Here is a 1,033,398-nt window from a genome sequence, read left to right on the forward strand (position 1 = left end):
AGTAGGGCAATCTGGGAATAATAGCAAACATCTAGGAAGGCCAGGAGGTCTTGCCCATTGGTTGGGGCAAGCTACATACTAACAGACCAGCTAGGAATAGAACAGCCATCTGGGATGAGGGAGGCATAGCGGTCATTGGAAAACTTTCACATATCCCTAGTGGTTTGGAAGCTAGTAGGCTTGCTCAAGGCTACACACATGTTCAACAGAAATCAGAGAGTATTCTGTCTACTCATAGTTTGTTTAGTAACATGAGGCCTGTTTAGTCAGAAAGTAAAAGTTGTTTCTATCTTATAGACTGCATAAACTTTGAATGCAGTCCTTAAACTATACATCAAAGCATCAGCAATGAACAAAAGCCTTACTAAGCTCCAACTTCTGACCAGTCATTGGCTAATCATTAAATTATCCTAATCCATATACAATTCCGAGGAAGATGGCTTAGAAGCAAAAGCAAAAATACTATTTTAAAAAACAACAGAGACATAAGCAGCTGCATACTATAGAGAGGTCTTTTTATAGGATTAGTCCAGGCAAGTCACTAACAACCAATATAACAACACCCCTAAGATGGGTGGTGAATCCAGAATCTGGTGATGCTACTATATATTACCTAAAATGCCAAATTTTCAACGATAAAATAATTAAAGACATGTAAAGAAATAGGGAAGTATAACCTATACATAGGAAGAAAAGTGGTCAATAGAAACTGTATGGGGGCACACATTAGACCTTTCAGACAAAAACTTCAAATCAGTTATTATAAAATGCTTAAATAAAAAAGGGAAACTTTAAATAATTAAAGAATGCTGATAGTAATGAAACAGTATATAAGCTTAAAATTTTTTAAACAAATGGAAATTCTAGAGTTGAAACATATAATAACCGAAATTTTAAAAATTTACCAGGAAGTTTAACAGCATATCTGAGTAGGCAAAAGAATGAATCAATGAACTTGGAGATAGATCAATAGACATTAGCCAATCTGAAGAACTTAAAGAAAGAATGAAAATAAAGGAGCCTCAGGGAATGGTGGGACACCATCAAGTTCACAATATATGTATTAGAGGAGCCACTGAAAGAAAGGAGAGAAAGGTACAGTTAAAAAAAAAAAAAAAAAGGTAAGAAATAGTAGCCAAAACATCCTCCCAAAATGGAAAACACTAATCTACATATTTGAGGATCTCAAAAGCAAATTAGATGTAAATCACTTAGTGTTATACATTCTAACTTAAAAAGGATAAAACAGCTTGATCATTTCAACAGACAAAGAAGCACTTGACAAAACCCAACACCCATTTTAATAAAAACTCTCAACAAATTGGGAACAAAAGGGAAACTAATAAAGATCATCTACAAAAAAACCTATAGCTAACATTATACTTAATAGTGAAAGACTAAAAGCTTTCCTCCCAAGATTAGAACCAAGGCAAGGACATCCACTCTTGTCGCTTCTTTTTATCATTATAGTAGAGAGCCTAGCCATTACAATCAGGCAAGAAAAATAAAATATATTTGTATTGGAAAGGAAAAAGTGAAACTGTCTATTTGCAGATGGCATGATTCTGTGTAGAACATTCTAAGGAATCCACAAAAACTAGAAGCAATGGACAATTCAGCAAGATTGCAGAATTCATGATCAAAACACAAAATCAACTGTATCTTCCTGTACTAGCAATAAAAAGAAACCAAAACAGACACACCAAACCCATTTCATTCACCATGATGAGTTAAGACTTATGAATAATATCAAAAGGAAGTATAAGATTTGGACATTGAAAACTGCACAACATTACTGGGAGAAATTAAAGATCTAAATAAATGGAAATGGGAGTTAAGATGGTGGAGTAGTAGGGGGATCTTATGCTTGCCTCACCCCTTGAATACAGCTAGATAAATAGCAAATCATTCTGAACACCCAAGAAATCAATCTGAGGACAAGTGAACAAATTGTACAGCTAGAGGAAGAGAAGAGGCCACATCGTGGAAGGTAGGAGCTATAGAGATATGATTTGGGTGTGTGTGGGGGGATAATTGCTAGAGCTACAGAGAGGAGGGAGCCTGAGGGGAGAGCTGGGAATCGCACAAGAAAAACACTTTCCCCAAATCATTGACTGGGACAATGAGAGGAGCTGATTATAGTGAGTTTTTATAAGCAGTGGAGCTCAAAGACTGAAGTTTTCAAAAACCACACAGTGGGTGTGGAGCCTGGTGGGCGTCATGGTGCTCCTGTGGAGAAAGAGGGCAGAGGCCCAGGAACAGGCAGCATGGTCTGAGGATCCCCTGGTTGCTTGGGAAAAATAGTTCCCCTTCTCAGAGGGGAGAAGTTCCCCTTCTCAGAGCACTGCCTCTGAAGGGACAAAAGAGCCAGCATTTTGCTGCCCAATTCATTAATGTAGGGACAGAAACACCTGGTAAGGGCAGCTAGCCTGGACATCAGCTTTTTTACTATAAACTGCAAGCCCTTGTGCATTCATGCCACTACCCTTCTGGGACAAACCAGCACCAGCCATAGTGTGGTGAGACACTCCTCCAAAGGATCAGTGCAGATCCATGCCACACCAGGTCCCTAAAATGTGGAGTTTTGAAACTCAATGGGCACACTTGAAATAAAACACAGGAGCATTGTGCCACTGGGTGGGCAGACAGCTAGAACACAGGGTGAAGGGAGGGATCTGAGAGCTGCCTGGGACATGTGAGGGGAGATTGTTTGCTCTTTTCCAAGGGCTTCCTGGACAGTGGTGAGTGGCAACTCTCCTCTGTAGGGACAAAAGAGCTGGTTGATGCTATTTTTCCCTTGCCCATCAGCACAGATGGACTTCAGCACACCACCCACATTGGAGGCTTGAGTCGCTTACACCAAGCCCACCCCCCTGCACTCACTAGGGTAAGTGTGCCTAAGATCCAAAGTGGCAGTGGGCCCTCTCCCAGAAGCCCAGCACAAACCCCCTTGTGCACACTACATCTACTAATCATAAAGTGTAAAGTTTCAGCTTTACTCGAAATAGGATCTGACCTCTTTAACAAGCAGGCCAAAGCACACATTGGTAAACTTGCCACACACTAGACAAGGTCCAAACACTCCTCACTGCAGGTAAGGAGAAACTCCGTAGAGAACTGAAAGAAAGAGCAGCCAAAACATAATAGAGTACACACAACATTCTCCAGAAACACATTCTGGAGCACCAGGCCCTGCATAGTGCATGACCTTTTCTTAATAAAGTCATTATTCTCAGGAGCAGGAAATATAACAGGCATTCCTAATGCATAGAAGAAGACAGAGACCTAGACACAATGCCAAGACAGAAGTATTCACCCCAGAAGAAAGAACAAAAATGGGTCATGGCCAGGGATCTAATCAAAACAGATATAATATGCCTGATCCAGAATTTTTTAAAAAATCATAAGGATACCAGCTAGTCTTGAGAAAAGCATAGAAGACACCAGGAGGTCCCTTACTGCAGAGGTTAAAGACGTAAAAACTAGTCAGACCAAAATTAAAAATGTATAGCCGAGATGCAAAACTAACTGGATGTAATGACCACAAGGATGGAAGAAGCAGAGGAACAAATAAGTATTATAAAAGACAAACTTATGGAAAATAATGAAGCTGAAGAGAGGATGTAAAATATTGGATCACAAAGGTAGGCTTAGGAAACTCAGTGACTCCATAAGCATAATAACATTTGTATCATAGGAGTCCCAGAAGAAGAAGAGAGGAGAAAGGGACAGATTTATTTGAGTGAATTATAGCTGAAAACTTCTCTAATCTGGGGAAAGAAACAGATATCCAAATCCAGAAGGCACAGAGAACTCCCATCAAGATCAACAAAAGCAGACCAACACCAAGATATATTGTAGTAAAATTTGCAAAATTCAGATATAAGGAAAAAATCTTGAAAGCAGCAAGGGAAAAGAAATCCCTAATTGGCAAGGGAAGACAAATACGGTTAGCACCAGACCTCTCCACAGAAAACTGGCAGGCCAGAAGAAAGTGGCATGACATGTTCAAAGTGCTGAATGGGAAAAATATGCAGCCAAGAAAATTTTATCTAGCAAGGCTGTCATTCAATATAGAAGGACAGACAGAGTTTCCCAGACAAACAAAAACTAAAGGAGTTTGTGACTATTAAACCAGACCTGCCAGAAATATTTAAGGGGACTCTTTAAGTAAGAAAGAAAGACCAAAAGCAACTAAGATGGGAAAGGAACAGAGAAAATCTGCAGAAATAATGACTTAACAGGTAATACAATGACACTAAATTCATATCTATCAATAATCACTCTGAATGTAAAGGCACTAAATATTCCAATAAAATACAGAAAGTATCAGAATGGATAGAAAAACAAGACCTATCCACATGCTGCCTGAGTAAGAGACTCATTTAGAGCTAAAGACATCTGCAAATTGAAAGGGAATAGAGAACCATCTATAATGCTAATGGACATTAAAAAAAGAAAAAAAAAAGAGTAGCTGAACCTATATCAGACAAACTAGATTTTAAACCAAAGATGGTAACAAGAGATGAAAGGTACCATATCATAATAAAGGGGTCTATCCAACAAGAATATCTAATAATTGCAAATATTCCCAACTTGGGAACACCCAAATATATAAATCAATTAAGGAAAAACATAAAGAAACTCATTGATAATAATACAGTAATAGTAGGGGCCTTATAAAACCCCTCTCACAGCAATGGACAGATTATCTAAGCATAAAACCAACAGGGAAACCATGGCTTTGAATGACACACTGGACCAAATGGACTTGATACACATATTCAGAACATTTCATCCTAAAGCAACAGAATACATATTCTTTTCATGTGCACATGGAATATTCTCTGGAATAGATCACATACTGAGCAACAAATCAGGTCTCAACCAATACAAAAATATTGAGATCATACCATGCATATTTTCAGACCATAATGCTATGAAACTTGAAGTCAACCACAAGAAAAAATTTGGAAAGACCACAAATACGTGGAAGTTAACGAACATCCTACTAAAGAATGGATGGGTTCACCAGGAAATTAAAAAATAAATACAATATACATGGAAGCAAATGAAAATGAAAACATGATAGTCTAAAACATTTGGGATGCAGCAAAGGCAGTTCTGAGAGAGAAGTATATTGCAATACAGGCCTACTTCAAGAAGCAAGAAAAGTCTCAAATACACAACCTAACCTTACATCTAAAGTAACTAGAAAAGGAACAGCAAATAAAGCCTAAAGCCAGCAGAAGAAGGGAAATAATGAAGAGTAGAGCAAAAATAAATGATATGGAAACAAAAAAACCCCAGTAGAACAGATCAAAAATTAAACTAGGAGCTGGTTCTTGAAAGAATAATATTGACAAAACCCTAGCCAGACTTATCTTAAAGAGAAAGGACCCAAATAAAATCACGAGCAATAAGAGATCCCAACTAATACCACAGAAATACAAATAAATATAAGAGAATATTATGAAAAGTTATATGCCAACAAATTGGGCAATCTGGAAAAACTGGACAAATTCCTAGAAACTTATAAACTACCAAAACTGAAACAGGAAGAAATAGAAAATTTGAACAGACCCATAACCAGGAAAGAAATTGAATCTGTAATCAAAAATTTCCCAACAAACAAAAGTCCAGGGCCAGATGGCTTAATAAGAGAATTCTACCAAACATTGAAAGAGGAGTTTATATCTATTCTTCTCAAACTCTTCCAAAAAACAGAAATGGAAGAAAAACTTTAAACTCTCCTATGAGGCCTACAAAGGAGAAATATAGACTAATATCCCTGATGAACATGGATGCAAAAATTTTCAACAAGATACTAGAAAATCAAATTCAACAGTATATTAAAAGAATTGTTCACCATGATCAAGTGGAATTTATTCCTGGGCTACAAGGGTGGTATAATATTCACAAATCAACATGATACACCACATTAATAAAAGAAAGGATTAGAACCATGTGATTCTCTCAATAAATGAGAAAAAGTATTTGACAAAGTACAGCACTCAGTCTTGATAAAAACCCTCAACAAAGTAGGGCTAGGGGGAACATACCTCAATATCATAAAAACAATTTATAAAAAAACCCACAAATGATACCATCCTAGGTGGGGATAAACAGAGTTCTTCCTTGACGGTCAGGAACAAGACAGGGATTTCCACTCTTACCATTGTTATTTAACATGCTATTGGAAGTCCTAGCCTCAGCAATCAGACAACAAAAAGAAATAAAAGCATCCAAATAATCAAGGAAGAAGTCAAACTTTGACTATTTGCAGATGACATTGTATTCTATGTAGAAAAACCCAAAAGACTCTACCAAAATATTCTAGAACTGATACACAAATTCAGCGAAATCACAGGATACAAAATCAAGGTACAGAAATATGTTGCGGGGCGCCTGGGTGGCTCAGTGGGTTAAGCCGCTGCCTTCGGCTCAGGTCATGATCTCGGGGTCCTGGGATCGAGTCCCACATCTGGCTCTCTGCTCAGCGGGAAGCCTGCTTCCCTCTCTCTCTCTCTCTCTCTGCCTGCCTCTCTATCTACTTGTGATCTGTGTCAAATAAATAAATAAAATCTTTAAAAAAAAAAGAAATATGTTGCATTTCTATACACGAATAATGAAGTGGCAGAAAGAGAAATCAAACAGAAATCAAGGAACTGACCCAATTTACAGTTGCACCAGAAACTGTAAGGTACCTAGGAATAAACCTAAACACAGGGGTAAATGGTCTGTACTCTGAAAGCTATAGAACATTATGAAAGAAATTGAAGATGGCACAAAGAAATGGAAAAAATTTCCATGCTCATGGATTGGAAGAAAAGATATTGTTAAAATGTCTAAACTACTCAAAGCAACCTACACACTTAATGCAATCCCTGTCAAAATACTGCCAGCATTTTCCACAGAGCTAGATCAAACAATCTTAAAATTTCTATGGAATCACAAAAGACCCTGATAGCCAAAGCAAACTTGAGAAAGAAATGCAAAGCTGGAGGCATCACAATTTCAAACTTCAACATATTACAAAGTTGTAGTCAAGACAATACGGCACTGGCACAAAAGCAGACACATAGATAAAGAGAACCAAATAGAAAACCCAGAAATGGACCCACAACTCTATGGCCAACTAATCTTTGACAAGGCAGGAAAGAATATCCAATGGAAAAAGACAGTCTCTTCAACAAATGGTGTTGGGAAAAATTGCAGCAATATGCAGAAGAATGAAACTGGATGACTTTCTTATTCCATACACAAAAATAAATTCAAAATGGACCTATATGTGAGACAGGAAACAATTAAAATACTGGAGGAGAACACAGACAGCAACCTCTTTGACATCAGCCATAGCAACTTCTTATTAGATGCATCTCAGGAGGCAAGGGGAACACAAGCAAAAATGAACTGTTGGAACTTCATCAAGATAAAAAGCTTCTGCATGGTGAAGGAAACAATCAACAAAACTGAAAGTCAACCTACAGAATAGGAGGGGATACTTGCAAATGACATATCTGAAAAAGGGCTAGTATCCCAAATCTATAAAGAACTTATCAAACTGAACCCTCAAAAACCAATCCAGTTAATAAACAGGCAGAAGACCTGAATAGACAGTTTTCCAAAGAAGATATACAAATGGCTAACAGATACATGAAAAGATGCTCAACATGACTCATCATCAGGGAAATACAAATGACAACTACAATGAGATACCACCTCACATCTGTCAGAGTGGTTAAAATTAACAATACAGGAAAACAACAGATATTGGCCAGGATGCAGAGAAATGGGAACCCTCTTACCCTGTTGGTAGAAATGCAAACTGGTGCAGCCTGTCTAGAAAACAGTATGGAGTTTACTCAAAAAGTTAAAAATAGAACCACCCTATGGTGTTTTCTATATCTAAAAATAGAACCATCCTATGACTCAGCATTTATTTGCCCAAATCATTCATATATATATATATATATATATATATATACCCAAAATACCCAGTATTTACCCAATATTTACCCAGTATTTACCCAAAGGATACAAAAATACTGATTTGAAGGGGCATATGCACCCTGATGTTTATAGCAGCATATCAACAAAGCCAAATTATGGAAAGAGCCAAAATGTTCAACTGATGAATGGGTAAAGAAGATGTGGGGTGTGTGTGTGTGTGTGTGTGTGTGTACACAATGGAATATTACTCAGCTATCAAAAGATGAAATCTTGCCATTCACAATGATGTGAATAGAGCTTATTATGCTAAGCAAAGTAAGTCAGAGAAAGACAAATATGATATTACTTCCCTCAGTGGAATTTACGAAACAAAACAGATGAACATAGGGGAAGGAAACCAAAAAAAGAGGGAGGCAACCCATAAGAGACTATTAAGTATAGAGAATAGACTTAAGGTTGCTAGAGGGAAGGTGGGTGAGGGATGAACTAAATGGGTGATGGGTATTAAGGAGGACGCTTATTGTAAAGAGAACTGATTATTATATGTGTGATAAATCACTAAATTCTATGCCTGAAATCAATATTACACTATATATTAACTAACTAGAATTTAAATAAAACTTGAAACTAACTAAATAAATGAAGATGCATTACATATTCATGGAATGGAAGACTCAATATTGTCATAACGCTAATTCTCCTGGAATTTATCAACATTCAACATAATCTCTATCAAAATTCTTCAGATGTTTTTATAGAAATTGACAAGCTGATTTTAAAATTTATATGGAAATTTAAAGTATCCATGTCAAAATAAATTTGATAAAACCAAAATTAGAGGACTTACACTTTCCAGTTTCAAAATCTATGACTACAGTAATCAAGTCAGTATGGTATTGAAATCAGAATTGCTGTTACACTGAAAAGAATTAAAAAAAATCTTGTTTAAAAAAAAAGAAATCAGAATTGAAAGTCTAGAAATAAATCCTTATATTTATCATCATTTAATTTTCAATGAAGTTTCCAAGTGAGGAATTATCTCATGTCTTATGCAAAATTTTTCTCAAAATTTTGATGATAGACCTAAATGGAAGCAATAAAACTGAAACTTTCAAAAGAGAACAGGAGAAAAATCTTCATGATCTTGGGTTAGGCAAAGAATTCCTCAGTATTAAATCAACTACATAATGGAACCATAAATGAAAAAAAGAAATAGCACTTCATAAAATTGAAAACTTAGAACTTCAAAGAGATCCCATTAGATAAATGAAAAGACAAATCAAGGACTGAAATAAAATATTTCTGCCAAAGGATTTATGTCTAAATACATAAAGAATATAATTCAATAATGAGAAGACAACCCAGTTTTAAAATCATCGAAATATTGGAATAAACATTTCACCAAGGCAATATGTGAATCACCAATAACCACATGAAAAGGTATCCAACATCATTAGTCATTAGGGAAATGCAAATGAAAACCACAATGAGATACCAACTGACACTCACCAGGGTAGCTATAATCAAAAAGACATTAACCAGTCAGGGCAAGGATATGGAGAAACTCTTATATTGCTGGTAGGAAGGTGGTGGCACTTTGAAGAAATCTGGCAGTTCCTTAAATAGTTGAATACATATTTACTATACTCCTTAGCAATTCGACTCCTAGGAATCTACCCAAGAGAAACAAAAACATTTCCATACAAAATTTTGCATGCTTATGTACATAGCATTATTCATAATAGCCAAAATGTGAACAATTACACAAAAAGCAATCAACTGATGAACAGATAAATGAAATGTTGCCCATGTATACAGTGGAATATTACCCAGCAACAAAAAAGAACGAACAACTGATACATGTTACATACATGAACCTCAAAAACATTATGCTAAGTGAAAGAAGACAGACCAATAGCATTTATTATATGGTTCCATTCATGTAAAATGTCCACAAAAGGCAAATATGTAGAGATAGAAATTAGATTAGTGGTTGCTTGAGGCCTAAGGATGGAAACAAGGATTAACTGTGCATAAATGGGCATAAGGGATCTCTCTGGAGACAAGGAAATGTTCTAAAACTGGACTATGGTGATGGCTGCAATACTCAATTGAATTAAGAAATCGTTGAATCTTAAAATGAGTGAATATTATGGTATGTAAATTATACCTCCATAAAGCAATGTACAAAAAATTACTGCATTACTCAATTGCACACACCAAAGAAGTATATTTATGTGTATCTTTACTTTCCATCTGTATTTAAAGTGTGTTTCTGGGATCATCAAAGGGCTATTAAGATGATTCCCTTTCTTCTAGGAAATGACCATAGGCCTTAGCATGAAGTACATGCTCCTCTATTATCTTACACACCTTATCATGTCTATCATCTCTCCTTTCATACAATAAAACCAGAGAATCTCCACATTTTTGCTCTCAAGTCGCTTTTATACTCCTAAAAATATTAAGGACCCCAAAGATCTTTTGCTTATTTGGTTTATGTCTATTGATAGTTACTGAATTATGAATTAAAATAGAACCTTCAAAAAGATTTATCAAATCTTTTATTTAGATTGATTAAATCATGTCATCATCAAGTATACATTTTTATTTTTAAAAGCTGTACCTTTGAGACAATACAATTTAGGGGGAAGAGTGGCATTGTTTTACATTTTCGCAAATCTCTTCAATGTCTGGCTTAATAAAAGATGGTTGGATCCTTACAACTGCTTGTCTTTCCAATCTGTTGTATTATGTCGTTTTGGTTAAAGTATACAAAGAAAATCCAGCCTGACACAGATATGGAGTTGGAAAAGGGAGGGGTACTTAATAGCCTGATAGTTTTCTCAGATAAATATTGGTATTTTCTATACTACACTAATTGGTATATTCTTTAATATACTGGTATATTCTTTAAATTTAGATGGCATATAAAATCTGAAACCATATCAATACTTTCAGTATTTGGTTACATGAAAATCCATTGGTCTGTGTTGCTCTTTGAATGGATCTTTTATCCATGTATAATTTTGTAAACTCATATACTGGTTCTTGGGAAAAAAAATTAGTTCACTGAGTTATGGAGATGATCCGAATGTTGACATTTTATTGTACAATATCAAAGTTCACTAATCTCATCAGAAAAATCTTTTAAGTATTAGGAAGATGTCAAACTTATAACGATAGACGTTATTTTTGAAAATTCTGATTTTCATTCATAAGCTTGTATTTTATTATCAGAAAAAATATTGCCTCTTGTTTTCCTTAAAGTAAGAGTCTCACTTTGTACTTTTTAAAGAAAACACCTGCCAAATAACTATAATTTGTATGTTAGTCCTTTCAAATGAAAATGGTGTTCCATGAAAAAAGTGGCTAGGTCAGCTGGCAACTCAAACAGCTGTGCAAGTGCTTTTTCAGGAAATAACCTTTATACTTTGGTATGCAGCAGACATGTTTTCTATTTGTTTGTTCCCTATTTTGTCAATTAGGATATGAAAAAGATGTGTACTGGAGGGTCAACATTTAGTGAAGTTAATAATTTTGGACATTCTTTTTTTTTTCTCTCCCCGATATTTATTTATTTATTTATTTTAGAGAGAGAGAGAGCACACACACAGGAGGAGGAGCGGGCATGAGGGAGAGAATCGCAGGCAGGCTCCCTGCTGAGCACAGAGCCTGATGCAGGGCTCCATCTCACCACCCTGAGAGCATGACCCAAACGAAAATCAAGAGTTGGCTGCTTAACCGACTGAGATATCCAGGTGCCCACTTCTAGACATTCTTAAGTGAAACTTATTTTTTATGGACTCTGAAAACCAACCTGAGGGTTTTGAAGGGGCGGGGGTGGGAGGTTGGGGGAACCAGGTGGTGGGTAATAGGGAGGGCACGTATTGCATGGAGCACTGGGTGTTGTGCAAAAACAATGAATACTGTTACGCTGAAAAAATAAATAAATTAGTTTTTTTAAAAAAGTAAAAAATGTCATCATTTTGGTGCTACCTCCTTGATATCTAGAAAGAGGTCAGCAGTTTCACCCACTGTTGCATTAGCATCTTCAGTGTAAATATCAACACAGTAAAAAAGGCACATAACATCTTATTATGAAAATGTATTTGACTTCATGGACCCTCTTAAAGAGGAGTCTACAGACCACACTTTAAAAACCAGTGAACATTACTTACAACTCACAAATAGGTCATGGTAATTTCATACCTGTTCCATCTGCCTGAGAATACCTTCCCTCTTCTACCTGCAGAACCATACTCATTTTAAAATTTTTTAATATAAATTAAATTTAGTTAACGTATAGTGTTATTGTTAGTCTCCAGGGGTATAATTAAGTGATTATTCAGTTGCATATAACACCCAGTGCTCAATATATCACGTGCCCTCCTAAATGTCCATCACCCACTTACCCTATTTCTCCACCTTCCTCCTCTCCAGCAACCCTCAGTTTTTTCCCTGTAGTTAAGTCTTTTATGGTTTGCTTCCCTCTCTGTTTTTATCTTATTTCATTTTTCCTTCCCTTCCCCTATGTTCATCTGTTTTGTTTCTTAAATTCCATATATGGGAGAAATCATATGGTATTTGTCTTCCTCTGGCTGACTTATTCTGCTTAGGGTAAAACCTTCTAGTTACATCCATGTTATGGTGAATAGCAAGATTGCATTCTTTTTCTTCTTTATCCATTCATATATCAATGGACATCTGGACTCTTTCCATATTTTGGCTGTTGTGGATATTGCTGTTATAAACATTGGGGTGAAGGTGCCCATTCGAATCACTATTTTTGTATCCTTTGGATAAATATCTAGTAGTACAGTTGCTGGGCTGTAGACCTACTCATTTTTCAAAGGCCCAATTCAAACCTTCTGTCCTCCTTGAGGCTTTCTCTGACCATGGATACCCCTCATACACAACTCAACTGAGTTGATCTTTTTCTTTTCTCTCTTGTGTGCCTTGTATGTATCTTTCTATCGTACTTTCAATTGTGTTACACTTTTTTTTAAAAGCTTTTTTTTTAAAAGATTTTATTTATTTATTTGACACAGAGAGATCACAATAGGCAGAGAGGCAGGCAGAGAGAGTGAGAGGGAAGCAGGCTCCCCGCCAAGCGGAGAGCCCCATGCGGGACTCGATCCCAGGACCCCGAGATCATGACCTGAGCCGAAGGCAGCGGCTTAAACCACTGAGCCACCCAGGCGCCCCGTGTTACACTTTTTGTTTACATGTCATATGCATATTCTCAGCACTTATTAGGCACTCAATAACTTTGTGAGGCTGAAATTTTATAATTGCCTCCCAGAAAATCATGGTTATGGACTTCTTCTTACTTGTGTGGGCTCTTTTCTGTCTAAATACAATAGCACTACTGTCACGCTACTCTGCACTTGAAATGTGGCTTACCCACTTCTGTATAATTGTGGCTCTCAGGTGTCCTTATGTGTTAACTATTCACATATACATTCTATAAATAAATATAAATCCACCTATTCAATTCCCATCATGAGTACTGATCACGTGTATTTTTAATCAAATCTATTTATCTTTTATGTACTCTTCTTTTTAAGTCAAATTAACATATATGAACTAAACTTTTCCATTCATCATCAAAAGAAAATAATTTAAATTTCTTTCCGAGAAAGAAAATAATAATTATTATGAAAAGACTCTTTATAATATAATGCTAACACTTACTCCATCTAAGAATTTCAAATGGATATTACAAAAAGATCAGTGTGCATTTTTTCATTTTGTGTGTTATTCAGTTTTAAGTCTTGTCAGCAGACAAGAAGAAGGATACACTTAATGGATTGTGGTTCTAATTGAAGAATTTTTTTGTCCATTAAGATTATTATGGGCATGGTCCTCTATGCCATATGTGTTTGAAGTCTTTATCCTGCCAGAAATATATATTTTTTTCAAATCAAGAGAATTATATCTTCTCAGGAAACTATTCTTGCACACAGAAAAGCAATCATCTCATTAACTAGAATGTGAAATGAGACAAATGACAGGACAAAGAAGGAACAAACACATTGTCATCCAGGAAGAATGTGCTGGCGTGCAAAAGCTTACGCTGTTAAGACTAATACTGTGATATATCAACAAAATGTAACATACTGTGTAAAAGTTTTTATAAGTGTGCCTGCGGAGGGGGTGGTGAATGTGTTTGGACGATGGTTGTTCTTGTTCATAAGTATTCATTATATTTTGGCCTGAGGAGAATGACGGTTTTAATTCAGATGTAATTCAGCAAAGACCACTGTGTAATCATTATAGCCATCAACAAACTGATTCATGTGCAGTTGGTCCAAAAGTTACAAAAGCTGTTTCGGAGTTCTTGTTTGTACCCACCATTTTAAGATTACATCAGAATTAAAGCATGCAAGACTTGAACTGACTTCAAAGACTAAACTAAGACTTCTAGCTAGTTTAGCTTTTTTCTTTTATTGGTTCATGTTTTCCATTTGGCTTCCATATCCTGTTCTAGCTTGATGCTCCTTCTAGAATTTCATTTACAAATCTTACAGCCTTGGTTGGTGAAACACACTAATTAATGTTGTGGCGGAGGCTGAGGATTTTAGCAATCTCATGCCTCCTGCTTGGAAAAACCTCTGCTGTTTTTCCACCCATATCTAGCACCATATTGAACATGGCAAAATGCATCTTAACTGGAACTCTAAATGTATTTAATCAAAATACGTTTAAGGAGGACTGTTTATTCTATTTGATGCCAGTACTATTAATCATGAAGCTCAAACCTTTCAATGCAACAGAAATACGAGATCTTTCTCCTAATTAGATTTTTTTCAAGAAAAAAACAATAAACTGAAAACAAGTCATTTTATGATTTTCTTTTAAAAGTCCCTGAGGGTTTTGAAGGGTCAGGGGTGGGAGGTTGGGGGAACAGGTGGTGGGTGATGGGGAGGGCACGTTTTGCATGGAGCACTGGGTGTTGTGCAAAAAGAATGAATACTGTTACGCTGAAAAAAAAATAAATAAATAAAAAGGGAAAAAAAAAATAAAAAAAAAAAAAAAAATAAAAGTCCCTAATAATGCTTAAACCAACAGCATTCTAGCTTTATAAAATGGACAATTCCATGGCTTTGTAAATCCCTTATGAGTGTCTTAAGCAATACTAATTTAAGGGATAAATTCAGTTCCTCGAGTCTTTGGCCTGCCTGCGAATCCTATATAGACATCCAAGCTCAAATATGCAGCTATATGCTTGAAGACACTTGGTCTGTGACCAAATTTAAGGTTTTGGTTAGTGCTATAGTAAATCCATCATATTTTAGTTGAATAAACCTAAAATTAATTGTATTAATTTGCCTACCAAGATTTTAGCCGAGGGGCACCTGGGTAGATTTGTGGGTTAGGCCTCCAGCTCCTCATTTCGGCTCAGGTTATGATCTCAGGGTCCTGAATCAAGCCTAGCATCGGGCTCCAAACTCAGCAGGGATTCTGCTTGAGGATTCTCTGTCTCCCTCTCTTTCCACCCCTCCCCCTGCTCTCACTTTCTCTCTAAAATAAATAAATCTTAAAAAAACAAAAAAAGATTTTAGCAGATCCAGAAGGTACCATCTATTTTTGGTTGGTTTTAAGGTTACTTTATCTGCATGGTGTCTTGTGGTGGTGCCGGAACGTGTCAGTTCATGGTTTTTTGAGCAGCTTGTGAGGTGAGCCTTTTTGTAGGTTTTAAGCCTTTGAAGAGATAGTCTGGGTGGTTTTATAAGCATTGTACTTTGTAGCTCTTGAGGTTATAGTTAAATTTTCGACTCTTGGATTTCTCCAACCCTAGCTCACTGATGAAGAGGAAAAACAAGCTACTCTTGAAACGCCAAGTTCAGTGAGCCTGGAACATAACATCCTTAGTTTGTGGGCTGACTTGGCTATGTAAGTTGGCCACCTGTAAACCAAAGGAATGGAAAGAATACTTTGCGAATCTGTGCTATAGATGGAACAAGCTACACTGCCAAGTTCAAAGCTCTATTTGCCAGGTTACTTTATTCAAATCCTCACATACTTGAAAGCTTTATGTGTCCCTTGAGACCTTCTGATAAATGTGATTCTACCATTTTTCCAAGAACTTTGGTATCCAGGATTAACTAATGAAAAGGTTATTTATAATGCATTTACTTTGAGGTCTGATTGGCTGTAATTGTGTTAATATAACCCCTGTGTTTTGTCTAATGTGTGCAGTGTGCAGACACAAAGGAATCACAAGTTGATTCCAAAACAGCTTTTTAAAAAGTATGAGGGAAAAAACCCATATATGGCTTGCTTAAGGCTGACTTCCTCACAATTTAAAAGTATCTTTCCAAGATGGCATGCTCAGATGCCATATGAGTTTTTTCTAACATCTAACTGAAAGTTTCTTCTGAAATCTAGAGAAACCTGATTTAGAAATGTATTCCTTGATTTCTACTTTTAAGACACTTATCACAATTTTCAGGTGTTTAACATGTATGCTAGTTATAGTGATACTCGTGTTTTACTCAAGGAGGAAAGAAAGATCCAAAATGATGTTGCCTACATTCTTTTTTCCACATTCTTATACAAAGTGGATGACAAAGTTGTCAGTACTAATAACATCTGAATTCCCTTACTAGAGTGATGATGATATTGACCCTGATGATGACTGCAACACTAAGTGGCTTTTATGCACCACCTTATTCTCCATTTCTCACAAGAACCAGAACCATCAGCAAAAATTATAAGTGAGATAACTGGGGCACAAAGAGGCTAACTTATGCACAATTACACTGCTAAAGTCTTATATCACGAAATCATGAGGTCTTCCAGCGTTAACTCCCTTTTCAGCCCATCTAAGACCACCTCAAATTTGTAGCGTTCTAACCACTAGCCTCAGTGTCAAGGGAGAAATCAAGTACAAGCCTGATATTAAGCAAACGAGTCTTCTCATTGGCCTTAATAATAACAGTGCTTATTTCCTAGAAATGGAATAGAGTCAACTAGCAAGTACCAATTTCATACCTCTGTGGCAGGTGAAATAATCTCCTTAGAAGTATTTGATTTTTCTAAAATGTGATGTTTGACTTTGGGTTAGACTCCAGTATTTGGCCTAAAAACACTAACTTTGAAGACATAGGTTTTCCCTCCTCTGTTACAAAATACATGGATAATACAGTGCTTGTGAGTATGACTTGTGTTATTGGTCATGTACGTGATTAGCTGCTTGAACTCTTAAGGTTTGAAGTAAGAAAGCCAATCTTTTAAATACAGAAGTTATTTCTCAAGTGATCTCTAATGATCTTTAATGGCATGGCAACTTAAATATGTGTGTATATGTGCACATGTGTGTGAGTTTTCATCTAAATACTAATATGTAGCCTATACTCATGTTATTGTTCATGGATAACAATATGCATGCTACCTAGCTTCCTTTTTACTTGTTAAAATAATCTTATTACATGCTTTGATTAATGCATTAGTCAAGATAGGTCAGGCTGTGCCATTGTAATAAACCCTGAAATCTCAGTAACTTAAAGTCACATAATGTGTCGTTGTTATTGTTGTTATTTGCTTGTTTACCGATCTCACTCTCAGTGGGACAGTCAGCTTTCCTTCATGGCGCTCCTTCAAGCATTGACTCTGATTTCGAGGCTTCTTCTCTCTTATAATGTGGTCATCTGAAAAGCAGAACCTCCAGGGCTGTTGTGGAAGGAGAAGAGAGATTGAAGCTTATCGAAGCCTTATAGTTACCATAGTCCAACTGCTGGAAGCCAAAGACAATGAGAAAACCTTAAGAACACCCAGAGAAAAAAACATGATACATTTAGAAGTACAATAAAAATGATGTCTGACTTTTTTTCAGACACAATGGAAGCCAGATGGACTGGCATCTTTTAAAGTGATGAATGAGAAAGGAATCTGTCAATCGGAAATTCTATATCCAGTGAAAATATCCTCTGAAATTTAAGGTCATTGTCTCACTTCTGTGGCAGGCTAGAATTCACCTACCACATCAGTGGGGACAGGGTCAAGGATTTGATTAGCATGGTTGGTGGAGACAGAGGTAGGAGATGGCCAATATATTTGAGAGACTGGTTACATACAGGAGGATTGACACATAATATAATGAGGATAATGAGAATCATATTTTCCTATTTCATATTTAATAAAGAAAGTAACAAAATATGGATAATATAAGATACATATTACTTATTAACTTTACAGTGGAGAAACATGACATGTGCCATCTTTTTTTTTTATTCACATGTTTTAACTTTATTTTATTTTTTTTCAGTGTTCCAAGATTCATTGTTTATGCATCATACCTAGTGCTCCATGCAATACGTGCCCTCGTTAATACCCACCACCAGGCTCACCCAAACCCCCACTGCCCTCCCCTCCAAAACCCTCAGTTTGTTTCTCAGAGTCCACAGTCTTTCATGGTTCATCTCCCCCTCTGATTTCCCCCAACTCCCTTCTCCTCTCCTTCTCCCATTGTCCTCCGTGTTATACCTTATGCTCCACAAGTAACTGAAACCATATGATAATTGACTCTCTCTGCCTGACTTACTTCACTCAACATAATCTCTTCCAGTCCCGTCCATGTTGATACAAAAGTTGGGTATTCATGTTTTCTGATGGAGGCATAATACTCCATTGTATATATGGACCACATCTTCCTTATCCATTCATCTTTTGAAGGGCATCTTGGCTCTTTCCACAGTTTGGTGACTGTGGCTATTGCTGCTATGAACACTGGGGTACAGACGGCCCTTCTTTTCTTTTTTTTTAAATTTATTTATTTTTTCAGCATAACAGTATTCATTGTTTTTTGTGCCATCTTTTTAATTGTAAAGTCTACATAATATAAAATTTACATTTTAAGTGTACAGTTCAGTGACATTAAGTACATTCACATTGTTGTGCAACTATCACTACAATCTATCTCTAGAGACTTTTCATCTTCCCAAAGTAAAACTATGCACCAGTCAAAGAATAAAACCCCATTCCCCACTTCCCACAATCCCTGAACCACCATTCTACTTTCTATCTTCATGGATTTGATGATTCTAGGTACTTCATGTGAATGGAATCACACATTATTTGTCTTTTTGTGATGGGGCTTATTTCACTTAGCATAGTATCGTCAAGGTTCATCCCTGTAGTAGCATGTATCAGAATTTCTTTTCTTTTTAAGGTTGAATAATATTCAATTTTATGTATATGTCACATTTTGTTTATCCATTCATCCATCAATGGACACTTGGGTTGCTGCCATATTTTGGTTATTGTAAATAATACTGTTATGGATATGAATGTACAGATATCTCTTCAAGACCCTGCCTTCAAATCTTTTGGGTATGTACCCAGAATTAGAATCACTGTATCATATACTAATTCCATGTGTAATTTTTTGAGGAAATATCATACTCCATAGAGGCTGTACCATTTTATATTCCCACCAGTAGGGTACAAGGAGTCCAGTTTTTTCACATCCTCTCCAAAACATGTTTTCTGGTTTTTGTTTTTGTTTTTTGTTTGTTTGTTTGTTTTTGGTAATAGCCGTCCTGGGTGTAAAATGGTATTTCATTGTGGTTTTAATTTGCATTTCCCAATGATTAGTAATATTGAACATATTTCATGTGCTTGTTGGCCATTTGGACATCTCAGAGAAATATCAATTCATATCCTTTCCCCATTTTGAATTATTTTTTTATTGTTACTGTTGTTGAGTTGTAGGAGTTTTTTATATATTCTGGATATTAACTCTTTATGAAATAGAGGATTTGGAAATATTTTCCTTTATTCTGTAGGTTGCCTCTTTACTCTGTTGATTATGTCCTTTGATGAAAAATTTTTAAATTTTGATGTACTAATTTGTCTAATTTTTTTGGTCACTGCTTGTACTTTTATACTTATAGCCAAGATTTAATATTATGAAGATTCCCTTATATTCTCTTCTGAGAGATATATAGATTTAGCTCTTAAATTTGGGTCTTTGATCCATTTTGAGTTACTTTTTGAATATAATATAAATGAAGGGTCCAGCTTCTTTCTTTTCATGTAAATATCCAATTTCCCAAGGACATTTTTTGAAAAGACTGGCCTTTCCCCATTGAATGTTCTTGGCACCTTTGTGGGAAATCATTTGACTGTATGTGTAAGGGTTTATTTTAAGGCTCTTTATTCCTTTGAAGTGGACTACATCTCTGTCTTTATGCCAATACCACACTGTTTTGATACTGTAACTTTGTAACTGAAAAGAGACCTCGAACTTTTTCTTTTTCAAGATTGTTGTAGCTATTTAGGGACATACACCATCTTAACCAAATAGTTAACTTTAACATTATCAGTAATGAGGACAACTGTCATTGTTGTCACCCTCTGATAGGATGCACCAAGAAGAACACAACATCACTTCTATGTTATTGCTACCAAACAAACAAAAATGACCTCTTTTGAATAATGAAGACATACCAGATAACCCCAAACTGAATGATATTCTGCAAAATAAGTGGCATAGATTCTTCAAAAATATCAAGGTCATGAAAGACAAAAACAGAAATAATCTTCCAGATTAGAGGAAATGAAAGAGACATGATAACTAAATGCAATAAGTGATCCTGGATAGGATTATAGATTTTTAAAGAATATTATCAGGAGGGGCGCCTGGGTGGCTCAGTGGGTTAAAGCCTCTGCCTTCTGCTCAGGTCATGATCTCAGGGTCCTGGAATCCAGCCCCGCATCAGGCTCTCTGCTCAGCAGGGAGCCTGCTTCCTCCTCTCTCTCCCTGCCTGCCTCTCTGCCTACTTGTGATCTCTGTCTAATAAATAAATAAAATCTTTGAAATAATGTGCTTACTCTCAAAAAAAAAGAATATTATCAGGATAATCAGTAGAACGTGAGTGAGATGTGTAGATTAGGTGATACTATTGCTTCTATGTTAATTCCCTAAATCTGAGTTATTACATCCACAACTCACTCTTTTTTCTCAGAATTTACTTTCAAATGATTATACTAGTATGTATATTATACAAAATTATTTTATGTATAAATATCAAAAATTGTAATATATATGGAGCATGTACAGAGACAGAGAGCAGGAAAGAGACAGATAAAATGATTAAGCAAATGTGGCAAAATGTTAACAATTAAATGTCACCAGTTAAAAATAACTCTTGGGAGTTCTTTGTATTATTCTTGCAATTTTCTGTAAGCTTAAAATTAATTCAAAGTAAAAATGTTTTTAAAATGGAAAAATGATGGCCAAATCTAAGCATTTTCAGAAAAACAAAAGCTGAGAGAATTTGTTGGCACTAGACCTGTACTGCAGGAAATACTTAGGAAGTTCCCAGGGCTGAATAGAAATGATCCCAGATGGGAGCCTGCATCTGCAGGAAAGCAAGCCGTGGAAATGGTAAGATTTCTGAACTACACTTTCAGGCTTGTAATTCAATATGGTGGATTAAGTATGTGTGTTTAGCTCCTCTCCCTCCAACCCCTAAAAATGAATGTACTCACAAATGAATGAATGAACTCACAAAAATAAATAGAGGGCATCCGCTGACCAGAGGTTTCAACAAATTTCTGGAGACCAAAGTGGGTAATAGAGTAAGTATTGAATGAAGCAGGGAGGAGGAAACATCACTTAAAAGCATGCATGGTGGGTGTTGTAGCAGAGGAGACTGTACAGATCTCCCTCAGAAGTTTGGAGGGCTTAGAACTCAGGAAGTTCCAGGTCTGCAGAGATAGCAGTAAATGGGGCTGAAAACAGAGGAGTTACTGGAAAGTCTGTAGATAGACTATTCAACACGGACGCATCTCTGCAGAGAATGCCTCACTCTCTCCAAGCAGGGGGAGACACAGATAGAAAGAGTGAGTGGGAGACATTGATTGATTGGTTAAGTCAGTGTCAAAAGAAATGGAAACATACTTTTTTTTTTTTGCATGTATTGTGAGAAAGCGTAAGGTCTAGTGTCTTAGGAAATTTTAAGAATATAATATTAATAGCTACAGTCACCATGCTGTACATTAGATCCCCAGAACTTAGTCATCTTATAACTGGAAGTTTGTATCCTTTAACTGACATCTTCCCATTTCTCCCCACCCTCCACCTTGGCAACCACCATTCTTTTCCCTGCTTCTATGAGTCTGACCCTTTAAAATTCCGCATATAAGTGGGATCATGTAATAGTTATTTCTCTGCATCTGCCTTACTTCACTTAACATAATGCTGTTAAGGTCTACCTATGTTCTTCCAGACAGCAGGATTTCCTTTCTTATTTCTGCATAATATGTCATTGTGTATAATTTAACAAAGCATATGTATATTAAATCATCACATTGTACACCTTAAAAAGACAAAAAAATCACATTGTACAACCTAAATAAATACAATTTTTATTTTTCAATCTTAATAAAGCTGGGGGTGGGGTGGGGAGAATTTAAGCAAATTCCTGAAACAAAACAAACAAAAGCACCAAAAAAGTAAAGAAATGGAAGAATTGTCTCACGAGAAATTGGGCAGTGAGCATGTGGATTAGTGCCTCGGCACACAGCCCTTTCTCCTTCCATTTTATGAGGCCCAAAGCTGAATGGCTGCCCCCATCTGTTCAACTAAAACGATGCTTGCCAGTTGACAAGCCCTGCCACAGACACATAGCTGATGATGAGCTTTTCTATTGCTTCATTCTTAAGTATGGATGGGAAACCAAAGCCTTCAGAGGCAGAACTGTGTAATGTTAACAAAACAGAACAAAAATTAATCCCTAGGAGTTGATTCATGGAAAAAAATTTAAAAAATTATAGTTAGTATCCTCAGATATATTTTTTTGAGGGAGACAGAGGGAAGAGAGACAGAGAGAGGTGAGAGAGAGAGAGAGTTCCCAGATAACAAAAGAATTGAAAACAATGTCTCAAACTAGTATCTACACACCCATGTTCATAGCAGCATTGTTCAAAATAGCCAGAAAGTGGAAGCAGTCTCAATGTTCACTGATAGATGAATGGATTAAAAAGTATGGTAAATACATACAATGGCCTTACAAAGAAAAGAAAGAAAGAGAAAATTCTGACACATGGTACAACATGAATGAACCTGAGGACATTATACTAAGTGAAGTAAGCCAGTCACAGGAAGACAAATATTGTATGGCTCCATTCATATGAGATACCTGGAGTAGTCAAATTCATAGAGGCAGAAAGTAGAATTATGATTGCCAGGGACTTTGACGGGTGGGGAGGAGGTTAGAGCATGGGAACATGGAACAGGGAATTGTTTGATAGAGTTTGGATTTTATTTTTATTTATTTTATATTAAGATAAATTTTTGGAAATTGCAAAATAATGTGAACATACATAACACTGTTGAACTGCGCACTTAAAAATGGCTGAGATGGTAAATTTTATGTTATGTGTATTTTACCATAATTTTTAAAAAAACCAATAATTTAAAAAGACCCTTGAGGGTAGAACCACCGCCCCCCACTAAGTACAGATTATAAAATTGGGGAGTTAGAAAATAAAGTTTCAACCCTTTATTTGAAAAAAGCTTCAACACATAGAATCAGTTTTACCTTCATGAATAAAAGAAGAAGGAACTTGTAAAAGAAATGTCTTAGTTATTTACACTTTTCAGAAAACAGTGATGTCAATTCAAGTATTTATATGAGGGTCCAACTTACTGAATAAGACAACCAATAATTGCGAACTTACGGTGGTCAGTTATATTTCATAAGACATGAATTTTAAAGTCCACAGTTCTTATTTTTTAAAAACAATTCTTTTTTTTTAAAGATTTATTTATTTATTTGTCAGAGAGAGAGAGAGAGAGAAATAGCACACAAGCAGGGGGAGCATCAGGCAGAGGGAAAGGGAGAAGCAGGCTCTCTGCTGAGCAAGGAACCCCGGATCAAGACCTGAGCCAAAGGCAGACGCTTAAGTCACTGAGCTGCCCAGGCACTCTGAGACAGGATTATTCTCTTCCATTCTGCTTTCTTTATCATCATCCTTCTGAGATGGATTTTTTAAAAAGTGCAAGCAATTACAACTCAAAAGAGTTGATAAGAGGGGCACCTGGGTGGCAGTGGGTTAAGCCTTAGCCTTCGGCTCAGGTCATGATCTCAGGGTCCTGGGATCGAGCCCCGCATTGGGTTCTCTGCTCGGCGGGGAGCCTGCTTTCCCCTCTCTCTGCCTACTTGTGATCCCTCTCTGTCAAATAAATAAATAAAATCTTAAAAAAAAAAAAGAGTTGATAAGAGACCAAATGATGTGAGCAAACAGAGGTGTTACAGAAAGTGTTAACTAGATTTCTCAAATGTAAGCCCTATAGCTATGTAGAAAATATAACTCTCTAATTCTACTTTTCTCTAATTAACCCACTTGTAAGTCCTTATGGCGCCAGGTGGTAGAAATTTAACTTATCAGCTGGAACGCTCTCTCTATCTGGGCAGGCTGACAAACCAATCCTGTTTCAAATCTCATCTCTTGAGGGAAGTCTCCTGGGCCACGTTGGACATCTCCCCTGTGCTTACTCAGCTCCAGCCCTGCTGGCCTTTTTGCTGTTCTGGAACCCAGCAACATCTTGTCAACTCACTTGCCCTTCTCTCTCTTTGCAGAAAACACTTCCAGATCTTTATGCGGCATCTTTCCTTGTCACATCAGCAGCAATTCTGCTCGAAGCTCACCTCCTCTGAGGCAGTCTCCCTCTACAAAGGCACCACCCCAGCACTCTGTTCATTCTTTAGAGCACTTGCCACTGTCAGAAGTGATAGCATGTATTTACTTGTTTTCTGGTGTCCTCTCTGCATCCCATGTGACAACATAGACTCCATGAGAGCAAGAACTTTCTTTTTCCCACTGTATCTCTGGTGTATGGAACAGTGCTTGGCACACACTTCACGCCTGGTAAATATCTGTTGAAGGAATGAATGGTCAGTGTCACACCAATCTCTCCTCTTCCAACCTTTCTTCTGCATGAGCTATTTCCATCTCATTTTGGTCTGAACTTCATTCTTTTGTATAGGGTTTTATGAATCTTCTCCTTAATGAAATTACCAGCTACTAGAGTACAGAGGCTGGGTTTTGGTTTTTGGTTTTTTTTTTAGATTTTATTTATTTATTTGACAGAGAGAGAGAGAGATCACAAGTAGGCAGAGAGGCAGGCAGAGGGGGAGGGGGAAGCAGGCTCCCTGCTGAGCAGGGAGCCCAATATGGGGCTCGATCCCAGGACCCTGAGATCATGACCTGAGCCGAAGGCAGAGGCTTAACCCACTGAGCCACCCAGGCTGGGTTTTACAATTTCTTACCACCTTCCATAATGGCGGGCACGGATTAGGGAACAAAGTGCAATGTAAGTTTTTTCTGAATTATGGGAAGATTTGGGTTAACTTATGCTTTAAAATGAAGCTTAAAATGCCACTTACTGATTGGTTTATCCTTCATATGCTCTACTTTGAATATTGGGTACTTTTAAAATTCAGGCTTTTTCTAATCCGGGGAAGTCTACAGGTAAATGTGTGTGTGGGGGGTAAGTGTATAAATGGGCCCAGGTCTACTCATTTTTCAGACAGTAATGGGTGAGATGGCCTTTCAGAAAGATTTTCTTGCCCCCCTGCCAGTTTTAAATTTGGCCCAGAGTCAGGATGACCATGCAATCCCCCCTTGGCTATGTGCCCCTAGCACACAGTGACTGTCTACCCAGAGGAGTGTCTAGATGCTACAGATATCCATGTTTACTGAATTTGATTAGTTCAACATATCCATAAATTAACATCAACACAAGTTCAACGTGGAATCCCAAAGTAATTACTAGGAGACCCCTTTTTTCAAATGAATTGAAAAGTTACCAAGTGTCCTTAGAGTGATAATTTATATCTTCTGGCTTTGTTGGGTCCTCTTAGAAGTTAAAATATGGTATTTCTGCCTTCTCATGCAAGGTTCGTTTTTTCTTTTCTTTTCTTTTTTTTTTTTTAAAGATTTTATTTATTTATTTGACAGAGAGAGAGATCACAAGTAGGCAGAGAGGCAGGCAGAGAGAGAGGAGGAAGCAGGCTCCCTGCAGAGCAGAGAGCTCGATGCGGGGCTCGATCCCAGGACCCCAGGATCATGACCTGAGCCGAAGGCAGCGGCTTAATCCACTGAGCCACCCAGGCGCCCCACGTTTTTTCTTTTCTACCCAGTAAACTTTAAGGTTTTCTTTTTTACCCTCTCTGTATTCTTTTTTCTTTTTTTTTTTTTTAAGATTTACTTATTTAGTTAGAGAGAGAGAGAGAGGGCAGGGAGGAGGGGCAGAGAGAGGGAGGGAGAGAGAGCCAAACAGACTGCCTTGAGCACAGAGCCCACACAGGGTTTAATCTCACAACACTGAGATCAGGACCTGAACTGAAACCAAGAGTTGGAGGCTTAACTTACTGCACCGCCCAGGCACCCCATGCTCTCTCTGTGTTCTTAATGCAGTCAAATGTCACATTATTCTTTCACTTAATAGCTTTGTTTCATAGAGGGCTTTCTTAGGCGAGAGTATCTCTGTGTACAGCTTCTGTGAGTGATGTCAGTTCAATTCTGGAAAAATTGTTTTAATTACTGCTAGCTCTGAAATGGTCAGAAAAGTACCAGTACCTGGTACCTAGTTATTGCACAAACCTCATTGCTATTCGTCTGAACTAATAACTTCTTAGGTTTTTCTAAGTGGGACTAGGAGGATATATCTATTCAATAAAGGAGAAATGGATGATTATAAAATGATCGACTGATTTGGGGACTGTCCTCTGTGGCTTCCTGGGACTATACTTTCAGCCATTTTGGGGACAGCAACACAGAGCCCACAGCAGGTGCTCAACAAACCATCATCGATTAATGAGTGGTGCCCATTGACGTAGATTTGTTTCTCTGGAAGTACTCTTGATGTGGGAGGAATCCCACTCCAGATTCTAGTCCCAGTTCTGCTATTTTTCTACCACTGTATCTCTCAGCATCTTTTCTCTAAAAGAACAAGAATCCCTGTTCATCTCATGGAATTACTAGAGGACAAAATGAAAATACAAACATGAATGTATTTTGTAAACTACTGGATGCTACACGGGGCTTACACATACAGCAAGGCAGCATCTCAGCCTTGGGGTAGCCCGAAAACATGTCCCTGATTGACATACACATTTCAGGGAGGCAAGAGTCCCCTAGAATCTAGTACCTCATCAGCCTAGGAAGACTTGAGGAGCTGATGCCTCAGGAAAAACTCTCCTGAGGGCCCCACATATCTAATGTTCCCTTGGGCTGGCAGCCGGAGGGCTTGAGCAGCAGAAGGCTTCTTTTATAAAACTCAGAGCTTCTCTGAGAACCTCGAAGCTTCTCTAGAGCTCAAGGGTGGGCCTGGGGATGCCTCTAACATGAATGAACCATTTTGTTTCAATTTAGGAGAAGGCGTGGTGATCAACATAGCTTATTTTCAATGCCAGCTTAATGTCCCTGTTTCCTCTTCACACTCTCACGGTCTCTATCACTTACCTGTCTCAGCATCTACGCAAGCACTCCCTTAATAAATACATTTCTTAACCTCTTCTACCAGTCAGGACAAGCTAAGTTTGTGCATAACACCAAATAATCCCTGAATCTCAGTGGAATAACACACGACCGTGCCGTTTATTCCTCACTCACTGAGTCTGGCCAGTGGAATAGAGTAGGCAGGCTCTGCTTATCTTGATTTCTCTCAGATCCAGCAGACGTAGGGGCCACCTCACTCAATACTTCCCTTGTAACAAAGGCAGGGCAAAGAGAACATGGCAAACCAGATGCTGTGGTTTTACCCGGGAGGAGTGACACATGTCACTTCCACTCGTATTGCATTGGCCAAAGCAAGTCATATCCCAACTTTCAAGGCATCAGGAAAGTATAGGCCTACCACATGCCTGAGAGGAGAGTAGAAATATTTGTTAGACTGTACAAATCACAACCAGGCTTTTTGTGGTAGGCAGAATAATGACCCTTCCAAGTTGTTCAGGTCCTAATTCCTGGATTATGTTATGTTATGGGGCAAAGGAGAATGGAGTTGCAGATGAAGTTGAGGTTGTTCATCAGCTGACGTTAAAGTAGGGAGATTAGCCTTAATTATCCAGGTGGGCCCAATGCAATCACAAGGGAAAATATGGAAGAGGCCCACTAATTTTAGTCCAGGGTGGCTTGTGTCAGACTTCTGTACTACAGAACTGTAAGGTAACAAATGTGTGTTGTCTTTTTTTTTTATGATTTTATTTATTTGACAGAGAAAGAGATCATAAGTAGGCAGAGAGGCAGGCAGAGAGAGAGGGGGACTCAGGCTCCCCGCTGAGCAGAGATTCCGATGTGGGGCTCGATCCCAGGACCCTGAGATCATGACGTGAGCTGAAGGCAGAGGCTTAACCCACTGAGCCACTCAGGTGCCCCATGTGTGTTGTCTTAAGGTACGTTTGTAGCACTTTGTTACAGTGATAATAAGAAACACATCTTTCCTTTAGAAAATCACATTTGTTTTTCTAACTATAAAAGGAAATCATAAATGACTCTTAATCTCACAAAACAAACTGGGGGTTGCTGGGGGAGGTGGGATTGGGAGAGGGGGAGGGGGCTATGGACATTGGGGAGGGTATGTGCTATCGTGAGTGCTGTGAAGTGTGTAAACCTGGCGATTCACAGACCTATACCCCTGGGGATAAAAATACATTATATGTTTATTAAAAAAAAAAAGGAAATCAAATGTAGAATACATAAAGGTAGACAAATAAAATATTAAAAAATTCCTAATACAAGTTTCTGTTGTGGACCCTTTCAACATTATTTTCTGCACATCAGTACATATGTATATTTTCATGCATGTGTTACAAAATTAGATCATGCAGCATAGTTTTACAGTCTGCCTTTTTAAAAGATTTTGTTTGAGACACAAAGAGAGAGAGAGTATGGGTGGTGGGAAGGGCAGACAGAGGGAGAGGGAGAAGCAGGCTCCCCACCTAGCAGAGACCCCTACGCAGGTCTCAATCCCAGGATCCTGAGATCATGACCTGAGCCAAAGGTAGACACTTACTGAGCCACCCAGGTGCCCCCGTAAGCCTGCCTTTTTATTTAGCAATTAATCTTGAGCATTTTCCTGTGACTAAGGTGTTTTAACTATGCTGTCCAATACAATATACACCTTTGAGAACCTGAGATGTGACTAGTCTGAATGGAGATGTACTATACTTGAAAAATAGACACCAAGACTTAGTATGGGAAAAGAATGTAAAGATCTTACTAATAAGGTTTATATTGTGTATATGTTGAAATAATAATATTTTCAAATAATAAAATTATATGCTGGGTTACTTATGTCATTAAAGTAAAAAGGATACCATTTTAGAGAGGAGAAGGCAGACTTAGAAAGATTAATAAATTTGCCAGCCAGGAAGTCATGAGCTGAGACTCAAATCTAGGTTCGATAGGCTCTAGAACAGAACCCATATAAGCCATCCTCTCTATTCTCCACTATCATTCAGGTTCTATTCATGTATCACCTTGCATTATTATGACTGGCCCCGTGCTTCTCTTGCTATCCAGTGTTCGTAAACCACCACTCAGCCTTCCATCCTGGCCAGGCTCTGTTCTCTGAGTGTATCTGGCTTTGCCACATTCTTTTTTTTTTTTTTTTTTGGCCAAAAATTTTTTATTCCCCTCTCCATTTTTTTTTTTTCTTTTTGGTGGGTTAAAGAATTGTTTTAGGGGCTGCATTTCCTTTGTAACATCATCTGTATTTTTTTTAATTTGTTTATTTTCAGCGTAACAGTGTTCATTGTTTTTGCACCACACCCAGTGCTCCATGCAGTACGTGCCCTCCCTATTACCCACCACCTGGTTCCTCAACCTCCCACCCCCCCCCTCCCCCGCCCCTTCAAAACCCTCTGGTTGTTTTTCAGAGTCCATAGTCTCTCATGGTTCATCTCCCCTTCCAGTTTCCCTCAACTCCCTCTCCTCTCCATCTCCCCATGTCCTCCGTGTTCTTTGTTATGCCCCACAAATAAGTGAGACCATATGATACTTGACTCTCTCTGCTTGACTTATTTCGCTCAGCATAATCTCTTCCAGTCCCGTCCATGTTGCTACAAAAGTTGGGTATTCATCCTTTCTGATGGAGGCATAATACTCCATTGTGTATATGTACCACATCTTCCTTATCCATTCATCTGTTGACGGGCATCTTAGTTCTTTCCACAATTTGGCGACTGTGCCACATTCTTCTGACCAATTTTGTCTCTTAATTTCTCCACTTCTCCAGGTCTCTCCATTACACTGAGCTTCATTTCCATCTCTTCCATGACTTCCCTAAAGCTTTCCCTAATTATTCAACACACAACAATCCCTATGAATTCTGAAATTTACTGCTTGCTCTTTGGGCCAGTTGTAGGGGTGAGAAATGGGAACACGTTACCACCTGGGCAAATCCCATGTAAAGATTTTTAGCTGGGTAGATGGTTGGTAAGAGGTCTGAAAAGAATGTTACTGAGGTAGAAACCCACTTGGACCCTCAATTAACACCAGCCTTTACTGTGTGGCTGAAAGGTTTCACCCTAACAGTGTCTGCTGAGAACAAAGATTCCCTGATAAGAATGTACCTCCTTGAAGATTTGTCCTACTATACAGCAGAACCTGGTACATAGTAAACGCTTCATCAATATATGTTGAATCTATACCATGTATATTTTGTATCCTAACGTATTTTCCACAGCACTTGCTGAATTGACTTAAACAACGCTATAAATTCAAGTTATTTCAATGAAAATCAAGCTTGACACACCTATGATAGGATTGCTTTACCCTTACACACCACTTTCCATCAACTTCCAGTTGCCTTCTTTTAAAACACTTGTCTTAACAAAAACCCTCACAAATACATCCATTAGAACTTGTTCAGCTCCGCCAGACGGGTAATTGCTTCTGCAGTAGCTCGGTCATGTCTCTATGGAATCGCCACCACTTGGGACTGATATTAATCTGTTTATGTCCGTTTCATTGGCTGGGTTCTGAGCTCCTAGAACTTGGCTGTCTTAGTAACCCTTTACCCAAACCAAACGATTATTCACATAAGGTTAGTTAATAATGAAAATGACAGTTTGTGCACATGGTTTGTGGGATGCATGGGCCCAGGATGATTTGCACTGTATTTGTAAGGTACATTTAAAAATATTACATACCGAATATCCTTGTATCTCTAATAAACTCATATCAACTCTATATGTGAGTAAGATCACATTACTATGTGATCTCCAAATTACTATGAAAACCGACTTAAAAGGTCAAGCCTTTAGTCCAAGGTCTTACAGGGAAGAAACTAACCACTCACTTCAACTTCAGCTGTGACAGTCGGGAGGCGCGCCGGAGGTCGTTTGAACTCTTCCGGCCACCGTCGCTGCGTCCTTTCCGCTGCTTCTTCTTCTGCGCCTGCGCACGGCTGGAACGCCGTCCATTTCTTTCTCAGGAAGGACGTTAGGTTTGAGGTTGGTGTAGAGGTGAGTCGTGTTGCTTTGGTGTTCGTTCTCAGGGTTCACCTAACTGCTGCGTTCCGTTGCCTGCCCTCCCTCAGCCCTGGAGTTGAGTGGTGCCCGTATTTCCGCGGTCGGGGAGCCTCACCTCTCAGGGGTCGACCCCTGCACGCCCCGCCGCGGCCTTAGGAGGGCTGCGGGCAGGCGGCGGGGTCGCCGGGGCCGGGTGGGCTGCAGCGGTCTGGAGGAAGCAACTGGGATTCGAAGGAGGCTGGCCCCTCGGTCTCCGCTGTGTTCTTCCCCCAGTGTGACCTTGGTTAGGTCATTTGACTTGTCTGGCGCCAGGGTTTTCACCCGTGAAAAGGGAGTGGTGGTTTCTTCCTCAGGGGGTCGTGAGGCAAATGGGGCAACGTGAGGAAAACAGCAGCGTCTACTCGCGGTGGGTGCTTCCTTGCTGTGTGGTAAAGTTGGTGGTTCGACTGCATAAGGTGGAAAAGGGTCACTGTGCCTGATGGGGAGGGAGGCGGAGGGGAAGGTGAGCGTCCTGCAGTCTTCCAGCGCTACCACGGTCCTTCATTCCAGCCCTCCAGCCTTCTTGGCCTAAGGCCTGTGGGACAGCGCGGCAGTCGCTAGGTGGGCCCTGGAGGGGTTGGGCTCCTGCCCGAGTTTAAGTCGTTTACCCTGTGACCTTGGAAGAGTTACACGTCACCTCCATGTGCCCTAGTTTTCTGGTCAGTAAAATGGGACAAATGAGCTGATACTTAAGTTCTCAGAAGAGCAGATGGCTGTAAATACGTTTGCACTTGTCAGTTTAGAGCCCTTGCTTATCTTAACTGTGAATGGGAGATTTTTGTTGTTAGTTTTTGCTCCCCACTGTGCCGCAGTGATCTTGCTTATTTAGGGTGGTTGTTCAGCGTGCGGGGCGGGGTTGGGGGGGCGGCGGGAGGCGGCGAGACCCTGAAGCAGGCTTAGCCTTTAAACACCTTAGGCTTAAAAAATTAATCAAAATAAACACCTTAGGTTTTGTGGGAGGAATTATGCCTGTGCTCCTCTAGGTACTAAAATGAATTCTGTGTAAGAGTTGTTTAGATATCTTACTGTGTTCTCAGAGTTGTTTTTATTATTTTACTTATCAAGGAGAATAACTACCATGACTTCTAGTGCTTTGACGAAACCTCAGATGCGAGGCCTTCTGGCCAAGCGCCTGCGATTTCATGTTGTTGGCGCCTTCCTTGTATCCCTGGGGGTTGCAGCTTTCTATAAGGTATGTATGTTTAATTTTTATTTTGCCCCCCAAATGTGTTTTAAATTTGAAAATACTTCCATAAGTATTTCTGAATCTTTTAAAGAAACTCCTTCTCTGATGTGCTCACTTCCTTCCCCCACTTACCTCAGTGTGAGAGGAAAATACCTCATATTCTCTAGATAGCTTGTTCTCCATCTCTAAAGAAAGCTGTATTAGTTTGCCAAAGTACAACACAAGTTTATTTACTGTTCTAGAAGCTAGAAATCCAAGATCAGTTTGGCTGCAAGGTTGATTTCGCTTGAAGCCTCTCTCCTTGGCCTGTAGGTGGGTTTCTCCCTTCGTCTTCACACAGTCTCTGTTACTGTGTTTTTGTTTAAATTTACACTTGAAAGGATGCTAGTCACATTGGATTAGGACTCAGTCTCCAAAGGTCCTTTTAGTTTATCTCTTTAAAGACCTATCTCCAAATACTGTTACATTCTGAAGTACTATGGTCTTAAGACTTCAACACATGAATTTTGGAAGCCAATTCAGCCGGTCACACAAGGATATACACAAAGATATAATTTTATTAAAGCAGAGGGATGGGGAAGGTGGTGTTTGGCAGCTTGAAGAATTTCTTGCAACAGAACTGCATTTTAATTGCTGTGCCTTCTGTGGATTTTGACATTATGCCTTTTGGGGCTTTTAAAAAAAATATATATTTCTTATATTATGGTAAACTAGAGATAAAATGTAGCCATTTTTAAGTGTACAGTTTGGTGGTATTAAATACATTTATAGTGTTGTATGCCCATCCCCACAACCTATCTCCATCACTCATCTTGTAAAACAAACTATATCCATCAAACAGTAAACCCATCCCTTCTCCATCCATTCTGTTAAACATTTCTTTTTATATCTTATTTTGACTCACTCTAGGTACTTTATGTAAATGGAATAATATATTATTTTGTCTTTTTTAACTGGCTTATTTTAGTTAGCATAATGACTCTCAGGTTTATCTATATGGTAGGATATGTCAGAGTTTCCTTCCTTTTAAAGGTGAATAATATTCCATTGTATGGGGTACCTGAATGGCCCAGTTGGTAAGGTGTCTGCCTTTGGCTCAGGTCATGGTACCAGGGTGGTGGGATCGAGCCCCATGTCTGGCTCCCTGCTCAGTGCGGAGCCTGTTTATCCCTCTCCCTGCTGCTCCTGCTTGTGCTTTCTTTCTGTCAAATAAATAAAATCTTAAAATTCCATTATGTATCTGTACCACATTTTACTTATTCATTCACTTTTGATGGGCATTTGAGTTGCTTCCATGTTTTAGCTATGGTGAATAATGCTTCTATGAACATGGGTTACAGGTATCTCTTCAAGACTCTGCTTTTAGTTTTTTTCAGTATATATATATCCAGAAGTAGAATTGGTAGGTCATTGGTAATTCTGTGTGTAATTCTTCAGGCAACCTGTTGGTTTCTGTAGTACTGTCTGACATTTTACATCCTACTGCTTTGTTGAATTTATTTATTGGTTCCAACAGGTTTTTTCTGTGTGGAATTTTTAAGGTTTTCTACATATATCATCTGTAAACAGATGATTTTGTTTCTTCCTTTCCCATTTAGATACCTTTTACTTCTCTTCTTGCCTAATTGCTCTGGCTATAAGTTAGAATACTGTGTTGAATGGAAGTGACAAGAGTAGATAGACATCATATGGTTTATGTTGAAGTACTTTCATTCTGTTCCTATAGTTGGAGTGTTTTTATCATGACAGCATATTGAATTTGTTAAATGCTTTTTTGCATTAATTGAGATTACTGTAGGTTTTTTTTTTTCTTTCTGTTAATATACATTACATTGATTTTGTATGTTGGACCCTTAGTATGTTGAACCATCCATGCATTCTAGGAATAAACCTCACTTGTTAATTGGATACAGTCCTTTTAATATGCTGCTGAATTCAGTTTGCTACGATTTGGTGAAGGGATTTTTTTTTTTCTTTTTATTTCTTTAAATTTTTTTGCATCGGTGTTCATAGGGGATTTTGGTCTGTAGTTTCCTTGTAGTGTTTTGTTTGTTTTTGGTATCAGGGTAAATGCTGGCCTTGTAAAATGAGTTAGTAAGTGTTCCTCCACTTCAGCTTGGAAAGATTTCAGAAGGATTGGTATTCTTTAATTTTTTTGTAGGATTGACCAATGAAGCCATCAGATCCTGGGCTTTTCTTTGTTGGGCGATTTTTGATTACTGATTCAGTATCCTTACTGCTTATATTCAGATTTTCTCTTTGTGATTTATTATTGGTAAGTTTTGTGTTTGCAGGGATTTATCCTTTCATATAGGTTATCCAGTTACTGGTGTACAGTTGTTCATACTGTTTTCTTTCTCTTTTTTTTTTTTTTTTTTTTTTTTTTTGTTTGTAAAGATTTATTTTTTTGACAGATAGAGATTACAAGTAGGCAGAGAGGCAGGCAGAGAGAGAAAGAGGAGGAAGCAGGCTCCCAGCCAAGCAGAGAGCCCGATGCGGGGCTCGATCCCAGGACCCTGGGATCATGACCCGAGCCGAATGCAGAGGCTTTAACCCGCTGAGCCACCCAGGCGCCCCCATACTGTTTTCTTATAATCCTGTTAATTTCTGTAGACTCTGTAGTAATGTCCCCGCCTTCATTTCTGATTTTAGTAATTTGAACTTTTCCACCTTTTTAGTTCATCTTGCTAAAGGATTGTCAGTTTTCTTGATAGTTTTAAAGAACCCGTTTTTTTAGCCTTGTTGATTTCTCTTTTTTTTTTTCCTCGTCTCTGTTTTGTTGATCTCTGCTCTAATATTTATTATTTCCCTCCTTCTAGCTGTTGGTTTATCTTGTTCTTTTTCTGGTTCCTTGAGTTGTTAATGTTAGGTGGTTGATTGAGATCTTTCTTTTTTTTTTTTTTCTTTTTTTAAAGTTATTATTTATTTGACAGAGATCTCAAGTAGGTGAAGAGGCAGGCAGAGAGAGAGAGAGAGAGAGAGGAGGAAGCAGGCTCCCCACTGAGCAGAGAGCCTGATGCGGGGCTCGATCCCAGGACGCTGACATCATGACCTGAGCCGAAGGCAGAGGTTTAACCCACTGAGCCATCCAGGTCCCCCTCTTTCTTGTTTTTTAATAAATGTGTTTCTAGCCAAAAATTGCCCCACCTTTGCACTCCTTTCATTGTGTCCTCTAAGTTTTGGTGTGTTTTGTTCTTTCATTTGTCTCTAAATATTTTCTGATTTCATTTGTTTTGTCTTTTTTCTTCCATTGGTGGTTTAAAAGTTTGTTGCTTAATCTCCACAGTTTTGTGAATTTTCCAGTTTTCCTTCTGTTATGATTTCTGGTCTCATGCCATTGTGATCAGAGAACATACTTTGTATAATATCTGTCTTTTTAAATCTTTTGCGACTTAATTTATGGCCTAAATATATGGTCTGTCCTGGAAAGTATCCTGTGTGTAATTGAGAAGAATGTGTATTCTGGGGGTACATGGGTGCCTCAGTCAGTTAAGTGTCTGCCTTCAGCTGAGGTCATGATCCCAGGGTTCTGGGATCAAGACCTACGTCAGGCTCCCTGGTCAGCAGGGGAGACTGCTTCTCTCTTTTCCTCCTTCTGCTTGTGGAGTGTGTCTCTCTCTCTCCCTCTCTCTCAAATAAATAAAAAATAAATCACTGTTTTTAAAAAAAGAATGTGTATTCTGTTATTGGGTGGAGTGTTCTTTGTGTATGTGTTAGATTTTGTTGGTTTAATGAGTTAAGTCCTCTATTTCCTTATTTAGGTCTGGTGTGCCTGTCATTGAGATTGGGGTATTGAAGTGTTCAGGTGTTATTGTTAATTCTGTCACTTTTTGCTTTATATACTTTGCTGGTGTTATTAGGTGAGTAAATTTTTCTAATTGTATAAATTCTTACTCTGTTGAAGCTTTTATGATTATATAAAATCCTTCTTTGTCTCTTGTGACCTTTTTATTTATTTATTTTTAAAGATTTTATTTTATTTACTTGACATCACAAGTAGGCAGAGAGGCAGAGTGGGGGGGTGAGCAGGCTCCCTACTGAGCAGAGAGCCCAATGTGGGGTTCGATCCCAGGACCCTGAGATCATGACCTGAGCTGAAGGCAGAGGCTTAACCCGCTGAGCCACCCAGGCATCCCTCCCGCTGAGCCACCCAGGCACCCCTCTTGCCACCCAGGCATCCCTCTATTTTGTCTGATATTAGTAAAGCCACTCTTGGTCTCTTTTTTTATTGTTTTCATAGAATATCTTTTTGCACCCTTTCCCTTTCCGTCTGTTTTTGTTTTTGGATCTGAAATAAGTGTGTTGCAGGCAGCATATATAGTTGGGTCATTTTTTAATCCATTCTGCATTCTCCCTGAGGAGTGTATGTGTAGATGCCTTTGAATGTGCAAGTCTTTAATGTCAGGTTCCCAAAAGGAGAAAATGAGAAAAATGAGAGAGGGGAAGAAAGGTGCTCTATCCTTTTAAGTCTGGGCCTCTGAACAAAAGCAGCAGTTAGCTATCAGAGTACAGATCTCTGGTATATGGAGGAGAGGATACTTCTTGCCCATCTTTGTTCCAGAAGGCTTCCTGTAAACTGCTCCAGGAACACCTGCACAGCTGTCTGCCTTGGGAATGGGGAATGGTTAGCTATTAAGTTGCCAAAAGCTGAAAGTGAATGAAATTAACCTGACCACCATTTAGGATTTAAGCCTTCCTTTAGAAATTGTATGTTTTCAAGAGATCCAGAGTTTCAGGAGGGTTTTACATTAAACAGATTGTGCTAGTGCAGTTGTGTTGGTGGCGAGAGAGTCAGATTGGGGGAGGTGAAAAATTAGATATTTGTTGCAAAATAGAATATAAATAAAAGGATATTTCAGTTCTCAGAGCTGTTCCTGGAGCAGATTATAAACAGTTTGCAGGAATGAGGGTGGTCAAGAAGGACCCTGTCCTCCATGTACTAGGACCGTACTCTGATGGTTGATTGCTGCTTTTGTGTTTTTCTTTCAATAGGTGTGGGGTATTGTGGGTCTTACTCTTTGACATGCTCTTTGATAGAGCAGGTTGAATTTATGCCTTTAAAGTTAGGGTGAATTTGAAGTGCCTGAGGGGAGGGAGAACAACTTGAGCAAAAGCACTAAGGGATCTGTGCTTTGGGACCCTATGAGGAGATAGGCATAAAAATGTAAACCCTTTACATACATCCTCTTTGAGATAGTTGCTACCTGGCATGTAGTGGGCATGAAATAAATGTTTATGGGAAAAGGGTGGATGGATGGATGAGGAAATGAAGTGGGAGTGAGGAGAGGAATTTGGGGAAGTCATTTCTTCACTCTCATTGTCACTATCAAACTTCAGGCCTTGGTAACTTGTGTGGATTCTTACCACTTTTAACTATAGCCTGTAGAATAGATCTGTTTATGGTATTGAGTTCCTGCATGTATAGTGTGCAGTGGCTTTCAAAATTTTGACTTACAGTAAGAAATATATCAACTACTGGCTGCAGTCTTCTAAACTGGTTTCATCACTTATTAATGGGTTCTGGGTGATTGCTGAAACTTGGTCTTGATTTTAAGATACTCTATGATTAGCTCTTTCTGCCTTTCCGTCATCTTCCCAGCAGCCTAATATACCCAGCCCTCCAGCCCTTTATAACTAGTTGATATTAGAAAATTTCTGCTTTCTCCCATGGGTTTGTACACAACAGGAATGTCTTTCATCCCATTGTGTGGCAAATTCCAGTGTATCCTCAAGGCCCACTCAAGTGTTATTTTTCTCCAGATCTGTTGGTAGTGTTCTGGTAGGTTCTCAGTCATTTGTACCAGACTGTACAATATTGGAAACATTGTATTTTAAGTAATATTTGCCTCAGGTTGTGTCTGTTCTACTAAATTAAGAACCCATGTCAGACCAATTGTCAGTCTATTCTGAATGAAAAATTTTAAAATTTGGTTGGTAGATTAGTCAGTGTTGTGTATAGTTAATTAGTGTTTGAGTGGAAGGAAAGTTCACAAAGCACTGAGGGATCTAGAGTTATTAAAGAGTAAGGCGGGTGTAAACTTTGTTCCCTTGGTAGATGCTTGCATCCTTCATTTCCCTTATGCACTTAGTGTTGAATGCTTTTAAAGATTTGGCCTTTATTTTGTTCTCAGTTTTAACTGATTTTTCCAATTTTAATCAGCTTCTTTGCCTTTTACATAGTCACCATCCATTAAATCATTTTGATTAAGTTAATCTGCTAAGTCTAAATTCCTTAATATGGGTTAGATTTTGAGGCAAATGAGCAGTGCTTACCCTGAATAGATTTTTTTTTTCCATAGAAAATTACTGTTACATGAGTTATACTTTTCTAAATCTTCAGGTATTTGCTTATCTGTATAAGGCCTCATATGTAGATTTTTTTTTTTTTTAAAGATTTTATTTATTTATTTGACAGAGATCACAAGTAGGCAGAGAGGCAGGCAGAGAGAGAGGAGGAAGCAGGCTCCCTGCGGAGCAGAGAGCCTGATGCGGGGCTCGATCCCAGGACCCTGAGATCATGACCTGAGCTGAAGGCAGCGGCTCAATCCACTGAGCCACCCAGGCACCCCTCATATGTAGATTTTATTGGTTTCAAGTAACTCATGGTGTAGTGGATCTAAATTGATAGTTTGTATTTTTGTTGCTGAAGTCTGGATTTTTCAGACTTAAAAAAGTCTAAAGTGTAACAGAAAACAAAATAATTTAGGTGGGGTTGTAACATCCATTTGCTTTTATTTTGGGGTTCACTGAGCCTTTTACTTTATTTTAGTCTACCATATTTTTATTTATTTTTTTTTTTAAAGATTTTATTTATTTATTTGACAGAGATACAGCAAGAGAGGGAACACAAGCAGCGGGAATGGGAGAGGGAGAAGCAGGCTTCTCGCCAAGCAGGGAGCTCAATGTGGGGCTCAATCCCAGGACCCTGGGATCATGACGTGAGCCTAAGGCAGACAGGCTTAATGATTGAGCCACCCTGGTGCCCCATCCTACCATATTTTTAAAAGGAAAAATACTATTGTTTTAACAAATACTCAGTTGCCTTCTGGATAATGTGCTGGCTTCGGTTCAGAGGGTTGCACTGGGTCTCCCGTCTCATGGTCTTACTGGAAGAAGTTGGGAATTTTCATAGGAGGTGAGGCAGGAAAACTGGTGAAGTAAAGGACTCTGACTGTAAGTACCAAAGGTCATGATTCCATATATTTCTGTAGTACCTAAATGGAAGTAGATTGGCACTTGAAGAATTTTTTTTTTTTTAAAGATTTTATTTATTTATTTGACAGAGAGAGATCACATGTAGGCAGAGAGGCAGGCAGAGAGAGTGAGAGGGAAGCAGGCTCCCTGCCGAGCAGAGAGCCTGATGTAGGACTCGATCCCAGGACCCTGAGATCATGACCTGAGCCAAAGGCAGCGGCTTAAACCACTGAGCCACCCAGGCGCCCCACTTGAAGAATTTTTTGCTGGATTTTATATACAGGATGAGATATGATTTTGGATTATAACCCACACATTGAATTCTACTAGGTAGTATTTTGTGGAAAATAAAAATCTTTGCCACATAACAGATCTGGGTTTGAATCCTGGTTGAACCAACCTACCACCTAGTGCTTCTTCCTAGACCTTAACTGGGTCACTTACATTCTGAGTCCCATTTCCTCCTGTGTAAAACAGGTCAATATATATCCTAAGGCCTTAAATGATATTGAAGTGTAAATCACCTAGAACTGGTTTTGCCAGATAGAAAGCTTCGGGTGTCTTTCAGAGGCTGATGGGGACAGAATTGATCTCACTCCTTTGAAGTTAATATAAGTTAATTAAGTTAAATTGAGCCAGAATATATTAGCATGTGTCAGCTTTGGAGATACTAGGTTTTGCTGGAGGGAATGCTGCTGTCTTCTCCTAAAGTATTTTAGCTTTCTGGGTATCTTCCTTTGCTCTTAACCAGTCTGTATACCCACACCCAGCAAAAGGAATAATCTGTCTGCAGGTGAAGAAGGCCCCTTTGTTGAGTAGTTTCCATGAGGTTGCTTTATCTTTCCTTGCATCTGTGTTAGTGCCTCCAACTTTGTCTTAGGAAATACAGAGTTCAAGTTAAAGGTAAACACAAACATGATTTATGTTGTCTTTGGATATTGTTTCTAATGGCTTAAAAAATAAGCCCTAATGGGATATGTTATTTTTTAGTTTGGTGTGGCCGAACCAAGAAAGAAGGCATATGCAGATTTCTACAGAAATTACGATTCCATGAAAGATTTTGAGGAGATGAGGAGGGCTGGTATCTTTCAGAGTGCAAAGTGATTTTGGAATGTAAAGGTAATGTCGCTGTTGGAATTACTGTTTAACGTTTTTTAAAAATTGTGGTAAAATACGTTAATTGTTAAGTATATGCACATTGTTGTACAACCGATCTCCAGAACTCTTCATCTTGCAAGATGACCTTTTGAATTACTCTATATTCCCCCTATCCCCTGACAACCACCATTCTGTTCAGTGTCTCTGAATTTGACTAAGTACTTCATTTAAGTGGAATCATACAGTATTTGATTGGCTATAATATTTGGCTTATTTTACTTAACATAATGTCCTCAGAATTCATCCGTTACAATATGTGTCAGAATTTCCTTCTTCTTTAAGGCTAAATAACGTTCCATGGTATGTATATACCACATACTGCTTATTCATTCACCTCTAATGGACATTTGGATTGCTTCCCCCTTTTGACTATTATAAATAATGTTGCTATGTTAGGGGTGCCTGGGTGGCTTAGTCGGTTAAGCATCTGACTCTTGATTTCCACTTGGGTCATGATCTGAGGGTTGTGAGATGGAGCAGGGTGTGGAGCCTGCCCTCTCCCCCTACCCCAAGTAATAATGATGTTGCTATGATATGTGCAAATATCTCTTTAAAACCCCTTTTAATACTGGGTATGTACCCAGAAGTGGAGCGGCTGTATCATATAGTAGTTCTGTTTTTAATGTCGAAACACTTCTGTTTAACATAGCAGCTGCACCATTTTATACTCTGTCAGTAGTGCAGAAGGGTTCTAGTTTCACTACATGCTTTCTGTTATTTTTTTTTTCCCTTTTTATTTATTTTTTCAGCGTAACAGTATTCATTCTTTTTGCACAACACCCAGTGCTCCATGCAAAACGTGCCCTCCCCATCACCCACCACCTGTTCCCCCAACCTCCCACCCCTGACCCTTCAAAACCCTCAGGTTGTTTTTCAGAGTCCATAGTCTCTTATGGTTCGCCTCCCCTCCCCAATGTCCATAGCCCGCTCCCCCTCTCCCAATCCCACCTCCCCCCAGGAACCCCCAGTTTGTTTTGTGAGATTAAGAGTCATTTATGGTTTGTCTCCCTCCCAATCCCATCTTGTTTCATTTATTCTGTTATTTTTCATAGTAGCCATCCTAATGGGTGTGAGGTGGTACTGGGTTTTTATTTTGATTTGCATTTCCTCGTGGTTAATGATGTTGACCATCTTTTTTCATGCTTGTTGCCCATTTATATGTCCTCTCTGGAGAAATACCTAATTAAATTCTTCACCCATTTTAATTAGTTGGGGGTTTTTTTGTTGTTGTGTTGTAATTCTCCAAAACTCTTATCAGATATGATTTGCAAATATATTTTCCCATCCTGTAGATTACCTTTTCATTCCCTTGATTGTCGTCTTCGCACAGGCATTTAAAATTTTGATGGGGTCTATATTCCCCATCCCCTATATTTTATTGTTGCCTGTGTTTTTGGTGTCCTATAAGAAATCATTGCCATATCCAATGTCATGAAACTTTTTCATTTTCTTGTAAGTTTTATAGTTTTAGGTCTTTGATCCATTTGAGTTAATTTTTGGATATGAGATAAGAAAAGGGTACAACTTTCTTTTTCATGAATATCCAGTTTCCCACTAGCATTTGTCTTGGCAACTTTGCTGGTAATTTTTTTACGTATATATGAGGGGTTATTTTGGGCTTTGTTCTGTTGCATTTGTTTATATTTCTGTTTTTATATCAGTACCACACTACTTTGACTACTGGTGGCTTTATAGTAAGTTTTGGAACTAGGAAGTGTTCTTCAACTTCGTTGTCTTTTTCAAGATTGTTTAGGCAATTCAAGGTCCTTTGGTAGTTTATATGAATTTTAGGGTGCATTTTTTTACTTTGGCAAAAATGCTGTTGGGATGTTGATAAGGGATTACATTATATTATGTAGCTCACTTTGGGTAATACGGACATCTTAGCAATTTTAAGTATTCCACTCCATGAACATGAGATGCCTTTCCATTTACTTAATGTCTTTAATTTTTTTCAGCAGTGTTTTGTAGTTTCAGTATGTAGGTCTTTTGCATTCTTGATTAGTATTCGTACATATTTTTTTGATGCTATTATAATTGGGATTGTTTTCTTAATTTTTTTTTTTTCTGATTATTCATTGTTAGTGGATAGAAACACAGCTGGTGTTTGTGTGTTGATTTTGTATCCTGCAACTTTGCTCATTTAGTTTATTGGGACAGGTTTTTTTGTTTGTTTGTTAGAGCATGCGCTTGTGGGCAAGCTGGGGGGAGAGGGAGAGGGAAAGAATCTTAAGCAGGCTCCATGCTTAGCGTGGACACTGATCCAGGGCTTGATCTCACAACCCTGAGATCATGATGAGCCCAAATCGAGTCGGATGCTTAACCAACTGAGCCACCCAGGCGCCCCTATTTTAACAGGTTTTTTTTGTGGAATCTTTAGGATTTTCTGCATATAAGACCTGCAAATAGAGATAGTTTTACATCTTCCCTTTCAATTTGGATGTCTTTTATTTCTTTCTCTTGTCTGATCTGGCTAGAACTTCTAGTCATTTGTGGAATAGAAGTGGTAAAAGTGGGCATCCTTATCTTTTTCTTGATATTAGAGAAAAAGCTTTCAGGCTTTGACCAGTGAGTATGATATTGGCTGTGGACTTTTCATATATGGCTTTTATTATGTTGCTGTAGTTTGCATCTGTTCCCAACTTATTTTTTTCTCCCTGTATGGTATTTTTCATCTCCATGACTTGTTTTATAACTGGAAGTTTGTAGCTCTTAAAACCTTTCACCTGTTTTCCTATCCCTCACTCCTCTCCTTCCCTACACCCAGTTCTCTGTATTTAGGAGTCTGTTTCCTGACTTGCTTCACTTAGCATAATACCTTGTAGATTCATCCATGTTGTGGCAAATGGCAACATCTCATTCCTTTTTATGGCTTCATAGTATTTCACCGTGTATGTATGTTTGTATGCGTGCATAGTTGGGTGTACCCAATAGTGGAATTATTGGATCATATGGTAATTTTATTAACTTTCTGAGAAACCTCTGTATTATTTCCTTCCTTCTTTCTTCCTTCCTTTTTTATTAACATACAATGTATTATTTGTTTCAGGGGTACGGGTCTGTAAATCATTAGTCTTAACCCAATTGACAGCACTCACCATAGCACATATCCTCCCCAATGTCCATGACCCAGCCACCATATCCCCCCCACCCCCAGCTACCATCATTTTGTTCCCTGAGATTAAGAGTCTCTTACGGGGGGGGCGCCTGGGTGGCTCAGCGGTTTAAGCCTCTGCCTCTGGCTCAGATCATGATCTCAGGGTCCTGGGATCGAGCCCCGCATCGGGCTCTCTGCTCTGTGGGGAGCCTGTTTCTCCCTCTCTCTGCCTGCCTCTCTGCCTACTTGTGACCTTTCTGTCAAATAAATAAAAATAAAATATTAAAAAAAAAAAAAGAGTCTCTTACGGTTTGTCTCCCTTCCTGGTCCCATCTTGTTTCATTTTTTCCCTTCCCTATCCACCATGATACTCCCCCCCAAATTCCTCTTGTCAGAGAGATCATAAGATAATTGTCTTTCTCTGATTGGCTTATCTCGCTTAGCATAATACCCTCTAGTTTCATCCACATGGTTGCAAATGGCAAGATTTGGGGGGTTTTTGATGGCTGCATAGTATTCCATTGTATGTATATACCACATCTTTTTTAATCCATTCATCTGTTGATGGACATCTCAGTTCTTTCCATAGTTTGGCTGTTGTGGACATTGCTGCTTATAAACATTGGGGGCACGTGCCCCTTCAGATCACTACATTTGTATCTTTAGGGTAAATATCCAGTAGTGCGATTGCTGGGTTGTAGGGTAGCTCTATTTTCAACTTTTTGGGGAACCTCCATACTATTTTCCAGAGTGGCTGCACCGGCTTGCATTCCCACCAACAGTGTAGGAGGGTTCCCCTTTCTCTTCATCCTCGCCAACATCTGTTGTTGCCTCACTTGGTAATTTTAGCCATTCTGACGGGTGTGAGGTGATATCTCACTGTGATTTTGATTTGTATTTCCCTAATGCCTAGTGATATTGAGCACTTTTTCATGTGTCTGTTGGCCATTTGGATGTCTTTGCAGAAATGTCTGTTTATGTCTTCTACCCATTTCTTGATTGGATTATTTGTTTTTTGAGTGTTGAGTTTGATAAGCTCTTTATAGATTTTGGATACTAGCCCTTTATCTGATATGTCATTTGCAAATATCTTCTCCTATTCTGTCAGTTGTCTTTTGGTTTTGTTGACTGTTTCCTTTGCTGTGCAAAAGCTTTTTATCTGGGTGAAGTCCCAATAGTTCATTTTTGCCCTTGCTCCCCTTGCCTTTGGCATTGTTTCTAGGAAGAAGTTGCTGCGGCTGAGGTCAGATAGGTTGCTGCCTGTATTCTCTTCAAGGATTTTGATGGGTTCCTTTCTCACATTGAGGTCTTTCATCCATTTTGCGTCTGTTTTGTGTGTTGTATAAGGAATTTGGTCCAGTTTCATTCTTAGGCATGTGGCTGTCCAATTTTCCCAACACCATTTGTTGAAGAGACTGTCTTTTTTCCATTGGACATTCTTTCCTGCTTTGTCGAAGATCAGTTGATCATAGAGTTGAGGGTCTGTTTCTGGGCCCTTTCTTCTGTTCCATCGATCTATGTGTCTGTTTTTGTGCCAGTACCATACTGTCTTGATAATTATAGCTTTGTAATAGAGCTTGAAGTCTGGACTTGAGATGCCACCAACTTTGGTTTTCTTTTTCAACATTCCTGTAGTTATTTGGGGTCTTTTCTTTTTCCATGTAAATTTTAGGATTATTTGTTCCATTTCTTTGAAAAAAGTATTTTGATAGGGATTGCATTAAATGCATAGATTGCTTTAGGTAGCATAGACATTTTCACAATATTTATTCTTCCAATCCATGAGCATGGAACATTTTTCCATTTCTTTGTGTCTTCCTTAATTTCTTTCATGAGTACTTTATAGTTTCCGAGTATAGATTCTTTGCCTCTTGGATTAGGTTTATTCCTACGTATCTTACGGTTTTGGGTGCAGTTATAAATGCGATCGACTCCTTAATTCTTTTCCTTCTATCTTACTGTTGGTGTATAGAAATACAACTGATAAAAAAGCAACTGATTTCTGTGCATTGATTTTGTATCCTGACACTTGACTGAATTCCTGTATAAGATCCAGCAGATTTGGAGTGGAGTCTTGCAGGTTTTCGACATAAAGTATCATGTCATCTGCAAAGAGTGAGAATTTGAGTTCTTCTTTGCCGATTCGGATCCTTTTATTTCTTTTTGTTGTCTGACTGCTGAGACTAGGACTTTTAGTACTATGTTGAATAGCAGTGGTGATAATGGACAGCCCTGCGGTGTTCCTGACCTTAAGGGAAAAGCTCTGTTTTTTCCCATTGAGAATGATACTCGCTGTGGGTTTTTCATAGATGGCTTTGATGATATTGAGGTATGTACCCTCTGTCCCTACACGGTAAAGAGTTTTGATTAAGAAAGGATGCTGTACTTTGTCAGATGCTTTTTCAGCATCTATTGAGAGTATCATATGGTTCTTGTTTTTTCTTTTATTAACGTATTGTATCACATTGATTGATTTGTGGATGTTGAACCAGCCTTGCAGCCCAGGAATAAATCCCACTTGGATATGGTGAATAATACTTTTAATATACTGTTGGATCCTATTGGCTAATATTTTGGTGAGAATTTTTGCATCCATGTTCATCAAGGATATTGGTTTGCAATTCTTGATGGGGTCTTTGTCTGGTTTTAGGATCAAGGTAATGCTGGCCTCATAAACTGAGTTTGGAAGTTTTCCTTCCATTTCTATTTTTTGGAATAGTTTCGGGAGAATAGGTGTTAATTCTTCTTTAAATATTTGGTAGAATTTCCCTGGAAAGCCATCTGGCCCTGGGCTCTTGTTTGTTGGGAGATTTTTGATGACTACTTCAATCTCTTTACTGGCTATGGGTCTCTTTGGGTTTTTTATATCTTCCTGGTTCAGTTTTTTTTTTTTTTTTTTTAAGATTTTATTTATTTGACAGAGATCACAAGTAGGCAGAGAGGAAGGAAGAGAGAGAGGAGGAAGCAGGCTCCCTGCTGAGCAGCGAGCCGGATGCGGAGCTCGATCCCAGGACCCTGGGATCATGACCTGAGCTGAAAGCAGAGGCTTAATCCACTGAGCCACCCAGGCGCCCCTTCCTAGTTCAGTTTTGGTAGTTTTTATGTCTCTCTCTAGGAATACATCATTTCTTCCAGATTGTCAAATTTGCTGATGTATAGTTGCTCATAATATGTTCTTATACTTGCTTGTATTTCTTTAGTGTTGGTTGTGATCTCTTCTCTTCCATGATTTTATTAATTTGGATCCTTTCTCTTTTCTTTTTGATAAGTCTGGCCAGGGGTTTATCAATCTTATTAATTATTTCAAAGAACCAGCTCCTAGTTTTGTTGATTTGTTGTTTTTTTGGTTTCTGTTTCACTGATTTCTGCTCTGATCTTTATGATTTCTCTTCTGCTGGGTTCAGGCTTTCCCTGCTGTTCTTTCTCCTCCTTTAGGTATAGGTTTAGGTTGTGTACTTGAGATCTTTCTTGTTTCTTGAGAAAGGCTTGTATTGCTGTATACTTTCAGGATCACCTTTGCTGTGTCCCAAAGATTTTGAACAGTTGTGTTTTCATTTCATTTGTTTCCATTAATTTCTTCAATTCTTTTTAATTTCCCGGTTGACACATTCATTCTTTAGTAGGATGCTCTTAAGCCTCCATGTATTTGAGTTCTTTCCAACTTTGCTCTTGTGATTGGGTTCTAGTTTCAGAGCATTGTGGTCTGAAAATATGCAGGGAATGATCCCAGTCTTTGGGTACTGGTTGAGAACTAATTTATGACTCAGGATGTGATCTATTCTGGAGAATGTTCCATGTGCACTAGAGAAGAATGTGCATTCTGTTGCTTTGGGATGGAATGTTCTGAATATATCTGTGATGTCCATCTAGTCCAGTGTGTCATTTAAAGCCTTTATTTCCTTGTCGATCTTTTGTTTAAATGATCTATCCATTTCGATGGGGGTGTGTGTGTTAAAGTCCCCTACTGTTACTGCTTTATTGTTGATGTGTTTCTTTGATTTTGTTATTAACTGGTTTATGTAATTGACTGCTCCCATATTAGGGTCATAGATCTTTAATATTGTTAGATCTTTTATTGGACAGACCCTTTAAGTATTATATAGTGTCCTTCCTCATCTCTTATTATCGTCTTTGGCTTAAAATCTAATTTATTTGATACAAGGATTGCCACACCTTTTGATGTTCAAAAGCTTTCTTTTGATGTCCATTAGCATGGTAAATTGTTTTCCACCCCCTCACTTTAAATCTGGAGGTGTCTTTGGGTCTAAAATGAGTTTCTTGTAGACAGCATATCAGTGGGTCTTGTTGTTTTATCCATTCTGATAACCAGTGTCTTTTGATTGGGGCATTTAGCCCATTTACATTCAGGGTAACTATTGAGAGATAAGAATTTAGTGCCATTGTATTGCCTGTAAGGTGACTGTTACTGTTTATTGTCTCTGCTCCTTTCTGGTCTGTTACTTTTAGGCTCTCTCTTTGCGTAGAGGACCTCTTTCAATATTTACTGTAGCACTGGTTTGGTATTTCCAGATTCATTGAGTTTTTGTTTGTCCTGGAAGCCTTTTATCTTTCCTTCTATTTTCAGTGACAGCCTAGCTGGATATAGTAGTAGTCTTGGCTGCATATTTTTCTCATTTAGTGCTCAAATGTATCATGCCAGTCCTTTCTGGCCTGAGAGGTCTCTGGATAGGCCTGTTGCCAATCTAATTTAATTTCTGCTGTTGTACGTATGCTGTAGACCTTTTGTCCCAAGCTGCTTTCAGGATTTTCCTTGTCACTCTGAGACTTGTGTAAGTTTTACTATTAGATGATAGGGTGTGGACTTATATTTATTGATTTTGAAGGGGGTTCTCTGTGCCTTCTGGATTTTGATGCTTGTTCCCTTGGGCAAATTAGGGGGATTCTCTGCTATGATTTGCTCCAATATAACTCTGTCCCTTCCTCTCTTTCCTTTTCTTTTGGGATGAATCCCAATTATTCTAATATTGTTTTGCCTTATGGTATCACTTATCTCTTGAATTCTCCCCTCGTGGTCTAGTAGTTGTCTCTTTTTCTCAGCTTTATTTTCCATCATTTGGTCTTATATATCACTAACTCTCTCTTCTGCCTCATTTATCATAGCAGTAAGAGCCTCCATTTTTGATTGCACCTCATTAATAGCTTTTTAAATTTCAACTTGGTTAGATTTTGGTTCTTTAATTTCTCCAGAAAGGGATTCTCTAGTATCTTCCATGCTTTTTTTGAGCCTAGCTAGCACCTTGATAATCGTCATTCTGAACTCTAGTTCTAACATATTAAGGTATTAAGATAAAATAATTAACATTAATATAGGAAAGAGGAAAAATTTTAAAAAATAAGGTGAGGAAATTTAAAAAATTTGACTTTGAAAGACTAGGGAAAAAGCCATGAATTCTTTGTGTTGCTTTCCCCTAGCTCTGGAGTTCTGCAATTGTCATTGATATGTGAACTTGTTCTTGGCTGGATGTTCTTGCTGATCTTCTGGGGGAGGGCCTGTTGCAGTGATTCTCAAATGTCTGCCCAAGGCACTGCCCTTGTCAGGCCAGGCTAAGTAATCTTAGGTTTGCTCTCAGTAGCTTTTATTCCCAGAAGGCTTTCCGTATAGCTTTGGAGGACAGGAATGAAAATGGCAGCCTCCCAATCTCCGGCCCTGTAGGAGCGGAGAGCTCAGGGCCCCACTCCTCAGTGCACCCTCAGAGAAAAGCAGTCAAATCACTCCTGTCTTCCTGGTCTCTGGCCACACTCCATGCTCACTTGACCTGTGACCGAGTGTTTCTATCTCTGGCACATGGTCCCATTTGGAGTCTCCAAACCCAGCAGATTCCTGCAGTGTGCTCCCACACCACTCCTCCTAGAGGAGGAAGGACGAGGGTCCCTTTGGATCTGCCACTTGGGTTCCTGCTTGAAGAGCTGTGGTTGACTGTGCCTTGGATCACGGTTTAAGGTAACCCTGAGCTGAGAGCCCACTTCTTGGCTTTGTCTCTGCAGCTGGCTTCACCGTTGATACCTGGGAGCTCTGCCACACCCAGACACCCGTGGTCTTTTTGTGGCCCCTTGGGCCCTGAGACCACACTGTCCCTTCAGGGGCTCCACCCTCCACTTAGCCTCTGGAGCGACGTCCCTCAGTGGAGCAGACTTCTAAAAGTTCTAGTTTTGTGCTCCACTGCTATACCGCTTGCTGGGAGCCGGCCCCTGCCCCCACAGTCTCTCTTCCTGTATTAGCCTTGGATTCACTTCCCTGCACGTCCTACCTTCCAGAAAGTGGTCAGTTTTCTGTTCCTAGAATCGTTGCTCCTCTCTTTGATCTCCTGTTGAGTTTGTAGGTGTTCAGAATGGTTTGATGACTGTCTAGCTGAACTCCTGGGACCTGATGATATTTAGGTCTCCCACTCCTCTGCCATCTTTGCTCCTCCCTTCCTCTGTATTATTTTCCATAGTGGTTGCACTAATTTACATTCCCACCAACAGGGCTCTTCTCCACGTCCTCACCAACATTTGTTATCTTTTTTTTTTTGATACTAGCGCTCTCACTGCTGTGATGTATTAGCTCATTCGGGTTTTGATTTGCATTTCTCTAATGATTAGTAATATTGGACATCCTTCAGTGTGTCTGTTGGTCATGTGTGTTGTCTTTGGAAAAATGTCTGTTCAGATCATTTGCCTATTTTTAGTTGGATTATTTGTTGTTTTGGTGTTAAGTTCTTTATACACTTTTATTAACCCCTTATCAGATACTTGGTTTGCAAATACCTTCTCCCATTCAGTAGGTTGCCTTTTTATTTTGTTGATGCTTTTCCTTTGCAGTGCAAAAGCTTTGTATTTTGGTATAGTTCTAATAGTTTATTTTTCTTTTGTTTCCCTTGCCTGAGGAGACATGTCCATAAATATGTTGCTAAGGCTGACATCCAAGAGATTACTATCTATGTTTTCTTCTAGGAGTTTCATGGTTTCACGTCTCACATTTAGGTTTTTAATCTATTTTAAGTTCATTTTTGTGTGTGGCATAAGAAAGTGGTCCAATTTTCCCAGCGCCATTTATTGAAGAGATTGTCTTTTCCCTGGTATATGCTTGCCTCCTTTGTCATGTAGATTAAATGACCACATGAGTATGGGTTTATTTCTGGGCTATATTCTCTTCCTTTGTTGTGTCTGTTTTTGTACCAGTACTATACTGTTTGATTACTACAGCTTTGTAGTGTATTTTCAGATCTGGGATTGATATCTCTAGCTTGGTTCTTCCTCACAATTGCTTTGGCTGTTCATGATCTTTTGTGGTTCCATACAAATTTTAGGATTTTTTGTTCTGGTTCTGTGAAAAATGCTGTTGGCATTTTGAATAGAGATTACATTGAATCTCTAGATTGCTTTGAGGAATACGGATGTTTTAACAATTAAAAGTCTTGAATCCATGACTTCCCATTCATTTGTATCATCTTCAATTCCTTTTATTAATGTCTTATAGTTTTCAGAGTGTAGGTCTTTTCATCTTCTTGGTTAGATTTATTCCTAGGTATTTTATTGAGTGCTTTAATTGTGAAAACAAGTCAGAATGTTGCAAGCAATTTTAATTTTTTACCTTCCATCCTGTGGGAGGAGCCAGGAATTGGTCAGGTTCCTTCTGATCACATTGTGTTGCACCAAGGAGGGGGTGAGGCAAGAGTGAGAAAGAATTCCATGAAATTTCCTGGCGTTTTAGGTTTTTCTGTTGTATTAATGTTTGGTTGCTGCAGCTTCTTAACTGGTTTCTAGTGTTCTCACAATTCTTTATATTCAGAATCATTTCATGTTATGCTATTGTGGCTTGCCAGATTGGCATTAGGAAAATGTGCTTTAAAGTACTTTTAGAAGTACTTAAAAAAAAAGAATTTTGACTCCTTTTATAGTTTAGCTAGGTGTCCATTCCATAAGTGACTAGGTGGCCCTCCAGAGATTCTGATTTGGTTTGTTATATCCACAAAGTCTTTAGGCCTCATGGATAAGATTCTGTTGACAATGAAGAAGTGACTTGTGTGCTGATGAAAGGTCCACTGGATCTGAAAGCATGTGAAACTTTCCATACTCTGCAATCTTATCATTCATGTATTTAACTTTTTTCAAGCTTAACATAAAAGCATTTAGAACCATTTAAGTAATGATTCCATCCACTACCCCTATGTGAATTTGATGTGACAAGGGAAATGTCATTCAGCTATCTTTTTAGGCAAAATGTTCCTGAATGAGCATTCCAACTGCGGTGTGCATAGTGGTGTGTGGGTGTGTATGCATGTGTATGGATAATGTATGTATGATTCTCCTGGGGTATGAAGACCTGCTGCAGTTGACTTTAGTTTTTTAAAAGACTCAAGGATAATATGAACATAGTAATTTCCACCTAATTTAAAATTAAAGAAACTATCTGAAATGCAGATAGATGCATGCACAAAGTATATACTTTATTACTTACAAAAAATAGGAAGAACTTTATTTCCAGCCATTGGAAAATTGATAAGGAATTAGTTTTTCATACCGTGGACATGATGTTCATTAGAAATGATATTCATAAAGTAACATGAGGTTATATAAATAGAAAATATTTTACATAAAGGTGATCTCTATTTAATAAAAATTGCACAGAAAAAGACTGAAGGTAAAAAGATAAGAAAATATTAACGGTTCTGTATGGACTCTTAACACTGCTGTTTTCTTGAAACTTTGACATTTTCACAATTTCTACAGTGGGTATGCATTTCATCATCAGATGTTAACAGTCTAATTTGTAAATGTTTGTTATATTTTTACTTTTTTTTTTTTTAAATGAGAAGTTGTATTCTCAAGTAATTCCCAGTAAGGGAAAAAAAAAAGTAAGAAAAACAGATTTGGAGACAGGAATAGAAATATTGTTTAGAACAGGTGGGCTGCTGCTTTTAAGAATAGTATGTGGGTATGAGACGGGAATGGAGGAGAGTGGACTTAAGAGGGAGGAAAAAGACAAAATTTGGTCAATGAAAAATAAATTAAAAAAAAAGAAAAATAAGAAATTAGAGTAAGGTGTACTATGCACAGAAATGGTTTTCTCCTGGGCAGAACGTGAGTGAGCAAAGTGTAGGCTCCACTAGTAGGAGTAGACCTCATGTGACTTTAACGGTGGTGAGGTATTAAGAGAATGCTTGTCATTAACTTAAGCCACTGTTTTTTTTCCACAGAATTTCTTTGGGTTGAGTTCAATTGAAGTTTGTCACTGACCTGTGTTCCTGAACTATGAAGCACGAATATTGAGTTATGGAATAGTTTGTCTTGATAAATAAACAACTAACAAATACTTTGGACAGTCGGTTTCTGTTTAATTATTCTGATAATTCAGGGTTGTAGATTTTAACTGTGTTTGTGAACCTTTAGGATGATTAACTTGATTTTAACATTTCTTAAAACTGCCATTGTCTTTGAATATTTTTCATTGCTCTGGTGTTTAATTCACTGAAATACTGGTAGGTGCACTTTCTTGGTCCTGGGTCATGGATTTAAGGGGGTCTACATGAGCCTGTAAGACCACTCACTATCCTCTATCCTCTTAGAAGGTACAGAGAACATCTTTTCAGTAAAATATGTCCTTGGGCTTCATTGTCACTGTTTAGTAGCCCTGATGGATCAACCACCAGATTCAGTAGATAATTAAAATACCAGTTACTTTTGAAGAGTTAACAGTATGTGTATGTAAGTTAGAATATATATCTGGTCTAGGAAGATACCATAATAGTATATTTTATGGATATGGAATATATGCCTAGTCCAGAAAAAGTATTAGAGCAGTCATGGTTAATGATAAGAGTATGGGAACTTTGAGGGGATGTCTTAGGAGGATCTGTACCCCCGTATTAATTATTAATGCTTTTTTTGTGATCAAAGTGATACTACAGAGAGCTTTAAAAATTAAGTCTGTTTTAACCTAAGCTGATTTTATCACTGGTACTTTATTAGGATAACAAAAACTGTTTCTCAGCCTTTTTAACTAATGCAAAATTCTTGGGTCCTAATAATGTGAGCTGTATTAAACCCAGGAATTGGTGAAAGCCTGCATTTGAAAAACACCTGGTGACAATACACATTTATGTGTGGTCAGTAATTCAAGGATTCCTTTTATTTTCAACAATTTATATAACAGTTCTTAGAAGCAGTATGCAAAATGACCATAAAAGATACATGAATTAATACATATTTACATTCTTAAAAATAGTTAACTCTTGGGGCTGACAAAGTTGTCACTTTCCTAAATGAGTGTAACACAACAAACTAATGGAAAAATCAATTTTTTTCATATTTAGCCTGAATTGTTCATAAACAGTCTTGCTTTCCAGAAACAATTACACAGTGACTTCTTATGCCTGATGACACGTGAGACTTGATTAAAAATTAGTAGGCATTTGAAATTGAATTTTCTTAGCATCTCACAATTGTACATAATAGATTGTAGATCCAGATTTGGATGTAATCAGTAAAAATGTGTTTTAATCAGAGTGAGATTTTTACTGAATATTAAAGATGACATCTGGTGACCCAAGATCTTGATAACCCATCCTTAAATGGAAAAATAATATCACACATTGGGAATATTTTGTGGTTAAGGAATTAAAAATAAACTCTTTGGACTGGTTCACTGTTAAGGTTAACACTCCCCTGTAGTACCCCAGGGCAGTATGAATATCCTTCAGCTAAACCCCTTCCATAAGAGGGTGTTTGTTCCTAGTAGCACGTTTCCTTTATGGAACTAGAGAAACTCACCTGAGCCTTTTGGGTCTGTTTTCTCTGGTAGACATATAAGCTTGCTTGCTAAAAGATAAACTGGTGAAATATTTTTTTCTAGTGTACCTGGACAGTCATGAGAAGGTCTTTATAAATTTCAGTAACCTGCAGGCTTTAAAGGAGGAATATACATAGCAGGTTTCACTGAAAGAAGAGCATCACATTTTAAGTAATAAATTTAACAAGTTAAAGATTCCAAACATTTGCAGATGAGAATATAAGGAAAAGACTGTCTTAGCCTAGAAACAGATGCAGTTGGGAATGAAGTTTTAACCAGTCTCTCCATTCTAAGGCCTGACCACATTTTTTGTTTAGAGCAGAGTTAACAGATCTTACTTATAGTAAACATTTTAGCAAATACCATTAGACAGCAAAAGGCAGTATATATATATGTGATGAGATGACAACATTAATCACGGCCTCCAAATTGGAAAGGAACAAGTTTTTTATCATTGCATTTTAAGGTGTTTTCTTAGGGAGAAGAATCTGAATTAATTTTAGAAGAGGCTGGGAAATTACCTATAATTATAGTAAAGTATTGGCTTTGTGTCCATATTAGATGTTATTAGAGCTAGTTAGGTTTCCTTTTTAAGAATAAATTGCACAAGCAGGACCAGCACCACCTCAGAGGGGACTCAAGGGAACCCTTTCCTCAGGGCTTTATTTTTCACCAGGGTAAACTTACTAATGAAGACTTGAGCAAAGTGCGGATCAACCAGATAATGGTATGTTTTCACAGTGGAGGGGAGAGGTTCCACAGCCACCACTGGGCACGGGGTCTGCATGGGCGAGCAGCTGGGGGCCAGGTGACAAGATGTCTTTGTGATGTAGTCCACAAGTCTGTTGTACTGTTGTTCCGACAGTCTCTCCCGGACTCCGTCCACCTGGGATCCAAAGATAGCGAGTCTTCAGCTGCCAAAACCTCATAATGGCATTTCGTGACAAATTATTCCTTCTGTTGTTGCCTTACTACATCTATACATTATGCCTTTAGGTACTCTAATAAGGCCATTTTGTCCCAAACAGTGCTTTTTATTTTTCCTCTGAGCTGTGGTAATAACAGTGCACTTGCAGGAGTACGACAGAAGCACTCTGCAGGAGACTGTTAGGACCGCCTCCTTTGAATAAGCATTTGGTGTGTAAAATTCCCATGTCTGAAGCTGACAAATTTGGTAACATTTTACTCATTAACTGTTAACCATCTCACTGCTCTTTACTGAGCAGCTCAGGAACAAAGGAGAAAAGTTTCTTTCCCCTGCTTAAATCAACATTAAACTCGCACCCTGAAATAAAAGTTCTGTTTGCTTGTCTCCTTGAACCTCTCCTCTTCAGTTTGACAGAAAAAAATCGCGAAGAGAACCTCTTTTCAAACCAGTGGCTTTGGACAGAGCATTTAAAAAAATACCTTTTGAACTGTAACATTTTCTGTTTTTATAAACACTAGGATTTAAAGCCAGAGAAAATAAAAAAAAAAAAAAAACTGGGCAGAGGAAGGGGAAATTTTTATGGAAAAAAAGGGAGGATGCAAAGTACATTTATGGTTCATAAAAGTCTGGCTCATCTTCAGTGGAACTCGAATAGGAGAACTGAGATATACTACCCATGTTCTTAAGTGCGATTTTCTGAGAAAGCACCCATCAAAGGCAGTTGGAGCTATAAATTATTCCCACCCTGAAATTCTGTAGCTGTCTAGTGTGTAGATTATGTGAACTGAGAAGTTTCCAGTGTAAGCCGCTGATCAGTGGGAATCAGGTAGCCACTGACTTTTCAGTGGTCTGTACCTACCAAATGTTGGCAAGATCACTCTGGAAGAATTAAAAACATTTTTAACAAGGGCTTTTGAGTTCTCAAGTAGTAATGTAAAGAATTTCTGTGTTTCTGTGAAGGGCATGGAAACAGTACAGCCAAGGGTGTCTTAAAAGCTGCAAAAGCCAGTGGGATGGTAAGGAGTGGAGGGGCTGCCAGAGAAGTAAGTAGGGCATCTGGTACGGTTTGGATCTCATATTTTTAAGCCTGGGACAGAAAAGAAAAGCCCCCAAAGTTTCGCTGACAGATGAAAGCTGTGTACCACCAGGCAAAAGCCAGAACTCCGATGATATCATTTGATGGGGTCAGAATTCAGCTGGAAAGCTTTGAATACACAGAAAGTCTTAATTGCTCCTCCTGAACAGCAGCACAGGAAAACCCGTGCTGTGAAAGGAACCTGGCCAAGGAATAAATTGACCTTCTGACTCATTTTGAGCCTCTCTCATAAGGGATTTCAATAATGTGCCAGGCATATTAAGCAATTATTACCCTAAAAATGGCTGCATTTAACCAAGAAAAGCAAACGCTGATTTAAAAAATCTGAATCCTGCCACATTTCAGTATACTGAATGATGTCATCTACAAATTAATTCCTTCCAAAATTCAAAGGAACTGTGTTTTCTAGCATCTAAAAAAAACCAGAAAAGCCATTTTCTATAAAGATCTTTAAAATACTGTTCTTAGTTTTCCCTGGAAGACAGCAGGTAGGCTTCTTAAACCCAGCTTTACGTCTACGCATCAGACTGGCATGTGACGGGTACGGACTGACACAAGCATGACAACAGGAAAATTCACTGTCAAGCAGCCCTGCTGAGTGACACCCGCCCACCCCGCATTTTGCAAACACACTGGATTAGAGCACTCCTAACGAAGGGTGTACTGTCTCAGAAAAGAAATGAGCATTTTTTCCCTTACAGTTTGGGTCTCCTTTGGGGTGGGTAGGGGTGGGGTTAGGGTTTGGATGCAGGACTGAGGGGGCAGTTATTTCCTGTTTCTTAGGAGGAGTTGAGGGGAGAGGTAAATTGGGATAGATTAGAGAAAGCAGAATTTGCGGGCTGAAGGCATACCGGATATCCACCTTTTCTGTCCCTTGCCAGATGCTGCCCTGCAGTATTCCTGCTTTCAGTCATCTTTTCCTGCCTCTTCTGTAGCCATCCCTTAGCCCTAGCGTTCCCCCCCCCCCCCCCCGCCCCAACACACACACAGCTGATAGCCCTGAGTACCGGTGGGAAACCGGTGTTGGGCATGATGTCCAGTGTGTCAGTGGTGCTTCTGCCTCTAACTCCGTGACTGCATGGTCTCAGCCTTGGCAATTTCTAGGAGTGGTGACTCCAGCTATCATCTCATTAGCCCCTTGAGAAGCAGAGCTGTTCCCTTCCAGCTATGGTAATTCCCCAAGTATCCTCCTCAAAAAAGCCAAAGAGAGAACGATCACAGTTGAAGACTGTAAAGACAGTTTAACAGTAAAAGCTGAATCTCCAGTCCCAGCTTAAGATATGAAATAATTCCCAAGCAGCTAAGGAATAGCGATGGCCCTAGATACTCCTTAGGGCCTTGGAAGTTTCTCGTTAAGGACCAAGGACTTGAAGATAATGCTACTATGCCCTGCCAAGTCCTGTAGCCAGATCACTGCTGCTTTATTGTCAATTGGATCAGAAGATTTTGGCAGATGTAAAGTCAGCCTGGACATCTGACCTCTGTTTATTCCCAGAAAGTCATCAACTCGAAGCAGCAATGTACGCCTAGTGCCAAGCCCCAGCATAAAGCCTGACTGATTAGGATCCAAGAAGCTAGAGAAATCTCAGAGTTGTTGTGGTTGGCTGCTTTCCATCTTCTCAGATAATTTTACCCAAACAGTGGTGTAAGGGAAGCACAGGCTCCCATACCAGGGAGAAGATAATAATGAATTGGGCAGGATGGGGCCACCGAGGGCCCAGGTTAGGACAAGGAGACTCCAGCTTGCCACTGACTTACACTCGTCTTGCTGTGTGGAAAAAGATGTCTGTTTCTTAGGTCAACTCTTAACAGCCCCTGTGGATCAGGCAGTCAGCAGGGAGGCAGGAGCAGACCGGTGTTTTCCACCGGGTGCACCTGCTCACCCAACACTGGCCTGTAGGAAGCTGATGCCACTCCGGGCAGGGCTCCCCTCTGACCCTGGACATCACTGTGCCCTGCCTGAGTATCCGTTCCACAGTAGCTTACGTGTGGCCGGGAGCCAGCATCCAGCACGGAAGCTGTGTGGCCAGGAAGCTGCCTCAAGACCCGAAGGAGCATCCCCAGGAGGTACCCCACGGTACTTAGGGGGTGGGAATCCCCCCTGTGGGAAAGGAAGCACAGAGCCACACAGAATACAGAGCAGGAAGGAAAGATCAATGTACAGAATTTTGACCCATGAAATCTTGGGGTGGAAAGCGGGGGAGGAGGAGCTGAGAGCTGGTTTGTGAGCTTGTGAAGGTCTGGCCCACTGGCTGCACCTCGTTTCACAACACCCCCACTTTGGTGGCGGTCCTCTCCTGTATCTCCAGTCAGCTACAGCAGACTTGTGCCTGCTCTGTGCGGCAGCCGCAGGGAACTGCCGCCTCGGCCCTGGCCCTCCCGCACAGAGCAGTTTGTGCTGCTGCTCTGTTGTCCTGCCCGGTCTCCTCCAGCACCCCTGCCCCACGACAACCAAGCCTTGTTCGGTTCATACGGTGGCTTAACCCAGGGCCTTGAGTCCACCGGGCCTGCTGCCGCGCTCCCCTAGGAAAGGCTCCCACACACGCCTGGGCTAGGGCTTCCCAACTGCCTTCCGCATTGGCTCCCATGTCCCTCGCGCTGCCTCCTCTGACAGCCCGCCTCGTCTCAGCAGCCAGGCCAGCGGCTGCAGGCTCATAAACGCCCGCGTACCCGCGGCCACCTGCATCTCCGTTGCCGCAGCAGTCAGCCACACAGTCAGCCTGTCCCCTGAAATGTACCTCCACGTCACAGGCCACTCTTGGCTGCCTGAGCTGCACAGTGAGCAGGTTGCTCTGCTTGCTGTCCTGGGCGCAGTCGATCTCTGTGACGGGGAAGGCCTGCTGCTGTGTGTCCTCACTGACGCTCACCACGAAGAGCACCTCTGACGTCAGCAGCAAGCACCCTTCGTGCTCCTGGCCGGAGCCCCTCACCAGAACTACTTCCAGGGCCATGTGCACCTCTGGTCTGCCCAGAGACTGAAGCATTTTCCTGTTTACAAGGAGAAAAGTGAGGCAGGAAGCCAGTCTGGAAAAAATGGTCATACACCAGTGCTCACGGTACCAAGGGCTGGGGCGTTCCCACACACGGTTCCCCAAAGGTGGAGGGCTCTCACCGATCTGATTATTAATTTGAGTTTAAAATGTAATTGTCACTTTAATTCTCAAACTGATTCTGGTCAACAGAACCCAGCTCCTCCTGGGGATAAAGATTTCCCTCAGCTCCTTTTCTTCCCTATAGAAACACAGCCCCGAGAAGAAGACTGGTTCTCTAGGGAATCCCGGGTCCCCTCCCACAGCCTGGGCTCCTCTGTCAGTGCGCCGCCTCCGCGAGGGGTGTGCGAGAGGCCGGGAGTGCGGCCAGCCCCGCATCTGCGGGCGGCAGCTGCTCCTGGGCCCTAAGGTGCCCCGGGGCTGCCTGAGCTGCGGAACGCAGTCTGGGGCTGCCCCGGAAGCAGGGCCCATCAGCTTGAGAGCAAAGCAGGCCCCAACATCCATGTGCTGTAGAACAGGCGTCTAGATAATTTTACCAGACATATTTGACGTGGCTGTTTGGAGCCTGGTGAGCGTGTAGATCACTTGGCTGATAGCGCTGTTTGGGAAGCTGAGAAAGTCCAGCTCCGTGTAAAATACCTGTGGTAAGAGAAGTAAGGGAGTTTTTACTAGTTGTTTTCTGGAAACTGGTTCCATGCTGCAGTGATGTCATCTGCTTACAGCCATCCATAAAGCGCTGCAAGATCCAAAATGATGTCAAATCTTTGGAAGCAAGTGTATAGATAATCATTAAACACCGCAGTGCTCTGACCTCTGGCGCTCTTACATTAGCTACAAACTGAAAAATGAATGAACCACAGTCCAAGCGTCCACTAGACTGGCAATTAATGGAAGCCTAACGCTCCTGGGAGTAATCAGTCCTGAGCAATAGCTCGCACACTGTTACAATTTATGTGATAAAAGAAGTCATGATTGTTAGTCGACTTCCCTGCTTCACGTTACGATACTTCTGTATCTGTGCTGTGGCCGGGCACATAAAAAAACACAACACACAGAGATGCACACAAAGGCACATGGTTTGCCTAGATACCGTATTTAGGTGACTTAATCCAGCTGTTAAACATGAATCCACATACATTTATGAGCACTCTGGGGGCCTCCGGTTTATTACACGCTCTCCCCGGTGCGGGCACCGAACGAGGGCACCCACAGCAGCCATGCAGGCCTCGGAGGAGACTCTCCAGAACCAAAGATGGTACAGCATGTGTGCTTTCCGAGGGCTTGTAAATGTTTATAAACGAGGCACAGTCATTAGACGAAGAGTTAGTGGTTTGTAAAACCTTCAGTGCAGTAATAAAACTTTTACAAGAATGATGGAGAGCAACAAGGCCATGTGAAGCTCTGTGCTGAGATCTCTTCCGTGAGGGGGAGAGCCTCCGCCCTGGGAAACCTCGCAGTGAGGAACCATGGCATTTTCCGCACGAGAGGAATCGGTGAAGTCTGCGTGGGCTTCACCTCCCTGGGGTCCACAGCAAGGGAATCCTGCTTTTATGAATGCGTAAGCGGAGTCTGACTGGGCCGGCTGACGGGGGGCAGCGGTTCTGTCCGTTTCCCTGTGAATGGAAACGTCACTCATAGAAGGAGAGCGAGAGACCCGGGACGGGGGCGGCGAGGGGAAAAGCCAAGAGGAACACATGTTCGCGCCTGTGTGGTCTCTTAAAGGAACCCTCCGGATGGCTGCCTGAGCGTGGGCATTCGTCTCCCACTGTCTCCCTCTCGACGCGGTTTCTGTGCCCTGGTTGGGCCGCCTCTGTCAGCTCTGAGGTGCAGGTGCCCGCGGTGAAACGGGCCCCTCGGACTACGGCCAGACGCAGAGTGTGCGCCTGTGGTTTGGGATGGCAGCGAGGCAGCCTGCTTCCTGACCAAAGCGATGACACCGATTTGGGGGGAAAAGGTGACCGTGCGAGTCCCGGTTTATGAAGTCACTTTAGCGGGCTCTGCCAAGAACGCAGAAAAGCAGCCTGGGAAGACGTGCTTCCGCTCACACGTACCCGCTACTCCCGCGTGCACGCCCAGTGGGGAGAGGCCCCAGCGTGCGCCCGGCCAGGGCCGGTGGCCCTGCTGTCTGCTTGGGGAAGGGGTCTCAGACGTAGGTCACGTGCCTTTGCTGCCAGTGGCCAGGAACTCGGCCCGGGGGCAAGAGCACGGGAGGCTCTGTGGGCGTGGGCGTGCACGCTCCTCTGTCTCCTTCTCTAAAGCGCGCGCACACACACACACACACACACACACACACACACACACACACACCCCCCACCCCCCCCCCCACAGGTATCTTCCTGCTTCATCACCTATTTTTCCTTTCGGTATCTTCCTGCTTCATCACCTATTTTTCCTTTCCAACTGGTCATCAGACAAGTTGTCATTCTAGTCTCTGCTTCAATATTTTCTACGTATTGCTCTAACTGCCCTCCACCTCTAACTGGCTATTCTCATTCAAGTCTGTTTTACTCTCGGCCTTAGAAAAAAGGCCGAGAAGCGATCACTGGAGTCTGTTTTTTCAGATGTACTGTAAAAAGAATTTGTGAGATAGATCTACTGAACCTGCTAATTGATTTCTTGGGTCTACAATTATTAAATTTATCATTAGTAATACGATTCTGTTCTTCCCATAAATAAGCATAAGGAGGTGAGGAAGACAGCTATTTCTCTCCTTATGGATTTATCCATTTTATTTTTTCACTGCTTTGCCATGCGAAGGCCTAGATTATCTCAGAGTCCTTAGTATAATAATGCAAGTAGGTCGGTGATATCTGAACTGACCTGACAGGTGCCCCACGACTTACCGTAGCCGGTCTGTGACACGAGCTCAGCAGCCCCTCCGATGGGCTTTGTGAACACCCCCATGATTCCTTTCCCCACACCTGAGATGACACCCTTGGCCTTGTGTCCTGCTGAAGCATGAGCCTCAGATGTTCTCTGGAAGTTCTGCATAGGCTGATCGACTATGCCAGCAATTGCACCTGAAAAACAGCAAAAGCCCTTGTGAGGACTGAGGCTTAAAATCCTGAAAAAGTGAAAACCTTCAATCCAGAATGGCTTTATTTGGATCGAAAATGAAAACCCACCCTCATTATAATGTTCTTTACTATACATTTATTTACCAATTACATAAGCTCACTGGGCACTGAATTAGGCATTTATGATCTTCATCAAAACACAATGTTCAGGGCGCCTGGGTGGCTCAGTGGGTTAAGGCCTCTGCCTTCGGCTCGGGTCATGATCCCAGGGTCCTGGGATCGAGCCCCATATCAGGCTCTCTGCTCTGGGGGGAGCCTGCTTCCTCCTCTCTCTCTCTCTCTCTCTGCCTTCCTCTCTGCCTACTTGTGATCTCTGTCTGTCAAATAAGTAAATAAAATCTTTAAAAAAAAAAAAAAAAAAAAAAACCACAACACCCCACAATGTTCAGACTGGGTTTGGTCCACTACAGTGAGGATCCGAGAAGTTCAATTCAGAATTTCATAAACACATCAGACTATTCCAAAGTGCCACTCACATGCCTTTGTCCAGAATCCAGGCAACACAGTTTAGAGGAGAGAGCTAATGATTGCTCAGGAGAGGGCAAGCCTGCTCGGCCTAATCAATTTTCACTAATTAGGAGTGTGAAGGAACTGGAAGAGGCCATCTCCCTTTTAATAATGATAAGACCAGTTCTTTGATAATATTAATATATTAATATGCAAGAGTGTTGATATTGCAGTTACTTCTGTAATAGCTAATCTGTTTCAAGCGCTTACTATGTGCTGGGGACTGTATCCAGAGTGTTACTTGTATGAGACCATTAATCCTCATAATCCTGGGAGTCAGACATGGTTTTTATCCTCAGCTCCTAGATAAGGCAGCAGAGCACAGAGAGGTTAAGGAGTTTTGCCCCAAGGTCACACAGCTGTCCAGTGCTTGAGCCAGGATTCGAGTCTAGAGAGGCAGAGTCACAGCCTAGCTCTTCATTACCAAGCTCTTCACCGATCCTGTTTATAAACAGGCACTTCCTTCTGCCAGTCTTGGAAACACTCCCCCACTTCCCACTTCAAATGAGGTTTGGCCACTTACTCTTTACTATGGAACAGCTACAAAACCCTCTCACTACTCTGCTCTAGCGGTTTTCCCAGAGGGCAGCCGGGTCAGGTACCAAGTGGGCGGGGGAGCAGCCTCCTGTGGCTCCCTCCTCCTTGCTCCCCTCGCCCTGAGGGGCCTGTGAGGATATCTACTAAAGGCTCCACCAGTCCTGATTTTCTTTTTTTTCCTTCGGTGATGGAGTGGAAGGCTCTCTAGCTCAGTAAGAGGTAAAAATTTCATTGCAGTTCTTGATGGAATTTTGTTTTCAACTCAAATCTGCTAGGATTAATGGAAAACGCACAGTCCCCCTAGTAGAAATTTTAGTACATGCCAAATCCCATTATGCCAAATGCCACTAATTCAAAGTCTCTTGGGTAAATGGAGATTTCCAGGTCTCCGTTAATGACCTGCTAATTTCAAGTAATATTCCCCTGAACAAAATCCAGTAAAACAAAGGCCGGTTCCTTCAGGTCAGCTGTAAAGGGAATGTTCTTCATAGATTCCATTCCTCTGAATTTGGACAGAGCCGTTTAAATTTATGTATTGACAGATTAAGAATGACCTGAGGCGACAGGTCTGTTTCTCAGCCTAGACCCAGGGCTTCCCAAACCTTCTAAAGAACTGACTGGGGAGGCGGAGGGAGTTGCTCGCGGCTGGCCCCAGCCGCCCTGGCTGTGGAGGGCTGAGGGGATCACTGCATCAGGGCCCTCAACACACTCCATCCTGGCACCTGGGCTGGGGAGCATTAAAAATGGGGGTGGTGGCCGCCATTGGTGCCCAGTGCACGCAGGAACCGTGGGGTCTTCTCTTCGAATTGTCTCACAGCAGACAGTTCCGAGTAAGCAGCATCAAATCAGAGAACACAGCTTTCGTGACATAATTATCTGATTTCTTTGAAAGGTCTCCATGCTTAAGTTTGTAGGTAAACTGAGGTAAATAATTAGAAATTCACCAATGGATTCAATTACTCAAGAAAGGCCTTTTGTCAAGTGCAGATTTCCATTAAGACTATTAAGATCCTGCCGGGGGCCAGGTGGTTACTTCACTGAGAACCTCCCACTTCCCTTTAGCGAGCCAGGCCCACCCGTACCAGGAACAGGGAGGCTTGATAACGGTGAGTCCCCACACCGAGCTCTGAGGCCTGTCTAAGTGCAAACAGGTATCACAGTGAAACTCCCCTTTGATCTTCTACTTTCTCCAGCCACCGGCCACACCGAAGGCTCAGTTACTGGGGCTTTGACAGATGGACTATTTGGGCAGCTCAGAGAGTGGAAAATCTGAGCCTCATGACAAGGTGTTAGATGCTGAGAGGTAGAGAAGGAGCTGTCAGACCGCAAGCCCTTGCGCAGCACCAGACTCTGGAGGGGGAAGGCCTGTCACACACACCAACACCTCGCTGGTCACCAGGTGTGAGCTGGAGACCAGAGTGGCCCTGAGAGACAAGCAGCCGTTCCGCGGTGTCTGCGCCGTGCCTGAAGAGAGGCAGCTTCTCAGAGGGCTTCAGAAGGCTTGCTTATTAAGTCTAATCCAGCTAAATCCCAAGACTGGTAAATTATTTACTGTCATCTACTCGAGCTCTGCTCCAAGGCTCTAAGTGGTGGAAACTGATCCCCAAACTTGTCTGTTGGCGTCCGGCCCACGGGGTGGGCAGCCACATGGAGACGGCTGTGATGTGATGAAGGCAGGAGAGGAAGGAAGCGCGCCTCGGAGGGAGGGGAGTTTCCATGGACTCCGGGTGTGCCGGGCGAGGCAGAAACTGGGGGGTGTCTCCTTCGCATCCCTCTAGCTGGAGGAGGAGGCCTTTCTTTGTTAGGTGAGGGAACTGGAACGGCGCTCCCTTACCTCTTCCAGGACTCGCTCCCCAGCCTCAGGCAGAAAATACTGGCTTACTGACCTAGAAAGTTCCTCTGTGGCTTCTTCGGTGCTGCCCTCACCACACACTGTAATTTTATTTTGGACATTTATTTATTTATTTTTAAAATCACAACAGCAGAGGCACAGGCCTAGGCCGGGGCACAACAGCTCACCACTTCAGAGACAAAGGAGGCCTATACGCAGTGGATAGTAAGTATTCCAGCCTGAGGCTAGTCTTTTTGGGCCAGAACAGATTAATTCACAGAGAAGGAAACACTTCTGTTATTCCTAAAATTCCCCACGAGCTGCAGCCACTCCGCTAATGGCTGATTGTGGCAGCAGAACCACTCCAAAAGGCTGCGTCTCGGTGCCTGGCTCGCTTGCTCGCTCCCTCACTCCAGGGAGAGCGTCCTGATGCACCTGGTAGAGGCCCATTTTGTGGGGGTTCCGCACGGCACACTGAGAGTGGCTGTGGAGACCGAGGGTGGCTACCGGAAGTCTAGCGATGCTTCATACATCAGGCAGCCGCCTAGGAGGGTGATCAGAGAGGCGAGGGCGGACATCTTGCCTTTGGTATTCACGAGAGAGAAGTCATGTCTGGAAGGGAACATGGAGTATGACAGCGACTCAGAGCTCACATCCTCGCTCGGCACAGGCTCCAGGGTGCAGCAGAAAGGGGGGTGTCTGGGGGAACAGTTCTGGCAAATGTGGGAAAGCCTTCATACCAATTCTTCAGGCTAAACAGAATTTTCCCCAAAGCCACTGCTTCCTCAAACTGTGGGGGAGGCTCATCGCAGAGCCTCGGCTGCATCTCTGGGCCAGCCGACACTGCCTCGCTGACTCGGGGCGATGTGGCTGGGCATGGCAGCTGAAGGCTCCCTTTGATTTCTCAAGCACCTCCTAACACTCCACAGTGTCCCCACGAGAGCAAAACAGAGGCAAGAAGGCCCACCAATCCCATAAACATTTGGGGGAAATGTGTTTTTCCTACCCTGGAACCTTCAATTGTTCTGTCTCCCCACATCCTGATTGTTTCCAGGCTCAGAGCCCTCCAGGCTGGGGGACAGGAAGAAAAGCCCAGGCTCTTGTCCTGGTGGAGGACTGGCCTGGGCGAGTCACTCCCCCTCACATCCATGCCTGGGTTTGTAGATCAAATGAGATGACACCCGTGAAAACGCTTTGCATTGACAAATGCTGAAGTGTTCTTGAGACACATTTTTACTAGCTGTGTTGTTAATATTTCTCATAGAGGAGGAAACTGAGGAAGTACTATTTTGATTCCGCTGAGCATGGTTTTCAAACAATATAATAACAGCTCTAATGTCAAGCAGGCACCTAATTGCATTTAGCAGTTTTAAATACCATATCTGGGGATAAATTAAATGGTGATAAATCTAGGCTTTTCCAGGTCAGGGGACTTGATTGGTGCTGCTCCTTCTCTAGTCTTCCGCCCCACATCAGGTAGTTCTAGGATAGGACGTTTTGAGATAAGCCAGGGATTAAGTGGGACACACAGAGTGTTCTGAGAGGGAAGGAAGCGGGTTTGAGCCAGCTCTGAGATGCCCACTGAGAACTAACCCATCTGAGGGGCACAGAAATGGGCACGCGGCTCAGGGCGTGCTGCCGGAGGCAGTGCTGCGCGGGGGCCCAGGGTCAGGCCACGGGGGCTAGGGGCAGTCACTGCACACCGGGGAGGGATTTAGGTCATCCACAGAACCCCTGAGTTTTTGGAAATGACCAGAGAGGTAGAAAGACTGCAAGTGCACTGAGGGTTTTTTTGTTTTTTGTTTCTTGTTTTAAAAGATTTTATTTATTTATTTGATAGAGATCACTAGTAGGCAGAGAGACAGACAGAGAGAGAGGAGGAAGCAGGCTCCCTGCCAAGCAGAGAGCCCGATGCAGGACTCGATCCCAGGACCCTGAGATCATGACCTGAGCCGAAGGCAGAGGCTTAACCCATTGAGCCACCCAGGCACCCAACGCACTGAGGTTTTACAGATGAAATAAGTCCCTTGCACGGATGATGTTATATAAGGAGTGACTACCGCAGAGATCCAAGTTTTAGGACCCTCTAGCCCGGTTAACAGTGGGTGCCATATTAGAAAGTATGACAATACGATGGGAGGATCATGGCTCCTCCTGTAACAGGTTTCTACCGTCAGGCACGATTTACAACAGTGGCAACTGGGTGGCGGGTGAAGGCGTCTCTGTGTGGAAGAGAACACACTGGTTGGAACGGACGTAGCCACAGGCCCGCCAGCTCAGGTCTCCTCTGCTGAGCCTGTCAACTCCAAGAAGAGCTTGCATGGAGGGAAGGAAGCTCTTCTGCCCAGAGAAGAGGGCATGGCGTGAGCAGTGCTGTTTACCAAACACAGACCCTATGCCAGGCCCATGACAGACCAGTATTATTATCTCTAATAATGTCATCACCAGCCCCAATTTACAAAGGAGAAAGCCAGATTCAGAGAAGGTAAGAACATGCCTGAGGGCACAAAGAAAGGACCTGGACACCCTAGCCTGAGGTCTGCTGGCTCTTCCGGAAGGTGGTCCACTCCCACGCCTTTCCCTGGCCTTCCAGACCATTCCTCTACCCCGCAGTTCCATCCCAGGTCATAAGCTCCCAGTTTCCACGCATCACCACAGAATGTTATGACTTAAACAATTTCTAGTAACTTAACCTGAGCTTGCTTATAACATCTTACTACTTCCTTCCAGAGCCTCAGTTGGCTGTGCTGCGAGTTGAGGGCTGTGGCTAGCAGTGCAAGCTGGAGAGAGCGCAAATCCTTTCAAGCTCATCTTCTCTGACCTCCTCTCTCCCTGCTCTGGGGTACTTTGATCTGCGGGAGATGCACACTCCTTCCAATGTGAGCAGGCAGGCTGCCAAGCAATACAGTTTTAAATTCCTTCACAAACAAATAAACAAAAGATACCCTTGAAAATCCTGCTCTGCAAAATCTCAGCTCTGAAGCTTCCTTTTTATAGAGTTTTCCAAAGCAGCTTATTTTTTGAACATTTGTAGTATTTGGAAATACCCGCAGCCATCTTCACTTCGAACTATACCATCTGGCCGCTTGACAACTGTAATTACTCTGAGTCGGGACTAGCCGGCACTCTCAAAAGAAAATAAAAGGCGAAAGTGGGCTCCCTGCTGAAGTTTACAGGACATTTGCACGTTGCTTGAGAGCTTCTCAAACAAAGGTGAGAGCGTCTGGAGGATGTGGTCGGGGCAGGGGACTGGGGCTCAGAAGGCCAGCGGCGCGTTACTCACTTTCACAAGCCATAGGCTCTGGGCTGCTGTCCCCATGCTGACAACCCCCCCACCCCCACCCCCTGCCCTGTGCCACCCAGTGCTCAGGGCGCCTCCTCTGGCATGAGGCTCTCTGGAGACCGGCCCTGAGGACAGGGATGGGTTTCCTACCAGAAGCAAGGGAGGGCAGAGCGTGGGAGTTCGTGCAGGTGGGCCTTCCTCTGAGAGCTGCGCAAGGGCTCTGGGATGGAGGCCCTGTGCCAGCGCGCCTCAAACCACTCCCCCACCCCAGCTACCTCGAGCCTCAGCCTTGTCTGCAGAAAGGATGCAAGCTTCACGACCACCCTCCCCGTCCAGCGTGGGTTCCTGTAGCCCCTTACCAAGCAGGCTGATGCCCAGTCGGGACAGGCCCTGCCGGAGCCCCTCGCCCAGGCTCTCGGGGAGCTGCCGCCGCCACTCCTCCTGCCGGTTGTAGTGCTCCTCGTCTAGTGAGAGGCGGTCCATGTTCCGTGCCAGGCTTGTGGCCAGGTTGGTGATGGAGGTGAGGGTACCTGAGGGCACAAGGGAACATGGGTTGGCCTGGTCACCAATCTGGTGGACCCCCCCGGGAGTGGTTCCCCAAAGGGCTGGTGGGGAGCAGTGGAAGCGCATCTGTGCCTTCTTGATATGCCCAGGCGGTGAGTGATGGCAGCTTCCTCTGGGCAGCTTGAAGCAAGAGCCTTAAGGAAATGAAGTGAAGGGGTGTCTGGCTAGCTCAGAGCATGCAGCTCGTGGTCCTGGGGTTGTGAGTTTGAGTGCAGAGCTTACTTAAAAATAAAATCTTTAAAAAAAATGAGATGAAGATCAACACTTGTTTATAAGGGTGATGGCACACCTGAAAAGGGGTAGGATAAGAATCTCTGTTGCCAGAAAAATGCCCTGAGTTTCAGATGAAACCGCCAGCACTAGGGTGGGATTGTCAATGCTTGGCTAACACAGTTTTGAAGTCCTCCTTGAGGCCCAGTGTGGAAGGTTAAACTTTGCTCTGATTTTAAAGGTTAAGGTTACGTTGCTGAATCTGAGACAGACTGCAAAGAAACATTTCTACTTAGGAACAAAATGTATTCCCTCCTTAGTGCAAAGGATGACATTAAACTTTATCATTTAACGTTCTGAGAATCCAGTGATCAGACCACAGACAAGATGTGCAGTTTTGATTCTCAGGATTTTAGCTGGAAAAAGTGAGGACACTAAAGGAAATAAATCATGTGAAAGCCATGATTTTGTCTGGTTTTCCCAAGAACGGCTATCTCAGCAACTTGCTTAAAACAGTCCCCAACCCCTCTAAACGAGTCTGCAGAGATCTCAGTGAGGCAAGACTGAAAGATATCAATGGACAGATCCTGAAACTGACGAATGAGCGCCTTCATTAGTGGTCACCGAGCTGTAGGAAGACACAGAGGATGTCACTTTTGCAGCTGCATCTTTACCAGCAATCTAAAAACTCCATGCACACACACAGATACCAAAAAAACGAAGTGGATTTTTGCTAAGAGAAGGAGAGAAAAAGTGTAAAAAAAAAAACATTCAGTGAGTCACTATGCTAAAATTACCACGGGGTTCAATTTAGCAGGTGTTGGGTGTCTTATTTGAAAATAAAAACATCGGAACCACAAAGATTCAAGTGTCAGGAGTGAGAAATCCACCAGTGACTCATCTGTGAGTTCCTTCGGCTCTCAGCTCGCAGGCCTCCCGGACGGCTAGGGCCTGGGGGAGTGGGCCTGTCCTTGCCCACACAACTCGGTTGACGCTCATGCATCCCCCTTGCCAGTGCCCCCCTCCAAGGAGGATGGGTACTCATATTTCAAGCTCCTCTTCTTTTGAGCCTTCCAGACACTTCTATAACCTGCCCACTCATCACAGAGTTGCAGCACTGCTGACATTAAAAAGCCTTTTATGGGGAAGAAGCCCTTTGCCCTGTTTTCCCTGCCTCCTGCTGAGAAGAAAAGGGGACTCAGATGGCCCTTGTTAGTTCCCGAGTCACTGCCAGCCTGACCAAAATATCGTCAGGCACACACAGATAAAACAAAAACATGCCCCTTCATGTGGGCAGCACTTTGGCTTCTGTGCCTGACGGACCGCCTGGGCCACAAGATGGCACTGTTGATGTGGCCTGCTGGCCGAGAGCTGGCTGTTCACCTCCGAAGCCGTTTCCATGTCAAAATGTATCCATAGCCTTCCAAAAGTTATGACAACTGTATCTACATGAAAAAAAAATGATGAGGCAACACAGTGTAGGGTTTCTGATGTTTAGCAGAAGTCCTGAACACCTTTAATATTTCTGTATTTATCACATGGAATAACAGTTGAGCCAATCCTTGTTTTCCCAATGGGAGGTTTAAAATTCTGAAGTTTCTGAAACATTTTCACACACTGCAGGCAAATAGCGATCTGTTTAAAACATAAGACATTCTGTGTGAGCTCTGTGAAAAATCCAACAGTTCACAGCACCCTAACAGGCCCAACAAAGGTAGAGGCACCCTTCACACACCAAAACGTCTATGTGTTCTTTAAAACATAAAACATAAGGGAAGGAATGAAAATGAGGCATTATGAAAAGGAACCGAAACAGCTACCTTTGGAAATGTGCTTTACGAAGGATGTCGTCCCTCTGGAAACGCCACTCACAAAGGCTCCTGGGCCTCTGGTCAGCCCCTCGTACGGAAGCCTAAAGAAGTCGGCGATTCCGTTCCCGATGCTTCGCACCAAACTTGCGGGGCTGCCGAGGATTTCCAGAGATCCAACCACCCAGCCTGTGAGGGACCAAAGGGAAGGGGTTACCGAAACTTTAAATACAGCACTTTGAACATTTGGGAAAAGTGACCCATTTTCCCTGCAATTCATTTTTCACACTGGAATTGAGAATGTAATAAGCTCCTCTGGAGCAAAATATGGGAAATAACTCATTCACTGTGAATTCATAAATGGCAAGCTTTCATACTTTATAAATCAAAGTGATCCTTTTGGCAGCCTAGCAAATAGCTTTACTCTGACTTCCTTGCCCGAGCCTCCCGTATTCCTGCTAAAAGGGACCTGTGTGCAAGGGGACACACACGCCCCCCCACCCCCCGCCAGAAGGAAAGGGGGTCTCTTAGGGCGCAGGTGTTTGCAGGTTGGGAAGTTATCTTTAAAACCACCTCAGGGCAGTGGAGGCACCGGGAGGAGGAGGTGGTCTGGTCTGGTCAGGGGAGGAGGCAGATGCTAAATGGGGTGTCAGAAAGGAGATGCAAAGTTCTGTCAAGGATGGAGGAGTTATTTTTAATCTTCCCCAATCCTACCAAGCTGAGTGCTTCCCTTTGGAGCTGAGCCGGAGCCAGACAAACATGTCCCCTTCAACCCCAGCTTCAGTTGTGTAAACACCGGTGACATGGACATACTGATTAGGTTAGCGAGAGGGGAGTGTTCCCTTCCAGCGTCCCCGGAGGGGAGCTTTGGATCTGGTTTCCTATTCGAGCAGGGGGCCTGCCAGGGGCTGGCCTGCTCAGTGGCCTGATTGTGGTGTCTGCTGCCTCATGGGAATGGGGCTGTGGTGTGAACTCCGGCAGCGGCTTCGCTTCACCTTCTCCCTGGAGAGGGGGGCTCAGCGTGTTCACGGAGGGTGGGCCGGGGGGACTGGAGGTGCAGGCAAGGCCAAGGGCTAAGTGCAGGATTCTAGATAGGGGACTTCCTCGGGGAACCACGGGCGCCCCAGCCTGGGGCCGAGAGCGCTCTCATGGGGAGGCCGTGGGGCCGGGACTCGTGTGGGAGCCAAACCTGCATCAGCAGCAGGTTCTTGAAGGACAAGCCTGGGACAGACCCTCAGTCAAGTCACTGGTCCCAGAGGCTCGGGAAGGTATGGCTGCAAGAAACAAGGCAGAGCCCTGACGGTTTCTAGGCCCAGCCCCTAGATAGAGAGGGACGGTCTTAAATTTGGAGCCTACTTCTCTTCCCTGGGACAGCAGGAGGATGATACGAGGGAATCACTTCCAGAGATGTGTACTATAAAGGGACAGCCTGTGGGTATCAGACACTCAGCTTATTTAAGGTGCCCAGCAACTGTGCACGTGAAGTACTATTACCTCCCTTTACATAAATTCAGAGGAGCTAATGACTGAACCTCTCCCTGGGGGTCAGGGATAGCAGGTGGAGGGGACAGAGGCGAGTCTGACATGGTGTTAACCTGTCTCCACTTCCACTTTCTCCAGGTGGGACGAGGAGGCAAGTGTGGCTCAACTGTTCTCAATTTCCCGCTGCTGAGACACGGGGGCTGGGTCTCCAACCCAGGCTTCCCTGATTGCACAGTCCACCCACCCTCCATGAGCCCAGGCTGCAGTGAGGAGGCAGGGTGTCAGGGAGGCTTGTGGAATACAGTTCCTTGGAGGGCTCTCTCTGTAGGTAAAGAAACAGCAAACTCCCTTTGGTCTGGGATAGTTATAAGGTTCCGCCTGCAGGCAGCAAATTGGTCTAGAAACATCCTAAGTCTCCTTCTCTCCATAGATTTCACACTCACAGATAAGGAAAGGAGAGTATATAGGCTGTTGCCAAGCAAAGACCATCTACACAGATAAATGTAGCAGGCCCAGCATGAAGAGACACCACCCAGGCTCACCGCTCACCGCTGCCCTCTGCCAAGCTACTGGAAGGCGGGGTGTGGGGTGTGGTCCTCCTGGGTCAGGAACACGGCCTGACAGGAGGGCTATGTGTGGACCCAAGGTACTTATCAGAGGCATTTGAACTAGCCAGAAAAGGACAGTAAGTATCCGAGGGCACTCCTTCTTTATTTTCCTCCAAAAGCCAATATATCTCTTGCTTATTCGTTTGAAAACTTTCTGACTTCCCATCAGTTTGAGACTTGGGTGTAGAGAAGCCCCAGAAAATTAGAAAGCTACATGCTTTCCACATGCTTTCTTTCGAATAGGGCTACTCATATCTACTTCTAATTTATTTTTAAAACCTTTCGAGGTGAATCCACAAAGCTCCCTAGAAATTAGGTCAGGGTATTTCAACCATCCCAGGCAGGAACCTTCTAGGCAAGTTCAATGGGTGAGTCCTGCCCCACGTGCAATGCAGCTGCAACTTGCGCATCCCCAGGCCAACACTCCCCACTTCCTCTGCAAGAATGCTAGTACATTCTCTTGAATGCCCTTCTACTGGGGCACTGGTAACCTCCTACCATCTTCTCACTTTGCCTGTAGGTTTTTAGTGACGGAATTCCCAACGGGCTCTAAAAACTTGGCCTCTGTATTAGAATTTCTTGTCCCAGTGTATAATGAGATTGGGACAACAGCTTAGAGGATTTTAGGTGGATTACAAAAAATCCAAACAGAATGTTCTTGTGAAAGCTCATTAAGAACAAAAAACAAAACAAAGAGAGAGCATTTTTAGCTCACAGGCTGCAGGGACATGGCTCCTTGGTGCCACAGTTGGGAGTTTCTCTGCCAGTTCGTTACCTCCACGGGTACCCCCCACACCTTAGTGTTACCTGGTGGCCTGGCGGGAGCCTTAGTCCTCTGCAGGCCCCAGATCAGAGCCCAGTAACTTACGTGCCTGCTTCTCATGTTAAAAGCAAAAACTGCCCTAAAGGTTAAGTTTCTGGAATTGTTTATAAATATACCCATCTATTAAATGTGAAATGTTAACTGCTTATTTTTAAATGATTTCTTAGCAAGAGAGAAATATTTTCTTCATTGTTGTGCAAGCTATCAAAACAATAGTCCCAGCAGGACCCTCCCCTGATCTTGTCATTTTCAGTTAAGAACTTCTGGGTAACCTTATTAGCTCTGTGAATTTCATTACAGAGAAAATGTAATCTCCCCAGTCTGGCAACAACACGGGTCATTTACTGCTACAATGTTAGCTTATATGGGAATGCTTTCACCAAGTACAATGTGATAAATGTTCTTTCCTTTGTTATTCTCTGAAAGGAAGGCTGTCATGTTCATTGCTAGGAAGAACCCACAAGACCAACTCTGGTTGGGGTTTGTTGCTTGAATTCCTGGGAACATAAGGGGCTGGATAATCACACTGAAACCGTGTTGGAGTGAATTTAGGCGAGGAACCCATGTTTCGATGACGTCCGTCGCATAGAATGTTCTCAGACCACTACGTCCCCTGCACTCTACCAGCACATAGTACTCGCCAACCGACCTTTTGTATACATATTCAACCCCCCCCCCGCCACACACACCCCGACTGACTTTTCCATCTCAGGTCTGTGGAGAGGCTGAGACACCAACCGCTTTCTTTTTGCGATCTGTCTACACAGGCCAGATGCATAGAAGGCTCTTTGTGCATCTTAGGGACACACAAATCCTCTGAATTTCTCACCTATGGCTATGCATGGGTTCTAATGAGGAGGCTAACAACCTTGCAGTGGGTTTCTTCCAGGCCCAGGAGCTGAGGCCTGGGCTAGTTTTCCTGACCGCACTAGTGCGCTCACCCTGAGCCTTGTACTGCAGGGAGCTGCGAGAAGGTGTCTGCTATGAGGAATTAAAGTTCTAAGTGACATAACAGCTAATATCCACGCTCCTGGTCGCTTGAGTGTTTCTTAAGTGTGGGGCAGAGCGTGGATGTCCATCCAGCGCTGACTAACTGCGAAGCCCGCACTCCTCCCCTCCCACTGTATTGCTCCCCCCGGGTGGGTCCGAGGTCGGAAAGTACCCCGCAAGCGGTTCCTTCCCGCCGGGGCTCTGGCTGGCAGGGGCTCTGGCTCACCGTGGCCTCACCTGCTCGGAAAAGCGCGCCCGCGGCGTAGTGCATGGCCAGGGCGTGGACCAGCTGGCGGGCCGTGGTGAAGACGGGGCCTCGCTCGAACACCGAGAAGGCCAGCGGCGTGTGGTCGGATGCTATGTACAGCTTGAGGGACGCGTGGATGCTGACGAGGAGACTCACGGGCTGGATCAGCAGCCTCCGCAGCTTGACCGGGTGCGCCAGGGCCCGGGCATGCTGGCCCACCTGCGCGGGCAGCCTCTGCCTGCCGACCCCTGGGCCCGTGGGGGGCGCTGCCAGACAGCCCTCCGGAAGGTAGGTCTCGAACAGTGTTTTGATGTAGTAAACGAACGTGTCCTCCACGTACAAGCGGGCGGGTTTCAGTTCGAAACGGAACTCGTTGATGTCCTCAAAGAAGCAGCTCTTGCCCTCCGCGAGGGTGAGGCTGAGTCTGATAAAACAGTTCTTCTTGTACTCCTCCAGGTCTCTGCTGGGCACGAGGAGGCTCTGCATCCGGGAGCATGGCACCGGCTCCGTCTTCTCCCCCTGGCAGAGCAACACGGCAAAGTGGAAATTGGACTTGTTGTACAGCTGGTTGTCCAGCTGCAGGTCCCCGCAGCAGACCTCCACACAGTGAAGCTGGACGGGGGCGGCGGCTGCCTCTTCCCCCGGCAGGGCGCTGGCCAGGGGGGCCACGTGCAGGAAAACACTGTCCAGTGTGAGTCTCAGGAGCTCAGACGACACTCTGTGGTGGGTCAGGTCATCAAACACCACCAGGCTCAGCTGAGTGATGAACATTTTCAGTGTCACAATCTTCTCCAGAGTTCTAGAGGAGCAAGGGAAAAGAACGTCAGTCTTCCCCCTGCTCTTCTTTGTCTTCCTTTCCTTTTCTTCTCTCCTTCCTTCCCTCCCTCCTGCCTTTTTCCTTCCTTCCTCCTGCCCCGCCTTCCAATAGTGCCTTCTTACATACCTCCTGACATCTCATCAGATTCTCCTAAGATGCAAGTAAGAACTCTCAGTTCATGGTGTCTGGACAGAACCTGTCACATTCCCAACAGCTCTGGGAAATGTTCCCTATGGGACTATTACAAGTTCTTGTCATATTCTCTATGTGCTTCCCTTATCAACACCAGATTTTTCCTCCATAAGTCTTCTAGTGTTTGTGCACGAATTCTCTATCACGATCATCTCAAGGCACAAAGGTAAAATCAAATAACCCAAACTCCTCATGCTGAAGTAAAGCAAACAGAAGAAAACTTACCATTCACTCCCAGGATCCCGGCCTATCTAGCCGTGTCTCGGCTGTGGGTTCGCTCCTCCACCATTTCTAGAACTGACCTGCTGTGTTCCTGCCTTGGGCCAAGCCCTCCATGGTGCATGGAACCTTCCTGCTTTCCCCTGCTCTGGGGCATCACTCCAGCCTCCCTTTCCTCCAGCCTCATTTTCTTCTTCATTACTAACAATCTACAACTGGATTTCTTATAGGCCCAGGGGCTGAGGCCTGGGGCTACTAGCTACTGGCTACTGCTCAGTTTTCTGCTTCCCCCTCCCATAAAAACTTCTAGACACACTGCCTGCTGGCTGCCTTCCATTGCCTCTTCACCTTGCTCCAAGCGGGCTTCTACCCCCACAGTCCACCAAAGCACCTCTCACCAAGTGACTTCCTTGTCACTTGGCCTTTCACTGGCAGACTTTTGGGTCTGTGGCTCACTTGACCTACAATGGCATTTCACCTTGTCGATAACTCCTCCTGTCTGGAAACATTCCCTTCATTTGTCTTCTCTTAGCTCTTCTACTCGTGGTCCCCCATCAGTTGCTGTGTAACGTCCTCTTCTCCCTGACCCCTGAAGATGAAGGTGCCCAAGGCTCAGCCCGTGCCTTCCCCTTGAAGATCTCACCCAGTCTCGTGGCCTGATATGTTGTCCTCATGCTGAGGGCTCCCACTCACATGGTCAGCTCAGAACTACCCGACTGCCAGCCTATGATATCTAACTGCCTATTTACATAGGCACTCATCTCATCTCGTCTTGTCGCATCAAACTCCAGCTCTTACCTCCATCCCCAAACGACATATGGTCTTTCCTGTCTCAGTGAGTGGCAACCACATACATCACTTGTTAGAGCACATGTGCCAGAGTCCTCCTTGATACTTCTCGTTTCAACCCTTACCCAGTGCATCAGGGAAATCCCATTGGTTTTTTCTTAGAAAGCACATCCAGAAGCTGACCATTTCTTCCCATTTCCACTGATCCCACCGCAGTCTAAGCCACCGGCATCTCTAGTGTGAACAACTGTACCAATCTCTTAACGAGTCTCTGCTTCCACTCTTGCTTCTCTATGGTCTACATCAATGAGCCAGCCAACAATTTTCTAAAAATTTAGGTCAGATCATGTCACTTCTTCACTCAAGTGATTTCCCCATTTCAAGAATCAAAACTAAGCCCTGCACAAGTCCTGCTCTTCCAGCCCTTCCCTCTCTGACCTCAGACACTATGACTTTCACTTTCACCTGCTTTGGCCCGCAATGGCCTCTTCCCCGCTCCTCCAACGGGCCAGGCACGCTACTTCAGACCTTCGAACTGGCTGCACCCTGTGTCGGGAAAGCTTTCCCACCAGATAGCCACATTACTAACCCCCTGGCACAAGCTTTTCTGTCTCTGCTCAAATGTCAACTCCATGGTGAGGCTTATTTACACTGGTTTTTAAAAATTATTGTCTCGGGGCGCCTGGGTGGCTCAGTGGTTTAAGCCACTGCCTTCGGCTCCGGTCATGATCTCAGGGTCCTGGGATCGAGCCCCGCATCGGGCTCTCTGCTCGGCGGGGAGCCTGCTTCCCTCTCACTCTCTCTGCCTGTCTCTCTGCCTACTTGTGATCTTTCTCTGTCAAATAAATAAAATCTTTAAAAAAAAAAATAAAATAAAAATAAAAATTATTGTCTCTCTGTCCCTAGGCCCTGGCATTCCTGGTCTTTCTACTCAGTTGTTTTTATCCCTGCAGAAAGCCAACCTTCTACAGTACCTTCGATTTTCCTTTTTTATTATGTGTATTCTCTGTCTTCCATTCTACATCTACGAGAACATGATCATTTTCTCAAAAGCAGGGATTTTGTTCTTTTTGGTCACTATTGTGTCCCCATCCCTAGAACAGCACCTACCATCCAGTAAGCACTTGAAAAATATTTGAATAAATGAATTAAGGGAATATTAGTAAATATCTGTTCCTTTCCTATTTCTACCACTATAAGTATAATTTGTTGCTACTATGATTAATAATGCACTATTAATGCTCTAGGCAAATATTGCTATATAGGCTTGAAATTTTGTGTTATGTAATTTTTTAAAAAAGATTTTATTTATTTATTTGACAGACAGAGATCACAATTAGGCAGAGAGGCAGGCAGAGAGAGAGGAGGAAGCAGGCTCCCTGCTAAAAAGAGAGCCTGATGTGGGGCTCGATCCCAGTACCCTGGGATCATGACCTGAGCCGAAGGCAGAAGTTTTAACCCACTGAGCAACCCAGGTGCCTCTGTGTTATGTAATTTTATATTACGTCTCCAATTTTGTTATGCTGTTGATTTTTTACAAACACTCCTGGGCAAAGAAAACATTTTACCCAAACTTGTTTGAAATATTTTAAGCTCAAATTAATAATAATTAGGCAGGTTGTAACTAATAATTTCTTAACCACGTAAGAAAAGCAAGGAACTTTTTTTAGAAAAGGGCTTAAACAAATGTATGGAAGTTGGTATTATTAGTTTACATTTTAAACAAAATTTTAATAGTAATAAACTGATGCTGAACTAAATTCTTCTTGTAGAAAATTAAAGTGCAGAAAATTATTAGATAATCGCTTATTACCCCTTTATCTATTAAAAATTTGGTTCCTCCTTTTGAGTTTTAGTTCCTGGAATGTTTTCTGTGCATGTATGTGTGAGCATGTGTGAGAAGTATTTATGTGTGTGTGCGTGTGTTCATCTGTGTATGATACAGGACTGGCCATATTCGTATATTCAATTTTATGTTGTTTGCTTTATTTTAGATTTATCAGCCACATTAATCTCTTCCTCTGTATGGATATACCATTTATGTATCATCCATTCCCCTACTGCTGGGCATTTGTGCTCTAAATATTTTGCCCCTCTAAGAGGCAATATGATAAATCTCTCTCGTCTGTCTTTGCCCACTTCTTTCACCACTGCTTTATCTCTTACTCTCAGAATTCTTGAAAGTGGAGTTTCCAAGGGGCACCTGGGTGGCTCAGTGGGTTAAAGCCTCTGCCTTCCGCTGGGGTCATGATCTCAGGGTCCTGGGATGGAGTCCTGCATGGGGCTCTCTGCTCAGTGGGGAGTCTGCTTCTCTCTCTGCTCCTCCCTGAGGTTCAAGCAAGCACATGCACACACTCTCTCTAAAATAAATAAAATCTTAAAAAAGAAAAAAAAAGGAGTTTCCAAGCCAAAGGGTTTTTTTTTTTTTTTTTTCTTAAGTAGGGCCCACACCTAGTGTGGAACCGGCCCAGCAGGGAGCCAAGAGCGGGCTTAAATTCACGACCCTGAGATCAAAACCGAGCTGAGATCAAGAGTCAGACACCTGACTGAGCCAGCCAGGTACCCACAAGCCAAAGGGATTCTAAAGCTGTTAACAGAGGTTGCTCAAGTGCTTTCCAGAAAATGGCAGTAGTTTACACTTCCACTTGAATCGTACGTGATGACACATCATTGTTAACTTTGGTAATATCTTACTTAAATTTGTGTGTCTTTGATTCTTTTATTTCCCCTTCTTAGAACTTCCTGGTCATGCATGCACCTTCACTTTAGAAGGAGGAGCTAGTTTCATACTATTCCAACTGGATTATAGGAGTTCCTTTAAGTTAAGCATATTAACTCTTTGGTTCATGAGTGGAAAACCTGATGGCAACCCTCTAAGAGAGGAATTTATTTTGTAGCTCTAATTGCTAAGTCAGATTACTAACCACTAGATTGTCAACTGGATACAGAAGTATTAATTTGCATTTCATGCTAATGCTAATATATAATTCTAATGCATGTTTTAGTTTGTAAACCAGTTTATTCAACTTACCACTGGAAGGGGTACCAAAGATCATATCTTGCTACTTTTTATAGGTCAGATTTAATGCTAATATCCGTATCGTATGGATTAAATAATTCACCAAAAGCTAGAATGTATATATAGAGATGATAAAGAATGGGAAATAGCAGGTTTATGACTTCACAATGGGAAAGCTTACCATACTGCCACTGGGATAATAATTAATCCTACCTGTTGGTAGTAGTTAGACCAGATCCCACTTTTCCTTCTGGGGCCACAGTGATGAAGACCGTGCCACACTGGAGAACAATGTCCACATATACGTAGCCAAAGCCAGTCAGGAACACAACCTACAAGAATAATATTCAAAATCTGACAAAAAAGAAGTAAAACCACTAATGAAATGGTTGCCTTCCAACGTCTTAAGATGTGATTCAATATCACAAACACTTGCTGGTTATATTTCTCTCTATGTATGTGTATCAGCTGACTTGTAAAAAAAAAAAAAAGAAGAAAAAGAAAAAAAAAGAAAGATCAAATCCAGATTTTTCAATATCCAGCTGTAAGGTTCATAGCAAAAAACAATGATGGATGATGACAGAGCACGAGTGTCTTTATTCTCTCCTCCTCTGGAATTCGCAAATAGCTCTGTGTGGGCTGGAGTCCAGCCATGGGCCAGCCTGATGTGTGTTTATGGATCTCTGTGGAAAATAATCTCCAGAAACTTAGGACTTGAAATGCAAAATGAAAAAACTTTCAGACTCTCGAGCGTTGACTCACTACCATGAGGAAGGATGTCCATCTATCCAGAGGACTCAGAAACGTACCAGAAAACCTATCAAGACATGCCATAATCTTCTCAAGGTCCCTCAGTCCCTCACATACTTGTAACAATGTCAGATAACTTCATTTGCTTGGAGTCAAAATTAATTTTTCTTCCATGGGAAGGTGGACTAAAGCCCCAGGAAAGTTCTACCTCAGAAGCCAGGTACCAGGCCAGCAGAACAGATGTCCTCTCAGCATGAAATACCAAGGTTGCTTAAATGGATAAATATTTGAAAAACAGAACAGAACTATTTGAAAAACAACTCCAAGAACATCATGTTCACGGCCAGCCTTACCTGAGAGTGGAGGCAAGAACCTATGTTTGGGAACGCTGATTTTGTGATAATTTGCGGTATCAGTTCAGGCCAAATCTGGGCCCTTTACTATTGTTAGGACACTAAAGAAAAGGAAGACTGAAAATTCCTGGAGGAAGGAACAGAGCTAGGTGCCTGCCTGCCAGGGAATGAAGGTACTCTAACTCTGACCAGCTGAGGAGGCCCGGGAAAGAGTGTACGCAGAACCGCAGAGAGAGCCCCAGACGTCACTTCAATGGCACCAGGCTTCTTTGGTGCATGAGCGCTCCTCCTTCAGAAATTCTGACCAGGGGCAGCACCCCGGGGTGTGTCCAGCAGCTGGCCATCATGTCTGCCTCCTGTCCGTGTCCTGAGGCCCAGCGGTCCACAGACGCTCTTGCTTGGCCGGCTCCTTGGTACAGCCTTCTCTTGCGCTCCATGGCCGCTGCTTCAGCTTAGGCCTTTGTCTGCCACTCGGCACCCCCAGGGCCCAGAAGATGCCTCCCCAACCCCTATGCGAGTCCTTTCCAGAGCCTATGTATCTTTGCACCTGCTCCTTAAGGATACCTCTTTCCACGAAGGTACCTTCTAGTTTTCCTGTTCCTTTCCTCAGCTTGATACTCACTCCTATGTTCCTAAAGTACTTAAACCGCACTTGTTTTGTCACAAATCTGTATCGTTCGCGGCACAGCCACCGGTTTACACACCTGACTCAATGATCAGACTCAATGAAACGGACTCATGAGATGTCAGTTTCTTGATGGCGGGAGTGGGGTCCCTTTGTTCTCCACGGACGTGTTTCCCAAATGGACTGTTTTGCAAAAATATGTTTCAAAAGATCCTGTATCCTGAATTTTCCTTTTCTGTTCTAAGGTAAACATTGAACCTGGGCCACCTGGGTGGCTTAGTCGGGTAAGCGTTTGCCTTCAGCTTAGGTTATGATCCCAGAATCCCCGATTCAGGCTCCCTGCTCAGAGGAGAGGCTGCATCTCTCTCTGCCTCTCACCCCACTCGTGTTCATGCTTTCTCAAAAATATAAATGAAATCTTTAAAAAAAAATGAACTTGACTTGGACAAAATCTAGAATGCAGTCAACTTAATAAATGGCCGACCTCATGAATCTAAAACAAACCAGGTATTATTTCAAAAACACTCATATTTATCATTTTGTATGATATATAAAGTAAGTCAACTGCTTTAAAAAAAAAGATTATTTGAGAGAGAGCGAGAAAACCCATGTATGTGAGACGGGGAAGGACAGAGAGAGAGAGGGACAGAAGCAGACTCCCTGCTGAGCACGGAGCCTGAAATGGGCTCAGCGTGGGGCTCGAATCCACAACCCTGAGATCATGACCTGAGTGGAAATCAAGAGTGGGATACTCAACTGGCTGAGCCGCCCAGGCGCCCTAAGTCAACTGCTTTTCTACTAGGTTTATAGATGTGAGATTATTCATTTGGCACAAACCTTTCTTTCTTTCTTTTTTTTTTTTTAAGATTTTATTTATTTATTTGACAGATAGCGATCACAAATAGGCAGAAAGGCAGGCAGAGAGAGAGGAAGGGAAGCAGGCTCCTGGCTGAGCAGAGAGCCTGATGTGGGGCTTGATCCCAGAACGCTGGGATCATGACCTGGGCCAAAGGCAGAGGTTTTAACCCACTGGGCCACCCAGGCGCCCCAGGACAAACCTTTCTAAGGCCCTGTGCTCCCATCTGTATTTCCCTCTCTCAGTGACTATAACTTAAGTGCATGTCCCAGGGTTTTAGGAGAGAACTATCAACCCTCAAAGGAGGGAAGGAGAGGCTCAAAAAGGGAAATATTTACTGCTCTGCTCAAACTCAAAGTCATCCTTAGACATGATGAAATGAGGAAGGATACTGGTTCCTTCTAAGATAGGAAAGATAAATCAAGCTCATGGTTTTTGTTAACTGCCCAAGGGACTTTGAAGCAAGCAAATGGACTTAAACCTTTAAGGTACTGATCAAAAATCAGATCAAAAATCTGATCAAAAATCTGGACTCTGGAGAAAAATTTTTCTGGGTGTTCCTTCCACTCACCACTAGCAAGGGAGAAACATGGACTTTTTAAGTTCATGTCTCTTTTCCCACGTAGAGAAGCAGCTCACAATGCCAAGCATTTTGTACAGTGGCAGCTCTAGGGATTAGGGGGTTAGGTATCTAACTGCCAGAGAAATTAGGCACCTGTACCTACCTCAGAAGTTTTAAAATAAATCTTTGTTTTGGTCTGATGGTCATTTAGTCATTCAACCAATGATTTGATACTTAAAGTGTTCTTACAAAGAGCAAGGCTCTGTATTAGGGATAGGGAAGTTTTTTTGTTTGTTTCTTTTTGTTGTTGTTGCTGTTGTTTAAGATTTAGTTATTTATTTGAGAGAGAGAGAGCACATGAGGTGGGGGGAGATGAAGAGGGAGGGAGAAGCAGATTTCCCGCCAAGGAGGGAGCCTGATGCGGTGCTCGATCTTACAACCCTGAGATCGTCTCATGACCCTGAGATCATGACCTGGGCAGAAATCAAGAGTTGGATGCTTAACTGGTGGAGCCACCCAGGTGCCCCAGGGACCGAGAAGATCTAATCATACCCTCAAACTGCTCTCAGCTTAGCTGGTGAAAAAGCCAAGTACACAAATGATGGGATAATAACTAATGATTTCAGGGCAGAGATGTATAATATGCTTCTCCCTCTTCGTATATTAATCATCATGATCTCTGTATAAGCTCATGAGGACAATGGTTTTATGTTCATTTTCTTCGGCACCTGATATGCAGTCAAGATCTGAATGGACATCATCTCAACATAGCTGCTGGGGTAGAGACTTCTAGTGTCCACGCGTACCGAGCTCTGTCCAGCACAGAGCAGGACTCTATTCCTCAGCCCCTTGCAGTTAGGCGTGGCCACGTGACTAAGTTCTGGCCAATGAGCTAAAGACAGAATTGACAAGCGTTACTTCTGAGCCAAAGCTTAAAAGAGCTAGTCTTCTTCCCCTGCTGTGGAGGCCAAATACAGGCTCTATGCTCTAGATCGGTGGCAGGACAAATCCAATCCATGGCCTGTTAGTTGTAAATAAAGTTTTGTGGGGACATAGCTACGCTCCTTTATTTACAGATTGTCTCTATGTAACAGCAGAGTGGAGAAATTGTGACAGAGACTGTATTGCCTGCAAAACCGGAAATGCTTACTGAAGAAAAAGAAGAAACTTTTTGAAGAAAAAGCTTGTTGCTTCCTGGTCTAGCTGGTTGTAGCAGACGGTTACACAGTCAAGGAGCTGCACACCCAGCTTCCAGGCCTTTGCTTGGTCCCTTCTGCTGATCCAGAGCTTGGCTGTGACTGCCGTCAGCTGACGGGATATCAGCAAATGAGAGGCAAGATGCCTGATAAAGCTTGATCCCTGGGGTTTGCCCTCCTGCCAACCATGTGAAGAAGCCTGGTTTAGCCTCTCTAGAGAGGAAAGACCACACGGTGAGAGAGATGCCCAGACTTTCCAGCTGAACTCCTCCCTCTGCCAACTTCCAGCTGAACACAGCTGCATGAGTGATCCCAGGCTCATCCTGCAGAAAAATCACCCAAACAAACCTTCAGACTCATGAGATATTCATCATTGTCAAGCCTCTAGGTTTGGGGGTGGCTTTTTACAGTGGGGCACACACAAGGTGACAGAGACTCCCTCAACCTGCATCTCTGAGTGACCATGGAAAGTGACCATGAGCCCTGGGCACACAGCATGAGCAAGCAGTAAATGCTAGGATTCGGAAAGGCCGCAGAGCCTCGCCCCGCTAACTAATATAATATCGATACTAGAAGTAGAGTTCCTGCAAAAACCTAAAATAGGAGTCCTTGGGTTAATGTCAGGCAGTAAGAATTGATACTGGAAGATATTAAAGTGGCAATTCATGTTATAAAGTAGCAAGACATTTAGTAAGGCTGTTGTCTGAGATTACCTGGGAGGTAGATTATATACCTAATCTATTTGTGCCTCCAGAAGATGAGGTTCGGGAACAAAATATTAGTAGTGTGTGTTGGTTGCTACTGGCTGTCTCTGGCAATGTATTCAAGAAGAGATGAGCTCAGATATCAAGAAAGAATTGGCCCATTGTTCAAGTGACTCAGAAGAAAGTTCAGCTTAAAAGTATACATTTGCCACAGAAACTCTCTTAAATCTAGAGAGAGGCAAAGAAGCAAGATAGCATAGAAATATGCCTTGAAAAGGACCATGGGTGTGGTTATCAGTACATGAATACTCGAGAATCAAATAGTTCTTGAGAAATGACTCCCGCCCAATAAACTCACAAGCCTAGACTGGAAGAGACTGTGATTGCTTGAAACTCAATACGAGCTTCAGATGGGATGGAGGAAGAGCTCTTGAGGGTAGATCCAGGGACTAGAAGAAAAATGCTAAGAAAGCAGTTCCAAGAATAGAAACGGGGCTCAGCGACTAGACCTTGCTCCAGGGTAGAAACCCCACAATTACGTGCTCAGAAAACTTTCAAAATTGTCACAGAAAAGGGGCTGCTGTTACATCTCTCTTTCTTCTCCTTCCCATTCTGGAGGGGTTATAATGGTTATCCTGTCTTGTAAAATGAGGGGAGAGGGAGGAGGCCACGAGCTCCCAGCTGTCCAGATGAAGGGAGTCATGCGCAGACTCAGAGCGTTGCTCAGGAGTACTGGATTTCCAGTGGGATGTGGTGATTGGATGGAGCCCCAGGGAGGCGATTTGTTTCACGTGTGGAAAAGAGACGATGGCATAACTGATGACCGAGGGGGGGTTTCTGTTGTTGCTGCCGAGCTGTTGCTGCCGAGCTGTTACTGCCGAATGAGCTAGCCTGTCCTGATCAGTCCCGTCCCTTAGTGTTTGTTCTTTCTTCACTTCACACTGCTGTGTGGGGGGGAGGGGGAGGAGGCTATCGGGCAACATATCATAGATTTGCTGCTCTGACCACTAAACCCTGGGAGGATACTCTGTATTTTGCCATTTGTATCTGTTTGTGTCTGTTTACTCTGATCAAGTAAACTTTCTCTCAGGGTGTGGTTATAAGAACATCATTCCAGGCCTATGTCCTGCCCTCCACTTAACTATGTTGTCTTTTACCACGATTACAAGTAAGAAACACGTTAATAAACTTGTGCTTTTCTATGTATCCAGTTATCTTTATTAAAATGCTTATTAGATTTATGTCCAGCAAACAATATTTTAAAAAATGATATCAATTTAATTTTACTAAGTTAATATGTTACAAGGGGACACAGGAAATAAAAGGATGAATTCCTGAAAATCTCTCTTTCTAGGTCTCCCTCTTTTTCCCTGCAGGCTCTATGTGACAGTCCAGGGAAAATCTGGAGGGAGTCAGAAAGCACCCCAGCACAGAAGCTGAGGTAGACTTCAATAATAGGTACAACTATTACTAAAACTACTTCTGTACTCTCCTCCTCTAATATTTTACTCATTTCCTCTTCATCTGGGCTCCAACAGCCACAGGATACACTTTGCTGGGTCTTCTCCCTTTCCAATTCTCTCTTTTACCTGACTCTTGTGCTCCCACCTCAGATTTTTACTTTCTTTCTGTGATGGGTAATTCTGTGTCAACCTGACTGACCAGAGGGTGCCCAGGTTATGCGTTATTTCGGGATGTGTCTGTGAGGATGTTTCTGGGTGGGATTAGCATTTGAATCAGCAGACTCAGCAGACTGCCTTCCCCAATGTGGGGGGAGGTCTGTAGAGGGCCTGAACAGAACAAAAGGTGCAGGAAGAAATAATCTGCCTCCTTTTCCCCCTGCCTTACTGGTGAGCTAGGATATCTCATTTCATCTTCTCCTTGTGAATTTAGCTGCCTTGAACCATCAGCTGCCTTGGTTGTCAGGCCTTTGGACCTGGACTGAATTACACTATGGCTTTCCTGGGTCTCCAGCTGGCAGATGGCAGACACTCAGCCTCCGTAAATGGATCTGCAGGTAATTAGCCATTCTATTTGTTCTGACCTTTGGCTAATATTTCTTTTTCAGAAAAAATTTTACTCCCTATTTTGGGAAGGAATAAATTGAGAAGGTAGTACTCCTACCTCTAGATGAAGTGACTTGTAAGAAAATATCTGAAGAGGGAAAGCCATGATGTGGACCAAGTCAAGACTTAGGCTTTGAAGGGAAGAAGAGAGTTCCGTGCGTGCTATGGGGCCGGACGGACCCCTTACCTACAGAGGGAGTATGGAAGTAAGATGCAGCCTGCTTGTCTCAGGTGGTGGCCTGTTTTAAGCAGTCTAGTGGCCTGGAGAGTCCTCTCTGGGCTGGACTCTGTGTTTTAGTAATCACTTGGGTGGTAGTTGTGGAGACCGAGTTGAAGGTGATGAGGCTGACAACACAGAGGTCCTTTGAGGGGCTACTGCCAAACTCTGGGAGAGGGAAGACGGATAAAAGGCCTGAGGTAGGCCATGGTCACAGAGAAGGGGCAGATCCAGAGAAACTTCTGAGGACTTTCTGCCAGAACCTGGTGATTTACAGGATGTGTGGGGGTAGGAGGAAGAGGGAAAGGAAGGTATTAGGGTACAGCAGGAAAAATATAGGCTCAGAAGACTGACAGCTGGCGTTTGGATCCCAGGACACTTGCTTTGTGAAAGGTGACCTCTCTGGGCTTCAGGTAGCATCTGCCTTTAAGGAATGTGGCAGGGACTAAAGATATTTGTAGAGTGCTTGACATAGAGCAGGAATTCAATACAAATTTACAGAAATCTTGTTTAAGGTTTTTATAGTGGGAAGTAGTGACTCTAAGAGAAGCTGGCTTGGGGAATGGAAAATGATCACTCTGGTTTCAGACACGCTGGGTTTGAGGTGCTCGTGGGTTTCAGGTGGAGATGTCTGGTGGTTGGCAAAGAACACAGACTTGAAGCTTAGGAGAGATGCAGGGGCCAGAGATGGATCCAAGTAACTGGATGACAGCTGGTAGCTAAAGCAGTGAGAGATGATCTCCGAGACGAAAAGAAGGTAGATGAATTTCTAAAATGATCAATTTCTAAAATGAGAAAAGGTTGGATAAGGGCGAAAACAAAATAGTGATGTTCACAGTATAAGTCTTCCCTCTGTATAGCTGCTGAAAAATATCTAGGGGAATCCCTACTCCCAAGTATCTTTAAGAGCAGGTGTGACTCAGCTGGAACAAACTGTAGACACATAGAAGACTCTAGACCAGAGCACTTGGCAGATGTGCAGAAGTGGGTACCAACTAGCTGATGTCTGTTCTAGCCTTGATATGGGATGTAGGGGAAGGCGAGGGAAGTAAACAAAAAGCCAAAATAGCTTTACTGCAAGTTTTAGAAATCAGATACTCCCTTGGGCTGATAAGCCTTCTTCTATGTAAAGGTTCCCAGACAGAGGCTAAGGGTACGTCGGAAAATGACCACATGCTCTTCAAGCATTAGTTCTCAGGGTTATTCCCTCTGTCTGATCTGCACCAAGTGGACTGATTACATTACTTGAGTCCTGGCTCATCAAGGCATTTAGCAAAGTGTCATGCTAACCTTGTAAGCAAGATAAGAAACACCTTAAACAGTCTGGCTTAAAAAATGTTTTCAGGTGCATTTTCTTATTTAAGAAATGTGGGCCAGATGACCACGCATTTTGAGGTGTTAGTGGCTGACTGAACCCATGCATTCAGGAGGTACCTAGTGATTCACTGCGGCCTGCAGACCTTGGACTTGTCCTGTTCGACATATTTATTAATGACTCGGACAAACACGTAGAATGCATGCTTACCACATCTATAGATGACATAAAGCTACCAACGATACTTAATATGTTGGATGACAGCATCACAAATTTTTTTTTAAGTGATTTCAACAAGCTGGACGAGGCCAATAGCAACAAGATTTAATTTATTGGGGATAAATGCAAAGTCCTGTCACTGGGTTCAAAAAGTCAACTGTACAGCGAGTCATATGATAAAGACCTGGGGGATGTGGTTGACCACAAGTTCAATAATAACAAACAGTCTGAACTTGTTAATAAAAAGCTAACTCGATCTTCCACTTTATTAATGGAAGCACAGGGAGGTAATAGCTGGTTAGACCACATTTGGAATAGTATGTATAATTCTGGCTGCCAGATTTTTAAAAGGGAACATAACACACTAGTGTATTCAGACAAGGGTAACTGTGGTGATGGGTCTGGAAATCACATTTACTGAAGGAATGATTCAAGGAACCAGCAATGTTTGGCCTGGATAAGGGAACACTTAGAGAAGATGTTGAGGCGGCCTTCAAATAATTGTAGTGTTGCTATATTAGAGGGGAAGTAAACAATCTGCGATGCCCCAGAGGGTAAAACAAGGATGAAGGAGTAGATGCCACGGAGGGAGGATTTTCAGCTCGACGTGGGCAGAAAGTTTCCTATAGTCACTGCTGGAATGAAACCGAGCCAGAAGACTGAGGGGAGATGGCATGGGAGGGACTCTTGCCCTGGGTAGAGGGGTAAGTAGAAAACCGCTTCTAACCTGTGCTTTCATGAACCTTCAGGTAGCAATATCTGTAGCCAGGGCTGGACTCCAAAGGACAGACTCTGACCTCCACTTGGTGCAGGAAAAACAAGATTGGGTCATATGTGGACAGATCCTGGTTCCAGTCTGATCCTGCTTAGTTATAAACCACCTAGCTGATTACTCTTTAAGTCTCAATCCTCTCATCAGGAAAAGAAACACACAAATTATTGCCCTAATGGTCCTAGAATTTTTGCCGTGATCAAAGGCTCTGTCTTGGGACTTATACCACTTGACAGGGTTTATTTACTTCTGCTCAGGTCCTTGGAGCAGGAGTAAGGCCTTGTTCAAGACAAAGGGTTTGGCCCTGGATAGTTCCTCCATTAAACTTGCCAAATAAATGAACGGAAGAATAGAGACTGCGGCTGTGCGAGTACTTTGTAAATGGCAGAGAGCTACAGAAACATGAAGGACTGTTACTCTGCCTCTTCCACACACATGGAAAAGAAAAACCTGGCGATGCTGACTCCACTGAACACTTCTGCTAAGCGTCAAAGATCGTGAGAATTTACTGGATCTTTTTAGAAGAAAACTCACCTGCAAACCTTCTGGGGTTTTTACAGCTCATTTATCTTTGCTGCTTCAATGGCTCAGAAATTGCTTTTCATAAACAAGTCAAAGACTTCCCATGGCTCTTAAGATAAAAACCTAAAATCCTTGGTTGCAGATACTGAATCTGGCCGGGTTTGGCCTTGAACTGCCTCACTGGTCCCGGTCCCGGCCCCTTTTCCTTCATCTGGCACTCCGGCCACACTGGCATTTAGATCCCTGAAGGGACCAGGCTCCCTGTCTGAGCAGAGAAGCTTCGAACATGTTGCTTTCTCCGCCCAGAAAAAAATCTCCCACTTTCTTGTCTACTTCATGCCTGTTCAATCTGAAGTGGGAGATCCCTTACTGGAGAGGTTCTTCTTAGCCTCGCAAGCTCATCTGCTGGACATCCCAGCAGGACCACTGACCTTCCCTTCACAGTTGCCCCCAGAGTTCCCAACACAACAGCCTTGGGAGCACTTGCTTATTATTTGTCTCCCCAACGTGTCTTCCTGGTGGGATCAAAACTGTGACTTAAAATGGTCCACATAAGCTCATTTTTTAATGTCTTTACTTATTTATTCAGAATCTAGAGATGTTTCCCCCAGAGTCAGGCTCACACCTGCTAAAAAGTTAAGGCTAAGAGCACCCGCTGTTGCTTCGGGACTTTGGTGAGTAACCAGGGAATGTCTTCTAGCCACGTGTCAGCTAGTAACACAGCCCAGGAAAACCCATACCAAGAATGGTTAGAATTTTACGGCCTATACACCATCAGATTTCCCAGGAACTCCTGATCCAAAGAATACCTCTTTGTGTGATTATAAACTTATTATAAACTTACTTTCTGCCTGTCCCTGTCATATTCCATCTCAAAAGTACAGGACATGACACTGTCTTGTTTCCAGAGCTGAGGCAAGGGGCGATCACTGGCAAAAGCTAAAGGAGTTGTCTTCCTTGAGGCAGATTGGTGATTTTATGGTGTTTTTATCCTGCCCCCCCTTTTAAAAAGATTTTATTTATTTGACAGAGAGATAGAGAGAGTACAGGCAGGCAGAGCAGCAGGCAGAGGCAGAGGGAGAAGCAGGCTCCCTGCAGAGCAAGGAGCCCAGCGTGGGACTCGATCCCAGGATGCTGGGATCATGACCTGAGCCGAAGGCAGCAGCTTAACCAACTGAGCCACCCAGGCACCCCTATCCTGCTTTTTAAGGTAAGCTTTGAAATTTGCATCACGGGCCTCAGACCCAGGGCTGAGGAAAGGCTCCTGGAAAACGAACTCACTTCTACAGAAGGGCTGCTTCCTTTCATCAGAGGACGCAGCTCCCTTCACTCCCCAGTGATTTATACACGCTGGTGTATTCCTGAGATGTCAGTGAGGCTCTGAAACACATCTTCCTGCGGAGTAGGAAGCGAACCGCGGTCTGCTGGACATATGGCACACAGCTCCTCAAAGATTAATGGGAACATGAGCCTTTGCTGGGTCCTCAGACCAGGGATGATAAGGGTGTTGGAAAGAGCACCTCCTCCTAGCTTTGATGTATCTGTGACTACAAAGGTCTGAGGAAATTTAGAGTGAATGGGAATCCCTGAAATAAGGTTTGGCAGGCAGAAGGCTGTTGTCAAGAATTCCCTAGACATAGAGAAGCAAGCAAGGTTTGAAAAATTTTCAAACCAACGCAGAGGTGTTCAGGAACCCTTGGGAAGCTTGCAATCGTTATTTTGTACGTTAATGAGACCAGGAGCGTCTCCGGGGCTGCGCAGATCTAGCAGGTTCTCAGTGTGCAGCCCATGAGTGCCACGGACAGAAACCACACCCCTCTAGGGTGGGGACCACTACAACGCAGGTCTCCAAGGTGAATGTGTGTGTGGGGGGGCTCGGATAGTCCTGCACCAGTCCCTGGTTGCATCCCTGGCCTGGTTCCACTGCTAACTCACTCCTCCAGGCCCCCAGCCCTTTCCCTCTCCCTCTCAGCAGGTGATTTACTCCATACTTCAAACTTCAGTCCTTAGTCCATCAGTTCCCTCAATGTCCTGGTCCCTCCCTCGAAACAGCTCTCCCTAACCTCTGCCCACCTCTTTTCTGCAGGCAGAGAAGAGGACGAGGTCCTCCTGTTTCCAGCACAACCTCACTCCTGGGGCCTTGGACTTGTCTCCCAGGCACTCCACACTGTCCTCTCCACTTCTCCTTGACCGCCTCCACCCCTGCAGTGCAGACACCGGCCTCCTACTCTCTGACCTCCTTTGCTGCATGGCCCCACTCCTGGAAAAAACAATTCTCACATGTTCCTCCACTCCCTCCCTTCCGCTCACTCTGAACTTGTCATTTCCAATTGCTACCTGGCTTCCCTCCTTCTACCACCTTCCAGCCTGTCAACTTTGTCCCTCAGGGGCTCTCTGTCTCCCCTGCCGGTGGTTTTCCTGCCACTCTGCCTCTTCCTTTCCGTCTCTTTTGCTGCTCTGCACTGACACGCTGGCCTTTCCCAAGGCTAGACCCGGGGCTCTCATGCCCTCCTTCACACCATCTCTCTTGCCTAGTCTCATCTTCTCTTTCATCCATTCGTTCATTTGGTCCTTCATTTACTGATTTGATATTTACCCTTACCGTGTCGACAGGCACTTTCGCACAGGCCAAGGATTAATTAGGCAGGTATCTGACCACCAGGAAATCTAACTTGGTAGGAAATCACTTAAAGAAATATCTACAGGGGCGCCTGGGTGGATCAGTCAGTTGCGGTCCTGGGATTGAGCCCCGCATCGGGGGCTCAGCGGGGAGTCTGTTTCTCCCTCTGCTCCTCTCACCCCCTCACCCCTGGCTCAGGCTTGCTCTCGCTCTCTCTCTCAAATATATAAAATCTTCTTTTTTTTTTTTTTTTTAAAGATTTTATTTATTTATTTGACAGAGAGAGATCATAAGTAGGCAGAGAGGCAGACAGAGAGAGTGAGAGGGAAGCAGGCTCCCTGCTGAGCAGAGAGCCCGATGTGGGACTCGATCCCAGGACCCTGAGATCATGACCTGAGCTGAAGGCAGCAGCTTAAACCACTGAGCCACCCAGGTGCCCCTCAAATATATAAAATCTTAAAAAAAAAAAAAGCAATTCAATGTTACAAGTGTTATATGAACAAATGGGGGGCCTGTAGTAGGGAGGAGACTTCACAGTTGGGGGAAGACAGAGAGTCTGTCAGGAGATGAGAAAGAATGTGCCAGCTGGGGAAAAGGGGTGTTCTGGAATCCCAGGTGGGGAAGTAGGACTCATAGCATAGTGGTATGGAGCAGTGCTTTGGAGTCAGACAGGTCTGGACTAAATTCCAGTCCCTGCTCTAGTAATGCCAGGGAATTAGGCTGTGTTACTTCTGGAGGTCTCAGTTTTCACTCATGTAACATGGAGACCATTGGCCTGTTTCTCACGGCTACATAGGGTTAGAGAGGAATGAATGGCAAGAGCTCAGCACGATACCTGGCGTGCAGTAAACGATTATTAAATGATAATCATTACTACAGTAAATATATTTGTCACTTTAATAGGTGTCTTATAACCATTACCATGAATGGGACCTACAAATGAATGAATAGGTGTGGAAGACCTGTAACAAAGTACGGCACAGATCGCTCAGCCCTAAAATGGAAGAAAGCAGCATCACATGCCATGACATGGACCAACACCGAAGACACTAACTACACTGAGTGAAATGAGCCGGCACGACAGGACGCATGTGGTGTGGTTCCACTCACAGGTGGTACCTTGAACCTGACAAGCTCAGAGCGCCAAGGATAGCTGTGGTCCCCGGGGGCTGAGTGGAGGGAGGATGGACTAGAGAGTGGTGATGGCTATATAATAGTGAGTTTTTTGTTATACACCGAAAGATGGCAAATTTTAAGTACAGGAGACATGAAATGCTAGGTTCATACGCCATTTTTAACAAAAATAAACCACCACCAACACGGAGAGCAAGACAGACAAATTGGGACGTTTATCTGTTCCGGGTTTTTAAACTGCACTTATATTTGCAGACTGTTATGTACTTTTAGCAAAAATATGTCTATTTTTAAATTAAGTTTTGAAATTTTCTAAAGAGGGGATGAATCTAGGTTTGCCATTATGATTTTCCGAAAATATGGACAGTAGGACTACCCTCTACGTAGAGAAGTCTAACAATTTTATTTCATTCTTGACCTTGGATTAGACCCAACAGGGGCTTGCCTTTAGGAAGTGCTCCTTGCTGGTTAACAGTTGTAAGTACATTTGGGAAACACAAACTTGTATCTGAGAATTTATAACCTCATGAAGATGGAAAAATGGATAAACCTGCATCCTCACATAGGGACAAGAAGTGCAGCATTTAGAAAAGTCTGTTTAAAAACAGACAAGCAAAGATACAGATGTAGTGAAAAGAAGGGCCATTTGTACCCCAATGTTTATTGCAGCAATGGCTACGGTCGCCAAACTGTGGAAAGAACCAAGATGCCCTTCAACGGATGAATGGATAAGGAAGATGTGGTCCATATACACAATGGAGTATTATGCCTCCATCAGAAAGGACGAATACCCAACTTTTGTAGCAACATGGACGGGACTGGAAGAAATTATGCTGAGCGAAATAAGTCAAGCAGAGAGAGTCAAGTATCATATGGTCTCACTTATTTGTGGAGCATAACAAATAACATGGAGGACATGGGGAGATGGAGAGGAGAGGGAGTTGAGGGAAACTGGAAGGGGAGATGAACCATGAGAGACTATGGACTCTGAAAAACAACCAGAGGGTTATGAAGGGGCGGCGGGGGGGGTGGGGGTGGGGGGTGGGAGGTTGAGGAACCAGGTGGTGGGTAATAGGGAGGGCACGTACTGCATGGAGCACTGGGTGTGATGCCAAAACAATGAACACTGTTATGCTGTAAATAAACAAATAAAAATAAATAAATTAAAAAAAAAAAAAACAAAAAACAGACAAGCATGGGGGCGCCTGAGTGGCTCAGTTGGTTAAGTGGCTGCCTTCGGCTCAGGTCATGATCCCAGGGTCCTGGGATCCAGCCCTGCATTTGGCTCTCTGCTCAGCAGGGAACCTCCTTTTCTCTCTCCCTCTGCCTGGAAGCCTTAGAAAAGGGAATCTGTGTTTGGGCCATGGCAGGAAGATGCGTGGCTCACTGACCTGTGTCCCCTGGTTGTTTATGTCGACGGCATCACTCCACTCGCTGGTTATGTCCTCTAGTGATTCCACTCTCAGGAAGAGGCTGGGAAGTAAGTCTTTGGTCTTACAGTCTGGATAACTGGAAATCTGATGATACAGTTCATGATGAATTGAGCACTCAGGAGGAATTCTTCTGCAATAAACCTCAAACTTTGGAATATCTAAAATTAAAAAAGAAAAGGCATATGAAGACTTAGGCCTTGAAGACAAAGACGAAGAGATATTAAACATAATGAGGCAGGAGAAACATCTGGAAGAGGGATGAATGATACTTTTATTTAAACATTCTTCACAGGATCACGGGTAGATACCGAATTAAAAACCTCTGGAAAAAAAATATATAAAAACCTCCAGAAAGAATACAGGTTTAATATTATTTAAATTCAATGAGACAAAATATACCTTTGATATTTTCCTTTATAAGGATTGTTACTGGACATCTGTTGTGGAAAATTATCCGAGGACTAGGGTCTTCAGAGAGGGTTAAGTAAGTCACTCCACAGTGTTCTTGATATGTCAGTACTACTGCCCTAGAATGAAATCAGATGAAATGACAGAAGTGGTTTAGAAAAAGATGAATGCTTGCCCTCCTGGTGCGTGTTTATTCAGATTTGTAACATTCACCACTCCACAACATCTTCTCTTTTATCCACCAGAGGAAATGTTTCCAGACAAAGGAACCCATCCTCTCGTCCATTAACCATCATATGCTAATCATAGCTTTACCATTTTTTTTTCACGGCAATGTTAGTATATGATTTTAAAAAAATCTTTAAAAGGGAAAAACACAACTTCTGCCACTTAGAATTGGAGCTAACCTTGCACTAATAACTCTGCTTTCTGCTCCGCTTTCCTCTAGGCAAATGTGCCTTAAACTCTTCACACAGGGTCCCTTCCTCCTCAACAGTGCCTGGTAAGTCTTGGCAAGAGAGGAGCTGATGCGCTTTTAGAAGGAGTGCCAGAGAATCTGGGGCCTTGCTCTTTTTATATTCTAAAAGTAGGTAGGCTCATGATGCCGGCTGTCAATTTGCACAACATTGCCGAACTTTACGTGATTTCCACTTTGACTACCAAGAGCAAAACTGTCTTAATTGGCTTTGGAAAAATTGCTGTGTGGGCATAGGCTGCCCTTGGCAATGGAGACACTGAAATTTTCCAGTTTACACCACAGACGACCAAACAACATTTCATATCAAAACAGGAAAAAAAAAATCCTCTCTGCAGTTTAAATTGCATGAACTGATCAAATTAACCCAAGGAATTGGATATTTGGCCCTCAGTTTACACGGATGGAGAGGGGTGGACAGTGCACTGAAGAATTTCTCATTTGCCATTTATCCTGTTCACCGGTGTGAGTCCTTCCGAAAGACCGTATTTGTCTGAAATGCCGAAGTGAACTGTCCATTAGCATTTGGGGAAATCATATTAATAACACCATCAGGGGTACCTGGATGGCTCAGTAGGTTAAAGCCTCTGCCTTCTGCTCAGGTCATGATCCCAGGGTCCTCGGATCGAGCCCCGCATCAGGCTCTCTGTTCAGCAGGGAGCCTGCTTACCTTCCTCTCTCTCTCTGCCTGACTCTCTGCCTACTTGTGATCTCTGTCTATCAAATAAATTAAAATCTTAAAAAAAAAATAACACCATCAAATGTGCAGGGTCGGAGTGAGGGGAGGAAGGAGACAGGAGGAGATGGGGCTGTAGGAAGTGAATTGATTGCAGAGTGCAGGCCTTGGATGCACACCAAAGTTCTTTTCCCAGCCTAATTTTGAAAGAGCTGGGGCAAGCCAACCTCAGAGAATTTCTTCTTGCTAGCCAAGAAAGCTGGGGGCCAGGACTAACATATGGTATTTTCAATCGAATATCTAGTTTGGTATTCATAGATAAGATTAAATTATATTAATAAAATCATGTCTTACAATTCTTAGAATTTTAAACATCAATCCCAAATGCAATTTTATTTAAGATTTTGCCTTTCCGTTTTAAAAATAAATTTTGTTTTCTCGACATAAGTTCACATTGCTTTCAAAAATGCTTCCTTTAACTCACCACACTTAACTTCTCCAGCCAGGATATAAATATAACCACTCCTCTCCAGGATCAGGGGATGAAAAGTGTTTATAAAATCAGGGATATTTCTGAATGCTATGAAAGATTAAGGGATGTGTATAGGGAGCAGGGCCTCACTATTATGGATGACATGAGTTAGGAAGTTATCTTTTAAACTATGACTACTAGAAATCTCTGTAGACATCAAAAAGTTAGGGGAGCTAAAGTCTCAAAGTCTGTAAATTCTCAATCATGGGAAGAAGGCACCTCTGGTAAGATCACAGTATGTGTTCTTTTGTCCTTTTTACATATACCATAAATAAGTTATTTCTGACAGTTACAGAAGGAACGTATTGCATGCAAGACAACCACAGACTAAAAGTCCAGTATGCACAAACCATTACATGTCTCATGTCTCCGGCTAGATTCTGTGGTTGTTATTTGCATAATTGGTAATCGGTAATTGGAGCAACTTGCGTGCAGGAACAACCACAGAACAGAGTCTTCTGTGACTTGTGTTTATCTAAGTTATCTCTCTTAATGGCTTTTAAAGAAAAATTCCATTTTGAAGTCGATGTAAAATATGGCAAAGGAGAAAGGTTTTCCAACTTGCCTCCCTCATATTTTAACCCTTGACAGAGGCTAAGAAGTCCTCATGGAAGGTGATCTTTTCCTTGTGATGTGCTGCCACCAATCTAGGGGACAAACACTATCATTTCCCCCCCGAGGGTAAGCTGCGTCAGCAGTAGGGGAAAAATCTCACCGGTAGGACACCAGGCCAACCCACATGTGATCACAGCATTTGCCCAATTGCGTACAATGTCTAGAAGTCATGACAAATAAAAGTAAAACCTAGTTTTACATCTGGCTCTGCAGCCATTCCTCTGTTCCTCCCAGCACCTGGACGAAGAGCCACATCGACAAGCAAAGAAGGGCATTCATACAGATGTACCTGGTGCAGAAGCCATTGTCCCCATGGTTTCCGAAGGGCACTGCTACGCTCTGTCTGGGAAACTCTTGTCTAACTATGGCCGGCAGGCTCCAGCATGGGGAGCCGGAGGCACCTGCCGCAGGAGAAAAGGCCAGCAAGATCTGTTTCTGAAGCAGGGATGTGTCCAGTGGTGACTGGCTGACATCAGGCATTAAGTCCCAGCAAGGAAGAGAGCTGGATGTCTGAGTAGACTGCTCTCCGCCTGGGCAAATGCTGAAAGTAGCACTGTCTGGAACATGAAAATACTGAAAAAAAGAAAAAGATAATGCTGAGATAGCATAGCGGCTGCAGCAATGGAAAGAAGTTAAGCTTTTGAAGGCACAGCTTCGAAGAAACCATAACCGTGGATTCTCAGGAGGTAGCCAAGTAGGGCACTCGGGCATGTTAGAATCCCAGGCCCATGAGAAAGCCCTAATGAGACCATTACAAGCACTGGGAGCAGGGTCTGCTTTTCTAGACATAATGAAACATGATAAGGCCGGGGCGATTTAGAAGGTGATGCAAAGTTCTCAATGTCCCCCAGGTACTGCAAAAATCCAGATGTCGTAAGGGGAGACATGCCAGCCATGTGCTAGAGAGGGAGTCCTCTTGGATAGGGATGGGCCGAACAGAAAGGGTGAGCCCTGAGAGGCCTTGGGCAGAAGAGAGCTGATGAACTGGGAGCTCAGAAGGTAATTTTTGTGTAAGGCTTATCCTGAGGGGGGAGGAAACTCTGACCCAACCCTCAGTTGAAATTCCACAGGGTATCTGGCACAGTAGAGAGCTTTGGGGTTTCAGACTTAAAAAGGACCTTTAGAGATACTTTATTTAAAACTCCTCTTTCACATCTGAGGAAGCTGCTTTCCAGAGAACTGATGACTTGTCCGACATCACAGAGATGGTGAGTGGCAAAGCCCAGCCAGAGCCCGGATTCCTGCTTCCTGTTTGGTGATTTTCCCACTATACCACATGGTGTTCCTGAGAGGCCAGGGATTACCATGTCTTTAAAGAAGTTCCCACAGGGGCGCCTGGGTGGCTCAGTGGGTTAAGCCGCTGCCTTCGGCTCAGGTCATGATCCCAGGGTCCTGGGATCGAGTCCCACGTCGGGCTCTCTGCTCGGCAGGGAGCCTGCTTCCCTCTCTCTCTCTCTGCCTGCCTCTCTATCTACTTGTGATCTCTCTCTGTCAAATAAATAAATAAATAAATAAAAATCTTTAAAAAAAAAAAAAAAAAGTTCCCACACCTGCCTGAAGCAGGTAGGGTTGACAGAGGGGACACACCCCAGCTGCCCAGAAGAACCTGGGCCTTCCCTTTGTCTTCAGGAAGCCGAGGTAAGTTCATTGTGATGCTCGTGGTGTGGCTGCTGCTGGGTACCACCACTTCCTGAGTGCCTCGCCTGTTTACTCATATTATCTCATTTAATTGCCACCAAAACCCTGCAAGGAATGTGAAATATGCCTATTTACAGATGAAGAAATGTCAGCATGGAAATCCCTGACCCAATGTCTCAGAAAGCTCTAGGGTGGGAAGAAGCAGGAGAATTATCTGCACATATGCCGATTCTCTTGCCAAATCCTCACCTAAAATGCGAACATTGTTGACCTGTACTTCCCAGCTGGGGACTTCTGGTCACCCAGTTATCCTATCAGTACTTCGATGAACCAAGATGAAATTCTACTATTCTGACATTTTTGGCAATACCATAATGCACTGTGGCTTAGAAGAATAAGACTTTCATCCTATTTTATTGTTCTAATGTAATTTTTAGGAGCTGAAAGGGATAAAAATAAACGCAGACAGAGGTAAAGAAAGAAATATGTTCCTATGTGATCGTTTCAATAGCATAAAACAATAGCAGACCACTTAGCTTATTACGTGTTTAAGTCCTTTTAAAAGATCTCCTTACTCTCCCAAAACATAAGTGTTCGTTTTAATTGTATAAAGAAGTGAATCAAAAAAACCCTTCTTGGATTCATTTCCTGCATATTCTGCCAGGGAGATGTCCACATAAATGAGCAGGGACATTTTCACAGTTACTCTCCTCGTGGGCAGAGAACTCTGGGCTCCTAGATCCTGGCTCTGTGGGGCCAAGCCTCTGACCACATGGCTCCTCTCAGCCCCGCAGCCTGGGAGGCAGATGGTCTTTTCCATGATCCCCAGGAGCCGGTCCTCAGGCCCCGTCCCTGCTGGGGGGGGCTCTGGGTTAGCGAGGGGGGGCTCTGGGTTAGCGAGCGTGCTGGAAGTGTGTGCCGCAGCCCCGAGCAGATGGGGTGCAGGCGGCACTGGTCCGGCTGCGTGTCAGGATCTGGTGCTTCGTAGGATTTCTGCTCATTAATTACCTTGGAAGTGCGGACCAGGACATCTGTGCTTTAATTTAATAACAAATAAATTTCTTTTTACCTACATCCGGTCATAGTTTTTTCTTTTTTTCTAGGCTAAAAAATTCATCTTACTTATTGCTGATATATCAAAACTGAAGATGACAAATTGATCATATTCTGAACGGCTTACCTCCTCTCCAGACTGGGGTTTGGAGACAGATAACTGCGGTTTGTAGAATATCTGATATGGCATGTTATTGATTATCATGGTCTTGTCTTCAATCTGAATAATTTGTATGCCCTGCTGTACCATGGAGGAGATGCAGAACTGACATAACTGTAAGACAATTGAGGAAAGAATAATTTTTATAAAATACAATAAGGCAAAAAAATATAAGGCATATAAAACTTTCTTATTTTTAAAAGGTCACTTTATCTATTGGTTCGCCCTGGACAGTACCAATTTTACCTTTTGCTCCAGAGTATTTATTGGTGTCCCCTCTCAGTCTTAAAAATGTCCCCGCCCTTAAAAGGGGCCACTGTTCCAATAGGGGATCCCAGCGAACCAGTTCTTTCTGCTGCTACGGTACAATGACAGAGACTTGTTTTCAAGTTTTTAAACCAATTTCCTCACAAAATATCTATAAAGACTTTTATGTAACAGATGTCACTCATCTTTTCAACATAAAGAATTCAGTTAAGCATTCCTCTCCCCTTCTTCATGCTTATCACAGCAGCTCCCTCGCCAAAGGCCTAGTGGGGACCACTGGGTGTTCTAAGGACTTGAACAGTGATGATGATGAAAAAAATCAATGCTTGGCCCTCCTATGCTGCTTTCTTGTGAGCTGCTTGTTGTAAGTATTGATGTGTGTTAACTCACAGAATCCTTACAAAACCCACAGGGGCAGCTACTATGATCCCCATTTTATAGAAGATGGAAACGAGGCTCAAAGAGCTTAAGTAACTTGCTCACGGTCATAAAGACAGAGACGGTCTAGCTGGGATTAGAAACCATGCAGTCTGACTCTGTGGTATTTCTCTTACCCCCCACGTACCCTGTCATTCCCTTACCGCAGTACTGACAGGTGGTCAGAGAAGATACCCGCTGCCTGACGGCCCCCACTTAGTAAGTGGTAATGTCAGGACAGCAGTTCTCAAAGAGTGGCCTGGGACTCTTATGTGTGTGTGAGTGAGCTGGGGAGCCTTTGAGATCCTTTTAGGGGGTCCAAAGATCAAAACTGTTTTCATAATAATACATAAATGCTCTTGTCTTTTCCACTCTAATTCTCTAATGAGTGTACTGTGGAGTTTTCCAGGGGTTTTATGGCCCATGATGTCATCACTGTCACGGGTAGCAGAATGTATGCTTGCGTATTCTTGCATTCTAGAGTTTTTGTATTCATTTCTAGTTTGATGGATACCAATGGCTAAATCCCACATAAATAAAAGGGTTTTGGAGGTCTGCAATGATTTTCGAGAGAATAAAGGGGTCCCAGCCCTAAAAAATTTGAGAATCACTAGGAAAGAAGAAGGAGACATCAATATATATAATAATGTATTTTCCAGCAGTCCGTTCATTCATTCACATTCATGTAGCACTTGGCTGTGGCCACTCTCTGAGGTGCTGGAGGTACTGGGTGTTGGATGGTGTATTGTGACATTTTTCCTAGGTTTTGATGGTCGATCTCAACTTACAAGTCTTCAGCTTTGGGTGATTCACGCTTACAGCTCTTTGCCATTTACACCCATGTTACAGTCTTCTGGCCGGCAGCGCATAAACATGTGTTACCCAGACAACTCTCAGGAAATGGATACCAGCCTTGAATACTGAAGAGAAACAACTTCTTTGTATCGGAGAAATTTATTTTTAAAAAGTCACCAAATGACACTAACTTTTTTTCAAGAAGCTCTTCAAAGACACCCATCAAAATTGAACTTCTCCCCAGAGGAAGGTCATTCTGAATCGTGCTACTCTGATGAAGGAGCCCTTCGTCTGACTGGGGAGGGCTGAGATAACGAAGATGGTAGGAAGTGCAGCATGAGACCTCACGAGAACTATGATATTGTGCTGCCGAACACACAGGTTAATGTCATTTGTGACCGTATTGCTCAAATTAATTGCTTTTCATAGACTTTTCAAAAGATGGAGGCTGAAAATCACACACCATCAGTATTTAGCTCAATGACCGATGAAGTAGGTTTTCTGTATTCATATAGTCACGGGTACCAGTTCTCTGTTCAGGAACATAACTCCCTCATAACCTTCGGTTCTATGGGAAGATCAGCGTAGCTGTTGCTCAGCGTGCCCTTTTCCCAGGAACATAACCTTTGCTATAGGAGTTTTGTCCTTTCCCTCAGTGCTCAGAATGTTAGCAACTTTACTTCCTGCTCCAAGGAAAGGAGGCCAAGTACAATTTGTGGACATTTTGGAATAAGTTCATTTTTCCCCCACGTACGATCCATCAAGTGACTGCTGAGTGTTCTGAAATAGAGCGGTTATTGGATAAATTATGTGACATGGCTTTTATCACTGGTAAAGGAGGGAAAAAAAAACCCTGTGAAACAGAGAGGTCTAAGAAATCGCGTGTTTCACTGTTATAAATTGTCTACAGCATGTGACGCCGAGAAGGGATTAAAAAGAAAAGGGTCGACTCATATTAAGCCGGTTGAGGGGATGGCATGTTCTTCCCCCTGAGCCACACAGACTTTGATCCTACCTTCTGATGTCCTGGGAAAGCACCAAGTCTTATTTCAGCATCAACAAACCCTTCTTCGTCCAATGACACAACTTCACCATTACCTCCGTCTTTCCACTTTGGAGATGTCAGGTTATGGACCAGTTTAATTGCTACTGACTTGTGCACAGTGTTTGTATTTGCCCAGTATATTCCAATTTGAAAAGCCTCCTGGAAAAATAATGCCTCAATTATAAAGTATTTTTCTTAACTTTGATAGTTTTACCTCAATTCACAGGAATTTTTTATATTATATAATAGGTCTACTTAGGCAACCAAATCCCTTTATGAGTTGTGTTTTTGTAATGGCAACATACATTTTATTTTAGTTCTCAATGTTTTCTTTGATTCACAATGGAATTTATATTCATGGAAGGGGAAAAAAAAACACCTAACCCAAACTGTGGCTCCCCTATAAATAACAAAGACTTAAAAATGAAGGGCTTCATTTCATTTGACTAGAGAATAATATACAACCTTAGGTACATGTAGGTCAGCATTCCAATTCCATAAGGTAACATCATCTGATTATTTAAAACACACACACACACACACACACACACAGAGGAAAAATGCAATTGAATAAAGATGTTCATGAACTAGAACTCAAAAAAGGGCTCTCCAATTGTTTCCCACCAGGAAAACATTTTATTTTATTTAGTTCTTTGCATTCTATTTTCCTACAGATTTATGTGCTTTCTTGAAATGGGTTAGCCTCATCAAGAAAGTTCTCTTGTGCTGGAATACAGTCTTGCTGTGAAATTCTGTTTTATATTAGGGTCCCACCCCCAATGACAGTAATGACTCCATATTGTTATTATCAACAACTGGGTGGACATCCATGATTATGGACATCCAGGTCCTTTAAGGGAAAAGGGGCTCTGACAAAAATAGTTGCTCAGAAAGCCTTGAAGATCTCTGAGAATTTCGCTAAGAACCCCAAGTGTATCTAGGGAGTGGGTTAGTACAGAATATGGTTCTATATCCTTAACATACCCTGAGTAGGCCAATCGTAATGCTTGTCAAATATCCTGTACAGAGTGAAAATGAAAATGAAAATGTAACTAGTACAAGTTATCAAATTTAATGATAACTCAAGCATGAATACTGCTGATGCGGGGAAAAAAAGACATGTGAAATGTCTTTGAATATCAAAGCACATTCCATACCTCTTACATATGCATCTAAGAGGACAGTTTTCTACAACTGATTCTGTTAAGAAATATAAATGTGACCTCAAAATAAAGGCTAGTTGTTGAAAGAAAAGAATTCATATTAACTAAAAAAAAGTTATAGTACCTGAAAATTAGGAGGGATAATAATTTTGCCAGCAGGAACCTGTAGAACAATCTTCTCCCCTTCAAACAGCCAGAGGTCCCACTTGGATTGATTGATGAGCAGGGCCCAGGGTAGAAGCTCTATCAGCAAGGCTCTAACATATGGCTTCCAGACTGACAGCTTCACTCGCATTGGGCTATCCCACTGACTCAGCTGTTCACTCCTGTTCCAAATACCACATCCGAGAGACTCAATGAAATACAATGACGTCAGTATTCATGAAATATGTTTAAGGATTCCAGATACACAATGCTCATGTACGACCCCTCTTCACACTAGAACCATCCAATGCTGAATCTGCATTCTGGAGAAACTTCTCATGCAGTTATGTTCTAGATTATGAGTAAAGCAGTCCATAAAACACATCACCCAGATGACAGAAAGTTGGAATCTGATAGGTGCATGCAAATATTTCCTTTTTAAAAGACTTTTTGGGATGCCTGGATGCCTCAGTGAGTTAAGTGGCTGGCTCTTGATTGTGGCTCAGGTCATGATCTCAGGGTCCTAGGACAGAGCCCCATGTCAGGCTCCATGCTCAGTGGGTAGTATACTTGAAAGTCTCTCTCACCCCTATTCCTCTGCCTCTCCCCTCACTCACCTACTTCCACTCTCTCTCTAAAATCAATCAATCAACGAATGAATCAACCAATCATTAAAAACCTTTTATGGTATCTAACATTTTGGTGAATGGTCATTTATTTATCAATATTGAGAAATGTTTGTAAAAAAAGGTCGCTGGGGACCGTTACCTGTCAGAATCCTTTTTATTATAGGGCCACATGGGTTGAAGGGAACTTTCTGGCCCATAGAATTCATCAAGGATCTGATTAACTGTGCCTCCAGGGTGTATCTTAGTGGCTATTTGCTTGATGAGGGAGGTTGAGATGGGAACGGCACAGTGGGAAGGATCATCTTCTTCTCTAGGAAATGGAAAAGAATAAAACAGGAGTGAATATCAGATTTCTAAAGTGAATTTATTGAAAAAAAAATCGAACTATAGACGATGTATCATAGACCAATAACTTTTGTGACACTGAGTCAATTTTTTTGGTGATTTAGGGATTAGTGACACAGTTTTTGGATGATCTGGGCCCTGACCCCTTTTCCCTGTCCCCCTCCCCCACATGCTTGGGTGAGAGCTCTATGCATTTCTTCTTCCACTAGAGAAATTATGTGTCAATTAAATCTTCCAATCCCTCTTGTTTATATCTAAGTTTAATGAAAGAGGCTGAATTTTATCCAAAACCACTGAAGAAGATAAGGGAACACTAGGCAGGGCAATTTTAAAATAACATTCTCATAAGATAAGGGAATCATACAAAATACTCTATCTGACTTCTTCCCCTCAATACTACAGGTTGCTTTTCTACTGAATCTTTCTGAGGAAAACGTAAGGAATTTTCCAGTACCTTGCTTGAAATGTTAGGTGATGCACAAGGTCAGGTTCTATGTTTTGCAGTGGTTTTTCCTGTCCTTTTCCTGGAATAATTTGTGTTTCACTCAATCCCAGACTCCTTTTCTCCAAATGTATGATAATGGGGTCTGGAAGATGACTCCTCATGATAAAAAGAGGGCTGAACACAATCTATAAAAATAAAAGGACAGAACAACTTTCATATTTGCTTTGTTGCAGTATTCCAGCTGTTTGATGCTGAAACAAACTTGTAATAAATCTCTTCCCTGGGTCACTCTGACCTTAATTTATTTCAGAACAGGAAAGGTCAGAGTCATATACCATATTTTAGGACTGGAAAGCACTCACCAGTCGTTGTTGCACTTGAGAATTGGGTTCTAATGTCAAAACTGTGCACCAGACATAAAAAATGGAACTGTTTGAAGATGGCACCTGCACAGGAGGTAGAAAAGGGTTCTGTTAAATGCCGAACAGTTTACTAATTAATCAAAATGAGGCACAGATCGAATGTCAGTTTGGAGGATTAAAAAGTTTAAAGTTATAGAAAAAAGCCATTAAAAACAGAGAATAAGCAAAACCAGACTTCATTATGGCATAAAGTGAATGTGTAGTGAGTCAACGAGGCCAACACTTTCTTAAAGACAAAGGCATTTGTAAGAGGAGAGGCTGACTGATACAAGACTGGGTGGGAGAATGGCGGGGAGGATTTGTCCTTTGTGGCAAGGAAAGTGCCGATGGTGGAGTGTGACGAGGAGAAAAAAAGGAGCAGACCTTTGGGGGGGCACTCCTCCCCCACTTCTCCCCTGCATCCCCATCCCAAGGCCTGGTGCATCAGGATCTTTCTCAAGATATAACTTGTCTGCACCTGAAAAGGGCAGCGTCTTGGCTCTCAAGGTGACTGGCTGCTGTGGGGTAGGAGGAAGCAATATCTCAAGTCTGTTTATCTGACTTCAGATCTCCCTCTTTTGTACCGGTCATTTTTTTTTTTTTTAAAGATTTTATTTATTTATTTGACAGTGAGAAATCACAAGTAGGCAGAGAGGCAGGCAGAGAGAGTGAGAGGGAAGCAGGCTCCCCGCCGAGCAGAGAGCCTGATGCGGGACTCGATCCCAGGACCCTGAGATCATGACCTGAGCCGAAGGCAGCGGCTTAAACCACCGAGCCACCCAGGCGCCCAATGTACCGGTCATTTTTTTAAATAAAGCGCTGTACTGAATAAAGAGCAAAAGGAGAAACATTTAATTTTAAAAACTGCTCTACTCGGGCACCTGGGTGGCTCAGTTGGTTGAGTGGCTGCTTTCAGCTCAGGTCATGATCCCGGAGTCCTGGGATCAAGGCCTGCATCCCGCTCCCAGCTCCACAGGGAGTCTGCTTCTCCCTCTGACCTTCTCCTCTCTCATGCGCTCTCTCACTGTCTCTCTCTCAAATAAATAAATCTTAAAAAAAACCCACAAAACTGCTCCATTCCAGATTGCCGTACATCTTGTACCTGAATGACAATGCTATACTCAGGGGACTTGGATTCCAAGCACACGTCTCTTGACCAGTCTTCGTCTCCTTCGGCCTTCACACACAACTCCGTCAGTTCACTGTTTTCCAGTATGTATGAAGGCAATTTCTGTTTGGCTGTGAGGCAGTCGAAATGTTCTCGAATGACAGCTTGTCCGTCTTGATCGATGTAATGCTGAACGACTTTCAGTTCTATGCTTTGAGACAAATAACTGCAGATGATCTGTCTTCCACAGATGATAATCTAAAACGTGATAAACACACACATAAAGTTTCACCCGTTCGGATTTCCTGAACTGGTGACACGTTCACTGTTATTACCTGTGTTGGTTTTGAAGGAAAGAACGTGAAGCCATGAGCTTGTTTAGAGCATACAGGAAGAAAGGCTTGGGAGCAGAAAGGGATTTTGCTTTGGTCATACTAGGTTTACCGCACTCAAAGGACAGGCACAGGCGGGGCCTGCAGCAGCCAGCTGGAAATGCTGGGTGTGTGCCTGAGCGAGCGGTGGGGCTGGAGACAGTCAACCCATGGAATGAAAGCCTTGCAAATGCACACAGGCAGAAAAAAGCTGACCTGGAAAAGAGGTACAGGCTTACACCAGCAATTGACCAATAGCCTAGGGTCAGATTCAGGGGCAAAGAGCCAGGGAAGGGGCCCGAGAAGAAGAGGCAAAGGACTGTGGCGGTAAACCAGGGGAAGCTGAAGCCCCGAGAAAAGACCCACCAGGAAGGGGTAGTCAGTGATGCCACATGATGTGGCAGTCACCAAGGATGGGGACCGAGCCCAAGGCTTCAGCTCTGGTGGCTGAGAGGCCAACTGGCGATTTATGTTTCCAAGGCTGGTTTCCAAGGGTTTCTTGCAGTCTTACACAATAAGAGATCACTTTATAAATTGATAATAGAAACAACTCTTAAGTCAGATGCCTAATTATAGTTTATTTTATTTAGGTTTTCCCCCAGAGTAGAAGCATGTGGCTTTGTAAAACACACATAATGATCCAAAGATTCATGGATCACCCTATTTTTCCTCCAGCTGAGAGTACAGTTCACAGTAGGCATTAAGAAATGTTTCTTAAATTGGTTGAAATTAAAAAGATAATGCAAAACTTTATTCCCATGCAGTGAGTCCTACTGTAATACAAATATTCACCATGACTGGAAAATATAGGACTTTCACGTACTGGATATTCTTATTTGTAATTTTTTTTCTAGATTATATGAATAGTAATCATTCATATGCACACCAATATATATGTGGTTTCCCAAGCATGTAATGGTTAATTTTATGTGTCGACTTGGATGGGCCACGAGATACTTGGCCAAGCATTTTTCTGGGTGTGTCTGTGAAGATGCTTTTGGATGAGGTTAACGTCTGAATTGGTAAACTGAGTAAAGAGTGCCCTCCCTACTGTGGGTGGGGCTCACCCTGTCAGCTGAAACCTTACTAGAACAAAGAGCCTGTGTAAGAGGGACTCCTCCTGCCTCACTGAACCGAGACATTGGTCTTTCCTGGCCTTTGGACCTGCGCTAAAAAATATCAGCTCTTCTTGGGTCTTTAGTCTGCTGGCTTTCAGGCGGGAACTACACGTCAGCTCTGCTGGGTTTTGGCTTCCACAGCCATGTGAGCCAATTGAAAAGAAATCTCTTCCTCTCTTTCTCTGCATACACATGTATGTGCATACACATGTATGTACATACACACGAATCTGTATGAATATATGCGCACATCCTATTACAAGGGATTTTTACACATTAACGCTCTCACTCTCACAGTAACCATATAAAATAGGTGTTACTAGGACTTGTCATCTTAACAAAGAGAATGATGTCGGATGACTTGCACGGTGTTACCCAGACTCTCTGGTCCAGAGTCTGATAGTCACTCTGAAGGTCTGTCTTTCATAAAATTAACACCTATGAATTAAGAAAGCCTAGAAACTATAAAAAAGAGAATGAAGGCTGCCCATCATAATGTAAATGTGACAGATGTCACTGGTTCCATTCCAAAGAGGTGGTCCCTCCTTCTCCCTGGTTATTAATAACCCTGATTCGGTTTAGGTCTCAAAAGGAGCAAAGTACTCGGGAAGGTGGACACCTCCATGGCCTCCATGGTCTGTGTCACAGCTGGCACAAACTGATCCTTGTAATTCCATTCTCCTTTTGCCAGTGATTACTTTAGGGGTGAACACGGGGCGCTGTTTGGCTAATAATATGAGAAGGAAAGACTGCTAAAAGGCTCTGGGAAAGATTTTACTCCTTGATAAGGGAGAGAATATGAGAAGAGAAAGCCCGCTTCTTGTCTGCCACAGAAGAAGTTGTGAGAGGATATATGTATGTACATACAGCTTCTGTAGCCATCTTGAGACAAAAAAAGGCAAATCCAAGAGGATAGCAGAGAAGTAGATACAGCCCTGAGTGGCTTAACTAACCAACACCTAACCTGCCTTCCTCATTCTTATTATATGAGAATATAAATATAAAATAGGAACAATAATAGTATCTGCCTCACTAGCTTACTATGAAGATTAACTGAAAATACACTAATGGATACATTTTCATATGTGATTAAGAGTATTTTACATCTAAACTATTATTTATACAAATACATATGATTATTTATGAATGAACTATTATTTAGTTCATTATAAAGAAATCTATGTTGATAGACCAAAAATTAAATGTTATTGTTGTTTCATTAGTTGAACACTAAAGTTTAGCATTTTCTTAAACATTTATTTTCCAACTATCTATTCCTTTGACTTTTCTTTAGAAGGAATACATCTGTTAAAACCAAGCCGTGCTTAACTGTACATTACTTGTAGGCACTCTGGCTGTTATAATCTTTTAAAACAATGTTTTCTCAATAACAAACACAAAAGTCAACTGAACCATGAGTCCTGAGTTAGCAAGCAAGCTTTTCTTCAGCATATGCTAGGGGTTACTAGGTACTCATGGTTACGTCTTATGAGGCCTTACCATCGTCTAACTTTTAAATAAACACGTGAAAGCTCTGAGGCAGTATTTAATTCTGTTCTCCCTCTTGATGTGCCCAGGCCTGGCAATGTATGCACACTGCTCTTGCTTTAGAACCTTTGGGCCCCATGAGATTTAGGAGAGAATTTTGCTGTCTCTCACAGAAACCACAGAATCTCTGCAACCATCTGGGACTCACTTTGTCTAAAGACAAAGATCCTCTTGGTGGGTTTTTATAGTTTCATTTTCAACTATAAAGCCTGTTCAATAGGCTTTCAAATATGATAAAAAAAAAACCCTTAAAAGTGGCCAGGGAGAGAGGGCTACTTAGATGAAGGAAAATCCAAAATGGCTCCTCTTTGGAATGGTGTTCTTCAGAGCTGCTCCCACACAGGGTTCAGTGAGAGCCATGTCTGCTTTTCTTCAAAGTGGCAACACTTACAATGCCTTTATTTTGAAAATTATGGTTAGAATTTCAAGATTAATTTATCAGTTGAAGACAGCTACTTAATTTTTTTTAATGTAGGGTTTCTCTTTAATACACATTTCCAGGTTTCACACTAATTCTCCTCTTTCCCCAAAGCCACAAAGATGTGCATTGAAGATTTCCACATATGATTTTACTTAGCAGGTTTCAGAACTCTTATTAGATCAGTGCCAAGAAGAATAGTGATATTAAAGAATAACTCCAGAGCACCAGATGCACTGGAAAATGATATCTTAGCCCTGATTAAAAGTGTATGTATAAAGATACAATATATATACTTACATACATATGTACATTTACGTTTTTAGAACGGTAAGGCTTTTCTCAACGAAGTCACTGTGCGCACATGGGTAGCTATGTTATGTACAAAGTTCCTGAGAAATTTTGTATGTGGTCAATTATCATTCAATTGGAGAAATGGCAGTGGTATAAGAAAGGCTGGGTACAGACAACCAAACCTCATTGTTCAGGAGTGCATCAGCCAATTCTCCATTATCCGGGGGCGTGTTAATGCAGTTATGGTCCATCAGCGAGCTGCACACACTCACCTCCCAAAATCTTTGAAATTAGGCAGCTGTGGTTTATTGCAAATTTCCCGGCCCAGGTGGGGTAGAAGGAAAGAAGCCAAGATGTTAGAGAGGCAGAAATGCACGAAGCTCTTCTGAAACCTTGATTCCTATCTTCCTTCCCAACCTGGCTAATTGAGGAAATCCTGTGTCTCTGATGTACTTTAACTGGAGCTAACCTGAATTTTAGTTAATCTACACTGACAATAAAAAATTAAACCCAACTGAAAGACTAGAAAGGGTTTTCACAACAATGTAGCAGTTGTTTTTGAAGTTGGTGGCCTGCTGAACCTTTCAGCATTACCTGCGTTCAGTACCAACCATTTTACATTTTGCTTCTTCCTCGGTTAAAATGAATTGCTGTTTCTGTGTTCCACTTCTCACTATTCTGCTGAGTGACTAAAATGGCCCTCATTTAGAGCCCAATCTCATTTGGCTATGACAATAAGTGCTAAAACTCAAAGTGTAAATTGTGTGTATGTTTGTGTGTGTGTATGTCTTCCATGACAGAGGGATGGAAATGGACTTTGCCAGTAAGATGGCACTTCTTTCAGAAAAGTAAGTAAGTAAATGCAATGGGAGGGTGGCTTATGCTTCCATTATGGATTTCCGAAAGGTCCTTTCCTGCCTGGCTACATTCTACATTAAAAAAAAAAAAAAAGATAATTTATTATAAGATAGAAGCAGAGAAAAGTGTGAGAGGGAGTCCCTACAAAAATAATTACTAAACATCCAATGGCATGAATAACATTTGGAAATCCTGAAATGTGATTTGTCACCAGATGCCTTAAAATCTGTCGATTTGACATTGACAGAGAGAATGATTAAAAGGATTCCTTAAACTTCAAATGCATGGGAAATTTTTGTGAGTCTGATTTGAACCCCTCCTTATACTAAGATTTTTAAGAAATGCTAATAGTCTGAAAAACTCAGAGAGTCAGTGTATTGGTTGGGACAAATACATATATTTAGTAATTTCAAGGATTAATGTTGCCCTAACAAGTATCTGGTGACACAAAACAATGAATTTTGGTTAAAGAATAAAGTATATCTTTTTAGTCTGGGAAGATGTATCAACTACCACAAAAACATTCACATCCTTTGCTCAGGTAATTAAATTTTATAGCAAATAATTTTGAGGACAGGTCCAGACATTCTGACATACATATGTATACACACAGATATTTATTTAAGGATTTATTATGGCAACCAATTGGAAATTATCTAAAGGAGCAGCAACAAGGGGATATCTAAATGGGTCTCAACATACCATGTGGCAAATTATGCAACCATTAAAAAGATAGTTCAGCTCTGTAGAATAACACGAGAACATAAGCATCATATAATGTTAAGTGAAAAAACAGGTTGAAAAACTAATTATAACCAGATCTCAAGTTGGTTAAAAAAAATCTGCATAGAAAAAAAGTAGAAAAAGATACACTGAAGTAGTAACAGTATTTATCTTTGGGTGGCAGAAACATGGGTACTTTTCTTTTCTACTTAAGACTTTCCTGTGTTGGGCGCCTGGGTGGCTCAGTGGGTTAAGCCGCTGCCTTCGGCTCAGGTCATGATCTCAGGGTCCTGGGATCGAGTCCCACATCGGGCTCTCTGCTCAGCGGCGAGCCTGCTTCCCTCTCTCTCTCTGCCTGCCTCTCTGTCTACTTGTGATCTCTCTCTGTCAAATAAATAAATAAAATCTTAAAAAAAAAAAAAAAGACTTTCCTGTGTTTTCAAGAAATATTTTAAAATAGTTAACACAAAAATAACAACAATGAACTAATATTTGCTGGGTGCTTTATTTTGCAAAAGGAATATGATGTACAGAAAGATTAAGAAATTTGCCTGAGGGGCGCCTGGGTGGCTCAGTGGGTTAAGCCGCTGCCTTCGGCTCAGGTCATGATCTCAGGGTCCTGGGATCGAGTCCCGCATCGGGCTCTCTGCTCGGCGGCGAGCCTGCTTCCCTCTCTCTCTGCCTGCCTCTCTGTCTACTTGTGATCTCTCTCTGTCAAATAAATAAATAAAATCTAAAAAAAAAAAAAAAATTAAAAAAAAAAAAAAAGAAATTTGCCTGAGATATTGGGTAATAGATATTAGGGCTGGGAAATCTCTTCTAGTCAGGGGGAAGAAAAGGTAAGTAACATTTTGTGAGAATTTTTAAAAAAGGTACTTTCCATGGCCAACTTTTCTGACTTATGATCTACTGTTGCAATGTGTAGTATTGCCTTAGGAACACAGTATATATTAATTTATCCCTAAAATTTAATATTATTCCTTGAGGATATATAATATCTATGCAAGAAGGAGGCTCTATCATTTTTGTCTTTTTTTGAAAGATTTTATTTATTTATTTGACAGACAGGGATCACAAGTAGGCAGATAGACAGGTAGAGAGAGAGGAGGAAGCAGGCTCCCTGCAGAGCAGAGAGCCGATGCGGGGCTTGATCCCAGGACCCTGGGACCATGACCTGAGCTGAAGGCAGAAGCCTTAAGCCATTGAGCCACCCAGGTGCCCTTGGTTTTTTTGTTTGTTTGTTTGTTTTGTTTTTTAAGATTTTATTTATTTAGTTGAGAGAAGGAGAGAGAGAGTTTGAGAACGCGAGTGGGAGGAGGGGCAGAGCAAGAAGGAGAGGGAAGGCAGATTCCTCGCTGAGTGTGGAGCCAGAGGCAGGGCTCCATCCCAGAACCCTAAAATCATGACCTGAGCCAAAGTCAGATGCTTAACTGACTGAGCCCCCCAGGCGCCCCAGAAGAAGGCACTATTGGCGTTAAGATAACAAAGTCTAACCAATGTTATGGATTCCTGGGACTATTTCATTCTTGTAACTATAGTTTGAGTTATGACAGTAGGCCAGGTGCTACTTTTAAGCACTTTATATATACAAACTCATTTAATTCTCACACTAACTTTATGACAAAGGTACTATTACTATCCTCATTTCACAGGTCAGGAAATTGATTCACAAAGAGGTTAACTAACCTGAAGATCACATAGCTAGCGAGGGAATACACAGCCAGAGTGGCTATGATCTTAACCACCAATGATATTCTGTGGAAAATTATTTCTCCATGGAGTGACCCTGCCATTCCATTAATCGGTAACTGTTCTAGCAACCATATGCAAAAGAGCTGAATGAATTGGGAAAGTTCAGACCAGAGCCATGGTGGTCAAAGTGTGTTCCCCTGGACCAGTGGCATCAGTAACACCTGAGAATTTATTAGAAATATAAATTGGCACATCACACCCAAGACCTACTGAATCTGGAGCTCTGAGGGTGGGACCCAGCAATCTATGTTTTAATAAGCCTTCTAGGTGATTCAGACATACATGCAAGTTTGAGAACCACTGGCCTAAAGGAAGCTAAAGGGAAACATCTTGGCTTCCCTTGGGTTTTTGAAGGGCTGTAATTCAGAGGAGAGATAACTTAGTCCTCACCATAAGCTATTGCGTACATCTCCCAAGTTCTGAAGAGTGGTAAAAGCTGGCTGAACGGTGAGAGATTTGGCCTCAAAATCAGGAAAGAGCTTCCTTTAGAGATGGAAGTAATCAGTTATGGGAAGGGCTGCTGTGTGAGGAAATGAGCCTCTTATCATTGGGAATATTCAGACAGATGCTGAATGACCATTTCTCAGGAATGCTGGTGAATGGGAAGGTGGATAAGGCATTCTTCAAAGACCATGAGTGACAGAATCAGAACACCAGAATGTATTAATTGGGCAGATATTTACTGAGAGCATATCCAAGTACGACAGTTCTGAGGGCAGATGAAAGTCAGTGACACATGTTGTTCTTAGGACTCTGTACCTCAAAGCTCATGCTCAGTTAGGCTGGTTCCATCATGGGTCCCCATAAGACCCATATGTCCCATATTCCTATCTTTATATTACGCTGTCCACCTGGAATGTCCTCTCTTAATCCAAATTCTGTTTTCCAAAGCCCAATTCAAGTCATATCTTCCTAGTGAAACCTCTAAATTCCCTTCATACTTACTGTCAGTTGTGCGACACACACACGGTGCCCGACACACAGTTGGGTTTATATAAATTTGCAGCTTAAGAGCAAAGATTGTGTCACATAGTTAGTGTCTTTCATCTCACTCTGTTTTACTATAGGCAATCCATAATTACTTGAGGAATAGTCAATTCATTGCGAAGATTCCTCTGCTCTATTCTTTTCACTTCTGTTGCCCACAATAATGAGAACATGAAGTCCAGCTTCCCGATTAGGTGGAGATCAAGAACGTATATGGCACAGGTCCTACTGTTCCCCTCACCACTTGCTTCCTGTCTGCCCCTGGCACACAGCAATGGACCAGCCCATGTTGCTTGATAAGAAAAGCCCCCCTTTTCCTCTCCCAGGGACTGAGGGCTGTTTCTATCATGTCCTTAGTGCACATAAGCTCTGGGTAGACTTAGAGTCCAGATGCAGATGTTTATGTTAAAACTCTTACGACAAATCCAGTTATGATGTGTGCAGTGAAGCCAGTTTTCAGGTTTTAATACTTCCTTTTTTCCTTTCTACTCTTGTCATATGCACCATGCTTGAAAAACATCTTCTAAAAACCACATTTTCACATCTTAAGAACACAAAAAAAGTGTCAGATACTTTTTCCCTTTTGCAGTCTTAGAACTTCAAAAACAGCCAAAAGGAAGTTTTATAAAATACGTAAAAATATGTGCTGAGAGCTGAGGTTTTATATGCCAAGAGTTAGACCGTAGTGAATTTTTACTGCAGTTAAGATTAACTCCTAGGAAAAGAAAGCTTGCTGGAGACCCAGGCCCACTCTGTCATAGGAGGCATCACATCACTTTCTGGAAGATTATTCTGGTATGTCTGAGAACCAACTCCTGGTTATCCGCTGTTGGATTATCCAGAGTCCCCAACACCCGGTGCTTCTTTTCTTCCTTAATAAAGGCCTTTTGGCTATTTCACAGCTCATTAGCACCTCCACCAGAAGGTAGGTGATGACAGGGAGAAGAGGTGAAACTAAAATCAGTAAATTTTACTGCTCGTTAGCAGCTCTTGTAAAAGATGTGGGACAAAAGGGTTTGAAGCCATCACCATCCTCAGGATCATCAACAAGCACATACGAAGTGGGAGTAAAAATACTTAGGTTTATCACTCTGGGTTTTTAAATTATGAATTATTTTCATTTCTTTAAGTTTCGCTTCCATTAATTGCGTCGAAGAATTAAGAGCTGTCTGGGTCACGAACACAAGGAACTCACCTGTTTTTGCACTCCACTGAGCTGCCGAACCTTGATGACGAGGGAAGCAGTCCGACCCTTGTACTGAATAGTTCTAATAAACGTTCCTGCGTGGTCCACACTGAAGGGCTCTGACCAGCGCCAATTGCCCCAACCTTCAATACAGATGTGTAACAGCTGGAGAGAAAAACAATAATCGTCACGATGCCAAAAGTGCCAACAAAAATCTAGTCCTAAAATGAAAGTCTCATTGCTGGAAAACCTTCCTATTTGTAATATTTAGCATCTGTTTTCTTTCTAACCTGCATTATTCATCCACTTCCAGCTTATTCAAACAGGCTAAGAATAGCAAATATGCCACAGAGAGTCAATGTGGTTTTCCAGATCACATTTTAAACCTTCTTAAAAATAATTGTCCTATCAAATGGTAAAAGGCCTGTTGAACATTTGAGAAAAGCCCATTTCATTCATCTGGAGGACAAGAAGGCCGAAATGTGAGATCAAAGAACATGGGTCTTGGCTGATAGTTTATTCCCTCTTATGGCTAGACAGTAATTAAAGTAAAATTTCATTTGTGGCATTATTTTTGACCCTAAATTGCCATTCCTTACTTATTCTTTTGATAAAGAACAAAACAGCAATTCGAGGATAGAGTTCATTCAATATACTCTCTTTATGAGATCACATATATCATATGAGAACTACCTTCAACATTTTGAATGTATGAAAAAACATCTTTGTTCTACTTTTTGCTAGCCATGTATTTATTGTAGCGCTTACCAATCGAGTCTCCTGATTCACATTCATATTTGTTCACACATTATTGCCAATTGTAATATTTAGATTTCTTCTATGATCATCAAATATCTTCTATTTCTAGTCCTACCTACTAAATGCAGTGAAGAAAATCAGTTTAACTGAACAAGTATTCCAAAACAACATAATAATTTCTGTTTCTTTAGGATACATGTTTAAATGAAAATAAACAGTGTTCTATACAATTACTAAGAATAAGAAATAAAACTGACATTTTAGGAAAAACATTTGTATAATATACAAACTATTTCCTTCACATCGTATGTAATTTTTTAAAAGAACGGAACCAAAGGCTGATCGTATGAAACATTTTCCCAATTAGCAGAATGAATAAAACTATAAAAACATTGTATAAGAGCTATCATAATGGGTCCTTAAAATAAATACATTAAGAATTTACATTGGAATTGTCATAATAATAAAAGTCTTTTGACAGAAAGATTATTTTTCTGCTTTAGCATTAGAAGGAGACTTTAGAAAGTACCTAAATTAAAACATTTCCCAAGGTCACTAGTTATCACAATATGATTTTGGTGGAAGGTTAAGGCAGGGCTTCTTGTTTGTTTTAAAACACCTTAATAAAGTGTTTTTTTCAAAACCTCCTAACTCATCTGCCTGCTTTTCATATGGCCCCACTCCAGTTCTTCCTCCATGCAACTTCCAGTGACCCTGGGAAATCAAAAAGCTACCATTCAGATGACTTCTAGAAAAGAAAGGTAACAAGGGAAAGAAAGAAAGCAAGCAAGAAAGAAAGCAAGCAAGAAAGAAAGAGAATGGGAGGGAGGGAAAGAAAGGGAAAAAAGAAAAAAATCCTAGACAGCAAATACCTTTAGGGAAAATTTGGTCTTATATACACTCTACAACATAAAAGTACCAGAGTTATCTTTGATCTTTAAATATTAGTTACAGAGAAAAAAAAGAAAAACAATAATGGTGTTTGGAACCATTTCAGTTTTTTGTAGCAGCAACTGGGAATAAAGCTCAGGGCACACACAAAACTAAAAGAAACAAGAAAGTTGTTTTCTTTGGAGAGACTAGTAGCTGGAAATGACAGAAAAATAATGAGGCAAGGTACTTAAGGTCAAGCTCAGCTATATTTTTCCTGAAAATTCCACAGCTTCTAAAGGTTTAATGTATTCAACGTAATTGGAATTGAGGAGTGTTCGCATTTGCATATGAGCTCAATTTTAGGTAGCGGCTCCCTCTGTGTACACAGCTTCAACCGACTGAATGTCACCAAGGAGTATGTTGTTGGGTTTCGCTTGGCACCTATGTGTTCTCAAAATGTTGGCGTAGGTATTTTCTTTGAATTATGAAAATCCAGATTTGTCTGGATTTAGTTCACACAGAAAAGTTAGGTGGGAGAAAAACATCACACTTCTCTCCACATCCATCACTGGTACAATATTTGTAATGTTTGGTCGACTGTTCAAAGCATCTAAATAGCTATTAGACATATATCATTTATTAGGGAAGGAACTGCATTCCTAAGAGAGAGAACCTACAGAAAGGACTTGAGAAGGCCCAACCCTACTTGGGTCATCCTTCCCATGGTGTGTCCACTTCAGGCACTAGACAGCAGTGTGGACACTCATGGACCTCCATTGAGTGGGGGAGTTCTGTTCTGTTGAACCAAATGACTACATTTCTTTCTTTCTTTCTTTCTTTTTTTTTTGAAGATTTTATTCATTTATTTGCCAGAGTAGGCATAGAGGCAGGCAGAGAGAGAGAGAGAGAGAAGGGTAAGCAGGCTCCCCGCTGAGCAGAGAGCCCAATGTGGGGCTTGATCCCAGGACCCTGGGATCATGACTGGAGGCGAAGGCAGAGCCTTTAAACTGCTGAGCCACCCGGGCTCCTCAAATGACTACATTTCATGGCTCCAGGTACTGAATGGTCTCCATTTAAAAACAAATACTCATAGATTTACTTTTCTTTCTATACTGAGGGGACTATAAATTCAGGCATAAGAAGGTGAAATTCGTGTTAGACTACTTGATCCTAATGGGATTTCTTTCTATCATTCCTCTGATACATCTTCTTACTCAGATACTATAAGAAAGCTGATATGCTAGCCGAGATGGAGGAAGGAAGGAGGAAGAACCATGTCTTCTGTCCTGCAAAGAGCTTACCATCTTACGGGGGAAAATAAAGCATGCACAATAAAACAAGAGGCATTTGGAGAGATGCAACAGGTACAGGAGTCTAGAGAAAGGACAGCTTGTTCCAGGCTGGTGGGATTAGGAGAGCTTCAGGAAGCAGTTGGGGCTCAGAGTTACCACAGGGTTTCGACTGGCAAAGATGGCGGGTCCTTTCTGGGCCTAAGGGACAATGTGAGATGTGAAAGCCAGAGGTATGCTTGGGGGCAAGGTTAACAGTCTGGAATGGCTGGAGAAAAGGGAACATGAAAAACGGGAGTCAGGGATAAGTTCAAACAGGGAGAACTAGATTGCGGCCAGCACTGATTTACTAAGTGAGGAATTTGTGCTTTATTGAAGAATTAGCAGGTGGCCACGGAAGTCTTCTGTATAGAGGATCGATCTGTTGAAAGGAGATTAAGAGTGGAGTGTAGAAGGAGGAGGGCAACTGTGATAGTCAGGAGGAGAGGCAAGATGGGTCAGAAACTTGCAAACAGGGGAGAGATGAAGCAATGGCCTTAGGCCCCACACAGCTATCCTTTGTTGCCTGGAGCCCATGGTATTTTTACATTCTCTTATCAACTTGGAAACTTTCTTTCCCCTCTTCCCTATTAAGTTTCCCTTACTGACTCACTTCCTCTACCATCTTTTCTATTCAGGCTTTTCATTCTTTTTGGCCTACTTAGCTAGTGCTAATACTTTCCATTGGGGGGAAAAAGCCAAAATAGGAACTACTCTTGTTTGAACTTCTCAGTGGGAACTGAAACTAAGCAATAAGGCAGGTTGTACGGTGGCCACACTTGTTGGAAGGTCCCAGCGGGCTACATTTTCCTTTTTTCCAGCAGCCCCACAACCCCCCGGGGCAGCCAGACTAAATTCACAGTTTTTCCACTGAAGATCTCAAATGGGAGCATATGCAGCTCTCTGCTCATTTTTTAAAATACAAAATAAAAGTTAAAACTGAATTACTGATCAGAGGCCTGGGGTCAGCTCTCAAGACCACCCACCGTCACCTCCAAAGGGAGAATTTCTGATTCAGTTACAGAGGAAAGAAAAATGAGACGACATCTAGGAAAACAGGGTGCACCAAGGAACAGAAAGAAAAGAGGATGGCTATATTTTTAAAATTATATCCTAAACATAAGTGAAGGTACCAGATACTTGTCTGTGAACTATTCATTTTAAAACTGTCAAGATGATTACTACCCAAATAATCACAATCACAAATCACAAATCATAATCACAAATAAAAATCTGTCTTCAGGTTCACTTATTTCTTTGCATTTTATAATTTACTGCACAGTAATATGCAATGTTCCTTTTTTTTTTAAAATTTTTATTTATTTATTTGAGAGAGAGACAGTGAGAGAGAGCATGAGCGAGGAGAAGGTCAGAGGGAGAAGCAGACTCCCGTAGAGCTGGGAGCCCGATGCGGGACTCGATCCCAGGACTCCGGAATCATGACCTGAGCTGAAGGCAGTTGTCCAACCAACTGAGCCACCCAGGCGACCCAATATGTAATGTACTTTTTTTTTTTTTTTAAGATTTTATTTTATTTATTTGACAGAGAGAGATCACAAGTAGATAGAGAGGCAGGCAGAGAGAGAGAGAGAGAGAGAGAGAGGGAAGCAGGCTCCCTGCTGAGCAGAGAGCCCCACGCGGGACTCGATCCCAGGACCCCGAGATCATGACCTGAGCCGAAGGCAGCGGCATAACCCACTGAGCCACCCAGGCGCCCCAATATGTAATGTTCTAAGAAGAAATTGAAAATTGAAATAACTTCAAAAATTTTCCCAATTCATTATACTCTTGGTAGAAATTTTAGGTGTTCTAAAAAAAATTAACATTCAATCTAAGTGAAATAAACTATTAAATATATGTATATATTAATATGTATTGTTAATTTATATTAAAGCTTAGGCATCATGTGTATTTTTTAAACTTCTAAACCTATCACTATATCCAAGAGCCTAGTGCATAGTAGGCATTCAACAGATATTTGTTGAATAAATAAATCAGTGAGGATTATTGAAAAATAACCCAAAATAGACATTAAAAATTTTTAGTGATATCTGTGATATCTGTGCATAAAATTTCATAAAATACAGTATTAAATAAAAATATTTAGAAATAATTCCTATTTTGAAAATAGTTTTCTTTTTGTCTCACTGTATTTTTAAAATTTTAAAATTTTAATTTCAGTATAGTTAATAGTGTCATTCATTTCAGGTATATAATACAGCCATTCAACAGTTACATGTATTATTCAGTGCTTATCAAGGGAGTGTACTCTTAGTACTTATCAAGGTGCTTATCAAGTGCTTATCAACGTAAGTGTACTTTTAAAAACAATCCCAAGTTTGTCGTTTTTTTTTTTTTTTTTTATTTGACAAAGAGAAATCACAACTAGGCAGAGAGGCAGGCAGAGAGAGAGGAGGAAGCAGGCTCCCCGCGGAGCAGAGAGCCCGATGCGGGGCTCGATCCCAGGCTCGATCCCAGGACCCGATCCCAGGACCCCGGGATCATGACCCGAGCCGAAGGCAGAGGCTTTAACCCACTGAGCCACCCAGGCGCCCCACAATCCCAAGTTTTTGAATGACCTTTCAACACAGGAGATTTATTTCACATGGATGATGATACTAGATTAAATTACAAATCAATGTAATCCTTCCAATCCATAATTCAGACTCAGTAATGCTGATATTAAAGCCTAAAGTAGATCCCAAATGATAGAGTAGGTGAGCATTTTGAAGGAAAATTAAGTTAAAATATTTTTAAAATTTCTTGTCTATCTAAAATAATATCTGGAAAGCTGTAGATCAAATTACAGAGATCCAAGTTTACTTGCTTATTTGGAATGTGCAAGTAGAACTGATAGTACATGTCCTCCCAATAAATTAACATAAAAATAAAATGAAGTATGTTGCTCATTACTGTTTTGTCAAGGCAGTTACATTTCAGGATGTTCAGAGTATCTGATGTAATGCTAAAAAACCAAGTGGAAAACTTGCTAGATAATGGCTAATGCCTCATGTCACCCTGATTCAATACTGGAACTCTCAGGACCCTCTATATTCTTTTATATTTATTTATAGAACACAATCTCACAAGTAAGGAACGAGAAGAGTGGAAATAAATCATGTTGATTTATTTTCTAGTGGATAACTTGGACTCTTTGATGCAGGGTATTTTGGAAGGAGAAAGAGAAAGAAAGCTTTCCAAATCAGTGGTCCAGGAGGTGAGAAAACAGAGGCCACTCTGTTATCACACAAGCGCTGGGTTGTTGGCTCTTCACCAAAGGGAAGTTGTTGTAGGTTTTCCCTCGCAACTGAATTCAAGGAAGGCCACAAATACTGTGAAATCAGCCTAGAACAACCTGTTACAAAAAGGAACTGTTGCTGGAGTCTAATCCTTGTCAAAAATCTGAATTTCAGATACCGACTCATCAATTCTACATAGGAATTTCTTGTAGGGTGATAATCATACACATGTGCAAAGATTTACCTGGATGTAAGCTTATTCCAGTACTGTTTTAATAATAAAAATTAGGCATTGCTAGGAAACAATATTTTGTCAAATAAAATATTGTAAAAACAATGAAAGCTATCATTTGTTAAACACGTACTATGTGCTGAGCATTGGCCTCAGTGCATTTTATACATTTTCCCATTTATTCCTTAAAACAATCTTATGAGGTAGGTACTGTTGTTCCATTTTACAGATGAAAAAGCAAACCAGGTCACAGAGAGGCTGTGAAGCTGCTCAGGGCCACAGTGCTGGGAGGGCAGGGATAAGATCGAAACTCAGAGTAGTTACAATCTAAGTGTGGTTAAGCACACCAGAGTAGTGGTGCTGACTCTGGTGTGCTTAACCACCCTTAGATTGTAGAATCCTCTGGAACTACCGAAGAAAACAATGACAGCACGAAAAAACATTGAGAATATTAGTTAGCGATAGAGTAATGGGAAAAAAGCAATTATAAAAAGACATGTGTAGTATACATTCCGTTTTTGTAAAATGAAGAAAAAGTACTTGTGCATGTTTTTCAGGGAGAAAATGGCTAGAAATATTCTGGAATGCTAACAGTGGTTATCTTGGGGTTGTGTGTTTTAAGTATTCCTTTGTGTATGTGTTTTGTGTGCTTTTATGTAATTTCCCAATGTCATACTATAAATATGTATTATTTTGCAATCAGATAAACATTAATGTTATTAAAAAGAAAAACGTCTAATAGAAAGCATACAGAGCCTGCATTTTAAGGGAAAAGAAATGACACGTTTCTATTTTAGTTAACTCAGATTCAGCTTCCTGCCTGAAGTCTCCCGCTCTGTCCCAGCTGGTGTCACCACTTTCTCATTTGCACTGCAGCCGCTTTGCTAAAAAGGGTGACACAACGGTCAGTTCATCTCTGTAGCCTCCCAGCCCCTCCCAGAGGGTCTGGTTTGCTCTAATACTTATTCACATAATCCTTGGAGCAGTTTAATGTAATTACTTGAGCTTTCTTCCCCAGGGTGATAGTTTTTTTTTTTCCCCAATATAGCAAATATTTTTAGGATCTACATCTATTAAATGTTTACCATAAGCCAACGAACTAAGCCACACGTGGTGGATATAGAGATGAACGAGACACATTACTCACACTGGAAATGCTCACAATGGAGGGGGAGAAATAGATACTTAACAAGAAAAATTATGCTGCAAAATTTTATGAGAGGAAGGAAAACTTGTTGTAGGACTCCAGAGGTATTCTGCTTGGGGAGTTAAAAGATTGACCAGAGGACATATTAGTTACGAAAAGAAATAACATGAAAAACCCATGTTGAAATAGAGTAAATAAAAGATAGACAGGGCTGTTGTTTCTGCTAAACAAAAGCAGGCTACAGCCTAACTTGGAGTGGGTCTTTCTGCACAAAATTAATGTCCACAAAGCACACTGACTGCATTATAAACAGGGACAGGTCCTAAAAGTAGCAAGCTATAGCTTCAAACCGTTTTTGCCAACAAACAACTTCTTGTCCTACTTCTCATCAATGTAATTTGGAAAATTAACTTTATAGTATGAACTCATCGGCTTACAATCCTCTGATAGCTTTGATCCTAACCCAAATGGAACCATTGAATTTTGATCCCGGAAAGGAAAGAGTCATACTGGAACAAAAATCATCATTTTAGGAAGCCAGATCTTGCTCTTATACAGGCAGAGACGTGCGTAGGTTCTTGGGGATGAGGACGCGCGAGGGTCAGAAGAGGACCTGCCCATGAGGGAGTGGTACGGAAAGAGAGGCTAAAGAGGCACAGAACTCCCCGTCAGTGGCCGCCGCTTCCCCTCCGGGCATCAGTCATCAGTAAACACCGGGGACCCCACAGAGCATTAGAGACACGGATGGAAAGTAACTGACAGTTTCTTAGGCTGTTTGATGTCCTGCTCTTCACTATCTCCCTCGTGTTTCAACATCCACAGAGAGAGAATATCTCCCAGGGAGAAACAGGTTGTGGCCATGCGCCGCTGTATTTTATGAGCGGTCATCATGAGATAATCGTTACAGAGGAAGGAGGACTCAGGAACAACAAAAACAGATGCGAACAAGGGGAACTGTAGTTTTTCATAAGGTGTGACAGTTTGGGGTATCCGAGAACCATGAAAAGATGTAGGAAAAGGTGTCACCTCTGTATAGCTAAGAAATAGTAGGACATGCCGGCTACAAAGCGGGAAGTGAGACAGGAATTGACTTTGTCCTTCTGCCCTGCAGCTGGGGATGAGAATAACAATCTCATTGTTCCTCAAGTGATAACAGACTCTAACCAAGGACAATCCATACACTATAATCACTGACAAACACTGAAAATAACCCATGTGACCTCTGAAAAAAATATTACAAAGCAAAGAGAAGAGGATAGCATCTTAAAAAGTGAGCAGGAGAGAGTGGTTACCATAAACTCCCTGTTGCAGAATTCAGGCAAAGAATATCAAGAAAGTTTTTGGTCTTCTTTAAACTGTGTAAAAATACATGATTTTTGTAAAACTGTAGAAAATCACTGAGAGGAAGGAACAGTCTGGCAAAAACAGAAAAAAGCCTGAGCTTAAAATAAATAGGTGATATAAAAAGGTAATTAGATAAAACAATAAATGCAGGAAAAACTAAAAAAAGCATTTGCAGAATAAGGATTCCTACTGACGGAAGTAGAGCAAGTAGGAAGAACTGCTACGAAAAAAACTGAAAACTTTTAAAAACAAAAATATAAAGAAATAGGACAGAAAATGTCACAGGTATGAAAGAAAAACAAAATATACACAATTAATATAAACAAGAAATAATTCAATCATATCTTCCGTCTATAAGGCTCTATAGCTTTAAAACAGTGCATTGGGGGCGCCTGGGTGGCTCAGTGGATTAAGCCGCTGCCTTCGGCTCAGGTCATGATCTCAGGGTCCTGGGATCGGGCTCTCTGCTCCACGGGGAGCCTGCTTCCTCCTCTCTCTCTCTGCCTGCCTCTCTGCCTACTTGTGATCTCCCTCTCTGTCAAATGAATAAATAAAATCTTTAAAAAAAAAAAATAAATAAATAAAAAAATAAAACAGTGCATTGTGTCTTTCCATCGTATAGTTTACGGTGAATTATTTGAATTTCCATGGGTAAATAGGATGTCAAATGTCACACATTCCTAGCAAACAGTAAGGCTTATCCATGTTTCAACATATCTATAAGCAAATCATAGAATCTTTCTAAAATTAGAAAGATTTATATTTTATAAGTAACTCTAAACAGAAATCCAAATTAAAAAATTCATTTATGGTTTTTCACTGTTCAGGTATCAGTCTCTGTTCGGTATCTGGCTAAAAATTATGTACTTATCAAAAAGAAGTTAAAAAGGAAGTAAGAGTACGGTGAATAATTGTGGTACTTCTGATTTATATATTGTCTACAAAACAATGAGATGCTTCAAGTATATTCTTTACTAAAAAATTACCTAAATCAAATTATCTAGTGAAAAATTCTGTACTTCAAAAAAATTTTTGCAAAAAGATGTCATGAGCAAATTTTCTCATATATTAAAATATAATTTTATGTATAATTTTGGGGATATTTTAATCATAAAATCAGATACAAAGGCACATAGTAAAGGAAGTATGAAAGGACATATTGGTTTCAAAGAGCTCATTTCAGCATTACACATATATATTGTTTCCGTGTTTCTAGAGGGTGTGGACTTCCCTATATTTAAATGATATGTGACTGAAAAAACATACTAATGACTGCCTTATATCTAGAATTGTGTGAGTCTTTTAAGATGGCTTACCCCCGACAACTACCGCAAAGGGTTGAAAAGCAAAGATTCAGAAAAATGTGATATGTACGTGTATGTGCACATGTGAGTACAGAAAAGGATGATCTGTCCATAAAATATGAGATAATTCTTATTTTCTTTTAAACTAATTAAATCAAATAATAACTTCAATTGCTTAATCTCCAACAGCCAGGTGATTCTGGTGTTGTACAGATATACTCTTTTGACAGAATGATAGCCAATGGTCACCATGCCCTTGGTTGGACCCAACTTTTCAGTGGAAGAGAAAAGAGCATGTTGGACAAAAACAATAAAGAATAATTTAGGTGAACTGAGAAATGGAAACCAGTAAGACAAGAAACTAGAGATACTGTTTAATAGTCATTCAGGTTTGGAAAAATATTTAGAGTTTGTGAGCAAAACTGTTTTGTCTGAAAATCAATTTTGACTAAATATAAATATAAACAGTAGAGAAACCCAACCTAAAAAAACTTTATTTTAAATTGTTCTCAAATGTAACATTCATCATTCAGCAAAGTTTCCTTTAGTGTAAAATAGAAGACATGCCAACACGTGTCCTAAGAAAGGATAAAACAGTTTGACACAATCTTTATTTTTAGTCATCATGGCAATTTAGACAATTATAATTGTAATCCTTAATTTTTAATTAGAAAAAAAAGAATTCAACAGATATAAAAGAAATCCAAATTTTTTATAGTTATTTATTTTCATTTAACTAAACTGCCTTGCCATACTAAGAAAACATTTTTGTAAAGGTTAAATAAAGTATTTCATGGCAACCGCTGCTTCTCAGTGCCTGTATAACAAGAAACATGAGCCAAAGTTGTGCAAGTTGGTTTTCTTTCCCAGTAAGGGAATGTGGTATCTAAGACCTTGTCCTAACTCATTTTATCCCCAAGTGTAAGTCAAGCAAGTCAAATATGAACTAATGCCTGAAGGGAAGTCCCTGACTCCAAAAGTATGGATTATTTCACATTTATCTTAAAATCTGCTCTCAGAGTTCTTAAAATTCACTAACTTGGCAAGTCAGGAATTATCATGAGAAATGAAATAATTTCATAACTATGAAGTCATCCAACATTCCATGCATCTGACACTCATTGGGCTTGGCCATGTCTTGGGCATTATTCTGACCTTTAGATAATAAGCTCTTCAATATCCTGTTCAGTATGGAAATAATTAAAAAGTACCACAGTAAAATAGGTGTGCCATTGTCTTTAACAGAGCTAATGCTTTTGTTACAGACTTGTGCTAATAGGTTATGATTAGAGACAATCACATTATGTATGCTGAAATCTTTATAACATTCTTAATCAGTATTTCCCATTACTTAAAAATGGCAAAATACCATGCTTTAATGGTCCAGCTGCATTCCCTTTCTCCAAGTACTCTGTATGAAAATTCACATTTAAAACAAGTTCAGTAAAGGACCTTTATGTTTAGACATCAAGAATTCACATTTCCAGAGCACAGGCTTGTGAAAAGCCTTTGAGTGTCTTGTAAAAAGCTTAAGGAATCTTCAGTACATTTTTCTCCAAAGCTATATTTCAATATCTAAAATTTATTGCCAGAGGAAGGACAGAGAGACCATTAGCAGCACCAGCAGTCATTCCTCTGGGTGCTTCACAGCTGAAATAATCCCCAGTTGTTCTTTTTCATGCAGGCTTGTAGAAAACTCCAGAAATCAGCCTTAGGACTGAATAAAGTGCCCTATCACAATCCTATCTTTTTCATTTCTGGGGAAAGACTTTAAAAGTCTTAACTAGGTTATACTGCAAATCATTTTTATGAAGAAACTTTGAAAAATACAGGGAAAATAAAACTCGGCCCCAAAGCTCTGCCTCTCATTTAGAGTGAATGTATTTCCCAACAGAAAATGAAGACATTCCAAGTACGCTTTAGCTACCAGATACTTAATGACCAAAACTGCTAGGGCCCCATTTACATCTACTGGTCACTTCATAAGGCCCTCTAAGCTTCCTCAGAGAATGTAAATCTCTTGGAATCTCTCATGAAACTGAAATATTTGAGAGAGAAAGGTGAAAGGACAGAGTCTCCACTCTATTACTTTGCTCTTTCAATTACTGCCTAAAACCGAAATAAAGACGCAGTTGGTGGTGACTGGACAGTAGGTTCCGGGTACTCAAACGGAGTCAGTGTTTACAGAATATTTGGGATTAAAATCCTTGCCAGATGGTCCCAAGAAGTGTTTACCTCACTGTTGATTTTAGCTATCTTAATGTCAGCAACAGTAAAAAGAAGCTTGTTACTGCCACTGGGGAGCAAAGGCACACAATCCTTCCTCCCCACATGGAATTGCTAGTTGCAGGCAGCTGTGCCCTACACAAGAGCCATACTGGAGGTTTCTGGGAATTGACTTCCATGACTAGAAAAGGAGATTATGTGTGGCAAAGTTAACTTGAAATGATTTACTTTAAATCGGGAACATTTGGTAACTATACGACAGTACTTTTAGTTTATGACAAAAATAAGATTTTTTCACAGTTAATTTGGGAAGAGTTGGGGGTGCATGGCTGACTCAGTCGGTAGAGCAGGCAACGCTTGATCTCAGGGTCGTGAGTTCGAGCCCCATGTGTGGTGTAGAGTTTACTTAAAAAAAATGAAAAAAGAACAAATTGGGAAGACTTGGACATGCACATGGACTCAAAAGGTACTCTCCTTTGGAGAATACAGTGAATTCCCCCCCTGTAGTGATGTCCTAGTTTTGTCATTGTTTTCACTGGAAGCCATGGGAGGTCAAAGGGGAGGAGGTGTGGGAGACCAGGGGCTACTCCTAATTAAAAGCCCAACTTCACTGACAGTATACAGAATATACATTTTGAGATCACAAGACCTCTTTTTGTGTATCTGTACAGCACACACACAATATCCAATTGGATGGAAACAAGTTTACAATTTTCATATTGTTAAAATAATTAAGCTTTTAAGTCTATGTTCTTGAAAAATGTCAGAAACGTTATAAGTAAGTAATGAAAACATTTACTCAGTGAACATTTACCAAATGCCTAATATGAGCAGGCTACAGGATTAGATGCTGTGAAAATTCGTTTTTTTAAAGCCTCCTACTCTTTTCTTTCTTTTTACTTTCAGCAAATACCCATTATTACCTCATCTCCATTCACATTCATGCTCATTCTCTCTCTCTTATTTCAAAGTCGGAGGAGGCTTTCCTGCTAAGTTGCAAATGGCCCCCAATTCTCTCAGCAACTCTCAATGAGAGGTAATACCTAGTTCCTTATTCTTTGGATCTGGCCTAACCCTGTGACTTGTCCTGCCCAAGAAGAGATGTTGACAGAAGATGCTGTGTGAGCTCTAAGCTTGGGCTCAATAGACTTAGTTTCTGCTTTAGTTTTCCTGTCTGGGCCAGTCTTCTGGGGGCAGTCACATGGAAGAGAACCAAGAGTACCCTGGCCAACAGCCTGCCAACTGCACATATGTAGGTGAGGCCATCTTGGACCACAAGTGAGCCGTGCAGACACCAGAAGAACCTCCTGAGGGCATCTAGGTTTCTGACCAACATACTCATGAGCTAATGCATTTTTTAAAAGATTTTATTTATTGATTTGATAGACAGATCATAAGTAGGCAGAAAAGCAGGCAGAGAGAGAAGAAAGCAGGCTCCCTGCTGAGCAGAGAGCCCGATGTGAGGGTCGATCCCAGGACCCTGGGATCACGAGTTGAGCCGAAGGCAGAGGCTTTAACCCACTGAGCCACCCAGACGCCCTGAGCTAATGCATTTTTTTTTAAGCTACTAAATTTTGACGTGTTCTGTTAAGCAGCAATGGATATCCAATATAAACCTCCTCCCATAGGGTCAATCCTTCTACCTGTGGTCTGGATTCCTTTCTCCTCTCCCATTCTAAGACCTTATGCCATTAATCATTTTTCCTCTCTTCTGCATATCAACCTCTGCTATTTATTGCTTCCGTATAGACCATGCCCAACTTTCTTCCATTTAAAACCGTTGCTTGATCCTGCAGTCAAGATTAAAAAAAACAATTCATGCCGATTCTCTCCATTTCCTCACCTTCTGTTCATTTTCAATCCACTTCAAGTCGGCTTCTATCCATATTTTGCCATGAAAATGCTTTCTTGGAGCCATCAATGACCTCTCATTTGCCAAATACAATGGCTTCTTCAGTTCTTGTTTTACTCAATCTCTGTATGGCATCTGACAAATCCCCCCCTCTAGATATTCTCCTTTCTTGGCTTTTAGGACACTGTATGTCCTGCTTTTCCTATTATATCTTGGTTTTCTTATACCTCTTACCCCTTCCAGCAGATCTCACTTCTTAGCCTAATTTCCTTATGACACCCCACTTCCAAGATCGCACCAGTGATCCCTGTCTTCTGCTATTTGTACTTTTGCATAGTCCCCTCCCATGCTGAATAGGGCTGATCTGTGTAACCACTAAGATATCACAGAAATGACAACGAATGACTTCTGAGCTTAGGTCATAAAAGACACTATGGCTTCTGTCTTGTTCTAAATTGATCTGGATCACTTGATCTGGGGGAAGCCAGCGGCTATGTCATGAGAGTACTCAGCCAACTCTATGGAGAGATCCTTGTAGCAAAGAACCAAGTCCTCCAGCCAAGAACCACGTGAGTGAGCCATTTTGGAAATGGATTCTCCAGCCCAGTCAAGCCTTTAGATGACTACAGTTCCAGATGATGTCTTGATTGTGACCTTCTCAGGGACTCTGAGCTACAGCTACCCAGTTCAACCACTCCTCAAATTCTTGGCTAATAAAATGGAGATTAAAAACAATGTCTGTTGTATTATCTACTTGGGTTTTTGGGTAATTTATTAAACAGCAATATGTAACTAATATAGATTTTGTTTTCTCCAAGTGGGGTGCTACTATAACAAAAGCCGAAAAATGCAAGGGGCTTTGGAGCAAGTGGGCAGAAACTAAAAGGACTTGAGAAGAGTGTTGGTGACTATCTAAGGTGCTTCAAAGATACTGTTAATAGTTATTTAATGGCCTGAGAGGAGGCTGTCAATGAGGACAATGATGCTGGACAATGGAAGAAGGGACATTGCTATGCAATGGCAGAGAGTTTAGCAACACTATAAGCTAGAGTGACATGGAAAGTATAAATGTGCCTAATCAACTATGTGATGTGGCTAAGGAGATTTCTGGGCAGTGCTGAAGTAACTCCTGGCTTCTATCTGCTGCTTATATTAAAGTCTGAGAGGGGTTGAGAGAAGTTTAAGAAAGAAGTGTTAGATAAAAAGGAGCCAGGACTTGGTAGTTTTCAACATTTCTAGCCTTCAGATGGCAAATGATGCTAAAATTAAGAAGTGGTTTCTGTGCAAAGATCAAATCCAGGACATGACCAGGAAAGCTGGTTTAGAGATGAAGCTAAGAATGTGGCTATAAAATCCTTTGTTAGGATTGCAGAAAGATCTAAATTGGTGTCCCAGCAAACTACTCAAACAAGGACTTCTATGACACTCAGCAGCATGAGCAAATCCCAAAGCAGAAAGGAATTATCTTGAAGAGATACATGATTTTGTCCACTGTAGTAAATCTCAGTAAGGTTAAAAAGAGACCCACAAAGTCATTTAAAGAATTGTATTGGCAGAAACACTGCCAATTTTGACTGAAAGACACAAAGTATAAGATGGTAAAGAGGCCCGTTGAGTCTTCAAAATTATACTCAATTTTGAAAACTACTCAAAAAAATCTGAGCAGACTATGAAGTGAAAACAAAGGACACTTTTCAAGAAAAGGATGGATGACTCAAGGAGGCTTGAGCCAAGAGTCCAAAGCCATGAGCCATGGATAATTACTCTTGAGCAGGAGTATGAATGATTACTAATCAAGAAACTTCTGACATTTATCTGGTTGGATATTAGAATTTTTATGGACCAGTAATTGATGGGTTTCCCTTTTCTCCTTTTATGAATGGGAGTGTCTGCATTAGCCATCTTTTTGCCTGTACACCAATGCTGTACATTGTTCTACTGCAAGAAATAACTAACAAAGTCTTCTTCTCTTAGCCCTGCCTCCTTGGACATTCTGATCTATTCCCAGTGCTACTTAGGCACTGATGAAAAACCCAATTTTTACCTCTTAGGCCAGACTATTCTTATGACATTCTGACTCTCATTCATTTGCCTCCTCTACATGGCCACTTGGATGTCTGGTTAGAAAGGGAAAAGGGAAGGAAAGAACCTTTGGTTATAGAGAGCTGAATTCTTCACAGAAACTTTATAAATGTTATTGCATGGGATAGTCACAAAAATCTCTTGATTTTGCAGAAGAGGAAGCCGAGGCTCCAAGGAATTAAGAAACTTTTCCAATCTTACATAGCTAACAAGCCTTAGGAGTGAAACCCAGGCACGTATGGCTACAAATCTGTGTTTTTTCTAATATATCATCCTTTCTGCCCTGCCAAGTAACCCAAAACTCAACGTGTCCAAATGGATTTTAGAGTCACCCTGTTGTGTTCTCATATCCTATTCCATCCTCTGTCCCTAAACACTGTCTTTTTCTACTCAGTTGCCTGTCTTGGGCCAACAGCAACGCTGCCAAATTGTCCCTTAATTCTGAAACCTCAGAGTTAAACTAGGCCCTTCCCTTCCATGACCAGTAAGCAAATCCTGGTGATTGTAACTCCCAAATGACTTCTGAACAGATCACTTCCAGCACAAACCTTCCCTTCTAGCCTCTCTGATACCTAAAGAAAAGTTCAAAGTTATTCCAATAGTCTACCCTACAATTTCTCTCCAGCTAATCCTCAAGATTTTCTCTTTCTCTTTGGTTTTCAGTAGTTTCATCATGAGGTGAGTTTCTTTGAAATGTCTGTTTGGGGTTTTCTGAGCTTCTGAGGCCTGCAAATTTCCATCTTTCACAAAACTTGGGACATTTCTCGAGTTAATTTAATTTTTTTGGCCCCACTCTCTTTCTCTCTTCTCATTCTTGGGTGGTAATTACTCATATTTAGACCTTTAGAAATTGTTCCACAGGTCCCTGCAGTTCAATTCGTTTTGTTTGAATCTTTTTCTCTCTTTCACACTGGATGATTTCTACGGACCTATCTTCCAGTTTACTGCCTTTTCTTCTCTGTCATGTTGTATTATATTTCTATTACTGAAAGACAAATTGCCACAAATTTAGCAGCTTAAAAGAACACACATTTACCATCACTCTGTCTGTAGGTCAGGAGTCCAAGTAGGGAAGAATCCACTTCCAAGTGCGCTCAGGTTGTTGGCAGAATGTCTTCCCCTGTGGCTACAGGCTGAGGACTCTGACTTACTAATGACTGGGACTGGCAGCCACCTGCAGGTCCTGGAGGCTTCCTGCCCCCTGGCCTTCTCTGTAGGCACTCACCACATGACATTTTACTTCCTCGAGGCCAGCAGGAGCTTATGGGTCTCTCTCTCTCCTCACAAAAGTGCCCAGCCCCTCTTTTGGAGCTTTTATCTGATTCAATTAGGTGCACAAAATGTTCTCCATTTTGATTAAAAATCAACTAATTTGGGATCTTAATAACAACTGTAAAATACCCTCTCCTTTGTTATAGTTGCTTTAAAGTATATGGTCATCTTGGTATTGATATCTGTTAATTATCTTTCTCTTGAAACTGAACTACTTTTGGGGGGTGCTAATTCTTGAGAATTTGTTGTATAATTTTGGTTTGTATTATGGACACTGTCAAGGTTTTGTTGTGGAAACTCTGGATTTTCTTATAACTGCTCCAGAATGTTAATGTTTTTGATTTAACAAGTACTCAATTCATTTAGACTCAAATGGAAAACTCTCACACCTGAGCAAGTGGCTGCTGGGTTTCATTCGGTTCTTGAAGCCTTGGGTACAGGCTGCTTCCAGTTTTCCCCAGGCCCACATGCTTCCACAGTCAGTGGACAGTTGGGTCGAATAATTCTCCCACTTTCTGGCTTTCCCCCATCCAAGGTTTTCTCCTCACTCTTTAGCAGCCTTGGTGGCCTGAGCTCTTTCCCCTGCTACGTGGGGCCAGGAAGACGACAGGCTACCCCTGCGCTGAAATGACTGCAACTGCCATCCAGCACAGCCACCAAACAAGGGGGAATTCACTCTGCAGGCTGCTTACTCCGAGTTTTGATTCCCCTCCAAAATCTGCCTGCCTTTGTTCAGTTTCCAGAAGTAGTTCTTTTTGTGTTTTGCTCAGAATTTATAGCTATTATTCACAGAAGGATGGGTCTGCTAGGCATTTACCCCGAGCGATGACTTCTCCTCAGCCTTGACTCAGTCACTATGACCTCTGTCACTCCGGGGCTCTGCGGCCAGGTCCACACTGCTGCCTGCTGGCATCCTCTGTCTCCTCCAGACTGTCTTTCCAACTACACCACAGGGATCTCTCCAGGATGCAGCTGGGATCCACATACAGGTGGATCTCCTCGGATGGACTGCCGGGTTCTTCAGAACACAGTTCCTCTGAACTGTGGTGTGCTGGTGTTTTTTCACAAATGAGTTCAAGCCACGGCTCGAACTCACTTGTGAAAAAACACTGCTGAACAGTCAGGAATTTTGTGGTCTGGTTATTAAATCATTAGTACCTTGAGATCAGCTATGGTGGGAGCATTCACCCCACCAAAGTTAGCCAGCCCTCCATATCTGGACTTCCCCAACACCAGCCAAGAGCCCCGTTACCAACACACATCTCTTCGGCGGGGCACACAGTTTTTAATGCCTGAGTTACTGTGAACAAAATCCGAATCCCCCTGAACATGACATGCTACCAATATATCTACATCTCCCTGGTTCTGTGTCATGTCCTTCCTCCACTACTGTTCACCGGGCCAACTTCTACTCAACCTTCAAACCCAGCCTCCGTGGAAAGCCAACTTTGACCTCGTCAAGTATTTAGTTTCTCCTGCCTTTGTGTTATCACGGCCTCGAGACAGCATTAAAGCTGCTTAGCACAGAACACAAGGGCTCCTACCTACTTTCCCGTTTTGCGGATTCACACGTGTCCTCTCTACTGCAGTCAAATCCGTCTAGCTGTCCTACTAGGCCCTGCTGTGTCCTCCCTCTGAAGCTGTCACACAAGCTGACTCCTTTATCTGGAACACCAGCACTGCCACCCTCACTTCATCGGCCTAACTCTTCCTTAAGCATTAAACTTCCACACAAATATGCCCTCTCCCAGTAAGCCTTGCCAGATTCTCATTCTCAGGTTAGACTTGGAAACATTGTCTTTGCACTCCCATCCAGACCTTGGCCATATCCAGAAGCAATGGACTGTACTTCCTGATTCTCTCACTTTTCTTCCTTATGGTTAGTATTTTAATTCAGTTACCCGTCATTTCCCCCTGTTTTGAATTACTGCAATAATGTCCTGATAGATACTGATCATGTCCATAAAAATCTGTTTACTTTTCTGACTCCCTCATTAGACAGTAAGTTCCTTACAAAAAAAAAATGAACATATTTAATTACACACAAGAGGTCACAATAAATTAACATTTGTGGATTAAAACTGAATGGGAGGCTGGGAGACCAAATCAGCTGCTAGATGGAATTAATGGCAGACAAGAAGGCTTGTGAGTGACTGAGTCAGGCCTTGGATGCCGGAAAATTTGGATATTTAATAGATGATGGGGAGGTTATGAAGATTTTTGGACAGGAAATTGTAATAATTAAAGCATTATTCAGGGAGGTTTCTTGAGATGTAGTCTGTAAGACAGACTGGAGTGGGGCAAAGCTCTAAGAGAATATTTGAGAGAAACTTGCAGTTGTTCATATGAGAATTAAGATAACCACTACTGATAAGTCACTGCACTTGCCACTCTTCCAGTTAGTGTTTGAAATTCCCTGTAGTCTGTGCATAAATTTTTTTCAGGGTTTTTACTTAATTTCTTTCTGCTTTAATAATCTATATCCCTTATTTTAAAAAGTTGAGACCTACATAAAAATGTAATAAACTGGAAAAATATCATCTTAACCTACTACCCAGATGCAACCACCGGCAACATTTTGATATATATCCTTCCAGCATTTTCTATGCATTTGTTCTTATATTGCTAAGATCATTACTATATGTATCTATATGTATATCTATATACATATTTATTTTATATTCTGTTTTCTGATTGATAGGGTATGGTAGCACTTCCTCTATGTAAAAATCTGAAGGTCTAATAATTGTTTATCATTCAGATATGTTAAATTTTACTCAAATTCAGCTTTAAAAGTGACATTTTGGTTTTTAATTGACACTATAAATAAAGCTGTGATAAACATTTTTGGTATATAAACTTCTGTTTCAACTTAGATTATTTCCTGAGAGTAGATTACTAGTAGGGGATTTACTAAATCAAAGGTTGTGACCATTTTAATAGCTTTTGTGCTTATTAAATTGCTTTCTAGAGAGGAAGAATTAATTCCATTTGCATCTTCTAAACAAACTTTAACATGCACACCACATGCCATGTAACAGAGGCAAATACCTGAAAAATTATCACTTTAAACAGTTTTGCCAACATAGAATATTTCCTTATCTCCCTAACTCAACTTTTAAATTTTTAAAACTGTGACTGTAGGGGCGCCTGGATGGCTCATTGGGTGCCTTCGGCTCAGGTCATGATCTCAGGGTCCTGGGATCAAGCCCCACATCAGGCTCTCTGCTCAGCAGGGAGCCTGCTTCCCCCTCTATCTCTGCCTGCCTCTCTGCCTACTTGTGATCAGTCTGTCAAATAAATAAATAAAATCTTTAAAAAAAAAACAAAAACAAAAACTGTGACTGTAACAATAAGGAATGTGCTCTTTCTTTATGACATATATATACATATGCATTATGTAAATGGATATGGAAAGAGTGAAGTGAATGAGAGGTACAGTCTAGTTAATGAAACTGACAACGGGCTGGACTCACCATAAGAGAGGTAGATACTTAAAACCTATTACTATCCCTTTAGACAAGAGAAAAAGTGATCAGATCTCACTTTAAAATAATTTTATATACAGTGAGCTGGAGGACTTTCTATCTATACAAGCCCAGAAGAAGTAAAATAAACATATCTTACTGTTATGTGGTGAGTACAGGTTGGTCATATGTGTTAGATTTAAACTATTACCTGTCACTTCTTAATTTCTGAAACATTTTTCCAAGTTTTCAAGTGACAGAAATACTACTTAGGTCAGAGTGAAACAACCGACCATCAACTGAGTCTTGTCAACAGAGAGGCCTTCAAGCAAGATTGGCAAGCTATGGCTTGTGGGCCAAATGGGGCACACTGCCTATTTTTGTACAGCCTGTGAGCTAAAACGGTTTTTACATTTTTAAATGGTCAAAAAAAAATTGAAAAATACTATTTCGTGACGTGTGAAAGTTACTGAAATTCAAATTTCATCGTCTATAAATAAAGTTTTATTGGAACACAGCCACATCTTTCATTACGGCTGCTTTTGTGCAGAGGGAAATAGTTGCCAGAGACAGGAAGGCCCCAAAAGACCTAAAATATGGACTACGTGGCCCTACACAGAAAAAGTTTGCCAACCTCTGTCTTGGAGTAATATACGATTTTCTATTTTCTTCACTAAATCTGACTATTTTAATGAGTATGTCCCAGATGCTCTGCTGCTCTTCAAAATTCTTACCTTGTTACATTTTGCATTTTAAAATATCTGCCATTTTTTTCTATTAAGTCCCTTTTGGAGCAAAATTTTATTAACTTCTATAGCTCTGTCTAGAGCCCATTTTCACCTAGGTAGATGGTTTGATTACTGAAATTAAGTCACTAGTAGTCGAAATTCTGCAATTCTAAAAAACACATCACCTATAAATTGTGCATGTTTTGAGGATAAAAACACATGTAATTCCTTACATACAAGGTAGAGGCATTCCTATTTCAAGTTTAATTAGCCAACAGTGCTCTCTATCAACCAGGAAAGAAAGTCAACTTGAACAGTCTATACACACATCCTACTGGCTGATGGAAATGTCCCTATATTGTTTGGCTACATTAAACAAAACCTCCCTTGACCCTAAGCTGCACCTACTACCCATATTCTGGGGAAAGATACCATCAACTCACACCTATAGTCCTTAGAGTCAACTTCCTACAATATGAAGCACTTCTTTGAAGACCAGTCGCTTGCTGGTTATTCTCATCTAACTGGATCTGAAGTCTACTGAAGTGGGAAATCTAAGAGCCTCTGTGATGGCATTTACGATTGTGCAGCCGAGTATGTTCAACGGTTCCCTGGGAATTAGTTTTGTTCTTCCTTTGTTTGTTTAGGCAAGCAATGGTTGCGGGATATCCAACATTTTAAATGATTCTGCCTCAGAGCATGTGTTAGAAACTATAAGGAGAGTTTACAACTTTTCGATTTTAAAATCGGCTTTGGATTTCTGGAATTGGTGTGTCCCTGTTTCTTCCCATCCTGTTGAGACTTACTGTTGTTAGCAACCTCCTGTGTGGTTCTAAGATCTGCTGACCTCTTTGAAACCTTTCCAGCTGTCATTGCCACTTTCTTGATCTCTGCAATATAAGCTACATTGTTTAGTGGAGTTAAGTTCTATGACCTCTGGAAATCCTCCCTGAGACTATGAATTGACTAACACCCAAGGTAGCATAAACATGCAGACACAAATGTTCCTAAAACGCAGCCTGCTGGGCAACGCAGGATATGACGTGGAGTCTGGAAAAAGCAACAGTTTGCTCACTCGCAAGGCTATGACTACCTCCAGGTGCAGTCTGAAGCTAAACGGCTAGGTTTTCTGGGCCTCAGATGTAACCTCTCATTAGAACACAACAGAATTTGCAATTGTGGATGTAAGGAATTCCATGAAGACCCTCTGGGCCCATTAAGACTTCTGGCTTCAGAGGGTCCTAAAACACACTTCCTTCAACCTATAGAGTTTGGTAAAGAGACACCATTTTTTTTTTTCTTAAACAAAGTTGATCTAAGTTTTAGCTTGAAGATTATAATGCTTATAGCTCATTAAAATTTGTATCCAGAGAATGCAGTTGCAAATTGAAAAGGAAAAAGAAAAGTTTAGTAGATATCTGTCTTGTGTCCAGTTTGTCATAAAAAGGTTCTTATTATTTTTGGTACTAAAGTTAAGACTTTGCAAGGGATTTACTTGGACTAAGAATTCCACATTAGTTTGGCTTTAAACGTAGAGTGCAGACTAGCGATTCTCAGCCTATCTTTTGAAACCTTACAGCTTTGCTGTTCTAACAGACAAACCATGTAGCCCAAACCTAGGAGAGCTGGACAATGCCGTAGAAATGACACGCTATTGAGAATCAAAAGATATGGATTTCAGTCCCAACTTTACCACCATTTCAACCTAACATTTCCATTTGTCTCCTTCGTTATAACACGCATAACAACACAAACCGCACATGGATATTGTGAAAACAAAACTAGTAACAAATACAAAAAGACCTTGAAAACGTGCAAAAGAGTAAAATACGCAGGTGTCATGTTGGTAGCGGTCAGCCATGCTTCCTTCCTGTTTCTTTCCTTCCCACCCAGATACTGCATGCCTATAACATGAAGACTCCTGTTTCTCCACATTACTGAGCCAGCTGCTCTTAAGATCACCCTTCTCATCCTGGCTCCAGTATCAGGAAATCTTTTTTTTTTTTTTTTTTTTTTTTTAAGATTTTATTTATTTGAGAGAGAGTGCTCGAGTGAGAGAGTACATGCAGGGGGAGCGGCAGGCAGAGGGAGAAGCAGACTCCCTGCAGAGCAGAGAGCCCGATGTGGAACTCGAACCCAGGACCTTGAGATCCTGACCTGAGCCGAAGGCAGAGGCTTAACCAACTGAGCCATGATGGAGTCCCCAGTATCTGGGAACCTTGAGGGTCACCAAGGGCTTCTTACAGAGACTAGGAGGGGTGGTAAGCTTCCTGCACTTTGCTTTCTATGGGCGGAGGCTGGAGCGTGGGTGGGTGTGGGTGTGGGCGCCGTGGCCATGGGCATAGTAGAGGGCTACATGGAGCTGAGCCTTCCCAGAGGTTTCTCCTGTCCCTGAAAAATGCAATTACTGTGGAAACTTTTCGAACATCTAAAAGGCTATACGACAAGTATTAACATGGGTTGTCTCTGGATGGTTGCCATTATAGGAGTTCTGGGGGGGGGGGGGGGTTTGTTTCTTTTTTTTTTTTGCTTTAATTTTTTTGCCATATATCTGTATGTTCTCACTTCTGCAATTAGTAACACAAAAACCCAAAAAGGTATTTTGAAACAAACAAACAAGCAAACAAACTGGTTTTTAACTATGTTATAAAAGGCAAACAACTCAACCACTTAAGAACATGGAAATTTCTAGAGAGAAACATTAGAAAACAAGGGCATGTCATTCACTCTAAAAAAATGAGTACAACATCATCTCATCTGAGAAATTTTCCTAACAAGTTATATTAAAAAAGGATTTATGTGGTTTTAATGTCCTGTCAGGTTTACTAGAATTAAATAAATATTCTTAAATAAGAATGTACTGTGTCTACCTTTCCAAGTTTTATTCTAGCAGTGTGGCAGTATGAAAAAAAAAGCGAGCAAAAAATCAGAATCTAGCTACTGAGGGCGGGGGAGAAGCAAGAGGGACCCAGAGGGCATAACATATTCTGAAGCTGGTCTATAGACCAGATGGGAAAACTTGCTCTCTAATCTAATGACTTTCTTTTAATCACAAGCAGTAGTTTCCTTATTACCCAGAGTTTTAGAAATACATTATTCTTGAGATGACTTCCTAGGATTTCTTTTACTCATTTAAGACCACATCTTTATATTTAATTCATCCTCATATTATCCCTGCAGGGCACATCCCTCTAATTATTCCCATCTAAAGTGACAGGAAAATGGAATTATACTACTTGGAAAACAGACATCCTTTGGTATGTCTTTTCTCATACCCCCTTGCAAGTCACAGATTGTGAGCTGTCCTTGGAGGGCAAGGACCGTGACTTCCCTGTCTTTGCATGTCCAGTGCCCAGGCCATGCCGGGTGCAGAGTAGGTACGTAGTAAAAATCTGAACAAATGCCTAAATAATAATAGCCAACGTGTAATGCTTACATTATCTTGAGCACTATTCTAGTGCCATTATACACAGTAACTTGCTTAGTCCTCAGAACCCTACAAAAATGCGTGTTACCATTATCCGCATTTTAAAGATGAGAAAACAGATGCCCAGAGAGCAAAGCAAGGTTACAGAGCCGGGATCAAAGCTTACGAACTTGGGCTCTGAAGTCCAACCGCATCACAGCCATACTGAGCTGCCCCTGCAGCACCTGTGATAACCAGGAGACTATTCCCTTCCAAGAGAAGCAAGGTTGTGCTGGGCTCCCACCTCAAACCCTTCCTGGGTTTCTGTCAGAGGCAGCTACGCCATGTGGTTCCTTGGGAGACTTAAAAAGGGAAATAACTGGACACAGGCACACAAACGCGGAATAAACGAATTCCCAATGTTCACAATTGCTGTGTTTGTAAGGCTGTTTCTCAAATACCTGTGGGGATTTGTGGGAGCGCCAGCTGTACTGGTGACTGTGGAGACTCGCCAGCAGAATATTTTCATCAGTATCCACCTGGCCAAACCGCAGTGTCTCCTGTGTGTCATTACAGATCACAAAATGGCTGAAGACCAACTCCTCTACCTCAGGGCATTTGTTCTGAAAGAAAAAGAATACGAAAGCCAACGTGCATCAGATTAATTGCAAGATGTTTGGCAGCTGTCTGCCCAGTGGCGATTGTTACAACACAGAAACACTAAAAGATCTGTTGTCATTAGCTCTGGTATACAAAGTATTCTATACTTCCAGGATAAGCACAAAAAATACCTTAAAGAGATCTTAAATGTTCCAAGAATATGTTTTGATTTATACTCCTGCAAAAGAAATCATAGGCACAGAAGAGTAAAAGAACAATGAGATCCCTCAAACTTTTAACATTTTAAAACGAGTTAACATGCTACAAAGAACGCAGTACAGAGTACTGCACGTTTCTGAGCAGAGTACTGGGGGCTAGAATTACCATGTTCCTGGCCTTCTACACTCGACAATCAAGACCAATTACCAAAGCCACAGTCTGTACCCTACAGAAAGTAAGGTTCATTTAGGTAATACATCCCCAGATCCCTTAAGGGGGAGGGTGGATGTGTGTGTGTGTAAATCTGCTCAGGGAGAGATGTAAATAAAACCATAACTTTCCCTCTATTGTTAAGAGGCTGAACACACAAAACAGACCAGCTCTGGAATCAGTGTAAGCCAAGTTGCAGTTTTTAAGAAAGATAATGTTCATTGAAAAACAGTTGTTGGTGTCTGTGTCAGCTAAGAGTCATCCATCAGCTCATGTCTTCCATTCGCCTGCTGAGGCTCAACAAATTAGTAATATGTTCCTGTGTGGAGACCTTCCTTCTCCACTTAATGGTGTCTCTGTCGGTTGCTGTTACATCCAGACACCGACAAAGTGAGCATTTCTGTGTGTTTTCTTCTATCCCTCTGGTTAGGTTGTGACTTAAAAACTAATAAACATATCTTTTTGGTAAATGAAAAGAATAGTTGAATAGATGCTCAAGCTGAGAATGCAAGAAAAAAAAAATCTTAATTAGCCAATCAATTTGCAGACAAGGGGAGGTCACTGGAACTGATACTTCTCTTGTGGCCTCTATTCCGTGGTTGTGGAGCTAAATGTCATAATGCCACACTAGGTCACTTGCCATTTTCCCAAGGGGAGGGAGAGTAAAAGGGGACACATAACTCACAAGCATAGTGATTTAAGTGATTATGAGGCCTGAGGAAGTCTAAGGACAAAGTACCTAGAATCCAGCTTGGAACAAGACCCGATCTAGAACCTCATCCAGAACAGATGTCTTGGGGGGCAGAATCCACTGCTAGTCATGCACAAGGTCCCCTGAGTAAGGTGGACAGTACTTCTGGGCTGCAGGTGATGAAGGGGCCCTGAAACACTTCATTCTTCCAAATACCCTGGGGACTCACTCTGTCACCCACCAATTTTCACCAATCTCCCTATTCTCATAGTGGAACCTTGCTTGACAACCACACTAATCACAAAAAAAAAGGAGTCTTGGATTAAGAGAGATCAAAGTAATTAGAAGCAATAATTATCTGTTGTTTACCATACTCTACGCTGTGGCTTTTAATCATGAGCTGTGATTTCAATGCTTGACTCCAGTGGGGATGAACGTCCTGCCCGATCCAACCCCTGCCGCATCGTGCCACTCCCCACTTGCTTGCTAAGCCCCAGCTCCACGAACTCTTTCCTGTTCCTCCAACACTGCCTTAGCCCCCTTCCAACTCATTCAACACATCAAGCTCCTTCTTGCCTCAGTGCCTTTCCCTTGCATGGACCTCTTTTCCTTCACACTTAACTAACTTATTTCTACTTAACATTCAGGTTCCTGTTTTCAGGTCACTTCCTCTGGGTAGCCTTCTGGAAGCACCTCCAGACCAGGTCATGTCCCTCCAGTTTAGGCTCACCTCACACTCCTACTGTTTCACTTTCCCTCCTGAGACTAAGAAATCATTTGTTTGATTCTCGGTTCACTCTTGTCTCCATCACTAGAGTCTATATGTGCAGGAGGGCAGGAACCGAGTCTGTGTTATTTTACCAGTTTATGTCCAGTATTCAGCATAATGCCTGACATGTTGGTACTCAGTAAACACTTATGAAGCAAATACATGAGTAAATTTAATTTTTAAAATTATAAGTGAATGCATGTTCATAGTAGAAAAATTAGAAAATATAGGAAGTAGGGATTTTTTTAAGTCTCTAATTTTGCATGCAAATAACTCCTGTTAATATTTTGGTGGATTTTCTTCTAGCAATTTGAATCTCTTCAGAGTATCCAACTTGTTTCTATTCCAGTCTACCCTATCTAATTCTGTCTTACATGTCTTACCTATTTAAAGGTTTATAAACCATTAATCAAACTGGAGTCCAGTGTATAATTATTTTAAAGAGATTTTTCCATTTGCCCTTATATAATCAACATAAACTGCTCTCATAAACTTTTTTCTCTCCTTTACGTCCAAGAGTGTACACATGAAGAAAGGGATATGATTCCAAACTTCCAGTTAGATGTCCTGAGACTGAAATTCAGTTTTCTTAATGAGTTGGGATCAATCTTCTGGTAACACAGAGGTTAAGTTACCAGATGGGGTTTGAGCAGGGAAGAAAAAAAAAGCGCATATTACTTTCCCTCATCTCCAAAAACTGACCTTTAATAAATGATGAGTGTTTTAGAAAAATGTAAATGAAAGAACACAAGGGGGTTGTTTACATTTTTTTAAAGAATACTCAAAGTCCTCAGAGAACTGTTTCTCTACTGTTCCTTCATCTGTGGAGTTCATTATAACTGTAGTAAGTTTAAGCATTTCTTGGAGTGTCTTAAATTCTGGTGTATTTTTAATAAAACAGTTCGTGCACATTTTAAATGACATCATATAGTCTAAGTCTCAGGATGCTCATTCAGATTTGTAATTAAAAGATGGCTTATCTACATTTAAGATTCGTGCTGGAGTGTTGCACAGGCATTTGCAATTAAACAGAGACAGACATCATTCTGGTGTAAGATAAGACACATGATGAGCAAGACCTTCATTTTTAAATAAAAATCCCTTTTACATGTCATTTTGTCCAAATGTGGGGATATGGCATTGAAACATAAAGCGAGTTGCAAGTGGCATTTTGTGTCCTTAATCTGGTTTCACAAAACATTAATCATGTGCCAAAGAGAAAAAAAAAAATCACAGCCAGAGAAATCAGACACTGATGAAGGCTTCTGTTAATCTTGAGCTTGTGACCTAAAGGTGAAAGGCCAAATTGTTTCATTCTTCAACTGTCTGGTCCATCTACACTGGATACAAATGACTTGTCTCAGAATTGAATCCAATAAAAGTATGCAGAGAACTTGAATAACTTATCTTGCTTATTAAATTCATATTTCTCATCGGCAATAATTAGACTGCATATGAGACTACACACAAATAACCTCCAAGCTTGGGAAACTAATCTTCCCCACTAAGGGAATAAACCACATTCAGAACATCTTAGAAACAATGAACTTAATAACCCTCTATAAACCCATTTCAATGTCAAATGTCCTGTAATTTCAAAGTAGTGCATTTTTGTATTTACTTTAGAATGCGTAGGGTTAGATGCCTACCACATTAAAACTTGGTGGCAAGTACCCTTGACATGGGAGGAAACAAGAAAATTACAGCAACAATTACAGAAGTATATCCTCTTGTGGCTCATGTTAACATTGCCAAATCCCTGTATAAATCAGAATCAACTATTCATAGAATGTACCTGTCAGCAATATGCTACGTGACATATGGCTCTACTTAATCAAATATACAATTCCATTTAAAAAAAAAAAAACCCAGAATATTCCTTAAAGGCACTGTGTTAGCCAGTCAGTCATTCGCACTCTGATGTGGTTTAAAACATTTAAATATTTATGCACCGTATTTTATTTATATGTATAGCTGTGTCTAAGAGAATATTTTTACCCTGGGAGGAAACTGATATTTCTGAAGGCCATTTTGCAGTAGTTGCTACACATGAGTCCTCTTAGAATGGCCCTGATACCAAGACAAAAATATTCTGGGTTTAAATGCTCTATCAATGACTCTTTTATATTTCTAGGTTTGTTTTTTATTAAATGCATTGTTCAAAATATGACAAAAAACAGAAATTGGAGCCATGGAGGTTTTTTTCACATCACTATTCGAACCAGCTGCAAAGATTTAGATCACACTAGCTCTTATTTTACGCATGTCCTCTGCAACAAGAAAACCATGGAATGCCCTTAAAAAAGAATTTTAAAATAAAAAACAGATGTGTTATCTTCTTTCCCTTTGCTATTGTAGTGCCATGTTAGGTAATTAATTCCTTAGTCTTATATAGGTCTTCATGCATATAAAGAAAAGAGTTTATTCCCATAAAAATTCTTAAGTTAGAGAACTCCGAGTCCCCCCAGCACACCCCCCACCCCGCCCCCGGCCTGTCTCCACATGAGGTCAGCGCAGGATAGGAGAGCATTTCTCCTGGGGGCCCAGCTCTGCTCAAATGCAGGTAGCACATATGAAAGTTGGGGGTGGGGGGCAAGTGTCCCAGCTTTAAGAGCAACACAAACTTGATGGAAATACAATATTATACCAAAAATCAGTATGGAAGTGGGAATGATTTGTTCTTAAATTACAGTATTATCCAAACATTCTGTGAAATTATTTTCATGCTTGTGGCACGGACAGGTTCCTCATCTTAAACACACCGTGCAGCACAGACTTACACTTCATCCCCTTGTTTGATATGGCTAATTTCTGGCAAGAGATGAAAGGAAGAAAATAATCAATTGAGAGTCTTTAACTGATTAAAAAATGGCAGAATGATAGTAAGGGGAAAGACTCAGACTCGGTGGGCGTGCAGATTTTTTCTCGCTGCTTTCTCCCTTTGAAAAGATGAAATGTTTATTATCAGCAAGGCTCACACAGGTTCTTCATTTCTGCAATGGATGCTTAGACAACTTGATACATAACTAAGTTGAAGCTTTGGCAAAGGAAAGCCATAATACTTGGAAAAAATTTCTGGGAATATGTTCCTTTCCACACAGATGTGGTACATTAGTCACAAAAATGTGGGCATGGTCTCCTATGCATGTGTAGAGAACCCATATTCTCCAAAGCTTTTAAAAATAACATGCATCACTTTGCTAAACAGAGAAAACCCCAAATATTATGGTGCCCATCAAATTCTTCATTCTCTCACATTTTGGTGGGTGCTTCGCTTACTATTAGAATTGATAACATAGAGCGTCTAGTAAAAGTTTACACACAGACAAACTGTAAGCTGTTCTAGGATGTGCGTACCTGTTGCCAAGCTTGTACTGCAGTGTTTAGAGAATGAACCACGTGTTGCCCAAAGCTGACGAAGACAGAGTCCACTACGATGGAGCAGTCAAGCAGCTTCTCCCTGGAGTCGTGGGAAACAGCCATCTGCCCAAAGAAGCCGAAGGGTTTCACCACACTTTGCATCGTGACGTTTCTGCACTCGAGAAGTTTACAGTCCGCCTGAGCTGAGAACCGGATCTCCTGACAGACAGGACTGTTGTTCCATTGCCGGAGATACAGGTGTGGTTCTTTGAAGGAAATAATCATGTATTCGAGTTCAGATGGCACATTTTTATCGGAAATAAATGGGTGTAGGTACCGTGGTGGAGCTGTTGAGAAAATAACCAGGAGAAACAGCAGTTGGGATGAGCCAGTATTTTATGGAAAGAAAGACATGACATTTAAATTATTCACTTTTTAGAGTTTACCGGTTTTGTGATTTGCAGTCTAATAAAATGCAAACACTCTCTTGAAGGCATTTGATCTCTTGAATTACCATTTGATATTTGCCAACAAAACGGTTTTGTTCAATCGGCATGCCTCAAACATATATTATCTAAAGTTCACATTCAGTTTCACAGATACAATGAAGAGGAGGCAACTATCGAAGGAGAGTTTTATGAAATGCTCTGTATCTACCAACCAAATCTCAAAAACAAAAACATGACTCGAAGAGAGTTAGAAAAAGCAGGTTAAATTCCATTTTTTGCTGAAAAGGCAAGATGCTTAACAGCAGCTGTGTTTAGTTTTAATCTGACTTTTAAAATCTGATTTTTTTCCTTTTTCCATTACATGTTGGGTTGAAAACCTAAATCAAAATGTACTAACTAGGCAACATTTGGTATAGACTTTCAGGAGTAATTATTCACGCAAGACCGGCAAGTTTATAAAGACCACTTTCGGTGGTGGCAAAATTTAATAAGACTCCACCTCATCAGCTTGTAAAAATGACAGTCCTTCACATTTCTGGAGAATTTTCCCATCCCTTGTAGAATGTATTCATGCTTTTGAAATCAGGTAATATCGAATACTTTTGGAATCTCTCCATCATTAATGTAGTAGCTCAGGACACAGAACAGAAACAGATGTATTTCTTTTAAAAAGATCCCAATTGGAAAAACAGTAAAACCTGCAATTTTTGTAACTTCCTTGAAAATTCTTATTAGGAAGCATGCAAAATCATGTCAGTTCAATACTACTGGTAATTTATATAATAGGTCCATATGGTGGTTCAAAAGTAAGGGGTACATCTGTTAGATGAAGTCAACTTCAGAATAATTTTGCCAGTGCTCAGTGTTGGAGGAAATGAATGCCTCTTCCAAAAATTTCTACCACCACATGGGTGGTAGTCAGTGGGGAAAGAGCTTTGGGTGGTGGAGTGATTATCAATCACAGCACTTCAAAACATCACTAATACTGTAATACACAGGATGAAAACCCTTCCATGTCTTTTCACTTCATGAAAAGAAAATAAATTATCTGGGTAAAAAGTGATGAACTGTGTCTCAGAGAACACTCAAGAAAAACGTTAAGTATTAAGTGGGTGTTATTCCTATGCTAAAGAAGAGAGTACCTGTGCCTAGTTGATCAAGGTGATGACAAAGATGGAACTCCAGGTGAGCAAACTGGAAGGAAATGCAAAGGGATGGGACAAACCATGGGGTAAAACAGGAGTCGACTCTGGTACAGGCAGCCAGGGCTGTTGGAGTTACGAGTTGGTCACAAGTGCTTTGAGAACCAGATTCACTTGCAGAGCTATGGGAAATAAGTAATAAAAGAAGATCAATGACCTAGATTTCCCAGTACCATATAAGTGAAATGTCTTTCTATAAGTTTTTATTTTTTTTTTAAGATTTTATTTATTTATTTGATAGATATCACAAGTAGTTAGAGAGGTAGGCAGAGAGAGAGGAGGAAGTAGGCTCTCCACTGAGCAGAGAGCCCGATGCGGGGCTCGATCCCAGGACCCCAAGATCATGGCCTGAGCAGAAGGCAGAGGCTTTAACCCACTGAGCCACCCAGGCGCCCCTCTATAAGGGTTGGTTTTTTTTTTTTTTTTCTCCAACAGATTTATTTGAAAGGAATGGATTTTGAGGAGAAAAAACATGGGGCAGAGGTATGGAATAGAAAATAAATACAAATGTAAGCTGTTTTGCTAATTGTTTTATAACCACAACAAATTTGTACAGAGAATACCCTGCACAAAACAACACAATAAAGGTTCAAAGATCGAGGTGTTCCGCTAGGCAAGGCTGAAGATTTCAGTCTCTGGTATTTGGAATTTAGGCTGCAGTCCTTGGTTTTGGATGGATCACTGGGTTGTGTGACACAGTCCATGCGTTTAACCAGATTTGAACAGCAGAATGGCCACTTGGCCCAGGTAGAAGTAGATGAAGTGTTTGGTTTCATGTGTCACGTAACTACCGAAGTTCCTCCCCACGAAGCAGTGCCAGGTGGGGTTGTACTTCTTGTCAAACTCCTTTTTAATATGGGCCGCAATGTCCTTCTCTATGTTATATTTCTCCAACGCCTGAGTTGCACACTCCACCGAGTCCTGTTGCATCTCCTCCGACATGTCGGCGTTTTTGATCACGGCCTTTCGGTCGCACATGGTTACCGAGGAGCAGGGGGCGACCAACTGCAACGGTCTCCTGGGGGAGGGGCTGGCGACTCTATAAGGGTTTTTAAAGCTAACACCCATAATCCTATAGTTAATATATTATCATGAAATTTTCTGTACTTACTCACATAAACTAGTTCTTTTTAAAAATTAAGTTCAAGTTGATTATTGCCTATAAGTTAGCAGCAGAAAAATTTCAAAGGATTCTTCAAACCCCAGGTCATGCTGACCTACCTCCAACCCAATTTTCTTCCATCTGCTTCTCATGCAATTTACAGACAACTTGTTTTTCTATTAGTTCAAGACCAACATAATTTGGAGTATGACTCTGCTGTTCAAAAACTCAATACTTCCAGCATCACTGTAAATGTTTCACTTTGTTTTACTTCTCCAGATTGTCCATATCCAGAGAGCCATGAGTTAATCACTCCTCTTTATTGAACACCCAGTAAATGCTGTAGTAGGTGCCATGAAAGTTAGGACCACCAAGGTCCCATGGACAGTTACACTCAGTTACACTGCATGGGCCCTCTATTCACTTGCCCATCTGCCTACCGCCATTTGAAACAAGTAAAATCTCATTAAAAGGAATAGTGAAGGCATCTGTAGGAGGGAAGAAGTTTGTACATGGCAGCTGCTAATGTGCATGGGAGACATGCTGCCTAGCTGCCAGGCCTCAGTGCTAGCAGACACATGGGACCTGGGGAGTGGGATGGCACCAGGGGCATTATGGTGACGGTAGGTCACTGAATAGCTGCTGCCCCATTCTCTCTCATCATCCTCTGCTCTCTTCTTTCCAAATCCGAAATTTGTTCTAGAGCTATGGGAGCCTGGCTTCCAAGTCTATGAGGAGCCTAGAAAGAAACATCGTGATTTACAGTATCCTGGGAGCACTATGACAGGAAAAATGAAGGAAATAAATCCTTGATTTTATATCACCATCTAACTGGTGATACAAAATATGTAGACCTTTAGAAACCTCATCAAACAGAACCATCACCCAGGTACAGGAAGGCTGGAAGTGCTGCCAGAGTAGAAACCCAAGAGGAATGCAGGACAGCGTGAGGTGCATCACGTGGGATTCTGAGAGCGTGAATCTTCCGCTAAGTTTTGAAAGAGCTTGTGAAAAGCCTGGTGAAAATGAAAGCAGGAGCATTCCAACACATTTACTGAGCCTTTAATTTTAAGAAATTTATAGTTATATGGTGGTATTTACAGCAACGTTAGTAAGTCTCCAGTACCTACAAAGAAAATAAAAACTCTGGGGCAATTTGTTACTGATTCAATGCTATGCGTAAGGAATGCACCTAAGTATATTTTAAAGCTTCTATAAATGGGCATACTAATTTAAATAGCCTTCCAGAAATTTATTTGTGCAGTTACAAATAACAGATTTCATTGACTAGGTAAAATTAAAACTTGTATTTATTCAGAAAGAGCAAAGTGTATTAGGTGTACATGTGTTTCACACATTTGAACTACTTTCAGAAGTTGTTAGAAATAGGGTACAAGGTTAGTCAAAATATTATTAAAAATCCAGGTGAGAGTTCTATGAGATCAGTTTTAAAACAGTTAGTACACAATTTGAGGTGTTTAACTGAAGCATTTTTCTTGCCAACTACAATTTTTGACACTCCTGAGATTTTCCAAGATTTATTTTTCTATCTTGAGAGTAGCAGATAGTATAACATATATTGAAAAAGGCTGCTAAAACAGGAGTCTGTGCTATATTATTTATTCATAACAAATTGATTAATTCTTTAGTTCTTCCTATATTAAGTATATAAATAATTAAAAAAATAGATATTTGGGGGCTTATACCGTAACTCCTAACATACTCAAGTAGCTAGCAATACTCTTTCAATCTTAAAATCCTAACTAAAATGGTTGTTGAGTTAAACTATATATGAAAAATTCAGACCTGCTAAAAAATTAGATTCCTATCGAAATTAAATTTTCTTAATCACAAAATTAATATGGTATATACAACCTGAATATACTTTAAATGTATTTTGAATTCAGTAAAATTAGTTTTTTTATATGCAATTTGATCATTATTATGTATCATAAAGGCAGCATATATATATATATATATATATATATATATATATATATGCTTATCTCTTACACCAGGACTAAAATGATGTAAATGTCATCATAGCTCTCATCACCATAGAGCTAATGTATAGGAGAGAGATGATCCTGTTAGGGATACTTAGAGCAGCTATGCTGACGTAATTTCCTTAATTGAGTACAATGAACGCTGATCCAGATGACAAAAGGAAAAATACAATTTACAAGATGTGTAATCAGCAGAAATAGAGAAGAAAGTAAAAGCAGTGACTCCTTGGGGCAGTACCTCTCAAACTTTAATACACAGAACTCAAGATTCAGTAGTTAGTTGAACTATCTCTAAGATCCTAATGAAAACTCAAATTCTTAGGATAGTGGAAATATTCTAAAACGTGGAAAATATGGCAGGAATTTTACACAGCCATATCTGCATTTTAGCCAAAAGGTTACTTATCAGCTGTCCTATAGAAGGGTGACCTACAGAAGGGTACCAACTCTTTTCTAAACAAGGAGTGTCTTAGTAAGTCTGTGTTTTGACTGATTAATAGGTATTCCTGGGACCCAGGCATGGTCCTTGAAGATTCATTCCTGGTGCCATTCTTGGGCAAAACCCTATGGTGGTGCAGGAACCCAACAATCTGCCTTAACTGATGAAGGCTTGAGCTTTTCTCTGGACCCCTTTGTAGAAAGAAGGGTTTTATAATACAGTAAAATACAGCAGAGAGATTAAACAGAGAATAACTGGGTTATTCTTCTCTTTGGAGAAGGTTATTCTCATAACCTTCACCGAATTGTATCATCACCTGGATAAATCTCATTTTTTCACCCGTAAAATGAGTATAGTAATTGAATGACTCTTTGAGTATTAAGGGAGATGCTGCCTATGAACTGTTCAGCATAATATCTAACACCTATTAACAGGAAAAAAATGCCATTCTGCTTTTTCTGGCTGGTAAGCAGAGTACCATTCTGGTCATATAGTTCACAACACGTTGATTGCCGGTGATGCCTTTAGTTCCCAAGACAGGTCTTGTAACATCACACGGACATTCATGTAATTGTGGCATGGTCTCTCAATACTGGTTCACCAAACTCCCTCCTGCCTACTGCAAAACCACTGCGCTGTCCGTCCTGGGAGAGAGCTGCATGATTAAGAAGATGGGAGGATGTGAGTCTCTTGCACCAAGTTCTCTCTAGTCATAGAATCATCATTTTTTTTTAAAGATTTTATTTATTTGACAGAGAGAGACACACAGAGAGAGGGAACACAAGCAGGGGGAGTGGGAGAGGGTGAAGCAGGCTTCCTGTCGAGCAGGGAGCCTGATGTGGGTCTCAATCCCAGGACCCTGGGATCATGACCTGAGCCGAAGGCAGCCGCTTAATGACTGAGTCACCCAGGTGCCATAGAATCATCATTTTAAAAATGCTTTAAACCGAAGTAAAAAATTCACTTTTACTGTGTTCTAGGACACATATAAAATGGTGGAGGGGGGAGGTAAGTCTATTAAAAACATGATACCTGCTGACATTGTAAAAATTGTCATGAACTATATAGATAATGTAAATTTACTGTTTTGCCCAAGTGCACATTCAGTGGCATTTAGGACATCTGCTCTGGTGGACAAATCAGTGCTCCATCTCCAGAGGTTTTTCATCTTCCTGCACTCAAACTCTATATCCCCTAAACCAGAACTCCCTGTTCCCCTCTCTCCCACCCGCTGATGAACACACCGTTCTACTGTGTCTCTATTTATTTGACAGACAGAGATCACAAGTAGGCAGAGCAGCAGGCAGTGGGGTGGGGGAAGCAGGCTCACTGCTGAGCAGAGAACCCGATGCGGGGCTCGATCCCAGGACCCTGAGATCATGACCTGAGCCGAAGGCAGAGGCTTAACCCACTGAGCCACCCAGGCGCCCCTCTACTGTGTCTCTAAAAATTTGCTACTCCTGGTATCTCACACAAGTAGAATTATACATATTTGTCCTTTTCACACCATTTTTAAAAATTTCATTAAAAAAATTCTGGCTACAACCTGCTAAATTGATTTCATGACCCACTAATTGGGTTGTAATCCATGGCTTAAAAAAATGCAGGTAAAGGATCCTTTGTATCTGCCTTTAAAAAGAAAGAATCTTCCACAGCTCACAGACTAAACACCGTGACACAGAGACTTGTGAGTCATTTTAATATCACCAGCCTAGAACTTTAGGCGAGCCCCAAGGAAAACTGATTACTTTCGGGAATGTGTACAGGGAAAAGGGTTAGCTGGCAGAAGACCAACTCCTGGTGTGACATGGAGTCCAATCATCAACTAAAAGGAAGTAGTAAAAGGCTTCAAAAAGACACTTGGGGAAAAATACAAGCATCCCTTCTACCCAAGGTAGAAAAGGCAAAACTCATGTTTAGCCCGGGGTAGAGAATATTCTGGTTTATATCTGAATGGTTTATGAACGTCAAAAGATTTTTTTAAAACGGTACTCAACAAATTTAGGTACGTTAAAGTAGACATCCAAGCAGCCAAATGGAAGGAAAGAGTATCTGGAGGCCACAGTCATCTTCTGGTAGGAGAAAGTTCACTGGTGGAGAGAAGAGAAACACTCCAGGACTTGATCATCACGATGCCCTTCGTCTAATTCTTCCACTGTCTGTCTATGCAAGAATCAAGGCTTTGAAAAATGAAAAGCATCTCCTCTTTGAAAAAAAAAAGCTGTTGACCACTATCTCGAAGATTGTCTAATATGAGTAGATGGGGGCTGCTTTTACGAGATGTTTAGGGAGTAGGAGGAAATACTTTGTTGTGGCACATCTAAAAATGCAAGTACACCAAAAAACTCACCAGAGTTTCCATTTTCATGGTGCGAAGAAAGAGGGCCCTTAGGCCCTTCTTTTTCTAAGATGCCTTCTTCCATTAACCAGCATGTTGGGGGTGGGCATAAAAAGTCCTTTTAAGTCATTTGCTTTTGTACGTTCTCATGTTGGGAGAAATGACCATGCAACACGCACAACAAACCACCAAAGACTTGGTGAAGGTGAACACAGTTGACCATTACCAACTGGTAATGAAGTTAACTGAACCTATATATCAAGATCAGCAGTTATTATCATGTTACAGATAGTTGCCTGTAATTTGTAGGACTTTACAAAGTCACAGACTTCTAGGATTAGTCATTTGGCATGAGGGTAAGGCAGGCGGGGTTGGGGGGTGGTTGGGGCAGGGATGCAGAGAACAAAACAAATTAGAAGGTTGTTCTGGTCCATCAGAAGACATCAAATTGATTCTAAACCCAGGGAACCTAGCAGAGTGGCCCAAAACCTGAGAGCTGGGCCCACCACTCTGTTTGCCTTTTTCCCTTGTAGGACCAGTTATTGGGTAAGAAACTATATATTCCAAATAGAGTGTGTAGTTGCAGGCTACCTTCTGTTTGCTCACTGGATCCACACTTTCTACCCTTCCCCATCCTCTTCTCTGCCAACCAACTGTCTTAACAAGCTGCTTCGTCCTCTGTCTTGTTCTCTGGTTCAGCCAGTAGGAGGTGCCCAAAGGAGATCAGAAAGCAAGAGGAGATGGGGGAGGGTATGTATTCCCCAGGCTCCTTCAGGACCAAGAGCGGGATGGTTCCCCAGGATTCTTAGCCCCAGGGTACTGTACTGTCCCTTAATCCTGCCCACACTTTTGTAAATAGTCCTTTCATTAAACTCTCCACAATCTTCAAGTTTGAGTGTGCCTTGTTTCTTGTCAGCACCTAACTGATAAAGGGGGTTAATTCAGGCTTACTCAATGCCCGTGGGCAAACACATACATGATTAGATTAAAGATAAATAGCTGAAATGGATTATCTTGATCCGGGCTTAAAGGTCGTATTTTTTGCCTCTGGTCCAGTGTGCTGTAAATCGGACAAGTCTCCTAAAAGGTCTATACTGTGGTGGAAACTAAGCTTGAAGTTACTCTACTTCGAATGCTGCCTTCAAAAAAACCACAATCATTGCCAATCACTCCTCTTTAAATGAGCAAGCAAACCACTGGTTAAAGATGGTGGAATGTACTTATTACAAATACAGAGGCACTGAATGAAAGATAATCTACCTCTAGGGGATAAACAGACTAAGGTTTAAGAGACTGGCTCTTTTGTCTCCAGTCCTTTTTTTTTTTTTTTTAAAGATTTTATTTGTTTATTTGACAAAGAGAGATCACAAGTAGGCAGAAAGGCAGGCAGAGAGAGAGAGAGAGAGAGAGAGAGAGAGGGAAGCAGGCTCCCACCAAGCAGAGAGCCTGATGTGGGACTCGATCCCAGGACCCTGAGATCATGACCCGAGCCGAAGGCAGAGTCCCAACCCACTGAGCCACCCAGGAACCCCTCCAGTCCTTTTTTAATGAAGGTTAACTGCCCACCCTTTGGACTTAGCGCCTATTCATTCCTTAAGGCCTCAGCTTAGAAATTCGTTTCTCAAAGTCAAATACCTAGTTGGTGATGGAGCCGGGGCTTAAATCCAGTTCTTCTAATTTGCAGTTCTCTATTAAATAGTGCTTGCATTTACTTATATATAGTGATGCCATTACTACTGAGTTACCCTACACTGTTGCAGCTTTATGCCAATTGTGGGCAAGATGTTCTTTGCTTTTTCTTCCTCTTTTTTCTTCTTAAGATTAAGCTTCATAAGACTTGCTTTTATGAACTTTCTTCCTGGAACGTACAACAGTCTGATGCATATCCTTTTCAAACCACTGAGAATATTACTTATAAGATAATCTCTAATCATAAAGGGTCAGGTTTTTGTCTAGTTCTAAATTCCTCATGACAGAATATACTGGAGCTAACTGTAGCAGTTTTCTTTCTGCACAAAATGCTGACATATTATTGAAGCTGTGATGTTTACTTTCTAGAAAATGGATGAAATTTATTTACTATCCCTTTTGCAAAGTGTCTTAGCAGGGTCTTACAAAGTTGACTTTTAAACCAGCTCTTTAAATTTAATTTCATTAATATCAAATTCTATCTGAAAAATGGTTAATGTCAAACAAAGCAAGATCAATTGTGAAATATTAGGTAACTTGAAAAATCCCAGGTGAGGACAAAAGATCTGTGATTACAATGTCAAAAGCTTGGTGAAAAATTGCCTGAATTTGATTGTCTGCATAAATTTCCATTCCCTAAAGGTTCCACATTTCTGTAGTGCTAAGCTTACCACAAAAGTAATTTTTATGAATGTTTCAGATTCAGAGGAATTAACCTTGTCGAAAATGCTTCTTCCAGTGCTGAAAATGCATTCCTTCATAATTAGAATTGAGAAATGATTTCTAACTTGATACTATTAATGAAACTCAGATTAAAAACATTTTTGTTACTTACAACTCTATTTTCTGAGATTTCCTGGTTTCTGACTAGGTAACCTGTGCTTGGAATAGGCAGTCTTCCTACGCATTTGCTGACTTCTCGTGGGAAGGGTATTCTTTTCATTGCTGAATTCCACATATAGGTGAAATTAAGATCCCACAACTCTACTACATTTTTACTACTTATAATCAATAGGTAATAAAAAAGGAAAGCAATTATTCTTAAAGAGCCCACATGACCTGGAAATAGAACATATAAAGTATAAAAACACATTATTATTATTAAGCACACAGAATAATAACTGGAAAAGACTATGAAGCTACTGCTAAAATGTTAATAGAAGTTATCAGTGTGATATGATCATGGGTGATGGCATTCCCTTTATTTCCCACTCTTCAATGAATAGATAGTATTATTAACAAAAACAAAGAGAGAAAGCATTCACAACTCTTTATAATATAAAGAAGGAATCAGAACACGAAATGATGTGCTATGATTATAACCTTGTAAAGGCATACAGTCATGGGCAAAAATAAAGGTAACACAGAAAAGAGAAAACAGCTGATTTGCGGGATGTTACAAAGGATGGATGTTTTTTTCTCTTTGTTAGTGCCAGACTGTTGTTTGGGGAGAGAAAAGAATGGATTACATAAGAGGAGTAAGATAATGCTAAAGCCAGTTTATCACAAGAACTGGAACAGGACATCGAGAGTGACAGACGGCAAGATAGGCCTGAGCCCATGGTACACGCATTATCATATGACCCAAGAAAACTATCCCACAGACTCTGATTTAGTATCTTTTTCTTGTCTTTTGTGGGAGCATGAACAGAAAGGCTTGACTAATAGGGACATGTAAATGAGAAGACGGGCTGAAGAACAGGTTAGCAAAGCCAATTTTTTTCCTTCTCTAAGTTAGTAGACATATCAAGCAGACAAACATTGAAAACAAAGACAGTCTGGCCCTCTTTTGCCACTAATCAGATCTCCTGTAGGAGATGTGAGACAGGAAGCTGTGGGGACATGATATAGAACACATGATGAAGTCTACAGTTCTAGGATTCTTTATGGCCAAATACAAAGTAGAGCTACCTAGAAAGCCTGGTAGAAATCATTTTGGTTAGTCAAGTTTTTTGTTTTTGTTTTTTTTTAATGTCTAGAGGTATTTTAAAGTTTTTTTTAAAACCACTTAAATGGATGTCTGGGTGCCCAGTCAGTTAAGTATCTGCCTTTGACTCAGGTTAAGATCCCAGGGTCCTGGGATGGAGTCAGGCAACAGGTTCCCCATTCACTGGGGAGTCTGCCTCTCCTCCCCCACTCCCCTCCCCAGCTGTGCACACACTCTCTCTCTCTCCCCTTCTCAAATGAATAAAATCTTTAAGAAAAAAATTAAGCCATTTAAGAAATATTTCCAAAATTTACCTTTTTAGAAGGAGACAATACGATTTATTTAACCTTTCTCTTAACGTCCCAGGGTTATCATTAACACATATTGTTTACTGCATCATTAAGAGTCTGTTGAAGAATGAATGGTTCTTTTCTTTATACTTTTTTGCTCAGGATGGCTCTTTTTTTTTTTTTCTTCTGGTAGTTTGTTTTTTGCACTTTTTGTTTTTATACTGAAGGAACAGGTTCTTACTGGGAGGGCTCACAGGGCTATATTATGCATATAATACAGGATTTTTAGTATGCAGACTTCGCTATGTCAGCTTCTGTGTTCTGTCCTAGTTCTCATCTGTGGTTTGTACAGATGCAGCTGCTAGCCAGCTGAGATACAGCTAAGTAAGGGGTCACTAGATAGGAGGACTTAATGACTGTTTCCCAGCATAATGTCACTATTTCATTTTTTGCTGACTTACCTCTGGTCATCGGCACCATTTTGACTGCTGTTCAGGACAATTCTCCAAAGATCCGAGGATACCAGTTTCTTCTGGTCACTCACAAGATTGATATCTGGCAACTGTAGCTCACAAACTTTGCTTTCAGACAGACTGAATTCTTGAAATGCAACAAAAACCTTCTGGAGTTCATCCCAGTATTCCAAACTACAAGGAATCTATATTAAAATAAAGATTTTTAGAAGTTGCAAATACAAACTACGACACAGTTCTATATTCGCTGAAATTCAAATTAAACCATCAAAGTCATAATATGAATAAAACTTTTAGAAAGGGATGTCTGTAAAAGACAGTTCAGAATTTCTTTCATAGTTATATTTACCCTGTTTACCTACTTTATTTTAAAAGATCCATTCAAAGAATATGTGAAAAAAGCCAAGAAAGTTTTTAAATAAAAGAGAAAAAATGAGGAACAAATATCTACCAGCTGTTAAGTTTATTATAAGGTTATAGCAGTTAAAAGATAAGGTTTGAGTAGTAGACTACAAATAGAAGAAACAGAACAAAAATAGTATAAGATATAAGTACTGATAAATTTTAGTATGTAAGGAAGATACCATTTCCAACAAGTAGGGAAAGACAGGAAATGAAGCTGCAAGAACTGTCCAGCCACTTGGTAAAACCAAAGTGGGTCGCTACATCACTCCTACATGAAAGTAGGTTCCCAAAGGATAAAAAGTTAAAGGCCAAAACTGAAAGCAGAGGAGAAAAAAAAATTGTTTAATATTTTTATAATAGGGCAGCTTTTTGGAAGTATCGCATGAAACCCATAAACCTCACAAAACCACAGTGGATAAAATCAAATTAAAAAAAAAAAGCAAACTGGGTAAGATAGGTGATATTTTATGATAGTTCCAGGAGTAACTGTTGTGGTAGCAGAGAGAGCTTACAAATCAATGACAAAATGATAAATAAGCATGTAGAAAAAAATTTAAAAAGGAAGGATATTGGAAAAGGCAATTAGTGATGGGCCCTGAACTTCCCTGCAGGTCATTGCTAGGTCTGACTCGGATGCAAGGCCCTGAAAGCTGTTAACTGGGACAAGTTCTTAGGTTGTGTTTCCAGAAAACAACCCTGAGGCATGTGGGAAAGTCTCTCCCCAGGACAAAGAGAAGACTCACTCTAAAGGAGTGGATTTGACAAGCTCCATGTTCCTTGGCTGTCCCACATACCCACTGCATGCCTACCATCCCCGAGGGCCCTTCTGCATTGCCTTTGTGGGACCTGCGGGCAAGTGGAACGAGTACAAACATGATGCTCATGTTACTTGTTGTGCGTGGAGTAATAATGTTCTTTGTTTCTGACCCATGAGTCTTACATCTTCTGCCCGCAGCCACGGAACACTAACAGGCTGATTTATTAGCTGGTATATGGTAAAATCGCAGACTCTGACACTATAATTAGTTCACAGCAAAAGAAAAGTAATCAGCCAGTAAGCATGAAAAGATACTCAACTTCTCTAATACGTAAATTCAAATTCAAATTCACAACGTAGTGTTTTTTATTTGTTACTCTGGCAGTTTTAAAAGACGGACAGTTCCAATGTGTGCACGGGTAAGAGAATAAGCATTTCCATCCAGCATTTTTGGAGGGCAATCTGGCAGTATCACTTAAATGCTTGGAAGTATATGTCTAAGAATTTGTTTACAGAGATTCCAATACAAGTGTCTATTTAGTTCAGCATTGGCTGTATTAGTATGAAATTAGAAATGACTCAGATATCCATTAATAGGGGATTAGTTAAATATCACATGCAGATCTATAAATGGATTACTATACAACCACTAAAATGAATAAGGAATATCTATATATACTAACACAAAAGACATCCAAGGTATATCACTAATTAAAAAAAAAAAAAGCTTTAAAATAGAACATGTGGGTTATTCCCATTTGTCTTAAAAAAAAAAAAAAAAAAGGACTGTCCTCAGGTGTGTCTTTTCTTTCGGAAGCATTCCCTAATTACCATCCTCAGAGCTGATTGCTGCCTCTTTTGTGTCACTGCTATATCTAATACACTCCTCTATCATAAAACTCATCACACTTCGTAATTCCCTATTTACATGTTTGTCTCCTTTAGTCAACTCTGAGATCCTTGTACAAAAATGACACATTATGTAAAAAAAATTTTCTTAGCATCTAACAGTTTTTGGACATACTAGGATCTTTTTTTTTTTAAGATTTTTATTTATTTGATATATATAGAGAGATCACAAGTAGATAGAGAGGCAAGTAGAGAGAGAGGGGGAAGCAGGCTCCCTGCTGAGCAGAGAGACCGATGTGGAGCTCGATTCCAGGACCCTGAGATCATGACCTGACCCGAAGGCAGAGGCTTAACCCACTGAGCCACCCAGGCGCCCCAGGACATACTAGGATCTTAACAGAAGCTTCCCAAATGAATAGACTTCTCCTTTTCTTTTCTTTTTTTTTTTTTTTTTTTTTTTTTTTAAAGGTAGAGCTTTATTTATTTTTTTCAGCGTAACAGTATTCATTCTTTTTGCACAACACCCAGTGCTCCATGCAAAACGTGCCCTCCCCATCACCCACCACCTGTTCCCCCAACCTCCCACCCCTGACCCTTCAAAACCCTCAGGTTGTTTTTCAGAGTCCATAGTCTCTTATGGTTCGCCTCCCCTCCCCAATGTCCATAGCCCCCTCCCCCTCTCCCAATCCCACCTCCTTTTCTTTTCTAAATAATGATTCCTCATCTTTCAATGGGAATAAATGTTACCTCTCCACCCATAACAGCTTCTTTTCTTTAAAGAGGGACTTGAGCATCGGTGTGTGGAGAAATGCTTACTGGGAAAAAGGGGGAACAAAATGGATATGAGTAAGAGACAGGGGGATGCAATAGAAGCGTATGTTCTCATTAGTGATGAGGACAAGTAACACAGTCATAGTAATCCACTTTTACCCACCATTTCTTGAAATTCTCTCTCCCTTCATGCTTTCCATGACTCACATTTTTCTAACTTTCCCTACTCTGGGTCTTTGTTCCTATATTCTCTCTCAGCCTAAAATACCTGCATACCCCTTCATTTCTTATTGTCTCATATTTAAATCCTTCCCATCTATCAAGGTCCAAATGAAATACCACCTTATTTTGAGCCTTTTCACCTCCCCAGATGGAGAAATGCTCTCTTTTTTCCTGAACTCCAATAGTTTTAAAAAAGGGAATCTGTTTCATAGCCCTTATGTCTGTATACCTCATGTTATAGTTATTTCTATACATGACATCTTCCCTGGTAGGCACATTCCTGGAAGGAATGATTTCCATTTGGCTGAACTTTGGATTTTCATAGCACCTGGCAAAGTGTATACAGTGAATGTTCAAAAAAAAAAAAAGTTGCTGAATGAATAATTCATGAATGAATGAATGAAGGAAGGAATATACACAAACTGGATGTTCAGTCCTTCTCTGGCACATTAAAAATTCTCCACAAAGAAGTACAGAAGATGAAAGCAAGAGCTTTGGAGTCAAACCTAATAGGATTCAATTCCTAGCTCCTAGCTATGAGTTCTTGGGCAAATCAATTTCTCCAACATCACTTTCTTTATTTCTAAAAAGGAAAGAGTAACAGAACTATCTCAGGAATTGTGAGAATCAAAAGAGACAAAGCATCTCATATAATACCACATAGTAAAAGCTTAAAAAATGTTAGCCATGAATTACTTATCCTTCTCGTGCTCAAAGAACACTTCTGAAACTTGGGAATTTTTACCAGGAGCTGTGAGTTTGTGATAAACAGTCTTCCTTGCCAGATTTCTTAATGATGGTCTGGGCTTTTTAGAAGAAAATAATAAGCCTTGAACCTGGATAGGCAGGAACACTGTAATCATAGTTCAATACAGTTTTTCTGCTGCATGCCTATTAAAACGTGGCCCTCCATGTTGGCTATGACTTGAGAGATAAAGGACTATCTCATTGCTTATCTCCCTGCTGGGCTGCCAGTGACTGCCAAAGAGTCAGTCCTTTGGTGTAGGTTAGTTATAACCAGAGGTGGGTAAGATGTGGAAGAGGGCAAATGAGTTTAGAAAAGCATATTTAAAAACCTATTGTTTTTCTGTAATGCAAACAATACAATGTAAAGTTCAAAATTATCTTCTTGGTAGGGAGGTTACACAGAAAGTACAGTGAAAAGAAAAGACTTGTTTCTGGTATTGTCTCCAGAAGTTCTCTATTAAAATTAATATATAATAGCTTATGAAAATTGGCTGTCACACTGGAAAGCAGAGTGGGGCTTTAAGGAAAAAAAATCTAGTAATTTTTGATGTGCAAGGCGAGGGTTGGAATAGGTCCATAATATAAGGCAATCCAAGCTGGGAACCATTGTGGGAAGCCATGAGGCAGTTTAAGGGCAATGAAAGTGGACTGTACCAACACTGGCACTTAGGGGAGGAGGAGTTATGAAGAGTTCAAAAAGAAAGAGTTGGAAGAGAGCCAAAGACAAACTTTATTTAGTTCACAACTTTGTGTGAGGCTGGCTCTGTGGTTACATACTTCATTTTGAACATTACAGACAACTCTGAAAATTCAGAAAACAATAGAAAACTACTAGAGAAATAAATCCCCAAATATCTCAGCTATGTGTTTGTTAGGATTTGCCTTTGTACATCCTATTTTTCTTGGTTAACAAAGGGATATTAATAAATTCACTCCAAATAAACTTCTGTTGAAAAAAATCGTACTAAATTGGATGTCTGTAAGTACATTTGCTAAAGCATATTTGATCCCTTCCATCATTACAAGGATGTATTTGTCTTCAAAACTTCTGACGGAAAGCTAAAATGAGCGTAACTAGTATTTTAAAGGTAATTTTAGTCAATTATCCATTCAGATACACATTGAGTCATAAATTTATAAACCATACAGATAGAATCTTTGTGTTTCATTTCTCCATCTTAAAATGTCTTTCTGGTATGGCAGTCCCATAGGATGAAATCCTTAAGTCATGGCTCTACAACTTGAGCAACTTTTTAATGAATCTGAGCCTCAGTTCCCTCATTTGTGAAATGCAGGTAACAAAAACTATTGTTTTTAGGCCATGTTAAGGATTTTTGATTTTACCTTCACATCAGTGGGATATCTTTGAAGGGTTTTAAGCAAAGAAGTAATGGGTCAAATGTATGTTTCTTTTAAAAGCTTCTGGATGTTGTATAGAGAATGGATTAAAAAGGGGCAAGCCTGGATGTGAAAGGACCAGGCAGGAAGTGAGTACTGTGTTCTATACCTAGAGTATGGTTGGTAGCAGCAGAGTGATGTGTGGGAGATTCTTGGGACATAAAACTTTATCGCCTGACTAGATACAAGGAGAGGGAGATGTCAAGGTTGACTCCCAGGTTTCTGGCCCGAGCAACTGAGTGAGTGCTGAGGTCATTTACAAAGTTGGGTAAGACTCATCTGTCCCACGGGGGAGTAGGTTTGTGGGATATGTAGGGTAGAGGAGGGGAGATCATGAGTTCATTTTTAGGCAAGCTGAGTTAGAAGTAGCAATGAGTTATTCAAGTGGAAATCTGCAGTAAGGAGTTGGCTATTCTGAAGAGTAGAAGAGGGAGTTAATGTGTTGATACATGGCTCCAGCCTTAGCCTTTTGTCTGGAGAGTGTAATGGAAAGACAGAGCATCAGAGTTCAGGGTATTTATCTGCAAGAGGGTGTTTTAAATGATGGATTAAGAATATAAACTGGTTAAAAGGGGATGAGAAAACAGAGTGAGCTGATGGACAGGGAGAAAGAAGGGATAGGTTTCTATGTGATATTTACAGGTTTATATATAGTTTAACAAATGACCATAGTGGAGCCTGCTGAGTGAGCAGGCTGGAGAGACAGACCACAAGTGAGATGAGATTCTGGAATGAGTGACTGAGGAGGCAGAACAGTTTGGGATGACTGCAAGGTCCAGGACTTGCCATTGGCTGGGTCATTCGCAAGGATGTTGATGTCAGTTGGGGGTGGGCTAAATGGGTGATGGGTACTGAGGGGGGCACTTGTAATGAGCACTGAGTGTTGTATGTAAGTGATGAATCATTAAGTTCTATTCCTGAAACTAATATTAATAGAAACTAAATTCTATTCCTGAAACTAATATATCAACATATAGTTGACTAACTAGAATTTAAATAAAAAATTGAAAGAAAGAAAAAAGAAGCCATGGGCCAGAGACTTCTGAGAATTTGGAAAAGTGGTGAAAAAGTTAGTAGGTGACAACAACAAAGAGGGGTGGGGAGGACAATTAATTAGATGGAATGAGTCTCAAAGGAGCAGGGAGATTTTATACGAGGGTACAAGAGCAAAGGCAAGTGGCACCGGTGAACGGAGAACATCTTATCTCCTGACCTTGAGGTAGAAAGAGATGGAGGGAATGAAGTCTCCACCTCAGAGGGTTACAATGGTGCACAGAGTCCCAGGGGACAGCAAGACTTTTATCTAAGGGCAGGGGAAATGCTTAAAGAAGAGATCGAGGTTTAGAGGAGTTCACAAATCAAGTGTTCCAGAAGGCTCAGTGGAAGGGTTTGGGAGGTAGAAGAAAGAAGGTCGGTGAGAGGAGGAAAGAGGGATGTGAATCAGTGTCTATCCATACAAGAGGAGATAGTTCTTTGGGGTATCTGCGTGACTCAGTTGGTTAAGTATCTGACTTCAGACTTCAGCTCAGGTCATAACTGTAGAGTTCTGGGATGAAGCCCCATAGAGGGCTTCCCACTCAGGACAGAATCTGCTTCTCCCTTCCTCTCTGCCCCTCCCCCTACTCATGTGCACTCTCTCCTTCTCCCTCTTTGTCAAATAAATAAGGAAATAAATAAAATCTTTTATTTATTTAAAAGAGGGGATAAATCTCCTAGTTCAGGTAGTGACTAGGAGAGAGGGAAGAGAGCCATGTGTTGAAACTGAGTCCCGATTTAGGAGGCTTAGAGACAATGGTTGTGGTTCTAAAAGTTACGCTACTATTCGCTCCTGAGGTCTGGCTTGCATTGTGTGTGTTCTCTGAGAGGGATTCTTAAAGAACTCCAGCTATTTCTCCAGTGAATTCATAGCACAAAATCTGGTATCTGGTATATGCTTAATAACGTTTTTAAGCTAATGAATGTAGTTAGGTGCTGAAAAGTTAACACTTTCACCTTCCTAAACAGTTTTCTATTCTACAATGATCTTGTTTTATATATACAGAGCCCTTCCATTTTATTCTGCAGTCACATCCACTTTTAACAAATTTTCATTAGCTCACTAATCTTCCTTTGCCTTTCAGTTAGGAATTGACATCGCCCAGCTAATCTCTAGGTTAGTAGTAACACAATTAAACTAACAATTGAATGCAGTCATATTGTGCTTCATATGGTAGCAATTAATTATTCTCAAGGAATAACTCTGGGCTCTGGTTTGTGTGACCTCTTTAAATAACTTTATTATGTGCTTTTAGGTCTGAAAGAGATGATGTGAATGATCTTCAGTTACATATCTATAACGGAGGATTTATTATTAATGCCTGCGCTGAATAACTTGAACGAAAGAGGACTATTCCAAGGAAGTTTGGTTGCCAAAAAATAGTTTAGAAAGCTTGAATATCTAATACTGAGTCATGGGAAGTGGGAACAAGTAAATTGGTTTCACTGGAAAACATTCCACATGTAACACATGGTACATTTCAAATGACTGTCAAGATTATATATTTTTTTATAACATTTTGTTTTCCTATCCATTATTTGACAGAATCTAAAAAATTAGCCAGCCATACATAATAAACTATACTCTAAGCATATGTGGTCTTTGCATATGAATATATTTTAGGTTGTATATCTGCCAGTTGGTAATAGCACATGTATTTTTGCATTTAAAATGTTATTCCACAATTTGTTTCCATTTGATGGCTAATTTGGGAGGATTTGCATGTGTGTTGGCTATTTAAAAATATTTCTGGTACAAAGAATATTTTGGCACTTAATTTGTTTTTATTACTTAATAGCACTGCCAAGACTATTAGCAAGGTTGCAAGTACCCATCTGTCCTCATAGATAAATCGCTCTAATTTCTTTGTGCAGGGCCTGCTGAAGCTGGGCCACTGCCCCTTTGCCCACTCAGTCATAATAAGCAACCTAGGAAAAGGATACCGAGAAAGTGTCTTCCCTGTATTTATGTGTATAATAAAGAGTCAGTAGGGAGGAGGGGATCTAGCAAGTGATGGATTCCATCAGTCTTGCTTCAACTGTCTTTTAGTTTGTATTAGACAAAATAGAGGCAGAGTAGCTACATAGGGCTGGTTAATAAGTATAAAGCTGGAACTTTCATTCAGGCCTAGTTATTAGAGCCTGGTTGTAGCAGAGGACACCACTTTTATTACTCCTCCCACCAGATTTCCGGATTTCTCAGGATGGCAAGTCAACAGGTGAGTAGGGAGAAGAACAGCTGCTTTTTTCACCATCACCTTTGTTTTGTAATAATAATACCGATGGCAGCTGTGGCAGAAGAAACTACCTTGTGAATAGCCCCTTATAATTTAGAAAGATTTTTCTTATACACTATCCTAGTGAGGAAAATATTATTGCCATTTTACAGATAAGTTAACCATGGCTCAGAGAAGTCAGGTATCATGTTCAAGAATACACATTTAATAAGAGACCTACTGTCTATAAATCTTATGCTCTTCAACTCATTACCCTTAAAGAAGAAAAACACACCTAACAATGTGTCACTTGCAATTTCCATGTTCCCATTTCTTTAAAGTGGATTCTTGGGAAGAAATCTCAATGTGGGATCCATTTTGATCTTTATCATTTATCCCAGGCTTTTTAGTTACTTAATTGGGCAAATGTTTTCTCTTTTTTTTTTCTCTCAGCACTTTGAATATGTTATTTCTCTCCCTCTGGCCTGCATGGTTGCTGATGAGAAATCAGTTGTTGATCTTATCAATCATCGCACATATATATGATGAGTCAAAAAGTTGTCTTTTGACAGTTTGATTGGGTTTGGTGTGGAAATCTTTGAGTTTATTCCACTTGACGTTCACTGAGCTGTTGGATGTGTACACTAAGTTTTCATCAAATCTGGGAAGTGTTCAGTCATTATTTCTTCAAATATTCTTTCTCTCTCTTTCCTCTCCTTCTAGGATTCCCATAATGCATAGCATGATACACTTGATGGTATTCCACAGGTCTCTGAGGCTCTGTTAATTTGTCTTCTTTTTTTTTCCTGTTTTTCAGACTCAATAATCTCAACAAACCTATCTTTAAGTTTACTAATTCTTTCTTCCCTGCTCAAATCTGCTATTGAGACCCTCTAGTAAATTTTTCATTTCAATTACTATACCTTTTAACTCTGGGATTTCTATTTGATTCTTTTTTCTTTATAATATCTATCTCTTTTTTGATATATTTGGTACAAAGTCATTCTCATATTTCCCTTTAGTCTCTTAAAAATGGCTTTCTTTAGATTCTTGAACATATTTAAAATAGGTGGCTCAAGTTTTGTCTAACAATATCAACATTTGGGCTTCTGAAGGACAGATTCTTTTGATTCCTTTTCCCATCTATGGGCCATACTTTGTTTCTTTGCATATCACATATTTTTTTGTTGAAAACTAATCATTTAAAATGATACAAAATTTTATTGTGTTAATGAGTATTAACTCTATTACTATTGTGCTGTTAATAAACAGTGGCAACTGTGGAAATCAGATTCTCTCCCTTGCCCAAGGCTTCTTGTCATTGCTATTTGTTGTAATTGTTGTTTGTGTCTAGTAACATTTATGGACCAGTTCTTAAAAGTATGTATTCTTTATTGTATGGCCACTTAAATCTCTAGTTGATGAGCTTAGTGGTCAGTTAATGATTACAGATTTCCTTAATAGTCTAGAACCAATAAGTCCCCATGTCTGCTGAGATGCTCTGTGTGCTACTGGGACATGCTTTCAACTCTGCCTTAGCCCTCCCTTCCTGCTTACATGGAGCCTTAAGGTTAGCCAGAGGTGAGAGTGTAGGGCCTTCTCAGGTCAGTGTTGTGCAAGTGCAGAGCCTGGACACAGCCCCAAGCATTCGTTTGCTGTTGTGGTTTCCCAGGTATCTGCTGGAGCTTTTCAAAGCTTCTGTAAACATCTCATTCTGCAGCTTTTCCTTTCAAACTTCCTGGTGAGCTTAAAAGTTTATCTGTTATCCACTGCCTTAAGCAGCCTTAATATTAATCAATTTCCTCAAATGCTTCCTGACATATATCCCTGGGGTGGGGTGGAACATAGACTTTTCACACTGGAATATTCCTAGTGGATAACTTTTGAAAGAGTAATTGTAGTGGAACTCTTATTTTGTAATAGACAGTTATTTTACCTTATTAACCATTAAGAGTATACACTCCATTTATAAAAATATCAAAGTGGTATTAAGACTAAATATATTCCACAGGGGGAATGCATTGGAAAGATTAGAGATAGATAGGTTATGGAGTTTTTAATTGATGACTGTAAGAGAGTAGGTAAGTAAATAATTAAAATAAAGAAAGGTCTGAGCATGAAATAGTTGATTGAGAGGTGACTGGAAGAGACAATGTATATGTAGAAATTGGTATAAATGGACAATATAATCAATAAAACCTGATAAGCTAAAAAAAAAAAAAAACCAGCACTGCCTTAATACAATACAGAGGAGGTTTCTGTTTATAATTATGATCGGACATAACTGTACTAAATATGAAGAACATTTCTTATAATCAGTTATTTATAATAATAACAGGAGAAACATTCATTACTCAGAACAAATGCAACTGAGTTGAGATAATTTCCAATAGTTATTAAATAGTTTTCAATAGTTATTAAAAAATGTATTCTGGGGGCACCTGGGTGGCTCAGACGGTTGGGTACCTGCCTTCAATTCAGGTTACGATCTCCAGGTCCTGGGATGGAGCTCCATGGCAGGCTCCCAGCTCAGCGGGGAGTCTGTTTCTCCCTCTCCATTTGTCTTTCCCTATGTTGTGTTCTCTCTGCCTCTGTATCTCTCTCAAATGAATAAATAAAAATCTTGAATAAAAACGTATTCTGATCATGAATTTGCTGATTTTTTGTTTCTACTTCAAAGTATAAATCTATCATTTAATTATGACACAGAATACAAAAATATTTGCAATCTCAAATGTTTTTAGTTTATAATACTATTTCTTTTTACATGTACCTGCTTTTTTAGTTGATTTTGAAGAAGGAAAAGAAAAGCTTCTATACATCTTCAACTAATAGAAGTCATACCAAAAAAAAAACAAAAACTTAAAATATTGGAACCAGTTGAGAAACCACAAGTATTCAAATGCAGGAAATCATGATTTTATAACATTTGAATGTGATCTACTCTTGGGAAACAAAGTTAACCAAACCCTATTTCTGTACAGGAAATATTCCAGCGTACAGTTGTAATACATTGTGGTGAAGGGGTACAGCTGCAGAGTTTTCACCTGTAATGCCCCACTGGTATTGTGGCTTACTGCATTGCATCAAGACTGCCTTCCTGTCCGGAAAACCCTCTAAGTACAAACAAGACCCTAAGTCCAGATTTTATTTTCCCTTGGTATCAAAATATGGTAATTTAAGAGCCCTGAGAAATACTTTTTAGCCTTTAAAAGGAAATATGTAACATTCTTTTATTAGGATCTATGTTTGGGTTGGTTTTTCAAAAAACTTAACATATGACCCAGTTATCTTATCAATTTATCAAGCTACCAAGTTTCAAGCAAATGCAGGTGTGTAATATGACATCTTTCAAGATAATATTTTTCCTTAAAGAGAAATAACAAAAATATATTAAGAATTTCTGAGTTAAAACTAACTTAAAGCAGAGGCAACTTCACTATTTTATGGTTTCTTTTAATAGGAATACAAGTCCTAAACTCAGTACTGTGTTCTACTCTCATCTCTAACTGTTCAGGTATTTTACTCATTTGCATGAAATGATGAAATGTGCATGGTATACTGTAAAGAATACTAATTGAGAATCAGGGAGAGCTTACTTCTTGTCTAAATTTAATTGCTAGCTGTTTTTGTCACCTTGAGTTGAAGTCACATAACCAATCTGAGCCTCAATTTTCTTACCTCTAAAAAATTAGGATGATGGGATAAGATTATTCTAGCTCTTTCCAGTTCTAAAGCAATATGTAAATATGTAGAGAAATATATATATGTACAGTACTATATAAATATAAATGTATGAATATAGGGTTTGATTCTTAAAGTTTATATTTTAGGAAGAGTGTTCATATTTTAAAGTGTACACTGTGTGCCAAAATTTACATGATTTTATTCCAATCCTAGTGATAATTCTGTAAGTTAGTTAAGGATATATCCATTTTAGATGAGGACAAGAAAGATCCAAATGGTTACACAACTTGCCAAGGATCTCAGTGATAATAAATTACAGGGCTTGGACCATTGGATTCTAGAACCCAGGGAGCTTATTCACTTTACTGTACTGACTCCCATATTTTAGTTACCTGATTGTGCAGGATTTAAAAACTATGCAACCTGACAAATAAGCAATGCTCATAAACCAAATATGTATACTGCAATAATCTGCTATATGATTGTTCTTAAAACTAAGAAAGTTAAAAATATAATAATCATTGATAACCACTCTTAATAACCCTTTACAATAAGAAAGAGAACTATTATACAGACAGTATAACCTTCAATAATTGGAGAAGAAGGGATTACAGAGTAACTTTTAAAAATCTGAAAATATTTTAGAACAAAAAGCAAGCTGAGTGTATTTTATAAAGGCTTGTCATAAATGTTTAAACTAGAATGGGGTCAACAAACTTGAGGTATATATACATACACACCTCAAGTGTTTGATACATATAGATACATATATATCTCAATATGTGTGTATATATATACACAAATATGTGGTACATATACACACACACAAATAATGTGCTATCTGTTTCAACTACATGACTTTGCCTATTATAGGAGGTAGAAAATACCTAAATGAGTATATGTCTGTGTTCTATGAAATTTTGTTTACAAGGATAGATGGTGGGCTGTATTTGGCCTTCAGGCCATGTAGCTTGCTGATCTCTCATTTAGATGAATATTGTTGTCTTTACAGAGATCCTTTAGAGTATGTCTTTTGGGAAATAATTCTCCATGAGTCTATAATGTTTCCACACATCTTAGAGGTAAAGGCATTATCTTTGTTCCAGACTATCTTTTCAAGGATATATGTACAGCAAACAGCCATGGAAGATGGAGATAACGTCTCCCTACAAAGAAAAGTACAGGCATGTTTACTTCCCATTATAAAAGATTCAGGCTCCCCAAGTTCTGGGTTCCTCTCCTATAACGTAACTCACTGTGTATGCAAGTGTCACCTGGCTCTTTTCATGTTGCCCTAAAGAAACTGGGGCTTGATAAACCAGCACATATGCACTCTGTTGTCGGTATTAAGCTGCCATTCATCCAGCACTTCTGTGTTTTCTATCAGTATCCATGGGAGTGCAGCAGGTTAAGCTGTTAGACTGTCAACGAGGTAAAACTTAGACTCTTCACAATTTTTGACAATATTTACATTTATTTAATATATATTTTATATGTTTCATATATATCACACATATACATAAATATATGTATAAGAATGACATTAATTAACCTCTCAATTATTCTTAATTTATTCAATAGTATTGTTTCTATGATAAAGGCAAGCTACTAATAAGCAGGCAAGAGTGACTCATGATTTTGATTCTGATGGAGGTATGATGAAAAGAATTATTTGCTGACACATACAGAAAGGAAAAAGAAAAAATATATAAAAAAATTAAAAGATACAAGCCTGCCTATTCAGCTCCCAATTAAGGGGAAGATTGTACTGTGTAGTTTCCCTCCCTCCCTCCTATCCTCCCTCCCTCCCTCCCTTCCCTTTTCCTTCCTTCCTTCCTTCTCTTAAGATTTTATTTATTTGAGAGGGAGAGCAAGAGCAAGCACACGTATGCGAGTGGGGAAAGGAGCAGAGGGAGAGGGACAAGCAGACTCTGTGCTGAGCAGAGTCCCCGTGCAGAGCTCAATCTCATGACCCTGAGATTGTGGCCTAAGCTGAAATCAAGAGTCAGATGCTTAACCAACTGAGCCACCCAGGTGGCCCTGTGTAATTTTCAAAATAGTAACCTTAGTTGACCTCTGATATTCTGAATAAATGTCCTAGAAGAATAATCTCAGTGTGTTAAAATGATATTATATGCAAATTCCATTAACATTCCTAAGGAATTATGCCCAAATTCTGGCCCTTCCCTATCTTCCCAGACTAATCTCCTACTTTTATATATGCCTCTTACATATATGCCTTTAGCTGCCTTCAATTTGTCTCCATCAATGCTTCTTGAAATCTCATCCACCTTTCAAAACAATTCTCTTCAGCTCCTCCCAAGAAAACAACAAAACAACCTTCTCTAATCATCCAAATTAGAAGTGATTTCTCTTCTGTACTCCCAAAACATACATAGTTTAAAGTCTTCTTATGGCATTAGGTAATACTATTTTGTGTTGTGGTTATCTATGCATATCTGTACACACGGAACTCCAGCTTGGATATCATTGTAACTTTCTGCCTTTCCTCACAGGAACTCTGTGTAGAATAAGTACATAACCCTAGCTGCTACTCTCTTTGTTCAAAACTTTTAACAGAAATATTGCAAGGGTTTCCTTGTCTTCACCCTGCTTATTCAGTAGGCTTCAAAGACCCACAAAGAGATTATGAAAATAGTATGTAAAGCCCAGGGCCTTACTTTGGCAATTACTTTGAGGAGACAGTCTCAATGCATTAAGCTAATCTTACTCTATTTTATCTTAGACTTTTAGTCACAGTCAACACCCACTTAGTACTATGACAGGTACTGGAAATCAAAGGTAGACATGATACAAACTCTGCCCACAAGAAGTCCGATGTAAAGGAAGGAATCAGTAATATAAATAGGCCCAGGGTAATATGGGTATTCTAAAGAGGGGCAATTCCCATTCCCAGCCTGCAGGGAGATAGACAATACCAGGGAAGGCTTCCTCGAAGAAGGATCAAGAAATGAACATATAAAAGTAACAAATTCATACATGTACAATATATGTTTTATCTTTTCAAGATTCAAGTTAAGGCATTCCCTACCTGGAAATATTACATTATAAATGTATACAAAATTCATACCATTAAATTAAATGTGAAGTGTCGTTTTTTTCAGATATACATAAATCTAGCTGATAAGAAGTGACAATGTAATTGGCACAAACCATTGGGGAGTATCTATTTTAAAAAATGGATGAATCTATTTTACTATAAACTTGAAAATCAGGAGGCATTAATTTTTGTGTTATTAGGTATCTAATTTTGTTCACAGCACATAAAACACTTAGAATTTGAAAATATATGTTCAAATCTGATAAAGCAAATGTAAGTAGACTGTATAGATTTCTAAGACAATCATATTCTCAAATGACCACCTCAACACTATAGCCCTAAAGTGGAATGCAAAAGAAGAGGAGTCAGGGATACCTATGATATATACCCTTACCAAGAGGATGTGAATGCCTTTGACATAGATTACGATTCTTTTCCTATTATCTGTCATGTCAAATTTGCCTGAAATAATGACTTAGAGTAGTTTAGTGCCAATCACTCTTAGCCTTATAATTCTCTGATTTACCATTAAGAACAGTCACAGGGTGTTAGAAAATAATGTGTATTTACATACCAACCAAACATATCAGACCACAGCTCTTTTCATTTGGTTTGTTTTCAGGTTTCAGGTGGCTAAGGGAACAAAGAAGGCTCTCATAGATACCTATAATTTTCTAAGTCTTGCAAAATCATCTCTTAGAAAATCTACAGAGAGGCAAACTTCCTGGGCTAGAATGACTGGCTCTTTCTTCATAAATTAGCAGATAGAATTTCTGGCTGTACTGACCACCATTATTTGGTGGTGACCTATGTCCTGTTAAGCGAATCATCATGTAGAAAGAATGTAATGTGGAAAACATGAGTTTTGGGAATGCTTTTTAAGACAATTTAGTTAAATTCATAACACATCATGGACTAGAAGAAAAGCCACAGACACCTAATTTGCTGTTTAGGGGTACATCACAGGCTTTGCATGGCAAATTTTTCTCTAATAAGATTCACAGAAATAAAAAACACATAACATAGAAAACTAACAAATAGTATGGACAAGGGTTAAAAAAAAAAAAAGAGAGAGACCAACAAACAGTTGTGCCCATAGGTCAATTTTTATATTCACAGGGAAGTGATCAGCACCTTCGTGGGTGTTCCCCATTACGATCTTCTTGCTCTGACCCTTCTGCCCAAGGGAAAAAAAGTATTCTTGGATTGTCACTCTTAAAAAAGTAAAAAAAGAAAACCCACAAAGAACAAATTCTTTTATATTCCCTAATATAAGCAGTCCTTAAAATTTTAGTAAACAATTAAAATAGATGGTATTAATTTTATAGTTTTCCATAAAAAAAGAGAATGGCTTATTTTTAGGGTTAAAAGTATAAACATTTTTGCCTTATTTTCCATGATTATATAATATTTAAAGGCTTTGATTTTCATTTATAATTCTTGATATGCAAAAGTTGACAATTCCAAAAGGAACTGGGATGATTTTGCCCATGACTGAAAAATATAGGATTATAGATTCTCTAAAAGGTAAAATCTGGCACAAGTCTGAGTTTCCTTGAATGTAATAAGCTATGATTTTTTTTCAACTATATATCCCAGGACTTTATTATATCTCAACTGGATATTACAGCTTAATAGTTTGATCTAAGTATTTTAAAAAATTCCTTTGGCTAAAAGCCAAATTTAAAGCTCTTTTTTTAATTTTTAATTTTTTTTTTTTACAAAAACATATCTATTTCTAACTTCTGGCCTGCTTCTCCCTTTGGACCTCATCCCTGACAGACATCTGTATTTTGTAACTTTTCCTACATTCTGGCTCTGAAGATACTCTGAGTTTTGGCCCAATAATCCCTTCCTGTTTGAATTCATCAGTGTGAGAATCACAGGACTGTAAAGGACTTTGGGAGGTCATATAGACATCAACTTGGTGCTCTGGACATTAACCCCAAATTGTGAAGACAAATGATGTTTAAGACATGTAGAAAAGATTTCAAGATTTATCTCATCAAAACTGGAGTGCTTAACATGCCTCGGTATTAGAAAATGCTTTACGATATAGTTTTCATTTTATAAAAATGTTATTTGGCAGACATCATGGCCTTCCATAAGATGAACTACCATAGAGCTTATATGTTTAGTCCATTAAAGCTATATTTAAGACTGAGAGGAATTAGTTGCTGGGCTCCAGTGGTACAGAACTGGGGCACGGGAAGTACTTAGCTTACAGGACAGTAACATCACTTTATTGATGGTAATACAAATATGGTAGACATTGCCATTCTGATTAAGTTTGGTCTTTAGCTTGGATATATTTTATCTACTTCTACATATAAATGAGAATTACTATTTTCTCGATTAATTTTTAATAAAAACAACAACACCTAGCATAACTGGGTTCCTTATTAGCTATATGACCTTGAATAAATTCTATTTGTAGTTTCTTTACCTATTAAACTCTAATGACAAAATGGAATACCCAAGATTTTGGAAACAGCAAATGAAAGAATGTAGGTAAACTGTCCAGCAAAATTTCTGGCACACAGAAATTGCCCAATAAATGCAGGCTGCCTTTTCCCTCTTCGTGAAGAATGAATCAATGAATTTTATTTCTGTGGGCTGGAGAAAATATGCTGACAAACTATGGAATAATCAATGTGTAAATCAGACTGATAATGTCTGATCAGTTTTAACATCACCAGAAGTGAAATAAGCAGACATCATGTGAGTCTGCTTGTGATGCAATAGAGGGAATATTGTGTCCCTTGAGGGTGTTCTTAAAAAAAAAAAAAAAGAAAAAACACATACCAACAACAAGACAGAAGAAAGAGAAATTAAGGAGTCAATCCCATTTACAATTGCACCCAAAACTATAAGATACCTAGGAATAAACCTAACCAAAGAGGCTAAGAATCTATATGCAGAAAACTATAAAGTACTCATGAAAGAAATTGAGGAAGACACAAAGAAATGGAAAAATGTTCCATGCTCCTGGATTGGAAGAATAAATATTGTGAAAATGTCTATGCTACCTAAAGCAATCTACACATTTAATGCAATCCCTATCAAAATACCATCCATTTTTTCAAAGAAATGGAAAAAATAATCCTAAAATTTATATGGAACCAGAAAAGACCTCGAACAGCCCAAGGAATATTGAAAAAGAAAGCCAAAGTTGGTGGCATCACAATTCCGGACTTCAAGCTCTATTACAAAGCTGTTATCATCAAGACAGTATGGTACTGGCACAAAAACAGACACATGGATCAATGGAACAGAATAGAGAGCCCAGAAATAGACCCTCAACTCTATGGTCAACTAATCTTTGACAAAGCAGCAAAGAATGTCCAATGGAAAAAAGACAGCCTCTTCAATAAATGGTGCTGGGAAAATTGGACAGCCACATGCAGAAAAATGAAATTGGACCACTTTCTTACACCACACAGGAAAATAGACTCAAAATAGATGAAGGACCTCAATGTGAGAAAGGAATCCATCAAAATCCTTGAGGAGAACACAGGCAGCAACCTCTTCGACCTCAGCCGCAGCATCTTCCTAGGAACATCGGCAAAGGCAAGGGAAGCAAGGGCAAAAATGAACTACTGGGACTTCATCAAGATCAAAAGCTTTTGCACAGCAAAGGAAACAGTTAACAAAACCAAAAGACAACTGACAGAATGGGAGAAGATATTTGCAAACGACATATCAGATAAAGGGCTAGTGTCCAAAATCTATAAGGAACTTAGCAACTCAACACCCAAAGAACAAACAATCCAATCAAGAAATGGGCAGAGGACATGAACAGACATTTCTGCAAAGAAGACATCCAGATGGCCAACAGACACATGAAAAAGTGCTCCACATCACTCGGCATCAGGGAAATACAAATCAAAACCACAATGAGATACCACCTCACACCAGTCAGAATGGCTAAAATTAACAAGTCAGGAAATGACAGATGCTGGCGAGGATGCGGAGAAAGGGGAACCCTCCTCCACTGTTGGTGGGAATGCAAGCTGGTGCAACCACTCTGGAAAACAGCATGGAGGTTCCTCAAAATGTTGAAAATAGAACTACCCTATGACCCAGCAATTGCACTACTGGGTATTTACCCTAAAGATACAAACATAGTGATCCGAAGGGGCACGTGTACCCGAATGTTTATAGCAGCAATGTCTACAATAGCCAGACTATGGAAAGAACCTAGATGTCCATCAACAGATGAATGGATAAAGAAGATGTGGTATATATACACAATGGAATACTATGCAGCCATCAAAAGAAATGAAATCTTGCCATTTGCGACGACGTGGATGGAACTAGAGCGTATCATGCTTAGTGAAATAAGTCAATCGGAGAAAGACAACTATCATATGATCTCCCTGATATGAGGACATGGAGAAGCAACATGGGGGGGGGGGGTAGGGGGATAGGAGAAGAATAAATGAAACAAGATGGGATTGGGAGGGAGACAAACCATAAATGACTCTTAATCTCACAAAACAAACTGGGGGTTGCTGGAGGGAGGTGGGATTGGGAGAGGGGGAGCGGGCTATGGACATTGGGGAGGGGAGGCGAACCATAAGAGACTATGGACTCTGAAAAACAACCTGAGGGTTTTGAAGGGTCAGGGGTGGGAGGTTGGGGGAACAGGTGGTGGGTAATGGGGAGGGCACATTTTGCATGGAGCACTGGGTGTTGTGCAAAAAGAATGAATACTGTTACGCTGAAAAAATAAATAAAATGGAAAAAAAAAAAAAGCCAACAATGAGGAATTTATTTTATCACAGTTCTAGAGGCCAAAAGTCCAGAATCAAGGTGTCAGCAGGGCCAGGGTCCACTGAAGGCTCTAGCGAAGAATCCTTCATTGCCTTTTCCCAGTTTCTGGCCTCCTGGCAATCCTCGGTACTCCTTGGCATGTGGCTATTATCACCTCAACCTCTGCCTCTGTCTTCACATGGCCTTTTTCCTGTATTTGTCTCTGTCCAAATTTCTCTCTACTTACAAGGATACCAGTCATTGGATTATGGCCCACGCTAATCTAGTATGACTTCATTGTAACTTAATTACAGTTGCAAAAACCCCATTTCCAAATAAAGTCACATTCTGACGTTCTGGGTAGAAATGAATTTTGGTGGTGGGGGGATACTATTCAAGCCCCACAATTCCCAACCTACTATTTACTTACTGGACACAGTGAGAGTTCTCATGATTCTATTTTCAGTTCTCTTATCTTTAAGCTCTTCACATAGAGTCTCTCTGCGTGACTTTCTCTTATTTCACTTTTGTGGCTTCAATTTTTACTTCCATGGAGATGACTTGCTAAACCATTTCTTAAATAACCTGGCCCTTTTCTGAATTGGCTTCCTACATTCCCAAACTTGTGGTAGGCATTTCATCATAATTCGTCCTCTAAAATCTTACATTACAAGTGTTCAACACAGAGCTTATTATCTCTTCCACAATCCTAGACTATCCTATTTCTTCTCTGACATTTCCAGTCCCCATTAATAGTATTCCATCTATCCCGTCACTCCGGCTAGAGTCATTTAATTTTTCCCTCCTATTATCGTCTGCATCTGGACTTTGAGACTTATTTATTCTACCTCCAGATGTCTCTCTCTTACACGCATTTCCTCCTTCCCATTGCAACCATCATTCTCATTATTGCTGAGTGATTGTGCTCTGAACAGGCCTCCAGGCAGCCCAACCTCTAGTCTCTAATTCATCTTTCCTGCTGTAATCAGCCATGGTTGTTACTCAGCTCGATACCCTTAATGACTACTCTCACAGAATAAAGTGCTTACGGAATAAAGCCCAAATGTTTCAGCATGTTACTGAAAACGCTTCACTACCTGGCTTTAAGACTATTTTTCAAACTCATCAACTATTATGTTAACTTCTTTCTCTGCACTTCCATTAAAATTTACTGTACAATGCTGGGGAATAGCTGCTGATGTAGATGCTTCATTAAGCTTGGACTGTAAGCTCTTTGAAAGAATGCCTGCAAGAACACCTTCTAAATACTATTAATCATCATCATCACCTTTGGTCCAAGTTTGTAGCACAGAACAGAGGCTAAATAAAGCAGGTGAAGATTCACGAAATGCTAACATTCAAATGTCCTTAACTGATGAGTGGTAAGATGTGGTTTATCCATATAATGGAATATTATTTGACAACAAAAAGGAGTGAAGTACTGATCCACGATACAATACGGTGAAGTGCAAAAACATCATGCTAAATGACAGAAGCCAGTCACAAAAGACCACAAATTAAATGATTCTGTTCATATGAAATGTCCAGAATAGATCAATATGTAGACACAGAAAGTAAATTGGTGGTTGTTTAGGGGTGGGGGGTGGGGAGGCTGGGGAGGGTGATAGCTTTAGGGCACTAGGTTTCTTTCTGAGATGATAAAATGCTTTGAACTTGATTGTCATGATGATTGCACAAGCCTGTGAAGAGACTAGGAACCAGTGACTGATACCCTTTAAGTGGTTCAAATGTATGGTATGTGAATTGTATCTCAGTAAAGCTGCTAAAAAAAAAAAAAGTGTTAGCAGCATAAGAGAACCAAGAATCTTAATTTTGATGTAGTATTTAAAGATGTTCCTACAAAACATATAAGTTTCTCAAATTTCATTTCTTTTTTCCCAACAAGGAGTTGAGTGAAAAAATGGAAGGCACTCATGGTTGAAAATGTATGACAAAAGTGAATTTTCCAGGCTGATGCCTTTATGAAAAGGATGGGTAAAGGGATAAAGAATTTATAGTTTGCAATAAATACTCAGTTTTTCTCTAACATTCTAGGATAAATCTAGGATAGAACAAGAGGCAAATTGGCATCTGGAGATGGTAAGCTCTTAGAGGAAAGTAATAATTGTTAACATTTGTAAAGCACTATGTGTGAGAAACTATCTTAGGTGCTATTTACATCTAGCAACATTTACTCTTCTTAGCAACTCAAAGAGATATGAACTATTATCATGCCTAATTTATACATAAGGAAGCTGAGGCACAGAAAAGTTATGTATTTTCCAAGGTATTTGGATCTGGACCCGGCCACTTTAGTTCCAGAATCTTTGTTCTTAACAAATGGGCTATATTGCCTCTCTGTACTTTTCTCCTTCTGTATTTCTACTTCTCTTCAACAATGTAACTTTCAAGAAATAATTTATACTTTATGAATAATGGGTTTTAATGTGACTTTCACAGAGCAAAAATACTTTTGTTGGGGGAGAATAATTCATAAAAAGATGATCATAGACCATCCATTCATACTTACTATCCTTTATTCTTTCTTTTAGACCCCAAACATTTTTCAGACCGAGCAGTAAACATTAACATCAAAAGCATTGATTGCTAGGCACAGATAGTTCTTTGTTGCCAAAAAGAAATGTTTCCCCCAACTTTTTAATGCAAGAAAAACAGACAAAATTTCTACCACCAAATAAAGTGATAGGACAAAAATGACTTCACTATTCTTCCAGTTTGCAAATATTTTCCATTTATTTTAAAAGCATGTCTTACTGACAGATTCCTTTTTTTGAAGGGCAAGGAATGCTAGCATTTTATTTTTTTTTAAATTTTTATTTATTTTTAAAATTTCTTTTCAGTGTTCCAGAATTCATTGTTTACGTACCACACCCAGCGCTCCCATGCAATACATGCCCTCCATAATACCCACCACCAGGCTCACCCAACCTCCCACCCTCCGCCCCTCCAAAACCCTCAGTTTGTTTCTCAGAGTCCATAGTCTCTCATGATTTGTCTCCCCCTCCAATTTCTCCCAAGTCCCTTCTCCTCTCCATCTCCCCATGTCCTCTGTGTTATTTCTTATGCTCCACAAATAAGCGAAACCATATGACAATTGACTTACTATCTGCTTGACTTATTTCACTCTGCATAATCTCTTCCAGTCCCATCCATGTTGATATCAAAGTTGGGTATTCATCCTTTCTGATGGAGGCATAATACTCCATAGAATACATGGACCACATCTTCCTTATCCATTTGTCGTTGAAGGGCATCTTGGTTCTTTCCACAGTTTGGCGACTGTGGCCATTGCTGCTATGAACACTGGGGTACAGATGGCCCTTCCTTTCACTATATCTGTATCTCTGGGGTAAATACCTAGTAGTGCAATTGCAGGGCCATAGGGAAGCTCTATTTTTAATTTCTTAAGGAATCCCCACACTGTTTTCCAACATGGTTGCACCAACTTGCATTCCCACCAACAGGGTAAGAGGGTTTCCCTTTCTCCACATCCTCTCCAACACACGTTGTTTACTGTTTTGTTAATTTTGGCCACTCTAACTGGTGTCAGGTGGTATCTCAATGTAGTTTTGATTTGAATCTCCCTGATGGCTAGTGATGATGAACATTTTTTTCATGTGTCTGTTAGCCATTTGTATGTCTTCATTGGAGAAGTGTCTGTTCATGTCTTCTGCCCATTTTTTGACATAATTATCTATTTTGTGTGTGTTGAGTTTGAGGAGTTCTTTATAGATCTTGGATATCAGCCCTTTTTGTCTGTATTGTCATTTGAGAATATCTTCTCCCATTCGTGGGTTGCCTCTTTGTTTTGTTGACTATTTCCTTTGCTGTGTGAAGATTTTGATCTTGATGAAGTCCCCAAAATTCATTTTTGCTTTTGTTTCCTTTGCCTTTGGAGCCATATCTTGAAAGAACTTGCTGTGGCCGATGTCAAAGAGGTTACTGCTTATGTTCTCTCCTCTAGGATTCTGATGGATTCCTGCTTCACATTGCAGTCTTTTAACCATTTTGAGTTTATCTTTGTGTATGGTGTAAGAGAATGGTTGAGTTTCATTCTTCTATACATAGCTGTCCAATTTTCCCAGCACAATTTATTTATTTATTTATTTTTAAGATTTTATTTATTTACTTGACAGAGAGAGATCACAAGTAGATAGAGAGGCAGGCAGAGAGAGAGAGAGGGAAGCAGGCTCCCTGCTGAGCAGAGAGCCCGATGCGGGACTTGATCCCAGGACCCTGAGATCATGACCTGAGCCGAAGGCAGCGGCTTAACCCACTGAGCCACCCAGGCGCCCTCCCAGCACAATTTATTGAAGAGACTGTCTTTTTCCCACTGTATATTTTTTCCTGTTTTTTCGAAGATTATTTGACCATAGAGTTGAGGGTCCATATCTGGGCTCTCTACTCTGTTCCACTGGTCTATGTGTCTGTTTTTGTGCTGGTACCAGGCTGTCTTGGTGATCACAGCTTTGTAATAAAAGCTTGAAATCAGGCAACGTGATGACCCCACTTTTGTTTTTCTTTTTCAACATTTCCTTAGCAATTTGGGATCTCTTCTGATTCCATACAAATTTTAGGATTGTTTGCTTTACCAAGAACCATAAGATACCTGGGAATAAACCTAACCAAAGAGGTAAAGGAGCTGTACTTGAGGAACTACAGAACACTCACGAAAGAACACTCATGAAAGACACAAAAAGATGGAAGACCATTCCATGCTCTTGGATCACAAAAATAAACACCATTAAAATGTCTATATTGCCTAGAGCAATCTGTACTTTCAATGCCATTCCGATCAACATTCCACCGGCATTTTTCAAAAAGCTGGAGGAATGCTAGCATTTTAAACTATATATTTATCTATCTATCTACTCTATCATCTGTCTATTCTATCATCTGTCTTATCATCTATCATCTACTCTATTATCTGTTTTATCATCTATCTACTCTATCATCTATCTGTCTAAAATCTCATTTGCTTTTTCAGTTTTCTCTACAAATTCTGCTTCAGCAGACAGCTCACTAGTGAACTAGAAAGCGAGTTCTCCTACTGCCTCCCAGTGGGAACACTGACTCCCCAGCAGGCTAGAAGTGGGTGTGGGCCCCAGGGCTGGGCAGCACAGCAGGGTGGAGTCACAGCAGGGTGGAGTCACAGCAGGGTGGAGTCACAGCGGGGACCCCTGGGAGTCACAGCGGTGTTGCCGGCAGGAATTGCTTACTGTGCCTCACTAGCTCTCCTTCCTTTCTTCCTCAGCAAATGAGTCCCCAATTCATTCTTCTGACACTTGGAGTGGCCAGGTACTCTGGGATGCTGGCAGCACAGTGTTCAGAGTGTGGGTTCTAAGTTTGGTCCCTTCCTCTTCTCATGGTTGGAATGGGGACAACATGCTAAAAGGTGGTGCAGCCATATTGGACCATGAAGGAAAAGCAAGAGCCTGAGTGACAGCAGAGTAGCGGGAGGCAGGAAGATGCCTGGACCCTCATGACTTTGTATAGATACTGACAGTCCTAATCCACCTACCTTCAGACTGTCCTCATGTGGGACAGGGAAAGAAACATCGGTTTTGTTTATGCTACTGTCATTGGGTATTTTCTGTCTCTCATATCTGAACCTAATCCTAGTTGATGCAGATCTCAATAGATCTAATGTTTTTTCCTATGTTGTTGGGATTCCTCCTCAAGGATTCATAAAAAACTTTATAGGGATCTATAATCTATAAAGTGTCTTGAAATTGCACATTAAATCTATGTTCATTCACATACATTTCAGGGAGAAGAGGCCCATGGCAAGTCATTGAATTTTTCAGATTCTCAGCTTTCTTTCCTTAATAAGGGGAGAACATTCACCTCTGCAGAGCTGATTTCAGAAGTAGATTTAATCTGCCTATGGTACTTGGCATGGTGAATAGTGCCAAGCTATTTCTGTAAATACTCTCATCATGCTGCCTATTGATCTTAAATCTAGCAGTCATCTATGACTTTTCTTACTCCCTGTCATTAAACTTCCCAATTAGTTGTCAAGAGCATAGAGCATACAGCATCTCCTCCATTCACTTCTTTTTCCTTGTATCCCCGCCCTCTGACCCCACTCCAGCTTATGACACACTCTGTTGTCTCCTCTCTGAGATCCCCAACAGGTCTTCTCATGTTTGGTCTCTTCTTTCTACCGTCTGCTCTTTATCAGACTTCTAAATCAATTTACCTAAAGGCCTGGACTGCCAAGGGTTCTCCAGTGCCTATCGAATTAAATACAACTCCATCCAAAAGGAGTCAAGGTAGCTCAACACAGAAGAAAAAAATTCACACAAACCTAGCTTTGAGTCCTGATTTTAGCTCCTTATTTGCTTTGCACTCTTGGGAAAATTGTATGACTTCTCAGAACCTGAGTAATCCTAGCTCTAAAGTAAAGATAATAGTATGTAATATGCGGCATCATAGTGCAGATCATTGGGACACAATATACAAAAGGACAAGTTTAGTGCCTGGTACATTCTAGGTTCACAGAAAACGTATTGCCTTCCTCTTTCCCTCCATGGAAAGGACATGGGCTAAAAAACCTATGACTGCCGCCTACCACCCTTCCATTAATCCCTTATTTGTATAACCTATGCTAGCCAGACCAGATTGTTCGCCACCTTCCAGATATAACTAATGTCTTCTCTTACTCAATTCTGTAATTGTGCTCAGACTGATTTTTTCTTTATCTCCCCTTTCCCTTCATTCTATGTTGAGACCCCGCTCAGCCTTCAGGGAGTCCTTCAATTGCCATCTCTTCTATGAAGCATTTTCCTACTGTTTCTAGGCAAATGTAAGCTCTCCTTGTTTAAAAAGGCACATTCTCTGTGTTTCTTCTGTGGCACTTGACGGTTCTACCTCACCTCATTTTGTGTGTACTTATTACCCCTCCTGAAAGACTACAGATGCCTTGAGAGCAGAACCAGAGCCCCGTTGACCTTTTTTACCTCTCATGGCCCTAACCCAGGTCCTTTTATCTGTATTTCCTGCATTAACTTCAAAATTTTCAAGTAGAGCTCTTTTCAATATATTCCTAGATCCTTTTTTCCTACTTTTACACCGCCACAAAGACAGAATGATTGAAAGTATCCTCAGGGAATACTCTATTTTAGGTTCCTCACTCCTTGTCCAAAAAAGGAGGCAATGCTTCTGAATGTGGGACACTTAGTAGTCAATCCAGCCCTGTGACCTGTCGTTCAGAACCATTTATTACTGTGTGCATTGGGTACACAGGACTTTTGCTTTTTCCCTTATTTCTTAAGACTCTGGCTCTGCCTCTTACTTCCCTTAAGCTCCCAGGACTTTTTTTTTAATTTCTGCATTTCAACAACAATGAATCTCGTATCTGGGCTTTGAGCACCCCTCCTGAAGATGATGGATAGGAGCAAAGCCTTCTGGGACACATTAGTACAGCTGCCAGTGGGCAGGAGGTGCTTATGAAATAAAAAGGCTCGGGATTCTGGGAACATATTTGCAGTTCTAAGTGAACCGCCCAACACAGCTGAAAAGAAACACCCAAGAACACTTCCTTTTATTCTTTGTAAGTGGTGCATGGAAGAGGTACATCATACTGGATTGCAAGTAAGTCTCAGAAGGATTCTTTTTATGTCATGTCACCAGGTGCTAATATCATCACCTTTGCCTATCAGGTACATGTGCTTTAGAATTACAGGAAACTTGTAAAGTCAAGTTTAAAGCAGCAAAGTCCAGTTTTTCATTTATTGGATAATACTGAGTATCATTGCCTGACATGAGACATGTTCCCATGTAATTATGAAAAAGAATAGCACCCACATACCTATATGGTTTAATGATGCTTTAATTTCACCTGTGGGTAAGTATGTAAGATAGGATATTATCAGAAAACCAAACACGATTAAATCACCACTAAGTGACAAGCACAAAGCATCCTATCGTAAACTTGATTTCAAAAATAGAAAACGGTTTTATATGAGAAGCTCTCACACTTCATTAGACCTGGGAGAGTAGAGAATCTGTGAAGCTGCTAATTTGCTACATAGTCATTGCATTAAAAAGGAAGGGCCGACCAAGAAAGGCATGGATTTGAAGCATTTGGAAATAAGAAAATACTTCCTATGTGTCAGTAAGACATAGGAGCTTGCTAAATCGATACTCTGGGAGGATGCTAGGAGAGGACAATGAGAAGATTTAAGAAGTGATGTAAGGCTTTTCTCCAGATGCAGACAGCCTTTGATGTACAGAGGGAAACAGCTCTGTCAGATAGCAACAAAAGGAAAAGCTGGCAAAACCATAGCAAAAAGGAATCAAGTTTTTTTTAGTGAGGCAGTCTTTCTAGAGACCCTCTGCCCGCACTGAAGTTTCTCTAAACCACAGACCATATGTAAAAGGTTTCCCTCTTGGAAGAACAGGACATGCTGTGCAGACCTTCAGAGTTAGGCTGGAAAGAAGCAGCTAACAGTGTGAGGCCAGTACAGAGCATGAGTTTGGCCAAACTAGGCAGACTGAAAAATGAGAAGTATAAGAGAGATCCGATATAAAATGGATCCCTTTTGGGGTATCTACCGAGCTCACAATGACCCCTACTTCACAGCCATGTTGGGGAATGTGACCCCACCTGATGACCATAGTTGAATGAACCAAGAGCACCTGACACCCCTCTAGGTGCATGAGGAATGTGGAACTAGACCGGATGTTAGACTTGTACTTGTGACTCTTGGAGTTCGGCTCTGGGAATTGTGGAGAGACTACCCGCTGGCCTGAGAAGGAAAGCCAGTTGTTGAAAGGGAAGAATGAAGCAAACGTAGGGAAAGAAGCAGAGAAAAGTGAGAGTGTATAAATACTCCCCACGGTTCCTATCTTCCATTCCTGGCCTCATCCTTTGAGAGGCCCTGCTGCCCTTGGCCTTTCCAACTCCCCACTGTATTTTGATACTAGATCCCCCCCATTTTTCTTTAAGTCAGCTTCAGAGGGGTTTCTGTCTGCTACCTGCAACCTGGAGGACTGGAGCTGACATACTACCTTGGAGGGCCTGACCATGTAGCTTCAGGAAGGTAGTGCCTCTTATAGCAACCAGTCTCTGTCAGTGAAAGCACACTATTAATCACAGGCACAGCACTCCTAACAACTGTTATGACATTAACAGGCTATAAATACAAAAAAAGTCTTTCTCAGAAAACAGGGCTTTCTTGGTCTACACAGTAGGTTCTTTGATCAATTGCTATGATGACGATGATGATGATACTGACAGCAGCTCCCATTCACTGTGTGTTGTAATAATAACTTACTAAGCCACGAACTATGTATGGCTGGGTGCTTTACATACATCATATCTACTTCTCACAACTCTTCACGGTAGTGAGAGTAGAATTTTGTTTGGGAACGTTTGTGACACAGTGCACAAACAGAGATGTCATCTGGGAAGGACCAGCATGCTGGGAAGGCAGGGCGCCACAAGAGGGTACTCAACATGATGGATCTGCCATCATTCAAGATCTGGCCATTGGTCTGGCAGTCTTAGGAGATTTCCATGGTGCGCCAGCACTGACTAGACTTAGGTATGCTGAGTCATGCAACACAGTTCATGAGAGACTGATATATAAACCAGATGCCAAGTTATTAATTTACCATGAGATGTATAACTGCCAAGCGGCCTGGATACTGATGCTGGCCTGAGCAATGTATGATATTCTCTCCATAGATAGATTACGTTGGGAGCCAAAGTTTTAGAAGGTTGTTTGGGTGGTTAGATGATTTGAATGTTAGGCATGGAGATCTGACAGCTGCTATATTCATGTCCAGAGACAGGATTTAGCTACCAGGTGAACTAGACGTTTGGGCACCATTTCTTTGGATGCTGCCTGGAGGGCTTTTGCCAACAAATGCTTCCGCGACCTTCCTAGGCTTCTAGAGCTAACCAGTTTTCCTTCTGAAGGAAACATTCTTTCTTTCTTTTTTTTTAAAAATATTTTATTTATTTGATAGAGAGAAATCACAACTAGGCAGAGAGGCAGGCAGAGAGAGAGGAGGAAGCAGGCTCCCTGCGGGGCAGAGAGCCCGATGCGGGGCTCGGTCCCAGGACCCTGAGATCATGACCTGAGCTGAAGGCAGAGGCTTTAACCCACTGAGCCACCCAGGCGCCCCAGGAAACATTCTTTCTTTAGCTGTCTTAATATCCAATCCATCTTGTGTGTCTAGGAGCCCTTTTATTTGTTTAAGGTTATTTTGCATATATGGGGTCAGATTCATGATTTCATGCTTTCATAGTCTGAAGCAGAAGGATAATTTTATTCTCTTTCTTTCCACATTTTCGACAGAGTAGCTCACTATCACCTGAATGGATCATCTTCGGTATTATTATCCCAATGTTGTACAAATAGGGTAAAACCTGTAGGTTTTGGAGTCCGAAAGACCTGGGATAAAATTCTGGCTCTCCCATTTTTAAGTTTTATAGTTCAGGACAAGTTAATTCTCTTGGCCTCAGATTCCTCACTTTTTATAAAGTGGGGATAACACGCACCTCACAGGATAAAATGAGATTTACCAAGGTTATTATGCAAAGCATCTAGCACAGTTCTGGGTGCGAAACACAGATCATAACACACTGGAGCAAAAATAACCCAGATATTAACCATTTAGAGTCTCCTTGGTTTCCAAGTATGTAATTTTTTCTTCATTATTCTTCCAATGTGGTTTCGCTTTGATTTTTATAATCGTATTAGTGTGACTTTAAAAACTAATTTCCCTGACTTTTGAGAACTGAATAAACAAAAATGAACCCTACATGAGTGCACTGATTTCTTTGGCTTACTGTTCTCCTTCTCCACCAGAAATAAACAAATGACACAGCTTGCTTTTGTCTTTTTTCTTCCTGTTATCCTTGTGAAGATATCATTTATGGACTCTAGTCATGTTTTTTTCATAAGAATTCTGTACTAAATTCCCAAGCTTGAAAATGCCTTTTTCACTGAGAAAGTGCTATGAAATCCTACAGCTTTTGTCACAAATTAATTCTTTTGTTCCCAACTAATTCAGTTTACTTTCAGATGTCAGAATTTCCCAAATTACATGATTCTTCCTATGTAAATGCCTGGGTCTATCTTTGTATTTAGCTATTTTATCTTATGAGTTTGCAGCATATGTAATTATGTCCTCTTTTTTTTCAAGTAGATTATAAACCTTGTAAGACTAGGGACAGATCAATCTCTTTATTTCCTCATTGTCCATACATTATAGTATCCTACACTAGATTGAGAAGATATCAAATAATTCTTTGTCGGGGAGAAATGCTACGAAGTGGAAATAAAAATGACAGATGTTTACCTCATTTGTTAATTATATGCACATTTTCTGAAGGTATAGATCTGGATCTAAGTAGCTAATGAATTCTTTTGGTGTAAACTTTTGTGAACCTGTTAATTTTTCCTCAGGTTACTTAAACATTTTCTTTCCTTCTCCTGTGACTTTTTTAAAAAAAGATTTTATTTTGTTTCATTTATTCTTAAGATGGGATTGGGAGGGAGACAAACCATCAATGACTCTTAATCTCACAAAACAAACTGGGGGTTGCTGGGGGGAGGTGGGATTGGGAGAGGGGGAGTGGGCTATGGACATTGGGGAGGGGAGGCGAACCATAAGAGACTATGGACTCTGAAAAACAACCTGAGGGTTTTGAAGGGTCAGGGGTGGGAGGTTGGGGGAACAGGTGGTGGGTGATGGGGAGGGCGCGTTTTGCATGGAGCACTGGGTGTTGTGCAAAAAGAATGAATACTGTTATGCTGAAAAAAAAAATAATAAAAATTAAAAAAAAAAAAAAAGATTTTATTTATTTATTTGACAGAGAGAGAGAGAGAAAGAAGAGAAAGACCACAGCTAGGCAAAGCAGCAGGCAGAGGAAGATGGAGAAGTAGGTCCCCACTGAACAGTGAGCCTGATGTGGGCCTCAATCCCAGGAACCTGGGATCATGACCTGAGCGGAAGGCAGATGCTTAACCAAATGAGCCACCCAGGCGTCCCATCCTTCTCTTCTGACTTTAACACTAGGAATTTTACATACACCCTAGATGTTTCTTACATTAGAGGAATTCCTGACTTTAGCTTTTACATCTTTTCCTTTAATCCACATTGTATGTTATCAATGCCAAACTCATCCTCCAATTTACTTCTTTCACTTTGCTTCCCCTCTGCTTAAATTGCTTCAGCGATCTCACCCCCTTTAGTGTTTGTCTTGAATTGTAATGCTCAAACTTCATACTCTTAAGATCCTTGAGGAAAGATGATATTTAGTTTGGCCTATTCTCACATACCAAATGTAGATATCTAAAAATTTAGTGCAACACATAGATGAAAACAAATATGTAACAAGAATAATGCAGTACTGAGAGAATAAAAACAAGTACCATGACAGATCTGTGTGAGAATTAAAATACTCATTATCAATTTTACTACAAAAATGGATTAAAATTTTATAATCTGGGTACATGTGTATTTCCAAAATTGAATCCTGAGTAGGCAGTGTACACGACAAGATGAGGAAAGGAAAATTTAGAACGTGCCAGACACAGGGCCGGAAATTCTCACATTTAAGCTCACTAAAATGATACACTATTCCTTCTAGGTTGATGGCATTATTCTACCCTACAAGTTGTAATCCTATTAATACCTAAGTATACTGCTAATACTTAATATTAACATGATAAAATTATGAACTGACCATAAAATAAGCTCCTTTTGCTTTCTGTGAACATTAATTTCAGGGTCTTTAAACAGAACCTATGGTTAGTTTGATTTAATATTATAAATGTGTTTTCCAAATTTTCATTCAATTGCAAAATAAATTCCATAAACTCATATGGGGAGCCTGTTTATAAATGCCATTATCAGTCATGGAAAGATATATAAACAGACAAATCTGAGGGTACTGTATAAGTGAACTTTATAAGGTCAGCTTTTTATGAACTAAACGGTCCTCAAGGAAGAAGTCAACCAAACTTGATTCTGTTTTCAGGACTAAAACCAAAGAGATTAACTTATCTTTGTATTTAAGAAGTAGCCTCTGTCTAGGGGGCAGTGGGCTTGGCAGTATATTCAATGATCTCACCAAAAGCCTATGTAATGTAATGACATTAGACTGTGTGTTTATGGTAGATAATAGCAGTGAAGCATAACACAATGCATCTTGACATAATTCAGTTTGTAAAACCAAACTCATTCAATAGCCCCATAAAATTATGACAAACAATGTAATACTTTGGAATAATACAACACAGAAACATGGATAGTCATGCATTTGCTACACTGAGCATCTCCAGGGCAATGGCTACTATAAGGGACATAATGACAGACTGGATACAATCACTGCCTTTGGAAACCTACAATCTAGGAGACAAGATATGAACACATAATTAAAATGTGAGGAGTAAGGTAAGAAATAGCATAAAAGTGGTGCTATGCAGTGTCACAGGACTACAGAGGAAGGGGGTACTATGTGTGGAGATGGCATCCAGGTAAGGCTTCATGGAGTTGAGGGCATATGGGCTGTTTGGAAGTGCGGGTAGGATTTCAGCAGAGAAAGGGGAGATTCAAATGAAGAAGGAGTAGGTGTGGAAGTGGGCTGACACTGGCAGCTTTGGTAAATGCTGGACAGGCCGGTTTGACCTGAGGGTAGGTCATGTGTAATGGAGTGAAACGTAAAGCTGGGTGGGGGGTGGGGAGGTTATGCAGGACCCTCAAGGTCAGTTGACCAGGGTGACAGAACCACTGAAAGCTTTTCTCAAGGAATTGATACAATCCACCTGTTCCTTGAAGAACTTAGCAGGACAGCGTGAAGGAAGAAAGACCAAAGGCTGGAATTTTATTTAGAAGGTTCTTTTAGTGGTCCAGACATTTGCTTGCGAAGGAGGAGTGGCAGGAAAGAAACGAATACTTATTGAAGCTCACTGTGTGTAAGGCATTTATTTGTTTTAGCTATAGTATTTCACTCAATTCTTGTAATGTCTCTGAAAGGTAAATGACATTAACTCCAGCATTCGGTTGAGGACCTGAATCCCCAGAAGCAAGCCCAAGGTCTGGCACTGCAAGTGCTCAAGGAAAAAGCTGTCATACCGAATCAGAGCTATGATTCATGCAATATATTTTCTGTTCTCCACAGAAGCTCCAAGGAAACAAAATAGTTTGCACAGTTCTAAGATTGCAACCCAGAGGGTTATTTCTACTAGTGAGGCTTGCCCCAACCCTTGGGTCAAATTCTGTTCCTCATCAGGGGATCATAAGTGTCAGTCCTGCTTTACTCTTCCGTGCCAGTTGTTGATTCTGGGTGTTCTTACTGCTGGGATCAAGCTCTCCCTTTCAACTCACAGGAGGTCAAACCTCTCTTCCTTCCCAGACCAGCATCCCTGTCTTTGAACTCTACCCATAAACTTAGTTCCTATTTCTTCAATAAGATGTGAAACCTCTTTGATACCAACTCTCTGCTTGTTGCCCCCTGCCAGGCTCCCTTCATGCAGTGCTCTGCTTATGTGACAAGTACAGTGTCTGGACTCTGGGACTGCCCCAGCTCTCCTGGACTGCTACTAGAATCATCGGCTCCCACTCTCTCCGGTCTAGCCTGTGCTTCTCTTAGATGAAAAGACTTTTGACAATTGTCACCATGGTAGTAGTTGGTAATACTCATATTTAAATATCACGTAGCACATGCTGTATGCCAGACAGTGTTCACTGTGCCTTTCATATATTCCTTCTTATAATCATCACATTACTGATAGCCTCATTTTATTGATTAAAAAAAAAAAAGCAAAACAAAAAACCCAAGGCTGAGAGCTTCAGTTACTTGCCTAAGGTGACATCTAGCATTCTGGCTAGAGTTTAACCAGAATGCTCTTCTGCCTCTCCAATGCCAGTGAGAAGATACAGAACACGTCACCGGCGAATGTACTATCTCAAATGCCTTATTTAATACACCTGGCACAATACTACAAAAGTTACCAGACTTATGTTAGTTCACATTTAGTTACAAATATGAACCCAGAAAGCAGTTAGACAGAAGCCCTTACATGAGGCTGAAACTTTGATATGTATTTTTATTTTAACTGAACATAGTAAAGACGTTCTGCATTTGAGCAAGTCTAGTAAGGCAGTAGCAGTCAAAGATACTATTTTACTTCACAAAAATAATCCATAAACGCTGGTAGAGAAGGTAATCATGAATATGATCTTAACAGGAGAGGAAACAAATTTAAGGACTTAAAGAATCAAAGCAGAGCTGGTAAGAGAGTAGATTTTAAAAATTCTCATCACAAGAAAAAAAAAATCAAAGACCATTGTCATCTTGGCAAATCAGATAGTTCGGCACACTCAAGTTCACTTGACAAAATGATGACACATTTTATTGTTATCAATGCAGAAGGTAAACATCTGGCTAGATATAAGTAGAAATTTTAACAAGAATATAATATGTTAATGTTAATATGCTAATATGTTAGTATGAATTTTGGATTCAAATTGGATTCAGCACAGAATTGGCTTAAGACTCTCTCTCCCTCTGCCCCTCTCCCCCATGCGTGCGCTCTCTCTCTCTCTCTCTCTCAAAGAAATAAATCTTAAAAAAAATAAGTAGAGAGCACTCATTTAAAAAATTGGGGAGGACATCTGGGTGCCTTGGTTAGTTTACCTTCTGACTCTTGATTTTGGTTCAGATGATAATGTCAGGGTTGTGAGACTGAGACCCATGTTGGGCTCCCTGCTGGGCATGGAGCCTGCTTAAGATTCTCTCTACCCGAGGATGTGGAGAAAGGGGAACCCTCTTATATTACTGGTGGGAATGCAAGTTGGTGCAGTCGTGTTGGAAAACAGTGTGGAGATTCCTCAAGAAATTAAAAATAGAGTTACCCTATGACCCCGCAATTGCACTACTGGATATTTACCCCAAAGATACAGATGTAGTGAAAAAGAAGGGCCATCTGCACCCCAATGTCCATAACAGCAATGGCCACAGTTGCCAAACTGTGGAAAGAACCAAGATGCCCTTCAACGGATGAATGAATAAAGAAGATATGGTCCATATATATATATATATATGTAGTACTATGCCTCTGTCAGAAAGGATGAATACCCAACTTTGGTATCAGTATGGACGGGACTGGAAGAGATTATGCTGAGTGAAATAAATTAAGCAGAGAGTCATTTATCATATGGTTTCACTTACTTGTGGAGCACAAGGAATAACATGGAGGACACTGGGAGATGGAGAGGAGAAGTGAGTTGGCGGAAATCGGAGGAGGAGACAAACCATGAAAGAATGTGTACTCTGAGAAACAAACTGAGGGTTTTGGAGGGGAGGGGGGTGGGGGTTGGGGGAGCCTGGTGGTGGGTATTATGTATTCCATGTATTGCATGGAGCACTGGGTATGTTTCTTAAACAACGAATTTTGGAACACTGAAGAAAAATTAAATAAATTAAATAAAAAAAAATAAAAAATAAAAAAAAAAAGATTCTCTCTCGCCATTCTCCACACTCCCTCTCTTAAAAAAAGAAAGAAATAAAAAATTGGTGAATATACCTCTACATAACAAGGGCTAGATAAAAGTGATCAAGAAATACAAGGAGCTTCTTTTCTTTTTAGATTTATTTATTTATTTATTTGAGAGAGAGAGAGAGAGAGAGAGCGAGCACATGAGTGGGGGGAGGGGCAGAAGGAGAGCATGAGAGAGAATCCAAGCAGACTTCCTGCTGAGCACAGAGCCAATGCAAGGTTTGATCGCAGAACCCTGAGATCGTGACCTGAGCCGTGAGGGTTGACCGACCTGAGGGTTGGATACTTAATCAACTGAGCTACTTAGGTACCCCCAGTGAGCTTATTTTCTAATGGTAGAGAGAGAAAGACCATGAGCAAGTAAATAAATAAATGCATACAATAACTAAATAGTAATCAGAGTTATGACGAAAGTAAAACAAAGTAATGTAATAATTTAGAATAAAGAAGTGGTAGTGTACCCAGCCATGACAGGACATTTGGGCTGGCACTTGACTGACAAAGTTGGGGAACAGAGTAAGAGAAATGACTCTCAAGTGGTATGCTCAACTAGTATGGCTGGAACATAGTAAGGAATAGGGAGACCGGCATGAGACCAAGTCAGCGAGGTGGGCAGGGCACATATCACGGGTCCTTATAGGCCATAGCAAGATGGTTGACTTTGGTTCTAAGAAGTAGAGGAAGGCACCATCACGTTCTAAGTTAGAGGAGTGATGTGACCTGATCTATGTTTTTAAAAGATCACTTTAACTGCTATTTGGAAAATGCATTACAGGGAGTCAAGAATGGAATCATTGAGACCAGTGAGGAAGCTACTGTAACAGGGAACAGAGAGGTGGCAGCCTGGACTCCAGTTGTACCAATAAAAAGAGGGAGGTAGATAGAATAGGGATGTATTCTGAGGCAGAACTGACAGGACTTATTGGTGAGGAGATGTGGGGAGTCAGGGAAAGAGAGCAATTTCACTGTTCTGATCTGTGATCTAGTGATAGGTGGGACACTAAGAGGAAAACACATTTTTTGAGAAATTCAGATCTGTAGAATACTGATCAGCAGAATATTAATGTAGTGATAGCCTCAATGACATTTACATTAAACTCTGGAAAGGACAAGCAACAAACTTTCATCAAGTCACATGGAACATGATCACTGGTTAGACAGTTTTCCTTTCAGCAAACTCAAGCCCAAGACCATTGTTAGCTCTGGAAATGAAGATGAAAACTGGGTCAACCATTCTGGCCTTACGTGGACATACTTTATTTCATAAAGCAATTCTAGAAATGCTGAAGAGTGTGAGCACATGATAGGTATTTGAAAAACGTGTGGTGAACTGAACGACACCTGTCCCATTACAATTAGAGAACATGTAACATAACCTACCTATAAAAAGGGCTAAGAGCAGAATTGAGAACTCTCAAAATTGCCATGAATCATGAATCTGAATTACATTATTCCCTATTTGAAAATTTCTATTTTGTGGGTATGTACATACATATGTATGTATCCATACACACACACACACAAACACACATATATTTGTGCGCATTTCTCTCTGATACTATTGATGGAAAAAATAAGAATGCTCTTTTAAATTATTATTATTTTTAAAGATTTAATTGTCAGAGAGAGAGAGAGAGACAGAGACGACATGAACACAAGTCGGGGGAGTGGTGGGCAGAGGAGAAGCAGGCTCCCCGCTGAGTCCCTAAAGAGCCCAATGCGAGACTTGATCCCAGGACCCTGGGATCATGACCTGAGCTGAAGGCAGATGCTTAACTGACTGAGCCACCGAGGCGTTCCTCTAATCTTTTTTCTTAGTATCTAATCAGCACTACTCCACAATGCTTCTATTTGAAATGAATAGTCATTGCCTACCTGAAGCATATCGCCAAGGTCTGCGGTGCTAATATCTGGATCCTCCGTGGTGTTGAAGGGCACAGGAGTTATCCGAACAAGGGTGAGCACTCTAGGCTCTGGATATCTCCATAACATCATCCCTGAGCTATCTTCAGTTTCATTGTAAAACAAGACTTCATAGACACCAGGCATTTTCAAAGGTTCTGTTAAAGGGAAAAATAATTAACTGCATGCTTTTGAAATGGAACATGGTATAGAAAGGGAACATTATGAGGATAAAAGGTAAGAATGTAAAGAAGCCGGCTGGCCATTTTTAGATGGTTTAGGACAGGAACAAATTAAGAATTTTCCCCTAAGAGAGACTGAATGGTAATGTACTATTTTTGTACTGCAGCTATTAACATACTTTTCGAGCAATCTTGCTGTGTTATTTAGTGAACGTGCAGTTAAAACTCTCTCTCACGCTAAAGCTGTTGCTACTTACCAGCATCTCGTATATACTGGAACAGGCCTGTCCGTAGGTCATCCGAACTTTGTTCACTTTGAAACATCTGGTTCTTTTCCACAGGAGATGGCATGTGTGGAACTGCTTCAGGAACCTCAAAATTTCCCTCCTCGTTGAGGTATCCACTGAGTAATTCATGTAGAAGAACTAAACAGTTCAAATGTTCTTGACCCCAGAAAACCTTTAAGAATCATATGAAAAATTTTAGTGGCTTTTAAATACAAACATTTCATGAGGATAATTAGGCAAAATCATACCGGAGTTAACATGAGACCATAATTACATTCGATTTAATTATTGACAATAACTTAACTATAATTTCTAAGTGACCTATGGGATGAATTTCTATTACTTGAGTAAATACATAAAAACAAGAAAATCAATTACATCATATATTGTGTGAATAACAATTTTCAATGCTGAGTTACCTATGAAATTATATTAGTGCAAGGTAATGTTTATGAGTTAACTTGCCTAAGTGAGAAAACAGTATCTATTAAAGTCCGAGAGAAGGTAATGAAGATCTTCTAGGCCGAAATGTTAATAAAAGAATAATAATAACTTTGTGGAATAGCTTCCTACATTTTGTCATGAGATTAACAAACACCTCTTAATTGTAAGGTTCCATTCTTTGCACTTTTACTCAGAGGAAAAGAGAGAGAAGATGCTCAATGAACTTGAACTTAGAAGGCTCCCAACTTCTGTGTTTAGTGAGAATGTGCCAACATACAGTATTCCACAGCCTCTGATAATCAACCATAGAGGAGATACAGTACAGTTTCAGGACAAAGGCCTTGGTATTTTCTCTAATAAAGAGGATCAAATTCTCTTTTTTCTCCATGTGAAGAGTACTAGTCCATAACAGAATTATGACCAGTGGGTAATAATGATTAATGTCAGAGGACTCAAAATGTAAATAATGTTACATTTGTCTGTATATATTGGATAAAGGCAATACAACCATTACTTCTAAGGGAACTAGATTAACACAGAAAAGAGAAAAAATATAACGAAGTAGGAAAAAAATAACCCTACACCTGTGGGTAAATTTTATTTTATTTAAGATTTATTTTATTTATTTATTTATTTATTTATTTTCAGTATTCATTGTTTTTGCATCACACCCAGTGCTCCATGCAATATGTGTCCTCCCTAATACCCACCACCTTGTTCCCCCAACCTCCCACTGTTTATTTATTTTTGACAAAGATGGACACAGTGAGAGAGGGAACACAAGCAAGGGGGTGCGAGAGGGAGAAGCAGGCTTCCCACGGAGCAGGAAGCCCAATGTGGGGATCGATCCCAAGACCCCAGGATCATGACCTGAGCCAAAGGTAGATGCTTAACGAATGAGCCACACAGGCGTCCCACCTGGGTAAACTTTAAACCTAAGTTTGGGTCCTGCTCTCTGGAATTAAGGCAACAGAAATAAAGGTAAGAGATATGATACTAAGTCTACTGTGTTCTCATCAATCTTGTTTTTATTGGATCTTGAAAAACTCCCCAAGCTGGGGAGTTGAACACTGTGCTTTAGGCTTTAATTGTCAAGAGACAGTTGACTTTATAATGTAGAGATAATATGTTTTTGTCTTATTGTTGATTTAATGAAGAGTTACTTTGCTGTCTTGGGAAAATGGTAATACTGTTAATATTGTTGATAAAACAACACAAAATGACACACTTATTGTTAAATACATGAAGATTTCTGATAGATGCTGAAAATCTCCAAAGCAATACAAAGCAGTAAGTTATTAGAATCCTTCCACATCTAGCTCCCTGTCAGTAACAAAACTGGTGAAAAAGTCAAGGCAACATGACCTGTAGATAAAAACAAGAAATTCATATGTAATATGCCTATGTTACTAATAAATCAGTCATTTACATTTTCATAATTGTGAATTTCTCAATTTCTCCATAAATTTTTGGATTTATGTTCAACTTAGGGGACATCAAATCATATAAAGAATACATTCAAATCTATCCATATAGAAAGTTACCAAGAAATAAACTGAGTATCCTCACACAGTCCATACATAGCTATAAATCAAATGTATAAAAGGCTGCAATTGATTATATGCCAAGTGTGAATCATCAGGTGTTATAATATCTAAAGAACCTACCAATGGCAAGTGGTTCTTATATATTGCTGATGACACTGTGCTTGAGACACATATATTGAGATGACACAAAGTTGGCTACTTCGTAACTAGCAAAGTCTACAGTTAGAAAAAAGTTTAATGACGCAGCAATTCCACTCTTAATCACATATCCAAGAGAAAGGAAAACATATGTCCACACAAGAGCTTATACACAAATGTTCCTAGCAGCATCATTCATAATACCCAAAGGTGGAAAGAACCCAAATGTCCATCAACTGACAGATAAATGTGGTATGGTCCTACAACAGAATATTATTTGGCCCATAAAAAGGAACAGAGTATTGGCACCTGCAACAATATGGATGAATCTTGTAAACACTATGCTGTGTGAAAGAAGCCAGTCACAAAAGACCACAGATTACGTGATTCCACTTACGTGAAATGTCTAGAACAATCAAATATGCAGAATCAGAAAACAATTAGTAGTTGCCTAGATCTAGAGAGAGGATTAGAGGGTAATGGGGAATGAATGCTAATGGGTACAGGGTTTTGAGGGTGTTGTGTGAATGTTCTAAAGTGGATTATAGTGATGAGCACACGTCATGAATATACTAAAAAAAAAAAAGACACTGAATCATACACTTTATTTAGGTGAATTATATGGTATGTGAAATTTATCTCAATAAAACTGTTAAAAAAGCTTAGTAAGAAAAAAAAAAAAGCTTAGTAAGAGATCAGTTAGAGGCACCTTGGTGGCTCAGTCGATTAAGCATCTGCCTTTGGTTCAGGTTATGATCTCACCGTCCGGGGATGGAGCCCCAGGGAGCCTGCTTCTCCCCCTCCTCCTCTCTCATGCTCGTTCTATCTCTGTCTCTCCCTTTCTCTCAAATAAAAAATAAATAAAATTTTTTAAAAAAAGAGAGATATCAATTGGATAATACTCTTTCTCACCATATCAAGATTTAGTGAAACAGTTCAAAAAATGAAAAAAGACTAGTTGAAAATTATGGGAAAAATGTGGCCAATCCCCACAGACCTGTAGCAGACCTCCTCTTAAATCAATGGTTATTTTTGGTATGGACTGTTCTGGGCCTGGATTGCCACTGTGTTTACACCACTTAGCTTCCAGATGGGCAGAAGCACAGCATGGTCCTATCAGAATCCGATTTCTTTCTTTGAGACTTGTTTTAAGCAGAAAATCATTTATGCTGAGTAGAAACGAAGACCCAAGAATTACGCCTGGAAAAGAAAAAAAAGGAGAGGGGTACAGGTTATAATTATTCTTTGTCAAAAAAGTATGTTTGAGTAAGAACTATCCATATTTTTAAAAAGCATTAATTTATCCTCTGTTAGTCTTCTTTTTCAGTTGGCTTTCTCCCACAGTTTTACGCTACTTACATAGAATTCTAGTTATGAAGCAGGTATGCCTCTTTCACATTCCTAACAAAAAAATATTTGCCAAAACATTATGACTTTTTCCATGTGTGAGCATTTTAGGTTTTATGAGTAGAGACATTTTCATTAAATTGTGCAAGTTTTTCAAACAACTACATTAAGAATAAGAACAGCTGCTTCATTTGCCTATTGTTAACATGATGGGAAAGGGCAATTTTCTGTGATTTCTTATAGTAACAGAGTAAGTATATTACTTTGCTAGACACTCAAGTTTTTGACTGGCCTATGTTAAAATTCAAAACAATCAAAATATATAACATGTGTTTTCTAAAAATTTTAGTTTAATCCAAACTTCACACATCATAACCACTTGAAGTTTACAAAGTCTTAAAAACAGATAGTGGCAGGTTAGATTTATGAGAAAAACTATATGCTATAGTTCAAAGTAAATATACCCAGAAAAGGAATACACTTTAAAATGTAGGTTTTTCTTTTGAACTTAAACTAGAAGTGTAGATCAAAACCTTTTCATAAAACCAACAGCACACTTTAAGATATTTGGATGCAAAGTTAGAGTGGTGGGTTAACTTTCCCCCAAGGAGCTCATATTCTGAATTGTCATTGTGAATATTGAATTTCACCAGACCACGTTTGTAATGCCCATGGCTTATTTTTCTAATGATATTTGATCCTTAAAAGAGATGAAAGATTAAAAAACACCTTAGGCCCATAGTATACACGTTTCAAAGTACAGTACCCACACTGACTCTTCAACCCTGTGGAGAGTTGAAAACTTCATGTAGGTTGTACGCTCGTACTGCAGAAATAAGACCATAACTTCTAATCTTCCACGGAAGACATCACACCCACGTAAGTTAGGGCTAAGACTTCTGTTAAAATTTAGGACGGCAGAAATCAGTTTCATAAATGTCAACTCTATTATGGCACTAAGATTTCCATTTCATTTATACAACTTTCTTGATTCACAACTACCCCTCATTTAGATAAAGAAAAGAGATAAAACAGAAAATAATAAAAAAAAAAGAAACAGGTCCCTAAATACCCAAGAATCAAAAATCATCTCCATTAATGGAGTTTAGAACATAAGCCATAACTTCCTGACCTAACTGCAATACATTTCCTGAAATATTTACTTCTCAATAGTAAATATCTGCTAAATGAAACATACCAATTAATTATTCCAAAATTTCTCATAATGGGGATTATGGAAGTATAGGTTTGATTCAGTACAGTCATCCAGCAAATGAGTAGTAAGGGAATGTTAGAATTCTATTTCCCTTTATTCCCCAATACATGCATCTTCATTCTGCCCTAGAGTGAAATACCCAATTATCTGGTAGTAATCTTAAAGTGAATATTCTTTTGGTTCCTCATACACAAAATGTTTAATACCAAAGGCCTTCTAGGTTGCTTACCTCATTTAAGGTTTATTATTACTTGCCAGACACCCACACTAAAAAAGCTCAGGGCCCACTTTGGGGGCTCTTGTTCTCTTATCTCCACGACTTAATTTCTAGATCATTCTATCTATCTCCATTATTTTAAAACACCAGGGAAGAGAGACTTCAGTAAGCTAAATGATTGAAATGTAGACCACATCACTTTCAAGCTTCAGTAGACTGACCATTCCGGAGGCAAGACCATCTAATTCAGTATAGAACTGGGCACAAGAATAGCTCTTCAAGATATACCCCACCAAACTGAATTGCCAGTATAAAATGTGATCCAACATTTATGTCTCAACATATGGTTTAATTGATAAACAAAACAGAAGAGTGCTTAAATCTTTGCCATTCTTCATTTTGCATCACTGTGTCATAGAATAATAAGGTAGGATGGAGAAGACCTTAGAAGCCATCCATGCCAAGCCCCCCTCCTCTAAAAAATATCACACAAAACCCTTTTTATTTTGAAACAATGTTAGAAGCACCTAAAACTTGCAAAAATGTGTGGAGTTTCCATAAATCATATACCTCTTACCTAACTACGTAACCTGAGCAGAAATACAGAAATCAGGAAATCAACACTGATAGCATACCAGCAAGAAATCTATAGCTCTCATGCAAATTTTGCCATTTCCCCCACAAATGTCCTTTGATGGTCTGGGATTCGAACTTGTGATCCCCACTGAATTTAGCTGTTAGGTCTCCATAGTCTCCTTTCTTTGTCTTTAATGACCTTGATGTTCTTGAACAGTCCAGGCCAATTATTTTGCCAAAAGTCTCTCCATTTGAGTGTATCTGATGTTTTCTCCTTAGAATGAAGTTATACATTTTTGGCAAGAATCCCCAAGAAGTGATGCCCTTCTCCATGTTACCATATACCGGGCTATGTGATATTGATGTTTCACTATTGGCAATATTAACTCTGATCGTATGGCTAAAGTGGTGTCTTCCAGGTTTTGCCACTGTAAAACCACTATATATTCTGTTGAAAATAAGAACTATCTTGTGGGGAGATATATGAAGATCATGCAAGTATCTTCTTACATCAGACTTTCACCTGCTAATGTTTTAGCAACCATCAATTGTTGGTGCATGCAATGATTATCACTGTGGTGTGTGATCATGTTGCTTTTCCATTTTTCTTATTCTTTCCATTCTTATTCTTTTATTTTTCTTATTCTTTCCATTCTTATTCTTTCCTTATTCTTATTCTTCTATCCCATTTATCAGTTCAACTATGTATTTGTATTAGTATGGACTCAAGAGTATTTATTTTATTTTATGGGTTATAATCTAATACTATCGTTTACTTTGTTGCTTCTGCCCAGTTCTGGGCACTAAGAACCCCTTCAAGTTGGGTCCTATGCCCTTTTGATATACCCCCAACATTTTTTGAGAACTTCTTCACTTTCTGGCCATCTAAGATGGTTTAGGTTTATCTTGTATTTTTCCCATCTCATCTATGGCATCAGCCATTTCCCCAAAAAGGGTTTCTTTTGCTGAAGAATGGTATCTAGAAAACAAAATCTGGGTGGTAGGTAAGCTCATTGTTACTAGGGCCTCACTGCTTCTAGGCTGTCTCGGCAGAGAGGGCCAAGTTGCCTATATGCACCAGAGAGTGGTTTCTAGCCTTCTCTCTTTCCTTATTTGTACCTCTTCCTATGACAGTAAGAAACTTGCTGAACATCCTTTCTAATGTGCTGATTTCTAATCATCCCTGGAATATCACTTTGAAGTGGTGAAAATTAAAGCAGAAGAACTAAGACAAACATAAAGGACAGCTTCATGGGAGCAAAAGTAATTACCAAAGAAAAGTCTACCAAAAGAGAGGGCTAATATCTATCTCTAGGAGTCTTGTTAAGAATGGGCTTGACATGGGGCGCCTGCGTGGCTCAGTGGTTTAAGACGCTGCCTTCGGCTCAGGTCATGATCTCAGGGTCCTGGGATCGAGTCCTGCATCGGGCTCTCTGCTCGGCAGGGAGCCTGTTTCCCTCTCACTCTCTCTGCCTGCCTCTCTGCCTACTTATGATCTCTCTCTGTCAAATAAATAAATAAAATCTTTAAAAAAAAAAAAAGAATGGGCTTGACAACATTTTGTCTGGAGCATACAGATGAAGGAGATTACCTTTCTCACTCTATAATACCTTTCATTTATACAAAGATATTTGCAAGCATATGATAAAATCTTTTTAGAAGTAACTTAATACATGTAGAATTTAGATCTTACTAGATAGTTCTACTATGCAGGAACTACTCAAATACTGATATTGTACTGTCTAAAGTAGTTCCTGAGGTTTTGCTTAAAAAAAAAAAAAAAGACTAGTACTGGAATGACAAAATTTACATTATTACATCTTATGTATATTATGCAGAAATTATCTATCTCTTCTCAAAGAACTTAAGTAGGGTTCATAGAAGGCTTTTCTTAATTCCCCAAAGTTATACAATTAGAAGTATTTATCGCCTGGGGTGAGGAAGGACAGGAGAAAAAATTCTAAACTTGAATAATTACAAGATTTTTTTTAAATTTTTTTTATTTATTTATTTGACAGAGAGAGATCACAAGTAGGCAGAGAGGCAGGCAGAGAGAGGAGGAAGCAGGCTCCCCGCGGAGCAGAGAGCCCGATGCGGGGCTCGATCCCAGGACCCTGAGATCATGACCTGAGCCGAAGGCAGCGGCTTAATCCACTGAGCCAAATAAATATAGAAACACTGACAGCTTTTGTGTCACTGCATACACTGTTAAATGCATGAACACTTCACTGTAGTCATACAAATCCTATTCTTTTTTGCTTGGGTAGAGAGAATGGGATACCTAGAATTCGTGGGAGCATAAAGATAAAGGTCGGGACTGTAATCTCAGAAAAATGGCCCAGTAGGAAGCCAATGGTCAGGCCAACACCTGGGAGCCTGCAACAAGAAGAAAGCCAGGCAGACTCAGGTGTATGTTGAGGAGAGTAGGAGGCCCAATGTATCCGAGATACAGAGACCTTACAACTGAGGCAGGCACTATTCCAGCTGTAGCTTTATTTCAGCGATAATAGAATTTAAGGACTGCTTTGCCAGAAAGTAGGCTTGTAGGACTGGAAACTGGCCAGACTTAGTGATTTTCGTGTTTGATACTCCTCGGAGTTGGCTTTGATTCAGGCATGTGTGTGAGATTCAATGAAAATCAATAAGGTACAGTAATACCTTTGGAAAAGTGACCTTTCCTCTTGCTCCCTGGCTTTGAAGTTAAGAAAATGAAGGCACTGGAGCTGCTGGCAGCCCCTATGTGGGGTCTGAGGCCAAAGCTATGTAACATGGAGGGGAGATCGAATGGATTCTGCCACGCCCAAGGATAGTACCAAGTCCCAAATCAGCTTAGGTGGGTTTTCTGTCATTTACAAGCCAAAGCATCCCACCTGATATACAGTCTCTAAGTAAAGGGATTGCCAAGGGTAACCCACAGTCTTCTACTCTTACTCCTTACCCCTACTCCCTTATTCCAGTGAATTTCTCTACCCTCACGGCTTTAAGGACAATTTCTTAGGATAGTAATTCATAACCATGCCTAATTTCTTAAGCCAGCGCTACTCCCATGCTTCTAACTGTGAGCCTTCTGGATATCTGAGATCATCTCCCCCGTGGTATTTATGCGTACATGGATTCATTAATCAACCAACATTTACTGGTTATCTACTACATACTGGGTATACAAAGGTAAAGTAAATAATTTGCATTTTTTTTCTCAAACCAGATTTTTCCTTGGCAATTTATCAGCCTCAAGTTTCAAGATCTCAGGAAGTACTAGAGGAGAAAAAACAACCAAGATCGTGTTTAATATTGACACTGTTAAAAAAGTGAACTGTCAAAAAACAGGGACACTTCCCTACTATCAAACAAATCTTTTTTTTTTTTGCTTTGTATTCTCCTTCGTGCTTTAATTCTTTCACTCTAATCAAGTATTTGTGTACCTATATTTAAGTCTCTTGTCATTTATTTTCTTTTCTTTTCCCCAATAATACGTCTACTTCTCACTCTCTTCTTACACCTCTGTCGTCCTTTTACAGTTTGAACTTGCCTGTATCTCAGGTCTACCAGCACGGATTGTGGACTTGCTTAAACACAGGGGCCAAAGGGAATGGCAGATGCTTATGTTGGCAGTGAGGACACAGCACAGGCACAGACATAAGTCTGTATCCAAAGGCATAGACGTAAGTGTGTCCTGCTTGGTCCCTTCTGCCCCCTTCTCTGTTCTTCTGTGCCATACACCTATAAGGAAATGAGGTGTGGTTCTCTTGGGAAGCTTATGCAACTGATTTAACCCATCCCCCACGTGCCCACTGGCCCAGCACACTGACCACACACCAGTGGGCTGCAGCTTTGCTCCTCGGTAAGGGGTTTCGGTTACTGGTGCCATCACAGAAAGGGTTGCCCACAAGTACCAGCTTTTAAGTTTAAAACAGAGTCTCTGTTTCCTTTGAACAATTCCTGCTATTCTTTTTTTTTTTTTAAAAAAGCTACAACAAAATAATAAAAAAAGTGTTAGTTCAAGTGGTTTTAATCTTGGCGTAAATGATCAGTAATAAGAGATGATGATGATCACTTAATAATAAAGAGTGGTGATAAATTTCACAAAGGGTCATTTATAAATGATAACCAAACTTCACACTTTCACCACAAAATATGAAAATAGTCCCTGGGACCCGTGACAGGGTTATTAATTTTCCTTTTCCTTTTCTTTCACTCCTTGAGAAGCTAGCCTATGGGACATCGTCCTCTCCTGTTTGTTTTTTCATCAGGAAACATGCTAAATACCTTCCTTGGGATGAAATGAATCTTGTTTTATGTACAACCACACACATACACCCAGGGCCATGGAGAATACTCAGAGTTCATGTAAACTGGATACTTAGACATTTCAAATCTGGTAGAAATGGCCACAGAAAGTGCATTAATATCCATTAAGGAATGTGTTCGTCTCCTTCCTAGTGGACTACGAATGCACTGTTGGATAAAATGACATGTAAAAACTATAAAGAGCTATCTTCTTAGCGCTAGAAAAGGCCACATGATTTTGTGACATTTTATCTCAGTGTGTATGTGTACGTGTGTGTGTGTGTGTGTGTGTGTATGTGTGCACTGCAAATATGACAATGCGTTTACGTTTCTTTCAGCTGGGAAATATACAGGTGTTTGATGTGTTATCCTTTACATCTTCTGAACTGTTCGTTTTCCCCCTAAATTTCCAAAAATAATATAGAGACAAGAAAAAAAAAATTAAAGAACTATGCTGTGGAAATGTAAGATTTTAAACAGTCACTTAAACTTTTAAAGCAGGAATATCAGTAAAGTTACTCAAACACTTAACAGGTCATTTTAAAAATCTTATAACTTTGGGGGCGCCTGGGTGGCTCAGTGGGTTAAAGCCTCTGCCTTCGGCTCAGGTCATGATCCCAGGGTCCTGGGATCGAGCCCCACATGGGGCTCTCTGCTCAGTGGGGAGCCTGCTTCCTCCTCTCTCTCTGCCTGCCTCTCTGCCTAGTTGTGATTTCTCTCTGTCAAATAAATATTAAAAAAAATAAAAATCTTATAACTTTGAAATAATATTAGGCTTCTACAGCAAAGTTGATACCCTTCACTCAGCTTCCCTTCAAGTTAACAATTACATAAGCTAACTTACGTAAGCTATAATATGATTCTCAAAAGTCGGTAAGTTAACCTCAATACTACTAATTTATAGACCTCATTTGAATTTCACATTATTCCCCTCATGTCCTTTTCCTGTTCCAGGATCCAATCCAGGACCCCACACTGCATTTAGCAATTGTGTGATCAGGTCATTTTGACCGAGTCTATAACCTCTTCTACTTCCTTCCATTCAAAAGAATGCTTTTCTGCCTGATTTTTCTATTGGCCTCTTTTGAAAATCAGTGTTTATATTTTTAATTTCAGCCCTAACAAAATAATGGCAGATACTTAATTAAACTAAATGAGGTGTAACAACATTGAGAAGCAATTTCAGAAACAACTAGTACGATAAACAGAAATAATCTTGCTTGGTTTGCATACTGACATACTTTTCATTGAGTATAAAAATTTAGTTCAAGGAACAAGTAGTTTCATGACCTTTCAAAACCTCCTTCGGAAGACTAATAAATGCAAACCACTTGTTTTGAAGAATGTTTACAAAATGCTGCCAGCTCTGCATCGTCAGTCTCTACTAGACACTTGGTAAGGCTCCTATTCTCTACATGCTGACTGTGCAAAACGCAATCCGAATCAGGGCTTCTGTATGTCATGAGAAAGAGTACTCAGTGATGACATGTGCGAGCAAAACACATCCAGGTATTTTTTTATACAGCTGGAAATAATCTAAGGCTACCAGAAAATCAGCAAGCATGGGGTAGGTACAGCTACAGGTCAATTTGCATAACAGTGAAGCATCAGGGTGCCTGAAAAAGTGCGGAAGAAAAAAATTTTTATAAAGACCTACGAAGAGATGATCCATAAAGAGATGACCAGAAAAAATTCTTCTAAGTATGGTTCATAAAGAGATGATTAAAACTCTTCTCATTTCTAGTTCCTTCAACTAATTATGTTCAGGTACATAAAAAATGGCAGTTGAGTATTTTAACCATGAACGAAATAAATAAACCTTGTCCCCAATCCCATCAGAATATGTAAATTGATCAGACTGTATTTAATTACATTCTATTTTATAATATGACTATATGTTTGTACCTATTAATGTAGTAAACTAAAATGTAGCATAAGAATAATATAAACTAAAATATAGCGTAAGATTAATATATGAAACAGAAAAAAAACAAAGCTGTTAGAGAACTACATTTATGTTGAAAGTGCTGCTGATGCTCTTGAACAAATTTACTACAAGTCTAGCCATCAGAAGGAAAGCCTAACCAGGTGGTCCCCTTGCTAACATGTATCCCATCCCATCTGATGATTTGCCATGGGTGGGGTTTCCAATCCCCATGTACTCTCACCCAGTCCTCATTGCTGAATAACCCCCTCACCCCACCCTCCTGCTCTAAGGCTCTAACACAAACCTCTTCTTTTGGCCATAATAAAATGACAAGTAACAGGAATGGGACTTTTTTTCTTTCACATAAATTAAGGGGGAATTACTCATCAAAGATGAAAATGTCTACAAGTTGGCTATTTTTATTTGGTCTTTGTCTGGGAGAGGTATTTCTTGAGAAATGTTTTAGAACTCTCAGATTCTAGAAAAACTAAACTAAAAATACCAAAAAGGGTAATGGAGGATAAGCTTTGCCTCTTTCTTCCTCTCCAACTGCCACAATGCTCACTGTTTTCACAGTTGTGTCGGTTTATTAGAAAAATAAAACTTGATTGGACCAGGTAGCCATTTCTTTCTTTTTTTCCTTCCTTCTTTCCTTCTCTCTCTCTTTCTTTTAACCAGACCGGCAGATCCAACCGTGCATACTGGAACGTATACAGCAACCTTCTTACAGAGGAAAGAACAACAGTAAATACACACTTCAAAAGTTCCTTAGATGAATACGGTAGCTGGTTAATTTAATTACATGAGGAAACTGCTGTGAATCAATCTTTTTTTTAAAGTAAGTTACATGGATGGAAGAATTGGTATAAACTTCTCAAACAGTGTTGAAAGCAAAATGACTTGCTTAACAACTTACTACAGTCACTTAGAAATTGGTCTTGATCTGCATAATCCAGGTATTTTAAGACTGGTATAAGTGACCAATCAAAAGCCAGGAGAAATGTTCTAGTCCTCACTCCATCTCAGAATATCGCTGGGCAAATCACTTAATCTTTCACCCTTAGCTCAAGGGGAGAGTTAGGATTGGCTCAGTGGGCGCCCCCCCACCCCGGAGTTCTTTGACCTGAGAGAGTTCCACATAGGAAGGGTGGTTCATGAGGTATTTTCCATATTTCAAAGACCCCGAAAGAAATCATGAAACTATCTGAAACAAGCTTGGAGGTGCAGTAAATTTTTCTTTTTGGTTATAGTCATATCGAGTTGGTATAGTTATGTTAGCTATCTCATCCTAAATGCAATGTGTTTGGATCATGAAATCTACGATAGAAAAAGATAAAAAAGGGTTCTTGATAAAGAAAAGGATGATCTTTAAGATAACTTGCAACTCGAAAATTTAATGACCTATGACTTCAGCATTCACATGATGCTGAGAGAGGGAAGGGAAGGAAGATACAAAAAGACCAATATTTATTGAGGAATTTAATACATTTGTGCCAAGGAATGTGTACGGTATTCTGAGTACATTATCTCACCTAATTCTTTCAGCAGGCCTGTGAATTCAGTATTTTTGCCTTCATTTCAGAAATGAGCTATGTTGTAACTTTTACCACCATCAACTGCCAGTAAGTAGCAGGGCTAGGATTCAGGTTCTGTCTGCCTCCTTCCAGCACCCAGGTTGCTCTATAAAAACTACTGCTATTAGTTAGCTCTTAGTAATTTCATTTTCCAATTGGCAACAGGGTTGTGAATAAATGCTTTTTCCCGTCCCCAGCTGTCCTGCATGGCCTCAGTATGTTATGCCAACATAGCCTACAGGTCCAGATGCCCAGCCAGAAAGTAAAAGAACATCTAGGATGTATCCTCAGTCACTCATCACTGACAACGTTGCTATGCCAGAAACTTTCCTAGCAAATAGCCTACTCATGGCTTATGTGGATGGGAGGGCAATTTGCTATGACCACAGGCAAAACTAAATGCTGTCACAAGCTCAGTAGAGTGAGGGTGATTTCCTCCTAATCTTCTCTTTTTCCACTGTCCCAGCATGGAGGGCTACAACAGTTCTTGTTCATTTCACCTACTACTGACCTATAGGGTGCTACCATTAAGATGCAGAGGAGAGACTACTGATATCTCCTAATTACTGGGACTGGAAACTTTCTTCTCTAACAGCACTTTGCAGAGAGATATCTTAATGTCAACTGATAGTATTTGTGTTGTCTCAAAGGCCCTTTTTCTCCCGTCTATAGAACATCGATTTAAAAAGGTATATATGGGAAATTTTTATCAGTTGCCCTTCCCCCTTCCCTAATGTATCTAAAACTAGAAAAATCGTTCTTAACCATACCTTTGTGAAAACTAGGAAAAGAAATAAAGAGCGTTTTTCCCCCTATACTACTTAAAATATACAAAGTCCGATGCAATGGGACACAACTCTAAAGTAGCGAACCTAAGGCCAACAGTTTTCTAGCAGTCTAGATTAAGTTTAGAATCTGGTAACTAAAAACAATAGGAGGAAATAGACCAATGTGGCTAGAGACAAGACTGAAGGTGGATACACTTGGAAGAGTGTAATTGTACTGGATTTCTCATTAGGAGGAAGCAGAGTCCTATGAAGACTTCACATTCCCCAAGAGAACCATATTTACACAATTAACAATTCTTTTGTTGGAAAAAAAGCTTTCATTATTGCATGTGGACACATGTGGGCTGTGTAAAAAATATAAAAGATGTGTAACACACGGTAAACAGAAAGTAATGATCTTAAACAGGCCAAATCCTTGAACTCGTCATTAATAAATGTCTCTCCTGCATTCAGCTACCCGGGCTGCTGGGAGCCTGTTTTCTTCAAGTACTTCAAACACTGAAATCCAGGAACATTTATTATTTTAATCCATTACAGGCAGTGCTTGATTTAACTTTATTGGTTGTGGTGGTGGTAGTGGTTATAAGTGGGGGTACAGCAATGTTCTTTTACACATCATTTCAAAAGGGCTTAATTATATTTTATAGTTTGGGCCAGGAATTCTGCTTGTTTTTTGTCTAACAAGGTTCAAATGGAGTTCAGGTCGATGATGAATCAGAAGAAAAAGTCAGAGATGGTTATCGCTCTGAGATGAGCTCATCTCCCTCTGCGAAAGGCTGGGCAGGTACACGATGTTCACTACACAGAGCACATGACATCTGAAGTGCTTGACATCTGAAGCTGGCTGCTCATTAGAGGATTTTTAACACGTCAGAAATGCAACCGAGCAGTTACCATCTTCATTCTAAAGTAACTATCCTATGTATTTTAAAGGTTTCCCATTGGAATCCAAAGCAGCTCCGGTGACCACCTAGCACTACAACAAAAAAGGTATGTGAAGAATAATAATCATGTAAGACATTTAAAAAAATGCACAAAGCTTTTGAAACACAAATATTTAAGTATCCCAAGTGAAATATGTAGAAGATTGTATTAATGTAATTCGGTTAAGCAAAAGAGGAAGTAACCCTGTAAATGTGTCTGAACAACATTCATCTCCCAGTGGGCTTTTTGATTTTTTGTTTTTATTTAAAAAAAAAAAATCAAATATTCCTGATCTGTTATCTCTCTTTCTAAGGGCGTGAAAAAAAGATCGAAGATAATAGTATTAATATTGCCTATTATTATCCAAAATTTCAGCTAACCACATATTATTGTATGTAATAATTACAATAAGGGGAATAAAATTTGCATGGTGAGATTTCTTCTCCATTGTGTGTGATTTTTCTAAGAAGAGGACAAGAGAATTACTCCCCCAGACAGCATCTTATACATTTATGATTTTTATTTCCCACCATATTAGAGAAACAATATGAAACACTAGTTTGGAAAAAAGTAATGAGAATTTTACTTTTTTCTCCTTATTTCTCATTTAATTTTTAGAACTTCCTATTCTACTTCTTTTGAATGTCCCAACAGTCCTCAGTATACACAGGAAAATATCACCGCTGAAGAGAATCCATAATCTATAGGTAATTTAAGAGTAAAGTAAGAGGGACACACTAGTTCATCAGTAGCAACTTCGAACCTTGTTATAAAGTAATAAGAGGGAATAGAAACACGATTAATAGTGGCACTCCGTTGTGAGGTGAGGGGTGTCATGTTTCACGGAGTCTAGGCCATCTGTTCTGCCTGCCTCCATTTTACTTCTGCAAAACTATAAACGCACCTCTACCTCAGGGACTATAGAAAGGCATTAGAATTCTTCTGCTTTTCATTATCACAAGATTCAGTAACTCATTTCATTGTCAAGATAATCCCCTTTTACTCTTTCTTTTGCGCTTGCGAGGTATGCCAAAATGACAAATAAAATCCCAGATGTTACAGACCTGGTGAGGTCCCCACCTTTCCTTGAGTGTTGGGTTTACACTACTTGGGATATAGTGTCAAAAATGACAGGACCCTGATGCCCACACCCAATATTCATTAAGGTTTGTTAGTGATTTGTATAGCTGTCTACAAGCTGTGCCTCCACTTCAATCCTCAGTGGCAGCTTGAAAGTCAAGTGTGTCCTCCGGCTTTCACTGTCAAAGCATTCATCTCCCATTGTTCAGGCACTGGAAAGAGAAGCTGTTTCTTAAAAGTAAAAAAAGTCTTTGGGGTGTTGTAAATGGCTTGCTATTGCGACATATTATTTTAGGTAGTCATATCTAATTTAATGTTTTATTTCCTCTTAGGCTTACTTGCATTTCTGCAGCATCCAACAGCTATGACAAGGCCTTAAGAGACTTTCCTCAGGAGATCCAGTTAACTATGGAATGAAAGGCTGGAGCTCCACTTTGTATCAATTAATGACCAGGTTTCATTTTTTCAGTACACGAAAAAGAACTTTTTTTCTTTACGTTTTATTGCTCTTGAATTCGGTGAACATGAGAAGAGGCATTTGTCTATGTGAAAAATAACACGGCTATGCTTTCTTTCTCTCTATTTTTGTTTATACACATAGATAAGTGCATCTGGATGACAGAGGCGGGGGTGGTGAAAGTTATTTAAATGACAGCTCTTTGACCAGAAGGAGTTCAGCTCATTGTTTTCTGCCATGGATGACAAGTCCCCTAAGTGTCTATGGACAAGGGATCCTTGCAACTTTTCTCCAATTTCTGAATAAAATGAGAACCAAGATGGCCTCACTTAGGCTCTTCCCCCAATCCTTTGTGCCACTGAACTTGTTCATATCCCATTTCCCTTTTTCTTGTTTCCATGGAGCTTCTAATCTAAGCGTCCCTGAGCAAGAGCGAGGCGGCCTAAAGCATAGCCATTCCACAGCCTGAATCGTGTACCCTCCTTTGCCAAAATCTAAAGGAGTGCCGCCCTAATAGAGCCATAATTTACTCTGACAAGGAGAGCTAAAGTCTGCAGCTCACTCCCCACCCTGCCTGTGGAAAGTGCTACACTGTGTTCACAATTTATAGCTATATACTCACGGTTTCTCCAAAACGACATACTTCAAACGGCAAAAAAGATTGTGTTATGAGTGTAGGTCGGGGGAAGGGGGTCGTTTTTAAAAGAACACACCACAGAATGGGATGGATTTAATAGATAGCAAAAGAAAGACGATCAGCCTTTCCGAAATAAAAATGTTTCCGAAAATAAGATAGAATCTCTAAATGAGATTCATTTTGTTATTTTTTTCAGTATTATATACCAACTGAAAAAATTTAAGCATTACATCTACTAGTATCAGAACTTCAGAGCCTTTTTACCAAAGACATATGGGAGAACGTAAGTATTCTAGCAGAAATAAGAGTTAGGTTATTATAAGTTGCTGTTACACTAGCATCTGCAGAGTAGAATTCAGAAAAAAATTAAGTCCCTTGAAACTATAATAGTTTAGGGTCACAGGATAGTACAGAAGGCTAAGAAGAACTTGTGGATTTTTTTTTCTTTTTAAATTGAAAATACTCAACCATTTCATATTGGTTCAAATGATGAGAACATTTCAGTGAATAATTTGTACATATTTTGTTGCAAAAACCAGTAAATGAATATGAAACCATCCTAGATTTAAGTGTATTGCCAGTGTCTTAGGAAGAAGATTAACCTTCCCTTCTCATGTTTTTATTATTCCCTTTCCCCCATACTCTTCCCATAAGCTTATGACAGTTTCGATGATAAAAAATACAATCATTAAATGAACTCAAATATTTTTTGTACCTTTCAGAAGCGAGGAAACATGCCTACAACACATTCCCCATTGTGTTTCTCTAAATATTACTTAGAACATAAGATTCCTCTGGCATTACAAATCTATTTCAGCTCCTAAATTAAAACTCATCTGGAAAGGACTGTTTTACCCTGTTTATATAACATTGTCACATAAAGAGTGTTAAAAAAAATATTTCACTAAAAATAGCTTGCGTAAGTTAGGGATTAGAGTAGTTTCTGCTGCTATAATTGTTCCTTTGTAGTTTTTTCCATGATGTTTTTGCAGTGTTTTTGACTGTGTTTATTAAAGTCAGCACATCAAAAAGGATCAAAGGGAAAGTGAGTGAGAACCAAAGAAACCCCAAGTGTGTTGTCTCATTGGGGAGTTATGCAGATTCGCATAAACAAGTGCAAATTGTTGAGGTTTTAATGAAAATTTTCTACAATTATTTTATCTTAAGTCATTCTATACAATAACATCTGTACAGCAGATGGCTATACTGTACCAAGGCAAGGCTCCTTTTTCTCTCTCTGTTTAATAGTACATCTGAGATGACTACTTTTGTCACTGTGCTCAATTTGGTTCAGCAAATAATTTGAAAAGTGCAGCTGCTGCAGATGGTCACAATAGTTATATAAACTGTAAAATCAAAGACACAGTTAGGTATTTCTGTATTAGATTCAAACGATAAAAATCTGACATTAACTCGGTTCAGCTCAAAGATATACTATAAAAGAGTTTAGTTCAATGCAGAACGATGTCACTTGCAGAACACAAAAAGAAATATAACTACTGGTAGGAGGGTTTTTTTGGGGTGGGGCTTGAGGGATACTTTTTACCACTCATCAAAAATATATCTTGCATGTATATTTGAGTATATTTCATCCAGGTTGAAAAGCATGACTTTTTAAGATATTCAACTATATAATGAAATTAATGTTCAAAGCTTCAAAATGATATTTGGCTTTTAAAAAGTTTTACTAAGCTATAAATTAATTTTTGAAAAATATGTGATAATCTCGCAATTATAATTTCTCTGAAATCAGCCATTAGCAATAGCTAGAATTTAACACATTCTTATTTTATTTGATTATAATTAATGATTATCTTGCTAACATTGTTATCTTTTTAAACTGGGCATGCTGCTCCATGAAGAAGAAATGTAGAGAAAACAGATTTGGCATTCGTTACGTTCTCATAATAAAATTGTTCCCATTAAATAGCTAACTTCAATTTGGTTTGGTTTGTTGACACAAGTAACTCCTTGAGAACGTTTGTTGGACACTACACATTACACTTGTATACAATATGTCTTTGTAGGAGCTATAGTTTCTATTTCTGTGTTTAACTAGATTGAAGGGCATAATTGTAAAACGGATGGGGTATGTAGTTTTTCCAAGATGAAGGGGGTAAAAAAAACAAGCTACAAAAGCAGAATGAGTCCACAATCTTGTGGAGCTCAGTGAGAGGATTTTAACGACATTATAGAGATGTTTATTGAGGACAGACACCATTAAAAGTGGGTAAAATATGAGTAGCAAACGAATAAAACAAGACAGAAAAGGACCTAGAATTGCGGACAGTCCATTTAAATTCTTCCCCTCTGTTTGCGTCCTAACCTTTCCCTGCTATGATTAAGGTACAACTGGAAAGGCGTGGGAATCGGTCAGTGTTGTCTGGATTGCAATTTATTTGTGGATAAATCAGACACTACAGCCTCCAGTGTTTCATAGTCTTTCATGTCCCACGGACCTTACATTTTTCATTTCTAACTTTTAAGACAATAAAAAAAAAATACAGTGCTTTTAGCTGGCTTGGTCACAAATATTTCTGGTGAGAAAGAAATAAATCATCTACTTTTTGGCCTAAAATTCATACTTCTCAACCATAAAACTTTTCCTTTATCTCTTCAACTACTGTGCCCAAACTGGCTATATGGAACTACGTTCCAGGGGGTCTCCTGCTGCCACTTAACCACTTTTTAGTAAGCAACTAAGTTACAGAGAGTTTTAGGATTTACTTTATCCCCTACACCATCCCTCTAGCCCCAATTCTTTCCTGCAAATTAAAATGGAAAAAAAAAAATGTTTCCTTTATGCTACTTTTGCTTTTCAAAGGAGAATTTCTGGCATTGTGCCCTGGACTCCTACAGTAGCAGGTTCTGTGACTGAAAACTGCTACTTCCCACCTGTACCTTGTCTTTTCTCTTCCCCTCCTCCCATTCCTTCTGCCTACCATTTTTTAGTGTGAAAAGGCACATTAACACTTCAGTCACAGTTTCAGTCACGGTAACAAAAGAGAAAGAGGTAGATGCCTGTTAATTTCTCACCTCTCCACCCATCAATGCCATGCAGTTTGCAGAACCCCATACCACCCTTTGCTAGGCTAGGTACTGATACTTCCTCTTCCAGGTACTGCTGGCATGGTCAATGGCATTGTCCTTGCCAAGATGAACCTTGGTTTTTGCTACACTTTGTGTAGCATAGTTGCCATCTGAACAATTTCTCTCTTTTTAAATAAATTGTTACCAGTGACTTCATAGAGTGCATTAGAATCATCTGTAGAGCTTTTGGAACACAGACTTCTGGGCTCCACGCCCAGAGTTCTGGATTCAGTAGGTCAGGGGTGGGGTCTGAAACCTGGCATTTCTAACGAGTTCCTAGGTGATGCTGATGCTGTTGGTTCTGCGACCATGCTTTGAGAAACACTGCTCTAAGGGTTCACAAAACTTGATAGTCCACTGTTCCACTAAGCTATTTTAGGTAAAAAGGAATTCAGAAGTGGATGGTTTTACAGACATTTGTAGGAACATACCCAAAGAGATGGATACCAACAGATTCATTTAAGGTGATAAAATATTTAGGTTCAAAGGATTTGTTACAAACTTAGCTCTTAAAATAAGGTCACAAAAAAAATGTCTCCCTCTGTAATGGTCCTTAAAACTTTTTTTTTTTTTTTTAAATATTTTATTTATTTGACAGACAGAGATCACAGGTTGGCAGAGAGGCAGCCAGAGAGAGAGGAAGGGAAGCAGGCTCCCCGCTGAGCAGAGAGCCAGATGCGGGGCTCGATCCCAGAACCCTGGGATCATGACCTGAGCCGAAAGCAGAGGCTTTAACCCACTGAACCACCCAGGTGCCCCTGGTCCTTAAAACTTTTAACCTCTAAAAAACAAAACAAAACAAAACCTTTTAACCTCTACATAGTATGAATCTTTAAAATTATGCATTTTCAGATGCCAACAAACCATATTATCATCTCCCTCTCCCCCTTTCTGTGACTTACCAGGTATTTTCTGTGTTGCTTTGACATTAAGGCTTCCACTGAGGGTTGACAAAGATGCTAACAGGCATGGTTTACTAGGATGGGGGACAGTTTCCATGGAGACCACAATCTGAGTAGTATGGACAGAAATTTTCTGAAAGCAAGAAACAGTTCTCCACATGTTTTCTTGAAATGGAATCTTCTGTGCTCCATCACCATGAACTTGAGGTTTTGACAATTTTCCACGGTAACATTTTGAGGTTGGAAACTCATCCTTATTCAGTGAGGTGTCTGATGGTGCTGATGTCTCTTTGCTGTGTGCACTTCTTATCTTTTTTAATAAATTGTTTATCTGATCCAACTTGGTAAAACTCAGATTTGCTTTCAAAGGCTTTGATATGTCCAAGTTGATGTCTGCTATAGAATTGAAAAAGGGAAGAAAATTACTGAAGCTCTGTCATTGAATAGAAACCCTTGCTTCCCTGTCAAGCTCCTGTTTAAGTCTCCCCACACTTGTACAGTGGACTCATTAGGATGCCAGGTGTTGGAATTCTTTCACTCGTCATCTAACTGTTCTTCCCATGTAGTAACTTGAAGGACCACTTTCTCTGGACTACTCGCGTGCCTTCCATCATGTCTCAATCCATGTGACTGTTCCTGATAGAGTGAAGGCCATGCATGGACATCTATTTCCGCCCTCCCCCTGAGCCAAAATTAAGCAGCTATTTTAGTTTGTTACTGGAACTGACATTCTTTCTTCCAAGGTAAAAGGACTTCCCCTAGGATCTAGCACAATGTTTGACACAAATACTAGTGTCAATAAGTATCTGTGTAACTGACTAGCTGAAGTAGCCTTCCCTGCCCCATTCCCTAATCAAGTATATGTAGAAAAGATTTGCTTCCCCTTTGTGCCCTGATGAGAACCAGAAGGGTCCCTTACATCGTTCCCTACATTCTGCATTCTATAACATTTAAACACCCCATCCAATGTAAGTGTACATGGAGATCTCTTCAAGCCTACAGTCCATTTTATATGCACCATATACCAGGTGTTGTCCTTATTTGCTACTCAGCACCTGACACAGAAACTGACAAGCTTTTTTTTTTTTTAACTGACCAGCTTTAATTTTCTGTTTTTGCCTTCTTCTGTTTTCATTATCAGTAAGACCTAAGACTGTAATTGTTGTGAAGGCAGGGCATGTCATATGTCTTTATACCCAGTGCCTGGCACACTATGTCTCGCCTATGTTTGAATGTACTGAACCTCACAGGTGTTCTTTTCACTGGAGACCGAGTATATATAAGACACAATCCCATATGAAGCTAATGGCAAGGTTATTAAGCAGATAAAGTTAGTTTCTATATCCTTCTTCATAAGGAGGACCTCTTTTTACCTTCCTCAGGCGTTAGCGCCTTACAGTTTTCTCCTGGCCACCCATGTTCCCTCAGGCAATTCTTTTTAAGTGTGTCTTCTCATGTGATTCTTTAATCAGGCCCAGCAAAACTCAGAGAGTCCTGCTTCTGGCTAGGTGTCCACCAGAAAGGATCAGACATCTGAGTCACCCTTTGCAGTACCAAATGCTCCCTGCTCCCCATATTTTCTTAAACAGAAAAAATACAGTAACTTAAAGGAATTGTTTTTTTTTTTAAACCTCCTATTGACAGGTTAACTCACCCACCACAGAATTTACCTATTTAAAGTGTACAGTTCAATGGTTTTTAGTAAACTCACAAGATTGTGCAATTTTTGCCTCTATCTACTTCCAGAACATTATCATCACCACAACAAAAATAATCCCAAACCACTTAGCAGTCCCTCCCCACACATTCCCTACCTCTAGCCTCAGGAAATCACTAATCTAATTTCTGTCTCTATAGATTTGCCTATCCTGGACATTTTGTATAAACAGAATTACATAATATCTTGCCTTGTGGGTCTGGTTTCTTTTAGTTAGTGTAGTAAAAGTTTTTAAGGTTCATTCCCATTGAAACACGTATCGTTAGTACTTTCTTCCTTTTCGTGGCTGAATAATACACCCTAATATGGATACACCACATTTTGTTCATCCACTAACAGTTAATGGGCATTTGAGTTGTCTCCACTGTTTGGCTATTATAAATAATACCATTATGAACATTCATGTGCAAATTTTTATGTGGTCATGTTTTTAACTCTCTTGGTATCTACCTAGGAGTGGGATTGCTGGGTCATATTTGATTACAGTCATCTTAGTGGGTATGAAGTAGTAGCCCATTGTGATTTTGATTTCTTTTTTTTTTTAATTTAATTTTATCTATTTGACACAGAGAGAGACATCACAAGTAGGCAGAGAGGCAGGTAGAGAGAAAGGGGAAGCAGGCTCCCTGCTGAGCAGAGAGCCCGACATGGGGCTTGATCCCAGGACCCTGAGACCATGACCTGAGCCAAAGGCTGAGGATTAACCCGCTGAGCCATCCAGGCGCCCCGTGATTTTGATTTCTATTTCCCTAATGATGAATGATGTTGAGTGCTTTTTTATTTGGTTATTGGCCATATGTATATATTCTTGAAAAAATGTTTATTCATATCCTTTCCTCATTTTAAAATGAATTATTGAATTACAGGAGTTATTACTGAATTGTAGGAGTTCTTTATATTCTAGATACAAGTTCCTACCAAATCTAGGATTCACAAATATTTCCTCCCATTCTGTGGATGGTCTTTTCAGGTTTTTGATGGTATTATCTGTAGCACAAAAGACTTTAATTTTTGTGAAGTCCAATTTATTTATTACTTTGCTTGTGCTTTTAGGGTCATATTGAGAAACCTTGCTAGCCCAAGGTCACAAAGACTGATGCTTAGTTTTCTTTTCTAAGTTTTATAGTTTTACCTCTTACATTTAGGTCTATGATTTATTTTTTTAAAGATTTTATTTATTTTTGCAAGAGAGGGAGTGAAAGAGAGAAGGAGAGCGTGTGTGTGCAAGCACAAGTTGGGGGGAGGAACAGATGGAGAAGCAGACTCCCTGCTGAGCAGGCAGCCAGAGGTGGGCAGGACTAGATCCCTTTCTGTGATCATGATCTGAGCTGAAGGCAGATGCTTAACTGACTGGGCCACTCAGGTGCCCCAGGTCTATGATTTTGTTGCATTAACTTCTGAGTACTGTGAGAGTGTGAGTACTGTGTGAGGAAGGGGCCTGACTTTATATTCTTCTTCCAGGAAGTATCTGGTTATACCAGCCCCACATGTTGACAGGCATTATTTTTGATCTGTAGATTTTAGAGTACTGAAAGAAGCTGGTGGGCAAAATACTTTAGGAGGACTGGATGGTTCAAACGACCCATACATTTATTTGCTCTGCCTCCCTACCCTTTCATGTGGGTTTCCAAATTCTGTGGCCTCACAGTAAATAATACCACCTTTACAACAATGCAAAAAAGAAGACAATCTTAAGAGACGAAAAGGAACAACAGGAAACCAAAACAAAAGCTACAGCAGATAGGAGACTCAAATGTGGTGGCCAGAGTGATCTGCTTTGGTCTGGATTTGTAACATGCAGACTTAAATTGAGAGTCTGAAGTGTTCCTTCCATAGCCATAGAACCAATTTAGTGATCCATTCAGGGAGTTGCCCAAACGGCCACCTAAGCCAACTGCTGAACCAAAGGGATCCACTCCCCCTAACTGAAGACTGTCAAAGCACTGTGGAAGGGTATGTATATACACCTGCTCTATCTATGGAGAGTTGCTTGACTACTACCCTGATATGGATCCTATCTCAGGTATCACTGTGGTCCCAGTGACACAGGAAAAAAACATTTAAACCTCTGTTTTTTTGCCTATCTCACTCTTTGAGACTTAGTCCTTGAGTCAGTTCCTTCAGAAGCCTTTCTTGACCCTGTGGCCAAAGAAGATGCTGCCCATCCTCTGCTTCCAGAATACCCTGTGCACGGTGGCTCATCAGCCACCTATTTATATATTTTTAGAGTTAACTTCTTATGTATCTGTCCCAGACCAGTGAACTGTGAGCTCCTGGACAGTATGGGCTCTCCTACATCTTAGTATTCTGAGTGCCTAAGCTACTGTCTACTCCACAGTGAGTACTAAACTAAGTGGGTATTTAATGATGTGATGAAGGAAAAAAATGAATGAATTTTTCCTTTCTATTGAACTCTCCTAGGCTTATCAAATCATTTTATCTAAAATTCCATTTATTCCTATTGGACATGTGCTATTCCCTGTCTCAGTTAATGGCTCTATAATCTACCAGGTGACTCAAATCAGAAATCTGATATTTTTAAACCAATTTCATGTTCTTTTCCTGGTCCAAATCCACTAAAAGATTAAGTTCTATCAATTTTACTTCCAAAATATTGCTTGAATCCAATCTCCTCTCCAGCATTCCAGCCAGTCCCCATTTTTTCCCTCCATGGCTTTGATATTGTTCAGCTATTATAAAACCTCCTGAATGATTTCTCTGTCTAGACCAATTCCTGCTAATACAGTCTCCAGAGTAATTTCCAAATGATTTGCTTCAAATGCAATCCTGATTGGCTCACTCCTATTTAAAACTCTCTATTGGCTCTTCTTTACCTATGGTATAAAAGACCAAGCTCCTTTTAGAATGGAAAAAAAAGGGCCCTGCTTTTCTTTATCTGCCACCATCGCCCGCCTCATACAATAAGGTTCCAGAAATATCAGAGTTTATAGAGCCTGCTTCTCCCAGCTCCCGCTATGCCATACCACCAGGCCTTTGCTCATGTTGCTCCTTTTCTACTGTACCCTTTCTTCACCTAATGCTTAATGTTCAGGGTACTGCTCAGCATTTTCTGCAGAAGTTGGTCCACAAAGCTGGCCTTGCACAAGTATCTTTTTGTGAGATTATATCTGCTGCCAATCAATAAGTTCTGTGAGTGCCTATTTTTCATCATTAATATGCAGCACTGGGCCTCCAATTCAGCACAAATACATGCCTGGTCACTTCATGCAGGAGCACCCCTGAACATTCTAACCTGGTTCTGTCGTAGGCAGAATTCTAAAGATGACTCCCCTGCCCGAGTCCTCTCACTTAGTGATCAAATCACACACTACTTTAGGTAACTGCTGTGCTATGAAGGGATTTTATAGTTGTGATAAAAAGCCTAGGCCTGTTGAATTTCAGACAGAAATGATTTGGTAGGCCTAAATATATAAACACTTTAAAAGGCATATGAAGGAGGCAGAAAGGGAAGTCAGAGACATCTAAAGCCTGAAAAGGGCTCTATTATATACCATTACTACTTTGAGGATGGCGGGGGGGGGGGCATGTGAGAAGGAATGAGTGGCTCTTGAACTGAGAGGTAGGCAACAAGGAGTTAGGGACCTCGATCCTACAACTACAAGGAACTGGATTATGCCAACAACTAGACCGAGTTTCTTCTCTGGAGCCTCCAGATTAGAGCCCAGCCCAACTGACACCCTGATTTTTGCCTGGTGAGATTCGGAGCAGAGAATCCAGCTGCACCAGCCTGGATTTCTGACCTAGAGGACTGCAAGATAATAATTTTGTGTTGCTGCAAGCCACTACATTTGTGCTTAATCTGTTATTCAATAGAAAACAAACACAAATCCCAAAACATATTTATTCACATGACATTCTGAGTTTCTAATGTGAGTATAAATGAAGTTTCAAGGCTTAGGAATGTTTGTCTCAGCTTTTTTTTGAACCTTTTCTTCCAAAGCAAAAACATCTAATATACCTTGCATTTTGCTAGTTGCCAGCTCCCTTTTTAAAAAAAAAAATTATTTAAGGATTCCAGGGGCACATCGGTAGCTCAGTCAGTTAAGCATCTGACTCTTGATTTCTTCTCAGGTCATGATCTCAGGGTAGTGAGATGGAGCCCTATGCTGGCCTCTGGGCTGGGCAGGGAACCTCTTAGGATTCTGCCTCTCCCTCTCTTCCCTTCCCTGGCTCATGCATACTCTCTCTTAAAAATAAAATTATTTAAGGATTCCAGGGAAGACAGGATCCTATCCTTCCCACTCTATGCAGATCCAAAAGTGGAGAGAATGCAATTATAAAACCTAAAAACAAAGTAGCTATTGGAGGACACTGAAAAGTAAAGGTAACAGAAGACTGCAGAAGACGATTAGAGTGCAAAATACTACCAAAATGGAGGTGAGTTTGTCATTCTTCCCTCTGTATCCCATAGCCTGTGCTAAACGCAGTTCAAAATCTAAAAGTTCAAAACCTAAAAGCTGGAGAGAGGTAAGGACAGAATACTAGGAGAAACTCTATTTCTGGCTTCAGGAAATGGGAAGATAATTCCTAGTGCTCACACAGGGACTATGAAAATCCTTCTTTTCTTCATTTTCTTGTGCCACAGAAAATAGAAGAGGAAAGAATATTACTTATCAACCCATTTTATGAAACCATCATTATTGATACTAAGACCAGATAAAGACAGTAAAACTACAGACCTTAAGAACAGAGACATAAAAATCCTCAAAAAAAGCTATAAATCAAACCAGCAACATGTAATACTAATAATATACCATGATCAATGGTGTTTATGCCAGGAGTACACAGTTGGCTCAATATTAGAAAATCAATCAAAGCAATGATGTTAACAGTTTAAAAAACAAAAAGATTATACTAATTGATGCAAAAAAAAGTTTGAAAAATTCAGTATCCATTTATGGTAAGAACTCTTAATAAAGTACCAATAGAGGGGAGCCTCCTTAACCTGATAAAGTTCATAGATGAAAACCTACAGCTAACATCATACTTCATCATGAAGGATCAAATGCTTGTTCCCTAAGATCAGAAACAAGGCAAGGATATGCATTCTTACTACTCATACTCTACGTAATGCGAAATAATATTAAACATCCTATCCCATGCAATAAGGCAAGAAAAAGAAATAAAAGGCATAAAGACTGGGAGGGGAAAAATGTCTATTCACAGATGACATGATTGCTCATGTAGAAAACTCCATGGAATATATAGAAAAACTCCTTGAATTTATAAATAAAATTTGGCAAGATTTTGGAATATAAGATCACCACACAAAAACTAATTCCATTCCTACAAACCACATTGTGCAGTTGGAATAAATTTTTTTAAAAATTACACTTATAATAGCTCTAAATAAAATAAGTACTTTGGTATAATTCTAATAAAATACATACAGGTATATATGCTGAACACTACAAAATGCTAATGAAATATCAAAAAAGACTTAAGCAAATGGAGACACATAATCTACATATATTCATAGACCAGAAGACTCAACATAGTAAAGATGTCAATCTTCTCCTGACTAATCAATAGATTTGGAAAAATTCCAATCAAAATCCCAGCAGTATTTACTCAGATATAGAAAAGCTGATTATAAAATTTTTACAGGACAGCAAACTAGAATACCCAAAACACCTTTGAAAAGAAGAGTAACACTGGAGGATGTAAAAGATTTTAAAACTTAGCATGAAGCTCACCATGATCAAGACAGTATAGTCTTGAAGAAGGGATACACACATATGTCAGTGGAACAAAACAGAGAGTACAAAAATATTGTACAAACATAAACTGTCAAATGACTTTTGGAAAAGGTACAAAGGCAGTTCAACGAAGAAAGGACAGTTTCACTAACAAATGGTGTTGGCCACCCATAGGAAAAAAAAAAAAGAAAAAAAAACAAAGTGCCTGAACCCAACCTTATACCTTATATAAAATTAACTCAGAATGGATCAAAGATCATGGATCTAAATGCAAAATGTAAAATTACAACACTTTATATAAAAACAGAGGAGAAAATCTTTGAGTCCTGGGATTAGGCAGGGTTCTTCTATACAGTACCAAAAAACCAAGATTCAATTTTAAAAATTTATAAATTGGACTTCATAACTAAAAACTTTTGCTCTGTAAAAAGTAGTAGTAAGAGAATGAAAAGAACATGCTATGTACTGGGAGAAAATATTAGCAAACTGCTTATCTTACAAAAGATTTGTATCCAAAATAAATATCTTTCAAAATTCAGTAATAAGGAACAAACAGCCTAATTTTACAATGGGCAAAAGACATGAATAGACACTTCACTGAAGAGGATATATTCATGGCAGATAAGCACATACAAAGATGCCCAACATCATTAGTCATGGGAAAAGTAAAATTAAAATGACAATGGGGTATCTGTTAGAATGACAAAAATAAAAAATACTAACAATATAAAGTGCAGTAGAGAGGCTGGAGCTAGTGGGATTCTCAAGCACTGCTGGTGGTTACGCCAAATAATACATCCACTTCAGAAAACATTTTATCAGTTTCATATATGATCTATATAACCCACCAATCCCACACCTAGGCATTTATCATAAAGGAAAGAAAACTTACGTGCACACAATTTATCCACAAATGTTTGATGTAGCTCTATTCATAAACACTAAAATTGGAAATAATTTCGATGCCCTTCAATGGATGAATTGTGAAACTGTGGTACATCCACATAATGGAATACTACTCAGCAATAAAAAGGAATATACTACCAATACATGTAACACCTTGGGTAAATCTAAGAGGCAATATGTAAGCAAAAGAAGGAAGTCTGAAAAGGTTATATGCTATGGGATTCCATTTGTATGACATTCTTTAAAAGGCAAAATAAGCAAACAAAACCCCTTAAAGTGATGGAGAGCAGTAGTTATCACAGATTAGGGCTTGGGGGGGTATGATTATTAAGAAATATGGTGAGAGGCTTTTTTTTGGATGATAGAACCATTCAATATCTTGATTGTGGTAGCAGTCATGTATATCTACATATGTATTAAAATTCATAGAACTGTACACCAAAAAAGGATTTCATTGTATATTAATTAAAAAAAATAAAAAAAAATGTTATTTCAATGACTTTGTCATATGCATGATAGAATAATTTTTTTTCTATTTCATTTCATTAATTTTTAGTCTCATGTGTTCCTCAAAAGGCCAAACAGCTTGAATATGTCCATGGCTCCTATACGTAGGGGAAGCCCACTTTAGGCCTATGTGTTAACCAAACGTATACTAGGTTAGTTTTTGAGGTTTGCTTTCCACTCTCCATGGCCCTTCCAACAAGGGAGTAGAACAATGTTGGTGGCCCTTCTGTAGAAGGTGAAAAAAATGGAATGCTGTTCCTATGTATTAGGGAAACCACAGGACACTTCTTGATTTTACTAACACCAAATGAGGCATATTAAAATTAGGGGCTTTAAAGCTAGACTAGAATCAGTTAAGCTGGTAAAACTCAAAAGCACAGGTCAGTTTGGTGCTATCTAAAATAGGTTAATTCGCAACTGAGAATATATTCTTTCATAGGACCTAGTTTGTATTATAAAATACATTTTATTGTATTTTTTAAAATATTTTTATTTATTTATTTGATAGACAGAGATCACAAGTAGGCAGAGAGGCAGGCAGAGAGAGAGAGGAAGGAAAGCAGGCTCCCTGCCGAGCAGAGAGCCTGATGCAGGGCTCAATCCCAGGACCCTGGGATCATGACCTGAGCTGAAGGCAAAGACTTTAACCCACTGAGCCACCCAGGCACCCCTAAAATACATTTTAAAAGAAGGCTTCTTTTTGTCAGTAGAGTTTAAATGCTGGTAATTCAGAGAAAGAAATGTGTACTAAAATCTAATTATATTGTTGAATTTCAACTATGAATCTATTTGAGTCACATTAATGACCTTATTTTTATCAAATATAACTACTTTGACTAGTCTGAAATCAGAAAGATCCACTTTCCCAAGCAACAGTAAGGACAGCCCACAATACATACTGCATACAACTCTAATGGCCTCAAATAGAGATGGCGAGTATATAATTAATATAGTTGCCTGTCTTGTCCTATCTTTAAAAGTCATGAATCTCTATTAGGCACTAATTTATACATAACAATTCATCAGGACTCAATACATTTTTAGGAAAAGACATTCTTGGATTTTCCTTTCTCATACAGTTTGTCCCAAGAGTGTCAGTGTGACTTTAAGCCTTAAGAACTTCAGAAGCATAAATGCCATAGATTTTTAAAATATTTCAAAAGCTTAGTTACTTAAATTTCTTTCATATTTCATTTATTTAATGAATTTGAAATGTGAATTTTTAATGTTAATTTTTTGTGGTGCTGGTTTCTAGACAACCCTCTCTCAAGGAGGGGTTCTTCTTTGGACACTTCGTTTGCTTGACTTATACTTCCTGGGGGGTCATGTCAAAACTGTGTATATATCAAAACTTCATTCTTTGGGTGATCTGCAACCTAGGAGTACAATCTCACAGTCACTGAACAGCAGCTGGTGAAAGTTTTCATAAAGTTCAAAACTCTAATAGAATTATATATACGTAGCATAAGACAGCTGTTGTTAACTTTTTATAAGAAATCGAGATTTAGAACATTTAAGTAATTCACCTCAAAAAATTTATTTTCTATGTTTGCATATGGTGCAACATCTCAGCAGGGTGCCCCCCAAGTGGCACATGCAGTCCCTCATCCCTGCCCCTCTAGAGCTGTGTCCAGGTGTAAACAGAGGGACTGGGCAGTCCCATTTGGACAAGTTGGAGAGTGCTATAAAGCCAAGAGCCCTAAAAGCAGAGTGAAAATGAGGCTACTCTGTAATACCAGGTATTCCTTTCAAAAGTACCAGCTGTACCAAGAAACAGGAAGCATGTACCAGAATGAAAAGCACCACAAATGAAATAGTGCCTGTTACGGTTTGGGTAAAGTCCATCAACATGTATGAATCCTTCAACTAAAATCATGAAGTTACTGTCATATCCGAAAGTGTTACAAATTTGTACTGTTACATTTATTACCCACCCAGTGCCTTTAAAACTTTCACATCCTTGAATTAGCAATCACTTTTTTGGGTAGAAAAATCAGTGCCTTTATTATAAATATTTTCAGTTTCATAATGACAGGAAGATGATTTTTACAAATGGGAAAATTATGCAACAAAAGAGTCTGGCATTTTTAAACAAAAAAATGAGCAATGTAGTTTGTATTTTCTAGTATTTATACTTGAAAAGTGATGAAAAAATTAACCTCATTATTAAGATGAAAACAGTAATAAAAATGGAGTAGAAGAATTTTCTTCAACAGAGACACAGTGGGAGCTATATAATGTTTTGCAGGAACTGGAATTATACTTGGATAAAGAACCAGCCATAAATTGTCAATGTGGATTTTATTCCAGTTATTATCAGATTATTTTAAAAGGTTTAGAATTTTTTCAAAATCCTCATCAAATTTTAATAAATGGATTACTTTCAAAGTTCAGGTTTTAAGAATATGCAGTAATAGAGAATCTGCCAGCTGAGTCATCTGTTCCTTTGCCAGATATAATTTCTCATCATCCCCAGAATACAGTCTATATCTTTAAGTTACCAAGCAAACCCATGCCTGTCAATTATCAGATTCTAATCACCCTTCAAAACTTTCTGAACAGCTACCAGGAAACAGAATGATGAGATGACTATTGAGTTAAAAGGAGATTAGACAAATACAAATAAATTACACTTATTTTACGCTCCCATCACCCTAGGAGATGACTTAATAGTGAAAGGAAAAGAATCATATTGTAGTAATGAAATCAGAGAGTGAATTCAAGCCCCAGCGGTGATTCCCCTAAGTTTATGTTAATACACACCTTGTGGGGGACCAAACATCAACTGGAAAAGTTTCCTGAAAACTGTTCCAGCTATTCTCTCATTTAAAATGTTCCAACTTTACTTGACCCATTAGTCATCATATTACTTACATTTATGATGTATTTTGAAATCTATTACCAAAAACCCAATGGATTCAATATGGCTTGTTATACCCAAATCATAACATTTATGAAAGAAAACTTCTTTGTTAAGTGTTTCTTCCTTTGGAATTTTATTTGTAAGAGACACTTTTTTTTTTTTTTTAAAAGACCAGCAAGGCCTGCTCAGTAAACAGGACATACGTGGTGGTGGCTACGTATAGGCACAGGAATGATGGTGCTTCCTACCCCCTACCCCCTACCCCCAACCCCCATTTTAGAGAGGTAAATGCAAAACAGAACAAATCTGTAACCAACCTTAACTTTATGAATTATAGTATCTCTAATAAAAAATATTTTTTGTTATTAGGTCATAGAACATTTTTTTCTTATTCAGCAATTCAAATTCAGATTTTTATGACAGTGTCCAAGTAAACATACTCCTGATGATAATGGACAGTGGAGACTGAGTATTCACAGGTGTGAGAACTAGAAAAACTGGAAAGTTGCCCATGACAATGAGATCAATGTATTTTTATTGAAGGTGTGAAGTGTAAAGACCTCAGCGGTGGCAGATGTGAGTAGTCCAGTTAACAACGGTAGACCAAAGCAACTGGGAATAAGCTGTCCCTCGTGCTGCTGAGGAGGCTCAGAGACATGGCCTGACACATGTTCTTGCCCTGGTCAGCTGCAGCAGTTCACAGTGCTGACACCTGGGATGTGGGCATCATCACCACCAGCATTATTCTCGTACACATATTCTTATGATCAGGATTGACTTTTTTAACTACATTTTATCCCCCCTCTCCAATCACAACATAAATGCTCTGATTATAGGGTAAATGTACTGGTTTTCTAAAATGAGTATATTAAATTAAACTTCTCTAAATGAACTTCTCTCTCTAAACAGTCATCAAAAAGGGCTAAGCATGGGACGCCTGGGTGGCTCAATCGGTTAAGCTGCTGCCTTCGGCTCAGGTCATGATTCCAGGGTCCTGGGATCCAGTCCCACATCGGGCTCCTTGCTCGGCAGGGAACCTGCTTCTCTCTCCGCCTCTGCCTGCTACTCTGCCTGCTTGTGCGCGTGCACCCGTGCTCTCTCTCTCTGACAAATAAATAAATAAATAAATAAATAAATAAAATCTTTAAAAAAAGGGGCTAAGCATACTCTATTGCTCTAATAATTTTGGCAGCTCTTTTGATGTCTATGTCCTTTCTTTTTCTCTTTTGCTTTTCTCAGTGATGGCTTGTACTCATCCTGGGTTGGAGACAGCAGAGCTACTTTTTGGGAACAGCCAAATTTTGTTTTGCGATAAGGGAACAAAGATCCCACAGTGAGGGAAGATTAAAAACATGAAGAATCCAATTTCTAGTGACTCCCACTTCCAATGACGAGATAATTGGAGTAGCATTAAAAATAATGACTTAAGAATAATACCAAGCAACAACTAATTGGCTACCAATGGAATATACTAGAAAAATAATTCATTTCCCCCAGCTTTATTAAGATACAAATGAAAAATGATATTTTAAGTTATTTAAAGTATATATTATGATGATCTGATACATGCATCCATTGTAAAAAAGTTCTTCTCTTCTAGAAAATCAACTCATTCTAAAAAACCTCATTTTTTTTCAAAGATTATTATTTTATTTATTTGACAGAGAGAGAGATCACAAGTAGGCAGAGAGGCAGGCAGAGAGAGAGGAGGAAGCAGGTTCCCTGCGGAGCAGAGAGCCCGACGCGATCCCAGGACCCTGAGATCATGACCTGAGCCAAAGGCAGCAGCTTAATCCACTGAGCCACCCAGGAGCCCCCAAAAAACTCATTTTAAATAAAGCAACAGAACTCAGTATTTATTCTACCTTCCTTAGATGAGCAATAGTCTGAGTAAACAAGTAGATGAAGGAATGTTTCTTTTAAGTATTTTAGTTAGTTAATACATGGACAAGGAGTGTTAGTATGAAAATATTACTGTTTGTAATTTCCAATGAAATCAGGCATTTAGCATTAATGGCCTTTAACATCATGAAAAGAGACCTTTGGATATTATGTGCTTTCTGATGCAACAACCCAAACTCTTTTATAGAACAGTCTTACTAAAAACAACAACAATAAAAAAAACAACAACAACAATAATAAGCAAACTTGAATAGGTTAAACCAACTACCAATTTTTTATGTAGCAAGTACAGAAGACAGGGGAATAGATAAAATCCAAACTGTGATGGGGGGCGTCAGTCAGTTAAGGTTCTGATTCTTGATTTCGTCTCAGGTCATGATCTCAGGACTGTGAGGTAGAGCTCTGTGTGGGGCTCTGCACTGAGTGGGGAATCTACTTGGGATTCTCTCTCCCTCTCCCGCTACCCCTCTCTCAGCTCGATCTCTCTCTCTCTCTCTCAACTAAATAGCTAAATACGATCTGTGCTAAGCTCTATAAGATAAATGATCTGGCTTCTTCAATATATAAATTACAGGAGATGAAAAATGATAGAGGAGAAAACCTAACAAAAGAAACTAGAAAGACATATCAACCAATAGTCATGCGCAGAACATATGTGGCTTCTGCTTAAAAAAAAAAAATCCCAAGAAATATGCATGCACACAAACACCCAGAAATCCACATACATTTTTCCCTTTCCCCTCTCTGCACACATTATCATATGTATGAGATAACTGGAAATTTGAACACTGACTACATATTTGATAACACTGAAGAATGCTTATCTTCATGTTTGATAATAGTATTGTGGTCATGTTTTTAAAAGTTCTTATATTGGGGCACCTGGGTGGCTCAGTGGGTTAAAGCCTCTGCCTTCAGCTCAGGTCATGATCCCAGGGTCCTGGAATCGAGCCCCGCATTGGGATCTCTGCTCAGCGGGGAGCATGCTTCTCTCTCTCTCTCTCTCTCTCTCTCTGCCTGCCTCTCTGCCTACTTGTGATCTCTCTCTCTGTGTCAAATAAAAAAAAAAGTTCTTATATTACAGAGATACATAATACTGAAATATTATAAATGATATGATGCATGGGATTCGCTTCGAAATAATACAGAAGGTGAGGAAGTGGTGTACTAAGAAACAATACTGCCCACAGCTGACAATTACTTATGTAGTATACTTTTGTATATATTTGAAAATTTCCATGATATAAAAGTTAAAAAAGACACAGAGATGAGAATGCACATGGCATATGAAAAAGTCACATTGGAACATGATGTCAAGCTGTTCTGCCTCCAAACCATCATACCCTCTTGTCCTTCTTCAACTTCAATAGGTGATCTTGCTTCTAACTTCAGGGAGAAAGTTAAAGTCATTATATTTCCACCAATTTCTTGCTACCAAACTAAAAAAACTACCTGCATATGCCCCTTTCCTATTCCCTTCCTTAACCTGTTATGCAAATTAGAGAATCTGTTGCTTCTCTAATTTAAAACTGGGTCTTTCAAATATGTATTGGATTCTTCTCCTTCTCTCTTTCTTAGGCACCACATTGATCTTTTCTCTGTTTTAGTTTACCTAATTCTTCTCTCAACTGGATTCCTCTTGTGAATATTTAAATATGAGAAAACCCAAGTTCCTTTCATCATAAAAACAAAATCCCAGACCATGATCCCAGATGTTCCTTCATATATTACCCTTTGTTACTACTCTTCACAAACTTCTTGAAGGAGTTATTTATACTCTCTGCTTCTACTATTTTTTTTTTTTCCTTCCCATTTACCTCAATGCATTCTAGACTATTTTCTATCCAGGTTAACCTGATGGGGGAAAACACTAGTAGTCACAATGGCTGTGAATCTACAAGATATTTTCAATTCCTCATCTTTCTGTGTTTCAAAGCGCTAATGATTTGGCTTCTTGGACATTATGCTTTTCATACTCTCCTCTTAGCACACAGTTTCCTCCTGGCCAGTAAAATCCTGATTGGACTTCCTCAAGATGCAGTCTGAGGTTTTTTTCTCTACTTCCCCTCTACTCTTCCCTTGAGTAATCTCTCATCCAGGCCCATGGCTTGACTTAGAATCTATATCCCAAAGACTCTAAAGCATTCAATCCTTTATCACTGGTCTTGGTCTTGTGAGCCCCAGATCTGTATGAATAACTGCCACAAACTCAACATATCCAGGACAAAACTCACGATCTCTTCATACTCTCACAAATGAAAACCAAACCAAACCAAAAACAATGTGGTTCTCTTCAAGTATTTTCATCTCAGTAATCAGGATTACCACCTGTCTTAGCTCGGGCTGCTGTAACAGAATACCAGAGCCTGGTGGCTTAAACAACAGAAATTTATTTTCCCACATTTCTAGAGGCTGGAATGCTAGGATCAGGGTGCCAGCACTATTGGTTTCTGGGGAAGGCTCTCTTTCCAGCTTGCATATAGTCACCTTCTCAATGTGTCCTCACATGGCAGAGGGAGAGAGACAGCAAGCTCTCTAGCATCTCTTCTTATAAGTGTATTATCCCATCACGAGGGAGCCACCATCCTCATGACTTCATCTAAACCTAATTAACTCCCACAGGCCCCATCTCCAAATACCATCATAGTGGATATTAGAATTTCATCACATGAACTTTGTGAGGACAAACCACCACCCATCCAGTTAGACCAGTCAGAGACTCAGAAGCCATGTTTTTCTTCCTTACCTACTATCTCCCTACTCCATTACCAAGGTCTGTAGATTTGCCTTCCCAATATCTACCAATTCTTTCACTTTTCCCTATTTCTTATCACCATTCCCTGATCTGACGTGTAATACCTCTCACCAGTACTACGCAATATTCTCCTAACTGCTTCCCTTCCATCTACTTTAGCCCCTACTAGTGTTCTCCACCCTGCAAACAGTTATTTTTTCAAAATGCAGATATAACCATATCAACACACACACCTCCTCCCTCCCCCACCACATACATGTCCTGCTGACAGCTCTTTGATGATTCCTCACCACCCTTAAGATAAAAATTCCCAAATCCTTGATTATGGTCAGTAAGGCCTGGTCTCTGCCTCTCTTTATAGTCTTATCTCATAGCACTGGTTCCCTCACTCCTCCCTATTGTCATTTTCTGTAATCTGACATGATGCCTCTCTCCATCCTCTCTTTTGCACTTATCCTCCAAGAAATCCACTCGCCCCTCTGAGGTCCTTGGTCAACTCCCTTGTATCCTGTGCAAACCAGCCGCAGGGTCAGTTACTCCGGGAAGCCTCCCTGAACGTCTGATGAATCCACAGAACTTCACGACACATATATTGGTTTATCATTATATGTTACTTTGCAGGACGATTTCGCCAAAAAAATTCTGTCTTTTCTATCTGATTATGTGCATTCCTTGAGAGAAGGCACTGCTTAGAACAACACCAGGCATATTGCAATTGCTCACAGTATCTGGTGTGAAAATAAATGAAGAGTTCCGTTAGGGATTACAGCCATCATTTTAGAACTTGAAGGAATCTTAAAATAGCTTTCTTACAAAAGAAAATACTGAGGCTCGAAGAAGTAAAATAATCTTACCTAGGATCACCTGCTTTGTGACTGCTAAACCAGATGATACCAGATTAGAGAGAGCCTTTAGGGTTGAGGAGAGCTTTGACCAGATGAACTGAGGGAGCCAGGTGGTCAACATCATAGGAGTTTGGCAGGGGAGGCTCATTTAGCAAGGGCACAGGGGATGACAGGATTCGTGAGTAAAAGGAGAATCTGGAGGGAAAGCTGCCAGTAAACAGACCGAGGATTGACCGATGTCAACAGGGCATAAACCTACACTAGGGAGATAGTAAACTTAATGGAGGACCATTTCAAGGGAAAAATGAAGAGGACCTAAAATTAAAAAGAAACAAGGATGAACCAAAAGCGATAGTAAAATGGTGAGAAAACATGACTGGAATAATGTTGCTATCACTAGCACATGTAAAGAAATTTGAAGACTATACCTAAGGGCAGGGATGAATAAGGAGAGGAGATAAAAATGGTTTAATTTAATGCGAACATATTGAATCTTAAAATAACTAGACACATCTAATGGGCAGATGGGGAACCAGTTCTGGAGTTGAATAAGCCAAAACCAGAGCTAGGCATTTGGGAGTTCTTAGCATAAAAGAGACAGCTGAGCTTACTATCTATAGAGAGATGGACAGAAGGCCCCATATTGTGTCCCCAGGAAAGGCACAGGTTGGAGAGGAAGAAGGGGAAGAAGACCTGCATGCAAGCACAAAGTTGCAAGGGTACAGTCAGGAGAAGCCAAATAATGTTCTCTTTTTCTTCTACCTTCGCCTGCTGCATGATCCCAGAAAGATATCCCCTCAATTACCCTCATTCTCTTCAGTATAAGAAATAATCCTGACAGAATTGGACCACATGAAGAAATAAGGAATCTAAGTAATTGACATACCACTGAGTTCCCTGCAGGAGACCTTGTACTGCCTCTTACCATCTGGCCACACCCACAACCAGCTTCCTTGACTCTTCCAGTTCCATTACTTAGCCAAATATCGTCCCCTGGAGGCACCATGGTCACCCAACTTTCAAAGAAGACTTCAAGTCCCCTCACTGTACAGTGTTGGTAAGAAAATGAGTACAGCTTCCTGGTAGTACAGTGAAAAATCTGGTATTAAAATCATGTTGTTATAGGAGCAAGAGAAAAACATTTAAAAATTAGAAGTCATCCACTTTTCTCATTTCTTCCAAAGGTACAAGTTAGAGTTGAAAAAGTAAGGTTGAAATAATGAAAGGCTATCTTGGGTCTCAAAATTCTTGGTCGATTCCCTATTTGACACCCTGACATCAAGTTTACCATTTCATTTCACTAAGTCAGGGGGAAAATGAACTATGATATTGTAATGCTGATGCTGCAAATTGGAACCCATAAAACTGGGGAAATGTAAAAGTCAAGGTTCCTATTGTTTTATTAACTCGTTTACATTTCTTAAATGTAGAAGATAGCTCGCAAGTATGGTTGTAAAAGTGAATTATTAAGACAGAGACAGAACTCGAGGGCCTGGGCCTTGGCTCCATTTCTGGAAAGAGAAAAGAGGCAAAGGGTTAACTATCAGGGAAGCATGAAGAGAAATTAATTAAAATGAGCTCTTTAAGATGCTTTCTTTCACACTGAAATCTTCTTGTGTTTAAATATTCTGTTACTTCGTCTTTATTTTCCACTCCAGAAAATGTCAAGAGGTTATTTGGGTCATCCTTTTTAGGTACCTTAATTCCTCTGAACAAGTACTTTCAAGATATATCTGATTAATCCCCACTGAGTAATAAATTCAGTAGTAAAAGAATATAAAAGAATTCACAAAGAAAAATAAAAACATTTCAAAAATACACATCTGGAGGTAAATAGCTTAAAGTCTGTCTATTTACATAAACCTATTTGAATGGTGTGATACTGTACCTGAGTTTTTTAAAGTAATATTTTACATTATTTAATAGGTATATATTAAAATATATATATTTTTTCATTCAAATCAAGGAAGTTTATGCAAATAGGATTATACTAAGATGTTCAGAAATTCTGTAAAAATAAAAATTAGAATCACAACCTATAAAACCAGTAAGTTAATCCATAATAAAAGTGTTTAAAATAGGATCACAACCCATTAAAAGTCAAATTTTTAAAACAAAAATCAAATAAAACCAGAGCTGAAACCAATCCAAAGCCAGAATGAAATTAAAATGACATGAAAACTATACAGGCAAATTAATGAGCAGGGTAAACAGGGAGAGGCTAAAGAAATGATTTTATTAAAAGAAAAAGATTTTAGCGGTTATGTATTTCATCCAGAAACACCATATACTAAAATAAATGTGAAATTGCAGTCATAACCGTGTTTGATGCAACCCTATTACTTAAATTATATGAAGACTGCAGTATGCTAATTAATTTATAAGAAAACATAAATGATGTGGTAATGTTCTCCCAGTTTGGCACAAATTTTTCTTTGTTGTCATTTAAATGTCATTTCATTAAATGTCATAACAGTGACAATGTTCAAAAATATGTCTGCAAAGGAACAATGAAAAAAATACCAGGGAGCTCAAATGTTTTTACAAATGGCCCTGAGTTAATTAGAAAAATATGCACCCTTCCCAGTTCTTCTTCTCACGTGTCAGCTCTCATTAAATTAAAAAAATTTTTTTTTCTCATTTCAAAGTTAAGGAATCCTATGGTTAACAAAACTTTTAAACTGGGATCAAGTGGGCACATTCCTACGTTTTTGTATGATGTCATACCAAGCAGTTCGCAGCTGAATTTGAATTTGCAAGAACTATGAATGATTTTTCAATATAAGAAGTATCTGATCTAGTGCTAATTTTTTCTCTATAGGCTAACTGTGCTGGGAACAGGTGGCCCTGCTTTCAATTACAGGGGGCTAGCATGCCAGTGTGAGGCCTGGATTAGTTCACCTTCTCACGGGGAATTCTCCTCGGTTGGGAATGGATTTATTATGGCTTCACACATGGAATAGAGCTCATGTCAGCTGAGGGCAGTGACACATCATATGATTCAAATTAACCTGCTGTGGACTGTTCCGCAGGGCTTAGATTGTGTATTAAAATGACGACATTTTAAAAACAGCTTGAAAGAAACCAGGATTGCTGAACTGCAATGGTTCCAATTTGTTCCAACTAATCTATCACCTGCTGGAGATATTATTCTAGCGGGTTTCTGGTAGCTGCTGCTTTCCAGGTTTCTCCAAGCCACTGACCTTGCTAATGGGTACAACTGTTGCCTCTGAAGGAAGGAGATGGGGGTGAGAGAGCTTTGAAGGGCTTTTTGATGTAGAAGTTGGGACCTACTATTTGCTCTAAGGTACTATTAAGTGAAAGAGGAAATAAGGGAATACTCAAGCACTCTGAATTATTATTCCAAAAACAAGGGCTAAAGAGCAGCATTTGTATCACATTGTTTAGACAAATAATCTCTGCAAAATAAATCTGTATGGCTGAACTCAAAAGCTGTTAAGTTTGCGCCTTAAGAAGAAAACCCAAGGTTACGTAGTTATAATCAGTATTTCCTGTATTCTTCAGGGTCGTAACTTTTATTGCTCCTGAAATGTTAATTCAGGAGCAAGGAAAGAATAAGTGTAAATATACCATTTTAGAGCTGTAGTATAAACTCTGGGAATGTTACTTAAATAGGATGTGCATCTAGATTAAAAAACTAACGGTCACAAAAGATTCTTAATGATAACACCACATACAAATCAAAATACCTTTTTTTTTTAAAGGAAGGGAATGACGGTGGGGAATATTATAAAGTTGAAGCTTGTTCCCATAGTTTCAGCATAAATGATATTTCTCTTAGTATACTACCTTCTAAAATCTGGAAAAAAGAGAATTTTCTTGAGTCGCCAAAAATCTATAAAATAATATAAAAAGCACTTGATGCGTCCTGTATTTCTATTGATCTCTAAATTAATACAGAGTGGCAATCTGGCTGTGTAGTAAGAGAATATGATTAGTCTATGGACTAACATCTACTTATAAACTTTACATGAGAAATTATTTGCATTTCGGACATTTTTGTCGAAGATAGTACATTCTGGAGCAGTTCAAAGATGTTAGGTTAGTATGTAGTGGAATTCCACACCACTGGATATATCATTCAAACTAATCTTCCCTCAAAGCAAACTACTCTTGGTTAAAATATCTTAGAAAACTAAACCATTTGAAAATGGTTTGAAAAACCATTTTTTGGTTTGAAAAACTTAAACCATTAATTAGACACTGTATTTGATTTTTCATAATAAAAGTACCATTTAAAAAACCACTCATCATTCTTTCTACCATTCCCATCTCCTGTGCCCACAAATATCTGCAGTTTGGTCAACAGCTCTGTGTGTGTGTGTGTGTGTGTGTGTGTTCGTATATCCATTCATTCATTCATTCACTCATGAATCATAAAAGCTTGTTACAAAAGTGTTGTACCCAGGTAATCTGATCCCGCTCCATGAATCCTTGTAATTCATCCTCCCTATCCTATCCACATTATGATTTGAATCCAATGATCCAGCTCTAAGGATTGGGATCCAGTGAGCCCTCTCCAATCCAAACCTTTATAACCAGCAAAACCAAAAAAGAGGAGGCAAAATGTTAGATACTGTAATCAAAAAAGGTTTCTGGGGAATGATGAGTTATGTCTGTCATCAGTTTAACAGATGTACATCAATAACTATCAAATTCCCCAAAACAAGTTTCTGAATGGTGTTCAGATAAATTTTAGAAACTTAATCATCATAGAGACTAATTGGAAGAAGCATTTTATATTTACAGTTCAACTGATAATGCCAACACTTGTTACTGTACAGCGTATTACAGGTTTTGTGGTTGCAAAAAGTTATGTAGTTGAAAAGTTTACTGGTATTGCTACCCACCCTAAGTCTAAACTAAACCGAATGCTCCCATCTGCAATTTAATTTGTAAATTAAAGTGTTTTAAACATGAGTCAATTATGAATATTAGTTTAAAAGGGGATGGTGAGACTTTACCTGGGAGCTTGTTAGAAATGTAGAATTTCATTCCTGCCTTCTAGAACTATTAAACCATTTGCATTTTTTATAAAGATTTTATGTGCTTGTTAGAGAGAGAGCGCACAAGCAGGGGGAACAGCAGACAGAGGGAGAAGCAGGCTCCCTGGTGAGGATGAAGCCCAGCATGGCACTTGATCCCAGGGCCTTGGGATCATGACCTGAGCTGAAGGCAGATGCTTAACCAACTGAGCCACCCAGGGGTCCCAAATCGTTTGCATTTGAACATGTTCACCAGAGATGCTTCAGATGCACACTCAAGACTGAGAAGCTCTACTATAAAATAACGCTTTCAACCCATTTGTTTAAAAGTTTGAATCTCCAGAAAGATTATCACTCTTATCGAATAAACATAAAATAAGGAATGGCATATATGTAATGTTAACTTGAAGCATAAGAAACACAAAAGTATATCTATTTTAAAAAATCACATTTCTACTAGTCACATTAAGTGCTAGGATTATAAACATGACTTTCCATTCATTCACTGACATTTCTCCTGAAATTCAATTTCTTTGGTTGCCATGAAAATATATGGTACACAACTATGGATTTGCAGATCCCATTCTTTAACAAATCAATCAAATATAAACTAGAAATGAGCTTTCTAGCCCGTGAATGAAAGACTGTGCCTGAAAGCAAAAAAATCTGAAACTAAAAAAGAGAAGAGGGAAACCCAAGTTTCTTTCTCACTTCTCCATGAACTAACCATATGTTCTCACCCAAGTTCACCCATTCTAACACGTTCAGTCTTTTACATGTGAACAACTCTGAAGTCAGGAAGTGCCCTGAAATTTATATAATAAGAAAGCACTGTATCATAGTTTAAAGAGCAGATATTTTTTTTTCGGTACATAAAATGTTTTTCCTACAATTGATGATAGTTTGGACTCAATGAAATATGGTATTTCACACTCACTAGCAAAGTATTAGGACTCACATTACTCTCAATCTATCCATTACCTCACCCCAAAGCCTTCTTCCAGCTTTAATGACTCTCTTAGCCTTCATCATCAGTTTCTTGCTTTCCTTTGAGTCCTTAAAACCATGTCTAGATACCTATAATGATGAGAAATAGTTCTTCATACTTCTACACCTTTTAAATCCCAGCACTGGGAAGAACAGAACCCCAGTGAAAGGGGCAGTGCACATGGCTTTAGGCTCTCTTTACTCCATGCATACTGACAAGTGGCCTTCTTCAATCTGTGGCTACAGCTCATGAGTGCATTGGTCGGCCATGACACACACTGAGCCAGGTCTATGCAGGGATATGTTCACTCATCAAAATTCATGCCTTGCAGAATACTGCTAGAGATCTCAAGACAGTTTAACACCATTGTTTTAAATTTTAAATTAAAATGAAGAAACTAATATTCCTTTGATGACGAATATGTTTTGAAGCAATGTAGGTATAAGATAAACCAAATCAAAATGTAGTAATTTTTGTTAAATAATTAGTTAAGATCTCACTGAAGTGAGGGAGAAATAATAATAAAGAGGAAGAGGAGCATGACATGAAGGACAGAGCAGGAAAAAGAAAGAAGAGGAAAAAGAGAAGAGAGGAAAAATCTATGGTTATGCTAAAATCAATGTGTTATAGAAGTGATCTAGGTCTTTCGAGTCATAATGACCTAGGTTTGAATGGCTCCACTGCCGTTCCTTCACATTGTTAAGTCTTAACTCCCTAATTCATAAAACAAGGATAATTACATAAATATATAAAACAGGGATAATTCTTGGGTCTAGATGGGTATATAAAGCACTTAGTACCTGGGACTGATAAACACTCAGTACATTTTGATAACCATATCTATCTACCTAAAACTGAGTGTTAATCTCTCAAGTGCATTGCTAAGTATTTGAAATAAGTATACTTATCTAATCAAATATATCTATGTATACTACTTTATGTATATATATATCACGTATCTCATCCATCCATCCAACCACACATCTATTTTATTCTTTTTGTTTACAGTAAGGAAACTGAGGCATAGGAGATTAGATCAACTGCCTAAGGTCACACAATTGGCAGAAAAGGTAGAAATAAAGTCTTTGGTCTTTGGCTTATAGTGCATTATTCTTTGATAACTACTTTTTGTCAGAACCAAGGAAATTTTTTCCTAAAGATTTTATTTATTTATTTAAGAGAGAAAGAGCACAATTTGGGGAAAGGCCAGAGGGAGAGGAAGCAGCAGACTCCCCACTGAGCAGAGAGCCTGACTCCGGGCTTGATCCCAGGACCCCGAGATCATGACCTGAGCCAAAGGCAGATGCTTAACCAACTGAGCCACCCAGGCACTCCAGACCAAAGGTAATTTTTAACGCATATTAATATTTGTCTTTTAATCTCTAAAATGGGCAACCTGAGAAGAATACAATTCTGGAAAACAAATGAACTATTTGTTTTTTTTGCAAGGGATGTCACAATTTCTAACAGACCCTAAGTACATGTTAATATACTCACATGAAAAAAGTGTATATACATTTGAATTATGACCTTCTTACCTGGTCCATTAAGAAAGTCTTTAATTTGTAGTGTTACCAGGGAGGGCGGAATACCACTTTTGCTGTCTATTTCTCCAGGCACTGTCTGCAGCCAAACTGTGCAGTAATCAAGGGCGTCGGGCAGAGTCTTCCCAGGATCTGAAGGGACAAAATTGAAATTAAAAATGTCAGTCACATCACAAACATCTCATTTTGGTGTAAGAACTTAGGCTGGCAAACAGGAAGAAAAAATAGTTAAATTCACTTCTGTAACCTCCATTGATTCATCTGTTTGTACATATCCTTGTCACACAAGTACTTGTATAGACAGAGAGAAGCTTTCTCTCTCTCTCTACATTGGAATGATGAAACCATGTTTTCCAGAACCAGGCCAAAAAGGAAAAGACATTTCAAATCTTAACTCATATTATCTTTGAATGAAGGTAAAGTTTCTGTGCTCTGAGCTGCTGCTAATAGTTGTATAGTTGGATTTCTTTCCTTCTTCTTTTTTTTTATTGTTTTTTAAATTTATTTATTTTTTTCAGCATAACAGTATTCATTGTTTTTGCACAACACCCCGTGCTCCATGCAAAACGTGCCCTCCCTATTACCCACCACCTGTTCCCCCAAACTCCCACCCCTGACCCTTCAAAACCCTCAGGTTGTTTTTCAGAGTCCATAGTCTCTTATGGTTCGCCTCCCCTTCCAATTTTTTTTTTTAATAAACATATAATGTAGTTAATCAGAGAAAGACAACTATCATATGATCTCCCTGATATGAGGACATGGAGAAGCAACATGGGGGGTTAGGGGGATAGGAGAAGAATAAATGAAACAAGATGGGATTGGGAGGGAGACAAACCATAAGTGACTCTTAATCTCACAAAACAAACTGGGGGTTGCTGGGGGCAGGTGGGATTGGGAGAGGGGGAGGGGGTTATGGACATTGGGGAGGGTATGTGCTATCGTGAGTGCTGTGAAGTGTGTAAACCTGGTGATTCACAGACCTGTACCCCTGGGGATAAAACTACATTATATGTTTTTTTCTTTTTAAACAGGACGTTGGAAACAAATTAAAGAAAAAAAGGAAAAGCTTTTCAGCTTAAAAAACAAAAAGCCAAATATATGTTCAAAGATGCAGTGGATTAGTACTACTTAGGGTCTATTTGATCTGTTTCAGAGTTTTACTGACATTACAATCACCTTTTACTGCTAGGCTTTTGAAGTTAACTTCAGTAGCTTTCCCATAACCTTCTTTAATGATAAAGATTGGTCAATATTTTATTAGTCCCAATTATGACTAAATATTGACTTTTTTCTGTTTTGACTTTTTCTGTTACTGTGTATTTTTTTTAACTTTTTTTCTGGTTTATATAGTATATTCTTAAAAAGTATTTTTTAGCTATTGGTGAATGCAAACTGAATTTGCTTTTTACTGCTTGGCAATCCGGTTTTTATTGAAATAGCTCTTTAAATAAAAACGACTGCTGTATCTTGGCATACAGTGTAGTAGGCTTTTTACAAAAAAACTTCTAAATATTCACAGTTTTTTAGTTTCAAGAGTGTTTTATTCTCTGTGTTTTAATAGTCTCTGAATGTCAATTTTACAGGGATGTTCTTGCCATAGAGTCCATCTATTCCATTTTTAGTCGATTTGAAATGTGTTATTAAAGTGTTATTTATTTTAAGTTTTATTGATTGGATTGCTTTCAAGAATAGCATTTACATACAGTGTATTATATTCAACATATGGTTATATAGTATTACTGTCATATGTGAACTGGGCATATAAATTCTGCCTTGGAATTTGTATTTCTTGACCTTATCATGTGATTCTTATGAAATTTGGCACATATGAACCTTTATGTGATTTCAAAGAAAATACTGAAAGCAATTGATCATGACGTTAGATCTATGTGGTAAAGATCAAACACCAAGCTAGGGCATTCTTCTCTTTTTATATGATCAGTGAATTTAAAGCAGTGAGAATATGCATAGTAGATCCATTACATAGTAACACTATACTATTCTCTTTCAAATGTAACGGTCAAGTATTGTGAAATAATAGCAAAAGTCTATTGCTGGTAGGTTCTATAATCAATCTGTAGGAGCTATGTAACTTGACAGGACCTGAGTGTCTTCTTCTAGGGTCCCACCTGTATAGCCATCATCAAGAAGTAGTTATTATTAAGTAAATGGTAATGTGCTAGACCTGTATGAGGAGGTTTAATTCACTTTGAAGCGAATACAATCTAGAGAGAGAACAATGACCTAACAGAGAAAACAGACATCAGTGATGTAACTAAATAAATAATGGACAGAGAAGAATTAAACTGATATAGAAATATCCATATGATGTGTAAAAAAGACTGGCAAATAAAACTTAGGATAAACAAAACAAGTTACAGGAATCACATATTCAAACTCGAGTGACAAAAAAGAGATCATTATACAGAGCTCATACAGTTAATATAGATATTAGTAGAGAAAAATGGGTTGAGGAAAGTAAGTGATTATTAAATGAAGAAATTAATAAAGAAACAATAACAGATGAAGAAAACAAATGTCATATAAACATTTTAAAATATAAACATGAGATACTAAATCTTAGTAATAATCAAAGAAAATTTTTTTTAAATAAGTAGAATTTTTCACGTATCAGATAGGCCAAGACTAAAAACCTGATAATGCCTGTGTAGCTCACACATACATGCATACACATGCACATACATATGCGTGTGCACACACACACTGTAGAACTGCTAATCATAGCAAACAGTAGAAAACAACCTAGACACTCATAAAAGGACTGATGCTTAAATAAACAATAGTAATCCATAAAATTGTTTAGAAGAATCAAGAAGATCTATATGTACTGACATAATAAGAGCCATTTTATATTGTTAATAGTAAAAAATGAAGTGGGTTAAGCATCTTTTCGTAGACTGGCCATTTGATTCTTCTTCTACAAAATATTTACTCACTCTTTTTTTTTTTTTAATTAGTTAATGAGTGTTAACGTTTGTCACATGTAGAAAGTATTTCTTCTTGGTATGGTAGCTGTCCTTAAAATAAATTCTGATGTTTTTTGCAAGCATACTTTTTTATAGATGTGAACAAAAATCTATTAACTTTTATTTAATGGCTTTATCCCTAGGTGATTACATATTTTCCTATAGTTTCTTGAAACATTTTTAACATTTTGCTTTTGTCTTTAGCTGTTTAATACTTCTAGGGAGCACTGTTGTATGAAAAATAGGAAAAAATGCTCAGCCTGACAATCAACCATAAGCATGTTAAAGCAAGAGGTTTTTAAATTCATCAGCTTAGTATAAATTAAAAATATTGATAATATCTTGCATGGGGGAGAAAGAGGAGAAATGGATCTTCCTATGTATGGTCGATACGAGTGTAAATACTGTATTTCTACACAAGTAGGGGAGAGGTTGAAAATGAGTGTCTACCAAAATCCTAAATATCCATGCCCTTGTAATCAGAAAGGCCACACAAAGGATTCTACCTTAAAGAAATACACCTACCTGCATACATATATATGTACATATTGGGGATGATCATCTTTAGGACGATCCTAAGCACATAATGATATATGGACCTATATTCACAGCTGAAGAGAAAAACAGGAAGACGCACCAAGCATCTAAAAAAAAACTGAAGTGAAGGAAGAGGAAAAAAGCATGTCAAAGGATATTTTGATGTTCTATGTTCATCAAGGTATAGAGGGGAAAAGCACAAAATTCTAATACTGTGGATGAGGGTTTTCTAAGTAGGGAAGATAGGTTTTGTGCAGGTTGTTCTCTTTTCATAGAAGTTACAGGGCCTGGCCATCTGGCACCCAGCCTTGGAGTCTGCACTGGGGCAATTACAGGGGGATATGACTTAATGGAGATGGAATAAACAAACTGGCAATAGTAAGAAGCAGAATAGGAATTAGTAATTTTAAAAAATGTGAAAGTCTAGGAAATCTATGTAAAGTGCTAAACTTTCAATGACTGTTTTCCCCCCAAATTACTGGTTTAATGATATTGTTGGTTTAATATGGCTACACAACTGATTTGAAAGTTCAGATGTATTTATAGAGCTGACAGAACAGAATAGCTGAAATGAGGAATATTCAGGAAAATACAGGTTGCATGGTTGGTGAATACTGATGTATGACAGGACAGTGGCTACTCTCCCAGTTTTACCTAAAATCTCTACTTCGGATATGCCTCTAGTTACAGCGGTTGGATGAAGCAGCAGTAGTAGCAGAAAGGTCTGTCAGAATCCCACAGAAATAGCTCAAGTCTGCAAGTCACTATTTAGTCCCTCATGTTCTACTGGCTAGATGATGAGGGGCATGACTTTTAGACTTCCTGTAATGTCTTCAATTTAACTTCTCCTTAATTCCATCATCAAGTCTAGAAAATGAGATTCATGTTACACATTCCTCAGGGTCAATGTAGCTGGGAAAGTACCAGATAAACTCAGATTAGAGGAGCCTGTGAATATAATATAAATAGAATGACAGATAGGGATGATTACTTCACACTGGAAGCTCCTTCAGACTTTGATGGTTTTCTTCTCTGTACTGAGCAAACACCTATTTATTTGAGTACAGGAAGCTCTCGGGCAGAGTAAACTCCTGCTGATGTCAATGAGCACATTTATGCTACTGTCCCTAAGCCTAAGAAACAGGAGATAGTGGTATCTTTTCCTTTTTTTATTTTTTTTTTTTATTTTTTTTTTTTTTTTAAAGATTTTATTTATTTATTTGACAGAGAGAGATCATAAGTAGGCAGAGAGGCAGACAGAGAGAGTGAGAGGGAAGCAGGCTCCCCGCTGAGCAGAGAGCCCGATGTGGGACTCGATCCCAGGACCCTGAGATCATGACCTGAGCCGAAGGCAGCAGCTTAAACCACTGAGCCACCCAGGCGCCCCTCTTTTCCTTTTTTTAAAAAAGATTTTATTTATTTATTTCATAGAGGTCACAAGTAGGCAGAGAGGGAGAGAAAGAGAGGAGGAAGCAGGCTCCCTGCAGAGCAGAGAGCCCCATGTGGGGCCTGATCCCAGGACCCTGAGATCATGACCTGAGCTGAAGGCAGAGGCTGTAACCCACTGAGCCACCCAGTGCCCTAGATAGTGGTATCTTATCAGGAGTTGCAGAGTGGGGGAAATGGGTCAGAACAAATGACAAATTGCTCATAGCTATAAATCCTGTTTAAAATCAGTGAGAATTCACTTCAACAACACAATCGTATTGACAAAATTATACTACTTATTTTTCCTTCTGGGTTGACCTGGCCTTCAAAAGAAAATACTTCATCATATCAAGTCACAAAGAACACCCAAAGAGAAATTCAGAAAGTCTCCAGTCCATTCACAGATGGATCAAGATATTATTAGCTTACACAGAGACTTGTTTCAGATCGTATTCTTTGTGTTTGTAGATGACTTTGCTCTTCTTCGCAAATCTTCGTGTCACTTAACTGCTTGGGAGGTCCTCTTCTGAATCTGATAAAAGTGGTCTTTGTACTGCTGCTCATTATTATTATTATTTTTTAACCCTTAGCAAATATTCACAAAGTATGTTTTTGTCTAATATTTGAATTATATAAAATATAACATGATTCAGTGTGACCAACTCTTATTTTCTTTGCAATCTTCTACTTAACGAAAAGTTTGTTTCCCAAGCTCTCATAGAACAGCTGTATGCTACAGATTTTGTAAGCTTTATTCTACTACTTTATTCTACTTTGCTTTGTTGTACTATGTGGCAGGAGTTTTTTGTTTTCTGTGTTTTTTTTTTTTCCATAACTAAGCTGCATTTTTACTAAGGTCCCAATGAGAAGACATTTCCCCACAGATGTCAGTGATAATTTCCCCATTTTAAAGATTGACTTAACACTGAATGAAGTCCAGCTACTTTTATACCAGATACTTCTAAGTGTTAGCCATTGCAGAGACAATGTTTTCATTTCTTTGGCCATGTGAATAATGAACTTCGAATTTTTAAAAATCCCCATGCCATAAGAATTTATTTGAAAGCTAAGTCTCTCTTTTATTTTCTTCCTCACTCTCTCCCTCTTCCACAACAGTTACTTTTATCAGTCTTAGGTTTACAAAACAGTTGATAATCTGTGCCTCTTTCTGCTCTCCCTTGGCCACTTTTGTGCTCAAGAGCATCTCCATAAGTAGGCTGATTAAGGAGGGCAGAAAGTGGTTAGCCCAGCGGTGATTTCCCTGGCAGTTCCAGGCAAAGATTTTGTTGTGCAAGATGCAATTAACTATAGTTGCAATAATGCTTTTGCCCCGTTGACTCAACTGTCTCATGATACCTTTGTCCTTTACATATTTGCAGAAAATGAATGCTAACGCAAATACAGAGCAAGGTCAAGGATACAAAATTTTCCTTTGGTGGAAACTTCTTATAAACTTGTGTTTCTGGAAAAAATGTTATTACTTGAAATTTGGGGGATGAGTACTAAAAAATAAACATTTGAATAATGGCCTTTTGGTGTCCCTCATTTTAATCACGTTTTCTCCAGTAAGTAAATAGTTTGCCATCTCACTCTCAGTTTTAGCTTCTTGCTGTATTCATCTGATTAATCTGATCCTGTTGCTGCTGGCAATCCTGGGTAACAAAATCCTGCTCAATATTAATAACAACTTTTGAAATTACATCATGCTTTAATTTCTAATCCTATTGATGCTAATGTTACCATCCCTAAATCATTATGATTAAAATTAATGTGTTCCCTAAGCTACTGTTGCAGATTTAAATTTCAGCAACTTTTTGCTCCAATGCCATATTGCACTGAGTTTTCTGACAGTACAATTCCTCAGAAGCATAAAATGCTTGTATGATGTAGCACTGCAAATAGCCTCAAGATTTAGTTCTGTCTTCATTTTATTAGTTCCACAAAGTCCAAAAGGATCTACCGTTTGTTTTTTAAAAGAAAGAAGACTAGATTTTATTCACTTTTTGCAAAGTCTCCAATGACCTGTTATGGTTGCAAGCATGCTGCAGTCCGCCACAGTTAATGAGCCCAGGCCAAAGTCACATCTATGGCTGCTCAGGGAGACTGGTTCTCTCTGGCCTGAGGTACACTGGCTTGTTATGTTTATGAAATAACATTTAAGTGACTTTTGATGAACTCTTGAGGGACAAGCAGCAGGTGAAAGGATACTGTCATATGGAAGAGGTTTATGAAATAGATTGCCCTTGACCTAGGACTTACTGAACATGGATAGCCCTACTTTCATTGAGCTTTTTCACATTTTGTTCCATGGAAGAGTTTACATCAGTTTATAAAACAGTAGAAAATTCAGGGTAATGAAAAGAACATGAACTTTGGATTTGGACGCAGACAGATCTGGGTTTAAGTCCTAACTCCTTAAAGTGGGTAAATTTAATTTTAACTTCACAGAGTCTCAGTTTCTTAGTTTCCAAAAATGGGGATAATGGGCTGTGAGTTGTTGAGAATATTTCGATAATATGTGTAACATGGTTTGTGTGGGACACATCATGGTAAGACCTCAATGAACAGTCACTATTTTGTTTCTAAAACACAACCTTTAAAGAAAAGAGGAGTATGTGTATGCAGTGTCTTTCAATGTCTACTCCTCCCAGTTTTTGTTTTTGCTTTGTAATTTTGAAAAATCTTTTTTATCACTGATCTGAAGAGGAATATAACAGATAAAAAAATAAAACGCTATTAGTAGAAATCATATCCATTTTTGGTCTTAAAAAACAGAACAAGCTTATTTATATTTAATTCCTAAAATAATAACTACTTAGGTTTAAAATACTAGTCGATATATTTCACTTCTCTATTAAATACTCCTGGCTGAGGAGAACTTATTGACCTAAAAATTTCCCTGCACTTGGGTTCTGGTAATTATCAAAATTATAGTCTTACATTCTTTTCCATCCCTTAGAAATATCTGGCCTATGTATGAATCAAGGAAGTAAATCATCTGTAAGCCAAAACAGACTCCTTTCCATTTTTTAAACCAGGAGTTTGAGACCCCTTTTAGTAAGGTATCTGTTTTTTTTTATACAAAGAAAAGATTGGAATGACACTTTAAAATCATTTTCAGTGTTCAATAAACATGGTCAGTGCATCAGAATTTCAATTTCACACACCGTTCTTTTGTTAAGGAGGATCAATCAGAGTTAACGGCTTATCAGAGGGGAAAGGGAAAAAGTACCTAAAAGAGAAGCAGGTTAGTAGGTGAGGTCTTAGAGAGATTCCCTATTCTCCCATCCTCTCTCCAAGAACACTGAGAAGATGCTCCTAGATGGTCTTTTAGCTTAAATCCTTTTGTGCAAAGCCAAGAATACACAAAGGTGTTTCTTAATAGAACTTGAATAAAATTTAAAGAAAAGCATCTACAGATGTATTTACCTCTACCTATGAAATTGATATTGTTAAAGCTCCAAAGGGGCCTCTTCTAGAAGCCACTAGTGTGCTTGATTTGCCTGTACTCAGAGGCTGGAAATGTCTCTCCCTACGGTGAGAGGTCATAATCAGAACAGACACCTTTTGGCCACCATCTATAAAAAAAAAGGCAAAGCTACATACAGGCTTACTGAGTTTCTCATATTTTCTATATTTATTTCATGATCCTTAGTTTAAATGGCTATCTTTTTCCTTTTTTTTTTTTTAAATGTAGCTACAGAAGCAAATGTAGTCCATAAAATCCTGAAAATGCCTGAAAATTAAATTGTGAAGGAACCCAGATCCTTAAAACACAGTCAAGATTCAATGTCAGAGCAACAAAATCAATCAAGAAACCAGTTCTAAATTGCTGCGGATGCGAGGTAAGTGCCACCATCTTCTTGCTGACACTCAGCCATTTGGCCTATGCTCTGTACCATGTGTCTTATAAGATGTGACAGGAAGGGGAAGAGGAAGTTTCCTAGTTTGAAATCCCAAGCCTGGAACCCAGGAGAAGAGGAAGAGGAAGGATTAAAGTGTCTGCTTTAAATATATGTGATCATCAGTGCCCACTGGCTCTTACTTTTAGAACCAAGTCTTCCATATCTTGCTATGAGGAACTACATTATTTATATTTAATGATGCTAACCAGCAGATAATATGTGAAATATCATTTCAATGAATTCATTTCAATTTATTTTCTATGCTGTTCTGTGGTATTCTTGATTTCTTTCCTATTTGGTTGTTTTCGTGTTAAATACTAATGTGGGTTTCAGATGTTTTACAGGACATTTGATTATATATATATATATATATATATATATATTTCAACTTAATCCTAATAGCCTTTTGTCTGTTCTGAGCAAAGTCTGAGTTCTGTAGCATTGAAAGTTAATTCAGTGGCTTTAAATAATTCCTATTTCTCATTCATTTTAAGTAAATGCTGATGATTGAGATGGATGCCAAAAGGGCCAGGATAGTAGTCTTTCTCATGTTCAAAAAGTAAGGTCTAGTAAGCTCTTCCTTCAACTCCTAATAACTACAGAAGTCCCCACTTGCAGTTGAATAATATTTCATAGTTCCAAGGCATTTCATAAATATCTCATTTGGAGCTAAGATTAAACCATGAAACTATAAAGACCAGTTATTATTAAAACCATTTTAGATATAAAGAAACTAAGACACCAAGAAATTTACTTATTTGTATCAAAGAATCTTGGTATTTGAGCCAAAGCTAAAAGTCAAAATTTCTGATTTCCATTCCAATATCCTTTGCCATATGTTAATTCCCCCTGCTCGCTGGGGTCAACTTCTTATGTAACAGTCTCCCCACAACTCTCCTTGAGTGATACACTAGAGTTCCTCTCACTTATGAGACCTACTTACTTGCTGATTTCTGTCAAAGTAATAATTTCATTTCATATTACTGGCCAGCAAGAAATGTTCCCAGCAGCTAAATTTTCAGATAAATGTTCAAGTTGTGATCATTATGACATTAAAGTCACAGGTTAATTCGAAGCCTTTCCAGAGACATTAGCAAAACCTTTAATTCTAAAGAGACATGTAATTCAATCCTTCTCTTAAAGTCACAATAACTAAATGAAATCAAGATATGATTTATGAGGTGTAAGAAGGCAGTTTATGATTTTCCAACTGTTGGTTTACTCAGATGTCTCCGGCACATTTTTTGCAGACCTATTCATGAAAGGATAAAGAAGCCAATTACTGTAACTGAAAATTTCAAAACTACACAATAGCCATAAATTGCACTAAAATGATGTGAATTTTTTTTTTTTTGGCTAATTACAACCACTATTTTAAACTCAACTTAACGATGTTAAGAATGATGATAAAAGCAACAACAGTAATATTAACATTCCTGGAGCCCTGTGCTACACACTTAGCTAAGTGCTCCATCCATACATATCACTTAATTCTCACATCAGTTCTAGAAGGTTGCTACCACTCTTCTCTGCCTATTCTAGATAAGTGTTAACCACCTATTCTAAATAACATGTCTGAGGACACATGGCTGTTAAGAAGCCAGGCTGGGATTAGAACTCAGGACTGACTGACTCCAAATCTTGAGCTCTTATTGAACTCTATTCCGTGTTTGCCTCTTAATTAGATCTGAAGTCATATATGTAATGTTTATAAGACTTTAAAATGTGGAAAAAAAATCTCATATTATAGATAACATGTTGTGGATATTTCTGTCATACCCAGAAATATATGATTACCTGATCTTTCAGTATAAATTCTAATCAAGTTTAATTTCTGTATTTTAGTGTAGCCGATGTTTGAAAAATTACAGGAAGGTAAGGAAGCTGCAGGATGGCTGAAGCAACTGGCTTCAAATTGGTTAGTTCCTGTTACACGATGAGTAATAAGCTACTGGACTAACTGACTTTGTGCTGAGGAAGTGTGGGGGTTAGTTAAATTCCCTCAGAATGGTTCAAATCCTTCACAACTGACCAGATGGCACAGTCATTTCTCCAGAAACAAACAAAAAGCCCCAAACAAACAAGAAGAAAAATGACTTTTTAAGTCTGCCCTGGGCTGCATAGTCCAGATATGAGGCAATTTCAAATCTGGACTGCATTACCTTAAAACAAAATAAATACCAAATTTTAAATATTTATAAACACAACTAATACGATTATGTTAAAAACAACTACACACATCTTTACTTAAATGAGAACTGCCAATATTCCAGCTGCTGCATATACAGGTGCTGGCAGAAGATCTCATTTCTGCTAGAGGTTGCTCCAGGTAAGGACACGGGAACGCCACTGTCACATTATTTTCACATTTTAAAAAGGAACTTGTTGACTCACAGATGTATTATCTACCGGGACTAGATGGAAGATCATGAACAGGATATTAATATTAATAGTCATAAAAGAAATTCAAGTTGATAATTTAGGCTTTAGATAACCTGCCATTTTAAAAATTATATATACACCTACAGATATAAACAAACCACCATATATACACATATAGGTAAAGCTGGCCTAATTTAAGATCACTAAATTATGAGGATTGGGATTATACTTTATTAATCTTTCAAATTGTAAGTAAAGGTCATCACTTCTGTTTCACTTCAGGTTTCTTAAAAAAAAAAAAAGGTGTAGGGATAGGTACAAATATAGATTCCATTTACCATCTGTTCTGGGTAGCCTCTCATAGAATTTAGGTTTTTCAACATATATAATATATATGCATAAATGGCATATTATTATATACACACACACACAAGTACGTATCAGTCACATGTGCAGAGAAGGCAGACTGACACGAGGGACAATGAATTTCACAGTACTTCTAACTTCTAACTTGATTTTATAATATATGAAAGGATATCCCTCAGGACCACAGAGAAAGAACACAATTACCACCCTCTGAGTATCCGAACATGTTCTTTGCTTAATGGTGACATGGGCAGAATCAAGCTAATGCTGACAATTCCCTGGAAACAGTTAATTCATTACAATATATTAATTGATCTGTGCTCACAGATGTAAAGATATCGAAGTATCACTTTTGGAGGAAATCCTGTATTAAGTTTCTCAGAAAACCATGTCTCGGCAAATAGTCTACAAAACAGTTTTATTATTTTACAATTGTAGGACTTCTGGTGCCAGCCAGAATTATAATAAGCTCACTGCAACCTAACTCTCATGCTGCTTACAATCAAAAACTTGAGAAAAATTACAAAAAACAAATGCCTGAGGACTCGAAAAAAAGTAAAAAAAAAAAAAGTAAACAAGAACAATGCAGATTGGGGAGGGCAGTCAAACTTGCAGATGTGACCCCTACAGTGATGGGTTTCCTGTTTTGTTTTGTTTTTCCTCTTTTCTCTACTTTGAGAGGGAGTCTTAGGTTGTGGTGTGCAGTGATGGCAAGAACAGCCAAAAGTTCTTGTGTCTGGGAAACAAGGCTCCTGCAGTTTCAAGGGCATAGGAAAACCTGCTGCCTTTTATATTTCTTTTTTTAAAAAAAGATTTTATTTATTTATTTGACAGGGAGAGAGAGATCACAAGTAGGCAGAGAGGCAGGCAGAGAGAGGGGGAAGAAGGCTGCCTCCTGAACAGAGAGCCCCATGTAGGCCTTGATCCCAGGACCCTGGGATCATGACCTGAGCTGAAGGCAGAGGCTTTAAACCCACTGAGCCATCCAGGCGCCCCTGCCTTTTATATTTCTTTCTCTCTCCTGGTTTTGCCCCAAGGTGGGCATAGTGAGTCGGGGTGGGAGGAGGTTGGGGGCAGCTAATGTAATGGCTGGGCCATAGCGGCAGTGACACAGCATTTAAGATTCTAGCAGGTGTTATAACTATGCTTCAGGAGGTAAGGTAAACATGCTTGAAATGAACTGAAATATATAAGTTCTTGGAAGAGAAAGAGAAACTACAGAAAGGAACCAAATAAAAATTTTAGAACTGGAATAGTCAATAGAAATTATTTAATATGAAGAACAGAGAAGAAGAAAGAAAGTAGGAAAAAAGAAAAAAAAAAGAATGGAGTCTCAGGGACCTGTGGAATAATTATAAAATGTTAAATGCTGGTGTCCTCAAAAGAAGAGGGGAAAGATTGGTGCAGAAAAATGTTTAAAGAAATAATAGCTAAGATGTTTCTGAATTTGGTTGGAAAAAGCACAAAGTTACAGAGTTAAGGAGCTCAGAGAACCTCAAAAAGGATAAATTCAAAGAAATCAAGCCTAGATGCATTATAATTAACCCACAGAAATCCAAATATAAAGAAAAAAAAATCTTGAAAGCAGCTAGAGAAAATCAACACATTACATATATGGAGACAATGACTGTGATTATTATGGATTTCTCATCAGAAGCCACAGTGGAACAGTATCTTATGAAGACTCCACTAAAAAGACTATTTAGAAGTAACCAATGAAATCAGGAAAGTTGCAGGATAAAAAATTAATATATAAAAAAATATGTGTGTGTTGTGTTTCTATACACTAATAATGAAAGTAGCAGAAAGAGGAATCAAGGAAACAAACTCATTTACAATTGCATCAAAAAGAATAAAGTACCTAGGAATAAATTTAACCAAGGATGTAAAAGACCTGCACACTGCAAACGATTAGACATTGATGAAATAAATTAATGATGATGCAAATAAATGGAAAGATATTCCATGTACATAGACTAGAAGAATTAGTATTATCAAAATGCCCATACCACCAAAGCAATCTAGAAATCAGAGCACTCACTATCAAAATTCTAATGACATCTTTCACACAACTAGAACAAATAATCCCAAAATTTATATGGAACCACAAAAGACCATGAATAGCCAAAGCAATCCTGATAAAGAAGAACAAAGCCAGAAGTATTAGGCTCCCCGATTTCAAACTATACTACAAAAATACTGTAATCAAAACAGTAGGGGGAAGTGTGTAAACCTGGCGATTCACAGACCTGTACCCCTGGGGATAAAAATACATTATATGTGTATTAAAAAAAAAAAATTTGGAAGGGGAGGCGAACCATAAGAGACTATGGACTCTGAAAAACAACCTGAGGGTTTTGAAGGGTCAGGGGTGGGAGGTTGGGGGGACAGGTGGTGGGTAATAGGGAGGGCACGTATTGCATGGAGCACTGGGTGTTGTGCAAAAAGAATGAATACTGTTACGCTGAAAAAATAAATAAAATGGAAAAAAAAATATGAGACAAAAAAAAAAAAACAAAAAAAAAAAACAAAAAAACAACAAAAAAAAAAACAGTAGGGGGGGCTCTTGGGTGGCTCAGTGGGTTAAAGCCTCTGCCTTCGGCTCAGGTCATGTCCCAGACAGGGCACCTGGGTGGCTCAGTGGGTTGAGCCTCTGCCTTCGGCTCAGGTCATGGTCTCAGGATCCTGGGATCGAGCCCCATGTCAGGCTCTCTGCTCAGTGGGGAGCCTGCTTCCCCCCACCCAGCCCCCGCCTCTCTTCCTACTTGTCATCTGTCAAATAAATAAATAAAATCTTAAAAAAAAAACAGTAGGGCACTGGCATAAAAACAGATACATAGATCAGGGTTAGAATAGAAAGCCCAGAAATAAACCCATGCATATATGTTCAACTTATATTCAACAAAGGAGGTAAGAATATACAATGGGGAAAGGATGGTCTCTCTGATAAATGGTACTGGAAAAATTAGACAGCTACATGCAAAAAGAATGAAACTAGACCACTATCTTACACCATATATAAAAATCAACTAAAAATGAATTAAAAACTTAAATATAAGACCTCAAACCATAAAATTCCTAGAAGAAAACATAAACAGCAAGCTCCTTCATATCAGCCTTCGTGATGTCTTTTAGATCTGACTCGAGACAAAGGAAGCAAAAGCAAAAATAAACAAAGGACTATATCAAACTAGAAAGCTATATTGCACAGTAAAAGAAATCACTGACAAACTGAAAAGACAACCTACTGAATGAGAGAAGACATTTAAATCATATATCCAATAAGGGCTTAATATCCAAATTACAAAAAAACTTGTATAATTTAACAAAAAGTAAACAATCTGATTAAGATATGAGCAGAGGATCTGAAGAGACATTTTTCCCAAGAAGACATACAGATGGCCAACAGCCATATGAAAAGATGCTCGACCTCACTAATCACCAGGGAAGTGCAAATCAAAACCACAATGAGGTATCACCTCACACCTGTGGGAAACGTTATTCCCCAAACACAAGAAATAACAACTATTGGTGAAGATATGGAGAAAAGGGAACCTTGTATACTGTTAGTGGGAAGGTAAATTAGTGCAGCCACTAGAGAAACTAGAATGAAGTTTCCTCAAAAAGCTAGAACTATCATGTGTATACAACACACACACACACACACACACACACACACACACACTCTCTCTCTCTCTCTCTCTTTTTTCTCTCTCTCTGAAATACTACTCAGCCATTAAAATGAAAGAAATCTTGCTACTTGTGACATATGAATGGACCTTGAGGGTGTTATGCTAATTGAAATAGGTCAAACAGAGAAAAATACCATATAATGTCACTTAATATATGGGGTCAAAACAAAACAAAACAAAACCCAGACTCGTAGATACAGAAAACAGATGGGCAGTCACCAGAGGGTAGGCCTTCATGGGTGCAGGAAATTAAGAAGTATAAACCTCCAGTTATAAAACAAGTTAAGTCTTGGGGATAAAATATACAGCATAGGGAACATATTCAACAACATTGTACTAACTCTATAAGGTGAGAGATGTTAACTGGACTTACTGTGGTGACCATTTCATACTGTATACAAGTGTTGACTCACTAGGTTGCATACCTCAAAGTAATGTAATACTGTACTGTATCTCAATAAATAAAAAAGAGTATAAGTACTGAAGAAAGATATAATACATCACCTCTTTCATTTTTAACTTATAAACCTTTTCCAGACCTTTCTTAGAAAGTTAGCTTCATGAGACCAGACTCAGGAATCCAACAAATCTTGTTTTGAATTTTAGCTCTGTTTATTCCTAGGTCTGTAATCTTGGACATGTTATTTAACTTCTGCAAAGTTTAGTTTTTTTTTTTTTTTTTTTAAAGACTTTATTTATTTGACAGAGAGAGAGATCACAAACAGGCAGAGTGGCAGGCAGAGAGAGGCGGAAGCAGGCTCCCGGCTGAGCAGAGTCCAATGCGGGACTCGATCCCAGGTCCCTGAGATCATGACCTGAGCTGAAGACAGAGGCTTTAACCCACTGAGCCACCCAGGCGCCCCTAGTTTCCTTTTTTCTAAGACGGGATTATATATAACATTTCCCATAGAGCTGTTAAAAGGATTAAATGAGATAATGCATTTGAAGACATTAGTACAATGTCTGGCACAGAACGAGTACTCAGTAAATGCTAGTTGCTTCTTCAGTTTTTTTCACTGTTGTATTTTAATTAGTTACTTTCTGATGAATGTCTCCAAATCATGAAATTCATTTTTTAGAAACGTGATCATTTATACTGATAACTCTTTTTGGATAATGTACATGTCCAAGTAGACACATTTTGTGTAGAGAAAGGCACCCACAAGGATATTATGCAAGGGATGCTCCTGAAAAGGTATGGGAGTTTTTTCCTCCCACATGGAACCCCCTGTAGTGAACTGGCTCATAACCTTTACTCTAAGCTTCATCTACTGCAATTGGGTTCCATGTTAGCCTATACACAAGAATTTTAAAACTTTAAAAAAAAAATATATATATATTTTTAAATATTTAAATATATATATTTAAAATATATATATATATATTTAAGATTTTATTTTAAAGTAATCTCTACACCCAACATGGTGTAGAGATCTCCCAACTCTGAGATCAAGAGTTGCAGGTCCCACCGACTGAGCCAGCCAGGCGCCCCCCCGAGGATTTTTTTTTTAAACAAAAAGTACTATAATATTTCAGCCTAAGAACTAATTATAATTCAACTGCACATCTTTGATATGAGTCCTGATAGTTCTGCTGAACTCAGTTATTAGTATCTCCTAGTAGAGGTCAGTGAAGCCACCCACCTACAAGCAACGACAGCTGAAAGAATTTCAGGAGGGCCCTGGAATTCAGATTTATTTTTCCATTCCTGCACCTAGTTTTGGCCAATGTGGAGCAGACCCCCAAACAGGTATCAGGTACACAGCATGTGTTCCTAAATCATATAACATCAACCTCAGGGGCGCTTGGGTGGCTCAGTGGGTTAAAGCCTCTGCCTTCAGCTCAGGTCACGATCCCAAGGTTCTGGGATCGAGCCCCGCATCGGGCTCTCTGCTCAGCAGGGAGCTTGCTTTCCCCTCTCTCTCTGCCTGGCTCTCTGCCTACTTGTGATCTCTGTCTGTCAAATAAATAAATAAAATCTTTAAAAAAAAAAAAGTCAACCTCAGCGCCATGCCCATCTTCAGTGCTCCTGAAGTCCCCACTGCATTGCAGGCACTCAGTAAATGAGGACTTGTCTGAGCAAAGGAGGCAGTGCCTGCTGGTAAACGTTTAACAACTGGCTCTCAGAGCAGGAGAGCTGACTGATGGCATTTGCCAATATATGTGGCAGAAATATTCTCACCGTGGCCGATTTAAACTACCAGTGGTTTAACAACTGTCTTTCAAAGTTCCTAAAAACTTAACAGTGGGCCCTTGCAAGCCAGTTTGAGCTAGTTCCAGCACACCAATGGAGAGAGGGCGAGCAGGCCGTCTAGGAGGTAACCCTGGGTATGCTCTTCCTTAGCAACTGCCTAGTTTCTCTTTTCTGAAGTAGAGGACCTGTACGATGATTCAGCAAGAGCCAAGGGCCCCTTTGACCTTACTTCCTTGGGCTGAAATGAATCCTGATCCCCACACCTGCCACCTACTCTCCAGGAGCCTGCCGTGTAAAATGGTTCTCTTTAATGCCAAGAGCGAACCAACTTGACTACCAGATTGGACAGATTCTCCAAATGCCTCACTGCTGGCTTCCATCTGCTAGATGGGACCACCTGATAGCAATAAAATGCCTGATTTATACCTGAGCTTGCTAGGACCTTCTTCCAATACTGAATCTTAGATGACTACCTTTTCCAGTTTCCCAGCTGAATCTCTAATTCTACATTAACTCAGGGAAAAGGTCTTTATACCCTGTTTGACCCTGTTTCCATTGGCCCTTGCTGTTTAACAGCCAACACGTTTTAAATCTGAACTCCTGATCACTTTCTTACTCTTAAAAGGCAACAAGCTTCAGAAGGTCAATATAATTATTATAATATAGGATTCTCTCTGGTTATAAGAAAGGTATGGATGGAGAAACAAGAGGCAGTTGGCCAATACCACAAATAAATGTGTTTGCTATACATGTAATAAACATCTTTAAACCATCTTAATAAATGAAACAAGATGGGATTGGGAGGGAGACAAACCATAAATGACTCTTAATCTCACAAAACAAACTGGGGGTTGCTGGGGGGAGGTGGGATTGGGAGAGGGGGAGCGGGCTATGGACATTGGGGAAGGGAGGCGAACCATAAGAGACTATGGACTCTGAAAAACAACCTGAGGGTTTTGAAGGGTCAGGGGTGGGAGGTTGGGGGAACAGGTGGTGGGTAATGGGGAGGGCACGTTTTGCATGGAGCACTGGGTGTTGTGCAAAAAGAATGAATACTGTTACGCTGAAAAAATAAATAAAATGGAAAAAAAAAAAAGAAACGAAAAAAAAAAAAAAAAACCATCTTACCTTACTAATAAACCTTCTCAAATACATTTACTATAACGCTGTTAGAGCAAGCTGGTTAGATTAAAAGAATACCAAAACAATAAACTTTCATTTTCTAAGGTGGTTTTTTTTTTCAACCTGAACAGCTGCATTAATATGAAAAGCATACTTATGGGGTATTAATATGAAAAAAAAAAGCTTGACTTCCCAATCACTGGAAATTCTTAAGCATTTCTATAGGCCAGAAAGAACCCCTGTTTCATTCAGCTCTTGAAATAAAAAATGAATATTCAGAGGCACGGTAAGAACGCTGAGGCTAAACCTCGATACATTTCAAACATTTACTTAAACATGATTCAGCTGTGGGACGTGAACTTTACATATTTACTTATTCTTCGGAGAAAAGAAGTCTTGTCTGGTCTGCCAGCTGTTTTCTGTTTGATCGATCTTGATATGCTGGGAATAAAACTTACTAGGTAGTAGTAGTTATTAGCACTCCAGTAAATTCGAAGGCTCTTACCTGTACATTTGTAATCAGAGGCTACCCCTTTAAGCACAGCATCAAAAATGGATATTTCCACTCGCTGCTTTCTGTGGTGACAACTTAGAAGCAAAGAAGGCTGGGACACAATAAAGTATAAAAAAGGTTCCAGCTGCAAGTCACCAGTTCCTCTCCGCCCAGGCTGCCGAACGATAGTTATACCGAGGGCTTGTCTAGCAGATGACCTTGTGGCGGCATGAAGACTTTCAAGAGAGATGACCCCTAGTTTTTTCCCCGAAGGAAGAGCTACGCTGGGGCTCAAGAGATCTTCCGCTGTTACGGTAGAAACGCATGGCTGGCTGGGCTTAGCAACATCTGAATCAACTTCTGGGAGATTTAATGAACTCTTGCCTGTTTTTTCATTATCCTTATGATCTTGCGATTTTGATTTGGGTATGGCCGTACAGGAATAGGTCATTAGTGAGATTCTACTTGCAGTAATGAATATGTCAAAGGGAATAAAATTGAGATTTTTTACGATTGACGACTGGCGTGAGGGACGGGCGATGCGATGCTGACTGGTACCGCTGTGCTGTTCTATTTGTACTATTCGGATTTTAACACTGTCACTGCCGATTCCACTGTCCTGAGTGCCACTGTACCGGGAGGAGGTTTCAGCCATGCTTCCATCAAATATATCTGTTTTTTTCTGTTCTTGCCTAGAGATCTGAAAGGAGAAAGAAAGTATTTTAAACTGGTTATGCTCCAAGTGTTATTATATATAAAGTGTGTTATAAATATGTTAAAAATGGCTCTAGCATAACTTGTACCAGAGTGATCATAAAAACAAAGGGACTGTTCAAAAAACTATTCATATTAAAATGCCAAGGAAATACTTGGGAAAAAGCATCACATTACGTTTCTATTGTTGAAGGAGACTTTGGGGTCTATTTTGAATCAGACTTCCTTTCTTTGGACTAACAGTAGTATATATTTAAAAATACCTCTTTAAAGAATTGTTAGTATTCTTCATTGTGATTTTTCAAGTAGTGCAATAAACTATTTCCAAATCACTATTACTATTGGTTGAAATGATATTTTAGGCAGAAGTAGTTTATATTGTTTACCCTTGTCATTATAGAATTAACTTGTAAGATTTTGGATAGGAAGAGAGGGAAAAGTTAGCAGTCTTAAATTATGAAGGACAAAGAAAAGTAAACTAAAATAAAATTATTTTATTCAAAATGAAGTTTATTTTCCTCTGTGGTAGGACTTGGAACAAGAGTAAACATAAGTGATGAAGCAAAATGTAAGTAATTAAAGTCCTCGAAGGTGGATTTTTCCTTTGTGCACTAAAGGCTACTCGTTTTCAAAATTTTCCATTAAACACTCCCTCCATGGAGAACAGAGAACAACTTGGTGGCCATACAGCACGGAGATCTCTGCTTCTTTGGCTTCCCCTTCCTAGGTCTCCCCAACCATCAGTTTGTGATACGCTGGATGTTTTCACTTGCTTCTTCCTCCAAGTAAAACAGACTCATTACTAAGAAATCATGGCCAATTTCAGAAAAAAACAAATCCTCTTGACTACAGTCTTATCACCAAACATAGCCAATGGTAATATTTTAGTGCACTTTCGGCATTTCTTCCCCACCTGTGCAAAGGTGCTCCCCCTCTAGCCCGTTTGGTTATGATCATACCATAGAGCCAAACTGTACCCCGATCTGGCATATACTAATTACTCTTCATAGCTGTTTGAAAAAGCTGCATAATAATTAGTGTTGGGAACATTTGTTCAACCATTTTCATATAATTGGATATTCCAGTTTTTACTTTTTGACAAAAAAATCTCTATGAACAACATCTAACATTTCCTTAGAACAGGCTTCTAGAAGTAGAATTATTAGGTAAATGTCATAAGAAAGTTTAAGGTTACCAATATTGTTAACACCCTTCCAAAAAAGGTTACATTAATTTATACTAGCACCATCAATGGAAAAATAGTCCCCTGGGCATTGCTTATCATTTCTTAGGCTTTTCTTTAATTTGATCAATAAATATAGTATCATTTTTCCACATGGTACAAATTTTCATGAGTTGCTTATGAAAATGTTAAAGGGCTGTTAACTAATTCAAGACAATAATGTAACAGTCATTAGAATTTTTAAAATACTTCTTGCCTATTGATTTTTAAGTGGTTGAAGGAGATGCATATTGTTAATAAAAGTCCAATATGAATATATGAAGCAAAAACAACACAGTCCTGTTCTTTGAAGACACTATGTCCTTTTCATCCATTCTTTCTCTAGGGTGCTACTTCCCTGTCTGGAGTGCCCCTCCTGAGCCGGCAAACATAGATTATCCCATCAAGACTCAGAACATACGCAACTTGTCTGAGAATTGTTCTCTCATTCTTTTCCTGCTTGGCGATCCTAACGCTTTACACATATTTCAATTTTTACCTACAATGTTCTATAGTGGCACTATTAGATAGTGTTAAAACATTTATAGGTTTTAGAGGCAGATGGATGTGGGGTCAAGTCCACTGCTTTCTGACTGTATGATTTTAGACAAATTACAAACCTCTCTAAGGTTGTATAACCTCATCTGTAAAAATAGGGATTTAAATTTGATCTCAAGAGTATGAGGATTCAATGAGCTAATATGTCCAAAGAGGTCAGCACAGTGCCTGGTATACAGTAAATACTCAGTAATGGGCAGCTGCCACAAGTCTGTCTCTTTTACCAGGTGAAGGACTGCCAGAAGGACTGGGCCACATCATGTGGCTTCTGTGTACCACTAAGGAGTACAGGAGAGCCTAGCATGCTACAGAGAGGATCCATAAATGTTTGATGATGGTTTCTGATAGAATATTAAATAAAAAAATTGGTCTGCAGATTAGGAACACATGATCGTTAGCATTTACATACATGTGGACACAGACCTCCCCATATGCCGTACTCTTTAAGGTCTTTCCAGATATATTCATGGGCTCTTTGCTGATCTGTACTCTCCACCTTGTGGGCTGATCACACTTCTGCTTGGTTATTCTCACAGACTCTGCTGGGTCCTCAACTTCACACTGGGGACATTAATACTCAACCCACAAAGTTGCTTCAGCATTAAATGAGTTAATGTGTTGAACATAATACATAGTGGCATGCAATAAAGGGTAAGTTAAAAAAAAAAAGAAGTCACCTTCTTTGCAAAGACTTCTTTAACCCTTCCAGATGGTGCTAGTCTTTCCAGCTTTTACAGTTTCATAACAAACTAATATTTATTGTCATAGCACTTTTCAAACTGTGTCCTGTCTCAGAGCAATTCAATTGCAAGCAACTGAAGATAAAAAATACCACCGAGTTATGTTTGTTATTTGCCAAATGCACACATCTACATTTTCTATACTAAGTGTTATAGCCCTTTGAAGGGTGTAGTGTTATTCCCATTTTATAGGTGAGGAAACTGAGGCTTAGAAAGATTAATCAATAGGTTCAAGGTCAGTCAGATATTAGGCTATGGGTAAGACAGAACGCTATTAGTATTCTTAGCATACACCATACACCCTATAACATAGCAGAGCTTAATAATCATGTGCTGACTGAATAAACAAGTGAACGTATTTAACTGAAAAATTCAGTAAAATAAAAAAAAGGCAATCATCAAAAGAATTTAATTTTAAAGCTTTTAGTTATCCCTGTTATAAAAAGTTCAAATATACCTCCAAATCCATTACCAACTAGGAATTCTCAAATAATACATGGAAAAAACTAGTCTAGGATTTACTGGCCACGCTTTGACACATTACAAACTAAGTACCTGTATACAACATAATAAAGAATTCCTTTACATTGAGTTCTGAGGCAAACTCAAATCCAGAACTCAACCATTTTCATCCCATCAGGAAAGGCGACCACACTTAACTCCACTACTTTCTATGCATAGAGAAATGTATTTTCTTTTTCTGATTTAGAGATTTGCATTGAAAATCTGGTCTCTCATTCCTTAAAGTAAGGGTTCCCTAATGGTGTTAATGTGACAAAACAAACTGCCCGTAGGTAGATACGCAGTGTCCATCCCTAGTGTGTGTTGAGATTGCCACATTCGGCTCTAGTGAACGTCAAGTAGCCTGATCTTGAGATATAAATAACCAGCAAGGGCAGGATGGCAGCTATCAGCCTGGGTCACACAGGTTACTGAACAGAAGTCAGATGGTAACTAATTCTAGTCACTACCGAGCAGAATGGAATTTGAACCAATGACCCAGAGATGAAAGGCTCTGACTCTTATTGGGGAGAGAAAAAAAAAAAAGTACAACTTTCTCAGTCTTAGGCAATGAAATTCTCAAACTGGGTTAAAAGCCAAGATTTCCTCCATTTTTCTAAGTTTCCACACTATTTGCAGCACTGAAATAAATAAGCTGATGATTTTTGAGACATATTTAAAAATCCATTGGTTTGTCACCAGTTCATTGCAGATTTATCTATTATACTAAAGAGTATCTGGCCTGCTCTTGAGAAAAGTTTTATAATTAATTATGTGTGCTAAGCCCTAAACTTGGGCATCAATTTACTATTCCTTTGTGGAAAAAGAGAAGTTCACAGTGTAGTAACTGAAAATAACTTCTGCTTTATTATCGTCTGAAGGGACTAATAATTTACGTTGTCAAAAAAGAGCAGTATCTGCTTGCTCTTAGTGAAGGCAGCAGAAACACGGATCTCGGGGCAGTGCTGTTATATCAGCTCGCCCACTCTTTACCTAACTCATTTAAAATGAACAATAAAAGTTTTCTTTAATTAGCTACTGGTGTGCATTAACATGATCATGATTAAACCATAAAAACCAACTGTACATTACGCTGGTCCCCTCTTCCATGTGTTTTGAATTATTCTGTTTGAAAATGTACTTTGCGTCCCTTTTAAAAGTTCGACCTTCTGCTTTCAGAGAATTAAATGCATATTACTGCAGTGAAGAAGATAATGTTTCAGACCTCCAGGCATATATTAAACACACTGGCAGCACTTGAGACAAAATGCTTTACTTATTAGATACTTCCTATTCTAAACAGTGTCATCAAAGGCTAAAAACAAAATCCATATAAAAGCTGCACAATGCTTCCACACAGAACCCGTGCCAAAATCCCTGTACTTTCCAACTAATGAGGAAAGGATGTGTACTCTTAACATATGAATGTAAGATTTTCCAAGCATTCACTTTAGGAAACTGGGCTATTGATTCCATATGGGTTATGTTAAATGAAACTGTATTGGTAAAATAACCTTTAAGATATCTGGCATGATAACTATAATTAAACAATATTTAAAAGGCTAAAACAAAAGGGAATTTGGTTCCACAATGGCTAATTAAAATAAAATGAAAAAACACAGCATGCCATCTATCAAGATAAATTGTTATTGTTTAAGAACTATTTAAATACTGTTAAAATATACTTTTAGATAAAATCTGAAAGAGCTGGAAAAATATTTGTGGCTTACAAATGGATAGTTTGGTGAAGAAAAAAGGATAGGACTCTGAAATTGGATGCGGAGATAACAGCTTTAAAGCCTTGAGCACAACCAGATGGTACTTAGAGGAATTCTACAATTTCACCATCAATGGGTTTCAATATGAGAAGATTTTTCAAGGGCTGGGAAAACATGTCAAGTTGATAGTTTACTTCTTCGATCATTTTAGTGCACTTTCCCATCCTTTCACAGTTCTTCACAGCACAGATACGAGCCACCATGGAGAAGGTGCTGAAAGCTGTACTAGTAGCTGGGGAGCTGTAGCTAATTCCTCCTTTTCATGTATGAAGATAGGTAAGTTTCCAAGCTCACCCTGGAGTCTGGCAAGAGCCACAGTATCTCAGGAGCAGTGGCTAAAACCATACTCAAGTATGTGACAGTACCAAAGAGGGCATTACAATAATTTCAAATGACATTAGTTAGATGTTCTTCCATGGCCTTGTGGAGCAGAGAAAGATAAGGCTGATTGTCTGAAACTTCCGGTTTGGTCATACTGACATTTTTAGGAGCACCTTCAAAGAGTCTGCCTCACTAATAAAAATGCTGCAAATAAATGGATATTTAAATTTTTTTAAAGAAAAATATGTCGAAACCAGCCTCTTGAGAATGAACAGGTGTAAAACAAATATAATTTTTGCTTTGATGGATGACAACAAAGGGTAATTTGGCATCTATTTCAATGTTTTAATTCGCATTACTTCTTTTAATTTCTTGATCATTTTAAGGAAACCTTAACTATACATGAGCACAGATATATCTACATATTTTCCCACCTTCCTACCATAACTATGGTTCTATAACAGCAATACTGAAGTAGTATTTCCACCATGCAACAGTCCTACTTTAATCCTCATCAGAGTATCATTTGCCAATCATGAGATCATTTCTCATATCTTCTAAATTATGAAAAATCAAGTGTGAAACCACAAAATCAAAGTGACAAACACATCTGTATATCACTGTGACATTTATTCTAATTTTACTGTCCTTGCTAAAGTGTAGTAATCTTTTCAAAGAAGTAAAGATCTTACAAAATCAAATACAATAAAAAATATCAGTTAAAAAACTGGTTATAGTATTTTAATGGCTTCACATACTGGAATTACAAAGCAGATTTTACAAACTTGAAAAATTATATGCCTCATTGTCTAAACATTGCAAACATACTCTTCTAGCTGTATCTTTTAGAAGTTTGGTTTGGGGGTTGGGTGGGGTGGTGTTGCTGGGAGAGGGTCTTTATATATACCTTTAACACAGAGATAGCATGTTCTGGAAACTTTACATAAGTAGCAAATTGTTGTAACAATCAGCAAGAGAATTCAACTTGATGAATACATTTAAGCAAGTAAATAACAAAGTATATATCTTTAGGTCTCAAATTTTCAGTGATATCAGCATCGCACTTAATAAACATGTTATTTTATACATGAATTACCAGAGTAGGTCAGTGACATGCTAGGTAAAATTTATCTGAGCACATTAATTTAAAAAATTAGAAGAATAAATTGTCTTCTGCACGAAACATCTCCACAAGTGTCACCAATCCAAGTTATTTTTTACTTAAAAACCAAACTTGCACAAGCACTGTGTGCACTTGGTACTATGGATAGAGTGCTTAGAAAAGCAGGGCTTTTTATATTTTATTTCTCTAAGCCAAATGTTCTACCAGATCCCACATAATATAATTATTCCCAGTTGGATGGCAAAAAAAGTTTTCACAATACTGCAGTAATTATGCAAAAGAGCAGAACTAATGATACCCATCACTGCTTAACAAATAGAATGGTAAAGAGTACTATAGTTTCAAGTTTTCCTTTTCATGAAGTTACTTTTCCGGCTCTTTGAAGTAACAGTATGAGGCCACTACTGCTTGCCTAAGTATCAGTTCAAACGTTCACATTTCAAGACCAGCCCTAAATGCAATAAAAGAAGCATGGAGATAGTTCAGGAAAGGTTGTGTTTTACTGTAGCCCATGTTTGGTCTATTGTTCTAATTAAAGTTGTAAATTACAAAAAGGGACCTGTTCTAGTGCTAAATGGACTATAATACCTTGATCATTATCAGTGTGTTTCAATATGATAAGCCAAATAAATTAAAAAAAAGGATACACACCAACCTACCCACACAAGTTCAAATCCTACTTATTGAGATTTTATCTGCAGAATTGACCTTTAAATTTTTGTGTCTGTCTGTCCTTTTATACATATATGATTTCATAGCACAAGTTCATTTTCAGGAGCTTCTAAATTCATGAAAAAAAAATTAGTTCCAGGTGAAACTTTGCATAGAAGGTCCTAACTCAGAAACAGAAGTTTTAATTCTCTTTCCCTCTCTTTCTCTGTCACATAAAAAATTGGAATAGGTCGGTCATTTTTGTTCAAGGAGACTAGATCTCACTGATTTATACTAACTTCTGATTTTAAGTTTGACTTGTTTGCTTTTTGTAATGAATTCAGTTTTTAAAAAATAAAACTTGACACATTCTGGGAACTTGGATTGTAATCAAAACAAATGCCTTTACCTCAGAAACAACAACCTGCTTTGAAATGGCCACACTGTTAATTCTTAAAAAGTAGCTACTGTGTGTTACAAGGTAACTACTCTTCATACTGATGAAATCCAAGGTTCATTCCACTGATGTCAATGTGGAAACCATTTTGTCTCATGGCTGCTTAAAGATTTTCAATAGGATTAAATCAGCTGCAAGTCCTTATTATATCAGGGTTTACAATTGTGTCTGAGTTGGAGTCTGTTTCTCATAGAATTTTACTCAGAGACTGACTTAGATTGGCTCCTTAGAGCTAGTCTGATTTTACTAGAAACAACTGTATCACATCAGCCACTCTCATAAACTTGCCTTAAGATTGAATCAGCCCTGACCCTGAAGCAGATGAAAGTTTACCGAGCCTATGCATTCTCCGTTAAGAGTCACAGAAAAGTTTGCATTTAGTTTCTGCAGGATGGCAGAAGTAGAGTATGCTTATTAACCATTCTAGTGGGCTTTTGCCTTGCAACTATGAACCTGATTTTCTGATAAGAAAACTACAGTTGAACTTGGAGAACTTTCTATTGATAAAAATACATACATATTCTTATTTGATTAATTTATCCTTCAAATCACATACACTCCTTTACGGAAACTATGTAGGGTTTATGGAAATGAAGCAAGAGCATGCTCTTAAAATGAGTTTTCCCCTAGGTTTAGTACAAGTTAAAAATAATGAAAATGGTTTCAGCATATCCATAATTAACTTTATCCAGTAGCTGGTTTTCACTGCCAAATAGAACATGGTTATTCAATAAAAATACTGAACTGATTTTCATTATTATATATTTTATTTTCTAAATCTAAACAAACTTGCTTCAGTTAACTGTAGATTCTTCTCAAATTAAACCTGAATTTCAGTATTCTCTACTCTGTAGCTGACTTCATTGAAGTCCATCAAGACATAGAATAGAGGGTCACTTACAAACTTTTCTTGGCTACCCTTTAACTCCGTGATAGCAGATCAAATTCACACTGAACTCAAGCTACATATTGATTCTCTGTGTATTGTATTGATTCTCATGTTGTCAATACCTTAATGATGCATGCAACGGGCTTGAAATGCAAAATGGTCAAGATGTTGGAGAAAAACATTTGCTTATGCCCTGCAGCCGATCTTCTTTTCCATTAGAAGAGTTTTGTTCTCTGCTGTTACTCCATAAAAATCATCACTAGACCAAAATACCCTTCTGCACAAACTGCTTTGATCACAGCCTCTCCCCTGAACCCTTACAAATCTGAAATATTCTCCAAATCAGGTAAATATTCCTAACAATTGCTGAGGTCAGCTAGTCCTACACCATCAGTTAATTTTCATATGTTGATACGTCCTAAGTAATTCTTGCTGTTCTGAGAAAACAATTTTTTTGTATATTAATGAAGGTAATCCAACACATATTTTAAGGATATTCTTGATTATGTGGAATTGCTTGAATAAATGTTCAGAAGTTAAGAAGAAAAGTGTACATTGGGCGCCTGGGTGGCTCAGTGGGTTAAGCTGCTGCCTTCAGCTCAGGTCATGATCTCAGGGTCCTGGGATCGAGTCCCGCATCAGGCTCTCTGCTCAGCAGCGAGCCTGCTTCCCTCTCTCTCTCTGCCTGCCTCTCTGTCTACTTGTGATCTCTCTCTGTCAAATAAATAAATAAAATCTAAAAAAAAAAAAAAGAAAAAAAAGAAAAGTGTACATTAAGTCCTCCCAAGTATCAAGCATCATCTCTATAAACATTAAACTTGTAGTAAGTCTGGAAACTCCTGAGAAAACTTTCTCAAAAAGCTTTTTAATAAATTTTTTTAAAAGATTTTATTTATTTATTTGACAGAGATCACAAGTAGGCAGAGAGGCAGGCAGAGAGAGAGGAGGAAGCAGGCTCACTGCTGAGCAGAGAGCCCGATGCGGGGCTCGATCCCAGGACCCTGGGATCATGACCTGAGCCGAAGGCAGAGGCTTTAACCCACTGAGCCACCCAGGTGCCCTGCTTTTTAATAAATTTTTAATAAATTTTAATCATAGCTGTTATATGATTACTAGATGATCTTAACAGAATGTCTCCTGTTAATACTAAATTTCAGAAGATCATATTCACAACAGTGAATTAGCATGAATTAACAATAAATTAGCATCATTAAAGTGGAGTGTTCTTAGTATTTAAAATTTACATGTCTCTAAACTACTTAAAGAATAAAGATTTTTTAAAATGATAGTTGTAAGATAATGTCAGTCAAGTATGCTTAATGTTTGGACTTAAGCTATAATAATTCTATTGGGATTAAAGACTTCTTGAGCTTCTTGAAGGTCGAGCCAATATCAAAATTATTACACAAAATGCGTAAAAAAATATTTCACATTACTGATTCATTCAACAAATTCTTATTGAGTATATATATGTTCCAGGTACTGCTAGGGATACAGCAGAAACAAAGTTCTTGCCTCCATGGAGTTTACACCATAGTGGGGGAAATCAGATCATAAAATTTATGTGAAACACATACACACACCTGTATGTGCTAGTGATTGGACTGTTGGACTATGATGAGAGAAAGACAGGAGACAAAAGTGATTTGAATTTTTTTGCCTGAGCAATTAGAAGAATGGAAAAGAGGATTTTCCAGGTTATGCAAGCAGCTTCCCAAACCATCTATGTGCTATTCCAATGCTTTAATAATCTGACTTCCAAACTTTGCCTATTTTCCCAAGAATCATAAATGACACAGTGATCTTCACATAGGGAGATCATGACACTCACCACCATACTCAAAGTCCCAAAGGACTCTCTAGTTTAATTATGATGTCTTCATAGTTCTTCTAGCAAATCAAACCCCCAATCAGCTAAGAACAATTCAAGGGAGGGCTATAATTAGAGATGGTTTTCTGGGGTTGGGCTTAGACCTCATTCTGCGCAAATACTTGGAGGACAGAATAGTGGGCTAAGACATGGAGTCATGCCACATCCCCAGAAAATCAAAATGAGATGTAGAATATTTCTTGGGAGGATTTCGGCTCTGAGACAGCTGAGACTACTGGAATATTAGCAAAGCTGAGTTATAGAAAGGGAGGAGAGGGGGATGAACTGTTACAAGACCTTACTATTTCTGTCTTTGAGAATTTCTACTTAGATGCCCCATTATGAATATCATGCATCCAAAAGATCACCATAGGTCCAAGTTGAAAATGACAATGGCAGGTGGGTACTGGGTTTCTGGGCTGCTAGGGTGGACCAGGGCACAGCTGGGTGGTCCAAGTCAAAGAGTGATGCCCATGGCAAGGAGGGCTCAGCTGGCGTGTGGAAGGCCCTCATCTACTTCTTAGCACTCTTCAGCGTAGGAGTGAGCATGCTGAACATCTTTCTAACCTGGCATCACAGAAAATACGAGAGACCCAAATTCATCTCCCACCCTCATCTCCACATCAGGTCCAAGCCCTTTCCCTGGAGAGATGGTAATCATACTCTGTACTGTAACTCTCATGTAAATCCATGTGCGAGTGGTCATGAAGATGAATAAAGAGAACCTGGACCACTATTCAATGTGGACCACAGCACTGGTTTGGACCAGGACTCTGTACATGGACCAGAAAAGTAAATGGGACCTTAGGCTCACCTTCCTTACTTATATCAAATGTTGACCAGTATACTGATCTTCCGTCCCTTTGCTCATGGCGGGAGATGGATTGAATAACTAACTTACACTGGTCCAAAAATAAATACATATAAATAAAAAAACTAAAGAAATAAAAGACCACCATAACATTCTAAAATATCTTTTCCAAAATATCACCTTTACAACTTAAGTTCTTATTTGTTCCTTCCCAAAAGGCTCAAATATTAAATATACCTTCCTGGTCCCTATCAAGTATACTGTTGGTCATTCCTTCACTTCACTAGTTATTCTTGCTGTTTCCTTTGTATTTTTTATTCTCACTGGCCCTTCCATTCTCCACTGGCTAATTACAAATTTCCTTAATTAGTTTCTTTCACTGGTCTTTCCCTTTCCTAACCTATCCCATATAACACTGCCAGATGATTCTTCTTAAAACTTTTAAAATATTTACTTACAGTTATCTCAATAGACTGTAAGGTCCATAAAAACAGAGGACTTTTTGCATGTTTATTTTTCTACTTTATCACCAGCACCCAGAATAGTGCTTGGTACACAGAAGGTACCCCATACACATTTAATGAACAAATTAAGAAAAAACTGAAATGAATCCTTTGCAAGGTGCTTATTTAGTTTCCTGCGTGAAAGAGTTGACACAAAGATCAGTTAAACTCGAAGCTTACCTTCTAGGTTAGAGATACTCTACTAAAGATGCTTTTAGAACACATCTGTTCCAAGACTGAAAGAAACCAGGATTTAGACTTGTTGAAATGGCAGTAAAGACACTGAGGCTGAAGGAACCACATAAATGAAGAGACAAAAGATAGGAAAGAGCATGGGTAAATGTATGGCAAAGGAAATGCCCCATTTAGTTCAAATAAAAGAGATATTTTAATGGGAATAGGGGAGGATGAGGCTGCAAAGGCAGGATAAAGCAAGATTCTAGGTGGCAGGTTAAGAAAACGGAATTCTTGGGGCGCCTGGATGGCTCAGTGGGTTAAAGCCTCTGCCTTCGGCTCAGGTCATGATCCCAGGGTCCTGGGACCGAGCCCCACATCGGGCTCTCTGCTCCGCAGGGAGCCTGCTTCCTCCTCTCTCTCTGCCTGCCTCTCTGCCTAGCTGTGATTTCTCTCTGTCAAATAAATAAAATATTAAAAAAAAAAAGAAAAGAAAATGGAATTCTTAGGTTTTTTTTGCCAGTCTTCTTGAAAGCAGAGCCTTTTGACCATCAGAATCAAAATAATCTAGGGCACCTGTTAAAATAGATTGTCAGGCCCCTTGCCAAAAGTATCTTACCTGAAGGTGACACCTGGTGACCTACACTTATAACAAACTCTCAGTAATTTTACGCACACTAATACTTGAGAAACACTGCTATATACAATGGGACATTAAAAGAACTTGCCAAGTAAATAAATGACAAGTGGTGCTTGAGAAAAATCAATGTGATCAAAATGTGCAGTGGGAGTAAGGACTGGGGGGCAGAGAGACTGCAGGTAGCACTGCCAATGACAAAGTAATTGACCAGATGACCAACATGGGGATGTGAAATTAAATAACAGATGGTATAGTGGGTATTTCCTCTATGTAGCCTTCCCTTTATGAGCCCACAATAACTCCTCTCCCCTACAATTCTGTAGGACATACTATATAATTTATCTGGTACTTAGCATATGTTACCTTCCACTGATACTTTCTTTTAAGCCTTTCGCTCTGTCTCTTAACTAGATTGCAGGACTCTTGGGTCCAGAAATGTGCTATGTCCATTTTTGTAGATCCTGCAAACAAACCATGTATATAAGGCGAGATGCATATACTGGATGACAGTGATAATGGTGATTAAGATGGCAATACTGATCACCTAACTAGTTGATTCCCTAATATTCTCTAAGCAATATCAATGCACAGATAACACTTACTGCATGCTTAGAATGTGCCTGGTATTTTTCTATGTGCACTTAGTATGTGTTAGGCATTACTCTGTATCAACTCACTTAATCTTCAGAACTCTGTAAAATAGGTACTATTATTATCCCCATTTTAAGATAAAGAAATTGCAGCCCAGTTAAGTAACTTGTTCAAAATTACACAAAAATCACACAAATGTGTGTTAAATGGTATAACTGGGATTTGAACTTGGGAATATGTCTCCAGCGGTCATTTTAAAATCATAATCTATATACTCTCCATTTCAGAAAATTTTAGACCTTATTGTTTTTGTTACTATGTCTTCCTACCAGATGGCAAGATCCATAATTTCAGGGACTAGTTAATTTTGTTCACTATTACATACCTAGTGTGGGCACATAGTAGATCCTCCACAAACACATATTTTGTCAATGAATTAATGAATGAATGAAAAAAATGAGGAAAAAAAAGTAGGAGAAAAGAGTAGAGGAATGAAGCAACAGATACCATTATGAGTACCCAAAGGACTAGCAAGGCTTTTATTACTGCAAATTTCAGACAGATGGCTTCCCAGAGAATGCCTTCATCAATACATGAATGTATTTTGAAATACTGAAAGGAAAAATCCATTTGCAAGGTGGTGGGACCAGGTGTGTCTATTTTAGCAAATCGCTGTATTCAAGAACAGGAAGCAGAGCTTGGAGATAGAGCACTACACTAGGGAACTGAAGACCTGGCTGAGTTCCACTGTTTCCACTAAGTCACACCTGTGTGCACTATGTAGGGGAACAAACTTCTTTGTTCACAGCTTTCCTTTTGTCGACATGGAGTTAAAATAGGGTAAGCTAGGCCAAATTCAAATTCTCAGTTCAATGTATCTGAATCATGATTCTTAGAGCTGGAAGAGGTTCTGGAGCTCATTGTTTCCAGAGATTTTCACACTACTTTTTAGCCATAGTACTCTTTCTTCAAAGAAAATCCTATGGGGTGACGGGGTAGTGGGTGAGGGACAGGTAGTCATATGCACAATATGGAAAACAGATAAAAGTGACATTGCCCAAGGATGGTTTTATCTTGAATGTGATAAGCATGTGGATTTGAGGGCCACAAAACTCAGATCTGCTATCGGTCAACCACCTCTTGATATAATTTTTAAAAAGTTTTTATTTAAATTTCAGTTAGTTAATATACAGTGTAATATTAGTTTCAGGTGTACAATACCTGTTTCAGGTGTACAATACCTTCAACCTTTCCATACAACACCTAGCACTCATCACACCAAGTGTACTCCTTAATCCCCATCACCTATTTTACCCATCTCCCCACCTCTTCCTCATTCTGGTAACCATCAGTTTGTTCTCCATAGTTTAGAGTCTGTTTCTTGATTTGGCTCTGTATCTCTCTCTTTTTTTCCTTTTGTGCAACTGTTTTGTTTCTTAAATTCTACATTCTAGTGAAATCATATGGTATTGTCTTTCTCTGACTGACTTATTTCGCTTAGCATTATACTCTCTAGCTCCACCCATGCCATTGCAAATGGCAAGATTTCATTCCTTTTTATGGCTAATACTCCATTGTATATATATGCCACATCTCCTTTATCCATTCATCTGTTGATGGACATCTGGGCTGTTTTCATAATTTTGCTATTATAGATAATGCTGCTATAAGCATTGGTGTACATGTATCCCTATGAATTAGTATTTTTGTATTCTCTGGGCAAATACCTAGTAGTATAATTGTTGGATCATAGGGTAGTTCTATTTTCAACTTTTTGAGGAACCTCCATACTATTTTCCAGAGTTTTTGCATGGGTTTGCATTTCCACCAACAGTGCAAGAAGGTTCTTCTTTCCCTATACCCTCACCAACACCTGTTGTTTCTTGTGTTATTGATTCACCTCATAGGTGTGAGGTAGTATCTCACTGTAGTTTTTTGTTTTTTGTTTTTTGTTTTTTTTTTCAGCGTAACAGTATTCATTCTTTTTGCACAACACCCAGTGCTCCATGCAAAACGTGCCCTCCCCATCACCCACCACCTGTTCCCCCAACCTCCCACCCCTGACCCTTCAAAACCCTCAGGTTGTTTTTCAGAGTCCATAGTCTCTTATGGTTCGCCTCCCCTCCCCAATGTCCATAGCCCGCTCCCCCTCTCCCAATCCCACCTCCCCCCAGCAACCCCCAGTTTGTTTTGTGAGATTAAGAGTCATTTATGGTTTGTCTCCCTCCCAATCCCATCTTGTTTCATTTATTCTTCTCCTATCCCCCTACCCCCCCATGTTGCTTCTCCATGTCCTCATATCAGGGAGATCATATGATAGTTGTCTTTCTCCGATTGACTTATTTCACTAAGCATGATATGCTCTAGTTCCATCCACGTCGTCGCAAATGGCAAGATTTCATTTCTTTTGATGGCTGCATAGTATTCCATTGTGTATATATACCACATCTTCTTGATCCATTCATCTGTTGATGGACATCTAGGTTCTTTCCATAGTCTGGCTATTGTAGACATTGCTGCTATAAACATTCGGGTACACGTGCCCCTTCGGATCACTATGTTTGTATCTTTAGGGTAAATACCCAGTAGTGCAATTGCTGGGTCATAGGGTAGTTCTATTTTCAACATTTTGAGGAACCTCCATGCTGTTTTCCAGAGTGGTTGGACCAGCTTGCATTCCCACCAACAGTGGAGGAGGGTTCCCCTTTCTCCACATCCTCTCCAGCATCTGTCATTTCCTGACTTGTTAATTTTAGCCATTCTGACTGGTGTGAGGTGATATCTCATTGTGGTTTTGATTTGCATTTCCCTGATGATGAATGATGCTAAGCATCTTTTCATGTGTCTGTTAGCCATCTGGATGTCTTCTTTGGAAAAATGTCTATTCATGTCTTCTGTTCATTTTTCAATTGGGTTGTTCATTTCTTGGGTGTTGAGTTGTTTAAGTTCTTTATATATTTTGGATACTAGCCTTTCATCAGATATGTCATTTGCAAATATCTCCTCCCATTCAGTAGGCTGCTTTTTAGTTTTGATTATTTCCTTTGCTATGCAGAAGCTTTTTATTTTGATGAAATCCCAATAGTCTATTTTTGCTTTTGTTTCCCTTTCCCTGGATAAGTCAGGAGACTTATCCAGAAAGAAACTGATTGCAGCTGATGTCAAAGAAGTTAGTGCCTGTGTTCTCTCCTAGGATTTTTATGGTTTCCTGTCTCACATTTAGATCTTTCATCCATTTGGAATTTATCTTTGTGTATGGTCTAAGAAAGTGGCCCAGTTTCATTCTGCCTGTTGTTGTTCAGTTTTCCCAACTCTATTTGTTGGAGACTGTCTTTTTCACATTGGATATTCTTTCCTTCTTTGTCAAAGATTAATTGAACGTATAGTCGTGGGTTCATTTCTGGGTTTTCTATTCTGTTCCATTGATCAATGTGTCTATTTTTGTGTCAGTACCACACTGCTCTGAACACTACAGCTTCGTAATATAGCTTAAGTCTGGAATTGTGATGCCTCCAGCTTTGTTTCTCTTTTTCAATGTTGCTTTGGCTATTCAGGGTCTTCTGTGGTTCCACACAAATTTGCAATCAGTAGAATTTATTTCTGGGTTGTAAGGGTGGTTCAATATTTGCAAATCAATCAATGTGATACACATTATTTTAAAAAAAGGATAAGAATCCTATGATTCCCTAAATAGATGCAGAAAAAGCATTTGACAAAGTACAACACCATTCATGATAAGAAACCTCAACAAATGGGTTTGACCTACTCAACATAATAAAGACCATATATGAACAACCCACAGCAAATATCCTAAATGGGGAAAAATTTAGAGCTTTTTCTCTATGGTCAGGAACAAGATAGGGAATGCCACTTTCATCACTGCTATTTAACATAGCACTGGAATTCCTAGCCACAGTTATCAGACAACAAAAAGAAATAAAAGGCATCCAAATTGGAAGAAGTAAAACTTTTTTTTTAAAGGTTTTTTTTTTAATATTTTATTTATTTGACAGAGTGAGAGACCACAACTAGGCAGAGAGACAAGCAGAGAGAGAGGAGGAAGCAGGCTCCCCGCAGAGCAGAGAGCCCAATGCGGGGCTCGATCCCAGGACCCTGGGATCATGACCTGAGCCGAAGGCAGAGGCTTTAACCCACTGAGCCACCCAGGAGCCCTGGAAGAAGTAAAACTTTTACCATTTGCAGATGACATGATAATATATATAGAAAATCTGAAAGATTCAACCAAAAACCTCTAACTTATCAACTAATTCAATAAAATCGCAGGATACAAAATCAATGCACAGAAATCTGTTGCATTTCCACACACCAATAACAAAGCAGCAGAAAGAGAAATGAAGGAATCATCCCCATTTACAACTGGCCAAATTATAAGAGGATCCTAGGAATATACTTAACCAAAGAGGTGAAAGACATGTACTCTGAAAACTGTAAAACACTGATGAAAGAAATCGAAGAGGACAAAAATAAGTGGAAAGACATTCCATACTCATGGATCAGAAGAAAAAATATTGTAAAAAATCCATACTATCCAAAGCAAACTATACATTTAATGCAATCTCTATCAAAATATCAATAGCAGGGGCGCCTGGGTGGCTCAGTGGATTAAGCCGCTGCCTTCAGCTCAGGTCATGATCTCAGGGTCCTGGGATCGAGCCCCGCGTCGGGCTCTCTGCTCCGCAGGGAGCATGCTTCCTCCTCTCTCTGCCTACCTCTCTGCCTAGTTGTGATCTCTCTCTCTGTCAAATAAATTAAAAAATAAATAAAAAAATGTTTTAAAAAATATCAATAGCATTTTTCACATAACTAGAACAAACAATCCTAAAATTTGTATGGAACCACAAAAGATGCTTGACATATTTTAAAATACATGCTTTATTATGATATGCTATATGATCTATTTAAAGTGTACAAATCAATGCTTTTTTTCTTCCAAGTTTTTATTTTATTTATTTATCTATCTATTTATTTATTTATTTATTTATTTATTTATTTTTAAATTCCAGCTTACATATAGTATAATATTAGCTTCCGGCATACAATACAGTAATTCAGTACTTCCATCCAAAACCTGGTACTCACCTCAATGCTCTCCTTAATCCCCATCATCTACTTAACCCACCCCTTCCACCTCTCCTCCGACAATCATCAGTTAATTCTCTAGAGTTAAGAGTCTGTTTCTTGGTTTTCTTCTTTTCCCCCTCTCCATGTTTGATTTTTTTCTTAAATCCCATATATGAGTGAAATCATTTGGTATTTATCTTTCTCTGACTGACCAATTTTGCTTTGCAGAATATTCTCTAGCTCCATCCACGTCACTGCAAATGTCAAGACTCTATTCCTTTTTATGGCTGAATAATATTCCATTTTATGAATATACTACATTTTATTTATTTATTCATTAGCTTGTTGGACACTTGGGTTGCTTCCATTTTTTTGTTATTATGAATAATGCTGTTATAAATATCCAGGGACAAGTTTTTGGGTGGACATATGTTTTCATTTCTATCGATTACGTATGTAGGTTACATATACATAACTCTATTTTAATCTTTCGAGGAACTGCCAGACCATTTTTCAAAACAGCTGCAACATTTTACATTTTCACCAAGTGTATGAAGGTTCTAATTCTTCCACATCTTTACCAACACTTGCTATCATCTGTCTTTATGATAATAGCTATCCTATTGGGTGTAAGGCAGTATCTCATAGTGGTGCTGATTTGCATTTCCCTGATGGTTGATGGTACTAAGAGTTTTTTCATGTATATATCGGCCATCTCTATATTTTCTTTGGAGAAATGTCTATTTTGTAATTGGGTTGTCTTTTATTATTTACATGTAAGGATTCTTTATATATTCTGGATACAAATCTCTTACTAGATAGGTGATATGAAAACATTTTCATCCATTATGTGGGTTGTTTTTATACTCTCTTAATTCTGATGAAGTTCTATTAACTAATTGGGTTGCTTGTGCTTTTTGTGTTATATATATAACACACAAATATATATATTTTATATATATAATATATATTTATATATATATAACACAAAATATATATATATATTTAATATATATATTAAAAAAATCATTGCCTAATCCTTAGGTCACAAAAATAAACGCCTATGTTTTCTTCTAAGTTTCACATTTTTAGCTCTTACATTTAGATCTTGATCCATTTTGTGTTAATTTTGTAAGTGGTGCTTCTTCTTTTTATTTCCATAAAGTTGGTATTAATATCCCCTCTTCTATTTCAGATTTTAGTAATCTGAGTCTTCTTTTTCTTGGTAAGTCTAGTTAAGAGTTTGTCACTTTTGCTGATCTTTTTTAAAGAACTGAGTTTTGCTTCTGCTAATTATCTCTATTGTTTTTTTATCTCCCCTTGACATGAGTTTGGGGCTAAGGCAGTAGGAATTTCCTTTCTATGACCACATTGTAGGGGGTGGTCCAAGCCAGTTCTTTTCCTACCTGTTGTTTTATTTATTAATAGTATGCAGTATTATTTTTCAAATTTTTGTGTTCAGATGATAAATTATATGGTCACATACAAAGAGCCCTGAAATGAAATGGGATTTCCTCCAGGTTCTAGCCAGCTTCCCCCCAGTCCCTTCTCTTTGAGTATTCTTTGTGGTATGGCCTCAGATATAAAGTAAAGAAGTGAAATAAGGATAATATAAAGCTTGAAGAGACACACCTGTGGCGAGATTTATGGGGAAAAAAGCTTTTGAGAATGTTTGCCAACTAACAAAAAATGTGTAAGAATTAGTCTTCATTTGGGTCTCTAACTCTTCTTTTATTCTTTTATAAACAAGTGTAAACGTGGCTGAGGTCACAGACAAATATTCTCAAGAACTTCTGTGGATGAAGCAGTCTGTGGTCATGGGTTACTGATTTCCCCATGGGGCAGGGTCCTATATTCTATGCTCCAACTCTACCTGTGCACATGCTCTTCTCCAGTGAAGACAGCATTCCTTAGTACAATGCCACCCTTTTGAGAGGGAAGGAATATCCTTACTCTTGAATGAGAAGTTACAGGTCTATGGGGTTAAGACAGGTCTAAGAGGTTAAGGTCTAAGGGGTCACATTACTCCCTTTTGCTACTTGCCTCCCAAACTTAATCAGACCCAAATCTATGAGATGCCAGTAATTCACTTTCTATTCTATTTGTCCTTTCCTAGTCCTACATTTTCCTGTACTCTCCAAGGAGCAGGAGATGGTATTTTTGTTTTTTTTTTTTAAGATTTTATTTATTCATTTGACAGACAGAGATCACAAGCAGGCAGAGAAGTAGGCAGCGAGAGAGAGAGGGGAGGCAGGCTCCCCGCTGAGCAGAGAGTCCGATGTGGGGCCTGATTCCAGGACCCTGAGATCATGACCTGAGCCGAAAGCAGAGGACCCAACCCACTGAGCCACCCAGGTGCCCCAGGAGATGGTTTTTTGATTCCATCTATTTCAGTGCCCCGATTTTCCTAACACAGCCAAAGGCATAAATGCAGACAAAAAAATACACTTTTATCAATTACTGCAGTGTAATTTCATTCACAACAGGGGTCAGGAAACTGTACATTCAATATTTCTAGAAAAACTCTCCACTAATCAAGGAACACTGATTTTAATGTACTTTATTTGAATCTTAAAGTCTTTTATTTGTATACCTTATTAGTCTGGAAATCTGATCTGTTGTGTTGGCTTGATTACTGCACGTTATCACAAGACTTCATTTTATTTTAACCAAATGGTTTATTTTTTCCTGCTATATTGGTCTTTAGACTTTATTGAAGAAAGAATATTTTAGGAACTGAAGTTTTAAAATATTTTACAAGAACTTGTTTGTTAACAAGAATTTGCTTGATATGAAAGTTAAATCACAATGAAAAATCTGGTATGTTCAAGGTTTTCACTGGAACTAAAATGCTCATTAAAAGTCATGGAAAAATATTACTGCTATTTTTGGCAGTAAAACACAATGATGAAACAAAGCTTCCTTAACAATGTAAAGACAGTGGGACAGTGACTCAAGGCACTGGCAGATACTTTATTTTGATATTTAATGTAGTTCACAGAATACCAGCTGACTTTATTCTTAGGAACACATTTAAAAAATGGCAGTGATGGATTTTCAGGCCTGGTTACACCTACCAGGAAAATGACGCAACCATTATTCACCTCTCCCAGCTATGGTTTTTACTGGCATCTTCTATGAGTTACACTTTGGCACTCTTCTAAACATCATCAGGCCACAAGCTCAGTCTAAATCAAATATTTTTACAAAGTAAACAATCCAGTGCTAAAAACTACCCAGGTTACAAAGACCTAATGCTGTTTCCGTTCCAAAGAATGGGCTATTTTATAGGGGAAAAAGTGCTTACTACATTAAAAGGGAAATGGTGCTTTAACCCAAAAAAACTAAGCTGTCCAGAGCATTAAAAAAACAGGATCAAACTAGCACTGGCTACAAAGTGACAGACACAACCGGCTAATGACCTTTTCCAATCTCTGTATCTTATGAGACAACATCATAGATTGCTCAGGTTAGTCAGTTCATCTAGTATTGGGTCAGTTAAGTTAGAGTCATACAAAAAAAAATTCTGTTCATAGCCATAGCCTACATCCCTAATTCTGGCTAACATTCTTACAAGTATGAGCCACTATTCACATTATTATTGCAAAAGAACGAGTCCAAGTACATGTCCTACTGATGATAGGTGAGTGCCAATACCTTTGCATGTGGAGAGTATCTGACTGTCAAAAAGCTGAGGGAATGCAAACAAGAAATGCTGGCAACCGAAATTAACAAAACAGTGAAACTTTCATTTTCCTACATTAAATACAGATATACTAAAGCATATTCTTTGCACTTGCTGCAAGTTTTTATTTTTTTTTTATTTTTTATTTTTTTCAGCGTAACAGTATTCATTCTTTTTGCACAACACCCAGTGCTCCATGCAAAACGTGCCCTCCCCATCACCCACCACCTGTTCCCCCAACCTCCCACCCCTGACCCTTCAAAACCCTCAGGTTGTTTTTCAGAGTCCATAGTCTCTTATGGTTCGCCTCCCCTCCCCAATGTCCATAGCCCGCTCCCCCTCTCCCAATCCCACCTCCCCCCAGCAACCCCCAGTTTGTTTTGTGAGATTAAGAGTCATTTATGGTTTGTCTCCCTCCCAATCCCATCTTGTTTCATTTATTCTTCTCCTATCCCCCTACCCCCCCAAGAAATGCTGGCAACCGAAATTAACAAAACAGTGAAACTTTCATTTTCCTACATTAAATACAGATATACTAAAGCATATTCTTTGCACTTGCTGCAAGTTTTAATTTGAAATTAGTTATACAGTGCCTGGTACATAATAGACATGTTGAAAATCCTTGTTGAATGAACGAATGCAAAATATCTGGTTCCCATATAACTCTGGGAAAGCGATATCATAGAAAGTGCTACATAAGTAATATTTCAGAAGCCATAGCAATTACATCATACTTTATTCTTTCCCTTGAAAAACAAAGACCATCAGTCTTTACCTGAGAAATTTTGCAACTGGACTAACTGTTCAGCTCTACTGATCTCTCTTACCTCTTCTTCTTCTTCTTCTTCTTTTTTTTTTTTCTTCCCTCTCTCTCACTTCTATCACATCTATTGATGTTTTTATCACATGGGGCATCATGTTGGTCAACTACTTTCAGAACCAGTGTATGAGCTTCTGCTATGTGCTGAATAATTTTAGGCATGGAGGCTGTGTCAGTGAACAAAAAACCAAATTGAAACAAACCCCCAAAAACTGTTCTTGTGGAGCCTATATTCTAAGAAGTAGAAGTAATAAATATAATAAGTAAGTCATATAGTATGTTGGTGAATTATAGGTGGTATGAGGAAAAGAGCAGTCAGGGAACACCATGATTTCTAAGGAAGGACAGCAATTTTCAAAAGGGTAGTAGCCATGATAGGCCTCATTAAGATGGAGACACTTGAGCAAGCAGCTGCTGCTAAAGGTCCCCACAGAGGCCTGGTGGGCGGGAATCATGCCAGGCATACTCCAGAAACAGCCAGGGGGCCAGTGTGGCAATGGAGAGTAAGAGTAAGCAATGGAGAGGGCATTAGGAGAGGAGGTCAGAGACTAATGGAGGGGCCAGATCACACAGCACCTGGAAAGTCATTGTTGTAAAGACTTTAAGTTTTCTCTGAGAGAAACAGGAGCCAGAGAATAATGCTTTTGAGGGGACAACAGAATCATTTAGCTTAAGTTTTTTTTTTCCCCATTTTATTTTTTTCAGCATAACAGTATTCATTGTTTTTGCACAACACCCAGTGCTCCATGCAAAACGTGCCCTCCCTATTACCCACCACCTGTTCCCCCAACCTCCCACCCCTGACCCTTCAAAACCCTAAAGGACCTCAATTTGAGAAAGGAATCCATCAAAATCCTTGAGGAGAATGCAGGCAGCAACCTCTTTGACCTCAGCCGTAGCAACATCTTCCTAGGAACAACGGCAAAGGCAAGGGAAGCAAGGGCAAAAATGAACTATTGGGTTATTTCACTAAGCATGATACGCTCTAGTTCCATCCACGTCGTCGCAAATGGCAAGATTTCATTTCTTTTGATGGCTGCATAGTATTCCATTGTGTATATATACCACATCTTCTTGATCCATTCATCTGTTGATGGACATCTAGGTTCTTTCCATAGTCTAGCTATTGTAGACATTGCTGCTATAAACATTCGGGTACACGTGCCCCTTCGGATCACTATGTTTGTATCTTTAGGGTAAATACCCAGTAGTGCAATTGCTGGGTCATAGGGTAGTTCTATTTTCAACATTTTGAGGAACCTCCATGCTGTTTTCCAGAGTGGTTGGACCAGCTTGCATTCCCACCAACAGTGGAGGAGGGTTCCCCTTTCTCCACATCCTCTCCAGCATCTGTCATTTCCTGACTTGTTAATTTTAGCCATTCTGACTGGTGTGAGGTGATATCTCATTGTGGTTTTGATTTGTATTTCCCTGATGCCGAATAAGTCAATCGGAGAAAGACAACTATCATATGATCTCCCTGATATGAGGACATGGAGAAGCAACATGGGGGGGTAGGGGGATAGGAGAAGAATAAATGAAACAAGATGGGATTGGGAGGGAGACAAACCATAAATGACTCTTAATCTCACAAAACAAACAGGGGGTTGCTGGGGGGAGGTGGGATTGGGAGAGGGGGAGCGGGCTATGGACATTGGGGAGGGGAGGCGAACCATAAGAGACTATGGACTCTGAAAAACAACCTGAGGGTTTTGAAGGGTCAGGGGTGGGAGGTTGGGGGAACAGGTGGTGGGTGATGGGGAGGGCACGTTTTGCATGGAGCACTGGGTGTTGTGCAAAAAGAATGAATACTGTTACGCTGAAAAAATTAATAAAAAGGGAAAAAAATGAACTATTGGGATTTCATCAAGATCAAAAGCTTTTGCACAGCAAAGGAAACAGTTAACAAAACCAAAAGACAACTGACAGAATGGGAGAAGATATTTGCAAACGACATATCAGATAAAGGGCTAGTATCCAAAATCTATAAGGAACTTAGCAAACTCAACACCCAAAGAACAAACAATCCAATCAAGAAATGGGCAGAGGACATGAACAGACATTTCTGCAAAGAAGTCATTTAGCTTAAGTTTTAAAAGGATCCCTGGCTGTGGTTTTGAGAATATGAGGCAGGGAGAATAGAATGCAAAAAAGGAGATGAGTCAGGAAGCTACCTACTTAGTAATCTAGGTGAGACATGATGGCTTAGACCAGGATAAAACAGCAAAGGCAGTAAGAAGTTGAATTCTGAGTATATGTTGAAGGTAGAGCCCACAGGATTTCCTGACACATTAGATACGATGTATAATAGAAAAAGAGATGAGTATGACTTCATAAATTTTGGCTTTAGCAACTGGAAAAATGGGAGTTGTCAATGACTGATACGAAAAAAGACTATGGGTGGAGTAGGTTTGAAGGAAGAGAAACATCAGGAGTTCCATTTTGAACATGTTAACCTCATACAGTGAAATGCCACAATCCTCACATTATCATCCCAGTTCATTCTCCTCATCATGCACTTATTTGTAGATCAAAAATAAGTCTATGGTCTTTTATATTTTTAGGACTTCTAGCTAGAACTGTACTGGAAACCTTATATATCTTTTATTCATTAGAACCAACATTTCTCTCACTGCAGTAGCTGGAAATTCTAGTCTACCAATTAGAAATGAAGAGAAGTTCCGGCTTGTCTTTCACTTACCAAAACAAATGTATTTATAACTTGTTGTCTCCTAGATTCAAGAACAATTTGGACAAGATAAAATGGCTCTAGAATTAGAATCTGAGGATCTATAGGCTCTATTTGGCTCTTTCACTTAGCTGTGACGAGACCTTAACATCTTTGGATCTCACTGATGACAACATAAAATAAAGAATACACCTACTTTATAGGATGGTGTGAGATTAAACTCTGTAAGTGAAAAAGTTCCATGCATTTTGTAAAGAATTATACCAATGTTAGATTTCACACATGACTTTTCTACTGTTTTTGCTCATTCATTTATTCACTCATGCATCCTACCATCTTACAAAAAGGAATGGAGGTAGGTAGAAGTTCTTGGAATGATCTCTTAACAAACTGGTGAAAGATTTCTGAGCAACTTTCTGGGTGTTTCTTCACCCTTTTCATCCTATGCCCTTCTAAGGGCTGCTTAGATAAGTTACCTTAATGATTTATCTTATGTAAGACTGATTCTTTTACAATGAATTCTGCAACCAAACATCCACATGAAAATGAAAGGACAAAAATGTCCTGGTAAAATAACAGCAGGCAGCCTTATAAAATAGAAACAGAATGAAAAGTGGGCCATGTTACACATTATTGGAAGAGTCAACTGGACTGATTCCAAGTCAGAGCAAAGCAAATTCTTAAGAAGACCTGTGAAAGACAAGAACAATGATACATGGCAGGAGAGGAAGGAGTGGGGTTAATGTCAAGGTCTTGGCCCTGACTATTGTCAATTTATTTTTTAAGAACTTTGGCTTGTCCCTGATGGCCTTTTCTTATTTATGGAGAAAAGACAGTATGCAAGTAATCTTACTCAACCATATGATCATATGGAGAGAGACTGGGAATTTTGCGGACAAAAGAGGGTGGGAGGTGAAGGTTTCTTATGAATCTTAATGAGTTAACAACAGAACAGATTCCTGTGTTATTAAACAAAATTGTGGTAAATACTCTCAAGCTTTAACAACTTTTCCGTAACTGAGGAGTCTGTGATGAGGATCCTTTAGTAATTCTTTCTGCACTATGTTCTCAGACACAATTTTATTAGGGCATTCTTCATTTAGTTACTGATGGGGGTGTATTCTGACATAAGGTGTGAAGTCCTTCAAGGCTGGGAAGATTATAGTCATCCTTGTAACCACAGAGCCACTGGAACATACATTATAGAGAGTTAATAAAAGTCATTTTCCTGATTCTCCTTCTATTCTCCCACCTCTTTATTTCTGAAAGGCTAACTCCAGAGCTCCTGTAGTGAGTGAGATCTTATATATACTTCATTATCCCTTTGTGTCATGGGCTGCTCACACAAAATGGTTAATGAATGCCAAGCAATTTCAAGGCAGGAAACTTAGAATTTCAGGCCAAACATTTCCTTATAAAGAAATGAAATGCTTGAGATATAAGGCGACAGTATCATTCTGGCAATTAACCTGAATTGTCATTTAGATTACACTTTGCTGTCTTGGGAAGAGGAATTTTGGCTTGGTATTTCTGAGTCACCCTTAGTGTTTTTTATTGCAACACTGTGATTCTTGTAAATTCATTATTCTCAATATGTCACCATGAAAATATTCAAACATGCAAAAAGATGAAATAATTTTACAGTAAGCATCTGTATACCTACAACCTAGATTCTCTAAAGAATATTTTTTTGTTGTTCACTTGTTTTAATAACTACCCAGGGATGGAATGGGTCTCAGTAGGGAGAAAAAGGTACTTTTATAAACTGATTATTTATAATTTTGAAAATCAACAAAATTTTAATAATTATACCTTTATTGAGTTCTCATGTGGTAAGTCCTATACCTACATTATTTTTAATCCCTACAAAATTCCTCTAGGGAAGCAGAGGCTTACAGAGTTAAGGAACATGGCTAAGTGCCATAGCAGTTCTCTGAAAGCTAGACTTAAGCCCAAACTCATAGTCTTTAATATTCCATACTGATCCTAAAAGCCAAAAGAGGAAAAAAACAAAACGAAACAAAACAACTAAGGGAGACATTATTGGTTACCTATCCATCATCCTAGTTTAATTTCCCCTAGTCTAAGAGAAATCTAATTTTCACCTCCCAAACCCCAACTCACCTCCAGTTTTCAGGGGTTCAACAAGTCCCTTTCCTGTGATTGGTTCGGAAATACAGGCTGAAGCTATTCAGACAGGGTACTTCCTAAATCACAAGGCTTGGTTCAGGAATGGGCATGTGACCCAATTTGGTCTAATAATTCATGGGAAGAAGTTTCCTCAGGACCTCTGGGGAGAAGCTTCCTCACCCCTACAGAGAGCTTTGGGAAACAACTGGATGCAAGGAAGTACAGATACAACTATTATAGCTATAGTGCGACTATGAGAACAGTCTAAGAATGAAGCCAAGAGTGTAGCAGAGGAAGTCAAGAGAAAGGAAACTGTATTAGAGTGAGATAACACTCAGGTGTACTCTAGGTCTGAAGTCCAAGTTATAAAAGCCAATAAATTTCCTTACTGTATAATATTTTTGGTTTTTCTGTTATTTGTGGTCATAGACATCATAGCTGATCGGGAAAAATCAGTCAGAAGAATGATACTTAAAAACAAAACTAATAACAACAAAAAAAATTAAACAGCTAAAAGAGAACACAGTTAAGGATTATATTCACCGGGCTGTATGAAGGGCCCACTGAGTTGGGGAAGATGTGGTTGGTAAGTACTCTGTGCAACTTCATTCTGGGGTTGGAGTTAGCAACAGCAACAGCAGTTTCCTGAGGCTGTTCATGCACAGAACTCCCAGGCCCTCTTTAAAGAACAGTCCTTACATTTCTATCAAAGATTATAAAGGACTGAATTCTTGCCAGGTTAAAAGACTGGCTGAGTTCTTGCCAGCAGTACCCCACACAGAGACTACCACTTTGTCACCAAATCCCAACACTTTCCCTTCTACTCTTAAGAATTTAATTACTAGAAGTCAGCAGACCAAGTTCTAGTACTACCTCTACTGGATTACTCTTGACGTCTGCCTTTCTAGGGTATAGTTTGTAAACCTGAAAATCCATCGGATTGCTCTATGTAGTAAAGGATTGGATATTCATGAAACACACATGTAAGGAATGATTAAGGAAATACAGTATGCTTGCTACTGCACACTGGTATGAGGTTTTTTTTTTTTAATAAGTTACTATTAAATAAGAAATAATGCTAAAATAATTGCCAAAATGTCACAGACAGAATTTAATATTAATATTAAAGCTAATATTTATTATTTTAGAAAGCAAAGTGTAGCTTACTAAGATGCCTACTTTTTTGGAGAAACAGGGAATCAAAAAATAACACATGCAATAGCTCAGAGATTATGGATCAGTGGCCAGGGCTGGATATAAAATTGGTAGCCAACAAAAGTGGGAGAAGTGAGGGAATGGACAACACATTTCTCCTGCTTAACAATTTTGTCTGAGCTGGGGCTGGCACTATTTATTCACTTGGTCTTCTTAAAACAATAAAGCCTAGAAATGAGGGTAGAAAAGTTGTTTATAAATCTTTCAGTGTGATGGATGTCTAAGTACAGGCTCATGTTGTCCTCTTGTTTCTTTTTTTTTTTTTTTTAAAGATTTTATTTATTTATTTGACAGAGAGAGATCACAAGTAGACAGAGAGGCAGGCAGAGAGAGAGGGAGGGAAGCAGGCTCGCTGCTGAGCAGGGAGCCCGATGCGGGACTCGATCCCAGGACCCTGAGATCATGACCTGAGCCGAAGGCAGCGGCTTAACCCACTGAGTCACCCAGGCGCCCTGTCCTCTTGTTTCTTATAAGAGTTATACCCAACTCTATCCAGAGCAAGCTATGTATGAATAAAAAAATCTAGGTTATACTATTTCAAAGCAATGTTATTTGTAGGTATCTCATACAATCATCCTCCTATTCTAATCTTAAAGTAGATCAAACAAATACGTGAGGAATTATTTTTGAAATACAGAGAGATACAATTCTTAGTTCCAAATTTATTTACCCATTTGAGTTGTTAAATCTTATGATCTTTGATTGCTTTTTGTATCTGTTGAAATTATTTAAAAAATTAAATTATCAGAATAAGTAATATTATACTACTTTGCTTATAGTCTAGAACCTTAGTACACTTTGGCTCCTCCTCTATTAGCTTTTGTACATTGTACAAAAATGTAATAATTATGTAATGTACTGAAGAAAATGTAATGTATTATCCCTTCCATATGTGTTATATTATGTGTAATAATGTGTTATATATGTGTAATAACATATAATAATAATAATGTGTTATATATGTGTTATATATGTGTAATAACACTGTTATTATTTTAGCTTCAGTAAGTTGTCATTGAAAGAGACTTCTAAAGTGAGGGGACAGTAAAGGAAGGAATAGACAGCAATATCTTAATAGTAGGGGACTTTGACACTTACTTACATCAACGGACTAGATCATCCAAATAGAAAATCAATGAGGAACAGCGTCTTCGAGCAACACACTAAATCAAATGAACTTAACAGATATATACAGAACATTCCATCTAAAAACATCAGGATAGGGGTGCTTGGGTGCTCAGCTGGTTAAGTGTCTGACTCCTGATTTTGGCTCAGATCATAATCTCAGGGTTGTGAAACTGAGCTCTGTACTGGATGTGAAGCCTAATTAAGATTCTTTCTCTCCCTCTGCACCCCCTACTCTAAAAGAACAAAAACAAAAATTAAAACCAAACACCAAAACAACAACAAAATCTATCAGAATATACACATTCTTTCTCAGTGCACATAGAGCATTTCCAGGAAGAGATCACATGTTAGGCCACAACACAAGTCTAAATAAATTTAAGAAGACTGAAATTATATCAAGCATCTTTTCTGACCACAATGGTAATGTAACTAGAAATCAAGTACAAGAAAAAAAAAAGTGAAAGAAACAAATAAGTGGATGCTAAACAGTAAGCTACAAAACCACCAAAAGGTCAAACATGAAATCAAAGAGGAAATTTAAAAACAACTTAGAGACAAATGGAAATGGAAATACAATAGTTCAAAATCTTTGGGATGCAGCAAAAGCACTTTCCAAAAGGGAAGTTCACAGTCACCTGAAGAAACAAGAAAAATCTCAAATACACAATATAACCTTATACTTAAAGAAGCTAGAAAAATAAGAACAACATGAGTAGAAGGAAGGAAATAGTAAAGGTCAGAGCAGAAATAAATGACATAGAGACCAAAAAGACAATAGAAAAGATCAGTGAAAGTAACAGCTGATTCTTTGAAAACATAAACAAAAATGATAAAACTTAAGCCAGAATCATCAAGAAGAAAAGAGAGAAGATTCAAATAAAATCAGAAATGAAAAGAAGTTACAGCCAACACCACAGAACTACAAAGGATTATAAGACCACTACAAAAAATTATATGTTAAAAATTGGATAATCTACAAGAACTGGATAAACTCCTAGAAATATACAATTTTTCAAAACTGAATCAGGAAGAAATAGAAAATCTAAACAAACTGATTATTAATAATGTCATAGAATTGATAATTGAAAAACTCCCAACAAACAAAAGTCCAGGACCAGAAGGCTTCACAGGTATATTCTACCAAACATTTAAAGAAGACCTAATACCTATCCTTTTCAATCTTTTCCAAAAAATTGAAGACAAACGAATCCTTCCAAAATCATTATGAGGTCAGCACTACCCTGATACCAAAACCAGACCAAAAACAAAAAACAAAAAACAAAACAAAAACAAAAAAACTACAAAAAAAAAGAGAAAATTACAAGCCAATATCCCTGATAAATACAGATGCAAAAATCCTCAACAAAATATTTGCAAGCCAAGTTCAACAATACATTAAAAGGATCATCCACTAGGATCAAGTGTAATTTTTTCCAGGGATGCAAGGATAGTTTAATATCTGCAAACAAATCAAGTGATAACTTGCATGAAGAAAATGAAAGATAAAAATCATATAATCATCTCATTAGATGTAGAAAAAGCATTTGACAAAATTCAACATCTATTCATGATAAAAACTTAGAACAATGTGGATTTAGAAGGAACATATTGCAACAAAGGCCATTATGAAAAATCCCATAGCTAAGAATATACTTAATGGTGAAAAGCTAAAAGGTCTTCCTTTAAGATCAGGGAGACAAGGAGATCCACTCCTGTCACTTTTATTCAAGATAGTACTAGAAGTCCTAGCCACAGCACCACAGCAATTAGACAAAAAAAAAAAAAAAAAAAAAAAAAGGAGTAACTGCACTGGATGTTATAATGCAACTGATGAATCACTAAATTCTACCCTGACACTAATAATAAACCATATGTTAACTAACTTTATTTTATTTTATTTATTTTTTTAAAAAATATTTTATTTATTTATTTGACAGACAGAGATTACAAGTAGGCAGAGAGGCAGGAGAGAGAAAGGAGGAAGCAGGCTCTCCACAGAGCAGAGAGCCCGATGCGGGGCTCGATCCCAGGACTCTGGGATCATGACCTGAGCCGAAGGCAGAGGCTTTAACCCACTGAGCCACCCAGGCGCCCCACTAACTTTATTTTAAATAAAGATCTAAAATAAAATAAAGTAAAAGGCATCCACATTGTAAAGTATCCCATGTGGAAGCAGTAAAACTGCTCTTATTTACAAATATGTGATACTATAATAAAAAACCCCTAAACACTCCATCAAAAAACTATTAGAATTAATAAATGAATTCAGTAAAGTCCAGGATAATTAATATATGAAAATTGGTTGCATTTCTATACACTAAAAACAAGGTAGCAGAAAGAGAAATTAAGAAAATAATGCCACTTATAATTGAGTTAAAAAGAATGAAATATCCAAGGATAAATTTAACAAGGAGGTGAAAGACCTGTGCTCTGAAAATTATAAGAAATTTAATGAAAGAAATTGAAGACAATGCAAAAAAAATGGAAATACATATCATGTCCATGAACTGGAAAGTTAGTATTATTAAAATGTCCACACTACTTAAAATAATCTATAGAGATTCAATGTAATCTCTCTCAAAATATCAATGGCATTTTTCACAGAACTAGAACAAATAATTCTAAAATTTGTGTGGAACCACAAAAGACCCTAAGTAGTCAAAGCAATCTTGAGAAAGGACAAAACTGAACGTATTACAATCCCAGGTTTCAGGTTATGCTCCAAATCTGTAGTAACCAAGACAATATGGAACAAGCACAAAATTAGACAAATAGATCAATGAAGCAGAATAGAGAGTCCAGAAATAAACCCATACTTACATGGTCAATTAATCTATGACAATGAAGGCAAGAAGAAACAATGGGGGAAAGATAGTTCCTTCATTTAATGGTGCTAGAAAAACAGGAGAGCTAGATGCAAGAGAATGAAACAGGACCACTTTCTTATACCATACACAAAAAGAAACTCAAAATGGATTAAATACAAGACTTGAAACCATTAGATTCCTAAAAGAGAACAGTCATACTTTGGACATTAGCCTTAGCAATATTTTTCTGAATCTGTCTCCTCAGATAAGAGAAACACAGCAAAACTAAGCAATTGGTACTATATCAAACTAAATAGCTTTTGCATTGTGAAGGAAACCATCCATAAACCAAAAAGGCAACTTACTGATTGGGTAAAGATAAGGGATTAATACCCTCCAAATAAAAAAAAAAACTCATTTAACTCAACAGCAAAAATCCTACAAATAATCCAGTTAAGTAATGGATAGAGGAACTTAACAGACATTTTCCCAAGTGCCCTGAAGACACTTGAAAAGGTACTCAAAATCACTAATCATTAGGGAAATGCAAATCATAACCACAATGAGATATCACCTCGCAGTCAGAATGGCTAATATCAATAAAAGAAATAATAAGTGTTGGCAAGGATATTGGTGGAAATATAGATTGGTGCAGCCATTGTGGAAAACAGAATGGGGGTTCCTCAAAAAGTTAAAGGCAGAAATGCCATAAGACCAGTAATTCCACTTCTGGGGTATTTTCTGGGTGAAAACAAAAACACTAATTTGAAAAAAAAAACCCACTAATTTGAATAGATATACATGCACACCTATATTTATTGCAGCATTATTTACAATAGCCAAGATAGGAAAGCAAACTTAAATGTCCATTGATAGATGAATGGATAAAGAAGATGTGCTATATATAACATAATGAAATATTACTCAGCCACAGGAAGAATGAAATCTTGCATTTGTGATAACATGGGTAAATCTAGATATGAAATAAGTCAGAAAGAAAAAGAAATACCATATAATTTCACTTATATGTGGAATCTAAAGAACAAAACAAATAGACTTATAAATGCAGAGAACAAACTGGTCCTTGTCAGAGGGGAGAGGGGTGGGGGATGGGTAAAACAGGTGAAAGGAATTAGGATGTATAAAATTCAAATTATAAAATAAATAAGTCAGAAGGATTAAAAGTACAGCATAAGGAACAATAACACTGTAAAAACTTTCTTTAGTGACAGATGGTAACCACATTTTCATGGTAAGCATTTTGTGATATATGTAACTGTCAAATTACTATGTTGTACACCTGAAACTAACATAATATTGTATATCAAGCATACTTCCATTTTTAAAAAGTGACAGAAAAAAGCCTTTTACAGTTATTCACATAATTATCATATCCAATGATTTCATTCTTTTGTGTAGAGGCAGATATCTACCTATTATCATTTTCCATTTGTCTAAAGAAGTTCCCTTGACATTCTTTGTTATGTGGGCCTCCTGATGATGAATTATTTCAGCTTTAGTATTTCTGAGAGAAATTATGATTTTTTCTCAGGTTTTAAAATATACTTTTTCTGGATACAGAATTTTAGGTTGACATGTTTTGTTTTCCTGTATTTCAAAGATGTTATTCCACTCTCTTTTGGTTTGCATTTCCAACAAGTCTGCTGGCATTATCATTTTTATGTCTTTCCTCCACTCTGGCTACTGCAAAGATTGTTTCTTTTTCATAGAAGTTTTGTTTTTCAAGTTTTTATTTAAATTCTAGTTTGATAACATATAGTGTAATACTGGTTTTGGGTGTTGAATAAAATAAAATAAAATAAAATTCCACAGGCTGCTGGATCTCAGCATCCAAGTGCAGCATATTGACTCTTCCTCTCCCCAAAACAGAGCAGAAATTAGCGTTTAGATCAAATAAGGTAAAATATCACAGCAATTCAAAGTTGGTTGATAAGAATTACCTGGGACACATTAAACTACTGATTCCTGTGACCTTCTCTAAATGTACTGAATCAGAATTTCTAGAGATTCTTTTTTTTTTTTTTTTTTGGCAAACAGATCCGTCTTTATTGCAGGACCCAGGGTGTTAGGAGGACCAAACACGAGAGCCCGACATCACGGCTCGCATCCTGACTGTTCTGGCTGGGACACAGGCATTAATGCGCGGACCCACGGTGCTGCTGTGCACAACAAGTGAGCCGCTGGCAGAGACAGGGCTTCTAAAATGTTTCAACTACAGACTGCACTGAAAAAAAAAAATTATAAAAAAAAACTGGAAAAAAAAAACTGAAAAGAAGCTGGACCTTCAGAATGAATCAGAATAATAATATTCCAAAAATAATAACCGAATTCTAGAACTGAAAGAGGTTTTAATTTCATTTACTCCCACTTGCTTGCCCTAACTCTCCCATTTTACACTGGAGGAAACTAAAGCCCACAATGCACAAATAACTTGACCAAGATTCTACCATTAGTGGCATGCCAAAGCAAATTTTACAGCAATTTCTCCAACGCTTGTTTCAGATTTATTTCCATAATATCACAGTGTGTAAGTTTCAATTCAGTTTAGGTTTTCAGAAAAATCCAAAGGAAATTTAGTAAATTATCAAATATAAATCAATAAATCACATTTAAGTATGCAATTTTCCTTATTAAAGAAATAAACTCCTAAAAAAAACTTGCAGATTACCCTATGGTAGCAAATTCTAGCAGTCACAAACACTACAACATCTGAAGGTTATCTACTAAGAACTGAACCTAATTTTTTAATCACATAATATCATCTAGGCTTCACAATAATATTAAGAATTAAGGAGTATTAGTCCAAATTTACAGATGAGGAAAGAGGCTCAGGGAAATAAAAAGTATGTCTACCTTTCAAAGACATTAAATGGTAGTGCTAGAATTCGAACCCAGCTTTTCTGAGCATTCTATGCTTTTTGCACTATGCTGTATCACTGCATTTAGAAGACGACTAACAATAATAGTTACTAATATATTCAATTATTGCAGTGAGGCAAAGGCAAATTTCAACAGATTTGAAAAATGTCCTGACAATGATTTTTGCAGCAAAATTTTACGATGAAACTTGATAAAAGGCATCTGCCTTCTTTTCTACATTATCACTTTAGTATGATACAAAATAAAATAAATTTATATTTAATCCAAATAATGAAAGCATAAAATAACATTTTAAATAATCAAATAATGTAGAGCTATTTAAAAAATTTTTTTAAAAGATTTTATTTATTTACTTGACACAGAAAGAGAGATCACAAGTAGGCAGAGCAGCAGGCAGAGAGAGAGGGGAAGCAGGCTCCCTACTGAGCAGACAGCCAGATGCAGGGCTCAATCCCAGGACCCTGAGATCATGACCTGAGCCAAAGGCAGAGGCTTAACCCACTGAGCCACCCAGGCGCTCCTGTAGAGCTATTTTTAAATGATCTGGATCAAGTCCAAATCCCCATGTCACACTCAGATTAAAATCATCACAACCCACGAAGCTTCCTTCTCATAGTGAAACTCTTTTAAAAGAGTAACAATTTAAAATAAAAGATTTTTTATGCAGTTATTTTTCTCTAGTGAAATCATATTAGTCTACGCAGGCTACAAGTAATATATATATTTTTTAATTATTTTTTTCAGCGTAACAGTATTCATTGTTTTTGCACAACACCCAGTGCTCCACGCAGTACGTGCCCTCCCTACAGGTAATATCTTAGTGTATATCTATGTATCCTTGAATTTGTCTTTTAGTTTACTGTTTATTTAATTGAGGAGCAGTAGAAATTAAGTAAGTACTAAGAAACTCCCACTCCCATAAAGAAAAACCAATACTTTTGGGGGGTCTTTGTCTCTAGGACACAAAATGGCTTGTTCAGAGTATCTACACTTTGATAGGGTGCCAGCATATTAAAATAAACTGTGTCTATCCAGCTTTACACTTACAGAACCTATCGTGCAGGTTCTGAAGAGCTTGCACATCTATGCTTCTTTACCACCAAACAGTATGAAGGCATGAAAACATCTACACCTTTCACTTATGCTGGAGGCTCCCAATCAGTCCCTTTAATAAGACATATTAAACACTTGGTACATTAAAGGAATTGTGCTGTCTTCTGCTTGAAGGGCAGAGTGAAGTAGAGATGCTGCTGACAGCATTTTCAGTCTTGTTGAATGAAGCAGATGATGAGTGAATGGACAGGTGAATAAGAATGTAAACAAGTTAAACAAATAATAAATATTGCTATATGTGTCTCAAAAATACTTTTAGTCTGTTAAGATGAGAACACTGATTTAAAAGACATGAGTTTATAACCCATTAGTGGCCTGGCACTATCTGAGGCACCAGCAATGCTGAGCTGAATAAGATCATATTTATTACCAAAAAATTGAAGATTGGGTCTTTACCCTTCAGAAATAAATGCAAGGTGTAACTGACAGTGCTATACATTTTGGGACATTCAAAGATTAAATCAGACTTTGAGCCTTCCTTCAAAAAAGGCTTCAGGGTAGTAAATACCTCCTTCACTAAAAATAATTGCAAACAGGTGTAAAAAGAGATTTAAGAAGTAAACGTTAAAAAAATATAAGAGTCGTTCATGTAGAAACTGGAGGGATCTGGGAGTGTAAGTGATATTTAAATTTGGCCTTGAAGTCTAGATAAGATGGCAAAAGCCTTAGATTTAGGAGAAGAGGTAGAAAAAGTCAAATAAATAGGATAAAGGAATGATGATAGGAAAATCAGGAGTATGTTCAGGGATCAGGAGGTAAAACAGGTTGACTACCCACATTTGAACGAGACTTTGTGTTGAGGCTGTTACGCTCATAGAAAGACACTGAGCATCCTTGCCACAAACACTCTAAATGCTGATTGTGGATCCTCAGTAATCCTGACAACCTCAAGTGTTTCCAACATCTGCATCCTCACCCAGATGAAAACTACACAGATTTCTGTGTAGAAAAGAAAACAAGAGAGAGAAGTTAGAGCCTTGAGTTTTAGGCTGAGTTCTTATTTAATTCAAGAGGCAAAGGGAAAGAATTGAAGGTTTTTGAATAAAGGAGTGCTACAACCCTAAATAAACTTTAGGATGATTACTCCTGGCTGCTCTGTATATTGGGCCACCTAAAATGAGACAGAAGGCAGAGTCAAGAAGTTATTTAATACTGTGGCACAGTGGTAAGGGTCATATGGCTGGAGATGAGGTATGCCACAGGAGACTTCATTGAGAAAGCAAAGTGTTCAAGCAAAATTCTTTGTACACAGAAGTGCTCAGTAAATGACCATGTCTATAGCAGCAATAATAATGAAACAGTCTTTTATTGCTATAGGTAATATCATTTAGCACCATGAATACTTCTTTGTGCAACTAATTTTGCTTTCTTATTTATCTGCACAAAGTCCCCAAAGACCCAAAACATTTGTGACCCTCAAAAAGTTATGAAAAGCTAAGAACTATTCTTATTCCCATTTTATAGATGAGGAAATTGAAGAAGTTAAGAAATGCCCTAAAGCCAGCATCAGGAACCTAGACTGTTAGCCTAGTAGCAAAGGTAGCAAGTACTTTAGACATGTAATTTGGGTTGGAATCCTGGTTTCATCACTTACCAATTTTATAGTCTTGGGGGAAAAAAATGAACTAGCTAATAAATAAAGCAGTTTCCCCTTTGAAAAACTGGAATAAAAACAGTAACTATATTTTATGGGGTTATAGAGAGAATGGAGATAATGCTCATATAGTACTTACCATACTTGGCTAATAACTATACAAAGAATGACTGTCAACATCACCACCATCTTTACCATTTTGTCCTCAGATATGAACTCCTAAAATTCTTACACAATAATTTCTCCTACATCTATATTTTTATGAAAAAATAAATCATATCCATTTTATGAGAACATTATTTCTGGAAAGAAAACAAATTATTTTTTAAGTTTATAGAAAGGCTAGGAATCTTTCCAGTTCATTTTACTAGTGTTAAAAATAGAAACTGAAGTTAGATTATGTTAAAGAACTGATTTGAAAAATAAAAGGCAAAATACCTACCACAAAGTAATTCCTGCTCTTAAAAAGAAGACTGTTTATAAGACTACTCAAGAGTGAAAAGGCTGTTTTAAGGTAAATAAATATATGCCAGCGGTTACCAAACTCGAAGTTGTGGGACTTTTGTTTATTTATTCTTAGTACTAGCTGCATCTAGCCAACACAGCTATTGGAGAACTAAATGAGATAAGGCAGTAAGTAACACAGGATAGTATATGGCATATATGGTAAGCCATTAATACATACTGTGCATTGCTTTCATCATCATCATCACTATTGATAACATGGGATTCTTGAGAATTTTAAGACACATACATTTGCACTTTGAAAGTCTTCCCAGTAGTATCATTTCTGCCAAAAACTACATCACAAATAAAGCACTGACAAAAATCAGATTTCAACCAGCTAATTAGTATACTATCTATATACAATTTATTTGATGTTTATATTTTATAAAGAAAGTTAATAGATTTTTAAAAATATATATATGTATTTTAAATTTATTTGACAGACATAGATGACAAGCAGGCAGAGAGGCGGCAGAGAGGCAGGCAGAGAGAGAGGGGGAAGCAGGCTCCCCGCTGAGCAGAGAGCCCGACGTAGGGCTCGATCCCAGGACCCTGATATCATGACCTGAGCCAAAGGCAGAGGCGTAACCCTCTGAGCCACCCAGGTGCCCTGAAAACTTATAGAATTTTATATAACTAATTCATTCAGCTTATTGTAAAAGTCATGTATATTTGCAGCAATTAGAAGCTTTTTAAGTAAAGGTACATCTCATTCATTTCTTTAATAAAAATTTTTTTTTATTGATGTATGGTTGACCTACAATGCCACATTAATTTCAGATATACCACTTAAGGACTCAAGAACTCTCTGTTATGCTATTTCCACAAGTGTAGCTACCATCTGTCACCATACAACACTATCTGAGAGAAGTAAAATTCATTATATGCAGATGACATGATACTATATATAGAAAACCATAAAGACTCCACCAAAAAGAAAAACCTACTAGAACTAATAAATGAATTCAGTAAGGCTACAGGGCACAAAATTCATACAAAGAATACAGAAAGAGAAACTAAGAAAACAATCCCATTAACAACTGCATCAAAAGAGCAAACTACTTAGGAATAAACTTAACCAAGGAGCTGAAAGACCTGTATTCTGATGAAAATAACTGAAGATAACACAAACACATGGAAAGATATACTATGCTCATGGATTGGAAGAATTTATATTGTTATTTTTAAAAAGTCCATACCACCCAAAGCAAACCTAGAGATTCAATGCAACCCCTATCAAAATACCAACAATATTTTGCACAGAACTAGAATGAACGATCCTAAAATTTGTATAGAACCACAAAAGACCCCCAAAGAGCAAAGCTGGGAAATATTACAGATTTAAAGATATGCTACAAAGCTATAGTAATCAAAACAGTATAGTATTGGCACAAAAACAGGCACACAGATCAATGGAACAGAATGCAGAGCCCAGGAATAAACCCACACTTATATTTCATTCTTAAAATATTTCTTTAATCTGTTTAAATCAATTCATTTTCCATAGAACAATGCTTAGAGGAATTTAGCTTGAGAATGTTGGGATGTCAGCATAATTCATATGTAATTTCTAATCTAAAAATATTTTTTATATATTATATTATATATATATAATATATAATATATAAAATATTTAAATATTTTGTTATATAACTGACATATAACAGTATAAGTTTAAGCTGTACAACATGATGATTTGATACACATATACATTGTGAAATGATTATCACAGTAAGGTTAGTTACCAAATCTATCACCTCACATAGATCAACATTATTTTTTTATGTGGTAAGAACATTTAAGATCTACTTTCCTAGCAACTTTCAAGTATACAATATTGACCATAGTTCACCATGCTGTATGTGAGATCTCTAGAACTTATTCATCTGATAACTAGAACCTGGTACCCTTTGAACACCATCACCTATTTTCCCCAACCCGTTTCTAAGAGTATTAATGTGATCACCTTTGAAGCCTGAAAGACGATTACCTGAGGATTATTCGATAAGACAAATGAGGGAATTTAAGCCTAAGCTTCCAACTTTTACTAAGGCATCATATTGTTTCACACAGGTTTTCCAGTAAAGTAGCTTATAAAAGCAAAAGCACTGGAGTTATGAATTAGAATGCTTGAGTTTCAACTTAAAATGTACAGCAAGCTCATTGCCCACCTTAGACAAATAAATAAAAACAGATTTCCAGTGCTGTCTCATTCTAAAATGAGAGTGAAGATTATTTACTTACCGAGTATGGTTCTGATAGGAAAAGAAAACAACAGTATATTCCAAAGTCACAAAAATTTATTTGTTCCTACTTAAAATGACTATGACTTTTCATTAATCTTAACATTTATGAAAAATACTTTTTTTTTTGATAAAGAGAAACAGAGATAAAAAGTTTGGTGTTTGAGCAGCAGTTCTCAAATTGTGGTCCACAAATCCTTCAAGGTCCCTGAGACACTATCAAAGAATCCCTAAAGTCAAAACTAATTTTGTAATAATACCAAGACATATCCATCTTTTCTGCTATGTTGACATTTGCACTGATAAAGCAAAAGCCATGGTGAGTGCCTTACCAAGAATCAAGGCAGTAGTAGCAAAAGTAGCTAATTCTTCACTATAAAATTCTAGTACAGAATGAACTGAATAACAGTTTCACATAAAAATGTCCTTGATGAAGCAGTAAAAATTATTTACTAAATCCCAGCCAATGAACAGATACTTTTTAATCTTTGGTGTGATGAAATGGGAAGCGTGCATCAAGCGCTGCTGCTACATACCAAAGAATGACAGCTGTCTTGAGGGAAAGCCGATGTGCAACCGAGTTGCAAGTGGTAGTAGCTGACTCCTTTAGAGAAAGGTGTTAGAAAACACCTTTCCAACTGAAAGTGACTGACAAAACTATGGTTTTTATCATTGCCAATAAAGATTATCTATTGTTTTCCTTGAAGTGATAATTCATTGTAGAGAAAATGTTTGTGAAATACCCAATTCTGAATATTTAAACTTTCAAGCAAAAATTAGCATTATAGAAAACTTATATTTGCTCTCATGAATCTGACACTTCCTGGTACTTAGACTTTTCTGATGAGGGAACTGGTCAAATATCAACAAGTGTGAATTTTGATGTCATGTAATAAAATGTGTCAACTTTTGGAAGATCTGCATAACTAAGTAAACAAATATTTTCCAAATGAATGATGGTAGAAAATCATGCACGGAAGGCGCTAAAGTCAATTGTGAGATAATAAAACAAGAAAAGCCCATTCTTATGGTTTCACATTCCATATGTAGTAATCTTTTAAGAACTTGCCACGATTAAACATAGAGTTACCATGTGATCCAGCAATTCCACTTATATGTATATTCTCAAGACAAATGAAAATACATACCTACACAAAACATCCTTGTGAATATATTTATAGCAGCACTATTATGAACAGCCAAAAAATGGAAACTCACCAAAGGTTCACCAACTGAATAATGGATTAAAAAATGTGGTAAACATCTATACAATGAAATATTTGGCAATAAAAAGAAATGAAGCATCTAATAAAAAGAAAAAAAAGGATATCAACATTATGTGAAGTAAAAGGAGTTAGCCATAAAAAACACATATAATACAATTCTATGTATATGAAATGTCAAAAATTGATAAATCCATAGAGAAAGAAAGTAGATTAGTGGTTGCCTGGGCTGGGGAGGATGTGAGAATTGGGGGATCATGATTAAGAGATATAGGGTTTCATTTTGGGGTGACGAAAATGATCTAAAATTGTGATGGCTGCACAACTCTGAATATATTAAGAGCCACAGAACTGCACACTTAAAATGGGTTAATTTTATGGTATGTGGATTGTATCTCAAAAAAAACCTTAAAAATATAATGTCAATAAAGTAGATAAAACGGGAGACTACCATATCTCAAGTTTTACTGTAATAACAAAGAAGAATACCTACAATCATCTTAAAGGTTGTTAAAATACTCCCACTTCTGACTCTATTATCTGTAAGAGGCTGGAGTTTTCTTCCTACATTTTAATCAAAATAACATATAATAACAGATTGAATACAGAAACAGATAATGTCTTCCATTAAGGCAAACACTGAAGAGATTTATTTATTTATTTTTAAGATTTTATTTATTTATTTGACAGACAGAGGTCACAAGTAGGCAGAGAAGCAGGCAGAGAGAGAGAGGAGGAAGCAGGCTCCCTGCTGAGCAGAGAGCCTGATGCGGGGCTCGATCCCAGGACCCTGGGATCATGACCTGAGCCGAAGGCAGAGGCTTTAACCCACGGAGCCACCCAGGCACCCCTTGAAGAGATTTATAAGAAATCAAGACAATGCCAGTAGTCATTTTTGTTTTGGACAATATGATTTTCATAAAAATTGTTATTTTAAGTTAGGGACAAATTGTTACAACAGCACTAACACTAACCTCCAAATCCAAACTGGACATACAATAAATAATTTCTCACACTTTTCTCTGTATCATGTCTTCTCTCAACAGACACATTTAGGCTTTTTTTTATGTTGACTCTGGAGAAGATCCCTGGATTTGGATGGGTTTGGTAGCTCACTGTTGGCTTTTTGAGTCAGTGAGACTAAGTCATTGGTCATGATCATCAAGTGAAAAGAAGGTTGCAATCATACCCCTATGTGGTATGTTAGGCAGAAAACCATTCTCCTGAAGATGCCTACATCCTAATCCCCAGAATCTGAATATGTTACCGAATATGGCAAAAGAGATTTTTTTTTTTGTTTACTTCTTTTTTTTTTTTTCCCCTTTTTATTTATTTTTTCAGCGTAACAGTATTCATTCTTTTTGCACAACACCCAGTGCTCCATGCAAAACGTGCCCTCCCCATCACCCACCACCTGTTCCCCCAACCTCCCACCCCTGACCCTTCAAAACCCTCAGGTTGTTTTTCAGAGTCCATAGTCTCTTTTGGTTCGCCTCCCCTCCCCAATGTCCATTTTGCAGAAGTGATTAAGGTTACAGATCCTGAAATGGGGAGGTTATGTTAGATTATCTGGGTGGGCCTGATCTAATCACACAAGTCCTTAAAAGCTGAGAACTGTTCTTTGCTGTGATTAGAGAGAGATGCAACGGTAAAAGGTCATAAAGATGTCATCCATGAAGGACCTGACCTGTGATTGCACTGAAGATGGAAAGGGGAGACCATGAGCCAAGGAATGCAGGAGGCATCTACAAAAGGCAGTAATAGAAAGCTGGTACAGTGGTCATGTCAGTTTCCATCCAAGACTGTGTGAGGGAGACTTACCATAAAGTTAATAAGAAATTTCAGCTTCAAGGCTTCTTGGCTTGCACAGGACATTTTACAAGACCCTGAGTCTGGTTATTTTATATACGTAATTTGTATTCTTTTTAAAAAAGACCAATTTCAGGTTCCAGAAAACACAGATCTACTCCTGGAGAATGCTAAAAACAGTATTAGAGATTCCCCCCCATAGGGATATACCCAACTTCCGCAGATTCACAGATACCTTCTGAGATTATGGGTGGTGGTGGTGGAATATCTTAGAATTTATATCAGCATAGTTCCATGAGGACAGAGAAGCCTCAGGAAAAAAATGAGAAGTCAATGCCAGAAAATATTTTAAGAGTACTAAAATTAGTGACTGTAAAAAAACCTCAACTAAATTACTGGGAGGAAATCACTGAAGCATAAAAGATATTTATGGAATAATTATATCCAGAATTAGCATTATCTATACAATGAAGAGAGTTTAGACTCATCTTTCCCCAAATGGCTCTAACTGCAGAACAGAAAAAGGATATTTTCACTTCTAGAAAGAAATTTCTTTAATCGTATTATAGAGAAACTGAATTTGTCATTAACTATCAATAAATAAATAAATTAGAAACTGACTTGCTGTAAGGGTTACTTTTTCTTAACGATCTGGTTGTGTAAATTCATCTCAAGTCAACAAACAAGTATTTATTTCTTGGAGAGCAGCACAAATTACCACTGGAGGTCAGTCTTGGGCTTTCCCGCAGGTCATCAAAAACAAGTAAAAGACAAGAAAGGGAGGTGAAAGTCAAATATTAATCTTTCATTTTGTAGATGATACTAGAGCTCTGAGGGACTAAGAAAATGCCTGGCATATAAGGGATTAACCACAGTTGTAACTGATACTATTTATATCAATATAATTTTGAACATGAGAGGCATATTTATTCTATTTATAATATATATCCTATATGAAGAATGGAAAACTGTCTTGTATAGAACAATTCAGAATGATTCATGCAGTTATTATGCCCCACCCCAGCATCGGACAAATCCAATTTAAATGAAATTCTATAAAATACCTAACCACTACTCCTCAAAACTGTTAAGGTCCTCAAAAGCAAGGAAAATATGAGAAAGTGTCATAGTCTAGAGGAGATATAACAATAAATGTAACATGATATCATTAATGGGACCTCGGAACAGAAAAGAACATTCAAAAAAGTTTCTTAGGAAAACTGAGGAAATCTGAATCAAGAAAATAGACTTGGGGCGCCTGGGTGGCTCAGTGGATTAAGCCGCTGCCTTCGGCTCAGGTCATGATCTCAGGGTCCTGGGATCGAGCCCCGCATCGGGCTCTCTGCTCTGTAGGGAGCCTGCTTCCTCCTCTCTCTCTGCCTGCCTCTCTGCCTACTTGTGATCTCTCTCTCTGTCAAATAAATAAATAAAAATCTTTAAAAAAAATAGACTTTAAAATAAACTTTAAATTAGACTTTAAAATAGACTTTAGTTAATAATTATATCAATATTAGTTCACCATAAGTACTAGTCTAAGATGTTAATAACAAGGAAAATTGGATGCCGGGTATTTGAGAACTCTCTATAGTATTTTAACAACTTCTCTATAAATCTAAAACTATTCTAAAATAGGAAATGTATTTTAAAAGACCTATACATTCTAAAAATCAGCAAACTTTTATGTAAATTTTTTTAGTATCTGAATTTCCTCTTCTTTGATACTCCAGGAAGTTAAGAGTCAAATCTGAGGTTCAGGCCTTATGGCCTGAAATTGTGTTGTATTTTTTGTTTCTCTGGTCTTAATTTTTTAGCAATCTTTATATTTTACCATTATTTGTATGCCTCTCCGTAGATTCTAATCTATATTTAAGAGGTAAAAAAGTTTAAATAAAATAAACAGTTTCTGCCTTCCATCTCTGAGCCCCATATCATTCTTTAACAGATATCTTACATCTTCTTTCTGGAGTAAAAAAGAATCAAATGGGCACCTCCTCAACTCCCTGGTACTAAACTCTTGAATCTATTTACATCTACTTACAGCATGTGCTCGTGCTCTCTTCCTCCCCTTTTATTCTATTAGAAAACATGTACTTCTTCCTAACATCAACCCTTCTGCATTTGTGGGAAATTATTTTCTCATTATTTTAGGAATGGTACACTATTGATTTTTCTTTCTCATCCCAGGATATCTCAACCTGCCTTCCAACTGAATCCTTTCCACTGACATTTAAACATCATCTTTTCCATATTTAGAAATAAAACCAGTCAACAACTAAATAATAACCATTTCTTGAGTCTTTAAAAAGAACAATGGTCCACTCCAACTTTTTCTTTGGAGGCATAAATGAAATTCAGAGCTGGTCAAGAAATCAATAAGGTACAAAATGCAGGGGAATCCTAATCTGTGGCCTCTGAATTTAGGACTAACTGATGCCTATAAGCAAACACGTAGTTGAAGACTCATTGCCCTGTGTCATTCAATTGAGAAAAGCTAGAGAAAGAATGATCTAGGGTACTATCTTTCCATTAACATATGCACTGAGATGAACCAGCTCACTTATCATATTTTTATTCAGAAAGGATAGTAATTAATTAGTTATAACCTATTTTCCTAGGGCTTTCCTCCTTTTATACAAACCTTTTCAAGCAAATGCAGAGATTGCCCATTACTGGTGTTCTTCCCTTCTTCCCTAAATCAGTGCCTCAATTCAGGCTCTCATCACCTGTGTTACTGCTAGAGCATCCAGTGAGCTCCCTACCTAATCTACCTCTAACCATTCCAAATGTGAACTTATGTCAAGCTCTTATTTTAGATCCTTCAATGGCTTACCATTACAATACAATAAAAGCTAAATTTTAAATAAGAAGAGTTAAGGTTTTCTGTAAACTAGATTTTGCTTAATTCTCCCTATAAACACCCACATACAGACCAGTTAGGTCACTAAGCCACCTCTCACAACTCCTCTAACCAATACATTCTCAAGTAGCTGGGCCTGGATACTTATTTAGCTACATAACCTTGGGCAGATGATGTGACTCTCTTGAGACTCAGTTTCTATAGCTGTACAGTCTGAGACAAAGCCCCCAGTTCAGAGGGTGATTGTTAGGACTAAAGGAGTTAAGCTGTATAAAGCACTTAGACCATCTGGCACACAGTGAATATCTGATGAGTGGTAGCTGGTGTTACAGATTCTGAGCGGCCACCTAAGTACAACACACATTCTGACACTAATGGAAATCACTGCTGCCAGGGAGTAGACTTTGTGTCTTCTGAAGCTGGGTTCCAAAGCTGAGTGGCCACACATTTTTTAAAGCCAGGTTTACCAGAGTATAATTTATAAATAACAAAATTTACTCCTTAAAAATGTACAGTGGGTTGGGCTTTACCTAATGTATACAGTTGTGTAATCACCACCACAATCACAATACAGAATACTTCCATCTCCCCAGTGTCCTTTTGTGTCTTCCAAATGGGCATTACTGAAAAGGCCAACTATAGCACATTTGCAAAAGTCCAGGCATCTTCAAAAGTGTAGAAGGAAGATTACTGGGTTTAGGCTTTGGTGTTTATTTTATATACCTCTATACTCTGTGAGAAGATTTTTAGTCATTTGCTACAGAAAACCTTTGATGAAGAGCCAAAGTTTTAGAAATAAGCAATTTAAAAATGTATGAAATCTTAGATGAGAATTATATACATTCCCATGGCTCTGATGTTAATATTTTTGAAAAGTTGGTTCTTTTATGTAAGAGTGACTGAAATCCCAAAGTTTGCTTGTTAGAACAAACTGTCATATATAAAACTCAGCAAACCACGGACCCTCAGTTATTTTGAACAGTTAGCTCGTTTATCATATTTTTATTCAGAAAAGATAATAATGAATCAGTTATGAACTATTTTCCTAGTGTTTCTCCTTATATACAAACATTTTAGTAGGTCATGAGGAATAAGGTACTAAAAGGTAGCACTGGAAATTCAAAAAAATATGAGAAATGAGCACGTATTAAAGAGACAGGATTCAGAGTCAGAGAAAAGACCTATAACAGTACGGACAGGAAAAAATGTGAAATAGAAGAACAGACGAGAAGAAATAACAATCTTGAGAGGAGAGGAGCCAATTGAGGATGAAGATAAAGCTTAGGGAGTTTTACCCGTTCTGATCAGCTTGACTGTAACATTATTTTTTTGCAATGTAACTTCATCATGCTTCATAGACAGTTGGATATGGTGGTTTATGTAGTTCTTTATTCTTTAGATACTTGTAGGCAAGCCAAATACAATAAATAACAGCAAAAAGTCTGGGGAAGTAGAAACTTACTTCAGTGGAAATATCCATTACTTTAGAAATATTGAAGAAACACGGACTAAATACTGTATATTTTCTGATGCCTAAAGTAAAAAAAAAATTTTTTTTTTTTTTTTTTTTTTTTTTTTTTTTGGGTAAATGAGATCTTTTTAGTTATCAAAGAGACTGTCAGAACAGGTATCAGCCTGCCCAGGATGGGTTACCAAGTTATTCATTAGCAGAGACTGAAAGGAAAGGAGATCTAAGGAAGTGGTTAGGACCAAGTGGTTAAGAGGAGGAGGAAGGAGAGAGGGCAAAGGAAGAAATGCTCAATTTGTGTTATAATTGTCTACATTCTTCTTCAGGATATGGAGTGTGTAGATCAAAGAACCCCACCTTCAGATCCCCAGTGATGCAGTTCTATTCTTTGCCCCCTAAAAATATGGTTTTTATTTTGCTATAAAAATTTTATTTACTCTAAAACACTGATTTGAAAATGAGCATGTGTTACTCCTTATATACACTACTTCTGTAAGTAGGCTTAATAAGATGATTACTTGCTAGCCAGGAATAACACAGTAATTACTGCAGCCAAGTGAACATAACCCAGGGCAATCTCAGCCTTCTCATCCTTCTGTTTAGTCAATTTTTAAGTGTGTGCATTGTTTTCCGTCCCTTTTTAAAGAATAAATGTAGCTCCTGGAAATAGTGGGTGAAATATACAGCCCATATAATACATTCTATATACAGCTTTTTCAAATCCTAACTGAAATAATCTGATACTACATTAGAACACAATATATTTATTATAGTAGAACAGAGAAAAATGTATCTATGATATTTGTTTGAACTACCAATATGTGAGGAAAACTGAGAGGTTCAGTCTAAAATGGATCTGAGCTTAGAAGGACATCTGTTTAAGTTATTGTACAGTTCAACCAACCTCTCTATTGCTTACTTCAAACATTTCAGTCCAGTATTCAAAGCCTTCCACAATATGTACCCAACCTGTCTCCATCAAACGCACAGTTAATCACCAGTACTGTCCAGTTCTTTTGATGTGTATTTTGCATAATCTATCTTTTCTATCTCTATGAACAGAAATAGGAATTCCTATGAATTAAGGAATTCATTGATCAATTCACACTGCAAGCATTTATTCAGCATCAAATTGTACTGTATGCTCAGCACTTCGCTTGGGCTTTATCATCTCCATCTTAAAACACTGAAACATACAGATTTATGTATCCACTTTGCTATCCTCAGTGTGTGGTTTTTGCCCTCATGTTGGTCATCATGTTTTGCCTCATGGTCACAAGTAGCTGGTCACTTCCATTGTCATGATTCCAAGAAGGTGGAAAAGCAAGAAGGTGAAGACTTTGCGAGAAATCTGTTGTAAAGTTCTTATATCTCATTGGCTAGGATTGTGTCAAAGGATGTCAGATGATGTCAAAGACTTTTTCTCTCCATCTTTCAGGTTTCCTTATTTCTATGAGTTCAATTCCTTTCTCTTTTTAAAAAGAAGGTTTTCTTCATGTGATAGTGGTAAAGGAGAAGAAAGCAGCATGGTCAAAGAAATCTCCAGCATGGTAACATCTGGACTTAATGATCCACGGGAAAGAGATTTTATTCTTCTCAGTGTACTCATAGAGAACACTGCCCTGGTCTGAGTAGTGTGTCCATATCTGGGCCAATAACTGATAAGGGGATGGAGTACAGTGATTGACCATGCCTGTGTCTTATGTCTACCCTGTAATGGGAATCCCTATTGAAACTATATAGGAGATTGTTGTTTAGCTAAAGGAAGTCAGATTGAAGAGGGTTAGAAATGCTGGGCAAACACAACACTTGTCCTTATAGTAGCAATGAACAATTGGTAAGCCAACATTATTTCTGCCATATCATATGGTATGTAACATTAGGCTTTAGTTGACAGTATGTTTAAAGTATTGAAGAGAGCCAAAACTGCTTTCTGAAGAATATTCTAGATCTGGCTACCCGGGAATCCTGAAGTCTCTGTGGCCCCGGCTATCAGTTGTATCCCAGTATTCATCATCCTCTTCTTTCATAGTAAAATAATTTTAAGCATGGCACATGGTCATGTATTAGAAGAATTATATTTCTCAGCCTCCCTTGCAGCTATGTGTGACCACATGACTAACTTTGTGCTAATGGAAAGTGAATATATCTGATGTATGCAACTAATTGTGTGTGCATATATAACTGGATATGACTATATATCTTGATCAAGCTCTATTTATTATTGCCTATCTTCCTCATAAAATATATGAGCACTACAACATGGAAACACAAACTTTACCTCTTTAATGCTGTCACTCTAGTATCCATCATAGTGTCTGATACATAGAAAAGGTTCAGTGTTTATTAAGTAAATGAATAGGTCATCCTTCTCTGCCTATTCCATTCCAACATCCCCATGAAGCTAAATCTCTGACTGCCTGGCCTAAAGTCTTCTCCTCCTGTTGCGAATCACTCCTCTAACACTCATTTTCCATACAACATGTTTAGCACTTCTTATTTACTGCTTTGAGTTCCTAGTTATCAATTCATTTATCTATGTTTTATGTCTCAACCAGATTATGAAATCCTACAGGGTGGGAACAATAGTGTACTTATTTTTCATACCTTTTCCAGTCTGTAGCCAGTATATCTGGTATATGGGAAGCCCTCAATGAATACTGTTGAATACAACCAGGAAAGACAGTTTAAGAGAGCCTTAGGAAAACTTAATGCATTCACTGGATTTCTGGTCAAGAAATCTGTATGAGATAAACATAAGCATGGCTGGAAAATTAAGATTTTTATGGTTTTCTTGATGTTTAGCATGTACCCTGAAGCAACTATGATGCACTTCTCTCTAAGCATAAGCTTATTTATCAGGAGACAGGCGATTTTTAATATCTACAAGGCCTAAGTAAAATTGCAACAGGTGTGATAGTTCAATGTACCTAAGAAGTCCTTCTCTTGGAGAGGATAGGCAATAAAATACTTAATAACTTTTCCAGGTCTAGATTGTAAGAAATTTAGGGTATTTCCTCATAGGCCCTCTTGTCCATTTAAGGCTCTGCTTGAATCCATATTTTATTGGTGCCTGTGTTTATTGCTTGGTTACAAGCAGTTGATCCAGGTGACTCTGAAGGGAAACAAATACTCAGCATAGCAACACTGATGGAAAGTCACCACATGCACATCATCCAAAATCCCTACCTCCTTTTTTAATACAGAAATATGTAACCTCTGACATGGGCTTTCCCATTCACACTGACAGAAAGACAGATAGAACACCAACATCCTCTCCCATACTGGTTTTAGTTCCTGCTTCCAAACCTCACCTCTGCTCACCTATGTTCTCAGGGTATACTTTGCCTCTATTTCTCTCATCTTGCCTAATATTCTACTCCAAAAAACTTCCATTATACAACCACTCAAAGTCCCTTCTCCTCTTCTTTACTCTTAAGTTTCTAGTTCTAATTATTCCTAGCAATCCTTAAGTTGGTCAAGTATGTCTTGTAAAAATTTTTACCACTGACTGAAAAATAAGAATTTCCCTTCCTAAATGAGGAATAACTCCAAAGAAGATTATTTCTATGATAAAATAGTAATAATGCCATCAAGAAAACAACTTCCAACACTACTCCATAGGGCACATACTCAATCACAGTACATAGCAAAAAAGATCCAACATATTATATTGTCCCATAACAAACTATAAAAACACCCAAGCAAACTATGTTAGACATATATCATATTAGTTACTGATAAAAATAACTGCATTATAAAAAAATAAACTATTTCAAGTTAACACACTAGTTTTAGTACTTTATCTATATTGCTTATGGTTTCACAGATTTCAGATAGACCACTCAGCTTCCATCTCAGTTTAAAGTAGTTTAATACTTTAAAAATTTGATGCAAATTTTCTTCTAGCTGTATTTTTTTTGTATGACAGCAACTGAAATAAAATGATAGAAAGGTAGGATTTCTTGTTTGCTCTATTTTTGAATGATTCCTTATAATGTCCTGTATACTAACAGCTTTAGGAAAACTTGGGATTTTTTAGTTTCCTTTTATCATATAAAAATGGCCTGCATTATTCTTCTATAAATAGACTTGCGCAAATGAAAATTCTTTAGCTCTTTGTTTATTCATATTCTCTTTCAGAAATTATCTGACGTTTATTGGTACATGTTACTAAACTATCTCTCTTGTTAATTCTTATTGCATAAATGTCATGATTATATTACTAATAACCATTTTTATATAATCGGGCCTTTACGAGAACAAGATTATCTTGCAAGAGGTAAAGAATCCTCTAAACTCTAAACCAATTGTGTAAACACTACAGCCCTACCCAGAAATCAAGGATGAATAGTGGAGCTCTATTTCTGGAGAAAAGTTTGAATCATACATTTGGGTTTGACTGTGAAGTTATCTAGAAGCCTGACTCTGATCTCATATAAATGGCAGAGAACTAAGTTGTAAGAAACCCAAGTAACATTCCTGTTGTTCTAGGGTTAAACAACCAATAGTTGTCATAAAGATGAATTATAGAACAGAGTATGAAAGGACATGCATGTACTTTGTACGTATGGAATGCACTTTGGGTTTCTGAATATTAAATGTTTATTTCTCTTATGTTCTTTCTTGGCCTACCATAATATGTATAGAGAAAACAATAATTTAAAAAAGAGAAATAATTCTGGAAGCCAGCAATCATGAAAGTCAAAACACTCTAAAGGGACAAATGAAAATCAAAGAATACAAATATAGGCTGATTGATCCAGTGGCCTCACTTATCTAGAGTACATTTTTCAGAGTGAAAACATTGGAAAAGTTTTGATCAACATGAGAGGCAATTTGCCTGAACTATCAAGCTGGTCATTTATTGCCTAAAGTTCTTCTCCTTAAATATGTATTTGAAAGTTTGTGTTAGTTGTCCATACAATCAAAATTAATATTAAATCTTGGCTTTAGCAATAATCCTTAGATTGGTCCACTGTTTTTCACTTCTATTTCCAAAGACTTTAAGACTTTTCCATCCTTCTCTCCCTTTGTTTATAGTGTAAATGTTTCCTCTACTAATAAAAATCATCCACCACATTCTTGAATAACTTTTAAAATTAATCTTTCAATAAAACTTTGTCAAAGATTGTCTGGAAATATCATCACCATCCAAAAATAAGCAGAAGAAATGATAAGAATTAGAGCAAAAAATCAGTAAAAGTCTTTAATCAGGCTAACTAAAAAAAGGAGAAAGGAATCAAATGACTAATATAGACCTGAAAGAGGGGACATCACTACAGATCCTATGGAAATTAAAAGGATAATAAAGGGATATTATAAACAATTCCAGGCCCATACATTTGATAGCCATTTCAAGAAAATGGACCAATTTCTTGAAGAACAATCAGATAAAACTCACACAAGAGAAAACAGAGGATCTCACACAAGAAGAAACAGAGGATCTAACTGCCAAAAGTAGGTAAATAAAGAGTTAACCACAAATAGATATAGGCCTATATCTATTAAAGAGACTCAAGGAATAATTAATAACCTTCCAAAAAAGAAAGCATCAGGGGCGCCTGGGTGGCTCAGTGGTTTAAGCCGCTGCCTTCGGCTCAGGTCATGATCTCGGGGTCCTGGGATCGAGTCCCGCATCGGGCTCTCTGCTCGGCAGGGAGCCTGCTTCCCTCTCACTCTCTCTGCCTGCCTCTCTGCCTACTTGTATCTCTCTCTGTCAAATAAATAAATAAAATCTTTAAAAAAAAAAAAAAAAAAAAAAAAAGAAAGCATCAGGCCTAGATGGGTTCACTGATGATTTCTAGCACCATTTAAGAAAGAAATTATACCAATTCTCTACAATCTATTTAAGAGGACAGAAGCAGAAGAAACACTTCCTAACTTAATCTATGGGGCCAGCATTGCCTTAATAACAAAACCAGAAAGACATTTTAAGAAAAGGAAACTACAGACTGATATCGCTCATGAACAAAGAAACAAAAATCGTCAACAAAATACTAGCAAATACAGAAACTGATGGGGCGTCTGGGTGGCTCGGTGGGTTAAAGCCTCTGCCTTCGGCTCAGGTCCTGGTCCCAGGGTCCTGGGATTGAGCCCCGCATTGGGTTCTCTGCTCGGCAGGGAGCCTGCTTCCTTCCCCTTCGCTCTGCCTGCCTCTCTGCCTACTTGTGATCTTTGTCTGTCAAATAAATAAATAAATAAAATCTTTAAAAAAAAATACTAGCAAATATAACCTAACAGTGTATAAAAAGAATTACATATTATACTAAGTGGGATTCACCCCAAGTATTGCAAGTCTGGTTTAACATTTAAAACTCAATTAATGTAATCCATCACAAAAACAAACACTTAAAATGAAAAAAAAAAAAAAAAAACACACCACATGATCATATGAATTAATGCATAAAAAGCATCTGACAAAATCCAAACCCATTCATGATAAAAGCTCTCAGTAAACTAGGAATAGACAGAAATGTCCTCAACTTGATAAACATTATCTACAAAAAACCTGCAGTGAGAAACCCGAAACTTTCCCACTAAGATCAGATAAAAGGCATGGATGTTCTTTCTCACCACTATTTTTCTACATACTAAATCCTTGCTAGTAAAATAAGTCAAGGAAAGAAAATAAAATTATTACAGATTGGGACAGAAGAACTGTTTCTGTTTAAAGATGGCAGGACTGGGGCGCCTGGGTGGCTCAGCGGGTTAAAGATGGCAGGACTGTCCATGCAGAAAATCTGAATGAATCAACATGAAAACTGTGATTATAGCAAGGTTGCAAGATATAAGGTTAAAGTGCAGAAGTCAATTACATTACATTTCTATATACTAACAATGAACAAGTGGAATTTGAAATTAAAGGCACATTAGCATTTATATTAGTATATCCAAAAATGAAATACTTAGGTAAAATCCAACAAAATACATACAAGATTTATATAAGGAAACTCTGACAAATGAAATCAAAGAACTAAATAAGTGGAGAGATATTCCATGTTCATGGATAAGAAGATTCAATACTGTCAAGATGTCATTTCTCAACTTGATCCATAGATTCAATGTATCCCAATTAAAGTTCAAGAAGGTTATTTAATGACTACTGGCAAACTGATTCTAAAGTTTTCAGAGTCAAAAGAACCAGACTAGCTTATATAATAATGGAGAAGAACAAAAATGGAGGACTAACACTGCCATATCTTAAGACCTACTATACAGCTACAGTAATTGAGATCATGTGGACTGGTGAAAGAATGGACAAATAGGTCAATGGAACACAACAGAGAGGCCAGAAATAGATCCTCATGAATACAGTCAAATGATCTTTGACAAAGGAGCAAAAGCAATGCAATGGAACAGAGACAGTCTCTTCAACAAATGGTGCTGGAACAACTAGATGTTTACATGCAAAAAAAAAAAAAAAAAAATTAACATACAGATCTAACCCCTTCAGAAAAATGAACTCAAAATGGATCATAAACTTAAATGTAAAACACACACTATAAAACTCTTAGAAGAGAACATAAGAGAAAACCTAGATGATCTTGGGTATGGTGATGCCTTTTTAGATGCAACACCAAAGACATGATCCATGAAAGAAACAATTGAAATTAAAAACTTCTGCTCTGTGGCAGATAGTATCAAGGGAATTAGAAAACAAACCATAGACTAGAAGAAACTATTTGCAAAAGACACATCTGATAAAGGATGTTAGCCAAAATATACAAGGAAACTCTTAAAACTCAACAGTAAGAAAACAACCCAATTAAAAAATGAGGCAAAGAATTTTATGGACACCTCACCAAAGAAGCTATGTAGATGGAAAATAAGCATATGCATAGGAAAAGATGCTCCACTTCATATATCATCAGGGAGATGCATATTAAAACAATAAAAGATACCATTACACACTTAATAGAATGTCCAAGGTCCAGACCACTGAAAACACCAAACATTGGTAAGGTTGTGGAGCAACAGGAACTCTCTCCTTCAGTGCTGGTGGGAATGCAAAATGGTACAAGCTACTTTGTCTTACTTTGTCTCACTTTGGAAGACAGTTTGGCAGTTTCTTATAAAACTAAACATATTCTGATCATATGATCCAGCAATCACACTCCCTTTTATCTGCCAAAGGAGCTGAAAAGTTATGTCCCCACAAAAGTTTGCAGATGAATGTTTATAGTAGCTTTACTCCTAATTGCCAAAAGTTGGTAGATAAAGAGTTAATAACAAATTTGCTAAGTTGTATAAATTCCTAAAACACATCAGAAATCTATGAATTCGATTTCACTGATGAATTCAATTTCACTGATTCATAAACTTGAATAATATCGGAATAATATTATAAAAATAATAATATAAAATAATATCGGAATGTAAAATATTGTTTCCAACCCAATTTGCTTCAAGAACCTCATTGAAAATGCCATGGGGAAATATTTTGTGCTCTATTTACTTTCAGGTCATATAATTACATCCTTATGGATTATCTAACGTATATTAGAAAAATGCTGATATTTTAGAGAGGACATAGCTCTATAGCCCTTCTAAAAAAGATACTGAGCGGGGTGCCTGGGTGGCTCAGTGGGTTAAGGCCTCTGCCTTCAGCTCAGGTCATGATCCCAGGGTCCTGGGATCGAGCCCCACATCGGGCTTTCTGCTCAGCAGGAAGCCTGCTTCCCTTCCTCTCTCTGCCTGTCTCTCTGCCTACCTGTGATCTCTGTCTGTCAAATAAATAAATAAAATCTTTAAAAAAAAAAAAAAAAAAAAAAAAAAAAAAAAAAAAAGATACTGAGCAAAGGGTGCCTAAATGGCTTGTTGGTTAAGCATCTTTTGACGTCAGCTCCCGTCATGATCTCAGGGTTATGAGACCAAGCCCCACACTGGGTTCCATGCTGGACGTGAAGCCTCCTTAAAATTCTCTCTCTCCCTCTCCCCTGTCACTCCCCACACCCCCCAAAACAAAGCAAAACAAAACAAAAAAGAAAAAAAGAGATAGTGAGCAAACAGAAATCATGGGTGGTAAAAGATGGTCTGTCAGAGAATCTTCAGTTATAAAAGTTAAACCTTTATCATTTTTAAATATTTCTTTTAAATAAAGAAGACAGAGAGACTAATGTAGTAGTTACAATCCGCACACTGTGACAGAACGGAAACAGCACTGACTTGAAGGACTTATATTAAAATTTCACTTCCACCATTTTTTAGCTATGTATGAATGATTTCACTTACCATCTCTGAGCCCCAAGACCCTAATATGTAAAATGATAATGATGCCCATATGAACCTCAAAAAGTGGTTGCGATAACACACTGAAAGATACAATGAGCTAATGTACATGAAAATGCCTGGCACACTGCCTAGCATCTAGGAACTCTCAAAGAACACCTCTTCCTTTCCTTCTTAATAAATAGAACTCAGTCTTCTGTATAACTTTTGACAAAAATAAAACCAATGTCTTTTTCATAGATGAATGGCTTCTTCACTCGAGTTTTTACAGGAGATATATTCTAAGTACAGATAGCATTATAGAAGTATGGAAACAAAAAGCAAAGAAAACGTATCTTGAAAAGCATCTAATAAGCAGTTTTCTTTGTTTCATGCTGACATGTTTTGTGGTTACAATGTAGGCTTCCAATGAGCACCAGATCAACTAGATAAAATTCTAGGCAGGCATTCAACTTTTATGATTGTGTCCATTCTTCACTGAGCATGGGAATCAAATGCTTTGGAAGTTATTTACTGAAGATATTCCCATAGCACTAACACAAAGGTCACTTCCAAAAGGGTCCCTAGACCTGTAATGTATCTGAGTAAGTGAAAGCTATACCAGGTTTCTTGCATTGTACTTTAAAAAAATTGAAGCAGGATACTAAAACCATATTTTTAAGGGCTTTTCTGAGACTAGGCCACAGCAATTTTGCAAAGGTCCATGACAGGAAAAGAGACCAAACAAATTTCAAAAATGAACACCAATCTAAAAGTAATTTATGATCATATTTGAACAAAATTAAATACAGAATAATTAGCAGAAAGTATTTAATTATAGTTTTCCTATTATGAATGTAAAGTTGGGAGAGATGCAGTAAGACTAATCAAAATCAGGTAATAGTTACCTCTGTGGCCTTGCTTGATGGTTCCAGTCCAATCATATTTGCTACTATTAACTGATGTAAGAGTTGAACTTGAGCCACACTTAGGAAGAAGTCCAGGTTTGTGGTTATATTCACTTCCAAGGAATGGCCACACACTAAAATCTCCTGAAGGAAAAAAAAAGTTGAATACAGATAAAGATACATGATAGCCATTAGATGATCATTTATCATTCTTACTTATTTGACCTTTACCATGTTGATGAATTCTCCTGGGACTCAAGTTCATATGTTAATGAGAAAAGCAGAAATGGAGAGCACAGCCACTCCACATAGTTTAATGGATTAATTTAATAAACATTTATGAGGTCCTGCTGTGCGCTGGGCCATGCACTGGTTGCAGGGAAACAAACTAACAATACAATTTTTTTTTTTTACCATTTCATATACATTTGGCTTTTTTATACCTCAAACTACTAACATTATTCCCATATGTAAGTGATGATGTAATTCTTTAGCATAATCCTGTTCATTCATTCAAACTAACAAATATTTACTAAGCATCTCCTAAGTAACATGCAGTATACTCAGCTGCTAAGGATAGCACAAAGAGGAAGGTTAGCTTTGAATGGCAACCTGCTCTTGAGGAGATTATAATCTAGTTGGGCAGACAGATGTAAACAGGCAATTGTAGGCAAGGAATGACAATCACAAGTGGTATGGTTTGAGTATTCTCCAAAGTATACACTTCAAATGATTTATAACGAAATAGTGCTGAAGCCAGAGATAGCTAGACTAATTAATTTCACTTCTTCGAGCTGCTAAAATCTTGGCTGCATCATGTAGACGTCCATGTTTAACTGATGCTGTTCTGCGTAACTTGAGTCACTTCAACATTCATCACTGGAAAACCATTCAGGGAGGGAAAAAAGAAGAAAAACACCAGATCCCAAGTTTCACTTAATAAGCAGAAGTTCTGCCTCCTGTCAGGAAGAGAATGTGGACAATGTTCAAATGCTTGGAAATGTCCAAAGAACCTTCTTCTTACCAGTGTCATTGAAGCGAATGGATTTAGGAGTCTTATGATGGGTCCCAGTGCAAACTACACAGCTTAGGACAAATTTTAATACAGCTATAAAGAACAGTATGTTGGAAATGAATACTCCTTTTGCTTTTTGGGTTAAATAACCTTCTCCCCACAACAAGTTCCCTGTATTTACTTATTATAATTAGAATTCTTATTTTATTCCTCATGCACTCGTGCATGCACACGTGTGCACACGTGCACTCTTTCCCTCTCTAAAATAAATAAGTAAATATTGAAAAAAATAAAAAGAGAGAAGAAGTCAATCGATTGTTATGAGGATTAAATAACTACATGAAAGGCAATAACTGTATTAAAAGTATTCATTAATCTTTGGTTACAATAATAACAGTAATAATAAGTAATTTGACATCCTGTGCATAAAGCTAAAAAAAAAATCCCTAATATACAAAGAGAAGCTATTCCATTATATAGACTAAAATGAAACCTAAATTAAGTTCTCACCTCAGTGTGCATATTTTCTGGAGAAATTATTTTGGTGAAAATGATAGCAGGTGCTCCAGTAATTCGGACAGAAAAATCTGTTAAAATAGGAGTCAGAATTGCTCTTCTTTCTTGATGTCGCCGTATGCTAAGAGATAAAGTAAAAAATTATTAGTGATTTCATTTTTTTCAAGGATTCTTTTCATTAAATTTATATAAGTCCTTCCAAAGGGGCACGTGCACCTGAATGTTTATAGCAGCAATGTCCACAATAGCCAAACTACAGAAAGAACCTAGATGTCCATCAACAGATGAATGGATAAAGAGGATGTGGTATATATATACAATGGAATACTATGCAGCCATCAAAAGAAATGAAATCTTGCCATTTGCGACGACGTGGATGGAACTAGAAGGTATTATGCTTAGCAAAGTAAGTCAATCGGAGAAAGACAACTATCATATGATCTCCCTGATAAGAGGAAGGGGAGATGCAATGTCGGGGGTTTGAGGGTAGGAAAAGAATAAATGAAACAAGATGGGATCAGGAGGGAGACAAACCATAAGAGACTCTTAATCTCACAAAACTGAGGGTTGTGGGTGGAGGAGGGAGAGGGTAGGGTTATGGACATTGGGGAGGGTATGTGCCATGGTGAGTGCTCTGAAGTGTGTAAACCTGGTGATTCACAGATCTGCACCCCTGGGGCTAATAATACATTATATGTTAATAAAAAATTAAAAAATTTAAAAAAATTTGTGTAAGTCTTCATTACAAACAAGTATGACAAAATTACATTATTATTTTGAGACAGTCTATTTGTACATTTTATAGTCATAGTTTCATACTTTAATTCGTAACTTCAGATTAATAAAAAGTAGCATAAAACTACTGAGAAATCCAAATGTACTTAATTTCATATTAGTCATATCCCTTCAACAAATTACGGGGTTTTTAATTCCTTTTGTTCTTACAAATAGTTTAATCTTTTATTACCAATAATAACCTTTCTATTTTAGGATTTTTAATTTCCTATTTTTCTTATTTCTGACCTAGTTGAGAATTGCCATCTTTGAAGCTATTAGGTTCATAAGTATCTCCTTTTAATCTCTGAACGACCTCCTTTTTTAAGCTCTAAGAACCATCTCAGCTCATGGATTATTACTGCATATATGGTTCATGAAATAGCTTTCGTGACTTTGATATCGAACAATTCTTCACAACAACCATGTATGTGAAGTAAAATTCATTACCAGCCCCATATTACCTACAAGAAAATGAGGCTCAGGGGCTATGCTAAGGCCACCTAATGGGAACAAAGTTTCCATTGTTGGGCCTGGCAACAGAATAGCATTTGGCCTCTATTTTAATTTTTCCTTATACATTTTCATCTTTGATCACTTACTTAGCACGATATTTCTACTTTACATTCAAAATTGCTAAATGCTAATGACTTAAAAGGAAGTACTGCATACATGGTAGAAGTTGAAACTGGAAAACACTGTTGAGAAACTAAAGCTTGTGCTAGTACAGTTCTTCAAGTCTACCTATCCATATTCTAAGTTTTCATTTTATGAAATAATATAGTTCTACGTTTTACTAGCAATCTGTACCTCAAAAGTTTCTTGGAACCATCAAGTATTCTTTATGAATATGTCTCTACTATTCACTTATATAGCGATAATTGAGATTAGAGAACTGGCATAAATTATCTTATGAAAAAGCCCAGATGAACTCAGGTCTTTCTACAACCTTTTCTACCAGAGTAGTCTAGAAAGTGCTAGTATCTTTTGTTCAAATTTGCAATGGGCAAAGCTTTACATGGTGTCTGCCAAAAAAGCAAATTGGATCATCTGGTTCTGTGACACATAAGTATTGGATTTCAAGAAAGTCAATTTTAAAGAATTAAGAGATCTGGTGAATGGAGGGTAACAGGAAGAAGTATTAAAATTTGTGAATACAGAGGAAAGGTTGTGATCCTGAGAGACACCATAATTATAGCTTAATAGCTCAAGTTCCATTAAATGGTCAATGTGAGAAACATGTAACATCTGATGTGCTCTCACAAGGGAATGTTAAAATATATGATGTATTAAAAATACCTTAAAATGGAAAAGACAGCAGGAAACCAAATAAGAGCAAATATTAATGAAAACACCCAATGGGGAAAAAAAAAGAGTATTTATATATATCATATTTTCCCCCATTATGTGATGAATTAAATCAGCAATACAACATATGAAAGCCCTATGACCTTAGAAATAAAAAAAAAATTAAAATAAATTTAAGTAATAGTCCTCTAAATTTTAACTTTTCTGGTACATAACATTTTCTTTTGTGTTATTTCTTGTAAGACTTTGAGGTAATCATATATGTTTTTTAAATCATTAAAGGTTTTTTAGATTGAAATACTTCAAGAGAAATAGATACTCAAAAAAATCACCATGTTTTACTAGATAAGAGAATAGGACTTAAAATTTAAAATTTTTCCAGAAATGAAAAATAGACTCACTAAAATAAAATATATAATACATGGGTAAATTGCATTTTACCTAGAGCTCAAGAAGAAAAATCAATAATAAACTAGAATATACATTTAAGAAAATTCCAGGAATGTGCTAAAGTAAATTTTAAAATGGAAAGTTTAAAAGAAAAGTTAAGAGACACGGAGGGGCAGGTCCAACATATTTAATTTGTATTCCAAAAAGAGAGAATAGAAAGTAAGGAAAAGGGACAGTATCAGAGAGTTAATGGCTGAGAATTCTCCAGAACTGATGAAATGTAAGAGCACATGGATTCCAGAAGTGTAATGAGTGCCAGTTCAGATAAATACAATTAAATTCACAATCAGTTATCTCTTGGTCAAAGAACTGATCATCTATGATGAATGAAAGATAGTAAAACCAGCTAGAGAGAACAGATGATCTATAGTATGCTAAGATATAGGACATTAGGAGAGTTGTGGAAGAAATATTTCTCTGGTATACCAGGAAAGTGATTTAATGTATTTCTACACTGACCATAGAAACACGGAAATGGAACAGTTATTTGTACCTGTCAGCTAACATAGAGGATTAAACACACAGAAATTGGGACACCTGGGTGGCTTAGTCAGTTAAACCTTTGCCTTTGGCTCAGGCTCTGGTCCCAGAGTCCTGGGATCCAGTCCCACATTAGGCACCTTGCTCAGTGGAAGCCTGCTTCTCCCTTTCCCGCTCCCTCTGCTTGTGCTCTCTTTCTGACAAAGAAATAAATAAAAATTTAAAAATGGAGAGGAGAGGGAGTTGAGGGAAACTGGAAGGGGAGATGAACCATGAGAGACTATGGACTCTGAAAAACAACCAGAGGGTTTTGAAGGGGCGGGGGGGTGGGAGGTTGAGGAATCAGGTGGGGGGTAATAGGGAGGGCACGTACTGCATGGAGCACTGGGTGTGATGCCAAAACAATGAACACTGTTATGCTGTAAATAAACAAATAAACAAAATAAATAAATAAATAAATAAATAAAAAGAAAAAAAATGAATCTTAAACCCACAGAAATTTATAAAACTCCGTGTGAGGATAAAAAAAATTGACAATCATGAAATGCTAAACAAGTAACAGGAAAGTAATCATATATGTTAACAAAAACTATTCAGCTAATCTCTGAGAACAGTAGATGGTAAATAAGGAAAAGTATTGTTCTCTGAAATTGTTAGTATGCAAGAAGGCATAGGTACGTGCCACCTGTACTCGTGAAAATACATGTTTAGGAAGGCTGTGGTCATTTTTTCCTGGGCTCAGCAAAAAAATGCTAAGGTTCTTCTGCCCATCTTCCATACATTTTGGAATGATACTATGGGAAATATTAAAGCAGTTTAAGAATCCTATTTCAAAAATTGCATATTATGAAAGACCATATATAAGTAGGAAAAACGGTACTAAGTTTTCCAAAATATTCCACTAAGAAGAATAAAAAGTGCTAGATGGTCTGTGTGTGCATCGAACAGTTTTTTTTTTTTTTTTTTAAAGATTTTATTTTATTTATTTGACAGAGAGAGAGAGATCACAAGTAGGCAGAGAGGCAGGCAGAGAGAGAGGAGGAAGCAGGCTCCCTGCGGAGCAGAGAGCCCGACGCGGGACTCGATCCCAGGATCCTGAGATCATGACCTGAGCCGAAGGCAGCAGCTTAATCCACTGAGCCACCCAGGCGCCCCCATCGAACAGTTTTTATTGAACATGAAGGCTTTCTTGGTATGGCTTTACAGGCGAGCTTCAGATAAAAGATACGTGACCAGAAGATACTTAAGTCTTGTTCTGGTAAACCCCTTGCAGTGGTTATTCCTCAATATAAAAAACAGTAATATTCACAGCCATTTATTATAAACAGTCTACTAATTGGAAAGTTGTTATAATTTTATTAACTATACTTATTTATAGAGATTCTTCTTAGTTTTAGATAAAGAATATTTCTTTATAAAGTTTATTTATTTAAGCAATCTCTATACCCAATGTGGGGCTCAAACTCACAAACCCAAGATCAAGAGTCACACACTTAACTAAGCCAGCCAGCTGCCTAGATAGAAGGTTCCTGAAGATAATATGAATTGTTTATAATTTAAAAATCAAATATATAATTAAGAGTTTAAACCTATTTTGGTGTTTTGGTTTTTTTTTTCCCCCCCAAATGAAACACTATCCAGTGATCTAATGCAGTTAAAATAAAATCCAAACTCTCTTTGACCTCTAAGGCCATTCATAATTTTGTCCCTTCCCTACCCTAAACTTTCCTTATTATTCTTTTCCTCCCAGCCAGCCATAGTCTTAAGTGTACAAAACTGGTTTCTACTCGAAGATCTCTGTTCTGCCAGAACACTCTTAACACAAGCACTCCAGGAGTATTTGCATGGGTAGCTCATTCTTGCCATTAAGTATTAGACTAGGCCTAATGTAAAGAAATTTCCCAGGAATCATGGAATGCTACATCAAAAACTAATAATGTACTGTATGGTGACTAAGATAACATTAAAAAAAAACCACCCCACATTAGAGTATATCCATATCATAGACTAGCACTCAGCAATAAAAAAGGAATAAACTATTAAAAAAGAAGACATTTCCTAGGGACCCTTATCCCATTATATTGCCATATTACTCTCATGACATTTATCACTGTGTGAAATTTTTTTTTTTTTGATTTATTTTTTTGACAGATAGAGATTACAAGTAGGCAGAGAGGCAGGCAGAGAGAGAGAGAGGAGGAAGCAGGCTCCCAGCCAAGCAGAGAGCCCGATGCGGGGCTTGATCCCAGGACCCTGGGATCATGACCTGAGCCGAATGCAGAGGCTTTAACCCGCTGAGCCACCCAGGTGCCCCCACTGTGTGAAATTTTGAGAACATGGACTGAGTGTCCACTGTTGAGCCAGGCCCTCTGCTAGGTGTTGCAAAGATGGATGTGTGCAGCTCAGTTTAGCATAAAATAATAACTAAAAAGAATCACAAGGTAGGATAAGAAAAATGATAAGGAAAAAACAGGCAGGTGTGGAAACCTCCAGTAGGGGACCCAATTATCTTATAAAGACACATAAAGTATCTATGAATAATGCTACAAGAACTACAACCTGAAATGAAGATAATTTTAAAGGTACATTCAAATAAAATGCTAGTACAAATTTATTTTGGCAAAATTCAATAATGTTAAAATATTCTCATTCTCTAAACAAAACAAGGAGAAATAAATAAAACCACCCCAAACAAATGAAAACTATGGTTAATATATATGTGATGGAGATCACAAGTATTACATTCATTTCAGTCTCTAAAAGAAGGTCTTAAGGGTATAGCTATATTGAAATATCAACCTAATTCAATTTTACAGAGATATTCAATTGTTAACAGCTCTAGTCATAGTTTCCAGTTGTTTATATCTATAGTCTGGAACGCTTGCATCTAATTCTAGTTGATAGCTCTTTTTTCAAGGAAAAACTTCAAAATAAAACTTCATGGAGGAGGGAAAAGTCAGGGGATTGCTGAATGTTTCTCACAGAAAAGGACATTAGAAACTGAGAATAACAATGGGAATCTACTAAGGGAAAAACAGACAGGGGATTTATGTTATTTTATTTCATTTTTAAAGTTTTAACAACATGTATTAATGTACCAAGTGCAGTGCTCACAGAATAATACTGCATAATATGTAGAAGTTATGTCTTGTACATATACTTTTAAGTAAATGTTGACATAAACTTGTTTGGATCCTTCACTTAAAAACAAAACGTTGAAGGAAGGCAACCTAGCTATTTAAGGCTTTGGATCAATCAGGGCATTGTTATCTTTCTATCGATCTATCTATTCATCCATCTATCTAACAAGTATGATATTAGGGACTGTAAGAACTACAAATTAATTGACATTATAAAGGGTTTTAAAATTTTATGATATACTACTGTGATGATTATATTCTATTTAAGTATTTTCTGATTTTTTGAGTACCTACGATCAGTAACTGTGCTAAGAAACAAGAAGACTGGCCAAGACAGATCTGTTCTTTTATCTATGTGCCACCTCTTCAGTTTGCCAAGGACATCCTTAGCTGATATGTACAGAAGAAAAACCACAGCCTCCTGCCTCTCACATACATCCAAGTGCCAATCACCATGTAAAAGGGCAACAGTGACGAGGTGTGTAACCTGCATATTGTGGACATTGGTACAGTTTATTTTAGTTCTCAGTACTTCATTTCCTCAGGCTATAAAATACGCTTAGACATAGTAAAAATGGCTGCTAAGAGAAAAAGAAACAAAAGCAATTCACGAACAATGAACTTTATCTAAGTGAAAGGCGTCAGAACACCAAGTATAAGAAAAGGAGTTGAATGAGAGGAAGCAAATCAGGGTTCTATACTTAGCTCTACTTTTAAGTGACATTGCACAAGGCATGAAACCTCCTGAAACTTGGTTTCTTATGGTGGTTTTGTTCTGTAACAATTTGCTAAGAAAGGTCCAGAGTTGAGAGAGAAAATTGCATGAGATCTAGAGGTATGAGGGAACTAAATACTGGCCAATATTCTCTCAAAGTCATGCTTTGTAAAAGAGCGAAATTCCGACTCAGTGGTGCCGGCAGATTCCAGCTTGCCTTCCCTCTTCTTGGTTCTGTGACCAACTCTTTTTCCTGACCACTGGCCCTGCTGACTACGCAGGCTCATCCCCTCCACAGACGTGACAGACAGACTTCACTCCCAAACTCTGGTGGTCCCTCCAGTGGCTGGGCGTGCCTGTGACATGTCTCTGATCCACAGTCCCCTTTAGATCCTTACTTCACAGCTTCTTCCACAATTTAGCAAGGCCATATCCCTAAAATAAACCCCTTAGGCTAGAACACTTACAGTGGTTCTGCTGCCCTGACTGAATCCTAATGTATTCTCTCAACTGCAAAACTGAGGTTTTAGAAGGAAAAGATCTACAAATTTTAACGCGGCATCAGGGAAATACAAATCAAAACCACAATGAGATATCACCTCACACCAGTCAGAATGGCTAAAATGAACAAGTCAGGAAATGACAGATGCTGGCGAGGATGTGGAGAAAGGGGAACCCTCCTCCACTGTTGGTGGGAATGCAAGCTGGTGCAACCACTCTGGAAAACAGCATGGAGGTTCCTCAAAATGTTGAAAATAGAACTACCCTATGACCCAGCAATTGCACTACTGGGTATTTACCCTAAAGATACAAAAATGTGATCATTTTTATGCTTAACTTCCATACTCCCTTCTCCCCCAACATACAGAAACTCCCTTCTCCCCAACACAGAAACACGTTTTGATTAAAGACAAAAGCTGAGTAATGTGTGCAGCAGGAATGAATGAAAACCATCATAAAGGCTATTATTTAAAATTGGTCAAGAGAGGGAGCAAATTATTCTTCACGGAGTATCTTTTGGTATCTTTTGAATTTTACCAGTAATCCCTATTGAAAAGCAAAAATAGGATCATGTTAAGGTTCTGCTTATATTTCTAGCAAAATTAATCAGCACTACTAGGCTACATCAGATCTAAAATCTCTTGTCTTCATTTGAATCAGGATCTCTCAGAAACATTCCACTACCTGATCTACTGGTTATCCTTAATCGTGTATCATTCAATATTTCATTAATTCACTCAACTATTTATTAAGTAGCTATTATGTGCCAAGCATAATATTAAGTACTGGCTGTTCAGAAGTGAGTAAAACATGCCACATTTTCATACTCCTACCCTTTGGATCTACTGCTTTCTTAGTTCAAAATGGCCCTCGCTTCTCCTGCCACTCAGACTCCTTGGAAACAAATTCTGAAGTTGTATACTCTGTGAGACATTCCCTGAAAATCCACTCACAGAGTTAATCATTCATTTCTTTCTTTAAATTTTCCATTTTGTACCTATGTCAATTTTAGAATTCTTGTGTAATGTGTCTGTCATATTTATTAGCCTGTGATATCCTATGTACATGGAAGGTGTTCATCCTGATTTTGATGTGGCTCTTCTGTAATCCTAAACATCCTATACTTGTGTCTACCACAGCACTTTACTCACTGCACTCTAATAGATAATTAACTATTAATTCTTTGATTGGACACTGAGCTCTGTAAGGGACAGGAACATATCAGAAATTATTTCATTTTTTTCTTCGTGTAAAAGACATTCTATGGCATATAACTGATGTTCAAGTCTTATTTTTGATATGCATGCCAAGGTAACTCAATGGTGAAATGAACAGTCTTGATGCTGGGACAAATGGTGCTGGGACAATTGTCTATCCATATGCAGAAGAAGGAAGTTGGACTTTAACCTCATATCATACACAAACACTTGAAATGGACCCAAAATCTATAAGAACTAAACCCATAAAACTCTCAGAAGAAAACATAGACACAAGTCACTAAAAAGAAAATACCTAGGAATAAATTTAACCAAAGAGGTTGAAGATCTGTACTCTTTAAACCATCAAACATTGATCAAAGAAACTAAAAATATAAACAAATGAAAAGATAGTCCAGGCTCATGGATTGGAAGAATTAATATTGTTAAAATGTCCACACTACCCAAAGCAATATACAGATTCAATGCAATCCTATTAAAGTTCCAAAGGATTTTTCACAGAACTAGAACAATAATAAAATTTGTATGGCACCACAAAAAACCTCAGTAGTCAAAGCAATCTTGAGAAAAAAGAACAAAGCTGGAGGGTTCACAATTCCAGATTTCAAGATACACTACAAAGCTGTAAGTCCTATCAGCACAAAACAGACATACAGATTAATAGAGCAGAATAGAGAGCCCAGAAATAAACCCATGCTTACATGGTCAATCAATCTATGACAAAGGTGGCAAGAATATACAGTGGGGAAAAGGTAGTCTCTTCAATAAATGGTACAGAGACAACTGAACAACAGAAGAATGACATTGGACTACCTTCTGACATCATATACAAAAATAAACTCAATATGGACTAAAGACCTAAATGTGAGGGGCGTCTGGGTGGCTCAGTGGGTTAAAGCCTCTGCCTTCAGCTCAGGTCATGATCCCAGGGTCCTGGGATGGAGCCCTGCATTGGGCTCTCTGCTCCATGGAGAGCCTGCTTCCTCCTCTCTCTCTGCCTGCCTCTCTGCCTACTTGTGATCGCTGCCTGTCAAATAAATAAATAAAATCTTAAAAAAAAAAAAAAAGACCTAAATGTGAGACCTAAAACCATAAAAATCTGAGAAGAGAGTATAGGCAATAGTATCTCCAATATTGGCCATAGAAGCATTTTTCTAGATGGGTCTCCTAAGGCAAGGGAAACAAAAGCAATTAAAGGCACAGCATAGGTAATGTAGGGATATTGTAACAGTACTGTATGTGATAGACAGTAGTTATATTTTTGGCGAGCACAGCATAGCATACAGAAAAGCTGAATCACTATGTTGTACATCTGAAACTAGTACAACATCGTGTGTCAACTATATGCAAATAAAAAAAAATTAAAACATAGGGATAAGTCTTCATGATCTTGGATCTAGCAATGGATTCTTAGATCAATTATAAAAACCTGTGCAAAGATCATTATCAAGAAAAGATCACTTATAAATTATATATCAGATAAGGATATAGCATTTAGAATAAATAAAGAACTCCTACAAATCATCAACAAAAAACAACTCAATTTAAAAATGGGCAAATGGCTTGAGTAAACATTTTTTCCAAAGAAGATATACAAATGACCAAAAAGCACATGAAGGGCTCAACATCATTAATCATTATGGAAATGCAAATTCAAACCATACCCAATAGGATGGTGAGAATGTGGTGGGATTGAACCCTTGAGCATTGCTGGTGGGAATGTAAAATGGTTCAGTTGCTGTGAAAAAGAGTTTGGCAGCTCCTCAAAAGTTAAATATAGAATTACCATACGACCATAAAATTCCATTCTTAGATATATATTCCTAATACCTGAAAACAGGTACTGAAACAGGTACTGAAACTTGTACATAAATATCCACAGCAATATTATTCATAATGGCTAAGAAGCAGAAACAGCTCAAATGTCCATCAGCAGATGAATGGATAAACAAACTGTGGTATTTACCTACAGTGGAATATTATCTAAAAGTAACTAAGAATGAAGTATTGATGGGACGCCTGGGTGGCTCAGTTGGTTAAGTGCCTGCCTTAGGCTCAGGTCATGATCCCAGGGTCCTGGGATCTAGTTCCACATCAGGCTCCCTGCTCAGTGGGGAGCCTGCTTCTCCCTGTGCCTACTGCTCCCCCTGCTTATGCTCTCTCCCTCTCTCTGACAAATAAATAAATAAATAAAATCTTAAAAAAAAAAAGGCAAGTATCTACACATGCTTCAATGTGGAAAAACCTCCAAAACACTGTGTTAAGTGAATAAGACAGACACAAAAGGACAACTATTGTATGATTTCTTTTTTTTTTTTTAAGATTTTATTTATTTATTTGTCAGAGAGAGAGAGAGAGAGCAAGCGAGCACAGGCAGACAGAGTGGCAGGCAGAGACAGAGAGAGAAGCAGGCTCCCAGCCGAGCACGGAGCCCGATGTGGGACTCGATCCCAGAACGCTGGGATCATGACCTTAGCCGAAGGCAGCCGCTTAACCAACTGAGCCACCTAGGCGTCCTTGTATGATTTCTTTTATATGAAATATAAATATGAATATAAATATATGAAATAAATCCATGGAAATAGAGAGCAGATTGCCAGGCACCATGGAGAGAAGGTACTTAATGGGTAAGGGATTTTACTTTAGGCTCTAAAAAATATTTTAGAATGAGACAGAGATGGTGGTTATAGATAGGGGTGGTAGTTACACAATATTGTGAATGTACAAAATACCAGTGAAGTGTCCACTTTAAATGGTTAATTTTGTGTAATGTGAATTTCAAACTCAGTTATTAAAACACAGAAACACAAACTTTATTTCAATGAATTAAAGGAATAAATAGGACAGATACAACTGAGTTAAGGCTAGATGGTCATCAAGTTTCCTAGGAAAATAAGGCCCAACTTTTTTGCTGACAGAATATGTAGTTTTTAAGATAATGTATATGGATGCATGGGTGGCTCAGTCAGTTAAATATCTGCCTCCAGCTCAGGTCATGATCCTGGGACAGAGCTCTGCACTGGGTTTTCTGCTCTTCTGCCTCTTACTCTTCCTGTGTGTGTGTGCCCTCTCTCTCTCTCAAGTAAATAAATAAAATCTTAAAAGAAAAAAAATGACCTATAAATTATGTAAACTGGAACTTCCTGAACCTGAAAACTGAATGGAGTAGAGGAAAGCTAGAACTTGACCCTCACTCCTACCATGTGATGTTTATAGATCAGGACTGGTGTAGTACATGTAAGGTGTGCACCAGATCCTCCATGCAGGACCAGCTGCTGGAAGTGTTTCCTGCATCCCTCTCCTGAAATGTGGGAAATTTTTCACTCAAATTTGCACCCCTATTCAGGAGCATGTTCAATCACTTATCAATGAAACGCTGTAATAATACATTTATATTTTTTATTTGAGAGAAAGAGAGTGGAAGAGGAGAGGGAGAGAGAGAACCTCCAGCAGACTCCCTGCTGAGCATGGAGCCTGACACAGGACTTGATCCCACCACCTCAAGATCAGGACCTGAGCTGAAACCAATTGTTGGATGCTTAACTGACTGAGCCACCCAGGTGCCCCTGTTGATAATACATTTCACACTATGAAAGTGCTCTGTGCTAGGGATAAATCAATGGACAAGGATGGTGAAGATCTGTCTTCAGGATCAAGACAAAGTATATAGATAATTAGAATTAAATATTCAAATGATATGTTAAGAGCACACAGAAGAGGTATTAACCTGCTCTTGTGGAGGCTCAGGCAAAGACTTCCTGGAAAATATGAGGCTCCCTGAGGTTTGATGAATGACGGTAGTTAGGCAAGTGAAAGAGGGGAGGGGGGAACTCTCCAGGCAGAGATCATGTATCAAGGCCTAATAGCAAGTGACAAACCTTATTTTCAGGAAGCTGAAAGCAGCTCATTATGAACAGAGCCACAGGGAAATCAGAAAAGAATGAGGGTAGCTGTAGAAGCAGCAGCTCATATAGAGCACAGACTACTACTTGGGATTTGGTTTTAGGCACATTATTTATCTTGGTTAGGCCTCAGTTTCCTCATGTAGAATTAGGGAAAATAGTTCTCACCTCATATCATTACTACAAAAATTAATTTAAATAAGTTCGGTAGAGTGATAAGTATTATATAATCCATTATTAAAATTGTTACTATTATTAATGTCACAACAGAGATAAATACAGTTTTGGTGGTAAAAGGGCAGAACCCCAAAGCAATCAGCATTGCAAAAGGATTCAACAAAGTCTACATATAAACAATGTTTTAAAGAAATTCAATCAAATAAATCAGCATGGTATGTTATAAGGAACAGATGTTAGTAAATTTTACAAGCAAAAATAAATTCAAAAAAAATGAGAAAATAGTTAACAATTTTTAAAATCATAAAGACCTCCAGGTTTACAATATACAGAAGGTTTTTTTTTTTAAGATTTTATTTATTTATTTGAGAGAGAGAGAATGAGAAGAGAGAGCGAGCATGAGAGGAGAGTGGTCAGCCCGAGAAGCAGACTCCCTGCCAAGCAGGGAGCCTGATGCTGGACTCAATCCCAGGACTCCAGGATCATGACCTGAGCTGAAGGTAGTTGCTTAAACAACTGAGCCACCCAGGCACCCCTACAAAAGCACTTTTAATGCCTAGTATCTTTGTTCTAGCAAACAGTTCTACCTAACTCTGATGAGAAACCACGAGAAGCCTGGGTGAGAGGGCAAGAGCTCTACATTGCTCTCGTTTGGGACTAATTCCTTTAAAAATGTTCTCTGTAAATATAGGTACTTTACGTTAGAGTGGACTAAAAAATAAAAGCAACCCACAGGTTTTGTTACTTTTCTCCTCTTATCATCATAAACAGAAAGGAGAAACTTAGAAAAAATAATCTGACCTTGAATACAGTGAATTTCAAGGGAAAATGTGAATGTATCATTAGCCTGAAGTGGAAACTTGCATCAAATAGCAAGCTTTAAAAAAAAAAAATGCTGACATAACCTTAAATTTGTAATAGGTACAGTGTAACAGTTGGTAGGACCAGAAGATTTCCAAGCAAAATCATTAATGCAGAAGTGGTACCCCAACACTTAGGTTGGGCATGCTGAAGACTGTATCACCAACCGTTGTTCTGGCAATGAAACAGTAGAAAGTGTAGAATGTTTAATAATTTCCTACCTGCTGGCCATATTCCACTCAAGGGCTGGGTTTTGAGAGTTTCTTTCACTCTCAGTTAGCACCCCTCCTGTGCCACTTTCCTTCTCTGGTTTTAGTTGATCCCACTGTGCAGTACCAATATTGATGGACTGCAGGTCTATTTGGTATTGTCTGTCTTCAAGTTCTGATCCAGGGTCTCGAAGAATTCCCAAGTTCAAAGCTCTCCTGTAAAGGCAATGAAAAAAACGTAAACACATAAAATATTCTGTTTATTTTGTGCACTAACATAATATCATTACCATTTTTTCTTCCTTTGGATTATTGATGGACTCATTGAGTTAATCAAATCTCCGAGGCAGGTTTTAGGAAGTAACCAGTAGGATTACTTGAAAATGTACCCTAAACTTATGTACAGTAATCAACCCTACAATGATTTTTTACATTGTTCCCAGCAATGTACTGTTTTTCTAAGTACTTTTACATCCATGATTTCGGTTCTTGAGCTGCTGTGGAGGCTCTATTTTTATCACCATTTTTACTAAAGAGAAAATAATTCGGAGAGGTTGAAAGACTTAGGCAAAGGTACTGAGGTAGTTTGTGACAAAACCACAACTTAGACCCAGGCTTTCTGACTCAAAACCCAGTCTTCTTTCCAATGCTAATCATCTACCTTCTTCAGGCCTTTCATGTCTCCTGAGGAAAGAGACAGAACTTTGTCAATCTACTGCACTTCCCTAACCCTTGCCCTTGGTTCTTTTTTTTTTTTTTCCATTTTATTTATTTTTTCAGCGTAACAGTATTCATTGTTTTTGCACAACACCCAGTGCTCCATGCAAAACGTGCCCTCCCCATTACCCACCACCTGTTCCCCCAACCTCCCACCCCTGACCCTTCAATACCCTCAGGTTGTTTTTCAGAGTCAATAGTCTCTTATGGTTCGCCTCCCCTTCCAAATTTTTTTTTTTTAAATAAACATGTATTTTTATCCCCAGGGGTACAGGTCTGTGAATCGCCAGGTTTACACACTTCACAGCACTCACGATAGCACATACCCTCCCCAATGTCCATAGCCCCCTCCCCCTCTCCCAATCCCACCTCCCCCCAGCAACCCCCAGTTTGTTTTGTGAGATTAAGAGTCATTTATGGTTTGTCTCCCTCCCAATCCCATCTTGTTTCATTTATTCTTCTCCTATCCCCCTAACCCCCCATGATGCTTCTCCATGTCCTCATATCAGGGAGATCATATGATAGTTGTCTTTCTCCGATTGACTTATTTCACTAAGCATGATACGCTCTAGTTCCATCCACGTCGTCGCAAATGGCAAGATTTCATTTCTTTTGATGGCTGCATAGTATTCCATTGTGTATAAAGCCCTTGGTTCTTTATACAACCCAGTTGCCACACAGACTGAACTGTTGAGAAAACTACACTGTTTCCAGGTGGAGACACACAGTGAGGATTATTGGCCCATACAGAGTTGAAACTTGGACCTTACTGGACCCAATGCTAAACAAAGAAATAAAATCATCAGTGGCATAAAGCTAAATTAGAGGAAGTAAATTATTACATTTTTCGTGAGGGTTTTAGAATGAAAATAGCAAAGAAATATGGCAGGAAGAAAAGAACTGGGTTCAGGGTTTGGAGGCCAGATAAACCTATATTTGCATGAGTTTGGGAACATTTAGTTTTGTTGGTTCACAAATGTTTTAAAGTGAGTCATCAAAAGGAAAATAATATTAGGCCCCTATGAAAGTTTCAATGAACACAATGATATAGAGACTAAAAATAACTTCACTAGTACAAGTACTAAAAAAAAAAAACCTACAACTGCAGCTATTTGAAAAAAATACAATTAAATTAATTACATCAACTGAACACTAAAGAAATTAATTGATGGGGGTGGGGTGGGGAGAAGGAAGCATGGGTCCTGTTCTGAAAACGACAAAAACAGGTAAGGTTCCAATTAAGACTGTGCTGTGGCTAAGTTAAGCAGTGTGGGTCAGACCATGTCCCCGAAGGCTGGTCAAATACTGATGGAAGGTGGGTAACTGCAGCGACTCAAGATGGCAGGTGTCTAGGCCAGCTGCTGGGGAATGGAGACAGCATCTGTTGGGCCAGGCAAGGTTCTACTGTGCCAGACAAGGTACCAGCTGAGGCTAATGAATTCAAGTGAAGAAAGGGGTTGGGAAAGAACTGGAACTGAATGAGCAGGCAGTTCAGGTAGGGTGATATCAGAGAGAATTAGAGAACAGGGAAACAAACAGGCATTTGTCTAGAAACCATAGCAGAAGCCAGAGAAGAATTCCCATTTCTAAAGTTAAGAGCTCAACTTGTTGTTTTCCTTCTCTTTTCTAACTTAGAAGAACTGCAATCTAGGAACGGGGATGCAAAGAAAAATAGCCTAAAATTTTACTTAAAGCAAAGCCTAAAATTTTACTTGAAGCAAATAATTACATTAGAAATACAGCCTGGGTGCCTGGGTGCCTGGGTGGCTGGGTGGCTCAGTCGGTGAAGTGTCTGCCTTCGGCCCAGGTCATGGTCCCAGAGTCCTGGGATCGAGCCCCGAATTGGGCTCCCTGCTCTGCGTGAAGCTGGCTTCTCCCTCTCTCACTCCCCCTGCTTGTGTTCCCTCTCTCGCTGTGTCTCTCTCTGTCAAATAAATAAAATCTTAAAAAAGAAATACAGCCCACAAAATGGGATATGAACCTTTTCAATTTGTCCTAATGATAGTAAAAGAAAAAAGAAAGCATGAGGGTAGAGATGGGAGGGCGTAACATTTAGAATAACCCCATTTTGGTACAATGTTCTTGTTTTACCTTAATATTGGTATAATTCTGCTTAAAGGCCCACCTCAGACTTCACTTTCTATGAAGCCTTTCCTGACCAACCTTTCTCCAAACTCATCTCTCTCAAATCTGTGCTCCTGGGGTTCCTCTATACTAAAAGTACAATAACATCACAATGACATGTCAGTTTTTCCCAATATATCATACATTTCTTGAAGTCAAGAACTAACTCTCCTATCAAGCTATCAGTAAATGCTGTTTCAGTTCACTGATTTGAACAGACACAAATCTTGACAAATCTCAAATGGAGAACCTATTATGTCCATAGCAGTAAGAAAACAGTTTTTAAACAGCAAACTTTTGATTCAGGTGCACATGAATTCAGATATACAGTAAACATCTTGGGCAGTTAATCCCCATGCAAAAGTTACATTTCCTTATTTTAAACTAGCCAATGCTTCCTACACTTTAAATAAATTCCCTAAACATATTTTTAAGGTGAACTAAAATATTTTAAGAATCCTTCTAGAAAAAGTATGTTATGAAATACAGTCAGTGCTATATTAAAAGACAAAGTAACTCAGCCCAGCATCAACATCAGTCTATTTCCCTTGGCACATGGATGTTGTATAATCACAAGATTAAAACCACAAAACACTGAGTTTCATATCAGAGTTTTCCGTGTAGGCTTGAAATATCCCACATTTTTTTCTTAGTTTAAATTGAGCTATATTTCTCCTATCTACCCGTGGAGAACATGACTTCCCACAGGTTCTTCTTTCCTATGCAAATAGTTTTGTATCATGAGCAACAGTCAGATACTTCTAAGTATGCTAATTTTAAAATTCCAAACTTTGGGGGCACCTGGCGGCTTAGTCGGTTAAGCAGCTCCTTCCGCTCAGGTCATGATCCCAGGGTCCGGGGATCGAGTCCCACATGGGGCTCTCTCCTCAGCTGGGAGCCTGCTTCTCCCTCTCTGCTGCTCCCCCTACTTGTGCTCTCCTGCTCTGTCAAATAAATAAATGAAATATTTAAAAAAATAAAATTCCAAACTTTTTAAGAATCAGGGTTGGAGATTTTATTTGATTTTATACAAAAGGGGAGAATATATCTGCCATTTTAACCTGATTTGAAAGTTCAGTAAAATTTATATTTGGGTATATAAGTCCAACTTAAAAGCTAATTGTAAAACCATTTAAATCTGAGTTGTAGAAAAACAGGATAAGTGAAAGATTCACGTGAGCTTTACCCTCAGACTTTTCCCAATGATCATGAGCATGAAGACATTATTTAACTTCTCTGTGCTTAGTTATTTCAATAACTAAATACAGAGATAAATAAAATATATGACTAGAAGTTATTCATAAAGAGGTCTATTATAAATGTAATGATCATTTCTGAATAGCATCTTAAGTGGTTCTGAATGAATAAGATATCTAATCACCAACTAATCATAGATGCACAGGCACCAAGAATAAAACAAAGGTCACTCTTCTAATTATGAAAACCATAATGAAAATGATAAAGGTTTAGTATTTCCAGGGTCACTTGCTTCTAAAATACGGCATATCAGAAACCCTGAATGTACCTTCTGACTGAAACAACTAGAATAATTGACAAAAATTTGAAGTTACCTTTTTTTTAGGTGCAATAATATCATTTTATTTTTTAATAAACATATAATGTATTTTTATCCCCAGGGGTACAGGTCTGTGAATTGCCAGGTTTACACACTTCACAGCACTCACCATAGCACCTTTTTAAACACATCTTAGAGCTGGCACAGGAAAACAGAAACTTCAAAGTACCCCCCCACCACCCCGCCGACCCCGCCAACCCCTCCCAAAGCGAAACCAGGAAAACTAATAAATAAGCACCTGCCAAAGCCAGCTTTTGCTCTTAGGTTTTCTGCTGAATCCTGCAGACATTGATTTTCTGCTCTGATAACTGCATGGGAGATAAAGCTCAAGGCCCACCCAAGATGATGAATCAACTTAATTGCAGATCCTACATATAAAGCTGGGGTCACAGAGGGCTACATACGTGGTGAAAGTGTGAATTAAAAACAGCCCTCCTGGGGAGCCTCTTAGTGATAGAGCAGTTCAGGATCTTGATTGCAGGAGTGGTTACAAGAATCTACATGTGATAAAACTGCACAGAGCTATACACACATAAACAAAAGGAGAACCCAGAGAACCGCTGAATCTGAATACAGCTGTGGACTGTACTGATGTCAACTTCCTGGTTTTGATATTGTACTACAGTTATGCAGGAGGTTAGGCAAGACTTGAAATGACAAAACTCTCAGAAGAAAACATAGGGGGTAAGCTCCTTGGCATCAGTCTTGGCAATGATTTCTTGGTTTTGACCCCAAAAGCAAAAGGCAACAAAAGCAAAAATAAATAAGTGGGAGTACATCAAAATAAAAAGCTTCTACTCATCAAAGAAAAGTATCAACAAGATGAAAAGACAACCTCTGAAATAGAAAATTTTGCAAACCCTATATCTGGTAAGGAGTTATATTCCCAATACACAAGGAACTCCTACAACTTAGTAGCAAAAACACAACCAATTTTTAAAACGGGAAAAGGATCTGAAATAAACATTTTTCCAAAGACATACAAATGGCCAACAGGGAAATGAAAAGGTGCTCAGTGTAGGGCAGTGAAAATACTTTGTATGTTACTGTAATTATGGATATGTGTCATATGTCATTTATCTGTCCAAATCTACACAATGTGTAATGCCAAGAGTGAAACCTCATGGAAACCAGGGACTCGGCATGATTATGATGTGTCACCATAGTCTATCAGTTGTAACTATGTACAACTCTGGTGGGTGGGGGATGTTGGTAAAACTCCAAAGTAATGAGCTACACATTAAAAGGTAGAATAAACTAAAAAAGAAAAAAAAAATAGAGGGAAGGAAAGAAGAAATCAATGAAATAAAAAAGACAGGGAAGGATCAACAAAGCCTAAAATAGAGAAACCTCCAGTAGTCTAGAGAAAAAAAAAAAAAGAGCTAAAGACAGAAGGCCTAAGAAACTAAATTTGCAATTTAAAAAACTACAACTATGATGCTGCAGAGACTAAACAGATAAGAGGATATTAGAAAGATTTCTAGTAACAAAGATTTTACAACTTATTGTGGAAAAAAAACTCTTATCTAATTTATCACTGTCCCTAAAGATATTTCTTATCCTTTTCACCATGGGATGAATATAACAGTTGCCCTCTCATTTCTTCCACCACATATAATGCTACTTTCTCCTTTCATAAGTTCTTTTTCTATGTAAAAATGACTACTTTAAAACTATATCCTGACAGTTAAAACTGCTGGTCATGTAATAACTAGTGAAAAGCAACCACATACTTCACTATTCCGTTCCTTACTCAAGACTGTCAACTCTATCTTCCTATCTCAAAGGCCACTAAGCAAACTTGCATTCCCTCATTCAGAGAGTATTTAGTGAGCATTGCATGCCAGGCCCTGTGACAGGCCCTAGGGATGCTAGATCCCTCTGTGGTCTCTGCCCTAATACAGCTTACAGTCTCCCTGGGGATTTACAGGGAATAGCGAAAAGAGTTAATGCTATAAAAGGTTAGGTATAGAATGCAACTGGAAGCACAAAAATGGGATCCAGATCTAAGGGACCCTGGAAAGAGGAAGCAGTGCTTAAGGGAGTTCAAAACAGCCAAACCTCATTCCATGTAATGAAAAAAATTAAAAAAAAAAATTATTTCAGACAGAGGAAACAAGAGGTTCAAAGGTCCAGAGGTATGAGAGAGCAGTATAGCCAGAAAACTTGAAAATGTTCTGAACCATTGGTGTGGAGAGAAGTATGGAAGAAAGTAAAGTCACAGACTAGTGAGGCTTCAAGTCAGACAGGCCCATCAGAAAGCATCCGAGAACAGCACCAGGCCGAGACTTTGGGGGTGGAGGGGTGTGGCCCACAGGTCATGCTTGCTTAGCAAATTGGTATTTTCTCCTCTGCCAAAAAGGTTACAGAAATTATGTATTAGCACAGTAGTCAAGACTAGAGAAAGATCTGAGTTTCTGTCTTATTTTAAGAACTAAGTATGATAAGGAGCCCAGCACAGAACTTGACACATCATAAAAACCTCAGTGACTATTAGGAAAAAAAACATCATCCTACTTTGATTCTCTCTTCAGCCTCTGTATAAAATATTAAATAACAGTGAAATAATTAGAAAGTGAGAGGAAGAAAGACTCACTGGATAAAGTACACATTCGGATTCTGAAAAAAACAAAAGCCTAAAGCAAACAGCAGCACTGACCTTCCATTGAATTAATCAAACTGAGTGAATTCTACCTAAGGTATTTTTTTTTTCTTCTTTAAGATTTTATTTATTTATTTGACAGAGAGAGACACAGCAAGAGAGGGAACACAAGCAGGGGGAGTGGGAGAGGAAGCAGCAGGCCTCCTGATGAGCTGAGCAGGGAGCCCGATGTGGGGCTCGATCCCAGGACTCTGGGATCATGACCTGAGCCGAAAGGTAAACGCTTAATGACTGAGCCACCCAGGCACCCCCTACCCAAGTGTTCTAATTAGTTCTGTTTCATCAATCTAAAAACATTTTAATAGCGTTCTGGGTTAGTTTGTAATAAACCCCCAACTTTCTAAGACAGGAAACGGTTCTTTAAAACTGTTTAAAAAACAGATTTTCTTCAACAATTTCTTAATCTCTTGAGATATCAAAGCCAGGAAAGAATGTATTATTGTACATTTTCCCAAATATAAAATTTAAATCACTGTTACAAATAATATAGGTAGGCCATTTGGCTTATTAGCTTAGGTTAATATAAAGATGAAATATATTTTAAAGAATTAGCTCTTATGCACAAACTTTGTAAGTTTGGTTTGAGTTTTCTCTGATAGAAATAAATACAGGGTAATTTTTTTCAGACTTAGATAATAAAATCTAATTTTTCTAATTACATGATCCATATGACTTACTTTCAATTCTTTAAAATCAGAAAACACACAGTGGCACACTGATTTACTTCATTTTCCACAAAGTACTTGTTTTTTATTTTTTATTTTTTCTCAACTTGAAACACTCACTGATCTTTTTTTTTTAAAGTATAAGATGCTCATTTTGGACATTCAAAGTACTTTATTTTTCAATACTAAATTTAAAAAAACCATTCAAAATGTTTTCATTCAAATACCATATGTTAACTCCTATTAAGCACTCTGAGAGGAAGATGTCTTATGAAAGATGTATTTAACTAGATCTTTTTTAAAGGTATAAATACATATAGTCACAATTTGAAGATAATTTTAATTTTCATTTTTTCAAATGCTAGAAATCATTTTACAACTTTTAAAATGTGATATTCCCTAAGCAAATGACTTTTAATTTAAAAATAGCCAGTTAGAAGTGAAAAACAATTTTACTTCAAAGCCAAAAACAAAAAGACACTTTAATTAAGAGAGCTTTGATTTAGTGCACTGCATTTTCACAGCATAACAAACAACTGCAAAATCATCAGAGCAAGGGATTTTAATAAAATGGTACTTTATTAGAAAACTCATCAGAGGAAAAGAGCTTTGTGGCTTTAGTGAGGGTCAGGATGCCTAATATTAATAATATCTACCTTACAAAATAAAACTAACATCCCTAGTGTCCACCAGTGGATGGATGGATAAAGATGTGACACACACACACGCAACACAACAGTATTCCGCCATAAACACACACACACAAAGAAATCATTTGTAACAACCTGGATGGACCTTGAAGACATTATGCTAGTGAGTCAGAGAAAAACAAATACTGTGTGATCTTCACTTATACGTGCAATGGAAACAAATGAGAGAGATCAGAGAAAGAAATCAGACTTTGGTTATCAGGAGCTAGGGATAGGAAGGGGAAATTGGAGAAACATGGTCGAAAGGTACAAACTTCCAGTTCTAACACGTATCAGTGCTAGGGATGTAATGTACAATGATAACTATAGCTAACACTGCTATATGATCTACACGAAAGCTGTAAGAGAGTAAATCCTAGGAGTTCTCATTACAAGGAGAAATCTTTTCCCCTTTACTCCTTATCTTTTTATTGTTTCTATATGAAAAGATTGATATTAGCTGAATCTATGGTCTTAATTAGTTCACAATGTAAATCAAACCATCATTCTGTACATCTTACCGTGATGTATGTCAATTATTTCTCAATAAAACTGGAAGAAGCCAATATACATACAGACTTATAAGATGAATAAGTAGTTTTGGGGATCTAGTGTACAGCATAGAGATGATAGTTAATGGTATACAGTAAGAGAAGATCTTAAGTTTCATAAAAAAAGGTAACTGTAAAATGATGGCTGTGTTTAATTAGCTTGATTGTGGTAATAATTTCAAACTATACACATATCAAATGATCACTTTGTACACCTTAAACATATACAATTTTTATTTCTCAATTTATCTCAATAAAGCTGGGAGAAAATACAGGAAAATACCTTTTTAAGAGAAGCTTATATTGTATTACTTCCTAATTAAGTTTTTTCCTAGAAATGTTTGATATCATAAATAGAATAAAATTTTGTCTTAAATTCACATACCTCTAAAAAGCTCTATGAACTATGCTCTTTATCCTTATTACAGTCTTTAAGACCTTTTAGCAATTCAAATCAGGAAAGGGGGTGAGTTAAGATGCCCATAACTTCCTTGCCCTTAACACAAAAAGCTGCTTTATTGGCTAAAATGTAGGAGTTATAATTGTAATTGCTTTGCCCTTCCGAAACTCATCTCCCATACCATTTGAACCATTCAGCAGGTGGTGTAGGAGGATAAACTAAAGTCTGCAATAGTTGGTCAATAATATAATCATAAGGAACCAAAGAAGACTTTAAGTATATAACAGGAAACATAGCTTTAATGTTTTCCTTTTTAAATTGATTTAGTCTGGGTCAGGCCTTTTGTATGTTTACATAAGGAACAGCTCATGTTGAACCATTTATACTGCTCACTGCTGAATAGGCATATCTTTCGAGCTCACTGTGAAGAAATACAATTCATTACTTACAGCTCAGTTGAGATCTACAAAACATTAAACAAGCCAGAAAATAGGAATGTAAAAAGAAGTAAAATTTATATGCATTGATTCAATTAAATTAATCTGCATTTTTATCACCAAGTATCTATAGCGACAGTAATTTTGAGAGTATACAGTGTAGGGGATATAAATAGTTGACCGGGCTGAGGACTACTGCTGATTTCCATGACCAATGGCAGGGGTTCTTGTCCTCACAGGGCAGAAGAATGACCTGAGAGCTTGTTAAAAATGTTAAGTTCCCACCTGCAGAAATTCTGATTCAGCAGGTCTGGACCGGGACTGAGGAATATGCCTTCTCCCTTGTTTGTTTGTTTGAATGCAAACTAGCATTTTTATTGACTTAAAAACCAAATTCTAATACTGAGAGCATCACTTCTTTGACCTGGAACATCGTAAGTCTAGTATCTGAAGTGAAAGGAGCAAGGACAAGAACCAGTAAATCCAAGGCTATTTCTTTTATAAACCAGATAAATTAATACTTGTCCTGCTTCCTTCACAGAGTTGTCTCTGCTAATTCACTTCACCCTTGAAAGCTGGGTCAGTGTCTATTTTCTCACTTCCATGTACTTTGCCACAAGCCTTGACACATAGTAGGCTTTTAATATATCAAGTTGAATAAATACTCTTCTTTATTTCTCTTGAGGACTGTAAGCAATCACTTTTTTCTTTTTCTCTCCTGTATCTTGAACCTTCAGACAAATTATGTTGAAGTTAGTCTCCTTGGAAGAGAGAGAGGCTCTCCCTAAGACCCTGCACCCTCTCTGGCTAGCACCGTTTCTCTCACAGTCCCTTTTAACCAGAAACCTATCTTTCTCTCAGTATTTCTATTTCCTCACAATTTATTTTTTCTAACCAAGAACAATCAGGTATCACCCCTCCTTCTCCTCTGAAATTTTCCTAGAAAAGATCCCCAACTGATTTTCTAATTATCGGATCCAGTGGATGACTTCTAGTCATTAACTCACCTGTATTTTCTGGGTATTTGACAATTCAAAATGGCAGCAGAGCACACTGGTGAAGAGCACAGACTGCACACTTAGCCTGCCGGGATGGATGATTCGAGCTCTGCCACCTACCATTGAGTACCTTTGAGCAAATTAAATTTACTGCGCTTCATTTTAATTATCTGAAAAGTGAAGTCAAATGAGCTCCTTCATGCCAAGTAATACCTGACACAGAGTAAATGATTAATATATATTGGAAGTTATTATTATAACAATCTTTCTCATTATTAAAATTTTCTTCCATGAACTTGTGTACTTCCACACTCCCTCAACTGTCCTCTAATTTCCTTTACTGGATTCTTTTTTTATGTTTGCCCCTTCAATATTAGTGACTTCGAGGGCTCCATCTTCAGATTTTATGTTTTATATATATTCAGTAGCATGACTGATTCAAAAATGCCATTATATGGGGTGGGAGGTTGAGGAACCAGGTGGTGGGTAATAGGGAGGGCACGTACTGCATGGAGCACTGGGTGTGATGCCAAAACAATGAACACTGTTATGCTGTAAATAAGCAAATAAAAATAAATAAATAAATTTTAAAAAAATGCCATTATATGTACTTCTCAACTGTATCTCCAATAAGGAGATAGGTTTCCTAGGATCCCCTTACATTTTCTGACCCATCCATTTTATGATGAATGGCATACATTTGAAAAACAGTTGGCTACCACTAACTAGAGTTCCATGGTCAAAGAAAGCACAGTATAAACTATATTAAGAACATGACTTTTATTTTTTATTTTGTAAGATTTTACTTTTAAGTAATCTCTGCACTCAACAAAGGGCTTGAACTTCGAAGGCCAAGATCAAGAGTCACATGTTCTTCTAGTTGATTGTGGACTCTGAAAAGCAATCTGAGGGTTTTGAAGGGTCGGGGGTGGGAGCTTGGGGGAACAGGTGGTGGGTATTATGGAGGGCACACATTGCATGGAGCACTGTGTGTGGTGCATAAACAATGAATTCTGTTACACTGAGAAGAAATAAATAAAAAATAAAAAATAAAAAACCCCAGAAACTAAAATTCATTTTTAATTAATACAAACTTTTAAATAAATAAATTCTACTTCAACAAATAGTTTTATGATGGGGCAATAATAAAACTCACCTTTTTTCAGTTGTACAAAATTAAATGATCATGTACACAAATCCACAAAATGGAGTGTACAGTAATAATGATATGACAGCAGTATTTACCAGTTCTCTTTTTTTATGGGTAAATTATAGGCAATTTCATTAATATACAGAATACCTCTTTCTGAAGGTTTCTCAAAATATCCTCACTGGTTAAGAAAGTAAGAAGCTAGATTTTCACATTTTATTTTAAGGAAAATATGAGCTTTGAAGTTTTTTTGTTTGTTTGTTTGTTTGTTTTTCCCTTTAGCAGTCAGACCTGAGCTGGTAAGTCCTCTTTTGCTCACAAGTGTTATAAATGGGGTATATATTTACAAGGCAATGTAAGAAGATACAGGGTACAATGTATGGTCAAAGTGGGGAGGGGAGGCGAACCATAAGAGACTATGGACTCTGAAAAACAACCTGAGGGTTTTGAAGGGTCAGGGGTGGGAGGTTGGGGGAACAGGTGGTGGATGATGGGGAGGGCACGTTTTGCATGGAGCACTGGGTGTTGTGCAAAAAGAATGAATACTGTTACGCTGAAAAAAAAAATAAATATTATTAGTATATTAAAAAAAAAAAGTATATCAAACTATCCCAAACAATTCCCATCACATCAGAAATATATTCCAAAGAAATGAATTAACTGAACATGTACTGCATTGAAAAATTTGTTGATGTGATCAAAGAACCCTTATGTGATCTCAGAGAAATTACTGACAGACACACTACAACATGGAGAAATGAATATGCTACTTCAATTTTGTAAACTAATTATGTTACTGATCTATTTTTTTTTTAAAGATTTTATTTATTTATTTGACAGAGAGAGAGATCACAAGTAGGCAGAGAGGCAGGCAGAGAGGGAGGAAGAAGCAGGCTCCCTGCGGAGCAGAGAGCCCGATGCGGGGCTCTATCCCAGGACCCTGAGATCATGACCTGAGCTGAAGGCAGCGGCTTAATCCACTGAGCCACCCAGGCGCCCCTGTTACTGATCTATTTTTTAAAGACGATTTATTTAAGAAGGAAAGAGAGAGAGAAAGAGAGCACGGGAGAAGGGGGAAAGGGAGAGAGAGAATCTCAAGCAGGCTCCCTGTTGAGCATGCAGCCTGATATGGAACTCAATCCCATGACCCTGAGAACATGACCTGAGCTGAAATTGAGAGTTGGATGCTTAACCAAATGAGCCACCCAGCTACCCCTATGTTACTGATCTTTAGTAACATTGATTATTCATTTATCAGAAGGTTTTTGAGCATGCAAGGATATAAAGTGATCTATATTAATAGTTGTTTGAATTAACTAAGAATAAATCAGGTCAAACCTACTCTTTTTTGGTTTAATGATAACACTGAGAAAACAACATCACTATTATAACATCACTATTATAACTTAATGTTATAAAGATGGATGGATGACTAAGTTTAAATACTTTTAAAAATATATTGGAGAAATATGGACTTGATGAAAATACAGTAAAATGGATTTAGAGTTGGCTTATTACCAATCCAAATAATAACTATTTGGAGTCAAGTTCCTAATAACATGACAGAGGATTTGGCTCAATTCAATAGCTTTTAGCATTAATTTTAATGAAGTCATATAAATCAGCCTTATCAAATTTTCAAATGACAAATATATATAATACTATATCTCAAAATACTGGAACAGAGTCAAAACTAATAAGATAAAATTTAAGAGGAACAAATGCAAAATTCCATATATAGGTTCAAACAGCCAACTCTACAAATACAGGATGTGAAAGAGATTGCTTGACAACACTTCACCAAAAAAAACACAAAACAACATAAGAAAGCCTAGAAGAGGTAGGCTGGCTTATGAGAAAGAAAAGAAATATCAAAACCATTGTTAAATGTCATTGCAGCCTTTTAATTTTTAAATAGCATAACACATACCATGCATACACTATAAAGTTTCAGAGGATTAGGCAAACTCTTCCTTATTACACTAACAAAGTAGTGTAATTCTTACCTACTATTCTTACATTAATTTTTAAACACTAAATTTTAGAATAAATTTATTTGAATTTCTGAATTTCAATTGTATTTTAAATAATATGCAATAATTCCTTGACAACATGAGATCAAAGTTCTTTTTTTTAGAATGTTACAATATTATACTACAGGTGTGTTTATATAAAATCCTCACAGATTTTCAAAATATCCAAGTACCTGCCATAAAAGTTAACCTCATTTATGTATTAGAACCTAGAATGGTCTTACTCAGCAGTATATTTTGCTATAATTCCCACATAGGTGACTTTGAAAAATTAATTGTAAATGTAGTAAAATCCTGCATTCTTCAGGTTTATTTAAATTTCATCTCTCTAGGCTTCGAAAGATGATAATAGACTAAATAGATGAAATTTATAATGTGTCTTTATTAAAGAGACAGACCTCCTACTTGCTTCCAATGTTTCTACAACATATCTCTGGCAAGATTCCTGATTTATGATTCTTCTATAATATCTACCATAGCTGCAAATCAACTCCTATTATATAAATCATGAACTGTGTGTTAACATCCTTTATTGCAACTGTTAACATCCTTTTTCATTCAAATATTCTTCAAATCTTTATCCAATTTTTTTCATTTTGTTTACTCAAAATAATTGGTCTTGGTAGTTAATGGGTTCCCTATTTATTTCTAAATCCAATTCGAGTAACCTATTTGAAACTTTCTATAAAATTCTCCTACCATTTTAACATTTCCTCTTTCTTTATTAATCCATCATCTCCTACTCTTAAAATTATGTTTACAAAAACAGACTTCCTTTCAAAAATCATTTAAATCAGGATTCATAATTGGCTTCCATTTATTCAAAATCTTCACTAATGATTTTTTAGCAATAACTGCAGCATTTAATCACACTGGTAAATAATTAAAAACAAAGCTTTGAAAGACTAATGACACAGAGAAATGTTCATAGTACATTATTAGACAGGAAAAGCAAGTTCTTACTACGTTTATAAATATCTTCTGTAATAAGGAAAAAAACCTTTAGCCTTATAAAAATATTTCTAAAAAAGCAACTACAGCTGAATTAGTTGGACTACATGTAGCATAGTCCTCATATTAAGTTGCTTGGGAAATCTTTAATACAATTCCTAACAAAGCCATTTCCATTTACCTCTAATCACCACCCACAGGATGTGATACGTGACTTCATTTTACAGATGCTGATGATTTAGGTAAGGAGGCTGGGTAAAGGCAGAGTCCAAACTGGAAGCCACACTTTCTGATTATAAATTCAGACTTTTCTATACTTAACAACAGAATTGTTTTTCAAAATAAAACACAGAAAAAAAAAAAAAAAACAAAATAAAACACAGGATTATACTTTTTAAAAATAAATGTATAGAGATGGAAGAAAAACTAAGAGACTTCAAATTAATAAAGAATATTTCCAAGACTATAGACTAGAGCAGATTTACAATAAGACATCTGACAGGGGAGGGAGCCTTTAGACCTGGCATATAACAAATCACTGCTTTAAAAAAAAGTTGCCATATTATTTGAGCTGCTTCAGACCAATATTTATTACAAAATTGGAGACCAGGAGTCAAGATTCTCAAATTTATGTAAAATAAATATTAAGTAACACTCTACTTATAAAGGAAAATAGTAGCTTTTTAAAAAATGCATTAATAGGGGCGCCTGGGTGGCTCAGTGGGTTAAAGCCTCTGCCTTCGGCTCAGGTCATGATCCCGGGGTCCTGGGATCGAGCCCCCGCATCGGGTTCTCTGCTCTGCGGGGAGCCTGCTTCCTCCTCTCTCTCTGTCTGCCTCTCTGCCTAGTTGTGATTTCTCTCTGTCAAATAAATAAAATATTTAAAAAATGCATTAATAGTCTGAGAAATCTCTTAATACATGATCTTAAAAATATGAAGAGTTCAAAATGCAAAATAATCAGAATAAAGATGGTTTAAGGAAAGGTACCAAACAACAATCTTCTAGTCAGTAACTGGTACATAGTTTCACGTTTGATTTAACAGTTTGGTATATTTTCCCTATCGTCTGGCAGAGTACTACCCTTTCATCACCATATATTAGAGGGTACATATCTATGCATCTAATCATACCAGGGCATCACAGCTTTGAAGTGCTACCTCTAATTGTAAGGAGCAAATGTTTTTACCTAAGGGCCTTCCACTCACTTCTAGTCCTAAGACATAGTAGAATGTCTTTTACTATGTCAAAGTAATGTCTAGTTTGTAGTTTGTAGTTGTTTGTAGTGTCTAATATAACAGTACTAATAAAAAACAAAACAAAACAAACACAAAACCAGTATTAATGTTAAGTGTTTCTATCAGAATGTAGAGCAATGGTAACTCACATTGAACTACTGGAAAGGTAAGCCTGACATAATCCACTTTGAAGAATGATTTGGTAGTACCTCCTCATAGCACTGAAGCTATGCCTAACCTAGGACTTAGCAATTCCACTCCTAGGTGTACACCCCAGAGCCCAAGCTTTACAATACAATAGCCACTAGCTGCATGTGTCTATTGAAAATTAAGTCAATTAAAATTCAACACAATTTTAAAAATTTAGTTCCTTAGTTGTAGCCATCACAGTTCAAGCACTCAATAGTCACACTCAGCTAGTGGCTACTGTATTAGAGCAGATAGGAATATTTCCACAATCACAGCAAGTTCTTTTGTAAAGCACCACTCAAAAGAAAATATTATATATGTATACAAGGAGGATACTGAAGAATATTCATCACTGTATGTGATAGAGAAAAACTGAAAACTTCAATGTTCATTATTAGAGGAAAGAAAAAACACCTGGCATACTGATGCAATGGACAATTAAGAAGAAGTAAAAATCCATGAATGAAATTAGGAATATCTGAGTGTTAAGTCTTAACATGAATAAACGTAGAGTTAAAAAAAGAAAAAAAGCAAGGTGCAGAACAGCGGTAGGTAGTGGGTATCCAACATATTTTCTTATTTTGTATATTTTTCTGACATAGTTGCTTCAATAAAAAGGCTAAAGAATAGTATTTTGATTATTACAGATTTGTAATAGATCTTGAAATCTGGGATTATGACACTTCCAGCTTTGGTCTTAAGATTGCCTTGGTTATTCAGGTCTTCTGGGGTTACATATAAGTTTTAGGATTATTTGTTCTAGTTCTGTGAAAATGCTTTGGTATTTTGATAGCGATCACATTAAATCTATAGATTGCTTTGGGTAGTGTGGACATTTCAACAATATTGGTTCTCCCATTCCATGAGCATGGAATATCTTTCCGTTTGTATCATCGTTAACTTCTTTCATCAGTGGTTTATATTTTCTGGAGTACAGGTCTTTCACCTCCTTAGTTAAGTTTATTTTCAGGTATTTCATTCTTTTGGTGCAATTATAAGTGGGATTATTTTCTTAATTTTTCTTTCTGCTTGATCATTACTCTATGTACAAATGTAAGAGATTTCTATGTAATAATTTTGTAACCAGCAACTATACTAAATTCATTTATCAGTTCTAGTTGTTTTCTGGTGGACTCTCCAGGGTTTTCTATACACATTATCATGCCATCTATGGATAGTAACAGTTTTGCTTCTTCCTTACCAGTCTGGATGCCTTTTACTTCTTTGCTTTCCTTGTCTGAATGCTGTGGCTAGGATTTCTAATACTAAGTTGGATAAAGTGGTGAGTGGTATTCTTTGTCTTATTGCTGATCTTAGAGGAAAAAGTCTCAGTTTTCCACCATTGAGTACAATGTTAGCTGTGGGTTTTTCATATACGGCCTTTATTATATTGAGGTATGTTTCCTTTAAACTACTTTGTTGAGAGTTTTTATCATGAATGAATGTTATACTTTGTTTTTTTCTGCATCCATCGAGATGATCATGTATTTTTTATCCTTTCTCATGTTAATATGATGTATCATATTGCTTGATTTGTAAATATTAAACCACTCTTGCATCTCTGTAATAAATCTCACCTGATTGTGGTTAATGATTTTTTTTTTAGTGTAGTGGTGGATGTGGTTTGCTAATATTTTGTTGAGGATTTTTGCACCTCTGTTCATCTGAGATATTGGCCTATAGTTTTTGTTTTTTTGTACAGTCTTTATCTGATTTTGGTGTCAGGGTAATTCTCGGCTTGTAGAATGAATTTGGAAGCTTTTCTTTGTTTTCTATTTTTGGAATACTTTGAGAAGAACAGGTGTTAACTCTTCTTTAAATGTTTAAATGTTAAAAGCAAAATTAAATCATTGGGACTACATCAAAATAAACTTTTACATAGTAAAAGAAATCATCAACAAAACAAAAAGGCAATCTACTGAATGGGGGAAGATATTTGCAAATAATATATTTGATAAAGGGTTAATATTCAAACTATATTAAGAACTTAAACAACTCAACACTCAAAAAACAAATACCCCAATTAAGAAAAAATGGACAACTGCACAGACGTATTTCCAAAACAAGACAGAGATGACCAACAAACACATGAAAAGATGCTCACCATCACTATTAGGGAATGCAAATCAAAACCCCAATGACATATCACCTCATACATGTCAGAATGGCTAAAATCAAAAACACAAGAACTAATGAGTGTTGGCAAAGATGTGGAGAAAGGGGGATCTTCTTGCACTATTGGTGGGAATGCAGAACTGGGGCAGCCACTGTGGAAAACAGTATGGAGGTTCCTAAAAATTCAAGAATAGAATTACCATATGATCCAGTAATTCTACTACTGGGTATTTACCAGTACAATACAAATACTAATTTGAAAAGATATATGTACCCCTCTTGCAGCATTATTTACAAAAGCCAAGATAGTGAAGCAACCAAAATGTCCACTGACAGATGGATAAAGAAGATGCGGTTTACATAAGAAGATGTGGTATTCCATATATATGGAATATTACTCAGTCATACAAAAATGAAATCTTGCCATTTGCAGCAACATGGGTGGACCCAAAGGGTATAATGCTAAGTGAAGTCAGTCAGTCAGAAAAAGACAAATACCATATGATTTCACTCCTCTGTGAAAATTAAGAAATAAAATAAAGAAAAAAAGAGACAAGTGAAAAAACAGACACTTTAAATATAGAGAACAATCTGGGGTTAGCCGGAGGGGAACTGGGTAAGGGGATGGGTGAAATAGGTGAACGGGATTAAGGAGTGAACTTATGGTGATGAGCACTGAGTAATGTATAGAACTGTACACACCTGAAACATAACTGTTTAATTAACCTTGAATTTTAAAAAAGGAGGGGGGCAAGCAGAATTACAATGTAGTGGTTAAGAGCTGTATGATTTTGGGGCAACCATGAGCTTCATTTCCTCTTGTGAAATATGAGTAACAATATGAAGGAGTGCCTAGGATTGAAGTGAAAAGCAAAGGAGATAAAATGTGTGAAAGTACTCTGTAAACTATAAAATGCTATGAAATGTTAGTATTAAACAGGGCTTAAACTACAAACTGGAAATTATCTGGGAACTTCAAAGTTATATAAACCATCTGAATAGGTTGGATAAGCTATGGTTTTTTTTTTGTGGTATATAAAAAATTACAATTTCTTAGTTTGTCATTGAGATTTCACTTAACTTTGTATAAAGACTAAAGGTGCAATCCTTTCTCCAATTTAATCAATATGGAACAGCCAGATTAAGTAATTATTTAAAAATATTCATAATAATAATTATAGCAGCTAATACATGTAAGTATTCAGTAAATATTTCTGAACACTATGTGTCAGTCAAATTCAGATGCTTTGCATGTATTAATTTATTTAACCCTCATAAAAATCCTATACGGTAGGTAGTATTATCCCTGCAGTGCAGATTAGAAATTTTAGGCAGCCAGTATCTTATGTAGACCAAGGACATTCTCTTAGTGAGTGAAAGCTGAAACTTGAATCTTGGCAGTCTCATAGCAGAATCTGTACACTTCAAATACTTATTATATGGCTGGCACTGTGTTTAATCCTCTAAAAACAGTGCAAACCTGGTCAGAAATACTCAGTATCTCCCCATTCACCCAGGCAATGAAGCACAAATTCCTTAACCAGGAATTCAATGCTTTTACAATCTGATCAACATCACTTTTCCCCACCCCTCTCTCATTACACCCCTGTAACCAGTCCTCTGATACAACAAGACTGCTCATGTCTCTAAATGTATCTGCCTTCCTTCTTTGACCCCGTTCTTATCCTCTGGCATATTTGCTAACTCCTACTTCTAACTCCTCCATGGAGATTTCTCTGGTTACCATAGCCCCAAAAGACTTCTTGAAAAAAACCTCCCTTACCTAACATCTATAATCAAGACCTGATTAATTACATGGATATAAACTCTGTGATTCTAAATAGTAAAGTTGCAACAAGGATATTCTAAGGATAGTTCTGCCAATAATAAACGTACATAGTGCCAAGACAACATGCTACCTGTTTTCCAAGACTTGGCATTAAAATTTTATTCTTTTGGAAACTTTCCCTATAGAAATTTAATCTCATGAGATGAAGTTCTAGAAAGATCTCAGTTAAAACTAGCACTGAACGCAATTCAGATTTTCTGAAACAACTGAATTCAGATTATTATATATTATTATAGATAGGAATTCCAAATACAGTATTGTATCCATGCATTCAGGAATTAATGAAGCTGAAAATAAATCACTATTTTGCTCAGGAAGTGTAACACACAAGATTCCTATTATGGAAGTACTTTTTCTTTTTCTGGAAAATAAAAACATAAAAATCTTTTCCCCTATTCTATTTTCTAAAGTATAAAGATATTTTTATTTACTTTGGGCATCAATATCTTAGCATGGCAAGATATATAAAAATATAGAGATAATAAATGTGATAGGTTTATTCTTAATAGTACACTGAGTTCAATGTGCTGTAATAATACAGTGTTGATTTCAGTCAGCAAAATATGAACTATTTAACCAAAATATTTAAGTCATACTATTTATTCTGCTAATAAGTTTCATATAAGCTTTAACTGATACCAGGGAACAATAATCTTAATTTATAATCTTAAAATCAGATACATAATATTAATATACAGTTTAGTTTCTTAGTACAATACATCTGGACATTTTCCAAGCTTTAATTAAAACAGAAAAGAAAAACGGAAAATTAAGGCAACATATAAACAATCTAACAATGTAAATTTAGCAGTTTTTATAAACAGAACAATAATGACAAAAAATATTTAACCTTTAGTACTTGTGATTCTATACTGTGACATTGTAAGAATAAAATCTTGAAACAGACAATGCTGAGTGACAGCATAGCTCAAAACAGGGACTCAAAACTACAGTGAGACCAGAGAGCAATTATGTAGTTTTCAGATTTGGGTTATAAAATAATTATCAAAACAAAGAAGTTTTCCTTTCCCAAAGGGAATAAAAAAGAAACTGATTTAGAGGAGATACAATTTTATTTTACCAAAGAATTCTCCGAATTCAAAAATTTATTTCTGAAAAAGACATGGCCCAATCTGATGGAAGAGCTAGAAAATATTTTTCCAATAAAACTGAGATATAAAAGTGGTGGAAAAAAGGTTTTTCTCTCACACCTTAGCATGTGTGTTGAGGCAAAATCATTTAAAATAAAATTTATGAACTGAGAAATAATGAGGTCAAACAGCTGTTAAAGAGTTGCTACAGAATGACTCCCAATTTAACTGGTGATGATTTTCAAATCTCCTCTTTCTGCGAACACCATAAAGAACTCCTTAAAAATTTAACTGTTTATAGAAATGAAGATGTGTTTTCTGCTTTAGGGTGCCAAAAAGAAGAAAGAGAGTATTCCTTCACCAAGAGTGGCTGCTTCCAATAACAGAGGGCAATATTAAAGTAGCTTATAAGCATCCTTCCTGTTACCAATTGCTCTAACAATTATGTACATACACTCATTATATCAGTTTTATTAGATTAAAATCCAGAATTCTCATTTAATGTTTTTAAATTATATGTGTTGTATATCTATATCTTAACATGTTTGGAAAAAAATGAAAAAGAATTGCAGAATACTATTGCACCTTTATTAGGCCAATTGAATAACTGTTCACAATTACTGATAAAAGGTCTTAGTTATTAAAAAAATTTTAAATAAAAAATTTTAAAAAGTAACTTTTTTACTTTGTATGCTATTACACTTAAAACATAAGCATGATTATTTTGATCCTAAATATTAACATCATAACCCATGATCTGAAACTTATTTAAACTATGGTTCCAATAACTTTAATCTACAAAACTAGTGAAATATTTTCTGACAAGATGAAATAAATGCAGATGCTACATTAGTATACCATGTATGTAAAAATTCAGGGAATTCTTTTATATTATTAATGTACCATATATTTCTTTACCTAGAGAAAATGATGTGTCAAAATCAATTAATATACTTTAAGCATAATTATAAAAGTGACTAAACTATGTTTCATGAAGGTGAAGATTGTGAAAGTTTTTATTACATTTTTTAGATGCAGTGTATGTATCCTTACATCTAACAAATAGCTGGTAAATTGAAAGCACTCACAAATATTTTTGAAGAAATTATGTAAGGGAGAAGGACAAGTTATTGTCTCAATAGTATAGAAAGGGCTTGTTTGGAATCTAGTACCTGCCTATTGTCTTAGTAAAATTAATGTATTAATGATATATTCAGCAAGAGAGACAAAAGACAAAAACTGAAAATATCCAGGTACTCCTAGGAGGGGAAGAGAGTAAACTGGTTCCTTAAACAAATAAACAAAGTAATCCTCAACACATACACACACACACACAAATGTACACGCGCACATTGCTGAGTGCTTAATAACTAATAGGTGATCTAATGATATTATACTAAGAGTATAAAAAGATCCAAAAAGCAAATATAAATGTCATAGAAAAGATAAATATGAAAGAATAAAGAACATATTTTCATATATTTTACACTAAAGAGACAGAAAAATTAAACAACCCTAAAAACTTAAAACATTATCTGAAGACTTAAAGATATAATGAATATAAAACTAACATTTTTCCTACTTTTTAAAACTGCAACTAGAGAATTCAAATTAGTCTAAAAAATCTAGAAAATGTCCATAAGTAAAAAGAAGGAAAACAACTTGCCATAGACTAATGATCATAGGTAACCACCTCTGACAATCTGGTGTGTAACAATCTAGGCTATTTTCCATTAACATGTAAACATGTCTGTAGGTGAGATCATGCTATACACGTAGTTTTTTAAAACCTTTGTTCACTTACCATATATCTAAATTATATTTCATTGTGATGATGGTTGCTTAGAATTTTACTGCATGGATATACTGTTAATATATTAACCTGTCCTCTACAGCTGAGTGTTGAGATTGTTACCAAATCTTTACCATAGAGATAATCAGCCACAGCTGCTCATTTATGTTTAAAACAAAACAAAACAAAACAGTCTAAAGCTATAGTGGGTTAGCACTTCACTGCTTTAGAAAATGTGATCTTAGAAGAATAAAGAACATGTGTAATTGTCAATTTTGTTTCATTAAAGATATATAATATTGCTGATGGTGATTCTGTCAATACTTACTCCTACTGCCTCTAAGATTCATACACCCAGGAAAATGACACTATGAGGCCAGTTTCCGTCTTAAAAAGTTTATATGCCCACGGGAGACTGTGAGAAGCAAATGTGGATTTAAAAACCAGGTACAGGGGCGCCTGGGTGGCTCAGTGGGTTAAAGCCTCTGCCTTCAGCTCAGGTCATGATCCCAGGGTTCTGGGATCGAGCCCCGCATCCGGCTCTCTGCTCAAGGGGGGAGCCTGCTTCTTCCTCTCTCTCTCTGCCTGCCTCTCTGCCTACTTGGGATCTCTGTCTGTCAAATAAATAAACAAAATCTTTAAAAAAATTAAAAAAAAAAATCAGGTACACAAGGTAAAGCGAGGAAACGTAAAGAGCTATCCATAGTGATGTTGGTACTGGCAGCTTCTAACACTGAATCATCTCTTCCGTGGGACTCAGTCCCCAGGAGGATTATCCAATTATGAAAAATAAATACTTAAATGAAAATGAGAGGTAGTTATTTAAAAGCAAACAGTATCCTTAATTATAATAATGCTGCTAGGTACAGTTAATGACCCCATACATTAAGGAACGTAGAACTTTAATGACCTGGACCACACCAGGGTCACAATTGGTAGCAGAACATTGATCAACATATGAAAGCCACCGAACACATGAAAGGAATTATAGTACATCACACATCAAACATTTTGGCCTGGTGCTTCCTTCCTCTAATCCTACTGGCAGGAAATGCTCTACATAGCCTTTGAGGTGACCAGACACTTTTAAAAGTAGTCCGTCCTTAAAAAAGCTCTTTGGAGACTGTAGTTTTCTCCAAAGAGGAAAGCACCCTCTGCTCAGCACTCCCGCGTGTCATCTGTCCTTGCGGCGCGGCACGGGAGCCCCACTGATGAGGTACTGTAACTGCATCATGCCATTTCTTCTTTGCAGGGTTAATAAAGAAGAGAAAAATGAACCTATGAAATACATTCTCACATTTTTAATGAAGCAATGTCAGGCAAAGTCACTCATAAATAGTATTGATGTAGCTGGTTTATTTTGAAATATGTCAGTAAAGTGAAACATTATGTAAGTAAATGTGTTTTGACCTACATCATCTTGTAAGTTAGCTTTTCATCAGAATATATTTATGGGACTAAGAATAAACTGTAAAATTCTCTTTTTAATATGCCCATACCTAACCTGGAAATTGAACAAGTGATTCTGGCACACTATGCAAAATGAAGGCTGCTAAATTTCTGAGGATGAATATTTTCCAATAAATGAAGTTGGAAAAAAATAGTGAGAGATCCAGATGGACAGATAACTTTTCTTGGGAAATATCTGTTCTGATAGTAACTAAGATTTAAAAAAACAAAACATACTTGGACTTTATTGTTTTATTCTACAGTATAAATGTTTACAGTATAATTTGACACTGTTTAACAGAATTGACAGGATATTAAGAAATTAATATTTCATTAATACTACTTTGTCACCAAACTGAACCAATGGCATTGCAATTCTATAATTCTATGCATGTAATTTTTTCCCCTAGTTTGTGCATAATTCTTCAAGTTTTGTGGTACTATACCTCAGTTTTATCAGGTGTTCTTTAAAATCACCTGGAAATACTGAGGTTGTGTTTCACTGAACGTGAGCTTCGTGACTTCTGTTCAGAACCTAAATGACTGGGAATGTGTTCAATGCCAAAGACATGCTGTCCACAGTGTGTTTGATAAGCTGACATGGGACAGGGACTCTTTTCACTGTTGTGTCAGTTTATTAAACCCATACCTGGACGACAGTCAATTCAGTTAGAGGACAACAGGAGTTCTGGAATACAAAGTCACACTTCCTTTTGAGAAGCTATATACCCTATGATGTACAAAAGTCACATATGTGTATATGACAACTTGCATTAAATAACTGTAGCCATAAACACAATTCATAGAAATTGGTTCAAAACTCACATTATAACCACAGTTATTAAAGTATATCCTCGGAATCTAATGCGTAGAGATATTTATTAATAAAAATTTTTAATCTTCATATGTGAAGTTTTTGTTTTCCTGGCATTTATTAATGATTCAGATGGAAACTATCACAGTGAATGAATATTCAATTTACTATTAAGGTATGACCAACTGACATTAAAAGCTGTACTTTAATTCTAACCAAAATCATTTATTTTTAAGTTGTATGATTGGACACTGGCTCAGAAACTATGTCAATTTACACATAAGCTATTTTGAGAAAAAAGTGTTCACAATTTAAAGTCCATGTTAACATTGAGTTATGTCAAAAATAATCTATGATTATAGAGATCAGAATAATGATTACCTCTGGAGTGGAGGGCACTGGGTGGGATGGGAATGAGGAAAAGCTCCTGAACTTTTGGGTGGTGGTACCATGGCTGTATATGTATGTAAAAGTTCATCAAGCTTATGCAAAGAATTAACGCACTTTCCTGAATTTAAGTTATAACTCAAGATAAAGATATGAAAAAAAGTCCGAGACAGAAAAAATAAGCTATGGGTTAATTTTTATCTATTTTGGAATCACATTTGTATTTTTATTACTTTTGTCAATCTGAATAATTTTTAGGTATCTAGTATTTGCTCAAAGCTCAATGTTAAAAAATGATGGGCAAGAAAAATATTTCAGATTGAGAAAATACCTGTCTTTGGCAGAGAGGACACACAGTCTCCAGAGGATAAGTTTTCTACTACACAAACTAGGTAAAATTGGACTTTTTATTTTAGGTCAAGGAACTCAGTGAATACAGACTAACATAAGAAATACAAGGAACTGCATTTAATAGCTGTTTTTAAACTGGTACTTCAGGGAAATGAAAATTTACTTGTTCTCATATTAAAAACTCAAGCATTTTGGGGGTAGTAGCATCTAATTTGTGGTTAGCCAGTCTTCTAACAGAATGTGTAGAGGTAATTTATTATTAATTGTATGTATTAAATGAATGCATAGATGCTTTCTAATTAGCTTCTTTCTATGTTTATAGAGAGGATAAAAAGTGTTGGTTGAAAATAGACACAGAAGCCAATACAGAGTAAAAGGGGTCTCCCTCAAATTAAAATTACGAAGCCAACACTGCAGCTCACATGCACAAGTCTCTTCAACTCAAAGCTAGTCAAACGTGATTTTTGTTAAGTAAGCTCTAGACCCAACATGGGGCTCAAACTCATGGCCCTGAGATCAAGAGTCTGCATGTTCTACCAACTGAACCAGCCAGGCAACCCAGATTTTTAAAACTACTTGCTTATCTATCTTCTATCCTCTCTGTCTCCTCTTTTATACTGATGAACAGAGTACATTCTATGGATAACCATAAGAATAAAGGGTTACTTACCTCATTGTTGTAAGAATGAGAGTTACTTTTCAGTTACAATATGCAGTCTTTGTTTTTAATGAAAGAAAAAAATGCAATTTCTTTACATCAGACACTTAGAGCATAGCAATTTTTACTATTCTTTAAAGAACGGTCTTATAAGTCAGTGGTTCTGTTAAATAATCATCATTATCCATAAACTCTAGAAATGTATCTGAAAGGTAAACTATATTTTCTCCTGTTTATCTTTCAGCCCAGAAGGGCTGAGAGAGTAATATCACATGATAATGTTAGTGCCTCAGTGAAAATACATAAATGCATCTATTACATATCCAGCATACTTTATAGAACCAAAATGCACTTGGAAGAAATATAAGATAGATTTTCCAAGTTTATAATAAAAAACCATTATGATATGAAACTAAACATATTCTATTACTCTGCAGTTTCTTTCTAACATGAATTTCTAGGGGACAGGATCAAAAATATCAGTAAGAAGGGTTAAATACATATAACGTTCCAAAATCTATGGCAGTTAAGCTTACAGTCATTTCAACACTGTTATTGAGGTAGCTTTTGGCAACAAACAGAAATACATTCATGGAAAACCTACATCCTGCTACAGGAAGCCACAAAAGACACAATTACTTTGGAGAGGGCCAAATATAAATCCAAAGCCTTCACACTAGATCAGCTGAAGAACATGACAGGGACTAAAGTCTGCCAATAGTATTTTTGAACAAAGCTTTTAGGCAAGTTACTCTAAATACCTACTATCCCAATCTCTCTGATTTGCTAAAAGGGAGTTATTTGAAACCAACACTAAGCATTATAGGATTAGGGACATAACGTCACTAGATATGAAACATACCTTGCATGAAACCAAAAACAATGGCTATTTTGAGAACATTCATATAGAAAGAAAATTAGAAATAAATTAAGGGCTGGGAGTGGAGGGCCACAGTTGTGTGGCGATTTGTAAAATTTAATCTTTACAATGTATCTGCAAAGTATGGCTTAGAGCTAATGTAGAAGGTAAGCTATGTTTTAAGTGAAACTGTAAAAAGATATGGAGAAAAAATACCACACCCTGAGCTGTAGTATTCATATTCATTAGGAATAAAGAAAGGTATTAATATTTCTGGAAAAAGAATAATTTGTTTGTAAATAAAGACAATTTTTCAAAGCATATATGCACAGTTTTCGTGATAATAAGCTCACCTTTGAAAGGATGTTAATCTCATCTATGAATTTCTACTGGTTTTATGTTTCAATCAGCAATTATTTGGATCTATGTATATTGTTGAAATATACATGTAAAACAAGAGTAAAACAGTAAATTAATCTCAACGATGAATTTCACTGGTTACATCAACTTAATGCTATTTCATATTGAGAAGTCAGAATGACCATTAGAAGATTAAAAATTACAAAAAGATTATGTCAAGGCTTTAATGTAGGTGAAATAATCCTGTTGCATGCAAATGTTTATATCTTGGATTTGTATCTTGGATTGCATCATATTTAAAACCTTAAATGAGATACTTGATTCCTGAATTTTAGTAAACTATGATTTAATGATTTAAAAAATATTCATGTGATTTTACGTCAAAGCAAATAAAAAACTAAGACATTTTTACAGTAGTTAAAAAAAAATTCTGCTTTGTTTAACAAGCTTCCAGTAAAGCTTCCATTTAGAAAATGCATTTTTTTGTGTTGAATATCTATGCTACCAAAATTGTCATAAAACAAATTTTTGTAACGAAAGTTAATTTTTCTCATCAACTAAATAAGAACAAAGCATGTTTTTAAACTCTGTGACTGGTGGTAGCAGATCAGGCTCACAGTGAGAAATGGACAGCAACCACTACTGCAAAAGTTGTCCATAAAAAAGGCAATAAAAGGATAACAAATTCTGTATATAATGCTGGAGGAGTACTACTAATGCAAGTCTTCTAAGAGTGAAAATGAATCAGCTCCCCTAACTTTTCTAATTCTTTCAAAGTAAAATTCCATTAAGTGAAACTGCCACATATAGGGTACACCTGTCAGAAACTTCATTTATGAAAGATGTCTTTAAAAAGTTAGACAAAATTACCATGAATTTTTCATATAATGCTTGTAGACAATTTTTAAGAGAATGAAATTCTCTACGGAGAAAAACTGAAACTCAATACTAGATTCAAGTCTATTAAGTACTGAAGGCACTAAAAAGGATTAGCAAATGTCTGCAACGAAAAAATGGCTGAAAAATTCAACAACTGACAAAGTTTTTAAAAAGCTATGGGATAAATTAGTCACAAATAAAATCCCAGAAAGGACATCAGAAGACCCACAAATATTTATGGCATGAACCAAAAGCTGTGTGCAGAAGTTTGCAAATGTCCAATTATAAGAAGAATATAGTTCTCTCAAGTAAAGGATGAACATTAAGAAACTTTGTAATTAAAAATACTACAAAAGAAAAAAATCTGTTTTGAATAATTTAAAATGCTTTTAACAAAATATTCTGGAAAAAAGTATTAAGCTTTACTGTTATAAAAATATACTTACTGAACTTCGATATAATTTTCATATATGAAAAATACATGTGAGCTAGAACATAGTTGTTTTAAAATAAGAAAAGCAATACTTTCTTCCACATAATTTAGAGAAAAGTTATGATAGATGTGATTACTCTGGGAAGAAGAGAGAAATACAACAAAGAAAAAAGAGTTTCAACCTTTTTCCATCCCTTTCATAATTTTGAGACAGAACTAGAGAAATACTTAAATTATACTAACGTAAAGAGAAAGACTTATGTTTTATAATGAGTTAGAATATCTCTTATGAAATAAAAATTACAGAAATATATAGTCTATTAATCAGCAAATCTACATTAATATTTGTGTCTGGTCATGGCTATTTCAGAGCTAGATGGAAGAAAAAGCTTGATGACAAAATCATTAGTAGGGGATGTTAAAGGGGAGCCATTTTCTGTAGATCAAATGTAGTATGAACTAGAACCTAATGAAAACTCTTTTAAAATAGATTATATGTTCAAGTACCCCTAAGGATCAAGCAACTCAAACACAAGGGTTATATGAGTTTTCATCATAAATTACAGTTCTAACATCTATAATCTTTTTTTCTAATATCTATAATTAAGTCCATCCTAGCTTTGAATATTTTAGGGAACCTAAGGAAAATGCACTAAAACTGAGGCCTATTAGTTTATTCAATTTACTCACTGTTAACAAGAATGTTGTCAGAAGGAAAAAAAACCTAACATCTAAACAGTGATAAAATTTAACGAAATATGAATGCAAAACTTAAAAAAATTAAGTTCAAACTTAGAGTCATACATTGGTTAATTCTAAGTTAAATTAAAGCCAATGTCTTACAAGAAACTCAGTTATGGTTAGCAAAACGCAGTAGTACAGAGCATGGGTAAAGGGATGGTTCTGTCACTTAATTTATTTGTGACCCAGGAGAAATTACTTCCTGTCTGCAGACTCAGTATTTGTCTCTAAAGTACAGATGCTCATGATACCTGGCTCTTGAAGGTTATAGTGAAATAAGCATTGCATTGAAACATCAGGTAGAATCCTTGACATGAGAGAATCCATCGATTCTCTCCATCGATGTTAGCTATTACTCTTCCTATTATTCCATCGATGTTAGCTATTACTCTTCCTATTACATTCTAAGTGCAGAAAGGTGGGTCAGGTGCTGGTCAAGAAGGCCAAAGAAGACATTTAAGTGAAATGATTATGAAAGTTTTCAAAAGAGAGAAGGATTTAAGTGAGACATTAAAAGATATATGATTCTTGGGAATTTTTTTACATTAACAACATTAAAGGCCAAAGAAAAAGATTTTTAAAGGATCCATAACCTCTCCAATGTAAACTTTTTATAACAAAAACTCTTTGAAAGGCTAAGCTGGAAGAAAGATGTAATTCAAGAAAATTGAAAATGTATACATAAACAAGGCCCACAGAATAGAACATACTAAGCATTACTGTGTTAAACAAAATATCTAATTTGAACAAGAATCTTATGTAAGAAAACAATTAGTGGTAAGATTTCAAATATAGTTTGAGGTCAGCTCATGGAAGAAGATGCTTGTTGCATTAAAAGACAGAAATTCCGTCACGTTAAAAATCGGGCATTATTAGATGCTGAACAGATTTTCAAAGTGCGATGTTAAAGCCCAAATGCGCCCATTTTAATTCATGCAGTAGTACGGAATTGTGAATTACTTGGTGTTTTCAATTCAAATGGTAACAAAGAATACTTCAGCTGTAATCATTTCAGTTTTCTTTAGCTGCAATAATTCAGTATTCAGGTACTGATATATTTGCTCAAGGACCACCCAGCAAGTATCTCACTGAGGAAAGCAACTAAATTTTCTTTTTATAATTTCCCAGGTTCAATAACATTTTGAACTCTGGGAAATCTTGGTCACAATATGATCTACAAAAGTTACTATAGAGCTTTCTGGTAATGGAGAACATTTTGTTGGGTTAGAAACAAAAAGGTAGTCTTTAAATAGTCTTTGGATCTACACCCCTAAAGCAACCCACTTTGAAAACAGTTCAAAAACAGGCAAGCATCTGCATATGATGACACCGAAGGGGGTCCACAGCATACTACTGAGTTAAAACCAATTTAAGCTGCAGAACACTATGTAGACCCATTATTTAAGACAAATAGAGACAGTCTCTCTCCCTTACACATAGAAATAGTCTAAAAAAAGTGTCAGTCTGTTAATGGCCACAGAGTAAGGAAGTAGTCAGCAATCAGAATAGCACTGGAATTCTACTCTCAAGGCACATAAAAATTCAGTATTATTTAATTCAAAAAATGAACACTATTACACTTTTATTTTAAAAACCTTAATATAGGCTTATTTATAGAGTAAAATAAAGGTAGGTCTACTGTAAAATATATCATTCTAACAATTCTTGTTATTTTAAATCTTACTTTAACTTTTCATATTTTAATTTGATTACAAGATTTCTGAATAATGATAAACTAAATTATAAACAACTTTTTAAAATTTGGAATATAAAAAGGATTTAAAAAAACACCATCAAAATGTCCTGAACAAGTGATACATTTACTTAGACTCACGGATAACTAATGTTAATGTTTCTATTTTTCTATTCTCTCTTATTTTTTTTTTTTAAGATTTTACTTATTTAATTGACAGAGAGACAGAGACAGTGAGAGAGAGAACACAAACCGGGGGAGTGGGAGAGAGAGAAGCAGGCTTCCTGCTGAGCAGGGAGCCCGTTGAGGGACTTGATCCCAACTGGATCCCAGGCCCCTGGAATCATGACGTGAGCCGAAGGCAGATGCTTAACGACTGAGCCACCTAGGCGCCCCTCTCTCCTCTACTTTTAAAAAGAAAAATCATTGAATGAAAATGAAGAACACTTTTCTCTATTTCTTCCTATGAAAACTACAAATCTGGATGGAACTTCTGGAATCATTCTTTCCTCGTATAATAATTTTCAGAAGATGTAAGACATAATGCTGTTAAGGACCCTTACAGTAAAAATGGGACCATACAAGCAGAGAGAGTCAATTATCATATGGTTTCACTTATTTGTGGAGCATAAGAAATAACATGGAGGACATGGGGAGATAGAGAGAAGGGAGTTGAGGGAAATTGGAGGGGGAGAAGAACCATGAGAGACTATGGACTCTGAAAAACAATCTGAGGGTTTTGAAGGGGTGTGGGGTGGAAAGTGGGGTGAGCCTTGTGGTGGGTATTATGGAGGGCACATATTGCATGGAGCACTGGGTGTGGTGCATAAACAATAAATTCCAGTACACTGAGAAGAAATTTAAAAAATTAAAAAATTTTTAACAAATGGGACCATAAAAAAATTTAGGGTACAAATTCATAACTTCTGATTTTGCTTATTTCATTAATCCAGGTATGATGGGAGGTGTTGTAGAAAAAGTATGAATTATTATGCTATCGAATCTATCAGAGCTTCACAACATAATTTCATCTACTCAAAGTGGTTGAGGTCTTGAGATCAATGAAGAGAGGTACCATTAAATTCTAGTCAAAAGTATATATATATCATTGGTGTCAAGTACATCATAGGCATTCAGTAGATATCTGCTGAATAACTGAAATAAATAATCGATGAATATTTGATAAATGAATTAAAGTAATAAATGAATTAATGCATGCATACACACATGCAATGTGACAGCATGGATGTCTCCAAAATCTCTACTATTCTCATGACTAATATAGAGCTATTTGTTCTATTTCTCTCAATTAAAGAAATTACTTAAAAATTATTTAAAGCACTCACGATTCACAGACCTGTACCCCTGGGGATAAAAATACATTATATGTTTATTAAAAAAAAAAAATTTGGAAGGGGAGGCGAACCATAAGAGACTATGGACTCTGAAAAACAACCTGAGGGTTTTGAAGGGTCAGGGCTGGGAGGTTGGGGGAACAGGTGGTGGGTAATGCGGAGGGCACGTTTTGCATGGAGCACTGGGTGTTGTGCAAAAAGAATGAATACTGTTACGCTGAAAAAATAAATAAAATGGAAAAAAAATTATTTAAAGCAATGAAAATCAAGTCAAACTACTTGTGCACTGTATTCAGGATCACGGTCAATGAAATTTTTAGAAAAGTCCTAGGAATAATGTAGAAATAATGTAAAGCCAATGTAATTTTTCTATAGCAATTGTACCATAAAATGGCTTACTGTCCTGATTGATGTACTTGCATTTTTAATAGAAACAATCATAAACATCACAGTTAATATGCTGCAGATGATATACTAGCATTTGAAGATCACAAGTTTCTAAAAACATATATAACCACTTAGATAAGAAAAGTGTAACCAAATTTATCAAATTATGAATGTGTTTAAGTTACAGATACATTTAAAACATTTTACTTCTTTATGATTCTTATTTCAGCCTAGGAAGGAATACTTTTCAGCCTAGGTAATTTCTTTAAAAATCTGTCTTTATAACCTTTTATCCTTAACTGTTTCTCAGCTGCTCTTCTGGCTTGAGACAAGAACCTGAACATCTCTCAGGGAATGAGGTTGTGTAAGACAGAGGAAAATCAATCAGGCCAGACTGTGCTTCAGAACATCGGTATAAATCAGGGGAAAAAAAGCTGAACACATCATAGGAGAATCTCAGAAAGAGGTGAAAGGAAACTGGAAGATGATCTTGTCCAGGAATTAGCAGCTGGAAGCTAGGAAGATCAATTGGCAAGGAGGAAGTAGGTAAAGAGTGTAGAGGGTCAAAACAGGAACTCATGACAATATAGAGCTGGCCGTGAACTCTGAATAAAAAACATGTTCTATATGTTCTGTTGTCCTCTAGTGGATCAGATCTTTTGAGAGTAATAAAGTGAAAATTCATATAAGGTATTAGTAATTTAATACAGGTTTTATTTTACATTTTTTGAATCTCAGTTTCCAAAAGTAACAACCACGGTCAACTCCAAGTCTGTAAAAATTTTGAACTTAAAAAAGACTCCACTGAGGGGGTTCTTGCTAGGGAGCAGGAAAAGTGTGGGGATGGAGGACACTTACTTTGCTGTCATAGAGCTTTCCATAATGTTTGAACTTCTGGCATTAAAAAGTATTAGCATTTATTAAAATTATTTTTAAAAAATCTTCTTTGTTTGGAAGACTTGGAAACCCTTCATCTCATCTGCTACACAAGGTGTGGGTCTTAAAGGGGCACATCAGTATCCCTCAGTATCAGTGTCCTACTCACTTGGGTGCTGGTGGAATGTGGAATGTCAGGCCCCATTCCAGACCTCCCTAAGTCAAAATCTGCCTTTGAACATATCCCCAGGTGATTTGTATTCACATTAAGTTTAAGAAGCACTGGTCTAATTCAACATAAATCATAACCCCCTCTAAGCTTTACATGGTTGATCAGTTTGCTACATCAGCATTGGGGTGGGGCGGGGGTCCGTACCTCTGAAGATAATCAACATTTTAGTTTATTTGTTTTTAAAGGTTTTGTTTATTTGTCAGAGAAAAATAAACTCCTCATCTCCACCCTCCAAACCCAAACTAAACCCTCCCATCGTTTTCCTTCCCTCAATTAATCTCATCCTTCCAGTTGCTCAGGACATACAACGGAATTATCCTTATCTCCTTCATCTCAAATCCCATGTGCAATCCATCTGCATGCAACTTCTCCTGGCTTTACCTCTAAAATATCTCCAGAATCTGACCACTTCTCATCACCTCCTCAGCCACTACCATCAGCCAAACCACCATCATCTCCTGCCAAGATTAGTACAACAGTCACAGACTCTTGCCCTTCCCTGCCTGCTGTGTAGTCTTCACATACTGGCCTGAATTATCTGCTTAAATATAAATCGGATCCTGCCACTCCTCCAGCTCAAACCTTGAGGGTTTCTCATCTGATGGAGAAATCAACCCTTCAAAAATTAGAAGGGTTTCATATCACATATTCAGTCAATTCAAAAAATAGAAATAATCCTTACCATGACTGCATTAGAGAGCAATATCAAACTCCCATTTGTTCTTCTGAACTGTGACTCTCTTTACTTTAAAGGCTTATTTCACCTCTTTTCAAATGTATATCTGTAGTCCCTCCTGGTATTCCCTTTACTTCTTTTTGCAGGTAGATATTCCGTAAACAACAAAACCATTATTTCAAAATACTGCATGTGTGGATTATCTTCCCCCACAACCACATCAAAAAAATAGTCAAATCTTCACAGTGGCCTAGCGGGTTCTTCCATGTCTCTTCCCCTGTGACCTACCACGCTGCCTCAGGCCTGTAATGCTTCAGCTACCACTGGCTTCTTTTGTACACTCCTGTTTTAAGATCCTTATGCCTTCTCAGTGAGCCACTCACTCTTACTAGGCCATGATGTCCCTCTCTAGCTCCCCATTTCCTATCTTCTTCCCTGCCTCCACAACTCAGAATATACTAGAACATTTAACTGTCTGTCTCCCCCATTATATCTAAGTTTCATGATAGCAGGGATTTTTCTTTGTCTTGACATACACCTAATACCTAGAAAAGTGCCTAATAAAAAATAACAAGTGCTCATTAAAAAATTAAATAACGAATAGTGAACAAATAGCCCCATTTATTCTTAAATTTTTATAACTGAAAGATCTTCAACCTGTTGAGCTGCAATTAGTGTCATTGTACTATCCACTTATTTAATGATCTTGGGTCTTAGTTTCAGGTCAAGTATTGAAAGAATAGTCCTATGTCCCCTGGTTTTCTCACCTTCAAATTTAAGATCTTTAGTTATTCCAGTCTTACTTTTGTTCCTTCAAAGGTATTTTTTTCTTTATTGGCTGCATTTAGGAATTTTCTGTTTTTTATTTTCTATATATAAATTTCTATTTCTATATAAAAATACTATTTATATATCATTTATATTTATTACCTATCTCTATCTATCATGCATACTTTTTTTTTAAGAGAGCACAAGTGGCAGGGGGCAAGAGAGGGAGCATCCCAAGCAGGCTCCATGCCCCGCACAAAGCCTGAAACAGGGCTTGATCTTATGACCCTGAAATCATGACCTGAGCCAAAATCAAGAATCAGATGCTTAACTGACTGAGCTACTCATACATATATATTTTAGTAATGAAAATATCCAACCTTATTAAAAATAAAAGCATATCCTCTCTCCCAAGTACTATCTTGGGCCTTGAAACCTGTATTGGGGGAGGTAGGTGTTGCATCCTCTCTCATTCTCCTTCAGTCCATCAGGGAGAAGTCTCTCTGTTTTTCAGTAATTTGACCATATTTTGTCTAGACATAGTTCTCCTTATACTTATTTCGTTTATGTTGGGGATCGGGTAGTGGGTTTGTTGGATCTGTTGGTTAATGACTGTTGTTAGTTTTAGAAAAGTCTCAAGCGTTATCCCTTTAAGTTATCCTTTAGTTCCATTCTTTCTTCTACTTACACATCATTAGACCATTTGACAGTGACCCACATGTTTTTCATGCTCTCTTTCTTCTTCCTTTCTTTTCTATTCCTTTCTCCTCCTCTCTGTGCTTCAGTTTGGGTAATTTTTATTTAGCTATGTCTAAGTTCACTAATCCTATCTTCTGCTTTGTCCATTTGCTGTTACAGCTATCTAACAATCCTTAACTTCAGATATTGGTATTCAGTTTTAGAATTTTAAATAGATCTCATTTCTATGAAATCTCCATCTTTTCAACATTTTTCTCTAAAATACTAATAATGGTTATTTCAAACTCCTGTGTACTAATTCCAACAGCCTCGGTCATCTGCAGGTCTTCTACTACTAACTAAATTTTCTCCTGATAATGGGTCTAAAATTTTGCTTCTTTGGTATCTTATAATTTTTCATTATATATTAGACATCATGTATAAAAAGACAAGTTAACGTTATTTTCTCCCAGAGAAGGCACACTTTTTCCTGCCAGGCAGAATGGGTAAGTGGGGGATAATTTCAATTCAATCATTAACTGAGGTAGGCTGGGGTTGGCTTGCAATGTTAGTTAAATGCAGTTCACCTCAGTTTCAAAGATCCCAAGGATAAGACTTGTCCTGTATTTGTTGAAGGCTTCTTCCAATAGAATTATGTTATTTGACAGAAATATAATGCAAACCACAACTGTGAGCCATGTATATAAATTAAAATTTCCTAGTAGTCACACTGAAAAGGCTTTTAAAAATCAGTGGAAAATAGTTGTAAAATGTATTTAACTTAATATATCAAAAATATTGTCATCATGGTATGTGCTATGGTGAGTGCTGTGAAGTGTGTAAACCTGGCGATTCACAGACCTGTACCCCTGGGGCTAATAATACATTATGTTTATAAAAAAATAAAAACATTTAAAAAATATTATTATATAAAATTGATATAAAGATTAATGAGAATAGGGAGGGCACGTACTGCATGGAGCACTGGGTGTGATGCCAAAACAATGAACACTGTTATGCTTTAAATAAACAAATAAACAAATAAAAAAGAAAAGATTAATGAGATATTTTATTTTCTTAGTTCTTCAAAATCTTGTGTATATTTTATACTTGAAGAACATCTCAGTTTTGACTAACCACATTTCAAAAGCAGAAGAGCCATACATAGTGACTACTGTATTGAATAGTGCACCTATAACATGGCTTTATCTTTTAAGGAATGTGAAACTTTGAGAAACTCAGTTTCTTCTTACCAGCCTTCTCTCCCCACGCAACACTCAAAAAAAGCACTGTGGATGACTGTGTTTGGGATTCCTCCAGATTCCAACACGTCCCTCTAGCCCATATGACCGACAAGTGTTCCTTGGTTTCCTCCCTTCCACAAGAAAATCCCTCTGGTCATAGCCAGATAAGGCAAATAATTCCAGATGTGAGGAGCATCCAGTCTCCATGCACCTACTAGGAGGGACATTTCTCTCCCAGGTATTTAATTCCTAGGGACCACTTTGTGACAACAATCTTTGATTTTTAAAAAAATCAGCTTTATTGTGATATAATTTATATACCATACAATTTATCCTTTTGAGGCGTATGGTTCAGTTTTACATATATTCTCCTGCACTCACTATACCTCACTCATTGTACAAGTACTCATTCTACAAATCATTATACATCACTACTATCTAATTCCAGACAAATATTATCACCCCAAAGAGAAATTCTATACCCATTAGTAGTCACTCTTCTCTCTTTTCTTAGCAACCACTCTTCTATTGTCCGAATGGAGTTGTCTATTCTGGTCATTTCATATAAGTGGAATCACATAATATGTGGCTTTTCTGTGTCTGGTCTCCTTCACTTTACATGTCTCCAAGGTTGATCCATGTTATAACACACATTTTATTTCTCTCTACGGCAAAAACTAATATTCTTGGATGGGTATACCACATTTTGTTTAGGCCTTCATCAGCTGACAAACCTTTGGGTGTTTCCCACTTCTGGCTATTAGGTATCCAATCCATACTGAGTTAAATTTTTGTATGGTGTAAGGTAAATGTCCATGGTCATTTGGATATCAGGTAATCTGAACACCATCTGTTGAAAAGACTATTCTTGGCTTCTTTATCAAAAACCAATGGATAGTAAATGCGATGGTTTATTTGTAGAATCTCAATTCTATTAATTGACATATACCTATCCTTATGCCAGTACTTCATTGTCTTGATTTCTATTTTTTTATCATAAGTTTTGAAATTACAATGTGTGAGCCTTCCAACTTTGTTTTTCCTTTCCAATATAGTTTTGGCTATTCTGGGTCCCTTGAATTTCCATATAAATAATTTCTATATGAATTTTAGGATCAGTCTGTCAATTTCTCAAAGAAGCTAGCTGAAATTTTGATGTGGATGATGTTGAATGCAAATTTTTTGAAGGAGTACTGCCATCTAACACTAGTAAGTCTTCAGATCTATGTACATGAAGTATAATTTCATGTGTTTAGATCTTCTTTAATTTCTTTCAACCATGTTTTATAGTTTGCAAAGTGTAAGTTTCATACTTCTTTTTGTAAATTATCCACAAGTATTAATTTTTTGATAAGATTATAAAAGGAATTATCTTAATTTGACTTTTAGATAGTTCACTGCTTAGTGTTAATGTGAGTTGATTTTTATATATTGATTTTGTATCCTGCAACCTTGCTGAACTTATTTACCCAACAGTTTTCCAGTGGATTCCTTAGGATTTTCTATATACAAGACCATGTCATCTACTCAGAGGACAGAGGAGGAAAGGAAGTATCTCAGGGGTTCACTTTATTGATGGTGATAGGCTCTTTTAATATAAAACATTTCTTTCACCAAAAGTAAAGCAGGACCCTCTTTGAGGACGACTTACTTCTGAAGTGGTAGACAAATGAAGTAGAAAAGACAAATATACCTGAAAAATTTTTCAAGTGTTAGAAAATTAAATTATTTTCACCCAGAAAGAATTCTACTGTGATCCTTTCTCTAGATCCTGAGAGAGTAAAATAGTACGAGTTGTGGTCTTCTATCATTACTTGACTAGAGACGACTATTCTTTCAGATCCTCAGTTGCCTAATGCATAAAATAAGACAGTGGGATTAGAAATTCCTAAGGTCGGGGCGCCTGGGTGGCTCAGTGGGTAAAAGCCTCTGCTTTCGGCTCAGGTCATGATCCCAGGGTCATGGGATCGAGCCCCGTGTCGGACTCTCTGCTCCGCGGAGAGCCTGCTTCCTCCTCTCTCTCCCTGCCTGCCTCTCTTGCCTACTTGTAATCTCTGTCCGTCAAATAAATAAATAAATAAAAAATCTTAAAAAAAAAAAAAAAAAGAAATTCCTAAGGTCTCCTTCAGGTCTCACCTCCCAAGATTCTACATAAGCTAGCAAAACAAACAAAAAACACAAAAAAACCCAAAAAGACAAAAACCTTATGTAAGGGATGAATATTATTAGCTACCAACAAAAATAATACAAGAAAGAGAACCTGCTATATAATTCAAAGGAAAAACCTATGAATGCAAATAAGAGAAAAATTTAAGAAAATAAAATCCCTAGGACCCCCCCTTAAAGTAAAAATTGCTGTCAATCTCTAGGTGGTTACGTGCATTACAAAAATCAGAATCCTTCCTAACAGGAACATTTATTGGAAGACAGTAGGAAACGGCACTACCTCATCTGAGAAGCAGACCAGCAGGATGAATAAGACACTCATGCATCTGTGTTTCTGTGACTTTTCTCACTTGGTATTATTCGCAACTGTACTTTTATGTCTGGCAGCAGTGCCAACTTCAATACGAATGATGTATTATTTTTATCACGTTGATTACATATGTTCACCAGTTTAGCTGTCCATAGATGCTTGGTGTGGTTTGCAAATAGACCCAGTGACAAAATCCAGAGCATGGCATTTTCACAGAAAGTGTTTACTGTGAAATTTCTCCTTAGAAGTTTGCTTTTCTCTACAGCTTTGCTCCATATGACATCCACAGTCCTACATTTCAAATAATGGCTTATAGCTAAATTAAGAAAATGCTTCAATTTGATAAAACATGACTACAGTAGGATGTGGTAGTTCTGGAGAGAACCTCATTTTCTTATGTGATTAGAGATTTGGTCAAATTTAAAGTCTACTAAACTTTTCCAAACTGCACGTCTTTAGCTTCATGGTGACTCGGTGCTTACATTCTGTTATTCATCAACACTTCACAGAAATACTTGATTTGTCTGAATGAATTTAAAAACCCACAACTGAAGGAAATCAGAAAAACCTGGTTTTAAATATCAAAAGATTCCAAATGAAAAGTATTTCTGCAGGCCACACGAAGCAAGTTTTATTGATCAGTGTACTTCTTTGCAGGATGAAATTGTTGCAAGATTGAACGTAAGAAAATAAACTTACTGGTAAATATCTTTCCTGAGGACAGATCTGCCAAGCGGATTGTCAGCTTGGGGAGCCATAGCAACAGAGCCAATCTTCAAAACCATGGTGTCTTCTTTTGCTGCCTGATTAACTGTAACAAAAGAAATTGACTCATGAAGTATACAGTGGATCTGTGTGTAACTTCATGCAAACGGAGAAATCTTTGAATAATGGAGTAGAGACCCATTAAGATAAAAACCAGTAAATGAGGACAAGGAAAAAAATTACATTAAAAATAAAAACATTTGATGCTTTTAAAAACTATTTCCTTTATATCCCATTTTCTTTCTTCTTTTTTTGAAGATTTTATTTATTTATTTGAGAGAGAGAGAGATCACAAGTAGGCAGAGAGGCAGGCAGAGAGAGAGAGAGAGGGAAGCAGGCTCCCCGCTGAGCAGAGAGCCCAATGCGGGGCTCGATCCCACAACTCTGGGATCATGACCTGAACCGAAGGGAGAGGTTTTTAACCCACTGAGCCACCCAGGCGCCCCCCCACCCCATTTTCTCTTGTACATGATTAAAATGGCAACTAAAAAAACCCAACACCAACCCAACATTAAAACATATGTTAAATACATATAAGTAGTGCTCAAGTAGTAGGTTTATCAAATTTCATAATCTTAGACTACTACATCTTTCTCCCAGGTGATTGTTAGCCCTAGGATTTTTAACACCGCACTGCTGTGTACAAATATATTACTGTCTACAAATATATTGAAGATCACCATAAAGTCAGGAATAGATTTGCAAAGCCATTTAAATTTACATGATAAGTAATAATTAAATACAATATATACACATACATGTACACACACAGTAACAGCACTTTAAGCTCTAACATGTCAGAAGACCCAAAGGAAACACAATGGGTGCAATGGTGAAGAAAGAAAAAACCAAGGGATTGTTTACTATACAAGGATATTTCAACTTGCCATTCTAGGCACTTTTTAATTTTTATAATTTCTGCTGTGAAATTGCTTGAGAAATAGTAATTTCACACCTATGTAAAAGTTCTACTTCTAATGGAATCTATCACTAAGGCAATTATTCTCAAAAACAATAAAAAATTAAAAAGATTATATATATATAATCTTTTTAAGATTATATATATATATATCCTGATCCTTTCTACTGAATAAAGCAGTATTTTACAATGTTCTTATGAAGTTCAACAATTTTTCTATAAATCACTGGCTAATCCAACATCTTTTCTAAGGACTATCTGAGATGGACAGAAGTTCTTCATGGCCCCATTAATTTATATTAAATTCTACTCCTTCTTCTCCAACAGATGATCTCACTGTACTAGCTGTTTAAATTGCTAACAATATACAACTTTCTGGGTTTTGAAGAAAACATGTATAAAACTCGTAATTTCTCTCAAGAAACTATCATCTGCCACAAATGGAACCGAAAAGGACTGGCTGCAAGATCTCAGGAATATCCTGAACAGAACATGCCTACAGAGGCATACAATCCAGATTTTGCAAACTGTGGTACCCGAAGAATGCAAAAGCTAAGAGATTATTTCCAGCTGCTTCAGCAGTTCACTCAGTATGGTCTGACTTGGATTAGTCTAAAAAAGAAAGTCAGAATTAAGAAAATCAGAAAAAGTTAGAAGGAAGATATTCAGTGAGGAAAAGAAGGAACCAGAAGAAGATGAAGAAGATGTAAAGGGAGTGGCAAAACAGCCGGGAGGTGGGGGTCAGAAGGACAGATAAAGGGGAAGAGAGAGATGAGCTATCATAATAAATATTAGCATGCAGATGCTATAATAAAGATTGTACTTTTAAATGTCCACAGCAAAAAAGATCAAATAGAAAACTACTTCTCATACAGCTGTACTATTTTCAAATGACTAGAGGTCTGGCTTGATTATAGGTCCTTAAACTATGAACAGTGTTTACATTTCACAGATCTTGCATTTTATGCCAAGCTTATCAAATAGTTCCATGTGGGTAAAACCTCTGATTAAGCAGCAGGCATCAATTAAATCAATAAATAGTAAGCCTGGAGAATAGACCATACCACAAAAGTGCAATTAGTGTACTTGCTAACTGTTCTCCCAGCCTGCAGATACTACCCACCATATGAAGTCTGAAATGTAATAGAAACACTGTAGTAAACGAGGTACATATGGAAGAAAAATGACGTACTTGGTGTTACATACAAAGCCAGATCCAAGATCAGAATTCTGTTTCTGTTGGAGCCAAAAGTGTTCTCACTAGATTATACTGACTATAAAGTTATAATAATAAAAAAGTACTTAATGCAGATCATTCACAAAGTAAATAAAAATAATCTTTTTATAGAGAGTAGCTTATCAAAATCTACCTCTGAGATATAAGAAAAATAACAAAAATAAGTATTTATCAAAAATGTATTTATTCAGTTCTTTAGTTACTTTATAATTGGAAAAAAATAAGCTTCCCCTTTTTTGGTTTATTTCACCTGCATTCAATAGCTGGACCATATGAGGAAATGTTCCCTCTAGATGCATTTTCAACATGAAAATGAATGCCTTCCTTCTTTGCTTGAACTGTATTTTTAAAAATTTAGGCTCATGCGGAACTACTTACTCTGGAAGACTCATACTAGATCCAAAAAACAGTCCTCTATTCTGAAATAAATAGCTTAAACTGGAAGTCAAACACCTGTAGATTCAGGATCCTGATAATGATTGCACATAATACAAGCAATATTCAAGTTGAAAACCAGACTTTCAATATCATTTGTTTATATAAAATGTTAGAACGTTAAATATATTTTTATTAACTGATTTTACACATGAACTATTAAAAACTTTCACATTTAATGTAATGTGAAATATAAGTTTGAAAGATTTTATCTTTTCTTGGGGCAAGAGAGTGTGTATTGAAAATGAAAATGTTATGAACAACCCTGAAGTTATGAGCTTAAGTAACCAAGAGCTTAAATAAAGAGCTGAATTTTCCGGCAACTGTCAGGTAACATAAGACTGTTGCTTATAAATAAGTTTTCTTAAACCCAACAAGAAATAAAAGTGTTTTGGAGACCTCGGCTTCCTTTTAAGATTCTCAGTATAAACTCAGCACAGTAAAACATGTAAAGTCTCAAGAGTGTTTGAACTTGCCACTGTGCAATGTTATAGTTTTATAAAGTCATAACTGTAGTGACAACCCTACACAAAGTTATCAACAAAAGGTTTTAGTAGTTACTGCCATATTTGCAGTTGAAGACAAAAAGAAGGTTCAAAAAAACCTCGTGACTATTATTTTACTAGTGGGAAATATAGTTGTATCTATTTTGCCAATTAACTCTGATCTATAGAACAAATTGCTTGGAGATACTGCTTATAGTATAGTTTCTGCTGAGAAGTACAGATAACAGCATTATTTAGTTATGCTATCACACTCAATAAAACACGATTTATATATATATTTTCATCTGATACAAATGTAACTCAAGCAAACTTTTTAACACCTTTCTGGAGTAAAATGCATACTACCCTCTTGAGTCTTACTAGATCTTGTCATGTAAGTAATTTATTTCTAATGGAATTGCTGTTTCAATCATGTTTTCCTTAGTCACATTATATCTTCTAAAATGTATTGAATGAAAACATTCAATCTCCCAAATAAAATATATATTTAAAAATTTGTCTATACTTTAAAGTGACTTAAAACGATGAATTTTACATTATATGCATTTTACTCATTGAAAAATTTTTCATGGGTGAATTATCACTTGAATTAAGAGTAGCAACAATGAAAGGTAAAGTGTCAAAAAAATCTAATAGAATGTGACAAAATCTTTGCACTTTTGGCATGCATTTTTATAACTGTTTTATAGACAGGAATGCATTCTGGAAATTCATTACTTCTCAGAGATAGTATAGGTAGAGATATAAGTACAGCTGACCCTTGAACAACATGGGTTTGAGCCGTGTGGGCCCAATTCTATGTAGATTTAAAAAAAAATAAATATACTGGAAACAATTTAGAGATACGCAACAATTTGAAACGAAGACAAATTGTGGAGCCTAGAAATACTGAAACAACGAAGGAAAAGTTAGGTATTATTTTAAGAATACTGCATGTAATACAAAATATGTGTTAAATGTTTATGTTATTGGTAAGACTTCCCATCTAAGCAACTAGTAGTTAAGTTTTTGGGGAGTCAAAAGTTATACATGGATTTTCAACTGCAGGAGTGGGAGGGTTAGTGCCCCTAACCTTTGCATTATTCAAGGGTCAACTATAAAGATGTAAGTAAAGATACATACATGTAGATACAGATATAGATATATACATAGACACACACAGAGGCAGAGGGCAAAAAAAAAAAAAAAATGTATGCAACATAGTGTAGGCCAGACAAAAGACTTAATACACAAAGAGTTCTTATTATGTGATAAGGAAAAGATGAGCAACAACTTAGAAAAACAGTGCGCTTTTCATGAATGAGCCTGACAAAACCCCGGAAAACTCTGTTAAGATGAGCGGAAGGAAACAGAAAACTGGTACAGCTATTTAGAAGGGCAATTTGACATTTGACAGCTCCTAAACATTTTAAAGGTACATGCCCTTTGATCTAGTAATCCTTTTGCTAGCAATTTATTTATATACATTCTCACCCAAGTCATGAAAAAATGCCTCTAAAAAGGTGTTTATTGCAAAAAGTTTATATAAGCAAAAGATTAAAATTAACCACAAGTTCACAGAGAAACACAGCAGACTGTATTTTTCAAAATGGCCATAACAATATGCACCCCTTTCTGTATGCTCTTCTTCAAGGTTACCTGCTTAGGAAGTACTTAGGCATCTGAATTTTGAAATCATACCTTAAAATTCCACCACAACCACCACGACCAAAAAAAAAAAAAGAGAGAGAGAGAGAAGTAACTTTAAAAAATAAGATAGCAGGGGTGCCTGGGTGGCTCAGTGGGTTAAAGCCTCTGCCTTTGGCTCAGGTCATGATCCTGGGGTCCTGGGATCGAGCCCCACATCAGGCTCCCTGCTCAGTGGGGAGCCTGCTTCCCTCTCTCTCTCTGCCTGCCTCTCTGCCTACTTGTGATTTCTGACTGTCAAATAAATAAATAAAGTCTTAAAAAAAATAAGATAGCAGAAGTCTGGAAATATTTTTGCAATTACAATCAATTGGGGACTTTTCTAGTTACAGCAGCTGAATGGGAAATTTAAAACTTATAATTTAACACAGTAAGCCAAAAAAAAAAAAACAACAACAAACAAGACAAAAATGCAAAAGAAATCAAGAAATAAAGCAGTTTTCCCTCCATTTTCTCAAAGAGCCAGGTTTTTAATTCCTTCTGACATGTACACAAATTACTGAAGCAGAGAACCTGTCCCAATAAACCACTGCTGCATAGGACAGAAAAATGAAGTTAGAGTTCACTACTGAACTTCTGACCTCTGTCTCATTGTGGAGGTGCTCGGGGGGCTCAGTGTACCCATGCTCCCATCCTTACTAAGAGTGAGCCCTCTTATTGGCTGAACTATGCCTGCACATTAGTGTTGTCAGAAAATGCCACAAATTCTGTCCTCATCAAAAAGGTGTCCTAATATACTGCAGGTTCCTCAAAAACAAAGAATTCTAATACAGAATTACCGTATGATCCAGCAATTCCATTCCTAGGTACATATCCAAAAGAAGTGAAAATGGGCTCCAAAAGACACCTGTATGCCAGTGTTCATAGTCAACTCAAAGCTGGAAACAACACAAGTGTCTGAGAGATGTAAGTTAACAAAATGTGGGAAATCCTTAAAGTGAGATATTATCTAACCATAAAGATAAAGTTGATACCATGCTACAATATGAATGGAGCTTAAAAACATCATGCTAAGTGAAATAAGCCAAATATTTATGATTCCACTTACAAGAAATATCCAGAACAGGCAAATTCATAGAGACAGAAAGTAAATTAGAGGTTATCAAGGCCTGGAAGAGTTATTGCTTAATGGGAACAGAGTTTATTTGTGATGATGAAAACATCTGGAAATAAATAGTGATTATAGTTGTAAAACACTGTCAATGTAATTTATTCCACTAATGTACTCCTGAATAATTACAAATGGAAAAAATTTTGTTACGTGTATTTTACCCCAAAAAAAAATATGAAAAAGGAAAGACTTCTAATTCAATGATCAAGACAATTTATATTTTACAGGTAACATCTGTCTTAAGAAGAAACATTTAACATTATAAATAAGATCCACCTAGTAATGACCACCTAAGGGCTATGACACTGATACGGATGGTGAAAATTAGTTTGTCAGGTAAATTTCTCTCACATGTATTGTTACAAAAATTTTATTCAAAGAGCCCTGGAATGGACATCTAAACTGAAATGAAAGAACAATTTACTGTGAAAATGTCCCCTGTATTAACAAGTACCAGTCAAAGACATCCCAAATCATTCATTACATCAAACAGATAATATTTCACAATGAATAAACAAAAGCTGAATGCAGATCAAATGCACACAGTGAGAAACAGCTATGTCTGATTCTGGAAGATATACCAGTATAAACATTCTTGAACATCTAATTAAAAAGTCTTAGCCAGACTGGCATGTCTTGAAAAAACAACATACTGATACTGCTTTATATTCTAGGCCCAATTTCAAAACTTAAGTGGGAGATGAAGCATATACATTATGTTTTTTTTTCTTGTTACTTGTATTTGTGATCACTACTGATATTTCAGATGTGAAATTAAATGTGTAAAACCTTATATTAGAATAGCATTAGGGACACTAGAGGAAAAAGGATTCAACTTAGGATTAGTTTACATGCAATTACTATTTAGAGACCAGTTCAGTCCCATAATTTGAAGGTCATCTGTAATTCCTAAACACTTCTATATCAGTACTAAAGCATCATGAAGTCAGATAGGTTGCTTTGCTTCCTGATTTGTCTGCACGACCTTTCCCAATTTTTTCATACAGTCCTCTTTCTGTATTTCTCTCCACCTCATCCTAACTTTTCATCTCCTATAAAACTATTTTTCTTAGGGCTCAATGAAGTTTTGGCCTTGCCAACTGTTTACATTCAAATGAGAATAATCAGAAAATTATGAATACATAAAATATACACTACAAAGAATTTTCAGGAAATCACAAAAGCTTACTAACATACCTTATTTTAAGTGAAATTACAGAAACCCACTCTGGTTAGGAAAATAAATGCTTTCATACTAACCAGAGAGATATATCAGTAGAAAACAATATCATTAATTGTTAAAAAAAATTTAGAACTTTTTTATAATATAGATATGACTTCATTCTTATTTTTATCTAGATTCAAATTTTCTGCCATCTTATTTTGATGGAAAAAGTTATAGATACTGTAATACAGTGATATTTTTGAAATGTGATGGACTACTTCAAACTTTTACCAAAATAATCATGTTTCCTCTAATAACAAAGCCAAACTACTTCTGCTTCCAGGGTTTTCCCCCTACTCTCAGCTAAAAAGGTCAAAAGATGGTTTGAAAATCTCCATGACCTTTTATGTCTGTTCTCTTGGGTGGTTATGAGAAAGTGGCTCAGTTGATTAAGCATCTGCCTCTCGGTTTCAGCTCAGGTCATGCATGATCTCAGGGTCCTGGAATGGAGTCCTGAGTCAGGCTCCGAGCTCAGTGGAGAGACTGGCTTGAGATTCTCTCTCTCTCTCCTCCCTCTGCAGGTGCATTCTCTTTCTCTCAAATAAATAAATCTTTTAAAAAAAACAGGTTTTTTAAGCCTATGCAATTTTAATATAAATTTAGATAGCAATGTCGGGTAACAATCTAAACATTCATTAAATACTCACATAATAAAGGATAACAATAAGGAAAAAGCATAAAGGTCAGTGTCTCTGCAGTAAATATGGAGCTTTTCTGGTTTGCTGCTTCCTCTCAAATCACTTGTAATCGCTCAGTGAAGACTAACTTAATTCTTTACCATTCATGTGTTTCTACAAACTATCTGAATAAATGAAAACAACTAGGCAGTTGCTCTCAGAATACAGCAACACAGAGAGTACTAATTCATCTCAAAGTAATCAACTTTATGATAGTTCTTATCAAAAATCAGAAGGAAAAGTATAGGAACTCGTTTGTATTAAAAAAATCCATTAGGTATAATATGCTGAATTTATCTCTAGACATCTTTGTAATTAAGAACTATAAAGTTCTACAAATAATTTTTTATTTATAGATAATGTTTTTTAAAAAGGACCATTATTTTGATCAAAACTTAATTATCAAAAAAAACCCCTTAATTATCAAAAATCATGTTAGGCAGAATAATCTTCCCTATGTTTTTGGGAGACAGAATAAGAGACAGACTAGACTCCCAAGAAGAAAGAGAATGGAACTAGGTGCTTTTCTTTTTTATTTACCATCACTGATCATTCAAGCTCTTCCTCCTCCACATCATAGCTAAAAGGAAAAAAGCTCTACTGTTCTCATGTGGCAGAAACTATTATTTATCCCTCTCAAACCATTCTCTCTTCTTTCTCAAATTCATAGGGCCTTAATCTATGAGCAAGGTGTTATACTGCCGAGGGAAACACCGTTTCTCAGGCTCTCTCACAGTAGGGTACAGCCATATAACTAAGTTTTGGCCAGTGAAGTACAAGCAGTAGTGAAATGAGGGACTTGCAAATATTCTACCTTGAAAGCGAGGGCACACCTCCTCCTGATTCAGTTCTCATTTACTGAGAGCTTACTAAACAAGTGGTACTATTCACAAAGTCTCCATGTAGTCATCATTGGAAAGTAAGCTATCAGGAAGACCTACTATCAAGGTAAATACCACTATTACCATTTTGTACGTAGTAACTCAGATTAACTTGCTCAAGATTTTATACTTCATAATTAGTAAAGCTGAGATTTGAACTCAGGTCTCTGTAACTCCAAAGTTCATACCATGTGAATCACTACACTCTAATTTCACTAAAAATGTCCTTAAAGTTCTTCACTGTTTCATAGCATGGGGGAAACTAAAAATTTAAAAGTTACTCTCATGGGTGGAAGCAGGAGGATTATAAATTCACTTCATCTTAAAACCTAAAATAATCTGTACCTAGAAGCCTGGAAGAAGCCACAGGAGCCTTGGAGAGTTGGCTATTTTTTTTTTTAAACCAATTTCTAGTTACCTTAGGTATACAGAACCTAACATTTGAGTTTAATAAAACGACAATAAGCATAAGCTTTGCTACCAAAAGCCCTGATGAAAAAAAAATCCATTTCTTATTCTAGTAACTAATTGAGTCAGAAACATACCCATTATTCTGAAATAACTCCTAAAGATTTAGCTGTAGAATGATTATAACATAATTATTTTCTAAAACACACTGAAGTGCAAAATACAACCCCCAATCATATTAAAAAATGGAAACCTAACCCCCTACATGGAAGTTTTGTAAAATCAGACCCAAAAAAATCTGAAAGACAATACCTTCAATACTTGGCTGCATTTCTTCTGTTTTTGGAACAAAAATTCTGATTACGCTTGTGTTGATATAAATCAAAGGTAAACTGCGTGAAGTCAACGTATGGCTCCTCATGGGCTGACCAGGAGATTTTCTTTTCTCTTTTTGGGTCCTTGGTAGTTTTGCTTGAAATATACTTGCAATGGCATTAAGCAAAGGAAAGCAAAGGACAATATCAAAAGCTTGTGCTGAAAGAAGAATTTCATGAAGAAAATGGGGGGAACCATCCGTTAAACCTTCAGATAACTTATGAAAACTTCTTCGCTCATTTCTTGATATTAACTTGTGGCGGACATTTTTTGTTACAGCTTTTGTATATGTCAAAGAGAGAAATCCATGCTGCTGATGAGAGCCATCTAGAAGTTTTGCTGTTGTCTGTTCCAGAAAAAGGAAATCATAATACACACTTCATTAAAAAGAAAAAAAACTTTTTGAAAGCAGAAAATGATCTCAGTTGGTATTATAACCTTTTATTATGTCTACATCCGTTGATGAGCATATTACTGATCAATTCCACAGATGGGCAAAACCGTCTAACAATCAGAATGACTCAACTGAAAATTAAGAATCCTGAGTTCTAGTTCTAGATCTTGAGAGGCAATTAAACTTTGTTGTTTCTGTGTCTATGATTCTACATTTTCCATAACTTTCACAATTTGGAACAAGTCATCTCTGGATTTTACCTTTTTGTTCTTGATAATTCTTCACTGACAGTACCAATTTGGTGTTGTAACATGGGTCAGAGAGAGGTTGTTTACGCAGATGAAACTGAAATAACCATGTTACATATTTCCACTTGCAATCAACAACCTGAATAAAAAAGATGACTGACTTCCCTTGACCTAACATTTATGAGAACAGTTTTTCCTTAGATAATCTGGCTAATTTATATGATGACCAAGCCCATAAAAAGAACCTCACTGGGGGTGCCTGGGTGGCTCAGTGGGTTAAAGCCTCTGCATTCGGCTCAGGTCATGATCCCAGGGTCCTGGGATAGAGCCCCGCATCGGGCCCTCTGCTCAGCAGGGGGCCTGCTTCCTTCTCTCTCTCTGCCTGCCTCTCTGCCTACTTGTGATCTCTATCTGTCAAATAAAAAAAATCTTAAAAAAAAAAAAAAGAACCTCACTGAAACCAGGCTTTGATAACTAAAACAACCACTTAATGCATGTTTACTGGAAATAGTAACGTAACACAAAAGTAAAACATCTGTCTTTTAGAACCTGCTTATTTTCACTGGCTATCATGCTATTTATAAAACGTAACTACCAACTCTCTTACAACTCAAACTCATATTCCTTGGGTTTAATGCTATATTAATATGCATACAACATTTGAGTAAAAATTTTATCATCATAACATCAATATTTCTGAACAAACTTGTCCAATTAACTTATATTCAAATTACACACTCTAAACAAATTATAGTAAAAGAGCATATTTTTAAGAGTGAAGTAAAATGCATACTTTGAATTTGTCAAAATATGAAAAGGACAGCTCTTGAAAGTTTTCCTGAACCATGAAATACACATAAAATCCCTTTTTGTAAATTACTCAGCATAAAATTACAGTTAAGCTGTTATACTCCACATTTCCAACCTCTCTTCCCTGGGCCTAAAAACAAAGTTTTTAGGTTATTAGGGTCCAATGTGTGATATCAAGAGAGGAAGTAAACTGAGAAAGAAGAACAAACAGGAAAAGAGTGAGAGCGGCAAAGCAGCAGTGCATCCAGGCCTATGTTATGCCAGTACTCGTGAAGCTCTTTGGCTTCCATTTCCTTCCTCTCATGTGGCTGCCTGTCATCCAGTGACAAAGCAAGAGGGAAAATAGAATACAATGCAGCTGTTACTGTTAATTTTGCTTTTAATCTGGACTTCAGAATGAAGAAAGGTGAGATTCAATTTACCTTCATATATGTTATTTTTTAACCTAATTTTTTGACCATTAAAAATAACTTGGGATGGGGCACCTGGTGGCTCAGGGGGTTAAAGCCTCTGCCTTCGGCTGAGGTCATGATCCCAGGGTCCTGGGATGGAGCCCCCCATTGGGCTCTCTGCTCAGCAGGGAGCCTGCTTCCTCCTCTCTCTCTCTCTGCCTGCCTCTCTGCCTACTTGTGATCTCTCTCTGTGTGTCAAATAAATAAATAAAATCTTTGAAAAAAAAAAAAAAAACTTGGGAAGTAGGCATTGAATGGATGTACAAAATAATAATATTTCATATAACCGTCCTGCCCTCAGAACATTTCTTTAATCGTTCCCAACCTCCTTGTTACCTCTCTGATTTCTCTTTCCTTTTGCTTTCTACATTCAAAAGGAAATACGGCAAAACAGGAAAAAGTGCCACCAGTCTTACCACCATCTTGCTGGACAGCAGGAAACATGGGATGGAGAAGGGTGGCTGGGGTATGGCCACACAGCAACATGGTCTTAGGGTCTCTAAACTGGACTCTGCGGGGCGGAGGCTACACGAAGCTGCCATCAACCACTCATCTACATAACCTAGCTCAAATAATCCTCACAACAGCAACACATGAATGCTGGAAAATGCATAAAAGGTGTTTCACTGTATAAATGCTTTGATTTGGAAAATATATTTTAAACATATTGAATGTAGGTACTCTTGAAAGGTAAACTCCCATGAGAGGAAGTTTGTTGAACTACTGCATTCTTAATTCCCTTAATGTAAGAGGGGGAAAAAAAAAAAGAATCAATGAATACTAGCTGGAGTTGAGATAATGTAAATATTACCTTTTATACAGTAATAATATCTTATACTCTTTAAGATGAAAGGTTAGAAAATAATTAAAGAAATATTAGTAAAATTTTTAAAACCTTAGAAAAATTGATAAAGAAAAATTTTAAAGGGCATTAATAAGTGGGGTTTTTCATAAATATACATTAAAGTTATTCAAAATGTAAAAAAAATTAAGAATGTTTCTCACAGACACTAATAACAATCGAAGAGATAAAAATAAATCTGAACAGAACTTTTGTTGATAGAAAAGCCACATTTAAGACATCTTTCTCCAGACCAAAAATCCATAAAAACATAAAAAAAATCAAATCACAAACTAGCATTTGCTATGCAAATACAATATTAAACATTAAATCCAGGAACATAATTAGTTAAAATATTTGGCTAATTTTTATCATTTTTTAAAAAGATACAGGTCTTAAATTCCTTTTGAGCTACCAAAAAAAAAAAAAAAAAGAGGAAATAGTTCCCATATGCTGAGAAAATATCTAATAATGTTTGCAGGGATTTAATAAATTCTTAAGAGAATTGCTATTACCACTGTGATAATCTGGTCTTAATATTTTAAAATTACACACATTTGTATTGACTTTAAGAATGTCACTTAAAAGAACTAGCTAAATAACATATCCAGATATATTGTACCACTAGAAAAAACAGGGTTTTAAACATCTAAAAGCCACTGGTGTGCAGTCTAGTACTCATCTTCCAGACAGTCAATGATGAGCATACAGCCTTGTCCAGTTTCAAGAGGTCACCAAGTAAGGTACTTTGAATTAGTTGCAAGAAGGAAATGGCATAATTGAAAGGTGGAAAAAAAGCAAGCTAAGTAAGAATCAAAGTTTGGTCAACTCTTGATCATTCAAAACATGCACAATTTAAAAAACATTATACTTAATGTCCTACACTCTGGTTTTCTTATGCTCATGGTAAAATTGGGTTGTAATCACAAAACCAGAGTGAAAAACAGGATATGCAAGTAACCCAGAAACAAATTAGATCGTAGTGGAAAACCAGTGTATGATTCAAAAGTGCAGTAGAGTTCACTGACAAAGTGGATCATACAGAGGAAGATGAAAATCAAGAGTTGACTCTATGGATAGTTCAATTCCTTCTCTGGATTCCTGTTAGTGGGAGTTCTGTAGCATAATTTTAAAATGATTTCTTACAGAAGGAAAGAAGCCAGAGCAATTACTGAAAGGGTCCTGCTTGCTGATGGGTCGAACCAACAAGGTGCGTCTGTTCAGCTTGTCAGTACAGGAAAGGAAGACACCTCCACATTGCCCCAGAGACCAACACTCTTTCCCAAGGCTTGAGGTGATGGACAGGAGCAAAGAAGGTGAAAAGACAAAAAGCAATAAAAGCCATAAGCAAAAAAATCTAGATACTTTAAATTTTGCCCAAGTTTGCATAGGTTTAGGTTTGAGCCACTGCTAGGTATGGCCTCTGTCTGGACCATCTTCTGCAAAAGCATTGTTAATGGAAAATAATTACTTTTAGTGTAAAATTACTACTTTTATATGATAAAGGACAATCCAACAAGAACTCATTTGTGAATAAGAGGAACTTCTAAAAAGTCAACATAACACATTAATGATAAAGTATTTTAATAAAAGCAATCCTACCTTTGCTGTTTGAAAAATTTTCTTAATACCTGTAACAGGAAAATGGTTACAAAACACAAACAGCTTAAAGGAACAATTTTATTTTATAATGTACTTTTGGAAGAACAGGTCAAAAAGAATTTATTTTGAGCTCTAATTCTTATAACCATTAGTCCTATTGCATGAAAGAACAAAGATAAACAGTTTACAATATATTTTTTAAAAATCATAATTACTAAATGAGTCTCACCACAGGTTTTTCTTTGCACTGTAGAAATACTCCTTCAAAATGTCCTGACTGCCAACCTTCCCCTGGCCTGGAAAACATAAGTTCACCTTTTCTGTTCTCTTCAATTTTTCCGAGTTAAAAAATTAAGCATATATAACTATTTCAAATAGTTATTATGTAAACAGCACTACACTGAACTAAAACACAGATCTGACAATGCAATCAAGAACAACTTATATTAGCACCACATGCTGGTCGTTTTGCATGGAAGCATTTGTCTTAATGGTAAAACTGTATACTTACTGATTGATTATTTATTTCTATCTCATCCATGAAACTATCAGGCCCATAAGGGCACGACTGATGTCTATTTTTCTCAAACATTGTATCCTCAGTGCTTATTAGCACAGTGCACATAATACACACCAAATAAATATTTTGACTAAGTGAACGAATAATTATCTAAAACTTAGATAAATTTAACAGTAAAGTCACTGATGATCTAGAAGATACATTATAATATTCACATCATCAGGAAATGATTTCAGCTATAACATAATAATCATGTATCACCTGCAGAAACCACTTTCATATAAAGATATGCTATTCACGAGGACCTAAGGAACTGAACATTCCATTATCAAAGATCAATTCATGATTCATGGCTAAAGAATAAAAACAATTATCATTTGCTTTGTAACATACTACTAATAAAACAGAGTTTAATATATAGCCAGCAAAATATTTTGAACTTCACAAATATGACACAAGGTTTTGGCTGGACAGATGTGATGGTCACTGATATAAGCAATACAAAATATGTGATAAGCAATATGATAAAGAATCAAAATCCAAATGTTTTTAATGTAGAATTAGAAACGTGTTCAATAAAAAACATTATGTTTTTAGGGTCTATGATGTAACAGTAAAGGTATAGAAACATATGTGCTTCTGCAGGCATTCAATAAATAACTGCTGAATGAATATGATAAATTCTGAGAAAAAATAGACTTTAAGACTGTTTCTACACAATATGAAATTGAAAATATGATGCTGTGTAAAAATTTTTTTAAATGTGTGAATTTTATGGTATGTAAATTATATTTCAATTTAAAAAATACAAATTCCAGAGTCGTATTCCAAAGCAAAAAACAAAACAAAACAAAAAAGCAAACAAAGAATACAAAAAGCATTTTTTTATCTTCATTTTGGAAAAATTAATGACAAAATTGCTATGCATCTTTGTGAAGATATCTAAATCTTTACTTTTTTACTACCATTATTTATTATTATAACAAATATGTATAAATTAAATATATATAATTTAAGTATAAATTATAATTGTTTACATCATACTTTTGATAAAAATTTACTAGGGAAAGAAAAATTTGGTTCTAGGAATATCCACCACATGTATTTTAATCATGTGTGAGACAAGAAAAGTCTCCAAAGTACAAAGGGCCGTGAGATGTAACTACTCCATTTCAGTCTGTGATTTTTCTAGTATGGAGAGAAGATGGAGAGTATACAGCAAAAACCAAAGCCATCAATTATGTCTCCAGCAAATTTGCAAATATACAAAATAAAAAATTATGTCAGACGACAGAAAAATCAGCTTATTTCATTTATTATGGCAATATGGGTCTTCATGAACAGATTTGCCATCTTGTGAAACAAAACTTTGTTATATTCCATATATGAATGAATTCTAAGGAAAACTGATCAATTTATCTGTTAAGAATCCTCTTTGGAAATAAGCACAGTTTTTTTTTTTTAAAGACCCAAAATAAAATATAAAAATTCTTATATAGACTGTGTCCAAATAAAGTATAGCTTTTCCCGCATTCATTACACATTATTTACCTGCTTCTATAGTGATCAATATTGAAACTCTCTATTTTACATTTCACTTTGGTATATACATCCTGAACATCTATGGAAGCACTGAGGTCTTCTAGTTCACTGACCATGCAAAGCTCTGCAACAAGAGGCAAACATTAAAATCAGCATAGGCCTAACAATCAATATTAAAACCTTCTATTTTAGATTAAATTCATATATATATTCTTGACATCTACAGAGGAAGTGAGACTTTCTGTTCATTAACCACACAAGATCCTACAACACTAAGGAAAAGTAATAAAAATTCAGGTATTATATTCAATATATTAGTACTGCTAATAGAAATCACCTAAGTTAGATCTAGTGATGTTTAAGTGACAGATATAAATAAAACTAAAGTCTACTATTTCTTCTAAAAATAGTGTTTAATATTTTATCTTTTCAGTAGAGAAGAGAAGTAACACTGTACCTGTGCCTTTATTCTCAGGATCTGGAGCAAAGAGTTTTATAGTAATTTTGGGGAGCACCCACTGCATCCACAGACTAATCCGTCCACTGGCTCCACCAATGTTACTTGTAGTTTGTTCCAAAGTCACAGAATCTGAAAATGGTGAATCATCACCTGCTTGTATAGAATCTCCCTGGGATGAGAAAAAAACAACAGTGTAACAAATAAAAATAACCTTGAAAATTATATAAAATTTGAAATTACCACTGAAAACTTTTCCATAACATATATTTGCTAACAATAAACATTTAAATGCTTATGTTGATACATGTTAATAATATATGTACTAATCACATGTTTTTTATAGTTGAAATGTCCATGCATGTCATTCCAGTCTCCTCAAGAGTACATAAGATGCAGAACAAGTTTGGGTTGTACCAATGGGTATTTCCTTAGAGAGCAGGGTCTGCAAGCTAAGGTATAGCCAGGAGCCAGATCTTGTCTATTTTTGGAAATAAAGTTTTACTAGATCACAGCCATACTCATTCATTTACCTACTGCCTATGGCTGCCATGTAGCAGTTAGGCAGTTTCTATAGAGATATTACGGTCCACAAAACCTAAAATATTTACAATCTAGTCATTTATAGAAACCAGAGGTTTGTCTACCCCCACTATGAAGTACTTATGTGAATCTACAATATCCATAGCAAATTGATTAGCATAATTAGCATGGCTTAAGAAACAGAGGGCACGTTTTGCATGGAGCACTGGGTGTTGTGCAAAAAGAATGAATACTGTTACGCTGAAAAAATAAATAAAATGAGAAAAAAAAAAAAAAGGTTGGATTTGACAGATTTTTAAAAGAATTTAAATAATCTCTATACACAACATGGGGCTCAAACTTACAACCCAAGATTAAGAGTCACATGCCCTACTACTAAGCCAGGCACATGTCCCAACAACAGATTCTTAAAAATGATTTATATGGCTAAATGGTTAGAGGTAAAGAGCATGAGTTTATTCAATTCAACAAATACATAATGAATTATAAATATGTAAGTTCCCGCATTTGGTACTAACAAACTTTTTGTAAAAGGTTCATTTGGTCATCGTTGTTTTTGTTAAATCTTTTCAGCAGCTGTTAATGGGCTGGAGAAAAATAAATCCTGGTATGGAATTGAATAGCTTCAGCCTCAGAAGCAGGAAGACACGGTGCCAGGGACAATGATCAGTCACTCCTGTATTCTATTCTTATAGGATTAACTACCAAATATTTCGGTTTTTAAAATTCCAACTTTGCTGTTCATTTAAAAACCTTCAAAAATACCCATTCTCTGAGAATTGATCAAATACACTATAGCATGCTTACTTTTTTTAAAAGATGTGTATGTACTTTTAAAACTTTAATTATATGTACTTAAACTCAGTCTGGTAGGCAGCATGATGCACTAGGGTTAAGGACTTCTTTAGACCCTAACCATGGGATTTAATCTCTTGGAGTTTGTTTCCTCCTCTGCAAAATTTTGATATTTATCTCTTAGAGTTGGTAAGAAGAAATAAGAACATAAATGTGAAGTGATTTACATATATAAGCAATTTGTAACTAGTAGGTATAATTATCACCATCAAACTGAACCACTACTTAGAAACTGTATACTCACAAGTCTTACAGAATTTGGTATTCAACGCTCTCTTGCCTTTCTCATTTTGTTATCTTTCTAACTTGAGCACATTTTCCTTTGTCATATGTCCTCAACTTATAATAGTTTGTTTTCGCTTTGAATGTCTCAAACAAGATGTTCACTTCCTATGCTAAGGAGTCATGACCAGTAGTCAACAGCCAGAACGAAAAAATTCTTAAAATTTAATAAGATAACATAATGTGGTGAGTATACTGTTTTCTATGGAGAGTTTCTCAGAGCAGAAGCCACTAATCTGGCAACTCAGAGCAGGGGCAATGAGTAAAATCTCATACAAAACCAAACCACAATTTCTGCTCTCACAACCACAAACATCCCATCTACTCAGGTCTATTTAGTGTCTACATGAAGTGTTTACCTGAATCTAAGTTCTGTAATACCTGTCAATCAGAAGGAGATATTAATTTCCTTGAATCCCCAGAAGGAGACCAAACAGGGATGATTTTCACAAAAGAACAGACAAGTACTTATTGTTGGAATACTTAGGCCCAGGCATAGCAAAACAAAAGTGTCTTTTGATTTACTGTGACAGAAAATTATAGACTTAAATCTGAAGATAGCGTAGTCAATTCCTTGTTCCACTTCACCAAGCAAAGCAGACAGCTCACTCTGATGTTCTCATATAAATTCTTTTCCAAAGTAAGTAGTCCTAACTCTGCTATCATTGAAATTCTTACAAATTGAGAAGGTATACAAAAATTCAGGGTTTTGGTTGCTGCCTGAAGTAACACAACACCTAATGAAAAGCACAAACTAATCCCAGAAAAGGATGTATTTTACAAAGTCAAATTCAATAAAAGACACATAATGTAGTCAAGATGCCTTTCTTTATGGGTAGGTTCTCAGAGCAGAAGCATTCATAAATTAAATTATCCTTCAAGAGTTAGAAGAACATCATAACCCCAAGAATGGAAACTGCAAAGAAAACAGCACCTCAAGTCAATGTGACCTAGTTTTTTAAAAAAATATTATTAGGTATATTCAGTAGGAATGTTAAGAAAACTGTGGCTTCAAATTTAATAAGTAAGCACTCCTGAAAAAGACTTTTGCTCTCCTTCCACACACAGCTCCAATTTTCCTTTTGGATTTACAACATTTGGTGTGTTGTTGTTAAATATGTTTGTGCATTAATTTTCTACTCGATTTCCAAATCTATAGCAAAAATTGAGCCAGAATTGGAGATGCTGAACTATTTTCCCACACCTCTTTATGCCAAGTTCTAAAATATACAGTTCAATTCTTTCACCATTTTGTTGCAAATTGACCAAAAGAACTGAGTTTATTTTTCTAGCTGAATTTATCTTTGTTCATCTGGAAGAGCAAACACTGCAGCCCTTCATCCTTGGCCTGCTTCAGAGCTCAGGGATGATCATAGTTTTGGCCACACTGCTACTCTCCCTTATCAAAATAACTCCAGCATTCTTGTTCAATCACAAAACTTCCCAAAGGGCTAAACACTTCCACCACGGTTTGTACTTAAGTCAACAGTAACAAGTGGCCTGCTGTGGTTTCCACTACCTTTGGTCTCACTATTTCAATGCAAGGGTGGGAAAAATGATGAACTGTTTTCAAGCTTCGTACTTACGCGTTTTACTCCTATTTCCCCCTCTACGACCATCCAGATTGATATTCAGGAAGCTAGAGTTAAATTCACTGGAATGTATGGTACTTCCTATCAACATGTCAACATAAAAAGAATTACTCATAGTTTAAAGTATAAATCACCCAAGGTTCATATAAACAAATACTTCTCTTCTTCTTAATACAAACAACTGTAAAAAGTGTGCTTTTTAAAATCAGATTCATGTATAATGAATTCTTTATAGACAAAATAATTAATATATTTGACCTGACTCAGCAAGAAAAACAATACTTTAAATAGTAAATGTTTTAAAATTTTTATTGTTTTTGAATGCAGATATTAATTAGAAATAAAAAATTCAAAACTGTGATTTCAAAAAATTTCCCAGATATATAATTGATATAAATAAGCACAACAAATGTAAGATGGCCTTACAGCAATTTCTTTCTAGATATGTCTCCTGAGACAAAGGAAACAAAAGTGAAAATAAACTACTGAGACTTGATCAAAATAAAGAGCTTCTGCACAGCAAAGGAAATAATCAACAAAACTAAAAGGAAATCTACAGAATGGGAGAAAATATTCGCAAATGACATATCTGATAAAGGGTTCATATCTAAAGCACATAAAGAAATTATAAATTTGGGGTACCTGGTGGCTCGGTTAAGTGTGCAACTCTTGATTTCGGCTTAGGTCACGATCTCAGCATTGTGGTACAGAGCCCTGTATCAGGCTCTGAGCTTAACAGAGAGTCTACTCTAGATTCCCTTTCTCTCCCTTTGTCCCTCCCCTCTGCTCTCTCCCTCAAATAAATAAATCTTTTTTTTTAAAGATAATTTATTTATTTGACAGGGAGAGAGATCACAAGTAGGCAGAGAGGCAGGCGGGGGGGGGGGGGGCAGGCTCCCTGCTGAACAGAGAGCCTGATGCAGAGCTCGATCCCAGGACCCTGAGATCATGACCTGGGCTGAAGGCAGAGGCTTACCCCACTGAGCCACCCAGGCACCCCTCAAATAAATAAATCTTTAAAAAACCCACAAAACTACCATATGATCCCACAATTGCATTATAAGGTACTTACCCAAAGAACACAAAAATGTTAATTCAAAGGGGTACAAGCACCACAATGTTTACTGCAACATTATCAGCCAAATTATGGAAAGAGCCCAAGTGTCCATTGACTGATGAATGGATAGAGATGTGGCATGTAAATATACAATGGAATATTACTCAGCCATAGAAAAGAATGAAATCTTGTCATTTGTAACAACCTGGGTGGAGCTACATAGTATTATGCTAAGAAAAGTAAGTCAGAGAAAAACAAATACTGTATGCCTGAAACGAATATTGCACTGTATGTTAGCTGGAATTTACATAAAACCTTAAAAAAATGTAAGGTGACCTCAGATTGATAGGTTAATTTATATAACTCTTTAGATTTAAAAAGCAAAACCAAGTAAGTCAATAATTGTGATGGTGAATATGTGAATATGATTATTTGGAAATAGGAAAAGCATTACAAAGTATTTTGTTGATGTATGCAAAGGCTAAAAAATAAGCTCCACTTCTCTAATCTATTTTGATATACATATATATTATTTTTGTCTTCCAACAGCTATTCAATTGATCAGATGATAATTTAAATGCTAAAACTACCACACTTTTTAAAAGTAGGCTCCACCCCCACAGTGGAGCTCAATGCAGGGCTTGAACTCTTGATCCTGAGATCAAGAGTTGAGCTGTGATCATGAGTCAGATGCTCAGCCAACTGAGCCACCCAAGTGCCCCATGATTCCCACATTTTGAATAAAAATGTCTTCCTAAATGTTCAAGATAAAAACCATTTAAAGATAAATATTGAATGAAACAAGTCTACTTTAAGGGGGAGAGTTAAAATGATTACAATACATTCTTAATAATTCAGTATTCAAACTAAATTTAGCTTAAAAAAAAAAGATTTAGTTATTTGAGAGAGAGGGAGCATGTGCATGAACAGGGGAGGGGTAGAAGGAAAGGAAGAGAGAGAATCTTCAAGCAGATTCCCTACTGAGCCCAATCCTGAGCTTGATTTCATGACCCTAAGATCTTGACCTAAGCCGAAATCAAGAGATAGCTGCCTAGTTGACTAAGTCACCCAGGCACTCCAAACTAAACTTACTTTCTAAAGGGTTGTTGGAAATAATAATTTGACATAGCTTACTGCTTAATATTACTGTACCATAATAAGTAAAAAACGGACAAAAGTTTTGCTATAGCAGTTAGTGTCAAACAACTTCTCAGCCAATATTCACTTTTGTTTTTTAATAAATGTCTCAACAGATATAACTGACATGTAACATTGTAATAGTTTCAGGTGTACAAGATTATTTGTGTATACTGTGAATGATCACAATAAGTCCTGTTAACATCTGTCACCATGCATAGTTACAGGTTATTTTTCTCTTGTGATGAGAACTTTTAAGACCTACTCTCTTACCGACTTTCAAACACAGAATAGAGTATTATTAACTCTATAGTCCCTGCTGTACATTATATCCCCAGGACTTACTTATTTTATAATTGGTAGTTTTTGGCTTTTGGCCACATGTACCTATTTTTCCCCATAGTCACTTTAAATTTAACTAAAAATAAATATTTTAAATAATTACTGCAGACTAACAAATGAAGCACCTCATGTAAGTTTTTTTTATTTAAATTCTCGTTAGTTACCATAGAGTGTAATGTAAGTTTCAGGTGTACAACAGAGTGGTTCAGCCCTTCCATAAAAAACCCTTTGCTCAAAAAAAAAAAAAAAAAAAAAAAAACCCTTTGCTCATCACAAATGCCCTCCTTAATTCCCACCACCTACTTCACCCATCCCCTCACCCACCTCCAACCTGCTAACCACCACTGTGTTCTCTATAGTGAAGGGTCTGTTCCTTGGTTTGCCTCCCTCTCTTTTCCCCCTCTTTGTTCCTTTGTCTTGTTTCCTAAATTCCACATACGAGTGATATCATCTGTCTATGACTGACTTATTTCACTTAGCATAGTACTGTCCAGCTCTATCCATATTGTTGCAAATGGCAAGATTTTATTCTTTTCTATGGCTGAGTAATACTCGTGTGTGTGTGTGTGTGTGTGTGTGTGTGTGTGTGTGTGTGTGTATCTCACATCCTCTTTATGCTAGGCTGCATAAAGCTATTTTAATCCCTGAATCAATGAAGAATAGAAGTCAAATTCTGCCAGAACCAATGCTTCCAACATGAGAGGTTAATCTGTCAATTTTTACTTTTGGTTGAGTTGTGAATCAATATTCTAAACATGGACTCAGTATTTTATATTTTTTGCTGCATACTAAAATTTTTGTCCCCCCTTCTGTATAATACAGAATTATCTCTAGGAAACAGAATCCATTATGGACTAAATTTCCTGGTCCATCTAACTATTATATGTGCATACATATCCATGCCTCAATTCCAATATTTTAAATTCTTCTAAGGATAAAGGACGTTATCTTAAATGTTTAAAATTTTGTAAAAAGCTGAACATACATTAGGCTAAGTATCCAATTTAAGAGATTAGAAAAAACAGGAGCGCCTGGGTGGCTCAGTTGATTAAGGTTCTAACTCTTAATTTCAGCTCAGGTCATGATCTCAGCATTATGAGATGGAGTCCCACATTGGCCTCTGTGCTAGGTGTGGAGCCTGCTTAAGATTCTCTCTCCCCCTCTGCCCTTCCCCATCTCTCTCTAAATTTAAAAAAGAAAGAAAAAAAAAAGAAAGAAAACCCCTACAGAATAAAACAGGAAAAAATGCATTTTTAAAAAAAATTTTATTATTTCAAGAGAGAGTACGTGGAAGGGCAACCGGAAGAGGGGGAAAGAGAGAGCGAATCTCTAGCAGACTCCCTGCTGAACACAGAGCCCAACATGGGGCTCAATGATTTTATACTGCCAGAATGGTTAAAAGAAACTTCTCATTATGAAATTAACAGTAAAGGGTTTTAAGGCTAGTAATAGCTCCTGGAGTCACTCAAAGAAGCAAACACACAAAATCCCTTTGTGGGAAGAGGGCCTCAACCATAATATAAAAGTCTCATAGATAAAGTTCCACTAAAGAAACACTCCCAATACAAGGTTACAGAACACATAAGAAAACAATCTATTATGAATAAAAGTTAAAAACACAACAAACAAATGACTAGACTCTCAAAATATTCAGACAACACATCTGATAAAAAATATAAAATAATTCTGTTTAAAACAATAATAGACAAAAAACAAAAAGCTCATTATATAGCTTTATGAATTTATATAAAAATATATTTGCAGTGACTTAGTAAATTATATACATGCCCTGTACTATAATAAATCAGATTTCACTTAGTCATAATGAGTTGACATTCCCAATTCATTTAACATCCACATATTCAATAGCAATGTGTTTGAAACCCACTCTGCACCAAGCACTGTACCCATCACTTAAATTAGGGTTATCCTCTGATAGAAAGATAACAAGGAACGGATGGTAGTGCAGAGTTTTTATTTCACATCTAGTATAGCGCTGAAATAATATAATCATTATTTGACATCTTTATCTCTGAACCAATGGAAGCCTTTCAGTCTAAATCATTTTACTTCTACCTTATTAAAAACTTAACACATATTTCAGATAAAAAACATCATAAAAAGCACATATAACATAGAAACAGAAAAGGCAACAAAGCGTCAATTTTTCACTATGTCTTTTGTTATTTGTACAAAATTTATTAGAGCTAAAACATAGTTCCCTTCACACAAAATTACTGGCAAAAAAGAAAATTATGTCCAACTTGAAAATATTGTCTAATATTTAAAACTTTTTAAGTGGAATATTTATTCAATATATTACTGGAAGTCCCAGTCCGAGCAATTAGGGAAGATGAAGAAATGATGGGCACCCAAAGTGGAAAGGAAGAAATAAAATTATCTTTGTTCACAAAAAACATGACCTTCTATGTAGAAAACCCTGAAGAATACACACACACACACACACACACGCACACACAAATTTTAGAATTAATGAATTCAGCAAAATGTGTTTCTATATACTAACAGTGAACAATCAATAAAGAAAATAAATAATACAATCCCATTTAAACTGCATCAAAAAGAATAAAATACTGGGGTGCCTGGGTAGCTCAGTCTGGTGAATGACTCTTGCTTTCCACTCAGGTCATGATCTTAAAGTTGTAAGATCAAGACCTGCATTGAGCTCCATGCTGAGCGTAGAGCCTGCTGAAGAATCTCTCCCTCCCTCTCAATATAAATGAATGAGTAAATAAATAAATAAAAAGAACAAAATACTTAGGAATAAACAACCAAGGAGGTTTAACACTTGTATGCTGAAACTTACAAAATATTGCTAAAGAAATGAAAACAAATATGAACATAAATGGAAAGACATTCCATGTTCATGGATTGGAAAGCTTAATGGTTAAGATGGGGAGTTACTATTTAATGGGTACACAGTTTCAGTTGAGTAAGATTAAAAAAGTGGATGATGGTGATGGTTGCACAACAGTGCCACAAATGGTACATTTAAAATCGTTAAAATGGTAATTTTTACGTGTATTTTACAATAAAAAATTGACATACAAAAGTTAAGTGGGACATAAAATCATAATCAATAATATGTCAATAGTTAACAATAGCTGACAGTAACAATAGTGAAACTGAGGAAATAACCTAGAAAGAAAACAGGCTTATGAATGTGAAAAAAGGGGAAAAACCAAAAGCCAAAACAAAACAAAAAGTGCTTCAAAGACATGGAAAGAGAAAAAATTCTAGAAAGAGAGTCTAAAGATAATGTAGAAGTATTTTCTCAAGTGATATTGTCCGAGAACATTCCAGGACTAAAAAAATATATACCACAAATACCACAAAACCACAAGTGCTGAGCAGGATAAATAATACAACTATACTTAGTGGCAACAATTTACTTAAAAAAGAAAGATTTATCAAATGCACTGTGTCCCATAATTCATATGATAGTATACATTATAGACTCGGGTAGAAATGCAGAAAGTTTTCATTTCAGGTTTGCTATTTATTCTATCTCTGACCTCAAGCAAATTACTTAACCTCTGTTGCCACAAATTTTTCAGTCTAAAAGGGAAATGATAATATTACCCACCTCATAATATTGGATTGAGAATTAAAAGAAATACTGCTTGCAATGTCCAAAATGGCCAAACTATGGAAAGAACCTAGATGTCCATCAACAGATGAAGGGATAAAGAAGATGTGGTATAGGGGCTCCTCGGTGGCTCAGTGGGTTAAGCCTCTGCCTTCGGCTCAGGTCATGATCCCAGGGTCGTGGGATCGAGACCCGCATCGGGCTATCTGCTCAGCAGGGAGTCTGCTTCCTCCCTCTCTCTGTCTGCCTCTCTGCCTACTTGTGATCTCTGTCTGTCAAATAAATAAATAAAATCTTAAAAAAAAAAAGAAGATGTGATATATATATATATATATGTATATATATATATATACACACACAATGGAATACTATGCAGCCATCAAAAGAAATGAAATCTTGCCATTTGCAATGATGTGGATGGAACCAGAGGGTATCATGCTAAGTGAAAAACGTCAATCAGAGAAAGACAATTATCATATGATCTCTATGATAGGAGGAATTTGAGAGGCAGGGCGGAGGATCATGGGGGGTAGGAGGAAAAAAATGAAACAAGATGGGATTGGGAGGGATACAAACCATAAGAGACTCCTAAACTCACAAAACAAACTGAGGGTTTCTGGGGGGAGGAGGGTAAGGATTGGGTGGCTGGGTGATAGACACTGGGGAGAGTATGTGCTTTGGTGAGTACTATGAAATGTGTTAGCCTGATGATTCACACACATGTACTCCTGGGGCAAATAATATATTATATATTAATAATAAAAAAAAGAAATACTGCTGTAAAGTACTTAGTTTAGTGGTGCTCCAAAATATAAAGCTAGTGTAAATCTCCTCCATAAAATTTTTGCATTAGGCCCTGAGTTCAGCCATACAACTTTCTTTTTTTTTAAATTTTTATTTTTTCAGCATAACAGTATTCATTGTTTTTGCACAACATCCAGTGCTCCATGCAATAAGTGCCCTCCCTATTACCCACCACCTGGTGCCCCCAACCTCCCACCCCCTGCCCCTTCAAAACCCTCAGGTTGTTTTTCAGAGTCCATAGTCTCTTATGGTTCACCTCCCCTTCCAATTTCCCTCAACTCCCTTCTCCTCTCCATCTCCCAATGTCCTCCATGTCATTTGTTATGCTCCACAAATAAGTGAAACCATATGATACTTGACTCTCTCTACTTGACTTATCTCACTCAGCATAATCTCTTCCAGTCCCGTCCATGTTGCTACAAAAGTTGGGTATTCATCCTTTCATTTTTTTTTTTTTAATAAACATATAATGTATTTTTATCCCCAGGGGTACAGGTCTCTGAATCGCCAGGTTTACACACTTCACAGCACTCACCATAGCACATACCCTCCCCAATGTTCATAACCCCCTCCCCCTCTCCCAACCCCACCTCCCCCCAGCAACCCCCAGTTTGTTTTGTGAGATTAAGAGTCACTTATGGTTTGTCTCCCTCCCAATCCCATCTTGTTTCATTTATTCTTCTCCTACGCCCCTAACCCCCCATGTTGCATCTCCACATCCTCATATCAGGGAGAGCATATGATAGTTGTCTTTCTCCGACTGACTTATTTCACTAAGCATGATACGCTCTAGTTCCATCCACGTTGTCGCAAATGGCAAGATTTCATTTCTTTTGATGGCTGCGTAGTATTCCATTGTGTATATATACCACATCTTCTTTATTCATCTGTTGATGGACATCTAGGTTCTTTCCATAGTTTAGCTATTGTAGACATTGCTGCTATAAACATTCGGGTGCATGTGCCCCTTCGGATCACTACGTTTGTATCTTGAGGGTAAATACCCAGTAGTGCAATTGCTCGGTCATAGGGTAGTTCTATTTTCAACATTTTGAGGAACCTCAATGCTGTTTTCCAGAGTGGTTGCACCAGCTTGCATTCCCACCAACAGTGGAGGAGGGTTCCCCTTTCTCCACATCCTCGCCAGCATCTGTCATTTCCTGACTTGTTAATTTTAGCCATTCTGACTGGTGTGAGGTGATATCTCATTGTGGTTTTGATTTGTATTTCCCTGATGCCGAGTGATGTGGAGCACTTTTTCATGTGTCTGTTGGCCATCTGGATGTCTTCTTTGCAGAAAGGTCTGTTTGTGTCCTGTGCCCATTTCTTGATTGAATTCTTTGTTCTTTGGGTGTTGAGTTTGCTAAGTTCCTTATAGATTTTGGATACTAGCCCTTTATCTGATATGTCGTTTGCAAATATCTTCTTCCATTCTGTCAGTTGTCTTTTGGTTTTGTTAACTGTTTCCTTTGCTGTGCAAAAGCTTTTGATCTTGATGAAATCCCAATAGTTCATTTTTGCCCTTGCTTCCCTTGCCTTTGCTGATGTTCCTAGGAAGATGTTGCTGCGGCTGAGGTCAAAGAGGTTGCTGCCTGAGTCTTCCTCAAGGATTTCGATGGATTCCTTTCTCACATTGAGGTCCTTCATCCATTTTGAGTCTATTTTCGTGTGTGGTGTAAGGAAGTGGTCCAATTTCATTTTTCTGCATGTGGCTGTCCAATTTTCCCAGCACCATTTATTGAAGAGGCTGTCTTTTTTCCATTGGACATTCTTTCCTGCTTTGTCGAAGATTAGTTGACCATAGAGTTGAGGGTCTATTTCTGGGCTCTCTATTCTGTTCCATTGATCTATGTGTCTGTTTTTGTGCCAGTACCATGCTGTCTTGATGATGACAGCTTTGTCATAGAGCTTGAAGTCCGGAATTGTGATGCCACCCACTTTGGCTTTCTTTTTCAATATTCCTTTAGCTATTCGAGGTCTTTTCTGGTTCCATATAAATTTTAAAATTATTTGTTCCATTACTTTGAAAAAAATGGATGGTATTTTGATAGGGATTGCATTAAATGTGTAGATTGCTTTAGGTAGCATAGACATTTTCACAATATTTATTCTTCCAATCCAGCAGCATGGAACATTTTTCCATTTCTTTGCGTCTTCCTCAATTTCTTTCATGAGTACTTTATAGTTTTCTGCATATAGATTCCTAGCCTCTTTGGTTAGGTTTATTCCTAGGTATCTTATAGTTCTTGATGCAATTGTGAATGGGATTGACTCCTTAATTTCTCTTTCTTCTGTCTTGTTGTTGGTGTACAGAAATGCAACTGATTTCTGTGCATTGATTTTATATCCTGACACTTTACTGAATTCCTGTACAAGTTCTAGCAGTTTTGGAGTGGAGTCATTTGGGTTTTCCACATATAGTATCATGTCATCTGCAGAGAGTGATAGTTTGACTTCTTCTTTGCCGATTTGGATGCCTTTAATTTCTTTTTGTTGTCTGATTGCTGAGGCTAGGACTTCTAGTACTATGTTGAATAGCAGTCGTGATAATGGACATCCCTGCCGTGTTCCTGACCTTAACAGAAAAGCTTTCAGTTTTTCTCCATTGAGAATGATATTTGCGGTGGGTCTTTCATAGATGGCTTTGATAATATTGAGGTTATGTGCCCTCTATCCCTACACTTTGAAGAGTTTTGATCAGGAAGGGATGCTGTACTTTGTCAAATGCTTTTTCAGCATCTACTGAGAGTATCATATGGTTCTTGTTCTTTCTTTTATTAATGTGTTCTATCACATTGATTGATTTGCGGATCTTGAACCAACCTTGCAGCCCTGGAATAAATCCCACTTGGTCGTGGTGAATAATCCTTTTAATGTACTGTTGAATCCTATTGGCTAGTATTTTGGTGAGAATTTTTGCATCTGTGTTCATCAAGGATATTGGTCTGTAGTTCTCTTTTTTGGTGGGATCCTTGTCTGGTTTTGGGATCAAGGTGATGCTGGCCTCATAAAATGAGCTTGGAAGTTTTCCTTCCATTTCTATTTTTTGGAACAGTTTCAGGAGCATAGGAATTAGTTCTTCTTTAAACGTTTGGTAGAATTCCCCTGGGAAGCCGTCTGGCCCTGGGCTTTTGTTTGTTTGGAGATTTTTGATGGACTGTTTCAATCTCCTTACTGGTTATGGGCCTGTGCAGGTTTTCTATTTCTTCCTGGTTCAGTTGTGGTAGTTTATATGTCCCTAGGAATGCATCCATTTCTTCCAGATTGTCAAATTTGTTGGCATAGAGTTGCTCATAGTATGTTCTTATAATTGTCTGTATTTCTTTGGTGTTAGTTTTGATCTCTCCTCTTTCATTCATGATTTTATTTATTTGGGTCCTTTCTCTTTTCTTTTTGATAAGTCTGGCCAGGGGTTTATCAATCTTATTGATTCTTTCAAAGAACCAGCTCCTAGTTTCATTGATTTTTTCTATTGCTTTTTTGGTTTCTATTTCATTGATTTCTGCTCTGATCTTTATGATTTCTCTTCTCCTGCTGGGTTTAGGGTTTCTTTCTTGTTCTTTCTCCAGCTCCTTTAGGTGTAGGGTTAGGTTGTGTACTTGAGACCTTTCTTGTTTCTTGAGAAAGGCTTGTACCGCTATATATTTTCCTCTCAGGACTGCGTTTGCTGTGTCCCACAGATTTTGAACCGCTGTGTTTTCATTATCATTTGTTTCCATGAATGTTTTCAATTCTTCTTTAATTTCCTGGTTGACCCATTCATTCTTTAGAAGGATGCTGTTTAGTATCCATGTATTTGGGTTCTTTCCAGCTTTCCTCTTGTGATTGAGTTCTAGCTTCAGAGCATTGTGGTCTGAAAATATGCAGGGAATGATCCCAATCTTTTGATACCGGTTGAGAACTGATTTGTGACCCAGGATGTGATCTATTCTGGAGAATGTTCCATGTGCACTAGAAAAGAATGTGTATTCTGTTGCTTTGGGATGAAATGTTCTGAATATATCTGTGATGTCCATCTGGTCCAGTGTGTTTTTTTTTTTTTTTTTTTTTGGTCCAGTGTGTCATTTAAGGCCTTTATTTCCTTGTTGATCTTTTGCTTGGATGATCTGTCCATTTCAGTGAGGGGAGTGTTAAAGTCCCCTACTATATTGTATTATTGTTGATGTGTTTCTTTAATTTTGTTATTAATTGGTTTATATAGCTGGCTGCTCCCATGTTAGGGGCGTAGATATTTAAAATTGTTAGGTCTTCTTGTTGGGACAGACTCTTTGAGTAGGATATAGTGTCCTTCCTCATATCTTATTATAGTCTTTGGCTTAAAATCTAATTGATCTGATAAAAGGATTGCCACCCCAGCTTTCTTCTGATGCCCATTAGCACGGAAAAATGTTTTCCAACCCCTCACTTTAAATCTGGAGGTGTCTTCGTATCTAAAATGAATTTCTCGTAGGCAACATATTGATGGGTTTTGGTTTTTTATCCATTCTGATACCCCGTGTCTTTTGATTGGGGCATTTAGCCCATTAACATTCAGGGTAACTATTGACAGATATGAATTTAGTGACATTATTAGCCTGTAAGGTAACTGTTACTGTATATTGTCTCTGTACCTTTCTGATCTACTACTTTTAGGCTTTCTCTCTGCTTAGAGGACCCCTTTCAATATTTCCTGTAGAGCTGGTTTGGTGTTTGCAAATTCTTTCAGTTTTTGTTTGTCCTGGAAGCTTTTGATCTCTCCTTCTATTTTCAATGATAGCCTAACTGGATAGAGTATTCTTGGCTGCATGTTTTTCTCGTTTAGTGCTCTGAATATATCATGCCAGCTCTTTCTGGCCTGCCAGGTCTCTGTGGATAAGTCTGCTGCCAATCTAATATGTTTACCATTGTATGTTACAGACTTCTTTTCCCGGGCTGCTTTCAGGATTTTCTCTTTGTCACTCAGACTTGTAAATTTTACTATTAGGTGACGGGGTGTGGATCTATTCTTGTTGACTTTGAGGGGGGTTCTCTGCACCTCCTGGATTTTGATGCTTGTTCCCTTTGCCATATTAGGGAAATTCTCTCCAATAATTCTCTCCAATAGACCTTCTGCTCCCCTCTCTGTTTCTTCTTCTTCTGGAATCCCAATTATTCTAATGTTGTTTCGTCTTATGGTGTCACTTATCTCTCGAATTCTCCCCTCGTGGTCCAATAGCTGTTTGTCCCTCTTTTGCTTGGCTTCTTTATTCTCTGTCATTTGGTCTTCTATATCACTAATTCTTTCTTCTGCCTCATTTATCCTAGCAGTGAGAGCCTCCATTTTTGATTGCACCTCATTAATAGCTTTTTTTAATTTCAACTTGGTTAGATTTTAGTTCTTTAATTTCTCCAGAAAGGGCTTTTATATCTCCAGAGAGGATTTCTCTAATATCTTCCATGCCTTTTTCGAGCCCGGCTAGAACGTTTAGAATCGTCATTCTGAACTCTTGATCTGACATATTACCAATGTCTGTGTTGATTAGGTCCCTAGCCTTCGGTACTGTCTCTTGTTCTTTTGTTTGTGATGATTTTTTCCGCCTTGTCATTTTGTCCAGATAAGAGAATATGAAGGATCAAATAAAATACTAAAAAGGTGGCAAAGACCCCAGAAAAATGCGCTTTAACCAAATCAGAAGAGACCCCAAATTGTGGGGGGGAGAAAGGTGATAAAAAGAGTTTCAGGCAAAAAAAGAAAAAAATTTAAAAAAATAAAACAAATAAAGAAAAAATATAAAAAAGAAAGAAAAAATACATATTTTAGATAAACTAGTCAAAAAACGTTAAAAAAGAAACGGGTAAAAGTTTTAAAAAATTTAGCAGAAGAAGAAAAAAGAAAGAAAAAAAAATTGAAAAAAAAAGTGAATTAACCGCAAGACTAAAGAATCATGGGGAGAAAGCCATGAGTTCCGTGCTTTGCTTTCTCCTCCTCTGGAATTCCACTGCTATCCTAGGTATTGAACCTGCTTTCCTTGATAGATAAACTTTGTCCTGGCTGTATATTTTGTTGATCTTCTGGGGGAGGGGCCTGTTGTAGTGACTCTCAAGTGTCTTTGCCCGAGGCGGAATTGCACCCCCCTTACCGGCGGCCACACTAAGTAATCCGCTTGGGTTCGCTTTTGGGAGCTTCTGTTCCCTGAATGCTTTCCATAGAGTTCCTGAGGATGGGAATAAAAATGGCGGCCTCCCAGTCTCCGGCCGGGAGGAGCCGAGAGCCCGGGGCCCCACTCCTCAGTGCGCCCCCAGAAGACAGCACCCAATCACTCCTATATCCCAGCCTCCAGCCGTGCTCCGAGCTCACCCAGCCCGCGACCGGTTCAAGGTAACCCTGAGCTGAGTGTTCAGTCCTCGGCTCTGTCTCTGTAGCCGGCTTCTCCATTCTAACACCTGCGAGCTCTGCGATACTCCGACAACCCCGATCCTTCTGTGACCCTGCGGGACCTGGGGTCACGCTGACCCTGCGTGGGCTTCACCCCGGTTTAGCCTCTGGAGCAATGTCCCTCACTGGAACAGACTTTTAAAAGTCCTGATTTTGTGCTCCGTTGCTCCGCCGCTTGCCGGGAGCCGGCCCCTCCCACCGCGGTCTATCTTCCCGTCGTTTTAGATTCACTTCTCCGCCAGTCCTACCTTTCAGAAAGTGGTTGATTTTCTGTTTCTAGAATTGCTGTTCTTCTTCTCTTGGATCTCCCATTGTATTTGTAAGTGTTTGCAATGTTTAGATAAGCTATCGAGCTGATCTCCTGCTACTTGATGTAGTCTCAGCCTGCTACTTCTCTGCCATCTTGACTCCTCCCTCTCAGCTATATTTCTTATATAAGTAATGCAATGGCAATATTTTCAGTTTAATCAAGGGTATGCCTTTTATGCTCCCAGCTTTTGTAACGACAAGGACAATACTGGGACTTACTCAGAACTAAGCAGTCAAGTAATCAGTCAAATAACCCATGAAACTTGACAATAGATTTTTAAAACCTGTTTTGGATTAAACAAATGTCATTATGATTTAACTTTTAATTTTCTCCTTAGCCCTGGCTGTATGAAGAAGAGTGTATCACAACAATTAAAGCATATATCACAATGGTTCTATGCTTTTATAATACTACTATTTTGATATAATGGGAGAGGAGGGTAGAAAATAATTATAAAACAACCTCAATGTAACAATTTAAATTTAAGAACTAGTTATGGGGCAATAACAAAAATATCAAAAGTAAACTCAGAGCTTCCTAAATACTGTGTGGAGACACCATGGGATGTGTCACAAATGTGCTGAGATATAGATCCCTTGGCTTTCAGAATCATTGGACAGGATCTGAGGTAAACGGAACTTCCAGTGACTTAGAAATTTTTTTGATAACTTCATACATAAATATCATTTTCTATATATGCAATGACATGAAAAAGGTAGGGAAGCACTGCTCTAACTAACCACACAATTTATACTTAAATCTGTATACAGAGACTTCTGTTGCTTACATTACAGTACTGTTCATAAGATGTCTTCTTAGAATCAAAAGATTATTAGGATGATACCTACCAAAAGGAGCAAAGGGATGCTAAGAGCTTTCCAGGAATGCCATGTCCAAATAGGAAGAAAGGCTTTTAAAATGGATTAACACAAAATGTATGTGTACACTCTCCTCATTGTCTTCCCTAACCCCATTTATTAAGTAGCTTCTCCAGTGAGAGAACAAAGTTTATTTCCATTTAGTAAGTAATACATAGGCCAATTCATAAAAATTATAAAAAATTTTAAAAATGGAATTCACGGGATCACAGTAACATACCTAACATACTAGAACTTAAAAGTAAAGTAACGAAAATTACAAAGATCATTACACACAATTCTAGCAGCACAATAAACAAAGAAAAATCAGAAAATGAAAACTTGGGAACAAATTTTGAATTCTGGATAAATTAAACCACAGATTGAGTCATAGATGTAGCATTCATACACACAGGAAAAAACAAGGACTGTATTTTCAGATGTCATCATTTATGGGCTAATTCTCTAAGGGGAAATTTAAACTCAAAGGATAGATAGCTAACCTTGATCTCCACCTATCAACTAATATCTTGAGAGCAAGGAGAGAAATTAAGTATTTAATATTTAATACACAGACACCTTTTATTTGTAAAGTTAGATTCAGCCCTAATACTGGTTATCATATCATAACAGTCTTCACAAAAATCTTCCTGCCATGTATGGAAAATAAAGCCGCTAAATTATTTTAAGATATTTCTCAGAGAACAAGTTTCCCAAGTAATTGTAGGTTTCAAAACCATATTGGACTACTCACCTCTTTTCTTTTTTCTTTTTTTTTTTTCACTTTTTTAAAATTTCTTTTCAGCGTAACAGTATTCATTGTTTTTGCACCACACCCAGTGCTCCATGCAATACGTGCCCTCCCTATTACCCACCACCTAGTTCCCCAACCTCCCACCCCCTGCTCCTTCAAAACCCTCAGGTTGTTTTTCAGAGTCCATAGTCTCTCATGGTTCATCTCCCCTTCCAATTTCCCTCAACTCCCTTCTCCTCTCCATCTCCCCATGTCCTCCATGTTCTTTTTTATGTTCCACAAATAAGTGAAATCATATGATAATTGACTCTCTCTGATTGACTTATTTCACTCAGCATAATCTCTTCCAGTCCCATACATGTTGCTACAAAAGTTGGGTATTCATCCTTTCTGATGGAGGCATAATACTCCATCGTGTATATGGACCACATCTTCCTTATCCATTCATCCACTGAAGGGCATCTTGGTTCTTTCCACAGTTTGGCGGTCATGGCCATTACTGCTATAAACATTGGGGTACAGATGGCTCTTCTTTTCACTACATCTGTATCTTTGGGGTAAATACCCAGTAGTGCAATTGCAGGGTCATACGGAAGCTCTATTTTTAATTTCTTGAGGAATCTCCACACTGTTCTCCAAAGTGGCTGCACCAACTTGCATTCCCACCAACAGTGTAAGAGGGTTCCCCTTTCTCCACATCCTCTCCAACACACGTTGTTTCCTGTCTTGCTAATTTTGGCCATTCTAACTGGTGTTAAGGTGATATCTCAATTACTCACCTCTTTTCTTGACCACACTATGTAAACAAGAGAAGATGGTACATTCTGAAAATATTTGCTACTTTTTCCTCCATAAGTCTGTGTTACCATCTGTAAGCTGCTTTACATGGTCTTCCTCCAATAAATAAATCTTCTGCAGTAAGATTCTTTCATTTACAGATCTCCACACAGGTCAGATTAAATCCATAGCTAATCCTTTCCTGATCAAAACTCTTCACAGTGTAAGGACAGAGGGTACATACCCCAATATCATAAAAGCCATCTATGAAAACCCATAGTGAATATCATTCTCAATGGGGAAAAACTAAGAACCTTTCCCCTAAGGTCAGGAACACAGCAGGGCGGTCCACTATCACCACTGCTATTCAACACAGTACTAAAAGTCCTAGCCTCAGCAATCAGACAACAAAAAGAAATAAAAGGCATCTGAATCGGCAAAGAAGAAGTCAAACTCTCACTCTTTGCAGATGATATGGTACTTTATGGGGAAAACCCAAAATACTCTACTCCAAAACTGCTAGAATTCATTCAGGAATTCAGTAAGGTGTCAGGATATAAAATCAACGTACAGAAATCAGTTGCATTTCTATACACCAACAGCAAGACAGAAGAAAGAGAAATTAAGGAGTAATCCCATTTACAATTGCCCCCAAAACCATAAGATACCTAGGAATAAACCTAACCAAAGAGACAAAGAATCTATACTCAGAAAACTATAAAGTACTCATGAAAGAAATTGAGGAAGACACAAGAAGTGGAAAAACGTTCCATGTTCATGGATTAGTACAACAAATATTGTGAAAATGTCTATTCTACCTAAAACAATCTACACATTTAATGCAATCCCTATCAAAATACCATCAATTTTTTTTTTCAAAGAATTGGAACAAATAATCCTAAAATTTATATGAAACCAGAAAAGACCCCAAATAGCCAGAGGAATGTTGAAAGAGAAAACCAAAGTTGGTAGCAACACAATATTGACTTCAAGCTCTATTATGAAGCTATAATATCAAGAGAGCATGGTATTGGCACAAAAACAGACACATAGATCAATGGAACAGAATAGAGAGCCCAGAAATGGACCCTCAACTCTATGGTCAACTAATTTTCGACAAAGCAGGAAAGAATGTCCAATGGAAAAAAGACAGCCTCTTCAACAAATGGTGTTGGGAAAATTGGACAGCCACATGCAGAAAAATGAAACTGGAAACAAAGTGAGGTTGCTAGGGGATGGGGGGGAAGGTAGTGTGGCTGGTTGATGGACACTGGGGACGGTATGTGCTATGGTGAGTGCTGTGAATTGTTTAAGAATGATGATTCACAAACTTGGACTTCTGAAACAAATAACACACTTTATGTTAATAAAAAAAATCCATAGCTAACACAAAACTAATAAATCCACTAGGAACATTTTCATTGTTAATGTTTATAACTCAATCAGAAAGAATTCTCAACATTCTAAATTTAATTTCAGTAATATATGGAATTTATTTTTAAAATCAGAATTAATTTCTTTTTATGTGATTAAAAAAAAATCTCCCCTTTTTAATCTTTCCCTTTGTTAATTTCCCCATTTTGGCTAATGAAGACATCATTCTTCCAGCTTATCATATTGTAATACATTTACTACAACAAAATTGTTACTAATGTCGTATCATTTTTAAGATCCATCTGAAATGTCACCTTCTCTGTAAAATCCCCATAGATCTCATAGAATAAATTTGTTAATCATACTCCTACAATTATAGGCCATGTTCATCTCTATTACGTCTTGTATCAGGGCCATTATGTTCTTTTGGGTAGGTTATCCTGTGCTTTGTGTGAATGGCAGTCCCTAGATGGGACCATTCTATGAGAGTGTTGTCTTTACTGGTCTTTCAGTGTTTTTTAAATGTTTTTTTCTAATAAAAAGCCACTCCCCAAAACAGGTACTCACGTTTATTTGGACACCCCTGGAAATAAAGTACTTAGCAACCAATCATTTAATGGAACACTTTCCTTTCTGCCAGTGAAATGTCTCTATTATTTAACTTCATTTATCAATTTCACTTGTACTATCCTTTGTCTAGCAGTTTATCACTCCAAGCTTTGATTACTCTTCCAAAATTCACCAAGTGTATTCTGTGCATACAGAATGTTAATATGCAGAAAAAAAGTCTTTGGTTAACCAAGTTTGGATACTACTGCATTCAATATAGTGTTGTTGTTGTTGTTGTTGTTGTTTTAAACTGGAGGAGCTTTTGGGGTGCCTGGGTGGCTCAGTGGGTTAAAGCCTCTGCCTTCACCTCAGGCCATGATCTCAGGGTCCTAGGATCGAGTCCTGCATTGGGCTCTCTGCTCAGCGGGGAGCCTGCTTCCTTGCTTCTCTCTCTGCCTGCCTCTGCCTACTTGTGATCTGTCTGTCAAATAAATAAAATCTTTAAAAAAAAAAAAACTGCAGGAGCTTTTGTATTCTAATAACATTAGGAATCTCCAAGAAAGAACTCACTGCTTTTACCCTAGAAAGGATATGCCCCATTAACTTCATATGGCACATTTCTAGATTCTTGACCTGTGCCTCATTTTGGTGGGTGGGGGGTGACCAATGTAATACCTATCACTCAGGTCACTGTGTTTTTCAGAATTTAGAATGAGCAAGGATAGAGAAGTTGCTTGTGCTGTTGTCTAATAAAACTATTCTAATACGTGTTAGAGCCTCAAAGCAAGTAAAAAACAATGCCCATTTAACTGAGTTTGATTGCCTTTACTGATTTGTTTGAAAAAAAAAAAAATTTCCCTTACTTGCTTCTTATTCCAATTCTCTATTTTGCCGTTAACTTTATTTCCATAGGAAATGATATGTTTATGCAGAAACAAAAACATAACTTCTACCTCTATCTTTTCCAGTAGTTCTCAGTGGTGCAATTTAGCCCCCAGCGTGTGTTTTGGAAATGTATTAGGATGTTTTTCCTTGACTCAATGACTGGGTCTCACTACTGGCATTTAAAGGTTTAGAGTAGGGCAATCAAGAGGTTCTATGATGAATCAAGAGGTTCTATGAAAAACAAAACTTATCTTAGAGAAATTTTTTTTAAAGATTTTGTTTACTTATTCAAGAGAGACAAAGAGAATATGTGCAGGGCAGGGCGGGAACAGGGGAAGAAGGAGCAGCGGATTTCCCATGGAGCATGCAGCCCAACTTGGGGCTCAATCCCAGGACCCTGGGATCATGACCTGAGCCAAAGCGGATGCTTAACTGACTGAGTCACACAGGTGCTCCTAGCTCATGGAAATTTATATAAGTGAAAATCTTGTGTATCAACTTTGGAAATAAAACTGAACTCAGTTTTAGATCTAAACACTATTTTTTGGCATTTTCTGCACGATTTTTTTACATACCAACAGTTCCAGAAACATAACTACTGAAATGAAAAGAATATTGTTTTGTTCAAAACTTTACCAGGGTTGCCACTATTTCAGAAAATGACACCACCAACAAATGATGCCACAACGGGACCACTGTGATATTGGATATAGACCTTCACGAGTCTATCTGTACCACTCACATTCATAATAATTATATGTACCTAACTACTTCATCAGATCTCCTTCTAACATAGTCTTGTCTGAACATTTATATGTATATTGAAATACATATTATACTTTGAATTACATTCTTTAATCCTTTATATTTTAAGATATTAGATTTTTTTTTTGTATTTAAAATATTTTTATGTTCTTTATTTTATTTTATTATTTTTTTTTCCTTTTTATTAATTTTTTCAGCGTAACAGTATTCATTCTTTTTGCACAACACCCAGTGCTCCATGCAAAACGTGCCCTCCCCATCACCCACCACCTGTTCCCCCAACCTCCCACCCCTGACCCTTCAAAACCCTCAGGTTGTTTTTCAGAGTCCATAGTCTCTTATGGTTCGCCTCCCCTCCCCAATGTCCATAGCCCGCTCCCCCTCTCCCAATCCCACCTCCCCCCAGCAACCCCCAGTTTGTTTTGTGAGATTAAGAGTCATTTATGGTTTGTCTCCCTCCCAATCCCATCTTGAGGAAGACACAAAAAAATGGAAAAATGTTCCATGCTCCTGGATTGGAAGAATAAATATTGTGAAAATGTCTATGCTACCTAAAGCAATCTACACATTTAATGCAATCCCTATCAAAATACCATCCATTTTTTTCAAAGAAATGGAACAAATAATTTTAAAATTTATATGGAACCAGAAAAGACCTCGAATAGCCAAAGGAATATTGAAGAACAAAGCCAAAGTGGGTGGCATCACAATTCCGGACTTCAAGCTCTATTACAAAGCTGTCATCATCAAGACAGCATGGTACTGGCACAAAAACAGACACATAGATCAGTGGAACAGAATAGAGAGCCCAGAAATCGACCCTCAACTCTATGGCCAACTCATCTTCGACAAAGCAGGAAAGAATGTCCAATGGAAAAAAGACAGCCTCTTCAATAAATGGTGCTGGGAAAATTGGACAGCCACATGCAGAAAAATGAAATTGGACCACTTCCTTACACCACACACGAAAATAGACTCCAAATGGATGAAGGACCTCAATGTGAGAAAGGAATCCATCAAAATCCTTGAGGAGAATGCAGGCAGCAACCTCTTCGACCTCAGCCGCAGCAACATCTTCCTAGGAACAATGGCAAAGGCAAGGGAAGCAAGGGCAAAAATGAACTATTGGGATTTCATCAAGATCAAAAGCTTTTGCACAGCAAAGGAAACAGTTAACAAAACCAAAAGACAGCTGACAGAATGGGAGAAGATATTTGCAAACGACATATCAGATAAAGGGCTAGTATCCAAAATCTATAAGGAACTTAGCAAACTCAACACCCAAAGAACAAACAATCCAATCAAGAAATGGGCAGAGGACATGAACAGACATTTCTGCAAAGAAGACATCCAGATGGCCAACAGACACATGAAAAAGTGCTCCACGTCACTCGGCATCAGGGAAATACAAATCAAAACCACAATGAGATATCACCTCACACCAGTCAGAATGGCTAAAATTAACAAGTCAGGAAATGACAGATGCTGGAGAGGATGTGGAGAAAGGGGAACCCTCCTCCACTGTTGGTGGGAATGCAAGCTGGTCCAACCACTCTGGAAAACAGCATGGAGGTTCCTCAAAATGTTGAAAATAGAACTACCCTATGACCCAGCAATTGCACTACTGGGTATTTACCCTAAAGATACAAACATAGTGATCCGAAGGGGCACGTGTACCCGAATGTTTATAGCAGCAATGTCTACAATAGCCAGACTATGGAAAGAACCTAGATGTCCATCAACAGATGAATGGATCAAGAAGATGTGGTATATATACACAATGGAATACTATGCAGCCATCAAAAGAAATGAAATCTTGCCATTTGCGACGACGTGGATGGAACTAGAGCGTATCATGCTTAGTGAAATAAGTCAATCGGAGAAAGACAACTATCATATGATCTCCCTGATATGAGGACATGGAGAAGCAACATGGGGGGGTAGGGGGATAGGAGAAGAATAGATATTAGATATTTTTGAAAATATGTGGATTATATTATTTCTTATTTTCATTTCAGGATAGTAAAGGGACATTATAAAATATTTGTTTTAAAAGGGCACTGGCATATTGGCTGAGGTTAGGGTGCTAAAAATTAAAAGAAGGTTTTCTATGACTGTAAGGGAGAAGGAGAGGACTTTGGGTCCGACGGGATTAAAAACCACTAATGGAAAGATGGTAAGAACATTGTGGTTTACAAAAAGGGCAGGAATAGATGGGGCAGGAGAAAGGAGCATGAACCTCTTTTTCATTCAGTTGCTAAGTTTCCATACATCTGAGGAAACATACCTTTACCGTGTCTCAGTTTTTTCCATTTTAGAGAACCCCCCACTGTCCTGAACTACCCCACTACCAACTGAAAGTAATTAGAATCCTGGGACCTAAAAGGAACATTAATAAACAACCACTGCTACCACAGCTCTCCATGAGCCTTCGGAACCTGCCAGCTTCCACAGAAGTGAGGTCATCTTCATTCTCAATCCTGGTATAGAATTCTGCGGTATATATCACCCTTCACTGGCAACAGAATTTTTCAGAAACACTTACCTCAGTAGTAGTTCCAACCTCAGCAGATGGGCTGCATGTGCTGGTATCTGGAGGAATTGTGCCTACACTGCTTCTCACCGGAGAACCAGGGACCGGCCCTGCCATGGTTTCCGGATAGGCTGAGGAAGGACTGAGATTGCCTCTCCTCTGAATCTTATTCCAGACCTTATTCACGATCTCAGTTAGCTCATATAAGAGCTGCACCTGAGCAGAAGGAAAAAAAGAAAAAAGGGAAAATAAGCCTTTCAACTTCTAGTGACAATTAACTAAATTACTACATGTGAGAAAATTAAAACAAGTCTAAGGAAACAAGAATATATGGAAATAAAACTCTGTTAATGTACCACTAATCATATTATATTGTGATCTATAAAATAAATATTATATTATATAGTATAATTATACATATGATCATAAATATTTTATGATACTATGATTCTAATTAGATATACAGAGAAAATTCATATAACAAGTTTGTAACTTTAAGCATTTTATCATGATTTGAATTTGAAGTAGATATAATGAATATACTCCTAAAGTTTGCCACATACTCATACTGTGATATTTTATGAGCAACTTAGCATTTTTGTGGGAAAATCATCTTAATATGGTAATAATGCTAACAAAACAGCTTATTATGGGACAGTGGATTGCTTTTAATATATGACTAATAGAACAAACACAAAGAAATGTCTCTGAAGCAGAGGTCAATATCAGAATTTTATATCAAATATATACTAGTAAATATGATTACTTAATTACATATGAAATAATTACCATTCTTATTTCTAAATGATTTCCACATTTAAATTCTCCTTATTTTTCTGAGGGATAAAACTGAAACGGGTTTTCTTGCCCAGCAAAATAAAGTGAAAAAGAATGACATAACATAGAAAAGGAAAATAATAAATAGTAAAAGGAAAATGTTACATATGAAACTTTGCTATAGATAAAGCACATAAACTATCCAACCTACTATTCCCCTTGGATTTGTCATTCCAATATTCAGAGAAAAAACTGTTTAACTTGCACATTGTTTGACTAAGTTCTAAGATATTTACATAAGATTTCATAAATAAGCATTAATCATGGAATTTGTATGACAACATATTGCCATATACTGTATAAAACAAGCCCAAGGAAAAAAATGCAAACAAAATATATAAGCAAATCCACAGCTGGATACCATATTCCGTTTGCTATTAAAAAAAAAAAAGTGAAATTCTCATATTTATAAGAAGTTTCAGCCCCAGGACACATCCAGATGATAAAGCTGGCTTCTTATGTGGGTAGAACAGATGCATAAAAACACTGTTGTCAACCCTTATTTGATATAAAACAGTACCTGGGTTACAGTTTTCTCTTGCTTTGTGTGTGATGAAGTCTCAAATCTCAGGTTATAGTTCTTTTTGTTTAAAAAAATATTCTAATGGCTAGAGATCTTACAAAAAACCTCTTAGAAAAATTTTAGTTCAAATTCTTTTGTCCTTCAAAATCAAGACTAAGTTCTCACTAAAAAGAAAAAATTTTGTTGCTAAATATTTTGAAAAAGATTATTTTACTTTTTCTTAAACAATAAAAACTGACAAATAAGGAAAGCATAAACCAAAGAAAACAATTTCTAAATACTTTTAAGGGCATACAGTTTATTTATTTAAGAGAACTGATGTTTTTATTGTCACTATTTCTTCTTTCCTTTAACAATTAGCCTTAAATAATTTGTATGAATGTCACTAAGTACACTGTGTAGTTAGTTAATGTACCAAGCAATCACGGACATAAACTTTAAACATATTTTTATTTTCAAAGGAGAAAGCTGCTATCACAGAATTCAGACTTGCCAAATTCAAAGGTTTTAAAAAAATAAAAAATTTAAAGATAAATGTTCAATTTATATCCTCCAAGCTGTACCGAAAATTACGCCAATTCAAGCCACAATGAGCTACCACTACCCACCTATTAAAAGGGCTAACTATAAAAAGCCTAACCATACCAGTATTGGCAAAGATGTAGAACAACCGAAACTCTCATTTACTGCTGATGAGAATGCAAAATTCAGAATATAGTTTGAAAAAGACATATACCTACCATATGATACAGCCATTTCACTCCTAAGTGTTTACTCTAGAAAAATGAGTCTATGTCCACACGAAAACATGAACACAAATGTTCACAGCAATTTTTCTATAGTAATCTAAAACTGGAAAAAAATCTCAAATGTTTACCAACAAGTAGATAAACAAAATGCAATATATCCATACAAAAGAATGGTATCCATGAGTAAAAAGAAATCAATATGGATTCATGAAAAACAAGGCTTAGTCTCAAAATAATTATGCTGAATGAAAGAAGTGAGGCAAAAAAAAAAAGGAGGGGGGAGAGCTAGAGACACAGAATACAACAGTATAAATCTATTTATACAGTATCTTAGCAAATGACAATTAATCCGTGACAGAATCAGTAGTTGCCTGGAATGGGGAAAGTAGTAAAACAGAGGATAACACAGTAGCAGAAAGAAACTTTTGAAGATGATGGATGAATGCATTATCTTGATTCTGAAAATGGTTTCATGTGCCAAATCATATAGCATTAGATAATTTAAACATGTGCAGTTTATTGCATGTAAGACTATCCTAATAAAATTTTTAAAATCTCTGAGCACCACGTGAGGCGGTTTTATGTATATTTCTGAAAGTGACTAAATCGTAATCTTATATACCAAAAACGTACTGAATATAAAAAATGTAATATTTTACTTTTTTAAAATTAACTTTACATATACTTTTTCATTTAATATACAACCAATCATAAAGGAGAGTTAATTGGACTAGAGAGGCTGAGATAATTCCTGAAGGGCAGATGCAATTTAAGTGGAGGCAAAGGCATTCCAGGCACAAGACTAGCAAGAGCAACAGTCAAGTGCAGGAAATGATATAGGGGCAATGAAAAGAAAAGGTCTATCCAGTTAGGCAGAAGAACTTGTTTTGCAGGGTATTAGGAGAGAGACTCAGATAAAAGAGTAACCATAGATAGAAGAAGAAAACCATGGATATACAATTTCAATGGAAACCAAGCAGAAATGGAATTTCAACAAAGGATCACTAACCCACAGTGAACACCAGAGCTCTAAGTGAATACAAACTTAAAAAGTCTAGCTCATTTGGCAAGTAGGTTGTCACTAATTATTGGAGATCAGTTTAAAAAAAAAAGTTCTTGGGGCACCTGGGTGGCTCAGTGGGTTAAGCCTCTGCCTTCGGCTCAGGTTATGATCTCAGGGTCCTGGGATCGAGCCCCACATCGGGCTCTCTGCTCAGGGGGAGCCTGCTTCCTCCTCTCTCTCTGCCTGCCTCTCTGCTTACTCATGATCTCTAAAGTCTGTCATCTTAAAAAAAAAAAAAAAAAAGTTCTTGCCTCCAAAAATATTTTTAAAAAGATTCTTCATATAAAGCATAACCCTTACCCAGTCTAATTTTGCTTAAAGATAAAAATGAAAATCAGGGGCTCAGAAAAATGAAGAATGAGTGAGTGGTACAAGAATACAAACCCAGTTTTGTTTAAATTCAGTGCTGTTTTCCTAGACAGTAATGTCAAATTCGAAAACTGAACCTAACTTACAGCAATAAAAACTATGAATAAACAGGATAAAAAGCATAAGCCCATTTTTTTTCTCTAGTTCTACACACTCACAACCCAAAAATGTAAAGATTGTTTTATGTTCCTAGAAATACCTTATAAGAAAATGAAATATATCAATTTATTGGCTAAGGGAAAATTGAAATTTTATTATATTAAAAGCAGGAGGGGCGCCTGGGTGGCTCAGTGGGTTAAAGCCTCTGCCTTCGGCTCAGGTCATGATCCCAGGGTCCTGGGATCGAGCCCCGCATCGGGCTCTCTACTCCGCGGGGAGCCTGCTTCCTCCTCTCTCTCTGCCTGCCTCTCTGCCTAGTTGTGATTTCTCTCTGTCAAATTAATAAAATATTTTAAAAAAAAAGCAGGATTCTACAGGGTCTTTTAATTTTAGAGTAAATATAATTTTTAAGATCAAAGAAACTAGTTTCTAAAGATATTAAAGTGAATTGTGTAATTTCGGTAACTGTTAAACAGTTAAGTTAAAGGGAAGGGTTAATGAAAATCACCCCTAGGGAAAAAAAAAAACTCTGAATATTCAACTGGGTTAAATATTTATACTGTATAAGGCCCTTGAACAGCAATGAGTTCTAAGAACTGACACAGTAGTTCAGTTCACCATAGTTGATACACAGACCTAAAATAACATCTAACAAGGATAAAGAATTTGTTCTGGGCATGCCCTACATACAGAGCTTGCCCTTTATTTTAAAACATATAAAATACTTGAAGGTTTTGTATCTAAGCAATAATGAATCAAACTAATTAATATACTAGTATCAAAACTTTTGGTATCACGCTAATGGGTAAACCAAAAATTGGTATTTACGAAGGAAATATTTTCTTAAAATGGATCAAGAATCTTATGTACTAGCTATAAATCAATTCTCCAGAAAACTTCTGATAACATGCAAAATTTGGTGGGGCTATACATTACTTTAGGAAACAGTCTCACAGCTTTTATCAGATTCTCAAAGAAGTCCATGGCACAAAAAGGACAAGAAGCACTGTCACTCATGAAAACAAAAACAAAAAAAAAAGGATTAGTGAGAAACCACTAAAAAAAAAAAAAAAGGTATTTTGAGTCATTAATCTTAAAAATAAATGAAATTTTAGGATGCATGTGGATGCATTTTAGGGGCCCATGATATTCTTTGTAAGGTAGGATACCCAGAAAATAAAAAACAGACCTATAGATACATTTCAGTAAGAAAGATTAAACATTTTTGGTAAAAGATGCCATGAAGGCAAATAACTGCATTACAAATACAGGGTTTGTATTTATAGAGCCTAAGGGAAGCTCTTCAAACTGCTAAGAAATTTAATAGAAAATTTAGGTAAATTATATAAATTATCAATTCATAAAACAAGTTCATTGGCCAATAAACATTCAAAAACTGTTCAACCTTATTAATAAACAGGAAAATGCAAATTAATGTAAATAATATGAACTGTCAATTCACAAACACAGTGGCCAATGAACATTTAAAAAGATGCTCGAACATCTGGTTTCATTCCCCTCAGCCTGAGAGACTTCCTTTAAGATTTCTTTATTTTTATTTTTTAAGATTTTTTATTTATTTGACAGAGAGCGAGCACAAGTAGGGGGAGCAGGCAGAGGGAAAGGGAGAAGCAGGCTCCCCAATGAACAGGGAGCCCGATGTAGGGCTCGATCCCAGGACCCTGGGATCATGACCTGAACAAAAGGCAGCCACTTAACCAACTGAGCCACCCACGTGCCCTTCCTTTAAGATTTCTTACAGTGCAGTTCTACTGGTGATAGATTCCTTTATGTGAAAATGTCTTTATTTAGTCTTTATTCATAAACATATTTTTTTTAATTTAGAATTTTGGTTTGATAGGCTGTTTTCATTTTTTTATTTTCACAATTTAAAGATGTTGCTCTAGGGGCACCTGGGTGGCTCAGTCGGTTAAGCAGCTGCCTTCGGCTCAGGTCATGATCCCAGGGTCCTGGGATCGAGCCCAGCATCGGGCTCCGTGCTCAGCGGAGAGCCTGCTTCTCCCTCTCCCTCTGTCTGCCACTCTGCCTATTTGTGCTATTTGTCTGTCAAATAAATAAATAAAATCTTAAAAAAATAAAAATAAAAAAAAAGAAAGATGTTGCTCTTTTGACCTTTATACTTAGAAGTGGTCTAACAATCAAATCTTGGTTCTCTTGTAATAATGCGTTATTTTTCTCATGATACTTTCAAGATCTGCTCTTTATCTGTGGCTTTTAACAGCTGCATTAAGACGTGTGCAGGCATGGGGACGCCTGGGTGGCTCAGTTGGTTAAGCGGCTGCCTTCGGCTCAGGTCATGATCCCAGGAGTCCTGGGATCGAGTCCCACATGGGGCTCTTTGCTCGGCGGGGAACCTGCTTTGCCCTCCGACTCTGCCTGCTACTCTGTCTGCCTGTGCTCACTCTCTCTCTCTCTCTCTCTCTCTCTCTGACTAATAAATAAAATCTTAAAAAAAAGATGTGTGCAGGCATGGCCTTCTTCATGTTGCATGGGCCAAGGACAGGCCACCCCACGATGGCTCACTCTGACATGAAGATTACATTGAATTAAAAAGCAATCAAAACCTGGTAGATTCAGGTAAAGCTCTTTACCTCCCCCACAATTGCCTCAAGGCATTTAGGTAGAGGACCTGCTCCAGGAAGAGAACTATGAGACTAAGAACTACAGTATGTTATGAATGAGGTATGGTAGACTGAGAGGAACATAGAGCAAGGCCTGCTTGATCAAATTCCTCTATGTCCCATTGTTTCTGAGTGGCCCAGCAAATATTAATTTACTAAACATTTGCTCTTTTTCATCTTCCTATAAATTGCATTCCTTTCCTCTGAAGTCCAGACCCCTATTCCTTCTCCTTAGTCCAAGATGACATATATACCTAATTTTGCCTATCTTTGGAATTTCTATTTCTTGTGGATTCTCCACACATATGCTATTTTTTATCGTTGTTTCAGGTTTTATTTAAATTCTACTAAGTTAACATATAAAGTAATACTGGTTTGGGATAGATTTTAGTCATTCATCACTTAAATATAACACCCAGTACTCATTACAAGTGCCCATCACCCATTTGGCCTACCCCTCACCCACCTCCCTCCATCAACCCTCTGTTCTCTATAGTTAAGTCTCTTATGGTCTGCTTCCCTCTTTCTCCCTCCCCACCCTTATACTGATCTGTTTTGTTTCTTTAATTCCACATGTGGGTGAAATCATATGGTTTTGTCTTTCTCTGACTGACTTATTTCACTTCGCATAATAGACTCTGGCTCCATAGATGCCCTTGCAAATGGCAATACTTCATTCTTTTTGATGGCTGAGTAATATTCCATCATATATACATATGTGTGTATGACTGTGTTTCCCCCTAAGAGTTTGATGGTTTCCTTTCTCACATTTAAGTCGTTCAACCCAAATATTAAATTTTATTTTCTCCTGTTAATCTCTCTGATGTCAACTTGATTCTTAGTCCACCTAGAAGGACCCTGAAGGGACAGAACAGCCTTGCTCCCCAACAGTGTGTTTATCTTATTCATCTTTGTTCTCCTCACTTCTGGATGAGGTCTATAGTATTATGAGATTCTCTCTTTCCCTCTCCCTCTGCTTCTCTTGCCTCCCCCCACATCACACATGGTCTGATACATTAAAATTTTATTTTTTTAAATTTTTAAAAATGATTTTACTTATTTGACAGAGAAAGACACAGTGAGAGAGGGAAGATGAGCAGGGGGGAGGAGAGGTGGAAGCAGGCTTCCCGCTAAGCGGAGCCCAATGTGGGGCTTGATCCCAGGACTCTGGGATCATAACCTGAGCTGAAGGCAGACACTTAATGACTAAGCCACAGGCACCCCTTAAAACTTTATAAAAACACTTTCTCCTAGTATATGACTTTCTACTATCTTACTGTATCTTTCAAAGAGAAAATATTTTTAAACTTGATTATGCCCAATATCAAAATCAATTTGGGAAGAGCTGCCCTTTGAACAATATTGATTGATATAATCTATGAATAGGTATATCTCTCCAGTTAGGTTCTTTAAATTCTCCCAGCAATGCTTTCTGGTTTTCATAGTAAAACTTGGACATCTTTAGTTAGATTCATTTGTTCATGTTTCTGGGCATCAATACAAGTGGCATGGATTCATTCCAGTTTCTAGTTGTTTGCTGCTACTATGTAAAAATACAACTGATTTTTATTCATTACTCTTGTCTCCTACAACCTTGATAATTTTATTAATAGGTTGTTAATTCCTCTAGGATTTTCTATAAAACATTTTATCATAAACAAATAGAAAGATCTTTACTTCTTTCCTTATCTTTATGCTTTTTAGTTTCCTTTGGTTTATTGGAATGGCTAGGACATCTAGTATGATACAGATTAAGTAATAAAAGCAGGCATTCTGGGCTTTTCTTGTATTTTAGTGGAAAACAATTCAATATGATATTTGATTTCCTATATATATCCTTTATCAGCTTTGAAAAATTCTCTAATATTTGTAATTTGCTTAGAGTTTTTATCATGAATGGGTGGTTAAATTTTGTCAAATGTTTTACTTGCATCTATGGAAATTTTCATAGGATTTTTCTCAGCTCTTCTATTGATATGGTGAATTCTACTAAATGATTTTTTAATATTATACCAAATTTGAATTTCTAAGATGAATCCTATTTTATCACCATTTATTAATTTTTTATGTACTGCTATATTGATTTGCTAATATTTGATTAAGAATTTTTACATTTATTTTCATGAGGGATATTGATTTCTATTTCCTTCTTTTGTAAAGACTTCTTCAGGATTCAGTAATGGGATTATGCTGGCTTCATAAAACAATTTGGGAGGCACCTGGGTGGCTCAGTGGGTTAAAGCCTCTGCCTTCAGCTCAGGTCATGATCTCAGGGTCCTGGGATCAAGCCCTGCATCGGGCTCTCTGCTTGGTGGGGGGCCTGCTTCTCCCTTTCTTTCTGCCTTCTTCTCTGCCTACTTGTGATCTGTCTGTCAAATAAATAAATACAATCTTTAAAAAAAATAAATAAAATAATTTGGGAAGGAATCCTTCATTCTATATTTCTGGAAAAAAATTTGTGAAAATCTCCTGTTTTTTTTCTCCTTGAATATTTGATAAAATTCATCCACTGGGGCCTGAACTTTTCTTTAAAACTGATTTTGATATCCCATTTAATTTCTTTTATAGAATTAAAAGGATATTCAGATTTTCTATTTTGTATATTTTTGTACAGTAATTTTACAGTAAAAATTTCTATTTTATCTAAATTGTTACACTTGCTGGCATAAAGTTGTTCATATTCTATTTTTTTTTTCTATAGGATCTGTGTGATAATGTTCCTCCTTCATTCCCAAAGTGGGTAATTTGTATTTTATCTCTCTCTTTTTATTGTACTAGTCTTCTCTGCTCTTATCTTTATTGTTTTTGGCCTTTTACTTCTTTTAGGTTTATCTTGTTCTTTTTTTAGCTTTCTAGAAAGGACCCTTAATTTTGTAATTTGTAATTCATAGATTATTTAGAAGCATGTTTATTGTCCAGATATATACAGTTTTTCTACAGTTTACTACTGATTTCTAATACATTTTGATTATGATTAGATAATATACTTTATTTTGATCTTGTAAACAAAATGAGACAATGTACATCTGAAAAAAACATGTAGTCCATGTTTGTTAGATACAGTGTTCCATAAATGTCAATTAGATCAAGATGAGTGTATAGTTTTTTTCATTCTTCTAGATCTCCAATTATTTACTTTTATCTGGTTGCTTTATAAATTGCTGAGAAAGGTGTTATAAACTTCCCTACTATGTGTGGTATTTATTTTTCTTCTAGTTGCTTTATAACTGCTGAGACTGTAAAAAAAATTTCCTACTATGCAGTACTGGATAGAATCATCTGTTTTTTCTTTAATTCCACCCATTTTTGCTTCATGTCATTATTTATCTCTGGTAATACCCTTTTTCTTGGGGCACCTGGGTGGCTCAATGGATTAAGCCTCTGCCTTCAGCTCAGGTTCATGATCTCAGGGTCCTGGGATCAAGCCCTGAGTCAGGCTCTCTGCTCAGCAGGGAGCCTGCCCCCCCACCCTCAACCCCCCAGCCCCGTGCTACCTGCCTCTCTGCCTATTTGTGGTCTCTCTGTCAAATAAATACAATCTTTAAAAAAAAAATACCCCTTTTCTTTAGTTTATTTTATATTAAAATAAGCAAGTCCAGCCATCTTATGCTGTCTGTATGGTATACTGTTCCTATGCATTTATTTATATGCTTCTTTCTATTTCAAGTGCTTCTCTTTTAAGCAATATACAGTGGAATCTTACTCTATAAATCTCTGCCTTTTAATAGGAATAGCTGGACCAGAGGTCAGCAAACTTTCCACTAAAGGGTCAGACAGTAAATATTCTAGGCTTTGTGAGCCATACTGTTTTCTAGGGCTGCTACTTAATTCTGCATAACAGCAACCTCAGACAAAATGTAAAAACAGGGTTTTTGGCCTGCAGGCTTTTGTTTGCTAACTCATGGTCTAAACACTCCTAGTTAACATCATTAAGATTTAACATTGTTGGTGAGAATAGCTCAGCTCTATCATTTTATCTATTTATTTATGTTACAAGTTTTTATTTAAATACTAATTTGTTGACATACAGGGTAATACTGGTTTCAGCAGAATTCAGTGATTCATCACTTACATACAACACCCAGGGCTCCTCACAACAAGTACCCTCCTTAAAACCCATCACCCATTTAGCCCATGCCCTGCCTACCTACACTCCATTAATCCTCAGTTTGTTTTTCTATAGTTAAGAGTCTTTTATGTTTTGCCTCCCTCTTTTTTCTCCCCTTTCCCTATGTTCACCTGCTTTGTTTCTTAAATTCCACATATAAGTAAAATCATATGGTATTTATCTTTCTCTGACTTACTTATTTCACTTAGCATAATAGACTATAGCTCCATTTACGTCGTTGCAAATGATAAGATTTCATTTGTTTCTATTCACTGTTTTTAAACTCTGTCACCATTTCTTGACTTTTTTTAGATCATATGAATATTTTTGGTATTCCATTTTAATACATCTCTTAGCCCTATCTCTTTGTATTTTTACATTTTTATTTTTAGTAGTTATTTGAGATTATAATATATGTTGAAAATCTTTCATAGTCTAACTAGAGTTTACACTGTACCAGTTCACATGATATTTAGAAATCTGGCAGCCATTAGGTCCCTTTAATCCTCATTAACCAGGCAGGAAGAAGAGGAGAAAGGAGGATGGTATCAGTAAGGAGGCTGTATAAAATATGAAATAATATTTGAACCCACTTTAAAAAAATGCAGTCTAAAAATGAGCTTAATTAATGGCTTATAACCACTAATGCTGAGATAAACACAGATTTATCAATATTGACCTGTCAGATCAAATACCTATCTAAAAATAATTGTTTTAAAATAATTTCAGTGGTATTCAACACTGACAATCTATGTAGAAAGTATACTGCAGTCTGCTTAAGGTTAAAGAAACAAGTTAACTATACACAATAATTTGTATAAATCTGGGAGACTGAAATTCATATTACATTCTAACACTACAGAATTCAACACCCTTGGCTTATACCACCTGAAATGTTACAAGATTAGTAAAATAAATTTCTTGAATAGTAAACAGTGGTTTTTTAAAATATCATGTATAGAGCAAAAGAAGTTCTGAGTGAGAATCTTGTTGAAATTGTATTTGATCATGTTAAAAGACTCTTTCAGGTTGATAATAAAGCAGTCCTTCTGTTTAAACACTTTACACCTGCAACTGATTTCATTCTTTCAGCCAAAAGATGCATTTATGCTGCCACCATTACACTTTCAGAAGAGTTTAAGTTACAAAACTTGAGAGAGCTTCAAAGCAATTCTTAATCTAACCATTCTGATTTTGATGTGAAAAATCATTTAGGACACTAAACAGAAGAGAAATCTTTATAAAATTCACAACAATTGTTCTTAAATCACATTATTTTAAATTTCCTTTCATAAATCAACAATACTAACCTGAGGGTTCGAGCATTTTATCTGAAGCGACTCTAGGTCAACATGGAGACAGACGACAAATGAATGCCTTGTATCAGGTCCTGTAGCGAGTAGTTTTTGAGAGGTAACAGCTAGAGTAGAGGTACAACCCATTGGTTCCACTAGGCAAAGTGTCACTTGTTTACCGAAAAGGGTATACATACTGAAATGATGCAAGCTGATAGTCCAAGGAAAAGCATTACCTGGTAACAAGGACAAAGCGGGCAGATAAGCACACATATAAAAATACAATTGTCACTTGATAGTAAGAGGTCTATCATCTAATTTTGAAATATAAAACATTTAATACAGCATCAAAAAAGCGACTATACCAGAGACCAATGTGCTAAACAATTTATATGCTGTTTAAAAGTAATTTTGAAAAATGTTTATATTTGTATTTATTATACTACATATCAAGAATTATATACATCATAAAACGTAAAGAAATAATACATACTACTGTATCAGTAATTATATACATTATGAAACATATAGAAATAGAACTTAAGGAAATGAGATGGAGATATAAATAGAAATTCTAACTTCCTTTTTCTTCATTCTAGCAGGTTACATTGTGCAATTGCTGGGGTTGCAGTCATTATACTTTGGAGACCATAGATCTAGCTGAGGAATAAGAGGAAAAGAATAATCTATTATCATCTATTGGATCACCTGCACAAAATCATGTGGGTGCACATATAAACCATAGATTCTTGGTTTCTAATTCAGACCTTCTTAATCAGAATCTCTGGGGGTAAGACCCAAGATGCATTTTGTTATCTTCTGCTGGTGATTCTTAGGTATAATATGTTATTTTAAAATAAAATATACTTGATGAAAAATAAGCACTCATAAATATCAAGAGTAAAAGCAAAATTCCTTTCCTTTTTTTATACTTTTTTCTTTTATTTATCAGTGATTAATTCATGAATATAAATTATGAGATAAAACCACTTTAATGTGGTTATAAAGTACTTTGTGAAATGATTTTTTTCAAGTATACTGAGTATTGGAGTATTTATTAACATTTACTCTTGAAATGCCAACTAATGCAAAATAGGTTTCTATGATTTACAGTTTTGAGTTTGCAATTCTACAAGGACTTGTAAGTATAGACATTGTAGACATTGTTATGAGAGCTAAATTATTTTTAAGCAAATTGAAAATAATTACTTTCTAAATAGAGAAGTAAGAATACCTCACTGCATATAAGTTAGACAATATGTAAAGAAAAATCAAAACCAATCCTAAAAATATTTTTCTAAGCAGAAAATATTAAAATGAGAGGTACTGATACATCACAAAAGATAAATTAGAAAATATATAAAGAAGAAAAATCAAAACTAGTCAAAACCCTACCACTCCCAATAACAACTACTAACACAACTAATATTTCCTTCAAGTCTTTTTTTCCCCTGCATTGTGCTAGATATGCCCACACAGAAGCAGGATCATACTGTAATTTTACATTCAGGTTATCTTCCAGTGACAGTAAAGATACCAAGTGAATTATAAACTGGATCAGACTATATATTTATACATATACACACATAGTATATGGAATATAAGTAACCCTTTGAACTATAAATGGTGATATTGAGTAGATACTACGAGATAGGTTCTTGTAAGTTTGAATACTCAAAATGTCCTGACCAAATATAGTTCATAAGATTAAAATTAGAATCATTGAAATTGAGACCTGGATACTAGAATAAATGTAGCTACATAGTATGGCACAATAACTTGACTGGAAACAATGAAAACTGCATAATAGTATGTGGTCAGCACTGTGGTACTCTGCCTGTCTTAAGATTTAAAATATTTGCCCCCAAGAAAGAATGACAAACATTAAATTATCTGTAACTAATTCTAAAATTATTTTAAGACCTACACAAAGTTCCATGCTATTTTACAAAATAAACTCTTTGCCAAATTTGTCTTAAAATATTCTGGAATGATTTCAGGTTACATATTTTAAAACTGGTATTGAGCTATATATAGTTTTTCAAATTTTATGTTATCCAAGAAATGCTAAATGGTGGGTATGTTGGATGAAGAGCACTGAATTTAAATTTGTTAAATTAAAAATAAAATCTCAAACATTAGTACTATGGTAGATGTGTCTCTGCTTCTCCTTTAGAATGAGACCAATAAACTGAAATTTGTTTTTTCATATTCTAAGTCTTAAACAGAACTTTTAAAGCAATACTTCACACCCATTTATTTAGTCTGCAGATTGTCTTTTTTTTTTTTTTTTTTAATTTTACTTACATATTTGAAAGAGAGAGATACAGCAAGAGAGAAAATACAAGCAGGGAGAGTGGAAGAGAGAGAAGCAGGCTCCCTGCTGAGCAGGACCCCTGGGATCAGGACCCCTGGGATCATGACCTGAGTCAAAGACAGACGCTTAACCAACTGAGCCACCCAGGCCCCCTGCAGGTTGTCTTTTAAAAAGCAAACTCCACCTATAAGTGGGGATCTTAACATGTAATGACAAAAATTCCCACAATTAATCATTGTGAAAAAAATTATCAAAACACAGCAAATCATTAGCTGCACAAGTATTCCTCTTAAATACAGGTACAAACAAAATAAAAAAAAATTATTTTTATTTGGGGCACCTGGGTGGCTCAGTGGGTTAAAGCCTCTGCCTTCAGCTCAGGTCATGATCTCAGGGTCCTGGGATCGAGCCCTGCATCGGGCACTCTGCTCAGTGGAGAGCCTGTTTCCCCCTCTCTCTCTGCCTGCCTCTCTGCCTACTCGTGATCTCTGTCAAATAAACAAATAAAATATTTTTTAAAAAATTATTTTTATTTGTTATTGATTTTTATTTTTTATTCGTATTGCAACTGGGAACATAATGTTCTAGGGACTCCCTAAAATATGTTCACCTGGCACGTTCATGTTCATATGATACATGGCAGGCCAGAACCATGAACTGTTCTGAGACTTTCAAGACATTATTTAAAAATTTAATTGTAAAGTTCTAATGCAGTAACATGTTTTATTTTAGATAAACTATTGCTGGTAGAATTCAGATATTTTCAAAGTATCTAAAGAACTAAGAAAAATGAAAAACAAAACTTATAATTCCATTTCTGTGTGAATTTGTGAAAACTCTATTATTGACAGAGAAAAAGATACCAATAAAATAATTATCATGAAAATGACAAACACAACACTGTTTTAATTCAGATTAAATAATTTGAAAGAGCATGAATAGGACTGAGCTTTGGGGAAAAATACATACATAAAACTCAGTAAGACTGTGTTACGTGTTAAAAATGAGGAAGAGAACACTAGAGTTTATTAGATAATATTCACGTATAACGAGAAAAGCGTTAAAAAAGTACACACAGTGGATTATGTGTATTTTTCATTGAATTTCCTTACATTGTAATGATATGTTGCTGATTTTGCACGATACTAGAAGCAGAAGCTAAAAAACTGGTTTAGATAACAAAGAAAATTATATATGTATTACACACACACTTGAACTGCACCAAGAAGAATAAAATACCTGTGAGTAAACAACTATGGAGGTGCAAGACCTGTACTCTGAAAACTATAAAACACTGATGAAAGACATTTAAGATAACACAAACACAGGGAAAGATAGTTTATGCTCACAGATTGGAAGAATTAATATTGTTAAAATGTCCATATTACCTGAAGCAATCTACAGATTCAAAGCAATTCCTATCAAAATACCAAGAGCATTTTTCACATAACTAGAACAAAGAATAACAATATTTGTACAGATTACAGAAACCCCCCAAAACCCAAAGCAATCCTCAGAAAGAAGAACAAAGTTGCAGGTTTCGCAATACAAGATTTCAGGATATGCTATAAAGCTGTAGTTGTCAAAACAGTATGGTACTCACACAGAAATATTCACAAAGATTAATGGAACCAAATATAAAGCCCAGGAATAAACATACTTACATGGTCAATTAATCTATGATAAAGGAGGCAAGACTATGCAATGAGGAAAAGACAGTATTTTCAATATATGGTACTGGGAAAACTGGACAGTTACATGCAAAAGAATGAAGGATTAATTTCTTTTTTTTTTTTAAGATTTATTTATTTATTTATTTGACAGAGAGAGAGAGAGGGATCACAAGTAGGCAGAGAGGTAGGTAGAGGGGGGGGGGGAAGCAGGCTCTCTGCTGAGCAGAGAGCCCAATATAGGGCTCAATCCCAGGACCCTGAGATCATGACCAGAGCCAAAGGCAGAGGCTTAACCCACTGAACCACCCAGGTGCCCCTGAAGGATTACTTTTTAACACCAAATACAAAAAATAAATTCAAAATAGATTAAAGACCTGAAAATAAAAATAGGAAAAAAGACAGTCTCTTCAATAAATGGTGCTGGGAAAACTGGACAGCTACATGTAGAAGAATGAAACTCGACCATTCTCTTACACCGTACACAAAGATAAACTCGAAATGGATACAAGACCTCAACGTGAAACAGGAATCCATCAGAATCCTAGAGGAGAACATAGGCAATAACCTCTTCAAAATCTGCCACAGCAACTTCTTTCAAGATATGTCTCCAAAGGAAAAGGAAACAAAAGCGAAAATGAACTTTTGGGACTTCATCAAGATCAAAAGCTTCTGCACAGCAAAGGAAACAGTCAACAAAACAAAGAGGCAACCCACGGAATGGGAGAAGATATTTGCAAATGACAGTACAGACAAAAGGTTGATATCCAGGATCTATAAAGAACTTCTCAAACTCAACACACACAAAACAGATAATCATATCAAAAAATGGGCAGAAGACATGGACAGACATTTCTCCAATGAAGACATACAAATGGCTATCAGACACATGAAAAAATGTTCATCATCACTAGCCATCAGGGAGATTCAAATTAAAACCACATTGAGATACCACCTGACACCAGTTAGAAGGGCCAAAATTAGCAAGACAAGAAACAACGCGTGTTGGAGAGGATGTGGAGAAAGGGAACCCTCTTACACTGTTGGTGGGAATGCAAGTTGGTGCAGCCACTTTGGAGAACAGTGTGGAGATTCCTTAAGAAATTAAAAATAGAGCTTCCCTATGGCCCTGCAATTGCACTACTGGGTATTTACCCCAAAGATACAGATGTAGTGAAAAGAAGGGCCATCTGTACCCCAATGTTTATAGCAGCAATGGCCACGGTTGCCAAGCTATGGAAAGAACAAAGATGCCCTTCAATGGACGAATGGATAAGGAAGATGTGGTCCATATACACAATGGAGTATTATGGCTCCATCAGAAAATATGAATACCCAACTTTTGTATCAACATGTACGGGACTGGAAGAGATTATGCTGAGTGAATTAAGTTAAGCAGAGAGAGTCAATTATCATATGGTTTCACTTATTTGTGGAGCATAACAAATAACATGGAGGACATAGGGAGATGGAGAGGAAAATGGAGTTGAGGGAAATTGGAAGGGGAGATGAACCATGAGAGACTATGGACTCTGAAAAACAACCTGAGGGTTTTGAAGGGGCGGGGCATGGGAGGTTGGGGGAGCCAGGTGGTGAGTATTATGGAGGGCACGTATTGCATGGAGCACTGGGTGTGGTGCATAAACAATGAATTGTTATGCTCAAAAGAAATAAATAAAAAAAAAAAGAGGGAAAACAGTGAGTAACTTTTGGAGAGAAAAGCAATTGACAGTAGCCATTTTAACCCAGGAACCCACAATGGAACATCAAGAATTATTCATGTATAGAGACTGGAGCCCTGGGAGGCATGAAAACCTGGCATTTGTAGAAGAGCAGAGGGCTGGTTCACAGATGACCTGGTGTGAGGCTGTCATGGATGAGGCTAAGAGTACATAACCCAGTGGGTGATGGAAGATGTAGAGATCATTTACTTCCTTAAATGTAGTATTGAGTAGAGAAATGACATTTTCCTTCTAGATGGGTGCCCATATCATACCATACTTCAGAAGCAAGTATCAACATGTACATTTGATTTCAGATTTACTGTCCTGTAAGTTGTTTATGTCCTGTGTACAGATTACATAAGCATGTGTGATTAAAATTCTGCCTGGGAGGGGGGGAATAAAAATAAAATAAAAATAAAACCTTAAACCATGAAAATCCTAGAAGAGAGCACTGGCAGTAATTTTTCTGATATTTGCTGTAGCAACATTTTTCAAATTTCTCCTGAAGCAAGGGAAATAAATACAAAAGTAAACTATAGGGACTACATCAAAATAAAAAGCTTATGCACAGCAAAGGAAATAGCACAACTAAAAGCAGACCTAAGGAATGGAAAAAATATATTTGCAAATGACATATCCAATAAAGGATTTGTATCCAAAATATATAAATAACTTATACAAGACACACACATACACAATGAATAATTAAAAGTGGACAAAAGACATGTATAGACATTTCTCCAAAGAAGACGTCCAGATGGCTAACAGATACATAAAAATGCTCAACCTCACTCATCAGGAAACTGCAAATCAAAAGCCACAATGAGATGCCACCTCCTACCTGTCAAAATGTAACAAAAACATAAGAAACGAGTATTGGAAAGGATGTAGACAAAAAAAACACTCATGTGTATTGGTGGGAATGCAAAACCGGTGTAGACACTGTGGTCAATACTATGGAGATTCCTCAAAAAATCAAAAATTGAAATACTATATGATCCAATAATTTCACTATTGGGTATTTACCCAGAGAAAACAAAAACACTAACTCAAAAAGATATATGCACCTGTACGTTTACTGCAGCATTATTTACAAGAGCCAAAACATGAAAGCAACCTAAATGTCAATCAACAGGTTAATTGATAAGAAACACACGTGAATATTAAGTGGCCAGGAAAAAGAATGAAAGCATGTATTTGGGCAATATGGATGGACATAGAGGGTATTATGATAAGTGAAATAAGACAGAGAAGGAAAAGTGCTATATTATTTCACTCATATTTAAGAAACTTATCAGGGCATTTGGGTAAAGCAGTTGGTTAAGTAACTGTTTCAGTTCAGATCATGGTCTCTAAGTCATGAGATCAAGCCCTGCATTGATCTCCACGCTCAGCCTGGAGTCTGCCTGAGATTCTTTCCGTCTTCCTCTCCCTCCCTCTCTGTCCCTCTCCCTGCTCATGCTAACAAATAGAAAGAAAAGAAAAAGAAAAGGAAAAGAAAGAAAAGGGACAGGAAGGGAAGGGAAAAGAAAAGAGAAAGAAGGAAGGATCTTTTTAAAAATGGAGGACATATCAATAGAAATTATCCAATCTGAAAAAATTTTTTGAAAAAATTAACAAAGCCTCAGAGACCTGAAGAACAACATCAAACATACTGATACAAATTTAACACAAGACCCAGAAGGAGAGAACAGAGAAAATAAGAGAAAAATATTTGAGGAAACAATGGCTGAAGAATCCTAAAATTGATAAACAGCATTAACACATAACATTCAAACAGCTCAACCAAGCCCAAACAGGATGAATATTAACACACAAATACCTAGATTTAATATAGAGAAATTGGTGAAAGCTAAAGAACCAGAGAAATTCTTGAAAGCAGTAAAAAAAAAAAAAAAATCATTATATATAGGAGAAAATCAATACATTTTAAAGTTGACTTTCATGTAAAATAATGGAGTTCAGAAGACAGAGTATCAACAATATCCAAATTAAGGAAAGAGCCCAAATGTTCACTGACTGATGAATGGATAAAGAAGACTGATACACACACACACACACACACACACACACACACACAGGAATATTACTCAGCCATCAAAAAAGAATGAAATTTTGCCATTTGCAATGGCATGGATAGAGCTAGAGAGTACTATGCTAAGTGAGATAAGTCAGAGAAAGACAAATCCCATATGATTTCACTCATAAGTGGAATTTAAGAAACAAATGATCATGGGAGGAAAAAGAAGAAAAGCAAGAAACAGACTCTTAACTGTAGAAAACACACTAATGGTTACCAGAGCAGAGGTGGCCGGATTGAGTTAAATAGGTGATGGGATTAAGGAGTCACTACTTGTGATGAGTACCAGCTGTCATACATAAGTGTGGATCACTAAATTTTACATCTGAAACTAATATTACCCTGTATCTTAACTAACTGGAATTTAAATAAAAACTGGGGGAAAAAAGACCCTAAAGGGGAAAAAAAGAAGGCAGTGAGAAATTACATTCAAATACCAGAAGAGAGGAAAAATATATAGGAAAGTAAATAAAGAACTGTCAAGGCAAACACACTATATCCAGAAAAATTATATTCCAAATATTAAAATGAAATGTCAGATAAACAATCTCAGATAAACAAGAGATACTCATTGCTAGCAAAGTGCCTTATAAGAAATACTAAAGTAAGTCCATCAGATATTAATTCAAACCAACAGAAAAAAATGAAGAGACCTGGATATGAACAAGATGTGCGTTAATATGGAAGACTATAAATGTATTATTTCCCATTTTTCTTAAGTTCTTTAAAAGGCAGAGAGTAATAAATAAGACTATTGTTGGGTAATTATTCATGGAGATGTAATCTATATGAACAGAATGAGGTAGAGAATAAAATTTGTTAGAACAAATTTTCTATAATTCATAAAAATTAAGTTAAAATATATCTAAGTTAGAGAGTGATAAATTCAGATGCATAATAATACAATCCCTATATAGTCACCATTGAAAAACTACATTGTGTAAGTATTGGAGAAAATAGAATGGTACACTAGAATACACATTTAAAATATAAGAGGTAGTAAAAGAGGATCAGAGGTACAAAGTACACAAAAGAGACAATAATCAGCAAATGACCAACTTAAATATTTATTTCTTTATTTAGAAAGAGATGGGGGGGCAAGCAGGAGGGATATATATTGTATCTGCTTGGCACAGTCGATTGGGCATCGGACTCTTGATTTGGGCTCAGGTCCTGATCTCAGGGTCTTGGGATCCAGCCCCATGTTGGTCTCCATGCTCAGTAGGGACTCTGCTTAAGATCCTTTCTCTCTCTCCCTCTTTCTTCCTTCTCCCTACTGATGCTCTCTCTCTCTCTCTCAAATAAATAATAAAATCTTTTTTAAAAAGTGAGTATTACAGAGAGAAAAAGAGACATTTAATAGAGATAATGGGGTCAATACTTTAGGAAGCTGTTACCAATTAATTACATATGCATATGCATCTAACAATAGAGCTTCAAAATACAAGAAGCAAAAACAGACAGGATTTAAAGAATAAGCAACTAAACAGTAAAACTTGAATATTTCAATACTCCACTCTCAATAATTGATAAAATAAATAGATAGGAAGTCACTGTGTCTATAGATGAGTATACAACAATATCAACCCACTCAAACTTACTGACACACCACAGAAAAACCACTGAAGCACATATGGAACAGTCTCTCAAATAGACCATATGATAGACCATAACACAAAGGTTAATAAATTTAAAAGGATTAAATTATTAAATCTATGTTCTAGACTATAGTGGGATTAAATCAGAAAACAGCAACAAAAAGAAATCCATGAAATTTTCAAGTACCTGGAAGTTAAACAACCCAGTGTTTCTAAATAACACAAAGGCAAGAGAAGAAAACATAAGGAAAATTGCAAAATACGGTAAAGTAAATAAGAACAACAATATTTGTGAATTTCTGAAATGCAGTTAAAGGAGTGCTTAAAGAAAAATTTATAGGCATTTAATGTCTATATCATAAAACAATAAACTGTCACATCAATAACCAAGTTTAAAAAAAAACAACCTAAGATTTCCCCTTAAGAAATCAGAAAAAAAAAGAAAGTCAAACAGAAAGCAAGCAAAAAAAAAAATTAAGATTATAGCAGAAATGAATGAAACACAACAGAAAAAAAATCAATAAAGCTAAAAGTTGATCCTAAGAATAGATCAGCAACATGACAAGTCTTTAACTTCAAAAAGAAGATAATCCACATATTACAAAAATCAATAACTAAAGAAGGACTATGACTACCAACCCTAATAAAATTAAGAAGGATTCAAAGACAGTATTATGAGCTCTGTATACCCCAACAATTAAGAGGACTTAAATAAATGGATAACTTTCTAGACACAATTTATTAACACTGACTAGAATTTATTAACACTGACTAGAAGAGGAATAGAAAATCTGAATAGACCTAAAAACAAATAAAGTGACTGAATTATTAATTTAAAAACTTTCTATAAAAAAAAGCAGCCCACCCATTCCCTGTGACTTCAAGAGTAAACTCTATCAAACATTAACAAAATAATGCCATTTTTCCACACACTTTCAGAAAGAGAGGAGGTGGAAAGACTTCCCAAGTTATTCTATAAGGCCAGAATTATCCTGTTATGAAAACCAGATAAGGGGAACTTATCTGCCAGAAAACTACAGAGTAAACTAATGCTCAAATTTGCATAAGGATGTAAAGAACCTAAAATAGACAAAATAATTTCTAAGGAAAAAAGACAGTTGGATGACTTATATCACATAATTTTAAGGACAATATAACACACCACCATAATCAACATCATGTGCTACAAGGACAAAGATAGCATAGAGATTAATGGAATAGAATTGAGATTCCAGGGGAAAATAAACAAAAAACCTTAGACTTATGGTTGATTGATTTTTCAGCAAAGGTGCCAAGATAATTCCATAGGGACGGTATTTTGAACAAATAATGCTGGGAAAATTAAATATCCACATACAATAAAATTGGGGATATTCTATTAAAGGTTACAAACTTACAAGTAGAAAATGAAGAAGTTCTGGAGGTCTAATGCACGATTCCCCAATTATGGTCAATAATATTGTATTATATACTTCAAAGCTGTTTTAGGTATTAAAAGTTTTCACCATAAAAGAGAAATGATAATTACGTGACCTACAGAAGTGTTAGCTGATACCCTGATGGTAATCATACTGCAATATATAAAGGTAGCAGCAAATCAACATGTTCTATACTCTAAATTAACCATTGCTACGTGCCACTTATATCCCAATTTTTTAAACATTCCTTTAATGAGAATATGTTACCTTGGTATCATTTAAAAAACACATTTTTATGATCTTAAGACAATATAAATTATGTATTTTATTTTAAAGGAAAAATATGACACATTGGATCTGCCATATTGGTTTTGTTTTTAAAATAAGTTTGTGTGCGCGTGTGTGTGTGTGTGCACGCGCATGGCAGGGAGGAGGATTGTTGGGAAATACAAAACTGATTGACAGGGAATAAATAAAGTAAGGTCATTCTCAAGCCTTTAAGTCACAGAACCCACGGCTTAACATATGAGGTAGCAGGATGGATGTGAGCTATTGAGAACATAATAATGTATATAACAATTATATTAACTACAGTTAGGCATTTCAACAGCTTAACTTCATTTATAATACATATATGATGGCCTCTAAGAGATTTATTTAACAGCAGCAACATCAGGAACAAATCTTAAGCTCTTTTCTGAGCTTCTTCTTTTCCCCAAGGTATCTCATTTACATATGGACTAAAAACTAAAGTCACAGACACTGAGTAAAACTGGAAAAAAAAAGCTATTATAATAGTACAGCATCATCTTTCAGAACAAGTGGAAATTATAGTTATCAAAGTAAGATATTTAAAAATTCAAAAATGGAACAAATAAATATATACCAGTAAGATGAAAAAAAATTACATGGAAAAATAGCCTTTCTGTTTTTCATAGATGCTCAACAATTTTAATATCAGTTTCTATGTAAATTCACTAAATCCAACAAGAGCAAAGTTTTAATTTATAAATGATCTCAATATTCCATTTCTGTCAAAATATTTTATTAAAGTTGCAGGCAACTCTTTCAAAGAAGAAAAAACAAATCTCTGCTAGGCACAGTTTGGAAACCCATCTGCTCAGAGGTGTGAGCTGGATGTAGCAAATTACATCTGCAAGCCTCACTGCAAATGCCTGCTAATGAAACTCAAGATGTTGATTTTGACCCAAATACCTTATATAGATTGGATCTGACTATATTAGAGATCATCTCTCCCTTTCCATGGCAATTGAAATCAGATGACAGCTCAACAAATGGTTCCTCATTTTGAACCTTAAATTCAGAACAGAGTAAGCCTGAAATCTATGAGAGAACCCTTCTTGTTCATCCCCTCGATCATTTTGTAATTGTTTTTCTTTTTACTTTTTTTTCAAATCATAATGACGAAGAATTCTTTTTCAATTATTTATGAACTTGAAGACAAGTCAGAAGTTGCCCTTTTCATTTTTAAAGTTCTTTTTTTTTCTCCTTAGAGTAACCAAAAACTATGTACTGAACAGCATACTCTTCAATTAGTAAGCCCTATTTTGTGCCATTCATTGTGCTAGGTGATAGGAATAACACCATGAATAAGACAGATATGCTTCTTGCCCTTTTCACCCGAGTAGGGAAATCAGGGGCTGAATAAAAATAACTAAAATTGGGATAGGAGTATTAAGAGTGATGAGTCAAAAGCAGTAAGAGAACAGAACAGAGTGATCTGGCAAGTGAAGTACACAGAAGCCTGATAAATGAGAGAAGAAAGGCTAGAGAAGAGATCAAGAAGGTGGCTGTCACCTATGGAGTATCTGCTAAAGCCCTGCAGTAGGACAGAGATGTCCCTTGTTCAAAGAATACAGAAGATGATACTAAAGCTGGGGTTGAGTGGTAGAAGAATGGGAAGAGTGGCCCTACTTTTCTCTAAAGAAGTACCGGATATGAATTTCCTTTCTAAATCATAGGGTGGCACGATCCACAACAACACAACAACAGACACTGCAATATAGTAAAGTATTTCCATCAAAATAAAAGATCTGAAGCACAAAATCTTGGTTACACAGGAAATTCTATTCTTTGTTGTTCATTCCATCATAAATTTAAATAACTGGTGTCAATAAATTACAGTTTTCATAGAAATCTAGAACTCACAATGATAACCAAGCAACACCAAAGACAAAGAGGAAGAAAAAAATAATTTAGCAGGTCTTGTGAGGACAAGAAAATAAAAAGAGAAAAAGTTTTAATTGAAAATATGGTGTTCATAACCACCAGAGTCAAATGGTGGGATTAATCTAAAAATTTTATCTAAAAGTCCAAGTTGCTTTCTATAATAGAATATAAAAAGAATGAGTCATTAAGTTCCATTTTTGTTTAAATTATCCTGACTGGATTTCTGTTCCTTGCAACCTAAGAATATTGAGGCATATATACATCTAGATACCACCTGCTCTCTCCTAACTTTCTCAAATACCTTAAAAAACAAAGCAAAAAACCAAACCAAACCAAAACAACAACGACAACAACAACAACAACAAAAACCTACTGTAGACTTGTCATACCAATTTTTCATGAGAGTTCAAGATGGTGAAATAGGAAGACCCTGAACTCACGTCCTTCTGTAGACACAATAACTTAAAACTACGTATGGCATCGTTTTCCTCTAAAAAGGACCTGAGATCTAGATGAGCAGCACATCCACACAAAAGTCAGAAGAGAGACATGTAGAAGAGTGGAAGAGGCAGACATGGCCTTGCCCGAAAACCACCCCAGATGAGGCACAAGTGGGAGAAGTCCTACAAATAGAACACTCCCTGGAAAAGTTAAGGGACTGTGCCCCACATCAGTAATCCTGACGTTAGGGGCAGGCACAGTAAAGACAAGGTCTAAAATGTATAGTTTTTAATATCAACAATGATTAAGACCAGGTGAATCACAGTATGTTAGGAAATAAAGTTCTGTTCTCAAAGCGCTTGCCCCCAAACCTATTTGCCCTGTGATCCATCACAAAAGCAAGAAATAAAAAGCACTTAGACCATAAGAGAGGAAGACCCATTTACTAATGTTAAAGTGGCTACCAGAGAGACAGTAATCTGCAAGGAAATAAATAAATAAATAGATAAATAAATAAATCTAAGAGATTTAAAAAAGGAATCTGGAAGGATTTTAACAGTGAATAGAAATGTCAACAGCCATTTTTGCAATCTCATCCTACCTTGTTGGTGAACAAGCCAAAAGGTACCATTTTAGGTGGACCCGTTTTAGTCTGCTGGAACCAGATACGGGGCTCAATCTCTCAACCGTGAGATCGTGACCTGAGCTAAAATTAAGTATGAGAAGACTAAGAGACTGAGCCACACAGGCACCCCTACCTTTTACCATTTTATTTAGAATGTGTCTTGGTGTGGGTAGATATGGTCTGCCTACATTTACCATGAACAGGCCAGGTAAGCCTCCTGCCCTGTCCACTCCCATGTGGCACCCAAGGTGTAAAAAAGCTAGATAAATGCCCCAAGCCATGCCCAATCCACCAAGACAGCAAGCCACATCCAGGATAGGCAAGAAGCTGGAAGCCCACTCTCCCCATGCAGTAGCCAAGATACAACAGGCCAGGTGAGTACCCAGAGCCCTACCTTTCACACATAGCAGCTGCGGCCCTATGAAAGCCAGTGGATGAACAGTCCACAGGAGGGATACCCAGAGCATGTCTAGCTCTGGTAGCCACAGGAGATAGTACTTCTGGGCCACACAAAACAGCTCCTACACAAGACTATTGCTTCAAGGCTGAGAGAAGTAGCCATTTCACCTAATACATACAGATAAACAACCAAAATGAGTAGACAGAGGAATATATTCCAAACCAAAAAATAAGGAAAATCTGCAGAAAAAGATCTTAATGAAATGGAGAAACACAATCTACCAGATAGTGTTCAAAATAACGGTCATAAAGATGCTCACCTATCTAAGTAATAGAGGAACACAATAGTAGCGTCAACACAGAGATAGAAAATAAGAAAACACAAAAGAGATATTAAAACTGAACTTAAAGGGGAACCTGGGTGGCTCAGTGGGTTAAAGCCTCTGCCTTCAGCTCAGGTCATGATTTCACGGTTCTGGGATCGAGCCCCACATCGGGCACTCTGCTCAGCAGGGAGCCTGTTTCCCTTCCTCTCCCTCTGCTTGCCTCTCTGCCTACTTGTGATCTCTGTCAAATAAATAGATAAAATTTTAAAAAATTTAAAACTGAACTTATAAGTACACTAGAGGTGTCCAACAGCAGAATGGATGAACCATAAGCATTATCAGTGAGCTGGGAAAAAAAGTAACAGAAAACAAAAGATAAAGCATAAAAACAAAATTAAACATTCGGGTACACGTGCCCCTTCGGATCACTATGTTTGTATCTTTAGGGTAAATACCCAGTAGTGCAATTGCTGGGTCATAGGGTAGTTCTATTTTCAACATTTTGAGGAACCTCCATGCTATTTTCCAGAGTGGTTGGACCAGCTTGCATTCCCACCAACAGTGGAGGAGGGTTCCCCTTTCTCCACATCCTCTCCAGCATCTGTCATTTCCTGACTTGTTAATTTTAGCCATTCTGACTGGTGTGAGGTGATATCTCATTGTGGTTTTGATTTGTATTTCCCTGATGCCGAGTGACGTGGAGCACTTTTTCATGTGTCACAATAGCCAAACTATGGAAAGAACCTAGATGTCCATCAACAGATGAATAGATAAAGAAGATGTGGTATATATACACAATGGAATACTATGCAGCCATCAAAAGAAATGAAATCTTGCCATTTGCGACGACGTGGATGGAACTAGAGCGTATCATGCTTAGTGAAATAAGTCAATCGGAGAAAGACAACTATCATATGATCTCCCTGATATGAGGACATGGAGAAACAACATGGGGGGTTAGGGGGATAGGAGAAGAATCAATGAAACAAGATGGGATTGGGAGGGAGACAAACCATAAATGACTCTTAATCTCACAAAACAAACTGGGGGTTGCTGGGGGGAGGTGGGATTGGGAGAGGGGGAGGGGGCTATGGACATTGGGGAGGGTATGTGCTATCGTGAGTGCTGTGAAGTGTGTAAACCTGGCGATTCACAGACCTGTACCCCTGGGGATAAAAATACATTATATGTTTATTAAAAAAAAAAAAATTTGGAAGGGGAGGCGAACCATAAGAGACTATGGACTCTGAAAAACAACCTGAGGGTTTTGAAGGGTCAGGGGTGGGAGGTTGGGGGAACAGGTGGTGGGTAATAGGGAGGGCACGTTTTGCATGGAGCACTGGGTGTTGTGCAAAAACAATGAATACTGTTACGCTGAAAAAATAAATAAAATGGAAAAAAACCCAAAAAACAAAAAACAAAACAAAACAAAAAACAAAATTAAAAAAAAGAACTAAAAGTGAGGATATCTTAAGGGACCTTGGGGACAACATCAAAAGAAATAACATTCTCAGGTCCCAGGAGGAGGAGAGAGAGAAAAGTCAAGAAAATTATTTGAAGAAATAATGGCTTAAAGCACTATAATCTGGGGGATATCCAGGTCCAGGGATATCAAAGAGGCCCAAATAAGCTCAAAGACAAACACTCCAAGACGTATTCTAATTAAAATGGTAAAAGGTAGGGGCACTTGTGTGGCTCAGTCAGTTGGGCATTGGATGCTTGATTTCAGCTCAGGTCACAATCTATGGGTCACATGATGGAACCCCACATCTGGCTCTGCTCTCGGCAGGGAGGCTACTAGAAATATTCTCTCTTTCTCTTCCTGCTCATACTCTCTCTCTCAAAAAACAAATCTTTTTCAAATAAATAATAAAATAAAATGATAAAAAAGAGAAACAGAAAATCTTAAAAGTAGCAAGAGAAAAGAAACATATTGTAAACAGGTAAAACCCCATAAGGCAATTAGCAGATAGTCTGGCAGAAACTTTATAGGCCATAAAACAGTGGCATGACATATTAAAAGCACTAAAAGGAAAAAATGGCCAACCAAGAATTCTCTATCCAGATGTTATCATTCAGAGAGATTAAGAATTTTCCAGAAAAGCAAAAGCTAAAGGAGTTCATCACTACTTAAACAGCCTTATAAGAAATGTTAAAAAGATTACTCAAAACTAAAAATAAAATGTACTATTTAATAAGAAGAAAACACACAAAAGTAAAAATCTTGCTGCAAGGGGTAAATAAATGATAAAAGTAGTGGACATACCACTTACAAACCAAGTAGGAAGAGCAAAAGACAAAAGTAGCAAAATTAAGTAAAAATATAATAATTAAGTTCAGGGATACACAAAGTAAAAAGATGTAAAATGTATCACTAAAAATATGAAACATAAGGTGAGGGAAAGTAAAAATATGAAGCTTTGGAACATGTTCAAAATTAAGTTACTATCAACTTTAAAAAGACTGTTATATACATAAAAATGTTATGTATGTATGTAAACCTCATGGTTTACAAAGGAAAACTTACAGTAAATGCACAAAAGAAAAAAAAGAAGCAAATCTAAATATAACACTAAAGAAAGGGCGCCTGGGTGGCTCAGTGGGTTAAGCCTCTGCCTTCGGCTCAGGTCATGATCTCAGGGTCCTGGGATCGAGGCTCTCTGCTCAGCAGCCTTCTTCCCCTCTCTCTGCCTACTTGTGACCTCTCTCTGTCAAATAAAGAAATAAAATCTTAAAAAAAAAACCACTACAGAAAACTAATAAAGCATAAGAGAGAAAAAAAGGAAGGAATGGAGAGGAGATACAAAAACAGCCAGGAACCTATGAACAGTTACTTTAATTGTAAATGAACTAAACTCTCCAATCAAAAGACACAGAATGGCTGAATGAATAAAAAAAACAAAACCCATATATAAGTTGCCTACAAGAGACTCACTTCAAATCTAAAGACACACAACAAACTAAAAGTGAGAGGACAGAAAAGGATATTCCATGCAAATGGTAATGAAAAGAAAGCTAGGTTAGCAATACTTATGTCAGACAAAATAGACTTTAAAACAAAGGAAAGCATTATATAATGATGATAGAGTCAATCCAACAAGAGGATGTAATATTTATCAACATTTATGCACCCAATATAGAAACACCTAAATACTCAAAGCAAATACTAACAGAAGTAAAGAAAGAAAGAGATAGCTGTATAATAATAGTAGAAGACTTTAATTACTCTACTTATATCAATGAAGAGATAACCCAGACAGAAAATCATTAAGGCAATATGGACTTTAAGGATCAGATGGACTAAAGAGATATATATAAAACATTCTATCCTAAAGCAGAAGCACCACTCCTTTTCAAGTGCACATGAAACATTCTCCAGGACAGATCACATGTTAGGCTACAAAGCAAGTTTCAATAAATTCAAGAAGACTGAAATCACATCAAGCATCTTTTCCAACCACAAAGGTATGAAACTAGAAATCAATTACAAGAAAAAATATGAATAAAGCATAAACACATGGAGACTATACAACATGCTATTAGACAACCAATGAGTCAATGAAGAAATCAAAGACAACAGCAAAAAATAACTTAAGAAAAAATGAAAACAGTAACACAAATTTCCAAAATCTTTGGAATGCAACAATTCCGCTTCTATATTTATCTGAAGGGAATAAAAATGCTAATTCTAAGAGATCTATGTACCTCTTTGTTATTCACAGCATTATTTATAATAGCCAAGTATATAAGCAACCTAACTGTTCTCTGATAGATGAATGGATAAAGAAAATGTGGTATACATAAACAATGGAATATTACTCAGCCATTAAAAAGAAGGATATTGTGTCACTTGCAACATTATGGTTTGACCTAGAGGGTATATGCTAAGTGAAGTAAGTCACACCAAGAAAGACAAATATAGTATGATTTCATTTATATATGGAATCTGAAAAAGAAAATAATGAACAAACAAAACAGAAGACTCAACACAGAAAACAAACTAGTGATTACCAAAAGGAGAAGAGTTGGAAGAGGGGTGAAATATGTGAAGGGGATTAGAGGTACAAACTTCCAGTGGTAAAATAGTCATGGGGACATAATGTAAAGCATCATCAACAATATTGTAGTAACTTTGTATGGAGACAGATGATAGCTAGACTTACAGTAGTGATCTCTTTTAATGTAAAAAACATCATATCACTATCATACATCTGAAACTAGTATTTTATGTCAAGTACATGTGAATAAGAAGATTCTTCATTTTCTGTTTAGTCCTTAAACCACCATAATCTGAACTGCATTAATAGCACTCTGAAAATACTGTGATAAGAGAAATCAATCACCTAAAATTGTCAAATCCCTTACAAATCTTTTAGTCCTCATTTTACTGTGCACTTCTGCCATATTTAAAATGATCGAATCATTTGTCTTCCATGATAGTACTGCATCCTGGTTTTTCCTCTACCTACCTTACCTTTTAAGATTCTCTCTCTCTCCCTTTGCCCCCACCCCACTGTCTCTAAAAAAAAAAAAAAAAAGACAAACTATTTGAATCTTACAAAAATTATTTCAGAGTTAAAACAAAAGAAGGGGGAAAGCACACCCTCCCTCATTTTATGAGGCTAGCATATCCTTGATAGGATATATAATAGCTGCTGTGATAATAAAGATAATAAAGAACTCCTAATAACCAAAAGTAAGTATCAAAGAATGGATATATCTAATACGCTAGAGAAAGAATTCTTGCATTAAGATAAACATCAACAAGAAGAGCTAGAAAGAAGTTCCTTCTAATGGTTAGAATTCTCTGATTTTATGATAATGGTATTCATATTATTAAGTGCCACCATTCATTTCTGGCAGCAAAATCATTCCCACTTCTGATAAACCTAAGAAAACTAAATTTCAGTGGAAAGTCCAATACAGAGAAAGGGAGAGAGAAATCAACTTCAAGTCAAAGTAAAAATACTTTGGACTGTGGACTAAATCCGCTTTTCTATAATAGTATGTGTAGAATCTGAATGATGTCAGCATTCATATTCTTACATCCTAATAATATGAACAAGGTGCAGAACTGTTTAGCACTGTAAGAAATTTGAACCCTGTTATTAATACATAGATTCACATTATTTACTTTGTGACTCAAAACTTTTCCAGGTTCACATATTGTTTGAGATGGATATGTCAAAGTTCAAAAGGGTATAAATTTGCAACCGAAAACTCTGCAATATCAGAAATCAAGTTTTTCTAAGAAGTCATGTTTCAAATCATCACACAATCATCCACTTTAACAAATGAGAAATCTAGAAATGCATTATGCTTGATGGAAATAGTATATTCATTTTATTATATATTTCTTTTAATAAATCAAGTTGTTTAAATGAAGATCTACTTATCATTCTTAGTTCAGCCTAATGAAAACATCCAAAACCAACTTTCTCAATGTGTCTCTCCTTTGCCATTTTAGTGATGATTCTGTATTGCATATGATCTTTTGTAATCTCCATTTATACATACATGAATATGATTAAAAGGATTAAAAGGTGCGGATGTCAATAAATGGCATCACTTAGTTCATATGGTTGGTACACTTTTCTCTTTAGATCCACTTTGTAGAACACTTCATCTATTTTCATGTGGATCTTTCATTGAGAAGACTGATTTACATAAGGATTGGCATATTTAAAAAACAAAGCTAAAAATATTATTATAAAACATAACAATCATAGGAAGAATTTTATTTTTAAATGTACCTTCTTCAAGGATGGGTCGTGGAATGACAAATGGAATCTCCTGCAGAGGTTCCATATACTTGTGGCCAGCACTAATAATCTTTATTTGAGGCAAACAGAGGACAAGCATTCCTGGCATGCTGGTTTGTCCATGGTACCAACTTCTTACTGTTCCAGGAATGTCACCAGATACAATTGTACTTGGGGAAGGCAGGCTATCATTTGGAACAAACACACAACAAGACTGTATGTCAAGCTAGAGAGGAAGAAAAAAAGCAAAATTAAAATACTGGGAACGGACTAAATAAGAGAGTAACCATACCCTTAAATACCTAATATCTTTAAGAATAAACAGGCAAGCTAAAAAAAGAAATGGGCCATACTTACGGTTTTACAAGTTATGTTTACTAAAGAACACAATAAACACTTAAAAAGATGTTTCTTGCTATAAATTTGATCAAAAAGGCACAGTGACATGAGATGAAAACATATCTGCCTTTCCACAGTTCTTTCCAAGAAACATGACTGAATTAGAAAATCTGTTGGCAAAAAAAGGTGAGAAAATCCTCCTTGTTTTGCAGTTCATTAGATTTTGTTAACACCAGCTAAGACCTTAGAACCAACTAGCATTATATTGTACTCACTTAAAACATCCATCCATCCACCCATACACACACACACACACACACACACAGAGCTATTTCTATGTGAATTTGGCTTTTTTTTTTTTTTTACTTTATAGACTAAAACGTAAGAAAAAAATGTTTAAGTACTCAGATTATATCTCTAGACAAACATTAAAATGTATCACATACTTTTTTTTATATACATGTATATCAACATTCAAGTGTGTATCACATTTTATATATAAAGATACATGGTAATGAAGAAAATTGAGAGGACTTAAAAATCAGAGCATTATTCCTCGCTACTCTCATACCTCAAATTATATTTAAATTTTGATTTCATGTGCAATTTTTATGCTTTCTTATTCCCAGTGTGGTGACTTAGGTTGCCATGCCCTTAGAGAGTTAAAAATAGGACTAAGAAGCCCAATTAAAAAAATTAAATTCATCATGAGTTCTTAGTTCAAAAGCAATGTAAAGTCTATCAGTCTTGGTTGGTTCTTACAAAGTACTATTTTGTAACCTCATTCACAAATTGTCCTACCATACTTATTCTTAAGAAAATGTAAAATATCATCTGTTAATTTTCTATAAAATATTTGGCATACAAAGATATTATCTGAAGGTATAATAAATTCTAAAATTTGTTTGATAAATGCTTGAATATTCTAGCAAATGATGAGACTGTATTTTATAAAAGATAACTAAGAATACAGTAATATACCTTCCCTTGGGGTTAATATAGTCCTTAGTGAGAGCATGATATGTAACAGGTCTGGAATTCCTTGATACAATAAATAATTTGCCAACCTTATAAATAAACTAACTTACTCATCTTCACTTCAACATTTCTGTGCATGGAACGCACTGATGAATTCAGTGAAGAAAAATAAAAGTAAAATTTTGCAAAAATAAACACATTGGTTCATCAAGTATGACCTCATTTCTTAGTTCTAGAATTTTATCTTGCAACTTAATTTAAATGTATATATGTGAAGCAGTTCATTAAGATTACAACATTTTTTATTTTGAAATAGAAGTATACACTGTCTCAGATGCATTACATTTATCTTTTAAAATATTTAACATAATTACTGATGTTCCAATGTACAAGGTAATACGGTAACTGAGAACATATCCTCCCATATTAATTATGGTTATAGTGTCAAACTAGAAAGAGTCAGTATTTAACACTTCATGTAGATACTGAAGCCATGTTAAAAAATGTTTTCAACAATGTGAGGTAATCAGTATAATATGCCACACTATACAGATATATACATGCGTATCTGCTGAAATAAATTTAAGTTGTGCCAAGATTTCCAAAACCACAATATATTCCAAAATTCCACTAATTCAAAAATAAATTATTTCATCAAATTTAGCCTGATATACACAACTCCAAAAAATAAACTTTCTAAAATATGTGTTATGGAGAGTCCTTTAATGATAAGAACCAAAACATACACATAATCCAAATTGCTCAAACTTATTATAATGTTACATCTATTACATATACTATAGCTATCCCATAAATCTTTTTACACTTTTAAAATAACTGTAAAACTGTATGTCTAAAATTGTGGTTTTAATGTAAAATGTTGAGTGATTTATATAAGTGAATATAAATCTGTAGCAGTAAATTTTGCATTAATGTAAGGATCTGACAATCCAAGGGAAAGAAAATGAAGTAATCTGCCAGTAAGAAGTCCTCAAACTGGGGGTCAGATCATGTTCATGGAAACCATCTGGTTGGGACCCTCTGAGCCACACCAAACACAAATGATCTTTTAAAAAAATATCCTATTCATTAATGCATCACAGCTGCACTGAGTGTTACTTCATTTTTCCATGGCAACATCCTTTCTGTTTCAAGGATCTTATTTCAGTTTTGGTAGCAACGTGTTCTTTCGCCAATATTGAACACATTCATGTGTTAAAGTGAAGGGATTATTACAAATTCTTGAAGTAGAACCGCCTCTATTTTGATTCCTATTAGGCCAAGGGCTACATATCTAAGTATGATACACTGAGAATAAACCAATAAAAGTAGAAATTATTTGGTATTCTTATTTTAATAAATGAAATGACTGTCATGCATTTTTTTGGAAGTCCCAAGTTTACATTCCATTTGAAAAGATGCATGTCTTTGTGTACCCCCAACCCATCTCCCATATGTAAGGTTTGGTAAACTTAGATTCTTCTACCTTGTTTGCTATGTAACTGTGATCACAACTTAGTTAAAAAGAGGAGACTAAGGTTTCACTTATACATTAATCTGAACACTTTAATTAGCCTGCTGTCTAACATACAGAACACTTTATAAATGCTTTAAAATGTTATATCATATTTTCTGTACTTTTAAATAACATTCTTATTTCCTATTCCCAAATAACATTTTCCTTCTTTAAAACTGAAACTTTAGTGATGACTGTATTTTGTAAAATTTCTAAAGAATGAAATGTTCTCTGTATGAATTTTATTCTTCAAAAAACAGCTTCAAATAAAAACAAATATGAAAGAACATTTCAGGTTATATTTTCGTTCACTTTTTCTTTTGTCCATGCATTCTTTAATACCTCACATAAACTGAAAGTCAGTTGTACAGATAGAAAAGATATAATCCCAGCACTTAAAAAACTTGAAACAAGAGGGTTTTAAAATACTAATAGCCTTACAGAGTTTTCACTAGAGCATATAAGGTCTGTAATGTCAGATACTTTGCCTTTTGTTTACAGTCTCAGTACATAGTACGGTGTCTAGCACGTACTAGGTACTGACTATTAAATAAGAAAACACAATTATTTTTATTAGCATCAGATATTAATTAAAATAATTGTTTAGTGCATGTTGTTCATCATTCATTCTACAGAGAAAACCTACTAATTAATAAAACTGACACGTCAGCCAGATGGGTTCAACTCCAGCTGTGGAACCTTTGACAAGTTGTTTAATCTCTCTATAACTTTAGTTGCCTTATCTGTAATGGGGGGGTGGGGTGGGGAGGTGTCAGCTCTGATATAAGATGCAATGTGGGTGCCTGGGTGGCTCAGTAGGTTAAGCCTCTGCCTTCGGCTCAGGTCATGATCTCAGGGTCCTGGGATCAAGTCCCGCATCGGGCTCTCTGCTCGGCAGGGAGCCTGCTTCCCCCCCTCTCTCTCTCTACCTGCCTCTCTGCCTACTTGGGATCTGTCTGTCAAATAAATAAATAAATTCTTTAAAAAAAGATAAAGATGCAATGTATTAATTCTCACCTGAAGGTTTGCTAAAAATAAAGTCAGTGAACATACACTGATTATCTTCTTTTTTTTTTATTCTTTTTTTTTTTTTTTAGCGTAACAGTATTCATTGTTTTTGCACAACAACCAGTGCTCCATGCAAAACGTGCCCTCCCCATTACCCACCACCTGTTCCCCCAACCTCCCACCCCTGACCCTCAGGGTTGTTTTCCAGAGTTCATAGTCTCTTAAGGTTCGCCTCCCCTTCCAAATTTTTTTTTTTTTTAATAAACATATAACAGATCCATATATTAGCTCTCATGGACTTGTAAGAGATGTTCACGGTATCTTTAAAAAGACTTGCACTGGGCGCCTGGGTGGCTCAGTGGGTTAAGCCGTTGCCTTCGGCTCAGGTCATGATCTCAGGGTCCTGGGATCGAGTCCCACATCGGGCTCGCTGCTCGGCAGGGAGCCTGCTTCCCTCTCTCTCTCTCTCTGCCTGCCTCTCTGCCTACTTGTGATCTCTCTATCTCTCTCACTGTCAAATAAATAAATAAATATAATCTTTAAAAAGACCTGCACTTACGATATAACTGTTTACATATATAGAGGCCATCAAAACGTGTAGTATTCCATTTGCATGATAACAAATATATTAACTATTGACTAAATCACAGTTTTCCTATTCTATAAATTCTTAATACACTATGAAAATATTTGGGGTATCATCATATATAGTAGGAATCTAAATATACCCACTTTAGGGCATTAAGTTAAAAACCTCAAAAGTGATGGAATCAGAAAAGACCTCCAATAGCCAAAGGAATATTGAAAAAGAAAGCCAAAGTTGGTGGCATCACAATTCCGGACTTCAAGCTCTATTACAAAGCTGTCATCATCAAGACAGCATGGTACTGGCACAAAAACAGACACATAGATCAGTGGAACAGAATAGAGAGCCCAGAAATCGACCCTCAACTCTATGGTCAACTAATCTTCGACAAAGCAGGAAAGAATGTCCAATGGAAAAAAGACAGCCTCTTCAATAAATGGTGCTGGGAAAATTGGACAGCCACATGCAGAAAAATGAAATTGGACCACTTCCTTACACCACACACGAAAATAGACTCCAAATGGATGAAGGACCTCAATGTGAGAAAGGAATCCATCAAAATCCTTGAGGAGAATGAAGGCAGCAACCTCTTCGACCTCAGCCGCAGCAACATCTTCCTAGGAACAACGGCAAAGGCAAGGGAAGCAAGGGCAAAAATGAACTACTGGGATTTCATCAAGATCAAAAGCTTTTGCACAGCAAAGGAAACAGTTAACAAAACCAAAAGACAACTGACAGAATGGGAGAAGATATCTGCAAACGACATATCAGATAAAGGGCTAGTATCCAAAATCTATAAGGAACTTAGCAAACTCAACACCCAAAGAACAAACAATCCAATCAAGAAATGGGCAGAGGACATGAACAGACATTTCTGCAAAGAAGACATCCAGATGGCCAACAGACACATGAAAAAGTGCTCCACGTCACTCGGCATCAGGGAAATACAAATCAAAACCACAATGAGATATCACCTCACACCAGTCAGAATGGCTAAAATTAACAAGTCAGGAAATGACAGATGCTGGCGAGGATGTGGAGAAAGGGGAACCCTCCTCCACTGTTGGTGGGAATGCAAGCTGGTGCAACCACTCTGGAAAACAGCATGGAGGTTCCTCAAAATGTTGAAAATAGAACTACCCTATGACCCAGCAATTGCACTACTGGGTATTTACCCTAACGATACAAACATAGTGATCCGAAGGGGCACGTGTACCCGAATGTTTATAGCAGCAATGTCTACAATAGCCAAACTATGGAAAGAACCTAGATGTCCATCAACAGATGAATGGATAAAGAAGAGGTGGTATATATACACAATGGAATACTATGCAGCCATCAAAAGAAATGAAATCATGCCATTTGCGACGACGTGGATGGAACTAGAGCGTATCATGCTTAGTGAAATAAGTCAATCGGAGAAAGACAACTATCATATGATCTCCCTGATATGAGGACATGGAGAAGCAACATGGGGGGGGGTAGGGGGATAGGAGAAGAATAAATGAAACAAGATGGGATTGGGAGGGAGACAAACCATAAATGACTCTTAATCTCACAAAACAAACTGGGGGTTGCTGGGGGGAGGTGGGATTGGGAGAGGGGGAGGGGGCTATGGACATTGGGGAGGGTAAGTGCTATCGTGAGTGCTGTGAAGTGTGTAAACCTGGCGATTCACAGACCTGTACCCCTGGGGATAAAAATACATTATATGTTTATTAAAAAAAAAAAAATTTGGAAGGGGAGGCGAATCATAAGAGACTATGGACTCTGAAAAACAACCTGAGGGTTTTGAAGGGTCAGGGGTGGGAGGTTGGGGGAACAGGTGGTGGGTAATGGGGAGAGCACGTTTTGCATGGAGCACTGGGTGTTGTGCAAAAAGAATGAATACTGTTACGCTGAAAAAATAAATAAAATGGAAAAAAAAAAACCTCAAAAGTGAACCTTAGTTGTCTTTTCCAGACTGTTAAAAATCCACAATTTCCCATAAATATCTGCCAAGAGAAAACATGAAAAAATGCCTACATAGAAATTCCAGACTTCTTCCTTCTAACAAACTACCCCATGCAATTGTGGTCACCTTCTCAATGCCTATAAATAAAAATTTGAACATTGCAAAATTTTAAGCATTAAATGTAAATAATTACTCTTACAAATAGGTGGTTAGTAGTTGATCTGTCTAGTCTGAAATGCTTACCCTTGTTTAATCATGGAGATAGGCCAGGAAGTTCACTGGATATAAGAACATCAAGTATATCATGCAATATGATTATTGTATCACTGATCATATTCTATATGTAACTTCTTGGGAGAGAGAATTCAAGCGGTCTAGCTTATCTAATTTATGGGACCTGAGACACATCAAAATCAAGGAATGTGGGAAGTAGTTCTCTAAACATTATTAGCAAAAGAAGGAGACCAAGAGGCTTGGTACAGAAAATAAAGACTCCACTCTATTATACAGTCCACTCAGAAAGCTTCAGAAATGCCAGGAAACACCTAGAAAATGCCATGTAACAGAAACATGATCTTTAATATGATAAAAAGGAGTTTTGCAAAAACTAGGGCAATGTTCTCTTTTATTAGTGAATTTTAGGCCAGAATATTTCTATTTTGTTAACTGCATGCCATTGCCAATCATGTGCTTCTGGAATAAAATGCAGCTTTTTGAAGTATAATAGATAAGATCTTTGCAGATCAGCTGATAGAGAAAAATTGCAAAGAACTAAGTTTATATTAATCTTTCCAGAAAAAGGTCCTCCAACCAAGTTCACATTTAAAAAAACTGTGCAAGACTATATAAAGTACTATAACATAATCCATTAAGATGACATGTGGAAGTTACTTTTCCCACTGAAAAACAAGTAAGCTACAGTGAATACTGTTTATGTCTAAATGCAAGATTATCTATCATAAGAAAAAACATGGGCTTAGCAAATACCAAGTTTGGCTGCAAAATAAATTTTCCAGAAATTCTGATTCCAAACACATTCACTTGCTCAAACTTCCACTAAAAGAATAATCCTTTGATGACTTCAAGTATGATGTTCTGTTTTATCTGATGACAACTCCAGCATTTTCTGTTTTATATTCTGGTTCATAAAATATCTTGGAAAACGGACACTACTATTTTAAAATGCTGAATTTTAGGGCCTATATTTTAATCATTTAATCAGAATCAAGTTTTATCTTTCAACCCTTCCAGAACACATTAACATGTGAAAATGTCTAAATAAAGAGCATGTATAATACAGAGCTGGGACTAGGAATGAAGCAAGCAAGTGCCTAGGTCATATACAAAATAACCTATACAAAGATATAATCATTAGTACTCCTGTAATTATATGTTAATTTATACTCAATAAGTTTAGTCAAATGAGGAACATCAGTCTAAATTGCACCCATTAAAATGGTGAACATAGCTAATTTTATGTTAGTGTATCTTACCACAATTAAAAATTTTTAAAAGAAGAAAAAAACGAGGAACATCAGTATCTCTACTTATAACTAATACATAATAACATATAAGATTAAGTTTTTGTTGGTGACAAAGCTATAAAGGCACTGTATCATTATAAAACAAGCAAAAGAACCAAAAGAATCCCACAAGGATGTTAGAATTGGAAATAATCTTAGACATCATGTAACCATTTCATATTGCAGATAAGAAAAATCAAGTCCATAGTTAAGATCCAGAATTTAATAAGTACAGGTTCCTTGGAATTCTATACACCATTCATTGGCTTCCATGAACTGTCTGACTTTTCCATCTACATTTCTGATCTCTCACTCACAGTCAGCTTCAAGGACACTCTCAGACATGCTATTCCCTTGGCCCACTGCTCCTTCAACTTTACATATTTTTTGAGTGACTATTCTCCTAGTTTTAACCATCTATAGATGATTCCCAAAATTACATCTCTACTGTGAATCTCTTCCTTAACCTCCAAATTTTAATATCCTATGATCTAATAGAAGCCTGGCTATGTCACAGGTATTTCAAATGTATGCATAAATTAAACTTCCTATTTGCCCTTAACTCTGAAAAGCTGTTTCTTTTACCATTTCATGGCATCACTATCCACCAAAAGGCTAAAACTGGTCTGTAGAACGCCACTTAGACAGCCTCCTTCCTCTCATTCCCCAAAACCAACAGTAACTAGGCCATCCTGACCTTATCTTAAATATCTCAGGGATGGGGCACCTGAGTAGCTCAGTAGGTTAAGCATCTGCCTTCAGCTCAGGTCATGATCCCAGAGTCCTGGGATGGAGCCCCACATCAGGCTCCCTGCTCAGCGGGGAGCCTGCTTCTCCCTCTCCTTCTCCCTGCCCCTCTCCCTGCTTGTGCTCACTCTCTGTCAAATAAATAAATAAAATATTTTAAAAAACATCCCAGGGACCACTGATCACTGTCCAATTTGGCCTGTTGTCTAGTGTTTTCTGACTTGTATGCTGAATATTTAAAATCCTTTAAATAATGTTTAAAATAAAGAAACAGTAAAATGAATTTTTTTAAGAAACAGCTCAAAATTTGTGTATTTTTATAACTTTCTTAAGAAGAACACATAATATGTATTTCATATGATTCGGTTAACATGTAAAATGTGCCAAGAGTTTTCATCTAAGTTATGGAAATGAGATGGCATACATAACATAACAAGTGTTAAGAGTGAGGTTACTTTTTTACCAATATTAAGTGTTACCAGTGCAATTATTTTTTACCAATATTTAAGGTACTGAAAATTATAAAATATTACAGAAATTAAAACCATGGTTATTTCTAAGTTTTCTTTTACCTGTAGTGTGAGACTCTTTACTGCATTCCACACTACTCCAATAAATTCTTTCATTCTTTCTTCAGGACTTCGACAGCCTTCAGAGAGATTCAGCATGGCTTTCACAGGAATTGACAATGGTCGGGATTCTAAGTAGAAGAATAGTTAACACACATGTACTTTACTGTTTCACAAAAATATATAGAAAATATTTCCATGACTGTTTCTTTCCTTGTTTAATACTTCCAAATGAGATTACAAAATATTATATTAGATCATTTTATATTATAGAATTACTGATTTTTGCAACTATTCAAAAATAAGCAAAACTGATCTGTTAAAAGCCAGGGGCATGTTGGGTTACTCTTGTCGGGAATTGGTGACTGGGAGCTGACACTGGAACAATGTTATAATCTAATATTCTATTTACTGAGTACACGGATATATCCACTTAACAAAAATTCATTAACCTGTAACCTAACAATCTGCCCATTTCTCAGTATTAAGATAATACTGCAATAAAAGCTTTACTTGAAAAAAGGTAAAGGAAATTCAACAACAAAACATTTGATTCATCTAAAATGGGTAAGAAACAAGTCTTCCTACATATGAATTCTCCTGAACAAAAGTTTATCCATAGACTCTCTTGAGTTTAAAAACTAATTTTGAGGGGCGCCTGGGTGGCTCAGTGGGTTAAAGCCTCTGCCTTCGGCTCAGGTCATGATCCCAGGGTCCTGGGATCGAGCCCCACATCGGGCTCTCTGCTCTGCGGGGAGCCTGCTTCCTCCTGCCTCTCTGCCTGCCTCTCTGCCTGCCTCTCTGCCTAGTTGTGATTTCTCTGTCACATAAATAAAATAAAAAAAAAAAACAAAAAAGAAAACAAACTGATTTTGAAAGTAACAAAGAGAAGTACGTGATTACATAAAAGGCCGATTTGTAGATTAAGAAAAATGTGATATTCCACCCCATATAGCATGTTATCAAAAATTTTATCTATCTAAATTACAAGAATTAGAGAATCTCAATAACTTTAATGTAAAATTTCAGAAATTACTCTTAATTTAATAATAATTTATAACACTATGTATTATTTCCAAACAGATCCATATATATTTTATACAATATATGTTATTCCAAACACATAATTTGTATGCACCACTTTAGGTACTTTTTTTTTTTTAACATTTTATTTATTTATTTGACAGAGAGAAAGATCACAAGTAGGCAGAGGCAGGCAAGGGGCCATGGGGGAAGCAGGCTTCCCACTGAGCAAGGAGCCTGATGTGGGATTCGATCCCAGGACCCTGAGATCATAACCCAAGCTGAAGGCAGAGGCTTAACCCACTGAGCCACCCAAGTGCTCCTAGGTACTTTTTAAATAGCATAAAATAAATCAGATCTTGCTCTTTAAGAATCTGATTAAGTCTGATGGTCCTAAAATTCTCTCCAAATTAAATGCTACCATATCACTACTACGTGAACTACTGCTGCTGTATCTCAATTCATTCTCTCTCCAACTCCTCAACTTGGTTTATTTGCATTTGTATTAGATTAATAATACCTTAAGGGCATGGAGCATAAACCATTTTCCTCATACTTAAAACCCAAGTCTACCATATTATGCACGTTAGAAATTCAAAGAATGTTTATTTAAAAAGAGTCTGGGAGAGATCCATGGAGATATCTGGGACCAGAGCATTCTAGGCAGATAAAACAGTAATGCAAAATTCCTCAGTTAGGGGCCCCTCAGTTGGGTGGCTCAGTGGGTTAAAGCCTCTGCCTTCAGCTCAGGTCAAGATCCCAGGGTCCTGGGATCCAGGCCTGCACTGGGTTCTCTGCTCAGCAGGGAGACTGCTTCCTCCTCTCTCTCTGCCTGCCTCTCTGCCTACTTGTGATCTCTGTCAAATGAATAAATAAAATCTTAAAAAAAAAAAAAAGTCCTCAGTTATATGTGTACTTGGGAGGGGCAGAGGGAGAAACAGACTCCCTGCTAAGTGTGGAGCCTGACTTGGAGCTTGATCCTAAGACCCTGAGATACTGAACTGAAGGCAGTCACTTAACCAAACGCGGCACCCAGGTACCCTGCTGTGTACTTAGGATTTTCAAGAAACAGTATAGAGGCAGTGAGGGCCACAGCAAAGTAAAGAGTGACAGAAGTAGGGAATGAAGTCAGAGCTATAAATAAGGACCAATCATACAGCGCTTATATAGGCCATGGGAAGAAGTTTGGTTTTTGCCTTGAAAAAGCTAGGATATGATAATGGATCCTAAATACAGTCATAAAATTACTAGACATATTTTAAAAGAATTTTTCTCTGGGTACTCTGCAGAAAAATAGGCTACAAGTGTTAAAACAGGAAGACAATATATGAGAGATGGTGGCTACAGTAAAGGTAGTTAACAGTGATGGAATTCTGTATCCATGTAAAAGCTATAGCCAACTGGACTTACTGATGCACTACAAATCAGTAAAAGAGAATGGTGAAGAAAGGATGAGTCCAAGGTTTTAAGTTGCAGCAGATCAAAGAATGGAGCTGTAAGAGAAAGAGAATCCAGAGGGGAAAAAATAAACCCTTAGTTTTTTAAACCTGTCAAGTCTTTGTCAAGAGTGAATGCATACAAACAACTTCTAAAGAATGGTCAGTATCCGCGCTATTATTTGAAATAGTTTTTAAAAAAGGGGGAGGCGGGTAAGAAAGGAAGGGAAATGGAGAGGGAAAATGCTAAGCAACTTATCTATCAGAAAAAAATTGTTAAATTAATTTTTGAATACCCATAACGAAGATTATGCTCATTCATTTTTTAAGGGATTTTTATTTATTTATTTGACAGAAATAGAGCACAAGCAGGGGGAGTGACAGGCAGAGGGAGAGGGAGAAGCAGACTTCCTGCTGAGGAGGGATCCCTCTGTGGGGCTCAATCCCAGGACCCTGAGATCATAACCTGAGCCAAAGGCACTTCACCTCTTGAGCCACCCAGGCACCCCTAATTCATTCATTTAAAATGAAAAAGTTACAGGTATGACAGAAAGCGTATTTTTGATAACTTGTGAAATGAGAAAAATACATATGTGTAGTACAATCCAAATATATTTATATATTTGATAACTATATATATAACTGATAACTATATATCCAAATATATTTGGATTGTACTACACATATGTATTATGTGTAGTACAATGTGTACATAATTTATGTACACATTAAAACAATGTGTGGGTTTGGGTATGATCTGTCAACCCCACGTACAAAAAGAGTTATGGAAGTTTTTAAAAAGCAAACCCATAGTAGAGGTTACCTCTGAGGGGAGTAAAACAGAACTGATGAGGGGTAAGAGGAAAGGGGTATTTAACACTATATTCCATATATCTCAGAATTAATTAAATGTTTTACAACAATGAATTACCTACTATAATTTTCTTAATAAAACACACATTAATTTGCTTTCTTCTCCCGTAGACTTCATCACTTTCTTTTGTACATTAGTAGTTGGGGGAACAAAATGGTTATCTAAACCTATGGTAGAATTCTGCCAAATTAAGTAACTGTCTTAAATATAGACCAACCACACAAGCCTGCACATGGAAATTTACAGTATCTTTATTCACTTTACAGGATCTTTATTCACAATTGCCAAACTTTGGAAGCAACTAAGATGTCCTTCAGTAGGTAAATCAATAAACTGTGGTACATACAAAAAACGGAATATTATCTTTCACTTAAAAGAGATGAGTTACCAAAGCCATAAAAACACATGGAGGAAATTTAAATGCATCTTACCACGTGAAGGAAGCCAGTCTGAAAAGGCTACATACTAATTCAAAGTATATGACTTTCTGGAAAAGACGAAACTATGGAAATGGTAAAAAGATCACTGGAAAGTGATCTCCTTACTAGGAGGTAAGGAGGAGAGAGCAAGGAACAGGCAGAGCACAGAAGATTGTAGCACAGTCTGTAAGGTACTATAGTGGCGGATACAGGTTCAATATAAATTTGGCCAAACCCACAGAATGAACACCACCATCAGTGAGTTGTAAACTATGGACTTTGGATGATAATGAGGTAAGTTCATCAACGATAACAATGTAACATTTTGGTAGAGAGTGTTAATAATGGGGGGAGCCTATGCATGTGTAGGGGCAGGGGATACATTGGAAATCTTTGTACCTTCTCCTCAATTTCACTGAGCACTTAAAACTGCTTTAAAAAATAAACTCTAGGGGCACTTGGGATAAGCATCCTACTCTTCATTTCAGCTCAGGTCATGATCTCACAGTTGCGAGATCAAGCCCCATGTTGGGCTCTGTGCTGAGAGCATGGAACCTGCTTGAGATTCGCTCTCTCCTCGCCCTCTGTCCCTCCCAGGTGCTGCTCTCTTAAAAAAAAAAATAAAAACAAATTCTATAAAAATACATTTTTAGATACAGTCAAAATTTTAAAACTCTTTGGACAATGAACACCAAAGGTTTTCAAAGAAATTTCTATGGTCAAATTTTGAAAATCTAATACAGAATATTAATTACTTATTATAAACATCATTATTACAAATTCTGGTTATTAGAGATGTGAAATCACATGATTTTGGATACACTAATTTTTAATCCATATTTTCTAAAAGATATGAGGAAGACAATTTTAAAAAAGGACAATTTTTGTAGTTATGTATATTTTACAGGTAGGATATGAAAATTCTTGTAAATTCTGCCAATCTTATCTATATTTTATTTAATCAAAACCTCTAACAGCTGCTACATGCAAAGTCTTTGCCTTAAAAACTTAACAAATATTACTTGATTTAAGTCTCATAACAACCCCATAAGGAACACACCATTATTTAGACTCTTATTCTCACCACTTTTGGATAAGAAAATTGACCATACAGAGATTAAGTAACTTATTCTAAGTCACCCAGCTGGTAAGTGGCAAAGGAGGGATGTAAATCTAGGAAGTCTGACTCCAAGGTCCATGTTTTTAATAACTGTGCTATAGCAGCTATTCTATTTTTTGAATCTTGTGCTGTAACTTTGAATTCTACCAAATACATAGTAAATGTATCATATTTTCACTCAAGATTATGGTACCAACAATTGTTCAGAAATCATCAGATTTGTTCAGCCCCCCTGGAGCTATAATTATAAAACCTTCATTTAGCATTGTAGTCTGATACCTATTATACTTCCTGTTTGCAACAATAATAAATAACACACTGTTAATAATAATAAATAAAGTACTTTTGAGACTGAATATTTACTGATTAAAATAATAATCTGTTCTTGGGTATGTACTGTCCAACTTGGTGCAATATCAATCCTTCATGTCTGTGCCATGGAAAATGCACTGCACTGAGCTTTTGGGAAGATTGTGGAGTAAGAGGGCTCTAAGTTCACCTCAAACCGTGGATATAGTATATAACATTCACATAAGTGCAAATAAACCAGAAAACAATCCAAAGACTGTCAGTAAAAACTCTACAACTAAAAAGAGATAAGAGGCCGCATCCAAGAAGATTTGAAATGGGCAGATACACAGTCAGGAGCTAAAGGGACCCTCAGGTCTGTCCACAGGAGGGAGGGACTCCATAGGCATAGAAAGAGGAGAGAAACAGACCCTCACATAGGGAGCCCACATAGGGTAGACAAATCCCTATATTATTTGGCTTTGAAAACCAGAGGGCCAAATTTTGTGAGTTCTTAGAACCAGTGGGACTTAAAATCTGCAACTTAAAAAAAAATCAGCCAGGGGGCGCCTGGGTGGCTCAGTGGGTTAAAGCCTTTGCCTTTCGCTCAGGTCATGATCCCAGGGTCCTGGGATCCAGCCCCGCATCGCATCGGGCTCTGTGCTCGGCAGGGAGCCTGCTTCCTCCTCTCTCTCTCTCTGCCTGCCTCTCTCCCTACCTATGATCTCTATCTGTCAAATAAATAAATAAAATCTTTTAAAAAAGAGAGAGAGAAAAAGAAATCAGCCAGGCTGGGCTCTAAGAGATCCCAGCAGGTGAGAGACTCTGTCCCCTCCTTTAAAGAGATAGCCCACAGAGATAAGCATAGAAACAGCAATTTCAAAAGCATCTGGGACATAAAGTGGTTCAGCTACAAAAACAGGATGTAAGCATTGTATATAAGAGACACCCTTGAAGTTTCAGGTTCTATGAGCAGGGTACACTGCATTGCAGGGTACTATAAGAATTATTCATCATAAAGCTATTACCTTCAAGAACAAGAGACATAGCTGACTTTCCTAACATACAGAAATAGACACAGTTATACAAAAATGAGAAGACAAAGGAGTATGTCCCAAATGAAAGAACATGACAAAATCACAGCAAGACATTAAAGCAAAATGGAGATAAGTAATATGCCTGATAGAGAATTTAAAGTAATTATCATATAAAGACACTCATGGGACTTGAGAAAAGAGTGGAGGACATTAGTGAGACCCTTAACACAGAGGTTAAAAAAAAAATCACAGATGAAGAACAAAATAAATGAAATTGAAAATACATTAGATGTAATAAATAGTAAGCTAGAGGAAGCAGAAGAATCAGTGACCTGGTGGATAGAGTAATGGACATTGGTCAAGCTGACCAGGTGAGAGAAAAAAATTATACAAAATGAGAACAGACTTTGGGAATGAAACAACACCATCAAGCAAATAACACCTGCATTACAGAAATCTCAAAAGGAGAAGACAAAGAAAAAGGGGCAGAAAATGTCTTTGAAAAAGTAATAGCTAAAAACTTCCCAAATTTGGGGAAGGAAATAGAAATCCAGATCAAGGATGCATAAAGCACTTCAAACAAAGTAAACGAAAGAAGGTCAACACCAAGGCATGTAGTAATTCACATGGCAAACGCCAGTGGTAAAGAGAGAATTTTAAAAGCAACAAAAGAAACAAAAACAGTTATATACATGGGAAATACCATACAGCTATCAACTGATTTTTCTTCAGAAACTCCAGGTCAGAAAAGAATGGCAGGATATAATCAAAGCACTGAAATGAAAAAAATCTGCAGCCAAGAATACACTATATGGCAAGGCTATCACTCAAAACAGAAGGAGAAACAGAGTTGCTAAGACAAACAAAAGTTAAAAGAATTCTTCACCACTAAATCAGTCCTATCAGAAACATTAAAGGAGACTTTCTGGATGGAAAAGAAAGACATAAGTAAGATTAAGAAAAGAAGGAAGCACGAAAGCACCAAAAATAAATACACCTGTAAAAATTAGTCAAGGGACTCACAAAATAAAAAAATGTAGAGTAGGACACCAAATACCTAAAATGTGTTGTGGAGAGGAAGTAAAGACTGGGCTCAAACTTAAACAACTATTAACTTACTGTGGACTGCATACGCAGAAGATCTTATGTACAAACCTACTGGTAACTGCAAATAAAAAACTAGTAATACATAAGGAAAAAATAAACAGAAAGAAACCCATGTATACTACTAAAGAAATCCAAATAACCATGAGAGAAGAGAGCAAGGGAAGAAAGGAACAGACAAGAGCTACAAAAACAAATACTTAAAAACGTAATGAAATGACAATACATACCTACCAATAATTACTTTGAATATAAAGACTAACCACTGCAATCAAAACACTGTGTGATGTAACAGACTAAAAAAAACCAAAACACATCTACATGCTGTGCACAGAGACTCATTTCCGACCTAAAGATACATACAGTGTGAAAGTGAAGGGAATGAAAAGCATTTATCATGTAAATGAATGTGAAAAGAAAGCCAGAGTAGTAATACTTACATAGGACAAACATACTTTAAACAAAGGCTGTTAACAATAGACAAAGACACTGTATAATCATAAATACAACATATCAACAAGAAGATATAACAATTTTAAATATTTATGCACCCAACATGGAAGCATCCAAATACATAATGCCATTCACAACAAACATAAAGGAAATAATCAATAGTTAATACTGTAGTATTGATACTGCATTAATAGTGAGGGACTTTAACACCCCATTTACATTAATGGCTAGATCATTCAAACAGAAAACCAACAAGAAAAAAGTGGCTCTGAATGACACTGAATCAGATGGATTTTAACAGATATATTCAAAAAATTCCATTCTAAAATAGAAGAATACATCTTCTTTTCATGTGCACGTGGAATATTCTCCAGAAAAGATTGCATATGAGGCCAGAAGACCAGTCTCAACAAATTCAAAATGCCTGAAGAATTACCGTGCACTTTTCCTGTTCACAATGCTATAAAACTAGAAATCCAGCATAAGAAAAAATCTGCAAAAAGCACCAATACATGGAGGTTAAATTACATGCTACTAAACCACGAATGGGTCAAACAAGAAATCAAAGACGAAATTAAAAAAAAAAAAAAAACCATGAAGACAAATGAAAATGAAAATCTATTATCTTTGAGAGGAAGCAAAAGCAGTTCTAAGAGGGAAGTTTATAGCAATACAAGCCTACCTCAACACAAGTAGAAGGAATGAAATAATAAATATTAGAACAGGAAATAAGTGAAATGGAAACTAAAAAAACAACAGATCAATGAAACCAGAACCTGTTTCTTTGAAAAGATCAAACTGATAAGCCTTCAGCCAGACTTAAAAGAGCAAGACAGAGAGAGGAATCAAATAAACAAAATTAGAAATGAAAGAGGAAAAATAAAAACCATCATCACAGAAACACAAAGTACTATAAGAGAATATTGTGGAAAATTATATGCCAACAAATTGGGCAATCTAGAAGAAATGGATCGATTCCTAGAAATACATAACTTCTCGGGGCGCCTGGGTGGCTCAGTGGGTTAAGCCACTGCCTTCGGCTCAGGTCATGATCTCAGGGTGCTGAGATCGAGTCCCGCATCGGGCTCTCTGCTTGGCAGGGAGCCTGCTTCCTCCTCTCTCTCTGCCTGCCTCTCTGCCTACTTGTGATCTCTCTCTGTCGAATAAATAAATAAAATCTTTAAAAAAAAAAAAAGAAATACATAACTTCTCAAAACTGAATCAGGAAGAAACAAAATATGAATAGACAAATAACCAGCAATGAAATTTAATCAGTAATCAAAAAACTCCCCCCAAACAAAAGCCCAAAACCAGATGACTTTAGAGATGAATTCTACCAAACATTTAAAACCTATTCTTCTCTTGAAAAACAACCTGAGGGTTTTGAAGGGACGGGGTGGGAGGTTGGGGGAACCAGGTGGTGGGTAATAGGGAGGGCACGTATTGCATGGAGCACTGGGTGTTGTGCAAAAACAATGAATACTGTTACGCTGAAAAAAATAAAAATTAAAAAAAAATTAAAAAAAACACACACACACACACTGAAAATAACAAGGCTTTTGGGAAAAAAAATATTGTGGTAGATCCTGCAAAGCCTGTAACCAGAGCACTAACTAATGTAATCATAAGCATTTCTGCTAAATAAATGAAACAGTTAAAAAAAACAAAACAAAACAAAACAAAACCTATTCTTCTCAAACTATTTCTCAAACCAGAAAAGAAAAGAAGAAAGAAAACTTCCAAATTCATTTGATGTTACCATTATCCTGATACCAAAACCAGATGAAGATGCTACCAAAAAAAATTAAAAATAAATAGAGAGAGAGCGAGAGAGAACTACAGGTTAAAATCTCTGATGAAGATAGATGCAAAATTTTCAACAAAATACTAGCAAGACTGAACCCAACTATACATTTAAAAAATCAGCCATCATGATCGAGTGGGATTTATTCCTGGGTTGTGAGGGTGGTGCAATATATACATATCAATAAACATGATATATCACATCAATAAGAGAAAAAATAAAACCATATGATTATTTCAATACATGAAGAAAAAGCATTTGACCAAGTACAACATCCATTCATGATAAAAACCCTAAACAAGTAGGCTTAAAAGGAACATACCTCAACACAATGAAGTCCACAGATGAGAAACTACAGCTAAAATCATCCTCAATGGTGGGAAAACTGAGAGCATTTTCTCAAAGGAGAAAAACTAAAGTCAAAAATAAGACAAAGATGTCCACTCTTACCACATTTACTCAACATAGTACTGGAAGTCCTAGTCACAGCAATTAGACAACAAAAAGGAATAAAAGGGATCCAAATTGGAAAGGAAGAAATAAAATTCTCACCAAAATATTACTAGAACTGATAAATGAATCCAGCAAAGTTACAGGATACAATATTAATGTGCAAAAATCTGCTGCATTCCTATATACCAATAATGAAGCAGCAGAAAGAAAAATTTTTAAAAATCCCATTTACAATTGCACCAAAAATAATAGACTACTTAGGAATAAACATAACCAAGGAGGTGAAAGATCTGTACTCTGAAAAGCACAGAACACTGAAAAAAGAAACTGAAGAGGACACAAAGGAATGGAAAGACACTCCATGCTTATGGACTGGGAGAATAAACATTGTTAAAATGTACATACCATCCAAAGCAATCTACAGATTTAATGTAATCCTTATCAAAATATCAATAAATTGGACTAGAACAAATAACCCTAAAATTTGTACAGAACCACAGAAGACCCTGAATAACCAGAGCTATCTTGAAAAAGAAAACTAAAGCTGGCGGTATTACATTTCCAGACTTCAAGTTATATTACAAAGCTGTAGTAATCAAAATAGTATAGTACTGGCACAAAAACAGACATACAGAACAGAGCGAAAAATCGATGAATTAAAAAAAAAAGAAAAAAATACAGGAATAAACCCACAATTAAATGGTCAGTTACCCTTTGACAAAACAGGAAAGAATATCCAAAGGGAAAAAGACAGTCTCTTTAACAAGTGGTATTGGGAAAACTGGACAGCAACATGCAAAAGAAAGAAACTGGACCACTTTCTTACACCATATACAAAAATAAATTCTAAACTGCTTAAAGATCTAAATTTGAAACCTGAAACCACAAAAATCCTACAAGAGGCACAGGCAGTGATTTCCCTGATGTGGGTGATAACATTTTTCTACATATGTGTGCTGAGGCAAGGGAAACAAAAGCAAAAATACACTACTGGGACTACTAAATAAATATAAAAAGTTTCTTCACAGGGGAAGAAGCAATCAACAAAACCAAAAGGCACACTACTGAATGGGAGAAGATATTTGCAAAAGGGTTAGTATCCAAAATATATAAAGAAAGAAATTATACAACTCAACATCCAAAGAAACGAAAAAATCCAATTAAAATGTGCAGAAGAAATGAACAGACATTTCTCCAAAGAAGACGTCCAGATGGCCATCAGACACATGAAAAGATGTTCAATGTCATTCATTATCAGGGAAATGCAAATCAAAATTACAATATCACCTCACACCTGTCAGAATGGCAAAGATAAAAAACAAAGGAAACAAGTGTTAGCAACGATATAGAGAAAAAGGAACTCTTGTGCACCATTGATGGGAATGTAAACTAGTACAGGTACTACAGAACACAGTATGGAGTTTCCTCAAAAAATTAAAAATGGAATTGCTCTATAATCTGGTAATCACACTACTGGGTATTTACCCAAAGAATATAAAAACACTAATTCAAAAGGATATATGCCCTCCTGTGTTTACTGAAGCAGTATTTACAATAGCCAAATTATGTAAGTAGCCCAAGTGTCCATCAATAAATGAATGGATAAAGAAGATACGGTGTGTACACACACACACACTGGAATATTATTCAGCATAAGGATGAAATTTGCTGTTTGCAATGACATGGATGGGGCTAAAGAGTGTAATGCTAAGCAAAGTAATTCAGAGATACACAAATCATATGATTTCACTCACATGTGGAATTTAACAAACAAAACATACAAGCAAAGGAGGAAAAGAAAAGAGAGAGAGAGAGAGAAAGAGACAAACCAAAAAACAGATCCTTAACTTCAGAAAACAAACAGACAGTTACCAGAGGGGAGGTGGGTAACGGCATGTGTGAAATAAGTGAACAGATTAAGAGTACACTTATCTGATAAGCAGTGAATAATACATAGAATTGTTGAGTCACTATATTATACACCTGAAATTAATAAAATATTGTATATTAACCATACTGGAATTACAATAAAAAAATAAGAACTAAAAGAAAATTAAGTTGCGCTTAGACTCAACTTAAGTGCTTCAGTAGTCCCACTTGCCATAATAATGAAGGAAAGAAATTTAATCTAAATGTCAGAAATTAATACTACTACCATCTAATGTCAACAATATACTATTCACTTTAAATGTGGTAATGTGTATAAAAATATTTCATTAAAGAACTCTAAGTATAGGAAAATAATGGTGAAAAAATATTGACTGTAAAGTGTAGAAAAGAACTGAAGAGTTATCAGATCCGTAACCCAAGTACCCTCCTCTTTTATCATAATCAACCTATTGTTTTAGTTCTACCTTAAATACCACTTCCTCAGAAAAAAAGTCAGTGATTTCCCCAAATTAGATTTGGTCCTTCCTCTATCATCTCACAGAATTCTGACATAATTCTGTATAACATATTTAATTCTTGATGGTATTGTATTAAACATCTGAATATTTGTCTCTCCAAAATGAGCAGTAAAGTATAGTAACATGGTATAGTAACAAATGGTAGTAGTTAATGCTTGAACTTTGAAGATATTCTGAGTTCTGCCCCACTAACCACCGTAGTCTTCCAATAAGAAATAATCTTAAGTTCATAGTAATGAAAACCAATTAGATAAAATTGGCTGAAAAATCATAAAGCTTAAAGTCCCAAGCCAAATAATTAAATGGTCATATACTTTTGCTTCAACATATCAATGATTTACATCAGAATATTCTTTTTCCTTCTTACCGTTGTACTAGAACCTGGTAACACTTACTCAAAGTAAGTCTGTCAAAACCCCTGTTCCTATTTTGAGGGTTTGAGTAATAATGCCAATGATTAAATGGCAACTTTAAGTATTCTATAGTACACATAAGCCAGTGGCACCAAATATTGCATTTGGGACCAAATCGCTTATGCTATTGAGTTCAAGACTCTCACAATAAAAAAGTTACTTCATGATTTTAAAGAGTCGAAAAATATTTGCCAGCTACTATAACGAAATTCATTTCTCATAGTAAGTGCTTCTCAGAATTTAGCCTTGTTTGAGGTTTTTATCATCTGCTGTGAAATGCCTTAAAGAGGCGCTATCACAAAAGTGGGTCAGGTTTAGTAGTTAATCGAAAAAGGAGAATGACTTCTAATAAGACAGTCAACAATAAAAAATTCTTATAGCATTGTTTCTTTAACCTTAAGACATCTGACTATCAATATATATATTTATGGACTCTATTCATCATAATGCTGATAACTAAGACAGTATTCATTTCACTGAAAGGGCAATCCATGGTTCTTCTATTTCATGAAGCAGCCTGAAATAGCATAGTGGCTTACTCAGTAAATACTGTGTGATTCACTCAATTGATAAAATTTTAATTGTAGTTGACATACAATATCAGTTTCAGATGTGTAACATAGTGATTCACCAATTATATACATTACAGTATCTTTTTTGAAAGAGAAAAAGTCCTATGTGTACTTTATTAAAATCTTTCCCTAGTGGCATATTATTTGACATTTTTGTAAAAAAAAAAAAAAAAAGATGCAACTTTGGGGGCACCTGGGTGGCTCAGTCCGTTAAGCATCTGACACAGTTTTGACTTGGGTCATGATCTCCTAAGATCATGAGATCATTCCCCACGTTGGGGTCTGTGCTCAGCGTGGAGTCTGCTTGTCCCTCTCCCTCTGCTCCTCCCACTCCCACCCCTTCTATCTGGAATAAATAAATAAAACCTTAAAAGAAACACAATTTTGTGTAAGGCATATAGTTCTGATTTATAGCTTCATGTTTACTTCAAATTTCAAATAACCACCAAGAAGCAAAGTGCGCCAATCTTTATTTCTCCTTTATGTTCTAAAGGAAATCAAGTTGTTCACACATGTACTCATAGCCATGACATTATTATGCCAAGGGTTAACTGCCTTAAACAGAGTTGAATTACCTGAAAGGAAATTTAAGGTAAAAACAAAAAACCTCCCGAGAATAAGCCTTGCAAACTCAGCCTATAGATCATCCTGGACAGGCAGCATACTTTAAAGAATCTTAAACAAAAAGAGAAGATGACTACCAAAAAGAATCCAGAAGGAAAATCAAGGCTTCCTGAAAGATAAAGAGGGGAGAGTTGTAAGCTCAGAAAGGGAGAGAAATACTTCAGTAGGACTTGAAGCAGGACTCAGGATTGGTTCATTACAAGCTCGGAAAACTAAAGACCTAATGGAGACACTAGGCTATCTAGAGTGGCATACTTTTTAGGTTTCTACACAGAATTTGAAAGAGAAAGAAGGGTAAATGCCCCAGAAGAGGAACAATAGTAACCTACAGCATCACATTGCATTATCTTGTTCACAAAGACATCATAAAAGTCAAGGATGAATTCTGTTGGTTTTTCATAGAAAATACATGTGGAAGCCTTTGAGATTTAAAAAACAAAACACAAAACTCCTCTGTGGTGAAATTTCAGATGCTAATGGGATAAATACATTTATGTAGAGCTTCCTCAAAGCATAAACTAGCAACCAGGAAATCTAGGTACCACTTTTTCTACGAATTCAAGATATGGGATCCTAGAATCACTTAAGCTATTTAAGTTTCACGTTTCTCATGCGTCACTCTTGAGAGAGAAGCACTGAAGGCTGCCTTCATCCCAGAGGAAAACCATGGTGTGGGGCAGGCATTGTGCTACCTGTAATGAAAGAAGAAAGGAGGGGTGCCTGGGTGGCTCAGTGGGTTAAGGCCTCTGCCTTCAGCTCAGGTCATGATCCCAGGGTCCTGGGATTGAGCCCCACAGTGGGTCTATGCTCAGCAGGGAGCCTGCTTCCTCCTCTCTCTCTCTGCTTCCTTCTCTTCCCTTGCCTGCTTGTGATCTCTGTCAAATAGATGGATAAAATCTTTAAAAAAAAAAAAAAGAAGAAGAAGAAAGGAGAAATAAAGTAAAGGGAAGGAAAGAAAGGGTAGAGAGAAAAGGAAGAGAAGAAAGAAAAAGAGAAAAGGAATTACTTAGTAACACCAACTTGTCATAAGTAGTAAAGCAATATATGAATGGTTCTAGAATCTGCCCTTCAACTTACATACAGCTTGTTACCCTGATTCACCAGACTACTAACGTTCCTTCGCCCTGGCCTTAATTCCAAAATAAAACAAATTAACAACAAGAAGTTTGCACTTCCATGACTTGTAGTGTGCAGGCACCCAAAACACAGCCAACGCTATCACCACCAGAAGTACAAGCCCACAGAGGAGCATCAAGAATTTTTAAGTTGGAAGAGGCACTCTCTTGCTTATGGCTACAACTTTTCACAAGGCTAGTATTGTTTTTCATGTATCTTACACTCAGAACTAAGTTTGGACAAAGATTAAATTCTTCAAAGTGCAGCCCTAAACTAACGAAGCTGGTTTCTGTCATTCTGTAAACTGGTGTTTCACTTAGTGTTTGTCCATCATAAATACCTCACACTGCTTCTCCTTCTGAAGTGAAGTCTTAACCTGAACTTTCATCTTTACAGTTTTAAGAGCTGAGAGAGAAACTCAACATAAACTAACCAGGGGGTTATAGAAAAGTTAAGTGAGAAAAACTTGGCTTAATCAGATCACTACTAGACCCTGAATGTTCACATTTATGTTTTGGAAAGCAAAAGGAGCAAAGGGGAAAGAAGGAAGATAGGAATCTCACTCATCATAAACTCAAAAATTTTATTCAATGTGCATTTACTATATACCAGGATCCTGCAGTAACAGTTGCAAAATATGGCACAATCCCTATCCTCCAAGAGCTTACAATCTAGAGAGGAGCTAGAAATCAAATTAAGTACAATTGTCAAAGAGCATGATGAATGCTATGCTATGAAATATTCTGCAAATTACAGAGACTGGCTAATTCAATCAAGCACTGGCAAAGTCTTCACAGGGGAGGTAACATAGATTTGGGTTCAGAAGGAATTCTTAAATTCAAGAAAGAAGGAGTTGTGGGCAGAGAGAATCGTGAAGAGAGACGCAGAGGCACAAAGCACACAGTGAGGAGGTCAGTGTGGAGCCCACTGCTGGGCAAATGAAACTGATGTACTGGAGATCAGATTGGAAAGGTAAGGGTAAGGGTAAGGTCTAGTTGCGAAGGGCCTGAAATACCATACTGAGAAACATAATGTTTATCCTGAGGATACTAAGAAGATGGCGAAAATTTCTAAGCAAGGAGATGTATAAAATTTGGGTTTTAAAAGTGCAAATTCTGGGGGTGCCTGGGTGGTACAGTCAGTTAAGTGTCCAACTTGGTTTCAGCTCAGGTCATGGTCTCAGGTTCCTGGGACTGAGCCCCACATCAGGCTCCTCTGCTCAGTGGGCAGCCTGCTTCCCCCCCCTCTCTGCCTGCCTCTCTGCTTACTTGCGATCTCTCTCTCTCTGTCAAATAAATAAATAAAATCTTAAAAAAAAAAAAAGAAGTGCAAATTCTGATATAAACACAGGGCATATATCATAGTAGACTACATACATGTCATTGGGAGAGAGAATGAAAATAGAAGACCAATTAGGAGCTGTTTTGCTTACCCTTAATTCTGCTCATTTTATTTGATTGCTGATATAGAAGTTATGAATTGATCTATTATCACCCCAGAACACTGTCTAGATATTAACTTAAATCAATTCACAAAATTTGTGTATTTGATCTGCAAATGATCCTTTTGCTTTTAAGTGGATAGGAGCAAAAATAAGTTCTGATTTCTAATTTGAGGGTCTTATACTCCAAAGGAGAATTCCAGGCCTACAAATTTCATTATTCTTTTGTCCACTGATTTAAATTGGCATATATAATTGCAATCATTTTAAGTATCCACTAAGTATATAATTTTAAGTATTTGTTGAAAGTATCATTTAAGTTTCATTTCTTCAAACTTTGTTTTAAATATTCAAAGAGAAAAATAGAAAGAAAGATTGATTAACTGAGGTTCTAACTTCTGAAGATCTCTCCAAGCATTCCACCTTCATTGCCTGAGAGAAAGGCTGATGCCACAGAGAACCCAGACGATGAGAGTCAAATTCTTTCCTCAGTATGATCCCCATAAAACTCTGACACAACTCTGGGTAACCCTTGATTGACTTTGGATTACTTACTTCTTCAGCCCAGTATATCCGAGGACCACGGGTAAGTTCTGTATCTCTGCTACAGAAAAGTAAAGTTGTACTTTGCACACCTAATTACAGAACAGAGAACTGTGCTTGATACATACACATGTATTACATAATTGGGATAACCAATAACCAACCAACTTGAGTGATCCTGAAAAGACCACATCCCTCCAGCCCTAAAACTTGCCAACTAATTCCACCCTATAAACCCAGGATTAATTCTTTCATGCCCTTTATCTCCATTTACATCAGCCAATAGGAGAAGCCCAAAACTCTAAGAACATCACTTATGACCCAGACCCTCATGACCAAAGACTCTGTGTAATCCCACCCGATGTTATCTCTCTACCACACTAAAGTCTCTTGTGTTCTGCCCTCTAGAACTCATAATACATCATTAGCAAAATCTCCCAGATCTTCCTAAAACTTTCTCTGAACTTACTCTCCATCTTCTTTCCACACAAATTTGAGGACAATGCTTTCTGTGAAGTCCTCTTAACTCGCTGATACTTTCTCCACTGTACCTTGCAGAGAACTGGGCCCGGGAGTGGGTTCGATGGCTTTCCCTGATCTTCACAGCCACTTCCAGTCTATTTCTGTACCTCCTCCAAAGCCTCGCTTGGGATTTCATGTCATCACCATACACCCATCACTCCTAACTGCAATAATCTATATGACCCTGAGGTCAGCATCCTTGTCCCTTTGTTCTTTGAAGATTTTAGCTCCAGATTCACTAACACTCCTTATGTCAGAGACAAGAATCCCCATTAAAAAGTCTACCTTTTCCCCTATATTATTAGTCTGAAGCTTGGCAAGCCAACGTGAATGATTCTGACCAATAATGTACGACCTAAAGTTAGGTGGTTCCTCTCTCTAAGCTTTATAGGCAATCAAGAGCAAGTGTACTTTTCTCACTTCTTTCTCTTACCTGCTGGCTGAATGCAGAACATCAGAGGCTCAGCAGTGTGACTAAACGGAAGATCCCGGAGTCACTGCTTGGAAAAGAGCTAAGACACTGTGAACACCCCCAATGTACTTTCCTTGAACAAGAAATCCATTCTATTGTATCAAGACACTGAAATTTCTGTGGTTCTTTTCTGGAGCCAGTGGAAAACACTGAGTAATAGATTCTATTAGAGGAAACTGAAACATTTGATCATTGACACCTTCTGACACACTTTCGTAATTCCTTCTGGACACCACTGTTTCTATGTTCTCTTCCACCTCACCTTTCTTGGTTTTCTTGCTAGTTCTTCATTTTCCAGATCTCTAAATGTTGCATTGCCCAAAGATTCAGTCTTTGGACCATCACCCTTCTCTACAAACACTCTCTTCTTAGATGATCTCACTCAATGCCATGACTTTAAGTATCCTCTACATGGCAACAATTCCCAGGAAATAGTCTTGATCTAGCCTCTAAACTCCAGACTATTCATCCAGTTGTCTATTTGACATCTCCATTCAGATATTTAATAGGAATTTCAAACTTAACATGGCCAAAGCAAAACTCCTGAGTCTCCCTCTGTCCCCACAAGTCTCAGAAAACAGCAAATCCACTGTTCCATTTGCTCAGGGGAAAATGACTGACCCCTCCGCCCCCCTCACACACTATACCTCCACATAGTTGGCATTTACTGACTCCATCACAAAATATATCATGAATTTGACTTTACCTCCTCTAGTGATACTATCTTCACCCAAGTCACCATGATAACGGGCATTCACTATGGCAACAAGCCACAGGTCAACAGGTCTACTTGTTTCTATACTTTCCACTCTATAGTTTATTCTCAACACAGTACCTGAAGTGATACCATTAAAATAGCAAAAAGAGTCATACCACTTCTCTAATCAAAACCCTCCTATAGCATCCTGTATTGGGTTTTCACTAGTCCAAATCCTTACAATGACTTGTAAGTCACTACGGACTTTTCTTTCCCATTGTCTATTTAGCTTCCTCTTCCATTCCTCTTCCCAGTGCTCTCTGCTCCAGCCCGGTTGTCCTCCTTGCTTTTCCTTGAATGTAAGAACACTGGCAAAAATACTGGGTCAAAGAATACAGTAGAAGAGGAACCTCACCACCTTTCTCTTAATCCCCCATTTCCTTAAGTCTGTAGGAAATTTCAGAAGCATTTAGGGAACTTTAGAACAGCAAGAATAAAAGGAGACCGATACCAGTCTGTGAGTTTTATTATAGAGTTATTCCTCCATTCTGTTGGTGTGGCTTGGAAAACACTTGAAAATGAGATAAAGGAAAATACTGGCTTCTTCCAAAACTTATGAGCTACGGAAAAGTAAGAGTTTAATTCAGTAAGCACGACTGAGTGTCTTACTTGTACTAGGACTTAAGGGGAACAAAGATGTAGAAGACTGAAATGGTGCATTTGAAGAGCTTAACTTTGAAAAAGGGAAATGAATGGGTGACACACTTACTAAATGGATAAGTAGCATAAAGCTGTTTTAAGAAGATTTTATTACCATGTAGGAAGTGCAATAATTGTAGAATCACTGTCTTATAATTAAGTTTCACTCTGTTCTAAACTACATATATATAGCTATAGAAAAGAAGCTATTACACATTCATAATCCAAATAATGATTTTGGTGTCACTTAGAAAGAAATAAAAATATATCTCTTGCAAAATAAAAAAAAGGTCAATTTTCAGGTTCATAAAGAATCTAAATCTTTTTTTTTTTTTTTTTTTTTTTTGCCATTTCCACGGCTACCAACCTGCTGAAAATCTTCATCTCTGTAAAGAAGGGTACTTCGCATTTCTTTTTTTTTTTTAAAGATTTTATTAATTCATTTGACAGACAGAGATCTCAAGTAGGCAGAGAGGCAGGCAGAGAGAGAGGAAGCAGGCTCCCTGCTGAGCAGAGAGCCCGATGCGGGGCTCGATCCCAGAACCCTGGGATCATGACCCGAGCCGAAGGCAGAGGCTTTAACCCACTGAGCCACCCAGGCGCCCCAGCACTTTGCATTTCTAGAAAGGGTCTTCCTCCATCCATCCCATCCTAGACTACTCTCAACCACAGGATACTATTCAAGAATAAATAGCATCTTATATGGAAAATCCAATTTCTGCATCTAGTTTTCAAAGCCCTATATAAGCTGGTCTTGCCTCTCTGAATCTGTTCAACTTTATTTTCCACTACTTCTGCTGAAGAATCTCTACTCCACTCGATGTCTTCCCCTTGTTCTTCCCATCCAAGTGAACTGTCCCCTCCTAATTATCACAAACCCTATCTATTTAAGACCTACCTCAAGTTGTACCTCTCTAATGAAAACTTTTCCAATTCCTAAAGTCTGTAATAATGGCTCCTTTCCTTAATTTTTCCTCAGTTTTGTAAAATCTACCATATTGCACATGACTTTTTTCTTTCCTGTTAGAACCTAAAGTTCATGAGAATAAGAGCCACGTCATCTACTACTTTCAATTTCCCAAAGTACTTAACACACAGTTAAGAACACTGCAGGAACTCAAAATATATTTACCAATTACCTGACTCAAGATAAAATCTAATGTCAATATCCTGGGTTATATCAGCACTACTCCTGTCAGTATTTAACTTTAAAGAAAAAAAAAGATTTTATTTATTTATTTGACACAGAGAGAGAGATCACAAGTAGGCAGAAAGGCAGGCAGAGGGTGGGGGGAAGCCAACTCCCCGCTGAGCAGAGAGCCTGATGTGGGGCTCGATCCCAGGACCCTGGGATCATGACCTGAGCTGAAGGAAGAGGCTTAACCCACTGAGTCACCCAGGTGTCCCAGTATTTAACATTTTAAAACATATCCAAATTTGTGATACAGTGGGAATATTCGTAAAGATTATATGCACCAATTTAAAATGTACTACATACTGCTATTTTTCCTAAGTAATTGATAAATATTCCTGGGAAATCTGGAGAGAGGCATGAAAAGTTACAGGACATTAATATAAATCAATTAAAGAACTGGGGGCAAAAAAAGTTTAAGGAATGTGATATTTAAGTCCCTTCAATGATGTTGGGAAAACAGGACAGCCATATGCAAAAGAATGAAACTGGACCCTGTCTTGCACCATACATAAAAACTAACTCAAATGGATTAAAGACTTAAAACTAAGACTTGAACCATAAAACAGAGGCAGCAAGATCTGGGACACCGATCTTGGCAATGATTTTTTTGAAGCTGACACCAAAAAGCAAAGGAAAGAGAAGCAAAAATAAACTACTGGAACTACATCAAATTAAAATGCTTCTGCACAGCAAAGGAAACCAGCAATAAAATGAAAAGGTAAATTACTGAATATGAGAAAATATTTGCAAATCATGTACCTGATAAGGGGTTGATATCCAAAATATGTAAAGAACTCATAAAACTCAATACCAAAAACCAATCTGATTAAAGAATGGACAGAAGATCTAAAGACATTTTCCAAAGAATACATACAGATGGCCCACAGGTACATGAAAGATGCCCCAAATCATTAATCATCAGGGAAATGCAAATCAAAGCCAAAATAACATACAACCTTACACCTGTGAGAATGGCTATTATCAAAGAGACAAGAGATAATAACAAGTGCTGGTAAGGATGCGGAGAAAACGGAACCCCTGTGTATTGTTGCTGGGAATGTAAACTGGTACAGCCATTATGAAAAATAGTGTATAGACATTCCATTAAAAGTAAAAAAACAGAACTACCATATGATCTATCAATTCCACTTTGGGGTATTTGTCTAAAGAAAATGAAAATACTAACTGGAAAATACATATGCACCTCTGTATTCACTGCTGTACTATTAATACTAGCCAACATATGCAAACAACCTATGTGTCTGCTTTGGATGAATGAAAAAAGAAATACACATATACACACACACACACACACACACACACACACACACTGATATGTATACATATGCAAGTGTGTATAGATCTGTATATGATCTATACACACACATATATATGATATATGCGTACCTATAATGGGATATTATTCAGCCATAAAAAAGAAGATCTTGCCATTTGTAATAACCAGGATGGACCTCAAGGGCAGTATGCTAAGTGAAATAAGTCAGACAGAGAAAGACAACTACCATATGATCTCACTTCTATATGGAATCTAAAAACAAAACAAAACAAAACAAAAACCAAGCTCATCGTTGTGAAGTGTGTAAACCTGGCGATTCACAGATCTGTACCCCTGGGGATAAAAATACATTATATGTTTATAAAAAAATAAGAAATAAAAAAAGTAAAACATAAAAAAACAACAACAACAACAAAAAAAAAAACCCAAGCTCATAGATACATAGTACAGGCCAGTAGTTGCCAGAGGGAAGGGTTGGGTGAAACGGGTGAAGGGGGTGAAAAGATACAAACTTCTAATATAAAATAAGTAAGTCCTGGGGGTGTAATGCACTGCGTATTGTCATAGTTAACAATCTCGTGTTGCATATTTGATAGTCTCTTGGAAAGTAAATCAGGAAAGTTCTCATCACAAGAAAAAGAGGTTTTGGTAACTCTGTATAGCAATGGATATTAACTAGCCCAATTGTGATCATTCCCCAGTGTACAGGTATATTGAATTATTATGCTGTATACCTTGAAATTAATATAACATATATCGATTACACCTCAATTTTTTTTTCCATTTTATTTATTTTTTTCAGCGTAACAGTATTCATTCTTTTTGCACAACACCCAGTGCTCCATGCAAAACGTGCCCTCCCCATTACCCACCACCTGTTCCCCCAACCTCCCACCCCTGATCCTTCAAAACCCTCAGGTTGTTTTTCAGAGTCCATAGTCTCTTATGGTTCGCCTCCCCTCCCCAATGTCCATAGCCCGCTCCCCCTCTCCCAATCCCACCTCCCCCCAGCAACCCCCAGTTTGTTTTGTGAGATTAAGAGTCATTTATGGTTTGTCTCCCTCCCAATCCCATCTTGTTTCATTTATTCTTCTCCTATCCCCCTACCCCCCCATGTTGCTTCTCCATGTCCTCATATCAGGGAGATCATATGATAGTTGTCTTTCTCCGATTGACTTATTTCACTAAAACCACAATGAGATATCACCTCACACCAGTCAGAATGGCTAAAATTAACAAGTCAGGAAATGACAGATGCTGGAGAGGATGTGGAGAAAGGGGAACCCACCTCAATTTTTTAAAAAAAGTGAGCAAGTCAGCTATGGTCCTTGATATACATTCTAGACAATGAGAAAGAAAAAAAAAGAATGAAAACTTATAATGGGTGTTACAAGGGCAGAAAACGGGTGCTAAGGTAGGAAATCTTGGGGGAGTGCCACAGGGAAGCTTTCTTTACTAAAAGGATAACATTTAACCTAAGACTTGGAGCATGAAAAGTACATAGCTATGAGAAAAGCAATAGTCTTTTGCCTCATTGCATCTAAGAGAGCAAGGTGGGTGGGTCTGTAGCAGCTCCACTGGGGCCATGTGAAGAACTGTGGCCAGGGTTCTCATTCTTGCTGCGTCTGCTCAAACCGACATGGTCTGATGTGGAAGTACGGCTCCACACACGCTGCCAGTGTTTCCATCAGTTTGTGACTGATAGAGTCTTCATTAAGTTCAATTAAGCGAACTTCCTCAAATGGTCCATCCAAGAAACGGATAACTGCAGATATCCAAGATACCGACCTTAATGCTAATTCACTGTACATAAAATACATCAATTATGAGTGTTTTAATGTGAAAAAAAAAGGAAACAGTATATGCAAAAGATGTCAGGCAAGTAAAAGCATGGAGTATTTGAAGAAATGAAAAAGGATCAATGTAAGGAAAAATGACAAACGATGAATGGAAGAACCCAACAGAAGCTAAATCAGGTCAAACTTTTAGGCGATGGGAACAAGTCTGGATTTTACCTTAAATGCAGTATGAAATTACTGAAGCATTTTAAGCAGGGAATTAAATGATCCAATTTAGATTTTTAATGAGATGATTCTTTGCTGTCATCTGAACAATGGGCTAGAGTAACTGATAAAAGATGATGAGATAATTTGGAAATGACATGAGTGGGACTATTTAGCAAGTCTTTATTCTGTAGAAGAAATTATGTGGCTCTGATTGGGGATGCAGCATATAAACAGAATGGACAGGAAAAAAGCCACTATGAATCCAAGGTTTCATCCTTGAGTAACATGGTTGGTGGTGGTGGTGGTGGGGAGGTACATAGTTGTTATAGATTTGATATTAGGCTTGAGTGGCCTTTAAGATACCTAAATTTATTCCTTTAAAGACTTATTTACTTATTTATTTATTTGAGAGGGAAAGAGAGAAAGACAGAGAACAGAGGGAGGGCAGAAAGATAAGGAGAGAGAAAGGAGAATTTCAAGCAGACTCCACGCTGAATGCAGAGCCCAACACAGGGCTCCATCCCAGGACCCTTAGATCATGACCTGAGTTGGAGCCAACAGTTGGACTGTTAACCAACTGAGCTACCCAGGTACCCCTTGAGTGGCCTATATACTTAAATGGAGATGTAGACAACTCATGAAACATCTTAAAAGAGAGAGAGAGAGAAAGAAAGAAAGAAAGAGAGAGAGAGAGGAAGGAAGGAAGAAAACTAGTTTAACAAAGCAACTCATTTAAGACAAATGTAAAATAAAGCATCAGTGTGAAGTAAGCATGAATGGAAATACTGCATTTTAAGGCAAATGTAAGATGATTAAAATCAAACAGAGAAAAGAAAAACTAAAATCACACTACAACATCAGCAGCTAATAGATAAAATAAGCTTCACCTTACTTAGAGCATATACCTTTCCTATTAAAATGCAAACACAAAGAATAGGTAATTTACTTTCTATCTGAATGTGTTTTACCATTTTATAGAACTTTCACATATCTTACTCTATGTCTTACAACAATATTTAAATCTGTGAGCTATTGTTGGTATACTTATTACCATACTATAAATGAAGAAAATGCAGGTGTATGAGGTTAGCTTGACATGGAAGTGGGGATAGGATCAAAAGCTAGATTTTTTGGTCTCTAGTCTACTGGTTTTTCCACTGTAACTTCCTAACTTAATGTGTATCTTACACTGATCATTATTTTTGGCAACTTAATTTGGCAACATAAATTTAAGTAACTTGAAGAGAAAGTGACTTTTATATAGTAACACTATTTTTAAATTTCTAGAGTTTAGATAGTACATAAAGCTTTAAGCAACTTGTCATAGAAACTACAATAATGCCTGAGACTTTTCATCAAAATACAAACTACATTCGATACTATCACTCTTGAAAGCCCCTTGGGAAATAATGGCTTTTTGGATACTGCAAGTCAGCGTGACATGGCATGCAAAATTGCATCTCATGCTGAGCCAACCAGGAAAATATATGTCATCACTATGTGACGTTCAGAATTTCATCTGGAAACTATAATCTTGTTCTGACTGCTAAAAAGGGGGGGAGGAAGACTGCATACAAAACAATTTGGTTGAATTTTTGCTGAATTCTTGCCAGTTCATGTAAAAACTAAAATAACTTACTTACTTCCAAAGAAGAACTCTATATTCAAAAACTTTTCAATGCTTTCTCAAAGAACTTTAAAATTAACTGAAATCTTGTAATTCAAATTAATGAATCACTAGAAAAAATTCTTTATAATGAAACAAAGTTTCAAAATTAATAAACTGTGCAAAGCAGAACGATGAAAACACTTCCTAATTCCTTTCTCCCAAATGAATAAGCTCTAGATTAAGAAACACATAAAAACCCACTATAGGCCACAATCTGTTTTATGCATCCCATATCTTTCTAGTCTAGATTCTTTTCCTCCTGGGCTCCTAATTCTTGTGTGTGATACATTCATAAAACATCTACCTTGTTCCTATTAAAACAGAAACCTGTGAATGTGATTTAGTGTTATATAATCAACATTTTGTGTTTTTAAATCTGTTGTGACTAATTATAAAGTGAAAAATTAGTAGACATAAACTGGAATGGCTGACTCACAAATTACTCCCAGGAGCCATGTTTCTGCTAGCCCTCTATTTTCTGGTATCACATCTCATGCCCCTAACCTCAGAAAGGGCTGCCACTGGGCCAATCATAGTACCTAACCACACTGGTTACAGTGATTGTCTAAGATGTATGCACATGACCTAAGGGAGGCCAAACAAAATCCTTCTTAGGTATGTTTTCAACAGATACTAGAACAGATCTTTCTCTTTGATCACAGAAAATTAAGTATGTGAGTCCAGAGAAATCACAGCTGTGTACACTGCTAAGTCAAGAAATCTATGTCAATAAAATTAAGTTAAGCCAACAGGAAAAGAAAAACAGTCCTAATGGTATGGAGTCTCTGTTTCTACATCATTCCAAGGAAAAGATCTATCTTTGCTTTTCTTACCATTTTGGTTATGCAAATCAGGAAACTATCCTTGTCTTTTCAAATTTAAGATAATTTAAAAAATGTTTCTCTTTTACACTGAGAATCCTCTGTAATTTAGAAATGTGTCAAAAAATAGTAATTCAGAAACGTGTCTTCCCTAGTAAAGGAGTCACTTATCAACTAGAAGGAAAAAGGCAATTTTTAAATTTTTTTTATTTTTTACTTAAATTCAATTTAGTTAACATACAGTGTATTATGAGTTTCAGGGGTAGAGTTCAGTGATTTATCAGTTGCATAAAACACCCAGTGCTCATTACATCAAGTGTCTCTTTAATGCCCATCATCCAATTACCCCTTCCAGCAACACTCAGTTTGTTCCCTAGAGTTAAAAGAGTCTCTTATGGTTTGCCTCCCTCTTTGTTTTTATTTTATTTTTCCTTCCCTTCCCCATAGGTGTACCTGCCCAGCCCTTGCAATATCATAACACAGTCTGCATTAACTCCAAAATGCCCAAGCACATCATGGGGTTTACTTCCCCATTTCCCAGGCTTATTTCCTCAAGAACTATTCAAACTCTGCCTCCCTTGGTTCTCAGTCCTTCCATTATCATATTCACTGGCCATTGTACTTAAGACACTCTGCCTGAACTTACGTATTTAGAGATGCTATTTTTACTCCTCTAATCTTTTCTCCACCTCCAAAAGATTTCTTCATCTACATTAGCCAATACTTTTCTCAGTTTAACTCTTGGCACTCTCCCATCTGTGCCTTATAAAAGGGACTTCCTAAAGACAACCCTAAATTTCCATATAGTAACACCCTAAGACAGCAGTGAACTCCAATAATGTAGGGTACAAAACTATAAGACCATCCACTGAGCTTCTGGGGACAAATATGAGAATATCTATTCATATTCACTTTTATCTAAAAATGAGAAAGACACAGTTTGTTAATATTTAGTAAAGTAGAATTACATTGAGGTCCTTCTCCATGTCATAAGGCTACAGAAAACACAATGCTAAATATACTGAAGGAAGAGCAGACATTTAATAACAAGAACAAAATGGCAGGGTTTCACTCTTTCATTTGTTTTCAATTAATTGTGGCATATTATAATTTATATGCATACAGTTAACTAGATTTACAAATTTTATTCTCTACCTTTAACTAAATTAATCCTCATAATTTGGATATACATTTTTTTTGTTGTTTTTTAAAAGATTTTATTTATTTATTCATTTGACAGGCAGAGATCACAGTAGGCAGAGAGGCAGACAGAGAGGAAGGTAGCAGGTTCCCTGCTGAGCATAAAGCCCGATGTGGGGTTCGATCCCAGGACCCTGGAATCATGACCTGAGCTGAAGGCAGAGGCTTTAAACCCACTGAGCCACCCAGGCACCCCTGGATATACACTTTTTAAAGATTCCATATAAAACACATTTATCCAAACATATGGAATAAAGATATCACTAATTTACTTAAAAGGAAAAGGCAACACCTTTCCATTAATTTAGAATATCTTATTGATATAAGGAAGATAGAAACTTACTAGCCTGATGTCAACAAAGACCCTGATAAAATGAATAGGACTGAAAAATAAGTGTCTCCAGTGCATCAATGATGCCCATTTCCCTCTTAGATAAAATGTACCTCAGTGAGGTGACTTTTCAATGTCAGCTAATAAAATCAACTATTAAAATAAAGTGAATTAAGAACTAAACCTTGGGGTGCCTGGGTGGCTCATTCGGTTAAGTGTCTGCCTTGGGCTCAGGTCATGAACTCAGGTTCCTGCTCAGCGGGGAGCCTATTACTCCTTTTTCCTCTGCAGCTCCCCCTGCTGGTGCTCTCTCTCTCATGTTCTCCCTCTCTCCAATAAATAAATAAAATTTTAAAAATTAAAAAATTTTTAAAAACACGTAAAAAAGGAACCAAACCTTTAAGTTTCTATAACACAGTATTAAAAAATCTTTAAACGAAGCATATTAGTCTCACTGAAATATGACTGCTATAATTAAACTCTATCAGAATAAAAACATTTAAATGTTAATAAAAGTAAAATTATCTTGCATGCTTTATAGTATATTACTATAGTGATACAGACACTTAATGCATAAATCAATAAATGATGTTCAAAAGATGCTTGCTCAAGGATTTTTACAGATAGGAATACACTAAGAAAAAAGGAAGAAGGCTACCAAAGACTGACTATTTTTAAATAGTTTGTGTTCTCTGTACTTTTAAAATTCTTCTCTCACTATTTAGTAATGTTTTTAACAAAATATGAGCCTGCCTCAGATGTGTTCAAGGAATCCAAAAACACTGGTTTTGTGGGGTTTTTTTTTTTCCCCTTTGTTTTGATCTAGGCTTGGATTAGGACATTTAAAAACTCTTTTTTTTTTTTTTAAGATTTATTTATTTATTTGACAGAGAGAAATCACAACTAGGCAGAGAGGCAGGCAGAGAGAGAGGAGGAAGCAGGCTCCCTGTGGAGCAGAGAGCCCGATGCGATGCGGGGCTCAATCCCAGGACTCTGAGATCATGACCTGAGCAGAAGGCAGAGGCTTAATCCACTGAGCCATCCAGGTGCCCCGGATTAGGACATTTAAAAGAAGGAGTGAGGTAGTAGGGACAGTCGTCAAAACAAAAATAATCCCAACAGAATGTAGAATTTAAAACTAACTTCTCAGCATTAAATTTTTACCTTCTAAAGCCATCTCCACTGACAAAATTCATAGAGTCTATAGTCTACTTTCAAGTAAAAACCAGAGTAAAACCTGAACATATTAAAAGAAACCATACCTAAATAAATCTTCTGCTTTACAGTTCTAGAGAAATAACAAATGAGCCAAGGAAACAGGAGAACAAAAAAATCTTTTCCACTTAAATATGAAATAATTACTAGTCTAATTTTCAACAATCAAAGTTCCACGAGGAAAAGACATTATGTGCATGCTATACAAATTGTAGTATATTTAAAAATAAAAATCAATAAGCCTAGTTTGCTTAACAAACTCTACACGAATTAAAAGACATTTTGCCAGACACACTAGGAGACACATTAAAGAAGCATAAATTAAATTTCTTTATAAACTGATCAATTACTTGAGGAGTCCTCATATGAAAACTAGCAATGCAAGAAATCCAGGTATGTAGTAGTGCCAAGTGAGTAGTGTAATTACCAGGTCTGTCTATAAAAGAATATCATCAAATGATGAATGGACAGTTATGAAACATTAAAAAATCAAAATGTTCAGAATACTCTATAGCTACAACCATCTAGACTACTATGGCTGATGCTATAAATCCTCATAGGGCACCTGTTGAAAGTCTTAGAAAGATAAGCTTAGAAATTAACTTAGACGTAATTTGAATTATAAAGATTACGTTAAGTTCTGCAGACTGTTAATATTTTTCCTCATAAATTCTAGGTTTAGAAATAAAAATAATTGTTCTTACAAAGTACTAATGGAAAAAGCAATTTAGTAACTGTATATTTTCCTTTAAGTTCTCTAATTACTTTCTGGATGGTATTTCCAAGTTTCTTTAATTTTTTATGTACTTCATTAGATATATTTCATTTTACTTTAAACCTTTTTCTATTCCAAAAAGGGAAAATATACTTTAAACCACATTTTATCCCTGAGAGAATAAAATCAATTGCATATTATGCAATATTTTCCAATGCTTTAACATTTGCCAAAGAAATTGGATATCTAATTAATCACAAAGGAATGAAATTTTATGCTAAACTACATGATTAAAGTAAGCAACTTCTAATATACATAAGTCCAAAAAATATTTACTTCTTGTACATTAATACTAATTCCACCCTATAACTAGGAACATACCCGTTCAACATTCTAGTTTAACCAAATTAAGGATGATTTAAACATTTTTAGATGAATAACTACATTGGTGTGAACCATTTTACTCATAATGCACAATTCTTAAAACTACTCCAAAATACATCAGTGCCTTCAGAAGCAACTACTACCAACAATAATTGGAAATCTTGCAACATCAAACCATCCTAAAAGTTACACTGTTGTGGATAAAATGATTTTTTTAAAAGCCTTGACAGAATGTCAAACTTGGAGTACCATAGTAAATGGATACAAAACAAAACAAAACAAAAAAAGAAGGTAAAAAGTGTAAGGTCTTGTTTTCTTAGAAGGAACACATTCCTTGTGTATGCAAAACAGGGTCTTACGTTGAAAACTTATACATATCTTCATTTCTTACATTCTCAAACAGGGCAAAGAAAGTAATACTTATCCTACATAACTCTTGTAGGAAAGAAAATTAACTAATTGGCATATAGTTTTCTTACCTCTGTCTCAAAGGAAGAGGCAATTCTCCTATTAAGTCCTACATCTATTAATAAGATCTTATATTTTGCTTCATTTGTGATCTCACTGTATCAATTATACCCAATGTTCCTGTATCTCCAATTCTTCCTTCTCTCTTTACCTCTCTATAGGCATACCCAAGTGTCTGTACAGTGAAATTTCTGAAAAGAGTGGGGTACATAGTGGCTGTTTCAATTACCATTCATTTCCTAACAACTAAAGCTTCTCTGGCCAATTTCTGCCTCATTGCTCTGAATGAATCTACAGCATCCTAGGCAGTTAACCACCCTCATCTTGAAGTGCTTTTCAATTATGCCATATATATATATACGGCATAATTCAATTATGCCATATATATATATATGGCATAATGTGTGTGTGTGTGTGTATAAAATATATACATGTATACATTCATATGTATACACTTATATTGCCTAATTCTCAGAAGGATGCTCCTCAATCTTTTCATTGGCTCATTCTCTTTACTCTTTAAAGAATTTAATTTTGGGCTTTCTTCTCATTTTGCTTCTTATATGGTTTCCCTGGGAGATCACACACTGTGTGGCTTTGACTGTATAAGATCCAAAAGGCAATGAATCCTAAGCCTCTAGCACTCATTGTGAAAAACCTAAGCAACATCTCAGACATGACAAAACTTTTACCAGCTTTGTCTTCTGATATTCTCAGTTAAAGCACAATATTTTCTACTTTTCTCACCAAACTCCAGTTTACGACATTCCATTTTAAGTTACTATGGCAGAGCAAATAACCCGTACTAAGTAACCTGTACTGAGCTAAATTAACCTGTACTATCTACTCTCCTCTTTTTTTCTTAGTTAGAACCCAAACCTTCTGGTCACACATACCCAGGCCTTTAAAAAATACAGACTACATTCCTGAGATCCTATACAGCTCTGGATATGATCACATATGATCAAATAAATATGACTAGTTTTTCCAGCCAAGAGTATATAAGCAGTATATAAGAGTATACAAGAGTATATAAGCAGAAGTGAACAGTACAACTCCTGTACAGTTTTCAAAGAGGTAAAGTGTTCTCTTCTTCTTCTTCCTGTTTTTTGCTTTTGTTTTTGTTTTTTTGTTACTGATTTCTGCTCACTGAAATGCAGACATGATAAGTAGTTGAAGCATCCATTGTGGACCATTCATCAAGCCTGGAAAAGGAGCCACTCATAGTCACCTGACCTTGGAGAGTCATATACCTGGGGGAGCCATATGACCTTGGGTTGTATACCCTCAAGCTTTCACATGAGAGACAAAACTCAATCTTATTTAAACCATTGCTATTGAGAGATTTCTGATATTTTCAGCCAAAATTAACTCAATCATTACAACTACATTACTTAACTACTGTTTCATTTAAAAATACTATATTTTGAAATGAGATCAGAAAAAATACAATTAGATATTTTACCTAATAACCGAAGTTCATTGTCAAAAAAAACAATTCTTCAAAAAAAATCTGAAACCTTTATCGGTAACATAAACAATGTGATTTTAAAATTTCATGATTTTCCATATTTAATTTTCTTCGAGAAAATAAGATAGAATTTTCATATGTCTGATAAGAAATGTAAGCATTTGAAACATCATAAATTTTTTTATTTCTTAAAATATATCACTGATTCTGGGATATATATAAACATACATATTAGGGAAGAAAAAAAAAATATGTCAGCAGTAGTGTTTCATTTCTTAGTGTCATCCAGCAACTTAAATGCAACACTGAAGTGATACCAGTTAAAGAGTGGCAGACCCTTCCATGCTAATCACAGAAGTTTAGGTGTTTCCTACTGGTTATATATTTGGCTGGTTATATATTTGGTATTAGAGGGAAAATAGTAGATGACTAAATTTGCACAGATCTGACTCCTATGGCTAGTTATGCTGTTAAGAAAAGAAAGAAGGCAACTAATAATCACAGAATGACTGTCATAATCTGGAACTTTATTTGTGTGTGTGAGTCTGCTATAGGTTCATTAACACATTGAGAAAATATGTTAACTAACATAATTCGGGTGCTATTTACTTTTCAAGTGTTACTCTCTGTAATTTGCTAAATAGCAAAGCACCTCATATAGCACCAGAAAACACTTTGCCAAGTGGAATCTGAAGAACAGAGTTAAACAATAATCAAATTGAGAAAGATTTTTTTATAAGGATGAAATCAAGGAGCAATATAAATATTCATATCAAGAGATTTATTTTTTTAAGTTTTTATAGTGGTTCAACACTTCCATACACCTAGCGCTGACCACAAGTGCTTTCCTTAATCTCCATTACCTATCCCATTGATTAATGAAGAGGATCTCTCTCACACACACACACACACACACACACACACACACACACACACACACAATGGAATATTACTCAGCCATAAAAAGAATGAAATTTGCCATCTGAAACAACATGGATGGAGGCAAAGAGTATTATGCTAAACAAAATACTTCAGTTAGAGATAAAGGCCATATGATTTCACTCATATGTGAAATTTAAGAAACAAAGCAAATAAGCAAAAAACAAAACAAAACAAACAACAACAACAAAACCCAACAAACTAACTCTTTACTATAGAGTACAAACTGATGGTTATCAGAGGGGAGGAAGGTGGTGGGATGGGTGAAATATACCATCTGGAACTAAATACTTTTTTCACTAAATATTTTTAACCTTTGATTCATAAAGAGGTCTAGCAACTTATCCATCTCCATAATTATAAAGTGAAGGGGTTAGACTGGGTAATTTATTCCAAGACACATAAAATCCAGTATGATTTTTCCAAAGTTTTTTGCAAGGTTCCCTCCTTTACTGGCTTCATATCAGTTCAAACTTTCAGTGAGACCTACTCTGATTACTCAAATTAATTATTATCCTACAGTCTACTAAAATTTGATACACTTTTTTCCCCCTTTTATTCTCTTTGTGCTTCATTTTGCAAGTTTCTATTACTAGGTCTTCAAGGTTGATTTCTTCTTCTGCAATGCCTACTCGAGTGCTAATTCTACCCAGTTAGTTTCTCCCTTCCCATATATTTTTCAACTCTAGAGTTGGGCTTGGTTCTTAATTATATCTTCCATTTCCCTCCAAAATGTACTCATCTTTCCTTAAATACCTGAATACAGTTATAATACCTGTTTGAATGTACAAGTATTTAATACACCTGCTAATTCTATCATCTATGCCATTTCTTAGTTTATTTCTATTGGCTTATTTTTCTTCTGGTCATAGATTCCTACTTCTTTGCATCTCTATGCTTCTCTATGCATCTGAATGCTTGACATTGTGATTTTAAGCTGTTACATGTCTGGATATTCTTACATTCCTCTTAATAGTGTTGGGCTTCATTTCTGCCAGCACTTAAAACTACTGTTTCTGTTGCTTCAGAAGCTTTTTAAAACTTGCTTAAGGTGAATCTAATTTTCAGTAGTTTAGTTCCACTACAGGGGGGGGTATGGCTTTCCTGAGGTCTCTACTGAATATCCTGAATAACTGACAGGATTGTAGACTATGACAATAGGAACCTGAATGCCTTCCAGCCCTGTGTGAGCTCTGGCAATCATTCAGATTATGGTTCCTAGGTCATCCTTTGCCCAACCATGCAGAGTTTCATCCTATGCAGGCATGTCTTAACAATTTAGCAAATACTCAATGAGAACACTATTCCTGATTTCTGGAGTTCTTTCTCTCTGTACAAGTTTATCCCATGATTTGCCATCATCTCCACCTCCTACTACTTCAGTCACTCTACCTCCCTAAACTTCAATTCAGCAAGACAGCTGAGTTCAGCTTAGTGTCACACCCTGTTCTTTGGTCTGGAATGTGACTTTAGCCAGGAAGCCAAGGCAATCCTAGGGCTCAACTGCTTTGTTTCCTTTCTGTGATGAATCACAGCCCTGCCTACTGTCCAATGTCTAGGAGCTTTTTTCCTCCCATATATTTGGACAAGTTTCTTTTATTTATTTATAGCAGGAATATAAATCTAGTTCCCATTACACCACCATGGTCAGAAGCCAAATTTACATACTTTGAAATTTTAGCATTATCTACTAAAATTTACATCATTAATTATCACATCTTAATTTATCATTATTTTTGTAGTACTTGAGAAGCCAAATTAAAAGGCCTTCTATTATTTTAACCATATACTTATAGAACTTTGGACTTGAGAAATAATATCTAAATGTGCAAGAGAAAAATAGCTAATATTTTTTAAAGAGCTATCATTTATAGAGCATTCTGCTTTTTAAAGTTTTCATATCCATTACATTTTCATCAAGAATTCCAAATTAATTTTCATAACATTTCCAAAACATAGGGTAAACAGATGTTATAGTTTTTAGGGGTTTCCCTGTTTTCAAAAATAGATTCTCTAGAAGATCACTTAGAATTCTGTGATAATATATTATCTTCATGTGAGACATGCTTTTATTCTGGGTTGGCCTGCCCTATGTGCCTATATCACTGAAATAGTGTTGTTCTGCTGTCAACACATTTCCAACAATCAAACATATGTTCTCTCTGCAGCCAGCTATTTAACATTGGTTAATTGTGATTGGAAGAGGAAGATGTCCGCTTTTGTTGAATAATCACCAAGCAAAAATCAAGGCCAGTGCAGTATCACTAAGCTTTGGCCTTCATGTGCCAAAAACACTACATAATTGTTGGGAATGAACTTAAGACCAAGACTGGACCTTAGGTTGAAAATGTAAAAACTCATTTTAGTAAGAATTCAGGCATAAATTAACACTGACAGTTCTCCACTATACAATTCAGTTAAAAATTTAAATGTACATTTCATAATAATATGAATATATTTAACACTGAACTATACAATTTAAAGGTTAAGATGGTAATAGTAAAAAAAAACCAAACAAGATATGTAAAAGGCTATGAATGCATTACCAAATTCATTTCAATTTATAATGCAATGTAAATAATGAGTACAACAGTGATAATTTAGAAATAGATACAAAGGACTCATAAAACATTTTTTTTTTAAACATTTATTTGACAGAGACAGATCACAAGTAGATAGAGAGGCAGGCAGAGAGAGAGAGAGAGGGAAGCAGGCTCCCTTCTGAGCAGAGAGCCCTATGTGGGACTTGATCCCAGGACCCCGAGATCATGACCTGAGCCAAAGGCAGCGGCTTAACCCACTGAGCCACCCAGGCGCCCACATAAAACATTTTTTAAATTAAAACTGAAGGAGGAACAGTAATATAATTAAAAATACAACTGAAATTTTTGAAACTTAATCCTAAGTAAAGAAATTAGTTAGCATAGAGCATTCTCAAGAGAGGACTACCAACAACCAAGGTTTCCGGAGAAGTAAAAATAGTGAGCCTTCAAGTAGGAAGATAACATAAATCATAAAGAATAAATACCTATGATCATAATTTCTATGCCTCTGTCATGTAATTTCACCGAGATCTTAAGCATCATCTCACCTATATTCATCCTTAACAATTACTTAAAATCAATTATCAACTGTGATTTAAAGAACACGACTAAATAGTAAGCAGGAGGTCAGAATATGTGGTTAATATGCATACAAGATTAAATTTACTTTTATCAAATGATTCTTTAGTAGACATTTTATTTGTTTTATCAAGGGGTGATGGGTGCCCAGGTGGCTCAGTTGGTTGAGGGACTGCCTTCAGCTCAGGTCATGATCCCACATCCTAGGATCAAGTCCCACATCTGGCTCCCCCTGCTTTGTGGGGAGCCTGCTTCTCCCTTTTCCTTTGCCTGCCACTCTCCATGATTGTGCTCTGTCAAATTAGTAAATAAAATTTTTTGTTTTAAAGAGGTAATAATTATATGGGGTCCCTGGATGGCTCAGTACATATTTTGCGTCTGACTCTTAATTTTAGCTCCGGTCATGATCTCAGGGTCGTAAGAACTAGCCCTGCATCAAGGCTCCTCTGTGCTGGGCATGGACCTGCTTAAGACTGTCACTTTCCCTCTCCCTCTGCCCTCCAAACCCACAAAAAAAAGGTGATATTTATAAATCTTTATCTAAATTAACAGTTCAAGAGATCTAAAGTATAAAACTTAGCACAGTATCTAAAGGAAATAATATCTAATTCTGTATTAAAAATTCAGTACTTAAGTTACAGATCAGCTTCCTATGTTACAAAAACTAAGCATAGGGGGCGCCTGGGTGGCTCAGTGGGTTAAAGCCTCTGTCTTCGGCTCAGGACATGATCCCAGAGTCCTGGGATGAAGCCCCACATCCGGCTCTCTGCTCGGCGGGGAGCCTGCTTCCTCCTCTCTCTCTCTCTTTCTGCCTGCCTCTCTGCCTACTTGTGATCTCTATCTGTCAAATAAATAAATAAAATCTTAAAAAAAAAAAAAAACTAAGCATAGGCATTTTTGGCATTTGATAAAGAAAATCTCAGCAAAGTAAAAGGTTTGTGGATGCTAACAGGAGGAAGTTGAGTAATTTCACAAAATAAACATAACAACAATACTTTAGGAAAAGTAAAACAAGTGTAAAACTCCAGAAAAATCATGTTACCATTTTATTGTTGTTAAATATGGTCAGAAAATAGTACTTTTCCTCTAAACTATAAATGTTAGTTTGATACATGTGTTAGGTTCCTTAAGGGCAAGGATCATGTCTAATTAATGTATCTACGCTCCATATCACAACAGAGTTTTGCCCATTATAGATATTCAATAAGTGGTTTTTAATTTATTGAAAATATGAAATTTTTCCCAATATGCTTCAGAATACAGAAGTCATATGAAATAAAGCTTAGCATCTAAGGAAAAATATAAACTCTCCTGAAGATGTGACCGATCATCACAAACATTCAAGTTAACCCAGAAGATACCACTTAAATGCAATTATAAAGTACTTTTCTTTTCAATTACACAAATGGGGATTTAAAAATTGTCTTACGGAAGAATATTTATGTTCTTTATTTGCAGAGATGATCTAGCTGAGAGAGTGAGAGAAGGGAGAGGGAGAAAATTGGGATACATTTTGCAAGAATTCACTTTAAGAAAGAACATACTTGGTTCTTTATGGGTCTCTAGTGTTTTTGCAAGTCTTAAAAGTAAAGCAGTGAGTGCCTTTGTGCCCAGTTTTCAAGGATATTTGTACAGCATACAGACTCAAAAGACAGAGATACAATCCTCCTTTTGAGCAAAGGCTTAGGTCTTGCAAGTTACAAATACTGCCTCCCTCCAAAGAAAATGGCAGGCATGTTTTCTACCAATTATAGCAAGTTCAGGTTCCCTGATTGAGGGTTCCTCTCCTCTAACATAATCCACTGTGTATAGGTGGCATCTGACCTCCCTGGTGCCACCCTGTGGGAATGAGGCTTAGGACAGGGACACAAGAAAATGCTATAACCTAGGTTACTGCTAATGCTGCAAGATAATAAAGTCCTTTGTCTCCATTGCAAGAGTCTCATGTCTTTGGCTGGCATTCATGACACTGTGGCCTGGATAACTTGATAACTTACTTGAGCTTAGAGTTAGGGTAAAATCACAGACCCTTTAGAATTCTTGACACATACCTGTTACTGTTTTTGTTTTTATAGGGCTGCTGGCATATTCAGAGGCCTGATATGACTGCTGCTTTGCCAGCGGTGCACTTCCAACAGACACCTCATCGTCTTTCCTTCTGCTAATTGGCATAACAAGAGGAACAGCTATGACAGGCTGCTGGAGAGAGGCAAATGAAACACTGAATTATTTACTATTTCTTAAGCAGTGAAGGTTAAACATGGCGACATTGAGGAAAAGCCTTCATAAGTGGTGTTGAAGTTTATTACTTGAAATCAATCAGTCAATCTGTACCTTTCACAGTTTTTCCCTCTCTCTTCATCTGTCTCTTTTATGCACACAGATTCACAACACAGGGACACTTAGTAGTTTCAGCGTGAAATTACAATTCTGTGTGAAACTAAGATAGCTTGGAAATAAATGAAATTTAAAATAAATTTCAGTACGAAGCATAAAGATAATACGATAAGGGCAAATCAAAACTAAAATCAGCTTTGAAAATCGTGATTGTTAGAAAATAAAAAGTTATCCTTATAAAATGATACTTTAGAGACATACTTGTATAAAATGATTACATGTTACAGTTCAACTTAATAAATAATTGCTGAAAATCTCTATATTTTGTCTGACAAAGTGATATACGTAGCATATTTAAAAAGCACAGAAAAGTATCCACAGTTAGAGAAAGCTGGAAAACATTATGATCCTATATTGAATGCATGAGTGCTGAATTGGACAATAAAGCAGCTGTTTCATCTTTATTCACTGAAATAAAGTCTGATGTTACTGCTGATGACGCCCAATACAATCTTGTCAGATTTTTGGCAAAAAAGAAAAAAAAAGGTATTTTTAAAGTTTGCTGCAGGATCAAAGATCAATGTTGAACTGGGTGGAACAATCATGAAATGTTGGGTTTTAGCCACAAATTGAGAAGGCAATTGCAGTGTGGGCAACAACAGCTGCTAACTGTAACACAGCTGCGTCCGATGGTAGCTCTGGAGGGGCTGCTCGAGAGCAGCGCAGTCTAACGCTGCTCTCAACAGCACAACACCACATTCTTCAAGATCCAACTTTAAGCCTCACCCAACATCTATTACTTATTTAATATTAATTCGATTATAAAAACATCCCAATCAGAACATAGGTACATTATCTAACAATGCAGCAAATCAATCAAGCCATGAGATGGGGGGGGGGGGAGGCAAAGTATTTTAAAGTTGCTACTTCAACTGACTAAAAGGACAAGGAAGCTGATAATGAGAAAATGGAAAGGTTAAATATATCTGTGGGAAACATCACAATGTATAGTACTACTTGCATATTAAGAATTTAGTAAAACTGATATTTATAAAATCTGAATAGGAAATTAGTATTTTAAGACCTAGATGAGAAACATTTGACATATTGCTAAGTTTTGATGTATTTAAAATTCCTCAACTATAAAGTACGGGAGTGGAAATGTCTACTTAAAAACCCCTATATGTTCTAGTATTTAGTGATTCCATAATCCCCTGAATTTCTTGGCCATCATTTATAAACCATGTTCAAATTCAAATTAATGTATTGGAGGAAAATTATGTTCTATATAGTGTGATATTTAATTCAAGCAAAATAGCTGGAAGATGTGCGCCTGCGTGGCTCAGTGGGTTAAGCCTCTGCCTTCAGCTCAGGTCATGATCCTGGGGTTCTGAGATTGAGCCCCGCATTGGGCTCTCTGCTCAGCAGGGAGCCCCCCTCCTCTCTGCTTATTTGTGATCTCTCTCTGTCAAATAAATAAATAAAATCTTTTAAAAAAATAGCTGAAAGATGAGATTCATAAGAGTCATAATATTGGTAATACCCAAAAACAAACAAACAAAAAACCCTTCCTTTTGGTGGCTGAAACTGGGTGCGTTTTCACAAAGGCAACGATATATTGAAAGCCCTAACAAAACCCCTCCTAACAAGAGAGCAGGTTCTGATATGTCTCCTACAGAACTGTATTCCAAATACCTACAACAGTGTCCAAAAGACTCTCCATAAATATTTGCTGAATGACTGCTAATACAGAAACCACATGTCAGGCATGAAGAGGCACTGGATATAGAGTAAAATGATTTGATTTCCTCCACTTTTCTGGAAATATGGCTATTCCAGTAAAAAATATAAAAATAAACAATATTTATTTTTAGCCAGCTTCCATGTTTCTACTAATATTCTTCTACCTTCTAGTACTAGATATTTCCTCAAATATCAGTGTGTACTAGCCTCAGATTTCTCCTATCCTTGATGCATCAATATCCCATGATCTCAAAATACCTAAAAGCTTTTGCTGTTCTTCTCATAAAACTCTCCCTCTTATTAATTCAATAAATGTAAAAGTATAGGAAATTATAAAGAAAAACAACATCCACATTCTCATTACATCTAATAGTTACTAGGAGAAGAATAAATGAGGCTCTTTACATTTTTATCATATTTCCTTTTCTTAAAAAAAGAGACCAATGAAGTATTACAGATATGGTTAAAATCCCTCCAACTGCTAACCACCCGCCCATTTCTCCTGGAATCAACCACTATTATGATACTGATATAATCCGTGACATGCATGTTCTAACAACTATCTTTACTTACACACACTCATATCACCACTTATTTCACCATTTATTTATTTCTAAGGGTAGTTTTGGAAAAATGTAAATGCTCTCATATTACATATATCCTTGGAAAACTGGTTTTTGAGACATCCATATTAAAACCTATCATATAATCTCTACTGATAAATTATCATATCATGTGAATACATCATACTTTTTTTATCTACTTCCTTATAGTCATTCAAGTTATCTCCAATTTTACATGACTGCAATAAATACTGCAGTAAGAGGCTTACCCATGACTCTTTAGGCTCCTATGAGTATATGTGTTAAAAGCCTATCTTTATTAAAAAGTGGGATTTAGGGCTTAGAGGCTATGTCTATTTTCAATTTTTTTTTAAAATAAACTATAAGGACTAGAATTGTGTTGGTTTTTTTTTTTTTAGATTTTATTTATTTATTTGACAGAGAGAGAGAGAGAGAGATCACAAGTAGGCAGAGAGGCAGGCGGGGCGGGGGGGGGGGGGGAGCAGGCTCTCCGCTGAGCAGAGATCCCGATGTGGGGTTCAATCTCAGAACCCTGAGATCATGACCTGAGCCAAGGAAGGAGGCTTAACCCACTGAGCCACCCAGGTGCCCCAATGCCTATTTTCAATTTTACTGGATATTGCCAATTCATCGATTTTCACTCATAACAGTAGTATGAGTTTATCCATTTTCTATTTTTTCACCACTACTGAATATTAGCATTTTTCACCCAATAGAGTTTAAGAAGTAAAGATTAGTAGTCATGAGTGATAATTATTAAAGCTGGATGATACAGTCACAGGGATCAATTACGCTATTCTCTCAATTACCCATGTTAAAAAAAATTAAGAATAGTAGGTTAATGGGGCGCCTGGGTGGCTCAGTGGATTAAGCCGCTGCCTTCGGCTCAGGTCATGATCTCAGGGTCCTGGGATCGAGCCCCGCATCGGGCTCTCTGCTCTGCAGGGAGACTGCTTCCTCCTCTCTCTCTGCCTGCCTCTCTGCCTACTTGTGATCTCTCTCTCTGTCAAATAAATGAAGAAAATCTTTAAAAAAAAAAAAAAAGAATAGTAGGTTAAGTATATTTTTAAAAGTATATTTTTGAGATATGATGAACCATAGTAAAATAGTAATACTATGAAGTTCTGGTGAAAATGTAAACTGTAACCAACTGTGGAAGGTAAGGCGCAATATAACAAAGGCTTCAAAATATTTAAAAATATCTGCCTTTAACTAATATTTTTAAAGGTTTTACTTACTTATTTGAGAAAGAGAGAAAAAGGAAGCACAAGCGAGGGAGAGAGGGAGAGCTAGAGGGAGAAGCAGACTCCCTGCTGAGCAGGGAGCCTGACCTGGGGCTCAGTCCCAGCAACCCAAGGTCATGACCGACGCCAAAGGTAGACAATCGAATGAGCCACCCAGGCCCCTCAATACATGCCTTTAAGTATTAATTACACTGTCAAAAATATATTCTAAGTGAGTACTTTTTAAAAAACCCAAAGATTTAGCTATGAAGATATTTATCCCAATATAATTTTAACTCTGGATGAGTAGGGTTATGGGTATTTATTAGTATTACTTTTAAATAAAACTGTTTTGAACTTGGAAATATTTAAAATATATATTTATAATTAATTTTAAATAGTTATAATAAAAATAAAATTAAATATAAAAATCTTTAAAGGTGGTTGTTATCAATCAAATGAATCGATCTACTTAAGATGCTGGGACAAAAAAAAAAGATGCTGGAACATTGTCTGATCTTCAGGGATATCTCTAGTATAACTGGACATAATTATGTCATTTATCAAATAACCAATGAGAATTTACAGTAAACAGGATATTATTCAGCCATAGAAAAGAAGTCTTCTCATTTGTGATAATACGGATGGACCAAATAATAAGGTAGTTAGGCTAAGTGAAATAAGAGAAAGAAAAATGCCATATGATTTCACTTATATATGGTATATTAAAAAAAAAAAGACAAACTCATGGGGACAGTTGAGGTGGATGGGGTCAAAACATACAAACTTCCACTTAAAAGACAAATAAGTCATGAGATGTAATGGACTGCAATATGACTATAGTTAAAAGTACCATATTACATATTTAAAATTTGTCAAGAGAGTAGATCTTAAGCTCTCATCAAAAGGAAAAAAATCTGTAGTTGTCTGTAGTGACAGATGTTAACTACTTATTGTGGTGATAATTTCAAAATATACACAAATATCAAATCACTATGTTGTACACCTGAAAACTAATACATCAATTTTTGCTCAATTAAAAGAACTTACATCTAAAATATTTCTCAAGTGCACCCTGACATTAGTGTCATTGACTGTTAAGGTGGATTTCTATGCAACTGCTGGTAAAGCAGAGATGGTGGAAAGACTAGTTTAGGTGGTCCTGTTTTTTACTGGCCTATTTGCCCTCATAGTGCCCAGATGTTCATTCTGAGTATCTGATGCATAAGAACTGCACAGTTAAATGTTCACTTTCATTTTTATTATGTCTGTATTGCCTTTTCTTCTTTAGTTTTATTCAACATTCTGTTAGAGAAAACCTCCTAAAATTCAAATCTCTTTATATCAGGTTCCTTTAGTTCTTCTTTACCCTTCAGGAAGAAGTCGCAAACACTCTGTATTTAAAAAAAAAAAAAAAATGGCTTCCAATTCCCACCAGTCTCTGTAACAATTGGCTCTAGTCTGGAATCACTGAAGGTTCCTTTCTTACCAAATTAATGCGGTTTTGTTGTCGTTGTTGTTGTTGTTGTGTTTTCCTCTGCTCCCACAGTTCAGTCTAGAGCAACCTTCCCGGTCTGGTTTACTGCTGTAATGCTCAACTCAACTGTCTTAATTCTTCCTTTTAACAACCTCATCTGCCTGTGAGAACTATTCTTCTTTATCTTTTTCCACATACTCTCTATAGATCTAATATAGCAATTTCTAAAAATGGCATTACTATATTCCTTCATATTCCTAAATACAGTAAATAACTCTAGAGGGTGGGTTATACTAAAAATTAACTTTTACTTCTGTAGCCCCAGTATCTAGCACAGTGCCTCATGGTCTCTAACTATTTGATAAAAAAGAACAATGAAACTGGAGAATGGAAGCTGTAGTTTCAAATTAAGACAGAGTGAAGAAAATCCTTTAAAAGACACTCCTTGAGACATGGGTTGAAATATTCAGTCCATTTTTGTCTTATTTAATTATAAAATTGTGTATTTTTGTATCACCTAGCTTTAAGTTACTTCAGAAAAAAGATGCAGCACTCACTTTGGCAGCACAAATACTAAAACTGGAACAATACAGAGAACATTAGCATGGCCCCTGTGCAAGGATGACAGGCAAATTCATGAATGTTTCATATTAAAACAAATACCAAGTCATTCCAATTAGAGTACTATAAAATTACAAATAAGTCAATAGGAAAATGCAATGCAAGGTAGCATAAATTTGGCCCGAAAAACATTTAGTTCTGCCATTTACTACATGTGACAATATGTAGGTAAATGTCAATAAGCATCAGTTTCTTCATTTTTAAAATGGGAAAAATAAAACCCATCTCTAAGAATTCCATTGAAGCATCATGACATAGAAAATTACACTTAAGCATTCCGGGAACTATAATTAGGTACTCTTTACTTTGCAATTTATACCCTTTTACATAAGCATACATCCCAACTCTTTTATACCAACCATCCCAATCCAGGGGTTTGGCACTCATTGAATACTTGTTGAGTAAACCTAAAGATGAAGAGGAAATACAGAGATAATAAAAATAAATGCTAACATTTTCTACGCAATTCTTACACATCAGACACTCAGAACAAACATCTAGGCACTATGAAGGAAAGAAAGTCAGTAAAATAGAACTACCTAAACTAGTCTCTCCAGTGTTTCTGCTTTACCAGCAATTGCATAGAAATTCACTTTAATAGTCAATGAAACAGTAACTTACTGTTTAGAAATGAAAGAATAGAATTGCTTGAAAGGGGTAGAATGGAGGACAAAGGAATCGTGGTACATCAATTTAAAAAATCAATTCCGGAGGTGCCTGGGTGACTCAGTGGGTTAAGCCTCTGCCTTCGGCTCAGGTAATGATCTCAGGGTCCTGGGATCAAGCCCCGCATCGGGCTCTCTGCGGAGAGCCTGCTTCCCCCACTCTCTCTGCCTGCTCCTCTGCCTACTTGTGATTTCTCTCTCTGCGTGTCAAATAAATAAATAAAATCTTTAAAAAAAATCAATTCTGACAATACATAACTGTAACAAATGACTAAGAAAAAGATTTATTCATTAAGAGAGTAAATTATAAAAATTTCTCACCTGCTGCACATGTCTACTGGTTCGTTTCTGTGGCTGATAAATGAGCCAAGTGTATAAGACTGGGTCAATATTAACTGCTACTCCTTGTACACTACAAAGAAGTACAGCACCTAAAAATCAAGATTTTAAAATTGTGTTAATTCCTCTTACAAAATAGTAAGCTTTATATCACTTCACACCAAGTAGGACAGCTGTAATAAAAAAGACAAATTAACAAGGGTGGACAAAAAGATGTGGAGGAATTCCAGCCTTGTATACTGCTCATGGGAACATAAAATGATGCAAATACTTTCAAAAACACTTTGGCATTTCCTCAAGAAGCAAAATATACATCACAATATCACCCAACAATTTTATTCCTAGGTATGTACCAAGAGAACTAAAATCATATGTCCACTCAAAAGCTTGTACCCAACTTTTCAAAGCAGGATTCATAACAGCAAAACGTGGGAATAATACAAATGTCCATGAATGGTTGAATGGATAAGCAAAATGTGGTAGAGCCATATAATTAAAAATTATTTGTCCATCACAATGAATAAAATACTGATTCATGCCTGTACCACACCTTGAACACACGTTAAGTGAAAGAAGTCAGTCATAGAAAACCAAAGACTGGATGATTCCACTTACATGAAATGGCTAGAACAAGCAAAACCACAGAGAAAAAAGGTGGGATTAGCAGATGCCAGTGCTTGGGGCGGGAGGGATGGAAAGTAACTGCTAATAGATACTCGGTTCTTTGGGGAGTGATTAAAATGTTCCAGAATTAGAAAATGGTGATTGTTGCGCAACCTTGCAAATATACTAAAAACCATTAAATTACGCACTTTAAAAGTAATGAATTTTATGGAAAATAAATTATCTCATTAAAAGCGAATATGTCTACTACATGATTTCACTCGTATGTGGAATTTAAGAAACAAAACATGAACATAGGGGAAGGGAAGGAAAAATAAAATAAGACAAAACAGAGATGGAGGAAAACCATAAGACTCCAAATTATAGGAAACAAACTGAGGCTGCTGGAGGGGAGGAGGGTAGTTAATGGGGTAACTGGGTGATGGACATTAAGGAAGGCACTTGATGTAATGAGCACTGGGTGTTATATGCAACCGATGAATCACTGAATTCTATCCCAGAAACTAATTATACAATATAAGTTAACTAAACTGCATTTAAATATAAGAAAAAATTTTTAAGTGAATATGTCTTTAATAATAATAAGTTTTATTTTTTAGGCAAAAAGCAATTTCTATATTGGTCATGAGAATAGAATATTATCTCCCTTTTTTATTTTACAAACTTAATTCACAATGTGAAAGGAAGGAAGGATTATTATAACCACTCAATAAATCACTGCAAATTATAGCTTTTAATGTACAGAAGCAAGAGATCTGCCTAGATGAAACACAGGCTAACATTCTGACATAAAACACAAAGTTGAAGTGTAACAAGTTGCAATTCCATTCTAGCAAAGTATTTTAGTCCCTCACTGATAAAAAGCAGCTCACATCGAACTTAACTAAGGCATAATATCCCATTCATAATTTATGCACAGGTTATGTGCATTACATGAATACATCTTTGCATTTCTACATATATTTTTTGATAAAATATTATTAGCTCTGTTGGGATATATGGAACACCAAGTAAGAGGTATTTGTCAATGTCGCTCTCAACTCTATCTCCAGTATCTAGAAAAGTAATGGCCATATGGTAGGAACAGAGAGTCGTAATGAAAGGTAGATGAGTTCGCGGATTAGGTACGAAAGCCCATTTATTCTATAACATTGCAGACTATTTAAACAATACAATTACTATTAGTACCAACTCCCATGAAAAGTGAACCACACAGAGATAGAGAGAGAAAGATGGAGGAGAGTAAGCAAGAGAAATATCCTCTTTTTAAAAACTTTTGCACAGAATTTTCAAATTAGCAAAAATTGTCATATGCACTCCTATTCCACTTTTTGGGTGCTTCTGAATATTCAGTGTAGATTCTTGGGCAGCATTCGGAGACAACAGAAATCCCACCCACTTGTAACTTCCTAAATGTAACATTTTCCACATGTAACAATGTGTGTGCTCCTGAGCAATGAGTCACTCAAATACATATCAGGAAGGAAGGAATAGGAGAAGATAAATACAAGATTACTGGAAAAGGGGAGTCATAATTGAAGTCAATTAGAAAATACAATTTAGGGGCGCCTGGGTGGCTCAGTGGATTAAGCTGCTGCCTTGGGCTCAGGTCATGATCTCGGGGTCCTGGGATCGAGCCCTGAATCGGGCTCTCTGCTCGGCAGGGAGCCTGCTTCCTCCTCTCTCTCTGCCTGCCTCTCTGCCTACTTGTGATCTCTCTCTCTGTCAAATAAATAAATAAAATCTTTAAAAAAAAAAAAAGAAAATACAATTTAATATATACGCTTTTTCCTATAGTAGAATGCATAAGAAGTATTAAAATCTTTTAAAGAAATTAATTGCATACTTTTAAATGGAGAGTTTAAAATTCTTATTTAAATTCAAGAATATATAATTCAACCTCAAAAGTTAAAAGATTTTTCTAAATTCCATATAAAGAAATGAAATTACAGTTAGTTTAAATTACTGTGAAGTGTTTCCTGCCACAAAAGCCCATTAATATAATTTGTTTTATAATTAATATCACATAAATATTAAAGACACCACAAATAACACATATTTTACAATAAGAAATGTGTTCCACAAAAAGCAACTGTAGTAAGAAAGAAGAATGTGGGGTCCAGGAGACAAAAGATCCAATACAGGAGAAAAGTGACAGGAATCCCCAAACAACAACAGTAATTTAGTGACAGGTACGTGAAAAATGTAGTAACAATATTTAAGATACATTTATTATTTATTTTTGAAAGAGAGAGAGCAGTGGAAGGGGCAGAGGGAGAGGAAGAGCGAGTACTCCAAACAAGCTCCATGCTCAGCACAGAGCCGTGCTGAGCTGGATGCAGATCTCCATCTTGTGACCCTGAGCTGAAATCAAGAGACAAACCCTTAACCAAATGAGCGACCCAGGCCCCCAGAAAAGCAATAAAACACAATTATTAAATACAGGAAAAACACATGCTATAAAGGAAATGATAACTAATCACAGCATACAACATGACTGTACCATGAATAATATTTATAAACAGAAATATGTAAGTTCTGAAAAAAATAGATGCACTGATTAATCAAACATGACATAGCAATTTTGAGAGTAGGTATATATAAGAAGAATGTGAGATGTGAGCAGGACAGAGTGAAAGTTGGCTAAATATCATTTTCCAGAGTAAGACATCAATAAATTTTGCTCTAAAGTGACCAAGAAAGAGCAAGAGAAGTCATATTATTTTAAAATATGGAAGTAAACACCAAAATAATTATTGAAAAGATTTGAGAGGTGTTACCTCTTGAAGAGGCCACATAAAAAAAGAACAGTTGCCATGAGGGAAAATATAATTAGGATTCTCAAACTGGGGTCAAGAGAAAAGAACAGTAGATGAGACTTCCATTTACTTGCTGAGGAGTGTCTCTATAGCCATTAGTAAAAAGCAGAATAAAATTTTCTGTTTGAAAAGTCTCCACTTCACTGTCATGTAACCACCACAAATTATGATCTGTAAAGGGTTCTCTTCACCAAAAATCAGCAAGCACTACAGAAAGCAAGCCATTGTGAGAGAGTAAGAAAAAGCAACAAACAACAAATTTAGACTTTCAAATACTGCAGATAACCAAATACAGAAAATAAACACCTATGTAAAAACTATTTAAAATATAAAAGTATGGTATCATGCAGAGTATCAAAAAAGAGAAAGTATCCGGAAAGAACATGCTTTAAAGAAAAACAAACTATAAAAATGACATAGTTAATTTTTGGTGTAAAAAACACATTGGGCAGGTTAGACAGATTAGTTATAGCTGAAGAGGAAAAAAGTGAAATGGGGAAAGCACATAAGCTCATTTAGAATGCATCTAAAACAGAAAAATGGCTATGAAAATGAGGTTAAGAGATATGAGTACCAAGTAAGAATATCAAACATGTCCAGAGGGAGATACCAAAAAACGGGGAAGAGGCAATATTATTAAAAACTTAACAGCTGAGAATTTTACAAAATTGTTGAAAGACAATAAGCCTCAAACCAAAAAAAAAACAAAAAAAAAAAAACACAAAACAAAAACAAATAAAACCAAAACATATAAAGCATTTCAAAACTACAATGAGATATCACCTAACACCTGTGAGAATAACTAAAATCAACAACACAAGAAATAACAGGGTTGGCAAGGATGCAGAGAAAAGGAAGCCTCCTTGCACTGCTGGTGGGAATGCAAACTGGTCCAGCCACGTGGAAAACAGTATGAGGGATCCTCAAAAAGTTGAAAATAGGAGCGCCTGGGTGGCTCAGTAGGTTAAGCCTCTGCCTTCAGCTCAGGTCATGGTCTCAGGGTCCTGGGATAGAGCCTGTTTCCCTTTTTCTCTGCCTGCCTCTCTGCCTACTTGTGATCTTTCTCTGCCAAATGACTAAATAAAATCTTAAAAAAAAAAAAAAGTTGAAAATAGAACAAACTACCCTATGACCCAGGAATTGCACTACGAGGTATTTACCCAAAGCATACAGAAATACTAATTTGAAGGGATACAGGCACCCCGAAGTTTACAGCAGCATTATATACAATGGCCAAATTGTGGAAACAATCCAAATGTCCACTGACTGATGAATGGAAAATGAAGATACGCACACAATGGGATATTACTCAGCCATAAAAAGGAATGAAATATTGCCATTTGCTAGGGAGCATTATGCTAGGTGAAATAAGTCATAGAAAAACAAATACCATATGACTAAATTCAAATGTGGAATTTAGGAAACAAATAACCATTAGGGAAAAAAGAGAGAGAGAGGCAAACCAAGAAACAGACTCTTAACTATAGAAAACAAACTGAAGGTTACCAGATGGGAAGTGGGTAAGGGGGTGGGTAAAATAGATGATGGGGATTAAGGGGTTACCTGGGATGAGCACGGGGTGTTGTATGGAATTGTTGAAACACTAAATCGTACACCTGAAACTATTATTAAACTGTATGTTAACTAACTGGAAATTAAATAAAACATAAAAAAAAAAACCAAACAGATTTTGTTAAACAAATTAGAAAGAAGCTACAAACACTGAAGGGAAGGAAGATTTTTTTAAAAAGCACCCTGAACAACAAGAATGATCATCTGGGGATTAAAAGCACAGACAATCAACTTCTCAGCAAAAAAATAAATGGAATGGAGTATATGATTTTACTTCAAAATTTAAATGTATATTCTTTTGTATGTACAATGTGTTCTGTTTAAAAGATAATGCAGAAAACACAGAAATTACATGTATTTTTAAAAACAAATATATCAGGATAAGTTTGTTCTAATATTATGCATCTCAAGTACAAGGCACATACATACAAACTTTTTTATTTTTACTTTTTGGGGGGGAAGAAATAATTTTTTATTATTTATTAACATTAACTACAATGTGATGTGCATCACAGAGATTTTATCAAGAGATGCAAAGACAAAGAAATCTCACCCTTTTTCATAGCCATGCAGACAAAACTCACTACATACATATTCTCAGGATAAACACAAACTTTTTTTAATTACGATGAAAAATACACCCACAAATCCTATAAAAACAAAGCAGTTTATAAATTTAATAGTATGACAACTTCAAAGGACAAAAGTAAATTAGAAAATTACAGACATTCTCCATACTGGGCAAGTTATTGTAAAAATCCTTTCAGCTGTGTCAAAAATTAAATGTGTTGGGTAAATTTTTTAAAAAACTTTCTCAGTGAATTAGTAGCATTCCTTTTTAATTGAGATTTTACAGAAAGGAAAAGGAAAACAAACGCATCGAATAAATATTTTCATGTGAAAACTAATCTTAAAAGCCTTATTTTATTATAAAGAAGTTAAAATACTTCAACAAATGTTCATGAAAGTTATATGATTACATTATATCAGAGATGACTGAATGACACATAGCCAGACTGGACCTCTGTGAATGTTAAATAGGTGATAAAAGAGAATAATCTATTAATTTAATATCAAATTAGTGAAATTATAGAGATAAAGTTCTTTTAAATTTAAAGGCATATTTTCATATTATACTCAATTCATGAGACTTCACCTTTAAAAATAACACACACACATGTAAGCGCACAGACAACTAGTCTGATTCTGAGTTTACTCAGAACAGATTCCTCATAAATCACTAAAACTTGGCAATATACTATTCTGTTTAATTTTAGCCTGGGAGACAACTAATAAGAAAAGTGTGCTTTATTTCTCTGTTCACTGCCAAAAATGGCTCCTTTATGCACATTCTACCCAGACTTCACAAATTAGTTAAACCAAGGCACCACTGTCATTTCAGTTACATCCTAAGCTGAAAATAAAATGAAAATGAAAAAAGAGTGAGAGACCAAAGGTGCATAGAATTACAATTAAATATACATGCTTCTTGTCAGCTATAGAAACTCTGTCAAGCCAGTGAGATGGTCTTGTGAAATAAAAGTGGGCAAGTACCCTGCATTTTACGTTAAACCAATGAATGAGACAAAAAACACAGACATATTCATCTTTATCTAAGCTTCAGTGGCTAAAACTCACTATTTTTCTATTACATAGCTATAGTAAATTAAGGGCATTTTAGATTCGTACAGCTCTTAAGAAATTATTTGCTGCTTTAATTTTTAAGAATAATTTCAAGAATTTTAGCCTGTTAAGTAAACAAACAAACAAAAAAGAATCAAAAACATGGGTGGAGAATAAAGGCAAGATAGAGTAACCACAGGCAAGAAATGACAGAGCAGGGATGAGCTGCCAACCACGGGTAACTTTAGCCAAGGTAATTGTCAAGTTTAGTATAAATGAATCATAAGACTTTTAGGTATGTGAATATGGTAGTTCATGTTACTTAATTAAAAATTATCATGCTTTCCCATAGGATATAGAAAATCACAGGAGAACTCTATTCCATCATAACAAAAACAAGCCATATAATGCTTTTCAACTTATCAAAGCTTTTCAACATTCATCAGACAGCAGGGTTTGCAAAGAAACCTAATGAACAAAAATCCTAAAAGTGAAAGGCCCTAGGCAGGAAGGAATGAATAGTGGCTTTCATTCTTGGCAGAAATTGGCAGAAACTCCAACTTCGCAGAAGTTGGAGAAGAAACATGTTGTTAAGAAAACAAGAGAAATGTTAACAAATGTTTAAAGATGAGTTTGGGGACTGGCACGACAATTTAGAATCCTGAGAATACTATACACAAGAGGAGTGTACCCACCTGACATCTCTTTTCAACAAACCTCCACCAAATACTCATGAGAATGGCAGAGCACAGGACTGGAGAAATGAGGAAGACCCCAGTAATATGCAGGCACATGGAGCCTGATGACTTCTGAGAGCAGAGAAGGAAATTAAAGGAAATCCCACAGTCGTGAACTTTCAGTGAGCACCAACCAGGGCTATCTGTGACTAGGAGAAGAAAAGAGGAACTAAGATAGATCCCCCTGTAAGCAAATAATAACAAGCAAACAAGGCATGTTAAGTCTGCGCATAGGTAAGAACTGAGAGCAAAACCACAAACCATACTGAAAGGAAGATTCTGATCCTGCTCTGAAAAAATGTGAAGCCTACAGTGAACTCAACATAAGTAAAGCAAGAACCAGACCCACGTCACCTAGAGAATAAAAACAAAGATCATAAAACAGAGAATATAGTCAATACTATTTTAGTAATGTTATATGGTGACAAACAAACTACACTTAACATGGTAAGCATGGTATAATGTACACAATTGTTGAACCACTATGTCATGAACCTGTAAATAACAATGTATGTCAACTACACTTCAATAATAAAAATTAAAAAATAAAGAGAAAGAAAAAAAAGAAAGGAAAAGTCAGACACAACTCAACTATACTAATTACATTACAGAAGAAGCATGTTCTTTTATGGGCATAAACATTTTTCTGCCATAGGCACTATTATTCCTTTTTATATACAACTTTTGGCATTCATTTTAAAAAAATATGAAGCACAGTAATAGAAAAAGAAGTAACTCATTATCAAAAAAGAAAACAGTCTATAGCCCGAGTTCAAAAGGGAACATAAATACTGGAATTATGAAAGATTTTAAAACAACTCTGATAAACACGCTAAAGAATATAGTGAAAAAGGTAGATAGTATGCATGAACCAAAGAAGAACTGCAGTAGAGAGAGAAATTATGAAAAGGCAATAAAAGGAAATGTTAGGATTTAAAATATAATATTGGGGGCACCTGGGTGGCTCAGTGGGTTAAAACCTCTGCCTTGGGCTCAGGTCATGATCCTGGGGTCCTGGGATGGAGCCCCACATCAGGCTCTCTGCTCAGCAGGAAGCCTGCTTCCTCCTCTCTCTCTGCCTGCCTCTCTGCCTACTTGTGATCTCTGTCAAATAAATAAATAAAATCTTAAAAAAAAATGAAGACAAAACAAAACAATGAAAACAATTTGTCTTCTAAAAACCTGCGCTACTAGAAATCAAGAGAAATGCTTTAGAATGAAAGGAAATATACCAGATAGAAATTCAATTCTAGAAAAGGAATGAAGAACACCCGAAAGATTAAATATGTAAATAAAGAGTACATTAAAAATATGGTATTTTTATTTATATATACAGTTACAGTTATATTTATATACAGACATACATGCAAAATATATATTTATATATAAATATACATATTTAAATATATTTAAATATAAATATATATATTTAAATCTCCACATGGAGGGTTAGGGGGATAGGAGAAGAATAAATGAAACAAGATGGGATTGGGTAGGAGACAAACCATAAACGACTCTTAATCTCACAAAACAAACTGGGGGTTGCTGGGGGGAGGTGGGATTGGGAGAGGGGGAGGGTATGTGCTATCGTGAATGCTGTGAAGTGTGTAAACCTGGTGATTCACAGACCTGTACCCCTGGGGATAAAAATACATTATATGTTTATTAAAAAAAAAAAAAGGATGAATACCCAACTTTTGTAGCAACATGGACAGGACTGGAGGTGATTATGCTGAGTGAAATAAGTCAAGCAGAGAGAGTCAAGTATCATATGGTTTCACTTATTTGTGGAGCATAACAAATGACAAATGTCCTCCCATGGAGGACATTGGGAGATGGAGAGGAGAAGGAAGTTGGGGGAAATTGGAAGGGGAGGCGAACCATGAGACTATGGACTCTGAGAAATAACCTGGGGGTTTTGAAGGGCCGGGGGTGGGAGGTTGGGGGAACCAGGTGGTGGGTAATAGGGAGGGCACGTGTTGCATGAAGCACTGGGTGTTGTGCAAAAACAATGACTACTGTTACGCTGAAAAAAATAAATTAATTAATTTTTAAAAAAAGAATGTGTTATCATGTAATAAATCAATGATTATCCTGATTAAAAAAAAAAACACTCATGACTATTTAGAGTAGGAATAATAACAATGCAATAGGGGGTTCAATTACACAAAGAACTAAAATATATGCCCATACAGCAGAAACAAAAGGATGGTGGTAACTTGGAAATAAAACAATGTAATTAGGCATTTGTCTTATTTTTCAGTTTATCGTAGATATTGTCACTGTCCTCTAAACTTCCCAATTTTACCATTAAGCCTAATTCACATCATATAAAAATATTTATCTTTTAAAGATTTTATTTACTTATTTGAGAGAGAGAGCATGAGCAGGGAGGAGGGGTAGAGGGAGAGGGAGAAGCAGGCCCCGCTGAGCAGGGAGCCCAATATGGCACTCAATCCCAGGACCTTGGGATCATGACCTGAGTTGAAGGCAGCTGTTTAACCAACTGAGCCACCCAGGTGCCCATAAAAATATTTATTAAGCACTTATTTATGTATGTATGTATGTACTTTCTTCTTTCCATTTATCCAAATTTCATATACCCTTTGATTCAAATTAGCTTCCACCATTAAGACTTCCTACTACCACTGATCTTTCCATTCTCTGGCCAAGTACAATAATGAGAATATAGTGCTCATTTCAGCCACTGACTCAATTCAGCTTTCTCAGTAAATAAGAACGTCGTCATTTCAGAACAAGGATGACAGGGGAGGTTATGAATGCTTTAGACAATAGCCTAATGTGTTAAACACTGACACATGCTCACTTTGCAACATGAAGAAGCTATCTGTATTCCTTGGTCATAAATTTAAAGAGAGAGAGCTCATCCTGTTGCATGTTTTTCTTCAGTCCAGTTCAGGTGCAGAGAAGGCAGAAGAATTGGAATCATCAAGACTGTGTGTGTGTTTTTATTTTTCCTATAATAAAATGTGTTTGTTCTTTTCCATTCTCTCCAGATTAAATGTTAGTCAATTTTATCAGACATTAAGTAAATAACTGGTCTCCTATCTGATTCGTGTCTTATTTCTCATTTGGCAAAGAATGCACAAACGATATTTAATAGTAATCTCAAACTGTGTCAGCAATTAATAATTGGTGGTATTTCAAAGTTTTCTCCTCTACCTTCACATTTTAAGACATAAAACTCTAAAACCATATATATATATATATATACATATATATGTGTATATATATGTGTGTGTGTGGTATATATACATACATATATATATATATGAAATAACAAGAGCATTTTTCACAGAACTAGAACAAATAATCCTAAAATTTGCATGGAACTACAAAAGACCCTGTGTGGAACCACAAAAGACCCTAAACTGTCAGAGTGTCACAATTCCAGACTTCAAGTTATATTACAAAGATGCAATAATCAAAACAGTATGATACTGTTTTGGGCACAAAAATAGGCACATAGATTAATGGAACAGAATAGAAAGTCCAAAAGAAAACCCACAATTATATGGTCAATTAATCTTTAACAAAGCAGGAAAGAGTATCCAATGGAAAAAAGAGAGTCTATTCAGAAAATGGTTTTGGAATAACTGGACAGCAACATGCAAAAGAAGGAAACTGGGCCACCTTCCTACACCATACACAAAAATAAATTCAGAGAATTCAAAATGGATTAGAGACCTAAAAGTGAGATCTGAAACCATAAAACTCCTAGGAGAGACCATAAACATTAATTTCTCTGAATAAGCCATAGCAACAATTTTCTAGATATCTATCCTGAGGTAAGGGAAACAAAAGCAAAAATAAGCTATTGGGACTACAAAATAAAAATATTCTGCATAGAAAAGGAAACAATCAACAAAACTAAAAGGCTGCCTACAGAATGAGAGAAGATATTTGCAGATGACATATCTGATAAAGGGTTAGAATCCAAAATATATAAAGAACTTTAAAAACTCAACACTCAAAAAACCAAATAATCCAATTAAAATGGGCAAAGGGTATGAACAGATATTTCTCCAAAGAAGACATCCAGATGGCCAAGAGACACATGAAAAGATGCTCATCATCACTTATCATCAGGGAAATGGAAATCAAAAGTATAATGAGATATTACCTCATACTTGTCAGAATGGCTAAAATCAACAGCTCAAGACATGATAAATATTGACGAGGATGTGGAGAAAAAAGGAACCTCATACACTGTTGGTGGGAATACAAACTGGTATAGCCATTGTGGCAAACAGTATGGAGGTTCCTCAGAAGGTTAAAAATAGAACTATCCTGTGATCTAGTAATCGCACTACTGAGTATGTGCCCAAAGAACACAAAAACATTAATTTTTTAAAAAATCCAAAGTGTACATGTACCCCTCTTTATAGGAGCATTATCTACAATAGCTAAGACATGCAAGCGGCCTAAGTGTTCCCCAGTTGATGAACAGATAAAGAAAATGTGGTACATATACATACAAGAGAATATTATTGAGCCATTAAAAAAAATAAAATCTTGCCATGTGCAACGACATAGATGGAGTTAGAGTATAATGCTAAGCGAAATAAGTCAGAGAAAGACAAATACCATATGATTTCACTCATATGTAGAATTTAAGAAACAAAACAAAGGAGCAAAGGACAAAAGAGAGAGAGAGAGAGACCAAGAAAGGGAGAACAAACTGATGGTTACCAGAGGGGCAGTCCATAGGGGGATGGGTTAAATAGGCGATGAGGATTAAGGAGTGAGGGCACTTGTCAGGATGAGTCCTGGGTGATTAAAATAAAAACTTATAGGCACCTGAGTGGTTCAGTTGGTTAAGTGACAGCCCTCAGCTCAGGTAATGATCCCAGAATTCTGGAATCAAGTCCCTCATTGGGCTCCCAGCTCCATGGGGAGTCTGATTCTCACTCTGACCTTCTCTGCTCTTATGCACTCACTCACTTGCTCTCAAATAAGTAAGTAAAATCTTTGGGACGCCTGGGTGGCTCAGTCAGTTAAGTGTCTACCTTCGGCTCAGGTCATGAGCCCAGGGTCCTGGGATTGAGTCCCACATCAGGCTCTCTGCTCAGCAGGGAGTCAGCTTCCTCTTCTCTCTCTACTGCCTCTCTGCCTACTTAGGATCTCTGTCTGTCAAATAAATAAAATCTTAAAAAAAAAAAAAAAAGTAAGTAAAATCTTTAAAAAAAATAAATAAAAACGTCAAACATAAAATAAAATAAATAAGGTGAAAAAAGCTAAGTGCAGACACAAGTGCAAACATAAGTTAAGTGCACACATAAACATATGTTTATGTTTAAACATAAAATATATAATATACACGTTTAATTAAACAGAAAATAGTGGAATGCCTGAATATATGTGTGGCAATACACAAGTAATGATTTATATTCTAAAACCAAAAAACTACACCAACATTTTTCCTGGTCAGCTTTGAATTTCAACGAAAACTTTGGTTCATAGAAGAAACAGAAGCCAAAATTTGGTTCACCACAAGTAAAATCATTTGGAAAATTATCAGATCTCATAAAAGTCTCTCTTTTATCTGCACTTTGGTACTGTCCTTTATTCAGGATTTTCATCATGTAGAATCCCATCACAGTAATCCTGCACCAATCGGTATGAACAAATCTACAATCCTATAAATAAACAGTAACTTTTAAAACCAATTCTTCAATTTAAACTGAACTTAGTCTTACAGAACAATATAATCAATCAATAGAATTATAAAATTTATCATCATACACCTCAGCAAAATATCTTTTATTGTCTAATATTATGATAGTTTTATTAATTTCAACTATTCCTTCATCTTTTATAAACAGACCCAAAACTCCAATATATATCTTACTTGTAGCATATAATAAATAGCTTGAGGCTATGACCATTATAAAGCCAATATAAACATGATAATTACCTTTTGACTTAATGAAGCATAAAACATGAATTGAGGTTAATAATTTGGAATAAATTATTATGATTTATGCAATGAGATTTTAGATGAAATGAGAGGTAATGATGTTAAGTACCCAGAAAATACATGCTTATCTGGCCTTGTATTTGTATGGTTTAATAATTTAAAACTAATACCGATATCTCTGATCATGTTTAATTCTAAATACTTAATATATATTTTACTGATTTAGCATTTTAATTTGGCTGATTATAGGAAGTTATCGACATCTGGCTTGAATTTTAAGCAAACAGAGTAAAAGAGCATATTGTTGTATTTCCTTTTATAGATTCTAGCAAGAAGCTTAATGAATAAATGCTTGTTATTGGGGCACCTAGGTGGATCAATCAATTAAGTGTCTAACTCTTGGTTTTGGCTCAGGTCATAATCTCAGTCCTGCATTGGGTTCCACGCTCAGCAGGGAGCCTGCTTTTCTCCCTCTGCTCCCACCTGACCCCCACTCACATGCTCTCCTGCTCTTTCCCTATTAAATAAATAAATAAACACTTTAAAAAGAAATAAATACATGCTTGTTACTATAATGATTCTTAAAATGAACTGAAAGAATCTTCAGAGTCATCCACCCTACGTGGTGTCAGTGGCTTTTAAGTTCCATGTACCAGTAGAAGTTGGAAAGGACTCTTGAAATCATGGTTGTACTCAACAGACTAACTCTGAGAGAGCATGTACATTTTGATTTAATTATGAAATCCTTGAATACTAAAAATTTTATTTATAATAATAAATCTTAACTTGGAAACTAAAAGCAATGCTTTGTTGATCAAGGCCAGATAAGCATGTATTTTCTGGGTACTTAACATCATTACCTCTCATTTCATCTAAAATCTTATTGCATAAATCATAAGATAAATTTCTAGCATTTCAAAGACTCATATACAGCCCTCTATTTCATCAGCCATCCTTTTCCAGCCAAGTTATTTCTTTCAATTTCTCAGAAATTCAAGCTGCTTTTTAAATACAAGAACTGTAGGATCACCAAGTCCCTACGACAAAAAAAAAATTTAGTAAAAATTTTTTTTCCTGTATGTATCAAAACCAACCACAAAAAAACTTCCCAATCTTTGTTTTCACTAAGTTACAGATTTAAAATGACTTTTCCCCCTAATTTAAATGATCTTGGGGAGGTTGGGTTGGGAGGGGCTCCTGATGGCTGAGGCAAAAAATAAATGTGTATGTTTTAACTTAGACTACCTACTATTTTCCAAATATACTCAAGAGCACTTGATGGTTATTTAGAATCTTATTCTATTTACACCACATAGAATACCATAAAGAATAGCAGGTCTCTGAAACATGCCAATGCTTTATTCTACCAGACCATGGTTGGTTCCAGTTTTTACATCTGTAATATAGGCATAAAACACTTTAAGATACATGTAAATTTGTCCTAGAGGAGAATACAGGCATCAACCTCTTTGACCTCAGCCACAGCAAATTCTTGCTAGACACATCTCCAAAATCAAGGGAAACAAAAGCAAAAATGAACTGTTGGGACTTCATCAGAATAAAAAGCTTTGGAACAGCAAAGGAAATAGTCAACAGAAGTAAAAGGCAATCTACAGAATGGGAGGAGATATTTGCAAATGACTTATCAGATATGGGGCTAGCATCCAAAATCTATAAAGAACTTAGCAAATTCAACACCCAAAAAATCCAGTCAAGAAATGAGCAGAAGACATGAACAGACAACAGACATTTCTCCAAAGAAATACAAATAGCTAACAGACACATGAAAAAAAAAAATGCTGAACATCACTCATCATCAGGGAATACAAATCAAAACTAAAATGAGATACCACCTCACACCAGTCAGAATGGGTAAAATGAACAACTCAGGAAACAAGAGATCTTGGTGAGGATGTGGAGAAAGGGGAACGCTTTTACACTGTTAGTGGGAATGCAAGCTGGTGCAGTCACTCTGGAAAACAGTATGTAGGTTCCTCAAAAAGTTGAAAAACAAAACTATCCTATGACCCAGCAATAGCACTACAAGGAATTTACCCAAAGAACACAAACAGTGTGATTCAAAGGGGCACCTGCACCCCAGTGTTTATAGCAGCAATGTCCACAATAGCCAAACTATGGAAAGAGCCCAGATATCCAACGAAAGATGAATGGATAAAGATGATGTAGTATATATACACATAATGGAGTATTACTCAGCCATCAAAAAGGATGAGATCTTGCCATTTGCAATGTTGGCGCTGGAACTAGAGAGTATTAGGCTAAGTGAAATAAGTCAGAAAAAGACAAACACCATATGATTTCACTCATGTGTGGAATTTATTAAACAAAACAGATGAACACAGGAAGGGAATGAAAAATAAAACAAGAGAGGGAAATCAGAGAGGGAGACAAACCTCTTAACTTGAAGAAAAAAACTAAGTATTGCTGGAGGGGAGGTGGTTGGGGGGTTGGAGTAAATGGGTGACGGACATTAAGGAGGGAACTTGATGTAATGAGCACTGGGTGTTATATGCAACTGATGACTCACTAAATTCTACCTCTGAAACTAATAATAAGAAAAAAAAAAGATACATGTAAATTTGAAGAGCAGGCAACAGTAAGCCTTATACAGAGGTTGTAAGGTTACAAAACTTACCTGGTTGTGAGGATTAGTAACAAAATTAGAGTTCAGATTTCTGAACAACACTGCAGTATTAAATCAAATCTATCCTTGCAACCATTCAAAGAGTATTTTAGATGTCATTACCATTTAGGTAGTCTAAATTGGATTACAGTCTTCTGGAACATCAAAGATTAATATGGTATAAAAAGGTATTAAACAGGTACAAAAAATATAGAACACAAGGAAAATTAATAAATTATTGCTATAGATATTAAAACCAATCACAATTGTAAAGCATATTAATTCCAAACTACCTTATTACTTTCAAACACAAAAACAGAGCTTTGAGTGATATGATTTAAGAGTATTATAAAGTTTGCAAAATTTACTTAATTCTATAACTCCTAGGAATACAATAAAGGGTTAAATCTAAATACTGGCAAAGATATGGTATAACTGATAGCTCAGGCTTCAATTTACAGATAATGAGATATTTTTATAAAATTTTTAAGTAAAGTATTTTGGAAAACAGCCATGCCTATTTATGTACATATTGTCTATGGCTGCTTTTGCACTAAAACAGGAGAACTAAGTAGTTGCTAGAGACATCATATGGCCTACAAGCTTAAAATATGCACTATCTAGGCCCTTAAGAAAAAGTTTTCCAAACTCCAGTAACATTGTTGGTCGTAGTTTAAATTACAGTTGTGCATATGAATTTAGTAATACAAACTTAGTACTTTTTTTTTAAGATTTTATTTATTTGACAGAGAGAGAGAGAGACAGACAGACAGCGAGAGAGGGAACACAACCAGGGGGAGTGGGAGAGGGAGGAGCAAGCTTCCCACTGAGCAGGGAGCCTGATGTAAGGCTCAATCCCAGGACCTTGGGATCATGACCCGAGCTGAAGGGAGACACTTAATGACTGAGCCACCCAGGCGCCCCAACTTAGTACCTTCTAACTAATTATTTCTATTTCCAGAAATCTATGCTAGGGAAATATAGGAATTGGTTAATACTAAGAATTTCATATATAGTCATTTTTAATATCTGTAACAATCTATATCTCCAAAACTGAGAAATGGTTAAGCTAACTCTGATGTAGTCAAGTGACAAAACAGTATATAGTGTAATGCTTAAAATCATGGATATGAAGACTATGTGATAATGGAAACATTCTTACAACATAAATTTTAAATGCAATATTTAATAACAGGTAAAATAAACTGGGATAAAACTAGAAGAATATATGTAAAAAGCTTTTATAGTTTGTGATTGGGTGATGAGTTAATAGTTTTCTTTTACTTTCTAGATTTGTGTGGGTTTTTTTTTCCATTTTATTTATTTTTTCAGCGTAACAGTATTCATTGTTTTTGCACAACACCCAGTGCTCCATGCAAAACGTGCCCTCTCCATTACCCACCACCTGTTCCCCCAACCTCCCACCCCTGACCCTTCAAAACCCTCAGGTTGTTTTTCAGAGTCCATAGTCTCTTATGGTTTTTAACTTTCCATTCCACTTACTGAAGATTTAATTACTTTTACAGTAACAATTTAAAACAGTGTATCTAACATCTACAGACCTCATGTGTTTAGGTGATAAAGCAGATTTTGTTACTTCTCTGCTTAAATAATGCCTTCCCAGCCCCCTTGCATTAAGTCTAAACAACATAACCCACAAGTCATGCCCAATCTCTCACCTCTCTGCAATCACATCTATGCCTCTCCTGACAGTAAGTATATGCAAGCTATCCTTGAACTCATCAAATTCTTCACTGTTCCTGCAGTCATCTCTCCCTGTTAACTGCAGGGAGGCCTGTCTCTAATAACCTATCAAATTAAGGTTTCCCACAGTATTTTTTCATCACAGTATCATTGTTTCTTTTTAACATTTATGTAAGTTTTTATTAACTCATTATCTACCTCCTCAGGTAGAATGTAGTCTTATGAGATCAGAGACCATGTCTACTGTTTACATATATCCAAAGCTAAGGGCAGTATTTGGGACATAGAAAATACTGAATTTAATGAATGACCATATGATAAATTATTACATTTATCTTTAATCTTTCAAGCACTTATTATAAAATGTAACTTCATTTTATCCAGAAGCAATTACTTGAAAATATGGTCCAAATCAAACTTTACTCCAAATACCACTTAATTTAAGACACCATTTGATTACTGATAATAAATAGAACTGTTTCCTGGCTTGGTTTCCAATATTCCAACGTGACACTATTTTTGTGTTAAGACTTTTATCTGATTATATAAATAAATAGGATAATTAGAGATATCTATAGTCGACAAAAATGTAGAAAGAAAATATTTTTAATCAGTATTAACAGTTTGGTGTAGATAAGAAACCTAGTATTTGAGAATTTAAACCCCAGCTGTTTCAACATGTCTACACTGTCGCCACATGAAGCAGATATCCAAGAACAAATGTATTTTCTAAAATCATAACTGGCATCACATTCTATACACATTTCCTAATGTTTTATGGTAAGTCTTTTCTTGTGTTCATTTTAATAGATAGCTGTTATTTTTTATTCTCCAGCATTCCTTTCCCCTTAAATACCTCTAATTCTTACTTGAACCTAATCCGTCTCTTATTCCAGTAGTTGCAGTGGGGACCAGCCCTACATGGGCTCCTACCAACTCCATACAAGGTAATCTGACAGAGCCCAGACTTGTGCCCATCTAACATGTCCCTTACCTCTGGAATCATGGCCCCTCCCTCCCAGCTGACTCCTAAGATACGGAACAGTGCAGTACCTCACTCAGTGCGCACAAACATAAGTACCAGCTGGAAGAGTAGCAAAGATAGTACCCTGCGGAGTAGAACCTTTATCAGTACAATATGGTAGCCTTTGGAAAAAGTTTTTACAGAAAGAACAGCAATGGGAAGTAGTGTAGACGATTAGATACTTCTTCTATAGCTCACCCTCCTTTCCTGATTTATAACCTTAATCCTGGGACTAGAATCCTTCATAATGGAAACACATGGACCTTTCTCTTGAGCTCTGATTTTTTGCAAGAGACTTTTTCCAAGGCTGCTTCTAGCAAAAGCTCTCTAGTCCTCTTTGGGGAATTATCACACCTTCTCCCCTGAAATCACATATAGTTTAATGGGGTTATCAATCAAGGTGTTTTGTATTGCCCTGCCTGAAGAATACCCACGTGACTGAAAGCAGGTATCTTAAACTGATCTTAACGTGCCTATTTAAAATAAGTATCTATTTCATTTTACTTCATGAATATAATTTAACAAAACTCCTCTTGAAAAATGAAACCAATGAGGGAGACAAACCTTAAGAGGCTCTTGGTCTCAGAAAACAAACTTTTTTTTCCTAGAGGGTTGCTAGAGTGGATGTGGGTGGGAGGGATGGAGTGGAGTGATGGACACTGGGGAGGGTACTTGCTATGGTGAGTGCAGTGAATTGTGTAAGACTGATGCCTCACAGACCTGTACCACTGAAACAAATACATTATATGTTAATTTTTTAGAAGTAGTTTTTAAAAACCAGAAACAAAACCCCCTCTCTCCTTTGCTCCCCTCCCTTTCTCCCACTCTTTAGCTACCATTACAGAGCTAATATGTATAAGAGATTGTGCTAGGTTCTCAAAGTACAAAGATAAATAGGACCAACAGCATTCTTAAGATGTCTAGGAGTCTTGTGGAAATGGGGTGGGAGGGGGGAGAATAAACAGTTATAAAAAGGGGGAAAATTAAGTTTTAGAACTACATAAATAGTAAGAATATAGGCTTCAAAAAAAGAGGGAAAGCTACACAGCACAAGTGATTTCTGAGTAGAGTTCTAAAGAAGTAGGATTCTGCCAACTAGAGAAGCAGCAAAAAAGGACATTCTGGGAATAGAGATGAGCTTGTAGAAACATGGATAACAGAGAGTATGGTAATTATTTAGGAACACCCAAGTAGCTTAAAAAGGCTAGAGTTAAGGAAATGTAGAGCCCACGAGTAGATCATGAATGCCCATTTAAGGAGTTAATATTTTATTCTGAGAGTGTTAAATACCACTGCCAACTTTCAAAGCTGGAGGAAATGAAATCTCAACTGTGCATTTCAGAAACATCAAAACGAATGGAGCATGGACCATGAACTGAGGGGTTAGAGACAAAATGGATAAACAACACTACTGCAAACTACTTTTATAACTAACCAGAAATTCAGGAATATGCCACAAAGGTGTAAACTGAGACAGTAAAAATAAGACAGAAATATCTTATTTGAGAGGTAAAAATATTTTTTAACTAAATAGATGTAAGCTATAAACAAGAATTATCTGAGCCACTCAGAGAAAAAGTGGTATAATTACTGATGAAATGGACTAAAATAAGAAATGGATGAAGGAAAGATGAGGGAAAAGATGAAGATAGCAATATGGGAAATGGGATATCTATAGGACACCAAGGTAAAGATATATAGGCTAATATTTTTTGTGGGATTTCTCAGGCTAGAACTATAACTGAATTATAGAAAAGGAAGAAGTTTTATTAATCAAATTATAATCATAATGTAAAAGAAAAACAGAAATGAATTTACATATGATACACTATAACAAACAATGAAAGTAAATATAGCTGAAACTGTGGCCAGAGAAAAAATAACCCAGAGACTATTCATCAAGGAAATGAGATGGTTAATGAGAAAACACCAAAAGAAAGGAGAAATGTAAAAAGGAAACTAAAGAATGGTCAGAAAGATAGAATCAGGACACAGAAACGTCAAGATCTATTTCTTTTTCTTCAGGACTTGCAAGAGAATGGTCCAAGCACCACATGCTGATCAAATCAAGCTTTTAAAATCATTTGGTTTATGTATATAACAACAGTCATTTTACTAAGGTTTATTATTTATTTATTTCCGTTGGTTCTCTTTCTTCTAAATTGGTTTTACTGTTCTTATGTAAACTCTTACAAACAGTGGCAAATGGCCACAATAAGGTTCAAAAGTATAACCTACTCATCTGAAAACACAACAGTGGTTTCTCTTTCCCAGGAACTTCAATACAAGTCTTATAAATAAATCTCCTTGGACCAGGTTGGTTCACGTAATCACAGCCATATCAATCAGGTCAAATCAGGAACAAAACGGGAGTTCTAGGCATGACCACATGTTCAGTCCTAGCACTACTCTGTGAAATCAATCCCACTTGAGTCTTATAGCTTAGAACTATTATCAGATAAGAGGAAAATGGATCTATACAGGCAAAAACAAAAGAAATTTACTTCACACCTAGGGAGTCAGTAACTGGTCATATTATTATGAGTTTCTAAATATAAAATTTTAGTTTAATATAAGTCCAAAATTCAATGTTGCCAGAACAGCACAAGAAACTCCAAAATATCCTTCAACCAAATCTACCAACTATCTGAATTTGGACCTAATTCCTTTACACATATAGACACATCTATCTGTGCGGGTGTTTGTGCCTGCGCGTATGTGCAGTGCACACACGATGAGAATCTTCTACTGATCCATTTGAAAATACACTGAATATATGTTTCCCATTTACTTCTGACTATGTCAGTGTGTATTACTAAGAGCAAGGACATGTTCTTACATAAATGTTACTAAGAACAAGGACATGTTCTTACATAAATGTGTTTTTGAACAAATGTGAATTTTTAAGTCTTTCCTAATATTTAAAGCTCCTTAATTATAAAAAGTCTGTATCACAAAGTCTCTTAATATTCCTGGAAAGAAAATATATTTCCATTACAAATAAAAAGAAAATGCAACATCACTAAAACGAAGTAAGTATTCTTCGGTCCATTTCTTTTAAAACATGTGATTTTCATTATTGAGAATTTTTCAGTTCTTGCCAGTAGTCATAGAAGAGATTCAAATTTCATTTAAAAAGTTCTTCACTCCCAGGTGAATCATAATCAATGTCCACAACCCCTGACATAGTAAACCAATTGATTATACATCTACCCTCCCAACCCCCAGAGTCTGCCAAGTCTAGCCAGTGGAGTGCCAAAGCACTAATGTTTAACATCCCAGATGGTGACGGTACATGGAAAGATGACATGAGTTCTTCATAGGAATCTCAGCAGAGTTCATCTGAATTTGGCACAGTCCGAGCCTCATTTTCTCCAGTTTAAAGATGAAAGAGCTCCACGTTAGGCCAAGATAGAGTAACAAGTCCAGATTTACCCTCCTGTGTGAAACAACCAAAATACTGGCAAATATATATGAAACAAAAATACGAAAGACACTGGAAATCAGGCACAAAGATTGTGACCCTGAAATATGAAAAACAGAAGAGGTGAGCCCTACAATTGTCCTGGAGACAACTTACAGGACATGGACGCAGAAAGAGGAACCAAAACAAAGCCCAGCACTCTCCCTAGTTAGAGGAGACAGTGTTGAGAGTATAGGAAGATCAGAGTGGTTTGAGTTCTCAAGAAAGAGTACCATAGGGGAGCTAGCTGCATATACAGAGAACTCCACAGGTCTTCAGAGGGTTGCCTTTGGTAGTCATCAGACAAGAGAAAGAGAAATGGACATATAAATGCCCAACAAACACATAAATAGCAGTTCAACTTTATTAACTGTGGGAAATGCCATTCAAAACCAGAAAGAAGTACCACTTCACACCCACTAGGATGGCCAAAATGAAAAAAGAGAAACAGAAAATAATAAATGTTTGCAAGAATACAGGAAAACAGAAACCCCAGTACGTTACTGGTGGAAATACAAAATGGTTCAGCTGCCAGGTCAACAACTTGGAGGTTCCTCAAAAAGTTAAACATAGACCCACTAATTCTATTCCTAGGTTTATTTCCCCCACAAACTGATAACAGGTGCTCTGATATATGTCTATACATTTTATGCATACAGTATATGCATCTATATGTTCATAGCAGCGCTATTCACAATTGCCAGAAGGTAGAAACAATTCAAATGCCCATAATGAATGAATGGATAAGCAAATCATGGAACACTATTTGGTCACAAAAAAGAATGAAGTACTAATATAGGCTACAATGTGAATGAACCTTGAAAACAGCACACCAGGTAAAAGAAGGTAGACCACAAAGACCATACAGCTTGAGGAAGAAATGAAGAGGAATCAGAAATACGACTGAGAAGCACTCAGTGAAACAGAAGAGCAACCAAGAAAGGAAGGAAATGGGAAAAGGTATTTCAAGAAGAGAGTGATCAACTTTTTAAATATTGCTGCCAAGTTAGATAAAACGAGGACTGCGAACTGCCAAGTGAATATAATAATGTTTAGGTCACTAGAAACTTGGGTAAGTGTTTTTAATGGAGTAAGGAGCAAATGACTGAGTGGCTCAGTCAGTTAAGCATCTGCCTTTGGCTCAGGTCATGATCTTGGGGTCCAGGAATCAAGCCCCATGTTGGGCTCCCTGCTCAGTGGGGAGCTTGCTTCTCTCTCTCCCTCTGCCCCTACACCCAGCTCATGCTCTCACTCTCTCTCTCCCAAATGTATAAAATCTTAAAAAGGAAGGAAGAAAGAAATGGAGACAGGTATACACAATTCTTCTGAGAAGTTTTACTGCTAAGAGGACAAAGAAATGCACGGTAGCTGGTGAGAGATGGGATTCAGGGAAAGTTTTGTTTCATTTTTTTGAGATGGGAGAAAAAAAAACCCAGCATGTTTGTACACTGGAGAGAACAATCCAATTAACAGCAAAAACTAAATGATACAACTGAATGAATACAGATTTACTGGAGATCCTTGGGTATGAAGAAGTGGTGGGATAGTGAAAAGCTTTACATGGGAGCACAGATACTTCATTTATAGTAACAAGAAGGCAGAATACTAATTATACATGCTAAAAGGTAAGTAAAGGGGTGGTGTGAATGCATGACAGTCTCTTCTAATACCTACACTCTTTACAGAAAAGTAGGAAGTGAATTTATTATCCACAAAATGGGTTCAAAAGAGGAGAGAGTTAGGGATGCTGGAGGGTTTGTAGAGAGGAAGAAGTGAGAAACAATGATTTAAGGAAAGTGCTTCTCACACCTTAGTGTGCATAAGAATCACCTGAGGAACTTCATTAAAATGCAGATTATGATTCTATAGATCTAGTGTATAGTCTGAAGATGATTCTCTGTGATTATGTCAATGTTCTGCTACAGAGAAATCACATCTAATAGTAAGGTAGAATAGCAAAGAATAAACTGGAGGAGGGGTATTTGCCATGAAGCAGTAAGAACCTACTTTGGAGCGGTCATGAAATTACAGTGAGATTAGAAAGATACATAGTCACGTTGACTAATCTCAAAGAGTTTCCTAGAACTAATAATCTAACTTTAAACAGCTGCTGTTGCTATTTTATCTGACTACAGAAAACAGTAATCAGGGGTGCCTGGGTGGCTCAGTGGGTTAAGCCTCTGCCTTCAGCTCAGGTCATGGTCTCAGGGTCCTGGGATCGAGCCCCACATCAGGCTCTCTGCTCTGCAGGGAGCCTGTTTTCCCCTCTCTCTCTGCCTGCCTCTCTGCCTACTTGTGATCTCTCTCTCTGTCAAATAAATAAAAATTAAAAAAAAAAGTAATCAAACTGTGGTTCATATGATCTTCAGGATTGCAAAGTAAAAATAATAGCACTTTTCATAAGCTAGGCACTACTCTAAACACTTAGGCTTTATCTCATTGATTTCAACAAAAAACGAAGGAAGTAGCTTATACATTAAACTCATTTTATAGATGTTAAAAGTGAGCCCTAAAAAAATGAAGTTACATGACCGAGATCATAAAAGCAGAAAAGCTCAGAAGGTAAGATTCAAAACCAAGTCCGTCTGACTACAAAGCCCTGCACTTACAACTTTTTTTTTTTTTTTTTTTGTAATTCCTCTCAAATAAGTTCTCTTTCTTCCAGTATCCACTAATGGCTTTAAAAAAAATAAGTATTTTTTTAATAAAACTTAGTTTTACAAAATAAGTAATAAATATCCTATCCTTCCCATGTCCTTTAAGTTCTAAGTCTCACTATTTCCTCCAATTAATTAAATTAATGCAATTAAATTTTGCTAGAACCTCTTTCAGTTCCTACGTCTTTTTTAACTTTATCTCTATTCCCATTATTTTCCATGCTCTAATGCTATGTAGTAGGGCATGAGTAGTGTTTATTACTAATAATATAGGTAGGAAAAAACACTGCTAAAACTTTTCCTATTTGGATTCAGAAAAAAAAATGTCAGTGTCTACTTATTTTAACCTAAAAACCTAAAGTTAAACAGTCTTTTCTTTTTCAAGATTTTATTTATTTATTTGTCAGAGAGAGAGAGAGCACATAGGCATGCTGAGTGGCAGGTAGAGGCAGAGGGAGAAGCAAGCTCCCCACCAAGCAAGGAGCCCAATGTGGGACTCGATCCCAGGACGCTGGGATTATGACCTGAGCCGAAATCAGCCACTTAACCGACTGAGCCATCCAAGTATCCCTAAAGATAAACAGTCTTTACACTACAATTCATGTTTCTTTAAATCTGTATTACTTCAATTGTGATTGGTAAGTAGGACAATGATATCAGCCAATATATATAACCAAAAGTTGTGCTGATTCAGATGCAGTTTTTCTCAGCACATTTTGAAGCTTTCAGCTTTCTCACAATTAAAGGGAAAGCTTTTACAATATATGATGATCTTAAGGAAAAGGATGATAATCCCACAGAAGTACAGTACTTTCCTTCCATGACAGTAGTGACTGCTTCAGTGGTTTCATGAATCACTACACCTTCACCTTCCGTATGTTGAGCTATTTGAAGAAGATGGGAGTGTAGATAAAGAATATGCTAAGACATGTACCCTGTGTTTTAAAAAAAATTTTGATTAGGAAGTCTATATACTGATTCATATTTTTTTCATTTTTATGAAACCAATCACTACTAAAAGCAAATTTCCTCAAAGATCTGCATCTCAAACAAACCATGAGCCCAGGATTTAAGGCTATCCTGACAAGGACGCTCATTACAATGGCCAGACATTTAACTGTGCTAGTGTTTTTACTAAAACTGTTACTGTTTTTCCTAGTACTCTGTTTACCACAATTACTGTTTTGAGTGGTAATTGTTGCTGCTGTTTCTTTTTCTTCTTCTTTTTGAGTGATAATTGCCTCTAACCCTATTTTCCCTGTAACCCTTGTTAATTTTATGTGCCAAATGCAAAGATTTTCAGGAATATATGTATGGTGTTGTGGGGTGTTGTGGGGTGTGTGGTGTTGTGGGATGTTGTGCTTTACTACAGAATGCCTCTACAATCACACATACACATTCACCTTTGTGTGTGATATTATACACAGGATCTAATGAAGCTTCAGTGAATTTCTCATTTTAATAATCACAATCTATTAACTTTGACGCTGAAAAAAAAATAAATAAACAATCTATTAACTTTGAATTACTTGTAATCTTAAATATACATACATGTATACATATATATATAAATGTATATGTCTAGACATAAATGCAGAGAGAGAGAGGAAAGAAAATACTCATATGTACCCAGGTATCATCCACCATTCTAGGTCTGATCATGATTTTCCTACCTCAAAATGATACGATTAAAAAATAAACTAAAACAATACTTCAGATATTTAATGATTTGACAACAGAGATAGTCTCCAAAGAGAACTAGATGTATGATGCCATTAGAACCCCTGAGTTATAGGAAAGACCCACTTTACAGTAAGTACCCCTCTTTACTCATACTATACTAAGGGAGATGCCTAATTTACATAAGAGCATTCTTCCCTTATTCACTATGTATCGAATCTGCCCTCAGTTATTCAATCATTGATTAAATCAATATTCATTAGGCACCAACTAGAATAGGATCTAAAGATACAAAAACAAATTAAAACAGAAGACTGCTCTTATCAATATTTTAGTAGAGACACCAAAGTAAATAAATAAGAAATGCTCTAAGCATGCACAAAGTTTAATGGAAACATAGAAGGGCAGAAGGTTTTGGAGTCAAAGGTATAGGCCTGAATCTGTCACTGACGCCAGCTGTATATATTCCTGACCATATCACTTAACTGCAGATTTTCTTAAATGTGAAATAAGACTAGCAACATGTAATTTATAGGCTTGCTATGAAGACTGAAAAGACAATGTTTATAAAATGTCTATTACATAGTAGAAATGTAAAAAGTGATAGCACCTGCAACCGTCATTACCATCACCATCATCACTACCATACTTTAGTGATGAAATCAGATGAAAAATTAAGAATAGTTCTGGTTTTAGATTTCCTAGAACCAGAAATGTCATTTATTAGAAGCAAAAGTGTGTTGAATTATTTGACTAAGGTATCCAATTCATACAAATTGGTCTTCCAAGGGACAAATAAAAGGGGAAAAAGACTCAGCATCCTATGGGTGAGGGCATATAATGTTAAGATAGGCACACTCAAGAAATGAAAATCAGTAGGGTCAAAATGATACATAATAGTGACATACCTTCATTAAGCATGCCTTTGTAGCAGTTTCTTGAGGACAGGGGCATATATATATATATATATATATATCCTTTCCATTTGTGTATGTCTTTATGATAGGTGATGGAGAACTAACTACTCTGTCCCTAACTGCTAGAATCTGTGTAGGATAATTCTGCATATTAGGCACCCAGTGGCGGAAAAAACTAATTTATCTAATAACCTAAGGAAGCAAGACTAACAATCCTGGATATTATTCTCCAAAAACTATCTTAATTAACATCAGAGTGCTTTACAGCTGCACGAGAAGTACAACCCTGATACCCCTCATTTATGGGAGATACTGTCTCTGATGTTCTGCTATGAAGATTGTCTGCTATCCTGCTCTCATGTTTATACTCTAAGAAAGGTATCAGTAAACTACAGCCTGCAGCCCAAAATCAGACTATCTGTGTTTGTGCAGATCACATGCTAATGAAGGTTCTACATTAAAAAAAAAAAAAAGTTGAAAAAGATCAAAAGAATAATACTGCACGATATGAAGATTCTATTAAAATCAAATTCAGAGTCTGTAAGTTTTATTGGAATATAACCATATTCATTCATTTACATATGGTCCATTGTTGCCTTCCTGCTACAAGAGCAGAGATAAATATGTGAAACAGATACAACAACGGTTTGCAAAGTCTAAACTATCTTCTGGTCATTTATCAAAAGTTTGTCAACCCATGATATGAGGCTATACATGAGAGGTAAGGCTCTCCAGCCTTAATACTAGGAGGCACTGAATACCTATCAGTTCCTTAAAACTCTATGGACATTGGGGAGGGGAGGTGAACCATAAGAGACTATGGACTCTGAAAAACAACCTGAGGGTTTTGAAGGGTCAGGGGTGGGAGGTTGGGGGAACAGGTGGTGGGTGATGGGGAGGGCACGTTTTGCATGGAGCACTGGGTGTTGTGCAAAAAGAATGAATACTGTTACGCTGAAAAAAAATAAATAAAAAGGGAAAAAAAAAAAAACTCTAATTAAGAATCTAATGGATTAAGGGCGCCTGGGTGGCTCAGTGGGTTAAAGCCTCTGCCTTCGGCTCAGGTCATGATCCCAGAGTCCTGGGATCGAGCCCCACATCTGGGCTCTCTGCTCCGCAGGGAGCCTGCTTCCTCCTCTCTCTCTGCCTGCCTCTCTGACTACTTGTGATCTCTGTCTGTCAAATAAATGAATAAAATCTTAAAAAAAAAAAAAAAGAATCTAATGGATTATCCAGTAACACTGTCTGGTAAGATCACTCTGAAGTCCTCTTCTGGTGACAATCCCTGGCTAACAGCCACTGTTTGGCTAAGCACTTATTACTATATGCCAGATAAATCATCTTCATTTTACAGATGAAGAAACTGAGGATCAGAGACAAGTGGTACCCTGTTCAAGTTTACCATAGCTAGTAAGCCAATCCCAGTATCCTCTTCTCCAAAGAAAGCCATTAGGCATAAACACTACTATCTGGAATAAGAGTACAGAAAATATAAGAATTGAAAGTAAGGGTCTCCCTCAAAAGAAAGGAATTTTTTGCAGTGATGTGGATAATGATGAAATAATCAACAGTCTATAGAAACCAAAAGCAATGTCCCTGAAAGGCATAATCTATCCAAGAAAACCTTTTGAAAGTGACTAAGAACTAAGTTTACATACCGAAAGTGACTCCCGCTGTTAGTTCCCTTGTTTGTGTCAGTGGTACCACAAATTCTCTTAATTTTCCAAGTTCTATAATAGAACTTTTGCTTTTGCAGTAGATCATAACTGACTAGGCAGAGATTCATGAAAAAAGTATACTAGAAAACAGTAAATATCTTTATTCCAAAATTACGCCCCTCTTATTTTTTAAAATGTTAACATGTCCATTGTTTTATGAAATGAAGGTGATTGATAATAAAGTTTTTAAAAATTTCCTTGATGAAAATGTCCTTGATAAAAAAAAAGGAAAAAAGAAAACTACATTAATTAAGGAGTCAGCATTGTCTTAGATATAATATCTTCAAGTTTATGACATAAAGTTTTAGAAAAAAAACAGCGGTTCTCCTTTGTAACCAAGTAATACTAATGCATGGGTTTGGTTGTACATGGATTCATAACCCACAGGCCATAGATTTTTATTAGAATGACTGCTACGTGATTAACACATGTACTGAATTAAACAAATTCTATTTTAAGTCTCCTTAAATTATTCTTTAATTTTATTACCAATATTCAAGGCTGGGGCACCTGGGTGGCTCAGCTGGTTAAGCATCTGCCTTCAGCTCAGGTCACGATCCCAGAGTTCTGGAATCGAGGCCCACACTGGGCTCCCTGCTTGGCAGGGAATCTGTTTCTCCCTCTCTCTCTCTCTCTGCCTCTCATCCCCCACTTGTGTGTGTGCTCTTATTCTCTCACTCTCTCTCTCTCAAATAAATAAATAAATAAATAAATAAATAAAATCTTTAAAAAATATATTCAAGGTTGAGTAACACAGTAAATTTGGGGAACTTACTTTTTTTTATTAAAGTAAGTGTACATTTTTTAATTACATGGAACACTCACCACACACTTTCCTTTTGTATCTAAAATACAAAAATTATTTTAATGCCCATATTACTATGCTTCCTATCCTTTGTATTTGCCCATCATCAAAACTTATTTATTTTCTATGAATTACACAGAACTCACAATCCTAAATTTAACTGATATAACTAATTTTGCTTTCCAGCCAAATTAGAAAAATGTAAAAATATTCTTATGGAGGATAACATTAAGGAACCAATTGTTCAAAATATAAACATTTAAAATGCACCCTTGGAAGAAAATTAATTTTCTGACTTTCGTGAAAATATTGTCTTTAAATTCCCCAAAGTTATTTTAGGACTATAAAATTCTGCTCAAGAAGTATTAAATACATATTTTAAGTTTCTTTGCAAAGAACTATATGATTTTTTAAGAACTATGTATTTTTCGGGGCGCCTGGGTGGCTCAGTGGGTTAAGCCTCTGCCTTTCGCTCAGGTCATGATCCCAGCGTCCTGGGATCGAGCCCCGCATCGGGCTCTCTGCTTGGCGGGGAGCCTGCTTCCTCCTCTCTCTCTCTCTCTATGCCTGCCACTCTCCCTACTTGTGATCTCTGTCTGTCAAATAAATAAATAAAATCTTTAAAAAAAAAAAGAACTATGTATTTTTCAATCATCTTATACATGTTACAACAGTAATCAAGATAGAATTCACCAAATACATCATACCTAAATATTTATTTCTAAAATAACTTTAAGATATGAAAGGACCTGGGGCGCCTGGGTGGCTCAGTCATTAAGCATCTGCCTTTGGCTCAGGTCATGATCCCAGAGTCACTGGATCGAGTCCCGCATAGGGCTCCCTGCTTGGCAGGAAGCCTGCTTCTCCCTCTCCCACTCCCTCTGCTTGTGTTCCCTGTCTCATTGTGTCTCTCTGTCAAATAAATAAATAAAATCTTTTTAAAAAAAAAGGACTTATTTAACATTAATCTTACATAATTCAGAGAAAAACAAAGTAGTATCTTCCAGAGTATCTCAAATATTATTTCTAACTTTTAAAGCTATTTAAGATTTTGAAGCATTTAAATTTTGCCATACCAGGCAAAATCTCAAACTAAAAATCTTATAGAAATGTTACAAATTCAGTAGTAAAAAGTGTCCAATCATCAGAATGTGAATATGCTTTGGAAAGATAATTGCTAAATAGATGTCTTCCTTACTTTTTGCCTTTCCTGGTTATCAAGATCTGTGTAATGACAGGGCACTTAAAGTAAATGGCAGGGAACAGCAGGCACCACAAGATGGTGCTAATATCCTCTTATAACTGACTGGCTAGACCACTGACACTCTCTTCAGATGTGGCATTAAGGTGAGACTCTCAGACCCACAGGATGGATACCAAGGATAACATCCCCTGATCTAAGAGGAAAAGTAAAACATTAACAAATTGGGGAGGTTTTTATTGTTGGTAGTAGGAAGAGGTTATGAATTTAAATTTGTCTAGAATTAACATTTGGTTTTCACCAAGATTTTTTTCATACAGTCACAATATTTTATATAAAAAGAAGGTAACTGAACAACTGTCTTTATGCTGTCAAATAAAATTACTAATTTATACTCAGTGAATAAACTAGCATCACACACAAATCAAGAGTTCTTCATAAACAGGGTTCTTATGTGGGACACTGGTACAAATGATAACAGTCCATATCATGAAACCCATTTTCATACTTTCAAAATCTGTTTCCCAGATTAACACTTTTACTTATTTCTTTTTTTTTTTTTTTTAAGATTTTTTATTTATTTGACAGAGAGAGATCACAAGTAGGCAGAGAGAGTGAGAGGGAAGCAGGCTCCCCGCTGAGCAGAGAGCCCGACGCGGGACTCGATCCCAGGACCCTGAGATCACGACCCGAGCCGAAGGCAGTGGCTTAAACCACTGAGCCACCCAGGCGCCCCCACTTTTACTTATTTCTGTACAGTTACTCATCTTCTGAATGTAACAGACTCTTAGAAAAATATGTTAGGCTGTCTCAGAGTCAGGTCGTAAAGGCACTAAACCAACTGCTAAAGTCATCCTTCCTTGAGTTGCTTTAAGTCCCTGTTAGACACATGGATAGAAGGAGAGAAGGAAGGAAGGGAGAAAGTAGTGTTCAGCTTCTAGAAATACAACAGCAATTCAGAATAAAAAGTTGCTAAAGAGAGTTATTCTATTAATTTGTATATATACTCAATACTTAAGGTTTATGATAGATACATGTTTATATAGAAAATAACATTTAATCCTCAAAATAAATAATCTCCATTTTACCAATGCTCAAACTGGATTTTAGAGTGATTAAAAAAAAAAGAACCGTTGCCCAAGGTCACACAATCAGCAAGGCCTAACTGACTTCAAAGCTTCTTTCTGCTATGCCATAAAATGACGATGCTAGTATTGATGACAATAATATTACACTGAGTGGTAACTTCATGCCAAGTAATGTATTATGCATTTTACATCTATTTTTCCAGTTAACCCACACAACAACCATGAAATACAGTATTTTCTTCATTAAAGATGAGAAAATTGAGGTAAAGAGGCAGAGTGACTTTGTCAACGTCTTTACAATGAGTAAGTTGGTAAAGCTGGGATCCAAGCAATATGTCTACAATAGCTCTGCCACTTAACCACGTCACAGGACTGCCACTCGTAAAATACACAACTATTTCCTCTGGTTGTAAAATAAATGGCTGTTTAATGAGAAGTAAAACAAAAACCAAAACCTTTCGATAAGCACATAAAATGAATAGAAATGATACGGCAGACACTTCAGAAAGAGACCTCAAAAATCTTGAAATCCAAGTAGAAACATACAGTTCCTCAACTTGAAAAATATTAACAATTGAAAACTACAAGATAAAATAGTAGGAAAAGAAAAATGATTAATCACCAATAACTAAAAAAACAAAATAAGATGTCAGAAAAGGTAAAATACGATGAACTACAAAAGAGTTGACAAAAAATTAAGATCAATTTAGATACAGCAGGTTGGGAAACTCACTAGAGAAAAGGCAGATATTAACTGAATCTTTATGGAGAGAATCATTTGAATAACTGAGAAGAGGGAAGAAAGAACACTTTGGGCAGCTGAATAACATATGAGTGAAAGTATGGATGCAGAAAAGTGTGAAGTGCATTCATGCATTGATCAATATGATTAAACGTTTCTACACAGAAAAAAATAACATACAAATGCTGAACAGACTTTATTCTTCCAAAGTCTTCAAAACCTAGAGATGGATAAATATATCTACATTTCTAGCTAACTATCTATCTACATTTTCCATAATAAATATTTCAGCAAGCAAAAAGAAACTAGATTCGAATTACATGAAGAACTGGTCAAAAAGAAATTGGCTTATTATGACAGGAAAAAAGGAGGAAATACAGAAATTTTTTAAAAAGTCTAATGGAGAAAAGCTGAAGAAATTATTTAAATAAACCAGTTTGCGATTCATAAACTATTCAATAAGCAATGCTTGAGATTCTCTCTATTATTTAACACTTTGTATAAGTACATGTAATAAAATTATATAAAACTGAAGCTCACACTTTAAAATTATAATTAAAAAACATGTAAAGATAGTTGCTCTTTTTGTGGGAAATAAGAGAAAACTTAAAGTAATCTGTATAGTGCTTCATGAAAAGATAAACTATTTAAACCTCAGAACAACCCTATGAGAAGTTACTTTACAGAAGAATGAACATGTCACAGAAGTATGATGACTAAATTTTGTTATACCTGAAAGTGCTACAGTTCAAACCTAGTTTTCTAGATTTCCACCTTAAAATTCTTTTATGCTATTACTATTAGGTCTCATTTTCATTACAATAAAACTTACAGTCCAAGCAAGCAAAGTTTCTGAAAATTATGTATAGTATTCCTTGCACCAGATACACTGATATTACGTAGGTAACACACCAAGCCCCAGAGCAGAGGTCCACACACTCATTCACCCAACACATACTTACTAGGCACCAACTCTATTCTGGGCACCACGGATATAGTTATTAATAGAGAAATAAAAGAGCAAGCACACAAGAAAATATCATATAGTGATAAGAATAATTCAAAGACTTAAAATACTACAATACCAAGAGCATGACTGAGTGATTCCTTAATACTAAGTGGTCATGAAGACCACTAGGAAACAGACATGTAAGCTGACACAGAGCTGGCCAAGAGCAAAGCAGTAAGACTACCATTCCAAACAAAAGGCACAGCTGAAACAAGACCTAAGCAGAAACATAAAAGCAGTGTAGCAAGAACATAGTAGGAAATGGGGAGAATCACAGATTAGATCAGAGAGATAGGGGATTTTCAAATTAGGAAAAGCAGTTGGAATTTTCTGTACTCAAGATGAAAAGAGAGGGTAGCTAATAACATAAGCTTATTTATAGTAAAGAAAAAAAAATCACTCTGAGCGTGATATAAAGAAAACAGCAAATCAAGTTTGGAAGCTTGAAAGCAGAGACATCAACTGGAGCTAAAAGAATCTAGTTCTATTTAACCTTTTCCCCATCCCAAAATCTGAGGGAAATTACTCTCTCCCACAAGTAACAACTACAGAGAGAAAGTTTTGATAAAACTCCTTGCCCCCTTGCAGAGGCTCTCTCTTCTTCCACTGCTCACTTTCCAACTTCCCTTCTCCCAAGCCTAGATAGTGTTTCTTTCTTAGTTCTATATTTTTTCCTTTTCCCCTGCCTCGGCTAAAAATCCACTCTGGATGCTGCTCAATCAGAACTGCATTTCTGTCTCAAAAGACTAGTGACATTGCCTGCATTAAACATTCCTGATACTTTAAAAAGTTTTGATTCTAGACACAGGCAATTCAAAAGATTTCTCCATAAAGAGATTTCTGAAGGTTATGTTTGCCCTATATAAGAAAACTCTAAAGATAATCTAGACTAAAACAGGCAAATTCCATTTAAAAATCCAATTCTGACATGCTTTTTAAATGTAGGCAAACTTTAACACAGTTTGAGGATAAATATTTAAAGATATTCAAATTCCTAGCATGTGAACACACTAAAAACATCTATGGAAAATTAAAACCACTCTCAGGAATCTGATGAAATATCTAATTTTAGTTTAAGCTGTATTTCTTTGTATCCTAGGATATTTCTTCTCTATTGTTTAGAAAGCACAGACTTTGAAATACAAAAGGAAAAAAAGGCCTGAAGTAGCAAGCCCATAAAAATGATTTCCCCCCAAAGTTGTAAGTTTTTAATTATTAAGAGTGAAAATTAAAAATCATTTCTCAACTTAACCAAATGTTTCCCAGTACTACTCAAGTCTCCAAAAGCAATCTGTGATGCTATTTTTATTTCTCTAAAAAAGAATGCTTCACAGTTACTGGGTGCTGCAAATTTCAAAAATAAAACTGAGTAGAAATAACAAGTCAAATCTCATTTTGTCACAGAAACAAGGTTATTTTCTGAATCACTGGTTTGATCATTCTGGAAATCAATATTATCATATTTAGTCAGCTTTAGATAACATACCCAAGTTTTACTATGAAATAAGACTTTTAGAATGGAAAAAAATCACATATCATAGAATATCATATAATAACAATGTACTCTTCAAAGTTCTTATCTTTTTTTCTCATTTTTTTTAACTGCTACAAATAATAAAGGAGCCTTCTTCAAGATATGGAACCCAGGACTTACTTGGAAATACATTCAAACACTTTAAAAAAAAGAGACTTTGGAGGGGATTTAGGTCAAGTACACATAACAACAAGAAACAGATCAAGCACGCCTCTAGTGCTATTTTTCCTCAGTAAGTAATAACATTAGCCAGCAAGTGCTGTGCACTGTTTTTTGGAAGAAGCTTGCTGTATTAAGAATGTATCTACTCAGAGGAGCACTTCAACTTGCACCTGAGGTATGCCTTATACCTGACTTTAAAAGTCAGTGAGGTGACCTTTATTGGTCCTGAAATTAATCACCCTCTAACCCCTCACTACACCACTTTACAATATCAAAGGACTGGAGTACTGAGGTTATTTCTTTTAACTTCACATGATTAAATGTTTTACTATATAAGCTTTTGTTATGTAGTTTTCCTTAGAATAGTCAGTAGAAGTGCTTTTCCTTTTTATCAGTTTTTTTCCCCCCGCAGGACTGATACATGGGTGATGATCAGGAACACAAGTTTTTGCCTGTTTTTCTGCTTTTAAGTAAATTCATTAGAAATTAGAATTCGAAAGAAAAATCATTTAATCAAAACTATGCTTTTATTGCATAAAATTTTTTGAATTTTTCTTTTGGAATTTCTTAAAAGAAAAATCCTTCTTTAATCACATAAAAAGTTATTCTATTTTATTTGTTGGCCAAAGCTCAAGTTTTCTTGGTTGTATACAAGCTTTTCCTTCAACTTTTTGAAATTTAGCTTCTTTTGATTACTCTCTACTTCTAAGAATAAACTCTGTGGAGCTATTTATGAACCAAGAGCTCCATGTGCTGAGTAGGAAGAACAAAGTGAGGCTGGAAATAAGGTGATGGGACTCTTTTGAAAGACACTGGATGAGGTCATTTCATTTGTGTGAAGTCTGTCTACTACCAGTAGCAGGAATACTAATAGCATGGTATAACCTATCAGGGTCTGTAGGTTTGAAATTATTGGAAACAAGATTACTTAGAAAGAAGACTGCCCACAATCTACTGGTATTACTTTCGGAATCAAAAGTTTTAAACTATGGAGGTGAACCCATTTCAGTAGTCCATACTATATTTCCTTTATAAATGTTTGGGAATGCTAAGATTCCACAAGAAAAGGGCAGAAAAAAAAATAATCCATCTGCTATAACACAAGCAAGATGGATTATAATATTATTTTAAAAGAGATTAAGACCAGTTGAGCTCCTCTGTGAAGATGAACTATTCCCCAGTCAGAGCCAACCATTCCCTCTTCCACATACTCCCAAGGACACTATATCATCCCTTGTAACACTACCACGCTGATTTGTAATAAGATATGCGTGTCTCTTTTCTCTCTAGATACTAAGATATTTGATGACTTTTTCTTTGCCTCCACAATACTCAACAAAGGCTTACTGAACAATTATCACATGCCTATTTTCTTGAAAACTCACAATTAATGGGAATCAATATTTAAATAAGTAATTAAGGTACACATGATATTATGTAGTATAAGTATCAATAGGATGCTACGTGCAAATTTAGAGATATTTGACCAAAACAAACAAATAAAACAAAACAAAACTAAAAAAAACATGGTAAGCCTCCCAGGCAGTAGTCATTTTTTTTTTGTTGTTTTTTGTTTTTTGTTTTTTTTTTTAGTAGTCATGTTTTAAGAGAGATAACGTTTGATCTGGGTCTAGAAAGTTCAGTCAGTATTTTCTAGACTAGAAAGAGATTCCAAGAAGGTAGGGAGGCATTCTTCAAGATAACAAAGCAGTAAAACATACACACATACACATACACAGAGTTCAGGAACAAGAAAAGGAATGAATATAAACTGGTTAAGTGGGTGAAAGTAAACAGGTGATGTCATTATGTTAATTAAACTTAAACTCAAATCTTGTGGGCAATAGGAGGAATACATAAATGTTGTATTTTTTTAAGATTTTGTCAGAGAAAGAGAGAACACAAGCAGGGGGAGCGGCAGGCAGAGGGAGAAGCAGGCTCCCTGCTGAACAAGTAGCCTGACCATGGACTCAATCCCAGGATAATGACTTGAGCCAAAGGCAGATGCTTAACCAACTCAGCCACCCAGGCAACTCTGTAAATGGTTTTGAAGCAAAGGAGTTACCTGACCAGAATCTGTGTGGAAGATGGATAGGTAAGTGAAAGTGATTAAAGGAGACAGAGACACCTAACAAAAAGCCACAAGTACTATATAATAAACATTAGAATAAACAAGAGCAAAAATACATTTAGGGATTAGTTGACAAATAGCTTTTAGAACAGTATTTTAAAATAAAGAATGGTATTTTTCAGGTTATGATCTCTGGGGCCCTGGGATGGAGGCTCAGGCTCCCTGCTCAGTAGGGAGTCTGCTTCTCCCTCTTGGTTGGCCCCTCCCCTTACACATGGGCATGAGTGCATGCATGCGCATTCTCTCTCCTCCTCTCAAATAAATAAATCTTTAAAAAAAAATGGCAAAGATAGTAACATTTAAAATAGTCTTCTAGAGAGATTAGCAATTAAAATGAAATCACCTAGAGTTTTCTCAAAGTGAAATTATTTATGGCGATAGGAGGTAAATCAATCAGCAGATTGTAATATGAATCCCTTTTAAGAACTACTTACCTTGAAATTAACTTTGGTTATTTAATAGTTCTGTTCACTTTTAAATTGATACAATCTTAAATTAGTTTTTAAATCATAAAATATTTCCGTATTCTCGGAAAAAAGAACTATGACGGTAAATATAAAATTAAAAGTAGAAGTACCCTTCTCAGTTTTTTTCCTGGAGATTTTTTGCTACTTTTAATTTATTCTATTTAAAAAATAGAGTCTTTTTATTTTTTATTTATTTAATTTTTTTCTTAAAGATTTTATTTATTTGACAGACAGACCACAAGTGGGCAGAGAGGCAGGCAGAGAAGGTGGGGGGAGGGGAAGCAGGCTCCCCTCCTAGCAGAAAGCCTGATGCAGGGCCGGATCCCAGGACCCTGGGATCATGACCTGAGCCAAAGGCAGAGGCTTTAACCCACTGAGCCACCCAGGCACCCCGAGTCTTTTTATTTTTTAGAAATTATTTATTTATTTGAGAAAAAGAGCAAAGGAGAGAGCACGGGTAGGGGGAATAGGTAGGAAGAGAAGCAGACTTCTCCATAGGAAGCCTGATGTGGGCCTGGATCCCAGGACCCCAGGGATCAGGACCTGAGCCAGAAGCAAATGCTTAATCAACTGAGCCACCCAGGTGCACCTTTGCTCTTGGTCTTAATTGCATCCAGTGTGCAGGTCAGAAACCCAAATGTTATCTTTAATATTTCTCTCTTGATGACTGCAACATATATATCATCACTAAATACTGAGAATGCTACCTCCTAAAATGATCCTCAAATTTTCTATACCTCCCCATCTCCAGCCTCCTTACCAAGACCAAACTAGTTATCTTTCATAGGAACTACTACAATATCCTCTCGACTAGTCCACCAGCATTCACTCGCATGCCAACACGTACTAATCACATCATTTCTTCACACTACAACCGAAATGACCTTTTCAAAACTCAAATCTGATCCTGTCAACACCACCATTCAATGTTTGCTTTGCTCTAATGGTTGGGGAAAAAAGAACTCCTTACAGGGAACACAAGTCTTAGCAGAGGGTAGTCCCTACTTTTTTTGAAGATTCCCTTCACCTACATAATATGCTTATATAACTCCTTGATAATTAAACTGATTTCTTAACTTCAGGAAAGAAGGAAAGCTTACCACAATTTTCCAAACCAAGTCATCTTCCTATTGTATAATCTCTCCTAACATGATGATCCTTTCCTCTGTGATACAATTACAATTTCAATTTTATATTTATCTGTGTGGTTACATATCCCTCCCACTTATAAGTTTTACAAGGGCAAGTATCAGATATTTTTGTAATCCACTATATCTTTAACACTTCAATGAAAATTCGTCAAATATATGCAGTACAAAAAATGTATGCATGCTACAATAAATTAAAAAATAAATATAGAGATTATAAGAAAGAATTCAGTCTTTCCCCTTCCCCTCTAGTCAGAAATAACAACTGTTACTATTTTGTTGTGTGTTCTTAGGAGACATTCTGTATTTTATCAAAGCTCTAATTAAAAATGCATATTGTTTTGGATTTGATTTTCTCAATTATGGATTCTAGATTTTGTGTAAGATATATTTGCAAGAGATACTGAGTTATGCCTCCAATAAGGAACTATCAGTCTAAACAGCAAGAGGAAGAAAAGGCATGTTATTTTTAAATATGAAAAGTTTTCCACATTCCTTAAAAATAAACTATTCTCCTTTTCATGAGGCAGAAAATAATCTATTTTCAGTATGAAAAACTGGCAACCATCTGAGAGTTGCAAATTGTCTCAAAATAACATTTAAAGATGGCACTTGGCAGAATGTTTTCATGCTATGAAAAAAGGTCCCTAGTTTAACTTTGTGCATTTCAAGATATTTAAACTATATGCTAACGTGTTATCATTAAAATTATGGAAGAAATACAAAGAATTTATACTCAAGAACAAAATGTTCTAAGAAAAACTGAAAAATGAAGACATTTTAATAGCTTCCTCACTTTAAGTCATTGATCATGATGATTGTACTTTATTATTCCATGAAGATAAATAATATGGCCATTCTTTAAAGCAAATTTTAAAATGTTAATGCCAAGCCTAGTTCTCTGATCAAAATCACCTTATTTGACTTTTAGAATAGAGGGTTGTTTTATATGGTTCCACAGGGAAATAGCATCATCTACTTTATGTCCATGGTGTTTAGCATTGCAGAGGTAAAACAAATAACTTCTGCATTTCATCTGAAAAAGTTTATTTTCATCATCCTTTTATTTAACAATCTTGATTTCATCTATAATCAGAAATGTGGTGTGCTAAACATAGGCTAAAAACAGTTTATTTTGTTAGCAACTTAAAAACATAAGGCTATTTGTTAATTATATTTCAATAAAGCTGAAGGAAAAAAAAACACATAAGGCCATAAAATTAATCCTAGTAACAAAAAAAGGAATCTTATGACATGTACTTCAGCAGTATTAGGGTCCAAGTTTTACCCTAGACAAGCAGATCATAACAATAAAATGGTAAGTTCCTGGTATAGGTAAAAGTACCAGTTCAGTAAACCCAAACTTGCTGAAATGAACAGGGGCAAGTTATATCATGATCTGAACAATATTTCCTAACTTAATTTTTTAAAAAACTTAGATCTAAACCTTAAGTATTATAGAAATTCTTACACATGTGTAAGAAGACATGCAAAAATGTACATGAGAGGATTATTTACAATTTTTTTAAAGATTTCTTTTTTTGGAGAGAGACAGCACACACAAGCAGGGAGAGGAGCAGAGGGAGAGAGAAAGAATCTCAAGCAGACCCCTCACTAAGCACAGACCCTGATGTGGGGCTCAATCCCACAACCCTGAGATCACGGCCTGAGCTGAAACCAAGAGTCAGTTATTTAACAGACTGAGCCACCCAGGCTCCTTCAGATTTGTAATTTTTTAAAATGTTAACAACTGAAATAATTATGAAAAAAATAAAAATATTATGGTACATTCAGATAATGTAATAACATAAAGAAAGAAGATGAATAAACCACAGTTACACAGCTATGAGATATGTGTAAGTTGAATAAGAAAATGAAGTTAGAGAAGGAATACAAATGTCATGATACCTTTAACAGCTAATTTTTTTTTAAAGATTTATTTATTTTAGAAAGAGAAAGAATGTGTGCACAAGTTGGGGTAGGCGCAGAGGGAGAGAACCTTCATGTACAATGAGCGTGGAGCCCAACAAGGGGCTCAATCTCATGACCCCTGAGATCATGACCTGAGCCAAAACCAAGAGCTGGACACTTAACCAAATGAACCACCCAGGTGCTCCCCATTAATAGCTCATTTTTGCTATGTAACACACCACTCCAAAACTCAGAGCCTTAGAATAGCTATCATTTACATAGCTTGTTATTCTGCAGGTCACCCATTTTCAGCAGCCCTACCTGGAAAGTCTTTCTGGTAGCCTTGGTTGATCTTAGCTGAAGCTGACTCTGTAGTCAGTTGCCAGGTAAGCTGGACACTGACTGTTTATGGGTTAGGGCTCCTTAGCTCTCACCACCATGGTTTCTCATATTCTAGCTAAAAATTGTTCACATGATGATCTCAGGATTCCAAATAAAGAAAAGCAAGCTCCAGAAAGCAATTCCTTTCTAAACCTCTGCTTTGTCATGTTTTCTAGTGTCCTTTTGGCTATAGCAAGTCACATGCCAATCCAAATTAGAGGAATGAAGAAATAGACTATATATAATGTGACATTATAAGAGTTACAGAAAGAGATTTATATCAATTTTTATAATCTACCACAATATCACTTAGAATGAAGCAAAAGAATATGATATGTATTGTTGAAGGTAACATAAATACACACAAATATACCAAAGGTATAAAAATATGCATAGTAATAATATGTGCCAGGTTCAAGGCAGTGACCAACTATTGATTTGCAGAAGAAAAAATGAGAAAGGAGAAAAAATAAGGGGAGATTTTAACGAAATTTGCAGTTTTCAACTTCATTAGCTGAGAAAAGGACTTATAGGTACCCTTGTAAAATAAATGGTTTCATCTTTTAGCATGTCTAAGTTTATTTTTAAAATGATAAAAGGAATTAAAAGAAAATTCCTATAAAATAAGGATATTACAGAGGGCCTTCAACATATTACTAAACAGACTATAAAATAAAATCTTACATAGTTTTTTTAAAGCCTAGTGAATTGAAGGATCAACTTTACATTATTTGCATAATTAGAAGAGGATAAAATCAATAAGAAGGAACAGGATTAGTAAAATCTGACACCTGGTAGAAAAGAAAAAAGCAAAAACTGTTAAACATATCCATGTTCAATATAGGCTACAAAATACTCATTTGGATAATGTACTTGTCAAACATGGGCTAATAATTCAAACTTGTAAAAATGTGAAAAAATAAGCCATCATGAGTTATGGTCAAAAGAATACAAGAGCAGGGCGCCTGGGTGGCTCAGTGGGTTCGGCTCAGGTCATGATCTCAGGGTCCTGGGATCGAGTCCCGCATCGGGCTCTCTGCTCAGTAGGGAGCCTGCTTCCTCCTCTCTCTCTCTGCCTGCCTCTCTATCTACTTGTGATCTCTCTCTATCAAATAAATAAATAAAAAATCTTAAAAAAAAAAAGAATACAAGAGCAGAAACAGACCTGCCAAAACATTAAATAACAGTATTAAATGTAGATTATAATAAAATACTGTTTAAATAACTCAAAGATGGACTAGAAAGCTTAAGAACCAAATATAATCAAAAAGAGCACTGGAGGACATTCAAAATGAATTTTTCAAACATATTCAATGAAATTATAAACCCAGTGGATACGCTAAGTAGATTATACAAGAATTAGTAAATCTGAAGAAATCATCCAAAATGTAACATAAAAAAGAGAAAGATTAAAAATATAAAAGAGGGCTACAGATACAAGAATGGTGAAATGATTGTATCCAACATATTTTATCACAGGTTCAGAAGGAGAGAAGAGTAGGGAACAATATTTGAGGAAATAAGCTGAGAATTTTCCAGAATTGATAAAAGATACAAATTCTCAGATTCAGACAGCAAAATTATTCCCAAGTATGATAAACAAAATGAAAACCAAAACTAAATAAATTAGGGTTAAACTACATAAAAGAATGGGAAACAAAAAGATAAAATCAAGTACAGAAAAATAGACATATGGTACTAAAAAGAAATGACAAACAGCAGATATCTCAAATAAAAAAAGGAAACTATAAAGAAGAGTTTTATACCCAGATATACTATTACTTGAGTTTCAAATAAGGCAAACTTTCTAGACAGCATCCTAGAAAAAATAAATTTATCAAAACTCAAGAGGAAATGGAAAATATGAACACCCTACACCTATCAGAGAATTGAAACAGTAGTTAAAAATGTTATAAGGTGAGGAGGAGGTGGTAGAGGTGGAGGAGGAGAGAGGGAACAAGGAAGATGAGGCTGCTGTGGTAGAAAGAAAAAAAACCCAGAAAACACGATTTTTTTAAAAAGCAGGAGGAGGAGGAAGGAAAGAGAAGGAGGGTAGGAGGAAATATGGAGAAAGTAGGACGCAATTGTTATGAGAAAAATTTCATAAAATTTTAAAAGGCATTCCAATCTTTTATAAACTCTTCTAGAGAACTTGTTTAGGAAGTTTTACCAATTCATAAGTGTAGCAAACTTTCATACTAAATCAAGAACAGTATAAGAATGAAAAACTTACACAGCAAGTAAATATAAGCAAAAGAAATGTACATATATGTGTTCTTTATGATGTACATAATTATTTGGGAATAAAAATAAATTTCAAGCACTGCTTTAATTATCTCTCAAAAATGTTAAGGACACCATTCCATTACCATTTAGTAATATAAAAATAAATCATGACTAAGATGAGTTTGTTGTCGGGCTATAAGTAGAGTTTAATAATGAAAATTCCTCAGTATAATTAAGATATCTACCAGGTATCTATCTGGCTCAGTAGGTTAAGCATCTGCCTTCAGCTCAGGTTATGATCCCAGGGTCCTGGGATGGAGTCCCACATCGAACTTCATGCTCAGTGGGAGTCCGCTTCTTGCTCTACCTCTCCTTCCCCCCACTCAGTCTCAAATAAATAAAATCTTAAAAATATATATATATATATATTTCCCAGATATGTACTTTTCATCATATATTTTTAAAAGATTTTATCTATTTACTTGAGAGAAAGTAAGAGCAAGAGAGAGAGAGCACAGAAGGAAAGAGAGAAGCAGACTCCCCACTGAGCAGAGACCAATGTGGTGCTTGTTCCAGGACTCCAAGATGAGGACCTAAGGGAAAGGCAGCCACTTAACAGACAGAGTCACCCAGGCACCCCTTATTACATCATACCTACTGTAATAAAATATCATACTTTCTGGGGAAACATTAGGATTTTTTTAAAAATAAAGAAATAGAAGGAGCTGACAATCACCATTTCCAGTGCTTAAAGTCCTCGTCAATGAATTAAAACACAAGAAATTAAAATACTAAAATTATAGGCATAGGGTATGATAAAAAGAGACACCCAAACATACACTAACATATACATAAGATATAATACAGATAAATTCTATCAAATTTCAACTAAAATACAAATACAGGAGTGCCTGGCTGGCTCAGTTGATAGAGAATCCAACTCTTAATCTTGGGGTGTGAGTTCAAACCTCATGTTGGGTGTAGAGATTACTTAAAAATAAAAAAATAAAGTAATAAATTCAAGTTCAAGATTTTTTGTGGAACTCGAAAACTTCATTTAAAAAAAAAAGTATTTGGGGGCACCTGGGTGGCTCAGTGGGTTAAAGCCTCTGCCTTTGGCTCAGGTCATGATCTCAGGGTTCTGGGATCGAGCCGCACATCGGTCTCTCTGCTCCGCGGGGAGCCTGCTTCCTCCTCTCTCTCTGCCTGCTTCTCTGCCTAGTTGTGATTTCTCTCTGTCAAATAAATAAAATATTTTTTTTAAAAAAAGTATTTGTAAGGTGTAACCTAATCTTTTGTCAGTCCACAAAATAACGCCTAACAGCCTATTAATGACACAGTTGCAGAAACCTCATATACTTATATGCCAAAACATATAGCAGTAGTCCTGTACCAATGGGCCAAGATGAGACACTCTGAGCCCAATGGGTACACCTGCTGGAAAAGAACATTAACATTGTTCACAAATTATTCAATCTGCCTCTGATCCTCTCAAAAACATTGTGTATGACAACCTGGATGATCCCATTCAAGCAGGAGATTGAGCGGGCCAGGATATATCTGTAGCTGCATGCAGCTCAACTACAGAACCATGCAGGACATCACAGTGCAGTTCACCAGCAGTAGGTGCCCCAAATGGCCATGCCATCCACCATCCACTATGACCACTTAATTAAGACCCTCTCAGGGGAAAGAAATATCTATATCAGGACAAAGACATAAACCGGAAATGTATACATTTCTGGCAACTATAGTTTCCAAGAATAGCATGGGCTTCAGGAGGCTTAATTTGGAATCATTCACCAGATCATCTAGGAAAACTATGCACCCTGCAATCCTCTGACTGGCATTTACTCCCACACTCCCAAGAGTGGTGGCCTGTAGAGCATTTATATTGGCACTGGGAAGCTGAAACTGTGGATGGTAAATGTGGGACTTCCTGGAAGTTAGCAGTCCCCAAACAATTGGTGTGAAGCTTATCGGCATGCTCCCCAGCTAGACATCACCCACGGATGTGATCCTAAAAATGGCAGTCATCCTTGTGGTGAAAGGCAGCATGAATGCTATGGTGGAATAGCATAGGTCTGGTGTAGACTCCATCTCCCATACTGACATGATGACAATCTGCAACATGGGCACAAACCGGGGCCCTCAGAGTACTCTCACAAGCACAAAACAAAGAAATACCTAAGTTACACAAGGCAAGGAGACATGGCCAATCTTGCATATAAAATCAAGTACATTTGGTACCTGAACCTGGCTGTTATTATAAGCAGCTAGTTGAAATTAACTTCAATAAGCTGAAGTAGTACATTAATGAGACCTTTACCCTGTTCTGAACCACTTTGTGGCAAAAAAGAACGAATGTCCTCTGCACATCCAGTGGGTCTGATTGGCAGCTGCACCAACTCAAGCTATGAGAGCATGGGGACATTCAGCAGATGTGACCAAGTTGGTGCTAGCTCACAGGCTCAAGAGCAAATCCCAGTCCATCACTGCACTGAGATTCACCTACACCACAACTGAGTGAATGGTTATGCTTAGTTCTATAGGCTACGGGTGGTATTGTCCTAGCCAACATCTGTGGCCACTGCACTGGCCAGTAGAACAAAAAGGACATCCAAGAGAGGAAAACTGCAGTCATAACTCCCTACAAATAGGAACTTCACTGTCCAAAATAACATGAACCCTAAGATTCATACCTTCATTGCATCTCTCAAACTTATCACAACTCTGGCCACTCCTGGTATCCTTGGTTTCAACTCAGAGACTGAATTTCTGAGAGGAAGAACAGCAGGAAGTTCAACCTGGAGGCTCCAGATGCAAATGAGCTTCACCAAGTAGAGCTCAACCCTCAGGCAAGATACATACCAGCCCCTGTCCCTAAGAATAGCCCTGGGCGGGAGGACGGGATGAGGGGGAGTGTGTAAATAAGAGCCCCACCAGCAAGCACCTGCAGCTCCTGAAGCCTTTTGACAAAGGAAATGGGAAAGAACTAAATGACCTACACATCCTTATAAAAGTCAGAGGAGAGGGTTGCCTGGCTGGCTCAGTCAGTAGAATGTGAGACTCTCGATATCAGAGTCATGAATTCAAGCCCCATGTCAGGTGTAGAGATTACTCTAAAAAACTCATTAAAAAAAAAGTCAAAGGAGAATATACCACTGACCATAATCTGACTGCTGGCACCTGGCTCAAGTTCTGGGGACCTCAGGACAGTATCACTAACAATCTGCTTATTGGTGCTATCCAGCAAAAAGAGCACGGTTAACTCTTTGCATAGTTGTCACCCAAGAGTTTTGTCCTATCCTTGACACTGCCCAGTAGTATAAAAAACATGGCATCAGACAGGCTATGATCAGATATGAGAACCATGGTGAGAGAATAAACTGCGGTATGTTCATAAGAAAGATTACTACATAAATGATTGAATAAGAGTTCAAGGAATAAAAACTTAAACTTGAATAAAAAAGCGATTTTCAAAAAGAATACAAATGAAGAAATCAAGACATGCCAAACAATATGAAATTTCAATATTTTAAAATCATACATTTAATAGACTAAAAGTATAAAGGTATACACAGGCACAGGAATAATGACTCCTAACTTCAGAACCATGGCCAATTCTAATATGGTAAAGAGGGAGAAGAATATGACTGGGAAAGAAAAAAGAGACACTCAAAATATATTTGTAATGATTTTCTTTTCAAGCTGAGATATTTATTATATCATTCTCTATTTTTATGTCTATTTCAAAATAAAAAAGGGCCCCTGGCTGGCTCAGTCAGAAGAGCATGTGACTCTTGATCTCTGGGTTATAAGTTCAAGTCCCACATGCTGGTTATAGAGATTACTTAAAAATAAGATCTTAAAAAAAAAAAAAAAAAGAAAAAGAAACAAAAGAGGAATAATCATTAATCTACCATAGACAGAGTAGGATAATATGCCTTCCTATCATGGGTCTCATTATTAATCACAGGTATTAAAATGTCATGGTAACAATCTCCATCAATTGTTAAAAAGTGTTGTAATGTATACATAATATGTTAGCCAAATAGTCTATTCTATAGGGGCACCCTGTTTGTGCTAAGGACCGTCAGTTGCTTGATACCCATTGGTTAAAATCAATCAAGTAGTAGCCGCTGTTCTGGTAATGACAGATTCGATTGTTAACTGGTCATTGTATCAATTAGAGGGTCTTTAAAATTCATACAAAAGGTATTTTTTAAGGACTCTGCTTTTGGAATTTAAGTAAACAACCATCGTTTATCATTTTTCCAAAAAAAAAAAAAAAAAAGCAACAGAATTCTGCAACACACAGTTTTCAAAATCACTACCATGAGACACTGGATTTCAAAATAATGTTTCTATGGGATACTATAAACATAATGTAACAAAATAATTCGGTACATTACTATTTTCATTAACTTGCTCTAAAAGTGACCTCATTCTTATATTCTAAGCAAAAGCAAACACTTAAATATAAAGTGCATGATATAGGTATTCTTTTTTTTTTTTTAATTTTTATTTATTTATTTGACAGAGAGAGATCACAAGTAGGCAGAGAGGTAGGCAGAGAGAGAGGGAAGCAGGCTCCATGCTGGTCAGAGAGCCTGATGCGGAACTTGATCCCAGGACCCTGAGATCATGACCTAAGCCAAAAGCAGCGGCTTAACCCACTGAGCCACCCAGGCGATATAGGTATTCTTAATACACAATCAGGTATCTTCAAAACTACTGATTATAACAAATTTTTTCTAATTACATAAATTTGAAACATAAATATATCTTAGCAGAAAAAATATTCTGTAGGTACTCTAACAGATTACGAGATGAATGATTGGGAGAGGAAAAAAATACAATGCAGTAGGCAAGAAATAAGTAAATAACTTACTGAGAAAAATTAAAGCAGGCCTAAATAAACAGAGACAATTACCATGTACAGGATTTGAAAGACTCAATACTGGCAAAATATCAGTTTCTCCCTAAGTTCAAACACAAATTCAATGAAATCCCACATAAAACTCAAACTGGTCTTTATATAGAAATTGACAAGTTGATGCAAAAAGTTACAAGGCAAACAAAGAACTTAAAATAAACAATCTTTAAAAAAAGATAAAGTTAGAGGACTCACACTACCTAATGTCAAGATTCAGGATACAAGGGTGCCTGGGTGGCTCAGTGGGTTAAGCCTCTGCCTGCAGCTTGGGTCATGATCTCAGGGTCCTGGGATGGAGCCCTGTATTGGTCTCTCTGCTCAGCAGGGAGCCTGCTTCCCCCTCTCTTTCTGCCTGCCTCTCTGCCTACTTGTGATCTCTCTCTCTTACTCTCTCTGCCAAATAAATAAATAAAATCTTAAAAAAAAAATTCAGGATACAGCTACAGCAAAAAAGACCATGGATATTGGTATAACCATAAATAGATTAATGAAACAGACGTTCCAGAAATAGACCTACAAATATACTGTCAATGATTTTTGACAAAGATGTCAATGCAATTCAATGAGGAAAGAAAAGGCTTTTCAACAGACAGTGTTTTAACAACTGAATAAACAAATAAGGAAAGAATAATACCGAAAACCTTAATCCCAACCAAACACTATTCACAAAAAACTGATTTAAGATATATCACAGACCTAAAAATAAATCTGAACTATAAAGCTTTCGGAAAAAAAATTTATAAGATTATCAGAATTCTTAGAAAAAAATCTAAAACACAAGAATTAATCATAGAAAACTTGATAAAATTTGACTACATCAAAATTCTTAAATTTGGCCCTTCCTAGGACTGCCAGACTGGGGAAAAAATCCTCCACACATATGAAAATATATAAGGAACCCTAACAACTCAGTAAAACAAACTACCAACATAAAACAACCAACTTCACAAAAGAAGGTATCAAGTACCAAAAAGCAAACAAAAAGATTAACACTATTCGTCATCAGATAAAAACAAATTAATATCAGCATGGGATACCTTTTCATGCTTTGTAGAAAAGATAAAATCAAAATGGTTATACCAAATTTTGACAAAGACATGAATGGAACAAATACAACACATACTCTTGGTGGGCATGTTAAATCACACAACTCCTTGGGTAGAAGGTTTAGCATTTTGTTATAAACTTACACCTAGGGATGCCTGGGTGGCTCAGTGGGTTAAAGCCTCTGCTTTGGGCTCAGGTCATGATCCCAGGGTCCCGGGATCGAGGCCCGCATAAGGCTCCCTGCTTGGCGGGGAGCCTGCTTCCCTTCCTCTCTCTCTGCCTGCCTCTCTGCCTACTTGTGGTCTCTGTCTGTCAAAAAACAAAACAAAAAAACTTACACCTACCCTATATTAGCAACTCCACTCCTAAATATGCATGCAACACAAATGAAAATGTGTGTCTACAAAAGATCAGTACAAGAATGTCAAAGCAGCTTTAATCACAATAATCCCAAACTGGAAACAACCCAAATGTCCATCAAAAAATATATCATATCTGTAAACTGGAATAATACTTGACAATAAAAAAAAATAATAATGCTTGACAATAAAAAATAATAACTGACACAAATCATGCATAATTTCAAAAACAATATGTTGAGCAAAAATCTGACAATTACATAGATCTATTGATCGATAGACTGATCAATCAACAGATCTCCAGAGAAATATGCTGGATGAAAAAAGCCATTCCTAAAAGGTTACATACTACATACATGACTCCATTTATATAACGATCTTTAACAAGATTATGAAAATAGAGAATGGAGGGACGTCTGGGTGGCTCAGTTGTTAAGCATCTACCTTCAGCTCAGTCATGATCCCAGGGTCCTGGAATCCAGCCCCACTTCGGACACCCTGCTCAACAGGGAGTCTGCTTCTCCCTCTCCCACTCCCTCTGCTTGTGTTCCCTCTCTCTCACTGTGTCTCTCTCTGTCAAATAAATAAAATCTTTTAAAAAGTAAAAATAAATAAAAAATTAAAATGGGGAATGGATTAGTAGTTGTCAGTGGTTAAGATGTGGAGCTGGAGTAGGCTGGAAGGAGAAAGCAGGAGTGAAGTAGGTATGGTTATAAAATGTGAAAGAAGGGATCCTGGTAATGGAACTGCTCTGTACTTTGCAGCAGTAGACACATAAATCTAAGAAACCTAAACATGTGATAAAATTACACAGAATACACACACACAGAAACACAAATAAAATGAGAGAAATCTGAGTAAGATTAGTGAATTGCCGATATCCTTATTGGGATACTGTATTATAGCTTTGAAAGATGTTATCATTGAGAGAAAACAGGTACAGGGTATGTATGATCCCTCTCTAGTATTTCTTAGAACTACATGTGAATCTACAGTTATCTCTAAATAAAAGGCTTAATTTTAAAAATCTTAAAAACATATGTATGCCCTCTCTTTTCCTTGAACATCTTTCCTTGCACATCTTTCTCCAAGAAACAGATTCTCTAGGCATTAATTTTATGTCTCTCTGATGTCCCTAAGAAAGCAGTAATTTAAAGCTATAAGACCATAGGAAAGTTACATATTTAAACACCTCATTCTTTTCTAAAATATATGAACTCTACAACCTTCCAAACTCTCCTTACCAAGTTGCCATGAAAGTGGCACTATTTAAAGAGACAAAGCACTATTATTTAAAGAGATTCTGATACAGATATATCTCAACAATTACGATTCCTTCATATATGCATTAAATGATAAACCACTACTAGAGGGCTAAATCCTTCTCTACGTAGCCCTGGAATTATTTGACTGCTTCTTATTAAGGAAATTACACAATGTTGCTACCTTTGACTACCCTGCTACAGAAAACATGTGACTCCATTTTTTCTTTCCTTTACTACCAAAATGAGGTTAATGCAATACCAGTACAATTTCAAGACAAATAAATGGACACAAAAATGAAAGTTATTGAAGCCTAATATTTAAAAGTTTATAATTCACACAGGAAAATTTTTTCCTTTTTTTCACATTGGAAATTTAAAGAAGAATCTTTATTGTGGGGACTATAGAAAGGAATGGATAAAATCTTTTAATCTACATCTTTTATCTTGAATCCCACACTGTGCATTTAAGAATGTTTTAAAGGATAACCTAACTCAATGTACATAAAGCACTGAAGTTAAGTAAGGATTTGTGTAAGTGTAACTTCACTTTGTACTTGTAAACATCCTTTCCACACTGAGCCCCTTGGGATACTTAAAGAATTTACTGAATGAATTCCTCAGAATATATCAAAGAACATTTAATTTGGCCTAAAACACTTGGATTAAAAAAAAAATAGTTACCTGATCCCTCACTTGCATAAAATGGCCATTTAATGAAAAGACTAATGTGGTAACTGTAAATCTTAGCCTCACTGATTCTTGATTTTTCTATTTCCTTACAAATATTTAAGACCTGTTAAAAATATTTTAATCCAATGATCCTGAGTTTAAAATTCAGACATTTCCACTGTGAACTGAAAGGCAAAGAATGGAAAATGGGTAAGTCACAGGCTATTATTTAAATGATCCAATAAGTCTTTACACGATGTTTAACTGACAGAGTTTCACACACTGGGATACTAGACAGGACAAATCTCTTCCACTTCACTTATCAATATTGTTGAAACTCAATTAAATTAAAAATTTTACATAGATTTAGATAGATAAGAAACAAACCTCTATGCTAATATAGGTTGCTGGGGTTGTGAAAATAATGCTACAATGATTCCCAAACTTTTGAAAAACTGACTTTGTAATTAGACTTCAAATACTTAATTGATACTGTTAATTGATATTGTTTTATTTAGCCCTCCCCAAAGAGGCAAAAATATACTAAGAAATAAATAAATGAAGACATTAGCAAAGATTTGGGGACAAAAGTAAGATACTCTAATTCTGCTTTTTAGTAACCTAATTATAGAGCACAAAAGAAATTTTATCACTGATTATTTCAAACTTACTTGTAAGGTGACTTAACAAAATCTCACCTAGAGGCCTGAGCATGTTAACTTTTTGTCCTAAAAAATTATTTTAAATTAACAAAATATCCTTTGAACAAATGGAATTTAAACTAAATATGCTGTTAATGATTCATTTCCCTTAAATTCTTAAAGTTATCCTTCTGTAGTTACAATGCGGAGCTCAAAATACTGACAATTTCTTCTGTCATGTATCTATAAAATATAAGATCAATGTATTCTTCTGCCTCATGTACACAGGCAATAAAGTTCTGTTTTTCTGTAGCAGCTTTCAGATTTCACTTTCAGCCTTGCTTTTTACAATTTATCTACACCAAACTCCAATAAAGTCAAGACGCATTGAAAAGTTTATTGTGTTAGGGCACTGGGGTGGCTTCGTGGGTCAAGCATCCAACTCCTGACTCTTGAGTTGACTTTTGGCTTAGGTTATAATCTAGGGTTGTGAGATGGAGCCCCGCATCAGGATTCTCTGTGCTGGCGTGGAGCCTGCTTAAGATTCTCTTTCCCCTTTTTTTGCCCCTCCCCAAAAATAAAAAATAAAAATAAAATAAAATAATAAAAAATAAAGGTGCACTGTGTTGATTTGTACAAAAATGCATAAATAGGGGGCGCCTGGGTGGCTCAGTGGGTTAAGCCGCTGCCTTCGGCTCAGGTCATGATCCCAGGGTCCTGGGATCGAGTCCCGCATCGGGCTCTCTGCTAAGCAGGGAGCCTGCTTCTACCCTGCTCCCTCTCTCTCTCTGCCTGCCTCTCTGCCTACTTGTGATCTCTGTCTGTCAAATAAATAAATAAAATCTTTTTTTAAAAATGCATAAATACAACCCAGATGTTTTGTTAACATAATCAGCTGCCTGTCTTCAAATTAAAATTATCCTTAATTTGCTAGTGAAAATAAAATTAGCCATATAGATATGACTAGATCAATTAACTTCTTAATGTAGCCCCTCCTACTGCTATGATTTCCTTCTAACTACTTCACTTTTCAACCCAGCACTCCATTTTCCCTCAACGTGGAAGGTAGGAGACAATCACAAATTAAAATATAGGTGACAACACCTGGATATTTAAAAAATGAAGGGCACAGGAGAGAATATTCAGGAGATACAATTAATTCTGACTGAGGGTTGGGGTAAGGGAATCAAGAAGAACACAGGAGGCATAAGTAGGAACTTGAATCCAGTATCTTTTTTTTTTTTTTTTAAGATTTTATTTACTTATTTGACAGACAAGGAGGCAGAAACAGAGGAGGAAGCAGGCTCCCCGCTGAGTGGAGAGCCCGATGCGGGGCTTGATCTCAGGACCCCGGGATCATGATCTGAGCTGAAGGCAGAGGCTTTAACCCACTGAGCCACCCAGGCGCCCCAAGAACCAAGTATCTTAAATGATGTTTCGAAAGAGCAATCCTATTCTTTCACTGTTTACTCAGTACTTGATTAAATTCCCAAATTCTCCTTTCTCTTCTAAAGTCCCACCCTTCAAATAAGAAAGCTGATTAAACACACACAAACCAACCCCATCACTGGCCCCTGACTAGTACTTCATATTTTCTACTAATGGCAATAACAACAGAACAACGAGGACCATACTATTGTTTAGTACCACATATGTGTTCAAAAGCTCTGATAAGAAATATTTTAACTTTTATAAAACAATTCTACTACAGTGCATTCTGAATTAAAAGCTCAAGATAGCTACTCCAAATATGCCCATATTTTAAGCTCTCTTCTAAAATTCTCGGCAAACGCTTCTGAATAGGCATCTCTGCTGCCTAAAAAATACATTACAGAATACAATACGAATGCTAAAGAAGTGGTTCTCAAAGAAATGCTAAAGAAGTGGTTCTCAAAGAGTGGCAGTTTCCCTGGCACATTTTTGGTTATAACAACTTGGAAGGTACGACTGCTATCTAGAGATTAAAGATGTTGCAAAATCATCCTAAAATGTACTAGACAGTCCCCACAACAAAGAATTATCTGGTCCAAAATGTCAATAGAGCCACTATCAAAATTTTTTTTTTTTTTTTTTGCTTAAAAGAACACTGAAGTAACCTGAAATAACAAGTAAGTTTACTTACTGTTAGAATTTCTGTGCTGTAGTCTATTTCTAGAATCTGTCAAGATGATAAGAAAGGCACTATTTAGTGAAATCCCAGAGAGAATATTGTCATGGCATACAACAGGAAGGTAAAGATTGCTAGGAAGACTTAGTGGTTATGTTTAATGTAATCCACTGCAGCTGATGGCTCAGAAAGAAATCAGTTGCTTCAAAACTGAAATTGGCAGTCATGCTGCAAAAAGGTTAAATTTTACTTCTAATTTAGAGCTAACAGGAGTTTTTTCCCCTTGATGCAGATGGATTTCCTTGAACTGCTAACACCACAGACTAACATCAGGGCAAAAAATGTAGATGAAAAATTTTGATTCAGCATTCCCTATGGTGATTTTGTCAAATAAGATATATAGATCACACTCTCCTACCAAAATACCTTCAAAATGTATCTTCTCAATATTATTCATTTTACTAAAACATATGCTTAAAAATAGTGTAGATGCCAATCACAATAGCTGCTTACCTTAATATTTATTGAAGTGAATGAAGTTTAGAATAAGATGCACAAAACTAAAATACAGGCTTCTAGACCTCTCAAAAAATGCCAACAGAATTAAAATTTCACTCAGTATGTTTCACATAAAAACTGGTAATATAATACTTCACAAGTAGAAAAATCCTTCTACAATCCAAGAATAGCCAAACCAAGAGAACCTTAGAAACCATCCTGAGCAGGACTTCTCAAAGGAGGGTATTTATACTCTTAGGCATACAGAGTGTAAGCCAAGGAGTATTCCAAGTGACAAAATAAGCACAGTAGGTCTTAGCTCAGGAGAAACCTAACCTAGACACTAAATAAAAAAGCAATGTATGAAATTCTTTGCAGTAACCTACCACCTACTAGTGCCATTCCACTAAGGTTGCGTACTTTGGACATTTCCATCCCCTAAAGGCTCCACTACCTAAAAATTACAACTTGACTTCCTGGTGGAATGCTATACCAACCCATCCTCACTGACATTCCCCCCCCCTTGTTTGCAGTTTATATCTGGTTAAAAGCAAAAGACTACTATTAAACTTTCTGAGATTTAATTCTAATAAACTTTCTGAGACTGCTATTAAGCTTTCATCCATTACTGACAGCTGTACCTCAACTCGGGTAAATTAATGAACCTTCATAGTGGTTTCCTCACATGTTTAAAAAAGAGAGAGAAGGGGCGCCTGGGTGGCTCAGTTGTTAAGCATCTGCCTTTGGCTCAGGTCATAATCCTAGTGTCCTGGGATGGAGCCCTGAATCGGGCTCCCTGCTCAGCGGGAAGCCTGCTTCTCTCTCTCCCGCTTCCCCTGCTTGTATTCCCTCTCTCACTCTGTCAAGTAAATAAATAAAATATTTTTAAAAAAGAGAGAGAAGAGTAAATATACCTCATAGGATCATTGTGACATTTAAGTAATCTAATGTATGCACAGAGCATGGGATGGTGTCTGGCACACAGTAAGCACTCAATGATTACTGTGTAGTTACTCATAAAGGAGTTGAATCAATTCAGAAAAAAATTCAAATAGAACATACGGTATATCTAAATATACCAACCTGACTAAAAACTAGAAGTATACTTCTTACAATACTCTTCCATAGATAGCTTGAAATTAGTGCACGCTGCCAAGATGTTTTCAGGGGCACTTGGGTGGCTCAGTCTGTTAAGCGCCTGCCTTTGGCTTAAGTCATGATCCCAGGGTCCTGGAATCCATCCCCTGAGTCAGGTTCCCTGCTCAGTGGGGGTCTGCTTCTCCCTGGGCCTTTCCCCGTCCCCAGTCACACTCATACAAGTGCACATGCTCTCTCTCTTTCTCTCTCAAATAAATGAATAAAATCTTTTCTAAAAAAATCTTCAGCAAGATTTGGAAGGCAGAAATGAAGTAACTGCCATATTTCACACTCAGAATGCCAGCACAGCAAGAGGTGGTATTGCTGCCCACACAGGTTTCTGCTGATCTCTGATCACCTAGTTGGCACAGGTTGCAGGAAGCCCCATGGCAACTCCAGCTTTTGCCAAACCTCCTCCTTCAATTTACCTGACTCAGGACTAGGAGCACTGTCCTTGTTAGCTATGTAATAAAGGATACCATATTCTCTCACAAGATACTTGTATCATCAAAGTTGGAAATATTAAGAGACCTACTGCCACCGATGCTCACAGGTTCCCATTTTATCTTTGCTTCCCCTTAATTCATGTCTGCCTTCCCTTCTTGACTTTCTGCCTTGCTGATTTCAGGTAACAGCACCAAACAGGAAAGAAAAAACTTCCACAGACCATTTAAACAGTTCTCACGGTTGCGTACGGAGAAATCTTTTTAATAAATCCCTTATATGTGTATCTCCTAGTGCTCTACTTCTCTGATTAAACCTTGACTGAAGCACAATTTCTACAAGATGCACATTATGTATTGGTTAAGAATATTCAATTACACTATAAATTATTTAAAAAGATGATAAAATTCCTAAGAAATGTCAGCCATAGACAGTAAATTAATATCTTATGAGATATAGGTAGGTAGAACTCATAAAATGCGTAAGCAAGTAGCTTATTAAACAGGCAGAAATCACAGACATGTTAAATATAGATCATCAACTAATAGTCTGTAAGGGTCAAAGGAGAGAAACCATAAACACTGCATGCCACAGGACAGTGGTAGTGTGGTCTGTCCCACTAGCATCCTATCCTAAATGTGCTGACTGCCTTCTCCCTACTCTCTTGCTTCTCACTTGTGTTCTGATCTTGATCTCTGACACAAATTTTTGCATACATTTGACTGCAACCTGCTTTATGGAGTTAGTGATTTATTGACTATTTTGGAAACAAGTCCATTACAGGCAGTATCTTAAGCTGAAATTGTTGTGTGAGGATTTTGTTAACCTGACACTGTAAAAAAAAAAAAAATTAAACATACACTGTAAGTAATTTAGAGTGTAAAATATATAATATGTGATAAAGTTTTGGTAAGAGGTACTTCAACTTTTATCAAACAATTCTAGTACAGCGCATTCTGAAATAACAGCCCCACAAGAACTGCTCCAAAATGTCCACATGAAACAGTCTAAAATCTGCACAACATTAAATTTGTTATCTTATTGACAGACTGGGATACCCAAGTAAAACAAGATCCTGAAAAGCTGAATGGAATTTTTAAAAAGGCTAATATTTGGTGAGAGGAAATAGGTACTCAATAATTGCTTACTTCAATAGCTTGAGAAAGTGAAAACTATCATGAGAGATTGCACTTGCTTAACTTTAATTACTTTCCCATGTTCATACCATTGTTTGGCTTCTAAGTTTCAGAAAAAGAGTTTGATCAACTGCTGAGTTAAAAAGATCTCCTACTGCTTTTATCTTTTAGAAAAGCTACTGTCTACAAAGACCTCCCCCAAGAAGCATGGAGTACGCACTATAGGACTGCTCACGTCTGGTTGCTTGTATCCCAGCCTGCATTCATTACTTCACCCCATTAACATTCCACGCTGAGAGTCCTTTGCCAGTTTTATGAGGCGAAACCACAAAATGTCAGGTTAACAAAATCCTCACCCCGCAATTTCACCTTAAAATACTGCCTGTCAAGGACCTGCCTCCAAGATATTCAATAAATCACTTAACTCTATAAAGCAGGTTGCAAGTCAAATAAAGGCAAAAATTTGCATCATAGCAAATCAACATTAATCAGAACACAAGCTATTTATTTAGAGCTACAACTTTATGGAGGAGAGTACGGCAGTATGATTTCAAGTGTATCTGGTAGCCTATCTCAGTTTTTAATTATGCATACAGTTATACATTTATACTTTCGTAATTTGTACATTTATAACTCTCTTACAACCAGTTCCAATCATTCAGACATCTGATCTGAGTCAGCACGATATAGAGCACTTGGAGACATCAACATACTAGTTCAATTCCTGGTTCGGCCACTTAACTCTGTGTCTTTGAGATGGTTAATAACTTCCCTAAATAAGAAACCTCATCTCTGCATGTATAGTCACGGAGTTAAGAAAGTCAGGATGAGCATGAAAGGGGAAAAGTAAGTAAAAGGAACAGTTTGTGGCATAAGCGTAAGTGAAAATACGCCTATTAAATGCATCTGCTTGCACTTTTTCCTTTGTTCAACAGGAATGACAGAATATGAAATGGCCAATTGGCCAGGCCTAGGTATTGTATGGTCATCCTCCAAGTTAATGATCACTGGCATTGCTAGTATTTGGCTTTCATGACAATTATTAAACCGTGTTGGATAACTATGCTATAAGCAAGTATCTTTAAATCTTCACACTCCTTGCTGACCATGCTACAGACCTCTGAAGAAGCTTCAGAGCTTCAGTGGACTCTATCCACTACCAAAATGGACAGAAATTTATCCCAAAGAAACTTGAAACCTTCATTATACCCTGGACTGGAGTTCCTTCATGAAATATTTATTGGACAACTATGAAGTACCAGGCATTACAGCTTTCTCAGAACTGTCATCAGGTCCTGGAAAGGCTCATCACTTTTCTAGGCCTTAACTGTCTCTACCAGAAAAATGGGTAGGAAAGGATAGGGCCCCAAACTGAGTAATATATATCGCCTAGGGAACTGACATGAGAGCAGGTCACATTCACTGTCCCATACTAGTTTCCCAAAGGAAAGTAAATCATACTCTGATTCTGTTCAATACTTCTCTGATAAAAATGTATTTATATAGGTCATACTAATGACCTTTGTGATTTAGTATAGGGTGCGGAGAATAGAGTGAACTATAGAGTGAAATATAAAGGACTTAAGAATGTTTAGAACCATTGCTGTAGGTTTTCTATGTATCTTTGTTTCCATATGAATAATTACTATTCCTCTTTTTTTTTTTTTAAAGATTTTATTTATTTATTTGACAGAGAGAGATCACAAGTAGGCAGAGAGGCAGGCAGAGAGAGAGAGAGAGAGGGAAGCAGGATCCCTGCTGAGCAGAGAGCCCGATACGGGACTCGATCCCAGCATCCTGAGATCATGACCTGAGCTGAAGACAGTGGCTTAACCCACTGAGCCACCCAGGTGCCCTATTCCTCTTCTTTTAATCCATTCCAACTTCTCCAAATTCCTTTGTGAATTCAGATAAAATAGAACAGGAAAAGAAACCAACATGCAACTCTTACAACAGCTAAGGCTTTGTATATTTATGTCTTCCACCTCTAACAAAAAATATATACAAATCTTTGATACAAACATGGGGTCTATATTCCTACTAAATTCCTAATTCAACAATTTAGTGACCGTTCAGGCTCACAATCTTTTTTTTTTAATTAATTTTTTTTATAAACATATAATGTATTTTTAGCCCCAGGAGTACAGGTCTGTGAATTGCCAGGTTTACACACTTCACAGCATTCACCACAGCACATCCCCCCCAATGTCTATAACCCCACCACCCTCTCCCGAACTCCCTCCCCCCAGCAACCCTCAGTTTGTTCTGCGGGATTAAGAGACTCTTATGGTTTGTCTCCCTTCCGATCCCATCTTGTTTCATTTATACTTTCCTACCCCCCAAGCCCCCCACGTTGCATCTCCACTTCCTCATATCAGGGAGATCATATGATAGTTGTCTTTCTCTGATTGACTTATTTCCCTAATCATGCTTGCAATCTTATAGGCAAACAAATTTAAAAGAAAACTGATTATATTAAAAACTCAAAACACTGTAATCATGTCACATTAGACTAATAGGACCAAAAACCACGAACACTCCTCAAATTAAAAATTTATTTTTATCTTTCTCTACCGTTCTCCTAAGTAAGGTTTGGAAACTATTTCTATATGCAAAGTTAGGTTTATACATCCAGAGCAACATAAAGTCCAGCAACATAGTATTGGTTCCGCAAAACCTCGGAGAACAGAATCTATACTTGAGAATAAATTGTCAGCTGCAATTAAGTGAAAACACTGGTGATCTAGCAGAACCCTAAATCTTAATTATTTAACCTGGTCTAATTAAATGAATACATTTTAATAGAGCACCTATACATTTTAGTGAGGTAGGAGATCTTCAGTACCTTATGAAAAATATAACTATTTAGTCATATACTATTAGTAAAGAGCAGTCAATAATAAATGACTCTAAGAATGAAATTATATAAATAAAGACAAAAGCAAGCAAACCAACAACTGGGGTTCTCATTAGAATGATACAACTAAGGAGCATATCACTTTGGACACAGGCAAACAGGCCCTGATTTTACTGTTCTCTAACACTTAAAAGCAACCTGTTTGACTTCTTACAATAAATTATGACACAAAAGGCAAAAAGAGACTTGGTAATTTACAATTTGGTCAATAATTCAAAGGACACAAAATCCCACCTTCTTTCCTGCATACACACACAAGAAATCTAAGGAGTCTAGAAACCCCTTATTTTGCAAACATATAGAAATGAGATTGAATACAATCAATTATGTGTTATGGTTAAATCTTAATCCTCAAGATATCTCGTATCACATTTCCTGTACGATAGGAGTTAAATAAATGCTCCATAAGCTTACCAAGCAAAACAATCTCATTTGCAAGTAAAGTGAAATGATAAATGCTACTCAAATGCACATTTAAAATTCAGTCTCAGCACTGCAAACGAATAAAATTTTATCTGATTTAAGTGTAAAAACTAAGAATAAAGATTTATTTATTTGAGAGAAAGTGACAGAGAGGGACACCTGGGTGGCTCAGTTGGTTGGGCGTCAGCCTTCAGCTCTGGTTGTGATCCTGGGGTCCTGTGATGGAGTCCCACAGCCGCTCCCTGCTCAGCAGGGAGCCTGCTTCTCCCTCTGCCTGCTGCTCCCCCCCCCCCCCCGCTTGTGCTCACTCATTCTCTCTCTGACAAATAAATAAATAAAATCTTTAAAAGGAAGGAAGGAAGGAACAGACAGAGAGAGAAGCAGGATCCCTGCTGAGCATGGAGCCCAACAAGGGGCTTGATCTCAGCAGCCTGAGATCATGACCTGAGCCAAAATCGAGTCAGACACTTAACCAAAGGAGCCACCCAGGTGCCCCAAACTGAGAATAAAGTATTTTTAAGTTTTTAGCAGGTAAAAAAACACAGCATTTTCTGAAATACTCATGAACTTATTTAAACTGATTCAGAAAATTGTACATAAAAGAATCTTCAGGTTTTAAAACAACCTAAAACTGTATGAACCAATATAAATTTTAATCAGATAGATTTTCAGTCATTTTATAGAATGCTCCAGAATCAGACTTTGGTAACAGAATCTGCAACTGACAATATAGCTACTTTTCTTATAGAAAAGTGACCAAATGTTTAACAATAATTGGTTAAATCATATGGATGCTAAAGATTTGTTTAGCTTTAAAGACTGCAGTAACCACTGGCTCAAAACCAAACTTAAACTTTTAGTAACCAAAGGTCAAGGGCAAGCAGATTTGCAAAAGCAAAACAATAAAATGCCGGACCCAAAGGTGACCTGGAAGAAAAAAACGGAAGAGAAAAGAAAAAATTTTAGCTTTTTCACACTGCAAATATCAAAGCAAAGCGACTGCTTTAAAAACTGTTGTTCGTGATGATCAAATATTTATGAGCTAAAATTTTAATAAACATTTGAGGAAAACCACAGTATTTGTTAAGTTCCACCATTCTCTAAAATGCAGAGTAGCATTTACAGATTAAATGCTTCCTCTTTTAAATAAATGGGATGGCAATTTTTTTTTTTTTTTTGGGGATGGCAATTTAAAAAGGAAGACTACAAGTTCCTTTCAACATATTCAAAGTAATTAATCTCATTAAAACTGCCAGAAGTACTATTTTGTCTTAGTCTGTTAGTAAGTAGTTTGAATTAAGTAGGATAAAAGTTAAACAAGTCAAATAGCAGGACAAAAATACCAAGTATTTGCACAGGAAGCACAATACATAAATTTCAGTTGGCCAAAATCACAGGAAAAAGAAAAAGAGCTAAAAAGGAGGAAGAAATTATTTGTACGTTATTTTTAAAAATCTATGTAACAAAGATCAGGATTAACAAAGGGGGGAAGGTCCTGAATCTTTTACCACAGCCTCCACCATCACCCTGACATTAGTAAAACAACATAAGCAAGTAAGAAAAACATTAAGATTCTGGGAAACTAATGTACTTAGAGGTAGTCTCTTAACCACAGGTCCCTTTTAAACTGAAAGCAAACCACCGTATTTTGAATTTAATGTTCTCTAGGAAACTGGAGGTCATAATCCCAAAGAGAGTGCATCCTCAACTAAGATTCACAAGTTCCACAATACGAGACACAGATGGTAGGTCTGGAGCCTACTATAAGCAATCACTTCCTCAAGTACTTTCAATACTGGAACATGGTGCAACACACAGGAGTTAAATAATAATAACAGTAAACAAGTATTTATCAAGTGCGTACTAGTACTGAAAAACAGCATGGTGATTAAAAGAGACACAGTCCTATCCACATGAAGCACATGTCAGGTACCTAAAATATAACATTTTCTCCACTTAATTCTGTAAGATATTATCTTCCCAGTTTTCCAGAAAGGAAACCAGGGCCAAGAGGTTGACTACCTTGCCCAATATCACAAAGTCAATGGGAAGTCAGTTAAGTAGAAGAACTTAAATTCAAACCCAATACTATGACTCTTGGCTGCAGCCTGTACCATTTATTCTATAGTCAGTATATTCTATATGAGGATTGTATCACCCTCTAGGGGAATTTTTTGAAATTGGTGTTTCTGGTTGTCATAATCATTAGGAGACACTATAGACATCAGGTATCAATCAAGATTGTTAAAAGCTGTTCAATGCTCAATATAAGAAATAATGGTCCTGCATCCTCCACAGTTTTCAAACATCCTGCCAGGCATGCGTGTGAATGAAAAATTTGTTCATGATTACTTGAACCTAGAATTTAACTCCATTTTACATCAAAACCCAGAGTGGTTTTCACCCACTTTTAAAACCCCCGAAGAGTTCCAGAAATTTCACTATCATTATATAGGAGAAAAAATACCAATCACTGAGAATTTGACCAAGACACATTACCATTTCAGAAAATCACTCATGATTATTTCATTTGAGTGTTTGCACTGCCAATTTATCAAACATGTAGGCAGGCAGCACTTGTAAATGTCCCAATATAACATACATGGCAGACAAAATGTCTTATCATGACATCTAGTTACATTCTAAATATTAAAAAAAAATAAATTACTTTCCTCTTATTTCTCCCTTAATAGGATTACAGTATTATATTGATTTCTCCATAAGTTATCAGCTTAAAAAGTTATATTAACTATAAATTTTACATCAAGATAGTTAAAAAGCCTTAGAAAATACCAGTCATAGAAAGGGGCATTAGATCTGATAGGGTTGACAACCACAACACTCTATCATTGTGCCCCTAATTGTGACACAATTAGGCTATATTCTTGGCCTCACTGTAACACAATCAGAACCATCCCAATTAAAAGAAACAACTCTACTCATGAAGATTTTTTTGCATGTTACCTTCAATGGCAAGATAGTTCCTTATACTGAACTAAAGTCCCTTATTCTAGAATTCAAATATGTTTATTCTGTCTCAAGATGAGATGTGTGCAGGACAGGAATAGCTAAACTAAAGGTACTATATAGAAACTATATTTTATCACTGGAGTAGGTCAATATCTCTCTTTTTTATTATATTTTCTGGTTAAGTGTCCAATGAATGTTCACAGAATGGTAACTGATTCCACAGCATTCTTATTTAACATCAGTATGTTTGTGAACTGAATAATCCAATACAACTCTTTTATAAATGTTTTCTCACAATTTTTTGATTGAGTATGTAGACCCAAATATTACTCCTATCCAATATAAAATTCACAAAAATAAGTCTTAATTTGCAGAGGTAGTAAATTAGAGCAGGCATACAGTGGCAATAGCTTAATATCTGATTTTGAAACCTAAAGTCAAGGTTTAAAATGTTAATTGTAAATTGAATTTTCCAAGGGTCACCTAATTTTCCTAACACAAAATACAATAGTTGTTTAGAAATATATGTATGTCTAAAGGAAACAAGTATCCTCTACTAGCTTATTGATTTTACATAGCTGTGGTACATACACCTAGATTATGATAAAACTTTTTAGATTTTTATTTATTTCTTTTTTTTTAAAGAGAGGGAAGAGGGGACAGAGGGAGAAGGAGTGAGAGAATTTTAAGTAGGCTCCACACCCAGCCCAGAGCCCAATGCACAGCTTAATCTTACAATCCAGAGTTCATGACCTGAGCTGAAATCAGGCAGATGCCCCAAAACGTTTTCAAACAGAAGTAGTTAAAAATTTGCCCCATTGTGAACTAGAGGGTATCATGCTTAGTGAAATAAGTCAATCGGAGAAAGACAACTATCATATGATCTCCCTGATATGAGGATGTGGAGATGCAACATGGGGGGTTAGGGAGATAAGAGAAGAATAAAGGAAACAAGATGGGATTGGGAGGGAGACAAACCATAAGTGACTCTTAATCTCACAAAACAAACTGGGGGTTGCTGCGGGGGAGGTGAGGTTGGGAGAGGGGGAGGGGGGTTATGGACATTGGGGAGGGTATGTGCTATGGTGAGTGCTGTGAAGTGTGTAAACCTGGCGATTCACAGACCTGTACCTCTGGGGATAAAAATACATTATATGTTTATAAAAAAATAAAAATACGTATAAAAGACAAAAAAAAATTTTTGCCCCATTGCAAATCCTTGTTTTACAGAACCCTTCCAATACCTCTCACTTCACAGATAAGACTAAGGTGTCACTGGTTATATAATGATTTAGTGGTTCAGCTTCTCTAGACTTTTTTCCTAAAGTTCAGGTCAAAGGCTTCTCACTCAATGACTGTGCAAGATACTCTATGTTGTATTCCAGATCTGGGATCACAATCAAAAAGGTCTTGCTTATAAATATGGCAAGCAATACAACAGATGGAGCCATTAATACTTTTAGCCACAAAAGATGACCTTCAAAGTTCATTCTATGCCACCAGTGAAGTTGCTCCAAGGCCATGAACCATTTCTTATTGCCTCCATGCAGCTGCTTTTTGGTTACATCACTGCCCCTATATTTTATTATATCTAAGATATTATTAATTATCTGATGAAGTATAATAGAAAAGTCTTGCATAAAGTTGATACATCAAAGCTGCCGGTGTAACAGGAAATAAGAAATAAAGCCACCAAGCAGAAAGATAGTTTGACTTAAGTTGTACATTGGGCAGAGATCCAAAGATCTTTGGGAATTTGAACCATAAACTGATATTCATGTATATTTGCTGTCTGAATCTACACTACAAGTGAAGTCCAAAAAATCCTCAAGCAGACAACTTAACTTACATCGTCTGAAGTTGTAGTGCCACCAGATTAGTAGCAGAAGCAAACTGATATCTTCTCTGGCAGAACTTTACCTCAACTCAGGCTGCTAGCAATAGCTAGAAAAAACAGATTATACAAGGACTCTTCTAAATTTAAGAGATGTTAAAACATAGAAAATTGTAAAACTAATAAGCAGTCATTACAGTACATAAGTGTTTTCAGAATTAACAGGAACAAATGAAATTATAGTTAGGGAACAGACAAAAAGGGACTCAGTATCTCAACATTCAGGGGCTTTCAAAAAAGAAAAAGAAAAAGTTCTAGCTCAGAAATTATACTTTCTTAAAAAAAAAGAAATTATACTTTCTTGTTCATAAACTGGAAGCACGTCTTTCTTAAGAAGTAAACTAAGATGGAAAGTTTCAAAACCTTTCTTTGCCTTTATGTGCATCATTTCCTGTAAAATTATATAACTGCATAAGCTATAAAGCCCAAGAATAGTAATTTTTAACAATTTTTAAAAGTCAAACTGACAAGTTAACATTTTAAAATATAGTTAAAAGGGAAATTAAAGCTTAATCCCATTATTTCTAACTCAAATGAATATGCAAACCTATCCATACAAGAAAAAATATAGAATACATATATGAAACTCTGAATTATTGTTGCTCTCTATCAAAAGATTAAAGATGACAGGTGAATTTTTGTGTGCCCTTTAATGTTAACCAGATTCAGATTCACAATTTTATCAGTATTGAACCCATTATTACCTCTTTAACAGATCCATAAGAGAGTGTTCTTTTACTCATGTACTAATACTTGTTTAATTGAGTTAATTAATCACAGCCTAACCGAAATATCTCAAACAGACCTCACACAGCATTCAAAGTGTAGCCTGAAATCTAACCCTCCCTCCCTTTTCTTTAAACTGGCCCGGGGGATGAAGTCAATAAATTGTCAATTAATAACATACTTGCTTTGATGATTCTTCTGTAATTTACTGTCATCCCACTTCATAAATTTTTAGTAAAAGTTCTGGGATTTCAAGTAAGATACCTCTTCCATGGGAAAACTCAGTTTAAGAGTTTTCTGCTGCCAATAAGCCAGTAAGACAAACTGGCTGATAATCCTCCCACACTATATGTGTAGGTGTAAGCACTCAACCAGTGAAAGTTTAATTTGTTCCGCCAATGGCACAGAAAACTACCCATATTTATTCACTTAATAGATCTGAACATTAGTCTCTTACTTTTAGTTAAGGCCTAGGTTAAACTAGGTTATTCACAGGCAAAAACAGTCTTGAGCCAAGTAGTGTCAGTACAATAAACATAACTGTATCCCATCCACTACCAGAGCTAAGGTGCTCCACTATTTCTAAGCTCTTATCAACTTCTAATAAGAATTCACTGCTACCCAAGGCCAGCCTCCTCTAAACAACATTCTCTTCCCACTGAAGTCAGATACCCCTAAATAATAATGAAGACATACAATTCCTACCACATTAAGCCTTTCTTGCTCTCTAGATACCACTTTTACCTCTTGTCCACAAAGCCCTGACCTCTGTACTCTGATTCTCAGCCTTACCCACTCCCAGGGAAAACTCCCTAACTAACGTATTTATCCTGTCCATCCAACCTCTTATCCTGTAAATGCCAATTGCTGACTTCATGTCTTCTAAGGACTAGACGTCTAACCAATTCGCCAAATGCCCTTAAATCAGCTCAAGGAAACCACCTTCACATTTATTACAACGAAAATGCAACATCTGGAGGGAAACTTTTATTTTTCTAGTCATCTGATAAAACAAAATCAATAATATGTATTAGTAAAATAAAGTCAAGAATTAAACAGAGTGATGCTCTAAAGTAGGCTAAATGAGAGACACTTTAAGCAAGCTCTATGCCCATGATGGGGCTTGAACTCATGACCCTGAGATCGAGCTGCATGTTCTACTGAGCCGGCCAGGCACCCAGAGAGACACTTTTGACCGTGACTAGTACTCATGAGAACAGACAAGAAAAAACTGTTATTGTCAAAGTGGTAAATAAATAATAGGAAGAAATGCACAGAATGACTAATGTCAAATGGGCAAAAGCTGGGCTTTCGGTCTATTTCCTTATCTTTGCCTCTTGAGAATAATTAATAGCAATTAATTCTCATTCTCTCCCATTAAAGACAAACTTACCACGTGACCATTATCAAAGATGTTACTCTAATTCAAAACTATTTTGTAATTGAACAAACTTTTATTGAACATCAACCATATACCTAAACCTAAATATTAAACTTTAAGAAATAAATAAGAGGGGAACCTGACTGGCTCAATCTGCATGTGACTCTTGATCTTGGGGTCTTAAGTTTAAGCTCCAGGTTGAGTGTACAGCCTACTTAAAAGAAAAAAAAAAAAAAAAAAAAAGACAGAGTCCCTGTACTTAGGTTGCTCATAATTTAGTGGAAAAAAATTATGACAAAAGTTAGTCATAATTTTGGTAACTGTTTTAATACAATATTCAGAAGAGGTTATAGAATGCAAAGAAGATGCAAACATGAGGGGCACCTAGCTTGCCTTAGGTGCCTTATTTATTTGCAAAATAAATTTGCAAATCAGTTTTCAATGGAAGTAGTGCTTCAGTTGAAGTGTAGGGAAGAGAAAAGCAGGGAGAGCTTCCCATGCACTGGAATTGTATACACAAATGAAAACGGCATTTTGTGGAAATGAAAATGGGTCCACATAGTGGGAGAACAGTGTGCATATGAAAACACTATACGATATTAGAGTTGTAACTACTACTAAAAAGTCTGTGAACTTTATCCAGAAAGCAGTCAGGGAATCATTGAAGAATATTTTCAAAGGAAGTGGAAGGATCAGATTTGTCTTACAGGAAAAGTTGTATAGAGAAGCCTTAGGATTTGGTGATTGCACAAACAGGAAAGATGAGAAATGAAGGAAGGGAAAATTTAGGGCAATCCCTAGGTTTCTGATTGGACTGGTAATACCATCACTCAACAATATAGAAGAATACAAGTCAAAGTGCAAGCTTGAAGTAAAATGGGAGAAATGAAGTTAGAAGTGCTGAGTCTAACATGCGAATTATCCAAGAGAAATTTTTTCACAGATAACCAAAGATTTATTTGCTGCTCAAGAAAAATGTTGGCACTATGAATGTTAGGAGACAGTACAAATTTAACATTTTATCTTTACAGAACTGATTGGAACAATCCATAGTATCCATTGATCCATAGTATCAACTCCTTTTAGCCACTAGAATCAATGCTTTATTCTGGGAGGGAAATGGTCTTCTTTTAAAGCAATCATATATGCCAACAAAATATGAGCTTCATTAAAATTGCCCTTCTTTCCTTCTACCTGAATATCCTCTCATAGCAAGTGATTTCAGATAAACCAGGAAATAGGGACTACTTTTTTGGGTTTTTTGAGTTCCGGATATACTTCCATCATTACAAATAACTACTGACATTTGTATGTACCAAATCTTATTCTAAATGCTTTACTTACATGAGTTCACTTAATCTTCATGACAAGCCTATCACACAGATACTATTATTATTCCTATCTTAGCAATTAGAAAAAGTTACTGATGAGTCGAGACATTTGCCAGTGATCATAGAGATAGGATAGTGGAACCAGGAATCAGTCTTGATTTCAAAGCTCATGCTTTTAACCACTATACTATGCTATATGTCATAAGTGATATTACTCTAATAAATTAGGATTATGCAAACATCAAATTTTACTCAGAGGCTATGGAGAACTACAAAAAGAAACAAGTAAGTAGGTATGAGCATTAATGGAAAAGCAGATCTTCCTAGTGAGAAATCCCTAACATATCTTCACTTAATGAGAATCTTTCAGGCACTGAGCCACACTCAGCACCAAGTAATCACAGAAAAGAAACAAGCGCTCTCAGCTGCACTGTGTGGGAGGCTACATACAGAATTTCTGTAGCTGCTTCAAAATCTTATCACTACTAGAGTTTCACTTTTGGATTCACTGATCGTAGAATGCAAGAGATTTCAAAATACTTAAAACCTTCTTCATTCTTAATGACACTTCAATTTCTTTAATGGTGGTATCACTACAGAGAAAATTCAGGGAGTGATAAAGTTAAAGAGCAGTATGAATTACAAGGAAATCTGAACCAGATTGGAAATGTGTGCCCATTGTCCCTAGCATCAATCTTGCAAAATAATCAGGCTTTCTCTATCTCTTCTCTTTCTCAGCTACTTTTAAATGACAAATTAAGATCTTTTCATCATGTTATTCAAGTGGCCTAATTTTTACTGGTATTTGGCATCAAAACACTGAAATGCTAATATGAAGCACCAGGAATGACTAAAAGTAACGGGGGATTGTTTTAGTAATCTGACTGGGGACTATGGAGCAATAGCCAGGTAAAGATACTAATGGGCAGAAAATTCACTCTTTTCAAACCCCTGAATGGTATCTTGATAGCAGTCTTGGTTCAGCAGAAAATCTGGATGACCCTACCTTCTTAGACTGAGTTCCCTCAGAGACAGCTGAGGTGAGGAGCCACAGAGAGAGAGAACTATAGCTCTGCTTGATACTACGAGTAGTATTTTAGTAGATGGGGAAATATAATCAGTTAAATCGAGACGTCATAACTATACCTTAAACATTTTATTTAAACATAAAACATAAATGTACTTCTCTCACAAATCTTTAGATGTAGATAAAGCTGAGAACTTCAAATTCAAGTTCTACCTCATCTTACACATATGTTATGGATCACATAATAATTACTACTTTCAACTTTTTTAAAAAACAAAGTTCCTATTCCATAATGGAGTTACTATGCTAAAATGATACACCACCCTTAAAACGGTGCCTGACACTAATGAGCACCCAATAAAGGCATTTAATATTTTAATTATATGCACAGAAATTCATTTATGAAAAATGACTTCTATATTAACATAGCTGATCTTTTCAATAACCCTATGAAGTAGGTTAGTATTTATTAATATTCCCATTTCCCTGTTAAGAATATGTGAGGTACACACACACACACACACACACACACACACACACACACACGGAATACAGCACATAGCGACAAAGAGCCAATAAATGATAAAGGTTTGAGACCAGCACTAGGGCAATTGCCCTTGAACAGGTAGGTGAAGGAAAAGGAGAACTAGTAAGGAAATACAGAAAAAGCCATCATATCTGCAAGTCAACTCCCTTTCATAACACTTAGGCGAAAAGAACAATGCATTTAGGATCTTATTCAAACATCTACCAGAGTTGGTCACAAACTGATTTGTGGGTACAGCAACAACTTTTAAGTTACTACTCACTGTGTTGGGTAAAGTCTAAGCAGATTTCAAAGAATCATTTGTTGGGGATACAGAAGACACCCAACATAACAATGTTACCATGCTGCAATCACACACTATTACAGTATTTATTCTATAGCGAACACTCTGAGATTTTTAACTGACAAATTATTTTTCAAAAGTTGACAGAAAATTAATTAGAATGAGTGACCTGTTTACCAAAGAGCAGATTAATGGCCCATGTGCTAGTCACTGAGGTATAGCCAGAGATAGGGGAGCTTGGATAGTATTTCAGAACTGGAGTTAAGAGAGAGATTATCAAACAAGAGCACATGAACTTATGGAATCCTTCATAACTGTGTTCACCCTTGGCTTTACACACAACACACACACACACACACACACACACACAATTTGCTTAGAGAGCTAAAATAAGACAGCTGCAGGGAAGGATATCAAAGGACAGACTCCAAAGGAGACTTAAAGATTTAACGATTTATAAACATACAAGTCTGATCTTGTAAATAAAACTTTTCTTCGTGGCACACGCTCCTTCTAGATCAGTTTATATGTAGTTACACAATCATGTATCAAAACAGCAAAGCAAACTACTTAGGTAATGTTCATTCCATTTTTTTTTAATGTAAGGATAGACTAAGAATCTACAAATTTAACAGCATAAACAACTAAAAACAAATTCACATTAAATGTGGAATCACTCTGTTAATGAAAATTTAAAACACACTAGTAATAAAAAAAATTGCCAAAACTGCATAAAGTACTTCACATAAGTAAGTTTTTGTAAGGCTTAGTTAAAATTAAGTAGTAGGTGCTAGCTCTTTATATTTACTACTTTTAATCTTCAAAACAAACCCTACAAGTAAGTGGATTTGTTTTATATATTTGACATATGGGAAAATGAACTCAGGGAGATTTAAGTATATTTTCCAAGTACAACAAGAGTAAAAGCAAATACACATTTGACAACAAGTTTGCCCAATTCTAAAGTCCAATCTCCTCTTAAATGATGCTGCAAATGAAACTGAAGAAATGATTTATGAAATAATTCTGAGTAAAGTATTAAAACCTTCTAGAAAAGTAATTTACATGTCAATGACCGAGCTATTTGCATGACCTCTCAGAAGTTTCAAAAAAAAAAAGAGAATCTTACTATTAATAATGTATTAAGACAAAGACAAGAAAAACTCATTTGAAATCTCTGCAAAGTTAACCATCTGCATTTTAAAATTTGTAGTTAGAATTGTTTGGTACTAATTAAGTATTTGAAAAATAAACTTATATCATTCTCAAGTGCAAAATAATATACCAAAATATGCTTGTAATAATTACTTTGTTAGGCAAGTTCACAAAGATGAATGTTAACAAAATTATTCCTATCATCTTTTTTTTTTAGTAGTACAAATTAGAAAAATTCAAATACCCACCAATCATACTATCTACCATGAGGAAATTAATTATATATATTGGCATATAACAGGATGCTACATGTAAAATTAGGATGAAAAGCTGTATTTATCATAGAAAGATGGCTTTAAAACACAGGAGAGTGAAAAAGCAGGTACAGAAGAGAATATATGATATGAAAATTACTCTTGCAGGATTATGAATTTATACATGTAATCATATAAAAAGTATCTAAAAGCATGTGTGTCAAAATATCAACACTAGTTAATATTTAGGTCACAGTATTTCAGATAATTGCTAATAATTCTATACATTTTTCTATTGTGTTTGAATTTTTGCATTAAATATCATAGAGCATTTCATTTTGAGAAAAAGAATGAATTAGCACATGATTTTACATATTATTCAATATGAACATGGTGAGTAATATTTGTTATATAAGCCCTTAGAAACATAATCCATACGACAAATTTTTTCAAAAAACCCATTTGTTAGCTTTATAACAACAAAAATAGCTACACAAGTTTTCAAATTTTACCCCCCCCCAAAAAAAAAGTTAAAACACAATTACAAGTTTATTAAAAATGTATGGGTACTAGAACAACACATGCTCTTCCCATCTTTAACCTGGTCTGGCACAGAAATGCCATCTAAGTACAGATGTAGTACCTGAAAACAAAATTGAAAGAACTACAAAGAAGTCAAGTGACTCAATTCTAAACCCATCTTTAGTGTTAACACTTATTTATATTATACACCTGTATACATATTGTTGCTTTGAATTTGACATGATTTATGACCACTTGGATTCATTCTTCCAAATTCAGAACAGGACTCTTCTGACCAAAAAAACTAATATTTAACCTTTTTAATAACACATTCCAAAATATGCATCTCTCATTACTTCTTTTCCAACTATATTGATCAGAAGCATATCATTAACCTATACATAAAGTTATTACTTAAGTAAGTAGCTATCATATGTGTTAACAATCTATTACTTTCTGATAGATCTCCCTTTTTTCTACTGCTTAGTTATTTTTGCAAACTCTTCCCAGTATAGCGCCAGCATAATGCCTCTAAACATATGAACATCAATTGTCTGTCAATGAGGATATCTCACACTTTTTAATCATGACAAATGATTAAACTTAAATATACAAACTAATCAAACATGGTATCTTCAATATTGTTTTATAGCATCAACTTAGCCAAAGGGTGTTTTAATCATTTTTACATCTATCTGTTGAATACTGTCATAACACAATTTTTTTTACAAAGATTTTACTATCATCTACCTAAAAAACACTGTAATAAACAATAACAAGCAAATTCCCTTGGTTTGTAACATGAATGGTGACCTCTTTAAAGGAGTGTCTTTATACAAGGGACAGTCAACACAAAGATATTTACTGCAATCATTTAATAGACTAAGAAACAGTCAACGTGAGACCAAGTGATTTATATAAAGAATAAGTTCCAGAGTTAGAACTGGAATTCACAATAGCCTCAGTGTTAGAGCTACATTTCTTCATATAACATTAATTTCTCTTAGTAATGCTCTATCACCCCATGATATTTTCTAAAAATCCCCCTTGGACTTGGCATCACAATGGTAGTGAAAAGAAGATAAACAAAAAGCACAAATAATTATTAACAGTTTTGTTTATGAATAATTGTGATTAAAAATAACCCAGACTGTATTTTAGGAAATGTAAAAATTTTGTGCACAAATGGATATAATATATAAAATTTACCCCAAAACAGCAAATATGTTGAGCGTATTTTGTTACTCTTAAATACAAACACATTTTTTACTTCATTTAAAGTAAATAAGCTAACTTCTATTAATATATTTAAATTATTTTTTATTTTTAGGGATCTGAGTACATATGGCAAACATATAAGCAAAGTATAATTATCTAGGCCTATGTGTTTAATTTTTATAAATTTTAAATGTACAATATCTAAATATGATCATTTAAGCTACAAACTTCAGAGGCTTACTTCAGAGGCTACAGTCATTAAAAGTAATGGATAAAGCTGGTCAGTAATTAAATTGATCACATCTCCCTGAAGGCCAAAAACCTAATGGATGACAACAGAGCTCAACATTTTCCAGCTGCCGAGGAGTAAAGGCTTTCAACATTTGGATGTATGTAGGCATCTTATTTTCCCAGGATTTCAAAGTCCACATGCAGGCTGCTGTTCGGCTATAATAAATGAGTAATTCAAGTAGGGCATGACTGCTTCTTGTATTAACTTGATAAAGATGTTTCACTCCAAATGCATCAACAGTTGTGTTAAGTCATCCTTTTCACAGGCTGAGACTTACTTATGCTATGCTTTGTTAACAATGAATCCAATAAAAAAGGGGAGGGGGCTTATTAACTTCTGCATTTGTTTTTCTAAAGCTAAAAATCAAGTTCTACTTAATAATTAACTCCAAACTAAACCACATAAAAAGTAAACGCAATCAAGTTGTCCCGATACTTATTTTAACTTTAAAAATTTGTCTGAGAAAACAAAAACAGTAATAATATCCTAAATACTTTATATTTTATAATTACATTATGAAATAAAAAATGTTAAATACAATTTTTCGATTATAGTTGTCTGAACACACTGAAATACTGAAATAATTTAAAAAGAATACTACCTCACCATAAATATATACTACTTTTTTAACAATTACACATTTTACACTTTCACAAAAATGCAGCCTTGAATAATTACCAAACATCTAAAACTAAACAGTATAGGACAATTAAAGTACTTGTAATGCTTAAACAATAAATTTTCATCTCATATGCATTCTATCATTCCAGCAAACCCTCTTTGAAAAACCTTTGCTAATATCATTAAATCCTCCCTTCTTGATTCAAATTAACCTTTCTTTTCTATTTTCAAATAGTACGCTTCTCCCCACCAATTGCAGCATTTGGCAAGCTTGTTCTTAGAATTTGTTGTATGTGTATACAACTTAATGGGGCTCTGTACTGAATATCTTTTTTACCAGCCGCTAGCAGTGTTATGCATGCAGCTAGCAGCCAATAAATAAAACTAAATAGAACTCAATAAACTGAATAATCAATGACTTAGGGTCTGAATTTCTCCATAGTCTTTGCTATTTGGTGTCATGGTTAAGAATATAACTACTAAAGTCAAACTGCTTGGGCTCTGAGTTAAAATGCTTGGAATAATTCCTTTGACACAGGAAGAACTAAAAAAATATTAGTATTATACCAATTTCCTCTACTACCCTAAATAAAACTTGATTCCTGTTCCTTTGCTTCTCATCTCAGTGAAAGGGGCCCTACTGTGTACCCAGCTCTTCAAACTAGGACCCTGGGTTTACCTACTGTGCCCTTTCCCCTAGCCATCATCTTGGATTAACCATCAACTCCTACTGATTCCAACACATTACAATCCCACAAATGTGTGTAACTCTCTTCACTGACATTACCCTTTTCTTCATTGCACATTGAACACCTGCCCTGCCTCCTATCTTTTACCCTCAACCACCCTGCTCCTTAAATTGGTTTCTGAAGTATAAATACGATAAAAAATCCCAAATGCTCTCTTTAGCACTCAGTCCAAAACTTTTAAAATGGCTTTCAAGGCCTTTCATAGTCCAGAGATTGCTGATCTCATCAGGCATTAACTCTTTTCATACTCTTGTTCCATTCTGCCATTCCAGTGAACTTAGTTGCAGGTTCTCAAAACCTGACCCATTGTTTCTCCTCTAGCTCATGATTAAGCTCTTATCTTAGACACGGACTGATTCCAGGAAATTTTTCCCAAGTCTGAGTAAAAGCTTCCTTTAATGTGAATTCGCACTACCTTGTTTTATAATGATGTTTTAACACCTTTTAGTTATATGCTTTACATATATATCTCCTCAATGAACTACAAGCTCATTGATAAGTAAAAGGGTCTTTTTCATCTTTATATCTTACAGTTCTAGTACAAAGTAAATTGTGCTGAAAGAATGAAGATAACTACCTGGTTACCTGAAAAGTAAGTCCTTTAAATGAATATACATAATAAAAAGAACATCAGACAGGAGTCAGACCTCTTGACCCTGAGGACATTTGACCACCCCAAAAATGTTTGCTTTACTCTTTTCTTCTCTCCCTGAAAATTTATGTATTCTACACAAGATCAATAATCATAACAAAATCTTACTTTAAGGATAACAGGCAATTAATAATTTAACAACATCAAATTGATTTAGTTACTGATTTACCCAGTAACTGCTAGTTTAAAGTTGCATAATTTTCCTTCCCCCTCCATTCAGTGGCTGCCTATCACTTCCTGTCTTCCCCCAAAGATTATTCACTAAATTCTGCCTGCCTTTCATCAACTGTAACTCATTATAACAGAATATTTCATGCTCATATTTGGGGGAACTTTAAATTCTTGACTTTTCTTTTTCCTATTCCTCTCCTACTTCCTATCCAATCACTCCAAGAAAATGTTTTATTTCTCTACTGCAGTCCAGAATTAACCCCAATTATAGCTAGTAATCATACATAATACATGAGTGAAGGGGAAAAAAAAAACAAAACTACAGTTAACCCCTGAACACAGGTTTGAACTATGTGAGTCCACTTACATGCAAATTTTTTCAATAAATATAATACAGTTTATAAATGTATTTTCTCTTCCTTATGATCTTTTTTTTAAATTTTATTTATTTATTTGAGAGAGAGACAGTGAGAGAGAGCATGAGAGGAGAGAAGGTCAGAGGGAGAAGCCAAACTCCCTGTGGAGCTGGGAGCTGCATGTGGGACTCATCCCGGGCTTCCGAGATCATGACCTGAGCCAAAGGCAGTTGCCCAACCAATTGAGCCACTCAGGTGCCCCCTTATGATCTTCTTAATAACATTGATCTTCTTAATAACATTTTCTTTCTCTAGCCTTCTTTATTGTCAGAACACAATATATAATGTAAAGGCTCCTTCTGGGCAACAGGCTTAAACAATGGATTATAGAACAAGGCAAAAGGGCCAACAGTGAGTCCAACCCCCTGGCTGATACAGACAGGCCCAGCAAGGGATCTACTTCAAAATATCCAGAGGCCCTTGTGCTCGCTTCGGCAGCACATATACTAAAATCAAAAAAATACAGAGAAGATTAACATGGCCCCTGTGCAAGAATGACATGCAAATTCATGAAGTATTAAAGAAAGAAAAAAAAAGATATTAAAAAAAAAAATGCCCTAACTAACCAATGGGCTATTTACAATCAGACACAATTAACCCCCCAAAAAAAAAAAAAAAAAAAAAAAGAAAGAGAGAGAGAGAAAAGAAAACTCCATATGTACCCATAGGTCCTTCTCTCTAAATACAGTCCCCATCTACTGCATCCTGGCAGAGAGTCTCTCTGCTGTCCTGCCCACCACTTCCCCTGAGGTGCATTCAATAAACTTCTATCTGCTTTGTTGTGCCTCAGGTGAGTTCTTTCACCACCTGCACTGCTGGCCCCATCTCATCAGGAGAGATACCACATTATGATACATCCAACATACAAAATATGTGCTAACTTTTTATGGTATCAGTAAGGCTCCTGGTGAACCTAGCTAAATTTGGGGGAGCCAAGTTACAAATGGATTTACTATGTGGGGAATCAATGCCCCAAAACCCTGTGTTCAATGATCAGCTACAAAATCAGAGTAAAACTTAAAATCAGACTAAAAACCACACAAAGCACACTGTTATCTCTGATGGCCATGAAGTGCCAATAAATATCTTTAAATGCCTCTCTGTAAGTATCTTTTTACTATTCCATTCTCCTGAGTCTACTTTTATCTTAAATACAATGACTTCAGATATAAGTTTATTTATTTATTCTAAATAAAGTACTACTTCTAATTCCTTCTAGTTTTCATTAAAAATTTAGAGTATCTCAACTTCATTGTTGAGTTTAACAAAAAATTTGAGTTGGCCTTGGATTTCACCTATGACAATTCTTTGTTCCTATGTAAGAAATGCACTCAAATATTTTAAAGAGCTAACTTCCAAGTGAACACATATCAAATTAATTGAAGGTTTTGTTTTGTACTATCCTAGAGAGCTGACTAATGATAAAATAAAATTTCAATTATATTTAAAGAAAAAATATATTTTAATCATAAATGAAAATAAATTATAGAAAAAAAAGTGATTTTAAACATCTTACTCACTGGACTAAAACTACTTAAGAAGAAATCCAAATTATGCTGACTTGAAATCTGGTATTTTATTCAGATATACACTAAGACCCCCAAAGCCCCTGTAAAAACTAAACTGTACACTCTGTGGCTTTCAGGGCACATATGTGCTTTCGAATTGAAATTTTATTTAAATATTAAAGGTTATATAAGAATTAATGTGCAGGAATGCCTACTTGTAAGGAAAACAGTCATAATAACCCATGAACAACTTAATTGTAAATAAGTATTTTGGGAAAAAAAACTATTTAAAAATATTTACGCTTGCAGAAAACATAAATACTACAGGAGAGTATAAATATGAATGAGAAATGACTCATAATCCCATTAAGCACTGATAGTCACAAAATTCAGTAATTTTTCTATGAACATTAATACATGAGTATATGTAAACATGTATTCATATGCTTAAAAATTTTAAAGCTACATATAACTTATCAGATGTAGGTTTATATTTTTATTTTCTACATAAGCTTTTAATATGAATATTTTGGGACACCTGGGTGACTCAGTCAGTTAAGCATCTGCCTCGGGCTCAGGTCATGATCCCATCCAGTCCTGCATCTGTCTCCTTGCTCAGCGGGGAGTCTGCTTCTCCCTCTGCCTGCTCTGACTGTTCTGCCTGAAGCTCTCCCTGCTTCCACACTCTCTCTGACAAATAATAAATAAAATCTTTTAAAAAATGAATATTTTCTATAATATATATTTTCTATTGACTGATATAAAAAATGTCCTTCTATGGATATACTCTATTTTATAATTTGGCTACTAGTAGACCACAAGGATGACTTATGATTATTGTAACTACACTGATGTGAATACCCTTATGCCTTAGATTCAAGTCTTTAAATGGATCTTAGATTACTCTGTTAGAACATAGTCTGAAAATGGGATTATAAAGGATGCCCACTCTTAAGGTCCTTTATAATTTTTTAATTGATTTTTGGGGAGTTTGTACAAATTTATGGTCCTACTGGACATTTATGAAAGTGCTCATCTCAGAAATTTCTCAGCTTTCAGCTTTACAATTTATTACATATCAATTTGACAGGCAAAAGTGTTCCTTATTATTGTTTTAACATCCATTTCTTTCACTAGTTATCAGTTTGAGTTTTTTCATGCGTTTTTAATCATTTGTTTCTTATTTTTGTCTCCTTTGGACATTTTGCTGTGATGCATTTATATTTTTGTTTTTGGTATTTATCTGTAACTGAGTTCTGCAGAACTTCAGTATACTCTTGCACTTACTTTCATATTATTTCAGAATTCTATATTTTCAGCAGAAAAAAATCCGATAACACATAATTTTTACATTTGAAGAAGGCCTCTTCTAGTTTAGCTAACATGACATAAAAGATTTAATTATCATGGCACCTTGGTGGCTCAGTCGGTTAAGCGTCAACCTTCGGCTCAGGTCAATATCCCAGTGTCCCAGGACTGAGCCCCGCATCAGGCTCCCCGCTAAGGGAGGAATCTGCTTCTCCCTCCCTCTGCTCCTTCCTCTGCTTGTGTGCTCTCTCTCAACACTCACTCTCCCTCTCAAATAAATAAAATCTTTACCCAAAAAAAAAAAAAAAAAAAAAAAAAAGATTTAATTCTCATAAGAAAAAATTCAATATAATAAATTACCAACTAAAATAAAAATGTTACAATCAAGAGAATGTTACCTCTGTGACTTTTGGGAACTCCTCTCTCTTGTATACACACACACCCTCCCCTCCTCTTTCTAATACCAATAGCAGTCCCTGACACACAGTACATATTCAAGTATTTGTTGTATGAATCCTTTCCATGGGAAGGCTTTTTAATAAATTAGAACACATTATATACTTAAAAGTCAGGTTAGAATATTTTATTTATTTAATTAACACAAAACAAAAACAAAACACCTTTTTGCCTGGTAAATGGTGGGTACTGACAAAACACCTGGCTGAAGAGAACTTAATATGACAAGATTTCAAAAGTTAACTCAAGTTACAGTCTACAGAATTAGCCCACAATTACTCAACAATCAATACCTCCTTTGAACATGAGGAAACTGTTACTTCATCACTGCCCTCTGCCGGTGGCATTATTTCCCTTTAATTTTCTCTCCATGTACTGAATCTTTGCCTCACAAAATTACTTCTGACCTGCCTCTATATTTAAACCACCCACAGCTAAAAATAGCCTAGCCATCTGGAATTTAGTAAGGCTTGTAGGAAAAAAAAAGTGCTTCAATGAAAAGCTCTGCATTGTTTTGAGTACACTCCAGGTTATTGGAGTCTCAATCTATAGACTCTGCACCTTTCACTGCCTTTGAGCTTTCTTAAAAACTATAACATTGTAGATAACTGAGAGCAATGCAAAGCAATTCTTGACTAGAGATGTAAATAAACTGTCATGTAGAAGTTCAACTGACTGTTTTTCCCCACTATGGAAAAAGCTAGTTTTGTGTCCCTTTCCAATTTATTACAGTATTAGTGATCTCTGTTTCTTATTTTTAGTTCTCCTTGATCTGGTTGTAACATGTGCTTGGTTCTTTCATTGATAATGAGGCTAATAATCTTTAACATCTGTCCATTTTTATATCTACATGAGAGTCATAATGGTATTTTTTTAATTATTCTTAAACACACTGGGGCCAAACCGTATTTCCCCCCACAGACCAATTTAGAAATAAAATGATGTGGGCCTGTAGACAAAAAGGCTATACCCAAATGGCAAAAAATCATTTCCTTTGGACCATCCTGTATGTACCAACTACCTATCATGTACATGTCATGATCCCTTAAGAACTCAGTTTCTCAAGAGGAAGAAATCTTATAGATGGGTCTGTCATGTGGTATGGTCCAAGTACTGTGGTGCTGCTTAGAAGGGAGTTACTGATTGGTAAGGGAGAAAGCAAACGAGGAGGAAGAGTAAGGACTAAAGTCAGAGGAAGGTGAAAATAAAAGAAACAAGAAGACTCCCAAAGAAGTGCTTAAACTCTCCCATATTAATGGAGAGCTGACTCTATCATGTATTCACAAAACAAAGCAATGGCATAAGGATGATTCCTATGTATACTGTATTGACAAAAGAAATGTAAAAGCAACAGAATCAAGTTTTTCCTACAAGGGATGAGACAAACGGGGAAGAGTTAAGTGGCAAAGTCTGGTATGAATTTCACTTCTAAGTGTTTCATAAATCAATTCCTACTGGTTCACTAAGGCCGTTACTTTTCTTTTGGCCTACATGACAATTACTATACAGCCAACTTCAAAACTGGATAAGAAATGCAAAGCCAAAAACTTGCTTTGAAAACATAACATTTCCTTGGGGCGCCTGGGTGGCTCAGTGGGTTGAAGCCTCTGCCTTTCGCTTAGGTCGTGATCCCGGAGTCCTGGGATCGAGCCCCGCCCCACGTCGGGCTCTCTGCTTGGCAGGGAGCCTGCTTCCTCCTCTCTCTCTCTCTGCCTGCCTCTCTCCCTACTTGTGATCTCTGTCTGTCAAATAAATAAATAAAAAATCTTAAAAAAAAAAAAAACAAAACATAACATTTTCTAAAATGTAAATTGAAATAATAATGCTTTTTTATTCATATAAAAATATATAAAACATTACACATTTTCTGGTAGTATTCACTTGAGGTCCATTACAACCTGAAATACTTCTTATAATTTATTATTTACAATAAAGCCACTACTTATTTACTTTGAATGCCAGTTTTTTATTATAGAGGCAGTAAAAAATGCAAAATTTTGACCTTGTGCTATAAATGAAGGAAACAACTGGTCACCCACAAGTCTTAAGGGATATCTCCTCCTGGCTTCCCTCCAGAATCTGGGGCCTTTCAAAGGAGCAAAGTAATTTCCTGTTGCTATTGAGCCTGTTCCTGACTTCTAGCATCATGGCATCCAGGAGATATTTCAATCACGAACATTCTGGGACAAGGTAAAGGATTCAGTCCCAGCTTCAAAACTGCACATACACAGGTTTATAGAACTTGAAGAAAAATTTTAATAGGGATCAGTTGAGTATAGAGAACAAGGTAGGAAATGAGAAGATTCAAGAGAAAAACTTAAAGTTTTAAAGGAAAACATGATTAATATAGAGTAATTTCTAGACAGAGTAACTAATACTATCGAATACATATCAGCTTTAATATAGGTATGTTTTAAATATATCTGTAAATTCCCTTTATTATCTGAGATGGAAATTTACACTTATTCTACTTGAAAACATTGTTTTCAAGATATTAAACATTGTGTTACAAGGTATTACTAAAACTTTTCCAAAAATAATGATTGTCAAAACTCACTTGGCAAATACTCTGCCAAACCCTTCATAGTGTGTGTGCATGAATGTCTAAACGGAAAAAGAAAACTTAAGTAATTAGTAGGATTAAAAAATTCTCTACACTATAAATGCAACATTCTCAAAAGGCTATGTCCTGGTAACTATCATAATCCTTTAGAAATTGTTTATATTATGATTAAAAATCACTTTGCTCCTATATTCCCACAACTAGTTCGTATGGTAAAGAGATCAGCAAACTTACTTTTATGCGTAACATCTTTAACATTTGCTCCCCTTTCTGTGCTTGTGATTAAATGTAACATTTTGAAATCCCAAAGTTCTGAGAAAAACATAAATCCTTGTCTCACAGCTGCTGTTTGACTCTGGAAACACATGCATTTTCTTTTCAAGCATCTACCATCAAAACTCCCAAAGGGCTTGGACTGGAGAACACCTGCATCTCTTCATTTAGTTCCAATAACAGAGCCTAAACTCCAAAATTACAAAAATAGACGTTCTGTTCAGCTGTAGTTACATTTTGCCCCTAATTCCCGTGAACAAAAATGCTAGGAGCATGAAATCATTCAGGCAAGCTCTGTCATCAAGAGGATAAGATTTTTTACACCAGAAGCCCAGTGGGAACATGATAGAAAACTGGCAACAATTACAGATAAAGTACATAGTAAAGTCCTTGGGGAGGAGAGAGGAAATGTAATAAGATAGATGGGTATAATTTTTACACATTTATGCCCAAACCACAAATGTGAATTGTCTTTAATTGCTACAATATATAAGCATTCTTACTCATGTGTCCTGTCAAAAATACTAAAAACATAACTTCAAGGCAATTCACATAATTCTACATTATAAGGAGAATTATTTTTGGAACAAAAAACATTCCCCATAAATTAAAATTTACAATCTGAAGTACTGCCTCCATTTGAGAAACTCCTTAGCAATTCACATTCTAACCAACCAGTGTGAATGGGGAAATAAGATTGTGCACATTTGTTGGTATGTTTTAATCAAGAAAGAGAACTACCCCCAATTTAACTGAATTTCCAGAGATGAGAGTTGTAATTGTGACTTTCCTTACCAATAACAGTGATCACAAGTTGCCTATATTTGATGGATAAAATATAAAATTAACTTTTACTACATGACAAACTAGCAAACTTAAAAATTTTGTATTTATTTCTCAAGCTGATTACACAGGGGACTAGGAAGATTGGCTTAAACTATTTTATTTAAACGACATTTTAAGAGGAACACTTGTTTTTCATTATTTTTTAAAAATCATAACTACATAATTCTAATTTTCTAATCTTAGGAAAAAATACTTATTTTACATTTTATATATAAAAGCAAAAATAGCATATCCAACCTACTTGTACAAGTAACTACAGTCAAATAGATACTTTCAAAGATATCTTCCTTATTAATGGTTGGCCAAAATCAATTAGATGAAATTTCATAGAAGTAAGTGTGAAGTTCTTCAAGTAAATTCATAAATGATATTCATAAATAGTATAGATATATGAAATAAAAGAGTAGTTTATGTGAAAAATAATTCTTGTTTCCAGTGCCACATAAGCTCAAAACAAAAAGTAACTAAGTAGAAGTTCTCTACACAAATCTGGAAAATATACTCTTTTTACTTTGTGCTATGTGGAGGATTGTGTTAAAAAAAATTTTTTTTAAGATTTTATTTATTTATTTGACAGACAGAGATTTCAAGTAGGCAGAGAGGCAGGCAGAGAGAGAGAGGAGGAAGCAGGCTCCCTGCTGAGCAGAGAACCTGATGCAGGGATCAATCCCAGGACCCTGGGATCATGACCTGAGCCGAAGGCAGAGGCTTTAACCCACTGAGCCACCCAGGCGCCCCGGATTGTGTTAAATTTTTAAAAAACACATTTTCAAACAAGTAGTGGAAGTAATCAATATCGCAGTGAATCTGAACACATCATAAGGGAAATGACTAAAATAAATTTATTATGGTTAGCCTGGACTATTAAGTTTAAAAAAAAAAAAAAGCTTTTATGGAACATCTACCATATGCAGGGGAAAAAGAAGAAACAATTGAACTAGTGCTCAAATTTACAGCATTAAGAGGGAAGTACTGCCATTAATTGAAATAGTGAATAATGGAGTATGAAACAGGGTGGGAGGATTACACTGAATTTAGTTTTAAATGCGTTAGGCACCATTAAAATATCCACAGGGAAATGGTCAAGAGGTGGCTGAAATGTCGAGTCTGGATTTCAAAAGAAAATAAATGGAAAGAAATAAACATATGGTTGGTTGCTAAAAACAGTAGTGTCGATTACATCATCCAAGTAGAAAGAAAACCAGGAACAAAATCTCATGAATGACCTATATTTAAGGTACAAAAGAAAAAAACATACAGTTAGTCCTCCCTTATCTGCAGGTACACTTTCCATGGTTTCAGTCACCCATGGTCAACACAGTCCAGAAGCAAATGATCCTCCTCCAACATATCCTCAGAATGTCAACAGTAGCCTGTTATCACAATGCCAACATCATTCCCCTCACTTCCTCTCATCCCATAGGCATTTTATCATCTCTTCATCACAAGAAGGATAAGTACATTACAATAAGCTATTCTGAGAGAGACCATATTCATAAAATTTTTATTATGGTATATTGTATAACTGTTCTATTTTATTACTCGTTATTGGTGTAAGACTCTTACTATACCTAATTTAGAACTCAAACTTTATTATATATGTATGCATAGGTAAACACATAGAATATACAGTATTTAATACTATCTGCAGTTTCAGACCTCCACTGGGGGTGTTGGAGATAAGGAGGGATTATCACAGTTGAGGAGAGACATGTAGATGGTTTGGCAAGGAGAACTGGGAAACTACATTGTTTTGGTGTCAAAAATTGTGAGCCTAAGATTTTACCCTACCACACTTATGAATGACATCAAAGACAGAAGACTCCTGACTCAGAGACAAAGGACTTTATTACTCATGGAAGAGCAAACAGCATGACTATCAACACATTTGCATCAGTTCCCTTTGCCCCCAGTTTTCACAGAAGTGATGACAAAGATGTATCCAGATGGATGTCTGCACACACAGAGCGATGTAGGATGAGAAATGAACCCTGAGTTGAGGAACCAAATCTTTTTTAATGGGCAGTTAACATACCCTCCACTGGCTCCAGAGGGAAACTAAATCTATCTTCCAAGGCTGATGACCATACAAACATCCTTGAATAGATCCAGAACAAAGGGCAATCAGTGCCACCATTCACAAGATATACATAAACTCAAAAGATCTACAGAGACTCCTGTATTAACACTGGTGGCCAAGAAAGACTAAGGTTTCAACAGAAAGGATATGATCGTAAGTAAATTCCAAAGACTAACGATGATGAATAATGAGACAGGGAATTAAGTTAAGAAAAATAAGATAATAAGTCTTGTCAGGTTTATTGAGGGCTGATTTATTATTTCATGTCATTTATAAGACTAAAATCAAACCAAGAAATGGATGTTATAGTTCAACAAACAGAGGATCTAATAGTAATTAGAGCTGTCTAACAAAAAAAGATCCTAGTAGATATTCTCTCCATCAACAGATATGTACATAAAGAGAAGAAAGAGGAGTGAGAAACCTAAGGAGAGAAAGGGGAAGGCCATTAACATCTATTAACGACTTACTACTTATTAAATATGTTCATACCCTTGACCATCTGCCATAAATGTTTATTTCTTCATTCATTCAACAAATGATTTCTCAAAGCATCCCCTATGTGTCAGGCAATGGTTAAGTCCTGGAGATAAAAGGACAAGCAACCAGTAACTAACTCCGCCCTCCCACAAATCACTGTCAAGTAGTAAAGACAGACAGCATTCAAATCACCCAACTATGTAAATATATACTGTCATTAAGTGTTATCAAAGTATAGTTAACTATAAAAAGGAATATAACAGAGCTACTTAATCAAATTGGGTGGTGGGACATAGGGTAAAGAGTGTCAGGGAAGGCTTCCGTGAAGAGGGAGTAGTTGAGCTATGATCTCAAGACTAAGCTAGAATTAAACAGGTATAAGGTGAAAAGTTAAGGGTAATTGAGAGAATCCCACACAGGAAAAACAGCATATACAAAAGCATAATCACCAATGAGAAACTGAAAGAAGACCAAGAGATCTAGAGCATGAAGAAGGAGACACATTTTAAAAAGACCTAACATTGGCTTAGAAATTGAAATGGAAGACCCTTTGATTCTAAATTTATATAGTAGTTTGTAATCATTTTATATTCTTAAATAGCAGACACTCAAAATTTATTTAGACATTAATACATAGATTAACAAGGACTCAGAACTTTTTAACAAGCAGAACCTGCTATAAACCATAGGCAAAAGACAGCATATGAAGAAGAGCTGGTCTACATTTAAAAGGGAAAATATTTAGAACCCATCTTAAAATATTTTACATAGAAGTCACCAAGTGCTTCTACCTCGGTCAAAGAAGTCAAAAAAGCAGCTTATTTCTCTATTTGATTCCTAATATCCACACAAATGTAAAATATAAAAGCATCATAGGGCGCCTGGGTGGCTAAGTTAAGCCACCAACTCTTGATTTCGTTGGGTCCTGGGAATGAGCCCTACTTGGGGCTCCGTGCTCAGCAGTGAGTCTGCTGGAGATTCTCAACTTTTCCTTCTGCCCCTCCCCGACACTGTTCCCATGCTCTAAAATAAATAAATCTTTAAGAAAAAAAAAAAGTGTCAATAAGTGATTCCCATGAATAGTGACAGTGAGTACAGAATGTGGGCTGACACACTGGACTCCCACAAGAGCCTTAAGCTACTTCACTACAATCAGAGACAGTTAAGTAGATAATGCAACAGGGCAGGGCAGGGTAGGGGGGCAGTGGGGGGAGTGTTAAGGGAGTTGCTGAGTCTTCAAAAACAAAGCAGTGCTGTGGTTCTCCCTCTCTCTCATTCTTCTTCTTCTTCTTCTTCTTTTTTTTTTTTAACATTTATTTATTTATTCTGAGAGAGAAAGAGAGCAGGCATGCAGGAGCCAGGGAGGGGCAGAGGGAGAGGGAGAGCATATTTCTTATTAATACTCAATTCCCGTTAATAAAGCTGTCCATCCCTCACATTCTGAAATCAGAATCAAAAAATTCTGTCTCAGGGTGCCGACTGGCTCAGTTGGAAGAGCATCAGTCTTGATCTCCAGGTCCTAGGTTCAACCCCCATGCTGGTTATAGATTACTTTAAAACAACAACAACAACAACAACAAAATTCTGCCTCTTTATCCTAACTAACCTCTCAAAACTTACTTCCTGACTTCTACAATACATCCAAAACATTTTCTGGTCCTAGTTTTAATCCCCCACTTCCAATGTGGGAGCAGGTACATAAAGGTAGTTGTCTTCCACACTTGATATTCAGAAGCCATTTATAATGATCACCAGGCACCACTAAAATACACAATTTGTCTCACATCATTTGATTGATCACTTATTACTCTACATGCAAATACTTCTCATTCAAATTCTAAAATCCATGGGAAAAGTTCATTAACAACCTTACCTGGATATGTTTGTGAAACAGACAGCAAGGATGACTTGTGCTTCCCTTTAATTGTTCAACTAGAAGGATTTAACTACCCAGAATCTTTTTTTTTTTTTAAGATTTTATTTATTTATTTTGACAGAGAGAGATCACAAGCAGGCAGAGAGGCAGTCAGAGAGAAAGAGAGGGAAGCAGGCTCCCCGCCGAGCAGAGAGCCCGATGTGGGACTTGATCCCAGGACCCTGAGACCATGACCTGAGCCGAAGGCAGCGGCTTAAACCACTGAGCCACCCAGGCGCCCCCAGAATCTTTTTTTAAGAAAGATTAGCAATGACTTCTGGCTGTGTCATTTCCTTTACGAGCTCCAATCTCAAAAATCAAATAAAAGTAAATATAATCATCACTTTCTTATTCATTCATTCATTAAATATTTGTTGACAGCCAACTGTATACAGGATATTATTCTAGACACTAGGAACACAGTAACAATCAGAACAGAAAAATTCCTGCTTAAATGAAGCATAATTTCTAAGAGCAGGACAAAATAATCAGTAAGATAAATCAGTAATATACATACTATAGTAAAACTGTGGTAAGTACTAAGAAAAAGTGAAGAGTAGAAAAATAAGAAGTATGTGTCAATGTGTGTGTGCATGTGTGTACATGCACCTGTTTTTAGGAGAGAAAAAAATTTTGTATCCAATGGCCATGTAAGTACTTGCTGAAAGGGTGATATTTCAATAAGGTCTTAAAGGATTGTTAATAAAATTATTTCTTCATTTAAAATTTATTTATGATTTGCCTACTCCTGAGTTATACACAGACACACATATACATCTCCAATTTAAATCTTGTCTTAACATAAGATTAAGCAATATTACTTTAAAACTGGCTTTAAAAAATACTTCTAAGCCTTCTCATAACCATATCATAAACACCATATTATAAATACCTAAGCCATGAATGTGGGTGGCAGTTTCAAAGTAGATGGAAAATTTAAATTTAAAAGTGCCCTAAATTAAGTACGTGAATGTAGCTTAAGTGAAAACACATTACATTTTAGGACTGAAACATACCCAAAGAAATAATTTCAAAGTATCAAATACATAATCACATTAAAATTTTACACACAAATCCAAAAACATATCACTGAACATAATAGTGATTGTGAAGATTAGGTAAATTTTCTTACAGCAAGAAAATATGTAAAACTTTACCCTAAAAATATCATAATTTTTTTTAATAGTAGTTTACTTTTAGGCCTGTATAAAAGATTGGAAATGCAAGTACTTTTTTATGACCCTAGAAATGGATTTCAATCACAAATAATAATACAAAATATTGTTATGAGAAATATCAGATTATAATTTCGGGGTGCCTGGGTGGCTCAGTGGGTTAAATAAAGCCTCTGCCTTCGGCTCAGGTCATGATCCCAAGGTCCTGGGATCGAGCCCCGCATCGGGCTCTCTGCTCAGCAGGGAGCCTGCTTCCCTTCCTCTCTCTCTGGCTGCCTCTCTGCCTATCCGTGATCTCTGTCTGTCAAATAAACAAATTAAAAAAAAAAATTGCAGATTATAATTTCAACTGATTACTTCTGTGTATATGGCAAAACAAAAAATGAGGAGGCCCTGTCCAACTTTAATATGTGGTAGATTCAAATAAGCTTAGTCCCTTCTTAGGTATCAAAATTCTAACTGGATGGCCTGATCATTTTAATATCATTTTAATGATGTGATGATTTGAAAACAAAACCTATCAAAAATTACCAAATGGAGGGTGCCTCAGTGGCTCAGTCTGTTAAGCATCCAAGTCTTGATTTCAGCTCAGGTCATGATCTCCGGGCTGTGAGACTGAGCCCTGCACTGGGCTCCACCCTCAGTGTGGCCTCTACTTGAGATTTTCTCTCTTCCTCTGCCTCTCCCCCTACCACCTCCCACTGCCTCTGTCAAATAAGTAAGTAAATAATAAAATCTTAAAAATAAAAAACTATTTGGGCAACTATATAAAGAAGTTTATCAAACAGCATATTTAAGGAACATGATTAAATAGGCATTTTTAAAATCATGATGTTTATTTAACCTCCAATACCTTCTCCCTACAATATAAGTAAATGACATAGACTAAATCTGGCCCACACTTTGTTTTCTGTGAATAAACTTTAACTGAAATACAATCCTATCCATTCATTTGCATTTCATCTACAGCTATTTTTGTGCCATAATAGCAGAATTTGATAGCTAACAGAGACAAAATATGGCCCACAAGGTCTTAACTATTAGTTATCTGGCTCTTTATTAAAATGTTTATCAGTCCCTGCCTTAAAAGATAGACATTTCATCCATATGCACAGTCTTAGTTTGAGTTTGGCCTCATCTTCACATTTTTCTTTTGGGTTCCATACCAATTCTCACCAAGATGAAACTTCTTTTTGAGGAGTATTGTCTTTAGAAGCATGCTGCGGACCCTCAGGCTCACATTTCAAAATACTAATTTCACGTTTCTAATGTGCATGCTATTCAGCTTCAAATGCTATTGTACAAAATTCATCTTTCAAATATTTTTTATGTCTTTGTACACGGCTTTGAATATTCACCTCCATATTCTCTCTGTCTGGTCAATTAATTATAAATCTTTTCATGGTCTTCCCTTTTGAACTTAATGCAGTGATGCTTAACATTTTCCATAAGTTATAATACTTGATAAATATTAAGAGCTCTACTCTTAGGAAGTTATTTGAAAGCACTTCCTCACTGGCCATTTAATTCTTTAAAAAAATTGGCACCCTTCACCGTTTTAAGAAATCTGTATATAGCAATCTTATTTCTAGACCTTTCGACCACTTTGCCTTTACTAAACTTATAGTGACTAATCAACCTCATGAGTGATAACGGTCTCTACTTACCATATCTTTTTTTAATCCCAGTCTTCACTGATCCTTCTGGTATCTCCTTTCAACACAAGAGGTATGGCTTTGCTATTGTGGTGTTGAATAAAATGAAATAGATTCTAGGCAAAATACTACTAGAAAAATTACTCTAAGAAATAGGATCCTGACCTCTGAGATTTTTTCCTTGGTTCTACTATCAACATTTCTTCCTTTCTGCAAAACTAGAGAAGGCTCAAATACCCAATTTTAGTATGGCAAATGGTGGGTCACAAAGTGCTACTATCCCAAGGAAAAATATTTTCTCTTTCCAATGTTTTAAATTTCTTTTACTCCTTTCTGCCTATTACACGATATGATAGGTTTTAAAACTCAGTTGGATTTAGGAGTTATGAATCTAAGATTGTTATAATGACAACTGAATTATTTATTTCTCATATAAAATAAAATTACTATTTATGAACACATGACTTATCAAAAATTACACAAAAACACTTCACTTGAAGTTTTAAAGAACACAACTGTAGAGAGTATCTCAATGGACACAAATTGGTTTTTCAAAGAAGTCCTTTTTAAAAGCTTTACTGTAAGAGAAAATGCAAAATAAATGAATAATGATAAATTTGTACTCACCGGAATTATGGCAGTAGTCCATATACTGTGGAACTTGGACTGTGAAGGCTATCAAATCTGGAGCTAAGAGAGATTCTGGCTTTCTACTCTCATTGAGCCACTTGCTGCTATGAAGATCTTTAGTGTCAGAAGGACCCTGAAGCAATGGAATCAATTTCTCTTTTCCACTGTCACCTGAAGAGAAACATTAATGAAAAAATTCCTATTAAAAAAATATAGGAGTAGCTTGAGAATACCTGATCTTAAAATATTATCATAATATAACACTTCATTTATATTTGGTCATTTTAGCTGTACATTTATACTCTAAAAAGCATGACTGATAAAGTTAAAATAAAAGCACATTTAACTCGTAACGAATTAAGTCTTAGTATTTAGCTAATGAATGAAGAACATGTTCAGATGATATTGTAAAAGGAAAGAACTTGAACATACTATACTCCAAATATTCTACAAAATCTGTACCTCTTTAAACTTACCTAGACATTTAGGTTGCACTGAAAAAACTTTAAGTTACAAGTGTTTATGGAAAATAGTATGAAATAAAGTACTGGCAGGAAGGTGAAGCCAGTTTTAAAAATTGAAAAACAGCTATCTGTTTATTATACGAACATTTTAATTTTTAAGTGTCATATATATCTATACTTCCTATTTCCTCCCAAAAGTGTAAGAGTACACTTTTAATTGTTCTCCTTCATAACCATTCTCAAAACTATGCAGCTTTTTTCCTGAAATAAAAATTAATTTATTAAAGAAGTATCATCCTGGCACAATTAAAAAATTTTTAAAGTAAAAATAAAAAAATTTAAAACCTCTGATTCATAGGAACAATGAGCAAATTCTTGTTTCAGTAACGCTCCTTGTAAAATGCAAGGCCAATTCTCCTATACAGGCAATAAAGTTTTACACGGTCCAGCTGCACATACCTGGGGCTTTGGCACAAATTTTTATTGATCCCATGGTCCCAGAGGCACATTTGACCAATGATGTGCTGCAGTACTTCAATTCAACATTCTGGATTGAGCCCTCAAGAGTTGGCAGGGGATTCTTAGATTTCACACCTAATAAAAGAAAACTGCAAATGTACTAGCCGATTGAATTTAAATAATTTTTATACTCCTTCACCAAGGCATTTAAACTTAATTATACTTTAATTATCTGCCTCAGATGTTCTTACAGTATTTGTGTTGGGTTTCATGGGTTAGCATTTAGGAGGTGAAAGGATGCAATTTTAAAATAAATAGTCTGAACTCTCATAACTATACTTATGCAGTCAGCTTTTGATTAGTCAAGCTCAAGAAATACAAGTGAATATTTTAAAACAAATATTTGTTTAAAAACAGGAAAACTTTAAAATATCATAGTTTTGAAAGAAAGAGTAAGATATTTATTTTTGAAACCAATTTAACTTATACATTAAGTTTTAATTAGAGACACATTTAATTTAAACGGGAAACTTTCTGGGTAAACAAATGCCCAGAATATCTTAGTCAGGTAAAATAAGGAGAGATAAACAAGACAGTTCCTAAGTTAAAATACAATAACTTACAAGCAAAATTGAAACACCATGTGCAGATAAAGAAATCAATGGTATTCTATATCAATTAACAAAAAAGTAGATATTAACATCTCTACTATATGCTACTTGCTGAGGGACATTGAAGCATAGAATTATTATTATAATAATTATCATGAAATAAATGGTAGGGAAAATTAATTCAAAAGGGAGAAACCCGTTTTGCCCCTTAAGAGTAGGTGAGAATTAAACAGGCAGGGGAACCTTAAGAATGACAATATTGCAAACCACTAAAATGATAATGATGAAGAACTCTAATCAACTAACATTTACTGAGGACTTACTCTATGTTACACATGTTATCTCATTCAATCCTCTCAATGGGGCTGTAATAAAAATGTTTATTATCCTCACTTTCAGATTAAGATACATTCAATTGTAGGAGTTTAGTTAAATTTTGCTCTAAGTCCTATAGTATATATACTATAGTATATATACTATAGCAAAAGAACTAGGATAGTTAATACAATAGTTAGGATAACTATTAACTAGGATAGTTAATACAATTTGATAGGGAAGATTTTACCATTCATTTTGCCTGTATTCACCAACATCTACCATCATAACTTCCCTTTTCCACATTCCAAATTTGGATCAAATATATGTTATTCTCCACATCTGAAGCTCTAAGTAGAACATGTATGAATAATTAAGAAAACCATAAACTTTCTATGACTGATCCGTTGAACACTACTCTGAAATCTTCCATCTCAATTTTAGTATGTTCAAGAAGCCCTATAATTGTTCAAGTGTCTTTCTGAGACATGGCCCAGGAATCTGCGGTTTAACTAGCACACTATGTGATTCACAAATTATTAAAAAACATCATTTTAAGAAACACCCTCTCGCACACTAACACTCACTTCAGAAGGGCCCATTCATTTACTAATTTCTATGTGGTTATTACATAAATGTGTACTGACTGGTTGCTATTTCCCAATATTCACCACCTCTGTTGTTTCCATTTGAAGTGATACCTATTATCCCCAGAGCAACAGTCTAAAATGTTGTGCGTTTGTACAATATTCTACAGTGATATCAGATTTTTATCAGATCCTCAAAATCCATGACTCATACATCTAAAGCAGTATCTCAGAAAATTAAATGATGACAACAGTATTTATATAAACATAGTCACAGTAGTAACGTTTTAACGGTAGTACTAGCTATCATAGCACTTAACATTCAGTGAGCACTTACTGTCAATCCCTAGGTCTAGTTTATTATTTTATTTATTTATCTCCAAAAGAAAACAAAACCCCAAGGTGACCATTACTATTCCATTTTACATATGAGAAAACCAAGAACCAGATAGTAGGGTTTTACCAATCTCAAGTCAGAAAGCGACAAGACCGGATCACACTTCTCCTTAAACAGGAAGCTGAGCAACCCTACATATTTAACATCTCCTGCAGTTGTGGGAAGTTATAATCAATAGATACTTTACCCTGCTCTAATCATTATGTTAGAGATGATGAGAAGAATATAAAATAGAATGATACTTACCCCCTAGCCCTCAAGCCCCACAATTAGACTTTCATTCTCTGAAAATTTTTCAAAACATATATAAAACTTAGATAGAGATCAGCAGACAAGAGCTACTGATAGATTCTTTCAAGGGTTGCTGATGGTGTTCAGTATGAAAAGAACTGAATTAGTTTCTGGTAGATATAAACACAAAAGAATATAAATAGGCCAAAATGGCTTTGTTTTTAAATTATTTTATAACACTGCTTCTACAACATTGAGGACTCTATCTTTAATGACAAATGGTAGATTTTTTTTTAAATGTTTATTTATGTAAGTAATGTCTACACCCTATGTGGAGCTCAAATTCACCATCCTAGATCAAGAGTGGCATTACTCATCTGGCTAAGTGAGCCAAGTGCCCTGAAAAATGATAGATCTTTGTTAATGTTTAATGCATGTTGTATATAATACTCATCAGAAAAAGTTGCCTGGAACCTCTTCTGGTAAGAATCTCATATACATATACACACAAAGCATCTTGGTTTTAATTCTCACAAACTTAGTTTACATTTTTAGATTATATTTCTTAAGTATTTTAAAACTTTTTTTAATGATTAAAACATCAGGGCACCTGGGTTGCTCAGTTGGTTAAGCGGCTGCCTTCCACTCAGGTCATGATCCCAGGGTCCTGGGATTGAGCCTCACATTGGGCTCACTGCTCAGTGGGCAGCCTGCTTCTCCCTCGCCTCCCTGCTTATGCTCGCTTGTGCTCTCTGTCGCTATCTTTGTGTCACTCTCTCTAAAATAAATAGATAAAATCTTGAAAAAAATAACTAAAACATCATTATGCATAAGTTCTCCATAAAGGCTTTTTTATAAAGAAACCTATTTTAAATGCCATAAGCTGAGATTTTAAAAAAATAAATTATAGACATCTCTTGATGGACTTCAACAATGGAGAAAAGCTGCTAGTAAAAAAAAAAAAACTTGTTAATTTAAACTATGGACTCTGGGTGATTATGATATGTGAGTGTATGTTCGTCCATTGTAACAAAAGCCACTCTGGTGGAAGATGCTGATACTGGGGTAGCTGTGCATGTGTGGGTCAGGGCACATATGGGAACTAACTTCCCCTCAATTTTACCGTGAACCTGAACACATTCTTTAAAAAGATAAAGTGCTTTTCAAAAATTTTTTAGGTTTATTTATTTAAGTAATCTCTACACCCAATGTAAGGCTCGAACTCACAACCCTGAGATGAAGTCGCAGGCTCTACTAACTGAGCCAGCAAGGACCCCCTTTAAAAACAAAAAAGCCTTACTGAAAAATAATCTTGGTTTATTTCCATTCTACCTTCAAGTCAAAATTTGTAAAATGCCCAAATGTAAGCTCTAGGAAAGCAGAAAGGAGTAAAGTCTTGCCATTACATAATTCAGAGCACCATTCATATTGTGCCATACAAGAATGCTGCTTCCTGAAAGTGTGAAAGGAAATCTCCTGCAACATGGTGAAACTAAAAGAGCAAAAGCTCTCAAACTAAAAAAAGCATTGCTTTGGATAGAGGCAGCATTAATAACATAGCTGAGTAATTAGGTAGCTTAACACACACTACTATTTATTATTGTTACATGGAGAGGCCGAAGTATTGTAGTTACTGTTCAAGGTACTTAAATGAGAAAATGGCTCTTTACACAGAACTTAATTTAGAGAAGAGGTACAATATTTTGGTAAGATGTACAGTCAGCTGACATGAGTCAAGAGGCCAATCACAAAGATAATAACAGTATCTAACATTTAAATACTCCCTCTACAAAGCACTCTCACACATATATTCACTCAAATGCTGCTTCCACCAGAAGACAAGAAAAAGGAATTTCTAAGACACTGCAACTAAAATATAATTTTACATTGTACACACTATCAATGAAATAATCTAAAAACATTGTTTTTTTTGTAATAGAATTTAATATAAAATAATGCACTGTTAGTTCTTCTTCTTGTGGTTCTTTTCTGGAAAATACCAACTCCTACTACATATTCCTAATCCTGTGGTACATAATTAACTGATTCTTTTTCTACCAACTTTCTTGCCTGCCACAATTCTTCCCATCCTCTCTGAGACCTTAGCCCTCAGTGTCAACTATCCAGTGTTCAATAATCAGCTTATGACCATTCTTGTAAGTATTAGAAGATAAACTAATGAGAATAACCTGCATATCTGCATGTTTATCTAAGTAAAAGATTAAAGAATCAAACCCCATGTAGGTTTGACCTGTGTTCACGCTATTAATCATCACTAACAGACTTAAAAATTTTTAGGGCCTTAAACTCAAAAAGAAATAAAAATGAAAAGACAATAGTTGAATAAGGAACTCTCAAGAAGGCAAGAGCTATCATCAAAATTTTGAAAGAGGAATATCTGATGAACAAGTGGAAATAAGACAACTTTGTTAAATTTCCCACAGGTAACTTTTATCTATTCTATTAAGGAACAAGTCAATTTGCAGTAAGCCTTGAAAAATTAAAAATTACAGAAGCCAGGCAGTTCAGAGGGAAGGAATACAGATGAGGCTAAAAAGATTAGAGAATGAATTATCAGATCGCCATTGATCCCTTCCCTTAATCCACAGAGACAAGCAACTTCCCCATACTCATCCGGGCAAAACACTAAGGGTTCACTATGGAGAGGTTAAACCAAAAGAATTTTGGACTCTGGGATACAACCAAAGAAAAGGGTGCATGCTAAAAACAGCAGATTGTCTAAAAATCTTTGTGGAGTTTATGTACTACAGGATGAGATCTTCTTTCCCTTACTAAGAACTCTGAGTGGCAGGCTTATATCCTTCAGGAAGGGAATGGAAGGATTTCTCTAAGTGGAAACTGGCCAGTCCAAGAAAAAAGAACCAGAGATACTGATAACTGACTATCCCACAACAAAAAATAAGTAAGGTCCAATACCCCTACAATGACACCAGCAATTCAATAAGCTCCAACCTTAAACACAGATTTAGTATTTTATTCTATATATGAAGGACCACCAGATATCATGTGGCAATCACTATAACACAGAGAGATTAAAAAACACAAAAAGAAACAGGGTAACTAAAAATACCAAAAACAAAAATCTTAGTAATAATAATTGTTTAATAATAATAATTGCAAAAATCTTAGTAATAATAGAAAGAGTACAGAAGATACTACAACAAAAACAAGATGTTTAGTTAAAATTTTCAAAGAAGGGGTGTTTTGGTGCCTTCAGCGCAGGTTATGATCTCATGGGTCCTGGAAGGGAGCCCTGTTTCTGGCTCCATATTCAGTAGGGAGTATGCTTCTTCCTCACCCTCTGCCCTTCCCCCTCCCACCACCATTTATGCTTCCTCTCACACACTCTCCTTCAAATACATAAAATCCTTAAAAAAATTTTTTTTCAAAGAAAAAATAGCTCTTAGAAATGAAAAACATGATGTTAATTCTCTTTAAATAGAAAAGTTAGAATCTAGAGTTAGGGAAATTTACCGTATATTAAAACATAAAATCCCAAGAGTTGAAAATGGGGAGAAAAATAACAATAAAATGAAAGGATCAGCATAAATAATCAAATACCTAGAAACCAAAAATTCCAAAAAGACTATTAAATAAAATGGAGAAAATAAACAAAGAAATAATTCGAGAAGATTTCCCTAAACTACAGAACAAGAGTTTCTAATTAAAACGGTGTACCATAAATCCAGCAAAACAAATGAAAAAGCATACGCACAGAAACCCAACACCTGAAAGAGAAGCACCTAAGGGATACTGAGATAAAAAATAAACAAGCATGCAAACATGAAACAAATGACATACAAATATACAACATACAATTAGAATGGCATCAAACTTCTCAACAGCAACACTGGAAAACAAGAAGACAACAATAAAGTAATACTTGAGCCTGCTTCCCCTCCTCTCTCTCTGGCTGCCTCTCTGCCTACCTGTGATCTCTGTCTGTCAAATAAATAAATAAAATCTTTAAAAAAAAAAAATTCTGTAGAAAACTTACTCCCAGCCTAGAGATCTACAAATAGCCAAACTATCAATCACCTATGAAGGCAGAAGAAAAATTCATCAGACATGCCAGATCTGAAAAAAAGTTTACTTCCTCTGCTGGAAAGATAACTACAAAATGATACTCCACCAAAATCAGGGAGTAAATCAGGAAAGAATCACGTATGTGATCCAAGAAACAGGGGATCGGATCTAACATAAGAGAAAAGAGAATTCCCAGGACAATCTGGTAAAAGAAAACTTCAAGGTAGCTCTATTGTAGGATTAGAAACAAAAAGAAATTGAAACAAGAAAAAAGTGCACTAAAAGAATAGTAACTACAAAAATTAAAACTATCTCCTCATGTATTGGAACTACTGAGAGAAGATATGTTTCTAGAAGAGTTTTGGGGGATGAATAATAAGTACATAGAACACTACTCAAATTTTAATATGGCAGTTATTAACTCCTAGAATAAAAGTTGCACAAGAAAAAATTATTTAATGGTAATCTTTTACAATTCATCCATATATGGTCATAACATATTAATATTAAAAATAAATTTAAGCAAAATTGTTATATACCTAGATAATTTAGGAGGAAAAAAAAAAACAACTAAAGATGGAGACAGTGAGTGTTAACCCTAAAAGCTAAAATAAAGCTACCTGCCACCCCTCTCCAAAGATGTCCACATCCTAATCCTAAGACTTGTGTATGTTATCTCACATGGCAAAGGAGAATTAAGGTTGCAGGTGGAATTAAGCTTGCTAATCAGCTGATCTGAAATAGGGAGTGTATCCCGCATTATCCTGGTGGACCCAATATAATCAAGACTGTCCTTAAAAATGAAAGGAAGGGGCAAAAAAGGAGAGTCAGAGAAAGACACAGGATGACAGAAGCACCATCAGTGATGCTGCTGGCTTTGAAGATGAGGGATGAACGTCACTGGCCAATGAATGCACGTGGCCTTAAGAAGGTAGAAAGAGCCAATCTAATCTAAATTCTTTAAAAGCTAGGGTAACTGAGACAGAAGATAGAATTAGTGATCTGGAGGACAAACAGATAGAGAGGAAGGATCAGAAGGAAGCCTGGAACAAACAGCTCAGAAGCCACGAAAACAGAATCAGGGAAATAAATGATGCCATGAAACATTCCAACGTCAGAATTATTGGAATCCCTGAAGGGGAGGAGAAAGAAAGAAGTCTAGAAGACACAGTGGAACAAGCTGTCTATGAAAATTTTCCCAAACAGCATTCAGGTACTAGAGGCAGAACAGTCTCCCCCCAAGATTTTAGATCTCGAAAGTCCTCGCGACACCTGATAGTTAGAATGAAGAATTATAACTGTAGGCAGACCCTCTTGAAAGCAGCTAGGACAAAGAAGCTCCTTACATACAGAGGAAAGCCCATTAGAATAACGTCAGACCTTTCCACAGAGACCTGGCAAGCCAGAAAGGGCTGGCAAAATATATTCAGGGCACTAAATGAGAAGAACATGCAGCCAAGAATACTTTATCCAGCAAGACTGACATTCAAAATCGATGGAGAGACAAAGAGTTTCCAAGACCGGCAAGGCTTAAAAGACAATGCAACTACCAAGCCGACACTGCAGGAAATATTAAGGGGGGTTTTATAAAAAAGAAAAAAATCCTAAGAATATCATTAAACAGATATATAGAGACAATCCACAGAAAGAAAGACTTCAAAGGTAACACGATGTCAATCACAACCTATCTATCAATAATCACTCTCAATGTGAATGGCCTAAATGCACCCATAAAACGACACAGGTTTGCAAATTGGATAAAACGACAGGACCCATCCATATGCTGTCTACAGGAGACTCATTTTGAACCTAAAGATACACCCAGACTGAAAGTGAAGGGATGGAGAAGCATCTTTCATGCCAATGGACACCAAAAGAAGGCTGGGGTAGCAATTCTCATATCAGATAAATTAGATTTTTAAACTAAAGACTGTAGTCAGAGATACAGAAGGACACTACATAATTCTTAAAGGGACTATCCACCAAGACGATCTAACAATTGTAAATATCTACACCCCCAATATGGGAGCACCCAATTACATAAGAAAACTATTAATCAAGATAAAGAGTCATATTGATATGAATACACTAATAGAAGGAGATATTAACACGCCTCTCAGTAATAGACAGATCATCCAAGCAGAAAATCAATAAAGAAACAAGAGCATTGAATGACACATTGAACCAGATGGACCTCATAGATATATACAGAACATTCCACCCTAAAACAACAGAATACTCATTCTTCTCAAGTGCACATGGAACCTTCTCCAGAATAGACCACATACGCAGTAACAAATCAACCGATACAAAAAGACTGACATCATTCCCTGCATATTCTCAGATCACAGTGCTTTGAAACTGGAGCTCAATCACAAGGAAAAGTTTGAAAGGAACTCAAACACCTGGAAGCTAAAGACCACCTTGCTTAAGAATGCTTGGATCAACCAGGAGATCAAAGAAGAACTTAAATAATTCATGGAAACCAATGAGAATGAAGACACTTTGGCCCAAAGCCTATGGGATACAGAAAAGACGGTTCTAAGGGGTAAATACATAGCCATCCAAGCCTCCCTCAAAAAAATTGAAAAATCCAAAATACACCAGCTGTCTCTACGCCTCAAAGAACTAGAGAATCAACAACAAATCAAACCAACTCCACACACAAGAAGGGAAATAATCAAGATTAGAGCAGAGATCAATGAGGTAGAAACTAGAGATACAGTAGAATGTATCAATGAAACTAGAAGCTGGTTTTTTGAAAGAATCAATAAGATCGATAAACCACTGGCCACACTAATCCAAAAGAAAAGAGAGCAAGCCCAAATTAATAAAATTATGAATGAAAAGGGAGAGATCACAACTAACACGAAGGAAGTAGAACCAATCATCAGAAATTATAACCAACAGTTATATGACAATAAGCTAAGCAACCTAGACGAAATGGATGCATTCCTGGAAAACTATAAACTCCCAAAACTGAACCAGGAAGAAATTCACAACCTGAATAGACCGATATCCAGCAATGAGATTGAAGCAGTGATCAAAAACCTCCCAAAAAACAATATTATCAAAGCCATCTATGAAAAACCCACCGCAAATATCATTCTCAATGGAGAAAAACTGAAAGCTTTTCCGCTAAGGTCAGGAACATGGCAGGGATGTCCATTATCATCACTGCTATTCAACATAGTACTAGAAGTCCTAGCCTCAGCAATCAGACAACAAAAAGAAATTAAAGGCATCCAAATTGGTAAAGAAGAAGTCAAACTATCACTCTTCGCAGATGATATGATACTATATGTGGAAAACCCAAAAGACTCCACTCCAAAACTGCTAGACCTTGTACAGGAATTCAGTAAAGTGTCAGGATATAAAATCAATGCACAGAAATCAGTTGCGTTTCTCTACACCAACAACAAGACAGAAGAAAGAGAAATTCAGGACTCAATCCCATTTACAATTGCACCCAAAACTATAAGATACCTAGGAATAAACCTAACCAAAGAGGCTAAGAATCTATACACAGAAAATTATAAAGTACTCATGAAAGAAATTGAGGAAGACACAAAGAAATGGAAAAATGTTCCATGCTCCTGGATTGGAAGAATAAATATTGTGAAAATGTCCATGCTACCTAAAGCAATCTACACATTTAATGCAATCCCTATCAAAAATCCCATCCATTTTTTTCAAAGAAATGGAACAAACAATCCTAAAATTTATATGGAACCAGAAAAGACCTCGAATAGCCAAAGGAATATTGAAAAAGAAAGCCAACGTTGGTGGCATCACAATTCCGGACTTCAAGCTCTATTACAAAGCTGTCATCATCAAGACAGCATCGTACTGGCACAAAAACAGACACATGGATCAGTGGAACAGAATAGAGAGCCCAGAAATCGACTCTCAACTCTATGGTCAACTAATCTTCGACAAAGCAGCAAAGAATGTCCAATGGAAAAAAGACAGCCTCTTCAATAAATGGTGCTGGGAAAATTGGACAGCCACATGCATAAAAATGAAATTGGACCATTTCCTTACACCACACATGAAAATAGACTCAAAATGGATGAAGGACCTCAATGGGAGAAAGGAATCCATCAAAATCCTTGAGGAGAATGCAGGCAGCAACCTCTTCGACCTCAGCCACAGCAACGTCTTCCTAGAAATATCACCAAAGGCCAGAGAAGCAAGGGCAAAAATGAACTATTGGGATTTCATCAAGATCAAAGCTTTTGCACAGCAAAGGAAACAGTTAACAAAACCAAAAGACAACTGACAGAATGGGAGAAGATATTTGCAAACGACATATCAGATAAAGGGCTAGTATCTAAAATCTATAAGGAACTTAGCAAACTCAACACCCAAAGAACAAACAATCCAATCAAGAAATGGGCAGAGGACATGTGAACAGACATTTCTGCAAAGAAGACATCCAGATGGCCAACAGACACATGAAAAAGTGCTCCACTTCACTCGGCATCAGGGAAATACAAATCAAAACCACAATGAGATACCACCTCACACCAGTCAGAATGGCTAAAATCAACAAGTCAGGAAATGACAGATGCTGGCGAGGATGCAGAGAAAGGGGAACCCTCCTCCACTGTTGGTGGGAATGCAAGCTGGTGCAACCACTCTGGAAAACAGCATGGAGGTTCCTCAAAATGTTGAAAATAGAACTACCCTATGACCCAGCAATTGCAGTACTGGGTATTTACCCTAAAGATACAAACATAGTGATCCGAAGGGGCACGTGTACCCGAATGTTTATAGCAGCAATGTCTACAATAGCCAAACTATGGAAAGAACCTAGATGTCCATCAACAGATGAATGGATAAAGAAGATGTGGTATATATACACAATGGAAAGGGAAATTAGAGAATCGATTCCAAGAACCATAAGATACCTGGGAATAAACCTAACCAAAGAGGTAAAGGATCTGTACTCGAGGAACTACAGAACACTCATGAAAGAAAATGAAGAAGACACAAAAAGATGGAAGACCATTCCATGCTCTTAGATCAGAAGAATAAACATTGTTAAAATGTCTATACTGCCTAGAGCAATCTATACTTTTAATGCCATTCCGATCAACATTCCACCGGTATTTTTCAAAGAGCTGGAGCAAATAATCCTAAAATTTGTATGGAATCAGAAGAGAACCCGAATTGCTAAGGAAATGTTGAAAAACAAAAACAAAACTGGTGGCATCACGTTAACCGATTTCAAGCTTTACTACAAAGCTGTGATTACCAAGACAGCGTGGTACTGGCATAAAAACAGACACACAGACCAGTGAAACATAGTGGAGAGCCCAGATATGGACTCTCAACTCTATGGTCAAATAATCTTCGACAAAACAGGAAAAAATATACAATGGAAAAAAAGACAGTCTCTTCAATAAATGGTGCTGGGAAAACTGGACAGCTATATGTAGAAGAATGAAACTCGAACATTCTCTTACACCATAACAAAGATAAATTCGAAATGGATAAAAGACCTCAACGTGAGACAGGAATCCATCAGAATCCTAGAGGAGAACATAGGCAGTAACCTCTTCGATATCAGCCACAGCAACTTCTTTCAAGATATGTCTCCAAAGGCAAAGGAAACAAAAGCGAAAATGAACTTTTGGGACTTCATCAAGATCAAAAGCTTCTGCACAGCAAAGGAAACAGTCAACAAAACAAAAAGGCAATCCACGGAATGGGAGAAGATATTTGCAGATGACAGTACAGACCAAAGGTTGATATCCAGGATCTATAAAGCACTTCTCAAACTCAACCCACACAAAACAGATAATCATATCAAAAAATGGGCAGAAGATATGAACAGACACTTCTCCAATGAAGACATACAAATGGCTATCAGACACATGAAAAAATGCTCATCATCACTAGCCATCAGGGAGATTCAAATTAAAACCACATTGAGATATCACCTGACACCAGTTAGAATGGGCAAAATTAGCAAGACAGGAAACAGTGTGTGTTGGAGAGGTTGTGAAGAAAGGGGAACCCTCTTACACTGTTGGTGGGAATGCAAGTTGGTGCAGCCACTTTAGAGAACAGTGTGGAGATTCCTCAAGAAATTAAAAATAGAGCTTCCCTATGGCCCTGCAATTGCACTACTGGGTATTTACCCCAAAGATACAGATGTAGAGAAAAGAAGAAACCCCAATGTTTATAGCAGCAATGGCCACGGTCACCAAACTGTGGAAAGAACCAAGATGCCCTTCAACGCACGAATGGATAAGGAAGATGTGGTCCATATACACGATGGAGTATTATGCCTCCATCAGAAAGGATGAATACCCAACTTTTGTAGCAACATGGACGGGACTGGAAGAGATTATGCTGAGCGAAATAAGTCAAGCAGAAAGAGTCAAGTATCATATGGTTTCACTTATTTGTAGAGCATAACAAATGACATAGAGGACATTTGGAGATGGAGAGGAGAAGGGAGTTGAGGGAAATTGGAAGGGGAGGTGACCCATGAGAGACTATGGACTCTGAAAAACAACCTGAGGGTTTTGAAGGGGCGGGGGGGGTGGGAGGTTGGGGGAACCAGGTGGTGGGTAATAGGGAGGGCACGTATTGCACGGAGCACTGGGTGTCGTGCAAAAACAACAAATACTGTCTCACTGAAAAATAAATAAATAATTTTTTAAAAAAGGGTAGAAAGAGCAAGGAAACAGATTCTGGGAAGCTTACAAAAGGAATATAGCCATGCTAACACCTTGATTTTAGTATAAGACTCATTTCAGACATCTAAACTATAGAACTGTAAGGAGATAAATTTTTGTTGTTGTAAGACAACTAAGTTTGTGGTAGTAGAATGTAGGTAGATAATATCTAAACATGAAAGATCAGAAAATTGTGACACAAGCATTTTATTTAGAAATTTAGAGGTAAATATCTAAGAATGAGTTGAAAAGACTGCTTCTGAAAATGCAGTGCAGGTGAAAGGGGCCCAGAGGACTGTGCTTTTTGTCACAAGCCTTGTAAAACTCTAATTTAAATAAAATAAAATGCCATTCAGGAAACTCAAGCAGCTGGGACTCATACTAGATACACAAAAATAATAAAATAACAGGATAGTAAACCAGTAATAAAGGTTTCTGAAGGAGGGAAGAGGAAAATTCTTTTAAAATAGGCACTGACAGGATTAAAAAACATTACACAAAATAAAGTAAGAAAGAGCTTCCAAAGAATTGGTATTATCACAATAGGTAAGCATTTACCCTTTCAGGGGAAGAATAAAGGGAGAAAGTGAAACTAGAGAAAGACTGATCACATGAGAAGAAAGCAGAAGTCTGAACTCCAGTGGTTGCAGAAGCAAGAACAAGACAGAACCAATCGGCTTTCTGGGTACACCTAAGACACAACAGCTGACAAAGATAACATGCAAATTGCTCCCTCTGATAAGATAAGCCAACAGAAGACAGCAATCTTTAAAAGATAGTGGTCATTGTATTGTTGATAATGATTTTGTCGTTTTTTAACATGGGAAAGGAAAGGAAGAGATATTCTAGGGCTGAGTTAAGCCAAAATGTCTGGGTAACAATCATTTAGTATTTTCAAAGAATATAAACCATTGAACCATACTCAAATTAAATAGCACAGAACAAAAAAAAGGAATCGCAAAAGTGTAGCGCCCAGTGATAATTAGATGACAGGGTGAATTTTAAATAATCACAAGGAACAAAACACAAAGCCCTCTACAGCAAGAGCTTATTTTTCATTGTTCCATCCTCACTTGCATCTCAGCAATCCCTCCCTGTCCATACTGCTAGAACTACCAGCAGAAAGAATTTACCAACCAACACGTGTCTACAGACCTGCTTCTTTGATTAACTGTTTTTAAACATCAACAATGGCAAACAAAGCAAAGAAGATTCAACTTCATGCTGAAAGAGTGATGAAAAGAGATGCCTTAATTTAACACAACATCCTTCTGTCACCACGTTTAGGACATGATTCTTAATATAAAGATTAACAAAATAGCTTCTAACTCTAAAACCATGACTCAGTCTCTCTCCTACATATCTTTGTCATACTATTTAAATGCATACCTTAGGGGCGCCTGGGTGGCTCAGTGGGTTAAGCCTCTGCCTTCACCTCAGGTCATGATCTCGGGTCATGGGATGGAGCCCCGCATCAGGCTATCTGCTCAGAAGGGAGCCTGCTTCCCCCCTCTCTCTCTGCCTCTCTGCCTACTTGTGGTCTCTGTCTGTCAAATAAATAAATAAAATCTTTAAAAAAAAAATAAATAAATGCATACCTTAGAATACTAATCTGCATTATTTAGAATTAACCTGCTTCTCCTCAAGTTTACATACTTAAAGTCGATTGCTCTACCGTGTTATGATTACAGGTTTGGGAATTTGGACATTTCTGGGTACAAGGAACTAGAAAAAGAAATCTTTTCATTTGGAAGGGGGGCAGAGCCTGGTTAAAGTACTGAGAAACTTACAAATTCTAGATACAGTCTGACAAGAAGATTCAGTAACTTATTTTGGTTAGAAAAGAGATCACTGGACTGTAATGGACCTAACTGAAGAGAACTTCAAATAGTTCAGCACAGTGCCTCAAGTATAATAGGTGTTCAAACACAAGTTATTTGCTTGTTGTTTGCTCCTCGACCTTTTCATTACCAAGTATGGGGAACTAAAAAATTAACATTACTGTTGGGAGATCATGTCATTAATTTCTTCTCTTTTGAGTTGCTTTTAAATGTTTGTCTTTAGCACAGCAGGGTTTCACAACAACAATGTACTCACGTAAAAATTTATTTTTGTTTGGGATTTATGATTCTTAAATCTGAAGATTCACAAAATTTTCAGTGCCATCTTTTGCTTCTTTGATACTTTTAAACAGCCATATTACACTATTTCCAATAATTACATTATCTGAAATTCTAGGAATCTAAATTGGTCATTGGAGGACTCAGCTAACTCTTGATCTTGGTGGATTATTTTCAAGTCCTTGGTCATTCCAGATTCTGAGTTTACATTTCACAAGGCTTTCTTCTTCAAAAACATTGCCACAGTTGAAGGTACATGGCACATCAAATATCTGTGTTTACTACTAGATACCCAGAGATATAGAAAGTCCAACCAGGTCATATTTTAAGTTAAGCTGTTGTATTGATGGTTCCTAGACCACACAAGAAACTAAAATCTGAGTGACGACAGGACTGTGGTTATAAATTCTCAAGCAAAACACCCTACCCTCTTCCCCATCAAAGCCATAACTAAGAAGTTTCTTATTAAATCAAAGTGGGGCATATTTTTGAAAACAGTCCACCTTTCTACTGAGAAGTTATAAGCTTATAGAAATGGAAATCACTTCCCAATTCCTCCCTTCCTGTCTCACCCCTTTTCCATGATTAAAAACCAAGCCCACTGATAAATGAATTTGCCATAGCCCATTTGAACAAAACTTAAGTGCCTACTTTTTTTTTTTTTTAAAGATTTTATTTATTTATTTGACAGAGAGAGATCACAAGTAGGCAGAGAGGCAGGCAGAAAGGGGGGAAAGCAGGCTCCCTGCCGAGCAGGGAGTCCAATGCGGGGCTCGATCCCAGGTCCCTGAGATCATGACCTGAGCTGAAGGCAGAGGCTTAACCCCTGAGCCACCCAGGCGCCCCTAAGTGCCTACTTTTAACTCTGGTTTTCAGTTTCCACCTTTCTTTTTTTGGTGCAGGTTCAGCAATTCACTCAGAATTATAAGTGTTATATATTACCCAGCATATTATATATTAATCCACCTTTGCTGAGGAAAGGTTTTCAGGTTAACTAGTACGTCATGCTGCCAAGCACAGAAGTCATGTCATGATACACTATATGTTTACAAAGTAAGTAAATGCAGCTTATAAATGAATTTTCTCCAGAAGATTTCATCCATGATAGATGAGGAAGCAATAAATATTTTTGGGGTTAAACAAAACAGGGTATGCAGAAATATCAAACACATTATGAACCCTAAAATGAACTGAACTATATTGTTTCAGTTTTCTTATCTATAAAGTGGTATAAATCTGTAAAGGGGGTACAAAGCTATCTCACAGAATAATCCTGAGTACTGAAATGATAAATGGACAGTGGTGTATTTGATATGTAAGCATTCAATAAATGTTAGCTAGCATATTTTCAAAGTTGTTACAAACAGTACAAGCTTGGATTGGGGAAGTTCAGTTTACATATGTTAGGGAATAATGAGGGAGTTTACTGAAAGATATACTAATCACTAGACCTTTATTTTAGTGTTAATTCTGCCATCAAATAGGTGTGTAACTTTGGATTTAAAACTTCTGTGGCTCAGTTTCTTTGCTGGGGAAAAACAAAGTGGCTGATTAGACTTGATTCTATGATGTCTTTCTTTTCTTTTCTTTTCTTTTCTTTTTTTTTTTTTTAAGCTCTAAAAGCCAATGATCAGCTGTAGAAGATGACTACTATGCGGTGGGATATAGAAAAGTAGCCTTTGAAGAAAGCGGTATTCTCATATACTATATGTATTTTTTAAAAGATAGAGAAAACTTTAATTGGAGCAGTTACCATGTTTTTATATATATAATAGAAAAAAAATATGGACTAGTTAAAGTCAGCGACATTAGGGAAACATGAAAAAAATGTAAAGGGATAACTACAGATTTCTTTACAAACTGATACTGCATGGATAACTTTGGCAAATTTCATATTTCCCCTAGCCTCCAGAGCTAAAATATCAAGTGAAGAGTGACAATTATTTCTTTGTAATACAAATAACAAAGTGATGTAATATTAGAGTGGTTTTTCTACATATAAAAGTTCTTGACTAAAATAATAAATAATGCCCAATTACTAGTTTGATTATTTAGTATTATCCATATACATGAACATTAATAAAAAACACTTAAGATAAGATAATAAAATGCTTAGAAAACATAAAGTGCCTGCTTCTAAGATTAGGTAATTTTATGACACATATGGGAAGGAACTATAAGAAATTAAATTCTCAGTAAAAACCACTGGTGAAAATATCCAAAGCAAGACTACTATGCAAAAGCCACATTATATTAAACTCCATATTCTGACCGTCAAAGTGGGAAGGGAGAGAAGAAGCCATCACTCTTAGTCACAATTAAATTAAGAAAAAAACAAAGCAACTATGCAGGCATTAAATAAAAATGAAATGAGATCATTTAAGAATACCACACAGGAAGCCCAGAGTCTATTTTAAAACACTTTATTATAAACACAAGAGAGAAATTGTGACAAGCATTTAAAAAAAACCTTTTTTTTAACACACCTAAGGATGTTAAATGACTAGCTGGCAAAGTAAAAGAGGTCATAGTAAAGAGTAAAACTATCTTTAAATAAAGGAAATATCATGTGTGAGCATGTACACGTGAACGTGTATGTGTGTAAAGGGAATTGGTAAAGGACACACCAGAATAAAATTAAATACAACATTCACTCACTCTATGAAGGACAAGGTCATTCTTCTTTCCTTAGTTAATTCATACTCTGCCATAAGGCACTCTCAATTATACCACAAGGTAAAATTGCCAAGCTAATTATCTCACCACTATGAAACATTGATCCTGACAAGCTACTCCTTTACCATTAGAACTCTGACAGCATGCAACCAAGATTCAGTCTTGCCACTTCAATCACTGACCTCCAATCTATGATAAAATCAAAGATCTACTACCTATAATTCTGGACTGTCTCACTGTGGAAGGTGATCACCCTGGCTTAAGAATATAAGTTTTGTCTACACCTAAGCATGACCATCTACTATGGTCCCTCATGCACCCACTAATTTTGACTCACATGTCTCCTTCATTAAGTTTTTACTGTATACTACTATATACCAAGCACAGACTGGAGTTACAGGGGTAGACAAGACCATTTTAGAATCTTCTCCATTGAAATCCAAAATCTAGTGAGAGAAATACTATTGGTCATCAAACCAATAATTACACAAACATGTACCTACTTAATCTTGTGCAAAATGCCAAAAATGAGAAGCACAGAATGCTACGAAACCATAAGAAAGGAAAGAACTAAACCAATCTGGTGAGTCTTAAGAAAATACCACCTAAGCAATGACAAAGGAGCTCCCCAAAAGAAGAAACCGGGAGTAATGTTTCACACTTTTGGAATACTGTCTCTGCCTAGACACAAGGTCACAATGAGGACAGCAAACAGATGGTCAGTGTGGACACTGCTCATTCAAAGGGCCATATACCATAAGTGCCATTTTCATAAAGGTAATAACAATAATAATAGGTAAGATCACTGACTATGTAACTACAGGTGTATCTTGTTTTATTACATTATGTGCTTCACAGATTTTTTTTTTTACAAATCGAATTGTGTTTTTTACAAATTGAAGGTTTGTGGCAACCCTGCTTCAAGCAAGTCTATTGGTGCCATTTTTCTCCAGGAACACTTTGTGTTCCTGCATCACATTTTGGCAATTCTCAAAATATTTTAAACCTTTTTCATTATTATTATATGTGTTATGGTGATCTGTGATCATTGACCTTTGACGTTACCATTGTAATTGCTGTGGGGCACCAAAAACCATACTCATATAAGATAGTTAACTTAATAAATGTTGAGTGCATTCCAACTGTTGCACTGACCAGCCATTCTCCATCTCTCCCCCTCTCCTTGGGCCTCCCTATTCCCTGAGATACAACAGTATTGAAATTAGGCCAACTAATAACCTACAACAGCCTCTAGGTGTTCAAGTTAAAGAGTCACATGGCTCTCACTTTAAATCAAAAGCTAGAAATAATTAAGCTTAGCAAGGAAGGCGTGTCAAAAGCCAAGCTAGGCCAAAAGGTAGGCCTGTTGTTCCAGTTAGCCAAGTTTCAAAAGTGCTACCCCCCAGTGAATACACAAATGATAACAGCCTTATCTGATATGGATTAAGATTTTTAATGTTCTACACAGAAGCCCAAACCAGCCACAGCATTCTCTAAACCAAAGCCTAATCCAGGGCAAGGCCTTCACTGCCTTTAATTCTTTGAAGGCAAGAGAGGTAAGGAGGCTACATAAGAAAAACCTGAACCTAGCAGAGATTGGTTCATTGCATTTAATGAAAGAAGCCATCTCCATAACGAAGTGCTGATGTAGAAGCTACATCAAGTTATCCAGGAGATCCTGTTGAATAATTAGTGGTTACACTAAACAAGAGATTTTCAACATAAACAAAACATCCTTTATTGGAAGAAGATGCCATGTAAGGATTTCACTAAACAACAGATTTTCAACATAAACAAAACAGTCTTTATTGGAAGAAGATGCCATGTAAGGATTTCACAGCTATAAAGAAGTGACTGCCTGACTTGAAAGCTTCAAAGGACAGGCTGACTCTTTTGTTAGGGCCTAATGCAGTTGGAGACTTTAAATTAAAGCCAATGTTCATTCACCATTCTAAAAATCACAAGGCCACAACACCTAGAGGACAGTGTATCTGTTTATAACATGGTCTGTTGAATATTTTAAATGTACACTGCTTGGGGAAAAATGCCTTTCTAAATATTACTGCTCACTGAAAATGTACCTGGTCACCCAAGAGTTCTGTTGGAGATGTACAAGATTGTTATTTTCAAGCCAGCGAACACAACACCAATTCTGAAACCCATGGATCAATGAATAATTCTGACTTTTCAAGTCTTATTATTTAAGAAATACGTTTCAGGGGTGTCTGGGTGGCTCAGTGGGTTAAAGCCTCTGCCTTCGGCTCAGGTCATGATCCCAGAGTCCTGGGATCGAGCCCCACATCGGGCTCTCTGCTCCACAGGGAGCCTGCTTCCTCCTCTCTCTCTGCCTGCCTCTCTGCCTAGTTGTGATTTCTCTCTGTCACATAAATAAAATATTAAAAAAAATACGTTTCAAAAGGCTATAGTTGCCATAGACAGTAATTCATCTGATGGATCTAGGCAAAAAGAAAACCCATTCTGGAAAGACTGACCATTCTAGATGCCATTAAGAATTCTATCATGACTCATGGGAGGGGTCAAAATATCAACTTTAACATGAGTTTGAAAGGATTTGATTCCAGCCCTCATGGATGACTTCGAGGGATTCAAGACTTCAATGGAGTAAATAATGGCAGATGTGGTTGAAATAGGGAGAAAAACTTGAATTAGAAATGGAGCCCAACGATGTGACTGAATTGCTGCAATCTCAAAGTACAACTAATGTATGAGGAGTTGCTTCTTACAGAGGAGTCAAAAAAGTGGTTTCCTAAAATGGAATATAGTCCTGGGGAAATGGTGTAAAGATTACTGAAAGGACACCACAGAATTCAGAATACTACATAACATACTACATAAACTTTTGTTTGTTGATAAAGCAGCAGCATGGTTAGAAAAGAATGACTCCACTTTTGGAAGAAGTTCCACTATGGGTAAAATGCTATCAAATAGCATGGCATGTTACAGAGAAATCATTTATGAAAGGAAGAGTCACTTGATGTGGCAAACTTCACTGTTTTCTTATTTTAGGAAATTGCCACAGCCACTTCAACCTTCACCACCATCACCCAGATCAGCTAGCAGCCATCAACATCAAGGCAAGATGCTCCAACAGCAAAAAGATTACGAACTCGCCGAAAGCTTAGATAATGTTCACCTTTTCTTTTCTTTTTTTAGCAATAAGGTATTTTAAATTAAGATATGTGTGTGTGTGTGTGTGTGTGTGTGTGTGTGTGTATTTAGATATAAGGCTATTGTACAATTAACAAACTACAATGTATTGTAAGAATAACTTTTACATGAACTGGGAAACCAAAAAATTCATTTGACTAGCTTTGTTGTCAGGGTCTAGACCAAACCTGCAATTTTTCTGAGGTGTGTTATACACAAAATCTGTGGGAAAATTTACTGTTATAAATGAATGTCAAGATGGCCCTCTTTGACATTGTAACATGTTTCTATTTTGACTGTACAAATATTCACAGGGAGAAGCCAAAGAGTTTACATAAACTTTCAAAAGTTCTGACAAATACACTAAAAGCTTAATGAATCACTTAAAAAAGCACTTAGATATTTGAATAAATGAATCCATGAATCAGTAAATGATAAGGAATATAAAAGCAAATTCATCTAAAAGGAAATATGAATAGTGGAAAGACATAAGAAAAAAGATCAATTTTGCCATAACTGAAGTGAATTAAAGGAAAAGTAAAGCATCTTTGCATGTGCAGTCTACAATATTTAATGCTGTGAAGGCTTCATTAAAATAATCATTACCCTTCATTACCAGTTATATTATATATTCATGGAATTACTTGGGAAAACAATACATACTGTATGTTACTTTTTTAAGTTCATAATCCACCACCAAATTACTCAGTCCCTGAAATTTATCACAAAAAAATAACTAAAAAGGGAAAAAATGTTTTTAGCAATATTAATTACACCAGCAAAAACCAGAAAACACTTAGATACAATAGAAGAAGAGAACTGTTAGGTGCATTATGAAATATCAATATCTCATTATTACTAAAAACCTGTGTTATTTGATGTTTAAGTATACAAAGTGTATTTATTAAGAAGTGGTAAACAATAGAACATAAAATGTTACAATTATGTGAAAACCACACATGAAAAAACATTAGAAATTACACAGAAATTACCACTAAGTAGAAAAATCACACTTTTTAAAACTTCGCATATAATCTAAAAATTGATGAAGTTTGGAAACTTAAATAATGTTTTACACTTAAATATTAAAGATAAATAATGCTCTGCAATCACTGTAAGTAAAATAAGGAGGCAACAACAAAAGCATCCTACTAGGAGCACCTGGTGGCTCAGCTGGTTAAGCGTCTGCCTTTGGCTTGGGTCATGATCCCAGGGTCCTGGGATCCACCCCAGCATCGGGCTCCCTGCCACTCCCCCGGCTTGTGTTCCCCCTCTCACTGTCTCTCTCTCTGCCAAATAAATAAATAAAATCTTTTTTAAAAATCTTTTTTAAAAATCCTACTAATTTGGTGTATATATATATCCAAACTTATAAATGGTTTTCAAGAGAATAGAATACGAAGTATAAGTTTACATATATACTAAGATTTTCCAATAAATAACCCAAATATACAAATAAAATGGTGGAAGACATCAGGACTCTAATAAATAGATATTTAAAAGATAAGTGCAAGGAAAGAAAGAACAGAAATAATGCAATCTACAAATAAGCTGAGTTCAAAATTATTTATGAATCAGTGCCAGTCACACCCCCAAAGAAAAAGTGTTTTTACTAGAGCCAAATTCAGAGTAAAATACCACGTTACATAGCTTGGGTATGATTAAGGCAAAAAAAAAAAAAAAAAGAAGAAGAAGAAAGAAAAAACAGAAGGCTTTTCAAGGTCACATTCACTATTATTCTAATAAAAAAAAAAAAGTAACAAGTTGTTTTTTTTTTAATACTTCTTAATTCATTACAGAAATAAACTAGTTCCACTTCCAGGAAAATAGGATAGACTTTTCTCTATTTCTCATGCTAAATACAACTAAGAAAAAACCAATATTTCATACATATACATATGTATATGTATACATGTCTGTACACAAGACGACTCTGAAAAGCAGCAGGAAAATGGCAGACCAGTCAGGGACACCTCAGGACCCAAAGAAAGAAACAATGGTGAAATGCACAGGTTGTTTTTGCCTAATATATTTCCAGACTTGGGGTACCTGGGTGGCTCAGTGTCTGCCTTCAGCTCAGGTCATGATCTCAGGTTCCTGGGATGAAGCCCCACATCAGGCTCATGGATGGGGGGCTGCTTCTCCATCTCCACCCCCAGCCCTGGCCACTCATGCGCTCTCATAAATAAATAAATTACCCAAACTTGAAGATGAAGAACTCAGCAACCCAGAAATGCAAATAGGTAGAGACATAAAATCTCTCCAAAAAAGCCAATTTTCCCTAGCTAAAGGACCCAAAAGGGGGATACCAGCAAGACAGAAAATTTTTAGGCAACAACTGTTCTATTCTAGCCAAACACCACAGCAAAATAACTATAGTCCCACACCCACCAAAACCTACACCAAGGAAGGTCAATGGGAAGTCTAGACTTCCACATTCAACATGCTATAAAACAAGGAACCTCCAATATCCCTCACTGGGGTAGCATACAGGATAACTTAATTGGTAGCCTAGACTTCCAACCCAACCTGGCAATAAGGAGGCACCCTCAACCTTCCAGCTGGGTAAATGTCAAGGAGACCTACTAGAGAATTGGGAGTTTCATCATCCCCCAGCAATAATGAGCCACCACCATCAACACTGTGTCAGCACAAATCTCATGGAGAACAGTAATGAGGCAATCCAACTACTCCAAGACTGAAAGGTATCAATGGAGGTCTAAATAAGAGCCAGAATTTCTACCTTGGGCCAGAAGTCACAAGAACTGGCCCCCGTCCCCTCACCACCCCCATCAACAGCCATAGATTACAATGGAAACCAAGAGGAATACCTGGCCTTCCATGCCCACCCAGTTGTAACAAGGGCATATGTGCCCTTCCATTGCTGGAGCATTATCAAATGAAGCCAGATAAAACAGAAGTTTAAATAAGATCCAGAGTCTCAGAAAACAATATCCAAAATAACCAAGTTTCAACTGAAAATGACTTATCAAAAACCAAGACCCAAAACTGAATGAAAAAAGACAATTAATAGAGGCCTCTGAGATGATAGAGACATTAGAACTATCTGACAAAAGCCTTTAAACATCCATCATAACAATATTTGAGTAAGCAACTATAAGTATACTTGAAACAAATGAAATCAGAAAGATCTAGGGGCATTTGGGTGACTTCTGGCTTGGTTGAGCATCTGGCTCTTGGTTTCGGCTCAGGTGATTATCTCAGGGTCATGAAATCGAGCCCCACATCAGGCTTCACGCTCAGCAAGGAGTCTACTTAAGAGCCCCTCCCTCCTTCTGCCCCTCCCACGCTCACATTCACTCTCAAAATAAATAAACAAATCTTTAAAGAAGTTAGAAATATCTAACAGAGAAACAGAAAGTTACAGTAAGAGGAGAAGAAAGGGAAAGTGACATAAAAAAGGAACAAAATAGATATTTTAAAATTGAAAAGTGCAGTAACAGAAATAAGAAACTCAGTGGTTGGGGCACCTGGGTGTCTCAGTGGGTTAATGCCTCTGCCTTCAGCTCAGGTCACGATCCCAGGGTCCTGGGATCAAGCCCCACATCGGGCTCTCTGCTCAGCAGGGAGCCTGCTTCCCCCCTCTCTCTCTGCCTGCCTCTCTGCCTACTTGTGATCTCTGTCTGTCAAATAAATAAATAAAATCTTAAAAAAAAAAAAAAAAAGAAAGAAAGAAACTCAGTGGTTGGGTTCAATACCAGAATGGAGAAGAAAAAGGAAAGAATTACTAAACTGGAAGACAAAACAATAGAAATTACATCATCTGAATTTAAAAGAAAATAGAAAAAAATACATGAATAGACTCTCAGGGACCTGTCAACCCTAACACAAATCTAACATTCATGTCATCAGAGTCCCAGAGGAGAAAGGTTGAGCTGAAAAAAATACTTGAAGAAATAATGGCTAAAAACTGTCCAAATTTGGCAAAAGACATAAACCCGAAATTAAAAAGCTGAGTTAAACAGAATACTCAAAGAGATAAAAATACATCATGGATAAATTTTTGAAAACTAAAGACAGAGGGAGAAAAACATCTTTGAGCAAAAGAGAAATGATACCTTACCCATACAGAAGAAACAAATCAAATGACAGCAGCTTTTTCATTAGAAACCATAAAGACCTATAGGAAGTGGCACATTTTTCAACTGCTGAAAATATCCTTCAGGACTGACAGGGAAAACCAGACATTTTCAAATGAAGGAAAACTAAGAAACTCTGTGATATTTTGTTAAGTATTAACTTAGTAGAACTTTTAAGTTTAGAGCTTTTACCCTGAAAGCAATGAAATTTCAGTAGCAGATCTACCCTAATAGAACATTAACATAAGTTGTTCAAACGGGAAGAATAAGATAAAAGTTTTTGGAATATTAGGGGGAAAAAAACCATAATAAGCAAAAACAGGGTAAATGTAAGACATTCCCTCATTTCTTTTTTTTTTTTAAGATTTTATTTATTTATTGGACAGAGAGAGAGATCACAAGTAGGCAGAGAGGCAGGCAGAGAGAGAGAGAGGAGGAAGCAGGCTCCCCGCGGAGCAGAGAGCCCGATGCAGGGCTCAATCCCAGGACCCTGAGATCATGACCTGAGCCGAAAGCAGCGGCTTAATCCACTGAGCCACCCAGGCGTCCCTCCCTCATTTCTTGAGTTTAGTTCTAAACTGTGTTTCATGTTGAAGCAAAAGTAAAAATCTTTAATGTGGGTCTCAAAATACACAGAGGAAATATTTAAGACAATTACATTATAAATAGGGGAGAATAAAGAAACATAAAGACGAATATGGTTTCTACTCATCACTTGAACTGAAAAACTAATACCATTAGACTGTAATAAGTTAGATACATGAAATGTACACTACAACAATCACTTTAAAAAGCTTCCCAACAAGATATACTCAAAATAATTACTCATAAATGAAAATGGGATTCTAAATAATGTTCAAGTAGTCAACACAAAGGTGAAAAAGGGAAAAAAAAAAAAAAACCAACAGATCCAAAGAACAAACAAATCCAAAGAACAAACAGCTAAACTGTCAGAGTTAAGGCCTAACCTACCAATAATTAAATATAAATGGGCCTAATCTAGCAATTAAAAGACAAGATAGGTAAACTGGACTAAAAATACAATTAAACCGCACACTATCTAAAAGAAATTTACTTCAAACACAATAATGTGGGCAAGTTGAAGGGGCAAGTGCAGAAGAAGGTAGGTAGCATAAATACTACTCAAAAGAAAGGAGAACACAGTAAGATCCCACTTCACACCAACTAGTATGGCTATTAAAAAAGAGAGAGAGAGAGACAATAACAAGTATTGGCAAGGATGTAGAAAAACTGGAACTCTTATGCATTGCTGGTGGGAATGTAAAATGGTAAAGCAGCTGTGGAAAACAATTTGGCAATTCATCAAAAAAGTTAAACATAGAGAGATATGATATCACCCAGGAATTCCACTCTTAGGTAAGTACACAAGAGAATTGAAAATTATGTCTACACATAAGTTTTCTCATAACAGCACTGTTGTTGATGGTCAAAAAGTAGAATCTCAGATGCCCACCAACCAATGAATTGATACAACATGTAGAAAACCAGTATTATGAGATATTCAGCCATAAAAACAAATGAAGTACTGATACATGCTACAACAGGGATGACCCTTGAAAACATGTTAACTGAAATAAGTCAGAAAAGGTTACGTATTGCATGATCGCACTTTTGGAAATATTGAGAATAGGTAAATTCAGAGACACAACAGATTAGAAGTTGCTAGGGACAGAAGTAGGAATGGGAAGTGACTAACAATGGATGTGGGGTTTCTTTTGGAGTGATAAAATGTAAACTAAAATAAAAACTGGTGATCGCAAATGGCATGATTTCATTTCTTTTGATGGTGCAAACATTACAAATACAATAAAAACTCCTCAATCGTACACTTTAAAGTGACTACATATTACAGGTTATGTGAATTTAACCTCAATTTTTTAAAAAAGCAGGAATGGGGATGCCTGGGTGGCTCAGTGGGTGCAGCCACTGCCTTCGGCTCAGGGCATGATCCCGGGGTCCTGGGATTGAGTCCCGCATTGGGCTCCTTGCTCGGCAGGGAACCTGCCTCTCTCTCAGCCTCTGCCTTCCTCTCTGCCTGCTTGTGTGCTCTCTCCTTCTGACAAATAAATAAATAAATAAAATCTTTAAAAAAATAATTTAAAAAGCAGGAATGGTTTTATTAAGGTCAGATAAACGAGACTTAACGGAACAAAAAAACAAACAAACAAAAATTACCAGAGTACATACTCCAAAAAGACATAGCAATCCTTAATGTGTATGAAACCAACAACATAGCTGCAAAAACTATAGCTCATAGGTGATAAAAAGATAAACTCAGAATTCTAGTTGGAGACTTCAACACCTCTTTCAACCTTTTTCAACTGACAGAAAAATTGGACAGAATACCAACAAAGATACAGAAGATGTCAAAAACACTATCAACCAATAAGCTCTTCTTGATACTACAGAACAGAGTATACATTCTTTTCAACACCCTAAAGAACAAAAAACACAATTGGTCATATTAATCTGAGCCATAAATGAACCTCAATAAATTTACAAGAATTAAAGTCAACAGAGTTTGTTCGCTGACCACAACAGAATCAAATTAGAAATCAATAAGAAAAAACTGACAGGAAAATCTCCAAATATTTATAAGTTAAACCAATCCAGATACTCCACAAGTCAAAGAAGAATACTTAGGGAAATAAAACACATACACTGAACTGAACAGAAATCAACACAACAAAATCTATAGAACACAACTAAACCAGTACAAAGAGGGAATTTTATAGCACCAAGTGGACACATTAGAAAAGTAAAAGTCTCAAGTCAATATCCTAGGCTCTCACGTCAAAAATGTAGACAAAGAAGAATAAAATAAACCCAAAACAATCAGAGGTAGTATAATAAGGATAGCAGAAATCAATGAAATTTATTTAAACTGGCTTCTTAAAAAAATCAGTAAGAGTGACTAACCTTTAGCAAGACGAAAAAAGAAAATAAAACAGAGAAGTCATAAATAGCCAATACCAAGAATGAAATGGGACAGCACTACCAACTCTGCAGACATAAAAAATTAATAAGAAAATATCATAAACTATACTGACAACTCTAATGATGTGAATCAGTAAGTCAAGAAACAAACAAAACCTTATCAAAATGCAAAACTCCAAAAGGAGAATTACACCAAATCTTTTAAGAGGAATTAATATCCTTTCATACAATCTCTTTCAGGACACAAAAGAGGAAGAAACACTTTCCATTTAATTTTATGAATTTATAATTATATTGATGGCAAAACAAAGATATCACAAAAAGGGAAAATTACATACAAATATTCCTCATCAATATACATGTGAGAATACTTAACAAAATATTAGAAAAAGAAATTCAGGAATGAGTTTGTAGGAGTATAAATATAAAAATATACAATGATCAAGTAGCACTTATTCCAGGATAAATATTTAAATAAAAAGAATAAATATTTATTCCAAGATAGATAGTTAGTTCAATATTGGAAAATCAACAGAATCTACAATACTAATAAGCTAAAGGGAAAAAATCATGATACCAATTGATGCAGAAAGCACATCTGACAAAATTCAACATCCATTCCCAGTAAAAACTTTCTGAGAAATAGGAAAAGAGAGCAACTTCCTTAACATGAGAAAGAACTATTACAAAATACCTAAAATTATTTAATAGTGAAAGACTAAATGCTTTTGCACTAAGACTGGAAGAAAGACAAGGATACCAATTCCCACTGCTATTATTCAACAAACTGCTGAAAGTTCTAGCCAGTGCGACAAGAGAAGAAAGAGAAATAAGAGGCATATAAATAGGAAAAGGAAACCAAAAAGAGAAACAAAACCTATCCCTTGTCTAGTTTATATAACTAAGTATAAAAAACGCAAGGAATATTTTTTTAAACTTCCAAAATAAGGTTAAGACTGTAGGATATAAAACAAAAATGGAGGGGGGAGGAGTCAAGATGGCAGAGAAGTAGCAGGCTGAGACTACATCAGGTAGCAGGAGATCAGCTCGATAGCTTATCTAAACATTGCAAACATCTACAAATCCAACGGGAGATCAAAGAGAGGAAGAAGAGCAATTCTACAAACAGAAAATCAACCACTCTCTGAAAGGTAGGACTGGCGGAGAAGTGAATCCAAAGCAACAGGAAGATAGAGGGACGGGCTCCCGGCAAGTGGCGGAGCAACGGAGCACAAAATCAGGACTTTTAAAAGTCTGTTCCACTGAGGGACAATGCTCCAGAGGCTAAACTGGGGTGAAGCCCACGTGGAGTCAGCGTGGTCCCAGGTCCCGCAGGGTCACAGAAGGACCGGGGGTGTCTGAGTGTCACAGAGCTCTCAGGTATTAGAACGGAGAAGCCGGCTACAGAGACAGAGCTGCGGACTGAACTCTAAGCTGGGGGCTACCTTGAACCGGTCACAGGCACGGTGAGCTCAGAGTGCGGCTGGAGGCTGGGGATACGGGAGTGACTGGGTGCTGTTCTCTGGGGGCGCACTGAGGAGTGGGGCCCCGGGCTCTCGGCTCCTCTGGGCCAGAGACTGGGAGGCTGCCATTTTCATTCCTGTCCTTCAGAACTCAATGGAAAGCGTTCAGGGAACAAAAGCTCCCAAAAGCGAACCCAAGCAGATTGCTTAGTCCGGCACTGGTAAGGGCAGTGCAATTCTGCCTTGGGCAAAGACACTTGAGAGTCACTACAACAGGCCCCTCCCCAAGAAGATCAACAAAATATCCAGCCAGGACGAAGTTCATCTATCAAGGAAAGCAGGTTCAATACCTAGGACAGCAGCGGAATTCCAAGGAGGAGAAAGCAAAGCACGGAACTCATGGCTTTCTCCCCACTATTCTTTACCCTTGCAGTTAATTCAATTTTTTTTTTCTTTCTTTTTTTCTTCTACTAAATTTTTAAAAACTTTTACCCTTTTCTTTTTTAACGTTTTTTGACTAGTTTATTTAAAATATATATTTTTTCTTTCTTTTTTATATTTTTTCTTTGTTTTCTATTTTTAATTTTTTTTCTTTTTTTTTAATCTCTTTTTATCCCCTTTCTCCCCCCCACAATTTGGGGTCTCTTATGATTTGGTTACAACGTATTTTTCTGAGGTCTTTGTCACCCTTTTAGTATTTTATTTGATCCTTCATATCCTCTTATCTGGACAAAATGACAAGGCGGAAAAAATCACCACAAGCAAAAGAAGAGGCAATACCGAAGGCTGGGGACCTAATCAACACGGACATTGGTAATATGTCAGATCTAGAGTTCAGAATGACGATTCTGAAGATTCTAGCCGGGCTCAAAAAAGGCATGGAAGATATTAGAGAAACCCTCTCTGGAGATATAAAAGCCCTTCTGGAGAAATTAAAGAACTAAAATCTAACCGAGTTGAAATCAAAAAAGCTATTAATGAGGTGCAATCAAAAATGGAGGCTCTCACTGCTAGGATAAATGAGGCAGAAGAAAGAATTAGTGATATAGAAGACCAAGTGACAGAGAATAAAGAAGCTGAGCAAAAGAGGGACAAACCGCTACTGGACCATGAGGGGAGAATTCGAGAGATAAGACGAAACAACATTAGAATAATTGGGTTTCCAGAAGAAAAAGAAAGAGAGAGGGGAGCAGAAGGTCTATTGGAGAGAATTTCCCTAATATGGCAACGGGAACAAGCATCAAAATCCAGGAGGTGCAGAGAACCCCCCTCAAAATCAACAAGAATAAGCCCACATCCCGTCACCTAATAGTAAAATTTACAAGTCTCAGTGACAAAGAGAAAATCCTGAAAGCAGCCTGGGAAAAGAAGTCTGTAACATACAATGGTAAAAATATTAATTAGATGGGCAGCAGACTTATCTACAGAGACCTGGCAGGCCAGAAAGAGCTGGCATGATAACGAGAAAAACATGCAGCCAAGAATACTCTATCCAGCTAGGCTATCACTGAAAATAGAAGGAGAGTTATCTCTCCTTTTTATAAAGGTTTATAAGGTTTATAAGGTTAAAAGGTTTATAAACCTTTTTATAAAGGTTCCAGAACAAACAAAAACTGAAAGAATTTGCAAACACCAGTTCTACAGGAAATATTGAAAGGGGTTCTCTAAGCAAAGAGAGAGCCTCAAAGTAGTAGATTAGAAAGGTACAGAGATAATATACAGTAACAGTCACCTTACAGGCTAATAATGGCACTAAATTCATATCTCTCAATAGTTACCCTGAATGTTAATGGGCTAAAAGCCCCAATCAAAAGCCACAGGGTATCAGAATGGATAAAAAAACAAAACCCATCTATATGTTGCTTACAAGAAACTCATTTTAGACGCGAAGATACCTCCAGATTTAAAGTGAGGAGGTGGAAAACAATTTACCATGCTAATGGGCATCAGAAGAAAGCTGGGGTGGCAATCCTTATATCAGATCAATTAGATTTTAAGCCAAAGACTATAATAAGAGATGAGGAAGGACACTATATCCTACTCAAAGGATCGGTCCAACAAGAAGATCTAACAATTTTAAATATCTATGCCCCTAACATGGGAGAACCGAACTATATAAACCAATTAATAACAAAATCAAAGAAACACATCAATAATAATATAATAATAGTAGGGGACTTTAACACTCCTCCCACTGATATGGACAGATCATCCAAGCAAAAGATCAACAAGGAAATAAAGGCCTTAAATGACACACTAGACGGGATGGACATCACAGATCTATTCAGAACATTTCATCCCAAAGCAACAGAATACACATTCTTCTCTAGTGCACATGAAACATTCTCCGGAATAGATCACATCCTGGGTCACAAATCAGGTCTCAACCGGTATCAAAAGATTAGGATCATTCCCTGCATATTTTCAGACCACAATGGTCTGAAGCTAGAACTCAATCACAAGAGGAAATTTGGAAAGAACCCAAATACATGGAGACTAAAGAGCATCATTCTAAAGAATGAATGGGTCAACCAGGAAATTAAAGAAGAATTGAAAAAATTCATGGAAACAAATAATAATGAAAACACAATGGTTCAAAATCTGTGGGACACAGCAAACGCAGTCCTGAGAGGAAAATATTTAGCGGTACATACAAGCCTTTCTCAAGAAACAAGAAAGGTCTCAAGTACACAACCTAACCCTACACCTAAAGGAGCTGGAGAAAGAACAAGAAAGAAACCCTGAACCCAGCAGGAAAAGAGAAATCATAAAGATCAGAGCAGAAATCAATGAAATAGAAACCAAAAAAACAATAGAAAAAAATCAATGAAACTAGGAGCTGGTTCTTTGAAAGAATCAATAAGATTGATAAACCACTGGCTAGACTTACCAAAAAGAAAAGAGAAAGGACCCAAATAAATAAAATCATGAATGAAAGAGGAGAGATCACAACTAACACCAAAGAAATACAGACAATTATAAGAACATACTATGAGCAACTCTACGCCAACAAACGTGACAATCTGGAAGAAACGGATGCATTCCTAGAGACACATAAACTACCATAACTGAACCAGGAAGAAACAGAAAACCTGAAAAGGCCCATAACCAGTAAGGAGATTGAAACAGTCATCAAAAATCTCCAAACAAACAAAAGCCCAGGGCCAGACGGCTTCCCAGGGGAATTCTACCAAACATTTAAAGAGGAACTCATTCCTATTCTCCTGAAACTGTTCCAAAAAATAGAAATGGAAGGAAAACTTCCAAACTCATTTTATGAGGCCAGCATCACCTTGATCCCAAAACCAGACAAGGATCCCACCAAAAAAGAGAACTACAGACCAATATCCTTGAAGAACACAGATGCAAAAATTCTCGCCAAAATACTAGCCAATAGGATCCAACAGTACATTAAAAGGATTATTCACCACGACCAAGTGGGATTTATTCCAGGGCTGCAGGGTTGGTTCAACATGCGCAAATCAATCAATGTGATAGAACACATTAATAAAAGAAAGAACAAGAACCATATGATACTCTCAATAGATGCTGAAAAAGCATTTGACAAAGTACAGCATCCGTTCCTAATCAAAACTCTTCGAAGTGTAGGGATAGAGGGCACATACCTCAATATTATCAGAGCCATCGATGAAAGACCCACCGCAAATATCATTCTCAATGGAGAAAAACTGAAAGCTTTTCCGTTAAGGTCAGGAACACGGAAGGATTGTCCATTATCACCACTGCTATTCAACATACTACTAGAAGTCCTAGGCTCAGCAATCAGACAACAAAAAGAAATTAAAGGCATCCAAATCGGCAAAGAAGAAGTCAAACTATCACTCTTCGCAGATGATATAATAGTATAGGTGGAAAACACAAAAGACTCCACTCCAAAACTACTAGAACTTGTACAGGAATTCAGTAAAGTGTCAGGATATAAAATCAATGCACAGAAATCAGTTGCATTTCTGTGCACCAACAAGACAGAAGAAATAGAAATTAAGGAGTCAATCCCATTTACAATTGCATCCAAAACAATTGATACCTAGGGATACCTAGGTATCCTAGGAATACCTAGGTATAAAGATAAGATACCTTGATACCTAGGTATAAAGATACCTAGGAATAAACCTAACCAAAGAGGCTAAGAATCTATACACAGAAAATTATAAAGTACTCATGAAAGAAACTGAGGAAGACACAAAGAAATGGAAAAATGTTCCATGCTCCTGGATTGGAAGAATAAATATTGTGAAAATGTCCATGCTACCTAAAGCAATCTACACATTTAATGCAATCCCTATCAAAAATCCCATCCATTTTTTTCAAAGAAATGGAACAAATAATCCTAAAATTTATATGGAACCAGAAAAGACCTCGAATAGCCAAAGGAATATTGAAAAAGAAAGCCAACGTTGGTGGCATCACAATCCCGGACTTCAAGCTCTATGACAAAGCTGTCATCATCAAGACAGCATGGTACTGGCACAAAAACAGACACATAGATCAGTGGAACAGAATAGAGAGCCCAGAAATAGACCCTCAACTCTATGGTCCACTAATCTTCGACAAAGCAGGAAAGAATGTCCAATGGAAAAAAGACAGCCTCTTCAATAAATGGTGCTGGGAAAATTGGACAGCCACATGCAGAAAAATGAAATTGGACCACTTCCTTATACCACACATGAAAATAGACTCAAAATGGATGAAGGACCTCAATGTGAGAAAGGAATCCATCAAAATCCTTGAGGAGAATGAAGGCAGCAACCTCTTCGACCTCAGCCGTAGCAACATCTTCCTAGGAACATCGGCAAAGGCAAGGGAAGCAAGGGCAAAATGAACTATTGGGATTTCATCAAGATCAAAAGCTTTTGCACAGCAAAGGAAACAGTCAACAAAACCAAAAGACAACTGACAGAATGGGAGAAGGTATTTGCAAACGACATATCAGATAAAGGGCTAGTGTCCAAAATCTGTAAGGAACTTAGTAAACTCAACATCCAAAGAACAAACAATCCAATCAAGAAATGGGCAGAGGACATGTGAACAGACATTTCTGCAAAGAAGACATCCAGATGGCCAACAGACACATGAAAAAGTGCTCCACGTCACTCGGCATCAGGGAAATACAAATCAAAACCACAATGAGATATCACCTCACACCAGTCAGAATGGCTAAAATTAACAAGTCAGGAAATGACAGATGCTGGCGAGGATGCGGAGAAAGGGGAACCCTCCTATACTGTTGGTGGGAATGCAAGCTGGTGCAACCACTCTGGAAAATAGCATGGAGGTTCCTCAAAATGTTGAAAATAGAACTACCCTATGACCCAGCAATTGCACTACTGGGTATTTACCCTAAAGATACAAACGTAGTGATCCGAAAGGGCACGTGCACCCAAATGTTCATAGCAGCAATGTCTACAATAACCAAACTATGGAAAGAACCTAGATGTCCATCAACAGATGAATGGATAAAGAAGAGGTGGTATATATACACAATGGAATACTATGCAGCCATCAAAAGAAATGAAATCTTGCCATTTGCGACGACGTGGATGGAACTAGAGGGTATCATGCTTAGTGAAATAAGTCAATCGGAGAAAGACAACTATCATATGATCTCCCTGATATGAGGACGTGGAGATGCAACATGGGGCCTTAGGGGGATAGGAGAAGAATAAATGAAACAAGATGGGATTGGGAGGGATACAAACCATAAGTGACTCTTAATCGCACAAAACAAACTGGGGGTTGCTGGGGGGAGGTCGGGTTGGGAGAGGGGGAGGGGGTTTATGGATATTGTAGGGGGTATGTGCTATGGTGAGTGCTGTGAAGTGTGTAAACCTGGCGATTCACAGAGCTGTACCCCTGGGGATAAAAATACATTATATGTTTATAAAAAATAAGAAATAAAAAAAAACTGGAATAAAATGGAAAAATTGGTGCATTTATATATACTAGCAACAAATATATATGCATACCAAAATTAAAAATACAGTAACATAATTACTGAATAAAATGAAATACACGAGTAAAATTTGGACACGAGTAAAAGTATTTGGACTTATATGCTGAAAACTATAAAATGCTGATGTAGACATAAATGAAGAGACATACAGTATTCATAGACTCAGAGACTCAACAATATTTTTTGGAAAGCAAATAAACTAGAATAGCTGAAAACAATTCCCAAAAAAAGTGGTAAGAATCAGTCTACTAATTTCTAGATTTTATAGCTATAGCAATCAAGACTTTACAGTATTTGTGTGATAACAGACACATAGATCAGTAAAACTGAGTGGAGAATCTAGAAATACACACACGTGCTGAACTTTTTGACAAAGCTGCAAATGCAATTCAATAAAAGAAAGATAGCCTTTTCAACAAAAAGTGCTGGCATAGGTGGACATCCAAAGGCAAAATAAATGAAACTCAACCTAGATCTAATATCTTATCTAAAAAAATGTCAGAATGAATCATGGACTTAAGCACAAATGTTTAACTACAAAATTCAGGAGGGAAAAAAAAAGGGGTGGGGGAATTATTTGCAATCTAGTGAGAGGCAAAGAGTTCCTTAACAACAGAAGTACTGTCCATAAAGGAAAAATGGGTTTTCATCAAAACTAGAAATTTTGGGACATGTGGGTGGCTCAGTCAGTTAAATGTCTTTGGCTAAGGTCATGATCCCAGGGTCCTGGGATGGAGCCCTGCATTGGGCTACCTACTCAGCAGGGAATTTGCTTCTCCCCTCCCTCTAGCCACACCCCCCCACACTTGCGTGCTCTCTCTCTCTCTCTCATGCTCTCACTCTCAAATAAATAAATAAAATCTTAAAAAAAAAACAAACACTAGAAATTTTGCTATGGGTAACACCCTTTTAAGAAAAGGCAAGCTGCAGACCTAGAGAAGATATCTGTAAACCCCTATCTGACATTAGACTTGTATTTATAATATATAAAGAGCTTTCAAAACTCAACAGTAAAAACACAAACAACTCAGTTAGAAAATGGGCTAAAACATAAACCTCCATTTCACTCAAGGGATATACAGAGAGCAAATAAGCATTTAAAAAGATATTCAACATCATTTGTATTGCTATCAAGGAAACGGAAAATTATAACCACAATAAGGTATCACTAACGCACCTACCCAACCAGCTAAAACAAAATAATGACAAGATCAAATCCTGATGTGGATGTGGAAAAAATGGATCACTCATACATTGCTGGTGGGATTGTAAAATGGTTCAGCCACTCCTGTAAACAGTTTGGCAGCTTCTTTCAAAACCAAACATGCAACTTCCATATACCCTAACAACCACATTCCTGAATATTTATCTCAAAGAAATGAAAACTTATGTTCACACAAAAATGAATACACAAAATGTTTATAGCAGCTTTATGAGTAATAGCTAAAAGCTGGAAACAACCCATATGTCCTTCAACGGCCATACAGCTAAACAAACCATGAGGTATCTATACCATGGAATGGGACACAGCAATAAAAATAAACTATTGGGGGTGCCTGGGTGGCTTAGTGGGTTAAAGCCTCTGCCTTCGGCTCAGGTCATGATCCCAGAGTCCTGGGATCGAGCCCCACATCGGGCTCTCTGCTCAGCGGGGAGCCTGCTTCCCTTCCTCTCTCTCTGCCTGCCTCTCTGCCTGCTTGTGATCTCTGTGTCAAATAAATAAATGACATCTTTTTAAAAATAAATAAATAAACTATTGATACACACAACAACTTAAACCTCCTGAGTATTCTGCTGAGAGAAAAAAGCCAACCCCAAAACATATTATATGATTCCTCTTATATGGTATGTCCAGAATAGGTGAACCACAGAAACAGAAAGTGATTAGAAGCTACCAGGAGATGGGGCAGAGGAAGGCATGAAGGATAATTACGTAAAGGGTACAGTGTTTTTATGGAGAGACAAAAAGGTTTTTAAACCAGATACAGTTGGCAGTTATCCTATACTGCAAATACACTAAATATTATTGAACTATACACTTTAGAACTGTTAATTGTATGTAATATAAATTTCACCTCTGTATTAACAGAGAGAAAAAACAGGAGAAAAGAGAAATCTATCGATCAATCCAGGACAGGTTTAAAAAGAAACTCATTCACATATCTAAAACCTCAAACAAATTTGAACAACACCTATTTATTACCCTTTCAATATCCCTTTTAGGTTATGTTTATGAAGATTCATTTGTAGAAGAATGTTCAGTGTTTAAAATATAAACAGGTACCTGTTATAATAGCTAACAGGAAGAGAAATATAGGCACTTGTATGGCTGAACCCACCAGAAATCTTTATGAACTAATTAGAATACTTTTTAATTCTTCATGATATTCTTTGACTAACTGCAGAACTACTCCCAAAATGAGAGCTTTATATTCCAAAAGTTTATTTAATCATGCCTAAAATCTAAAGTTCTTGAAAAACAAATATTGAAAAGCACAAAGAAATATTGTTTAAATAGTTGTTCAAAAACATTTTAAATACATACATATATCTTAAATTTTAGTAAGTGCATTTCTTTATCATTATCAAAGAAAAATTTGAACATTATTCCCATGTCACTGAAAAATAATTTTTCATAACCAAGTCAGAGACAAATTTCATATACTATATACAATGCTTATATTGATGGGTTAGTACACCAAGAAAATATTAACCTTCAATCCCTGTATCATTCAAGAAATGTTTGCAGGAATACTTTCGGTCTCTATCTGGTCAAAGCACTAGAAGCTAAGTGGTGTCTGTACAAACCAATCATTTCACCAGCAGTTTTATATTTCTTTAAAGCCTCATATAAAAAGCACCTGCCTAAAGTGAGTAATGGAGTTTTATATTCATTGCACTTAGGAACAGCGTATGTAACCTATTCCGTTTTCCTCCCTTGTGGAATATATTTCAGCTTATATTGCACAACACATTACCGACGCATATAAAGACTCTCTGATCAGCCATTTGGACTGCAGTCAGCAACCTGCCTGAGTGCCTTATTTTTTTCCCTGCCCTAAATAACATACTCACTTTATTCAACAACTCAAATGAAAAAATCTTTTAAAGATGGTGATCTTATTTTCTTCATAAATACATAACACACATATGTGTACGAACTATAATTGGGAAACAAACACTAAGACAATGCTTGAAAAAAACTTTATGCAGTAATAGTTGAAAGCTAGTTGAATACATAATTCCAGGGGAATAAAACAGAAGCCTAGCTGGGATACCTTCATGTCTGTTTTCTCTCTCAAGCAACCCACAATTAAAAAATTACTTTAGGGGCGCCTGGGTGGCTCAGTGGGTTAAGCCGCTGCCTTCGGCTCAGGTCATGATCTCGGGGTCCTGGGATCGAGTCCCACATCGGGCTCTCTGCTCAGCGGAGAGCCTGCTTCCCTTCCTCTCTCTCTGCCTGCCTCTCTTGTGATTTCTCTCTGTCAAATAAATAAATCTTAAAAAAAAAAAATTACTTTAACCACACTAGTAACAAAAGCAACGCTAACTTTGACCCATTAAAGGCCTGGAAGTAGGGCCAAACTATTACTAAAGTTGGATCAATTGCCTATCTGCCAGACCCCAAAATATTTCCAAGACATAAATATTCCAGTCACTACCAAAAGTTCCTGAAGGAAGAATGAAGAGAAATTTTTAAAACAGTGATGATGAAAATGTAGCATGCTATTCTATAGCTGATACAGAGCTGAAACTTAAGAGCAAATGATAAAAGGAATAATTTAGACTCAAGGGAATTAAAGAAATGTTTAAAACTTAGGACATTTGCCATAATTATAAAATTATGGCTTGGTAATAAGTGTAAAATACTATAACACTCATTGTAACATATTGTAATATTACAGATGAATGAGTAAATAATAAATAATTGACTGTGCAAGGCAAAAGCTCCATGCTGCCCCTTGCTGGTGCCCTCATGTAATGACCTAAGGTCCACAGCTAGAATCAATTAATGAACATTTACTTAGACAAAACAATGCAAGATTAAGTATATTAAGTATTGAGGTATTCAAAGACCTGTAAAGTATAGAGTTGTCCTCCAGCAGCTCACAATCCACTAGGCAAGAAATAAAAATATAACCAAAATTCTAGCTAATTCACCAATCATTCACATCAAGATTAACATGAAAGTTAGGAAACTGGCAAAGCCATGTTGAGTCAGAACTTCAATCTAAAGCAGAGGTTGGCAAACTTTTCCTGTAGAGGACCAAATGTGTTAGGCTTTGTGAGCCACAAGGTCGCTGCTGCACTTATTCAACTCTATTGTTGTAGCACAAACAGACCACAGGCAGTTACTCAACAAATAACCAAATAACCATGCTGTATACCAATGAGAAACAGGCAAAGATCTAGATTTGAACCCATGGGCCATCCTTTGCCAATCTCTGTTCTAGACAGCTGTTCTCAAGCCTGGACCCACATGATAACAAACAGTTTTTTGGTCTTTGTTTTTAAATGGCCTACCTCCAGGCCCCACCCTCAGGGATTTCAAATTAAAGAGGTCTGGTGGGGACATGCACATCACTGTATCTTAGAAGCTCTAACTACTGCTCTAAAGGCAAAGAGGTTTTGATATGAAAAACCTACAAGACTGAAAGTTAATACTTGTGTGTTTACACCCTCAATTTTTGGTCTAATAATGGATAGGAAAAGGAATGACGGTAGGCCAATCTGGAGACCAAAAGGCTTATACTACAAAATAATCTGGCATTACAAATCAGTGATATTTGAATCAAAGATATATCTGCATTAACATGCTCCTCACATCATTATTTACAACAGACAAGATATGGGAAAAACGAGGTAAGTGTGCATCAATGAATAAATGGATATAGATGACGTGGTGTGTCTGTGCTAAATATAGGAATATTATTGAGCCATGAGAAAGAAAGAAGTGCTATTTATAACAACATGGATAGAACTTGGAAGCATTATGCTAAGAGAAGCCAAACAGAAAAAGAGAAATACTGGAAGATAACATGTAAATGTAGAATCTTTAAATTAAAAAAAAAAAAAACCTCAAAGAAACACTTAAAAAAAAAAAAAAAGGCACTTGCCCAGTGCTAGAAGCAGGGAGAAGATGGTAAATAGACACAAACTCTCAGTTAAAAGATGAATAAAGCCCAAGGATCTAATGAATAGAACATGGTAACTAGAGTTGATAACACTGTATTATATAATTAAAATTTGCTAAGAGTATAATTTAAATGTTCTCATCAGATAGGTAGATAAAAATAAGTGTGATGGATATACTAATTAATCCTTTCATAATGTATATATCAAATCACGATTTTCAAAAATACATCTCAAATCTTACAACTTTATCAATTATATCCCAATAAAGCTGAAAAAAAAATCAATGACACTTGAAAAATAACTACAATTTAGAATAATTTCTTAGTGTTAGGTAAACTGATAAGAAAAAATTAAATACTCTTATTCCTCCATTTTGTCTATACTCAAAAAATATATCAGAATTGTTCTAATTTCTAAAGTCAAGGTATTTAAAGAAAGACTGTTATCACTAAAAAAAAATCAGCAAAGTAGATTCTGAAATTTATAGAACCAATTATAAATTCATTCTGCCTAGTTACATTCCTATGGTGTTCAAGGCATGTTGACAAAGGCTTAGGAAGCAGCCAGGATCAAGACAAATACATCCCCTCACTTCAGGATGTTTAAATTCTAGCAGAAAATAGCTAAAGTATGTTGAACCTTCAAATATGTGCAAGGAATTGTGCACAATGCTTTATATTACTTTTCCTGAAATATCATAAAAACAACACGAGTTACATAAATAGCACTATCATCACTGAAAAACAGAATTGGAGAGCTTGTTCAAGGTCACACAAAATGACCAAATTGGGACTTGAATCTCTTTTACACTGAAGGCTATGTATTTAAACACGGCATTACAAAGATTCATTAACCACTAAAAACAATTACAACAACACTAAAATGATGATGAAACATGAGAGAAAGCACAAGAGACCCAGAGAATAAGAATAAATCAGTCACATTCATTTAGAGTTGCTCTCTGTATCAGAGACATGAGCTCAGGTAGCTAATAATAAAGAAGGTCTTCCATGATGAAGAACTCATAAAGCTAAATGTAATATATAGTTCTTCCTGTTTATTTTAGTAAGCACTTATATGGACAAATACTGATAAGTAATAAATATACTGATGATTTAGGATCTCATAACACAGTTTACCAGTTTTAAGATACATGGACAAAATGAATATTCTTAATGCAACTGTGGAACATTCTTCTAAAATGCAACTATCTTACAAACAGATGAAGATATCTTTCAGAGCCATGTGCCAGTAACCACCAGGAAAATAAAATCCAGGAATACTATTTTAAATTCCTAAGTCCTCAAAATTTTTTTCCCGTAAGAATTTTTGTTCTGTAATCACAATAGATCCTTATATCCAAAAAAAGTTTGATATATGTGGCATATGCTTCTTTTAACATTTACATTAATAAACTTTCAAGGGAAACACCAAATAATATTTGAAAAAAGTAAACTTTAACATTCACAAATTAACAATTAACTCTAGAAACCAATATGCTTATAAAAACTCCACTGGTTCAGGTTTCATCATATTTTTATATCAGTAAATCTCAATGCAACTTGAAACATTTATAATCTTGTAAGTTTCAAAGAATTATTTTATAACTTGGCTTAATTTGTGGGAAAATAGTTTATATGAATGCCAGTTGTACTTCTTTGGAAAGACAAATGTAAACCTATTTAGTGATCTGATTTTCTCTTTCATCTTGTCTCCAGTTTCTGTGTAGATTTATAATGTTCATTGTTTCCAATTTTAACAAATCACCTAATGGCAGAAAGGAAAATATGTTAACCTTGGAATTATTTGCAGTTGGAGAAATCCCTTTTGTCTGGCCCATACAGGGCCTGCAATCTGTTTTAAACACAGATTGTCTGTCTTTCGTCTGACAGCCACCAAGCTGCACAAATTACTTTCTGCCTGTTCACCTGTTTGCAGCTGCGTCTGTAAGTAAAGATTCTGCAGTTTGACTTGAGCAACCACTTCAGGATTGATGACATGTGCTGCTGATAAAGTGAGCAATTTGAAGAAATTACTGGCTATAGTTATTGAAAGACATCTGGGCATGAGCTGAGAACTAGAAGCCTTCAATCATGTGCTTGCAACCTGCAGTGGCGGCAGCAGTGTTTGAAGTGATACCCTACTAAAAGAAGTTGGCCCTGGCACTAAATAACCAAGCAATGTATGGAACATAATCTCTCAAATGAGTAATAAAAGGCTCTGTCTTGTAGCTGTAAAAATTTGAGGTTTGGTCCCTTCCTAAAAATATTTTTATTTTATTTATAATTAATCTTTTATTTATTAACAATCTTCCCTGTTTCTATTCTTCTATGAGTTAACTTTACATTTATCTTTTACTTCCTACATTATTGATTTATTTCAAACTCCTACTACTACTGCCATAAAAAAAAAAAAGTCAACATTTATTCAATACCTTCTATATTCTCCACACCCTAAGCCCAGGAAAAGTTTTATGTCTATCACCTTATTAATACATCAACTTTATTAAAATAGAATTACTATTCCCTTTCCTTGGTGGAAAAACTCAACTATAATTCTAGGAAACTGAACTAATGTCACACAATTTTGAGTAACAAGACTACACTTTGTCTCCTTAACAAGAGCTCATTCAACTGTTCTACACTGTCTCTCTGCTCTGCCTTTTTTCAGAATTTCCTAGTCCCTTGATGTACTTCTGATGTGTGATTAACTGTACATTGTCCCAGACCCTCCTATCACTCAGGTTAGCCATTAGGAGATATGGTTTGGTTTCTAGTCTACTTCTCTGTCTCATTATATGAAATTTATCCCAAATGAAGCAGTCTTCATGAATTGAGAAGCCTGATTCAATCAAAATTCATACTTTTTCAAAAAAGATGTATTCATTTATTTATTTCAGGGGAGACGGAGAAAGGGAGAGGGAGCAAGGAAATCTCCAGCAGACTCCCTGCTGAGTACAAACCGGACACAAAGGGCTCAATACCAGCACCCTGAGATCATGATCTGAGCTGAAATCAAGAGTAGGATGCTTAACCAACTGAGCCACCCAGATGCCCCCAAAATTCATAATTTTAAGACTAAGGGACAACTAGGGCACCTGGGTGGCTCAGTGGGTTAAGCCGCTGCCTTCGGCTCAGGTCATGATCTCAGGATCCTGGGATCGAGTCCCGCATCGGGCTCTCTGCTCAGCGGAGAGCCTGCTTCCCTTCCTCTCTCTCTGCCTGCCTCTCTTGTGATTTCTCTCTGTCAAATAAAAAAATAAAATCTTAAAAAAAAAAAAAAAGACTAAGGGACAACTATAAAAGCTCAGACCCTTTTCACATTTGTTGAAATCAAATGATAAAGTTCAAGTAAACTCATGCTAGAAATAAAAGCAAATGCACATCCTTTTATGACAAAGCAATGCCTACTACTCAAGAAAGAGAAATCATACCTACTAAGGTGCTACTTAATAAAAGTAAAGGGATTAATAATAATTGCAAGTTTAGTGTTATCAGTAACAGTAATTCTCATCATAGAAAAAACATCAGCACAAATATAATTAAATAAGGAACTATGATAAGGCAGTTCTATAAATACAAAGTCAAAACAGACTTATATCAATGCCAGAATAAGAATCAATATATTTAGATGTAATATGTGAAGCATACATTCAGCATGTTTCAAGTGCAAAACTGGATAGAATAAGCAAACATATTTTTATTATTAAATTTTTCTTATTAAAATGAATGATTTTGGATGAGCACTTGAACTCTTTTTCTCTCTTTACAAATATTTATAAACTAGTAGAGATCAAAGAGAGTGATAGGAAAAAAACATTAGAAGTTATAAGTAAAGCAAAACCAAAATATAACCATTCAGATAACCAGTTCTCATTGTGCAATGTCTAAAAAAATTCTTAATTTGTACACATAAATATAGTAAAAGTCAATACTTTTAAAAAATTAACTGAAACATGCCATGCTGATTAATACTAGAAATATGAAAAATTCATTAACTGGTAAGCCATGATATTTCTTCGAGGAAATGACTATATTGAACACTGATAATCAGAAGAATTACAACTCAAATAAATCTGCAGGTAAGCAGCAGACATGAGAATTCTAATTTGCAAGTATTAATCTGAAGATCAATTTCCCCAAGTATCAAATTATCATTCTTGTTTAGAATTGACACATTAAATAATACAGATATATTCATTTAGTTAGAGGTAACATGTTAAAAGAAACCAAAATCCTGACTCTTTCAAAACTTCTGAATAAATGGCATTTCTACTGTTTTTATGTTAATGTTTAAATTTCCCTAGACTTAAAAAATATTATCCTTAGGGCACCTGGGTGGCTCAGTGGGTTAAGCCGCTGCCTTTGGCTCAGGTTATGATCCCAGGGTCCTGGGACCGAGTCCCACACCGGGCTCTCTGCTCAGCAGGGAGCCTGCTTCCCCCTCTATCTCTCTGCCTGCCTCTCTGCCTACTTGTGATCTCGGTCTATCAAATAAATAAATTTTTTTTAAAAAATCCTTATAAATACCAGTGTTTTTCAGAACAAATTTAAACACACTGGTAAAAATGCCACCCAAAACTATCATTTCGGCTTGTTAAAATTAAGTATACTGATAATACAGAAAGGCTAAATAAAACTTTCAAGTTAAGTAACTATATAAACTTGGCTTTCACATTCACATTTGAATCCTGATTCATAAATTGGATTAAACACAGACCTGACTAACTCTAGCCACAAAAAAAGGATATATAACATTAATGATTATAATCAATCAAACCTTTATTTATATAATGCAGCAAAAATAACATTCTTCCACACAGAGATAATAGTTAAGAAATACCATGCATGTATGTCACTATCCTCTTTCCTAGTCATGTCAAGAGTTCATATTTTTAATAGCACCTTTTATTTTAAGAGACCTAAGTCGTGAGAACATTCTTATGCACCACTTCATAACTTTGACACAAAGTACGTATAAAAAGATTAGACTTTATTTGGTATAAAATCAGTTGGCAGTTTTACATCTGTGCGTGCAACATAAATACACCAGCTGGCATCCCAAGCACACACACATATGGACTTCAAAACAGAAACTTCCTTATGTGCAGCACTGCCAGGGTAATTTTGTATCCTCTGCATACTACAGCTATTTGTCAGACCCTGCAGGTGTGCACTGCACATAAACACACAGCTGTAGTCCAGCAAGCCAAGTGTTCCATCAAACACATAAAGGGAGACCTCAGCAGTTGGATTAGTCATCCTTACAACAGGTCCAGGGAGAACAATATGGGTTAGTATTTTTGGAAAAAGCATGGATGGGAAATTTATGATTATGCTAGTCTTACCAAATAACTGGTGGATTGTGTCATTTTTAAAGCAATGCCTACTTATGAAGTTTTTGTTAGAATGGTCAGAGAAAAATGGAATTTTTTTAGCTTTAAATATAAGCAATAATCTATAAATTGGTTTATTAAGTGAAAAATGTGAAAAGGTTTTCAGATCTGTCTTAGTTTTGGAAGCTATTGCCAATGCATACTTTGGCTATAATATTTACAAATCATAATCAGTATACTTTAAAACATTTACCAGTTCTATAATACATTATTTTATCGTACCTATAATTCTACTTTTCAATTCATATACATTTAAGATAAATGTGCAATGTATGTGATTTCTGTCCAGAATTACCGAGAACATTTAACTATAAGAAGTTACATGCTATGTTAACATTAAACTATAAACAAATATTTAGTTCTCAAATATGATATGAGAGTACATTAACCTACAAATGGCTAGGGAAATAAATGAAAATATAAGACATGAACACTTTGCACTCATGTGAAATTTCTCAAACAAATTAAATGTGACCTTATTAATATTCTTTAAAATACCAGGTAAGCACTTCAGGCAGTTGATAATTATGACTACTTTAACCACATTTCCCCTAAAATGCTCAAAGTCCACCTGGCAGTTGACAAAACATGAAAGATAACTTAGAAAATGAGCTTGAATGCATTATGTCTAATATACTAATCTTCAGTGAACTTGAGGTCAAAGAGTTAGTAATCAAGAAACACCAGCAGACTCTGACATCAGGCAATTCAAATTTTCTTCTATCTGGAAGGTATAAAGGAACTTAAAATCATATTAGTCTGATACAAATCCCATTTTTCTACTAGAAGCCTAACTTTATTAAGTATAACTCTAATTTAGTCACAAAAGTATGATCTAAAATAAGAAAAGGTGAAAGTAAATGAAAGGGAAGGAGCAAAAGGCTTATAATTATTGAAATTCTTTTAAGGTAAATTATCTCGTCTTATTTTGTTCTTTTATGTAATGATACATAGGATATATTTGGAATTCAACCTGGATCCCCATATTACTGATGGGTCCCTGAGGTGTGATTCATAGCTCTTTAAAGCTTCCTAGTAGCCTTAAATGCTCCAGGCTGGATCAGGCTGAGCTTTGGTTCTGAACCTCAGAACAGCCCTTTATCTACAATCTGTGTCAAACATTTACATCAGCATCCTTTGGCCTGAAATTCTGTCCTCAAGAAAAGTGTCAAATGGTAAGGATGAGTCAAGTATCATGGCATTCAATGTCCACATTAAAATACATTTACAACAAATTGTATTTAATACTAACTGTTCCAGTTGTTTATTCTATTGGAACTACTCCGAAACTTGGTGGCTTAAAACAACCACCTATTTTTATCTCTTACAATTGTGTAGATTTTTGGACTCATCTGAGTGGTTCTTGCCTGAGTCTCTCTCATGAAGCTCCAGTCAGATGGCTGGGGCTAAAACAATCTGAAGTCTCATTTGAGCTAAAGATTCAAGATGGTTTCATCACTCATGTCATATGCATCAGTCAATATGACTAGAACATTTGGCATCCAGATAGGGCAAGCGTCTCTCTCACTCTCATTCCTTACAGTAGCCTCTCTATGAGGCTAGCTTCAGCTTCTTCACAACATAACAGTCTGAGGGACACTGGACTTCTTAAATGGTGGCCTAACTTCACCCAAAGCAAATATTCCAAGTGACTCAGGCAAAAGCTTCACGGCCTCTCACAACCTACCTTCAGAAATTATACAGTAACACCTTCTCCACAATCTATTGGTTAAAAGTGAGTCATCACAGGACTAGCCCAAACTCAAGGGGACAGGTCTATGGAAGGATATAAATAATGAGAAGCATGACCCAAGGCCATCTTTGGAGACTGGCTATAACATTATAATCATAATATTTTTTTAAAATGCTGTGTGTTGCTTCCAATTATTATGTTAATTATTTAATATTTTATTTTTATAATTATTTTATTTATTAATGATATTAGAATGTATGGACTTGATTATAAATTATAGTAATTAAGGCATAACAAGATATGCTACATATTTCATTTTTTTCAAGTTGGTTTCACTGACTCCTTATAAGTTTTGAAGTTAAATCTACATCTAGGATTAATTCTAAATGAGACATCTTTAGGAGTTTAAAATATTCACTACAAATATTGAAAAGCTGGTTATATACCTAAATGAATCATATCTCACTTGTTTAGAAGTTCTATACTTAGTAAACTAGGACTTTTAAGAGACCTCTTAAAAGGAAATGAATTAGAAGTCTAGGGAGCAGGGTTGATTAGAACAAATAGCCAGCTATCTAAATGCACACACACACACACACACACACATACAGACAACACTCAGGAAAACCATAATGAGCAGAATACTCTTATTTGCGGGAAGTTGGGAGCAATTCTATAATGCTAAGAGCTAAATTAAAGAATGCATTTCTCCAGGACATAATAGAATGATTTAAGAACGTGGGGGGGAGTGAATATTTAAAATTTTTCCAAGAAAAACAAACACTAAAAACCATAAAAAAGCAAAATCCCCATAATTACATGGTTTGAAAGTTTATTGAAAAAGGGGGTATACCATACTCTACTATCTACTTCATCCATATCCTATGTTTTCCCAAAATGTAACAACTGGTACTTGTTTTATATGTACCATAAAACGCCTTCCACACCGAACTATCAATTTACCTACCTGCCTGACCTGTCTATCCATCATTAACATACACACATGTATGAACACACATACATGAGTACAACGATCATTCTCTTACAATAAAGCTGGCATGGGGCTGTACATCTTGGTCTGCAACTCACTTTTTACTTAGAACCTATCAACCTATCCTACCTATTTTAATAAATGATAGATATTAAATAGGATGGCATAATTATACACATAATTATACACATGGATAAATGGTATATATATACAACATCAATGAATCACATAAACATTCTATTGAAAAAAAGAAACCAGATATAAAACAATACATGCTATATGATTACATTTACATGAATTTCAAAGATAGGCAAAACTAACCTACAGTGACAAGAAATCAGAACAAGAACTGATCAGGAGTAACTCACAAGGGTAAATAAAGAAACTCCCTGACACAGTCTGGAAAACTCTTAAATCATTTCTGGTCTAAGACACAGAAGAACAAGTATCAACAGACCATTTGGAAACAGCAGAGGAAGCTGAGGTTCTGAGAGGTTAAGTAACTTAACTGAACTCCCAGGACTAATCAGGGAGAAGCGACATCCACAACTCCAGCTTTCTGAGTCCTGATTCACAGCTATTTCTCCTTTCTCTTTTAATAATGTACTTTCTAGGCTATATTTTAAGTTTTATTGGAAGTTTTCACCTGTTCCAAGCAAAAGTAGTAGGAAAAATAAAGACAAATCTACATTTAAAACCTAAGGGCCTTGAAATTACTCTGCCAAATCTTCCTCCTAAAGTAAATATAAACCTTAGTTGCTTAAACACAAATGATGTAATGAACTGGAAAAAAGGAGAGAGAGAGAAAAAAACAATTGGAAAGTTGTGCTTCAATTTATCACATTGATTTTTTGCCGGTAGATTTACAGATGATTTTTATTCATTCTTTGTGTTTTCTAGTAATTCCCAAATTCTACAATGTATTTTTGTGTTAAAAGAAAAGGTATACAAAATGTTATATATCTAATAAAAGAAATTCACTAAGTGGGAATACACATTCCTTTTGACCTATAGTCCCATAGTTTAGATCCATCTTACAGAAAGAATATGAAAAATATCTGGCTATTAATATGCAGAATTATCTGTTATTACCACTATGACGAGTGGCAAAAAGAAGGAAATGACTGGGAGCACCTGGGTGGCTCAGTGGGTAAAAGCTTCTGCTTTCAGCTCAGGTCATGATCCCAGGGTCCTGGGATCAAGCCCCACATCAGGCTCTCTGCTCATCAGGGAGCCTGCTTCCCCCTCTCTCTCTGTCTGCCTCTCTGCCTACTTGTGATCTCTGCCTGTCAAATAAATAAATAAAAACTTTAAAAAAAAAAAAGGAAATGATTGAATAAATAATAGTACTCAAATACAATAAAATAGTATGCTACTGTTAAGTAGAACAAGTTACATCTCTACTATTATGCTGGAATAATAAGCATAACAATAGCATTAACTGAAAATCCAGGTTCCTAAATATATCTACAAACTCATTTAAATACAACACACAAATTCAGCACAAACCCACAATTGTGTTTGTACGAGCACAGAGAAAGTGAGGTGGAAAACGGAGGAGTTGGGGACACCTGGGTGGCTCAGTGGGTTAAAGCCTCTGCCTTCGGCTCAGGTCATGATCTCAGGGTCCTGGAATCGAGCCCTACATCAGGCTCTCTGCTCAGCAGGGAGCCTGCTTCCTCTCTCTCTCTGCCTGCCTCTCCGCCTACTTGTGATCTCTGTCTGTCAAATAAATAAATAAAATCTTAAAAAAAAAGAAAGAAAGGAAGAGAGAAAGAAAATGGAGGAGTGGAAAGGAATAGTTTTTACTCCTTAGAAACTATTTCCTTATATATATATAAATTGCTTCCCATGTTAAAATAAACATGTATTAAACTTAATAAAAAATTTAAAGATATAAAACAAATGCCCAAGCTTTATATCTTTTATAAGCAATATATAATCAAAGAATAGCCAAGAAAAAAGAAAGTTATTCTCTTATAAAGTCAATTAGGGAAATATACTATTATATTAAAACTTTTTTTAATATTGACTATGCTTCAAAAGCCAAACTGACAGTTTACTGCCAAGGTTATTAAGACATACTCTCACGATACGGCACTGGAGGAATGCCAGAAAATGCCAGAAAAACCAAAATGAACTGTACAGTATAAAAATAAATGTTACTATCATTCAGACTACTGAACATTTCAGACATCTTATAGCAATATTACTCATTTTTATTTTCCACAGACTACAATCAACCAAACCGCTTATAACATAACTTATGTTGCAAAGTTAAGTACCACAGGATGAGTATAAAGTAATCTGACTGATTTTATTAATCCAAATATGAAGCCTCATGCATTCAAATAAGTAACATCTCTTGAATGTACTTAAGAGTATTCTAAGTTCATGACAGTAAGGATATGGCTGTACAAAAGAAGTTCAGATTTATACAAATGTGGAAGTCCTACCACTAAATGGTAAAGAGAGTAAAGGTCAATCATTAGTATCAAAACCAGATGCTTATTAAAAGTCAGACAGGAAGGACTCACACAAAAGAGTGTGGGCCTGGAACCTGGATTTTAGCAGCACCTCCAAAGTGATTCGTAGGCAATGGAAGTCTGAGATATTTTGTGATGTTATTTGACTGAGTCAAGTAAATATCTTCCTCTCCGAGTTGAATCTTTTTGAGTGGGAGAGAGAGATTTAGTAAAATCCTAAAAATAAATTTTACTACAGGACAAATATATCTAAACATACTATTATTCACTAGACTAAATATATTATAAAACAACTAAATGCCACCATAAGGCATACTGTGCTTTGTATATAATGTTAGTTATTCGTCAATACACAGTGAATCTCTTCGTGCTTAAAATTAATTGTTTTATTTTGACTATGAAGTGAAATTAGAAACTGGCCAACAACTGTCAGTATTAATATGAAGCATCTGCACATTTCAGACTTTTTTTAGATTTTTCATATGAAATTGATTTCTCACAAAATTTTTATCTTTTCCAACATAAATTTTATTACAGTCTAACATCCTTCAACTTTTTGTTGTACTAAAATGGTGCCAGAATACACAGGAGAAAAAATTCGTGCCAAAATTTAATCTATACTTACCAGCTACCAGGTCCAGATTCGCTCATCCTTCAAAACTCAGTACAAATACATTTGTTTTAATAACCTTGTCTCATGGACACTTGTTCTCTCCCCTTCGCCATCCCCAAATGCTGGACTAAGAGGTAACATTAAAGTATTTATGTTTCCTACATTTAAAAACTGGTAAATACTAGAACCAGAATCCATTCACTCAAAACAATAGTGCTTAACTAACCACAAGCACCATTTTTTCCCACAAAAACAATCTTAAATTTATTTAAAGAAGTGAATAATTGAATAAGAAATTACAATGAAATATAGTAAGTACTACAATAGGATAAGCACAGGACGCTTTTCAATTATACAGAAAGGGGCACCTGGCTTGATATACAGAAATAATAATAAAAGATAAAGAGAAGCCAGAAAAAGTGGTGAGGGTAGAGTGAATTGGAATATTCCAGACAATTAAAAAAGCATGAGTCACAAACCTAAGGAAAGAGCAAAGACTACGTGCAGGAGCTACTACAGAAACCTCTTGGGTGACAGAGGTGAGCACTCTCATGTGACTTTCATGTCACAGGACATGAAAGCTGGAGAAACGGGGATCATGAAAAGCTTTGTGAGGAATGTGGCCATTCCTAAGTGAAAAAGCCACCAACCAAAAGTACATATTGTAGTCAAATAACTATAGTGTAGCCTACTGTCCAAAAACATCTCTGATACTTTTTCTGGTTTTTTTGAAGATTTTATTATTTATTTGAGAGTGAAAGTGAGAGAGAGAGAGAAACAGAGCACGCATACAAGCAGGGGGAGCGGCAGGCAGAGGGAAAGAGAGAAGGCTGCGTGCCAAAGGGGCCACCCAGGCACCCCGCTTTTTCTGTTTCAATCATGACCTTTTACTAAATATTTATTCACTTCTCATTTCTCACTAACAATGTATTTGCATGACCTCTTTTCCAGTTTTCTAAAATAACCTATTGTCCTGGTCACTTCCCCCACCAATTTCACAAAAAGCCTTAATTGTTACCCTTGCATTGGCAACGTGCTAAAATATAATGGTGACAGAATGTTATAGTTAGGGGTACCTGGGTGGCTCAGGCAGTTATGCATCTGCCTTCGACTTAGGTCATGATCTCAGGGTTCTGGGATCAAACCCCATCTCAGGCTACCTGATCAGCATGGAGCCTGCTTCTCCCTCTCCCTCTGCAACTCCCCCTGCTTGTTCTCTCTCTCTCTCAAATAAATAAAATCTTTAAAAAAAAAAAAAAAAAGAATGTTATAGTTATAATCATCAATTTTCATAGCAATTTTTGAAATTCTTATCAAATAATCCAAAAAGGATCTATAAAAGCAAACACTGCACATTTGTTGGGAGGGGGGAATACCACCAAGTACCTCATTTACTCCAAAAGTTAAAATATGGTTACAGAACTAGAGTTTTTCATAACTGCTCTGATGTCCAGGACAGTTGACACAGCACTATGAAATGGCAATAGTTTCCAGAAATTTCTACACATAGGAAATGCCATCCTTTTTTCCTCCATTCGCCACATGCCTTCTTTTAGCAGTTTTATAGGGTGGATATAGTAGGTCATTACTGACTGTACCTAGAAACAAATCCTTCTAACTTATCTGCTCTCTTCCTCAGTAAACACGGTAAAATCATTATTGTTTCATACTTAAGTCATTAGGAACAGATTTTTAAAATTCCATTGAATTGATATCAACAAACGAATTCTATTTTAGACTTATCATTAAATCAAACTCTATAAGAACTCTTTGCCAGACCTTAGACAATGCCTCTGCGACACATTTGGTCAATGAAAGTGGATGGACAACAGTAGTAATTTGAAGTATCAGCCAGTAAATGCCACTGTGGTTTACCACGAGTGAGATGCACACCATATTAGACCACAGTTAATTAAATTAAACTAGTTCTAGTATTGTTAAAATGTGTCCTGTATTATTTATTTGGATATTACACAACTGCTTTTAAACCTTAAGATCTCCATCTCCCACTCATAATAAACACTATTCTTTGTCATCCAACTGGTAATGGAATCAATAAGAGGTTCCCATAGTGTTCGACTGTAGCAAAAACAAAAGAGCAAAATTTTGTTTTTTTATGGATCACCCTCTATTTCACAATAAGTAGTTTTAATAAGTATCTTACAAAGGAACTGAGTAAATGTTATATGCATTGACCTAAGGGAAAATGAAATAACACACAGAACATATTTTATGGTAGTATTCTTTGTGTATAAATTATACTGGAAGGTACTTTGGTCTTTTTTTTTAAGTGGATTTAATGTAATGTATTACTTAGTTGAGAAGAAAAATATTTGACAATGGTTCTGATTATATGTATTGAAACCTCTAAGAAATCCTTCAAATTTATATATAACATACAATCTACTCATTGTTAATTAAAATAGAAACTAGCCTTAGAAAATTTATATAATAAAATGTAGTATTTTGATGCTCTAAATCCTTTCTTCTAAAATTACCCAACATTCTGTATACTAGGGCAATTGATAAATATGTTAGGCACATAGAAGGAAAAATAAAACACACAGCATACTATTCAGCTGTGGCAAAAGCCAAAAATCATCATAATAAAATACATTTGTGGAACATAAGAGTAACTATAAATTCTAATAAAGTAACTATTGCTACAAATTTTCATAATCATTTTAAGAGCTGACTTAATATGACAGTAGAGTACACAAACATGCTCTCACCTTCTGTCAGCTTTTATATCTGTAGTCCCTACGCATTTGCAATACTCAATATAGGCTCAATTTCAAATGAAGTAGATAGGGGAATAAGGCAATTTTTGCCTGACACTGATGACGCTAATGTTTTCACTAAAAAACATTAGGGGTTTCCTTCCTCTGTAATAATAAATAGTTTAAAACCTCCATAGGAAGGGTTATAAAGTATTCTTGTTAAAAGTCCTTAATTCTGACCAGGAAAATAGGATGTGTACTAGATATCTCATTTTTCTCTAACACTTCCTCCTTTTCACATTCTGTATTTTTTTCATCACTATATTTGAATCAAGCATCTTAGATATTACTGAGTATCATTTTGAGTTATCTCTCCTCAATCCTTTGGATTTCTGCCTTTAATTCAACTTTAAAAGATGTAAAGAATTCTTAAATAGCAATCCATATGTTATCTTTAGAGACTTATTGCTAAAAAATTAAATAACTAGAAAATGAATGAAAATAAATACAACTACCCATCTCTTTACCTTATCACTGAAACTTTCAAATATTACTATTCTGCATATAATTAAGTTTCACAACTATTGATCCTTAATATTTTACTCTTGTAATAAAAAATATTGATATTCAAGTCACTGACAGAACTCCAACACATAAAACCTATGGGGAAATGCTCATTCTTAATTATACAGAGAATGCTCACCTGTAATTGAAAGTGAAAACTGAGACATTAGTAATAAATCTAAGTGACACGCCTCATTTATTTTATTGATTTTGTTAGGCTATTATATATGATGGTGAGTATTTTTACACACAAATTGAAGAATGCCAGAAATGACACTGAAGTAGCCATTCTATTGTTCAGTCTTTTAAAAGCTGAAATCACAGCTAAAGCCAAAAAGCAGATTTTAGATGAATGCCAAATTCATGATAGATGAATCTGTACTTGCATATCACCCAAATAAAGCAATAATCACATTTAAGGTAACAGTAAAAACAGGAACAATTTTCATTTCTAGAACAGCATGATATGCCAGACATTCTGATTATTACACTTACTTCTCACTACAGGTTTATAAAGCAGTACCACTGGTCTTCCTCATTCTACAGAAAAGGAAACTGAGTCTTAAAGAGACCTACCTAAGTCACATGATTAATAAATGGCTATGCTATTACTAAACACTGTTCAAACCATTACTCACAAGACACTTGGCAAAACTGGAACTTAATTTCCAATAAACGATTTAAGTCTTAAATAAGAGTCAAAGATAACTAAAATCATTGTCAACTAGGCAAGTTAATGTAAGGGTAGAGAGGGAGTCCTAAAAATTCCTATGGGAGAAAGGTAAACTTCTGATCCCAAGAAAAATAAGAGCAGCTCTGGAAGCCAGCAATGTGCAGATTTCTGCTATATGCAAGAAACCTGGGATCTTTAAATTCTGTCCTGTACTACACCAGAGAGCTGTCTGGATCCAGTGAGGGACTAGTTAAACTGTAAAAATTAGCAACACATTCTCATGAAGAGTTTCAAATGCCTAAATAAAATTTCTACAAAGAAGCTGACTTGCCTTTTTCAGAGCTAAGGCCAAAAATAAACAAGTTCTATATAGTCAACTAAAAATGAAAATTTGGTTCTTGTAATTGAATAGTTACTTAAAAACAAAAGAAATTAATGAGTTACTATTGAAATATGGAGAATGGGTAAAACAAACTAATAATGGACTTGATGTGGACATGCCTGTGTGTATGTGTATCTTTTCTATAGATGTTATACTACTGCCAACAACATAGAATTAATTTTCCAAGTGACTACATAGTATGTTGCAAGTCAGAACTCAAGACATGTTTCCATCATGACTATTGAGTGCGGGAATCTGGTAAGCAGATATAAGCTTTCAAACTGTAAGTCAAATTGTCTGACTCCTTTGGTTAAAGTCCTCCAGTGACTTCTCATTACAACAGAATAAACTCCCTCCTTATTGTGGTTTGCAAAGCTCTGGTGGCTCCCACCAATTCTCTGGCCTCAACTCTATCCCTCCCTCTACTCCAGTGAAAGTGGCCTTCTTTCTCTCCGTTTTGCCAAGCTGTTGCACATTAACAGAGGCCCTATGCTGGATATCCTTGCTTGGAATATCCTTCCACCAGATCTATGCCCTACATGAGAATAGGGACATACCTACTTTGCTTACATCATCCATGCCCAGCACAACTCCTAGCACACAGTAAGTATCTGATATTTACTGACTGACTAAATTAATGAATGACTATTATCATCCCAAGTGCCCCACAGATCACTTTTCAACAAACAACACATTGCCTAGATGCAAGGAGTGTGATTAACTGACAGCCTCCAGGTGTTAGCTTCATTAACGTTCACCTCAGCTTTCCAATCAAAGACATACCCCACTCAGGAAATCCATAGCCAACACCTGAGAAATGGTGGAAGAGCCTAGTCATTTCCAACCAATGAGGATTCCTCCAACCTTTGTTCCAAAGGTCTCTGTTGGGTTGGTAGCAGCTTGATCAAGTCAGCATCACAACATGATGACAGCTCCTGACCAATCCTCATCCCACTCTTTTCTTTTCACAGGTGTTCCTCCCCAGTAAAACCTTAGCAATCCTAACTCCATCTCAGTGTCTGCTTCCTGAAGAACCCAACAGGCAGTGTTCCCATTTCAAAAATCACTCCATATGCCTATGAATTAAAATGGTATTTTTAACAACGCACAGAGCTTTCATATCAAGCATGTGAGGAAACAGTTACCACAACCCTCATTCTCCACTACATTCACACAAACACACACACACACTCGCTCTCTCCCCCGCCTCCCTCCCTCTCTTCAACTCCTAACAAAACTACAGGACACTTAGCGGATTGTTACTATATTTACATATAATTCTTTTTTTTAATATATTTTATTTATTTGACAGAGAGAAATCACAACTAGGCAGAGAGGCAGGCAGAGAGAGAGGAGGAAGCAGGCTCCCCGTGGAGCAGAGAACCCGATGCGGGGCTCGATCCCAGGACCCTGAGATCATGACCTGAGCCGAAGGCAGAGGCTTTAACCCGCTGAGCCACCCAGGCGCCCCTATATTTACATATAATTCTTAATTCAAATGTTATCTCCTCTAAGAAGTCTTCAAATATAATCAAATGCTCTTTTTTTGTGACTCCTTTTTGAACATTTAACAACACCTACCACAGTATTCTTATGTGCTTCTATGTCTGTTTCCCTATTAGGGATGGAGTTCCTTCAATATACACCTGCCTCATCCTAATAAACCCAGCACCTTATAACCACCCCTGGTTCAAGTGAGATGTTCCATAAATTCCTTAATGACAAAAGAAAATGAACTACTTTTTTTAAATTTAAAAGCATATAATTTTATATAGTTTTATCTGTAAGGTTAAGTAACTACAGTCAGCACATTCAAACCCCAAACTAAAAATAAAATAACTTTATTCTTCTTGTAAATAAACTTCATTTTATTTTTGAGAGGCAGTTACTAATGTTAAAATTTAAAACTGCTATTCAATTTGAGCCTATTCATTTTGAACTTTTTAGAACACTTCCTTACAAATAATATATTAGTTACCAAGGAAAAATGAAGCACTACCTTTTACAACTCATTAAATTTCTTTTCAACTTCATATACCCTGTCAGTTCTCAATTACACCCTCTTGAGACAACATCAAGCCAAACATTCCTAGCATTTGACCATAAAATAAAACTAAACCATGAAAAATGCACATACACGAAAGAATAAAGTGTCTACTAAAAAAGTATTTTATGAATTGGAAATTTTAATTTTGAGATTGTTTAACACCAATGGTTAAGCCATACTAATTTTTTTTTAATTCAGTGAGTTAAAATGAGCAAACAGCATTACTCCTACACATAGTAATCACAGAATAAGTGAACAATTTTTTTTTTTTTTAGGTGAACAATTTTTAAATCCTAGTATTTTAAAGGAAGGCTAAGCCTCCCATAGGAAATAAAAGTGGAAATGAGTCCAAGGGAGAAAATGGCTTGGTTCCACACCCTTAAAATTGCCTACAGCAATGCATCAAAAAATAAAATAAAATAAGCCCCCAGAGTCTGGGTCAGCAGCATAGTGTTACAACTTAAGCATTGGGTCATCAGTGGCAATGGTAGGCTGATTAAGGGTTGAGGTAATATATTTACTTACTGTAGTAAGGAACTGTGTAACAGTACTGCCAACAGTACAAAGAGTTCTTGTGTGGATATCATGTAAAAGAAATACTATAGCCATCTGTTTGTATTTTAATATTGAAATATGAAACATACCAGAATAGTTTAAGTAAAGAAATAAACAAAGATAAACTATATTATAAACACTAATAGTTCAACTTGTTAAAATAAAATTGAACTTCTCCAGCAATCTATTAATTATATTTTCCAAGAAAAAAAAACATTTCATTTTTATTACTCATTAAAATCTGATCCTAATTGAAATAACCTTCCTCTAACATAGGGATAAAAGCAAAAATATAATGGTAATATGGAAAAAGGCAATTTTTCAAGTAATAAGGCCACTCTCAAATATAAACAAAGTTTGTTAAACTTATGGCATTCAAACACTAAATTTAACACTGATTTGTCTGCATATTTAACAGGCAACTCCAATCAGTGTAATAAATGTGTATATATTACATTATGTATATTTCTATTCAAAGCTCTTAGTAAACGTATTTTGCAGTTAACCAAGAAAAGAGTCAGAGAGAAGAGTCTGATATTTGTGTTCCTGGCACAAAGTGCCTGGCACAAAGACTGGCATACCCTGTTTGTGACATATATATGTTTACTAAATGCAAAAATTAATGAATATCCTAAGGACAGTTTTTTTTAACCAATAATTTTGATTTATGAAAGTCACTATAAGTAACCTACAACATATATTTTGAGCAAGATTGACACTAAGGAACATTACACAAAAGATGATGTCCAAGAACATAAAAAGTGTCCCTATCTTGATTCAATATTTCTTAGGATATTTTTGCCAGGAAAATAACTTTTAAAAATACTAACAGGCATGAAGATTCAAAATGCTTTACCTAATAAACAACCAGCAATCACCTAAATTCCAGTTGTTAATGAATCCCTGAAAAACTAACTCATGGGAATACTATTTAGTAGTTCAATTCAAAAACATTTTTGAAGCATAGACTACACATCTGCCATCATGGTAGATGACATACTCTGGGAATAGAAAAGTACACGTAACTCAAACCAGGGTATATGAAGCTTCAGTTAAGTCTTAAAGAAAAATTAGTAGTTAAGCAGACAAGAGGAAGAAATGATTATGAGGGTAGGAAAACTGTTCCAGACAGATGCAACAGCATGCAACAATGAAGAAGGATGAGAGATTATGTGCACTTGGGCAGTCAGTATTTCAAAACAGCTAAAGGAAAGGGCTTGAAGAATATTTCCAGAGATAGGTCTGAGAGATCACGAAAGGACCTTGTACTGACTTGCAACGAAGTTCCAATTTCATCTTGAAGAAAAATGGGAAACCACTGAAGGACATAATTAGAATTCCATTTTATAAAGACCACAGACTGCAATAGAGACAAAGAACTGGAAAAGAACAAGAAAGGACTGGGAGACCACTTAGTAAGATCCCAGCTAAAAATAAGACATGGTAATCTAAAGTAGAGGCCAGAGGTCAGATTTTTTTTTTTTTAGAAAGCATTTTTCTTTTTTCTTTTTTTTTTAATTTAAATTCAACTTAATTAACATATAGTGTATTATTAATGTCAGGGGTAGAATTTAATGATTCACCAGTTGCATATAAGACCCAGTGCTCATGACATCAAGTGCCCTCCTTAATACCCATCACCCATTTACCCCATCCTTCCACTCAACTCCCCTCCAGCAACCCTGTTTGTTCCCTCTGATTAAGAGTCTCTTATGGTTTGCCTCTCTCTGTTTTGTCTTATTGTTTTCCTTCCCTTTCCCTGTTCATCTGTTTGTTTCTTAAATTCCACACGAGTGAAATCATATGGTATTTGTCTTTCTCTGACTTATTTCCCTTAGCACAATACTCTCTAATTTCATCCATGTCATTGCAAATGGCAAGATTTCATTCTTTTGATGGTTGAATAATATTCCATTGTGTGTGTGTGTGTCTGTATATATATATATGTGTGTGTGTGTGTCTGTATATATATATACATATATATATGTATGTATATACATATACATATATATATATATATATGTATATATATATACAGACACACACCATACCTTCCTTATTCATTCATCTGTTGATGGATGGACATCTGGGCTCTTTCCATATTTTGCCTATTGTGGACATTGCCGCTTTAAATACTGGGGTGTAGGTGCCCCTTTGAATCACTTTGTTTGGACCCTTTGGATAAACAGAGGTCAGATTTAAGAGGAAGAACTGAGGGGCACCTGGGTGGCTCAGTTGGTTATATGTCTGCCTTCAGTTCAGGTCATGATCCCAGGCCCTGGGATCATGCCCCACATCAGGCTCCCTGCTCACTGGGAAGCCTGCTTCTCCCATTCCCTCTGCCTCTGCTCCCCTGCTTGTGCTTTCTCTGTCAAATAAACAAAATCTTTAAAAAAATAAAAAAATAAAAAAGAGGAAGAATTGACAGAACATGATGACTTCTAAGTGTTTTGTGTAAGATAACAGGTTAATAATGGTGGTACCCTTAGTTATGATGAGAGAGGAAGAGTTAAATTTCATCTTGAATATAGTGAGTTTTAGATAAGTTGGCACATGCAAATGAATTTCTCAGTTTCGGGAAGAAGATCTGGGCTAAAGAATTCAATGAAGCAGTTGTCAGTGAATGAGTGGTAGATGGAGCCACACAGAAGGAAGAGCTTACTCCAAGTACTTGTCAAAGTATAAAAGACAAAGGAGAAGAGCCCACAAATCAAGAATACAGTTCTAAGTGTGTCAAATACGGAGTCAAAGAAGATAAAAACTACAAAATATACACTGGGTTCAGCACCAAAGTTAAGTAGAAAAGCAACATGTATATCATTCTAAGTTATTTCTCTGTGAGGGAAAAAAGGAAGATAAATGAGAAGTTGAGGGGGACTGAGTAAGTAAATTTTCTGTGTATGCATTTCACAATGGGAGAGACCAAAGTATGTGACCACCAAAAAGAAAAAAAATTTAATGTAATGTTATAAAAGAAAAACATAACATAAAATGGTATGTACATAATATAGAATGATGTAAAACTTTATAAGGACACGGGTTAGAAGAGAACATGGAAAATTAAAAACTCATGTTATACTTGAGGTATTTTTTCCTCTTATGATTTCCTTTAATGTTGTCCTATGCTTTTACAATTTAAAAATGAGTAAAAAGAGAATAACCACTATACAGATCCTCACCAAATTTCATCATAATATTAAAATAATTAAAGATGCACAGCCTTATGATTAATAATCTAATGAAAAATATATTCATGATTCAATCCTAATTTTCTAATCATCTAACCTAATCCTAAAATGTGCATCTTTAAAGTGATCTGGTTGTTTCAAAACATCCCAGTCTATAAGACTTCCATGTCTCACTAAACTTGGAAAATATGAGGCAAATGACATATTAACTTGAACAATCATAAAAATGCTTAGAAAGTAAAAGGCTCATTTAATGAAAAAAACTTAGAAATGTTTCCATATGTTTCTATGAAGTATTCTTTCCCCACTAAATGAACACATTCAAGATTTTGTTTCTGGCTTTGTTTCAGAAAAAAAAAAAAACAAAACCCATCTGCATAGTATGGCACTTACAAGTACATCTCAGTCATGCAATAGTAATGTCACAGCTCATATATCAAATAAAAATCACATTCAAGCCCACACAACCTCACAGACCCAAAATCTTCCTTTCTATTAAGAGTATTCCTAAGAGAGCTTTCACTGCACCTCACTGCTAATGTCACATGACTTCTGTTAGAAGTTAAATCCTAAAACTAAAATATCAAACAGTTTGGAGTACAGTTGTGAATGATGTAAAAAGCCAACTTTCTCTAGGTATAAATTATGAATTTTCCTTTTTTTACAAAAATGGGTGCCAATGTAGTGAAAAGAAAACGTTAACTATATCTCACCCCACTGATTTTTTAAATAAAACACATTTCATTATATTAAAGACATGATAAAATAATAATGCTTCATGTAATACTTAGAAAAAGTGTGACACAGTTTGAATCCATGTCTATTTAATCCCATATATATGTATGTGGAAATATTTCATTACATATTAGAAGTATTCAATTAACTAGAGCAGTTATCACAAATTTCATGTAGTTGTGTAACCAACATTATTGCCACCTTATCCATGAATCATTTGTGCTACGATTTAATAAAGTAAAGATGCAGCAGGACTGCACAGAGGCTAAGACCTTGGACAATGTCAAAACACATGGACTGATATTACAGCTCTGCCACCTACTAGATCTATAATCAAGAACAAAACTGTTCATCTCTCTGTGTCTCAGTTTCTCATCTGTACAATGGGGAGAATAATAGTACCATCCTCTCAAAACTGTTTGAGGATTAAATGACCCAACAGATATAAAGTACTTAGAAGAGTTCATGGCACATGATAAGTCAATAAATAGCTAATACAATTTTTTCTTTACATTTATTCCAATTTTTTACATGTATTTCATGATAAATTTATTTCATGAGCAAACTCTTACTTCATTGTCTTAAACAATAATATCTGAAATCAAAGTAAAATATGTGGGATATATTTTTTCTCAATATGCAGTAAAATAATTTTTACAACTAAAAGTTTACAACATACTACTTAAAATCATCCCCAATATCAAAAGTGGTATTGCAGGAGCACCTGGATGGCTCAGTTGGCTGAGCATCTGCCTTTAGCTCAGGTCATAATCACAACATCCCGGGATAGAGCCCCACATCAGACTCCCTGCTCAGCAGGAGGAGGGAGTCTGCTTCTCCCTCTCCCTCTGTATGCTAGCTCTCTCTCAAATAAATAAATAAACTTTTTAAAAGTGGTATTGGAACAATAATGAACACTTAATCACATAAGAGCCATCTTTTGAAATACACACTTAAAAACTATGTGCCTCAAAAAAAATATTTTAAATCCATTCAAACGAAATGGAGACATTTAAGTAACTAACATCCTATGATAAATATACTGCTGGATATTGCAAGAAAAATAAACAGTGCTTTCTATAGGGAAAGGACATTAGAAAACAAAAAAATGCAATGCCATTCAATGAGTAACTATCACCCTGTTCCGTTCTAGTTTTAAGGATTTAAAAAATCCCACTCGTTCTGGGGTGCCTGGGTAACTCAGTTAATCATGGTACTATTGATTTTAGCTCAGGTTGTGATCTCCAAATGGTGAAACAGAGCCCCATGCTCAGCAGGGAGTCTGCCTGAGATTCTCTCTCTCTGCCCCTCCCCCCTCCCCCCCCCACTTGTGTCCTTGCTCTCTCTCTCCAAATAAATAAGTCTTTTTTTAAAAATCCCACTGGAGACAGCTGAGTAGCTCAGTCAGTTAAGCAGCTGCCTTCAGCTCAGGTCATGATCCCAGGGTCCTGGGATGGATTCGTGCATTAGGCTCCCTGTTTAGCAGGGAGCTTGCTTCTCCCTCTGCCCCTCCCCCTGCTTGTGTGCATGCTCTCTCTAACAAATAAATAAGAGTCTTTAAAAAAAAAAAAAAGACTCACTGGTGCTTCTATCAAACAAAGTTCCTCTTAGTTTTAGTTCCTTTCCTTTATTGAATTAAAAAACCCTGTTACCTTTTATAAAATCATGACATAATCTAGCATATATTTTACTCTTGCTATCAATAAAATTAATTAATTAATTATTAAGTCAAGCACTGTGATGAATGCAATTTATCACTACAAGCCATAAAAAATATATTATTATCCATATTTCACAATTAAGAAGCTGAAAGAATCTAAGCAACATGCTTAGGGATCCCACAATTAGTAAATGGCAACCGGGAGGAGGGAGTAACCTGGGAGAAAAATTTAAAACATAAGGTCTGGACTATACCAGACAGACAAGAAGTGTCATTCAAAGTGGGCATAAGCTAACTGCATCACTGTATCATTGATCAAAACATTTTTGGTACTCCTCACGACTACATTAATGGTCTACAAGTTATTCTTCTAACTTGTCCCAATGAAGACAAATCTTGATGATTTTAGGGATAAAACTGAGTATGTGAAAGAAATACCATTTAGAACAGTAAAGTAAATGACACTGGATCTCAACAGATCTTTATAGTCTAACACACAGCATGACTTTAGACATTTATATGAAATTACATTTTGTTGCTCTCCATGACACTCAATCTTTAAAAGAACTGTGTATTTAAAAGGTACTAAGGTACTAATTTCTCACATACCTGCTAAATTGCCTACAAAAACTTTTTAAAGAAGTTTTTAAAATCTGTTAACATAGCAATGTCTACAGATTGGAAAGTACGGGCCAAAAGAATTACTTAGAAAAGCAAGAGTCACTTGGATATGTTAAGTTTTGATTGCAGTATAAAAGGATAAGCTTCAAAGACATATTCTCTACAGAACAGCCATTAAAGAGTCTCTCTGGTTTTAAGAGCTAATATTTTTCTCATTTTAGAATTTTCTTCATTTTTAATCTTCAAATAGCTTATATGAAAACTGCTCATTATATTTCAAAATATTTTCTGATCTGTGATCAGCAATACTGCTCAAAATTCTGACTAATAAAAAATAAAATTAGGAAGAGTTTCTCAGTTCTTCTGTTCTATCTTTGGATTTGGAATTAATCCAAAATCATGGTAGCTCTTTCAGCAATGTACAGACTCATGTTCAAGCTACAGATTCATATTCCCTAGGTGTCCAATATAACCTGTAACTTTTCTTTTTTGTCTCAATCAAATCTTAATTTTATTACTTTAATCCAAAGCACACTTTAATCTTTATGTTTCTTTTTGGCCTTAAGAAATTCACATCATACAAATAACTTCAATCAATTTAGAAATAACACCTAGATTAATGTGCATATATTTTTCATTCTTTCCATCATGACATCAATATAAATAAATAAAAATGAGTCTGGGTAAAATACCAATTAAGAGATATCTAGTGAAGATTCAAACCATCAGTTATTATACTTAGTGTACTACAATGATATATATTTCCTAGGACTCATATTGGACAGAAACAGAAATCCAACCAGCTTAAACAAAATGCTGGGATTAACTGGCTTATAGAATACAAAGAAGGATCAAAAACCCAATGATAATAAAGAAAAGACCAGACCTCAAAACCATTGGTATTAGAGTCTCAAAGGACTCCAAAACTTTTTCCTTATCACTTTAGATCGCTTTCTCTGCAGACCTGACTTCTCACCATACCAAGACACAATGATAATTCTTAATCTCTACATTCCATGTCTTCTGCCAATAGAAAAAAACTAACCTCATTTTTTCTGATTCCATGTTCAAAAATCCCAGACAAGGATTCTGACCAGCCCAATTTGGGACTTGTGGACTTTAACTTATAGGTAGGCACCATTACTGACTCAGTATGGGTAAGGTACCTATCCCTAGTCAAACAGAATAGCAAACTAAAAGACCATACAAGGCTTGGCCACATTTTGGATTTATGTGAAAAAGGAACAGCTACCCCCAGGAACCTTAACCTCCACTCCACCTCTTGAAGCAAAGCCATAGGCTTAATGGGGCATTTGATACATGGAGGTTCCCCAAAATGCCAGATTTAGTAAGGGTTCAACTGAACTGAAACATAGTGGTGTCCACTGTGCTCCTATAGCTATTCAACCTTGGCTCTCTCAATGTGTGAACCAGCTCAGTAAGCAGCATTCAAAGCCATTCACACAATTCTGCCTAATGGTACCTTGATAAATCCTGTTTTAATTTACTGAACCTTCAGTTGTTGCACTTGGCCTAGCTGTTTGGTCTGCCACTGGAAAACTACAAACTGGCAGATTAAAAGCTAAACATTTGGTGTTGTAAGGTATAGAAGAAAGATAGTATAGGGGCGCCTGGGTGGTTCAGTCGGTTATGCGCCTGCCTTCAACTCAGGTCATGATCTCAGGGTCCTGAGACCAAGCCCCTCATCCAGCTCCCTGCTCAGCGAGGAATCTGCTTCTCCCTCTGCAGCTCCCTCCTGACTCATGCTTCCTCACTCACTCTCTCTCTCTCAAATAAATAAATAAAATCTTTTAAAAAAATAAGAAGATAGTATAGAAAAAGAAACAATGGGGGGGGGGAACTACAGAGAAAAAAAAATCACAGCTGATCAAATCATCTATGAATCTTTTGAAGTCCACAGCAGGAGCCCTTTCCCTGAGACCAACCTGATTCAACCAGTACCACCCAGACTGCCCACCACTGCTGCCCAGACCCATCACTACACCAGATATGCCAAAACTTTCACCACCATAGCATGCAGAGAAAGTAAAGGACTCTGTTTCCAATGCAGAGGTTACCACAGTATGGTCAACTCATGACCACCCAAAGTCAAGAATTTATAATGTGGTGGCAAAGGCCACATTTCACTAAGCACTGCCACCCCATCCACGTGTAATGTATTTCTCCCAAACTCACTACTTCAGACCTTTAACCCCTAACTCCCATTCAGTCTGATCAGCTCTCTGGCCACACCAATTTGGCATTTAAAATTAAGCTGTTACATATTTTTTGGCTTTTAGGGCCATTTACCAGCCAACAGTGGTATGCCTTCTCTTCTAAAAGTCACGAAATAGGTCAAAAGTTAGAATATCTAATGGACACTATGTGCTCCCTACCTAATCCACAAGAATCCAGTATTGTCAAGCACTAGTATGGCCTCCTAATAAATCAACTGAAGAAGATTTCTGACTCTACCTCCCTCACTTTCTTTTGGTCCACATCATAGATATTATAAGGTGAAATATTGTTTTAAGAACAATGTAGAGAAGACTTAATAATAGCAAGCTTAAGACCACAATCCCTAGAAAGGCCCACTTGGAAAGTTGGCCCTTCACTGGGAGCACTTGGGAACTTGCCTTGCCTCCATTCTCTAATTGATAAGAATGGTTTACTGTGCTTAGTCTTTTGTACAAAAAACATGGCTTATACTGAACACCTGATTTTGGAGCATGCTCATGTACCCCTCACAGGAAGTAACACATATATGGATTTCTCCTGTCTTTTTCCCTTGTGATCTGACATGTTCTCTTATTACCTTGCTAAAATAAATCTTAACCATGAGTATAACTACATGCTGAGTCCTCTGAATTCTTCTGGAGAATCTCCAAATGTAGGGGTCTTGGAAACGCCAGACACAAAAATCCACACAGCAATTCTATTTTAATAATTTTTCACAGGTAACTTAAATTATACTCTTTTCTTATAATTATTTCCCATAATTTAATTATATCCTTTATTTTGTTGACTTTGCTCACTCACTAAAAAGGACAGACCTCCTAGCTCCTATCCACTATACTACAGATGGTGTCAGAAGTGTGAGGGAAGAGAGGGAGTAATCTTAGGTCCTGGTGGAATTTGTGAACTACTTCTATTCTGAATACTCATCCAAAAAAAAAAAAAAAAGCAGATATACAAACACTTATCTGTAGATATTCTCCAAAGTAAATACTAGTTGCTGAACATGTAACAGGAGAGTAAATGAGATGTGGTGCCTGCCCTGACGGAACCTATTTTCTACTGAAAAGAAAAATCCTCTGAGGAACTGACATTTGAGCAGGGAGGATAAGTTAAAATATATTAAGTAAGTGAAACAGAGGGAGAGGAGCATTGCAGCAAGTTGGGATATCTTGAGAGAAGCACAGTTCTTCTGAGAAGCTGAAAGGTGAATGGAGTACAGGGCCAGATTTGAGTCTTTATCCTACAATTAACAGAAAGGCAAGAAAGGAGTGCTAGGATCACATCTGAATTTTTCAAAGCTCACTCCAGTACATGTTAGACAATGGATCAGAAGGGGAAAAAGAAATAATGAAGTTGACCTTAAGTGTCACAGATAAAGACAGAGAGAAATGGATGTATTATAAAAGTACTTAGAGGGGTGCCTGGGTGGCTCAGTTGGCTTTGGCTCAGGTCATGATCTTGGGGTCCTGGGATTGAGTCCCCTGCTCAGCATGCTCTCTCTTTCTGTCAAATAAATAAGATCTTTAAAAAAAGTAGTACTTAGAAAATAAATCTGACAATACTTAACGACTGATATACTGTGGGTAAATGATTAAACACAAGTAGTGAGCCATATTTGCTATATGTTCTGATATAGACAAAGGAGAAAAAATGCCCAAATTGAGATAAGTGATCAGAGCAGACACCTGTCCAATAAGAAACAATGAAGTAAGTACCCCAACAAGCAAATGTGATGTAATCAATAATTACCTTAATAAAAGGGGGTGCATAGATGCCTTCAAACAGGTCTGGTAACAGAGGGCAGTAGCACATCCAGAAGATTAAAAGTAAGGAAAAGCATCCAGAATCTATGGCAGTCTTGAGAGGTAAATTTATAACTTTAGTATCTGTTTTTGTTTTTGTTTTAAGATTCTGAGAGAGAGAGAGCGTGCATACATGAGTGGGGGAAGAGAAGAGGGAGAGGGAGCACAGGGCCTGACAAGGGGCTTGATCTCACAACCCTGAGATCATGGCCTGAGCTGAATGAAGAGTTGGAAACTCAACTGACTGACTGATCCCAGGCTTCCATGACCTTAGTCTTTGACGAGACAGGGAATGTAGCTCAGTAGAATAAATAGACATCTAGTAACCCAAACAGCAAGTAAGTATGACAACTTGCCCAACTTCAAGTAGAAGTTCAGTCAATAAGAGTTAAAGCACATAGTCAAAGCAAATTAGCTGCAAAGCTGAGCAGATAATCACCTGACTGTGTATTCCTTAAATCACCTTCAGATTAATAATAGTATCAAACTCAAAGCCAAAAAAAAAAAAAAAATGGAGAGATCAAGCAGTTCTAGCTGTAGTGAAGAGTAAGGTGGGTATGGAATATCAAACAGGCTCTTCAAGTGAAGAATTACTAAAAAGTGACTACTTCTTATGGGAAAAAGATCCACAAAAGCAGGTCAATCAGATAGGGAAGAAATGATGAGTTCCACTTCCCAATTTACAATTAATATTAACCTAATATCAAATGAAACTTTCAAATGCTGTCTCTCATAGTCAAGTAAACTTTAATAAAACAGAATAAAGCTGGGCACCTAGATGGCTCAGTCAGTTAAGCATCTGCCTTTAGCTCAGGTCATGAACTCGGGGTCCTGGAATAGAGCCCTACACTGGGCTCCCTGTTCAGCAGGAAGTCTGCTTCTCTCTCTTCCTCTGTCTTTGCCCCTACCCCTGCAAAGAGAGAGAGAGCATGAGAGCATGAGAGAGCATGCTCTCTCAAATAAATAAAATCTTAAAAAAAAAAAAGCTGTTTCTAATTATAAAATTTTTTTGTCAGAGGATTGTTATTTACTTTTGATATTGAAATCTGGAGTAAATGTTATTATATTTGATAATTAAGACCAGCGACTTATTACATTTATTTTAATTGGATAGCTGCAATAAATTTTTCATCCAATTATTATGACTAACTGGTAATAACTGAAAGACACTTCATGCATCTAAATATAATCTATTACAACACACTAGATTTTGTCATAAAACCGAAGTACAAAAGTTACGACAGTATAAAATGTATATAATCCAAAATTAAATACTGTATTTAATTTAACTTCTGAAAACAGGGTCCAAAACTAGCACTTACTGGCTCTGTTGAACTAAGGTGATGTATCAATCACAATGATACCACAAAGGAGACAATAACTGCTTGGGTGAATGAAAAAAAGTATTTGCAGGGGAAATACTAATGCTAATATTAAATACTAATACTAACATTACATTTCAAATAGAAAAGAAGTAATCAGCATTTCTGTTTTGTTTAGCAAACACAGAAGAAAATGTGAAAAGCAAGGTATGTGAGATTTGACCCAGTCAGAGGTGAGGAATGAGGCTGAGAGGGCCCAGGTCCTAAAGGGCCATGCCAGGAGTGTTTTAAGTTTATCCCGAGGGCAAAGAGAAGCCACTGACAATTCTTCTTCTTCTTTTTTTTTTTGAAGATCACAAGCAGGCAGAGAGGCAGGCAGAAACAGAGAGACAGAGAGAGAGAGAGAGAGAGAGGAGGAAGCAGGCTCCCCACTAAGCAGAGAGCCCAATGCAGGGCTCCATCCCAGGACCCTGGGATCATGACCTGAGCCAAAGGCAGAGGCTTTAACCCACTCAGACACTCAGGCACCCCAGGCAATTCTTGAATAGAAAAGTGATGGAGTCACTCTTGCCTTCTGGGTGCGGCATTTACAAAGGGTGACCCCACGGGTGCTTAAGTAGACACAGGAGGGGAATCATAGATAAATTCAGTCTTGGCAGGAACAGCAACCAAAAGATGAAGGGCTTCAGAGGAAGGCAGGGAAGAGAGCATGAAGCCACCTCCTCAGTAGTCTTCCAACCACAAACCAATAAACTTACCCAGCCCCAATCCCACCATTAGGATTTGTCATGGTCTTGTCAAGAAGGTCCACAGGACAAAATGCCAGTTACTCAATCTGCTCAGTGTCTTATTGAACAAATGCTCTAACACATGACTCATCACAGCCTTCAAGCACAATCATTCCCGTATCCTGAGATTCAGAATCCAGAGGTGCATATGTTTGATTTCACTGCTTCCATGCCATTCCTTCTTGAATATGCCAAATATTAAAATTTAAGTATTTTTTCTTAAACAGATAGACACACATACACTTCTGTCTCAGGCTGTCATGCTAACTGAAATGATTCCCCTTAGCGATCTGTGTCCATGTTTGTGTTTAAGGCTTTGGGCATCCACAGCTACTCCACCCATCCATCATCCATCCATTTATCCATCCTCAACAAGACAGGAAGCTCTGACCAGTTAGGCCCCAGGGTTCACAGCAAGGTTCTCAAACTCATTCAAAAAACTGAAGAGGAGGGAACACTACCAAACTCATTTACAAAGCAAGCATTACAACCTGATACAAACAAAGCCAGATAGGGACACCACAAGAAAAGTAAGAGCCAATATCCCAAATGAAAATAGATGCAAATATTCTCAATTATGTAGCAGCAAATCAAATTCAACAGCACACTAAAAGGATCATTCACAATGATGAAGTGAGTTTTATCCCTGAAATGTTGGGATGATTCAAAACATGCAATTCAATAGATGTGACATATCATATTAATGTAATGAAAGAAAAAAATGTAATAATCTCAATTGACACAGAAAAAGCATTTGACAAAATTCAACATCTGTTCATGAAAAACTCTCAGCAAATTAGGTATAGTATAGAAGAAATGTAGCTCAACACCATAAACGCCTTAAATGACAAGCCCACAGCTAACATCATATGCAATGATGAAAAGCTGAAAGTTTTTCCTCTAAGATTCAGCTTTTCATCAAAGATTAAGACAAAGATGCTCACTGTCATCACTTCCATTCAAAATAGTCCTGGAAGGCTCAGCCTGAGCACTTAGACAAAAGAAGGAAAGAAACAAAGGCATCAGAACTGAACAGGAAGAAGTAAAATGGTCTATTTGCAGATGACATGATGTTATACAGGTTAGGTAGAAGCAAGACATGAGCAGTGGAAGTCCTAAGTCCTTGAGGGGAGAAAGACAAAGTAGGCAGTTAGTAAGATATGAGCTGGAGGCAAGGATGGTGACAAATAGCTTATACATTAGAAGCCCAAGGGCACAACATCCTGACCTTGTGGCTTAAAAGAACCTAGGGCTAAGAGACCAAGAGCCACAGGTGCAGAGAGCATTCCTCTCCTCTTCCACCTGTGCCCCAGAGTAATACCTAGATTCACTGTAATGCATGTACATTGCAGTTATAGCCCCAACCAATGGCGAAAGAAAGGCTGCCATATTGGTTCTGATACAAATCTTGTAGGGTCAAAAACTCCCCCTGCAAACCTGTAGGAGTCGTCCCCCAAAATGACTGGAAGCAGCCTCCATCATAGACCACCTTGTCCATGACACAAGAACCCTGCTCACATAAAAAAAGTATCCCTGTAGCCTCAGGGCAGTTGCCACCTCTTGTTCCACTGGTTCTCCCACCTTAAGAGTATACCATTGCTCTAATAAAGCTGCTCTCTGATTTTACTTTGGGTACCAATCTATAATTCTCTGTGCAGTGCCAAGAGCAGGAGACACAACACTTTGCTCACTGACATATACAGAAAATCCTAAAGACTCCACCAAAAAGACTATTAGATTTAATTAATGAACTTAGTAAAGTTGAAGGAAATTAACGTACAAAAATAAATAGCATGTCTATACACTAATGATAAATTACCTAAAAAATAAACAATCCTGTTTATAATAGCACCAAAAACAATATAAATGAATTTTACCAAGGAAGAAAAGGATCTGTACAATGAAAACTGTAAGACAATGACAAAAGAAACAGAAGAAGAAATATTAATATTATTAAAATGTCCATACTATCTGAAGCCATCTATAGATTCAATGTAATCCCTATGAAAATTCTAATGACTTTTTTTTAACAGAAATGGAACCACAAAGGACTGTGAATAGCGAAAACAAACTAAGAAGAATAGACAGAAGTACCACACTTCCTGACTTCAAGCTCTATTATAAAGCTACAGTAATTAAAACAGTATGGTATTGCCATAAAAATGTATACATAGACCAATGAAACAGAATTGAGCCCAGAAATAAACCCATGCATATACAGTCAACTAGCATTTGACAAAGGAACCACAAATACTCATAAGATAGTCTCTTCAATAAATGATGTTAGGAAAATTGGATATTCACAGGTAAAAGAATGAAACATGACCCCTATCTTACATCACTTTAAAAAATTAATTCAAAATAGATGAAAAACTTAAATTTAAGACTTGAAACCATAAAACTCCTAGAAGAAAACGTACAAGATAAAAAGCTCTTTGACATGGGTCTTGGCAAGAAATTTTTGGATATGACACTTAAAATACAAGCAACAAAATAAAAAAAAATAAATGAGCAGAACTATACCAAACTAAAAAGCTTCTGCCCAGCAAAGGAAATGATCAACAAAATGAAAGGCAATCTATAGAATTGGAGAAAACATTGCAAATCATTTGTCTGATTTATCTCATTATCAGGGGTTAATATCCAAAATATATCAAGTTCTCTTACAACTTAATAGGAGAGAAACAAATAATCCAATTAAAAAATGGGCAAAGACCTGAAAAGACATTTTTTCAAAGAAGACATTCAAATGGCCAACAACTACATTGAAAAGGTGCTGAACATCACTAATCTTTAGGGAAATGCAAATCAAAACAGCAAAAGTATCACCTCATACCTGTTAGAATGGCTTTCATCAAAAAGAATTGATAAATGTTGGCAAGGATGTGGCGAAAAGGGAACCTTTGTGCACTGTCATTGAGATTATAAATTGGTGTAGCCACTATGGAAAGCAGTATGGAAATTCCTCTAAAAAATTAAAAATAGAACTACCATATGATCTGGAGATTCTGAGTATACATCCAAAGGAAAAGAAATCACCATGTTAAAGAGAGATCTACACTCCCATGTTCACTCAGCATTATTTACAATAGCCAAGACATGGGAACAAACTAAGTGGTACTCAACAACAAATAAAAAAGATAAAGGAAATGGTGTGTGTGTGTGTGTGTGTGTGTGTGTGTGTGTGTGTACAATGCAATACTACTGAGTCATTAAAAAAAGGGAAATCCTGCCATTTACAACATGGATGAACCTTGAGAATATTATCCTGTGAAAGAAGTCAGAGAAAGACAAGTATTGTTTCATATCATTTATATATGATACCTGAAAATTTTATAGAAAAAGAGAACAGATTTATGGTTATCAGAGGTGGAGGATGGGGTGCAAGGTAACCAGATGATGGTAGTCAAAAGGTACAAACTTCCAGCTGTAATGTGTAACATAAGGACTATAGTTAATGCTGCATGGTACATTTGAAAGTTGCTGAGAATAGTTTCTAAAAGCACTCATCACAAAGAAAAAGAGTGTGTGTGTGTGTGTGTGTGTGTGTGTGTGTGCACCTATGTGTGTGTGTGTATGTCTATCTGAGGTGATAGATGTTAACTAAACTTAATGAGGTAAATATTTCACAACACAGGTTAAGTCATTATGCTGTACACAATAGACTTATACAGTGCTGTATATCCACTATATTTTAATAAAACTGAAACAAAATAAATAAGGGGAAAAATCACCATACAACTTTAATAACAGAAAAGTACCATAGTTTCATATAATCTGAACTCTTTTTTTTCCCCAAGGTTTTACTAAAATTCACGTTAGTTCGCATATAGTATAACAACAGTTTCAGGGGTAAAATCTAGTGATTCATCAGTTGCATATAACACCCAGTGCTCATTACATCAAGTACCCTCCTTAATGCTCATCACACAATTATACCATCTCCCTACCCGTCTCCCCACCACACCCTTCAGTTTGTTCCCTATAGTTAAGAGTCTCTTACAGCCTGCCTCCCTGTCTTTATTTTTCCTTCCCTTTCATTATGTCCATGTTTTATTTCTTAAATTACACATATCCATGAAATCATATGGTATTTGTCTTTCTCTGACTTATTTCCCTTACCATAATATTCTCTAGTTCCATCCACGTCATTGCAAATGGAAAAGATTTCATTCTGTTTGATGGCTGAGTAATATTCCATTGTGTATATATACCACATCTTCTTTATCTACTCATCAGTTGATGGACATTTGGGTTCTTTCCATATTTTGGTTATTGTGGATAGTGCTGCTATAAACAGTGGGGTGCATATGCCCCTTCAAATCACTATTCTTTGTATCCTTTGGATAAATACCTAGTAGTGAACCCCTGCCCATTATATAAGGATATCTCTAAAATTAACTCCACATGGCAAAGTTAGTCCTTTTTGCAACTGTTAACTAAAGATGATCATCTAATTCCCTCTGTAGCAGTGGCAGCCCTACCTTATTACCAAAACAACAAGGATGAGAGTGGAAAAAAAAAAAAATCAATGGGCTTATGGAAAATAAAGATGCCTGGCTGGTAGCCTCCTACAACCAAGTACCACCTCTTATCCCATAGTCACTGGTCATCTGAGACCGTTCTCACATATACCCTTAATTTTGTAGGCCAAAGAATACCACAGCAATAAGAAAGACAAGCAAACATTTTTTTAAGGCCTTATAACATGTAAGTTTAATGTTCAACTCCCAGGCATTCAACTTTCTAACACATTTTCAGGAATACTGTAACTTAAGGTCACTGAATGTACATATGTAATGTGTGTACACAAACACTGCAAAAACAACCTGAGATCTGATCCAGTGAAATTAGTGGTGGCCAATACTAAGATAATGTAGAGTGCTACAGAAGTATACTCCAAGAGAACATAGCTCAATGGAAGGGGAGTCTCAGAATACTAGGGTCAATAAAAGATTTCTAAGACAGAGATACAGAGAACTTCTAGTGTAAAATGAACTACTCAGTTCTAGAAATTTACTCAAAAGATAGGGAATCCTGATTCCCAGAATATAAATGTATAAATGAGGCTAAATAAACGGGATTCTGGCAGAGCATTCATTTGCCCTCCTTTTTATTCACTTAAACAACAAACCAGCCCGATCTGATTTATTACTCAGGATTGTGCTCATATGCAGAAAACAATTAGTGCATTCTTAATTCTTTAAACTGTACTCACAGAAAAAGAATAACTATGGGGTTCATCAATTCTTAATAAATTATCACATACATACACTGTAACCTTTAATACCTGAACATGAATTCAAGTGAAAAGGAATCTTTAAATTCAACATTCATATCAATGCAAAATTAATACAGGGGCATTTTAAAACTCACAAAATTCACAAATCTGAAGTCTTTTTACCTCAATTTAAGTATCAAGAAATCTTACTGATATCTCTTAATGCAAATCTAACTCAGCACATTTTTATTTTTAAGACACGGATAAATTTACTGTTTTGTTTTTTTTTTTAAGATTTTATTTATTTATTTGACAGAGAGAGAGATCACAAGTAGGCAAAGAGGCAGGCAGAGAGAGAGGAGGAAGCAGGCTCCCTGCAGAGCAGAGAGCCTGATGCGGGGCTGGATCCCAGGACCCTGAGATCATGACCTGAGCCGAAGGCAGCGGCTTAATCCACTGAGCCATCCAGGCGCCCTAAATTTACTGTTGATGCTTTATTGGAAATAAAATTTTATAACAGCTCAAAATATGTATTTCAGAACATACTGGAGGTGTTTTGTAGATGAGGGAAAATAAGCAGTTTGCAAATAGAGGAACAGAAAAAAGCATATCACTATGCCACATCTTTTTCCTAAATAGTTAAAGAACTATTCAACTCCAAAACCCTTTTTATATGCACACCTGGGAAGAATACCATATCCGTAACTTTGCTCGGAGTTACACTGATGTGGTTTCAGGCCAGATGTTTAAATGTTACAGTATGTACATTTTCTTCCCCTCTTCTAAGGCAGAAGTAAAGTAAGAGGAATATTTGACTTCACTCCACAAGAGACCTATTTAATAGTTTGGCGGTTATGTAAGTAAAGGTAGCTTGGCTAAGTCAATGTTGACGACATACAGAACGACATGATCCTAATGAGTTGGAAAATATTGGCTCTCATGAGAATAGACCAGATGCTACTGAGCTGAGAAAGCTACTGTATTATTGAATTTCATTTTTATGAGGTAAAATTTATTATTCAACCATTAAGGTATCCCACATGAAATCTTGCATAAAATACTTTTACAGTTACATTCTGGAAAGTAGATTTTTATTTTAACATTAAGACATCACTTAAATGAGGGATTCAATGTCCATTTGATCACCTTCAGCACAGATTTTAAAGTCTGAAAGCAATTTTCCTATAAATACCAGATTAATGGAACTTCACTGTGAACAAAACAATAAACTATCTGAATAAGGGAAAAGTGATAGCAAGTTCTTGTTTTCCTGAACAAAAAATAGCCATGTGTGACTTTGTATTTTATCTTCTGGAGAATGACAAAGGTTAGAATTTCAATGATTTGAGTACTATCAGAAACATGAATAAAAATATGTAATTCAAAAATGCCAATTAATATATAGTTACTTCAAATTCTAACAGCTCTGCTTTATTCTTTATGATTTATTATCTTAATTAGACTAATACTTGCTAATTTTTTGTTACATAATTGCTAATAGAGTAGCAAGCTAATTATCTGACTGTATTTCAGGTTTCATTTACCAGAGAGAGAGTTTGATATAATAGAAATTATAGTAACAGAAAGGTCCAAAGGACCTTAAGCATAACCAAATTAATCAGTGAGTATCTATGAGATAATCTTTAAGAAAACACTAACTTGTTCTGAGCATAAATTTTCACATGTGTAACACAGGATATATAACCTGCCAACATCAATATTACTGGTTAGAAGACAATGAAATTAATGCATGAGAAACATCAACCTAAAAAAGATAAGCCAATTCGGATGATTCAAGTAAGTTTTACGGTACCAGTCCCTATAGCAGGCAGCTCACTAGAGGAAAAATGCATAAAATTAGATAAAAGGATAAGGTTTCAAATTTCTATTATCCCATCACATTGCAACATCCATTTATAGATTTGTTAATCCACTCCTTTTTTGGAGTCTCTAGCAGAAGAGAGAATACATTGTTCATCATAGGTTTCTGTGAACTAGGTGTGGCCTCATAAACAGCTATTTAAAGGGAGACAATGCACAGTTTCTTAGTAAGTCCAAAGAAGTACACCTAATAAATATCTTGAATTTTATTCTTCAGTCATCATGTTTATTGTTCATTAACCTGTTTACTCTTTTGCCTTATTCTTTGAATTTACCTTTGCCCTATATCTTCCCAGCTCAAGCAACAGATCACCAAGACCCCAATTCTGACAATGGTTATCACATTCTCCAAGAACCTCATATCTTAGAACAACCTCCACAGGTAGTATACCCATATGTATGATTCCAGCAGGATTCAATATCCAAGAAAAGAAAAATCAATTCCACAAACAATATTTTGTACTCACGAGAACTTTATGAGTAGGTAATAAGATATTATCACCATTGTACAGATGAGAAAGTTAAATGAACTCAATGAAACAAATGACTTTCCTTTAGACGTATAATTAGTTACCGACAGGATTTCCATACTACATTTCAGTGCTCTCTCCTAAATTTCAATTATTAAACAAGGATAATATTCTTATCACCTGACATAGACAGTAGGACTTAAACTACACTAATATCTATATAATACACAGATTATTAATATTCAATGTATAAAATTAAGTCTCTAAAAAGCATAAGCATAGATTTTTATTAGTTATCTTAGTATCTTCTCATTTTATTCTAATTTTTAGAAGACCTGAGAAAAAAGTCTTTGTAGCTTTTAGAACAGGTATTATTGTTCAATATTCCCATTTTCTCTTAGACTCTTAGATAAACCAATCACAAAATAGAAATAACTGATTCAACAAACCAAAATCATCTTTTTTTATTGTGACATATTGTGACGGTAATATAGAGTTTGTTAAAAAAAACATCTTTTCTACCTAAAGGCATTTTGTAGATGTGATGCTTGAAATTAAATCTGATATTTCATTTCAGAAGCACCATTACTAATCCAACATTTAGAATGAGAAGACTGAGGCACAAAGTTGTTGTATATTAAGAGCCAATGCAATTCAACATAACATTATTTTATTTTGTACATACTTATTTAACAGCTTCAATTATTAAAAGGAAAAATACAGCATAAAATAGGCATTTTTATAAAATTAATCAAGATAATAAAACTGTAAAATAATTCTATACCTGTAAAACAAGAATAACATTATGTTTCTGTCCTTAGTTTTCCTATGCAAAGATGCATCATAAATAGGACACATATAAAACTTGACTACTGAATTATTTCCTTTGAGGGATAAATTATTTTACTACTTACCATTGACCACTCTTCACTAAAAGTCTTACGTCATAATAATCAGGGAGCCAATAACCATATTTTCTTAGCTATCAAGATTTCAGAATAAACATTTTTCATTTTTAAAATTGTCCAGAAATGTCCTACAATTGATTACATACATATATTTCACTAGTGACATGGTGCCATACCCTAGCACATTTTCCAAAAAGACATAAATTTCCATACTGTATCTTCTAGGTAAGGAATTTTAGAATTTGAAACATGTCACTAATTATTTATTATCAAGTACTTTGAACTCTCTCTCTTCGGAAGAATACTATATTTTCTTTTTGTTATTTAGGCATTCCTCCCATCCTGAGTTTCCCAAACTCAAAATTTCAAGGGGGAATTACACAGACATTTAATTCCTATTCTCACCAATGAAAAAGTAGGGCAATAACTATATTTACTAACAATGTACATCTTTCATGTTTATAAATATAATAACCATAATACTTTTACTACATTATATGCATTCTATTTGATTATATTTTATACTATTCAACTCTTAGTAGTAACCAACAAAGTTATTTCAAACCCAAATAGTAAGTCACAACCTGGATTTAAATGAAGTAGTAAAAGAGGAACTCAATTATAAATCTTTCTAAAAATGACAAAAATCAGTAACAGTTTAGTTCAGATATGACAATGTTGTTTTGATGGTAGTAGAGATAGCACACAGAAATGTCTTACTTGCAAGCAGAATATGTTGGAGAGAGAGGGGGAAGAGAAAACGAGAAGGGAAAATTTTAATCTAGACGGTCAGCATCACAGAAATTGCTGGTCTTGTAATCAAGCTGAGTAATAAGAGCAGGAAGGATTCTGTGATGTTAACAAAGTCTGAAATAATTAAAATAGCAAAAAAGTAAAAGAAAATGGACTAATAACAAAGAAGAAACAAGGCAACCTAAATGACAATAAGATTCAATGTAAAGATATACCTAAAGCTACAATTAAGAAAAAATAGACAAGTCAACATCAGAAAAGTGAAAAGACAACCAACACAACTGCAGAAAACATTTCTAAACCATACTGATAAGGGACTCGTATCTTGAATATTCTTACAGCTTAAAACAAAAAGATTAAAAGACCAATTAAAAAGTGAACAAAGAACTTGAACAGACACATCTCCACAGAAGATACATAAATAGCCAATAAGCACATGAAAAGATGCTCATCATCATTAGCCATAATAAAGATGCAAATAAAAACTACAGTGAGGCAGCCTACTTCATATGCTTTAGGATAGCTAGAACCAGAATGACAAGTAATTACAGTATAGTGATGATGTGGAAAAATTTGAACATTTACATACTACAGGTGGAAATATACAATAGTGTAGCAATTCCTCAAAAGGTTACCTACAGACTTACTATATGATGCTACAATTCTACTTCTAGATATACAACCAAGAGAAATAAAAGCATATGTCCACACAAAAACTCAAACACAAATGTTTATGGCATTATTCAGAATTCTCAAAAATAGAAACAACCCAAATGTCAATCAACTGATGAATGGATAAACAAAATTTGGTATATAGATACAAAGGAATGTTACTCAACAATGAACAGAAATGATGTCCCAATACATACTACAATATAGGCAAACTTCAAAAACAACATGCTAAGTGAAAGACTTCAGTCACAAAGTGCTATATTTCATACGGCCAATTTATATGAAATGTCCAGAACTGGCACATCTACAGAGACCAAGAGCAGACTAGTGATTGCTTAGAGCTGGCTAGACGGGAGGCTTGGGGAATAATGGCTAAGGAAAATGGAACTTCTTTTGGAGTTAATGAAAATGTTCTAAAATTAATATCGGTAATGGAAACAGAACTCTGAATATACTATAAGGTAAATACTATATACCTGAAAAGGGTGAATTGACTGTATAGTATGTGAATTATACCACAATAAAATTCTTTTTAAAAAGAAGATTTGAGCTCTTTAATTAAAGAAAAAAATAAAAAAAGATTTGGAGCAACTGGGTGGCTCAGTTAACATTGGAATTACAATAAAGTTAAAAAAAATAGAAACAAAAGTGGACCAGTGGAATAAAAATAAATCAATTTTTAAAAGAAAAAAAGAAAGAAACCAAGGTACAATGTTCCCAGCATAGGGGCAGGAAGTAAACATGGGCAAAGGCATGAATATGAAAAAGAATGTCGTTTTTTGGAAGAACAAGTAGGATATAATTAGTATAATGGTAAACCCAAAGTAAAAGAATTGTGTTGACTTGCATCGTGTTAAACAACTAGCCATCTAAGAAAAAAGGATAATGTAGGAGAACGTTATCAAACCATGATTATGTTCAATATAAAAAGAGGGAAAAGCCACGAGAGTGAAGGATGAGAGAAATTGGATGCTGTGGATTATTAACTATCAATAACAAGACAGCAGGTAGCCTAGTAGGTACGTAAGCCACAAGCACAAGATTATGATGGAAGGTGAGGCACAAATGTTGAGAAGTGCATGGCTTATAACCAGCTGTAGAATGGAACTTCACACGTTAAGAGAATATTAAGTCTGAGAGGCCAAAGAAAATACATTGCATAATAACTTCACTAATGTAGTAAATGAGAATTAGTTGTGATGTAAAGCAAAAGATCACATGCTTAAAACAAGCATATTAAACAAAATTTACTAGAGCTGAATACTGCCTATTGACACCTCACAGATGCAAGATAATAAAATGCTAAAACTTTACACATTAAATATGTACCTCTTGGATCTTAATATAGAAAATTTGAAAACACAGTACTATAAGCACTCCACTAAGAATATAATAAACAGAATTAGATTTGGGGAGTGCAAAAAGATATAAGAACTTGACACTTGGAAATCTGGCCCTTTACAAACAGTATCGGTGGAGGAGGAGTCAAGATAGCGGAGAATTAGCAGGCTGAGACTACATCAGGTAGCAGGAGATCAGCTAGATAGCTTATCAAAACATTGCAAACACCTACAAATCCAACGGAAGATCGAAGAGAAGAAGAACAGCAATTCTAGAAACAGAAAATCAACCACTTTCTGAAAGGTAGGACTGGCGGAGAAGTGAATCCAAAGCGACGGGAAGATAGACCGCGAGAGGAGGGGCCGGCTCCCGGCAAGCGGCGGAGCAATGGAGCACAAAATCAGGACTTTTAAAAGTCTGTTCCACTGAGGGACGTTGCTCCAGAGGCTAAACCGGGGTGAAGCCCACGCGGGGTCACAGAAGGATCGGGGGTGTCGGAGTGTCGCAGAGCTCGCAGGTATTAAAACAGGAAAGACGGCTACAGAGACAGAGCTGAGGACTGAGCTCTCAGCTCGGGGTTACCTTGAACCGGTCACAAGGGGGTGAGCTTGGAGCGCAGCCGGAGGCCGGGGATACGGGAGTGATTGGGCGCTATTCTCTGGGGGCGCATTGAGGAGTGGGGCCAGGGCTCTCGGCTCCTCCAGGCCAGAGACTGGGAGGCCACCATTTTCATTCCCGTCCTCCGGAACTCTACGGAAAGCGTTCAGGGAACAAAAGCTCCCAAAACCGAAACCAAGCGGATTACTTAGCCCGGCCCCGGTAAGGGCGGTGCAATTCCGCCTCCGGCAAAGACACTTGACAGTCACTACAACAGTCCCCTCCCCCAGAAGATACAAGAAATCCAGCCAGGACCAAGTCCATCTACCAAGGAAAACAGGTGCAATACCAAGGACAGCAGTGGAATTCCAGAGGAGGAGAAAGCAAAGCACGGAACTCATGGCTTTCTCCCCATGATTCTTTAGTCTTGCGGTTAATTTAATTTTTTTTTCAATTTTTTTTCCCATCTTTTGCTACATTTTTTTTAAACATTTACCCTTTTCTTTTTTAACATTTTTTAACTAGTTTATCTAATATATATATTTTTTCTTTATTTTTTATATTTCTTCCTTATTTGTTTTCTTTGTTAAATTTTTTCTTTTCTTTCTGAACCTCTTTTTATCCCCTTTCTCCAACCCACAATTTGGGATCTCTTCTGATTTGGCTAAAGGGCATTTTTCTGGGTCTTTGCCACCCTTATAGTATTTTACTTGCTCCTTCATATACTCTTATCGTGACAAAATGACAAGGCGGAAAAATTCACCACAAGAAAAAAAACAAGAGGCAGTACCAAAGGCTAGGGACCTAATCAATACAGACATTGGTAATATGTCAGATACAGATTCAGAATGACGATTCTCAAGGTTCTAGCCGGGCTTGAAAAAGGCATGGAAGATATTAGAGAAACACTCTCTAGAGATATAAAGACCCTCTCTGGAGAAAAAAAGAACTAAAATCAAACCGAGTTGAAATCAAAAAAGCTATTAATGAGGTGCAATCAAAAATGGAGGCTCTCACTGCTAGGATCAATGAGGCAGAAGAAAGAATTAGTGATATAGAAGACCAAGTGACAGAGAATAAAGAAGCTGAGCAAAAGAGGGACAAACAGCTACTGGACCACGAGGGGAGAATTCGAGAGATAAGTGACACCATAAACGAAACAACATTAGAATAATTGGGATTCCAGAAGAAGAAGAAACAGAGAGGGGAGCAGAAGGTCTATTGGAGACAATTCCCTAATATGACAAAGGGAACAAGATCAAAATTCAGGAGGTGCACAGAACCCGCCTCAAAATCAAAAGAATAAGACCACACCCCGTCACCTAATAGTAAAATTTACAAGTCTTAGTGACAAAGAGAAAATCCTGAAAGCAGCTGGGAAAAGAAGTCTGTAACATACAATGGTAAAAATATTAATTAGATTGGTAGCAGACTTATCCACAGAGACCTGGCAGGCCAGAAAGAGATGACATGATATATTCAAAGCACTAAAGAGAAAAACATGCAGCCATGAAATACTCTATCCAGCTAGGCTATCACTGAAAATAGAAGGAGAGATAAAAAGCTTCCAGGACAAACAAAAACTGAAAGAATTTGCAAACACCAAACCAGCTCTACAGGAAATATTGTAAGGGGTCCTCTAGCAAAGAGAGAGCCTCAAAGTAGTAGATCAGAAAGGAACAAAGACAACATACAATAAAGTAACCTTACAGGCAATACAATGGCACTAAATTCTTATCTCTCCATAGTTACCCTGAATGTTAATGGGCTAAATGCCCCAATCAAAAGACACAGGGTATCAGAATGGATAAAAAAACAAAACCCATCAATATGTTGCTTACAAGAAACTCATTTTAGACGCGAAGACACCTCCAGATTTAAAGTGAGGGGGTGGAAAACAATTTATCATGCTAATGGGTATCAGAAGAAAACTGGGGTGGCAATCCTTATATCAGATCAATTAGATTTTAAGCCAAAGAGTATAATGAGAGATGAGGAAGAACACTATATAATACGCAAAGGGTCTGTCAACAAGAAGATCTAACAATTTTAAATATCTATGCCCCTAACATGGGAGAACCGAACTATATAAACCAATTAATAACAAAATCAAAGAAACACATCAATAATAATATAATAATAGTAGGGGACTTTAACACTCCTCCCACTGATATGGACAGATCATCCAAGCAAAAGATCAACAAGGAAATAAAGGCCTTAAATGACACACTGGACCAGATGGACATCACAGATCTATTCAGAACATTTCATCCCAAAGCAACAGAATACACATTCTTCTCTAGTGCACATGGAACCTTCTCCAGAATAGATCACATCCTGGGTCACAAATCAGGTCTCAACCGGTATCAAAAGATTAGGATCATTCCCTGCATATTTTCAGACCACAATGCTCTGAAGCTAGAACTCAATCACAAGAGGAAAGCTGGAAAGAACCCAAATACATGGAGACTAAACAGCATCCTTCTAAAGAATGAATGGGTCAACCAGGAAATTAAAGAAGAATTGAAAATATTCATGGAAACAAAATTCATGGAAAACGAATAATGAAAACAGAACAGTTCAAAATCTGTGGGACACAGCAAAGGCAGTCCTGAGAGGAAAATATATAGCAATACAAGCCTTTCTCAAGAAACAAGAAAGGTCTCAAGTACACAACCTAACCCTACACCTAAAGGAGCTGGAGAAAGAACAAAAAAGAAAACCTAAACCCAGCAGGAGAAGAGAAAAAATAAAGATCAGAGCAGAAATCAATGAAAGAGAAAACAAAAAAACAACAGAATAATTCAACGAAACTAGGAGCTGGTTCTTTGAAAGAATCAATAAGATTGATAAACCCCTGGCCAGACTTATCAAAAAGAAAAGAGAAAGGACCCAAATAAATAAAATCATGAATGAAAGAGGAGAGATCACAACTAACACCAAAGAAATTATAAGAACATACTATGAGCAACTCTACGCCAACAAATGTGACAATCTGGAAGAAACGGATGCATTCCTAGAGACATATAAACTACAACTGAACCAGGAAGAAATAGAAAACCTGAACAGGCCCATAATCAGTAAGAAGATTGAAACAGTCATCAAAAATCTCCAAACAAACAAAAGCCCAGGGCCAGATGGCTTCCCAGGGGAATTCTACCAAACATTTAAAGAACTAATTCCTATTCTCCTGAAACTGTTCCAAAAAATAGAAATGGAAGGAAAACTTCCAAACTCATTTTATGAGGCCAGCATCACCTTGATCCCAAAACCAGACAAGGATCCCACCAAAAAAGAGAACTACAGACCAATATCCTTGATGAACACAGATGCAAAAATTCTCACCAAAATACTAGCCAATAGGACTCAACAGTACATTAAAAGGATTATTCACCACGACCAACTGGGATTTATTCCAGAGATGCAGGGTTGGTTCAACATCCGCAAATCAACCAATGTGATAGAACACATTAATAAAAGAAAGAACAAGAACCATATGATACTCTCAATAGATGCTGAAAAAGCATTTGACAAAGTACAGCATCCCTTCCTGATCAAAACTCTTCAAAATGTAGAACTAGAGGGCACATACCTCAATATTATCAAAGCCATCTATGAAAACCATACCACAAATATCATTCTCAATGGAGAAAAACTGAAAGCTTTTCCGTTAAGGTCAGGAACACGGCAGGGATGTCCATTATCACCACTACTATTCAACATACTACTAGAAGTCCTAGCCTCAGCAATCAGACAACAAAAGGAAATTAAAGGCATCCAAATAGGCAAAGAAGAAGTCAAACTATCACTCTTCGCAGATGATATGATACTATATGTGGAAAACCCAAAAGACTCCACTCCAAAACTGCTAGACCTTGTACAGGAATTCAGTAAAGTGTCAGGATATAAAATCAATGCACAGAAATGAGTTGCGTTTCTCTACACCAACAACAAGACAGAAGAAAGAGAAATTCAGGACTCAATCCCATTTACAATTGCACCCAAAACTATAAGATACCTAGGAATAAACCTAACCAAAGAGGCTAAGAATCTATACACAGAAAATTATAAAGTACTCATGAAAGAAATTGAGGAAGACACAAAGAAATGGAAAAATGTTCCATGCTCCTGGATTGGAAGAATAAATATTGTGAAAATGCTATGCTACCTAAAGCAATCTACACATTTAATGCAATCCCTATCAAAATACCATCCATTTTTTTCAAAGAAATGGAACAAATAATCCTCAAATTTATATGGAACCAGAAAAGACCTCGAGTAGCCAAAGGAATATTGAAAAAGAAAGCCAAAGTGGGTGGCATCACAATTCTGGACTTCAAGCTCTATTACAAAGCTGTCATCATCAAGACAGCAAGGTACTGGCACAAAAACAGACACATAAATCAATGGAACAGAACAGAGAGCCCAGAAATAGACCCTCAACTCTATGGTTAACTAATCTTTGACAAAGCAGGAAAGAACATCCAATGGAAAAAAGACAGCCTCTTCAGTAAGTGGTGCTGGGAAAATTGGACAGCCACATGCAGAAAAATGAAATTGGACCACTTCCTTATACCACACATGAAAATAGACTCAAAATGGATGAAGGACCTCAATGTGGGAAAGGAATCCATCAAAATCCTTGAGGAGAACACAGGCAGCAACCTCTTCGACCTCAGCCACAGCAACGTCTTCCTAGAAATATCACCAAAGGCCAGAGAAGCAAGGGCAAAAATGAACTATTGGGATTTCATCAAGATCAAAGCTTTTGCACAGCAAAGGAAACAGTTAACAAAACCAAAAGACAACTGACAGAATGGGAGAAGATATTTGAAAACGACATATCAGATAAAGGGCTAGTGTCCAAAATCTGTAAGGAACTTAGCAAACTCAACACCCAAAGAATAAATAATCCAATTAAGAAATGTGCAGAGGACATGAACAGACATTTCTGCAAAGAACACATCCAGATGGCCAACAGACACATGAAAAAGTGCTCCACATCACTCAGCATCAGGGAAATACAAATCAAAACCACAATGAGATATCACCTCACACCAGTCAGAATGGCTAAAATTAACAAGTCAGGAAATGACAGATGCTGGCGAGGATGCGGAGAAAGGGGAACCCTCCTCCACTGTTGGTGGGAATGCAAGCTGGTCCAACCACTCTGGAAAACAGCATGGAGGTTCCTCAAAATGTTGAAAATAGAACTACCCTATGACCCAGCAATTGCACTACTGGGTATTTACCCTAAAGATACAAACGTGGTGATCCGAAGGGGCACGTGCACCCGAATGTTTATAGCAGCAATGTCTACAATAGCCAAACTTTGGAAAGAACCTAGAAATCCAACAACAGATGAATGGATCAAGAAGATGTGGTATATATACACAATGGAATGTGTATATATACTATGGAATACTATGCAGCCATCAAAAGAAATGAAATCTTGCCATTTGCGACGACGTGGATGGAACTAGAGAGTATCATGCTTAGTGAAATAAGTCAATCGGAGAAAGACAACTATCATATGATCTCCCTGATATGAGGACGTGGAGATGCAACATGGGGAGTTAGGGGGATAGGAGAAGAATAAATGAAACAAGATGGGATTGGGAGGGATACAAACCATAAGTGACTCTTAATCTCACAGAACAAACTGAGGGTTGCTGGGGGGAGGGGGGGTTGGGAGAGGGGGAGTGGGGTTATGGACATTGGGGAGGGTATGTGCTATGGTGAGTGTTGTGAAGTGTGTAAACCTAGCGATTCACAGACCTGTACCCCTGGGGATAAAAATACATTATATGTTTATAAAAAAAAAATTAAAAAAAAAAAAAAAAAAGAACATTCTGAAAATATATCCAGAAACTGGTGGCAGAGAATGAAACTGAATGGCTCACCTTGTATCCTGAATTTTACAGAGGAGCTGTAAATATCCACTTGCACAGAAATTTAGTACACGATTTAAGTCTAGCAGGTTATACTTATGAATTTGAATAATAAAATATTAGTCACCACCAATAAGAATTTTCCAAATACTTGCCAAGAAGATTGTGCTCTTACCTATAGTTTGGAAAACTTCATTCATCAAAGCTTCATTCACTGACAAAGAGTTGACATTTCCAATATGAGACCAGCTTTGATATATTGCTTGGAGCAGAAGTGTCTGTGCTCTTGTAGCTTGAATTGTGAGATTTGGAAGTTCAAATATACCTTCAGTTACAGCAATCTGAGATCTTTTGGTCCTGCATAAGAAAAGAGAAAGAATAATAGTATAGTACACAGCATTTACAAATAGCAACATAAAAAATGAACTAGGCTGACTTCGGAGAACAGTGTGAAGATTCCTCAAGAAATTAAAAATACAGCTTCCCTATGACCCTGCAATTGTACTACTGGATATTTATCCTAAAGATACAGATGTAGTGAAAAGAAGGGCCATCTGTACCCAATGTTTATAGCAGCAATGGCCCTGGTCGCCAAACCGTGGAAAGAACCAAGATGGCCTTCAACAGACGAATGGATAAGGAAGATGTGGCCCATATACACTATGAAGTATTATACCTCCATCAGAAAGGATGAATACGCAACTTTTGTAGCAACATGGACAGAACTGGAAAAGATTATGCTGAGTAAAATAAGTCAAGCAGAGAGAGTCAATTATCATATGGTTTCACTTATTTGCGGAGTACAACAAATAACATGGAGGACATGGGGAGATGGAGAGGAGAAGGGAGTTGAGGGAAATTGGAGGGGGAGATGAACCATGAGAGACTATGGACTCTGAAAAACAACCTGAGGGTTTTGAAGGGGTGGGGGGTAGGAGGCGGGGGGAGCCAGGTGGTGGATATTATGGAGGGCACATATTGCATGGAGTACTGGGTGTGATGCAAAAACAATGAATTCTATTACGCTGAAAAGAAATAAAAAAAAAATAGTAAGAGTTAACATAATTAATTAAATAGTAAACTGAAACAAAAATGAACTAGGCTGTAAGGAAAAAAAAGCTAACATTCAAAATAATTTATTTTTTTTTATTTCTTTTTAAAGATTTTATTTATTTATTTGACAGAGAGAGATCACAAGTAGGCAGAGAGGCAGGCAGAGAGAGAGAGAGGAGGAAGCAGGCTCCCTGCTGAGCAGAGAGCCCAATGCGGGGCTCGATCCCAGGACCCTGAGATCATGACCTGAGCCGAAGGCAGCAGCTTAACCCACTGAGCCACCCAGGTGTCCCCAAAATAATTTAAATATAACTAAATCAAATAGATATGCAACTCCACAATTTAAATTTCACTATTTCCAAAACTCTTACAATAAAAAATATAAATATAAAAATAATATCCATACATACACATTCATACACACACATACACACATATACTCTGTTCAATAATAATTTTTGAACCTAGATAATCTTCAAAGATAACAATGAAAATAATACTAGTTAACACTTAAGAAAATTTACTACCAGTTCTGCATTGTTCTAAATATATAGAGTAAAAATACAAAAACTTATATCCGGGGATTCTAATTCAGAGCCCTCTATCCTACTTCTCTCATAAGTATTTATGAAATGTTTACATTATACCCAGGTTCCTATTTGACAGTAAGAGAAAAGTAGAACATGAAATAGGAACTGTAGAGAGAGCATTTTCATAACGTATGTAGACTTAAAAAAAAAAACAGATCTAATTCCAAGCAAAACTTGAGCCGACTTGAAGGAAGTTAAGCGCCAGGTAAGTGAATATCTCTAGAAAGTGATTCAAGCAAACAAAGAATCAATGAAAAGTTCCTGAGGGAGAATTGGGCTGGCAAGTCCACGCAATGGCAAGAAAGCCATGTGGTTGTTGCAGCCTGATAATAACCTAATTCACTAAATCAATTGTTTTTCTACGAGTTCTACCCATAAGAAATACCTAAATAGGCTTTATACAGACATTGATCTTGAGATTTCATCTAAGCCTGACTCCAGAGTGTTCAATATCCTGAATTTATTTTTATTTTTTTAAGATTTTATTTATTTGACAGAGAGAGAGATAACAAGTAGGCAGAGCAGCAGGCAGAGAGAGAGGGGGAAGCAGACTCCCTGCTAAGCAGAGAGCCTGATCCAGGGCTCAATCCCAGGACCCTGAGATCATGTGACCCAAAGGCAGAGGCTTAACCCACTGAGCCACACAGGTGCCCCTATTTGTACTTTAAATCTCTAATCTTTCACCCTACTTTCAAAGTTTTTCATATAAAGTAGTGGATGCAGGACATGAAATTTTAAAAATCTATTGTCCAAACATGGCCAAATCTCTTTTTATGCTTTTAGAAAAAGAATTATATAAATTTTACTGAGCATCGCTTTCCTCTTTAAAAAACAAGTACCAAAAAAAAAAAAAAAATGTATAATAACCCCTACCCAATCTACCACAGTTAACTGTGAAAATCAACAACATTTAAGATTTAAAATTTGATACAAGAGTCTTTGCTAAAATCTAAAGAGACAGGAACTGTCTTTATATTCAAGGAATTCAGAGTCCACCTGTAAGACAATTAAACCAGTAATTAGAATTTAACATAATAAATGCTAAAACAATGTTACATAAACGTTCCTGTGAGATATACCCAGGAGAAGGCTGGAGGAAGAATGCAGGTGTTTGATTTAAGCTGAATCCTGAAGAATATGAATCATTTCATTAAAAAACTTTTTATTTAAAGAAAAAGTTATTCCAATTCAAAAACGGTCCAAAAACATTAACAGAAAACTTACAGACTATGAAAACAGACATGACCAATAAACATGAAAAAACTCAAAAACTCACCAGCAAAAAGAGGAAATTCAAATTAAAACAACATAGAACTCTTTTAATTTGTCAGATTAGCAAAACCTTTCTGCCTCTAACTCATCTTCTAGGACTATCTGAAAGGAATTTTCATGAATCTAAAAGAATACTTACACCATTTGTAATACTTTTAACACTATTTGCCACAATATTTAAAATATTTAAAACACCCTAAGCCTAAAACAATCTCATTGTTGAAAAGCTAACATGAAATATGGGTGAGTAAAAAGATACATAGTTGCATTACAATATGGTCACCTACACATACAAGTATGTCTGCATGTGTCTGTATGTTGACATCAAAAGTTCTGTCTAGAATTTTTTTTTAATTTTTTTTAAGATTTTATTTATTTGACAGAGATCACAAGTAGGCAGAGAGGCAGGCAGAGAGAGGCGGGGGGGGGGGGGGAAGCAGGCTCCCCGCTGAGCAGAGAGGCCAATGTGGAGCTCGATTCCAGGACCCTGGGATCATGACCTGCACTGAAGGCAGAGGCTTAACCCACTAAGCCACCCAGGTGCCCCTGTCTAGAATTTTTAATAGTTAGTTCTGTAAGATAAGAGTGGAAGATGATTCATGTCATCTTATCATTTTCTTATATAAATGTCTATATTGTTTGGCTTGGTCCTTTAAGAAATCTGTATTATGTTTAGAGAAATCTCTTTTTTTTACTCTTTAATTTAAATTACAGTATTTCCAGAATGAATTAAGGAAATCATAAACTATGTCAAATGAATTAATTTTGTAAATCATTTTTAAAATGCCAAGATACCGGGGTATCTGCATGGCTCAGTCAGTTAAGCGTCTGACTTGATTTTGGCTCAGGGTCTTGAGTTGGAGCCCTACAAAGGGCTCTATGCTGGGCATGGAGCCTGCTTGAGATTCACCCTCTCTCTCTGCCCCTTCTCCCCCATGTGTGTATGTGCACAAGTGTGCGTGCTGGCTCTCAAAAATAAAAAAAATTTAAAAAGCCAAGATATGAGCATTAAGTGTATCAATCTACCTCCACTCCCTGACCCAACACTGGATTATCAATTTCTTACCTCCTTACTGAAATAAACTTCACTTAAAACCTCCCTAAGAGGAATGGCATCAGCAAAAACAGCAGAGTGAGGTACACTAGTCTATCTCTCCATGAAAGCTGCAAAAATCTGGCAAACCCTCTCTAGAGTTAACTTTTTCAAAACTCTGGAAACTAACTAAAATCCTGCAACAAACAGGGAACACTAAAAAAAAAAAAAAAATGCAGCTGAATCTCAGAGCAGTGAGTTTTTTGGTATTTTTACTTACCCACGTTGAATCCCCTTCCTCTCAGCCCAGCAGTGGCATTTAACAATCCATATCCCCAGTACAAGTAAGTAGTGGTTAAGGTAGCTGGGTGGAGGATCAACTCAATGAGCTTACTTTATCTCTTTTAATTCAGAACTCTCCCAACACAAAAAAAAAACAAAAACAAACAAACAAAAAAAACCACCCTGGAGCATTTGTGGAAAACATTTATAGCCAGATGTATTACATTAGTCTTTACTTCCTGGGACAAGGGATTAAAAAAAGGGGGCAAAAAGCAGATTAACCAATATCTTGGGAGGAAAGTCTGGGAATTGTTGCTTTAGAGAATAAAAAGGTTAAAAAGTTCCAATGTCTTCCTGGGAATACAGAAGGCCATACACACACTGGCCTCTGCACTAGCAAAGCAAAGACCAGAGAAAGGCCTGAGGCTCTCACCTCCCACTGACTTTCACAATCTGCACAAGAAAAGAAGGCAGAATTGTCAACTGCCTGGTTGAGTTTTGAAGGAATTCCCAATCAGAAACCATGAAGGTCACGTGGCAGTAGATGAAATATTCACAGTGCAAAAAGAAAGACTGTCAATCAGTAATTACAATTCCAGCAAAACTATCCTCCAAAAATGAAGTAGAAGTCTCAAGAAAATTAAGTCCAAGACCAGAAGCCTTCACTGATGAATTCTACCAAACTTCTTTCAAAGAAGAATAGCAGAAGTCCTTTTCAAACTTATGCAAAAAATAGAGGGTACCTAATTCCTTCTGTAAGGCCAATGTTACCCTGAAACCAAAGCTAGACAAAGATAAGAAAATAACACACCAATATCCCTTGTGAACACAAATGTAAAAATCCTCAGTAAATACTAACATATCAGAAGAAATTAAAACATTACACAATGTGACAACTAGTACTCGTCCCATAAATAGAAGAGTGGTTCAACATAAGAAAATCAATCAATGGAATACACCATATTTACAGAAGGGGAAAAATCAGGTACATCTCAACTGACACAGAAAAAACATTTGACAAATATCCAATAGTCTTGCATGATTTAAACACTCAACATACTAAGAATGAAGACAAATTCTTCAATATGATATAGGACATTTATGAAAGATACATAACAAACATCATACTTAGTGATAAAAGACTGAAGGTTTGTTCTCCAAGATCAGGGAAAAGGAAAAGATCTCTGTTTTTGCCATTTATTTGCCATTTTATTCAACATTGTAGTATAGGTTCTAGCCAAGAAAAATAAGTAAAAGGCATTCAAAGGGTAACGGAAGAGTGGCATATGGATGACTCAGTTAGCTAAGCGTCTGCCTTCAGCTAAGGTCATCACTTTGGGGTCCTGGGATTGAGTCCCAAATCAGGCTCCCTGCTCAGCAGGGAGTCTGCTTCTCCCTTTTCTTCCCTTTCCCCCACTCATGTGTGCACCCTCCTTCTCTTACTCATATAAATTAATAAAATCTTTAAAAAAAAGTGTAAAGGAAAAGGTAAAAATATCAGTACTTACAGATGAGATAATTTTATATATTGGAAACCCTAAAACGTGCACGCACGCACACACACACACCTGTTAAAGCTAATAAATTCAACTGAGTTCTAAGATACAAGGGAATTACAAAAAATAAGTTTTGTATTTACTTAAAATGATAACCTGAAAAGGAAATAAAGAAAACAATTCCATTTATAATAGCAACAAAAAGAATAAACTACTTATGAATAACTTAACAAAGAAGTACAAAACTATTGCCCTGAAATCAACAAAACATTGTTGAAAGAAATTAAAGAAGGGATCTAAATAAATGGTAAGAGATGTTTATGAACTGAAAAATTGAATATTATTAAAATGGAAGTAACCCCCAAACTCATTAATGGATTAAATTTGATCCCTATCAATATCTCAGGTGTCTATTTTAAAAATGAATAATCCTAAAATTCATATGGACTTACAAAGAATCCTGATAGTCAAAACAGTCTTGAAAAAGAACAAGTTCAAAAACTTACACTTCTAAATTTCAAAATTTAGTATGAAAATAATGTGCCATAATGCATAAGTGCCATAATGGCATAAGAATAGACATATAAATCAGTGACCTAGAACTGTCAGTCTAGAAACAAAACCCCATATCTATGTCCAATTACTGATAAGGGTGTCAAGACCAAACAATGGGGAATGATACTCTTTTTTTAACTGATGTATCATTAACATAAAATGTTATATTAGTTTCAGGGGTATAACACAGTGATTTGCCAATTCTATTCATCACTCAATACTCACTACAGTAAGTGTAATCACCACGTGTCACAAGGGAATGAATAACCTCCTGGAACAACTGGATATCCAAGTACAAATGAAGTTGGACTCCTACCATACCATATATATGAAAATTAACTCAAAATTGATCAAAAAACTAAAACTATAAACTCTTAGAAAGAAATAGGTATAAATATTCATGATCTTAGATTAAGAAGTTTCATAAATATCATACCAAAAGAAAAAGCAAAAAAGGAAAAAGATATATTTGACTTCATCAAAATTTAAAATTTTGGATACCAAAGGCTACTATTCAGAAAGTGAGAAGATAATAAAATGGAAGGAAATATTTGTAAATCACGTATGTAAAAGAGTCTACTGTCCAGAGTATGTAAAGAACTCCCAACTTGGGGCACCTGGGTGGCTCAGTCGGGTTAAGTGCCTTCAGCTCAGGTCACATTCCTATGGTTCTGGGATACAGCACCACATCAGACTCCCTGCTCAGTGCAGCGTCTGCTTTGTGCTCTTCTCTCTCTCTGCTCCTCCCCCAACTAATGGTCTCAGACTCAAATAAATAAAATCTTAAAAAAAAAAAAAAGAACTCCTACAACTCAAAAGAAGATATACATCCCAATTTAAAAGTGAACTAGAACAGGGGTGCCTGGGTGGCTCAGTCCATTAAGCGTCTGCCTGCAGCTTGGTTCATGATCTCAGGGTGCTGGGATCAAGTTTCGGGTCAGGCTCCCTGTTTAAGGGGGAACTGCTTCTCCCTTTCCCTCTCCCCTTAGCTACTGCTCATGCTCACTCACTCTCTCATACTATCTCTCTCTCAAATAAATAAAATCTTAAAAAAAAAAAATGAACTGGAACATGAATAGACATTCCTCCAAAGAAGATACACAAATGGCCAATACACACATTAAGAGATACTCAACATCATCTGGGAAATGAAAATCAAAACTGTACTGAGCTGCCACTTCACACCCACTAGGATGGCTATAAAGAAGGAAAAGAAACAAACAAACAGAAAATAAAAATAACAGGTGTTGGCAATGATGGCGAAGAATTGTAACCATCATACAATGGAGGTAGGAATGTATAACACTAAAGCCACTGTGCAAAATAATCTGGCAGTTCATCAAAAAGTAAATATAGAGTTACTATACAACCCAGCGATTATACTGCTACATATATACCCAAGAGAACTGAGATCATGTTCATATAAAAACTCATAAATGCATGTTCATAGCAGCATTATTCTCAACAGCCCAAAAGTGGAACAACCCAACCAAACAATCCAACTGAAAAATGGATTAACAAAATGTGCTATGTATCCACACAAAAGAATATCATTCAGCCATTAAAAGGAATGGAGTAGTAATAATTGCTCTAGCACAGAGGAACCTTGAAAGGATGCTAAATGAGAGAAGCCAGGCAAAAAATGCCACATAATGTATGATTTTGTTCATATGAAATGTTCATGGAGACAGGGTTTCTTTTTTAGAGTTTTGAAAATGTTCTGGAATCAGATAATGACAATGACTGCAAAATGGTGTAAAAATAATAAAAACCAAAGAATAGTACATTTTAAAATAATTAAAATGGTGAATGTTGTATAATGTGGACTTTATCTCATTAAAACAAAAAAATCTCCCTCAAGTAGTCAGAACTCTGTTCCTAGGCACAGTGGTCTAAGTAAATATGCTTTCTCTCACTCAAAAATATATATCAAAACAACAAAAAGAAAACGACCCAGCTCTCTTAAATAGCATGCCAGGCAATTTAAATATACAACTGCACATTAATAATACACAGACCACCTTATCCATACACTTTTCAAATATGTAATAGCAATATGTAGCTCTACCTGGATTTACCCTTCAACCACAGTCCTGATCACATTCTGCCAGAAAGCCAATGGACTGAAATGAACAGACCAAGAAACAAACATGCACTGAATAAAAGATTCTATAAACCAAACAGGTAAAATAGCAGGCCTTAAAAGAAATAGAAGGAAAAACAAAAAGGACCCAATACACAAATTTATAATGTCACTATTGTTCCTTTTGCATTCTTAACAATGCAACCATTTTGTAAATTATTTTTATTTTAATGAGTATTTAAAAATAGGTATTTCTCTCTATATTAAGTTCTCAAAATTCCTGGCCAAAAAAAATGTATTTGTGATAGCAAGTAAAGAAAAAAAAATCTGGAACACCTACAATATAAAATGTACAATTAAACTACTCTATCTTTAGTTAAATACACTATAGAAAGTCCTATAGCGTAGCAAGAGCATGTTCTTATAACTACAGCAATAATCTTTTATAAGGCAAAATTAAAGTTGGGATTCTTTTTACAAGTGAGCCTTTACTATTTCATAACAAATTAAGCTACTGTATATGGTATTCTAACTTTCAAGCCATCATATGTTACATAAAATGGTTCCCAAATGGGTAACATGGACTTGAATAAAAGCTTAAACATATGCAAATTCAAAAAGATTAATTTATTCTACATTTAATAATACCCAAGGGTAGGGGGCAATTCTCTCCTTCAGATTCAATTTAACATCAAAGGAAATAATCCACTTTGTACAAAAGCCAGAATTTAATAATAAATAAATTATATCATACACATAGGGCATGTTTTTGTGGTTTTATTTTCCAGCTGTAGCCGACCACAAATAAAAGTACATTTTATTATGCTTCTGCTAAGTACTCCAGTAGCATTTGAACTAAAATAAACTATTTAAAAATAATTTGGCCAAAGATGGTAGGTTATACAATGTATCTGTTAGTATCAATGAAGACAAGTTTCATTCCCTTTTCAAAATATTTTGAAATATTTCTAATAAGTTAACAAATATAAAAAAATAATGAATACCCATGTGTCCATTTCATCAGACCCAATTCATCTAACCATAACATCATACCACATTTGCTTCAGAAATTTCTTAACAGACCAACAGTTTTTACAACTTTATTTATGCTATTTGGGAGGCTCTTTAAAATGTAGTGAATATGCACAATAAAATAAAATTTTCCTTGTGGTTTCTGCCTATATATATATATATATATATATATATATATATGTGTGTGTGTGTGTATATATATATATATAAAATTTTAAGTTCAATCAAGTTCATATAAAAATATCTAACAAGTCTGGAAATACCTTAAAAAAATCACTAAACCAACTTTTTAACATGTAAGTTGGCAAAAATAATTTAACTAATGCCTATTTCACCTATCAGAGAAGTCCTAGTCTGAACATATGTTCACTTTACAGAATAGGTTTAAAAACTATCAATTCAAACATTACTCTCTAGGGAAAAATAAATCCTAATGTAACTAGTGGAATAAACAACTCATTAAAACTCAACTTGGACAAACTCCAGAATAAATTGAGGGAAACAGAAACAAGTAGGTCTTGATTGTGTAGTAGCAAAGATTGAAAATGAATATGCCCTAATTAACGAATACTTTAAAAGACTCTGCTTGTACCATCTGCTGACAAATCATAATACAGAGTTGATGAAATTTCTGGACCAATCTGGCATTTCTTTAAAGAAAATTCTACCTTCAAAATTTTAAATAAAGAATGTGGAAATCGTTTTTACTATTCAATGCAAAAGAATTAAACAATTGCCATACGTACACTTGAGGAACAGCCATCCAGTCTCTTAAAATCAACACACCTCACAGCAATTGAAAGAATATCCTCAGCAACAGCTGGATCTAAAGATTTATATAGAGTCCCCAAATGCAGAGTTTGAACCTACAAATTGGTTCCAAAAATGTATTTTTGTTATTACTCATATCCTGTACAGTAAAATAAGATTAGATCACTTTTTCCAAAACAAAATGAGTACAAAACTTCACCAAATCAACTTCGAAATAAAGCAGTTTAAAAAGCTTAGAAATTTGTATTTAGTTCTGTATACCTTATACAATACATCAATATTTGATGAAAAGGGAAAAAAATGTTTTAAATTAAATAGTAGGTAAAATGAAAGGTTAAAGCTCCTCTTTCCTTCTTCTGATCTGACTCCACCTTGATACATAACTACTTATTATAAGTTTAGCATACACAACTATAGACCTCTTTTGATTTTATGCATTCATATACACTTAAAATTTTAATGGATGTGTGTGCTTATGTGTGTGTGTTTATGTGTGGGGGGCGTCTGTCTATAGTCTGGTTTTTTTTTAACTAAATGACATTCTCAGAGATTAAGCTCTTTCTACAGTAATACACACACTTCCACAGTGATCTTTTGCATACTTCATAATAGTTTGGATCCTGTTTCACATTCATCAGCACTGTGTCAGAATATCCCTTTCACAACATTCTCACCGGTACATTTTTTAGTCACAATGACTGTAGCATTTGCAAATAACTATAAAATGCAAATTATATCTTGTTATATTAGATTCGAAAAGTTCAGCATTTTTCAAATTTCTAAAATACTACTTCAATTTAAATATTAAATAAAAGAAAAAGTTAACACTAAGATAAAAATTAATTTCTGATTATTATAATATACCATGTCCAATATTGTACAATAAACAATGGATGGTAGCAAACAAAATACAAAAGGAGCAAAATGTTGTCCCTTCATTTTCTCATCATCTCCTAGACAAGTTATTCAATATAAACAATTCACCTACTTAAGTAAAAATGTCTACTCAGGAAAAAAGAGAAGGGAAGCGCATTTATAGAATATACTTTATGTATGTAATAACATTCAAACACAACCTTAAGAATTCTGATTAGAAAAATCCCCAAAATTTTAGTCAAGTTCAGTAATTAAAGTCACTGTTTTTTTTTCCTTTGGCCAAGAGCACATTTTACACATATTATGTAAGTAAACAGGAGACAGACTTAGTTGTCAAAAACATAATCTAAAACCTCATCAATCAGACAACCAAAAAAAAAAAAAAAATGAAATCACTATAGAAATTACCAGCTGCATGTCAATAAGTTTTTATTTTTGTCTACAAAAGAGTCAAGGTTTGAAAGATAAATGTCCTCTATAGAAAAAGATGGTCCATATGGAGATTAAGTAAAAAGAAAGGAAAGCTGTTAAATAATCACACGAACCAGTGTAAAATCACTTCCATGAAAAGTGCAGTGAAAAACAGAACCCACATCCAGTGAAGGAATATATTAGGGGGGTGTAACCTAGTCGGAGAAAAGTGTCAGTTTCCAATACCTATAGGGTAAGTAAAAGTCGTTTAGGCTATTGACTAGTGAAACAATATGGTGAAAGACCTGGTGAAAAAAGAAACTGAAGAAGGCAAAAGGTGGAAGGGGCTAAGGAGGACACATAGATCAACGTGGATAGCCAAGCAAGGGCTAGATCACGGAGGGTATTGCAGAATGTCTAAAGATTTTAATCTTCACTGTAAAAGCTGTGAGAAGCAAAGTATTTTAGGCTGGAGAAGGACATAATTAGAATTATCTTTCAAAAACAAGTCAATCAAACAAACCTGGCTGCAAATATAAGAGTTAGCTGGTGATTAAGACCCAGAAAAGATACTCAACATCACTCATCATCAGGGAAATATAAATCAAAAGTATAATGAAATATCACCTCACACTTGCTAGAATAGTTAAAGTTAACAACACAGGAAACAACAGATGTTGACAAAGATGCAGAGAAAGGGGAACCCTCTTGTACCGTTGGTGGGAATACAAACTGGTGCAGGCATTTTGGAAAACAGTATGGAGGGTCCTCAAAAAGTTATAAAGAAAACAACCCCACAACCCAGCAATTGCACTACTAGGTATTTACCCAAAGGATACAAAGGGCACACGCATCCCGATGTTTATAGCAGCAGTATCAACAAGACCCAGACTATGGAAAGTGCCCAAATGTCCATCAACTGAGGAATGGATAAAGAAGATGTGGTATGTATACACAGTGCAATATTACTCAGCCATCAACAAGAATGGAATCTTGCCATTTGCAATGAAGTGAATTTAGCTAAACAATATTATGCTAAGTGAAATAAATCAGTCAGATAAAGACAAATACCATATGATTTCACTCATATGCAGAATTTAAGAAAAAAAAAAAAACAGATGAACATCGGGGAAAGAAAAAATAAGAGAGGGAGACAAACCATAAAAGACTCTCAACCATAGAGAACAAACTGAGGGTAACTAGAGGGGAGGTGGGCGGAGGAATAGGCTACATGGGGGATGGGTGATAAGGGGGGACGCTTGTGATGAGCACTGGGTGTTGTACATAAGTGATGAATCAGTAAATCCTACTACTGAAACCAATATTACCCCATATATTAACTGACTAGAACGTTTTTTAGAACTTGAAACCTTAAAAAAGAAAAGAAAAGAAAAGAACACCTCTCTAAATACTTAGGTAATCAAGAAAGAAAAAGCGAAGACTGCATCTTATTCATAATGGGACTCCAGGGCCTACAACACAAGTTTTCACATGATAAGTGCCAAAATATTATTTTTAAAACAAATAAATGAGTCATTAATCAGATGAAAGAGCTAAGTATTAACAGATTCATCTAGGAAACTGGCAGTATTTTTTAAAGTTATAAATCATAATAAAGAATACAAAGTTATTATTGAAAACTTGCTAATAGTTACCAACATGCTATTGACGGCTCCATCACTAACTAATTAAAAGAAGTCTAGAATCAGTGACTTATCTTTCTAGATCCACCATATCACCTTCCCTTACTTCATTTCCACATCCTTAAAATAAAAAACAAATGACTTGTCCATTGTGAGATTCAAATAAATCCCTGTATGTAGTGGAATTAGTGAAGTACAAATGCTATACAAGAGCATTATGATGCTGTTCTTAGAGATTATCTTCTGCCACTAAGTATGCACTATATAATCTTTTGGGTTTGGGGACCTCCAATAATTATTTGTTCTTAAATTTCAAATTAATGTATTAAAAAGAGATTAAATCAAACACAGTTAAGAAATTTAGAGACAATGATAAAAAAAAAAACCTTACATTAAACTGAGTTATTTCTAACCGAAACATTTCCCTTTTAATATACTAATAACTTAGAATTCTTTTGAATATACTCTTAAGTTTCAGTTCCCAAAAATAATGAAACACAGACGTATTTCAAAGATACTGTCACTAGAATAAAATGCTGTCACAAGATAATATTCTCCTGCTGTTGTACATAGACAAAACCAAATACTGGGGAATAGCTAGCATAATTCTTCTCATAGAAAAAGAAATACATCTTATGATAATATTCTCCAATATCCCAAAAATCAAATTTAAAGTCAATAATCTAAGAATGAATTATAAATGTTCATTTGGGTACCTCTAAGTTTAAAACTTTTAACAAGAGACGAATTGTATTTGCCTATACAACTTCACACCCAACTGATCATAAAATTACATGTGGAAAATATCAAGTTTTCCAACAGGAAAATCAAAGAAAACCTTCTGTTCTCATTGGACCAACACTCTCTGGTTGTTAACATGTGTTGCATGCTCTTCATGCATTCACTTAAAAAAAAATTCAAAGAGAAAACTGATATGAAGACAGATGTTATTTACCTATAGTAGTGTTTCTCATGTCTTTTTAATCTCCCCCCCGACACACACATACACTCAAGAACTATAAAAGCAGGTATTTTTTGACTGGTCATTTATTTAAACACATTACAAAATCAGAACCAAAACATGACAAAAAATAAAAATTGGGAGGAGTTAACATAAAAATTGTTCTTTCAAGGGAATTTTTAAAAAACAATAATGCACTAATATTCTAAATAAGTAAATGTACTTTATTAGCAAAATATAAAATCATTAGTAATGCAATGACGGGATTTATAATTTCATAATTGAAAACTGTAGCTAAAATATTTCCAAGAGTTGAAATTAACCAAACTAAATCCCAAAACAGCACAAGCAGAGACTTTTTAAAAGTTAGTACTAAGAAAGAGACAAACAGAACATCTGATGAAAACATGCTCAGAACCAATCATGTTATTTTGTTAAATTTAAGATTCTGGAGTATTCCTCATATAAAGATTACTTGAGAGGCATTTTTTAAATTTTTAAAATGTCATTAAAAATCACTCAAGACAAATTTACAAATGACATATTGGGGGAAAACATTCCTAATTCACTTCTATTCTCTATTTCTCAACTCCCCAAAAGAGCCATAAATATATTATACATGGATTTATACAATGAAACTACTCTTTCTGATATGAACAAACTGGTAATTCATGCAAATGCAATTTAGGCCAAATTTTCACCTTGATACAAATACAAAGCTGTAAATTAATCAAATTAAAATACACAGGACAATAGTTGGGGCGCCTGGGTAAATAAGTTTTTTAAAAGTTTAAATCTTGTTAAAGAATTAGACTATGCTTGTTGTCACTTAAAATAGAGTCCTATGATATCTCCCATGTTAAAATTACATCTTTTTCTATTTTTTTCTTTAAAATTTTATTTATCAGAGAGAAAGAGAGTATACATGAGCAAGGAGGAGGGGTTGGGGAAGGGTCAAAGGGAGAAACAGACTTGGCTGCTGAGCAGGGAGCCCCACACTAGGGTTGATCCCAGCACCTGGGATCATGACTTGAGCTGAAGGCAAATGCTTAACTGACTGAGCCATCCAGGTGCCCCTCTCTTTTTCTATTTTTATTATTCTCTTTAAACTATGCTTTTTAAAAACCTAAGCAAAAGACACTCAATGAAATGAAAATATGTGAATGTGTAAGAACTTATTTTTAATAAGTCTGAACTACCTGTTCATATCAGGAAGAGTAGTTTCATTGTATAAATCCATACATATTATATTTATGGCTCTTTTGGGGAGTTAAGAAATAGAGAACAGAAGTGAGTCTAGACTTTATTAATTATGAATGTTTTCATTTATGAATGTATGAAATCTATGTACAAAATCTTTTATTATTCAACTAAAAATGCTATGAGCCTCAGTCTTCGGCAGCAGTGTGCTAGAGAAATCCCAGAAGCTCTAGTGAAAAGAATCAGTTGTCTGATGGGTTTGGGTGAAGAATGGAACAACAAAGCAAGGAACAGTGGGGTTTTTCAGCTAACAAGCTAATCAGTCATCCCCTAAATCAAAACAGGCATTACTCCTTATTTTGAGCCAACAGCCCTCCCCAAAAATTTGACTCACTCCAGGGAGAAAGAAAGGGACTGAATGCAAAGAGACAAGAAAGAACTTTGGTGGCTACCTGACTACACATATCTGTACACATAAAACTGCTAAACTTTGCTATATTTAAATTATACTCTGGTTTTAAAGATTTTTTTTTATTTTTATTTATTTGACAGCGAGAGACAGGAGATCACAAGTAGGCAGAGAGGCAGGCAGAGAGAGAGAGAGGGAAGCAGGCTCCCCGCCGAGCAGAGAGCCCGATGTGGGAATCGATCCCAGGACCCTGAGATCATGACCTGAGCCGAAGGCAGCGGCTTAACCCACTGAGCCACCCAGGCGCCCGTATACTCTGGTTTTAAAATAAGAACTAAGTTAATGAAAACAAGGGTATAATTCATATAATAATCCATTATAGAGAACTTTATATATCTTTTTTTTTTCCCTTTTTATTTTTTTTTTCAGCGTAACAGTATTCATTCTTTTTGCACAACACCCAGTGCTCCATGCAAAACGTGCCCTCCCCATCACCCACCACCTGTTCCCCCAACCTCCCACCCCTGACCCTTCAAAACCCTCAGGTTGTTTTTCAGAGTCCATAGTCTCTTATGGTTCGCCTCCCCTCCCCAATGTCCATAGCCCGCTCCCCCTCTCCCAATCCCACCTCCCCCCAGCAACCCCCAGTTTGTTTTGTGAGATTAAGAGTCATTTATGCTTTGTCTCCCTCCCAATCCCATCTTGTTTCATTTATTCTTCTCCTATCCCCCTACCCCCCCATGTTGCTTCTCCATGTCCTCATATCAGGGAGATCATATGATAGTTGTCTTTCTCCGATTGACTTATTTCACTAAGCACGATACGCTCTAGTTCCATCCACGTCGTCGCAAATGGCAAGATTTCATTTCTTTTGATGGCTGCATAGTATTCCATTGTGTATATATACCACATCTTCTTGATCCATTCATCTGTTGATGGACATCTAGGTTCTTTCCATAGTCTGGCTATTGTAGACATTGCTGCTATAAACATTCGGGTACACGTGCCCCTTCGGATCACTATGTTTGTATCTTTAGGGTAAATACCCAGTACTGCAATTGCTGGGTCATAGGGTAGTTCTATTTTCAACATTTTGAGGAACCTCCATGCTGTTTTCCAGAGTGGTTGCACCAGCTTGCATTCCCACCAACAGTGGAGGAGGGTTCCCCTTTCTCCACATCCTCGCCAGCATCTGTCATTTCCTGACTTGTTAATTTTAGCCACTCTGACTGGTGTGAGGTGATATCTCATTGTGGTTTTGATTTGTATTTCCCTGATGCCGAGTGACGTGGAGCACTTTTTCATGTGTCTGTTGGCCATCTGGATGTCTTCTTTGCAGAAATGTCTGTTCATGTCCTCTGCCCATTTCTTGATTGGATTGTTTGTTCTTTGGGTGTTGAGTTTGCTAAGTTCCTTATAGATTTTGGATACTAGCCCTTTATCTGATATGTCGTTTGCAAATATCTTCTCCCATTCTGTCAGCCGTCTTTTGGTTTTGTTAACTGTTTCCTTTGCTGTGCAAAAGCTTTTGATCTTGATGAAATCCCAATAGTTCATTTTCGCCCTTGCTTCCCTTGCCTTTGCCGTTGTTCCTAGGAAGATGTTGCTGCGGCTGAGGTCGAAGAGGTTGCTGCCTGCGTTCTCCTCAAGGATTTTGATGGATTTCTTTCTCACATTGAGGTCCTTCATCCATTTGGAGTCTATTTTCGTGTGTGGTGTAAGGAAGTGGTCCAATTTCATTTTTCTGCATGTGGCTGTCCAATTTTCCCAGCACCATTTATTGAAGAGGCTGTCTTTTTTCCATTGGACATTCTTTCCTGCTTTGTCGAAGATTAGTTGACCATAGAGTTGAGGGTCGATTTCTGGGCTCTCTATTCTGTTCCACTGGTCTATGTGTCTGTTTTTGTGCCAGTACCATGCTGTCTTGATGATGACAGCTTTGTAATAGAGCTTGAAGTCCGGAATTGTGATGCCACCAACTTTGACTTTGTTCTTCAATATTCCTTTGGCTATTCGAGGTCTTTTCTGGTTCCATATAAATTTAAGGATTATTTGTTCCATTTCTTTGAAAAAAATGGATGGTATTTTGATAGGGATTGCATTAAATGTGTAGATTGCTTTAGGTAGCATAGACATTTTCACAATATTTATTCTTCCAATCCAGGAGCATGGAACATTTTTCCATTTTTTTGTGTCTTCCTCAATTTCTTTCATGAGTACTTTATAATTTTCTGTGTATAGATTCTTAGTCTCTTTGGTTAGGTTTATTCCTAGGTATCTTATAGTTTTGGGTACAATTGTGAATGGGATTGACTCCTTAATTTCTCTTTCTTCAGTCTTGTTGTTGGTGTACAGAAATGCAACTGATTTCTGTGCATTGATTTTATATCCTGACACTTTACTGAATTCCTGTACAAGTTCTAGCAGTTTTGGAGTGGAGTCTTTTGGGTTTTCCACATATAGTATCATATCATCTGCGAAGAGTGATAGTTTGACTTCTTCTTTACCAATTTGGATGCCTTTAATTTCTTTTTGTTGTCTGATTGCTGAGGCTAGGACTTCTAATACTATGTTGAATAGCAGTGGTGATAATGGACATCCCTGCCGTGTTCCTGACCTTAATGGAAAAGCTTTCAGTTTTTCTCCATTGAGAATGATATTTGTGGTATGGTTTTCATAGATGGCTTTGATAATATTGAGGTATGTGCCCTCTATCCCTACACTTTGAAGAGTTTTGATCAGGAAGGGATGCTGTACTTTGTCAAATGCTTTTTCAGCATCTATGGAGAGTATCATATGGTTCTTGTTCTTTCTTTTATTAATGTGTTCTATCACATTGATTGATTTGCGGATGTTGAACCAACCCTGCAGCCCTGGAATAAATCCCACTTGATCGTGGTGAATAATCCTTTTAATGTACTGTTGAATCCTATTGGCTAGTATTTTGGCGAGAATTTTTGCGTCTGTGTTCATCAAGGATATTGGTCTGTAGTTCTCTTTTTTGGTGGGATCCTTGTCTGGTTTTGGGATCAAGGTGATGCTGGCCTCATAGAATGAGTTTGGAAGTTTTCCTTCCATTTCTATTTTTTGGAACAGTTTCAGGAGAATAGGAATGAGTTCTTCTTTAAATGTTTGGTAGAATTCCCCTGGGAAGCCGTCTGGCCCTGGGCTTTTGTTTGTTTGGAGATTTTTGATGACTGTTTCAATCTCCTTACTGGTTATGGGCCTGTTCAGGTTTTCTATTTCTTCCTGGTTCAGTTGTGGTAGTTTATATGTCTCTAGGAATGCATCCATTTCTTCCAGATTGTCCAATTTGTTGGCGTAGAGTTGCTCATAGTATGTTCTTATAATTGTCTGTATTTCTTTGGTGTTAGTTGTGATCTCTCCTCTTTCATTCATGATTTTATTGATTTGGGTCCTTTCTCTTTTCTTTTTGATGAGTCTGGCCAGGGGTTTATCAATCCTATTGATTCTTTCAAAGAACCAGCTCCTAGTTTCATTGATTTTTTCTATTGTTTTTTTGGTTTCTATTTCATTGATTTCTGCTCTGATCTTTATGATTTCTCTTCTCCTGCTGGGTTTAGGGTTTCTTTCTTGTTCTTTCTCCAGCTCCTTTACGCGTAGGGTTAGGTTGTGTACTTGAGACCTTTCTTGTTTCTTGAGAAAGGCTTGTACCGCTATATATTTTCCTCTCAGGACTGCCTTTGCTGTGTCCCACAGATTTTGAACTGTTGTGTTTACATTATCATTTGTTTCCATGAATTTTTTCAATTCTTCTTTAATTTCCTGGTTGACCCATTCATTCTTTAGAAGGATGCTGTTTAGTCTCTATGTATTTGGGTTCTTTCCAGCTTTCGTCTTGTGATTGAGTTCTAGCTTCAGAGCATTGTGGTCTGAAAATATGCAGGGAATAATCCTAATCTTTTGATACCGGTTGAGACCTGATTTGTGACCCAGGATGTGATCTATTCTGGAGAAGGTTCCATGTGCACTAGAGAAGAATGTGTATTCTGTTGCTTTGGGATGAAATGTTCTGAATAGATCTGTGATGTCCATCTGGTCCAGTGTGTCATTTAAGGCCTTTATTTCCTTGTTGATCTTTTGCTTGGATGATCTGTCCATTTCAGTGAGGGGAGTGTTCAAGTCCCCTACTATTATTGTAGTATTATTGATGTGTTTCTTTGATTTTGTTATTAATTGGTTGATATAGTTGGCTGCTCCCACGTTAGGGGCATAGATATTTAAAATTGTTAGATCTTCTTGTTGGACAGACCCTTTGAGTAGGATATAGTGTCCTTCCTCATCTCTTATTATAGTCTTTGGCTTAAAATCTAATTGATCTGATATAAGGATTGCCACCCCAGCTTTCTTCTGATGCCCATTAGCATGGTAAATTGTTTTCCACCCCCTCACTTTCAATCTGGAGGTGTCTTCGCGTCTAAAATGAGTTTCTTGTAGGCAACATACTGATGGGTTTTGTTTTTTTATCCATTCTGATACCCTGTGTCTTTTGATTGGGGCATTTAGCCCATTAACATTCAGGGTAACTATTGAGAGATATGAATTTAGTGACATTATTAGCCTGTAAGGTGACTGTTACTGTATATTGTCTCTATACCTTTCTGATCTACTACTTTTAGGCTCTCTCTTTGCTTAGAGGACCCCTTTCAATATTTCCTGGAGAGCTGGTTTGTGTTTGCAAATTCTTTCAGTTTTTGTTTGTCCTGGAAGCTTTTGATCTCTCCTTCTATTTTCAATGATAGCCTAGCTGGATAGAGTATTCTTGGCTGCATGTTTTTCTCGTTGAGTGCTCTGAATATATCATGCCAGCTCTTTCTGGCCTGCCAGGTCTCTGTGGATAAGTCTGCCGCCAATCTAATATTTTTACCATTGAATGTTACTGATTTCTTTTCTCGGGCTGCTTTCAGGATTTTCTCTTTGTCACTCAGACTTGTAAATTTTACTATTAGGTGACGGGGTGTGGACCTATTCTTGTTGACTTTGAGGGGGGTTCTCTGCATCTCCTGGATTTTAATGCTTGTTCCCTTTGCCATATTAGGGAAATTCTCTCCAATGATTCTCTCCAATAGACCCTCTGCTCCCCTCTCTGTTTCTTCTTCTTCTGGAATCCCAATTATTCTAATGTTGTTTCGTCTTATGGTGTCACTTATCTCTCGAATTCTCCCCTCATGGTCCAGTAGCTGTTTGTCCCTCTTTTGCTCGGCTTCCTTATTCTCTGTCATTTGGTCTTCTATATCACTAATTCTTTCTTCTGCCTCATTGATCCTAGCAGTGAGAGCCTCCATTTTTGATTGCACCTCATTAATAGCTTTTTTGATTTCAACTTGGTTAGACTTTAGTTCTTTAATTTCTCCAGAAAGGGCTTTAATATCTCCAGAGAGGGTTTCTCTAATATCTTCCATGCCTTTTTCGAGCCCGGCTAGAATGTTCAGAATCGTCATTCTGAACTCTTGATCTGACATAGTACCAATGTCTGTGTTGATTAGGTCCCTAGCCTTCGGTACTGTCTCTTGTTCTTTTGTTTGTGGTGATTTTTTCCGCCTTGTCATTTTGTCCAGATAAGAGGATATGAAGGAGCAAATAAACTACTAATAGGGTGGCAAAGACCCCGGAAAAATGCGCTGTAACCAAATCAGAAGAGACCCCAAATTGTGGGGGGGGAAGGGGATAAAAAACAGGTTCTGAAAAAAAAGAAAAAAAAGAAAAAAAAAAAAAAGAAAAAAATTTAAAAAATAAAACAAATAAAAAATATAAAAAAGAAAGAAAAAATATATATATTTAGATGAACTAGTCAAAAAACGTTAAAAAAGAAAAGGGTAAAAGTTTTTAAAAAAATTTAGCAGAAGAAGAAAAAAGAAAAAAGAAAAAAAAATTGAAAAAAGAAAAAAAATAAAAAATTGAAAAAAAGAAAAAAAAATTGAAGTAGCCGCAAGACTAAAGAATCATGGGGAGAAAGCCATGAGTTCCGTGCTTTGCTTTCTCCTCCTCTGGAATTGCTCTGCTGTCTTAGGAATTGAATCTGCTTTCTCCTTGATAGATGAACTTCGTCCTGGCTGGATATTTTGTTGATCTTCTGGGGGAGGGGCCTGTTGTAGTGACTCTCAAGTGTCTTTGCCCGAGGCGGGATTGCACCGCCCTTACCGGCGGCCGGACTAAGTAATCGGCTCGGTTCGCTTTTGGGAGCTTCTGTTCCCTGAACGCTTTCCGTAGAGTTCCGGAGGACGGGAATGAAAATGGCGGCCTCCTAGTCTCCGGCCCGGAGGAGCCGAGAGCCTGGGGCCCCACTCCTCAGTGCGCCCCCAGAGGACAGCACCCAATCACTCCCGTATCCCCAGCCTCTAGCCGCGCTCCGAGCTCACCCAGCCCGCAACCAGTTCAAGGTAACCCCGAGCTGAGAGTTCAGTCCTCGGCTCTGTCTTTGCAGCCGGTTTCTCCATTCTAATACCTGCGAGCTCTCCGACACTCTGACACCCCCGATCCTTCTGTGACCTTGCGGGGCCTGGGGCCACGCTGGCCCCGCGTGGGCTTCACCCCGGTTTAGCCCCTGGAGCAATGTCCCTCAGTGGAACAGACTTTTAAAAGTCCTGATTTTGTGCTCCGTTCCTCCGCCGCTTGCCGGGAGCCGGCCCCTCCCCCCGCGGTCTATCTTCCCGTCGTTTTAGATTCACTTCTCCGCCAGTCCTACCTTTCAGAAAGTGGTTGATTTTCTGTTTCTAGAGTTGCTGTTCTTCTTCTCTTCACTCTCCCGTTGGATTTGTAGGTGTTTGCTATGTTTAGATAAGCTATCTAGCTGATCTCCTGCTACCTGATGTAGTCTCAGGCTGCTACTTCTCCGCCATCTTGACTCCTCCCTCCTATAGAGAACTTTATAAAACCAAGTCTACACGACTCTAAAGTACTATGAAAGTTTGCTATAGTCATATAGTATTTTCAGGTGTAGCCAGACCGCTAAATGTTTTCCAATTTTTTTCCTTACTCACAGGGATTGTACAAATATAAGAATATTTTGAGAAATAAGTATGAAAAATTAAGTTTTCACCTTCAAATATTATTCCTCCCCCAAAAAGTTAAGAACATGATGAGACTAAGCAACTAATATCTAGGGGTGCCTGAGTGGCTCAGTCAGTTAAGTATCTGCCTTCAGCTCAGGTCATAATCTGAGGGCCCTGGGATCAAGTCCCACATCTGGCTCCCTGCTCAGTGGGGAGCCTGCTTCCCCTCTCCATTTGCCCTCTCCCTGCTCATCCTCTCTCTCTCTAAGAAATAAATAAAATCTTTAAAACAAAACAAAACGGTTTGAAATGGCTAAGGACACAAAAGGATATTCTCAGAAAATCCCAAGTCACAGTTACATCAGCAACTATAACACAGTTTGAAAACCCCTTAATCAACTCTGGAATTTAAACATCTCTGAGAATATGGATAATTATTTGCAAGACTGAATATATTTTACTCAGTTAAGGAAAGCCACAGACAGATGTAGAAAATAAAAAACAAGTTAGCTGCTCATACATGCTATGTCAAAGATAACCTCAAAAACATTATCTAAGTGAAAGAAGCCAGACACAAGATACCACATATTGCATGATTCCATTCATATGCCATAAAAGACACTTTATGAAGAAAGTGGTTACCTGGGGCCAGAGATGAAAATAACTATAAACAGGTTTGAGGGATCTCACTGGGAGAATGAAAATGTTCTAAAACTGATTTACAGTAATAATTACATAACTCAGTTAAGGTGCTAGAAATCACTGAATTACATATCTGAAATGGGTGAATTTTATGCTACATAAAGTACTCAATAAAGCTGTTTATTAAAAAATTGTAAGTTAGCGGGCGCCTGGGTGGCTCAGTGGGTTAAGCTGCTGCCTTTGGCTCAGGTCATGATCTCAGGGTCCTAGGATGGAGTCCCACATCGGACTCTCTGCTCAGCAGGGAGCCTGCTTCCCCCTCCTCTCTGCCTGCCTCTCTGCCTACTTGTGATCTCTCTCTCTCTGTCAAAAAATAAATAAAATCTTTAAAAAAAAAATTGTAAGTTAGCAAAACTATTCCTATGGAAAGATGCCTGAGGATAAAAACTTAATGCCAACTTGCCACATACTCCTCATCAATGGTAGCAGGGACTGCTAATTTTGGGTCTTAACTCAGATCTAAAAGTGAATGCCAATTTCACTATTTACTGTATGTATAAGGATTAATAAGACAAAGATACATATAAAATGAATAAAATAGTATCTCAGTCATGTTGTTATGAAGATTAAATGAGATAATGCATATAAGACTCTTAGTACTATTCCTGACACATATATGCTATTATTATTAATTTGGTATTAAAACTTCCCCAACAATTTCTCACATACTACTTGCTTACATAGGTTGAGAAACAATTCTGTTCATGAGCTCTTAATATATAAATTATATGCAAGTTAGATATAACTATTTCTCAGTGAATATAAAAATTATCAGAATGAGATTTGATTACAAAGTAATGATATATTTTGAGTGCTGCCCCTAAAATTAATCTCAGTAATTTACAATCGAAGAGAGGCTATCTTTTCATGACTATAAATATTAAAATTTACAATAAAAAACTTTTAATTACAAATAGTTTACATACTTCTGAGTTTTATTCACACTGTACATTATAATGGATAGTAAAAGTATAATGCAAGTATACAAATTTAAAATATATGTATTTACAAATAGATTTCAAAGGCTCTAATATATGTTAACACCCATAAATACTGGAGATTATAATATATGTGAAGATAACTACTGAAAAAAAAAATCAAGTTTTTGGAAAAGCTTAAGTCCAGAATTACCAAGTACACTCTACAAAATCATTAAATAACTGCAGAATGTTGCAAAAAGCTGGAAAATAAAACAATGATAAATTTGACGAATTTTCATTTCTCTGTAAAACTTGTATTTCACCTATTACTGGTTGCTTCATCACTAAGTGGTTTTCAGTTCAAATTGGAATCACTAACAAAATTAAATAAGAAAACAGACTAATTAAAAATATTATGCAATAAAAAACTATGTATATGCCTGAAACTAATATAACACTCTATGTTAATTATACTGGAATTAAGATTTTTTATAAAAAATGCTATGTAAAAATCTCCTTTCAAGGCTGAAGACAACAAAAACGACAATTTTATATAATGAGATTTAAAAGACAATCTACACTGTCTCTTTAATCAATTTTCCCCCATTTTAAAATTCCCTTAACTAACCCCATAAGGGCAGGTATCTTGCTAATTGTTTTCTTCTCCAGTGAGGGCCATGTAGAGTGTCTGGCACATAGTGGGCATTGATCTCCTATCTGTGAAACATGCCTGAATGAATGAGCAAAGGACATTATCAAGCATGCAAAAAGGCAGACAAACAGTGGGGAAACTCACTAGAGTTTAAAAAACAAAAAACTGAAACTGACTCGGGAACACTGTTCACAAAATTGAAGAAAATATGTACCCTATTATGATCACCCTTCCCTGTTTTTTTTTTTTAAATATTTTATTTGATAGAGAGAAATCACAACTAGGCAGAAAGGCAGGCAGAGAGAGAGAGGAATGGAAGCAGGCTCCCCGCTGAGCAGAGAGCCCGATGCGGGGCTCGATCCCAGGACCCTGAGATCATGACCTGAGCCGAAGGCAGAGGCTTTAACCCACTGAGCCACCCAGGTGCCCCCACCCTTCCCTGTTTTAATCATCCAGATAAGGATACAAAAGAAGCATTAATGATGAAAAAATTAGTAGAGAACAAAACAGAAAGTATGAGAAAAACAAAGAAAGGTTCTAAGAAATATGCAAGGAAATGCTTAATAATGCAAAGATAGTTATGTTAACAAGACCATGCAAGCATATCCCAAGTCATTCAACAGAGTATCCCATAAGATAGAAGACTAAGTTGTATCATGCACAGAGCCATCTGGCATGTGGTCCACATTATTGTATGCCTGACCGGAGGTTACAGCTCAAATAAAACTATTACACCTTAGTAGATAGTACTAATAAGACCTAGTCACTTGCTTTCAGAAGTTTGATAGAAACTCAGCTAAACTGCTACAAAGGGAGTTATTCCAATATAAAAGCAGAGGGGTGGGGGCACAGGGAACTATTTCAACAAGCTATCCAAATCAAAAGAGAAAGCTGGTATGAGAACAGTTTGTACTATGTACTTCCCGAATCAAATTTGCTATATGATATAATGGAGAAATTTATTAGGACAGTGTATTTTCATTGTTATTATGCTTACCCATCTCTAAATGTGTAGAAATTCAAGTTTGTGAAATGGAAACAAGAATTGAGCCAAAGACAAATGAAGATTGCTGTATTTCTCATTCTCAACTGCCCTAAGCTTCTTTTAAAGATCTATATATTAAGAACTACAGAACCATTGTATAGAAATACAATTTCAGAAGTCATTCACACATTTTTATGAATTTGAACCTTACTTTGATAAATGAATCAAACCCTGATTCATCTGCATTTAAAGCAGAAACCTACACCAGCAGTGTATCCCTTTCAAGAGAGTCTGACAGAGCTAAAAAGCAAACAATGCTGGATTGATATAAATCTCAGTCTACCCTGAAATGCCTAACTATGTGACCATGCACAGAACAGTTTTTTATCTTCTGGGATTTGTTAAAATATATTCTTTCACCAGACTGTTAAAATTAATGTTAACATCTATCATTAGAGAAATAATCTCATAATCAGAACACTAAGTGCTTTGGCTGAATTAATTTACCACTTAGTAATACCTCAAAGAGCTATATTTCAGTATTCTCTTAGATTTCAAACAGATTAACTGTGAGCACTAGACCTGTGATAGTATCTTTTTAGTGAATAATGCTCACAAAAATTTTGGACTCCCTTAATATAACCACTTTAAAAAAAAAAAACAACTCCTGTTTTCCAATAATTAACAAGCACTACTGCTAATAAAAAAGGTGATAAAGCCAGTATGCATATGAATTTGGAAACAGAACATATGTACATATATATACACATACATGCAACATATATATACACACATATACACATATATGTCAGTCCAGATGTACGGGAACCATGAGGTGTTTACAGATTCATTTTAAAATAGTGATGATAATCCCAATCTTCCTACTGGTTCTGAAACCTACATCCTCCTAAAGCCTATCCTGAATAAAATAACCAGATGAAAACTCATTTGATTTAATTTTATCTCTTCATTCACTTTAATTTTCATTCTATTCAGTATTATTAAACTTGTCTGTAACATATAGACTGTCAAGCACTGTACTTAAGTTCTTAAGAGATTAACAGTAAAATATCTTTAAAACATGTTTAAGAGAAGACAATCAAGAAAAGATCTCTTTACTGTAAAGTTATAAAATCCTTCTGCAGAAAAACAATCTAAGTTAGCCATCCCTATAAATGTTAAGAGCAAAAACTACTGTGAAGATAAACTTGAAAACAACCCAAAGAATTCTAACAAATTTATCTTTCCCCTCCTCCCCAAAGTATAGCTATTCCAATTATGCACTTGATCACTTTTCACTTGCTCAAGTTATGCCAATTTTTAAGAAAAACTGTGTCAAATATAAATAATAACTTTTTAAAACAAAAAGCCAAAGATTTATAAAAGATATAAATTAAGCTTCTGGCTTGGGAGATAAATTAAGATAGAATCTTAACATTAAAAAGCAATGTTTTCACATAGAATTGAAAAAAAAACTTGCAAATCATATATTTAATAAAAATTTAGTACACAGAATTCATAAGGAGCACTTACAACTCAACAAAGACAATCCAATTTAAATACGAGAAAATAACTTTAATATATATTCCCCCAAATAAGATATACAAATGCAATAAGCAACTGAAAAGATGCTAACATCACTAATTGTTAGAGAAATGTAAATCAAAACTATCAAGAAATATCATTTCATATTCTTTAGGATGACTTTATCAAAAAACCTAAAATAGAAAGTGTTGATAAAGATAGAGAGAAATTGGAACTGTGGTGCATTGTTAGTAGGAATGTATAATGGTACAGCTAAGGTGGAAAACAGAGTGGCAGTTTCCCATAAAATTAAACACAGAATTACCATATGATCCAGCAATTCCACCTCTAGGTATACACCCAAAAGAACTGAAAACAGGTACTCAAACAAACATTTGTATACTCATGTTCAAAGCACCATTTTCAATAGCTAAAAGGTGGATACAAGCCAAATGTCCACTGATGGTTGAATGAATAAACAAAGCATATACATACGATGGAATCTTTCAATCTTAAAATGGAATCAATTTAGAAAGAAAGAAAAGAAAGGAGAAAGGGAGGGAAAGAGGGGAGGGAAGCAAGGAGCAAGTGAGGGAGGGAAGAAAAAATTCTATCATATGCTACAGCATGGATGAATACTGAAAACTTATGCTAAGTGAAGTAAGTCAGACATAAAAGGACAAATATTGAATGATTTAACATACATAAGGTACCCAGAATCGTCAAATTTATACAAAGTAGAACAGTAGTTATCAGGGGCTCAAAGGAAGGAGTACTGGGAAGTTACTGTTTATTGGGTACAGAATATAAAATTTATGGAGATCAACAGGGGTGATAGTAGCACAACAATCTGAAGATACTTAATGAATTATACACTTAATAGTTAAAATGGTAAATCTCATGTTTTGCATCTTTTATCATGAAAAAATTAAACAGTAGTAATAATTTTTAAGCAGTGTGGTAGAGTTGAAGGAGCCTGAACCAATAAAATGAGGATTTAAAAAAAAGATGATCAGGGGCGCCTGGGTGGCTCAGTGGTTTAAGCCGCTGCCTTCAGCTCAGGTCATGCTCTCAGGGTCCTGGGATCGAGTCTCGCATCCGGCTCTCTGCTCGGCAGGGAGCCTGCTTCCCTCTCACTCTCTCTGCCTGCCTCTCTGCCTACTTGTGATCTCTGTCTGTCAAATAAATAAATAAATAATCTTTAAAAAAAAAAAAGATGATCAAATTGAGGCATTGATAATAACTGTATGCTCTTAGGTTAGGTAATTTGAACTCTCTGGGACTCAGTTTTTTCATCTTTGAAATGAAAAGATTGTAAGAGATGATTAAAGTGTTTCTTTCAGTTCAAAACATTCCATGAAAGCACATTCCAGATGCAAGAACTAAAGCTAACTATCAGGCTGCTGCCACTCAAGTGAAGATAAGAGAATTAGCATCCCAGTTAAGTCTTACCAGTTTTAAGACAGTCAGTTAAAGAAAATGTTTATCACAAAAGCAGACAGATGAAAATAATCTATGCTCTGGTAAAAAAGGAAATTAAAAAGCTCTATGGGCATTAAAAACACTCAACTCTATGTTCTCAAACTGTGGTATTATAAAGGACAAGGCAGTTGAGCAAACCTCCTTTTGAGCCTGTGGGTTGGGTTACTTATTCTCTACATTTGCTGATAAATAAATATTGGCATTTTTTTAGACTTGAAGGGTCTAGCTTCCATTATAGTTATTCTAGTGTTATTCAGAGCTAGCACAGGAAAATGGCTGTTTCAGTTTCCATTTCAGGGAGACAAAAGGATCAGTATCTGCTCACTTCTCCTTTAGATACCATGTCAATTACAATGAGCCCACTACCACCACCAAATCCTGTATTTCCTAATTAACACTGAACTCAAACACAGATTCCACAGAAACATCTTCCTCAAACAAATGAACACTCAATAACTTCATTAATCAAAACCGACCCATCTGTTACTGTGCTAAATAAGGAATGGGTACTTATAGGGATCCCTCAATCTTGTAAATAAATGTATTTTCCGGGATTCCTATGGCTATAAAAATGACTCATGACATATAAATGCAATAACTAGGAAAGAGAAGAAACATGAAAGCAGATTTTAACTCAGTAAAAGAAAGAACTATAGAGCTGCCCAATAAGGAATCTGGTTACCTCACAAAGAAGCTGAGACCCTCTGAATAAAATGTTCAACCTGTGATAGACAGCTATAAATCAGAGCTATGTCATAGACTCAGAAACTTAGGATAATGCCTAAGATTCCACATGACCCTATTAACTACAATTCTGTGAGATTGTCGAAATAGTATCTATATATTGTTACCTATATACTAGGAGGTACTAGAAGAGTTCAGCTTTCTTAGCTGCACTATCTCAAATACCCTCACAATACATGGAAATCCACTTTTACTACAAGGCAAAAAGCATGCAGAGCCTTTGAAGATGATTAACAAAAGATAATGTACCTTTTCAGTCCTTCAGGTAAAAAAGGGATCAAAGACTTTAGAATCAGATAAGCTTCCATGAGAATCCTTGCCCAGCCACTATGTGACTTTGGACAATTTATGTAACCTCCCTGAATTTTAGTTTTATAAGAGAATATCAGCTCACAGGATTTTATGAAAACTTTGTTAAACTAAACACCTAATGCTTCATTAAAAAGTATTTTCTTTCAAATCCTACATATTCTTTAATAACCTGCTTATAAGTTACTGTCTTCATGTTCTCCAGGACTTTCTAAGCCAAAGTAATTATTCTCTGAACTTCCCAAGTATATTGTAAGTATTGTCTCTCTATAAACAAGATCACATTTTTGAACCCTCAATTACAGGAGTCAGTGAATTTAAGACTATAGTATAATTGTAGAATTACAAGCCTGATGAAGAAGAAATTTGGTTAATGAGTTTTTGATTACCTGGTTTAATTTTTAAGTGTTCATATTAAACTAAGACATCCTTAAGCATATAAAAGTCTAGGCTCAAAAATAGCCTTTCAAATTCCTCTCCCATGATATCCATCGCAGATCCAATAGAGCAACCCTGACTTTGGTGAGACAGTATTATCCCCACAGGAAGCCTCCACACCCCAAAACCAACCTCCTCGTGTCTAGATACATACCCAATTCAACCAATAAAACCCAATTCTACTGCTACTTCTATGAAGCCAACCATAACATCCCAGGGCAATTTTCTACTTTCTTTAAACTAACAGGGCATTTTTCTTAAGCCTCAATTTTGCCATTTAAAGACAACCGTTTTCTTATGTGTCTAGTGTCCTCTCCCACTAGAATGTAAGTTGTCATGCTCAGGGGTATCTCTTATCCTCACTGCATTCTACTGTATTCTTTTCCCAATCCCAACATGTAGCACAATGTCTATCAAAATATAGAGAATCAAAAAATATTTATGAATGACATCTAATGTCCTCTAATATAATTGAAGCTGCTTAAGGAAAAGGAAAAATGGCACAGGAATAAAAAAACAAACACATACTTTATGTACTTATTTTTCAATTAAAATTGCAGATCAAGGGGCCCCTGGTTGGCTGAGTCAGTTCTAAGTGTCTACCTTCAGCCTTAGTCATGATTCCTGGGTCCTGGGATGGAGCCCCACATCAGGCTCCCTGCTTAGTAGGGAGCCTGCTTCTCCCTCTCCCTCTTCTACCCCCTGCTTGTGAATGCACTCTGTAAATAAATAAAATCTTTAAAAATAAATAAATAAAAACAAAATAAAATTGCAAATCAAGAATGTGCAAATGATCGATGCTCCTGTAATACAATACTGTATAGTGACAAAAGCAAACAATCTAAAAACTACATTCTACCATATGAATGAATCTCACAAACACATTGAGCGACAGAAGCCAGTCAAAAAGGAGACTATGGACGATTCTATTTAAGTCCAAGAACAGACAAAACTAATCTATATTAGAAGAAATCAGGAAATGGTTAAACTTGCAGGAGGGTAAGTAAGAGAGGCTTATGAGATGATGTTATTTTGTTTCTTAATCTTTCTGGTAGTTACCAAAGGTCCAATTCACTTATGAAATACCATAATATATGCATTTTTCTACAAAATAATATGTCAATTAAAATTTTAGAAATAGAATAGGCATATTTATTATAGTTTCTCTGCTCTGGAAAAAAAAAAGTTAACTCCAAGAATGTATCTAGAAACCTAAAAGCATTCCAACTGTAGAAATTTTTAAAAAACTGTCTACAGGACACCAAGGTTTATTCCTACTAGTAGTAACAAAGTTATACTTTATTACCATTTAACCAACACTTTATTGCCCACTTTTAAACATCCCCTTACTAAAAAAGGAAGAAAATTAAAATTTGAATTAATTGCTCAAGAGCTCTGTCATTAAATATTATTGTCACTGTGTCTTTCCCATTATACCTTACATATTTTAATCCTGTTCTAGGGGCCAAAAGATTAAGCTAACCTGATGTAAAGCAATGAAGACAAAAATGTTTTGAAATGCTTAATTTTTATGTTTGGAAAGTGTGTAATACAGAATGAAAGATAAAATATGACCAAAATATTTTGAAAAAAATAAATCCCCAGAAACTGGAGTTTAGTATTAGCTTGTTCATTAAGGCTAAAATATATTAACATGAACATGCAAATGGGAGAAAATAATTTATTTTCAATGTTACTTAACCCACATTTTTAAAAAATTTATTAACAAACTGATTAAAACAAAAGCTAGTTTGAAGTTTTATACAAAATTAGTATCGATTTTGACATTATTAAACAAGAAGTATGAACTATTTGTTTTACATAAAATCTAGATTTCCATCACTAACTAAAACATACCAACTAAAATTTTTTTCAATGTGGTATATGTGTTTCAAAAGCTATGACCTACAGTAAAGAATTGAAAGAATATACAGATATAGATATAAATAGCATCATACATGTCCTACAAGAAACTGGAATGTGATTTTTAAAAATCCAGATGAAACAGCTTCATAATTTGAGAAAGGGAAATACCATATTGGGAAAAGAGTTGACATCTAATGGCACAACCAGGGTGGCTTACTAAAATAATCTTCACTCACTACATGAGTTAAATAAAATTCTCAGTTCTCATATGATTCTGATTTAACTCAGGCACTACATGATGTATTTTATCTGGTATCTTACTCATTTCATTTAACTAAGATACTTCTCAATTTAATGAGTTTTATATGTACTACTTTCAATTTAGAGTTGCTAAGAACAAATTATAGTCTACAGTCATTAAGGAAAATAATGTAAAGAAACTATTTCAAAGCAATATATTCATATAAAGCATAGAAAAGTATCATTCAAATAATATAGAAGTGGTCTTAAATACAAAAAAGCAAGTCACATCCAAATACAAGCATTGTGTGATGTCACGCTTTTAGTATTTAAATGGAATATTTTCTTTTATATGTCAGCAGACTTATTTTATATCCCATTTGACAATATTTAAAGTAAGCCCTACACATCTTTAAATTAACCCTTGCCTATTTGAATATTCAGATTTTTTCATATAAAGGCTATTAATTCATTTTGAAAATTCTGGCTTCTTATTTTCTAAAAAAGCCAAGTATTTTCTATAGTAAATTGCACTGTTTTTCTAAAAATCTCAGTGTTATGAAAGATAAATAAATCAGCACATAACTGAGGTAACAGTGCTCACATTTATTAAAGTTGATATTGACATACCACTGGGACATAACTGCTGGTATTTCCTAGTAGATCAGAATATAAAATTTGGCTCAAATGCAATATGCTATGTATATACAAATAAAATGTTAAAAAGTGAATGTCTATAAAACATAATAAATAACATGTGTGGAATACGGATGACTAAGGATAAAATTAAACTTATCAAGAGAAATAACAATGATCATTTAATAATGGTTTCATTTTATAAAAGAACTGATTTCAAGACTTAATTAATTACAACTTCTATATTTCTTAATTTCTGGACTAATAGGCAAAATTTTTTAAAGATGTGAGCATTTAATTTACAAATTTCATTTTAAAAGTTATCTATTATTAAAAAAATATATTTTTAACAAATGAAGTACTTTAAAGAATATTTTCTAGAATTCTGTTGCTTTTCATAAATAATAGAAAATACATCCTATTTTAAAAAAAAAAGCTAACTAATCAGGTGGGGAAAGCAAAGACATATTCTAAATAGTAAAAGTAACCTAATTTAAAAATATAGAACTATTTCACTAGAATTTAATTTCAGTGTTTAAACCTTATTTCATATCTTCAACAGTTTTGTTTTTAATATATTAAAAATTTGTTCTCAACTAAAAAAAAAACCAAACAAACAAAGGGATGGTGAATGTTTGCTTTCTTTCTATAACCCTCTTTCAATTTAAGGAAATAGGACCTCCAAATAAAGTAATCCAAAACCAAATGAAAGTAAGGCCTAAAATCAGTTTCTTTCAAAATGCAGCAACTACAGACATATCAAACACTCTAAATCTATGTTATGGGTATGCTTTTCTTAGTGGCTAGGAATATACATGAAATTGTTATTTAGGTGATAAATACTTGGGCCTTGGTATTAATTTGCAACTTTTTAATATCTTTGTAGCCTCTCTCAAAAGGGAAAATATAAGGTATTTGCCTTTGCAGTTCCTAGCACAGTGTGAAGCAGCAAGAGTTTACTATAGTTCCAACATGGATTAACAGTTAGTATCCCATCAACACTTAACACTACCACAAAAGATACTATGATCTAGTACACTTCAGGCAATAAAGAGAGATTTTTAGTGTCTCAGTAAAAGACAACATAACTTCAGATATTTTTCTAAAGTTTTGTATAAAACTCACACACTTGCATAAGACAGACACAACTGGGTTTTCCCCCTTTCATAATAAATGAAAATTACCATAAACCACATTTTAATGTAATACTTACCAGCACATGGGTAGTTTCAGAAGTTTACCATAAAGAGCAGTGCTGAAGGAGGGAATAATTGGTACAGGTAAGCAGTAAGATCCCCTACAATCCAAAGACGTCAGTCCTGCCTGGAAACCAAATATCTGAAACAAAAAGAAAAGATCCAAATGTTCACAGAGACAAAGTTTTAATAAGCACAGGATGAAATACGTCAGTTTCAATTTGCTCTACAACAGCTGCACACTAAATATGTTCCAATGTCTTTTTCCACTTCCCAAACATCAACATTATCTTTTATTCAATTTAACACTGACTAAATCCAAATTAAGAGATTAAAATATATAGTATTTCTTTCACATCCCTAAAAGATCACTGCTTCTTACTAACTCTGTTTCACATTTTATTTCTAAACATAATTCTCATTTAGTGTTTGTCTGCTACAATGCACATACTTGCTATTAATATAAACTGCCTGCACTGTTCACATTATAAAAATTAACTTTAATAAATTACTGTTAATATCACTTAATGTCTAAAAGAACAGTAATTACAAATAAAAACAATCATAAAAATGTATTTTGCCTTCAACTTACAATATGCACACACAAAACGGATATCTAAATATACCCTAAAATGTTACATCTTTTCCCTTTCTTTTGTGAAAATTGTAGGGCTGAGGTTTTTCACCCCCCAGAAATTTGGTACATGGTATAAATTATTCTTCATATGTTTATACTTAAAACGAGCAGATCACACTCAAAACTTTTATAAGCATTCCTGGAAATTCCTGAACAGTATACTTGGTTTAATCGGAAGAACCAACATAACATCACATTATATATGAAACACTACAGAGAACTTATTATATTTCTGCTCCAATTATTTCCAATAAGGTAAAAATAAACATCTCAAGCAAAAAACACTAACTCACAGGGATACAAAATAGAGTTACTGTTTCCCAACAACATATAAAAGTAGCTTAAGCCTAACACTTATCTTTTTTTTTTTTTATTCCTTAGGTTCATAAAGCACTGACCTTCCTATTTCTAGGATTTATATTAACTGATTAGTTCTACAGTGAAACATGTTTAAGATTTTTCAATCACTAATTTTCAAAACAAAATACTTTCATTTAATGAACTTATAAACTAATGACTAATTTCCTAAAAAGTATTACACTACTTCCAAATGGTTTCAAAAAGCTGTTATGTCCCTATCATTCATCAAACTGACAGTGTCAAATCACTCGCTCTAAAGTCAGTTCTAAGCGAACAAAATAATTTTGGGGGGAATGAGACATTAGTTAGAATTACATAGTTTTAGAGAAAACTGCATTTCAAAGAACCTACTTACCTAATTACTATCAAAGAAAATGAAAGTGATACACCTACTATCCTGTAAGTACTACAATCAGCCAAGTGGCAAGAAATCCAAAATTGAGAAGGAAAAAAAAATGATTCTAATACTTAAACGATCAACCTTAAAAATTAAGTTATTCACACACATTATCTTCAAAGACTTGTTCCGAGCAACACTGTATACCAAGAATTTCCAGGCACTGTGCAATTTCAGGAATTTCTTATTTCTTCTAAAAGGCCCATTTAAAGAATTCTGAAGTTTACAATTATTAACACCACTTAAGATAAAACATTTTTAAACCAATGCCCAATCTCTAAATATTCCTAAAGCATGAATAAGGGTAAGATTTTATATTAGATTATCTGTGTTCAACTAAGAACTCTCTCAAGCCACTTTCTAATATTCTATGAAATGTCCCAACAGTATAATCACAGACACTATCATTAAGTGTACTCAGATGGAAACTGGGTGTAGAGGAGATCCCTGCTGGATATTTGCAGAACTGCAAAAGACTCTGGGGAAACTGTATCTTATTCTGTAATATTTTTTAAACTTTTACTAAATTTACATGCTGTCCAGAGATGCTTCTAAGGGAACATTTTGGCAAACATAAATTATAATGAAAGAGTAACTACCTACCACATCAAAAATAATTTCAAAATAACCAATTTCTAACTCTCCTTTAAATTACAGTAAGGATACATACAGATTTATAAAACCTACATAACCCACTAACTTGTCAACAGCTCTTAATCAAGATTATAAATACTTGGGGCGCCTGGGTGGCTCAGTGGGTTAAAAGCCTCTGCCTTCAGCTCAGGTCATGATCCCAGGGTCCTGAGATCAAGCCCCGCATCAGACTCTCTGCTCAGCAAGGAACCTGCTTTCCCTTCTCTCTCTCTGCCTGCCTCTCTGCCTACTTGTGATCTCTGTCAAATAAATAAATAAAATCTTAAAAAAAAAAAATTACAAATACTTTACCTAGAAAAAGGGAAACCAATGCAACAGGAGTTGAAGTTGCTTTCACCAAGGATAGTTCATATATTCATAAACAGAATAAAAGCACTGAACATTGCAAACTAATAGTATGAACACTAAGAGTATAAAGCAGTAAGTGTAACTACCAATAAAAATTTTAGCTGAAAGAAATGTCAACTTGAGTAAGAGGACTTCCACATCACACTAAATGAACAATTCAACATGCAGGGCCACCTTTTAAAAAAATCCAATTACAAAATAAAAATATCATCTACATCTTAACACTTTGCAATATTCTTGAATTAACATAAATAGAAGAAACTGTCAATTTAGAAATATAAAAAATTCCTAGTAAGTTTTTAATAAAAATTAGTTTGCTAAATTAGGATTTGCAATGATGAAAGGCAAAAACTGTAAAAATCACATACCAACTGTAAATGAGAAGGGAAACATAGTAATTGTGATCTAAAATAAATCATTTTTATTCTGTTCTCATCATAAGACACTCAGTATAAGAGTACAACCAGCGTAACAAAGATATGTTCCTTTCTTAAAGGGACCAACAAAAAAATACAAGTTAAGCATTACCTTCATGACAAAGTTAATCCATAAATATGTGGCTTTTCTTTCACCAATAATGAAGAAGCAGAAAGAGAAATTAAGGATCAATCCCATTTACAACTCCACCAAAAACCATAAGACACCTAGGAATAAACCTAACCAAAAGGGTCAAAGACCCATACTCTGAAAACTATAAAACACTAATGAAAGGAATTGAATAGGACCAAAAGAAAAGGAAAAACTTCCATTTTCATGGTTTGGAAAAACAAATATTGTTAAAATGTCTATACTATGGTGAGTGCTGTGAAGTGTGTAAACCTGGCGATTCACAGACCTGTACCCCTGGGGATAAAAATACATTATATGTTTATAAAAAAATAAGAAATAAATAAAAAATTTAAAATAAAAAATAATTTGCAATAAAATGTCTATACTACCCAAAGTAATCTACACACTTAATGCAATCCCCATCAAAATAATTTTTCACAAATCTGGAATACGTAATACTAAAATTTGTATGGAACCAGAAAAGATCCTGAATAGCCAAAGCAATCTTGAAAAGGAAAAGCTGGAGGCATCACAATTCCAGACTTCAAGCTATATTACAAAGCTGTAGGGATAAAAACACTAGGGTGCTGGCATAAAAACAAACACACAGATCACTGGAACAGAACAGAAAACCCAGAAATGAACCCACAACTATATGGTCAATTAATACTTGACAAAGCAGGAAGAAATATCCAATGGAAAAAAGACAGTCTATTCAACAAATGGTGTTAGAAAAACTGGAGAGCAACACGCAAAAAATGAAACTTGCCCAGGTTCTCAAACTATACACAAAAATAAATTCAAAATTGATGCAAGACCTAAATGTAAGATCTGAAAACATAAAAATCCAAGAGAAGAACACAGACAATAATCGCCCTGACACTGGCCATAGCAACTTCTATCTAGATATGTCTCCTGAGGCAAGGGAAACAAAAGCAAAAGTAAACTTTTGGGACTCCATCAAAATAAAAAGCCTCTACAGAGCAAAGGAAACAATCAACAAAACTAAAAGACAACCTACAGAATGGGAGAACATATTTTCCAATGACATATCCAATTAAGGGTTAGTATCCAAAATATATAAAAAAAAAACTTATACAACTCAACACCCAAAAAATGAATAATCCAATTTAAAAATGGACAGAAGACGTATATACATTTTTCACTAGAAGATACACAGATGGCCAATAGACACCTGAAAAGACAGTCAACATCACTCATCATCAGGGAAATACAAATCAAAACTACAATGAGATACCACCCCATACCTGTCAGAATGGCTAAAATCAACAACACAAAAAAACAACAGGTGCTGGTAAGGATATGGAGGAAGGGGAACTCTTGTGCACTATTGGTGGGAATGGAACCTGGTGCAGCCACTGTGGAAGACAGTATGAAGGTTCCTCAAAAAGTTGAAAATAGAACTATGCTACAATTCAGCAATTGCAAGACTATGTATTCACCCAAAGAATACAATAATACGAATTCAAAGGTACACATGCACCTTGATGTTAAATAGCAGCATTACCAGCAATAGCCAAATTATGGAAATAGCCCAACGTCCATCCACTGATGAATGGCTAAAGATGTGGTATACACACACATACAATGGAATATTACTCACCCATTAAAAAATGAACTCTTGCCATCTGCAACAACATGGATGGACCTAGAGGGTACTATGCTAAGTAAAATCAGTCAGTCAGAGAAAGAAACACTATATGATTTCATTCATATGTGGAATTTAAGAAACAAGACAAATGACCAAAGGAAAAAAAAAAGGCAAACCAAGAAACAGACTCTTAACCATAGAGAGCAAACTGATGTTATCAGAGGGAAGATGGATGAGGGAATGGGTGAAACAAAATAGGTGATACGGATTAAGAAGTGCACTTGCTGTAATGAGCACTGGGTATTGTATGAAGTGCTGAATCACTCTATTGTACACCTGAAACTAATATTACATGGTATGGTAACTAGATGGAATTTAAATCAAAAGTTTTTTAAAAATTTAAGTGATGAAAAAACATATATATAAACTAGTATAGCTACTATGCAAATAATTATATACTGTGTTTTAAAAAATAAAGTTACAATTATTATTCAGCATTTCATTTCAAGCTATATACAGAAAATGTCAGTGAAATTAACATGTATTTTGCATACAATGTTTATACTACCATTATATGTATTACCCAAAATGTGGGTACAACCCAAGTGTTCATCAATAAAAGAGTGGATTAACAAAAAATGTGGTATATACACAGAATGTAGTATTATTCAGACTCGAATTATAAGCAAGTTTTACAGTACACTATGACATGGATGAATCTTACAGACAGTATCCTAATAAAATACAACAGTGAAATGGATATATACTGTGTGATTCCACTAATCTGAGATACTTAAAGTAACCAAATTCATAGAGACAGAGTGAAGAACAGTGGTTACCCAGGGACAGTGGAGAGAAGGGAATTATTCTTTAACAGAGATTCAGTTTGGGTTGATGAGAAGATTCTGGAGATGGATGGTAAGGACAGTTACACAATTATGAATGTAGTTACTCTCTTTGAACTATATACCGAAAAATTGTTGCAATGGTAATTTTTATATCAAACATATTTTATAAAAATAAAAAAAGTAAAAGTATTAAAAAGAGTAGTTAATTCACATACAGTAATACACTGGAACATCCAAAAACTAAGTAAAGAATGATTATAATGAGAGTTCTGCATTCAGAATAATGAACATTTTGGGAAGGAAAAGCCTTCAAGAAGAAAAACGTGGAATAAAATTTAGCAGATTAAAAATTAGAACTTCAGAGCTAAAATTGCTTAGAGATTAAGTAAATCACTTCATTTCACATAGGAAATGAAAAATGGGAAAAATGAAGTCCAAAAAGGATAAAGGATTTCTTCAAAATTCCATATTGCTGGAACAGTAATATGATGCTTCATTTGATTTAGCTCATCTATTAGCTCATAATTTCACTCTGCCTTGCTTCCTCCATTTTCTCCTTCCCCTCTCCAAAAAAGTATGTGTGATTCTCCACTTATTCTTAAAGAAAAAACAAATTTTCTCAACACCACCACTCCTCTAACCAACAGCAAGATTCCATTTCTCAGTTTCAATAAGCAAGTATCTTGAAAGAAGCCTGGAGGATGCTACATTTTTTTTTTCATTGTCTACTCATTCTTTAAACCCTCTAAATCTAGTTTCTGTTCATGTATCCACTAAAACAAAAAGAAACTCTGGAGTGAAATTGATAAGTATGTACTTCTCTTATGAAGAGAAATTAAACATTTTCTCTTCTTCCACTAACAATTTAACTGAGAAACTAGATTGGGTTTTTTTGTTGCCACTTTATAACCACTGAGATGACTAAAATCAAAAAGACAGGCAGTAATAAATGTAATGAAGATGTGAAGAAATAAAAAATTCTATGGTATTAGGACAGGAAAACAATTTAACAATCCCTTTGGGAAAAACTTCGGTAGTTCCCAAAATGTTAAAAATAGAGTTACCATTTGACCACACAACTCCACCCCCAGGTATATTCCCAAAAGAAATGAAAACTTGCTATCACTCAAAAAACATACATGAATGTTTGTAACTACATTATTAATAGCCAAAAATGCCCATTTTTAAAAATTTATTTCTTTGAGAAACAAAGTGCACACGAGCATGCGTGCATGCTAGCAGCAGGGAGAAGAAGGAGAGAGAGAATCCCAAGCAAACTCCTGGCTGAGCAAGGAGCTGAGGCATGGCTTGATCCTGTGACCCTGAGATCATTATTTGAGCCGAAATCAACAGTCAGATACTCAACCAACTGAACTACCCAGATGCCCCAAAATGGCCATTTTGAAACACAAATCTCCATCAACAGATAAATGGATAAACAAAATACAGTATATTCATGTAATGGAATATTATTCAGCCATAAAAAAGGAATAAAATCCTGATACACGCTATGATATGAATGAACCTTGAAAACATTATGCTAAGTGAAAGAAATCAGTCACGAAGGATCATATGTTATATGATTTCATTTACATGAAATGTCCAGAATAGGCAAATACATAGAAACAGAAAGTAGGTTGGTGGTTATAAGGGGTAGGAGGAGAGGAGTTTAAATTGTGAGTGAATGCTAATAGGCAGAGGGTTTCTTTGGGGATTGATGAAAATGTTCTGAAATTAGATAGAAGTGACAGTTGCATTAATTGTGAAAACACTAAATATTACTAATTTCTATTCTTTTAAAAAGGTGAATTTATGGTATGTAAATTGTATCAACAGTCATTATTTAAAAAAAGAAAACCTCAAAACATATCTAAAGTCTACTTTCACCATGACACTCATACTAGTTCCCCTGGTCCCCATACCACCCCTAAACCACCTAAACCTACTTTCAAGAATTTGGGTTGTATCTACCTTCATAGACCCTTTTATATCTGTGAACAATCTTTAGCATTTTGTTTTATTCACATAAATAACATTATATATGTATATATATATATATATATAATGAGATATATACAGATATAGATATATGTATATATATAAAGCATAATGAGATATATGTTATATATCTCATTATGCTTTCCGGTATTCCCACCAAAAATTACATTGTAGAAAGCTAACAATGTGAGCACATACAGATCTCTAGTTGTATTTATCTCCATAGGTAAAATTTTCTCTGGAGCAGAGGCCAGCAAACCACAAGTCAAATTTCACCCAATGCCTATTTTTGTATTGCCTACAAGCTAAGAATAATTTTTACATATGAACATTTATAATCTGTTTGGTGATAGGAAACACTAAGCAGGAACCGCAATGAGGTGAAAGGTTATCTCAAGAAAAAGAATCCCATTCTTCTTATTAGTAAAACTGAATTACAAGAAAAGACTATTACATTTTTTATTTTATCAACTCAAAATTTGTGGAAATTTATTCTCTTATTATCTAAGTACCTATACTACAACCTAAATTTTGCCTCCTGGTCCACAATGCTTAAAATATTTACTCTCTGACCCTTTAAAGAAAAGTTTATTGACCCCTGTTATAGGATATACACTGAAAACTGGAAGAGATGGGTATAAGGTAAATTTGTTTTCAACTATGTTAGGTCCTGCAAAAGTACTGTCCAAAATGATACCAATTTATACACCCACCGGCCACATATGAAAGCACCATTTCTCCAAATCCCGGAGAGAACTATTTTCTTGAGGTTGAAAATTACCAAATCTAAGAAATCCAAAGGATTTTGATACTACTATAATCTTCATGATCACTCTGAAGCATATGCCGTAGCTGATCCTTGTGAGTAAAAAGGCCTTAAATTCATGAATTATTCTACAGCTTATAGGGTGCTTCCATGAGCTTATTCATGTTTCAAACATCAGATGTTTTGCAATGACTTAGCTACATGATGCCATATATATTCAAAGGATGGCTTTACCAGTTAAAGAAGATTTGGTAAGACATATGAAAGTTCCACCTGTGGGTTTTCTTCACACATCCATGCCAACTCTCCCAATTAATAAATTTCATTACACAAAATAGGTGCTACATACCATTTTATTATATGGTCAATACAGTCGAATTTAGGTATATAAAATTAAAACTTGAGCTTTTGTTTCAGTATTTAACTGAAAATTACTTAAGGTCTAAAATGTTACAGACATGAAATACACATTTAAATCCTCTACTATAATATTTTAACACCATAATGGGAAAATTAATCTTGGTAAACCTCCTCAAAAGTCAGGGTAATTATGCCAAGTAACATGAACTGCTATAAACTTTATGACAAATCAGTATTTTGAGTCAGTTCCAAATAGTACAAATATAAACTAAAACTCTCTACCAAATCCTAAACATTTAAAAATGTACCAAGCCAGGGACGCCTGGGTAGCTCACTTGGTTAAGTATCTGCCTTCGGCTCGGGTCATGATCCCAAGGCCCAGGGATTGAGCACTGCATTAGTCTCCCTACTCATCGGGGAGTCTGCTTCTCCCTCTGCCTGCTGCTCCCCCTGCTTATATACGTACTCTCTCTGACCAAAAAAAAAAAAAAAAAAAGTACCAGGCCAGGGGTGCCTTAGTGGCTCAGTCAGTTGAGCATTTAACTCTTGATTTCAGCTCAGGTCATTATCTCTCAGGTCTTGGAATCAAGCCCCTCCTCCTCACCCACCACCTCCTCCCACCACTCCCTGAGGCAGGCTCCAAGCTCAGCAGAGAGTCTGCTTCTCTCTCCTCTCCTTCTGACCCTCCCGCTACCCATGAGCTCTCTAAAATAAAAATTCTTTAAAAAAAAAAAAAAAAAACCAAGCCACTAAAGAAGCCTCAAAAATACAATGATATATTCAAGGCGCAAGGCTTTACTTTTTAAAATATTCAATATTCTCTTTTTCGAGATTTTATTTATTTGAGAGAGAGAGAGAGCACCTACGTGAGAGAGCATGGGGATGGGCAGGGAGAGGGAGAAGCAGGCTCCCCACTAAGCGGAGAGCCTGACTCAGGGCTCAAACCCAGGACCCCGGGCTCTGACCTGAGCCATAGGCAGCTACTTAAATATCTGAGTCTCCCAAGTGCCCTAAAATACTCAATATTCTTTTTTTTTTTTTAAAGATTTTATTTATTTATTTGACAGACAGAGATCACAAGTAGGCAGAGAGGCAGGCAGAGAGAGAGAGAGAGAGGAGGAAGCAGGCTCCCTGCTGAGCAGAGATCTCGATGCGGGGCTCGATCCCAGGACCCAGGACCCTGGGATCATGACCTGAGCCGAAGGCAGAGGCTTTAACCCACTGAGCCACCCAGGCGCCCCAATACTCAATATTCTTAATACCAATGACAAGTTTTTCTACATATAATATTCCTGCTCTGCCCAACACCAAATCTCCTAGAACATTTGGCTTATCCATTAAACATAGTTCTACTCAAATTAATCAAAATACAAAAGACAACTAGACAGTAGTATGCATAAAAGCAAAAGACCTGGGGTGCCTGGGTGGCTCAGTGGGTTAAAGCCTCTGCCTTTGGCTCAGGTCACGATCCCAGGCTCCTGGGATCCAGCCCTGAATTGAGCTCTCTGCTCAGCAGGGAGCCTGCTTCCTCCTCTCTCTGCCTACTTGTGATCTCTGTCTGTCAAATAAATAAATAAAAATCTTTAAAAAAAAAAAAAAAAGCAAAAGACCTTTTCCCAAAACACAACGTTATCTGGATTACACTGTAACTAACTTTTACATTACCCTGAAAATGTTTTTTCAAGACTTTATTTATTATTTGAGAGAAAGACCAAGAGCATGAGCTGGGGGAGAGACAGAGGGGAAAAGAGAGAGAGAATCCCAAGCAGACTCCAAGCTGAGCACAGATCTGGATAAGAGGTTCAATCTCACAACCCTAAGATCATGACCTGAGCCAAAAATCAAGAGTCAGACACTCAACTGACTAAGCCACCTACATTACCCTGGAAATTTAAGTGAGCTTTTAACATGGTAACAATAGTAGTAAACAACTATCCCAGTAACTTTTATCTCAGTATGGAGTACAATCATATTGGATTGGTGACCCATGGCTTTGGTGACCATTCTCCTTAAGGACAGGATATGCCTTATTCATCTTCAATGCTGAGTGTCTGCAATATATAAAGAATCTAATATTTACCAAATTGATGAATCCTACCTAAGTAGAATACCTTGGAAAGATTAGTGAACTGCCTAAAATTAGTCCTGTTTCAATAACAAGGCAAATATTCTCAACATTATAATCTGATATTCAAGTCATACTATTATTAAAAAGAATACATCTCAGTGTAATAATTATGGGAGTGAATTAAAAGACACAAATATAAAATATTACCTACACATCTAGCTTTCAAAATTACTTTCTGCTACTCTCCATATGACATACAATACTGTGGTAGATAATTTTAATAATGGCCTAATGAATTATACTTTCCGGTGTCATTCTCTCACCAAGGAAGTGGAGTTTCCTCCATCCTCTTAAAAATGGGCTTTGCACGGACTTCTGGGAAAACATGTTCTTCTACACTACATGGTTTGAAAACAAATTTCACCATCTTAAAACTACAGGTGGTGTAAAACTTATATTTACATTGGTTTCCTTTTGTTCTACAAATATGCAAGTATTTAAGAACTTTGAAACATAGAACAATGAAGCATGAACCAGTAAAATCTACTTTTGGATTCCTCTAATTTTGGAGTCCTTTACATGAATTTAGTGTATTTTTAGTTCTTATTCTTGAATATGTTTGTAAAGTTTTCTTTAATCTATAAAAGAATTTGGTTAGATATATGCTATCTCCACTTTGACTATACTTCTGTGTTTGCTTTGCAAAAACACTTATTACTCAACATTTGAGTTTATCTTTATATACCTACAATGGGATATTTTTATTGTTGTTTTTTGAGAGTGCACCTGTGCATGCACAACAGGGGCAGAGAAGGGGGGCACAGAGAAGGGCACAGAGAGGAAGAAAGAAAATCTTAAGCAGATTCCATGCTCAGTGCAGAGCCCAATGCAGAGCTGGATCTCATAACCCTGAGATCATGACCTGAGAGGAAATTGAGAGTATGATGCTTAATCAACTGAGCCACCCAGGCACCCCGGGGTGTGTTATTTACCAAGAAAACAAGAAAGAGCTTAGTAAAGCCTACAATAATCAATGCTATATAACCCAATTTAACTCATTAAGCATTCTCTCTTTGTTTCCAGAAATTAACATGAAGTTAGTTAAGAGGAAAGAAACCACAACCAAAAAAAAGTGTTCAACCTTCTTTATAAAGCATTGTCTCACAAAAATGTTCCCTTCAAAGAAATCATGAGTCTTTAAAACATTCTTATATACTAAGTGTTCCTTCACACTACTTATAATTATCACTGATGACAGATAAAATTTTCAAAAACAGAGTGCTTGGGTAGCTCAGTCCTCTGAGTGACCAGCTCTTGGTTTCAGCCCAAGTAATGATTTCATGGATCATGAGACTGAGCCTGCATTGGGCTCCACTCTCAGCAGGGAGTCAGTGTGAAGAGTCTCTCCCTCTGTCCCTTCCCCTCACTTCTGAAATATATTTTTTTAAATCTTCAAAAACCATAATTAACATTATAAACCTGTAGGTGTATTATAAACATATACACGTATAAACATCAAGCTAATCCCAAATAATTGAGTAACTTTAAAATAGGTACACTTTCATTTAATTATGTTGAATAATGAATATATCCATTATGTACCATTTAAATCTAATCTTATGGGGGTACTAATTCCATGAAGTTACAAATCTAAGAAAAAAGATACTTAATTTTCCCAAAGCCAAACATACTAATAAACAAGAAAATTCACTTTTCCTACCTTAAGATAGCAGTGTGCATAGCAATAATGAAGCAGATTATCAGAAGGCTGAGTAAGGCTGCTGACCACATGCACCAACTGTTCAGCATACATTGGCACAGAATGTTCCAGATTAATTTTATCCACTAATATCTGAATGGATGGCAAAGGCCGAAGAGACTGGAAGTTTGTAGTATTCAGGAAGTTACTTGAGTTCTGGAAAATAATAAATTTATATTTTATAATTTTTATTTAAATTTTATAACTCAGGAAAACAGTGACTAACGTGCAATGCCCCCACACAAGCCTCAGACTGGCACATTTTGCAATGTTATCAAATCAATCTAGAAATGATGATTTTCTATGGGACTCTCTCACCATAACCAAATACAAATGTCTTCTATATATATTTTAAGTATGTCCTAGATTTCAAAAAAATGCATATTTACTGTAAAATTTTTACTACCCATTTGGTTAAACTTTTTATTTTTCAACCAACTGGGATAGTTCACTATGTGCCCCTCAGTACACTGAATGGTATTTTCTTAAGCTCAACCATTCCCAAATATTGACCTAGATATCCCAGAGCCACCGCCATTTGTCTTCTTGTCCTTTATTCACATTTAGATGATGAAGGGACTAAGAGGACTACTCCAGATAGTTTCACAGACACAAGAAGCAAAACCTGCAAGGAGGAATAACTTCTGATCCATATTGTATCTACAATATATATCGTATCTAACAATACATATGTTAAAGCCTCATAAAATCCTAAGAATCTCAAGTTAGGCTTGGTACTTTCAGTGTTACAAAACCTTTCTAAGCTTCCAAATAAATGCAAGTAGGTATCAAGATGTCCACAGTATGAACCCTGATTAGCAAATAACCCCTGCTGGTTCTAAAACTAACTTACTCCCTTAAAATGCCATACTGTCATTCTCAACGAGAAACAGTATGACCTTAGACGTACATGAAAATCTGTGGGAGAGAGGTTTCACTGTTCTGTCTTCCATTGTCACAACGACTGGGGAGCAGTACTAGCACTTAGCAGAGTAAAGACTGGCTAAAGATAGTAAATGCTACACAATACTTTCCAAGTCCAAAAAGTCAAAAGTGCCATTACTGAGAAACACTGGGCCTAAAATTGACTAAGTTGAACATACTTGCTAGAACATGCTTTTTTAACCTTTTATTAATCATTTTAAACCACTACTTACTAAAGCTCCTTTAAACGACTTTATTTTCGATTATTAAGGTATAACATATGGTAAAGCACACAAATCTTAAGTGGAGAGCTCAATAAAATTTTACATCTGTAACCACCACGCATTTCAGGCACTCTACAATACATCCCTTCTCAGGCGATAGATCGGTTGACTCTCTCCAGAGGCAGCCAATATTCACACTGCAATCACCACAGACTAGTTTTGCCTGTTCGTGAACGTTATGGAATCATACAGTACATGCTCCTGACTGCCTGCTTTAATTCAACATGCTACCTGTAAGAACTATCTATGTTGTTCCATTCATGGAGTTAACACTCATTATTATAAAATAGCTATTTCTAATATTTCTTGCCTTACGCTCACACTTTCTGGTATTAAAAAAGCTACACTCTATTTTCTGTGATTTGCATTTAAATTGTTTTCCATCTTTTTATTTCTGATTTGTATTATAGTTTTCAGTTCCAGAATGTGATTTGGTTGTTTGTTTGTTTTTTAATAGATCGAGGGCTCTTCTGAAACCTTCCATTTTTTTGTCTCTTTCTTGAACTCATTACTCATAGCTGCTTTGAAGTTAATGTCTAATACTGACATCCTTTTTCTCCACTGAAATTTTCCCAAGATGATCGCTTTACCCAGCAACACAGCAATTACAAGTGGACAACATGGAGCAAATACACAACATGAAACTATCGTATCACAGTCAGTTCCCTGTCACACTTCCACAAGTTCTTATTTAAAGTTAGGACATTTTTATTTCTATAATCATCATTATATAGATATAAAAAGAAATATAATCAAAAGAAACTAAAGATAACAAATACTTTATTATGTATATGGCAAACTCAGAAAGCAATGGCCTAATCAAGTGAAGCATCTAATAAGTCCTCATTAACAATAAAGTAGAAATTACTGTGTTCCTAATATGTGCAAATGGCTTATGTGCATTATCTCATCTAATACTAAAAATAATTCCAAGAGCTAGCTACTGTAAGGGAAATAACAACCTCACAATCTAACACAAATCCATGCAGACACAAAGCAAGATGCAGCCACAGCCGACCTACGCCTTGGGAGAACAACCCGTGACTCTCACAACACGTCAAGATAGGAGGACTTGCAGAGCTTCTAAAAGACCACGTCTCACCTTCTTCTTTTGAGGGAAACTGCTATGAGACATTTTCTCATCAGCATCCCACATTCAGGTGACATATGGGGTTTCCACTTCTATTCTCAATGTACAGCTATAATCTCTATAACTGCTTAGACGAAACATGGAATTAAATCCTTGACAAAGTGTATTCTGCTTAATGGTATGCTGCATGTGTGTGCTGCAGGTCACTTTGTACTTCTGGTTTCAAGACTGTCCTGAAAGGGACACAGCAAGCTGACACGATTAATGATTTGCTTTTATGTTTACAATGTAAGTAATAAACTACCTGAATCCATCTAGGCTTGCTGCTTCTTTACCAGTTCAATGTGTCAGCCCACTTGACAAATGTTGTTTTGTTTTTCAGAAACAGGTTTAGAGATACAAAGCAAAGTGTCATAGTTTGTATATGGACTGACTTCTAGGCCCATGCTCTCTTCACCATTTCTTGATATAGCCTTAGCTTAAGGTTATTTATATATAATACATATGTAGACACACATACACACACACATCAGAATTAACAATCATAGTTACATTGTTTTAACATCATCATGGATGATTATGTAAGGACATATTCTTTTACTCTATCACCTTCCTCTTACAGTATCATAGGACTTGCAAATATGCAAATATGAGAAAAAAAAGTAGTGAACTGCAAAATATACCTTTTCTCCCATAATGACAGGTAGCAAATGGTCCAATAAGTTGAATTCAGCCATGAAAATAGTGAAGGTACATTTGAGGAGAGTAACACTTGTATGTCGAGTAGGAATATATTCCTCCAAAGATGCCACTTCTTCAGGATTCAGTATTGTTTCATTTTCATCCTTAATATCTAAAATGAAATAACGAAAATTTAATAAAAAATTATTTTTAAATAAGTGAATTAATTGGCCCCCAAATTTTAAGGACAAATTATCTTTCTCTTTTCAACAATGAAGCAACTGCAAAATAATGTGTTACCTTTAACAAATATAAGTTATACTCATAAAAGTTACTGTACAATATAAATATCTTTACTATATAAAAATTTACATATTTGGTTTTAAATTACTTTTAAATATTTTTTAAAAATTCTTAATCTCTTTTGTTAAAAGAATAACAGCTTCTGTTGATAAAAACACCATTAAGATAATGCAAAAGTAAGCAACAAACATATTTGCCATAGATAGATGGATACAGATATCAAAACAAAGGACCAACAGCATACTAAAAATTTTTTAATGTAAAACCTTTTAAAAACCAATAATAAACAACTGAATAGAAAAATGGGCTACAAAGCCTTGAACAAGCAAAGGACAGTATTTCTAAATTGCCAAAAATCCTTTGGAAAGCTAGATAACATCATTAGGCATTAGATAAGTGCAAATAAAGTCACATGACAACATTACTGACCCACTAGAATGGTTAAAATGAAAAAGACTAATACTAAGTGTTGGCAAGCATGCAAACCAAACATCAGCAAACCTTGTACATAAAGAGCCATTTAGAAACTATTTTACTTTTTGTGGGCCATATAGTCTGTCACAACTACTCAACTCTTCCACTGTAGCACAAAAGCAGCCACAGATAATACCGAACTCTGTGAACATGATTATGTCCCAATAAAACTTTAACTGTAGAAAGTGAAAATTAAATTTCATATAATTTTCATGGGTCATAAAATATGATTCTTTTGTGTTTTCCTAACTATTTAAAACACAAAACCCACTATCAATTCATGTGCTGCATAAAGAGGCAGTAAGTCATACTTTGCCCAGCCCTGGCAATTAAAACTCTCCAAACCACTGAGAAGATTATAAAGTGGTACGGGGCGTTTGGGTGGCTCAGTGGGTTAAAGCCTCTGCCTTCAGCTCAGGTCATGATCCCAGGGTCCTGGGATCGAGCCCCACATTGGGCTGTATGCTCAGCAGGGAGCCTGCTTCCCCCTTTCTCTCTGCCTGCCTCACTGCCTACTTGTGATCTCTGTCAAATAAAAAGAAAAAAGAAAAAAAAGTATGTAAAGTGGTTCAACCACTTGGGAAAACAGTTTGGAAATACCTACAAAAAGTGAACATATGCAGTCCTTTTACCTGAGTGATTCCACTTATACATGCCCAACAGAAAGGAGTACACATGTTTACCAAAAGGAATGTACCAGAATGTCTGTGGCATCACTGCCATCGTTAACCAAAACCTAGAAACTAAATACTCAACAGTAAAATGGATAATTGGTGGTATATTCACACAATGAAACACTACATAATAATAAAATAAACAAGGTAAAGCCAGAGAGAGAACATACATGTTGTGTGATTCCAATTATATGAATTATAAGCTAAGCAAAAACTAAATCCAAGAAGATAGAAGTAGGGAGAGAAGGTACTCTCAGGATCAGAGGAGTAAAGACAAGAGAGCACAAAGGGGGACTTCTGGAGTGCTGCCAAGGTTCCATTTCTTAAACAATTACATAGATGTGGTTAAGTTTGCAAAATTCACAGAACTGTGCCCTTAGATTTCGTGCTTTCCAATCAATATGTATACTAAACCTCAATAAATAGCTTTTTAAACATGGAAAACTAAGTACTTCAGATGTAATACATATGTACTCATTTACATGCAAACATGTATGCAGAAGCAGCTCTCACTTTGCACAGTTCTGGCATATATCAGTTTTAGTTATCCTGTTTTAGTGAAAAAATGCCAGTTCCCCAAAAAAGTTCAAATATCAGTTACCACTGTAAAAGTGCGGAAAGTACAAACCTTACTGCAAGTTCTTCAACCCACAAATCATAACAACATCAGATATGTATCATGATCAGTGACCCATCCCGTCACTTCTTTCAAAGTCCGTCAGGTTGGGTTACTGGTATCTCCTATTTGTTAGCTAACTCGTGCACAGACAGCAAAGCATTCAGTTGTGGTGCCTCCTTGCTTACCAGTGATAAACCCATGTGACATCTCACAAAAATGGGTAAATAGAAAAGAACCAGCAATCAAAAAGGAAAGTGCAGCAAAGAAACAAAGACTGATAACATACAAGGAGTTACAGAAGAAACAGCTGACTATCATAATAGCAACATTTTACCCTTAGAGAGACTCCTGACATGCAGCTAAGGGAATTACTGAAGACAGACTAATGTTGATGAGGAAAGTGGCTATGATAAAAAGAATGAAGATGTTCGAAGAAGTCCCAGAGGAAGTGATATAAACAAAATACTTCCCATTAAAGGAAATCTCAGTGTTTTTTATGATACTGAAAATGTATGGGAATCTGATCCAAACTTAGAAATATAACAATCTGCCCAAGTGTTGGAAAGACAGTCCTCTATCTTGTAAGTTATTGGACAAGGAGACAAGCACCATTTAAAATACTTATAAGGGGCATCTGGGTGGCTCAGTGGGTTAAAGCCTCTGCCTTCAGCTCAGATCATGATCCCAGGGTCCTGAGATCGAGCCCCGCATCAGGTTCTCTGCTCAGCAGGGAGCCTGCTTCCTCCTCTCTCTCTGCCTGCCTCTCTGCCTACTTGTGATCTCTGTCTATCAAATAAATTTTAAAAATCTTAAAAATGCTGTTAAGTTTGTTTTGTTTTTTTTTAACTAAAACTCTTACTTTACTATTCCCTTTAGTATTTTCTTCATTTCTATATACATTCATACCAATAGAGAGCTTTTAGCGTTTTGACAAAAATATCTGAAAGTGTGAAACAATTTCAATTTTGTCCCACTGATTATGACCACCTTCCATGATTTCAGCTGGCACATTTTTATGGTTCCTAATTACCACGGAAAGTGAGAACTATCTGTATATTAAACTAAAGTGAGCTAATAGCAGTATATATACATATATATGTATATACACAGTTTATATACATATAGATATGTATGTATATAGTTTATATAGATATATAGACACATAGATACATATACAGATATGTAGATATATAGATATGTACGTGTCACATTCTTGAGACAATAAACTTCTTAAGATAAAAATTCATGTTATATATACGTGTGTTTGTATATATGTGTGTAGGGAATCATTCCACTGTCAAAAAGACTAATTATAACCTTTCTTTTAGCAATAAAACCCTCTGAACATAAGGCTGGTACTGAGGCTCTCAGAGACTACCACACTTTCCAGTATCCCTGCTGCTAGGTATAGGGACTTGTTACTAAGTTCTGGTAAATAGGATGACTGAGCCATATTATTAAATGAAAGCACAATAACTACCATTTTCTCTTGCCCCACATTTCCTTTTGATTCAAATTAGATATTGCAATAGTGGACCAACACTCACCAAATAGATGAGATATATCTCAAAGAATGGTAGAATAATAAGACAGAAAGAATTCTGGGTCTAAAGACACCACAAGGAACATTTACCATAATCCACTAGAGCAATACTGGCTTGGATTTTCACATGAGAAAAACAAATTAGGTATTGATTTTTGTGTGAACCTAAGTTTTCATTTTTCTGGGATAAATGCCCACGAGTACAGTTGCTAGGTTATTAGTTATAGGCAATAGTTATAGTTTTAGTAGTTAGTAGTTACAGCTGGTTACAGGTTTAGTTGTTAAAGAAACTGACAAAGTGTTTTCAGAAGTGGCTGTATTTCCCAACAGCAATGATGAGTGACGTAGTTTCTTCACATTCTCCCCAACATTTGGTACTGTCACTGTCTATTTTTTTTCCCCATTTTATTTATTTTTTCAGAGTAACACTATTCATTCTTTTTGCACAACACCCAGTGCTCCATGCAAAACGTGCCCTCCCCATTACCCACCACCTGTTCCCCCAACCTCCCACCCCTGACCCTTCAAAACCCTCAGGTTGCCCCAACCTCCCACCCTGACCCTTCAAAACCCTCAGGTTGTTTTTCAGAGTCCATAGTCTCTTATGCTTCGCCTCCCCTCCCCAATGTCCATAGCCCGCTCCCCCTCTCCCAATCCCACCTCCCCCCAGCAACCCCCAGTTTGTTTTGTGAGATTAAGAGTCATTTATGGTTTGTCTCCCTCCCAATCCCATCTTGTTTCATTTATTCTTCTCCTATCCCCCTACCCCCCCATGTTGCTTCTCCATGTCCTCATATCAGGGAGATCATATGATAGTTGTCTTTCTCCGATTGACTTATTTCACTAAGCATGATACCCTCTAGTTCCATCCACGTCATCGCAAATAGCAAGATTTCATTTCTTTTGATGGCTGCATAGTATTCCATTGTGTATATATACCACATCTTCTTTATCCATTCATCTGTTGATGGACATCTAGGTTCTTTCCATAGTCTGGCTATTGTAGACATTGCTGCTATAAACATTCGGGTACACGTGCCCCTTCGGATCACTATGTTTGTATCTTTAGGGTAAATACCCAGTAGTGCAATTGCTGGGTCATAGGGTAGTTCTATTTTCAACATTTTGAGGAACCTCCATGCTGTTTTCCAGAGTGGTTGCACCAGCTTGCATTCCCACCAACAGTGGAGGAGGGTTCCCCTTTCTCCGCATCCTTCCCAGCATCTGTCATTTCCTGACTTGTTAATTTTAGCCATTCTGACTGGTGTGAGGTGGTATCTCATTGTGGTTTTGATTTGTATTTCCCTGATGCCGAGTGACGTGGAGCACTTTTTCATGTGTCTGTTGGCCATCTGGATGTCTTCTTTGCAGAAATGTCTGTTCATGTCCTCTGCCCATTTCTTGATTGGATTGTTTGTTCTTTGGGTGTTGAGTTTGCTAAGTTCCTTATAGATTTTGGATACTAGCCCTTTATCTGATATGTCGTTTGCAAATATCTTCTCCCATTCTGTCAGTTGTCTTTTGGTTTTGTTAACTGTTTCCTTTGCTGTGCAAAAGCTTTTGATCTTGATGAAATCCCAATAGTTCATTTTTGCCCTTGCTTCCCTTGCCTTTGCCATTGTTCTTAGGAAGATGTTGCTACGGCTGAGGTCAAAGAGGTTGCTGCCTGCATTCTCCTCAAGGATTTTGATGGATTCCTTTCTCACATTGAGGTCCTTCATCCATTTGGAGTCTATTTTCGTGTGTGGTGTAAGGAAGTGGTCCAATTTCATTTTTCTGCATGTGGCTGTCCAATTTTCCCAGCACCATTTATTGAAGAGGCTGTCTTTTTTCCATTGGACATTCTTTCCTGCTTTGTCGAAGATTAGTTGACCATAGAGTTGAGGGTCGATTTCTGGGCTCTCTACTCTGTTCCACTGATCTATGTGTCTGTTTTTGTGCCAGTACCATGCTGTCTTGATGATGACAGCTTTGTAATAGAGCTTGAAGTCCGGAATTGTGATGCCACCAACTTTGGCTTTGTTCTTCAATATTCCTTTGGCTATTCGAGGTCTTTTCTGGTTCCATATAAATTTTAGGATTATTTGTTCCATTTCTTTGAAAAAAATGGATGGTATTTTGATAGGGATTGCATTAAATGTGTAGATTGCTTTAGGTAGCATAGACATTTTCACAATATTTATTCTTCCAATCCAGGAGCATGGAACATTTTTCCATTTTTTTGTGTCTTCCTCAATTTCTTTCATGAGTACTTTATAATTTTCTGTGTATAGATTCTTAGTCTCTTTGGTTAGGTTTATTCCTAGGTATCTTATAGTTTTGGGTACAATTGTAAATGGGATTGACTCCTTAATTTCTCTTTCTTCAGTCTTGTTGTTGGTGTACAGAAATGCAACTGATTTCTGTGCATTGATTTTATATCCTGACACTTTACTGAATTCCTGTACAAGTTCTAGCAGTTTTGGAGTGGAGTCTTTTGGGTTTTCCACATATAGTATCATATCATCTGCGAAGAGTGATAGTTTGACTTCTTCTTTACCAATTTGGATGCCTTTAATTTCTTTTTGTTGTCTGATTGCTGAGGCTAGGACTTCTAGTACTATGTTAAATAGCAGTGGTGATAATGGACATCCCTGCCGTGTTCCTGACCTTAGCGGAAAAGCTTTCAGTTTTTCTCCATTGAGAATGATATTTGCGGTGGGTTTTTCATAGATGGCTTTGATAATATTGAGGTATGTGCCCTCTATCCCTACACTTTGAAGAGTTTTGATCAGGAAGGGATGCTGTACTTTGTCAAATGCTTTTTCAGCATCTATTGAGAGTATCATATGGTTCTTGTTCTTTCTTTTATTAATGCGTTCTATCACATTGATTGATTTGCGGATGTTGAACCAACCCTGCAGCCCTGGAATAAATCCCACTTGATCGTGGTGAATAATCCTTTTAATGTACTGTTGAATCCTATTGGCTAGTATTTTGGCGAGAATTTTTGCGTCTGTGTTCATCAAGGATATTGGTCTGTAGTTCTCTTTTTTGGTGGGATCCTTGTCTGGTTTTGGGATCAAAGTGATGCTGGCCTCATAAAATGAGTTTGGAAGTTTTCCTTCCATTTCTATTTTTTGGAACAGTTTCAGGAGAATAGGAATGAGTTCTTCTTTAAATGTTTGGTAGAATTCCCCTGGGAAGCCGTCTGGCCCTGGGCTTTTGTTTGTTTGGAGATTTTTGATGACTGTTTCAATCTCCTTACTGGTTATGGGCCTGTTCAGGTTTTCTATTTCTTCCTGGTTCAGTTGTGGTAGTTTATATGTCTCTAGGAATGCATCCATTTCTTCCAGATTGTCCAATTTGTTGGCGTAGAGTTGCTCATAGTATGTTCTTATAATTGTCTGTATTTCTTTGGTGTTAGTTGTGATCTCTCCTCTTTCATTCATGATTTTATTGATTTGGGTCCTTTCTCTTTTCTTTTTGATGAGTCTGGCCAGGGGTTTATCAATCTTATTGATTCTTTCAAAGAACCAGCTCCTAGTTTCATTGATTTTTTCTATTGTTTTTTTGGTTTCTATTTCATTGATTGCTCTGATCTTTATGATTTCTCTTCTCCTGCTGGGTTTAGGGTTTCTTTCTTGTTCTTTCTCCAGCTCCTTTACGCGTAGGGTTAGGTTGTGTACTTGAGACCTTTCTTGTTTCTTGAGAAAGGCTTGTACCGCTATATATTTTCCTCTCAGGACTGCCTTTGCTGTGTCCCACAGATTTTGACCTGTTCTGTTTTCATTATCATTTGTTTCCTTGAATTTTTTCAATTCTTCTTTAATTTCCTGGTTGACCCATTCATTCTTTAGAAGGATGCTGTTTAGTCTCTATGTATTTGGGTTCTTTCCAGCTTTCCTCTTGTGATTGAGTTCTAGCTTCAGAGCATTGTGGTCTGAAAATATGCAGGGAATGATCCTAATCTTTTGATACCGGTTGAGACCTGATTTGTGACCCAGGATGTGATCTATTCTGGAGAAGGTTCCATGTGCACTAGAGAAGAATGTGTATTCTGTTGCTTTGGGATGAAATGTTCTGAATATATCTGTGATGTCCATCTGGTCCAGTGTGTCATTTAAGGCCTTTATTTCCTTGTTGATCTTTTGCTTGGATGATCTGTCCATTTCAGTGAGGGGAGTGTTCAAGTCCCCTACTATTATTGTAGTATTATTGATGTGTTTCTTTGATTTTGTTATTAATTGGTTGATATAGTTGGCTGCTCCCACGTTAGGGGCATAGATATTTAAAATTGTTAGATCTTCTTGTTGGACAGACCCTTTGAGTAGGATATAGTGTCCTTCCTCATCTCTTATTATAGTCTTTGGCTTAAAATCTAATTGATCTGATATAAGGATTGCCACCCCAGCTTTCTTCTGATGCCCATTAGCATGGTAAATTGTTTTCCACCCCCTCACTTTCAATCTGGAGGTGTCTTCGCGTCTAAAATGAGTTTCTTGTAGGCAACATACTGATGGGTTTTGTTTTTTTATCCATTCTGATACCCTGTGTCTTTTGATTGGGGCATTTAGCCCATTAACATTCAGGGTAACTATTGAGAGATATGAATTTAGTGACATTATTAGCCTGTAAGGTGACTGTTCCTGTATATTGTCTCTGTACCTTTCTGATCTACTACTTTTAGGCTCTCTCTTTGCTTAGAGGACCCCTTTCAATATTTCCTGGAGAGCTGGTTTGGTGTTTGCAAATTCTTTCAGTTTTTGTTTGTCCTGGAAGCTTTTGATCTCTCCTTCTATTTTCAATGATAGCCTAGCTGGATAGAGTATTCTTGGCTGCATGTTTTTCTCGTTGAGTGCTCTGAATATATCATGCCAGCTCTTTCTGGCCTGCCAGGTCTCTGTGGATAAGTCTGCCGCCAATCTAATATTTTTACCATTGTATGTTACAGACTTCTTTTCTCGGGCTGCTTTCAGGATTTTCTCTTTGTCACTAAGACTTGTCAATTTTACTATTAGGTGACGGGGTGTGGACCTATTCTTGTTGACTTTGAGGGGGGTTCTCTGCATCTCCTGGATTTTGATGCTTGTTCCCTTTGCCATATTAGGGAAATTCTCTCCAATGATTCTCTCCAATAGACCTTCTGCTCCCCTCTCTGTTTCTTCTTCTTCTGGAATCCCAATTATTCTAATGTTGTTTCGTCTTATGGTGTCACTTATCTCTCGAATTCTCCCCTCATGGTCCAGTAGCTGTTTGTCCCTCTTTTGCTCGGCTTCCTTATTCTCTGTCATTTGGTCTTCTATATCACTAATTCTTTCTTCTGCCTCATTGATCCTAGCAGTGAGAGCCTCCATTTTTGATTGCACCTCATTAATAGCTTTTTTGATTTCAACTTGGTTAGATTTTAGTTCTTTAATTTCTCCAGAAAGGGCTTTAATATCTCCAGAGAGGGTTTCTCTAATATCTTCCATGCCTTTTTCGAGCCCGGCTAGAATGTTCAGAATCGTCATTCTGAACTCTTGATCTGACATATTACCCATGTCTGTGTTGATTAGGTCCCTAGCCTTCGGTACTGTCTCTTGTTCTTTTGTTTGTGGTGATTTATTCCGCCTTGTCATTTTGTCCAGATAAGAGGATATGAAGGAGCAAATAAACTACTAAAAGGGTGGCAAAGACCCCGGAAAAATGCACTGTAACCAAATCAGAAGAGACCCCAAATTGTGGGGGGGAGAAAGGGGATAAAAACAGGTTCTTTCAGAAAGTGGTTGATTTTCTGTTTCTAGAGTTGCTGTTCTTCTTCTCTTCGCTCTCCCGTTGGATTTGTAGGTGTTTGCAATGTTTAGATAAGCTATCGAGCTGATCTCCTGCTACCTGATGTAGTCTCAGGCTGCTACTTCTCCGCCATCTTGACTCGACACTCCTGTCACTGTCTTTTATTTTAACCATCTCATACATACTATTCTAGCCCTTTTATGACTGTCTGGGATGAAGTAGGCATGCAAGCAAAGTATAAGAAATGACTACAGAAACATGTCAAGAGCACTTCTAATGCACTAGACACAATGTTGCATGCTATTTACATGCACTGATCTTTGGTAGTTGGTCCTACCAGTGTAATACTTAGGTAACAGTAAAATAAAGTTTCAACAGCAGAAATTTATTTTATATAACAATCTAAGTCTAAAGAGATGACAGTGCTACCATGCTACCAAAGACCCAGGTTCTTGCTATCTTGTTGCTATTATCCTCAGCATGCAACTTTCATTTCAGGGTCAAAGACGGCAGCTCCAGCTCCTGCCATTATAATTTATTTCCACCCAGAAGGAAGGGTAAAGAAAAAAAAAGGAAGGTATGTGTATTTCCTTTTAAAGTCACAGCCCCAAAATTCACTTAACTAAAGTTCTGCTCCCATCCCAGTAGTCACAACCTCGAGTCCTGTGACTATACTTGGAATGTGTTATCTTTAATTTTATCATAAGAACTGCTATTATAGGGGGCACCTGAGTGGCTCAGTGGCTTAAGCCTCTGCCTTCAGCTCAGGTCATGATCCCAGGGTCCTGGGATTGAGCCCCGCATCAGGCTCTCTGCTCAGTGAGAAGCCTGCTTCCCCTGCCCGCCCCCCCCCCCCCACCCGCCTACTTGTGATCTCTGTCAAATAAATAAATAAAAATTTTTTAAAAAAAGAACTGCTATCATAGAGACTTCTTTTTCTATAAAATAAGAGAATAATAGATATTGAGTAGATAATTGAACCATCACTAGCCCAATAATTAAACTCATTACTAAGATAGAGAAATGAAAAATCAGTGATGTTACTTAAATTTCCTAACATTAAAAGCAGGAGTCAGAATTCAAGCCATAGTTTAATGCCATAGGGGTTCTTTTACATGCTATTATGTCCTAATAGAGAGTGCTTTATTGTATAAAAAATAAATTTGTATTTTAGGAAACTCTGACAGCTTCATGCTACATTGAAAAAATTAGGTAAGCAACAAAATGTTTTTTACCAGTAAGAGCTATGTCTCCTTGAATCTAAGTTTGTATGTTCAGACTCCATCTTCATGTCTGCTCTTCAGAAACCACGAAGTGAGAAAATGATATTTCAGGAATATACATTAGGAAAAGTATCCAAAAGTGTGGAAATAAAATCCTGACAAATACTGGTAAATAAAGTACTTATGTAAATAATTTCCAAATCTTGACCTCTCCCATAACTTCTACATACAACTAAATACATGAAAATCAGACAGGCAAATTACACACAAAAAGTATAATTTAGCAAACCACAACAAACTGGGTTATATAATCATTCAGATCAACTAGCAAGAGATTCAAAATGAGGACAAAAACAAACCTGGTTTTAGCCCACTATATGGCTCATATTCATGTTCCAAGGCACAAACAATCATTTTCAAAATTCTATGTACTGCGCTGCTATCCAAACGAAAATCAAGAGGACCTATAACAAGGCTTTTTGTAGATTTCTCCTGAACTGTTCCCATATCTTCACTTTTTCCTGAAGAAAAGTCTTGTTGATTTGCAGAACCTATAAGAAACCACATCTCATATTAATATTTTAAACAATCAGATACACCAATTGTAATATTACTCTTCTCTTTTTAGCTTATAGGTTAATGCCTTAAAACCAGTTCTCCAGGGGTGCCTGGGAGGCTCAGTGGGTTACACCTCTGCCTTTGGCTCAGGTCATGGTCTCAGGGTCCTGAGATCAAGCCCCACATTGGGCTCTCTGCTCAGCTGGGAGCCTGCTTCCCCCTTTCTCTCCGCCTGCCTCTCTGCCTACTTGTGATCTCTCTCTCTCTCTGTCAAATAAATAAATAAAATCTTTAAAAAAAAAAAATTCTCCATTGACTGAATACACAGAACACTGTTAATCTATATTTTTTCTCTACACAAATGAGATGGTGATTATTAACAAAAAAAATTGCTTCAAGTAACAATTACTCCCATAATCTATTTAATGTTACAAGAAGTGCAACAAAATTTAAATGGTCATTCTTAGAAAATTAGTCTCTAAAATCCAACTGGCTAATATCCAATAATTCTATACACAATACTATGATGTTAATTAGGAAGGATGAGTAGAGGAAATTGCATTTTACTATTTTATCTTGGAAATTTTGCTGAAAAAATGTTCACAGGGCACTGTGACAGTTGTATAGTGATCATGGAAGACAACAATAGGTTTTACCTGCTTTAAACTTTTTCTAGAATAAAATTACTATGACCATGCTACATGATACAAAACCCAAATTCTTCAATCCCTTATCTACCCATATACTGAGGTGAAAACCAAGGGCTACCTTCTAAAAAAATACTGGCTCTATCTACGGGTATTTCTCCTTAACTAATATGTATACTCCATACATTAGAGATTTGTTCTTAATATACAACTCCACGTTATAAATGACGACATATGGTAATTTCTAATTTTTTTTAGCTTTACTGAGATACAACTGACATAGGAACATTGTGTCACCAGGTACCCCATTCCCCATCCCCCTTCCCCTCCATCAACCCTCAGTTTGTTTCCTATAATTAAGAGTCTCTCATTGTTTGTCTCCCTCTCCGATTTCATGTTGTTTTTCCCTTTCTTTCCCTATGATCCTGTTTTGTTTTTTAAATTCCACGAGTGAAATTCTATAATTGTCTTTCTCTGACTTATTTCAGTTAGCATAATACTCTCTAGTTCCATCCACGTCATTGCACATGGCAAGATTTCATTTTTTTGATGGCTGAGTAGTATTCCATTGTGTGTGGGGGGGGTTCAGCTGGCCCTTCAGATTACTACTTTTGTATATTTGGGGTAAATCCTTAATAGTGTAACTGTTGTGCCATAGGGTAGCTCTATTTAGAACTTTTTGAGGAGCCTCCATAGTGTTTCCTAGAGTTCCTGTATGCCTACATACCTACCAATAATATAAGAGGGTTCCACTTTCTACACATCCTCACCAACATCTGTTGTTTCTTGCCTTGTTAATTTTGGCCCTTCTCACCAGTTTGAGGGGTTATCTCCCTGTGGTTTTGATTTGTATTTCCCTGATGCCAAGTGATGTGGAGCATTTTTTCATGTGTCTGTTGGCCATTTGTAGGTCTTCTTTGGAGAAATGCCTGATCACATCTTCTGCCCATTTCTTGACTGGATTTTTTGTTCTTTGGGTGTTGAGTTTGAGAAGTTCTTTATACATTTTGGGTAGTAGCCCTTTACCTGGTAAGACATTTGTAAGTATCTTCTCCCATTCTGTAGGTTGTCTTTTGGTTTTTTCTACTGTTTCCTTTGCTGTACAATAGCTTTTTATCTTGATCAAGTCCCAATAGTTCATTTTTTCCCTGCTTCCCTTGCTTTTAGAAACATGTTTAGCCAGAAGTTGATGTAGATGAGGTCACAGAGGTTGCTGCCTGTGTTCTCTTCTACGATTTTGATGGATTCTTATCTCACTTTTAGGTCTTTCATCCATTTTGAGTCCATTTTTATATATAGCAAAAGAAAAGTCCAGTTTCATTCTTCTGCATGTGGCTGTCCAATTTCCCAACACTATTTGTTAAAGAGAAAGGTCCTTTTTCCATTGGATATTCTTTCCTGCTCTGTCGAAGATTAGTTGACCATTAAGCCGAAGGCCCATTTTTGGATTCTCTATTCTGTTCAATTGATCTATGTGGCTGTTTTTGTGCCAGTAACATAATGTCTTGATGATTCCAACTTTGTAATAGAGCTCGAAGTCCAGAATTGTGATGCCATCAGGTTTGGTTTTCTTTTTCAACATTCCTTTGGCCACTCAGGGACTTTTCTGACTCCATACAAATTTTAGTATTTGTTACAGCCCTGTGAAAACAGTTGACAGTACTTTGATAAGGACTGCATTGAATGCATAGATTGCTCTAGGCAGCAAAGATATTTTAACAATATGTTTTTCCAATCCATGAGCATGGAACATTTTTCCATTTTTTGTGTCTTCCTCAATTTTTTTGATGACTGCTGTTTAGTTTTCTGAGTACAGATCCTTTGCCTCATTGGTTAGGTTTATTCCGAGGTACCTCATGGGTTTGGCGATTTTGTAATTGTAAATGGGATTGACTCCTTAATTTCTCTTTCTTCTGTCTCATTGTTAGTATATAGAATTGCAGCTGATTTCTGTGCATTGATTTTATATCCTGCCACTTTGCTGAATTCCTGTACAAGTTCTAGTAATTCTGGGCAGGAGTTTTTTGGGTTTTCCACATAGAATACCATGTCGTTTGTGAAGAGTGAGAGTCTGACTTCTCTGCCCACTCAGATGAATTTTGTTTCTTTTTGTTATCTGACTGTTGAAGCTAGGACTTCTAGTACTATGTTGAACAACACTGGTGAGAATGGACATCCCTGTGTGTTCCTGCCCTTAGGGGAAAAACTATCAGCTTTTCTCCACTGAGAACAAGATTCTCTGTGAGCTTTTGATACATGGCTTTTATGATATTGGGATATGTTCCCTCTATGCCTACACTATGAAGAGTTTTAATCAAGTAAGTATGCTGTACTTTGTCAATGCTTTATCTGCATCTATTGAGAGGACCATACTGTTCTTGTCCTTTCTTTTATTAATGTAGTGTATCATTTTGATTGATTTGTGGATGTTGAACCACCCTTGTAGCATGGGAATAAATTCCACTTGGTTGTGGTGAATAACCCTTTTAATAAATTCCACTTGGTTGTGGTGAATAACCCTTTTAATGTAGGATTTAATAATCCTACTGGCTAGTATTTTGGTGAGAATTCTGCATCCACGTTCATCAGGAATATTGGTCTGTAATTCTTTCTGGTGGGGTCTTTGTCTGGTTTGCGGGGTCAAGGTAATCCTGGCCTCATAGAGTTTAGAAGTTTTTCTTCTATTTCTGTTTTTTGAAAGAGCTTCAGAAGAACAGGTATTATTTAAATTTTTGGTAGAATTCCCCTGGGAAACCATCCAGCCCTAGGCTCTTGTTTGTTGTGGAATTTTTGATTACTGCTTAAATTTCCTTGCAGGTTATGAGTCCATTAAGGTTTTGTATTTCTTTCCATTTCAGTTTTGGTAGTTTATACATCTCTAGGAATGAACCCATTTCTTCCAGCCTGCCTAATTTGTTGGAATATAGTTGCTCAAAATATGTTCTTATAATTATTTGCATTTGTTTGGCGTTGGTAATAGTCTCTCCTCTTTCACTCATTATTTTATTTATTTGGGTTCTTTCTCTTTTCTTTTTGATAAGTCTGCCTAGGGGTTTAGCAATCTTATTAATTCTTTCGAGGAATCAGCTTCTAATTTCATTGATTTGTTCTGTTCTTTTGGTTTCTATTTCATTGATTTCTGCTCTAATCTTTCTTAATTCTCTTCTCTTGCTGGGTTTAGACTTCATCTGCAGTTCTTTCTCCAGCTCCTTTAGGTGTAGGGTTAGGTTTTTTATTTGAGACCTTTCTTGTTTCTTAAGAAAGGCTTGTATTGCTACATACTTCCCTCTTAGGACCACCTTTGTTGCATCCCAAAGGTTTGGAGCATTTTGTTTTCATTTTCATTTGTTCCCATGAATTTTTTTAATTCTTCCTTAATTTCCTGGTTGACCCATTTAGGATGTTCTTTTGCCTCCATGTATTTGAGTTCTTTCCAAATGTCCTCTTGTCATTGAGTTCAAGTTTCAAAGCACTGTGGTCTGAAAATATGCAGAGGATGATCTTTTGGTACCAGCTGAGACCTGATCTGTGACCCAAGATGTGATCTATTCTGGAGATCTTTTGGTACCAATTGAGACCTGATCTGTGACCCAGGATGTGGTCTATTTTGGAGAATGTTCCATGTGCACTTGAGAAAAATGTGTATTCTGTCGCTTTAGGTTGAAATGTCCTGAATCCATCTGATCCAGTGTGTCATTCAAAGCCCTTGTTTCCTTGTTGATCTTCTGCTTAGATGATCTGTCCACTGCAGTGAGGAGGGTGTTAAAGTCCTTTACTATTATTATATTATTATCAATGTGTTTATTTAATTTTGTTATTGATTGGTTTATGTCATTGGCTGCTCCCATGTTAAGGACATAAATGTTTACACTTGTTAGATCTTGTTGGATAGACCCTTTAATTATGATACAGTGTCCCTCATCTCTTACTACAGTCTTTTGTTCAAAATCTAATTTGTCTGATATAAGGATTGCCATCCCAGCTTTATTTTCATGTCCATTAGCATGATAAATGGTTTTCCACCCCTTCACTTTCAATCTGGAGGTGTCTGTGGGTCTAAAATGAGTCTTTTGCAGATAGCATATGATGGGTCTTGCTTTTTTATCCAATCTGACACCCTGTGTCTTTTGATTGGGGCATTTAGTCATTCACATTCAGAGTAACTACTGATGGGAAGTTAGTGCCACTTTATTACCTATAAAGTCACTGTTTTTGTATATTGTCTCTGTTCCTTTCTGGTCTATGTTACTTTTGGGCTCTCTGATCACTTAAAGGATCCCCTTTAATATTTCTTTCAGGGCTGGTTTAGTTATTATAAATTATTTTAGTTTGTCCTGGAAGCTTTTGATTTCTCCTTCTATTTTGATGACACCCTCGCTGGATAAAGTGTTTTTTTCTCATTTAGCATCCTGAATATATCATGTCAGTCCTTTCTGGCCTCCCAAGTCTCTGAGGAGAGGTCTGCTGCCTGTCTAATGTTTCTACTCTTGTAGGTTATGGACTTCTTGTCCCGAGCTGCTTTTAGGATTTTCTCTTTGTCTCTGAGATTTGCAAGTTTCACTATTATATATTGAGGTGTTGATCTATTTTTATTGCTTTTGAGAGGGGTACTCTGTGCCTCCTGAACTTGAATGCCTGTTTCCTACCCCCAGTTAGGGAGTTCTCCACTATAATTTGCTCCAATATACCTTCTACCCCACTCTCTCTTTCCTCACCTTCTGGATCCCAATTACTCTATTGTTTCACTTTCTGGTATCACTTGTCTCTTGAATTCTCCCTTCATGATCCAGTAGTTGTTTCTTTCTCTTTCTTCACCTTGGTTTTTTTTTTTTTAAGATTTTATACATTTAATTGTCAGAGAGAACAATAGAGCACACAAGTAGGGTGAGCAGCAAGCAGAGGGAGAAGCAGGATCCATGCTGAGCAAGACCCTGATACAGAACTTGATCCCAGAACCCTGGGATTATGACCTGGGCTGAAAATAGATGTTTAAATGACTGAGCCACCAAGGTGTTCCTCTCAGCTTCTTCATTCTCTATCATTTAGTCTTCTATATAACTAATTCTCTCTTCTGCCTCAGAATTGGAGTTCAAGCCTCCAATTTTTATTGCATGTCATTAACATCCTTTCTGATCTCAACTTGATTAGATTTTAGTTCTTTTATTTCTCCCAAAAGGGATTCTCTAGTGTCCTCTATGCTTTTTTCAAGCCCAGCTAGTTATCTTTATCATTGTTATTCTGAACTCTAGTTCCAACATCTTGCTTATATCTATACTGATTAGGTCCCTGGCAGGCAGTGCTCCCTCTTGTCCTCTTTTCTGAGGTGGTTTTTCTATCTTGTCATTCTTGCAGAAAGTGTTTGCTTTTCTATTTGTAGAGGGGCAGCTATTCTTTTTTTAGATCTCCAGTTATGTTTGCAGGTGTTCAGAATGATTTCAAAGCTATCTAAGCTGAACTCCTGGGACCAGACAAAACTACAGTCTCTTACTCCTCCATCACCTTGGACTCCTCAGGTTGGTAATTTCTAATTCTTAAGCCACTTTATTTATTCAAACAGAAATAGGCAAGTAAGGCTTCCTAGCACTTAATACCTTTAGAATCTAGGAAGGCCCATTTAAACACAAAAGTTCTGTATCCATACTTTTTAAGAAATTATTTATTTATTTGAGACAGAGAGAGAGCATAAGCAGGGAGGAAGATCAGAAGGAGAGGGAGCAACAGACTCCCCGCTGAGCAGAGAGCCTGATGCAGGGCTCGATCCCATGACCCTGAGATCACGACCTAACCCAAAGGCAGATGCTTAACCAACTGAGCCACCTAGATGCCCCTGTATCCACACTTGCTAATAACTTTTTCAAAAGGTATTTTTCAAAATTATTTTTCTATAATTTCAAAGGATTTCAGTTTAGTCTTTGGTCTCAGGACACAGACAAAAAATAAATTATTACACACAGGTATTTCCATTACAATTCTTTGTTATTCCGTATATAAACATATAACTTTCCGGTTTGTATGTTATAATCTAATAGTTGTTGGAAAAAAGTTAAGGACTAAAATATTTGTAACATTGTATCCTATTCTTGGAAATGAAAAATTTTAAAATTAACCAATTACCAGTTTCTCACACTGAACATATATAAGCAAGTAAAAACTATGCTTCTATCTTTTAGAAAGTATAGAAGCAACATATGCACAAAATAAATTTTAGTGCTTTTTTCCTTCCCCTGAAGGACAACTACTTGATATTCCACCTCCTCACAAGACATGGAATCCATAACACATGCAGAAGACTTCATACTGAGGGCACCTGGGTGGCTCAGTGGGTTAAGCCTCTGTCTTTGCTCAGGTCATGATCCCAGGGTCCTAGGATCGAGCCCCACATTGGGCTCTCTGTTCAGCGGGTAGCCTGCTTCCCCCCTCTCTCTCTGCCTGCCTCTCTGCCTACTTGGGATCTCTCTCTCTCTGTTAAATAAATAAATAAAATCTTTAAAAAAAAAAAAAAAGAAAAGAAGAAGAAGACTTCATACTGAACCAGATGAAACCTACCATCCTATATTTGGTAACTACGACACTATAACAATTTGTGAAGTTCTTAGTTGCCCTTTCCTATATGTAATTGGTTACTGAATATCTCTACCTCAATGTCCACAGGTACCTACAAACACATCTTTTCCTCCAAAAATCCTAGTAGTATCTATATTCCTTAGTGGTTATCACTATCCTCCAAGTAACTCAAGACCAAAATCTGGTACACAATTTAAACATTATTTTTAAATAAAGCAATGCAAAGTCAGTGAGTGAGTGTTTGAAGGACAGAATTAAACTAATCTGAAAGCATGGGGAGACGGATACCAGTAAAAAGCTATTAAAATGTAGAGAGGACAACAGACCAGAAGAGAGTAGTAACAGTGGCATTTACAAGAAGTCTGACCACCTGTAGATGAAATGTGACAAAAATGTGTTGATGGACTAGAAGCTAGAAGAGAAGTGTGCCACAATGATTCCTAGGTTTCTAGCTTGAGCAACCAGAATACAGAAGGACAATTTTCCAAGACAAGAATATTGAAACTAAGGGAAAAGCAGAAGGCAGTGGACAGTCATAAGGATTTTAATATTTCTATTTGAACATATTCAGTTTTGAAATATCTGTGAGACACATAAAGAAGTAAAAATAACAAATATGCAATGTATATTTAATTCTAAATGAAGGAAATCTGGACTAAAATTATAAATATGTGCATCAACAACATATAAAAGGTACCAAATCAATGGAAAAGAATGAGAGAACGTCAGCAAAGAGTTTAGGGAAAGAAGTAAACCCAAGGTTTGATCAATGAGAATACCAATACTTAGAAATCTATTACAAAAGGAGGAAGCAGAAAGTTACTGCTCTTTCTGTTTTCATCTAACAAAACGTAATGATTTTTCATGATCAACTCCTTTGTGAAGTCTTTAACCCAACCCATAAAAGTAGTCACTTTCTGACCTAGACCTCTCTTAGCTCTCCACTTTAATTATTGTCCTTAATGTGCTATATTATAATCATTTACTCAAGTGTATAAACACTACCTATTAGTTTCCTAAAAAATGCTTTGGTCTTCTTAGCATTCACTATATCAAACTCATCATCTAACACATAAAAATCATTAATATATGAAAAATTAACAAAAAAGGATAAACCTATTTTCATAAGGTTCCAATATGAAAAAAGATGAGAATAAGCACAATAGAGTATACTAATGAACATGTAAAGTATCAATAAAATTTTTAAAAACATATGATTGCTCATAAAACATATAAGACTATATTCATAATCTCCAAAAGAATTTACTTCCACTATTCTGCTTGAAACAAGTTTTTTTTGTTTTTTTTTTTAAATATTTTATTTATTTGACAGAGAGAAATCACAACTAAGCAGAGAGGCAGGCAGAGAGAGAGGAGGAAGCAGGCTCCCTGCGGAGCAGAGAGCCGGACATGGGGCTCGAACCCAGGACCCTGGGATCATGACCTGAGCCAAAGGCAGAGGCTTTAACCCACTGAGCCACCCAGGCGCCCCAAAACAAGTTTTTTTAATAAAAAGATCTACATAACCTTTGAAATGTATTTAATACAGAAAGGGAAATTTTTATGCTTTTTGACAACTTAATGAAACATGAAATCTGATGTATCAAAATGTTAATATTTGGTACATAATAGAACTAAATCTGGTTGGTTATATAAAATGTCTTCTCAATCAACTACACAAAGAAAGGACTAAGAATCTAAGTGTCTAAGAAAATTATAACATGCTATTATAATTACACCATTCTCCAAAGTAACAGAAGGCAAAGCTGATGTAACAGATTATAGCTGGTCAAGGACCAACTGATCCTGAAGAGTCTTTTGTTTCTGTTGTTCAAGGAAAAGCAAACATAAAGGAAAGAAGCTAGTACCTTTGCCACTGATGTTCTCCATTGTATACAGGTAATCCATGTAAAAAGCCCCAAACCTTTGCATTCCAGCTATCTCAGTGTATGTCTCCTGCCGGCACAAGGAAAACAAACAGAACACACATTGTATCAAAGAGACTGAGTTTAAAGCCTGATAAGTCAAGAATCAAACATACATCTTTATATAGAACTCATATATCAACTCAAAGGATTACCAAAACAAAAGAACAGAGGCTATCCAAAGAATTCATTTCTAAAAAAGGTAATGTTAACTCTACTAAAGACAACACAAGAAAGCATCCATAATTCTACTAGACATTTTGACCACTTTATCAGTAATGTCTGGTTAATGAATACCTATAATGGAATAGGATAGTACACCTGTGACCATCACAAAACTGTCCAGTGTAAACTCTCAAATACATTTAAACCTTACATATTCCAGTATGCTTATATGAAACTCAAATACTAAAGATATACCTAAAATATTTAAAAGATATGGAAATACGCAAATTAAAATTAAATGCTTTACAAAAGTAAATGTAGTAAAAAGCATTAAAATATGTATTATTTATTCTTTTATACTAATCTTCAGGTAACCTTTTTTGAATTTCTAAATTTATTCCCTAAAAGTACATTAATTTTACACGTAAAATTCAAGTAACAGTAAGACACATACATAGTAAAATGTGAAATTCATCTCTTCCCATCAATCCCATATCCAAAAGTAACTGCAATTAAAAGATCGTTCTACAAGTTTCCCCCATGACTATTTTAACAGTTGGGAATGGATAAACAAACTAACTGACTACACAGTATACAGAAGTAAAGACCTTTGTGTACTCATCAAACTTCTCTAGACATAGAAGCAGGACAAAAATATTCTAAATGCTTCAATAAACAATTAGCATCAAATGTATTCCTTGAGAAGAAAAATGGCAATTACAAGTATTCACACAAAATGTCCACCTAAACACAGCCTAGAAATTGGCTCAAATATATATTCTCTGACCTTATGATGAGCTGCATCCAAGATAAATTCAGCACGAGTACCATTATTTTCTGGGCTTCGGTAATCAAACAATGAATTTGTAAGATATGTCAATCCTTTCATACTCAAATTTTCACCACAAATAAAGAAACAGGCTTCCTGAAAATAAATGCAAAATTTTTGAACAGGAGGAAAAATCATTGAGCTGTTAAAGAAAATAAAACCTTGGTTTTATAACACCCATTCCGTAGTCAACAGAAATCACTACAACTTTAAATCCTGTAAAAAGACAAGGAATGCTGTCTCCATTTTCACTGCCTATCTTGGCAAAGAACATTTTAACAAACCAAAAAGGAACTCCAAGTAGCTGCCATAAACAAGAAAGAAGAAACATTTATGAATTGGAAAGTATTTGGAACTACTGTCCAGGTGTTAAGTGCTACCAACTTTCTAAATTCCCCTGAGCTCTATAATTTCTTACAGGGGAAAACAGTAAAGTTCCTCTCTTAAGCCAAAGATATATGTAGTCTAACAGATTTTTTGGTATGGTTAAACACTTCAATAAGCACTTCATTATCCCTGTATTCTATCCCAAAAAAGGGGGGAAGAGGGGGAATTTGACTTACAGTTTCACTTCTATTCATATTCTCTTCAAAATCTTTAACACCCATAATTCCTTTAAGGCACAAGGCTCTGCAACCTACAAAACCAATCTGGCAATCAAAGAAAGGCTCTCCCATCATAAGGGCCTGTAAGGGGGAAGGAAACATTAGAACTAAGAATCTGAATTTCATAAAAATATTACAGGCTCAAAAAAGTTACAGGCTTTCCTTGTAGAATTACTGAATTAGTAGAAACTTCTTTAGGATTATGGACTTTCCAAATTTATTCTCCTCAGATCATAAACCCTACTAAATTAAGAAACATCTTACTTATCTCTGTATCCTCAATGACTGGCACCTTCTGAACATTAATCCACACATACATACGAGCTCACACAAGTTAAATGTAAAAATGAAAGAATTCATGTTGCATGTTATAGTAGAATCTGTTAAAGTAGTAAGTATTTCAACCCAATACTACTGATGACTAAAATAGAAAAAACCATGAATATATTTTAAAACACACCACTATGATAAAAGCCTGCATTTACTAAATATTAACATAAGGACCATTCAAAAAAGTTTTAAATATATCTATGTTCGACATTGAAAGTTTACCTCAACTGTAGTTCCTTCTTGTTCCCAACACAATACTTCTCTGGATTTTACTTTCTGAGGGCTATAATAACTACTCTCAGCTTGCATTTCAGTGAGCTAAGAAACAATAAAGGAATATTAAATAAGTAAAATTACGATTAGATAGCAATAAACTGTCATTACTGTGATGAATTGATGGAAACAGGGCCAATTTTAGGATTCAGGAAATTTAATTATTAAGCAGGAAAACAGGTGCAACAAAAACAGCTGTAACAGATTATCCATGGTATAAAGGTTGAATATTCTAGTGTAAGCTCAAATAGAGAATTTAAATACCATCATATTTTAACATCTTTGTATCATATCAATATTGCTTAAAAGGTAAAAGCTACATGGCTATAACAGTCTCATATATTCATATATTCTACCAAAATTCATATAGTTCATATATTCTGTCAAAAATTTACATGTTTTAACCTCTATTCATTTTATATACCATACAAATTCAACCAGAGTTAGTTCACTCATTTCCAAAATTTCTCCCAAATTTTTCATCAGAAAGAAAACTAAGACAAAACAAAATAAAACAAAACATAACACCCACAAATAAATTTAACAAAACTTCATCTAGCTCTATATGAGGGAAGTAGGTTCATGGGTGTTTACTCTCAAAGTACGTGTCTTGCTGTGAAGTGTGTAAACCTGGCGATTCTCAGACCTGTACCCCTGGGGATAAAAATACATTTTATGTTTATAAAAAAAAATTTTTAATTTAATAAAAAAATTATATAGGTGGGAAAAAAAGTATGTGTCTCAGACTCATTCGATCATGCAAATACTTAATGAGTGACAGCTACATAACAAGTACTAATCTAGATGCTGCCAAAACAACAACCACAACAACCCTTGCACCCCTCAAGCTTACAACACATTACTTGTATATATCTAGACAAACTTAGATAAATTATTTTTTAAGATGTACTTTTCTAAATGCAATGTGGTATCCTGGTTTGGATCATATTACGGAAAACAACATTATGAAATTCAGTAAAGTTTGGAATTTAACAGAAATGCACCGGTGTTGGCTTCCTAGTTTTGACACATGTACTATGATAGTATAAGATGTTAACAACGGAGAAACTGAGTAAGGAATCTATGTGAACTCTCCGTACGTTGCAAGTTTTCTGTAAACCTAAAACTGTTCCAAAGTATTTATTTTTTCAAAGGTATTCTGCCCATGTTTACTAATGAGACCCTTCCTTACTCTTGTGAAATGGATGTATTATTCAAACATTAAGGCAAAGTCAAAAATCACATTTAAAAAAAAAAAGTATTTAACTTAAGTCAAATAGAACTTATTAAACCAGAAAGTTTTAATTTTAAGCATGATAACTTCTTTATGCTTAAAATCAACTAATTATTTTCATATTTTGTAACAAAAAGTTTATATACAAGCCCTTATTTTTTAGGTGCTTCTAGAACTGGTATACACAATGTTGTTATTTTAAAGTACAATTCTATAAAATGCTCAAGTAAAATTCAATATTTTAAACTTGATCACCCTTCAGCTGTCTACAATTATTGTACAGAAAAAGCAATTAATTGATTAAAAGGACTCAAACATTATAAGAACAATCTTCAACATGATTTTTTAAATGCTACATTTAATTTGGCATGATTTTTGTTGGATTGATATCAACTGTTCAGAATGCTAATGTAGAAACATGACCTTATTTTCTGACCAAAATATGAACCACAAATTAATTCCATACATTCTTTGAATCCAAGCTGAACAATGAATTCTAATGTTTTCCTCCTAAATCTCAACATATTTCCCTTAAACAAACTTTAGAAACATAAATGTTCTAAATTTTTTAAAAGATGTATTAACTAATGACAAATACTGCTCTAAAAGTCTATAAAAGTTTTATATATAAATACAAACTATTCTGAATCAGTTTAATACAATTCTCATCAATGAGCAGATATATACCAGAATAATTTCAAACTGAACAAAAATATGCAAAAATCACCAGGAACGACAGAACTTTACTAGCAATCCTTAAATTCCCTCACAAAATTAGATTAAAAATAACTTCTTTTGGATCAACTAAAACTGGCAATATAGCATATGATTTAACTCTTATGTGGAATCTATAAAGCAAAACAAATGAAAAAAAACAACAAAAAAGAATCATCAGGCCAATAAATACAGACAACAAACTGATGGTTGTAAAGAGGGGAGGAGTGTAGAGGGATGGGCAAAATGGATGAAGAAGTATAGGATATACTGGCTTCCAGTATGGAATGAACAAGTCATGGGAATATAAAAGGCACAGACAGCATAGGGAATATAGTCAATGACATTATAATAGCGTTGTATGGTGCCAGATGGTAACTACACTTGTGGTGAGCATACCATAAGGTATAGAAATGTGGAATCACTATGTTGTACAGCTGAAACTAATGTAACATTGTATATCAACTACACTCAAAAAAAATTACACCAAGAAAACTCTTAAGTATAATTTAAGTCCTCAACAAGACGTTAATTCATGCTGCTGTTACTAAGATGTTTATATCTTTTAGAACTTAAGCTTGAATACACTCCTAATTAATGCAATTAAAATCATTATTGCCAAAAACGTCTATTAAATGCAGAGATAATATCATGAAAAAAAATTTAATAAATTAAAAAAATAAAATTGATAATACATGTGATATTAGTTGGCAATGGTTGGCTATATATGTACATGTGTGTGTATACATACATATACATACACACACACGCACACACACACACACACACATTTTTTTAAAGATTTGAGAGAGAGAGAGACAGCACAAGTGGGAGGGGCCAAGGGAGAGGGAGAGAGAATCTCAAGCAGACTCCAACACTGAGTGTGGAACCCAACACAGGGCTCCACCCCAAGACCCTGAGATCATGACCTGAACCAAAACCAAAAGTGAGATGCTCAACCAACTTCAACATCCAGACACCCCAGTTTTTCTATTATATATATATTTTTTCAACATTTTATTTATTTATTTGACAGAGATCACAAGGAGGCAGAGAGGCAGGCAGAGAGAGAGGAAGGGAAGCAGGCTCCCTGCTGAGCAGAAAGCCCAATGCAGGCCTCGATCCCAGGACCCTGGGATCATAACCTGAGCTTAAGGCAGAGGTTTTAACCCACTGAGCCACCTAGGCTCCCCTCTATTATATATTGTAAAGATTTGTTTTATTTTTAATTTTACAGACTGATAATTCTTTTCGCAAAAGCTAGATCCATGAATTTCAATTATGAAATTTATAATAAGAAATAATTTGTTCCATAGAAAAATTTAAAAATGTAAAATAGCACAGCTAATGAATTTTTCATCATTTTTGCTCCAACTTTATTACCAAAAAAATCTTTTAAGTCAATCAAGCTCAACTTTTGCTAAAACTCATTTTCTACATCTTTCAGGGTTTGTCATATTAGGAAATACTTGATGATTTTAATTAGAAAAGTCTTTAAAGGGGTGCCTGGGTGGCTCAGTGGATTAAGCCGCTGCCTTCGGCTCAGGTCATGATCTCGGGGTCCTGGGATCGAGCCCCGCATCGGGCTCTCTGCTCCGCAGGGAGCCTGCTTCCTCTCTGCCTACTTGTGATCTCTCTCTGTCAAATAAATAAATAAAATCTTTAAAAAAAAAAAAAAAGTCTTTAAAGACTATTTACTTAATTTAAAATATTTTTAATCTACTGTCTGGTGTAGTTATAAATTGTATACCTTTACCACTGATTTAAAAAGTTTATTTCAAGAAGTTAAACAATCCAAGCCAAATTAAAAACACCATGAGAGCAAAAAACCTGATTTTTTCTTTCCTGTGCTACATGCTACATTTCCAGTACCTGGAATAATACGTAGAACACTGCTTCACAAGCTGGACTCAGGAGTTTATCTCCTTCAGAAAAATGGCTCTATAATAATCCAACAAAGACAAATAAAATGGAAGAAATAAAATCCTAAAGAGGATCCCCAAATTTTGGAAGACAGCAAGCAGATGAGGAGATAGGCAGAAGGATGGAGGATTTATTTGTTGAATACATACTGGCAATTTCCTAGAGTTGGAGATACAAATGGTCTTTTTAAAAATGACCACCGACTGAGTTTGGTGTACTACCAAAAAAGAATACCAACAATTTTCTGAAAAGGCTATCATTATTCTTTCATCCACTAAGGGACATTTGGGTTGTTGTTGCTCTGGTTCGTTTTTTTTTTTTTTTTAAAGGGTTTTTGTTTGTGTAAGTAAGCTCTACACCCAATGTGGAGCTCAAGAGTCAAGAGTCCCATGCTCTACCAAATGAGCCAGCCAGGTGCCCCAAGCTGTTTCAATTCTTTGGCCATCGTAAATATGAACATTTTTGTTCATATTTATTTCATATTTTGTTCATATCACATATGTTCATTTTATGAACATTCGTGTACATTTATTTGAGCAAAGTTTAATTGTTTTGAGTATGCACCTACAAGTAGAATTGCTGGGTCATATGATTTTAAGTTTAATGCTTTGAGGAACCACCAAACTGTTTTTCACAGTGACTGCACCATTTTAAATTTCCACCGGGTTCCCATTTGCTTTTAATCAACTCCACCTAAGATCCCACGACTGTCAAATCCCTGTTCCCGTCAAGATCACCAAGAATTCCCACAATGCCAAATCCAATAATCCATTCTCACAAATGACCTACTCTGTCAACTTTAAAACATTTATGGCACTCAGCTTCCAGATAGACACTCTTGGTTTTCTGCCTAACTTATTTTCAGTTTCCCATGCTATTTCTGCCTTTTCTTTCCAAATAATTAACATCACAGTGCCCCAAAACTTGACCCCAGAACCTCTCCTTTTTAGACATATCTATGCTGGTTCTGATCTTAATAAAATCCTCACTCTCCCTTATATACCCAGACCAAACTTCTAATCTGAACTCTAGATTCATTAATCAAACCCAATAGCTGTATTTCAATACACAGTGGGCGTCTTAAACTTGTCCAAAACCAAACTCCTGATTTTATCTCTCTCACAGTCCTCCTCATGTCAAAAAATCCATCCTCAATTCTTCTAGTTGCTCAGGAACCATCCTTGGATCATCTTCATCTATGTCTCACAATAAAATCTATCATGAAGTTCTGTCCTCTTGACCTTCAAAATACATCCAAAATCCAGCCACATTTCACCACCTCCCCTTGCTATCATCTTAGTCTGGCAATCATTATCTCCTGCTTGCAAAATCCTCTCTACTCTGATCTTATTTCTGCTTTTGCTCCCTACAATCTATTCGTAACACAGTAACCAGAGTGATGCAGTTTAAAACATAACTCAGATCATCCTGTAACTACTATGCTAAAAATTGTCCAAGAACTTCTTATCTCACCCAGGATTAATGACAAAGTCCCTAACCTAAAATGAACTACACAGTTTTACAATTTATGGATCTCTCCCCACTTCCATCTCCTCTCTGATCTGATTTTATACTATTCTCGTTTTAGCCCACTCTGCTCTGGCCCCACTGGCTTCCTTAATATTCCTTGAACCTTTGGGGTCTTCACATTTGCTATTCTTAGAATTTCATTCCTATGTATATACACCGCTTTTTCTTTCATGAGTCTTTGCTTAAAGGTCCACCTTCCTATTAAGGCCTCCCCTGATCACCCAATTGTAAATTCTTTAATACCTTCTTATCCAATGGACACATTCACTATTCCTCTCCCCTCTTTATTTTTCTACTTAACCCTTATCATAAATGGGTATACTAAGCAGCTTACTTGCTTATAATGACAATTTATATTTTAAGAGGTATCTATCACATCTGTTCACTGGGTATCCTTAAAGACAAAACGGGGCCTGGCACATAGAAGACAGTAGTATTTATTGAATGAATTAGATACCATTCAAGAATATTACATGTGTGATAATATTATCAACAAAAAGCCAAGAAATAAATACTAGAAATTAAGTTTGGGCTATAACTGAGGGGGAAATAAGACAATATATGATCCAAGAACACACATGGGGTGCCAAAGTACTAATAATTTTATATTTCTTAAAATAAAAGGGTGCTCTTGGGGCGCCTGGGTGGCTCAGTGGGTTAAAGCCTCTGCCTTCGGCTCAGGTCATGATCTCAGGGTCCTGGGATCGAGCCCCACATCGGGCTCTCTGCTCCGTGGGGAGCCTGCTTCCTCCTCTCTCTCTCTGCCTGCCTCTCTGCCTAGTTGTGATTTCTCTCTGTCAAATAAATAAAAATAAATAAAAAAATAAAAGGGTGCTCCTAATTCAAAGGGATACATGCACTTCTATGCTTAATGCAGCATTATTTACAATAGTTAAATTATGGAAGCAGGTTCAAGAATATATGTGTGTGTGTGTGTGTGTGTGTGTGTGTTGCGTGACTAATGGAATGTTCAGCCATAAAAAAGAATGAAATCGTGCCATTTGCAATGACATGAACAGAACTAGAGGGTATAATGCTAAGCAAAATAAGCCAGTCAGAGATTTCACTTATGTAGATTTTAAGCAACATATGAGTAAACGAGCAAGCAAAGGGGGGGAAAAGAGAGAGACAAACCAAGATATAGATTCTTAACTATGTAGAACAAACTGATGGTTACCAGAGGAGAGGTGGTGAAAAGATGGGTGAGAAAGATGACAGGGATTATGAAGGGCACTTGTAATGAGCACTGAGTGATGTATGGAAGGGCTGAATCACTCTACTGTACACCTGAAACTAATATAACACCATATGTTAACTAACTGGAATTAAAAACTTAATATAAAAAATTAAAGTGTTCACTCTATGATTCTTTAACTGGAAAATATCTATTATATAGTCTCTTTTGACTATACACTTTACATGTATTTATTAATGGAGAAAGTAGTCTAAGTATGTGAAACACTACTGAAAACCCAAGTTAAATGAGGACCTAGAAAAGAAATAAGACTATCTCAAAGAGTAAAAGAGGTGAGGAAAGAGTGAAACTTTATGTGAACTGCGCTTTAAAGAAATTTTGTAATGAAAGAGCCAGAGATCAAACAGTAAGTAGAGGTAGGGGCGCCTGGGTGGCTCAGTGGGTTAAAGCCTCTGCCTTCTGCTCGGGTCATGATCCCAGGGTCCTGGGATCGAGCCCCGCATCAGGCTCTCTGCTCTGCAGGGAGCCTGCTTCCTCCTCTCTGCCTAGTTGTGATTTCTCTCTGTCAAATAAAAAAAAAAAAAAAAAAACAATAAGTAGAGGTATATATGAATTCAAGGGAGAGGTTTTATTGCAATTCTTTTTTAATGGAAATATAAAGGCATCTTTGTTTGCCAATTTGAAGATTCAGTGGGAAGAGAAACTTTCCATGAAACTGATAAAAATTAATAATAATAATAAAGTAGAAAAGGCTTAAGGAAGATAGAAAAAGATCAAAATTCAGAGCTAGATGAAGGAACACAATTTTATGAAATAAAGATTGCTAGACTATCTTACATCTACTAAGTGTAAAACAAACTTTAAACTATATCCTTTCCAGAAATCAAAATCTATGCATTAAAGTTGAAAGAAATATGACAGCAAAAAAGAGAAAACCTACTTTGAAAGTCACAGTTGCCTTTGTACAGTAAAATCCTATAGACACAATGGGATCCCTCAAAGTCTGTGCTTTTTGCTGATGCGTAGTTGATGTAGGATCATTCCCAAGGAAGTCTTCCTCACCATCATCGTAACTCACAATTGCAGGCACAAATGACCAGGCCCATGACACCCATCCCTGTGACTGTTCATCCTCTTGCGGTGAATACAGGTCTTGGCCTTTGTACTGAGCAGGATACTGCATATCTATTCTCGTTTCATCCTCGGCACCTATCAAAATAAAGTAATTTTAAATAAATCAAGAGGATTTAACTAAAAGGAAAATTAGGAATGTAAATTCTATAAAAATGTTTCTCCCACATCCTTCTTTCCACATGTAAATTATAAATAAGTTACACAATGGTTATTATTATTTGAAACCAATAATACAGCATTATATTCAAGTTGATTTTTTTTTTTTAAGATTTTTTTTTTAATTTACTTGACAGACAGAGAAAGACCACGTATGCAAGAGAATGCAGGCAGGGGGAGCAGCAGCAGGAGAGTGAGAAGCAGCCTCCCGGCTGAGCAGGGAACCAGACATGGAACTCAATCCGAGGGTCCTGGGATCATGACGTGAGCCAAAGGCAGCCGCTTAACTGACTGAGCCACCTAGGCGCCCCGCTACTTTCAAGTTTCTATATGTTGTACTATGTTAATCCCCTTTCATAGTCCACAATTAATGTTCTATAGGGCATAGTTTATAACATAGTTCTAAAGGTATTTGCTAAATACAAAGCATAAATTCATTCTTTAGTATTCCACTAATTAAAAACTTATTCTCCAAAATAAGGCTAAAAGTGCTGAAAAACTGACTTCTCAGAAACATATTCATGTCAGAAATATTCAAGAAAAGTTCTTTATTTCCTGATACACCCAATAAAGAAAATGTCAGGCATTCCTAGACAAAAAGCCCCCCCTCCAAAAACAACTATCCTTTTTTTTTTTTTTTTTTTTTTTTTAAAGATTTTATTTATTTATTTATTTGACAGAGAGAAATCACAAGTAGGCAGAGAGGCAGGCAGAGAGAGTGAGAAGGAAGCAGGCTCCCCGCCAAGCAGAGAGCCCGACGCGGGACTCGATCCCAGGATCCCGAGATCATGACCTGAGCCGAAGGCAGCAGCTTAAACCACTGAGCCACCCAGGCGCCCCCAAAAACAACTATCCTTAATGATGAAAGTAAATATTATAATAAAATTATTGTTATATGGGGGGGCCCTGGGTGGCTCAGTGGTTTAAAGCCTCTGCCTTCAGCTCAGGTCATGATCTCAGGGTCCTGGGATCGAGGCCCGCACTGGGCTCTCTGCTCGGCAGGGAGTCTGCCTCCTCCTCTCTCTCTGCCTGCCTCTCTGTCTACTTGTGATCTCTGTCTGTCAAATAAATAAATAAACTCTTTTAAAAAAAATAAATAAAATAAATAAAACATTTAAAAAATTATTGTTATATGAAGCTAAAATTGGTGATTCTTTCTTATTAGTAGGAACATATATTAGTAACTTTCCTATTCTACATATGAAAAAATTTAGCAAATTACTTTCATTTGGTTAGAAATTGGCAAAGGATTTAGATTCCAACCACTCCAATTCATTCTACCTTCTCCAACTCATTCTACCTTCTCCAACTCATTCTACCTTTGTAAAGACAAACTGCACCAAATTCCATTAACATTACCCTAACAATACAAACCAAAAAAAGCTCATCATGGAATTTAGAAAAACCATTACTTTTTTAGAGAATTCATGGTATAAGCAGTGTCCAGCAGATTCAAGCTATCTACTCTTCAGTAATAAATCTATAATACATACACTTCATTAAATATCATATTCATTCAGAACCAGATTTCTGGCTAGAAAAACTTTGTAACTTTTTAAATCCTTATAGCAGGAGACTCTTGGAATATCCTAGATGTATAGTTTATGAAACATGGGCATTCACCTTAGTTCATATGGGAAGGAAAAGACTTCCTAAGCAGTAACTAAAGAACCTAACATACAGTACTAAGAAACTAGGCATTTTTCTTCTAAATAAATTATAAAAATTATAAATCCAAAAAATATTTTGTATATTCTTTATATCTTGCTGTTTAGCCATAAACATTTTATCAGTTTCTGCTGGGGAATAAATAAAGCCTGTTATCAAATGCCCCGTAAGACCTTAAATTGGACATCATTAATGATCATCTTGGTTATAAAACAAGTCAGGTCACCTCTACCGAGGCAGCGGTGACCAAGTTGAGTCCACAGAGCTAGACTCTTGACCTCGGTTGTCTAAACCATTAAAACAGAGGAAGTATCCACTGCTTGATCTTGTGAAACAAAAGAAACATCATTAAAAATCGGCCACTATAATTTATACTTAGTTAAAAATTAGGAGGGATTTTGATAAAAGATGCTTCTGAAGTTTCAAATCTTTGCTCACAGCCTTGCAGAAAGAATGAATTAGAGTCCTGAAAAGAAAAAAGCATCTCCCTAATCTCTGGGTAGAATTTCCTAAAATATTCTTTTCCTTTGGAAGAGTGCATCTTTTCTGGGGTCCTCTAATAGAATTCAGGAAATTCATGAATTCTGATGGAAAAATACATACTAAGTATTTAAAATGTAGCACTTTCAATTATGAATGTAGGTAACAAATTGCAGTTGCATAGTTTAATTATAAATATAAGTAATAAATCACAGTTCCATCACCATTAACTACAAAACCTACAAAAATCAGTTCAAATATCAGTAATGAAGCTATCTCAAAATATCAAAATATGTGTTCATTCATCTCTGAACACGAAAGACCTGTTCAGAGAGAGCTTCTCATATCTCCAGAGCATCCCACTCCAGGTCTCAGCTAAGTATTACTCAGTTTCATGCAAGGAAACTATTGAGGCCACTAAAAGAACCACCAGAAAAAAAGGCAAGAAAACAAACCCTAAGACTTACACAAAATTGGAACTAGTTTGTGATCTCAGCAGAAAGTAAAAAACCTTTAATTCATAACTCATCAAGAAAGTACTCAAAAGGCTGACTGTCAGTAGTAAGACAAAACTGGCCTTAAGCTAATGGCGGCTCTGATCCCAACTAAGAAACACTGAAAGCAAGACAAGTGAATTAAATTATTTCTAAGTAACTTAACTTTTTGCTATATACAAATAAAATTCATATCCAACAAGATAAAATTCACAATGCCTGGCATCAAACTAAAAATTATCAGGCATGCGAAGAAGAAAATATATATAACACAGATCCAACAAGATAAAATTCACAATGCTTGGCATCAAATTAAAAATTATCAGGCACGCGAAGAAGAAAATATATATAACACAGATAAGGAAAAAAAGTCAATACAAAAAGATTTAGGAATGACACAGTTTAGCATTAGTAAACACAGACATTAAAAAGTTATATAAATAAAATGAGATATTTAAGAAAGCATAAACAAGAAATAAGATTTTATTTTTTTAACAACTAAACTTCTAGAAACTTCTAGAGATGAAAAATACAGTATCTGAGGTGAAATATAAACTAGCTATGATAAATAGCATATTAGATACAGAAAATTAGTAAACAAGAACAGAAAAAAAAACTCAACAACCAAAAAAAGGAACAAAAATGAACAAGAGCATCAGAGAGCTCTGGTGAACTTCAAGAAACCTAATATACATGTAATTTGTCTCCAAAGGAGAGAGTGCTGAAAAACAGTTCAAGAATTAATGCCTACGAATTTTCTAAATATATACGAAAACTATCAACCCACAGACCTAAAAACCTTAATGTATTCCAAACACAAGTAACATGAAGAAAGGATACCACTGCATATTCAAAATCAAGATTCTTAAAACCTTCTGTGAAGAGGTTCACAGGCTTGACCAGAGTGCCAAAGGAATCCATACACCCACAATAAAAGGATCCCTGCTTTAGACAAATGAGAAAAGTAATCTCAACTACTCTGCAAGCAAATAGAGTTGCTTTCTCCCTTTTTTTAACGTAGAGAAACCTAGTCACTTCTAAGAGGACAAATCAGTTATAAAGGAAAAATTTGAAATCTACATTCAATAAAAATTTAAAACTCTTCTCAAGATACCTATTAAAAAATGAATTAGTCGGGGTGCCTGGGTGGCTCAGTGGTTTAAGCCACTGCCTTCGGCTCAGGTCATGATCTCAGGGTCCTGGGATCGAGTCCCGCATCGGGCTCTCTGCTCAGCAGGGAGCCTGCTTCCCTCTCACTCTCTGCCTGCCTCTCTGCCTGCCTCTCTGCCTACTTGTGATCTCTCTCTGTGAAATAAATAAATAAAATCTTTAAAAAAAAAAAAATGAATTAGTCAAGTCACAAGTCAACAAAAAATATTCCCAAAACATGTATATGACATAGTATTTGAATTCAGAATATATTAAAAAATTATGAATCAGTAATGAAACCCAACAAAGGTTTAAAAGTAGTCCAACAGTTAAATACTCTTCACAAAGGTAAATACATTAACGGTCAATAACCACATGAAAAACTTCAAAATAACTGCTCATCAATGAAATGCAAATCAAAACCACAATGAGATACCACAACACATCCATCAGAATGGCAAAGAGTTTAAAAAAAAAAAAGACAACACCAAATGCTGGCAAAGATGTGGAACAACTAGAACTCTCCTACAATGTTGTGGAAATGTAAAACGGCACACCCAGCACAACCTCAACATACAATTCCACTGTTAGGTATCTACCCAACAGAAAGTGCAGCACAGATCTACAAGAGGCTTGTAGAAAAATGTCCATGACAGCTTTATTTATAATAGCCAAAACTGGAAACAACACAAATATCCATCAACAGGAAAATGGCAAAAATAAACTATGATATATTCATACACTGTATCTAGCAATAAAAGGGAAAGAACTACTGATAAATGCAACAACACAGATGAATTCCCAAAATATTATACCTTCAGGGCAGCAAAAATATTCTGGAGAAAACATAATGATGACCATATGTCATTATGCCTTTGCCAAAACCCATAGGACGTCAAATACCAAGAATGAATTTTAATGTTAACTACACACAGGTATACACATTTCTCAAAACTTAAATAGTATACTTAAATTTATGCATTTCACTTTGTAAATTACACCCTCAAAAAAAATAAAAGGAACCATTAAAAAATATAAAGTTAACAATAAGCTGCTGAAGTCTAGGGGTAAAATGTACTGATGTTTAACCTACTTTGAAAGCCATCAAAAGCACTGATTGAACTGATGGAGAAGTTGAATGAACAGCTATGTGATAAAACAAATTTAACAAAATATTAAGTATAGAATCTAGATGATGAGTATATGGGTGTCCACTGGATAATACACTTTCTACTTTTCTATATATTTGAAATTTGTCATAATAGCATGTTGGAAAAAAATTGAGCACCTTCTGGTGCTAGGTTTTGTTCCAGATGTTAGACATTATTCCTGTTTCAGGAGTTCATGGTCTTGGGGCGCCTGGGCAGCTCACTCAGTTAAGGTTTGTCTTCGGCTCAGGTCACGATCTCAGGATCCTGGGACCAGGCCCTGCATCAGGGTCCCTGCTAAGTGTGGGAGTCTGCTTCTCCCTCTCCCTGTGCAGTTCCCCCTCCTTGTGCTCTCTTGCTCTCTCCCTCTCTCTCTGTCAAATGAATAAATAATAACCTTTAAAAAAAAAAAAAAAAAGGAGTTCATTGTCTAACAGGAATTCACTGTCCAGTGTGAAATAAAGATATGTTTTCTATGTACATACACTTATTAATGTAATTCCCTAAGCTTTTAAGGTAGTAAAAGATTTTCATAAGCTGTAATTTAAATCTAAAATTTCACATTTAGAAGTGTATACGATTCAGTGTTTTTAATATAACCACAAAATTGTGCAACCATCATCACTATCCAATTTTAGAACACTTTCATCATTCTAAAAAGACCACCTTTACCCATCAGCAGTCACTCTCCATTTCCTTCTCTCCCCAGGCCCTGGTTACTAATCTACTTTCTACTTCTATGGAATTGGCTATTATGGACATTTCATATAAATGGAATCATACAGTGTGTTCGTTTCTGACTGGCTGCTTTCACTTAAGATATTTTTGAAGTTCATCATGATGTAGCATGTATCAGTTTTTCATTATTTTGTATGACTGAATAATATTCTAGGGTATGGATATATCACAATCGTTTATCCATTCATCAGGTGACAGACATTTGGGTTTTTTCACTTTTTGGTTATCATGAAAAATGTTGCCATTTAACATTAACATGTAAATTTTTATATGGACATATGTTATCAATTCTTTTGCATATGTACCTAAGAGTGGAATTGCTGGGTCATTTGGTAATTCTATGTTCAATTTTTTTAAGGAACTAGATTGTTTTCCAAAACAGGTCTACAATTTTACATTCCTACAACCAACATAAAGGTTCCAACTTCACTACAATCTTGCCAACACTTGTCATTATGTGTCTTTTGATTATAGTCATGCTAGTGGCCTTGAAGTGATGTCTCACTGTGGTTTTAAGGGAAGAGAACACATCTTTTTATCTGTGTTTTCCCACATTACCAGTGTTCAGTACATTCAGTAGACTTTACTAAAAGTATAATGAACTGAATAACTGAGGTTAACCCACTAGTATCATTCAATGAAATATATACTCCATCAATAATGTCTAATTAAATAGGTATCCTCCAATGAATACATAGTTAAGTGTAACTCTAGTTAAATATAATTACATATAATAATTAAGTATATCTAAGTCCCGTGTAACTCTGGGCAAGCCTTTGCAAAAAATTAACAATACCACAATTTATTAGGAAATGTTGATGATGCATTACCTTAATTTTCATATAACATACATTCTGAACACTTATACCTATTAGAAATATTAAAGTTACTTTAAGAATGTAAAAAGAAAATCACAGTAATATCCAGCATGAAAAGGAAAAAAAAATCAATCAGTGTCAAACAACCAAAATAAAATCATCCCATCATATTGAAACACTGAAAATTCAATCTAATGTTTTAGTTTTCAAAGTTTCACAATGGTGAAAAAGCATATAGACATCAGTTCAAAAATAAAGTTTTTGTTATATTTACCTGTAATGTTTCCTAACATATCTTTATTGTGACAGGTAGGATCTTCCGTTTCCCCATCTTTAAAATTGCCTATTTCGCCATAGTAAAGAGCAATCCCAAGTTGCATTATACGGATAAACATAGGTAGTTGTTGATCTGTGATAGAAAGTTTCAAACTCTCTACTAAGGTATGAATCTGTATTTGAAAAAAACAAACATCAACAAAAGCATGTTCAAAGGAAGTACCTTTTAACATAAATAGATAAATGTTAAAAGTCCTAAAATAGAGAACACCATAAGAGAAAAGTAATGTCCCAAACATTTCCAATACATAAGCCAAAATAATTTACTCTAATATTTTGAAATTATATTTGCTACAATGACCAATCAACTTTAGATAGAAACTTTACTAAGCCAAATTATGTAAGTACAAATAGAAATGATGATGTTAGTCACACTAGACTTCTAGATAATTTTCCAGAAATAAAGTTATGGAAACAAAATATCGACTCCATAGTATGAAGAATATCATAGCACTCCCCCCAAAATCGGAAAGATTTGTCACACCCAGAATAAAAGTTTCATAATGTCATTCTAATAAAAACTTAATCACCCTTTGCAGCTTTATTAACCAAGAAGACTACATACACATCCCAAAAGTGTAGTAAGTGAGAAAATTACTAACATTACAACTACAGAAGTATGAACTTAATAAAATTTTGCCAAATATTGAAAACCAAGTGACATATATGTTCAGAAAAGTTTTCCAAACAAGTTTTAAGAGATTTAAAAAGACATAAAATTTGTAACATGAAACAGTTATAATAAAGAAATAAGATTAATTACTAACAAACAGTATATATAGCAAAGTTACCCTTACAGAAAGAAAGATATTAATAAAATATAAAACAGTCTCAGTGTAATGTTCCCTGCTGTTATATAAACAAACCAATTAAGCCATAAAGTCAAGTGTCTTGGAAGGTTTATTCTGACTTCCAGGACTCTTGGAAGGTATTTGAGGGTTTATGAAACATGAAAAAGTAATAGTAATCATATTTTTAGGATTAAAGGTACAAACATTTGTATTTGAAGGGGAAGAAAACTGCAAAGGCTATATTTAATTATGAGTACAGGTTTCTTAAAACTGACTTAAAAATCATACACTGAACAGACCAAGAAAAGGTAAGAGAAAGTTTGGTACAAGGAGGAGAGAGTGTATGGTGCAGGCCTGCTGAGCTCTTCTTAATTTGGTATTTCTCTACCCATCTTTCTAAAATATTGTATGGCACCGGGCACCTGGGTGGCTCAGTGGGTTAAAGCCTCTGCCTTCAGCTCAGGTCGTGATCTCAGGGCCTTGGGATCGAGCCCCGCATCCGGCTCTCTACTCAGCAGGGAGCCTGCTTCCCATATGATACTTGACTCTCTCTGCTTGACTTATTTCGCTCAGCATAATCTCTTCCAGTCCCATCCATGTTGCTACAAAAGTTGGGTATTCATCCTTTCTGATGGAGGCATAATACTCCATCGTGTATATGGACCACATCTTCCTTATCCATTCGTCCATTGAAGGGCATCTTGGTTCTTTCCAGTTTGGCGACCGTGGCCATTGCTGCTATAAACATTGGGGTACAGATGGCTCTTCTTTTCTCTACATCTGTATCTTTGGGGTAAATACCCAGCAGTGCAATTGCAGGGTCATAGGGAAGCTCTATTTTTAATTTCTTGAGGAATCTCCACACTGTTCTCCAAAGTGGCTGCACCAACTTGCATTCCCACCAACAGTGTAAGAGGGTTCCCCTTCCTCCACAACCTCTCCAACACACACTGTTTCCTGTCTTGCTAATTTCGGCCATTCTAACTGGTGTAAGGTGATATTTCAATGTGGTTTTAATTTGAATCTCCCTGATGGCTAGTGATGATGAGCATTTTTTCATGTGTCTGATAGCCATTTGTATGTCTTCATTGGAGAAGTGTCTGTTCATATCTTCTGCCCATTTTTTGATATGATTATCTGTTTTGTGTGTGTTGGTTTGAGGAGTTCTTTATAGATCCTGGATATCAACCTTTTGTCTGTACTGTCATTTGCAAGTATCTTCTCCCATTCTGTGGGTTGCCTTTTTGTTTTGTTGACTGTTCCCTTTGCTGTGCAGAAGCTTTTGATCTTGATGAAGTCCCAAAAGTTCATTTTCGCTTTTGTTTCCTTTGCCTTTGGAGACATATCTGGAAAGAAGTTGCTGTGGCTGATATCAAAGAGGTTACTGCCTATGTTCTCCTCTAGGATTCTGATGGGATTCCTGTCTCACGTTGAGGTCTTTTATCCATTTCGAGTTTATCTTTGTGTACGGTGTAAGAGAATGGTTGAGTATCATTCTTCTACATATAGCTGTCCAGTTTTCCCAGCACCATTTATTGAAGAGACTGTCTTTTTTTCCATTGTATATTTTTTTCTGTTTTGCAGCAACATGGACGGGACTGGAAGAGATTATGCTGAGCAAAATAAGTCAAGCAGAGAGAGTCAAGTATCATATGGTTTCACTTATTTGTGGAGCATAACAAAGAACATGGAGGACATGGGGAGATGGAGAGGAGAAGGGAGTTGAGGGAAAATGGAAGGGGAGATGAACCATGAGAAACCATGGGACTCTGAAAAACAACCTGAGGGTTTTAAAGGGGCGGGAGGTGGGAGGTTGGGGAACCAGGTGGTGGGTAATAGAGGGCACGTATTGCATGGAGCACTGAGTGTGGTGCAAAAACAATGAATACTGTTATGCTGAAAAGAAAGAAAGAAAGAAAGAAAGAAGCCTGCTTCCCCCTCTCTCTCTGCCTGCCTCTCTGCCTGCTTGTGATCTCTGTCAAATAAATAAATAAAATCTTTAAAAAGAAAAAAAAGAAAATTTTCAAACATAGGGGAAATGTTACATAAGTTATATAGGTCCTAGGTTTTGTGTCATAAAATCTGTATCTCCGATGACACAAAACCTAGGACATATTTGTCCCAACAGACAGAAAATTATAAAAAGCCAACTCAAAATATAGATAAATTTAAAAACCACTTACATATATGTGAGAGGTTTAAATAAATAACTACAGTATCTGGAATATTCTGAGAAATCCCCTCTCTTCTAGGTGATCAATGAGGTTACCCATGTGCTTTTAATATATACTTCCTAGGACTGGGAGTTAGAAGAATGACAGATCTAACTCAAAATGGCAAATCTTACACTACAATATTATTAATAAAAAACTCAATTTTATTTCAGCTGAACGTAATGGAACCCCATATTTGGCGATTACCAGGGTTAAAAAACCCATGTCAACAAACTTACTTAATATTAAGATGCTTTTTAAGATGATATATCACGCTTAATCAATTTTGAGAATACAAACTTATATGACAACACTCAGTTTCCCTCAAATTCATTTATTTTTACTTTCCTCTAATTTACCCACATTCTAGAATGTGTAATTACATTTGTACTAAAGATCAATAAGTTTATTTTATACTGTAAGGCATCCAGTATCTGCTTTCAAAATGCATCTTGAATTTACCCTTAACGTTCCCCAATGTTCCTAGCAGGTTCAAGGCAAAAGAAAGTAAGCCCATTATCCTGAGACAGAGGCAACAATACCATTGAATTAATATTTCCCTATGCTTATCTTTGGCAAAGTAGCTAATTCAAAAATAGAAGGAAAAAGTAACAGAATTTCAATAAATTGATGTGCATTGTATACAATGGGGAGAAACTAGAGCACTGATGACTGAAGCACTACCAAATTAAAATAAGTGGATTTCACGAATAAATATATAGTAAAGCTACATAAAAGAGAAAGTGACATGTTTTTTTAAAAGACAGTATTAAAAATAAGTTATACATCCATGTACAACCAGGCACATCAATACCTGTGTTCAGACTCAGGGGCAGCTTTTCCATTCTAGCACTTTAGTATTCAAAGGCATGAAACTCAACAATAAATATTCATTCCACATTAAAACTTAGTTATTAACAAGATCACAAGCTACTGTGTGAATTCTTTTTCAAAAACTGAGATATGGATAGAAGTTTAGAAAACTGTTATACGAGAAAATAAGTAAGATTTACATGAAGAGACTAACTATACACGTTGAAAATACATTCCTATTGCAGGATCTTGGGAGAACAAGTTTTCACATTACCTAAAAAATTCCTACAGACAAGATTTTAATTACATTCTGATTCCATAGATCAAATACTAAAATTTCCTGAACCAATAAACTAAGATAGTAGGTCAGGATATTAAACCTTATAAAGTAATCTAAGAGGGATAATAACTATAGTTATCAGATCATGCTAAATAAATTATAAAGATTGAAATATACATTGATATTCAGTCCACTATGTGTATAATTACACTTTTTATAGAATTTCCTCTATTCATTTAAAAGAGAAAAAAAATAAACAGTTGGACAAACTATAAAGGAAACTACAGTTTCAGGGAGAAAAAAAAAGTCCCCAAAATCTCTCTAGTACAATACACAATGCAGAAAGTTTTAATATATAATAAACAATATAACCTAAAATTATAAATAGAAATAAAACTCTTGCAAAAACTAATGATATATATTTTTATGAGGTTAATTTTTTCTTTAATAGCACCTACAAGAACCAATAAAACAAAACTGAGACATGGAACTCAACTACTAGAAAAAGAAACACCTACTTTAATAACAGATGGCATCTTGGAATTTAGGTTATCATATGTGAAATGCAGACGAGTTCTGAAGGAACATTTATATAATAAAGGATCCTGGTAAAATTCTATTTTACCACTAGCATTTCGTTTATCAAGACAAACAGTACAGTCAGAAAAATTGATAACTTTTCTCAGCACCAGATCAGTTGCTAAAAAAAGAAGAAAAAAACATTTTAAGTAAAAATGAAAATTAGCGAAAAAGGCAACAATTATTTATTAGTATAAATAGTAAGATTAATAGAGCATTAAATACATGATGCCAGAATCTATGCAAATAATTTCTCTATTATTTAAATTCTCCAACAACCTTATGAAATAGGCACAAAAATCCCCATTGCAAGTAGGAAGGATCAAAGGACAAAGAAGTGAAATAGTTTGTCCCCAATTTGCTTAGTATCTCACTACAAATTTAAGACAAAATTTATGAAAAATTATGCTATATTTTGCTGTCTGCAATGAGATATCAAATAACTTAAATATAATACTTGAGAAACCACATTGAAAGTAACATTCTGGGCGCCTGGATGGCTCAGTGGGTTAGGCCACTGCCTTCAGCTCAGGTCATGATCTCGGGGTCCTGGGATCGAGTTCCGCATCAGGCTCTCTGCTCGGCAGGGAGCCTGCTTCCCTCTCTCTCTCTCTCTGCCTGCCTCTCTGTCTACTTGTGATCTCTCTCTGTCAAATAAATAAATAAATAAATAATCTTTTTAAAAAAAAAAAAGAAAGAAAATAACATTCTGAGCAGGAGTCATTCATTTAATATCTAACACTAAAAAACCCACAGTTCCTCTAAACCTGTACTCTCCAGTAGTAGCCACCAGTAATATCTGGCTATTTAAATTTATATATAAGTTAAAATTATACAAAAATAAAATTTCAGTTCCTTGGCTACATTAGCAACATTTCAAGTCCTCAACAGCCACATGTGGTTAGTAGCTACAGTATTAGGCTGTAAAAATATAAAACATTTCCATGACACAGAAAATTCTAGTGGACATCACTACTCTAAACAATTGATGAAGAAAGTACCCCATTACCAATAACAGTATACAGTTTGTTTTCAAGGGAATAAAAATGAAACAACTGCCGGTAAAATATCAAACTAGAAAATGAAAACTTTAGCAAAGAGCAGTTTTATTCCTAACTAATAGGCAATTCCTAGGTAAATAAATATTAGGCCCAAATCTATTACGATTTACATGGTATATAAATAATTCATTTAGTTACTGATATATTTCTTTGTGTACACATATGTAATAACAGTAGAATTAGAAATGAAAACACCCTCTAGATATTTCCTTCCCTCTCTTTATGATAATAATTCACTGAGTGTTTGCTATCAGACAATACACCAAGTCTTTTCCCCTCTGCTACCTTTTAATATTTACATCCCTCTGTTTAAAAGATGTGAAAACTGAGGCATAGTAAGGGGAAAGAGTTTAATGTTAGTTTAAAAAGGACAGAGCAGGGGCACCTGGGTGGCTCAGTGGGTTAAAGCCTCTGCCTTCGGCTCAGGTCATGATCCCAGGGTCCTGGGATCGAGCCCCACATAGGGCTCTCTGCTCAGCAGGGAGTCTGCTTCCACCTCTCTATCTGCCTGCCTCTCTGCCTACTTGTGACCTCTGCCTGTCAAATAAATAAATAAAATCTTAAAAAAAAAAAAAAAAAAAGGAAAGAGCAATCATTCGAACTCTGGCAACCTTACTTGAGAGTTCAGGTTTTTATCTATTACGCTATAAGAATATAAAGTGGTCTACATTTTGAGGGTATTATAGAAAATTATCATTCACTGACAAAGGAAATTATTAAAACTTTGAAAATATTTTTCTTAAACACTAAATATAACAACTACCTTTTAAAAACTAACAAAATGAATTCTAGTTCTGGTACTTATTTTAGACAATGTGCTGCAATTTAATCTGAAAATGAGGATAAAAACTATGTCTACCCAACTCTGGAGAACTCTGGAAAATGACCTGGCATTATTTTGAAAACGTGAAGATTTGCTATCCTCCCAACTAACAAACCCATTCCTAAGTGTATGTCCTTAAGAAATGCTTACACATATGCCTCAAAAGGTATGTACAAAGATTCCTAAAAAGCATTGTTTGTAATAGCAAAAATCGGGAAACATCCCAAATGCCCATCAGTACAACAATTAAATTCTGTCACATTTAAACAGTAGAATATTATTCACAAGTAAAAATAAGTGATCTATAACTACATGCAACAATATGGAAAAATATAAAAAGCATGACACTAATTGAACACAGGAAACTTTTGAGGTTTTACTCAAACCTCAAATTCCCAACATAGAGCATACTATTTTTACAAAGCTCCAAAATACATGTAATACATTATTTATGTATAATCCACATCTGATACTTTTTTACTGAGATAAAATTCACGTAACATAGAATTAACAAGTTAGGGGCGCCTGGTTGGCTCAGTCGGTTGAGAATCTGCTTCAGCTCAGGTAGTGATCTCAGGGTCCTAGGATAGAGACCTACACGGGGCTCCCTGCTCCATAGGCAGTGTGCTTCTCCCCCTCTCCCTGCTCATTCTCTCTCTCTCTCCCTCTCTAATAAATAAAATCTTTTTTAAAAATTAACAATTTAAAGGGTACACAGAGTGGCATTTGGTATACTGACAATATTAAGTATCCATCACCACAATTAACTTTTAAACTTTTACAACACGTCAGAAAAGAAAACTCTGTACCCTTGAGCTATCATCCCTCCAATCCCCTCCTTGCCTTCCCAATCCTGAGACAGTCCCTCATCTACTTTCTGTCTATATAGATTTGGCTCTTCTATGCAGTTCATAAGAGGAATCCTGCAATATTCAATATACAACTTCTCTGTCTGGCTTTTAAAAACTTAGAATGTTTTCAAGGTTCATCCACATTGTAGCATACATCAGTACTTCATTCCTTTTTATAGCACAAGTCTTTTTAAGCAATTAAATGATAAAATTTAATACAGCAGTTAACTCTAGATGGAAAGCAGATCAGGAAAAACAGATTTGTGGGGGTAAACTATTGTGTATGTTCTAGATACTCAGAGGAAAGGTGCTCATTATATTGTTCAATAACAAAATATGTGACCTAAATCTTTGTAAATCTAAAATGTTTTAGTAAAAATAAAAGGGTAAATAATAGTAACTATCTCAGAAGTAAAAGATCAAAAACAGATAATGTACAAAAGCATAGCACCAGGTCCAGCAATTAACAAGAACTCAAAAAGTGAAAGATACTATTTTTGCTGTTTTTATCATCATCTTCATCATGAACTTTCATGTGGTATGATACTTGATTTTCTTAAATACATTAGCACATTGGTAGTTACAATAATTCACATTTTACAAGACTCACCGAAGTTATACCAAGTTAGAGTGGTGGAGGGAAGACTCAAAACTAGGATGCCCCAACTCCCAAACCAAGACTCTAATTCACTATAATTTCCCAAAGTAGTATTTACATTAGTTGTATAATATACCATAGAAATTTCTTCCCATAAAATGTCAACACAGTCATTCAATCCTGCATTATCCAGTCTTGCTTGTTTTCCATTTTCCTTAATGTTTCCTTGTGGTCTTTGTATGAAATATTTTCCCCACAGAGGATGGAGGGAGGCATTAACAATGTCTCAGAGACAATGCTTGGGACTTTGCATATGCACTGATTAATGCCTCACAACAAAACTGTGAGATCAAAATTATTCTTCATTTTGAAAACAGAATGACTAAGGGGCACCTGGGCAGGCTCGGTCTGTAGAGCATATGACTCTTAATCTCAGGGTTGTGAATTCGAGCCCCATGTTGGCTGTGGAGCCTACTGTTAAAAGAACAAAAAAGCGAAGACTGAAGCTTGGAGAACACACAAAAATGAGACTATCAAATTCTGCTAGATCCTAGTTGTATGCCTAAACTAGGCAAGTTAAGTAACCTTGAGACTAAATTTCCTTTTGTTTTCCTTTAAGTAGAATTTAAGATGAGCAAGTAAATATGTAAGTAAATGAGAAAAGAGTATCACTTGATGGAGTTATGAGAATTTGAGAAAATAAATGTAAAAATTTTAATAGCTTATTTTCAAAGGTCTATGTACAAGATACTTTTATAAGTGCTTTCAGTGCATTAATGTATTTAATAAAATAACTCTATAAGGAAGCTCTTATTTTACCCCCATTTTACAAATGAAGAAACTAAGAAATGGTCAAGTAACGCACCTAAGGTCATATAGTTCTACTAAGTGGGACAACCAGGATCTAAACTCACGTCGTCTAGCTTTAGTGCCCACACTGTTAACAAATACGTACCCTGGCAAGTCACAGATAAAAGGTACTCACAATAGTCTCCTCACTATCTTTTCTCTTCTTTTTTTTAAAAAAGATTTTATTTATTTATTTGACAGAGAAAGAGAGCACAAGCAGGGGGAGCAGGCAGAGGGAGAAGCAAACTCCCCGCTGGGCAAGGAGCCTGAAGAGGGGCTCAATCCAAGCACCCTGGGATCATGACCTGAGCCAAAGGCAGACACTTACTAAATGAGCCACCCAGGCACCCCTCCTCACTATATTTTCAAAAAAATGTCCACTCTTTACCCTATCAGAATATTTATCAACATTATGATTTATTAATCTCTTCTGACAAAAGAAGCAGTATCTCTTTCACAGCTGTATTTCCAATGCTTAGCACAATGCCTACTATCTAAAACATAATAAAATAGTAATAATGGTAGTTACTAAAATTATACTACTTAATAGTTCTTTTAATATAAGCAGGAGGAGATTATAGCATGTCATACTCGAAAGAGACTTTAGGATTATCCAGAAGTCCCAAATATGCTCTGGAATATACAAACCCAAAACACAGATCAGATACATTGTTTTGTCATTATGGAGCACAAAAGCAATGTGTTTCTTTTCCTTCTTCAAATATGTTAAAAATTTTAACTATTTTTATTACTACAACCCCAATGCACTGTAAAATGTTATAAGATACACTTGAAACATGCATGTGGCAAGTAAGAAAGAATAAAAATTAGTAATATTAAAAATGGAGTCTGGGATTTCCTAATCTGAAGGTCTATTAAACACCCTATAGCTGTATGCTATTTTTTTAAAAGAGTTTATTTATTTGGAGAGAGAGGAGGAGACTCCCTGCTGAGCAGGGAGCCCAGTGAAGGACTCAATCCTGGGATTCCAGGATGACTTGAGCCAAAAGCAGATGCTTAACCAACTGAACTACCTAGGCACCCCATACGCTAAACCTTATATATGTCACTTTTCTAGGCTGAGGCATAAAGCTCTCAACAGATTTATCAAAGAGCCAGCTGGCCCACAAAGGGTTTAGAAACCAAGATAACTATTCCAATAATGGAAAAATCTACAATTTTCTTAATATTTACTCACCAGAAATATCCATGAATGCACGATCCCATAATTCACCTACTGTATAGCACTCTGCAGAAGTGATATTGACTGAAAGAACAATATCATCTTCAACATATTTTAGTATAAGATTATTTATAACAATATTTACATTATTTACAACTCGTCTAATCAGACTCTGCACATAACCTATAAAATAGAGAAAAAAAAAGATTCAATTAGCCATAGGCCTGTCAATAAAGAATTATTCTTAAAATGCTACTGAACTTAACTTATATGATAGGTGGGTATCATTTAGCATATTTTGCAAAGAGGAAACAGACAGGATTGCAAAACTGACACAGCTAATAAGTAGAAGATCTGCTCCCAAAAACCATTACAAAGAAGTTCTATATAAGGAAGTGTTCACGTACTAAGAGAAGCCACAGAGACTACACCTTTTTAATAACATAATACTAGATCCCAGTCAATGATAATACCATACTCAGTACTTTGCCTGGTTTCTGCCTATTTTAGAAACATTTTCCCAATGAAACAATGTTACTATGTGCTGATTATACAACATATTAGAAGTGTTGTTTCTTTAAATTTCTTCTTTAGCCATCTTTTCTTTCCACTCTAAATAGCCGTAAGAATATTCAAAAGTTAGGCTGGGAGGAAGAAAAATAGGAGAAACATGACTATCATAATGGATTCAAGTATTTCTACTTACTAATAATATTGAAGCAGGGTAGAGGAGAGAATACAAATTAGGAAGAAAATATAGACACAATTTAGAAACAGAGACAAAAAAACACAATGAAAGCAAAGAAAAAAGAAAAGTATGGAAGAACTGAGAAAAGCATGTGAACACAGGGAAATAAACAAATAGTTAAAAACACAACAAAAGTAACTAGTGAACATTCTTTTTTGCCATAGCTTGCCTAAAATCTCCAAAATTTTCTTTTAATTTTATACTACTTTGGGATACTCCACATTCTCAGAAGCTTCTCACACAATAAATGTGTATACAGATACATTAGTAAGAAATTTAATTGAAAATATAAATAAAAAACAAACAGCATTTTAAGAAGACACAGGAGAAAAAGACGAAAAACTTCACTTGATTCAAATGCGTTTCCCACTACAAAACTTATTTAAAAAGTAACTAAAATTTTAGCTATTTCATGAACTATCCTGTTTATATTATGTATTTGACTGGGCAAAACAGAAGCAACTTCTGCCAGCAACTGACATTATTAACAACTACACTAAAACCTGCTGAGAGGAAGCGTATTTAAATCCATTCAACCATAGCACCTTTGCAAATACCAACTCCTTTATTCATTCCTAAAGGACGCACATAGGAAAAAAATGTAAAACAACAAAGTTCAATTTTTTCTCTTATCTGTAAACTTTTAGCAGCTTTTAGAGTACCAATTATCATACGCTAGAAAATTAACAAAATATCAATAAATTTAAAGTAATAAATATTCTTTCATGAGAGTAAACACTAAAATAATGCTTAACAAATTAAGCTTCCAAAAGAAATTTTAAAAATCAAAAGTTTCAATCTTGGAATGTATATTCCCCTATGCTATTACCACTCAACACGTGTTAAAAATAAAAATAAAAATAAACATCCTGTTTCTAAGAAGTCAAGAAGCATGACTTATATTGGTTTTCCCATTTCTGAAAAAAGTGGTATCAATAAGGAATTCATCAAAACTTCTTAACAGTTCATGAATTTTTATTACCGTCAAAAGAAAAATAACTCTCAAAGATAGAACTGGAGAAAATATTAAACGCAAAGTAGAAACATAATACTGTTAATGTATTTTAACCAACAGAACACTAGTAATGGATTTTTTAAATCTATTTTTTAATATTTTCCCACAGTTTCTCATTATAAAACTAGCATACAAGTTGAGATGAAGAAGCCAATTCACCAAGGAATAATACATTAAAGAATAAAATATCTAAAAAGCACTACTCCCATAGATTGCATTTCCTAATTTAAAATGTAATACTAAAGTAACAGTAACTAACCAATGGAAAAAATGATACACTATCCTCCAATCCTCCATAACAACTTAGTTTTAAGTAAGCTATAGAGGAGTGTCAAACAGCAGATCTACTATCTCTCATCACTAAGTATTTAGATAGTCCCTAAGAGTCTATCTGTTCAGATGACATAACAGTAATCCAGGTCTATTCCCTAAGCATGCTGAAAAGCATTTGAAAATGCACTCTGGGGTAAGAACCCCAGGTCATACTGGAGGTCATACTGGATGGCTCTAAAACAGCCACCTGTTTCTAATCAAACTTTCCAGAAATTCCTATCATTACCCAACTCTCTCCCACCCATAAATCCCATTCCTCAAGGCATATACATCTATGCCCACAGGGCCAGATAAAACACTATGAACTTTCATGGACTGTGCTCATACTCTTCCTTCAGTTTAGAGTACACTTTGTCCATTCTCCCTTGTTACGGGCCCAGTATAAATATCTTTCTCCCCTACAGACTCTTCTCCAATGTCCCCCAACCTACACAACATTCAGAAGACTGTCTCTACCACTTTCCTTGGGCTTATGTTACTACTGCCATTTGTGCATGTTTACATAGAATTATTTTATCTGTTAAACTATGAAATCCTAGAGGGCAAGGACAAGAACTTATTTATTCCCTTCATATTCTTAAGTGAAATGACGTGTATCAATTTTCGTTACGAAGAGACAACATCTAAAATTTATTTATCCTAATGTCACTGGGAAGCCAAGCTGCTCAAAATCAAATTCCACGATTTTGGTAACCATGACTTGGTTAACCATACCTAAAAGCATTTTGGTGTAATTTTGGTATAAATTTGAGGGTTATGCAACATCAATAGGCAACTTGAGCTCAAATAGGGAAAAGTGAAGTTCTTTGTAACGCTCTTATCTTTTTTGAAGGTTGAAACTATTTCAAAGTAAATTTTTTTAAAAGGTTAAGAACAAGGATTCTTTACTGTCAATGCAGTAGGGAGATTCAGTAAAACATGAGTTAAAAAAGCATCCATCAAGTTCAGTAACTAGAAAATAATTTAGAGCAGTTACTGTGGGAGCTACGAAAAACTGTAGTGAGTGCACAATACTATTAGTATTATTATTTTGATGGTCACAGAAGCTCTGAACAACTAAATAAGAGTAAAAAAGAAGTTTAAGTACTAAGAGGGAAGGATGCAAAATTACCATTACACAAAGATGACTATATGTTATACAGAATATTCAAAAAACACAACTGAATACTCATCAGCTAACGAACAGTAAAAATTAAGCTTTCCTATATAATGAAGTGATGAAAAGAAAATTAAATGGTGAGAGAGAAAAAAAAAAAAAAGACTGTCATAGGAGAAAAAAGAGAGAAAGAGGCAAACCAAGAAACAGACTCTTAACTACAGAGAACAGATATGGTTACCAGAGGGGAGGTGGGTGGATGGGTTAAAAAAGTGATGGGAATTAAGGAGCACACTTATTGTGATAAGCACTGGGTAATGTATGGAAGTGCTGAATCACTGAATTGCACACCGGAAACTAATAGTACACTGTATGTTAACTAACTGGAATTTAAATAAAAGCTTTAAAAATGGTAATCCCAATTAACAATAAAATGTATGATAGCATTTTCCATACATAAAAGTTTCAAAAAAATGTTTAAAAACAAAAGATTGAATTAGACCAAAAAAGTGCTTGAAAGAAAATACTGTTAAACTTTTCACAGGGTAATTTGGCTACATATGCCAAAACCTTAAAATTATTCACAAATTTGGATTCTAAAATTGACAGGAATTTCTCCTAAGGAGCTAAACAGAGCTGTGTGCAAAAATGTTTGCTAAAGCATTTTACAAAACTGACAATAAAAGTTAACCTAAAATATCGAACAAAAAGGGACTGGTAATAAACTATGGAAGAGTTACACTATGTAATAAATGCCAATGATTGAAATAATAATGTAAAAACACTAATGTCCCAGAAAGAAGATCCTAACATTAAAGAATGCAAGTTACAAAAGAAAAATGTGTGCATTTGTATGTACACATGCACACATGCAAGCGCACACAGAGAGTCTCTAAAAGCTTGTATGTCAAAATGTTAACAGGTTCCAGTTCTGGGTGAGATGAAGTAAGCATATTCCACCCTGTCTGCCCCACTGAATGTAGCCTTAAAAACCTCGAAAGAATGTATGGAACAACTATTTTTGGACTCTGAACATAAACAGTAAGCATGAGAGGGGAAACTGAAGAACAACAATCAGAGCATACAAAGATATAACAATAAAATGGTAGAGATAAATTCAAACTTATCAGTAATTATAGTCTAATGTTAATTGTGCTCAGTCCAGAGAGGATGGTCTTCATGATCATGATTCTTTGAAATTTGTCAAGACTTTCTTTTTGATCAAGTCTTTTACAATGTCTGTAGATGTGTAAGATATGCATTAAAAGAATGTACACTGTCTAATCTGCTGGGTGCAGAGTTTTACATGTATACACTAAAAGAATCTTAGTGATTTTGATATTCAAATACCTAGTTTGGGGATTTTGTTTTCTTGATCACATTTCATAGCCAAGTTGTTAGATACATACACAGTCATCATACTATTTTGGGGAAAACCGTACCTGTTATAATTTAGTATCTATTACATATATCCATTAATGTTTTTGCCTTAAGGTTCATTTTGCCTGTTTTTTATGCTGTGAAGACAGATTTTTTTGATAGTATTTATCTGTTATGCTATTTCCCATCCTTTCATTTTCATTCTTTTCTGACTGCCTGTGATACCTTTGTGTTTTGGAAGCCACACGTACCTGGACATAAACACTCCTTCCTTTTAGTATTCAAAAACTATTACTTGAGCTTCCTTAGAGTTCCCCTTGGCTTTGGTTTGCAATGTGCTTAGGAGTTTACAAATTCCTAGATTAAGCAGTTCATTCTTTAACTACAAGTACAGTCTTCAGTGAGCCATTCTAGCATGCTCCCATTCACACAGAAAGATTTAGGAAATTGAAAAGCCTGCACTAAGCAATATGTTGAAATTCAATCTAATCTGAATGAAATATAAAAGCTCTCCAATTATCACCTTTTCTGTAATAAACAAAATAAGGTTATTGACAGAATAGTTTTAAGCATAACCTCCTTTTAAAAGGATCAATATATCATTATACTAAAGAACACCTGGATATCAGAAATGACTGACTATCCTTGTGCTTCCCCTTCCAGACTGTAGAATTATTAGTGAGATAAGGACTTCTATGCCATACATAATGTCCATGCAAACAGTTTTCTTCAGTGAAATTTGAGCAGAATATCACTTACAGCATGGGAGAATTAAGAGGTAAAAAGAATTAAGAGGTAAAAAATTAAGAGGTAAAAAAAAATTAAGAGGTCTTTTCCAGACTGTCCTTTTGGAAAGGCTGAAAGCAATAGAATTCCAAGTCTGGCCTAGAGCACAGCAGAGTCTCCCAAAAATGAAGCACAGGGGCACCTAGGTGGCTCAGTGAGTAGTGTCTGACTCTTGGTATCAGTTCAAGTCTTGAACTCAGGGTCATGAGTTTGAGCCCTGTGTTGGGCTCCATGCTGACCGTAGAGCCTATTTAAAAAAAAAAAAAAAAAAGCCTAGGCTTGTGGTAGAATAGTCTTTGTACTGATATGTAAACAAAACAGCACTTTTGTTAGGTTAATGCTAACTGCTAGGAACTTAGCCAGTGTGTTAATACAACCTACACAATGTATCACTGTTATTAGAGGGGGAAAAAAGCTTCCATGTTAATGGAAGGTATTAAAACAATAAAAGCATAAAAAATAGAAGATGTGAAATGCATTTCTTTTTCATTTGCCATAAGATACTCTCTACTCTTAATTGTTCCAGAAAGAAAGAGTGATCAGATAGCTGTAAAATCTTGTGGTCCCCCACACACAGACAGAAAGGAAATGACTATGCTATCTTCTGTAACAAGACATTGCCATTCTTGGCTCAGGTTCCTGAAGAGATGATATATTACAATTATTCCTCAATTATCTCATTTACTCTCCAATTATTATTAAACTCCCTTTCAAGAGATTTTTCAGAAAACCAACCCTAACAGTCTTACATGGCAAGCATTCAAATATACATGCACATCACACACAAACTATAATATTCCATTTCATATTCAATATTTTCTGCAGAAAAAAATTTTCACTGAATGACTACTAACTTCATACTACTATCTCTCCTCATATATACCAAAATATCTGAGTTTCCATTTTCTTATCCACAAAATGTGGACTAGGGCCTAGAGACGGACTTCAGCAAGAATGTGAATACCTGAAGGTATGCGCAGTTTCAAATGTGCATATGTGGGTCTGCCACATTTTCAACAGATTTTCAAAGGGTCCATGTCCCAAAAAAGATAGACTGCTAAGCCAGAAAATCTTCAAGAAGCTTATTTCGTAGCTCAATGACTGTGACTCTGATTACTGAAGTCTGAAGAAAACACTGTGATTTTGCGCAGCTTGGTTTCTGTGCAGTGTAGCAAACATATAAATGCCTATTGGCTGGCAAAATGAGGTTTTTGCCATCCATTTTTATAAATAAACTTTCATTGGAACACAGGCACAATACATTAGTTGATCATTTATGCTTTATTTCGTGTGAAATCAGAAGAATGGAATAGCTGCAACAGAAATTATACAGCTTGCAAATCCTGAAATATTTAATAATTAGCCCTTCACAAAACAGGTCTTGCTGTCCTCTTTACTAGATGGTGATCAAAGATGACTAAATCATAACCTCAGACCCAGTATGCAACATGGTTTTTAAAGTTTATCTATTTCCTTAATATTTCTATTAAATTCTGTATGTATTTATGTATACATCTATTCTGAGTAAAAAGGCAAAAAGAAAAGGAAAGAGATAATTTTATGACAAAACCAAGGAAAAGAAGCTATGCAATGGAAGACAAAGTTTATCTCTGAGTTTCTGAACAGACAAATAGAAATTTTTTTAAATGAGTAATTATTTAAAAAGAAAAAAAAACAATTAAAAGATCCTGAAAAAATTAAAAAACAATATCCTTTAAAGTCATTTTAGATAAAATGACCTTCAATAAAAGCCAAAGGCTGCATGCTTCAGAGAGCAAAGAACTGAATAATCTAGCTGTCTAACTTAAAAGTAGTCTCACTTTACAGAGATAAAATGCAGAGACTACAAAGGAAAGCATGAATAAATAAATAAAACATCCTTAAACTTTCTAAGTAGGAATCATCAGCATATTTTACAGGATATGCTAAACGCACAATTCAAAACTGTTAGCAATAATCAAAGGTCCTAGCCTACAGATCACTGACTGAAAGAGAACACATATACTTCAAATCACATTCAAACTATTTTGAACCCTCTCTCCCAGTAAGAAATATTACATTGTAAGCCAGCACAAGTGCACACATAACCACAAGTTTCTTTACTAATAACTTTACTATATGCCTTTATGCTGGGAGGTTTTCTAGTCTTTGCCATATATTTTATTTTTTTATAAACATATAATGTATTATTTGCTTCAGGGGTACAGGTGAGTCATCAGTCTTACACAGTTCACAGCACTCACCATAGCACATACCCTCCCCAATGTCCATAACCCAGCCACCCTATCCTTTCCCTCCCCACCCCCAGAAACCCTCAGTTTCATAAGAGACTCTTAATCTCAGGAAATATTCTTTTCCATATATTTTAAATGCTTACTATGACCCACTAAATTGCTCTTCCAATGCACTAATTGGTCAGGATCCATAATGTAATAAAAGACTGTTCTAGATATCAAGAAAAGAGACTGGAAAGAGGATATCAGATATTGACTTATATTCTTTTCATATTCAAGAGCCACCCATCCTTCAAGGGTATAGAACAAATGACTATTGGCAAAACCAAAACTGTTCTCAAAAAGCATCTCTGGATCTATGTAAATGCTCAAACTTCAAAACTGTAAACACAGCTGTATCTTTGCCCTAGAAAATTTTGAGACCAGAAATTCATCTCTACCATAGGAGGACCTTAATATAGTTCCCAGGCAGGATAAGGTTGCCAGAAAGGAGTCCTCAAATAACCATATGAGTCGACCTTTAAATAAAATGATTTACCATTATCCAGCTGGATTCTCAAATTATCCTTTTTTCCCCCCTTTGGCAAGATTAACTTTAACTGCTCTGCTTCCCAGTAATTGCCCAACAAGTTCAGTTACTTCCTAAATCAACTCCTTCACTGTGATTTGTGTCGGTATAAGAGAGGATACTAGTCCTCCTGTTAGGTAAGGCAGGAAAGCACATGTTAATCCAAATGCTACCTCGAGTAGTTAAGAATACAGTTCTGTTTCAGGCCTCTAAAAATGGGATTTTTTCAGTTACATTTATGTTTTTATAGTTTTATACTTTATGCTCCCCCAAAATAGACCAATTTTCCCAAATCTGATTATCAATGTAAATGGTAATAAAGGCTCTAAAGAATCTTTTAAAAGTCTGGGACCTGCTTTGAGTACATGTGGGTTAGCCAATAGATTTTTATCTGTGAAATCAACAACTGACAGAAGCATTAAATTTATCTTATTTCTCAAAAGAGAAAGAAATGTTACAAGACTCAACAGTTAAACTTAAAACCAATTATTCTTTGCCAGGATACTGATGGAGAGAATTCAATACAATGAGCTAGTATAGAAAGTTTTGAAGGGATATGCAGTCAGAAATTTGGAGAGGTAAAGGGGTTGTCCATTTAATAAATAAGAACAAGTTACAGTTTAACTTATACTTTAATACACCAAGGATTTTTTCCTAAGGAATTAAGTAGTGAGAAAAAATTTAGAAAGTTCTGGAATAATCGCACCACCCTAAGGAGAATTAGAAACATTCAGAAGTAAAATTTCTTCTTCTGGCACCTTCTCCAGCTAGAGCAATTAATCTATTTAAAGCCAGAGGGATTACCAAGACTTGTTACGTTCAGAAGAACATAAAGCATCAGCAATAACATCACTACAATGCTAGTTTAAAATGTTCAATTCAAATATAACTTGGAACATACCTGAGAGAGGATGGCTATGAAATGATTTATCTAACTCCAGCCTCTTAGAAGACGGTACCAGAAGACTTTCAAAAATTAACATGTTAAAACCAACAGAAAGCCTACAAACTTATGGCACAGAAAACAAATAAGTACCAATGTCAACTACACCTCTGAGAAAAAGAAATGACTGATTAATAAAATCAAAAGAGAGGTGACTGATAAAATAACAACTGAGCCACCCAGAAGCCCCAAGAGTCTGCATTTATAACAGGCTATCAGGTGCTGCTGCTACTGGTCCTTGGGACACACTCTGAGGAGCAAGGCCCTTAAAAAAAATGCAGGACAAAAACACCTTGAAACCAAAGGCATGGCCACTTTTCCTTTATAATTCAAATCAGAAGCAGAATAAATATTGTAATGAGAATGGTAATAAAAACTTTCTCTGTAGGAGCGTCTTGGTAGCTCAGTCAGTTAACCATCTGCCTCACCAGGGAGTCTGCTTCACCCTCTGCTCTTCACCCCTGCTCGTGCTTGCTCGCTCTCTCTCTCTCTTGCTCTCTCTCACGTAAATAAATAAAATCTTTTTTAAAAAAACCACCTCCTAACAGTAAAAAGGCATTAATGCACTCTGGCCACAGAGCTAACATGTCATGATCATGTTATTCTTCCTCATTAAATAGTCACTAAGGAACTGTTCTTTGTAAGCCACTACTATTTCAGGTAAATAAAATTTCAGGAAATGAAAGAGATGGGTACAAAATTCTATGATCCTGTTGGTGACTTCTATAGTTTCCTGAAACTCAGAACAATCTAGTGTCTTTTCTACTTATCAAGAAGCAAGGGGAACAAAGAGGATATTAGTCCTCCTGCTAGGTAAGGCAGAAAAGTGGGAGTGAGTGACTGAGAAAATCCAGTGACTGAGAATATCCAGGCAAAGATATGCCTCGACAGGATGTAAGAAAGAAACTTAAGAAACAAATCTGTAGCAAAAGAACATCAAAATCTGAATGAAAGACATTTTTGAGGGCTATGGACTCAATCTGTTCTTATGTCATGAAGGAAATGCACATACACATATAGTCCAAATATTCTATGACACTAAATACTGAAAGTATGTATACAGGTTACAACAATGATTAATAATAAATGAAATTTTGGTTTTACCAAGCTCATTAGAAATTACCTGGTGGTAAATCAGGATCTGTGGGAGCAGACTGCTGAATTCTTCGAGGTTTCACTGATGATTTCGTGTTCTCAGTAGTACTACAGTTGGTAGAATTAGAACCACAGCTTTCATGGTCATCCTATTTATTTTAAAAAAATAGAAAATAAAAGTATCAACCACCATTTAAGAATTAGGAAAGGTTTTTTAGTTTAATATATACAATTTATGGTTACTAAATTTAATTAGCTAAGACTCTGATTTTTTAGCTCTAAAAAAATCTATCTGAACAATTCTTATAATTTTCACTCTCAAATGGCATCTAAAAATAACAAGTAGTTTAAACCACAAATTCTTCCTTTCTTGAGTTGGTATCTAAACAAACCACTTGATGGCATAAAAAAAAAATTCTTATATATGGCTTTCACAAAAGAAGACTAATAGAAATTTTTAAACACTCTCCATTTGAATACAAAATAAATGGAAAGGGAGCAACCCTCTCAGGGCCCCTCCCTCCTTGGGAACTTTGTACAATCATTTTATTATTCCTCAATAAACCTTGCTTCGCTGCCCACCACTCTGCCCACTCACTCTCCATTCTTTGAAGCAGCGTGACCAAGAACAACAGGCTCTGACGGAGAAAAAATCCTGTAACATTCCTGGGGGCTCATCAGGGATCTCCACCATCATTAAGGACAACTAACCAATAAAGGTCCTCAAACTACAATTGGTGGTTCAGATGGAGCCTCACATGGAGGTCAAACCAGACATCTACAGGAAACCCCTTGACAGATCAGGATGAAAGGAACCCTGACTGCCACCCCATCCAATGCCCCCCAACCCCCAGCAGGAAGTAGCTTCAATATGTCGTTGCCCTTCTTCCCTAACAGCAGTTAGGATTACCTCTTCAGATGGGGGAATGACGGATAGCTGGAAGGCAGGCAGGCAGGCAGGAAAATGGGCCCCCACCCAAAGAGGAAACCACCCTGAAAAGGATTTTACACCACCCTGGAAGAAGCCCTCCACCCTGTCCCAAATGACAGAGACAGGTGACAAAAATCTGATTGGATGACAGATGCAGGGAGGGTCAATCAGATTAAAACAGCCCTCTAGCAAGCCTATGAAAACCCCTGGACTTAGAAACTCAGATGGCAACCCTCTTAGGTTGCCTCCTTGGGGGCTTTGTACTATCACTTTTCTATTGCTCAATAAACCTTGTTTTCCTGCCCACCAAATAATATTAAAATAATAATAATACTATGACCCAGCAATTGCACTACTGGGTATTTACCCTAAAGATACAAACATAGTGATCCGAAGGGGCACGTGTACCCGAATGTTTATAGCAGCAATGTCTACAATAGCCAGACTATGGAAAGAACCTAGATGTCCATCAACAGATGAATGGATCAAGAAGATGTGGTATATATACACAATGGAATACTATGCAGCCATCAAAAGAAATGAAATCTTGCCATTTGCGACGACGTGGATGGAACTAGAGCGTATCATGCTTAGTGAAATAAGTCAATCGGAGAAAGACAACTATCATATGATCTCCCTGATATGAGGACATGGAGAAGCAACATGGGGGGGTAGGGGGATAGGAGAAGAATAAATGAAACAAGATGGGATTGGGAGAGAGACAAACCATAAATGACTCTTAATCTCACAAAACAAACTGGGGGTTCCTGGGGGGAGGTGGGATTGGGAGAGGGGGAGCGGGCTATGGACATTGGGGAGGGGAGGCGAACCATAAGAGACTATGGACTCTGAAAAACAACCTGAGGGTTTTGAAGGGTCAGGGGTGGGAGGTTGGGGGAACAGGTGGTGGGTAATGGGGAGGGCACGTTTTGCATGGAGCACTGGGTGTTGTGCAAAAAGAATGAATACTGTTACGCTGAAAAAATAAATAAAATGGAAAAAAAAATAATAATAATAAATAAAAAGGATCTTAACTCTTTCCCATTTTTTTTTAAAGATTTTTTTATTTATTTATTTAACAGCGAGATCACAAGCAGACAGAGAGGCAGGCAGAGAGAGAGAGAGAGGGAAGCAGGCTCGCCGCTGAGCAGAGAGCCCAATGCGGGTCTCGATCCCAGGACCCTGAGATCATGACCTGAGCCGAAGGCAGCGGCTTAACCCACAGAGCCACCCAGGCGCCCCCCCATTTTTTTTTTTTGTTAAAATGTTAAGGTCCTCAGTATTTTCTGTGTTAAATTAAGAATCCAAGCTGTTTCCTTCCTTTTTTTTTTTTTTTTAAAGATTTTCTTTATTTATTTGATGGAGAGAGTTCACAAGTAGGAAGAGAGGCAGGCAGAGAGAGAGGGGAAAGCAGGCTCCCCATCCAGCAGAGAGCCCGAGGCGGGCCTCAATCCCAGGACCCTGCGATCATGACCTGAGCCAAAGGCAGAGGCTTAACCCACTGAGCCACTCAGGTGCCCTCCAAGCTGTTTTCTTAATCACCTCAATGATTAATCTTAATCATCCTTAGACTCCTTTGCATCCTATTTAATTATGTTCACTGAACTATTATCCACATTAGATAAAAGGTTTCACTGGGCTTTGATATGAATAACAAAAACTTCAACAAAACATATTCAATGCAGACAGTACTCTTTTCCTGCCTTGATTCAACAAGTTTGTATAATGCTAATTTGTGCTAATCTGTTGGACATACGAAGACAAATCAGATTTCATACCAGTCCTCAAAGATTTCAGAACCTATTGAAAACATATATAACCAGTTCTACAGAGTGCTTCTTGTTTAAGTTAGGAATAGAAAGAACTAGTGAGGTCAGGCTCCTAAAAGTGAGTATAGGAATGTTTTAGGTTAAGATTGGTGGCTAAATGGACGGAAACTGTAAGCAAAAGCAAAACAGCATATATGTATGTAGCATGTACAAGGAATAATGATCAGTCAAGTAAAGCCAAAGTATGCAATGCTTAAGATGAAAGAACTGAGGCTGCAGGCGTGAACCAGCACAATAAAATGGGTTAACATTAAGAACTATAAAAGATGTTCTCAGTTTTCATTCTAGTTGTCATGTTTCAAGATTTGGTAATTAGGATGCCAGTAACACATAAGAAAGGAGATTTAGTAGTTCTAGTAGAGACAGGAGTGGGAGCAGTAAATAAATAGTTCAAAGAGTAAAAAAGAAATTAAAGCGGAAACAATAAGCATAGATTGTTCTTTCAAGAAGACAAGCAATACAGGGAGGAAACAGATGGGGTAGTCATAAAGTAAAAGCACCTAGCATCTTCTTATTCCTGTTTTGGGGATAAAAGAGTACATTCTGCCAAAAGAAAAGATACATATGAGGACAGACGCCTGGATGGCTCAATCAGTTAAACAGCTGCTTTTGGCTCAGGTCATGATCCCAGGGTGCTGGGATCAAGTCCCGTATCAGGCTCCTTGCCCATCGGGGAGAATGTTTCTCCCTCTGCTTGCTCTGCCTGCCAATCCCCCTGCTCGTGTTCTCTCTCTGACAAATAAATAAATAAAATCTTAAAAAGAAAAAAAAAAAGATACATATGAGGAAATATCAAAGGTAAAAATATAGGGACACATTGGTGGTTCAGTTGGCTAAGTGTCTGACTCTTGATATCCGCTCAGGTCATGATCTCAGGGTTCTGAGGTGGAACCCCAAGTCAGGCCCCACGCTGGGGGATGGAGCCTGCTTAAGATTCCTTCTCACCCTCCCCCTCTCTTAAGAAAGAAAAAAAAGGCTCAATACAAAGGATAACTGATGGTGTACTGTGCCTCATAATTCATTAATCAATAATAAAACTATAGCACAAGAATGGAGAGGAATTCAGTTTTTCTATTTTACATATTTGAAGACAAAATTTCAAGATTAAGAAGGAAAATCACTAAATTTACCAATCTACTAGGATACTAGAATAAGAATAAGACCTTTAGACAGCAAAAATTCTTATTCAATACCATACCAAGAAAACAAAACAATTATATAATATTAATCTTTTATAAGATAACATGGCTTCAGATGCTAGTGATATATTGCAAAGGAAAAAATATTTGTTTGAAACTTCAATACAAGGAGAAAGTAAAAGATTTGCTATCATAAAGAAAAAAATTCTCACATGAACTTATGTTCATTTTAAGTTAATATAAAACAAACTTCACAGTGTTTCATTCCACAAAACAACTTCACTATTCAATCTTTATAATGACATCTTCTGTTATTTGGGGGGATGTTATCGTCTCTAAATACTAAAAGACTACTACTGTGAATAAAACCTTACTGTAATTACTTTCAGTTCAGCTTACATCCTTAAAAATGTCTGTAGTCATACACTTTTGTACAACGTTAACATTAAAAGCACACTATTAATTTTTGAAACATATGGTTGTCTCAAAAGCCCAGAAGTAAAACATGTTCATTAAAGAAATGTGAAAAAGTTCCAAATGAACTGCCAAAACTAGCATAATTATGAAAATATTTAACACTGAAACCATATGAAATCACATACTGTATATAGATTACAGTGATGTCATAATAAACATTCCAGCCAAAATGCACTAAAACTACTGCAGTCCAATAAATCTGGCATACATGAGATGACAAACATTTTAATGTAAAAGAACAAGTTATTTTTATTTTGTAAAAGTTATTAACAGCAAAAAAGGGTAAAGTGCATAGACTAAACATAAAACTTCAAATAGTTTAAGAAAAAAAAGTGAATAAAGCTTCCTACAAAATACACATTTTGATTATTTTTTTTAAAAAACCTAAATAATTTCCTTAAAAATTTATAATAAACCTGAAATTTTAGTATGCGTTAAAAATCATTAATCATGATACTCATAGGAATATATTCTATAAAACAAACACTACCAAATGTGCAAATGCAAACAATTCTTAATTATGGTTAGGAAATAAGGGTTGCATATACAGTTAGAAAGTAATTCTTTTAATAACTTGAACATGTTTTCATTTCAACTACATTTTAATTGTATCAATTATAAGTCAGCTTCCATTCAAATCCTATCCCAACTACATTAAAAATAAAGCAAAACAAGAACTACAATATTTACCATTAAAACTGGAATTATTTCCGTCATCCGGAGTTCACCATCTGCTTCTAACCAGTATGCATCACTTTAGACACATTTTACTTCATCACAAGTCTCTAATTTCTAATAAAAGAAACCCTGTTCTCAAAAATACTAGCTAAATGTTTTGAGATAATTTTTAACCCCAAACACATTACAGTTATATCTTTCTTATTTAGGTTGCAATTTTTCCCAAAATGTCTGGTAAGTATATTTCATGGCAAAAGAATGTTTTCTCTTGGGGACCACATAGCTATTTCTGAAAATACTGCCCTTTGCTCCTCATGAAACAAGCAAGAATGTCATTTCCTTACAAAAGTTCCTAGCAGAGGGAAAACGTGGCGAACACTGTATTTAGATAGATCCATTGCTTTCATACTGACAGATCATAGGATCAGGCTGCATATTTTTCACCTTAGCCCTCATGAGAGGGAGTCAATTAAAACTTGAAACCCATCAACCCCAAGATTCACAATGGTATGAATAAGATTGAGGATATGACTTAAAACAGGTGGCTGAATCATTCTAACTCCTTGTTTAAAAATAGACAAAGAGGTTAAAATGCAAGAAAAGAATTGAAGATAAAAAATTGAAAGGTAGAACTAAGAAATGATGTGCTTTATGCTCTTTAACCTTGTGGCATGCAAATAAGCAGAAAAGGACTGTGGCTTACCTGGAAGCCCTGGTCACCAAAAACTACTGAAATATAGTGTGAGGGCCTTGCAAATGAATTACTACAGACACCGTAAGGACATGCACCTTTTATCTTCTCCAGTTGCAAGTACCCTAGCAATTGTCAAATGCAATAAAGAATCTCTAAGAGTAAACCTGAACTTCCAGAGACCAGACAAATAAAGTCGCCAAAGCTGGGGTGTACTTGGAGACCACCAGAAAGAGCCAGGGAAAATACATTCACTAACTTTCATGATAAAAATGGGAATCTCTGGCTCACCTCTACCCTGACAACAATATTAATCAACTTAACTTTAGTCATTAAAAAAAGTACCTAGCACACTCAAGAAGGTATGTATGCCCCCAAATCTCTTCACACACCAACTTTACCTACAGAAGAGGCTGCATCCATCTTCTCACCCATCAAGGGTGAGAATAAGAGGTTGGGCTGGGTAAGAAAAGAAAGTTGATGCTCTCTTACAATCCTTTGCTTGATCCTCCAAAAAGGAGGAATAGCTAATCTGAAAAGCCAAACCTGAACACTCATTACGCCACATTTTTTTAATTTTTTTTAATTATTTTTACTAACATATAATGTATTTAAAGATGTCACTACTGACTGTAAACACCTGTGAGGTGGAACTTGTCTTCTATGTTTGAGATCCACGCTACTCAAATAACAGGACCAGAGCCATTTACCCCAGATTAGCTATCTCTTCTCCTGACTTGTTTTTGTTTACACATACACACACACACACACACAAACACACAGACCCAACCCAAGATACTGCCCCAGCCAGAAAACTATGCTAGTTAATGGCAACACATTTAAGGACAAACCCATCCTATATGATTGCCTAGGACATTCCCTTCCCTCATATCACTAGACATATATTATATTGCCAACCTCTCCTCCTCCTCCTCTCTTTTTAGGCCACTGGATTGAACTGGTTAGACCCACTCATATTTGATAGGTAAAATAGGCAGAAATTAACAGAGAAAAGAATAAAAGCATATACAGAGGCATTCTGGCAAAAGACACATCCTACTATCTAATTTTTCCCTTTGCTTGAGTATATTAATAAAACCACTTCTCTTACATATAACTTCCTTCAGCAAAAAGACCTGGTCAATGTGTATGTATGGGTTAGACACCTAGAAAGAAAATAACTAGTGTAAATAGATGGCCCTTATCCAGGTACTTTACTTCCCTAATTGAGGAACAATTCTTATATGCATAAAAAGGTTAAAAGCAATGTAGGTTAGTCAGCAATCACAGGTGTCACAAAGAAGCAATAATGACCTTTCTTGAATACTTACTACATGCGCCAGGCCAGGCCTCAAGTATTCTAAGGATGAGGAAATTAGAGCTTAAGAGGTCCCAAACTCAAAAAGATAGCAAGTGACTGAGCTCAGATAAACACCCAGCTCTGTCTGACTGAAAAGCCCCTCCTATAAACACTTTTCTAAACTTGAAAGGAAGACCAAAAAGCAGGAAGAATGAAAAAGAAGAAAGGCAGAGGGAGAGGAAAAAGACAAATAGAAAAAAAAATTTTTTTGTGGGACTTCTAATGTCACCTACTGCTAATGACATTACATTCATCTCTCTTGATCCTCTTAACAATGCTATGAATTAGACACTATTCCCCATGCAAAAGTATCTCCATTTAAAGATAAGGAAACTAAGGCATAAAGAGATTAAATAGTTCAAAATCACAGTGGTATTAAATCACATAATCCTAACCATAGTTGCTTTACTTCCTCCCTATTAAAAAGGCCAAGTAACAGCACAGTACTGAGTACAATATATTTGGAGGAGGAACTGATCACAGTGAGCTTTAGCCAGAAAAATGTCACGAAGGACATGAGGTTTGAAAAGACTGTGTCCTACAGGACAAAAAAAGGGGGACATTGAACCGAGAAAGGTAGTAAGGAAGAAATCGTGTGTCCTTATTGAAGAGAATAAGTAGTCCAATTTAGGTTAAGCAGAGAACAACGAAACATGAGGCTATAGAAAGCTAGAGTAAATGATCTCTACTGTGAGTATCTTCCTTACAGGAATTTGAGCTTTATTCTACATATTGGTTAGTCAATGAAACTTAGGAGTGGAAGATTAACAAAATGAAGTACTTCATTAAGGAAGAAGAATCTTCTGGTTGTGACAGAAAGCAAAAGCAGAGATAAAACAGCAGAGATTAAAAAAAAATTACAGAATATTATAAAAGTTTAGAAATTAGATGATGTGGTCATCACTAGCCATCAGGGAGATTCAAATTAAAACAACATTGAGATACCACCTGACACCAGTTAGAATGGCCAAAATTAGCAAGACAGGAAACAACGTGTGTTGGAGAGGATGTGGAGAAAGGGGAACCCTCTTACACTGTTGGTGGGAATGCAAGTTAGTGCAGCCACTTTGGAGAACAGTGTGGAGATTCCTGAAGAAATTAAAAATAGAGCTTCCCTATGACCCTGCAATTGCACTGCTGGGTATTTACCCCAAAGATACAGATGTAGTGAAAAGAAGGGCCATTTGTACCCCAATGTTTATTGCAGCAATGGCTACGGTCGCCAAACTGTGGAAAGAACCAAGATGCCCTTCAACGGATGAATGGATAAGGAAGATGTGGTCCATATATACAATGGAGTATTATGCCTCCATCAGAAAGGACGAATACCCAACTTTTGTAGCAACATGGACAGGACTGGAAGAAATTATGCTGAGCGAAATAAGTCAAGCAGAGAGAGTCAAGTATCATATGGTCTCACTTATTTGTGGAGCATAACAAATAACATGGAGGACATGGGGAGATGGAGAGGAGAGGGAGTTGAGGGAAACTGGAAGGGGAGATGAACCATGAGAGACTATGGACTCTGAAAAACAACCAGAGGGTTATGAAGGGGCGGCGGGAGGGGGTGGGGTGGGGTGGGAGGTTGAGGAACCAGGTGGTGGGTAATAGGGAGGGCACGTACTGCATGGAGCACTGGGTGTGATGCCAAAACAATGAACACTGTTATGCTGTAAATAAGCAAATAAAAATAAATTAATTAATTAAAAAAAAAGAAATTAGATGATGTGGGAAGTAGCATTAAGAATGCTTTTAAATGCTTGCACCTCAGAGTCAACACACATAAAATAAACTCTAAAAAATGACTGTTCCTTTTCCCTTACCTCCATATTTCCACACACACACACAAAAAAATCCTCTGTCCTTTACATCCTAATTCAGTCAACAAAACTACCATCTTCTCAGTCTAAAAAAGTAAAAGGTTAACTTTTAGATCTCTATTCTAACTTTGCAAAATGATGCCAATGAGCTTTGAAAATTTCAGGGCAGAGTGATGCTTGGTCATGAAGCATAAAGGAGGACACTGCACTCCAAGCACCAGACGACCCAGGAAATATCCATGTATATAGTAGACTCATTTTTCATATGTAGCATTTCTGGTGAAGGCATATCAACACCAATACGTACGTCCACGGGGAACTGAACATGTACAAGTCAAGATCAAAAGAGCAATCAAGAGTTAAAGATTTGGGGTTCATCCTAATAGAGGCAATATTTGAAGCCACTAGATTTCCAATAAAAAGAAAGATAAGGATTAACGCTCCTAAAATATGGCAGACTAGGTAAGTGGAAACATTTGAGGCTGGGTGATGCTAACAATAACATTTGGGAAAAGAAAAAAAAAAAGAAAGAAAGAGAAGAAAATTTTAGCCAGGTTCAAACAGTAAATCAGACTGAAGAGATACAGTTATGCTCACGTTATAGGAGCTGACTGAGGCAGGTGAGGAATAAAGAGGACTCAAAATGGTCCAAGTATGGGAGGAGACCATTATCAGGCTTTCAACACTTGAAACCAGTAACATAGTAAAAAATTCCAACTCTTGAAAAGAGGTCATAAAGAGCTATTGCCAGCTGCTGCCTAGAATTGAATATGAAGCTACAAATAAGAATTGACACAAGTAACTTTGTATCGCCCTATATCAACACCTAGGAGCCCTAAATTGCCAAAATAAGATAGCTCCAGAGGAGAAGCCAGAACAAGTTAACTATAAAACTACTAGATGAGAAGAGATGAGCAAAACGACTGGAGAGAGAAAAGGTGGTAAAATAGATAGTGACCCTATTCAAAATAATCTTACAAACCACTATTCTAAAACACACAAAGCAATCCAATGCCATGACAGCTAAAGAAATCAATAACATGCACTCAGTTATGTTAATCTTCCAGAACAGATTTAGAAGGTTTTAAAATAAATGTATTAAAATCCTCACACAGCGATATGAATGAATAATATCTACACACACACACACACACACCACAAAGGAAGTAGAGAGATGGCTCCTCCTTCAGCATTATGATTACAGAACTATATTAAATTTAAACAAACCAACAGCACAGAAGAGAGCCCAAAAACAGATCCAGACAGACATGAATACTTAGAATATGAGATAGGTGGCATTATAAATCAGTGGGGAAGAAAAACTATTCAAATGGCACAAGAGCCAGTTAACCACATGCCTGCCTCACACTACACATGAACACACACACACACAATTCTAATAATTTAATTTCTAACCATTCAGTATTAACTTGTTTTCTTCCTGTCTCTAAATTTAATTTAAGGGTTCAAATTATTTGGATATTACTTAAGCAAGGTATCTGAGTATGTGATAATTTTAACACTAAATAATACCTTATCTCTCCCAATTATCTATTTCTACATAAAGATCATATAAATAGACACAAAAACTCTACTGTCCACATTGAAAAGGACATCTCAACATAAATGTCTATAGACTAAATTTTCAGTAATCAAAAACATACAAATTCTCATGATACCAATTTAGAAAAAGCAATATATAGTATTCATGCTCTTTCAATGGAATTAAATGTTAATTTGGGATGGTCCCATACTTTAAAGGGTAGGCAGAGTTTTTCCGTAAAAGTCCAGACAATAAAAATTTAGGTTTGCAATCTATATAGTCTGTTGCAACAAGTCAATTCTGCCATTGTCCGTTGAAAAATCAAAACAGGGTTGCCTGGGTAGCTCAGTCTATTAAATGTCTGCCTTCAGCTCAGGTCATGAACCCAGGGTCCCTGCTCAGTGGGGAGTCTGCTTCTCTCTCTCCCTGCCACTCTGCCTACTTGTGCTCTTTTTCTGTCAAATAAATAAATAAATAAAATCTTTTAAGAAAGAAAGAAAAGAAAAAAATGAAAACAGCCATAGACAATATGTAAACAAATAAGACTGGCTGTATTTTAAAAACCTTTATTTACCAAAACAGGGGGTAGGCCCATGCACCGTAGTTTGATGACCCCTGCTTTAAAACGTCTGTCCTAATAGAAATGTACAGGATAAACATTTATCCAACTTGAAATTGCATTATAAACCAATGTTTTTCATCATTTGCCTTAAGGGAAAAAATTCAGACCACCTCCACAGCTAAGAATTTTTGCTTGGTATAAGTCCTGCCAAGAAGACAAGGCATTTCTACTATTATCCTTTTGGCTAACTTCTAATGAAAGAGTAGATACAGAAAGATAAAGGAAAGCAAGTGGCGGTAAGAAAATAGGCTTAAGTTTCTAGGAGAAATAGAAATATATTTAGGAATATATAAGCATTTCTGCAAGGAAATAATATATGTAACTACAGCATAGTATCAAAACAGCATATTCCAAACATATGTAAGTATAAAAGTGATAATGTTGCCAATATGGTAAAACAAGATCTAAAAGTAAACTGGGAAAAAACATGGGTGGAAAAATGGAAACATCTACTCATATGTAATTCTAAAAAGGGGGAAACTCCCAGAATATCCTAATATTCTAATAAGAAAAAAAAAATGGGGGCGCCTGGGTGGCTCAGTGGATTAAGCCGCTGCCTTCGGCTCAGGTCATGATCTCAGGGTCCTGGGATCGAGCCCCGCATCGGGCTCTCTGCTCCGTGGGGAGCCTGCTTCCTCCTCTCTCTCTGCCTGCCTCTCTGCCTACTTGTGATCTCTCTCTGTCAAATAAATAAATAAAATCTTTAAAAAAAAAAAAATGCATTTTTTTAAGTGAAGCACAAATTGTCCCAATAGAATGTGAGTGCATTCTCAATAGTACTAAAGCCAATTGATATTTTAAAGAATTTCAAATGTTTTAAAGGAATGAAAAGATTAAAAAGTATTTAATTATATACTGTAACAACATTAGCAATAAAATTCACAAATTCTTAAATACTCAGATTATAATGAATCCTTTTGCTTTAGCTATGAAAGGGGCCCTTACTTCTAAAGAAGTGGTATAATACTAAGTATGCTGCTTTTAAAAAAAGGAGGAGAGGGTAATAAAGGAAAAACTCAACAACCATAATGTTTACCATATTCCTGTTTCAATTAGTAATGCTTTGTTTTGTATTTGAAAGCCCCTAATATATATTCTAAATTTTAGTGTCCACTTATACTCAGGCTTTAAAAAATGATCAAGAAAAGATGTAATTACCTTTAACTATTCTAAGAAAATAATGTATTCTTTTTATTTATTTATTTATTTATTTTGGACAAGCGGAGAGATTTAGTTTAGGCAAGGGTGTCTCTTTCTCCTATTTTTCTTTTAAATTAACACAGAATGTATTATTAGCCCAAGGGGTACAGGTCTGTGAATTGCCAGGTTTACACACTTCACAGCACTCACCATAGCACATACCCTCTCCAATGTCCATAATCCCACCACCCTCTCCCTGGCCCCCGCCCGCAGCAACCCTCAGTTTGTTTTGTGAGATTAAGAGTCTCTTATGGTTTGTTTCCCTCCCAATCCCATCTTGTTTCATTTATTCTTTCCTACCCCCCTACCCCCCACTACACTGCATCTCCACTCCCTCATATCAGGGAGATCATATGATAGTGACAGTTGTCTTTCTCCAATTGACGTATTTCGCTAAGCATAATACCTCTAGTTCCATCCATGTCATCACAAATGGCAAGATTTCATTTCTTTTGAGGGCTGCATAGTATTCCATTGTGTATATACCACATCTTCTTTATCCATTCATCTCCTGATGAACATCTAGGTTCTTTCCATAGTCTGGCTATTGTGGACATTGCTGCTATAAACATTCAGGTGCACGTGCCCCTTTGGATCACTACATTTGTATCTTTAGGGTAAATACCCAGTAGTGCAATTGCTGGGTCGTATGGTAGCTCTATTTGCAACTTTTTGAGGAACCTCCATGCTGTTTTTCAGAATGGTTGCACCAGCTACATTCCCACCAACAGTGTAGGAGGGTTCCCCTTTCTCCACATCCTCACCAGCATCTGTCATTTCCTGACTTGTTCATTTTAGCCATTCTGACTGGTGTGAGGTGGTGTCTCATTATGGTTTTGGTTTGTATTTCCTTGATGCCGAGTGATGTGGCATCAGGGAAAAGTACAGCATCCTTTCCTGATTAAAACTCTGAAAAGTGTAGGGATAGAGGGCACATACCTCAATATCATCAAAGCCATCTATGAAAAACCCACCACAAATATCATTCTCAATGGAGAAAAACTAAGAGCTTTTCCGTTAAGGTCAGGAACACAGCAGGGATGTCCATCATCACCACTGCTATTCAACATAGTACTAGAAGTCTTAGCCTCAGCAATCAGGCAACAAAAAGAAATTAAAGGCATCCAAGTCAGCAAAGAAGAAGTCCAACTATCACTCTTTGCAGATGATATGATACTGTATGTGGAAAACCCAAAATATTCCACTCCAAAAGTACAGGAATTCAGTAAAGTGTCAGGATATAAAATCAATGCACAGAAATCAGTTGCATTTCTTTACACCAACAACAAGACAGAAGAAAGAGAAATTAAGGAGTCAATCCCATTGCACCCAAAACCATAAGATACCTAGGAATAAACCTAACCAAAGAGGCCAAGAATCTACCCTCAGAAAACTGTAAAGTACTCATGAAAGAAATTGAGGAAGACGCAAAGAAATGGAAAAATGTTCCAGGCTCCTGGATTGGAAGAATAAATATTGTGAAAATGTCTATGCTACCTAAAGCAATCTACACATTTAATGCAATCCCTATCAAAATACCATCCATTTTTTTCAAAGAAATGGAACAAATAATCCTAAAATTTATATGGAACCAGAAAAGACCTCGAATAGCCAAAGGAATATTGAAAAAGAAAGCCAAAGTGGGTGGCATCACAATTCTGGACTTCAAGCTCTATTACAAAGCTGTCATCATCAAGACAGCATGGTACTGGCACAAAAACAGACACATAGATCAATGGAATAGAATAGAGAGCCCAGAAATAGACCCTCAACTCTATGGTCAACTAATCTTCGACAAAGCAGGAAAGAATGTCCAATGGACTAAAGACAGCCTCTTCAACAAATGGTGTTGGGAAAATTGGACAGCCACATGCAGAAAAATGAAACGGGACCATTTCCTTATTCCACACACGAAAATAGACTCAAAACTGATGAAGGACCTCAATGTGAGAAAGGAATCCATTAAAATCCTTGAGGAGGACACAGGCAGCAACCTCTTCCACCTCAGCCACAGCAACTTCTTCCTAGGAACATCGCCAAAGGCAAGGGAAGCAAGGGCAAAAATGAACTATTGGGACTTCATCAAGATCAAAAGCTTTTGCACAGCAAAGGAAACAGTTAACAAAACCAAAAGACAACTGACAGAATGGGAGAAGATATTTGCAAACAACTTATCAGATAAAGGGCTAGTATCCAAAATCTATAAAGAACTTATCAAGCTCAACACCCAAAGAACAAATAATCCAATCAAGAAATGGGCAGAGGACATGAACAGACATTTGTGCAAAGAAGACATCCAGATGGCCAACAGACACATGAAAAAACAATGTATTCTTTATTAAAAAATTATAATTTATATATCTAATAAACTTGTTTTTCAGAGCCCATACTCTTTTTTAACAGTTTAAACAGTTAGCAGTTTAAAGTCTGCCTCATTTGAAAAAGAACAATAATGATTATTTTTTACTTCATAAAGGTGTATCCAATCTCTTATTGGCTTTTCTCTGATACATGAAAATTTTCTGTTAACAAGAACTACTTAATACAGAAAAAAGCCCTAAATAACATCTTCCTCCTTCTGTGACATTTTTGTTTGTACTGTATATATTAGAATAATTTTATATATACTCAATGATATTTCCTATTTTCCCTATAAAACAATGAAATTCAGAGGCAAATAATGGTGTTAATAAATATGATACTAAAATTGAGAATGAGATCTAATTTGCAGAGATGTCTGCATTTAGACAAACTGAAGCAAACAATAAAACCTGCCAGGAGAGTTAAAGAGTGCACTGTAATACAGGTGTGAGCCTAGACTTTGGGAGGATCTCAACAACTAAAAGAATACTGATCAGAAGCAGCACCTCTGTGTATGCAGGTGCACAAAATAGCCATGAACACCAAACAAGATGCTCTCAAAATTACTCCATCTTTGGACAATGTGGACAAATTTAATTCTCCACCAAAAAGATATCAACTCTGAATATTACAGTCTTTTATAATCACCTCAAATTAGAAGGCAAAAATTCACTTATAAGTAATACTAACAGATCATTACAGAAGTTTAAAAGAATAGATCCATTTGAGTAGTAAGGGAAGAAGCCAGATTACAGTGGGTTAAAGAGTTAAGTGGTTGTTGAGTAAATTGAGACAGGAAAAGACTCCATTAAGCCTAGACAAAAAAAGAGCCTGAAAATAGGAAAACAGAATGGAGGTGGTACAGGAGGATATTTAGGATATTCTGCACAGTAGATGCAGGAGACACCAGCTGATAAGTGGGAAAAGAAAGAATCCTCAATGTCAAAACATTATTTATAAAGGAATCTTTTAAAAGTATACAGATAAGTCATACTGTAAAATAATATTCTAAATATTGTGGGCATAAACAATGCAAGAAGCTTTATATTCATTGTTCATAACCATCACAAACATCCTATAAGATACTATCATTTAACAAATGAGGAAATTAAAGTTCATAAGGATAAACAGCTTATCAAAAGTGAAAATTTTTGACAAGTATTAGAGTTTGTTAAAGTCTTGAAATTTTGAGTTCAAAAAAGGAAGGAATTACCTTAAGCTGTTTCTATTACTCTCACTAAAATCCTTTCATCTTCTTAGAGTTAGCCATTTTTCTCTCATTCCAATTCTTGCTGTTCTACTTTAAATACGAAGTAGACAGAGCTGCTATTACAAAAGCCCTAGGCATAAGCAGATAACCAGGAGTTAACCCAAAGTTTAAATCTAGAAATCAGAATTGTTAAGCAAAGAAAGCACCAAAGACTTTCTCAAACAAACAAAAGCTGAAAAAATCTGCAGCAAGTTGAAATGACTACAAAAAATATTCAGGTTCTTCAAGCATAATAAAATGCTGCTAGATGAAAACTTTGATCTATATTAAGAAATTAAGAACTATGTGGATAAACACAACAGACACTTTTTCCTATGTTTTAATTTCTTTTAAAAAAAGACTGTTCAAAACAATCATAACAACATATTGCAGATTTATAATATATAGAGAGGAGTTATTACAACATTAGCACAAATGATGGCAAGGGATAAAGAGAAGCATACTGTCGTAAGCACACTAAAGAATAATATTTACATTACCCCTGAAGTGGTATATTATTATTTGAAAGTAGATGATGTAACCTAAACATGCACATTGCTAACCCTAGAGCAACCACTAAAAATTGGAGAGAGCAAATAAACCAATAACAAGGATAAAATGGAATGCTCATATATACTCAGCTAATCCAAAAACAGCAGGAAAAGAAAAAGATACAAGAATTAGATGGGACAAATAGAAAACAAAAAGACATTCGACTTAAGACCAACCTTACTTAAAAGCCACATAAAATATAAATAATCTATTACACTCCAACTAATAAACAAACTGTCAGACTAGTAAAACCCAACTCTGTCTATAGAAAACTCAGTTCAGATACAGACTCAGTAGTTTCTAAGAACTAGATATCCAGAGTTTCAAAAAAAAAACAAACAAACAAGACAAAATGAAGAAATTCGAGAAAAAAAGAAAATTAGCAGTATGTAATCATCAGAAGGAAAATCAGAGAACCATTACATTTTATGAATTGAAAGGGAACTTATAGACTAGATCATGGACCAAACAAAATTAAAATACTAGAAGCTGCAGTCTGTGTTCTCCATTATTGTTAAAGCCAGACAACACATTGAGATGCCTTAAGGCTAGAAAGGAAAAGAGAACAGGCAACCACCACCAAGCTGCAAAGTATCAAACCAGCATTGTTTTCTGCTTGCAGCACTGAAACATAAATTATAGTGTCCACAACACTGAACACTGTAATTAAGGTTGCATTGGCACTTCTATTATAACCCCATATTTTCATTCATTCATAACATTCTTAGAAAGTCCCTCATAAAAATAAAAGACTTCATTATTTATTTGAATCCAAATGTGACTTTTCTTCTTCCTAAAGAAGAGATACAAGAGAATGAAAATACCATTTTCAGCTCAAAAAGAACAAAAGGGAAAAACTTTCCAAGGATAAAACAAATATAAAAGGACCCCTCAAAAACATCCATCATGGCAAACAAGAATTAAAACAGCCAAGTTCGGTTTTCATATGGCATATACTTTAAGCTTATATATGCCATAACAAAAAATGCTAGGATTTAAATCAGTAGATTTTTTTTAAAGCAAGAACAAAGCAATTTGTAAAAGTAAAAGTAGGGGTACCTGGATGGATCAGCTGGTTAAGTGTCAATTCTGTTTCAGCTTAGGTCAAGATCTCAGAGTCATGAGGTCGAGTCCCAGCTCCATGCTCAGGGCAGACTCTGCTTTAGATTCTCTCTCTCCCTCCCTCTCCCCTGTCCTCCCCCAGCAACACTCACACATGCACACACTCTCTCTCTAAAATAAATAAAATCTTTAAAAAAAAAAAAAAGTCAAACGATATATAAACTGAAATACCCAATTTTGTATATCTTGGGAGATTTTTATTATTGTCAATTGCAAACAAGTGAAGTTAATAAATAATAAATCAAGTGAAGTTAAATACACTATTCTCCTTCTACCTTTTTATTTGTAATATAAGTAAAATTCCATGTTCCCATAGAGAAGAATACACAATTATTACACAGAATTCTTAATCATATATATGCCAATGGAAGAAAATAGCAGTGTTGAAATGCAATGGAAAGCTAAAAGAATCTGTATTTAATTTTTATTATTTGTGGGGTGCCTGGATGGCTCAGTCAGTTAAGCGTCTGCCTTTGGCTCAGGTCATGATCCCAGGGTTCTGGGACTGAGCCCCACATATCAGACTCTCTGCTCAGTGGTGAGCCTGGTTTTCCCTCCTTCCTCTGCTGTTCCCCTTGCTTGTGCACTCTCTCTAATAAATGAAAAAAACTCTTTTTAAAAATTTATCATTTGTATTTAATTTTTGTGGACTTGCTGCTAGTAACAGATTTTCCTGTACTAATATTTAAATTAATCAAAGCTCTCTAGAGAGTATTGGAAAGCCTGGGGCAAAACATACATTTTGTGAAATTCATCCATCAAATAGATTATATATAAATAGTGAAGAATACAATTTTTTAAATGGATTTGTATAAGGACAAAAGACATTTTAAGATACTGTTTACACTAAACTTGAAGTAAGGGTATTCTAATTTGCCAATATATTAATGGGAATCAAAGCATCTGGACTTTGTTGATAAAGCAATGAAAATTTACTCAGATAAATCATTCTCATCTATTATCCATGTCCATAAATGAGATGCTTATTTTATACACTGTATTTCTTTAGGTTCTACAGTTATCAATACAGTATCAGTGTGATGAACTACAAATGATTTAGAGACCCCGAAATATGAGAGAAGAGAAAGTGATCCAGGAAGCCAGGCTTAAAAGATTGAGAAGAACTACAGAAGCAACAGGAAGGTAACCATTAATTAGTTTTAAGCCCAAGAGTTACAATCAGGACTACAGTTTAGGAATATCCTCCCTGGAGGCAACATTAAAAATGGTTTGGAGAGACGTACCAATGATGACTAAAAGAGATAGTACTCAAGAGATAGTATAGGACTGGAATCCAGAAACAGATGAATAATTGAATAAAAGCAGTACAGAAAGTTAAGGATGACTTCAGCATTTCTGAATTGAAGTTAAATAACAGAACTGTTATTTATAGGAAATATAAAAGGAGTAAAGGATTTGAGGCTTAGATTAATTCAATTTGTAACAGTCACATAAACAAAGATCCATTTTGCGCTTAATGTTAGAGCTCAGAAAATGAGACTGGACTCTAAGAATTTTATGAATTAACAGAATAACTAAACCCACAGAAAATAAAATTATCCAAGGACAGGATTAAAATATTGAAAGCCTAGTACACTCAATTTAAATTTTGTGATGGATGGCAGAGAAGAGGTCACAAGAGAAGCCAGATTGGTGCCTCCCACACACCCATGCACTCTCTCTCTCAAATAAATAAATCTTTAACAAATGGGGAAGAAAGGAATCAAAGCATGCCACTACAGAAAATCATCATATCCCAAAGAAAAACAGTGAGAGAGAAATAAAGGGACAAAGGAAATGCAAAACAACCAGATAATAGTACATGGCAATAATAAGTCCATACCTATCCCTAATTACTATAAAGGTAAATCAAATAAATTTTCCAGTCAAAAGAAATGGAGTGACTAAATGGATGAAAAGTTTAAAAAAAAAACAACACAGCCCAAATACATGCTGCCTAGAAGAGCATATGCCTAGCACATATGCTCAAAATGAAGGGATGGAAAAAGATATTCCATGCAAGGGGAAACCAAAACACAGCAAGGGTAGCTATAATTATAATTAGACAAAATAAACTTTAACTCAAAAGCTATAACAAAAGACACTGATAAGTCAATTCATCAAGAGAATATAATCACTGTAAATATACATGCACCCAATATTAAAACACCTAAATATATCAACAATTCTGAAGGCGGAATTATACAGCAACATGATACTAGTAGGAAACTTCAGTACCTCACTTTCAACAATGGATAGTTTATCCAGAGAGAAAACCAATAAAGAAATACTGAGCTTGAACTAATCTTTATACCAAATGGAACTTACAAACATAGACAGAAAATTTTACCCAACAATAGAATACACATTCTTCTGCACAAATGGAACATCTTCCAGGATAGAACATATTGTTAGATCACAAAACAAGTCTTAACACATTTAAGAAGACTGAAATAATACCAAGTACCTTTTCCAACCACAATGGAACTAGAAATCAAAAACATGAGGATAAGTTAAAAATTCACAAATACATGAAAATTACACAGCACACTTCTGAACAATGTGTCAAAACAAGACTTCAAAAATGAAATCAAAAATATCCTAAGACAAACAAAAATGCAAAAGCATACCAAAGATGAATGCAGCCACAACAATTCTAAGAAAGTAGTTTACAGCCACAAGCAGCTACTTAAGAAAAAAGGAAGATCTCAAATAAGCAACCCAATATTATACTTCAAGGAACAAGAAAAAGAACTAAGCCCAAGGACAGCAGAAGGAAAGAAACAACAATGGTCAGAGCAAAAATAAGTGAAATAAAAACTAGAAAAACAAAAGAAAAAGATCAACAAAACAAGGTTTTGTTAAAAACCTTGTTTAAAAGGTTGGCTTTTAAAAAGATAAAATGGACAAGCCTTTAGCTGGAAGACCAATAAATAAAATCAGAAATTTAAGAGGAGACGTTACAACTGATACCACAGAAATATAAAGGATCTTAAGAGACTACTATGAACAATTATACACCAGCAAACTGGGCAACCTAGAAGAAGTGAATACATAGCTAGAAATATAACCAAGAAACATACAAATCATAAAGACATAAAAAACTTGAACAGACCCATAACTGGTAAGGATGTCAAATCAGTAATCTAAAATCTTAAATCTCAGAGAGGAAGATGACAGCAAAGGAGGAGGACCTAAGGCTCGCCTCAGTGCACAAATACAACTAAGTAACTAACAAATCATCCTAAATACCCCAAAAATCTATCTGAAGACTGGCAGAACGAACTCCACAACTAAAGTCAGAGAAGAGCCCACACTGAAGAAAGTAGGAAGTACAGATGTAGGGCTTGGGAGAGAACTGGATGATGGCCACTGCTGCAGTAGGGAATGAGCCATAGTTGTGGAGAAGGGTGAGAGACAAAGGAGCACACAAGGGAGCACTGGAGGAAAATGCAATTACTTGGAAAGCAAGAGGGCCCAAATTTCCACTATACAGCGACTCGGACTTTTATCTCTATAGAGAAGCATAGAATCAGACACCTGTTACGTAATGTGATATAGGAAAGCCTTGAAAAAGACAGATCAACCTTAGCAATTACTTGGAGAGCAAGAGGGCCCAAATTTCTTGAGATCTTGCCACAGCAAGGCTTAAAGGCTATAGCTTTAAAGGTCAGTGTGCTTGGCCCTGAGTTCACAAGACATCAAGGTTGCTCTTGGAGAAAAAGCAGGACAAACAGCCCATGGACATACAGAATGGAAAGAGCAATCTGAAGAGCATGTGGAGCACACAGTGGGAAGGTTAGTTGCTCATCTTGGAGCATGGCCCAGAAAGACAGTGTTCCCAGAGACACCCCTCCAGGAATACAGGGCCAGCAGGCACCATTTCCCTCCAGGGAAACCTCCTCCAGAACCACCTCCAGAAACAAGCTCAGCTCCAACACTCACTATCTAACTTGTTTACACAAAGCTCCACCCATGACACTCCTGTGAAACTGCTCTTCCCAATCACCATTTCCTCAGGACCAGCATGGTGGACCGATGCCCCAGAAAACTGGCCCAAACATCTGCCAACACAGTCTCCTGACCCAGGAGTTTTGCAAGTCTTCAGGTCCAGCAGCAGAGGCAACAGGTCTCATTTCAGAAGCAGACCAGAGCACACCTAGTTAAAACGCATCATATTCAGGGGTGCCTGGGTGGCTCAGTGGGTTAAAACCTCTGCCTTCGGCTCAGGTCATGATCTCAGGGTCCTGGGATAGAGCCCCGCATTGGGTTCTCTGCTCAGCAGGGAGCCTGTTTCCCCCTCTCTCTCTGCCTGCTGCTCTGCCTACTTGTGATCTCTCTCTCTCTCTCCCTCTGTATCAAGTAAATAAATAAAATCTTTAAAAAAAAAACAAACAAACTTTCTTCTTAAAAACAAAAAACAAAAAACACACCATAGGGGCACCTGGGTGGCTCAGTGGGTTAAGCCTCTGCCTTCAGCTCAGGTCATGATCCCAGGGTCCTGGAATCGAGCCCCACATCAGGCTCTCTGCCCGGCGGGGAGCCTGCTTCCTCCTCTCTCTCTGCCCACCTCTCTGCCTACTTGTGATCTCTGTCTGTCAAATAAATAAATAAAATCTTTAAAAAAAAAAAACAAAAAACACATCATATTCAGGCCAGTGCCCACAAGAAGCAAAGACAGCCTCTGAAGACTGGCCTGAAAGAAAGCAGCCAGGACGAAACAGCAGAGCACATAGAGTACACACTGGAGACATTCCAGGAGCACCACACCCTGAGGAACAGGAGACACTAAACAACAGGGCACTATATGACCTCTTCTTCATAAGGACATTATCCTTAAGAAGAGGAAATGCCAGGATACCTGGGTGGCTCAGTCAGTTAGTTAAGCATCTGCCTTCGGCTCAGGTCATGATCCCAGGGACCTGGAATTGAGCCCAATGTCGGACTCCCTGTTCAGCAGAGGGTCTGCTCCTCCCTCTCCCTCTGCCTGCCACTCCCCGTGCTTTGTGCTCTCCTTCTGAAAAATAAATAAAATCATAAAAACAAAAAAACAAAACAAAACCAAAAAAAAAAAAAAAACCAGGAAATTTAGCCACCTTTCCTAACACAGAGAAACAGGCACAAAGACTTGGACAAAATAAGAAGCCCAAGGAATTCGTCCCAAATCAAAAAAAAAAAAAAAAGGACATGGCTGGAAATTAAACAAAACAGATAAAAGTAACATGCCTGATGGAGTATTTAAAGCAGTGATCAGTGCTCGCTTCGGCAGCACATATACTAAAGCAGTGATCATAAGGATACTCACTGGACTTAAGAGTAGGGGACATTAGTGAGACCATTAAAGCAGAAACAAGGAATAACACAACAAAGACAAAGGGTACAATAAACTAAATGAGAAACACCTGATGGAATGAATAGCAGTCTAGAAGAAGAAATGAATTGTGCTCGCTTCGGCAGCACATATACTAGAAGAAGAAATGAATTAATGACCAAAAGATAATGGAAAGTAATTAAGCTTAAAAGATGGAAAAAATAATTATGTAAAAAGAGAAAAGACTTATGGAACTCAGTGACTCCAAAGGTAATAACATTCATATCTTAGGAGTCCCAGAAGAAGAGAAACAAAAGGGGAAGAGAATTTATCTGAAGAAATAATACCTGAATACTTCCTTAATCTAGGGAAACAACAGAGGTACAAATCAAGGAGGCACAGAAAATCCTAAACAAAAATCAACAAAATCAACCAAGACATACTGTAGTTAAGATGACAAAATAAAGTGATAAAGAAATAGCTAAAGGATCAAGACAAGGGGCACCTGGCTGGCTCAGTTGGTCCAGCATGAAACTCTTGATCTTGGAGTCATCATGAGTTCAAGCCCCACGTTGGGCCTAGAGCAGACTTCAAAAATAAAAAAAGAAACTCTAAAAGAGTAACAATAAAACATCATTAAAACAAAAAAACAGGGGCACTTGGGTGGCTCGGATCGTGGTCCCAGGGTCCTGGGATCAAGACCCTCATCGGGCTCCCTATTCAGTGGGAAGCCTGCTTCTCCCTCACCCACTCCCCCTGCTTGTGTTCCCTCTCTCACTACCAAATAAATAAATAAAATCTTTAAAAAACAAAAACAAAAAACAGCAAGACAAAACAAAATAATTACATTCAAAGGAAACTCCATAACACCATCTGCAGATTTTTCAGGAAAAACTTTCCACCAGAAAAGAATGGCAAGATATATTCAAAGTGCTGAATGGGAAAATCCTGCAGGCAAAAACATTCTATTCAGCAAGAAATAGAAAGAAATGAAGAAATAGAAGAAATGAAGACTTTCTCAGACAAAAACTAAAAGGACTTCATGACAACTAAACCAGCCTTACAAGAAATACTGAAGGCGACTCTGAGTGAAAAAGCCAAAACTGACAATATGAAGGTAGAAAACACAAAAGCAGTAAAAAGGAATATTTCTGAAAACAAAACAAAACAAAAACAGTCAAACTCACAAAGAGGACGTAAAATATGACACCATATACCTAAAACATGGGGAGGAGTAAAGAAGGGGTTCAAACTTAAACAGCCATTAATTTAATGTAGATTGCTAAATACAGATATGTTATATATAAATCTAACCATAACCACAAAACAAAAAACTAATAAATATACCAAGACCAAAGACAAAGAAATCCAAATATATCATTAAAGAAAATTGGCAAACCACGAAAGAAAGACAAGAAAGGATCAGAGAAAATCTTCAGAAACAGCTACAAAATAAGTAATAAAATGGCAATACATATCAATAATTACTTTGCTTGTAAATGGAATGAACAATCCAATCAAAAGATCCAGAGAGACAGAATGGACAAAAAACTAAACTCATCTATATGCTTTCTACAATAGCTGCAGATTTAAAGTGAAGAGATGGAGAAACATTTATCATGCAAATGCCTGTCAAAAGAAATCCAGAGTATGGAAAGACTGGGTGACTCGGTCAGCTTGGTGTCCAACTCTTGATTTCAGCTCAGGTCATGATCTCAGGGTTATGGGATCAAGCTCTGCATTGGGCCCCTCACTAAGCAGGAAGTCTGCTGGAGATATTCTCTCTCCTCTTTCTCTCCTCCTCTTTCTCCTTCCACTGGGCACACTCTCACTCTCTTTCTCTCTCTCTAAAGTGAATAAGTATTTTTAAAAAAAGAAGAAGAAGAAGAAGAAGAAGAAGAAAAGAAAAAAAGAAAGCCAGAGTAGCGGTACTTTGTATCAGACAAAATAGACTTTAAAACAAAGATTGTCAGGGCACCTGGGTGGCTCAGTCAGTTAAGTGACTGCCTTCAGCTCAAGTCACGACCCCAGGATCCTGGGATTGAGTCTGCATCAGGCTCCTTGCTTGGCAAGAAGCCTGCTTCTCCCTCTGCCCACTTCCTTGCTCATCTCTCTCGCTCTCACAACCAATTCTCAAACTACTTCAAATAAATGGAAAACGTAGGAAAACTTCCAAATTCATTCTATGAGGCCAGCATACCCTGATACCAAAACCAAATAAAGACACCAAAAACAAACAAACAAACAAACAAAAAACAAACTACAGGCCAACATCTCTGATGAACACAGATATAAAAATCCTCAACAAAATACTAGTGAACCAAATCCAACGATATATTAGAAAAATTTTTTAAAAAATCAATCAACATGATCAACTGGGATTTATTTCTGGGTTGCAAGGGTGGTTCGATATTCACAAATCAACATGATACATCACATCAATAAGAGAAAGGATAAGAACCATATATTGTCATTGCAACAGATGCAGAAAAGGCATCTGACAAAGTACAGCATCCATTGATGACAGAAACCTTCAATAAAGTAGGTTTAAAAGGAACATACCTCAACATAATACAGGCCATATATGAAAAACCAATAGCAAGTATCATCCACAATGTGGAAAAACTGAGAGTCTTTCCCCTAAGATCAGGAAAAAGACAAGAATGTCCACACTCAACACTTTTATTCAACATAGTAGCAGAGGTCCTAGCCACAGCAATCAAAGAACAAAAATAAAAGGCATCCAAATTGGTAAGGAAGAAGTAAAACTATCACTATTTGCAGATGACATAATACTCTACACAGAGAGCCCAAAGACTCCACCAAAAAACTGCTAGAACTGATACACAAATTCAGTAAAGGCACAGGATACAAAAACCGACATACAGAAATCTGTTGCATTTCTGTATGCCAGTAATGAACCAGCAGAAAAAAATTATGAAAACAATCCTATTTATAATTGCACCAAAAACCATAAGATACCTAGGAATAAACCTAAACAAAGAGGTAAATGATCTGCACTGTGAAAACGACAGAACACTCCTGAAAGAAACTGAAGATGACACAAAGAAATGGAAAGATATTCCATGCTAGTGGATTAGAAGAACAAATATTGTTAAATTCTCTATACAACTTAAAGCCACTAAGCGTTTAATACAATCCCTATCAAAATATCACCAGTATTTTTCAGAGAGCTAAAACAATCCTGAAATTTGTATGGAACCACAAAGGACTCCAAATAGCCAAAGCAATCTTGAAAAGAAAATCAAAGCTGGAGGCATCACAATTCTAGACTTCAGATTATATTACAGGGCTGTAGTGGTCAAAACAGTATGCTACTGACATAAAAGCCACACACATAGATCAGTGGAACAGAATAGAAAACCTAGAAATGAAACCACAATTATACAGTCAATTAATCTTCAACAAAGCAGGAAAAAATACCTAATAGAAAAAAGACAGTCTAGGGCGCCTGGGTGGCTCAGTGGGTTAAGCCACTGCCTTCGGCTCAGGTCATGATCTCAGGGTCCTGGGATCGAGTCCCGCATTGAGCTCTCTGCTCAGCAGCGAGCCTGCTTCCCTCTCTCTCTCTCTGCCTGCCTCTCTGTCCACTTGTGATCTCTGTCAAATGAATAAATAAAATCTTTAAAAAAAAAAAAAAAGAAAAGAAAAAAGACAGTCTATTCAACAAATGGTATTGGGAAAACTGGACAGTAACATGAAAAGAATGAAACCGGACCACTTTCTTATACCATACACAAAAATAAATTCAAAACGGATTAAAGACCTAAATGTGAGACAGGAAACCATAAAAGTCCCTGAAGAAAGCACAGGCTGTAATTTCTTAGATATCAAAACTTTTCTCTAGCTAGATCTTCTGAGGCAAGGGAAACAAGAGCAAAAATAAAGTATTGGGACTTCATCAAAATAAAAAGTTCCTGCACAGTGAAGGAAACAATCAACAAAACTAAAAGACAGGGGCACCTGGGTGGCTCAGTGGGTTGAAGCCTCTGCCTTCAGCTCGGGTCATGGGATCGAGCCCTGCGTCAGGATCTCTGCTCAGCGGGGAGTCTGCTTCCCTTCCTCTCTCTCTGCCTGCCTCTCTGTCTACTTGTAATCTCTGTCAAATAAACAAATAAAATCTTAAAAAAAAAAAAAAAACTAAACTAAAAGCCTACAGAATGGGAGAAGATATTTACAAATGACATATCTGATATAACCCTGAAAGTTCATATTCTAAATCCATAGAGAACTTATCAAACTCAACACCACCAAAAACAAATAATCCAATTAAAAATGGGAAGACATAGGGGCACCTGGGTGGCTCAGTGGGTTAAAGCCTCTGCCTTCGGCTCAGGTCATGATCTCAGGGTCCTGGGATCGAGCCCTGCATCGGGCTCTCTGCTCAGAAGCGAGCCTGCTTCTCCCTCTCTCCCTCTCTGCCTGCCTCTCTGCCTACTTGTGATCTCTAACAAATAAATTTAATTAAAAAAAAATCTTTAAAAAAAATGGGAAGACATGAATAGACATTTTTCCAAACAAGATGTACAGATGGCCAAGAGACATATGAAAGGATGCTCCACATCACTCATTAGGGAAAAGCGAAACACAATTAGAAGGATATCACCTCACACCTGTCAAAATGGCTAAAATCATAACACATGAAATAGATGTTTTTAAGGATGTAGAGAAAGGGAAACACTTTTGCACTGTTGCTGGGAATGCAAACCACTGCAGCTACTGTGGAAGACAGTATAGTTCTTCAAAAAGTTAAAAATAGAACTATTCTATGATTCACCAAATGGACTACTCGGTATTTACCCAAAGAATACAAAAACATTAATTCAAAGGGATACAGGCACCCCAGTGATTACAGCACATTATCTACAATACCCAATTTGTTGAAACAGCCCAAATATCCACTGATTAATGAATCGAAAAAGAAGATGTGGTATATACATCAATGGAATATTATTCAGCCATAAAAAAGAATGAATTCTTGCCATTTGCAACAACTGGATGGAGCTAAAGAGTATAGTGCTATGTGAAATAAGTCAGTCAGAGAAAGACAAATACCATACGACTTCATTCATATGTGGAATTTAAGAAACAAAACAAGTGGGATTTATCCCTGGGATGCCAGGATGGTTTAACATATGCAACACATCACATTAACAAATGAAGGATAAAAATCATATCTCATTAGATGCAGAAAAAGTATGACAATATTCAACACCCTTTTATGATAAAAGCTTTCAACAAATTAGGTATAGAAAGAATGTACCTCAACATGATAAAAGTCATATATGACACCACGACAGCTAACATCATACTCAACGGTGAAAAGCTGAAAGCTTTTCCTGTAAGAATAGGAAAAAGATAAAGATGCCCATTCCCACTACTTGCACTCAAAGTAATTCTGGAAATCTCAGCCACAGCAACTAGGAAATAAAAGGAAACAAAAGGCATCCAAATTGGAAAGTGAGCATTAAAATTATGTTGGCAGATAACATTATCTTACATATAGAAAACTCTAAAGAATCCTACAAGAAACACTGCAGGACTAATAAATTCAGTAAAATTACAGGATAAAAGTAAATACACAAAAATCAGTGTTTTTATATGCTATTAATGAGTTATCAGAGAGAAATTTAAGAAGCATTCTTGCTTACAACAGTATCAAAAAACAAAATGCTGTATCTAAAGTGCTCTACAGGGGCACCTGGGTGGCTCAGTTAATTAAGTGTCTGACTTTGGGTCAGGTCACAAACCCAAAGTCCTGGGAGCAAGTCCCACCTTGGGCTTCCTCATCAGTGGGGAGTCTGCTTCTCTCTTTCTCTTTCTCAAATAAATAAATAAAATCTTAAAAAAAAAAAAAAAAGTCATCACAGATTCAATGCTATCCCTATCAAAATTCCAATGGCATTTTTTCACATATGTAGGAAAAACAATTCCAACATTCGTATGGAGCCAGAAGAACGATCTCAAATAGCCAAAGTAATCTTGAGAAAGAAGAACAAAGCTGGAAGCATCACACTTCCTGAGTTCAAATATATTACAAAACTACAGTAATCAAAACAGTATGGTACTGGCATTAAAAACAGACACACATCAATGAAAGAGAACTGAGAGCCAAGAAATAAACCCATACATACACAGTCAATTAATCCTGGACTAAGGCACCAAGAACACACAATGGAGAGATGATGGTCTCTTCAATAAATCATGCTGGAGAAAATTGGATATCCAGTTACAAAATGATAAATGAAAACGGGCTCGATCTTACACCACTCATACAAATTAACTCAGAATGGATGAAAGAATTAAATATAAGACCTGAAATTGTTCAACTACTAAAAGAAAACTTGGTGGGAAAACGTTCCTTGACATCAGTCATAGCAATGATTTTTAGAAACAACACCAAAAGCACAGGCAACAAAAACTAAGAAAAAAAAAAAGAGTGGGACTACATCATATTAAAAAGCTTCTGCACAGCCAAGGAAACTATCAACAAAATGAAAAGATAACCTATGGCATGGGAGAATATATGTGTAACCCATATATCTCATAAGGGGTTAATACCTAAAATATAAAAAATGAACTTCTACAATATCAAAGAACAATCCAAGTAAAAATGAATAAAAGAACTGAATAATTATTTTTCTAAAGAAGTTACATAAATGACCAACAGATACCTGAAAAGATGCTGAACATCAACAACCATAAGAAAAACACAAATCAAAACCACAATGAATTGGGGGAACAGGTGGTGGGTAATAGGGAGGGCACGTTTTGCATGGAGCACTGGGTGTTGTGCAAAAACAATGAATACTGTTACGCTGAAAAAATAAATAAATTAAAAAAAAAAGTTAAACTCATAGAAAACAAACAAACAAACAAACAAAAAAAAACCACAATGAAATATAACCCCAAACCTCTTAGGATGGCTATTATCAAACAGACAAGAAATAACAAATTCTGAAAATAGGGAGCCTTTGTAAAACATTGGTGGTAATATAAACTGGTATTGTCTTTATAGAAAACTGTACAGAGGTTCCTCAAAAATTCAAAAATAAAACTACCACATTATCTACTTCTGGCAATCCCACTTCTGGTTATATCTGAAAAGAAAACAGTATTATTTCAAAGAGAAATCTGTATTCTCATTGTTCACTGCAGCATTACTCACAATAGCCATGAGTGGAAATAACCTAAGTGATACATACAAACATACACACACAAACACGCACGCACGCGCACATACACATTATTCAGCTGTGAAAAATAAAGAAATCCTGCCATTTGTAACAACATAGATGAACCTGAAGTACATTGTGGTAAATTAAATAAGCCAGACAAAGACAAATATTATGTGGAATCTTAAAATTAAAAAAAAAAAAAAGTGTTGGGGCACCTGGGGGGTTCAATGGGTTAAGCCTCTGCCTTCGGCTTGGATCATGATCCCAAGGTCCTGGGATCAAGCCCCACATCGGGCTCTCTGCTCCACGGGGAACCTGCTTCCTCCTCTCTCTCTGCCTGCCCCTGCCTACATGTGAGCTCTGTCTGCCAAATAAATAATAAATAAATAAATGTGTCAAACTCACAGAAATAATAGAATAATAGCGTTTGACAGGTCTTGGATGAAATGGGCAATGTCAAAGGGTACAACTCTTGAGTTAAAAGCTGAACAAGACCTAAGATTCTAATGTACAACTTGGTGACTACAGTTAATACTACTATATTGTATACTTGAAATTTGCTAAGAATAGATTCTATTCTCACCAAAAAATTAAAAAGAAAAAGTTAAAAAAAGAAAAAAATTAACTGTGAGGTAAAAAGTATTAACTTGATGGTATGTATCCTTTCACAATATATACTTACATCATCACATTGTACACTTTAAATAAATGCATTTTGTCAACTACATCTCCATAAAAGTGGGACTAAAATGAAAAAACACAGTCAATAACCAAAATATATAAATATATAAATAAAGGATTCCTCCCACAGTGAAACTCAGAAGTATCTATTTCTCTACTACATTCCAAAACGGACTCAGAATATAATCTCCGGTATTAATTTTAAAAGATTGAAGATATAGAGCAAAGAATAGGAAGCACCTTAATGCTTGCTGCACCTGACTAAACTGAATACCTCACTTACCAGAAGAATTTGGTATACCTCTCAGTGCAAGTGAATTCAGGATCAGATTCATGTATTTAAAATTTCTTCAGCAAAACATATATTTTTCTGTATATCTTAAAGAAATGTGGTTTGACTTATTCTTCTCTCAGCTGAGAATGTGAAGGAACATTTACAACTACTACTGTTACTCCTTTATGTATTACTTGGTTTTGAATTACTCAATTTCTCCACCCTTTCCTGTGGCCTGCCACCAGGGCAGATAACTTAGGAATCACTGCCAGGGACTTTCAGGATTCTCCTCTGCTGAATCCTCCATTCACCTTTTTTTTTTTTTAATATTTTATTTATTTGACAGAGAGAAATCACAACTAGGCAGAGAGGCAGGCAGAGAGAGAGGAGGAAGCAGGCTCCCTGCGGAGCAGAGAGCCCGATGCGGGACTCGATCCCAGGACTCTGGGATCATGACCTGAGCAGAAGGCAGAGGCTTTAACCCACTGAGCCCAGGCGCCCCCTCCATTCACCTTCTTTACACAAAAGGTCAATGCCCCACTTTCCAGTCTTATTTCACCACTGCAGTTACAACACCACACATAAGAACTCAAACCCAAGGTCCGAAGTTTATAGGCAGCACATATAGCCAAATACTGGAAATTATTTATCTATATACTCAATTTATAAAATTCTTCACTAGATCAAAATGATATGAAGTTACTATAATTCATTTCATCAACAATTATGTGGATTTTCTGACCTGTTACACAAGAACCATGTACACGTGTACCAGAGTATTCATCTCCTTCACAATATAAAAGGGGTTCCCTTGTGAGAGTAATGACAATACCCATAATTTATAGGGAATTCTTTCTCACTTTTTTATATGAGGAAGCTACAGAAAGAATGTAGACTACATTATCTGCTATTGTAATCACCACTATCATTAACCCACAGCACTGCAAGTGAGGAAATCAATAATAGTACAATAAATTCCACAGTCCAAGTCAGCATTTCTGAACCCTGTTAAATTTCTGAAAAGATAGTTGTCTTAGTCCATTTGGGCTGCTATAAAAAATACCACAGACTGGGTAGCTTGGTAGCTTGTAACAGCACCAAATTTATTTCTCACAGTTCTGGAGGCTGGGAAGACCAGGATCAAGGTGCCAACATGGTCTGGTTTGAGGGCCCCTTCCCGGTTCGTAGCTGGTACCTTCTCACTGTGTCCTCACATGGCAAAAGAGACAGGCATCTCTCTGGAGCCTCTTTAGATGACACTAATCCCATTTATGAGGGCTCATGACTTAAGCATCTCCCAAAGATCCTATCTCCTAACACCATTATCTTTGGAGAGAATTTCAATATATGAATTTTGGCAGGAGTGGAAGTGAGTGAGGGGGAAGAGGACACATTCAAATGACTACTAAAGTAGTAGTCACTTAAATTAATCCCACCTCATTTAAGAGAATTGAAGTGTGGTTTTTTTTTCTAAAGGCCATATAAATATTAATAGCCTTACCAACACTTCTTCTGCTTAGTGCTCAAGCTTCAAGCACAAGATAGGATACTTCCCTCTTCGACACTAACTAAACAAATAATGGATTTCCACAGCACCAAAATGTGCAAGGAGAAAGGACAACAAGATTGTCCTGTAACTCCAAGCAATAACCAGTGACTAAAAGTATATATATACATTAAGAAAAAGCTGTTTGTTTATCCCCAGTTTTAACTGATAATTTTAAAGTTTTGGTTTAGGTGCAAAAGATTTTTATTTTTGTTTTTTTTTATGAACAGTGAGTATTCTATAATTAGCCTTGCAGTCATATTTATCAGGTCAAAAGATTTTATAGGGTTTTTTGGGGGGAGGGTGTTGTTTCTGTTTTTTAAACTTTCTAGGTCATACAGAGGCCCAAACAAATAGTTCTTTAAAAACAAATTTACTACTGCTCTAGGTTGAAGAAGCTTTTTTGCAAGAGTTATTAATAAGATGAGCAAAGCATATACAACCACAGAATAAGAACTATGCAGCAAGTCCTGCCCTCTTTTACAGGTGAGGCCCACAAAGGCTGAAAAGCAAGAATATGCAAAAGGAGAGGAGCACATAGTTAAATTTAAGTTACCGAGCTAAGTGTTGGATCCACACAGTTCATTAGAGTGAACTAGTTAAATAAGTCAGACCTGGACCACTGATGTGCCATGAATCAAATTCTGCAACCGAAGTTTAAAAAAAAAAAAAAAAAAAAAAAAGCTCACAAGTAAAATCTGAAGGGTCTAAAGGCAGGTTAGATGACAAAAATGTCTCCCAGAATAAACAGCTAACAGTTAAGTATTTTCCGAGTGAGATATCAATGTATTAAAAAAATTCAGTGTGGATATGAGGAATTTCAGAAACAAGACAGAGGATCATAGGGGAAGGGAAGGAAAAATGAAACAAGATGAAACCAAAGAGGGAGACAAACCATAAGAGATTCTTAATCTCAGGAAATAGGGGAGGGAGGTGGGAGGGCTGGGGTAGCTGGGCGACGGACACTGGGGAGTGTATGTGCTATGGTGAGTGCTGTGAATTGTGTAAGACTGATAAATCACAGACCTGTAGTCCTGAAACAAATAACACATTATATGCTAATTTAAAAATAATATAACAATTCAATGTGAACATCACGGCGGCCTTTATTTGACCTGACACAACAGCTAAGCAGGGTCGGGCCTGGTTAGTACTTGGATGGGGTGACCTGACACAACAACTTGGGGGCACCTGGGTGACACAGATGGTTGAGCATCAGCCTTTGGCTCGGGTCATGATCTCCAGGCCCTAGGATCAAGCCCAGTGTTGGGCTCCCAGCCCAGCAGGGAGCCTGCTTCTCCCTTTCCTCCTGCTTGTGCTGTCTGTCTCTCTCTCTCAAATGAATAAATAAAATCTTTAAAAAAAAAAAAAATTAAACACAACAACTTGGGTCACCCTGTCATCAAAAAAAAATCTCTATAAAACTAATTACAGGGAGGCCTGAGTGGCTTGGTCAGTTGAGCTACACACTCTTGGCTTCAGCTCAGGTCCTGATCTCAGGCGGAAAAATGGAGATCCACACTCAGCAGAGGGTCGGCTTGAGACTCTCTCCCTTTCCTTCTCCCCCAAGATCATGAATGTGAACTCGCTAAAACAAACAAGTCTTATCATATGATCTCTCTGATATGAGGAATTTGAGAGGCAGGATAAGGGGTTGTGGGGGCTAGGGAAGGAAAAAAATGAAACAAGATGGGATCGGGACAAACCATAAGAGATTCTTAATCTTACAAAACAAACTGAGGGTTGTTGGGGCGTAGGGGTTAGGGATAGGGCAGCTGGATTATGGACATTGGGAGGGTATGTGCTATGGTGAGTGCTGTGAAATGTGTAGTAAGCCTGATGATTCACAGATCTGCACCCCTGGGGCAAATAATACATTATATGTTAATAAAATACTGTTGCATGAAAAAATAAATAAATAAATCTTTAAAAAACGACTTATAGAGACATGCTAAGGCAGTATATTGTAATTATGACTAGAGTCACCCTCAATCATCATACATCTCTTTCTTTAAGTCTCCTTAGAAGGTTACATAAATATCTTGACAATGCTGTTCAGTGCACTGAAGAGCAGGAAATCAACAAATGTCGGTAGAATTAAACTGAACTTTACAAACTAGACATACCTTCTTATCAAGGCATTTAGCAATATTATATTTTTGTAATGACATTTTCTGAATTAGACCTCAAATTTCTAACTTTTAAGTTGTATTTATTACATTGTGAAATATCAACAGTAGTATTTTTTAAAGATTCATATCTATAACTCTAAATGATCCCTTCATTTAACCAACTTTCCCACTAATTTATGAAGTAAGTATTTTCTTCATGTGATTCTACAATGTAATAATTTGAAATAATTTAAATTAAATATGGGCTTATTCAGTTTTACTAGTACATGTGTAACTTTTTAACTTAATTTCCTACTACACTAATCAAAGCCTATAATAGGAAAATAAACTGTTTAAAAATGTGTTTCATCTACAATGTCTTACTGAAAAATTAATTTCAATCACTAACCTAAGTATTACTCTCCAGGGATGGACACTGCTGAATAATTTGTCCAAATGTCAACTGCAATTTTCAAAAATCTTTTCTACCTCAAAATTTTAAACATCTGCAAAAAATACTTGTTTTGAGAGTAGTTTACATTCATGACACTTGACCTTTTGCTGTACACACCACAAAATTCAAGTCTCAAATACCATGCAAGCAGGAAACCTGATCATTCCTGCAGTAGCCATCTGCATGGTCCAATATCAAATATTAGTTCTAGGTTGCACTAAGTCATGTGTTACAAATCTTTTTCTGCAGCCTCTATAATTAGTTGTAATTTGCCTCTTTTAAAATGTGTTTCTTATGGGACATCTGGCCTTGAAACTTCCACCTTCCGATTGAAAAAATACTTAGTGTCTGGATTTTTTTTCTCTTTTAATATGGAGCACTCCATGGGTGGTATAACCAAGTCCAGACTTCTAAAAAAAAAAAAAAAAAATTAAATTCCAGGAACAGATGATGATAAAGACCACTTAAGTATTACCTAAAATGAATGTAAAATAAAACTCTGTTGTAATAGAACTATTTCACAGATTTCTAAATACATCTCCTGTGTTTTTCGTGTTTACAAAATAAATTCTCATGGAAATATAGCATTGGTCTACTTACTTCCAGAAACTACATCAAATTAGATAATAAAAGATTAGAATCAAAGATTTCATAAAAGGAAAAAAGGATGATCCCAGTGGGCTGATATGACTAAATATCTTCTTAAAATAGGAAATTATTTTAACATCATAAATAACCTTAATTCACAGACTGGTTATATTTAGGACACACTAAAATTGCTCTAACATTTAATAAATTATTAAATCTGGTTAAAATTAATACTCATATCATCATCATCAACTCATTTGGTTCTAGAAAGCATTTTTTAAACTGCAAGTGAAATATGGGGTAACAAAAAAGTAGTAAAAATGAAGAGACACTTTTCTATGAAAGGAAAAATTTGTAATATACTGCTATCAGATCTATTTGCTTCCTAGATTAAATAATTTTTGCTAGAAACTTCTTAAAAAATCAGTATTACACCTTTATAAAAAAGAAAAAACACTAAGAAATGTAAAATGGTCAGAGAAAAGGTCAGAAAAAAAAATCAGCTTCTGATGCTGAAACTTCAAAAACACAATGAAATTTGATAGGTTTCTTAAATCCTACATATGAGTGAAATCATATGGTATTTGTCTTTCAATGACTTATTTTGCTTAGCATAATACACTCTAGTTCTATCCACATCATTCTTTTTATGGCTGAGTAATATTCCATCGTGTATATATATACCACAGCTTCTTTATCCATTCAATTCAGTAAAGAGGGAAAAAAGGAGGCAAACCAAGAAACAAACTTTTAACTATAGAGAACACACTAATGGTTACCAGAGGGGAGGTGGGTGTAGGGATATATGAAATAGATGATGGGGATTAAGGATGCACTTATGATGAGTACCGGGTGTTGTACAGAAGTAAATTACTATACGCTACACCTGAAATTACTGTAACACTGTATGTTAACTCAAATTAAAAATTCGTCTCAAAAAATGAGAAATGTTCATCTCATTTAAAAATGTCATATAAATACAAAAAAAAAATCATACAGCTCGTTTGTAAAAATTCAAAAACTTCACCTGAAAATTAGACACAATCAGGTCCTACTTCTAGTAGAGACAGATAATAAGCCATCTACATGATCGCTATGATGGCTATGATTAGATTCAGTGAAATCAGTATGAAAATAACCATTAGAATGTTTTATCCAAATATAAGAATACCCTATTGCAATTATGTTACTTTAATAGGCATGTAAGAAACTGTAAGTGCATATAAATTTTGTGTAAAAGGTGACATATCCCAAAAGTTAAAGAAATAACACCATTAACTATTAAAATAGGTTAACATAAAAAACTAGGTTCAATAACTTACCTGTATTCCATCTTTAAGTTTCAAAATGCATTCCATTGTATTGATGGTAATTACTACTGGTTCTGAACCCAGTTTTGTCCAGGGTACATGGATCCTCAACTCATGAATATGTCCACTTAAAAAAGTGAATGGTAATTTCAGTTCCTTAAAACAAAAATATTAAAAGTTAGTAAGTGCTTAATTTTTTCATTATAATATCCACATTACTTTCTGAAAAGAGAAATGAAATTTCTAAAACAAAAATATTTTAAGAAATACTGTTCAACAAAAAGTACCAAATAACTTGTTAAACTATAGGTTATGATACACAACACAGATCTATTGTACATGTTACTTTTAATAAGCTAGTTAACCTGCCTAGGCCTCCATTGCTTTTTCTGCTGAGTGAATATAAAATATGTGGTACATAACAGAAGTTCATATATGATAGTGGTTGTAATAATCACAGTAGACAGCAGCACTAAGATAACTGAATGGCATATTGTTTAAAATCTCCATTCAAAAACATGTCTTTAAAATGTGTTTTAAACTAACAGAACAGGACTGTAAGGCAACTTAAAAGGGTATGGAGAGAGCAGAGTTAAGAGATAAGAGAGTGACCCAACAAAATAAAAACTAACCAGACTTGAAAAATAAAAAAAGTACTGAGTTTTACCTAATTAAAGATTGTACCCGGATACTATCTGGTCATAAAATTTAAATATTTTCTTACTGATTTCCATTATTATTAGAAAGAAGGTGAGAAATGAAAACATAAATGTCACCATAATCACTTTTTACACTGACAAAATTCTTAAAACTTTACAAAGGAAAAAATTGCAGTGTAGATTATACTTTAATCACATTTTAAGTTATTTCAACTATTTGTGAAAATTAAGATATACATTAAACTTATTCATCCACAATTGCCCATCTACTTAGGTTAGCAACAAAGCAAAATAGCTAAATATAGGCAATATGGCAAACCACTGGGAAACTTGTTGAATATATCTGTGTCTCAGTTTATCTGTAAAATCTGGGTAACAATAGTATCACTGAGAATTAACTGAACTTAAGTGCTCAGAATATTATCTTCCTCTAAAAACAACTGTTACAAAATGCTAACTACGCTTACAAACATATGGGCCTCATGTAGGTCTTCAGAAGTCTTTTTTTCCTGCAAGGGCAGAATACTTAAAATCTATTTCTACTATATTATTCTAATGTAGTGTCACATTTTAAGTATTTGCCATTAAAATTTGAAAGATCAATTTGAAGTATAAACCAATTTATTTTCATCAGCATCTATAACAAAAACAATGTTTACTCAGCACTTACTATGTACCAGGCACTTTACCAGCATACGATTATTTAATCCTTATAAGACCCCCAAAAGGTAAATACTATTATTCTACCAATTTTACACATGAAGAATCTGAAGCATTGAAAGGTCAAGTAACCTCCTAAAATGACACAACTTGGAAAACCAGGACCCAAAACTGGAAAATATGATGCCAGAACCCTTCCTCTTCACCACAACTATACTTCATCTATACTTCCATTATGAGAACTTAGTACCTTTCCATTGGTTATGCATCTATTTGGACAATGAGCCCATGATATTGCCATCTCTATCACTTCCTGACTTGTGTAACAAAGGAACATTTGTGAAATGCCTACCACAGTCGCAATTTATGGGTACAAATTGGATTTTTGCAGGAAGTAGTCAAAAGCACCTGAATCAAACTCAAGACCTCAGTATCATCAGAATGCTGCTAATTAACTTTACCACTACTACCTAAACACTAACACAAGAGGCAGCATTCTATATTTGAACACAGAATTTTGAGCCATATCACCCATATTGAATTCTACTTGAAGTTCCACACTTATCATCTGACTATAATCAAGATGATTTCCATTTCCTCAGAGTTGTGAAAAATGAGAATATATTTACGCCTTATAAAAGACAAAACACAGATGTTGTTATAGTAGACAGACCATCCTTAATAAAACTATAAAAACAAGTTTCATTCCTTATATTTCAAGATAAACTGTACAACTTTAAAATACTTTATTCACTTGTAACTTCAGAAATACATTGCAAAAAATACTTTCCAAAAACCAGAACATCTAGGACTGCACAAAGAATATTAGTAAAGAAGAATTTAAGAAGGGGGTTAAAAAGTTCAAAAACCTAATTCTAGGTAGGCTATAACAAAATATTCTAACAGAAAACAGGCATACTTTAAAACTGAATTTGAGGGCACCTGGTGGCTCAGTGGCCTCTACCTTCGGCTCCAGTCATGATCTCAGGGTCCGGGGATCAAGCCCCGCATCGGGCTCTCTGCTCAACAGGGATCCTGCTTCCCTCTCTCTGCCTGCCTCTCTGCCTACTTGGGATCTCCGTCTGTCAAATAAATTTTAAAAATCTAAAAAAAAAAATTTTTTTAATTAAAAAAACTAAATTTTATAAGTAACAAAACCAAACATAGACAAACCTAAAAACCTCCATGCAGCAAAGAAAACATTCAAAAGAGCAAAAAGGCAACCTATGTAATAGGAAAAAATATTTGTAAACCATTTATCTGATAAGGGTGAACATCTAAAATAAACAACAAAAAGTAATTCCAATTTAAAAGTGGATAAATGGTTGAATAGATATTTCTCAAAAGAATATGTACCAGTTGCCAGCAAGTATATGAAAAGATGTTCAACATCACTAATCAAGGAAATGCAAATCAAAACCACAATGACCTACCATCTCACACCTGTTGGAATGGCCATTATCAAAAGTAACAAGTGCTAGCAGGTATGAAGAGAAATTGGAATGCTTGTGTGCCACTGGTGAAAATGTAAAATGATGCAGCCACTAAAGAAAGCATTATGGAAGTTCCTCAAAAATTAATAGAATCACCACATGAAATCAGTTCTGAGTATATATGAAAAAGAACTGAAAATAGGATCTCAAAAAGATACTTGCAGAACCATTTCACTGCAGCATTAATCACAATAGTCAAGAGGTGGAAGCAGCCTAAATGTCCACTGAAAGATAAATGGATAAAGAAGATGTGGTATATATAATCAAATATATCCACTCCTCTAAAAAGAGGAAATTCTGTCATGTGCTACAACATGACTAAACATGTTAAAAACATTATACTAAGTGAAATAAATCAATCACAAAAAGACAAATACTGTAAGATTCTACATATATAAGGTATCTGAAGTAGTCAAATTCTTAGATACAAAGTAAAATGGTGGTTGCCAGGTGCAGGGGGGAGAAGGAAAAAAGGAATTTGTTAAATGGTTACAGAGTTTTAATTTTTGAAAGATGAAGAAGTTCGACAGATCTATTAAATAACAATGAGCATATAGTTAACACTAGTCTATACTTCAAAATAGCTAAGATGCGAAATTTTATGTTACATGCTTTTTACTACAAAATAAAAATGAATACAGGACAAGACTTTAAGAATTCTGAGTTGGGGGCACCCGGGTGGCTCAGTGGGTTAAAGCTCCTGCCTTCGGCTTGGGTCATGATCTCAGGGTCCTGGGATCGAGCCCCGCATCGGGCTCCCTACTCGGCGGGGAGACTGCTTCCTCCTCTCTCCCTGCCTGACTCTCTGACTACTTGTAATCTCTGTCCATCAAATGAATAAATAAAATCTTAAAAAAAAAAAAAAGAATTCTGAGTTAGGAAGTTGGCAAATCCTCTTTCCAAAAAGCAGTCACAAAACTAGACAAAGTTGTCAAAAAAGAAAGAAAAAAATCAGGGGCAAAAAAGAAGTCTAACCTAAGGCCACAGTATTTGTTGGTACAATCAGAAAAACAGCAGACTGGCCAGAAAATTAACAGACTTGCTATGATTTCACATATCCCTGATAGTCTAGAAAGCTATATGCATTCGACAGGTTGTGCTTACTTAGAAGAGAGGGACCTAACAAGCTATGCATTCATGGTTAACGAAGAGGCCTTATAACCCAGTAAGTTAAAAAAAGAGGGGGGCAAGGATCACATTTATAAATTCCCTGAATTGTGAGCATTACCTAATATATGTATAGGAGTGGAAGAAAGTCTATGTAAAGAGTTAGATTTACGGGTTCAATGGTTTAAACAGTCTCTAGCCAATCAATGGCTGATGACTATTATAGTGACCCAGGGTAATCCCTAGAAAGCCAGAACAACATACAAAAGAATGGCTGGAAGTGGTAGGGGGCCATCAAATTAGAGGCCTCACACTACAGGGGAAACAACAAAAATGTGGTTCAGGCAAATCACTAAAAAATAAACATAAACCAATATCAACAACAATCATCCCCTGGATAGAGGAAATCAGAATTCAGAGTTGCTATAACTTACTATCTATAAAATGTCCAGTTTTCTTTCTTTTTTTTTTTAAAGATTTTATTTATTTATTTGACAGAGAGAGATCACAAGTAGACAGAGAGGCAGGCAGAGAGAGAGAGAGAGGGAAGCAGGCTCCCTGCTGAGCAGAGAGCCCTATGCGGGATTTGATCCCAGAACCCTGAGATCATGACCTGAGCCGAAGGCAGCAGCTCAACCCACTGAGCCACCCAGGCACCCAAATATCCAGTTTTCAACCAAAAATTCTGAAACAAGGAAAGTATACAAATTAAATAAAAACTATCTCTAAGGGTGCTCAACTGTAAAACTTAGTTCACAAAGACTTCATAATATCTATTGTGTTCAAAGAAATGAAGGAAATCATATTTACATAATTCAAGGAATATAGGACAATGATTCATCAAATAGAAAATATCAATGAGACAAACTGCCAAGAACAACCAAATGGAAATTACAGAATTCAACAGTACAGTAAATTAAATGAAAAATCCACTAACAGAGCTCAACATCAACTGGCAAAAAGAATCAGTGAATCAACACCTTGACATATCACAGTGAAAAGCCAGGGACAAAAAGAAAATCTTAAAATCAGTAATAGAAAAATCGCTAACTTCTCATTACACACAATGGCAAGAAGATAATGAGATGGGCGCCTGGGTGGCTCAGTGGGTTAAGTGCCTGCCTTCAACTTAGGGAATCCTACATCAGGCTCCCTGCTCAACAGGGAGTCAGCTCCTCCTTCTCCCTCTGCCCCTCCCCCAGCTGTGCTCTCTCTCACTCACTGTCTCTCAAATAAATAAAATCTTAGGAAAAAAAAAAAAAAAGAAAAAGAAGGTAATGAGATGACATTCAACAATAACCAAAATTCTATATCCAACAGATATCCTTCAAAAATGAAGGCAAAATAAAAGGAACACCCAAATAAAGACTCATATAATTCACTGTTAACAGAATACTGAAAGTTGGGGCACCTGGGTGGCTCAGTGGGTTAAAGCCTCTGCCTTCAGCTCAGTCATGCTCCCAAGGTCCTGGGATTGAGCCCTGCGTTGGGCTCTCTGCTCAGCAGGGAGCCTGCTTCCTCCTCTCTCTCTGCCTGCCTCTCTGCCTACTTGTGATCTCAGTCCGTCAAATAAATAAAATCTTAAAAAAAGAATACTGAGAGGGAGGAGTCAAGATGACGGAGAAGTAGCAGCCTGAGACTACATCAGGTAGCAGGAGATCAGCTCCATAGCTTATCTAAACATTGCAAACACCTACAAGTCCAACGGGAGAGCGAAGAGAAGAAGAACAGCAACTCTAGAAACAGAAAATCAACCACTTTCTGAAAGGTAGGACTGGCGGAGAAGTGAATCTAAAACGACGGGAAGATAGACCGCGGGGGGAGGGGCCGGCTCCCGGCAAGCGGCGGAGGAACGGAGCACAAAATCAGGACTTTTAAAAGTCTGTTCCACTGAGGGACATTGCTCCAGAGGCTAAACCAGGGTGAAGCCCACTCGGGGTCAGCGTGGCCCCAGGCCCCGCAAGGTCACAGAAGGATCGGGGGTGTCAGAGTGTCGGAGAGCTCGCAGGTATTAGAACGGAGAAGCCGGCTGCAGAGACAGAGCCGAGGACTGAACTCTCAGCTCGGGGTTACCTTGAACTGGTCGCGGGCTGGGTGAGCTCGGAGCGCGGCTAGAGGCTGGGGATACGGGAGTGATTGGGTGCTGTCCTCTGGGGGCGCACTGAGGAGTGGGGCCCCAGGCTCTCGGCTCCTCCGGGCCGGAGACTAGGAAGCCGCCATTTTCATTCCCATCCTCTGGAACTCTACAGAAAGCGTTCAGGGAACAGAAGCTCCCAAAAGCGAACCCAAGCCGATTACTTAGTCCTGCCGCCGGTAAGGGCGGTGCAATCCCGCCTCGGGCAAAGACACTTGAGAGTCACTACAACAGGCCCCTCCCCAGAAGATCAACAAAATATCCAGCCAGGACGAAGTTCATCTATCAAGGAAAGTAGGTTCATTTCCTAAGACAGCTGCGCAATTCCAGAGGAGGAGAAAGCAAAGCACGGAACTCATGGCTTTCTCCCCATGATTCTTTAGTCTTGCGGCTACTTCAATTTTTTTTTTTCTCTTTTTTCAATTTTTTTTTTCTTCTTCTGCTAAATTTGTTAAAACTTTTACCCTTTTCTTTTTTAACGTTTTTTGACTAGTTTATCTAAATATATATATTTTTTCTTTCTTTTTTATATTTTCTCTTTGTTTTATTTTTTAAATTTTTATCTTTTTTTTTCTTTTTTCTTTCTTTTTTTTTTTTTTCAGAACCTGTTTTTATCCCCTTTCTCCCCCCCCACAATTAGGGGTCTCTTCTGACTTGGTTACAGCGCATTTTTCTGGGGTCTTTGCCACCCTTTTAGTAGTTTATTTGCTCCTTCATATCCTCTTATCTGGACAAAATGACAAGGCGGAATAAATCACCACAAACAAAAGAACAAGAGACAGTACCGAAGGCTAGGGACCTAATTAACACAGACATTGGTAATATCTCAGATCAAGAGTTCAGAATGACGATTCTGAACATTCTAGCCGGGCTCAAAAAAGGCATGGAAGATATTAGAGAAACCCTGTCTGGAGAAATAAAAGGCTTTCTGGAGAAATTAAAGAACTAAAATCTAACCAAGTTGAAATTAAAAAAGCTATTAATGAGGTGCAATCAAAAATGGAGACTCTCACAGCTAGGATAAAGGAGGCAGAAGAAAGAATTAGTGATATAGAAGACCAAATGACAGAGAATAAAGAAGCCGAGCAAAAGAGGGACAAACAGCTACTGGACCATGAGGGGAAAATTCGAGAGATAAGTGACACCATAAGACGAAGCAACATTAGAATAATTGGGATTCCAGAAGAGGAAGAAAGAGAGAGTGGAGCAGAAAGTCTATTGGAGAGAATTATTGGAAAGAATTTTTCTAATATGGCAAAGGGAACAAGCATCAAAATCCAGAAGATGCAGAGAACCCCCCTCAAAGTCAACAAGAATAGGTCCACACCCCGTCACCTAATAGTAAAATTGACAAGTCTTAGTGACAAAGAGAAAATCCTGAAAGCAGCCCGAGAAAAGAAGTCTATAACATACAATGGTAAAAATATTAGATTGGCAGCAGACTTATTCACAGAGACCTGGCAGGCCAGGAAGAGCTGGCATGATATATTCAGAGCACTAAACGAGAAAAACATGCAGCCAAGAATACTCTATCCAGCTAGGCTATCATTGAAAATAGAAGGAGAGATAAAAAGCTTCCAGGACAAACAAAAACCGAAAGAATTTGCAAACACCAAACCAGCTCTACAGGAAATATTGAAAGGGGTCCTCTAAGCAAAGAGAGAGCCTAAAAGTAGTAGATCAGAAAGGTACAGAGACAATATACAGGAACAGTCACCTTACAGGCTAATAATGGCACTAAATTCATATCTGTCAATAGTTACCCTGAATGTTAATGGGCTAAATGCTCCAATCAAAAGACACAGGGAATCAGAATGGATAAAAAACCAAAACCCATCAGTATGTTGCCTGCAAGAAACACATTTTAGACGTGAAGACACCTCCAGATTTAAAGTGAGGGGGTGGAAAACAATTTACCATGCTAATGGGCATCAGAAGAAAGCTGGGGTGGCAATCCTTATATCAGATCAATTAGATTTTAAGCCAAAGAGTATAATAAGAGATGAGGAAGGACACTATATCCTACTCAAAGGGTCTGTCCAACAAGAAGATCTAACAATTTTAAATATCTATGCCCCTAACGTGGGAGCAGCCAACTATATCAACCAATTAATAACAAAATCAAAGAAACACATCAATAATACTACAATAATAGTAGGGGACTTGAACACTCCCCTCACTGAAATGGACAGATCATCCAAGCAAAAGATCAACAAGGAAATAAAGGCCTTAAATGACACACTGGACCAGATGGACATCACAGATATATTCAGAACATTTCATCCCAAAGCAACAGAATACACATTCTTCTCTAGTGCACATGGAACCTTCTCCAGAATAGATCACATCCTGGGTCACAAATCAGGTCTCAACCGGTATCAAAAGATTAGGATCATTCCCTGCATATTTTCAGACCACAATGCTCTGAAGCTAGAACTCAATCACAAGAGGAAAGCTGGAAAGAACCCAAATACATGGAGACTAAACAGCATCCTTCTAAAGAATGAATGGGTCAACCAGGAAATTAAAGAAGAATTGAAAAAATTCAAGGAAACAAATGATAATGAAAACACAACAGTTCAAAATCTGTGGGACACAGCAAAGGCAGTCCTGAGAGGAAAATATATAGCGGTACAAGCCTTTCTCAAGAAACAAGAAAGGTCTCAAGTACACAACCTAACCCTACACATAAAGAAGCTGGAGAAAGAACAAGAAAGAAACCCTAAACCCAGCAGGAGAAGAGAAATCATAAAGATCAGAGCAGAAATCAATGAAATAGAAACCAAAAAAACAATAGAAAAAATCAATGAAACTAGGAGCTGGTTCTTTGAAAGAATCAATAAGATTGATAAACCCCTGGCCAGACTCATCAAAAAGAAAAGAGAAAGGACCCAAATAAATAAAATCATGAATGAAAGAGGAGAGATCACAACTAACACCAAAGAAATACAGACAATTATAAGAACATACTATGAGCAACTCTACGCCAACAAATGTGACAATCTGGAAGAAATGGATGCATTCCTAGAGACATATAAACTACCACAACTGAACCAGGAAGAAACAGAAAACCTGAACAGGCCCATAACCAGTAAGGAGATTGAAACACTCATCAAAAATCTCCAAACAAACAAAAGCCCAGGGCCAGACGGCTTCCCAGGGGAATTCTACCAAACATTTAAAGAAGAACTCATTCCTATTCTCCTGAAACTGTTCCAAAAAATAGAAACGGAAGGAAAACTCCCAAACTCATTTTATGAGGCCAGCATCACCTTGATCCCCAAACCAGACAAGGATCCCACCAAAAAAGAGAACTACAGACCAATATCCTTGATGAACACAGACGCAAAAATTCTCGCCAAAATACTAGCCAATAGGATTCAACAGTACATTAAAAGGATTATTCACCACGATCAAGTGGGATTTATTCCAGGGCTGCAGGGTTGGTTCAACATCCCCAAATCAATCAATGTGATAGAACACATTAATAAAAGAAAGAACAAGAACCATATGATACTCTCAACAGATGCTGAAAAAGCATTTGACAAAGTACAGCATCCCTTCCTGATCAAAACTCTTCGAAGTGTAGGGATAGACGGCACATACCTCAATATTATCAAAGCCATCTATGAAAAAGCCACCGCAAATATCATTCTCAATGGAGAAAAACTGAAAGCTTTTCCGCTAAGGTCAGGAACATGGCAGGGATGTCCATTATCACCACTGCTATTCAACATAGTACTAGAAGTCCTACCCTAAGCAATCAGACAACAAAAGGAAATTAAAGGCATCCAAATTGGTAAAGAAGAAGTTAAACTATCACTCTTCGCAGATGACATGATACTACATGTGGAAAACCCAAAAGACTCCACTCCAAAACTGCTAGAACTTGTACAGGAATTCAGCAAAGTGTCAGGATATAAAATCAATGCACAGAAATCAGTTGCATTTCTGTACACCAACAACAAGACAGAAGAAAGAGAAATTAAGGAGTCAATCCCATTTACAATTGTACCCAAAACTATAAGATACCTAGGAATAAACCTAACCAAAGAGGCTAAGAATCTATACACAGAAAATTATAAAGTACTCATGAAAGAAATTGAGGAAGACACAAAGAAATGGAAAAATGTTCCATGCTGCTGGATTGGAAGAATAAATATTGTGAAAATGTCTATGCTACCTAAAGCAATCTACACATTTAATGCAATCCCTATCAAAATACCATCCATTTTTTTCAAAGAAATGGAACAAAAAATCCTCAAATTTATATGGAACCAGAAAAGACCTCGAATAGCCAAAGGAATATTGAAAAAGAAAGCCAAAGTGGGTGGCATCACAATTCTGGACTTCAAGCTCTATTACAAAGCTGTCATCATCAAGACAGCATGGTACTGGCACAAAAACAGACACATAGATCAGTGGAACAGAATAGAGAGCCCAGAAATCGACCCTCAACTCTATGGTCAACTAATCTTCGACAAAGCAGGAAAGAATGTCCAATGGAAAAAAGACAGCCTCTTCAATAAATGGTGCTGGGAAAATTGGACAGCCACATGCAGAAAAATGAAATTGGACCACTTCCTTACACCACACACAAAAATAGACTCCAAATGGATAAAGGACCTCAATGTGAGAAAGGAATCCATCAAAATCCTTGAGGAGAATGCAGGCAGCAACCTCTTCGACCTCAGCCACAGCAACATCTTCCTAGGAACAATGGCAAAGGCAAGGGAAGCAAGGGCAAAAATGAACTATTGGGATTTCATCAAGATCAAAAGCTTTTGCACAGCAAAGGAAACAGTTAACAAAACCAAAAGACAACTGACAGAATGGGAGAAGATATTTGCAAACGACATATCAGATAAAGGGCTAGCATCCAAAATCTATAAGGAACTTAGCAAACTCAACACCCAAAGAACAAACAATCCAATCAAGAAATGGGCAGAGGACATGAACAGACATTTCTGCAAAGAAGACATCCAGATGGCCAACAGACACATGAAAAAGTGCTCTACGTCACTCGGCATCAGGGAAATACAAATCAAAACCACAATGAGATATCACCTCACACCAGTCAGAATGGCTAAAATCAACAAGTCAGGAAATGACAGATGCTGGTGAGGATGTGGAGAAAGGGGAACCCTCCTCCACTGTTGGTGGGAATGCAAGCTGGTGCAACCACTCTGGAAAACAGCATGGAGGTTCCTCAAAATGTTGAAAATAGAACTACCCTATGACCCAGCAATTGCACTACTGGGTATTTACCCTAAAGATACAAACATAGTGATCCGAAGGGGCACGTGTACCCGAATGTTTATAGCAGCAATGTCTACAATAGCCAGACTATGGAAAGAACCTAGATGTCCATCAACAGATGAATGGATAAAGAAGATGTGGTATATATACACAATGGAATACTATGCAGCCATCAAAAGAAATGAAATCTTGCCATTTGCGACGACGTGGATGGAACTAGAGCGTATCATGCTTAGTAAAATAAGTCAATCGGAGAAAGACAACTATCATATGATCTCCCTGATATGAGGACATGGAGAAGCAACATGGGATGTTAGGGGGATAGGAGAAGAATAAATGAAACAAGATGGGATTGGGAGAGAGACAAACCATAAATGACTCTTAATCTCACAAAACAAACTGGGGGTTGCTGGGGGGAGGTGGGATTGGGAGAGGGGGAGGGGGCTATGGACATTGGGGAGGGTATGTGCTATCGTGAGTGCTGTGAAGTGTGTAAACCTGGTGATTCACAGACCTGTACCCCTGGGGATAAAAATACATTATATGTTTATTAAGAAAAAAAAATTTGGAAGGGGAGGCGAACCATAAGAGACTATGAACTCTGGAAAACAACCTGAGGGTTTTGAAGGGTCAGGGGTGGGAGGCTGGGGGAACAGGTGGTGGGTAATGGGGAGGGCACGTTTTGCATGGAGCACTGGGTGTAGTGCAAAAACAATGAATACTGTTACGCTAAAAAAATAAATAAAATGGGGGAAAAAAAAAAGAATACTGAAAGTTCATCAGACTTGAAAGGAACACCAGACAGTAACTCAAATTCACCAAAAAGCATCAATGAATGTAATTATATCATCATTAAAAGACAATATAAACGTCTATTTTCTCCTGACTTAAAAGGCCATTACCTAAAACACAATTATCAAATTGTACTGTTGGACTTATAACACAAAGGTTCAATATATATGACAATAGCACAAAGAAGGGGGAAGTAATGGAGCTATAACAGAGAAAGTTTCTGTATTTTAAGTAACAAATTTAGCATTAATCTGAAATAGACTAAAAAACTGGATCCATATTGTAAGATTGGGAGTAACCGCTAAAAAGTAATGTGAAAATTAAAGACATTAAAAATGAAACATTAAAAAACATCTACTGAATGTAAAAAATTGGTAAAGGATGAGAAAAACAAAAAAGAACACAATATTGACAACAGAAAATGGTAGACAGAAATCCATATGATTAAAAACATTAAATGTGGAGGGATTAAATACTCCAGTTAAAAGGCAAAGATGGAATAAAAAAAAAAAAAAGGCAAACATTGGGGGTGCCCGGGTGGCTCAGTCGTTTAAAAGTCAGCCTTTGGCTGAGGTCATGATCCCAGGGTCCTGGAATCAAGCCCCACCATGGGCTCCCTGCTCAGCAGAGAGCCTGCTTCTCCCTCTCCCACTCCCCCTGCTTGTGTTTCTGTCAAATAAATAAATAAAATCTTTTTTTTTTAAATCAAATTATGTAGTACACCTAATATTATACTTTTATTTCACTTATATGTCAATTAAAAAGCAGTAAATGGGGGCGCCTGGATGGCTCAGTGGGTTAAAGCCTCTGCCTTCAACTCAGGTCATGATCCCACAGCCCTGGGATCGAGCCCCGCACCAAGCCCTCTGCTCAGCAGGGAGCGTGCTTCCTTCTCTCTCTCTGTCTCTCTGCCTGCCTCTCTGCCTACTTGTGATCTCTGTCAAATAAATAAATAAAATCTTTAAAAAAAAAAAAAAAGCAGTAAATGAAACACCAAGGAAGTCATGTAACCCAGATTCTTGCCTGGAATACCTGAAATACAACATTTTCTTGCTATTTAAACGGTATAGATTCTCTTTTTGCCATACAGGGAATTTTCATTTCTATGATATTAATTTCCAGCACTGTTTCCTTCCTCCTGTTTTGTTCTTTGGGGGTTTTGGAGGGGGAGTTGTTTGGGTTTTTTTGTTTTGTTTTGTTTTTTGAGAGGGAGGCAAGGGGAAGTAGGTGAGAAAGAGAAAGAGCATCTGACACAGGGCTCAATCTCAGGACCCTGAGATCCTGACCTGAGCCAAAATCAAAAGTCAGACACTTAACCAACTGAGCCAGTCAGGTGCCCCATTCCTATTTTTCATATGACTGTTTTCCAAAATGAATAATTTATCCCCTCATGGGATGAAATTACAATGAACAAAATGAAGTTTGAAGAGGTAGTTAAAGCTAAATAACATGCCAGTAAAACTTTCAAAGAGATGGTACTAGATATGAAGAAACACAACATGAAGCAAAAGGTTAAGAAAATTAAAACAGTGTACTGAGAAAAACATATATATATAATGCAAACAGCAACTACAGAACAAATGGAGTACACTATTAAGAAAATAGACTTTAAGGAAAAAAATGTTATTGAAGATAACATTTGAAGACACTTTATAACAATAGAAGGGTTGATTCAAGAAAATATAAAAATATATGTGAGCACAGCAAGAGAACCCCAAAATGCATAGAGTAAAAACTGACAAAAGTAAAAGGAAAGAAAGCTGGTTCAATAATTATAGAGACTTTAATACTCACAATAATGTACAGACAGAAAATCAACTAAGATATGGAAGACCTGAACACTATCAACCAAATAAACCTGAAATCTATAAAACACTCCAACCAACAAACACAAAAATACACATTCACCAAGAGAAATCAGAAAGCATCAGAACTGAATGAAAATACAAAATATCAAAATTTATGGGTTGCAGCTAGACATTTATAGCTGTTTAAATGCCTATAATAGAAGAAATCTCCCAAAATCAATAACCTAAAATTCTACCGGAAATGGTAGAAAAACAAGCTAAGCCCAGCTAACCTAAACAAGCTAAACCAAACTGAACAAGCAAAAAGAAAGACCCCAATACCAACAAAATGAAGGGAAATGGGAGGGTATATATAGTCAAACTGTTGTAAGATTGTTCAAGAAATGGTAAAAGTACTAAGTTAGACTCTAATAAGTCAAATATCCATTCTATAACCTTTGGGTCAGCAACTGAAGCAATTTTTAAAACAGCATTATTTAAAAATAACCTAAAGCTAAAAGAATTATTAGAGTGAAAGAGGGACACATTTAGGGATGATTTTTAAGTATGTTGAATAAGATAACACTTAAATTTGTGCACACCTAATAATAATTTCTAGGTATATAAGGTAAAAGTTGGCAAAATTAAAAAGTAGACAAATAATCATATTTGTAGATATTAACAAACCTTAGTAACTGACAGAACAGCAGATATGAAAATCCACATGAATTTACAAATTTTAAGAACACCATTAATTTGAAATAAGTGATATTTATAGAAGACTATAGCAACAACTGCAGAATATACACTTTTTATCAATTGCATATACAACATTTACAAAAATGACCACTTACTGATTCATAAATTATAGTGGATTAAAATAATACAGAGACTATGCAGACCACAGTGGAATTAAATTGGAAATCAGTAACAGAGAGGAGGAGTCAAGATGGCAGAGAAGTAGCAGGCTGAGACTACATCAAGTAGGAGGAGATCAGCTCGATAGCTTATCTAAACATTGCAAACACCTACAAATCCAACGGGAGATCGAAGAGAAGAAGAACAGCAATTCTAGAAACAGAAAATCGACCACTTTCTGAAAGGTAGGACTGGCGAAAAGTGAATCTAAAACGAAGGGAAGATAGACCGCGGAGAGAGGGGCCGGCTCCCGGCAAGCGGCAGAGCGACAAGCACAAAATCAGGACTTTTAAAAGTCTGTTCCACTGAGGGACATTGCTCCAGAGGCTAAACCAGGGTGAAGCCCACGCGGGGTCAGCGTGACCCCAGGTCCCGCAGGGTCACAGAAGGATCGGGGTTGTCGGAGTGTCGCAGAGCTCGCAGGTGTTAGAACGGAGAAGCCGGCTACAGAGACAGAGCCGAGGACTGAACTCTCAGCTCGGGGTTACCTTGAACCGGTCGCAGGCTGGGTGAGCTCGGAGCACGGCTGGAGGCTGGGGATATGGGAGTGATTGGGTGCTGTCCTCTGGGGGCGCACTGAGGAGTGGGGCCCCGGGCCCTCGGCTCCTCCCGGCCGGAGACTGGGAGGCCGCCATTTTCATTCCCGTCCTCCGGAACTCTACAGAAAGCGTTCAGGGAACAGAAGCTCCCAGAAGCGAACCCGAGCAGATTACTTAGTCCAGCCCCCCAGTAAGGGTGGTGCAATCCCGACTCGGGCAAAGACACTTGAGAGTCACTACAACAGGCCCCTCCCCCAGAAGATCAACAAAATATCCAGCCAGGACGAAGTTCATCTATCAAGGAAAGCAGGTTCAATACCTAAAACAGCAGCGGAATTCCAGAGGAGGAGAAAGCAAAGCATGGAACTCATGGCTTTCTCCCCATGATACTTTAGTCTGGCGGTTAATTCAATTTTTTTTCAATTTTTTTTCTTTCTTTTTTCTTCTTCTGCTAAATTTGTTAAAACTTTTACCCTTTTCTTTTTTAACGTTTTTTGACTAGTTTATCTAAAATATATATTTTTTCTTTCTTTTTTATATTTTTTCTTTGTTTTATTTTTTAAATTTTTTTCTTTTTTTTCCCGAACCTCTTTTTATCCCCTTTCTCCCCCCCCCCACAATTTGGGGTCTCTTCTGATTTGGTTACAGCGCATTTTTCTGAGGTCTTTGCCACCCTTTTAGTATTTTATTTGATCCTTCATATCCTCTTATCTGGACAAAATGACAAGGTGGAAAAAATCACCACAAACAAAAGAACAAGAGGCAGTACCGAAGGCTAGGGACCTAATTAACACAGACATTGGTAATATCTCAGATCAAGAGTTCAGAATGACGATTCTGAACATTCTAGCCGGGCTCAAAAAAGGCATGGAAGATATTAGAGAAACCCTGTCTGGAGAAATAAAAGGCTTTCTGGAGAAATTAAAGAACTAAAATCTAACCAAGTTGAAATTAAAAAAGCTACTAATGAGGTGCAATCAAAAATGGAGACTCTCACAGCTAGGATAAAGGAGGCAGAAGAAAGAATTAGTGATATAGAAGACCAAATGACAGAGAATAAAGAAGCCGAGCAAAAGAGGGACAAACAGCTACTGGACCATGAGGGGAAAATTCGAGAGATAAGTGACACCATAAGACGAAGCAACATTAGAATAATTGGGATTCCAGAGGAAGAAGAAAGAGAGAGTGGAGCAGAAAGTCTATTGGAGAGAATTATTGGAAAGAATTTTCCTAATATGGCAAAGGGAACAAGCATCAAAATCCAGGAAGTGCAGAGAACCCCCCTCAAAGTCAACAAGAATAGGTCCACACCCCGTCATCTAATAGTAAAATTTACACGTCTTAGTGACAAAGAGAAAATCCTGAAAGCAGCCCGAGAAAAGAAGTCTGTAACATACAATGGTAAAAATATTAAATTGGCAGCAGACTTATCCACAGAGACCTGGTAGGCCAGAAAGAGCTGGCATGATATATTCAGAGCATTCAACGAGAAAAACATGCAGCCAAGAATACTCTATCCAGCTAGGCTATCATTGAAAATAGAAGGAGAGATAAAAAGCTTCCAGGACAAACAAAAACTGAAAGAATTTGCAAACACCAAACCAGCTCTACAGGAAATATTGAAAGGGGTCCTCTAAGCAAAGAGAGAGCCTAAAAGTAGTACATCAGAAAGGTACAGAGACAATATACAGGAACAGTCACCTTACAGGCTAATAATGGCACTAAATTCATATCTCTCAATAGTTACCTTGAATGTTAATGGGCTAAATGCCCCAATCAAAAGACACAGGGTATCAGAATGGATAAAAAAACAAAACCCATCAATATGTTCCTACAAGAAACTCATTTTAGACGTGAAGACACCTCCAGATTTAAAGTGAGGGGGTGGAAAACAATTTATCATGCTAATGGGCATCAGAAAAAAGCTGGGGTGGCAATCCTTATATCAGATCAATTAGATTTTAAGCCAAAGAGTATAATAAGAGATGAGGAAGGACACTATATCATACTCAAAGGGTCCATCCAACAAGAAGATCTAACAATTTTAAATATCTATGCCCCTAACATGGGAGAACCTAACTACATAAACCAATTAATAACAAAATCAAAGAAACACATCAATAATAATATAATATATAATATATTATATTATATATATTATAAATGATATAATAATAGTAGGGGACTTTAACACTCACTGATATGGACAGATCATCCAAGCAAAAGATCAACAAGGAAATAAAGGCCTTAAATGACACACTGGACCAGATGGACATCACAGATCTATTCAGAACATTTCATCCCAAAGCAACAGAATACACATTCTTCTCTAGTGCACATGGAACATTTTCCAGAATAGATCACATCCTGGGTCCTAAATCAGGTCTCAACCAGTATCAAAAGATTAGGATCATTCCCTGCATATTTTCAGACCACAATGTTCCAGAGCTAGAACTCAATCACAAGAGGAAATTTGGAAAGAACCCAAATACATGGAGACTAAACAGCATCCTTCTAAAGAATGAATGGGTCAACCAGGAAATTAAAGAAGAATTGAAAACATTCATGGAAACAAAATTCATGGAAAACAAATAATGAAAACAGAACAGTTCAAAATCTGTGGGACACAGCAAAGGCAGTCCTGAGAGGAAAATATATAGCAATACAAGCCTTTCTCAAGAAACAAGAAAGGTCTCAAGTACACAACCTAACCCTACACCTAAAGGAGCTGGAGAAAGAACAAGAAAGAAACCCTAAACCCAGCAGGAGAAGAGAAATCATAAAGATCAGAGCAGAAATCAATGAAATAGAAACCAAAAAAACAATAGAAAAAAATCAATGAAACTCGGAGCTGGTCCTTTGAAAGAATCAATAAGATTGATAAACCCCTGGCCAGACTCATCAAAAAGAAAAGAGAAAGGACCCAAACAAAATCATGAATGAAAGAGGAGAGATCACAACTAACACCAAAGAAATACAGACAATTATAAGAACACACTATGAGCAACTCTACGCCAACAAATGTGACAATCTGGAAGAAATGGATGCATTCCAAGAGACATATAAACTACCACAACTGAACCAGGAAGAAACAGAAAACCTGAACAGGCCCATAACCAGTAAGGAGATTGAAACAGTCATCAAAAATCTCCAAACAAAAGCCCAGGGCCAGACGGCTTCCCAGGGGAATTCTACCAAACGTTTAAAGAAGAACTAATTCCTATTCTCCTGAAACTGTTCCAAAAAACAGAAATAGAAGGGAAACTTCCAAACTCATTTTATGAGGCCAGCATCACCTTGATCCCCAAACCAGACAAGGATCCCACCAAAAAAGAGAACTACAGACCAATATCCTTGATGAACACAGATGCAAAAATTCTCGCCAAAATACTAGCCAATAGGATTCAACAGTACATTAAAAGGATTATCCACCACGTTCAAGTGGGATTTATTCCAGGGCTGCAGGGTTGGTTCAACATCCCCAAATCAATCAATGTGATAGAACACATTAATAAAAGAAAGAACAAGAACCATATGATACTCTCAACAGATGCTGAAAAAGCATTTGACAAAGTACAGCATCCCTTCCTGATCAAAACTCTTCGAAGTGTAGGGATAGACGGCACATACCTCAATATTATCAAAGCCATCTATGAAAAAGCCACCGCAAATATCATTCTCAATGGAGAAAAACTGAAAGCTTTTCCGTTAAGGTCAGGAACACGGCAGGGATGTCCATTATCACCACTGCTATTCAACATAGTACTAGAAGTCCTAGCCTCAGCAATCAGACAACAAAAGGAAATTAAGGGCATCCAAATCAGCAAAGAAGAAGTCAAACTATCACTCTTTGCAGATGACATGATACTATATGTGGAAAACCCAAAAGACTCCACTCCAAAACTGCTAGAACTTGTACAGTAATTCAGCAAAGTGTCAGGATATAAAATCAATGCACAGAAATAAGGTGCATTTCTGTATACCAACAACAAGACAGAAGAAAGAGAAATGAAGGAGTCAATCCCATTTACAATTGCACCCAAAACTATAAGATACCTAGGAATAAACCTAACCAAAGAGGCCAAGAATCTACCCTCAGAAAACTGTAAAGTACTCATGAAAGAAATTGAGGAAGACACAAAGAAATGGAAAAATGTTCCATGCTCCTGGATTGGAAGAATAAATATTGTGAAAATGTCTATGCTACCTAAAGCAATCTACACATTTAATGCAATCCCTATCAAAATACCATCCATTTTTTTCAAAGAAATGGAACAAATAATCCTTAAATTTATATGGAACCAGAAAAGACCTCGAATAGCCAAAGGAATATTGAAAAAGAAAGCCAAAGTTGGTGGCATCACAATTCCGGACTTCAAGCTCTATTACAAAGCTGTCATCATCAAGACAGCATGGTACTGGCACAAAAACAGACACATAGATCAATGGAACAGAATAGAGAGCCCAGAAATAGACCCTCAACTCTATGGTCCACTAATCTTTGACAAAGCAGGAAAGAACATCCAATGGCAAAAAGACAGCCTCTTCAATAAGTGGTGCTGGGAAAATTGGACAGCCACGTGCAGAAAAATGAAATTGGACCACTTCCTTATACCACACAAGAAAATAGACTCAAAATGGATGAAGGACCTCAATGTGGGAAAGGAATCCATCAAAATCCTTGAGAAGAACACAGGCAGCAACCTCTTCGACCTCAGCCGCAGCAACATCTTCCTAGAAACATCACCAAAGGCCAGGGAAGCAAGGGCAAAAATGAACTATTGGGATTTCATCAAGATCAAAAGCTTTTGCACAGCAAAGGAAACAGTTAACAAAACCAAAAGACAACTGACAGAATGGGAGAAGATATTTGCAAACGACATGTCAGATAAAGGGCTAGTATACAAAATCTATAAGGAACTTAGCAAACTCAACACCCAAAGAACAAACAATCCAATCAAGAAATGGGCAGAGGACATGAACAGACATTTCTGCAAAGAAGACATCCAGATGGCCAACAGACACATGAAAAAGTGCTCCACGTCACTCAGCATCAGGGAAATACAAATCAAAACCACAATGAGATACCACCTCACAGCTGTCAGAATGGCTAAAATTAACAAGTCAGGAAATGACAGATGCTGGCGAGGATGAGGAGAAAGGGGAACCCTCCTACACTGTTGGTGGGAATGCAAGCTGGTGGCACCACTCTGGAAAATAGCATGGAGGTTCCTCAAAATGTTGAAAATAGAACTACCCTATGACCCAGCAATTGCACTACTGGGTATTTACCCTAAAGATACAAACATAATGATCCGAAGGGGCGCGTGTACCCGAATGTTTAAAGCAGCAATGTCTACAATAGCCAAACTATGGAAAGAACCTAGATGTCCATCAACAGATGAATGGATCAAGAAGATGTGGTATATATACACAATGGAATACTATGCAGCCATCAAAAGAAATGAAATCTTGCCATTTGCGACAACGTGGATGGAACTAGAGGGTATCATGCTTAGTGAAATAAGTCAATCGGAGAAAGATAACTATCATATGATCTCCCTGATATGAGGACATGGAGATGCAACATGAGGGGTTAGGGGGATAGGAGAAGAATAAATGAAACAAGATGGGATTGGGAGAGAGACAAACCATAAATGACTCTTAATCTCACAAAACAAACTGGGGGTTGCTGGGGGGAGGTGGGATTGGGAGAGGGGGAGGAGGTTATGGACATTGGCGAGAGTATGTGCTATCGTGAGTGCTGTGAAGTGTGTAAACCTGGTGATTCACAGACCTGTACCCCTGGGGATAAAAATACATTATATGTTTATTTAAAAAAAAAAAAAAAAGAAAGGATGAATACCCAACTTTTGTAGCAACATGGACGGGACTGGAAGTGATTATGCTGAGTGAAATAAGTCAAGCCGAGAGAGTCAAGTATATATGGTTTCACTTATTTGTGGAGCATAACAAATGACATGGAAGACATTGGGAGATGGAGAGGAGAAGGAAGTTGAGGGAAATTGGAAGGGGAGGCGAACCATAAGAAACTATGGACTCTGAAAAACAACCTGAGGGTTTTGAAGCGGCGGGGGTGGGAGGTTGGGGGAACCAGGTGGTGAATAATGGGGAGGGCACGTATTGCATGGAGTACTGGGTGTTGTGCAAAAACAATGAATACTGTTACGCTGAAAAAATAAATAAATTAATTAAGAAATCAGTAACAGAAAAATAATGGAAATTAATAATTTTCTGAACAAAATAATGAAAAAACAACATACGAAATTCTATGACATAAAGTTAAGTAGAGGGCAAAAATAATTATATGCATTAAATACATGTATTTCAATAGAAATACATGTATTAAATGTATGTATTTCAATAGAAATACATGTAGTAAATGTATGTATTAAATGCATGTCTTTCCATAGAAATACATGTATTAAATGTATGTATTAAATGCATGTATTTCAATAGAAAAACATAGCAGGAAAAAATAAATATGACAGAAGCTTCCACCTCAGGAAGCTAGAGAAAACAGTCAATCAAATCCAAAGGAAGTAGAATGGGAAAATAAAAAAGCAACAACAACAAAGATCAGAAAAATCAGTTCTTTGCAAATAAAATTAATAAAACCCTAACAATATTGATGATGAAGATACAAATCACTAGTATCAGTAAGGAAAAAACATCACAACAGATCCTAGATTTTTTTTTTTTTTTTTTTTTAAAGATTTTATTTATTTATTTGACAGATAGAGATCACAAGCAGGCAGAGAGAGAGAGAGAGGAGGAAACAGGCTTCCTGCTGAGCAGAGAGCCCGATGTGGGGCTTGATCCCAGGACCCTGAGATCATGACCTGAGCCGAAGGCAGCGGCTTAACCCACTGAGCCACCCAGGTGCCCCGATCCTAGATTTTTTAAAAAAATAAGTCAACTTTAAACTGCACCAAAAAGGGGCACCTGGGTGGCTCAGTGGGTTAAAGCCTCTGCCTTTCGCTCAGGTCATGATCCCAGGGTCCTGGGATCGAGCCCCGCATCGGGCTCTCTGCTTGGCAAGGAGCCTGCTTCCTCCTCTCTCTCTCTCTGCCTGCCTCTCTCCCTACTTGTGATCTCTATCTGTCAAATAAATAAATAAATAAATCTTTAAAAAAAAAAAAACAAAAACACTGTCGGTGGAAGTATAAATTGGTGCAATTTAAAAAAAAATAAAAAATAAAATAAAATAAATAAACTGCACCAAAAAAACCAACTTTATGGCTTTACATACAGACAATTCTGAGCAGGTGCAGGAAATTTTTCCAGTAAGGGCCAGATAGTATATATTTAAGGTATTTGCCATGTACTCTGTCCCAGCTACTCAACTCTGCCATTTTAGTTTTCAAAAGCTGCCAAATAGCTGTGCTACAATAAAATTTTACTTATAAAAGCAGGTCCAAGCCATTGTTTGCTGAACACCAGTTTTGAAGAAATGGAGAAATTTAATGAAAACATAACTAACCAAAACTAACAAAAGAAGAGATAAATATCTAAACAGTCCTATATCTGCTAAGAAATTAAATCATGGGGGTGCTTGGGTGGCCCAGTCCATTAAGTATCAACTCTTGGTTTCAGCTAAGGTCATGATCTCAGGGTCGTGAGATGGAGTTCCAAGTTGGGCTCCATGCTCAATGCAGTCTGTTTGTCCATCTCCTCCTCCTCCTCCTCCACCCCAACACCCTGCAAATAAATAAAATCTTTAAAAATCAGGTATTTAAAACTTTCCGACTAAGAAAAGCATTGACCCACATGACTCCAGGAGATTCATTTTTCCTAAGATTTAAAAAACTAGTAAAAGAACAAAGTTGGAGATTACACACATACTGATTTCAAAACTTACTACAAAGGTATGGTATTCAAAACAAAGTGATACTGACCACAGACCTATAAACCACCAAGGGAACTACATTGAGAGCCCAGAAATAAACCCTCACATCTATGGCCAAGTGATTTTCAAGAAGGGTGCCATGGCCATTGAAAGGGGGAAAGGACAGTCTTTAACAAATGTTACTGGAAACATCTTTTTTTTTTTTTTTAAAGATTTATTTATTTATTTGACAGAGAGAGATCACGAGTAAGCAGAGAGGCAGGCAGAGAGAGGAGGAAGCAGGCTCCCCGCTGAGCAGAGAGTTCGATGCGGGGCTCGATCCCAGGACCCTGAGATCATGACCTGAGCTGAAGGCAGAGGCTTAACCCACTGAGCCACCCAGGTGCCCAACAAATGTTACTGGAAAAGTAGACACCCACTTATAAAAACAAATGAAGTTGGATCCTGTCATAGGTATGTTGTAGATCGCTGGGAGCTGGTAAGAGAGAATAGTAAGTTACTGGATCAACGGGTATAGAGGTTCAGTTTGGGAAACCAAAAACTTACTAGAGATGGATGGTGGTAATGGTTACACAACAACATAAATGTTACCAATGCCACATACCTATACAATAAGAAAATGGCAAAAATGGTAAATATTGGTATGTGTATTTTACCAAATTAAAAACTAATACCAATCTTACACAAACTCCTATATTAAAAAAGGAAATACCTATTAATTAATGAAGCAAAATATCTATGCTAATCCAAGCCAGATAAGGATACTGCAAGAGATCACAGACCAGAATCACTTATAAACATAGCTGCTATAAAACCAAACAAAGATTTAGCAAATCAAAGCTAACACATAAAAAGGTTAATACACAGTAAGTATGGGTTTATACCAAGAATTCAAACTCCATCTAAAAACTCAAATTCACCACATTAACAGAATAAAAGAAAAAATCAGATAAACTCACTAAATGTAATATTTGATAAAATTCAAACCCATTCATGATTTTTAAAAACCTGTAAAAGGAGGAACGAAAGAGCAATTCCATACCCAGTAAAGAGTATTTACAGCTACCAACACGCTTAATAGTAAGATATTGAGCACTTTCACACCGAAGGTGGGAACAAAAAAGAGTATTTTCAAGCTGTCTACTCCACACTGCCATAAAGAAATAAAATGTACAAGCACTAGGGCGCCTGGGTGGCTCAGTGGTTTAAGCCTCTGCCTTCGGCTCAGGTCACGATCCTAGGGTCCTGGGATCGAGTCCCTCATCAGGCTCTCTGCTTGGCGGGGAGCCTGCTTCCTCCTCTCTCTCTCTCTCTCTCTCTCTCTGCTTGCCTCTCTGCCTACTTGTGATCTCTCTCTGTCAAATAAATAAAAAAAATCTTAAAAAAAAAAAAAGAAATAAAATGTACAAGCACTGGAAGATGTAAAACCATCACTATTTGCAAATGGCAGGACTGTGTACATAGGCAATCTAAAAGAAAACACTAAATCATACTACACAAGCTAGGACACTGAATGGAAGGCCAATGTACTAAAACAACTGTATTTCTGTGTACTGGTAATGTACTTAGAAAATGAAATTTAAGAAATAATGCTCCTTATAACAAAAAAAATCATATTAAAGAAATAGGTGCAAGGCCTTTCTTTAAAACTTCAAATCATTGCTGAGAAAAATTGAAGACCTAAAAATACACAAAGCAATGGTCTGTACCAGGATTAAAAAAATTCAATACTACATTAACACAATATGTATTAATGTTAATCCGTCCCAAATTAATCTATTGATTTCATGTAACCTCAACAAAAATGTCAGTGGGTTTCCCCTTTAGGGGGAGATTAATTCTAAAATTTACAAATTGAAATTAAAATGTATGGACCTACAATAGTTACAAGGAAAAAAGAACAAAGTTATACAAATTACTCTATGAGATATCAAAACTTACTGTAAAAGATAGTATGTAATGACACAAGAACAGACAGACTACTGAGCAGATAAAGAGTTCAGAAATAAATCCACACACCATTATAACAACATGATTTGCAATAAGACTTACTGCAATTCAGTAGAAAAAGAATGGTTCAACAAATGGTGTGGACTGAGTATCAAAGAGAAAAAACTGCATTTTGACCTCTACTTCACACTTGCAGAAAAATTTTAGATAAATCAAAGAAAATAAAACTTCTAAAAGAAAACAAGAGATGGACGGCAGTATGCAAAAGAATGAAACTGGATCACTTTCTTACACTATACACAGAAATAAATTCAAAAGACCTAAATGTGAGACAGGAAACCATCAAGATCCTAGAGGAGAACATGGGAGGCAATCTCGCTGACCTTGGCCATAGCAACTTCTTACGAGACACATGTCCAAAGACAAAGGAAACTATTGAGACTTCATCAAATTAAAAACTTCTGCATAACAAAGGAAACCATTAACAAAACTAAAAGGCAACCTATGGAATAGGAGAAGATACTTGTAAATGGCATATCTGATAAAGGATTAGTATCCAAAATATGTAAAGAACTTATAAAAGCCAACATCCAAAAAACAAATAATCTGATTAAAATGGACAGAAGACATGCATAGGCATTTCTCCAAAAAGACATACAGATAGCCAACAGACACATGATAAGATGTTCAACATCACTCACCATCAGGGAAATGCAAATCAAAACCACACTGAGATACCACCTCACACATGTCAGAATGGGTACACTCGACAACATAACAAACAACAGGTTTTACTGAAGATGTGGAGAAAAGAGAACCTTCTTGCACTGGTGCTGGGAATGTAAACTGGTGTGACCACTCTGGAAAACAGTATAAAGTTTTAATAATCCACCGAGTACCCAATGATCCAGCAATTGCACTACTGGGTATTTAACCCAAATGATACAAAAATACTAATTTGAAGAGATACACGCACCCCAATGTTTACAGCAGCATTATCAACAACAGCCAAATTACCTAAAGAGCCCAAATATCCATCAACTGATAAATGGATAAAGGAGATAGATATAGCTATTTATATCTGTACATACATAATGGAATATTATTCAGCCATAAAAAAGAATGAACACTTTTGCCATTTGCAACAGCACGGATAGAGCTAGAGTGTATAACACTAAGTGAAGTAAGAGTCAGAGAAAGACAAACACCACATGATCCCACCGATACGTGGAACTTAAGAAACAAAACAAAGGAGTAAAGGGGGGCAAAAAAGTAAAGGAAGGCAAACCAATTAACAGAGAATAAACCAATGCTTACCAGAGGGGTGGGAAGATGGGTTAAACAGATGATGGGTATTAAGGAATGCACTTGTCATGATGAGCATGGGGTGATTAAAATAAAAACAAAACAAAACAAAAAAAGAGTATCTTCATGTCCCCGGAATAAGCAAAAATTTCATAAAACAAAGGAAAAGACTGACAACTTGGACCTCAATGAAATTACAAACTTCTATTCATCCAAAGATAATTTTTAGTGTAAAAAGCCACACCACAGACTGGGAGAAGATATTGCAAAATATATCTGGTGACGGATTCATTTCCAAAATATGTAAAGAACTCCTCCACATCCATTTAAAAAACCCAACTTTTTTTTAAAAAGGCAAAAGAATTACAGACTTTACAAAAGAGGATATTCAAATAGCCAATAAGCAGCACGTGAAAATTAGCCATTAAGGAAATGCAAGTTTAAACTGAGATACCACCAAACATCCACCAGAAAGGCTAAAATTAAAATAACAAACATGCCAAGTAATACCAAAAATTTGAAGTAACTAGACCTCTCATCCACTGCTGGTAAGGTTCACCATTGGTAAGAATGGAAATTGAGGGGCGCCTGGGTGGCTCAGTGGGTTAAGCCTCTGCCTTCAGCTCAGGTCATGATCCCAGAGTCCTGGGATCGAGCCCCGCATCGGGCTCTCTGCTCAGCAGGGAGCCTGCTTCCTCCTCTCTCTCTCTCTGCCTGCTTCTCTGCCTACTTGTGATCTCTGTCTGTCAAATAAATAAATAAAATCTTAAAAAAAAAAAAAAGAATGGAAATTGATACAATCACTTTGGAAAACTACTTGGCAGTATCCATCAAAGCTAAACATGTACATACCTCAGTATACACCTAAGAGAAATTAATACCTATGTCCACCAACATACACAAACAAGAATGCTCACAAGAACTTTCTTCATAACAGCCAAAAGTAGAAGCCACCCAAACATACATCAATGGGAAAATTGTGATAAGCCAACAAAATACAAGGCAATACAAAGAACTACAGCTCTTTAACAAGAGTTAATTTTAGCCATAAAGGTTAATAAGATTAACAAGAGTTAATCTTAGCCATAAAGTTAAACAGCCAGACACAAGTGTTTCCAATTTATTAAGGTTCAAGAACAACAAGTATAATATCTTCATGTTGAGAAAAGTCAGATAATAGTCACCTGTTTTAGGGGGTAGGGACACTGATTTGCAATGGGAAGCCATTTAAGGTGCAGGAAATATTCTATTTCATCTCCACAGTGGTTACACACGTGCATACATACATAAAAACTGACCCATACACTTAGGACTTGTGGTCATTTCTAAAATAGGAAAATATTAAGATAATTAACCTTGGAGAGAAGACGGAAAAGGAACCAAGAGTATATTTCTTAGTGATACTCAATAATAGAGGGAGCAGTGGAATATAAAAATGAACTTTCACTATTAGATTAAGACTTCCCTTATCTCCTAAAAAGCAGTTGGTCTGGCTCTTCTGAGTTTCCAGATAATTTTTGTATCTTCAGGCCTAAGAGAGTTGCCTGGCATATGTTAGTAATAAATGTCCTCAGTGGGTTAATAAACATATGAACTTTAATGTTACGGTTCATTTACATCAGACCTTACTCAAGTTAAAAGAAAAAAAAAAACCTAAAAAGTGAATAAGTAGTAAGTTTTCAATTTTACTGGCATCCTCAATCTGTTTCTGCTCTATTCTGAGAATGTCATGTTCTCTTTCCTACTAAGAGAAGTCCCTTGCTGTCTTTCAGACCCTTCCATTCCCCAAAAAGGAAAATGGGAATATAATATTTTCCAGCTTCATAGAGAAATCTTAGCAATGTATATTAGTATATCCGGTAATGCTTCCGAATTAAGCAGACCGAACAATTCTGACAAGAACAATGAAACTGTTTTCTAATCTATTGAGGCACGTTTCGGTAATCCAATTCTAACAAACCATCACTAGTAACAAACCGCGGAAAAAAAAAAAAAACTTCCGTAAAGGCAGGTCTGTAGTTTCAGGGTAGTCTAAAATACTTTAACAGAAAATTTAAGTTTTTAAAGCATAAAGCCGAAGTGCAGGAAACAAGGGATTATTACTAAACTAGAGGAAACTGTTTCCAGTTCGTGACAGCTAGACAGCTTACCTGTTCCAGCACATCCAACTTTAACTCCAGCTTGCTGAGAACCACGTCTCCACCCCATAGTGAAAGCTGTAGATCTGACGGCTTTAAATTCTTGATGTAGCGATTCACATAGCTCATTAAAATTGGAGTCACATATGACTCCAGCATCTTTTAAGGTGCAGAGGAGTCAAAGCCAGAAGCTGAAGGGGGTAAAGGCAAACACAAGAAGGAAGTGAGTCGGCAGAGCAGCGAAGGAAAAAGCATTTCTCAGGAGGGACTGAAGAGGCCGAAAAGCAACAGTCCCCACCAAAGCAGCAGCTCGCCCCCTCCCAGAAGCCGAAAACACAAGAGAATTCCCTGCTCCAGCTGCAACTTCCTCACTAGTAAAAACTCCCCTCAACTCGCCTGGCGAAGGGTGAGAGGAATAAACTAATGAACTGAAGAGAGCAGATCCCCAAGAATGGCAGAAAGAAGGGAACGAGATCCCCTTTGGCCGCCGCAACCCTTCACTAGCCCAGCCTCCCCACGAGGCCCTCGCCTGCCGGAACCCAGCCGGATCTACCACGGTAGAACCTGGGCTAGAACCAGGCCAGCTCCCGCCTCTGGCTGTCCTGCCCCCTCCGCTGACACTCACGCCAAAGAGTAGGGTGGCTTCCTCTCCACCTCCCGGTACCCGGCACCCGCCCCCAGCGGCGGCGCAGCTCGGGTACTGCGCCACTTCCGGGTGTTACCGACTTCGGTGCTTCAAACAAACTGTCCCTCCACCGCCACCCCTCGGCTCCCGAGCGGGGCGGGAGTTTCCAAGCTGGGGCAGCCAGCCCCGCGTCTTGTAGGAGACTTCTTGTGCCGGGCTAGCCTGCGTCCCCGCTCCGACCCCGCCGGCGTTTTAGGACAAAGCTCTAGGAAACGCGTGAGGGAGGTGGGCGGACCGGTAAAGCGGGAACACCGGCGATCCGGAAGTGGCGCTAGGTCCCGGGAGAGAGCTGGTGTAGGTAGTGGAGGTCGTGTCCGGGTTGCGAAGCGCCGAGGGCCCGAGGGCAGGAGGAGAAAGAAAATGGGTACTGGTGTTTAAAGCCCTGGAAAACAAGCGGCTGTTGTTTTTCTTGGGAAATGGAAGGCCTGGGGAGAGCAACGTGGGTTCAGTGGGCAAGGCAGCAGCCTTAAGGCCGCAGGTAGGAGCAGGGGAGTTCGGAGGCGGGGGGCAGATTTAAATTTAGATCCGAGGTTCATTTGCTGCCAAAAGGTCCGAGTAGTGGAGAAAATGAAGGAATAGGTGCGTTATTTAGGGGAACGCATTTTGACCAAACGTGGAGACTAGCTCTCGCGTTCTTTGGCAAAGGAGTGGTTAAGTATCCCTTCATGTGCTGATGCGGGGGCGGTGAAGGAATGGCCAAAGAGGAGATTTTGAAGAACCTTTAGATTGCAGGGTTATGTGGGACTTAAGAAAAGCAGTGGGAATATCAGAAGGAAGGATAGAAAACTCCTAAAGATAAAGTGAAAAGAAATAACTAATAAGGAATTCAAGAGTTTTAAGAGGCAGTGTTGGTTTTATTAGGCTGAAATGAATGTATAAAATACTACCTTTCCTTCCAATACTTTTCAAACTAACAACAATCAAACTCTAACACCTAACTCGGAAAAATAACACACTGGGCTTAAAAGAGTAGCATAGGACATGCTCCCTGATTTTTTACCAGTAACGTCTGCAGAAAACAACTACCACCGCGTTTTGAAAATGGACTTTACTTACAAAGTGATTAAAATGCCCACTCCACCAAAAAAATTTAGGAAACGGGGTGCCTGGCTGGCTCAGTCCATACACCATGACACTCTTGACCTCTGGGTTGTGAGTTTGAGCCCCACATTCAGTGTGAGAATTATTTAAAAAATAATTTCCAATATTGTTGCATTTAATAAATATTCCTAAATTTTTTAAGCTCTTCACTGGAATTCAAGTTATGATTTCTTGGAAGAGCATTAGAAAATGCAATAGAAAAGAGGCGTGAGAATGGCAAAGTATTTAGATGTATTATGTTAATGAAAATAAGTTTCAAAAGAAAAAAGCAGCTAATGGCTAATTCAGAGCAACTGTCCCCTCACAAAAAGCCTTGATGAATAACCCAAGTAATCTAGGTCTTATTAAAACCCATTGAATTAGCCAAGTGAATTAAGAAATTTCTTAGTTATCTATTTCACTTGGAAAGCAAACAGGTTGAAGCCCTGACTCAGAAATCTTATCTAAAAAGTCTCTACAGTTCTAGAACTACAAGTCTTGTTACTCTTCTAGAGAAAAGGGGCCTAGTCCCACATTGTCAACAACACCTGTTGCTCCTTGTTTTGTTGATTTTAGCCATTCTGACAGGTCTCAATTTAATGTGAAAGAGCAGTACACTAATACAAATTTAGATTTGTTCTACTATGCCCTATAAACGAAATAATTATGGTATATTTTTTGTTCTATGCCATTTTTCTTTTGGAGCCAACAAGATACTTGCCAAATTCCTGCCTTGGGAAAATTATTTGGTCATTGATTGTTTTGTTTGGTTGGTTTTAAGAATCAAAAGTGGTGGTTTTCAACCTGTATTCTATTGCACTGTGTTCTGTAAAAAGTCACAATAATTGTTTCTCTGAATTTTTATTTAAAGTCCAGTTAACACAGTGTAATGTTACTTTCAAGTGTAGAATGTAATGATTCATCTCTTAGATGCAATACCCAGTGCTAATCACAACAGGTGCACTCCTGAATACCCATCACCTATTTAACCCATCCCCCCAACTCCCCTCTACTAACTGTTTCTTCTTTATATTTAAGAATCTGTTTTTGGGGGCACCTGGGTGGCTCTGTCGGTTAAGCGTCTGCCTTTGGCTTAGGTCATGATCCCAGGGTCCTAGAATTGAGCCCCACATCAGGCTCCCTGCTCAGCGGAGAGCCTGCTTCTCCTTCTTCCTACTTCTGCTCTCTATCTGTCGAATAAAAAAAATCTTTAAAAGAAATCTGTTTTCTTGATTTTCTTCTCATTCCCCGCCATGTTCATTTGTTCTGTTTCTTAGATTCCACATATGAGTGAAATCATGGTATTTGTCTTTCTCTGACTGACTTACTTCCCTTAGCATCATACTGTCTGTCTCCATCCACGCCATTGCAAATAGCAAGATTTCGTTCTTCTCTATGGCTGGGTAATATCCCATTATGTGACATATATCACATCTTTTTTTTTTGTCAGTCCATGGACACTTGGGCTCCTTCCATAATTTGACTATTGTAGATAATGTTGCTATAAACATCAGGGTGGATATATCCCTTTGAATTAGTATTTTTGTATCTTTTGGCTAAAAACCTAGTAGTGTGATTGCTGCATGTATTTGATATATTTAAGAGAACTGCACATTTTTAAAAGATACCGGCATTGTTTTCAGGGGTCTATAACTCAGGTACAAAAAAGACAATGAATGCTAGCTCTGAATTAAGAATTTTAGTACAGACTAACTGGTACACTTTAAGATTCTTTCATGATAATTGCTGAGAATCCCTAGGACCTGGATTGTAGAGTAGTTCTATATTTAACTTTTTGAGGAATCTCCGTACTGTTTTCCAGAGTGGCTGTACCAGTTTGCATCCCCACTAATAGTGCACAAGGGGTCTCCTGTCTCCACATCCTCACCAACACCTGTTATTTCTTGTGTTCCTGATTATAGCCATTCTGACAGCTGTGAAGTGAGATCTCATCATAGTTTGATTTGTATTTCCCTAATGATGAGTGATGTTGAGCATCTTTTCATGTGTCTGTTGGCCATGTGTATGTCTTCTTTGGAAAAATGACTGCCTGTCTTCTGCCTATTTCTAAAATTGGATTATTCGATTATTCAGTGTTGAGTTCATAAGTTCTTTATATTTTTTGGATACTAATCATTTATCAGATATGTCATTTGCAAATATCTTCTATTCCATAGGTTGCCTTTTAGTTTAGTTGATTGTTTCCTTTGCTATGCAGAAATTATTTATTTTGATGAAGTCCCTATAATTTATTTTGCTTTTGTTTCCCTTGCCTCAGGATATATATCCAGTAAGAAGCTGCTTTGGCCAATGTCAAAGAGGTTACTGCCTGTGTACTCTGGGATTTTGATGGTTTCCTCTCTCACATTTAGGTCTTTTTTTTTTAATATATAGTTTTTTTATTTTTTATTAAATAATGTATTATTAGCCCCAGCAATACAGGTCTGTGAATCATCAGGTTTACATACTTCATAGCACATACCTTCCCCAATGTCCATAACCCCATCACCCTCTCCCTACCCCCCTCTCCCCGGCAACCCTCAGTTTGTTTTGTGAGATTAAGAGTCTCTTATGGTTTGTCTCCCTCCCGAACCTATCTTGTTTCATTTATTCTTTTCCTACCCCCCAACCCCCCCAAAGTTGTATCTCCACTTCCTCATATCAAGGAGATCATATGATAGTTGTCTTTCTCTAATTGACTTACTTCACTAAGCATAATACCCTCTAGTTCCATCCACGTTGTTGCAAATGGCAAGATTTCATTTCTTTTGATGGCTGCATTATATTATATACATACATATACATTATATTATATACATACATATATATTTCTTTTGATGGCTGCATTATATACATATATATACATTATATACATACATATATATATTTCTTTTGATGGCTGCATTATATTATATACATACATATATATGTATATGTGTGTATATATATATATATATACCACATCTTCTTTATCAATTCATCTGTTGATGGACATCTAGGTTCTTTCCATAGTCTGGCTATTGTGGACATTGCTGCTATAAACATATAAACATTCGGGTGCACGTGCCCCTTTGGATCACTACATTTGTATCTTTAGGGTAAATACCCAGTAGTGCAACTGCTAGGTCGTAGGGTAGCTCTATTTGCAACTTTTTGAGGAATTCCAGGATGTTTTCCAGAGTGGTTGCACTAGCTTGCATTCCCACCAACAGTGTAGGAGGGTTCCCCTTTCTCCTCATCCTCGCCAGCATCTGTCATTTCCTGACTTCTTAATTTTAGCCATTCTGACAGCTGTGAGGTGGTATCTCATTGTGGTTTTGATTTGTATTTCCCTGATGCCGAGTGATGTGGAGCACTTTTTCATATTTCTGTTGGCCATCTGGATGTCTTCTTTGCAGAAATGTTGTTCATGTCCTCTGCCCATTTCTTGATTGGATTTTTTGTTCTTTGGGTCTTGAGTTTGCTAAGTTCTTTATAGATTTTGGACACTAGTCCTTTATCTGATATGTCATTTGCAAATATCTTCTCCCATTCTGTCAGTTGTCTTTTGGTTTTGTTAACTGTTTCCTTTGCTGTGCAAAAGCTTTTGATCTTGATGAAATCCCAATAGTTCGTTTTTGCCCTTGCTTCCCTTGCCTTTGGCGATGTTCCTAGGAAGAAGTTGTTGCGGGTGAGGTCGAAGAGGTAGCTGCCTGTGTTCTCCTCAAGGATTTTTTTTTTTTAATTTCTTTTCAGCATAACAGTATTCATTGTTTTTGCACCACCCCCAGTGCTCCATGCAACACGTGCCCTCCCTAATACCCACCGCCTTGTTCCCCCAACCTCCCACCCCCTGCCCCTCCAAGACCCTCAGGCTGTTTCTCAGAGTCTATAGTCTCTCATGGTTCACCTCCCCTCCTCAAGGATTTTGATGGATTCCTTTCTCACATTGAGGTCCTTCATCAGTTTTGAGTCTATTTTCGTGTGTGGAATAAGGAAATGGTCCCGTTTCATTTTTCTGCATGTGGCTGTCCAATTTTCCCAACACCATTTGTTGAAGAGGCTGTCTTTAGTCCATTGGACATTCTTTCCTGCTTTGTCGAAGATTAGTTGACCACAGAGTTGAGGGTCTATTTCTGGGCTCTCTATTCTGTTCCATTGATCTATGTGTCTGTTTTTGTGCCAGTACCATACTGTCTTGATGATCACAGCTTTGTAATAGAGCTTGAAGTCTGGAATTGTGATACCACCAACTTTGGGGTTCTTTTTCAGCATTCCTCTGGCTATTCAAGGTCTTTTCTGGTTCCATACAAATTTTAGGATTATTTCTTCCATTTCTTTGAAAAAAATGGATGGGATTTTGATAGGGATTGCATTAAATGTATAGATTGCTTTCGGTAGCATAGACATTTTCACAATATTTGTTCTTCCAATCCATGAGCATGGAACATTTTTCCTTTTTTGTGTGTCTTCCTCAATTTCTTTCATGAGTACTTTACAGTTTTCTGAGGGTAGATTCTTTGCCTCTTTGGTTAGATTTATTCCTAGGTATCTTACGGTTTTGGGTGCAATGGGATTGACTCCTTAATTTCTTTTCCTTCTGTCTTGTTGTTGGTGTAAAGAAATGCAACTGATTTCTGTGCATTGATTTTATATCCTGATACTTTACTGAATTCCTTTAGAAGTTCTAGCAGATTTGGAGTGGAGTCTTTTGGGTTTTCCACATATAGTATCATATCATCTGCAAAGAGTGATAGTTGGACTTCTTCTTTGCTGACTTGGATGCCTTTAATTTCCTTTTGTTGTCTGATTGCTGAAGCTAGGACTTCTAGCCTTCTATGTCTAGACTTCTGTGTTGAATAACAGTGGTGATGATGGACATCCCTGCCATGTTCCTGACCTTAGTGGAAAAGCTCTCAGTTTTTCTCCATATAAAATGATATTTGTGGTGGGTTTTTCATAGATGTCTTTGATGATATTGAGGTATATACCCTCTATCCCTACACTTTGAAGAGTTTTGATCAGGAAAGGATGCTATACTTTGTCAAATGCTTTTTCAGCATCTATTGAGAGTATCATATGGTTCTTTTTCCTTCCTTTATTAATGGATTGTATCACATTGATTAATTTGCAGATGTTGAACCAACCTTGCAGCCCTGATATAAATCCCACTTGGTCGTGATGAATAATCCTTTTAATTTACCGTTGGATCCTACTGGCTAGCATTTTGGTGAGAATTTTCACATGTTTTCATCAAGGATATTGGTCTGTAATTCTGTTTTTTGATGGGATCTTTATCTGGTTTTGGGATCAAGGTGATGCTGGCCTCATAAAATGAGTTTGGAAGTTTTCCTTCCGTTTCTATTTTTTGGAATAGTTTCAGGAGAATAGGAGTTAATTCTTCTTTAAGTGCTTGGTAGAATTCCCCTGGGAAGCCATCTGGCCCTGGGCTCTTGTTTGTTGGGAGATTTTTGATGACTGCTTCAATCTCCTTACTGGTTATGGGTCTATTCAGGTTTTCTATTTCTTCCTGGTTCAGTTGTTGTAGTTTATACATCTCTAGGAATGCATCCATTTCTTCCAGAGTGTCAAATTTGTTGGCATTTAATTGCTCATAATATGTTTTTATAATTGTTTGTATTTCTTTGGTGTTGGTTGTGAACTCTCCTCTCTCATTCATGATTTTATTTATTTGGGTTCTTTCTCTTTTCTTTTTAATAACTCTGGCCAGGGGTTTATCAATCTTATTAATTCTTTCAAAGAACCAGCTCCCAGTTGTGTTGATTTGTTCTTTTGTTTTTTTGTTTGTTTGTTTGTTTCTATTTCATTGATTTTTGCTCTGATCTTTATTATTTCTCTTCTCCTGATGGGATTAGGCTTTCTTTGTTGCTCTTTCTCCAGCTCCTTTAGCTGTAGGGTTAGGCTGTGTATTTGAGACCTTTTTTGTTTCTTGAGAAAGGCTTGTACCGCTATATATTTTCCTCTCAGGTCTGCCTTTGCTGTGTCCCACAGATTTTGAACCGTTTTTTCATTATCATTTGGTTCCATGAATTTTTTCAATTCTTCTTTAATTTCCTGGTTGACCCATTCATTCTTTAGAAGGATGCTGTTTAGTCTCCATGTATTTGGGTTCTTTCCAGCTTTCCTCTTGTGACTGAGTTCTAGCTCTGGAGCATTGTGGTCTGAAAATATGCAGGGAATGAGCCCAATCTTTGGGTACTGGTTGAGTTCTGATTTATGACTCAGGATGTGATCTACTCTGGAGAATGTTCCATGTGCACTAGAGAAGAATGTGTATTCTGTTGCTTTGGAATGGAATGTTCTGAATATATCTGTGATGTCCATCTGGTCCAGTGTGTCATTTAAGGCCTTTATTTCCTTGTTGATCTTTTGCTTGGATGATCTGTCCATTTCAGTGAGGGGAGTGTTAAAGTCCCCTACTATTATTGTATTATTGTCGACATGTTTCTTTGATTTTTTTTCTTAATTGGTTTATATAGTTGGCTGCTCCCATGTTAGGTGCATAGATATTTAAAATTGTTAGATCTTGTTGGACAGACCCTTTGAGTATGATATAGTGTCCTTCCTCATCTCTTATTATAGCTTTTGGCTTAAAATCTAATTGATCTGATATAAGGATTACCATCCCAGCTTTCTTTTGATGTCCATTAGCATGGCAAATTGTTTTCCACCCCCTCGCTTTATTTTTTTTTTAATTTATTCATTTGACAGAGAACACAAGTAGGCAGGGAGGCAGGCAGAGAGAGAGAGAAGCAGGCTCCCCACTGAGCAGAGACCCTGATGCGGGGCTCAATCCCAGGACCCTGAGATCATGACCTGAGCCAAAGGCAGAGGCTTTAACCCACTGAGCCACCCTGGTGTCCCCACCCCCTCATTTTAAATCGGGCGGTTTCTTTGGTTCTAAAATGAGTTTCTTGTAGACAGCATATCAATGGGTTTTATTTTTTTATCCATTCTGATACCCTGTGTCTTTTGATTGGGGCATTTAGCCCATTTACATTCAGGGTAACTATTGAGAGTTATAAATTTAGTGCCATTGTATTGCCTGTAAGGTGACTATTGCTGTATATTGTCTCTGTTCCTTTCTGGTCTACTACTTTTAGGCTCTCTCTTTGCTTAAAGGACCGCTTTGAATATTTCCTGTAGAGCTGGTTTGGTGTTCACAAATTCTTTTAGTTTGTGTTAGTCCTGGAAGCTTTTTGTCTCTCCTTCTATTTTCAATGATAGCCAAGCTAATTATAGTATTCTTGGCTCCATGTTTTTCTCGTTTAGTGCTCTGAATATATCATACCAGTTCTTTCTGGCCTGCCAGGTCTCTGTGGATAAGTCTGCTGCCAATCTAATATTTTTACCATTGTATGTTACAGACTTCTTGTCCTGGGCTGCTTTCAGGATTTTCTCTTTGTCACTAAGACCTGTAAATTTTACTATTAGATGATGGGGTGTGGACCTTTTCTTATAGATTTTGAGGAGGGTTCTCTGACCCTCCTGGAATTTGATGCTTGTTCCCTACGCCATATTAGGGAAATTCTCTACAATAATTCTCTCCAATATACCTTCTGCTCCCCTCTCTCTTTCTTCTTCTTCTGGAATCCCAATTATTCTAATACTGTTTCATCTTATGGTATCATTTATCTCTCGAATTCTCCCCTCATGGTCCAGTAGTTGTTTGTCTCTCTTTTGCTCGGCTTCTTTATTCTCTGTCATTTGGTCTTCTATATCACTAATTCTCTCTTCTCCCTCAATTATCCTAGCAGTAAGAGCATCCATTTTTTATTGCACCTCATTAATAACGTTTTTTATTTCAACTTGGTTAGATTTTAGTTCCTTTATTTCTCCAGAAAGGGCTTTTATTTCTCCAGACAGGGTTTCTCTAATATCTTCCATGCCTTTTTTGAGCCCAGCTAGCTCCTTGAGACTCATCATTCTGAACTCTAGATCTGACATATTACCAATGTCCATATTGATTAGGTCCCTAGCCTTCGGTACTGCCTCTTGGTTTTTTTGCTTTTGTTTTGTTTTGTTTGTTTGTTTTGTTTTGTTTTGTGTGGTGAGTTTTTCTGCCTTGTCATTTTATCCAGATAAGAATATATGAAGGAGTGAATAAAATACTAAAAGGGTGGCAAAGACCCCAGGAAAATATGCTTTAACCAAATCAGAAGAGACCCCAAATTGTGGGGGATAGAAAGGGGGTAAAAAGAAGTTCAGAAAAAAAAAATTTAAAAAAATAAAGAAAAAATATAAAAAAGAAAATATATATATTAGACTGGTGAATAGAACAGAATCACCCACTTAATTTTGGGAGCATTTTGGTCTCTTAGAAGAAACTACCTCCCAAGATTTTAAAGAATGAATATAGATAGGTAAATATATAGATAGATATAGATATATATAAAAATAAAGGTAAATATGATGAAGGGATGGAATATGTCTATAAGGATGAAAAAAAATTTAATTTCTAAAAAAGGAGTTGATAAGTTGGTTGGAAGAATAAAGAAAAAGAAAGTGGAGAGAATTTGCTCAGGCTGGAGACTAGAGCAAAGCCCTGTGCTAGATTTAAAGTATATTTTGATCTATTAGAAGAAGTTGTATCCCAAAATATTTTAGAAGAAAAAACCCAATGTGTATACAAAAAATAAAGTTTGATACAATGAAGGATAAAATATGACTATAATAATGAAGCTTCAAAAAATATTTTTATGAAAGGTATTGTTTAGATAAACTAGTTAAAAATGTTAAAAGGAAAGTAGAAGTTAAAAATAATTTTAGCATAAGAAAAAAATGAAATAAAAAAATAATTAACTTTGCAAAACTAAATAATGCTGGGGAGAAAGCCATGGATTCCATGCTTTGCTTTCTCCTCCTCTGGAATTCCACTGTTCTTCTTGGTAAGTGAATTGGTCTTGGCTGGATTTCTTGCTGATCTTCTGGGGAGGGGCCTGTTGTAGTGTTGCTCAAGTGTCCTTGCCTGAGGCGGAATTGCACCGCCCTTACTAAGGGCCGGGCTAAGAATCCATTCAGTTCACTTTTGGGAGATTTCATTCCCTGAACGCTCTCCATAGAGTTCCGGAGAATGGGAATGAAAATGGCGGCCTCCCAATCTCTGGCCCAGAGGAGCCAAGAGCTCGGGGCCCCACTCCTCAGTGCACCCTCGGAGAAAAGTGCTCAATCACTCCCGTCTCCCTGGCCTCCAGCTGCGCTCCAAGCTCACCCAGCCTGTGACCAAGCGTCTTTGTCTCTAGCACACAGCCCTGCCTGGAGTCTCCAAACCCAGAATATCCCTGCATTCTTCCAGGGGGGTCTCCCCGGATCTTATGGGGTCTCTGCTCACAGAGCAGTGGTCTGACTGTGCCATGGATCACAGTTTAAGGTAACCCCAAGTCGAGAGCTCACTCCTCAGCTCTGACTCTATAGCTGGCTTCCCCGCTCTAACACCTGCAGGCTCTATGACACTTAGATACCCCCAATCCTTCTGTGACCCCGCAGGACCTGAGACCACACTGTCCCCACATGGGCTTCACCCCAGCTTAGCCTTTGGAGTGATGTCCCTCAGTGGAGCAGACTTTTAAAAGTTCTGATTTTGTAGGGGCGCCTGGGTGGCTCTGTGGGTTAAGCCTCTGCCTTCAGCTCAGGCTGTGATCCCAGGGTCCTGGGATCGAGCCCCACATCGGGCTCTCTGTTCGGCAGGGAGCCTGTTTCCCCCTCTCTCTCTGCCTGCCTGTCTGTCTACTTGAGATCTCTCTCTCTCTGTCAAATAAATAAATAATCTTAAAAAAAAAAAAGTTCTGATTTTGTGCTCTGTTGCTCCACTGCTTGCCAGGAGCCAGCCCCTCCCCACGTGGTCTATCTTCCTGACACTTCAGATTCACTTCTCCACAGGTCCTACCTTTCAGAAAGTGATCAATTTTCTCTTTCTAGAATTGCTGCTCTTCTTCCCTTCGATCTCCTGTTGGAATTGTAGGTGTTCGGAATGGTTTGATAAACTATCTAACTGATCTCCTGCTACCTGATGTCATCTCAACCTGCTACTTCTCTGCCATCTTGACTCCCTCACATTTAGGTTTAATCCACTTGAATTTGTTTTGTGTATGGTTTAAGAAAGTGGTCCAGTGTCATTCTTTTGCATGTTATTGTCCAGTTTTCCCAGCACCATTTATTGAAGAGACTATCTTTTTTCCATTGGACATTCTTTCCTACTTTGTTGAAGATTAATTGAGCTTATAGTTGTGGGTTCATTTCTGGGTTTCCTATTCCGTTCCACCAATCTATGTGTCTATTTTTGTGCCAGTATCATAGTGTCTTGATCACTATAGCTGAATTCTGAAGTCCAGAATTGTGATGCCTCCAGCTTTGCTTTGCTTTTTCAAGTTGCTTTGGCTATTCAGAGTCTTTTGTGGTTCCATACAAATTTTAGGGTTGTTTGTTCTACCTCTGTGAAAAATGCTGGTGGTATTTTGATAGGAATTGCATTAAATGTGTAGATTGCCTTGGGTAGTATAGACATTTTAACAATTTTTGTTCTTCCAGTCCATTGGGGTGGAATGTCTTTCCATTTCTTTGTGTCATCTTTGATTTCTTTCATAAGTGTTTTTTTTTTTTTAAGATTTTATTTATTTACTTGAGAGAGAATGAGAGTGAGAGAGAGAGAGAGCATGAGAGGGTCAGAGGAAGAAGCAGACTCCTCACTGATCAGGCAGGCTGATGCTTTCTTACTGTTGTCTGATTACTGAGGCTAGGACTTCTAGTACTATGTTAAATAACAGTGGTGAGAGCGAACATCCCTGTCGTGTTCCTGACTATGGAGGAAAAGCTCTCAGTTTTTCCCCATTGAGGATGATATTTGCTGTGGGTTTTTCATATATGGCCTTTATTATGTTGAGGTTTTTTCCCTTTCTTCCCTACTTTGTTGGGGATTTTATCATGAATGGATGTTGTACTTTGTCAAATGCTGCATCTATCGAAAAGATCATATGGTTCTTATCCTTTCTTTTATTAATGTGGTCTATGATGTTGATTGATTTGCACTTATTCCCTTGCAGCCCAGGAATAAGTCCCACTTGATTGTGGTCAATGATTCTTTAAATGTACTATTGGATTTGATTTCCTAGTGTTTTGCTGAAAATTTCTGCATCCATGTTCGTCAGGGAGATTGGCCTGTAGTTCTTTTTTTTAGTGGAGTCTTTGGTTTTAGAATCACAGTAATGCTGGCCTCATAAAACAAATTTGGAAGTTTTCCTTCCCTTTCTATTTTTTAGAATAGTTTGAGAATAAGTATTAACCCTTCTTTAAATGCTTGCTAGAATTCCCTTGTGAAGCTATCTGGCTCTGGACTTCTGTCTCTTGGGGAGATTTTTGATTACTGATTCAATTTCATTGCTGGTTATCAATCTGTTCAAGTTTTCTATTTCTTCCTGTTTCAGTTTTGGTAGTTTATATGTTTCCTAATCATTTATCATTCATTTCTTCCAGGTTTTCCAATTTGTTGGCATTAATTTTTCATTATATTCTCTAATTATTGTTTGCATTTCTGTGGTGTTAGTTATTATTTCTCCCCTCTCATTTGTGTTTTTATTTGGGCTCTTTTATCTTTTCCTTTTAATAAGTCTACCTATGGGCTTATTAGTTTTATTATTTTTATGTATTAATATTTATTAATTTTAATTAATTCCCATTGATTTTTTAATTGATTTTTTTCAAAGCACCAGCTCCTGGTTTCACTGATCTGTTCTTCTTCTTCTTTTTTTTTTTTTCCAGTTTCTGTATCTTTTTTTCTCATATAATCTTTATTATTTCCCCTCTTCTGCTGACTTTAGGCTTCAGTGTTCCTTTTCTAGCTCCTTTAAGTGTAAATTTAGGTTGTTTATTTGCGATTTTTCTTGCTTCTTGAAGTAGGCCTATATTGTTAATTTTTTTTAAGATTTTATTTATGTATTTGACAGAGAGAGATCACAAGCAGGCAGAGAGAGAGGAGGAAGCAGGCTCCCTGCTGAGCAAAGAGCCCGATGCGGGGCTCAATCCCAGGACCTGAGATCATGACCTGAGCTGAAGGCAGAGGCTTTAACACACTGAGCCCACCCAGGCGCCCCTGTATTGCTATCTACTTCCCTCTTAGAACCTCTTTTGCTGCATCCCAAAGGTTTTGGACCTTTGTGTTTTCATTTTCATTTTATCTTTTAATTTTTGCTTCAATTTCCTGGTGGACCCATTCATTGTTTAGTAGCATGCTGTTTAACTTCCTTGTATTTGTGGTCTTTCCAAATTTTTTCTTGAGGTTGACTTCAAGTTTCATAGCATTGTGGTCAGAAAATATGCATGGTATGATCTCAATCTTTTTGTACTTGTTGAGGCCTGATTTGTGACCTAGTATGTGATCTATTCCAGAGGATGTTCCATGTGCACTTGAATAGAATGTGTTTTCTGCTGCTGTAGGATGAAATGTTTTAAATATATCTGTTAAGTCCATCTGGTCCATTGTCTCATTCAAAGCCATTGTTTCCTTTTTGATCTTCTGCTTAGATGATCTGTCCATTGATGTAATTAGGGCATGAAAGTCCCCTACTATTATTGTATTGTTAACAATGAGTTTCATTATGTGTGTTATTAATCATTTTATACATTCGGGTGCCCCCATGTTGGGGGCATAAATATTTACAATTGGTATATCTTCTTTTTGGATAGACCCCTTTATTATGATACAGTGCCCTTCTTCATCTCATTACTGTCTTTGGTTTAAAATCTAGTTTGTCTGGTACAAGAATAGCTATTCCACTTTTCTTTTGACTTTCATTTGCATGATAAATGTTTCTCCATCCCCTCACTTTCAATATGCAGGTGTCTTAGGCCTAAAATGGGTCTCTGTAAGCAGCATATTGATGGGTCTTGTTTGTTTGTTTTTTTTAATCCATTCTGACACCCTGTGTCTTGATTAGAGCATGTAGTCCATTTACATTCAGAGTAATTATTAATAGATATGTATTTAATGCCATTTTATTACTTGCTTTGACATTGCTTCTGAAGATTTTTTTCTGTTCCTTTCTAGTTTTTTTTTACTTTTGGTCTTTCTTTCCCACTTGTAGAGTCCCCTTTGATATTTCTTACATGCTAGTTTAGTGGTCACAAACTCCTTTGGTGTTTGTTTTCCTGGGAAACTCTTTATCTCTCTTTCTGTTCTGAATGATAGCTTTTTTGGATAGAGTATTCTTGGCTGTAGATTTTTCCCATTCAATACATTGAAAATATCATGCCACTTTATTTTGGCCTGCCAAGGTACTGTGGAGAAATCTGCAGTTAGCCTTATGAGTCTTCTGTAAGTTAGGGATTTCGTCTTCCTGCTTTTAGGATTTTTTTTTTCTTTATCACTGTTTTGCAAATTTAACTACAATATGTCTTGGTGTTGGCCTGCTTTTGTTGATTTTCATGGAAGTCTTCTCTGCCCCCTGGAGTTGGATATCTGTTTCCTTCCCCGGATTAGAGAAGTCTTCAGCTATTATTTTCTCAAATAAACCTTTTTCTCTTTTTCTCTCTCTTCTTCTTCTGGGACTCCTATGATATAAATGTTATTACATTTGATAGAGTCACTGAGTCTATTCTCATGATCTGCTTCTTTCCTCCTTGTGGCCTTTTTCGAATCTCAGTTGTTATATTTTTCATTTCTGCCTGATTATTTTTTACTCTTTTATCTCTGCTAAGTGTCTCCCTGATGTCTTCCGTGTTTTTCTAAAGCCCAGTAAGTATCCTTATGATTGTTGCATTAAATTCTCCATCAGGTATATTACTTGTATGTGTTCTAATTAGATCTCTGATCATGACCTTTTCTTGTTCTTTCTTTTGTGATGAATTCCTTCATCTTGACGTGTTGTCTAAGTCTCTGTCTTCTTCTGTGTGTTTGAAAAGCCAGTTTTGTTTCCTTCTCCTAGAGAGTAATGACTTTATGAAGAAGAGTGTCCAAGCCCTGGCACTTCAGGGAGTGTCTCTGGTCTGTGCTGCATGCACTTTGTTGCTGTGTTTTGGCTGCTCTGTCCCTCAGGCCAATTATCTGCAGAGGCTCTCCTTGCCTGCCGTGGGCAGTGTTTGGACCTTGGCCGGAGTGTAGCAAGTTTTAACTAGGTGTGTTCTGGTCTGCTTATTAAATGAGGCCTGATGGTACGTCCACTGGAACTGAAGCCTTGCAGAACTCTCTGGTCAGGAGACATGGTGTGTGTGTGTGGGATGGGGAGAGTGGGTTCTGCTGGTCTTCTGGGGAAGGGACCTGCTGTACTGGGCCTTAGGCTCACTTGTCCAAGAAAAGCAATACCAGCAGAGTACAGGTGGGTAGGACTTGGTGTAAGCGTGTTAGGCAGACAGTGTTGGCACTGTGCTATTTATAGAAGTTGGTTTATCCTGAGGGGCAGTGGAGGAAATAGTGCCAGCCAGTTCCTTTGTCCCCACAGAGGTTTTTTTATGCTTGCTGCTTTCAGGGAGGCACTCCCAGACAATGAATTATTTCTCTTCATTCATCCCAGGCATTTTTCAGATCACTGTTTTCATGCATTTTTCAGATCACTGTTTCAGATCACTGCCTCCAGGTTGCTTGCCTGCCTGGAGCAACACAATGCACTTTGGGCTATATCCCAGCCGAGCCTGCTGACTTTTAAAACTCCAAACTTTAGGGACCTGGTGTGGTGGTCTTCTGGGAGAGTGTCTCACTGCACTTGGACAGATGCAGGTTTGAATGAGAAGGGCATTCACCCCAAAGCACTGGGGTATGGGATTTGGAGCAAAGCAGGCAATATCTGGGTTAGCGGCCCTCAGCAGGTATCTCTGCACCTATGCTCAGGGGAAGGAGAGGGAAATGGTGCCTGAAGACTCTCTTGTCCCTGGAGAGGCAACTCTTCGAATGCTACCTCTCACAGATGCGCTCCACGAAGAGTGAACAGTCTCTCCCTGTATGACTTAGGTGATGCTCAAATCATGGCTTGTTTGCCTGCCTTCTCTAGGACAACGGCAGTGGCCTCAGGGCTTTATCCCTGCCAAGCCTGCTGACCTTTTAAACTCCAATCTTTGAGTCCCACTGCTTGCAAAAACACAAAAATCAGTCTCTCTGTTTTCCCAGCCAATGGCTCAGGGGAGGTATTCTTCTTTTGCGTATCCCTGTGTGCTCCACTCTCTGGTTTTTTTCTGCAACTAGAACTCCCTCCTCTCCACAGCATCTGTAATTTGTTTCTCCCCAAACCACATCTCAGCACTTCCTACCTTCCTGATGTGCCCTCTTCTCTCTCTTCAGTTGTGCAGTTTCTTCTCAGGTCAATTTCTTAGGTAATCAGAATGATTTGATAGTTCATTGTGTTCAAGAGTAACACAAGCCTAGGGCCCTTCTATGCTACCATCTTAGCTCCTCCTCAAAATAAATGTAATTACTTATTACTAACATGTTTCATTCATTCCTCGTGGTTTTCTTTTACCGGCAAATGAACAGCCTTTCCCAAATCTCCAATTATATCCTTATTGTAAGATTCCCCACCCCAAAAATTTATTAAATCTTCTCAAGAAGACTTTGAGGCAAGTTGGTTATATAGGCAATACTTTTCCAGAGTCAAGTGATGTTTTTGCTTCCCTTACTAAACTTTTTTTGAAGATTTTATTTATTTATTTGTGAGATTTGAGAGATCACACACAAAAGCAGGGGGAGGCGCAGGTAGAGGGAGAAGCTTAGCAGGGAGCCTGATGTGGAATTCAATCCCAGGACTCTGGGATCATGACCTGAGCCAAAGGCAGATGCCCAACCAACTGAGCCACACAGGCATCCCTTTAATAAACTCTTTTTAGAGCAATTGTAGGTTTACAGAAAGATTGAACTAAATGTACAGAATTCCCATATATTCTGTGTTCCTACACACACAAAAGTGTCCTGACTCTGGACTCTCCTCCATCATAGTGGTATATTTATTACAATGAATGAACCTACATTGACATATCATCCAAACTCCATAATTTGCAGCAGGGTTCACTCTTGCTGTTATACATTCTATGGATTTTGACAAATGTATAATGACAGGTATCTGCAATATACAGAATAGTTTCACTGCCCTACATCTCTTCTATGCCTGTTCATTCCTCCCTCCCCCAATCTCTGGGAACCACTTAACTTTTTACCATCTCTGTAGTTTTGCCTTTTCCAGAATGCCATATAGTTGAAATCACATATGTGTAGGCTTTCCAGGTTGGCGTCTTTCGTTTAATAATATATTCCCTCATTTCCACATGTCCTTTCATGGGTTGACAGGTTCTTCCAACACAGGGTAATATTCCATTGTATGGATGTACCACAGTTTGTCCATTTATCTACTGAGGGACATCTTGTATGCTTCCAAGTTTGGGCAAGCATGAATAAAGTTGCTATAAGCATCCATGTGTGGACATTTTTGTATGGCTATAAGTTCTCAACTCCTTTGAATAAATGCTAACAAGCACCACTGCAGAATCACATGGTAAGAGTATGTTTAGTTTTGTAAGAAACTGCCAAACTATCTTCCAAAGTGTACCATTTTGCTTTTCTACCAACAATAAAGGAGAGTTTCCGTTGCTCCACATCCTTGCCAGCATTTTGTGTTGTCAGTGCTCCAGATTTTGGCCATTCTAATAGATGTACAGTGGCATATTATTGTTTTGATTTGCAATTCCCTAATGACATATAACATCTTTTCATATGCTTATGTGCCATCTGTGTGTCTTCTTTGGTAAGTTGTCCATTTGTGGTTTTGTCCATTTTTAGTCAGGTGGTCTGTTTTCTTTATTGTTGAGTGCTGAGTTCTTTGTATATTTTGTATAAAAGTCTTTTATCACATGTGTGTTTTGCAGATATTTCCTCCTAGCCTGTGGTTTGTCTTCACATTCTCTTGCTCTTTTGCAGAGCAGAAGTTTTTAATTTTAATGAATTCTAGCTTGTCAATTGTTTTTTCATGAATCATGTCTTTGTGTTGTATCTAAAGTCTTCAACATAACCAAGGTCACCTAGGTTTTTTCCTGTTATCTTCTAGAGGTTTTATTATTTTGTGTTTTACATGTAGGTTTTCAATCCAATTTAGCTTAATTTTTGTGAATGGTATAAGGCCTGTGTCTACATTTATTTTTTTTGCATGTGCATGTTCAATTGCTTTAGCACCATTTGTTGAAAAGACTACCTTTGGGGAGCCTGGGTGGCTCAGTGAGTTAAGCGTCTGCCTTCGGCTCAGGTCATGGTCTCAGAGTCCTGGGATTGAGCCCCGCATGGTGCTCTCTGTTCACCAGAGAGCCTGCTTCCCCCTCTCTCTGCCTGCCTCTCTGCCTACTTGTGATCTCTCTGTCAAATAAATGAAATCTTTTTTTTTTTTTTTTGGTGAGGTGATTTTTTTTTTTTATTTGTTTATTTACAGCATAACAGTGTTCATTGTTTTGGCATCACGCCCAGTGCTTTTAAAAAGATTGAAAAGTTAAAGACTTGTTTATTTTATATTTTTTATTTATTAGTATTTATTTTTCTGTTATTTTATTATTTTTTAAGATTTTATTTATTTGAGGGAGACAGCACACACATGAGGTGGGAAGGAGCAAAAGAGGAAGGAGACTCTCTGGAGAGCAGGCAGCCTGACATGGGGCTCAATCCTAGGACCCTGGGATCATGACCTGAGCCAAAGGCAGACACTTAACTGACTGAGCCACCCAGGCACCCTTATTTTATTATTATTTTTCTATTATGTGCAGCATATTATGAGATCTTCAAGTACAGGGACTTGTATCCTAGTGCTTTGCATATTCTGTGATAGTTAAGTTGTGGCAGTGATTGACTTTAACAATTATTCAGTAAATCTGTTTTCCTTTTCCTCCTGTGCACATGGCAAGATTATTATTCAGACTCTCTTGCAGTCAGTTGTTGTGAAATAATTAAGTTCTAATTACCTGAATGTGGATAGAAGTAATGAAGATATAGGCCTGGCTCATAAAAGTCTTCCATGCAACAGCTTTATTCTTTTACTCTTTCCCCAATCACCAAGCTAGATAAATAGAATGCAACAGAGGACTCTCAAGGTCTGCAGAGATGCCAAGGACAAAAAAATACCAGACCAAGTCTGTGAATCATTGCTAGAGAAATACAGAGTGCTGATTAGTAGCATCCATTAGAATTTTGCATGATTGAAAAAAAAACCACTGCTTATATCACTAAGATTTGGGGGGTTATCTGTTATAGCAGGAAGTGTTAAGTAACACAAACGTAAAAAAAATAATAGACTTGAGATGAACTTAATCTATTCAACTTTGTTACCTCAGAAACATTAAAATTATAATTTGATTTACTGATGAAATTATCACTGTAAAATTAAATTTTAAAACATACTTCCCTAGATAATCATGATTTACCCACTGAATACTCTTTACATGTTAACCTTGTTCCTTTTATAACAAAAGTATAGCAAGGTGAGGAAGCTTACAGAAAGCTTAAGTGAACTGCCTATGGTCACAGCCAGTCAAACCAACTCTTAGGACTTCAAGTCTCCATTTTCTTTCCTTTTGAGAAGGAAAGAAACAAATAGAAAGGAAAAAACCATTAATTACTATAATAATAATAACAACAAAAGAAGTTTTCTGGGTTGAGAGTACTATATATTAAGTAGCTGCACAAAACACTTCTGACTGCTTTAGCTTCCTAAAGAGTTATAGCACATAAAGATTTTTTTAAAATATTTTATTTATTTATTTGACAGAGAGAGAGAGAGAGAGATCACAAGAAGGCAGAGAGGCCAGTAGAGAGAGAGGAGGAAGGAGGCTTCATGCTGAGCAGAGAGTCCAATGTGGGGCTGGACCCCAGGACCCTGAGATCATGACCTGAGCCGAAGGCAGAGGCTTAACCCACTGAGCCACCCAGGCGCCCCAAGCATATAAAGATTTTTAATGTAGTCTCAGGTTAACCATAAACAAATATCTGTCCAAGTCATGTAAGTGTTATCCCACTTGAAAGCTGGGCACAGAATAATTCATAAAAAGTCCAATTGATAGGAAATCAATAACAGCAGTTGCTTCAAATTATTTAAATATATTAGTTTGGTATTCTGAATTTACTCAGAACTCAAAGACATTTTTTGAATGCCTACTGTGTGGCGTACACCATGGTAGGTGCTAAGGCATGCCTACCTGGAAGGAGCTCAGTTTCATTGGAATGACAGAAATAAATAAATGACTAATATATGATTAAGTGAAATCTGTACAAAGTGCTGTGGGATGTGGAAAAAATCATTTGGAACTATATGAGAAAATCAGTCAAGGCTGGGAGAGGAGTTATTAGCTGCAGATGACTTTTCATGTTACTTCCTATTGATGAAGTAGTATGATTCTCTTATGACTAGTCAGAGGCTAGGAGAACTAGGCAGAGTTCAACTTCTACCTAATTGCAAAACAGTGTACTGTTTGCACCTGTTTTGACATAAGTGCAACTTCCTGTTTGTAATTCTCACTGAAATAAAAGGACATGACCACAAGTGGACTAGCCTAATTTAAGACCTACTTGAGGACCAACAAACCTCTACTAGAAGTCCTACAAACCTCTACTAGATCAAAATAAACTGAAGGATAGTCAAGTATACCAACAAGACGAAATGAAGGGATCAGAAATAAAGCTCCTCATTTATGGAATCTTGATATGTGACAGAAGTAGCATTTTAGATCAATGGCAAGGTATTTGCAAATATCAGTAATTAGCACTCAAGCAATTACTATCCACATGGAAAAAATTTAAATTAGACTCCTACCTCAGACCTAGGATGAAGTTCAAGTTTTATAGGGCTTGAAACTTAAAATTTGAGGATTCCTATTTAAGAAAAAAGATTACAAAATATTTTATATTGCAAATTTTATAAAAACATACAACCCATATTGAACACGTTACTTGGGCTTCTTCCAGGCACATAGAAAGGGCTTGTGCAATAACAGTCCTTGAAGCTTAACCTTCATTCATTTCATACTGAATCTACATTTGCTTACAACAAACACAAAAATAAACTCCAGGGGCACCTGGGTGGCACAGTCAATTAAGCACCCAACTCAAGCCCTGATCTCAGGAACATGATATTGAGCCCCACCTCAGGCTCCAGACTCAATGCAGAGTCTGCTTAAGTTTTTCTCTCCCTCTCCCTTTGCCCCTACCCGCTCCTGCTCTCTGTCTCTCTCAAATAAATAAATCTTTTTAAAAGATAAATTCTAGATAAATTAAAAATGAAATATGAAATTTTTTTAATTTATAAAAATTGTATAGGAGAAAAATTGTTATTCCCCAGAGAGGAAGGGTTTTTTAAAATAGGACAAATAGGGGCGCCTGGGTGGCTCAGTGGGTTAAAGCCTCTGCCTTCAGCTCAGGTCATGATCTCAGGGTCCTGGGATCGAGCCCCACATTGGGCTCTCTGCTCAGTGGGGATCCTGCTTCACCCTCACCCTGCCTACCTCTCTGCCTACTTACGATCTCTGTCTGTCAAATAAATAAATTTTTAAAAATCTTTAAAATAGGACAAAGACACATAAAGGGGACAAACTTTTAAAAAGCTTAATAAGTTTTATACATGAAAATTAAATAAGTTTGTCAAAGAACATGATAAAGTAAAATACAAGCCACAGCCTTATAGAATATTGCAATGAAGAATATTGCAATGTATATTAGTTAACAAAAGATTAGAGCGCAGATTTTATAGCGAACTACAAATTAAGGAGTTAAAAACAATCCAAGAGAAAAATGGGCAATTCATAAAAGAAACCCAAATGTCTAATAATCACAAGAAAACATGCTCAACTTCAGTAATATTTAGAGGACCACAATTTAAAATGATGATCAGCTATTTCATACCCACCAGGCTGACAACATTTTCAGTGTTTGATGTCAGTGATACGGAATGACTAGAATGACTACACGGCTAGTGAAAACTCCACAATGGAGAGAAATTTAGCAATATCCAGTAGCGTGGAAGATGCATGTACTCTAGCAATTCCACCTGTAAGTATAGAGAAACTCTTGCAGATGTGCACAAGGAAACATGGGGTGTTTTTTTTAGATTTTTTTTTTTTTTGACAGACAGAGATCACAAGTAGGCAGAGAGGCAGGCAGAGAGAGAGACGGGAGGAAGCAGGCTCCCCACTGGGCAGAGAGTCCGATGTGGGGCAAAAAAATTAGCAAAATAAAATATATCACATATATAGTGTGTATTTGCTATATATTTAATTGTCTATGTGTGTATATGTATACATATATATGGCATTCCTTGAAATGCTATATATTGTGATAGCTACATATATATTTAGAAATAGTGTTAGATACTTTCATGACAAAAATAGCAAATTCAAGATAATTTAAACAGGGGGAAGGGAATACAGAGTACTTCAACTGTATCTGTAATGTTTCATTTCTTCCAAAATAAGTCAAAATACTAATATTTGATAAAGTTTAGTAGGTATATAAGTATTTTTATGTTTTTATATATGTATAAAATACCTGATGAAAAATCAATTAGACCAGTATTTCTCAACTTCACATCACACCTTAAAGAATCATAAATCCCACCTTTCCAAGAAGTCTTTTATATATTTACAGATATTTGATTATCTTAATCGTTTGCAGTAAGTTTTAGAGAAACAAAACTCTTAGTCTTATGTTAGGGGCTATTTAAGTATCTCCTATTTTGCCAGTGACTAGGAGTAACGGGCTGAATGGTAGCCCCGCAAAATGATATATCTAATCCTCAGAACCTATGAATACTTTTACCTTATATGGCAAAAGATAGAATATTACATTATATGCAAAAATATGTGATTAAGAATTTTGAGAAGAGTTTCTCCTGGATTTTCCAAGTAAGCCTTAATCCAGTGACAAGTGTCCTTTTAAGAGTGACACAAAAAATCAAAAATAGATCTACCATATAATCCAGCGTTTCCACTTTGTGGTACTTATCCACACAAAATTAAAACACCAATTTGAAGGGATATATGCACCCCTATGTTCACTGCAGCATTATTTACAATAGCCAAGATATGGAAGCAACCCAAGTGTCCATTAATAGGTGAATGGATAAAGAAGATATGGTACATGTATACAATGGATATTATTCTATCATAAAAAGAATGAAATTTTGCCATTTGCAACAATGTAGATGAGCCTAAAGCATGTTGTATTAAGTGAAATAAGTCAAAGGCAAATACCGTATGATTTCACTTTTACGTGGAGTCTAAAAAAACAAAACAAATGAACAAACAAAACACACAGATTCATAAATACAGGAAACAAACGGATAGTTACTATGCAGGAGGGTGAAATAGGTGAAGAGGATTAAGAGGTACAAACTTCCAATTATAAAGTAAGTCATGGGGATGTGATGTACAGCAGAGGGAATATAGTCAGTATTATAATAAGTTTATATGGTGACAGGTGGCAACCAGACTTAAGATGGGGTTCATCTCCAAATGTAAAAAAATATTGATTCACCATGATGTATATCTGAAACTAATAGGATATTTTATGTCATTTATAAAAAATTTAAAATTCAATTATTTATAAAAGAGACTAATAGAAAAAAATTAGTAAAATAATAAAATGCAGTGTTGACTACAGGTAGACGTTGATAATATCTAAAGGTTGCATAATTTTCACTAGTTTACAAAATCTTTGTCTGCATGACTCTATGCAGATACCCAGTTAAATTGAATTTTCTATAAATGGCTATTAATAATCAAATAAGATCAATTGACTAAAAATTGAAATTTATAATGGGCCCACATTACGTATTCATCCATTGTAAGCAGTGAAGTCTTTAAAAACAGTTGTTAGGCTTTGATAATTCCAGACGCCTTGATTTCTTGAGCCCTTGGTAGAAACTTGGATGAAACTGGTGACAACCTTGGATGAAATTCTGCACATTTATAATTAAAATTCTGAAACTTTGAAGATGAAGTTTTTTTTTTAATGAGACAAAGAAAAATAACACAGAAAAGGAGACAACATGACCATGAAGGCAAAGACTAGAGTGATAGAGCTATGTATCAAGGAATGCCAAGAGCCACAAGAAGCTGGAAGAGGCAGAAATAGATCATTCCCCCACAGCCCCTAGATGAAGTGCAACCTTGCTCACACCTTGATTTCAGACTTCAGGCCTCCAGAACTACAAGTGAATAAATTTTTTTGTTGTTGTTTTAACGTGCCCAATTTATAGAAATTTGTTACAGCAGCCACAGTAAACTAATACATGAAGTCAGACTGGCAAGGGAGATGTTCTTTGTATAAGATGAAGATTAACCCTGAGCTAGCCAAAGAATACAAATTAAAATTCTTATCTTGAATGGCCAAGAGACTTAAGAGAGAAATCCAATGGGGACTCTTTTACAGGGAAAGTCTGGATATTTCTCCATGAGGTCAGGATTTTAGGATAATTAAATAATTGAAGCATTTATTTACCTGGTATTTTAGGAAGAAATTTTTTAGGAAGACCCAATATTTTAGGAAGAAAACTGAGGCAAAATAGATTTGTGGGGGATTTTATAGGAAATCTATATCCAGAAACCTCGTTAGAGAGACTAGTCCTAAACACTTTTCTTTCCTAAGCCTGCAACACCAGAAATACCCTTAAAATCTTTTTTCTGCACAAATTTCCTCATTGGTTACAGGGGTTTTAAAATATGTGCACTTGTCCTTTAATAGCACCTCTTTTTAAAAGTGGAAACTAATCGCTCTCCCTTTGAATATGGGTTGTATTTAGTGACTTACTTTTGAGAGCCATACAGTGGCCAAAGTGACAATGTGATTCCTGAAATGAGAACATAAAAAGCATTGTGGCTTCTTCCTTGCTCTTTCCCTGGGATTACTCGCTCTGGGAAAAGCCAGATGCTATGACATGAGAACATTCAAGCTGCACTCAGGGAAAAGTCCACATGGCAAGAAACTGAGGCCTCCTTCCAAAAGCAAAGAGGGAAGTGGGGTTTTCTCTCAGCAGTTGGCCTTAAAATGAGTGCAGCGCTGTCTTCTTAACTGCAACCTCATGAGAGACCCTAAGCCAGAACTACCCAGATGAGCTGCTCCTGAATTCCTAAACCACAGCAGAAATTATGAGAGAATAAATACTGATTATTTTAATCTGCTAGATTTGGGGGCAATTTCTCACACGGTAACTAATAACACTGATGCATCTTACAACTGAAGTGCCATCTTTCTAAGGATGCCGTAATATAATGAATGTCCCAATTATCCTTTGATTTACTAGAAATTATTAATAATATTATAATAAATGTTTCATAACATCACTATTGTCACATAGTGAGCTCAAGAATAATATTATTTTATATTATTTGTTGAGCATTTAATATGTACTATGAATTTTAACAGTGAGAACACTTAGACAGCCTTTAAGAACCATGCCTAATAGCACATAACTATAAAGAGGAGTAGTTAGTATTTGAATCCATGTCTCTTTGAATATATATCCCATGCTCTTAACTATTCTTCTATTACTCTACAAGACCTTCAAATTTTTTAAAATTTCTGTCTCCTTTTAGTCCTTTCATTTCTAGACTATCCCAAGTTCCTTCAATCCTTGCTCTTTTGGTCTTCCTACTATCCTAATCTACTTCCTCTGAATGTACTTAAGTTTGACAATATTCCATTTAACACTTAATCCCAGAAGTGAAAATAATAATGTGATACGATCAGTACAAAGTACCATAAGAGTATTACTTCTCATTATCTACAGAATCCTGAGTTCATTAGCCACATCACACCCTTAACTTGTACTAACACCATGATTAATTAAAACTCACATGTCTTTCACATCAACTGTGGTCATACAAAGTCTTCCTCCTTTATCTACACGCAGACCTTTAATTTGATAAAAGTACTGCTAAGAAAATGAAAAGTCAAGCACAAACTGAAATATTTAAAAAATATATATCCGACAAAGGACTTTTATTCAGAATATATTGAGAACTCACACCCCTCAACCTCAATAATAATAAGAAATGAACACCAATTTAAAAGTGGGTAAAGGATTTGAACATGCACTTCACCAAAGAAGATGCATATATGGCAAATGAGTAAATCAAAAGACGTTCAACATTATTTTTCATTAATAAAATGTAATATAAAACCACAATAAGATCCTGGTATACACACAAAAATGACTAAAATTTAAAAGACTGACCATACCAAGTGTTGGTGAGGATGTAGAGCAACTGGAACTTTCATATCCTGTTGGTAGGAATGTAAAGTGATAAAATAGTTGGCTATTGTGGGAAAGGCCATTGTTTTTCATTGTTGGAAAGCAGTTTGGCAGTTTCCTAAAAAGTTAAACATGCATCTACCATACAAACCGGCTCTTTTTTTTTAAGATGTTATTTATTTATTTGACAGAGCACAAGCAGGGGGCACAGCAAGCAGAGGGAGAGGGAGGGAGCCCAATGTGGGTCTTGATCCCAGGACCCTGAGATCATGACCTGAGCTGAAGGCAGACGCTTAACTGACTGAGCCACCCAGGTGCCCCATAACCAGCTATTCTACTCCAAGGTATTTACCCTAGAGAAATGGAAGAATAAGTCTGCAAAAAAAATTGAAAAACATTTCAACAGGATCATTTGTAATAGCTTAAAAGGTAGAAAAAATTCAAATATTCAATAGATGAATGGATAAATATGATGTGATAGAGACATGCAGTGGGAATACTATTCAGCAATTAATGAGAAACTATTGATATATGAAACAACATGGAAGAAAATAAAAATGATTATGCTGAGTGAAGGGAACCAGACAAAAAGAGCAATAAGATGTTATTCCACTAATATACAATTCTAGAATTGTTTAGTAATGGAAAGTAGATCAGTGAGTGCAGGCAAACAGGGTTTCAGAGATGCAGTGGATTACAAAGGGCATGCCGACACATTTGAGGGTGATGAAAATGCTTCTATTCTTAATTATGGTGATGAATTCACAGATTTATACATATTTCAAAATTCATTTAATTATTAATTTTAAATATAATCAGTTCATTGTGTATTAACTTATCTAACTCAGTCCATTTTCAAAATAGAAATGAGTTCACAATGCCATAGAACATTATTTTTAAGAGCCAGGGGCGCCTGGGTGGCTCAGTGGGTTAAAGCCTCTGCCTTCGGCTCAGGTCATGATCCCAGGGTCCTGGGATCGAGCCCCGCATCGGGCTCTCTGCTCAGCGGGAAGCCTGTTTCCTCCTCTCTCTCTCTCTGCCTGCCTCTCTGCCTACTTGTGATCTCTATCTGTCAAATAAATAAATAAAATCTTTAAAAAAAAAAAAAAAGAGCCAAAAAGTGGAAATAATCCAAATGTCCATCAACTGATGGATGGATAAATAAAATGTGGTATATCATACAATGGAATACTATTTAGCAGTAAAAGTGATAATGTACTGATACAGGCAACAGGCATGCCCAGAGCTCAGTGTAACTCAGAAAAGACCTGAATGGACCCTAAAAACGTCTATCTCTGACTGATCTTTAGGGTTCACATGAACAGGAGTAAAAGCTGAATCAGAATTATAGATGGCCTGTCCAAGCATTGAAGGATTACCGCTGCTCAATGCTAATCTACAAAAATAAGAAGAGTATTTTTTCTCCTTTTACATTCCAAGCATTTAAGGAAATCTCTGTCAGGTCTATGGCTGACCACTGAGATAATGTAACAGAGACTTAGGTAATCACACATGAATAAGAAATACAGTCTTTGCAAAAATAGTATGGGAAAGTCACTAGAAATATGAATGACTACAGCCCTCAATAAGCAACAACTGCAAACGCTGAGGAGGGGGAAGTGTCTGATTCCCAGAGTTATAATATTCAAAATGTCCAGGTTTTTTTGTTTAAATTCAATTAACCAAAATATAATACATCATTAGTTTCCAAAATAACCAGTTTTTTACAAAAAATCACAAAGGATACAAAGAAACAGTGAAGTGTGGCCCATTCACAGGACAAAAGTGACAGAAAACATCCCTAAAGAAGACATTGGACATATTAGGCAAAAACTTTATTTGGTGGTGGTGGGGAGGGGCAAAGACTTCAAATTAACTATCTTAAAGATACTCAAAGACCTAAAGAAGGAAGATGGTAGAGTTGGAGGACCCCAAGCTTGCCTTCTCATGTGGATAACACTGACATCAGTGTAAATAACACAGAAAATGATATAAAGAATAGCAGAACTAACTCTATAACTAAGGGTAGAGAAGAAACCATCAAAGAAGATGGGAAGGGAGAAGATACTATTTGGGAGTGAAATGGATCAGGACCATCCACATTGGGTGGGGGATGGGGGGGTAGCCAGTGGCATGGAGAAAAGAGCAGGAAAAAAAAAAGACTTTCACAACAGGGATCCCACAAATGGGGAGGATAAATCCCCATAACATTTGCCCTTGAAAGTGACAGGGACTGAATTCCACAAATTCTTATTGATCAGTAGGACTTAAAGCCTGGAATTTTAAAAACCTGAAGCTTAGCTCTGGGAAAACCTGGAGGGCATTAGGAAGAAGAGTCCTGCCCCTAAAGAGACAGCAGACAAAAAACTATTGCACATACAGCAGAGAAGTAGTTTGAAAAACACTGGGGGCATGTGGAAGGAGAGTGATTTGCTTAACTGAGAGTGTGGCCAGAGAGCAGGGATCATGAGGAGACCCCTCCAAGAACAAAGGAGTTGGCATGTGCCATTTCTTTCTCCTGCCCCCTCAGCATAAAAAACAGTCACCTGTGGGAACAAACAGGGTGCCAGCATTCCTTAACTAACTTGCTTATACCAAGCCCTGTCCTCCCCTCCCCTGCCAGCTCTTTTATCTGCCCTTCCCAGCCTCAGTATCAGTGCCACAGATGCCCTCCCCCAGAAGACAGATGCAAATCCTGCTAATACCACATCCCCCCACCCACAAGTTTTATAGGACCTCAATTCCAGCTGTGGTGGGGGCAGGTCTCATTTTACAAGCAGATCACTGCACACCTTGTTAAAACATGCCCCACCCCTGCTGGGGACCAAACACTGCCAACATATGCTGAGAGGCTCTGCAAACAAATGGAATGAAGGAAAAAGAGGTCAAGACTCAATAGCAGAGCACATGTAACATGCATAGGAGACACTCATAGAAACACCAGATCCTGGGAAACAGAGGACACTACACTGCAAGACACTACAGGCTCTTTTCTTCATAAGGCTATATCATTAAGAACAAGGGAAGTAGCTGACTTTCCTAACACAGAGAAACAGACTCGGAGAGTTAGACAAAATGAGGAGACAGAGAATATGTCCCACATGAAAGAACACAACCAAATCACAGCAAGTGAACCTACACAAAATGGACTTTAAGTAATATGCCTGACAGAATTTAAAGTAATGATCATAAAGGGGTGTATGGGTGGCTCAGTCAGTTAGATATCCGACTCTTGGTTTCAGCTCAGGTTATGATCTCATGGGTTGTGAGATCAAGCCCCACATCAGGCTCCATGCTCAACAGGGAGTCTGCTTGAATTCTCTCCCTCAGCCCCCCCCCCAACTCACATGTTTGTGCTCTCTCTCTGTCTCTCAAATAAATAAATCTTTTAAAAAATGTATTAATGATCATAAAGATACTCATGGGATTTGAGAAAAGAGTGGAGGATATCAGTGAGAACCTTAACACAGAGATTAAAAAAAGAACCATCAGAGATTAAGAACATAATAATTAAAACTAAAAATATACTTTATGGAATAAATAGCAGGCTAGATGAAGCAGAAGAACAAATTAAGGAGCTGGAAGACAGAGTAAAGAAAAGTAACCAAGCCAAGCAAAGAGGAGGAAAGAAATTATGCAAATTGAGAATAATCTTTGGGAATCACTGACTCCATCAAGCATTATAACATTTGCATTATGGGGACCTCAGAAGAAGAAAGAGATATAGGGGACAGAAAATTTATTCACCAGAAAAAAAATAACTAAAAACTTCCTTAATCTGAGGAAGAAAATAGGTATCTAGATCCAGGAGGCACAGGGATCCCCCCAAAAATTCAACCCAAGGAAGTCCATGCCCAGACACATAGTAATTAAAATGGCAGAAAGTCGTGATAAAGAAAAACATGTTAAAAGCAGCAAGAGAGGGGAGTCTGGGTGGCTTAGTGGGTTAAAACCTCTGCCATCAGTTCAGGTCATGATCCCAGGGTCCTGGGATCAAGCCCCACATTGGGCTCTCTGCTGAAAGGGGAGCCTGCTTCCTCCTCCCTCTCGCTCTGCCTGCTTCTCTGCCTACTTGTGATCTCTGTCTGTCAAATAAATAAATAAAATCTTAAAAAAAAAAAAAAAGCAGCAAGAGAAAAGAAAGATAGTTACATACAAGGGGACCCCATAAAGCTATCAACAAATTTTTCAGCAGAAACTTTACAGGCCTGAAAGGAGTGGCATGATATATTCAAAGTGCTGAAAGAGAGAAATCTGCAACCAAGAACTCTCTATCCAGAAAGGCTATTATTCAGAATAGAAAGAAAGATAAAGAATCTCTCAGACAAAAAAGTAAAGCAGTTCAAGGCCACCAAACCAGACTTACAAGAAATATTAAAGGGGATTCTGAGTGGAAAAGAAAGACCATAAGTGAGAGTATGAAAAGTAAAAAACAAAGAAGCATAAAAATATTTCTGTAAAAATCAGTCAAGGGATTCATAAAATAAAAGGATATATAATGTGACACCAAATACCTAAAACATGTTGGGGGGGGGGGGGCAGAGTAGTAAAGAATGAGTTCAAACTTGAGTAACCATCAACTTAATATAGATTGCTATATGCAAAATAAATTATTTAACAAACCTAACAGTAACCACGAATCAAAAACCAGTAATGGATATGTAAAGGATAAAGAAAAAGTATCCAAGTATATCACTAAAGAAAGTCAACAAACCATGAAAAGAGCAAGAGAAGAAAGAGTCAGAGAAAATCTATAAAAACAACAAAGCAAGTTAAAAATGACAATAAATACATATCTATCAATAATTACTTTGAAGGTAGTTGGACAAAATACTCTAATGAAAAGACATAGGGTATCAGAATGGTTAAAACAACAAGACCCATCTATATACTGCCTACAAGAGACTCATTTTATGCCAAAAGACACCTACAGAATGAAAGTGGGGGAGGGAGAAACATATATCATGCAAATGGATGTCAAAATAAAGCTGGGATAGCAATACTTATATTGGACAAAATAGACTTTAAAACAAAGAGACCAAAAAGGACATTATATAATAATAAACGGGACATTTCAACAAGAAGATCTAACAATTGTAAATATTTATTCACCCAGCATGAAGCACACACACACATATAAAACAGTTAATAACAAACATAAAGGAACTAATTGATAGTAATACATAATAGTAGGGGACTTTAACACTGAACTTACATCAATGGGAAGATCATTCAAACATAAAATAAAGAAACAGTGGCTTTGAATGATAAACTGGACCAGATGGGTTTAACAGACATATTCAGAATACTCCATCCTAAAACAGCAGAACACATTCTTTTCAAGTGCACATGGAACGTTCTCCAGAATGGATCACATATTAGGCCACAAAACAAGCTTCAACAAATTCAAAAAAATTGAAGTCATACCATACATCTTTTTTGACTACAACACTGAAACTAGAAATGAACCACAAGAAAAAATCTGGAAAGAGCGCAGATACATGGAGGTTGAATAACATGCCACTAACAATGAATGGGTCAACCAGGAAATCAAAGAAGAAATCAAAAATTACATGGAAACAAATAAAAATAAAAACACAATTGTCCAGAACCTTTAGGATGCAACAAAAGTGGTGCTAAAAGGGAGTTTATGACAATAGAGGCCTACCTCAGACGCAAGAAAAATCTCAAGTAAACAACCTAAACTTACACCTAAAGGAGCTAGAAACAGAAGAACAAATGAAACCCTAAGCCAGTAAGAGTAAAGAAGGAAATAAAGATTGGAGCAGAAATAAATTATATAGAAACTAAATAATAATAATAATAGAACAGATCAATGAAAACAAGAGCTGCTTCTTTGGAAAGGTCAACAAAATAGATCTCTAGCCAACACATAAAGAGAGAGAGGACCCAGATACACAAAATCACTAATGAAAGAGGGCAATAAAAATCAACCCTACAGAAATACAAACAGTTGTAACAGAATATGATGAAATGCCAACAAATCGAACAACCTAGAAGAAATGGATAAACTAGAAACACATAACCTACCAAAACTAAAGCAGGAAGAAATAGAAAATTTGAATAGACAAATTACCAGCAATGAAATTGAGTCAGTAATCAAAAACCTCCCCCAAAACCAAAGTCTAGGAGCAGACAGTTTCACAGGCAAATTCTATAAAACATTTAAAGCAGAGTTAATGCCTATCCTTTTCAAACTATTCCAAAAAATAGAGGAGAAAGGAAAACTTCCAAATTCAATCTATTGGGCCACAGGGATACCAAACCACATAAAGATACCACTGGGTGGCTCAGTGGGTTAAAGCCTCTGCCTTTGGCTCACGTCATGATCCTGGAGTCCTGTGTACTTGTGATCTCCTTCTGTCAAATAAATAAATTAAAACTTTTTTTTAAAAAAAAGACATCACAAAAAAACAAAACTACAAGCCAGTATCTCTCATGAATATAGTTGAAAATGTCCTCAACAAAATCTGGCAATATAGTTAAAAATCATACACCCAGTCAAGTGGGATTTATTCTCAGAATGCAAAGGTGTTTCCTTATTCACAAAACAACATCACATCAATATGTCACATCAATAAAAGAAAGGATAAAAACCATATTCACAAAACAACATCACATCAATATGTCACATCAATAAAAGAAAGGATAAAAACCATACGATCATTTCAATAGATGCAGGAAAAGTATTCATGATAAAAACTCTCCGCAAAGTAGGCACTTAGAGGGAGCATACCTCAACATAATAAGGGCCTTAGATGAAAAAACGCACAGCCAACATCATATTCAATGGGGAAACACTGAGAGTTTTCCCCTAAGATTAGGAACAAGACAGGGATGTCCACTCTCACCACTTTTATTCAACATAGTGCTGGAAGTCCTATCTACAGCAACTAGACAACATAAAGAAATAAAAGACATCCAAATCAGTATAGACAAAGTGAATCTATCACTATTTGCAGATGACATGATACTATATATAGAAAACCCTAAAGATTCCACCAAAAAAAACCCTCCTAAAACTCATAAATTCAGTAAAGTGGCAGGATACAAAATTAATCTATAGAAATCTGTTGCATTCCTATATACGGAATGAAGCAGCAGAAAAAGAAATTAAGAAAATAATCCCATTTACAATTGCACCAAAACAAGTGGAATTTCTAGGAATAAACTCAACCAAAGAGATTAAAGACCTGTACCATGAAAACTATAAAACACTGATGAAAGAAATTGAAGATGACACAAACAAATGTAGACATTCCATGCTCATAGGCTGGAAGAACAAATATTGTTAAGATATCTATACTACCCAAAGCAATCTATACATTTAATGCAATCCCTATCAAAATACCCAAGCATTTTCACAGAACTAGAACAAACAACCCTAAAATTTGTATGGAACCATGAAAGACCCCAAATTGCCAAAGCAATCTTGAAAAAATAAAAACAAAACTGGAAGTATCACAATTCCAGACTTCAAGTTATACTACAAAGTGGTAGTAATTAAAACAGTATGCTGCTGGCATAAAAATAGACACATAGATCAGTAGAACAAAAGAGAAAACCCAGAAATAAACCCACAATTATATGGTCAATTAGTCTTTGATACAGGTGTCCCCTTTTAGCCAAAAGTAGAATGTTCCCATGAAAACTTTCATAAGCTAAAATGGTGTAAAGTGAAGAAGCAAATACCATTAATTTATGTGGAAAAAATCTTTGAGAGTTCTCAGGCCCCCAAAATAACCTCTCTTCAGCTTCTCTGAAATCTTAGGGCACATCTTGCTAACAGATGCACAAAATAAATTGAGATAAAGCCCAGAGTCTCACAGACACAGGTCAAAGTTGTGGTGGCTTGATGTGAAGATTCTGAGTGCAGTTTCTGGAGGCTGACAGTGTTACTCTCACTGCGCGGGTGCACACCGCCTCTATTACAGCTTACTGAAAAGCAAACACTGAAAGCTATTTTAGCTTTTCACTTTTTTTTTGTAAAAGAGAAAATACCCTTTGGATTTCTTTCAGTTAGCAAAAACATGTACTAACGTAGGTCTCTTGAAAAAACGAAGTAGTGTAATGTGAACTCTCAAAAAGTGGGGGATACTTACATTGGATGACAACTCAGAACATAAAATAAATATTCTTGAGTCTATACTGAGTTTAATAAATTGAGTAAATGATTAAATTAATAAGGGAGACAAGACAAATCTCCTTTGCAGAAGAATTCCAAATAATTTATGCATATACACCACCGTCAAGGAGTAGGAGCGTTAACTCCTCACTCCACTAAGTGTGAGCTGCACACAATGAATTCCTCCAGACTGTATGGAACAAAAGGTGGAAGAAGGCAGCAGGGAATAACTCTACAGTGGCAAACCTGACAGACACTACCATCCAATTAAGGTCAACACCAAAAGTGATAAGTCATATTGATAGCCTAGATCCTTGATATGATTGATAATAATGGGCCCTTTATCTCTGCGGTCTTTCTCCTGAAAAACCCAGAACAAATCTAATCATGAGAAAAATGTTAGGCAAATCTCAAATGAGGGACAGTCTGCAAAACACCTGACAGGACATTCCGAAGGCCATCAAAAATAAGAAAAGAGAAGTTTGAGAAACTGTCAAAACCAAGGGGAGCATAAGGAGATATGATAACCAAATGTAATGTGGGAGCCAGGATGGGATCTTAGAACAGAAAAAGAACATTAGGTAAAGAGTAAGAAAATCTGAAAATGTATGTGTTTATTGATATAACAAATGTATCCATATTAACGTATAATATAATAATAAGGGGGACTGAGTGTGGGATGTCTGTCTCCAGAATTTTCCTATAAACCTAAAACTGTCCTAAAAAATAAAATATATTGTTATTAAGGAAATATTTAATGCAGATGGAAAGCACACTGGAGTTACAATCTGAGTCCCAAACCTGACTCCTCCCATGGTTCGCTTTAAATCTTAGACATTGGTTTATTCACCTTATATTTTACAGACTAAGAAAATGAAAGTCTCTTTAACGTCTAAAGGTCTATGAATCCATGTTCTATTCTTTCATTAATCCAGCTATATCTGAAAAGAACACGTGGAAAAACGAAGAAGCATTCAAATTAATTATTAATGCTTAACAAAATTTCAAGTTCACTAAAATGAGAATAATTTTAAAATCTCAATAATTTTAATATTTTATTATAATGATTCAGATGTTATAACACAGAACTTAAGAGGCTGCAGAAAGTGCAGTCAGAACTCAGTAACTGAAGGTAGTAAAAACTTCTTATAAATTATCTCTGATGCAGAACTGACTTTAAGCTTATATCATTCCCCACTGATGTATCACTTTGTTCATAGAAGGTGTACAATTTTGGAGGTGCCTGGGTGGCCCAGTCTGTTGAATGTCCTACTCTTGATTTTGGCTCAGGTCATGATCCCACCTGGGATCAGTCCTGGGTTGGGCTCCCTGCTAGGCAGGGAGTCTGCCTCTTCCTCTGCCCTTCCCTCCAGCTTATGTGCTCACTTTCTCTCTTTCTTAATAAATAAATAAAATCTTTAAAAAAAGAAAGTATATAATTTTTTTCATAGTATTTTGAAAACTTATGACATGGTGTTAAAATGTAGAATTATTTGAGTACCCTTCTTTAATATTAGTTGGCCCTAATTTTTCTAAAACAAAACCTACCTTTTTAAAGGTTAGCATTTCACCAAAAACATTTAATACATGAACTTTGAAAGTGTAAAATTTATGTGAGAGCAGTGATCAAATTTGGGGTATGGTTATCCTCCATAGTTACTACATACTTGTCATTATACCATAAACATCAGGAAAGTTTAAGGGGAACATATTTTGTCTAATATATCTATACCAGATTAAATTTTAAGAAGTTTAGCAGCAACTAAATAATTTATAAAAATTCATTCTCTGGTTAGCTATCTGTGATGTCTGACCTTATGGGTTGCCCACAGGGTGTACATTAGATTAAAATGTTTGATTTCTTATTCACTCTGACAGTAATATACTCTAAAACAAGACTCAGAGGCTTGCTTTGGCCTGAAAGATCAAGGATATGATAACACTAAAATGTGAAAATTGCAATAATATTTACCAGGTTCTTTTTTCTTCTTTTTATGTGAAAAGGAGGCACAAAATGTCTCTCATATTTTAAACTGTCATATCAAATAAAGAAAAATAATAAAGTAACCAGTAGCTAACTGTAGCTATATATAATCACAATAATCCTTTCTAATACTAAAAATTTTTAGCATGGAAAAAGCACCATAAATAATACTATAGCAAACACCCTCAGTGAAAAAGGAAATATCATCATATTCTATTATTTGGCATGTGACCCAAAAAATTACTTTGCCTTAACTTTCAGTAAAATGAAATCTTAAACTCAAAGTAACACTCACCTATCTGAATAAAAGTTTTAGAGCTATCGTATTTTCTTAGATTAAAGGACGTAAGAATTGCATTATGTTTTTTTTTCTGTATACTTCTACACTTTCTACATTTAAAACTCTATTTTTGCTAGTGTTTTCCTTGACAAACTAAATTTTGATTAGTATCTTCCAAAGTGTAAACATTTCTACTTTAATTTCATTAATAGTCTCATGGCAACATCAAAACTTCAAAACAGCCATTCTGGTAATACTTGTTTTGTTAGGTTTGCAAATGGTTCTTTGTATTATCTCCTGCCCGCCATTTCCTTTAGTTTTAGTGTTTTAAATTTCTTCAAAATGATGGAATAAAAGAAGGAAAAGTGTATTAAAGTAAACTTCTGTCAAGTCATCTTATCTTCCTGATATTTTACATAGAAAAAACAGGGAAACAGTAATATCTGACGCTCTGTGTTGATTTCGTGTCAGTTATTGACTACTAGATTTGAAGAACCGCTGCTCACGTGAGTAACAATGGCCAAAACTATTCAGTACCTTTACATCAAAAACACATCACAGGAAATGACTCATCTCTGTTGCTTAAAGGAGAATTGCACAGAGAGATGATGTCTTCAACAGAGGGTTGTATTTGATGAAAAGAAAATAAAAATTCTAAATGTAGCTACATAGTAAATCCAAAAGCCATTGCTTTCAAGAGAAATTTAAAATTATGTTTCCGACTTTCAGAATCCTTTTATCATTACAAGAGTTATTCTTTTCTGGTTCGAATCTTGCTTACCTCCTTTTTAAAGTTATTCCTGAAAACATTAGCCCGGATGACCTAATTTCAGATGGCTCATTTACCTGTTCATAGATTTATATGCCACCTGCTTTTGCTTTTTCTACAGATGCAAAGTCAACCTCTGGGGCAAAATTCCACTTTTCTCTTTCTGCCACACAAGTGGTAAATAACATTACCCAATAAATTTTAGCATTTCCCCAAATGTGTAGGATACAAAAAATGTATTCATTCGTGTGAGATATAAAAATGTACACTCACACTTCTGAAATCAACAGCCAGCCATTTCACACTTGGGCCAAAGGCAAACAAACATAATTCTCACTGGCAGCTGGACAACATTCCAAGCTGCCACCACATTAATTAACTCACCTCAATCAGATTCCACTTCGACTTGCACAGCTTGCTGCCAAGACGCCCAGCAATAAATTGTTAGGTTAAATACTGAACAAGGTAGGGAAATACCATATGGTATGTTGTTATAGAGGGTGGGATATTCTTGTTCAACACTGGTAGCAGGGTTTTCTGTTGACATTTTATTGTTCTCTTGCGATTTAAGAAAAATGAATATTTGTTCTTGTTGATAAATGATCTTGCTTGTCTTATTGTGGTGGGGAACGGGACAGTAAAAAGATAACAGAATACCTTTGTCCACCAGCTTCTATAGTTGATATTCCTTAAATTTCAATGCAACAGCTTACTCAGCAAGTACTGGGAACTTCCTAATGGTAAGTTGTTAGCATCAAATTCGGAGGGGAATGTCAAGGAACAAAGAACTCAAATATATTTCTTTTTCATTGAAATCTATTAGGAATTTACAAATAAATATAAACTACCTATAATTGACAAAAATTCAAATCTGAGAATCAAAAGATTTGAGTCTGGTTCCTGTCTCTGACTGGTTGTGTCACTTCAGCCAAATCACTTAACTTCTCTGATATTATGTCCTCATCTGTAATATGAAGCAATATGATGAGATGAGTGGTTTCCCAAACATTAACGCACATATCAGTTTAAGGAGTTAATAATGCAGATTCTTGGATGCCACCACTAAGGATTAAAATTGGCTAGGTTTGATATGTAGCCCAAGAGTCTGCATTTGTAACGAAGTAAGAAATTCTTCTGCAGATAGAGGACCCACACTTTGAGAATACTGTACTATATAATATCTAAGATCCTCTTACTTCTAACAGTGTATTATTTTACTTATCAGTCCATGTTATTGCTTTTATAACTCCTGGTGTGATTTTGGAAAGAGGTCTAATTGGGAGTGTTGATTCATGACTTAATCTGCATTAAGAAGTTCAATGGAAACATAAGAAATGATTACTCAAAGTCATGTAAGCATTGTCTGGGGTTATGAGATAGGTGATAAGGTTAATAGCTGACTGGCTGCTCCCCCTAAAAACCCTGCCTGTCTATAAAAAAAGACTCCAAATCTAGACAAAGGAAACATTGTAAGCCATCCTGCAAATCAGCTTTATTCGTATTCTTTATCACTCACCCAACAGGAGTCTTTCGTGCTCTAAGGATGTTATTACCAAAGCTCATTTCATTTATTTTGCTTTTCGTGTACCTGGTACATTCTCCTTATATTTTAAATTCCAGAAATCAGAAAAATATTTCATATTGTTTGCAAGTCTATAAAAGTCTAGGAACTTTTGGAAAGTTTCATGATTTGATAAGGAAAGTAAAAGGCTCTTACTTGGGGCACCTGGGTGGCTCAGTGGGTTAAGCCTCTGCCTTTGGCCTGGGTCATGATCTCGGGGTCATGATCTCGGGGTCCTGGGATCAAGCCCCGCATCATGGGGCTCTCTGTTGGCAGGGAGCCTGCTTTCCCCTCTCCCTCTGCCTGCCTCTCTGCCTACTTGTGATCTCTTTCTATCAAATAAATAAATAAATCTTAAAAAAAAAATAAAATAAAAGGTTCTTACTAGAATACACATTGAGTGCCATGTATTTCCTTCTATCTAATCCCTCTTATAGCCAGCAGAGAGCTATTTCAAAAGACATCTGTTGGGGGATAGCCTTAAATTAGGAAAAGAACAATTTTAACTGGCCCACATAAATTAGTATGCAACACAAGTCTTTCTCATTATGTTATAAGCTCAACAGACTTGAAGTCTCAAATGCAGACTTCCATTACTTCACTATTTAAAACTGTGAAATTACCTTTGTTCTTAGTTTCTATCAATGGCAGATGTAAAAAAGCAATGCAGTATTTGCTTTATTATTCAATCTGCAAAAAAGAAACCTTATTCTCTTAGATTGAATCAGTTTCTTCCAAGCTACTCTAATCACTACAAAAATCCCCCAATTCTAATAATGTTCCTTGGGGGGGGGGTGCATGGTCTCTTATTGATCTTTGTGTTCTCTTCAGCTACTAAAATCAGTCTCCTAGTAGATGCTCAGTAAAGGAATGTTGGATTAAAGATACTTTGACAGAGTATTGAATTCTGCTGCAGACTTCTTCGTCCCCTGCAGGTGGTGCTGGGAGACAGGTTCTTTGTTTATTTACTTAACTCACGAAGATCTGGGCTGGTAAAGGTGTTCTGCATACCTGGTTTAAAGCTGTTGTGATTACATTTCTTCCTTCCCTTCACTCTAGTTACTGATCACAGAAGAGAGCCAAAACACCGAAAAAGGTGACGCAAGTGAAGGGAGACACAAAAGTAATTGGTGGTGTCATCCAGGCCAGCCAGTGAAATGATTCTGTAAGATTTTCAGGGAAAGAGAATTTGTACATTTCTACTTTCCAAAAGAGAACATATATTCAGGAAATTATTCTGTAATACTAAGCATTACCCCAGATCTACTACTAACTCTGACACTGTGCTTGTCATCCTTATACTTCTAGTATTTCTCACCATGATTAGATATGACTGGTTCCTGATATTTGGGACTTCAACCTTTTTTTTTTTTTTTTAAGATTTTATTTATTTATTTGACAGAGAGAGATCACAAGTAGACAGAGAGGCAGGCAGAGAGAGAGAGAGGGAAGCAGGCTCCCTGCTGAGCAGAGAGCCCGATGTGGGACTCGATCCCAGGACCCTGAGATCATGACCTGAGCCGAAGGCAGCGGCTTAACCCACTGAGCCACCCAGGCGCCCCTTTCTCTTTCTTTTTTTTTTTTTTAAGATTTTGGGACTTCAACCTTTAAGATTTCCTCTCCACCCCACAACTTGTCCACCATGCCTCCCAGAGTTAGCTGCCCTTTGCTCTGTGATTCTCCAGTTTAAGGAATGTATCACTTATCTTTTAATATCTGAATCTCCCACTTAATTGAGAACTGATATATAGGGTAGGGATTATGTTATTTTCATCTTTGTTTTCCTAGTTCTTACTTAATGCTTAGGCTGTAGTAGACACCAAATAAACTGAATGAATAAAGCAATCAATAAATCAATAACTGCCAGCCACATACATTAGTATTGTCTGGAACTAAGTGTACATTTCTCTTCTATCATTCTTGCCCTGGAAATTTCTGAAGCCAAAAGTAGAGATCTGTGCCTAAAGTCATAAATAAAGAAGCTGGTATGTTTTAAATGACATAATATGATTCCCCAAAACCCACATTTCCTGCCCTATCTCTCCCATCTTCCTCTGTATGAATCTTTTACAACTACCAGACTGGTCTGCTTACTTTCTCTGATATGCCTTATGCTTTCCCAGCACTGAGATTATGCCATCCCTCTATTTTATTCCCAGTCTATTTTAATCAGTAATTCTCAAGGTGGTTTTCAGGGGGCTCACAATATCAACAGTCTATTCATAATAACACTAAGATGCTTTTTCCCTTTCACTCTCTTTCTTTTGTAAGTGTACAGTGGAATTTTCCAGAGACTATATGAGATGTAATATCACAACAGAAGCAGATATGAGAATCCAGCTGTCTTCTATTAAGCCATATATTAAAATATAAAATGTAAAACAATAAGCATTTTTTCATTAATTGGTTTTGTTTTGAAAAATTGTTTTTCCATAAGAATATATTATTTATGTTAACATATAATTTATTTTAAAATAAATTAATAGATATTTATTGAATTTCTTGACTTTAATTTAATATGATAAATACAAAGAGATATAACCCACATAGACAAAAACTCTTTGGGGTCCTCAATAATTTTCAAGGGTATTTGAAAAGAGTCCTAAAGCCAAAGAGTTTGACAATGCTGATCTAAATCTTCTATATCTTTTAAAGTCCAAATCAAAGCCTTTCTCCTTGATAAGCTATTTGACCATTGCAACTACAGAGAATCTCCTCTGTCTAATCTGAATACCCAGGACACGTACACACTTAGAGTTCTTTTGCACCATTCACCGAGTACAGAGCTTGTGCCAAAAAGGAAACTATTGTTATACTGATTAAGAATAATAATTAAAGACCTTTGTGTTTGATGGTGAATCATAAACAACCCTTTTCCAGTCTCTGATGATAGTCTTCCCAGCCTCAAAGGAAAAAAAAGGATTTTCTTGACTTTTCAATCTACACTTTTCACTGAAGATAATAATAAACTTACATGTATATATAAAACATTCGTTATGTACTTTTACTACAAACCTAATACATATTAACTGAAAAAGAATGAAACATAAATTATAAATTAAAAATTAAATTCACCCTCAAAGCCATCAACCTACTGAGGTAACAACTACTCATATTTTAGTACATTTTAGTATATAAGTCTCCATTTTCTACTCTACAGTTGTTTTTTCACTGAATTAAGTTACACTGAAAAACCACTATCATTTTTATGGATATTCTAAGATACTTTTTTGTATGTTTTTTGCACTTATCATCAGATGGTGTCATATAAGGAGATTTTAAAAAAACTGATAATGTTCATTTTGGGGGGTAATATTCATTTTAATAAGTGGGGGGTAGATACAGAGGTATTCATTTTTCTTTAAATTAAACATGTAGTTTAATTTCCTTTTATGTGACGTGGGGCGCCTGGGTGGCTCAGTGGGTTAAAGCCTCTGCCTTAGACTCAGGTCATGATCCCAGGGTCCTAGGATTGAGCCCCGCATTGGGCTGTCCGTTCAGCGGGGAGACTGTTTCCCTTCCTCTCTCTGCCTGCCTCTCTGCCTACTTGTGATCTGTCAAATAAGTGGCTCAGTGGGTTAAGCCTCTGCCTTCAGCTCGGGTCGTGATCTCAGGGTCCTGGGATCGAGCCCCATATCGGGCTCTCTGCTTGGCAGGGAGCCTGCTTCCTCCCCTCTCTGGCTGCTGCTCTGCCTACTTGTAATCTCTCTCTCTCTCTCAATCTGTAAAAAAGAAAAAAAATAAAAAATAAAAAAAAATAAATAAAATCTTAAAAAAAATTCCTTTTATGTGAATAATAACTTTATCATAAGTGAGTTTTCATAACAAATGAATTTTTAAATGATATATAATGAACATCTTCTATGTCATTATTTGTTACCTTACCTAACTCTGTAATAGTCAATTATATATTTTCTAGGATTTATTTAACCTATGTTTAACCCCAATATTAAGCACTTAAATTACTCTAATTTTCAAAACTATAAATAATGCTTGGATTTTCTTCCTCGTGTATACATTTTGCATACATCTCTGGTGATTTCTTTAGAATAAATTTAGAATTACAAGGCCAGGAGATACAAACAATTTTAAGACATTCAATCTAAAAATGCTGCTTTCTCACTAGAAGTAAAACAAAACTAAGATTCAGGAGAAAAGGAAAAGAATTTGAGTAGTAACAAGAGAAGCTGGGAAGGCACAAAGAATCAGCAAAACTCATAGACAAAAATGCTGCCAAGGAAGAGAGAAGGAAAGGGAATTAAAGTGAGAGGCACGAAGAGAGTTGCAGAATGCCTACAGTGGATAAAACAAGGCATACTGGAGAGAAAAGGTTTTAGAGTCAGGCAGATGAAGATTTCAACCAAGTCATCCATTAATTATCTATGTGACCTTAGGCAAGTTACATAACTTCTCTAAGCCCCCACTTTCTTAACTGCAAATGGGAAAAGCAAAGGTTTGGCAAATAGTAGGCACATAATAAATGTTTGTTTTCTTCTAAGGAAATGGGATAAAAGGTAGGGAGGGCAGAGGGAGAATAAAAGGGAAATGAAAAAAAAATAATTGAATATGTGGGAAAAACACAACCTAAAGAAAATCAAATTCTATTTCACAAATTGTTACTTTTGTATAAAATTCTGATGTCACATTAGTGATAAAATAGAGAAGAGAAAGAAAACACAGATAAGTGTGTGGCTTGAGAGAAATGAAAATTTGCTGACAAGAGAAGTGAATTAATATGTGATTAAAAAATAAGAATGACAGATCTTAAAAAATCAAATATTGACTCAAAATATTTGCAGAGGACTTTTTTGACTTTGTATCATTGCTTAATAAAGTCCTTGTTATGGTTTGAAAAAAAGATACATAAGAAAGATGTTGATGAATAAAAAGATTATGATTTGGAATAGTTTATATTCATTAAGCCATTTTTTAAAAGATTTTATTTACTTATTTGACAGAGGGAAGGACCCAGCAAGAGAGGGAACAAGCAGGGGGAGTGGGAGTGGGAGAAGCAGGCTCCCTGCTGAGCAGGGAGTGTGATACAGGGCTCCATCCCAGGACCCTGGGATCATGACCTGAGCCAAAGACAGATACTTAACAACTGAGCCACCCAGGCACCGCCCCCCCGCCCAATTAGGCCATTTTAAGAAGTGGAAACCAATTAAAAATTGGAAGCAAACCAGCTTGGTACACTCATGATTTTGACCCCGAACCCTTGAAGTCCTGTACTTTCTAGCTGTGCTGCAGCACGCACGCACACATGCACACACTTCATCTTTCTCTTCTCTCAAGCAAAGAAGCAGGTGGCAACATTTTACTACTCTGCTCTCTGTTGCTTAACTTCTGGTCTTTGTTTTCTCTTTCACAAACTCTTTAAAGATAATGTTAGGAGTTAAGAATCTCCTCTCTCTTGAATTTCCTTAGTTGGACTAGAAATCTTGAGAAAACAGGTTGTCTTTTTCTCATGAAATATTTTGGCACTTCATGCTTCTAACTGTTCCAAGAACGTCTTAAGACATTTTATTTGGCTTTTTTACTTGAGAATCGAAATAGAACCTGTCTGCCCAGAGGTACATGCACATCACTAAAAATTTAATGTGACTCAGAGAGAAAGTGAATCAAATCCTTTTTTTCCCCCAATGGAAGTATAATTGGCACACAATATCTTATTAGTTTCAAGTGTACGTCATAGTGATTGGATATTTTTATACATTATGAAATGATCCCTATAATAATTCTAGTTACCATCTGTCACCATACAAAGTTATTAAAATATTATTGACTATATTCCCTAAGCATTTTGCCTCTTAAATAAGTTTTATTTTAATTAAGGGTAAAGACTTCAATCACTTTTTATTTGCTCTACAATAATGCATTCCTGTTGTTTGGAATAGCTAACTTAGTTTCAGATTGGTGGAACTCTCACCTCTATGTGTGGTAGAAAATTACTGTGATTGTTTTTCTCATTTGACTGCTCTTGGAGGAGAATGCTACAGATAAGGGTGATAGTGACTTTTCACATGGCAAAATTTCTTCAGGCACCAAACAAGAAACATTAAAATGTTATATAGCAAATGTATCACATACTTCATTGAAGACAGTAATCTTCGACAAAATGAGATAATGAAGAACCAGTTGAGATAAAGAATGGGTAGCAATTAAAGTGATTTTAATTTCAGTTCAACAGAAGCTCTAGGTGTGGTTAGACCATGCTTCTGATGATGATGATGGTAATGATGACAGCGATGGACTGCTCTAGCTATCCACCAATCTCATTTCTTCCCACTCAGCAATAGTATCTTCCACGCAATTTTTCTTTGTCTTCTCACTTTCCTAATATCCATCTTACCAGAACTCTGAAGCAGTTGGGGATCACAATGGAGACTAGTTAAAAATCTGCGCACATATTCCAGATCATGTCAGAGTCCCCAAGTCAAACCAGTTTATTTATCTCATTCCTTCTTTGCCCTTGCCCTTTAACTTTCTCCCTTTGGGAATTCCCTCTACCTTTTAAGTCCAATGTGCAGACTTCAGTTTAATAACATTGTTTGACTACATCATCACGATGGTGAAATTCTTAGATGGTGATTAGTATATAAAGCTTCTGGCTCTCAGTTTTCCAAAAACATCAACCAGGTCTTAGATATTCTTTGCAAATATAATGAAAGAACCTTGTAAAAGATGCCACTTAGTCTAAAATTCTTAATTCAGAAACTAGCCCCATTCATAGTCTTTTTCATACCTAAGTTATAGATCCATTGAGAACAATGTCGGTATCCTTTTAAAATGTCCAGTTGTCTTAAATATATCAAATACATCCAGCAATGGCACTACTAAGTATTTACCCAGAGAATACAAAAATACTAATTCAAAGGGATACATCCACCCTGATGTTTCTAGCACCATAGCCAAATTCTGGAGACTTTCCAAGTGTCCAAGGACTGATAAATAGATAAAGATGTGGTGTATATATACACAATGGAATATTACTCAGCCATAAAAAGATGAAATCTTGCCATTTGCAATTACATGGATGTAGGTAGAGAGTATTACACTAAGTAAAATGAGTCAGTCAAAGCAAGACAAATGCCATATGATTTAATTCATATGTGGAATTTAAGAAACAAAGCAAATGAGCAATGAGAAAAAAAGAAAGAAAGAAAGAAAAAGGCAAACCAAGAAATGGAATCTTAACTATGGAGAACAAACTGATGGTTATCAGAAGGGACGGAAGGGGGGGTGTGGGTTAAATAGGTGATGGGGATTAAGAAGTACTCTTGTTGTAAGGAGCACCAGGTGATGTATGGAAGTGTTGAATCACTATATTGTATGACTGAAACATAAACTGTATGTTAACTAACTGGATTTTAAACAAAAACTTTTAAAAAGAGTTTTTCAGGCCATGAAGTTACATTTGACACAAAAATTTACATGGGGTGCCTGGGTGGCTCAGTGGATTAAGCCGCTGCCTTCGGCTCAGGTCATGATCTCAGGGTCCTGGGATCGAGCCCCGCATTGGGCTCTCTGCTCCGCGGGGAGCCTGCTTCCTCCTCTCTCTCTGCCTGCCTCTCTGCCTACTTGTGATCTCTCTCTCTGTCAAATAAATAAATAAAATCGTTAAAAAACAAACAAACAAACAAACAAAAATTTGCATTAGGGAACTAAGAGGAAGATATATAATCAGCATTGGAAAGACTAGATCATCTGAATATGGATGATACTTTTCTGACACCCAAGTGTTTTATTTAAAAAAAAGCTTTACTGCTGGCATTGTATAGCCTAGATCAGTACTATCCAATATGGTAGCTAGTAGCTCTACATGGATATTTAAATTTAAAATTTTTTTAAGATTTTATTTATTTAATTGACCGACAGAGATCACAAGTAGGCAGAGAGGCAGGCAGAGAGAGAGGGGTAAGCAGGCTCCCTGCCACGCAGAGAGCCCGATGCGGGGCTCGATCCCAGGACCCTGGAATCATGACCTGAGCCAAAGGCAGAGGCTTTAACCCACTGACCCACCCAGGTGCCCCTTAAATTTAAATTTTAATTAAAATTAAATAAAATTATAAATTCAGTTTCTCAGTCACACCAGCCATATTTCAAGTGCTTGAGAGCTACAGGTAGCTATTAGCTATCTACTGGACAACACAGAACATTTACATCATCCCCAAAATATCTGGGGAATAAGTTAAGTTCTATGAGAACGGGTGGAAGAGGAGACTAACATTAATATACTTTCTTGGGTATGTTTAAAGTTCTGTTGTCTTCTAAACATTCTTTGAGAGCTTAAACTTCTTGAACTGTAGAAATGAAGAAAACTGGCCTGATGAAAGCAACTTTTTTCTATTGCCATCTTTCCAAGAACGTGGACAGTCAGAGCATTCCAATATATCTCCTGCCAAAGGCTCTTGGAGAATGACTACAGACTGAGGTTGTTCTGGAGCTGGAATCGGGTAGCTATATTTTTCTTTCTGTTGTCAGCATACACTGGGAAATACACCTGCTACACAGAGTTCATCGTTTCTAAAATAATCTGAGAGTTTATTACTCATGCCAAAAGCTGTCCAAGTCAGACAGTTCCACAAAGCAAACAGAAAAAACTGCCTTGATCCAGAATTTTCAGGATGTAATGCTGTGGCTCATTCCCTCATTATGAATGGATTCAGAATAGGAAGAAGTTAGAAATTTAGGCTATTGGATCAGTTGCTTTCTATCAATAAAATTATCAGAAACCTGCAATGTGTTTTTCTTTTCACAGAATTAGCACTTTTTTACACAGAATTGAGAAAACTTTCCTCAATTCTCAAAATACCTAAAAAAATCTTTAAAAATCTCAAAATATCTAAAAAAAAAAAAAAGGTATTTTTTACAATCCTTTCAGTCACAAAACCAAGTACAATTTGGCCCCTGCCCTCAAGGAGCTAATTCTCTAGTGAATGATAGCAATAGATAAATGAGAGCTAGGAGAATCAAGGAAGGACGGTGAGGCCAGAGGGTCATGTGACCAGCCAGTAAGATCTGCTGGAAGTCATGATCTCTAAGCAGAGTCTCAAAAGATAAAAGCCTTCTTCCTAGCTAGGGAAAGACAGGGTAAGAAAAAGTTTTAGGCAAGGAAAAACACAAGTCAAGGTACAGAGGTGAGAAACAGCATAGTACATTCCGGGGATTACATGAAATCTCATATTGCCAAAATAAGGGTCAGGAAGGTAAGCTGGAGCTAGATCATTGTATTCCGTGCTAAGATTAATTTTCTTCTGTAGGTGTTGGAGAGATTAAGTGGTTTCTTAGGATGAGTGATCTGTTCACATTTGTGTTTTAGACAGACCACTTTGTATAACAACACTGATACAGAAGTGGCGGGTTTGAGAAGTGTTAGGAAGACAGTATGACCCAGTGAGATAAAAGGAGATGCCAAGGGGCGCCTGGGTGGCTCAGTGGGTTAAGCCACCCTTTGGCTCAGGTCATGATCTCAGGGTCCTGGGATCGAGTCCCGCATCCGGCTCTCTGCTTGGCAGGGAGCCTGCTTCTCTCTCTCTCTCTCTGCCTGCCTCTCTGCCTACTTGTGATCTCTCTATGTCAAATAAATAAATAAAATCTTAAAAAAAAAAGGAGATGCCAAGTAGTTTTCGATAGTAGTAATAATTAAGGGAAGCCTGGGTGGCTCAGTCATTAAGCATCTGCCTTCAGCTCAGGGCCTCAGCCCAGGACATCCGATTGTCCTGGGATCGAGCCCCCTGCTCTGCTGGAAGCCTGCTTCTCCCTCTCTAACTCTTCCTGCTTGTGTTCTCTCTCTCTCTGTGTCTCTCTCTGTCAAATAAATAAAATCTTTTTTAAAAAAGTAGTACTAATTAAGGAATGAAATAAAAGGGTAAACAGATACGGAGAGAGTCAAGATTTTCAGGAAGCTGCTGGGGCTTTTCATTTGTTTTGCTTGATTGGATGCTTGGTTTTTAATAGAACCTCTATGAAAGATAAAGAAGGGAACAGAGATGGGAAAATATAATACAAAAGTTTTAGGAAAGAAATCATCACATGAAACATAAAGAAAGAAAGCACTGATAGTACAGTCAGAAAAATCCTGATAATGAGTCTGAGCAAACTAAAAGTCAAGTACTAACCTGTACTAAGGAAACCCAACAGACAAAGATCTTCATTAATGATACAGAGCTGAGGAGCAGACAGCAATTCTCCTGGTTATGGAGATGATGCAATTATACTGAAAAAGAAAAAAGAAAAACAGATGGAAAATTAACACCTTTAAGAAGACAGCAAGTAAGTAGGTAAAAATGTAAATTATCTCCAAATTAAGCTCTAAATCTCTGTCTCCAAGAGCTGTGGTATTCAAACCTCAATCTACTAAAAGAATTGTGTGTTCTTTATTTTTTCTTTCTTTTTCTGTAAATGATGCCATAAATGTTCTCTTACCAGTCAGGTACTTTAAAGAGCAGGAAAAATTTTTATTTGATTTAAAAATAAATAGAATTTCTTAAAATAGGACTGTATGGTTTCCTGCTTTCAAAACATTCATGACACCATCTGCATCTTGAGGATTTGCACAAGGATTTTTATTGCTTTTGTAGATGCTCCAACAAAATATCACATACACACAAAACTTTTCAAAACTGTTTTAATTACTTACTCTTCCAAAATGAACAGATTAATAACCAAAATAATGAAAGTAAAGTGGTGCTGAATAGGAAATCCAACCAATAAAAAAATAATGTGCAGGAATTGGAAGCAAAATCTTTTCTTGCTCTTGAGAAAACACAGCCAAAAATCTTAAACTGATGTTGGATTATTGTGCACAAACAGTTCCTGACTCGTTCACCAAGTGAAAACAAAAGTTACAAATGTTTTTCTATCCCTCTTCCAACATTTAGGGAAAGGTTCCTGAACGGAAAAAGAGAAATAATTTAATTAAGTCACACACACATTGTGTACGGACACACGTACACACACATATACACACACGGAGGAACACCCTTTTTTTTCTCTTTAGAAAGAGGTAATAAACCGCTTGAATAACTTCCATTTAAACAATTTTAAATTGCAAAAGCATGACGTATCTTTAATGCTTAGAAAAGGAAGGCTCCAGTCACTATAATGGGATCACTTTTTTTGGTAAGAAAAACAGTAAAACATAATTTGAAAAAAAAATATGAAGAGAGCTATAGTAAGTTATAAATAGGTAAGAAATAACTAACTGTATGAGATCTAAATTGTTAAGTTTAAATTGCTTTTGAACATTTTTTATCTTCAACTGGTTAAAATTGCTCCATGTGGACAAAATACCTGTTATATATAAAAAATAATGCAATATAAATTTTACTTACCTGCTAGAGGACAAAATGTAATTAATTGAAATTATATAACTCAAAGCAACTGCTATTACTCAAGTAACCAAATATCTTATTACATGGAATAATTCAAATTGTTATAATTCAAAATACTCAATAGCATAGAATTAACTAATTGTAATTTTCATTTTCAACTACCCAATTATAAATTTTAATTATTTATATGTAAAAACTTATAAAGTGGCATATACATATTTTTTAAAAGTCCAGATTTGGGGGAGGGAGAGAATTCCAATGAAGAAATTCACATAAAATAAGAAGCATGAAAAACAAATTGACAAAAGTTTAGTATTCTTAGACTCTATTCTATTTTAAAATGTGAAATATAAAGAAGTTGAAATTTATAAGCACATATACAAGTTAAATAATATTCAGAGTAGCCACCATTATTAAGTACTTACTCTGTGTTAAGCACTGTGCTGGTTATTTTATGTACTTTTTTTTTTTTAAAGATTTTATTTATTTACTTGACAGACAGATCACAAGTAGGCAGAGAGGCAGGCAGAGAGAGAGAGGAGGAAGCAGGCTCCCTGCTGAGCACAGAGCCTGATGTGGGGCTCGATCCCAGGACCCTGGAATCATGACCGGAGCCGAAGGCAGAGGCTTTAACCCACTGAGCCACCCAGGTGCCCCTTTTATGTACATTTTTTCATTTAATCACAACCATGATCAGGGGCCTCACTAAACATTATACATGTAGGATGCTTTTAAATTTTCAAAAAAAAAATCCTTATAACTATCTCATGATCTTAGTTTGCTGTGAAATAGACAAAAGGGAAAAGCAATTATTAGCCCTACATAAATTATAGATTAAAAAAATAAAAGGACAGAGATTAAATCACTGAGTTAATAAAAAAACACAATTATGTACTTAGTTCTCTAACTTCTAAGCCCAATTCGCTATCCACTAGATAACATTAATATTAGAGAGCCCTAGTGATCCTAAATGTTTTAGGGAATAACTTAGTTTAAATTTAATCAGCAAGCATTCAATGAATTTCAATATTGTGTAAAGCACAGAAGTATTTGTGTGATACAAAAAGAAGGAGGGAAAAAAGAGGAAAAATTGGAAAAATGAAAGAAAGGAAAGAAGATAAAATTCCACTAAAGAATTTAGCATGAGAAAACATTAATTTTTAGAATAATTATACCACTAAACGTAAAATAGCAGGAGTGAAAACTCCCTGATATATTGAAGTTACCCTGCTCAAATCATATGGTAATAAAAATGTATCTTCTGTTTATTTGGATTAATCATATCCCAGAAAATTTCACTGAAGTAGCCTAATTCTTTGCTAAGCAGAAACTCTAGTATACAAATTATTGCTACAAAGGAAAAGGTCAACAGCTAGAAATACCAAGCAATCTTTTAGAAACTTTTGTCCTAATATATTTGTTATAAGAGAATTTTGAGTTGAGGGGCGCCTGGGTGGCTCAGTGGGTTAAAGCCTCTGCCTTCGGCTCAGGTCATGATCTCAGGGTCCTGGGATCGAGCCCCACATCGGGCTCTCTGCTCCACGGGGAGCCTGCTTCCTCCTCTCTCTCTGCCTGCCTCTCTGCCTAGTTGTGATTTCTCTCTGTCAAATAAATAAAATATTTAAAAAAAAAAAAGAGAGAGAGAATTTTGAGTTGAACCTATAAGGAACCAAAATATTTGTCCAAACCTCCCCCCAAAAGTTATTAATGGGTATAAATGGAAAAGCTTAAGTTACTCATGACCACACTTAAAAATTAAGCAGACATTACTATCAGGGCACCTGGGTGGCTCAGTGGTTTAAGCTGCTGCCTTCGGCTCAGGTCATGATCTCAGGGTCCTGGGATCGAGTCCCACATCGGGCTCTCTGCTCAGCGGTGAGCCTGCTTCCCTCTCACTCTCTCTGTCTGCCTCTCTGCCTACTTATGATCTCTCTCTGTCATAAATAAATAAAATCTTAAAAAAAAAATTAAGCAGACATTACTATGGAGGAAAAACTTTGTATGATTAGGAGGCAAAAAAGACAAAAATATGTGATTTATTCACAAATAGTATTTGGCTCAGAATATTGTTTAAAGAATAGCAATAAAATTAAAGTTTACAAGATGTAAATCTTACTTTCTTAGAAAAATAACACCTAATCAAAGTTAAGCTTCATACACACACACACACACACACACACACACTCACACATACAAGCAGCAAAGCAGCAGTTAGGAGAAAGTCACTCTGTGGTCATGAGGTGATAGTTTTAAGATTAAATTATTAGAAAAATGAATACCGAGTTTAAAATAGTGGCATTTGAAAAAAAAATATATAAGTCAGCACTTGATTCTACAACTTCTTAGAGAAACAACACGTTGTTATTATGTTTTGGTTTTTTTTTCAAGTGTGTGACTTTTGCTTCCTCTCATGTATGTTTTACCTTCATCTTCTAATTACTAATAATTTTCTCCTAATTTCTTTCAACAGTTTCATGCAACTGGTATAGAGAAGTGTCACTGAAACTAGATCAAGAACAAATCATTCAAGAAACATTACCTGAGTAGCATCTATGTGCTGAGCTCAGATCTAGGCTCTGTGGAACAAAAATTAAATAGAAAATATTAACTGCCCTCAAAAAAGGATTAAGCTGAACCTTTTCAAACTATAGGTCATGACATTTTAGAGAGTTAGGAATCAATTTAGTGGGTTTCTGACAAAATATTTCAAAAGAATAAAATAAATTAGAACATAATAAAAACTCATTGTGTATCACACATAGTAAGGCAAGTATTATTTCATGAAAGTTTATTTCAGTTACTATATATGTATGTGGGTACCAGGTCACAATGTACATTTATTTTATACTGTGGATAATAGTCAAAAATTTGAAAAAACCTTGTTTAGGAAAATAACCTATAAGAAATTTTCATGAAATGGTTTATTCTAAGGAGAATTTTTTTTTTAAAGATTTTATGTATTTATTTGACAGAGAGAGATCATAAGTAGGCAGAGAGGCAGGCAGAGAGAGTGAGAGGGAAGCAGGCTCCCCGCCGAACAGACAGAGCCCGATGTGGGACTCAATCCCAGGACCCCGAGATCACGACCCGAGCCGAAGGCAGCGGCTTAAACCACTGAGCCACCCAGGCGCCCGAAATGGTTTATTCTATAAAGATGGCCACCGGCTGGAAACTTTAAATGTTCTAATCTAAATTAACTGCCAAGACTGAATAAATGTGTTACAGAACAGGTAGTCAAACACCAGCAATGTCCTTCTTTTGAAAAATGTTATCTTTATTTAGATCTCCTCTATTAAAATGTTCACCAGTCAATCACAATGCTATGTAGTTCCAACCAAATATTTTTGTCATTAGTTAATACAACATAAAGTGAAATGAATGTGGTACTTCTCTAACATGTTTGGGACTCAGAAAAGGGGCTTTGGGAATATAGTTATATTATCCCAGATGATAATCAATTAGAAACATTAAACTCTGAGTTGATTTGTAAGGGTTACAATTTTCTTCAAAGATGATAAACCACTTTCATGTTAATCAAGGAGTGCACAGTATCAAAATATTTATATTATGAAATGCTAAATAATTTAAACAGTTCCAATGAAAGGCTGAATAGCCAGTCATACCACACTTTCAGAGTCTGATTCATTACAGCTAAACATATCAAAGTTCCACAGAGCTTGTTTTGTTTACTTACTTACATTTTTAACTATTTAAATTCTTCCTAAATGTTAAGTCAGAGAACACATTTTATTCAATGCCTTGAATGTGAGATGATTATTGTTGAATGTATTGTTGATACTTTTTGTATTTTTACAATTTTACCAAAATACTTTAATCAATATTCCAGATATATTCAGAGATCTCTATGGAGAGGGTCCCTGCAAAACCTAAGCCCATATCACCTATCTTTTTATAAAACCTAGACAATTAAATCCAGTAAGTGTTAATGGTAATTATATTGTTCAACCAAATATGGACATAAAACTAAAATACAGAGTAAAAGAGTTTAAAGGTCACTTGACCTTTGGGGGGGGCGGAAATGGAAATTGAATCTCAGAGAAGTTCAGTGATTTTCACAAGGTTATCCAGATAATCTGTGCCAGATTAGAAAAGAACTCAGGTCTTATAATTCCCAGTGGTATTCTTTTTACTATAAGACACACTTATTTTTTGGTCTGCTTCCACTTCAACACTTTTTTTCCTCATTCTATACTATGTGCAAAACATTTCTTTAGTACTGTAGGGATTTAAAAAATTAAGACAATCCATGACACCAAGTTACTTAAAAATGCAAAAAAATAATATAAAAGCATAGTCAGAGATTTATGGAGATTTAAGTGTTGTGGAACTGTGATAATAATTCAATTCAAATAATTCAATTCAAGTTTTGGCAAACTACTATAATTCAATTCAAACTTCTGAAAAGTCATTCATGACTACTCCAGATTGAAATACTATTTCCCCATGGTACTAGAAAAAGCACTAGATAGGCAACATAAAACCTGGATTTGTGCTGTGGCTCAACCACTAACTAGATGTCTGAAAATAATTATTGAACTTCAGATCACTCATTTTTAAACAGTGAGAGGACACAGCCATAAATTATTGTATAAATGGTCCCTTTCAGATCCACACAACAATATTTGCACCAACACGTTCCAAATCTACCCTTTACACCAAAGTTAACCACTTATTCAGCATAGGGTTGCAGCTCTATCATCCATGGCTATGGCCATGTCCATGGCCATGTCCAGGACTCTCACCTTACCCTCAATCCCTCCTTCTATTCCAGTGTCTCTCTGGAATAGATGTTAATAGATGTTAAGTGATGGCATTTTTCAGGCCCTCTCTTGCTCCTGGATGACTGAGTTTAGTTTCCCTGGTTTTGATCCTCTGTGCTCTCTAAAGGACTTAGTTTGTACAGATCTTCTGGCTCTTCACATGCCTGGACATGTCAGGAAGAAACTCCCACGTCATCTGCCTCTGGTCTCTGGGATCCAAGACTGAGTGCATGCCCAGTTGCAGGAACACCCAGCAGATACACCATGACTGTTTAAGCAGCTTACTAAGATAGGCTTGGGATATTTCTACCATTATTATATTAGTTATCTGACTTTTATCATTTAACTTTTTGTATATCATAGAGATCCACAGTCCCTTAAACTCTTGAGGTTGGATGTATTTCAGAAGTCAAAATTTTTCAGATTTCAAAAGGTAATATAAATGTATATACCATTGTGGTAATATAATACCAACATAATTAAAGGATCAATTATTTCTGAGGTAAAACATTTGCATATTCTTCTTAAGTGGAATAAATGAATACTATAAATAGCTTCACATCAGTTCAAGTCATATTTTTATGCCAAATGACTTACTCTTGGGTTAGATTTTACTGCAAAATATTACCCAAAACATAACAATATAAGTTTTCTGGGATTTTTGGACTTCATTATTATACATAAAGGATCATGAATCTAATAAATTATGTGGAACCCAGACAGACTACATGTACCACAAGGACAGAGACCATGTATTTTAATTCTTCACATTTCTAAAAAAATGCTCTTCAAAACACTCAATAAAAACAGTTCACGTTTATTTGAATAATTCTTCACTGAGTACATACCATATGCCAAAACTTTTACTCATGAGTTGTGAGGCATTACAAAATCTAACACATAGAACCTGCCCTCAAGGGCATTATAGTCTCAAAGGAACAAAATATAAAACAAATGTTAAAATATAAATCTGTGACTAAGTGCCAAAAGTACTGATTCAGACAAGAAGGATGTCAGATATGGGAGTAGCAAGTTCACATGTGAAAATCGTAATCTAGTTTAACAAGAGCTGTCAATATCTTGCAACTGTCAAAGTTGGCATAATGATTTATAATCTGGAGAGGAAGTCCTGTATAATTTGGTAAGATAATTCTATTAGTCACAAAAGGTTATACAGAAAATCACTATAGCCTTTGCTTTAGACACATAGATTTTCAAGCAGAGTTTCATTCACCCTGATTCCAGAAATGGACACTCATAGGGATGACGGCACAGACTTAAAAATGAAAGAGTGTAAGACCATGGAGAATCAGCACCATACCACTACACAGAAGTGCCCTAGATGAGATAAACAAATGTGCAAAAAGGAAATTATTTTTGACAAAATTAAGCTTCAATTCCACTTTTTGTCAATTGGGCCTACTTTGAAAGGAGTGGTAGATTCTGGTTAAAAGTATCTTCTTGAGGGGCGCCTGGGTGGCTCAGTGGTTTAAGCCGCTGCCTTCGGCTCAGGTCATGATCTCAGGGTCCTGGGATCGAGTCCCACATCGGGCTCTCTGCTCGGCAGGGAGCCTGCTTCCCTCTCACTCTCTCTGCCTGCCTCTCTGCCTACTTGTGATCTCTCTCTGTCAAATAAATAAATAAAATCTTTAAAAAAAAAAAAAGTATCTTCTTGAGCCAAGAAAAATCAGCTAAGAATAAGACACATTTACGCAGATCACACATTATTTGTAAATCACTAAAAATTTTTAAAGGTACAAGAGATCTAGCAATTGGTTTTAATATATTAAATGTATTATTATGATAGAACTTATCTGGCCTCTCTTAAACCAAAAATATTCCTCAAAGGTGATAAACAGGAGTATATCTATTCTACAGATAAAAACCTTGAACTTGGTGATATTCCATGGCTAAAGGTCAATTACATAATCAGTACATTATAATAAGTTTTAAATACAAACTTAACTCCAACTTCACTGAATTAACCACTAACAATAACAAAACCTAGACAAATCAGTTTGAAAATTCATTGACCTTTTCCCCTATATATAAAACTACCTGATAGGTAGTTAACGAAGTAAAAATAATGAGACTGATTTGCTCATAAAAACACTACCTAAGCCTTACTTGTCAATTCGTTCAACCTCTGGAACATAAAAAGGTAGGAATAAGCAAGTTATCAGACAAGAGGTAAAGTCCATTCTGTCCTTTTTTGTCATATCCCCTACATAGTAAAGCAGTAACATTCCGGTATGAAACTTATGATCCAAATGATGATGACTTGTTTTAGGTAACACAACTGATTATTAACAAAGAAAAAATAACTTTGCATCATTCTCCTCTCAAGAAAGCTGAATTTGTTACCTGATATCAAGTGAATTGTGAAGTGTTTTTAGATTTCCCCCCATCAACTGAATAAAGGAAAGGAAACATGCCAGTTGTCTTAATGGGAAGAACAAACTGGCAAAGACTATTACAGACAAAAATGAAGCCTATAAGTGATATCAGATGACATCCTCTATGGCGTTATTTTAGTGGTGATATCATCTGACGTCTTCTATAGGGTTATTTGGGTGAGTGTGACATTTTCTTAATGAGAAGATTAGGAAGTTGCCCTAAAAGAGCCTTATATAATGTATAAGGCCAAGGAACATATGGATAAAGTGTTGCTGGAGAAGTGTAAATATGACTCTTGAAGTAGTAAATGAAGGTTAAACATTAACAGCTGGTCCAGGGGAAATGAAGAGGGAAAAAAAAGTAAGCTGTCTGTTTCAGACTGGTATTTCACTAACCAGTAAGTCATCTTTATCTGTTTTCTATTTCAAGTCACCTGGCTGAAATATATTACATTTCAAAGTTTAAGGAAATAACTGTTAGAAGTTGCTTTCTTTAATTAAGTTAACCAAAAAAGACATTTCAGGATTGTGACTTGAAATTTTGAGCTTCACAGTTTCTTTTCTAAGAAAGAAGTATCATTTTAACTGTAAACCTATCACACTACCGCTTTTTAAGGACTCACAATTTGTATTTTTATATATTAAATCTTATACTACAAACACCATCTACCCCACCACCACACACACTCATTTCAAAACTGTATCACAACCTCAGTTCTGCATTCTCTAGCTGAAAGTCCATTCATTTGGTTCAGGAACACCAAATTTTCCATGCAATCTGAAAGTCAATATATTAGTGGTTGCTGGTTACTCCAGTTGCATAGCAGAGTTAATTGAATTAATTGCAAGAGGCCACCACCACCAGCCTGTTTGCCCAATTATGAAACCAACAAAATGGTATCTATGTCAAAAAGTTTACTGTGAGAGAGATGAGCACTAGGTGTTATATGCAACTAATGAATCACTGAAACGATATCAAAAACTAATGATGTACTATATGTTGGCTAATTGAATTTAAATTTAAAAAATTTATTGTGAGAATTAAGTGAGATCACTTAAAGCACTTAAAGCACTTCATGAGTTACAAAATGCTATATAAAGGTAAGCTAATGTGATTATTACATATCTAACTTCTTATATAATTTTACTACCTAACCTAATCTTTACCAATAAAAAAGAACTATTTTATTTAACCAGGGTTTACCTTATACTTATTTTGGGGTTAACCTGTTCAAAGAAGAGGTAGAAGCACCCTATCATAAACTTGTACCTCAGACTGAAGCACTGTATTTGAACAACACTGTAGATGTCTATCCAGGTACAATAAGCACCTGCTTACACCACAAACTCTTCCTTTTACCAAAATTTCATACCGATTTTAACTTTAATATCCTGAGTTCCTGAAACAGTTACTTGTTAGATAGAACAGCGTCACTTCCAAATCACACTATCATAAAATTATAGTTTTTTTTTTTTCAGTAGAAGCATTGTTTGGAAATTAAGTCTTCCATATATTAGACTAATTATTAACAGAATAAAATGTCTCTTTATATGCCATGCATTTTAGTAATTTGCATTTATAATCACTCTGAATAATTTCCAAAATGACATATATCAATTTGCAAAAACAAAGTCCAGGAATGTCAGCTTCTACTAGGAGGCCAGTCTCTCTAAGGCAGATTCCTTTGAGGCTGAGAACACATATAAAATGGAGGCAGCGTCATTTAATCCCTTCATAGCTCCACCACTTACTTATACAGGGCTCAAGTGTCTGCATTGGCCATATATACAATGGGTTCAGAGATTTCCTTTTCCTTCCCCTCCCCTTTATTTCTGATCAGAGTTTTCATAAGATTACTCCCTGGTATGAATTTAATCCTACACTTAAGAGGACAATAAATGAAATAATACATTTCATTTTTGCCTAATTGCCCCAGTTCATGTGTACTAATGATTCACAGACCACTAAATATTCACAAATAGCATTGTTATGGTTTGATAAAGCACCACAAACATAATATTGTTATATTGTAATTTCAATATTGGAATTACCTCATGCTCCTGTTACGATATCTTTCAGATAGCAATAAGCAGAAAGTCTATATGAACCTTTATTTCAGTAAAAGAATTTAAGCCAAACCCTTCAAATGGAGTAGGATCTTTAACAGCAGTGTTAAGCCCTTTATAGTCAAGAATTAGAATATCTGCCTTACATCTCCTTTTAAAACAGCGAACCTGAAATTTTAAGAATTTATACTTTTCAATCTCCTTCGCTGACGTCTTATCCTTCTGACTAACCCAACACACAAACAAACACATTAAAGACAGGAAGGAGATGGAGAAGGAGGTCTGAATCGGGTCACTCAACTAAAGGGTCCGGTCCTAGGATGCGAAAACGCCATCCCTAAAACCTTTGTATTGTGTTTCAATTCGTCCGCACAGCGCCTCCTGCCGGGCCCGAGGGCCGCGGCTCGCCGAGGGGGCGCAGGCGGCCGGGAAGGGCAGCTGCCAGGACACGGCTACCGGCCCCGCGCTGCCCTCCTCCAGCCGAACGGCACCCAGCGCTCACCACCCGGCTGCGCGCGCGAGGCTGGAAAACGCCAGCGGCCACGGCCGCCGGGTGCTGGGAGCCAGCGCCCGCCGACGGGATGCGCGGCCGGTTTCTACCTAGAGAAGGAGCAGGGACCTTAAACGCCTGTGCGCGCCCCATTTATCCCGTGAGGCCTCCGCTCCGTCTAGGGCAAGGGTCGAAGATGCAGCGGCCTCCGCGTAGCTCCCCAGCGTCAGGCCCGTCGCTCCTACCCAACCCACACCTAACGTCTTGCCCGGGGCGCTCCGCGGTCTTTCCGCTCGTGCGGGCCGTCCGCGGTGGGCCCTGCGCTCCCACCCAGCTCGGCGACCCCTCCCCCGCCGGGCGTCGCGCCTCCCTTCTCCTGTAACCCCGGGCTCCGGGGCCAGTCGCGAAGGCCGAGCTGAGGGGCGTTGCCCCGGCCCCCAGCTCCCGCGCGCCACAGCCCGCTTCCGCGTGCGGCGCCGCCCCAGCTGTCGCGAGCAGTCGACAGTCCCTTTGGAGCCTTATCTCTACTTTCCCGCCACCTCCTCGGGGACGCTGCCGGTCCCGTTCCCTTTTGAATCTCCCAATGCGCTTATCAACGAGTAAACAGACAAAAGTAGCTCAAACAAGTGTTAACACAGGAGACCCCCAGCTCCCGGGCCGTGAAGGCCGGGCCAGGCCGCAGGGTTGGGACATTTCCTCCAAGTTCCCCCAGCGTCGCCGCCGAGAATCCTTCCGCCCGGTCCACCGCACGCGGCGCCTGAGGCGCGGGGCTGAGTGCTCCGGCGGATGCGCTGGGCCTCGCTCGGGTCGAGCCCACCTGGCTTCTGGCCTCCGCGTCGGGAAGCAGGCGGTCGAGGAGGGCCATTTGGTTTAGGCGCGAGGCCGTCTGGCTCCCAGAGTCAGCTTGGCCCCGCGACCGTTGAGAGTGTCCGCGCCGCGGGTCTCCGAGGCCGAGGGGGAGTGGCCAGACGGCGCGCCGAGGCTGGGAGGCTGCCCGGTGGCGTATTTGGGGGCTCGTGAGATTTCTCTCACGCAAGAGGGCAGTGAGCGGAGGTCCGTGGGACCCAAACTAGGCCTCTCCCTCCCCTTCTTATGCCCGCCCACCTTGCCCCACTCCGCCCAGTTTTCCTTCTTGTGCCCCCCCTCTCCCCCCAGGCTCTCCTTCCTCTTTTCTCTTCTCACCTAATCCCCTGCCCACTCTCCCCTCTCCCTCTCGGACCGACTCCTCGCCCACGCTCTTCCCTCTTTCAACTCTTTGCTCGCTTGCTCTGAGTCTCTCCCGTCTAGCCTGGATCTACCCTTCCCAACCCCTCCCGCCCCACTCCCCACCCCGCTCTCTACTTGGGTCTGTTGGGTTGCTCACTACCTCGTGACTTGTTTTCTACTTTATGTGGAAAATAAACTGTCTCTGGATGTGAGACTAATCCCATCTTTTTTTTTTTAAACCTACGGTACATAATACAGTTGCTGTATACAAGGCGCGCTGCATAAAGATCAAACTCCTAGGATGAAAAGAAACGGATCCCCCACACGTAAGGGTTTTACAGGAGAGTTCTACGTAGACGGGTTGTAGGGCCAGACCGCCTGTTCTTTTACATCTCTGGCCAGGGCACTGCTAGGCTCTGGAGACCCACAGGGCTGGGCTGGAAGCAGCCCACGAAGGTGTGAGTGGCGCGCGGGACGGGGAGAACCTGGTTGCGCGGATCCGGGCTCGTGAAACGCCCCCAGCCACTAGCGGCGCGCCGGCGGGTCCCTGCGCCCAGAGCCCTGGCGGAGCCCGGAAGCTGTGGCCCCAAAGCTGAGCGCTGACGCCCGACGGGGAGGCCCGCTTAGCTCCCCGCAGACTCCTGCTGCTGAGCAGTTCTTGGAAGTGGTCTCACACTGGGCAGGGAGCAGGGCACACCTCCCGGTTACTCGAACCGTTCTGCCGTGCAGGAGGAAGCGGCCCAGGGTTTCCCTCCACGCGACAACTCATTCTTTGGAGAAAGACTGAGGAGAAACAGTGTCTCTCGAGGCTCGTGGTGTCCTAGAGCCTAGAGTCCTTTGGCGATCTTTTTTACTCTCCCAGGGGCAAACTGCAGAGCCCCCTGTGCGTCGCCCACGTGGCTTCTTTCGGCTCTGTTAGTGTGTTGACCTTATTTGTTTAAAAATTATGTATAACATACACTATATATAATAAATATATTCTTACCGATTACCTGATGTTGGCTAAATAGAAGTTAGCCGTGGGCACAAGGGGAGAGAGTCAGGAAGAAGAGATCGCCAAGACTGGAACAGGAGAGATGTAGGGACACAATCCAACCGGTTAAGTGGCTTTGGGCAAGTCACTAACTCCCTCTTTCCCTTCATGTCATCCTTTACTAAATAGAGTTGTTGAGTAAGCTATGTGATACGTGTGTTGTTGTTTTTTTTTCAACCTAGAGAATCTCCCCCACAAAGAGACTTTAAAAAAAATTGATTAGCTTTTGAGTTAGTTGGGTTTGCTTTTCTTCTTTTTAACCCTTTTTATCGTTATTACCTTCACAGAAAGAAAGCTGAGAAACAGCCTAAATTTGAAAAGGAGAACACACTCAGAGAAGTATTGGGGGGGGGGGGGGAATGGAGAAAAAGAAAGAAAGTGGTCAATTAAAGTAATTTTTAAAAACATACCCAGTTTCCCCAATGAAAATAAAACTAAACAGTTTAGATTTTAGAGTTCTGCCTCTGGTTCACGATTACAAAGGAACACTGGAGCTCAAGTTTGTAGAGGGCAGTGTGTGTGTATTGGCTTCCTGGGTCCCAGTCACACTCTAATCTCCCTACTGCTAAGTGGGATACTTACTCCCTACTCCCTGCTGCTAAGTGGGATACTCTCCACCTTCATTGCTTGTTTCAACAGGTGTGTCTAAAAGCTATTGCGTCTTACTCTTCTTAACGTGAGTGGTAGAACCTGGTCAAAAGTTAAATGGAGAAGAAAGGACTGGGCGGAGAAAAGAGAAATGTGATTTAAGGCATCTCCAATAACATGCCACCTTAACTCAGTGCTCTGCTTTTGGCTTCTTAGGTCTACATACAGCATACCCAAGGGTTAAAAACTCTCTTCATGAATTTACTCTTTCGTTAATAAATAGTCTGTATCTGTTATGAGCTAGATGCTAGGGATTGGGTGCTGGGGATGCAGTGTTGAACAAACTTTGGGGTCCAGTTCACAGGCTAGTGAGAGAAATGGGTAGTATGAAAATGCTATGACCGTATCAGGAGAACATGAAGAAAAACACCAGAGTCAAGATCAAGGGAAAGCTCTGCAGAGGAGTGCCCCTTAAGCTGAACTTTAAGGAAGGAGTTTAAGGAAGGGGGCAGTTGGGCAAGGAGGTGGGGTGGAGGCAATCCGTAGGCATTCAGGTGACATGCCTGAAAGCCCAAGGTTAGAAATAGCTTCCTTTAGAGAAGTTCAAGTGGGTTTCTAAAACAAATCAAACGGTAAAAATGAAAATGAGGGAATATTGGGAATATTGGGAAATATAGCTAAAGAAGCAGGCAAGAAGTTCTTGGGCTGAATCTGCACTTTATCCTGAAAGCTAGGAGGCTCTTAAAAGATTTTAAATGGAAAATAAATGATAAAATTTGCATTTTAATGAAAGATCATTTTGACAGGAATGTTGAGGACACAGAGGAGGGTTGGGAGATTGTAGGGAAACCAGTTAGGAGACTATTGCCGTAATGGTTGATAGAAGAGATGAGAATCTGAATTTAGACAGTGATGGTGGCTGTAAAATGAGATAGAGGGAGAGGGAGGGAGTGATATAAGAGATAATAAAAGGGGACTTGAGAGAATCTGATGACTAATTGAGTGTGAGGGATGAATGAGAAATGAGGAATAGAGAAAGATTCCCAGGCTTTGAGCTTAGGGATCTAGAGATTTGATTATGCCACCTACTGAGAGAGAAGCCAAGATTGGAACAGAAAGATGATGTGATCAGTTTGGGATAAGTTGATTTCGTTGTATCTTTGAGATGTCCAGGCAGAATGTCAGATGAATGGATATCTGGGTCTGGAGTTACATATTGATCTGGGCTGAAGGTAAAGATTTAGAAGTCAGCAGCATAAAACTGGTAGCTGAAGCCCTGGGTTTGGTGAGTTTACTTAAGAGATGTGTTTTTAAATAACATATTCAGGAAACACCAATTTAGCAGGCCGTCAGAGAAAGAAAACCTTGAAGGACACTAAGAAGGAAAGGCCAGAAACACAGAAGGAAAACATAACAGTAAGCATCATTTTGGAGATACCCATTATCTTCTAATCAATGACTTGGGATCTTTATATACATCATTTCATTGAATCCTTACAGCAACCCTAGAAGGTAGATGTTTTCATATAGAAAAACTCAAGGGCTGAGAAGTAATTTGACTAGAGTATGTTCAGCCCCTGGATGAAACCTATATTGAAATCCCACCTCTCAATAACTATGGGATATGTGCTAATATATAATCTCTCAGACTCTCGACTTCCTCCTCCACAAAATAGAACTAAAATAGAAACTTCTTCTGAGGATTATTGTGAAGATTAGATAAGATAGCTTATGTAATATGCCTGGCACAAAGTGGGTGCTAGATATCTGATAGTTATTATTCTTATAAATAACTATAACCACATATCACTATGTAAACTTGGGTGGCTACTCTCTCTTCTTTAGTTCTTCGGCTAAAACATGAACTCCAAATTTTCACCTAAGGTCCATAGTGCACAACTGAGACCTGACCCAGGCTAATGTATTATGATAAACCCTTACTAAAGATTTGGATATAGCCAGATAAGACTGAACACAGAAAGCAAGAGAAAGCTAGATAAACTGAAAGTAAATCACTTCATTTTAGGATCTCCTACAGAGGTAGCACCTTGCTGCCTAACCTCTTGGGGAAGTCATCGTTCCTAAACCACCAGGGAGCATCGTCAAACAATCAATATACTTCCAAGTCCAAAAAGACTGATTCCACATGGAGTCAAGAGTTCTCACTGAAGTTCAAGACCCACCTTCCAAAAGACCCTGCTACCTGTCTGAGGAATTGCTCCCTTCAGATGATTGATATGGGGGATGCCACTTTCTTTAAAGGGGACATGCCTGTCTCTAGGAGTATGGCCTTACACTATGGCCTCAACAGTTGAGCCTTAGTAGAACACAACAAAATAAGCCCAACATTCTTATAAAAGTTACATATTTTTCATAATTCTTAGAAAAGGTGAGACTTTTTATATGAGCTATTCTTAATCTTTCATTACCCTTAGGCCATCTTCTACTCAGAAGTTACTCTGAAAAGTGAATTTGGATAAAGCCAAAAACTTACTGTAGTCCAAATACAACAAAAAAGATGTAGAGCAAAAGAGATCTACCAGACTGAAAGTAAGAGAAAGATTTTGTCAGTATAAATGAGAAAGAACCAGAAATTTATGTTTTCAAAATTAAAAGATGTAAGTAGATATAGAAATGAATAAATTATTGGTTAGTGTTCACTCATGTGTTTTTAATCCTGTAATATGATTAGGTATTTCAAAGTGTAGAGACTTTTGATCATGGCTTTAGTACAATTCATAATGGCAGTTCTTCTATTTGTTTCTTCACACTTGTTTTAAGGAATGTAGAGACATATTCTGCCCCAGGGCTCCAGTTGGTTTACCTCTAAGGTGAGGATCTTATGCAGATTTTTTGAGGCTCACAGAGCTTCAGTAAGCAAGAGACTGTAAGTTGTGGCCCTATTTGCCCATTCTAAAAGCAATAGCCAATAACCATTTTTTAAAAGATTTTATTTATTTATTTGACAGAGAGATCACAAGTAGGCAGAGAGGCAGGCAGAGAGGAAGGGGAAGCAGACTCCCTGCTGAGCAGAGTGCCCTATTTGGGGCTCAATCCCAGGACCCTGAAATCATGACCTGAGCTGAAGGCAGAACCTTAACCCACTGAGCCACCCAGGTGCCCCGCCAGGAACCATTTTTATGGTAATAGTTACCTGTGAAACTTAGAAAAGCTGAAGTGCATTTCATTGACCCACAGCATCCATTTTTCATGGGAAATTATCATCTTTAGGTTAAGAATTTTAATGGTGTCTGTGAGGAGACTGTACATCTCCTCCCAACAATAATAAAAAGAGCGTTGTGGTCAGGGCCATATGGGAAATGCTGGGTGATAGTTTGTTAATCAGGTCTCTTTACCACTGGGTTTTTTAGAGACATTAACTGTTAATGTGTTTGGGAAGTTTCAGATGTTTTTGCCTACAAAATCCTTTGATCTCAGAGGGTCTAAAGAGACTTTTGTGTCACAGATTAAGCTTTGAAGAAAAATACAATTTTCCAGTACCACCTGACCAATATTGGGATAGCATACTTCCATTGGAGAAAGTCATTTGAGCTCATTGTCATCATTGAAATCACATTCACCTCCGCCAGTGAGTCCTCCTTATCCCCTCCCTGCCCCCTACACTGACGAGTCAAACTTCTACCTACTTACTGCCATAGATGGCAACACATATCTGGGTCATAACATATTTACTTCTTTTTTAAAAAATTTTCTTTAATTTTATTTTTTGTGTGTGTTCCAAAATTCATTCATGCACCACACTCAGTGCCCCATGCAACACGTGTCTTCCCTAATACCCACCACCAGGCTCTCCCAACACTCCACCCCCCACCCCTCCGAAACCCTCAGTTTGTTTCTCAGAGTCCACAGTCTCTCGTGGTTTGTCTCTCCCTCTGATTTCCCCCAACTCAATTCTCCTCTCCATCTCCCAATGTCCTCAGTGTTATTCCTTATGCTCCACAAGTAAGTGAAACCATATGATAATTGACTCTCTGCTTGACTTATTTCACTCAGTGTAATCTCCAGTCCCATCTTTGTTGATACAAAAGTTGGGTATTCATCCTTTCTGATGGAGGCATAATACTCCATAGTATATATGGACCATATCTTTTTAACCCATTTGTCTGTTGAAGGGCACCTTGGCTCTTCCCACAGTTCGGCGACTGTGGCCGTTGCTGCTATGAACATAGGGGTACAGATGGTCCTTCTTTTCACTACATCTGTATCTTGGGATACTTGGGATAAATACCCAGTAGTGCAATTGCAGGGTCATAGGGTAGCTCTATTTTTAATTTCTTAAGGAATCTCCACAGTTTTCCAAAGTGGCTGCACCAACTTGCATTCCCACCAACAGTGTAAGAGGGTTTCCCTTTCTCAACATCCTCTCCAACACTTGCTGCTTACTGTCTTGTTAATTTTGGCCATTCTAAATGGTGCAAGGTGGTGTCTCAATGTGGTTTTGATTTGAATCTCCCTGATGGCTAGTGATGATGAACATTTTTTCATGTGTCTGTTAGCCGTTTGTATGTCTTCTTTGGAGAAGTGTCTGTTCATGTCTTCTGCCCATTTTTTTGACGCAATTATGTGTTTTTTGGGTATTGAGTTTGAGGAGTTCTTTATAGATCTTGGATATCAGCCCTTTGTCTGTAGTGTCATTTGCTAATATCTTTTCCCATTCTGTGGGTTGCCTTTTTGTTTTGTTGACTGTTTCCTTTGCTGTGCAGAAACTTTTGATCTTGATGAAGTCCCAAAAGTCATATTTACTTCTTTACTTATGTTTTTCTTTCTCCTTATTTGTCTCTTATACAGATTAATACAGTGCTTAACACATGAAGGTACTCAAATATTTGTCGAATGGCTACCAAATGAGGGAGAAGTATTGGGAAAAAAGATAAAGGTAAATTCAATCAGAGTAATTTCTTTGTTGCAGATATGCCTTAGGGTTCTTCAAAGGACCTCAGGTTGTAGAAAGATAAAAAGGACTCCCCCACCCCCACCACTGACACTCGCACTAGGCAAACACCTATTCCATATTCTTTTGTCCAGGCAACCTTAATCATTACCAAGAGCTCCTGTGAGTGGAACCATAGCTATATAATTCTATTGGATTGTTTCCATAAGGTTTTAGCTCAAGAAAGAAAACATGACTAGGGAAAGGAATCCTTAATTACATCTTAAAAATATGATCAAAAGCAACATTTAAGAAAAGTGTTTCCAGGGAAGAGCTGAGGATGACACCCGGTTTATAGTAATTCATTTTCCCAAACTTCAGAACATGTGATCAAAGCTGATACACATTATCTCAGGCTCAGTACCAGGGTAACTCATTTTTTTTTTTCTTACTTTTTTTGAAGTTTTTATTCCAATGAATAAATAGATGAGGAAGAGCCAAACCTGGGCCAGCCAGGTGTAGACTCTGTGAGTCCTGCTGCCTGATCTGTAATAATCACCCCCCACCTTTTTTTAAAATGAAGAAGCTGTGGCCTTTGGCACCTTGAAATACTAGCATGCAATTCAGGTCCTTTTGAATCAACGTAGGTATATATCATGTTAAAACCTGCAAGAGGAGGATAATGAAACCTCCTCATTAAATGTGGAGGAGGTTGCAAACAGATTAGTTATTAGGCAAATCAGAGTGATACAAGTACTCCTGACAACGTGTGTGCTCAGTGCTGGGATCATTCAGTTAATCTGGGCCAGGGATTTAAAAGACTCATACCCAATAAAGCTTCAGCTCTAACCAGTTAATCCTCCTTCCTACCATACCACCAGAGGAGGAAATAGGACTATGAAGTTTCTAAATCCTTCTCCCTCCTCCCATTAAGGTATTCTAACATTGATACATCGATAATTGTTGGCAGATCTCCCAGAAAGACTGAAAATTGCTACTTTCACTGGCATATTTGGATGAGGAAGATGAAAACTTCCTAATGTGGAATCTGCATAAAGAAATAATAAGTGGGCTGTTTGGGTGGCTGAGTTGGTTGGTCAAGATCTTGGTCAAGATCTCAGGGTCCTGGGATCAGCCCCATGTGGGGCTCCCTGCTCAGCAGGGAGTCTGCTGGTCCCTCTCCCTCTGCCCCTCCCCCCACTCTCATGCTCTCTCTCACTCTCTCTCAGATAAATAAATACAACCTTAAAAAAAAAAAAAGAAGAAGTAATAAGCTATGTATTTTTCTGAGGAACTGATGGTGTGGTGACACAATTTTCTAACAGTTCTAAACATTTTGCGAAGTTCAACTCAAAGGTCTCATCTGTTTAGATAAGAACTCTCTTCCTCCTCTCCCAAGTTTGCAACTTAGAGAAAGTAGAGGGCAGACCTAGAACCCATCATTGGAAGGTGCAACTAGGTGGGATTTGGTTGAGCATAAAATTTTCCAACATTCAGAGTTACCAAATAATGCAACCTGGGGTTTCGCAAAATAGTGAGTGTTCCTCCAGTCAATATTATATGAAAGATGGATACAGACACTAAAGTTCCTTCCAATCCAAAGACACTACTATTCTTAAAGCATAATGAAGACCACAACTTTGAAAATAGACTAGCTGTCTTGACTAGCAAACCAGTGTCCCATCAGCTCTGATTCTTACCTTCTTTGATAATGTTTTCTTCTTTGCTGGTTCTGAGAACCTGAGAGGAAGGTGGGGTTGAAATGTAGAAAAAACATCATACCTCCCGAACAGCTGAAACATCTTGAACTCATACGTACTCACTGTTGGATATTTTAAAAGAAAATGTAAAAGTTGTTCTCTGTTTCCAAAAGGAGGAGCCATGTTGGAATAAATATTCTTTGGTCACCAGAGCTGTGAGAATCACCATCATGAGAAGAAAGCTAATTGGGAATTATCATATTACTCCACAAAACTAATTTTCAACCTTATTAAGTCTTTTAATATCAGTCTTTGAAGAAAGGCCTAAAAAATGAATTTTAATCTGATGGTTTCCAGTCTGTTACTTTTGTAATGGTATATATCATTAATAATATCAAAGAATAAGATTTTTTAAACTTTAAATTCACTCCTGACTTTTTTAGGCACAGGTTAAATTCTTCAAGTTTTTGAACCCTATACTAATATATATGACTTTATCAATTGTACCTTAACTCTTCTTGTTTTTTTTTAACATCTATTGAATACCTATTTTATGCCAGTCACTGTGCTAGAAGCTTTCACATAATTTGCATTTGTGTAAATAGTTCTAGAGCAGTGAGCTAGAAAGTAGTTTAAATTATCAGTTTATAGGAAGCCTTCAGAGAATTTGTAAAGCTGAATAATTATATATTATGTATAATATTATATAGTAATTATAATAATGATAAATATCTAGGGTGCATATTGCAGTTTATATCTTTCAAAACACTTTCAAGTAAATTTCTTTACTTTATTAATTTTTTCTCCATTTCACTGTTTTCTGGTTTTTTAAATAATGGCTTAATTGAGATATAATTCATATACTATAACCTTTACTGATTCTTAACCTTAATAAATAGTAAGAGACAAACTTGATATTAAAGAAAAGTGTTAATTTTATTTTTTATGTTATTTTTTAAAAGATTTTATGTATTTGACAGACAGAGATCACAAGTAGGCAGAGAGGCAGGCAGAGAGAGAGGAAGGGAAGCAGGCTCCCCACTAAGCAGAGAACCCGATGCGGGGCTCGATCACAGGACCCTGGGACCATCATGACCTGAGCTAAAGGCAGAGGCCTCAACCCACTGGCCAGAGCCACCCAGGCGCCCCAATTTTATTTTTTAATATCTTATTTTACTTTTTATTTTATTTATTTTTAGAGAGAGAGAGAAAGACTTGGGAGGGGCAGAAGGAGGAGGAGAGAGAGAATCTTAAGCTGGCTCCAAGCTTAGTGCAAAGCTTCACATGGGGCTGGAAGCAGGGCTGGGCTGGGTCTCATGACCCTGAGATCACAACCCAAGCTGAAATCAAGAGTTAACTAACTGAGCTTAACTGACGGAGCCACCAAGATGCCCCTTAAGGTTTTACTTTTTAAGTAGTCTCTACACCCAACCTGGGGCTCAAACTTAACAACCCCAAGATCAGGAGATGCATGTTCCACCAACTGAGCCAGCCAGGTACCCCAAAAAGTCTTAACTTTAAAACCAAAAAGACCAAAAAGTCTTAACTTTAAAACAAACAACTCTTCAAGAGTCTATATTTCATTAATATCTAAATTTATGTTTGTGAGATAAATTTGAAAAGAAGAAAACATTTTGAGGCAAAGTTAGACAAAGTTTAAGGAGAGAAAAGGCATCTGAGAAATAATAATAAAAGAAATACTGATGATATAATACATATATTACATATATATGTAATGTAATATAATATATCAGGGATATATATTATATATTATAAAGATAGATAGATAGATATAGCAGGAGAGTACGGGGAAGCAAGGGAGTGTGAAGTCTGTAAGTTTGGTTTGGTGAATATCAACAGGGCTCATCGGGACTTCTGAGAGAGGATGGGAAAGATTAAGAGCCTAGCTAAGTTAATTTGGAAACAAGACAGGTTTACATGTAATAAGCTAAAGAATTGTCTAAGAGGACAGGTAATTTAAGAAGGTGGTCAAAGAAGGCTTACTGCATAAGAAGCAAAGATAAATCAAAATAGACTGGTGTCCAAAGTTTAACTCAAGGGGAACAATAACTTGTGGTATATTCTTGTGATATAAAACAAAGACAAATGGCAGATACCCTAATAATCAAAGATTCATGCTATATTTCTGTATTCTGTGTTTTGATTCCAGTCAGAAGTGAATGATTCACCAGGAAAACCACACTGAAAAAAGGTTGCTCCTTCAACATATACTAAATAATCTATTTTTTTTTCAAAATTTTATTTATTTGACAGAGAGAAATCACAACTAGGCAGAGAGGCAGGCAGAGAGAGAGAAGGAAGCAGGCTCCCCACGGAGCAGAGAGCCTGACGTGGGGCTCGATCCCAGGACTCTGGGATCATGATCTGAGTCGAAGGCAGAAGCTTTAACCCACTGAGCCACCCAGGTGCCCCACTAAATAATCTATTTTTAAAGATAAATATAATTATAGGATCCAGTTAAAGTAAGGTTTCTAAAAATCACATGCAGAGAAGGAATATTGTATTGTATTTGAACTTAAAATATGATCTCTTAAATTTTACCAACTGTTCCAAGCATAAAATGTAGCTAGAATTAAGTGTAATGATGATCCTATTATTTGCTATTCATTTTAAATGTTAGAAAATTTAAAAATGCCCAGTGGATTTTTCACATCAGAATTTATTTCACTTAGCGTTCTTTACAAAACGAAGTTGTTGATTTTACTCAAAGTGGATTTAAGCACAATATAAATAAATTAACTCATGCCACTTTACTATAATTAGAGCATAATTAATTAACCAAACAACAACAACAACTACTACTACCAAATGTAGGGGGAAAACTTCAAGCTCCTTTTTTTTTCTTTACCACTCTGTACTGCCAATACCGTGTATTTTCACTTTTCAACCAAATTACTCCTTTTATATTATGTTTTCCAAAGAATCAGTCAGATTACTTTTATTAAACCTGATCAGATCAGAGTGTGTATATGGACAATTTAGTTATAATTGAGATTTCACGAATTACCAGAATTCTGTTCATTTGTTAATATTTTTTAAAATTAATGGGTGCCTGGGTGGCTCAGTGGGTTAAGCCTCTGCCTTCTGCTCAGGTCATGATCTCAGGGTCCTAGGATCAAGCCCTGCATGGGGGCTCTCTGCTCAGCAGAGAGTCTACTTCCTCCCTGCACCCCCACCCCTGCCTGCCTCTCTGCCTATTTGTGATCTCTCTCTCTCTCTCTGTCAAATAAATAAATAAAATTTTTAAAAAATGAAAATAAATAAAATAAAATAAATAAAATTTAAAAAATAAAAAAATATTTTAAAATTATTTTACCTTATTAACATTTAAAAGTTATGTACATTTATGTATACTATGCAATCTTAGTAAAATGAGAAATTGAAAATCTGCTTGTTCAGATTCTTTGAAATTTTTAAGATACCTAAATACATACAAAAATAAACCAACATTTCTTAACCTTTTTTGAATCACAAATGTCCCTGAAATTCTGATGAAAGCTACAGCTTCTTCTTTCCAGAAAAAACAACAACAAACCAATGTGTATATGCACATGAAATTTTGCTTACAATTTTACAAAGTTTATGGACTCTCTGAGGTCTGTCTATGGGTCCACTAGAAGTCCATGAACCCTGGGTTAAGCTCCTCTGCAATAAACCCATACTCTGCTCTGGCAAGATAGAAAACTTACCATTAGAAAGTAGGACTGTTTAAGTGTTCATTCTTTAGGTGCATGTATCTGAAGGGAATGATAAAAAAAAAAAATCCCTAAAAAACTTCGGCTCAGTTATCCCTCCTGTTTAGCCTTAAAATGAGGACCAATTTCCTTTGGGTCAAACCCCAAACTCTTAGTGTCTTGACTTTCTAAATGTTTGACAACTATAGACACTTTAATGAAATCCAAATGGGTGAAATTCAACACTTCATTCTGATGCTCTTTACAGATGTTCTTAATAAGGACACTGAAGAAGTCCTTAGAAGCCTTGCTTCACACTTCAACCAAGGGAAGAAAGAATTCATTGGAAAATGAAGATGATAAGTAATTCTGGAGTGTTCCTGTACCAGTCAATATCAAGCACTTACAACATAAACTTATAATCAACTTTGTAAGTAAACATGTAGTACACAGGGGTAAAGTCTATTGATAAATTCCTGCAGGAATAGTGTTAGACCATACTACTTTCTGATGTTGAATATTTAAATTCTGCTCAGAATAATTTTCCCATAAGGACCTCATTTCTTCAAGGGACAGCTTTAAAAAAATGAATACAGAAAGAAGCTCAAACAATCATTTTTGTCTATCATAATATTAAAACAATTACTTTAATGGAAATGAAGACAATTTATTTAATAGAAATTTTATAAATGCTAGGATTTTGTAAGTAAAATGGATATCATAACACCATCTAAGTAGCTTAGGTCACCATAATCATTCTGTTGTTCTGCTCCCTTTGTTTGCCAACAGTGGATAAAAGCTCACCTGAAATTTGTCTTCAAAGCTCTGAATAGAATAGTTGCAGTCTGGGAAATTATTTCCCTGAACATTCTTTGAGACCATCTGGAGAGAAGGGTTTGCACACTTAGATGGACACAAAAACTTATGTTAAACATTTCTATCAATGAATTTGCAACTCTGAGGTGAAAAAATACTCAATTTGTCTGACAAGATATTAATTTTATGGACTCTTACAATTTTCAAGAGTTGTGTTGGCTTTACAGGAATGTGTGGAAGTAAGGCACAGTAATCTGAAAGGAAAGATCAGAAAGAAAGGTACTCAAGATTTTGCATTAGATTAGTCAGACTTGTGAATTCTGATCCAGAACCTGTCATTTTATTTCCTATAAAGCCTTAGGCAATTTACTTCACTCCATGACTACTCCCCCATTCATCTCTTACTTCACCCATGAAATGAAGAAAATGCTGACATACCTAATAAGAAATTGTGTAAATTTAATGTCATATCAAAAATACTCAGATAATTTTAAAGCTTATTCAGTTAAGTTTTAGCATTTGACACATTTGTAATTTTTATCTTATATCTTAATTAGAGATGGCTACAAAACAAGTGTGAGACATTGTCAATGTGTTTGTGCCTAACACCATCAATAATTAGAATAACATTAAGTTAGGGAGAAATCAGGGGGAAATATAGGTATTTGGGAAGGCAAGACTCTACAACACGCTTGAATCTCAGGCAAATCACTTCACTTTTTTTTACCTCAACTGTCTCATCTTCAAATGGGGTCCTAATCAATATCTGTTTTTGTGTATTCACATTTTTTAAAAAAATGTAGCCTCTTTCCAAGTAGAATATATCTCCAAGGGTGTAGAGAACTTGTTTCTCTGGTAAATCAGTATATTTCTAACATCACAGAGTAGCTGCTCATTAAATATCAATCTTAAATAGTTCCTAAAGTCCTTTTCAGCTCTAAAATCAGATTCTTTTTTGGAAAAAAAAAGGCTTATTATGAAAATTTCTAAGCATATAGAAAAGTATAGAGATGAATATAATAAGCCCCTACACATATCACTCAGCTTTGTCAAGCCTTAACTATCTCAGCATTTGCTTCAGATGTCTTTAAGCAATAAAATGTAAATACAATTGAAGTTCCCCTTCCATGTGTACCATTCCCTAATTTCTTTTGTCTTTCTCCCCAAAGATAACCACTATCCAGAATTTAATGTTTATTATTTCCAAGAATGATTTATACTTTTACTATATTTATATAAACCTTGTATCATGCCTTCAAACTTTACATGAGTGATACGTACTTGCCCATTCTGCAACTTGATTTTTTGGTTAAGTTATTGCCTTTTTCCCTTTTCTTTTCCTTTGTTTCTGTGACCTAGGCAGGAAATCAAGTTGTCAAGAGCATCATCTTTCTATTTCTAACCTTTTCTAACTCTAAACCAATAGAACTGGGGAAGAATTCTTACAGAAGCCAAGAAGATTAACATAAAATAAGGAACTTTCAGACAGGATCTAGATGAGAACCACATAAAAACATGACCAGGTCCTGTCATCACATTATATTTATAACACATCACTGTCAATATGTGATGTTGCAAAAACACTGTGTCACATGGTAAACATTGCAGACGTCTGTGAATCGGTCCCTGAGAGCTTAGGATAATGGGCCAGTTCACAAGTGAAACAATTTTTTGGATAGAGAAGTACTGACTTTTTAGACCCTAGCAAAATAATGGGAAATGTTCAATTTTGTTCCATAGTACCAATTGAACTATTGCTTACATGCCTTAAATAGGCAAAACATCTATTAGTGAAACTTGATGTTCCAGATGCTGGATCTTGGGGCACCTCGGTGGCTCAGTTGGTTAAGTGGTTGCCTTTGACTCAGGTCATGATCCTAGTGTCCTGGGATTGAGTCCCACATCCGGCTCCTTGCTCAGCGGGGAGACTGCTTCTTCCTGTCCCTCTACCTGCTGCTCTGCCTGCTTATGCTCTCTCTCTCTCAAATTAAAATAAATAAATAAATAAATAAATAAATAAATAAATAAATAAATGCTGGATCTTGTGCAATTTATTTAGCCTTGAATTTCAGATGATCTATTTGGAAAGCCAAGTTGTGGGAAAAACTTCTGTCTCAGACTTTATATTAAACAGCTACTATATTTCAACAGATATTTCCTCATTCAATCAACATTAAAATACAATAAAAACTATGAGAGCATTTGTATTACCTATTTAATGTAGTTTCTTTTTCCTAGATTATTTTTTGTTTGTTTAAATAAAGGACACAGGGCAAGAACAGTACAGTTTCACTGGGAAGTTTACCTTGGTAAAAAGACAGGAGCTATTACATTCTATCTTGTCAATGATCCATGGATAATGGGTCACCAGGGGATTTAAGAACTGTATCTTTCAGTTCTTGCCAGAGAGGTATATCAGTGTGCACTGATGTGAACCATAATATGACACACCTTGAAGAATCTTCAAAACCCTCAGGCACTCTCTCAGCTGCTGTCATGAAGATATGGGACTAAAGGTTTGTCAGTTAAGGTTAGCATTTTGTAAATAATTTCAGTAACAGAATAATTTTCCTATTTCTTATGTTAAATTCTAATGAAAAGAATTAATCCTCTGGCTTAGAAGTCTTTAGACCTTTTTTTTTTTTCTTTACCTTAGAGGAATATCTGCTTATGCTGATATGGGAAAAAAGATCCAATATATATTGTTTTATTTTTAAGTGTGTGCGGGGTGGGGAGAAGTTTGCAAAATAGTATTATGTTTTTACATATACACTTGCCTTTGCATATCAACAGCAAAATGTCCAGAAAGACATACCAAAAATTCCTTCTGGGGAATGGAACTAAGGGGGTCATTAGTGGGTGTGAGGAAATAAGAGACTTCTGCTTTCTATACTTCTATATTTTTTGAATATTTTACAATAAGCATGATTGTTTTCATTAACTGAAAATTATAAAGAAATACATTTTCTTTTCAATGAAAAAACTTTATTTTCAACCAACAGTCACCCAAAGAGCCCCTAAAATTTCAGAAGTTTTAGAAAACAGATGCTATGACAGTTTGAAGTAGAAATTAATTTTTTTTTAAAGATTTTATTTATTTATTTGACAGATAGAGATCACAAGTAGGGAGAGAGGCAGGCAGAGAGAGAGAGAGAGGAGGAAGCAGGCTCCCTGCCAAGCAGAGAGCCCGATGCGGGGCTCGATCCCAGGACACTGGGATCATGACCTGAGCTGAAGGCAGAGGCTTTAACCCACTGAGCCACCCAGGCGCCCCCGAAGTAGAAATTAATTTTTAAACCTACATTATTTTTACTTGGTGAATAACATTTTATGGGAGAGAAATGATATGATTTCTTGGCATTTTCTAGGTTTTGCGAAGTAAAATACTTATCTATCAATGCATTTATGCTTACCTCAAGGAGAGACATAAATTTTACGAGCTGGAGAAGACCTTATTAGGTAGTGCAAACTCTCATTTTACAGGTAAGAAACTGAGTCTCAAAGATGTTAAATGTTTTGTCCAAAAACAATTCCACACCTTAAAAAAATTAAATCCATCTTCTGACTTCATGTCCATAGCTATTTCCATCATAAAATGGCTACCTCCTTTGAAATTGAAGTGTAATAATAATATAGATAATCTAAAAAACTGCTCTTTTTAGCTCTGATCTTAAAACCGGGACACACACACACAAGCATTACTCATAGCAAATTAATGTTCTTTGTACAGAAGCTGAAGTAACAAGTCATTCGGTGACAATATTTCAATCTACAAATGGAAAAGAGAATCATTTTTACCTCTTGGTGATTTTCTCATCTTAATGGATTATTACATTCTCTTTATTCTCCTGCCTCTTTAAATTAGCAAGTGGATTAAGAGAACAAAGAAAAACAAAGATATAAAATACCAAAGTCAAAGATGTCTATTAATGTGAAAAAGAAAAATCTAATTTGGAGACAGCAACAATAGAAAAAAAAAAGTACACAGAGAGACCATGGAAGAGTAATAAGAATCAAGGCAGAGGAGAATTTCACCACTTCAAGGACAGTGAGTAAATAAGTAAAGAAAAGTGGGTTGAAATTTGTTTTATGTTTATTACGGTAGGCACACAGTAAATGGCTGATGGATAAGATAAAGGGAATGATGGTGTCAAAGGCTAAGGCAGAAGTTCTCAGTCTACATTACACATAAGAACTACCTGAAGGCTTTGTTTAAAATACATAGTCCTGAGTCTTTATCACCAGGAATTCCAAGTCACCCACTGGATTAGGAGAGCCCAGAAACAAGTACCCCGGATAATTGTAATGATCACACCTGGAGGAACATTGAGCCAGAATCATTAACGCTCTTGCAAGGAAGAAAACAAACAACCAGAATACAGAAACCTAAAGAAGAGAAGAGAAACAACAGGAAAAAGAGTTTTGAACAGAAATCAAAGAAGAAAGAAAAGGAACTCAAAAGTAAGGATGTAAATAAAGTAAAGAAATGGTTTAGAAGAAGTAAGAGGGTATATGCAGGTGTGTGTGAAAGGAGACAAGCAAAGGGGCTGGTCAGAGGCAATAAAGCAAGATTAAAACAATAGTGGGGAAACTAAGAATTTATCTTGAATTTTAAAAAATAATGTTTACGACCCTTTCCTTTAGGAAATTAATACAAGCCTATTGTGGGAGAGTTGAAAAGAAAAAGAGAAGAAAACTACACCCTTAGTTTATTACTCACGAATAACTGCTATTAACAATTTGGTGTATTTTCTGCTAGTCTTTATTTCTGCTTAGATTTTTCAAGATTTTTGTTTATATAGTTTGGGTAATATTGTATATGCCACCAAATACCCTTCTGTTATAACATAAGCACCCCCTAACATAAGATTATCGACAGAAACTTCATTTTTAACATTTGCTTAATATTCGCAACTACTCGGTTCTCCATTCTTACTTGCTAATAGAACTCAGGGTTTTTTTTTTTGTTGTTTTGTTTTGTTTTGTTTTGCTTTCAGGCAGTCAAGGGCTTCAGGGAAGGCTGGCTCCATTTCTATGCTTAGAAGATGAGTTTTATTTAGTCTAAGTCAATCATAGGATAATTCTATTGTCCTTGTCAGTGACCGGCTGAGGGAGGAGCAGGCTAACCTAATTTTGACCAATAAGCTATGAGGGCAAGTCTACAGTTGGATTTTTAAGAAATATTTTATTGATTTATTTTGAGAGAGAGAGAAAACGAGTGAGGGGAAGGGGCGGAGGGAGAGGAAGAAGCGCGCGCGCACACACACACACACACACACACACACACACACACACTGAGTGGGGAACCAGATAGAGGCTCAATTCCAGGACCCCGGATCATGACCCGAGTGGAAGGCAGATGCTTAACCTACTGAGCCACCCAGGCAACCCTACAGGTTGGATTTATGCCAGATCCTTAATTCTGAAAAAGTGATACACGGAACAGATAAATCCTTTTTCTGCCTATGAAGTGTGTGTGAAAAGGAAGCACTAGAACGGGTGGTTGGAGCTGTTGGAACTATCTAGGGGCCATGAAGGGAGGCAGTTTACACACAAGGAATGGAAGACGAGAGAAGTTAAGAACTGGGCTCTGGATGATCTTGTCACTCCAATTAATTATGCATCTCTGGACCCATCCTTGAGACTTCTTGTAATGTCAGAAAATAAATCCCCTGTTGTGTAAGCCCCCTTTAGTCAGGCTCTCTGTTTGCAATAGAAAGTTATACCTAATAGTGGAGTATTTGCCTAGTGTATAACTAGTATAATGCTATACATAACGGATACAGCATTATAATTTACTCAACAAATTCCTATTGTAGGCGATTTGTGTTACTTACAGTTTTTCACGATAATTTTTTGCCTTGGATAGTTATATAGAAAAAGTTATATAGCTTAGATGATAACACAATTTGTGTTGAGGGGGGCAAGCAATAAAGAAACAGGAATGAACTTGAAATAGCTCAGGTCATCAAAGCTGAATCATTCTGAATCTCCACTCCCTTTATTGCTCATTGCTGTCAGCAGAGGTGGCTGTCAGTGGAAAGTTACATTTCTGAAGGAAAAATTAGGAAATACAGTCTCAACATAATATACTAATAAAGGTGAGCACAAATAATCCTCCAAAATACAGAAGTCATTCCTGTTTGCAATGTTAGATGTTTCATCAATTTTTTGTCTTTTATTATTATAATAATAATATGAAAATTACTTTGGAAATAGGAAAGTTAGCCTGTTATGCCATGGCAATACCCTTCTTGTACTAAAATTTGCTGTAGTTTCTTTTCTGTTTAATCCAAATGCATATAGTCTATCATGTTGACAGTGTTCAAGAAGTGATGTCCTAAGTGCCTTCAGAATCAAAACTAGGGCAAGGGTACCTGACCGAACATGACTTAAGTGAAAAGGTTCAAATGTCTATGCTAACATCTGATAAATGAACAGTAGAAGAAACTCCCAGTATATGTTTCTGATTTCATCGCTAGTAGTGACCGGGCCTATTTATAATTGGAAATTTTAGATTTGTTTGCTTTTTAAACATTTACTTGTCTTAGAGTTAAATTTTGGAAAGCTTCTTCATGTAAAAGAGGATATGCCTGTGCAAAATAGCAATTTTAATTACTGCAATTAATTATAAAGCACTAGGACTCTGAAGACCTACATTTCAATACTAGCATCAATACATGCTCCTAACACACCTTCATAATTTCATGTTAATAATTGATTACAATTTAATAAATTTTAGATGTTATTTTTTAAATCTCACACATGGATTGCAAAATAAGATTAAAGTCACAGCTCAATACTTAACTGCTGTACATGAAGTTCTTCAGCATTGTGGTTATGACTCGTGATATTTCCCATTCCTGGTCTCCGGCCAGGAGTATTGATTCATGAGTTGACCATGGTAGAGGGTGTAAGGAAAACACAGGCTAATCTAAAACTCAAATAATGACTCTTTAAACCAAACCAAACTGAACCAAAACAAAACAAAACAAAAACCCACCAAAAAAACCCTCAGTAGATTAATTTCATATGCTACCAGATACCATTTCCCTTATGATACCTTATAAATTTTTCTCACTTAAGATTCATTTCCTGCATACTTGAACATTCTAAAGAAGAAAACAAAACTCTGAGTTTGGAGAGGAAGGAGCCCACTGTTCAAAAGTTCCCCTGAGATCATGACGACTTGTGGAAAGAGCGTGTTCACTTAGATCACTTTCTAAGTCTAGATGGATGCTGGCTATCAGAGTGCAGATTGAAGGGAGCTATTAAATTAAGTCCTGTTATAGATTTTTTAGAAGATTTTATTTTTTTGTTTGGGAGAGAGCATCAGTTGAGGGGAGGGAGAGAGGGAAAGGAGGAAGCAGACTCCCCGCTGATCAGGGAGCCCCAAGTGGGGCTCCATCCCAGGACCCTGGGATCATGACCTGAGCTGAAGGCAGACACACTTAACTGACTGAGCCACCCAGGCAACCCTAGATGTTTAAGTTATCTAACTAGTCAAGATTCTAAAAGGTGTATTTGTTAAATTAATGATGGTATAAACAAATTCATGTTAACTTTTGAAATAGTGTGTATCTGGGAATAGGAACTGCTTTCTCCAATTTATTTTTTCCTCATTCACTTTGGATTCCCATTTTTTCAACTAAAATAAATGCAGAGGAACAGTATGCTGGTTATTCAGATCTGTATATCCTTGTGACAGGGACTTCATGGATATGCCTGAGCTTGATAGCGAGCAGGGGTCTTTGATAATTGGACTGAACCCTGTGCAATAGAACTCTGCAGCTTGTAGTCAGTTGGGGTGGGTGGGGAAGAGAGACTGACTACATGGAAAATGCCTGCAGGATTAGGGGAGCTCTAGGGACAGTCAATGTGTAACCCTGCCCTAAAGTATTCAGATCTTCTGTGCCAAGGTGGGCAGGATCTTGAGAGAGTAGAGGTAGGGAGGTCACTGAGTTAATTCTGTACAAACACAAGAAAACAAACAAGAATTTCAGTCCTTTAAATACCACACACACGTGCACCCTCACACCTTCCCTGCCCCCTCTCCTTGGTGAAGGTTTGGGCCCATCCCATGTTGAGAAATGCATTTGGGTGAGCATTAGACACACAGGCTTGGTGAGTGGATACTTTGTTGGAAAGAATACATCTCTCATGAGAAGCAGAAGTGACTTCCAGCCAGCTCCCCTAAGAACAGAGTAAGCATTGAATCTGGAACACTTTTTGAAATCTTTTTGTATGTTGTACTGAACAAGGCACCGGTGAAAAATTTGGAGTCTAGTCCTTAAATCCCCATGTACCGGGGCGCCTGGGTAGCTCAGTGGGTTAAAAGCCTCTGCCTTCGGCTCAGGTCATGGTCTCAGGGTCCTGGGATCGAGCCCCAGAGCCCCACATCGGGCTCTCTGCTCAGTGGGGAGCCTGCTTCCTCCTCTCTCTGCCTGCCTTTCTGCCTACTTGTGATCTCTCTGTCAAATAAATAAATAAAAATCTTAAAAAAAAATAAAACAAATCCCCATGTACTGTTCTGGAGAATTCTAAAGTACAAACATAGGACATGTTACCCTAAACATAAACATGCCATCCAACACAAATATAAAAATGAAAAAAAAATCCGAGAGTACCTAATTCACCCTTTTGTTCAGTATTAAGCCTGTGAGTACCTATTAGGCTACTGGGCCACAGGTTCCTCTGATGTTCTTCATTTAATTCTAGTTATTTCCCTTCCAGCCTCTGCCTAGTACTACAGTGTATCTGTGTCCAAAACCTTCCATCTAAATCCTATCCAGGTTGTCTGTCACGATATTAGTGTCACATTCCCCAGGAACCATCTAGGGAAGGTTGAAATGCCTCAGAAGATTATTATATGCTTGCCATGAGCTCTATACAGAGTACCTATACTTCTGGCATTTTCCCAGGGACCGAAGGCCAACCAGTGATAGAGACTTTGTAAGTGACCCAACTCACTTTGCTTTGCAGAGAAAGCTGAACCTTCTAGAAGAAAGCATCTCCATCCTAGGAAAAAAATATTTTCACAGCTCAGTTCCTCTTTTCTCCTCTTATCTGCTATCTTCTGAAGGTTGTACCTTCCTGCATTCTTCTATAGGAGGATTATTAGGCTTCTCTCCCGAAACCAGGATAAAGTCTCTGTCTATAGAGCTAAATCATAAGTGTTCAAAGTCTAATGGTAAGAGAAGTTGTCCAGCATAAACTTTGACACTAGGTCAAGGACTTTTCTCACCTTGTGCTTTCGGGCAGGGCAGTCTTGGAGTTGGGTGCTATTAACAATGATCATTATATTGCTTTTATCTGAAGGAATAATCCACAAGGAATTCAACAGAAGGGAATAAAACCTTAAGGGTATCAATTTTAATATCTTCAAAAAACAAAAATTCCAATTCCAAATCATCCAATTCCAAAATGCCACAATACAGAGAGGGAAGAGCTGAAGCTTCAGTAAAAGAATTGTGAAAAGTCTTACTTTAAAAACTTAGGGATAGAGAACACCCTCTATACTGAATATTTTGGAGGCATCCTACTCTTCCAGAACCCAGAGGAGAAGCAGCAGTTAAATAGCAAGACACTTTTGCAGAAGTGTTGAAACAAACAAGAAGGAGTTTTATTTTGGAAATACACTCTTTAAAGATAAATTTGGCTTCCATTTTCCATATCTAGGTGCATCCAACAAGATACAAAAACAAACAAAACAACAAAACAAAGACCCAGACATTATGTACAGAGCTCTAAAATGAGCTGTGAATATCTACAAGAACTAGCATATGCTCTTTGTGAAGGGATGTACTTGTGTGGCTTTCTACAGTTCTCAGTCCTCGAGAAGAAGGGTTAACTCCCCTGGGCTGCAGGTGCGGCTGCAGCAGGGGAAGAGCTGGGGTCTATAAGGGGTTGGGGGGCGCAACCCCTGGGTGGGAGGCGTGGAGAGGTGTCTGGGGAGGGGAGCAGCGGCGGCATGGGACACATCCTGGGTTTCTCTAGAAGTCCTGCCGCGGGGTGTGAGTCAGGCTGTGCCGCCGCAGATCACAGTTTCGCCTGAACACTTTGCCGCACTGCTCGCAGCTGTAGGGCTTGATGTCTGTATGGGTGAGAAGGTGAGTTTTCAGATTACTTCTCTGATTAAAGGTTCTTCCACATGTGGGACATTTGTGTGGAGATTCCTGTTCAGATGTGAAGCAAGCAAAGGATTAATCCTTCACACCACCACCGCACCCTTCTCAATAGTTTCTGTTTTATCCGTATCACAAGTGTTAACATAACACGCGCGCACGACAACAAAAGAGGGGACTTGCAGGAACAAATCTGGCTCCTAATCCTCCAATCACGAAAACACACGCGCAGGCACACACAGGGGCCCATTACACTGATAACTGCTGGTGGCCACCCTGGTGGGCTTTGTGATTTCCAGGTCTTTACATTTCATCACCGTGTCACAGGCAGGAAAAGGAGGAAGGAAAAACTCTAATCCTCTCTTAAGGAACGACATTCTCCCGGGCAATAAGGCTCCTCTTTGCTGGAAAATTAAACTATTCCTCAATGTTCAGAAAACTACAAATTATGAGGCCCCTGGGAGAAAGAGCATATGGGATTTCACCATGCCCTCCATTATCAAAATTACCTTTATTTCCTCCCAAACACGAAAGCTTTAAATGCAGGGCAGATCAGATGGGGGAAAAATTAATTCTAAAATTAGGATTTAGAATACAGAGAATGGTCTTTCCTTTAAGAAAAATATAATCATGTTTTGTGTTAAGTAAGATTAAATTTGGGGGGGGATTATAAAAAAGTTGAGTGCTGTTTTTCCCACCTAGAAAACTAAATCTAAACAGAGCCTTTTAAGAGAAAGAGCCTGCCGCGAAACACCTTCATAAGGAGAAAAAAATCATAAAACGAAACCAGCCATTGTCTTTAAACAAGAAAACAAACTTACCTGCATATGTAAAGTTTTGTGAACTGCTAGAGTTCTAGACTGACAAAATCCTTTCCCACACTCCTGACATTTGAAAGGTTTTTCTTTGGAATGGATATACCTGTAAATCAATATAAGGTTTCATTGAAATGGTTTTACGACCACGGTGAGTTTCTTTTGACAGTTACTCAAGAGGAAGTCGTGAAAAGACAAAAGAAACGGGAGTCCCATTATTTATGTTTTCAGATTGTGTTTTTTTCCCTCTGTGTAATTCTGTTTATGGTTAACCTCAACTAACAGATTCTTCCAAACATTCACCGGAGGCTGGCTTTATCTACACTTGATCGCCCTCTCTGGCTGTATTCTGGAGCTCAAAATTCTGCTGAATGTGTCCTTCCTGGTCTCTTCGGCTTTCTTTGGTACTTAAACTGGCCAAATCAGGATGTTAGGCAAGGTCGAATTCAGGACAACTGATTTTAGCAAATCCCTAAATAGCCACGGAAGATCCCAACCGAAGTCCTAACCCTGTGGAACAGCAGGCAGAGTCCAGAGAGAAGATAAACCAGCCCTTCCTCTGGGAGGTTTTCACCCGATGAAAACCACTTACGATATAGTATTTCTTCAGTTGCTGTTTAGGAATGCAGAGTTTAAGGTCGTGAAGGGGTTGTGGGTAGCTGTTTCTAAATTCAGTGATCTCAAGACCCTCATAAATAAAATAAAATAAAGTTTGCCTAGGCAGGCTCTGGGGTGCACCTGGGGGTGGGAAGATAGTGAAGGGAGGGAACCCAGTGAAGGTGGCCTGAGAACATTAGAAATGGTCTGACTGCAACCCGGACTAATACCCACCATGGGGAGGTCTTTAGGGTCCCTGGGCTTTACCCGTTCCACCTCCCCAACAACAACTGGGAGAAAACTGGGAAACAGACCTCGGAACCAAGGCTAACCCACAAGATTGCAACTGCCTAAGGATGAGAAAAGGCCCTCCCGCATTCCAAACAAGGACGCCAGTAAGAGACAGCGGAGGAAAAAGGTAAATGTTGGGGGTTAGTTGTAGCTGGCCCGGGAGGGCCTTTGGGGACATATTCTAGTTCAGAGGGGATTTTAGTGACCCCTGGAATGTCTCTCAGGACTCAGTACTCTGGACAAAGTCGTCTTCCTTTCCGAGGTCAACCTCTTTCCCCACCTCACCTGTGATCCCGCAGGTGATCTTGCCTCCGGAAGGCCTTGTGGCAGATGTCACACGTGTATGGCCTCTCATCCGTGTGGGTCCTCTCGTGGATGAGCAAGTTGTAGGATTTGGTAAAGTGTCTGCCGCAAAACTTGCAGATAAACTCTTTTTTCGTTTTGGAGGGCAACCTCCCTCGGGAGGGCTTTCTGTCCGGAGTCAATTTACTGAGCCCCGAGATAGGGCTACCCAGCCCCGGGCTCAGCTTGGTCAGGTCTCCCAGCTTAGGGGGATCCTCTTGTGTGGCGGCCACCGCCAAGTTGGCAAAGTCAAAACGGGGCCTGTCCTTGTGCAGGGCTGGGAGTACGTGGGCAATGGCTCCCTGCTTGGGGTGGAAGAGGTGGGTGGTAAAGGGCAGAGCCGGGAAAGGGAATCGCGCGTCCACGAGGCCCTGCGCCGCCGCCATCTCGGTGATGGTGGAGCGGGTGATCTCGTGCACGTTGGGGTACCCCAGTGTCCAGTGGTTCATGTGCATGGTCTGCACGGCGCTGAGACCGTACAGGCCCTGCAGGTGGTCCACCGCGGCGGGGAAGGTGTTCACGGCCTGCAGGAAGGAGTAATTGGTGAGCTGCAGCGACGGGTGGAGCGGGATGGGCGCCGGCAGGGCCTTGCTCCCCATTCTCCCGACTGTTGGGGGGCGGAGGGAACCGCCCCTTTCTTCCAGGACTCGGAGGCAGGTGGGCGTGGGGCTCCGCTGAAAACCCAGTGAGGCAACAGCACGCAGAGCAAACCCTAAAAATGGCAGGGGAAGAGAGGGAGAGTTGTGACTATTATCTAAGCCCCCCTCGGCCTGCCCTTTGGCGCCAGCGAGGGTTACCACACCTTCCTTCAAAGTCTTCCTCCCCACTCTACTCCAGGGTCCCCAAAAGGAGTGGCGAGGGAACCGCAGAGCGCCTGCCAGGCGAGTCTGCACCGAGCTCGGCCCGGGGGCCAGGGTGTCAGACGCGGCAGAAAGTGGCCTTCTGGCGAGCGGGTGCCCCAGCAGCCTTTATGTGGGCGCCCGCAGGAAGGTCGGAATGCCAGCACGCAAGGAACGGAAGACCCGGGCCTCGGGAGAAAAAAGGTGGGGGGGGGGGGCGGGGGAGGAGTCCTGCAGCAGAGGCAGCACCCACTTCACCCCAACCATCCCACCCTGTGCGGAGAAGCTCGGGCAAACCCGACGGCCGAGACGCCAGCACCCGCAGGCCTGCGGCCGAGTCTCTGTTGCTGGGGCGCTCCGAGCTCCCCGGGGAACGACGCGGAGGGTCCCTCCTAGCCGCTGTGGGGCTGCTCCTCCTGCAGCGCCCCCAGCCCGCTGCCCCGCCCCGCTGTCGCCTTTCCCGCGCTTACCCCCGCGGCGCCGCGGGTGCCGGAGCGCAGCCCCCGAGCGCTCTGCGCTGCAGGGCCCTTGGGCCCTCGGAGGGGCCAGTCTCGCCCCGCGCTGACCTCGGAGGTTTTCTTTTTCCTTCCTCTGCCTCAGTCCCATTTATCAGCGGTGACGGGCCGCAGGAAAGAAAAGTGACGGGTTCAGCCTGGAAGTGCCCCCTCCTCCTTCCCAGGGGCCGTTCCCTCCCACCCCCCACCAAGATCCCTTCCAGATGGTTCAGGCTCCCAGGGGGTGAGTTGCGGTGGTGTGGAATAGGGGTGGGTGGGCGGAGAACCTCCCTGAGTTCCGAACTCCTTCTCCCAGACTGAGCGCCAAGCTCTCGGGAGGCCAGAGCGGCTTCCCAGCCTGGCATCAGGAGCCGCTCCTGCACCGGCGAGGCCTCCGGGAAGAGCAGAGAGGAGTGGAGAGGAGAGTAGGCTCCCTGAGGAGGCACAGGAAAGGGGCAGCCGGGTAGCCACAGCGATCGTTCGAGCAGGTACAGTGCGTCTTTGACCGCTTGGAGGAGGGTCGTTTATCTGCTCGGAGACGTGTGTGGCCTGGGGCCTAAGCAGGGTGCAAGTGCTCGCATCTCTCTGGCCCCCAAATAACAATAGCAAGGTCTGATTTCAGACCCAGGTTCCCCAGGACACCTCACCTGCATTCAGGGTGGGCCCACCTTTGCCCACTTCCAGCTGCCTTTCAGCAATGGCTCTGCCAGCTCTGCGGACCTGGGCCTTGCCTCTGAGGGCAGCTCCCCAGGTGCGGGACTCACAGCTAAGTTCTTTCCCTGGAGAGGGGCCAGGCAGGCCAGTTAGAGCCAACGACCTTTCAGCCTGGCTTTTGAACCCAGAGGGAAGGTGGGAAGGTTTGTCCAGTCTCTAACCCTCATCACCTACCCCTTTACATGCCTGAATCTTCTATAGGGCACTGTGAAGTGGTGCCCGGGGCTCCTAGGGCTGACTTGGGGGACCGCGCTAATGACACAGCACTCTGCCAAGGCAGAATTTGGTCGTCTCAGTGAGGCCCACACCTTCTCTCCCTCCTCTTCTGTTTGGAATGCTCAGAGACAGGGATTTATTAATGAACCGCTTCTGCCTGGTGGTATTTGGTCTGGGAGTTCAGACTGGGAGTTAATGAGAGGTGTGTAACAGTCAGAGGGGCTCAGTCAGACCATTCAACCGAAACTGTAAACCTCCATTAGTAATAAACTTTCCCACCACAAATCACGATTCATTTTTGTTCAGTGGCAACCCTCAAGCCTTCCTAGAAAGGCAGTTAAGAAAGGTACCAACATTCCTGGTAATCTATCTGATTATTTCCTCTTCCATCAAAAATAATAAGTTATGCTTTTATTTCCTTCTTTTTGTGTAATGAGGATTTTCCAGAGAGTCAAAATATTATCTTCTCCCAAGAGTTAAAATGTGGTCGCCCCCATAGAGAGGAAACTGAAATTAATATTTGGGTGTATTCCCAGACTAGATTTCTTAGAAATAAATACAGGAGGCAAAGTATGATTCTTACCTCTGTTACGGGGAGGGGGGGTTTGAGGGGAGAGGGTGTCAATTGGAGGAATATCCCACCTGTGATTTCCATTTTACTTGCACAAAGTGAAATCTGCCCTAAATGTTACGTGTTAATTCTGCCAGCAGAAGGTTGAGTGCCATCTCCCTTCCCTTTTCTTCAAATGGTTTATAACACTAAAATTAGCAACTCTATTACAGTTCAGCTCAAAGTGGCACAAAAGTGTATCTCATAGTAAGTTTTCATTTTAATTTGCAGGAAAGAGATCTTCATAGAGGAATAGCAAACCATTGGTGACTTCAACCCTTTTACAAATAGAACAACTCTAAATATTCACCAAACACTTTTGCCATAAATAATTACAGAATTTAGATTTCCACTCTTCCACTGAGTTGCTGGAAATGTATGTCAAAAGATATTTTAAGTCCATGCAAAAGATCTAAAGTACTTTCGTTTTGTCTAGAGTTGAGCATGTAATTCCCACACTGAGTTTTAGGCAATAATAGCGGTCATCATCCTTTGCTGTCAATTCACCACTACCCCTTTTCCGACCATTGGTTACTTTTAATTTTACAAGGAAAGAACCAATGAAGATATTAATATTTTGGTGAACGAGACTAGTTTTCTCTCATCAGTCTTCTTCACAGGGATTTCCAGGCATGTACAGAAGTTTTGTAAAATTTAGTTCACCGGTTGTCAACAAGTAAAAAAAAAAGTGTACATAACTAATTTCAGTTCAGTGAAGCTTTCAAAACATTGGAGAAAAAAAGGTACGCGGTAATTTGATAGAGTCTTGCTCTTTGGTAATGCTGTTATTACACTGAGTTATCTAAAAATAATATACAGTCAGGGGTCATCTGCTAAAACTTGTGTGTTGGTGTGAGAGAAATGACTGATGGATCCATAGACTCGCTGAATTTCAGCCCAAGCCACAGTGTAATTTTGCATAAATCAGAGCGAAAATCTTAGTAGATATAAGGAGATCATTTAAAAAGTAATAATGATGGCCAGCTTGGATCAGGTGAACAGAGGAAAACGGCCGCGAAGTTCCTGCCCCTTCGCAGCGCCTCAGTCTTCCCAAGGAGTTAATTAAATTAAGATGCCTTCCGCATAATCTGGGTTCTGTTTCTCTCTGCTCCCTCGCTCCCCCTGCGTGAGTAATTTTCTTGTTCTGCTCAGGACTGCAGTTCGCTAGCAGAGAAAGTAGCTGTCTGTGCCGCTTCGCTGCGGGAAACGCCAACCCTCTTTTGTTCTCTGCTAACAGGTAGGGAGACAGATCTCGCGCTCCCTCCACAAACACCTTTTTTCTCCCTCCTTCCTGCAACCACCACTACTTTCTCTGTAGCTCTTACTCGAGAATCTAAGCGTTTAAACCCCAGGGGAATTTGCCTTCTGCATCCCACCCCCCACCCCTCGCTCTAGGTCTGGAGGGTGGGAGGGAAACCAAAAGGCCAGCAACAAGGTTGGAGAAATTACCTAGGTCTGAACTATTATTACTTCCTTCTTGAAAGGCGCCGGCTAGGCAGGCAGTGTGAGCCCCGGCGCGTTGGCGCTCCGCTGCCACGGCTGGCCCGGGACGGGTGGACCAGGAATACTACGGCCCCGTCGGAAACACCACGGGATCAGGGGGTTTTATCTCAGCGTACGTCGATCAGCTTTTATAAGAAGCCTTGCTGAATGCTTAGATTAAATGTCGCAAAACAAAACTAAGAACAGTACATGAAAGTGTGTGTCCTTAAGTGTTAGGCGGGAGTGGAGCGCCGGGGATCCGATACAGTGAGAAACACAATGCCCCAAGATTGCATCCGTATGATTTCTTTTCACAATTTCCAAACGTGCGGCACGCCTGACCGAGAATCTGAGTGTCCCCTGCACCCCCTGCACCCTTTCTTCCTTAAGGCGGCTGCAGCTCCTTCCCAGAGCGGACACTCACCTCCCTCTGAAGGGTCCGCCCGGGCAGCGCCGATCAGACCCGGCCCAGGTGGTGAGGCGCGGAGCTCGGAAAGGTCATTGGGTCCACGCGGGGCAAACTTCTTTTTCCGAGCGGAATCCCGGGAGCCGCGGACATGATCTGGAGGACGGCGAGCAGCAAAAGCGAGAGCGGATCCCAGCCTTCGTCCGGGTCTGTGGACGCGGAGTTTGTAAAGCTCGGGGGTTGTTGGAGCCGAAGCTCAGCACTCGCCCGGAACCCCGCGCTTCCGCGAGCCTCTCGCCGCAGACTCCGGGTAAGGTCGGAGCCTGCAGTTTCGCAGGGCCATCACCCTCCAGCAGCGAGCGCTCCGAGCTCTGTCCCCGCCCGCGTCCCTCCCCAGGCTGCTCGCGACCAGGAGTCCCGGGCTTTAGTAGCAGCCCCGCCTCCCCTTCGCGCGGGCGTCCTGCGGCAGCGCGGGGCCCACGGAGCCTGACTCCGCCTCCGCGCCCGGCGCCCGCTAATGGTCCACTCTGTTTACTTGTGTTTGGATAGCAACTGAGTCTTAAAGGCACAGGTTTCCTCGAGGTTTCCCTGCTCCAGAGATGAGCCGAAGGTGACTCAGTTCAAAACTCACACATAAGCAAAGCCCACCCCCTTTTCCTTCTCGGTGCCACTTTTCCTATAATGTTAGAAACTGAACAGCTAGTTCTCTGCTTCCTGAAGACCCTACAGAGAAACCCAAAGAGCATTTTGTAGTCTTATTTGACGCTCTCGCCAGATTAATTTCCACATCTTAACACGTTTAATATAACCATCTTTTTCGTAAAGTCAATCAGTGCTAGACTGGATTCTCCAAAATGTATCACATTTCCCTCGATTTTAAACACAGCTTTGTACATACTTTTTGTCAATTATGACTATATCTGTAGTCTGCTTTTGTTTGCTGTTTTCAAAACGAAGTTTGTTTTTAGAGGTGACAATTGACTAATTCTGTAATTACTGCACAGACATACGTGGGATGCCCCAGAAGAAATTTCTTCCAACATTTAAGGTTTAATCAGTCAAGGTACATTTTATAAGCAGTAAACCAACTTGGTCAAAGGGTGGGCATCTGCAGCCCATTGGCAAACAATAAAGACTCCATCTGGAATGGGTGAAGAACAGTCATTTTAAAATTTTAGGAAAATTCTATTGTAGCTTCTCAAAACATGTTCATCTTCATTCCCAGCCCAAAACAAAACAAAAACAAAAACAAAAACAACAAAAAGAAACACTTCATTGTTCAGTCTCGAGGAAAGGTAATCGAATTTGGTGTAGATACATTTTACAGGTTCTTCTAAAGACTTGGTCCTGTGTGAGTCTAACTGCAGACCGCACTTCAGCTACGCTGTAAGTAGGGTGATCAAGTGACAGGGAATGACACACTCATTTAACAGCCTCTTTCCAGATGAGATCTGCGAGAACAACATTGAGCAAAACGCCCTTCGTCCCAGACGAGTCACCAGAGGGGATTTGCGTTAACCCCCGGCAAATTCACGCTTTGAGGGGCGCAAATCTTCCAGCCAAAATGCTGTACAATATAAGTGTTCTGTCAAAAGATGGTTTTGGATGTGCAGCCCCAAAGGACAATTAAAATAATCTCATCGTGAGGGGGTAGTGGATAAATACAAGCAGAAGACTAAAATTTGTCAAAAGGTTAACCAGTGACTGCTGAGCCAAGCAGAAGCTATGAGATATTATTTTATTAAGATACAATTCCTTCTGTTTTACTTATGCCCAGATGGATGGAATTTTTCGTTCCTTTGGTAAAAGGTAATCCAGGGATAGTAGATCCTTTTTTCTTTTCTTTCCAATTTCAGTTCTCGAAGGTTAAAAAGTGAGCTTGGGATGGAGACCCCAGTGTTTAACATATTTCAGTATTTAAATGCTTAAAAAGTAGATTTGACAAACAGTGTGGAAGTAGCAGAATGCCTAAGAGTTCAGGGGTTTAAAACAAAACAAAACAGGTTTTCCCTAGTGGGTTCTATAGGGGTGCTTTCATTTCAGCGCTCAGTTCTGAGCTCCAACTACCGGGATGCCTGTGGTCCCCTCTCTCTAACCACCTCATTCCTTCCGCAGCTTTTCTCAATTTGGAAAATTTGGAGGGAACTTTCTCTTCTTTCAGATTCCTAGGACACACACTCCCGGGGTGGTGACCTGAAGAGTGTTCCTACGCTTCGTATTTCCTCTTCCAAAGTGGAAGCAACTCCCCAGCGGCAGGTTTCACACCTTCCCACCCTGTACGTGTGTGCGCGAGGAACCGCCTGCTTTTCCTGCGGGGTAGAGAGAATTTCCAACCGCGCACGATCTGCACCCTCTTTCCGCAAACCTTCTGAGCCCAGGTTTGTTCATAAACGTGTTTGCCTCGCCCACCCCAGCTTGCGAAGTTCCACAATGGAGTCTGGGCTACGTTGGCCCGAGGGCTGCTGTTGCTTGAAAGGTAGGAAAGTGTCCACGAGTTCCGGCCTTTGGGGAAGCCGAGGGGGCGGGTAGCGCCTCTGCAGCCTCCAGGCCCCACTGCCGCACCCGGCAGGTGCGCGCCTCAGGCCGGGACCCAGACTGAGGCTGAGATCCTCGCAGCGGGGCTTTCCCCGGCCACCTCCGCACCCACCTCGGGCGGGCCCTTGAGTTTCTCCAGGCTCAGCCCCGGCGAGCCCCTTGCTCACCCCGGCGTCTTGAGCGCACTCATTGTGGCGCCCACCCAGGAGCAGCCTCACCCGCCAGACTCCCCTAGAGACAACCTCCTCTGGAAAGATAGGCCACCCGGCCCACGGCGAGTTGTGGGGTCCGGGTGTGTGGAGAGGGAAGTCCTGGGAGCCTACAGCGGCCCAGCTGCTGCCGGGGATCTGCATCTCTGCTGCTGCCGTCCCACTCCCTCCGCCCCCCGCACCGCGGCTTTACTCTGACATTTCCGCGGCCACGGTCATCTGCTGTCCTCGCTCTGAGTTCTGGGTTTTCGACACCAAGGACGCTTCCAGGGAAATGGCTAACAGACTGACGAGAGGCGCGGGAACAGTTGCTGTTCCCGAACTGCCGAAAGTTTCCGCCCCCGGAGGACGGGGTGAAGGCCGGAGTGAGGAAACGCAGAGCTGGAGGAGGAGGGGTCCGACAGAGTAGGCCCCTCTCGCCCGCGCCCTGGCCCACCCAGGAGGCTCTGCCAGTTGAGCAAAGAGCAGGTGTCAGACAAGAGCCTTCTTGCAGATGATTCCGAATCTCTCCCACTCTGACCGCGCACTGCGGTTATCCCAAAAATGTTTACCCTTTAAGATACAAATGATGAAAACCCCATCTTTTTCTCCAGGGATTTCAGCTGCCATTATTTCTCAGTGCTTGCCTCCCTTTTCCCCAGCCTTCCTCAGGCTCTTTAGGGCGGGGACCCTCTGCATTTCAACCTCCGGCGCGGTTTGCCGCTTTTCCTAGATCCCGGAGGAGCTAGAAACTCAGCTCTTCTCCGGGCGTGTGTGCTGCAGGCCCCGAGTAGAGACGAGGCCCGCGAAAACCTAGAGGAGGATCGCGGGCACTGGTCTCAGAACTGAGGGTGTGGAACAGGAACCAAAAGACCAAGAATTTTATCTTTTAGAAGAGTATATTCCAGTGGGTGCCCTACACTGGGATGGGATGGGAAAGCGCGGCAGCGGGCAGAGCTCCGCGGCCGCGGGAAGAGCCGCAGCGCCCCCTGGAGGCAAGTGCCGAGCACTACCCGGTGCAGGCGCCGGGGGCGGTCACAGGCAGCGGGCTTCGCGGTGTGAGCGCGTAGCCATCCAGCTACCCCGCGGGCGGCTGAATTACATCACCTCGACAAGGGCCCCTTTGCTGCGGATGCAGAGTCCTGAGCGCTGCAGGGTTGCTGGAGAGAAGGCCTTGGCCTGCTGTCAGGGCCAACAAGCCCCCCTACCTCCACCGTTGGGGCCTTGATGAGGGCCCCACGCGATTGCCACCCCCCCCGCGACTTCTCGCCTGGCGGAATTTTCCAAGGCGAGTTTTCGGACTCAACACGTGGTTCCGGAAGACTCTGGCTTTTGCGGGGCAAGGAAAGACCCCAGTTCTGACCCTGGCGCAGGGAGTTCGACAGCGGTCTCGCGCTCATGAGCTCAGATTTCCAGCAGATTCCAAGGCCTCGGACACTGTACCTGTGGGAGAGGCAAGAGAGGTTTCTCTGGGGGCCGTGTTAGGAAAGCTGACCCACCCCTCTACTACTTACGCTTCCTCCTACCACCTCATTTGAAGCCCTGTCGGGAATGGGTCTCCTGGACCGGCCATGCTCTCCTTAAGTCCGAAAGCGAGAAGAGGTGTGTGGCGAGGCGCCGGGATCGCGCGCGAGCATTGCGGGGGCGGAGCGTTGGGGGGGGGGGGCTGAGGACCCCCTCGCCGCTTCCAGCCATCCAATCCCTGGGCCCAGCCACCTCCTGACTGGACCCAGGCGGCTCAGCCTCAGGCACCAGAGGCCGGCCCAGGCTTGAGGGGCTCTTTCCTGGCGAGGAGGGTGAGGGATGCGTACTGGGCTCACTGGCGCTCTCCCGGCGCCTGTGCACCCCTGGGCTTCACTCAGCGGGAGGCCGCAGGGCCCTTCCAGCCACCAACTTGCGTGGCAGCAAGGGGAGCAGCTGCCTGCGAAGGCCTTAGACCGGGTCGGAAGGTTGGCGGTGGGGCCAGAGCAGGGGTGGGCAAGCCGAGGGACAGACCCTCCTGGAAGCCTGGGTCCCTTCGGTGTTTGGCTTTCCCGAGGGCCCAAGCAGCAAGGCCCAGCGCGAAGTCCAGGCCGCTCGGCGATCCACCGCGCCTCTAGAGTCGCGTGATATTGCGAAGGCCCTGGCGCTGGAGAACTGCTCCGCGTCTTCAGGCTGCGCGTAGTCCGGAGAGGTGTCATGGGCGGGGGCGGCGGTGGTTGGCAGAGGCCGGCAGCAGCGCGTGTTGGCACTGGCACGTGCTGGGCGCGAGTGGAGCTCCGAGGCCCAGAGGCAGGCGCCTCCGGCCAAGGGCATGGGCTTAGGCTCCCAGGATAGCGGGGACAGGGCGCTCTCCGCTCTGGGGGACGCCCCCACCCCTGCAGTTCGCCTCGAAAGAGAAAGCCAGGTCAAGTCGTATGCTTCAGAAGGACAGCTTTAACTTCAAGGTGATTTTCTAACGGAGCCCATTGGTGTTCGTGACTAAGGGGACCTAAGCAAGGACAAGACCCAGGAGCTTCCCAGGAGGGAGGACCCCGTGGCTGGTGCTCCTCTGGGACATCTCTATCCACCTAACGTGGGACTGTCCCAGCCTTCTCATTCCGCCCAAAAAAGATCCTCAGAAAAGACTAGGACAGAATCTGCAAACCTATTTTTGTTAGGCTTTTACTTAAAAAGCAAACAAACAAGCAAACTTACCTGCCAACGCTTTAACATTAAGAAAACTCACATGAAAATCTTGATTTCTAATTCCTATGAGATAGCGAGCTGGAGCCTAGCAGGTATGCTCTCGGTTCTCTGTCCTCTGTTTTTTAAACGTCTTGGATTGCCTTTGAGTTTCCTATACTCGCTGCAAAGGTTGTTTCTCTGGATGCTGGGATCGGTCTAGGTGACTGTCAAGAACAGCAGTTCTTAAAGTGTGGTCCAATAGCATCAGCAGTGTCTGGAAACTTGTTAGAATGCAGATTTTCTGGCCCCACTTACTGAATCAGGAACTCTGAGGGTGGGGTCTGGCGATCTGTTTGGACAAGCCCACCAGGTAATTCTGATGCGTGCCAAAGTTTGAGAACAACTGACTTAGATCAAATTAACATTTGGGGGGTATTGCAGGCATGGGGAATTTATCTTTCCGTCTCCTCTTCCTCTCTCCCTCCTTGCCTTCATTTCCTTTTCCATCAGAGACTCATTCATTCTATCATTCATTCATTCATTGGCTCTCATTCATCCATTACCTCCCGAGTCCTGGGGGGGGGTCGAGAAACGTGACGAGTCACGTGATCTAGGCGTGAACCCTCCCTTCAAGGAATTGGGTCTGGATACATTGGCAAAGCGAGGGAGAGAAAGTAGTACGGTTGTCTTCCCATTTCACGGAATAATAAAATAAAATTTTAATAAAATTTATTAAATTTTAATAAATTTTAATAAAAATAAAATTTTAATTGTTATTTTGTTTCATTTTAATTGTTATTATGATTATAACTAATGCTGGAATCGATGTGATTTCAGGAAATGTCCCTGTTAGAGACCACTCAGGAGCATCGCACCTTATTTTAGTGTCTCACTTTTGGGACTCTCCACTCTTTCCCTCGCCCAGTATTCTTGAGATAGTATTCTCTTCTTACTTTCATCACTGCCTAGTGATTCGTGAGTCTGCAGCGGACGCTTCCTCTCACACCTTGACACACTGGCCACACCCTCCCTTGTCCTGCCTGCACTGGGTCAGAGTGCCTGACGACGGCAGAGATAAGGGAGTGTCACAATCAGCGGGACTGTGTCTGGACCTGGGCTGGAAGTTTCTGCGCCTTTGGATTTCCCGAAGGCTGTATGGGACGCTCTTAGGACAGCTGAAACAGACACGAAAGTTCTGCTCACGGAATCTGCACGCACTCTCACTCGTTGCCTTGTTGCCTCCTGGGGTCCCCAACTGCCCAGCTTCCGGAGAGCAGGTGTCCCCGGGAGTTGACAGCGTGATCCTCAACCTGCGGATTTGTCACCTTAAGATTGAGTCAAATCCCATTACGTTTCACTTGGGAGTGTAAGAATCGTCTATTCCCCCGTCCCACCCCCGTGTATCTAAAAATCCGAAAGAAGCTGGCACTTTGTAGTTTTCTTATGCCAAATTAACCTCCCTTAAGCTTTCACTTCGCACTTTCTCTCTAGAACCTTGACTTGAACTTCTATTCTTAGCCTGGTAAAGAGCCACCTCCACTGGAGCATTTGTCGTACTCCCCCATCCTCCTCCTCCCCCCCACCCCCACGGGAGATTTTCTGGTTGTGGGCTGTGAGAACAGTAGAAGTTATTTTGCCTTACAGGCAGTGGCAGGTCCCTAAAAAACTGGGTCTAATAGAAGCCTCTTGTCTATTTTTAGATTCAGGAAAAAAAAAAAAAAGGTTTCATTTTAGTGAGCCAGTGCAGGGAAGCCACTGAAAATACACACAAAAATGCATATATTGACCTTAGTCATAAATTCTATAAGGGTACTCAGCTCCATTGTGACAAAGTCTGCTATTTTAATATGTCCTTTTCTTATGGGGATTTTCAAAGTATAAAATGTATAGTGGCCAGGAACATGATAATCTCTTTACAACCTGTGATCATATTTCTTAACAGGATTTTGCTTTCCAGTGCAGATGGTTTGACATAGTAACATTCAAAGCAGTCAGTACTTAGTTAGGAAATGCCAAGGCCAATATTTGAATGCAGATACAAGTTTTAACAAAGGAAAATGTATATCCCTGTAGCTGTTTCTGTGACTATTCCCCAGAGGATTAATACACTATTTTTGAATCTAATCCAACTCAGCAAACTCTAAAAAGACTGTGAGGTGCCAGCTCATAAGGCACATAGAATTCCTTGTACCAAATACTTTTGAGTGTCTGCTATGGACCGGGTTCTAAGCAATTGTGTTACTGTTTGAGACCCTGAATTTCATCCTGACCCGGGGGTGGGGCAAAGACAAGAACGGTGGGATTTTCAGGTTGTTTTCCTCTGGTTTGCTAAATTGTTAAAGTATTTGTACTTAATAGCAATCTTTAAAGCATTTATTGAATGTTCTCTTACATTTTTAGGTCATTTTTACAAGTCAAGGAGAGAAAGTCAGTATTTAAGCCAGCTCATTTATTGGAAAATGAATGCCAGCACAGCCTTAACTTTTGGTTTTCCAATTGGAAGACCTTAATATCATGACAACATTTTACAATAATGTTATTTCCATCAGGTGATAATTTAACTGTAGATTCCTTATAACTGGTGGCCGTTGGTTCACTCAAGCCTGTTTTTGTAGATTCCTTATAACTGGTGGCCATTGGTTCACTCAAGCCTGTTTTTGTAGATTCCTTATGATTGGTGACCATTGGTTCACTCAAGCCTGTTTTCACATCCTGACTCTGTAAGGAGCCATGAAGCACTTCTTCTTCTGGCACCCTGGAAGGAGGGGTAAAGGAAGTGACAGACAGCTAGGTTGGCCCCAACCTCATTGTTTCTTGGGAGAAATTAAAGCGGTATCAGCTCAGATCCAGCTGGCTTCAGAGAATCCAAGTCTCATAAAGACAAGGCTCTATTATCTTTGCTTCTAAGCTCAAAATTTAGATAACGTCAATGGATCTGGAGACACATGGATGTGAGAAGTGGAGAGGCCCCATTCTATTCTTACCTCATGCATTGTGTCACAATGAGTGGTCACACTGCCTGTCTTAGCTGCGTACTTCATTCGACAGTGCCTAACCCCCCTTCTTATGTCCTCTGCAACCCATGCCTGGCAAATGGGCTTGCCTCCAGGAATCAGTCTGGGTGGATGCTATGATGTCAGGACACCAGGCAGCAGCATTTCTAACATGTGTTAGACCACGGTTGCCTTTTCCTTTCCCTGGAAAAGTACACAAAGTGCAAGTTGTCTCCCAGGCCATGAGGCACACATCCAAATGCCCTACGTGGTGGGCCCGCCCAGGCCCAGGAGAGTGTGGAGGAGAACACGAGTGTGTCATATGGGTGTGTTCACCAGTTCTGCTCCCCTCTGTCTCAGCCTTGACCACATTCTTTTGACAGGCCATATGGCCTGGGAGTGACCTGGAATATATTAGGAGCGCTGACTTGTAGAACCCTTGCAGAGCAAGGGAACAATGGCAGAGTGGGATTTTAGACTTGTTAGTTCATTTAGCCTGTTTTATTTATTGGGGATATTTAGTATAGTAGGACCTGAGGTTGTGCTGGGGATATATCAATGAATAAGGAGATAGACAACTAAACAGGTAGTTATGATATAGTATGAATCAGAAAACCTGGATCCAAGGTCCCTAATTAATAGTTTATTGTCTTGGGGAAGTCTTGCCGCTTGTTGGAGCCTCAGTTGCTGAATCTGCTAATTAAAAATACTCTGAGGGTAAAATGACATGGGTATCTATCAGTGCTGCAAGTAGTTGTGATTCTCTCTTATCCATTAACATGAACTGACCTCATCAGCCCCAAATTACTCTTCAGACTCCTCCAAGGACTTGGAAAGGAGACCAACGGGAAGAAATTTGACCCAGTGCCTAGTATCCAGTGGTCAAGAGTAGAAAAATTAAGTCACTGCCCCAAGTATTTCAAGAGAAAAAGTCATCTGTCTTTACAGGAAGATTTTACCAAAAGAAAATTTTCACTGTTTACTGAAAAGAGGGAATACTGTACTATTACATTTTGTTGTACTCTGTTGTTTTGTTTCATTGCAATTAGAGAATACATGCAGTAGATCTATGAGGAGTAGATTTTTTTAGGTTTCAAAGCTAATATTTTGGAGGTTTTCTCTAGTGAAACAATGATGCAATTAATTGGGGGATGTCATTGACATGAAATCTTGAGGGGAAGGAAATGGTATCAGAATACAATTGAATTGTGAGTATCAGAAAATCTAAAATGACAGAGGTTTAAACAACAGAGAAGTTAATTTTTTTTAGTTTATTTATTTATTTATTTGACAGGGAGAGAGATCACAAGTAGGCAGAAAGGCAGGCAGAGAGAGAGAGGGAAGCAGGCTCCCCGCTAAGCAGAGAGCCTGATGTGGGGCTCGATCCCAGGACCCTGAGACCATGACCTGAACTGAAGGCAGAGGCTTTAACCCACTGAGCCACCCAGATACCCCAAGAAGTTAAAATTTTTAAATTTAATTAAATTTAAATAAAATAAAGATTTTATTTTTGGAGCACCTGGGGGCTGAGTCAGTTAAGTGTCTGCCTTTGACTCAAGTCATGATCCCAGATCCTGGGATGGAGCCCCACATTGGGCTCTCTGCTCAGCAGGGAGTCTTCCTCTCCCTTTCCCTCTGCCTGCTGCTTTGCCTGCTTGTGCTCTCTCCCCCTCTCTCTCTGTGAAATAAATAAATAAATAAAATCTTAAAAAAAAAAAAAGAATTTAAAGTAATCTCTACACCCAATTTGGGGCTCGAACTCTCCACCCCAAAATCAAGAGTCTCATGCTCTACTGAGCGAGCCAGCCACATACCCCACCAACAGAGAAGTTAATTTAACTCTCACATAAACATAGGCAAACCAGAGTCAATATGGTGGCTAGCTCCTTGATTAGCAGGTACTTGGACTTCTTCTATCTTGTTGTTCCATCAACTTAAAGAAATGATCTTCACCTTATAGTCCAAAATCGTTGCATTCCAGCCAGGAGCAAGGAGGGAGGCATGAAGGTCAAGCACCATTTCTTTAAGGAGATTCTACAGAAACCAAAACCTAGACACACAGCCAACCCAGCTGCAAGGGAGGCTGGGAAATGAAATCTTTATTTCGGGTGGCTGTGTGCCCCTGCGAAAATGCAGGCTTCTACTACTAAAGAAGAAGACAACAGATATTGGGGGATGCCCAATAGTCTTTGCCACAGGATGTCTAGGACTGGTGTTTGATTATATATATTGTTTTCTATGTGTTGGTACCATAAACATTGTCATTGGTTCTGAATGGGGTTCACTATCCCCTTTGCCACTTTTCTGGTTTTAAGCACTATGTGGGGTAGCAAGATTCTGTTTTGGAACAGCTCGGTGTGTTGTCACTACTTTCTGAATTGTGGCTACTGGTGTGTGACTTTCTACTTAGAGCGGGGAGGTGTGAACAAAGACAGTGGGAGACACAAGTTGTCAGGACTTGTCTGTGGATGACCTTGTTGTGTGTTGTGATGAATACCATTGGGACCCCATGGCAGCATTCTCTTTATGGGATAGGTCCTGAGGGGTCAGGCAGGCCATGCGAGTGGGGCTTTACAGGAATACTTCTTTTTTTTTCCCCTATTGGAACATGGACTGAGAAATGAGACAGAGCATACTAGAGGAAAAGTGGGAGCCTTGGATCCTTCTTGGCCCTGTCACCCTGTAAAGCAGGCCTGGGGGTGGGGGTGGGGGCCACTGTAGAAGCCAGGATCTGGCTTCTACAGCCTGAGCACCCAGAGGCTGCTGCAAAAATGTGTAGCTCAGAGTGAAACTACAAGCAGAGCCCCTCCCTCCAAACACAGCAGAGAGGTTCCCCCCCAGCTATAGCCTGCAGACAATCTCCAAAGAGAAGTGTGGAGAGACTTAATTACCATTTAAAATTGTCCTGGGGTGGGGGTGGGGGGACCTCTCTACCTAGAAGACTTTACTTCTGAGCCTTACCCTGTGGTAATGCTTCCAGGCTTGGTGCTCCCCTCCAAACCTAGGAGAATACTTACCAGCACACACGGAGGGGAGCAGGAAGGGCCTCTGGATCCCCAGTCTGACCTGGGGTCTCCCTTCAGGATGCTGCTTGACTTGGGGCAAGTCTGGGCATGGGTGGAGCTTACATGCAGAGCATTAACACCAGTGTGTGGGGAGAAGGATTCTTTCTCTGCAGAAACATCTGGAGTGACACCGAGGACATACTTATACACATTTACACGAGCCTCAGGGGATTCCCATGCCTGAGAGCGCTGCCTAGATAGTTCCTATTACACATTTATTTCCTTAAAGGAGGTATTTTCTATTCTACCCTGTAATTCTATTCCTTTGGCTCCCCACCCTGCTAAAAAGGAAAAGAACATACAGTCCAAACAATTTTTAAAAACCAAGGTTTTTTTTTCCCTCCAAATAGTAAATGTGCCCAATTCGTGCAGCTTTCACACACATCTGTAAGCTATGACTTGTTTATACCAGCCCTTACAATATTTTAAAAATAAAGTATAATGTTTTTCGGTCTGTATACAATAGCATTTTCTTTTATCAACCCCCCACATACAAATGTATTTACCCCTTTTTAGGTGTAATTACATGTCTAAATAGTATGTACACAATTGGTATATAGGCAGGACATGTATGTTTTATAGCAAACATACCAAAAGGATGTAAGAGACTCGTGTTGATTCTTTACAATACAGTTACTAATAACCTGCAGATTTAGAGAAGGCCACCTAAGTTGGTTTGACCCTCTTCTATCTATGTGCTGAGGTTAGAGGATTTAGGACCATGGGATGAGAAATTGTTTTAGAGACAATTTCATTTTACCCACAGGGTCCCAGAGGCCCAAGAAGAAAGATATTTTCTCGAGCTAGCTGACTTTTCCACGGCCCAGAGCTGGAACTCCTGGTTTCAGAATGGGCTTCTTTCTGTTTTACTTCATAGTCTCGTCTAGGTTGGAGCTGCAGTTTCTCGTCAAGGAAAAAATGTTGACTTGAGCCCAGCAGCCTGCCGTGCCACGTCAGGAGTCTCTGAGTCCCGGGACTCGAGCCCCAGCCAACCTCCAGACTTAGCTGTTCCAAGGGTGGTTGGAGGACAGGCAGCCTTGGCCTCACCTGGGGGCTGGTTAGACATGCAGCCTGACCTACTGAATGAGAATTAACAAGATCCCTAAGTGATTTCCCTGTAGATTAGATTTGGGGAAAATTGCTCTATTAAATGTCTCTACTGCCAGATTGTCCTTAAAGACTTGTTTGATCATTTTCCTCTGATCCCTGAGGAACCAATAACGACTTCCTATTGCTTATCTGTTTCTATGCCAAATGTTTTAAAGGTCCGGTCTTGTACAGTTTTCTTGGCTGTATACTAGAGTTTCTCTATAGATGGATCTGAGAATCTAGATATTTAAAGATCCTTCCAGGTGACTAGCCTTCATGGGTCCTTAAATTGGCTGTTTGAGAATGATTGATCCAAAATATTGCTTTAGCATAACTTAGAATAGGAAAACCCCAGAAATCGGCAAGCACTTATCTATGCTACCTTATTTTTCTTAGAAGCCAAATCATAAAAACTGTTTCCCTTCTGACCATATTCCTCCCCCCCCCCCACTTCCTTGTTAATCATTGCTAATACTAGTGATTTCTCCTGGAGGCCCATTCTGACATCCAGTCATTGGTTGGTCTGGCTGCTTTATCTGATATCCCAGTGATCCCTGGGATTGATGTGGCCCATTTGGTTTGCTAAAGGCAAGTCTCCCCCTAGCTCATCGTTCCATTCAAGTCCCTTCTGGAGCTGTGCTTTGGTCAAAAAGAACAACATTCTCTGAGTGAGTCAAGGCTAACTCAATTAGAGAGCTCCAAATTTTACAGAAAAGAAAGCACTTAACCACGGTTCCCAGCTCTGAACTTAGGCTAACAGATTCCAGAAAAGGAGACTGTTGTGTATACTAGAGCGTAATCTATTTCCGTGTTACTGTTTTTATTTTGAGGGCTCTTCTCTTACAAGGCAATGATTTAGGGCAGGGCCAGTTGACAGAGTTTTCTGTATGTAGAAAAGATTGTTACCAAACCCCGTGCCTCTCTGCCTGTTCGCTGTTACTTCATTACAACAGTGATGTGATCTGCTGAGTATCTGGGCTTACCATTGACCACACCAGAGGCCTGGGCATTATTTGCTCAAATGCTTTTGCCTTCCTCCTCCCCTCTCTTTTCCCCTAAGTTAAATGTGTGCTAGATGGAGCAGGCTGGGGCAGGGTCGGGATGGGGGTGGTGATTCTACTGAGTACAATGTGTACTTTTTCAACTTTGTGCTACTTCCATAAAGTAGACTTTATGAGCTATATGCTTGCATTTTTGTTTTCTGACTTATTGTTCTCTATCCTACAATTATTCTATTAATTTGATAGTATATGGTTTCAGCCAAACATTTGTTCCAAATGCTGCCAGAGGAAGGGGAAGTTTCCAGGGAAAATCCTGCTCAGGAACCTTTTGAAGAAACCAGAACTTTGTCAACCTACCACACCATCTCCTTAGGGGGCCTTCCGGCGTTGAATGGGTCAATGGTGGGACCTAGGCTCAGCTCATTTCAAGATACCCAGTCTCTCTGTGACAAGGCGCATCTACAGGCAATTCTGTAACTGGATCGGCGGCATAAACACGGGTCAGACAGAAGCAGAGGGTTAGGAACCAGATCTGGGTGTTGAGAAATGAAGTACAAAAACTTGTGGGGTCAGCTCCTTCCTCCTTGGGCTGAGTTTTTCCTTCAGGCAACGCATGGGCTGATTCACCCCAGAATGACATGCACATTCCACTCAAGAAGTCTGCTTTTGTAATTCCCTGGGGATTTTCATGAGTATAGAGGTCACTGTCTCCGACAATTAAGCTTTAAAGTTAATTCCCAAGATAAATAGAGCAAATTGACACCACTTTGGTTGTAATTTTTCTTGCTTCAAACTCTAAAAGACAACAGCAAACCAGCTGCCCGAATTGGTTTCTGGAAATTCAAGAAACATAAGGCATTTTTATTTTCTACCTTTCGAAATGAGGCAGTTTAGGGTCGTCAGAAACAACAAAAACCCTGTAAACACCTTAATTCTACAATTTTGCTTGCATCTCTGAGAGGACAGAGAATCATTGTTTCTACTTTTTTTTTTTTTTAAGCTACATAAGTAGTGGTTTCTTTTTAAGCTAGAATGATAGAGAGTTGTAATCTTTTTAATTCAGACCTTGCAGCAGAAAAGCCAGACTTACTTGTGAGCTGTATTATTCAGTTACATACTCTGCATGGAACAGGGAAAGTAAATAACCGAACACATACTTTATAATTACACGCAGGGGGAATTTAGAACCGCAATGGCGGGAATGGAGTTTGGGGGCCTGGGCCGGCAGCTGCAGTTTCTGGCTTCTCTCTCACACGCTGAGGGCACGGGAGAGAGAACAGGGACCTGGAGGCCCTAGCAGGAATCCCAGTAGTGAGGGGAGTTGAGGTGCACCAGGCAGAAAAATGAAGGGTCTGTCACTCTGGGCCTCAGCTTGCAGGAAAATAATTAGGATTTATAGGATAAAATGTTAGCCAACGCAGGAAGTCTAGAGATTTACTCTACCATTTCCTAGATGGTGTTCGGGACACCTCAAGATTTTAATAATTTTGCTGAGGAAAAAAGATTCCATTGTCACGTGTGCTTGAGATAAGTTGTAGGCGAGATCTCCAACTGGAGAATCAAAATTCCCGTTAGCACAGCCAGAGCTCTGAACCCTAGCGCTCCCGTTAAACCCATCTGCTTAATCTGGTCTTCCCCACCTCAACTTGATTTCTAAAGTTCCTTTACTTCAGCTACAAAGTTCTATAGGTTCCTGTTGAGCAAGCACTTTCTACTTTTTTTTTTTTTAAAGATTTTATTTATTTATTTGACAGACAGATCAGAAGTAGGCAGAGGCAGGCAGAAAGGGGAAGGGGAGAAGCAGGCTCCCTGCTGAGCAGAGAGCCCGACAAGGGAGTCGATCCCAGGACCCTGGGATCATGACCTGAGCCGAAGGCAGCGGCTTAAAAAACTGATCCACCCAGGCACCCAAGCACTTTCTACTTTTTAAGCGAGTCCATCGGATGACAGGGGAAATTGCGATAATTAATTCCGACTTTCAAACTCGGATTCTAACACGCTCGACAAGTATAGATATTTGATTATTCTCATTGTCTACGCAAACTAAGGCCAGTACAATTCAACTGGACCAACCTGATCTTTTAAACGCAGTGTGTTACTCATGAACTGTGTGACCCTGGGTACTCACTTCCCCTCAGTCTCTCCAGTTCTGATGTTTGAATTAAAAATCTTCTCTGGCTCTACCACTCGTCCATGTGCAGGAATATGGCTTAGAGATTCTTTTCTAATAATCCATCCATGTATTAAACCCTTCCCTACTCATTCCTCTACAGAATCTGTTCATTGGAAAAGTAGTGCCAGTTATTGAAAAACCGTTGGAAAACCAAGGAGAGGAAAAAAAGAGTGGTGCTTGGTTCACGAGTACTTACTTCATGCCAGACACTGTTCGAAGAGCTTCACTTGTGTGATTAGCTCAAGGCCAAATCACACCACACCACACTGCTCTGTAAGTGCAGGAATCGACAAAGGCCACTTTTAACTAGTCAGAAGTGGAATAAATATTAACTCTAGCTGTTCCTGAGGGACCAAGCAAACAAGCAACCAACCAATCCTTCATTCCCCCATTCTTTTAAAAGGTGTATTTCAAAGCACACGCATTGCAATTATCTTGCTTTTCACAACTTCCAAGTTTCTGCGTGTGTGCGTGTGTGTGTTCAAGCAGGATTCTGCAGGTTATCTGCAGTGTGCTATAAACCCAGGCATTGATAAGGCAGATCAAACATTTGCTCCTAGTGAGGCGATAGCCCTGCATTGCTTTATCTTTAGATTTCCCTCCAGGGGCTAGTAAACTGCATCTGCAGATGCACAGTCAGTATGCCTCCAGACCATCACTGAGTAGGGAGCAGGGCACACTTGTCATGTTAGGACAACTGGACCTGTGTACTTGCCACAATAATTGCATGCATGTCACAGGATGCCAACCTGTTCTTAACATTCTGACTCATTTCTCCTGCTCTGATCTTCCCCAACTCCCTCCCTCCCCTGTGCCTGCCAAAGTATTCTACAGACAAGCCCCTATTAATCAGGACTCTTATTTGCAAAGGACAAAAACCCAAGTAGTTTAAGCCAGTTTACTGATTCACGTAACTGACAAGTTCTTGGGTTGAATAGCTTCAGGCACAGCTAGATCCAGGAGCTCAAGCCATATTCTAAGAGAGAGAGAATTCATATTCTCTCTCTCTCTCTCTCGGTCTCTCTTTCTTTCCCTTTCCTTTTCACACTATATGGCTTCATTATCCTCTACTGCAGACAACTCCCACCCTGAGGCCAGGGGAGTTGGTTGTTCATATCCAGTTTACATAATCCTTACAGTTTATAATCCCAGAGGAAGCGAGCGTGTCTCTCCTTGCACGTCCATAGCCTAAGCCTTGGAACAAAACTGCCTAGTTACACAGTCTTTCTTTACCACCTAGAAGTCTGATGTTAGACAAATTACTCTATCTTTGCTTCAGTTCCTTTATCTGTAAAGGGAAGATGATAATAGCATTACCTTATTGAATTGATAGGAGGATGAAACAAGATAATGCATCTGAAGCTGTTAGAACAGTTCCTGGCACTTGATAAGTCCTCAGTAAATGCTGGTAGTAGTAGAAGAATGGAAGGTTCTGCTGGGCTTGTGCATATGCCTATCTCTAGATAATTCGAGGTAGGAGGGGGAGTGAAGTAATCTGATCAGCCAGACTTGAGTCACATTCCCACCTTTGTGCAATGGGAGGGCAATATCCAAATCAGAGTTAATCATAGAAACATCATTCCTAAGGGAAGGGCTGTTGGACAGACAAATAACATATGGCCACCACAAGGCCAACACCTGCAGTGATCCTCAGCAGGGCAGGAAAGAGACAGGCAGCCTCAGCCCTGCCCTCTACTATGATCCTGAATGAAGTTGGATTACCAGCATCATCTCACATTCAGAGGCTGAGCCCCGGGCTTCATGGAGCCCTACATCATCTTTCTCACTCTCTCAAGCCTGGGCCCATCTGAATGTTTGGATTGCAGCTCGATAGCTGCTTGGTGACCCAGCCTCCAACGCCTGACCCTATATATAACTGGGACACATTGTGAACTCCGTTTTGCTTGGTCATGGCCTTTATACAGCCTGGTCTGGATTCTCATCCCATGTCCCCTGTGGTTCTAACTGACACCCACACTACTGCCCACTGCTGCTGCCGCAAACCTCTCGGGATATTTCCCTACCTACTGGTTGGGACCAGCTGATACGGACCACACTAAAGCTTGCTGTGTAAGAAGACATTGTGCCTTAGATGACCTGGGCTCAGTTTTCTCATGGCGTCACCTCTGCACTACCCTAACTTCCTCTTGTGCTGTCTCAAATCTCAACCTGTGTTGGCCCCATTTTTACAAGATGGGCTCTGCACTGTTTCTCAAAAGCCTTGCTTTTACATTGCATTTGTACGCTCTCTTCTTTGCTGGTCATTCTCTCAGGGCTCTGGCTCTAATTCAAAAACTTCTTCCCGGGTCCCTATCCATATTACTGGGTAACGTAATTTTTAACTTTTTTTTTTTCTTGAAGCGAGCATTATTTTTAATGTCTTAGCCCAGGGCACTAATATGGACACAACGTGAGGTGCGATAACCTTGACTCTCCTCCATAAATGGCATCTTGAGCAGGATGGAAAGTTCCAGATACTCTCTATACGTAATAGCCAGTTCTGTAGCTGGCTCATAAATTACATTTCCATGTCAGTGAGTAGGTATTTATTTTACAATTAATGATTCCTCAAATACAAGAACTTCTAAAGAGCAGATAAAAGCAGCTGCAAATTCGATCTCGGCATAAATATCAAGAAAGGAAATGCAAGCAGCCCTCAGAGTTCCAGCTGCTCTCCCCCCAATGCTTATCAGCGTTCTTATGGTCAGGCACATTTTGAAGTTGGAAGGCACTTTTCCAACAGCTCTTGCCCTTATACAAGGTTCTTGAAATATTGCAGACATTCTGGTTCCTATCAAAATAGTAGTCACTGTCACCAAAATTATTCATTTCCTCCCCAGCCTCTGTTCTCTCTCTGCCCCCTCTTTGGCATCTGTGTCTCCCATCCTGATGCTCCAGATGACAAATCCTAATTGTGGGGAGGCAGTAACACCACATACTTTAATACGAGCTGAGTGGAGCCAAGGTTAGCCTGTGATTTATGTGATCATTCTGCTCACTGGGGCATGCAAGGCTGTCTTAATCCCGTACCTTTATCCTCGCCTCCTCCAAACCAGCCACATTTCCATCTCATTGTTGCAGCTGCAGCAAGTTCCTTGAAACTAAACTGCAGTTTTCCAGAGATGGTAATTCCATCTTCCTGAGTGGATTCAAAGATTAAACTGAGTGCTTTGGAGATCACATTCTCAGCAAGCAGCAAGGACAATCAAAAAGTGGTGTTTGAGCCAACAACAATACAAATTTCAGATGGAGAGACTGAAAAAAATTAAAATTACAGGCGTTGGAATGAGTTTAGATTTTTGACATGGAGCTGCCTTCTATACCATAAAGTGCTAAGGTTTGTTTGTTGTGTGTGTTTTTTTTTTTTTTTTAAATCACTGTTTCCTAAAAACCCTGGTTCCTCAGATAAATGCCGTGAGTGAAGCATACAGTACAGAAAACAGTTTCCTTTCTGGTTCTCCTGCCAATCTGCTCTATGACCTGGAAAGAGCTCACGAATTTTTTGCAGAAGATTCATGTATCTCTCTTTAAATTTTCTTTCTTTCCTTCTTTCTTTCTTTCTTTCTTTCGTTTCTTTTCTTTTCTTTCTTTTTAAAGTTTGATTTATTTATCTTAGAGAGAGAGAGAGAGAGAGGGAGGGGAGGGGCAGTTGGGTGGAGAGAGAGTCCCAAGCGGGACTCTTGAGTGTGAAGCCCTGAGTGTGAAGCCCAACCCAAGGCTCAATCTCACCACCCTGAGATCCTGACCCTGAGATCACGACCTGATGTGAGACACTTAATTGACTTCGCCACGCAGGCAACCTCTCTTTAATTTTCAGTGAGTGTCTTTTCATGCCTTGGGATACCACAAGTCTGATACCTTATTTTGTGACATTTTTAAATGAAAGCCAAATGACTACTAACCCTAAGGCTACCAGGAAAATTAGGATTACTGAGCCCAAAACTCGATGCCAACTTTGTCTTAGGGGTTGTCAGGAGAGTTCTGGAAACCTGATGCAAAGAGAGAGGGAGCAGTCGGAATCTGGGGATGACTTTGGAGAACATCTACTCTGCTCAGGCCATCTGGCCTTCTCGTAGCTACCCTGGAAAGGGTTTGGATTTTGGCAACACTATCCTCATCACAGAATAATCTTCCACTGGGAATCTATCTTTGAATAATTAGTATGAGTACTTTTTCTCCTGATCGCTTCCCTTGTCCCTTCCCACCATATCAAAATTAGAGAATTTTATCCTCTTCCTCCTCCTCCTTTTTTTTTTTTTTTTTTTTTTTTAAGAGGGAGAGAGAACAGGAATACCTGCAGGGAGAGAAGAGGGGTGGAGGGAGAGAGAGAATCCTAAGTAGGCTCCATGCTGGATCCCATGACCCTGAGATTATGACCTGGGCCGAAATCCAGAGTTAGACACTTGACTGACTGAGCCCCCCAGGCACCCCTGTCTTCTCCCTTCTAACTGGCATACTACTTCCTATATCACACATCAGCAACAATCCCAATGCATTTTTTAAAAGATTTTATTTATTTATTGACAGACAGAGATCACAAGTAGGCAGAGAGGCAGGCAGAGAGAGAAAGGGAAGCAGGCTCCTCGCTGAGCAGAGAGCCTGATGCGGGGCTTGATCCCCGGACTCTGAGATCACGACCCAAGCTGAAGGCAGCGGCTTAACCCACTGAGCCACCCAGACGCCCCCAATCCCAATGCATTTTATGGCCGCAGGGCCCATCCTTGGGGGAGCTGGGAATTGTCCCTGATTCCACTCACCTATGGAAAGTGAAAGCTGGGAACTCTCACAGCCTCTTATTGTACCTACTGCTTTCTGCAGACCTGACTTCCACTCCCGACTTTGCCTCTTTTCAGTTGTTCAACCTTGAGCCAGTTAATTAAACTCTTTGACCCTCAGTTCTGGCTTTTGTAAGGACTGTTGCCTATGCGGATTGTTTTAAAGTTCTTATTCCCAAATATAAACCCTACCTCTATGCCCCAAATTCAGTCGATGATGATTCATTCCTTTGTCTGCATCCTTTGTCATGGTCCTTTTTTTTCTTTTTAATTTAAAAAATCCTGGACAGAAATAATCCAATGGTCACTTAATAGGTTGATGCACAGTGGAAATAGTGGCTTTGTGAGCATTCTGGGTCTTGAAAAGAGGGAAAAGTACCCGTAAAAGAGAAGCAAGAATCCCCAAGAAATAAACTGTACAGACTTCACAATTTTCTCCAGGGCTGCCTGCTTACACAACTTTGTCATTTCTTTTTCCTGTGTACATAAAGTCTTTATATAACCAGTTAGGATAAGGAGAAATTCAATTTAATAGAGAAACATTATTCCCTTGTCAATAATGTTTGCTTATTGACAAGGGAAGCAACCAACCTTTGTTCACAAATTTATTAAACAAACAAGGGTTCTCCCTGCTGTCTAAAGTGCAGTTGGAAGAAGCAAGAGGTGCAGGGCTTGCCCATTCCTGGGCACCCTCCTTGAAGTTTTCAGGGGCAACAATGGGATCCTTGTGTTCATGCTTCCTTATTTTCCTGACAAAACTCTCTGGGCCCTCAAACCTGCAGTAGCTTCTTAAGAAAGCCTAACTCTTTCAGGGAACTGTGGACAGCTTTAGTGCTAGTGTTCTCCTTCTTTCTTATACCCTGAATCTAAACAACTTCTTCAGGAAGAGAAAAAAAAGAACTGGTTGGGTCGGCATAAAACCATTGGCATGCCTCCAAATTCTCTCTCATCACTGTCAACATACACACATGTGTTTTTCCAGAGTGGTCTGATCTGTGTGTGCACACAGTTTTATGTTCTGATTTTTTCACTTTATTCCACGTATCCTTTCCACGTCTTGGCTGCTTTTCCAGACTTAAGAGTTTTAATGGGTATGGAGTAGTCCATCTCGTTCTTCGGCCCAGGCTGTATGACCATTCATCCTCTTTCTGTGAGACTCTAAGTAATTTCAACCCAGAGAGGATCCGTTTTGAGGAAATGTCCCTGGGGTTTCTCAGGCAAGTAGTGTTAGGTTGTAGTCTTGTTTGTTGTTTGTTTTTTTTTTATGATTTCTTCTGTCATAGTTCTTATTTTGTGGGCATGAGGATATTATTTCTGGATGTGGTGGCTTGAAAAAAATCTATATTCATCTTCATGAGCTATCAGTGCATTTGTTCGGAAATGCAGTCAAATCCACTCTAAAAAACCAACAAATGTTGTCACCTGTTGGTGGAAAATTTACTACACTTGTTTTACTTGGGCCTTGCTAGAGAACAGCATGAAAGGAAAAGAGAAATTTTATTATAATCCCCACAAACTGAATCCCCAGATTTATTAACATAATATTTGCATTTTTCTGTTCTTTTTGTTATTTTAGAACTTATTCTAACATGGGTCATTGGTTGTCAACTAGTATGAATTTTGCTTCATTACAATTTGCAACAGATATATTTAAAACCTTTCCATTTGATCAAGTCTCCACACTTTTTTTTAATTAGAAGCCCCAAACATCAAACATTTTGAAAACCCATGGATAGTACATATCTTAGTGTTCTAAATGAAATGATGTTAGCAAACCAGCAAGGGTTTGTCAATCCTCAATGGAACCAACTGTAGCTAATTTCAAAGAAGAAAAATAGTTTCCATATTTTACAGAAACTGTTCCATTAATAAACACTATAGGGGAACAGTTATTTTTCTTCAGGCTTTAAAGACAAATGAGTATGTATGCATTAAGAAAATAAGCAAACAGCATGCACTTTGATAAACCATAATTTATATAAATCAGAGAGCAAGATCCAAGAATCATAATGGTTTGTAACCAAAACCTTATAATTAAGAGTTCTAAAATATTCAGCTAAATAATAATTCTAACAACAGCCCTCATTCAGAAACCAGCATTGCTTAGTTTATAGTAGAAGCTCAATAAATGAATTCTGCAGGGGCACCTGGGTGACTCAGTGAGTTAAGCCTCTGCCTACGGCTCAGTCATGATCTCAGGGTCCTTGGATTGAGCCCCAAATCTGGTTCTCTGCTCAGTAGGGACCCTGCTTCCCTCTTGCACCCCTCCTGCCTCTCTGCCTAGTTGTGACTCTGTCTGTCAAATAAATAAATAAAAATCTCTTAAAAAATGAATTCTGCAATCCCTTTTTATTCATTTCCTGATTTGTTCATTCATTCATTCATTCATTATTGAGCTCTTCACAATGTTCTGAACTATGTGCTTGGGAATAACAAATTGAATAAAACAGTCTCCATCTTCCTATCTAAGGTGGAGGTCAGAGAAGTTACCAACTACCAAGAATTTGAATGTAGGTGATAGAAAACAAAACAAGACTACCTGTGGCTCGCGAACAGTATAAGTGTTCATATTATCTCACTTAACAAGAAGATTAGAGGCAGGTGGTTCCAGGGATGATTCTATGACTCAGTGAAGCCCGAGGGCCCTCGTTATTCTCGTGTTTCTGCTCAATAATCCTTAGATGTTGCATTTTCCTCCCCATGCTTGTCACTACTGGTTGCAAGATGACGGTCAGTCTACAGTCAGAGCAAAACGAAGGGAGGAAGGGCAACACCAACATCTCTTCTTTTGTCTTTTTTTTTTTAATTTTTATTTATTTATTTTTAAAATATTTTATTTATTTGACAGAGAGAAATCACAACTAGGCAGAGAGGCAGGCAGAGAGAGAGGAGGAAGCAGGCTCCCTGCGGAGCAGAGAGCCCAATGTGGGGCTCGATCCCAAGACCCTGGGATCAGGACCTGAGCGGAAGGCAGAGGCTTTAACCCACTGAGCCACCCAGGCGCCCCCCCCCCCTTTTTTTAAATCAGGAAGCAAAATCTGTCCCGGAAGTACCTCAGCAGAGTCCCTCTTTCGCCTTATGGGCTAGACCCAAAGCCACAAGGGAGACTTTCCAACCTCCACAGTGGGAGGGAGAAAGGCAGAATGAGACTGGGAGTGACTTCTGCCTATCCTGTTAACAGTGTCTGTCAACAAGGAACCAAGTGCAGAATGAAATGCCTCCAGGCCCTCCTGGGTGGTGGTAACTTGCAGATTCAGAATTCAACATTCAACATATTCCTTCAATCGGTAAAGATTTTTGTGATGATTTTCTCGGGGCCAGACCCTGAAAATAGAGCAGTGAATGAAAGACACGACTCCTGCCCTTGAATAATAGAAAGTCTAGAAGGAAAAAATAAGTGGTAAACAAATAACCATGGTAATTATGAGTTTATATCATCAGATACTCATGGCCCCATTAGGATTTAACCCCAAATCCACTGTCACCAGGCCTCACTGGTCCAGGAAGGACCTTACTGATCTGATGGAGGTCGGACCCTTTTAACTCGATACACCCACCCACCCATGGCACTGACCAACGCATTTCGAGGATGTACTTAGAACACAGGTATTACAATTCGGTTTTTTTGCAGTTTCACAGGGATGCTCTTGTAGACCGTCTGTATTTAATTGGCACCTCCTGACTATTTACACTGTGGTAGGAATCCAGGCACGGCCAAGGCAGATGAAACAGTTTGTCTGGGGAGGTTGCAGCCCTTTGCTGTTCTGCCTTCATCCTCTTGCCCTATCTCTCCAAGGACCCAAGGATGGGGCCAGGAAGCAGCCTGGCTGTAAGCCCGCACAGGAGCCTAGGGGCTCACTCAGTGTACATTGGTAACATTTGAACAAATGGGAGCTTGTGGAAGAATCAGAGAGCAAAGACCCAGCCCTGGAGGAAAAAAAAAACAAAAAACAACAAAAAAAAACCTGTCAATGGACTTCACCAGGCTCCAACAACGGCTGGGCCACTTGTGGCCACATAAAAGACCGACATCCTGGCCATGAGTAATGTGCTCTTGGCAGCTGTTAAAAGGGGCCTAAAACCCCACTGGCTCCCGGACCCAGCCGGACAGGCCAGGTGCAAGCTGACAGGAGAGCTGTGTTGATTCTAAAGGCCAACGATGTTATTCTGAGGTTTGACTGTTTATGTCTCATTACTGCTAATTTCCATGAGTTTGCAGGCCTGTTCTGTCAACCCCATCTCTGGTGGGGAGATCTGTGTACACACGAAGCCTATTCACTAACCTATCCCCACCCCCAATGTCGTGTTTGATGAAAGAGTCATTTCTGGGAATACAACAGTCTTCCAGTGGAAGTTTCTTGAGCAATTTGACTTTGGGCTTGTGGGTCCTTCTCCTCTGAAGTCCCTTGCTGGATATGAGCAGAACTGGCCTAGGACACATTTAAACCAGGTTTCCCTTATCCTTCGCCTCCCTTTAGTGTGCTTGTAACTATCAAAAGAGCGGCTGCACAAATACATAAAAGTATTAGCTCTCTCTGATACAGTTAGAAAAGCCAATGGAAAAGGATCAGATTAATAAGACTCCAGCCCGCTGAAAAAGTACACGTGGAATTAAATTTGACACGAAATATGCAGGAGACAAAGGGATCTCTCCCTGGGTGCTTAGTCCATTCCCCATCCTGCCCTTTGACTGGGATGAGGGTCCCACATAGACCCTTCCTGACCCCTGGTTGTACGTTCCTTTGCTCCTGACAAAGGTTTTTTTTTTAATTATTCAAAATATATATTAAATTCTAAATATATATTTAATTAAATAAATTCTAAATATATATTAAAGGAAATCGAACAGTACAATAAACCCTAATGTACCCATCACAGGCTACCATTCTTAAATCATCTCTACTTTGACTTTCCCTCCCTACTTCATTCTTACTTTTCTAGTAGCATTCTAAGGCAAAACTCATGTACATTGAAATGCACAGCTCCAGGGCGCTTGGGTGGCTCAGTGGATTAAGCCTCTGCCTTCAGCTCAGGTCATGATCCCAAGGTCCTGGGATCGAGCCCCACATTGGGCTCTTTGCTCAGCAGGGAGCCTGCTTCCCCCTCTCTCTCTGACTGTTTATGGTCTCTTTCTGTCAAATAAATAAAGAAAAGTCTTAAAAAAAAAAAAAGAAATACACAGCTCTTAGCTGTACAAGTCTGACAAATGGATATACCACCCACGTAACCTTCACCGCATCACAGTATAAAATTTTCATATCCCCAGAAAGTTCTCTCAGGCACTTCCCTGGTCAATCCCCTCAGGCAACCATTGTTCTGATTTTTCAGGTTGGTTTTTTTTTTTTTTTTTGGCCTGTTTTAGAACTGACAAAGAGTTTTCTGATCTGTGCCCTATCTCTGAACTCTACTCGCAGTTTCCTAAGACAAGAGTCAGCTTATCTGCTGAGACAATACACTCTCTTCTATGGGTAGGTGCTAATGGATGGATGTGTTACCCCTTTCAAGTCAAATCTTGGTTTCACAAAGATCTGTGGAGATACAGACATTAGATGCAAAGGGTTGCTCTTCCAAAGTGAGGTCTTAGGGCCGGCTGGAGTAGGGGAGACCTAGGAGGAGCCCATCAGCTCTTACCTGTAAGGCCTTGTGTGTATGGTACTAACCAGGGGAGGATATAGGAATTGTACACAGTCACATCTCGCTTGAGAAATCTTTGCTTGTGAACTCTGTCTACTTCTTCTCTCATCACCAGGGTTTATTCTCACTGTTTTGGGCCTATCTGCCTGAGCCAAGCTCCCCTAACCCTTCTGCTTGGCTATTGCACTGTTACTCCCTCTTATTCTGAGGCCAGTCCTGACATGGCTGACAGAGGCTCTGGGCCCCCTCTCCATGTCCCAGTTGTCAGCCTCTCTGCTGAGGCATGGGTTTGAACATTAGAGATCACCACCTAAATCAAAGATTTAGATTTTATCCTATAGTTGGTAATACTCTTGCAATGGTTCATTGATAACAGTGTTCTCTGAGGTAAGACAGAGACCTTTGATTTTTTTATTTTTATTTTTTTCAAAGATTTTATTTATTTATTTGGCAGACAGAGATCACAAGTAGGCAGAGAGGCAGGCAGAGAGTGTGGGGGGGGGAAGCAGGCTCCCTGCTGAGCAGAGAGCCCGATGGGGGGCTTAATCCCAGGACCCTGAGATCATGACCTGAGCCGAAGGCAGAGGCTTAACCCACTGAGCCAACCAGGTGCCCCAACAGCAACCTTTAAAGTAGTTTGTGGTTTGACGGTAAAACTGTGCTTCAGTACAGAGGAAAGAATATTTATAGAGCACCTATTATGTGCCAGGTTCTCAATCAGCTTCTAGGATAAGTTAGCGGTTAAGATACCCCAAATTGCTGGCCTCTGTAACTTACTCAGTGGGGCTTTGATCCTTCAGGTAAACTAGGGCTTGGTTTTACTGGGGGAAGACTTGATAACATTGCTATCATTATAGCTGTGATATGTTGGATACCAACTATGGGCCAAGCGCTTAACATACTTGATCTCTACTAGTGCTTTTAAAGGCAGTCATTTGAGTCTTTAAAAGAAACGGGAAGAGAACATTTACTGTATATCAATTTTACACTTGACATCCCAGCCTATGAAGTAAACACTATTATTATACCACCTTTACTGAACCGAAGGTTAAATGAGTTGATGCAACAAGGTCCTTAGAACAGTGCCTGACCCATTGAAAGCCCTATGTAAACATTTACCTCTATTATTATTAGGTAAGTTACTCAAGGTTGTATAGCTAGTAAGAAGCAAAGGAGGGGTCTTAAGCTCAGAGTCTTTCCCCTACAGTAATACCACAAGGGTGATTTCTGAGTCTTCAGACCCAGAAGACATGGTCCAAGGTTTTAGTTCCTAGTATTTGGCAAGGGGTTGCTGGAATCTGGAAGCTACATCAAGACAGGAAAGTTTTCCACCAAGATGGATGAGAAGCCCGCCTCTGGATTCTGCTTCCTGGAATGCAATCTGCATTGCTATCCTCTTTGAAAAAGCTATGCTGGTATTCCTCCCAGTTGTTCAGAGTTCTGGTCACTTAGATGGCTATTAATCACAGACTTATCCAAAGCATTATGCATAGGAAGTCAATTAATCTAAATATTTATTAAGTTCCTATTAGGTACTGATGCAATTAAATAGGTTCTCAGAAATGTGTGCATTTCAGTAGGTCTCTGAAATAATCTTTACTATGACCTAGATGCCCTGGCTACCATCAATTTTCTGACTTCATCTTCTATCTCTCCCGCATTTGCTCACCATGCTCCAGCGACATTGGCTGTCTTCTTCTTCTGTTGACACATCAGGCTTATGTCCATTTCAGGACCTGTGCAGATGCTCTTCTCAGCCTGGAATGCTCGATCCCCATATCTACTCTTGGCTGGCTCTTTCCCAAAGCTCAGTTCTCCACAACAGTCTCCAAGCACAAAGAATGGCTAACTAACCTAGAATTACTCCCATCTCCTCTCTGACTTTTTAAGAAGATTTTATTTTTATTTTTTTATTTATTTATAGAATGTGAGCATGGGTGTACATACACATGAGTGGGGGAAGGGTCAGAGGGAGAGGGAGGCAGAGAATCTCAAGCAGCCTCCACACCGAGCTTGGAGTCCTATTAGGGTTTTGATCTCATGCCCCTGAGATAACGACCTGAGCCAAAATCAAGAGTCAGACCCTTAACCAACTGAGCCACCCAAGTACCCCTCCCCTCTGATTTTTTAAAATTACATTGTCCTATTTATTTCCCAACCAGTGCTAATCCCTGACAAAAATTGTCTTATAGTTTCTAAGCTGCACAAGGAACAGAGATCATGGTCTGCTAATTTGATGCTGTATCCTTGAAGCCTAAAACAGTGATCTCAGTTAATATTTGTTGCATGCATGATGGTTAATAATAATGCATTCTATTTGGATAATGTTTTGCTATCACATGTAGTCATGTGGTCCTCCCAATATCCAGGGGAGACATGGAGGACAATTATACTTATGTCAGAGAAAAGAAACTGACTGTCAGTTGTAGAGACCAACTCTAGTTGTGGTCCTTATTTCCCACTTGCCTTTTTAAATTTTTTGCATCCTTCCCTGCACGTTCGGTACGAGGCTGGAAGCTGGGGGTTTACCACTCCCTTTATCTTGAGGGAACTTGCCCTCTGGAGCTTGTACAAGCTCATGCCACAGCAGGAAAAAAAAAGTGCATTTGAAACAGTAAATGAAGACTCTGCAGAACTTCCAGCAGGAGACGTTGATCTGTTGCTCCTTTGTAGGTCTCTGAAACAGGAAGAATTTTCTTTTACCTTTAATGGTTTCTGGAAAAGCTATCTTAGAAGGAGGGTAAAATGACCCTTTAATCCTCTGCTTTTGTCACTCTTGCGTTATTTCTCTGCCTTTAGTGTCTGTCCACGGTTCTTGGTCATGTTGTCTTGAAGAATGAAGACGTAGACCAGATGAAGAGTGGTGGGCAGCAAAGCAAAGTTTATGGGCCATTAGTACAAAGCTCCCAAAGAGGAGGGGATCCTAGAAAGTTGTCCTTGGAGTTTCTAAGTTTAGGGGATTTTATGAGCTCTTTTGCAGAACGATCTTCAGCAATCAGGGTGTGCTGAGTCATGCCAGTCAGGGCTTTGGTCACGTATCTGTCTACCTATTAGGTTAACATCTATGTGCTGATGGTCTTTTTTGCTCACATCTGGGGGCTGATGTCTTAACTGCCCCTTGCCTGTGATGGTGACAAATGCTTTGTGTCCTATTATTTTATTTTAGGACATTTTGCAGAAGTCATTTCTGCAAAGGCTGCAAGGCAGAATGCTAGTTCAGTCCTGTCTAAGCTGCAAAACGGGATGTTGCTGCTGTTTGATCTTAGCTGTCCTGACTCCGTATTTTCTTGTTGGGGACCCTGGCCCTGACTCCCTAACTGTCCTACTAACTGTGCACACACTAAGAGTGTCCTCACATCCCTAGTAAAGAAAGTAGGAGATACAATGTTGTCACTGGTGATGGGTAGAGAAGGATAAAGGAGTGGAGGTAGAGGTTGTAGAGGAGACGGGGAGGGGACCTCCTTGCAGAACTGGCTGTGTGTGTAGGGGATGGGGGACATTATCTCCTAGCGTAGTGTATTCTCTATGTGACAGAATGACAGATACTTTTTTATTTGTATTTTAAAAATTATTTCATTTATTTTTTTTATAGATTTATGTAATTGAGAGAGAGAGCTGGAGCAGGGTCGGGGCAGAGGGAGAAGCGGACACCCCACTGAGCAGGGAGCCCGAAGTGGGGCTGGATCCCAGGACCCTGGGATCATGACCTGAGCTGAAGGCAGACGCTTAATGACTGAGCCACCCAGGCACCTGAGAAACACTTTTAAATTTTAATTTTATTTTTAAAGATTTTATTTATTTATTTGAGGGGGGGAGAGCAAGTGGGGGGGGAGGTGCAGAGGGAGAGAATCTTCAAGCAGACTACCTGCTGAGCGTCAAGCCGGAGGGAGGGCTTAATCCCACAATCCATAAAATCATGACTTGAGCTGAAACCAAGAGCCTGATTCTTAACTGACTGAGCCACCCGGGCGCACCCCCAACTTTTTTAAAAAAAGATTTATTTATTTATTAGAGAGAGAGAGAAAGAGAGAAGAGATACTTTTAAAAATTTGAGTATAGTTGACACAATGTTAAATACTACTTTAGTTTCAGGTATGCAACATAGTTATTTGACAAGTTTATACATTATTCTAGTCCCCCCCCCCCCAGCATAACTACCAGCTGTCCCCATATACGGCTATTACAATATCATTGACATATTCCTTATGGTGTACCTTTTACAAAATGACAAATACTCTTTACCTGATCACATTTTAAAAATAAGACCCTGTGTGGTGGGTAATGGGGAGGGCACGTTTTGCATGGAGCACTGGGTGTTGTGCAAAAAGAATGAATACTGTTACGCTGAAAAAATAAATAAAATGGAAAAAAAAAAAAGTCACAGGCACACACAAACACAAAATCAGTGCTGATTATGATTTGCATTTCAAAAGGATTTCTCAAATGATAAAACAAACATTTTATTTTATATTTTAAATTTACTATTTCTTTTTTTTAATATTTTATTTGACAGAGAGAAATCACAATGAGGCAGAGAAGCAGGCAGAGAGTGTGTGTGGCGGGGAAGCAGGCTCCCTGTTGAGCAGAGAGCCTGATGCGGGGCTTGATCCCAGGACCCTGGGATCATGACCTGAGCCGAAGGCAGAAGCTTTAACCCACTGAGCCACCCAGGCGCCCCAAAACAAACATTTTAATATCCAAATAACTTTTGAGTATTTTAGGTGTTTTGTCAGCCATTTTTAAGCCCAGTCTTTTACTCAGTCTTCACAACCAATATTTGAGGTATGTCTTTTTTGTCTACACTCCTTGAGGGGAAACTAAAGCTCAGGGAGAGGGCTTAAGGACCTTGCCTGAAGTTACATGGTATGTGGCAGAAATAAATTTGGAGCTAAATCCCGTGTTCTTTTAAAAATGTAGTCCTAGATAGGGAATTGTCCTACAACACATACAATGTGATTCCATTCAGTGAAAGAGTTGTTCATCTTCAGTTTTTCAGGACATTTTCCTTCAATCAACCACTTTTATTGTCCTCATGTCATAGATTCATCTTTCAAGAACACGTTCAGCCTCTCAGTACATTTAGTTCTTACATATCCCCGAGCACACAGTGTTGGCTCAACCGCCCTGTTTTGAGGACCCACATTTAGAAATCACTCCACTTAAAGAGAGATGAGGACAGTTTGAAAGGACTAAAAACAACCTGGCATAATTAACATGTCAATAGCAGCGATGAGAAGGGCAAGTTGAGTAATTTGGGCCTGTGTGAACAAACAATTGAAATAATTCAAGCTGCTTACCTTGTGAGTGGGGTGTGTGTGTGTGTGTGTGTGTGTGCAGGAGCGCGCACAGCCTACCCTACAGACTTTTAAAAAATTGCTATTGACTGAGAATAATCGCCAAAATAATTTTCACCCTCATGCATTGTATTACCATAAGAACATTGGGCGAGAAAGATGAAGGATGAGAGTTTAAGGCAGTTCCAGCCGGATAAATCCAGCCTTGGTATTTTTGAGATAAGGAAGTAGAAGCTGAAGAAGTCCGGGGGTCTTTCGGTCAAGAGAGTACCCAGGTAACAGCCCAGGGCTTCAAGCGGCAATCACTGCGGAGACTCTGTTTCTATCCCTCAACTTGGGTCTCCCCACAAGCGGAGATCCTCCTTTGTGCCCGCTGTTGGAGATTCTTTCCCTCTGGTTCGGTTACACAGTGGTGTGGAAAGAGGTTTGGTTTAATGCCTGAGTAGGCAAATGTGGTGCAAGAGCCTTGAACACTGAAATACCATGTGAAAATCTTCTCACCTGGCATCTCCTCGGATGCACTGGGACTCCTGTGAAAATCTTGTCCCATGGAGCCTGGACGAAGGCCAGAGTCTTGCCCAGCAAGTGTGGGTGTTGAGTCAACATACCTGGTTATGACTCTCCAGGGATGACTCTTTGAAGATTAGGCAACTCTAGCTAAGAGGATGGGTTTTTCCTCACCAGGAGGACATTCCTCACACTGGACTTTTTCAAAAACAACCGTTTCTCTATTCTCTTTTTCCAAAAGTGTTTATTTCTTTGTCTCTGGCTCAGGAGTGTTTAAGGGAAGAGAGAGAGAATTCTATTCGGCACAACAGTGTTTTTCTAATTTTCGATTTAATTGGCAAGACACTTTTAATTTGTGGAATTATGAAAGAAGCGTAAGTCAAATAAATATATCGTCGCACATTTTAAAGAAAGCTCGTATTTGTTTTTCAAAATACAAGAGATTCTTCTGTTGAATGGCTTTTTGTGTGTGTGCGTTTACTCAACACCAACATTTTTATTTATTTAGTTTTAAAAATAATCAAGACTGTTTCTTAGGATCCCAGAGTCTTTGTTATCTGAATGAGGTTTTCCCCCATTTATTATGCCTGCAAGCAGGTTCAGATCCTTCTTTTCCCCTGGGTTCAGAGTTCTATGCAGAAGACTTTCTTTAAAGTTATAGTCCCAGTCTCCTTCTACTGCTGTACCTCTTGCTAAGTTTGGGTGTAAGAACTGGGCATGTATGGCTGGGTTGGACTTCACTTTCCTCTCGGCTCAGCGGCCTGCAGAAAGCATGTTCTCTGGCCGCTCTCCATGTAGGAACATTAACAGGACATGTTCCATTGGCAGGAAAGCCTTTGCTTCTCCAGCTCGTCCTGTGACCAGGAAGAGAAGTTTAATTTGTGGGCACAGTGTGGGTAGGTCCACCATGGTCATAGACCCACAGGCCACATTCTTCAGTCCAGTTTTGGCAGGAATCGAGATAAAAGTTTGGCTCTTTAACTGTCCCACTCTTGTGTCTATCTCTTAGTTGGCTTTAAATTCAGGAGGGGAAAAAAAGTGCTTAGCGTTCTAAAATTTTGACAGATATGATGTCATATAAGCAAACTTAATTTTTTCTATAAGTGGGGATAATTTTTTAAAATCCATATTTCAAAGCTAGATAGCACTGGTATCAACTGTAACACTATGAATCATTTAGGATTAAACTTTGCTATTTTTATTTTTTATTTCATTTGTTTTCATTAACAAGTACATGCCCATTAAATACAGTTTGGAAACTAGAGAAAACTAGGATAATTGCTCTTATAAGACTGCCACTCAAAATATACCGAAACCAATATTTTAGAATATATTCTTAAGAATATTTTCTAAGGGTAACACACCCTTGTCTTAGTCACTCTGTAAAGGGGGCTGCTGATAGATTATTGATCACTCCAAAGGCAGAATCTTGACTCAATAATGAGTTGTGGGTCCCCTAATTTGTCTATACCAAGAGAGCTTCTTTAACTTAGAGCTTCAGGGAATCAACAAAATAATTTTTCTGAAAATGACCATACTCACTCTTCGTAAAGAGAACTAAAGATTAAAGAGTACACTTACCATGATGAGCACTGAGCAATGTATAGAATTGTTGAATCACTATATTGTACCTCTGAAACCAATATAGCACTGTATGTCAACGACACTGGAATTAAAATTAAAAACTTAAAAAAAGAGAGAACTAGAGTTTACATACTAGATTATATGCAACAGTCTACAAAAAAAAATGAACAGCATCATCTAACTCTGATCCCTAATTCCTTCTCTCCAAGAATGAGTGACAGTCTTTTCTAGTGTGCTCTTTCTAGCAGTCTGCAAAATTGTTGGCTGCCTGTCACCTTGCTGTGTATGGGCACCAACAGAAGCCCTGTGATGCCTCTGTTCCATTTCCCTTGCTGAATGTTCTGGCTTCCCACTAAGCTCTTTCTGGTGGGCTATACGCTCAGGCTTTCCTTGGGGCTACATTGTCTCTGTCTTGTTGGATTTCTCTCTCTCTCTCTTTTTTAAAATTATCTTATGTTAGTCACCACACCGAACATCATTAGTTTTTGATGTAGTGCTCCATGATTCATCATTTGTGTACAACACCCAGTGCTCCATGCAATCCATGCCTCCTTAATACCCATTACCAGGCTAACCCATCTCCCCCATCCTCCTCCCCCTCTGAAACCCTCAGCGTGTTTCCTGGAGTCCATAGTCTCTCATGTTGGATTTCTCTTAAGCACTTTTTTTTTTAACAACAAAAAATGATTTATTTGTAACACAGCCCAGTCTCCATCACTGCAGCACAGTACAGGAGTAGAAAAGAGTCACATTGCAAGCATCATTTAGTCTAAAGCAGGACTTCATGCCTCCCGAAACAGCAAGCCCATCTCCCCACAGAGATCCAGCCCAGATCCTACCATGGGAAGGACATCTTAAATATCCTTTGCTGGAAAGACTTGTTTCCTTTAGAGTCTGAGTCGAAGAAGGATAGCCTCACAGGCAGGGCGTAGACCTTGGGAACACTTTCTGTGCAATATCATTTAACAATGAAATCTCCTACAACCCAGCAACAACGGAGGGGACTAGCAATTAATTCTCCAGTAATGCATGCCGTATAGGGACAAGGCTTTATTTAAAAACGTAGTTGTAAATTAGGTACTATGTATATCCAATAAAAGACAGGTTTCCTGAAAAGTATTCTTCAGAAAAGAGAGTCACCATACGTTCAAGTCTTTACAAAATCTATCATAGGTGTCCTCCCTCAATTATCTTTTGGGGGAAGACAGGTTAGCTTAAAAAAAAAACAACAAAAAAACAACGAGACTCCAGTCAATGATAGTTTTCTGCATTTATTGAAGTCAACTGTTGAAATCTTTACGTTAGTAAGGAACTTCATGCAAAGTTAGTAATTCATTCGAGTGTGACAATTAATTTTATATGTTGACTTGACCGCCATGGGGGCCCAGATTAAACATTGTTTCCAGGCATGTCTGCCTGTGAAGGTGTTTCTGGGATGAGATTAGCATTTGGACTGTAGACTCAGTAGATGGCCCTCCCCAGTGTAGGCTGGCATCATCCAATCCACTGAGGGCCTGAATAAATCAAAAAGTGGAGGAAGGAAGAATTTATCACCTTTTTCCTTACTTTTCTCCTTGAGTTTCTCTCCTCTTCTCCTGCTCCCAGCTCCCCAGGTTTCCAGGCCTTTGTACTCTTCATTACATTACTGGTTTTTCTGGGGCTCCAGCTTCCACCACCATGGCAGATAATAGGACCTTTTAGCCTCCATGATCATGTGAGCCAATTCCTTAGGATAAATCTCCTCTTAAATCCTATTGGTTCTGTTTCTCTGGAGAAGCCTGTCTAATACACTACACAAAGGTATAAATGTTGGTTATATTTGTAAGTAAACTTTTAAAAAAGTAGGTCTCTCTTTATAGATCATGAGGATACTGATGTCAATTATGTTTCTGAAGAGTGAATAAAATTTTTTCATTGAATATGAGGGTGGAAGCATTTTTCTATCAGTATATTTTCTTCCTTTTATTTTATTTTTTTTAAGATTTATTTATTTGAGAGAGAGGGAGTGAGAGCATGAGTGAGAGAGATCACATGCAGGGGGGGAGGGGGAGAGGGAGAAGCAGGCTCTCCACTGAGCAAGGAGCCTGATGCAGAGCTCAATCCCAGGACCCTGGGATCATGACCTGAGCCAAAGGCAGAGGCTTAACGACTGAGCCACCCAGGTGCCCTATCAGTATATTTTCTATGTATGTGATTTTGGATATATATATATGTCAATCTAAATTAATATATTAAATATTATAAGAGGATACTTAAATATTTCATTTTCATTGCTAAAAGTTTACATATTCCAGTTTTGTGCCCCCAAAACTCAGTTGTTTTAAAATTTTCATTAGGATAATTTGGGGTGTAGTATTCACAGTTGCCTTATATTCAGGCATATATAATACAAGCAATTGTGCATTTTCCTTCAATACATTCAGTGTTGCAGCCTTGTCATTTCTCCTGGCTTTATGAAATTGTGATAAACATAATTTTAATGGCTGCATAACATAGTAAATATACTAGAGTTTATTGTTAGACATTTGATTGTAATTTTTCACTATATAAATAATACTGAAATAAGGTCTTTTTGTATGAAACAATTTCTGTCCTAATATTATTTTCTTACAATAAAAGTTCCTGAAGTAGAATGATAGGATGAAAGATATAAATATTACTTGTCAGACTATTTTTGGTAGGATTCTCTTCTTTGTTTTTCTTTTTTAAAATCAATGAACACTTTCACCATGAAAACATTAATGGGCCAATTTCACCATCAACATTAAGAAGTTCTATTTATTTTTTTCATTTTAGCTACTGAAATAGATGAAAATCATATGTCTTATTTCCATTTCAGGCTATCTGATTATGTAATAAGATCAAATATCACCCCAGTTATTTGTTTTATTTCAATTTTGTTAATTGTCAGTTGGTATCATTTACCTATTTATCTACTGGGGAATGTAGAGTTTTTCTTACTGATGGGCATAAATAAATTATCCCATAAAGATAAATTAATTTACTTATTTAACTAATACTAATTAAGCATCCACTACTATGCTAAGCTCAGGGGATACAGGATGGAAAAATGATCATAGTCTCTGCTCTCAGGGAGTTTATGTTTATGGGAGAGATAAACATTAAACAGTTATACATTGTCCATATACGATATATGATACAATGACACACTGTGGTATATATTTTGGTAAGGACTATGATAAAAATATAGGATGTAATAAGAAAACATAATACAAGAAAACAACTTAATAAGGAATTAGGAAAAGTTCTCTTGGTGAGAAAGTGATGGCAAAACTGAGTCCTGAAGGATGAGGAGGAGTTAGGCCATACACAGAGAGAAATGTTAGAGGGATCTGCATGTGCAAAGGCCCTGAGGCAGGAGAGAGATCAGGGTATTAGAATCACTGAAAGAATGATATAACTACAACACAAAGAGCGACAGAGGTGGTGGTGAAGATGGTGCTGGAGAGGTGGGTAGAGTCCTGGTCACACAGGGTCTTTTAGCCTGTGTTAGAGAGTTTGGATTAAATGAAAGGCAGAATAGTAGTAATTAAGGAGCCTAGGTTTTGGGGTCAGACTAACTAAATTCGAATCCCTAACTTAAATCCTAACTCATTCTAGTTGCCTATATGGGGAAAATTACTTCATCTCCCAGGTCCTGAGTTTCCTTGTCTATAAAACAGGCTGGAAAGTGCAGGGTTGTGAGGATTAATTGAGATGATGCACGCAGGGTACTTTGCACAGCGCCTGATACTTCGGTTACTATTAAGTGCAATGGGCAGCTGTTGTGTTTTGTGTAAGATAGTGACGCAACCCCATTTATTATGTTTCCAAATGACCCCTGGTTGCCACATGGGAGAGCTCAGGGAGATTAGCTAGCAGGTTAGCAGAAGAGAAGGCTTGGACTAGGATGGTGACAGTGGGAAGGTGCAAGAAATACATTCGAGGAGGAATTGACAGGGATTTGTAATAAACTGGATGGGGGCGGTGTAGGAAGAGGGTGTCAGGGATGACTCCCAAAGTGTCAGGTATGCATGAACCACTGGGCAGATGTGGGTGTGACTGAGATTTATTGGCGGAGGAACACTGGAGGAAGGGGCCCTTTGGAGGAGTTACGTTTGGACTTACTAACTTACGGAAGATGATTGGAAATTTGCATGTCGAGGTAGTGGATCTACAGGTGTGGAGATCAGAGGAGAGGTCTGAGCTGGAGATAAAGATTTAGGAGTCGCGAGGATACAGATGGATATCTCAGACTGAAAATGGATGAGGTCACCTAGGGAGCACGAAGGCTCAGAAAGAGGACAGGGCTCAGAGCCAGGCCCTAAGGAACTGTGACGTTTAGAGGTCAACTAGAGGAGAAACGGCTGACCAAGGAGGGTGAGCGGGAGAAGGAAGACAAAGCCCAGGAGAGGATGACGTCGTCATGGAAGCCAAGAGAGTAGAGTTTCAAGAAGCAGGGAGTGCTCAACTGGGTGGAATGCTTCTGGAGTTTTCCTGGCATGGCCCCAGGGCTTCCTTGGAAGAGCAAAAATCATCTTGTGAGTTGAAGGGTGAATGGCATGAAGAAGCAGAGAGCAACACATGTGAAGTCAATCCTCCTGAGAAGGCCTAGCAGTGACCCTTTGTCCTCTTTACTGCCCATTCTTTCCCAGCTCGCGTATTAATGATTTATTTGACTCTCAGCAGTTTCACATTTCTATGCGGGATCAGCCCTACTTTGAATAGCTGAGGATTTCAGACAACTGAGAAGCTCTCCCAGAACACGTAAAGCTGCCCTACCCTCCCCAGCTGCCTCCCTCCCAGGCCGCTTCGGCTTCGGGCATCCCGAGGGAGCCAGGATGGAATGAGGCTGCCATGAGGGAGCAGGTGGGCACAGCCCACACTTCCCAGCATCCACCAGCTCTGCCCTGTGAGCTACCTGGGAATGGAATTTCAGCCTGGGAACCCCTGCTGCTCCCACTGAGTGGGCAGGAGAGGCTGAGGCCAGCGCCATGTGCAGGCCAAGGGCCTGGCAGGGCCTCCCAGCCACCGCGCTCTCTCCCCTCTCTTTCTTTCCCCTTTCTCCTCGCTCTCTCTTAAACCTATGTAATCCCCAAGCATATTTCTGTAAAGCCATTGATTAACTGAAAATGTGAATGGGGAGGGAGAGGAAGCTCAGAGTTAAAAACAGTTCTAGTTGGTAATAAAAGCTTATGGTGAATAATAAAAACATAGGGGCTTCCTTTTTTTTTTTTAATCTCACTTAATCCTTGCAATAATCCTGTGATGCAGGAATCATCATCCCCATTTTACAAATAAATAAACAGAGGCTTAGAGAGCTCAGAAAGTTTCCTAAAGTCACATGGTGGTAGAATGGTGAAGCTGAGGGTTCTATTCTAGGTTTCTCTCTCACAGAGTCCAAATTTTCGCCACCTTGCTATACCCCTCGATGACAATGAGGTGGAGAGAACAATGCTCCTTCTATTTGTAATTAGCATACATTTCAGGCCGTGCTTGAATTAGCTATGCATTAGAAGGTTATAAAACACTTTCATACTCCGTGTCCTCTTTAAAATGCAATTTTTTGGAATACTGACGGAATACTCTCTTATGTTTGAGGTCTTTGGATCCCAGAAGGCCTTTAAGGGAGTTGATTTTATGCATTTATAGAGTTTCCCTCTTCTCTGTATCTACTTCTACATACTTGTATACTGAGCAGAGAGGTTAAGTTACTGCTAAGTTTCATTCTGCTGATCTTTTATTCATAATGCATATCTCTTCGTACTTTTTTATCAGGGTTGGCAGTATTTGGTCAAACAACATAAAACATTTTGGAAAAGGAGAGAGAAGTGCCCAAGGTTTGTGCCATACCTGTAGCCTCCTTTCTGAAAAGAGTGGCCCAAACCAGTTCTTTCCTACATAAAGTGGCTAGAGTATTCCCTGAGTGAAGCCAACCCTGAAAGCTTGGCCCCAGCTGATTACACCAGGGACTGGTGTCCAAGCCAAAGACAATCATGTGTAAACTGGAGATGTGGGAGGTTAACTGCCTTTGACAGGATTTGCTGTGAGACTCGGCAGAGTCTGTTGGATCAGGATAAACTGATGATGAGTTCACGCAAGGAAAGGTGGTCAGTCACGCTCTGTGTCAGGAGCGGTTGTTCCAGCTCTCCGTGAGGCCTGGCATATGGCCCTGGCTTGGAAGTCCAGGGACTCAGAATACAGCCAGCGACATGGAGAAGGCCCTAGATCCTTCCTCATGGATTGTGTAGTCTTCTTTGCCTACTGAGGACCCCATCTCCAGATGGCAGCCTGGTAATCTGAGTGCTTCTGCTCCCAGCAAACTTGAAGACCATCCCTCACACCATTCCTCAGAAATAATTTAATCAACTCCATTCTTACAGATGAGGAAGACTGAGGCCCAGGAGACAGTACAGCATGTGGTTACCTAGTAGTGCTCATGGGAGAGGAGCTCAGGTTTCCTGATTCTTAATGTAGTTCTTTAAGCTCATGTGTTGACGCTCTGTGGTGATCATATAAGCATGCTTTAGAAGAAACAAATTAATATTTACTTTAATATTTATTCCCCAAGTATGTATTCACTTAATACCCACCAGGAGGCTAGAGCTGAGCTAGGAATTCAAGGGAAAGAAAGAGAAAATAGAGTCTTTACCCTCCAGCCATTTATAATCTTACTGAGGAGCCATATGCATTGAACTATTTTTATAGTTAAGTGATGATCTGAACATAGAGAAAGATGGAATGAGAGCTATAGTTGTGACAGGGGCTAAAAAGGACATTTTTTAAAAAGGTTTTATTTATTTATTTGAGAGAGAGAGAGAGAGAGGAGAATGAGAGAGAGGGACCATAAGAGGGGAGAGGTCAGAGGGAGAAGCAGACTCCCCACTAAGCCGGGAGCCCAATGTGGGACTCGATTCTGGGACTCCAGGATCATGACCTGAGCCGAAGGCAGTCGCTTAACCAACTGAGCCACCCAGGTACCCTAAACAGGACATTTCTTAAAAAAAAAAAAAAAGAAATTTTTAAATTAAAAAAATATTTTTTTAAATTAAAAAAAATTGTTTTAATTAACTTTTTTTTGGTTTTGCTGTTTTTTTGAGTTTTTTGGTTGACAGTGGTTGAAAGGTGTCAGTGGGAAAGGATTGTGATGCTACCAGACTCAGGAAAGAACGTCTGGTGGATCAGGATTGATGGGTCATGCCCTCTCTGTGGGTGTGGGCGGCTCACATAATGTGTCGTCAGGTTCCTTGTGAAGGTGGATCAGTTTTACATAGAGGTGGATGGATACCCAATGTTCTTCTTTTTTTTTTTAAGATTTTATTTATTTATTTGACAGAGATCACAAGTAGGCAGAGAGGCAGGCAGAGAGAGTGGGGGAGCAGGCTCCCCATTGAGCAGAGAGCCCCATGCAGGGCTCGATCCCAGGACTCTGAGATCATGACCCGAGCTGAAGGCAGAGGCTTAACCCACTGAGCCACCCAGGCGCCCCCACAATGTTCTTGATGCAAGAAATAACTTGAGCAAAGATTGAGAACGAGTGTGTGTGTTGGAAGTGTTGTGGGAAGACTGACCGAAGTGAATCAAGAACAGGGGCAGATGATAGAGGCAGATTACTATCAAATGGAATTTCGCCCTACCACAAGATCAGTGTTTGTGAAACCATGGGAAATGAAGGCAGCACTTGAACTTCATGACTCAGGGGACTGGGTGTGTTGGGCGGGTGAAGCTGCTGGGCGGTTGAGATGGGGAGACTGTGGCTGCCCTTGACCCTACCCTTCTTCCACAGCACAACACTGGCTTGCTTATTCATTTTAGACATTGAGACTTTGTGCAAGAAACTTTTTGCTTTTGAAGAAATAGTTTCTTGGTTTAATAAAATGAACTTGAAAATCTCTGCTATAAGCAAAGGGTATCTCTGGAGATTTTTGCCCTGTGAATTTAATGGTTGAGGAAAATTGATGTGGTATGAATTTGTGTATTAGATCTCAGGAGGGTATCAGGGTATTATTGCAATTTTCAAGTGTGAGGAGACAAAGTTCTGATTTAAGATTAGGACAGTTATTTCAGGGCAATAGATGATTAATAAAAACAATTTCAGAGCCAGAGCCAGGGGAGAATAAGTAACCTGCATCGAAGGAAATAATATATAAAATGAAATTTTATTAATCTCATCAACTCAGACTATCAAATTAACTTATCTTCTGTATTATAAACTTCATGAGGCTAGGGATTATATTTGTCTTGTTTTCTTAAGATGGTGGCTGGGACATAGTAGATGTTCAATAAATATTTATTGCCTTAAAAAGGTCCAATGTAACCCTTAGGATGATTGCTGCTGCAAATAAGAGAAGTCTTGACCTCAAGTTGACTTAAACCGTAAGGACATTTATTCGATCAGGTCTCAAGTAGAGTACCTTCTAGGTTCAGGGCAGTCAGCAGCTAAGTGATAGCCTTAAAAACCCTAGTTCTCTCCCCCTCTCCGCTCAGCATCTTTGGCATTGGCTTTCTCTTAAGATGACGCTCTTCATGCAGTGTGGCCTCCAGTAGTGGTCAAGCCACATGTTTCTTTCTTAAAGGAAAGCCGAAGGGAAAGAGAAACCTTTCCCCTAAACATAGACTCTGCATCCTTAGTTCCTATCCCTGTTCTCACCCATGAATCAGCCAGAAGAAGCTTTGAGTTCAAACCTGTCTGACACTAGAATCACTTCCTCTGAGTTCTGGGGGTGAGCTGGTTAGATACATGAAAAGAAACCAGAGTCTGCTAAGGGAGAATGGGTGCTGAGTTGTTTGAGTATACTTGTTACTCTTTTTCTTTTTTAAAGATTTTATTTATCTATTGGACAGACAGAGATCACAAGTAGGCAGAGAGGCAGGCAGAGAGAGGGGGAAGCAGGCTCCCTGTTGAGCAGAGAGCCCGATGTGGGGCTTGATCCCAGGACCCTGAGATCATGACCTGAGCCGAAGGCAGAGACTTAACCCACTGAGCCACCCAGGTGCCCCGACTTGTTACTCTTTTAATATGAGGTTGAGTAAGAGCAGGCCCAGCCTCACCGGGGACCTTATCAGAAATGTAAAATCTTAGGGCTCACCTCAGGTCCACTGAACTGGAATCTGTGTTTTAACAAGATAGGCCAGGCGATTGTATACAAGTAACATTTGAGAAGCATTGCCCCATATCATACACTTTAATCCCTTCCAGGGCTTTTCCTGGCATATAGAGCAGGCTGTCTTTAAGACCCAGGTGTGAAGCATTAACCTCAGTGCTGTTTGTTACTCCTCACCTCCATGGCGTTTTGTTCCTACTTCTATCACATAGCTCCCTCCCAGGGTATGACAGTTAGTTGTTTAAATTATCTTTGACTCTCTAAGCACCTAGCCTAGTACTGGGAACTCAATGTGTCCCTACTCATTCATTCATTTATTCAATGATTTTTTTTTTATTTTTAATTTTTTTTAGATTTTTATTTTTTAAGAAGACTTTATTTATATGAGAGAGAGAGAGCATGAGCAGGGAGGAGGTGGAGAAGGAGAGGGAGAAGCAGGCTTCCCTCCCTAAGTAGGGAGTCCATCGTAGGGCTCAATCCCAAGATCCCAAGATCATGACCTGAGCTGAAGGCAGACATTTAACCGACTGAGCCACCCAGGTGCTCCGATTCAGCAGATTTTTATTGAATACCTGTGATACCTGACACTATCCAGATTTTGAAGGACAGTGATGAGCAAAACAAAGTCTTATACTACATGGAACTTAAGTTCTACTTATAGGAGAGGTATTTTATTTTTATTTTATTTTTTAAAGTTTTGTATTTTTTAAAAAATATTTTATTTGTTTATTTGACAGAGATCACAAGTAGGCAGAGAGGTAGGCAGAGACGGGGGATGAGAAGCAAACTCCCCACTAAGCAGAGAACACGATGCAGGGCTTGATCTCAGGATCCTGAGATCATGACCTGAGCTGAAGGCAGAGCCTTAACACACTGAGCCACCCAGGCACTCCTAGGAGATGTATTTTATAATATACTTTTTGTTTTATATACTTTTTGTTTTATATACTTGTGGAGTGGATTAATTAATTCAACAAATATTTAATATTTTAATAAAAATTTATCTATTTGAGAGAGAGAGAGCACAAGTGGGGAAGGGGAGGGCAGAGAAATCTCAAACAAGAGAAACAGAGAGAAAATCTCAAACAAGCTCCTCGCTGGTATGGAGCCCTATCTCACGACCCTGAGATCATGACCGAGCCAAAACCAGGAGTCGGATGCTCAACCGACTGAGCCACCCAGGTGCCCTCAACAGGTATTTACTGAGCACTACTATATACTAGGGAATGTTCTAGGCATTAAGTTGACATCAGTAAATAAAAACAGGCATGATTCCTAGCTTCATGATGCTTACATTCTAGTGAATACTGGGGAGAGACTGATAAATAGTAAATAGATAATTATGTAGTACGGTACAGAGCAGTAAGTGTTAGAAAGCAAATGGAGTAGGTGGGTGGGAAATCAAGAATCCTGGGGCTATAGAGTTGCAATTTCATTTTATGATTTTATTTATTTATTTTTTTTTTGGGAGAGAGAGAGAGAGAAAGTATGAGCAGGGAGGAGAGGCAGAGGGAGAGGAAGAAGAAGGCTCCCCCCGAGCAAGGAGCCCAACGTGGGTCTTGAAGACGTAGCCTGCTCTATATGCCAGGACCCCAGGATCATGACCTGAGCCGAAGGCAGCCACCAACCGACTGAGCCACCCAGGCACCCCGAGAGCTGCAATTCTACATGGAGTAGTCAAGGTGGGACTCATTGAGGAGAAGACAGTTGATGTGCTGGTGGGGAGAGTGGAGTACTCTGACATGTGACTGGGAGAATGGTGATACCACTGGTGAAAATAAGAACGTCGCAGCTGTGGGTCAATTTTTTTTGTTTGTTTTTGAGGGTGCAAGATTATGGACACGTTTAGTTGGAACTCTTGGTGAGACAAAGAGAAAATGTCCTTAGACAGTGAAGAATGTGGGCCTGAAGTCTGCTTGTAAGATCAGGGTGGAAGTTTTAGACTGAGGAATCATTAGTATGGTACCCAATTCCAAAAATGAGAGCCATGATATAAGGCTAATTCACTAAGGAAAGAATCCAGAGGGAAAAAAATCAAGAGCTCATGGCTAAGGCTTGGAGAATGCTCCTAATAGTGGTGTGGGAAGAAGATATTATTTCTCTTGCCCAGAAACATCACTGAGTGATTGATTGAGGTCACTAGGAAAATAAACCAACTAGTGTTACATATTATCCTCTTCTACACTGATCAGAGATAAAAGAGTGTGGTTGGGGATGGAAATACATGAGGTATGGGTTGGTGAAATTTGAACACTGCTTTGAATGGCCGTGATAAGGAAAAAGTAGCCATCTCTGTCTAGACAAGTTCGGTCAGATTGGCCTAAATGAAACTAGTCTGTCTGTCCAGTCCTCTATGACTTGCCCTTGTCGTTTCTCCATGGTATGGTTCTGGCAATAGGGCATAGACATTGGGCTAGCCCTGGGTAAAACCACTGGGCCAAATGCAGGTATCTTGATGGTGAACCCATCCATGGAACCAATTTTTCATTAGGGGTGGCCTCAGGGATGAAATCAAGGGCCAGACTCAAGTTTTGGTTGCCATTTTCTTTATACCCAGGAAGGGCCCTTCTAACTCCTCCATTAGTACCAGTCCTTTCCTTCCTTGCCCTGCCTTTTCCTCTTGGCTGGTCATTGTCTTTCTACTATCCCCTGGTTTTCAGAGCCAGTTCTGGCTTTATTTCATTAACCCCCTCAAACATATCTTAGGACAGCTAGAGTAAGGGAAATCACACAAAAATGTAGATTCTCTAAATTAGAATGGCAATAGAACCCAAGACCTTTAATAGAATTCACTTGTTCCTCTATTCTGCAAATATTTTTTTAAAATATTTTACTTATTTAACAGACAGAGATCACAAGTAGACACAGAGGCAGGCAGAGAGGGAGAGAGAGGAGGAAGCAGGCTCCCCGCTGAGCAGAGAGCCAGATACAGGGCTCGATCCCAGGACCCTGGGATCATGACCCGAGCCAAAGGCAGAGGCCTTAACCCACTGAGCCACCCAGGTGCCCCTCTGCAAATATTTTTTGAGTGACTATCATGGAACCAACATTGTGCCGAGTCCTGTACAGTAGTGCATCAGGGACCATTCTGGCGTTCATGGAATACATATGCTAATTGGGAAAAAAATCAGACAGTGAAATGGGTAAAACTTACATGGTAAGAAAGTGCTAAAATAGGGATAAATTTAGGGTGAGGTAGTCTTTGAGAAAATGAGCAGAAAGTGGGAGGGAGTGTCCTAAGCAAAGGGGATGTTGTGTCCAAAGCCCTAGAGGCAAGAAGGAGGGACCAAGAAAGGGCAAGTGTGCTGATGGGAGGCAGTGGCAGGAGGTGAGGCAGGAGCAGTCAGCAAGGGCCAGACCACACGGGCCTTGTAAACCCTGTTAAGGAAACTGGACTTCATCCTGAGGGCTCAGAGGAGCCAGCTAATGCTTTTAAGCTGATTGTCATAATCAGATTTGCATCTTAAAAGATCACATTAGTTGCAGTTCAGAGAACAGAATGAAGGCACGGAGACAAGTCAGGAGGCCATGCAGTCACCCCGGCAGAAGTTGACAGAGACCTGAGTTATCACACTGTCCGAGGGAATGAAGATAAAGGGGCAGAGTCAAGAGCTATGTAGGAGGAATTTGTGATTGATTGAATGGGGTCAGAGAACTAGAGAGAGGAGTCAAGGATGATTCCTGAGTTTTGACTTGGATGGAAATACTCCTTAACGGCAGAATTGCAGGCATCCATGACCTGGGTTGGTCTGTGGCATAGCTGTTTTTTGGGTGGGGTGCCTGCTTGTCACACTTAAAATCACATTAGGCAAACAGCTGCCTACTCCCAATATTTACCTTTCAGGATGGCTCTGGCACTCATTTTCCTTTACTGGCATAGGGAGGTCTTGTGTCGTGCTAGAGCTGTAGTGCTTGTGACCCAAGTGCTTTCAAAGTCTGGGGAAGGACCACAGAGTGTTTCCTAGAATTATTCACGTTACTGGCAATTTTCACCTGAATGATGACTTGAGTCCAACTTCCCGACTCTCACATTATGAAGTTTCACCTTAAAGCAATTTCTTTTCCCTCTGGATTCCAATCTTCCCTCCTAGTTTTTTATAATGGAAGCAGTTGACAGCTGGAAGTCTTTTAACAGCATGACATGCTGAATTGAACAAGTTACTACCGTTCAATTACTAATCAATTATTACTCTTTATGTCTGAGCAATCTCTCTCTCTCTCTCTCTCTCTCACACACACACACACACACACACACATGGCTATAGTAAAGAAAAAATGTGCATGGCTTCCAAAATCTATAACAAAATTCCAGGCAGCCTAAATAGCCATATGTATAGCTCTCCAAATATGTATCCAAAGTACTGTGTAGCACAGATACGAAATGTTACACATCTAAAGGAATCTATCTAGAAACCACTAATTATCATTAAGTTAAATATGTTTTATAGGTTTCTATTATAATTTATAATGCAACGAAGAAAAGTGAATGTTGCACATAGAGAGTATTAACAACTGCAAGTGAGAATACCTGACAGAGCAATGAGATTTAAGAAGAAATAAGTGCACCTGGTCTGCCTTAAATGCCTTTTAAAAGACTCTTTGAGGAAAGTTCCTGTAAGTGAATTAGTCTGTTTTTCCTGGGGCTGCCAGCACTTTCTCTGGCCAATACTACGGCTGCACCACACGGAGCTTAGCAAAAGGGCTAAGCTCCTTGCAGCTGTGGTTGCTGCCCCAGCCCTCGCCCACCAACCAGCGTCTCTTAGCTGGCACCTTTAAAAAGCGTCGGGAAGTTTTCCACTTGCGCCACAGTGTATAAGCCCACGGTCCCTGTTCATTGAATAAAGGCACTTGCAAGGGAGCCAGCCTGGTCATCCTTCAAATGAAGCCTGGCATTGATAACCATGCTCAAGGCTAAGACAATAAAATGTGATCGTACTTCAATTCAAGGACAAACACAATGCCTAGCTGAGTGGTATTTATCCTTACCAAAATAATGGTTTATCGAAATATCTAAGTTTTCAGATAATGGATTGTTGTGAACCCTGGCCTAAACTTCTAAATGGTTTCATGTCTCTGGAATTTAAAAAAAACAAAACAAAACAAAACAAAAAAACAAAAACCAACCAGCAACAACAAAACTAGTATTATAGGTGTTTTCTTTTCTTTTTCCAGGGATTCTAGCTGCTGAATTATGTGTTGTGACCAAGGACTGGGGAGGAAGAGGGTAGGTTTGTGAATTAGGAAGGTCTAGTGAAAACTTCTATTTCTGTGACCCTTGGTGGCTGGTGGGAGTGATTGGTGCACCTGAACAATTTTTCTTGAAGGCTAATTTCTGTTAGCAGATTGATGCGTAGGGTCTGGTTGGTGTTTGCAAAGATTCTCTCGTTGCTTGCTGTTACTTAGACAAGATAGATAGGAAAGTAAATCAATGGCTCTACATTCATTAATTCACTCGCCTAAGCATTGTAACTCAAGGCTGTTGTGGTTATTTGGCTGCCTGACTTTGCCAGCTTTAGACTATAAAAGAGGTAAATAAAAAAGGAAGGGAGAGGGGCGCCTGGGTGGCTCAGCGGGTTAAGGCCTCTGCCTTCAGCTCAGGTCATGATCCCAGGGTCCTGGGATCGAGCTCCGCATCGGGCTCTCTGCTTGGCTGGGAGCCTGCTTCCTCCTCTCTCTCTCTCTGCCTGCCTTTCTGCCTATTGCCTACTTGTAATCTCTATCTGTCAAATAAATAAATCTTTAAAAAAAAAAAAGATTCTAAAAAAAAAAGGAAGGGAGGGTAGGGATTCCTGGGTTGGGGATTTGAGCAGAGGGATCCTATCTTTGCTAGGGCCGAGGCAATGACAAAGTAGGAGTCAGTGGAGAAATTGGTATGAATCAGAATCAATCCGGGGGGGGGGGGGGGGTCCTTGCCTGGTCTCCTTTCACTCCAGCACTGGCAAGAGCACTGGAGAGGGAGCCATGCATGACCTCGGGTTCTTTGTGTCGGCACAACCACAGAGTCTGGGAGACTTTGCACAAACAGATTCTCTCCAAGCCTGAGTTTCCTTACTATGAAAATGAAAAGCGTAGAGCCAGACACCGTCAGTTTCTGGATCTTCCTGAACTCGTTGCTTTGCTTTTTACCCTTCCCAACCCTGCTAGGGAAATCTAGGGTCTTCATTTCCACAGAGACTGCTAGTTCAAAACATGTAGAAATCAGAATAAGTAGAAATCAGTAACTGTGTGTCTACTCCCCGCCCTGCCCTAGTTTTTTTTCATTTTTAAAGATTTTATTTATTTATTTGAGGGAGAGAGAGAGGAAGCATGCAAGAGAGAGCATGAGCAGGGGGGAGAGGCAGAGGGACAGGGAGAAACAGACTCCCCACTGAGCAGGGAGTTCTACATAGGACCAGATCCCAGGACCTTGGGATCATGACCTGAGCGGAAGGCAGAAGCTCAACCGATTGAGCCACCCAGGCACCCTCCCCCAAAGTTTTGACATAGGCCACATAGATCATCCAAATCAGTACTTCTTCTTTTTTTTTTTTAAAGATTTTATTTATTTATTTGACAGAGAGAGATCACAAGTAGGCAGAGAGGCAGGCAGAGAGAGAGGAGGAAGCAGGCTCCCTGCTGAGCAGAGAGCCCGATGCAGGACTCGATCCCAGGACCCTGGGATCATGACCTGAGCGGAAGGCAGTGGCTTAACCCACTGAGCCACCCAGGTGCCCCCAAATCAGTACTTCTTAACATGTGATTGGGGACCAGCAGCATTGGCATCACTTGGGAATCTGCTATGTTCCCATTCTTGGGACCCCCTCTGGACCCACTGACTCAAGGGGTGGGGTCCAGCAACCCGTGTTTTAACCAGCCCTTCAGGAGATTCTGATGCACGCTAAAGTTTGAACGAAGTGTAACTTCGTTCAACAGTGAGTGTAAAAAGCACTGGACTGCTGCTCTGTTAAGTGCTGCTGATCCTGGCATAGTCCACAATTTTGGTATTTTTTTTTAAAGATTTTATTTATTTATTTGACAGAGATCGCAAGTAGGCAGAGAGGCATGCAGAGAGAGATGGGGAAGCAGGCTCCCTGCCGAACAGAGAGCCTGATGTGGGGCACGATGTGGGGCTCTATCCCACGATCCTGGGATCATGACCTGAGCTGAAGGCAGAGGCTTTAACCCACTGAGCCATCCAGGCGCCCCCACAATTTTTGTTTCTTTATCTTTAAAAACATGCCCAAGGGAACTGGTGATAAAATGAGATCTGAAATGAGCTGAGTCAACTCTATGTTAAAAGATAGATTGTCACGTTGAAATATTTTGAAACATTTCTAACTTTTTTTTTTTTTTTTGGACAATTACAGAAAGGTTGGAACTGTAGCCCCAGGCTTGAGCGAAGAGACTTCTGGGAAATGTAGTTTATTTATTTATTATGGAGGTGCTTTGTAAAGGGAGGCTTTGAGAACCGTCTCTTGGCAAGGTCTGAAGTTTTCCAGGGTAACCCCGACTCGGTGCAAGAGAGCCGTTCGTGCTGTCACTGGCAGCCGCCCTCGGGTAAAAGCCCACTGCATTTTATCTTGGCATGTTTGTTTGTTCTGCTTGTTGAACACTGGCTTTCATACCATCTTGTTCTGTAATTCAAAACTGACTTTATAATTAGGTCTGAAAAGGAATGGTTTCCAGGCGATTCCTTTATGAAACTGGTAAAGAAGCTGCTTTCTTGTTGGCTTGCTTCAGTGTAATCTTGCTGAGATGGCTGCAGGGGCACCCTGGGCGGCTGCTGGCCTCTCCTCCGCGTATTTGGAGCGGGAAGGAAGGAGGGCTGAGCTTTGCTCCTGGAAACCTCTTGTGGGTGAGCTTTTCTCTTTCATCTTTGGGTAGTAAGCTCTGAGCTGGTTCATGCGTGTAAGCCCACCTGACTTGAGCCTAGCTGTTCGCCCTGAGGAAAAGGTTTAACCAGCTAAATTACAGAGGCCATGGGGGCTGTGGAGAGAGCTAGCTGAAAAGGATTATTGGTGTGCTAATTCTGTTTTCCCTTTGGGATTCCCTCCAACAGGGGCCTGAGACAGTCTAGTTAATTTGCATACTTAGGAACTGAGTTCATCTCACCTCTCAGGAGAGAAGATTCTGGCTGCATTTATGAATCGTCTTTGCTTCCACATCTGGGGGTATGACCATCAGGGGGTTTCAGAGGGGGGAAGCAAGTCTAACCTGGCAGGAACCGGGGTCGCCACCGCCTGCTTCCACCAGAGCAACTCCACTTTATTTGTTTTTGGTTATTTACGCTTCCCCTTAAGACCTGTGGAGAAAATGCTTCACTGCCCTTAAAAGTTTGAAAACCACTGGTTTAGACTAGAAGCGTCCAGCCCAGTGCTTGCCCTATAAATCAAGTTAGTCTACCTGCTATTCCACAAAACAAGCCTCTAACACTGGAGGCCCTGGGGACCACCTTTGGTCATCTCTACTTGTTTTTGCCCACCAGCTCAGACATCAAACCCACCACTACCTCCAGATTCAGCCATCGCTCTCTCTGGACCACCCCCCACCCTCCCACCGCGTGTGAATACTCTATTGTCTTGCCCTGTCTCACACTGGTCTCCAACCATTTGGCATCTCATCATATTGTCAAGAACCTCACTCAAAGACAGGGAGGACTTGGGGCACCTGGATGGCCTAGTTGGTTAAGCATTCCACTCTTGGTTTTGGCTTGAGTCATCGTCTTGGGGTCATGGTCTCAGGGTCCCAGGATGGAGCCCCATGTCAGGCTCTGCATTCAATGGGAAGTCTGCTTCCCCTCTCCCTCTTCCTCTGCCCTCCTCCCTGCTTGCGCACTCAATCTCTCTTTAAGTAAATAAATGTTAAAACAAACAAACAAACAAACAAAAAACCAGGGAGGCCTCCTGAGCCATAAATTCCTCAAAATGACTTGACTTTGTGGTAATTTGTCCAGGCCTACATAAGATGGTGTTTTTCTTAGTGTCGTTGTCCAGAATGCTGTCACCCCTGCTGGCTGCTCCTTGCCTTAGACTCATCTCTACTGCTACATTTTCAGAGAGGCTGATTGCCAGCCTTCTACCAGAAATGAGTCATTGGGTCCTTAGTATGTTTTCCCTCATCAGTTTCATGGTTGTCCCATTTTATTTTATTTATTTTTTAAGATTTTATTTATTTATTTGAGAGAGAGAGAGAGAGCGCTGAGAGGGAGGAGGGTCAGAGGGAGAAGCAGACTCCACTCAGAGCAAGGAGCCTGATGCCAGGACTCTATTCTGAGACTCCAGGATCATGACCTGAGCTGGAGGCAGTCTCGTAACCAACTGAGCCAACCCAGGTGCCTGGTTGTTCCCTTTTAAATAAGGAAATGGCAACCCCCCGGGTGTCCTGCTTCTGTTTGTTATTGCCCACCGTGCCTGGCCCAGGGAAACAGCACAGTAGAGCACTGTTTCTGGGCAGGAAGCCATATTTTATCACCTCAACCTGGATGGTATTAAGCATGGTTCCTCAGAGCTAACAATGGAATGTCTGAGAAACTGAATGTGTCACAGCCAAAAGTTAGACTTCGAAGTCAGGGAGACTTGAGTTCTTACCCCGATTCTGTCACTTCCTAGCTGGTGACCTCGAACACTCCTCCTGAGCCTCTGATTCCTCATCTGTAACTATCTCATAGGATCCTTATTGATTTTCTTCTTTTTTCCTTCAGCCCTTTCCATAGCACATAGTAGGTGCTCAAAAGTGCTACAGCTACCATTGCAGAGGCCTCAGGTATGGTTAGTTAGATATGGAGAATCACGTTTTGTGGTCCCAACTCTCCGTCTATATGCCAGCTCCATCTGATATCTCACTATGGTGATTAGGAGGCTCACTGAAGTTTTGTTTTATCTTACTAGACCTTAGTGTTCATAACATCTTCCCGCTGAATATATATAGACTTGACTCTGCAGAATAACTGAGAATTATTTTTTTCACTTTAAGTATAGTTGTCAGTTACAATGACTCTGTGCTTAAAACGCTACTGGCATCTCACTGCTTTTCCATTAAAGTCCATAATTTGGGGTGCCTGGGGGGCTCAGTTGGTTAAATGTCTGCCTTCGGCTTGGGTCATGATTCCAGGGTCCTGGGATCAAGTCTTGAGTCAGGCCGTTGCTCAGTGGGGCATCTGCTTCTCCCTTTCCCTCTGCCCTTCTCCCTGCTTATTCGCTCTCTCTCTCTTAAAAAAAAAAGAAGGAAAGCCCACATTTAAGATGGCCTGCTGTCCCCACCTGGTCTGGTCTCACCTCCTGTCAAACTTCATTTTGCTCTCTGCCTTCTGGCGTATTTCTCAGTTGTGTGGTGTCCCCACTAGCCATGGAGACTCTGCAGGTCACCACTCTGCCTAGAATGCTATCCGGTGCCTGTTCCCTCTGCCTCTTCCCCCACTGGCTTTGCCTCAGTTATTTGCCCTGATCTATTTCCTCCCTCTCTTCTGCTCTGTGTTGTAGGGGGCTGACCCTTGCAAACTCTATTTTTCCAGGCTTCCTTTACAGTTGGATTCTGCCGTATTTGGTCACTGGAAAGCACTGGTCGAAAATTAGAGGGCGGCACGAAGGAGAAAAGCCAGGTAAGCCCTCCCTGCCCAGCTCGTGCAGCACCTCTTAGTGGGCCCTGTATGGCCTGTATGGTTCCAGCAGCTGACAACAGCCACCCCCACCCCAGCCCTGGTTCCTGGGCATGACACCTTGTGACCCCAGCCCTGAGGTGGCCGCAGCTTCCTGCGTTGCTAATCTCTCAGTTACTTCACTCTCCTGTTTGTTCTTCACACCCTAGTGATTCATAACCCATCGCCTAAACTAAGTCTCCTCTAGTGAGCTGCCAGGTATGGGCTTTGTTTTCTTATCTGATTCCTGACTAATTAAACCCCATTTGTTGTTTGAGTCTCAGCACAACTTTGACTTTTCTGGGGAAGGAAGCCTTCCCTGACCTCCCCTTCTCCTCCCGCAACCTCCAGCAACTAGAGCAAATCTCTCATTATACAATTTCAGAGCACTGGAACAAGAATAGAACTTGTTTCCGTTTTAACTTCATATTTATCTGTGACTATTTGATTCACTTGTCTCTGCCTTAAGAATATCAGCTTCATGAAGGTTGTCACCGTGTCTTTCTTTGAGGGGGGTCACCATTATTTTCTCAGTATCTAAAATAGTATCTGGTACATGTTACAACCTCAATGAATGAATCCTTTCAAGAAGTTTTGTGATGCTGGGAACCATTGTATGTTTGTTTCTTTGTTTTTCCTTTAAAGCATTTATTTTGGTACCACATTTTATCTATCTGTCTATCTATCTATCTATCTATCTATCTATCTATCTATCTATCTATCTTAGTTTCAGAGGTAGAGTTTAGTGTTTCATCGGTTGCATATAACACCCAGGGCTCATTCCATCACATGTCCTCCATAAGGCCCACTTACTCCATTTCCCCTATACCCCTCCCCTCCGGAAACCCTCAGTTTGTTCCCTATGGTTAAGAGTCTCTTATGGTTTGTCTCCCTCTCTGATTTTGTCTTATTTTATTTTTCCCTCCTTCCCCTGTGTTCATCTGTTTTGTTTCTTAAATACCACAAATGAGTGAAATCATATATTTGTCTTTCTCTGAATGACTGATTTCACTTAACATAATCCTCTCTAGTTCTATCCACATCATTGCAAATGGTAAGATCTCATTTTTTTTGATGGCTGAGTAGTATTCCATTGTATATATACACCACATCTTCTTTATCCATTCATCCGACAGTGGACATCTGGGCTCTTTCCATATTTGGCTATTGTGGACATGGCTGTTATAAACACTGGTGTGCATGCGCCCTTTGAATCACTATGTTTGTATTGGGATCCATTGTTAAAGCAATTGTCTTGCCTAAAAGCCACAGAGAGTACTGCAATACCATCTACCAAATTCCCTATGTGGTTGGGCATGGCCTTATAAAGGAGATTAAATAAATCTCAAACAATTGAAGTATCCTATTAACAATGAGAAATGTGCTGAACAAATCATCTATAATGCAGTTGTAACTGACCACATCATTATGGAGAATGACCTTAGGGATTTGAACAAACTTTTCATAATATACCAGAGCCTGATCTTGCCCAGAGTGTAAAATCCCTGAGTAATTAACTGAACCAAGACCAGGCCAACTTGAATGGACCTAGAGGGTATGATGCTAAGTGGAGTAAGTCAGACAGAGAAAGACAAATACTATACAATTTCACTTGTATGTGAAATCTAAAAGGCAAAACAAATGAACAACAAACAGAAAAACAGGCTCTTTTTTAAAAAAAATTTTATTTTATTTTTTCAGTATTCCAAGAGTCATTGTTTATGCACCACACCCAGTGCTCCATGCAATACGTACCCTCCTTAATACCTGCCATCAGGCTCTCCCAACCCCCTACCCCCCCAAAACCCTCAGAGAAGTCTTTGTTTCTCAGAGTCCACAGTCTCTCATTGTTCATCTCCACCTCCGATTTCCCCCATCTCACTTCTCTTCTTCACCCAATGTCCTCCATGTTATTCCTTATGCTCCACAAGTAAGTGAAACCATATGATAACTGACTCTCTCTGCTTGACTTATTTCACTCAACATAATCTCTTCCAGTCCCATCCATGTTGATACAGAAGTTGGGAATTCATCCTTTTTGATAGAGGCATAATACTCCATAGTGTATATGGACCACATCTTCCTTATCCATTCCTTATCCATTCATCCATTGAAGGGCATCTTTGGGGTACAGATGGCCCTTCTTTTTTTTTTTTTAAGATTTTATTTGTTTATAAATAAATGACAGACAGAGATCACGAGTAGACAGAGAGGCAGGCAGAGAGAGAGAGGAGGAAGCAGGCTCCCTGCTGAGCAGAAGGCAGAGGCTTTAACCCACTGAGCCACCCAGGCGCACCTAGATGGCCCTTCTTTTCATCTGTATCTTTGGGATAAATACCCAGTAATGCAATTGCAGGGTCATAAGGTAGCTCTATTTTTAATTTCTTAAGGAATCTCCACACTGTTTTCCAAAGTGGCTGTACCAACTTGCATTCCCACGAACAGTGTAAGAGGATTCCGCTTTCTCCACATCCTCTCCAACACTTGTTGTTTATTGTCTTGTTGATTTTGGCCATTCTAGCTGGTGTAAGGTGGATCTCAATGTGGTTTTGATTTGAATCTCCCTGATGAAAAACAGGCTCTTAAATACAAGAATAGACTGGTGGTTACCAGAGGGGAGGTGGGGGGGGGGGATGGGTGAAAAAAAAAAAAGAAGGGATTAAGAGGTACAAATTTCCAGTTATAAAATAAATAAGTCACAGAAATAAAAAGTACAGCATAAGGAATATATTCAATAATACTGTAATCATGTTGCATGGTGACGGTTGGTGACTATATGTATAGTGAGCAAGGAGTAAGCAAAGAATTGTCAAATCAATATGTTATACACCTTAAACTAATATAAAATTGTATGCCAATTATATTTCAGTTAGTTTTTTTTTTTTTTAACAAGCAATATGAGGGGGGCACCTATGTGTCTCAGTCAGTTAAGCCTCTGCCTTCAGCTCAGCTCAAGATCCCAGAGTCCTGGGATCGAGCCCTGAGTTGGGCTCCCTGCTCAGTGGAGAACCTGCTTCTCCCTCTGCCCCTCACTGCTTGTTCTCTTCTCTCAAATAAATAAATCAAATCTTAAAAAAAAAAAAAAAGCAATATGAGGGATTTCTAGTAAAACTACAGATTCAACGTACATGATTGCCTTCACTTCCTTCTGAAATCCCACTAAATGGATATTAAAGGAATAAAAAAGGCAAAAATCGAAAAGTACACACACACACAGACACACATACATATATGCACAATAGTATAAGAACCCATAGAAATAAAATATGTAACAATTTGGAAACTGGAAAACAGAGAATCGAAGTGATTGCAAGGAATAAAGGGAACATGCAGATTCATTCCACTGAATCTCTGAAAATTTCAAGGGTGGAAGATACTAAGCCTCTAAGGGCAATGGGAAAAAGGGCCTGAAAAACCATGGAAATTAACCAAAAATCTGCAGAAGAGGAATGAGACCTCCCGATGGCCTCCCCAGCCCTAAAAGCCGCTGACAGCCTCTTGCTACCCCCCCACCTTCCAGCAGAAGGTAGGAGGTTCATCTGATGGAGAGATCGCCCCACTGATTTAATATAAATAAATTTAAATGAATTCATTTAAATAAATAAGTAAAATCTTAAAAAAAAAATAGTTAAAAAAAAAACAAACCAAAACTCAGACAAAGTAGGGACAATGCAGAAGGACCAAAAAAATAAATAAGTAAATAATATGTTTGAAGAGATAAGATAGTGTATCATGAAAAAAGAAAACATTGCTGTGATAAGCAAAGATTGAGAAAACATGAATTTTAAATTTCCTTACCAAAAATATATTCAACACAAAGATTAGAAGTTGAGGAAATCTCTCAGCAAGTACAGAAGAGACAAAGAATTACAGTTAGTAACACTGTATTATATACTTGAAAGTTGCTAAGAGAGTAGATCTTAAAAAATTTTCATCACAAGAAAAAAAAATCTGTAGCAATTTATGGTGATGGATGTGAATTAGACCTAACTGCAGTGATCATTTTGTGATCATTTTGTATTATACATGTGAAATATTAACATTATATATCAATGATATCTAAATAAAAATAAATTAGAAAAAATTTATGGAAAAAAGAGACAAAGAGTAATTGGAGAGAGAGAGAGAGAAGAAAACCAGAAGGTCACACATGGGCCCTAGAATCTTCAACGACTAAATGATATAAACAGAAATAGGGAGTGGTGGTGGAGGAAATGTAAATTAAGGGACTTACTAACCAAATGCAGTGTGGATCTTCATGGAATTCTGCTTTGAATTTTAAGCCAGTTGTGAAAAAAAATTAAAAAAAATTAAAAGAAATATGAACATGGACTGAGTATTACATGATATTTAGAAATTATTGAGGGACGCCTGGGTGGCTCAGTCAGTTAGGAGTCCGCCTTCAGCTCAGGTCATGATCCCAGGGTCCTAGGATCAAGTCCCTATCTGGCTCCTTGCTCACTGGGGACCCTGCTCTTCCCTCTGCCTGCCGCTCCCCCGGCTTGTCCTCTCTCTCTTTTGGACAGATAAATTTAAAAAATATTTTTTAAAAAGAAATTATTGGGGGCGCCTGGGTGGCTCAGTGGATTAAGCCGCTGCCTTCGGCTCAGGTCATGATCTCAGGGTCCTGGGATCGAGCCCCGCATTGGGCTCTCTGCTCCTCAGGGAGCCTGCTTCCTCCTCTCTCTCTGCCTGCCTCTCTGCCTACTTGTGATCTCTCTCTCTGTCAAATAAATAAATAAAATCTAAAAAAAAAAAAAAAAGAAAGAAATTATTGATAATACCACTATCATATTAATGGTGTATATGGTTATGTTAAAGTCCTCATCAGGGAGCCTGGTTGGCTCAGTTGGAAGAGAAATGTGACTGTTGATCTCGTGTCCTGAGTTGGAACCCGTGTTGGTGTAGAGATTACTAAAAAAGAAGTTAATAAAACTTTTTTAAAAAGGTCATTATCTACTTGAGGTACATACTGAAGTTTTTATTTATGGTATAACGTCTGGGATTTGCTTTAAAATATGCTTTTAAAAAAAGGTAAAATATTAATTGGAGCTGGGGGATGGGCATATACGGTGTTACTACACTGTTCTCTCTACTTTTGCACAGTTCTGTGATTTCTATAAAAGCAGAAAAAAAATTAAAGGATCATTTCAGACATCTGACTAATAAGAATTTAAGAAAGTGAAAGCAGAAAAAATAGAAGAAAAGAAATGATCAAATAAATGATTCAAGAAAATCTGCCAGGACTGAAGAACATGAATTTCCAAACCTAGAGAGTTCCCTGGCTCAGGACTAGAAAGCAAGTGATCCCTTAAAAAAAGGTGGAGGCGCGGGGCACCTGGGTGGCCCAGTTGGTTAAAGCCTCTGCCTTCAGCTCAGGTCATGATCCCAGAGTCCTGGGATCAAGCCCCGAATCCGGCTCTCTGCTCAGCAGGGAGCTTGCTTCCTCCTTTCTCTCTGCCTGCTTCTCTGCCTGCTTGTGATCTCTGTCTGTCAAATAAATAAATAAAATCTTAAAAAAAAAAAAAAGATGGAGGCATGTCCAGAGGAACCGGAAGGTACCCCCAATTGCCAAACCTGGGGCAATTGAGCACCAAAATAAAGATAAACATGGATTATAATTCATAGAATAAAATAAGAATTCATGATTCTATACTGATAAAATTAAGTACATTAATTAACTGGGAGATGAGAAAGCTCTTTTATATAGTAGAATTACAATTAATAAATATAGGGGCGCCTGGGTGGCTCAGTGGATTAAGCCGCTGCCTTCGGCTCAGGTCATGATCTCAGGGTCCTGGGATCGAGCCCCGCATCGGGTTCTCTGCTCCGCAGCGAGCCTGCTTCCTCCTCTCTCTCTGCCTGCCTCTCTACCTACTTGTGATCTCTCTCTCTGTCAAATAAATAAATAAAATCTTTTAAAAAAATAATAAATATAGAAGGGATGATGGAAAGTGGAAAGGAAAATATCTTATTTTTTCCCTGATGAATCATCTGTTTGAACAAGACAAGAACTTCTCCGCATTGTTCCTTTTTATACAGAGATCAGAATATTTAAAATATTTTAGTTTTTATCTTTTTCAACAGAATTCATAACAATCTGGTCCCAGGAGCTGCTTCTCATTTTAGGATTCACATTTTAGTAACGACACATAGGCACCTATTACAGCCAAAGGGCATACTTGAATTTTGGATAGTCATTCATTATTATGGTGACCATACCATCATAGGGTGAAAACCTTACAGCTCTTCCCTCCCACATCTTCCTTTTCAAGCTAATTGTGGTCTTGTTTGCATAAGCCCCTCTATCATCAACTTCATCATCTCCTTTTAAAAATTTTTTATTTATTTACTTATAACTTAAAATTCAATTGGCCATTAGCTTCAGACGTAGAGTTCAATAATTCATCAGTTGCATGCAACACCCAGTGCTCATCACATCAGGTGCCCTCTTAAAAGCCCATCACCCAATTACCCCATCCCCCTACTCATCTCCCCTCCAGCAACCCTCAGTTTGTTTCCTATAGTTAAGAGTCTCTTATGGGGCACCTAGGTGGCTCAGTGGGTTAAAGCCTCTGCCTTTGGCTCAGGTCTGCCTTCGGCTCAGGTCGTGATCCCAGGGTCCTGGGATGGAGCCCCACATCAGGCTCTCTGCTCAGCAGGGAGCCTGCTTCCTCCTTTCTCTCTCTGCCTGCCTCTCTGCCTACTTGTGATCTCTGTCTGTCAAATAAGTAAATAAAATTAACACAAACAAACAAACAAAAGAGTCTCTTATGGTTTGTCTCCCTCTCTGATTACTTCCCATTCTGTTTTCCCTCTCTCCCCCTATGGTTCTCTGTGCTATTCCTTATATTCCACATATGATTGAAACCATTTGATAATTGTCTTTCTCTGCTTGACTTATTTCACTCAGCATAATATCCTCCAGTTCCATCCACTTTGATGCAAATGGCAAGATTTCATTTTTTTGATGGCTGAGTAATATTCCATGGTATATATATACACCTCATCTTCTTTATCCATTCATCTTGGATCTTTCCATAATTTGGCTATTGTGGACATTGCTGCTATAAACATTGGGGTGTATGTGCCCCTTTGGATCATTAAATTTGCATATTTAAGGTAAATACATAGTAGTGCAATTGCTGGGGCATATGGGAGCTCTATTTTTAACTTCTAGAGGAACCTCCATACTGTTTTCCAGATTGACTGTACCAGTTTGCATTCCCACCAACAGTGTAAGAGGGTTCCCCTTTCTCCATATCCTCTCCAACATATGTTGTTTCCTGACTTGTTAATTTTAGCCATTCTGACTGGTGTGAGGTGGTATCTCATTGTGGTTTTGATTTGTAGTTCCCTGATGCCAAGTGATGTTGAGCAATTTTTCATGTGTCTGTTGGCCATTTGTATGTGTTCTTTGGAGAAATGTCTGTTCATGTCTTCTGCCCATTTCTTGACTGGATTTTTTGTTTTTTGGGTCTGGAGTTTGATAAGTTCTTTATAAATCTTGCATACTAGCCCTTTATCTGACATGTCATTGACAACTATCTTCTCCTATTCTGTTGGTTGTCTTTTGGTTTTGTTCACTGTTTCCTTCACTGTGCAAAAGCTTTTTATCTTGATGAAGTCCCAACAGTTCATTTTTGCCTTTGTTTCCCCTGCCTTTGGAGAAGCAAGAATTTGCTGCAGCTGAGGTCATAGAATTTGCTGCCTGTGTTCTCCTCCAGGATTTTGATGGGTTCTTGCCTCACATTTAGGTCTTTCATCCATTTAGAGTTTATCTTTATGTATGGTGGAAGGAAATTGTCCAGTTTCACTTTTCTACATATGGCTGTCCAATTTTTCCCAGGATCACTTGCTGAAGGGACTGTCCTTTTTCCATTGAATATTCTTTCGTGCTTTTTTGAAGATTAGTTGACCATAGAGTTGAGGGTCTATTTCTGGGTTGTCTATTCTGTTCCATTGATCTATGTGTCTGTTTTTGTGCCATTACCATAGTCTCCTGATGATTACAGCTTTGTAATTTCAATAGTTTGAAGTCCAGAATTGTGATGTGACCAGCTTTGGTTTTCTTTTCCAATATTCCCTTGGCTATTCAGGGTCATCGTTATCTCCATTAGACAGAAACTTGATGTCTTTGTTATTTTTTTCATGAACTTTAGTTACTCTGTGAACTATTGGAACGGCTTATTCTTCAACTTTAAAAATGACTATTTCACCAGCTCTACTAAGGTTGTCCAGAAATTTGTTAGGAACAGAAGGCCTCTTCTGTGAAAGGCTAGCTCCATACCAGTATTGGTCAGTACTTGTCCACTGTTGTTTTCATGAGACTTTAATACAAATAGACCCCAGAGGAATAATATACCTTTTGCAATACTACTCCCCTCACAGGTAATTTAAAAATTTAGAAACACATAATATTACATTTTTTATGAAACAAGTAATGAGAAACAGCAAAGTGATCTATCTTGCTTATCATGATTTATAGCATGTTATAAAAAGCATACATTAATTAAATTATATCAATTTAATCTTTTTAAGTAACCATAAATGGTACTTTCCTGAAGACATTTCTCAGTGGTATTTCTAATTTTTTTGAGATATGAATTAATTTGGATTTAATTTGATTGGATTTAATTTAATTTGGATTAAAAACATGAAGGCAGGCTTTTTCTGAAAGTAAAAAAGGCTGATTAGTTTGACAAAGAGGACTAGCTCTTTAGATTATTTGGTAGATATTTTCCATAACTCGAACATGATATATCTGCAGTTTTGAGGTTTGACAAAAATATATTTAAGAACACTTTTTGAAAAAAAAAAAGAATTGGCTAAAGTGCAATGAAATTAAGATCAACACGAGTTTCCTAACTGCAATTCTAAAAGCTTAAATGTGATGTCTTTAAGTGAAACAGTAGCAAGTATAATGAACGGTTCTTTAATGAACCTTGGTAAAGTCTTTTTGGTAGATTTTCCAGAAATAGAGCAAGAAAGTAACTCTAGTGACTGAGAGACAAATTCCTTTGTAAATTAGGAGATTTCCAGTTCAATGTTTTCTCAAGTCTGAAGGAGAATCTAGTTCCTTGATAGGTCATTAAACATCAGTTTTGATGAGGTATCATTTCATGATTTTCGAGATCGAATTTACAAAGAATTCAAAACTTGATCAGCATTGCAATAGCAAAATTCCTTGTTATCATCTACTTTTAACATGATTTGAATTCTCAGCAAAAACAAAGGACAAAACCCTCTATTTTGTTCTAGCAATGAGTCATATTTTTTAAAAAAATTGTATTTATTTATTTGACAGAGATCACAAGCAGGCAGAGAGGTAGGCAGAGAGAGAGGAGGAAGCAGACTCCCTGCTGAGCAGAGAGCCCAATGTGAGGCTCAATCCCAGAACCCTGGGATCATGAGCTGAGCAGAAGGCAGAGGCTTTAACCCACTGAGCCACCCAGGCGCCCCAGCAATGAGGCATATTAATCAATGGATCATGAACTAATTGGAAAAAGAAAGCCCCATTAATCTCGTTAGAGAGACACATATCTATTAAAAACTACTTTTTATGGGGCGCCTGGGTGGCCTGAGCCACCTGGGTTAAAGCCTCTCCCTACGGCTCAGGTCATGATCCCAGGGTCCTGGGATAGAGCCCTGCATAGGGCTTTCTGCTCAGCAGGGAGTCTGCTCTCCCTCTCTCTCTGCCTACTTGTCTGTCAAATAAATAAATAAAATCTTTTAAGAAATTACTTTTTATGTTTAGTGATTTTAAATCAAATATTGCATTGTATTACTGTATATTAATAGGAATTATAATGATTAATCAAATCAGAAGAACAATTTTAACACCTAAAGAACTGTCACAGAAAACAAAATAAATATTTACAAATTCAGTTTGTACTAATACTTTTGTTATAAAGAAATATGATATGGCAATTAATAGAAGATTTTAAACAGGAAACAAAAGGTTACAATAGAAATTCTGTGTAGGAATTAGAAGGAAAGGAAAGATGTAGAATTTTCAAATGCTAAAGAAGGGATTGTTCAGTCTTTGTTTTTGTTTTGTTTTTAATATATGATGTGTGATGGCAGCTAACCATTTATATTATTTTAGATACATTTAAAATTTGATGTGAACATTTTATTTTAGAATGTTTATATTTAAAATATGTCAAGTTATATCTGTTTCAACTACATAAACTTATGATAAAAAATTTCTTTTAGGGTATGGTGAGCAATAGACAAACAGACTGGCAACCTTGAATACCACTGTTTTAGGTAATTCTGATATGGATGACCATAGACTGGGTCTTAGGTCTAGACTGGGATAGTCCATGATGACCCATTCTAACTAGGTTCCCTTTGTACTTTATACACTCAGGGAGGAGATCTTTAAATTCACCTATTATAGATTCAAAATGTATCAATTCCTGAATTATATGGACCTTATGATAACCTATCCACAGTAAGAGGAGGGATGTGTTTGCACAAACACACTAATTTATAGTACCCATCTTTCTGAAAGAATTCTCTATCAATAGACTTTTTTGGGCGATAACTTTGGCTATGATTTAATGATACCATTTTGGGCAGGTGAGTTCACCTGGGTGAGATCTCTGGGTCCAGTTTCTTCATCTGTAAAATCAAGGAATCTACCAGTTCTCTTAGATTCCCTCAAATTCTATAATTCTTTATTTTCTTATCGTGTCTTAAAAAAGTTCTGGAAAACATTTAAGAAATGGGGCATAGTAATTATTCCAGTATCTTTTCTAGTTATTTTCCCCATAAAACACGGAATGACTGAATTTAACATAGTATTATTGTTAAATTTTAAAAAGTGAACCTAAAATTGGAAGCCGAAAAGATCAGTCAAAAGCATTGTCCTGACATCTTAAACTCTGAAATCTGAAAAGTAGGCTGTGCTGTCTCCTGAGCTCTAACAGAGGCAGAATCGATGGTGTCAGTGTGACTGTTGTTTTAAATTCCAGACCCACAGCGGATGGAATTATAATGACACTATAAGTGCTGACCTAATACTGCTTTGCCTTTTCCTATTTAACTATGGGCAGCATGGTCATTACATAGCCTATATAAACTTTAAAGGAACTATTTATTTTGAACCTCTGGTTATAATGTATGGTAATACATGTTCTTTCAAAAACCTTTTGGAATAGATGTCATAATCCTAAATCACATTTGTCTCTCTAATCAGAGTCATCCTAGCTAAGAAAGTTTACGAAATATGTAACAAATTCTTAGATAACACTACAAGGCTATGTTAGAGTTTTAACAGAATAGCCAAGATCTTTTTGTTCTGGGCCGAATAAAAGTTCCTTTATCTGTCCTGTGAAGAGTTGACGGTTTACTCAAGGGCATTTCTAACTTTTCAAAATGCAAATTTTCAAGCACGTTGCCTACATTTAGAAGTATGTGTATTTTTCTCTTGATCTGCACAACAGTTTTTGGCAAGAGACAGGGGTGATAATGTCAGTCACATTTTACAGAAGAAGCCGAAACAGGCAGATTGAGGCTTTCTCTCATTCACACAGCTTCTTAGAGGGACTTCTTAGAGGGACACATCTAGGGACGCCTGGTGGCTCAGTGGGTTAAGCCTCTGCCTTCGGCTCAGGTCATGATCTCAAGGTCCTGGGATTGAGCCCCACATCAGGCTCCCTGCTTGGTGGGGAGTCTACTTCTCCCTCTCCCTTTGCTCCTCCCCTCTGCTTGTTCTCTTTCTCCCTCTCTCTCTCTTGCTCACTCTTTCACAAAGAAATAAATAAAATCTTAAAAAAAAAAAAAAAAAGACATGTAGCAATGAACTTGACTGAGCTCTACTGGGAACAAGTCCTTGTCCCAGGCCTGGAAGCTATATTTCCTGGTGCAAGAGAATTTCCCTTAACCCAGGAGACCAAAAGTTTTGAGAAGCGCAGTGTGTGCCCTATAAAAATGCCTTGCCTATGCTGTTGGTCCATTGTTGACATTCTTAGGCACTACTTTTCTTTTTTTTTTTTTTTTTTAAGATTTTATTTATTTATTTGACAGACAGAGATCACACGTAGGCAGAGAGGCAGGCAGAGAGAGAGGAGGAAGCAGGCTCCCTGCTGAGCAGAGAGCCTGATACGGGGCTCGATGACCCAAGCTGAAAGCAGAGGCTTTAACCCACTGAGCCACCCAGGAGCCCTGGATACTACTTTTCTAATGGAAGCCCAGAGATCAGTGATTTCTGATTCTTGCACAGACTCCAAAGTCTGGATTTTAGGAGCATTTCTCCTTAATATGATAATGTGGTAGCTTGAGCCACTGAGTTTAGTTTGTTTTCTGCAATGAGGAAAAAGGGACACCTTTCTTTTTCTTGTTCCCTGATCTATGCTCCAAGCAGCCTGGGTGGTGGTGGCACTTATTAAAAGCCTTTTCCTCATCCAACCCGCCCCCCCCCCCCACACCTCCCAACACCTTCCTAGTAGTATTGGAGTTGAGTTGTTCAAGAGACAGAGGGACTCCAAGGGCTGAATGGGGCCAAGTGGACCAGCTACTCCTATGTGCACCACAAGGGACTGGACTTCTAATGCGGATGGTTAGGGAGTAGCATAGCAGTGCTGAGTACCAGAGTGAACATAAGAGCTGTTGACTTTGGCACATGGTGGAATCTTCCTATGGCTGTGCTTGGCACTGAGGGAAATGGATGGAATAGGGCCACTTGCCTTTGAACAGGGCCTGCAGGCTTGGTCAATGATTGATAGAAGCTCTTCCAGCATTTTCTGGACATCATTTTCCTACTCCAGCCCTACTCTTTGGACTATCCAAAGGAGGAGGAGAAAATTCATACCCAGGCATATCAGAAATGACAACTACTGTTCCTAGAGCATTTACCATATGCCTTGCTTGGTACAATGCTTACGTAGCAGGGCAATTTATGAAAAATTTCATGTGGCAGAATAACTTGATTACAAAATTAACTATATCTTGTGTTCAAGGCTGTAGGCTTATCAGCAAAGAATGAGAGGAATTTTTCCATATCTCTTCCAACAAAGGAGCCCAGACATTGTGTTCTAAAGCCAATATTTCTTTCACCCTCTGGGAAGAGTCGAATGGCTTTAAAAGGTCTAAATCGCAAATGGAAACCTAAAGATCTGAGCCCCTGTGTGGCCTGAAGAATGTTTTAAGAGAATTTGAATTAGATGCCCACATTTCAAAAACAGGGTGTTTCATACCAAAAAAAAAAAAAAAAAATTGAATCCAGTATCTCTTGAAAAATAAGATTTGGTAACAGTCAACCAACAATCAGTGAGCTGAGTTGGAGTTCCAGAATAAGACAAGTATGTTCTTCCCAGGACTCCCCCATCCCCAATATGCCTGAATATTTTCTATGAGGCCCAACTCACTGAAAAATATACCTGCCTGGCTCCTATGGATATTTGAATTTTTCATCTCCAGTCTGGATTTATTGAAGGGAAGAGAACTGGATATTTCCAGATCCTTGTGGGAGACTGGCCCAGTCCCAGTAGTGATTTCCTCAAATCTGTACAAGAGGACAGGATCTGGAGCCTGTCCATAGGTGCATATAAAGACTTTTAACCTTTATTTTGAAAAAATACGTAGTGCACTTATTGGCCAATGAATAGTAGTCATGGATTTTTTTAAATAATAAAAATTAGAGGGGTGACTGGGTGGCTCAGTGGGTTAAAGCCTCTGCCTTCAGCTCAGGTCATGATCTCAGGTCCTGGGATCGAACCCCACGTCAGGCTCTCTACTCAGTGGGGAGCCTGCTTCCACCTCTCTCTCTGCCAACTTGTGGTCTCTGCCTACTTGTGATCTCTGCCTGTCAAATAAATAAATAAATAAAAGCTTTTAAAAAATAGTAAAAATTAGATCATATTGTTTAAACTGGTATTTTCTATTTACTGAATGTATAAAAAATCATAAATGTCTTTTTAAAAAAAGATTTTATTAATTTCTTTGACAGAGAGGGAGAGCACAAGCAGGGCGAGTGGCAGGCACAGGGGAGGGAGAATCAGTCTCCCTGCTCAGCGGGGGAGGACCCTGGATCATGACCTGAGTTGAACACAGTCGCTTAACCTACTGAGCCACCCGTTGTCCCAAGAATCGTAAACATCTTGATGGGTAGTCCTGATACAGGTTATATAAGAAACAAATGATGTATTAGCTCCTGTGGCTGCTGTGACAAATTGCCCCCAACTCAGTCACTTGAAACAATAAAAGTTTATTTTTTTATGGTTCTGGAGGCCAGAAATCCAAAATCAAGGTGTTGGCAAGGTTGCACTCATTCTGAAGGCTCTAGGGTCAAAATCTCCCTTGCCCCTTCCAGCTTCCGGTGGCTGCAGGGTTCCCTAGATCTGGTTGCATCACTCCAACCTCTCCCTCAGTCTTCCCTGGCTTTCTCTGTGCCTCAGATCTCCCTCTGCCATTCTTTATAAGGACACCTGCCTTTATAAGAACCACCCAGATAATTCGCGATGATGTCCTCTTGATATCCTCAACTTAATGATAGCTGCAGAGAACCCTTTTCCACGACAAGTCCCATTTACAGGTTCTTGGTGAACATAGCATTTTGAGAGCCTCCATTTAACCCACTGCTCTTGGATGAATGATTTTCTCCTTAAAAATTGTTTTAAAAAGGGGTAGTGGACATAAATTTCTGGGTCCCTTTTTATTTGGCTACCTGGTAGGCAGACGGAATGGAAGGGAGAACTCACTTTGAGTCACCGAGTGCCTGCAGGGAGGTGTGTGGTCATGAACTACTGGCCACACAGCTAGGAAACAGGCACTGAGGGCTTAGCTCCCTGTGCTCTTCTGTCCAGAGAAAGCAGTGGCGAAATCACAGCAGCAAGGTTAAGGACCTCTCTCCCCAGGCTGCGGGATTTGGGTTACAAAACTCAGTGGAGACTTCTTTGAGAGGGGAACACCCTCCACTCATGCACTGTCCAAGGTTTCTAAAAAGCTGACTTTAGGAAAAGGTATTTTGTTTGGCAGACACGAAGGAGCTATTTTCACAGTCCTCTTTTATTTATTCTGCCTCCACAATTATGCATTTAAGTGTTAGGTGTGGTTGGCATTTGGCTCCTTTTCAGATTTCTGGAGTTACCCTGATCATCTAAAAACTGGATTTTTAAAATATTAAGGACCTAGTAATCCAGAGCCTTCATTGGTGATGAGACTACATATATGGTACGCTGGGGAAAGGCAGAATCCTAAAGAGAGCATTTCCTGCACTGCCAAAAGTTACCATAAATGGGAGAGTTATAGGAGTAGTTAATGTTTACTAGGTGCTTACTATGGACCTAGCACAGTGCTAGGCCCTTGGCATGGATTGCTTTTATTTATTTATTATTTTTTATTTATGTATCTTTTTATTATTTTGTTTAAACTTTATGAAAACTCTTGAGACATATTCTAACATTATCTCCATTTTGCAAAGGAGGAAACTGAGGCACAGAGAAGTTAACAGGTAAGCAGCGCAGTTGGTGTTCTAAGCCAGCTGGGATAGTTCTAAAGAACTAATGAGTTTTGTTTGTTTGTTTGTTTTTGTTTTTTAAAGATTTTACTTATCCATTTCAGAGAGAGAGCAGGGGTGAGCTAGAGGGAGAGGGAGAGGCAGACTCCCTGTTGAACAGGGCCCTGGGATCATGACCTGAGCCAAAGGCAGATGTTTAACTGACTGAGCCACCCAGCTGCCCTAAAAACTGCTTTTACGCAATCACTGCACCTGCATCTCTTAGTCTGTTTCTCACAACACTGTCAAGTGGGTGGGACCTCTCCAGGCTTCCTCCATCCTCTCTCTGCTTTTCCTTTTGCTTCTTTTCTGAGGTGGGATAATGTGATAGAAAGTATACAGATTTCTTTTTCTCTCCAAATTTTTATTTAAAGTCTAGTTAGTTAACATGTAGTGTAATATTGGTTTCAGGAGTAGAAGTCAGTGATTCATCACTTATATAGAACACCCAGGGCTCATCCCAACAAGTGCCCTCCTGCATCCCCATCACCCACCTAGCCCATCCCCCACTCTCCTCCCTTCTGGCAACCCCTAGTTTGTTCTCTATCATTAAGAGTCTCTTACGGTTTGCCCTCTTTCTCTCTTTTTTCCCCCTTCCATATGTCTATCTGTTTTTCCCCCCTAAATAAAAGTATACATATTTTTTATGCAGTCTGATCTGTTCAAATCCCAGGTATGTGAACCTAGACAGGCTAACTTCTCTGAGGCTCAGTTTCCTCATCTGAAAATGATGATTATAAGAACTACTTCCCAGGACTGTCATATGGATTAAACAATAGAGTGTAGAGGCAGCTGTGCTCTTCTGCCCAGACCACCCTTTCAGGACCTTCCCTCCCTTGTTCACTGTTCACAGAGGAGCTTCTTCCAGAGCCTGCCTTCCCCAATTATGCTGCCTCCCCAGAGTCAGCCAAGGTGTCCCATGACTTCTCCGTTGTGTGGAGGTCAGGGCACAACAGCCCGCTGTCCCTTTGCCTCAGTTTAGAACAACTCTGAGGGACCATTCCAGCTTCAGAGGCTCTTGGGTGGGGGTGGGCTGACTGAGGCCTCCACTGCCCCGGCATCACCACCCCCCTTCCTCCTCTGCCCAATCCCACGTCCTCATCCCTCTCAGATGCTACTGCTGAGATCCCTTTCCAGTGAACCTTCACCCCAGAGTCCGTTTCCTGAGGAACCTGACCTACAACAGCTAATGTTTACACAACCTCGGACACGCAGCACACATTCAACAAATTCTTTCCAAGGTTTCTCCTCACCTCCTGTGTATCCCACAGCAAGGCCTCACCACTTGAGAACTTGTTGTGTCTCTGACTACCTCTGTCTCCTCAAAATTTAGCAATCCCATGTCTCAGTGCCACAGAGGAACATCTTGTTACTATTTAGTCATGGGTTGGTGTTTCTCTTTTTTTTTTTAAAGATTTTATTTATTTATTTAATACATAAATTAAATATTTTTATTTAAATATTTATTTTTAAATATAAATATTTTTTATATTTATATAAAATATAGACAGAGACCACAAGCAGGCAGAGAGGCAGGCAGAGAGAGAGGGGGAAGCAGGCACCCCACCGAGCAGAGAACCCAATGTGGGGCTCGATCCCAGGACCCTGGGATCATGACCCGAGCCGAAGGCAGAGGCTTAACCCACTGAGCCACCCAGGCACCCCGTTGGTGTCTCTTTTTGCCTGGATGGGGGTGTGTAAGCTCCCAGGCCCATGAAGTGGTCGGAGGGTAAGCCTAACCCAGAGGAGACCCCATTACACCACGTAGGTAGATGCCTACAGCCCGGGACATAAAAGGCTTTCAGTGAATGTTTCTTGTTGACAATGTAAGGCTGCTACTGACCCTGAAGAATGTACCCTCAGTCTTTAGAATTCCAAATAGATGGAATTCACAAACTAGACACACACTCTCTCAACAGTAAGTGCTTTGAGAACTTCACAACATTTGGAATTTCTGCACCATCGGCAACATGCTTGAGAAATCTAAGCACCACGGGCTGACAGCTACAGGGCACAGAGCGGAGAACAGCCCCAACACGCAGCTGGCAGCACATGGTCCTTCACTTTAGGAACACTGCTTGCAGGGCCTTTGGCTACCCCAAGCTGGGGTCTGTGTGGCCAGGAGGGAGAAACAGGTTGAGGCAACCCTGTGCCGTGTCCTGGGCACAGGCTCTGGGTTTGACACAAAAACTGGTGGGCTACAACAGGGCCACGGCAGGCCTTGATTCTTCACTGTATTGCAAGGTAATATGAAGATGGTCTATGATTTTTAGAAAGATGTTCTAAAGCCAATGGCACTAGCCTTCTATTTTAAAGACATTGTGGTATCCTTTTGTTGGGGAGCATCTCAGAGCAATGGCTTATGCTCCTGCCTTAAACATAACTAATAAAAATAACTTAAAAAAAAAAAGAAAAAACTAATGTGGGGTCCCTGGGTGGCTCAGTTGGTTAAGCATCCAACTCTTGGTTTCAGCTTAGGTCCTGAGATCAAGACCCACATCAGGCTCTGTGCTCTGTGTGGAGTCAGTTTGAGATTCTCTCCCTCCCTCTCTCTCCCTCCTTCTTTCTCTTTCTCTAAATAAATAAATAAATACAAATCTTAAAAAAAAAAAAAACCCCAAACTCGTAGTATAGAAAATCCACTTAGTACTGCCTATGTTGGCAGGCTGAGAGGTATGACAAGAAGGGTACAAGCTCTGGCGCAAAATGAAGCTGGTTTCAAGTTGGGGTCCGCTTGCCAGCTGATTACCTTATCAGTCATTTACTTCATGGGCCTGTTCCTTCATCTGTGAAATAAGAACAATTTTCTTTTCTTTTCATCATGTGATCTCACTCATATGTGGATTTTTAAAAATTATTTTTTATTATGTTATGTTAATCACCATATAGTATGTCATTAGTTTTGATGTAGTGTTCCGAGATTCATGGTTTACATGTGACACCCAGTGTTCCATCATGCCCTCCCTAGTACCCATCACTGGGCCAACCCATCCCCCCACCTCCCTCCCCTCTAAAGCCCTCAGTTTGTTTCTCAGAGTCCACAGTCTCTCGTGGTTCATCTCCCCCCACCTCTTCATTTTTCCCTTCCTTCTCATAATGTCCTCCATGTTATTCCTTATGTTCCACAAGTAAGTGAAACCATATGATAATTGACTCTCTCTGCTTGACTTATTTCACTGAGCAGAATCTCCTCCAGTCCCATCCATATTGATGCAAAATTTGGGTAGTCATCATTTCTTATGGCTGAGTAATATTCCATTGTATATATGGACCACATCTTCTTTAGCCATTCATCTGTTGAAGGGCATCTGGGCTCTTTCACAGTTCGGCTATTGTGGACATTGCTGCTATGAACATTGGGGAGCATATGGCCCTTCTTTTCTCTAAATCTGTATCTTTGGGGTAAATTTTCCTTCCCAGCATTTAGTATAAGGCTTAAATGAGAACATTCATTTTACAGCTCTTTGATGTGAAACACTACCCAGATGAAGGTGTTCAGATACTGCATGGAAATAGTGATGTTTAAACAGTCTCTGGTCAACAATTTTTGGATGCTCAGGAAGTCCTCCTTAGGCATTGTAGTGGAAGGCTGTTGTTTTTGCCCATTTTGGGGGGAACAGAACCCATTTTCCCTGTGGGAAATTCATTTCATGTGATTTGCATGGCAATGCCCTTATCTCCTCTAGCCACATAATTGACCTTCTCTGGCCACATTAGTTGGTCCAGGGATGAACACATGACCTTACCTGGGTAAATCAGAATCTTCTCCAGATTGTTGCTTTTTCTAGAGTGCTGGATTGGTAGGATATAAAGGTGGGAATGTTGGAAAACATCTTGGCACATGAAGTAGGGCTATCGGAGAGGTGGGAAGACCAAACTTTAAAAGAGCCTAAGAGCCTGGATCCGGTCATGCTAGAAATTAGCTATATCCCTGTGCTTCCCAGGCATGGGGACAAAAACCTTCCCCCTTCTTCTTTCTTTCTTTTTTTAAAAAAATATTTTATTTATTTATTTGACAGACAGAGATCACAAGTAGGCAGAGAGGCAGGCACAGAGAGAGAGGGAAGCAGGATCCCTGCTGAACAGAGAGCCCAGTGCAGGGCTTAATCCCAGGACCCTGAGATCATGACCTGAGCCAAAGGCAGAGGCTTAACCCACTGAGCCACCCAGGCGCCCCCCCTTCCCCCTTCTTCTTAAGTTAGTTCGAATTGGGTTATTGTCACTTGCAACTAACTGAGTCCTGAATAGTACAGGACTTGAAGATAAGTTAGGGGACTGGCATTCATGATACCCATTATTTCTCAAGGACTGGCCTTAACAATACCCATATGTCTTAGAGTCTCATTTCCTCACATCTAGAGTGAAGAGAATAGTATCTATTTCTCAAAGCTTTTGTGAAGATTCAATGAGATAACATACGTAAAATTCCTTTTTCAGAGTTCACAAAGTGCTCTCTAGGCTACATGGGGATGCAATGACTCTCTACTGGGTTTATATGACTTCCCGATTTTGTAGGGGTGGTTCTCACTTTGGGGAAAATATCCTGTTCATCCTGAATTCTGGGTTACCTTCTGAAGCAGATTTGCTTAGCAGAGCTTTTCCTTGGAACTGCTGTGTGCATGACCAATCTCCTCCCTACATGAGGCAACAACTTCCAAACAATTACTCAATGGGTACTTTGCCTGTCCTTCCTCATCTAGTGGCTGATGCTGGGAATTTTATCATCAGAGCTTTGTGTAGATTTTAGATTCATTGAAAATATAATCCATTTGCAGATATGAATGTAGAAGCGTATGGTGCGGTGAATTTCCACAAACTGAACATGCTTATGTAGTCATCACTAAAATTAAGAAACAGAAAGTTACCAGCAATACAGAAATCTCCTCCATGCCTCTCATCCCATGTCACAACCCCTCCAAAAGTAACCACGATCCTGATTTCTAAAAGCAGGGATTAATTTGCCTGGTTTTTGTTCTTTCTATAAATGGAATTATACAAGATATATTCTGTAGTGTCCATCTTCTTTTGTCAATGTTATGTTTGTGAGATTCATTCATGTTGCTGCCTTAGTTATAGTTTGTCTATTCTCATCACTGCATAGTATTCCCTTCCATGGCTTATTTATCCATTCTACTGTTAGGGAGTATTTTCATCTCCTTGGCTGTGAATTAGTCACATGTTGACCTTATTTGCAAAGAAGACTAGGACATATAGTTTGTTATCTGCAACAAAATCAGGGTATAGTTACTAAGGAAGAAGGGAAGAATAAACATATAAAAGGCAAATAATTATCTCAATTACCTTGTAATTTCCTTCCTAAAATGTTTAGATTGTCTGTGGATAGTGGGAATATGGAAGGTAATGGGTGTTTTCCATTAAAAAAAAATTAGGGGGGAATGCCTAGGTGATACAGTTAGCCAAACGACCGTCTCTTGGTTTCATCTTAGATAGTGATTTCAAGGTTGTGAGTTCAAGCCCCATGTCAGGCTCTGTGCTTAGGATGGGGTCTGCCTCAGACTCTCTCTCCTTCTCCTTTTTGGCATCCCACCCCATGCATTCTTTCTCTAAAAATAAATAAATAAATATTAAAATGTTTTTGTCTACTCTTTTATATTAAATGTATTATTATTCTAATTACCCACACAGAGATATAATAGCTAACTTTACTGATTATCTACCACATGCTAGGCCTGCTCTAAACAGTCTATATTTTATGAATTGCTCAAAGAAAATCTTTGAGCTAGGTAATAATGTTCTTTATATCTATGTGGGGAAACTGAGGCATGGGACGGTTAAGTGATTTGCCCAATGTCATTGGGAATCTACCTAACAGTCAGTCCTTCACCTCAATGTTGTATGGCCCCCCTGAAAGGAGATTAAACAAGGAGAATAAAAAAAGAAGCCAAATGCTGCTAAGGACGACAATACCATTCTCACAGTTTTCACAAATGCAAGGGCTACAGCTCTCGTGTCGTTCATATTAATTTGATGTGCTCGTGTTGGGTGAGACAGCTGACTGGGGGCCATGTGCACACACCACTGGAAAGGAACCGTGCCCTCCTGAAATCAACTGTTGTCCCCACCCAGGGGGCAGCAGGCTTGGACTCTGCTTACTTTTTTTTTTTTTTTTTTTAAATTATAATCTCCTTACTTTTAAACGCATTTGACACCCCTGGCAGCTCTGGCCATCATCAATACCACTTAACATATTTCCAAGGAGTCTGGTATGTTTGGGAGTGCCTCCTTGCCTCAAACTAAATTGGCCAATCCACAGGGTGAGTGCTTGAATCCATGCTAGGCTGGTTTGAACCTGTTCTTTGTACATAAGAATGAAAAATATTAGACATCTGTCACTTTATCCAATTAAGTCCTACATTTAGCTTATTAATAGAACTAAGAGCCTAACTTAGGTCACCTGACTCCTTCAGTAGATGCCATTTCAGTGGATTTTGCAGTCCCTCTGATACCAGTATCCTTATGTCTGCCTGCTTATTTCCTTAAGTAATTGCATTAAATAAAATCTCACGAGCAGAAATTGCACGGACTGTAACTGGTGACATTTGAGTGTTCCAGAGCCTCTCAAAAGCCATGTTCAGTCTGGCATGGAGCCATCTCCAAATGGAAACCCATTTAAAAACCCATTTTCCTGCATGAAACAATTGATGTGAAACTAGACTAATGTGTTATTAAAGAGGCCTAGGAATTGACATAGCTAGAGTTTGTTTGCTAGAATCCCAGGTCAGGCAGTGTAAATGTTTTCCCTCTTTGGATATACTGTGGATTGATTTGAGGTTAACTTGGTTTAAATTCTGGCAAGTGGAGTTAGTGGTTCTTGTGTTTGGATTTTGTTATCAAGTTTCTGGCAATAAATTATTTTAGTCCTATTATATTTTAACACCCTTGAAACCAACATCTGTGTTAGCTTCCTGCATTAAGAAGGAAGAAAATTCATTACTCTGGGGGTTCTGTAGTTTCTCCACTCAGGATTCTTTTTGGCATTCAGCTCAATTTCATTTGTTACATATCTTCTCTCTGTTGCCTAGAAATAAGTACCAGATTCTCCTCAGGACCCTGACTTGTTCTCCTTGCTTCCTCAGGGTCTCCGGACTCCCTTTGGCCCCACTCAGATTGGCGTCCCTGAACACCCAGCCATACCCCTGAATTTGGGTCACAGGCTTGAGTGGGAAAGAAAGACCATTAAACATTTACGAGTCTGGCAGGCACTTTCACTTAAATTATCCAATTAAATCTCCACAACAAATCTCTAGGTCTGGCATTCTTTCAGATAAGGCAACTGGGACTCCAAATAATTAAGTCATTTTCCCCAGGTCCCGCAGTGAAGCCAGGCCCTGGACTTTGAACCTGGTTTCATATGGGCTTCTCTCCTGTCTTCCTAAAACTACTGATTTGTTCTGATCCAAGAGATACAATTGCATCATTACGATCTCCTGCCTCATTATAAAGGGTAGAGCTATAATCATCTACATAAATTCATACCAAGGCGCTGCCATCCCTTCTGAACAGAGACCTCTTGAAGATGAGACGAAGCACTAATAATACACTGCGAGGTCATTAAGTATGATGCTTTTCTCCTCCTGGGCTCTTTGCATTTTAATTGGACAAAAGTTTAAGTCAAGTGAGTCAAACTCTGAGACCTCAGTGACTTGAGAGGCTTTCAGTGGAAAAGGGTGTGGGTGGGCTTGATTAACCTTTCAAGAGTTGTTCCAACCCTACTACATAAGGAGTTTAGCCTCCCAGTCCTGGACAGTAGCTCTGTTGCCCACCCTTGCTGCTGCTTCTACCCCTACAGGGTAGCTCCATCTTAGCTCAAGGTCAGGACTTTGGAGTGTGTGTAACATCCTTGTCCACAGTCCCTCTTCCTCAGCTTTATGTCCCTAGCTCTTTCTGAAAATATAATTCATAGCCAATCATCTTTAACTCCTGTTTCACACTTTAAATAAAATTGTCCCTTGTGTATCTGCTTATTCCTCACATTATCATGTAATTGCTTATGTGTTCTCTTTCTTCCACGGGGCTTGATGTCTCCTCCAGATCTTCCCCCAGCCTTGTCTGTCTAACTTCTCCAGGCTCACTGAGATATAGTTGCTCTTTTTTTCTGTTTCTTAAACACGCCATGCTTCTTCCCACCTCAGGACCTTTGCACTTGCTGCTCCCTCTGCCTAGAAAGCTGGTCACACGGCCAGCTCCTTCTCATCAATACGTCCCAAGTCAGATGCCACCTCTCTGAGAGCCCTTTTCTGTCATCCCCTATAAAGAAGCCTCCAACCTCCAGCTATTCCATCACACTCATTTGTTTTGTTTTCCTCATGGTACTTATCTATCTGATATTATCAGATTTGTTTTGGTCTCTTAAAAAAAAACAAACTTCTATCGTAACTGGGGAGAACAGGGAGTTGTCTTGTTCACTACTATCCCCTACACCCTAAAACAGTGGCTAGCACTTAGTAAGTAATAAATAAATACTGAGGTAATACATGAACAAAGAGTCATACTCAATAATGAATGAATGATTTGTTGATTCATTAGTTGAATGAATGAATAAATGTATAATGGAGTTTGGTTTCCCTTCTTCTGGACACTCATACTCATACCTTTCATAGAGCAAAATTACTGTCTCCTCTGCCCCCCCCCCCATCCAAGTACTAACCAGGCCCGACCCTGCTTAGCTTCCGAGATCAGACGAGATCGGGCGCGTTCAGGGTGGTATGGCCGTAGACCTGTCTCCTCTGTATTGCAGTTGTCCTCTTTCTCTGGGTAGACTAGGAGCTGAAATAAATTTATCTGTGTATCTTCCCTAGCACTCAGTAGAGTGCTTTTCACATTATAGTTTCTCAGTAAATGTCTAAAGTGACTCCTTCCATTTTCTGATGTCTAATGAAGCCTGAGAAATGTCAGTTGGGTTCTTATCAAAGATGCAACCAAACTGGTATTTTGTCTTTATGAGTAAGTATATTCACGCTGTGTGATAATCATTGCATAGGGTAAAAAAGATGTCTTGCATGACCAGCTCCTTCTAGTCACTATATTGGGTCTTAGAAATAGGCTGAGAGCAGTCATGACAGTAATTTGCTCAAGGATAGACTAATCAACAACGTCAATTGTCTTGTCTCCAGTAATCTTGGATTGACATTTTGAGCCCCAACAGCATGTCAGGGTATCTTTTAAGAACAGCCTCAGTGACGCCTTGAACCCTGTGTTCCACTGTGGCTTAGCAACCAAATCCATCTATAATTGGAGCTTGAATTCTTTTCCACTGATGTGTTTGTTAACTAGCAGTTAGGCCAAA

At 37.6% G+C, this 1,033,398-nt stretch overlaps 4 protein-coding genes, 2 non-coding genes and 1 pseudogene across 10 annotated transcripts; 4 read left to right on the forward strand and 3 right to left on the reverse strand.

Moving 5' to 3' along the window:
* The first annotated feature begins 31,326 nt into the window (after window positions 1-31,326).
* Window positions 31,327-53,438, forward strand: LOC123936624 (cytochrome c oxidase subunit 6C). Its single transcript, XM_045997068.1, has 4 exons — window positions 31,327-31,442; window positions 32,553-32,679; window positions 40,858-40,986; window positions 53,323-53,438. The coding sequence occupies exons 2-3, from the start codon at window positions 32,566-32,568 to the stop codon at window positions 40,969-40,971; spliced, it is 228 nt and encodes a 75-aa protein (XP_045853024.1). The 5' UTR covers window positions 31,327-31,442; window positions 32,553-32,565; the 3' UTR covers window positions 40,972-40,986; window positions 53,323-53,438.
* A 134-nt stretch (window positions 53,439-53,572) lies between these two features.
* Window positions 53,573-864,609, reverse strand: VPS13B (vacuolar protein sorting 13 homolog B). Of its 4 annotated transcripts, XM_045996973.1 has the most exons (62): window positions 864,391-864,609; window positions 863,778-863,956; window positions 835,167-835,310; window positions 798,135-798,255; window positions 787,924-788,091; window positions 782,483-782,664; window positions 777,806-777,980; window positions 770,687-770,955; window positions 763,100-763,195; window positions 762,506-762,628; window positions 761,901-762,038; window positions 760,892-760,979; window positions 751,614-751,805; window positions 740,667-740,836; window positions 737,647-737,841; window positions 725,347-725,471; window positions 691,131-691,312; window positions 602,274-602,408; window positions 601,348-601,521; window positions 508,725-508,834; window positions 501,805-501,952; window positions 463,406-463,533; window positions 454,174-454,408; window positions 433,648-433,868; window positions 421,960-422,163; window positions 396,528-396,699; window positions 396,080-396,194; window positions 394,238-394,304; window positions 389,599-390,007; window positions 380,136-380,247; window positions 338,907-339,110; window positions 325,155-325,281; window positions 323,630-323,773; window positions 264,710-265,397; window positions 245,586-245,723; window positions 220,839-221,234; window positions 202,814-203,016; window positions 199,658-199,859; window positions 199,192-199,376; window positions 160,858-161,054; window positions 150,546-150,727; window positions 148,952-149,301; window positions 143,567-143,728; window positions 117,856-118,011; window positions 108,586-108,849; window positions 107,445-107,528; window positions 107,092-107,267; window positions 106,432-106,602; window positions 105,644-105,845; window positions 104,327-104,515; window positions 101,800-101,946; window positions 99,271-99,554; window positions 96,675-96,802; window positions 96,234-96,433; window positions 81,145-81,263; window positions 75,886-76,694; window positions 71,758-71,934; window positions 69,523-69,693; window positions 62,772-62,948; window positions 60,465-60,567; window positions 59,677-59,926; window positions 53,573-55,800 (listed from the first exon to the last, which is right to left on the reverse strand). In XM_045996973.1, the coding sequence occupies exons 2-62, from the start codon at window positions 863,922-863,924 to the stop codon at window positions 55,552-55,554; spliced, it is 11,979 nt and encodes a 3,992-aa protein (XP_045852929.1). In that variant the 5' UTR covers window positions 863,925-863,956; window positions 864,391-864,609; the 3' UTR covers window positions 53,573-55,551. The 4 variants fall into 4 exon arrangements, with proteins under 4 accessions (XP_045852929.1, XP_045852950.1, XP_045852974.1 ...); XM_045996994.1 differs by lacking the exons at window positions 53,573-55,800; window positions 59,677-59,926; window positions 60,465-60,567; ... (29 more) ...; window positions 380,136-380,247; window positions 394,238-394,304 and having other exon boundaries at window positions 389,842-390,007; XM_045997018.1 differs by lacking the exons at window positions 53,573-55,800; window positions 59,677-59,926; window positions 60,465-60,567; ... (38 more) ...; window positions 501,805-501,952; window positions 508,725-508,834 and adding an exon at window positions 591,437-591,475.
* LOC123936621 (dynein light chain 1, cytoplasmic-like) lies at window positions 151,302-151,639 on the reverse strand. Its single transcript, XM_045997054.1, has one exon. The coding sequence runs from the start codon at window positions 151,581-151,583 to the stop codon at window positions 151,314-151,316; it is 270 nt and encodes an 89-aa protein (XP_045853010.1). The 5' UTR covers window positions 151,584-151,639; the 3' UTR covers window positions 151,302-151,313.
* On the forward strand, window positions 275,914-276,239 carry LOC123946314 (annotated as a pseudogene).
* LOC123928271 lies at window positions 507,667-507,772 on the forward strand. Its single transcript, XR_006815652.1, has one exon. It is a non-coding gene; the product is annotated as a U6 spliceosomal RNA (small nuclear RNA).
* Window positions 586,884-586,990, forward strand: LOC123928203. The gene has a single exon (XR_006815642.1). It is a non-coding gene; the product is annotated as a U6 spliceosomal RNA (small nuclear RNA).
* Window positions 864,610-948,044: 83,435 nt separating the features above from the next.
* On the reverse strand, window positions 948,045-955,779 carry OSR2 (odd-skipped related transciption factor 2). Of its 2 annotated transcripts, none has more exons than XM_045997398.1 (4): window positions 955,405-955,779; window positions 950,569-951,337; window positions 949,402-949,501; window positions 948,045-948,549 (listed from the first exon to the last, which is right to left on the reverse strand). In XM_045997398.1, exons 2-4 carry the CDS (start codon window positions 951,222-951,224, stop codon window positions 948,475-948,477), a joined length of 831 nt encoding a protein of 276 aa, XP_045853354.1. In that variant the 5' UTR covers window positions 951,225-951,337; window positions 955,405-955,779; the 3' UTR covers window positions 948,045-948,474. The 2 variants fall into 2 exon arrangements, with proteins under 2 accessions (XP_045853354.1, XP_045853348.1); XM_045997392.1 differs by having other exon boundaries at window positions 948,045-948,631.
* Between the last annotated feature and the right edge of the window lie 77,619 nt (window positions 955,780-1,033,398).

The sequence above is a fragment of the Meles meles genome, chromosome 1 (assembly GCF_922984935.1).
Source record: "Meles meles chromosome 1, mMelMel3.1 paternal haplotype, whole genome shotgun sequence".
Classification (NCBI taxonomy): domain Eukaryota; kingdom Metazoa; phylum Chordata; class Mammalia; order Carnivora; family Mustelidae; genus Meles; species Meles meles.

Excerpts from the sequence above, each read along its gene's own strand:
- LOC123936624 (XM_045997068.1), top strand. The coding sequence starts at position 32,566 with ATGACTTCTAGTGCTTTGACGAAACCTCAGATGCGAGGCCTTCTGGCC. Across the intron at positions 32,680-40,857 it reads GGGTTGCAGCTTTCTATAAG|TTTGGTGTGGCCGAACCAAG; the intron begins GTATGTATGTTT and ends GTTATTTTTTAG.
- LOC123936621 (XM_045997054.1), bottom strand. The coding sequence starts at position 151,583 with ATGTGCGACCGAAAGGCCGTGATCAAAAACGCCGACATGTCGGAGGAG.
- VPS13B (XM_045996973.1), bottom strand. The coding sequence starts at position 863,924 with ATGCTGGAGTCATATGTGACTCCAATTTTAATGAGCTATGTGAATCGC. Across the intron at positions 762,039-762,505 it reads ATATGAATAGAAGTGAAACT|GAAGCCTGTTTCTTTATTTG; the intron begins GTAAGTCAAATT and ends ATTTATTTTCAG. Across the intron at positions 107,529-108,585 it reads AGTATAGCATTGTCATTCAG|GTGCCATCTTCAAACAGTTC; the intron begins GTACAAGATGTA and ends CCTCCTGTGCAG.
- OSR2 (XM_045997392.1), bottom strand. The coding sequence starts at position 951,224 with ATGGGGAGCAAGGCCCTGCCGGCGCCCATCCCGCTCCACCCGTCGCTG. Across the intron at positions 949,502-950,568 it reads GATCACCTGCGGGATCACAG|GTATATCCATTCCAAAGAAA; the intron begins GTGAGGTGGGGA and ends ATTGATTTACAG. Across the intron at positions 948,632-949,401 it reads ACAAAACTTTACATATGCAG|GAATCTCCACACAAATGTCC; the intron begins GTAAGTTTGTTT and ends ACATCTGAACAG.